This window comes from Episyrphus balteatus, chromosome 3 (genome assembly GCF_945859705.1).
Source record: "Episyrphus balteatus chromosome 3, idEpiBalt1.1, whole genome shotgun sequence".
NCBI classification, from domain to species: Eukaryota; Metazoa; Arthropoda; class Insecta; order Diptera; family Syrphidae; genus Episyrphus; species Episyrphus balteatus.
Genome location: NC_079136.1, coordinates 4497526 through 5384292, shown reverse-complemented (window position 1 = coordinate 5384292; position 886767 = coordinate 4497526). Strand labels below are relative to the sequence as shown.

Genomic DNA, 886767 nt, shown 5'->3' with positions numbered 1-886767 from the left:
GTAAGTACATATATGCCACAGTGCATGTGGAAAACATTCAAACAATTTGAACTACAACTTTGGCCTAGATATTATTACAAAAAGCACCCTAATGAAAATTAAATAAACACTTCTATAACTGAAGAAAATCTTGTTCTTCTGGTTAATAAAAACAAAAAACAAAATCCTTCCAAACATACATAAGAATCAAACATTCAGAAATAAATATTCAATTCAAAATAATACAAAAATTTAAAATAAATTCAATTTCAATATTACAGAAACAAAAATAAACAAACACACTACTAGCACAAAACAAAACTAATACACATACACCAAATATAAATAATATTGTAGATGTGGTTACTTAGTAACCAAAAGTCCTTTTCAGGGATTTTTCGGCCATCGAATACACAATCCTAAAACGATTGTGGCGCCACTCCTCAAACGATTGTGGCTCCACCCCTCAAACATAGCGGACGTTTTTTCCGGTGTCACTTCTATATATAATTATTCAATGGCAAAACCATTCCGAAAAATAGTTCAATCAACGTGGTTTTCGTTGATTTTAAGTTGTTTTTTTTTTTTTTTTCATTGTAGTAAATAATGTTAATTGTATAACTCAATATAGGTATTTTTTCTTCTAATTTTTATTTTTTCTCCAAGAAAAATGATATTCAAAAAAGGGACATTTTTTAGGCACTAAATATATTTTGGTCCATAAATTAAAAAAATTTTGATGTTGAGGAAGAGTCGACATTTAGCGTAAAGTTTTATAAAATGAAAATTTTATTTGACTTTTTTGAGATTGCTTTGAGTATTACGTCTTTAAAGTTAAATCAAAATCGTTAGAGCCGTTTTCGAGTAATTTGCTATATATATTTGTATGAGAGGTACACCTTTAAAGCGAGATATAAATAAACAAAAAATGAAAGGGCAATGGCGGCAAAAACTGAAAAGCCTATACCATGAAAATTTGTAAATCCGCCTCTGACTTCAACACACCTCAAATTTTAAAAGCAACATATCTCTGAAGCCTGCTTTATTCTAAAACTCGATAAATAGAAGAACTATTAAGAAAAATGATGCTGAAGAAATACTAGGATTTACACTGAAATTTTGGAGTTCCCTGAACTGGGAAATTAAAAATAAGGTTTTCCACTTTTCCGCTTTGTCTTGTAAGAAAAATAAACGATATTTAGGCATAAAGGAGGACAAAAATCTACATTTTTCCGATTAGAATCATGTAGATTTAGATTAACTTTATTAATCAACTAACTGAACCGAAGGTTGTTAGAGTTATTAAGTGAAACTTGCAAAAATTTAGTTTTTTCTTATGAATTGACTAAGTATCTACTAAATATTTGTACATTTTTTGTGTGAACATCTGAAGCCGTTTCCTGATGACTCTTCAACTGCTAAGTCAACCATTGCTATTACATTCTTCAATGGAAAATGTATCTTTATTCATATTTTCAAGTATTTGACAAGTTATACCTGTTTAGAAACTATACGTTCTGTTAATCAGTGGAATTAATGATATGATTGATAACTTATAAATAATCAAATTTAAATCTCACTTAAATATTTAACAGAATTCCGAAAACCCAAAAACTCAAAATTGCTAAGGTCCTTAGTCTATAAAGCTTGGAACTAGCAATATTAGTTCAGCCTGCTTTAAAATTTTCTAAACACATTTAAGTGAATGAGAAATATTTTGAAGCGATGCAATATTTAAATATTTTTCCATTAAATGATTAAAACTTTAAAAAAAACCCAAAGAGCATAACCAATTTAAAACTCACCCACAAATTTTAAATTTATTATCTTAATAATAAATCCAACCAATCTAATTAAATTTGCATATATACCTACCAACAAAATTTCCCTAAATATTTTTGGCTCTCTCTCTCTAATCCATCGCGGGCGTATATTTAATTGCCACAACACTCCCTTTTGAGTAACAGCCAACAATAATTGACAAATGAGGGGTAATGAAAGATTCATTTGTGTTAAAGATTTATTTAACTTTGTTGACTGTCATTTTAATTAGTTGCGTTTATTTTCTTATGGGATTCATCAGCAGGCGGTTCAACGTATTTAAGCTGAGCATAATATCACATCGTCGTCGTTGGTAGAGTGTTGCGACCTAATCGATGCTGAAAGGCGGAAGTCGGGATTTATTAAGCTGCTTGCTTATATTTATGTCTGTCTAAACACGGCCGGACTAAGAAATAACTGAAACCCTCGGAATTTATATCGACACCGAATAGTGACTGAATTAGAAAGATTCTCTATTAAAATTATTCACCCATAATCTGTTAGTAGGAAGCAATTAAAAAAAAATAACATCTGAAGTGAGCCAATTTCTGAAATAAATACGTTATCTGTTTTTAATGTTTTCAATAAAGTGACCGAACAGAACTAAATCACAAAAAATCGTTATTTTGCTCAGCAAGCCTCTCTACCTTGAACTATGAACACATGACATTGGATTTTTTAGTTATACCTATTTTTATTTTTACTTTTAGTCAAAATTATGCATATAATTTTTTGAAGTCGTAACTTTATCAGATGACTTATTTTCAGAAATGCTCAAAGGCCTATAATTTTCTTCGCCTAAAGTTTTATTCATAAAATGAACAATCCGCCACTGCATCATGTAGCATGAACAGTTTTCAGGTTGACATTACGATGAAAATGAATGCGCTCCTTTCATATCTGTTAAAGCTGAGACTTACCGAACGATCGATACCCTTTACGATTCAGCCTTTGATGATCGATGATGAGTATCGCAATTTTAATACCTTAGCCATCAGGGAATGTGAGAGACTTTGTTTATGTTAATTGGATTCTTATATTGTTGGAATGACTCTTTAGTCTTTAATCATCGCCCGTCTATTTATTGACAGAATAGTCATAAAGAATTTTGATTAAAAAATTTAAGATCATCTTCGGTTTTTGAGTTTGAGATTCTTCTTCGATCAGTCAATCCATCGATCGGGTCAGGGTTTTATCGTTTTGAAATTTGTTTATGCAAACAATGCGGCATTTAATGGTCATCATAACATGAGCATTGGTTTTATTTATTGTTTTTTCCTTCAGTAATGAAAATGGTTTATGATTGTGATTTCATGTATGTATATACTTTAAGCTTCAGCTATCTCTATTGAAATGGAGGCTTGTGATTTCTTTGATTTACGTTAGATTTCTAAACGATTTTTGATGTTTTTTTTATGGTAGGTAGCAATTAAATTTTAAAGTCGAATAACAAATCATAATTAAATAAATGCGATGAAACTACCGAAACAATGGCCATGTTGCGTTCTATGGAGGCTGCTATTTTTAAATGACTTCTGTCTGATGTGTTGAATAGCACAGGTAAGTTTTTTTTATTGGTACGTTGATTGACCAGCTTCTTTCTTTCGACTTCCCAACTTCCGAAATATCCTCCATTCACTAGAAATCATGGATTCTTTTCTGTGTCGTTACTCTTTTTCCTTATAGAAAAAAATGAGGATCATTAAAGATCTTAATTTTAAGCTACAGTTTTGTATCAAACAAGATTAACGCTAGATTGTCCAAGACTTATCGATGGAATTCAGGACTCTTCACCACAAAAAAGTTAAATGGGTCTATGGCAGTACCAAGACTGTGTAGCGGAAACACCAAAACGTGCAAAACGAATGCAGATAATCCATAAAGAGCAAGTAAATTGTAACATAGACATTGCCTCAATCTCTGAATTGAAGTCTCCAAGCTGAAATAGCATATTGCCAATCGTTCAATAGAATGACAACGGCTGGACATCTAAAAAAGCTTTACAAATACTAACTTTGCTTCTATAAAGCTTTTAAGAAGCAAAATTGTTGGTTGGACAGATCTGGACTTCTGGCTAATTGAAATTGAACTCGAAAAGATTTATATAAAGATGAAGTCTCAGTTTCTAAAAAATGTTTATCTAGAAGAGTGTACGTTCAAACTTTAAAGCATTCTCTATAGATTCCAAGCACATAAGTCAGAAAGACAGAGACAGATGAAACCCTCTCCGAATCTGAAGTCGGAAAAATTTTATTAGCCTCTGTTTTTGAAATATTACCGTTATAAAAATCCTAAAAATCGTCATTTTGGCTGTTTTCGAGGTTCTGTTTTTATGTGGGGTAATTCATTATAAACAAATTTGTAACGGTGATTAAACGAACAGATATTTTTCTTCCAAAAACTGCTTAAATTTTCCTGATATCTCTTTTATTGCTCGAGATATCTTAAGTTTTAGTTAATAAGACAAAGAGAAACTAAACTTAATCTGTAGTTTAAGTCACTGGCCACAAAATTTTTGCCACAAGAACCAAAATATATTTTTCTGAAGGTTTTTAGGTTACTGAACTCGAATCCACAATCAGAAAAATTGTATTAGCCTCCGTTCTTGAAATATTACTATTATAAAAAAAACCTTTTTTTGTATTTTATAACCGTAATATTTCAAGAACGAAGGCTAATAGAATTTTTCTGATTGCGGATTCGAGTTCAGAAACCCAAAAACTACTTGAAAAGTATATTTTGGTTGTTGTGGCAAAAACCTTGTTGACCAGTGTAATCTGAGCTGCTTTTTTCTTCACGCTACCGAAAGCGTTTGGCTTACCAGTAGTGCTTATTCTACTTAATGTGTCCGGTTGTTTGTTGGAAAACATACACAGAGAAAAATAGACCACATAAAATAGAACGAAAACAATAAGAAATCTCTATGGTTTTTATCCAAAAAGGAAACCTTATTAAAACAATCGGGTTGTCCTTATTGTTTTAAAATCTGCACTTGTTGGGTTTTGAAAAGAAAAAAAAAAAAAAAAACCACGACCAGGCCGAGAATCCAACTGGAGACTTCAAATCATAAGTCGCCCACCTTACCAACTGAACCAACACGCTATGAAAATATTGATCGCGATTTTTGTTCTAGTGGCACGTTGCAAAAAAAAAATGAACTTTTCACTTAAATTTTAATAAGATTTTCTCTATAAAAATAATAAGAAATTCTTATAAAAAAACCTTATTAATCGTTGCTTTTAATAAGATTTTCTTATAAAACATATGGGCAGTAAAACAATATGGCAATCTGTTAGTTTTTATGTGGTCATATTTTTCTCTATGTATTTTTACAATATGAACATTTCGGTCTGGTGAGGATAATCTGTAACGGTTAAAGATAAAAGAGGCAAGTAAACCGTAAACGGTCATTTGATGGTCAGTCATGTGGGTGGTATTATGCTTCGATGCTGATATTTTTGAATTAGCAGTGCGAATTTCTGAGTGGAAAAAGTATTTTGACAAACGTTCTTTTTCAATGTTGGTAAAAGGTAAGGTAAGGTATTGCATTTTACATTTTTCAAGCATGTATCAAAATGTTGAACTTGTTTAGGCTCCGATTCGTAAAAAAGTGCACAAAAAGGCATACCTAACTAAACACTGAAATCTTTAGTTGCAACATTATAATTTCGGTGTGTCTGTTAAACAAATCTGTGGAAAACTGAAATTATTGTGACGAACTATTAATTACCAAATAAGAAAACACAAACAAAACGTATACAATCCAAAATTTACTACGAATAGACAAAAAACGAATAAATGCATTTAAGGAAAATAGTCACATTTTGAGGATTTCACGTAAAATCACGTAGAAATGCAATTCTATCACCAACAACGTCATTAGCCAAAGAACAATTCGCGTGAAGCTCGGGGAAGACAATTTTGGGATCTTTACCGGGAGATAACACGGTATATATCTCATAGAAACTAATTGAAAACAAATTTAATTCTCCTAGGAACACGTGGGTGTGCTTCTTTCCTTCTGTAACAAAGTTTAACAAATTTTAATGGAAAGATAAAAAATTTTTTTTAAATTGTTGTCCATAAGACTTACATAATTGCCTATTAGAAGTGCCCCAATCGAATTTTAAAGCTATGTTCCTCCTCCAATGTTAAGTACAGCTTACACGCTCTTTCCAAGTCTTCATGACCTTGAATCAATAAATAAATTGATGAATATCAAAATACGTTCTACTTCCTTTCCTTTCTTTCTCCAAGTCTTTTATACTTTATCTTCATCTTTTAGTTTTTTTTTTTTTCAAAATTGATTCTGCCTTTCAAAGTTGAGAACACAAATTTCTATCAAAAAGACTCCGCTCCAGAAGTCAATACACAAATTCTTTGTCGGTATATTTGTCAAACCTAACGATCAGCAAAGATCGATCCTTCTGAAAGTCGAATTCATATATGCTCATACATTACCTACTACCTATATACGAGAATCTATATGAATTTCGGTCTTTTGTTAAAGATCAATTCTATTGTCCTTTTTGAAAATTGAAAATAAGGGGAAAGGAAGGACCTCATGCCGAGTATTAGCAAACACGAGGATCTTGTTTGCGTTTTGTTTGCTTTGACCGCAAAATTTGTAGACATTTATTTTGATTTTTTTTTTTTTTTTTGTTTCTTATAAGTAAAATGAATGGTTGATGTTTGTAAAGGGTCCCTAAGGTGATAGTAGTATCATGGCTCTATAGTTAAAATATTGAGGATGAACTGACCAGTAACTAATTGATGCCCATTCATATGGGTGTGGTAAATTGTAGAGACGTTCATGGCCCATTATCATACAATTGGGAGGTAAACATTTTGTCTAATTTTCTCTGAAGTACATTTGTTCCGCAAGGGGTAGTCAATTTTTTTCTTACGTTTTTCATTCCAAGGTAAATGTGCAATAGATACGCAAAGCAAAAGCCATCTTGTTTAAAAGAATAAAAACAAAAAAAAAAAACAGAATCGAAATTGAGATGGATATCTTTTTTAACTATTTTTGTATCAGAAATTTCCAACGTTTCCAACTGGACTAAAAGTCCTGAAAATTTGTCTTCAAATGCAATTTTTAAGACAGTTTAAAGAATCCAATTGTCTTTTTTTCAGCTGTGTTAACTATTTCATAAAGGAAATTGCAGAAAAGATTTGCACAATTCTTAATCAAAAGTTTAAAGTAAAGAGCCTTGATAGTGTAAAAATCACAAACGTTCCGTCTTTCTGTCCAAGCTGAAGCACAGCAGCAGATATACATTCTCCATCATGTACCTACTTAAAAGTGCTTCTCTATACATTTTGTTTTAAAAAACCTAAACCTGTCTCGATAATGTACTCCACACATAAACCAGTTCTATTTACCGTCCAGCTTCGCCTCCAATTCCCTATCGCATTGTCTTTAACATTTTTAACCCGATAAGTTTCCATTGCACCACAAAAACGCATCATGTACACGTTCCAACTAAACTCCTCTCGAAGATCCGACCATCATCATCATCATCGTCCAGGAGTGTAACAAGTAGATATACAACGAGTCTTCATCATAAGCACCAAACTAAGCCACCTGAAGAGACAACCAACTCTTGGCTAAAAAGCTAGGCTATGCTGTTCAACAATAATGCGCCCAAGAGATATAAAATTCAAATCGAGCGCGAGAAGTGGTTGAGATACGAAGCATCAATTCGAGGGCACACTTAGCAGTCATAGTTGCCTCCTTAAGTGGCGGATCTTGAACGCATATTGCTTCGTCTCCTTCTCCCTAGTCCACGTATCGTCGTGGGTTTTTAGATAGATCATGGAAACGTGCAATGCGCATGTTCTTAGGAGCACCACTAGGCGACCGGAGTGACTAGTGAGTAGGTACCTATACTTCTTGTTTATGGAATTATCATCCTCATCTGGATGGCATTAACAGTACTTACAGAGTGTAATGACGCCTAGTGTCGTTTCATTTTTGACATGAAGCTTACTCACTTGCATTGAACGCGTTGCGTTTGCGTCTGCGTGATGTGCAAAAAGTATATTGTATGATATGTAGTTAGTTGTACTTCTTTTTTTTTTTTTTGCTGTTCCTTGATATCAGCAATTACTGTCATAGTTGGCCTAACAATGCCTGACGGCTGTTGACAGATCACACAGATGCGTGGGATTGAACATTTAGCATTATAAACATACAATATTGCTTCCTTTGATATGTTAAGAGGTTTTGAGAAATTGCTTTACTCTGTGAGGTAGGTCGGTAATAAAAATAGAAGAAGAGAGATTTTTTTTTTTAAAAAGGTCAGACAGATGATTTATTTCATTTTTTTTTAATGAAAAGTCTTAGAAATTTTTAACAGGAAATTAGATGATGCAAAATTTTATCGTTATTAACGTAATGTAATAGAAAAATTAAGGCGCAGTATAATAGGTACAAAATCTGCTAAAACATGAAGATAACTTTGCGGTGAAAAAATTTGGAATACCTTAGGGATCAATATTAGGACCACCGTTTGTTTTTTTTTTTCTTTTTAAGCATTTCATTTCTAACGTTTGACTAGTTGAAGTGCCTTACGAAAAAGATATAAAGAAGCAATTTTTTTTAAAAGTCAGTTTTCGCTAGTTTCGACATTGCTGATATTTAGGGTAGAGTTGTCTAATTGCGGCCGTCTCCAGTTTTCGGCCACCTTTTCAGAAAATTATTATTATAACTACTGATTTTGTAGGGTTTTATTTCATTTTTCATTTCATTTGTTTATTTTGTTTATATTAACTAATACAAATTTTATCATTATTCTTAGTTAATTTATAAATTGACCAAACTATAGCATGAACTTATTTTATTATTAATTTAAAATTACTTAATTAAATTTTAACAATCTGTACGAAAATTCATTCCTTCTCTAATTCTCCTTTCATTTCCTCACTTTTGCTCTGAGTGAAAAGAAACAAACAAAAAAAGTATAAGGATCTAGTTTCGGGACCAATGTGCCTCTAACTCCTTTTTAAATATTTTTAACTCACCGATTCTTCTTAAATTTCGGGGTAGTCCGTTCCATAACCGAGTCGCATTGATAAAGAACTGTCGTTCAGAGGTTAGAGTTATAAATCGAGGATGAACAAGTTGTTGCGACCTATTTGATGAGGACATTATGTAATCTATTATAGAGATAACAAGGTTAATGAGATTGCATAATCCTAAATAGTAAAATTAAAGTCCTATAACGTACGAGATTATCAAAGGTAAGATCATATATGGATTTTGCGAACGACGATATTCTATCAAATCTTTTCAAACCGTAGATGTATCTGGCAATGGTATTGTATGCAACATTAAACTTTCTTCTGCTATTGTAGTCGCAGTTACCGTATATTTCACAGCCATAGGTTAAAATGGGGATTATCAATGTTTTAGAAAGCATTATTCGTGTCTGTAAAGGGGTAAAATGTTGTGTGGCCCACAACGTGCGCAGCACTCCATAAACCTTCCCTACAGTTTTGTTGATATGCGTGTCCCAAGTGAGCTTCCGGTTGAACACCATTCCAAGATTTTTTGCGATTTCAACGTACTGTACAATAGCACCATCAAGATATATTTGTGGGAAAAATGACAACTCAACAGGTTTCTTAGAGATAACGATGCATTTAGACTTACTAGGATTCAAAAACAATACATTATTCTGACCAAGTACTAAGATATTTTGTAATTCTTCATTTATAACAGAAACAGAATCTTCGATCAACCGAAGAGGGCAGCTTTTATATATAGTTGAACATTGTCAGCGTACATTTGCATTGTAGTTTGTGAAATGATCTGAGGAAGTTCATTTATGTAGAGCGAAAAGAAGAGTGGGCCTAGAATGGAACCCTGGGGGACTCCTCTTGAGGTTGAAAGAAAATTAGATAATGTACCATTTATCATGACAGCCTGTTTTCTTTCAGTTAGATACGAATAGATAAATTTAACCGCTGAATTTGAGAAATTGTATATAGTCGTGATAGTTTTTTACAAAGATTCAAATGATCAACCGTATCAAACGCTTTGGAAAATTCCAATAACATCAAAAATGTAACATTGCCTTCATCTAGTGCTGCTCTAATATCCTCGATAACATTTATAAGTGCTGTGGAACAGCTGTGTTTTTGTCTGAAGCCGGATTGTTTCGCTGATAACATATTATTGTTTCGTAAATAGCAATTAATCTGGGTTTGAATAACTTTTTCAAAGACTTTTGATAAAAAGGGCAGTATTGAAATTGGTTTATTCCAAATTTTCACTCTTATGCTGTTCTTACATATGTATAAGAAAACTTGCTTTTCTTTCTTGGCTTTTTTTTAACTTAATTTTTAAGATTTGTATTCATTAAATTTGAACAGTTATAACTAACAAAATGCATGATCGAACACCATTGGCGTTAATTTAGCTAAATTTCTATAGCTTATTTTGAAAAAGAAAATTCCATTTAAACTCTTATTCTGTCCACCATTTTGGAGGTGCCCATATTGTCAGCTTTTTCGTATTCTCCGCTGGGATTAATACGGTTTGAGAAGAGATAGAGATATATTTCGTGCAATAGAATAGTAGTAGAAATTCGTGACAAAACAAATTTTTTCGCCGTTTGTGGAAGATTAAATCTTGAAAATTAGTCCGCTTAACCGTTTGGAAATACCAGAATTAATAGAAGCTTTCCCGGAAAGTTACCAACAGTTAATTATACTAGGGTTTGTGGGCTATAGGTACGGTGACCATCCGTCCCGGTTTACCCGGGACTGTCCCGTTTTTCTATAGCTTGTCCCGGTTTTTTTTAAAGAAACCCGGTACGTATAAGTGGCCCGTATTTTGTAATTTGTCCCGTAATTGTCCCGTATTTCTCCATTCTCTGATTTTTGTATTCAAAATTTTAAATACTTTGTACGGAAAACAAGAAAACAGTGGGGGTTGGGGTCGAAATTCTGTATGGGCCAAAATTCGGATTCCAAAATTCTGTATTCCAAAATTCTGTATTTTAAAATTCTGTCAATTCAAAATTCTGTATTTTAAAATTCTGTAAATTCATAATTCTGTATTCTAAAATTCTGTAAACACAAAATTCTGGATTTCAAAATTCTGCATTCCAAAATTCTGTACTCCAAAATTCTGTAAATGATACAGAATTTTGGATTACAGATTTTTTATATTTTCTATGCAGAACCTTGAAGCAGTTTGATTTCGACAGCTTAAGTTAAGTGTTATGAGTTAATCGTGATATAAAATTAATTCAGAAAAATGGAAAATATTAAATCATTAAAACCTAATAAAGGAAAGGATTAATTGTGTGTCAATGGTTTTATGTTTAATAACGAAGAAAGATCAAATTAAAAAAAAACATGGAAAATGAAAATATTTTTTTTAATGAAAAATAGGGTACTTAACTCAAATTAGTCATGCACTTAATAACTATATTCAAATTTTGTCGAAAAAATTGATTTTTTTGAGAAAAATGAAATTCAAGCCAGCAGAACACGAAAAAGCCAGCAGAACATGAAAATCTCGGAAAATTCATCTGAAAATGGAGCACTTAATTCAAATTAGTCGAACATTCAATTATTTATGTCCAATTTTTTCGAAAAAGTGGAATTTTTTGAAAAAAAAAAAACAAATTCAAGTTAGTAGAACATGAATTTGTATGGAAAATGAAAATATTTTTTTTTAATGGAAAATCTCGGAAGTTTTTTTCAAAAATTGGGTACTTAACTCAAATTAGTTAAGCACTTAATTATTCAATATAATTTTAAAAAAAATTTTTTTTTCGAAAATCACAGAAAAAATATTATTTTTGTAAAAAAAAATTTTTTTTGAATTTTTGTTTATCACCTAAATATTATACCAAACCCGAATTTTTTACTAACATTTTAAGGCATTTTCTGGTAATTGCTCTGCTAACTTTAAATCGAGTTAGCAGAACATTAAGTTTTTCCAAAAGTAGGGGAGCACTTGATATAATTTTGGGGTACTTGCTCTGCTTACTTGAGGGACATGTTTTAATGTAGAGATTTAGAATTATAGAATTTTTAAAAGCAGAATATTGGATTTGCAGAATTTTGAAAAACAGAATTTTGGATTTACAGAATTTTGAAATACAGAATAATAGAAAAGCAGAATAATGGAATACAGAATTATGTTCATACAGAATTTTTTCTTCAGATACAGAATTTTGGAATACAGAATAACGACCCGTTCCCAAACAGTGGTTGGTAAATAAAAGTTTTTTTTTTTTCAATTTTTCGTATAAAACCATTAGTTTTTTAAACTATTTCGTCAATTATTTAGTTTAAGCTTGTGTTTGTCAGGTTGAAAAGCTACATCAGAAAAAGTTTTTTTTCGAATAATGAACAACATATGAAAGAGGAAAGAATCCGCTTAATTTCAAAGAGGACATATTAAATGTTGAATTGGATATTACAAAATTTCAAAATCATTTAAGTAAAATAAAATTAAAATGTTAAAAAACAGCTCGCACTGTTTTGATTAAAAAAATATTTTTTAAGAAGTTATTAACAGTACCTATTTTAAACCCGTTTTCTTGATTTCCGACTTCCTCGTAAACGACTTAAATGTTCCCGTAAAATAAATTAAGAAATCTTGATATCAAAATTAGGAAAAATTATGAAAACTCATTTTAGAACTTAGGTATTTATTTATTTTTTTTTTTTTTTGAAAAACCAATGTTTTCAAAACAATCCAACGAATTTTGTATCTGTCCCAGTGGCGTACGTTGAGTCGCCGGGGCCCCGGGGTAAGACTAAATTTGGGGGCCCCTTTGATATTTGGGGGCCCCTTAGTTACAAACAAAAATTACGTATACGCCATACGTTTTTTTTTGTATGGCTTATTTATTTTTAGGTTTATTTTAATGTTTTAATATGTTCGTAAAGCACTTTGCTATACTTACTTCAAATGTCTCTCATAAAAGTAGTAAACACTTGTACTAGGGGCCCCAAAAATTAAATATTTAGAGACCCCTAAAATAAAAATTTTTTAGCTAAGAATTGATAGTTCTTGGGGCCTCTGTTCTGAAGTAATAAATACATATTTTATTTTCCATCATCAGACATAATTTTTTTATTTTGGGGCCTCTGAAAAATTATTTTTAGAGCCTCAAAATTAAGTGCTTAGAGTCCCCTTAAATATAATATAATTTTTTAGAGCCAAGAATTAATAGGTATTGGGGCCTCTGTTCTGAAGTAATATTCGGAATGCCACCAATAACGTAATGTTTTTATTTTGGGCCCTGATGGTTTTATGTTGGGGCCCCTGAATTTGTATTTAATTTTCCATTTGATTGTTTTGAACCACTTTTGAGGATCTTCAAATAATATTTTGTATTATATGTGGTGGCAAAGATTTTTCAAGTAATATTTTTTGGGGCCCTAAGATAAAATTAAGTGTACGCCCCTGATCTGTCCCGAGTTTTGCCCATAAAAATATGGTCACCGTAGCTATAGGTCTTTTCTTGAGATAGTTCTTATTTCAATCAGTCGACTAAAAAGGTCACGTAAGAAGAAATATTTGTTACCAACAATTCGTAACTTAACTTCATCTTCACTTTAATCTGAAGTCAGTTCCAACCGGGAGGAAGAGGTGATTAGGCAAAAGTCCAAAACTTCTATAAGCATGCAATATCGGGTTGTCATGAAGTCTTTTGCAGATTTCAACACCTGTCTTACCGAAAAAAAAAAATCTCGTAAATTGAGAACAATAGCACAAAACTATCGTCAAGTTTCAGGAGGCACTCTCAGATCCTGAAACTATTAAACTTAAGCGTTTTGAAAAAAACACAAACACAAAACTTTTTGTAATCAACTTTTCTAATCAACCGCCAAAAGTAGTTTCTACAATTACTCAATATACTTACCTTATGCGTACATTACATTTATATGAATGAGTGCAGTTATTAGCAATAACTTACAAGTTACTCAAACCTAAACAACATTTAAAAAGCTTGTAATTATGCCCACTTGTATTTGCCCACATAAAATATGTGGACTTACATTTCTGTCATATTCTTATCATTTAAAAGCATTGCCGTCACTTTACCAGAAATTTCAAAAGAAATCAAATGACTTAGACAAACAGTCCATATAGAGAGATCTTGTTTGAAAGTCTTGTTTGTGGATTTAATAAATTTCCTCAAAATCCAAACTTTAAAGGCGTAACAAGAGTGATGATAAAATATAAGAAACCACACCTTTGTTGAACTAACTGCAAATCCACAATTTTAAAAGTGTCCATTTTGACATTTTTTTCAAATGCTTCCGCAGCAAAAGAAATCACAGCTATACTTCCACTTTACTCGAAATAGCACAGTCCCTTGATTTTTGTTGCTGTCCCCAACCGGATTGCCAGTATTATTTCAAAAGTTGTGGCGCCAAACCTAAGAAATGTTTAAAAAAAACCCTCAATCAACGGATGGAGCACCTACAAGTCTCCAACCAATTGGGCTAGCTCAAAAGGTAGAAAGTGACCATTATAATGATCGTAGGTAACTCTGGTTCAAAACAAAAATATGATGAAAAATTTCAAACGAAGCCTTTATAACCATCGAAGGCCTAAACAGCTCTTATCTGAATTTATTGCAAATTCCATTACTCATGTTGCCAACGAGAACATCACTAACTTCGCGACACATGCATATCCTATGTCTCTCCATCTCTCCATGTCCCCATATAAACCCAAAAGCCAAAAACTAACTTAGGCCAACGCGCGAATAGCAATACTGGCTATTATATCTGCGTTGGTCATTTCTCATCATTGGTGGTATAGCGCATTACAACACGCAGAGCTGCCTGCACAGAGCGCATGTGCAGCATGCAGCATGCCATTGCCATAGTTCCATGCGAGTAGACAAAACAAAAAAACAACAGCAGCCTCCTCCTGCTGACTCTTTCTATCGCACGAACAGCAGCTTCAGCAGCCACCGAGTGAAGATTAATGGGCGAGCCATACATTAAGGTGACGTAAAACTCCTTGTTTAATGTCACCGCAGTCAAAACGATAAAAACACAAAAGGCAAATCCCTGGGACCCGACAGCATCCGACAACAACACCGACAGCAGCCAGCAGTCCGATCGGTCGGGGAAACCGGACAGACGGAAAAGGTAAAAAATAAGAATAAGTCGAAGTAGAAAGTAACAACACAAAGCGTTAGCAGAAAATTACGAAACGAACGAGGAACGACCCTTACAATATTCGCCTCCATCCTCCGATTCGAGTTGTATGTTGTTTTTTTCGTCCTCATCCACGTCGATGTTGTCTTTGTTGCTTCCACTTCCAGAGCTGTCGTGTAATATCTGTCAGGTAGAGGTAGAGATTCCTGTTTTCACAGGTAGGTATTGGGTACATTTGGGCAAGTCAGCATTGCTAATATGCCATGTGTCCAATTCCATTTATGTCCGCAACATCTTGTCCGCGCATCCAACATTACCAGCAGCAGCAAAAGCAGCAGCACCATTTCAGTGAGGAATAGTGGAAATGGTAATGGCAGAGTATCGCTTACAATTTGGTAGTGTTGCCTCGTAAATAAGAAAACTAGGAGCAAGAGGGACACTTACACGCTAAAGTTTTTTTTATTTGGTTCCGCAGACACTGGACTTGGAAATAGGAAACTGTATACACGGGAGGTTATTATGAATGCGTGAGTTCATATGTGACTTGTTTTATTAACGCTAAAGTTTTTTTTATTTGGTTCCGCAGACACTGGACTTGGAAATAGGAAACTGTATACACGGGAGGTTATTATGAATGCGTGAGTTCATATGTGACTTGTTTTATTAACTTTTGAACCATATCAAATTGTAAATGGAGGAGTTATTGCTTTTGTGTAAAAGAGGGGCCAAACACTGATCAATAACAAGTTTGACCTTGCAAAAAAACGAAGTGGTTAAAAATAGTAAAAATAGTTAAAATTGGTTGATTCGGTTCACTGTTCATTGAAGCTTTTTGAATTGTTATTAACGAGGCCTTCACTATTGGCCTAAATAGTTGTTCAGCCAATTTTGTCATCACTTTTTCTGCAAAGTTGTGAACAGTTCGAAACAAAAATTTTAAACAGAAAATTGACTCCAAATAAAAGGGACTTAATATTAAACTGGAAATCTTTTCGATTCATATTTATAATCCAATGCATGGGAAAGGTGAATAAGGAATGACCCTTCTTTTGTTGCTTCTTTTGCTTCATCATTCTGCTCATGATTATGAGCATTGATGATGTTGATGGTAAAATATGGAGTACCTACTCTTGAGTTGATCCAAGCGCCACTTGTGTGTCACATCAGAATTATTAAGTAAATATTAACCCTCTTTTGATTTTAGAAGAGGTTTTTTATTCGAACATGAATTGAAGAATTGTACTTGTAAGAATTGTGTTGGTTTCAATTGGAATGATGAACAATGTAGATGATTTTATCAATGAGGATTGTGAAGACAAAGATAGACATAAGCTTTACTTTACTGATTTTTGTCATCTTTGTTTATTGAAAATTTAAAATTCAATTCTTCAACAGTTTTTTTTATTTAATAAATAATATGCAATTCTTAGGAAATATAAGATAAAAGGTGAAAAAAACTGACCATTTTGCGGTTTTTCCCACCCAACGTAGGAAGCGCAAGTCTTTGAAATTGGCAAAATAGGTTTTAGATTTCTGGAAATTTTTTTGAGATATGTCACACGTGATATGTGACATGTGATTAGTCACAGGTGATATGTCACATGTGATTTCTCACAAGTGATATGTCACATGTGATTTCTCACAAGTGATATGTCACATGTGATTTCTCACACGTGATATGTCACATGCGATGTGTCACACGTGATTTGTCACATGTGAATTGTCACATGTGTCACAAGTGATATGTCACATGTGATGTGTCACAGGTGATATGTCACATGTGATTTATTACACCTGATATTTCACATGTGATTTGTCACAAGTGATATGTCATATGTGATTTGTCACATGTGATTTGTTACATGTGATCTAAAACATGTGATTTGTCAAGTGATATGTCACAAGTGATTTTTCACAAGTGATATGTCACATGTGATGTGTCACAAGTGATATGTCACATGTGATTTCTTACACGTGATATGTCACACGTGATATGTCACATGTGAATTGTCACATGTGATTTGTTACATGTGATTTGTCACATGTGATATGTTACATGTGATCTAAAACATATGATTTGTCACAAGTGATATGTCACATGTAATGTGTCACAAGTATTATGTCACATGTAATGTGTCACAAGTGATATGTCACATGTGATTTGTTACATGTGATCTAAAACACGTGATATGTCACATGTGATTTGTCACAAGTGATATGTCACATGTGATTTATCCCAAGTGATATGTCACATGTGATCTGTCACAAGTGATTTTTCACAAGTGATATGTCACATGTGATTTGTCACACTATATCCTGCTAGATTAAGATTTTAATCATTAAAATCGTAAAAGTTTTCACCCGTGGCACAGTGTGGCCAATCACGAGTCTAGCTGGACAAAATTAATAACTCGCGTTAAATCGACTTTTTTCTAAACAGTTTTAAACAAATGAATGTGAATAGATAAAATTCTATAAAAAAAGAAAGATTTTTTTAAAAGAAATCTATAATTTCTGCAAAAAGTGGGTCAAAATAGTGATGAAGAAAATGCATTTTTATATTCTTTGAACTTATGTTTCCATAAACATATTCTATGATTGGATTTACTTAATTATTTAAAAAAAACACTTAAAAATCTCAATAAATAAAAACTCTATGGCTATTCACGAAAAAAGAGAGGCAGAATAATTAGTTTTTATTAAGAAATAGAACTTTTACACACGTTTTTGACAGGTGACATACATGATTTATTTTCTCAATATCATGCATTAAATTAAAATTTTAGCAATGATTTTAATTAAATATGTTTCACAATCATAAAAAATGGCATCACCTTCAAAAATATCTGCAGATAATTTAAAAAAGTAACTCCTTTTTGTGCGATGCAAACTTGAAACATAAGGGCCTATTAAAAACAGCTGTGTTTATATTACCTTGATGTTTTTCAAGCTAATAATTCTCTAAATTTCTTCGTGACCCTATTTCTGGCCTTTACACTTGCTTGCTTTTGCATTGAACTTGTTTAAGATGTTCCGACAGAAAAGCATCATTCATCAATGATAATGCCTCATTAGTTGATAATTCCAGTGGTTTAGTGGTTCCAGAGGATCAGAACTTAATCTTTTATACATTTTGATCCTTCACTCAAAGAAAATTTCGATAAATCCTTATCGGTTTTATTGGAATATGCTTTTTCATTTTTGCGGAGAGCGATTCTACTGATTTTAACTATTTCCTAATGGATAGGTGCACTTAGGAGACTTTTAACCTTCCATTTGTTATATTTTTCCGTGATTTGTCACATGTGTCACAAGTGATATGTACCAGTGATGTGTCACAGGTGATTTGTCACAATTGATATGTCACATGTGATGTGTCACAAGTGATGTGTCACATGTGAAGTGTCACAAGTGATATGTCACATGTAATATGTCACATGTGATTTCTCACACGTGATATGTGACATGTGATTTCTCACACGTGATATGTCACATGTGATTTCTCACAAGTGATATGTCACATGTGATTAATCCCAAGTGATATGTCACATGCGATCTGTCACAAGTGATTTTCACAAGTGATATGTCACATGTGATCTGTAACATGTGATTTGTCACACTATATCCTGCAAGATTAAGATTTTAATCATTAAAACTGTAAAAGTTTTCTCCCGTGGCCGTGGTATTGAGAATCTCAACCCATGATTTAAAATCATGTGGCTAAACTTTTTTTTTTCTATTTTGTCCAGTCAGATTGGCGAATTACCACACTGTGCATACAGTTCTTTTTTATAAAAAAAAAAGAAGAACAAAATTTTTTTCTTAAAAAAAAAAAACAGATGACAGTTGTAAATTTTTTTCCGCAAAAACAATGGGCTGTACATTGTTTTGCGAGAAAAAAAATCGTGGTGAATATAATTTTGTTTTAAATTTTGGTTTACAGCTGTGGTGATTTAAAAAATATTTTTTTTCGGAAAAAATCTAAAAAAATCTCTCCCATAAGAAATGCATTGGTTTTTTTGTTTGAAGATTGGTTTTATAATACAAATTCTATCCTACTGAAATAAATCTGTAAAATAGAAGAATAAGCACTATATTTAAATGGACTTATTAAATTATTGATTTAATATAGCTATTTACGGCCTATAATCCATACAACTTTTTTTTTTTTGTATGGACAAAAGGTCGTAAAAAGCAATGTAAATTAAAACAATAATTTAATAAAATTCCAATTAAATATAGCACTTATTCTTTTATTTTACTAATTTATGTGGTTACTTTTCAAGACTAAAAAATTTAAATAATTTAAAATTGTAATCAAATTAAAAAAGTTAAAAAACAAACTACCAAATATAATATTTTAAAACAAAACTTTCTTTCCTTTAACTGAAACTGAAACTATTTTATACAAAAAAAAAATCGTAATGAACTCCACCAAGTAAATCGCCGTTCGATACTTATCATTTATGTTTGTGTTTGTGCATATTTTCATCATGTATATATAAATGGACCATTCGAATGCTTTACAGGAATTATAACTCGCATCTTCAGCATCCCAGAGCCAAAACTATATCTATCCCAGATTCACGAAGCACAAAATTTTCCCACATTAAATTCTTGTCCAGAACGTCACTGAATGCGGTGGTGGTGGTGATGGAGGTGGTGTTTGGGGAATGCATTGCATATCAACGCACGGGGGCACAAGAGAGAGTTAAAGGCAAAGCGAAGAAAAAGAAAAGATTCCCAGAGACATCCTGCTATATGGATGGACGAAAGGAAGATACACCATACAATCTTGGCAAAGCAAATTTCAAACTCATAACAAACAAACGAGTTTCACCAACGAGAGTTGGATATAGTTTATGCAATTCTTTATTTTTATATAGATGGATCCAGGGCTGTATCTCAAGAAAGCGGAAAGTATTAAACTCTTGTAGGCTCTTTGGTAATTAAAGGGCTCTACAATATAATCGGTGTTCCATTGACATTAATTTTTTTCCAAAATTAAAAAAAAGGACTACTAAACACCCCATTTAAAGTAAAACATCTCTGGGTTAATAAATAATTTGGATCGTTTAAAAAAAAGTCTTCGTTTTAGTTTTTTTGAATCCTTTCTTGTCTAAATCTGGCCCTGAATATTGCAAGTGGCAACAGGAGGACTTCAGTTTGCATGCACAATTCATACAAACCTGAAGAATACTATGGAATAGGTATCACACAAACATTTGCTGAATCCCAAGTCCCGCGCGTACATGATGAGCATTAACATCGTTGCTGCCACATATAACCTCAATGCTCGCGTCCATTTGGTCTCTTCGTATCCACCGTGTCGCAAATTGCATTCAATGTTGAGTGGAGTGATTTGTTTTTTTCTTTTTCTTTTCTTACTGTTAAGTAATTTAAAGCCTGAAGTCATCAGTCTTTTTTGGATGTCCGTTAAAATACCAAGAACAAACATAGGTAAAAAAAGTTTAAAATCCAGAAAATCCAAACTCAAAAAAATAATATTTCGAAAATCAAGAATCTCTAAAGCTATGAATATTCAAAGCCCCAAGAGTATAAAATCCCGAAGGTCTAAACTTCCGAAAACACAAAATCTTAAGGTCTAAAAACTCATAAGACCCTAAGTTCTAAAAGAATATTCAAAGCCCCAACAATACAAAATCCCTAAGCTCTAAAATACCGAAAATACAAAATCGTGAGGTCTAAAACTCATAAGACCCAATTTTTTTTAAAGAATATTCAAAGCCCCGACAATATGAAATCCCGAAGATCTAAGCTTCCGAAAACAAAATCGTTAGGTCTAAAAAGTCATAAGTCCAACACTTCTAATTTTCTCAAATTTTAAATCCCGAAAACTCAATTTTCCAAAAAAAAATCCAAAGAACATAAATCACAAAAATCCAAAGATCTTTGTTGTGCTTTTATTTTTTGTTTAATTTTTTTCCTATTCTAAGTCAAATGTTTATATATGTATGTATAATGCCTGTAACTCAAAAAAGGGATCAGGCACGATTTTTAAATTTACAAATTTGGAATCCTGAGATCATTTCGAACAAATGTGCATCATTACTTTTGGGGTTCATTTTTGTAAAACATTTCTGAAAATCCAAAATCCCAAAGCTTAATTTTACGACACCTAGAATTTAAAAATCCCGAAAACTCAATTTTCCAAAAAACCCGAACCCCCTTAACCACAAAAAAATTAAAAACTCCGAAAATTAAAAATCCCCAAAATTTAATTTTCCGAAACCTAGAACTTAAAAATCCCGAAAACCAAATTCTCCGAAAAACCCGAAACCAGAAAAAAATTAAAACTCCGAAAATCCAAAATCCCCAAAACTCAATTATCCAAAACCTAGAACTAAAAAATTCCGAAACCCCAATTTTCCGAAAAAAACACAAAAATAAAAACCTAGAATTTAAAATAATCAAGATTTACCCTTTTGTCATTTAATTTTTCATTTCTTCCCTTTCACTTGTGAATACAACCCTTAATACTGAAAATACAACCAACCACACGACGACGATCGGAACGTGAGACCCGAAAAGACCACACAAATACAGGCACGCGTTTGCTGACACAATAAAAATTGTTAGTTTGGCGTATTAACCAGCTATCGGGGAGCGATTATCATGCATTTTAAATTGAACAAAAAACCCTGCCAGCAGCCAGCTAGCGACCATCAGCATCAGCAAGGCAAAGGCGCAGCTCACTAAAGTCTGTGTGAAAGAGCAACACGTAAGAACAAAAAAAATAAAAAAGAAGTAAAAAAAAACCAAATCCATAAGAACAAGGAGCGAAAAACGAGCAACAAGCCGACCGATCGACTAAAAAGAGGAATCTCCTCCCGCAATCCGCGCTTTTTATGCGGCAACAAGATACCCTCCCTCATCATCATCAGCATCATCATCATCAATAAAAATGCATTCTTCCCGTGTATAGTGGCTGTGGCTCTGTGTTTTCTGGCTCTGGCTTCGCTTGAATCACAGAGAATCTATATAAAAATGGTATGCGCTCATTTTTGTATACGTCTTTCCTCGCTTCATGTCTTGAGTCTCTCGAACCCAGGTTTAAGAATCGTGTCGTCCTCAGTTTTGACTTTGCGGCTTCTTCGGTATGCCTCTTTCGTTCATCTAATAGTTATATACCCTTTTGTGTTGGGGCTTTGTCGTTGTTGTTGTTGTTGTTGGGATGTTTGTTGTCATTATGGTGCGCTATCTGAACACAGCAGCATCAAGCTGCTCACACGGCATCGGAATGGAAAGATAAAAATCATTTGATTCGGCTGTCTCCATGGAATCCGAGGACGGAATAGTCGTTGAAGCTTTTGTGTGTGGTTGGGCGCATGTCTCTAAGATCCCTTAGATGCCCTTCAACATGTAAAGTGCAATATTACAATAACTTAAGGCTTAAGGAATAATTCAAATAGAGAATACTTAAGAATTATAAAGACGATAAAAATAGCATCAAAAGAGGCATTTAAGTATAAATCTAGTTTGGTACTTTTTAAATCCAATGACTCATCTTAACAGCATTACCTAATTCTTTTAGAATTTAGTTACGATAATTTTTCAAAGGACATATTTTTTATCATCAAAAATCTAATGTCTATTTTGCTTCATTTTGGCTGAAAAATTGTTTTTGGTGTTTTTTTTAGCATTTGAGTTGAGTAGCCGATATTTTTTTTCAAAAAAGATTTTTACTTGCTCTATAGGGCAAGTATTGGTTTCGTGTCGAAAAAAAAAATTGAGGTTTTAATCAAAACCAACATCACGATGATGGAGAATCCCGAAAAAGTTGGTCTCGCAATTCCGTCCGTCCGTCTGTGCGTCTGTGCGTGCATCTGTACACATTTCCACAGCCTACACGGGTGGATGGATTTTCTCCAAGTTTGGTACAGATGATTTTTATGGGATTCTGAAAGTTGTTTTTTTTTTGTTTTTTTTTTATATCTCGCTTAGAAAGTGTACCTCCCATACAAATTTTACAATTTAAACCAAATATCTCGAAAACGGCTCTAACGATTTTGATTAAACTTTGCAGACGCAATATTCAAAGCGATTGCAATAAAACTGCATTTTTATTTTTTTCACAAAAAAAAGTTAAATAAAATTTTTTTTTTTTTCATATAACAAAATTTTGCCCTACATTTCGGCTCTTTCCCAATATCAATTTTTCTTATATTTATATGTATTGAGTCAGCTCTTAAAATCTACATTCTACAAGTAAACTAACATAAAAGTGCTTTCAACTGCAAGAGCAAGTGCGTGCGACCCCAGTCGTGCATTTTATTTGTAATGTTCTTTTCCTATTTCAATTAGGTTTACCGTACATATTTGAAAACCTACATTCTTTAAATTATTTTATTAATTTTTGTGCTTTTGTTTAGCACGTGAACATTTCGTTATGTGACTTAGTCCTGATTTTTCAATCGTCATTTAAACTTTCGGAAGAATATAGTCAAAATAAAAAAGTTTATTCGTATTTCCTCTAAACTGATTAAGTTAATTGTTAATTTTCTTTGAAATCGACTATGTCGTTTCGAGATACATATTTAAAAACCAAAAAAAAAACCATCATATATGGCACATTTTAATCAAAACCGGTAGAGCCTTTTTACCGACTTCCAAAAAGGAGGAGGTATTCAATTCGCCTGCATTTTTTTTTTATGTTTGTTACCTCATAACTTTGGACTTAGTGAACCAATTTTGATAATTCTTTTTGTATTGGAAAGCTGGTGGCTGCAATTTCGTTTAGTTATAGCCATATGATCCATGGAAGTCGGTTTTGTTTTTTGATAAAAAAGATTATTTGAAAAAAACTTACCTTTTTATTTTGGTTCTTATGGGATGTACAGATACAAAAATAAAAATAAAATAAAAATTTAAATTTTTCCTCTAAAATTTAGACAGTCATTAATCAAAGTAATGTCATGTCAGATTGTTATCTCCAGTTCGATTTTTTTACGAATCCTTAGGCTAGGCGCACACATGCGATTTTAGTCGCACGATTATTCAGTCGCAAAAATGGATCACAAGGATCTTAATGCCGGTAAACACACATGCTTCTAAAAAATAGCCGCGATTTAAAAATTGAAAATTGTCAAATTTTTTTGGCGACGCGACTGTCGCAAATTAAAATGGAACAAATGGACCAGTATAGTTGTGCACACACTTGCGACTAAACCGAAAACGACTAAAAAGTAGCAGTCGCAAAGAGGCCAAATCATGCGCACACATGCGATTTTCAACCACTCGATTTTTTAGAGGCAAGAAATGAAACACATTATTTTAAATGAGAGTGCACAGACATGCGATTTTATAATCGCAAAGTTTAAAAAAATGGATCCGGTTCTATTTTTCGGGATTTTTTTTGCTGCACATAAGGATATATTATACAGAATATAATGCACCAATTGTTTTAAGTACAATAATGGATATTACTAGAAAGTGTTGTATAGTGGCTCTTTTTTTATAAACGATAGGAAATTTAAAAATACAATTCCATTAAATTCATACAAATTTAAGAGAAGACCCTCAGAAATTTACCCAGTACTATAGTATGAGTATTAAATGCTTTGGTAAAATTATGGTACTCGTGGGGCCTAAAATAAGATACAAACATACACATTGCAGAGAATCTATTTCTATTTCTAATCTGGTAAACAAGCTGTCAAACCCTTAACATATTTTGACAAATTTATCACTTTACGACTTTTACCAGAGCTTACACCGTTTCATGAATTCACCTTATCATAAAATCCGATGTAGATACCATTTTTATGAAATTTTTCATTACGAACGGATTTCGTGATTGTTTTCTTTGCGGTCATTTGACCATTAGATTTGAACAGTGAGTATCTCCTGGCTCTTTTGATCTTAAGATGATGCATTTTTTTTATCGAAAAACGGTCAACTTTTTTTCGACCAAACATGTGTTTTCTTGCAATAAAAATAGTCGCGCGATTTTTTAGTCGCAAGTGTGTGCACGGTAATTTAATGTTGCGACTGCGATTTTTTAGTAGCAACGACTAAAAATCGCATGTGTGCGCCTAGCCTTATGTCGTTTTCTATTGACTTTTGAGATTTTTGTGTAAAAATTTCAGATTTTCCACTGCAAATAGAATATGAAATCTAGTTTTGTAAATGTGTACGAAATCTGTGTGTATAAAAAATAAAATGCACGACTGGGTTCTCACGTACTTGCTCTTGTAGTTCAAAGTATGGTTATCTTTAATAGCTATTATAAATTTAAGATTTTGTTAAGTGTCGAGAAAAAAATTAAAAAAAAAATTGCAAGTTAAAAAAATTAAAATTAAAATTTTTTTTTCAAAAACTTAAAAAAAAAATTTTTCAAAAACTTTTTATTTTTTTTTTTTTTTATTTATGACACTTCAAAATTATGTCTGTAAATTTTGAATAAAATTAACTCATGTTTTGATGAAATATATGAACTTAAAAAATATGTTAATTTTTGAAAAACGGCAACGTCATATTTCCGTTCTCCGCATTTTTTGAGAAAAACTAAAAACGCAGTTTTGTAAGAATCAATGGGAGTATTACCTACACCAAATTTAATCAAAATCGTTAGAGCCGTTTTCGAGAAATTTGCAATACCTCGAAAACTTTATATGGGAGATATGCGTTTAAAAGGAGATATTAGAAAAATAAAAAAAATGGGTCTAGGGAATTACGTAAAAATTGTGTGTACCAAGTTATAAGCAAATCCGTCCATCCGTTTAGGCCCTAGCTCGATGTACAGATGGACGCACAGACGCACATACGCACAGACGCACAGACCGACGGACGGCATGACGAAAACCACTTTTTTGATCTTCTCCATCATCGTAATGTCGGTATTGATTAAAACCTCGAATTTTTTTTTCTACACGAAACCAATACTTGCCCTATAGAGCAAGTAAAAATAAAACAACAACAAATGTTCAGACAAATGTCAAACAGAGGAGTGTGTGTGAAAGTGAGTGTGTTTGTATGCGTGAATCTTGCTTAAAATCCAGATTCAGATTCTTGAATCTCAGATTCATTTTTTTGTCATTTTTTTTAATCTCAAGACGCAAATAGATCATGGAATCTGAGATTCTTCCACTATTTCCCCTCTTCAACCCCCTTTTAGCTGTCAGATTCACAAATCTCATTCTGAGATTCGTCAATAGAAAACGACATTAGTTTGGCCTCTATTGCAAGTAAAAATGTTACTAAAGAATCAGTATTAGTTGAAAATATAAAATTTATCAAAAATATTCAATTTTTTGATAAAATATGAGTACAAATGTAATACATCTAGGCTTAACGAATGTAAGTCATTTATGTTTATTCCTTACAACTTTGATCAAAAATCTTTTTTGGTCAAATCAATAGTTTTTGAAATATAGATTAATTTAGGTTTCCATAAATGGAGGAGATTTCACCCGAAAACTAGTTTTTCTAAATCCTTCTTTCAGATTTGAATAAAATATCCTTTCCTTATTTCATTCCATAAATGTCTTTTTGTACTTTCTCTCCCGTCCTTATGTTAAGGCGTTTGGCAACCCTGGCTTTTTTTTTCATTTAAACTTTTACTTTTTTTAATAAACTCTGATTGCGTATCGAAATTGCAAGTCAGTGGCGTAGATAGGGGGGGGATCAGGGGGATATATCCCCCCCCATTGGGATCGATAATTGTGCAGTATAAACAGTCATGAATAAATAAGTTGAAGAAGCGCACTTTGAAAAAAACGCTATGGTTTTCGAGTTCTTGATTAGCTTTAAGGTTATAAATATGGTTTACCAACTTTCGTTGCCATTAAGTCGGTGTTTCAAAGAGTGAATTTAGACTTGGTCCAAACAATGGATCTCGCTAAAGATTTAAGGGATCAACTAAAAATTAAACGGGCAGAAGACGACTCATTTTCGAAAGTTTCTTGTATATGGGAAAAATTAGCTGAAATCCTTGACATAGGCGTTAAACATAAGAGAATAGTGAAGCGACAAAAGAATCGTTCGAACCCTTCGGTTCAAAGTACAGTTAAGAATATTTTCGTGTTACTGTTTTCAATCTTTTTCTCGATTTCTATGTAATGGGCCTTGGAGAAAAATGTACAAAGCATGAAAACACACTAGAAGGGTTTCCGGTTCTTTCTAAGTATTCTTCGTCTGAAATAGACAAAGCAGTTAAAAAATTTAATGAAACTGTTGAGTTTTACCAAAAACTAGACTACATAAAATAGAACAAAAACTATAAGATTTCCTTATAGTTTGCATCCAAGAAGGAAATATTATTTAAACAATCGGGATTTCCTAATTGTTCTACCGACTTCCAAAAAGGAGGAGTTATTCAATTCGTCTGTACTTTTTTTTTTGTGTTTGTCACCTCATAACTTTGGACCGAGTGAACCAATTTTGATAATTCTTTTTGTAGGTATTGAAAAGCTGGTGCCTGTTCAGTACCATTAGAAAAACCATAAAACCCAGTTTTGATCCATGGAAGTCGGTTTTGTTTTTTTAATAAAAAAAATACGATCATGTACGGGATCACCTATTCCAACTTACTATAGAAATATTGGTCACAATTTTTGTTCTAGTGCCAAGTTGGAAAAAATATGAAATTTTTACAAAAAATTTTGAAAGATTTTGTACATGAAAATAATAAGAAATCTCTATGGAAAAACCTTATTAATTGTTGATATTAATAAGGTTTCTTCTAGTGAGGCGGCTTAGCAACAAAATCGTGCACTTTGTGATAAAAGCATGAAATTAACATCGTTGGTAGTACTCAATATAAGAGTTATTTTGAGATATTGGGCCACCTTGTATTCCATCCGGAAGGGTAGATACAAGACTTTTTCTGTGTTGCACTCGATTTGTTGCATATCATAGTATAGGCAATGAAACCTTTTTACATGATTTCGAGGTAATTTTTAACGCCCGATCGAATAAAGTCTCTGTGTGAAGAATTAAAAACTCAGAAAAGATATTTGATCAGAAGGAAAAATACTTCCTCTATGAACTCATTGAAAGCAAAAGTTGTCCTGGTATTTATATTTTATTAAAGATATTAACTACACTGCTGGTTTCTACGTCAACTACCGAAAGAACTTTCTCCAATTTAAAGAGAATAAAAACACTACAAAGAAGCATTATCAAAACTTAAATAAAAATTTGCGAACTAGATCTATCCCCCCCCTTAGCAAAAAGCTATCTACGCCACTGTTGCAAGTTACAGGGATTTTTCATCAGGAAGGTTGAGCCTATACTGGCGGTAGACATTCTTTCTTTTATGATTATCTCAAAACTACATTTCTGATACCTTCGAGGTGTAGAAAATTATCCTTATCCGATTGCTTTTACATTTTTACTGAAAATTTTGATACAATGTTAAGTAGGATTTTGTTGATAACTTGATTAGTATTTTTTTTTTTTAATTTTTAATGTTTTAGCTTGAAAAGTTTTATTCTTGGCTCACCATAATTGTTTTAAGTTGTTTTAAGTCAGTCTACTTAAGAATAATCTGACTTTTGTTTTTTCAAATGTTCTATAACCGAATACCAGGGGAGACAAGGACCACGGGTATCGTATAAAGGACCTCCGCGGCGCCATTTTTTAATATTCCAAAAAAAAATGTACAATGTTTTTTTCGATATGTCATCATAAATAGCAGCTCACCCTCCTCTTTTAACCTTTTTTACTATTCACATCATTATACTCGCAGAAGATTGAATCGTAAATATCATTCAGTAATTTCGTTCTTTTTGTATGTAATTTCATTCTTTTTGTATGTAATTCAAAATTTAATCTGGGCGCGATAAATGTTTTTGAACGTCTCTAAAATCCATTTTCTTTTATTAAAGCAAACATTCTTTTAAATTCAGAATTTATGAATTAAGAAATAATTATAATATGGAACGAAATTTCTTTTATTTTAATGAGATTTAATTGATTTTAAAGTCATTCAAATATTTTATTGCCAGTGATAAAGTTACAGAACATTTGCAGAGGTTTTGATTCAAAAAAATTTTTGACTAGGCTTTTTCAGTCTAATCATAACTACTTAGGTACTTATTAAGAAATACATAAAAGTATGTATAACCAAAAATAAAATTTATTGCAGATGCTCCAAAATCTAAAGTCATTCGTGCAAAATTTCCAACTCTTATGATACCAAGCTTTCATTTGAGAAATTTAAATTCCAAAGAGGCGCAATTTCCCAAAACAAACTTAAATCTATACATAACTTATTAAATTTTGGTTTTAATTTGTGCGTACTAAATATGTTCTTCTTTAAGGACCAGTTTCAGACATTAAACTCATTTCAATATCGATTTATCATTTATCTGTGATTTAAAACAAAAGAGCTGACGTCCGAACTCGATTTTATACATCGAATGCTCGTTTCATTCAATTTATAATTTCCATCTAAATAACATTACACATAAAAATATTATCTACTCATTCCAACAGAAATAATAATAAATTACATTTATAAAATATCGACAAATTATCAATTAAAGAGCAGTGTAAATCTTACAACTAAAAATGTTGAAATATTTTTTATTCATTTTTTTTTTTTTATTATTCGTTATCCACACTTTACTGTGGGAAACTTTAATTCTGTTCTCTTCCTAAGCCACCAACCAACTATCGTCCATCGTGTCTTTATGTGGAAAAGAATGCACAGAATAACACCACAAAGAATAAAAGACAAACGGTAGATCAACGGAAACTACAGAAAGAAGGTAATGAATTGATGGTTTGTGTATAATCGGAGTGTCTCAACATGCCATCAAATGGTTAAACTTATGATGCTCCTTTTTAAAAGATGGACCCGAACGATTGCGCCAGTTCCTCGAGATTATGTACGACAAGACGCTAACAAGAGGCCGCTTCACAAATACTCACACATATGATTCCGGTATACGTGGATCCTCATTCTCATCGTCAGTGTTTTATAGTAAAGAAGCTACACGGTACTCCACGGTCGTGTCGGTGGTGTGTACAGTGGTTGGTGATGATCATCATCACCGGCATAATGGTCTGATTGTCTGACAACGACGAAGACGACGAAGACGATGAGACCCTTCTACGATTTCAGGCAGAGAGAACATACATTCATCGTCTTGGTTGTCGTCCTCGTCAGCCTGTGCTGCAGTGTGCAGCAGTGACTGCTGCTGTTGTCGTTTAGTGACGGTCGGGTGTGTAGTGTTAGGCACATCTCAAAAGCGAGAAGTAACACATTTTATTCAATAAAAGTTATTGGACCACACACCAGATGGCACGCGTTGATTTCTGGGTGGCATTTTTTTATCGGCAGCAGTGTACCAATGGACATAATGAACATGGGCGCCGCCACCACCACCAGAATGAACGATTCGGAAGCGCGTCGCTTAAGTGAATTTAGCATTTTGGAATATATTTTTGTTAGGGGGCGATCTTGTCGAAATGGTTTGAGTGATTTAGTTGGAGTGAGCGTAGAGTTACTTTGTTTGATAAATGAGATGGGTATGTAATCTTGAGTATTTTAACTGTAAATGACATATTGAAAGTAAAATATGAAGTTGATTTTTGGAAATTAACGTTTTTTAAGATATGAGAATTACAATGGATTAGAAAATGTTATTTATTGAATAACTATGTGAACCGTGCTATTCAATTGTTCTTTGTTATGATACAAATTCTGGCAGAACCCTATTTCTTAGCAAATATGTAGGACCATTATACTGGTGGATAACATCAAATATAAAATAGTAAAATAGAAATTAAAAATATTTTCGGCTGTACCACTCCTATGATAGCAAAAGCCAGGAAATTTGACGAAAGAATCGAAACCCGCGGAAGAAGATTTAAATTTTGAGATACAGCAAAAGTAATAATTTTGTCTTCTCTTTTGTAATTCAAAAAGAGTTTGAAGCGCCGCACAGTGCGTTGACTAGTGGACAAAAATAAAAAAAACAAAAATGCAATATTGATCTTCTAAGCTATGGAGCTGGTCAAGCATATGTTAAATTACTGTTGTTGGCTGTTTTTAATTTTGTTTGCTCATTTTGGGGGATTAGCGGGACTTTCAAAAGCACTGAAAAAAATTTTAGTCATTTTGATAGCTCGAGATTTTATTTTTGTGCATTTTCATTTGGTTCGTGTAAGAAAAGTACCAAAGTTTTATTTTTTTTTTATTTGTGAATAATAATCATGGATACATTGAGAACTTGTATGAGTAGTTATATTTAATTTTTTAAATAAATTTGAATTTTAGTGAATTATCGAAAAAAGTTCCTTTTTAAGGCATACAATTTCATCTAAATTAAGCCTACAAAGTTGTAGTAGCAAATTGTAGCACAATGATTTATGGCATTATTTTGTGTTGTTATTGTTCTCTGAGAACACGTTTAGTTTCATTGCTAACTTTTGCTAACCTTCAAAATATTTGACTTTTTGTAGGACAAAGTCGGACCAGAAAAAATTAACGACTTTTTGAAAGGTGGATTTTTTTTGGCAAAACAGGGGAGAAGATGAAGACATTGAAATTATTTTGAATTAGTTAAGTACTAGCAACTGCCACATAAAGTGTTTTAGGAAAAAAATTGATAAATTTCGACATAATTCTTGATCCGAGGGGGAAGAAATGCATAAAAAACAGCTTTTTAACGCTTTTTTCCATTTTGGATATGTTTATAAATTAATTTTAGCAAAGTATAGCAACATTTTTAGTGTCGTTACGCTGTATTAATATTTTACTTTGTGGAAATGTAAAATTTTCATGCTAATTTTTGATATCCTTAAAAATTTTCAACATTTCTAGGACAAGGCCAAATCTTTAAAAAATTTAAAAATTTATAAAAATGGATTTTTTTTAATAAAAAATCACGAATTGAATATGTTAATAATTATTCTGTATGAATTGAAGATAAACAAATGTTCCATACAATTTAAAAATGATCTAAAATACAAATTAAGTTTTTTGACTCAAACGTTGACGATGGGAACAATGTTCATGCTTTCTTCGAGAAGCATCATGAAGCTAATCCTAAAAATAGACTTACTCTTGGACTTAGACTTAGACTTGGCAGAGGGCGGAGAGGGTCAAAACTATTTTATATTTTTTTAACTCACCTAGAGATAATCAAATTTCCTAAATTTGGTGCAAATGGTGCTAACCGTTTTTAAGCTATAAACAATCATATACAAAATTAGGAGTGGCAGGGGGCGGAAAGGGTCTAAACTATTTTTTTAATTTTCACACTCATCTAGATAATCAAATTTCCTAAATTTGAATCAAATGGTGCACGCCGTTTTCTAGATATAAATAATCATATACAAAAGTGGGCGTGGCAGGGGGCGTGAAAATTTCGTCAATTTTTTCTCTTTATTAGGTACATCTACAACAATTTTTCTTTGCCAAATCTATTCCTTTTTATAGAATTGATTTTTGTCCACCATCTCATACAATCGCCGCACTGTGCGCAGGCCGTCGCCGTGACCATAAGACAGAGACTTCAAGATTTGAGCATCTGATTGACAATGAAACATATTTAAAAATGAAAAAAGTGGTCTTTTGATGAACAGAAAAACTTTTATTTTGAAAATTTATTAATTCTGTAAATTTAAAAAAAACGTAGAAAAATATATTGAATTATTATTGATAGTTAAAGTCAAAAGTATAGTTTATGGTTTGATGAATGATTTTGCTGTCTAGAAAAAAATTGCAGAAGAATCAAACAAAAAGAAATTTGAAGCTTAATAAACAGCCTTTCTAAAAATTATGATTATCTTATCAGCAAAATTTTTCCAATTGAAAAATTGAATTAAATGCACGACGGCTCTGCAAATACTTCATCACGAGATTTAAATCTAACAATAGTAAAAATAAAAATTGGTTCTTAAAATAAAACCCGATTAATCTAAAATCAAGCTTTAAAAAGAAATAAGAAAATTATCTCACCTGAAATTGTTATGTGATGATCATTTCGTAAAAATGTTGAATCAAGATCACTATAACAATTTCAGATTAGAATTTTATCTTGTTTCATACTGTTTAGAGCTTGATTTAAGAGCATTGGTATATTAGCTTTTGACCATATTTTTTATAACAGGTACCATTGTAAACGGTTCAAAAATATTTTTTAATTACATTGCACTACGAATTTTTACATGCAATTTCAGTCATCAAACCATTGTAAAATAAAACAGCAACATTTTCAATATTTCTTTTATTATTTAATAATCAATTTAAATATATATATATATTTTTTGTATATTGTTGCAATATTTCATTTCCGTTTTCATTGTCTTTTCTCTAAAATAGCGCTTTTTTTTATTTTTTTTTTTGTATTCAATAGTTTCATTTTCACATACTTTCTATTGACTTTTGTTCGTTTTAGTTTCTTCTCATTATTTTTTTTTTTTTTTTGTTTTTGTAATTTGTTATTGATTTGTTTTGAATTTAAGTTTATTACATTTAATATTTTTTATATAATTATAATATGTATCTATAGTATTAATTTTCCATACATCAATACTTTCAATTTGTTAAATAAATTACAATATGTTATGCATACCTAATATAAGATGTAACTACTTTTTTTTTGTTTTTTTTTTCAATTTTTTTTTTAATTCATTCATAAATATATATATTTTTTTTGTAAATATTCATCATAATAAATTTCACATAGTTCAGTTTATTTGATATTCTATTTTTTTTTTTTTTTATTTTTATTTTTTTTATAATATACATGTATATCTACTTTCATTGCAATACAAAAGAAAATTCCTATTGTTTTGATAAAGAACTGAGTTTATATATATATATTTTTTTTTGTTTGTTTGAATTAAATTTTAACAAATTATTGTTTTTGTTAAGGAATATTGATTTACTTATTTAAATATTTTTTTTGATTTAATAAACTAACTCTGTTTTGAAATTTTAATTAAAATTAAAATATTTGCTCTCTCTTTTTTTTGTGGATAATAATTAAAACCAGATTTTAAAAGTTTTATTTCATTTTTTTTTTGTATTTATTTCTTCAAAAATAGGTTTAAAAAACAAAAATTAAATATAACTAGAAATTTCAAGAATTGTTTGAAGAAAATTAAACTAACTTAATCACATTTGAGCTATCGAGGGGCCTATTTTATTTTATTTGTATTCAAAGTTTTCAATCAAATTTATTTATAAATCTATTGAAAGAGCAATATATTTGATAAAAAAAAAGTGAATGCTCCTAGCTAAAACGTTAAAAAAGTTAAATTGAACATGAATTTTAAGTGAACCTTCAGCCCTTATTTCTATAGAATTGTATAGTGATAGTCTATTATATTTCACAAAGATATGATTTTTCTGGTGAAGTCAAAGATCTTGTTAGACAATGTTTTGAAATTTGGAAAAGAGGTTTGGTGGTATTCGGAAACGATGTATTCTTTAAAAAAAAGTTTTAAATGGTGTCCTTGAAAATAGATTCACTATGCTTTGTTTTTTTGCTAGAACAAAAGTAATCCGGAACTTTTCAATTGGGCTGAATTAAATGTCCGCTAAGATAGACTATTGTCACTTAAAATCATGAGTATTGGCCCAACGTATCCTTCTGTAATATACATTATTATTTTGTTTTTGCGCTAAAATTAATACTGCTACACTCAAGAACAGCAATTAATCGAATTTGTTTGAAAAAAAAAACTTAAGTAATAAACAATAATGAACAAATTATCAATAAAACCATGTTGGAAACTACTGTACAGTGAGCAAGTTCAGTTATTACTCTTATATAATTCTTGATTTTTGATATAATTTTAGCATTTATTTTATCTATCAGTGATCTGCTTATAATTTTTTTTGTATTATATTTTCGGGACGAAATTTCTTGAATAGGTAACACTGGTCAACAAAATTTAACTTTTTTTTGCCACAAGAACCAAAATATACTTTTCTAGTAGTTTTTGGGGTGCTGAATCCGAATCTGAAGTCAGAAAAATTTGATTAGGCTCCATTTTTTAAATATTACAGTTATAAAATGCTAAAAAACGTCATTTTGGCTTTTTTCGAGGTTCTGTTTTTATGTGGGTTAATTCATTATAAACAAATTTGTAACGGTTATTATAACAACATATATTCTTCTTTCAAATTTTCCCGATATCTCTTTTATTGCTCGAGATATCTTAAGTTTCATTTAATAAGCCAAAGAGAAACTAAACTTAATCTAAAGTATAAGCCACTGGTCACAGAATTTTTGCCACAAGAAAAAAAATATACTTTTCTGAAGGTTTTTAGGTTACTGAACTCGAATCCACAATCAGAAAAATTATATTAGCCTCCGTTCTTGAAATATTACTATTATAAAAAAAAAACCTTTTTCTGCATTTTATAACGGATTCGAGTTCAGCAACCCAAAAGCCTTTAGAAAAGTATCAGCCCTATTCTGCTATCCATCGGGGGGAAAAATCGCTAAATATTCACCAATTACCATTCTGCTATTCATCGGGGGGAATCCAAACTCACGTCGGTAATATCGGTAATGTTGTTCAGTATTCCACTAATCACGTGAATGAACTTGCTCCATACATTTGCAATCCGCATAAAAAATGTTGCGGATCTGTCACTTTTGTTTGTAAAAATAAATTCACCATCGTTGAAATTAAGCAAAATGCCACTTTTCATAAATGTTTAATTATTTCTTAACATTTAATCGGCTGCTTTTATTTTTTCTATGCAAATAAACACAAACAAAAAATTTTTTTTTCCTTTCAATTTACTTCGTCGCCATTTTTTTTTTAATTTGACGTTCACCTGGACGTCAAATTGAGGGATGATAATGCAGTTTACCCGATGGATAGCAGGATGGCAAGGTAGAGTTAAAGTGAACCGAATGTGTGAATCGGATCTGAGATTCACGGGAACAGCAGAATAGGGCTGTATATTTTGATTCTTGTGGCAAAAAAAGTTTAATTTGGTTGGCCAGTGTTGTTTCTGATTCAAAGACCGCTATTTAAATTTTAAATATCTCGGGCAATAAAAGAGATATCGGAAAGATTTAAACATTTTTTGAAAGAATAAATATAAAATAAATTTATTCATAATGAATTACCTACTCCACATAAAAACATAACCTCGAAAACAGCCAAAATTACGTTTTTTGACATTTTCTAACGGAAATATTTCAAAAACGAAGGCCAATCAAACTTTTCTGTCTTAAGATTCGGATTCAGCACCCCAAAAACTACTAGAAAAGTATATTTTGGTTCTTGTGGCAAAAACCGTGTTGACCAGTGTAATTATTGTTTTTGATATCAATTTTTTCAATAATAGGTTATGTCTCTCTTCTGCCAAATCCTGGAAACTTTTAAGAAGATAAATTTAAGAAGAATATCATCCTGATTCTTAGTGCCTTATTTGTATCTGTGGGTCTCTGTGTTCATTGAATTTTCCTAGAAGAACTAAACGAATTGCACCTTTCTGGCCTTTTTATTAGGAATATAGGGTAGAGTTGCTTGTAGCCGGCCCCTTAAGTATTTTGTCTCATAAAATAAAGTACAGAAACGTTAAATATCAACATTTTCCAAAAATTCTTGAAATGAAATGTACTTTATTTATTAATTTTTCGGTATGGTTAAAAAAAAAGTTAATAATATTTCCCAAAAATGTTTGTATAAAAAAGTCCGATTCTCCTAAATCCGGTCTTTGTTTCCTATTTTCGGCCATCTAGTGTCCCATTTCCGGCCACTGACTTTATATGGTCAGGTTTAAATAAATTGAATGTTTTTATTTAAATTTTTGTGTTTTTTTTTAGAATTTAGAAACAATTTTGATTGTTAATAAGTTATAACATAAAATTATCCAAAATTTTTTTTATTTTTCCCCATTTTTTAAACTTTTATCAATAAAAGGGGGCCGAATACAGGAAACTCTTGAATTTCAAAGCATTTTTTTTTTGTGTTCTATTTCCGGATCCCCTTAAAATTACCAAAATTCACATCTTTTTCCTATTTAAAAACTATTTTATTTGAAGAATAATATATATTTAATGAGAAAAACAACATTTCAAAGCATTAGCTCGGAAATTGTTTCTACAAAATTTATTTTATTACGATAGTAGGTTTCGGCAGTAAAATTACAAAAAAAACCATACCCGATTGGATCACTTCACAAAAAGTTATTTTTTCTAAGAAAACTGAATAACAAGAATAATAAGAATATTGTTATTTTAGGAGGGACATTTAAAAGAACAGCATAAGAGCAAAAATTTGGAATAAATCCTACGAAATCACTGGTTATAACGATTTTTCTGAAAGGTGGCCGGCTACTGGAGACGGCCGGAATTAGGCAACTCTACCCTATATAAGTTCATTTTTCAGCAATTTCATTTTCGATAGACAAAGTTGCTTAATTTTTCAGTCACGTCTGTGAATTGTTGAACTAAGATCATTTTTAAAAGCTTAAACTTAAAAACACCGTTCTCCACTTGTGAACCTATCTAATAATTTATCAATGAAAACGCCTGAAATGTCTCTGTTTATTAATAAAAAAGAAAGAATGTAAAAGAAGGGAATTTCACAATTGTAAATTCTCTTGCCTGAAAAATCGAAGTAAATTATCAGAATTAGTTAAACCGCAGTACTCATCAATTACTGATGAAGTAACAGAAGATAAATATGTAAATACTATAAATTACTTTAATTATTTTTTTAATAAAGTTCGCTACTCAGCTCTTTTGTTTAAACAAAAATCAAAGATATAAACGTTAAGATACATTTGGGTGAAAATAGTAGAAATATGAAAGGCTCCGTTCATTAAACCATTAAAAGTGTAGTTAAACATGTCATCCGATGAGATATCTTTACATTGCTGTTGATTTTTTACGGAAAACAAAAATTATTTAGGTAGAGTTTAAATTAATATTTTTTTTTTTTCAAATAAATTCGATTGATGGATTTCTTTTCTTTCGGCTTTAAGTATACTTCTCGTTTTTGTTTTTATTTTGTAATGAATAAGAGTAATTAATTATTTTATTTTGTAGATAAGCTAACTATTTAGTATTGCTAAATGTATTCTTGAACTTAATAATTGCTGACATATTGTATCAAGCAAACTATAAATTTAATTTAATTGAATTGCAAAACAGTTAATTACATGGTGTTCGTAATGAAAACTATTTAACGTGTTTTTTTTTTAAGCATAATGCTACACAACAGAAAAATTTGTTTTCTTTTTCTTTTTTTTTCAATTTTACATAATTTATTTTATTTTATTTTATTTCTATTTAATATGTATATGAATATAATTTTAATTTAAATATATATCTATGTTTATTTTTAAAATGTCATTATGTCAGTATAATATATTTTTATGTTTATTTTTTTTTTTTTGTAGATTTGCAAACACTCACAATTTCACTTGCTTCAATAATTTATTAATCACCAATGAGTTTTTTTTTATTTTAATATGCTTCTTAAAAATGTTTTTCATTAATTTCGTCAACTTTGAGGTATTATTAATTCCGATTTGAAATTATTTAATAAACACATTTATTTTTTCTGTCTTCTTTTTTATTTTAAAGCTTGTTGATTTAATTTTTTTTTTCAATTTATATGCTTTTATGAATAAAATGTATGGGTTTTTTGAAGGTCACATTTTTAAATACATAGATAATTTTTTTTTTCTTATTCGCTGTTTTTAATCACACGTAATATTAATTTTTTTTTAATTTAGTAATAAATATGTAAGTTATTTTTAAACAAATCATACAAAATAGAAAATTGCATGGGAAAACATTTTTAGATGGCGGATAATTCTTTATGAAAAGTTTACATAAACCCTAATCTTCGGGTTAATTAAAATATTTGCAAGGTTTTTTTTTATTTACTTTACTTGACCCGAATAACTTTGGTTTTCAAAGTCTGCCTAATTGCTTTTCTCAATGAGACAATGAAAACTTTAAGGTGTTTTAATTAAAAACAATTATCGAAATATAATGTATTTTTTTTCCGCCATTTAGGAAGATGTAGCATATTTAAAAACATTTATTGGTTTCTACATTTTGGACTTTTATTAGAGTCCCCATTAAAATTTTTGGAACAGAACATATACATACATACAAACACCCTGCTGTGTTAAGTTAACATCTAAATGAAGAAGAAATTCATCTTAAATCGTTTTTGAAACTCTTTTTAAGGGATATTTGAAGGTCTCATACCTAAAACGGACAAGGTTTAAAAAAAAAAAATCCGAAATTCTAAAATCTGCGCAAGGTTTGTCTCTACTAAGGTCTGTCATTAGTTTGATACAAAAAAAAAATAATATTATTAATTTAGTTTAACTCGTTGTATCTCCGAATTCATTTTTTGTAACATGGTTCACTTCAGCTCTTAGCCCTCCATTTATAATTTTTAGATTGTTTCGAAAATCAAAAAATGTTTACCACATTTTATCAGAATAATTGACCCAAGATTTTTTAAGCAATTTTTTCAAATTTTGGATAAAAAATTTTTCAAAAAAAAAGAGAGTCTTCTTTATACCTTTTATAAATGTTGAAAAGTAGTGAGTTTTGAAAAAAAAATTTTACGAAAAAGTTTCTGATTTTTTTAATTTTCGTTTTAGAGGTAAAGCTTTATCTTTCTAATGTCATAAGTTCTTATAGTATTTTTGTTTTGTTTTGACCGATTTCGATGACCGTTATAATCCAGTCAAATAAGGGTTTAACCTCGGAATGAATGTTAGTAGAAATTTTTTTTGCTCAATATCTTCCTTTTGCCATTCTATAACATATCTCAAAAGTCTAGAAAAATCTCATGTCCGCTTGTCGCGATTTCAAGGTCAAATCGCGAAATGGAGATTTTCAAAATTAGCAAAAAATAGGCTATGGTATTATATACACATATGATACATGATTTCAAGGTATTTTTTAATGCTGATTCCAAAAAATCTAAAATCAAGACAATCTGACGTCTCTGGAAAAAGTTATACCTGTTTTTCATCTGTCAACTCATATTATTATAACAGTTGCTAACTTACTACCGAAAAAACCCTTAAAAGTAATGGTAGCGCAATCATAATTTGCATGAGGGTTTTCATATCCATTATCATTAAGAATCAAAACAATTCAATGCAAAAAAACATTTATATCTATGACAAAATGGTATTTTTTGAGAAAAGGGGAAATTTTGGGATATGCACTAAAAAACATCCTGGTACAATCTTGGAATTAGTGCTAATAGGCTAATTTTTTTGTTTCTATCTTTGTTTGGATATTCTATAACTTATGTCAAAAATCTAAAAAAATCTCATGTCCGCAAGTTCTAATTTTTCAGATTAAACTAAGTTAGGTGCAGATTAAAAAAAAATAATAAGAAAACTTTAGATTCTTATATGTATACCAACATAACCCATATCATTTCAAGGTATTTTTTAACGCTGATTCCAACAAAACCCACAAACAAATCAATATGACCGTCCCTGAAAAGTAATGTACCTTATTCATGTTGATCTGACACAAATATCTGAAGAGTAGTTTTTCAATTTTTTTCAAATCTGCACCTTATCTTCAAACCAAGAAAATTAGGACTTGCGGACATAAGATTTTTTTAGATTTTTAAGGGTAGTTAAAGAATATCCAAACAAAGATTAAAATGAAAAAATTTGCCTATAAGCACTTATTCCTAAGATGAACAAGAATCTTCTTTAGTGCATATCCTAAAATTTGCCCCTCCATCCAAAAATACCTTTATTTCGTAGGTATATATATTTTTTGTAAGGGATTGTTTTGATTTTTAATAATGATGGATTCTAAAATCTTCATGCAAAATTTGGTTCATCTACCATAACTTTTAAGGGTTTTTCGGCAGTAAGTTTGCAACTGTTATAATAATATGAGTTGACAGATGAAAAACAGGTATAACTTTTTCCAGAGACGTCAGATTGTCTTGATTTTAGATTTTTTGGAATCAGCATTAAAAAATACCTTGAAATCATGTATCATATGTGTATATAATACCATAGCCTATTTTTTGCTAATTTTGAAAATCTCCATTTCGCGATTTGACCTTGAAATCGCGACAAGCGGACATGAGATTTTTCTAGACTTTTGAGATATGTTATAGAATGGCAAAAGGAAGATATTGAGCAAAAAAAATTTCTACTAACATTCATTCCGAGATTTACCCCTTTTTTCTCCTTATTTTACTGTATTATTATGTAATCCAAACTTTATTGTTTTTGAGAAAACTCAGAATTATGTTTTTTTTTACCGGAATTGATTAGTAAATAAGACTATTAATTTTCGCCAGACTTACTCTTATCTAGTTACCTAATTTTTAATTTTCTGTTTTATTTTAATATTATTTATCTGAGTTTGGAATAATTTTTTTTTAAATTTTTTCCCTCGGAATTTTTTGTGCGATCGTGAATCTCTCTCGGAATTTATTTGCAGGTGGAAAAAAATGGTATGAAATGAAATCTAAATTCACCTAGAAAATTGATTGCCGTTTAAAACACTCCCAGGGAAATTTGTATTCACGATATTACCCATTAACTTAATTTAAAATGCAATTATTGTAAAAAGGGGATTCTTTTTTGTCTACCACCATAACGGCGGAAAATAGACCGTACCTACTTACACCTGAGTTTTTAATTTTTCAAAACGATCGAATGTTTTAGTATGATTTTATTTAAGGTAGACAAAAATTTTACAAAAAAAAATGTATTTAATTTTTTTTTAATCCGGGAAAAGCATATACCAAAATTTTAGATATCCCAATAAAATGTTTCTAAAAACACTACATCTTCCTGAATATTTTAGAATGTTAGGTTAAAAGCAAAAGCATAACAAAAATTAACTAAGAAAAGTTGAAAATCTATACCAAGTTTTTACTTCATAATCATCAAGTTCTTGATTCAAATACAAAATAAATTAATTAACATAAATAATTGTGTAGAAAGTTGTAAGAATTATTTGTGAGAAGAATATTTTTTTTTTTTTTCATTTCTTTAAATACCATGGTTTTTATTTTATTATTTTTTTTTTTTTTGTTTCTTGTAGTGAATTTAAAAAAATAGTTGATTATGCATTTCTTGCAGTACTGTGGTATCGTTCCTGGTAGTTTTGTATAATAGTTCTATATAGTTTTGATCAGTAAAAAATCAGTCATTAGGTTACATTCAACTGTTTCTCAAGATTTTTATTTTTCTATGTTTGCTTGCCTATTTATTTTTATTTTTACTTTTTTGTTTAAGTTGGTAATTTTATTTTATTTTTGTTTTTTGTTATAAACTATTTGCGACTTTCAAGAGATGACATACAAAAAATATTTTATTATTTTATTCTTACATAATTTTATTTCGTTTTATTATCATTTTTTTTGGTTGATACGTTTCCTTTTTTTAGTCTAAAGGTGTGGTGGTTCAGTTACAATATTAGATTTTTATTTTGAATTTAATAAATTTAAATGAGAACACAATATATGAAGTTGGTTGAAAAGAGAGAATGGTTTTTATGAATATCAAAAATGTACCTATTTAAAAATAAAATAAATGCAAATTAAATTAATCTAATTTAAAAATAAAATAAATGCAAATTAAATTAATCTAATTAGGAATTAAAAGAACAAAGAAATCAAATCAAATTCCAATATTATTCCAACAGCCGTCAAATAACTCTGAATTTTCAGTTAATGAAATTCTTTTCAAGGTACGAAATAGTTTTGAGTTCGATATCTTCTTTACGAAAAGAATAGTTACTCATTTTGTTTAATTTTTTTGTGTTGTCTTAATGTTTTTTTTTTTAATTTGGTTTAAGTTGATCTCGTAAAAAAAACTATCACATAAGACATTTCCAGCCATTCCAAAAAAACACACTTCAAAATCGCTATTATTTATACGCCATTTTTTAATGTTGCATTTCAATACGATGCGAATCGAAAGGGAGATAATATTGAATCTTTAACAATCGTTTTCGTATTACATAGGCTCTTATTGCGAGTGTCGTTCAACTTTCAATACGACAAAAGTCGATCGAGTCGATAAATATCTGTTTTGGTATTGTGTATCTCTTTCGACAAATCGACTTGATTTGAGTCGATAGCAAAATTTGTAAACGAAAAAGATCGAAAGATAAAACGAAAAATTTTGTTCACAACAGAATTTCGCAACATCAAAATTAATTTTCGATGATAGATATTCGACAAAAGTCGTCTATCGATAGATATTCACAATACCAAGTCATTTTCGGTGATCGACTATAGATAAAAGTCGTTTATCGATAGACAAACGACACTCGCAAGTCGCAATAAGGACCATAATCAATCATATGGGTCCAAGTATGTTGATTGTGCTATTCGAATATTTTATACTACGTAATTCGAAGTCAAACTCAATCAAAGTTGAAATTTTCCAGTGATTGCAAACGCCCCAAGTAAAAGAATTTATCTTTCAAAATTTAAGAAAATAAGTGTAAATATTTAAAAACTCTTCTGTATTATGCAAGATAAATTGTTAAAATCTACCAACACAAACATTAACTGCAGAATTTTTCTTCAAACAACGCAAATATCTAAATGAATTTGAAAAATGCCTGTTTTTTCAAAAACGAATAGAATTATGACAAAAGAACTTTTGACACATAGCAATATGAAAAAAACTAGAATATAGATCTACTTCTTCCTTTGGGTGCGGTAAACTAGTCATAAGTTGATGATCTTTTTCATTTACTACTGGATCTATTCCTGCTTTTCTGCCCGAGTTAATGGGAATTGCATTGATTTCGTTGAAAGTGTTTTCTATTGAAAATTATTACTTTATCAATTCCAAGGGAACTTTATCAAAGAAACATGGTTGTTGAGGTCATCTGATTTTTCGTTATGTAGGTATTTCGGTTTTTTTTGCGAAATCTCGAAAATTGAATTGAATAAATTGAATAGTAATTCTTTCACATTTTACGAAAGGATTTATAAAAACAAAAAAATGTGTTTTCGACGACTGTTTTATACGAAAAAATATAAAAGAAAAAATCCATAACTCCATATTGACTAATTTCAAAACAATTTTTGTATCAAAACAGTTTGACATAAGTTCAAAAAAAGCAACATTTCCTCTAACTGCATTTTTCAATGCGGTCGAAAATTGTTGAATATTTTCAATTTTAAAACTTTACAAAGCTAGTGTTTGTTTTTTAATTACTCAAAAATATAGCTGTAACCAAAGCAAACAGAAAAAATAACCAAGCCAATTTAAATAGCAAAAAATTTAAAAAAAAAACTCAAACATTTAATTTGTTATAATACTAGTAGATATTTATTAAAAAAAAATAATAATAATATATATATATTGTATTTATATTTAAGGGACATAATCTTAATAAGAAATAATAATATAGAGTTCTATTTTGAGAATGTATACAGAATATTTTTTTTTCCTTTATTTTGTTTTTGTTTTAATTGGAAACATTATTTAAAATTATATTCTAAATGTTTTCTTTTTATTCGATATATATTTCCAAGTGTGTCTTCATGAAAATCCAACTTAATTTTATTATTATTTTAGAAAAGTTTTAAAAAACAAAATACTTTTTTTGTTGTAAAAAAAAAAAACATGTCACTGTGTAACGAATTTATTTTAATTAAAATATGAATGTAATTTAATTAATTAATTTGAAAAGCCTAAGAACATAATTTTTGATAATATTTTTATTTGTTTATTTAATATCAAATTGTATACAGATTGCATTAAGCATCAATTTCACATTCACAGTGAAACATTTCCTTTATATATATTTTTTTTTTTGGTTAAATCAGTAATGTCACAGTTTTTTTTAGCATTTTTTTATGAAATGCTTGATGAACTTATATTTTATTTTGTTCATTTTTTTGTTAAATACATAATGTGTTTTTCTTTTTAGTCAGAATTTAGAACTATCTATTATATTTGGAGATTAAAAAAAACAATATAGTGACAAAGAAGATTTAAAAATAAAATTAAACATTGACTTTCAAAACTACAAATTAGTGTAAATTATACATTAGAGTTGTATATGGTTAAATGTTTTATAAAAAAATTGAAAAATAAAAAACACAGCTGCTTTGAAAAAAAAACAAAATAAATTAAGACATTAAGTTTGTTCTTTTTTTTTTTGTTTACCTAGAATTTTTTCATATTGATGAAATAATTCTATCCGCAATACCTTATGGTCTATAGATAGGAGTTGGTAGGATTCAGTGACGTGCTGATGCATATTCTCTTTTTTTTTTAAATAAGCTTTAGGCTTGTGTCGTTACTGGTGTTTGACAGTAAGGACATTCCGTCACTGAACGTGCACATGTATCGCACAAAATAAAATGATTACATGGATCTAGTGTAATTGTGCGATTGTTTTCCTCGCATTTCATGCATTTGGTGGCGGTTTCGGAATATAATACTTTTTCAACCTCTTCCAGGTCTGTGCGAAGTTTGGACTGAAATGAAAAGATAAAATAATCATCATGGTATCCTAAAATGTATGAAAGTTTTTAAAAATTATTTATTTTTTTTTTTTTTTCAATTTGTGGATAAAAACTTTAGATTCCATTTATGCGAAATTGATTTATTGAAGATAAAAGTCTTATTCCTACTCTAAAGCATTAAAATACCAATTGATCAGCAAGACTAAAAAAACAAATGTTAACTGTGAGCAGAGTAATTACTCCTTCAATACTCACAAGAAAACATTCCTAACAAATCAGACTGTTATCACCAGTTCCAATTAGGTAAAATTACTTGGTGAACACTTTAAATAATGGAGAGCGGTTAAACCTATATCTCGTCATTGGAGTCATTAAAGCAAATGGTTTTTGAAGTTGTAAGCTAATGCTAATGGTGGAATATACCAGGTGAAGGAATAACAGCTATAGGAAACTATGGACTACAAGCTTTAGATCCAAATTGTGAGATATAACGAAATTGGACAACCAATCTGGGATCTTAACGTGGAATTAACGGACTCTTAACAAGTCACCCATAGCCAAGAAAAAAGTAGAAACCCTAGATAACGTTGATAGGAGCGTGATGCCAAAATCCTTAGATTGTGCAGAATGAAAATAGAAAATGTATCTGCTTCTTCATAGTGGACAAGAATATCACCGAAGTCTTAACATCCACAATTGAAGCAATTGCACTGAACTCTTAAGCAGCATATTTTTGAAAAGACCGCTAACTCTGGGCTTATGCTGGTGATATTGACATTACCGACAGAACCAAGCAAGCTCTCTGAGATACTCTTGCCGACCCCAATTTCTTTCCAATAAGAGGCATCAAGCACTCTCTCAAAAATCCAGTTAGAGAAGACCCTATACAATACCTAACTTATCCCGGTTCTGCTTTATGAGGTGGAGATGTAAACATGTAAACAAAGACCTTTCCCGATTGCTTTGAGAAGAAGATTTTTCAAACAATGCTAAGTGCAATGTTCGTCGAGGATTTAACAATAACCTTTATTTTCTTTACAAGGATTATACAAAAGTTGAAAGTAGAGCAGATAAGATGACTCGGACACGTGGGGTCTATGGGCATCGACTCTACATTCCGAAGATTCTTTGTATCTAAAGATAAAGAATTATTTTAATAGATACTTGCATTTGATAGAAAATCATATCAATATATAATTTTTTTTGCAAAGAAAATATTTGATTGAACACTTACACAGCCACAAAAAAAAGTTCTGTGTTAATCATTTATGGTTTTTGGGTCGCTGAAACCTGAAGTGATGGGGCAAAATGGACTTCGGATTCGGTTTCAGCGACCCAAAAAACATATATTCAACATATTCGTACCCCCAGGTCAAAACTTTTTTTTGTGTGGCTGTGTTATTTGTTGTTAAATATGAACTTTGTTATATTCCTTATGACTTGGATCACGAAAATAAAAAATACCTTTTCAATAGAATTACATATTCTTTCAGAGATTTCTAAGCGATTAGTGTAGCATTTTTGGTAACCGACCCCTTACTTAGTTGGTAAAACGATTTTACGTTTATGAATTTTCTTCCTTTTATTAAAAAAGAAAATCTGTAGAAAGATATGATTTTGCTTACTTGCAACTGTTTAAGTTTCGATATCGATAAACTACGCAAATCTGCTGTTAAATTAATTTGTGTTTGTGCTAGATCAAAACGTTCCTTCCAATCTTGAGCGTCCTGTTTTGCCTTGTCTCTTTGTAATTCAATTAGGCTCAACTGAAAATAAAAAACGTTAAAATTAAAATTTAACATTTAATTAGATTAAATTAAATTACCTTTCTATTACATTCGTCCATTTCCAATTTTAATGTGGTTTGTAATTTAATTATTTGTGCTGTTTTATTTGTTAAATCATTGTTTAGCCTAACAACATCTGAATTGGATGTTTGTATTGATTGCAATGAATATGCAGCTGGTTTATTGTTTTGCAAATTATTGTCAAATAAACTATTTCCAACGGAACTACTAGTTAGGTCATCACGTATTGAATTTAATTCAGTTATTCTATAAATTACAATTTTGTAAATGCAAACAAATATCGAACAAAAACAGAAAACTTACCTAACAGAAGGACTAATTGATAAAGAATCGCCAAAGCCCGGCGATATAATGCGTGATTGAAAAAATAAACTACTGTCATTTTGGTTGGCTGTCAATGAATTGCTTAATTTTGAACCGGAACCACTATAATTGAATACATCTGCTACATTAAATAAATTCGAATGATTTGTAGGACTATAGTTGAGCGAGCTGCCAGGAATGTTAACAGAGAAACCGCCCGAGTTAAAATCTGCAAAAAAAATAAATTTTTTTTTAAAGAGAATAGTATTTGAGATAGGAAATCAATTTTTACCTGATATTGAATTTGTTAATTGTGAATTAGGAATGTTAATAGGAGCAGACGACCGTTGCAACAGTCCGGATTGAGCAAGTCCGGCAGAAATAGGATTCTCTCTTTGATTAGGTACAATATCTCGCATTTCATCTAAAGAACATGAAGCTGTAATTATAGATTTGTATGTATCTATATAATTTAAATATAATCTTCTACAGCCGAGTGCTGACGTCTGTTTGGTATTCAAATATTTCATCCAATTAAAAAAAAATCGTCAAATTCAAATGAAACTAATATGAAGCTATTAGGGTAAAAATAAAAGTTGAACATCGTTTCTTCAAGCAAATGAATAAAATAGAAGGTATTGTTACTTTAGTTTGCTTAATTGAGAAAACTATTTAAAATAAAGAAGACAACCTATACATAGTTTCCATAAAACTAGTTTTTCCAAATTAGACCTATTTTCTGTTTTCAGCTATTTAAATAATTGTAAAAAAAAATATACTGTCACTAAGAGATATAACACAATGGATGAACCATAAAGGAATTTCCTCAATACATTGCTTTATAAGACCGTTTAAGCCCTTAAGAGCTTTCAGACTATCTTTAAGACTTTTGACAATTAAATCGATATCCATTTACTGTCAAATAGGTATACGAAACTCTTGTTTTTTCTTCAACTTGATCCACCTTCAATCTCTGGGGGTATATAGATCACTTTATTAATGAAATTCTGAAAACTGTGATATTATGTGCAACCAACAAAACTGGCGGCGGTGATGTAATGCAGACAATGTTAGGGCCCTATTTTTTAAAACGATTACACCGGCACACAAAAAAAAGTGTCATGAACCAGAAACCAGACCTATCTTTCTATATGTTTTTGGGCACGCTGAATCCGAATTTGAAGTCCGTTTGGCCCCATCACCCTCCAGTTTTGAGCTGTGAGTGCATTTTGTTTGAATTTTTATGACTTTTTTGGAGTTTTTTGCATTTTTCTCAAAACTGAAGGGTGACCGGGCAAAACGGACTTGAAATTCGGATTCAGTGGTCCCAAAAACATATAGAAAGATAGGTCTGCTTCCTGGTACATGAAACTTTTTTTTTTGTGTGCCGGGTATGACAGCGACATGTCGCGACAGTGCTAGCACACAAAAAAAAAAGTTGTATGAACCAGAAACCAGACCTATCTTTCTATATGTTTTTGGGACCGCTGAATCCGAATTTCAAGTCCGTTTTGCCCGGTCACCCTCCAGTTTTGCGAAAAGTGTAAAAAAGACCCCAAAAACTACCTTTTTTTTGAGTTTTTTGCATATTACTCAAAACTGGAGGGTGACAGGGCCAAACGGACTTGAAATTCGGATTCAGCGGGTCCAAAAACATATAGAAAGATAGGTCTGGTTTCTGGTTCATGACACTTTTTTTTTTTTGTGTGCCGGTGTTAACGTTGAAATGACTTCTGGTGATTGAAGTTGTTAAACTGCTCCTGGTCAGGTCATGCTAGTGAAGATGAATCGACTGAGAATATCGATGGTTTACATAAAAAGATCCCCAAAAAAAAAAAACTTACGTGTCGTTCTTAAATGAAATGCAAACAAAAATCCAAAGGTGTTCGTCGTTTAATGCTAAACATTTTCACTGTCAGATTCTGTACCATAAAATCTTTAGCATCTTAGAATCTTTTAATGAACATTATAATCTAGTGTTTGTTCGGACATCAGAAGAACAATTCATTTCTAGCGTTAGAAAAAGCCGACAAATGTAAGGTTTTCAGAAATGTAAAACGCAAAAATTTATTTGCAGCGCAAAACCGCAAATGTAAAATTCTGAAAAAAGGCAATTCTTTCCCATCTTTTTATTCCTTCTAACTAGTGCCGTGCAGCATGCATTTAAAAGACCTTAGGTCTTACAGGCATATAGTTAAAATTATTATTATTATTGTTATTATCATGTAAATGAAAATAAAGTTTTCCTATATTGTTCACATCTGTCAAAAGCTACCAAAAAACCTTGTGAAAATAATTTTAGAACACGAATCACAATCCAAACTTCAAAATTGTGATAGATAACGCAAATCAGATAAAGTGTTCATACATATATCTAATGTAAAATACATGCGCAATCAGTTTTTTTTTTTAAATTACATACATTCGAATTTATGTATACCATAGCGATTTCTTTCACAAAAAGAAGTTTTTTGGATATTTTTTTGAAAAAGAAGTTCAATTTACCAAGAATATACTGACATTATGTTTAACTGTTTAAACAAAATGTATAGAACCATCACAACATTTTCTCTATAGTTCTTTTAGGCCTGAATTCAAATAACTTCAAAAGCTCTTTTTTTTAGTTAAGAGTCATTATGTAAAGCACTCTTTAAACTTAATTTTCGATGACTTTAATCTCCATTTCTCATTGGTTTTGTGCGCAAGACTTCATATTTTTGAATCAGCAAAATCTGTATATCTAAACTTAAAAAAAAGATTTGCAACAGAAATGTGTTATCCTTCTAAAATTAGAATGAATTAATTAAACTAAACGGTCCTCAAATTGGATAAATTGAACAAATGCATGGCGCTCATTTACTTGAAAACTGTCATAATTAAAAAAAATATTGTTTTCCGAGTTTTAAATTTAGTATAGATCTATTTTTGTATGTAAAAAGTATGTTTCTAAATCAAAACTAGTGCTCAGTCTCTGTCAGTTCTTAAAGCTAAGAAATTACTTTCTGCAGGATTAAAGATTACTTTATTTTAATAACTGGATTAATAACTCAAAATTTGTGATTTTTCGTTATGACAGTATGTAATTTGTAATTTGTCGGTGTGTGCAAGTGTGTTTTTTTTTTTCTTAATGATTATGGTTGGACGATTGATTGATTCACCAACAATTTAGATCTTTGTTCTAATTATATTTAAGAGGAATAAAAGTAAGTAGAATAATATTGAATAAAAACATTTTTTACTTGTTGCTTCATTAAATGAATCATTTATTTGCAAAACATGATAAGTCCATGATTTTTAATTTTTTAGGAGAAGAAAAAAACGTTCTATTTTCTTTTGATATGCGTAGCAAAACTTATAAAAAATATATTCTGTAGAACTCTTGCCTAGCTACAAAATACCGTTTCGTTTTTAATTTTTGGAGCGATAGTTCAAAAGATAAAAAATAAAAACGCTTTTGGACTTATCATACTTTGAAAATAAACGGATGTGAAATTAGTTTTAAAATGGATATACAATTTTGCTTTTAGCCCCAGTCTATCAAACAATTGTATTTCAGATTAAAATACAATGTCCGGACTACTTATTTAACTTTAAAGTAGCTTTAAACTTAAGATTTTCAATCATTAGTCGAATATCGCATTTACACAAAAAGAAGCTGTTGTTTATTTTCAAAAGATGATAAGTCCGGGACTTATTCTGTTTTTGATACTAAAAAAAATATTTCGCGTAGCTGTAAAATCTGATATAGTTGGAGTAGATACTTCATATTTTGAAGACAGACGTGGTTATCCCTGGAGTACAAATTTAGCCAAAAAAACGAATTTTGAAAAAAAGTGGACTTATCATGTTTTGAAAATAAATGATTCAAATATGGAAAGCCTTTTTAGATAACTTTTAATTTGATGCACTAAACGTTGAAGGCATATTGTCCACGAGGTTGCAAATGCTAGTTGTGTATATAGTATACAGGGTGTCCCAAAAGTAATGGATCAAACGAAATATGCTGATAGGCCAACTTAAGCGCTCTCAGAATTTGGTAACTTGTTCATCCCAAATCCTTACGGTTTTCGATTTAATGCATTTTTTGTGAAATTTCGAAAAATTCCTACTTTGCAACAGTATTTTGCTTCCTCCGCCCCCAATGGATTTTTGTTTTTGGTTATTCTTTCACTAAAACATTGTGCAATAATAAGAAACAATTAATTTATCAAAACATTTTTTATTTCATACTCCATTTTGCTGCAAGTTAATTAACAGTTCCAAGTTTTCTCAAAATTAAATTTCTTACATTTATTTCAAAGCAACACACCGAAAAAAATTTGTATGGTGTTACACTGGTTTATTACTCTAAAAACTTGTCCCGTTATTGCAGTTTTCAAAAAGGTATTCAAGTTTCCAAAGTTGTAGTTAGATCAAAAAATATTACAATTTTAATTCAACAAAACAGGGGTTTTCAGAGCAAAAATACAAACAAAAATAAACACATTTTCTCGAACTGTTGTTTGTTTATTTCTCTTTGAACAAAAGCCTCTATTTTTGTTTGTTATTTTGCTCTGAAAAGGAAAATGTCTGTTTTTTGCATTCAAATTGTAATGTCTTTCGTTCTAATTTCATCTTTGGAAACTTTTATACATTTTTGAAATCTGCAATAACACGGCAAGTTTTCAAAATAATAAACCAGGGTCACACCATAAAAATTTTGTGCAGGGTGTTGCTCTGAAATAAAAGTGAGAAATTGAGTTTTCATAAAACATGGAACTTTTAATTCATTTGCAGCAAAATGGCGTATGAAATAAGAAATGTTTTGATTAATTAATTATTTCTTATTATTAGGCAATGTTTTTGTGAAAGAATTGTAAAAAACAAAAATCAATTATAAGCGGAGGAAGCAAAATACTGTTGCAAAGTCGGGATTTATCGAAATTTCACAAAAACTGCATTAAATCGAAAACCGTAAAGATTTGGGATGAACAAGTTACCAAATTCTGAGAGACCTAATGTTGGCTATCAGCATACTTCTTTTGATCCATTACTTTTGGGACACCCTGTATTAAAGCCTAAAAAAAATCCAAATAAATAGATGGATATAATAATTTACCCTCTAACTACCGGGCCGGATGCGGCCCGGTAGCTTATGAACTTTGGTCCGCTGTGTAGTAATTTAAAAATAATAGGAGTTTCCTTAAAGATAAAACTCAATATCGATGTTTGCAAGATTAATGGGAAACGGAATATTTTGTTGTCCCCAGTAAAAACAAAATTGCTTCCTGTGCAATATAAAGAAAAATATTATATTGCTTGTGATTTGATCACAAAACACAAATCCTACAACTTAAATAAATCGAAATTTACTAGGAAACATAAATCTCACAGATGGCGTCATGGCGATTAAAATATTTGCTTTTAAAGAATTCTAAGTATTTTCATTGAGAAATACGAAATAAATATCTACAAAATTTTCCAGCATTATTTGCATCTAGGTAGGTACATTTATTTGCGAATCTTCGTTTTAGCGAATGAAATATGCAAAAAATATGTAGGTACAGAAAAAAATAAACGGACTCCCATCTGGCTGACGTCATAAGATTGACATGAAATTTTTACCCGTAACTCATTTTTCTTTATGGCCCGGGAAATATATGATTGGGCTTAATTCTCGGATTTATGTATACCGGTTTTTTTCTGCCTCCTCAAGTGATATTAGAAATTTATAAATATTTTCGACATTTCCCTTACGATGAGCCTGCTAACAGCGAAAATTATCAATCCATAATAAAGACCATAATGTTGTTTTTTTTTTTCAAAAAATTGCTTTGCGATTTGTATACAAATAAAATTTTTAATTGGAATGTTTTGTGTTTTTCAAAAATATAATGATAAATCAAATTTGTTTTTGTATAATTTTACATGGAAAAAACATAGATATACAAATAAAATCCATACTCAGAAAAAAACCACTCAATCCTGTTTGAATAGTTAGAAATTTTGGAATTTTTGAAAGGCCAAAACAAAAATTATATGAAGTTTTTTTTTTGCCAGGTTCGAGTAGTTTTTGTTGGTTTTCAATACAAAATGTTGTGTTTTTTTTTTTTAAGGAATTTTTATAATACTCACATAGCCTTTCCAATGGTAAAGTGAAATTTAGAAATTTGCCTTGATTTTTATCTAGTGCATTGATTATACTATTCGAATCATTTTCAATTCCCATTAACTGAAAGAAAAACAAACTTTAGAACCAACATCTTGTACAGTTTGTTGTAAGATAGAAATAAGTTTTTCTTGTTTTAAATTTTTTCTTTTGATCTTTTTTGTAGAGATAGAAGGATGCAAGATGTGTTTTTTTGTTTCTTTTTTTAATTATTATTTTTTTTTTTTTAATTTTTATATGTAATGTGGATTATGTGGAGAAAATTGTATAATATTATTATTATTAAGTGAAAGGAGGAGGACGTGATTTTGAGTAAAAATAGCAAGATTGTTATATTACAACTTACTTTGGCCATGTCTAAACTTTGGAAATGTGATTTTGAGTATTCGAGATGAGTCATCTTATTTGATGAAAATGGAGATGACGATGATCCGCCATTCATATAACAGTCATTGCTATTTCCATAAAGGGTATTCTTTTGTTGTAATTGTGCACCAGGTGCTTTGATATGGGAATTACTTGATCCTATTGAAGAGGTACTTGCTGATTCACAGCTCTCACCATTGCCATTGAAAAATAACTATGATTTTCGAAAGAAATATTATGTGCATTAGAAAATATTGTATTTTTTTTTCTTCTTTTGTTGATGATTTTGATTGAGGTTGAGTTAGTTTTTTTTTTTTTTTTGGGATAAATTGATATAAAAATTATTATATCATCCTCCTCCTTATGTTTTTTGTCTTTTTTTGAAGTTCTTTCTTTTCTATTTTTTTTTTTTTTTTATTTTGGAAAATAAAAACGTTTTAACTTACATTTTCGCTAACTGAAATAAGTCCTTGTTTGCTAGTGTCCTTTTTAATTTCTGGTAGTGCGCTTGATATAATATCACTAAGAGCTAAATTTGTTGATGGCCCATCTATATCACGTGGTTTATCTTCTGTTAAAATATACGCTAACAAATTTGATTTCGGAGCACAATCCAATTCAGCAAGTTGTTATATGGAAAATATACATATACACACACATAAATGTTTTAGTAAATACAAAGATACATTTAATTTACTTTCAACCAATTTTTTGTTTCTTTTACAAATAAATGTTAAGTATTCTTTTTTATGTTATGTTATTTTTTGTAATTATTGTGTGACATTAATTATTTTGTTTAGTCATTCTGCAGACATTGTGTTTTTATTTAGAGAACAAAATAACATTCAATCAAGTTGCAACTGCATTTGAAATAAATTTTGAAACTAAAGTTAAGACGTTCACATTTTTGTTTAAACATTTCAACAACATTGACGACTACATCGGAATGAATGAAAACACAAAATTTTAAGGAATTTGTACAATTGCTTGTTTGCTGATCAATAAGAATTTTTTGGTTAAATTGCTAAAGAAAAGTAGCCCTAACACCCAAGTTTAAATAATTTAAGTGAAGAGAATTTCAATAAATAAGTTATCTTCTTCGTTAGCTTTAGGTCTAAGTTTGAAAATTAATATTTTTTCGTCGACGTTTCACGTGTGGTTACACACTTCTTTAGGACTAAAAAATTATAATAATTCTAAAAAAATGCTAATATAATTTATAATAATACTTAACATTTCAAATCAAGAGCTTTCTTTTAAGGTTTTCAATTAATATGTTGTCTTGTAATTTGTTTCTTTCAAATATGTATGTATTTTAAAAATTCGATAAAAATGTCTTGAAAAAGACGTTCTTAATCATAGGAATTTCAATATAACGCAAACAGGAAAACAAGAATTTACTGAAGCTCTTAGGGTTGAGTTTTGGTGTGTTAAAGAAATCATCTGCTCAGTATTGGGTTGAAAAAAAAAACACAAAACGATGCCATCAATAACATTCCGTATATTGATCTTACTTATTTTTTTATTTTTTTTTTATATTTTATGACTAATAATTTAGGACTTTATACAACCCCAAAATTTGTATTCAAAGTATACACGGTCAAATCCTTTTGTGAAGAAAATAAAATTGAATAATATACATAAGTGTGATGTATTGTCTTCATTAGGAATAGATTATTAAAACTTAAATTAAGTATACAAAAAATTTTATAGATTCAATGGTGCCAATTTTCTTGTCATAAAGGTCTAAAGATAGTAGAATAAAGGTTTTTTCTGTTTTTCAAATCAACATAAAGCATGGTCAAAAATCATTTAATCAACGTACACAGTGGTTGTGTGAGTTTGTGGAAAGAGTAACCATCCCATAGGAGTATCATGCATGGAAATACCTTTTCAAGTTATTTAACAAAAGCAAATAATAATTGGTACACCCTGACTAACTGCGCAATATTTATTAATTGCATGGACATTCAATAGTATTGTGACTTTCAGGTGAACAAGATTCCACGACGAAAATTGAATTTCACCTTTCCCTTATCCCGTCCAAAAGTTGTTTATGTTCGAAAAAATCTACTTATTCTGATTCGAGGTAGTCAATTCTTGTTTTTTTTTTATTGATTTATGGTGGAAAACTGTTTTAGCTGAAAATCTTGCTTCCATTCGTGTTGAAACTAGCAATTCCGAAATTCCGGCTAAATAAAAATATTTCGATAAAAAAAATTTCAAGTGAAAAACACAATGTGGCTGATTAATGAAATCTGGATTCATTAAGTCGGTGCTATACAGCGGTAATCATATGACTTCTAATATCGAGATTTTTGATACCTACTTATTTTACTAGGCAACGGTGAATCATTTTTGTTTTCTAAAATTCCGCCATCATCGTATAAGGACCTCAGAGCAATATTTAACAAGAAATAACGGTCGTTTCCATTGAAACGAATTGACCACTGCGAACATGCTCGTTGAGAACTTTTGAACGTGGAATTTCATAAATAAATGTTTTCATTATACTTCAAACTAACAAAAAATATTTCAAGGGCATACGTTTTATTTTAAAATTAAAGAAATTAAAGTTCACTTTCCTGGAACGTCAAAAAATTAAAAAAGATTAATTGAGAAAACAAAAAATTTAAAAACAATCACTGTACTCTCCCTACACATTATACTAAGAGTAATTAAAAAATATCCATTGTTGCAACATTCTGAAAAACTCTTAAACCAAAAAATTAAGAAATCATAAAAGTTTTCACTGCCCATAACCATTTTTAATTGACGTAAAACCTTTTTGCCAGGTCCATTTATTTTCTTGATACACACAATAGAATCGGTCGTTCAGAAGTTAAGATATAAAAAGGGTTATATAAAATTATATGTAAATTGTTATGTATATAAAATTCTAATGAAAATCGTATCTTTGTTTCGCAATCACGAGGTTAAAAAAAAATTTAAGATCTTAACATATATAATCTGTTGATATCTAAGATTTTCCTATAGATAAGAACTGTCCTTACATATGTACGTAAAAAAAGATTTTTAAGGCAACATTTATTTTTGGTAAGCTAATGAGCCAGAATAAATAAGAACAAAATACACCCAAAAGAAAAATCCAAAAACGATACTAATTGCGTGTTTTTACATTCTGCATCACTTGAATAAATGCAAACTGTAAAAATAATAATAGTAAACGAGCAAGGACATAATTATTTTCAACTTAGGAAGATTATTGCTCATTGCATTTTTTGAAACAGTCATAAAGAAACATTCCACATTAAGATCACTCAATACTGAGCAGGTGATATTCAAAAAGATTAAAATTCACTAAGTTATACAAACAAATTATTATGCTTATATCCTGATTTCTGTTTAAAAATACTAGCCAAAGGAATCAAATTTCTTGTAAGGCCTGGCACGCTGCTCGCGCTAAATTTTAGCCAAGACAAAATTCCCATACAAGTTATCGATTACACCGGCACACAAAAAAAAAAAGTGTCATGAACCAGAAACCAGACCTATCTTTCTATATGTTTTTGGGCACGCTGAATCCGAATTTGAAGTCCGTTTGGCCCCATCACCCTCCAGTTTTGAGCTGTGAGTGCATTTTGTTTGAATTTTTATGACTTTTTTGGAGTTTTTTGCATTTTTCTCAAAACTGAAGGGTGACCGGGCAAAACGGACTTGAAAATCGGATTCAGCGGTCCCAAAAACATATAGAAAGATAGGTCTGCTTCCTGGTACATGAAACTTTTTTTTTTTGTGTGCCGGGTATGACAGCGACATGTCGCGACAGTGCTAGCACACAAAAAAAAAAGTTGTATGAACCAGAAATCAGACCTATCTTTCTATATGTTTTTGGGACCGCTGAATCCGAATTTCAAGTCCGTTTTGCCCGGTCACCCTCCAGTTTTGAGAAAAGTGTAAAAAAGACCCCAAAAACTACCTTTTTTTGAGTTTTTTGCATATTACTCAAAACTGGAGGGTGACAGGGCCAAACGGACTTGAAATTCGGATTTAGCGGGTCCAAAAACATATAGAAAGATAGGTCTGTTTTCTGGTTCATGACACTTTTTTTTTTTTAGCTCAGATAAAATTTTTCGATAATTTGTATGGGAGCTAAAATTTAGCGCGAGCTGCGTACCAGGCTTAAATATAAAAATATAAAGACTATACTATTCTTTAAAATAATAAAACATGTCATTGAAGTTTTTAAAAACTATTTATAAGTGCCCTATTTTGTGGGGGATTCGTAGAAAACACAAAGTAACTCGCAAAAGATCATTTATGCTTAATTATTTAGCTGTGGGAAAGTTCAAAACACAGTCGGGAAACCATTGGTTTGAAATGAGCGTCCCTACTCTATTGGTAAACATAGATTATGATGAAATAACTTTTGGTCCTCTGATTTTACGCGAAAGGAATATCAAAAAGAACCAAAGATAAATTATATTGCTAAAGTTTTATTGAGGTAGTATTTTCAATAAATTAAAAATACTTTTGTGCTTCTTGCAAAAACATTTCACATAAAGAGCAGTTTTGTATTCCGGTGATTAGTAGTTAAACAAAAACTAGGGTATTATCACACGAATGGACAAGGCAACTACTTAATAAAAATTATTAAAACAAACAATGTATGGTTCAATGATTACTAAATATGTAAATAAATCTGCATTTGCACAAAAAAAAAAAATAAATGAAAATATTTTAGAAAAGCTCTTTTTTTTCGTTTAACATCAAAATGATTATGATTATCTTCAACCTGTTAAGCAAACAAAAGCACAAACAATTTTCAAATACTCACGTTCTACATGCGCGAATGCACAAAATACACTTCTGGGGCAGTAGCCAGCTTGTTGAACATCATTACATTTGGTTGACTTGTAAATTTCCGGATGAAATTGTTGTTCGGTTCTGGTATGACAATACTGACAATTATCACCGGCCTCACAATTTCCCGGTTCACCCCATTCCTCGCCGTGTTTTACATTAGGACATGGAGTTGATCTGAAATTTATTTAAATGGTAATAAGCTTTCTTTATAAAGAAGAAAAATTAATTTGAACAAAAACCTATATTTAAATTTCCTTGGACTTCTACGTTTGTCTTTGCTATTATGAAATTGTGGACATGCATAACCTTGTCGACAAAGACGTGGTGGCCTCTTGCAAGGTTCTGTTTTGTAATTTGCTAGAACATAATTTGTATCCTGCCATTTGGGATCTTCATTCATTAAATTTCTTTCCTTGTCAAGGGCATTTTGTGCGTTTGTTCCGTCTATAGTATTTTCTGAATTTTGTAATGTTTCTAATTCCTTGATATCATACACTGGTGGACGTTGGTCTTGTACGCCATGGGCAAATGCACAATGATGACCATTTTTTACACAATAACCACGCGAATCTGTGTCATGTACGCACATACAAGTTTTGTAATATCTTAAGTGATAGCGGCGCTCTGTATCTCCAGCAGTACGGTGAAGGAATGGACAACTGTTTAAATAAGTTAAAAAAAAATTTAATGAATAATTAAATTTAAAAGTTTTTATTAACAAAGCTTAGAGATGTATTTATTGAAGCAGAAAATCAGCTCTGCTATTTGATTCACGTGAATCGAAGGATTCCCTTTCTTAATCATGTCAAATAGGCTTTGAAAAACTTCTAACTTTCGATAGCAAAGTGTTGTTCCTGCCTGTTTTAGAAATTCTAAAGAAAAAAAAATTGTCTAAATTTAATTTTAACCACCTTTTTAACGCTTCTTATTTTAGACTTTCACGTGAATCGAATAGCAGAATAAAGCTGATATGTTAAAATGAAACCACTGAATACTTTATCTTATGAAAATCACTAATTTGATATCGTTAAACAATCGTTTGAACATTTAATCGACTTTTAATCTTTTTTCCTGATTTAATGGAATTTTTAAGAAAAATGTATTTAAAAATAGGGCGTTCGACAAATAATGGTCGAAATCCCGACTTATTTCCGATCCTTTTTCTACGCGTAATAAATATAGCTAACTTTTGGGAACAGTTAGACGGAAATTTTCATCTTTTTAAAATTGCATTGCACGGAAACTAAAGAATGTAAACTAAAATCACAATTGTTTTTTTTTTTGTTTTAATTTTTTTCATTCAGTTTCTTAGCTTTTTCACCGTTTTCTAACTATAAATCAACAAATGATTTTAAAATATGTAATTTAAATACATTTACGGCAGACAGTATGTTAATTGCACGTAAATATGTTAACATAGGATTTAATATTTTCCTGTCATTATAATGTAGTTTTTTTTTTTGCATTTCATTAATACCTTAACAAAGAAGAGTGACTGACTGGTCGATAAATGTGTAGGTGATTTGAAGTTTTACAACGTTAAATAATTTATTACGATTTTTATTGATCGTCTCTAATTCCGTTCAGTATGAATCATTTGAATTCTTTTTTGATGTTTCAGTTTGAAAAACGTATACTAGTCCAGTAAATAAAGGAGTTTTACCCTACAAAAGGTCCGGTAGTTCTAAATTTTTGATATGTTGTTAGGTATGGTTAGTAGATAGAAAAACCAAATTTCCACAACCACGCCCCCTCCGCCCCCTTCAGCATCACTGAAAAACCATAGAAATCTGGCACTTTTTTCACTTTTATGCCCATAACTTTCTTCTGGTGCATTTTATTGAAAAAAAGTTGTTGGTAGACTTGTAGAAAACATAATTTTCTACAAAAATGATCTTGGTAGTATTTTTATAAAACCAAAAACAACGAAGTTATGAAGCTTCCAAAAACATGTTAAATTTCGGATTTTGCAATAATTTCAGTTTCTTGTCACTTAACAGTGCTATAACTCTTTAACAATTGACTTTTACGCAAAAGTTTTCATAATCAATCTTATAGACAATTTAATTACCTAAAATAAAATGTAAACCACTTTGATTTTGTGAATCAAATAACCGAGTTAGGGCTAAAATAGTAAAAAAGTATTTTTGATAGTTTTCGAAAATTTTTTAACTATCCATTAAATGAAGGATTTGTATCCCACAAAAAGTTGGGTGGTTCTTATTCTATATTTAATAAGGTTTTAATGGTAGATTGAAAAAAAAATCATAGCCACGCCCCCTCCGCCCCCTTAAGCATACTCCAAACACCAATTCTGAATTTTTTCAGTTTTATGCCCGTAGCTTCCTTCTGGTCATTTAAATGTGCAAAATTGTAGAACACAAAATTTTCTACAACTTGCACATCCAATATCCACCAAACTAAGAATTTTTCAAAAAAGTAACAATTTCCGATTTTATTTATTTTTAGTTTCTTTTTTTTCAGTTTCTTACCTGTTTACAGGGCTATAATTTCCTAATTTTTAATTTTTAGCCAAAAATTCTTTTGTAGGGAATTCATTTTCATGAATACAACTTTTATCTTTTGATAAGAACCTAGTTTAATATCTCATGTGCTTATAAAGCGGTGGGCTATGAGTGGACGAAGGTAAAAGAATTGGGGTATGAGGGGCAGGGGTAGCAGGTGGGGAAATATAGGAGTAATAGGTGGAGTTGAAGATGGTGAATTATGAGAAAATTTGGCTTCGTTGAATTTTTCTTCAAATTGATCGATGATATCTGATCTTCTTCGTCGTCGTCTTCATAAAAAATTCATGTGGACGATTTTGGCAGGATTGTCCACAGCAAAACTTACAAAATGTGAACATTTAAGTCCCTCTTTCCTGCATCTGCCAGCTCCCATGCATCTAGGCACATAGGTATTTGCATGACACAGCTTTCATCAATTTTTGGGGAGCAGGATCTTGCACAGTTTTAATGAATTGCAACACGTGGCATCCTCTCGTCCAGCCCCATTCCAGAAGATTTTTCTCAATACCCATCCACGCCATGATCTGGTGATAAGTCCGGAAGAAATGAGAGTGTGCTGCATCTGTTGTAGGCGGTAGTTTGCACAAATTAAGTTTTGTTGAACTACTCATAAATTTGAAATTTTGAAGAGAGCTTAGAGATTGACCACTGTCCTCTCCATATAATATAAACAAGATATGTTCTTCCGCCTCCGATACTTTCTGAACTCTGGCATTTGGGCCCTTAACTTCTCTGCAGCTTCAAGTGCAGAGTGGTTTTTGAAACATTTTGCAAAATTTGTTTTTTTCCGAAAACAAAGATGTTTGAGGTGGTGTCACATTCACTTATGGCATGAATGAGTAAGACGTTCTCCATAGAATTGAATGTGAAAAATGAGAATTCATCAGATAAATTGATCCTCCCAGGTTTTCGAAGGTACATGTTATCGGCCCTAGGTATAATAAGTCGATGTCTTCCTCAAAAATCTTTGAAGCTCTATGGTACCTGCTTTAGATACTTATTCTGGCGCAACTGGAAGAAAGCATCCGTACGTTCGAGTTGAATCAGGGGTGGTTGTGGTTGCATGATAGTAGAAACTTCAAGTAGCTGCGCCTCGTGGTGACTTGATGAAAAGCCAAGGGATTTAATCATATCAATGAGAAGCTTAGGAAGGGGGAAAAGGAAGGATCGGGGACGAGCAGCAGCTATAAAAGCATGGGATAAGGCCAAACATTTCCTTTTCCATTTATCCAAAGGGCCACTCTTATTCTTCAGTATTACAGTTTCAAAAAATAGAGGATGGGTACTCATCTGTATTAGACCGAATGACTTCCAAAACTGTGCTGCTTTGAATACACTCAACCTTCTCCATACTTCTTAGGAAAACAGGATTTGACTGTGCTATTATCAATTTTATAATCACCCGTATTGTGATTTACAACTGTCAATCGATTTTTGATAAATACTGAAATTTGGGATTTTTAAACCAAATTATAGGAAAACTGGTCAACTGGAATTTAGTAATTAGATTTCTGTATAACGACTAGGACCATTATCTGCTTTAAAAACTTTTTTTAATTAAGTAATAAGATATTAAAATTAAATTTGTATCAACTATCGATTGATAGTTGTATATTAGGGTGGTCCTTATTTGATAAGAAGTTACAAAAGCAGGGGCGATATTCTGTGTCCAGTGTTGGGTAAATGGCGGATTTTTGATATAAACTTCTTAATTAAATATGGTCAGGAAGGGTTAGAAATACAAATTTGAAAAAATTAGGACTTATTTTTCCTGATTTGGAACCATTCTAGGGGGCGTCCCCAATTTTTTGTTCCTAAGGAGCACCCTTTTGTATATAGCAATAAGGCTGAACCTCCTTCGATCGTACTTGTCAACTCATCAACTCATGTATGAAACTTCATAAAACTGAAAAAATGCAGAATTGGTTTTTGGAGTATGGTTAAGGGGGCGAAGGGGGCGTGGCTATGAATTTTTTTTTTCAATCTAACATTAAACCCTGATTAAATATAGAATAAGAACCACCCGACTTTTTGTGGGATAGAAATCCTTCATTTAATGGATAGTTAAAAATTTTTCGAAAACTATCAAAAATACTTTTTTACTATTTTAGCCCTAACTCGGTTATTTGATTCACAAAATCAAAGTGGTTTACATTTTATTTTAGGTAATTAAATTGTCTATAAGATTGATTATGAAGACTTTTGCGTAAAAGTCAATTGTTAAAGAGTTATAGCACTGTTAAGTGACAAGAAACTGAAATTATTGCAAAATCCGAAATTTAACATGTTTTTGGAAGCTTCATAACTTCGTTGTTTTTGGTTGTATAAAAATACTACTAAGATCATTTTTGTAGAAAATTATGTTTTCTACAAGTCTACCAACAACTTTTTTTCAATAAAATGCACCAGAAGAAAGTTATGGGCATAAAAGTGAAAAAAGTGCCAGATTTCTATGGTTTTTCGGTGATGCTGAAGGGGGCGGAGGGGGCGTGGTTGTGGAAATTTGGTTTTTCTATCTACTAACCATACCTAACAACATATCAAAAATTTAGAACTACCGGACCTTTTGTAGGGTAACCCCCTTTTTTTTAGCTTCATTTATTGGACTATACTCTGAGAATTTGCTTATTTAAATATGTACATAATTGTTTTTATGATCATTTTGCAAATGTAAGTATGTGTAGGCATATAAATTTAGACGCCGAACATTAAAAATCAACTACGGATCTAATTGGATCCAGGGTAGTTAGTTTGAAAAAGGTGTTGAGTGAGTATAGTTATTATGAAGCAGAGTTCAAATTATGTGTATCAAAACTGTTTTTTTTTTTTTTAATTCCCGAGCAGCATTCTCAACTAATTCAATCATCCATATAATATAAATAAAATATGTTTTTCCGGTTGCCCTTTTTTGTTCAATTATTCCTACCTATAATCATGCTGGCTAGCCAATTACAGCACACAACTATTCCTAATTTATGGGAAAACTAGTCCTAGGGGACTAGAACTTGCAGTATAGCTGAGTTTTATCTGTAGTTCAAGGTTCTTATAAACTTAAATAAAAATCGGTGAGTTAAAAGATTGAAACACCACTGAGTCGAGAAATGTTACGCTGGTCCTAAAACTTTGCCAAGATAATCTTCTACAAAAGTAAATTTTAGTATAACTTAAGATTTCATTCAATCAAAAGTTTTCTGTATGGATAACAGTCAATTAACCATATTAGTTCTACTTAATTTTACCGAGTTGAAACGAAAGCCAAAATAATCTCAGAAACTTAATTATTCTTCTTTATTGCCTGTTGGAAAGGAGCTAAAAAAGAATAGCGTTCAATGTTTTGTTATTTGACAGTTTATTTTTTTCTTTATACTTTTAAATAAATTCCTTTTAGTATTAAAATAATTTTTTCCCCGGGTATTTCCAGGTAGGTCAAATAAATATTTATATGCTAAAAGGTTAATTTGAATGCTAGAATTAAAAAATATTTTAAGCACCGTAGGCGGGCTCAATCACACATGAATTTTATTGACAAATCAATACTCATGTGCGATTTCTAACCAAAAAAAAAAAAAAACGTTTTGATCAAATCCCCATCTTTAATAATATTCAATCGAGGATTACATTTTTTATCCCAATACTGTCGTCATACTTCCTACACTCCATATTTTTCTTATTATTCTACGCATTAACATTCCCATCACAACACCAACCTCCCATCAACCTACCACGAACACCCACTAAAGTTGGTGGTTATAAGTAGGTACTTTTTTTTATACCAAAATACCATAAAGCGAAAGTGTTTGATGATATCTGAAAACGCAATGGTCAAAGTTAAATAATATCATAGAGTTCTACTAGCTCTATCGTCATCATCGTAGTTGTAGTGTTTTCCTTTATTTCATCATCATACAGCACATCGACATTCAACATCATAAAAGAGTTCACACAATTTCATTCATTAGTTATTTTTTTTTTGGTTTATTTTTAATAATTCTCTCGCCTCTGAGGGAGTTCTGATATGCGTGAGATATAATATTATTCCCACACAGGCGCAATCAAAAGCAACACAGAAAAAAGTGAGAGCAAAGCAAGTCCCAACCAGGGCTGTCGAAGTACTGCAATTGCAGTATTTATACTGGGCCCTACCAATAATCAAATTTAAAGCTGACTTTAATTTGTACCTTAATTCTACATTTTTCACAATACCAAAAACCAATTTAATAGTCAAGTTAAAGGCTAATGCACGATTAAAATTTATAGTTCGGAAACTCAACTATAAAATTTAACCAAGAGTTAGCCTTTAACCTGACTATTTAATTGGTTTTTGGTACTGTGAAATATTTAGAATTAAGGTAAAAATTAAAGCGAGCTTTAAATTTGATTATTAGTAAGGCCCACTGTGTTTTTAAACTCTGTATTGCCGTACTGCTAAAACAGACAAAGTACTGCTTTTTTATTGAACTATTTTAAAGAACCTCTCTTAACAAAATTCAATATTTTTTCAAAGAATCCAAGAGATTTTCAGAGAAATAATTTTTATAGAGGTAAATAATGGCTAAAAAAAAAAAAAACATCTGCAACCAGCTCATCTTCAACTCGTTAAAGTAAATAACTTTTAACTAGCAGTTTGCGTGCAGTAGATCTCCCTTAGGGTACAATTTATAAATTTACTTTACACCACTGGAAAAAAATTTAAATTCGATATTGTAAGTGATTTCTCAAATTGTCCTTAGTAACAAACCCAAATATAGCAAAACTCGATATTAAAAAAAAAAAAAATAATAATAATAACACCGGCACACAAAAGAAAAAAAGTGTCATGTACCAGAAACCAGACCCATCTTTCTATATGTTTCTGGGCACGCTGAATCCGAATTTCAAGTCCGTTTGGCCCGGTCACCCTCCACTTTTGAGCTGTGACTTCATTTTGTTTTAATTGTTATGCTTTTTTTTGAGTTTTTTGCATTTTTCTCAAAACTGAAGGGTGTTCGGGCAAAACGGACTTGAAATTCGAATTCAGCGGGTCCAAAAACATATAGAAAGATAGGTCTGGTTCCTGGTACATGAAACTTTTTTTTTTGTGTGCCGGGGATGAAAGCGACATGTCGCGAAAGTGCCAGCACACCAAAAAAAAGTTATATGTACCGGGAACCAGACCTATCTTTCTATATGTTTTTGGACCCGCTGAATCCGAATTTCAAGTCCGTTTTGCCCGGTCACCCTCCAGTTTTGAGAAAAATGTAAAAAAGACCCCAAAAAAGGCAAAACATTTCTTTTTTTTTTAGTTTTTTGCATTTTACTCAAAACTAGAGGGTGACGGGGCCAAACGGACTTGAAATTCGGATTCAGCGTGCCCAAATACATATAGAAAGATAGGTCTGGTTCCTGGTACATGAAACTTTTTTTTTTGTGTGCCGGGGATGAAAGCGACATTTCGCGAAAGTGCCAGCACACCAAAAAATAAAGTTATATGTACCGGGAACCAGACCTATCTTTCTATATGTTTTTGGACCCGCTGAATCCGAATTTCAAGTCCGTTTTGCCCGGTCACCCTCCAGTTTTGAGAAAAATGTAAAAAAAGACCCCAAAAAAGGCAAAAAACTTCTTTTTTTTTTAGTTTTTTGCATTTTACTCTTTGCATTTTACTCTTTGCTAATTTGCAAAATTTTCACATTCGTGAAATTTTGTGTTGGCAAATAGTTTCAACTGATGGAAAGACTCGGTATACAGCCATGGACAGAGAAATAAGCACACTATTGAGAAACATCATGCGAATCGAATTTTAGATATTAGGAATGCTTTTTATAATTTTTTTTCTTTTGGTAGGTATATTGCCGAAATAAAGTGATGGAGACAAAAATATCTTAAAAGTACCGTTATTTTCTATATTTATTTGCACTAGCAATATAATGCTTTCCTGTCTCTTTCGCTAGTGGACACAGAAATAGTACACATTTGTTTAACCGTTAAATTTTTATTCCGCGTTCAAAAGTTTTAAACGAAAATGCATTTATTTTATTGCTACTATTTATTAAACAGTATTTTTGAAAAAAAAAATAGCAAACAAAATTATTAAACTGCGAAAAAAGGGAGAATTTCTTTCGATCTTCATAGTCAAGGGAAAAATCCTTTTCAATTAGCCTAAACTCTAAATTTTTCAAATAAATGATGGATAAAGCCATTTATTTAGAAAGATCAAATAGAAATTTAAACTCTGAAATTAAATTGCGTAAACTTCTTCCCCGCAAAGCTTCCTTACGAGTGGATAGAGCGATCACAAAGAAACGCAAATGTCAGCCTTTTAAGTCATCTCGCACGATTTTGCCCGAAGTAAATATAGAATTCGGTGAAAAAAGTGTCAAGCAGACTTTTAAGAATGATAACTAATGATGCTGAGTTGTATAGACGGGTAAGCAAGAAAAATCCAATGATATAAAAAGACACATCCAAGATCCCCTAACATTAGCTAAAAAAAAACATCTGAATAAAAACATGCATTTTTGAATCAGAGTCTTCTGGAGTGATAAAATAAAGGTTAGCCGCATTGGAACCGATGACAAAAAATGTGTCCATCGCCCCAAATGTTAAAAGGGTAAGCCAAAGTATTATCTCAAATCGATGAAACTAGGAGGATAGGTCTGGTGCACATTTTCCTGGCATGGTAAGGACCCATTGGTTAGGTGGATGACAGAATTGATAAATTCTTTTGTCTTAATATTACATTAGAATACCAAAGAACCATATTTCCCGCCAGTTAATTAGATATTCATACATGACAATGATCCAAACATGCATCAAAAATAGTACAAGATAGGTTTTCGGACGAAAAAATCGATGTTTGCACTTAGCCATTTCAAATTCACGATCTTAACCCCATAGAAAATGTATAAATTGATATCAAGATTAAGCTTGGGGAAACAGAATTCGAAAAGAAGCGTGGTACCGTACTCCACAAAGTGAATACCAGACGTTAGTTGAAAGTTTACCAAAGAGGTGCCAAGGAACTTTGAAAAAGCGTGGACTACTAACAAGTTACTGACTTAGTAGTATAAAATTTATTGGAAATTGTAAGAATTTTCGCTTAGAAATGATTTTTATTTTTATGATTTTGGGAATGTGTGCTATTTCCTTGTATACAAGAAAACAGGGTATTCTCTACAAATCATAATTTTTAAAAATTGAATTGAAATGAAATAGTTTATAAATTATTAATTTTATGAATCCCCATAAGCTAATGCATGCCCTGATATAAAAATTATAATATATAAGTTAAAAGATCCCAAATAAATCCAATTTTTGTAAGAAAAATCAAAAGTGTGCTATTTCTTTGTCCATAGCTGTATATTTAATTTCTAAACAACATCTTCTATTGAACTTTTTTCAAAACTGATATAAAGCTGTAGATCATCAGCAAATCAGGTTAACATTCAAAAAAAAATCCTTACAAGAGACTGAATTATAATGGCGATTTAAGTTTAATGGAGAGTTTATAAATTGGACCTAAAAGATTTTCTTGGCGTACTGCGGCGCACAGTGGTTCCCTGATGGAAAAAACCCCAAAAGTGAAACAATTTTCATAATTTTTTTTATTTGGTTTTTTGATCTTACATAATATTTAAGTACATAATGCATAACTTTTAACTTTTTGCATAGCCTGGGTCTCGATTACAGTTAACTCAAAGTGATAACGAAGAAAAAAATAACAAAAATAATAAAAAATTATTAAAATTATTTTTATTTTAAGTGGAGTGATTGAATATATTATTAATTTTTGGAGTTGAGGTCACTTGAACTTATATTGAGTTAACTCAAAGTGGATCGTTTAAAATTATCGAAATTTAGATTAATTTTTTTGCAACTCTTGATGTGTATAATTTGAATGAATAGAGCTTTTTTGAAATAGAAAAATGTATTAGATTTTGTTAATGGTATAATTGTCCTTAAGTATGCATTTACTGTTTGTTGGATTTGCTTATGAATAGTAAAAATCGGGACATTTCATAAAGAAAGGTCTGTGGCGAATAGTTTTTACTTTGTTGGTCGATAAAAAAAAAGCTCCACGATGCTCCACGTTCAGTTTAGTCAGCATTGAAAGCCTATTGAAAACACTATTTATGGTGTTAAAACAAATTCCGCCCAATACCGCCCTGGCTTGCTAGAAGCTTTTAAGTGTTAGTTTACGTGTTCCTGAAACACTACCTGAAATAAACTTCTGTGATAACACTGGTCAACAAAATTGAACTTTTTTTTAACAAAAACCAAGATATACTTTTCTATAGGTTTTTGATGTGCTGAACTCGAATCCGCAATCAGAGAAATTGTATAAGCCTTCATTCTTGAGATATTACCGTTAAAAATGAAAGAAAATAGTTTTTTTTTTATAACGGTTATATTTCAGGAACGGAGGCTAATAGAATTTTTCTGACTTCAGATTCGAGTTCAGTACATCAAAAACCTATAGAAAAGTATATCTTGGTTCTTGTTAAAAAAAAGTTCAATTTTGTTGACCAGTGTTATCACAGAAGTTTATTTCAGGTAGTGTTTCAGGAACACGTAATCTATCTTGTGGCAAAAATCTTGTTGACCAGTGTAATTTTTTTAATTTAAGTATTATTTTTCTTAGATAAAATTTATAATATGGTATAGTATTATCAAGAAAATGTTTTCAGCTGGAATTAAACATAGTAAGGCACAAAATAAATTTATTTAGTTTAAAAATGACTAACATCGTGATAGAGTTCTTCTCTCACTTTCAAAGTTAATAAATGTTTTCTAGAGCAGAAACTAGATGCATATTTTATAAAACTATTTGAGTAATGAAGTAAATCGGAGATTCTTGTACGACTCATAGTTTAAAAATAAAAATTCAACAAGAAAATACCCTATCATTGCTGCAGAAAAGAAATTAAAAACCTAAATATGTTATTCTTAAAGTTCAGTTATTTATTTTGTCTTGCTTGTTATTTAAAGATTGAATTTGTATGCAACTTTTTGTTAAATAAACTTCTTTTTTACCTATTATTTCTAGGTTTCAAAGAATATATACCCATAAAAAATCTCAGTTCAGATAATTATCATTTGACAGTTTTCATTAATATGCTCTGAAAAATCTTTCTAGACAGCTTAATGGAAAATCAATGAGAACAGTTTGGAACAAAAAAAAACTTATTGCAGATCAAAAAATTGTTTATTTTTACTATGAATAGTTCAGAACAACCTCACTGAACAAAAAGAATGACCACTTATAGCACCTATCAGCACGTGGGAGTGAATCCGATCTAAAAACATTTTTTTCAAATCACTTCTTTTTAATAAAAGTTTTAAATATCAATATTTTTTTACGAAGGCTCCTAATTTTTATATCATGAAGAAGAGCTTGTTTTATTCTACTCACATTTCAAATTTCAACAAAATCGGTCCACCCGTTTAGTTTTTACAAGTTTTTTCCACTGACTCCATAGAGAGGAACCACTGTGCGCCGTACTGCTTTTTTAAGCCTAGTAAGCTGCTGATGCGAAACGAAATTTTCCATACAAAATTTCGCTAACGAAATCTTGAACGAAATTAAAGGAGAATGGGCATTTTGGACGTTGAGCGGCCATTAATAAAATTGGTATAAAATGAAAGAACTATAATGTAGGAAAAATTTTTACTATGAACGTTTAGCTGTATTGCGTTAAGAATGCAAGATATTGCAATATTAGTATTGTTGATGCATTGCTCAATGTATGAAGGACAAATTGAATAATATTTTTATTTGAAATATAAAATATGATGCTCCGTCATTTTCACTGAGTCTGAAGACATTAATCTTGAAAATCTGATTAATAGATCTCATATTATAAGATTTTTAAGACAACCACTTAAAGATTTTGTTCGAGTTTTCAAACAATTTAAACTAACAAAACTCTCAAAATAGGCTTGAAATTTTAAAAATGCTTGTAGTTTGGGTTCTAGTGCTTAAATATTCAAGATTAAGGTCTCCAGACTCAGGGAAAATGACAGAGTATCATATTTTGCACATACAATACACATCAAAGTTATAACACTGAGAAAATCTATAAAAAGTGTTAAATGTCACAAGGATAAAACATCTGAACAATATATGTAGGACTTATTTACATCAAAAAATAACAAATTCGTTCCTGGCCGCGTGACGTCCACGTTCCATACAAACTTGCCCATTCTCCTTTGTTTTGTTTTTGATTTAAAACTTATTTTCTGATGTTTTTTCTCGAATTTTTTTATTTGTACTTTAATTATTTTTGCTTTGCCATAGTACCCGATGGTATTTTTTTGTTAACATGTTCCCTGTTGTCTTTGGGGACTTCAAAGTTTTTCGTTTCGTTTCAGCAGCGTACTACGCTTTAAATTCTAAAGTACTGCCAACTCCAAACGTAAAACGACAGCCCTGGTCCCAACTAAAGTCGATTCCAAATCAAATAAGCGCAATCAAAATCAAAACAAAAATAAACACAAACATGCGATACGACCAAAGAACAACGACAACGAACGAAAAGAACAAAAGAGAAATTACTTCTTTGCGCAACATGTCAACTACACAATTACAAAAACAACAACAACAATAAACAATGAAATACAATACAATACAAACAAAACAAAATAATGTTTAAATAAAACAAAAAATAAACAAAAGATAAGAAACTGCGTATCAACACTTTTAAAAGGAAATGTGGGTGTCCCCAAAAAAAACTCCTACTTCAAGGAGTTCCCTGTTCTAGGAATTTCGTAAATTGTTGTAAAAAAAAACTATTTGTTTATATACACCGTTACCCGCCGCCGCCATTGATTCCCTAACCGTTTTAATAAACAAACTGAATACACACTCAACAAAATAAAATACACCTCAAGAGAATGGAGAAGATTTCAGCGCGCGCACAGAATTGAAAAGACTGAACGTGGGAGCAAAGCAAAGAGTGGCGAAGCGCCCTACGTCGAACGAAATTTCTGTTTGTACACAAAAAATATTACTTTCACTCTGTTTTTTTTGTTTACAACGACAAAACAATGCAAAAAAAGAAAATAGCAACAAAATAAAAAAAACAACAAACAAAATAGAAACACTTTTTCACCAAAAAGAACAACAACAAAGCACCGTTATAAAGGGAATTTATGTATTCCATCCAATTGGGAATCATTTTTCTTTCTTGGATCCAACCAACACAAAAAGGATGAGCGGGAGATTTTTGCACACACATAATTTTTTCTTGTTTTTTTTTCTTCATTTTTTTCCCGTGGGTTTTTTCTCAAGAGGATGAAAAAAAAAAAAAGTATTTGTGAACTTACTCATCTCCATCAGGACATAATCCAGTAGTTTCATCATATTTCGTACAATAATTATCAGCACTATAATTAAATGTACCATCTCGTTTGCGTATGGGTCGACGACGTCTTTGATTTTGGAAATGCCAATTGAAACAAATAAACGGCCGATGTTGATTACATTTGTGTTGCAGGAATGATTGACATTGTTCCACACGGAATTCTTTCAAATATCTGCAATTGAATGGTCTTTAATTGTATATCAAAATGAAGGTAAATAATTAAACTATTGATTGATGAATAGTATATTGTTGTAAATATAATTTAACTTACGTATAATGATTAGGTTTTTCTTGTTGTGTTGCTAACATAAGTTTATTCTCGTTCGCCATTTTGTGTGTGTGGGCAAAACTATTGCGTCTATCCGACGCTCAAAATACCTTTTGAATGATTTTTTTTTTTTTGTTGGTTGCAATTTGCAATGGAAAGCCGTTGGAGCGCTGTGGACGGTTGGGAGAAAAAGTAATGTGGAAGTTTGGGGAGCTGTGTGTGCAGTGACAAAGTTAATTTAAGGTGGAAATGCATTTTTGAGTGGATTTCGTACTGTTTTGGTGGGTTTTAAAAAGAACAAATATAAATTACTACGTTTCCACCTACGCTAAATCCGAGATTTAGCTAAGTCAGCTATTACATAAAGCCTCAAGAGGCTTGCCTCTTTTTTCGAATTTTCTTTTGATAATCATTCTGTGAGGCGCGTACTATTACACGATGCCTCTTGAGTCAAAGACTCAAATTTGACATTTCTCTTCTTATTTAAGTATTGTTGTTGTTGTATTCCACCAAGAAGCAAAAAGAAATGAAAGGGAATGTTGAAAAAAGAAAGATTGGAAAAAGAAATGTCAAAAAAGAGTCTCAGAATTTTGGCCCACGACTCTCCGGTCGGATGATTTTTTGTTTTATCTTCTTTCTCTTTTGCACTCATTAGTTTTGAAAAGAGGCGCGCCTCTTACTATGTTTCCACCTACGCTAAATCCGAGATTTAGCTAAGTAGATTTAGTAAAAATCTCGAGATTTATTCTAAATCTCGGATTGAAAGTATGTGAAAATCTTGGATTTAGGGTAGGTGAACCTAAATCCAAGGTTTAGCGAAGTGGATTTAGAATAAATCTCGAGATTTATTCTAAATCTACTTAGCTAAATCTCGAATTTTTGGTAGGTGGAAACGTAGTATTAATACTACGTTTCCATCTAGCCTAAATCCAAGATTTAGCTAAGTAGATTTAGCACAAATCTCGAGTCTTATTCTAAATCTCGGATTGAAAGTAGGTGAAAATCTAAGATTTAGGGTAGCTGAACCCAAATCTGAGATTAAGCGAAGTAGATTAAAAATAAATCCCGAGATTTATTCTAAATCTACTTAACTAAATCTCGGATTTAGCGTAGGTGGAAACATAGTATTAGGCTTCATGTAATAGCTGACTAAGTAGATTTAGCATAAAGGCTTGGCCACACCGGAGGGTATGCGGTAGCGGTACGGGTAGAGGTAACGGTACTTGTATGAAAAAAATTCCAAACTAACATATCAACGTTCAGATGTGGAATTTTTTTCATACAAATATCGTTACCGCTACCCAACTAGCACAACAGCTTCTATAAATTGAAATTTCGCAGGTTCTACTTTGTATACAGCTTGTATTGAGCTTGCTTCAGAATTTAACTGCTTATAGAAGTTCGGACTTGTTTAACAACTTCTAATAAGTTGTTTTAATACTATTAAAGAAACTTAAACGAAGAAAGCTTGTTTTTCTTATTAGCCTGTTTAATGAATTTATAGAAGCTTTACAGAAATTACCAAATTTTGTATTTGATTTTTGGTTTTGATATTAAATAATCTAGCTCGGACACTTTTTGGGTTTGACATTGAATAATTTAGCTCGGACATCTTTTTGCTATTGGAACTGATTAAGTTTTTGATTTCATTAATGAATATACTAGGATGGCCGAGTGGGTAGAGTGGTGGACTACCACCAAGCAGATACGAAGTTCGATTCCTGGGTGTGGTTAAAAAAATTATATACTTTTAAAATTATTATTAATAGATATACTAAAAACTAATGGAATGTTATATATAAAATCAGATCAAAAGATAAAATTCATGATTTAAAACCTGTTAAAAAAGAATTCTTTTTTGTTTTTGTAGTTTTTTTTTATTTCGATAAGACATGTATTAAAGAGCTATACAAGCTCTTCCGAAGCTATCTGTCAAATCTCAAAGCTTCGGTAGAGCTTCGGTAAAGCTTCGTTTAAGATCCTTATAGAGGGTCAAATTTGTATAACGTTCTCCTTTTTCCATGCCCAACAACCTTACTAAAGTTTAAAAGAAGCTGAAATGTAGCTTTTGTAATACCTTAACCGAAGTTGAAATGCTAGTTGGGTACCCGTACCTCTACCGCAAAATTTTGTTTCGCTTCAGCTGCGTACTAGGCTTTATCCGGAAAAAAAATAAGGAAACACACTCATCTGTACACGGAGAAAAAATAAGGTATGAACCACCTTATTTCTGGTATATTTAACTTTAATGTAAAGTTTAAATAGGGATGACTCCCCAATAAAATGGAATTTACCTTACTTTTCTAGTAAATTTATAGCTTATGATTAACTTTACAGTAAAGCCTTTTTTTGTATGAATTTCTAATAGAAATTACTAGAAAGTTAGGTACATATTTAACCTTACTATAAGGCTGAAAATACTGATTTTTAAAGTAAATTGAACTTCTCTATCGAAGGTATATAATTTAGTTACAGATTGGATCAAGTAAAGTCAATTTCATTTTTATTGATGACATTTTCTAAATAAAATTGTATGCATTTATCTTACAAAAATTAAAATAAAAAATTTGATTTTTGTAATTATTGAAAAGCATAACTAGGTAACACGTACTTAATCCTCAAAGCTATTTAGAAGTAAGTAACGTATGACCCTGTTATGTTTTTCAATAATTACAAAAATCACCTTTTTTTATTTTAATTAATTTCTGTAAGATAAATGCATACAATTTTATTTAGGCAAATATAATCAATAAAAATTAAATTGACTTTATTTGATCTAATAGTTTGCGAATTCTTTATGAACTAATGTAATTATCCCGCACTCGTCACCTAAAAGTTTTGACAAAAAATAAAAATCAAACACAAATGGAGAAAAAATGGCGCACTTTTCAATAGGGGTATTCACGATCTGGTGCAACAGGTGTAGTAAAAGTGTAAAATTTTATTTTTTTACAATAGATCGTGAACGCACCTCTTCTTATCTATAGTAAATATTGAATGGAATCCATGATATGAATTATATCAGCTTCACTCATTTTTTTTACGGAGTTGTCTTTCCACCGATGCTTCTTCTTTTTTTTCAATTTTTTTATAATTTCATTCTTTGTTGTGTTCGGGTTAATTTATTTTCACAAATTGCATCGAAAGAAACAAAATAAAAAAGAATAAGAATAAAAAAGATAAACTGTTCATCATGGGCGACACGCGACGGCGAGCTGCCATCTGTCAAAAAAATTTTACACCATTGTATTTTTATTTTGCAATAGGGTTAGGGTATAGCAAAAGTGCAAGACCATTGTAAAATTTCAATCCATATATTTTGTTGTTGTAGTGTTGCAAGATTTTACACTTTTGCAATGATACAAGACCAGTTGCATCGGATCGTGAATACCCCTAATGACAGCTTTAAGAGTTTTTTCTATGTATCGAGGGTACTGATCTCTATTGGGGAAATTTCCTAGAATTCAGTATTATTATTACTTTAGTGTAAGGTAAAATTTATTCATAGAATAGTTAAATTTGTAAAATATGTTTTACTAGAATCTTAAAGTGAAAAGATTCATACACTTTTTTGGTTGAAGGTATATTTGACTCTACGTAAAGAAAATATTGCTACTCGTAAGGTATATACTACTATAATTTGTTCACCATAACTTTCTTGTAAAAATTACTTTACGGATCCAAGAAATGTTCAATACGTAAGGTAAATTTTACTTAAAATCTAGGGCTTTTTACTTTAATTACCTTACTAGTCATATGGAGTATAAAATACTAGATTCATTTTTCTCCGTGTAGTAATGGCTTTAATCTGTTTCCCGCCTAAGTCAGCTATTACATGAAGCCTCAAGAGGCTTGACTCTTTTTTCGAATTTTCTTTTGATAAGTCAGCTATTACATGAAGCCTCAAGAGGCTTGACTCTTTTTTCTAATTTTCTTTTGATAATCATTCTGTGAGGCGCGTACTATTACACGATGCCTCTTGAGTCCAGGACTCAAATTTGACATTTCTCTTTTGATTTAAAATGTGTTGTTGTTGTATTGCACTAAGAAGCAAACAGAAATGAAAGGGAATGTTGAAAAAAGAAAAAGTGGAAAAAGAAACGTCAAAAAAGAGTCTCAGAATTCCGACCCACGACTCTCTGGTCGGATAATTTTTTGTTTCATCTTTTTTCTCTTTTGCACTCATTACGTTTCAAAAGAGGCGCGCCTCTTGAGGCTTCATGTAATAGCTGACTAATCATTCTGTGAGGCGCGTCCTATTACACGATGCCTCTTGAGTCAAAGACTCAAATTTGACATTTCTCATTTGATCTAAGTATTGTTGTTGTTGTATTCCACCAAGAAGCAAAAAGAAATGAAAGGGAATGTTGAAAAAAGAAAGAGTGGAAAAAGAAACGTCAAAAAAGAGTCTCAGAATTTCGGCCCACGACTCTCCGGTCGGATAATTTTTTGTTTTATCTTCTTTCTCTTTTGCACTCATTAGTTTTGAAAAGAGGCGCGCCTCTTGAAGCTTCATGTAATAGCTGACTAACCATTTCATTTATTTTTTATGAATATACAGCTGAACGCTATCATTTTCCCCTCATTATATTCCCACCACACTGAACTCTTTCAAATTTCCCTCTATTTTTTTTTTTTTTTTGACAACTAAAAAAAAATTCCGCATCCCACATGTAAACAGAAAACAAATTTCATATTTTTCTTTTAAACATTTTTTTTAAATTAAAAAAAAGTGAATTATATTTATTTATCATGGAAAAATTAAACGAAAACTCCGAAAAACAATTAAAAGACTGGTGTCAACAATTAAAAACTGGTAACACTCAAAATTTAATCGACACGCTGCAGGTACACAAAAAAGTTTAATTCCAACAACAACAAAAAAATTAGTTACCTTTCTTTTTTCTCAGGACATATCCAATTCCTATCGACCTGGAAATGAAGATCAATTAAATCAAATTCAATGTCATCTACGTGATTTGATCACTCGCTCAATATCTGGACGCTGTGCCAGTCAAGTTATCCTCAATTCAAGCTTACGCACTTATTTTCACATTCTCCATCGATCTCACTCGGTTGACACTTATTTCCAAAATCTCGATGTCAATCATAAACAAGCTCCATTTATTCTTTATGCAATGTTAAGTACTGATTATCATAAATGTCTTAAACAAGATTATTTACAAGACAAATGTCTTGAAGCTCTTCAAAGAGCAATTGAGTCTAATTTCTCACATTTGGTCCCAGTTTTAAGGGCTTTAAATCTTCTCCATAAAAAATACACTGTCCCACAGTTGGACATTTCCTTGGAAAAGATTTACTCTTGCATGCAAAGCAATCGGCTTGGTGCTCGCGATGAAGCTTTGATTCTTTTTCGCTATTCCACTTTGGGTCTTCAAGAGTCTGTGGAACTCTTTAATTTGATTATAAACTATTGGCCTTGGACAAATAAAAATAAATACTATTTACTCTCTGTCATTTTGACTACCCACAATCTCAAGGTCATTTCGAAACAATGTAGTTTCAATGAAGAAGATTTCTTCAATGGTTTGCGATTGGGTCTAAGCTATAAAAGCACCTTTTCTGCAAGTCAAAGTCTTGTTAGAGCTCTCTCGAAACAACACAGTCATGAACTCTTGGAACTGTCCATTGAAATCCTTAAAAATGGTACAGAGAGGGAAATTGTAAATTTCCATACTCAATGGTTTACTCATATCATCCAAAAAGATGAACTCTATCGAATGCTCCAACTCGAGGATTCCAAGGAGATCTCATTTCGATATATATTCCTTGTTTGCATCTTTTCCAAACAGATTATACTTGCTTCCAAGGAACTAGATGAATTGGCAGTTTTCTTTCGAGAGAATTGCTTCATTCTAACAATGGACACTCAAATGTATGTGTTCAAATTCTTTGTTGACAATTTGGCTAGTTTGGAATTTCCAAGTTCGTTGGAGTTTCTAAGTGAATTTATTGAAATGCATCGATGTACTGAATGTCCTCAAGTGAGGCATACAATTTTGGGAAAGTTTCCTATAATATTTAATTTTATAGCAAAAATGTTTTGTACATCGAAGGGAGAGAATCGCCAACCAGTTAGAGATTTCTTTCGGAAGCTCTTTATACTGATTTCGAAAGATATGCAGAATGCTCTTTATCAGCCTTTGATATTCTCTCTTAAAGCAATGGATAGAATATTACAGATTCTCTTCTCGTCGAGTAGTAAAAATGTCTCGAAGGCTTGTAAACTAGAACAGAATAAGGAATTGGGAGAGTTTCTTGTGAGTGAGAAGATATTCGATGTTGGAATAATGAGTAGAACTGCATTTGAGGTTCTTAATTCACCGGAATGTTATGATGATGCTCGGGAATTGGTGGTTAATATAATCAAACAGTTGAAAGTGCAAAGTCTTCGAGATGCTTCTCGAAGATGTGCCGAATGCAGTGAGAGTATCGAGATCGACGAAGTAGCACAATGTTCCATCTTTGCTAGATTATGCATTCATTGTAGTCATTACGATGGACAGACAACAGAATACCCAAAAGAATTGCTCAACTATAGCTTTCGAAGAGTTCGTGAAATCCTTAAAGTACTGGAATTAGATCCACTTAATGTTTGTAAAAATGAAGGACATATCTTTGGACATATGAGTGTTATTAATGAAGTTCTACAAGAAGAGAATAGTTCACTTGGTGTGGATTATGAGGATTTGTTGAAAATTGTTGAAGATGTTATTTCATTGCATTTGAAATTGTTGAATGCTGCAGCTAAAGAAGGTAGTTCAGCGGCAAGTTTTCAAGTTATGGATGAGAGTTTGCAAATGCTTATTGACAAATCGATTTATGAACGGAAGAATGATGATGGGTGCAGGAAGTTTTTGATGTTGTCATTTTGGATGGCTTTGAAGGTAAGTTTTTTTTTTTGCATTTTGAAATTATTTAACAGATTTATTGTTTTGAGACTTACCAAGCAACTATAGATTCCGCGAAACAACAGGTGGTAATTTCTGACCATTTTTGGCTAATGTTTAGAAAATTAAGTACTTAGGGTATTGTTTAGCTTACCCGGCGTACTCCGCAAAGTAAGCCAAATAAACACCTTGTTGGTCCTGTTAAGAGCCTTCTCGAAGTCAAGGGAAATCAACGCACTACTAAACTATGATCGTCAAGGTGTTGATGTTAGGCATAAATGCGAATCCCTAGTAATTTTACACAATGTTTCGGTTTTTTTTTTTTTGAAAATTTGCGATCATTTCCCTTTTCCACTCTTCGGAAAAGCGTTCGACCGTTCGATATCTATATAATACTGAACAACTGGGGTCGAACAACGGCATAAGTACGTTAACGTATTGACGCTTTATGTCTCTATCATTTCCTTCTGATTAAATAGAGAATAGTCAAAACGTTAACGAACGTATACCGTAGTTCGACCCCTGGTTTCCATTGCAGTATGACAATCAATCAATCTAGGTCCAAAATACGATTCAATGGCCCGTTTTCAAAAAAAATAGTAAATACTAGAAATACTAGGTTTGATATGTACAAAATGTGGATTTAAAAGTTGATACTTTACAATTTTTTCAAGTAAAAGCATTTAATATTTTTTATGCACATCACCCAATATCTCAGTTCTTCAGTCCTAATTCACTTGATTTCACTTTTCCTACTACTAAATTGGCTTCTCAACTAAATTGATGAATTAATTGGATAATAACGTTTACTGTACATCAGACTTCAATTTAAACTCTTGCAAGATGAATTTACTTACTTTTAAAGCTTCCATTCTCTGTTTCAGACAAGCCGGCCATTCCATTTTTTACTTAAGTTCTAGACGCGGTCTGGCATTCGTTTGGTCTTGAAGCGGATTTCGGCTGTTCTTATTTTACAGTTTCGTTCTCTTCCAAATCAGTCGAAGTTCTTGTTGCCTTCTATCTACAAAGTTTTAGGGACATCTTCGTCTTCTGGAGCCACAATTTATACTCATATATGTACATATTTGTTGTAGTTTTGCATGTACATATACTTCATTGGGAGTACTATCTTTTTTTTTTTTAGACCAAGATGTAAATCTTCTCAATTGGAATTATCCGAGGATTACTTTCTATAGCCAGTGGCGGAATACTTTGTTTTTCCATCAGATCTTTCATATGACAAAATCCATAATTATAAAAGAAAAGCTCTTGTTATTCGTTGAATTACTTTTTTATTAAAATAAAATATGTAGTGTAATAAATCACATCTTTGCAAAATGTGCAATCTTTTCCTTGACTTCTTAAGCCCTATTCGTAGGCAAACTATGATGAATTTGATTGTGATAGTCAATAAGCCCTTAACTTGTGTTTTAAGAATAATTCTATAAACATTTATCCATTTTGAATGGTTGCGCTTTTGAAAAGTTTGAAATATTTTGAAACTTCTCCCTCACCTGATATTGTACGTTTGTTTGAACATTTAACTAACCCAACTGTTGTGAGATGTTCTCAATTGCAAAAAAAAAGTAAAATAATCTTTTCAACTTTTTTCATTTGTTTTTTTTTTTATTATTTCTAGACATCTTGTGAAGTTGCAACAACAATCGGTCGCATTCTTACAGACCAAGCTGAAGCAGATCCGAAAATTTTAAAAATGGTTGAAAAATGCTTAAATGTAAGTGTAACAGTTCTACTTCGCTGCAGACATAAGGGAGCCATCGAAGCAGCTGGCGTTACTTTAGGTATAAATTTGAAATTTTTCCTGAGAGCCATAACAGTGACAACTTGACTTAATTTGTTTCGATATTATTTCAGGTAAACTTGTTAAACTACTAACATCCCACTCAGATGATTCCAAATGCTATGGAATTGTATACAAATGCTTGGATTTGTTATTTGAAAAAGTAAATCAAATAAGCACAACCCGACGAGGAGCTGGACTTACAATAATGTTTCTACATCTCGTAAAGAATGAAGTGAGACGAGAACGCCCTCTAACCCATCGAGCAGTTAAAATGCTAATAAATCGAATTGAAAACGCAGATGAGCCTACATCATCTAACGAAGTTAAAAATACATATCAAGATGAATCTGAACAGAATTTCGACAGTGTTCATGCTCTGGTTCTACATTATCTTTGTGTGGTTGTGAAGGATACCGAACTACGTGACACAGTTTCCGAATACTATGATGAAATAATGATGGCTGCTGTGTTGAGAATTGATAATCCTGAATGGACTATATGCAATGCAGCATTGCAGTTATTTGGAGCACTTGTTCCGAAAATTGTTGGACAAAAACAGGCAACGGAGATGGTCATTCCAGTTTGTTGGGAACCAACCGAAGTTACATTCCTAGAAGTTAACTTAAAACTACCACGCACATGTGAACATATCTTAAGTACTTGCTGCAGTGTGGGCAAATCAAATGTATCAACAAGGAAGCTTATTCTATTCCTGGAATTCCTATCCAATGTTGAACATTTGAAGAAAGGTGAACAATCATTATCGCCAATGTTAGAACGGTTTAGAGAGCTATTTTGGTCTTTACTTTCTCATGAATGTGAAAAAGTTCGAAAATTGGGTGCCACATGCTTTGTCCGAGCGCACGAATTCCGTGAGGATCTTCCAGTTGTTCTTCTACAGTTGGCCGAAATTATCTTCAAGGTTCGCAACGAGAACTTTTTCCAGGGCCTCTTGTTCGCCATCAACGAAGGTATTCACAAAATCGACGTCGAATGGAAATACACAAGTGAACAGAGTGTTGATGAATTTTTGGAAATTTTACGAAACACATTCCGAGCATCTTACCAATATCGATCGCTTAGCTTCTATACACGGGCAATTCTAATGGATTTTTTCCTTCTCACTGGAATGGATTTCAAAGAGCATTTAGTTAAGGAAATTGTACAAAAAGAACAGACTGTAAAACCGAATGAAAAACAATCATTTGGTTTTGATTTGTGGCGTGAAAAAGTTTTGGAAATCAAAGCCTGAGCTTATAAAGTTTATCATTTGAATTGAAATTGTATTTTTTTTTCGTTTCAATTCTATTCTAGAAAAAGAGTTTAAGCTTAAAAAGTGTGAAGCTCTAGTCGTAGTATTTAAGGAATATAATAATATATTTACTTTTATTGTTGTAACATATACAGAGTTTTTCGTTTTACCTTATTCTATATTATATAACAAATAATGGAAGTTGTCTGGATCAACTGATGATGGTACCATCTTGATCCATATTGACTTCTTGATTTCGTGACATATTCTGTATAGTTTGACTGAGAATATTCCTTAGGATGTGCGGCTTGCAGTGTTCCTCCAACCAGGGGATAACTCCGGTCGTTAGTTGTTCAAAATTATCCATTGGGATGTTTTGGAATGTTTCAAACATTTCGTCCATTATCGATTGAAACTATTGGAAATACGAATAGAAATAGGGCCATACAATTTTTAATTTATTATTATTTTATATTTTTAATTTTTTAATTAATTTTAGTTGTAATTAGGCTAATTTGACAAAATGAAATACATCATAAATGAAATACATCTTAACTTTAGATTTTAGAGCGATTCGAGATCGAGTTTTGAGTTATTCCTTATAGAGAAAATTGGAATTTTTTAATATTTAAATACTCTACTATGAAAAAAGAAATTTCCAATCAGTGTGATTGGCGATTTGTGTAGGGTTTTGCATGAAAATCAATTCAATAGAAGGTTTTTTTGAATTTCTAATACTTTGAGAAAAAACTTTCATACTTATTTTTTCCTTGCTATGCGTTAAAGGAAAAGGGTAAGTTGGGAAAAATAACAAAATCTGGCATAAAAACACCCCATTTTATGGTATTGATTTTTTTAAGCAATTTTTTATGATTTTGAAGAGGATAAAAAAACTTCTTTTTTAAAACATTAAGAGGGCGTGTCACCATCACATAAAGGACTCAACGTTTATAAATGTTTATAAATTGGTAGATAACTTTCGCATTTGTTAAGATAATTGAATGAAATAAATTTTATAATTTAGTTGATAAAAAAGGCTTAAAATATTCGACCTTATAGTTTCTAATTTTGAGCAATTGTAATTTAGAGAGTATAAAAAGCGGTAATTTTGGTCGTTTTATTAGTACGACCAATTTGTTTTGTGTTTGTTTCTTAATCAGACTAAACATTTTATTTTTTTAAATTCTATTTTGGATTGAGATTCAATCAAACTACGGAGTAAAGCTACACTCCTGCTCAAATTTAACGCACATCCTATTTATTTTAAAGTAAAGTCCTGCTATTACTTTATGCCACAGCATCATGGTTATTTTCTCAAATGAGACAATAGTGATCTTAAATTAAAGGTATGGAATAATATGTTTGTCGGGAAGATTTGGGGAGAGATTTGCTGAAGTCTGTCTGTTAACCCGCGAGCCTTTTAAAGAAGAGTCATAAAATTTCATGGAGTTAAATCTGCTTTACAACACCTACGGAGTAAGCGAGCCTTTCTAGACCTAAGTTAAGTACCCAAAAATACTTGACTGATGCCCTCGAACAGCATCTGGTTCCAATCACCCCTAGATTTGGTCCACAGTTTAGTCTGATGCACGATAATGCATGCTAGAGTAGTTTGAGAATATCTTCAAGATTTTAATATTCCAGCTTCGGATTAACCACACAGAAATCTGGATTTGAATTCAATAGAACATGTGTAGTAAATATTGAAAAGATGCATTCGCGACCGAAATCCACCTCCAAGCAGTCTTGATCAACTGAAAACTTCAGTGAAAGAAGTGTTAAAACAAAACCTTCAAAAGTTAATTAGTGGAATGGACAAACGACTCCAGGTTGTCATATGCGCTAGAGGAGACTATACCAAGTATTGCATACAATTATGGGAAAGAACCGTCACCCGCTTCCATTTTTTTAAAATGTTTCTTCTAAAAATAAAAATTATTTTATAATCAGTTTTCAGACCTAGAATTGTTAAATTTGGTTTATCTTTTTTTTGGTTGATAATACTGTTGCAGTTTAGCATTTTTTCGACTTGCTAAACAATAACAAAACACAAAAAAATGCACCAAAGAATTTTAAAGCCTTTTAAAATAAGATGGAGGGGTATAACTTCAGACGAAAAATGTGTGCGTTAATTTTGAGCAGGAGTTTATTTTGAAAAACTAAAAAATTGTTTTCTATAGAAAAAAATCGGAACTGATGCCATTTTTCTTGACATTGCTATGTTTGAACACCTGTAACTTCTGCATTTATCAAAATAATTCATCAAAATAAAAATTAAAAAGCTCAACTCAGATATTACCACCTTGATTTTCAAGAAAAAATATTAAGTTTTAAGGTATCAAACAAAGCAAAGTGTTTTTTATTTTTACTTTTTCAGAAATAATTTTATTATTTTTTTTTTCCAAAGTAAAATTTTGTGCTTCATTTTACATTTTTTTTCCTAAAATTCTCAAAAACTAAGATTTTTTTTTTGAAAAAACAAGTTTCACGTGAACAAGATTCCACCCGGAAAAATTTAATTTCACTTTTCCCCTATTGTGAGCTTAGGGCGAAAAGTTGTTCACGTTCGGACATCTCCCTGTATTTTCAACTTTTTTTTTTGTAAGGTATTCGAACGCTCTTCTCTCACTTAAATTTTGGTGCCGAAAAAGAAAGAAGTTTAGAGGCAAATGTAAATTCCCTTCGGGCGTAACCCTTGATAGCATTCCGGGCGAGCAAAAATATTCCGGACGAAAAACATTCCACGTGAAACTCACAATAGAGCTGAATATTGTTTCATAAACATGAAATGCCAAAAATCTACTTTATTTAGCCAATTCGAAAACATAATTTTTATCGACAGATTTTTTTTTTTAAATTTTATGACTGTTTCGAAAAAAATTTAGGTTTTCACTTTATTAGGACATATCCACAGTTTTTGCTAAACATAATTTGGTGATATTTAATGCACACATTTTGCATGCAGATAATTTTTTATTTGCAGTAACAAATTTTTTTTAATTCAAAATATTTTTATTTGCAGTAAAAATTTAATTTACAATGCAAATATTTTTCAGTTGCAATTAAAAAAAATTTTAAGTTGCAATAAATATTTTTTACTTGCGATATAGGTACTATATATCAAGTTATGCATTCGTAAAAAAAAAAAAAGTTGAGATAACACTATTCCATGACATTACGATGGTAGACAATGCCAAAAAAGTGGGTCCCGGAAGTCCGTCTGTCTGTCTGTATAAGGAGCTACAGCCTAAACGGATGGACCGATTAATGTCAAATTTGGTATTAAGCGTTATTTGTCGACTCTCCAGAGGGGTTTTTGGAATTAATTTTTTTGGACCAAAATTAACGGTACTTGTCATATACCGATTTTAGTAAAATTGAAAAATATCGAAAACGGCTAGTTTTAAGCTAAAGTCTATCTTCTAATGAAAAAATTTTTGTTTGAAAATCATTATTAACGGTACCTGCCATAGAACCGTTTTTTTAAAATCCGATTATCTCCAAAACTGCTTATTCGATTTCAACGAAACTTTTTGTGAAGAAGCATTTATATAATTTAAATATAAACCAAAAATAAAATTTCCACAAAATTAATTTTTGGATTTTTAAAAAAATTTTGAAAATTTGTTTTCGAAATTTCGAAAACGGGACATTGAATTTTTTTGAAATTTTGTTTTTAGATGTTGATTAGTGATTTCTACAAAATGGCATACCAATTTTATTTTAAAACTTTTTTTCCAAAAAATTATTTATAAAAAATTAGTTTTTTAAAAAACGGCTCTAACGATTTTGAAAATTTTTTTTCTAAAAATGCATGTTAATATATCAATCAAAACTGCATATTTGCAATTTGATTTCAGATTTTATTTTTTTAAAGAAGGAATTTTATTTTATTTTTTCCAAATTTCTATATAAAAAGTCTTAAAAATTTAAGCAACTTTAACTCTAAGAGCAAGTTCGTGCGACCCAGTCGTGCATTTTATTTTTCAATGCAAATATTTTTCAGTTGCAACAAATTTTTGTTTTTAATTCAATTTTTTTTTAAATTTTTAATTCAATAAAAATAAATTGCGGATGCTTAAAAACATTGCGTTCCATCTTCGTGAAGCCAGAACTGCGACCTCAAATTTTTTGAACCAAACTTGTCTTATTCGTTTGTCCACCCAAAATTTTCGTTTGTCCACCCTTCAAATAAATTTTAGAGCAAATTCTTTATTTTTTATAGGAAGTCTGAAAAATGAAAAATCGCCTAAAACGCTCAAATTTTGAGATAGACGCATAAAACCAACTGCAACAGTTTCACCCCCCCCCTCCCCCGTTTAGGAGCAATTTAAAAAACAATTATTGCACTGAAAGATTGAAATTCTCCTTGAATCCCCAAAAATAATTTTTTTTAAATTCAAACTGCTGTCGTTTGTCCACCTCGAGTTCTTTACGTGTATCAAAAATTGAAAATTGTTTTGAATTGTTGAATTGTTTGTCCACCCTGCGTTTAGGAGACATTCCAAAAAGAATTTTTTTTTATAGCACCTCTCATACAAAATTATCGTTATTTTTTAAATCCCCCCTCGAGAAATGGAAACAAACAAAAAAAAAATTTCTACATTTAGGAGATATTCAAAAAACAAATTTACAAAATTCCCATAAAAAAGTACAAAACGGGGTCCCTGAAAAAATAGGTTAGATGCTATAGCCTAAATTTAAATCTTTAACCTGTGAACTGGCAGTCCATAGTAACCATAACTACTAACCATAACTACTAAAAAAAATTTAAATAAAAAGTTGACTGCATGAATTTTAATCCCGAATTTATCGTTGATATTGATATGGAAAGAACAACTTTATCTTATTTTGTTCTTTTTCGTCGGCTACAGGTCTGATTTGAATATATATTTTTTACCTAGTTCTCAATCGACGTTTCGATTGTGGTTACAATCTTCTTCAGGATCTAAGAAAAATATTTCTAAAAATTGCTATTATAAATAAAATTTATACTTATCTTAAAGTTTTTATATTAATGGATTTCTTTTTATTCTTGTTTGATTTCTTGGTTATGTTCAAATATTTCAAAACTCAAAAAAGGAAAATGTCTTAAAAAAGATGTTTTCAATCATCGAAATTTCAAAATATAAAAACTTTTTTTATCATTTGATAAGAAATTCAAAAAATTTCTTATTAAATTTAACTTTAAGAAATTGAGTTGATTATAAAGTTCAAGTTAGAAATTCCTTTTAACAAACTGACTATAAATACTGCTGATCTCTTGTTAACAGTATTCTCTGTGTCTAAAATAAAAAAAAAATACATTGTTATAATCTGGTCTATGTCCCTCGTCTATACAATGTAAAGCTAGGGCAGTTTTTTGTGAATGTCCGTTATTAATATCCGATCTATGACCGGCTATACGGTTTTTAGCTTCTGCATGGAAGTACCTACATAAACTGATGGACAATAGTTTGCTCCATCACCTAAATATTTGATTTTATATACTATATCTGATTTATCGTTTTTAGAAAATTCACCTTTTAAATTCGAAAAAAGTGAACTTCTCAAAACATTTACTGATTTAAAAGCTAAACGAACACTATCTTTGTTTCTAATAGGAGCAGCTTGATTTCGATTCGAAAGATGAGGAATATACAAACAACTTCTGTAGGAAAACTGTGTTGTATTTGTTACTAAATTTGGTCGAACCAACGCCAACGGGTTGAAATATTGATTGAACAAAGTTTTTTTTTATATGGAAAAGAATTTGATATCAAAACATCCATGATTTTTTAAATGTTATTCTGACGAAAGGCAATATCACTGATATCCAATACTCTAGTTATAAAATTTTTTGCTGTATTAATAATGATCTGTTTTGGTTGTTGGGAATTATAATTAATAAGGCGACCTGATGATGTTGGTTTTTTTATACCAATCAAATATTATATGTTTATTTTTTCTAATTACAAGCACGTCATGGTATGGAAGTTGTCCATTATTTTCATTAGCCGACGAAAAAGAACAAAATATTTTAATAAAGAAAGGTCACGAAATAAGGAAGAATTTATCAACTTTATCTTATTAATATTTAAATTAAATAATACAAAAATACGATTAAAATAATTTAATTTACATACCACTTGAAATTTAGCTTCATCGGTCAACCGAGCCTCCGCTGGGCCAGGATTCGATTGCTGATGTTGCAGCATATGTTCGTAGCTATTTTGAATAATACGCAATGCCATGACTTCTTTGTGCAACGCTGCACTCTCGTCTTCTTGTTTTTTCTTTTGTTGATTCAAATAGCCGATGTAGTCGATGGACTTTTGCAAAATCAGCGCTTTGCTCAGTTTGTAACCCGATGAATCATTTGGTTGGCAAGTGGGTACGAGTTCTTGCAAACTATCGTAGCCTTTTTTAATGGCATCACGTCGCTTCTGTTCGGCCTGAGTGTGTGCCTCGCGACGACGTTCTTTGTAACTCAGAGTGGCACTACGATTTGTATCACTGTCATCTTCATCATCTGCGCGAGTAATAATCCTCTATTTTATTATTTTTGTTTTTTAAATGCAAATTAATATAATACCTGTGTTATTTGCTGAGGAATTTGGTGTATGTGTACTTCCAGCACTGCTGCAACGAGAATATTGCAAACTGTTGTCTTGTTCTTGATTTCGCTCCGGTTCCAATTTAATTTCATCGTGACGAGGGCTATTGTAGTCGGTGGACATACTTTCTGCCATTTTTATTTTTTTTAATTGATGAGAATTATAATGAATTAATTAGCTGAGGATTTTAAATGGAAAAAAATATAGCAGCAAATATGAGATAAGTGGACTACAAAAAAAAAAACCTAGGCTAGATTATTTTTTGTGCGATGTTGTGTTGAATGACAAATGTCAAAATCAGATGATAAGAAATTGGGTGAGTTCGGAAATGTAACACTGAGGTTGTGTTCAAAAAGAATGCGACACCAAACCGAGTGCGTTCATTTTTATAACATCTGAGCCTATTCTGCCGTTTCTGTTATGCCGACTTTTCACGAGTCGATTTTAGCCGCACGATATGTCGGTCGACTAGGAGTTTTCTATAAGGAATGTCACTTTAATCGCCTGCGACTTACGTTCACACGAGTCGAAAAGCTTCGCCACACGGCAAAAATCGACTCGTGAAAAGTCCCCATTATTCTGTTATAAGTTTTCTGTTATGAATCATAAAGGCTTGGCCACACCGGAGGGTATGCGGTATAGCGGTAACGATATTTGTACTAAAAAAATTCCACACCTGAACGTTGATGTGTCAGTTTGGAATTTTTTTCATACAAGTACCCTCACCGCTACCCGTACCGCTATACCGCATACCCTCCAGTGTGGCCAAGCCTTAAAAGATATAAAAATAAAAGATCTTTTATAATTGGTATGTCAGCTATTACATGAAGCCTCAAGAGGCTTGACTCTTTTTTCGAATTTTCTTTTGATAATCATTCTGTGAGGCGCGTACTATTACACGATGCCTCTTGAGTCAAAGACTCAAATTTGACATTTCTTTTTTGATTTCAGTATTGTTGTTGTTGTATTCCACCAAAAAGCAAAAAGAAATAAGAGGGAATGTTGAAAAAAGAAAGAGTGGAAAAAGAAACGTCAAAAAAGAGTCTCGGAATTTTGGCCCACGACTCTCCGGTCGGATAATTTTTTGTTTTATCTTCTTTCTCTTTTGCACTCATTGGTTTTGAAAAGAGGCGCGCCTCTTGAGGCTTCATGTAATAGCTGACTATTCAGGAGTTCGATCTTTTATAAAAGTCTGTTATGAAACTTCGAAAAAGAAAATCTGCTATAAACAAATCAAACAGAACTTAAATCTTTTATCATCTGTCATTCCCAAAGACAAAAAAAAAAACAAATCAAAATTTGGAAAGAAAAGTGAATTACATTTTCTCGTAGTTTACCCTACTAACAATTTTGCTTCTATAATGCTTTAAAGAAGCAACAATTGCATCTGTAAAGCTTTATAGAACCAACATTATTGTTTGTCGGGTACCCAGTAAAATTGTGTCTCTTCTTATAAAATTAAAGTAAATAAATAGATTCGCGTGCATCTTGCCCTATCGCAAAATATTTACAATCTGGAGTACATACCTCACTGCTACAAAACCAACCCTATTACATGGACATTAGACAAAGTTCTCAGAGAAGATTGCAACATTTTAAATACAATTGTTAACTTCCCTATTTTTTGTAAAATATTTGTTCTCTTTTTATTTTTGAAATAAATTAGGTATAATTTAACTTGAAACATGGTGTTTTTTTAATTTCATTTATATCAAGTCAAAAAGTTGTTCAAAGGAGGTGGTAGTTCTTGCAGATGAAATAGAATTGCAACGTCATCGAGACGAGGACGACCGTTCCTTGTGGCAGTTGCTTGATTGAAGATCGGAATAGTGGGTGAAGTGATAGTGGTGTTTTGTTGATGCTTTTTGTTTTGCATTATATTTGTCCAGTCACTCAACGTATCTGAAGTAACTTTATTTTTTCAATTGCTTGATGGTATTTTATGAACAAAAAAAACTTGCCTCCGTCTCAATTATTTAAAAATAAAGCTAAAAAAGCACCTACTTTCATTGAAATTTGCTACTTTCATGAAATCTTTTATGATAAAAGCAACAAAAATCATTCTTTTATTCTTTTATAATTAATAAAAGATTTGATAACAGATTAAGGTTTGCTGAATACCAAAAATGAGATTCGTAAAAGAAATTTTGACAGTTCGAACTTTGTAAAAGATTTTATAAAAGATTAAATAGCAGATTGGGTATGCCGAATACCAAATATGAAAATCATAAAAAAATTATTGACAGATTAGATTTTTGTATGGAAATTCATAACATTATTTGTAGCTTGGAAACCATAATTCAATAGTGTGCTTGATAACAAACACAACGACAAGCAAAGAGTTTGGTGAAAATGTATGTGTCTTTTGAATGCCTTCTCTTTTTGTATATTTCAGAACATCATCGGCACAGTTTTTAGGTACATTTTAATTTTGGTTGAATGTGAGTGCCAAATCATTCAAAATATACAGCCCTATCGAGGTATCTGTTCGGAGAAATGTTTTTTCCGATTTGTTCGAAATCGGAGAATTTTCTATCGAGGTATGTTCCGATTGACATATTGGAGAATCTTCCGATGAAACATGGCGCCCATCAACGCATTGCGATGAAGTGTGTTCAGCAAAGACTTTTTGACAGTTGTGCTTTGAATTTCACCGAAAATTCTCCGACACAAAATAGTTGCGGAATATTTTCAGAAAAGTTGAATGAATGCGATTGTATATTTTATTTTTTTTGTTCGGAAGTGGATACCTTGAAAGAATTTTAAGTTCCGATCGGAACGGGCAATCGTTTCGGAACTTTCTCCGAACGGATACCTCTATAGGGCTGATAATTTATTGTGATTTCGCAAATCAGCCCAAATACTCCAGTCAAAGCGTCATTTGACCTTGCGCAGAGAGGCACTGTCAGTTTTTATTTCATGGATCGATAGGGGTATATTTAAAAGGCTTAAACCCAATTTCTCACCACCTGATCATTCTTAATAGCGGATTTATTCGCAAAAATGCATTTTTTGGGATATTTTACTTCTAAGCTAATATCTTTGCTGCAGATTGTCGTAGGGTAGATGTACCAATACCCGAACAGTTAACGGAAATTCAAAAGTAAAAAAGCTGCAAAAAATTATTTATTGAAGAAAAAAAGTTAAAATATTTTTTTTACGAAAGGTGTAAGAATACTTTATTATAAAAAAATAAAATTTTGTCAATGAGTACAAAAGTTTTCTTATAAAAAAATAAAAACCGAAGGTATGTCGTTTTCACCAGAAGCCGAACACAAGGTGCCTGATTCCGAACACTAATGTGCCTAATTCCGAACACCATAAATTTTAACAATTTTCTTCTATTATTTAGATAAAAACTCTTTTACAATTAATTTAAATAACAAAAATATGGAACTTTCAAGGTAAACAAAAATGTTCCATACATATATATTTATAAACCATATAGGAAACGGGCCTATATCATTTGGTTCTGGCTCTTCAATGGGCTCAGTTTTGTCGGTGCTTCCGATACAAATTTAAGAACGGTTTTTTAAAACGAACTTTTTTTTAAGTTATGGCTATGAATACGTAGCGTTAGATGTGCATTCTAATAACTGGTTGGTAGACATATAAGAGAAAGTTACTATGGATGCATTTTGTATAAATATACCCCTATCGATCCATGAAATAAAAACTGACAGTGCCTCTCTGAGCAAGGTGAGGCCCTTTTTTCCGACGCTTTGACTGGAGTAAAATTAGCGATTGTAAAATTGGATATATAGAATTTCTTCCTAAAGAGATAATTTGCGCTAGACAAAGTTGCCAACCCTTCAGCCAAAATTATGCCTCACTTGAAAAAAAAACTACGTCAGATTCTTAAGATGATTTAATAACCAATCAAGAATTAATACAGTTTTAGTTAGTCCCAAAACTTTTTACTCGGCAATTTTGCATCAAACCCATTTTTTTCGCTTTTTAAGTTGTTTTTTCACTTTATTTAAAAAAAAAAAACACGTAAATGAATAAAGTCCAGTTTATTTTCTTTAAAAATTGTTTTTTCTTTCATAAAAAAGAATAGGTACTGAAAGTAATTAAAAGAAAAAAATAAACAAACTGAGTGAATTAAAAAAAAACTAATTTTTATATACAAAATTAATTCAAATGTATTAACTTTTTCTGAACTATTGTAGTGGAGAAAAGAAATGAATAATGGCTTGACCACACCGGAAGGTATGCCGTTGCCGTAGCGGTAACGATATCTGAACGTTGATGTGCCAGTTTAGAATTTTTGCATACAAGTACCCGTACCGCTACGGCATTCCCTTTCGGTGTGGTCAAGCCTTAAGGCTGATTGATTCTTTCTAAATCCAGTCTAATAGCGCGTAAATATATGAAACAAATACATAAGTACAAACTAGAGCACGTATACGCCACAGCGAACGTGCGCAACATCCAAATAATCTGAATTACAATTTTGGACTAGGTGCCAACACATCCAAATCGAAATGAGATAAAAATTATTGCACTCAATATTTGAACAAAATCTTCATCTTCTTTGTCGTCAGTGTCAATAAATAAACAGAAAAACAAATACATAAGAATACAAAATTTAAAAATATTTTTGTAGCCTCTCAAATTCTGTTTATTTTCATAAAAAAAATAAACAATAACAAACCTAATACAAAATGAAACAAATACAAATAAATAACCTGGCCCTGGGCACTTCCAAACCAATAGTACCTATCGCAATCCATTTTACAGTCTGCTCAGAATTTGGCCTTCGTTAACATAGCACTCTTTTCAGTTTAGCCTGCATTTTTATTAAATATAGTTTACATAAGAACTAAATAAGGGATTCCAGGTCAGCATTAATTTCCATAGTTTTTCCAATAAGGTGTTTCTTTCTTTGTGTTTATTGAAGATATTTGGAATCATTCGAAAGCGATCAAATTTTAAGCTTCTGTATTTCAAGCTTCTAGAGGATGCTCTGCTCATAGCTAACTTTTTTAAAAATCCAGAAATAAAAAAAGAAATGCAGATTAATTTACCTGTCGTAATTTACTTCTCGTGTTTATAGAAGCAAAATTCGGATTGAGCTACGAAATTCAATTTTCCAATACTTTTAACCAATTGATTTTTAGCTTTTAGGTAAAGGTTTTTCTCGTCGTTTACAATCTTTTATTTTTAAAGAAAAAAAAAAAAACTGCCAACAATTTAAATTGCTATTCTTATTTTTTATTACCCACAGTTTTTGTTTAACAATAATTTTATTTTCTTATCTATATGATGTTTTTTGTATTTTTTTTAAATTTAATTTTATGCTAATGCTATTTTAATATGATTTGTATGCCTGCACAAACTCTGTTGATTTGATTTGTCAAGAGAATACGTCAACATAATGTCTAATTTTTTTTAAATTTTTATTTGACATAATTATCTTTTTTTTTTTATTATTTACAAAAAATAAAGCTAAATAGATATAGATTATTAAAAAAATATATTATTCGCTGTAATCAATTAAAAACATATTTATATCCACTAAAACAATCTAATACTTATAAATTAATTAATAATTAAAAAAATAAATAATAATTTAGTCTGATAGTGATATAGTTTTTTTGAAAAAAATAAATAAATAAATACCATTTTGGTTTCGGTGAAGGAGTTTTAGGTAGATGATGTGAAGAACAAACGACGATCCCATTTCACTTAATTAATCCTTTTTTTTTTTTTCCAAAAAACAAAGTCAGGGCTTTAAGAAATTTTTTAAAATACTTTTTTTTTGTTTTCATATTTCTTTTAAGTCTTTTTATGTTTAAAGATTGTCGTTTTAAGCTTATGGTATCATTTTTTTAAGGAAAAATTAAATTAAACAATAATATACTTTTTTCGTTCTTCGACATCAATATATTTATTTTTATAAATAATGATTTTAGCTAGAATGGTGGCTTTAGTGTTTTTGTTTTTTTTAGGTTTAACTTATTTTAATATTGGTTTCTAGGTTTTTTTACTCACATCAATTGTACAATACATTCAACATTTATCGTTTTATTTTGTATATAATAGGTATGTGTATATATTTACACGTTATCTCTTACATAGCTAGTAACATTATGTAAACTTTTTTTCAAATAAATATTGCTAGGTTCTCACATCCATATACTATCCATGGATTAAGGATTGGCTTTTGTTTAATGTTTCTTTTTTTTTTTTGTTATCAAATAATTATTACTTTTTGCATTTTTTAGTAAATTTTTAGTGTTGGAATAGTTCTTGAATACGTATAGGTAAATATTTAATTTTGATGTTATTATGTTTTAGGTCTTCGGTCAAGAGTTATTTAAATTGTTGGTGATAACGCCAAAACCACTGCCATTATAATATATTATTATGTATTCTCAAGCAACGTTTTTATATTTAACCATTTAAAGTACAGACTGCTGTTTAGATACAAATTTGTAAACAATTGAATTTTTGAAAACTACAAGGTACAGAGGACCGAAACATACAAGCTTTGCAATTTTTCAACTGGGTTCGTCATTCTATTTTAAGTAACTTCTTAATTTTATGAATTCTGGCAACACGCAACTTAATCGAATTTACGACTTCAATGGGTATCGGGGGTAGTTTAGAAGTACTGTACCGAAAATAGTAAAAACCATTATAATTTTGAAAACGACCTACAGATCAATAATGATTTTGATAGTCCCAACAAAAAGTTTTTTTTAGCTCGCTTTTCGGAGGAGGGATATTCCAGACAATTTCATTGCTATACTGCCCATAATCTCGTAAAGGCCCTAACTACACTTTTCTTAGTTCTGAGTTATAGAGGGAAATAGTAAATGTAATATCGCAAATTTCATATAAAAATGAAAAAAATCAAAAGTTCATTTTCAATTTTCTGACGTATTTGAAGACCTAGGCTAAAAAAATAAATGAGGATAAATCAGAGACAATGCCCTAACTCCAAATATGCAAAAAAATCAAAATCGAAAATTTTTTAGATAGGGCCTTTACGAAATTATGGGCAGTATAATAAAAGCAACATTATGATTTAATTTTAAGGGTCACTCAAAGGTCAATAATTATTCAGTTACACACATATTTTTTGTATGGCTTGTAATAGAAAATATTTATTAATAAATTGTTTTCAGTAGAAAAAAGTTACGCATACGCCACAGTGACCAACAACTCTTTTTTAATTTTCTCGATGGTAAAAATTATAAGGTATTTACGTAAGACCTTTTAAATTATAAAAATTTATCACTTTTGGAATATAAAAAAAATGCTAGGTAAAATAGGGATGAAAGCTAATACGGTTGCGAGAATGCAACTTTTCGGACTGAGTGTTTTTTGAAACTTAAATCATAAGCAGAGTTGTAAAAAATCATTTTCTTTTTAGCGCATTTATTAAAAATAAAAAAAAAAAAACTGCATTAAAAAAAAGCATTTATTGCAACTGAAAAATATTTGCATTGAAATAAAAAAAATATTTATTGCAAGTAAAAAAATTACAAAAATGATATTGCAAGTGAAAAAAATTGCATTGAAAATAAAATTTTTATTGCATATAAAAAATATTTTACAATAGAAGACAAGACGGCCCACTTAGTGTTTGACTGTCTTAAAAACCAATAAAAAAACATCTTTTAAATATAATAAAGTTTTTATTCATTAAATTTAATGTTTTTTGCAGAAACTTTCGTTATTATAAAAAAAAAAAATAAAAAAAATACTGAACAAAAGAAAATACGTTTTGAAAAAAACTTCTAACAAAAAACCGTCTTGCTCCCACATGGGGGTAAGACCGCCCTATCAAATTTTGTTGGTAGAAAGACCGTTTCTTCTTCTTCTTCTTCCTTTTTCTCGGCGCTGTTATGATCTCGATGTCGAGGGGATCATAACCTTCCCACGTTACTGCTTCATACTAGTGATCCGCCTGTGGGGTTCGCCGAAAGACCGTTTCTATTAATTTAAATGCAGCGTATTTGTAATAATAACACAATTATGCTATATTTTAATTAGTTCTCACTCCAGCACAAGCTTTTTGGTACATACCATTTGGTACACATTTTGCACTTAATCCAACAATACTTTGGATTGGATCAAGAAAACAGTTGCAGATAGAAGGTACAAATACAATCTGCAAAGTCCTCTTCATCAGAATCATCAATTACAGTATTGTTTGGCGCCTGTTGCTTAGCTTTTTGGAAGATTTAACGGTGAACTTCTTTTTTCAATTTGTTTAAGCTACCAGAGCTACCAATTTCGCCTATAGGCGGTCTTGCCCCAGTCATATCATATTTGATGTTCTGTATTATTTTTTTTTTTTTTTTATTTATCTTTATGACTCCTTCTTTCGCATAAATTTTTTTTAAATATTCACTTTCTATTATAAAAAAGGGAAAGTTAAAAATTGTAATTATTTCAGTGTCAAAAATACAACTGACTTTTCACATGAACGATAACAATTTGATGAAAAATCACAAAATTTACCGTAACTCTTCGGGGTCTTAACCGAAATTGCTAAAACTTAAAGACGTGATCGATCGTACCAAAGGGCACCTATTTTATATTGCAAGTGTTGCCAATTTTACTTTTTTTCATACAACATAGTACGAAAACCGTCTTGCCCCCATAGGCGGTCTTGCCCCCACTTCCCCTTTTAGGTATTTGCGATAAATTTTTTTGCAAAATATTTTAACTTGGAATAAATATTTCGTTTTAGGGCCAATTTTTCAATAGTCAGTTAAATAGTCAGTTAGTACTTATTCCTAAGGATAGAGAAAAAATCAATTTTCCAGCAGGCAGATATAGCTTATTCCTATGAATAAAACTATCTGCTTCTTTCAGAGACGAATAAAAATTATTGTAAGGTATAATCTCAATAAAAATATTATGTCAGTTGTCAAAGCTGTTTTGAAAGAATTTTGAAAAAAATGCAGTGGAACACAAGAAAACAAAAACAATCATGAATAAAAATGACGTTTAATTTTAAATATTTTTGAATTTGACAAATTTTTTTTGTTATTCTGTAGAATAAATTATTCTTGATTGAAAAATTCAATGTTTTTATCTGATTGTTTATGAGCCTAATAACTTTATTCGTCGAACAGTTAACTGACTGTTTATGAGAAGATTGAAAAATTGGCTCTTAATGAAAAATATTATTCAGCTGCAATAAATATTTTTTTTTAATCCATTCTTTTTGATTTGCAATAAATATTTTTTTTTTTAAATTTGAAATATGCATTTTTTTTACTTGATGTTTTTATAACCCTTTCTTATAAGATAGATTTTGACCATTCATCAATAAAATAAAATAGTTTTAAACATCTAGGGAATATTGTTTCTACCGAAGAAGGCGGAACACAACAAAACATCTGAGTAAATAAAATGGACTTACTAAACAGTACCTTTATTTAATACCTACGTATATGTCCTCAAACATAAGTTTTCTAAGGTAACACGGGGAAAAACACGGACTAATGTGAAAGATGACTTTTCTCCTACTTGAATATACAAAAGCCGTTAAAACTGATTAAAATACAAGGAACAACTCATCAGAAATTATAGTTTTTACACCACTCAATACTGTATAACGTAGATTAAGCTACATATTAGGTTAATTAAAACTTAAACTTAAAACAAAAAATATATATATATGCTTTTTCTCACTCTTCATGTACATTACTAAATATAATATGTTTTATATTCCTTAAACCATTTCAATTTTTAATTCTAACAAAAATTATCTTTTTTCTAAAACCTTAAAGAAGTTCTTACTCATCTAACCATAAAAATTCTTATCAAACATGCTTACTCAAAAATCTGGAATTTGATTTCAAAATGAAAATCATTTGGAAAGTTTTTTTTTTTTTTTTTTGTATAATACCTTCTTATAGCCACTCTCTCTTTCTCTCTTCTTTTTTTTTTTAAGTCCAAATATATCTTGTGACTTGTGATATAAAATTTGTGCATTAATTTCTTGTAGTATTTTTTTTTTTTTAAACAAATTAAATTTAATAGCTATGCTATACGTAGTATGCATTGTATGGATTCCTTTTTTGAATACACGGCAAAACACATTCCAATGTATTGCGAAAAGCCTCTCTAAAGTCTCGATTGAAGTAGGCATAAATGAGGGGATTTAGGGTTGAGTTGAAATAACCAATCCAAAATAAGACCGCAACAACGATATCAGGACAAGGGCACGCTTGTCCACACAGTGAGGTAATAACGTACCTGAAAGAGATTATAAATAGGAGTGTTCAATATAGAGGACACTTGAGAAACACACAAAATAAAGGGCTGATATAATACTTACCATAGGAAAAATGGAAGCCAACATAAGAGGAATACACCCATTATGATTCCAAGAGTTCTAGCAGCTTTGTGTTCTGCTCTCCAGCCTTTTCCTGGTCGAACAGAACCACCTGAAATACATATAACATAATAAAATAATTTGTGCAGAAAAATGATTTAATTTTATGTGATTTTTGGTGAGTAGGAAAAAATAAGCGTTTAAGCTCACACAATATTAAACTGCGATAAGATTAAGTTGTTTTTTTGTTTTTAAGTTCAGAAATGCATGTTTTTTAAAAAAAATACTTTTTATTTATAATTTTATAATATAAAATATAATTTTATCGTCTAACATCATGCTGCAAAACTTCTATGTGATACAGTTTAACAATTTTAATTTGTAAATATTTTATTTGCTAATATGGTTAGAACTGATGCACGTGCAACCTGAAACTACAAAAGAATTGAACATTTTCTAAATTGGGATTTTACTTCATTAAAAGTTCAGTTGAATGCATGTTTTATTGAAAAAATGCTTTCAAAATACTCATAAGTAATTCGCCACTTAAAAAAAGGAAGTATGATCTGCCTGCTGCGCGATTACACTGAAAGAAAAATCCCATCAAAAATTACGATGTGAACATTGTAATCGAGAACTCAACTCAGTGCTTAAATTACAATGTTTAATGGTGGGTATACTAAAATTTAGAGTTAATTTTTAAGTTTTTGCTGTAATTTATTTTTTCAGTCCATTTATTTGCTTTAGTGTGCTTTTTCAAGTTTGTAAATGTCAGGTTCCAGGCTCCTCAAACCAAGGACAAGTGACGACAATAAACGCTTCCGACAGCGTTTCTTTATGAACAAAAATCTACACCTGAATATCGACACGTTCCGGTTTGGATTTTTTTTTTCATACAAAAACATTGTAGGCTAATTTTTTTGTCATCGGTCGTCGTTAGTTTGGATGATTATTATTTTTAGTTTTTAATTCTTTTATTGACATTTTTTATTTTTGTTTATTGCTATCACACAAAAACCAAAAACGCTTATTGCACCGTTCTATTTTCATTTATAATCCATTGCAATACGGACTTTCGATAGTGGAGAATTTTTTGAGAAAATTGTACACTAGGGTGTGTCAAAATGCAAAAGTATGGAATTTTCAAAGTTGCATTGCTTATCAAAATTAAATCCTGCGTTTACAATTTTTATTTTAATTAATATCTTTGGCTCGCTCAAAATATAGGAAGAAATCGAAGAAATTTGGATTTTTAGAGGTTTTTGAAACATATGTTTTGTTTTAAATTGCGCCGTTTGGATACAAAATAAATTGCACGACTGGGGTCGCACGTACTTGCTCTTATGCTTAAAGTAACTATAATGTTAAAGCTTTTTATTCAAGAAATTTAAAATTCGATATTTTGAAGAAATTTCATAAGTAGTATAAAAAAATTAAATCTGTTTTTATAATTAATAAAACTCCGTTTTAAAATATCTTAAAAAAAAAAAACAAATATGCCATTCTCGTATAAAAAGGTATTTTTAGAAAAAAAAAATTTGAAAATTGTAGGAGCCGTTTTTTAAAAAAATAATTTTTTATATATAAAATTTTTTTAACATTTTTCAAAAAAAAAGTTGGTATGCCATTTTGAAGAAATAATTAATTTACACATAAAAACTAAATTTCAAAATTTTTCATTGATCCGTTTTCAAAAAATTGATTTTTCAAAAAAAAATTTTGAAATATTTAAAAAAAAAACCAAAAATGCGTTTTTTGAAAATTTTCTAAAATTTTAATATTATCTTTACTTACACACTTTTGTATAAAAATTTTCATTTAAATCGGGTTAATTTTGTACGAGATATTCAGAAACGAAAAAAACCGTTCTATGACAGGTACCGTTAATAACGGTACAAAAAATATTTTTTTTATTTAAAAAGTTGGCCCTTATGTGTAGTATTACACACAAAAATTTTAATCAAAATCGTTAGAGCCGTTTTTGAAAAAAATTAACTTTTCTATTTCCGTTATATGGCAGGTACCGTTAGTTTTGGTCATAAAAAAAAAAATTTTCAATTTCCCCTCTAGGGAATCACCAAAAACTGCTAACTACCAAGTTTGAAGAAAATCACTTCACTCGTTTAGGCTGCAGCTCCAGATAGAGACAGACGGACAGACAGACAGACAGACAGACAGACAGACAGACAGACAGAATTGCCGGACCCACTTTTTTGGCATTCTCCATCATCGTAATGTCATGTAAAATTGTTATCTCGAGTTCGATTTTTTTTACGAATCCTAAACTTGCCCTATAGTACCTATATCGCAAGTAAAAAGTTGTATGGCAAAGTTGTAGGCAAAAAAAAGCTTGAATTCGAAAAATTATTTTTATCATTGTTTACAATTTTGGCCTATTTATTCAAATTTACACTTTAATTACTCAAAAAACGTAAGATTTCATGTAACATTGATAAATCTTACGTTTTTTGAGTAATTAATGTGTAAATTTGAATAAATAGGCCAAAATTGTAAACAATGATAAAAACATTTTTTCGAATTCAAGCTTTTTTCATTTTTTGAATTTTACGAGAACATGTTCTATAGTATACTGATGTAAATTTTTTTTTACACCATCAGAAAATAGACATTTTAACGAACGAAATGCCCACCGACTTTTTGAAAAAAGCTGATATTTTGACACGTGAATTTTCGATTGAAAATTAGGGTGTTTTTTTGGTATTAAGTCAAAATAAGGTAAAAAAATTAATATTTTAAATCAAATAAATTACAGTGTAGGTATTTGGGACATAATAAGGTAAGTTTTCACCAAATTTCGTAGAAAATTTTTTGTTTTTGAAAAAGATAAAAATAAAAAACCAAAAACTCGGTTTTTTGAATTTTTCACATAAATTTTGAGGTTATGTGAAAAAATTGTTGATACAAAAGTTGTAGATCTTTTTATTGCCTACAACTTTGCCATACAACTTTTTTCTATAGGATTTGTAGTTTTGCCGGAAATCGAGATATACCATTTTTTACCATTAAAAACTCAACCCACCCACTTCCCGAACTCGGCTCACCCGTAATTTATTTTTCCTTTAATTTTCATCATATTCACCTCCTTTTCTAATGGGTTTCATTCTACTATGATTTTTTTTGGTTTCAAAAATTATCGACCCTGGTGTATAATAAGAAAAAGCTTTTAAGCTTATATTTATTGGAATTGAACACTTAGTAAAGAAGCTGCGAAATAATAAGTGAAGGAAAAAAAAATCATTTTTTCATATAAAATCGTTTTTTTTTAACAACTTCAACCTATATGAGCGAGCCAAAGACGAACGATATTAGCTGTGTTTTATTTTTCTCGTGATCCAGATAAGATCATTGATTTATTTGCGAAACAATAACAAAACAAAATCCTGCAATGATTTGATCCGGATCACGAGGAAAATAAAACACAGCTATTATAATTTTTTTTTTACATATTACTAGCTGACCCGACGGACTTCGTTACGCCTCTTCTGCTATTTACTTCCAATTTTGGAGTGTGTCAATCTTTTCAAAAAAAAAAAAAAATCGGGTCACAACATCAAAATACAGGTCTTAATAAATAAAAGAATGTGTTTTTTGAGTGCTATTGATCGCATTATCAAGATTGATGTTTGTAGGCTTAAAGTTTCTATATTTAGAATATGAAATATTACGAATTTAGGCTATTCATATGAGTTGGAAAACTGACTTTTTTGAACCCCTTGAAAACAATATAAAGCCAGGACTTGAAAAAATCGTAAAAAAAAAATTTGTAGTGACCACTCTAACCATTTATGGTATGAAAATTGTTGTTGGCCGATTCTTAGACCTACCCGATATACCCACAAAATTTCATAAAAATCGTTCGAAAAATATATAATTTTTTTTTTTGGTTGGACCACCCTAACCATTTTATCATATGAAAATTCATGTTGGTCGAATGGCCGATTCTCAGACTTTTGAAAAGATCGTTCCAAGAAGATATAAAAAATTTGGCTGGACCACCCTAACAATTTAGAGGAAAAAAAGATGTTGGCCTACCCGATATGTGTACAAAATTTCATAAAAATCAGTCCAGCCGTTTCGGAGGAGTTTGGTAACAAACACTGCGACATGAGATTTTTATATATTAGAATTAAATCTCAGACCCTAATACAACTTTTGATCACTATTACATTTGAAAATTAGAGTACTTTTTTTTTCCATACAAAAGTGACACACCCTATTGTACACATATTATATTGATATTACTTACTATTATAAAAAAAAGGACCAGAAAACTATACACAAGTTTAATTTGACGTTTTTAAGCTATAATGGTTTGTATGGGAATATCGACTGCTATCGTCAAATTGTTAAACAAATAGTAGTTTAAAAATAACTTCTTTCATGCTTTTTCACAGTTTTCAATATAGAAATACAGAGGTTATTCATGAAACGTTGTAAACTCTGGGTTAACCTGGTAAATGTGGTAAAAGGGTAATGTGTAAACATTTTTAAAGGTTAGTCAGTTCTTTTACCATATATATGCCTATTTACTAGGCTTATCCAGAGTTTGATGATTTAGTCGAACCTTCAACGACAATTTCGACAAAGTTTTAAACTGATTATGCCAAAGTATGGTTTTCATATTTTAAAGATGAGCCCATCATGCAGTAGGTTTTTTCTACAAATAAATATGAGGGATAAAATGGAGAACCCTTTAAAAGAGTAACAGCCAATAACCTTAAATTTTTTTAAAATAAATAATGGGTAGTCAAAATTTCTTTGATATGAGCTTGAGCATAGTCACTAGTGTGAATGTAGCATTATACAAATTGACTTAGTTGTCTAAGTTATGTTTTGTATTCGAAGACCTTTGTTTGCTGTAGTCCTCGGAATTCGATTATCTAGAAAGCCTTTAAGAAAAATCTTCATTGAAAAAGTCGTCGAATGTAAACCGTTACAAACAACGTTATTCTTTCAATAGTCATAACTTTTTAAGAGTCACAAAAATTCTCGGAGTTGTGATGTCCTAAAGAACCAAGGGCCTGTTTACAGCTTAACTACATCAGTTACATCAGCTAACATTTGTTGATGCGACCAATTGAACTTCACGAAGACCTTTTTTAACATTTGCATTATATAGACGGACTCAACTATTGATTCTTTAAGTCGCTGATGAATTTGATGTAGTAAGCCTTGAAACAGGCCTCAGGTCCCTCAGGGCATTGTTCCCATGAAAACATTTCGAAAAATCTGCAAAAACGACGAAAATTTGCGAGACTCGATTTGAAAAAATTTGCGAACTGATTTCAAATAAAAAATTAATTTCGAAAGTGATTTTCCGCGCTGAAATTGTTATATTTGTATCAATACTTTTTCTCCTGGAAGTGTTGCTTTACTGTATTCTTGGACTTTTTCCAATATAAAAGCAAAAATGCTCTGAGCTTTCTTATAATTTGCATTTAAGAAAATAAAATCAAGAATTCAAGAAAGAAAAAAAATAGACCGTTATGAAAAAACTCCACCTGATTTGAAAACTTAACTTAAATAATAGGCGAAATTGTTGTTTTTGGCAAAATAAATGATGTTTAAGTTCGTTCTTGGCCTTAATTTAATTGACATTTTACTGTAGCTTTTGGAATTTAATCCTTTTGCGTCTTTAAAACGTTAAGTTTCAGCTGCAGATTAAATCTGCATTGCAGATTTATGGTTCTCAAAAGTCTGGGAATGGGTTAAGAATCTGCAAAATTCAGATAAATCTGCACTATTGGCAACACTGCCTCAGGGGGACTGAACCCGATAGGGATTTAAGGTCGAAGATTTTCCAGTGATTATTTTGGTGTGATCAGGTGATGGGATTTCATTTAACTATACAATTCTGCTCCTCATTTCGGATTGTCGTCTAATGTAAATCCGAATTAAGTCATATTTTTTCATTCGAAGGCTTTTCCGATGATGATGATAGAAAACGCATTATCTTTGGTCCCCAATTGACATTGGCAACTCATAAGTTGATTTAATATCAAGACTGTCATTGTTATGAACCGATTCTTTTGGGTGAAATAAGTTATTATAATGAACTTTAAATTGCTTTAGTATTTATTTAACGAATTTTATTTTCTATTGAAAAGAAGGCGTTTAATGAAAAATTAAGTACTTATGGGTCAAAATCATGGAGGTGGGAAATTTTGATGACCGAATTCTTAAAAAATCAACTTTGTTTTATGATAAAAATTTCATACTCAAATGTTCGCTTTAGCCATAATTTGTCGGCTCATAAACGGGCAGAGCACAAAATGGTGGTGATCTCTTCAAAACGATATATAAGTGTGAATGATATTTTATTATATTAAGAAAGTGGGTCTTAAATAAATCAAATATAACTTTATTTCTTGGGGCAGCGACCGATTTCTACAAAAAATTGCTTTTATGCATGTCCGAAACACTTAGGCCATAAGTAATTTTTTCTTTTATTTTTTGTAACTTTTTTGATAAAAGTGTATATTACAGCCATACTCAGAAAGGATACTGAGTAAAAAAACCTAAAAAATGCAAAATTATGAGTGTAAAACTACATTATTTATTCAGATTCTAAAAGCGTTCCCGGAAATGACGTTTTGACCTTAATTTATTTTTATTTTTTATGTCACAAAGTAAAACGAAATATTTTTGAGATTATGTTGTAGTGGCCTCAATATTTGATCATAATATAACAAAAAAATTAAGATTTCAATCTAACTATACGTCAAAACAAGCGTTCCCGGAATGACGGTTAATTGATGTACGCTACTTAAAAATGAAACTAAAACTAGCTTCTTACATACATTTTATATATTTATCCATAAAAATAGGTGTTGAATGATAAATCATATAAAATCAACTTTAAAAACTGCTTGCAGCACCATTTGTACGTTAGATGATTAAAATATTGATACTTTAAGAAACAACAAAACTTAATTTTTTTGTAAGAGATGTACCAATTTATAAAAAGTATTGTGTATTATGTAGTATTTAGAAAAGAAATACTTAAAAATAAATGACTTTAATGTGTTTTTAAGTCATTTGAATATCAGTTTTTGAGTTATGGACATGTCCGGGAACGCTGTTTTTGGGTATATTAGATGCAATTAAAAAGAAATATAAACTTTTCTAACCGAAACAAATATATTCGTAGATGCGTGCCTACTATTTTAATTGGTAAATGAGAAAAAAAAACTTTAAATAAATGTTAATTTTGATTTAAAAATACGCCTGGACATCAAATTTTCCGCCTTCATGATTTTGACCCTTATATAGATTTAAGATATTCTAAAATTAACACCCTAAAGATTTTCAACACGTATTTTACAAGTCATTATGAAGAAAAGGTTATGATAGTGATTTGACGTGTGTTCAAATAAAATTTATTGCATTTCTGATAGCTTGATTATTTTTATCTATATTCCTATATCCTAAGTCTTTGCATTCAATACAAATAACCTGAAGTAAAGTTCAGGATTCTTAAAACTCTGATCTATTGTCTGCTATCATAAAATAAGGGGGTGAGGTTACATAAATTCCCAACAAGCTGAAAATAGGTAGGATTGTTGGAAACACCATCATAAATTAAATCTAAAAAGTCCTCATCGATCCGAGACCTGTAAAAAAATTTACTTGGGGTCAAAGGTCACAAAAACTGGTTTTTCACGATTTTCAGCAAAACGGTAAGTCTTATCAAAAAATTTTCAATGCAAGAACTGTAGAAAAGATAAAAAAAATGGAAATTTTCACCATTTTTCTAATTGGGGCCTTTCTACCGAAACCACTTCCCTGGTAATTTTTGTTTAGAATAGGTCCGAATATAAAACAGGGTGTCCAATAGAGAATGGACAACCCTAAAACGGCTGATAGCTACACTTATGACTGTTCTAAAAACAAATAGAAAAAAGATTGTGTTTCCAACAATCCTATTGATTTTCAGCTTGCTGGGAATTAATGTAACCTCGGATGTCTAAATTGACTTGAGACTTGATCAATCAGAGGTTTAAAAATATTTTGATACTTTTAACTGAATACTAGGAATATCTAAACAATGCCAGGTCTTCAAATCAAAGGCTGAAATACTAAAAAGTGATTACCCGGGTAAATGCGGGAGAACCTTATTGCACCAATACCTAATTTTCACTATATTCATTTTGGTGCAACAAGGTTTTTTCAATATTTTTGATATCTTTTTAGGTTTTAAAGTGATGCAGTAGGGCGTAGGTTATACATATTGGGAACGAGAGGAGAATATTGAAAATTTTAAATTGTAAGGGAGTAAGAAAAAAGTCGATGAAGACGTTCCACAGTAAACTTCAAATCGGGATCGAACTGTTTTTATATTTTATTAATAACCGGAAACATGACGACTTACCAGGCGTCTAAATAAGGCATATATCACCATTTCTTCATTTACAAGTTTTTGCCATTTTTATAATTATTTTAAAGGTTGATAAGAAGTTATACATTTCAAACAATTTTTTTTTTACTATCATATCATAATATTTTAGTTTCATTATAATTGTATGGCATAGTTTAACGAAAGCGAACAAACTTTTAAGAACATGTTTTTGCTAAGAAACTTTCAAACTTGCTATAACATTTAGGGAACAATTTAAAACTAGAACCTTTTTTAGCAAATCAGAGAGCAAACAATACAAAAAATTATACAAATTAACCAAGCTCTAAGTTTAACATGCTTCAACGAAGTGTATTATAAAATTTTTAGTATTTAGACTAAATGAAGTGCGAAGTAAAAAGACTTTTTGAAAAAATCGCCAATATTCTAAAAAAAAAATGATTAAAGAAATATTTTTAATGCATATATGAATGTTTCGAGTGTCTTTTTTTTTTTTTTTTGTATAGTCCATGGTAAGTTTTATTTAATTATATTAAAATAACAGCAGACATTAGAAGAAGCATAGGTTTTTTTTTTAAGTTTTTACAAAAAAAAACTAAATTAAAATCAAATTTCTATTTAAAAAAAAGCCAGCGAATGGGTAAAATTATTTTATTTTTGAAATTTTGTTCGTGTTTGTTTTTTTTTTTTTTTTTGTTTGCGTGCTATAAAAGTGTTCCCACTCACCACTAGCATCACATTGACATCCGGCGCTGTGAGCCTCCCGACGCCTGTGTTGCCAACGGTTCTTATGCCAAAACATTTTCCGTTTTTTCGACTGCTCATTGCCTTGAACCTCATCAGAAGAGGTTCGAGAAGAGCATGTGCATTTCGCTTTGAAATGTTTTGCTTTAGTCTTCTTTTTGTGCTTTTTTGTACTACCAGTGACAAAACGTTGAAGTCTATTTTTGGCAGGAGCATTTTGATTTAAACTATCTATGGCCGTGTCAGTGGACTCGTCTACATCATCAAGTTCATCTCCATCTACAACAATGCATATGCCACCGCGTCTTTTCAAAGACGACTTTGATTGATAGTTTGGAGCTATATAGTGTTTGATTTTTTTTTTTTGGATGGTTTTATGGAATGATATTAAAGGAAGCGGGACAGAGAGATAGAGAGAGAGATAAGGAGAAGAGATTAAAAAAAAAAATACAGATATACATAGTTTCCATTAAAACAGTAAATATATTCAGCCAAGTTTATGTTGTTTGAGTTGTAATCAAGCTGGAGATATTGTCAAGTATTGTAGTTATTAGATGTATTAAAGCATATTTTATAATAAAATTACACTTTTCAAAAAACATATCTTTTTGCTATATACAAAGCGAGAGAGAAAAGTAAATATAATTTGGAATTTCTCTTAACCCAATATCAAAGTTTTAAAGACTCCAATTCAGGCCCGTAGCCAGGGGGCATTGAGGGGCAATGCCCTACCTTAAATTTGAAATGCCCTATATTAAAAAATGCCCTGCCAGCAGAAAGAGATTCCTCCAAAAAAAGCCCTACCTTCAAAAATACTCTTATAAAATAATATAAATCAATAATTTCCGGCCTTAAAAATGCCCTACCTTAAAACATTCCCTAGTTATGAAAATATTCTACTTTCAAAAATGCTCTGGCTTTTAAAATGCCATAACTTCAAAAAGGCTGCCCTTATAAAAATGCCCTACTTTCAAAAAAGCTCTAGCTTTAAAAATGCCCTGCCTCAAAAATGCACTACCTTCAAAAATGCCCTATTTATGAAAACGTTCGACTTTCAAAAATGCCCTTCTTTCAAAAATATCCTACTCATAAAAGAGGCGTAATTCTCTTTTATGATATTATAATACGCCAAACAAGTGAAGATATCTGAGACAATAAAAAAAATATCGGAAAGATTTAAACAGTTTTGACAGAAGACAACGTTTTTTTAAAGGAACCTGAATATTAGAGCATAACCTCAAAAACAGCGGCCCCAGGAAATAAGGCCGCATTAAAAAAATGAAATATGGCCCCAAAAAATACACACAAAACAACAAGAACGAATTTTCTCAAATTTTTGGGTGTTGTTTCTTTTTTGGAGCCTTAATTCATTTTGCTTTGCAGGCATAATTTCATTACGAAATAAGGCCCCAATGAAATAAGACCCCAATACTAATTTTGGGGAGGCTTTTTTCATTTTTCATAATTAACATGAACTGCTAAACTGAATTGTCTTTCAAAAAACTTTTGTGAAATTCCGCTTATCATGGACCCAGAATTGCCAAAGTACCTAACAGAATAGCTGAAAAAATCGCGCGATTTATATAAAATAAGGTCATGAAAAAAAAAATTGGAGACTTATTTCATTTTTCCACAAAAGGTCAAAAGAAGTTATTGCCTAATTTCATTTATTTCTAAGGCATTTTTTTATTTCGTTATGGCCTTATTTCATTGGGGCATAATTTCATTATGAAAAAATACCTCAATTTGGGCCCTATTTCCTGGGGCCTAATTTTGTTGTATTGTATTAAATTGGTTGTACATAACTGTGCTCAATTGGGATTTCAAGAAGAAAACAATGAAATAAATAAGATTTCACTATTTGTCAAAGATTACGCTGTGTGACAAAAACTTACATTTAAAGATTACTTTAGTCAAGACTTAGTAAGTTTTGTCAAACACAGCAAAGAGGCCTGGCCTACTTTCTTACTTCAATATGCCCCCAAAATCTGGATTTATGGCAAACAATAACAATAGTTGTATTCCCAATTCGATGCAAATGGTCTCGTGTCTTTGCAAAAGTGTAACATTTTCTTACACTAAAACAAACAAATATACAGACTACAATTTTTTTTACACTTTTGTACTTTTGCTATATGTATATAAAGAATAAAATGGTGCAAAATTGGTTTATTTGTAGTTGTAGTAGTAGAAAAATAAAATTTAGCAGTTTAACACTTTTTTGTTGCACCGGGTCGTGAATACTCCTAATTTTTTTCGACCTTCATTCAGCTTTGTCAATTTTCAACTGACTTGGATGTAGATATTTAGGCCATTTCAGGAACATATAATACATGTGTTTTGATTAAAAAAAAAAAACATAGACCTTGTAAGATCAAGAATTTCAAGAATACTGTTTTTCTTTTTAGCTACATTTTTGCCACCTTGTTATCGATTTAAGATATACGCTATTAAAAGAACATGTAATTTCTTATGTTTATATTATAAAGGTTTATACTAGATATAATTACATATTTTCAAATTCAACGAGGTACTTTTCATGAGAATGGGTTGAGAACTGACTGAGAACAAAAATTTAAACGATTACCAATGCCCTACCTGATAAGACCGTTGCCCTAACTTAAATTCAACTCTGGCTACGGGCCTGCTCCGATTGGTCAGATATTATAAGAACTTTGAAGACTTTTAGGTTTTCATGACAGCTGAAATTTAGCCTTTAGAAATTAAGTTCAGTTAGGTAATTCGTCTTGAACCCTATTTGTATGATTCTAAACTTTGGAAGTCTATGGACAATTTTTTTTTAAATTTGGATCATTTACACCTCTGACAATTTCCAAACTATTTAAGCAGCGTTCCTCTAGAGGTAGCAGACTACGCAAGAGGAGAAAACTAGCACTACCAACTAAATAATTATACCTATCTACACGAGAAGAAGATCATGTGTAGATTGTTGTACCAGATCTACTTATGAATAGCCTACCACTTCCATAGAAATGCGGCTCTTATTACATAATTCAGGTACAGATGAAATTTGCTTAGAACTTGCAATACAAAAACATATCCTTCTTTAAATAGCTTGGTCATTAAGTTAAAAATTGTACTGTTGATGAAAAATAGATATACCTAGATAAAACATAAAAATATATCTCCACACTTCTTGAACTTGCGTCCAAAACTTGTACTTATAAAACAAATATCAGACTCCAGAAATATTGTCAAAAAAATTGGACTTTTTTTCAAATTTTCTGAAAAGTCGCAAAATACACGTAGTCCAGTAATTTTAGGTTTTATCTGCGGAAAAATTCCTACTGGGCTCGATTTTGGTATAGACCTTCGTTACGGCGTTGTTATGAAGATGTGAAAAATCAACATTGATATCGCGTCCACGTTAGAAGTTATAGAGGTCAAAAGGTCACGAAAATCAGTTTTTCGCATATATCTCGTGACCTGTTGCTCGGAGGTCAATAGGGGTCTATGGAAAATCTCTTCGTCATAAAATTATCTACAAATATTGCTTTATGCATTTTTCTGTAAATGGGGTAAAAAATGCCTAAAATTACTGGGCTAACGTGGTAATCGATTAAGGATTTAAATTCCACTTCTAACGACATCGCCATATAAATTTTGCTACTAACGGGTTTCATGCTTCATTTTTCTTTGGTACTCAGTGAAATTTAGTCTAGAATGAATGGGCTAACATTTAAATTCGAGCTCACTGGTCTTTAGGTTTTCATATCATTTATATACCAAGTTGTATTGGTGTGTGATTTTGTGACAGTTCCAAACTTCCAACTTATTTTCAGTTTTTTTTCCATAAGAATAATAGATTACTCTCAATTTTTTGCTTGAATCATGAAAAAGAAAAAGATGACCCGATCAAAAGGAATCATTTTGTTACCGACTTCTAAAAAGGAGGAGGTATTCAATTCGCCTGTATTTTTTTTTTTTATGTTTGTTACCTACCTCATAACTTTGGACTGAGTGACCAATTTTGATAATTCTTTTTGTATTGGAAAGCTGGTGGCTGCAATGTGGTCCCATTTCAATTTCGTTCAGTTAAAGACATAGGAACTATTAGAAAAACCATAAAACTCAGTTTTGATCCATGGAAGTCGGTTTTGTTTTTTGATAAAAAAGATTAAATGATAAGTGCCCAATGTACAATGGGAACATGAAAATCGAAAGCAAAAAAGCATGACCTCTTAAAGAACGTACGGTTGTAAAACATGCATTGTGGGAACTAGCCAAGCCTTTTTCGACTTTTGAGCGGTAGCGGAAATTTCGTCTATCAAACCCTCGATTTCCACAACACATTTTTTACAGTAAGACTGGTTGATCTTCTGATCTGTCAACTTAATTAAATTGTCGATAAACTCGATTGAAGAACGATATTTTTCTAAAATTTTGAACAATAGACAATATTGAATAGGATCACAATTCTAAACATTGTTGTTACTAAACTCCGAATAGATACGGATATTAATGGGACAATTACCAAAGGCTGAATACTGTGGTAAAAATCTTATATAACAAAATGCAGCAATAACTTTTGCTCATCGCAATTTAATTAATCAGAATCGCTGAGAGTTCAGCTGGTTAGATCATCTTTCAAAAAGAAGAGTGGAATATCTGACTATTAATTTTGCTTCTAAATAGCTTTACATTAAGCTAATATTTCTTCTTTAAAGCTGTATAGAAGCAAGAAGAAGCATTATAAAAAAAGTGGTCTTGTTTGTCAATATATGCTATGGCTGGGGTAACATTTGAAAATTCAATCAAAGGGTGAAATAATCTGCCCAAATTAGATGCCTGTCATAAAGACCTGACCACATCGAAAAGGTATGCGGTAGCGGTACTGGTAACTGCATGATCAAAAATTCTGAACTGGAACATCAATATTCAGGTGTGTAATTTTTCTCATACCAGTACCGGTACCGCATACCTTCCGGTATGGTCAAGCCTTAATACAAATTGGAATATGGAAGGAAATATTAGTAAGTGCTGATGAGGATATGGGAACAACACGTTTCCAAATTGGAAAAAGGCAAAGCTGTTATTCCGACTCTGAAGACAATTGTAAGTTCCTTGCATTCTTGAGTCTTCGTGTGAAAATGTATATTATTATTAAAACGACGTAGAACCCCAATAACCTGCTGAAGGGTAAAACAATTCATTCTTCATTTGGACTATGATGGTCGAAATATCCATTGACTTGTCTAACAACCCGATAAACAATTTTGGTTCTATAAAGCTTTACAGATGCAATTGTTGCTTCTGTAAAGCATTATAGAAGCAAAATTGTTAGTAGGGAAGATGTTGAAACAGTGATATTAATACTTCAGACTCTCCAAAAGCAAAGACGACTGACGAAAGACGTATGAAAAACGCAGATGTCAGCTTTTTTTTGGTATAAGGGACTCCCAAATAAGACGCTGAATGTTTTACTAAAATTCTACACCTGAACGTCGACAACGAAAATATTGTTGGCACTGTTTATTGATTTATTGTCGTTTATCGTCTTTGATTGGGAGAGAGAAAGGCTGCCAACAGTGTTTTTGCCACCGACGCACTGTTGTCCAAAATGACTTATCTCGTTGCAAAAATCATAACTTTTGAACGGATTGAGGTAGCGGTACAGTTTTTTTTTTAATTTGAAGGAAATTTCCAGGGCTGTTACACCAATGAATTTCAAGAAAATTGTTTTACAGGGTGTTTAGGAATCATCGGCCGAAAACCGATTTTCTTAAAAAAAAAATATTTAAATTAAAATTGGTATGCCATTTTGTAGAAATCACTAATTCACATCTAAAAAAAGTTCAGATTACACTTTTCCATGATATTACGATTATAGAGAATGCCAAAAAAGTTGGTCCCGGAAGTCCGTCTGTCTTTCTGTCTGTATAAGGATCTACATCCTAAACGGATGGACCGATTGACTTCAAATTTGGTATGTAGCATTTTTTGGAGACCCTCCAGAGGTGTTTTTGGAATTAATTTTTTTGGGCCAAAAATAACGGTACTTGTCATACACCAATTTCAGTAAAGCTGTAATTGCTCAAAAACGGCTCCAACGATTTTGTTTAAAAAATTCAAATGTAAGTTTGAAAACAAGGTCTATCTTCTAATGAAAAAAATTTTTTTGGAAAATCATTATTAACGGTACCTGCCATAGAACGGTTTTTTTTAAATCCGATATTCTCCGAAACGGCTTATTCGATTTCAACGAAACTTTTTTTGAAGAAGCACTTATATAACTCAAATATAAGCCAAAAATAAAATTTCAAAAAAAATAATTTTTGGATTTTTAAAAAAATTTTGAAATTTTTTTTTGAAAAATAAAATTTTCGAAAACGGGACATTGTATTTTTTTGAAATTTTGTTTTTAGATGTGGATTAGTGATTTCTACAAAATGGCATACCAATTTTAATTTAAACATTTTTTTTAAAGAAAATCTGTTCCTTCTGCCTTCATTTTTTTTCAAAGTACAAAATCTCGGCAGTGCGCAAGCATGCGCAGCTAAATATTTTTATTTTGAATCAACAATTGATTGGTACACATACCCTATTCGGCTTAATGAATGGAACCGAATGGATTTTTTACGGTACCTGCCATAAAACCGTTTTTTTTCAAATCCGATATTCTCCAAAACGGCTTATTCGATTTCAACGAAACTTTTTGTGAAGAAGCACTTATATAACTCAAATATAAGCCAAAAATAAAATTTCAAAAAAAATAATTTTTGGATTTTTAAAAAAATTTTGAAATTTTTTTTTGAAAAATAAAATTTTCGAAAACGTGACGTTGTATTTTTTTGAAATTTTGTTTTTAAATGTGGATTAGTGATTTCTACAAAATGGCATACCAATTTTAATTTAAACTTTTTTTTTAAAGAAAATCTGTTTTTGGCCGATGATTCCGAAACACCCTGTGAAATAATTTTATTGAAATTCATTGGTATAACAGCCCTAGAAATGTCCTTCAAATAAAAAAAAAAATTGTACCGCTAACTCAATCCGTTCAAAAGTTATGATTTTTGCAACGAGATAAGTCATTTTGGACAACCGTGCGACGTTCAGGTGTGAAATTTTAGTTACAAAGCTTTTTATGAGACTACTTCCAAAAAAAAACGTGGTTGCCAACGTTGTCGTTGAGAGAGCCTTTCCTTAGAAAACCTTGGATACTAGCCATAAACATAAGCATTTTTCTGCATTTCTTTAAACGAAAAGAACATTCAAATTGTTTAAAATAATAACCCCATACTCTTGAGAATTACCTATCCTATATTTCATCACTTTACCAATTTTTTGTTCAAAGAAATCTTTCAAGCACAACACATATTGACTGACAAAAAAAAAAAGAGAATTTAAAAAAGCAATATCAAAATCAACTTACTTGCTGAACTCGTTGACACACGCCCCATTGGTATGTAACTACGGCTATCACTACCGTCTTGGGTAAAGTTTATCACATTTACATCATAAGTCACCACCGATGCCTGACGTTTCCGCACATTCTGAATACCATCCAAATAGAAGCTATGCTTTTCTTCTCCACGCCTATCTCGCAACGGTGATGTAAAGTCTTTCTCATCAACTGATATTTCACCGCTCTTAACTGACGTTGGCGATAAAGTCGAATCCAAGATAATTTCTGGCTTTGTCGAAATATGCTGCTGAGCTGGCAGTGTGGTAACCACATCCAGCGATATCGTTGATGAATCACTGACAATTTGGTTTGTATTCGATGAGAAACCCGTATTAAGTGGTGACAAAAAGTAGACATTTTGAGGACTCAAAGGTTGTTCGATAAGCTCGGGAAGATTTTTCACCGAATTCGGTGTTGTTGGCGGTGAAATAACAAATCTATTTGGTGGCAATTGATCGCTAAGCGTACTTAATCGCTGTCGAATATTATCACTGCTCAGCATAAAACTGCTCGAATAGATTTCACCCTGATCGGAGAGCGGTGATCCCATGGAACGGAAGATTTCCTCGAGATCATCGCTGTCCGAGATTTGGTTGGTTTTATCACAAGTTGTCGGGGGAGTTTCGGTGTCGAGGAATAGATTGTCCGAATCGATAATTGATGCCGTCAAAGATGGTGGGGGTGTCCCTGGATGTAAAGGCGACATCAATGGTGACGTTTCCCTGTTATTATTATTATTGCAACTGCTGCTACTGCAGTAAATATTGCGTTGTGGTGTTGTTTCCGAACTGAAGTTGATCAATTCTTCCACACTGTTAATAGCTGCAGGTTCATTTCGATCATCAGTGCCCAGATTGTGAAGGTCCAGAAGGATATCGGGTGTGGTGGTAGTAGTTGCAGGCTTAGGGCCCTCAACTTCATGTCCTTCGCTAAGCATTCGTGGGAGATAAATAACACCATCAGAGTCATCAGTGTCACTAGGATTTCTCTGACGGTGTCCCACAGCTTTTCCAACTCCATTGTAGGAATGCGAGAGTTTTCGGTTGCGGGCTTTCCTGAAAAAACTAGACCGACTACAACTGATTTCCTCCTCGGACTTATCACACTTCTTCTCCAGCGATAAGTAATCATTTGTGCGTTTAGTTTTCGACAGAAGATTCTTCAGCACACCCTTTTCGCTCTTCAAAGATATCTTCTTCATTGGTTTCCCATTGAAAGAGAAAATAAATTCCGAATCACTAACGGCAAAAAGTTTTCGTTGCTTCTGAGTCATTTGTTGAATATCACTCGGTGATAAACTAGCAACTTGACCGCTCTTCATTTTGATGAAATCACTTTCGCTTACAGCTGAACACTTAATTGGGGGCTTCATGGCAGAGATTGTTGGAGGGCTATCGCTGGATTTATCGATTTGTTGTTTGAAGTAGAAAAAGTTATCTTCAATAAATCGTTTCAGCTGTTGGTTGTCCTCCTCGATGGGCACAACACTTTGCTGATATTTCCGTAGATTTTTAATGCTCGAATAGAATTCATTGATTTCATCTTTCGATTGTACTCCGATTAGGTGTAATCCTTTTTCTTTTTCACTCATAACTCTGTCATAAAAAGTGGTATCTATTCGATTGAATGAACTTTCACTATGATTGGCAGAACTGGGTGCCAAATTGGAAGAATTAGGTTGTAAGAATTGGGTCCATTTCGTTGGAGTTTGATCTTCAGATTGTTGGTTTTGGTTTTGTTGTTGTTGTTTTTGATGTTGCAATTGCAATTGTTGATAATGCAGAGCTATCATCGAGGGTGCACTATCGGTGTGTGTGACTTTTTCGAAACGTTCCTGTTCTAAATCACGTAAATCGATACTACTTCGGCTAAGTCGTCGTTGTGGTGGCGATGGTACACGAAGTTCGTCGCAGTCTTCTTTTCCGTTTTCACTTGGTGAAGGAAGTTCCTGAAAAGAAATAGAGGAAAGAGTGGCATTTGAAAAGGTTTTATGCAAACATTGGAAACATTGGTTTTAAACAAAAAAAACCAAATAAAATGAGTTTTCATAATTTGCCCTAATCTTGATATCAAGATTTCTTATACTCGTACTATTTTATATTTATGGGAACATTTTCATTAAAATCATTTAGGTAAGTTCCTTACGAGGAAGTCAGAAATCAAGAAAACGGTTTTATAATAGAAACTGTTAATAACTTCTAAAAAAAAAATATTTTCTTAATCAAAATATGTAGTAAGAACTGTTTTTTAACATTTTAAATTTATTTCAAATGATTTTGAAATTTTGTACCTAATGTTTAATTCCTGAACAGAGATACCCAGGTCCTGAAGCTATCCCCGTTATAAGAAGTCAAATATCATTATTTTTTTGAAGTGAAACACGATCTGGGTCGCACGTACTTGCTCTTGTAGTTCAAAGTATCTTTATCTTATAAATATATCTATTGGAAATTTAAGATTTTGTTTAGTGTGGAGAAAAAAAAAAATTTTAAAATCGAAAGTTAAAAAAATTAAATTTTTAAAATTTTTTTTCAAAAACTTTTTTTTTTTTAATTTCTTTTTATATTTTGCACTTCAAAATTATGTCTGTAAATTTTGAATAAAATTGACTTTGATGAAGTATATGAACTTAAAAAATATGTCAATTTTTGAAAAACGGCAATGCCAAATTTTCAATCTCCGAATTTTTTGAGAAAAACCAAAAACGCAGTTTTGTTAGAATCAATAAGAGTATTACGTACACCTAATTTAATCAAAATCGTTAGAGCCGTTTTCGAGAAAATTGCAATACCTCGAAAACGTTATATGGGAGATATGCTTTAAAAAGGAGATATTAAAAAAATAAAAAAAAATGGGTCTAGGGAATTACGTAAGAATCATCTGTACCAAGTTTCAAGTAAATCCATCCATCCGTTTAGGCCCTAGCTCGATGTACAGATAAACGCACAGACGCACACACGCACAGATCGACGGACGACATGACGAAAACTACTTTTTTGATCTTCTCCATCATCGTAATGTTGGTTTTGATTAAAACCTGGAATTTTTTTTTTCTACACGAAACCAATACTTGCCCTATAGAGCAAGTAAAAATCGTTGATATCTTATTTGTTAGGTATAAACTTGAAGGTGAGCATTAAGAAGGGATTTTTCGAAATTTAAAAATTTAATAGGGTAAATAGGGGTAAAACGACATAGCAAAAAATGGTTATTTTCCATAAGGTAAAAAAAAACTAGGATTATTTTCTAAGGCGTTGCGTTTTGAATTATACATTTTTTTAGGACGAGAGTACGAAATGTTTTATTTCAAATGGTAAAATAGCTAAATCATTGCAACTGCTCAAAACCAAAATTTTCCAATTTATTTTTGTTTTTATTTTTTTTTTTTCTTAAGAAAGTGGGAAATTTTTTTCTGATAAAATGATTATTATTTTTAGAAAAGCTATTAACTGAGCTTCAAGATTCTATTTGTTTCATGCTTCTACGATTTTTTTTAGACTGCAATATCAGTCATCAAACCAAAAACCATACTTTTGACTTTGACTATCAATACCTCAACGACGGATCACTTTACAGAAAATTCAAGAATAAATTTACGACATTCAGATTTCTACAAATTAAGTTTACTTAGTTTAAAAATATGAAAACAAAAAAATGAAAATTTGAGATCAATTTTAAAAATATTCCTTTTTATGGTTTTTTACAAAAATTACCGCTATATTATAACTAAAGGTGATAAAAATTAAAATGAAGCTTATTTATTATTGTAGCTTAAGATACCTAAAATAAATCTGCAAAGTTACACATTTATTTATTAAACAGTTTTTCTGTTCTAAGGGTTTGAACATTTGAGATAAAATAAAACAAATACAAAAAATGTGGCATTTGTAAATGACTTTCTTCTAATCGCTTTTTTATGTGCAAAATCCATTTATATTGAGTTTATTTTAACATTTTATAAAGAAATATCGTTTAAGTTCCAGACTAACGAAGAAAAAATTAAAAGTATCTGCCAATTTTTTGATTTAACTTAGTTTTTTGTCTTCTGTTTTTCTAAGAAAAATTACAGATTTTTAAATTTCAATACACTGATTAAGGAAAACAAGCAAAATGTAAAAATATTTTTCCAGTGTACGTTTTGTAGGATATATTGAATTTATTATAAAATACTTTGTTCTTTCAGTATTAAAAATATATATTTAGGAAAAAAAAACAACGTTTTTTTTAGAACTTCAGACATTGTAAATACTGTAGCTTTGTCAGTTTCCAATCGATTTTTATAGAAAATAAATAATTTTATCAAATCTTGATATTGTTTCAAAAAATTTTCAATATTAACATTTTATGGGGAAAATTTTTTCAGTTTGGAAAACTCCCCGTATTTCGAATATTTTCTTAGATAATATGGGAGTTAATAGACAGCTACTTTCTAAAATTTTGGCGAAGAACCAAAAAAAAAAAAAACAGTTAAGCGCGAAAATATCAACTCTCTTCTGGTGAAACTCGCAATAGCTTTTTAATAATCCGGAAGACCAAAAATATTTTCGGTAAAAAAAATTCAACGTGTAATTCACAATAGTGCTTAGTGTAAAAAATCATTGCAAAGTTTTGTTAAATGTTAATAAATGTTGGTAATTTGTAAAGAAAAAATTACAACTTTTTGGTATTTAATGATTCGTTTTGTTTTGAGTCGTAACTTTGTTAAAACTTTCGATGTGCTTTTCTCTTCATAACTATACACTTTTTAAATAAATTGTACTATTCTATTCTAAAAAGCTTGATTCAATCTCATATTTCAGAAATATTTAGTATCTTAGAGGTAAGTTTGCAGTTTCCAGTAACGTGTTTTGTTTTAGATAAGTTGTTTTAAATTACAATGAATTTTTCGTAACCAAATCTACAAACTCACCTACTTGAACCCACACAAAAATCACTTCAGCAACATTTACCAAATTAGCATTATTATATCATCCAATAGCTTAAAGGGGAATACTAAAAATCCCCTTCGTCGAAACCCACGGATTACTATTTGCCCTTGATAATAATAATTACAAAACGATTATTTCTGCACGGGTAAACTTTCACGAAGTAGAAAACTTAAATCCACCAGCTGAACTAATACAAAACCTGGAATATCTCAATCTTTACCAAAAACTCTTCTAAGTATGCACAATACCTTCAATCGTGTGTTCATCTAATGTTTGTTTCTAACCACTAAAACCTGACACGCTTTATGAATTTTACACGCACAATATTCCTTTTGAAAGCACTTTATTGGACAGCATGAACTTATTCTGTTATTCCAACGAACTATACGAATATAATCCTTATACAAAAGAGAAGACAAAACTATGTTACACATCGGAAGAAGAAAAACTTTATCCAGAATTTTGTTAACTTTGACCTTTGTTCAGGCAAGCGAATCATCCAACCATTTTGTATATCCATTTACATTCTATGGTAAATAAAAGAGCCCTCCATTGTGGGCGATATTCTTTCCGAAACTATGAACAGATTATGGGAATTCTTCTTCCCCCAACCAACCCAATTTAGAACCCTTATTTCGTGCATTAATGCTTTCATTTGCTATCAGTTAAGCGCCACTTAATTATTCGCTCGTTTATCCTCCATAAAATAGCAATTTGCTCTCTCTCTCTCTCATGAAATTTGTACATTACTATGTTATGTTTACCTCCAAATTGCTTATGGCGCTGTGCGTTTCCTCTCTGGCTAAATTCAGTTCGCACTCACTCGGATGCATGTAGTTCATGTGATGGCTCCCGATTGCGTGCTGTGTATGCCCCATGTGTACACTATTTAACAGAATATTCGAACTTGTCCGACTCAAAGCTTTTCGTTGGCGTACTGCTTCCCTATAGAAAAAAAAAAGAATATACAATCAAAACGACAGTAATTATACTTCCGATGTTGAAAATGGAAAAAAAACAGGAAACAAAAAACAAGAAAGAGCAAAAAATTGTGCAAATCAATTAACCATTTATACTCACTTGTAGATTCTCCAATACATGGTGACCATTACTATACCGGGAATCCAAAAACTCACAGAGCTCGATATCAGGGCATAAGCCTTATTCACTACAAACGAACAGGCATGCGGATTTTTTGCCATTTCCTCTAAATGATCTTTCGTCGTATACCATCCCAAGAATATCGGTGTAAAGGATATCAGTGCGGGCAGGACCCACACGTTAGCCAGCATAAAGCAAACTGTCTTGTGGGTCATGTTCAATGGGTATTCCAAAGGACGGACTATTGCATAGTATCTATATCGACACGTGTCGCATATAAATTAAAACGGAAGGAAGAGAAAAAAAAAAGGATAGAAATTGTTATTTCAAGTACATATTTGTATCCTTTTCACTGCGCCCAGGAACCAGATGGTGGGAGGTATGGAATCGCTAATTGATTCATGTCCAATCACTGGTAACTGGTGGTGTTATTGCTGACAGGACACACACACAGTCCGAGAGTTTCAATCAGATTCTCTCGCAGAGTGTGTATCGGTACTTACCTGTCGACTGATATACAACATAGATGCAGGATGCTAGCGGTAGAAAAGTACACATCCAGGCTATTGTAAACATTGCACATGAACGGTCCAAACAGCCATTTGCCACCGGATAGCTCTAGGGATGCATTAAAGGTCATTGCACACAGTGCGACTAGCATATCGGCCATTGCTAGCGACACAACAAAGTAGTTTGTGATAACTCTGGAAAAGTTAAAAGAGATAGAAAATCGTTAGTCGAGGTGTATTCTTTTGCAAAAACAAAAACAGCTAAATTCAAAACGTCAATTAAATTTCATCATTTGGTTGGGATAAAATAGCTTAAAACTAATTGCATTGTATGTAACTTCCCCCTAAACACTCTTCTAACGCAACTACTACCAATTTAGTGTCAGAGTGCAGTTTTTAGGTGGTTTGTCATTAAGGTTAAAACACACAGTTTCTTCCTATGCTCCTTTCTATATCAGAGAGTTAAAACATTGAAATATAAAAGTTTTTTTGAATTTATTAGCGTAGCGACTACCACCTGAGTGTGCGACATAATTAAGAGACCATGATGGCATGTGGTGTAGTGGGGAATTTAAACTATGCGAATGTTATCAAGTGGTCGCAAGTTGTTCTGTGTGTTTGTTGGCAGAGTGCTAATTAAAAACAAAACAGTGCGACAGTGGTTTTTTGTTTGTTATATAGAAGAACTTATTACGGAACACCAAAAGGATATAATGAGTATTAAAATATTAGATGATGGCGCACGGTGTTTATCTTTGTTTTGTTGACATTTTTGAAGTTTTATACTACTTCAAGTGCCAACTAAGTATACATTGGTGTGAACAGAAGGACGAAGTTAGTTTCCATACATTTTGTCATCACTACATCCATTTCTTCTCGAGTACCTAAATGATTTTTCGAAATTAACGTCACATTGAAAATTGTTTTTAAAGATCTCATGAGTATACTTTACCGAAAGCTTTTGTAATAGAATGCTTCCTGTTCATTATTCAATTACACAGGTCGACAAAAATAAAAATATTTTTTGTGCTTGGGTTTAATTTGCACTCATGGTAAACCAAAACAGTAGATAATCACCCTTTACCCTCCTAAGATTTGCTTTTGTAGTGTTGTTAGCAAAAATACTATTTTCATACCCTGTGAGCCTAAGGCCCATTTCACACATCGCCGAGAACCGGATAAACGGCCCGGATACACGGTTGCTAGGATACACAATCTTATGGGCGCCTTCACACGTAGAAACCGAAACCGAAACCGTGTACACGGTTCGGCTGGCCGAAATGAAACCAAATGCGCTTACTACAACCAGAGACAGAAGAAATATATATTTCTCTTGTCTTTGCTTCAACTTAGCTGCCGTTCTGGTTTCCTTCTCATGTGCTGTAGTCAAGAAAGGGGTTGTTTTGTTTTTTTTTTTATATTTTGATGTCAGTTCGTATTGTGAGGTAAGATAGGGTTGTTTTGTGTTTTTATATTGTGAGGTAAGGAAGGGGTTGTTTTTTTTCTATTTAGGTATATCAACATCAAGTCGAAGTGAAACCTACAAGAAAAATTCTTGTTTCTTCTGCAGCTGCAACCGACCGGCTGCCGGGTGTGTGTGAAAGGATACTCATTTTTTGACAAAACCGTGTATCCGGGCCGGATAGACGGTTCTCGGCGATGTGTGAAATGGGCCTAACTCGAGTCTAATGAGCTATAGTGCAAGAACCGTGCCTTGTACAAAAAAACTGTAAAGGTATAAAATGTAGATAATTTAATCATTTTTGCCAAGGACTTTTTTCGACTTAAATTATAGCAAAAAAGTTATGAAGAATACAAGAGATTTTTGAAAGAATTGTAGAAAAAAAAATTCAATTATGGGCAGAGGAAGCAAAATACTGTTGCAAAGTAGGGATTTTTCGAAATTTCACAAGAACTGTAAGTATTTGGGATGAACAAGCTACCAAATTCTGAGAGATTTTAAGTTAGCCTATCAGCCCATTTCGTTTAATCCATTACTTTTTAGACACCCTGCATATGCAACAAAATAATAAAAAAAAACTATGCCAAAAAATTAATTTAACTTTTATTTTTGTATAATAAAAATACCATCAAAGTGAATTACTTTTACCATAAATATTGAAAATAGAAGGTATCAAATAATGCCTCAAGCTCCCATTTGACAAAAATTCGAAAAAAAAAACAAAAATTTGGATTTAATTTTTCTTTTTTCTTCTTAATATGAATATGAAAACAGCATTAAAATGAAGAAAACAAAACAAAAATCAGCCAAAACGGGTAAGACGTTCTCGAGTTTTTGCCAAAATTACGCATGACAATTTTTGGATAAGACAGATTTACTTGAAAATTGGAAATTGGTCTGCTGACTTCAAAAGCAAATTAAAAAAATATTTTCCAGATGAGTATCAATATTAGTGATGGGAACTATTGAATGATTTGAACTATCAATAGTTAGTAACTGAATAATTTGAACTATCGAATAGTTCATTCATTCATTCATTTATTCATTGGAATAAAAACTATCGAATAAAACTATCTAATAAAAACTATCGAACAAACTATCGAATAAACTATCGAATAAAAACTATCGTATAAAAAAACTATTCAAGTGAAAAAACTATCGTTTAAGAAAACTATTTGAATGAAAAAACAATCGTATAAAAAAAACTATTCAAATGAAAAAACTATTCAAATGAAAAAACTATTCAAGTGAAAAAACTATCGTATAAAAAAAAATATTCGAATGAAAATAGTAACTAAACTATTCGAATGAAAAAGCTATCGAATGAAAAGCTATTCGAATGAAAATAGTAACTAAACTATTGAATGAAAAAACTATTCGAATGAAAAAAGTAACTAAACTATATGAATGAAAAAACTATCGTACAAAAAAAATCTTTTTGAATGAGAAAACTATCGTATAAAAAAACTATTCGAATGAAAATAGTAACTAAACTATCGAATGAAAAAACTATTCGAATGAAAATAGTAACTAAATGAATGAATGAATGATTTAAAACTATCGAATGAATGAATATTTTACAACTATCGATAGTTTGATAGTTTTTATTCGATAGTTCCCATCACTAATCAATATATCTATCATAATTAAATTATGAAATTTTCATAGTCACAACCCAAGCACAAATTTCGTGTTGACCTGTGTTATTGCAACAATCGCGTGAAGGCAGAAGCCCAAAAATTTCAAGAAGAAAAATAATGCATTTCTAATAAATCCGGTGAACATTTTTTTCTTTAATTTCAACATGATAAAAAAAATCCAGTGTCAGTTATTCATTCTTCTACTGTTTAATATTATCTTTGTTTATTTGTGCTGCATTTGCAAAAAAACATCAAACATCTTAAAAGAACCCAAGAGTCATAGAAAAATTGTTCACTGACTTTGCTCTGTTTTTTTTTTTTGTTCCTATACAATGACGAACATGAATCGATCAAATGAACTGGGCGAACATTACAAATTTGATTTGTTTTTAATGATTTCATTACTTTTTTAAGCAAAACTGCTCTCTGTTCTTTTTAACTTCGCGGCTTTTTTCCATAGAATGTTTTCTGCTCTTTGAAAATTATCTGCTCTTTTGTGAGCATTCAATTTCTGTTCTTCATAACTTCTGATTTATGATGAAAAGAGCAGAGATGTTGAATGTGGAGAAAAGTAAAAGGAAGAGTGAGTGAGAGAAAAACTACAACAGACATTTGGTTGTATTTCGTTCAAAAAATTGATTCTATTTAAAATCAGGAAGGAATTCAATGAATAATTTGCAAAATCACAACTTCTTGAAGTGCCACCAAGATAAAGGAGCACAAAATGTTTATATGTCAATAAGCAAGGACGCCTAAACCAGAGTTACACCACTGGTAATCCTGCCTGCCTTTATTCGAATATTTACGAATCATAGCTGCACTTAAAACAAGAGGCAATAGCAAAAAAAAAAAAAAAATAGTGACGGTAGTTATGACCTCATACGGGATCACAACTCTACCACGTTTCTGCTTCACATTAAGGCTCCATTGATTTTTATTAAATTGGAAAAAATGAGATGATAGCCCGAAACGTTTCGTTATAAAGGTTATTTTGAATATCCCAAATGGCCTCGAATAAAAATAAACAGTCGAGCATTTTATTTTAAACAGATTTCTAATGTCAGTTTTGAATTTAAAGCCAATTTAAGAGGGTCCTTAACGATAATTATAATGAAACAAAATTACATGTCTGCGAATTCGTTTTTTTAGGTACGTAGGGTAGGTACGTTGAAGTATCTAATTGTGCAATCTTTTTATCTTGTACTGGAAACCCAGTTAATTTTGTGTCGATTGTCTCATTACATTTTGTCTCCAAGAAAACAAAAACTGAGCGTCAGCTTGACTTTTTTTTTTGTTTTTGTGTGATGTGATAACATACCTTTGCTGAAAATGTTTGTATGGAATTTCTTATTGTTTTTCCTTTTTTTGTTGTTGTTGTTTCTGTTGTAATTGTTCTTTTTTATAAAAACATTCAACAAAAGAATACACCAAGTGTGTTGCTGTAGATATACCAGAAAAAGAGCTCCAATAATAATACAAAAATTACCACCACATGTGTATGAGTTTTTTTTGTTATTTGTTTAGACATCAGATAGACAGTCAGTTTCATGTAGAAAATTAACTTTTAATTCGAAATCACAGTCAGAGAGGAGAGAGATAAATGATCATCAAAAGCTAGCAAAGTTTTTTGTTACTCAGTGTAGATATGGGGAGGAAAAACTTTTACATGTGCACAGTTATACTTTTACGCTTTGTTTAATCCACCGCAATATTCCAAGCCAATCTAAACCAGAACCCAAGCTATTCTTCCACATAAATCAATGAACTTTATTTACACAATTATTATCCTTTGGGCGTTTTGTGTGTGCTAGAAAAACGTTTTCTCTCTTATTGCTTGCTTTCTAACGCAATAAAAGTTTTGACAGACATTTTTGCACAGACATATAGACAGAGAGAGATAATGCATTACATATTATGTGGAATAAATGCACGTAGGTTTGGTAAAATTTCAGGGCCGTATCGCAAGTACATTTTTTCGGGGTCAGTATCCATTAAGAAGATTATTTACATAGACGCCTTTTATCAAATTAAAAATGGGAATGTTTAAATTCAGGCAAATGAGAAGCTAGATTTTCACAATTTTAGGGAGCCCTCAAAGGGAACCTTGAAAAGCCTGCTTCTGCTGAGTGTGTAACCACCATGATTGTTTTAAAATTCAGAATACTACTTTTTAAACAAAAATTCTGTTTTTTCAAAATTCGTTTTCTTTTCTATTGTCTTTCTGCCAGCTTTTGAAATTGCACAAGTTAACTTAGGGATGGCGGTTGTTAGTACAAAAACCGGGTTTCGATTTTTTCGATTTTTTCCTTTCGGTTAAACCGAATCCGGCTTTGGGATTTCGTTATAAGAGTTCTTAACTCACTCTTAGTAGGAGTTTTGAGGAATTTTTTAAGCTGAATATGAATGAAAATTTATAATAACATGGTTAGTTGAGAGAGGGAATGAAAGTTTTGAGGGTTTTCATTTTTTAGTGTCGTCGAGCCTTTTTTTTGTTCGACGTTTATTTTTCAGCCGGTTTTTTTCGGTTTTTCGTTTTTTTTTTTTTGCAAAAACTGGTTTAAACCGGGAGAACAAAAAAAAAAGAAGAAAAAAACCGGTTGACCGAAGCGAACAACCGAAACCTTTTTAAACCGGCCGGTTTTTCCCATCCCTAGGTTAACTTTCTTACAACTCATATTTATAAAATTCTGTTCGAAATTAAAGCTTTGAAAAAAAAAAGTCAGCCGGTGTGGCCGGTTAGCGAACGTACACAAAACCAAACTTTAATATACAGGGTGTCCCAAAAGTAATGGATCAAACGAAGTATGCTAATAGGGGATCTTAAGGGCTCTCAGAATTTGGTAACTTGTTCATCCCAAATCCTTACGGTTTTCGATTTAATGCAATTCTTGTGAAATTTCGAAAAATCTCGACTTTGCAACAGTATTTTGCTTCCTGCTGCCATTATTGATTTTTGTTTTTTTACAATTCTTTTACTAAAACATTGACAAATAATTAGGAACAATTAATTAATCAAAATATTTTTTATTCCTTAAGCCATTTCGATGCAAATTAACTAACAGTTTCAAGTTTTATAAAAAATCAATTTTTAACTTTTATTTGAGAGCAACACCGCAAAAAAAATTTCTATGGTGTGAGAATGGTTTAATATTTTAAAAAGTTGCCCTGTTATTGTAGTTTTCAAAAATGTATAAAAGTTTCCAAAGTTGCAGTTAGATCGCAAAATATTACAATTTGAATTCAACAAAACAGGGTTTTTCAAAGCAAAAATACAAACAAAAATAGAGGCTTTTGTTCAAAGAAAATTAAACAAGTAACAGTTCGAGAAAATGTGTTTGTTTTGGTTGTTTTTTGCTCTGAAAAACCCTGTTTTGTTGAATTCAAATTGTAATATTTTGCGATCTAACTGCAACTTTGGAAACTTTTATACATTTTTGAAAACTACAATAACAGGGCAACTTTTTAAAATATTAAACCATTCTCACACCATAGAAATTTTTTTTGCGGTGTTGCTCTCAAATAAAAGTTAAAAATTGATTTTTTATAAAACTTGAAACTGTTAGTTAATTTGCATCGAAATTGCTTATGGAATAAAAAATATTTTGATTAATTAATTGTTCCTAATTATTTGTCAATGTTTTAGTAAAAGAATTGTAAAAAACAAAAATCAATAATGGCAGCAGGAAGCAAAATACTGTTGCAAAGTCGAGATTTTTCGAAATTTCACAAGAATTGCATTAAATCGAAAACCGTAAGGATTTGGGATGAACAAGTTACCAAATTCTGAGAGCCCTTAAGATCCCCTATTAGCATACTTCGTTTGATCCATTACTTTTGGGACACCCTGTATAATAATAGATTTATTTTTTATATTTTAATAAAATCTTATTAAAAAAAGTTAAAGAATTTTTTTATTTTATAAATTACTATTATGTAATACAAATTTAATTTATTTATTATAATTATGTAAAGTGCTTGTTTTTTTTTTTTTATTTTTAAATCTTTCTATTTTGCAAAATATTGAAAGCAGGTTTTAGTAACAAAAATTTTTACCGCAGCAGAACTCTGACCCTAAAAGAACAAAATCTAGACTAGATTTTCAATTGTAGGCTACCAAAACTACAAATTTAACATAACCCAAAATATATCTTGGTTAAGGACATTTGTACTCGAACAAATGTAGGTATGTTTCGGAAACTCATGAATGCTTCTCGACAATAGAACGGCCATTCCAAAGTAACGGAGAGGACATATTGACGCTTGTTTCCAGATTATCTCGTTGGAAAATCAATCTATTTTCTTAAAACTTGGTGAAACTAAAGGACTCAACATAAAGTCGATGTTGTTGAAGTTTCACGATAAAGACGGTAACATAGAAGACACTCGTTACCGTCTATATCTGTGAATAATTTAGCTACTTTAAATCAGTTTTTCGTAAAACTTCAAGAACATCAACTTTATCATGAGCCCTTAACACTTATCGTGTTTCAAGAAAAAAAAAATTGCTTCTTCAACGATATAAACTGGATAACAAGCGTCAATATGTTCCCAATTGACCAATGTGAACAGCGTTGCCAACCCATTCACTCAAAATTATGCATCAATTGAAAAAAAAATTATGCCTTTTCAAATAAATTATGCCTCAATTTAGATTTCTTAGTTTTTGTTTTAAAAATTATATATAAAAAGTGCAAGTACACAAAACGAAATGTTTAATTAATTAACTTATACATTAAGGCTACTAATTTGTCACGAAACGGCAACTTATTTTCTTCAAAAGGAATTTTTCAAGAGAACCAATACATTGCTTTACACAATAGGAAGAAATTAGCGACCAGTTTTTTTTTTACCAATAATGTTTGCAAGCGTTTTAGACCTTTTTATAGCAACAAAATCGCTTTTTGCATATTCTTTTCTAGTAAAATTGTTAAGTGTGCACAAAATTCTTAGAAAAATTAAACACTACCAAGAGTTATAAATGGTAAAAACGAATTCTGTAAATAAAATTTCGAACAACTTTTATTTAAAATATATGTAGGTAATATATTAATTTGAAGTTTTTTTTATCAAAATATTCAAAAAATTATAAGAAACTTTTTAAACATAAATCAAGAGTGGAATGAAAAAATTAGGTATGCCTTTTTGTCAAAAAATAAGCCTCAATGCCTAAGCTAATAAAATTATGCCTAAAAGGCATAATTATGCCTCAGTTGGCATCGCTGAATGTGAAGCATCATTGTTAGGTTCGGTAAAATATATCGCTCATTTACTTGAATATTGTCATATAATGCAAACACCACGATTTTTCAGTTATTAATGCAGAAGTTATTGGAATAAAGTAAGCTTTAATCCTGCAAAAAGTAATTTCTTAGCTTTAAAAACTGAAGGAGAAACCCAGTCTCTAAACGGAGAAAAAAGACCACCTAAAAAAAAGTGGATTGCACAAATTAAGTGGATTTCTGCATGGTTCGAACCTAAAACTATTGAGTCACTAGGTACTGCTTTAGCAATAAGCAACTTAAGCTGAAATCTGACTATAATTTAGAATTTTTTAATTTTTGTCAATTTTGTAAGATGAAAAATGAAATCAATGTAAATTGAAGTTCAGCTTAAATTTAACAGAATTCAAGATGATTTCACTTTTTAGGTGGGCATCATTTTATTATAAGGTACCCTTTTTTCTCCGCATAGCAAAATGAAAAAAAAAAAAAAAACGTACCGAAAAGCAAATCCAACCAATAAATTTTAGCAAATCAAAAACAAACTTGATAATAAAAAATCTAGAGAACCATTTAAAAATTGTGGTAAAATTGTATGTGTTATCAGATGTATATGAAAATGTCAACTGTCACTTAAAAAATAAAATGCACGACGTGGTCGCACGAACTTGCTCTTAGAGTTAAAGTTGCTTAAATTTTTAAGACTTTTTATATAGAAATTTGGAAAAAAATAAATAAAATTGTTTTTTTTTTAAATAAAATCAAATTGCCCTCCAAAACTAGTATGCAGTTTTGATTAATATGCTAAGATGCATTTTTAGAAAAAAAAAATTCAAAATCGTTAGAGCCGTTTTTTAAAAAACTAATTTTTTATAAATAATTTTTTGGAAAAAATGTTTTAAAATAAAATTGGTATGCCATTTTGTAGAAATCACTAATCAACATCAACAAACAAAATTTCAAAAAAATTCAATGTCCCGTTTTCGAAAATTTGATTTTTCCAAAAACAATTTTCAAAATTTTTTTAAAACTCCAAAAATTATTTTTTTGGAAATTTGTTTTTTGGTTGTATCAATGCTTCCTCACAAAAAGTTTCGTTGAAATCGAATAAGCAATTTCGGAGATAATCGGATTTGAAAAAAAAAAACGGTTCTATGGCAGGTACCGTTAATAATGATTTTCCAAAAAAAATTTTTTCATTAGAAGATAGACCTTAGCTTAAAACTAACATTTAAATTTTTTAAACAAAATCGTTGGAGCCGTTTTCGAGATATTTCAATTTTACTAAAATCGGTATATGACAAGTACCGTTATTTTTGGTCCAAAAAAATTAATTTCGAAAATCCCTCTGGAGAGTCGCCAAATAACGCTACATAATCGTAAATGTTTAAAAAAAAAACTTACGTAAGTAAGCTGCATGAATTGATTTTTTTATATATACATATGAATACAAATTTAATTTTTTGTTGAACAATACGTCCCTGGTGTATCGTATTCGTTTATTCTACCTACACCGATGAGATAACTTCAAAAATATATAAGAACAAGTACAAAGTGAAACTTCCACTTCCATGAAAATCTCTATAGCAATGAGATTAATATCATTATGCAACATTATTATCGTTTAGCTTCATTATACATCAGATTAAAAACAGAGAGAAGAGCAGATGAGGAATTGCACATGAAAAGTTGCAAAAAAAAATAAAAACTCTGTGTGAATAAGCAGAGGTGCGTTTTAAATGGCGCCCAACGAAGTGTAATGGCGTGTATTTTATTTGTAAAACTCGTTACTCAGTGCAAGTATTTTTGTTTCTTTTTTTTTCACACAACAAACGGCATCCAGGTGAATACAAAAAAAAAAATCCTCATTCATCCACACGATATCAAAAAAAAAAAAAAGAAAACTTTTTTCTTTATCACCATTTTGTTATACGAGGTGTAAAATTGTATTTGATGGTGAGTGAGAGAAGGTTATCTTCATCGTAGGTGGTTTTCCCATCGCATCAAGAGAAGAGTATCCGTTTACGACCTTTAACGGCTATCAAAGCATTTATGCTATTTTTATGTTGGCTATTTTCTTTAAGTCTTTTATTTGCCTCGAATAAAAAGGGGCATTTGTATCAAATTGAAAAAAAAAACGAAACAAAAAAACACAAAAAAAGAAAACTTAAAGAGGATGTGGTGAGGGATGGTGTTTCCACAGACACTCGAGATGGAGGTTGAATAAATTTGTTTTAATTTTTGTCGTCCCAAGATGCTTACAAGTTACAAGGGACTAACTTTCTTGCCGACTATATACAACCACGACGAGGGAAATGACAAGGATCAAGGAAGAAAACTGCCATATTTCATGTGAGAAATTTAATAAGCAAAAGACAAAAGCTAAGCCATGATCTTATAACTTTTCGATTTTTCTTACACCGGCACCGGCCCACAGTGGATCGAAACTATGAAAAAGTGGTCATGGGACTGTAACTTCTGATCTAATGAGCGGATCCTAAAACGGTTTTCGCTATATTGCTTCTTGAAAATCACAGAATTGAATCCAATAAAAAATCACAAAAAATGTTTAGTTCTTTAATTTTGTTTTACTTAAAATAGCTGTTAACATACAAAATCTACCAAATCCTTATTTTACTACACATAAAATTAATACTTTACGTTATTGTCTTATTTATTAAGTTGTAAGTAAATAAGAATAAGAAGCAAGAAAATCCGAGGAAGTCTTCACGTCAAAAATACCGTCTTGGATAAAATACAGCATGACCGTTTAAGCTGGTACTGTCATGTACAAAGAAGAAACCCTGAGAACCCAGTTCAAAAGGCGATCGCATACGACGTTCCAACGCAATCGCGAAGAAGAGGCAGGCCTAAGAACTCATGGAGAAGACAAATGCAACGACAACTGCATTCAGTTGGCCTTAGACATGGAACAATTCAAAATCGAGAAGCCTGCCGACGTTTCCTGAGGTCAACCCGGCGAACCCCACATGCGGAGCCGTAGTGTGAAGCAGTAGAGTGGGAGAGTTGTGACCCCATCCGAGATCATGACTATCGTCGATAATGGAGAAGAAGAAGAAGATTGTCTTATTTATTAAGTAAAAAAAAGCGTTTACATATTTTGTTAACAGTCTTTTAAAATACCGATTATTTGCAAAAAAATTATTATGAATAAAAAATAGCTTAAAAAGGATTATCTTATGTAAATATGTGTTATTTAAAAATGAATTGGTATTATTATGAAAATACCAACATAAACATAAAAAATATGATAAAATATAGATATTGTCAACTTAATAATGAAATTAATTTAAAAGATAATGATGGATTCATTAAAAAAAAACAACAACAAAAAAGCAAACAAAATACGATATACCTACTTATACACTAAAATTATTTATCAAAAAATCATAAAGCTATGTACAGCTAAATATGAAAGACAAGTAGCTAAAATTGCAAATTAAAATGTACAATGTTCATAAGAGAGACCAACGAATGATCAAATGAACGAACAAATGAAATTGTACATAATTTTAGAACAAATTTCTTAACAAAAACCTGGAGTTTAAATTTTTCAAAAAACCAAAAAAAAAAAATATATTTTATTTTCTTAAATAAGAAACAATTCAGAGAACAAATTGTTTTGTAAGACAAATTTTATTTCGAAGCCATAACATTATTTTAAGCTAACCTAGTACGCTGCTGAAGCGAAACGAAAATATTTCTAAGCCTCCAAAGTCAGCAACGAAAGTCAAAATTAAATAATGTCAATAAATTAAAACTTGAAAATAATTTTGAAGAAATTAAAATTCACAAAGTGCAAAATTCTTTTGGACCAAGGAATTTTACCTGAAAAAACATTATTGAAAACTTTCCAAGTATTTAAGTACAGGTACCTAATAATATCGTTTGTCAATCTCGTGTGCTGTCAGCAACGAAAGTCAGCAACGAAAGTCAAAATTAAATAATGTCAATAAATTAAAACTTGAAAATAATTTTGAAGAAATTAAAATTCACAAAGTGCAAAATTCTTTTGGACCAAGGAATTTTACCTGAAAAAACATTATTGAAAACTTTCCAAGTATTTAAGTACAGGTACCTAATAATATCGTTTGTCAATCTCGTGTGCTGTCAGCAACGAAAGTCAGCAACGAAAGTCAAAATTAAATAATGTCAATAAATTAAAACTTGAAAATAATTTTGAAGAAATTAAAATTCACAAAGTGCAAAATTCTTTTGGACCAAGGAATTTTACCTGAAAAAACATTATTGAAAACTTTCCAAGTATTTAAGTACAGGTACCTAATAATATCGTTTGTCAATCTCGTGTGCTGTCAGCAACGAAAGTCAGCAACGAAAGTCAAAATTAAATAATGTCAATAAATTAAAACTTGAAAATAATTTTGAAGAAATTAAAATTCACAAAGTGCAAAATTCTTTTGGACCAAGGAATTTTACCTGAAAAAACATTATTGAAAACTTTCCAAGTATTTAAGTACAGGTACCTAATAATATCGTTTGTCAATCTCGTGTGCTGTCAGCAACGAAAGTCAGCAACGAAAGTCAAAATTAAATAATGTCAATAAATTAAAACTTGAAAATAATTTTGAAGAAATTAAAATTCACAAAGTGCAAAATTCTTTTGGACCAAGGAATTTTACCTGAAAAAACATTATTGAAAACTTTCCAAGTATTTAAGTACAGGTACCTAATAATATCGTTTGTCAATCTCGTGTGCTGTCAGCAACGAAAGTCAGCAACGAAAGTCAAAATTAAATAATGTCAATAAATTAAAACTTGAAAATAATTTTGAAGAAATTAAAATTCACAAAGTGCAAAATTCTTTTGGACCAAGGAATTTTACCTGAAAAAACATTATTGAAAACTTTCCAAGTATTTAAGTACAGGTACCTAATAATATCGTTTGTCAATCTCGTGTGCTGTCAGCAACGAAAGTCAGCAACGAAAGTCAAAATTAAATAATGTCAATAAATTAAAACTTGAAAATAATTTTGAAGAAATTAAAATTCACAAAGTGCAAAATTCTTTTGGACCAAGGAATTTTACCTGAAAAAACATTATTGAAAACTTTCCAAGTATTTAAGTACAGGTACCTAATAATATCGTTTGTCAATCTCGTTATACACGAACTATTAAACGAAAAGCATAACAAAATTTTTCGTTGTGCTGTTTTTTTTATACAAATTTCCGTTTCGCTTCAGCAGGATACTGGGCTTTAGAAATTGAAATATATATATATTTTTTTAATTTAAACTTTAGTTAGATTGCTACTTCATTATCCAGATTTTGTTAGAAAATACATAAGCATAAAAAATTACAGTTCGTTCATTCGTTGATCACTCTGACAGTGCTTTACTCTTAAAAAAACCTTAAAAATTAATTGTTTTTACTCACTCTTTTTTTATTTTTTTGGTCAATCTGCCTTACGTTATGTATTCAGTAGTTACATTCTTGGTTTAAACTACCCCATGTCACTTTAAGCTAGCCAAATAACACCAACCCTCCCCTTTACAGATAGGAAAAAATAAAAAAAATAAATAAAAAAATACTACCTAAAGGGTTAAATTTATAAAGATGGTGCTCTAAAAAACGGGGTCCGATTCGTTCGGATCCAAATTTTTTAAAATATTATACACGAACTATTAAGCTTTCATTCTAGATTACTAAGAGAGCGGGCATATGTGAGCATTTTTTTAAAAGCCTTTTCAAAGTTGAAGAGAAATTTTCAAAAAGGGTTATAGAAAAACGTGTTTTAGAATTATTTAGAAATAAAATTTTAGGATTTTTTTCTTAAATATATATTTAAGATATCAGTATCTTATCAACAAAATTTATTTCAAGAAGATATCTTAAAAAATGAGCCAGATATAAGAGTATGAAAATTTCTAAGAAAAACATTATTTTTTTTTCTTGTGAAATAGTCCCCACTTGAGACTCTGTATCTTGGAAACCAAAACATTTTGATAAAAATAACTTGTGGATTATGAAAGAAGGGACAATTTTCTATGATTAACAAACAAAAAATATGTACAAGAATGAAAAAAAAATGTTCACGCAATGTCCGGAATTTTGTACTAGACGTTCCACTGTGCGGCCGTCTTAAACAAAAAAAAAAAAAAAAAAAAAAAACAAAAGAAAAAATTAAATAAAAGAACACGAAAATGGAATATTTGAATCTCTTAACATGTAACGCGCTCACGATGTAGGTGTAAATTGATCCCCAAGTTGAATTTGAATAACATTGCCCTTGGCATTATTAAATGGAAAATACAACAACAAAACAAAAAGAAAATAACAAGGCTATCTGTGAAGAGTTCCCTCATGAGCCATCCAACCTACCTGTTTTTATCAATTCCAACAAAACAAAAAAAAAAAAAACATACACCCAGAAGGAATTGTGTGGAAATATAAGCTCCTGCGCTTGGGTTATGAAGTTTTTCGAAAAGATGTCAAAACCCAAGAGTATGTGCGCTGAGTACAAAAAGAAGAATTATTGCCTCGATATTGAGATCAATTTATTTTAGGTATCATACTTCATATACCTATTACGCCTCAAACATTGACATTGTGTCAACGAATAGGAAGATTTTTGAAGTTATACTTCTTATGGGAGGGTGGGTATGAAAATTTACTTTTTGACAAGAATGTCAAAGGGATTATGACGCGATCACCCTGGGTAGCAGGGCTGTCGTTTCACCTTTAGAGTACGCAGTACTTTAGTATTTAAAAATGCAGTACGCCACAGTACGGCAAACATAAAACACACAACACGTAGCAAGTTACATGTTTCATGTGGCAAGTTGCATGTGGCAAGTTACATGTGGCAAGTTGCGTGTGGCAAGTTGCATGTGGCAAATTTCGTGTGGCAAGTTGCATGTGGCAAGTTACATGTGGCAAGTTGCCAGGGTTGCAAAAAGCTAACATTTCAGCTCAGCTCACAGCTCAGCTCAAATTTGAGCTAGGTACCATAGCTTAGCTCATTTGAGCTGAGCTGAAAGTGAGCTGAGCTGAAAGTGAGCGCCCCAACTTCCAACGCCTATATCTCGGAATTTTGAAAAAAATGAAAAAATTTTTTTTGATGCCAAAAGGTAGCGGGGACTCTAACCTACATTTGGGTACAACTTCCATCCCTGTAGGTACACGCGTTCTCAAACCAGGAGAACTTAAAGGTAAAAAAAAAGTTAAGCCCGATTCTGAAAAAATAGGCATGATGTGGCGGTTTAACATGCAAAGTGATTTTTTAAAAATCTGACAATGTGAAAAGCGTAAGCCCATGACACAAGCTATCATTTGGCATCACTCCCAAAAATTGCTCTCAAGCGGCTTAGCTTCCAGGAGCGTTCAAAGATTCGGGGATTTTTCGAAAAAAAAAATTTACCCCAACTTTCAAACACGATTTTCTCGGAATTTTGAAAAAAATCGAAAAACCGGATTATACCACTTTCGGGTAGCTGAGAATATAAGCTTCCATATGGCACCACTCCCCTGTCTCTAGATCAAAGACTTGCAACGCCTATATCTCGGAATTTTGAAAAAAATGAAAAAATTTTTTTTGATGCCAAAAGGTAGCGGGGACTCTAACCTACATTTGGGTACAACTTCCATCCCTGTAGGTACACGCGTTCTCAAACCAGGAGAACTTAAAGGTAAAAAAAAAGTTAAGCCCGATTCTGAAAAAAAAGGCATGATGTGGCGGTTTAACATGGAAGGCGATTTTTTAAAAATCTGATAATGTGCAAAGCGTAGGCCCATGACACAAGCTATCATTTGGCACCACTCCCAAAAATTGCTCTCAAGCGGTTTAGCTTCCAGGAGCGTTCAAAGATTCGGGGATTTTTCGAAAAAAAATTTACCCCAACTTTCAAACGCGATTTTCTCGGAATTTTGAAAAAAGTCGTAAAACCGGATTGTACCTGATTTTTTTTATGATTAAAAAAGAAATATTTTACTAAAAAAATAGAAATATATTTACTATTAACCCTAGAAAGATAATCTACGTCTGTAAGACGTATGGCGTGTAAAGAACTGTTTTATCTAATTCAATTCAAATTTCTGGGTTTTTGTTAAATTGATTTGATTTATTATATCACTTCTTTAAAATAATCTAAGTAATGAGTTAAATAAATATGACAAAAAGTGTTAACATAAGACCAAAAATCTTTTTTAGAATCATACGTCTCTGAGACGTATATTATGATTATCTTTCTAGGGTTAAAAAAACCAAGAGAGAGATCACGAAAAATTATCTGTTTTATTTATAAAAATATCCATGTGTTAAAATAATTCCATTAATAACTAGAACCAAACATCTTGAGCTATGGTGTTTTATAAAAGTTTAAAATATCTTCATATTTCATTATACTTTCCAAATAAAAATCAATGTATCCTCTCACCCATCACAGCTCAGCTCAGCTCACTTTACTTTAGCTCACCCAACAGCTCAGCTCAACCATCAGCTCAGCTGACTTTCAGCTCAGCTCAAATGAGCTGAGCTATGGTACATAGCTCAAAAAGTCAGCTAGCTCAAAATTTGAGCTGAGCTGTGAGCTGAGCTCAGCTCACTTTTGAGCTTTGTAGCAACCCTGCAAGTTCCATATTGCTACTACTAGTGCTGAAGCACACACAATTCTCATAAAATAACCATATGGCACATTTTATGCTCAATTCATTTAGTTTCGTTAAGCGTATACCGTACGTTCTGAACCGCACAACATGTGTAAATTTCACAGAATAAATTGAAAACTACATGGACGCAAGGAGGATGAAAGAATTAATTTATTGTTCACTTGATAAAAATGTAAAAAAACGATGTGTGGATTAATTAATTTAATAATAGAAATTAAAAATATCAAATGAAATTCATTTACATATACTGAATGAGAAGTATAACTTCAGTCGCGTGTACATGTGTACACACACTCTTTTTTTAATATAATCAGATTGTTGAATCGATTTCTGGATAGAAGGAGATAAGAAAGTTGAAGAATTCTTATATACCGGAGAATGTATTAGTGGAATGTATATCCGTGGAGTTGAAAAAAACCAGGAATTATATGGTTTTTGTTAGTTTTAACTTGCGATGTGGGTATTATTATAGGACAAAAATCAATATCAAGATAAAGAACACGTACGTACCGTACATGCATGTATATTCAAAAATGAAAACTCAGTTATTTTATATTGAAACCTTTAGTTCTATGAGTAAACTTGCAATCCAAAAAAATGGTTAGGTTTTTTTAAACTATTTTGACGTGATAACGTCTTATAAATCGATGAACCATTGCAGACACCACAAAAAAGTGACGCCATTTTCTAACGTTACACTCTCGCACTTTCGCAGTGCGGCAAAAAATTTCAATTCAAAATTAAAAATAAACTATTAGAGATACAAAAATCTTCTATAGCTTATTTGAAAGATATTAACCTAAAGCTTAATCCAAATGAAGGATTTTTAAAAATTCCGTCATTTAATAGGGTAAACAGGGATAAAACGGAAAGATGAAATTTGGGCTAAAATCTAAACGCGAAGTCATAGAAACTAAGCTATAACGTTTTGTTTGAACGTTGTATACACGTATTTGGGCTATGACAAAATGGTGATTTTGGATAAAGGAAATTTTTTTTGACAATTCTAAAGATGCCAGGTGAAAGATGAGAGAAAAAAAAATTAGGCGTCTGATACGGATTTTTTTTTGAAAAACACCTATCCTGATAATATTACCTTTCATTTGGTATATTACACATAATTGTACATTCATATGTAGGAAGTACCGTAATCTGAGTATGGAATTTCGACATGGTTGGCTTTAACAAATTCTAACTTTTCTTGTAGGCATCACAGAAATAAGATTGAAAGGTCATGTGAAAGGTGAAATAATAAGCTTTCACATGATATAATTTAATATAGGTTGTCATTGAAAAAAATTGATTCCATAGCAAGAGAACATAAAAATAAATGTTTTTTTTTGCTTTTTTTGATGAAAATAGATTGAGTTCAAAAAATTCTAGCTCTTTTTGTAGATGTCTCATAGACCTAAAATATATATATTTTGAGCCAAGACAATAAGCTTTCAGATGGTATAAAATTTTTTATAGGTTATCATTGAAAACAATTGATTCAATAGCGTTCGAATATAAAATTATAGGGTTTTTTTTTTGCTTTTTTGAAGAAAATGATTGTTTTCAATAAATTATTTTTATACTTGGCTTTTAAATTGCATAATTAAAAAAAAAAATTAATATGAGAAAATAAAAAAGGTATTTTGTTTTAGCTTTTTCTTGTAAATTATGATTGTTTGAAATAAGTAAACGCTTCAATTGACTCATTTTAAACAAAAGCATACAACCTATTTTCTGGCAACGTTATCACGTAAAATCATCGTCCGTAATCCGGCTTTACAGACAACCTCTTTTTAAATATTAGTTCAAAGACATAGTGGTAAAAATGTATTAAATAGGTATACTAAAAAAATGTATGTTCTTCTATACTTGCGATTAGGATTCGTAAACGAAATTCAATTCACACGTTCTTATGTTAAAAGTTGCTTTAATAAATACTACATATTTTTTAAATCCATAAAAGAATATTTTTTATTTAATTGTATAAGAGCTGTTTGCTGAAATTAAACTTAAGGATTTAAGTTCTACATAAAACCTTATGTAAAATATTAAAACCTTATGTGCAGAGGAAAAAGTAGGGAATAAGATTTTATGTTTTACTTAAATATTTAAGTTTCGTTTCAGAAAATGGGGTCTAAAAAATCTATTAATTCCCAAAAAGTTATTTTGTTTCTTGTTTTTTAAATTAAAAACTATCTTTTTAAGTGGTTTTGTCGAAGTATACCATACAAATTTTTGTGCAATAAAGAATTTTTAGAAGTTTTTTTGAAAATCGTTAGAGTTTTTTTTCTTTATACATGGAGTACCAAAAGTAATGGTCCAAACAAAATATGCTGAAATACCAACTTAATGACTCTCAGAATTTGGTAACTTGTTCATTCCAAATCTTTACGGTCTTTGGATTTAACGCAGTTTTTGTAAATTTTTTAATAACCCCTCCTTTAAACTAGAATATTGCTTTGTTTTTACAACTATTTCATTTAAACATTGATTAATAATGAGTTTATCAAACCAACAATTTTTTATCTCGTATGCAATTTTGCTACAAATTATATTTAACAATACGAAGTTTAAATAACCTTTCTACTGGAATAAATGGAAAAATTTGGTAATCAACAGGTGAACCTGTCACAATAACGGAGTAATAGGGCAATCAAATAATCAGAAGGGCCTGGCAGCTAGAACATCGACGATTCAACGGTTAAAAACGACAAATCAAAGATGAATACGATATCAACAGGTAAATGTACCAATAATCCAGTCAAAAAAGGGTTTAACCTCGGAACGAATGTTAATTCTATTTGGCATTCTATAACATATACCTCAAAAGTCTAGAAAAAGTTCATGTCCGCAAGTCGTGATTTTGAAGGTTTTCATATCCATTATCATTAAGAATCAAAACAATACAATAAAAAAAACATTCATATCTATGACAAATTAGTATTTTTTGAAAAAAACGGGAAATTTTGGGATATGCACTAAAAACATCCTGGTGCAATCTTGGAATTAGTGCTAATAGGCTAATTTTTTTGTTTCTATCTTTGTTTGGATATTCTATTAGTAGAGTAACTAAAGCAAATTAGGGAACCCGGCCGAACAGCTCTGATTTTGACGATTTTTTTTTCAAACGTAGGTAATTAAAAATACTTTAAAGTCTATAGATTAAAAATTGCCGGTGTTGCCGTATTGTTTTTTAAAATTAAAATTAATTTTTTTTAACAAAACCATCTTTTTTTCTTAAATTTCATAAAACAAATGATAGCAAAAGATTCTCTAGGTAATTTAAGGAAAATATATAAAATGCAGTAAGGGACAATCTTCCATCGTTTAAGCGATAAATGAAATTTTCTAACATTCTGACCTCAAACACAAAAAAAATATTTTGAAAACAACGGCAACACCTACAATATTTTAAAATTCATTTTTAAAAAGCCAGAAGCTCATTCTTATCTCTTAAATTTAAATCCACTAAATTTAATCAAGACTTTTTGAAAAAATGGTCCTCAAACTCAGAATTTAAAAAAGAATTTAGAATTTAGAAAAATTTAAAATGACTTTTTCCAAACTTTTTCTAATAAAATATGAATTTATTTTAAAAAATTTTTGGCCATAAATATTATCAGTTGAATTTCGAAGCAAAAAAGGTAAAATATATCATACTTTTGAAAAAAAAAAAAAAAATGAAAAATTACTTCAATTTGAATGGTTTTTTTTCATTAAAACTGAATTTTTGCATTGAAATAATTAATTTTCTCAAAGACTGTGGTAAATAGGAACTTTAAATTTTTGCTATTTTACTTTCAATAATAAGGGTTATTAAATGAATAAAAAATAATTTTATGTTTAGATGTTGAACTTTAAAAAAAAAATAAGTTACATTTTTTTTTCAAAACTTTTATTAAAAAAAGTTCTTCGAAAATGAAATACTTTTTAATTTTTTTCATAAACCGTAATACATATTGACATTTCCTTTTATAATTTGAAATCATAATAAATGCGGCCAAACAAATTTGAAAATAAATGCATTTTATATTAGGACCAAGTTTAAAAAACGACATGTTAAAATTTTTCCAATAATTTTTTTCAAAAATCTGGGTTCAATTACCATTCTTTCAAAAGCCGTTCATTCAATTAACTTAATTTTAATTTTACATATTTGACTAAGCTTCTAGCTTTTAAAAAATTTATATTTGAATTTTGTAGGTGTTGCCTTTGTGTTCAAATATTTTTTTTGTGTTTGAAGGCAATTAATAAGAAAATTGCATCTATCGCTTGAACTATGGAAGATTGTCCCTCACTCCTATATATATTTTTTTTCCTTGAATTTCCTAGACAATCTTTTGGCATTAATTAATTTATGAAATTTAAGAAAAATTTTTGAAAAAAATTTGTTTTTGTTCACAAAAATCTTCAATTAAATTTAAAAAATCAAAACGGCAACACCGGCAATTTTTAATCTATAGACTTTAAAGTATTTTTAATTTGGTACCTCTAACATAACTTTTAAGGGTTTTTCGATAGTAAGATTGCAACTGTTATAATAATATGGGTTGACAGATGAAAAACAGATTTAACTTTTTTCAGAGACGTCAGATTGCCTTGATATTAAATTTCTTGGAATCAACATTAAAAAAAACCTTGAAATCATGTATCACATTTATTTTATTTATTTTTATTTATTTATTTCGTTATTGCTTAATTAAGATACAATATCTTATAATTTAGTTATAAGCTAATTTTACTATTAGTGCAAGCATAATTTAATATTAAAATACTTCAAAAAGGATAATTTAATATATAATTCTTCAATAACTATTAAATCTAAACATTTCCTGCTGAATAATATTTTCTTAAATCCTTTCGCATTCTGTTTGTGTTTTGTATTTCTTTAATACATCCAGGTAAAGAGTTCCAAAGGCGTACCGAGTTTACGAAAAATTGGCGCTCAGATGTTAAAAATGAATATGTGTATATAATACCATCGTTTACCCCTTTTTTCATCAAATCATGTAATCAATTCAGAAAATGATTAGTAGTTAAAGGACTCCTCAGTCCTTATAACAGGTGTGGGGAAGTTTAATTGTTAGCAAACTCGGAAAAGGTCTAAATTATTTTTGTTTTAAATTTTATACAACATATTTTTATACATATTTATTGCTTACATTCCTTTTTCTCTCGAACTAACTGGAATCGATATAATTCTTCACAAATCTTATTCTTCTACACCATTTAAAATATTTCTGTTTGATATTTACTCAAATTCTTTTCCTTTTCTGAATAAATTCTCATATTTCATACTTTTCTACCAGATTTTTTGTCACCAAATGTAACAGGTACTTTCAAATACACAATATCTAATACTTTCCCCACCAACACCTCTTTGTCAATTCAATGATTAAGTATGACAAAAAAAAAAAGAATGTTACGTACCTACCTACCCTATTTAACAACAAAACACATATTTGGATAACAAATTCGAGTATTTATAGCAAAAGGATAAACAAGCAAGCAATCGTCCAACCCCAAGTTTAATTTCAATAACAATCCCATCGGCAGTGTTTTGTTTGTACAAATCGACAAGTATAATATCTAAGAGACTAAAATAAGAGACGAGAATCTACAAAAGCCTATCTAACGAAAACAGTACCTAGCCTTACTTTCCTATCCTGTTTTAACAAAGCGTAAATAAATTGCCCAAAGGGATTGATGATAGAAATGTGCTTGGGTTTTATGTATACGAACTGGGTAAGAGGTATTCTACGATAACGTATTGTGTTGTTTATGGAAGAGGATGAAAGTTCTTGTCAAGCAACAAATAATTTAGATACGCACACATTGACTGACAGTTTGTTAGGATTATTGACTCAATTGTATCTATAAATTCTTTTTCTCAGCTTTGGTACAAGTGAATGAAATTGATGTTTTCCATTTTTTTTTCATACCTTGTTTTTAAGTGACAATTGAATGTTTTGTTAATTTTTTTCGACAAGGGCTTGTCAAAAAACAAAATTTTTTATACCATGTTTGAAATCTGTGGGAATTGAAAAGTGCAAAACATAACGCTGCTAGATATGTGGCTTATGGCCTTTTCAAGAGTCAAAGTTTTATATCCTAGAAATAAATAGAGTTGCGTAGGTGATTTGTGGGCCATGAGCCAGCCGATATCAAGTTCAAATCTTAGCGAGGTTATTCTGGTAAAACTGTTTTCAATACCTAAATACATACTTTGAACTAATAGGGGAGATTACTAAAACTTAGGCGACAAGAATTGATAACGGTATTTTGTAGAAGAGGGGGTGTCTCTCTCCCTTTGTTTAGGCGGGAGGGACAATTTTCTAAAATATAATGTAAAATTTTCAAAGTAAAATGTATGACTAACTGAGAAAATTTGATCGGCAATCAATAAGGTTTTACTTCACATAGTTTGGGAGAAAATAACAAAACAATTAGGTATATCACCTATGTTATAATAGAAAAAATAATATCACCACTATTTTATAAAGAATATTCACTTTCAGAAATGTTTTGAAAAAGGAAAGAAAATACTTAAAATAATAAAAAGAAAAAGAAAGAAATATCATTTTAATAAAGTGAAACGGAAAATCTAGTCAACATTGATATTTTAATTGTAAAGTGAAATTTTCATTAGGTATCCACCTCAAATTAAAAAATGTCAAATTGATATGATAATAATATATAATAAATTGATATTTCAATTTTTTAATGACTTTTGTCACTCAAAAATATTAATTTGATAGCTTTTATTATCAAATTTTTTTTTTTTCGGTGTATCTGAAGAAAACGGTTAACGATAAGAAAGATAAAATGATAATTTTGCATTAACAAAAGGCTCCTATAAGAACGCCTTTGCTTACGGTCATTTACTAAATATGAGGACATTAGTTGAATCGTTGAGGAGAACATCGAAGTTGAAGGTGTTAGATGGAAGGCTGTGCTTTGAAATTCAAAAATAAGATCTTTTGCACCTTGGGCCTCTTGAATCCTCTATATTTTTTAAATTATTTCTAAAAGTAGCTACAATGGTCGGAAAAAGTATTTTGACAAAATGAACATTTTTCTTACTGATGAGAATAATCTGTAACGCTTAAACATAAAATAAGGAAGTTGACGGTTATTTAATAACAATAAGTATATTATGGACTTATGGTGAATCTCATGATGGTCAATGTCAGTCAAATAGTTGGTATTATGCTTCGAGGCTGCATTTTTTTGTATAAAAAGTACTAATTTTTGAGGGAAAACAAATATTTTAACAAACGTTCTTTTTCAACGTTGGTAAGGTAAGGTAATGTATTTTACATGTTTCAAGCACGTATAAAACTGACAGACTTGTTAAGGCTCCGATTTGTAAAAAATTGGTCAAAACGACGGAACTTAACATTGAAATTAGTGCATCTTCTGTTGCAAGTCATAGTTTTGGTGTGTCTGTTAAAAAAACCTGTGGAGAACTGAATTTATCGCGGGAATCTATAAATTACCAAATAATGGACACTAATGGACAAAAAATGAAAAAAATGCACTAAACAAAACAGACGCATTTTGAAGAATTCACTTTAAATCGCGAATTGACTTCAAAAAGTCTGGTTTTGGAAATGCCATTCTTTCATCAAAAACCTTGTTAGCAAATAGTGGAGTAACTAAAGCTCAAAAATTGGCAATATAAGGGAACCCGGGCGAACAGCTTAGATTTTGATGATATTTTTTTTCAAACGTCGGTAATTAAAAATACTTTAGTCTATAGATTAAAAATTGCCGGTGTTGCCGTTTTGATTTTTTAAATTTAATTGAAGATTTTTGTGAACAAAAACAAATATTTTTCAAAAATTTTTCTTAAATTTCATAAATTAATTGATGCCAAAAGATTGTCTAGGAAATTCAAGGAAAAAAAATATATGGGAGCGAGGGATAATCTTCCATAGTTCAAGCGATAGATGCAATTTTCTTATTAATTGCCTTCAAACAAAAAAAAAATATTTGAACACAACGGCAACACCTACAATATTCAAATATACATTTTTTAAAAGCTAGAAGCATAGTCATATATGTAAAATTAAAATTAAGTTAACTGAATGAACGGCTTTTGAAAGAATGGTAATTGAACTCAGATTTTTGAAAAAAAAAAATTATTGAAAAAATTTGAACATGTCGTTTTTTAAACTTGGTCGTAATATAAAATGCATTTATTTTCAAATTTGTTTGGCCGCATTTATTATGATTTCAAATTATAAAAGGAAATGTCAATATGTATTAGGGTTTATGAAAAAAATTAAAAAGTATTTCATTTTCGAAGAACTTTTTTTAATAAAAGTTTTGAAAAAAAATGTAACTTATTTTTTTTTTTAAGTTCAAAATCTAAACATAAAATTATTTTTTATTCATTTAATAACCCTTACTGTTGAAAGTTAAATAGTAAAAATTTAAAGTTCCTATTTACCACAGTTTTTGAGAAAATTAATTATTTCAATGCAAAAATTCAGTTTTAATAAAAAAAACCATTGAAATTGAAGTAATTTTTCATTTTTTTTTTTTTCAAAAGTGTGATATATTTTACATTTTTTGCTTCGAAATTCAACTGATAATATTTATGGCCAAAAATTTTTTTTAAATAAATTCATATTTTATTAGAAAAAGTTTGGAAAACAGTCATTTTAAATTTTTCTAATAACATTTTTTTTTTAATTCTGAGTTTGAGGACCATTTTTTCAAAAAGTCTTGATTAAATTTAGTGGACTTAAATTTAAGAGATAAGAATGAGCTTCTGGCTTTTCAAAAATGTATTTTAAAATATTGTAGGTGTTGCCGTTGTTTTCAAAATATTTTTTTTGTGTTTGAGGTCAGAATGTTAGAAAATTGCATTTATCGCTTAAACGATGGAAGATTGTCCCTTACTGCCTTTTATATATTTTCCTTAAATTACCTAGAGAATCTTTTGCTATCATTTGTTTTATGAAATTTAAGCAAAAAAAATGGTTTTGTTAAAAAAATTAACTTTAATTTTAAAAAACAATACGGCACGGCAACACCGGCAATTTTTAATCTATAGACTTTAAAGTATTTTTAATTACCTACGTTTGAAAAAAAAAAAAATCGTCAAAATCAGAGCTGTTCGGCCTTGTTCCCTAATAATTTGCTTTAGTTACTCTACTAAAAAGTACCCTTCACATTGAGCTCGAAGAAGACAATTTTGCCATTTTTATGGGAAGATAACACAGCATTTACGGCATAAAACAAAAATTGAAAAAAAAATTGAATTCTCAAATGGACATGTTGTTGTGCTTTTCGCTTCTGCAACAAACTTGACCAAATTTTTACGGAGTTTTAACAGTTCCTTTGCCTTTGATGGATCATTGAGATAGAAATTTGTGGGAATGTGGTCCATAAAACTTTGTTTTTGAATGAAAGAAGCATACCAATATGTTAATTTGAGAATTCAGTTGTTTTCAATTTTTGTTTTATAAGATAAATACAGTACTATCTTCCCATAAATAATGCGAAACTGTCTTCCTTGAGCTTCCTGCAAAGGTAGGGTTGCCAGATATATTTGGACGAAACTAGTAATCGAGATGCAAAATCCCGGACTTTCCCGGACAAATAAGGACAAAAAAAAGAGTACAAAACTAGGACAAAAAAATGCATAATTTTATAAAAAAAATAACCGAACAATCCTTTTAACTAAAAATCACATTTTTAACCCTTGTTCCCGTAGCATTTTTTCTTATTTTTTCACAAAAAAAAAAACTCTGAGACAAAGTTTGGCCTTCTCGGTATAGTATTATAATAAACATTTGAGCTATAATACTACAAAAGTTGCAATGCAATTACAGTTAAAAAATTTTTTAAAATTCCATTGAAAACCAATTGCGCAAAATTTTAAACCATTTAGTTAAATGCAAATAAAATTTTTAGTAAGTTACTAAGTAAAGAAATGGTCTTTTTGACTTAGCAACTTACTTAAAGCCATAACTACAATAACCTAAAAAGTGAAAAAGTGAGAAATTTACAAAAGTAAAAAATTCTTATTTCTTTTTAGCGCTATTTGTTTTAGGAAAAAACTAACAAAATTGTTTTTTTTTTTTTTTTACCAAAAAATAAGCTTTCTGCATCATTATTTTTAATTTTGTGGTTGGAAAAACTGTCACAAAATGAGTTTGAAAATTTTCACTTTTTGACTTTTTGCAAAAAGTGGCCGTTGTAGTTATACCTCAAGTGGCTTTAGATTTTCCTTAATCGTTTAAAATTTTGCCATATTCTATATTTTTTGAGTTTTGATTATATTGGAACAGAATACAAAACAGAATTGAGCAGATAATAAACCAAAATAAAAACGCCTCGCTTTTAATGAACTCGATTCGTTTTTTGAATAATAAGGGCCAATTTTTCAATAGTCAGATAAACCTCAGAGCTTATTCCTAAGAATAAATGTTTTTTTTTACATTGACATTTATTCTTACGATGGTCTAACTGACGATTGAAAAATTAGGGCTAAATGAATTAAGAGTAGCATACAAGTAGTGAGATACTTAAAGGCTAGAAAAGAGTACAATCCCGGACATTTGATAGAAACTATCCCGGACGTCCCCCACACAGCCAAAAAAGAGTACATGTCCTGGAAAACCCGGACGCCTGGCAACCCTATGCAAAGGGAACTTTTGCTAACAAAGTTTTTGATAAAAGAATGGCATTTCCAAATCCACGCATTTTGGACTCAGTCCTCGATTTAAAGTGAATTCCTAAAAATGCGTCTGTTTTTAGTGCATTTTTTCATTTTTATTATAATTATATTTTTGTGTTTTCATATTTGGTAATTTATAGATTCCCGCGATAAATTCAGTTCTCCACAGTTTTCCACAATGCAGCCTCGAAGCATAATACCAAGTATTTGACTGACATTGACCATCATGAGATTCACCATAATATACTTATTTAAATTAACGTCAACTTCCTTATTTTATGTTTAACCGTTAAAAATTATTCTCATCAGTAAGAAAAATGTTCATTTTGTCAAAATACTTTTTCCGACTGTTGTACTTCTTTTTTAAATGATTCACGAACACGACTTTAATAAAGTGTTACGGGAGTCATTTTTGATATTTAAGTTTATGATTGTTATATAGCTTGTTATCAATTTTCCAAACATGAATTCCATAGAAAATGTCGTTTGGAGCTTCTCAAGAGAAAAGTTGCAGAATACCTTATAACAGTACAAAATTATCTGCTGAAAAAGCTTAATGGTAATTTAAGGTTTATACCAAGCTCAAAACTAAAATTACAACATTTAAAAAAAACGTGGTTCCCCCTTTTGCATAATATTTTGTATCCCAATGTGTACATTTTTATTTTTTTTTTAGTTAATTCGTATTAACGTAATAAGATAAGTTAATAAAACTAAAAAAATTTAAGCTACTTCGATAAAAACCTAAAAAATCGAGCAAAATAAACCAAAAATATGTATTTTTTCGTATGTGAGTGCAATCTAGTCACCTTCTCTGCGCTCTACTCGAGAAACGGTTCATCTTACAGACAAATGTGCTATGCATATGGTGTAGATAATTTCAAGACCATCAATTTTTATATAACCTCTGATGACCTCCGATCAATAGATCGCGAGATATTTGCGAAAAACTTTTCGTGACCTTTTGACCCCTATAACTCAACGCGGACACGATATCAATGTCGATTTTTCACATCTTCATAACAAAGCCGTCATTAAGCTCTATACCAAAATTCAGCCCAGTAGGAATTTTTCCGCAGATAAAACCTAAAATTACTGGACTAATATTTTAAAATCGCAAGATACTTTAAGGGTGTAAATGTTAATTTATGTAATGCCTCTATTTTTTCCATGCAGCATAAGTCAGTAGAAAGTAGTCTGGCAAATTTATTATTACTAAGAATATACCAACCTGCAAAGAATAAAAAGTTTGAAATTTTAAATCAAAAATCCTTACAAAGCCCATGTGTGCCTTCATTTTAGTATTTTACAACCTATTTCTATTGTATTCGAATGGATATAAACCCTAATAATGGTACATTTACAATTTTTCTAACCTCTCTCAAATTTGAATCTTCTTTATTTTTTTTATATAGTCAAAACTACATATATCAACCTCATAAAATATCTTTGTTGAACACATTCTTCCATGACCATGACCATGAATTTTCTATATATTTTCGGTCTCTTCTTTGAAAACCTTACAAAATTCAGAAAGATTCTTTCATACGTAAACCACATTTGAGATATACTCTCATATCACACCGCTGCGCTGCTGGATAATGGTTGAGTGCTTTACCATGAAACTGTTTTGTATTTTTTTTTTTCTGTTGTATTCCTCTCTCATTTCATTTCCCAGAAGATGCTGCTTTGAAGCTTTGATTCAATATGAAGCAATTTCCTTAGTTTCCATTGGGTCATGGGTCATGGCATATATTCTTTGTGTGTATACATCTTATTCACACAGCAGCAGCTCGCTGTTTTTCTCTATAAGAGATTCAAAAACCCAAATTTAATGTTTTTCTTCACACGTAGGTACATATAAAATAGGTATATGTAAAGGTTACGTATTTATTTTGGCCCAAAATAAAACGAAATACCAAAGTGATGTTTTGAAAGCCATAAATTTCGGTCTGCAACTAGGATATAAGAGAATATAAAGACAGCATAGCAAAGATTGGCTAAACGGAATTTTCACATTTTTCATTCATATTTTGACGGATCTATAAAGACCGTAATTTTTTTTCGGACGAGCAGTTTTTTTTTCTCACAGTGGCTGATGGAATTGTTCAATTCAATTTTCCTTTTAGCAATCCAATTCATTGGTTTTTTTTTTTTTTGTAGGGAATTAGAAAAAGCAGATGTGTTCTCTTTTTTGTTTGCTCTTTTTTGAAACAATTTATAAAACTTCATTCCAAAAAAGCTTATTGAAGAAACAAAGAATAAATTCTCTAAAAAAAACATCGCCATAAACTGAAAATGATTTTTTTGGAACAAAAGAAAACGTAACTACCTTGATGATGTAGTAATTTTCTTTTGCATTAAGTTTCTTTGGTATTTAACCACATCTGCATGCAGAGCGAATGATGTAAGGATTCGTACATATTCATAAGAATTCAGATTTAATAAAAAAAAAAACAAAAATTGAGGTAAAATTCTCTTCACATTTAACAGAAATGAAAAAAGCTGTAACTTTAACTTTATATGTAATTTTTTTGTTTGCCTTTTTATGGTTGAGAACAAGATATGGGAGTTTATTTTAATTTAACACAGTTCTTGGTTTTCTTTTCTTCGAGCAAATCCTTTTCCGCCAAGGTATATATTTCTTCATGTTTCAAAAAAGGAAATAATTACACAGAAGCCAACTTTGAAGAAAAAGGTGGAAGATTTTTCATTTCGCTGCAATTGAGTTAATTTTGCTAATGATGACTGATAAGCAGGAGCATACTGTCGTTATTAATTTTTTTTTGTTCAAAAAGAACCGCTATCGCAGCAGTTTTCCATAAACTACAGTCGTAAACATTTGTTTAAACGCATCTAACAATTAATGAGTAAAATTGAATAACTCGCTGGAAGGTCCAAAAATTTGAATTGAGGAAAAGTGGATTTTCGGTATGGACATTTTTCAACTAGTTAAATTTTATTTATTTCAAAATATTAAAGTTAATTAAGTGAAAATAACAGAAAACTAGAAAAAAGTAAAAATTAGTTAAACATTCATTTGAACGCACTTATCTTAACCCTCTGTAGGCACACCTCTTTTTTTGTGAATTTGGTTTATATTTTTTCATGTCGCTAGAACTTTTTTCGGTCTCACTATTTTATAGAGGATCATATATGAAATTGATGTAGAATTTTCCGAGGAATTCGAATATTGTATTCACAATTCCAAACAAATTTATTTTCACCCTTATAAAGACACTTTTTTGTGACCACTTTTGATTTTTGTCGTGCCAAATTCGCACCCGTGTGTCGACAGAGGGTTAAAACTTAACATTTTTCAAAAATATGTCTTAAAATAACAAAATTAATGCTTGGTATGGCTACCTTTATTCGTAATAAGTTCAAAAATTTAGATTGTCATTGAATGCGTCAGTCTTTTTTTAACTTTCGGGTCTATTTCATCCCAACATGTCTGGATGCATTTTTAAAGCTACAAAATGGTATCATATTGTCCTCCATTTTTATAAACATTTGATGCAATTATCCCCCAATGATTTTCCATTGGATTACAATCAGGACAAAGAAACTGGCCAATGCAATAAAACGATGTTTTTCTGACGAAACCATTTTTTTGACTACTTAGATACATGGATTTAAGCATTGTCTTGTTGAAAAATCAACTTTTTTTTGTTACTGTTCATCCATGAATGAAGAAAAAACGTCATCAAATAAATCTGTGAAAATTTTGGAGTTTATCTTAGTTGAAATGAAACAAAATAAAGTAAAATGCTCCCCCTAAAACTGCCGAGGTTCTGCTGTGTTCGGAGAGCCAATAACAACTGTAACAGTCAGGAACATCCAAGTTAAACTTCTTTTCATGTGAAAAAATTACCTTTTCCCATTCATCTTTCCAATGCATAATATTTCTTGCAAAATCTAATCTTTTTACATTGTGTAAGGCTGTAAGTTTGGATTTTATCATCATTGTATGCAATTTTACACCTCTGGAGTGGAGAAGGATTCTGGGTATGTGTTGCTTTGTTGTTGGCAAATCTAATTTGTCATTGATTTGCCTAAAGTAAAGCCGATTTTTAGAAGCGTCTTGAAAAACATGTCCTTTTTGTCTTCGAGTCTGCTTTGTATTGCCTTTTGTTTTCAATTTTATTCCATAACTTTCTACTTTTTTGAAGAAATTTCGAACAAAACACTCTGATCTTTGTATTTCCCATGCAATTTGTCCGTTAGAAAGTGAAACATGTGTTTGAGACGTAAGAAACTTAAATTTATGAAACTTCTTAAACTTTCAACCGTTTTCCCTTCCTCATGATTTCTAAAAACTTTAAATTATTAACTTTTTTCACTTTATCTACTATTAGTGGAGTAACTAAAGCTCAAAAATTGGCAATATTAGGGAACCCGGCCGAACAGCTTAGATTTTGATGATCTTTTTTTCCAAACGTCGGTAATTAAAAATACTTTAAAGTCTATAGATTAAAAATTGCCGGTGTTTTGATTTTTTAAATTTAATTGAAGATTTTTATGAACAAAAACAAATTTTTTTCAAAAACTTTTCTTAAATTTCATAAATTAATTGCTGCCAAAAGATTGTCTAGGAAATTCAAGGAAAAAAAATTATGATAGTGAGGGACAATCTTCCATAGTTCAAGCGATAGATGCAATTTTCTTATTAATTGACTTTAAACACAAAAAAAAATATTTGAACACAACGGCAACACCTACAATATTCAAATATACATTTTTTAAAAGCTAGAAGCTTAGTCATATCTGTAAAATTAAAATTAAGCTAATTGAATTAACGGCTTTTGAAAGAATGGTAATTGAACTCAGATTTTTGAAAAAAAAAATTATTGAAAAAATTTTAACATGTCGTTTTTTAAACTTGGTCGTAATATAAAATGCATTTATTTTCAAATGTTTTTGGCCGCATTTATTATGATTTCAAATTATAAAAGGAAATGTCAATATGTATTACGGTTTATGAAAAAAATTAAAAAGTATTTCATTTTCGAAGAACTTTTTTTAATAAAAGTTTTGAAAAAAAATGTAACTTATTTTTTTTTTTAAAGTTCAACATCTAAACATAAAATAATTTTTATTCATTTAATAACCCTTACTGTTGAAAGTTAAATAGCAAAAATTTAAAGTTCCTATTTACCACAGTCTTTGAGAAAATTAATTATTTCAATGCAAAAATTCAGTTTTAATAAAAAAAAAAACCATTGAAATTGAAGTAATTTTTCATTTTTTTTTTCAAAAGTGTGATATATTTTACCTTTTTTGCTTCGAAATTCAACTGATAATATTAATGGCCAAAAATTTTGTTTAAATAAATTCATATTTTATTAGAAAAAGTTTGGAAAAAAGTCATTTTATATTTTTCTAATAACATTTTTTTTTTAATTCTGAGTTTGAGGACCATTTTTTCAAAAAGTCTTGAATAAATTTAGTGGATTTAAATTTAAGAGATAAGAATGAGCTTCTGGCTTTTTAAAAATGTATTTTAAAATATTGTAGGTGTTGCCGTTGTTTTCAAAATATTTTTTTTTTGTGTTTGAGGTCAGAATGTTAGAAAATTGCATTTATCGCTTAAACGATGGAAGATTGTGCCTTACAGCCTGTTATATATTTTCCTTAAATTACCTAGAGAATCTTTTGCTATAATTTGTTTTATGAAATTTAAGCAAAAAAAAAAATGGTTTTGTTAAAAAAAAATTTAATTTTAATTTTAAAAAACAATACGACAACACCAGCAATTTTTAATCTATAGACTTTAAAGTATTTTTGATTACCTACGTTTGAAAAAAAAAAATCGTCAAAATCAGAGCTGTTCGGCCGGGTTCCCTAATAATTTGCTTTAGTTACTCTACTATATAAATAATATGGATCTACTATCTAATATCCAAAAGTTAAAAAAATCAAATTGAATCACTGCTATTTTTTACAAATAAAGCTACTGCGCTTAAACGATTATTTATTTGACAGTACAGATTAATAAAGAATATTTATTTATTTTATTTTTTATTTTTATTTGTCTTTAAAAAAATGGAAACTGCATAGATTTTTATTATTTATCATTTTTTTCAAAGTGATTTACTGTAACGAAACTTTTTGCAAGCAAACTTGTAGAAGAAAAAAGTCAATTCACTCATACCAAGGCGAAAACATGAAAAATATTTTTTAAATATATCGTTGGATGTTTTCTGAATGTCGAGATAGTTTTCTTATTAAGAAATAAAAAAAGTTGGTTCCATTAAGTCTTAAAGAAGTAAGTATTAAAGTAAGTTGGGAAAAGAAGTACAACTCTGAAAATAGCATATCCCCTTGTGAGCCACTAAAGAACTTCAATTGATATAAAGAAGTACCGGACTAAATTAACAAAAATAAGTCTTGATATATGCAAGCCATTGGCAAATTACACTGTTCGGCAACGGATATAGAGCAAGAACCAAACCCTACTTTTCGAGAGGAATTTTGTGTGCTGAGTCCTAATCTGAAGTCAAAATTTCACTGGAACGTCACGTTTCTGACATAATTGAATATTAATAGGTCAAAAACCCGTTTTTTTTTGGGTACATTTGACATCGAATTACATCACCGTTAATTTTTTTTTATGTGTAAAACTACTCATGCAATCTCAAAACGCCATATTAACACGTCCTAAAGGTATTTATATTTTTTCAAAATTATTTTTTTTTCTCAAAGATATTGAAAAAAGAAATTTATGATAGATATCTCAAAATCTTGATTATTTTTTTCAAAGTAATGAATGGTTTTTTGAATCAAATTCCATCTTGCATCTTCTGATTTGGACTTGGATAAAGAGCAGCATATTACGGAAAATATATATTTTTGACTAAACATAAAAAAAAAACTCAATTAAAAATTAGTTTTTGAAGCTTTATAGCGAAAATAGTGATGAGTATAGCTCAAAAACTAGACGTGATAGAAAAAATCTGTAAACAGTTTTGAATTCAGCACACTAAAGTCAATCAAATTCACCTTATAAAGTTCTTGCTCCCGACTTTTTTTAGTTTTTTTCCGACCAGTGATTATTAACTTTATTAAGGTTGGTATTGAAATCTTCGAGGAAACCTACTCTTCAAATGATTTTTTGCATCTCTTTCAAGTTTTCATATTTGATGAAATCCTACAGAATTCTATTCTACTATATCCTTTCATAGATAATGCTTATGCTTCGGGGGTCGTTCGTTCATCGTTTGGATTGGTTTCAAGTTGCGAACTACTAAAATATATTTAATCTGATGAAAGATAAGCTAATCGTTTGTGCTTTTTCTAGGCGATATTATTTTGATTAAGACCTTTAAAATTGTTGTGCCAATTTTTTGTAAATAGTCTATAGTTTTCAAAAAAAAATCCATTATGGATAGCCAGGCAATGGGATCCTTTTTCACCCCCTTTCATAATCCATCCAGTGAATTCTTATATCAATCAATAGAGCTTTATTTTTTTATTTTGAAACCTGTCATTGTGATTGAAAGTAAGCATTAAAGAAATTGATAAACAGCTGTCGCATGTTTGATAGTCACTTGTCAAAATATTTCTTTGACGTATAAGTTGATTGAACTCAATTCAATTGATTGATTTCCGTCAACGATATCTTTCGAAAACATTTCACTTCTTGAGCCTTCAGCAAAAATAGTTAAAAATAAGAATTTTCATGTCCTTGAAAACGCACAATTTTCTATCCTTTTTGTGATAGTAATTCTATAAAATAATCAAATAGATAAAAAAAAATTGAATTTTATTTATTTTTTTTCAAGTCTGATTGATTCCCTAACCAATTTAGCTAAACCAATAACTATTGTAAACAATTTGCATAATCTCATTCATATCCTTGTGCATGACACAAGTCCTTTGGGAAATTGAAGTTGATATATGTAAATCTGGAGAAAAAGCCACGAGGTTTTTTTTTCTACTTGATTTTCTATACACAACTTATTATGTCCTTGATGAGAAGAATTTGAAATTTTTGTCAAGATGCTCCAAGCAGTCTAAGTGGATTGCACAAGTTGTAGGCAAACTAACATAAAATATAAAATTTACCATAGTAACTTTTCCGGTTATATGTTTGGAATTCGCTTCCTGAGGGTACTAATATAAATGTTCGATTGCAAATATAAAAAAAAAAAAAAATATCAAGAATATCATTCTATTGATTGCCTTTAAGGACGACGATTTGGATTCAAGATTATCGAAGAGACCAAGAATTATTTGCTTTTTTCTGTACGTGATGTGTGACCTTGTTGATTTTTGTTGAAGGTTTTATATGAGTTTTTTTTTTTTTTTTTTTGGCATTTAACCTTGATGCAAAGTCAACATTCAATTTGTATATTATTCCATTCAATACGTCGTCGATCGACATTTCGACAGAACACCATTAGTCATATTTAATTAGACTGTCACAAACAAATCTATCGAATCATTATCAAATGAAATGCACTACTCTTTTTTTTTTGCCCCTCTTTTTTCTATACAAATTGACTTTTATTAAAGAGAAGCTATACCAAATACTATCGCAATCGTATGAAAAAAAAAAATAAAAAATAAAAATTGATGGAAACATAAAAGTCCTTGAACTCAAATTGAAGTTGGCCTTTTTCCAACTTAATATCAATTAAGGGGGTGGCTTTTGGCTCTAAGTTCTCAATATCATCCCCCAAAGTGATGGGTGATGGCAGGCCTAAAATATAACTATTTCATAATATTTGTTTAGGTTTTATTGGACTATAGACAAACTTGTGAAACCCAAATAAGGAAGAAAGGCAGGAGGAAGACACTCGCAGGCTAAATTTGGATTTTATATATATCTACGTAAAAGTTGTATACGTTTTACCTACCTGTATAACCTAGCTTTTATGTTTACTTACTGGCTCTTTGGATTATGTATACCTAAACAGAAATAATATCGATTGATTGTTTTCACTAAGGTTATTTTTCATATTTTGTGTTGTAAGGTAAAGATAAACGTTTTGCTTTATTACATTCGAAATAATACTTTGGATATCAAAAATGACAGAGGTGGATTTTGAAAAGTGGTAACTGTGACTCATTTTTAAACTAAGAATTTGAGTGATCTTTAAGATTAATACAGTAAAATAAGGAGAAAAAAGGGGTAAATCTCGGAATGAATGTTAGTAGAAATTTTTTTTGCTCAATATCTTCCTTTTGCCATTCTATAACATATCTCAAAAGTCTAGAAAAATCTCATGTCCGCTTGTCGCGATTTCAAGGTCAAATCGCGAAATGGAGATTTTCAAAATTAGCAAAAATAGGCTATGGTAGTATATACACATATGATACATGATTTCAAGGTATTTTTTAATGCTGATTCCAAAAAATCTAAAATCAAGACAATCTGACGTCTCTGGAAAAAGTTATACCTGTTTTTAATCTGTCAACTCATATTATTATAACAGTTGCAAACTTACTGCCGAAAAACCCTTAAAAGTTATGGTCGATGAACCAAATTTTGCATGAAGATTTTAGAATCCATCATTATTAAAAATCAAAACAATCCCTTACAAAAAATGTATATACCTACGAAATAATGGTATTTTTTGATGGAGGGGCAAATTTTAGGATATGCACTAAAGAAGATTCTTGTTCATCTTAGGAATAAGTTCAAATAGGCTAATTTTTTCATTTTTATCTTTGTTTGGATATTATTTAACTACCCTCAAAAATCTAAAAAAATCTCATGTCCGCAAGTCCTAATTTTCTTGGTTTGAAAATAAGGTGCAGATTTTAAAAAATTGGAAAACTACACTTCAGATATTTGTGTCAGATCAACATGAATAAGGTGCATTACTTTTCAGGGATGGTCAGGTTGACTTGTTTGTGAGTTTTGTTGGAATAAGTGTTAAAAAATACCTTTAAATCATGTCGCTTATGTTGGTATACATATAAAAATTTAAACTTTTCTTATTATTTTTTTAAAATCTGCACCTTATTTTCAAACCAAGAAAATTAGGACTTTCGGACATGAGATTTTTTTAGATTTTTGAGGGTAGTTAAAGAATATCCAAACAAAGATAAAAATGAAAAAATTAGCCTATTTGCACTTATTCCTAAGATGAACAAGAATCTTCTTTAGTGCATATCCTAAAATTTGCCCCTCCATCAAAAAATACCATTATTTCGTAGGTATATATATTTTTTGTAAGGGATTGTTTTGATTTTTAATAATGATGGATTCTAAAATCTTCATGCAAAATTTGGTTCATCGACCATAACTTTTAAGGGTTTTTCGGCAGTAAGTTTGCAACTGTTATAATAATATGAGTTGACAGATTAAAAACAGGTATAACTTTTTTCAGAGACGTCAGATTGTCTTGATTTTAGATTTTTTGGAATCAGCATTAAAAAATACCTTGAAATCATGTATCATATGTGTATATACTACCATAGCCTATTTTTGCTAATTTTGAAAATCTCCATTTCGCGATTTGACCTTGAAATCGCGACAAGCGGACATGAGATTTTTCTAGACTTTTGAGATATGTTATAGAATGTCAAAAGGAAGATATTGAGCACAAAAAATTTCTACTAACATTCATTCCGAGGTTAAACCCTTATTTAACTGGATTAGATGCACTTTTCGAAAATCGTATTTTTTAAATGCTTCAGGTTTAACAAGCGTATTGCGTCGATGTTCCGCAAATTTTCCTATTATTATTTTTTTTAATAGTTACAAATAAAACCTTAAAAGTTATCTGTTGTTTGTTTAAACTTCATGCAATTACCTGTAGTAAAAGAATTTCAGAGTTTTTAAAGAAAAATATTCAAAAATTACGATTATCAAATAAACGCAAATTACACTGGTCGGCAAAAAACTAAAAAAAGTCGGGAGCAAGAACTTTATAAGGTGATTTTGATTGACTTTAGTGTGCTGAATTCAAAACTGTTTACAGATTTTTTCTATCACGTCTAGTTTTTGAGCTATGTATACTCATCACTATTTTCGCTATAAAGCTTCAAAAACTAATTTTTAATTGAGTTTTTTTTTTAATGTTTAGTCAAAAATATATATTTTCCGTAATATGTTGCTCTTTATAAGTCCAAATCAGAAGACGCAAGGTGGAATTTGATTCAAAAAACCATTCATTACTTTGAAAAAAATAATCAAGATTTTGAGATATCTATCATAAATTTCTTTTTTCAATATCTTTGAGAAAAAAAATAATTTTGAAAAAATATAAATACCTTTAGAACGTGTTAATATGGCGTTTTGAGATTGCATAATTAGTTTTACAAAAAAAAAAAAATTATCGGTGATGTAATTCGATGTCAAATGTACCCAAAAAAACGCGTTTTTGACCTATTAATATTCAATTATTTCAAAAACGTGACGTGTCAGTGAAATTTTGACTTCAGATTCGGACTCAGCACACAAAATTCCTCTCGAAAAGTAGGGTTTGGTTGTTGCCAAGTTTTTGAATTCGTTTTAAGAGCGCGTAAGGCTGTACAACTGTAAGCTCACATTTTAGTTATGCCTCCACATCCAAAATTTGCTGGGGGCTTTCGGTGTAAATTTTACTATGTTAGATAAGGATACTTCACCGTTGACCATATTTTCGTGCTTCGCTCGATTGCTGATTCGTTTTAATCGAAAACTAAGAAACTTTTCCAATTTTTTTGTAGAACAGAATAATTTCGAAACTGTGGAGCTGAATGCGTTGTTTTACTAGATTTACCAGAAAAGAATGTAGCTCGAATTTGGAGAGTATTGCTAAATTTATACATGATTAGTAAAGCAGCAGTATGAAAAAGAAAAAAAAATGTATCAAAACAGTTTTAAACGAATTCAGGACAAAGGCACGGCTGTACACTCAGTCCAAGTTTATTTGCACTTTTTATTTCCAAAATACTTTGTTTTTTGTCTTTGAATATGAACAGTTAAAACTAAATCAAAATTTTTACACCTTTATCAATTTAGCTACTAATACTGCTTAGAAAATTCTATTTAAATTGTTGTTCTGGACACCAATTTGGAATACAAAAAAACTTGGCAGCCTTTTCGTATTCGAGTTTTCAACTTTTTTTTTATCTATAGTTCTGTTAAGGCATTCATAAAATTTTGAATTAACATATCAAACATAATCAGAATTCTAATTCAATAATATTTTGCCTTAGAAAGTTCTCTTTAGAACCCCTTAAAAAAACTTTCAGGTAACATTCAATTCCAAATCCGCTCCTGAACAAACCAGCACAATATACATAAATATTCGAATTCGACAAAAGGTACTTTATAACGTCCATTAGTCGATTGTATTTTATGGATATCAAAAGGTAAACAACAAAATCGTAGTTGGATTACTTTGTAAATCCTTTTTCGATGATGGAGAAAATAGAAGGATAAATTTCTAGATGAACTATTTAAATTGAGGCACTTGAATAGATCTCAACAAAGATATCATTTTTATTTAAAAAAAAAAAAAGAGACAAAATAAACTGAAACAAAAAGATTTTCTATTCTTGGGATTTATATCTACTTTTCCGCTTTTATTTTAATGATGGTGATTCCTTATTTACCAATGGAATCTAATGTCTTTAGTTGAATTGTTACTTTTAATGATTTCATTCCCGGATTTAATTTAAACACAATGAAACTTAAATACATTTTACGATAATAAACGTATTTCTATTTAATTTGAAGTAAATTAATATTTACATTAAATTAGATTGAATTTTCTTTTACAAATTGGAAATGTTTTTGACAGTTTTTTGAACAAACAAGTTGTCTTTGTTCAAATATCCTTGAATTCTTTAGGTAAAAAATTATTAATTGACGAGCATAGTTTGCATTCAGTTCTTTTGCATGCTTTTGGAATTCGTTTATGCAATGAAAATGCATTTCTGAGGATTTCCAAGAAGTGTTTACCACCAACTAACTACGTGTTTTTCTGGATGGTAAAATGTTTGTGGAAAATATGTAGAATTTAGATGAAAAACCCTTTTTTCATTAATAAAAGGAAAAACGCTTACACAAATTGAAAACAAACAAATGTCCGGTATATTTTGTGGCTCTAATTAAGTCCTGTTCTAAATAAACGTTGTAAATTCTTGTTTTTCCCCCAATTTTGTTCAACAAAGAATTTTGATGGGTGGACACTCGGGCGTATGCGTACTTTTTGAATTTTTTTTTAATTTAATACGAGAAATATGGTTTAACATGGGAATATGTTTTTTTTTTAATATTGAAATATACTGACACTTTGTACACAATTTGACCTAAACTAAAACAGTTTATATGCATGTCCTTTAAGTCCTGCAATGTTATTTAAAATAAAAACCAAAGTAGCATTCATTTTCAACTAACCACTATTTCGATCGATTAAATGTTTCCGATTTTCATTTGATATAGTCTCTGAAATACTGAATATCACACAACACTTTTTAATGGAATTAACTCTATAACGAACTTTCTCTCTCTGTGTTTTTGGGAATTTCGTTTCAATGAAGTTCACGTATTTTTCCTCAGAACTTGGGAATTCACATAAAAGCTGTTAACTGGTTGCGTGTGTGTGTTATATTTCTATAAATCGAATTATTTTCAAAATGGTTTTTCGTATGTGATGAATTAATATTTTTTTGCGCGAATTTTTCAAACTTTCGATGAATGTGAAAAAGATACGCTCACTTAAAAGTTTATCTTTTTTTGACCTATAACCCGATTCGTACAATTTAATTGAACTGGATTTTTTTTTTGGCTATATGTGTTTTTCTATTAATTGATTAATTAGTTTAAAGTTTGTTTGAAATTGTTTTGATATAGCTAGAATATTATAATTGGAGGTAAAAGATTCGTGGTGAGCGACTAAAATAAATAATCTACAACCTCGGTTAAGGAATTGCAAAATGACACTTAGAGAAGCGATCCCTTGCCAACATAGTTTCCTGCTAACAGAATTTTGAATGGGTATAGTGAACCACATTAAACTTAAAAAACCTTTTGGAAGTTCAAATGTTATAATCTGAATAAGGAAAAAACTGAGAATTTTTCTTCGAATATGCAAAATGAAGAGAGTACAGTAAGAAATATGTGGGATCTTCTACAGCGAACTTGCATAAAAAAGTCAAATAACTGTCACAACCAAAAAGGCAAAATGGGTGGTGGAATGATTAAGCTAAAGCTGTTATAAGTGAAAAGAAAATGGCTTTGAAAACTTGCTCGAAGTGTCCCTCCAATAATACAAAGCAAATGTCACGCCTTGAAGTGGAATAGAAACTTCAAGAAAATAGCAAAGAAGAAATGCGCCCAAATTCAAGCAAAGAATAGGGAAGACCTGTATTGTATAGTCAGCTGGATGAAATTTCTACCCCGAATGCTGGTGCTATTCAAGAGCTATGACAAAACACTTATAAGGGCACAACCGTCTTCAAAATATCCGCTTAAAGAAGAAGAAACTCTAAGGAGATTTGTTCGCCAAAACTCATTAACAATGCTCAAGGACAACTACTTTATGGGTGGTGACAGTATTGTAACGGACTTCTAAATGAACAATTTTCAAGGCTATACTTTCTAATAGTTTCACCTAACTTAAGGAAAGTATCCGACGCACGTCACAGTCGAAGAAGTTAGTGAGGCGGTAAAATACTCCAAAAAGGAGAAAGCTATTGGGCCAGACGAAATACCCTTAGAATTTTGGAAAAAGGTAGAAGACATCGGGTTAAGATGGTTCATAATTCTTGTCTCCAAGCAAGAGGTTAAGGCATGCCTTATCAATAAAATAGATATCTTCTGTCAATGTACAAAGGGAAGTGTAACGTAAAGCTGTGATAATTACCCTTCGAAATGGAACAATACAAAACTGGGAAGCTTACCGCTGGATTCAGAGATCAACCTAACGACTTCAGAAGCGGACCACTAGAGAAGTGGAGTCATATCCGTGGAACATCAAGTTTATAACAACGCCCAATAAAAGGAAGCTAAAGTTTCAGCGTTTGGAAATTACAACAATTTAAACTTTAATATGTACCCCGGAAATATGCACTTTTGTTTAAAATATGTATGTAAATCTAAGATGGTGTCAAAGCGGTGAATAAAACGAACAAACTACAAAAAGGACAATTTTATGTAAAATTAGATAAAGTTTAAGTGGGATCGGGTCAAAATTCTGGCTTCAAAATTCTGCTTTTTAACAAAAATTCTGTTTTTCAAAATTCTGCTTTTTTTCTATTCTGCTTTTCAAAATTCTGCTTTTTAAAATTCTGCTTTTCAAAAAAATTCTGCCAATTCTGTTTTTTTTATAGCATATGGGCTGACTAAAGAAAAATACACCTCATTAATATAATTCAACATTGGTACTTTCCTAAATTTTTATGTTTAGTATGCAAAGACTGAATTTCTTTCAAATAAAATCTATAACTTATTGGAACCGATGTTGTTTGATACAAAATATTCCTTTTCTTATTCAAATTTTTGAATATTCATCTTTATTTGATAAATTAAAAAATTTTGAATTATTTTCGGAAATGTTTAGTATTAAAAACCTTTTCTTTATATTTTCAAATTTATTCATTTATAAAACAAAAATTAATATGCATTCAAAGAATGACAAATTATGTAGGTAAGTTATCAAATAAGTAGATAATTTTTCAAGAAGATGATTTTACAGAATTTTGCAAAAAATTCAAAAATTGTTTGGAAAATGTAAAAAATCGCGCGCTTTTTAACATTTTTTGCAGGATTTTGAAAAACAGAATTATGAAAAGCAGAATTTTGAAAAACAGAATTTTGAAAAGCAGAATTTTAAAAGCAGAATTTTGTAAAGCAGAATTTTGACAAAAGAATTTTGATCCCGGCAGAATTTTGACCCCAACCCACTTTAAGAATGTCGAAAACACTGGCCAACAAAATTTAACTTTTTTTTTGCCATAATAACCAAATTATACTTTTCTAGTAGTTTTTGGGGTGCTGAATCCGAATCTGAAGTCAGAAAAATTTGATTGGCCTCCGTTTTTGAAATATTACTGTTATAAAATGATAAAAAATGTCATTTTAACTGTTTTCGAGGTTCTGTTTTTATGTGGGGTAATTCATTGAAAACAAATTTGTAACGGTGATTATGAGAACAGATATTCTTCTTTCAAAAACTGTTTAAATTTTCCCGATTTATCTTTAATTGCTCGAGATATCTTAAATTTCAGTTAATAAGCCAAAGAGAAACTAAACTTAATCTAAAGTTTAAGTCACTGGTCACAGAATTTTTGCCACAAGAACCAAAACATACTTTTCGGAAAGTTTTTGGGTTGCTGAACTCGAATCCGCAGTCAGAAAAATTCTATTAGCCTTCGTTCTTGAAATATAACCGTTTTAAAAAAATCTTTTTTCTGCACTTTATAACGGTAATATTTCAAGAACAAAGGCTAATAGAATTTTTCTGACTGCGAGTTCAGCAACCAAAAAACCTTCAGACAAAAAAAGTTTAATTTGGTTGGTCAGTGTTGTTTCTTAGTCAAAGACCGCAACTTAAATTTTAAATATCTCGGGCAGCAAAAGAGATATCGGAAAGATTTAAACATTTTTTCAAAGAATAAGACACCGTTACAAATTTATTCATAATGAATTACTCCACATAAAAAACATAACCTCGAAAACAGCCAAAATGACGTTTTTTGGCATTTTCTAACGGTAATATTTCAAAAAACGGAGGCCAATCAAATTTTTCTGACTTCAGATTCGGATTTAGCACCCCAAAAACTATTAGAAAAGTATACTTTGGTTCTTGTGGCAAAAAAAAGTTAAATTTTGTTGACCAGTGTTTTCGACATATGTACTTAAAGTGGGTTGGGGTCAAAATTCTGCCGGGATCAAAATTCTTTTGTCAAAATTCTGCTTTCAAAAATTTTGACTTCAGATTCGAGTGTAGCATATCCAAAACTAGTAGAAAAGTATATTTTGGTTCTTGTGGCAAAAACCTTGTTGACCAGTGAAATTTGTTCTTCCTAAAACCTACAATTTTAAAGTTTTTGTGACAATTGACCAATTTTAGAACCAACATATTCTTTTGAACCCAACGTACTCTAGCCTCTTTCTATCCCTATATTTTATCGCTTTTTTCATATACAGTGTTCAAGTGAAATGTCGTGTAGTGAAGTTCTGAAAATTAATGTGGACTTTAATGTGAAATTCTTTAACCCCCCTCTGTCACTATGTCACCAATATAATAACATCGCAACAGGTTATTCGCAACAGGATCCATAATTAAACGTGATAAGATTTCAAAAACTCATTATTATAAAAATAACCTAATTTTCTATGATATTTCAATTTCGTAATTTATGTATAGGTCCTCAAATGTATCGAAAACATTTTATCGTCCTAAGACAAAAAAACCCTTGAGAGAAATGAACAATTTTCCAATTACACTTTTATACCTTAATTATCTTTAGTATATGTCTGTCTTGTTTATGACATGTGTTTTCTGAAGTTTCACTTTTCATATTCCCTTAAACCCAATCCCAAAAACTAATATCTAAAAAGACAACTTACCTTAATTTCCGATTGCGCTGTACTGATATTATGACAAGAGCATTTCCCAGAACTGCAGCGATTATAATCGTTGAAAAGATGAACGCTTTAATTAGAAATAAAGATAATTCGATCCAATTCTCACGGACGACAACTAATTCGTCTTCGTCTCCTCCTGTTGCCGCACTGGGAATAATAAGCCCCACATCGCTCCCACTGCCACTCTCACTTTCACTATTCTCTGAATCCTGCACCACGATGCCGCCGCCGGTTACATTCGCCAAAAGGATACCCTGAATTGTGCTGCTGCTCGTATTCAGCTGATAGTCCAATATTGAAGATGTGCTACTACTACTACTACTACTGATGGCGTTACTGCTAGAGTTCAGGACTGCGGCAAGTGTATCAGCGATGGTGACTGTCGTCTGCATGAAGGACATAATATCTTGTGTCATACCGAGGGCAGAGCCTTAATATAAAAACAGGCATCCAGCATCACAATCATCAGTGCATCATCATCATCATCATCGAGTAGTAGCAATTTGGTTTTGTACATTTTTTTGTTGTTGTTAACGTTGTCGTAGTCCTTGATTTTTTTGTTGTTGTAGTCTCCAGTTTTGGGATCGCGGTCGTCCTTTTCATCACACTTGAACACATAATACAAAAATAATTATGATGTAACTTAATTATTAATTAACTCAGATTGTAGTTCTCCAAAAGTTTGTTGTTCTGTGTTGTTTGTTTTATGATAAATTGGCTTTTGTGTGGACATTGAAGGCCGTCAAAGTCTCGGTAGGTTTTTCTGCTTCACCAAACAACATCAACTGGAAAAAAAAATAAAGGAAATTGTTACAAAAACAACAAAAAAAAAAAAAATTACGACAAAATCATAAGGTATAAACTTTTAATGCTAAAGAACAAAGTTTTAACTTCGTTTGAATAGCAGTTTACAGTTGGTTGTTGTTGTTGGAAATACATGTGTGTTTTTTTTTTTTTTATAATGTCTACTTGAGGACGACGGGAAACTTCAGTGTTCAGTGGAAATGTAGACTTTTTCCTTTGAGCAAAACGATTTGCATATAAAGTGAGTCCTTTTTTTTCTGTTTTTGTTTCTTGGGAAAGGAAAAAACCTTTATAAACTTATGCAGGGTGGATTACAACAAGACAAGCTGACAACCAGCTAAAGGCAATTTAAGAATATATGTAAGATACCCCCCTTGGTCGAAAGAAATGTTTTTATTTTTATTTTTTTTACATTTTTCAAAGCAGAAACGAACATTTTTTGTTTTATAACTTATGAATTTTGTTCTTTCAATAAAGTTCAATAATAAATGCTTTAGGCATAAAACATTTCTTTACAGGTGGCGAAAGCATAGTAAGTTTTGAACAATTTTTTATTTTTGTTTGAATGAACAACTTTTACAAAGGTGGAAGGTATACTTTCCTACATCAATTTAGATTTGTTCAAGCAATGTTTGACATTAGAATGGCAGATGTGTTTTAAAAAAAATTTCAAAACTTTGAAAGAGGAAATGCATACAAGTTTATTCTTTTAACTTTTATTCACGTGTGGAGATGAAAGACTCTTGGATTATGAAAGTATTGTAGAACACATGTCGATAAGCTGGAAAGGTTCCCCATTAAAAAAAAATAATAGAAGTGAAACCTTAAAAAATCATTTTTTTTTTGAAAAAAAAAAAAAAAATTAAACCATTAAAAAGCTCAAAAAAATTTCCTAAAGAATGAAGCCATACTAAAATGTTTACAATGTGCAAAAAATATAAAAACAATTTATTGAAAACAATCATTTTCATCAAAAAAAACACGTAATTTTATCTTCTTACGCTATTAAATCCATTTTTTTTCCTAACAACCTGTAAAAATTTTCACACCATCTGAAAGCTTATTATCCAAGCTCAAAATATATGTATCGATCAGGTCTATGAGACACCTACAAAAGAGCTAGAATTTTTTGAACTCGATCAATTTCCATCAAAAAAAGCGAAAAAAACACGTATTTTTATCTTCTCACACTATTAAATCCATTTTTTTCCGGAACAACCTATACAAATTTTTACACCATCTGAAAGCTTATTGTCTTAGCTCAAAATATATATATCGATCAGGTGTATGAGACATCTACAAAAAGAGCTAGAATTTTTTAAACTCGATGAAATTTCACCAAAAAAAGCAAAAAAAAAAAACATTTAGTTTTATGTTCTCATGCTATTAAATCAATTTTTTTGTGTTACAACCTACACAAAATTTTATACCATGTGAAAGCTTATTGTTTCACCTTGTATAATGATGTATAAATCTTATTTCAAAGATGTCTACAAGAGAAGTTAGAATTTTTTAAAGTCAAATATGTCGAATTTCCAGACTGAGATTTCGGTACTTCCTACACTGGTAGCTGGTCATCGCCAACAGATCTCCACAGGTGTTTTGAGGTATTTTTAAATTTTTTTTCAATTTAAGATTGTGTAAATTTTAGAGCACGTAATGTTATTTGTATGTGCACTAGATCAAAAGATATAACGTGTGTTGGAAAAGAACATCTTTTTACCGTTATCTCCGAATTTTGAATATGAAATTAATTGAAATTTTGTACAATTATAATTTATTTAATTACCTATCGACAGTACAAATTTCATTCATCTATCTGTTAAAACAAAAAAGTTATAACAAGTTGAAGTCGTGTCGCGTTTTCGTTTCATCTTGTTTCAAATCGCTACGATACTAAAGAAGTTTTCACTTCAAAAAAATTTTTCGATGTGTATATTTGCTAAGAACGCATGTACTTAGCAGAATGAATAATCCCAAAAAAAAAAAACAATGGTATTCCGGTTTTTGGAGAAATAAAGTGATTACCTAGTAGGACAGTTGTTGTAGATCAGCTTTCTGTTAAAACTCTTGGAGCTTAGCAGCTAATGATACTTTTAAGTCCATTTTGTACTAGCCCAAAATTTTACTTTCTCGTACGATAAAGAATTTATCAACAACAAAAATCATCAGAAGAGTAAGCAGGCAAAATTTCTTAGATCCACTTGCTGTCAAAACTAAAGTAACTAAAATAATTCATTTATAATAAAATTTATTGTTGACAAAAATTCTTCTTTTTGAAAAAAAGTAGGTACAAGAACAAAAATCAATAAACAAAAAAATTGTTGGTCAAAGGGTGCATTTTTTAGTGGTGGGTTATTTGTAAAAAAGGTTCGATAACAACTGAAATTAATTTTGTTCATATTTAAAACTTGGTGAGAAATTTTCGTTTGTTGATTTTTAAAAGTGTATAACTATCTTGAGAAAAGATGAAATTGAGAAATAGAACAAAACAAAAATTACGAACAAAATTGATACCCCAGTTGAAATTCTCACCAATGTTTCATTCACAATAGGAACCAAGAATCTAATCAGTGTATAAAAGTTTTCTAGTTGAAAGGGTGTTAAAAAAAAAAAAAACGGAAATTCCGTGAAAGTTCCATAAAATCAAAGGTAGGTATACATTAGGGTGTGTCAAAATGCTAAAGTATGGAATTTTCATAAGTAATAGCTTTTAAAAGTTGCATTACTTATCAAAAATAAATCCAGCGTTTACAATATTCATTTTAATTAATATCTTTGGCTCGCTCAAAATATAGGAAGAAATCGAAGAAATTTGAGTTTTTAGAGATTTTTGAAATATATGTTTTTTTTTTAATTGTGCCGGTTAAACAAATATATTAAATATACAGGGTGTCCGGTAGAAAATGGATAAGCCGGAAATGGCTGATAGGTGCACTTTTGACTGTTCTGAAACCGAATAGAAAAAGTTTCTATCGCAACCAGTTTAGAAAATATTTAGCTTAACTTTTTTTTTTTAATGCAAAGTAGAAAAAAAATATTTGTTTGCTAATTTGCTAATAACCAGTTTAAAAGATAAAATAAGAAGTGGCTCACAATATTAACTGTAAATTAAATTGCATCTAACAAATATTGGATGTTTTTCGTAGCCCAATAAGTTTGGGAATTGAACACAAATTCGAAAACATTGCAACATTTTTGATGAGGTTGCATTGGGCCAACTGGACCAAAGATCTCAATTTTTCTTTAAAATGAGATCATTAAGAAGTCAAAACTCAAAACAAGCTGTCCCGATGCACAATTGTATGCCCATGCTTAAACTGAGCAAACAAATACTTTTTTTTCTACTTTGCATTAAAAAAAAGTTAAATTATTTTTTTTATAGCCATTGTTCAACGGTTATAACACTTTTTTAATAGTTATGTGTAAGAAGAATTATTGTAAAATATGACTGATTAAAAAAACTGATGGAATCCATGCATTTGTTTCAGAAATTTGAAAAACTTAAGATTTTACAGTTAAAATAATTTATTAAATTAATAGCCTTTTTTTGCACTTTGGTACCAATAACTTGCTAGTAACTCTAGATTTGATACAAAGTTTTACCATTCTGCAATCCCCTTTGGACGCCCATATTTTTAAAAAAGTTGGCCACCTACGGTTCTATGGATTTTTTTTGAAAATTTTCATAAAAATTTTTTTTCACATTTTGCATCGAAAAACAAATTTCAAAATTTTTTTAAAGAAAAGATGCAACAGTTTTAAAAACTTTTAACTTCTTATGTATTGAGCCAATTATTGTAGAAAATTATAAAAATGAGAAATTAATAAAATTCATTCATTCGTGGTTGTGGTTAAAGAAAACGTAAGATGATGAAATTTAAAGTACACTAAACGAAAAAAAGCTAATATTTTCTAAACTGGTTGCGATAGAAACTTTTTCTATTCGGTTTCAGAACAGTCAAAAGTGCACCTATCACTCATTTCCGGCTTATCCATTTTCTACCGGACACCTTGTAGGTATATCTTTATAAGAAAAAACTTTTAAGCTTATATTTGTTGGAATTGAACACTTAGGAAAGAAGCTGCGAAATAATATGCGAAGAAAAAAAATAATTTTTTCATATAAAATAGTTTTTTCCTAACAACTTCAACCGATTTGAGCGAGGCAAAGACGAATGATATTATAATTTTTTTTTACATATTATTAAACCTTAGACCCTAATAAAACTTTTGGCCACTATTACATTGCAAAATTAGGGTACAAAAGTGACACACCCTAGTATACATGGTATCCGTACGAACTGTATTAAAATTGCAAATAAAATAAGTCTACACAATTTTTTCTTGTGATAGGGTACTTTTTTGAAATGTAGATTACGAAACTGAAAACTCTTGACCCGGAAAACCTCTGAATTTGGGTAGAAGATGCCGTTCTACGATCATGTTTTTAATTGTATTTAAGGGCGTTAGACTGGCTAAAATGCGTTGTTTCGAAAACGTCAAATGTTCTGTTTTTCTGAATCTATTTTAGGCGCAAATTAATCTTAAATTTGTACATATAAACTAAATCAACAGTCATTTTGAGATTAATATGACGAATAATGCAACACATATATTAAAAACTGAATTCTGTCCGTTACCGTTGAAATTTTTTTAAAGGTCGCTAAAAAAGTCGATTTCAGAAAAAAAAGGTCGCTAATCTAAAAAATTGAAAAAAGTCGTTTTTTTTTTGTCGAAAAAGTCGCTAGGTATATGAAAAAAAGGTCGCTAAACCGTTTTCATATGTTTTACATAGAAAAATAAACACAAGTTGTCTTGAAACAAAAAAATAACAAAATTAGAAACTAAAAAGTGGTTGTCTGTAAAGCCGGTTTACGGACAATGATTTTACGTGATAACGAAAGCACAGGTCGTGTGCTTTTGTTAAAAAAATGATCTAAAAATTATTTATTTGACAACTTTTTTGTAAAAAAAATTATAAGATATATTAAATCTTATAGTATAAAGTACTTAAACTAAAGATTAAGACCTAACATACATATACAGGGTGTCCCAAAAGTAATGGATCAAACCAAATATGCTGATAGGCCAACTTGAGGGCTCTCAGAATTTTTTAACTTGGGATGAACAAGTTACGGTTTTCGATTTAATGCAGTTTTTGCGAAATTTCGAAAAATCACGACTTTGCAACAGTATTTTGCTTCCTCCGCTCATTATTGATTTTTGTTTCTTATAATTCTTTCACTAAAACATTGCCTAATAATAAGAACGATTAATCAAAATTTTTTTTATTCCATACGCCATTTTGCTGCAAATTAATTAACAGTTCCTTATTTTATAAAAACTCAATTTCTTACTTTTATTTCAGAGCAACACCCTGAAAAAAATTTGTATAGTGTGACTCTGGTTTATTATTTTGAAAACTTGCCGTGTTATTGCAGTTTTCAAAAATGTATAAAACTTTCCAAAGTTGAAGTTAAAACTAAAGATATTACAATTTAAAAGCACCAAAACAGGGCTCTTCAGAGAAAAATAACAAAGAAAAATAAACACATTTTCTGGACTGTTGTTTGTTTATTTCTTTTTGAATTAAAGCCTCGATTTTTATTTGTTATTTTGCTCTGAAAACCTCTGTTTTTTTGCATTCAAACTGTAATATCTTTCGTTCTAATTTCAACTTTGGAAAGTTTTGTCCATTTTTGAAAACTGCAATACCACGTCAAGTGTTATAAACCAGAGTCACACTATACAAATTTTTTTCAGGGTGTTGCTCTGCTAAATCAAATACCTCTTTTTCTTTTCTCATTATATCAACTTTTTTTATATGAAAAACTTACAAAAAAATTACGCCATTAAAAAGTTTAATATTTTTTCTAAGCCATACATAGATTTTTACAATGCGTAAAAGGTAAAAAATCCATTTTTGTTATATAAATTTTATACCATCTGAAAGCCTATTGTTTTCGCTGTATATACAGGGTGTCCCACAGTAACCACCCCAAACGAAAACTATGAATTCCTGAGGTCATTTTACGTCGAAAATTTTAAGAGGTAATTTTCTCGTTTTCGTCCCGTTTTCGAGTTACCACGGTTTTTATAATGTTTGTTCTCTTTTCCCTTATCTGGCTTTATCTTTGCCAAACTACGATTGATTTGAAAGATTTTTTTTTACAACCAATCAAGAATTTATTAAAGCATTGAATAAAAAGTCGTCGCTTGGTCGCTAAGGCTTCAAAAAGGTCGCTAATAGCGACTAAAGTCGCTTAGCGGTAACGCTGATTCTGTCACGGGAAGAAAAATGACCGTTACCTGGAACTGTCTTAGTTTTTGAAAATTCATCATTAAGTGATGGCGCTGTTGATGATGAAGGGTTTGTTTTCCTTCCTACTGTCAAGATATTCTTGTGCGTTGATTTTTGTAAATGTCATCTTGTCAACACGTTATCTAATATGTATGTATTAGTCCACGCTTAATATCATTTATTCCCATTGATGTTTTTCAAATCAGACATTTGCAAGAAATGTTTTGATGTCAAAGTTTTCTGAGTAAATTTTCGTGTACAAATAAACCAAATTTCCAGTGAAATATGTCAAATTTGAAAGAAAAAAAAAAAGAGGATTAAATACTCATATTTCCAATATGGTAATAATCACAAGCAAAGTCTTCATATAAATCAATATATTTATCCACTAAAAGCTAACGTTTTTATTCAAATAAAATTATTTACTTTTTTTTCCTAACAGCGAAAAATCTATTCAATCTCTCAGATTTAATAAGCATCGTGTTATTTGACCCAATTTCTTAGAAATAACTTACTGATAAAATGAAACCAAAAAAAAAAAAAAAAAAAACAAAATGGAAGGAAGGAAAATACGTAATTTTGTTACATTTTTTTAGCCCCACAAAAAAAGAAAATTAATCTCAACCATAAGTGACAATTTCAGGAATTTGTCTCAACCCTCTGATTTATCTTCTTAACCTTACTTCCTTTTATATAACTTCGTAAATAGTTAAGTTATAAGCCATAATTTAATAGAATGTTCATTAAAAATAACCCAATGGATTTAAATATATATTAAACTTCCAACTAAACCTTTTCAATAAACTTTATTATAGGTTAGGTAAATGTTCAAAGAAAATAATCAAAACAGAGAATCCTAACACATTCTTACTAACTAAAACTAAATAACTAACCTTGAAAACCCCAAAATTCTTAAAATTGGGAGAATTAAAGGGCTTTTAATAATTTATAAGACCAAAAAAGGGATCACTAACCCTCATTTCGGGGGTATTTAATGAAAATGAACGAAATGAACTTAATAAATGGGATTAGAATAGAAAATATGTACAAGGGTGCTGTATTTTGTGTGTGTATATTTTATTATGAGAACTTATTTATTCTTTGAGAATTTAGCTAAGCTTAAGTCATTAATCAAATGTTGATTTATTATTATTCATTTTATTTAGAAATTCATATACTCGTTGGTATATCTATTCTATTTTGTGTTTAATTAAGAAAATGCCTGAACTTTGGGCGCATATTTAACAGTAAATGATGAGAGTGGGATGATTACACCAATAAGGTTTGGTAATAAACAAAAATTAGCGTTTTGGGAACTGTGAAAAATATTCCTAGAGGAATTAAGTTGATTTGATAGGGAATATACTGCCGAAGATTACCATTCAGTTTTTTTCGTCATGAAAGATTGATATGGGTTGGAAATAGATTCTCAGGTGTACTTTTATAAAACACGTTGTTAAAAATTAAATTACGAACGGGAAGGTCTTGGATGAATAACTCATCAATTCGGGTCTATTTATAAGGCAATCTATTGATTGAAGACAGAAGAATGTTGGTAATTTGGCATGTTTCTCTAATAAATGATAAATGTATGTGTTTTTATTTATGTTTGCATGAGAATTTGAAAATATCATAGAATTGCGAGTGACGCAAAATCATCTTAACCTTAACATTTCTAGAAAAGCATCCAATACTTGTGATTTCGTTCATTGTCAGATAGGCTAGAAAGATAGACACTGACTGACATTTTGATATTCTGATAGATTTACAGACTTGACATATGTATGACTACTTCTACCGCAAGTACAAAAGAAAATATTGATGTTCACTCTGGCGTATACGTACTTTTTTTTGTAATATACATAAAAGTTTAATCCGAATTTATACGATTAAAGGTTTGTATATTATATTTGTATATTATATTTCTTGTTTACATTACAGGCAACCCTACAAGTTCAAGGCCATATTGAAATACAGGGTGTCCCATAAGTAATGGATCAAACGAAATATGCTGATAGGCCAACTTTAGGGCTCTCAGAATTAGGTAACTTGTTCATCCCAAATCCTTACGGTTTTCGATTTAATGCAGTTTTTGTGAAATTTCGAAAAATCCCGACTTTGCAACAGTATTTTGCTTCCTCCGCTCACAATTGATTTTTGTTTTTTACAATTCTTTCACTAAAACATTGCCTAATAATAAGAAATAATTAATTAATCAAAATATTTTTCATTTCATACGCCATTTTGCTGCAAATTAATTAACAGTTCCATGTTTTATAAAAACTCAATTTCTTTCTTTTATTTCATAGCAACACCCTGAAAAAAATTTGTATGGTGTGGCACTGGTTTATTATTTTGAAAACTTGTCGTGTTATTGCAGTTTTCAAAAATGTATAATAATTTCCAAAGTTGAAATTAGAACAAAAGATATTACAATTTGAATGCAAAAAAACAGAAGTTTTCAGAGCAAAATAACAAACAAAAATCGAGGCTTTTGTTCAAAAGGAAATAAACAAACAACAGTTGAGAAAATGTGTTTATTTTTCTTTGTTATTTTTCTCTGAAAAACCCTGTTTTGTTGCTTTTAAATTGTAATATCTTCAGTTCTAACTTCAACTTTGGAAACTTTTATACATTTTTGAAAACTGCAATAACATGGCAAGTTTTCAAAATAATGAACTAGTGCCACACCATAAAAATTTTTTTCAGGGTGTTGCTCTGAAATAAAAGAAAGAAATTGAGTTTTTATAAAACATGGAACTGTTAATTAATTTGCAGCAAAATGGCGTATGAAATGAAAAATATTTTGATTAATTAATTATTTCTTATTATTAGGCAATGTTTTAGTGAAAGAATTGTAAAAAACAAAAATCAATTGTGAGCGGAGGAAGCAAAATACTGTTGCAAAGTCGGGATTTTTCGAAATTTCACAAAAACTGCATTAAATCGAAAACCGTAAGGATTTGGGATGAACAAGTTACCTAATTCTGAGAGCCCTAAAGTTGGCCTATCAGCATATTTCGTTTGATCCATTACTTTTGGGACACCCTGTATATGGTTATGATGGAAAGCAAAGTAAGCTTTCTTCAAAATAGCTATTAACTAGGAAGAATATTTTTGAAGTGAAAACTTCTTTAGTATCGTAGTGATTTGAAACAAGATGAAACGCGACACGACTTCAACTTGTTATAACTTTTTTGTTTTAATAGATAGATGAATGAAATTTGTACTGTAGATAGGTAATTAAATAAATTATAAAATTATAACTGTACAAAATTTCAATTAATTTCATATTCAAAATTAGGAGATAACGGTAAAAAGATGTTCTTTTCCAACACACGTTATATCTTTTGATCTAGTGCACATACAAATTTGATTTAACTTTAATACACATGCTGATAACATAACCTTTTATTTCATATATCACACATAACGTCACGTGCTCTACAAGTTACACAATCTTAAATTGAAAAATACCTCAAAACACCTGTGGAGATCTGTTGGCGATGACCAGCTACCAGTGTAGGAAGTACCGTAATCTCAGTCTGGAAATTCAACATGGTTGATTTCAAAAATTCTAACTTCTCTTGTAGACATCTTTGAAATAAGATTTATTCATCATTATACAAGGTGAAACAATAAGCTTTCACATGGTACAAAATTTTTTATAGGTTGTCAAACAAAAAAATTGAATTAATAGCATGAGAACATAAAAATAAATGTTTTTTTTTTTTGCTTTTTTTGATGAAATTTCATCGAGTTTAAAAAATTCTAGCTCTTTTTGTAGATGTCTCATAGACCTGATCGATATACAGGGTGTCCCGAAAGTAATGGATCAAACGAAATATGCTGATAGGCCAACTTGAGGGCTCTCAGAATTTGGTAACTTGTTCATCCCAAATCCTTACGGTTTTCGATTTAATGCAGTTTTTGTGCAATTTCGAAAAATCCTGACTTTGCAACAGTATTTTGCTTCCTCCGCTCATAATTGATTTTTGTTTTTTACAATTCTTTCATTAAAATATTGCCTAATAATAAGAAATAATTAATTAATCAAAATATTTTTTAATTCATACGCCATTTTGCTGCAAATTAATTAACAGTTCCATGTTTTATAAAAACTCAATTTCTTACTTTTATTTCAGAGCAACACCCTGAAAAAAATTTGTATGGTGTGGTACAGGTTCATTATTTTAAAAACTTGCCGTGTTATTGCAGTTTTCAAAACTGTATAAAAGTTTCCAAAGTTGAAGTTAGAACTAAAGATATTACAATTTAAAAGCAACAGAACAGGGCTTTTCAGAGAAAAATAACAAAGAAAAATAAACACATTTTCTCGGCTGTTGTTTGTTTATTTCTTTTGTAATAAAATACTCGATTTTTGTTTGTTATTTTGCTCTGATAACCTCTGTTTTCTTGCATTCAAATTGTAATATCTTTCGTTCTAGTTTCAACTTTGGAAATTTGTATACATTTTTAAAAACTGCAAAAACACGGCAAGTTTTCAAAATAATAAACCAGTGTCATACCATTCAAATTTTGTTCAGGGCGTTGCTCTGAAATAAAAGTAAGAAATTGAGTTTTTATAAAATATGGAACTGTCAATTAATTTGCAGCAAAATGGCGTATGAATTAAAAAATATTTTGATTAATTAATTATTTCTTATTATTAGGCAATATTTTAGTGAAAGAATTGTAAAAAACAAAAATCAATTATGAGCGGAGGAAGCAAAATACTGTTGCAAAGTCAGGATTTTTCGAAATTGCACAAAAACTGCATTAAATCGAAAACCGTAAGGATTTGGGATGAACAAGTTACCAAATTCTGAGAGCCCTAAAGTTGGCCTATCAGCATATTTCGTTTGATCCATTACTTTTGGGACACCCTGTATATATATATTTTTAGGTTAGACAATAAGCTTTCAGATGATATAAAATTTATATAGGTTGTCATTTAAAAAACATGGATTTGAAGGTGATTGAATAAAAATAGGTAGATTTTTTCTATTTTTTTTTTGCAAGAAAAATGATTTTTTAGGTTTCACTTCTACCACTGTGAATTGCACACATGATTTTTTTATTTCTTTTGCTATTTTTGACTTAACGTCTTATTGCCGTTTGCCTAAGCTATAAGTCAAACAGGAGTTGTTTGTAGACTTCGAATTTTTTGGCAGCAAGTATCGGTTATATGCAGAGGCGGCGGGCGCTAGACCAAAATGAGGCGTGTGCTAAATTTTCGGGGCCCCTGAGAAAATGAATTTGGACTATTATTTTGAAAAAAGTATCAAATCTTCCGTCCAAGTTCAAGTTCAAAATTCTAATAACAAACTTAAGACAAAACGTTTCATTTCAATGTAAGCCCTGTTCCTTTGGAAGGTGGCAAAGTACTACTAGTAGTTTACTATCGATTTCCAAGACAGTAGATGATAGTACTAGATTAACCAAAACATCTACTATTAGAAGACTACCACTTCCAATGGAACAGGGCTGTAGATAAAAAACAATATGCACTACTCGATCTCTAGAACTTTTTCTTAAGTTTCAGATTGCTTTAATTTTTAAAACTTTTTATATAAATAAGATTTTTTGTTAAATGTTCTAAAACGTACTTAAAAAAAAAAATAATTCGTTCTTCAAATCAAATAAAAAAACAACATCTAGAATGAATTTCAGCAATTTGATTTCTTTTATTAGGGCGCGTTTTTAGAAAAAATCAAAATCGTTAGAAATCGATATAAACATTTTTCGGAAAAAAACTATTTTAAGTAAAATTGATATGAAATCTTGCAGACATTTTTAATCTACATTCCAAATTTCAGAAAAATTAAATGCAAAATTTTCTAAAATTTGACAATTCAAATAAAAATCAAACTTTTTTTATCAAAATAAAAACTAACACTTGATTGCTTTTTTGATTAAATTATACTTTTCTAAAAGTGCACTTTGCATTTTGCAACTTTGCAAAACAATACTTTTCTGCAAAGTAAAAGTGCAAAGTGTTGCACCAAAAATTAAAAGTTCCCCACTTTGCACTTTGCAAATTTTTGATGTTTTTTTTTGCAAACTAAAAAGTGCTAAAAATATAACTTTGCATTATTTGAAAATTTGCAAAGTAAAACAATGTAAATAGTTTCAACACTATTTCTTTTCGTTGTTAAAATAGTTGAGAACTTGTGTTTTTACTTTAACAACGATGTCTTTCGAAATCATTTGTTACGGGAAGTAAAGTTTACCCATTCTTAACCTTTACAAAAACTTATTTCATACAATTTTAAATACCTACTTATACAAAATTGAAAAATAGAAAAAAGAAAAAAAAACTGTTTTTATCACTGAGATTTTGTATTTTAAATTTAATTGGGAATTTTAAAGCAAAATTTTAGATAATCCAAGTTGCTTGGCAAACTAATTATCTGCTTCACTTGAGAAAAAAAAAAACAAAATTGTTTAATTTATTTTTTCTTTCCTACTTTTGCAAAAAGTGGCCAATGTATGCTTCGACTCATCTCGATGGAATTATGGAAATCGAGTGGAAACAAGCCAATTTCAATTATTTGATTGTTTTGAATAAAGAGAAGAGACATGGTTTTTCGGATTTTATTATTTATGAGACATTTTCATTAAGCGACCGCGGGGCCCCTCTCAGCGCGGGGCCGTGTGCGGGGGCACACTCCGCACACCCCTTCCGCCGCCTCTGGTTATATGTATAAATTTAATAAAAACAGACTCGATATGAAGGAAGGTGTAAATTATTTTAATAAGATTATCAGGGAATTGAAGTTAATATATTAACGTGCTCACTCTCTGAATTTGTGTAACTTAACCCTTTCGGACCCAGCGTTACTCTTATGTAACATTTTTTTAAAAATTCGTAAAAAATATTAAATTAAACAATTTTTAAGGTTAAGGTTAAGGTTAAGGCTTAATTGAAAGATAATAATGCCTAGTTACTGGATTATTACAAAAAGTTGGTCAAATATCATACCTTTAAATTTTTTTTTATCGAAAAAGAGACTGAAATTCACATTTTTTTTTTGCAAAAATTTTTTTTTTATACACTCCTGCTCAAATTTAACGCACATCCTATTTATTTTAAAGTAAAGTCCTGCTATTACTTTATGCCACAGCATCATGGTTATTTTCTCAAATGAGACAATAGTGATCTTAAATTAAAGGTATGGAATAATATGTTTGTCGGGAAGATTTGGGGAGAGATTTGCTGAAGTCTGTCTGTTAACCCGCGAGCCTTTTAAAGAAGAGTCATAAAATTTCATGGAGTTAAATCTGCTTTACAACACCTACGGAGTTAGCGAGCCTTTCTAGACCTAAGTTAAGTACCCAAAAATACTTGACTGATGCCCTCGAACAGCATCTGGTTCCAATCACCCCTAGATTTGGTCCACAGTTTAGTCTGATGCACGATAATGCATGCTAGAGTAGTTTGAGAATATCTTCAAGATTTTAATATTCCAGCTTCGGATTAACCACACAGAAATCTGGATTTGAATTCAATAGAACATGTGTAGGAAATATTGAAAAGATGCATTCGCGACCGAAATCCATCTCCAAGCAGTCTTGATCAACTGAAAAATTCAGTGAAAGAAGTGTTAAAACAAAACCTTCAAAAGTTAATTAGTGGAATGGACAAACGACTCCAGGTTGTCATATGCGCTAGAGGAGACTATACCAAGTATTGCATACAATTATGGGAAAGAACCGTCACCCGCTTCCATTTTTTTTAAATTTTTCTTCTTAAAAATAAAAATTATTTTATAATCAGTTTTCAGACCTTGAAATGTTAAATTTGGTTTATCTTTTTTTTGGTTGATAATACTGTTGCAGTTTAGCATTTTTTCGACTTGCTAAACAATAACAAAACACAAAAAAATGCACCAAAGAATTTTAAAGCCTTTTAAAATAAGATGCAGGGGTATAACTTCAGACGAAAAATGTGTGAGTTAATTTTGAGCAGGAGTGTATGTATATAGTCATAATTTAAAAAAAAAAAATATAAAAAATGTTAATGCAGAAAGTGTTTTGTTTTTTTGCTTAGAAGAAGTAGCATACATTATAGTTTCATAAAAAGTTATTTTCTCAGTTCTCCGGCTTTTTTTGGTGGTCATAAGCTGTGCATGTTACTTACATGCAACATGAGAATAACACATTAGTTTTGCTATTTATTATTTTGGAAAATAACTTCTTACTATTCATAATTCTTAGTTGTGATGTTTTTGACCCGATAATACCGAAAAAACATTTTTTAATATTGATTTTCATAGCTTGGGTTCGAAAGGGTTAAAATAGCCAATATAATAATAATCAAGTTCAACGTGTTTCACATAATATTTAGGTAAGCTGAAGATTTTTAGGAAAATACGACTAAAATTGGGAGGAAAATTTATTCAAATTCATCTATGCACAACAAAATATCCCTTTCTTTTTATTTATGTTTTTGCTAAAGTTTTTGATGATGTCCTCCGAATTGTAGCACAGAAAACTGATTTGCGTTTTTAATTGTCTGATGAGCACAGAATACAATCGAATATCTTATTTTCTTATATTGGAATATTTGGAAATATTGACACTGCTCTTTGGTACCTACAGGAATGTCAAAATATTTAAACTTGTAAGTTGGTGCAAAATGAACGAAATGATGACAAACGTTAAAAAATGTTATATTATTTCGTTTTAATAGGAAAAAAAAATGCAGTTATCAAATACGCCAGTGATGGCTAGAAGTTAGTTCGAAAGGAAGAAACAAAAGACATTGACCTTATTGTTGACAAAAATCTATCTTTCAAACACAAAATCGATAACAACAAAATCTAAAAGAAGAAGAACAAATTAATTGGTTACAATCGTTTCCTTTCAATTTATATTTAAAACTAAATTTTGACAAGACACATTTATGTTATTGATATTAACAAATTTGAAACATTAAACAAAATTTCGTTTTAAGTACTATACCCAGTGTTGCCAGAGAATTTAAGAGGCAAGGTGCCGAATTTTAGAAGTCTTGGAGCCAAAAATCGCCATTTTCAAAAATTGTTCATAAAAACTCATAGCTATATTTTTATTTTTTTTCATCATTTTTTTTTTTCAACTTCAAATGAACTTAGATTTATGATTAGATAAATAATATAAACAAAAACTAAAAAAAAATAAAAGAGAAATAATTATTAATACTTCGTATTAAATTTATCAGACTTCATGTTAGATTCTTTAATTTTTGTTTTAGTAATAAATAACAAATATACATTTTGGAGAAGTGGAAACAAAATATGAGACGTTCAGAATAATAATAGGTCAAATCCATTTGAAATTTGTGCATTATTCTGAACTTTGAGAAGCTTTTTCTCAGAAACTAAAAAAACTTTTGAAATAAATGTTTAACAGATCGATAGTCTATATCTCCAAAATGTCTTTCTTTTTTATTTGATATAAAACGTAACCCTTAATTTTTAAGACCTTAAAATATTCAACCTTAAGAGAAGTGGACTTGACCTATTACACTGTGATAGTTCAAAAAACCGACAGAGGGCTCTTATGTCTACTAAAGATAATTCGAGTATGCTGAACACGATGGCGTTCTTAGTTTTTCTGGATTAGGTCAAATAAGAAAGATTTTTGCGTTTGAAATTTTGTTTGCACATGCCAAAACTGAGGGTATAAAACACCATATATTTTCCAATTTTTGATTTTTATCGATAAAAAAATGATGGAAAATCTATTTTTTTGGAAGTTTTATTCGTAAAAGAAGTTATTTGAAAAAAAATCTGTCGAATAACTATTTAAATCCTTATTTTTTGGCAAAAAAACCTTCGATTTTTCTTCAATTTTTCTTACATTTTTTAAATATAAAGGTACAAATGTATGCGAAAACTCAACATTTTTTTGTACACATCTTGTATGTGTTAGTACTCTGGAATATTATACATATGTAGATGTAGATATTTAATTAAAAAATCAGGCATGGTATCAATATTTTTATTTAATTTTTGTTTAAGTTCAAAAAATCATTTTTCTTTCAATTTATTTTAAAATTAAAACATATTTACTATTACTTCCATCTGCATTATATGAGCTTACATACACAACACATAATATATTTGTCACAGTCCCCGTTTAACTGAAGAAAATATTTAAAGATCAGAAACGTGTTTCAGATAAGCGGGTTTTTCTCTTAAGAGGGTTTCTCTTAAGCGGGTTTTTATGCTACTTGAGCCCATGGGCGTTTTGCCCCCACTTCCCCTACATATGTATTGCATTTAAACTTTTTGTAATTTTTTTATTTTATAAACTTAAAAATTAAAAAAAAAAAAAACAGTGTTTTACTGCTACTTTTTCACTCTTAACATTAACCAATATTGTAGATAGGTAGGAACTGCCTATTCGTATTTGTAAACAAAGCCATATTCTATCCTGAAATACAACATCAAATCGTTGCCACCGAGTGCTGCATTTAAATTTAAGTAATACGAAAAATATTAGAAAAATTGAAGAAAAATCGACGTTTTTTTGCCATAAAATAACACTGGTTTACAAAATTAAACTTTTTTTTTGTTGCCGGAACAAAAATATACTTTTCTGAAGGTTTTCAGTATGCTGAACTTGAATCCGAAGTCAAAAAAATTCTACCAGCTCCCGTTTTTGAGATATTACCGTTAGAAAGTGCAGCACTTCGGACCTTATTCTTTTATATAAGGAAAATTGTTTGAGCATATTTAGTAACGGTTTTTATAAGAACTATTTACCACCTTTTTAAATCTGTTTAAATCTCTCCGATATCTTTTTTACTTCCCGAGATATCCTAAGTTGTTTGATATTTTTAAAAATTTTATAATGTCATTATCTTCTTTATGATATATAAAGCCAAACCCACTGACTTCAGTTTAAGATATCTCGGGCAATACATAAGATATTGAAAAGATTTAAACAGGTATCGAAAGATGGGAAATAGTTCTTATAGAAACCGTTACTAAATATGCTCAAACAATTTTCCTTATACAATAGAATAATGTCCGAAAAACTCAAAAAAACGTTTTTTTTGCATTTTCTAACGGTAATATCTCAAAAACGGGAGCTGCTAGAATTTTTTTGACTTCGGATTCGAGTTCAGCACACCAAAAACCTTCAGAAAAGTATATTTTTGTTCCGGCAACAGAACCCTTGTTAACCAGTGTAATGATTTAAAATGTCATTCGGCAGATTTTTTTTTCAAGTAACTTCTTTTATGAATAATACTTGCGAAAAAATAGATTTTCCATCATTTTTCATCGAAAAAATAGATTTTCCATCATTTTTAAACGAAAAAAAAATCAAAAATTGGAAAATATATGGTGTTTTATACCCTCAGTTTTGGCATGTGCAAACAAAATTTCAAACGCAAAAATCTTTCTTATTTGACCTAATCCAGAAAAACTGAGTACGCCATCGTGTTCAGCATACTCGAATTATCTTTAGTAGATATGAGAGCCCTCTGTCGGAAAAAAAAGTTCAATTTTCGAAAACAGTGTTATTATTCTGAACGCCTCATATGAATGAAAATGAAAGTAGGTACATTCACAATAATTGCGTTTTTCAGCAAGACGTCAGATTCTACTTAGAAGAAGTTTCGCTCTACTTCGAAGACTTTTAAGGAGTAGGTAATCATAATAAAATATAAATAATCAAGTTCTTTTATTATAATAGTTTTTAATTTTTAAGGAGCCAAAAATCGCCAATTTGAAAACTTAAGGAGCCAATTTTGGTAAATCGGAAATCAGAATTTGAAGGAGCCGGTTTGGCTATAAATAGCCAGTCCTGGCAACACTGACTATACCTAGTATTTAAACTAGACAAAATGGCTTGATTAATATTGATAGTAATTTGGATGTTATGTAAATTGACATTAACTATAAAATTACATTTTGTAATAGTGTAGTGCCTTTTAACAGTTTTATAGTTGCATGCAATTCACTCATTCTTTATTATCTAGTTGACCTCGTAAATTTGTAATTTCAATTTGTTTTACAGTTTGTTACATTAATTGTATTTTATGTTTCGTGTTACAAAATGTTAGTTAAATTTTCACCATGTGTCAGCACCATTATTGCTTTTTTTTTTGTTTGCAAATAAAAGATCTTCTGAAAAGTTTATAGTTTCACCATAATAGCCTTCCCTCATCGAGTGTCGAGCTGAGTTTTGATGTTGACAACATTTCGTGAAGATAAGTAAAGTATTGCTATAAAAAATTAAAATTTTTGAAATTTTATGTTTGAATTTTTTTTTTAAGGACTCACACACTTTTTTATGCTGGGAAAAAAGCAGGAAGTATATTTATTTTTTAACTTCTTAATTTACGAAGCCAATTCTTAACAAAAAAATCTCTATTGTTAATTTTAAGGCAATTATTATCAAATTGAAAATATAAGAAATTGGAAAACTCTCAAAGGTCAATGATCTCAAACAGTTCAATTAATATCGTTAAAATTCTACAACAACAAAATTAAAAAAAAAAAAAACTGTAACCCAAGGAGGGTACAAACACCTTGTTCGTTTTTCGAATAAATTAAGGGTGACAATCCGACAATCATACCATTTTATTTCACTTTCCATAAAAAAAGGAAGGAAAAAAAAAATCAAACATGAAAAGCAAATAAAGTCGTACATGTGAAAAAGGCGTTATATTGTTTATCGTTTAACGATTCTGTATATTCCTTAAATAAATTCAGGACCAAAAACCAACTGATGCCACCTACGACGATTACGTTTTTTTTTTTTTTTTTTTGTTAAACGTAAACGCCTTGAGGTCCTATAAACATGTATAGGTTGTAGGTAGGTATAGGTGCAGAGAATCGTTTACGATTGAATTTTCATTTGAAACACGTGTATGATTATATTCTTTTGTTTTCAAGGCAAAACAAAAACAACTTCAACAAACTTTTTTTTTTTCTTATCAACGAAAGAAGTCGTATAAAATGAGTTTTAATGCACTAAACTTTTTGAAGAACTCATTTTAAATACTGATTACCTCAAAAATAAAGATATAAATTCAAGGTTTATAGCGGGTGTAATAAATCATAAACGTTATTTAATTCAAGGAGCACGGAATATGACAGGCACAAAATTATAGACTACCTTTCCTATGTCCTATAACAATAATAATACTTCCTGGGAGAATCGAGGACGATGAGAGGATGTTTTACTTCCTGTCAGTGTTATTAGCTAAGGGTAACACATTAATTGGATTACATTATATTTCTCATCTCACAGAGCCTATAGGTAGAAAATGATATCATAATAAAACCAAATACCATCTTATAAAGCAGTCAAGTGTTTTCCCAGGTTAGGTTTGTATTTATAAGGACGAACCCAAGGACTTGACTGGAAGTGTTTTATTACATATTTTGACGGACAGTATAATGATATATGATAAGATTTTATTAAAAAGTTTATACTCATTTGGACTTTTTGCTAGGTTTTAGGAATGTTTAAAAATTTCCAAAAAAAAAGGAAAAAAGGTAAAAAAGAAGGAGGTGCGCAAAAGAATTTTAAAAGAATCCTTTGTAATTCAATTTTACGCCAAGTAATCATTAAGAATCCCAGGGACCTTGCTATAAAATTGAATTGGGTCTCTCTGTACCTACATAATATAGGGAAAAATTTAATTTTGTATTAAAGAAGCTACAATCATAATGGATTTTTTTGTTTTTTTTTTTGTTCGTTTTTGTTTTAATTAAGCTTTGGAACTTTTTTATGCTTTACACAGAGAAGTTTAAGAGTTCGACAAATGCAGTAAAAAACATCTAATGCGTTATATTTTGTAAATTGAACAAAAGGAATAAGTTTGAGGGTGGAATGTTAAAAGTTTTTATTTTTTTTTTGTTAATTACCGGCTAATATTTAAGAATTTTATTACAAAAAGAAAATTTAAGGATTGTTGGAAGCCTTTATAAGGGCATTTATTTAAAAAGTTAATCAGAATTATTCCACTTTATGCACAAATCGAATTTAATGTGATTTTCATATTAAGATAGGGGAATATTTTATGCTTATGAATAGCAATTCCAGGAAAAACAAACTCTACTTTTCTTAGAAGGATTTGATTTCACTTAGTGATAGAAGCTTTGGTTTGATGTGCATATTCCTAATTCAATGATATAAGTTAACACAAAAGACGGTTGCGGTGGGTATACACCGTGACTTGAAAGTAAACGAGTTTAGCTATCGAAGTTGTTTTAAAGTTTTCACATAATAGATTAATTCCTTACAAGAATTTTAGTTTCAAAATAATTTAAAAAGAAAATTTGACTTGCGTTAAAGTGGCAAAATGGCTCGATATGAACGAGATAAACCAAATGTGAAAGTGTTGCCACCAACCATAACCAATTTCGATTATTAAAAATTTTGTGTTTGAAAAATTGTTTTCAAAAACTATAAAAAATGTGTTTTTATATAAAAGAATAGCTTTCTTAATTTTCAGTGGCGTTGTTTTTTAGTATTTTTTTCCGCCTGAATGAAAGCAAAAGAAGTTCGAAACAATTGTGGAATAATATTTTTTCTCACTTATCATTAATCATAACTATCTCTTAAATGTAAATATGGTTCACTATGGTGTATGTGTAACATTTCTTAGTACAAAATATGACACACTTTAAATAAAATTTCCATGGCTGACCAACTGGTCAAATCAATTGATTTCGTATGAACTTTTCCTAATGTTTTTAATTCTTCATCATACCTGTTCCTTCAAAATTTTATTTCACACAAATTATTCAGTGTGCAAAAATGGGAAATGAAAACATATGCAAGACCAGCCATTTTTAATGCAGTATTTCTCAAGGTTCGAGTTTTGGTCCTCTCTTGCTTTTCTTAATGATAAACGACCTCTTATCATATGGAAAGATGATGACGTGCAAATCTATATAAGTTTTCCATACAAAAATATTGGAGATGATTTTTCAAAAATTAAAAATGAGTATTGTCTTAAAGTCAATTTTTGCCTGGTCCTCTCAGCTGTGAACTTTTCGTTGATCCTTATACAAACTAATTTAGAAAACTCAGAGTTGTTGCTAATTTCTGTGCTAGATATGTCTTCCATTTTGGTCGATACGATCATGTCTTTGAATATTGAAAATGCTTGCTTGAATGTACATTTGAAAACTTTCGAAAGCTTATATAAGTAAAAGTACACTATTACATTATTCACAAAAAAAAAAACAGAATATCTTTTTAACGAAATCAACTACAACGTCAAACAGTAATTTTTTATTTACGTGGTCAGGATATGAAATCAACTACCAATTTCTATTATCGGACACTATACCTACTGAATTTTTGACTTTGGTCGGGTTGGGGTCAAAATTCTGCCGGGGTCAAAATTCTGCTTTTCCAACATTTTCCAAAAACTTTTTTAATTTTCTTCAGAATTTTGTAAAATCCTCATCTCGCAAAATTTGCTGCTTATTTGAGAATACTTACTTACGAGTAGGTGCTATGTCAATTTTTGTACCTACTTAATTTTTTTTTTCATAAATCAATAAATTTAAAAATATTGAGAAAAGGTCTTTAATGATAAATATCTGCGAAAAATTATATTTGAAAATTTATTAATTAATCAAATAAAAAGAATATTCTTCATCGTTTCTAATTAGTTTTCAACGGTAGGTATATACAGGGTGTCCCACAGTCACCGCCCCAAATGAAAACCATAGATTCCTGAGGTAATTTTAAGTCGAAAAACTTAAGAAGTAATTTTCTCGTTTTCGTCCCGTTTTCGAGTTACCACGGTTTTTATGATTTTTTTATGAGCTTTATCTTTTTGTTCTTTTCTTAACCACAATAGCTCAGAAAAAGTTTATAATTCGTTTAAATTAATTTTTTATTTAAAAACTATTTTTTTTTTTAATTCACTCAGTTTGTTTATTTTTTTTAATTACTTTTAGTAGCCTTTTTTATGAAATAAAACTTATTTTTTTTATGGAAATAAACTGGGCTTTAATAAAAAGCACAAAAAATTAATACTCATTAACGTGTTTTTTTGACTTAATTGATATGAAAGTGTAAAAAACAACTTAAAAAACGAAGAAAATTTTGTTTGATGCAAAATTGTGGAGAAACGGATGTTAGCAGAAAAAAAAGTTTTGAGACAAACTTAAGTGTAATAAATTCTTGATTGGTTGTAAAAAAAATCTTTTAAAATCAAACGTAGTTTGGCAAAGATAAGGCCAGTTAAAAGACAAAAGAGCAAAAATCATAAAAACTGTGGTAACTCGAAAACGGGACGAAAACGAGAAAATTACCTCTTAAGTTTTTCGACTTAAAATCACCTCAGGAATCCATGGTTTTCATTTGGGGCGGTGACTGTGGGACACCCTGTAGATATGAGTTATAAAAAAGTCAGTCTTCTAGGCAGTTAGGGAAGTACCAAAATTGAATTACATTGAGGTGTATTTTTGTTAAGTAAACGCATATGCGATGAAAAAAATAACAGTATTAGCAGAATGTTTTTCTTCAAAAAAATGCTGGCAGAATTTTAAAAAGCAGAATTTTGAAAGACAAAATATAAAAAAAGCTGAATTTTAAAAAACAGAATTTTCTTAAAAAAAGCAGAATTTTAAAAAACCAGAATTTTGAAGCCAGAATTTTGACCCGCTCCCACTTTGGTCTCTTCTTAAATATCTATTATTATGAAAAACTGAAGGTTATTAATCTTTATTTTGTTATAATTTGTGTTGTAAATAGTTTTTATTAATTTGTATTTTCAAATGTGAAATATTATTAATCTGCGTTACTTACAAATGAAATCTTTCTGTAGCAATAACTTTATATTAATAAATAAATAATTTTATCATAAGAAATATAAAAAAAAGCATTTAAAATTGTTAAAATAACAAAACGAGTTCCTAAATGGTTTTAATTTTCAAAATAATTACGCAATTCAATTTTTTTGTGTAACAAAGAATTTTAAGTTGTAGGAATATTTTTAATATGAAATAGTTTTTTTTTTTTTAATAAAAATTTTCCAAAAATTGCAATCACCAATTTTTTTAATTGGAGGTAAAATAAAACTGCAACAATAAAAGAAATTAGGGAACTGCTCGTTATTCTGCATTCCAAAATTCTGTATGACCGAAATCCTGTATTTGAATAAAAAATTCTGTATGAACATAATTCTGTATTCCATTATTCTGCTTTTCTATTATTCTGTATTTCAAAATTCTGTAAATCCAAAATTCTGTTTTCAAAATTCTGCAAATCCATTATTCTGCTTTTTAGTATTCTGTTTATTCCAAACTTATACATTTTTAACTTGCCTGTTGAACAATTTATATTCAATTAACAAATTAATTATAACAGTGTATAAGAGCTGTTTGCTAAAACGAAAATTAGTTATTTATGTTCTACATAAAACCTTATGTGACAGTCTACGCAGAGGACAAATTAGGGAATATGAGTTTATGTTCTACTTAAATATTTCAGTTTTGTGTCAGCAAATGGCAATAAAAGACCTTACAAAAAAGATAAATAAACCCTTACCTTACAAGTTTTAACTTTGTGAAAAACTACAATATACATCTCAGTAGTAAAAAAGATTGGGTAGGTGAATCTATTAAATACTCATTCAAAGAAAATACCATTAAATGGTACACAGACGGGTCGAGAACAGTGGAAGGTACAGGGGCAGGCGTCTTTGGGCCTAGTACCAAACTCTCCGTACCTATGGGTCAATCCCCACGTATCTTTCAAGCTGAGGTAAATGCCATTGTAAAATGCGCAGAAATAAACCTCGAATTAAATCAACGAAACAAAAATATTGCCATTATGTCTGATAGTCAAGCTGCCCTAAAAGCACTTAAATCCTACGAAATCAACTCCAAGCTAGTATTGGAGTGTATAGGAAAACTTAGGTCCATTTTCTTCACTCGGAGTTGAACAAAACTTGAGAATTTTTATATTAAAAATTCTCAAGTTATGTTCAACTCCAAATGAAGAAATTGGACCTTAATGAACTTGGCAAAATAAACAAAGTCACTCTCCACTGGGTACCTGGGCACGTTGGTGTCCAGGGAAACGAGGAGGAGGACTCTCTAGCAAAAAACGGGAGCAAATTCCCCTTTAATGGGACCCGAACCGTATTGCGGATTAGGAGAAAATGTTATTAAAAATAAAATAAAACTAGACGAGGAGACCAGGAGAGCAAAAAAAAACTGGGCAGAACTACCAAAACTGAGACAAGCGAAAATGCTTCTCGGGAACTACAACCGAGAGCGTTTCAAATCATGTATCAGTCTAAGTAGGAACAATCTCAGGTTAATCACTGGGCTCCTCACGGGCCACTGTAAGTTAAGAAGGCACCTACATATTTTGGGCTTAGTAAATAGTGCAACATGTAGATTTTGTAGCGAAAAAGAAGAAACACCAGTTCACATCCTGGGTAGTTGTAATGCACTAATACACCAAAGATTTAAACACATAGGTCGCTACCAAGTCGAAGAGGATAAATTGCACTCTTTGAAAATACCCCAAATAATCAATTTCATGAAAGGAATTAGGTTAGAGGAGGAGCTATAAAATGAGGTAGGTACCTACTAACTCATAAAGCTTAAAAGGGGGGTACAATAGATCTTACAGGTCGCAGTACAGCTTACACCCCAATATCAATCAATATTACCTTACAACAAAAAACAAATATAAAATAACAAAAAACAATTTGATGAAATATGTACATAATGAAGATTCTTGGTGTTCAGGGTATGTCATTGCCATATGCATATTAATTCGGGAGATACTTTATTTTCTGCAAAGAAAATACCAAAGATCTGTATTCCAAAATTCTGTAAATTATAAAAGAAAAATTGTTTTGATAATGAAAAAAAGTGCGCACTTTTTTTCATTATCAAACAATTTTTCTTTTATCATTTACAGAATTTTGGAATACAGAATTTTGTTTTTACAGAATTTTAGAATACCTACAGAATTTTGAATTTACAGAATTTTAAAATACAGAATTTTGGAATACAGAATTTTGAAATCCGAATTTTGGCTAATACAGAATTTCGACCCCAACCCAAGAAATTATTATACGATACAAAAAAAAAAAAAAAAAATAAAGAACCATTTTTTCGAAATTTATATAAAAAAAAAATTTTTTTTAGAAATCCAACATTTAATATTTTTTAAATTTGTTAGATATCTTTATATTAGCGCTAATAAGACTCTGTATAAAAAATTTTGGGAGAAAGTCAGAAAGAAAAATAAAAACGGTTATTTTATTATCGTTTAAAATGGTGTTAAAAAATACGACGAGATAAAAGTTTTAGTTTAAGTACCAATTTATCTTTCATTTCAGATCAATTTAACCCCTTGTAGCCCCATGTGACATTTCTGTAACAAACCGAAAAAGATCGCGCAAAATCTGTGAAAAACATATTTTTATACTTTTAAAGCTTCTTACATAATCTTTAAGAATTGCTTTATCGAAATAATGCGCCATATTTCTAATAAATAGCACCAATAGTTTTTAATTGGCAGTTAATGTAGAAAGTTTGGCTTTTTTGGAAAACAAGTAAATTTATGTAAAAACTACGAAATTCAGAAAAAATATTTTTCGTGCATAAACTAACGGGGTTTTATTTTTGGATTTTAGGAATGCGCCTAAAAAAAATATTAGATAGCTTTTTGTTTGAATTTTTGCATTTATATACAAAAATAAATTATTTAAACTTTTTTTTTTAATGCATAAATTTCGAAATAACTAAGCAAATAATGAATTTATTGAATTTTTAAAAAATACGTGTTTTATTATAGCTAAAGCCCTTTCGATTGACATTAATAAATTTAAAATTTAAAATGTTGGGCTACAAGGGGTTAAATCTCTAACCCAAGTAACTCGAAGCAGGATCGTATTTCCGACTAGTCTGAAAAAAGTACGCATACACCACCGTGAACAATAATATTATGTATTCTGTTTACCTTAAAATAAAAAAAGCATATAAAACTTAATTGCCCTTGAAATGTAAATACAAATAATGGATTCTTTTAAAATTCTCGTCAATAACAATTAACCAAAATCAGAATTGATGTGTAAACGTCAATAAGAAAACAGTTAAAAAAAAAATAAGAAAAAAACATGATATTTCAGACATTAAGAAATAAAATATAAATACAGCTATTCAATAATTGATGATTTTTTAAACATTGATACCTCAACTAGTGTCAATTGAAAAAGTAATTTTTTGCTCTAAATGAATGAAAAAACAGAGAGGAAACACACATTAAACTTGAAAACTCATCCCAAAAATATTTCATAACGTTCATGTACATGTCAACTTTGTAAAGTAAACTTCTTCCAAATCATCCAATGTTCGTTTCCTTTTTTTTTTTTCATTGCATAGCAACATTGCAAGCTGTTGAATTAAAAATTCACTTGTTTCTTCTTTTTTTCGTTTTGCACACATTGAACCCAATATTGCATTTTTCTTTTCTCAGAAATAGAAAATATGTCTTCTGACATTTAATTTTCTTCTTTTTCTTCTCATATGAACATATGTACATATAAACTCGTATAGGTAAATCCTTTTCCCTTTTTCTGTTGCCATATAAGTGCTATAGCTTAATCCGAAAAGATGGGATTTGCCACTCAGCAACACAGCATGTTGATTGGAACTATCGATCGTTGAAGAAAGAAAAAAAAAAAAATTGATGCAATTTTTATGCAGAATTAAGGAATTAGGTTGAAGCATGTACAAGGCAAGAGAAATCTTTTTTAAGTGTCATCAATATAACTTGGAATTGTTTCCAAGAACTTCACATCTCTTACAAAACAATCACAGGTAACCAATTATTTTGAGTCATCAAAACCCTAAAATACTAAATAGGCTCTTGGAACTTATATCCACACCAACATGCAGCTTGAAAGCTTCCACAGAGAAACATGATTTCGTAGAAACTTGTACAATTTGCGAATTTGTTGGAAAAACTCTGCGAAAATTTGCGAAATTGTGAAAATTCGTTTCATAGGAAACACTTTCTCCTTGAAGGTTACAATACATTCGTTCTTCCTCCTTCAACATCAAAATAAATTATTTAAATCTAAGGTTTCTACAAATGCAAGTCCCCCTTTAAGCAAAACCACGCGTCCCAGTTGTGCATTTACATTTTTTCTATTTTTGCTTTGTGTGTTATTCAAAACAAATCTTAACCTTCAACTGTCGTAAAAATAGTTGAAATTTTTGTTTGACATTTAACTTAAGTCATATTGCGATGATAATGATGTGATGCTTAAAATACCAACAACATCAACCAGAAAAACAACAACTTCGAGACAGCTGGATAATTTAAGTAGAAATTGTATTCTCTTTACTATTTTTTTGTATCCAAAGTGATGCCTTCAACATCATCATCATCAACATCATCATAGAGCATATCGTCATGCTGATGCAATGATGCACAGGCTTAACTAACAGAATCTGAGTCCTTTAAAATGCTTACAGTAGAAAAGTATGCCATAAGCTGGATGGAAATGGTTTTATGTTCCATTGTTTGAAGTTTCCAGGAGAAGAGAGAAGGAGTTTTTTGTTTCAATTTTTTTTTTTTTTTGTATTGGGTTGGAATGTGTGTGGTTGGTTTCGACTCTCGAGTTTGGAATTTGCTTGCTTCGTGGTGTAGTATTAAGCTTGAAATCAGGGTGATGGAAGATAAATGTGGGCTTTTATGGTGCATCAGCATCATAGTGATATTAGGGGTGGCTGGAATGGAGGTTATATGGTAAATGTTGGTCTTAATGGTGGCCAATGTTTGCAATTTCTTCTTTTTTTTTCTCGTTTTTTTTTTTTAAGTCGATTCAATTCAATTTAAATACTTTTAATGCGATCAGAATATACAGACTGTATATTGTAATGATGATAGATTAAAAGGGTTCTTTATGGACATTGAGTCTTTCGGTTTGTAAAGAATTTTAAATACACATATGATGTGGGATTGGTATTGGCAGCAGAAGTGCAGAAGAAATGGGTCATTGGGTTTGAAAAATAAAGAATATTCATGCATTGTTCTGAAATGGTTAACAAAGCATATTAAATAAGCAAAGTAAAAGAACTGTGGAATTTATATTTAAGTTTTAAAATACTCTTTTTCGTAGAACTATTTGTTTGGAAATTTCGATTAAAACATTTGAATTGTGCATTGTTATTGAGAACGTTGGTTTTGAGAAACTGGTAACTTTGTACTGGTCAGTCATGTTATTTTTCCTCGTAAAGTTGAATAAGGTTACTTTTATTCAAAAGTATTAAACATTTTTTTGGATCTTCAGAAAACATTCATCATTTCGACTTGTAACAGCGAATGAAAGTGGATTAATTCTCTGTAAAAATTCATTTCAAATAACTTTTCTCAAGTAATTTTCTGTAACAGTAGAAAAGTGAAATTCTCCGAAATCCTTTGACACTTAAGTTGCGAAATTATTTTTGATATTTAATAGAATTACTATACTAAATCTTGTCCACCAAATTCCGGAAGGGAAATTTTTTACTATTTCAGTACCTATAAGAAAAAGTAATTTATTTCCAATTATTGGGAGAACTATCTATTATATGTATATATTAAAGTTTGGTTTTGTGTACGTTCGCTAACCGGCCACACCGACTGACTTATTTTCTTAATTTTTTTTAAATCAAAGATACAAAAGAGGAGAAGGTTTAAGGCAAAAAAAATTTAAGATTTTATAGGGTAAATAGGGGTAACAAGACATTGAAAAAAGAGGCTATTTTCTAAACGGTAAGTCGTAAAGAGTTGACTTTTTTTTTAAATGATAGACAAATTTATTCAATAGTTAAAAAAGGTATTGAAAAAATTCAAAAAAAATTTCAAAACCAAGTTGTGAAGGTTTTTTTGTAGTCATAGACCTTCGACAAAAGACTAATTACAGGTACGCAAAATTTTGCACAGAAATTTGAGTTACACCATGAGAAAGATATTTAAAAAAAAAAAAATTAGGGGTCTAAAGCGGATTTTTTTCATAGGCCCTGTATTTTGAAATAAAAATTTTTGAAAAACAATCTAATTTTTAGATACATTTTCTTATTTTTTTGGAATTTTTAAAAGTCTGAAAAAAATCTCAAATTTATATGTAGGAAATATAGGCTTTAGTTATGAGCATGCATGTACAAACAATTGAATTTTTAAAATTATTTTTGAATGAATAACTTGAAAACAAGTTTTTTTTTACCCAAGTTTTTTGCCGTTTTTAACATAGGCCATATTTTACATAGGCCACTTTTGCTAGAAGTTTAAAAGTGAGGGAACCCGTCAAAAGTGTGAAAACAAAAAGTATTCACGACTTTTAGTATTAGGTAGGAAAGTATGAACAGATAAAAGTATTCAAGGAAAAAAGTATGCGCGACAAAAGTTCGAAAAATGGAAAACTATTATTTTGACTGGGTTTTGATCTGGCAATAGTTACAAAGAGAAATGAGAATTTGCGAAATCAAATGTGGCGATGGACAATTCTGATTGGTCAAGAAAGAATAAATAGACGAATTTATTGTTAGATAGGGCTGGGGTCTCAGAAAAAAAGAGAGTATAGTATACAGAAATATTTATTCATAAGGATAGGAGGTCTAAATTTAATTTTCAGTCTCGCAGCTGCGATGAGCGAGGCAAGGTTAAGAGTGAGAATAAAAAGACGAATTTATTGTTAGATAGGGCTGGGGTCTCAGAAAAAAAGAGAGTATAGTATACAGAAATATTTATTCATAAGGATAGGAGGTCTAAATTTAATTTTCAGTCTCGCAGCTGCGATGAGCGAGGCAAGGTTAAGAGTGAGAATAAATAGACGAATTTATTGTTAGATAGGGCTGGGGTCTCAGAAAAAAAGAGAGTATAGTATACAAAAATATTTATTCATAAGGATAGGAGGTCTAAATTTAATTTTCAGTCTGGCAGCTGCGATGAGCGAGGCAAGGTTAAGAGTGCGCTCGATTTTTTTTTATCCGTAACAAAAGTGTGAAAACAAAAAGTATTCTCGACTTTTAGTATTAGGTAGGAAAGTATGAACAGATAAAAGTATTCAAGGAAAAAAGTATGCGCGACAAAAGTTCGAAAAATGGAAAATTATTATTTTGACAGGGTTTTGTAAGAGTGAGAATAAATAGGCGAATTTATTGTTAGATAGGGCTGGGGTCTCAGAAAAAAAGAGGGTATACAGAAATATTTATTCATAAGGATAGGAATAGGAGGTCTAAATTTAATTTTCAGTCTCGCAGCTGCGATGAGCGAGTGCGGAGTGTTGGAGTGCGCGAGATTATTAGTCCTTTGAAATGTTGCAAAATTTTGACCGAACCTTGCATTTTAGGTAGGACAAGATTTTTTTGTTTTGATGTGTAGAGTAGGTTAATGGGAGTATACAATCTAGTTTTCGGGGTTGAAAACCCCGTTTAAACTGTTTTTTAATAATATCTTGAGAACCGTTAGTCCCACAAAAAAATGTTTAAGATGGTTTTTGTAGATAATTTAGTTCTCTACAATTTTGATTAAGGTACTTTTTTCTTTAACATTGGAAATAAGAAAGTTGTACTTGAAAATAGATGTACATTTTCAAGAAAAAATACTTTAAAGGGCCACAACTTTTTTTCTACAACTTTTATTGAAAAAATTCTTATGACAATTTTTAAAGATCATTTAATTTCCAACAATTTGATGTGCTCATTTTGCAGATTTCGTTTACATAAAGGTGCTGCAATGGTTCTACAAAAAAAGGTAACAATTTATTTTGGTACTTTTATAACATATATTTTATTTTTTTACTTCAATACGAATGATTTCGAAGGAATATGTAAGCTGGGTCAAAGCAGGAAGAAAATCGTATAGTATAGGGGATTTCAGGTCCTGGGGAACCAGGGCAATTTTCTAAAAAATATTTTACTTTTGAAAGAAAAAAATTGTTTAAAACCAACGATTATTTTATTTTTAACGATTATTCTATTTTTAATTAAACCTGTTTTATAAAATAATTTTCAAAATCAAGACTTTGAAGAAAAATTACGAAAAAAATATTTCCAACTAATTTTGTTCAAAATGTTATGTAATTAAGTGATAATTTAGTTTTCAAAGTTCAATGCTGTTATGTGTTTTCAAACAAAAACAAAAAACCGAATGCAAAAGAGTTTTGTCATTTTCGAGAAATTAAAAGAAAAAATCTATTAAGATTCTTTCTTTCATGGGGTAAGAAACCCCATTATTTTTTGTGACTGGATAAGGATATTCAAATGGAAGAAATAATTTTCTTGAAACTTAAGGATCAGAAAACATGGTTTAAAATTCTTTTCATTATTATCAACTGCTTGCTTACATATTTTGTGTTGTTTTCATTTAAAAAACTGAGATTTTATTGCTCCAAAGTATTTATCTCAACTCATTTTTAGTGGAGGAAAAATGGTTAAAGTTGATGGATTTAAATACTGTGTTTCATTCGTACAGAATATCCTTTATAAGATATTTTCGTGAAATTTCAACTCAGATAAAGATTGAATTTAATGTGTGCACAGGACATTTTTTATTTATGATGGTTTTGATTAATTCAAGGTTAATCGTTCGAACAAAATTAGTTGGAAATATTTTTTTCGTAATTTTTCTTCAAAGTCTTGATTTTGAAAATTATTTTTTCATTAACTATTTTATAAAACAGGTTTAATTAAAAATAGAATAATCGTTAAAAATAAAATAATCGTTGGTTTTAAACAATTTTTTTCTTTCAAAAGTAAAATATTTTTTAGAAAATTGCCCTGGTTCCCCAGGACCTGAAATCCCCTATACTATACGATTTTCTTCCTGCTTTGACCCAGCTTACATATTCCTTCGAAATCATTCGTATTGAAGTAAAAAAATAAAATATATGTTATAAAAGTACCAAAATAAATTGTTACCTTTTTTTGTAGAACCATTGCAGCACCTTTATGTAAACGAAATCTGCAAAATGAGCACATCAAATTGTTGGAAATTAAATGATCTTTAAAAATTGTCATAAGAATTTTTTCAATAAAAGTTGTAGAAAAAAAGTTGTGGCCCTTTAAAGTATTTTTTCTTGAAAATGTACATCTATTTTCAAGTACAACTTTCTTATTTCCAATGTTAAAGAAAAAAGTACCTTAATCAAAATTGTAGAGAACTAAATTATCTACAAAAACCATCTTAAACATTTTTTTGTGGGACTAACGGTTCTCAAGATATTATTAAAAAACAGTTTAAACGGGGTTTTCAACCCCGAAAACTAGATTGTATACTCCCATTAACCTACTCTACACATCAAAACAAAAAAATCTTGTCCTACCTAAAATGCAAGGTTCGGTCAAAATTTTGCAACATTTCAAAGGACTAATAATCTCGCGCACTCCAACACTCCGCACTCGCTCATCGCAGCTGCGAGACTGAAAATTAAATTTAGACCTCCTATTCCTATCCTTATGAATAAATATTTCTGTATACCCTCTTTTTTTCTGAGACCCCAGCCCTATCTAACAATAAATTCGCCTATTTATTCTCACTCTTACAAAACCCTGTCAAAATAATAATTTTCCATTTTTCGAACTTTTGTCGCGCATACTTTTTTCCTTGAATACTTTTATCTGTTCATACTTTCCTACCTAATACTAAAAGTCGAGAATACTTTTTGTTTTCACACTTTTGTTACGGATAAAAAAAAATCGAGCGCACTCTTAACCTTGCCTCGCTCATCGCAGCTGCCAGACTGAAAATTAAATTTAGACCTCCTATCCTTATGAATAAATATTTTTGTATACTATACTCTCTTTTTTTCTGAGACCCCAGCCCTATCTAACAATAAATTCGTCTATTTATTCTCACTCTTAACCTTGCCTCGCTCATCGCAGCTGCGAGACTGAAAATTAAATTTAGACCTCCTATCCTTATGAATAAATATTTCTGTATACTATACTCTCTTTTTTTCTGAGACCCCAGCCCTATCTAACAATAAATTCGTCTTTTTATTCTCACTCTTAACCTTGCCTCGCTCATCGCAGCTGCGAGACTGAAAATTAAATTTAGACCTCCTATCCTTATGAATAAATATTTCTGTATACTATACTCTCTTTTTTTCTGAGACCCCAGCCCTATCTAACAATAAATTCGTCTATTTATTCTTTCTTGACCAATCAGAATTATCCATCGCCACATTTGATTTCGCAAATTCTCATTTCTCTTTGTAACTATTGCCAGATCAAAACCCAGTCAAAATAATAGTTTTCCATTTTTCGAACTTTTGTCGCGCATACTTTTTTCCTTGAATACTTTTATCTGTTCATACTTTCCTACCTAATACTAAAAGTCGTGAATACTTTTTGTTTTCACACTTTTGTTACGGATTCTAAAAGTGAATATTTTAAAAGTCATTTTACGAACTTTTCAAGTTTTGATTCCTTTTTTTTATTGGAAATTATGACTCATTACAGAGTCGAAAGTTAGAAATAAACACAAGAAATGGCGGAACGAAGTCCACCGGGTCAGCTAGTACCTACATATATTAAAACTTAAAAACCCAGTTTTTTGTTTTTAATTTTTTTTCCTTTTTTAACATTTTTGAGAATTTTCACTCTAGTACGAGTTAACTAATGATATAGGATTTCCGCTCTTGATAAATTCGAATAACGCTTTCATCGAAAGGGATTTGCAGTTACCTTCCGACCCATTGTTTTTGAAAAATATTGAAATTTTTGTGAAATTTTTTATTTCAAATACAAAAAAAAAATGATTCGCGTTTAAGTATTTCGTGGTGAAGTTTTTTTCTTACAACATTGTGACTATCCCATTTCCTTATGTCAGATTATTGACATATGGGCCAAAATACTATTAAGTAGGTACCTAAAAAGTTGTCCCTTTGGACAGTGAATTTTGAAAAAAATATGGACATTTTTATCAATATATTTTCATATATTTTAGTTGACATAGAATGCTTATTAGGGTGGGTAAAAAAAAATCGAAATTCGTTTTTTCGATTTTGTACTCCGAAAAATCGATTGCTAGTTACCTCTAAAATATACACACCAAATATGAGCTTTTTATATTAAGGGGAAGGTCCTCCGCTTCGCAATTTTCCATTTTTACATCAAGCTTCTACGAAAAACAAAAATCATTTTTTTTTAAATCGATTTTTTAGCAAAGTTTTTTACATATTCTTGTAGGAAATTGAACGCTCTACAAAAAAGGCCTTATACACTTTTTTCAATTATCTAACCGTTTAGTAGATATTTGAGGTCCAAAAATTGAGAAAATCTTTAAAAATTCGTTTTTTGTTCTTAATTTTGTAACAAATTGAAAAATTATAATAAAATCAAACGCGCATGACATATTCTTGTAGGAAACAGATTGCTCCACAAAAAAGGTCTTATTAACTTTTTTCATTAATCTAACCATTCTAAAGATATTCGAGGTCAAAGTAAAAAAAAAATATAACAACATTTTTTACTTTTTAAAATTTTCTAATTCACAAAAATTCATTATTTATTTTCAAAAAAGCAAGATATATTCTTTTAGGGGCTTAAACGTTCTACAAAGAAGTCATCGTCATCAAATTAACTGCTTTAACCGTTTAGAAGACATTCGTATCCAAATCGCAATGCATACGAGTCTTAAGAAAACTATTGAAATCAGTTGGTATTGGTTTGGGTACGAATATCTTCTAAACGGTTAAAGCAATTAATTTGATGACACGGACTTCTTTGTAGAACGTTTGAGCCCCTACAATAATATATCTTGTTTTTTTGAAAATGAATTTTCAGTGAATTACAAAGTAAAAAATGTTTTTTATAATTTTTTTTTAACTTTGACCTCGAATATCTTTAGAATGGTTAGATTAATGAAAAAAAAAAGTTACTAAGACCCTTTTTGTGAAACAATCTATTTTCTACAAGAATATGTGTTGCGCGTTTGATTATTATAATTTTTCAATTTGTTACAAAATTAAGAACAAAAAACGATTTTTTAAAGATTTTCTGAATTTTTGGACCTCAAATATCTATTAAACGGTTACACTGAGGGAAAAAATAAATTGAAGTTGAAACGTCGTTGTTTTAAAGATGAACTACTTTGATTTATGTGACTTTAAGATACGAAACCATAGAAAATTAACATTTTTTCCACGTTGATTTTAAAATGTTCATCTTCAACGCAAAATCATTCCGAATAATAGTTAAATCAATGTGGTTTTCATTGATTTTACGTTGTTTTATGGTGGCTTTTCCCTCAGTGTAGATAAACGAAAAAAAGTGTTTGAGACTTTTTTTGTAGAGCGTTCAATTTCCTACCACCCTAATGCTTATACTTTAATCTAATACAAAATAACATTTGCACCGATATGTTTGGAATGATATTTCTATATTTATGACAGTTTAAACAAAAAGTGATCAAAACCAAATAACTGCGATATACTTCGTCAAATTTCAGTTTTATTTGTAAAATCATATAATTAAGCTCTCTGATGTTCCTATTTGAAACTATAGAAACAACGTAACTCTCCTTTGGAATTAAATCACAGAAAAAATAATAGTTTATTACCAAAAATCAGCTTTAAATACCACTGCGTTACCAAGATAAACCACAATGTTACCGTGATTTGTAAACAATTCTATCCAAATTTGGGTTTCAAACTTGTAATGTTAGTTTTATAATTTAATATAGTTATTCTACTAATTTGAACTTTTTCTTCAAGAAAAATGAAATAAAAAAAAGGGACATTTTTTTCTTAGGCACTAAATAGTATTTTGGCCCATACCTATACTCTTTTCTGGATGTACTTAACTAACTTTTTCTTAATCTGACGTGCTTCAGTTTCTCTGAGGATCGATACTTTTTACTAATATGACGGGCTACTCTCATAATGAGGGTTCATATTTGGTAAGGGTAAATTACATAAGATTTTCGAGCCCGCTTTCATAATACTTCAAATCCCTGCTAAGGCTCTCCTGCTATTACATTTTATTTACATAAATATTTTTAAAATTATTACTAAAAATTAAATTAAATTTATCTAAGAAATATTTACATAAAAACCTGTCAAACCAACCTTTACCATAAGCGCAAGTTCATACGACCCACTTGTAATCGTAATTACATCATACAATATTTGAAGAGTTGCTGCACATAAAAACAAATAGTTCATGACTTTTTCTTCTAAAAGATAATGAGAGAAAATCTTAATAAATTATGGTACACTGTGGCGTATACGTACTTTTTTTTTTACTAAAATATACTTTCGAAATTCTTAACTCAAAATTGTTGTCATCTTATTTCTTAACGAGCTGATATGCTTTAAATGGAAGAAGGGGCATTAAGATTGGAAAGGCAATTTCTAAAATACATTGCTGTAAGAACAGAGGAAAAAAAAACTACCTGAAGATGCCTCAATATCGAGGAAAAATGCTTAGCTAAAATATTTTCCATAAAAACCAGATTGAAGATGTATTTTTTGGAAGAAGAGAGAATATATTATTTCATTTAGTGCATTACCAATTCTTAAATCGAAAATTTTCTTGCTACTTTTCCAAAAAATATCCTTTCAAAATACTTAAAAATAAAACACAATCTTAATAAGTGTTTTTTCACTTTACTTACATAAGTCAATCTAGAGGAAACCCTAAAGGGAAACTGTCTAATTCTTTTACAGTTTCGAAGCAATAACCTACAGCTACATTTCACTAAAAACTTTCCCAAAAATACCAAAATTAAATACATTCCCAAAAATAAAATTCTCAATAAATATTTCATCCTTTCATTTGATTAAAAGCACCAAAAGCTCTCTCCAAGGCTCTACTATTTTATTTTATTTTATTTTATTTTTCCACACAACACCTGGAACACAAAAATAATATCCAATTACAGTAAGCATCTTAACATTATTTATATATTTTACTCATGTAAATGTTTCGTTTATTTCATGCCTCGGAGGAGATTAATTTGTTTTTGTATAACTCCTACATTCGTATATGTAGTCATATTGAATGGTTCATTAATTTCTCCCCATTTATTCTCACAAAAAAAAAAATATATTCAAGCCGCATCGATGGTTTATTCGACTGCCCTACATATCAGAGATCTTACCACAAAAACATTTTTATTTATCTCAAAACGTGTGTGTGAATAGAGTTTATATATTCTATAGACCTTGCCATTACCATTCCCTCTCACAAAAATGTAGGTTCTCTCATAAACAATAGACCTTCTCATAATAAAAATAAATAAAATGAGTTTATCTACCCGCCCGGTGAGCTCAAAAATAAATACACGAAAAAAAAAGAAGAAAGAATTTACAGCACTTTAGGTATCAACACACTAAAAACGAGAACGACGACTAAGATGACGACTTTTTCAATGTAAGGATCAAACGTGTATACACAATAAAAACGGGAGTATAAAAATACATTTTTTTCTATTCATTGTTGCTGTTAAGTATCCTGGAATCCTCTTCAATTCAATCTTTGCTATTCACCACCAGCATCATAGTCATCATCATCAAACCTGCCCACCCTGTTAAATTCTATCTAGCTCCAAAACATTCCTGAATCCTAACAATTACTTGAGTTTGAGTATTTATAAGAAAGAGTCCCTTGGGCCGAGTTCATTCACGCTTCTGTTCTGCGACACTTCTGTCCTTTTTTTTTTTTTTTGGTAGAAAACATTTTATTTTTATTATAATTTTAAGTTGTTGTTTTTGTTTCTAACTCGAGGGGATCTAGTATTGGTTTCATGTTAGAAAAAAAAATCGAAAAAAGTAATAATGTTATTGGGATAAAAGAAACTTCTCAAATCTTTCCCTCACAAATACACACAAAATGCTAATTAAACTGAATACAAATTATCTTATTAAAAACACTGCGGTTCGATTAATTAAATATACTATAGGTTTTTCAATTCTATTGGTTTAGTTGTTTTAATTTGGCTTAAACCTTGTATTACTTTATGGTATTATTTTTTTAAACTCAAATTTTACTTTCGTTTTTCCAAACATATAATATTTATCAACTTTGTATGTATATGAGGGTTTCACTGAACACAATCTTCTATTAATATTTTTATTTTTTTTTTTAAATAGAACGAATTCATACTTTTAAATTTATGTATCAATCTTCTGATCTAAGGTGCTGATAGCACACAAATAAAGATGTTTTTCCTAATAGCTTTGATGAGTATTTTAGATAGATTATAACAACAAGTTTATAATTTACTAATTTTGATGGTAATGTTGATATTGATTTTGCTTGGAATTTCTATATTTGTGTACTATAAGGAGCAGATAGTTGAAGGTAGTTTTAAAAGTTTTTAAAGAACACAATACGTTTTTCCGAAAATCATAATATGTACATAGGTACTTTGAAATTTATAGGGAAATAAAGTTTTGTACATTTCGCTATTGACAAAGACAAATCTAGCAGCTGATAAGTTTTGGATTTTTATCTAAGTACTGTCGAATAGGGACTTTCGTACACTTTTAGAGCTTAAATTCAAATTTGTTCACTTAGTTGTTTATCAATTAAAAAGTATGTCGAATTTCTTGCGAGATATGCCTATAACAAAATAGATGTTTGAACCGCAGCCGCTTGACGCCTCCCAGACGCCCATGAAGCACTAAAAATAAAATGCACGACTAGGTCGCACAAACTTGCTCTTAGAGTTCAAGTTGCTTAAATTTTTAAGACTTTTTATATAGAAATTTGGAAAATGTAGGTACCTACTACATATATGGGTACAGAAAAAAAAAAATAAAAAAAAAATTAAATTCGTTTTTTTTTTAAATAATATAAAATCTGAAATCAAATTGCCCCCCAAAACAAGCAGTTTTGATTGATATATTAAGATGCATTTTAGAAAAAAAAAATTTCAAAATCATTAGAGCTAAGCTTGATTCTCGTTCTTTTCATAAATTGCTAGTTGCTTTTAATAATATAATTCGGTATATTTTTAGTCTGCGTAGGTTTGACAATGTCTCTCAATACCATCAAAAGTCCTTGGCTGTACTTTTGAACAGTTTCTGTATACGAGATGTTGTATATTCTTATACAAAATAATTCAAAGAAAAACGCCGCTATATCTATTTGAAAAGTTACAGTTTTCACAATCTGCCCGAACTCTGAATCTTATTACACCTTTATGCACTTATTTGAACTCTTCTAGACTATTTTATGTATATACCAGCAAACTCTGGAACTCCTTGCCAGTAAATTTAAAACAAATAGTAGGAATCTTACAGTTTAAAAAAAAACAATATTTAACTATTTTAATTCATTAAACATGCAAACAGTAAATTGAAAATAAAATATATAATCTTAGTCTAATAAATTCTTCTTACCTAAAATTAAAATCATTTTGTAAATATTATCTAACTTTTTTATTTTTTTGTTTTTGTTAAAATAGTGTATGTACTATTATTGTTACTTATCTAAATTAACTTAACTTGTACTTGCAAGTCCTGTCTTAAGGTACTATAAAAGACTCAGTCTTATTTGTACACCAATATGAAATAAAATTGAAATTGAATTGAATTGAATTGAATTGAATTAGAGCCGCTTTAAAAAAAAACTAATTTTGTATAAATAATTTTTTGGAAAAAAAGTTAAAAATTAAATTGGTATGCCATTTTGTAGAAATCACTAATCAACATCGACACACAAAATTTCAAACAAATTCAATGTCCCGTTTTCGAAAATTTGATTTTTCAAAAAAAAAAATTTCAAATTTTTTTTTAAAATAATTATCCAAAAATTATTTTTTTCAAAATTTAATTTTTGTCTTATATTCAAATTATATATGTACAATGTACATGCTTCTTCACAAAAAGTTTCGTTGAAATCGAATAAGCAGTTTCGGAGATAATCGGATTTGAAAAAAAAAACGGGTCTATAGCAGGTACCGTAAATAATGATTTTCCAAAAAAAAATTTTTCATTAAAAGATAGACCTTGTCTTAAAACTAACATTTGAGTTTTTTAAACAAAATCGTTGAAGCCGTTTTTGAGCAATTTCAACTTTACTAAAATTGGTACACGACAAGTACCGTTATTTTTTGTCCAAAAAAATTAATTCGAAAAACTCCTCCGGAGAATCGCCAAATAACGCTACATACCAAGTTTGACATTAATCGGTTCATCCGTTTAGGCTGTAGCTCCTTATACAGACAGACAGACGGACTTCCGGGACCCACTTTTTTGGCATTCTCTATCATCGTAATGTCATGGAAAAATGTTATCTCAACATTTTTTTTTGTACGAATGCATAACTTGATATAATATGTATAGTACCTATATCGCAAGTAAAAAGAGTGTGTGTACACATGAATACACATGTACAAACATAAGACTGTCATAAATACTTGGACCAAAAATAAACTAATGAAGGCATTTTCTTCAAATTTGGTATAGTTAACAGTTTAGGGTGATTCCCTGCAGGTAAAATTGAAAATTTTTTGGGATCAAAGCTAACTGCCATTATATTTAATTTTATTTCATTTTCATTTATTTTACAGTAGCGTTTTAATAATAATCATAATAAAAAAATGTTCAAAAATAACATTTTTTCATAGTTTTAAAAAAGTATATAGTTTTTTAATCATTTTTTTTTTTTGAAAACAGGTTGACGTGTATTTTTGCTAAAACTTCGTTTTCAGGCGTTGTTGGTTAGTATTTTCTTGACTCTAACAGTTTTCATGTTTTTTTATAAAAATTCCTTTTTATGAAAAATTGAAAAATTGAGTAGTTATGTACTAGGTTGTGGATAAAGTTAAAATCATTTAAAACGGTGTTTAATAGAGTTTCTTTTAACATAATAGCAAGTACGTGCATTTTAATTTAGACATTATCATCCGTTAAAAATCTTATTTTCAAAAATGTCAAACTTATTATTTTAAAAATATTGTTTGTAAAAGAACTAATGTAGCCTATTTGAGGGAAATTGTTCATGAATTCCGAAACGACGAGCTATAAAGTGAGCATTTTGTGGGTGTGGCAATTATATGATTTGAATCTGAATCACTTTGTAAGAGTCTCAGAAGCCTAAGAATTTTCTGGTTCCTTGTTTTACTGGCTCATTATGGAGAAGAAAAAGAAAAACAATGTCATCAAAATTAGTTACTATTTCTGAGGATTTCCAAAAATTGCCTATTTTAAATCGTTAAATCGTTTAACCAATTTATTAGTTTAACAATAAGTTTTCTTTCGAAGGCAATTAGTTATGACAGAAAAAACTAATGAACAAGCAGATTACAAATGTTGGTTTTGTTGAAATTGTTTTAAAGCAATTAACAATCACGCGCAACCTTCCAAACATTCCAAACAGTTCCCTCACAAATATGTTAAACCTTCTTCCCTGACCTCAGACTTCTGAACAATCTACCACGCATGAGAAAACTTATAATTTCATAACCCATCATGACTAAGCAAATGAGTTCACACACAAAGTTCGTCCAGTTCAAGTATCAAAGGAAAAATATTTTAATATTCCTATTATGTACAATCGAAGGTCACACAGACAAGATAAAAGAAAGGTCAAGCCCTCAATATCAAAATGTATGATTCAAAGATTGCCAAACAATCATTATTTGTTTTCAATTTTATATGAGAATATTTGTAAATTTTATTTGACATTGTTCCAAAATATTGACAAAAAAGGGATAAACAGAGAGAAAGAGAAGAGATAAAGATTGATAGTTTGTTGTTGATAGAAGCAAAGTATTATAATGGAAGTTTTATTATAAAATATTTTGATATGGGTTTGACTCACACAATATCATGGCACATTTACTTTGTCAATACAAAAAAAATGTTTAAGGACAAATCAAAAATAATAAATTCCTATCAATGTCATAGCATTTAGTCATCCTCGCTTTCTTGAATATCTGTATTATCCAATTTGCGAACTTTTGTCGGATCATTTATTCAAAGAAATAGACAAAAAAGTTCTGTATGCTATAATTTCACATATGTACTCGAAATATATGAGAAAGAAAATATGAAAATATGGTAAGCCCCTCTCCAACAAGTTTGGAATACCAAAAATGTTATATGAAATTTTCTTCTTGAAAATCAATATTTTTCCTTATTCGTTTTTTTTTTTTTGTATTGTGTTTGTATTGTATTGTAGGTTAGGTTTTTGTGGGTTAATATGATTCGTGCTTCGAACCACAACCACACACTTATGAGAGTCTGCTCTCAGATTTATTGTTGATGCTCATTTCAAGGGTTCTACCAATTTCTCATTTTATTCGAGATCCTTTATGGAATGTGTTTCTGTTTGTGCAGTCATCCTCTTGCAAAAATTATGTTGTGGTATTTTATTTGAATCTGAGCACAAAGTTTTTTTTTTTTAAGAGCTATTTCAAATAGCTATATGTAATATGTTGTATACCTATTGAGAGAGTTTTTGAATTCTTAAATATGTGACATTCTTTAAGATTTTTCATATTTACCAACTTTGACATTTTTGAATATTATTAATTTGATTTTATAAATTGGGTGCATTGATGATTGGTTAAATGTTTAAGTGACTAGAGCAGGTCTAAACTGTCGTGTTCTTTGCAAGAATTTTAGTATTCGTGCCTTGTCTTGAGTACAATCGAAAAAATCGGCACTTGAATGTACAGTTAAACTAAGAAAACATAAGAAATTTAAGGGCCAGTTTGTTCACAGTCGATTATCTTTTAATCAAGGCGATTATTCCATAGAAAAATCCTTGATTAAAAGATAATCAAGTGTGAACAAACCGACACTAAGTCCAATGAGTTAACACATTTAAAAAAATTGTATTTAAAAGGACATTTTCGAAAAAATAGTTTCAAAATCTTTTCAAACTTAGGGCCGATTTCATTATCTTTTAATCAAGGATTTTTCTATAGAATAATCCTTGATTAAAATATAATTGACTGTGAACAAACTGGCCCTTAGTGTTTAAAATTTTTCAATCATAGTATGATTATTATTATTGGGAAAGAGATATTTCTCTAAAAATTCAATGCGGAAGTTCTAAAGATATGTCCGTTTTTTTTTTTTTCAAATAGACTTTTCGGCATTTTGCATTTTGTCATCCTAAAAATTTCAATTTTGTATATATTTTTTTATAGGGACTCACCCAATAACCCTTATTTACCTACTGAGTTTGAAGCAAATAGCTTCAGTGGTTTCGGCTGTAGCTTGAAATAGGAACAGATAGACGGAATTGGGAGACCGCTTCTAAGGCATTCTTCATCATGTTAATGTAATGCCTCATTGTTAGCTGGAGTTTATGCAGTTCAGGTTATTTTTACGAAGACAAAATGTTAAACCATTAATACATCATTGGAAAGTACTACAAACGTCTTTTTTTTAGAATAGATAAAAGGTTTTAAGGTAAAAAAAAAAATATTTTCGTAATCAGTGCGGCTAGTATAATACGGGAAGGGTCTCCACTCGAGTTTTTGTTGAATGTTATACAGAGTAATGTTTAAATATTTCCACCATTTTGAATAAAAAGATGCACAAAAGTTAACAAATAACTTGCTACCAGTACAATTTACGAAAAAAAAACTTGTTTTGTCAAAGCTGTTAGAGCATAAAGTTAATTTTTAGAGATTAAAATCATATTAGCAGACAAAAGTACAGTAGTAGAATTTGGCATTTATGTCATACCGGATGGAACTTTTGTAATGTTGGATTGAGCTCTCTCTCGAGGTTGAAAAATTGCAGTTTTTCTAAGAGTCTAAGAGTAAATACAACATGTCCCAAAATTGGAACAAAATCACCTTTTTAAGGGTAAAGTTCACCATTGAATGAACTTCTTGTACTTAAAACAGTAATAAAGATTTCAACGAAATTTACGTAATTTGAAAAGCATTAACTTGAATATGTTAGACTCACACTGAAAAAAAAATTGTACATAAAATTTATGAACGGCGTTCATTAACTTGAAATTAATGTACGGTTCACGGAATTAATGCACCATCCCTTAATTCAATGAACGATTCATTAAAAATAAAATTATGAACCTATGAACGTTCATTAATCTCGTTCATTAAAATCCGTTTTTGTCTGAAATTTTTTTTATGAACGGCTATTCATTGAATTAATGAACCTGTACATTAAGACAATGAATACCATTCATTAAAATCTATGAACGTTCATTAATTCAATGAATAGCCGTTCATAAAAAAATCTGTTCATTATCCCAATGAACCTGTTCGTTAAAACAATGAACGCCATTCATTAAAATCTATGAACCATTCATTAATTTAATGAACAGCCGTTCATAAATATCCGAGACACTTTTTGATAAAAGATAAATATCCGATACACGAACCTGTTCGTTAAAACAATGAACGCCATTCATTAAAATCAATGAACCATTCATTAATTCAATGAACAGCCGTTCATAAATATCCGATACACGAACCTGTTATCCGATACACTTTTTGATAAAAGATTCTATGAACCTGTTCGTTAAAACAATGAACGCCATTCATTAAAATCTATGAACCATTCATTAATTCAATGAACAGCCGTTCATAAATATCCGAGAAAATTTTTGATAAAAGATTCTATGAACCTGTTCGTTAAAACAATGAACGCCATTCATTAGAATCAATACACATTCACTAATTCAATGTTTGTGAGATGTTTTATTTTGCAAAAGTCGCTATTACTTCTAAACGAAAGCGAAAATCAAAAAAACTTATTTAATATATTCTGTCGGAAATTAAAAAATCTACACCTTTTATATCTGACAATTTTTCAAAAAAAGCAAAAATAGAAAAGATATGACGAAAAAAGTAAAAATTTCATGTCTTTTTGTTTGAGAGATGTTTTTTTCACAAAAGTCGCTATAACTTCTAAACGAAAGCGAAAATCAATAAAACTTATTTAATATATTCTGTCGGAAATTAAAAAATCTACAACTTTTATATCTGACAATTTTTCAAAAAAAGCAAAAATAAAAAAGTTATGACGAAAAAAATAAAAATTTCATGTCTTTTTGTTTGAGAGATGTTTTTTTTTCACAAAAATCGCTATAACTTCTAAACGAAAGCGAAAATCAAAAAAACTTATTTAATAAATTCTGTCGGAAATTAAAAAATCTACAACTTTTATATATGACAATTTTTCAAAAAAAGCAAAAATAAAAAAGTTATGACGAAAAAAGTAAAAATTTCATGTCTTTTTGTTTGAGATGTTTTTTTTTTCACAAAAGTCGCTATAACTTCTAAACGAAAGCGAAAATCAAAAAAACTTATTTAATAAATTCTGTCGGAAATTAAAAAATCTACAACTTTTATATCTGACAATTTTTCAAAAAAAGCAAAAATAAAAAAGTTATGACGAAAAAAGTAAAAATTTCATGTCTTTTTGTTTGAGAGATGTTTTTTTTTCACAAAAGTCGCTATAACTTCTAAACGAAAGCGAAAATCAAAAAAACTTATTTAATAAATTCTGTCGGAAATTAAAAAATCTACAACTTTTATATATGACAATTTTTCAAAAAAAGCAAAAATAAAAAAGTTATGACGAAAAAAGTAAAAATTTCATGTCTTTTTGTTTGAGAGATGTTTTTTTTTTTCACAAAAGTCGCTATAACTTCTAAACGAAAGCGAAAATCAAAAAAACTTATTTAATATATTCTGTCGGAAATTAAAAAATCTACATCTTTTATATCTGACAATTTTTCAAAAAAAGCAAAAATAGAAAAGATATGACGAAAAAAGTAAAAATTTCATGTCTTTTTGTTTGCGAGATAGAAAATAGAAAAGATATGACGAAAAAAAAAAAAATTCATGTCTTTTTGTTTGCGAGATGTTTTATTTCACAAAAGTCGCTACAACTTCTAAACGAAAGCGAAAATCAAAAAAACTTATTTAATAAATTCTGTCGGAAATTAAAAAATCTACAACTTTTATATATGACAATTTTTCAAAAAAAGCAAAAATAAAAAAGTTATGACGAAAAAAGTAAAAATTTCATGTCTTTTTGTTTGAGAGATGTTTTTTTCACAAAAGTCGCTATAACTTCTAAACGAAAGCGAAAATCAAAAAAACTTATTTAATATATTCTGTCGGAAATTAAAAAATCTACATCTTTTATATCTGACAATTTTTCAAAAAAAGCAAAAATAGAAAAGATATGACGAAAAAAGTAAAAATTTCATGTCTTTTTGTTTGCGAGATAGAAAATAGAAAAGATATGACGAAAAAAAAAAAATTCATGTCTTTTTGTTTGCGAGATGTTTTATTTCACAAAAGTCGCTACAACTTCTAAACGAAAGCGAAAATCAAAAAAACTTATTTAATAAATTCTGTCGGAAATTAAAAAATCTACAACTTTTATATCTGACAATTTTTCAAAAAAAGCAAAAATAAAAAAGTTATGACGAAAATAGTAAAAATTTCATGTCTTTTTGTTTGAGAGATGTTTTTTTCACAAAAGTCGCTATAACTTCTAAACGAAAGCGAAAATCAAAAAAACTTATTTAATAAATTCTGTCGGAAATTAAAAAATCTACAACTTTTATATCTGACAATTTTTCAAAAAAAGCAAAAATAAAAAAGTTATGACGAAAAAAGTAAAAATTTCATGTCTTTTTGTTTGAGAGATGTTTTTTTTTTCACAAAAGTCGCTATAACTTCTAAACGAAAGCGAAAATCAAAAAAACTTATTTAATAAATTCTGTCGGAAATTAAAAAATCTACACCTTTTATATATGACAATTTTTCAAAAAAAGCAAAAATAGAAAAGATATGACGAAAATAAAATAAATCTTTTTTTCTTCTTTTTAAAAAGGCGCCAAAACTTAATAAACCATTCATTATTTTAATGAACCATTCATTATTTCAATTATTCGTTAAGATTCATATTTAACGAATACATTTACTGTCGAAGTGAGCGTGTTCATGAATTTAATGAACGTGTTCATAGATTTAATGAACGTGTTCATAGATTTAATGAACGTGTTCATTGATTTAATGAACCGTTCATAAATTCAATGTATAGTTAATCAAAACTTAACGAAGGGCAACTTGCATGTTTCAGTAATCACACTTTTAAAAAGTGTATCAAATTATGGACAAGGTTTTCATATCATTTAACGAATACATTTATTGTGGAAGTGAGCGTGTTCATGAATTTTATGAGTGTGTTCATAGATTTAGGAACGTGTTCATTGATTTAATGAACCGTTCATTAAAATTTAACGAAGGGCAACTTGCATGTTGCAGTGATCACACTTTTAAAAAGTGTATCAAATTATGAACAAGATTTTCATATCATTTAACTTTTTACTAAAGTAATAATTTTATTCAGTATGAGAATAAAATGTTTTGAGACCACATTTGACAGGTGTCGAAATATCATTTTTTTTAACCGAGTTGAGGAATCAAATAAGACGGGGCTTATTACCTTGTGTATTTTTTTGTGTTTGTACATATTAAGTAGTTTTGTGTTTTGTTCTTATTTTCAAAGTTTTCTTGCTCACACAAACATTTATCTCGGTTGAACAACCGTTCGTATCAATGTGAACAGTAGTTAACGACACAAGGAGATGTAAATGTTGTTGAATGTGAAAACCCCTTTAGTACTTATTTTTTGGTGTCGTTTCATCTGTTTGTGCTTTCAACATGAAAGAAAATTTTAAGTTATTTTTTTTTACTGTGATTGTCAATATTCTTACAATATCTATGATATTCGATTTTTGAAAACATATATTTACAAGATATTACCTTTTGTGTATTAACTGTGCTCTTTGCACATAGTTCACACTTAAATTTTAAAGAACGCGTAAAATAAAGTGGGAACACTACTTGTTGATACGTAGAACGAAAGAATTTCTTTCGTTAAATGATGTAGCCGGCGTCCCCAAGCCAACCCAAGCCATTCAGTTACAGTGTGAATGTCTGATCGATAAGAGGAGCTATTCAGCGGAGAGCTGAAGCAAAAATAAAAAGTAAGTATTTCATTAGATTACGTAGTATTTATTATTTAAAAGCATTTATTTATTAAAAGTACACATTTATTTTGTTAAATAATTTGTTTTTTATCATATATATAGGAGATTTGTTCGATTTCCCATTTGCCGCCGTCCGCCCGTCGCCTGCTGCCATCACGTCGTTTCATGCATCAAAAATTTAAGGTAAGTGTTTTCATCCCTAAAATGTGTTATAATTGTATTAATATATTTATATATATGTAGTGCTCTTCTTACACCACGTTGCCACCACCACGCTGCCGCCACATATTGTCTGCCTCCGGTGTCGTTGTCGTCATTTGCCACACCACGTTCCTTCCAGCCACCACGTTGTTCCCGCCAGCCACCACCATCATCACGCTAAAATAATTCCTGGTATGTATCTACTTTTTATAATTTTTATTGATCATTTTATCTTATAAATATATACGTATGTATTAATATATTTATATGTAGTGCCATCACGTTGCCACCACCACGCTGCCGCCACATCCGCCACATTATTGTCTTCCTCCGCTGTCGTCGTCATTTGCCACACCACGTTCTATCCAGCCACCACGTTGCTCCCGCCAGCCGCCACCAATCTTGCTAAAATAATTCCTGGTATGTACCTACTTTTTATGATTTATATTATATATATATCGATACCTTCCCAGAAGAATGTATTTAACCCTTTGCTCCCGGAAAAAAATACAAATATCTTGAAAAAAAGTTTTGATATTTTCTAATTACACACTAATATGAAAAAATAATGATTGTACTAGTAATAACATTGTATAAGGAATGTTTTGAGCTGAGAGTACAAAAGGAGAAGTCCATTTTTTATTAAAAAAAAACTAACAAAGTAATTAATACGTGGTTTCATGCTGAAACCACTAGGAAGCAAAGGGTTAAACGACATTCTCAAAATTTGTATAAACTTAAAACAAACTTGCTGTTCATTTCAAAGAAATAGAACTACAATTACTGCCTAGAATCATTTTTATTAATATTTTAAAATTTGATTGCATTATAATCATTAACACTCTACCGCAAACAGGCCAAAAATTGATTTAGATATTCTAAACTTGAATAAATTAACTTTTTCAATATGATTTTTCATAAAATATTTAAAAAAAATCCTAAAAAATTATTTGAACTTCGTTTTTAGCTTATTTTTCTTTTCTGAAAGCAGCGTATGCGGTAGAGTATCAATAAAATTTGAATAGAATGACTTTTTTAGCCACTTTTAAGCGTTGGTTTTGATCATTTATAGAGTTTGATATCCTAAATTGAGAAAAAATGAAACTAGGATTGCCATCTACAATCATTTTCATTAGTATTTTGAAATAAACTTGCATATTATCATTAACACTCTACCGCAAACAGGCCAAAAATTGACTTAGAAGTTTTAAACTTGAATAAATTAACTTTTTCAATATGATTTTTCATAAAATATTTAAAAAAAATCATAATAAATTATTTGAACTTCGTTTTTAGCTTATTTTTCTCTTCTCAAAGCAGCGTATGCGGTAGAGTATTAATAAAATTTGAATAGAATGACTTTTTATGCACTTTTAAGCGTTGGTTTTGATCGTTTATTGAGTTTGATATACTAAATTGAGAAAAAATGAAACTAGGATTACCATCTACAATCATATTCATTAGTATTTTGAAATAAACTTGCATATTATCATTAACACTCTACCGCAAACAGGCCAAAAATTGACTTAGAAGTTTTAAACTTGAATAAATTAACTTTTTCAATATGATTTTTCATAAAATATTTAAAAAAAATCATAATAAATTATTTGAACTTCGTTTTTAGTTTATTTTTCTCTTCTCAAAGCAGCGTATGCGGTAGAGTATTAATAAAATTTGAATAGAATGACTTTTTATGCACTTTTAAGCGTTGGTTTTGATCGTTTATTGAGTTTGATATACTAAATTGAGAAAAAATGAAACTAGGATTACCATCTACAATCATTTTCATTAGTATTTTGAAATTAACTTGCATATTTTCATTAACACTCTACCGCAAACAGGCCAAAAATTGACTTAGAAGTTTTAAACTTGAATAAATTAACTTTTTCAATATGATTTTTCATAAAATATTTTAAAAAAAATCATAATAAATTATTTGAACTTCGTTTTTAGCTTATTTTTCTCTTCTCAAAGCAGCGTATGCGGTAGAGTATTAATAAAATTTGAATAGAATGACTTTTTATGCACTTTTAAGCGTTGGTTTTGATCGTTTATTGAGTTTGATATACTAAATTGAGAAAAAATGAAACTAGGATTACCATCTACAATCATTTTCATTAGTATTTTGAAATTAACTTGCATATTTTCATTAACACTCTACCGCAAACAGGCCAAAAATTGACTTAGAAGTTTTAAACTTGAATAAATTAACTTTTTTAATATGAATTTTCATAAAATATCTTAAAAAAATCATAATAAATTATTTGAACTTCGTTTTTAGTTTATTTTTCTTTTCTGAAAGCAGCGTATGCGGTAGAGTATCAATAAAATTTGAATAGAATGACTTTTTATGCACTTTTAAGCGTTGGTTTTGATCGTTTATAGAGTTTGATATACTAAATTGAGAAAAAATGAAACTAGGATTACCATCTACAATCATTTTCATTAGTATTTTGAAATAAACTTGCATATTATCATTGACACTCTACCGCAAACAGGCCAAATGTTGATTTAGATGTTTTAAACTTGAATAAATTAACTTTTTCAATATGATTTTTCATAAAATATTTTAAAAAAATCCTAATAAATTATTTGAACTTCGGTTTAGGACTTAGAATATTTTTCAATGTTGGGGACTTAGAAAATTTTCGATGCCAAAAAAACTTAACTTAGTTTTGGGACTTAGAACATTTTTCAATACAAAAAATCTTGTTGGGGACTTTTCGATGCCAAAAAAACCTTAACTTATTTTGGGACTTAGAATATTTTTCAATGAAAATTTTTTTTGGGACTTAGAATATTTTTCAATAAAAAAATTTAGTTGGGGACCTAGAAAATTTTCGATGCCAAAAAAACCTATCTTTTTTTGGGACTTAGAATATTTTTTAATGAAAAATTTTTTTTGGGACTTAGAATATTTTTCAATGTTGGGGACTTAGAAAATTTTCGATGCCAAAAAAACTTAACTTAGTTTTGGGACTTAGAACATTTTTCAATACAAAAAATCTTGTTGGGGACTTTTCGATACCAAAAAAACCTTAACTTATTTTGGGACTTGAATATTTTTCAATGAAAATTTTTTTTGGGACTTAGAATATTTTTCAATGAAAAAATTTAGTTGGGGACTTAGAAAATTTTCGATGCCAAAAAAACTTAACATACTATTGGGACTTAGAATTTTTTTCAATGAAAAATTTTTTTTTTGAAAATTTCTCTGTACTGATAACCGTGTCAATAAAAAAAATATACGACAGGTTCTAATCAAAATTAAAACAGCAGATTCATCTGAAAGTTCGTGCTTAGTTTAAATATTTTTAAGTAGAACTTGTAATTATTATTTTTTACTATTCCAAGTGATTAGTAAAAATAAATTTATACTTAAAAATACACTATCATACATTTTAATATAGCTATGTATAAATATATAATTATTGTACCAAATTGTTGTTAAAAGCCTTACTGATTTTGGTATTTATGTGGTTGGCTTTTTTTCAGACTGTAAAGATGCGGCATTACTTTGGGCTCTGCATGGATACTTTGTACCTTTCCAAAAAGTTATAAAAAAAGACACAGATGGTAGGAAACACGTTATACGACATACCATCAAGGACTCGCAGTATTCATTCGTTTGGATAGGCAACACAATTCAAGCTTAAGAAGACCATATTGCCTTCCTCAACAAAATGGGTGAGAATACCCACCCACCAAATAAAAAATGTATGTATGTACAAATGCTCTAGTTTTGGTAAATGAGATCATAAAATTTCAATTCTTATATTATTTTGATTCAAATTTCCCTTAATTTCACTTTTTATAATTTGTTTCACTTTCTTATCTGAAGATAAATCTACAAAATAATGTAATAAAATTTTTCCTGCCATTCATTTGGTTTATTTGAACAATAAAAGAGTTAATGTAAATATAAATATTTCTTTAATTTAACCTTTAAGATTTCAGAAAGGAGAAGATTAGAGATGAAAAACCGAATGTACAGGTTTGTAAAAATTGAAAACGGCGATTCACATTAATTTTTCTTTCTTTTTCACAGATCTCGACCTAATAAATTTAGAAAGCTAAGCTTCCATGACTTATTTATTTGTCAGTTGATTTTTTTAATTTCTTGACAGGAGATTAAAAATTCTTTGACAAAGAAATAAGACTATACGAAATTTAACTTTTTAAATTTATTGAAAACAGTGCCTACATTCTATAACGCTTGCATGGAAATAAGTTGTAGAAAAACAATTTGAATCAAAATGAAATTTGTACAAAAAAATTGATTTCATTCGAATTCACAATGTTTTTCGAGCACTTATGACGGTGCAAGAGTTACGGAACGTAGGCCTGTGTTCATAAAATTAATGAACGCGTTCGTTAAATTAATGAACACGTTCGTAAAATTAATACGAACGGGTTTTTTTATTTTTATGAACGCGTTCATTAATTTAATGAACGGCGTTCATTAATTCTATGCACGGCGTTCATTAATTCTATGAACGGCGTTCATTAATTTTATGAACGGCGTTCATTAATTTTATGAAAGGCGTTCATTAATTTTATGAACGGCGTTCATTAATTTTATGAACGGCATTCAATCATTCTATGAATGCGTTCATTAATTCTATGAACGCGTTCATTAATTTTAGGCAGGTTTTTTTTTTTATTTTTATGAACGGTTCATTGATTCAATGAATGCGTTCATTAATTTAATGAACGCATTCATTAATTTTATGCACGATTTTTTTTATTTTTATGAACGGTTCATTATTTTAATGAACGTGTTCATTAATTCTATGAACGGATATTTTTATTTTTAAGAACGGTTCATTAGTTCTATGAATCCGTTCATTAATGTAATGAACGCATTTATTTTTTTTTATGAACGTATTCATTAAATCAATGAACACTGTTCATTGTTTTAATGAACGATTCATTAAAATATGTTCGAAATTTCAAGTTCGAAATTTTATGAATGAAATTATGTATGGTTCATAGAATTAATGAACGTTCATTGATTTTAATGAACGGCCGTTCATTATCTTAATGAACAGGATCATTGGACAAATAATAATGAACGATACATTAATAGAATGAATATATTCATTAATTCCATGTACCTTTTTGGTTCAGTGCATAGTGGAAATTTTAACATTCAAATATATTAAATTGTATATGAATTATTTATTTTTTGCCAAGGTCCTTGCAAGCCAAAATCACCAGGGACTGAAAAAATTGGGTATTTTTTGACACTTTTCACATTTTTGACAGTGTTGCGTTCGACATTTGTGTCCAAAAACTAAGGCGTTCAGCAGTGCTCAATGTTATTCAATGTTATTATTGAAAATATGCTTTTAATAAAAGAAGACTTTTCTAATACCGTCAACTTTTTCAGCAATAAGAAATAATCCATTCGAGGTTTTTTTTTTTTAATCTGATATATATACCAAGATATCAAGAGCATTTGTATATTTTTTTTAATGGGCCCACTTCATACATCATTATACAAATTATTAATTGCTTTCCCAAGCATGCAACCGTAGATCATAATTCTTCCTCTACCTTCTTCAAAAGCTACTTCTTCAGGTCCATATATCCTTCATCAACACTTCGCCTCACGAAAGCTATAGGTACTCAGCTGAGTATCTTTAACTGAATAGATACTCAGACATATAAATCAACATCTTATGAACATTACTTCAAATTAAGTTATTATATCGAAGAATAAAGATAGTACATCATCAGTATAGAAAAAGACTTTTCGCTTGAAATGATTTTTTTAACGACTCTAAAATCAGTAAAATGTTTATACAGCCTGTCCCTGAAGAAACTTCCAAGGTTACATAAAAAAAATAGCAAAAAAAAAAAAAACAGACACAGTTTTTTACATTTCCAATGAATAGTCTAGAATTCAAGGCAAAAACGAACGAACGAAAAATATGCAAATCAAAAATTTACAATTCAAACAACTTATAGCAGCAATTTTGGGGGAAATTCCATATCCATTCCCTTGTACCTCAAAAACACCCTCTCTCCGAAGAAGAAGAATAAAACAACTTTCAAAGTATGTAGTAAAATGTTTAACAATCTTCAACCATTTGCACATCTTGAAACTATTTGTAACATAGTTTTTGTGATTTTGAAAAATGAAAATAAAAAATTGGAAAATTCACAAAAAAACACACATCCATATTTGAACCCTATTTCACCTTTGCACGTTTCACTTTTTCCTCCCTTAAACTTAACTACAACAACAATAAAAAAGAGAAAAAGTCAAAATAACGTAGATTTGTAAACTTAACGAAGCACAAAATAAATATAATAACACCATCTTGTAGATGATATAAATCCTCCTTACTCACGTTTGAATGACACTTCAGAATTTCGTTACAACCGAATCATTTTATTTTCTCAACAAAAAAAAAAAAAGAACGAAGGAAAAAAAAAAGAGAACAACTTTTCCCTCTTTAAACGATACATTGGATAGAGGAATTACACGTTCGAATTTGATTAAAAAGCGGAACGACATGTGTGTTGTAGATATTGAAAACTTGACTTTCAAAAACGAACTTTATGGCGAACGAACGAAACGAAATACATACCCGACTTGGCCCATAGCCTGCACGCACTCTTTAACTCTTGGTTTATTCGAAGCTAACAGATACTAAAATGGAAGGAAGAATTTCCTTTTCCTCGCTCTTTCCAAATAAATGTGTGTGTCTGTGCTCTGAGTGTAGGTACCCATCACAATGTCCAATTTGTGTCTAATGTGTGTTATCCGCATGGGATCACATATCACTCCTGCCAGGTTAGCATGGGGATATACGTATTATAGACGACATGTGGGTGTTTTTCGAGAAACGAAGCGAATGTCAGGACACCACCACACAGCCTGACACACAAAAATAAATTTAACCTCCTTTTAGTGTTGTCTAAAGCAATAGAACCAACAACAAAAAAAAAACAACCTCGACACAAACTGTGACTTGGAGCCATATTATCAAGAGGACGACCGACGAGAGTGGGATTGGGAGATTGGATTTCATTCGAGAAAACGGATTTGCTAATTTATATAAAGTGGATTATTGTGCTTGCGAATCATTAACGGGTGATGAATTGCTACTACAACATACAGAGACAAGGCGAGGCACAACACAATCCCCCTCAGGATTATTTAATCAGTTAGAAGATAAACAAAAAAACAACAACACAGCAGCAGCTTCGCACTACAAAAAAAAAAAGAAGGAAATCTGTCAAAGCATGCAAATGGAATGATAAATACAAAAACGAAAAACTCTTCTGTACAGTGTCCTTTTTTAGCTTGTTGATTGTTTATTGTCAACAATGAAGTTGAGAAAAGGATTTACTCAAATACACTTACCTTCTAGCTAGCGAGCTGTAGCTGCCTAGCCTACTTCCCGCCTTTACGCCCACGTTAACATCTCATTTTTTTTGTCTCGTTTGTGCTATTAATACAAATAGATTTCTAAAGGGAAAGTAATCGTTTCGTAGAAAAAATACAAGGGGTACAACCCTTAACTCATAAAACAACAAGTAATTGAATAGATACTTTGAACTAAAAATCGATGAACAAACCTTTAAGAAGGATATTTTGTTGACTAAGAGATGTAAACTGTTCTATTTGACGAGTGTCAAAGAAAAGTTTTCAGAATTGAACAATGGTTCGAAATAGTTCTAGTTAAATAGTTCTTCGAATCCAGCATAAAATGTTTGCTTGGAAAAGATTATTGAAACTAGTGATGGGAACTATCGAATGATTTGAACTATCGATAGTTAGTAACTGAATGATTTGAACTATCGAATAGTTCATTCATTCCAATAAAAACTATCGAATAAACTATCGGATAAAAACTATCGAATAAACTATCGAATAAAAAAGACTATTCAAATGAAAAAACTATCGTTCAAGAAAATTTTTTGAATGAAAAAACTATCTTTTAAGAAAACTATTTAAATGAGAAAACTATCGAATAAAAAACTATCGAATGAAATAACTATTCGAATGAAAATAGTAACCGAATGAATGATTTAAAACTATCGAATGAATGAATATTTTACAACTATCGATAATTTGATAGTTTTTATTCGATAGTTCCCATCACTAATAGAAACTCTAAAGAAGTAGTGTAGACATTGAATTATTTGATATATTAAGTGCAACTACTGCATGAGATTTGTTTGTGCTTTTTTCTGATATTATAACTTATAATATCTCAATCTTGAAAAATGAATGCTTTCCGAAGCATTCTCAGAGGATACGCAAATATCCTCTGAGAATTGTTTCAGTGGAATGGGTGTTGTAAAACACGAACTTTAAAACATTTCCTTATCATTTTCCTTTATCAAATTTCCATATTCATCATATCCATTTAATTGATCAGGGAAACCGACGAAGTTACGAATACCAGGGTTACAGGCGACCGAGTTACGAGCGTCAAAGTTACGCGAAACCGAAGTTACGAAAAGCTAGAGTTACGAATTCAAAAGTTATGTTAAGCTATGACATGTGATTTTTGGGTTGGCAACAATTGCGAGGAACGACATGGAATTATGGAAATACAAACAAGAGATTAACATTTTTCTCATTGGTCATAACTAAATGAGTAAAGCGAAAATGGGTGTTATTTAATCTTGTAAAATTTTGATTGGATAGGTATAGATATACATACATACATATTAATTTTGTTTTTGTGAGAAGATCGCAAAAACGTTGAAATAGAAAAAAAAAAACATGAGTATACTTATGTAAGTTTGGGGGACATAATTGAATTTAACTTCTTATTTGTCCAACTAATATTGCAAATACGTATTTTTTTTTTCTATTAATTAATATAATTATTCATAGCGTATTTTGTAATACCCACTTTGTTATTATTTATATTAAAATAATAACCAAACCACCCCTTTTTTTTAACAGACGTTATTTTGGTGTGGTGAACTGTTGTTGCAATTGTTGCCAACCCAAAAATCACACGTCATAGCTTAACATAACTTTAGAATTCGTAACTCTAGATTTTCGTAACTTCGGTTTCGGGTAACTTTGACGGCCGTAACTCTGTCGCGCGTAACTCTCTTATATAATAACAGGTCAAAGTTGCCTTTAAAATAAGTTCAGCGAGAGTGATATACTACGAAAAGACGGGAAATAAAGTAGCATTATCTGTCAGTGACACCTTCAGTGGATCTCCTGTAACGGTTGCACCTAGGAAAAGGCAGTTTTCCAGCGTGTCCAAAAACTGCCAATTTAAAAAAGTTGCCCAAGAAAACAAAGTTTCGGAAAAAAAGATGGCTGACGTATAGAAGCTAATGAAATTTTTTACTATTCCGGATGATGCCAAGGACTTCTATGAAACTGTTCTCTCCGCAAACGCTAAAGAGTGCACAGAGGATATGGAAAGACACTATGGCGATTAAAAATAATGTTTTTTTTTATTCAATATTTATTTTAGTTAATATTAATATAAGTTCATTGCAATGTATATATTTCTTTAATAAATAAGCTTTTTAATACTAATTTATCTATTTATTTATTTAAAAGAAAAATAAACGTTTTTGCAAAACTCAACAAAAACCTGTATTTGTTGCGTTTTAAAAAAACGCGGTGTTTTCGTGTTCAAAATACGGATACGAATCTTCGAAAATAATGAAATAGCAATTAAGCCTGTCGATTAGCTGTACAAGAAAGAACAACTCCTCATTTCTACTTTTTGAAAATTCGGCTTTATATTGAAATGGGAAAGAAAAAACCTTCTCCTGAAAAATTTGAAAAATGCACTTGTTGAGTTTTGAAAAAAAACTCTCCTCAATTGCTCGGTCATCTTTAGTGATAAAGATTTGATTTTTTCTGTAAAATGCAGGTAATAAAGAGGGCTATAGATAGTAAAATATCTTAGATAAATGTAGTTAACCATAATATTAGCTTTTTTCGAAATAAAAACGAAAATGTGTTTTTTAACAACTAGAATTTTGCTTTAACTGGCTGCCATTTTGTAGTAACTCACTTTAACACAATGAAATTACATACAACGATAGAAAATATTATAAGGAAAAGAATGTATGTTTATTTTTTGGTCTACGACAAACTGGAGCAAAGATATTAGCTTAAAAGTAAAATATCCCAAAAAAATGCATTTTTGTGAATAACTCCGCTAAAAAGAATGATCAGGTGGTGAGAAATTGGATTTAAGCCTTTTAAATATACCCCTATCGATCCATGAAATAAAAACTGACAGTGCCTCTGTGCGCAAGGTCAAATGACTCTTTGACTGGTGTAAAATAACAGAGGGAGATTTACGATGGCACAAAAAATTCGGGGGAAATAATATTCCGAGTGAAACAAAATTCCCCTGGAGATTCACGATGGGGTCCATTAAGTTTATTTATCTGTAATGATATTTTATTTCTTTTTTATTATTTTAGCTATTTTCTTTATTACTTCTATAAAAGGAAACAAAACATTACTGACAATATTATTTGTTTCTCAAATTATGTTATCTTACTGTAATTCATACATTTTACTTGGAAAAACACAAATTGCAAATTAGTACAAATTCACAATTTTTATTTGAAATTTTGAAAGGATTAATTTCATTGCTAAACAGGACAATGTTTTGATTTAGGTGCCTAGGAATTAGTTTTTAATTCTAGTTTGTTAGAATGTGTATTTTACAAACAAATTTCTTTCAAAATTCTTCAATAAAATCAAAATATTAAAAATTATTTTGAAAAAGGGCTAATTTCAAAGTTTGTCATAAAAACTACAGCAGAGTTCTTAACCCTGCAGGCGCACAGTGGATCGATACTATGAAAAAGTGGTCATGGGGCTGTAACTTCTGATCTAATGAACGGATCCTAAAACGGTTCCAAATGAATCCAATAAAAAAATTACAAAACCTTTTAAGTTCTTTAATTTTTTTTTACTTAAAATAGCAGTTAACATACAAAAATTACCAAATCTTTATTTTACTACAAATAAAATTAATATTTTACGTTGTTGTCTTATTTATTAAGTTAAAAAAGCGTTTGCAATTTTGTTTAACAGTTAAAAACCGATTATTTGCACAAAAAAAATTATTAGGAATAAAAAAAAATAGCTTAAAAATGATTATCTTATGTAAATATGTATGTTTTATTAAAACAAATTTGACGAAGCTAGATTTTTTTCAAATGAAGGTAAAAAAAAACGATTTTGGGGGTGTTAGGGACTTTTTAAATACCGTTTCGTGATCAGTGCGACTAGCTCTACAAAACGTGATAGGTCTCCGCCCGCGTATATTTTGAGTGTTACACCATGTTATGTCTCAAACCAACAACCTACATGTTGTTACGAAAACGGTCGTTGATAAGCTTTCCATCTTCAAGAAATTTCTGAAGCTAACGATTAATAATTACACTGTGATAGTTTTTAGAACTTTTTTTTTGCAACAGAGCGGAGACACATCGATTCTAGTTAATTCGAGTATGCTGAATTCAGTGGTGGCAACCGTTTTGAAAGTTTGGCTCAAGTTTTCGAGATATTTCGAAAATAAAATCTTAGGTCGGGACTATTAAAATACTGATAATTTCGAATAATTAAGTTTTTTTAAGCAGTTTTTAGTTTAGAGAAAAGCTATTCCTGTATATAGCTCTATGTTTAACACTATTCCAACCTAGGTTGTTATGTTTCGGTCGCTTACAAAGCATTTTATAAACAAAAACTTCACTTTTCTTTTTCATGTTTTTTTTTTATTTTGTTGACTTTCAAAGCCTTTAATATGGAGGCAATTTGAGTTTAACATTGATTCGGGATATTTTATATTATTTAAATAGCATATCATTCCAAAAATGAATAAAATACTGCAAATCTGAAAAATTTCACTAGTGAAAATCAGCCTACTAAGCTACGGAAATGTATCAAAACGTGAACTTAAGATTAAATTAAGATAGTTTTTGGATTTTCAGCTTAAGCTTAAGATATATCAGAAAATAAATTAATGAATTAAACAGTTTTTGGAAAAACAAAAAACGTTCTTATATACTTACATCATGTCGGGATAAAAGCAGATAAAATAACGTTTTTTCCCTTTTATAACTGTAATATTTAAAAAAAGGAAGCCAAATAAATATGTATGGCTTCGGATTCGAGTTCAGCACCCCTTTCACCTTTAGAAAAGTATATTTTGGTTCTTGTGGCAAAAAAAAGTTTAATTTTGCTTACCAGTGTTATTTAATACATTTCCGTAGCTTAGTAGGCTGATTTTTACTAGTGAACTTTTTCAGATTTGCAGTATTTTATTCATTTTTGGAATGATATGCTATTTAAATAATATAAAATATCCCGAATCAATGTTAAACTCAAATTGCCTCCATATTAAAGGCTTTGAAAGTCAACAAAATAAAAAAAAAACATGAAAAAGAAAAGTGAAGTTTTTGTTTATAAAATGCTTTGTAAGCGACCGAAACATAACAACCTAGGTTGGAATAGTGTTAAACATAGAGCTATATACAGGAATAGCTTTTCTCTAAACTAAAAACTGCTTAAAAAAACTTAATTATTCGAAATTATCAGTATTTTAATAGTCCCGACCTAAGATTTTATTTTCGAAATATCTCGAAAACTTGAGCCAAACTTTCAAAACGGTTGCCACCACTGAATTCAGCATACTCGAATTAACTAGAATCGATATGTCTCACTTCTGTTGCAAAATCGAACTATCACAGTGTTATTTCCATCCACTTAGAGACGAGCCGAAGGAGTAGGATGCATTAAAAAGGTTGCAAAGGGTTTTTTTTTGCCAAAGAGGACAAAATATTTTTTCAAAACGATCGAGGATATAACATCGATCCATTTAATTTAAAATGAAAATCTTCTTATTATGATTAAAATAAGATTTTTATTTTAAATTAAGTGGATTTCTGCTTAAGGTGCTGAGGGTTTCATGTAGTACAATCTGTAAAAAGAAAAAGGCTACAAGATAAATATATGTACTCGTGGGAATTTTTCTGTACGAAACCACTAACAGACTATTAAATGAATAAAACGTGTGGGGCTCTTCAAAGATTTTATTTACAGAAAACAAAATCACTGCTATATTTTCAAAAATTTCGAAAACCAGAAGGTTTTTTAAAATGTAAGAATTACTGGGTTCGAACTACGGCATACATAAGTACGTAAACGTTTTGACTATTGCACTCTCTATCTAATCAGAAGAAAAAGATAGGACACAAAGCGTCAATACGTTAACGTACGTACTAAGGTGGTTCGTTTTTGGGTTTTTTTCGAATTTCAAATCGTAATAGCGCGGAAAAGTTGTGAATGGTGAAGACTAAGTAAGGGGTTAAAAAATAATCCAAATCGGTTAATATCTTCAATCCGCGCATCGGCTCTAAAACTTGAAAAAATATTTTAAAAAAATGGTAATTTTACAAAAAAATTTTAAACACCCTAACATCTTTTTTTTAATAAAATAGCTTTGGACAACCTTTATATTAGCTAAATACCTATTAAGTAGAAAAAAAAAATTGTTCAAATTGGGTAAGGACTTCCGGTCGCACATGCGTTTTGAAATTTGTCAAAATATGGCAAAATTCCTATTTTTACGTTTTTTTTTTTGATGGTTTAGACATTTATTATTTTACCAAATTTGAAGTAAAAATGAAGTTGACACAATCAGTGAATGCTATTAACTCGTTAAAGATTTGAAAATCTGTTGGTCAAGAGGGCACAGTGGTGCCTTATGGCGTCAAAAATCATTTTCACGTCCATTTTTTGACGAAAAGTCATGAAATTTGGGACACTGAAGCATATTACTATGAAAAATACTCAAAATCTTCCAACTTTTATTTTTTCAAAATGGTGGTTCCAAAATGGTGGACAGAATAAGCGTTTATAGAATTTTCTTTTACGAAATTGAATATAAGCTAGAAATTTAGCTAAATTGATGTCAAAAAGATGTACGCTCTTGGATTTGCTTAGAACTGTTCATATTCAATGAAAAACAAAATTAAATAAATTTAAAACAAAGACCAAAACGTACCAAGGTAGTAAAAACACTTTTATACCCTTTTTATGCTATTTCTTCGATTTTTTGATTAAATTGGCACATTTTTTACATCTTTCATATTTATTTTTAAAACAAGTTGATTATTTTGGCGTTATATATTTGGCAACTATTTTTTTAATGAAAATAAATAGCAAATATATGTTAAAAAATGTGCTTATTTTATCAAAAAATTCAAGAAATATCATAAAAAGGGTATAAAAGTAGATTTTCAAGAACACCCTTTCTTCTATAAAAGCATTTGAACATGAGTTCAAAACTTTCTATTTATTCTTACAGCAATAATATACGACCAAGTCTTCTTTATCACTCGTATATTTATTTATTTTTAACAACTACTGGACAATGGAAAGGGCCTAGAATGAAAAACAAGCTGGATATATCTTTAGGTTTAATGAGGATTGATGGTGCCATGCTGTTTGTGTTGTCCACTGTAACATCATCATTGTTAGTTGAATATTGAAGGATCACCTCTCACAGCAGGTGATGGTCGAACAATTTTGTATAAAAATCAAATCATTTGCCTTTACAATTCAGTATCACTCCAATCGATTCCAAAGTATAATACTAACGACTTCCTTAACAAACAAAATAATAATAAATAGTTAAGATGTTTTTCCCTTTTGTGCTTTTGTTGTTGACTTGTTTAGCTAGTTCCAGTCATTCAGAGGTAAGAAAGTTAACAATCTTCAACGGACTTGAGACTATTTCTTGGTAAAATATAATAAAATTATTATTTGTGTGATAAAAAAGGTTTCAGGATCTAGTCCATCTATGGAAAAACATGAAAACCAACAGGCAGAAACCTCCACCGACTACGACAACAGGCAAAGACGATTGAGAAGGGACCTCAACGACTTGAAAGATGGAAATGACATCTTCGATGATAACTCAGGAATGCATCCATTAGAGCTCGAAGTTGAAGGCATTCCACAGCCATTGCTGATGTTTTTGCAGAAAATGTGTCAACGTAAGTAAAAAACCAAGTCTTGAGATCAAGAAAATAAGTTCAACTTTCCCTTTAGTTCAAGCTAAACCCCTTCGAATGAAAACCCCCCGACTTGGCAGAACCATCGACTTTGACAGCGATGACGAACGAATGCGACTACCTTTTGGCTCAGGCAGAATCAACAAGAAGAACGTCCCCTTCAAACCAAGACTTGGCAAACGGACATGCCTGTGTGATAACAATTAATTTTTAAACTTTTATTAACAACTCAATAATGTGTTAGCTGTATAAAGATAAAAAAAACTTTTAAATGCATTAAAGCAACCAACCGATGCGGGACTCGAGGGTTTTTCTTTTCAATATTCATAGCAGTTCATGTAATTTGTATCCTTTTTTTTTTGTTTTCTGTTGTGTGTTGTCCTGTGTGTCCTTTCATCATCATCACATGCGATTTATCTTTCCATTTTATGTTGTTCATCATTGCTTGTTGTTGGTGCGTTGTTGTCCGGTTGTCGTCGAGGTACTATAGTTGGTATAGTTTTGTGTTGCCTCAAGGGCTTTTTAGGGATTCACTCAATGTCCAGAGTTGCTGCATGTGACTTTTATTGATTGAAAATTCATTGTGTGTTAAGGCCACCGCACCAATGACTGCCGTCGTCGTAGAGTCGTCGGCTTATGGTAAAAATCCTCAGCATAATAATACCTGATCAGGGGGATGCTATACTACTACCATTGTAGCTTTTTTTGTAAAGGTTATGGTTGGTGGAAGAGCTTAAGCTGGAGTTGACACATGCTCTACGACCACCATCCAAGCCCACCAACACCATCTAGCAGCTTTGGAGTGTTTTAATATTTACAAAAGGATTTGTGACGCGCGGTTTTGATGAAGTAGGTAGTACCAACCAGAAGCAACAAAAGTAAACCCATCATCATCACAGGACTCAATCAGTCAGCAAGTTTAACAACAGAAAATGAATAAAAAAAAATGTCCTTTTTTGTCAATTTTTTTTTTTCGTTGTTGTGTTACGAGCTTTGAAAGAGATTACTTTGAAAATTGATTTTAGTCATAAACCATTGTACTACTTGTCATGAATAATGCGATAGAATTTTTTTTTCAATTTTTTCTGAAGGTGTGTTAAAAGTTTCTAACCTTGTTTTGTGGTGGTGTTAATCATAGCCGTAGCTAGGATTTCATTTCGGGGGGGGGGGTTACCTCAGACCGAACACATTTTTTTTTTTAAGATTCACAAAACTTTTTTATCAACTATAGGTGTGTTTTTTCTATTACTCAGTTGCTACTCATTTTTGATTTTATTCGCAAAACAATAATAAAAATTACACAAGTAAGTATTTGTTTTTATTGTTTTTCGAATAAAATAAAAAAATGAGTAGCTACTGAGTTGTAGAAAAAACACGCCTTAGATGTAACTGCAGTCGATTCTTAATTCCGCTAAAGAAAATGGTCATTAGAACTGTGTCAGAGCGAAAAACTTGTCAATATCCTTTTTAAGTATTTTTTAGGAGAGAATTTCATAGTTAAAAGTTTAAAATAGCTCTGCTTACCGTAGAAGAATTTAAGAATGTAACGAATATAAAATGGCCGAATATTCGGCGGCATCTCTAGTTTAAATTGGTACAAGGAGTGATAAGTTGTTTGATATAAATTGCGAGCGTTAGCGAGCAAGAAAATTTTTTTGAAGAAATAAATTTGAACCATTATTAGGCTTTATACAAAAAATTATTTCGCACAATTTTATATACACTTAGGAGCAAAAAAACGGAATCAAATAAATTATATTATATTAAAACAAAAATTGCCATGGATAAAATATTTTTATTCAAAGTCTCATGGTCTCATTTTAAAGCTTGTATTTTTTACTTTGAATTGTTGGTAAAAACATAACAATGCATACGATAGTGTTACCGCTATCTGTCAATAAATTGCACTTCATTTTGTTTTAATGTTAAATTTTCCAGATACTCTGTTTCAATTACAGTCTTTTTTTTTCAACGATAGTATTAGCGTTGTCTGTCAATGAATTGCACTTAATTTTTTTTAAATGTTAAATTTTCCAGATAATTTGTGTTTTAATTTCAGTTTTTTTTTTTTCCTTACATAATTCATATATGTTGGATGGATGGAACCAACGAACGGATTTTTGAGTTCTTAGCATTGAATTAAAGCTTTTGTTTCAAGCTTTTCAATGGTACCATTAACATTCATGTATGTCGATTACTTCACGACCAAATATCGTTTTTACAGAACGCAAAATTTGATTCCATTTTTTTGCTCCTAAGTGTATAAAAACATTGAAAAATTAAATTTTTCTCCCACTAAAATTTTGTAGCAAAAAATTGAAATATTCTATTATATCAATTTAGTTCTAAATTAAATCGGGAATACTTAAAATTAAAAATTTTAATTCAAGTTGTTTGGCATGAGCTAATTTTCTAATTTGAAACAATTTGATAAATAGAAAGCTAAAAATATAACGAAAAATTTTCCATAGGTACTCTCTGTTTTTTTTTATAGCATATGCGCTGACTAAAGAAAAACAATGTAATTCAACATTGGTACTTTCCCAAATTTTTTTATTTGAGTGTCGCAAATATTTTTCAAATAAAATCTATAACTTATTGGAACCCATCGGTTGTTTGATACAAAATATTCCTTTTAAAAAATTTTGAATTATTTTCGGAAATGTTTAGTATTAAAAACCTGTTCTTAATTTTTTCAAATTTATTTATTTATAAAAAGAAAATTAATATACATTCAAAGAATAACAAATTATGTAGGTAAGTAATCAAATAAGCAGATAATTTTTCAAGAAGATGATTTTACAGAAGTCTGCAAAAAAATAAAGAACGGTTTGGAAAATGTTAAAAAGCGCGCGCTTTTTAACATTTTCCAAACCCTTTTTTAATTTTTTGCAGAATTTTGAAAAACAGAATTATGAAAAGCAGAATTTTGAAAGCAGAATTTTGTAAAGCAGAATTTTGAAAGCAGAATTTTGACCCCAACCCGAGATTTTCAGATAGGTAATTAAATTACTAAAATACAAAAACAAACCATTTAGTACTGCAAATATTAGACTTATAGGTATTTTTTTATACTATATCTTTTGATTTTCTGAAAAAAAAATTTCGGGGGGGTTAAACCCCCAAAACCCCCCCCCCCCCTAAATACGGCTATGGTGTTAATGGGTGTACCTACTTTATTGATTAGAAAAAGTTTCGAATTCTATTTGTGTCTTTTTCTTATCTTAATTTCTTAATTAAATGTGATTTATTAGAGTTGGAGTCCTATTTCGCATACAAATATACAAAATACATATTAATTAAGAAAAAATTTTTTTTCCAATACACGTGTCATTCATATTTAACCTAAACCTAGTGTTGCCTTGCCTTAAAGATACAATTCTGTGACTCGTGTATGGACAGTAAATATTAAGAAGGATTTGTAAGGATATGGAAAAAAAAGTTCAAATAGGTAAAGGTTAGGGTTGAGGGTTGAAATTCTATTGTGGAGGTGTGAAATGATATTTTTTTTTTTCTACCTTTTCTTTTGATGGACAATGTCAATTGACCTTTGATATTAACTTTAATCCGAATCAAGTTTTTTATTTATACATAGCTTAAGGCAGTTCTTGAAGTTTTTCAACGATAAAAAAAAATTTGTGTATATTGGAAAATTTTTGAAGAACTACTTATACATTTTATTTAAAGAGTTGGAGTAAAGTCAAGTGACTTCAACATTAATCATTTGAAGTTATTTGACCCCTTTTTGAAAAATGGTAACTTTATTGAAATCAAATTTGACAGTTTAAACTTGATGAATGGAGAATAAAGTATTTCATGGAGTATAAAAAGTGTTTTTTTTAATATTTTTAAGGATATTTTAGGTTTTTAAATATAAAGTAAATTGCTGGAAAATTTCATAAAACACCTGTCAAAATTGCATGCCAATTATAAACTGCATGTGTTTAAGTGTAGAAATTTTTAAAATGTTCGTACACCGAAGACGAAGGAGTAGAAGGAGTAGTTAAAAATCCAAAAAAATTTTTTTGCTAAACGAGCAAGTGAAATGGCATAGACAATAGAACCAGTAACTTGTCGGTAACACGAAAAGCTACACTGAAAATAATAAATTTCGTAAAATTACGAAAATCGTTTAATGCACTACATTTTCGTTGGCCCAACGAAACTTTCGTTGGCTCAACGAAAATATGTAATTTTTCGTAATATGAAAACCTTCATCAATTAATGAAAACGTTTCATACACTTTTCTCCCTTTTTAGTGCCAAAAAATCCAATTTAATGAAAAGATTTATCAATTAACGAAAAATTTCATACTCATTTTAAAGAATAAAAATAAGAATTTTTCCTTACTTTATCAAAGTTTTAATTAAGTAACGAAAAAATTCATTAACTTATGAAATTCAACATTAACTAACGAAAATCTTCATAAACTTATGAAAATTCTTCATATACTAATGAAATATTACATCGGCTTTTGAAAAAATACATCAGTTAACGAAAAAAAATGGTTGCCTTACAAAAAAAAACGTTGACTTGGGTGCATTTCTGTTTTAATGATTAAAAATTTAATCTTGCTGGATATAGTTCACATTAGGTTTTTGTTTAAAAATCTATTTAAGTTGAGCTGAATATAAAAAAAGAGTGTGTGTACACATGTACACGCGACTGAAGTTATACTTCTCATTCAGTATATGTAAATGAATTTCATTTGATATTTTTAATTTCTATTATTAAATTAATTAATCCACACATCGTTTTTTTACATTTTTATCAAGTGAACAATAAATTAATTCTTTCATCCTCCTTGCGTCCATGTAGTTTTCAATTTATTCTGTGAAATTTACACATGTTGTGCGGTTCAGAACGTACGGTATACGCTTAACGAAACTAAATGAATTGAGCATAAAATGTGCGATATGGTTATTTTATGAGAATTGTGTGTGCTTCAGCACTAGTAGTAGCAATATGGAACTTGCAGAGTTGCTACAAAGCTCAAAAGTGAGCTGAGCTCAGCTCACAGCTCAGCTCAAATTTTGAGCTAGCTGACTTTTGAGCTATGTACCATAGCTCAGCTCATTTGAGCTGAGCTGAAAGTCAGCTGAGCTGATGGTTGAGCTGAGCTGTTGGGTGAGCTAAAGTAAAGTGAGCTGAGCTGAGCTGTGATGGGTGAGAGGATACATTGATTTTTATTTGGAAAGTATAATGAAATATGAAGATATTTTAAACTTTTATAAAACACCATAGCTCAAGATGTTTGGTTCTAGTTATTAATGGAATTATTTTAACACATGGATATTTTTATAAATAAAACAGATAATTTTTCGTGATCTTTCTCTTGGTTTTTTTAACCCTAGAAAGATAATCATAATATACGTCTCAGAGACGTATGATTCTAAAAAAGATTTTTGGTCTTATGTTAACACTTTTTGTCATATTTATTTAACTCATTACTTAGATTATTTTAAAGAAGTGATATAATAAATGAAATCAATTTAACAAAAACCCAGAAATTTGAATTGAATTAGATAAAACAGTTCTTTACACGCCATACGTCTTACAGACGTAGATTATCTTTCTAGGGTTAATAGTAAATATATTTCTATTTTTTTTAGTAAAATATTTCTTTTTTAGTCATAAAAAAAATCAGGTACAATCCGGTTTTACGACTTTTTTCAAAATTCCGAGAAAATCGCGTTTGAAAGTTGGGGTAAATTTTTTTGTCGAAAAATCCCCGAATCTTTGAACGCTCCTGGAAGCTAAACCGCTTGAGAGCAATTTTTGGGAGTGGTGCCAAATGATAGCTTGTGTCATGGGCCTACGCTTTGCACATTATCAGATTTTTAAAAAATCGCCTTCCATGTTAAACCGCCACATCATGCCTTTTTTTTCAGAATCGGGCTTAACTTTTTTTTTACCTTTAAGTTCTCCTGGTTTGAGAACGCGTGTACCTACAGGGATGGAAGTTGTACCCAAATGTAGGTTAGAGTCCCCGCTACCTTTTGGCATCAAAAAAATTTTTTTCATTTTTTTCAAAATTCCGAGATATAGGCGTTGGAAGGCTTTGATCTAGAGACAGGGGAGTGGTGCCATATGAAAGCTTATATTCTCAGCTACCCGAAAGTGGTATAATCCGGTTTTTCGATTTTTTTCAAAATTCCGAGAAAATCGTGTTTGAAAGTTGGGGTAAATTTTTTTTTTCGAAAAATCCCCGAATCTTTGAACGCTCCTGGAAGCTAAGCCGCTTGAGAGCAATTTTTGGGAGTGATGCCAAATGATAGCTTGTGTCATGGGCCTACGCTTTGCACATTGTCAGATTTTTAAAAAATCGCTTTGCATGTTAAACCGCCACATCATGCCTATTTTTTCAGAATCGGGCTTAACTTTTTTTTTACCTTTAAGTTCTCCTGGTTTGAGAACGCGTGTACCTACAGGGATGGAAGTTGTACCCAAATGTAGGTTAGAGTCCCCGCTACCTTTTGGCATCAAAAAATTTTTTTTCATTTTTTTCAAAATTCCGAGATATAGGCGTTGGAAGGCTTTGATCTAGAGACAGGGAAGTGGTGCCATATGAAAGCTTATATTCTCAGCTACCCGAAAGTGGTATAATCCGGTTTTTCGATTTTTTTCAAAATTCCGAGAAAATCGTGTTTGAAAGTTGGGGTAAATTTTTTTTTTCGAAAAATCCCCGAATCTTTGAACGCTCCTGGAAGCTAAGCCGCTTGAGAGCAATTTTTGGGAGTGATGCCAAATGATAGCTTGTGTCATGGGCCTACGCTTTGCACATTGTCAGATTTTTAAAAAATCGCTTTGCATGTTAAACCGCCACATCATGCCTATTTTTTCAGAATCGGGCTTAACTTTTTTTTTACCTTTAAGTTCTCCTGGTTTGAGAACGCGTGTACCTACAGGGATGGAAGTTGTACCCAAATGTAGGTTAGAGTCCCCGCTACCTTTTGGCATCAAACATTTTTTTTTCATTTTTTTTCAAAATTCCGAGATATAGGCGTTGGAAGTTGGGGCGCTCACTTTCAGCTCAGCTCACTTTCAGCTCAGCTCAAATGAGCTAAGCTATGGTACCTAGCTCAAATTTGAGCTGAGCTGTGAGCTGAGCTGAAATGTTAGCTTTTTGCAACCCTGGCAACTTGCCACACGCAACTTGCCACATACAACTTGCCACATGCAACTTGCCACATGCAACTTGCCACATACAACTTGCCACATGCAACTTGCCACATGAAACATGTAACTTGCTACGTGTTGTGTGTTTTATGTTTGCCGTACTGTGGCGTACTGCATTTTTAAATACTAAAGTACTGCGTACTCTAAAGGTGAAACGACAGCCCTGCTACCCAGGGTGATCGCGTCATAATCCCTTTGACATTCTTGTCAAAAAGTAAATTTTCATACCCACCCTCCCATAAGAAGTATAACTTCAAAAATATTTGCGGGACGAAACGCCAATTTATTAAAAAATTCAAAATATGTTTTTTTATGGTTAAAAATTTTCAGCGGATTTTCTGAATTTCAGGTTTTTTTTATATGAAATTAATGAAAAATTTCGTAGGTTAACGAAAAAATTCGTAATTCTACGAAAAGAATGCAAGTATAATCTACTAAAAAAAAAAATTAATACAACGAAAGGTTTCGTAAGCTAAAGCATATTTTTTCGTAATTTAATTAAAATATTCATAAAATTTACGAAAAATACGTTAGCTAACGAAAGTTCCTTTCATAAATTAATCAAAAAATACATTGACTAACGAAAAATATCACCGTGCTTAGTTAAATTTTATGTTAATCGATGAAAAAATTTCGTAAAATGATGTATAAAAATTCATTAATTCTTGATCAAAAAATTTTATGAAAAATTTCATTAAAATACTATAGTTTTCGTTGATTGATGAAGTTCTTCATTAACGTATGAAAGCCATTTCGTTGAGCCAATTAAATTTTTCATCGGCTGAAAATTAATTAAATTTTCGTTGGCTCAACAAATTTTTTCGTTGTTTTGACGTAAGGATTTGGTTCAGTGTATTTGAAGTTTTTCTGTTTTATAATTAAAAAATTAATTTTTCTATCGGTATGTGATAGAATGGAGAGTGAAACATAGATTTATCACTTTACTCCGGAATCAAATCAGCAGTCATTTGAATTGGGTAGCAGCAAAAATGCAACAACGTACTTATATTTGAAAGAAAACATTATTAGCATTTTCAATTAACTACCTTAAAAAAGGCAAAACAATTAATAGTGAGTTTTACAGGATGTTTCTGTTGAAAATGGTTATCCGTTTGCTGACCTTCAGTAACTCTGGCCGATGCGATATTATTTTTAAGAAAGTTATATCCAAAGAAAAAAACAAAGTCTTTGAATTTTTTAGACGATATTTATTCGAAACCTTCTTACTTAAAAACTAAATAACAAGATATTTTGTATAAGGAACAAAATTCTTATAATCTATAGGTTGTCTCTGGTACTCTTACTAAGAATATAATTTATGTTTAGAGATCTCATTTTTGTACAATAATTCGGACAAATTTATTTATAATATTAAAAAAAAAGATTAATTTCAAAACAACGATTAACATTGATGAATTATAAAAAATATATTTTTCTAAATAGGTATGTACAATTTTAAAACATCAAAATAAATAAGGATGAAATGCTTAAAAAAAACATTATTTGACCCACAAAAAAAAAAAAAACATTTCAAAAAATACATATATTTTTCAAAAAAAAAAAAGTTTTTTTTACAATCTTTAAACAATCTAGGAGAAAAAGTTAGCTGTTGTTTAAAATTAAAGTATTCGCATTTATTTATTTAATTTTTCGTATAATAATAAATGTTTCCCGTTGTTCGAGGTAATATGTCTTTTTTTGACAAAACTAATTAATTTTTGGATTTTTATTTCATTTTTTTCGAAAAATCTATATTTTAAAAATTAATTTATGATTTTTCTGAAATTTAATTTTTAAGGTTTGATAAATATTCATTAAGAATGACAAAATTGTATTTTTTTTGTTTAATGTTTGAACAAAATTATATACAAATTTTTGCTTTTTGAAAAAACCGATTGAAGATTTTCAATTTTTTTAAAATTATTTTTATAAATATAACAAAATCAATCAAAATTTCATTTCATTAAAAATTTTCTTAAAAAAAAATTAAGTGTATTTTGTAGGAATGAAATTATTTCTCATTAATTCTATGTGCAATTTTATTGAAATTAAAATATTAAACAAAAATAAAAGATTGTTTAACTAAATTTTAAAGGATTCTTTTTCTTTTGGCATAGATATTCTACAGGAGATGGTTGTTTAGATGCCAGAAATTAACAAGTTCATGATGAGAGAGTAAGAACCCATGCAGAAATCTGCTGAATTTAAAATAGATTCTATTTGTTTTTACCATGTTTGTACAATGCAACACTTTGTTAAAATATAATTCTACTTTGAGTTAGGTATTAAACAGATTTTGAAAGTATAGTAAGGCAATCACCATACCAAACACAATTAAAACCCATTGAAAATTATAGAGATTTCTAACAACTTTTTGTCTTTCGCTTTGGTTTTTTGACAGATTCTGGTTTACTCTTTCTTTCATGTACCTACTCATTTCAATTAAAACATATTAAAAACCACCGAGTGTGGTTGAAAATTTGCAGCTAGCTTTCCGTCTTTTATAGTTAGTATGAAGTCGTAGTGAATAATACAAAAATAATTCAAAATTTAAAAAAAAGAGGTTGTCTGTAAAGTCGGTTTACGGACGATAATTTTACGTGATAACGTCGTAAGAAAACAGGTTGTGTGCTTTTGTTTAAAATGAGTCAATTGAAGCGTTTATTTATTTCAAACAATTATAATTTACAAGAAAAAGCTAAAAAAAATTACCTTTTTTCTTTTCTCATTACATGAATTTTTTTTTTTAAAAGCTTACAAAAAAAAATTAGACCATTAAAAAGCCAATTTTTTCTTCTAAAGAATAAAACCATTTTTTAATTTTTAAAATGCGCAAAAAGTATTAAAATAATTTATTAAAAACAATCATTTCTTATGAAAAAAAAAGAAAAAATCACTTCGTTTTTTTTGATATAACAACCTATAATAAATTTTATACCACCTGAAAGCTTATTGCCTCAGCTCAAAATATATATATATCAATCATGTCTATTAGACATCTACAAAAAGAGCTAGAATATTTGAACTCGATCAATTTTCATAAAAAAAAAAACAAAAACAAACATATAATTTTATCTTCTCACGCTATTGAATCAATTTTTTTTAGAAAACCTATAAAAAATTGTATATCATGTAAAAGCTTATAATTTCACCTTTCATATGAAGTTTCAATCTTATTTCTAGGATGCCTAGAAAAAAAGTTAGAATTTTTTAAAGCCAACCATGTCGATATTCGAAATTGAGATTACGGTACTTCCCACGACACTGGTGGCTGTTAATGATCAACAGATCTCGACAGGTGTTTTGAGGTATTTCGTAAGTGTAGCTTCTAGTGAATGTATAGTTATGTGTGATATATCAAATAAAAGGTAATATCATTAGCTCAGGAAAATTAGTCAAAATATGGGCATGAAATCGCATTTTTCGCGGGACAAAATTTTTTTCATGGAATGTGTTCGGGTGGTTGTCCTTATCATAAAAGTCAATTTGTTGGGATAATTGGAGGTTGGGAACAGCCGCCATCTTGGAAAAGAGATTGGTATCGTTTTTATTGAATAGCTCCATTATTATTCATTTTAACAAAAACTGACAAAGGTAAGACTTATTAACAATAAAATTATCTAAAAAATCATATACAAAACAATTCCGTGAGTTGATTAAATAAAAATTTATAGTTGGTCAAAGTGCGTGTTTGTATCGCAAGGTTGGGGCAAAATGACATTTGTTCATATATCTGACGAACTTATGATTTGTTTGGATAATTCTGCAAAAATGAATTATAGTATTTATAATTATCTATAAAATGAGACCACAATCGTTATTGTGACCATCATATTGTAGAAGTAATCTAACTCCGAAACTCTCCATGTACTAGGCAAAAGTGAGAAAAAAGCTAGTTTTTTGCTAGTAGGCCGAGCAAAATTTTGGGAGTAGAGAGTGAGAAAAAAGCTAGTTTTTTGCTAGTAGGCCGAGCAAATTTTGGGAGTAGAGGTACAACCAAAATATAAGTACGCAGTTTTGCAGCCATACGCGTCTTAATATCGATTTCAAATGTCTGACAACTCTAATTTTTTGCTTTATGCGGTTTTCGGGGGGTTAAATAACTTAAGTTTTCCACTTAATGTGAATGGGCTAAATTTATACTATTTCCGATTATAAATATTTAAGCTGATTCTCTATCATTTTTCCTAAATCTGGACACCTCAATCTCTGCGATCGGGTTAATAGAACTCACGATATAAGCTTTTTTAACTAACCATATCACGCTTTTCAATTCAAATAAACAAACAAAATCTAAACAAAAAAACCTCTAAAACATAATCGCATCAACCGCTTATATCTTGAGTTCTATTGGTCACATCCTCAAGATTGGGGTGTCTAGATTTAGGAAAAATAATAAAGCACGAGCTTGTATATTTATAATTTCAAAAAGTATAAATTTAGCCCATTCACATTAAGTGGAAAACTTAAGTTATTTAACCCCCCGAAAACCGCATAAAGCAAAAAATTAGAGTTGTCAGACATTTGAAATCGATATTAAGACGCGTATGGCTGCAAAACTGCGTACTTATATTTTGGTTGTACCTCTACTCCCAAAATTTTGCTCGGCCTACTAGCAAAAAACTAGCTTTTTTCTCACTTTTGCCTAGTACATGGAGAGTTTCGGAGTTAGATTACTTCTACAATATGATGGTCACAATAACGATTGTGGTCTCATTTTATAGATAATTATAAATACTATAATTCATTTTTGCAGAATTATCCAAACAAATCATAAGTTCGTCAGATATATGAACAAATGTCATTTTGCCCCAACCTTGCGATACAAACACGCACTTTGACCAACTATAAATTTTTATTTAATCAACTCACGGAATTGTTTTGTATATGATTTTTTAGATAATTTTATTGTTAATAAGTCTTACCTTTGTCAGTTTTTGTTAAAATGAATAATAATGGAGCTATTCAATAAAAACGATACCAATCTCTTTTCCAAGATGGCGGCTGTTCCCAACCTCCAATTATCCCAACAAATTGACTTTTATGATAAGGACAACCACCCGAACACATTCCATGAAAAAAATTTTGTCCCGCGAAAAATGCGATTTAATTTACTAATTTCCCTGGGCTACATCAGGATGCTCAATTTTTTTCTGCACTAGTTCAAAAGATATAGCCTGTTTAAAAATAGAACTTTATTTTACCGTTATCTCAAAATTGTGTTTACAAAATTCATTGAAATTTTGCACAGATATAGTCCTGTCTATTACCTATCTACAATATAAATTAAATAATTTATTTATCTGTTGAAGAAAAAAAGATAAAAATAAAAAACTGTTAAAAACGGTATAAAAACTTTGGACAAAAAAAACTTGTTTTTCCCGTTATTCGGTTAATTAAAATACCAATTTCTTGCACATGTATGCGCACGGTCATAGAGTACATGCTTTATAAGTTTGAGATTTTTTGAATGCTACGAAAAATTAAAAAAAAAAATAAAAACTCACCCAAAAATACCCCAAAAAAGTAGATGTTTTTCAAAAAATCCGTATGAGAACCCTAAAATTTTTTTATTATCTTTCGAATGAAGTTTTCCAAATAGTCAAAAAAATGCCCCCTACCTATAATCAGTACTTCGTCAAAGGTCTATTTCATGTTTTAGTTTTAGAAAACCATTTACAACTTGGTTTTGAAATTTTTTAGAATTTTTTTCAATATTATTGTCAGTCTTGTAATGAATTTATCTATCGATTAAAAAAAAAATTCAACTCTTTACATTGCTAATTTTTTGCAATTTTGTTTTACCCCTATCTACCCTATTTAAAGATGGAATTTGTTAACATCCTTCAAATGTATTCATCTTTAGTTTATTATCTTTTAAATAAGCTATAGAAGATTTTTGTATCTCTAACAGTTTATTTTTAATTTTGAATTGAAATTTTTGCCACACTGCGAAAGTGCGAGATTGGAACTGTAGAAAATGGCGTCATTTTTTTGTGGGGGCTGCCATGGTTCATCGATTTATAAGACGGTATCACGTCAAAAAACGGAAAATATTCGAAAAGAAATCGAAATGTTTATATTCACCTAATCCTGATACCTACAAAGATTTTTCGAAAAAAATCGAAGGAGATCAAACTAAAAATTATAAAATTAAAAATTATAAAATTTTTGTAGTGACTGTGAGCCACAAAAAGCTAAGCGTATTTAGTAAGTATAGTTCCAGGACTTAACTTGGCTAAATTATTTCAGTAGTCTATACAATTTTTATTATAAAAAAAGAGTGTGTGTACACATGTACACGCGACTGAAGTTATACTTCTCATTCAGTATATGTAAATGAATTTCATTTGATATTTTTAATTTCTATTATTAAATTAATTAATCCACACATCGTTTTTTTACATTTTTATCAAGTGAACAATAAATTAATTCTTTCATCCTCCTTGCGTCCATGTAGTTTTCAATTTATTCTGTGAAATTTACACATGTTGTGCGGTTCAGAACGTACGGTATACGCTTAACGAAACTAAATGAATTGAGCATAAAATGTGCGATATGGTTATTTTATGAGAATTGTGTGTGCTTCAGCACTAGTAGTAGCAATATGGAACTTGCAGAGTTGCTACAAAGCTCAAAAGTGAGCTGAGCTCAGCTCACAGCTCAGCTCAAATTTTGAGCTAGCTGACTTTTGAGCTATGTACCATAGCTCAGCTCATTTGAGCTGAGCTGAAAGTCAGCTGAGCTGATGGTTGAGCTGAGCTGTTGGGTGAGCTAAAGTAAAGTGAGCTGAGCTGAGCTGTGATGGGTGAGAGGATACATTGATTTTTATTTGGAAAGTATAATGAAATATGAAGATATTTTAAACTTTTATAAAACACCATAGCTCAAGATGTTTGGTTCTAGTTATTAATGGAATTATTTTAACACATGGATATTTTTATAAATAAAACAGATAATTTTTCGTGATCTTTCTCTTGGTTTTTTTAACCCTAGAAAGATAATCATAATATACGTCTCAGAGACGTATGATTCTAAAAAAGATTTTTGGTCTTATGTTAACACTTTTTGTCATATTTATTTAACTCATTACTTAGATTATTTTAAAGAAGTGATATAATAAATGAAATCAATTTAACAAAAACCCAGAAATTTGAATTGAATTAGATAAAACAGTTCTTTACACGCCATACGTCTTACAGACGTAGATTATCTTTCTAGGGTTAATAGTAAATATATTTCTATTTTTTTTAGTAAAATATTTCTTTTTTAGTCATAAAAAAAATCAGGTACAATCCGGTTTTACGACTTTTTTCAAAATTCCGAGAAAATCGCTTTTGAAAGTTGGGGTAAATTTTTTTGTCGAAAAATCCCCGAATCTTTGAACGCTCCTGGAAGCTAAACCGCTTGAGAGCAATTTTTGGGAGTGGTGCCAAATGATAGCTTGTGTCATGGGCCTACGCTTTGCACATTATCAGATTTTTAAAAAATCGCCTTCCATGTTAAACCGCCACATCATGCCTTTTTTTTCAGAATCGGGCTTAACTTTTTTTTTACCTTTAAGTTCTCCTGGTTTGAGAACGCGTGTACCTACAGGGATGGAAGTTGTACCCAAATGTAGGTTAGAGTCCCCGCTACCTTTTGGCATCAAAAAAATTTTTTTCATTTTTTTCAAAATTCCGAGATATAGGCGTTGGAAGGCTTTGATCTAGAGACAGGGGAGTGGTGCCATATGAAAGCTTATATTCTCAGCTACCCGAAAGTGGTATAATCCGGTTTTTCGATTTTTTTCAAAATTCCGAGAAAATCGTGTTTGAAAGTTGGGGTAAATTTTTTTTTTCGAAAAATCCCCGAATCTTTGAACGCTCCTGGAAGCTAAGCCGCTTGAGAGCAATTTTTGGGAGTGATGCCAAATGATAGCTTGTGTCATGGGCCTACGCTTTGCACATTGTCAGATTTTTAAAAAATCGCTTTGCATGTTAAACCGCCACATCATGCCTATTTTTTCAGAATCGGGCTTAACTTTTTTTTTACCTTTAAGTTCTCCTGGTTTGAGAACGCGTGTACCTACAGGGATGGAAGTTGTACCCAAATGTAGGTTAGAGTCCCCGCTACCTTTTGGCATCAAAAAATTTTTTTTCATTTTTTTCAAAATTCCGAGATATAGGCGTTGGAAGGCTTTGATCTAGAGACAGGGGAGTGGTGCCATATGAAAGCTTATATTCTCAGCTACCCGAAAGTGGTATAATCCGGTTTTTCGATTTTTTTCAAAATTCCGAGAAAATCGTGTTTGAAAGTTGGGGTAAATTTTTTTTTTCGAAAAATCCCCGAATCTTTGAACGCTCCTGGAAGCTAAGCCGCTTGAGAGCAATTTTTGGGAGTGATGCCAAATGATAGCTTGTGTCATGGGCCTACGCTTTGCACATTGTCAGATTTTTAAAAAATCGCTTTGCATGTTAAACCGCCACATCATGCCTATTTTTTCAGAATCGGGCTTAACTTTTTTTTTACCTTTAAGTTCTCCTGGTTTGAGAACGCGTGTACCTACAGGGATGGAAGTTGTACCCAAATGTAGGTTAGAGTCCCCGCTACCTTTTGGCATCAAAAAATTTTTTTTCATTTTTTTCAAAATTCCGAGATATAGGCGTTGGAAGGCTTTGATCTAGAGACAGGGGAGTGGTGCCATATGAAAGCTTATATTCTCAGCTACCCGAAAGTGGTATAATCCGGTTTTTCGATTTTTTTCAAAATTCCGAGAAAATCGTGTTTGAAAGTTGGGGTAAATTTTTTTTTTCGAAAAATCCCCGAATCTTTGAACGCTCCTGGAAGCTAAGCCGCTTGAGAGCAATTTTTGGGAGTGATGCCAAATGATAGCTTGTGTCATGGGCCTACGCTTTGCACATTGTCAGATTTTTAAAAAATCGCTTTGCATGTTAAACCGCCACATCATGCCTATTTTTTCAGAATCGGGCTTAACTTTTTTTTTACCTTTAAGTTCTCCTGGTTTGAGAACGCGTGTACCTACAGGGATGGAAGTTGTACCCAAATGTAGGTTAGAGTCCCCGCTACCTTTTGGCATCAAAAAATTTTTTTTCATTTTTTTCAAAATTCCGAGATATAGGCGTTGGAAGGCTTTGATCTAGAGACAGGGGAGTGGTGCCATATGAAAGCTTATATTCTCAGCTACCCGAAAGTGGTATAATCCGGTTTTTCGATTTTTTTCAAAATTCCGAGAAAATCGTGTTTGAAAGTTGGGGTAAATTTTTTTTTTCGAAAAATCCCCGAATCTTTGAACGCTCCTGGAAGCTAAGCCGCTTGAGAGCAATTTTTGGGAGTGATGCCAAATGATAGCTTGTGTCATGGGCCTACGCTTTGCACATTGTCAGATTTTTAAAAAATCGCTTTGCATGTTAAACCGCCACATCATGCCTATTTTTTCAGAATCGGGCTTAACTTTTTTTTTACCTTTAAGTTCTCCTGGTTTGAGAACGCGTGTACCTACAGGGATGGAAGTTGTACCCAAATGTAGGTTAGAGTCCCCGCTACCTTTTGGCATCAAACATTTTTTTTTCATTTTTTTTCAAAATTCCGAGATATAGGCGTTGGAAGTTGGGGCGCTCACTTTCAGCTCAGCTCACTTTCAGCTCAGCTCAAATGAGCTAAGCTATGGTACCTAGCTCAAATTTGAGCTGAGCTGTGAGCTGAGCTGAAATGTTAGCTTTTTGCAACCCTGGCAACTTGCCACACGCAACTTGCCACATACAACTTGCCACATGCAACTTGCCACATGCAACTTGCCACATACAACTTGCCACATGCAACTTGCCACATGAAACATGTAACTTGCTACGTGTTGTGTGTTTTATGTTTGCCGTACTGTGGCGTACTGCATTTTTAAATACTAAAGTACTGCGTACTCTAAAGGTGAAACGACAGCCCTGCTACCCAGGGTGATCGCGTCATAATCCCTTTGACATTCTTGTCAAAAAGTAAATTTTCATACCCACCCTCCCATAAGAAGTATAACTTCAAAAATTTTTTCACATGTTTTCATTGTAGCTTCAAGGATTGAGGAATCTAATTTTCTTTTAACATCAAAAACGACATAAAAAAAAAACAATAAAATCGAACGTACCTACTTCCTTGTTCCGTTTATAGTTTCAGGCTACGTATATGAGAATGATGGTATATATGATGGAAGATGAAAAGAATTGTTTGTTTTGTTTAAGTAATACTTTAATCTTGTTCAAATAAGAAATTTTGATTTTTCATGTGTATGTCAAATAAAAGATGTTCTTGTGAATACAAAACACTGTATGATACTTGCGTTAGTCGTTTATGAGAAAAAAAGTATATCTTTGGCACGATATTAATGTTTAAGACCTCTATAAATCGTAAAAGTTTTTACTTCCCTTTACCACGTTTTTCATTTAATTTTATTTAATTAAGATAACAAATTAAACAACTCTTTGAAAAATCTAAAATATTTTTGATCAAACAAAAATTCCCCATCAAATCTGCAACAACAACAGTCGTAATAGTTCATGATGATGGATATAAATTACGATATCCATTTAAGAGTAAATTTAAATATTCCGCAGGTGAAAATAACCGTTTCCCTTTCATCAAATAATTAACATAATCCCCTTTCACATTCATTTTAATAATATTTCCAATTAAATTTGTTAAATGGCGTTTAATCACTCACCAAAATGTTTTCAAAAAGAATAGCTAGGCAGGCAGATATACAAAAAAGTATATTTAAACGAAATATGAAACTCGTACATGCGGGATTACATTAATTACTTTCTTATTTGCCATCCGCATCCCACATTGCAAATACTCTACTCAACACACAGACAAACAAACAAAACACCTGAGAAACAAGATGCTGCTGTTTCTGACACTTTATGCGCAAGGATCAAGGAAAGAAGAAGGGTGCAAATTTATTCACGAAAATGTTTTAAAAGTGGAATATTTTAAGTTTTTCGGAGATTCAAGAGAGAGAGAGAGAGAGATGGATGTATAAAAATGTAATTAAGTTGGATTTAAAAAGCTTTCTCTTCAAATTAATTCAATATTTTCTCTGCTGAAATCCACACAAAAATAGAACTAAATTTTCATTTTAATCAAAAACTTAAAAGATTTATTTTTATGAAAGACACAGATAGGTACTCTAAAGGATTAAAAAATTAACAAAAAATAAAATAATAATGAAAATCAAAACACCTACTGAAGATTTTGACAAATTTTTAATGAATTAGGATATAAGTACTGCCTACCCACGGAGTGAGTCATTCGCGCGAAACAGTCAGTAGGAGGAGGAATATAATTTTTTTAGGATAGTTTTTAATAATTTTGTGGTATAGTTTGGCATTATTATCAAATTTGTATGTTTAATTTTTATAGGGCAAACCGACGAAGTTATGAATACCAGAGTTATGCGCGACAGAGTTACACGCGTCAAAATTACGCAAAATCGAAGTTACGTAAAACCGAAGTTATGAAAGACCTTTACAAAAACTTACAGAACGTTACTTTTGGTGTAACCTTTGATTTTAAATAATTTTTTTCCAAATTAAGTCTTTTTTAGAAAATCCCCCCTCCCGGCTAAACGGAGGGGAATAGACCCCCCCCCGTCCATAAAATTTTTTTTCTTTCCTTGACTCAATCTATACGCTCTAGCTTTTTGGTACGTTCCTCACGTATATCCCTCATCTCAATGGTTGCCAACCCAAAAACCACGTTTCATAGCTTTGGTGTTCATAACTCTGGTTTTTCATAACTTTGGTTTTTCGTAACTTCGGTCTTTCATAACTTCGGTTTTTCGTAACTTCGGTTTTGCGTAACTTTGCCGCTCGTAACTCTACTCTGGTATTCATAACTCCGTTACCATTTCATTTTTTATACATCTTGAAATTAAAATAAGTTTTCCAACAAAAGTCTTACATTCAGTACCAAAAAGTGTGATATAGCGAATTATTCTATCTTGTGATACTTGTTTATGTAAATAAATCAATTGTAAAATTTTTTCAAAGAAATACGTATATTTGAGAATTTGTACTCACCGGATTCATATAAACGGAAAAGTGATCTGAAAATATAAAAAAAAAAGAAAATTCTTAAAAAAATACATTATTTTTGAAAGAAATTTAATAAAAAAAATTGTAGGTATAGTTTTTACTAGTAGTTTAGTGACCGCCTTGACGTTTTTTTTTAAATAAGAACCTTTAAGGATTCTATAGGTGGTTTCACTTTGTAAAATTTATGGTCAAAAAATAGGACATGCAAATGTGATTGACTTATTTTAATTTTTTTGGTAAAGTATGTATGTGGTTATGATATTCAGCCATAAATAGAACATGGCGTAACAACAGATGATTCTTTTCAGAGGACAAAAAAAGATGACCCACCAATGTAGAGTATTTTAAAATTTTCCAAGCTTCTTAAAAAATGTCCCCATTGAAAGCCGAATGCTAGTAAACAAAAAACAAAAAACTAAGAAAAAAAGCAGACGTAGCGCAGTGACATAGCGCCCAGGGTAATAACACATTTTTTTTTACATATTTTATATTTAAGGGATATAATGCCCAAATTCATTGAGGCACAAATGTCCCAAATTCAATTTTCAGATTTTCTTGAAATAAAAATTTTTTTTTTTTTTTTTTCAAAAACACACTAAAGTCAATTAAAATCACCCTACAAAGTTCTTGATCACGACTTTTTTTTTGTTTTTTGCCCACCAGTGTAATCTTACGAACTTAAAGAACGAACTAAAGAAAAATTTTAATTATACAAGCGTGCATGAAAGCCTTCCGGATTTGGTGTGGGAGAAAATTTCATTGGTTGTTCATGTTCAGTCTAATGTGAATCGTTGAAAGTTAATGTGTACATGCAATGTTCTTCGAACGTTATTGACATCGAACTCATGAGGAAGCAAAAAAAAAAAAAATTGCTAAGATGGCTGGTAAACATCAAGTAAATTGATACTCATATGCACTAACCCCATTGTGCACAACTAATTTGACTAATTTTCAGACATCTGTAGAACATCGTAGCGCAATAGTTAATCCAATTGATTGTTATACGCCACAGGTTCTGGGTTCAAATCCAGCCTCCACCACTTAGACATCGTTTTCAGAGGCACTATCATTGAATAATTATATATAGAAGTGACACCGATGATTTCTAGCGCCACAAAATTTTATTTTTTTTCGGCAACCAGATGTACTAAAAAATCCCCAGAGAGAATGGGGCTTGTCCTAGAAAATTATGTTTCCAAAAATTTGTTTATAAAAAAGGAAATTTCACTAATACAAACATTAGAAAACAAATATCAAATAAAAATAAAACGTATAGACACGTCGACATCCTATAACAGAAAAAAAAATAAGGAAATTTTACTCACACATAAAACATAAAACAAATATAAATCTTATCGACACATCGACATTCTATAAATGAAAAAAGAAAATATGGAAATTTTACTCATACATACAAAATTACACAAATATCAAACAAAAATATTGAAAAGTTATTTGACATTATAAATGTATCCATAGTAACTCGAAACTAAAAACAAAAACTTTTTATTAACGACGAGAATTTGAACAAAATTAAATAATTATTGTTATATATCCTAGGCACGTTATAGCTTATAGGGCATGAAAGTTACCCGTATTTCAATTGTTCTATTAGCGTAGGTGACAAGGTGATTGCTCTTTACTTTTGCTCTTTGAGTTCGTATCCCTACAAAGATTGCTATTTTTTTATATTATATTTTTTTTTTTTGCAATATTATGAAATGCGTAACAACTAGCGCCGTTTTTGCTGAATCGAAACTTAAGCAAAAGTTTTTGTTCAAAATAAATTATTTAAGGTTCGTTTCAGCAAATGGGTCTTAATGAAAAAAGAAAAGCGTTAAGAAAAACTCAACGTAATATTGTAAATCAGGTAAGAGCTCAAACCAATAAGTCGATTTGGCTCAAACTTTTTGTTAATTTTTGATTCCAAGGAGAAGAAATTGAAATTTTTTAATGGTACCAACTAGAGATGCTGCGAATAATGATTCGGCCGAATACCGAACAATCGACCACCCTTATACATTTACTTACTATTAGGCTAACCTACACCTGATAACTTTACTTCATGACAAATAAATTTGCGCCAAAGAATTCTGAATAAGAAGCTTTATTCACCAAAACTTATAATTAGCAAATTTTATTTTCTACGGGCCTTACCAATAATCAAATTTAAGGCTGACTTAAATATTTAACTGAATTTATTTCACCCTACCAATAAACAATTTAATACTCAGGTACAAGGCAAACGCTCGGCTAAATTTAATAGTTGAGTTTCATAACGAGTGCAGCTTTTAACCTGAATTGTTTTTATACACAAGTCCAAAAAGTTAAATGAACAAAGCAGAATGCGTGATAGCTCCAACAAGTACCTATTCAATTTGATTTCTTCTAAGATAGATTTGTAGAAAAAAAATTTCAAAATCGTTGGAACCTTATAAATAATTTAAAAAAAAATTATTCAAAAGTAAAATTGGTATGCAATTTCGTAGAAATCACTAATCAACATTCAAAACTAAAATGTCAAAAAAATTTAATTTCCGGTTTTTGAAAATTTGATTTTTCAAAAAAAAGTGTTCAATTTTTTTTTTATCCAAAAACTATTATTTTTCCAAATTTTCTTACTGTTTTATATTTAAACTATATAAATACTTTTGTATAAAAAATTTTAATGATTGCCCAAAAACTATTTTATAATTTTTTTAAACAAAATTCGTACCGTTTTCGAGAAAATTAAACATTTCCGAAATTGGTATATGACAGGTATCGTTATTTTTGGTAAACAAAATTAGTTCTAAAAACCCCTCTGGAGAGTTTCCAAAAAAATGCTTCATACCAACTTTGATGTTAATCGGTAGATCCGTTTAAAAAAAATCTACTGTTAGTATCCTCCAATGGAACAGGGCTATATTAATGCCATGTCTGATTGTTATCTCAACTTTTTTTTTGTGAGAATGCATATAGCTTGACTATATAGTATCATGACAAAATAAAAAACATGTAAAAGCTACATTCTTCTAGTTTTAGGATATTAGAACCAAATATTTTATTTCAAATGGTGCAATAGGATCATTGGAACTATCCAAAACCACATTTTCATACATTTGCGATCAAAATAGTCCTTTTTACAGTTTTTTTTTTCAAATAAACTCAAATTCTTGTGAGTTTATTTCAACATTTTATTAATTATTATCGTAATCCAAAAATGGTACGAAAAGATTTTTTTTCAAAATTTAACATTTTGTAAAAACTTTAAATTTTCATTTACAGCTGCAAATTTGAACAAAGCCGTAAATCCAAAGTTCTTGTTCGCATACATAAATCATTTTAAGCAAATAATCGAGGTAGTTTCGTATTGTATTAAAATACTTTGAAATATGTATTAAAATACTTTAAAATAATGTGTAATATGGCCATATTGTATAAACTTGATCCTTACCTACTCTTGCATTATGCGGTTTAAGAAAATAGCAAGTATATGCCACAGTGCATGTGGACAACATTTAAATAATCTGAACTACAACTTTGGCCTAGATGTTATTACAAAAAGCACCCTAATTAAAATTAAATAAACTCTCTATAGTTGAAGAAAAATCTTCTTGTCGTTAATAAAAACAGAAAAACAAAATCCTTTCAAATAAACATAGAATCAAACATTCAAAAATAAATGTTCAATTCAAAATATTACAAAAATTAAAAATAAATTCAATTTGAATATTACAGAAACAAAAATAAACAAACACACTTCTAACACAAAACAAAACTAATACAAATACACCAAATATAAATAATATAGTAGTTGTGGTTACTTAGTAACCAAAAGTCCTTTTCAGGGATTTTTCGGCCATCGAATACACAATCCTAAAACGATTGTAGCGCCACTCCTGTAACGATTGTAGCGCCACCCCTCAAACAAACCGGATGTTTTTTCCGGTGTCACTTCTATATATAATTATTCAATGGCACTATCTCTTGTGGGGAATCTCTCTATATAGCGACTTGGAATCGGCAAAAAACTATTGGTCGCCTTAATGCTTGCAAATAGGAACGTTTGAGTGTTGTCACTTACAAGCCCTTGTCTCCTTGCTTTATTTAATCATCATGAGTCGTCGCTTTAATGACACTCAAAATAACGCATTTTGTTGAAACTTTTGACCATACGCGTGTCAATAATTACACTGGTCGGCAACGAAAATAGAGCTTGAACTAAACCATACTTTTCTAGAGGATTTTTGTGTGCTGATTATGAATCTGAAGTCAAAATTTCACTGGCATGTCACGTTTTCGAAATATTTTAATATTAACAGGTCAAAAACGCGATTTTTTGGTACTTTTGGCTTCGAAAACTACTCTAAAAGCCATATTTTGTCGTCTCAAATATGTTAATATTTTTTTTTTAATTATTATTTTTTTCTAAAAGATATTTTATATAGAAATGTATGATATCTCAAAATCTTGTTGGTTAAGGTAACTTATGGTTTTTTGAAGCAGATTTGAAGTAAATTACAGTTTTCGAATCTTGTTTTGGATAATAAAAAGCAAAATATTACGGAAAAATATAATATTTGACATCAAACGTCAAAAAACATTTCATTCAAAATTAGTTTTTGAAACGTTATAGCGGAAACGGTGATGAGTAGAGCTCAAAAACTAGACGTGATGGAATAAATCTGTAAACAGTTCTGAATTCAGCACACTCAAGTTAATTAAAATCACCTTACAGAGTTCTTGCTCCCGACTTTTTTTTTGTTTTATTATATTATTATAACTTTAATACATTTCAAAACAATATAACTAACCACGTGGTGATATAAAAGAAAGGTGTTACCTTATGGGATTGGTGTGAAATTCCATAAATAAAATAAGGTCACAGAAGCTTCCTTCCTTAGTAAAATTTTAATATGACCGACAAAACATAAAATGAGGTTAATTTTGAGAGCTTTATCAATAATTAATTTTGATTGATCATAATTAATGTTTTATTAATTTAATCATTGAGTATCATGCAGAAACAACATTAATATACCTATACTGATGGCCTTTATATGACATCATTCTAGTCAATTAATTGTTACGACAGTGTCCTGAGTGTCCTTATATCCAAATCAAAAACCAAATATTTATTATGACAAATTTTTATATCATATCAGATGTTTATCCAAGTGATAATATTTTTGTTCTTCTAAGTTCTTTCGTCCTTAGAACTTTTTTTATTAGTATTATGACTGTGAACTTGAAACTAAACTTGTCAAGAGTTATTTTAATAAAGATAAAATATATATCAGCATAGATACTGTCTTGAGGAAAAAATTATTAAGAATGTTTCTAAGATAAAATTAAAAATAACAGTTGGTGATGACGCCACAGGACACATAAGGGACTATTTGCTATTTCAATATTATATTTATAATATGTATCAAGAAAAACACAACAAACCTCACATTAGATGACATAATCATTCACTTTTGCTGAGATTTATAAACGTGTGCGTGATTCTTATGTAGCCTTCATTTCACCTAAAAGGGTCACGAACATTAGAAAGCCTTTACAAAAAAAAAAAAAAAATAATAATAAACGTCAAGAACTCAAGGTGTCCATTCGTTCGTTTCGTTCGTCTGATGTAAGCGCAATATGGTGTTACATAGGCAAATTTGTATATTGATGAAAAATGTCCCACAAGACCATTGGCATTGACATTTTTATTGCCTCTTTTTTTTTGTAACCAAAAAAAAAAGGTCAAAATTAAATCTGAATAAAATTCCTAGAAAGAAAGACCAGTGAGGAATATAAAAGAACATCGTGTGAAAGTTTTGTAAGAATTTAAAGATCAAGATAAGATTGAATATATAGATTTCAATGTAGTCAATAAAAGGATTGCATTCGAATTTTCTTTTATGTTTCAATTTTTTAACTTAAAGGCATTCTGATGTCCTTTAAAGAAATAAAATGCACGACTGGGGTCGCACGTACTTGCTCTTATGATTTAAGTTACTCTAATGTTAAAGCTTTTTATTCAAGAAAATTAAGAAAATTTAAAATTTGATATTTTCAAGAAATTAAAAAAAATTAAATCTGTTTTTTATAATTAATTAAATATCGTTTTAAATGATCTTTCATAAAAAATCAAGTATGCCAGTTTACTTCTTGTATAAAAGGGAATTTAAAAAAAAAAAATTTTCGAAAATCGTTAGAGTCGTTTTTTAAAAAAATATTTTTTATATATAAAAATTTTTTAACATTTTTCAAATGGTATGCCATTTTGAATTAATAATTTATGTACGCATTAAAACGAAATTTCAAAATTTTTCATAAACACGTTTTCAAAAAATTGATTTTTCAAACAAAAATTTTGAAATATTTTTTAAAAATCCAAAAATGAGTTTTTTGAAAATTTTCTAAATTTTCAACATTACCTTTGCCTAAACGATTTTTTATAAAAATTTTCGTTGAAATCGGGGTATTCTTGAACGAGATATTCATAAATCAAAAAAACCAATATATGACAGGTACCGTTAATAACGATAAAAAAAATATTTTTTTTATTTAGAAAGTTGGCTCTTATGTGTACTACTACATTTAAAAGTTTTAATGAAAATCGTTAGAGCCCTTTTTGAAAAAAATTAACTTTTCTATTTCAGTTATATGACAGGTACCGTTAGTTTTGGTCCTAAAAAAAAAATTTCAATTTGTCCTCTAGGGAATCACCCAAAACTTTTAATTACCAAGTTTGAACAAAATCACTCGAATAGTTTAGGGTGTAGCTCGAGGTACATACAGACAGACAGACAGACAGAATTACCGGACCCACTTTTTTGGCATTCTCCATCATCGTAATGTCATGTAAAATTGTTATATCGAGTTCGATTTTTTTTACGAAACCTAAACTTGCCCTATAGTACCTATATCGCAAGTAAAAACAAAGGTTTCTGAGAAATATTTAACCACTCCAAGTATAAAGTTTTCATGTAAAGCAAAACTCAGAATTGTTGAGAATGCATTGAAATTAACACTGTTTTTAGAGAGAAATGAAAAGGCTTCAATGTGTAAAATTACATGGGTTGATTTAAATGTTTAAATGCAAATTCATTCCGAAATCACAAGGGAATCGTTCGTAGTAATTAACACCCGTAAACACGAAACTATGTTAATTTTATCGTGATGGCTTTGCATCAAGGATTTTCTAAATAAATCAATAAAGGTATTTTTTTTTACAAATTTAAAATGTGTTTATTGTTTTGGGGAAAAAATATTTAGTACCAGCTAAAACGTATTCCTCACATCCCATTGAAGAAACAGAACAAAAAAAAAAAAATTATGATGAGTGATATAATCATCATCGAGGACCTTCCAGGAATTCACATTTAGAATTTTAAACTTGCAAATGAATATAATAGTCTATGCAGATATATACAATTCTAAGAAATTAACTTTTCTAAGGACATAAACTTAAAATGTAAATAAAAGCAGTCCATTTAAAACTTTTCCATAGTTTTTTTCTTGCTTAACCAAAGTAGTTTTCTTGGAATTTCAAAAGTCATTTTGTGTTAGGAGTAGAGGTATCTATATACATTGAAAATGGTTTAATATCAAGAAGTTTAAATATATTAAAGTGTAGTACTTTTACTCCTGTTTGGATTTTTATAAAACAAAAATGTATATTTTTTTAAATACTATACTTATTAGGGTGGGTCAAAAAACTTGAAATTCTTTTTTTGACTTGGTACTCCAAAAAATAAATTGCTAGACACCTCTAGAATATACACACCAAATATGAGCTCTTAATATTTATGGGAAGGTCCTCCGCTTCGCAATTTTCCATTTTTACATCAAGCTTCTACTAAAAAAAAATCTTTTTTTTAAATCGATTTTTTAGCAAATTTTTTACAAATTCTTGTAGAAAATTGAACGCTCTACAAAAATTCCTTGTACACTTTTTTAGTTTATCCAACCGTTTAATAGATATTTGAAGTCCAAAAATCGAAAAAATCTTTAAAAATTCGTTTTTTGTTCTTAATATTGTAACAAATTGAAAAATTATAATAATCAAACCTGCAAGACATATTCTTGTTGGAAATAGATTGTTCCACAAAAAATGTCTTATTAACTTTTTTCATTAATCTAACCATTCTAAAGATATTCGAGCTCAAAGTTAAAAAAAATTATAAAAACATTTTTTACATTTCAAAATTTTCGAATTCACTAAAAATTCATTATTTTTAAATTAGCAAGATATATTCTTGTAGGAGCTTAAACGTTCTACAAAAAATTCCTTGGCATCAAATTGATTGCTTTAACCGTTTAGAAGATATTAGTATCCAAATCGCAATGCATACGGGTCATAAGAAAACTATATTGAAATCAGTTGGAATTGGTTTGGATACGAATATCTTCTAAACGGTTAAAGCAATCAATTTGATGTCAAGGAATTTTTTTTTAGAAAGTTTAAGCCCCTACAATAATATATCTTCCTAATTTGAAAATAATAAATTTTCAGTGAATTAGAAAATTTTGAAAAGTAAAAAATGTTTTTATAATTTTTCTTATATATGACCTCGAATATCTTAAGAAAGGTAAGATAAATGAAAAAAGTTAACAAGACCTTTTTTGTGGAGCAAATTATTTCCTATAAGAATATGTCTTGCGCGTTTGATTTTATTATAATTTTTCAATTTGTTACAAAATTAAGAACAAAAAACGAATTTTTAAAGATTTTTTCGATTTTTGGACCTCAAATATCTATTAAACGGTTAGATTAACAAGAAAAGTGTACAAGGCCTTTTTTGTTTAGAGCGTTCAATTTCCTACAAGAATATGTAAGGAAATTTGCTAAAAAATCGATTTAAAAAAAAAATGATTTTTTTTAGTAGAAGCTTGATGTAAAAATGGAAAATTGCGAAGCGGAGGACCTTCCCATTAATATTAAGAGCTCATATTTGGTGTGTATATTCTAGAGGTGTCTAGCAATCGATTTTTTAGAGTCCCAATTTAAAAAAAAGAATTTCGATTTTTTTGACCCACCCTAATACTTATTAGTACCTATCAAGTCTGTTAATAACAAAGTGATTTTTTACCTCTCGAAAAAGTCTTTTTAAAAGATTTAACTATGAGTATTTTAACTCTTTATGAGTGATATGACATCTAATAAATTAATACTGTCAACATATTAAACTAACCATCCTTTGAATCATAAAAAAATAAATCTATACAAGAGGACAAGACATTTTTGTTTTATGAGAACCGAAAATGAAGTAGTTAAACAGAAGTTTTTTTATTGCTGCTATGATCTATGTAGTTTAAGTGTGAATATGTGAAGAGAATGTACCCTTAAGTTGTTGAAATGTGTGGTTGGAGACAAAAAAATAACTTATAAAGAGGAGTTGTAAAGTAAAATATTTTGGTACTTGAAATAAAAAGTTTCATCTTTAGGGTAACACTAAAGAATACAATTTGGTTATGGTTGTTCAAGGATGTACTGAAATTATTAATTACCATCTATTTAGTAGTTTCATTTAATTTTAATTAAGAACGGGTATAAAACATAGTTGATAAGATAAAAGGATTGGAGCTATAAAAGAAAGAATTCAACATTTAACTTGAATGTTTGTTAAATATAATTTAAAGATAAAAGAATACGTACTTTTTCTGCTCGTTTTAGTTATATTCACAGAGAAAAAACCCAAAAAAAAAAAAAATCAAAATCAAGTGGCTCAGTGGATAGAAGTGTATCTAGGAAGCAAAAGCATTTCAGTTTCAATTTTCGGCTAAGGTTAAAAGTTTTTTTTTCAAATAAATATAATTGTACGCAATTCAAAAATGAGAGGAAAACATTCAGAAATAAATTGCACGACTGGGGTCGCACGTACTTGCTCTTATACTTAAAGTAACTATAATGTTAAAGCTTTTTATACAAGAAATTTAAAATTTGATATTTTGAAGAAATTTCATAAGTAGGTAGTATAAAAAAATTAAATCTGTTTTATTAATAAATAAAACTCCGTTTTAAATTATCTTAAAAAAAAAAAATAAATATGCCATTTTATTTCTTGTATAAAAAGGTATTTTTAGAAAAAAATTTTCGAAAATTGTAGGAGCCGTTTTTTAAAAAAATAATTTTTTATGTATAAAAATTTTTTAACATTTTTCAAAAAAAAAGTTGGTATGCCATTTTGAAGAAATAATTAATTTACACATAAAAACTAAATTCCAAAATTTTTCATTGATCCGTTTTCAAAAAATTGATTTTTCAAAAAAAAATTTTGAAATATTTTTTAAAAAACCAAAAATGCGTTTTTTGAAAATTTTCTAAAATTTTAATATTATCTTTACTTACACACTTTTGTATAAAAATTTTCATTTTAATCGGGTAAATGTTGTACGAGATATTCAGAAACGAAAAAAACCGTTCTATGACAGGTACCGTTAATAACGGTACAAAAAATATTTTTTTTTATTTAAAAAGTTGGCTCTTATGTGTAGTACTACACACAAAAATTTTAATCAAAATCGTTAGAGCCGTTTTTGAAAAAAATTAACTTTTCTATTTCCGTTATATGGCAGGTACCATTAGTTTTGGTCATAAAAAAAAAATTTCAATTTCCCCTCTAGGGAATCACCAAAAACTGCTAACTACCAAGTTTGAAGAAAATCACTTCACTCGTTTAGGCTGCAGCTCCAGATAGAGACAGACACACAGACAGACAGACAGACAGACAGAATTGCCGGACCCACTTTTTTGGCATTCTCTATCATCGTAATGTCATGTAAAATTGTCATCTCGAGTTCGATTTTTTTTACGAATCCTAAACTTGCCCTATAGTACCTATATCGCAAGTAAAAATAAAGATAGTGGGAAGTGCCCAGAGAAAATAGAAAAGTGCAAATGTGGTTTTTCAGATACAAAAATAAAATTGTTTTAACAGGAACGAAATAATGTTTTAAAAGGAATGGAATTCTTTCAAAATCCGAAAGAGCTATGAAGCAAAATCATTGGTAAAATATGATGAAGCATGTTTATTTTTATTTATTTTACCTTACTTTTTTTCTGTTTGTACATATACAAGGTGTCCCAAAAATAATAATGGATCAAATGAAGTATGCTGATAGGCCAACTTTATCTCTCTCAGAATTTGGTAACTTGTTCATCCCAAATCTTTACTGTTTTCGATTTAATGCAGTTTTTGTAAAATTTTGATAAATCCCGACTTTGCAACAGTATTTTGCTTCCTCTGCTCATAATTGATTTTTGTTTTTTACAATCTTTCACTAAAACATTGCCTAATTATAAGAAATAATTCAATCAAAATATTTTTTCTTTCATTCGCCATTTTGCTGCAAATGAATTAACAGTTCCAAGTTTTATAAAAACTCAATTTCTTACTTTTATTTCAGAGCAACAATCTGAAAAAAATTTGTATTATGTGACCCTGGTTTATTATTTTGAAAACTTGCCGTGTTATTGCAGATTTCAAAAATGTATAAAAGTTTCCAAAGATGATATTAGAACGAATGATATTACAATTTGAATGCAAAAAACAGAGGTTTTCAGAGCAAAATAACAAACAAAAATAAAGGCTTTTGTTCAAAGAGAAATAAACAAACAACAGTTCGAGAAAATGTGTTTATTTTTGTTTGTATTTTTGCTCTGAAAAACCCTGTTTTTTTGAATTAAAGTAATAAACCAGTGTCACACCATACAAATTTTTTTTTCGGTGTGTTGCTTTGAAATAAATGTTAGAAATTGAATTTTGAGAAAACTTGGAACTGTTAATTAACTTGCAGCAAAATCGCGTATGAAATAAAAAATGTTTTGATTAATTCATTGTTTCTTATTATTGGACAATGTTTTAGTGAAAGTATAATAAAAAACAAAAATCAATTGGAGGCGGAGGAAGCAAAATACTGTTGCAAAGTAGGAATTTTTCGAAATTTCACAAAAAATGCATTAAATCGAAAACCGTAAGGATTTGGGATGAACAAGTTACCAAATTCTGAGAGCCCTTAAGTTGGCCTATCAGCATATTTCGTTTTATCCATTACTTTCGGGACACCCTGTATATCCACAAAAACAGAAGTAAAAGATGCTCAAATCTATAATAATCATACTTCTCTGAAACATTTTGAGGCTTTATTGTTGAAATCGATTCCTAAATTAATATTCTTAAGCAAATGATTTCACTTCCTAAAGCAGTCCAAATGCCTGGTAAGACTTTCACATGAGAATAATCTTAACTTGAGTGATAACTATGAATTCTAGTCTCCAGCACAGTCAATTTGTTAAAATTTACAGAGCTTTGTCATTAGGAGAATTGTATTTGTAAATGGTGAAATGACAAAAATGTTTAAATTTTCAGAGCAATGGTGAATAAACAAAAAAAATTAATATTTACTGTGGCGTATACGTGCTTTTTTACTGCATTTAATATATTAGCAATGCAGTGGACCCTACCCTACAATAAAGAGCTCGTTGTAGTACTAAAAGATCCTTAGACGTCATATCTAACCTTATTTGTGATTTGAAAATGACCAAGAATAGATATATGAAAAAAATATAGAAAATTGTAAATGGGCAAAATACATATAAAAGAGGAAAAGTGATAGAGGTACCTAATTTTAAAATAGAGGAAAAACAGGGACCTAAATATAAAAAATATAAACTTTTTTTACAATAACTTAAACACTGTTTTAAATGATTTGACCACAGAGGAGTAAATAATTCAATATCTTATATTAAAAAGGTTTTAAAAAAATTTATGAAAATTTCCAGAGCCGCACATAGGAGTATTTTGGTCGAAAAGCTGGACAAAAGTCGATTTTCTAAAAATCAAAATTTTGAATTAAATTTTTTACAAAGCGGATGGTAAATATACATGGGCTCATATTATGCACTTATTTTTTTTGTAGTAAAGTGTTTGGTGAGATAAAACAAATTCAAAGTTAGCTGTTTATTTTCTGGACATTTTTTTTAATTTTTGGTGATTTGGTGAGTATTGTTAGGAGATTGATTGTGAGCGAGTGTGCTTTTAAACACAAAATTTTCAAATGAAAAATAAAATTGCAGGTATTGAATAGTAATTAAAGAGTAGTTTTGGAAATATTAAATGTTTTTTGTTCAATGGGAAAAGAGTCAGCCACATAAAGATATTTGTATTGCTTTTTTTTAAAGTCTCAGTGCTTTGTTATTGTATACCCTACTATTCTGCTTCGATACATAGATTTATGATAACTATGACTATTCTTTTAATTTAATATCAAAAATTTGGGTGCGAATTTTTGCGATTCACAAAATAATTTGCAAATGAAATTTTCACTTTGAGTAAAAAACACTCATACGCCCTACGTTTTTTGAAGTGAAAACTTCTTTAGTATCGTAGTGATTTGAAACAAGATGAAACGAAAACGCGACACGACTTCAACTTGTTATAACTTTTTTGTTTTGTAGATAGGTAATTAAATAAACTATAATTGTACACAATTTCGATTAATTTCATATTCAAAATTCTGAGATAACGGTACAAAGATGTTCTTTTTCTGCACACGTTATATCTTTTGATCTAGTGCACACACAAATTTGATTTAACTTTAATACACATGCTGATAACATAACTTTTTATTTGATATATCACACATAAGGGTAGGTGCTCTACAAGTTACACAATCTTAAATTGAAAAAAAAATTAATAATACCTCAAAACACCTATGGAGATCTGTTACCGATGACCAGCCACCAGTGTTGGAAGTACCGTTATCTCAGTTTGAAATATCGACATGGTTGGATTTAAAAAAATCTTACTTTTTTTTGTAGGCATGGTAGAAATATGATTGATACGTCATATAAAAAGTGAAATAAGCTTTCAAATGATATTTTATCATAGGTTGTCATTTAAAAAAATAGATTTAATGGGAGAAAAAAGATTGATTTTTGTACTTTTTTGATGAAAAAATTGATTGGGTTCAAAAAATTCTAGCTCTTTTTGTAGATGTTGTATAGACATGGTCGATATAAATATTTTGAGCTGAAACAATAAGCTTACGGGTGATATAAAATTTATTATAGGTGAGTGGATTTAAATTCGATAGAATAAAAAAAGGTAGACTTTTTCGATTTTTTTTTTTGCAAGAAAAATGATTTTTTAAGGTTTCACTTCTACCACGTGTGAATTGCACACATGATTTTTTTTTTTTTTTACTGGTTGTCAATATTTTCCGGAAATTTTTGTTATTGAACTTGATGCATTTGGATTCACTAATCCTAAAAATCATAATAGTTTCTTTCTAAAAGGTCTAATATTTTAAATATTTTAATTTTTCACATTTTGGGTGTATGAAATTTCATACAATTTTTTTTAGTTTTTCTTATCACGAGCGTTTTTAAAGTTTTTCAACTTATTTATATTTATATAAATAATAATTTCTAGCAAAAACAAATTGTTTTACTTCAAAAAATAATTTTGTCCAGGTTTTTGATAGAAACACTTCTATGTAAGCCGTTTAAAAAAAATATTATTTTTATTTATTTTTTTTTTTAATTTAATTAAAAAAAAAAAAAATTGGTATGCCATTGTTTATACCCAGGACTTCAAGAAACAATAAAATTAATTTTGTAATGTGTACCGGTACTCCCATATTATCGTCCTATTTGACTATACTTTAGATTTAGTGGGGGTTTCAATGCAACTAATCATTGCACAGCTAATCATAAGAAAAGTCATCATAGATAACCCACCAAAGAAAAGTTCAACACAGACAATATTACTTCACAATAACTGCAAATGACATTAAAATAAATCTTAAAATTAATTTTTTTCTAATCTAACCTAATGATGACTTTTTGCATACAAATTTTCATAGAAAAAAGTTTTAAGTGAAAGTAAGAAATAAAAAAAAAATTATTTCATACTAGCTGACCCGGCGGACTTCGTTCCGCCATTTCTTGTATTTATTTCTATTTTCGACTTTGTAATTTGTCATAATTCCCAATACAAAAAGGAAATCAAAACTTGAAAAGTTCGTCCAATTAATTTAAAAATATTCACTTTTAAAATTTAAAAAAAAGTGGCCTATGTTAAAAACGTTTTTTAAGTTTTTTAATTTACCATTGTGAAGCTTGTAGTGAATGTAGCGTTATGTATGATATATCAAATGAAAGGTAATATTATCAGGATGGTCAATAAAGATAAATAAAATTTTTGTAAGCTCCAGATCAAAAGATGTAACGTGTTGAAAAATAGAGTTTTATTTTACCGATATTTCAAATTTTTCATTACAAAATTAATTAAAACTTTGTACAAATATAGTCTTGCCTATTATCTATCTACACTGTAAATTTCATTTATTTACCTATTGAAGAAAAAAAGATAAAAATAAAAAACTGTTAAAAACGGCCAAAAAACTTGGGACAAAAAAAAATTGTTTTTCCCGTTATTCGGTCAAAAATCGATTTAAAGATTCAAAAGTTTGTACATGCATGCGCATGATTAAAACCTATATTTCCTATAAATTTGAGATTTTTGCAGACTTTAAAAAGTTCTAAAAAAATAAAAGATTACTCAAAAATGTCCCTAAAAATTAGGTTGTTTTTCAAAAATTTTTATTTCAAAATACAGGGCCTATGAAAAAAATCCGTTTTAGACCCCTAATTTTTTTTTAAATATTTTTCTCATGGTGTAACTCAAATTTCTGTGCAAAATTTTGCGTACCTCTAATTAGTCTTTTGTCGAAGGTCTATGACTGCAAAAAAACCCTCACAACTTGGTTTTGAAATTTTTTTGAATTTTTTCAATACCTTTTTTTAACTATTGAATAAATTTGTTTATCATTAAAAAAAAAGTCAACTCTTTACGATTTACCGTTTAGAAAATAGCCTCTTTTTTCAATGTCGTGTTACCCCTATTTACCCTATAAAATCTTGAATTTTTTTTGCCTTAAACTTTCTCCTCTTATGCCTCTTTGATTTCAAAAAAAAATTAAGAAAATGAGTCAGTCTGTGTGGCCGGTTAGCGAACGTACACAAAACCAAACTTTAATATATATAATAGATATATGTATGTTAGACACCTTTGATAACGTTAATATAAAAATATTTTCAAAATCTTAATAAATTCATTTTTTAGAAGAGGAAAAAATTATTGATTCTTTAGTTTTTTGAACTCAAAACTTCTTTAGTATCGTAGTGATTCGAAACAAGATGAAACGAAAAAGCGACACGAAAAATCAATTGATTATAACTTTTTTGTTTTAATAGATAGATAAATGAAATTTATACTGTAGATACATAATTAAATAAACTATAATTAGACATTAATTTCAAATAGTTTCATATTCAAAATCCTGAGATAACGGTAAAAATATGTTCTTTTTTTAAAAACGTTATATCTTTCGATCTAGAGCACAAACAAATTTGATTTAACTTTTATACGCATGCTGATATTGTTACCTTTCACAAATAATGGAACGTGCTCTACAAGTTACACAATCTCAAATTATAAAACTTGAAAAGTATCTCAAAGCACCTGTGGAAATCTGTTTGCCGATGACAAAACACCAGTGTAGGAAGTACCGTAATCTCAGTTTGAAATTCTGAGATGGTTGGCTTTAAAAAATTCTTCCTTTTTTGTAGGTAGGCATCGTAGAAATATGGTTGAAGCGTCATATAAAAGGTGAAATAATAGGCTTTCAGATAATATAAGTTTTCATAAAACAAATGGTGTTAGAAAAAAAAAAGATTTTTTTTGCTTTATTCATGAAAAATGATTGTTTTGAATAAATTACTCGTATGTATAAAGTATAAAAACTTTTTCCGCATTGTAAAAATTTAAGTATGGCTTTATTCTTTAGGAAAATTGTAAGCTTTTTAATGTTATAATTTTTTTTTCAAGAAAAATGATTTTTTAAGGTTTCATTTCCAGGTACCACGTGTGAATTGCACGCATAAATTTTTTTTAAATTATACAGGGTGTCCCAAAAGTAATGGATCACACGAAGTATGCTGATAGGCCAACCTTAGGGCTCTCAGAATTTGGTAACTTGTTAATCTTAAATCTTTACGGTTTTCGATTTAATGCAGTTTTTGTGAAATTACGATAAATCACGACTTTGCAACAGTATTTTGCTTCCTCCGCTCATAATTGGTTTTTGTTTTTTACAATTCTTTCACTTAAACATTGCCTAATAATAAGAAATAATTAATTAATCAAAATATTTTTTATTTCATTCGCCATTTTGCTGCAAATGAATTAACAGTTCCATGTTGTATGAAAACACAATTTCTCACTTTTATTTCACAGCAACACCATGAAAAAAATTTGTGTAGTGTGACACTGGTTTATTATTTTGAAAACTTGCCGTGTTATTGCAGTTTTCAAAAATGCATAAAAGTTTCCAAAGTTAAAGTTAGAACTAAAGATATTACAATTTAAAAGCAACAAAACAGGGTCTTTCAGAGTAAAATAACAAAGAAAAATAAACAAATTTTCTCGACTATTGTTTGTTTATTTCTTTTTGAATAAAAGCCTCGATTTTTGTTTGTTATTTTGCTCTGAAAACCTCTGTTTTTTTGCATTCAAATTGTAATATCTTTCGTTCTAATTTCATCTTTGGAAACTTTTATACATATTTGAAATCTGCAATAACACGGCAAGTTTTCAAAAAAATAAACCAGGGTCACACCATAAAAATTTTGTTCAGGGTGTTGCTCTAAAATAAAAGTGAGAAATTGAGTTATCATTCAACATTTAACTGTTAATTCATTTGCAGCAAAATGGCGAATGAAATAAAAAATATTTTGATTAATTAATTATTTCTTATTATTAGGCAATGTTTAAGTGAAAGAATTGTAAAAAACAAAAATCAATTATGGGCAGAGGAAGCAAAATACTGTTGCCAAGTCGGGATTTTTCGAAATTTCACAAAACTGCATTAAATCGAAAACCGTAAAGATTTGGGATGAACAAGATACCAAATTCTGAGAGCCCTAAAGTTGGCCTATCAGCATATTTCATTTGATCCATTACTTTTGGGACACCCTGTATAATACAAACAGTTAATTTTAGTTCTAAAAAACATGATTTCCTTTCTACTGAATCATCCAAAACCCTTGAACATAAATTAAATCCATTTTATCAATAATCAAATCTTTAAAGTTTATAGACAGCGTCTCTGCCAAAGTAAAATTAATACCACACAATAAAAAATAAATTGAAACCTTGTTTTAATAATTCAACTGGAATAAATCAAGACATTTTCTCAAAACATCTATATTAATGACATTATTCAAATTGATTGCAAGGGACTTTATTACCAATTTAAAAACACCCATCAAAAAAGTTTTATTTTTATCAAAGAAAAACAAAAATCTAATACAAAAAAAAAAAAAGAGAAAAGTCAATAACAATTAATAGCATCAAATGTATTCAACGAATGAAAGAAAAACACATAAACATTAGCAAAATTTAATCAGTACCAATATACGAATTTGTAAAGCATATATTCTGACAATTGAATGATTCTTTTCAAATATTCAGTTAAGATTAAAACGTTCCAACAACTCGTCGAATATGTGTTTACATTTTGCATATTATATAAAGAAATTGACAAATTATTCTCATTGAAAATTCCACAAATAACTCAGCAGCTCAAACTCAGAAAAAAAAATCGATTTGATAACATCGAATTGAAAATTTGTGCGAAAAATTTAAATATAAACGTTTACCACCCAATTCTTACTAAATCCACCAATTTTTTACTAAAAAAAAAAAAAATACAAAAATGGGTGACGAATAAAGCAAAAAAATGACTCCCAGTAAATCACATTGTATTCAATACATTCTTCAAAAGTGACATTAAAAGATTCGTCTTTCTTTCTTTTTGTGCGTCTCCCTTTTTTTTTGATCAATTGCCTTCACCTGTCTTGACTAAAAAGACTATGCTTCAAGTTTGATTTCAATAAGCCAAAGCTTGGGTAATGTTCAAAAAGGAATGCTTCTTCAAAAACTGCGAATATGAGATACATTCATATCCTTTTTTGCATAATATGAAAAACATCTACATTCAATGTAGGAGTATGTAACATATTATTAGGTCATGTCATGTTTTAAGTATGTGATTGTAGACTGTAGAGGTACCGCATGTTTGTGAACATCAGGTTGAATTTTTTGAGTTTTGACATTGATGTCCTTTATATCTTTTTTTATGCTCTTTTGTCATGAGAAATGTTGGAATGGAAACCTAAAAATAAATTCTTGAAGAACTTGAATATAACAGTAGGTAGCTAATGAGTAGGCGTTTATGATGATGATGCAGAAAATCAATAATATTCTTGTCATATTCAAGGCCATCAGGATTTCAAATATTGAATAATTCAGATATTGACACCTACAAGAATAACCAAATACTCGGAACTTGTCAAATAAAGAATATAATTAAAGGAAGCAAGTTTGCTAATATTCAACAGCTTTTAGTGAACAATAACTGTCTCATTAATTTTTGTTTATACAAAACTTTTCTTTTTTCTTCCCAAAAATAGACCCAAAAAACAATTCACAAGAAAAAGGAGATAAACTGAAATAATGCAAAAACTTACCATCAACATCAGAACCATCAGTCAATTAAGGATACTTTTTCTTCTTTCCAAAATTACTCCTTAGTTTTTTTTGTTGTTTTTTTTGTGGTTGGTTATCCTTAAATCTGGAAAGGATACATATTTGTGGCTGAGATGTCAGGATTCAGGAGTTAACACATCAATATCTTGTGATTTTCTTGAATTGAATGGTTTTTTGTTTGTGAAAATGTTATTTTTGGAGATTCTCATTCGTATATGATCAATCACAATATTAATTATTTAGGAAAACTGTCAAACTTTAAGTGAAGGCTTACTTAGGTGTATAAAAAAAAAATGTAGGTATAAATATTAATTAAGTGAGAAATACGAAAGAAGAAAATTAATGTTTTATTTATTAAGATTTTGTATATTAAGTTGAGTTCAGACTTTAAGCCTTTTCCTCGAATTAATCATATATACCTTGTAAAAAGCATCATGGGAAAGGATTAAAGGAAGAAAGGAAGCTAAAAGATGAGTTTTAATTGAAAAATGTAAAGAAAAAGTAGTATTAATGGAATTCTTAAAAAAAGCAATTTATCAAGAGTAAAAATTATGTATATAATCATCCCGTTTAATTATAAATTCATCATAATGCAGCTTATATTCTGGATTGAAGTTTTTTTTTTTTTTTACAAAATGAAAAGCTACTTATTCTCTTGAATGATTTCTTTTCTTTAATATATTGAAAGTGAGAGGAAACATATTCAGACACAAAGGAAACTTGAGGGGATTTATTAAAGGATTTAATTTTGGGAATTTTCTTTTTTTCTTATTTTTTTTTTTTTTTTGAGTAAATGAAATACCAGACAGATTAAAATCCATGAAAAATTTTTCGTTGTGAACTTTTGAAACGATTAGTGCCAATTTGGACCACTTTTCAACAACTGGGTATATAATGGAGAATGTTGGCAATTTCATGAAGTAATAAAAAATAAAATTGAAGCCGCATGTGAATAAAATGCACGACTGGATTAAAGAACTTGGTCTCAGAGTATATTAAGAAAAAGTTTTAAAAACGAGATGTTAAAATTTTTTCAATATTTTTTTTTTTTTTTTCAAAAATCTGAAAAAAAAATTTTTTTTTCAAAAATCTAAAAAAATTTTAAAATCTCGTTTTTAAAACTTTTTTTTAATATATAAAATGCATTTATTTTTCAAATTTTCTCTTGATTACATTTAGTGAATTTAAATTGCACAGATAGATATGAGATTTTGGCTTTTTAAAAACGTGTATTGTAGGTGTTGCCGTTGTGTTCAAAATATTTTGTTTGTGTTTGAAGTCAATTTGTGAGAAAATTGTATTTATTGCCATGGAAGATTTCCTTCACACTCATATAGGACTCGTCTGTTGGGGGTTTGGGCACAGGTAAAACGTCTGTCATGGGTATTTTTGTAATCAGGGTGACGAGGACGTCAGGATCCAATTATTTCAAGGTGGTTACCGTAATCCCTAAAAACGCGTAAAAATGCGCGTTTTTGGGCTCGTCTGTCGGGTGTTTAGGCGCGGTTAAAACGTATGTGATGGGTGTTTTTGTAATCAGGAAGATGAGGGCGTCAGGATCCAATTATTCCCAGGTGGTTACCCTCACTAAATCAATTTTCAGAAAAAAAATGTACTTTTGATGCACTTTTTCTCAGCAAAGGCGCAGACACATGCTGGCATACGTTCGTTTTTGTCATCACCATGACTGGGACTTATTCTAATATTAATATGAATCGGTTACCTTTCACGCAAAAAATCTGCTCCCAGCTCTCGGTCTATTTTGGTTGTCACCACTGATTGCATTGAATCGATTTTTTGGGGTAGGCAAAAACTATCAAAATTAAGTTTTTAATTTACGATAAAAGAACTAAACATTGTGATTCAACAGCATTGTGCCATAGCTACAAGGAAACAAGTTAAAAAATATTATAAGAGGGGGTCTATTTCATTCTATTTATCTAAAAAATTGACTTTAATTGAAAAAAAAAAATTATTTAAAATCACATAGTCATTTTAGTAATTTTTAACCCCAATGCGGAAAAATTCCAAGTGGGCTGAATTTTGATATATACACCTTTACTACGGGGTTTTAAGGGGGGAAATCCCTCCAGACGACACCTTTTTCACTATTTTTTTTTATGAAAAACTGAAAGCACTTATTGAAATTTGGAAAAAGACAAGATATTACTGACATTATCAAGAATTGAAAAAAAATTGTTTGAAATGAAAAAATAACAAAATGGCGGCTCTGGAGCCTTTCAAAGTTGACGCCTCTAGTTTGCGCCGTGCAATGTACAGGTTAGATGATATTAGTACGCATTGCATGAACCTAAATTTATTTTTTTTTAAATGAAAAATAAAAATTAGAAATAAAAAAAAACGAAAAAAAAACATGTTTTTTTTACAAACAAGTAGGTAGTTAAAAAAAATATTTACTGTACAAATTTTATTCAACTTTTAGGTTCATGTTGTGATTTAAGGAGTAATTTTCTTCAAATTTCAAGTCGATAGCTTCATTAGGTTTTGAGTTACATTGCACGGCGCGGAAAAAAAACTAGTTTCGAAAAAATGCGTTTAAAGTTTTCGTTTTCGTACTATGGTAGGTTCGGAGCGCATTGGTTTTGGGACTATCTAGGCACTTTTGAGGCTTCATTTAAGGCTAAGACCACTGAAAATAGTTTCTTCGGTTGATAAATAAATTTATTACGCAAAAAAAAAATAATGCAAGAATAAAAAATTCCGGAGGGATTTCCCCCCTTAATGAAGATGTGAAAAATCGACATTGATATCGTGCCGGCTTAAAAAGTTATAATGGTCAAAAGGTCACGAAAAGTTTTTCGCAAATATCTCGCTACCTATTGATCGGACGTCAAATTCAGGGGTTATAATAAAAATTGTTCGTCGTGAAATTATCTACAACATACATATGCCTGTATAATTTTTCTGTAAAATGAACCGTTTCGGGAGTAGAGCGCAGAGAAAGTCCCTAGATTGAATCACTTACAAAAAAATACGCATATTTATGGTTTATTTTGCTCAATTTTTGAGGTTTTTTATCGAAGTAGCTTAATATTTTTTGGTCTTATTAACTTATTTTATTACGTTAATATGGATTAACTAAAAAAAAGTAGAAATGTACACATTGGGATAAATAATAATATAGGTACCAGTACCTACACTAGGGAAAACCACGTTTTTTTGGAAATTTTGTATGTTTTAATTTTTGGTACAATAAGCGCCTACATTATTTAGCACATACTTTTTAAACATGGTTCAATTATAGCTTTGTCGTTTGGAGCTCAAATAACATCTTTTCGACATCGCAAGAGTGCTAGCAGCATTAATGGGTAGACGATATTCTAAAAGCTTTAAAACAATTTTTTGCCATAATGTATGTTGTTCTTAAGGGATGATATCACCAAATTACAAAATCCTGTATTTTATATGCATTTGTATTGTGTTTAATATATGGTACCTAAATAGGGTAGAAGGGGGAGCATTTGCCAGTGGGGTACCTTTGTCAGTCCAGGTTTTTTTCCAAACCAACAGAATATTAAATACCGAAAAATCATTTTCTGTTGCACACTTATGATTGAAAACTTTGCACAAAGTTTGACAGCTTTTGGTTGGACACGAAATAAATTAGACGCTTTTGTTAGTTTTTTAATGTTGAGAACCAAAATATGAAGGTACATAACCGTCGTAAATTGTAGGTATTTGTCGTGTTAAATTACTTTTTGATACAAATATCTTTTCAAAATTATGTGTACTATGCTTTATAGAAGCTATTTTTTTTACTGTTTAACTTATAAAAAAGTTATAAGTAAATTTTTGAAAGATTAGCTTGTGGGGTGCATTTGCCATTTGTTTTTGGGTAGGTTTTACTCTGGCAAATGCACCCCATGGGGTAAATTTACCAGAAGCGAGCTTCCTGAAAAGAGGATGGCAGAATCCTTAAAAATCAGTCCCTTCTTCGTATTTTCAGCTAAAAAGAAGTTTTGTTTATGATTATTGGTTTTATTTGTATTAACTTTGATATAAAGGTAACTGGCAATCCCTCCCTACCCCCACCCTCCCACCTGGGGAGGCTTTGCCACATCACTTTTCTTTTTTTTTTTGAATAAATTATTAAAAATAGAAATAATTAATATATCAAGATGAAAAAAATATTTAAGTGAAGATAATAAAGTCAATAATAATATCAGATATACAAAAATTAAAAGAAACGTAAAAACTTTGCGTTAAGTCAATTTTCCTAAATCCTGGCAAATCCTCCCCCTTCTACCCTACATATGTAACCCGTGTAATTACATTTTTGTTTTACTTTTTAAAATTAGAAACGAATTACCTATGATAGTAATAACGGTTTTCTTTTTTCAATTTCTTTAGTAGAAGGAAAGCCAAGTTTTAAAAGCATTACACTTTAAGAAAAAAAAAGTACTTACATTAACTTTCTTGTTCTTTGGTTTTCTAAAATTCCATCAGTTTTATAGTTTTTTGGGTGCAGTTTTATTAGAGAATCAATTCCTCGTTTTTTTTTTTTGTTTTGTACATATTTAATTTGAGGGTATGCTTGTTACCAAAAATTTAATCGATCCAAAATAATGTATTATGCAAACATTATTTTATTTATGAACCTACAAATACATTATGTATGTAAAAGATATAAAATAATAAATTAAACATAAATTTATTTTGCATGAATTGATGATACTTACTTAATGCATTACAATATAAAACAGGAAGTTTTTATTTATTTGTGTTTATTTGGTAAAATCCAATGGAAAAATATTTATTATTTGCCATAATTTAATTTTTTTCCGCAAACATAAACCAATCACATCAATTCCACAAACAAATTTTTCATCGATATCCTCTGATTTATTTTTCAAGGATATTTTTTTTTTCATTAATTTCTTATATCAATATGAAAGTGTGAGGTAGATAGAAGTATTGATTCGAAATAAGTAATTGAAAAATAACAAGAGGTAACGAGAATGTACATTCATCGAATATGTACGAACTTTAATTTCACTTTCCTTAATGGAAATATATATGACAAAGTTAATCAAAAATATTTTTAAGTGAAATAACATTTCACCAAGTTGCACGTATGAGTACGAGTATCAGGCGCGGATCTAGAAAATTGGTTTGGGGGGGGTCACAGGATTAAAAAAAAAAAAAAATCATGTGTGCAATTCACACGTGGTTGAAGTGAAACCTTAAAAATTATTTTTCTTGTATAAAATAAAAATCGAAAAAATGTACCTTTTTTTATTCTATTACCTTTAAATCCATATCTTTTATATGACACCCTTATAAATTAAAAAATAATAAATTTTAAATCACCTGAAAGCTTATTATTTCACCTTTTATTTGACTTTTCAATCATGTTTCTACTATGCCTACAAAAAAAGTAAGAATTTTTTAAAGTCAACCATCTCGAAATTTAAAACTGAGATTACGGTACTTCCTAAACTGGTGGCTGGTCATCGGCAACAGATTTCCACAGGTGTTTTGAGGTATTTTTCAATTTTTTCAATTTAAGATTGTGTAACTTGTAGAGCACGCACCGTTATGTGTGATATATCAAATAAAAGTTTATGTTATCAGCATGCGTATCAAAGTTAAATCAAATTTGTATGTGCACTAGATCAAAAGATATAACGTGTGCAGGAAAAGAACATCTTTTTACCGTTATCTCTGAATTTTGAATATGAAATTAATTGAAACTGTGTACAATTATAATTTATTTAATTACCTATCTACAGTACAAATTTCATTCATCTATTTTTTAAAACAAAAAAGTTATAACAAGTTGAATTCGTGTCGCGTTTTCGTTTCATCTTGTTTCAAATCACTACGATACTAAAGAAGTTTTCACTTCAAAAACTTACTTCCAAAATAATTTTTAAAAAATGGTCAAGTGCTCAAAATATATGCTAAATATTAGCTAACATAAAAAATTCTTTCCAAAATCTTATATCAAATTCATTTTCGAAAGGATTTTGTTTCGCAGCTTAAATTAAGCTAAATTTTTGACAATACCTACATTTTTTTTAGAAAAAAGTTTTCAGCTGTCAAACATTTAGGTACCTTGCTCTGGGACCCGGTTAAACTTTTATCTTCAGAGTAAAACTTGTTTGAAGAAGGATTGATGTATTTTTTTAATAAAAATAATCAAAAACTGAAAATAAAGAAAGAAAATTGGGAAAGTAATTCCGACTTTTCACGAGTCAATTTAAGCCGCACGATAGATTACAATAAAAGCGGGATTTTGTTTTGTTATTGTTGCGCAAATAAATATAATGATCTGATCTGTATCACAAGAAAAATAAAACACAGCTTTTATTGATGATGAAAAAAAATTTTAAGGTAATGTAAACGCAAAAATGAAATTCATAGGTCAACGCTTGTTTGTAAATTGTTAATATTTATAAATGTTTCATACACCATTAATTCTTTTGTTTTGCAACTAAGAGAGTATTTAGCCACTTCAAAAATGTATCCCAATTCTCACAACTAAATAAAGCTAAGAAAATTCTTTATTCAACAGACATAGATGTTACACACTACCTAAAACTAAGACTTGAAATATATGTCCCGTTTTCGAAAAATTGATATTTAAAAAATATATGTTTATATTTTTCTTAATCCAAAAAATTAATTTTTCTATATTTAATTTTTAATTAGTTCAATCAAAGCTTTTGTTTAAAAAAATCTGTTGAAGTTAATGAGGTTGTCATTTTAAACAAATTTAGAAGTTAATTACCGTTCTACACTGTGTGTATCTTGAACCTAGTTAAACCACTTTGATTAAACTGTTTTTCGGAATGATTTTTTGTTTTTTCAAAATTGAATCAATGTTGACCATACCACATTTTACATTGCGATTGCAGTTGAATGTTTTTATCAAAATCGCAGGGACCGGTTTGGAGAAAATTACCTATATTTTTACAAAATTCTTAATAGCTCAGGGAAATTAGTCAAAATATGGGCATGAAATCGCATTTTTCGCGGGACATAATTTTTTTCATGAAATGTGTTCGGGTGGTTGTCCTTATCATAAAAGTCAATTTGTTGGGATAATTGGAGGTTGGGAACAGCCGCCATCTTGGAAAAGAGATTGGTATCGTTTTTATTGAATAGCTCCATTGTTATTCATTTTAACAAAAATGACAAAGGTAAGACTTATTAACAATAAAATTATCTAAGAAATGATATACAAAACAATTCCGTGAGTTGATTAAATAAAATTTTATAGTTGGTCAAAGTGCGGGTTTGTATCGCAAGGTTGGGACAAAATGACATTTTTTCATATATCTGACGAACTTTTGATTTGTTTGGATAATTCTTCAAGAATGAATTGTAGTACTTATAATTACCTATAAAATGAGCCCACAATCGTTATTGTCACCATCGTATTGTAGAAGTAATCTAACTCCGAAACTCTCCATGTACTAGTCAAAAGTAAGAAAAAAGCTGTTTTTTTTGCTAGTAGGCCGAGAAAATTTTGGGAGTAGAGGTATAACCAAAATATAAGTACGCAGTTTTGCAGCCATACGCGTGTTAATGTCGATTTCAAAGGTCTGACAACTCTAATTTTGTGCTTTATACGGTTTTTGGGGGGGTTACATAACGTAAGTTTTCCATTTAATGTGAATGCGCTAAATTTATACTATTTGAAATTATAAATATACAAGCTGATGCTCTATTATTTTTCCTAAATTTGAACATCCCAATCTTGAGGATGTGACCAATAGAACTATATATAAGCCGTTTATACGATTATGTTTTAGAAGCTTTTTTTGTTTAGATTTTTGTTTGTTTATTTGAATTGAAAAGCCTGATATGGTTAGTTAAAAAAGCTTATATCGTGAGTTCAATTAACCCCATAGCCCAGATTGAGGTGTCCAGATTTAGGAAAAATAATAGAGCATCAGCTTGTATATTTATAATTTCAAATAGTATAAATTTAGCGCATTCACATTAAATGGAAAACTTACGTTATTTAACCCCCCAAAAACCGTATAAAGCACAAAATTAGAGTTGTCAGACCTTTGAAATCGACATTAACACGCGTATGGCTGCAAAACTGCGTACTTATATTTTGGTTATACCTCTACTCCCAAAATTTTCTCGGCCTACTAGCAAAAAAACAGCTTTTTTCTTACTTTTGACTAGTACATGGAGAGTTTCGGAGTTAGATTACTTCTACAATACGATGGTGACAATAACGATTGTGGGCTCATTTTATAGGTAATTATAAGTACTACAATTCATTCTTGAAGAATTATCCAAACAAATCAAAAGTTCGTCAGATATATGAAAAAATGTCATTTTGTCCCAACCTTGCGATACAAACCCGCACTTTGACCAACTATAAAATTTTATTTAATCAACTCACGGAATTGTTTTGTATATCATTTCTTAGATAATTTTATTGTTAATAAGTCTTACCTTTGTCATTTTTGTTAAAATGAATAACAATGGAGCTATTCAATAAAAACGATACCAATCTCTTTTCCAAGATGGCGGCTGTTCCCAACCTCCAATTATCCCAACAAATTGGCTTTTATGATAAGGACAACCACCCGAACACATTCCATGAAAAAAATTTTGTCCCGCGAAAAATGCGATTTAAATTACTAATTTCCCTGGGCTATAAGTGAAAGGTACCTTAATTTATGGTTCAACTATACTAAAAGTACGAAAAAATTCAGAAATGTTTTTCTTCCACATTCGTGTTTTAGGTAGAACTCGCCTGGTGCGCTTCACTTAAAAAAAAAACTGAAGTTTCGATTACATCGATGTTTGAAAGAGCTATGTTTTCAGCATCATTATTTTTTTGCGGAAACATCAAACCATAAATATTTTTTTTCTATGAAAAAGTACCGAGTAAAAATAGTATAATTATTATAATTATAACATAATTATTATGTTTAATACGCATTTTAAGAAATGTGATCTCTGAAAGAAAAAGTTAGCTTTAAAAAGAAAAAAATGTACAAATTAAAAACTACATAGGTATTTTGAGGATGAAATAAATTTCCTCCACACAGATTTGTTACAAAGAAAAGTGTATATCTTCTTAAACCAAAATATCAAATTAAGTTATTGCGATTAGTTATGATTAGGGCCCGCATTTTTATGCCCTAAAAAACACGAAATATGCGCTTGAAATTACTTAATATGCCATCAAAAATCTAAAATATGCCTTAATAAATCCAAAAATATGCTGCAAAAATACTCAGTACAATACAAAAGTAAACAAAAAAAAAATTAAATAAAATAAAAAATAATTCAGTCTTTTATTAATGGAAAGTTTTCACAGCAAATAGTAAATAAAATTGACATTAAATTCAGGTAGGTTTAATAAAAATTATATCATTTATATAATATCTTAGTACATTAGTTTCGTAAAAAGGTTTTGTTAGCATGAATCATGAAATGCTTCCTGAAGTTTTCAAAACTAAACCGTTGGGATTTGGTTTTAATAAACTTTTATACATGGAAAATGACCTCTCCAAATCCACAGACGTTACTTAGCGAGTTCCAACCCTCTAGTTTTACTATAGCCTCACTGAGAAACCCATAGTTTAAACTTATGAAAGTCAGCTGGAATTGTGTTTAGTACTGCCAAGTTCTCAACAGTATTCATTTCCAGATGAAGATAGAAATGTTTTATCGGAGAAATTAGTTTAAGGTCCTTAAAATTTATTTTTCTTAAAATATGCTCGAAAAATATGCATTTATTGTGAAAATATGGTCACTAAGCCAGAATATACATTTATACCAAAATATGCAGTTGAATGCCACTTTAAAGCAAATCTCTTGATTCGAAAAACTATCTGTTTCATTTGTTTTTAAGGCTGTCCAAAAAAAAATATGCATTTGCATAAAAATCCGGGCCCTGGTTATGATATAGCGTTCGTGGATCGGAATACATGTAATCATGTAATAGTTATTATATCATGGAAAATTATATGATTATTCAGGTTTTAAAAGTTTTCATTAAAAAAATGTGTAAGTAATCAAAATTTTTTTTTCATGGTCTCATTATATTTACAACTAAAAACCACTTCTTGCTAATATGCCCATGAATCATTTCCTAAAGCATAGTCATAACAGTAAAGAAACCCTTCTTATAGTTTAAAAGCTCGTTTCCACCTTTTTGCCTTATAATTTTCTATTTTTCATCTGAGGTTTTGGGGGGGGTCATGACCCCCACGACCCCCCCCCTAGATCCGCCACTGACGAGTATATGCATACATGGTGTAATGATTCAATTTGCTTTGAAATTTTATTGATTGAGAAATATTCATCAACTAAAAGTGTAAAAGAAAGTACAAGGAAAATTTCAAAGATATTGGGTAGATAGGAAAGCGCTACAAAAAGAGTTGAACTTCTGACTTTTTAAATTTAAATCGAATGTGGATCAAAATTGCATTCAATAACCTCGTTCATGTATTATTCCGACTATTTTGTTTTGAAAATGTTTTGGAAATTAAAAAAAAGAATATTATTTAATGGTTTTTATTTCATAACTTCTAAATACGTTCCACATACGCCCCAGTGACCGTTTAGGTTTACACTTTTAAAATTTATTACAAATATTTTAGTATCAACTTAATTTATAAATCCATTTTACCTATCTTAAGTGGACCATAAGACTAATTTCATTCCAAATCTTAAGTGTATAGAACTCTCATTTCGCAACGTAGGGACAGAAATCTGTAATTAGAAACATTTTAACCTTTATGAATTATAATATTCCAAATAAGGGGAAAAACAATTTTTTTTCCCGACATTTTTTAACCGTTTTAACCGTTTTTTATTTTTATCTTTATTATTTGAATAAATACCTAGATGAGTAAACTTTATATTGTAGATAGATAATAAGCAGGACTATATTTGAATCGTTTATTTCAGAAACGACATAAGTCCATGAGCAACAAAAAAACTGTATCTTTTGACAGAGAGCACATGAAAATTTCGCATAAAGATGATATAACCTTTCATTTGATATATCAGACATAACAGTACATGTACTACAAGATACAAAATTTTTAATTGAAAACTTCTAAACTAGCACAAAAAACCTGTGGAGATTGTAACTTTTTTATAGACGTCGCCCACTAAGGATTTTACGGAAAAAAGTGTAAAATTTTAAGTACCTCGGAGAACATTTTCAATAGAATTTCTAAATTCTAGAATAAAATCTGAATCAAATTCAGAAAGAATTACTCAATTCGGACTTGAAGTTTACTTTTTAGAGCTTTGTATAGGGACAAGTTGTTGAAGGTATAAAAAACGAAGTGAACATACCCTGAAATTAAAGTTGTGTAATTTTTGTTTGCTTGAGCCGACTCATACACTTTTATTTTTCCGTAAAGATGAAATCACTTTTCTATTGTAAATCGAAGAAATTATTAATTTTAAAGATGTTATGATTTTACATAATTATTTAAAGAAAAGCGAAAAATGGCTTAATTTTTTCATATTTTTGTATAATATAATTTTAGCTACACTTGCGTACAGTTAGAGACTATTAAAAACATTTTCCTTATAAAATTACCTTTTGATAGAGGCCAAATTTGGGTGCCACCAGGTGCCACTGCGTTTTTGATTGACAATTGAAAACTTCATTTGGTCGCAAAAATGATTTTCTTAAAAATTACTTAAAATAACAAAAAAATACTAAAAATCAATGGTAACACTTACGGTTATAAATGATACCATTTTTAAAAGAATATTTTTTAGAATATTACGCTTAATTCGAGTTTTTAAATTAATTTCTTTAAGTTAATTGTTTTTGAAATAATCGATTTCAATGTCAAAATTTTGAAAAAAAAAAAACAAAAAAAAAAAAAAAAAAAACACATCCAATACAATTTTTGTCAAGACTGGGGATTTGAATACAAAATTGAATGATGAAGAAAACTGTCTTAATTGATTCCTTACCAAACAATGAAAAACCATATGTTTCTATGTCTTCCAGTTTTTGAGAAAATTGAAAAGTTGAATATCTCCTTTTTGTCAGATTTTTATTTTTTTTGGCTGCAAGCTAGAGATTCTTATCAGAAAAGACAAATGGAGAAAGTAAAATTAATTCGCAACACTTTTTTTTTTATAAATCTACTTCAATAAAATTACATTTGATTTGCTGACCTTGCTTCAGAAAAATGAATTTTCGTTATACATACATAGGTATGTAGCTTAAATAAGTGTTTTATATTAATGGCAGTTTTTAGCATTTCATACGAAGATCTAAGCAGAAAGCTCATGAAATGTCACAGAATAGATTTAAATTGACATTATTATTGAAAAATACAGATCATCTGAATCTTTGGCCCTGCCTTTACTAAGAAGAATCATAGTCATTTAAATAAGTAATGGCTCTCTTAACAGAATAAACTCCTGAAAAATTTGTGATGCCAATATATTTTAAATTGTATAAAATGTGATAGAAGTGCTTTTTTGAGTATTTTTTTGAACTATTATTCGGATTTTTCATTTCGCGTGGATATGGACCTAGACAACAGTATAATGAGTTATTCGTTTCCATTTAATGTCATTAAAATCGGTAAGGTGGTTCCAATAACACAAACAAATAAAAATAAAATGCACGACTAGGTCGCACGTACTTGCTCTTGTAGTTCACAGTATCTTTATCTTAAATATCTATTGGAAATTTAAGATTTTGTAGAAAAAAAAATCAAAAAAAAAAAAAAATTTTAAGTTTAAAAATTAAATTAAATTTTTTTTTTTTTGTCAAAAATGTTTTTTTTTAACATTTTATACTTAATGATCTCTGTAAATTTTAAATAAAATAACTAATGCTTTGATGAAATACATGAACTTAAAAAATATGTCAATTTTTGAAAAACGGCAACGCCATATTTCCGTTCTCCGCATTTTTTGAGAAAAACTAAAAACGCAGTTTTGTTGGAATCAATAAGAGTATTCCGCACATCAAATTTAATCGAAATCGTTAGAGCCGTTTTCGAGAAATTTGCAATACCTCGAAAACGTTATATGGGAGGTATGCGTTAAAATGGAGATATTAAAAAAATAAAAGGAACAGGTCTAGGGAAAATAAAAATCATCTGTACCAAGTTTCAAGCAAATCCATCCATCCGTTTAGGCCATAGCTCGATGTACAGATGGACACACAGACGCACACACGCACAGACGTACAGACGCACAGACCGACGGACGGCATGACGAAAACCACTTTTTTGATCTTCTCCATCATCGTAATGTTGGTTTTGATTAAAACCTCGATTTTTTTTTTCTACACGAAACCAATACTTGCCCTATAGAGCAAGTAAAAAATGCTTTAGGTACAAGTTAATTGTAAATAGCAGTTTTTAGATTTTCTAAGAACAATATCTGGATCCCTTAATACTCTTACAATATTTTAAAAAGGGCGTGGCAGTGGGCGCAAATGAATAATAATGATTTCTAACGACATAAGCTGTCGTTCCTCAAAATTTCATCCAAATCGACATAGAAAAACTTGACTTCTCTTTTTTACAGTTATTTCTTGTTGAGATTTCTATTTTCAAAAAATATTTCTGAATTCTGAATGATTTAAGAAAATGACATCTCACAAAGCAAGCTCTTTCGTGTGTTTATTTTCCAGGATTTGATATACAGGTAGGTACCTACACAAACAAAGTCCTCAAATTGAATTTCAAAAATTCTTAGGATCGTTTATCTTTATAAGAGCATTCACTTGAATCCGAGCTCAATTCAATTTCTTTCTAAAGAAATATCACACAAAAAAACAAAAATAAGTTTCATAGACTTTGGTGCAATTGAAACTTGCATTGCATTATTATTCAATCAAAAGTTTAAGAAAATATTTACTCCACTTGAAAGTTGAAACCACTTATGTTAAAAATTCCTTACAAAACAATTATAGTCAACATAGTTCAAGATAATTTTTATCTTTGGCTTAAAAAGTCTCGACCGTTCCCACAGAAACCCTTTATAATCATTTTTGTTCTTTTTCACCGTTCGTCGTCGTCATTCGTCTCAAATAAAATATTCAAACAAAACAATCACTACTCTATACGGCTTACCACCATCACCACCACCCCACCATTTGTGCTCTCCAATTAATTTTCCAGCCATCAATTCCGAAAGCTAACCATAAACAAGATAACATTTACAAGTGTATCTCGTGTTCATTCCGCTTCAATGGAGAAAACGAACATAAAAGCCACCCAACTTCCTTCCAACTTCTATTTCAACAATCCACCGCCATCTTCTCCATTTTAGTTTTGGTGTCTTGTTCCCTAAATTCTTCGTTTAACCAGAAATACTTCAACTCAAGTGGTATTTGTGAGTTTTTACTCTACAAAAACAAACATCACCTGAAACTGAAAGTTCCCTCCAATCAGCACAGCAAAGCCAGCCCAGTCAGCCAGCGTTGACTTTTGTCTTGAAGTGGTTGTTTCAAATGAAGTACCCTACTTCTATTCTACCTTTACTTTACCGCCTTACCTCGGAGCCCTCCCAAAGTCTTCACTTGAACAGAGCGCCCGACATTGAGGAAATCACTGCATACAAAACAAAATGGTAAATATCACTGTGTCGTCGTTTCGCTGAACGTTGAATTGAAATACCTAACCAAACAGACTGTCACCTCCTTGCTTCTACTACTGTCGTTTCTACTGCCACACCATCATCTTCAAATAACAACTGTGACTATGACTGTGACTGTGACATTAAATTAAAATGAAAACAACACACATGTTTGTTTTTTTTTTGCTTGTTTGTTTCTGTTTTTTTTTTTTTTTTATTTGGTGTTTTGTTTAATGTGTTTTTGTTTTGTGTTTACCTCATTCTTTTCTTCTTGAGCCATGATGAGTATTATAAGCCCCCAGGGCTGCCAAAATGAGGATACCAATGGCATAAGGATACATACGAAGGGTGTATAGGTCCTTGTATAAGAATCTGCTACATCTGTTGCGTTGACGCATATACAAATGAACTGTCGCCTTGTTGATGAACATTCTTACATAATAAAGCCCAGTTTGGGTATGCAACAAAAAATGCTGGAATTCTTTCATTCTGTCCTGACAGTTGGCAGCCATGATGATGAAGTTTTGGCAATTATTATGTTTTTTCTTGATTAACTTTCCTTCTTTAACTTTGTGTGACATTTTTCGGTTTACAGTTAATGTTTTGTAATTTAGTATTAAAAATATGGAAAAGTATCAAAAAGTACTTAAACGACAGCAATGATTATTTTCAATCTAAATTCTAAATTCAGCTTATTATAGTTTACCTTCTTGAATTTTGGGTGACATTTTTTCAGTCTTAGTATTAAAAAGTACCAAAAAGTACTTAAACGACAGCCCTGATTGTTTTCTAACGAAATTCTAAATTCGGTTTTTTATTGTGTACCTTCTTAAACTTTGGGTGACATTTTTTCCGTCTGCATAATTCAATGTTTTGCAACTTAGTATTAAAAAGTATCAAAAAGTACCTAAACGACAGCCCTGACTTTTCTATCTAAATTCGGCATTTTATTGTTTATTGCTTCAAGCAGAGACAAGAGAATTACAAAAAATATATGCAAAAATCACAATCAAAACTAAGTTTGCAACGATGTGGCAGTGGCGTCTGCATAATTCAATGTTTTGCAACTTAGTATTAAAAAGTATCAAAAGGTACCTAAACGACTGCCCTGATTGTTTTCTATCTAAATTCTAAATGTGGCATATTATTGTTTATCTTCTTAAACTTTGGGTGACATTTTTTCCGTCTGCATAATTCAATGTTTTGCAACTTAGTATTTGAAAGTATCAAAAAGTACCCAAACGACAGCCCTGACTTTTCTATCTAAATTCAGCATTTTATTGTTTATTGCCTCAAGCAGAGACAAGAGAATTACAAAAAATATATGCAAAAATCACAATCAAAACTAAGTTTTCAACGATGTGGCAGTGCCGTTATTGTATTATCCTGAATAAGCGCCACAAAACGCTGTGGTTTTGTAGGATTTAATTAGCGTTTTGCACGCTTTACATGTTTCACCGCATTACACCATAAACACACATCATTTTACACAAAACATATATACATCTCCTCTACTCGTGTTCCTGGGGTTCCTAGAACTATTAAACTAGAGGAAGCTCGTGAATGGCTGAGAATAGAATTGGAAAGGGAGGTCTAAAAGGTGTTATATGTTTTCATTATGTTTTTATGTAACATGAGTAATTGCTTCGTCACCAACACACTCACTCAATCGCTCATGCCAGTTGTAACTCGCTCTGCTAATTATAAAATAGTTTTTTTTTGTTGGCAAATGGCTTTGGGGGTCCTGTGCTCCTGCCATACGACCAGGACACGATGCAATCAAAAGTGTGATTTTCCATTTAAAATGTTCAACACTCACGGAAATATTATGTGCATTTTATATAGAAACTTGGAATTGCAATTATAGTTTGCGGCGCAGAGCAGAGTCGATGTCGCGGTAGTGTGGTATTGCGAATGCAGGTGTACATTACTGTTATGTTTTCACACCAAATAAGCGTTGGTAAAACAACTCATTAGGCAAAAATAAGGTATAGACGAGACAGAGAGAGACCATTCATGTTACGTTGATGTTGATTGCTGCTGCGTTGAGTTTGACCCGATTTGGTTAGCTGAATAAATGATAACAATAATTTAGAAAAACATGATTTTGTCGAGTGTGTTAGGTGGACTGGAAGGACAGTAAAAGGAAAGTCAAATTGATTTTTAAATGGACACAGTTTTTCGCTTCGTTGGAAAATGACCAATGGAGTTAACCAATTTGGATGATTGCTAATTGCTTTTTGCATGGTCGGTAGAATATAAACTTTTTAACAAAGAGTCAGAAATTATTGTTAGAATATTAATAAACAGAGTTTTAATTATACACATTTCACGTAAACTATGAATATTAATTAAAAGAAAGAAATAGTAATTAATTATCATATATAAATTTGCACTCTAGGTTTTTTATAATTCACATTTACTTTGATTCGAAAATTTCATGTTTGGGATTAGCTATACTTTTACTGAAATAATAAAAAACAAAAAAAAACCTAAGTAGGCCCTTTTAGTTTTGAGTAGTTTATCTCAAACATTGAAGCTCCTTATAAATAAAGATTCAAAATTAACACCACTAAATTAATAATGATTAGTTTAAAAATCTAAGCTACCAAACAAAAATCAGTACTGAAATGGGACACTGCGGCGAATGAGTAACTTTTTGTTAAAACTAAAAACAAGGGAGTAAGCAGTACTGAATTTAGCAGAACGATAAGCAAATCGTCGATAGCAGCTAATAAAAAAACAATAATTTAATCTTTAAAGTACAATAGTTTCAAAAACTATAAAAGCATGAATGATACGAACCAAATTAGAGTGAATGAATCGAAGAAGTGCAATGAATGTGAAAGCTATTTATTTCTTTCACCCCCCTGTCTAGTTTTAGTGAATAAACTAAAACTTGAATAATCGATAAAGAAAAATGGTTAAAAAAAAAAACAAAAAAACCGTAGATTTTGAAAGTCCATATTTTATCCAATTTTAGCAGTATTCAATTTGTGTGACCATCATGGTCAAAAATAAAATATACCTTTTCATCTTCTTCACATGTCCAATATCTATAAATGCTCAAAACGTAAAAATAAAATACAAATTTAGTAAAAACTTTAAAAATATGTTTTTTCTCTATTTTTTTTAGTACTTAAGATTTTTACAAAACTTTAATTTAAATTTTTTTTTTAAATAATCAATATGGGTAAGAAATCTAATTATCTAAAAAAAAGTTACTTGGTATAAAATTTTATAATTCGGCTTGTTTTTCAAGTTATAGACAAAAAACTCGAAAAGTAACAACAAAAATTCGAACATTTTGATGGTTACGAAAATAGTAATTTGCCAAAAGTTGTACTACACTGCGAGGATTTTAAAGATTTTGAATTTTTCTTTCAGTAAGAATTTTTTTTAGCAGAGTTTTGTGTATGGCTTTTCATACTTGCTTCCCTGCCTGTGAAATCAGTTTATATTGAAAGGTTTTGAATGAACAACAACAACCTGTGTGTGTTACTACCAAGTTCATAGGCTGGAGATATAGCTATTTCACGGAGACCAACCCTATCATCAGACTCTTTCAGTGGTGCTAAGTCGCTTGTGTTCAATTAATTTTAAAAATTGCCCGAGAGAGGCTTGAACTCACGATCTAGCCGACAAAAATTTCTTTTAAAAAATCGATTCTTTCAAATGGTTTTGATACATTGCACTTAAATGTCTGAAGTGACATAAAAAATGTTTTTCTAGTTGTTGCTTATATTTTATTTATTCAACTTTCAGATTAAAATTGGCCATTTGAAGATATAATTCAATTAAAAAGTTTCAAATATGACAGTGGGCTCATCAGTTAGATGCTGTCATCTATGACAGCATCTAACTGATGAGCCCACTGTCATACCTGGGCGAAACGCATATGGAGTTGAGGTCAATTTAACTTTTTAATAATAAAAAGTTATTAACTTTTTAATTGAATTATATTCAATCACTCCGCTTAAAAATAAAAATAATTTTTATTTTTATTATTTTTTTCACTTTGTTTACATTTGAAGATATAGCTCGAATACTAAGTATGCTTGGAAAAACAATGACAAAAAAGTTTGAAAAATCTTATTTCGAAAACCTATCCATAAACATTGTAAAAAAATTCGAGTTTCCTGGGATCAAATCTATGAGAAAAGTATAACGGCACTTGGTGTCCAAAAAAATTATATTTTTTTGTTAACTAGTGTAATTCATTCAGAACATCTTATTCAATCAAATAAAATCACTTTTACGCCACACTATAGCAAAATGCATCTATTAAACCTTTTTTCAAGTATCACAACTATTAGAACTTCCTCAAAACGGCTCTCCTATAGACTTCAAAGGAATACATTGAATTACAATTATTTTGTGGCTTACCTGAAAATAAATAAAAATAAAAAAAAAAAAAAATATTTAAAAAAATGAATTTAAAAATAAACAGATAAAATCTTAAAAAAAAGTGTTTTTTTTTTTTATTAATTTTTAAGAAGGTAAGGAATAAAAAATACTTGTTTTAAATGTGTTTAAAACAGAGACCAGAAATAACAATCAACCTTTATTTTCAATCGGTTTCTCTCTGAGAGTTACCACATTACTTTAAATAGTTTCGGTTAAGGTTTGAGATTTATTTTTAAAAATCAAAAATGAAGGGTATCGGTTGAGATTTATTTTTTATTTCTTTAAATATCTCTCAGTGGTTGAGATTTTTACAAAAAAATAAATGGAAAAGGTCAACCTTTAACCGTTTTCGCTGAAAATAAATCAAAAATGGTCAATTCAAAGGAAAATGTCGAATATGTCAAGAATGTCTTTATATTGCAAAAATAAATATGAAGAGAATGTTTTTTCTAAGTTTATGTATTAAAGAATGTATGAACTTAATAGACTCTCAAAGTTCTTTAGACCCAAGATTATATCTCTTTTCGTTTAAAGTAAAATCTAAAGACGAAAATGTGTTTTCCACTGTGATTTGAGTCGCTGGGACGACAAGCACAACCAATGCAATTTCGAATATTTCAGGAGACCGATGTTCTTATATCTAGGTCAAAGCGTTTTCGCCCGCCCAACTTCAAACGGCTATATCTCGGAATTTTGAAAAAAATGAAAAAAAAAAATTTTGATGCCAAGAGGTAGCGGGGACTACATTTATGTACAACTCTCATCCCTGTAGGTGCACGCGTTCTCAAACCGTGAGAACTTAAAGGTAAAAAAAAAGTTAAGCCTGATTCTGAAAAAATAGGCATGATGTGGCGATTTAACATTGAAGATGATTTTTTAAAAATCTGAGAATGTGCAAAGCGTAGGCCCATGACACAAGCTATTATTTGACATCACTCCCAAAAATTGCTCTCAAGTGGTTTAGCTTTCAAGAGCATTCAAAGATTCGGGGATTTTTCGAAAAAAAATGTTCCCCAAATATCAAACGCGATTTTCTCGGAATTTTGAAAAAAATGCAAAAACCCGATTATACCACTGTCGGGTAGCTGATATAAACTTTCATATGCCACCACTCCCATGTCTCTAGGAATTGAGACATTTGCAGATTTGATTTATTTTTAACATAAAAACATAAAAAAATACAAAAAAAAAGGTTTCTCTCAGACCTTGACCGAAATTTTTCTTTTTTTTTTTTTTAAATAAAGGTTATTTTATGACATTTTTTGAAAATGGCGATAAATAAGAGTTATTAAGGAACCTTTCAAAAGGTTGAGATTTATTTCTGATCTCTGGTTTAAAATAAAAATTATCTTGAACAACAAAATTAATTTTGTATTCCTAGCCTAAATAAAACAACACATTTTTTACCTGGTGCAGCTTTTCCCAATATTATTATAAAATGTATGAGTTTTCTGGTAAACTTGTTAATCACTTTTTTTGATCACCTATTGTTTTTTTTTTTCATAAAAATATGGCTATAAATAAAACACTATGTTTATCATATCAATTTTCGAAGAAAATTGGCCTCAAAGTCAAAAATTACCATGGTCAAGAGAAAATAAATAGCTTTAAGAATTAATATCTGACCAACCAAAAAAGATATCATCAATTTGTATACGCAGTTATAGAGATTAACATTTCTTCTAAAAATTAAGACCTCTATCAAGTTTCTACTATTAGCATTAACAGAGAAAATATCATTAACATAAGTAAAGGTATACCAAAATAAGTGTACGAAGGGGTAAACTTTCTGGTCATATGATTTTGTGGTCACCTGTGGGACTTTTGTTCGGGATGAAAAGCAAGCATCACTTTGCAAAAAATTGGTGCATTTTACTGAAACCCTTTTTTTATACAATTATTTCTATCTTCGTGACCTTTTAATCAATATATTAAATCCTAAGTGGGCTTTAGGTCGTTATTGAATCTTCTAAAATTACTGTCAACGTTTCAAACGTGTTTACGTTCTTCGTCAGGACTAGTATGCTTAATTTTAATTTTAAGAGTTTTCTTAAAATTGTTGGTTTTGGTTATTGGTTTCTTTTTCAAATTTCAAATATTTCAAAATTCTCAATTTAAAGCCTTGAAAAAGACGTTTTAAATCTTCGAAATTTCAAGTATTGCTATTATTATGAAAGTACTTGAACATTGAACATTTTTGAATAAATAACTATTAGCGTGAATTTTTATGTTGAATCGTGCTTTTTTGGTCACTTGCTTTTTTATGTAAATAAAACTTTATTTCATACTTTTTCCCTAAGTTTCGTCTTTTTTTCTTACATTTAATAACACTGGTGGGCACTGAAAATAGAGCTTGAACCAAACCATACTTTTCTAAAGGATTTTTATGTGCTGATTCTGAATGCGAAGTCAAAATTTCATTGGCACGTCACATTTTTGAAACATTTGAATATAAACAGGTCAAAAACGTGTTTTTTTTTTGGGACTTTTGACGTCGAATTACATCACTGTTAAGTTTTTTTTTTATTGCAAAACTACTTATGCAATTTCAAATAGCTATATTTTATCGTCTTAAATATGTGTATTCTTTTTTAAAAATTATTTTTTTTTTTTCTAAAAGATAAATTTATTATATCTCAAATTCTTTGTTGTTAACGTCTCGATTGAAAAGGTAAAGTATCTTAAGTGGACTTAAGATGTTTTCTTGTTGAACCTCAGTGCCATTCTATAGGCCTACAGTTCTGTCTTATCGGCATCTTTCTATCTCACCCCTTTGTTTTTTTATGCACAAAAACAATTTCATCTTATGTTCAAAAGAGACATATCGACGGTTAAACTTCATAACCTCGTAAGTCGTTTTTGCAAGTTTTTCAGAAATCAAAAAACAATATGTTGTGTTTCTTGTTTTTATATGGGATCTATCAATATGAGCTTTTGAATTTCGTCATTCCTAAAAAATGTTCAAAACAACATTTTTGAACTGAATATACCAAAAAATAGCTCTGAATTTTCTGAATTGTTTTCAATTATTATATTTTCGAATTTTTCGACTTACGAGGTTATGAAGTTTAACCGTCGATATTCAAAACCTTAAGTAGATTTAAGATTATATTGGGTTAAGACTTTTTTTTTATTAATGTAAAATCTTAAATTATCTTATGTTGACTTAAGATATTTTCGCGCAGGCAAGCAGAAACAAAAGTCATCTTAAAGTTGACATAAGATAAAATATTTTTAAAAATGAAGTCATATTTTTCCTATAACTGGAAAAATATTAAAAATATCTTTTTGAAATGAATTTAATAAAATTTGACATCTAAATGTTTTATATAAAAAATGAATTTCTAAGAGGCAGCTTTGAAGTATTTTTTTGCTCTCTCCCGAAAAATCATCAAAATTGACATAAGATACTTTAAATTTTCAGTCGAGACGTAACTAATGTTTTTTTTGAAGCAGATTTAAAGTAAATTCCAATTTTTGACTATGTACTGAATTATAAACAAAAGCAAAATAATGCTTAAAAATATATATTTTAGACCAAATATCAAAAAGCATTTAATTCAAAATTAGTTTTTGAGACTTTATAGAGAAAACAAGTGATGAGTAGAGCTCAAAAATTGAACGTGATGGAATAAATCTGTAAACAGTTTTAAATTCAGCACACTCAAGTTAATTAAAACCACCTTACAGAGTTCTTGCTCCCGACTTTTTTTTGTTTTTTTGCCAAACCAGTGTAATTATAATTTTTGACAGATAAATTTTAAATTTGGGAGTTTCAGCACAGAACTTTTAAAGACTAAAATAAAATTGTTTTAGGTTTCTAACTCTTTCTATTTACTTATCTTTTTATATTAAAAAAGTTTTAAAATAACAAAGAAATACCAACAACTTTATCACCGTAAGTGTAGATAACCATGTTTTCGAAATTCTTGTTTCAACATTTTTAAAAATGAAGAACAGAAACTAAATTTTGATCATAAATGTGGCATTTAGACTACTTCAACACCATTTTATGTTCTTTTTTACCGACTTCCAAAAAGGAGGAGGTATTCAATTCGTCTGTATTTTTTTTTTTTTTTTTTTTTTTTTTTTTATGTTTGTTACCGCATAACTTTGGACTGAGTGAACCAATTTTGATAATTCTTTTTGTATTGGAAAGCTGGTGGCTGCAGTGTGGTCCCATTTCAATTTCGTTAACTTTAAGCCATAGTAACTATTTTAAAAACCATAAAACCCAGTTTTGATCCATGGAAGTCGGTTTTGTTTTTTGCTAAAAATGATTATTACTGTTTTACTAAATCAAGCTAAAAACAAGAACTAGATAACACCATCCATATAATTAAAATTCAAATCCTTGATAATTCAAACTTTATGAGTTGAAACAAAAACGGTCACTGTGGCGTATGCGTGCTATTTTTTTTATATTTACATAACATTGAATTTTTTTTTTCTATTTGAAAACTTTGTTAGTAAAAAAGCGTCTATTTGCTGTCTACTCGTATTTCACTATATTTTTCACACTAATATCTTATTTTAATCCCCAAAGGATTTGAAAGTTATTTTTAAGAATAAACCATATTTAAATAGGTACGATAAAAGAACGTCACAATGCTAAAAAAAAGTCACAACAATAAACACCTACACCCCACAAACAACCAACACTTTATTCAAAATATCTTTTACGATTAACTGACATTATTAGAATATTTAAACAGAATTGTTATTAAGATAACCTCAGAGTGATCCCCAATGGCTACGTGGTCTTATCTCCTCTCTGTCTACCTAAAAAACATTTCAAAGAAAACTTTATACAAATAATGATGATAAGCAAATTTTAAAACAACTTTCTTTAAATATAAATTTCACTTCACAATAAATAATGCTTAGGATTTTAAATTTTAATGAAATAATATCAAATATGCACATTCCATCACAACAAAATAATAATAAAAAAAAAGCTGTTAAGGATTTTAATACTCTAAGATTGTTTATATACACATTCATCAGCAATAAAACCAAATCCATTGTTTGCCAATAAAAAACAAGGAAAATTTCCATTAAAGCTCTTAAAAAAAAAAAACAAAAACAAAAATAAAAACACCCCCCCCCCCCCCAAAAAAAAAACATAAAGTACACTTTGAACTAAAAGAACCAAAACCGACACCATTCCTCAGTCCTTGCTTGCTTGCTTGCCAACACAAAACAGAGGAACAATGCCAAATGAATATAAATAAAAAATGAGCAACACGCTTTTTACATGTCTAAATTATGTACATAAAGTGGTTTATACTCTTGGCCGAGACCTTGTTGATTGAGTCCCGAATTCCCATTCTCATTCTATTATATATCCGAGTCGAGCCAGCATAAACTTTTTATTCTTTTGTATTTTTTTGTCTGTGTTTGAAAGAGATTTGAATTTTTTTTTTTTTTTTGAAAACCTGAAGACCTGAGGAAATTCAATTTGTCACACTTCTACGAGAGTTCAATTCAAAAATGTCCTCATCGTCTACCTAGAGAAGGTAGGTAAAGGTGTAGAGGTGTCGTTTTGTAAGTTGAAAGTTTTGTTGCAAATTAAATAAAGTCTTCGATAAAGTTTTGAATAAAAAAAAAAAAAAAAAATAAGAAAATTCTGAAACAAAAAGTGAAAAAGACTAAACTTTTTGAGTTTATCAGTTTTTTTTTGAAACAAAGAAATATATTTTTTAACGTTAAAGGTATGCACAGAACACCGAGGATAGGATACAAGTACTTTGCTTTTACCTTAAACAACAATGTAAACAAGCCATTTGGTCTTGTGAAACTCTGTGTAAAGTAGAAAGTTTTGAAATACACTTTTTTTTTATGGATATTTAAATGTTTTGAGTTGCAATTTATTGAACATTACAAAACTTGTCTCTACATTCAATATCAAATTGCTCCATTTGACAGTTGTTCTATGGGGTTAGCATACAAGGTTATATAGTCGATATTTGAAATGGGAACATAACAAGGTTACCATATGGCCAATTTGTCCTTTCTGAAAACAGCTGATTTACATTTCCAAGTTTTGTTAACAAAAAAAAAAAATTACTCTTTGTCGTGTTAAAATTCACACCCACTTTGGACACAAAAATAGAAAGAAGGGTTCACACAAATTTTTTCGCATTTCAGAGTTTAGCAACCTTAGTGAAAAGTGCCATGATAGCTAATGGAAGCTAAGAGCTATAAAGCTTGATTTTTTCCTTATTATAATCTTTGTCTCTAGTATCTGCCCCTGTTTGAATGAAAAATTTCATTTAAAATCGATTTGCTTGCCTTCACTTCACATGAAACTCTAACTTCAATTTAAAGACAGATGGTCACAACAATATATACACCCTCCCTAGAGGTAAGCAAAAAGCATCCCTTTTTGATTCTAATCATAAGGGAGTGACATCAACATCGATGTAAAACAAGCTAACGCGGACATTGTAACTCCTGGGCAAACAATAAAGTCGACAATGATGGCAATGACAATGAAAACTATGTTCGGCAATAATGCCATAGAATGTTTACATTGTAGTCAACATAACACTTTTTTAAAGCTAGTGATGGAACATTGAAGAAGAAAGAAAGAGACCATTGACAGGGATAAATTGATGCTTATTGTTTGGACTGAATTTTAAATGAATTTAATCTATGATCTATTTACGTTCAAATTGCTTTTTACTGAGATTGATTTTTTTTTAGATGAAGTAATTTAAAGTAAAAATGATTTTATGGATGGTCATAGTGGGAAATTCAGTGGCGAAAAATCAATGTCATTTGGTTCGAGGGTATATAAAAATTACTTTGACAGCCCAATTACATAAAAAGAAAAAAACCAATTCACGTCAATGTTGGGAGAAAGAATTACGAATAAAGCTTAGAACTCTAAGCTTTTTTAAAAATAAAAAAGAATATAAATTGACAAATGGCTGGATGCAAAGGGGTTGCTAGCAGTTACATAAAAATTGAAAAAAAAAAAAAAACTAAAGACAGAACTTACTTCAGTTTTGTTCTCCTTTTCAGTAACATTGTCTTGAAAAAGTGTAATTCACCTAAGCCGATCAGATTTTTTCGGCAGAAAATTAGAGATTGATATTTAACTATCAGAAGGATGATTTGAACGATATTAAAGTATGCAAATATGTGCTTGTTTATTCATCTGTTCCCTCGTAACTTACAAACGACTTATCATAATTTGGCAAATGAAGGTCCGTTGAAACCGGGAAGATCGATTTGTTGTTATGAATGAAATGATGAAAGAATTTCAAAATCGCCGAACAAAACAAAACTTAAAAGAAAATTAGGTTTTTATCTTTGCACTGAAACAAGAAATATCTTCTTGCCGTTACCATTTTTATGTGAATATTTGAAAGATCTTCAAATATTCTAAAAACACTTAAGATTGCAAAATAGTCCGATTTATCTTCTACTTTTTTAAGCAGCTAAAACCCTATTGAAATAGCAATATTGAGATTTTTAAAACAAAGGAACAAACTGGATACATGGAACGCTATCTATTGAAATTTCAGAAGATCAGTTATCAACGTGTTGATTTTTGGTTCTTAATCGTTATAATTTCGTGAATATAGAAGATAAAAGTTTCCAAGAAATTTGAAGTAATTGTAAATTTTTTGAGTATCTTCTTGTGAAAATTTTGTCATTTATGAAAGGAATTTTGAGAACAAAGCTCGCTAAACTTGTGAAGCTTAAGAGTTCGATGACAATAATTGGAGAAAAAAACTGGAAAACCCGCCCTTAATTTTGAAAGGAAGTTCTATGAAACTTCTTCAGCAAAGGAATTGTTTTGAACTGGCAAAAAATTTTCTTTTAACGAAAGAATAGGCTGAAACCTTGTTTTCACGAAGCCAAAAATGCTGCAAAAATACACAAAGGGAAAAAATAAATTAAAGTTGAAACGTCGCACTGTGGGCTAGAACGCTATTTTAGCTGGAATTAATTAAAAATGTCAACTTCTTCCAAAATTGATAATTTTGGTCTCATTCGATAGATAAATGGACTAGTTATAATTTCTCATTCAAAGTTGAGGTCAAAACATTCATTGGGTACCTAAAAAACACAGTCGAAAGCAATTTTTCGAAAATAAAAACAAAAAAGGCCACTTTTTCCTCTATCCAGATATTCGTTTACTGTGTTTGTTTTAACGGATTGATTGTGAAAATTTTGCTAGTTTATCAATGAGTGATGTATTTTAATATAGTATTTGCTAATAAATTGTTATTATATTGAACTTTTGTGTATAAATTTTAAAGTAAAGTATGTTACTATCACCGATTTTATATAAAACGAATGTTCCTAAGCTTTAAAAAAAAAGGCACGCGTAGGCACACTCTAGAAATAATTTTAAAAAGTAGCTAGCCTATATGGCTTTATGTTTTATATAAAACTATGTCCTACAAGAGCAAACTTTTTTCGCTGTAACTCCGAAAGTATAGGGAGCAAAATATTCAGAAAAACCACTTACAATGAAAAGAAAACGAGTTGAATGTTTTCAAATAACGATTTTTTTATTTGCATTAACATTTTATATTCCATAATAAGTAAAAACAACTTTTGTTCGCTTCAATGATACCATTTTCGAATTTGATGCGTTCAAACTTCAAAGATCCCATTTTTGTTTTTTAGACCAATTTTATATGTGTTGAAAATTTGAAAACCTCATTTTACATAATAACTCGCTTATTTTTGATGTTGTTCTTACCATTAGAATCGGTTGTGCCATAAAATTATCATTATTATATCATTCGACACCATTTTAATGCCTTTAATTGCAATTTTAGACGATTTCGAGAATTTCTATAATTAATTCCAGCTAAAATAGCGTTCTAGCCCACAGTGCGTCGTCATTGTTTCAAAGATGTGACTTTAAGATACGAAACCATCAAAAATTAACCTTTTTTCGACGTTGATCTTAAAATGTTCATTTTCAACGCAAAATCATTCCAAATAATAGTTAAATCATAGTTAAATCATGTTGTTTTGTTATGGCTTTTCCCTCAGTGTACCCGTGTTAAAGTCATAAACTGAATACCTATCAAGGGGCACGGTAGTGCCCAGCCAAGTTCTCTAGCTACTTTGGCACTACACCCTTATTTACAGGAAACAACTCAGGCCATTTTCGACCCCCCTCTAACTTACACACCAAAAATGCTAGAAATTTCAAACTCGCTACATTTGTTGAGCTCGTCAAAACCAAACACCTCACAAAATTTCAGCCTCCTACGATGAGTAGTTTCTGAGATATAGGGCTTCAAAAATCGCAAAAACCGTAACTGACTCACTGACTCACTGACTCACTGACAGATCATCAAAATTATGGAGAACTTCCCGATATCGTAGAAACTTGAAATTTTACACGGTGATAGGACTTGTGGTGTATACAAAAAATTTGAGATATTCAATTCAGGGGGCGTGGCATCTGCCCATTTCCGCTGAATTTTCATCAAATATTATAGAACACTTCTGATTATCGTAGAATCTTTAAATTTGGTAGAATGGTAGAGCTGGTAGTTAATACAAAGGAAAAAATTAAAGTTTGAAAATTTCAGCCAGTGGGATTTTCAATTCTACAGCCAACCATGCAAAAAGTAGTGAAATCACAACAAAAACATTACTGTTAAAAAAAGAGCCAAGTTCTTCTATGTTGAAATTATGCTGGCACAAAAAGAATTGAGATGTAAAAGTGTACCAAGTTCTAAAGTTTGGGTTCAAATTCGTATCAATAAAATTTTTATTTTTTCTTGGCAATTTTTGAAATAATTTTAAAAATCGATAATTAAAAGAAAAATTGTCAAGAGAACAATCAAAATTTTATTGATACGAATTTGAACCCAAACTTTAGAACTTGGTACACTTTTACATCTCAATACTTTTTGTGCCAGCATAATTTCAACATAGAAGAACTTGGCTCTTTTTTTAACAGTAATGTTTTTGTTGTGATCTCTATTTCGCAAAGTTACAAAGTAGGTAAACTCTTTTCAATCTAGCAAAAACAAAAACATATCCTTATATTATGAACATCTGAGATATTTACAAATTTTATTAAAAGAATTCGCTGCATTTAAAAAAATTTTGGGTTCCGTTATTTTTGTAGTAGATCTTCTGGACCACCTCCAAAAGGCGCTAAGCAAGATATCTCTGGCCCAAATTACCTAAAATTAAAAAAAACCAAAAGATTCATTTTTAGGATAGACGAATGCAGGTTATGAACGAAGGAATAGTCAAAATTTAGATTTTTGACAAAATGGCGCCCTCCCGCGTTTTTTTTCCGAAAATTTACACTGTAAAGTGGCTTAAAAAATCGAATTATTGTCAAAAACCTTATTCCTTCGTTCATTACCTACCTGACAAAAGTATCTAAGAAAATTGTGTAAAAATTTCAAGCCGATCACTCCAGCCGTTTCGGAGAAATTTTGCTCACCGACTTGGAAAACACAGATTCGAGAAAAACGCGTTTAGAAATTTTGGGAACCATGTAAACTTCGTTAAAAAGTCTTCACATTTACGTATTTTCTCGGTAATTGATTGGACAATATTCTTATACATATGTACATTTAAAACATGCAAAAAAAATATTTGTTTTTTTTTTTCAAAAGTACAACTAGATATAACCCCTTAAGGGAATTAAAATACAACTTTTTACAATTTCTGTCAAAAGTGAATGTGAATTATAAAAAAAAAAGAGTGTGTGTACACATGTACACCCGACTGAAGTTATACTTCTCATTCAGTATATGTAAATGAATTTCATTTGATATTTTTAATTTCTATTATTAAATTAATTAATCCACACTTCGTTTTTTTACATTTTTATCAAGTGAACAATAAATTAATTCTTTCATCCTCCTTGCGTCCATGTAGTTTTCAATTTATTCTGTGAAATTTACTTATGTTGTAATATGGAACTTGCAGGGTTGCTACAAAGCTCAAAAGTGAGCTGAGCTCAGCTCACAGCTCAGCTTAAATTTTGAGCTAGCTCACTTTTGAGCTATGTACCATAGCTCAGCTCATTTGAGCTGAAAGTGAGCTGAGCTGATGGTTGAGCTGAGCTGAGCTGTTGGGTGAGCTAAGGTAAAGTGATCTTATAGGTTATAGCTGTGATGGGTGAGAGGATACATTGATTTTTATTTGGAAAGTATAATGAAATATGAAGATATTTTAAACTTTTATAAAACACCATAGCTTAAGATGTTTGGTTCTAGTTATAAATGGAATTATTTTAACACATGGATATTTTTATAAATAAAACAGATAATTTTTCGTGATCTTTTCTCTTGGTTTTTTTAATAGTAAATATATTTCTATTTTTTTAGTAAAATATTTCTTTTTTTATCATAAAAAAAATTTCGGTACAATCCGGTTTTTCGTTTTTTTCAAAATTCCGAGAAAATCGCGTTTGAAAGTTGGGGTGAAATTTTTTTTCGAAAAATCCCCGAATCTTTGAACGCTCCTGGAAGCTAAACCGCTTGAGAGCAATTTTTGGGAGTGATGCCAAATGATAGCTTGTGCCATGGGCCTACGCTTTGCACATTGTCAGATTTTTAATAAATCGCCTTCCATGTTAAACCGCCACATCATGCCTATTTTTTCAGAATCGTGCCAATTTTTTGTTTACTTTTAAGTTCTCCCGGTTTGAGAACGCGTGGACCTACAGGGATGGGAGTTGTACCCAAATGTAGGTTAGAGTCCCCGCTACCTTTTGGCATCAAAAATTTTATTTTCATTTTCTTCAAAATTTCGCGGTATAGGCGTTGGAACGCTTTGATCTAGAGACAGGGGAGTGGTGCCATATGAAAGCTTATATTCTCAGCTACCCGATAGTGGTATAATCCGGTTTTTCGAATTTTTTTCAAAATTCCGAGAAAATCGCGTTTGAAAGTTGGGGTAAAATTTTTTTTCGAAAAATCCCTGAATCTTTGAACGCTCCTGGAAGCTAAACCGCTTGAGAGCAATTTTTGGGAGTGATGCCAAATGATAGCTTGTGTCATCTGCCTACGCTTTGCCCATTGTCAGATTTTTAAAAAATCGCCTTCCATGTTAAACCGCCACATCATGCCTATTTTTTCAGAATCGTGCCTATTTTTTTTTTACTTTTAAATTCTCCCGGTTTGAGAACGCGTGGACCTACAGGGATGGGAGTTGTACCCAAATGTAGGTTAGAGTCCCCGCTACCTTTTGGCATCTAAAAATTTTTTTCATTTTCTTCAAAATTCCGAGATATAGGCGTTGGAAGTTGGGGTGCTCACTTTTAGCTCAGCTCAAATGAGCTAAGCTATGGTACCTAGCTCAAATTTGAGCTGAGCTGAAATGTGAGCTTTTTGCAACCCTTGCAACTTGCCACATGGAAATTACCACATGCAACTTGCCACATGCAACTTGCCACATGCAGCTTGCCACATGCAACTTGCCACACGCAACTTGCCACACGCAACTTGCCACATGCAACTTGCCACATGCAACTTGCCACATGCAGCTTGCCACATGCAACTTGCCACACGCAACTTGCCACATGCAACTTGCCACATGAAACATGTAACTTGCAACGTGTTGTGTGTTTTATGTTTGCCGTACTGCGGCGAACATTTTTAAACACTAAAGTACTGCCTACTCTAAAGGTGAAACGACAGCCCTGCTACCCAGGGTGATCGCGTCATAATCCCTTTGACATTCTTGTCAAAAAGTAAATTTTCATACTCACCCTCCCATAAGAAGTATAACTTCAAAAACCATAAATCCGGCTCATAAATGAAGTACATTTTACATTCACATACAGTGAATAAGTAAATCTAAAGAAGAAGATGTTTTCACAAAATAAATTTTTCTGAAAAAAAACATATTTTTTTCAACATTTTCAGCCGTTGTAAATCAGCAATAACTTCATAAATTTTTATTTTTTCAGAAATTTAGTTTAAAAAATTTTTCAATATTGCTATAATAAACAAGCAATAAAAAGGGTGGAAGTAAAAAAAGAAGTGTACTGAATACGAAAAAAACTTAGTTTTTCCATTGATTTCTACTTTCATTATCACCATACGTGTTGCGTTTAATGAACAGAACTAAACACATATAGATACAAAATCACTATCCTTATAACGAAACAACTTCCTTAACTTTCACAATTCGTTTATCTCAATTTGATAAGGCTGTCAAAAATGGAGCGGAACCTATTCCATTTCTCATGAAGCAGAAAATAAAAATGTTCACAAAAGAATATTTCTCCGAGAAAAAAAAAAAAAAAAAAAAAAAAAATACACACACATTTACAAAGAAAAATAGTCATAAAAATAAGTATCTCAAAAAGCCCATTTGTCTTATAGTAGTCCCTAAGGATACGTTTTTTTTTTCTCAAAATAAAAAAAAAAAAAAAAATACAAACAAACTTCTGTCCATGTTCCACTTTTGGCCATTATATTCATAAAATATGATAAGAATACCAATCTCCCTCAAAATGGCCCAATTTAGTGAATAAAATTTAATACGGTAATGGTGAATGTAGGTGAACCTTGATTATAACATTTAGAAAACCAAAACCATTTATTAATCGAATTCCCAATTCGAAAGGAAACGTGCCTTAATAAGGACCAAGGATGAGTATGGGAAGGGAAAGTGTCTGGTGAAAACCATTTACATTATAACAAAACGTTATCTCTCACTTTTCACCTGTCTTAATTTGTAACAATTCAATTTCTTCGATATTTATTCTTTTAAATTTATCCTCAAGGATATAAAAAAGGAAACCGAGAGAGAAACTCCATCTGCTTTCATCATATCACGAGGCAGGATGTACTGTACAGATACAGACACAATGGCCAACGCCTTACGGAATGAATTGTAAAGAACGAATGTAGGTACTGGAATATGAGGATATCTTATTGTTATACCTACCTAACCTGCTCCTACAACCTTCCTTCATGGATATATATATACCAGATTAAGGATAAGGATATCTTTGCGGGCTTCATTTTAATGTGACAATGTGGGTTTCGGTTTACCCTGTGCTGGCTGGCTGGTGTGTCTTTTCCATGCATTATGCTTTTAATCTTGGCAAGAGGATGTGAATGTGTCTGTCCTAATACAAATTTTCTATCTCAGTTCCAGTGTTATGATTAATTTTTAGCAGAGATACCAGAACGGATAGAGAAGTGTCAATAATATAAATTCTTGAATTATGCGATAAGACTTGAAAAGCTTTTTATTTATTTATTTATTTATTTATTTATTTATTCAATTCGGTTCTGTGTAAATATTAATTTGGTATTAGTTTATCATATTAAAGAATCCTCTTGGCTTCACTTTTATTTCCAACAATATTTTTGTTGTTAATGTTACGCAAAATGAACGTTCTGCTTTTGTTATATTTCCTGAAGGATATTTTAAAGATAAGAAAAGACACATTGCAAGCAAATAATCAGTATATTTTTGTTTCATTAATTTTTATTGAATTCAATTTCATTTTTTGTTTGTATACTTCTTGTTTTTCTTTTTGTGTATTTGTTCAAGATTTTTTTTTTTAATTTTGTGGAAGATGACAATTAATTTTTAAATGTCAATGAGGTTCTGTAAATCATTTCAATTAAATAACATAATTGAAAATAACAGTATTTTTTTTGTAATATGTTTTAATATTTGAAGAATTAGTTGCAATCGCTTTGTCTTAACAAATACTCGATACGCCATTTTTTAGTTTTTTTTTTTTATTTACCGGTTTTACGAAGTTTTGGCCAAAAGAGTCTTAACAAATACTCGATACGCCATATTTTAGTTTTTTTTATTTACCGTTTTTACGAAGTTTTGGCCAAAAGAGCCAAAATGCTCAAAAAAAGGGACACGGAAATTTTGAGAACGTTGTTGACTTTTCTAAAACAAAATTTTGTTGGCATTCAGAATTATTACCTGTTGGATTCAATTACGAATTTAAACACCGGAATCGTAAACACTTTAAAAACTGGGGTCAAAAACCGCTTTCAGAAACATGCATTAGGTAGATACTATTTAACTTTGATACAAAATTCTTGCTAAGCATGGCAGTTCTTGATCTGATAATGAACTTAAATAATATTGAGGATTCGAAGTTATCTATTTCAAAAGTTGTATATTACATAAACATAAATGTTGAATTTAATTTGCAAGTTTAGGATTCTTAAAAAACCGAACTCCAGATATACAAATCAGGCATGACATTGCGATGATAGAGAATGAGAAAAAAGTGTGCAAAGCAAATTCTGTTTGACTGTCCCTGTCTATCTTGATGTACAGATTCAAACTTGGTAGTTATGAGTTTTATAAGATTTCCTATAGCCGAAGATGAATGTTTTTTTTAAGACCAAAATTACCGGTATAGTTCCCATATGACTAAAATGGAAAAAAGAAAGGCTCTAACGGTATTGATTTAAAAAAATACATATGTATGTATTTAATGGACCATTTTTTATTACCATGCCATAGAATCGTTTTCTTGAATTCTGACTTTCTTATAAAATAGTTATAGTTTAAAATAGTAAACGATGGGTGATATGCATAAAAAGGTAGTACTTACTTAAAGTAAAAAAGTGAAAGTAAAGACTATAAATCACAGTGAGCCTGAACAAGTTTAAGGTTGACCTAAAATGACGACAAAAACTAAAGATGAGGCTTTGTTCCTGAAGGCCTCAGCAATAATAATCCGTTTTTACCAAAATCGGATTAGCTTCCTTTTTCGAGATACCCCCCGTAAACGTTTTTTTTTTTCGAAAAAAATTCATATCAACGCAAGGCTCGAGTACGACAACTTAGGCGCCAAGAATTGAAAACGGTTTTTTGTAGAGGTATTCAATACATTCATTTTTTGTTTTGGGAGGGAGGGTCTATGCCCCCCTTTTTAGGAGGGAGAGGCAATTTTATAAAAAACTAGCTGACCCGGCGGACTTCGTTCCTTCGTTCTTGTATTTATTTCTAATTTGCGACTGTGTAATTACTTAATTTTCAAATGAAAAAGAGAATCAAAACTTGAAAAGTTCATAAAATGTGTTTAAAAATATTCACTTTTAAACTTTTAGCAAAAGTGGCCTATGCAGAATACTCATGCATGCGCATGATTAAAACCTATATTTCCTATAAGTTTGAGATTTTTTGCAGACTTTTAAAAATTAAAAAAAAAAAACCGGCCACAACTTGATATGTGGAGCACAAACATAAAATTGTATAAAGTACCTATTAAAAAAAGCAAACCATTTGTTTGACAGCTATTATAATTTTAATTGTAATGTGTACGAAGTTTCATTAGTATTAATATTATCAAGGTATAACAACATAAATTTTCAACGGAAAGGAAAAAACCGACTTAAAGTGAAAAGATTCCGTCTTAATTCTAAGCATACGTCTAAATATATTAAAATATTTTCTTAAAAAAACTAAATCATTTTAAATTAATGCGGAAATCGTATTAATAATTGGGAGTTGAAACAATTTAAACAAATTTTAAGTTTCAGTTTATCATACCAATTTTCAACTGTGAGATAGCTTAGTACTAAACAATTTTATTTGGGGAAATAACATTTTAAAGAGTTTGTTTGTTAGCCTTGAATATGAGCTCTTTGAACCCCAAATATTGAATTTGCTCATAACTTGACAGCAGCGCCATATACCAGGTCCAACTATAAAACAAAACTTGTCTCGAATGAACCTTATCAAACGCAACAAAATTCATAAAAGTCTATACAGCCGTTTAACTATAACTTGACAAATGACAACAGCGTCAAGTCTTCCGAACTCCAAATATGGAATATTTGCCTATAATTTGACAACAGCGCCACCTACCGCATACAATTATAATTTACAAAACATGGATGGACCTTATCACACAAACGAACTTTCACAAAAATCTGTCAAGTCTTTCGGACTCAAAATATGAAATTTGTCTATACATACTTCGGCAACAGCGCCATCTACCGGGTCCAATTTATGAAACAAAAAATTTTTCGAATGAATTTTATCCGACACAAAAAATTTCACAAAAATCTGTCCAGTTGTTCCTTTAAAATATGCAATTTTCCTAAAACTTGACAACAGTGCCAACTACTGGGTTCAATCATGAAACAAAACTTGTCTCGAATGAACCTTGTTTTTACACAAAATTTCACAAAAATCTGTCCAGTTATTCGATCCCAAATATGGAATTTGCATATAACTTGACAGCAGCGTCAACTACCGGGTCCAATTATACATTTTATTTGTGCAGTCCAAATGTGAATTTAATGTCACAAGACGAATAATTTATTTGTTTCACTCAAAATCAGACTTTTTTAATTATTTTGAAAGCTTTACTAATTAAGCTTAGTTAAAATTTTTAAAAAGCGAGAGTGTTTTTTTACTCGTACAAATTGACAGCTATGTAAAGATGCGAGAAAAGGTATTACTTTTTTTTTGATACAAACCATCTACATATTAATACCTTTCAAACAAAAAAAAATTACCAAAATCGGACCAGCCAAACGCGAGTTTATCGGCCACACACACTAAACGAACTCATTTTTATATATAAGATTACTAAAAAATTATTAAAAAACAACGGCAGCACTTACAGTTATCAGTGATACTTTTTTCAAAAGCTAGAATTGTACAATTGTAATTTGAGTTTTTAAATCAAGATATTTTAATCAGTAGTTTTCGAAATAATCGATTTCAAAGGGATAAATCGATAAAATAAATTACCCTAATAAATTCCTTATCAAATACTGAAAACCACATCTTTCTATGCCTTCTAGTTTTTGAGAAAACTGAAAATTAGGAAAACGATTTTCTTTCACGGGCTCACAAATGAGCGTTCTGGTACCACACTGGTACAAGAAATTTTATTTTTATGATCCAATTTTAAATGGAAATTAAGCCCAATCATGGAGTCGAAGTAGATTAAGCACAATACTTTTAAATTTTTGATTTTTGATAACGGTTAAGCAAAATAGCCAAGAAAATAAAAATCTGATAAAGAAAGTAGTTTTCCTATTTTTCACTTTTCTCAAAAAGGAAAAGGATAAGGAATTTATTAAGGTAATTTATTTTATCGATTTATCCCGTATTTAAATCCATAGTCTTGACAAAAATAGAATTCAATGTATTTTTTCATGCTTATTTTTCACAAATGTTGACTTTGAAATCGATTATTTCGAAAACTACTGATTAAAATATCTTGATTTAAAAACTCAAATTAAGTGTACAATTCTAGCTTTTGAAAAAAGTATCACTGATAACTGTAAGTGCTGCCGTTGTTTTTTAATAATTTTTTAGTAATTTTTTATAAAATTGCCTCTCCCTCCTAAAAAGGGGGGCATAGACCCTCCCTCCCAAAACAAAAAATGAATGTATTGAATACCTCTACAAAAAACCGTTTTCAATTCTTGGCGCCTAAGTTGTCGTACTCGAGCCTTGCGTTGATATGAATTTTTTTCGATAAAAAAACGTTTACGGAGGGTATCTCGAAAAAGGAAGCTAATCCGATTTTGGTAAAAACGGATTATTATTGCTGAGGCCTTCAGGAACAAAGCCTCATCTTTAGTTTTTGTCGTCATTTTAGGTCAACCTTAAACTTGTTCAGGCTCTCTGTGAAATTCTAGTAAAAGGTAAATTCATAGTATTTACTTAATTTCGTATGCATAAGAGAAAGTACCTACTAGCCGGCAAATACTTTTAGTAGATACTAAATTCATCAAAGCAAATACTAGAATTCACACAAAAATTATAGTAAATACTTTTTTTTAGATGATGATAAAAGAGTTTTTGACTTTAGAGACCAAGACAAATTTTTGTTTCGCTTTTGCAGCGTGCTAGGCCTTACAAATACCTACTTAAATTGTTCTAAAAGTTCTACCCTGTAATCCAATACAAATTTTTACTGTTTCTTAAATTTGAGTTTTTTACCATCTATTCGTACTTTTTTGTGAGTCAAAAGTAAACTTAACTGCTGCAAAAAATTCGAAATCGCTTTAACGATTTAGTTAAAAAAATGTAATGTGTGAAAATTTGGACCATAATTAACGGTATTTGCCTTAGAACCATTTCAATACACCACCGATTTTCATACAAAATTTTGAACAAAAACGTATTCGTGGCCTTAATTTTAAAATAAAGCAAAATTTTTAATAAAACCATTTTTGGATCGAAAAAAAAGATCGAAATTTTGTATGAAAATCTATTTTGGAAACGGCACAATGAATTTTATTGAAACTTTGTCTTTATACCATTTTTTTGAAAAATTTGTGAACATTTTTTTATTTCTAGATTTCCAAATTTTTTTTTTTCCAAAAATTCTTTGTGATGCATTTAAAAAAAACTTTTTTTTTAACTTATTTTAATTTTTTTAATTTTTAAAAAGTATTTTTTTTTTCGAATTTTTAACAAGTTTTAATATTTCAAGCAACTTTTGACATAAGAATAACGTGCGACCCAGTTTTCCATTTTTTTTTTCATTGCGAATTTCCTAAAATATATTATTCATGGCTAATATACTGTTGGTAATTTAAATATTATCTCTATTAATCTATTTAAGAAATTATCTCAACAGTTTTGAAACTTGACATTATAGGTACTTAAAACTTATTGCAAAAAATTAACTATTCATTTACAATAATGATTTATTAATAAATTGTTTACTTAACCAATCCGCATTTTCCCTTTCATATTGATAAAGTTGTTTAAAATTTCACTCAGAACCCGATAATATTATCGGTCTTTATAAACTTTTTGGTAATTGATACATACAAATTCTGCCATTTCGACAAATATTAACAACCATCCATTTTTAAGAAATACCATGAACCGATTGCGTCAAAAAAGTATATACTATCAATTTTTCAAGTTGGTATTTTGTAACTTTGAAAAAATATAGTAATTCCTAAAGAAAGAAAGTACTTACTAGTTTTTATGCATACGGAATAAAATATTTACTGAAAAAGTTCATCCAAAAAAGTACCTTGTACCTATCTTATAAAATTAATGATAAAATTAAATTAAAATTATTTTTTATGAAGTTTATAAAAAACACTTTAACATTCCAAGCAACTTTAACCAGTCGACTACCGCCAGAAGCCTTGGTTCGAATCCCAATCTCGACCACCTTAAAATCATTTTTTTGGAATACTGCCTCTTGCAAAGAGTTAACAAAGTATTATTGTCATGAATAAAGTGGGCATTTGGCTTGAACTCGAGATAACAATTTTACATGACATTACGATGATGGAGAATGCCAACAAAGTGGGTCCGGCAATTCTGTCTGTCTGTCTGTCTGTCTGTCTGTCTCTATCTGGAGCTGCAGCCTAAACGAGTGAAGTGATTTTCTTCAAACTTGGTAGTTAGCAGTTTTTGGTGATTCCCTAGAGGGGAAATTGAAATTTTTTTTTTATGACCAAAACTAACGGTACCTGCCATATAACGGAAATAGAAAAGTTAATTTTTTTCAAAAATGGCTCTAACGATTTTGATTAAAATTTTTGTGTGTAATACTACACATAAAAGCCAACTTTTTAAATAAAAAAAATATTTTTTGTACCGTTATTAACGGTACCTGTCATAGAACGGTTTTTTTCGTTTCTGAATATCTCGTACAAAATTAACCCGATTTAAATGAAAATTTTTATACAAAAGTGTGTAAGTAAAGATAATATTAAAATTTTAGAAAATTTTCAAAAAACGCATTTTTGTTTTTTTTTTTAAATATTTCAAAATTTTTTTTTGAAAAATCAATTTTTTGAAAACGGATCAATGAAAAATTTTGAAATTTAGTTTTTATGTGTAAATTAATTATTTCTTCAAAATGGCATACCAACTTTTTTTTGAAAAATGTTAAAAAAATTTTATATATAAAAAATTATTTTTTTAAAAAACGGCTCCTACAATTTTCAAAATTTTTTTCTAAAAATACCTTTTTATACGAGAAATAAAATGGCATATTTGTTTTTTTTTTAAGATATTTTAAAACGGAGTTTTATAAACAGATTTAATTTTTTTATACTACTTATGAAATTTCTTCAAAATATCGAATTTTAAATTTCTTGAATAAAAAGCTAGAACATTATAGTTACTTTAAGCATAAGAGCAAGTACGTGCGACCCCAGTCGTGCAATTTATTTTTTTTTTGTATTTTAATATTATTTAATTTTCAGTATATTAATATAGTTTTTTTGTGGAAAACATAATTAATGTTAAAAACAAATGCATTGCACCAATATAATTTTGTAGGTCGCTACGGTGCACAGTAGGAAAAAAGTGGAAAAAACTCATTGGTGTGATAGCTGGATTTTTTTATATGTTGGGAGTTTTTCTTACAGTAATTATGTTGTAGAATCAGGATGTGAAAGCATTTCTTTCAAAAAAAAATTCTAGATTTAGAAATTTGTATTCAAAGTTGAAAAATTATGAAAACTGATGTAAATACGAGTATTTTTTAAATGGTATAAAATCAGTTAAATTTTGACTTAAAAAAAATTTTTTTTTTGTAAATATATTAAAAGTAAACAGTTTAACAATATCAGTTACAAGTTTAGCAGAAAAAAATTTTTTTCGATTTTTCATTTTAAGAATACTTCTAATTTTCCGGAATTTTGAGTTCAAAAATTGTTTTAACTACTTCCTCTGTTCGCCTCTGTGGGCGGACTCATATCACATGATAGTGTTGAATCTCAGCAACATTTGGCACCAAAAATCTCATCCTAGTTCGTCCTAATAAACTTTTTAGAGCAATTTGAAGGCAAGCAAATGTGAAAAACGTATTTTCTAAAAAAGCAGATTATAATAAAAAATGGAAAGATTTTTTTAAAAATCATATGTTTTAATATGTTTTTTGATCCGATGAATTCAAATCTGACGTTAGTTTGAAAATACCTACATATTAAAAAAAAAAATCGAAAAATTCATATCAATGGACGGTTTTCAACGTTTTGTGCAATTTATTTAAACTTTTCTGGGGTTTACGAATATAAGATTCACAGCCGTTTGCTGAATCGAAACTTAAGGAAAAAGTAGAGAATAGGAGCTTATGTTCAACTTAAATTATTTAAGTTTCGTTTCAGCAAATGGCCCTCAGAGCACAAAAAAACTTAAATAAAGATATGACTAAAATTAAAACCTACAAATTGTTTCTTAAATTTCTTCATAAGTCTTAAACAATAATTAAGCTTGCAAGAAAATCTTATTTTGGTTCCCTTGCTTTTAATAATCTTGCCTGAAAATTTCATTAAAATCGGTTCAGTGGTTAAGGTTTAATTGAGTTTTTTCCAGTTCCCCATACAACGTGAATAACGGTTTCTATTAGAACTATTTTCCTTCTTTCAAGACCTGTTTAAATCTTTTCGATATCTTTTTTATTTCCCGAGATATCTTAAAATGTAGTAAGTGGGTTCGGCTTCATATATTATAAAGGAGATAATGACGGTATAATTTATATGGTAGATATACCATGCCAAACAACTCAAGATATCTCAGGCAGTAAAAAAGATATCGAAATGATTTAAACAGGTCTTGAAAGAAGAAAATCAGTTATTATATAAACCGTTACTAAATATGTTGAGACAATTTTACTTATTTAAAAGAATAAGGTCCGAAATAGTCAAGAAAAAACTTTTTTTGCATTTTCTAACGGTAATATTTCAAAAACAGGAGCTGATTAATTTTTTATGACTTCGGATTCGATTTCAAAACATTGAAAACCTTCAGAAAAGTATATTTTGGTTACTGCAAGTCACGTTGTTTTCGTTAAATTTCATACAAAAGTACTAGTTTTCGACTTTTTTCAACTTAAATAGCCATTTTTCACTTTAGTGGGCGGGGCAGTGGGCGGAAATTACTGGTGTTGATTTATCTTCTTATTTCCTATTATTCCTGAAAATTTCATCAAAAACGGTCCAGTAGTTTAGATTTTACGGAGTTTTTTCCACTCTCCCATACAAGGTTCCCCACTGTGCGGTGCCGGTGCCCCTTAATACCAAGCGATTGTTTATAATAAGTTTTCAGTTCAAATATGTTAACAATTCCTGTGAATTTAATTGAAACGCATAAGACGGATTATTATCACTTAATATTGCATGATAGCTATATTACGTAATTCAAATCTGCACTAAGAAGCTTATAGTGTATTTTGATAACAAATAATTCCACTTAAAGCGTGTGGGTATTACTCAAAGTGTAATTCGCCGCACTTACGATACCTACTTTCTAAGCTATTACGAAATATTTTACCCTAACTTAATATAAATGTTCATCAATTTCGAAAAAAAAAACTACTTTCAAAACAAAAAGGTCATTACGAAAAGTCCTTAGTTCAATTTCACCATTAAAACACTATTTAAAACAAACCAAATCACAGCTATACAATGCAAAAAGATTCAATGTATCCACAATAACTATGTAATTCAATTCATCAGTTTTGTTATGTTAAGCATTTTGCATAACACCCAAATTGGTGTGTTTGTTTCAGTGTCATATTGTTGATGTATTATATTTATCCGTTCACCATTATAAATCCAGTTCAACTATACACATACACACTCTCAAAATAATAATAATTGACCCGATTGTTGCCACACAACATATTGTCAAGCATTAAATTTAATTTCCAGGATAAATAAAACAATAACTTCTAATTACTAGAAAAACGATACAACACAGTTATACTCTCGTATAACAACAAGAGCTTTTGTGGTTTTCGAAAAACAATACGAAATTGGAAAATAATAGACTCTCCGTCAGAAACAATTATTATCATTATATTATTGGGTCCTTGTTTGTTTGGCACTCTCGTACTCTCTCATGCCTTTGGCACTGTAACTGTAACTTAATCATATCCTTGATGGTCAATTAATATTTCTCGTCAAATTCATTCTGAAAGTTATATAGGTACTATTTTACCATTTCAATTTTAAAAGGACTCTCTCTCTCTGTCGTGGTTATATGCAAAAATACTTTTTGAAACCAATGACCATCCGTCAGTTTGGTTACAACACATTCCTCCCTCATACACATATTCCGCACCTGTGAGTGTCATGATAAGGGTTGAAGTTGATATTTTTTTAAGTAACACATACAAGTGGATGGCAAAAAGGAAGAATTGTAGTTTATAATAATAGTAATTCTGCTTTTGACATCCTGGAGGGTGGATGTGTCGAAAGGAAGGGTAAACTGTCCTAAATGTCACTAACACACAATATATATATATGTTGACCAACAAAATCCAATCATATTTCTAACCACAAGGAATGTGGAGACTATATATCGTTAGGAACAAAAATGTACAAAAAAAGAAACAGAGAATAGTGTATTGGAGTTTAGTTCATGACATGAATCTACCTTGACTATATTGATCAACAGGAATGTGGTTGGCAATGTCAATTCAACAATTCCAGGCAATGATACTGAAATTGAACAAAAGAACTGTCAGACGAAAAATGAAAAAAAAAAAATAGAAGGTTGTGATTGATTAGAAACATGTACAATTGTACATTTGTACAAGTCATGTTAAATCACTATTGGAATTAGAAAAAAACACATGTTATCGTTTCGCAAATGACACCATAGTTTATTACAAAAATAAAAAAAAAATAGTCAAAGTCATTTCTGTCAAAATTGATACTTGAATGTAGTGATTTTAGCACCACGCGAGATGTGTTATTAATTTAATGGGCAAAGTTAAGATTACTTCTTCTTTAAGGTCATCGTTTCTGCAGACAGGACTAAAAATGATTCTCTTATCTCTTTTCGACAAAATCTATGAATCTGTCCTTAAATGATTGATAAAGCTTGTTACGAATACAACGTTCCAACACGAAATAAAAAGAAAGGCAGGCCTAAAAACTCCTGGTACAGGCAGATGCAAAAACACCAGCATTCAGTTGGCCTTAGAAATGGAACAATACAAAACCGGGAGGCTTGCCGCCGATTTCTAAGGTCAACCCGGCGAACCCGGCGGATCACTAGTGTGAAGCAGTAACGTGGGAAGGTTATGATCCCCTCGACATCGAGATCATAACAGCGCCGAGAAAAAAGGAAGAAAAAGAAGAAAGCTTGTTACGAATCGAGAAAAAAATATAAAACGATGAAAAAAAAGTACGTATACGCCTTGGTGACCAATTTAGTAGATAGTATTTTCTAAATCTAACCATTTTCTAAATCTAAATATCCTCAAAGAGAAAACCAATAGCTTAAGCATATAAACAAATAATAATAAACATTTTAAGACGATGAGGCACCCTGTCATGCAAATGGAATTTGAAATTCTTGGTTTGGAATTCTCAAGTGTAGCTTCGTTCAATTATTTTCGACCAGGAAGCAGGGCTAACAACTTGATTGCTTTCGCGAAAACTTGGCTTATCATCAGTTTCTCTAAATCGGTCTTTTCCTTTAGAACCACCAACCTAAGAAGACCTCTCCTCAAAAAGGGAAATTTTCTTAAGCCACGATTAGATCTCGAATTTGAGTAAGTTCTTCCATCGTTTTCTTGATTAATTAAATTCTTAGATTTGCTTTAAATTATTAGTAACTTTTTTTCTCATAATCTATGTAGCTAATATATTCCCATACAAGCAGTACCATATAAAAAAAAGGGAGGTGAAAAGAATTGGGTTATCCAGAGTAAACCTAAAGCAAACGAGCTTTATGATTTTATAAGAAGCATTCTCCAAAAAAAATCAATCTTTTCTGTTTGGTGCTATAAAGGAACTATTCATTTTGACGTCTCACCCACGTGCACGAGGGTGAGCGTCTTTTTTTTTAATTAAAGAAGCCCAGAAAGGAAGATAAGTGCTCCGAGAAGCGGCAAATAAAAATCATCTAACAGTGACGCTCTCAAACAAGCCTAGAGATATCCACGTTCAAACTTCTCAATAACGGCACTATTTCAAAGCCTGAAGTCGAGCAGAGCCTTCCAATAATTTGCTGATTATCAAAAAGCTGATAACAATCCTTTACAGAAACACTTTTGTTGCTCAATTCAATTGCTATCTTAGACTAAAGAAACCTATTTATAAACGATGCTTCTATCTTTTTTAATAGTGCTTTTGAAGCTAATGCCATTTCTGCTGAAAGAGGGAGAAAGGGAAGTAATATCAATACGAATATAATGGTTATAACAGCAAAAGAGGTATTAAAAGCTGACGATGATATGGTTAAAGTTGCTTAGAATGCTTTTATAATAATAAAATTATAATTTTAGTTTAATTTTATCATTTATTTTAAAATAAAAATAAAAAAGGCATTAAAGATTATTTTTTTTAAATACAAAAACACCTTTCAAAAAATAACTTAATTACCAAATAAAATAATGCCATTTGATTTTTAGTATAAGTATTATTTTTTTCAAAATTGTAGAAACCGTTTTTTAAAATATTAAAAAAATTTTTGGTATGCTATTGTAAAGAAATATGTAATTTATCCACATATAAAAACAAAGTTTCAAGAAAATTCAGTAATTTTAAAAATATTGATTTTGTAGAAGAACTGTATATTAGCGCAATAATTCCGTCCCTGTTACTCAAGTAGCACACTGGTGTATAAATTGGTGTAAATTTATTTATTTTGGTGTAAAATTGAGAAAATTGAAAATTTTGGTGTATTTGTCAAAATAAGTGGTACCTATACAAATTATACTACTGTCTTTTCTGTACAAAATTTCAACATTTTTTAAGATTCCGTGCAAAAAATACACCGATATTTAGTTGTTTTTATAATATACCATTAATGGTGGATAAAATTATTCGATTCTGAAATCAACTAAAACGGTATATTTTGAACACTTTTTTTTTGTGTAGGAACTACACCCTGTGAACATAAAATTCACCAGACTGCATAAGTGGGAAACGCCATATTTTTCAATGGCCGCCATTTAAAAAATGAAAACATCGATTAATTATTTTACTATAATAGTATATATATCGACCTAAATAGTTTTTTTGGATTCGTATACATTATATTATAAGAGAACTCTTATATAAAAATGTAAAAACAACAACAAAAAAATATAATTTTTGAAAAACTGATTTTAAAAATAAAAAAAATTATTAATTCATTGAAATTTTTGAGGCGAAATAATAAGAAAGGTAGGCCTAAAAACTCCTGGTACAAGCAAATGCAAAAACACCAGCATTCAGTTGGCCTCAGAAACGGAACAATACAAAACCGGGAGGCTTGCCGCCGATTTCTGAGGTCAACCCGGCGAATCCCACAGGCGGATCACTAGTGTGAAGCAGTAACGTGGGAAGGTTATGATCCCCTAGACATCGAGATCATAACAGCGCCGAGAAAAAGGAAAAAGAAGATTGAAATTTTTGAGGCGCTCGATTTTTAGACGGGGTAGTATCTAAAATCAGTAGACAGAATGTGTTTTGCTCTTAAATTAGGCACTCAAATTCATATTTAATCATTAGTTTTTTTATTATTGTGATAGTGAATAAAAATTCATTTTCATTTCAAACTGTTTGAGGAAAAAAAAATAAACTTTGGTTCAAATTATAAATCAAAATAACTTAAATGGTGTATTTTATCCATTGATTCATTGTGAATTTTTAAATTTCAAAACAATAATTTTTCACCAAAAACCAGATAATTTGTATACCACTAGCGCTTTTTATACACCGAAAATCGGTATAATTTTTTTACCACCGGAGTTTATTATATATGAGAAAGTGGTATATTTTTTATATTGAAAATGTATATCACGAAAGTGCAAAAAACACTCCAAATATTTTGGTGTATTTTACTTTTGTGCTTCTTGAGTAAATTAAGAAAAAAATATGTATGTGAGAAAAATTTGTGTAATTGTCTTTCATGTATATATATTGCAAGTAAACACGATTACCTTCATTGATTTGACTTTTATTATGCCAACATACAAACATTATTTTACAATTAGAAAGGGCAAAGGTTGTTTAAAAACATCATTTAAATTTCTTATTACAGTCACAGAATTTGTATCAATTTTTAAAGATTAAATTTTAAAGGTCACTGTGGTGTATGTGTAATGTTTTTTTTTTAAGATTTTTTGCTGGCCAAAAAAAATATTTCTTTTTGTCTAAAAAACTATGAAAACTAGTTAAGTCATTGTGACTATCAACATTATGCAGTGGATAAGTAATTTTTTTAGTTAAATTGGCGTAGGATTCTTATCTTTGTATGTTCAAAGTCTTTTATTACTAAAAGAATTTAATCTTTGAGCATGAGAAATAGGTAATTACTGGGCATTTTTAGCGTCTAGTTAGAAAAAAAAATTCACTAACTTTCATTAAGTTCTTCTATTTGTATAGGATTCAATTATTTAAGTATTGCAAAGATATCAGCTTAAAGATAATTGTTTCAAGCTGTGTCCCGTTTGTACCCAAAATTATTTCTAATTTTGTAATTTTGTTCATTGTTAAAGAGATGACAATGATAGTATATTTTTATATTCTTGTTCATTCTACTTTATTCTTTTACAGTCTTCTCATCTTCATAGTAACTTTCTTTATTTCAACCTTCAAACCTTTAATTTTCCCAAACTATCCTCAACATCAATTTCATTTAATCTTGTTGCATTACTTTGGTTTTTCTTTTCTTGTGTACATTTTGTTGGTTTCGAATTACCTAATAAAGACAAAAGGTTTAATACAGAAACAAGCCATGTCCTTTTTTTTATATCTTTGTAATGTGTACTATTCAATTTGACCAAAAGGATGTTAATGTTTTGGGCAGCGAAATTAAAAGAGTGCACAAGCTAACATTTTGTCAATTACTTTCACCTGGCAAAGATAGAATGTATCCTTTTTTTGTTTTAAATGTCAATGATAGGATTCACGAGGACACATTGGACACAGCCCATGATGAATTATTAAGAACCACAAAAAAAAGTAATAACAGAATCACCCTAACAATGCACATTTATTACTTTTTACTTTTATGAAAATAATAATCACGAATCATGTCAATTTTTGTTTTTAATTTTACACAAAAACTATGTGCTCACAAAAACAAAACAGAAAATTGCAATCGATATCAAATTTTGTGTCCTTGATTTCTTGTTTAGCTTGTCAGAACACAGTTGTATTGTATTTCAAAGAGTTAAGCCAGCTAATGAGATTTTAGAAGAGTAGATTTTAACCAATTAAGAGTTTAAAAAAAGTTCAAAATCAATAGTGACACATACCAAATTTAAACACAAATAAAAATTCATCCGTATCCGGAAATGAACACAAATGAATATTTAATTTTTAAAAATGAGTTAATTTTTAAAGCAAACGCAAAATCCATGATGAATATTAAATCCTTTAACGTATAGTCCATAAATTTTGGTTTTCGTTGAAAAAAAAAGGAAAAAAAAAAGGATTTTAAGCTTTTTCTTTCCAAGGATCAACTCCTAGGAAAAAATCATTTTTTTCATAAAACAAAAAAAAAAACAACATCCTGAAAAAATGAAATCCCTCCATTATTTCATATTATGTAACCTTTTTCTCCTATCACTAGATGATTCAGAATTTAAAAAAAAAAATTTAAAGTGCTCTGAATGACCCAAAATAAAAAATAAATTTAAAAAAACCAAATCATCCTCTGCATTAACAAAATTTAAATTATAGCCCGAAAAACTTTGAAATAAAGGTACATACACTCGTAAAATGGTATAAATAGTGAATTAATTATTTACCAAGTGCGCGCTGAATTTCCATTGGTTTATCCTATAAAATGGTGGCATTATCAGGTTTAAAATTATTCAAATCAATTCAATTCAATTATTTACTATTGGCTATATCCAATATCCACCCAGCACTCTAAATTATGGGTCTACTTAGAGGGAATATTAAACTTCTTATCGCACTTACAGTGATGAATAAATAATAAATTTTCGAAATAATGTATTGTCCTTAGGTAATAATTAATTTTATCCTTGTATCGATTTTATGGGTGAAAAAAAAAAAAAACAAAATATGTGACAAGGATAAGAATGGTTTTGGTGATAAGTTAACTTTGGTTATCCTTAACTATTTTATGTTTTATGTTCAATTCCCTGTTGAAACCATTAAAGCATCTACATTTTCTCTTTAGATGTATCAGAGTTCAATTCAACAAGGTCCTAGAATTTATAGCGTCACATTAAAATTTTGATACACCGGATATCTTCCATTTTTATGTATTTTCTGATAAAAACCTTAACCATTACAAATCATTTATTTTACAAGATAACACACATTACATATATGTATTTACTACATACATGTAATAAGAAATTTCCAATTTAAAATAAAAAAAAAAAAAGATACCCATAAAAGCTGATTTATGATCACACAAAGAAAATAACCAACATAATTCAAACAAAGAGAAGAAAAAATAAAACAAAAAATGATGTCCTCTCTTGTAGGGACTTCTTTGGTTCTCCTTCAAAAATATGTATTCTCCCATCACAAAAGAAAGTATATGCATCACAATCATGACCATAAATATTTTGTATGCTAATTTTATTCTTTGCATTATTTAAACCAAAAAGAGAGTCACAAAACCAACCAATCAAGCCTCCTCTCCATATAACCCTTTGATGGAATAAAAAAAAAGCCAATTTAGGTAGCATAAAGTCGTTTGAAGAGTCTTATGCCGAGTAATACCTTTATCTGAAAATTTTAAAATGTAAACAAAATAAAATACAGCCCCGAGAGAGAAAGATTGAATTGAATAGAATTTTATTTAAAAAAAATTCTTAAATTTTCTTTAAATATTCAGTTTTTATGATATTATTACAAATTGGATTAAATAAAAACACTTTAGCAAACTTTTAGGGATAGCATCGCAGAAAGACTTTATAGTGTCAAAAATTGTATCAATTCAGTATTTCTGCCACAAAGCAGGTGTGATTTAAAAGATGTTTTAAATCAAATTTGTAACAGAATGTATAAAAAACTTAAGTGCTTTCGTCAAATTTCTTACAAAATTCGACGGACATTAAATAAACTGGGGTCGCACGTCCTTGCTCTTATGGTAAAAGTTGTTCTAATGTTTAAGCTTTTTATTGAACAAAATTAGAGAAAATTTGATATTTTTGAGGATTTTGTACACAAAAGCAAGTATGCCATTTTATTTCTTGCATAAAGAAAGAATACAAAAAAAAAATTCGAAAATTGTTAGAGCCATTTAAAAAAAAATCATTTTTTATGTATGTAGGTATACAAATTTTCTAACATTTTGAAATAATTGATTTACACATAAAAAAGAAAATTCAAAATTTTTCACCGACCCGTTTCCAAAAAATTTATTTTTCAAAAAAGAAAATTGAAATATTTCTTTTAAATCCAAAAATGTGTTTTTCAAACTTTTCTAAAATTTTAATATTGCCTTTATACTTAAACGCTTTTGTTTAAAAATTTTCTTTGAAATCGGGTTAATCTTCTTCGAGATATTCAGAAACCAAAAAAACCTGCCATAATAACGGTATAAAAAATATTTTTTTTTTTTTTCAAAAGTTTGGTTCTTATGTGTACACACAAAAATTTTAATCAAAATCGTTAGAGCCGTTTTTGAAAAAAATTAACTTTTCTATTTTCGTTATATGACACGTACCGTGAGTTTTGGTAAAAAAAAATTTCTGCTAACTACCAACTTTGAAGAAAACACTTTACTCGTTTAGGCTCTCAAGTAGCACACTGGTGTATAAATTGGTGTAAATTCATTAATTTTAGTGTAAAATTGAAAAAAATTATGTATTTGTAAAATGTATGTGTAAAAATTATACCATTTTCGGTGCAAAATTTCAACATTTCTTTTAAAATATGCACCGATTTGAGTTGTTTTTATAATATACCATTAATGGTGCATAAAATTATTTGGTTCTGAAAGCAACCAAAATGGTATATTTTGTACACTATAATTTGGTGTAGGAAGTACACCTTGGAGAAATAAAATTCACCAAACTTCATAAGTGGGAGACGCCATATTTTTCATAAAAAAATTACATGAGGCTTATTTTCAATAATAGAATAAAATTATTAATTCATTGAAATTTTCGGCAGTTGATTTTTAGACGGGTTAGGATCCAAAATCAGTAGATAGAATGTGCTTCGTTCTTGAATTAGGCACTCAAATTCATATTTATTCATTATTTTCTTATGGCCATATTATGGAAGTGAATAAAAATTAATTTTTATTTATTTCATAAGAAATGGTGCAAGTTTTAATTCATAAAACTGTTTGAGGTTGAAAAAATAAACTACGGTTTAAATTTAAATCAAAATAATTTTAATGGTGAATTTTATCCATAGATTTATTTTTCAAACTCAAAGAAATAGTTTTTCACCAAAAACAAGATCGTTTTTTATACGGCTAGCGTTATTTATATACAACCGACAATCGGTATAATTTTTTATCCACTGGTGTTTATTATATACGAGAAAACGGTGTATTTTTTATATTCAAAATGTAGGGTAGAGTTGCCTAATTCCGGCCGGCCCTCTCCAGTACCCGGCCACCTTTCAGAAAAATCCTTATAACTAGTGATTTCGTAGGATTTATTTCAAATTTTTGCTATTATTCTGTTCTTTTAAATGTCTCTCCTAAAATTACAATATTCTTATTAGATATTCTTGTTATTCAGTTTTCTTAGAAAAAAATAAGTTTTTGTGAAGTGATCCAATCGGGTATGGTTTTTTTTTAAATTTTACTGCCGAAACCTACTATCGTAATTAGTGTTTTGTGGAAACAATTCAAGAGCTAATGCTTTGAAATGTTGTTTTTCTTATTAAATATATATTATTCTTCAAATAAAATAGGTTTTAAATAGGAAAAAGATGTGAATTTTGGTAATTTTAAGGGGGGCCGGAGATAGAACACAAAAAAAAACTTTGAAATTCAAGAGTTTCCTGTATTCGGCCCTCGTTTATTGATAAAAGTTTAAAAAATGGGGAATAATAAATACATTTTTAAATCATTTGATGTTATAACTTATTAACAATCAAAATTGTTTCTAAATTCTTAAAACACAAAAATTTAAATAAAAAAACATTCAATTTATTTAAGCTTGACCTTATAAAGTCAGTGGCCGGAAATGGGACACTAGATGGTCGAAAATAGGAAACAAAGGCCGGATTTAGGAGAATCGGACTTTTTTATACAAAAACTTAAATGAAATATTTTTGGGAACTATTATTAACTATTATTTTAACCATACCGAAAAATTATTAAATAAAGTACATTTTATTTTAAGAATTATTCGAAAATGTTGATATTCGACGTTTCTGTGCTTTATTTTATGAGACAGAATCCTTAAGGGTCCGGCTACTAGCAACTTTACCCTATATATTTTAGACTTTTGTGCTACTTGAGCTGCAGCTCGGCAGAATTGCAGGACCCACTTTTTTGTCATTCTACATCATCGTAATGCCATGTAAAATTGTTATTTCAAGTTAGATTTTTTTTACGAATCCTAAACTTGTCCTATAGTATCTACCTATATCGCAAGTAAAAAAAATATTTAATGCACACATTTTGAATTTTTTTTTTCAATGCAGAAAATTTTTTATTTGTAATCAAAATTGCAAGATATTTTTATTTGCAAAAAATACTTTTTTTTTTGTTCCAAATACTTTTCAGTTCCAATAAATTTTGTTTTAATGCAATTATTTTTCAGTTGCAATGAATATTTTTTTTTAATTTGTAATGGCAAATAATGCATACAAAAAAATTATTTTTCACATCATTGTAGATTCCATACTGTCAAACGGTTTTGATGCTGCTAAATTTTGAGATAAATGTGTGAAAAGAACTCATCTCATTTAGTGTCGCTTCAACCATAAACTTAATATTGCCAAATACTTCATAAGTTTTCAGAAAAAATTCTAAAGTTCTAATGAACATTCCTTGAGCGAAGCTACATATTTCTAAAGTGAAAAAAACTGAATTTTCAAAATCATTGACAATTACCTATCTTTCACAATTTTAAAGTCATCATTATTAGTATTTTCTATTTTTTTTTTTTCCAAATAGCCTTTCTGCAATCAACTTTTAAGTGTTTGGCAAGAATTTGCTAATAAATACCTAATTTAAATTCTTTTGATACAAATTTCTTGCCTTCAAAAACAGTCAATCAATGTAAATTCCACGAAATCCTTACTCCTAGTTTTTTCTTCGAAATAAAATTACTCCATAAATACAATTTGAAGTAAAAAATTAGAATAAATTGTAGAGAAGAAACAATTTAATTGCAAAAATATGTTCAACTTCGAACAAGGATCTTCAATTATGCGGGTCCATAGGCGGAAATTTAAATAAAGTACATAATTTCGTCCAAACAATGTTCGGTCATTAACGGGACTATCTATGATGGAAAAGAGCATTCATAAATTTCAATTTGCAAATAAAATTTAAGCCAACACAGAGAATACCACAGGTACTATATGGATATAAACAAATGACACAAGTCAAGAAAACACATTTTTCTTTCATTCAAAAAACAAAAAAAAAACAGAAAATTTAAAAAGTGACACAATTCAAAGTGCTAAACCACATTCCTCAACGTAGCACGAAGCCTACATATTCCTTTACCCCAGACCACTACATAGTAAAGCTATAAAAAAAGCCAAAAAAACTCCCCAAGGAAGAAGAAAAGTGAATTTGAACATTTTTCCGCATCATTAGGATATAGGAATAGGCATCCTTTGAAAACATGAAGGTGGGCGAGGGGGACAAAGGATGTTTTGTATATATTTTCTTGAAAGGTCAATAAATTGCCTCACCAAAATTAGGTTTTAAATTTTGTTCCCTTTTGTTCCTATCCGAATACAACGACGATATACAAGTTCTCTTTTTTGGTCTCTAAAGTTAAGGAATGTGTTTCACTTTAAGGACGATACCAAACCACTGTACTAGAAAAGAGCATTTATTTTCCTTTTTTTTTTTTTGGATTTGTAAGTATTGGAGCGAAAGTGCGATTTGTTTGTAGACAAAAGTAAAAAAAAAAAAAAATCAAAAATAAATTGGAAACATTCTGTACCAGAAAGTCAGAGAGTCCTGTGTGTTTGGAATAAATTATTCATTCAAAATGCGGACTCCTTGATTGTGCGAATTCTTGGTTAAATTGGACTAAAATCTCAAGTTGATAACACAAAAAGCTGCTAAATTAAGGCAATTTATAAATGTGAGAAAGGAATGTGTTTAAAGCTTAAACAGGCTTTGCGTTAAATCAGCGATCCAAGAAAAGTCGAAAAAAGATTTTTTTTTTTTTTTTAATTTTCTTCCTTCGAATCGTAAAGTTCCTTTGGTTCGTTTCGTACCAAAAAATCTGTGGTGATTTCATACTCTGATGATTTCAAAGGAAAATGGAAATATCATAAGGTGCAGGTAACAGTCCACCTGGAACGAATTCTTTTATGATTCTCGCAACTCCGAATGTTACCAAAAAAAAAAAAAAACCTATTTTATATAAATTTTCTATGCTTATGTTTGGTTTTGGTACTGCTTTTCTGAGAAAAAGAATAGAATTTAAAAATGTATGGAACCTACTTGTTTACATTTAAAAGTCATTATGTTGGTTGTCCTTTGAAAATGTGCTTGTAATCTAGGAATTTTATAGGATCACCAGACCTTAAGAACTTTATACAATTCAATTTAAGAAAATTCTCAGTATAGTTCTCATGAATTCTAAATAAAGATACGATCAAGCTTGATAAAAGAGAAAAGAGTGAGTGAGCTGTTGTTTCCAGGGATTTAAGTTCTGGGTTGCCAGAAGGAAGGATACAGAAAAATAATCTCATCTGGCAATACAAAAGGAATTTTCCCTTTTCTTTTTATTGGATGCTATTGAAGGAAGAAAGGAGAAAGCTTAAAATAACAGACATTGACTGAATATTTATGTTTTAAATTAAGTGATGGAATGTTTGTACAATTGCCTTAAAGGTTATTTTTAAATGCTCATCTAATTATAGTGAGCTATCATCAATTTTATTCTTTGATGAAGTATTTTATTCCGTTGGCTAACGTAGGAACAACAACATAATTAGTTTCAAGGAAATTCAGCGAAAAGGGGAATTTATCTATTTTATTATTTAAGCTATTAACTTTCAAAAGCATTTGAAACACACACAAAATCAAAATTTTGACTTGTACGACGCCATTTTGTGACATATTTTTAATAAAATCTTCATATTTACATTTAAAAAACTTTAAAAGCTTTTTGCTGCCACTTTTTATTCAATAATAAAAATCCTAAAGAAACTTACCGGTGCTCAACCCTTTAATTTTAGTACAAAAAAAAAATTTGTTTTTAATTTACAAAAACATCTTTTTATAGCTTTTTTGGACTTGCAGTGTTGCCAGAATATTTAAGACCATTTACGCCACACATTTTGGACTAAAAATGGCCGCATTCAAAAATGTTCCAAAAATAAACATAGGGCGTTCGTTATTTAGGTTTTTTTCGGGATTCAAAAACTGTTTCTAAATAATAAAAAAAAAAAAATTCCTAATTTTTTCAGATTTTTATTTTGACGCTAGATGGAGCCCCAAGAGGGTTAAAGTTTTTTCTCATTTGAAATGGGTATATGTTGACTTATTAGGCCATATCTATTATATATATTAACGTTTGGTTTTGTGTACATTCGCTAACCGGCCACACCGGCTGACTTATTTTCTTAATTTTTTTTTTTTTAATCAAAGAGGCATAAGAGGAGAAGGTTTAAGAAAATGTGGCAGAGTGGAAGCCATTTCTCTGTAATCTACTTGAACGGCTCCATTACAAAGCAAGAAATAACAGTGTAGAGCAGGCGAGAAGTTCACTTCACAGGGAAGTATATTCAAAACTGAAGTACGATCTATGTGAAGGCAACTATTTTAATGACAGCTTTAACTTCGAACAAATATCTTTCATATTCAGAGCAAGAGGAGAATTGTTAGCATTGAATTTCATACCGCACCGCGAAGACTTAGCTCTGAAATGCCCCTTATGCAATACCAACGAAAGGGAAAATATTGTTCATTTCATCGCAAGATGTCCAATTTTGGCAGAAATAAGGCGACAAGTATGGCAACAAAACTATTTGGATGAAAATGATCTTCTTGCAATTTTAAATGGGAAAAACTGGCACCAACTATCGCAATATATAAAAATATCATTAAGTTATAGAAACAAAATATTAAGAGAAGCCTTTTAAAATTATATTAAAAAGAAACAAAAATCAATTAATTTACAAATTCATAAATGTAATCATTTAGCAAAGCTATCATCTGGCTGACGGCCCATCTGGCCATGCCCTTAAAGATTTAAGTTAATTAAACAAAATGTTTTTGTAATTCTTTTTCTCGATGAATCAATAAATCTAAATCTAAATCTAAAATCTAAGGTTTAAGGCAAACAAAATTTAAGATTTTATAGGGTAAATAGGGGTAGGACGACATTGAAAAAAGAGGCTAATTTCTAAACGGTAAGTCGTAAAGAGTTGAATTTTTTTTTAAATGACAGAGAAATTTATTGTATAGTTAAAAAAGGTTTTTAAAAAATTCAAAAAAAAAATCAAAACCAAGTTGTGAAGGTTTTTTTTGCAGTCATAGACCTTCGACAAAAGACTAATTACAGGTACGCAAAATTTTGCACAGAAATTTGAGTTACACCATTAGAAAGATAGTAAAAAAAAATTAGGGGTCTAAAACGGATTTTGTTCATAGGCCCTGTACATTTTTGATGAGGTTCTATTAAAAACCCTTTTCAAAAAGGTATAAACCATTTTTCTAGGACTAGTGGTTTAGTCAGGACATGTGTATGTCTTTTTTGGGTTTATTAAACCAAGCATGTTTTAAAACCAAAAAAAAAAAAAACATGCATGTCCTGACTAAACCCCAAGTCCTAGAAAAATGGTTTATACGTTTTTGAAAAGGGTGTTTAATATAGAATAGAACCTCATCAAAAAAAAAATGGCTTAATAAGTCAACATATTCCTATTTCCTATTTCAAATGAAAAAAAAAAAACTTTAACCCTCTTCGGGCGCCAGCTAGCGTCAAAATAAAAATCTGAAAAAATTAAGGGATTTTTTTTTTATTATTTAGAAACAGTTTTTGCACTTAGGAACTTGATTCAAAAATAAACGAACGCCCTAATGTACCAACATTTTTTATTTGGTATGAGATTTTTGGTTTTTCAGATAAGTTTAATTAGCTCACTAACGGGCGTAAAACTATATTTGTAATACATAAAAATGAAAAATTTAGGCAATTTGGTTGTTTTTGCTCATATCTGGGGAGTTTTTTTTTTTGTAAAATGTAAACATTTTTTAGAAAACATCAAAAACACATTTTTTTTTGCAGTTTTTGAAGCAACATATTAGAGTAAGGTAATATTTTTCAACTAAATTTGTTACAGTTCATGGAAGAACTTTGTTTTTTTCTTTTTAAATTCAGTTTCAATCTTCTCAATGTCTACTTTCTTCTCATTGTTAGATTTTTTAGAAAAAGGTTTTTTTTTTGTTTAATTTCAAAAAAATTTCGTTTGCTATAAGGTTTAAAAAAAAAAAAATCAAACATGAATCTTAAATTTATTTTTGAAAAATAATATTAATTTGAATAAAACGGCTGCTCAAAAAATTCCGTATCAAAACTTTTCTTTGAAATCAAGAAGCCGGTTTTTGCATTCTTGTCATTATGTTTTCATATTTTTGATTTTTAATATTTTTAATAGGTACCTTTTTTAATATTGATTTTTGATTTAAATTAAAGTTGGTTTTAAAATTAAATTTAATAAATTTATTTCTGACAATTTTTTCAAAATTTTAGATGAAATAGACAATTCTGAAGGAAAGTGTACCCAATTAGCATGCACAAATATTATATGAAACCTTTCGTATAAATGGTCTCCTTAAAGCAATGGTCAAAACAATATGATGAAAGACTATAAATTATTGCACTCACAATTAGTAAATTACTTCATCCCGAATCCTTACGCTTTTCTATTTAATGTATAGTCATTTTGATCATAATTACTATATGTGTGACACATTAAAAATATTTATTTTTATCTAAACAATTCCTCTTCGTATTTTGCACTAAAATGCGACTGATTTTCTTTTTTTTTTTTAGGTTGAAAAAGACTGCAATTATTTGAAAAAATTTTGTATAATTTTCTTTAATTTATCTATATTGCAAGTAAACACGATTACCCTCATTGGTTTGACTTTTTTAACAGCAAAACAGTCATTATTTTACCATTTGAAAGGGCAGAGGTCATTTAAAAATGACCATTTGGTTTAATTTATTATTACAGTCACAAATTTTGTATCAATTTGCAGATTAAATTTTAAAGGTCACTGTGGCGTATGTGTAATGTTTTTAAACAAAATTATTGTTACTAGCCCAAAAAAAAGTTTCTTTAGGTAAAAAAAAAATAATGAAAATTAGTTCATCTTTTTAAGGTATATTTTAGAAGTACGTACTAATTGAACAAAATTTAGTAAAGTAAATGTCACTAAGTTCTTCTCTTTGTAAGGGCTTCAATTTCATCTGAGCATTACATCGGTATCATCAGAGTAAAGATAATTGTTTCAATATGTGGCCCTTTCATTTTCTAACCACTATCATTTTTTATTTTGCAATTTTGTTCATTGTTCAAGAGACAACAATAATAGTGTATTTTTATGCTCTTGTTCACTGTCATTAATTCTTTTACAGTCTTCTCATCTTTATAGTAACTTTCTTTATTTCAACCTTCAAATCTTTAATTTTCCCAAACTATCCTCAACATCTATTTCGTTTAATCTTGTTGCATTACTTTGGTTTTTCTTTTCTTGGTGTACATTTTGTTGGTTTCGAATTACCTAATAAAGACAAAAGGTTTAATATAGACACAAGCATTGTGTTCCTTTTTTTTATATATCTTGCGGTAATGTGTACTATTCAATTTGACCACAGTGGATGTAAAAGTTTGGGCAGCAAAATTGGAAAGTGAACGCAAGTAGCTGTTTGAAGCTATATCAGTTTATTACTCTCATTGCTTCCACCTGGCAAAGATTATATAGGATGTATCTCACGTTGTTGTATAAAGGTCAATGATGGGATAGACGACGACGAGAGACCCGACAATTTTATTAAAGTAACTTTCTATCCAATATTAGCTACATACTTCGTGTAGAGGATGAAAATATGAACATACATAGTCTATTCTACTACCTACATCCTACATGTTGTAGGTAATAATAGGAATTTCATAAACTTTCTTACTCGAGGGCAAGAAAAGTCTGTCAAATTTTATAACAGAGTGAAGTATTCTTATAGGTAATCATACTAAAAATGTAAGATAATGTTTTGAAGTTTTAAGGTATGAAGTTACTTATTTAATGATATTGTGTTGGAAAAAGTTAAAAGTTCTAAAAATAGTTTTGTTCTAGTTTAATCTTTGAAAACAAAGTACACAATTGGGTTGGTGGATTTATTTACTACAAAATACTTATAATTTTAAGGAATTTGAAAACAAAGCTTTCCATAACACAACGTAAAAGTAAAGATAATGAAAATAAATTTTCAAAACTAATCGTCTTTTTCTGTTATTTTTTTTTTATTATTTTAGTAATAAATTTTGATTTAATTTGCTGAATAAATTTAAAGGTCACTGTGGTGTATGTGTAATTTTTTTAACGAATTTTTGCTGGTCAAAATAAATGTTTCTTTTGATTAAAATAAAATGAAAAGTACGGATCGATAGAATTTTGTAAAAAGAAAATTTAAAAAATCGCCTTTAGGTATGCAACTAATTATTATTAATTAATTTTACGTAGCTCAGATTCAATAAACAAACCTTGAAAATATTCAAAATAATAATAGCCATTTTGTAAGGACATTTTCTATAAAATTAAGTGTTCTCCGTTATTAGCCTTGTTTTATACTCAAGTTCAGAATGCAATTTAATCATGATTTTCACCTTCAAATAAAAATAAAAAAAAAATCTATCCCTGTTTAGATTATATGAGAAAAATCGATAGGCAAAACATATTTTTTGTCTTATCGTCACACAAAATCAATTTATTAAATGATTTTTCTAGACACCGCCGCCGCCGGGACTCAATGAACTTCAAATTTCTAATGATAATGACCTACTCAAAGACATGGTCAGATGTTGTGACTGAAGATAATTTTGTAGCATACTTGCCGACAACATTTTTCAACATAACAATCAATGTTGATTTGATGATTTAGATTAGATTAGAGTTTCTTTTTTGTTCAACACGAATAAATGCAAATTAAATTAAGGCTGGTACAAAATTTACATAGACATATCATTAGTGTATTGTACGCGTGTCGTCTGACTGACATACGAACATTATTGAACATATATAAATATTAATTATTTTATGATATAGCAATTGTGGTGTTTATTTTAGGACTAGGAAAACTTTTTATAAACACCAAGTGTTAGGTTGTAAATGTTGACAACAGGTATGCAACAAAATTATTTGTATTTCAATTCTACTATTTTTTTGATGTTCGGGATTTTAAGTTCATGGGGGCCGGTTATTTTTTAATGATGGAGAAATCTAACTTCTTATTTTGAATTTTTTTTAATAAGTGCAAGAAAAGGATTTATTTAATATTTGCTAGTTTACAAATATTTTCTTAAATTTTACAACATAAATATTCCTCTTTAAATAAAGCACCGTAGAAATTTTGTATGTTTTGCTGCAATTAATCTTCGTTCGTATATATTCTTATGCAATCATCATGAAAGAACATCAATCCTTTGAGGAAGTTGAGATTAATTTGAATGAAGAAGTTCAACATGACTATATTTGTATTTAAACACTTCAAAGTGAAGTTTTCTCAAAGGATTTAGTTGTTGTTATAATAAACGACACCAACATAAGTACATCGTAGGTACTGCCTTTTGAGAGATTATCTTTTTTCATTGTAAATATACATTAAAAGCGCATGGTGCAATTTCCAAGAACTCACAGTACTTTTTCCGTTGAATTCGTGGTGTCATTTTATATTTGTTGTGGAGAAGAGAAGGGAATAACTTTAAACAGAAAACTTTAACCAAAAAACGTTCACATATGAAAATATTTCTGCATAAAAACTTTTAACGCATTTAATGTGATTTAATTTTCTTATAAAATCTTCATTAAATAAATAGTTGACATTTTACTATAAGCTAATTAACAAAAATCGGGCAAACTGAAATTTTGCAAGTAGTTTATTGTATAGTGAATCAAGGGGCAAGGTAGTACACAGAGAAGTTCTCTAGGAACTTTGGCACTGAATTTCAAATGCAATTTTCTCACAAATTGACTTCAAACACAAAAAAAAAATATTTAAATGGAAGAAAGGATTTTTGAAAAAAATGGTAATTTAACTCAGAGTTTTGAAATAAAAAATTATTTAAAAAATTTTTACATGTCCTTTTTAAAAAATTTTCGTAATATAAAATGCATTTATTTTTCAATTTTTTTTTTTGCCACATTAATAATGATTTGAAATTATAAAAAGAAATGTCAATATAAATTACAGTTTATGAAAAAAATTAAAAAGTATTTCATTATCGAAGAACTTTTTTAATTAGAAATTTGGAAAAAAAAAATTTAACTTATTTTTTTTTTAAGTTCAATATTTAAAAATAAAGTTAGTTTTTCTTTGTCATTCAATAGCCGTTATTGTTGAAAGTTAAATGGCAAAAGTTCTTAATTGCTATAGTCTTTGAGAAAATCAATTATTTCAATGCAAAAATTCAGTTTTTATCAAGAAAATCCAATGAAATTGAAGGAATTTTTAATTTTTTTTTTCAAAACGGTAATAAATATAACCTTTTCCTCTTCGGAATTCATCTGATAATATTTATTACCAAAAATTTTTCAAAAAAAAAAAAATCATATTCTATTTGAAAAAAAGTCATTTAAAAATTTTTAATAACGTTTTTTTTTTTCAAAATTCTGAGTTGAGGACCATTCTTTCAAATAATCTTAATTAAATTTAGTGGATTTAAATTTTACAGATAGAAATGAGATTCTGGCTTTTTAAAACGTGTATGCAAATACTGTTAGTGTTGCCGTTGTGTGTTCAAAGTATTTTTTTTTGTGTTTGAAGTCAGTTTGTTAGAAAATTGCATTTATCGCTTAAACGAGGGAAGATTGCTTTTAACTCCACTATATTTTTTTCCATAAATTACCTGGAGATTCTTTTGGTATAGTTTATTTTATGAAATTTAAGCAAAAAAAATGGTTTAATTAAAAAAAAATTAATTTTAATTTAAAAAAAAAAAACAATACGGCAATATCGGCAATTTTTAAGCTATAGACTTTAAAGTATTTTTAGTTACCGACATTTGAAAAAAAAAGATCATCAAAATCAGAGCTGTTAGGCTAGGTTCCCTAATAATTTGCTTTAGTTACTCTACTATTATAGAAACTTGAAATTTTGCATAGCGATTGGTCTTGTAGTGGCATACAAAGGAAAAAATTTGAAAATTTTAAATTTTATCTTATATATTATATGATTTTTTTTTTTGTGTACTATTTTAGAGTATTTCTCATTTTCTTTGTTGTATAAAACTTGATAGAATAATAGAGAGGTTGGAAAATGTTAAATAGCGTGCTTTTTTTAACATTTTCCAAAACCATTTTTAAGTTTTTGCAGAATTTTGTAAAATCATCAGCTCGCAAAATTTGTTGCTTATTTGAGAATACTTACTTAGTACTAGTACTAGTACTATGTCAATTTTTTTTTATAAATCAATAAATTTAAAGATTGAGGTTTATAAGACAATCAGTCTTCTAGACAACTTGGAAAGTACCATACATAAATTACATCAATGGCGTGTATTTTTGTTTAGTAAACGCATAAGCTATGAAAAAAAAAAACAGAATTAGCAGAATTTTAAAAGACAGAATTTTGAAAAACAGAATTTTCTTCAAAAAAGTATAGTTTTGAAAACCATAGTTTTGAAGTCAGAATTTTGAACGGATTCCTTTAAATTTGTATCAGTTGAATTTTGTTTGTTCTCTTGACGATTAAAATTTAACTGATATAAATTTAAAACCAAACTTTAGAATTTGTACACTTTTAAATCTCAGCACTTTTTTTGCCAGCATATAATTTTAACATAGCAGAACTTATCACTTTTTTGACAGTTATGCTGATTGAAATTATTACGAATAAACAAATATATAATACAAAATTTGGTACTTTTTAACTTTTTTGGCTCAATAGCGTACCAAGCTATTCCCTAAGGGACTGAAAAAATTAAAATGTTCTCTTAAAATCACTTCACTATAAAACTTAAAAAAAAAAAAAAAAATGGATCTAGGAGCACTACGACGAAAAGTCATGAAATTTGGTACACTGAATGATAATAGTATGGAGAATACAAAAAGGCTGCCAACTTTTTTTTATTCACAATGGCGGATCCAAAATGGCGGAAAGAATGAGCTTTAAAATAGAATTTTCATTTTCAAAACAGTATATAAGCTAGAAATTGGGCTAAATTGATATCAAAAAGGTGTTAGATTTAAGATTTAGGATTCATAGATTCATATTCTTTACAAAAAAATCAAAAAATTTGAAAACAAAGTCCAAAAAATGCCAATTTAGTAAAACACACTTTAAGACCTCTAAATACGCAATTTCATGTATTTTTTTTTCACTTATCACAATTTTGAGATCTCTTCTATTTATATTTCATAAGAAAATTGAAAATATTGGGGTTATATTGTTGCCAACTATGTTTTTAAGTAAATAAAGAAAACATGATAAAATGAAAAGTTACAATGTTCAATAAAACTGAGAATTTATTTTTTCCGTAAACCAAGATATACTTTTCTAATAGATTTTAACGTTCTTAATTCAAATCCAAAGTCGAAAAAAATCTATGACGTCACGTTTTTGAGATATAAGCAGATCAAAATTAATTTTTATCTACGAAACGTGATGCATAGATTTTTTTCGACTTTGGATTTGAATTAAGACCGTTAAAATCTTTAATTTTGGTTTACGGAAAAAATAAATTCTCAGTTTTATTGAACATTGTAACTTTTCATTATATCATGTTTTCTGTATTTACTTAAAAACATAGTTGGCAACAATATAACCCCAATATTTTCAATTTTCTTATGAAATATAAATAGAAGAGATCTCAAAATTGTGATAAGTGAAAAAAAAAAAATACATGAAATAGCGTACTTAGAGGTCTTAAAGTGTGTTTTACTAAATTGGCATTTTTTGGACTTTGTTTTCAAATTTTTTGATTTTTTTGTAAAGAATATGAATCTATGAATCCTAAATCTTAAATCTAACACCTTTTTGACATGAATTTAGCCCAATTTTTAGCTTATATACTGTTTTGAAAATGAAAATTCTATTTTAAAGCTCATTCTTTCCGCCATTTTGGAGCCGCCATTTTGAATAAAAAAAAGTTGGCAGCCTTTTTGTATTCTCCATACTATTATCATTCAGTGTACCAAATTTCATGACTTTTCGTCCAGAAATGGCCGTGCAAATGTAGCTGTGCGGCGTAGCTTGAGGCTGACAATGAAAATAACAGTAAATGCTTTGTCTTAGTTTGATACACAAACCTATTTCACCCATTCATTTAAAATTAAATTATTGAAAACTAGTCACAGTGTTAAATTTTACACAGCCTTCAGCACCAACACTGTACAAGATTACAAACTTTAACATTTCCTGTTGGTTTATAAACGTTATCTCAACTTCCTGATTCTCCCAACAAAATAAACTAGAAATTTAATAGGACTCTAAATTAAAAAAAAAAAAAACATCCTCATTTCCGCAATTAAATTATGTTAAAACAATTCTTGCCGCAGTCCTTAATTCAACGACAAACAACCCTGAGTGAATGAGAGAACCAAAAGCTATATTGATTTGAAACTCTTAATAAGAAGATATCTAGTGTCAGGGACAATCTCGATGAATTCACTGATTCAAGGTCACATTACAAGAAGAGAACTAAATAATGATTTCAAACAAAATGAAATAATTTGAAGTAGGTAGACAAAAATTAAAAAAAAAAAAAACGATAAATTACAGATACAGATCTTGAAACTGAAGGCTATCACAACCAACTTCTGCTGATTGAAAAATATCTTATTTTTTTCTGTAACCTTCCCTTCATTTCACTCAAGGTAGCTATATTCCGTCCTTTGGCCAAGGATGATGTGAAAAGTTCCATCCTTTTTTATTTTTATTTAATGAGAAAAAAAAATTAAAAACTCCAATCAGACATCATCAAGAATAAAAATCAACTTAAATAGCACTTTCTTATGCGAATATAAAATTTCATTCTCTCTGAGTTTGTCGTCTATAATAACACCCTAGAGCCCCAGAGCCTGGCCAGAGAGAAGATGAAGCTCTTCCATTCAATTTGGATTAAAAATAAAAGTTCTGTATAAATCATTCAGCGTATAGTAGAGCCGAATAAGATCTTAATGAAATCTTCCTTCTTTTCGTATATAGAAAAGACTTTTCCACGTCTACTGGCTAAAGGAACTCTGAAGCTCTAGCAATCACCAAGACACTTCTTCTTCATCGTTGATTATGTTTCCACGAGGAAATAAAGAAAAAGATTGTAAGAGAAAAGTGCACAGGACGATCCACTATAAATAATAATGGCGGCGTGCGTTCTTTTTCGTGTTAGTTTTTGTAGTCCTCCCAGGATACACACTTACACACTCTCTAATACACAGCTATCGCACGTGTATGGATGCAATAAAAAAAATAAAATAAAAGTACAAAAACGAAGTCATAGATAATTAATGTTTTAAAAGGACATAATTGTAATTATGCTTCCTTGCTGCTGTGCTTCTTCCATTTCGCTTCATTTTCCATCATCAAACTTTTATTCCCAAGGATATTATATCCACTTTCATATTCCTCCTCGCTATCGTCCTTTCTAGCTTGAGTCTCGGTACTCGCACTTAAAAAAATGTGTGTGCTTAGTGCACTATCAAACTTTTTAGACGGCTACGGTCGGTTATGGTGCTTACATTAAAAACGCTTTAATAGAGGTCGTGGATCGACAGAGGTCGGTTTTTGGTCCTGGACGAAACGAAGCAGAGGGACATGAGATGATTATATGCATCATTTAAATGAGAGCACAAAAACAAATTTGATATTAGGTTCAGTGCGTCCGGTCCGTCCACAAGGATATCTACTTTGGGAATTGTTTTCTTTACACTTTGCATTAATACTTTCCCTATCTTTTGGGGATTACCTTTTTGGCACAAAATAAACCCTCTCTCAAAAGTGTGAGAGGGGGTAGCTTCATGAATATAAAGAGAAAGTATATAGAAAGACTCTCGCATGTCCTATCTACAGCAAAAATTTCCATTGAGAAAACTTTACATTCACAGTTTTTTTTTTTGAAATTGGGCAGGATGGCTCTGCACACGAGCCTATAATGTTGTTGAGTATGGTTTTCTAGGAAATAAAAGCAAGAAACAACAACAACAAAATTTTTGGCAACTTTCCAAATCCAAATCACGAGCGCAAAGAGTTTTTGTTTTTTTTTAATATCCTCCTGCATTGAGTCAAGACCGATTCATACCTACCCATTCAGCAAAAGGAGGAACGAAAATAGAACGATGGTATATCTTCGTTGAACTATAAATGTAAGGTACCTATATAACCATCATTATATTGGAAAAGGAAATATAAGGACAGGTTTGAATTTGAATAAAAAGAGGCCCTGAGACATTTAGGAAAGTCAAATTTAATTTTCTGTACTTTTAATTCTTTTCAGTTCAATGTATTTTCTCCAGGAAATCCTTTTTTGGATCCTTAATTTATTGACTTTACTTAATTTTTCTTGAGAAAAATTTAAGTTCATTAACAGCTGTTGAGTAGCTTGTGGAAAATAAAATATACTTTGACTGACACTGGGATATGGACTTGGTTAGAGTTATAAATACCTGTGAAGGTTTGTAAAACAAATGAGTTTTGTCTTAAAAAAAGGTCGAAAAGTTTAAGTTAAGAATTTTTTTTGCTAAGATGGAGATTAATTAGAAGAACAAAACAACAAATAACCCTCATAAATAACACTCTTCCAATCTTCTGAAATATTCAAAGTGAAAGAAAAGAACTTTATTTTACCTTCAAAGCGAATATTGATACTACTAGAAAAAGAAAAAAGGATTGAAAATCGGAGTGAGCTATCAATACAAATAACCGAAACTTAATAGAAGCTTAACCGAATTAAAAAAAAGTCATTTCATTTATTCAAATGTGATAATCAAATTTAAGTGCTTTAATAAAGAAAATCTTCTTCATAATTGAAGAGAAATCATTCGAAAAATTGTGTGATTTTTCAAAGAAAATGCATTTTGTGTTCTTAATGTGAATTAACAAAACAAGAACACGGATGGGAGAGGTAAATTCTAAAGTGATGTTGGAGAAACTATTGCATGTTCAGTTCATAGTAGTTGTGGTTAGTTCATTGCATGTTAAAAAAATGTAATTGAAGGTTTCTTTCTTGGAAAATAGTAAAGGCCAGGTAGTTGCTTAAAGACCCACAATATGTGAAGTATGTTTGTATGTTTTGTATTTAGTGAATAGAAAAAGTGCACAGCTTATAAAATTTTGGTTAGAAAAATATTTAACAAATTACTTAGCCTAAAATTTAAAACTGATTACTTTCGAAAATAAAAACTCTAGCGTTCCACTCTCGCACTTTCGCGAAATTGAAATCTTCTATAGCTTATTTGAAAGATAATAACCTAAAGTTAAATACATTTAAAGGATTTAAAAAAAATCCTATCTTTTAATAGGGTAAATAGGGGTAAAACAAAATTTCAAAAAATTGGCTATTTTCTAAACGCGACAGTGTAAAGACTTGAATTTTTTTAATCAATAGATAAATTTATTGCAAGATTGACAATGATATTGAAAAAATTCTAAAAAACTTCAAAACCAAGCTATAAATGGTTTTCTAAAACTTAAACATGGGATAGACCTTTCACAATTTGAAAAACGTCAAATACGGATTTTTTTTTAAGTCTCTGCGTTTTGAAATATGAATTTTAAAAAAAAAACCTACTTATTTTGGGTGAGTTTTTATTTTTTTAAATTTTTTGTAGCATTCAAAAAATCTCAAGCTTATAGAACATTTAGTTTCTATGCATACATGTGTAAAAAATTGGTATTTCAAAATGGTTTTTGACCGAAAAACGGGAAAAACAAGTTTTTGTGTCCCTATTTTAACCGTTTTTTGTTTTTATCTTTTTTCTTCAACAGATAAATAAATGAAATTTATATTGTAGATATATAATAGATAGGACTATATCTGTGCAAAATTTTAATCAATTTTGCAGACACAATTTTGAGATAACGGTAAAATTTTTTATTTTTTGTTTTATTATTCAACAGGTTCTATCTTTTGATCTAAAGCAAATACAAATATGATTTAACTTTATTGAGCATCCTGATGATGTTACCTTTTATGTGGTATATCGCACATAACTGTACATTCACTACAAGCTACACAATGTTAAATTAAAAAACTTGCAAAATACATCAAAACACCTGTGGAGATCTGTTAATCATGAACAGCCACCAATGTGGGAAGTACAATAATCTCAGTTTGGAATTTTTTCTAGGCATCGTAGAAATAAGATTGAAACTTCATATGAAAGGTGAAATTATAAGCTTTTACATGATATACAATTTTTTATAGGTTGTCTTAAAAAAAATTGATTCAATAGCGTGAAAACATAAAATTATATGTTTTTTTTTGCTTTTTTGATGAAAAATGAAAATTGATCAAGTTCAAAAAATTCTTGCTCTTTTTGGAGATGCCTAATAGACATGATCGATATATATATTTTGAGCTGAAGCAATAAGCTTTCAGGTGGTATAAAATTTATTATAAGTTGTTATATCATTTTTGGGTGTTGGAAGTGATTTTTTCATAAGAAATGATTGTTTTTAATAAATTATTTTAATACTTTTTGCGGATTGTAAAAATTTAAAAATGGTTTTATTATATAAAGAAAATATTTGGCTTTTTAGTGGTATAATTTTTTTTTTGTAAGCTTTTAAAATAAAAAAATTAATATAATGAGAAAAGAAAAAAGGTATTTTTTTTTTTAGCTTTTTCTTGTAAATTATGATTGTTTGAAATAAATAAACGCTTCAATTGACTCATTTTAAACGCACACAACCTGTTTCCTTACGACGTTATCACGTAAAATCATCGTCCGTAAAATGACTTTACAGACAACCTCTTTTTTTAATATGTTGGAAGATAAAACAAATAAACAAACAAAAAATACATAGACTGGAAAAACTTAATTTTGTACGGAAATGCTTTAAACAAAAAATAGATAATTGCTGATTAATGTGTTCTTTGAAACGAGTCTTAATTTCAGGCACAGTGGTGCAGTTTTTTAAATTCATAAACCTCACCACTTTGAACTTTATTAAATAGAAAATGCGTTACCATCTTAAAAATCAGTACCTATATTAACGTAGGTAGGATTGGCTGAAGAAATATTTTTTAGTACTTTCCTGAAACTTTGGTCTTACGTGTTAATGAATTGGTTGAAATAATCTTTATAACTAATTTTGTTCTTTAATATTTGCCTTAAATCATACACTAATAGCTCTAAAAGTATGTTTCAACATATTGCCAAATTTCAGAAAACTACAACTACTACCTATTTTATGAAACTAAACTTAAGTATTTAAGTTCTACATAAAACCTTATGTGACAGTTTATGCAGAGGAAAGAGGAATTTTACTTTAATATTTAAGTTTCGTTTCAGCAATGGGTATTAGTTAGGTTAGGTTAGGTTATGTCCCGTTAAGACGCCTATTAGGGATCTTATTTGATTTTTTCTCGTCGAAGTTCGGCCATAGTTTCCTGGTGTGACCGCAGGTTTCTAGGAGGTTCCATCTTTCATTGGTTTTTTTTGTGAAATATTGTTGACGATATTTCGCTTTATTTCACATTGTGGGATTCTGATGTCATGGTCTATGAGAGAGGGATCAAGAACTGAGCCTTCCCTTGCAAGCTCATCCGCTTTTTCGTTGCCGAACACATCACTGTGGCCGTTAACCCAGCAGAGCCTTACATTATGCTGCATACCAAGAACCCTAAGCTCTTCGCGACAGCAAGAAACAAGCTTTGACTTGATTAGGCAATGGGTCTTAATCAATATGAAAATGAATGATTAAATATCGGCCGATCAAAAAGATTGGACTTTCGAAAACCAAGCTTGTTGTGCATATATGTACAGTAGACGCTCGAATGAGTGAACCCCAAGTATAGTGAACTATCCAATATAGTCAACCATCAAAATTTTACATTGACTACTCTAAATAGTGAACTTTAAAAATTGCTATGTTTTTTGTCGAAATACTCAAAACAAAATGTTCAAATTTCAAAGCCCTTGCGATTGCTGATAATTTAATGGTTCATTCGTGTTTTTTATAAAAATGTTTGATGTGTCTTTGCTTTTGTTACAAATTGTATGCGTGCAAAAAAATTGCAGGGAGATATCGAAGTACGTTGAGTGTATTTTGTTTTTTTTTTTTTTGTATGAATATCTATTTTGTTTCCATGCATGCTTTGTAATAAGCACATTTAAGTTGAAGTTTATGTGCGAAGGGTTTATTGGAGTAAAAATGTCATAAAAGCACCTAACATTGTCTCAAATGAGGTTATATATTACTTTTTCTAATAATTAATTTTTTTTTTAAATTGGTAATATTTTTACTATACTATACTATAATGAAAGAAGTTTAAAGTATATTGAAATTACAAAATGATCGTTAGACCAGTTTAAAAAAAAAAACAGTTTTTTTATTTATAAAAATTTTCTTTTCTTAGGTAGGTACATTAAAAAAAGTTCGTATTCCATTTTAAGAAAATTTCAATTAGCGCTTAAAAATAGAATTTAAAAAAAAAAAAATCATCAACCCATTTTCAAAAAAAAAAAAAAATTAAATAATTTTAAAAAATCGAAAAATGTGTTTTTTGAAATCTTTATGCTCCTGTTTTTTTTTTTTTTTTTTTTTTTTTGAAATCGACCGACGACAATTTTCAATATAATCGAGACCACAAATTTCGTTCTTTTTAACAGATTAACTTGTTGTTGTTGCTACAAAAAATTATTGGACAATTTGGTAAATTTGTGAATTCCACAAATATCCCACTGCGGAAAATCCCTCTAATAACTATGATGACATTCAATCAATCTTACGACAAGAAAAATATGTATAGCCGATTTTTAAACGCTTAAAAATAATATTTTTACTATATGTCTAAAATAAACTACAAACTTTTTGGTCAACAACAGGTATTATTTCTCAAATAGTGAAGAATATTATGTAGAAAGAAAGCACATTTAAAACGATTCTGAAAAGTAAGGTATCTGCATTTTAAAATTGTCTTAGATTCAACCACTTTTTTTCACTCTAGAAAATTTGCTTAAGCATTTCCCAGTAGAAACTTGAGTCTCCTCCAGGTTGTAATTATTTCTATTATATTCTGAACAATTTCTAAAATCAAACAAATATTAGTTTTTAAATCTTTTTTGATGTGGCAATCCCTAAATACAGAAATCAATTTTTGTTTTACGGGTTACAATATTTAAATTTAGATGATAAATCCTAAAAGCATGCAACAAAATAAGTTTTCTTGAGTTCTTGTCAATAGCAACATAAACTACACTCTTTCTTTTACAGTTTACAGTGGTGTTTTTCTTTTCGTTTAAAAACTTTTATTTCTGTTGAACTATGATATCTGGAACAGTTATAAGGAATTTTAACCAATTTTCTTTTGCTTTAGAACAAAGTTTAAAATTTTATTCTTGAAAACTGACAAACGCTTTGATTGTGGTTATTGTTTTGTTTTTTCTATTTGACAAGCATTTTCAACTTCTTCTCTTTCTCTATTGACTGTGTGTATTTAAATAAAATATTTTTGATTGTAGAATTAAGTTCCGATGAAAAGTCAGTTCTTCTTTTTTGTTGGTCAGTGTATAAATGTTATACCTTTTCTTGTTTAAGTTTCGTGGTATCATAACGTCAGACGTTATAATTGACAGCCAACTAGCTTTGGGTAGTTTCCACACTGTTTGAATTATTTTTACTACCATTTCTCAAAGAAATAAATCTAATCATCCATAGAAATGTCAGTTGAACTTAGAAGCTTGGAGGTAGTCACCACCACTCTGATTCCTTAATTTTCAACCTCTGTCAAAGCTAAATGCTATTGTCATGATTAAAAACCTCTTCTTTTCTTTTCCAAAAAATCAATATTACTTACATTTTTTCCAAGAAAAAGAGTTATTGAACACAATTATTTATAGGCCTTCTTTGATAACATTGTCCCAATGGAAAATCCTGCACTGAAATAATGGAAACAACACGAAACGCGAAGAAACTATGTGAAAACACACAAAACTATAAAACTTTTAGTCACAAAAAGCAAGGGCAAAGGGGTACAACACAGCACGTTTTGGAACAAATCCAAAATCAATACCATTTCAGCCACATTGAATTGAATGGTGTAGGCTTTTTCTATTTTTCTTCTTCTTCTTCCTCGTCCCGATTTTTATTTTACTTTTATCCTCGAAGAAGAAGAATATAATATAAACTATGTGTAGGCAACAAAAGAAATGCAATCAAGTTGTTGAAGGATTTTCCCGAGCCGAACCGAGCTCCTTCAAGGAAAATCCCCAACTTTTGTATTCACGTCGAGTGCAAGGAAGTTAATTACGAAAATCCTTTCTTTTAACTCTTATACTTTTACCCTTCTCCCCATTTTTTCTCTATTTTTGCTTTGCTTTTGTGATAAATCCTCTGAATCAATGAGGCACGTTTTTTTTTTATATATAGTATACTTTTAGGCTTTTCTCTTTGTAAGGAATGAAAAACCCTCAAAAAAAGGATATTTCAAAAACCCGTAGCCTGGTCGAAGACCGAAATAAAAGTGACAACAATGAGACAATTTATATAGCCTGCCAAACCTGATGGTTGAAATAGGTAGATATACAACCGCACACACTATTATCCTGTTGACTTTCGAATAAGTTTTTTTTTTGGCGCTCCGCTCCCTCACTCATTCAATCACTGTGGCATTGGTTTCGTTTTATGCCCCTTGAGTCGCTTTAAGTGCCTCGTTTCGTCACACACAAGAATTTAATCAAATGGAAACCCAAATCCTTGTTGTTGTCTCACCACCTGCCAGTCACAATCTGTGTATGGCTAATTAGGCCCAGACAGGCTGGGCGGAAATCTATTTTTCGTTTTAATTGAAATTCTAAACTAACACTAATAAAAACTACACACACATATATAAACGAGAGTGATGATTTTCTCACGCAAACTGGAATCGGATACGGATACGTGTGGACTGCTGACACACAAAAGCAGCCCCCCAACAAACACCTCTTCTGTTCTCGTGCAGAAGAAGAGACATATCGAGATCCTATCTCGCGCGCGTGCACAGCGCTCCTCAATATATAGGCACACAGCTCCTAGCAGCCCCATGTCCTCTGTGCTGAGCTGTGTGTTTAATAGAGAGACCTCTGGTGTAGTAGTGCGGAATATAAAGGACTTCATAAACATTTACATTTACAATCTTGAATGGGACTTTTCTGTTGCTGGTTGTTATGATTTTTTTTTTCGCTGATGCTAGAGAGATTCTTATTTTGGTCCTTTGACTTTTCATACAACCAAAAGGTAACAACAATAAATTTTAATAAAAAAAAAATATATAAATTTTTTTGCTTACTGTGTGAAAAAGTAATACATAAATCGACTTGACTCGAATCCTTTGGGTATAATTCCATAAATCCGATTTGCAAAAAAATGTCCTTAATAAGCGAAATCCTTTCGTATATATTTTACGTAACCCTTAGCGCACTTAACCCATTGAAGAAGTTTTTTGCGAATAAATAAATTTTTGAAATATATTGTGAAAGAAAAGAGGCTATATAAGGAACTCGATACAAAAAAAGGTACACCAGGACGAATGTGTGTCCTTTCTGTCAATCGTTAGTTTTTTTTTCTTTATTTTCTTTCAATTTTTTTTTGATTTTTTTTTATATGAGAATTATAATCAATTGAAACACGACCTTATGTCCTTTTTTTAGATTTTGTATTTATTGCTTTTCTAATGGGGAGGACCGCACCGCACTGTTAGACAACGACACACAACAACACAACCACCACACACACAAAAGGACACACTCATTATGGATTCTTACATTTAAAAAAAAACTGAAAACTCTTGGCATATCCTTTTTTTGAACTATTTTGGTTTTTTTTGTTGTTGAATAATAAAAAAAATTGTTTTTTTTTTTTTTAGTTGTGTGTGATATAGTGTGCCTCAAGGATATATGAAACAATAGTGATTAACACTGAACTTGTATTAAATCGATTAAAAAAAATTCAAGCAGAATTTGAGCAGAAAATGCTTCGAAATTTTTTGATTGAAAGGACTCTTGAATCGAACCGACCGTCTTAAAGTCCTGGAGATAACTGGTACTCTCGTTTGTGTCAATATGTTGCTGTGCTAGGCTCGCTCACTACGATATGGACAGGACATGCTTGTAGGTGGTTATAGGAAGCGTGTATGCGTTTCGCATTGCGCAGGTTCCCTATTTTCGCATGAGATATTTAGTTTATCATACAGAAACCCCTTCGGTTTGAATTTTGACAGGACTTTATAGAAAAAGTAGTAGTATGTAGTAGTACAATAGAGTGGATGAGCGCGAGAAGTTTTTTTTTTTTTTATATAAATACTATTGACGTTGTTGCATTGCGATATAGCGAGTATTTGTATTGATGCCAGAGAAGTCATTACGAAGCACTTTAGTGTTTATATGAGAAGGGTTTTATAAAAAATTTATTGAATAGAAATGGCGTGAAAGGTCAGGGAAATGTAAACAAGGTTAACAAAATATTGGCTGTTTAAATATTCGTTAATGCATGAATGCGTGTTTTATATGTTGGTATTTTCAGGAGTGTAGTGGTATTTTATCCATATTGGGGTATGTGAATGCATTTCCTTTGAAACGTCATGTGGTTAGTAAATATTAGAACCATTTTTTGTTGATGAAATAGAAAGTTTATGTGGATGGTTGTTGAATAAAATAAGCTTTTGTTGGAAAAGAGATGGTTTTATAGGAGTATAAAAGTAAAGTTTCCATAAAACCGTTAAAATGTTTGAAGTTAATTCTCATTACAACTTTATTCGAAAGCTTTTGAGAGCCATTATCTGTTAAAAAAAGCAAAATACTCGGATCCCATTACTGCGATAGTTAGTTCCAGCTTATATTGAAAAGTAGAGTTCAAGTTTAGTAGAAAGCTTTCCATTGGTGTGGTGAATACATTATAAAGTTAACTGACTTAAAACTGACTAAAAGACCGTTAACTTTGATTTTCAGTTGTTAGTTAATGTCGTTGCACTAAAAATTTGGATTATTTTTTTCAAGTTAGTGTTTCTGTTTGGTGGAAACGACTTCATAGGTTTGTTATGGAATTTTTAGGGCTTGATTTTATAAGCGAATGAAATATTTTGAAAGCGGTTTTTTGAAAAAATCACTTTCACCACTTATTTTAGTTTCTCAGTAGCAATTATTTATCCGTATGGGAAAGGGAAGCGAATACGAAGAAAGGTTTTATAATGCTTCCAAATTAATAATGAATATTTATTTTTTTTTAATAACCTTTGGTGGTTAAATTTTATTGAATTCGTCGAGGTATTGCGCTTACTTTGAAGGCTCAATTCTGTTATAAGAAGCGTTCTAGTATCTTTAAAGTAAAACTAACCTAACATTTCTTTAAAATGGTTATTTATTAAATCCGTTAATTAAGTACAACTTTCAAATCTAGAAATTAAAGAATTCCAGTTCACTCGGGCGTATACATAACAAAAAATCGATTTTTTTTTCTTATTAAGCCTGGAGACATTTTTTGTAATGCAGTTTTTTGTTTTTTTGTTTTTCGAATAGTAAAAATGGAATTGACTATATTATGTAGATAGAAGGACAAAATGGAATATGGCGTCCTCTAGAGGCAAAGTCATACACATTATTACTTGCTCTATAGGGCAAGTATTGGTTTCGTGTCGAAAAAAAATTGAGGTTTTAATCAAAACCAACATTACGATGATGGAGAATTCCGAAAAAGTGGGTCCCGCAATTCCGTCCGTGCGTCTGTGCGTCCATCTGTACACATTTCCACAGCCTAAACGGGTGGATGGATTTTCTTCAAATTTGGTATAGATGATTTTTATGGAATTCTGAAAGTTGGTTTTTTTTTGTTTTTTTATATCTCGTTTAGAACGTATACCTCCCATACAAAAAAATACGATATTACGAATTTCTCGAAAACGGCTCTAACGATTTTGATTAAACTTTGTATACGTAATATTTAAAGCAGTGGCAATAAAACTGCATTTTTATTTTTCTCAAAAAAGTCAAATAACAAAAAAAAAATTTTTTTTCATTTAACAAAATTTTGCCCTAAATGTCGGCTCTTCCCCAATATCAATTTTTTTTAAATTTAGATCCAGCTTTTAAAATCTACAAGTAGACTAACATAAAAGTGCTTTGAACTGCAAGAGCAAGTACGTGCGACCCCAGTCGTGCATTTTATTTTTTAATGTGCAGTGGCTCTGTAACTGTTTTATCACGAGATAATAACTCTAAAATGGGTTGGAGTCAAAATTCTGCTGGGGTCAAAATTCTGCCGGGGTCAAAATACTTTTGTCAAAATTCTGCTTTTCAAAATTCTGCTTTCAAAATTCTGCTTTTCATAATTCTGTTTTGCAAAATTTTGGAAAAAAGTTAAAAAAGGGTTTGGAAAATGTTAAAAAGCGCGCGCTTTGTCAATTTTTATAATATTCATTTTTTTTTTGTTAATAAATCAATAAATTTAAAAATATCGAGAAAAGGTTTTTTCTTTAATACTCAGTTTAAAAAACATTTGTGACAGTTAAACAGCAAACAGTTAGGAAAGTACCAAACTTAAATTACATTGATGAGGTGTATTTTTGTTTAGTAAACGCATAATGCTATGAAAAAAGAAAAACAGAATCAGCAGAATTTTTTTCTTCAAAAAAAAAAAAAAAAAAATTACTGCAGAATTTTGAAAAGCAGAATTTTAAAAAGCAGAGTTTTGAAAGAGAGAATTGAAAAAAAAAGCAGAATTTTGAAAAACAGAATTTCCGTGAAAAAAAAAACAGAATTTTGAAAACCAGAATTTTAAAGTCAGAATTTTGATCCGATCCCCTCTAAAATAATTCATATAAAAAATAAACTCAAAAACTAAAAAGTTGCTTAGGTTTTCTTCTTTTTCTGAATATCAACCAGACCTAAGATTAATATTGTTTTTAGTTGTCTAAATTTAATAAAAATTAGCGTAAAATAATATAGTTTACAGTGAGTTTTCGGGTTGGGGTCAAAATCCCGAAAATCTGGAATCATAAAAACCCAGAATACCGAATGGGATCCCGAAAATCTACATATTTAAAATGAAAAATTTGCGCAAATTTTTCAAATTTTAAATTCTCATTGGTTTCAGCAGTGTTGTGATGTGATTGAGTAAAGTGGGAAAAATCGTCAATATACAATTGTCACAGTTTACCCAGAGGAAAAAGTAGGGAATAAGATTTTATGTTCTACTTAAATATTTAATTTTCGTTTCAGGTCTTAATATTTCAATTTAAGTTTCAGTGAACAGACAATTTTAGGAAGTTTTTTATTTGCTTTTTCTGTTTTATTTTCGGGATTTTGGCATTTATGGATTTTGGGTAAACAAATTTTTCCATCCTCAATTTGTTTCTTATTCCACTATTAAAAGTAGAAGAAAGTTTTTTATTCCTACGCCACTATATTTTCAGGAACTGAAAAAGGACATGAAAGGCACTACTGCGGGCAGGAGCGCTGAAGGTGCAATTACTTGTATTTACATTAAATTTATTTTTAGTGTGAAAATCATTTTACTTAAGCGATTCTATTTTTGCCTATTTTTTTTTTTTATGCTTTAACAACCAAGTTCGATTTTTTTGTTCAATTTATGAATTTGTTTCCATTCACTCAGATGTGATATAAAATTATCTCAAATCTCTTGATCGGGTTTTAAAATCGAGTTTTTAAAATTTTGATATATCCTAGAAGCTAAGCTTAATAAAGTTAAAGATCTAAGACTATTTGAGTAAAAGAAGTTTGTACTTTAAGAAAATGTTGCCATTAAGTCAATGAATGCTTAAATTCGATAGTTCACTAGGGCGTATACGTAACAAAAACAAATATTTCTGCAATTATTTATTATTGTCGTACTCATGTTTTTTTTTAAATAAATATTTACTATTAAATATGTATGAAGCTGAAATTGTCAACTATTCTCATTTTTCACAAAAAAAAAAGGAATGGGGAAAACATTAAATCAGGGCTGAGATTCTGTATGGCGAAAACGAACAATCGTTTTCGTGTGTGCGAACGGTTTGGTTCATACAATTTGAAAAACGAAAGAATTTGTTCTGTATCTGTAGCAAATTCGCTTTCGTTTTTTTAAAAACGAATGATCGTTTTCGTTTCGTTGTTTATAGAATCTACCCCCAGCCTTAAATATCTCCTTTTTGCTAGCACAATTATTCGTACATGTACATAAGATTCCCGGAATAATTTGAAACAAAAATATTTCGTTGCTGGACAAACTATAAAAGGTTTTATGTTTTGGTTCTCAACTCTGTCCTTGTTTTTTGTTAAATAAAATTTCCAAAAATCCACATTGTTTTCTATAGTTCTTTTATTTGATATTATTCTCAGATTTTCATTTATTTTTATTTTATTATTTTTTTTTTTTATTTGCATTGTCAACAAGTACCATTTACTTATTACTGTTTTTATTTTATTTTATTTTTTTTTTCATTTTAAATTTAAATAACAAAGTTTTTATAGATAAGCTTATATAGAATTTTCTACCGAAAACGTATTGAAAAATAAGTTAACATTTCTTCAGTTGTAATTTTTGTTTTTTCTTATTATTTATATTTCTTTTTTAATAAATAAACATTTTTTTTTTCTTTGTGTCATTGTTTTTCTTTTTTTTTTGTTGTAAGTCTAAATTTAAAAAATAAATAAACAATTTTCTTTTATTTGTTGTTTTAATTTTAATATTAATAGTTTTTTCTTTCTTTTCTTTTATATATATTTTTTTTTAATGTTTTCTTGTTCAAATTTAAAATTGTAGTCACACACACATTTCTTTTTTTTTCGAATACAAAAAAATATTCAATAAGACTAGCTTCAGTATATACTATTTTTTATGTATGTATAGAACAAAGATACTTATTTTTTTGTTTTTATTCATTTTTTTTTTTCTTCTAGAAAAGTTACTATTTTTATTTTTTTCTAACATTTACATCTTTTTTGTAAGTTTTTGTTTTTTTTCTTCTATATAGTATTTACTAGAGTATCAATTTTTATAAATTTTATGTTTTTGTTTTTTATTATTTTACAGAAGTTTACAAGAAAATTTACAGAGATTTGATTTTTTTTTAATGTTTAACAGGATTTTTTATACAACAATTTTTATAATGTTTTTTTTTTTTCTATGAAATGAAAGGATTAATATTATGATTTTTAAATTTTGCTACATTTTCGTTACTTAATTGTATTCTTTTTTTTCTATACAATTTATTATATATTTTTCTTTCAATTTTTATAAAAATAAATAAAAATAGGAAAAACTTAGAAAAAATTATGGAAGCATTGGGATCATGGTAAATATACAAAAAAAAAATTAATTTTTTTTTTTATTATTGTTCACTTTTCAATATTTCACTATGAAAGAGACGACTTTTATTTTTTTTCTTGGGACATCACACACGTTGAATGGATCAGAAGCCATTGCTGGAATCAAGTTGCTGACTTATGGAAAACACATAAAGCACACAGGATGGCCACCCAGTCAACTTAATTCCAGGAACTGCAACGGACCGTTTGGAGCTAATTGATGTCACCGTTGTTTTTTTTTTGTCGTCTCTCGTATTTTATTTCGCTGTTAAAATCACTATATAATTTATTTATTATATTTTTCTTTTTTTAATTTTCAAAAAAAATGCACTTTGATTATTTTTTGTGTTTAAACAAAAATAAAAAATAAAATGTTATTTTGATATTTTTTTGTTTTCTTATTATAAATATACAAAATCTCACATAATCGGATGGAGTTATATTTTTATTGCTTTTTGGGTTATTTTTTAAATTTAAATTTAATTTTTATTTATTTATTTTTCTCTTATTTATTATAAAGTTTTTTTCGCTTTGGATTGTCTAATCAAATTGTTTTCTTTTTTTTTACGAAAACAATTGCATACACATTGGCACTTAAATAAAAAAAAAATTAAATAAAATTTATTTAATAGAATTTTTTAAACTAAAAACAAACAAAAAAAAAAAAACACAAAATCAAAGACAAGACAAACATTCACTCAGAGTTTCTTATTTAAAAATTAAATTTTTTATTATTTTTCTATTTTTTCCCTAAAAATGCATACTTTCATGTAATTTTTTTTATATTTTTATTCTATTTTGATCCTTTCGTAAATTTATTTTTTTATTGAACAAACGTTTTTATATGCATTGATGTAATTTATGTGTATGTGGTGGTTATTTTGGCTTATAGTAACTTTATCGTTATAGACCTAACAAGAGTCTAGTGTTTCATTTTTTGTTGTTAATTTTATTTTTATTTTTTTAATTTATATTTAAAATGTTAACAGGTAAATTTATATACAAGTATGAAAGACGAGCTTAATCTACTACTTATCAATCGCTTTTATTGCTTAAGAATTTTATTTTATATTTTTTAGTTTTTATTTTTTTTTTATGATACACAAATGTCACAATTATGTATCTAAATATAGTTTATTTTTTTTTTTTTAATTATAAAGAAAACACAAAAAAAATTAAATACTTTGTACATAAATATTAATAAAAAAATAATTTTTTTCTTTAAACATAATTTTTTTAAATTTACAAAAATAAAATCTTTCTGTGAGTAGGGTTTGGTTTTTTTTTCTTCCTAAGAAATTAAACAAAAAAAGGAAACAAAGATATTTTTTAAATTGATGATTTTTTTTGTTTATAAATAATATAATGATTATTAAAAAATTAATTTTTAATTTTAACATTATTATAAACTCTCGACTAGTTGACTTGTTCTTCTTTGGGCGTGCGTTGAATTTAAATAACTTTCTGAATAGACACTTTTTGCACGATTGTCATAGCGCAAACTAGCTCGTCGGATATCAATGTCCAATGGAAGACGCTGATTCCTAGACCATGAGCAGAATATACAATTTAATGTATTGCGGAATGCCTCCCGGAAATCACGATTAAAATATGCATAGATTAAAGGATTTAATGTTGAATTGAAATACCCAATCCAAAAGACGATGGCAACAAAAATGTCTGGGAACTTACAGGAAGAACAGAGTGATGTTACAATGTACCTGCAAAAAAAAATAGAAATAATTAATATGTGTTGTTTTTGGCGGGAAAAATATGATTTTTTATGGTAATTTTGAATAAAAGTGGGTTTTGTTGAAGTGGGCTAGAATTAGATCCCAGGCTAAATGGTTGGTTTGCTAGATGATTCAATAAAAGTAATACGTTTTTCTTAAGCTTTGTTGATTGCTATATCTCCATGTGAGGCTAGGAGTTGAATATCGTACCATTAGACTTATTTAATTAATCGGTATATCAAAAAGCGCAAAAAGTATAAAAATAATTTATTGAAAACAATCATTTTCATCAAAAAAAGCAAAAAAACATGAATTTTTATCTTCTCACGTCATTAATTCCATTTTTTCTCTAACAACCTATACAAAATTTTATACAATCTGAAAGCTTTATCTTAGTTCAAAATTTATATATCGATTAGGTCTTTGAGACATCTACAAAAAGAGCTAGAATTTTTTGAACTCGATCAAATTTCATTAAAAAAAGCAAAAAAAAAACATTTATTTTTATGTTCTCAGGCTATGGATTCAATTTTTTTGTTAAACAACCTATAAAAAATATACACCATGTGAAAGCTTATTATTTCACCTTTCACTTGACGTATCAATCTCATTTCAAAGATGCCTACAAGAGAAGTTAGAATTTTTTAAAGTCAACCATGTCGAATTTCCAGACTGAGATTACGGCACTTCCCACACTGGTGGCTGTTCGGGGGAGGGCAACAGATCTCCACTGGTGTTTTGAGGTTTTTCGCAAGTTTCTTGAATTAACATTGTGTAGCTTGTAGTTAGTTTATCGTTATGTGTGATACACCAAATGAAAGGTAATTGTATCAGTTTTATAAAAGTTTAATAAAATTTCTACCTGCTCTTGGTCAAAAGTTATAACCTGTTGAATTCTAAAATTTTATTTTACAGTTATCTCAAAATTGTGTTTACGGAAATGATTGAAACTTCGCACACATATAGTCGTGGTCATTACTCCATAAACTTTATTCCTTTATCTATTAAATAAAAAAGATAAAAATAAAAAACGATGAAAATTGGTTAAAAACGGTCAACAAACTTGTTTCTTTCGTTATTCAGTCAAAACTCTTTAAACGATTCCAATGCACATGTATGCATAAGGCCAAAACCTACATATCCTATAAGTTTGTGATTTTTTGAACGCTGCAAAAAAAGCTAAAAATCAAAAACTATCCAAAAATACCCTTAAAAAACAAGGTGTTTTTCAAAAATTCATATTTCGAAACGCAGAGTGTTGGAAAAAAATCTGTGTCAGACTCCTAAATTTTTTTTCTCTCATTTTTCACCTGGCACCTTTAGAATTGTCAAAAAAATGTCCCCTACCAAAAATCATCATTTTGTCAACACGTGTACAACGTCCAAACAAAACTTTTCAAAATTTGTTTAAAATTTTTTATTAAATGCAGTTATTCTTAAATTAGTTTTATCTATCTATAGCAAAAAAAGTCAACTCTCTACGACTTCACGTTTAGATTTTAGCCCAAACCTTATCTTTCCGTTTTACCCCTGTGTACCCTATTAAATGACTGAATTTTTAAAAATCCTTCACTTGGATTAAGCTTTAGGTTATTATCTTTCAAATAAGCTATAGAAAATTTTTGAATTGAAATTTTTTGCCGCACTGCGAAAGTGCGAGAGTGGAACGGGAGAAAATGGCGTCACTTTTTTGTGTTGGCTGCCATGGTTCATCGATTTATAAGACGTTATCACGTCAAAAAGGAAAATTAAATATCTTCGAAATTCATACTAAAAATTTATTGATCACTCCCAACTGTCATTGAATCTTGAAACTTGGTAGTAGCATAGTAAAACTGACAGTTTCTGCAGAGAAAACATTTAGAACTTGATATTATTGGGTCCCATTTTCACTGAATTATTATTATCGTCCAAGCCAAAAGGAGGGTTATTGACCGCTATTTAAGTTCATCTGTGGCATTTTAGTTTCTAAACTAATTGTTTTTTATTTGACAAATGAGGTATTTTTGGAAGTACCTTTTTCGTCTGCTGTTTATAGGCTAAAAGACGTTGCACTTAATTTTTTACTTGCTCTATAGGCACGGGTAGTTTGAACGCGACACTACTCGAAGTGTCTTGCACTCCAAATTTTTTGATGTTTGTTTGGCGTTTCATGGCAAATCTCAAAAATTTTCTTACCTATAAACTTAACAACTTAAAGGAATGCAGATAGGATATTATGTCAAAATTTGAAAGTGAAGAACTTTTCGAGATTTGCCATGAAACGCCAAACGAACATAAGATTTTTTGCATAGAGAATATGCACCAAACATGTTGAATTCAACATAGGATTTTTCAGAGAGGAAAAGAGATATTAAAAAGATTTAAACGGATTTTAAAAGAAGAAATTTACTCCTTTAAGAAACCGCTACAAATGTAATTATACAAAATTATCACGCAAAAGGACATAACCTCAAAAACTGTTAAAAAAAGGGCATTTTTGATTTTCTAACGGTAATATCTCCAAAACTTGATGTGATGGAATTTTTTTGACTTTGGATTCGAGTTCAGCATACGAAAAACCATTAGAAAAGTATACCTTGATTTCTATAAAAAAAAAACTTTTTGATTAGTGAAATCGAATAGGGCAGAAAAAATGAACGGACTTAGATTCGAATATCTGAAGATCTAAAAATGACACCAATTTTATTGAAACAAAGTTAAAAAGAGTCACATTTCTTCTAAAAATAGAGCTATTATTTGAGTTTCTACCATTATTATTAACAGAGTTATTAACAAAAACGTGAGTGAAAGTACGTAAAAGTACGTTTTTTCATAACAAATTAAGCTCGCAAAAAACGAATAGCTGGATAAAAAATTTTAAAAAAGCTTTTTTCTTACTATTTAGACCCCAAGGAACATTTTTGCATCAACAAATTTGGAGTGCAAGACACTTCGAGTAGTGTCGCGTTCAAACGACCAGTGTAGGGCAATTATTGGTTTCGTGTCGAAAAAAAAATTGAGGTTTTAATCAAAACCAACATTACGATGATGGAGAACTCCGAAAAAGTGGGTCTCGCAATTCCGTCCGTCCGTCGGGTGGATGGATTTTTTTCAAATTTGGTACAGATGATTTTTATGGAATTCTGAAAGTTGTTTTTTTTTTTTTTTATATCTCGATTAGCAAGTGTACCCCCCATACAAATTTTTCAATTTAAACCAAATATCTCAAAAACAGTTCTAACGATTTTCATTAAACTTTGCAGACGTGATATTCAAAGCGATTGCGATAAAACTGCATTTTTATTTTTTCCAAAAAAAGTCAAATACATTTTTTTTTTTCATTTAACAAAATTTACCATTAAATGTCGGCTTTTCCAGAATATCAATTTTTTTTTTTAATTTATATAGAGCCAGGTCTTAAAATCTACAAGTAAACTAACATAAAAGTGCTTTGAACTGCAAGAGCAAGTTCGTGCATTTTATTTATAACGTCATTTAGAGGCAAAATTCATATTTTTTATTTAGTAAGTTTTTAAGCTATAGCTTATACTAAGCTTAGATAAATAAATATTTTTTTGAATTATTCGTTTTATTTTTAATGTCTAATCAATTACTTTTTAACGAAATCGTAACCCTATAAGATAAAAATAAGGCAATTTTACGATAAAGTAACAAAAGCCTTCGATTTGTATTGTTTGATACTGATTAAATCTTCTTGGTTAACATTTTAAAAATTCTCTTTATCATTTACAAAGAAAAGCAACTTGAATTATCTTGTGTGCTTTCCCATTACTCAAGTCATCACAAAATTATGACTTCACAACGAGTTTTCAGCAAAAAAAAAATAATTTGAATACATTAATAATCCATTGTTTACACTTTTGTTTCAATATTAATTTTTCCCCAAAATTTTAATTTTAATCTTAAATATCTCCAAGATTTTTCATACATAAAACAATAAAAATAAATAAATATTTAACCACCTTATCCTTCGCAACCCCCGACCAGAATAACTTTTTTATTTGAATCACTTTGTTTAACTCAAACAAATACAATTCGCGTGTGTATATGTCTACTACCACCAAATATATACATACTTCATTAAGTCACCATATTAAGCTGACAAACAGCAATAATTTCTCTGTCAACAACTGTGCCTTATCATATTACAAATTAAAATCAACCACCCTTTTTACCCTCTCTGACACCCAAAATTCCTATAAATACCCAAAATATATGAATAACCCCAACGAATCTCAACACACTTTTTTTTTTAAATAAACTTCTCGCAAATAGGTTGTTGGTTGTATATTGTGTATAGTTAAAAACATCAGAGTCCTTGCCACAAAAGCATTTAGCACCACCCGATATAGGGTAATTAAAAACTTTTAGGTAGCCCGCTTCGGGCACAATTTTGCTACTGCTGGAAAATTGATGGCTGCGTTATAAATTTTGATTGTGAAGTTGTGGTCTTATACCCGTAAAACCGCCATCCATTCGAGTGGTAGAATATTTTGTAGTAGGTTCAATAAGGAGATTTTGAGTAATCTCCTCTTTCGGTTCTTTTTTGGTACAAATTACCATCATCAAAGTGCAACAGCAGCTGCGGTAGAAAGTTTTACTAACTCTCGCAAGTCTCTGAAAGTTCTGTCATAAAACCAACTTCTTTGGCAGGCACGCATTTATCTAAATTAAGTTCGAAGAAACACAAAGATAATTTCCAAGCAAAGAACCATTAACCACACACTCTCGCTCTGTGGCATGTGAAAGTGGGTATACGGGTACAATATCGACGACTAAATTCGACAGACTTGTCCCATAATTCTGCACGTTTCACATAAACACTTGATGAAGCACCCATAGGCACTTCCATGATGTTGTTGATTCAATAGTTCATTATACTCTCGTCAAGCAGCGCCAATAAGAACGCTTTTGTCATCGACTTTGACGTTCGTCGTCGTTTTTGCCTTCGTTCTTCATCTTACACACAATCACTGATGAGGCATAGAGTCCCAAGTGCTCCTTGAGAAATCTTATACTTTGGTGTATGCTTGACTTTGTCTATAGTTACAGCAAAGCAAAACTTTTAGAACGTAAATATTTTAGCTTCGCAAAGTTTTGAGATTTATCCTTCGTCTTCTTTCCCGGATTTGTTATGATGGGAAGGAAAAGAGGCTTTAGTATATAAAAGTAGCGACCAAAACTTATTGCTTATCTATGTAAAGTTAATCCTTTAGCGCAATTTGATGTGCGTATATGTTTAAATGTGTGTGTGTGTGTAAGGACTTCCTCTTGTTCTAACTTTCAATTTAAATGCATAACGCTTACAAAATTTTGTATAAGAAAAATAATTAAAAATTTATGAATTCGTCTCGGATGAATAGAACAGAAATCCCCAGGTGGGGCAGCTGTAAAAACTTCCTCGAATGAAAATCCTTTCACTCTAAAGGTAAATTGATGCTCTCTCACAAGATTTTCTTTTACCTTTACGTAATTTTAGTATAAGACAATGTGAAGGAATCTGTGAAATTTATTAGCCACTACGAAGAAGAGCTCATAAGCAATTTAACCGGATACTCTTGTTCAAATTATCGAGAGATTTAAAGTCCTGTATACAAGGAGAAGATGCTGCTGTTAATTTATTTGTTTTTGTAAAACTTCTAGAACTTATGAGAGGTTTAAAATATTTCCTTCTTTTGCTTCCTTCATTTGATGTGATTTTGTCCGCAAGCGAGTGGATGGTGGGCAATATACGCAAAACCAAAATTAGTTAACTTTAGCCACCTGGAATCTAAGCAAAACTTTCTCACATGCGAACAAGACGGACGGTGGATGTAAATTTGGTGTATTTTAAGTTGCGATGTTAGTTGGGGGTTAGCTTCCAGGCTAACCCCCAACAGGTTAGCCTGGAAGCTCTTCTTCCAAGAAAAACCTATTTTCATTTGCAAGATTAACTTTCTACGTCGCCTTAGGAAAAAATAACGATTTGGCGGAAGTAAATTTACACAAAATTATAAATCTTCCAACAACAACAACAACAGTAGCGGATCAACAGATGAGTTGGTATTACGTCTTCAAGGACCTGTGGTGATTTCCAAGTGTTTTTGATGGGAAGAGTAACTAAACTTTATGAATTTGTTTTTTTTTTTTTTCAAGATGAAAGGAGGGGGCGTAGACATTCAGTATTGGGCTGATATAGTATTCTTTCACACTTTGAAAGTCAATATTTTTGTTATTATATCAATAGAAAATATTTAAGAAGAATGAATCAGAAGAAGTCAATTGAGAAAAAATGTATTCTTATTCAATTTTATAAAAGGAAATTATGAACATATTTAAATATTTTGCAGCATCGATAGCACAGATAGTGATAGTTTTTTTGAGGTGATAACGTCTTATAAATCGATGAATCATGGCAGCCACCACGAAAAAGGGACGAAAGGTTCCACTTGAAATTTTTAGCAGTGCGGCAAAAAATTCAATTAAAAATTAAAAATAAACTATTAGAGATACAAACATCTTCTATAGCTTATTTGAAAGATAATAACCTAAAGTTAAATACATTTGAAGGATTTTAAAAATTCCATCTTTTAATAGGGTAAATAGGGGTAAAATAAAATTTCAAAAAATTGGTTATTTTCTAAACGCTACAATGTAAAGAGTTGAATTTTTTTTAATCAATAGATAAATTTATTGCAAGACTGACAATGGTATTAAACATGAGGTAGACCTTTGACAAAGTAGTGATTATAGGTAGGGGAATTTTGTTTTGACAATTGGAAAAACTTCATTAGAAAGATAATACAAAAAAAAGTCAGGGGTCCGATACGGATCTCTGCGTTTCGAAATATGAATTTTTGAAAAACACCTGCTTATTTTGGGTGAGTTTTTATTTTATAAAATTTTTTGTAGCATTCAAAAAATTTTAAGCTTATAGAACATGTAGCCTATGACTGTGCGCATACATGTGCAAAAAACTGTTATTTCAAAATGGTTTTTGACCGAATAACGGAAAAAACAAGTTTTTTGTCCTTTTTTAACCGTTTTTTATTTGCATCTTTTTTTCTTCAACAGATAAATAAATGAAATTTGTATTGTAGATAGATAATAGACAAGACGATATCTGGGCAAAATTTCAATAAATTTTGTAAACACAATTTTGAGATAACGGTAAAATAAAGTTATATTTTTTAACAGGTTATATCTTTTGATTCATTTGATATATCACACATACATTCACTAGAAGCTACACAATGTTAAATTAAAAAACTTACGAAATACCTCAAAACACCTGTGGAGATCTGTTAATCATGAACAGCCACCAATGTGGGAAGTACAATAATCTCAGTTTGGAATTTCGACATGGTTGGCTTTAAAAATTCTAACTTTTTTTTCATATAAAAGGTGAAACTAGAAGCTTTTACATGATGTAAAATTTTTTATAGGTTGTCTAAAAAAAATTGATTCAATAGCATGAGAACATAAAATTATATGTTTTTTGCTTTTTTTGATGAAAATTGATCGAGTTCAAAAAATTCTAGCTTTTTTTGGAGATGCCTAATAGACATGATCGATATATATATTTTGAGCTGAAGCAATAAGCTTTCAGGTAGTATAAAATTTATTATATTTTGTCATATCAAGAAAATGAATTTTTGGGTGATGGAAATGATTTTTTCACTTTTTTCATTAGAAATGATTGTTTTTAATAAATTATTTTAATACTTTTTGCACATTGTAAAAATTTAAAAATGGTTTTATTATTTAGAAGAAATATTTGGCTTTTATATGGTATTATTTTTTTTTTTTTAAATAAAAGAATTAATATAATGAGAAAAGAAAAAAGGTAATTTGTTTAGCCTTTTCTTGTAAATTATGATTGTTTGAAATAAATAAACGCTTCAATTGACTAATTTTAAAAGCACACAACCTGTTTTCTTGCGACGTTATCACGTAAAATCATCGTCCGTAAACCGACTTTACAGACAATCTCTTTTTTTGTCTGTTCTCAAGGTTGTAACTCCCGTTTTGAGTCCTTCGTCCCGCTCACGCAACTTCGTTGTTCCGCTTAGGTCATATATAAAGTCACCAGGCAGGGGCCAATGTCAACGGTTTTCGATATTAGTTTGTCTAAGGACATTTGAAATCGATATATGGTGCATCCAAGCAGTTCTCCCATTGGACCCTTTCCAGAGTTAATTAAAGTGAACATTTCAGAATGTAGGTAACTTTTTACTTTTGAAATTTCTTCCTGGGAGTTTTTATCATTTTGAAGCCTCTCTGTAATGCCTAAAGTTGAACCATTAAACATTTTTGGAAACGTTTTTTTTTCTTTGTAAGGTCATGACGGCATGTTGTTATGATACTTAAAAAAAAGGTAGGTCGTATACGTACTTTTTTATTTGCTCTTTTCTATATCAAAGGGGCCCCAAATATCAAAGGAGTCCTAAAATGTAGTCTTGCCCCTGGGCCACGGCAACTCAACGTACGCCCCTTATTTCGCCTTTAATAACTACCAACTACGGTGAACATATTTAATTTTCTCAGCCGATAAATAGACAGCTAACTGACTGCCGTGCCAAGGTTGACTTTTTTTTGGTTACGCCAAAAGCTGCACAATGCTAGCAGAGTAGCAGTGGCGGCTTTCTTAATTCCCAGCTATAAGCCAGCCATGTTTCACTCTCTTGGAAGTCATTACTTTTTTTTACTTCATTGAACTGAGTACTGTGTTAACAAAGCATTTTCTCAATTCAAAAAGACGTTTGAGTTCATTTCGCAATTTTCAGTAAAATTAAGCAGTACAATTTCTTCCAATTAGTTTCTTCAATGAAAGCTGAAAGTTTTCATTAGAATTCATCTAAAATCAAGCTTTTAAAGAATTGTCTAAGTAAAATCTCGACAAATTGACTTAGACAAATATAAAATTATCAAATCAAAGAATTTCGAAACCGGGGCCCTATTGCACCAACCACTTTGCACTTTGCATTTTGCAACTTTGCACTTTAACTTTGCAAATTCTGTTGCACCAAACTACAATTTGAAAAGAGGAAATTATTTTTTTGAAAAGTAGGTAAAACAAAAATTCCTTCTTTGCAAATTTTGTTGCACCAACCACAAATTTGCAAAGCACAAAGTACTTTTCTAAAAAGCGCAAAGTTTTGCCAATTTGCAAAGAATTCTTTGATTTTGTTGCACCAAACAAAAAAACTAAGCACTTTTCATTTCAAATTCTGCAAAGTTTTGCAATAATAATGCAAAGATAAAATTTCATTTGCGGATGGCAATTTCTAGTGTAAAGTTCGGGTATATTAAATGATAATTTAAAATGAATCACTTTGAACGACTTTTTGAAGATGAAGAGTATAGTAATAGTTACGTGAGTGATGTTAAATTAAAAATAAATTTTGAAATTTATATTGATATTAAAAATCCTATTATTTTCTTCATTCAACAAATTGCAGCAAAGCAACAGCCTAAGTAACTGTAACGTAAAAAAATAACAAATGATAAAGTAAAGTAGGTACCTACAATAAAATTTCAAAAGATATCGTTGTCTAAGTAAAAAAAAGAAGATTTAAACCTTTTTCAACAACGAAAAGAAGTTTAATCTATTTATACTGCTTTACTTTGCAAAATTTTCAAAATACGCAAAGTTCCATTTTTAGTTGGTGCACAACGCCCGCACTTTTTGCTTTGCAAAAAAACATCAAAAATTGCAAAGTGCAAAGTGGGGAACTTTTAATTTTTGGTGAAACACTTTGCACTTTTACTTTGCAGAAAAGTATTGTTTTGCAAATTGGTTGGTGCAATAGGGCCCAGGTTGCAATCTTGTCAAGTAAGTATTTTACATAAATAGGTACCAAATATGACACAATCTTCTACTATTCGCAATTAGTTTATCCCAACGTTAGCTGGTAGCGACTGATTACTACCTAAGATAAAGCAAGTTTAAATTTGCACGTTTTTGAGTTATAATGGCTATCTCCCGGTATCGAACTAAATTTTTGCAGGAGGTTGCAGTTTATCAATACACGCTTTAGTTTTGATGTTCTAGATCCTCACAAATTTCTTCACCGACTGAAAGTTCTTCTGTTTCATCAATTGTTATTACTGAGTCTCATAACAAATACACACTATAAACAGTAAACATTTTTTTATTGACATTATTTCTGAGGGCCGTATTGACAAGGTGTCTCACGATAAGTCGACTGATGAGTCCAAGTGAGCTCCATGTGATCGAATTTACTCAGTCAGTAACTGGTTAAATGTTCTGTTTCATCGACTGAAAGTCTACACCAGTCATCAAATATTTTCAAAAAATAGCTAGTATCTAAAATACATCGCTTTACAGAAATAAACTTTTCAAAAATATAAAACTTTATGTCAGCATTGCATTTTATCAATAACATTTTTTAACTTGTCAATTGCATTTCCATATATATTTTTGCCTTTGAATCAATTTATCTACCCTAAGGCAAAATAAAAACAGAAAAAAAAAACCAGAATTTCTAACACATTCCAGCCAGGTTCCAATTATAAACGATTTTATTCTGAGAGAGAATCCAATTACAATTTTGCTCTAACTTTTTCTCCATTGATTGAGCCACTTCACATCGTTAACGTAAAATTGCCTTCAAGCAATTTTTCTTTTTATCGTTTGCATTTCCGATTCAACAACCTTAGGCAAATAATAAGTCTTCGTTTCGTTTCGTTTCGTTTTTTTTTTTTTTTTTGGTATGTGTATTTACATATATCTATTTCTATTTATAAGAGAGAGAAAACGAAAATGTACGAATATAAAATCCAACACTCGTCAAGTGCCATTAACCAGAAAAGATACAAATTTGCAAACGAAATGAAAGCAACACACACCTTTTATTCACATCGTGATTGATTAAATTTAAACAGAAAGGAAAGACTGCATCTTTTATTATTATTTTTTTTTTCTCTTTTTTGCAAGTTCAAGTGTCAGTATTTTTCACACAAACAGACTTTAAACTAAACAAGGATATTTCCTGGGGAGAATGTGTCTTTTTTTCTTCGTTTTGTATTTTGGTTGGAAAAAGAACTCTTTGGCTGAATAAGATGAATGTTCAAACAGTAGTGGATTGAAATTTTATCAAGGCCTTCAACAATATCCGATTCGAAATGAAAGAAACGATTTTGGCAAATAAGCTAGCATTAAAAATGCAAAGGATAAGGAAATAAGGACACAAGATTATCACTCATAAGATGACTTCTGCTTTTAAAGCCAGGAAGGGTGGTCAACACGGAGAAGCTTTACTTTCTCTAAAAAACTTTTGTACTTTTAAATTGATCGGTGACAAGTAGAATAAAAGTATTTTTGGTGTCTTAGAAATTTAAAATAAGTCAGGCCTGATCGACGAATTGATTAATTTTTTTTTTATGTTTTAAGTTTAGTTTTAGCTAATATTCTCTCTTTTTACTTTTAATATTTTCATCATTAATGACAAAAACTACACGTAGAAAAAGAGACCACTTAAAAAACAAGCAGATTCCACATTAAATTAAGCGGATTTCTGCATTTCCGCCTAAAATTAGCGGAAAAATCTTCTAAATTTCTTGAATGCGCGAATTTAAAATAAATCCACTTAATTTAATCTTATTTTTATGTGGAAAAAAACTGGCAGCCACTGGGGATCGAACCTACAACTGCTGGATCACAAGGCGAGTGCTTTACCATCAGCCTAGGCCCGTAGCCAGGGGGGGCATTGAGGGGCAATGCCCTACCTTAAATTTAAAATGCCCTACTTTAAAAATGCCCTATCTTAAAAATGCCCTACCTTAATCAATGCCCTAGCTTGAAAAATGCCAAAAATGCCCCAACTTTAAAAATTCCCTGCCTTAAAAATGCCCTACTTATGAAAATGTCCTACTTTCAAAAATGCTCTAGCTTTAAAAATGCCCATAAAAATGGCGTAGCTTCAAAAATGCTCCAACTTCAAAAATTCCCTGCCTACTTGTGAAAATGTCCTACTTTCAAAAATGCTCTAGCTTTTAGAATGCCCTTACTTCAAAAAGGCTGTACTATATGTACTTATGAAAATGCCCTACCTTCAAAAAAGCTCTAGCTTTTAAAAGGTTTAACTTAGAAAGATCCAGTGCTTCAAAGTTACTCTAGTTTTAAAAAACTCTTTACCTCAAAAATGTACTACCTTCAAAAATTTCCTATTTACCTATGAAGTCTGACAATAATATTCTTAAATTTTTATTTTTGCTGTTTTTTTTTTAAATAAAAGTTCACATTATAATTTCATTTTAATGTTCACCTTAAAATTAATAGAATTTAATCGAATTCCACTTAATTTAAGCGGAAATCGTATAGTTTTAAGTAGGTGGAATTTACGGTGGCCATCATCTCATTTTAAAGTGCCTTTTTTACTCCGTGTAGGGCCTTAGGATGCAAAGGAAATGTGAAACGAAATAATGTAATGTCAGTAGCAAATTTTTGAGACTCTTTAAGACGAATCTTTTTACTTTTTTAAACACAATTTGGTGTGTGGTTTGGAACTTTTGATGTATTTAAAAGGCACGTGACACTCATAAAGTCTATCTATAAAAATTCCTGTTCCGAAATACTTTATGCCCAAAGGACAGATTAAATTTGGTTTTAAACTATTTTAAAGCAAATTCAGATTTTTCATTTATTCAAATGATTGCACACAACCTTTAACAAAAGGGAAACTAAAAACTCCTATCTAACATTTCTCCTAACTCAATGTATCTTAAATTTTAGAAAGTATAAACTGAATAAATCATATCTTTTACTCGAAATAATACATTTTCCTATCAAAACTTAAAGCTAACAAATTTTTCAAAAACTCAAAAATCTCCTTTATCCCCTGTAGGTGTAAAAGGTCAACATCATCTATGTACACATCATGCAGCCAGCACATCCTGGTGTGTATCTAACTCATCACAAATGTTAAATATAAGTTTGTGTTGATTCCTTTCTAAAGTTTACAAACATGTGTAACATTATATTCTAACCCACTCAAAAAAAACGAAACAATTGTGTTTTACCTACATCCTGCGTCCTTGTATATCTACAAAGTGCTACATCAAAATGGTGTGCAACCATTCTACTCCTATTTTTAGTAACAAAATTACTTTACACAAGTAGAGCATCAGCTATCCTACTCCACTCCTACATCAAAAATATTTGTTGGTATTTTCAATTTCAATATAAGTTACCTTTAATGTAAGTGAATTTCCATAGTCACAGTCAAAAAAGGAGCAAAAATAAATCAAGCAAACATTTTCCTTAATTAACAACAAAAAAGAACGTTTTCGTTTTCCATCACAAAAATGTGCTTGGCTTGTTTTCTAAAATTACACATCCCCAAAATACCTATACCTTAGGTATATTGAGATAGGTATTCGTGGAAAAAGGGCCAAAGTGAACGGAATATACCGAATACCAAATCAACCCGCCGGAAAATTTGTTCCATCGTTCGTCATTCTTGTCGTCGTCGACTACGACCGTCATTCCGCACTGATGCGAGAGAAAAGACAAAAATGCGTGAACTTTCCAATTACATGAGTTTTCCCTTGAACAATGAGCAGTCAGGTGAGATGACATTGCACCTGCTGATGTTCTCTCTTTCTCTGTGTCACGTTCATAGTCCCTATACTGCCACCACTACCACCAACGTTGTCGGTGTCGCATACCATTTTCAATGATGTGTTACATATTTTCAAATTCACTTAGTTCCACATAACCCGAAAACCTCCATCTCCACGATGTTACCACCCAACTCATCCCAGGACAACCCAACCTCAGTCAACCCGACCCCAAAGGGATGACCCACTTTTATTCAAAAAAACAAAAAATATCATCTGTGATGAGAAGTACCTGCTTCTTTTACTTACCATATAAAGAATGGAAGCCAGCACAAAATGAAAGTGCCCATGATTATACCTAAAGTTCTTGCAGCCTTGTGTTCTCGTTTCATTTTGATTAAGTGCTTGTCCTTGGTTGGAGTGTGATCTTGTTCGACTTCGTTCAAAGTGAGGGTTTTCGATGAACCGGATCCACTTAGAGCTTCTCCTGTAAGGATTAAATATATGGAATTTAATTTTATCAACACAAAATATTTGAAACAAAAATTTGAATTAGCTATGTTAACATAAATAAAGGACGAATATCCTTAAGCGAGAAAGCTAGCGTTATATTTGACAGTGGATACCTTAGTAATTTCAAATATATTGCATACTTTTAGGATTAATTTCAGATAGAAAATAATAAACACATTATATGAGAAAAATTAAAGAAAAAGTGACTGAACATTAACATTAACATTAACATTAACATTAACATTAACATTAACATTAACATTAACATTAACATTAACATTAACATTAACATTAACATTAACATTAACATTAACATTAACATTAACATTAACATTAACATTAACATTAACATTAACATTAACATTAACATTAACATTAACATTAACATTAACATTAACATTAACATTAACATTAACATTAACATTAACATTAACATTAACATTAACATTAACATTAACATTAACATTAACATTAACATTAACATTAACATTAACATTAACATTAACATTAACATTAACATTAACATTAACATTAACATTAACATTAACATTAACATTAACATTAACATTAACATTAACATTAACATTAACATTAACATTAACATTAACATTAACATTAACATTAACATTAACATTAACATTAACATTAACATTAACATTAACATTAACATTAACATTAACATTAACATTAACATTAACATTAACATTAACATTAACATTAACATTAACATTAACATTAACATTAACATTAACATTAACATTAACATTAACATTAACATTAACATTAACATTAACATTAACATTAACATTAACATTAACATTAACATTAACATTAACATTAACATTAACATTAACATTAACATTAACATTAACATTAACATTAACATTAACATTAACATTAACATTAACATTAACATTAACATTAACATTAACATTAACATTAACATTAACATTAACATTAACATTAACATTAACATTAACATTAACATTAACATTAACATTAACATTAACATTAACATTAACATTAACATTAACATTAACATTAACATTAACATTAACATTAACATTAACATTAACATTAACATTAACATTAACATTAACATTAACATTAACATTAACATTAACATTAACATTAACATTAACATTAACATTAACATTAACATTAACATTAACATTAACATTAACATTAACATTAACATTAACATTAACATTAACATTAACATTAACATTAACATTAACATTAACATTAACATTAACATTAACATTAACATTAACATTAACATTAACATTAACATTAACATTAACATTAACATTAACATTAACATTAACATTAACATTAACATTAACATTAACATTAACATTAACATTAACATTAACATTAACATTAACATTAACATTAACATTAACATTAACATTAACATTAACATTAACATTAACATTAACATTAACATTAACATTAACATTAACATTAACATTAACATTAACATTAACATTAACATTAACATTAACATTAACATTTTTTACTTAAAATAGATTACCCATTTGAAATGAAGCCTTATTTTTCTATTATCTACTTAATCTATCAGAAAAAGGTATAAAAAATATTGTTTTGTCTCTCACTCTCTTTCTCACCGTTGGTTCCTCCACCGCCAGGACCAGCAATATTGGAATGCCGGTGCATTAGCATGGCATTGCCGTGTCGCATTAGCATTTGTTTTTCCTGGCGATTGGCCTCCCGGAAGATGGCGGCATATGTGAATATCATGATGGTGCAGGGAATCCAAAAGGATATCGAGCTTGACACAATGGCATACACATCGTTCACAACGAACCTACAGTCTTGGGGGTTGTGCTTCACATACTCAATGTGTTCGTCGGTGGTATACCAGTTGGCAAATATGGGCAGAAATGATAACAGTGCCGGCGATATCCAGGTATTAAGTATCATAATGGCGACAACCCGCTTTGTCATGCTTATGGGATATTTAAGTGGTTTCACAATGGCATAATATCTGTGGATTAAAAAAAAAATGAGAGAAAAAAATAAAATAAAATTCAATATGAAAAGAGAAATGAGGTAAAAGATATATCAACCTGTCTACGGATATGCAGCATAAATGTAATATACTAGCGGTGGAGAAGTACACGTCTAAACTGTTCCATAAATCGCAAAGGAAAGTGCTAAAGTTCCATCTGTTAAATAACAAAAAAAATTGAAAATAAAGATTAAAACCAAATAAGCTTAAAGGCATTGATATCTGATATTTTTTTTGTTTTTTGTTAAAACTAAAAACCATTATAAAACCTCTTTGGTAAGATTCATGAGGTGTTAAAAAGGTTTTTTTTTCAATTTTTTTGTTGAATTAATGAATTGAGTGAGTGCTGCACACACCTTTCGAGTATGGAATTTATTCAATTGTTTTTTGTTCACTTTTCTTGTTTGCTTTTAATCTGTTTTGGTTGGATGATTTGAAAATTGAAATTGTTATATCATCACATTAAAATTTTATTGCAAGTCCTAATGGGATTTTGTATGAAAAATTCATTCTTCTGTGTAAAGTTTTTCTGGCGAAACGAATTACATTTGAACCCTTGAATGTATTGTACTTTCAAATCAGCACACATGTTTTTTTCGTTAATGTGTGGTTTTGTGTTTTATCTTTTACTCACTTAGCTAATGATAATTTTGGCTCCGCGAAATCAGGCCGTAAGAAATAAGCCCCCAAAAGAAAAAATGAAATAAGGCCCCAAATTGATGTATTTTTTCATAATGAAACTATGCCCTAATGAAATAAGAAGTCATCGAAATGAAAAAAAAAAAAAAAAAATGCCCCAAAAATAAATAAATAAATAAATTGTTTTGAACTTTTTTGCCGACTGCAACCGAACAAAAATTAATAACAATGGGAATCATAATTTTAGAGAAATGAAATGCATTTAATTATAATTTTCACAAATAAGCATTTGATTTATTTATCATTGCAAAACAAACAAGAAATATTATGCATTTTGAAAACCCATTTTGTCGAATATCATCATGTGACACATCTTTTTAAAGTATTTTTTGATACTGAATCTATTGACATAAAAATAAAGTAAATACGATTGCTCTAAGAAAAGTTATTGCCAATTAAAAACAAGGGTGCTTGTATTTTTGACAACAGGTAAAATATAGGTAATCAAAACTCATGTTAAACACATGATACACTGATGAAATTTGAAATGAAGGTTTTGGATAAAGCAGAGATAAAGGATTTATAAAGTTCTGAAAAATATTTTTGGTAAAAGGGTGTTTTTTTGATGGGTTAAGTTATGTGTGAGAAGGGTATCATAACAGCTGAAATAAATATTGTTAATTTTACAAACTTGGTGAAAAAGTTTTGCTTGTTATAAGAACTAAGAATCTTAAGAGTCTACAAAATACAAAAATTTATGTGAAAAGGTGTTTTTTTTTTGTTGGAAATAAGGAAAATCAGCGATAAGTCCTATAAAATCAATGATATAAAAGGTAGTCACATTTACAATATTTATTAAAAATATTGTCTTTCCAATGGGAATTTCGAAATTTTTTTCAAGTGAAAGGGTGTTTTTTTTTAGATGTAGAGAAAATATGGGTATATTAGAAAAAGTAAGTAATAATAATGGAACCCTATTGAAATTCAGCAATTATGTTACTTTTAATATTAGAAACAAGAATCAAAAGTGTCTATAAGAATATTCTGATTAAAAGGGTGTTTTTTTTTTTTTTTTTAATGAAAACAAAAATGATGGGCCACCGTAATGAAATTTGGTGGAAACTTTGAACTTGGAATAGAAAGCAAGAATAAAGAGTTTTTATAAACTGTCCGCGAAAAAACACCCAACTTTTTTGTATAGACTTTTTTATCCTTGGCTCTTAATTATCCCAAAAGCAAATTTTTTGCCAAGTTTAATGAGTGTAACCATTTTTTTTTTAATGCCTATTTTACCTGTACTATAGCAGAAAGCTTCAAAACACGGCAATAATACCCTCAAGAAATCTCGGATAATTTTTTTTGAGACATTGGAAATTAAAAGTGATATGCCGACTTATTTACCGACTTGGAAAATCTTGGGGGCCTTTAGTACTTGACCAAAAATCTTTTCAAACAAGAGGTCTTTGACCTAAGGTCCTAAGCAATAGTGATTTATTGATAGTAAAAAACAATACAAAAAAGTAATCATCTTAAAAACTTTCGCATATATTTGGTAGATAAGCCTTCCTATTTCGTAAATTAAATCCTATTGATTTGTTAATCCTCATTTTAATATTCAAGGTCTAGACAAAAAACAATTCAATAAATCTTTCAAAATTATATAATTTCCCTCAAGAAAAAAGTTTCATCGCAATGCCATCGAATTTTATCGAAAAAAAAAAAAAAAATTATTTATTTCCAACACCAAACGAATTATTCAACAAAAATACCAATAAATTTAGTGAAAATCGTACACAGGATTCGCGACGGATTGCTTCCGTCTATTATTTTATTCAATAAAAGTTTTCCAGTAATAAACTCGAGTGCTTTGCTAAGAAACTGCCATTGGGTTATCGTACATCTCACATCTTTCTACCATCAGTTTCCCGTTTCTTCCGTTTTTTTTTTTTAACTCAAACCAACCATAAGCAACTATATACTAACGATTTCAATTTCTTCTGCAATATTGAAATGTTTCCTACGAAAAAAAAAAAAAAGAAATGAAGAAAAAACTATACCAAGTTGACTTTGAAGAACTTTGTCTTCGTTTCTTCGAAGATACGAAGATATAATTTTTTTTTGCCAAGACAGACTTTTTATATATTTTTCTTATTTTTATGATAGAATTACATATTCACCCGATGTTTTGGATCTATATCCCTATTCCCAGTGGGATTATCACGTAGCATTGATAAACGGATTCATCTGTAGTCGACGAACGACGACGATGAAGACGACGTATTTAGTTTTCTTCTTTTTCTTTAGTTATTTTTTTCCAAATTCAATGAAGACAAAATAACGAATAAAAGTTTACTCAAAGAGTTAAGAATTCTTTGACTAGTGTCATAAAACGAATGAAAACTATCTCATCAATAGAAAAAAGTCTTCGATGTTTTTATGGTTGGTCTTCTTTATCTATACCATCGTCAAATAGTGCTCTGCAATTGGCGTTAAAGTAGAATATATTTGCGGTAGACGAACGTGCTTGGAAGATTTGATCTAATATAATATAAATTTGACAATAATTGAACATCGTATGTGTCAGAAAAAAATGGAAGAAAAACGGAACGAAATAAAATCAAATCATTAGATCAAGTAACTAAAACGTTTTCGTCTTGAAAATTTATAGCAATTTTAAAGCGCATTTAAGTTCAAGAGTTAAAAGGACATGAACTAAGATCACTTTTTTTGATGTCTCAATAGTTTTAATAGCTCATCAGAGAAATAATTTATGCATGCAGGTTGTCAATCAAATAGTTGGCCGAAGGAAAGGAATTGAAAACAGTCAAATGTTGGTGCCCTTTTTCGACCAGGGTCGTAAGTTTCCATTAAAAGTTGACAGAAGAGGGTTAACGATTTAGCGATTGAGAGTTCTCTTTATTACACCATGTATTTCTACAATTATTATTTTAAGGCAGATAGTGTAAAGAACGATCGACATCAATCAAGTTGCACTTAAGAATTTATTACGTTTCCCAAATTCCAATTGAGGAGAATGAAAAAGAACGAGAATTAAGTAGAAGATTCAGTACGGGGTTGTTTCCTGAACTATCGTCATGCCACAATCAATGAGAAATGTTCAGGATATTTGTTTGCCAAGATTCATTAACAATGCTCAAGGCTAACTAGTAAGACAAAATTCTTCACGGTTGGCTACAGTACTGTGACGCAACTTATAACACTGGTCGGCAACGAAAATAGAGCTAGAACCAAACTATACTTTTCTCAAGGATTTTTGTGTGCTGAGTCCGAATCCGAAGTTAAAATTTCACTGGCACGTGACGTTTTTGAAATACTTGAATATTAAAAGGTCAAAAATGGGTTTTTTGGGTACATTTGACGTCGAATTACACCACCTTAATTTTTTTTTTTTGCAAATCTTATGCAATATTTGATCGTTCTAAATATAGGTATCTACATTTTTTTTCAAAATAAAATTAATTTTTTTCTCAAAGATATTGGAAAGGGAAATTTATGATATCTCAAAAGAATAGGTAGTACCTACATAACATATAATAATGAATGATTTTTTTTTTATCCAAATTCAAGTTTGTAACTCCTGATTTGGATTTTAAAAAGCAACATATTGAGGAAAAAGGTATTTTTGACGTGATAACGTCTTATAAATCGATGAACCATGGCAGCCACCACAAAAAAGTGACGCCATTTTCTCCCGTTCCACTCTCGCACTTTTGCAGTGCGGCTAAAAATTTCAATTAAAAATTAAAACTAAACTATTAGAGATACAAAAATCTCTTATAGCTTATTTAAAAGATAATAACCTAAAGCTTAATCCAAATGAAGGATTTTTAAAAATTCCGTCATTTAATAGGGTAAACAGGGGTAAAACGGAAAGATGAAATTTGCGCTAAAATCTAAACGCGTGGTTGTAGAGAGTTGATTCTTTTTGCTATAGATAGAAGAGACTGATTTATGGATAACTGCATTTAAAAAAAAAATCTAAAAAATTCTGGAACTCCGCTATCAGGTGTTGTGGGTATGACAAAATGTTGATTATGGGTAGGGGAAATTTTTTTTGACAATTCTAAAGATGCCAAGTGAAAGATGAAAGAAAAAAAAATTAGGGGTTTTATACGGATTTTTTTCCAACACTCTGCGTTTTGAAATATGAATTTTTGAAAAATACCTACTTTTTTAGGGGTATTTTTGGGTAGTTTTTGATTTTTAGCTTTATTTTGGAGCGATCAAAAAATCTCAAGTTATATAGGACATGTAGGGCTGATTAATGCACATACATATGCAAAAAATTGTAATCGTTAAAAGAGTTTTGACTGAATACGGAGAAAAATAAATTTAAAAAAAACAGGTTTTTTGGCCGTTTTTAACCCATTTTCACCGTTTTTTATTTTTATCTTTTTTTCTTTAATAGATAGATTAATATTATATATGGAGTAATGATAGACCATGATCACGACTATATGTGTGCGAAATTTTAATCATTTTCGTAAACACAATTTTGAGATAACGGTAAAATAAAATTTTAGAATTCAACAGGTTATAACTTTTTACCAAAAGCAGATAGAAATTTGATTAAATATTTATGAGCATTCTGATACAACTACCTTTCATTTGGTATATCACACATAACGCTAGACTAACAACAAGCCACACAATGTTAAATCAAGAAACTTGCGAAAAACCTCAAACCACCAGTGGAGATCTGTTGCGCCATGAACAGCCACCTGTGTGGGAAGTACCGTAATCTCAGTCTGGAAATTCCACAGGGTTGACTTTAAAAAATTCTAACTTCTCTTGTAGGCATCTTTAAAATGAGATTGATATGTCATTTGAAAGGTGAAACAATAAGCTTTCACATGGTATAAAATTTTTTATAGGTTTTTAGGGAAAAAATTCATTTAATAGCATGAGAACATAAAAATAAATGTTTTTTTTTGCTTTTTTTGATGAAATTTCATGTAAAAATTTGTAAAGATTGTTGAAAAAAATGGATTTAATAGCGTGAGAAGATAAATTTACATGTTTTTTTTTGCTTTTTTTAATGAAATTTGATCGAGTTCAAAAAATTTTAGCTCTCTTTGTAGATGTCTAATAGGCATGATCTATATATATTTTGAGCTGAAGCAATAGGCTTTCAGGTGTTATAAAATTTATTATAGGTTGTTGTATCAAAAAAATGAGTTTTTGTGTGAAGTGATTTTTTCACTTTTTTCATAAGAAATTATTGTTTTCAATAAATTAGGTATTTTAATACTTTTTGCTCATTGTAAAAATTTAAAAATGGTTTTATTATTTAGAAGAAATATTTGGCTTTTTAATGGTATAATTTTTTTTGTGAGCTTTTAAAATAAAAAAATTAATATAATGAGAAAAGAAAAAAGGTATTTTTTTTAGATTTTTCTTGTAAATTATGATTGTTTGAAATAAATAAACTCTTCAAATGGCTCATTTTAAAAGCACACAACCTGTTTTCCTACGACGTTATCATGTAAAATTATCGTCCGTAAACCAGCTTTACAGACAACCTCTTTTTTTTTTTTTTGATTAAACATCAAAAAGCACTTCATCGAAAATTAGTTTTTAGACTTTATAGTGAAAATAATGAGAATAGGTACGGTTTTTTCAAATTAACTCGAAAAATATGGGTCATATAGAAAAATTTATTAAGATAAAAGTTATAGAAAATGAAATTTTCTACAAGTTTTACACATACATATAATTTTTGTCAAAAATCAAAAATGGCCGAGTTATTCACTAAAACGTGTTTTACCTTTAATCCAAGATGGCGGCTTTGGCTCAAGATCGATTTTCCCGAAAAAACTGGTTTTAATCTCTCAGTGATCCCCTCTACCGTCCTATGAAAAAAAACTGCACGATCTAATTTTTTCCATTTGAAATGTTTAATTCGACTCGGCTAGTTATTTTTTCCTGACAATGGAGAGGCAACAATAAAAATTAAAAATAAAAGGATACCCTAAGGCCTCAATTCAAATGGTAGGTAGAAGCAAATTAAGAAAATAACAGTTGTTCTCGCAAATGAAACATTACAAAATCGAGAGTATTTCCTTAGTTTCGAGAAAAGCTGGAAAAGCTTGTTGGTTGAAGCCTGAAACCATAATAGATTATGCCAACATCTTTAGACTGTCAGATGAATTTTAAGCCCAACGTAGAGTCAGACAGGGCTGCATACTGTCACCAATACTATTTTTGTTTGTGGTAAGTGGTGTAGGTACTCGGCGCAGTCTTGAAATAAAGGTAGGTATACCGTGGAGTATGACATCAAAATTAGAAAATGTAAACCCATCAAATGGCATCAAGGGTAGAGAGCGAAGCTGTGCGTGGAGCGGAAAATAATTCGGGAAAATAAAGAGAGAATCTGCCTCGAAACGCAGCCAAATTTCAGTCATTTTAACCCTCTGCAGGCACACCTCTCTTTTGCGAATTTGGTTTATACTTTTTCTTGTCACTAGAACTTTTTTCAGTCTCACTATTTTATAAAGATTCACACATCAAATTGATGTAGAATTTTTCGAGGAATTCGAATATTGTATTCATAATTCCAAAAAAATTTATTTTCACCCTTATAAAGACACTTTTTTGTGACCACTTTTTATTTTTGTCCTGCCAAATTCGCACCTGTGATCCGACAGAGGGTTAAGTCAAGGGGCTAAGCAATTAAGTGACACCATTTGTTGACTAGGCACATTAAGAAAGATCAAACCCGACATTTAAAACGTATTAAAAACAGTAGGTTTGATACATCAATACAACAGTGTCCTTCACTGCTAAGAAACTACATTCAAATTGCATACTTTTAGGGAACATATCAAAATTTGGAGTGCTGCAATTTTTAAACCAAAAACTTTGAAATATAATTTTATTATGAAATGTATTTTATGTAAAATTTAATGTTTTATAACAAATCAAAAGCTTATGAAATGTATTTATTCTTGAAAATAAATAGGTAAGCATGTTTTCCAAAAAAAAAAAGTTCAAAGCGAAATTCCACCTATTAAACTCTTTTTTAACAAACCATTCTAAATCAACTAATTTAAATATACGCAACCCTACTTACAATTTTACTTCTATAATGCTTTACAGAAGCAACAATTTCATCTGTAAAGCTTTATAGAACCAAAATTGTTTGTCGGGAATAGCTTGGTTAACTGCAATTTAGCATAAATAGACACTGAGTGAGTTTTGATATTCGTCAATTTTGTCCGCTTTTATAATATTTTTTGAAGCAATAGCTGTATAAAGTTTGCACAGTTCAACTACGAGGTTTTCCTGATTTTGCTATTAGAAATTTATAAAGCTTTTTTTTTTGCGAACAGAGCTCTTCTACTGTTTTTGCTGAAATTGAAAAAAAAAATAAATAAAAAAAAATTCATGAAACTATTTCTGTGTGCTTTGGCAACCTTTGATTTTGTGATAAGTTTGCTTTTATTTTAATTAAAAAAAATTCTGTGATTTATAAATTTCAAAAAAAATAAACAACATTTTCAAAGTTCTCATTAATATTAAATCCATTAAATACTTGTTTTTGACCAAAAACTTTTTCATCACAAGAATTATTTCATTGGAAATTCGGCATAAAAAACCGTTTTAGTAATCGATTTAACTCAGCAGAGTACGAGTATAAATGTTTTCAATTCACTCAACTCATGTTAGCAATTTTTATTTTTTTTTTCGTTTTACTTGTTGTTTGAACTTTTTTATTTATGTAAAAGTCTATAGAATCAGTATCAAACGCAGCACCAATAAAATGTTTTTTTTTTTTCATGGCTTTGAAACCCATAAACAAGCTAACATCAGGAAACGATTTCATTGACTTTAGGGAATCAGCAAACTCATCATATTTTTTTGTATTTCTACTCTTATATAAAGTATGAAAATTACATGGTATTTTTTTTCATGAAGGCCCATCAGAAAAAAATTTAATAACTATTAGTATTGAATTTCTCTCCCTTCTGATGGTGGTGAAGTGAAGTGAACTGAATTGAAGTAATCAATTACTTTTAATTGCAATTTTCAAAACAAATCCAAAAAAGTACTTTTTTTTTCATGAACGTTTTCGTTTAATAAAATTAAGTGATGTTTACGAATGTGTGCAGATATAAATATTCACGACATTATGTCAAATTAAAAAAAAAAAAAATAATAAATAAAGAAATTAAATATTGCACAAAGTGAAGCACCCCTTAACCTTTTCGCTCACACAAATGTAATTCAATCAAAGCATACACTAACTGCAGTTGACTTGGTAAGTTGGAAAATTACACAGCCAGTGACAACTGATATGGAATTTAGATATTTTATTGGCACTAAGTGACAATAATATAGCTGATTCATGTCATAACTATTCGTGCATTCAGTTTGCGAGTAAAAAATAATACAAAATGAAAAAAAAAAATAAACGACAAAATGCAATCAATTGTGAAGCAATCAAAGCAAAGTTGTTTTTGGTTCAATGCAGCTATAGTGAATCATGGGTATCATGATACTTGTGCTATTGAGTTGTGACATTTCGCATGGAGGAAATAAATATTATTTTATTTTTTCTGACATGGACGAATTATGAAAACGTCTGGTTCAAAACATTTTAAGTTTTTTTTTTTTTTTTTTAAACAAAGTTCATCTATGTTATGTGATAGGTATATGCAAAGTAAAAATCAAACTTAAAATACGTTTAAATTGTTTTGAATGTTTAAAATATTTAGAAAAGGGTCTTTTTTAACACTCTGCCTAAGTGGTTAGTATTACTACCTGGTAGATTAGAAAATATGACACACAGTATCACTAATTCAGGTTAGTGTCCACTTTAAAGTGCTTTTTCTTCTATTTTTAATGGGTCCATTAGAATGGCTCTGTTCAATTCTGAAATTTTATTTTTATGTTTTGTTGTGTTGTGTTGTGTTTGTGAAGGAACAAATGCCAACATTTTATATTCCTAAAGGTTTTGAATATTTTTCCAGAAAATAAGAAAATAAAAAATTCATAAAAAGTTTATAACAACTTTGTTAACAACTTTGTTGAAATAGGTACTAACAGCATTTTTATGAACATTAATTTAGTTAAGCAACATTCTCTTATAAAAATGTGATAATAATTAAATTTTTTTTTCTAGTTGTGGCAAGCTAGATTTATTTCTTGTTTTATTTTAATTTTTGTCATTTTTCTAAGATGCTTCGCTTACTTTTTTTAGTTAGATACTAAGCGAAGCAACTTAAAGCAATTAAAGTTGGCGTAACTTACTTTCAAAGCTTTTCATGGGGGTACCACTTGACGTGGTGGAGGGGCTTTTTGGCGACTATTTAGAGCTTAGTTCTATAAGGAGCAGCTGATCTCTCGTCTTTGGAGTCATTAAAGAGCTACCAAAGCTAATATACCAAAGCCATCTACACTACATCATCACTATCCCGGTCAGAACATCAGCAATGGACACATATAATTTTGAAGTAGTCAGAGACTTTGTAGGGGAGAGTGGGGCTAAATGTAACAGGGGTAAGAATTAACAGCTAAAAAAAGCGATGTTCCTTTCAATATTAAGAAACGCGTAAAGGAGAAAAATGCTCAATTTTTGCATATCTACCGGCACATTTTCTTCAGATGAAGATTAGACGACAGGGTGAGAAGTTACACTAGTGGTGCCCAAAAAATGCATGTTTGTAACTTTTTTTTTAAATTTTATTTTTGGTCTACCTCTTTACCCGAAAAAGATAGAGTGCTAAGTGTTTTTTTGTTATATGCAACTGTGTTTTGGCTCAAATTGCGTGTATATGTTATGTCTATATCAGTTTCGCTTTTTTTTTAAATTGATTTTATGTGCCAAATTTCATGCTGGGGCTAGTTGTAACATTTTTCCGGGGCAAGTTGTACCATGTAAAAACCTACCTATACTGAAAAATTGTTTACCTAATATAATTAACAACCCTGAATATGAATGCTTGTAATTGAATTTGTATTTATTTTGAAATTGGAAACACATTTTTGAACCACCACTTGAATTCATAAAGCTTATAAAACAATTTATGAATTCGAATAACTTTTATTTAAGACTACTGTCAAATTTTCTCTGGAAATCTTGGATTTGCTCCACTTTTTACAAATTTGCACCAAAATTTTATGACTGAGGTTTGTTTTTATTGTTATTAATTAAAAATAAATAAATATAAACAAATAAAGGTATTTTTCTCTTATTTTTAGTTCTTGGTACAACCTACCCCGGTATGTGTTACACTTTGCCCCGTATGTGGGGTAAGTTGAAACAACACGATTTTTTTTTTGGAAGCTTTATTTTTCAACATAACCGTTATGTTTTGCTAAATTTTTATGATGGATCTTGGAGCTAAAACATGGGTCTTTAATTTAAAAAAGGTCTGGTTGACCCACTTTCAAATTTGTAGGAGAACCATCGATTTTAGAAAAAAGTGTTACATTTGGCCCCACTCTCCCCTACACTTATTTGGGTTCCAGTATAAATTCGTTCTTAAGCCGTAAACCCTGTCTCAAAGAACCAAAGAAGCCCCATACAAGATTTTTATCATCCCAGTCCTGCTGTGTCGGGTGAATGCATAGACATTGACAAGAGCGGATGAAAACCTTTTGGATTTCTTTGAAAGAAATATTCTTCGAGTTATAATGTTCCGTCAAGTGTGCATCGGCGTCGGCAGAGATGAGAGTTGGGGAGAACTTACAACCACGAGCTATACGGACTTTGCAGCGATATCGAACTGGTTAGAAAACTGAAAATTCAGGAGAGAATTATTGGTTGACGCCGAGATCCATTCTGAACTCTGAGCGCCCCCTTCAATCAGTCATTTAAACATTTTTTTCTCATCTTATTTCTTACAGTTTTTGTAGTTTAATTTCCAGGAATGAATTTAGAAAGAATGCTGCGTGCAGTTCATAATGTTTTAGAAAATATCTAAAATTGCTGCCAACTAATTATTATTTGGCAAGTGATGGTAAATTTTTATTAACTCTCTAAGTTTCTCTACACAAAATAAATGTTACTCATACACCACAGTGACCCAGATTTGTCCCTGGAATGATCTGTCTTTGTTAATTTCTTAAGCTGAAGCTAAATTATGTAGGTACGCAATCAGTTTTATAACCGCAAAAAAAATAATATATAAATTGATTCTTAATTTTAAGTGCAACCGAAATTTTCGCGATTAGTAACCTATAGGATAAATATTTTTCTTTTGTACAAAAAAAATATCAACATTATAATGAAGGTGAATCAAACTCGAAATACAAATCAAACATGACATTACGATTATAGGAAATACGATAAAAATGGCTAGTGCAAGAATATGTGCCCATAATTATGAAAGTGGAATAAGTCACTTTTTGCATTGTTTGAAGAAAAACTTACTTGATAATTTTATTATATCGATTTAATTGTTTTTCTTTTTTGAAACCACTGAAGGAGCAATATAGAAGTTTATTTACTGCAATTTTGATTTAAAATTAACTTTACCCCTTAAATAATAACTATTTTTATGCTAGATTTAATGGTTTTTTTAGGAGTCACTTAGTCCACTTTCATAATTAAGGGCACATATGTGTAGTGCCGAAAATTAAGACCTACTTTTGAAATATTTATTTTTTAAGAGCATTAAAATTTTTTTATTATGTTTAAAAATTTAATTTGTCCTAATTTTTTATAACAAATATTTAAAAAATAGCTCCAATGTTTTTGAAAAATTCTATAGGTATTATACAAACAACTAAATCGCATATTTTGTTGAAAAGCCTAAATAAGGTTTAAAAAAAGTTTGGAAAAACGAACGAAACAAAAATGTTTTCACTCTCAATTTAGTTTTCTTAAAACTCAATTAAAAATTCTCAAAATAAAATTTGTTTTGCAAAATATTTTTCTTTACCTATTCTATTAACAAATTTTTGATTATATTAAACTTATAATTAAATTGACTTGAGTGTTTAAATACGACAATCAAAATGAAATTTAAGCTAATTTTCTTGCCTTATTTTCCTATCATTTTCAAATTAAAAGACAAATTTAAATCTAATGGTATTGTATTAGTACCAAATATTCCCATCATCAAGGAATCAAAGATCGTCTCTCGTCGCTAAATATGATTTAGTAGAAAAAAAAAACAAATTCTAAACGACTACTGTTTGAAACTTATGAAACAAAAATAAATAAAAATTCATCTTTGATCAAAATCAAGATCAAAAGCTTTTACTGGATAACATATAAATTCATATTTATGTATCAACTTGTCACACAAGCAAAAAAACATTTTCCAAGAAAGAGAAAAAAAAAACAGTTCAAATAAATCCCATCAAGGATTAAAAAGCCTTAAATTCATGAATATCACAAAAAAAAAAAATCAAAAATTTTATATGCTGTCTAAACAAACAAAGAATCATTTTTATTTATTATCTTCACAAAATAATAATTTTTTTTTATAATGTATATCCCGCCATTAAAAACCAAAAAATCATTTCCACCACTTTGTGTGTATCTCAAAAACATATTAAATTTATATTCCATACACAAAAAATGTGTTTTACTCAAAATCACATTAAAATAAATCTACAAAATTGCTAATTTATAAATAAAATTAAAAAAAAAAATAAATAAAATTAAACTCACCTTCCCGTTACTTGAACACTAAAATTAAATGTCATGGCCATTATTGCAACCATAATATCGGCCATTGCTAAGGAGACTACAAAATAATTTGTAATGATTCTGAAATTAAACAAAAATATAATTATTTTTATTTTTTTTTTGTTTCCACTCAATAAAAAAAAATTAAAAAAAAAAATATATCTCATCTCTACTAAAAATAAACAAAAAGTGTAAACACAAATTTAATTATTTTTATTCGCGTTGGAAAGTCAAGTCGCGTTTAATTGAAAAAAAAAAAAAAAAAATAAATTATAAAAAAAAAAATGTTAAAATAAAAAAATATTTATTTTTCAATTAGGTTTTACCTTAATTTTCTATTTCGCATCACAGAAATAATTACAAGTAAATTGCCAAAAATAGCGGCAACCATTATAAATAACATCAAAGATGCCTTAAACGTCAGCATGACGCTATCGATCCATTCGTTGTCGTCGCTGCCGTCCGCCACGCTCTGCGTTACATTAAAGTCGGTGGTGGGGTTGGCGTTGGGCGCCAGTGTGCTCGCCAGATGCTCAGCCAGAGAGCCTCCGGTCGGTGGCGGACCCACCGATCCGTATATTGACGACGACGATCGATTAAAGGAGGGCGACATTGTTGTTGCTGATGTTTGATTATGGTTCAGACTCATTCGTTTTCAAAAAAAAAAAATTAAAAAATAAAATTATTTTAAACTTAAACAAAAAAAAAAAGGAAAATTTAAGAAAATAAAACTAAAAAAAAAAATTGTTGCTCAAAGGACACAGTCTGGGATTGTCTTGTATCGTTTGTTTTGTTTGTTTGCTTTGCTTTTGTTTGTATTTGAAGCTTTTTTGCGTGAGTGATGCGGGTTTTTTTTTTTTTCGTTTCGGCAGGAAGATTTTTCACTTGAGTATCTCTAACTTATCTATCTTTAGAACGAACGTTCGGAAACGTTTGAATTTTTTTTTGTTCGGTTTCTTTTTTTTTTCTTGTTGCGTTTTGGGACACGATGACAAAATTAATTTGATTTATATCCGACAGATGTTTGCTTTGCGTATCTGTTTGTTTAAACAGCGATCGGCCGCCGATCGCCTCCAGATTCCACTTTTAATATTAGTTTTTGTTTTTGTTGATGCTATGCTAAACGATTCTTGTAGTTTTGTTTCTATGCCTGGTATTGGTATTAATGACGACTGATAGGTGGCGCTGCGCACCGACAACAATAACGACAATGGGTAATTTAAATTCACTGTCACCGGTATGTGCGGCGGCGGTTGCAATGACAACAACCTAGACGACGAAGATGACAGTGAAGACGACAACGACAGCGGTGGCGGCAATAACAACGAAAGTCCCGTCATGATGCTGAAATTGGCACCAGCCCAAGGTGAACCTAGAAAAAAAAAATGAGAAAAAAACAAATAAATTAAATAAAGAAAAATCTCAAATTAATTTAAATAAATACGTAGAATGCATATTTTAAAATTTTTTAAAAAGAAAGAAGAGAGAAGATTTAATAGGTTGAACATCTTTCATTTGGATTTTTTTTTTTTAATGTGAAATATCGTCATTGAACAGTCGAAATCAAGTATTCGAGAGTTTATTTGTTTTAAGTGGGAGAATCGGAAATTAGTGCCCACAGAGGGGGAAAGAGGGGGTACTTGCCTTCCCCTGGATCTACCCAAACAATCCAAGGCCTATATTTAGTATTTGTTACATATCTCTTTTATGATCAGATTTTGACAAATTCAGCAGGTTAACTGACATTTTTCCTTAGGATTTACTAATTTGTTCCTACCTAGTTCTGAATCAACTTACCTGAAGATTAAATTATTACAAAGTTTGAGTACTTTGCCGGTCCGAATCAAATCACGTTCGAAAATAGTTAAAAAAAAAAATCCATTAAAATGGCATTTGGCCATACAAAAAATTTAGGTAAAAGGGTGTTTTTTTCGAAGAGACAGTAAAATCTGATTGGTCCGAAAATGCCAATGATTGGTGTAAAATGCTTAAGAACTTAAGTATAAACGTTCAAATTGTCATTAAAACCGAAAATAAAATGAATCATTGGCATTTTAGGACCAAACAGATTTTACTATATCTTGGAAAAAACACCCTTTTACCTATTTTTTTTTTATTAAAACTCTTTATCAAAAAAACAACACTTATACCAAATGTAATTGAGGTGTTTTCACTAAAAAAAAACACCCTTTTAACCATGATATTCTTATAGAGGCTTCAGATTTTTGTTTCCAATCTCAAAATAAATATAATTTCTGAATTTCAATATGTTAATACTATCTACTATTACTTAGTTTTTAAAATAAACCCACATTTTCTCTTCATCTAAAAAAAACACCCTGTCACATAAAAAAAAAATTATGGACTCATTTTATTCGTATTTCCAATGGCAAAGACAATATTTTTAATAAATAACATTTATACCATTAATTTTATTGGCTTTGTCGCAAATTTTCCTTATTTCCCAAAAAAACACCCTTTAACCTTAAATAATTTTTTTTGGTTTCTGTTATAAATTAAACATTTCTACTAATTTTAATTAGGGTAGGTACCATTTTTGTCCTAGTTTTTGTGGTACTAATTCTGAATTTCATCATTAAAAAAAAAAACACCCTTTCACTCAATATAATTTTGTAGACTCTTTTCCTCAAGTTTAAAAAGTTAACAAAACTTATGTCAGCTGTTATGATACCTTTCTAACACATAATTCAAACCATCAAAAAAAGAACCTTTCACCAAAAATATTTTTAAGAACTTTATGAATCCTTTGTCCCTACTTTATCCCGAATCTCATCAATGTATCATGTTTTGCACTGGGTTTCGGTTATATTTTGCTTGTTGAAGTAAAAAAAAAACAAACTCCCATGTTTTGAATCAGCAATAACTTCTCTTAGAGCAATCGTATTGACTTTATTTTTATTTCATTAGATTCAGCATCAAAAAATACCTTAAAAACATGTGTCAAAACATTATATTCCACAAACAAATCTCTTGTAAGCGGAAAAACACCCTTGCAGCCAATTTTTTCTTGTAGTTTTTTTTTATCCTTGGTTCTTTTCCCAAAAGCAAACTTTTTGGCAAATTTCATGAGTATAACAATTTTTTTTGAATCATTTCTGAAAATTGAGTTTCCACTTCTGATCGAATTCTGCTGTAAACTTTCAGGCTTATTGATTAAATAGTATAAAAGCACAGCAGAGAAGTCTTAAATAAGTCGTCAATTAAACCTTCTTTTTTTTTTGTAATTTTAAATACTAAATATGCTATGAATACTGTGCTCGACGTGTCCATTTTTGGCCTAGCTCGGTGATTATTATGAACATACAAAAACCATAAAGACAAAATCCAATACTTTCCCTTTTCATCAAGTAAAAAATATAGATCAAATTCCATAACTCGTTCAAAAGTCACGAAAATGTTGTTTCTTATTATCAAAAGTAATTTATAATTTTATTTTGTAAATATTCAAATTATCATTTATAAACAAATAAACATTTATTATGATAATGAATTCTTCATCGTTATGATGAGCAAAATAAAGCGTAAAGAATGAAATAATGATAATTTATTCAAAATGTGTATAATTTTCATGCGTGTGTTGTGTTGACACAAATTTGAATTGATTTAAAATAATATTAATCGATTTATTATCACACAATAAATTTGGAGATTTAAATTTAAATCGAATTAAAGATTCAAAAGTTATTGTAGAAGAAAAGTTAAGAATTCAAAAAATGTCTCTTGTTTTTCCGCATAAATATTGATTTTCGTCATAAAATAGGAAGTTAATTACATTTTTGGAATGAATGATGTAAAAGCGTTTTAAAATATTTTGAAAGCAGAGGCTTAGAAGATTTTTCTAGATTTTTCTTCAAATACTCGTAGTTAAATTAAAAAAAAAATTGAAAAACATGTATAACAAAAAACAACACCATTTATTTTAAAGAAAAACTAAAATCTTAAAACCTCAATTTTTTTTTTAACAAAATTGAAAAGAGATATGTACATTGTACATCCATAACCAGATCAAATCGGAATATCAGAATCTCAAGTCCATCAAAATTTAAAAACTCAGCACTTTAAAATATAAACAAAAAAAATCTATAAAAGATAAACATATTCCACAAAAATAAAACTTAGAAATTGAAAACTCAAAAACTCAAATTTTGAAAGTAAACTCAAAATATAGCAAAAAAAAAAAACATAAAACAAATTCCTGTTTTTAAAAACAAAATAAAAACTATGCACCCATCACAAACTAAAAGTCAGAAAATTCAAAAACGACGCACATAGGAGTACTATTTCGATCAAAAACCTGGACAAAATTATTTTTTGAAGTAAAACTAATTATTTTTGCTAAAAATTATTATTTATGCAAGGAAATAATTTTTTTCAGCAAAACTTTAAAAACGCCTGTGATAAGAAAAACTAAAAAAAATAGTATGAAATTTAATACACCCAAAATGTGAAAAAATTAAATATCTAAAATATTAGACCTTCTAGAATGGAACCATTGTCATTTTTAGGCTTAGTGAATCCAAATGCATTAATATCAGTAAAAAAATTTCTGGAAAATGTGAACAACCAGTTAAAATTAAACGTAGGGCGTATGAGTGATTTTACTAAAAGTAAAAATTTCACTCGCAAATTATTTTGTTAATCGTAAAAAATCGCACCCAATTTTTTGATATTAAATTTAAAGAATAGTCAAAGTTATCATAAATCTATGTATCGAAGCAGAATAGGACTGAATACTATAACAAAACACTTAGACTTTAAAAAAAATCAATAAAAATATCTATATGTGGCAGACTCTTTTCCCACTGTCATTTACTCAAACAAAAAAAAAATTTAATATTTCCATAACTACTCTTTAAATATTATTCAATACCTGCAATTGTATTTCTCATATGTAAATTTAATGTTTAAAAGCACACTTGCTCACAATCAATCTCTAACTATAACTTCCAAATCAGCAAAAATTACAAAAAAATTCCAGAAAATAAACAGCTGACTTTGAACTTGTTTTGACACACCAAAAACTTTACCACAAAAAAAAAAAGAAGTGCATCATATGATCCCATTTATATTTAGTATCCGCTTTGTAAAAACTTTAATTCAAAATTTTGATTTTTAGAAAATCGACTTTTGTGCAGCTTTTCGACCAGAATACTCCTATGTGCGACGTCTCAAAACCCAGGCATCTTAAAATTCATGCACCCAAATAGTCCATGCGGCGACCGTCGAGTTACTTAGCTCATAAGGTTAGAGGTTAAAATTGGTGTCAAATGAAAGATACGTTGATAGTGAAAATATAAAAATAGGGTTGCCACTTCTAAAATGGGAACTTCCATGTGGCAACCCTATAATACTTAATAATAATAATTTCAAAATTAATGAATATAAATTTAGAAACTTCAACATACAAAGTACGAGTAAACACTCTAGAAATAGAAACCCAAAGTAAAAAAATCCCTAAATTAAAACAGTTACAGTAAAACGCACGACTGGGTCGTATGTACTTGCTTTTATGTTAAAAGTTGCTTAAAATTCTCAAAAACTTTAAAAATTAATAGAAGAATATTTTTTAATTTATTGTTAGAAAACTGAATTAAAGTTTGAAAAAATAAAGTAAAATTTGTATTTGAAATAACAAAAAACGTCTCGAAACGAAGAAGGCCATAAAATTTTTTGTGTAACGGGAATAAAAAAAAATTTCAAAATCGGTAAAGTCGTTTAAAAAAAATAGTTCTTAAAAACAAAGTTTCAAAAAATTCTTCGATCTGTTTTCAAAAAATTTAATTTTCAAAAAAAAAATTGAAATAGGGTAACTTCGGGCATTATGGCGCACCTCTCAACTACCATAATTCCAATACTCGCATTTAAATAAAACCAATGCAGAAACTTTGGTCTTCGTCGAATAATAGCCTTGTGAAAATCGCAGGTCAGTGCTATTATTTTTGTGCCAAACAAAAAAGAAAACAAAAAAAATATACCGGTTCTGGGTTCCAATATAATATCGCTTTGTTTTTGTTTGTGTGTATCTCGGTAACTATACAGTGCACGTGTTTGTTGTGAAGAGTGAAATGCAGAGTACAGTTTTAGTTTGGTTATATAACTTGTAATATTTTAAATGAAGTAAGAATTGTGTTTGGTTTTTGGTGTTTTGTGAATATGTGTATATTTTGCAATATGGCGCAGATGCAATAAGGGCATTATGGCGCTACATTATACCCGACTGCGCCATAATGCCCTTATGTAAAACTAATTTCAAAAGTAACTTACATAATGTCTCTGCATTTTTTTAATTTGAAATTAACCTCAATTTAATGTTAAATTTATGAAAGTTATTTACAATCATAATTCAGAAATGCCGAATATACGTAAAAATAAAATGCACGACTAGGGCCGCACGTACTTGCTCTTATGATAAAAGTAGCTTTTATGTCAAAGATTAAAAAAAAAAATATTTTGAATTAGCTAAAATTTGATTTTTTTAAGGAATTTCATAAGAAATGCAAAAATACGAAATTATTTTTTTTTAGTTTTTCTTACGCCATATTTTTGTTACTAGTGTTTTTTTGACAAAAACAAAAAACGCAATTAGCTACATATATTAAAATCACTTAAAGCATTATGTATGTCAAATTTAGTCTAGAAAATTGTAATAACTCATTAACGGTGTACGGGAAGAGCCGACATCAAAGATTAAAAAAAATGTAAAGTCATATTTCCATTATCCGTATTTTTTGAGAAAAACTAAAAATGCAGTTACGTTAGATTTACGTATAACATTACCTGTGTAAAATTTAATCGAAATCGTTAGAGTCATTTACGAGAAAATTGCAATAACTCCATTAAGATGTACGGGAAGAGCCGACATCCGCGATTTAAAAAAGAGTTAATGTCATATTTTCACTATCCGCATTTTTTGAGAAAAACTAAAAACGCAGTTATGTTAGAACTGCAAACAGCATTACGTATGTTAAATTTAATCAAAATCGTTAGAGCCGTTTTCGAGAAAGTTGCAATAACTCCAAAACTTTGTATGGGAGGTATACGTTTAAAGCGAGATATTAAAAAACAAAAAAAAACCAACCTTGGAAATTACAAAAAAATCATCTGTACCAAATTTCAAGAAAATCCCTCAACCCGTTTAGGCTGCAGCTTCATGTACAGCTTTTTGTGACGACGCACCGACGCACCGACGCACCGACGCACAGACCGACGGACGTCATGACGAAAACCACTTTTTCGGACTTCTCCATCATCGTAATGTTAGTTTTGATTAAAACCTCGAATTTTTTTTTTTACACGAAACCAATACTTGCCCTATTGAGCAAGTAAAAAAGTAAAGGGCTCCGAAGTAAATAGGGTTCGCCATATTGCCCGTACATAGGGCAATATGGTTTTTTTTTTTAATATTTTTAATTTAATTTATTTTTTGTTAAAAAGCTTGAATTTTTATTCTTAAATAATTTATTTATGTTACGTTTTTATGAAATTTAATAACAAAAAATGATTGAAATAAAAATTGTTGTCCAAAAAAATATTTTTTGGAAATTTTTCTTAATTTTGATATTAGAGTTAATAAAACAATTTTGAAATTAGTTATGTTGCTTACAAGAAAATCAGACATGAAGAAAACGGTTCTATGTCTGGTATCGTCAATAAAGGTCCAAAAAGTATTTTTCTTATTTCTGTATTCTTTATGATCAAAATCGTAAGAGCTGTTTTTGAGATAAACTACGTTTTCTATCTTGGTCGTATGGCAAGTACCGAAAGTTGATTTTGGTCATAAAATAAAATAAATTTAATTTTTAAATATCTTTTTTACTCATGTTTTTTTTTTTTTAAGGGGGGAAATCCTTTTGGACGACACCTTTTTCAATATTTTTTTTATGAAAAACTGAAAGCACTTATTGAAATTTGGAAAAAGACAAGATATTACTGACATTATTAAATATTGAAAAAATAACAAAATGGCGGCTCTGGAGCCTTTCAAAGTTGACGCCCCTAGTTTACGCCATGCAATGCACAGGTCCAGGAAATCATCTTAAATCAAAAAGGAAATTTTTTTCCGTTTAAAAATTAGAAACAAAAAAACGAAAAAAACCATGTTTTTTTTTACAAAGAAGTAGTTAAAAAAAATATTTACTGTACAAATTTTATTCAACTTTTAGGTTCATGTTGTGGAGTTATTTATAAGTTAACTAGTAATTTGCTTCAAATTTCAAGTCGATAGCTTCATTAGTTTTTGAGTTACATTGCACGGCGCGGAAAAAAACTAGTTTCGAAAAAAATGCGTTTAAAGTTTTCGTTTTCGTACTATGGTAGGTTCGGAGCGCATTGGTTTCGGGACTATCTAGGCACTTTTGAGGCTTCATTTAAGGCTAAGACCACTGAAAATAGTTTCTTCGGTTGATAAATAAATTTATTACGCAAAAAAAAAAATAATGCAAAAATAAAAAATTCCAGAGGGATTTCCCCCCTTAAGTAAATTTGATTTTTTTTATCTGCAAAGGTTTTTGTCCTTTCGGGTTTTCATTATTTATTTGTGTTCATTTTATGTCAGGGAACTTTTTTTTTTGGTATCTTATCAATCGATAAAAAAAAACTTTCTAAAAACTTCAAATACAAGCAAAGGCTACTAGATTTCGACTGTTTTGTCAAGTAGGCATGTACAATGTACATACCTACATACATAAATTTTTCTTCCGTTTCAAAAACGCTCAAACCTTGAAATTTCGTTTCTAGCTGCCTAAATGTTTTTGTATGTTTTAATATATTTTTTTGTCTAAATTTATCTCTCACAAAATTATTATATAAATGACATTCTATTTATATTTAGCGCATTATTTTAGTAAAAATAAAAATTATTAAATAGAAAATTAAAAAACACACAAAAATTTGGAATGCAAAAAAAGACACTTTTTGGGGAGCGTGTGTGTCGTCGTTGTATACATAAACATATGCTTGATTGAAATTAATGTTGTTCAATTGTCGCAAGTGATGTTGCCAAAAACAATTTGCCACCATCAATATCATACAACAAACCGAAAACGAACGAGGATATGCAACAAAAGCAATTGTTTGTTGTTTTTTTTTTTTTTTTTGGGGAACACAATTTTTGTTTTGTGTTTCCCATCACATCATCATCATCTGAAAAAAAATACACATATACAAGTCTAAAATACATACAATTTGACTTTTTCTGTAGTGATGTTGATGTACATGACTTTGACAAAAAGTAATTAGATTTTCTCATCCGACTTTCGTGTTTTATGATTTCTATTATGCATATGCCAGGGGCCTCAATTATTGTATACAAATTTTCTTGTTTCAACTTTTGTCGACTGTCGACTTCGACTCGACTCTTGACTGTGCTGTGCGGCCGGCCAATTATGTCAGTGGCTCTCGGTCGGATATTTGATTGCCAAGAGCAATTTAAATAAATCAAAATAAACACAAAACGAATATAAACAAAATGTTTGGTATAATGTATATTTACCTATAGATTTCGAGTACAGTGCTGTCCAAAAAATTATGCACATTTTAATTTTATTTGAGAGGACCAACTTTTAAGGACTCTAATTGGGAATATATTTTCGTTATTTTTGCATTTATTTTTATAGTTCAAAATTTTAAATTTGATTTTTATCTTTGAACTTATATAACCAAAAAGTTTTCCAAAAAGGACTTTTTTTTACACCCCACTGTATTTCTAAAAATAATATTATTTGAAACAATGGGATTATATGTGCGCAAAAGGAACACATGTCACACAGGTAAAATAATATGTTAAACAAAAATGTTTGTCAAAATGGAATGAAATTAAGATAAGTTGAATTATAATTAATGTCTGCTGGTATAGAGTATTTTTTTTTATTAAAGCTCAATTGATATTAAATGCATTTACCGTTTGAATGGAATAAAAATAATACATTCTGACATTTTGTTAATGGACTTTTTAAATTATCTATAATTAAAGGTGAATACAATATAACAACAACAAAAAATAGACATTTAAATGTGTATGCGGTCAATAATTTAATTGTTTTAATTTTCTATTGGTTTTTAATGTATGGTTTATCCTTGATGATATATTTAGATGGTTTAATTTAGGGGGATTTAAATGCAACATATGATCATAATAGAGGATTGAAATTTAATCAAATAAGTCAAATTTTGGTATTAAATTATAATTGGATAAAAATTCCAGAAACAAATTTCTAGAAAATTGTTCTTGTGTGGATTTGAAAAAAAAAAAAAATATTAGACAAAGTCAAGTTGACTAAAAACGTGGGAGTTTACTTTTCTTCTAGTAATATCCGACGTAAAAAATTTGGTATGTGTAAAAAGTAGTAAATCGAACCAGCAAACAATTAATTAATTGCTTAAATAATTCAATCTACAGTAAAACCCGGATAAGTGCCTCTCGCTTAAGTGCCTAACCCGCATAAGTACCTTTGTTTTTTAGAACCAAAATTTTAAGGATCTTTTCACATAAAATTCATCTTTTATGTACCTTTCGCTTAACTGCCTTCCCCGCTTAATTGCCTGGCTTTTCAAATACTTATAATTGAATTTACTTGCAAAAAATACTTTTAAGTACACATTTGAAACAAGTTTGACCTGTAAGAAAAACTTCGTTTCCTAAACCGCTTTAAAATTCTAAAGTCCTACTATAGGTAGAAATTAACTAGTTAGCTATTTAAAACTTTCAAAGTAATTTTGTTTTGTGAAGATTATGTTTTTAGTAATCAAACATGTTTGTTTTATTATTAAATAAATATAGAGATAACTGCCTATGAGCTCTTAAGCGGGTTCTTGTAAGTACCTTACCCACTTATCCGGGTTTTACTGTACCTCGAAACCTAACTCCCAAAATTCCCATTCAACATAAAACGCCACGCGATGCCTATGTCTTAAATTTCAGCTTGCACATTCGGTGCATAATAAACAAAAAACTGTAGTTAAACACAAAGAAAAATACTTTCAATGCATAATATTTTAACAATAACTGAATTTAAGAACTTTTTTACATGCACATACAATTTTTGTTTCCTTACACATCATACTGTCAATATTTCATCTGAAAGCTTATTATTTAAGCTTTTAATATTTGCTTCAGTAATGTTAAGCTGAAATCAATTTTATCAAAAAAATTAAAAAAAAAAACAATTTTTTTTCTTCCATCTCGATTTGGTGCATTTTTTTATTTGATAACTTATAATAAATTTTATATCATTGAAAAGCTTATCTTTTTACCTTTTAAAATTTGACTCAACCATATCTGTACGACACCTATAAATAAATTACAATTTTTTTCAAAGACAACCATGTCAAAACTAAAATTGGTGGCTGGTGTCGGCAAACGATCTCCCATAGGCGTTTTGTTCTCTCTCATCTCGATCAATTTGATTCGTTAATGGTGAAAGCAAAGCAAAGTAGTATTTGGCTTATTTTATCCTGTGCTCACAAAGCAGATTCTTCAAAAAATCATCCAAAACATAAAAAATCAATCAAAATCCCACAATTATGTCGTTATCACATTATCTCATAATTAAAATCAAATTATTCTAAGAACTCAATAACAGTTGATTGACAAACAATTTAATCAAGTGTGCAATTGTGCATTATATAAATTCCTTTTCTCTCACACATCTCAAAATTTCCAATTTACCCTTGATTTCATCGAAAAAGAGCTTTATTTTATTGATTTTACCATCAAAAAAAGAGACTTAAATCACAACAGTACTTTTCTTCGATGTATTTAACGACAAATGAATAGCAGCTCAATAGAGTTTAAATATAACAAAAAACTTCAATATACAACACATTATTTACCGAATGCACAAGTACCAAGCAACACAACGTACATTATACAAGAAAATCGGAAATTAATTTCAAATAAAAAATAACAACAACAAAAAAATGAAAGAGGAAAAAAACTTCCGGAACCAAGACTATTAAAGCTGAAATCCTCGTTAAAATACCGCCACCACATTGCGAAATGATTGTAACTGCAAGGAAGCCATATCCTTTTCCACAGAAAAGGAGACCACAGCTGCAGTCTCTGCAATAATAAAATTGAATTGTATAGTCGTTGTAAATCATTGTGTACGATTTAGTGTCGAAGAATTGACTACTCCCAGTCTTCTTCTTCTCCTACAGAATTCTACCAACTATTGTTTGCTGCGTTTCTTCTATGTGTTTTTTTTTTTTTTTGTATGAAAATGCATTGGAAAATATAGACAATCCTGCAGGGGTAGTGTATGAGGGCAGAGGTAAATAGTCCTCTTTGGCAGACATAACGTTTGTTTATGGAAACACTCTGATACCCTTTCTTCGCAGATCCATCTTCGGAAGTTCTCTCTCTGCAACTGTTAGACAACGGTTATGCCAAATAATGTATTTAACGAACCGAATAAGAATGAAATTTTTGAGAAATGATGCCAACCACAGTATCATTCTCCACAGGCTACTACCAAACTTTATCAAAACGAACATAAATTTTATACCCAAAAAATAGAAGATAGTTTTTGTTGGGCTGTCGAATTCTAACTACAAATCCATGTTTTCTATTTCTGTTCCCATTTTCATGTTTGTATTTTTTTTTATTTTTATTTTACAACATGGGATCCAAAAGGATCCCTATTGAAAGTTGAAGGGTTCTTTCTCTCTCTGATGTGTGTATATACAAAAAGTTGAAAAATCTCAACTCATATTCTTGCGAAAATCCCTGAAGGTTAAATGACAAATATTTTCCCACTCCTTCCAAGCCATATAGTTTCCCTTAGGCACGAGTGAGCATTATGCCTATATTTATTATCCTTATCCCATTCCATCATTGTCACCCGTTTTTTGAAAATTCAAATAAAGAAAAAAAAAAGATAAACAAATATTAAACAAAAATGTTGGCACGCATAGTCATAATCTTGACAACATACACAATTCAGAGAAATTTTGATATATCCTTGGCTGAGTTATATCCTTATACGATTTCAAGGGTTTCCAGAGTGTTAGGTTAAATCAAACAGATGATAGAAATATGATTAGATATTTGGTAATTTTGTCAAATTTTTAATGTTCAGTACTTTTATGGTCTTAAAGAAATTAAAATAACTTATTTTTTCTTAATTCATATTTTTCTTAACAAAGAAAGTGATTGAATTCAGTTTAAAATGCAGAAAATATTGGTTGGATATTGATGATACGTGTGCAAACTGCAATTTTTCCAAATAGATTAAGAACTCGATTCACCATTTTGGCTCAAAGATGCACAAAAAACATTACGAAAAAACATCAAATTTGGGAAAATTTTAACAGCTTTAGGTATACATCAAAACCATTTAAAAAATTGGAAAAATAAATCAACACAAAGAACCAATTTTTTTTTTCTAAATTCAACAATAATTTTTTTTTTTTTGAAAATTGTACTTAATTCTAAAATTAAGTTTACTAAATTGTCGTTCACGAGAAAGTCAGAAATAAAAAAAATCGAATCTGTTTTTACATTTTTGAATCGAAATATTCTAGGGAATAACCAGCAGAGGCGTACATTGGGCTCCTGGTGCTCCGGAGCAAGACTTAATTTGGGGCTCTTTTTCATTTTATTTTTCTTTTCTAAGGAAATGTTTTTAAATTTTTGTTTAGTTTATTCAACATTTTGTACCTCCCATTAGCATTTTTTTTCAATTTGAAGTTGAACAAGTCCACTTCTTGTTTGCTGTACCAATGGAGTAAAGAATTTTTGTAAACTTATTTTTTCAATGATTGTAGCTTCAAGCTAACTTTTTAAGAAATTTGAAATTTTAGTAGTTTAAACTGAGGTGAATTTCGAAAAATTTCAAAAATCTATTTTCTTAAGTGGAAGAAAAAAGAGTGATAATAGAATCAATACATATTTTCAATATTTAAAAATCACACATAGTGTTGAAATCGTGAAATCCGGGGTGAGATTCTGTATGGTGAAAACGAATAAACGTTTTCGTGTGTGTGAAAGATTTAATTCATACGATTTAAAAAACGGTAAAATTTGTTCTGTAGGTATCTGTCACAAAATTTGCTTTCGTTTTTCAAAAACGATCGATCGTTTTCGTTTTGTTTTTTATAGAATGTAAGAAATTTTAAAAACGATACCAAAATAAAGATAGTTAGAGAAAAGCGTGGGTTACCTATATGTTTATTAGGATGGGTCAAAAAAATCGAATTTTTTTTTTATTTTTACTCCAAACAATCGACTGCTAGACACCTCTAGAATATACTCACCAAATAGCTCATATTTGCCATTTTTGCATCAGTCTTCTACTAAAACAAAATCATTGTTTTTATAAATCGACTTTTTAGCAAATTTATTTACATATCCTTGTAGGTAATTGAATGCTCTACAAAAAAGGCATTGGACACTTTTTTCGTTTATCTTACCGTTTAAAAGATATTTGAGGTTCAAAAATTGAGAAAATCTGCAAAAAATCGTTCTTTTTTAATTTCGTTAAAAATAAAAAAAAATTTCAAACTCAAATTCTTATAGGAAAGAAATTGCTCCACAAAAAAGGTCTTATACTTTTTTCATTAATCTATAACCATTTGAAAGATCAAAGAATATAGCAAAAAAGGTCAAAATTGAAAAAAAATATAAAAACATTTTTTACTTTTCAAAATTTTTTAATTCACTGAAAAGTCAATATTATCAAATTAGGAATATGTATTAAACGTTCTACAAAAAAAGTCATTGGCATCAATTTGATCGCTTTAACCTTTTAGAAAATATTTGGATTATCTATGATGCAGCTTTCATATATTTTCATAGGGATTGATTGAGAAACTTAAATTTATTTTGGATTTTCGGTATAATATAAAAAATAAAATGCACGACTGGGGTCGCACGTACTTGCTCTTATGCTAAAAGTAACTCTTACGTGAAAGCTTTTTATTCAAGAAAATTAGGAACATTTTAAAATTTGATATTTTTAAGAAATTTCATATTTAAACACCGTTTTAAATTATGTTTTACAAAAAACGAAGTATGCCATTTTATTACTTATATAAACAGGTATTTTTAGAAAAAAAATTCGAAAATCGTTAGAGCGGTTTTTTTAAATATAATTTTTTATACCTATATAAAAAATTTTAACATTTTTCAAAAAAAAAGTTGGTACGTATGCCATTTTGAAGAAATAATTAATTTACACATAAAAACGAAATTTCAAAATTTTTCATTCACCCGTTTTCAAAAAATTGATTTTGAAATATTTATTAAAAATCCAAAAATTATTTTTTTGAAAATTTTCTAAAATTTCAATATTACCTTTATATTATTACCTAAACGATTTTGTATAAAAATTTTCGTTGAAATCGGGTTAATCTTGTACGAGATATTTAAAAACCAAAAAAACCGTTCTATGACAGGTACCGTTAATAACGGTACAAAAAATATTATTTTTATTTCAAAAGTTGGCTCTTATGTGAAATAGTACACACAAAAATTTTAATCAAAATCGTTAAAGCCGTTTTTGAACAATATTAACTTTTCTATTTCCGTTATATGGCAGGTACCGTTAGTTTTCGGCATAAAAAAAAATTTCAATTTCCCCTCTAGGGAATCACCAAAAACTGCTAACTACCAGACAGAATTGCCGGACCCACTTTTTTGGCATTCTCTATCATCGTAATGTCATGTAAAATTGTTATCTCGAGTTCGAATTTTTTTACGATCCTATATCGCAAGTAAAAAATAAAAAAACAAAAATTAAGATTTACAAATAAAAAACATATAGATTGTAGTTTATTTTATTTAAGAAGCCTTGTAAATTGAAGTTAAAAGGCTTTTTTAAACTCTTCTTGAACCTGATTAAAATGTTGACATCTTCTAAGAGGCAACTGTAGAGATCTTTGACCTTGAGAAAAAGACGCCTTTAAAGACCTTTGGGTCCCTTTATTTTTATTTTACTTTGCAACAAAACAATAATTCATTTAAATTTTCAAATACATACGAGTAGTTATTCAACGGCGTATACAGGGGGGGGGGGGCCAGGTCACGGGGTCATGACCCCCCCCCCCCCCCCAAGAACTCAAAACTTAAACAAGAAATTGTTATGTGCTACCAAAAATTATTTTGAGAAAGATGATTTTCAAAATGTCGGAGTTTTAGAACATGAACGAAAATGAAAAGTGAAAAAAATTTTCGGTGTTCAAACCAACTATTTTCCCATATTTGGGGAGGTGGTCATATTTAAGCGACCGCTATGCTGGATTAGGATTATTTTGATTCGTTCGGTAATAAAAATAAGGCATTGATAGGCTACAAATTAAGCTGTGTTGTAGAGTTTTGTATGGATTTAAAATCCAAATATTTTTTGACTAAACCGATAATAGATAAAAATATAAGTAACCTTGTCTAAAGGCAAATTAAATATTTAAGCAAGCTTAGGTCACTTAAAATAACCTTCGAAAATGAATCTAAGAAAGTCTAATAAATAGGTATAACTGAATATGTTTTATATTATAATCCGCTGATAAATACCTGAATCCTGAAAGCTGAAGAAATCAGAGCCGAGTATTGTAAAATCCTTAGTAAGTGATCTAAAGCATTTCTTTAATTAGTATTGATGTTTGAAATTTCGAAAAGATATCTACCTTAAAACTAGCATAATTTTGTTTAATATCTTCTGTTAAGCCAAAAATATTTTTATGTCTTTACTATTTTGACAGAGGTATTTGAATCCTGTAACCCCCTCGTGTTAAAGGAAATACAAATTCGCGTACAATTTTAATACAAAATTAAAAAAAAATTGCATTTTCAATTGCAATTGTTTTTGCAAAACTTTGCGATTCGTTTGCCTGAGGTTATAAAGACAATTAATTTGAAAGTTACCAGTGTTATTTAATAAATATGATTTTTATTTTAACTTGTAAAATAATTCTGGGCTAGCGGAAAACAATGCGTTGATTAAATGAGTTGTTTAAAGGCAAATTATTCAATCGAAGGACTTGTACATTACTAGGGATCGGGTTTCCATGCAAATGCATGTTTTTTTAGAAACACCTTGGAAGCATGGCAACGAACTATGTATACGAATCAGGAGATTTCCTTTAAAATGGCAATCAATTGTTAGAGCATATTTTTGCATATTTTGCATTTATTTGCATTTTTTTTTGTATATTTTGATATATTTTGGAAATAAATGCATGTTTCTCGTGCATATTTTCGCAAAAATTAGCAAAAATAACGAAACTACAGGCTTGAAATTTTTTACTTAAAGTGACTGAAAGTCAATTAGAAAACGTAAGCAAATGCTGTGCAAAACTGACAAACCAACGTTGTCCAAACTCATAAAAAACACGATCAAATGATAAATTGGATTATTTAGGAGTAAATTTTCTACAATTTTAGTTACTAAAAAAAAAAACCAATATTTCCAAAAAGTTACATCTTTGAACTCTGAAATGGTTTCGTATACAGATTTCATAAAAGTTACGTAAAATCTTTTTTTATAATTTAAAAGAAATATTGATATTTTACAAATTCACGTGGCCTTGCTTAAATGCATATTGAAAGTGCATACATATTTATTATTTTTAAGTTTTAAGAGCACATTTTAAGCGCATATTTTTCGTTTTTAAGTGCATAAAAATCCATCCTATACATTACACTGTACTTTAAGGACAGGATGGTCTTAATTGGTCAAACTTAAGGCTAAACCCTAAACAAAAGCAAACGAATCACACAACGTTTTTGTTTGGTTATTCTTAGAACTCTTTGAACTGTTCGATTGGAAATGCAAAACGAGCGAACTTTAATATTTTTAATTCAAATAGCACATTTTTAAGTTTAGGTATGCCTACTATCAAAACTTTTGTAAAATAAAATGCACGACTGGGTCGCACGAACTTGCTCTTAGAGTTCAAGTTGCTTAAATTTTTAAAACTTTTTATATAGAAACTTGGGAAATGTTGGTATATAAAAAAAAAAAAAATAAAATTAATTTTTCAAAAAAAAAATAAAAGAATATCTGAAATCAAATCGCCCCACAAAACAAGTATGCAGTTTTATTTGATATATAAAGGTGCATTTTTAGAAAAAAAATTTTCAAAATCGTTAGAGCCGTTTTTTAAAAAACTAATTTTTTATAAATAATTTTTTGAAAAAAAAGTTTAAAAATAAAATTGGTATGCCATTTTGTAGAAATCACTAATCAACATCTAAAAACAAAATTTCAAAAAAATTTAATGTTCCGTTTTCAAAAAATTGATTTTTCAAAAAAAAATTTTCAAAATTTTTTTAAAAATCCAAAAATTATTTTTTTCAAAATTTCATTTTTGGCTTATGTTTAAATTATATTAACGCTTTTGTATAAAAAATTTCGTTGAAATACAATAAGTAGTTTTGCAGAAAATCCGATTTGAAAAAAGCGGTCCTATGGCAGGTACCGTTAATAATGATTTTCCAAAAAAAAATTTTTCTTTGAAAGATAGACCTTGTTAAAAAACTAACACTTGAATTTTTTTAACAAAATCGTTGGAGCCGTTTTTGTGAAATTAAACTTTTCCGAAATTTTTGTATGACAGGTACCGTTATTTTTGGTCCAAAAAAATTAATTCCAAAAACCCCTCTGGAAAGCCTCCAAAAACTGCTACATAGCAAGTTTGGAGTCAATCGGTCCATCCGTTTAGGCTCTAGTTGCTTATACAGACTGACAGACAGACGGACAGACGGACTTCCGGGACCCACTTTTTTGGCATTGTCTATCATCGTAATGTCATGGAAAAATGTTATCTCAACTTTTTTTTTTTGTACGAATGCATAACTTGATATATAGTACCTATATCGCAAGTAAAAAATTTGGCATGACCCCCCCAAGAAGAAATCCTGTATACGCCCCTGTAGTTATTGGACGTTTATAAGCTGTAACCAATGTACAGACATTCCAGGAAAGGGTTTTAAAAATTATTTTTTTATTCACACGCTGAACTGTAAACAAGGCTTGAAGTAAAAATCAAAATAAACAAAAAACCAAATACGTTGGCAAAAAACATTTTTTTTTTAAAGAATGAACATATCATGTTTTTAAAATAATTAAGAACAAAATAATTATGACAGAGCAAATATCAAATAAACAACTGAAATAAATCAATACAAAAAAAAACAATTCACTCTTATTTTAGATTTGAATTCCAAAAATATATTTTATGTCATTTTCCCTCCCTTTTGCAGTACATTACATACCTAAAGTCATTGAAATCTAATCAAAAAATGTCAAAGCAAAATGTCAAAGGTAAAAAAATTAATCAAAATGTCAAATGTGAGACAAAAAACTGAATTGACCATTCACATTCATGATTAAAGTTATATAAATAGGTCTCCTACACAAAACCGCACATTAACCATAAAAAAGGTCTCTTTAAACCATTTATACCCCTCTCGATATGAGCTGTCTTGGGATTTTTATAATTTCCGTTAGTGGGTAACCCTATACTGTAAGAGGAGCATATCTCTCTCTTATTTCCTCATCATAAGCTGGATTTGTTTGTCGGTTCAAGGTCATGTAGGATTTTCCCGTCAGCTCGATTTCCCTTCATTTTTATTTTATTTTATTTTTTTTTTTTTCTGTTAAGAGGGTTTACTCAGCGGGTAACAAATATTTAGGAAAATACTAAGCAAATATACTTGAACAAGGATTACGCGCCATTATGGAGATTTTCCAAGTGAGTGGTTTTATGTAGACAAAAAAAAAAAAAAAAAACAAAAAGCAAAAAAACATAACGTCTCGAGGTGAAATCACTAAATTTTAGAGTGTAATTCCAAGTGAATATAGATTTTTTTTTTTTGTTGGTTACAAATAGCTTCCATGGAAAAGAAAAACCAGAAACGAAAGATTGAATATTTATTTTTATGTCCTCCACAAAAGTGCTTTGGCTATAAACTCATTCATGGATACTTTGAATGAAACAAAAAAAAAAAAAGATGCAACCACACATCACTCCCTCAAAGCAAAGTGTCGATAAAAAAAAATTACCAAGAGCTCTTGCCTTCTCTCTGGGTAATCGTTTGATGGGTTTTTTTTTTCTTTCTCGATACAATTTTTTTTTTTTATTTTTTATGAATTGCAGGAGAAATAACCTTTAAATCACTCAAATTAATCAATAATAAATCAAAACGTCCTTATAGAGCTATAAAATATTTGCGAGAAAAGAAAAAATCAATTTCCTCTATGAAAAGACTCTCAGGGTGAGTTGAGTACGATGCTCCCAAAGGATGCATTAAAAGTCTGTGCGTAGTAGGAAGCCATTGGTATCGATTTATTTATAAAAATTATTACAAACACGTGTGAAGTACATTTTTAATGGCGATAAGGATAACTAGATTGGATTTTTGCAGAAGGTACCTTTCATATAACGACTTTTAGCCAACAACGCTCTTCAGGGAACACATCCACATTTTTTGTATCTCCAACAGTTTTACGAATTGATTGGAAATTATAACACAATTTATGCAGAATGCCTACTGAATTCATTTAATAAAATTACTTGAATCAATTAAAATGAAGAATGCACTGCAATTATAATTTATTTTTTATTGAATTAAATTAATCAGTATAGGTTGTAGGCTTCGGTTAATAGCATCGTTTTGTGAAGTGAATTCAGATTAAGCTTTTTCTTTTATTTTTGTTTTAATTTTGTTTTTTTTTTGTTTTCTTAATTTCCGTAATTAATTTATTTGTTAAAGAATATATAAACCGATTAATACGTATTCGATAATTAATTGAATGAAAATTAATGAGGTAGTTTTTTTTTTAAGCTTGGCGCATTTTGGGAAAACATAATAAATTTAACTTAATCAGCAATTAACTACAATTCTGGAAAAAAACATAGTCTACTTGGAATTTTAAAATGGTATTCATAAGACAAACAATGTTTAATTTATGTGTTTTTATTTTAAGTGTGAGCTCATTAAAAAAGAATGAGAATAAAGAGGGGATTTCATCGTCACGGGTGGGACACTTGTAGTTTTCAAAATTAAAGTAAAATTTCATAATACCAACCCTATAATTTGTTGACTAATCAAACTGCGCAAGGAAAAACATGCCAACTTAATTATTTTCGAAAATAGACAGGATATTTTCTACTTTTCCGGGTGGGACAGAAAAAAAAAAACATTTGAGAGTATAGCTAAAACAATTTCAGAAAATTCATTTCAAAATGGTATTCAAATCCTTAGACTTAATTCGCAACACAATCAGAGGTTTGATAATAAAAGGGTACTAGTAAAAAAATGTCTCACAGGTTGGATAACTTTTTTTCGAAAAGTTTTTTTGAATTAATGTTTTTGTTTTTACTAAGTCCAAAAACCAATGATATCAATTAATTAAAAAACCATTTTGTTTGAAAAAAAGAGGTTGTCTGTAAAGCCGGATACGGACGATGATTTTACGTGATAACCTCTTCAGAAAACAGGTTTTGTGTTTTTGTATAAAATGAGTCAATTGAAGCGTTTACTTATTTAAAACAATCATAATTTACAAGAAAAAGCTAAAAAAAAAAAATACCTTTTTTATTTTCTCATTTTTTTTATTTTAAAAGCTTACAAAAAAAAAAATCATGCGATTTAAAAGCCAAATGCGCGAAAAGTATAAAAATAATTTATTGAAAACAATCATTTTCATCATAAAAAGCAAAAAAAAAAAACATGAATTTTTATCTTCTCACGTCATTAATACCATTTTTTCCCTAACAACCTATAAAAAATTTTATACCATCTGAAAGGTTATTGTCTTATCTCAAAATGTATATATCGATCAGGTCTATGAGACATCTACAAAAAGAGCTAGAATTTTATGAACTCGATCAAATTTCATTAAAAAAAAGCAAAAAAAAACATTTATTTTTATGTTCTTAGGCTATGGTATCAATTTTGACAATGATCGACAACCTATTATAAACCATGTGAAAGCTTATTATTTCACCTTTCATATGACGTATCAATCTCATTTCAAAGATGCCTACAAGAGAAGTTAGAGTTTTTTAAAGTCAAACATGTCGAATTTCCAGACTGAGATTACGGTACTTCCCACACTGGTTGCTGTTCGGGGGGCAACAGATATCCACTGGTGTTTTGAGGTTTTTCGCAAGTTCCTTGATTTAACATTGTGTATCTTTTTGTTAGTCTACCGTTATGTGTGATATACCAAATGAAAGGTAATTGTATCAGGATGCTCATACAAGTTTAATCAAATTTCTATCTGCTCTTGGTCAAAAGGTATAACCTGTTGTATTCTAAAATTTTATTTTACAGTTATCTCGAAATTGTGTTTACGAAAATAATTGAAACTTCGCACACATATAGTCTTAGTCATGGTCTATTTACTCCATATACTTTATTCCTGTATCTTTTAAAGAAAAAAAGATAAAAATAAAAAACGATGAAAATCGGTTAAAAACGGTTAAAAAACGTGTTTTTTTTTAAACTTGTTTCTTCCGTTATTCAGTCAAACCTCACTAAACGATTCCAAGTTTTAACACATATATACATAAGGCCAAAACCTACATGTCCTATAAGTTTGAGATTTTTTGAACGCTCAAAAAAAAGATAAAAATCAAAAACTACCCAAAAATACCCTTAAAAAACAAGGTGTTTTTCAAAAATTCATATTTCGAAACGCAGAGTGTTGGAAAAAAATCTGTATTAGACGCCTAATTTTTTTTTCTCGTCTTTCAACTGGCATCTTTAAAATTGTCAAAAAAAATTTCCTTTACCCAAAATCATCATTTTGTCATAGCCCCAACACGTGTACAACGTTCAAACAAAACGTTATAGCTGAGTTTTAAAATTTTTTAGAATTTTTTCTTAAATGCAGTTATTCTTAAATTAATCTCGTCTATATATAGCAAAAAAAATCAATTCTCTACGCCTCGCGTTTAGATTTTATCCCAAATTTCATCTTTCCGTTTTATCCCTGTTTACGGAGTTTTTTAAAATCCTTCATTTGGATTAAGTTTTAGGTTATTATCTTTCAAATAAGCTATAGAAAATGTTTGTATCTATAATAGTTTATTTTTAATTTTGAATTGAAATTTTTTGCCGCACTGCGAAAGTGCGTTAGTGTAACGTTAGAAAATGGCGTCACTTTTTTGTGGTGGCTGCCATGGTTCATCGATTTATAAGACGTTATCACGTCAAAAGAGAATGAAAATTTACAATCTAAGCAATTGAAATCACTTTTAATTTAACCTAAAATATCTTGAAAATATTGCACAAACATAAAAAGTTCAACGCCACCTTTCATTTGATACCAAACTCGTCTATGTACTTGTACACTCGTAAATGGATATATGAAACGCTCCAAAATTATGCAATTAAATTTTTTGTTTTTTGAAAAAAAAATTTTAAATCGTTTTAATTAAACAACAGTTAAAACTAAAATAGAAAATCCAAAAATTTGATTTTTCAAAAAAACAAAAAACCACAAGTGACAAGTTGCTTGTAAAGTCGGTTTACGGACGATAATTTTACTATCTTGGTATTCGAAGCTTAGATCTCACGTGCAAAAGACAAATTAATCCTTCAACTGGTCTTGGCGTAATGATGTCTTGGCCTTTAAGATAACTCAGAAATTCGAAAAACCCTTCAAATACTAAATTTTGATTTATTCACCAAAAGTCTTCGGTATTCGATACCTTTTTGAGACAATTGAAATTTTCGAAAATAACGATTTATGGGAGGTACATTTATATTTTTAGTCCTACCAAATAAATTTTTAGAAATTACCTCTTGAGAGTCTCGAAAAAATTGCCACATACGAAATTTGATGTTAATCTCCTTCTATGTATATGCATTGTAACATTGAATTAATAAAAATAGCTATATAAAAATTGACACAAGGAACAAATCCGCTACCAATGAGAATTGGTGGTACAAAAAATAACTGAAAAGGTTTTTTTGGTTATTAAACCAAAACTTAAAATTAAAAATTGTGTTTATGTAGATTTCGCTTGTCTTTTTTTTCTGTATTTGTAATATTTTAAAAATAAATATTTATTTGAAAATATTTTGTTTTTCGGTTCAAATATTAACACTAACAACAAATGAGGAGCAAATTTTGTTAATTTAATAAGTTATTTAATATCGATTTGGCACATAGGCCAAAGTTGTAATTCCCGTGCACTGTGGCGTATACGTGTTTTTTTTTTGTATTTATTTGTAAAATTTTTTTAAACTGAATGCAAAAGAGTGGAAGAAGAGTAGACGATCGTTCAAACCAGTCTATTATCGTTTTTCATGTGAGGAGGTATTTTTTAGAGGATTTGCAACTAGTACCGAAACATCCAGAAAATAACAACAACAATGGCCTTCTCAATTAGGTATTTTAAAACATAATTTTGAGAATTTCAAATGAAAAATCTCCACAAGCAAAACATCCAACCTATTTCATCCTTCAATTGGTCAACTGGGTACAGAAGAAAACAAAAGGGTTACAAAACAAGGGACACTTTCATTACTTTCGAGTTGTTTGTTGTTAGTCTTTCTTATAACAGTGTAAACAATGTCTTTCGACTTCTAAGGTGCATCGTCTTCTTATACGATGTTTTTTTCTATCTAATTATTAAAATTAATACAAACTAATGGCTTACTTGTGGAGTTGTTTCTCTTCCGTTTATTAAGCACTAACAATCAACTTTCCATTTAAAAAATTACTTTTTTCCTATACCAAAGTTTCCAACTGAGGTATCAATGTCAGTCTTGTTGCACTTCTCCACACCTAAAAATGTCTCTCAGCTGGAAATTGAATAAAAAATTATCCTCATTTTGTCTAAAGTGTATGCTTTTGTATGGCACATTGTTAGGACTTATTAATTTTTTAATAACTGATAATGGCCGTTTAAGAAATTCTCCCAAATTGCTAGCCATTTCGTTGTTATTTCGTCTATTTGGACACATGTTCTATGCTTATAAAATTCCATCTTTCGACCAAATAACAACCGGTCTTGTGGAATCTATTCCAAAGATTCAATATTGTGTATTTGTATGCCTTTCATTTATGTGTGAAGTGTCGAAAATTATTCAAAGCAAACGGTTCATCAAACTTGTCAACAAAACCATTGATATAATTGAGCAGACCGAAAAGCTAACTGGCAAGACGGAGATTTATGGATGTTCATTTTTGTTAATGTTTGTGAGTCGTCTTATAACCGTTATAGGTCCAACTTTGCGATTCATGTTTGCTCTGAAAGACACAACTGGCGGTGGTAGAATGAAAATAATTGCATACATTTTGGGGCATTTTATTTTTTGTGCTACTCTTATGATGTTTGATGCATTGTGTTTGTGCTACATCACAGCTTCAGGATTGTATTGGAATTTGGGCAACCATTTAAAGCTATTAGTAAATCAGATTGAAATTTCGGAAAGAAGACGTCAAAGGTTAAAAACTTATAAAGTCCAACTTCTTCGAAAATATGCTCGAAAACTCGATAAATGTTCAACGATTTATCGAGAAATTTTCAAAATTGTCAACGAGTCACATAAATTTTGTCAAATTCATTTATTTTTTGCAATTTATACCAACTTTTTTGTCATATTTGGAAATATGCATTACACTTTTGTGAAATATATTGCAACTGGAGATGTTAATTGGGTGCTGTTGTTGATGAGCTTGAAGCAATCTTGGGATATTGTGTTTTTTATGTTTTCAATTGACTTGATGGTTTTCAATTCGAAAATGCCTGTGAAATTAAGTTGGGAAAGTTTGTGTTCCGGTATTGATAGTCATTGGGATAGAAGTGTAAGTTGGTTATTATTTGTCTATTTCAAAATTTTGAAATTTGAATATTTTATTTTACAGGTTGATAGTTTTTTAAATCAACTTAGACTTGAGAGCTATAAATTTTATATTTATGGATTTGTTCAACTCAACAATGAATTTAGTTTGAAAATTATTTCAGCTATGGTATCGATGTTATTGATTCTTGTGCAATTTAAGATGCTGGGATATTTTCAAGATAGTACAATTATTTGGATTTAAACTGGGCCAATATAAATATTTGGAAATTGATTTATATTTTTAAGCACAAATAAATTGTATTCGAAATGTTTGTCCATTTTATTTTGCAATAAAATAAGATAACTACTTTTTAACTTTAAATTTTTCTACTTGTTCGTTTTTTAATAGCGTCAAAATAGGGCAAAAATGGTAAATTTTTTAAAACATTTTTTAATAAATCAAAGTACTTTGAGACGAGAAGGTTCTCGTCTTCCAAAGAAAGGGGGGTGTGTAACGAAGCGTCACAATTTCCTTTCGTCCGCAAACCAATTTAATTAAAGCTGTATGGAAACCAACCATCCCGGACTAAAATAATAAAATGTCCCTGCTCGGGCGCCAAAATGTGATGCTTTTTTTTATCAAAGGCTGAGGTAAGCTTGCCGGTTCCAGGGTTTTTATCGAAGAAAGCACAGTAAAACTCGGCTATAGAAGAAAAACCAAAAACTCAAATTCTTTATTTTAACTATAGAATCGTTCTTTATTGTTCTCTACTTTCTTTAAATAACAATTTTAAATAAAACTTATATACTACTTAAAAATAATGCCCAACACTCCAAGAGAGCAGGGGATCTCGGACGAAGATAAAAGAAATAAACCCTACGGTGACCAAAATATGCTATTATGACCAAACTCAGAGTGAGATGGTGGTTTCGGGAATTATGACCAAACTCCAAATGAGATGGTGGCTTCGGATAGAGACGGGAATTATACCTAATGGTCCGAGTAATGCCCTTAACTCAAGGTGAGAAGGGGGATTCGGAAAGAGACGCTAAATCTACCTAGCTAATCTTCAAAACGGAAATTTGCCAAAATTCAAAAATTTACAACAATACGGTATATCTATTATGGCTTAAATAGGAGTATTGAGGGAGAAATCGTCTACTCGAAGTAGAATCAAAAGATCTCTGCTTTATTCGAAATTTCTTACTTCTGCTTAGTAATATTTTTACACAAAGCAAGTGTGAACTATATAAAATTAAACGGTATAATTGATGTTAAATTAATAATAATAATAGTTTTGAGTATAAAACAAAATATATGTTGTCGTTGTCGTTGCTATTGATGGCATAATCCGGGACGTTCAGTTGTTTCGGCATCGGTTTTATAGTCCGGGATGGGCGGTTGCCAAATAGTTTTAATTAAATTGATTTCTTTTTGTTGCTGTTGATGGCATAGTCCGGGACGTTTTATTATTTTGGTTTCGGGTTCATAGTCCGGGATGGTTAATTTCCATACAGCTTTAATTCAATTGGTTTGCGGTGGAAAGGAAAGTGTGACGCTTCGTTACAACTTATAGAATCAGAAAATCAATCATAGAGATAATTTTTATATTACTTAGCAATAAGATTCAAATCATCACTTTAGAGGGTTTTAAGCCGCAAAACTAACTAGTAAAAAAAACGGAATTTTTTAAATTATTTTTTTTTTAGAACCTTATCTAACGATACTTGTAATGTACTAATTTTAGGAAAATACAATTTTCTCAAAAACTTCTTTAATGATAAAAAAAAATTAAGTGTTAGTTTTTGGTCTACCGTTTTACAAGTGAGAGACTTTTTTCGAAAGTCATGCATTATTAGGGGTGCCTTTGACAGGTACCGTTTTTTTTATTAATTTTAATTTAGAATTTATCTCAAACGATTTATTCAATTTAATTAAATTTTCTTATACAAAAGCATTTACCTATATGGTTATAGAATAGTATTCATTAATAAAAAAATTAAATTCAAAACGATTTGAATTTTTCAAAAATCTAAAAATTTATTTGCTCAAAATTTGATTTTTGATTAATATACCAAAGAAGTGTACCTACACTTTAACTGACCCATCACTCAAAATCTGGTCATACTATTTTGTAATACTATTTTGTAATAAGAAAATTGTGAATACGAAATTGAATAAAATTTTGCACAAATATATAATAATCTATCTACAGTATAAATTCCATTCATTTATCTGTTGAAAAAAATAAAAACGGTTAAAAACGGTCAAAAAATTTGGGACAAAAAATATTGTTTTTCCCGTTATTCGGTCAAAAATCATTTCAAAACACCAACACGCTCCAAAAAAATGGCTAAAAAAAAATAAACACCCAAAAATGCCCCTAAAAAAATTGGTGTCTTTCAAAAATTCATATTTTAAAACACAGAGCCATCGTTCATTGATTTATAAGACGATATTACGTAAAAAAAAAAAAGAAAGACATTTTGTATATTAAATGTGTTTAACACGGAGTGAAAGATTTATTAATGTTCGCAGCCTAACCAATATCAAAAAATGTACTTATTTTTACTCTTTAAATAAATAAGTCATAAAGTACAATAATTATGTTGATTATTAGAATTAGTATCTAATTTAATATAAAATTTCTCTTTCTTAGGCTAGGCGCACACATGCGATTTTCAGTCGTTGCTACTAAAAAATCGCAGTCGCAACATAAAATTACCGTGCACACACTTGCGACTAAAAAATCGCGCGACTATTTTTTATTGCAAGAAAAAACATTATGTTTGTTCGTAAAAAAGTTGACCGTTTTTCGATAAAAAAAAAATGCATCATCTCAAGATCAAAAGAGCCAGGAGATACTCACTGTTCAAATCTAATGGTCAAATGACCGCAAGAAAACAATCACGAAATCCGTTTGTAATGGAAAATTTCATACAAATGGTATCTACGATCGGATTTTATGATAAGGTGAATTCATGAAACGGTGTAAGCTCTGGTAAAAGTGGTAAAGTAATAAATGTCTCAAAATTTGGTAAGGGTTTGACAGCTTGTTTACCAGATTAGAAATAGAAATAAATTCTCTGCAATGTGTATGTTTGTATCTTATTTTAGGCCCCACAAGTACCATTATTTCACCAAAGCATTATATACTCATTCTATAGTACTGGGTAAATTTCTGAGGGCCTTCTCTTAAATTTTTATGAACTTTATGGAATTATCCTTTGAAATTTCCTATCGTTTATAAAAAAAGAGCCACTATACAACACTTTCTAGTAATATCCATTATTGTACTTAAAATAATTGTTCCAAGTGTCGCACGTGTGGGCAGGTGCATTATATTCTGTATAATATATCCTTATGTACAGCAAAAAAAAAATCGCGAAAAATAGAACCGGATCCATTTTTTTAAACTTTGCGATTTTAAAATCGCAAGGCTGTGCGCTCTCATTTAAAATAATGTGTTTCATTTTTTGCGTCTAAAAAATCGAGTGGTTGAAAATCGCATGTGTGCGCATGATTTGGCCTCTTTGCGACTGCTACTTTTTAGTCGTTTTCGGTTTAGTCGCAAGTGTGTGCACAACTTTACTGGTCCATTTGTTCCATTTTAATTTGCGACAATCGCGTCGCCAAAAAAATGGGACAATTTTCAATTTTTAAATCACGGCTATTTTTTAGAAGCATGTGTGTTCACCGGCATTGAAATCCGTGTGATCCATTTTTGCGACTAAATAATCGCGCGACTGAAATCGCATGTGTGCGCCTAGCCTTAATGTTCCAGTGAAAGGTATTACGGGGTTCAGAAAATTTATTTTTAATCAATATCATTCATATTTAATGAAGAACATCCCAAATATGTGAATTGTATTAAAATAGAAAAATACGTTATAATTAATGAAAAAATATCCAAACAAAATCTATTATGCAGTACAAATAATCCATAAATGTCAAATCGTAGGTCTTCAAATCCCAATTTATTTAGAAAATCATGAACCTTTAGAAAATAAGAAGAAAAACAAAAAAATACATTCCATTAAAATGAATTTTTTCTTAAAACCTATATACGTACACTTTTATCCCAACGACAATCAATATCTGAGCAATAAATGTCCAAATTTAATTTCAATGGAATTCTGGAAAATCTCAAAGTCAAGTCAACTTGTGACATAAAAAACAAAAAATCCATCATATGTTGCAAAGCTATCACCAACATAATCCAGTTAAAATCTCCAGTTTCCATAAAATTCAAAAATGTAAAATGCATATTTCCAATCACAAACAGCATATAAAATATAATCGAATAAAATATATTAATTTTAGTCAGTGAAAAAAGAGTTTTGATGACTTTGAAGATATCCGTGTAAATCAGCGAACATTTATCAAGTTCGTCAGAAAAATCACACAAAAGTTGCATTTGACGAAATTTCGAAATTCCTTTCGTGATTTTATGGATTTTCTCCAAACGTTTTCCAAATAATTTCATATAATTTCCAATATTTCGATACAATGCTGCGGTAATAACAAATCCGATGGATAAAATATCTTGAAGCAGAAAAACTCCAGACCAAAGAAACAAACCGAAAAAGCGTAACATAAAATCCCAATACTGCTGAGTTTGATTATCAAAAACCGTTGTTAGCAACATCATTGTCAAAATCGTTGTCATTCCAATAAGTCGACTTAGAATGATGAAATAAATTGATTTTCCAAATATTTTCGAATCACCTGTTGTCGATTTTACTCGAATAAAAATATCAATGAGCTTATTTAAGGCTCTGATAAATTTACTGCTGTTAACTACTTGAAAAACTTTTGATACAAATGTGAAGGATAGAAGCCATCCGTGTTGAATGATTGAAAGTTCTCTCAAATAGACAGGCAAGACTTTATTATAAAAATATGGTAATATAATGATGTAACCAATTGCAGATGAAAGACTGAATACAATGCAATAATATTGCATTTTTGGTGAAAACTTGCAACGACCACTGTTTGATATTTTGAAATCAACAAATCCAAATATTCTGGCGTAGAAGAACAACAATTTAATAAACATTTTGTGTGGAGAGAGAAACAAGTATTACAAGACTGATTCCAAAAGGGAACAAAAATCAAGAAATTGACGAAACAATTATTAAATGGATAGAAGACTGTCAATCAGGTGTAAATAAATTATTGCAATTACAGGAACATTTTAAGTGTTAACTGTGCGAAAACAATGTGCTTCGGTTTTTTTCTACCCCCCTTAATTTCTATTACTGATGTGCCAAGTAAAAATCTTTTAGAAATGAAAGAGTTTTTTTTTTCAAAGCCATGATTTAGATGAAACAATAATACCTTGTTGAAAGGGTGGTTTTTTGAGGGATTGAATTAGCTTTGTTTGGAATAATTATAAATGAAAATCTAAAAAGTTTAAATAAATAGATTTTCAAATAAAAAGACATTTGAAAAATTAGAAAAAATTAATTTCCATCGCTTTATATTTTGCGCTTCAGTTAATATTTTTTTTCTAGAAACATTTAAAAAAGTAATAATTTCAATTGCTTCTCCAGAAAAGTAGCGAAAATTGTCTTATGCTGTTATGCTTTATTGCCACAAATATGTGTTTTATTTAAACCAATATGATTTCGATGGACACACAACAGAAGAAATTTACTTAGAAAAAAGTAGATTTTCCAATTCCAAGTAACCCAGTGATAATAATTTTTGAAAATAAAAAAATTATTAGCAGCATATGGGTGGTGGGAGAATTTAGGATAAATGGTATATGATGTGATAGAATTTTTCTGACTTCGGATTCGAGCTCAGCGCACAAAAAACCATTAGAAAAATTAACTTTGATTTCTATAAAAAAAAAAAACTTTTTGACTAGTGAATTCTAACAAGGCATTCGATTTTTTCTGCCCCTGTTCGAATTCACTAGTCAAAAAGTTTTTTTTATAGAAATCAAAGTAAATTTTTCTAATGGTTTTTTGTGCGCTGAGCTCGAATCCGAAGTCAGAAAAATTCTATCACATCACATTTTTGAGATATTACCATGCAAAACATCACAAAAATAGTGTTTTGGACGTTCAAAATTCAATATCTCAAAAACTTTTCACGTTAGAGCTATTCTAGTGCTTGATTCAAATTCAAAAGGTCAAAGGCCATTAGAAAAGTATAATTTAGTTTCTATGGAAAATTATTTCTCGCCAATATTACTGTCATTTACGGAAAAATCAATCTTAAAAATCGTTTTTTTGTCTTTTTCAATTTTTCTCAATATTTTCTAAAACAAAAGTATAGTTTTTCCACACAATCTTTAAAAACCCGTTTTAAGCTAAATAATTGCATTCCAAAATTTTCAAAAATCAAACATTTTTTCGGTAACTTTTTTGATTGAAAAATAGGCTATTTTTTTAAATTAAATTCGTCAAAAATCCAAAAATTCACTTTTCGCTCAAAAAACATTTTTAATAGATAGAAAACATAAGAAAGTAGTTTTTAACCAAGTTTTGTTAAATTTAAACCATTTTTGTAAAAGATAAAATAAAAAATAAAAAAATCGTATTTTTGCATTTTTTCCAATATTTTTGAGGTTATAAAAAAAAAATTGTATGAGTAAAAGTTGTAGACATTTATACTACCTACAACTTTTGCATTTGACTTTTTTCGATGGGACGTCTAGTTTTGACAGAAATCGTAAAAAACCATGATTTTTGACACCCACCCCACTTTTTCGCCCACCCACCCCCTTTCCTCCAATTTTTTTGTGGGCAATTTATTTTTCCCCTTTCATATACCATTTATCCTAAATTCTCCCACCACCCTTATGCTGCTAATAATTTGTTCAACTTTTGCCCTCTGAAAACCGGATTAGCACTGGTCTAAAGATCACAAAAAGAACTCGGAAACAAAAATGGCTTTTTGCGGAGAAATAATTAAAAAAAGAAAATAATTTTTTTTCGCCGACAACACTTTTCTATTAAAATTTTAAGTTTTTCAATTAAATATATGATAATGATAATAAAATGAGATCGACTACACTATTTAAAAAAGTAGAAGCATGGCTAATTTTTCAAAAACTAATTTTCAATAAAAAATTTTTCTCTCTGACCAATTTTTGAAAAAATAAAAATAAAAAACGAATCTACTTAAAAACTTCAGTTAACCCTTTCGAACCCAAGCTATGAAAATCAATATTAAAAAATGTTTTTTTCGGAATAATCGGGTGAAAAACATCACAACTAAGAAATATGAATAGCAAAAAGTTATTTTCCAAAATAATAAATAGCAAAACTAATATGTTTTTCTAATGTTACATGTAAGTAACATGCACTGCCTATGACCACCAAAAAAAGTCGGAGAACTGAGAAAATAACTTTTTATGAAACTATAATGTATGCTACTTCTTCTAAGCAAAAAAACAAAACACTTTCTGCATTAATATTTTTTATATCTTGTTTTCAAGATTATGACCATATATACAAATTTTTTTTTTTGCAAAAAAAAAAATGTGAATTTCAGTCCCTGATGATGATATTTGACTGACTTTTTGTAATAATCCAGCAACTAGGCATTATTATCTTTCAATTAAGCCATCGTAACCTTAAAAACTGTTTAATTTAATATTTCTTACGAATTTTTAAAAAAAATTTACATGAGAGTAACGCTGGGTCCGAAAGGGTTAATTCCTAACAAATTAAAATCTAGATTTGAAAATTGAAAGTTGAAAACTTTAACTTTAAGTGAATAATATCAATTTTTTGAGGTTGGGAATAAAAATCCTCGAGTTGTGCTCAACTTCAAATGAATAAAATCGCCCTAAGTTCTTGGAAAAATAACGACTAAAAACTTTTAACATCATATCTCGAAAACATACATAAGAGTTTAATAAGAATAGGCTTGTATTATTGTAAAATATTAAGTTATGAGGATTTAATCTTGAAAATTTCGTCCGGAAAAACTGCAAGTAAAAATTCGTTCGAAAGTTGTTCAAAACTAAATATTAGGTTTTCAATCATCCTTATTGCGATTAACAACTATGTATCAATTGATAGTTAATAAAAATAAAATTTCGATATCTTATTACTTAATTAACAAAAGTTTTGAAAACAGAGAAATATAATTGAATAATTCCATAAAAAAGTTGACCGGTTTTTTATACAAATTAGGTTTTAAAATCCCAAATTTCAGTATTTATCAACTATCGATTGATAGTTGCAAATCGCAATACTGGTGAATATAACAAACAAAGCCGATACAAAATGGAGCTCTGAGGTATTGGGAAGGCGGTAGTTTGAACAGGTTGAAAATTAACTTTCGTTTTTTTAAAAACTTACTACCATCAATTTCCTTAAGTAGGTAGGTTCATGCATTAACCAGGTGGTGTTCGAAAAAGGTTAATACGAACTTGGAAACTGCAAGTCGATTACATCTTAAAAGTATTGCATATAATAAAAATAAATCCCCGAAGAAAATTTTGTAGTTTGTTGTAAAAGTAGCTGCAGCTCCATAAATCTGTCAAATATTGATAAAACTACTGCTGAGATAAAATCTACATTCCTACGAAGTAATTGCAGTTACAGACGAGAATGATTATACAACTTATTCATTTCGTGCTTCTAGCAAAAGAACATTATTACTGTGAGTACAATCTTTAAATTAGGAAAAGGAAATATATATTTCAGCAATTATTATAGAGGAAAAGTTATTAGTACCTACACTAAGAAAAATGATGGTCCCACCGAGAGGTTTTTTCAGTGGGTTAAAAAAAATGTGTCTTGGTAAAAAAAACTACGTAGTTCTCGTTGCTAAAATCAACGTAGTCGCCTCGGTTTTAAGTTAAGTTGTTTAAAATAACCATTTTATAACGTTATTTTAACCGATCAACTTGTTTACCTATATTGATCAAAAAACTAGGCTAACATTTTAGATTTTAGTAAAATTTAACCGAGAATGTGGGCAAGATTAAACAATTTTGGATAACCAAGTCGACTCGTGTAATTTTAACTGGGTATGTTTGCAGGTGCTATATTAACAATCTCCCTCGTTAATTTTACACGAGTTTTACGTTGTTTTAAACCGATAATTTTTCTGCGTGTACGATTTTCAAAATAAGAGGCGAAAGAGCTAAACTGTAGCCATCCACGGAGTGTTTAAGTTTTTTTTTTTATTAAACAAATTCAAACTGAGTATGGGGGAGTTGATCAAGTTATGCATTCGTACAAAAAAAAAAGTTAAGATAACATTTTCCATTACGATGGTAGAGAATGCCAAAGAAGTGGGTCCCGGAAGTCCGTCTGTCTGTCCGTCTGTCAGTGTGTCTGTCTGTATACGAAGCTACAGCCTAAACGCATGAACCGATTAATGTCAAACTTGGTATGGAGCGTTATTTGGCGACTACCCAGAGGAGTTTTTGAAATTAATTTTTTTGGATCAAAAATAACGGTACTTGTCATATACCAATTTTAGTAAAGTTGAAATTGCTCAAAAACGGCTCCAACGATTTTGTTTAAAAAATTCAATAGTAAGTTTTAAGATTAGGTCTATCTTCTAATGAAAATTTTTTTTTTGAAAATCATTATCAACGGTACCTGGCATAGAACCGTTTTTTTTTTTTAAATCCAATTTGCTCCGAAACTGCTTATTCGATTTCAACTAAACTTTTTTGAAGAAGCATTTATATAATCTTATGGCGTTTTCGATTGGCAGTCCGGAAGAGTCCGGAATCATTCTGAAAGCGTTTTATTCGCACAAAACTCATAGTTTTGTGTGAATAAAACTTTTTCAGAATGATTCCGGACGCTTCCAGACGTCCAATCGAAAACGCCATTAATATAAGCCAAAAATAAAATTTCGAAAAAAATAATTTTTGGATTTAAAAAAAAAAAATTTTTAAATTATTTTTTCAAAAATCAAATTTTCGAAAACGGGATATTGAATTTTTTTGAAGTTTTGTTATTAGGTGTTGATTAAGGATTTCTACAAAATGGCATACAAATTTTATTTTAAAAGTTTTTTTCCAAAAAATTATTTATAAAAAGTTAGTTTTTTTAAAAAACGGCTTTAACGAGGAACTTGAACTCTAAGAGCAAGTTCGTGCGACCCAGTCGTGCATTTTCTTTTTTTTTTCTTTTGTTAGCAAAGGCAAACTGATAGGTTGATTCTAATGCTAATTGGACAGCAGCCATCTCAAAAAGTAAACATCATCCTTCTGCTTTTACCGAAGACGTTTTCAGCTTATTGAAAAAAATGTAACGAAATCCTTGAATAAAATAAGTACATTTTCCAGCTCACGAACAGAGAACACGAAATACGATTTGATATTAAATGAAAAAAAAAAAAAAGTCTCCTGTCAATTAGTATTATGTCAAAATCTGTACTTTCAGCATAATGTCAAGAGTGCTATGAATTCAAGACCCTGCCCAGAGTCCATACCATTAAGGTTTGTGTACCTTTTAGAATAGATATTTAAATCCAACATCGTTTTCTGTGAACGGAAAAAGAAATAATCAAGAATATAAAATACAATAAAACAAAAAAAAAAAAACTAAAGTTCTGCATGAGACATTTTAATGTGAAAGAAAAATTGATGATAATAAAATTGTCGTATTCGTCCTTTTCACATATACATCTACACACACTCGAATCCTTAATCTCCTTATACACAACAAGTACACAGAATAGTTGAAGAGGCACGTAATAGTCTGACATTGTGAATGCATAAGGCCAAAGAATATTTTAATATCAATTGCAACAACAACAACTACTCTATAACGACATCGACCTAGGAATAAACTAGACGACAAGAGCAGTCATGTATGCATGTGTGTATGTTGAATATGAACATATTACTTGTGTGTATTTTTTTCTGCCTTAGGTATTTATGAAAAAAAAAAAAACAAACAAATTCCAAGACGACAAGACGACGACGACATCGACCGACTAGTATGTGAGAATTTTTTCTTTTTTTTTTTCATTTTTATTTACTGGCATCTTGGTGGGAGTGGGAGACTGCAAGGCGCGCGACGGTAATGGAAGGCATCATTTTCATTTTTCCTATCCAAATTATTGTAATACATGAGATGTATAGACTTGAAATTACCCCTTGAAAGATGACAAGCGATATTGTTAATATGGAAACTCAGTTTGAATTTACAGGGTTGCCAGGGTGTTTTATTTACTGGTTTGCGGGAAAATCAATCGTTTCTCTTTCAAATTTAGTCGAACTAGTAAGGATCCCATTACACTGGTCGGCAACGAAAATGGAGCTTAAGCTAAACCATACTTTTCTAAAGGACTTTTGTGTGCTGATTCCGAATCTGATGTCAAAATTTCACTGGCACCTCAAGTTTTCGAAATATTTAAATATTAACAGGTCAAAAACGCGTTTTTGTGGTACATTTGGCGTTGAATTTCAACACCGTTAAATTTTTTTTCGCAAAACTACATACATGCAATATTCAAAAGCCATATTTTATCGTCTTAAATACGTTTATTTTTATTTTAAAAATTATTATTTTCTATATAGATATTTGGTATAGAAAGGTATGATATCTCAAAATCTTGGTTGTTAAGGTAAATAATGGTTTTTGAAGCAGATTTGAAGTAAATTTCAGTTGTCGACTGTTGATTCCTTTGAAAGAATAGCAAAATATATTTTTAGAAAATAATATTTTTAGATCAAACGTCAAAAAACATTTCATTTAAAATCAGTTTTTGGGACTTTATAGCTAAAATTGTGATGAGCAGAGCTCAAAAACTAGACGTGATGGAAAAAATCTGTAAACTGTTTTGAATTCAGCACACTCAAGTTTATTTAAATCACCTTACAGAGTTCTTGCTCCCGACTTTTTTTGTTTTTTTGCCGACCAGTGTTATTGGAGTCATCAACTTATCTAATTCGAAAAGTTGTAGTCTTCAGACGATGGGGAAACTGACTTAAAGCTTGCAAATGTTTAATTGTATTACGTCACTCACTTTTTGACTTAAGTACTTACATAAGTATTAGGCATTACATATTAGATTGACTTACCTGAAAAGAAAAATAAAGTTATTTTTTAAATTATTTTTTGTATTGATAATTTTAATATAATATATTAATAAAATCCAGAAATAAGTACATGTCAATTAGAAGAGGCTTACAAATTATATCTTTGATCACATCTTAAATGTAAATTTTGTAAACTTTGTTATGGTAACTAGAAAATGCCAAACGTTTTAAAAAAATTATTTATATTTTAGGGTAAATATTTTTTGCTCGCACACTTTTTCCCTATCATGAAAAAAAATTAAAGGGTATAGTTGGGAAAAAGTGCGTGGAGAGACATTACTCATATTTGTAGATATAATGCAAAAAAATTGGTAAATTTTAAGGAAAAAAAAAATCAAAAATATTAAAATTTTAGTCATACAGTTCCACCTTACTTTACCTCAAAAATTCGTCATGTGAGTTCTTATTATTTGTCCTATAAACCAAAAACTTTACTTTTCAGGAGAGCGTTTCTAAACTTCAAAGTGATGGTTTGCTTTTTTTTAGCCTAATCACAGTGATTTTTATGTTTTTTTGAAAGATTAGATATTTTCCCAACCTAACATAAAGCAATCAATATTGATTTAATTGAGTTTAAAAAAAAAATTAGTAAAATGGACATAGGACACCTGTCCATACAGTTACAAACACATGAAAACAATAGCTAAAATTTTTTTCTCCAGTGGAATTTGTATAGGAATATTCAATAGGACACAAAAACAGAAATAATAGGAAACCAAATATTTTTATTGAAATCGAAACTCAATAAATTATTTATTTGAGTTTAAAAAAATAAACGAAAATATTATACAAGGGTCTTAGTTTAGAGACAACTCAATCAATATGTCTTAAACATAACTTGATTTCCTTTTGTTCAATTCATAATTTTAATTTTAAGAAAAATGTATTTTTCTTTTAAGAACTGAACAAAATTTGCTGTGTAAATACGTGGTTCACGCAGAAATGGGACGATATGGATGATGTCCTCCTTTTTTCATTAGCATTAAGCTACGATACTTTTGGTAATGCAATGACTTCAAAATTTAAGTATTTCGCCTCTTCCTAGAAGGAGATATTATGGGGACGTGACCTCTATGATCCATAGACAATTTCATTTTTCATCATTTTCTAATATTTTTATGATACACTGAGGGAAAAAATAAATTGAAGTTGAAAAGTCGTTATTTCAAAGTTGAACTACTTTGATTTATGTGACTTTAAGATACGAAACCATCAAAAATTAACCTATTTTCCACGTTGATTTTAAAATGTCCATCTTCAACGCAAAATCATTCCGAATAATAGTTAAATCAATGTGGTTTTCATTGATTTCACGTTGTTTTATGGTGGATTTTCCCTCAGTGTAGTAATTAAAATTATAAACAATATTACCTTAAATCGTTACCAATAAAATACAAATGAATTTTTTTTAGAAAAAGATTACGTATACGCCATACCTACAGTTTTTTTTTTTAATTTATTTTATATTAAGAGGTTTATATGGGTATGCTGACTTATAACTTCGGCTGAAAACATACAAAATGGATGCTTTAATAGTGATTATATTCAGCCATGTGGGAATAGCATGACAACATAAAATCTGGGAAAGAATAATGGATTTTCGAAAGGTCCAAAGCACCACATTTATTTTCATATATTTCAAAAAAAAAAAAAAACACATTCACACTGGTCTTGTAAGTGATGCCAAAATTATAAAAAATGCAATAAATATAAAATCGAATAGAAACAGTTCGTTTAGACAAAAATACATTTCAATGTTTGATAAGAAATTAATAAGGGGGAAGTTTATTTTATTATTAAAATTTGTATTTAAACTCGAAGGTTTAAAAAAATACTGATTTTGACTTTGAAATCCATTACCCATTATTAAATTGTGAAATTCTGGCTTTTGAAAAAATCTATATAATAAAATTCATAACTTTTGTTTCAGAATTCTGTAAAAATCGTTCGTACCAAATTTGAAGAAAATCCGTTATTTCGTTTAGACGTGCTGTCCATCAGAAGGTATGATGAACATATTTTATTCAATATCATATCATCATAATGTTAGTTTTGACTAAAACCTCGACATATTATTTTTTTACACGAAACCAAATCCATAATCATTTATCAGAATCGGAGCTAATAACAAATAGACATCCTTGAAGTAAATATTAGTTACATCTCGCGCAAAAAGTCTGCAGCGGCTTTTACAGGTACTAGGTTTGATACTTCTTACAGAAATCCATAATTTTTTTTTTTGTGTTTTTAATGGGGTTAACTTTTGGATTTTCGTGCGATTTAAGTTCGGGCACTTCATCAATCTTCCTACAGTTCAAAGGCATAGAGTAGACACGAGTTTTAGAAGATAGAATTAAAGATGTATTAATCGAATACTAACCAAAGGACAAGTCGCTTTATTTTCATAAAATTTTTTCCGGAATTTGGTTTGTTTTAAAAAAAATTCCTCACTACCAGTTCGTAATTTTTTGTTAGTCTCCAATTTGTTTTTTCTTCGGAATTGAAGGCCGTTTTTTTGTAAAAAAAAAAATGGACTTATCCCCATGACAAAAAAATCGCCCAAAAATTAGTTTTAAAGAGAATGATCTTCTATTGACCCTTCATAGAAAGTATTTTTTTGGAAAAGTTGCCAAAAGTATGTATATTTACCGTTACAATAGCTCTCCATCGACTTTTTTTTAACATTCAAGGAATTATTTAAAAAGATCATGAGAATTGAAAATTAAATTACATTATTATCATCCATATATTCTTTATCTTTAACATTTTCCTTTTTGGCTCAGTAAATTCAATGAAAACTTTTAGTTTTAACCTCAAACAAATGTAAACTTCTTTCTGTAAATAAATTGTGGGTTGGCAACCATACCACATGTAAACTTTCCAACTATACTTGATGTCACTCTCTGGCATTTTCTTCTTTTATTTTCATTTTTATTTTTTTTTTTTTGCTTTTTCAAAATAAATTTCCATCTGATTTATGCTTATAACGTTGCCTGATTTTGATCGCATTCATATATGAAGGTAATACTAATTTAATTATCCAAAGCAATTTGCACATGCACAGGATGGAACAAATTAAATTTCCCACACTGAAGGTTGGATAGCATCCGTGCAGCGGCTGACTTTGCTTGCTACTGAGTAGGTAGTAGAAAGAGGTGCCCTTCCGTTCTAATGAAAATAAGCTTGAAAATTATTATTTTTTATTTTTTTTTTCGTCAAATCCAAATGTCGTCGTAAGCTTCATTCAGTCATGTTTTTTACATTGAGTTTGAGAAGAGTTTTATAAAAATTTATGGAATTAATATTTTTTTTCTGAATGAATAGTGGAAAAAATTATTTAATTCAAAACTGTCATCGTGTTTGTATTAGAGAAATATAGTACCTAGACAAGTTGGTGAGAAAGTTGTAAGGATTTTTTTTTTTTAACCTCATGATGGTTTAATCAATTTCGTATTGATATTCATTTTATGGGAAAAAGTTTGTTCTGAGAAGAAAAAGAAAAAAAAGTTATTTGGTTTGAATGAAATTGAATTTTAATGAAAAAGAACATGAATGAGACAATGAAACTTTATTTATCTGGACAACTTTGTTTGGTGGAGGATTATACTTTTCTTTAAGTTCACCAAATTAAAAAAAAAAAAAAACTAGATTATTCAATGAGTTCTTTTGATTTTCGAATTAAAATGAAAACTTTTTCGAGGTTTAATTAAATCCAGACTAACTCATGTTTTTATGGTTTTTTTTTTCAAGGCGACATATTGTTCTTTTTTTTCGATTTTGTATTAAAAACTTTACAAGGATTTTTTTTTGAGCTCATAAAAAAAAACTTAACAAATTACCTCAACATATAAAATGTATCTTAAGGTTAGATACTTTCGTTGTAAAATATAAATTTTCTACAGAACCCCAATCTCGTCAATCTTATTTGGATTTCATCAAGAAAAAGTTTAATTTAAATTGAATCAGTCGGTAACATTTCTCATCACACACATAAAACGAAATATAAAAATTATTTCTCCCTTGTTTCTTCAATTTCAATTTTTCATTATATTTCAGTTGTACCTTACTCTCATGTATATTTTTGGGATAATTTAAGGATTGTTTCCTTATTTTATTTTAAATTTCATCACGTCAATCAGTCACCATCAACAGTCGTCCTTATGGCGGCAGGCGTCGCGTCCGCATCAGCATCCAGCATCAGAGGACGTCAGAGAAGGAGTTTCGAGAGAAAGAAAACTCGAAAACAAAATATTTTTTTTTTTTTTGTATTTTGGATGAAGGATTTTCTTATGGGGATTTTATTTTGTCGCATGAATGAATAAAAGTTTATATCCTGTGTTATTTTTTTTTTTTTTGTTTTTGTATTATTTTGTGTATATTTGTGTTAAATTTAATACCTTTTGTGTGATAGTATTTTTTGTTCATTGGTCTGACGTGTATACACACATTTCTTAACGCATTAAGGATGGATTCATTGAAGATTATTTTCATTTTTTTTGTCTTGTATTTTGTTTTGTTTGTTTTGTTGAGGGACTTCAAAAAAAGAAATGGTTTATTGACACATTAAATGTTTACTTTTGTATTATTTGTATCAACAAGAAAAAAAATTATTAAAGACATAATCATATTTTAAGTTTAAAACATGATTTTGTAATAAAAATAAAATGGGTCGCACGAACTTGCTCTTAGAGTTAAAGTTGCTTAAATTTTTAAGACTTTTTATATAAAAATTTGAAAAAGAAAAATAAAATTCGTTAAAAAAAAAAATTAAATTAAATCTAAAATTAAATTGCCCTTCAAAACAAGTATGCAGTTTTGATTGATATATTAACATGCATTTTTAGAAAAAAAATTTCAAAATCGTTAGAGCCGTTTTTTAAAAAACTAATTTTGTATAAATAATTTTTTGGAAAAAAAGTTTTAAAATAAAATTGGTATGCCATTCTGTAGAAATCACTAATCAACATCTAAAAACAAAATTTCAAAAAAATTCAATGTCCCGTTTTCGAAAATTTGATTTTTCAAAAAAAAAAAAAATTTCAAAATTTTTTTAAAAATCCAAAAATTATTTTTTTCAAAATTTTGTTTTTGGCTTAAATTTAAATTATAGAAATTCTTCTTCACAAAAAGTTTCGTTGAAATCGAATAGGTAAGCGGTTTCGGAGATAATCGGTTTTCAAAAAAACGGTTCTATGGCAGGTACCGTTAATAATGATTTTCAAAAAAAAATTTGTTCATTAAAAGATAGACCTTAGCTTGAAACTAAAATTTGAATTTTTTAAACAAAATCGTTAGAGCCGTTTTCGAGATATTTCAATTTTACTAAAATCGGTCTATGACAAGTACCGTTATTTTTGGTCCAAAAAAATTAATTCCAAAAACCCCTGTGGAGAGTCGCCAAATAACGCTACATACCAAGTTTGACAGTAATCCATCCGTTTAGGCTGTAGCTCCTTATACAGCCAGACAGACAGACAGACGGACTTCCGGGACCCACTTTTTTGGCATTGTCTACCATCGTAATGTCATGGAAAAATGTTATCTCAACTGTTTTTTTTTTTTTTTGTACGAATGCATAACTTGATATTTTAGTACTTATATCGCAAGTAAAAATGTGGTTAGTAAAAGTATTTAAAAAAAAGATCATCATCAAAGGAAAATAGGTAAATTTTACATTTTTCATCATGGGCTTATTAGGGCTTAAAGTATTTTCAAATCAAGCAAACAAAGCAATTACATAGGTACCTATATTTTAAATACATAATTGATTCCAATACCAAAATTTAAGAAAACAAGTTAAGAAAACAAAACAAGTTGAATACAATTTTTTTCCAGACAGCGAGTTTCAATACGAAATTATCTACTTCCTTTTTAAAAATAATGAAAATGATATTTTTGTACGTGTTCTATTTTTTGAGAAAATTGAAAAATAGAAAAGAAATGCCTTAATTTGGCTTGCCTTCAAAAATACTTTACTATTTTTAGGTGTTTTTAACAATTTAAGGCAAAAGTTGACTTCTTTTCGAATAAAAATGTGTAAAACTTTAGTAAAAAGGTCTACAACTTTTATTAGGTAGGAAATGACCATTTTTAATGTACCTTAAAAAATATGAATAAAGTGCGAGGTAATATCTTTTTGTCTTTAGCAGAAATATTTCCATTTTGATGAAAGTTTTTATTATACTTTTTTTTAAAGTTAAATACTATTTTTAAAATTCTGTACTATTTGAACTTAAAAATGTTGCTGGAAAAATACTGTCAAAAACAGAAACAAATAGAAAAAGCTCCATTGAGATCGATTTGCAAAAAATGCGAGTGATGAGGTAGGGTCAAAAGTCCACAGGGCAAAAGTCTATTTATATTTGGGTTATCAATTATGGACTTATTACTCGCCATCAATTGCCAACTTATACCCTGCTTTGGAGGGCCATACATTCACATACTACTGATATTTGAATCGTTTATTTCAGAAACAGCATAAGTCCACTTTTTCCAAAAATTTTTTTTTTGGAAATTTCTCATTTATGTATTATTCATCTTCTGAAAAAAAAATTAAGTAAGTCAGACCCCCCAAAATACGAAAACTGAAAGAAAGGGTTCAAAGTATATGGAAAATTTTCACCCGGTGACAACATTTTTGACTGTTAAATACATGACTTTTTACCAGTTTTAAATTATTTTGGCAGCAATCTTGACACGCACCCCCTTTTGTTATATATCTATAAAAAATCTATAAAGAATTACTCTATCTATATCTATTAAATTCATTAAAATTGTACTCAGGATTCAAAAGTTATAGCCAGATTTCTGGTGGTGGCAGCATTTTTAACTCTTGAATAATATGACATTTTACCAATTTTAAATTTTTTTGGCAAACATTATAACACGCAAGCCTTTAAGTTATACATCTATAAAAAGGTAAAGATTTACTCTATCTACTGCTATTTAATTTATTAAAATCGAAAGTAGGGTTCAAAAACTATAGCTAAATAAAAACAAAAGTTTTACCACAAAAATTTCGTTTATTTCAGAAACGACATAAGTCCACCGACTTTAAAGGCTTAAAAACCCGCAAAGACCTTAAAAAAAAGTTTATATTTTAAAGGTTTCTAAATGCATCTTAGGCTAGATTATAACTCGGCATACTCTAAATTTGAAGTGTTGTGGAATTTTAAGCAAAAAACAGTTTTTTGTTGCTCCTGAAAAATTTATGCTCATGGACTTATGTCGTTTCTGAAATAAACGATTCTTTTTAATTGCTATCGAAAATTTATTCACAAGATTTTCAAAAAATGTTGTAAACTTTTTGTTTACTCATAGTTTTTGGAATAAGATAGTTCTCGGTAATTTTTTTGTGTTTTCCATAATTGAAATAAATTGAAAAATAGTTCATTATGGACTCTTGGACATTCACCGTTTTCTACATGCTATTTTGAAATTTTCAAAACTTTAAATTTTTTCCATTTTTTTTTTTTTTTTTTTTTGAAAATTTGAAGGACATTTTTTTCGCAAAAAAACAAAAATAAATAAATAAAAATTGTAAAAAAATCAAAAACTATTATATTTTGCTTCAAACTATGCTTTTTTTTAACCAAAAACGTAAATCTTCAAAAAATTTTATCAGATCAAAATATAGTTTTTTTTTTTCTTAAAAAGAAAAAAGCAAAAATTTGTTTTTTTAATTTTTTTTATTATTTGTAAAAAAAATTATAGGAATTAATTTTACTCATCTTCTCATTATAAACATATAAATGGTCTATAAATGGTATCAACAAGTTAAAACTTATGAAATATTTATACCATAAACTAGAAGAATAATGCTGAGAAATTAGAATACAAAAGTCAATTGTTAAACATTTTCTTAGGTTTTTGTCTCATGCCTTGTTTTTACTTAAAACCTATTTACTAAACACAAAATAAAGCCAATAATATTTTTAACAGTCTCAAGTCCTTTAACAAAAATCTATCGTTTTTATCGATTTTTTTGTCCGTCCTTATTTAATGACAACGTCTAGATGTCTAAACATAGAATCAAGAACACGCGTATCGATTTATATTAAAAGGAAAACCCCTAGATGAAAAAGAAAATGTTACTTTATGGATTTATTTAAAGGTCATGAAAGCAAAAGAAAATTATTTCTACAGTAATTTCTACAATTTGGCAACGACTAAAAATAATTTGAGTGTAAGCGAAAATTAATGTACTGGAAGAAAAATGCTGCCAAACAAGTAAGGTGTGACACAGATGAATGTTCAATTAGGAAATCATAGTTTTGTTTTGTGTGATTTTTATAAAATTTAAAATTTACTTTTTCTCAAATAAGATATTTTTCGCTAAAAATAAAATACATTCAATCTACCAAAAAAAAAAAACACAACCTTTAGTAACCCATTCTGTGTCCATACTATCTCCAATACTTAGTTAGAATGTCTCAACTCTCAAAACATTATTTCCTTTATTTTTGTGAGACTCTGAGAAATCCGTTTATTGAATCAAATACCTATCATTTTAAAATCTTTCATCGTTTGAAAAAAAAATTTTGCTAACGTATGAAATTTAATACAAAATTACAATTTATTGTTTGTTAAAGATTATTTGATTTATTGTTATAGAAGATACTTCAAATTTTGTTCAATCAATATCATTAGCAATATTATAGAAAAGTCCTTTTGTTCACTTAATTTTTGAAATTTCAGTCGATTCTTTTACAAGTAGATATCAGTCTTATTCTCATCTATAACCATGATAATAGTAGCGTAATATAGTTGTTCGACAAAAATGAAAAAAAAAAAAAAATAATAATAACTAGGTCAATGGCAACGATGAAGGATGATGAAAGTCTTGTCGTCGTTTTTCATTGAGATCAAACATAAAATATAAAAATCAATAGATGGTGATGGGGTATCGTATCCATGAGAAAAATGAAAAAAATAAAGATTGATGAAGTATTTGTAGATTTTTTTTTTTTTGTTTTCTCCTACAGGGTAAATGATTTTGTATGTGGGTGTTAAAGTGTAGAAAGCATTTTGCCAGGCTTGTTGAAAGTTGTGAACTATTAGAAAGTCGTTCATGTCATCATGTACCTACTTTTTATGTATTGGGGGTGTGTCATGTCTGCAACCAATGCATTTTTTTTTTGCATTTTTATAGTATGAACATATGTAATTTGTTTTAAAATTAACATTTGAAGTAGTTGGGGTAGGTATTCTTAAAAAAATAAATGCTGAGTCACGTTTGGTTACAAGAAGGATGTTTTTGCAAGTTCATGGATTTTATAAAGGATGTATTAAATATATATTTTTTTTACTAATTTTTTTTTTTTTTAATTTTAATTTATTGATTTTTTTATATAGCATTTTTTATATCATAACTTTAAAATAATGGTAGATAATTCTACTACGTTGTTAGAAAAGATAAAATCAATGCCATAAGATATTAAGCATGTTTTGGTTAATTTAAATAGCGCTTACAGGTGATTTGGTCAAGGAAAGTTATTTTTCTCACCACCTTAATAAATATTTCATATCCCCACCATATCGTCTGTAACTTCTCGTTCAGACAGACAAAACGTTCTTTATTTGAATTTAGTAGAAATAGACCAGTGCCAATAATTTTTGAAAATAAAAAAATTATTAGCAGCATATGGGTGGTGGGAAAATTTAGGATAAATGGTATATGAAAGGGGAAAAATAAATTGCCCACAAAAAAATTGGTGGAAAGGGGGTGGGTGGGCGAAAAAGTTGGGTGGGTGTCAAAAATCATGGTTTTTTACGATTTCTGTCAAAATTAGACATCCTATCGAAAAAAGTCAAATGCAAAAGTTGTAGGTAGTATAAATGTCTACAACTTTTGCTCGAACAATTTTTTTCTATAACCTCAAAAATATTGAAAAAAATTCAAAAATACGATTTTTTGATTTTTTATTTTTATCTTTTACAAAAATGGTTGGATTTTACCAAAACTTGGTTAAAAATTACTTTTTTATGTTTTCTATCTACTAAAAATGTTTTTTGAGGAAAAAGTTAATTTTTGGATTTTTGACGAATTTAATTTGAAAAAATAGCCTATTTTTCAATCAAAAAAGTTACCGAAAAAATTTTTGATTTTTGAAAAGTTTGGAATGCAATTATTTAGATTAAAATCGTTTTTTAAAGATTGTGTGTAAAAACTATACTTTTGTTTTAGAAAATATTGAGAAAAATTGAAAAAAAAAAACAAAAAAAAGAGTTTTAAGATTGATTTTTCCGTAAATGACAGTAATATTGGCGAGAAATAATTTTCCATAGAAACCAAATTATACTTTTTTAATGGTCACTGACCTTTTGAATTTGAATCAAGCACTAGAATAGCTCTAACGTGCAAAGTTTTTGAGATATTGAATTTTGAACGTCCCAAACACTATTTTTCTTATATTTGGCATGGTAATATGTCAAAAACGTGATGTGATAGAATTTGTGCAGTGCACAAAAAACCATTAGAAAAATATACTTTTATTTCTATAAAAAAAAACTTTTTGACTAGTGAAATCGACCAAGGCATTCGATTTTTTCTGACCTGTTTTACAAAAAAAAAAATTCGTTTATTTCAGAAACGACATAAGTCCAGCGACTTTAAAGGCTTAAAAACCCGCTGAGACCAAAAAAAAAAAGTTTATATTTTAAAGGTTTCTAAATGCATCTTAGGCTAGATTATAACTCGGCATACTCTAAATTTAAAGGGTTGTGGAATTTTAAGTAAAAAACAGTTTTTTGTTGCTCCTGAAAAATTTATGCTCATGGACTTATGTCGTTTCTGAAATAAACGATTCAATTTCAAAACCGTCTTTATTGAATTTATTAGAAATGTATACAATCTTAAAAATTTAAATCAAACGATCACTGTGGCGTATGTGTAACATTATTTTCTATGAAAATAACAAACATTTCTAAAAATATTTCTTGATACCTACTCGGAAAGCGTTTTACTAAAGTTTTTTAAAGTTAATGGTTTTTTAAAGACATTATTTAGCTTGAAAGAATTTTTTTTGAAAATCTTTAGCAAAGATATGTATGTTATTTTGTATTTTCTCCCAAACCACTTTTTCAATTAAAAGTAATTATTTTTTTTTGTTTTCACGAAATCCAGCCATTTATAAAAATACATTATTTGTAATTTTTAAAAGGAAATCAAGTTGTTTAATTTGTTGGAGCTCCAATCCATTTCAAAAGCTGTTTTTTATTTGAAAACCAAATCTTATGTTTTTTCCCATTTTTTTTTTAGTTTTTTATAAAATGTATCAAATTTTAATATAAAAAGTTTTTATCTTATTTATCGGCACCTAAATCTTCTTTAAACTAAAATTTTCATTTCAGTTCAACTTTTATGCCCTTTGTGTACCTTAACTACAAAAAAAATTAATGGATTTCCATTTCCGGCACAGCCATATAATTAGAATAAATTGTTTTAGATAGGTAATTGTTGTAAATTTCTTTAGAAAACAAAAAACAAAATCTGAATATCCTTTGGTAATGCTTTAACTTTTTTGTTTTTGCAAATGAAACAACGTAATCACTTTCAAAAACTTTTTCATCAAAGAAAAGAAATCATTAGGCTTGTCTCCCATTTCCCTAAGAGAAAAAGACAAGCCCATTAAAATTGGTTAATCCATTTAAAAAGGGATAGAAATGTACCTGCTTTCTATCCCTCCTAAAAGATATAGTTGGATATATTAAAGAAAAAGAGGAAACAAAAAACTACAGGCTGTGAAAATGTTTTAAAAGCAATTAATTGTAGGTCTTTGTAAAGAAAAACCGATTTTCCTTAAAAAAGGACTTTCAAAACCTAATGAACAAAATCTTAGAGGCAAAAAAATAGCCTTAGGCTTCAAATCTATATTCAAATAAAAAAAAAAAGGATTTAACTGGCAAATCCTTATGCCCTCTGCCAATTGCCATCAAAATGAATGCGAGAACAACGCTTATAGATTATCATCATATCTCTCTTTCTTATCGAAGCCTTTTTGTTGGCCTATAGAAAGTCGCTCATTTGCAATTCAAATTAAGCTCCATTTTCGTCAAATAATTAATCCAGTCGAACCTTCGAGGTGAACGCAAAGACGCGAAGACTTTTTCAACTTCTATCTCTATGCATTGCGTTGCTTCGAGAATCTCTCATGGGTTTCAAATTCAATTTGAGTTCAAAAAGTTTAATTTTTATTTCATGCTTTTGCGATAATGATCAGACAGAGACTCTATGAGTCCCAGGAAAGGACAAGTTTTTTGAAAAATCATCCCCCTTTTCCTGATGGATTCATTTTTTTTCTTTTTCTGAATCTTTTAGGTCTTTTAGATAGGTACCAAACAATAAAATACACGTCATTAAAAAAAAATAAAACTTTGAACTTTTTGAAAATAAATGCGAATCGTCGACACGGTGGCGTTGGAATGTCACAAAAATGAATTCCTTAGATAAATTGAAAATTTATTGGCAATTATGTAATTAGGTAAATTATATCTATTTTAAAGTGTAATTAGTATTCAATGTACAGAGCAGGCCTAAAGGGGCTTGGGCTTGGGAATTGTGGGAGTATCGTTTTTTTTGTTTGAATTTAAAGGCTTTTTTGGGGCAAAAAAAAAAATGTTGCTAATGGCTGTTGAGCTGGGAGAGTATTTGCGTTTGAAATGCGAAAATAAGCACTGAATTTGTAAATAAATTAAACTTGATTGTTATCTGTTTGATTGGGTTTTTTGGAAATTTATACAGGAAATGAGGGTAAAGTTTTCTATAGTTGTTGACTATAGAAAAGGAATTTCATTTGCAATTTTAACAAAAACCAAAGCGCGTTAAAATCAACACATTACTGAATTAATATAATGATCCCTCTGGGACAGCATATCATTTGAATACCTAATGGTATTACTGTACGAACATACTTTTGAAACATATTTGAATAGTTTTTAATTATGTAGCAGTAGCGAAAAGTGAAATTGGTGTAAAAAGAAGATAAACATTTTTAGACTCTGAATTAATGGGTGCCTTACTTAAGAGCGATGAAATAGAAATATTTTAAGTTACTATACAAAAATAACAAGAATTTATATCTAAAGGTGAGTCTGAGTATTTTATTATAATATTTAAGATGTATTTGGTTTTACTTTCTTTCAAGAATATTTGCATAGTATTTAAATTTTTTTTTTCTAAACCGTTTTCAAAAACTCGATTTAAAAAAAAAATTAAAACAAAATTCATGGACAGATTTTCAAACAAAATTTATTCAATTTACTTGATTTGTATTTTACATGTCAGAATAAACTGCACAATACTGTTTAAGAGTTATCGTTTTGTTCGAATATTTTAGTTCGAATAGTCTAAGAGCCGGGAGCAGATTTTTTGCGTGAGAGGTAACCGATTGATGTTAATATTAGAATAAGTCCCAGTCATGGTGATGACGAAAACGAACGTCTGCCACCATGTGTCTGCGCCTTTGCTGAGAAAAAGTGCATCAAAAGTACATTTTTTCTGAAAATTGATTTAGTGAGGGTAACCACCTAGAAATAATTGGATCCTGACGCCCTAGTCGCACATAGGAGTATTTGCAGTAAAAACCTGGTCATAAGTCGATTTTCTGAAAATCAAAATTGACACCAAAAAGTTTGGCAAAGTGGGTGCAAAATAAACCTGTGTCAATATGCTGCACTCATTTTTTTGTTTTTTGATCGTGTCTTGTTAAAAATTGAGTTCAAAGATAACTGTTACTTCTACCTCATTTTTATTTGAATTCGAAGTATTTTGGTAAGTGTTATTCTATATGCGATATCGAAGTGTTGTGATGGAAATCTGCAAAAATTTAGATGGAGAATTCTTCTTCAGTTATTTATTAACGATATTAATAAAGTTTTGAAAATGTAAGATGGTTTTTTCTATTTTAATGCGGGCTCAGAAATAGTATCTAAAAACTTGATATTTTTGATAAGTTATTATTTGAACTTTAATGATTTTATTTTAGTATACCCCATTATTCTGCGATGAATTGAAACTTATGAGTTAGTTTATATATTCTTTAACATAATGCAACAAAAATTGGGTGCTCTTAGTTGCTCTTTAGAGAATCGAGGGTCAATTAGTTTTTCACTTTCTGATAGAAAATACTCCTTACTTTATGCAACGTTTTTTATTTTTAAATTAAATTTACTGATGTTATTAGTGTATTTTATTTTGGGTGATCTTAATTAAGGTTGGGGAAGAGAGAAAAGAAACTGAGAATTGCGTATTAAGGATGAGGAAAAAATTTTGAGGAAAATAATGTCGACAGGCGGAGTACAGGCCATTAATCAAATTTTTTAGTTTTTGGTAAAAAAATAAAAATATCAAAAACTAGGTTTATATTGTATTTTTTTGTAGGAATACTCATTTTAAACAGAAATAATAACAAAAACCACGAAAAATAATTATGGCCAGGTTTTTGATGACAATACTCCTATGTGCGTCGCCCTGATTACAAAAACACCCATGACAGACGTTTTAACCGCGCCCAAACACCCGACAGACGAACCCAAAAACGCGATTAAATTTAAATGAAGATTTTTGTAAACAAAAAAAAAAAATTCAAAAATTTTGCTTAAATTTCATACCTTTACTAATGCCAAAAGATTGTCTAGGCAATTGAAAGAATGGTTTTCTCAACTCAATATTTTGGAAAAAAAAGATAATATACATAATTATCTTTTCTTCTTCGGGATTCAATTGATAATATTTTTGACCAAATTTTTTTTTTTTTTAATAAATTCATATTTTACCACGAACAACGTTTTTTTTCCAAAATATTGAGTTGAGGACCATTCTTTCAAAAACTCTTGATTAAGTTTAGTGGATTTAAATTGTACAGATAGAAATGAGATTCTGGCTTTTTAAAACCGTATAGGTATGGAAATATTGTAGGTGTTGTCGTTGTTTTCAAAATAATTTTTTTGTTTTTGAAGTCAATTTGTGAGATATTGCATTTATCGCCTAAACGGTGGAAGATTTCCTTCACTCTCATATAGTTGTTTTCCTTTAATTGCCTAGACAATCTTTTGGCATTAGTAAAGGTATGAAATTTAAGCAACATTTTTGAATTTTTTTTTTTGTTTACAAAAATCTTCATTTAAATTTAATGAAAAAAAAATACCGCAGTAGTGTCAGGGGAATATTTGAAAATAAAAATCATAAAAATTTCTTTTTTTGACACAACTAAAGGGAGCAATTAAGAAGTCTATTTACAATTTACTCCAATTTCGCTTTCAAAATAATTTTTCTCATAAATCATAGCTATTTTTATGCAAGATTTAATTATTTTTTAGGAGTGATTTAGTTTTTTAAGAAATTCGACGAGTATTAAAAAAATAGTTAATGCACACATTTTGCATTAATTTTTTATTTGCAATAAATTTTTATTTTTTTAGTGCAAAATATTTTTCTTTGCAATAAAAAATTTTATTTTCAATGCAAATTTTTTTCATTTGCAGTAACGTTATTTTCAATGCAATATATTTTTAGTTGCAAAAACTACTTTTTTTCAATGCATTTTTTTTTTAATTTATATTTTTGCAACCCTGCGATAGACCACACAATATTATTTCAAAATAAATAAGTTAACTATTTTAAGTAGGCTGTAACGGTGCAAAAAATTTCCAACTGACTTAAGTGAAACAAAAGAAAATGGCTTACCTTTGAATTTTGAAGTTGACTTCCAACTCATTTTTATATTTTTACAATTCATTGAAAAAGTATTTATCTTTTTGATAACATTCAAGAACACTTGGCATTTTTATTAATTTTGTTCTTCTCTTTTTGTTTAATCCTCAGAATTTTATTTTTTTGAAATGAAATTTAATTTTTGTATTTGAAATTTTGAAATCTATTTTTTTGTTTGTTTCTCAAATTGCTGAGTTAAAAATTAAGTACTAAAGTGAAACGAATTAGTTTCACTTTAGTACTTTTTAATACTTCTTAAAGATTGACATACAAAACTCTATTGCTAATAATTTAGTTTTTTTACTCTGAAACAAAACTGTAAGATTTTTAGGTTATGCGAGTTTTTCGTGGTACTAGATTTTGAGATGGTTATTTAGAAGAAAGAGGGATTTTGCTGTACATAAGTGATGTTAGTCTGCGGTCAATGGTAAAACTTTTTTTCGGACTTATTTTATCGGAAAATTCTATAATTAAATACCATTTGAGCTGCTAATTTTTGGTTTACAAAAAACTAGCTACACTTTTAAACATTTTTCATTTCATCCCAAAGTTTCCATCAAAGTAAGAGACGAAATTTTCGTTAAAGCTTAATTCACTTCAAACTCCTAAAGCACATGAATGCCTATAGCTCTTATTTTCTAGAGTGAAAAAGTAAGTAACCTATATCCATAGCAAACAATTTACTCGCCTAAATAGTGAATACTCCTCGCAAAATTTAGCACACAAAAAATGGCTGAATAACCCTTTTTGGGGATCACTTTCTAATCTATATAATACCCTCTATATTCCATTGTATACATTCATAAGCAAACCTTTCTCAACATCAAGTAATTCACATAGAAAACCATTATCATAGCTACATTATCTATGTAGTTAAGACCCCAATACTCTATTAAAAAGAGTAATAAAGCCAAACAAGAAGAAAAACGTGACTTTCAAAAGACATTATTTCCAAGTTTGGTATATAACTACTTAAAAAATAAAACACAAAAAAAAGGACATTTACCCTCCTTAACTAATGCATAAAAAATTAGGATGAAAAAAGGGGTTTAAGTTGAATAAAATACAGAAACCGAAAGTAATTCAACTACAACCATTACATTAAACGAACGGCTTAATAATATACTTTTTGGTCTTCAATTTGATTAAATTCGAAAACTCATTGAATTCATATTCATTGAAGGTGAGCCTAAAATTATGCATGTTTATTTTTTTTTCGTATTTAATTTTAATTTTTCTACGTGAACAATTCATTTTTTTTTTTGAAAAATAAATAAAAAATACAAATTGGAAAGACATCAACTTTATTTTTTTCTTAATTACAAAGTAGAAAATAGGTCCTTAAATGAAGAAAAAATCAACCCTCAACTTCCTGGCAAATACAAATTTTCTATGTTTTAGTTAAATATTTAACTTTGTCAAACATTTATTTTGCCGAAGGATAGAACTGAAATTAAAAACTTTTCAAAGCTCAAAAGGTGTTTACTTTTTTACCTGAGACCGAAAAAACATTAAAGCGAAATTTAACGGTCATACATTTTAACTCGTTTTCGTCGTCGGTTTGGTTTATGTATGTACTTCTTTCAACTGCCAGAAGGGTTGACACAAAAAAAAAAAACACACACACAATCACGTTTCAAACAAAAAAGTTTTAACGCAAAAAGTTCCTAAAAATCCTCCCCCAAACTCAAACAACCGCACAATTCTGTCTCATTACTTAGTATAGTATCTAAACTCTTATGCCTGTAAACAATCTCAATCCAACCGAATTGGGAAATGAGAATCTGAATCTGATACAAAAGCGATTGGAACAGAAGCCAACTTTCTAAAAATAACAAAATACTCAGATAACTTTGGATGTGATGGGAAATGGAAAAAAGGAACAAAAACCGACACAACAAGGACTCAGCTCCGAAAAACCAATTTGGATTGTGCTCATTAACAGAAACATTTCTCCAAACTTTGGCAGCTGAATTAAGCCAAATTCTTTTCCAAAAACACGAAACTATATAGTGAAGAGAATTAACTAAGCCAACAAGAAATAAAACAATAAATAGAAACCCTTGTCGTCCGGCACGTCAAGATTAGGGTGGAAACGAACCCTTCCCCCACAAAATTGGAGGGAAGATATAATTTATTCATTGCCCATTAAGCATTCTTTCGGATATTTTGATTACAATCCAGAAATAATTGTGAAACGTATACAAAAAAAAAAAATGGTAGCGGCCAATTTTGCAATTATTTCATTACGAATTCTTATTTTGACCAAAATGGTTTTGGGGGTAGGAAAAAGGGGTTTGATTTGACTTTAATTCCAATTAATTCGTTTGTTGCATGTTAGAAATTATATATGGAAAAAACACGTATATGAATGAGTTCCATTTCAAGAACACTATAAAAGAATTCAATTTCAATTCGACATGGATATTGGATATATGAAGAGGAATATTTCTGTTTTTTTTTTGGGCATATGCCACGAAAGAAAAATCCCATTTCAGTTGAAATTGATTTATTTTTTTTTTTTTTTGATTTTTTTTTTTTCATTTCATTTCTGCAATATTGGCTGCGTCAACCGAACAAACGACAACGACATTGCGGGATGTTGTAAAAGTCTCTTCTCATCCGAAAGATAGACAGAACAGAGGAGAAAGTAAGTACGAATATTGCGGCGGCTCTGTCAGTCATTTAATGAAGCTTTAACAAGGATTAATTGTCATGGTAAATTATCACAAAAAAATAAAAAAAAAAAAATATAAAAATAAAAATGTGAGTTATTATATTGAAAAATGTGTGATTACATTTCACATCGCTTATTTTTTATTTAATTAATATTTTTTTTATTTTTCGGTTGAGAATTTCTGTCTCTCTGTGTGAAAGGAAAGGATAATTAATTGGATGTTCTTATATTTAAGTCGTCCTTAAATTCGTTAAAATTGAAATTCTACAAAAAAAAAAAAAAAAAAAAAAACATGAAGGATTACAAAATTATGTACTATTTTTAAATATTTCAGAGTGTAGGTAGGTAGATACTCTTCATTTATTTAAGTGTCAATATAATTTTTTATTGGACGGAGTGTTTTAATTGGAAATTTATTAATGTTGTTTTTGTGTATATATTTTTAACTTGAGTTTATTAAAGTAATAATGAATAAATGCTCTCTTTTTTTGTTTATTTTAATGAAGCTTTGACAGGTTTTGAGAGAGAGAGAGGCATTGAAAAATAAAAATATGAATTAAGTTTGTTATTAAATGGAAATAAAATAATATATTTTTTTTACGAATTTGACACAGCTGTTGGATAAAATATTTTAATATTTTTTTTTTTTTGTGAAATTCTAAGAATTATTTGTTTGCCCAACAGGCTTACAATAAATATAATTTAAACTACAAAATATATTACACGTTAAAATTTTATAAGCATTACATAAGCTATTTAATTGAGCTTTGCACAAAAAAAAATAGGCAATTACAATTTTCATAAGAAAAGATAAAAAATATAAAATACTAGCTGACCCGGCGGACTTCGTTCCGCCATTTTTTGTATTCACTGAGCCAAAAAACAACGTAAAATCAATCGAAACCACTTTGAATCAATGGAAAATCACTACATTTTTTGCCTAAAGTGGAAAATGATTGTATCAAAGTAGCACACTTTAAATCTAAGTTGTTCACACATTAAAAAAAATAAAAAAAAGTAAAACTGGCATCCGCTGGGGATCGAACCTGCTACACCTAGGTTGACAAGCTTGTGCTTTACCACTGTGCCATCTCACTTATAAAAATTGATGTGACAAACTGTAACTTAAGCATAGGACAATTTTTAGAAAATTAATGAATATATTTTTCACCATTGATTCAATGTAGAACGGATTAAAAATTACTATGCGTTTTTTCTCTGGGTGTTTATTTTTAATTTTCGACTCTATAATTAGTTAACATTTTTTAATGAAAAAGGGAATCAAAACTTGAAAAGTTCGTAAAATGAGTTTAACCCTAGTTTACCGCACACAAAATACTGCAATAACCAAACTTGGGGGTTCGCGCGAACCCCAAAGCTTTTATGCACCTCTAATTGTTCATTATCAACAATTTGATGCATTGTCTCTTTCTGTTATTGATTAAGGTGACAGTTGCGGTGTCTTTTTATGATAACACGTATATATAACAGGTATATTTTTGCCAAAATATACCTAACAAAAATTGTTGAAAATAGTCCATTTAAAGTCTTGGGGTTCGCATGAACCCCAAGTTTGGTTTGTGACTTTTTTTCAGAAAAAAATTCCAGAAAATTATATAAAACCGCTCTTATGGAAAAAAGACAAAAAACGTAAACAAAAATGAATTTCGTTCACTGAGTTTTCATCCCAAGTCGAAAAAACGATTTAGAAAAAAGTTATAACCATTTAAACATGCGTTGGGGTTCGCACGAACCCCAATTTGTAAACTAGGGTTAAAAATATTCAATTTTAAACTTTTAGCAAAAGTGGCCTATGTAAAATATGGCCTATGTAAAATATGGCCTATGTTAAAAACGGCCAAAAAACTTGATACAAAAAAACTTGTTTTTCCCGTTATTTGGTCAAAAATCATTTTAAAACGCACTGGTGACTCGTCATGGGCAACAGATCCCCACAGGTATTTTGAGGTATTTCTGAAGTTTTTTAATTTACCATTGTGAAGCTTGTAGTGAATGTAGCGTTATGATGATATCAGGATACTCAATAAAGATAAATCAAATTTTTATAAGCTCCAGATCAAAAGATGTTACGTGTTGAAAAATAGAGTTTTATTTTACCGTTATTTCAAATTTGTCATTACAAAATTAATTGAAACTTTGTACAAATATAGTCTTGCTATCTATCTACATTGTAAAAAAAACTGTTAAAAACGGACAAAAGACTTGGGACAAAAAAAAATTGTTTTTCCCGTTATTCGGTCAAAAATCATTTAAAAAATTCAAAATTTTGTACATGTAAAAAATTCAAAAAAAAATAAAAGACTACTCAAAAATGTCCCTAAAAATTAGGTTGTTTTTCAAAAATTTTATTTCAAAATAGGGGGCCTATGAAAAAAATCCGTTTTAGACCCCTAATTTTTTTTTTAATATCTTTCTCATGGTGTACCATGTACCTAACTCAAATTTCTGTGCAAAATTTTGCGTACCTGGAATTAGTCTTTTGTCGAAGGTCTATGACTGCAAAAAAACCTTCACAACTTGGTTTTGAAATTTTTTTTGAATTTTTTCAATACCTTTTTTAACTATTGAATAAATTTGTCTATCATTTAAAAAAAAAGTCAACTCTTTACGACTTACCGTTTAGAAAATAGGCTCTTTTATCAATGTCGTGTTACCCCTATTTACCCTATAAAATCTTAAATCTTTTTTGTCTTTAACCTTCTCCTCTTATACCTCTTTGATTAAAAAAAAAATTAAGAAAATAAGTCAGCCGGTGTGGCCGGTTAGCGAAAGTACACAAAACCAAACTTTAATATATAATAGATGAAATATTCCTCTTGATTTCTTGTATAAAGAGGATTTTTTTTTAATTAGGTACAGGTGAATTAGACATTTACAAAAAGTTTGCTTTTGGGTTAAGAACCCAGGATCAAAACAGTCTATAACAAAAAAAAATTGGGTGAAATGGTGTTTTTGTCGAGAAGACAGTAAAATCTGTTACTGATTGCAAAAAGCCAATTTTTCATCGAAAAAAAAAAATTCGAAAAATGAATCATTGGCTTTTTGAGACCAATTAGATATTTTTTTATGAAAACTTTTTTTTATGAAAACTCTTTATTCTTGATTTCTATCCTAAATCCAACGTTTTAAACAAATTTCATTAGGGTGGCTGGTCAATTTTTGTTTCACTAAAAAAAACATCCTCTATCATTTAAAACCATGATAATTCTATATAAACACTTTACATCCTTGTTTCTAATTTCAAAAGTAACTTAATTGCTGAATTTCAGTGGAGTACTTACTACATTTTCTCTACACCTTAAAAAAACACCTATTTACATGCAAAAAATTCATAGACTCATTTCGTAATTCCCACGGCAATGACAACATTTTTAATAAATTTCGTTGGGGTACATTTTATATCATTGATTTTATCGGACTTATCACAGATTTTCCTTACTTCCCCCCAAAAAAACACCCTTTCTTCGAAAATGTTTTTATAGACTACTTATAATCTTGGTTTCTGCTATAATTGAAATATTTCTACCAATTCTCAGTGTGATTTCGGTTTCAAGTTTTGTGGTACGTATTCTGAATTTCATAATTTCTTTAAAAAAAAAACACCCTTTCACTCAAGATAATTTTGTAGACTTTGAAGATTCTTAATCTTAATCCTCCTCTCGAATTTCTCAGTGTATTATGTTTTTCGCATGGGTTTCGGTTATATTTCACCTGTTAACGTTAGAAAAAACAATAATAAGCAAAAAACAACAATGGGAAATAACTTTTCTTAGAGCAATATTGTGTTGACTTTATTATTGAGGTTCAAATTGCAAGAAATTCCTTGAAAAGTATTCGTAAATACGTTGTTTTCATAAGTATATTTATTAAGAAATGATTGAGATGCATTGGTATTGATAGTACTCTTAATTCACAATTAAATCAAGTAGGTACTTTATAGGATTGAGTAAAATAAACAAACAAAGGAGATGGCACATTTTAGGGCCCAGTGTGTTCACTAACAAAATTAGTATCAAATGAAAGGTGACTGTAAGCACATTACGTGGGTAAAATATTTTCAAATTCGTTAGTGGGGTTTTGGAGATATTTGAGTTTGAAGTTTCGGATTTCACAATCAAGATTTCAGCTAATTTTTCGAACAATTAATCGTAGAATGCCTAATAATTAGTGTACAGAAATAATATTGGTATCAAATGAAAGGTATTTCTCTTGTCTATAAATCTGTGTCAAAAGTTTTTTTCTTTGTTAAAAAAAATAATACATATTAGGTATTTACTTCTCAAAAGGTGATTTTTTTAAGCGAGGCATTTGGCACATCGAAATATCAAAATATTCAGTGGTGACATGCACTTTTTTTTGTAATTTTTCGATAGCTTAATGTGTTACCTTTAATTCTATATATAAAATAGTTCTATAAAACATACAAAAACCTTATAATAAGCAAAATACACAAAAACGCGCTGAAATATGCCTATTAAATAATAAGAATACAAACTATAGTTCAGTCAATGGGGAAAAATCTATAAAAAGCTATGACGTGAGCTAAGTTTGAATGCAGTATTGAAGAGGGGTTTATCCCAAGTACAAATCTCAGATTGCGTATTGTTTGGTCTTGTGGGGCGACCGCCATTTTGAAAAACGCATTTGTCTCAATATCTCGAGAACGACTGGTCGGACAGAAAACTAGAGAGGACTTTTTAGATTGGAAATTAGTTAATCTTTCTTTTTCTAGTACATCATTTTTCTCTAGGAGTTATAATTTCAGAGTTACACTACCGAAAATTGTGTGTTTTTTGATATTTTAAATATTTTAAACAACCCTTAGAGTTAAGTGCGGAATTACTGAGAATGAGATACTTTGTGGTTCTGTTACTCTGAAAGTATAACTCCTAGAGAAAAATGATGTACTAGAAAAAGAAAGATTAACTAATTTCCAATCTAAAAAGTCCTTTCTACGCATTCTACGATAAATTGTTCGAAAAAATAGCTGAAATCTTGATTGTGAAATCCGAAACTTCAAACTCAAATATCTCCAAAACCCCACTAACGAATTTGAAAATATTTTACCCACGTAATGTGCTTACCGTCACCTTTCATTTGATACCAATTTCGTTAGTGAACACACTGGGCCCAAGTTCCATAGAAAAATGTGCCATCTCCTTTGTTTTCATGTTTCAGCAACAATCATTTCATGAAATTCAGAAATCCCTTTTTTTTATTACAAGAAAGTAATTTAAAATCCTTGTGTTTTTCACACAAAAAATTCAAAACATTCAAATAAAAAAAACACATACAAAACACCACGGAGTTTTTTTTGGAGTGGAGATTCATGAATTTTACATCATAAAAAGACTTTAATTAAAAAGTACTGTGCATCATAAAATTTTAATATAGCAATCAAAAAATCCTGAGGGTACATCCTCAATTAAACAATCGAAATAAAAAAAAAAAAAAAAAAAAAAACAACCCAATTTGTTGTGAAAATTAGCAAAAAAGGGTGTTTATTATCCATACTATCCTTTTTAGTCAAAAATTTAATTTTAGGAGGGACAAACCACCATAGCTATTGTCAGAATAATTTAAACTCTTTCTAACCCAACACATTTTTTTAAGATAAAAAAAAAATATTATTTAACCAAAGAGAAAAGATTAAACCTTTCAAAACAATGCAACGAGATAAAAAACAAAAAAAGTTATACCTTCTATCTCTAACATCCCAACGGCTCTATGAAAAAGGTGTAGAAGCAATTTTAGCTGTCACATAATAATATTTCACGGGTCCTGACATTATATACCCGAGAGAGAGATATTATTTCGGAACAATAGGAGCTTGGGCAAATGATATCAAAAATTATATAATATTTTTCATAAAAAACTTTTAGGCTATAAAAACAACATAACCTGGTGTCCTTTGTATGTTTTCAACAAAAAAAAAAAAAAACTAAAGAAACTGATAAAAGCTAAAAACTTTGTTCTATTCGGCCCATCGTAGCCTACTACTACAATGGAGGAGCTCAAATTGAAGCATTTATCTTCATTTTGTGGATTAAAATTAACTCCATTAACTTGCTTAATAAAGAGAATTCACTGAAGTATGCACTGGAATACTGTTTTTAGTTTCATTTTTACTTTTTTTGTTTTTCAAAACCTAAACGACAAAATAGGATTATAGCACAAAAAAGGGCTTATTTCATCTACATCAATGCTTTTAACCTTCAACAAGGGGTAAGGCGTTCTTTTTATTTTTTTATTTTGTAGGTATACACTCAATTTAATATGGTTGTTGTTGTTGTTTTGGCGGTGAAAGCTTTACGGAAGCTGAATAAGATGGTTTGCTAAGTAAGCAAAAAGTTTGTTTATATTGCCAAAGCCAACATGGACTTTTAATTAATGTGATTTCCTTAAAGTTTTAAATTGATTTTCCAGAGATTGTTTAATAAAGTGCTTTTATAAGAATGGAAAAATATCCCTTGAAAAAAAATTATGAAAATTAAGAAAGAATCTGTTCGTAGATTAATACATTGGCCGTGAAAATGAGTGCGAACCCTGACAAAAAAAAAAACCGTTTTCTGAAAAGATCCTTTTTTCCCCAAAAAACACTCAAAAAATTTATTAGTAAAACAGCTACGAATGGCATACGTACCAAAAATATTCGTGCATTGAACGCATATTCGTAAAATACACTTAGCATTCGTGCAGTGAAATTTTTACGAATGCATTAGTGAAATTTTACTAATAACTGTAATAATATCCACGAATTTATTCGTTCAATACACTAATTTCATTCGTAAACAGAAATTAAGCAATTTTTATGAGTACATTGTACGAATTATTGTGTACATTTTACTAATAACATTAGTAAATTCCTCGTACGAATGACATCGTAATTTCCTGCATTATATTCGTAGTATTTACTAATAAATTCGTACTATTTACTAAGTAAATACTAATATTCGTAGACAAATTCATTCGTAGGGTACCTGTACGCATTATTCGTAGAATGTACGAATAATTCGTTGAGTTTTAACAATTTTAAACGGAAATATCCGTTATTTGTTAAACGTTTTCTATTCCTAAATAGCATCAAAAATGTTAGTTGCAACCACGGTTGCCACTCGCATAAAAAATTTCCTACCAAAGTTTCCAAAAAAACCTACCAATTCAAAGAAAAACCTACCCAACGAAAATTTTCGATTTTAAGAGAATAAATTCTTGTTTAAAAAAATAAAATGCACGACTGTTTCGCACGAACTTGCTCTTGAAGTTAAAGTTGCTTAAATTTTTAAGACTTTCTATATAGAAATTTGGAAAATAAAATAAAATTCGTTTAAAAAAATAAAATAAAATCTGAAATTAAATTGCCCTCCAAAACAAGTATGCAGTTTTGATTGATATATAAACGTGCATTTTTAGAAAAAAAAATTTCAAAATCGTTAGAGCCGTTTTTTAAAAAAACAATTTTTTATAAATAATTTTTTATAAAAAAACTTTTAAAATAAAATTGTAATGCCATTTTGTAGAAATCACTAATCAAGAATGTGAAGTTAGTGTCAACACAAAACAAGAAAATGGATGAGTTCAGACACCAACAATGAGGATACTGCGTTTACATACACTTATTATTACTCTCGGTTTAGATGGGCACATTTGTTTGGCACAAATATTTTGGGTAGATTTGACATAATTACAATTTTTTTTGTCAATTATTAAAAATAAAATTATTTTAGAGAAAGAACTTGGAAAAACCTACCAAATTGACTTCAAACCTACCAACCTACCCAAGGTAAAAAACCTACCCAGTTTAATAGGATCCTACCCACTCCGGCAACCGTGGTTGCAACACGCGTGTCGTCGCTAGAAGAACTTCTAACACGTGTGAATTGCACACATGATTTTTTTTTTATTTTATTTGAATAGTCAAATTTTATAAAATTTTGCATTTAATTTTTCTGAAATTTGGAATGTAGATACAAAATTTCTGCAAAATTTCATATCAATTTTACTTAAAATAGTTTTTTTTTTCCAAAAAATGTTTATAGCGATTTCTAACGATTTTGATTTTTTCTAAAAACGCGCCCTAATAAAAGAAATCAAATTGCTGAAATTTATTCTAGATGTTGTTATTTTGTTTTTTTTTTATTGATATACTTAAGAAAACGTTCGTGAGATCGAGTCGTGCATTTTGTTTTTCATCTACATCCCTGTTCCATTGGAAGTGGTAGTCTTCTAATAGTAGATGTTTTGGTTAATCTAGTACTATCATCTACTGTCTTGGAAATCAATAGTAGTACTTTGCCACCTCCCAAAGGAACAGGGCTTACATTGAAATGAAACGTTTTGTCTTAAGTTTGTTATTAGAATTTTGAACTTGAACTTGGACGGAAGATTTGATATTTTTTTCAAAATGATAGTCCAAATTCATTTTCTCAGGGGCCCTGAAAATTTACTCTAGCACACGCCTCATTTTGGTCTAGCGCCGCCTCTGAATCAGACGTATTTTGGCAAAGATAAAGCCAGTTAAGGGAAAGAAGTGCAAAAATCATTAAAACCGTCATAACTCGAAAATGGGACGAAAACGAGAAAATTACCTCTTAAGTTTTTCGACTTAAAATGACCTCGGGAAACCATCGTTTTCGTTTGGGGCGATGAGTGTGGGAAACCCTGTATAATAATTTAGAAATACCTATGTTTTTTTCATATGTATTTTTAGCTTTAAAGACTATTTTTTTTTATGTCTCAGAAGAAAGACTTCCAACAAAAACGATTATCTGTGCCAACCAGACTAAGTAGCTACTTATCAATTTTCTTTCCAGCCATTAATTTTTTTTTTTTAACAAGGTTAACACACATTTAAGACAAATTAACAAATTATGTCCTAAAACCGAGAATACAAAATAAAACAGAAGCCATATCTTACATTTTTTTGCCTTCAAGGTCGATACCAAATTTTTCCATGAAAATTGAAGTAACAAAAAAAAAAACACATTATTCCCGTTGAATATTTAAATCTTGCCTGGATGATGGATAATTGGCAATTTTCACCCAATGATGGTATGAATAGACCTCATCATATACACTCTTATTTTTTGCCTTACTTTATCTATGAAGGAAGACATAAAAAAATGCTCAAAGCCTCGTCTTGACGTATATTAGAGGAATTTGTCTCATGAAAGCCATTAATCTCTCTTATGTTTTGTATAATTTTCCAAAATAGCTTAAGTGGATATACAATTAAAATTTAACAAAATGTTCTAAAGTTCAATTGAGCCAAACAAATGATTTGGTCCATTATCTTGGTTCTTTTATAGTTCGTTCGATAATTGCAATAATTTTTTTTTTTTGTTTTTATTTCATCCTTAAATTGGCACAAAAATTTATTGTTTGCATTAAGCTTTTGGGTCTTTATTTTATTACCTCCCACACACAAATAAGATTATATAGTTGGGATATTGTCATAGGTCAATTTATTTTGTATTAGGACCTATTTTTCTTAAGATAACTGATTGGGTAGACCTTTTTTTTTTCATCTTCTTGATTTGAAAGCCTAAAGGGAGAAAATGTGTCTAGACCAAGTCGATGAAATGAATGCCATATATTGACTGGAATTCGATTGGTTTTTGATTGAAAAATCTATAAGAAGTCGAGAACAAAAGTCATAATATATTCCTTTTTATTTATTAGATGGTTTTGACTTGAAATTACTGCAAGGCAGACAGATATTTTTTTCTTCGGTCACATCTGTAATTTATTCGAGTAGGTTTGGTTAAATGTAATATTTTTTTTTACCGTAAAGAGGATAAGGACCGTCAAATTTATGAATGTGTGGTACGATGGCACAGGCTGTATCACATATTAGTATTGGTATATTATCTTTTTATTGTTGTTGACCTTTTACAATGGTAAAAGTTCTGCAGAGATAAATAAAATTTTCGCAATTTTTAAAGTTCTCCACAATTTTTCCAGAGTTTTTTTTAATGCCAAAAGCAAGACCCATTTTTAAAAATGTATGGCATTAGACTTATGTATTTATAGATGTCGCAGCGGCGTATTTAATGTTTTTTTTTTTTGTTAGGTATGACTTATTTAACTTCATCTGACTTTTTTTAACCTTTTTGCAGCTTCTGAAATAATCAGCTTTTAGCTGCAAATAATATTTTTCAGTCATCCAAGATCAAATTTGTGAATTTATTTCGATTTTCATCTTAGTGTTTAACCGACAGAAGTAATGTTCAAAACTAAAAATTGTGAAATACAATCGCATGTGTTATTTTTTACTACACAAAAAAAAAAAAAGAGGTTGTCTGTAAAGCCGGTTTACGGACGATGATTTTACGTGATAACGTCGTAAGAAAACAGGTTGTTTGCTTTTAAAATGAGTCAATTAAAGCGTTTATTTATTTCAAACAATCATAATTTACAAGAAAAAATAAAAAAAAAATACCTTTTTTCTTTTCTCATTATATTATTTTTTTTTTATTTTAAAAGCTTACAAAAAAATTATACCATTAAAAAACCAAATATTTCTTCTAAATAATAAAACCCTTTTTACATTTTTACAATGCGCAAAAAGTATTAAAATAATTTATTAAAAACAATCATTTCTTATGAAAAAAGTGAAAAAATCATTTCCATCACCCAAAAATTAATTTTTTTGATATAACAACCTATAATAAATTTTATACCAAGTGAAAGCTTATTGCTTCAGCTTAAAATATATAATATCAATCATGTATATTAGGCATCTACAAAAAGAGGTAGAATTTTTTGAACTCGATTAATTTTCATCAAAAAAAGCAAAAAAAAACATATAATTTTATGTTCTCACACTATTGAATCAATTTTTTTTAGACAACCTATAAAAATTTTATATCATGTAAAAGCTTATAATTTCACCCTTTATATGACGTAAGCCAATCATGTCGAAATTCCAAACTGAGATTACGGTACTTCCCACACAGATATAGTCCTTTCTATTATCTATCTACAACAGAAATTTCATTTATTTATCTGTTAAGGAAAAAAAATAAAAATAAAAAACGGTCAAAAAACTTGGGACCCGTTATTCGGTCAAAAACAATTTTGAAATACCAATTTTTTGCACATGTATGCGCACAGTCATAGACTACATGTTCTATAAGCTTGAGATTTTTTGAATGCTACAAAAAATTAAAAAAAAATAAAAACTCACCCAAAAATACCAAAAAATAAGTAGGTAGGTGTTTTTCAAAAATTCATATTTCGAAACGCAGAGACTTAAAAAAAATCCGTATCAGACCCCTAACTTTTTTTTTATTATCTTTCGAATGAAATTTTCAAATTGTCAAACAAAAATTCCTCTACCAATAATTACTACTTTGTCAAAGGTCAACCTCATGTTTTAGTTTTAGAAAACCATTAATAGCTTGGTTTCGAAATTTTTTAGAATTTTTTCAATACCATTTTCAGTCTTGCAATAAATGTATCTATTGATTAAAATTAAAATCAACTCTTTATATTGTCGCGTTTAGAAAATAGCCAATTTTTTTTAATTTGATCGGAATATAGTTTGGGAGAAAGTAACAAAACAATTATATTACCTATAATAAAAAAAATAATATCACCACTATTTTATAAAGAATATTCACTTTCACATTACTGTTTTGAAAAAAGAAAGAAAATACTTAAAATAATAAAAATAATAAAAAAAGAAAGAAATAGCGTAAGCGATACAGTTATTGACACCCATAAGGAATTTTTCAGTTCACATAGCTAGCAAATATAATTGGTATGGATATGTGAAACTCTTAGTACATTTTTAAATACCTAACTCAATTGTTTTTCATTATATTTGTATTAAAATCGGTTAAGAGATTCGTGATATTGTTAAATTTTGATTTTTCTAAAACTCTACCAAAATATATAATAATTGACACTCTTGTACAGCTATTGACATCACATATTTATACAATTATTGACATATCTTCAAACAGACAGTTGGAAATACAAATTACGATTTTTTTGTTGAGGCTGATTTAAGTCATTTTCTTAAACCTTTACGTGGCATCCTTTGAAGGGTGTCGGCTCAAAAATCCCTTAAACTAGCCGTTCGCCTGTTTTGTGGCCCAAATGGATTTTCCTTTTTGTCTTCTTCAAGAAAACCCTTGACGGCATGAAGTACATCCTCTCCCAAATAACATTTCAGCTTCGATAAAGGTATTACCGAAGATACATTTCAGCTTTTGTTAAACTTTAGTTAGGTTGTTGGGCATGGAAAAGGGCAACGGTATACAAGTTAGACCCTTTATAACAATGTACTTATAAAGTCTAAAAGAATCATAAACGAAGCTTTACCGAAGCTCTATCGAAGCTTTTAGATTTGACAGATAGTTTATAAATTGACTAACCAAGCTTATCCGAAAAACAAGCTTTCTTCGGTTAAGTTTCTTTAGGAATATTCAAACAACTTACTACCCGACTAACAAATTTGCTCCTATAAAGCTTTACAGGTGTTAATGTAGCTCCTGTAAAGCTTTATAGAAAGCTTTATAGAAGCAAGCTCAATACAAGCTGTGACAAAAGTGGTACCTGCGAGATTTCAATTGTCAGAAGCTGTTGTGTTAGTTGAGTAGATCGAGGAATATTAAAAAGTTTGGCTGCAGCCTTTTTGAACATTTTTTGTATCCTCACACACAATAGCGTTTTTCGAGGTCCGTTTTGGTGTATTTCCTAGTACATTTATTCATTTTTCCAGCTTAGTAGTCATTTAAAAGAGTTATCTAATTATTGACACTCTTTATAAGTACAACTGTAGACACAGTGTCAACGTTTGTACTCCAATACAAGACAGTTATTGACACAGGGGTGTCAATTATAGAAAATGTTAAAATCTTAAGACAGTAGTTGACACCCCATTTTATTAAATATATAATAAGAAAAAAACAATAAAAATACATTAAATTCTTCTCCAGGACATTAAATTTCATATATTATAAACTTTTATGATCATACTTTTACTAAGTACAACATAATTATCGACTTACATGTTAAGACTCCTTAACGAAATAGACACTTTTTTACCAAAAAAACACACTCTCGTAACAGTGATGTTTACGTTTCAAAATTTAAAACAAAATTGAGTAGCTACCTCCCAACAAAAAACAAAGAGTGAGAGAATAAGAAAGAGCGAAGAAATTAAAAAAACGGTTTATATAATTCGTTGCGATTTTTTCCTATAAAACGTTCTTTACGAAGAGGGTGTCAACAACTATATTGAAATTTTGCAGTGTCAATAATTGTATCACTTACGCTACATTGAACGTTTTGTTATTCTTGGATTTATTGAAAGATTTAAGCTAGATGTTGGGTTCTTACTGCTTTTATCTGGGTCACTGATTGGGACTGATTGAGAAGACTACAGTTTTAAAGCAGATCTAAATTGAAAATAAAATGAAATATACTGACAAGAATGGTTTTCAATCAGCTACGATATCAAAATTTGTGCCTATTAAGAGTTGTAGCTGAACACAAAAAACACAGTAAAAAGAGAACAGTCTTGAGAATTATGCTCTCACAACAATGTTCAAACTTCCGAAATTGAAAACTGACGGTTTAATAATCAAATTCAACATTCAAATTCAAACTTAAGTCAAAAAATCATAATTTTTTTTCTGACTCTGATAAGAAATTGACTTGCTGTATATGTTCAGAGGTGAGAATAATTTCAAAGGGGTTCGATTTTTACGCTTTAGATTCACTGGTCTACAAAATTTAATTTTTTTTTTGGTGCGGGCACTTAAATATACTTTTCTATAGGTTTCTGATGTGCTGAACTCGAATCTGAAGTCAGAAATATCCTATCAGCTCCCGTTTTTGAAATATTACCGTTTGAAAGTTTAAAAAAATCGTGTTTTGACTTATTTTGAAGTTAACAAGATTTTCCCCACATGAACCAAAATATACTTTTCTGAAGGTTTCCGGTGTTCTGAACTCGAATCCAAAGTCAAAAATATCCTAGCTGTTCACGTTTTTGAAATATTTTTGATAGAAAACGCAAAAAAAAACGTTTTTTTAATACTTTTGGTGCTATGCCTTAATTTGAACAAATTTTTTTTAAATATAAATCATAACGGTTTCTATAAGAACTATTTTCGTTCTTTCAAGACCTGTTTAAATCTTTGTAATATCTTTTTTATTGCGCGAGATATCTTAAAATGAAGTAAGAATGTTTGGCTTAATTTATCAAAAAAGGAGATGAAAACCTGATACATTACAATAAGCCATAAAACTGACCATATCTCGAACAATAAAAAAGATATCGAGATTTAAAAAATTCTTGAAAGAAGGAAAATAGTTCTTACAGAAACCGTAATAAATTTTATTTAAAAAATTTCTTCACATAAAAGCATAACCTCAAAAGTAGTTATGTTTGCATATTCTAACGTTAATATTTCAAAAACGGGAGCTGATAGGATGTTTTTGACTTCAGATTCGAGTTCAACACACCAAAAACCTTTAGAAAAGTATATTTCAGTCTCGGCACCAAAAACGTTGTTGACTTGTGATTTGTTTTTAAGAAAAACAAAAAACTCTTCGGGTAGCATTTGGTAACATTAGCAAAAAATCATGGTGAGTAAAAATGATGATCCAATAGCGAATTTGCTATCTATACGAGCAAAACTAAATTTATTCGAAGGTATAAAGGTTTTAAAAAAATGTGACACATAGAAATACTAAATTTACTAAAATCCACAATTTCATGAATTTTAAACATTCTATCTAAAAACACTCCTCTTTTTGTTGATTCTTTATTAACTTCCACAATTTTCACGAGCCTAATTTTAATCTTCTTGTAGTTTATTACCATTTCAAAATGAAAGCCTTGAAAAAGTCGTATACCTATAAATTTTATAGACTACCTACCAACTTTCTTTTTTTTTTTCTCCTTGAAGGCAAATGATATTCCCTTTAGTTATTTTGTGTGCAAATTTGATTACTTTAATCAAAAAAACTCGAAATCCTCTTTATATACCATATTCTGCGTAGGTATATTATTTATCTATCACTCCTATAAGCCTCCTATATAAGTTCTATCACGCTACCGTAGGCAAAAAATTCCAAAATAACATACCGCGAGGCATGGAGACGAGACGACAAGAGCAAGGCAACCGCCCCGTCGCGCCACACCGCCTTCCTCATTTGAGAGAGAATTTTAATAAAAACAATCATTTTGTGTACAATGGAGCCTTAATAATCCATTGTCTAATACAAACCCCGTATAATGTTGAAAATAACCCACGCTTTTAAATTTATCTGTCAAATTCATTTTTCATCTACACGAACACGCTCACCCGTTCTTTAAAAAAAAACAGTGACAAATCGCTAAGTATCTTTCTTTTACGCCTCCTCAAATCTTTTTCACCCTTGCCCCTTCTTCAACCCCTTACCACTTCCAGCACCACTGCCGACTTTGGTGTCAAAAGAAAATTCTATGTCTATAAAATACCTACAGATTCTTTTGTATACGCGTTCATATAAATATGAGGCAATTTCCATGCCAGTTCCAGTTTTTTTTTATATGTATGTATGTCAAGGCGTTTACTTTATGTGTCATGAGAGATCTTTTCACACACGGTAGCATACAGCAATTTTTTTGCTTTAAGCCCTCATATAAACCAACAAAAAAAAAAAACACATCAGGAATTTCCATGAACCACACTAAGGAAGCGACAAAAAAGCGAGAGAAAAAAAAATATTTTAATAGAATTTATGTCAGCACATACACTCACAACGCATTGTGCCCCTATTTTACCATAATTAAGGCCATAATTTGAAATCAAGAATATAAATTTAGTGATAACAGTTTATCAGAGTATAAGACTGTGCCTTGAAACTGAAGGTATAGGTATCTTTTTTTGCGTTCTGCAGAAGTAATTTTGACACCTAAACTGTCATCAACAATTCCCAACGAAAGTCCCATCGTTGTTAATTTTAGAAGGAGTGTTGCCATTGTGTATTTACTTGAATAATAAGAAATGTCAATTTGTCTTGGAAGAAGAATTTGGTGTACAAGATTGACAAATTACCATAATTTCCGTCACAGAAATTGGATTAATTTAATGAAGTAGAAAAAACACATACATATGAAGATGGTGGGTTGTTTGTTGTATAGAAATCGGGAGTCACATCAATCAGCTTGACAAAATCTAGTTATCAGAAATGTTTTTCTACTTAGTTGAGCTTAATTTTGTGGATATTCAAATGGAGACTTTATATACACCTCTTGTTAAGGTCTTAACTTAAGAGGCACAATTAGACGAAGAACAACGTTGCCAAGAGAAAAAAAAATCATGTGTGCAATTCACACAGCAGTGAAACCTTAAAATCTTCTTGCAAAAAAAAAAAAAAAAAATAGAAAAAATCTACCTATTTTTATTCTATGTATCACCTTCAAATCCATGTTTTTATATGACAACCTATATAAATTTTATATCATCTGAAAGCTTATTGTCTAAGCTCAAAATATATATGTATATCGATCAGGTCTATGAGACATCTACAAAAAGAGCTAGCATTTTTTGAACTCGATCAATTTCCATCATAAAAAGCTAAAAAACACGTATTTTTATCTTCTCACGCTATTAAATCCATTTTTTTCCCTAACAACCTGTACAAATTTTTACACCATCTGAAAGCTTATTGTCTTAGCTTAATATATATTAATCGATCAGGTGTATGAGACATCTACAAAAAGAGCTAGAATTTTTTAAACTCGATGAAATTTCATCAAAAAAAGCAAAAAAAAACATTTAGTTTTATGTTCTCATGCTATTAAATCAATTTTTTTGTTTGACAACCTATAAAAATGTGAAAGCTTATTGTTTCACCTTGTATAATGATGTCTAAATCTTATTTCAAAGATGTCTACAAGAGAAGTTAGAATTTTTTAAAGTCAACCATGTCGAATTTCCAGACTGAGATTACGGTACTTCCTACACTGGTAGCTGGTCATCGCCAACAGATCTCCACAGGTGTTTTGAGGTATTTTTAATTTTTTTTTTCAATTAAAGATTGTGTAACTTGTAGAGCACGTACCGTTATGTGTGATATATCAAAAGGTTATGTTATCAGCATGCGTATTAAAGTTAAATCAAATTTGTATGTGCACAAGATCAAAAGATATAACGTGTGTTGAAAAAGAACATCTTTTTACCGTTATCTCCGAATTTTGAATATGAAATTAATTGAAATTTTAAACAATTATAATTTATTTAATTACCTATCTACAGTAGAAATTTCATTCATCTATCTATTAAAACAAAAAAGTTATAACAAGTTGAAGTCGTGTCGCGTTTTCGTTTCATCTTGTTTCAAATCACTAAGATACTAAGAAGTTTTCACTTCAAAAAATTCCAAAGTCACCTTCTCTACTAAAATTTTAAGGAGACATTAAGTCAAGATTTTTTTAAAACCTCCCGCGCTATAAGAATATAAGGTGCTTTTCAATTGAAAAATCAACTTCTTCAATTTAAACAACTAACTGCCACCAAAATCCTCTAGCTGGATAACTTATATCAATAATCCTCCCTGACTTGCTTTTCGCTTTCCAGCCGGGATTTTGATCATTGTTATTAATGAGACCTCTGTTAGATCTCATATTCGGAAGGTCCTAGTGAGGCCCCTTATCTTATTACTGATCGGCAGGTTTTGAGAAGGCCCCTAGTGGAAACTAAAAGTTGGTGCTACAGGTAGGTATCTGACATGGTATAAAAAGAGAAGGTATGATCATTAGAAAAAACTCAGTATCGAGAACTGTCAAAACTTATGGCTACTTAAGGTTTTGACAGCCCAGCCCATTGAAATTGTTGTTGTAAACAAATTTGTCTTGGAAGTTGTTGTTGCTTTTGACTTTGCCAAATGCCAAACGTCTAAACCTTACTACCCCATTTTGTAAGATGGCCGCTCTAATGATCATACGCATACCTTGTCTTTTTATACCATGGGTATCTGATAGGTATAGGAAAATCTTTTGCAAGTAATTTTAAAACGGATCTAACTTTCTCAACTTTTTTTCATTGAAATCCATGACCAACGGTGTACCTAGTCCATTCAGATTAGATTTGGTTGTATGGAATGGAGGTCAAAAAAATAATTCGCAAGAGCAATTCGGAGACAAAATATGAAAGAATATTAGTACAGAAACAAAACCCCCTATTTTCCACGAAATAGCTTTACAACTTTGGCCGCCATTTTGTTACCAAAAATATTTTTCGCCCAAAGTAGTACCTACCGCTATTTTTGTGGAAAACAATAGGTTTTGATTCTGTACAGTTGCGAATCATTTTCCAGCAGAAGTCTAATTTAATTGGGTTATTGGAAAAAATTCTTATCAACTGCTCTGTGACTGTGACAATTCAATCAATAATGCTGAAAAAATTTTATGGTGTTTTCTGGCAAAAGCAAATGTGAACTGTATGAGCATCCGAAAATATATGAACTATTTTTTCAAATTCTGTGCGCTTATATTCGTGCTGTGCTGTGTGTTATTAGCCAACCTGTACAGTGTACTTCTTCTATAAAGCAGAGAAAAGCCTGACAATGATGATGATGATAAACGGAACGGTGCGCTATACAAAAAAAAAAAAAAAAACAAAAACAACACTGCACCATTTTCTTAAGAATTGAAACTTGAACGTATCCGAAAAAAGGTCTTTAGCATGGTACTATCCCAAACTGCAGTCAAAGCCCGAAATTTCATAGAGCTTCTAGGTGATGATATTTATTGTAATGGAATAAATTGGTTCTTCAATACGCATTCTTGGAGCACAATAACAACGAGAGAGGAAATCATGTTCGTGGCAGTAATATAAAAAAATGTTGAATGTTTCGTGCACTTCTGTTGTGCCTTTCTTCATTAAAAGTGAAGAAAATTTTTTTGAATACAAGTGTGGGAAGAAATACCTGTAAAATTAACTTGCGAGTATAAGAATGAATATGAGGGATGCCTTTGACGTTGCATTCACCACGGGTCGTTCCCAAATAAGCACCAATGAACAATCAATTATAAGAATAAAAGGCCCATGATTGTTTTGTGAGCCATTAACTTAACTGAGAGTATAGAGATGTTTTCGATGTTTGGAAGGAGATAGCTCTTCAAGAAAATTTGATGCCTGACAATTTCAGGGAATTTTGGTGTATTAAACGAGAAATGAACTAATTTAATGGTTCACTTCGATCCTCTTTTTCAAACTGAAAAATGTGGCCCCCGTTCGTAGATGGACATTTGGCGTCAGTTCCGTTTTGTGTTAACTTTCAGGAAATAACTTGAGTTAAGGAATCGAATTTGTTCTTCTTCTTTGAGTTCCTCCCAATTTTTTGTACAAAACCGTTAAATTGATATCCACAATTTGAAGATAAAACTCATCCTGTACGAGGTTCAAAATTTAAAGAAGTTATTGACCGTCCAGCTAATTGTGAAACATTTTCATACCTATTAAACACTTTATAGTTGAGGTCACTTGAATTTTAAAATTGTATTAAAGGAAGTCTCATATTTTAAAACTTTCATTAAAGTACGATAGCTAAGCGGCACTTGTAAATAATTAACAAAAAAAAAAAGTACTTTTTCCCTCCCATTGAATTCTCTCAGCAACACTTTTTTTCCACCAGGCTGCCTGTGTGCTTGGTAAGTAAACATTCCCTACGTTGCCATAATTTGCTTTCGTTATATGTTCACTGTCGCATTAATTTTCCGCTAATATGACGGATATTCCGACTGTTTGAATCCTGCTTCCTTTAAATAAGGGAAGGCATCCCTCTCGTTAGTTTATTATTTCGATTCGAATTCAAAAATGGTAACACGAGAGAAAAGAACTTACCAAACCATCATCATTATAATCATCATCATTAACATAGAAACCACGAGTTTTCTAAAATCATAACGACACAACGACAATGTCGTAGTTGACGCTATACACTAACACGACGACGCAACGGAGCTCAAATTTAATTTAATTTCCAACGTAAAGTGAGGCATTAGCAACGGAAACCACATTACCCACGGTTATACGTTTTATATATATATACATAAAAGATGTCGGCAACAACGTGACGACCGACCTCTTCAAAAGGAATATATACACAGGGTATACCTTTAACCTCTGAACGTAAACGTAAAACGTAAAGTAGTGGCACAGCAGTTATTTTGTGTTGTTGAACAAAAGAAAATGTCGTCGTTGACGATTAATAGTGAAATTATGATGGCGGACGGGCGGCGGCATGGCGTGGCGGTAGTTGTATATTACAAGAGCTGGTAACATGCTCTTTGATATCGACTCGACTCAGCGACGACGGTGGAAGGAAGGAAGGTAGTGGTATATAGGTAGCTATGGTATCCTGCTGGTTTAAAGAAGGTGGCTTTCCCCAAAAAAACACATGAAAGATTATTATTTTGGGTCTTTTTGGTATTAGAAAAGGAAATTGATAGTATTACTAACATTTTGTCATCCAACCGTTCAGATTTAATGAAGTAAATTTCCGTTAAAGCTTTTCGTCTTTATTCAAGTTTTGTATGGCTTGTTTTTGTATTAATAAACACACACACATGATGACTCACCACATAAAATGTGTCATTTTCTTCGAATTTACTTAAACCTTTGAATATTCAGCTTTTTATAGATTTAAGCTTGATGGCATTTTATCGCATACTTCAATAATTATTCAAGTTTAGTCTTGCTCACCTGACATCTGTTTTAATGAAATATCTTTCTAGGAAGATGTCCATAATCCAAAATGTATAATAGATTTGGATTTCATTCAGGTGAAAATAAATCGTTTTATTGTGATCGTTTCTGAAAATCCTACTTTTAGATAGTAATTTCGAAATTCTTGAAACTAGAAAATAATTAATATTCTCTTGTTTACAACCATTTTAGGAAAGAATTTAATAGATTTTAAGGAATGATTTATTTTAATCGTCTATTTGTATGATCAAAAGGTAGGTTAAAGCCAATAAAAGATTGATTCATGGAATCAAAAGTTTAAGGATCATTATGGAAAAACATGGGGATTCCAAAAACGCGTTACTGACTTAGTTGGTATTCTTTTGATCAATGTAAGAAAGAAGGGAGGCCTAGATCATAACAGCGCCGAATAAGGCAAAAAAATCATTTTTTTTTATATATAAGAAGTTTCGATAAAATAAAAATGTTACACATACGCCACAGTGACCAATTGTTTTTAAAATTCAAACATAATAGCCAAATCAGTTGGAATAGAATGCTGAGATCATTAAATGATCGGAAAGTTTATTCTTTTCCGAAAAATTACTTAGTTAATAAGCTTTGCATTTAAAATTGATATCGAATGAAAAATATGATGGTACTGAGAAGACGAAAATAGAATAATTGGGCAACATTGTTGCCCTATCAAAAAGAAAAACAAAATGCTTCTATATTTTTAAAGCTTTAAATGACAAATAAGAGCGCATATATTCACACTTTAATAGGGTTGGAGTTGGATTTTTTTTTTTCAAAATTCTACTTTCAAAACTCTGCTTTTCGAAATTCTACAAACTTAAAAAAAGGTTTTTGAAATTTTAAAATTTTTTTAATTTTTTTGCAGAATTTTGTAAAATCATCTTTTTGAATAAATTCTCTGCTTATTTAATAACATAATTATTTTCATAATTTATTTGTATTCAATTTTCGTACAAAAGTGAGGAAAGTACCTGAATTTGAATCACACACATTTTGAAGAGTATTTTTATTTTTTTGTTCAAATATATGCTAGCAGATATTTGAAAAGCATAATTTTGAAAGACACAATATAAAAAAGCAAAGTTTTGAAAACCATAATTTTGAAGTCAGAATTTTGGCCCGTTCCCTAAATAGTCCGCAAATTGTCAGCCGACTACTTAATCATGAGGTACCTATTTTTTTAGTGTTTGCTTTTCGAACCTTGAAACTATACCTACCTATCGAATTTTATTTTGTTTTTGAAGTGAAAACTTCTTTAGTATCGTAGTGATTTGAAACAAGATGAAACGAAAACGCGACACGACTTCAACTTATAATAACTTTTTTGTTTGAATAGATAGATGAATGAAATTTGTACTGTAGATAGGTAATTAAATAAATTATAATTGTACAAAATTTCAATTAATTTCATATTCAAAATTCGGAGATAAGGGTAAAAAGATGTTCTTTTCCAACACACGTTATATCTTTTGACCTAGTGCACATACAAATTTGATTTAACTTTAATACGCATGCTGATAACATAACCTTTTGATATATCACATATAACGTTACGTGCTCTACAAGTTACACAATCTTTAATTGAAAAAAAATTTAAAAATACCTCAAAACACCTGTGGAGATCTGTTGGCGATGACCAGCTACCAGTGTAGGAAGTACCGTAATCTCAGTCTGGAAATTCGACATGGTTGACTTTAAAAAATTCTAACTTCTCTTGTAGATATCTTTGAAATAAGATTTATATATCATTATACAAGGTGAAACAATAAGCTTTCACATGGTGTAAAATTTTGTATAGGTTGTCAAACAAAAAAATTGATTTAATAGCATGAGAACATAAAAATAAATGTTTTTTTTGCTTTTTGGATGAAATTTCATCGATTTTAAAAAATTCAAGCTCTTTTTGTAGATGTCTCATACACCTGATCGATATATATATTTTGAGCTAAGACAATAAGCTTTCAGATGGTGTAAAAATTTGTATAGGTTGTTTGGGAAAAAAATGGAGAAGAGAAGATAAAAATACGTGTTTTTTCTCTTTTTTTTAATGGAAATTGATTGATTTCAAAAAATTCTAGCTCTCTTTGTAGATATCTTATAGACCTGATCGATATATATATTTTGAGCTTTCAGATGGTGTAAAATTTTTTTATAGGTTGTTAGGGAAAAAATGCATTTAATAGCGTGAGAAGATAAAATTACGTGTTTTTTCGCTTTTTTTTTATGAATATGATACTTTTTGCGCATTGTACAAATTTTAGTATGGCTTTATTCTTTAGGAAAATTTTGTAAGCTTTTTAATGGTTTGATTTTTTTTTTCAAAAAAATGATTTTTTAAGGTTTCACTTTTACCACGTGTGAATCGCACACATGATTTTTTTTTGTTTTAATATATTCAAGTCAATTTTATAAATTACCTACTCACGAATTAAAGTTTTTGGAACTCACCTGAAAGAAAAAGAGAAAATAAAGTTAGATTTTGAAAAAAATAAAAACATTTTAATATTTTTTTTTAAATTTTAAAGTTATATAAATAAGTGAAATAATTTATTTTCAAATTTTTCTTTTTTATTTGTCAGCTTTTACAATTATCTAGCATAAATATAAAACCTTCTGCAGCTGGAATAAGGGCCGGTTTGTTGACACTCGATTATCTTTTAATCAAGGATTTTTGTATGGAATAATCCTTGATTAAAAGATAATCGACTGTGAACAAACCGGCACTAAATGTATTGCTAAAGCTCCTTCAACTAAAACAGCAGCTTCACTAACCATAGCAAAATTTTATACAATTCGAAGCTTGTATAAAACTTCTATAAAACTTTCTTCCTTGTGATTTATTTGTTAGGTAAATATTCCGAAAGTAACATAAGGAAGTATTACCGAGCTCAATGTTCTTTGAAGAAGGCTTAAAGTGCTTTAAAAAGAACCTTCATTGTAAATATTCCAGACTTTAATTGGAAGGGGAAGCTTAAGTAAAACAATTTCCTTCACATATCTATAATTTTGATTAGACTTGTATAAAACAGCGATAGATCCTCTAAAGCTTACTTTCACAACTCACAGCTTCGTTTAAGCTTCTTCAAAACTTAACATTCCCTGAAACTTCTTTTAAAGAATTTAATAGTAAGAGGTATTAAAAGTAACTTGATCAAGGTTTTATTTTTATAAAATGTATAATTTTACCTTTATTTTTATTCTTTAACCTGGTAACAATCTTCTTCAATTCATCCTCGTGGTTTTGGTTAATGTAGAAACACATGTTTTTTTTTTTTATAAAAATAAAATTGATGCGAGTATGAAAGCTACTCTTAAGATAATAGGTACAACAATTTAGGTTAGCTTACATAAAAATATTGGTAAAAAAGCCATTCCAGCAAATCCTAAATCTTCATGATATCTTTTAATGAATAGCTAAAAATGTTTTTTCATGATTTGAACATATTTTTCGTTTATCCTTTAAAATTAAATTTTAAGCCTCCTTCTTTTTTCAATCTCAGAAAAATATATGAAATATAAATCTTTTTTCTTCCTCCTTCTTTCTTCTTTCCTCTCAAAAACCTATTAAAATAACACATTATTTTTAAAACAATATCCATTTCCTGAAGGTTTTGTTTAAAACTCTAATATTCTTTAAAGCTGGAAAATGTTCTTTCTTCCTTTGTTTTTTTTTGTTTTCCCAAATTTTTGTCACTTTTCAAAAAAGCTTATGAATAAAACAATCTACCTTGGTCCATTAGCTATGTGTCATAATGATAAATTGAAACCCATTTTTAAGTCAGGTGGCTTAGGCACGACCTCTACACACAAAAACCTTATTCTACAAAGCAACACACCAACAACAGTAGTCCAAAAAAACAAAAAAAAAACTGTTTAGCCATTTGTCTTCACTAAAAAGGGAAATATTAAAGGCATCCGTATTATTTGTTAGACGCACATACTTTTCTTCCTTTTTTTTCTCTCATTTGTTGACCCAAAATATATTCCAGATATCTACCAGGTATTAGATTTCCCCCAAGGACATCATACCCAACAATAAAATGGCATACAGGACGACTATCCTTTTCAGTGTTTCCATCCCAACACCTGTGAAGAATAATGTTGATAACAACAAAATTGAGTATAAAGAAGGCTACGACTTTGTCAACCACTGAACAGACCCCACTGTCATCTTCGAGTGGTGCTCCAGAAAGTGAAGAAGTTTCCTCCGAAACCACACAAACAGGTGAAATTGAATACTTTTCCCAACACCAAACATACCTTTTTTTCTTTCTTCTCCCCAAAAATCCAAACCCAACCCAAGAATAAAGAGAAAAAAGAAAAAAAAAAAACTGTTGATATAGCCATTTCCTTGGTAATACTTTTTTTTTTTTTCTTTCTTTCTGTGTGCACACGCTTTGATGCCCAAGCCTATTCTTAATATGCCCGTTCGTGCAGAAGAGGCTCTTGTGGTGATGGGCCTGGCGCAATGACATCTGGATTATCATCAGATTCCGAATGTGAATTCGATGATTGTGTTCAATGTTCGTTCGGAGGTCGGTACAGTGGGAGAGAAAGGGCATAAAATTGGATCACCCGCACTATAATTCCAGTGACTGAGAACTCATCACGTTTAACCTTTTGTTCTCGCAAATTCCCATGAGATTAATTGAATTCCTTTCTTTTTTTTTCTTTCTCATCACATATTGCCTTCTCCCATTGCCACCATATCGTATCGTATCGGCCTCGAACTATGGAGCCAGACACCATCATCATCATCTCTAAAAAAAACGTAGCCACAGAGAGAAAGAGGCGTTTTTAGCTCTGTGATGCTGTTTCAGCTTTGTGAGTTTTGTCCTCCACTTTCAAAAGACTGACTGAATTCGAGGACATAAATATTTATGAAATGCGAAAGAGAATATTCTGACTATTATAGTCCTTTTTCCTTTGATGACTGGTGGCGATGAACTACTACTACCTTATAATACAAGGCAAACTTAGATCGATGACGATACCAAAACCAACGACAACAACAGAAAATGCGAAGGGTGAAAGTCATTGCAAGCAGTTGCCTCTTACAAAATGGGTTATAAAGCCATTTCATCGAATATATTTCTTTGTTAGTATCAAGAAAACATCCGATAATGTGACCAGGATGCTTAAAAACTGTTATGAGTACATTTCTTGCAATAAATTTGCAAGCCTTCATATTTTGTAATTTAAGGTTTTAAAAGTGAACTCCAGCGAAATGGTTTTTATACCCAAAAAAAGAATAATGATGAGATCGACCTACTACTCACCCAAAAGGGTCAAAAATTCGCACAAAATTCTTGTGAACTTTGACAGCATCGATTTCGAACTTATGAATTGATTAAGAGGGCCAACATTCACAAAGCTGATGAGCTTTTACCTTCTTGATTGCTTCGTTGTCTCGCCAAGAATTCAAAACAAAGTAGACAAAAATATAATTTGAATTAATTTTCGAAAGTTACTTTAGTAAGTTAGACCAAGTCAATTTTCGAGAGATTGTTCGCCCAATATTCAAAATCATAGCTCATAAAATTAAAACTTGGGCTGACACGTCTTTCATTTTAGAAAAATTAATTTTGTATTTTCAAAATTTGGAGTTATGAAAATTAATTTAAAAAACGAAACACATGTCAAAAAAATTCTTAATTTGCAAATACAATGAAGCTAATTTTTTTACAGGTCAGGCCATTATCGTGGCTAAAAGTCAATACAATCCTTTACCATCTCCAAAAACCACTTCCACTTCACAACCCGGAAGGATCTTAACGGGAACAAACAAGTCGTTCGATTTACTTTTGAAATGAGAATTCTTTTATTATTAACCATTTCAAAGTTCTGAAGGATTAAGTAAAATATCAAATAGCTTGAAAAGCCAGAAGGAAGAGCTCTGGCAAACGATCTTAAAGTGAGCCGAGAGCAAGGTTGTAAGGAATCATTTTTGTTTTTAATGCATTTTTCTTCCACTACAAATTACAAAAAAACAAATATTTACTGCAATAAAAAAAGCATTAAAAAAAAATTGAATGCAAACTAAACATATTCTGCATTAAAAAAAATGTGATTTCATTAAAAAAATTGAGTTAAAAAAAAATTGCAGTGGAAAATGCATTAAAAATTTCTTAAATTTTGACTTTTTCCCATACTTAGCTTTAATATTATAGTTAAAATAACTAAATATATACCAAATGGTCAAAATTGCATTGCATTTATATTGAATTGCATTGCATTTAAAACGGCTGCACCGATTTATATGAAATTTTGTACACATATCGGGTAGGTCTGAGAATCGGCCAACATCTATTTTTTTATACACATAAATTGTTAAGTTGGTCCACCATTAACTTTTTTTTTTTATTTGTGAGAAAAAATTTTTTAAAAATTTTTTTTATAATTGACTATTGAAAAATTCATATAATTCTAAATTTTAAACATTCTAAGACAAACCAATGTTTTTTAATCGCAATTTTTTGTTAAAAATCAAAGTGTTTTATTATTGTGAAACATTTTTATATGTTTTTTTTTTTTGTTTTTTCTGTCGAAAAATATGAATGTTTGATCATTGTGATGTCAAATAAATCACATTTTGTGGAAAATGGGGAAGGGTATAGCCCGACTCATTATGGAAGTAGGTATTAGATTTGTTGAGAAACGATTTGTGTTTTTATTGGAAAAGGTTCAAACACAACAGAGTCAAAAATTGGAAATAAATACTAGAAAAGGTGGAACGAAGTCCGCCGGGTCAACTAGTAAGCCATAAAATTCAGTTTTGAGCTACGAGAGATTTAAGATATAGGGTTTTTTTTACACTTTTTTGAGTGTATCTAGCTGCCTAAATCTATTTTTGTATTTAAATAGATATATTAAGAGACCAAATTTTATTAAAAACTCATTTTTGAAAGAAGTGGGTAAGTGGTAGCCTCAAATGTAACATGAAATCTTACGGTTTTTGAGTAATTAAAGTGTAAATTTTAATAAATAGGCCAAAATTTGACATAGTGATTGAAAAAAAATTTCTAATTCAAGCTTTTTCACTTTTTGCATTTTCCGAGAGCATTCAACATAGTATTCCTACTTTTCTATATTTTTTTAAAGTTTAAACCATCAAGTCGAGATTTCAAAAAAAATGTATACCGATTTTCTAAAAAAAAGCAGATATTTTGACACGAGAATTTTCGATTGAAAATTAAGGCGTTTGTTTGATATTTAATCAAAATAAAGTGAATAAATAAATATTCTAAATCAGATAAATTACAGTATATTTGGGACATAATAAGGTAAGTTTTCACCAAATTTCATAGAAAATGAAAAAATAAAAAACTAAAAACTCGGTTATTTGAATTTTTCACATAAATTTTGAGGTTATGTGAAAAAATTGTCGATACAAAAGTTGTAGATCTTTTTATTACCTACAACTTTGTGATACAACTTTTTTCCATAAGACATGTACTTTTGCACGGAATTGAGTAAGTAGGTATACCATTTTTTACCATTAAAGACTCAACCCACCCACTTTCCGAACTCGGCTCGCCCGTAATGTATTTTTCCTTTCATTTTTATCATATTCACCTCCTTTTCCAATGGGTTTCATCCTACTTTTATTTTTGTTTTGTTTCAAAAACTATCGAACCTGGTCTAAAACTGCCTATGCTAAAAAAACGCATATTTAATAGAAATTAATGACATTTCATATTTTAAATGTTTTGTTTTAATTAATAATGGATTTTGAAGAAAATACCATCTGTGACTTCACTTCCTTTCTTAATTCGACGACAATAGTTTCTCAAAATATGGATTTATTTTTAAGATGACAGTTTATACGATCCATGTGAATCAGACACTTATATAGTAAAATTCAGTAAAATAATTAACGAATCTTAAAAGCTTTTTGTTTTTTTTTTTAGTATTGCATTAACTTTTTAATAGGCTGCTTAAACTTAAAAATTAAATGAAAAAAATTCAATTGAAATAAATTTTTTTTTCTCTTCGTTATCTTAACAACTTTCTTTCAGGAAGAGACAGCTTCTTATGGACCATATGAAACACTTCATAAAGGGTTTTAAATGCAAATTACGATATTCAATGAAGATCTAAAATGTCTTAGTTAACGAAAATGACAAAATATTTAAAATTCAAAATGGTCACACTAATTCATCCTTCTCAAGGCCGTAACAAAAGAGCTATAGCGAGAGTAAAAGTCAATTTCCCGAGTATATGACAATGCCACAAGAATCAAAATGGCACTTTATTTCTTCAAAAGGAAGACGAAGATAGAGAGAGAGAGGGAGAGAGAGAGAGAGAAAGAATGAAAAAGAGTTATGTGAAATAAATGTTGAACTTCTGTACGGCAGTGATAAATAAAACGCTTACTTCGAAGAAAAACTTCCACCACTTCCTAAAATTACTTTCGACGCTAAAAATGCCTTTATCTTCATCTCCACTTCCACATACCACATCATTTCCAGACCTACTCTTTCGGATTCATTTAAGACTTACTCGTATATCTTACTTGGAATATGTGAAGCGAAACAGTGAAGTGAGAAGAGGAAGAAGAGGGAAACACACACAAAACATGAACCGAACAAATTGGAAATTTAATAGTTTCGGAATTGTTTTAGCATCGAAAATGAGACTGGTTTGGCATAATTTTTTATTCATCCAAAGTGGTTTCCTGCCACTTCTCTTCGTCTCGTCCTCTTCTATGTCGGTTGTAATGATAGCTTTAAAGAAACGATGGAATCATTTTGCATGAATATATAAATTAATAATTTCTTCTTGTTGAAAACCTTCCCCGAGGCTCCAGGATGATAAGGATGAATTCACCGGAATAAGTTGTATGTATGGCTTGTTGGTTGAGCAGGAAGGAACTGTTCCTCTCCCTCTGCATCCAACACCTTCGAAAACCAGAAAAGAGGATATGCAAATCAGGACGTAGTACCAGTAACATCAGGATTCCATTTCTTATGGCAAGTTAGCACCTTATCAAAGCCTCTGATGTATGTTAATGCGATATCTTCATATCGATAAATGAGAGAAGAGTCGACTTCGATTGCAACTGAGAGAGAGAGAGAGAGAGAGTAATATCTGTGTGTTTGCCAGGAGAAAGCTTTGTATAATTTTTGGCTTATCCGCCTTTGCCAAGAGAGAGGAGGCTGAAGACTCTGTTAACCACTAACATAATCTTGTGGAGATTAAATCGATTTTGGGATTCACCCAGGTTTTCATATCCTTCCCAATATAAATATGTATCTGTGTAAAGTACATATGTGTGCAGAGGGAGGACATATTTTCTAACATGACATAACGAAGAAGAAGAGGAAAAAGAACAAAATGGGTTAATTTTCTCTCAAAAGTTTGGGAAGAGATAAAAACGGAATTGATTTGTAGAAATTTGCCGCCAGGCCTAAAGTCAATGTTTGATACTAAACGGACTTATAAGGATATCCAAGGATAAGAACAAAAGTGTTTGGTCACCCGATAATATCTATACACAAAGTAGAAAAGAAGATTTTTTTCTTGTCTTTGTTTTTGTTGTTTGCTATAAGAATCAAAAATTACAACTAACTACAATTTTTCTTGTGTAAAAAGGATGTTTTGATTACACAGGAGTAATTCTCTCTTCCATTGCATCGATTTGGAGATGAGATTTTAAACCCGAAAAAGGACGGAAAAACAGATTAAGGTGATAATGAAAGGGTAAAATTTAATGATGCTAAGTACAGTTTTGTGGGAGAGAATTGCTTCTAATGAAAGATCATGCACGATTACGAGAGGAAAAACATGACAGATGTGTATAAGGAGGTGTGTTTTTTGGGTGTGAAATTGTAGACGAATTCGATATTTAGTGTTGGGGTTAAGTAAAAAGACTTATTGATATAGCCATTCAGGATTTTATGTACGTTCGAAAGGATAAGAATTGATTTAGATTTTAGTGGGAGGATTCTAGGAGGGTTATTTAATTACTTGTTACAAACTTTTAAGCAGTTTGAAAGTGTGTGTACTAAATACATAAAATAGATCAATTTCAAATCAATCTTTAAATAAATTAATTAATGTGGCACGTAGAAATTTTGTGGAGAACTTAGTCATTTACACTATTAAATACTACTGGCTCCGTAATGTAATTTATTTAGTAGGAATAAGAGAGCAAGAATATTAATTTAAGAGAATAGAAGTCTTTGGTTGTATTTATAAATGACCAGCAGAGATGTTGTAGAAGATTAAATACTATTTACATATAATTAATCAATTTTAATTAAAAAAAAAAAAAATGTTACGCATACGCCACAGTGACTCCCAATTTAATTTAAATATAAAAACTTGAAAATTAATGAAAAGTCTTTCTTTGACCCGATATTGGTAATTATTTGTATATTAGACCGAGAGCCGACAGCATATTTTGGCAGTTTTGATATAACCGAAATTCGAGTGTGCACATATCTAGATATGCACCACAGTATGTCAACGGAATAAGTCTGGCAGTGATCTTTTTCAGCTTTCCCTTGCCAGACGCATCCAAAGTGCAGCAAAAAATCAATTTTTGGCGTTTTGGTATAACCGAATAAATGATACACCAAAAAATCATAAAAAATCCCCTGATTCCGAATCTGTGGGTACCGCAAGTTTCTTTTTCAGCTTTCCCCCCGCCAGACCGCTTTAAAGCATATTTAAGTGCATTTTTCTAATAAAAACCTTGATTACTTATTTTCTGTTAGGTATAACCGTATGATGGTAACAAATTAATATTCTATGTCTATTCCAGGTCTAGAAAATATAAGTTTTAGCCAGATATTTTTCAGCCTTCCCTCTGCCAGACGCATCCAAAGTGCAGTCAAAAATCAACTTTTGGCGTTTTTCTAGGTATTACCCCAATAATTGATACACCAAAAAATCATAAAAAATCCCCTGATTTCAAAAATGTGGGTACCGCAAGTTTCTTTTTCAGCTTTCCCCCCGCCAGACCGCTTTAAAGCATTTTTAAGTGCATTTTTCTAATAAAAAACCTAATAGCTTATTTTCTGTTGGGTATAACCGTATGATGGTAATAATTAATAAATTAAAATTCTATGTCTATTCCTGGTTTAGAAAATATAAGTTTAAGCCAGATATTTTTCAGCCTTCCCTCTGCCAGACGCCCTTAAAGGTTTCCCAAATAGGTTTTTCCATAGAAAAAACACCTAGTTTCTGTTTTTTTCTTATAAAATTGAAATAATATTTTTTTGTTTAGAGTAACCATATGATGGCCAAATATTAACTTTCTCTGCCTTTTCCTGATTTAGAAAATGTAAGTTTAAGCCAGTTTTGTTTCAGCCTGCCCTCTGCCAGACGCCCTAAAAGGTATTTCAATAGTACGGGAAAGTTAGATTTTGCTATATTAGGCATGAGGGTCTGGGAAAAAATCCGAAATGCATTTTGACTTCAGGGATTAAAAGAGCATAAACCCAGGGATCGAAAGAGTCTAAAACCACATTTTGTACAACCGCACCAAGAATCATTTTGTCTGTCCCTATACAAAAAATTGCAATTTTTTGAAGTTTTTTGCCTACAGATCGAAAACGGTCTGTCAAATCGAAAAACCAATATTGTAACAAATGAAGGTAATTAAAAGATCTACAACTTTTACAACGAACAAATTTAAAAAAAAAAACGCTCAAGTAAAAGAGATATGACAAAAATAAGAAAATCACTTTTTGACGTGTTTAAAAAAAAACACCCTAACTTTTAAACCAAAGGGATAATCGAAAAATGTTATTTAACATATATTGTAGAAAATTAAATTATTTCAAGTTTGTCATACGTTGTTTTTTTTTTTTTGTAGGTTCAAAAATACGCGAGTTATGTGAAAAACTAAAATTTGTATTAAAAAAAAAATGGCGGCCAAATGACTCTTAGTGCGATTGAACAAAATTTGGTTTACGACTCGTGTCTTTATGCCTTTCGAGCCCTGAAGTCAAAATGCATTTCGGATTTTTTCAGAGACCCTCATGCCCCATATAGCAAAATCTAACTTTCCCGTACTATTGAAATACCTTTTAGGGCGTCTGGCAGAGGGCAGGCTGAAACAAAACTGGCTTAAACTTACATTTTCTAAATCAGGAAAAGGCAGAGAAAGTTAATATTTGGCCATCATATGGTTACTCTAAACAAAAAAATATTATTTCAATTTTATAAGAAAAAAACAGAAACTAGGTGTTTTTTCTATGGAAAAACCTATTTGGGAAACCTTTAAGGGCGTCTGGCAGAGGGAAGGCTGAAAAATATCTGGCTTAAACTTATATTTTCTAAACCAGGAATAGACATAGAATTTTAATTTATTAATTATTACTTTATTACCATCATACGGTTATACCCAACAGAAAATAAGCTATTAGGTTTTTTATTAGAAAAATGCACTTAAAAATGCTTTAAAGCGGTCTGGCGGGGGGAAAGCTGAAAAAGAAACTTGCGGTACCCACATTTTTGAAATCAGGGGATTTTTTATGATTTTTTGGTGTATCAATTATTGGGGTAATACCTAGAAAAACGCCAAAAGTTGATTTTTGACTGCACTTTGGATGCGTCTGGCAGAGGGAAGGCTGAAAAATATCTGGCTAAAACTTATATTTTCTAGACCTGGAATAGACATAGAATATTAATTTGTTACCATCATACGGTTATACCTAACAGAAAATAAGTAATCAAGGTTTTTATTAGAAAAATGCACTTAAATATGCTTTAAAGCGGTCTGGCGGGGGGAAAGCTGAAAAAGAAACTTGCGGTACCCACAGATTCGGAATCAGGGGATTTTTTATGATTTTTTGGTGTATCATTTATTCGGTTATACCAAAACGCCAAAAATTGATTTTTTGCTGCACTTTGGATGCGTCTGGCAAGGGAAAGCTGAAAAAGATCACTGCCAGACTTGTTCCGTTGACATACTGTGGTGCATATCTAGATATGTGCACACTCGAATTTCGGTTATATCAAAACTGCCAAAATATGCTGCCGGCTCTTAGACTATATCCATTATATTTTTGGGAAAGCTCCTATGATACGTAAACAAATGTTACTAGAAAGTAGTAACTATGATACGAGCGACGACGATGTAACGATAACGGGTGTAACGATGTTATTCAAACAAATGGGAGGCTTTTCTATTATTGTGTTTGACTTGGAGGGTTGTTGAAGAGATATTATCTGATTGGTCAAACAATAAGGCACACAAAGATAGGATTGCCTGAAATGCTGTCAGTTAGGTCTCAAAAAATATATCGTCGGTCCAAATGAATTAGAAAATAAAATGCAGGACTGAATCGCACCTATATATGCTCTTGAAGATTAAACCACTTTTATATTAGATACACTAACGGAATCAAATAAATTCGTATACCTATTAAAAACAAAAATTGAAATGGAAAAAAATATTCTTTCTTCAAAGTTTCATGGTCTCATTTTAAAGCTTGAATTTTTTGCTTTGAACTGTTGGTAAAAACATCATTTTTAAAAAAATTGCACTTCATTTTGTTTAAATGTTCAATTTTCCAGACACCTACTCTTTGTTTCAATTTCAGTTTTTGACGTGATAACGTCTTATAAATCGATGAACCATGGCAGCCACCACAAAAAAGTGACGCCGTTTTCTTACGTTACACTCTCGCACTTTCGCAGTGCGGCAAAAAATTTAAAGTAAAAATAAACTATTAGAGATACAAAAATCTTCTATAGCTTACTTGAAAGATAATAATTAAAAATTCCGTCATTTAATAGGGTAAACAGGGGTAAAACGGAAAGATGAAATTTGGGCTAAAATCTAAACGCGTGGTCGTAGAGAGTTGATTCTTTTTGTTATAGATAAAGGAGACTGATTTAAGGATTACTGCATTTAAGAAAAAATTCTAAAAAATTCTGGAAACCCGCTATAACGTTTTGTTTGAACGTTGATCAGGTGTTGTGGGTATGACAAAATGTTGATTATGGGTAGGGGAAATTTTTTTTTGACAATTCTAAAGGTGCCAGGCGAAAGACGAATGAAAAAAAAATTAGGCATCTCATACGGATTTTTTTCCAACACTTTTAAGGGGTATTTTTGGGTAGTTTTTGATTTTTAGCTTTTTTTTTTAACCATTCAAAAAATCTCAAATTATATAGCGTATAAGGGCTGATTAATGCGCATACATACAAATTGGAATCGTTATAAGAGTTTTGACTGAATACGGAGAAAAATAAGTTTTTAAAAAACAGTTTTTTTTTGCCGTTTTTAACCGATTTTCATCGTTTTTTATTTTTATCTTTTTTATTTTTAATAGATAGAGGAATATTATATATGGAGTAATGATAGACCATGACCACGACTATATGTGTGCGAAATTTCAATCATTTTCGTCTGTCCTTATTTTATAGCTTTATAGGTACTTTTTTAAAAAATGTTCTAATAAAATAGCTAGCTGCATTCCTCCTCTTAAACAATTCAACCGTGATACTCGTACTTCAAGGAATGCCCATCAGTTTACACTTGAGCCCAATTTCAGACGTACCGTCAAATACAGAGATTCTTTCTTTAGTCGCACTGCGAGAATGTGGAATGCATTACCCGGCTCAGTTTTTCCCTCCCATTTTAATATCAAGAACTTTAAAACTAATGTGCATCGGTTTCTCCTTATAAACCCCTCCCTCTTTTCCTAACGCTCGCGCTGTGTTGATACATATTAAGGGTACCCAAAACCCCTTTAGTGCGCGCAGATTATAAAAAAAAAATACAATTTTGAGATAACGGTAAAATAAAATTTTAGAATTCAACGGGTTATAACTTTTTACCAAGAGCAAATAGAAATTTTATTAAACATTTATGAGCATCCTGATACAATTACCTTTCATTTGGTATATCACACATAACGCTAGACTAACTACAAGCCACACAATGTTAAATCAAGAAACTTGCGAAAAACCTCAAACCACCAGTGGAGATCTGTTGCGCCATGAACAGCCACCAGTGTGGGAAGTACCGTAATCTCAGTCTGGAAATTCGACATGGTTGACTTTAAAAAATTCCAACTTCTCTTGTAGACATCTTTGAAATAAGATTTATGCATCATTATACAAGGTGAAACAATAAGCTTTCACATAGAACGTAAAATATAAAAATAAATGTTTTTTTTTGCTTTTTTGGATGAAATTTCATGGACTTTAAAAAATTCTAGCTCTTTTTGTAGATGTCTCATAGACTTGATCGATATATATATTTTGAGATAAGACAATAATCTTTCAGATGGTGATTTTATAGGTTGTTAGGGAAAAAATGCATTTAATAGCGTGAGAAGACAAAAATACGTGTTTTTTTTTCGCTTTTTTGATGGAAATTGATCGAGTTCAAAAAATTCTAGCTGTTTTTGTAGATGTCTCATTGACCTGAGCGATATATATATTTTAAGCTTAGACATTTAGGTTTCAGATGATATAAAATTTATATAGGTTGTCATATAAAAAAACATGGATTTGAAGGTGATTGAAAAAATCTACTTATTTTTATTCTATTTTTTTTTTTTTTGTTTTTGCAAGAAAAATGATTTTTTAAGGTTTTACTTCTACCACGTGTGAATTGCAGACATGATTTTTTTTTTTTTTTTTCTTATAAAATATATTCCCATGGTGATTATCTTATGTAAATTATTCTACCTTAATAGTATTTGAAAAATCGTTTGAACAATCAAAACAAAAATTTCTCCTAACTTCTTCATAGGCTTAAAGTTACAGGACCCTTTTTACTTGCGATATAGGTACTATACAGGGTGTCCCAAAAGTAATGGATCAAACGAAATATGCTGTTAGGCCAACTTTAGGGCTCTCAGAATTTGGTAACTTGTTCATCCCAAATCCTTACGGTTTTCGATTTAATGCAGTTTTTGTGAAATTTCGAAAAATCCCGACTTTGCAAGAGTATTTTGCTTCCTCCGGTAAAAATAGATTTTTCTTTTTTACAATTCTTTCACTAAAACATTGCCTAATAATAAGAAATAATTAATTAATCAAAATATTTTTTATTTCATACGCCATTTTGCTGCAAATTAATTAACAGTTCCATGTTTTATAAAAACTCAATTTTTTACTTTTATTTTAGAGCAACACCCTGAAAAAAAATTTTATGGTGTGGTACAGGTTTATTATTTTAAAAACTTGCCGTGTTATTGCAGTTTTCAAAAATGTACAAAAGTCTGCAAAGTTAAAGTTAGAACTAAAGATATTACAATTTAAAAGCAACAAAACAGGGCTTTTCAGAGAAAATAACAAAGAAAAATAAACACATTTTCTCGACTGTTGTTTGTTTATTTCTTTTTGAATAAAAGCCTCGATTTTTGTTTGTATCTGGAAATGAAAACCTCTGTTTTTTTTTGCATTTAAATTGTAATATCTTTCGTTCTAACTTCAACTTTGGAAACTTTTATGCATTTTTGAAAACTGCAATAACACGGCAAGTTTTTAAAATAATAAACCATTGTCAAACCATACAAATTTTTTTTAGGGTGTTGTTCTGAAATAAAAGTAAGAAATTGAGTTTTTATAAAACATGGAACTGTTAATTAATTTGCAGCAAAATGGCATATGAAATAAAAAATATTTTGATTAATTAATTATTTCTTATTACATATTAGGCAATGTTTTAGTGAAAGAATTGTAAAAAACAAAAATGAGTTATGAGCGGAGGAAGCAAAATACTTTTGCAAAGTCGGGATTTTTCGAAGTATCACTAAAACTGCATTAAATCGAAAACCGTAAGGATTTGGGATGAACAAGTTACCAAATTCTGAGAGCCCTAAAGTTGGCCTAACAGCATATTTCGTTTGATCCATTACTTTTGGGACACCCTGTATATCAAGTTATGCATTCGTACAAAAAAAAAAAAGTTGAGATAACATTTTTCCATGACATTACGATGGTAGACAATGCCAAAAAAGTGGGTCCCGGAAGTCCGTCTGTCTGTCTGTCTGTCTGTCTGTCTGTATAAGGAGCTACAGCCTAAACGGATGGACCGATTAATGTCAAACTTGGTATGTAGCGTTATTCTGCGACTCTCCAGAGGGGTTTTTGGAATTAATTTTTTTGGATCAAAAATAACGGTACTTGTCATATACCGATTTTAGTAAAATTGAAATATCTCGAAAACGGCTCTAACGATTTTGTTTAAAAAATTCAAATGTTAGTTTTAAGCTAAGGTCTATCTTTCAATGAAAAGAAAATTTTTTGAAAATCATTATTAACGGTACCTGCCATAGAACCGTTTTTTTCAAATCCGATTATCTCCGAAACTGCTTATTCGATTTTAACGAAACTTTTTGTGGAGAAGCATTTATATAATTTAAATATAAGCCAAAAATAAAATTTTGAAAAAAATAATTTTTGGATTTTTAAAAAAATTTTGAAAATTTTTTTTTGAAAAATCAAATTGTCGAAAACGGGACATTGAACTTTTTTGAAATTTGGTTTTAGATGTTGATTAGTGATTTCTACCAAATGGCATACCAATTTTATTTTAAGACTTTTTTTCCAAAAAAATATTTATAAAAAATTAGTTTTTTAAAAAACGGCTCTAACGATTTTAAAATTTTTTTTTCTAAAAATGCATGTTAATATATCAATCAAAACTGCATACTTGTTTTGGAGGGCAATTTAATTTCAGATTTTATTTTATTTTTAAAAAAAACGAATTTTGTTTTTTTTTTCCAAATTTCTATATAAAAAGTCTTAAAAATTTAAGCAACTTTAACTTTAAGAGCAAGTTCGTGCGACCCAGTGGTGCATTTTATTTAATTACTTATTTGCTCTTAGTTCCTTAAAGAAGTTTTGTATTAGACCTAAGCACTATTAAAAAGATGGATTTGTACACATAACTTTTCTTAACTCACCATTCTTTCTTATAACAAATTTCGGTCACTCACATTGAAACCCAACTGTTTTTTAATAAAAAAAAAAATTGTCCTACTAAACTCTTAACCTAATCCTCATAATGCGTGAAAACCACAACCTTTGCCACTTAACTGTGCATACATCCATAAAAACATGTAATTTGTAAGGCTAACATACTTCTCCTTTACCGCATATATGCTCTGTTGGACACATATAGAACCTTTGTCTGATTACTTAATGTGTAGGTACAGTTTGGCCTATTCTATATCTCTGTGTAATATACGACACAAACCAAACAACAACACAAATAACACAGAAAAAAAAAACAGAAAATCAATGAAAGGGAGCCTTTTGATTTGGGCCAAGTCGAGGGTATAATAAACGTAATTACCTTTTATGCTTTTTTGCTCCTGCGGGTATTTGGATTTTATATATCTTGCGCTCGATCGCGTTTTTGGTCATCGAAAAAATTAAATCATGACGCACTTGAATGGAGTTAATTAATTTAATTTTATATTTTGACAAAAATAAATGAAAAATAAAAAAAAAAAAAATCAACAACAACAACTGACAAGGACACTCGCGTTCTTTCTGTTGATAATACACAAAGGGTTAAAATTACAAAAAAAATTAAGGGTTTTTATCTCTCGATTGCAAAAACGGAGAGTGTTTTGAACAAAAGCCAATGAAAAATTATATATATTTTTTATCAAAGAGTTGAAATTTTATTTCTATCTCTTAAAAAGGGTACAATTACCATCAAGCTCCTGCAAGTTATTACATTACAGTTCAATGAATTTCTCTTTTTCTAAAGAAACAAAAAATTGATAAAAAAAAAGGCTCTATCTTCAAGTTTTTATTGGTTAGGTAGATATACTCTTTTTACAAGGCTTTAATTAATGAACAACATTAAACGGAACATGAAAGCAAAAGCGAGAGAGGGCTGATTTACGATTGAACGAATCGTAGAGTTGGTGAACGTGCAGACAGCGTCTGCCAAAATATAATACCAATTATATAGCCTCAAAGCTCACAAGGGCCACATTCAAGCTGTTAACCATCCCTCCAATAAAATACAAGATGAAAGGAAGGTGGTGGGAGGTAAAAATCTCCTAAAAAAGTCGATTAATCTTCTTGAATTCCTTTTATTTTTGGTTGTTTTTTTTTTTGTTCCTTTTTCACCAAGAAACGGGAAGAGATAAAAATGGTTGAAAGCTACTTGGATTTATGGAAACGACATGCCACTGTCTCTGATGTAACTTTTTCATCTGTTCTGCTAAGCTATTTAAGCTTTCTTTGATTTAATTTAGATATTTTCGTGTGGAAATTAACATAAAAAAAGAACAAAAAAACTTTTCTTTTTTTTTGAGAACAAAAAAGTTACAGAGATAATTTAATGGTACGAACTATTTTAAAGATTTTTGACTATGGAAAATTCTACCTCAAATGTGAAAAAAAAAAACAAAGTCTCTTTTTTTAGAGAATTGTGAGATTGATCTAGGAAAAAAGTTAGCAACTTTTTATCACATGGTTAAGCCTTTGGTATGCATCGAACACAAAAGGCATTTATCAATGTTCACAGGGCGGAAACTTTAATTGTTGTTTAATGAAAGTCAGTCTCTTGTCTGTTATAACAGATACTTCAAGAGTAGTATCAAGCCTGATGGTTTTTAGTCACCAAATAGTATTTTGGCCCAAATGCTCAGAATTTTAAAGGGAATATTTTTGCTCTCCTATCATCTATTAAGAAAGGCGGTAAAACAATTAAAATAAAATGCACGACTGGGTCGCACGAACTTGCTCTTAGAGTTCAAGTTGATTAAATTTTAAAGACTTTTTATATAGACTTTTAACATAAAACTCGTTTTTCAAAGGAATTAAACAACATCTGAAATCAAATTGCCCCCCAAAACAAGTATGCAGTTTTATTTGGTATATTAAGATGCTTTTTTAGAAAAAAAATTTTCAAAATCGTATGTTTTGGAAAAAAAAGTTTTTTTTTTGGTAAAAAAGTTTTGAAATAAAATTGGTACACCATTTTGTAGAAATCACAAATCAACTCTAAAACCAAATTTCAAAAAAATTAAATGTCCCGTTTTCGAAAATTTGATTTTTCAAAAAAAAAATTACAATTTTTTTTTTTTTAATCCAAAAATTTATTTTTTCTAAATTTTATTTTTGGCTTATATTAAAATTATATAAATGCTTTTTTTTTTCGGAGCAAAAAGAAAAAAAAACGTTTCTATGGCAGGTACCGTTAATAACACGGTGTAACACTCAAAATATACGCGGGCGGAGACCTATCAGGTTTTGCAGAGCTAGTTGCACTGAATACGAAACGGTATTTGAAAATCCCCTAACACCCCCAAAATCTAGAGTTACGGGCAAAAAACGGTTTTTTGGACCTTCACCCATTGAAAAAATTCTAGCTTCGACAATTTTTTACCAATTTTTTTACAGTTTCTGATAGAAGATAAATATACCTTTTTAACAATGTATAAAACATGTAACTCGGTTAAACCACTTAGAATTTATAAGCTGTCAAAGTTCAAAAATTCCATTTTGTTCGTCTTTTGCCCAACTTCGGCATCAATTTAAAGTATATGTTTTCAAAACAACATGCTATTTAAAAAATATATTCTAAAACTATATCTATTTCCCAATTGATCGAAGTATATTTTATGAAAATCACTTCAAAATTGGCTTAGAAAAAAAAAATTTCGATTTCAACCCAGATACAGAAATTCGAACTTTTAGGTACTTAGGGTGACCAGCGCCGTAAGGCGGCTACAATCCGATGTGGATTTGGGCCTCAACCAACAAGCTTCGCCAGCCAGCTCTATCCTTAGCTCGCTGCTTCCAGTATAGAACAAAAATGTTGTTTCGTCACGTAGTAGGATAACTTGGGCGCCAGGATTTGATAACGGGTTTTTGTAGAGGAGCTCAATACAAACATTTTTTTCTTTGGAAAAAAAATTATCAAAATAAAAAAAATTATTAAAAAACAACCGCAACACTTACAGTAATAAATGATACTATTTCCGAAAGGAAAAACTGTACATTTGATTTTAATTTTTAAATCAATATAATAGACCGGGGTCGATAATTTTTGAAACCAAAAAAAATCATAGTAGAATGAAACCCATTGGAAAAGTAGGTGAATGTGATGAGAATTAAAGGAAAAATAAATTACGGGCGAGCCGAGTTCGGGAAGTGGGTGGGTTGAGTTTTTAGTGGTAAAAAATGGTATATCTCGATTTCCGGCAAAACTACAAGTCCTATAGAAAAAAGTTGTATGGCAAAGTTGTAGGTAATAAAAAGATCTACAACATTTGTATCAACAATTTTTTCACATAACCTCAAAATTTATGTGAAAAATTAAAAAAACCGAGTTTTTGGTTTTTTATTTTTATCTTTTTCAAAAACAAAAATTTTTCTACGAAATTTGGTGAAAACTTACCTTATTATGTCCCAGATAGACTGTAATTTATTTGATTTCAAATATTAATTTGTTCACCTTATTTTGACCTAATACCAAAAAAACACCCTAATTTTCAATCGAAAATTCACGTGTCAAAATATTAGCTTTTTTCAAAAAATCGGTGGGTAGTTTGTTTGTTAAAATCTCTACTTTCCAATTGTGTAAACAAAAATTTACATTAGTATACCATAGTACATGTTCTCGGTAAAAGCAAAAAGCTTGAATTCGAAAATTTTTTTATCATTATTTAAAATTTTAGACTATTTATTAAAATTTACACTTAAATTACTCAAAAACCGTAACATTAATCAATGTTACATGAAATCTTACGTTTTTTGAGTAATTAAGGTGTAAATTTGAATAAAAAGCCCAAAATTGTAAACAATGATAAAAAAATTTTTCGAATTCAAGCTTATTTCATTTTTTGCATTTTACGAGAACATGTTCTATAGTATACTAATGTAAATTTTTTTCTTACACTATTGGAAAGTAGAGATTTTAACAAACAAACTACCCACCGATTTTTTGAAAAAAGCTAATATTTTGACACGTGAATTTTCGATTGAAAATTAGGGTGTTTTTTTGGTATTAGGTCAAAATAAGGTGAACAAATTAATATTTGAAATCAAATAAATTACAGTCTATCTGGGACATAATAAGGTAAGTTTTCACCAAATTTCGTAGAAAAATTTTTGTTTTTGAAAAAGATAAAAATAAAAAACCAAAAACTCGTTTTTTTTTAATTTTTCACATAAATTTTGAGGTTATGTGAAAAAATTGTTGATACAAATGTTGTAGATCTTTTTACTACCTACAACTTTGCCATACAACTTTTTTCTATAGGACTTGTAGTTTTGCCGGAAATCGAGATATACCATTTTTTACCACTAAAAACTCAACCCACCCACTTCCCGAACTCGGCTCGCCCGTAATTTATTTTTCCTTTAATTTTCATCATATTCATCTCCTTTTCTAATGGGTTTCATTCTACTATGATTTTTTTGTACTTTTTAATGTTTTTGAAAGCATCGGCACTGGTCTATAATATAACCAATAGTTTTTGAAATAATCGATTTCAAAGTTAAAAATCTTCTATCAGAAACTGTAAAAAATCGAAAATGGGTAAACAATTGTCGAAGCTAGAATTTTTTCAATGGGTGAAGGTCCAAAAAAAAATTTTTTGCCCGTAACTCTAGATTTTGGGGGTGTTAGGGGATTTTCAAATACCGTTTCGTATTCAGTGCGACTAGCTCTACAAAACCTGATAGGTCTCCACCCGCGTATATTTTAAAACCTCATTTTTGTAACACCGTGTAATGATTTTCAAAAAAAAAATTGTTTTCATTAAAAGATAGACCTTGTCTAAAAACTTATATTTGATTTTTTAACAAAATCGTTGGAGCCATTTTCGAGCAAATTCAACTTAACTAAAATCGATATATGACAGGTACCTACCTAACGTTATTTTTGGTCCAAATTAAAATAGTAGAAGTTCAAATTTTATTGATGTCGAAATTTAACTTGGCTGTACCTACTAAAAAATACTATAAATTTATTTTGGAAAATACAATGCAGTTCCACAGGGTTCCATCTTGGGTCCATATCTTTTCACTTCTTTTTTGTAATTGACGTATAATTCAAAGGTCTTTTCACTGATAAATATCTAATAGCTTACAAGACATTAATAACGCACCGATTTGTATGCCTGGTACGTTACATTTCAGATTTCACTTTTATTTTGGTCAAATAAAATCATTGTTCCTCTATTTTCATTGTTAATTGAACCACAGCTTCTCAAAGTTTATATAATTAATAGCTTTTCCCTGCAACATAAATTAGGTCCAATACACCATTTTATATCCTCTCCTTGAGCGTTAACTGGCATCCATTCATTTATTGGTATTACATAAATTTTCTACAAATTCAATCTGACTAATCCAATTCAAGACCAAATTCCCTGTATTTCTTTCAAGCATCATGAACAATCCGCATTTAACTGCATCCTCTTAAAGTCTTATTCAACAGTTGACCTTAATAAAAAGCACATTCATAGTCATAGATATTGCCTTCAACCAACTCCCTGTTATAACGGCAAGAGGAATTAATTCCCAACCCTTTTGTTTATGGCCGATTTGGAGCACTTCATTAAGCTATTGCCCCCAAGACCCAAGCACAGCACAGGCACACACACCGGCTACGATGCACAGCTCTGCTTTATGTTCCGCATAATCTCAATCATCACTCCTCTCCGCTGCTAACTAGATTCCCAATCATATTTTCGCTTTTTCATCCGATTTTAATTCAAGTTTACGACCCTAAAGTCATTAAAAGTGATTTTCCTCGGAGACGATTTGAACTCTCCGAGTCGAGTGTCATCAAGTCGAGCTTCTGGATGTCGTGATGTCTCGGCTGTATCCGCCTGCGGACGACATCTACATCCACGACGACCGACGACCGACGACAACAACGTGCACCCAATAGTGATCTGCTATTTCACTGGCATTAACCCCCACTCCCCTTCTGCCCCATCAAATGACAAGTGTAAATTACAACATTGCGCTGACTGTGTCGTGCAATAATGATGCACTAGCTCGAGAGGGCAAACGATAGAGACGATGAGAACGCGGACAGGGTGTGCCAGTGCTAGCGCATTATTAAAACGGGGCGAACTCGGTACCGTTGTGAAAAGTTTATAAATTCACAATTTTACGATGTGAGGTTTACGAGGTGCTTAGTGGGTCGTAAATACAGTTCTCTGTGTTACCCCGGCCAAAGAACGTTCATTATAGATATAGTAGGTATACCGTTATGTACACACGCGTCGCATCCATAAAGCGTCAAGAGCGCCATCAAGCCGTGTAATTGTTTATTTGGAATATGGGCAAGAGAGAGGTGATGATGTGCGGTTGTTTGATGCTTTTCTTTTTTTTTTTTTTTAATTTTTATGGCCGCTTTCACGTCCACGTCCACTTCGCCGGTCATCACTGTCGCTCATCGATGATATTTGCAACACAATTTTTGTGTTAAACACGAAATAACTAGCAGTTCAACAAGCATCAGCCAGCAGTGGCAGTGTGCCGTATGAGTGGCAGTAAAATAATAACAACAACAATTCAGCAAAAGTACCTACCTAGTTTTAGAGTATTCAGCAAAAAAAAAAAAAAGTGGAAGTCAAATGCCAATCAAACAAAATCGATTTTTGTTTTACATGAAAGAGTGTGTGTTTTAATTGAGCGATGATTGACTGTTATAAGCATGAGTCAAGCAACTTGTCATTATATTTCCTTGTTTATATCAAGCGAAATGGAGACGTTTGGTAACAAAAAGGGGGTTTGTTGTGTTGTGTGGGTGGGCCTGGAGTTTTGATTGATTGTGTTTCACAAAAGTCATTGCTTCAGGTAAGCAGCCACTTTACGATATTAGTTCTTTATATCAATATAAGGCAGGATTTGGCTGGTTTTAATAGATTTCTGAGGGAAAACATTGAATAAACTTGTTTGAAGAAAAGTGATTCTATGAAATAGCTAAGACTAATAGACTAGTCAACTTTATTATTGAGTTTACGTTTAAATAAATTAAGCTCAAATGAATCAATTGAATTTGACAGGTGATGAAAAAGAAGGAAAGAAGAAGTGCGGCCAACTTCTGGATACTGGAAGAAAGATCACTTAATAGTGACGAAGTAAAAAGAAAGAAAAAGTAGTAAGATTGTCAAATTACCTACTTTTATTGAAAAAAAAAAAAAAAAAATAGAAAAATAATGTTCTAAAATGTCCTTATGTTTTTTGTATTTTTATATTTTTTGTTTATTTAGCTTATAACCTCTTTCTTCGTAATTGTTTTCCTCTTGTTAGCTGTTTTATCCAAATGTAATAGAACTATCTTCATTCTCAATTTTGAGGAGGTGGACCGAAAATACCTTCTATCAAAGATTCATACGAATCAGTTGTCACTGATGAACTACTGTCTGATGGAACTTGAAGATCTGGTGGCGGCTGGCTTAGATCTGACGATGGGATATGAGAGCACTTGTACAGGAATGATAGGCAGGTATTTGTGCAACAATCCCAATGGTTCAAACACTACAACAAACCAAAATTTAAATAAATAAATTAAATCCAATTTTTTTTTTTTCAAATGTAATAGATTCTTACGTATTCTCCAGGCTTTTGACATGTTTCATCTTCTACAGCTGCTGCTAAGCTCAAGCTTATAAGCATGAAAAAAAGAACAAATAATCGGTTCATATCGACCTGAACTTTTTTTGAATTATAATGAAAATTATTAACAATTTGCGGTCTTCACACGAAGACTTATTCCAAGTGAATGATAAATAATTTTCTAATAAACACTTTTGTATTGAATTTTTAATAAAAATTTTTAATTTTGTCATTTATTTTTTTGCTTAAAGACAAAAACAATGAGATAAGAAACGTTTTACCTACTTACCCACATAAAGACTCAATCATGAAGGTTGTTTTATTTTGTTGACTCAAATGTTTTTTGTAGATAGATAAATATTTTGGTTTCAATACTAAAAATATATGGTTGCCAAAGCGTTTTTATTACTTTTAAAATAAATAAACTCAAGTTAAATGCATACTTTTAGGATAATTAATGAATTAGAGGATTAGGAGGATGTCAATTGAAAGTAAGTGATTGTATTGATATCAGTGTATTGAGTATTGTTTTTTGTACTGTGATTCTGTCACAATTCATTGAACTGATTGATAATAACTTGGCAAGATAGCCATAGTTTTAAACAATTTCTGACGATACAGCTTTAAATACAAAGGTACCTAAATGTGTTTACCAGAATAGAGGTGAAACTTTCCAACTTTTCATTTCCACAGACAAAACTAGCCTCTGCTAATTCAATGCAAAATCTCAGAAACTGTCAACAACATCAAAACACAGTTGCAAGAATTTTATAGCGTAAGTGCAGAAGTAATATTTTTTGCTCAAACAAAAATGATTCAACACTAATAGTTCATCAGACCTAGGTGGTTTTCGCCAAAGTCAAGTCATTTATCCAGCAGAATTCGCTGCTGACTCTACGTAGTCCAACATGAAAAATATTATATTAAAGGCAAGCCTTAATTGTTTACTCCTTAGGAAATGCTCTAGAAACTCTTCAAAATCAGAAAAATACTGAAAGAAGTCAATTTCCAAAGATTTAAAACTTACTGATATGCAAATGCAATGATTCCATGATATTCAAAATATCTTTCGAAATGTCATTCAAGACTACCTACAACAAAAGCACCAAAAATACCTCGAAATAAAATGTCAATTAAAAATCTCAAAATTGCCCTTCCTCCTTTTTTGATCTTAAATAATTGTTTCTCAAACAGTTTTTTGGCATATAAAGTACTTTTGTTTCCTTCGTTCAAAAAAAACACTTTTTTACCCAAAAGGGCATTTTATGTTTGGTTCTCATGACAAATAAATTATAATTTCAGATTTTTCCATTTTTCGTTTTCTGGTGGTAAATGATGCATTTTTATCAATTTTCATTGGAGTATCAATTTTTTCAGTTTTTTTATTGTTCATTAAAAAAAAAACACGGAATTTTTCACCAAGCCTAAAAAGTAAACACAATTTATGTCAGCTGATATGATACCTTTCCCACACATAACTTAACCCCTAAAAAAAACACCCTTTCACCAAAAATAATATGTTTAAAGACTTGTTCTGGTTTGATTGAATTGGCGCCTAACCTTTGATTTCTCCTGAAAATTTTAAATTTGTTCAACCAAAAAGTCAAATTGAGCCACTGTCTTTAAATTTTATCTTCTTCGCTGGCTATAGGTCTTTCGTTCGACCATATTCTTTTCAAAACATTCAGCATAGTTTTGTAACAGAAGTTTCTAACAATTGATGTTATAAGGAATACGAAGTAAAACCTTCCGAAAATTGAACAATGAATGAAATCATGTCAATATAATTTAAGTTTTACATTGCTTCCTACACGAATTTTTGAAGAAGAAAACTTTTTAACAAAAGCGATTGAAATTTGAAACAAAACTTAGAAACTAACTTTAAACCAGACTGTTGGCTTTATTTTTTTTTTTAATGAAATCTTAAACCGCAAACTTGATGAGGAACCATTTAAAATACTTCAAAGGAAAAACCTTGTTACGAGTAAATTCAAAAGAGCTAACTATTTTATAACAAAAATTAATGGCGGTATATTGTCATATAAAACTCTTTGCAAAAAACTTCAAAACAACTTGATGAATAAAAATTAAATATCCTTAAGTTATTCAACCGCACATTAAACACCTTAAAATACCTAAGTAGGAATAAAAAACAACAACAAAAAAATTAAAAAAAAAAAGAGATACATCCTCTGACTGAAGAAGTTCCGTTTTCTTCTTATTTTTTTTTTTGTAGAAATACATAAACCTACCTATACTTCTTATGGTATAGAGGTAGGTGAGATTTTATGCTTCTTTTGAGATACTTTTCAACTTGAAGTGTTTGTTGTTAAGGAAAGGTACACGCAAAATTATTACTCACCATCATCGCTGCCTTGGGGCTATGAATTCAAAAGAATCACACACAGTAAAAGTGATTCAAGTCAAACTTTTTTTTAGCCACGGTTCTCTCTACTATATACAGCTTCAACCTTGGGCTTCTTTTATTTTTTTTATTTCTTGGCGCTTTTTACTTTGTTTTGCCTTGCGCCTTACTTTAGTTACGTATACACCACACAGTCCTTATGGTTTCTCAGGGAACAGACATAAACACTATAATGTTGGAAAATAACGAAAAAAAAAAAAGTTTTATTTTTTTAAATGTATCTACCATTGCTATTTCAACTTTATAGTAGGGTATCCTATAGATATAGAGATACAGGCGCTACTGCTCTGTGTTGGAAAGTGCTAGGATGTGTTTCTTGAAGTGGCCATCAAATATTTTTGCAAGTCAAAATATACAAAAAGTGGAGAAGTATTCAAGGATTTTTTGGTTTTAGTAAATTTTTGTGTATTTTTTTTTTTGTTTTTATTTTGTATTTTTAACGTTGCACACAAACCAGTGCTGTCGTTTTGAAAACTTTTTTATGGTACCACTTTGTAAGTAGTTGGGAAATTTATATAATTATTCAATTTGAATCCTTTACAAGATACTTCTGATGAAATGCAGTAAAATTATCAATTTATTTAGTTGTCTGTCAATTATTAAATATGAGTGTGACAGCAGCGTTTAAGAATATTCTTGGCGATTTTCACGTTAAGATAGGAAAAGAGGACATCTTTCGTTCAAGCAATATGGTAGTAAAAAGTATAGCTTGCGCGAAAACACCTCCGGCAACTTTGCAGCGGGAATATAGAACGAGACAGGGTCGTAAAAAATATTTTTTTAGTGCATTTATTTTCCATTAAAAATTAAAAAAAAAAATATTTATTGCCAAATAAAAAATTTGCATTAAAAAAAGCAAAAAAAAACATTTATTTTTATGTTCTCAGGCTATGGAATCAATTTTTTTGGGTGACAATCTATAAAAAATATATATCATGTGAAAGCTTATTATTTCACCTTTCATATGACGTATCAATCTCATTTCAAAGATGCCTACAAGAGAAGTTAGAATTTTTTAAAATCAACCATGTCGAATTTCCAGACTAAGTTTACGGTACTTCCCACACTGGTGGCTGTTCATGATCAACAGATCTTCACTGGTGTTTTGAGGTTTTTCGCAAGTTTCTTGATTTAATATTGTGTAGCTTGTAGTTATTCTACCGTTATGTGTGATATACCAAATGAAAGGTAATTGTATCAGAATGCTCATAAAAGTTTAATAAAATTTCTATCTGCTCTTGGTCAAATGTTATAACCTGTTGAATTCAAAAATTTTATTTTACCGTTATCTCAAAATTGTGTTTACGAAAATGATTGAAACTTCGCACACATATAGTCGTAGTCATGGTCTATTATTACTTCATATATACATTATTCCTGTATCTATTAAAGAAAAAAAGATAAAAATAAAAACGATGAAAATCGGTTAAAAACGGTCAAAAACGTGTTTTTTAAAAACTTGTTTCTTCCGTTAGTCAGTCAAAGCTCACTAAACGATTTCAAGTTTTTGCACATGTATGCATAAGTTTGAGATTTTTTAAATGCTCCAAAAAAAGCTAAAAATCAAAAATTACCCAAAAATACCCCTAAAAAACAAGGTGTTTTTCAAAAATTCATATTTCGAAACGAAGAGTGTTGGAAAAAAATCCGTATAAGACTCATAATTTTTTTTTCTCTCATCTTTCACTTGGCATCTTTAGAATTATCAAAAAAATTTCATTTAACCAAAATCATCATTTTGTCATAGCCCCAACACGTTCAAACAAAACGTTATAGCTTAGTTTCAAAATTTTTTAGAATTTTTTCTTAAATGCACTTATTCTTAAATTAATCTCATCTATCTGTAACAATCATCAATTCAATCAATTCTCTACGACTTCGCGTTTAGATTTTAGCCCAAATTTCATCTTTCCGTTTTACCCCTGTTTACCCTATTAAATGACGGAATTTTTAAAAATCCTTCATTTGGATTATGCTTTAGGTTATTATCTTTCAAATAAGCTATAGAAGATTTTTGTATCTCTAATAGTTTATTTTTAATTTTTAATTGAAATTTTTTGCTGCACTGCGAAAGTGCCGGAGTATAACGTTAGAAAATGGCGTCACTTTTTTGTGGTGGCTGCCATGGTTCATCGATTTATAAGACGTTATCACGTAAAAAAAAAAATTATTTGCAAATAAAAAATTTTCTGCACTGAAAAAAAAAAAAATGCAAATATATATATATATAAATATAATTTTTTAAATATTCGTCGAATTTCTTACAATTTTGGATTTTTTCTCGGTTTCTACATCACCATGATTTCAAGATTAGCATTCAATGAACTTATCATACGCAACCGTTGCAGTTCTTGATCCAAAGAGCAAGGACGTGAAGTTGGAAATGAATATAAGAAGCTTTTTACGAATAAATATAAATAGAGTCATAGTCAAAACGGAACCCTGAGGCACACCAGCATTTAAAGTTTTTTGCGATTTTATTAGACTCATGGGAAAAAATTAAATTTTTTGGTTCATGTTGTTGAAATTTTTATATTTTTTGTCGAAATATCTTAAATGCTTTTTGTCTAATTTACTTAGGTATATTATGATGTAAAATACGGATTGACCTAAAATAAAATGCACGACTGAGTCGCACGAACTTGCTCTTAGTTGCTTACATTTTTAAGTCTTTTTATGTATAAATTTGAAAAAAAAAAATAAAATTCGTTTTTTAAAAAAATAAAATAAAATCTGAAATTAAATTGCCCTCCAAAACAAGTATGCACTTTTGATTGATATATTAAGATGCATTTTTAGAAAAAAAAAATTTTTTAAAAACAAATTTTTTATAAATAATTTTTTGGAAAAAAAGTTTTGAAATAAAATTGGTATGGCATTCTGTAGAAATCACTAATGAACATCTAAAAACAAAATTTCAAAAAAATTCAATGTCCCGTTTTCGAAAATTTGATCTTTCAAAAAAATTTTTTTAAAAATCCAAAAATTATTTTTTTCAAAATTTTATTTTTGGCCTATATTATTTTTCTTGAAAATAACATAAATTAAAAAAAAAATGACTTGATGCATTTTTTTGCAATAATAAATCATATAAAATGATAATAAATGCGTTTCATTAAAAAAAAAATGGTCATTATATTTTTGACCGCACTTTGTATGGGAGGGTATAGGGTGCTTCTTAAAAATCAATTTTCGAAATTTTAATGGGACAACCTTTCATTTTGTTCTTCCTGCCTTAAATATAAATTGGGTAAAATTTGGTCCAGTTTAAACACGTTCTATGGGTCGCTACCACAAAGTTCAAAAGTTTTGAAAAATACACCAAATTTTGTTTTTTTTTTTCTAAGAAAATTTTAAAATTTGTAATCAGAATTAAGTTCTTTATATTAAATCTTTAACTGTTTTGAAAGAAATTTTGATAAAAATACAGTGGAATAAAAATGAAGTTTAATTTTTGAATATTTTTGAATTTGACATTTTTTTTGTGTTATTCTGTAGAATAGCTAACTGAGTGATCTTTCTTAATTGAAAAATTCAATGATTTTATCTGATTGCTTATGAGCCTAAAATCTTTATTGGACAGACAGTTAACTGACTGTTTATTAGAAGATTGAAAAATCGGGTCTTAAGCGTACTTTGTATTGTGACAAAAAAATTTTCGTTGAAATTGATTTTTTTTTTTTTTACTTAAATCTTTAGTGAATGGTAGCGACCCCTAAATTTTAATATTAAAATCGGAAAAAAATACCATATACTATGCTTATATGATAGAACATTATGCAGGGGTGTCTCATTAAAAAATCGAGAAAAAGATTTTTTCGACCATATAAGAAGCACCGTAGAGGGTACCCACTGTGCGGTCCAATACTTAACTTTATGGCAAGAATCCTATATTCCCAAGATTTGATCCCAAACGTTGTTGTTTTTTAGTAAATTGTAAATTTGCTCTGTAATACATAGTTGTCACATTTGGAATCTACATTCTAGGCAATTCCAACATAAGTTTTCAATAGCATAAGCCTGTAAAGGGTTTTACATAAAAGATTAATGTAAGACTATGATAAGAAGCTCTAAAAGCTCATTTTTGCAGCATTAATCTTATTAAAGCTTATCTTACAGTTTTCTGAGGTAAGTCCCTTGCCACTTTAAGAAGTAGAGATTTAAGAAAATATCAAAAATAGAATAAAATTATATTTTGCGTAAAAACGATGGGGAGTTTAAGTGTTTTTATATGTTAAAATTATTACTTTTTCCCCCGAGGTCTTCATAGACGATTTGAAAACAAAAATTGCTTTTAGTCCTATGATTTCTTGTTTTCTACAAAAAAATGCTCCAAAACTTTCCTAGCACAGAGTCAATTAAACTAAAAAATAATGTTTCTACATCCGTTTCTCAGAAGAGCCTACCTTTTTTTTTTAATAAAACTCCCAAACAAACACAGTTATGGGATTTGAATAAAGTCCTGTCATAAATTAATTTATTTCATTATTTTTCACTCCAGGGAGTTAGCTAGAAAAAATCCTCCGAAAACTACCAACATTAAGTTTAGTGAAAAAAAATAATGTGTTATAATATTTTTTGAATCTAAACCTTTTTGAAGGCCAAATTCTTTCACATAAAAATGTTTCTATATATCCCAACCGACTACCACAGTCGTTTCCTCATCTAATACCTTTCATGTCAAAAGTGAAAAAAGCAAAAAAAAAAATGGAATATTATCCTTTTTCTCTTTTTCTTCTTCTACGCATTTTTTCATGCATAAAATATGCATTTGAAATTTGAAAAGAATGTGAATATGTGAAAGAAAGAAAGACCATTTTGAAAAGAGAATTGTATAAATCCATTATTCACCCCCAGCTCCAGTTCTACCAACCCCCAACCCCCAACGTTATTCAGAGTCAATGAAATGAAATATATAGTGGGAAGTGTGACATCGGTTCGTTGAGTCTATTTTGTCGGATAAAAGAATATAATAATATTTAACATATCGCGTGGCAAAATCAGTTGGAAAACATTATAAGTTGGCGTGTTTTGAAAAAATAATGTTAAAGCAAAAGGTGTGTATTGACATGTTTATTTGGCAGCAATATGTTTTATTTCTTTTTGAGTTTTGTTTAACATTCTATAACATTAATGAAATCTTAGATATATACATTTAATCTTAATGGGCTTTGTGTAATTTTAAGAAAAAAGTTGATAAATTGGTCTGTTTTATTTTTTGCGACATGACAAACAAAAAAATCTGAGTTAAAATAACTTTTTTGGTCTTAAAACATTTTTTGAAAATAGTACTGACCAAAAATGTCTATTAGGTATGGGCAACTTGTTAGTAATAGATAAGTTTTAAGCGCACCAACTTTTTTTTTCATACCATTCCATTTGTGAAAAGTATCGCTTTTTACTTGCTAAAGTTTGTTTTTTTACAAGTTCTATTTACCTGCCCTTAAATGTTAAATCTCATGAAAGATCCAGGGGTCAATAGGTCTGATGAATTGGTGAAAAATTGAACAATTTGCATTAACCGTTTAGATTTTTCAAAATACAGAAAAGTTACTCATACACCACAGTGCTCCTTTAAACTAAACTGCAAACAAAATATAAGCATTGCAAAATAAATCAATGTAGTTGGGGTTAAATTTTACCTTTTTTCTTATTTTGGACTTTTGATCCGCTCTTTTTTTAAAATACCGCTATGTGAGGTGTATTTCTTACCCTAAAGATGGACTTTGCTTCTAGCGATTATATTTGTTTCCCGATTTTCAAAAATAGTTAAATTAGAATCAATTTTCTGGTGATGGAGAGCTAAGGCTCGCATTTATTACACGCCCAATTTTAGAAATATAGATTTCTACTAATCAAAAATAGAAATTTCATTTCTGAACTTTAAATTCAACCGCGTTTTTAGAACAAATAAATGATACGTCCCAGTTAAATATTTCCACTGAAACAGCCATTTTTTTTGACAAAAAAACGCCATTTGAGTAGTTCCATGAAAAAGTGTATGAACAAATTAAAGCCAATTTTTGTTTTTTTTTTTAATATATCTCGTAAATCAAGCAAAATTTTCATATATTGCTTTTAAAACTTTTTGTAGAGAAATAAATTTCCTATTAGAATAATGTTTTCTAAAAATTGAAAACAAAAATTCCAAAAAAATCGAAACAATTATAAAAAATTCGATATTTTAGGTTTTTTGCTTTTTTAGTTGTATATTTTTTTGGGTTGGGACCACGAATTAATAATGACGTTTTGTACAGGGGTTTAATACAATCATTGTTGACTATGTGAGAGGGGGTCTATCTCCCCTTGTTTTGGTGGGAGAAGCAATTTTCTAAAAAAAAAGAGGTTGTCTGTAAAGCTGTGTGCTTTTGTTTAAAATGAGTCAATTGAAACGTTTACTTATTTCAAACAATCATAATTTATAAGAAAAATACCTTTTTTATTTTCTCATTATATTAATTTTTTTATTTTAAAAGCTTACAAAAAAAAAATTATGCAATTTAAAAGCAAAGTATTACTTCTTAAGAATAAAACCATTTTTAAATTTTTACAATACGCAAAAAGTATAAAAATAATTTATTGAACAATCATTTTCATGAAAAAAAAACATAAATTTTTATCTTCTCACGTCATTAATTCCATATTTTTCCATTACAACCTATACAAAATTGTATACCATCTGAAAGCTTAGCTCAAAATACATATAATTATCGATCAGGTCTATGAGACATCTACAAAAAGAGCTAGAATTTTTTGAACTCGATCAAATTTCATTAAAAAAAGCAAAAAAAACATTTATTTTTATGCTGTCACGCTATGGAATCAATTTTTTTGTTTGACAACCTATAAAAAATTGTATACCATGTGAAAGCTTATTATTTCACCTTTCATATGATGTATCAATCTCATTTCAAAGATGTTTTGAGGTTTTTCGCAAGTTTCTTGATTTAACATTTGTAGCTTGTAGTTAGTCTACTGTTACGTGTGATATACCAAATGAGAGGTAATTGTATCAGGATGCTCATAAAAGTTTAATAAAATTTCTATCTGCTTTTGGTCAAAAGTTATAACCTGTTGAATTCTAAAATTTTGTTTTACCGTTATCTCAAAATTGTGTTTACGAAAATGATTGAAACTTCGCACATATTTAGTCGTGGTCATGGTATCATTATTCACCATACTTTATTCCTTATATCTATTAAAGAAAAAATGATAAAAATAAAAAACGATGAAAATCGGTTAAAAACGGTCAAAAAACGTGTTTTTTAAATCTTGTTTCTTCCGTTATTCAGTCAAAACTCACTAAACGATTCCAATTTTTTGCACATGTATGCATCAGGCAAAAACCTACATGAACGTTCCAAAAAAAAGCTAAAAGTCAAAAACTATCCAAAAATATCCCTAAAAAACAAGGTGTTTTTCAAAAATTCATATTTCGAAACGCAGAGTGTTGGAAAAAAATCCGTGTCAGACACCTAATTTTGTTTCCCTCATCTTTCACCTGGCACCTTTAGAATTGTCAAAAAAAATGTCCCCTACCCAAAATCATCATTTTGTCATAGCCCCAACACGTGTACAAAGTTTTGATAACTGATCACCAGTCAGTTTCAAATTTATTACATTTAATCAATTACATGGCTTTTTTTTAATATTAATAATACAATATTAAACTGCGATTTAAAATTTAATCCAAACATAATCTGCTAAAAATAATTTTCATTTTCAAATTCTATTAATAAGAAAAACAAAAAACCTTTTAGTTATGCAGCAAATCCCTAAATTACACTCGTATCGCCCATAAAAAAGAATAAAAACGTATAAAAAACATCTGTTGTTTTGATAAATATACAAATGTTGGTTATAAAAATAAATAAAAATAAAAAAATAAAAAATGCCTACTCTCAAAAAACATAAAAAATAATTTGAAAATATTAATTTCCTGTATATTCGCATGCAAACGAAAGAAGCTCTTAATCCTCTTCCGCAATATATAGGCTTTAAGAGGGTAGGACGGGTATAGGAAGGACACGCATCATTATTGTATTTATAAAACCAACATTGTTCTTTGTTTTTTACGTCTCGATGTTATTATTAAAAATAGAAAAAGTAAAATAAAAAAAAAAAAAACAAAAAAAATTCCCTCATTTCAATTTATCAAGCCCAACAATATTATTATTCTGTTGTCCACTTTTTTTTTTTGCCTTTTTGAAATTCCTTTTGTTTTGCCATCAACAGAACGAAACGAATGAAATAAATTTACAATAAGCTTTCATCAGTCAATCACTGTATTAGCAACGTTTTTCCACTTTTTTTTTTTTTCTTTCTTATTGTTTCCTGACGAAACAGCATCATTTAATTAAAAACACTCAAACCCTCCAGTACTTTTTACTGAGTATAGGTCTTTTCTGTCAAGCTTTAACAACCCACAGGACTTTTTTTATTGTTTGTTTGTTGATTCGGTCTCTCTCGTTAGTTTGAAACTCTTGTATTTTTCAAAAGATCGCTCCTCGAAAAAAAATTTTTATTTTTGTGCCTTCAACAATTTTCCATTGAATTCAATTATTTCGTTTTAATTTTTCGTCAATCATTTCACACACTCGCCTTCGCTCTGTGTTTATCAATTAAGCAATTAACATCGATGAAATATTTTCTCCCTCCAAACATCGTCCTTTCGGCGGTGCAGAGAATTTATTCCGAATCCAATTCATCAGAATTGCCCGATGGCTCGATGGGTCCTCCTGTATCCTGATCCGAGGAGAACACAAACAAAAAACAAAAGTCAAAAGCAAAATACGCATTAAAACAATTCAATTAAGCAAAGAGCCATACCAAAAGGATCAGAAGAAGGGAGGGTAAAAATGTCATCGAAGGAAAAAAAAAAACAACAAGTAAATGTCCTTTCTGGTTTATGTTTATATGCAGCATGTAGAGAGTCCTTGCCAAAATGAGAAGTCAAAAATGCCAATCTATAATGTTTCACCCTCGACAACACAAGGACGAAAAGTCCTGTGACATGGAGCGAGAGGGCGACATCAGCCGCATAGAAGATATCAAACAATAGGGCTTTCAGGGACACAGAGCGAGTCCTGCCTGAAACGGAAGTCGTTTTTCTTTCTCTGATGGTTTCACGTAGGTATACACAACACCTCTCACCGACCTTTAACCTATACAGCCACCAAAGGACTAAGGAGAGATGGCTTAATGAGAATTCCATACAACCAGTCTAAAGGCATCCCGGTTTTGTGACTCAAACGAACTGGAAACCTGGGAGAGCAGAGAGGAGAGAGAGATTTCCAAACGACAGCAGCTCCCCCAATATTATCCTAGGCTTAAGCTTGTTCAATGTTCAGAGGCTGACTCGCCATCGTCGTCGGTCGTTGTCAATATGAGAGAAGGGTGAATGTTAAATCAGGCGAAATGAGAAGACAAATAAATTACGCAAACTTACTTATTCCGAAGGCTTGTCCTTTTTTCTGCGATAAACCACCGCATCCTTCGAGCCTGTCACCGTTTGTCGTTTCGTTTGGCTCCTTTTTTGTGTGTCCTCCTCGTTTTTACCACAAAGCCCTATCTGCTAACTTATATCCTTGTCGACTTATATATAAAGTAGATAAATTGATGGTGGATTTTTCAAAAAATCACAGAAAAAAAAAGTTATTTCATAGCTTTTTCGTATATGCGGATATAAAAAAAATATATATAAAGTAGCGTTATGGGTGAGCACTCATGCGAAAACAGCTAAAAAACCCTTTGAAAAATTTACATAAAAATGCAAATCGGATTTTTTTTTGTTGTGTTTGTCCTTTTGAATTTAGAGAAAGAGAAAAAAAAATAGGAATTCAAAAAAAATCCTTGTACACAAAATACAAAAGGAGAATACCGGAAGGCCGCCTTTCAAATTAGGCCAGACACCGAAAAAAAAAAAGACAACAAAATTGAAAAAATTGGCTGAGAAAGAAAGAAACTCTTTCGAGTCAATGGTCATGTGGTAGGAAATTTTTAAAGAGCTACAGTATTGAAAGTGCTTGAAGCTCAAAAGTCACCACCAGGCTCGGTCTAAAAGGGTGATGGTATTTGGGGTGAAATTTATGTGGTCTAGAGTCGAAAGGAGGGAGGGAAGGAAATTCTTGTTGAAGCGGGCGTCCTTCACAGACTGGCTCAAAGGACATTCTATGGTGATTAGTTTGAAAGTTGTTTTGTCGTCGTGTCGTCAGTCGTTGAATCAATGTAATAATTTTTGTTTGAGGAGGTAGACTCTTGTGTTTTTGGTTATTTTTTGTGCCAAAAAGAGAATGAAACGATATAGCGACGAATAACTAACCGTTATTGGTATACTAAAAATTGAGAACGAGGACAGTTTTTCTTAGTGTTGACACTTTATTGTTAATATTCATTAAAATTTTCTGAAAATTTCTCTTTTTCCTCGAATATTGTGTGGAAAATTTAATTTTAGGACTGAATTGAGTTCGAAGAATTGAATAATGTAGGTGAAAACAATAGGACAGTGTTTGAAGAAACCACAAACAATTCATCACCTTGAAGTGTATATACACTTCTCAGGATTCGGTTAGACAGGTGTTTAAATGCGTGGGAAGCTTTTAGAATTTTGTGCTTCTGTTTTGAGTGTAAACATTCTTAAAGCATGTAGTGGAGTAACTAAAGCTCAAAAATTGGCAATATTAGGGAACCCGGCCGAACAGCTTAGATTTTGATGATCTTTTTTTTCAAACGTCGGAAATTAAAAATACTTTAAAGTCTATAGATTAAAAATTGCCGGTGTTGCCGTTTTGATTTTTTAAAATTTAATTGAAGATTTTTGTGAACAAAAACAAATTTTTTTCAAAAATTTTTCTTAAGTTTCATAAATTAATTGATGCCAAAAGATTGTCTAGGAAATTCAAGGAAACAAATGTATGGGAGTGAGGGACAATCTTTCATAGTTCAAGCGATAGATGCAATTTTCTTATTAATTGACTTCAAACACAAAAAAAAATATTTGAACACAACGGCAACACCTACAATATTCAAATATACATTTTTTGAAAGCTAGAAGCTAAGTCATATATGTAAAATTAAAATTAAGTTCATTGAATGAACGGCTTTTGAAAGAATGGTAATTGAACTCAGATTTTTGAAAAAAAAAAAATTATTGAAAAATTTTAACATGTCGTTTTTTAAACTTGGTCGTAATATAAAATGCATTTATTTTCAAATTTTTTTGGCCGCATTTATTATGATTTCAAATTATAAAAGGAAATGTCAATATGTATTACGGTTTATGAAAAAAAAATAAAAAGTATTTCATTTTCGAAGAACTTTTTTTAATAAAAGTTTGGAAAAAAAATGTAACTAATTTTTTTTTTTTTAAAGTTCAACATCTAAACATAAAATTATTTTTTATTCATTTAATAACCCTTCCTGTTGAAAGTTAAATAGCAAAAATTTAAAGTTCCTATTTACCACAGTCTTTGAGAAAATTAATTATTTCAATGCAAAAATTCAGTTTTAATAAAAAAAACCATTGAAATTGAAGTAATTTTTCATTTTTTTTTCAAAAGTGTGATATATTTTATCTTTTTTGCTTCGAAATTCAACTGATAATATTTATGGCCAAAAATTTTTTTAAAATAAATTCATATTTTATTAGAAAAAGTTTGGAAAAAAGTCATTTTAAATTTTTCTAATAACATTTTTTTTTGTAATTCTGAGTTTGAGGACCATTTTTTCAAAAAGTCTTGATTAAATTTAGTGGATTTAAATTTAAGAGATAAGAATGAGCTTCTGGCTTTTTAAAAATGTATTTTAAAATATTGTAGGTGTTGCCGTTGTTTTCAAAATATTTTTTTTGTGTTTGAGGTCAGAATTATAGAAAATTGCATTTATCGCTTAAACGATGGAAGATTGTCCCTTACTGCCTTTTATATATTTTCCTTAAATTACCTAGAGAATCTTTTGCTATCATTTGTTTTATGAAATTTAAGCAAAAAAAATGGTTTTGTTAAAAAAAAATTAATTTTAATTTTAAAAAACAATACGGCAACACCGGCAATTTTTAATCTATAGACTTTTAAGTATTTCTAATTACCTACGTTTGAAAAAAAATCGTCAAAATCAGAGCTGTTCGGCCGGGTTCCCTAATAATTTGCTTTAGTTACTCTACTAATGATATGGAAAAAAAAAACAAGCACTTATGGAATGCTCGATTTATGATTTCATAAGAAAGCATTTTTTAAAGTTAAAGAAAATACTGTCGTGTTGACAATCTCGTTGATGCGTGATTTTGAGTTAAGTTCCTAATCTTTTTTTTTTTTTGGAAGTCTTAAACTTTATTTTCTAAAATATGGAAAAGGACAACATCTCTCGAAAATTGAATTTTTCCCAAAAATTTTTATTTTTTTGTAAACTAGTGTTATATTTGTCACACCCGTAACATTACTTAAACAGATATTTTTGATAGTTTTTAATTGTTAAGTGTCTCATCGAGGAAGGTAAACTGAATAATCGTTTCGTTATTTTACATTCTTAAATATGAACTGCCGCACAATGGTACATTTGGTGCTTTTTGGCGTCAAAATTCATTTGCACTGTCATTATTTCTTGACGATATGTCATGAAATTTGGTACACTGAAGAATATTTGTATGGAGACTAAGAAAAAGCTACCAACTGTTTTTTTTTCTAAATGGCGGCTCCTAAATGGCGGCCAAAATAGGCCTTTAAATAGAGTTTTCTTTTTCAAAATAGTATATTAGCTGGAAATATGGCTTAATTCAGGTCAAAAAGTTTGAAGATCTTAAATTCTCTTGTGAGTGTTGATGGGGACAGACACAATCTAGAGAATTTTAAAGTTTCTTATTAAAGACAAACAAAGTTGAATAGTATCACAGCATTAATTGTTTCAATTGTCACTTTTTAAAATCAAACAAAGTTGAATAGTATCACAGCATTAATTGTTTCAATTGTCACTTTTTAAAATCTACCAAAATGAAGTGCAGTGTTTGCAATCGCAAATTAGTTAAAAGCGAAAGTAACATCAAATGTTCAATCTGTAACCTGTTTCTTCACGGAAAGTGCACAAACCTCACAAAAAATGAAATTGATGTAATTTCTAATAACAACAACAGCTTTAAGTGTTCTGCTTGTGACCCCCGTTCTGCTCCTACACCGCAGACTTGTCATGCTACGTCATTGCCCGTTAACTCATTTTCTGTTGATATGCATAATATTTCTATCGAGCATACTATCAACAACAACAACACTAATCATAGTGGGACCATAACACTCGAGTCTTTGTACAATGAGATTAAAGCATTGCAGCAGATGTACAATGAGATTAAAGCATTGCAGCAGATGAACGGCGAGGCACTTGCCAAAATAAGCTCGTTAGAGAATTGCAATGCTAATCTTGTCGTGAAGGTAAATACATTGGAAATGAAGTTGAATATGTTGGAGCAGAAGGAGAGAGCATGTACTTTTGACATTGTGGGAATTCCTGATGTTAATAATTCTAACGTGCAAGATAAAGTTATTAAGCTGATCACAGAAGGGGTAGGAGAAAACATTGATGCTAATCAGATCAAGCTGTGTTATGTGAAAAGCAGTAAAGGTAAAGAAGATAAGAGATCTGCCAAGATTGTTTGTGTCAAATTAAATTCGTTAACAACTAAAAAGCAGATTATGGCCAAGGTCCGAATGAATAAATCCCAGTTTTATGGAAATGTTTTTGAAACTAGAAATAAAATATTCATTAACGATTCACTGACTGTCTATACAAGGTCTCTTCTTCGTCATGCCAAAAATCTTAAACTTAAGAATAAATGCAAATTTGTTTGGATAAATGATTCAAATGTTCTCGTCAGGAAAGATGAAGGAGGCAAAGTCTTAAAAATTGTTTGTTTTGAAGATTTTTCTAAGCACGGTCTGATTTAATTTAAATTTTAATTTTTGTATACATTTTTTCTTTTTTTCTTTTTTTTTCTTTCTTAAAATAATGAATTCATCAAATATTAGTAATTTTCAAATCCTTCAAAGTAACAATGACATTTCTAATAGCGATTTATCGGTAGTTGTAAATGATAATAATTTGAATTGTTTTTGTGTTGATCATGATCATTCAAACATTGAAATGTTTTCTGGATTTTCAGTGATCCATCAAAACATTAGAAGCATGAGAAAAAATTTCGATTGTCTTTTGTCTCTTCTTGCATCTTGTGATCATCTGCCAGATCTAATAATCTTATCGGAAATATGGATTTTTGATTTTGAAGTGTCTAATTATTGTATTCCAAATTATATTTTTGTAGCTGCATGTAATGATTTTTATCCTGCCGGAGGTGTCGCGATTTTTTATAGAAGTAACATTTTATGTGAATCACTTTTCCCTAGATTAGACAGTGCTGATTTAATTTGCTTGAATCTCAAAATTTCTGGTGTTATGTATTGTTTTGTTGGAGTCTACAGATTACACAGCTATACTGTAAGTGCTTTTGTGGATGAGTTTTCAGTTTTCTTAGAAAGTCAACGTTCAAAGAATATGGTTCTCTTAGGAGATTTTAATATAGATCTCCTTTCTGTTACATCTGAAAATGATTTATATATGTCTGCTTTATCTGCTTTCGGTTTTGAATCTTTAGTCGTGGAACCTACACGTATTACACCTGAACATAGCTCATGTTTAGATCATATTTTTATACGGCTTCATAGATGTAATAATACAACTTATAAGACTATGGTACATGATTTAAAAATAACAGATCACTGTCTTACTACAATTCAATTAAGCACTATTGTCAATAGATCTAAAACTATCAGTTTTGTGAATCATAACAAAATTGATTTTATTGCACTAAAAAATGATTTAATGTTCGAGTTTTGGGATGAAGCCTATAAAGCTGATAATCCGTCCACTGCCTTTAACTGTTTCATTGAAAAAATTCAGCTTCATTTATCAAACTGTACTCTCAGGGTGGTTAAAAAATCTCAAAAACTCAACTGCCTTAAGAAATGGATGACTCCGCTTTTGCTAAAGAAAATTAATAAGAAGAAAAAGCTTTGCATTAGTGTGTCCAAACACCCTAATAATTTAAGGCTTAAAAACTATTATGAAACTTTGTGCAATGAATTGAAATTTGAAATCCCCTCTTGTAGGGATGAGTACTATAAAAAAAGATTTTCTGATAGCTATGGTAACCCCAGAAAAGAATGGGAAATCGTAAATGACATACTTAATGTTAACAAATCTAGTGTTGAGATTGTTATCTGTACTAATGATGCACAAATATCTGAACCCACCGAAATCGCGAACTTATTTAACGATTATTTTTCAAATATATCAAATTTTGTAAGTGAATCTTCAGCCGTAAATACCTGTAGTCATTGTATCAGTGGCATTGTGGATGACAATTTTCATTCAGAGAGCTTCTGTTTTGAACTGTTTACGTCGGTTGAAATTCACAACATAATCATGAGAATGAAAAATTTGAACTCTACTTCAATGGATTCTATCTCTAGTCAAACTTTAAAAAATATTTCTTTTTACATTTCTGATGTTCTGAGTTATATTTTTAACTTTAGTGTTCAGAGAGGTATTTTTCCTGATGCACTAAAGCTTGCCCTTGTAATACCACTTCATAAAAAAGGTGATTCTTCATGCTTGAATAATTACCGTCCCATTTCTCTTCTCTCAACCTTCTCAAAGATTTTTGAGAAAGGTATAAAGTCAAGAATGGTTTCTTTTCTAGATAAAACTAGATTTTTTAGTGAGTTGCAGTTTGGTTTCCGCTGTGGACGTTCTACAGAAGATGCTGTTTTGAAGCTATGCAGTGAAATATACTCGAGCTTGAATGAATCTAATATTCCTGCAGCTTTATTTATAGATATAACCAAGGCCTTCGATATGGTTGATCATCAGCTTTTACTTAGTAAATTATATAAATCAGGTTTTAGGGGGTTCATGTATGACTGGCTGGCATCTTATTTAGTTAACCGTAAGCAGGTAGTTAAAATTAAAGATAGTATCAGTTCTACGAAGTTAATTAACATGGGCGTTCCACAAGGATCAGTGCTGGGTCCACTACTATTTGTTGTGTTTATCAATTCCTTATTTCTTCAAAATTTCAATGGTAAATTAACAGCTTTTGCTGATGATACAGCGTTATCTTACTCTGATTTCAGCTATCTTAATTTATGTTCTCTCATAAATAATGATTTGGAAGTCTTAAGGAAATGGTTTCACTTGCATAAACTTGTTATTAGTAAAAAAACTAAATTTATGTTATTTAACTTGGCTGGTAATATATGCAAAGATCTTCCTTTACTTTATCATTCACCTTGCTGCACTCGATTTCCTTTAGACTACCTTTGCTCTCATTCACCTACAACTGTGTATAATGATGCTACTAAGTGCTCTGAAAACTGTTTTGTGATCGATAGGGTTGATAGTTTTAAATACCTTGGTATTACTCTTGATCTAAAACTTTGTTGGCAAGAGCATACTAATTCTTTGAAGCTTTACTTGAACAACGCTGTTAGACAATTTTACCATCTAAGTCTATACTGTCAGTTACCTATTTTGAAGTCAGTCTACAATGGTTTAATACAATCTAAACTTCAGTATGGGTTATCTTGCTGGGGAGGTACGCATTCGAAAAAATTAGATCCTCTTTTTGTCAAACAAAAACACGCTATCAGGATTATGTTTAAAGTGCATCGTCGTACACCTAGCTTTGAACTTTTCAAAAAACTTAAGATCCTTCCACTGAGGCATTTATATGTTTACAAGGTGTTAAAAATGTTTTTTGACAAATCGGGATATAATGTTACTAGACTTTATTCTAACCATAATCTAAGAGTTAACACCAGGAATTTAGTTACTGTACCTAGGGTCAAGAAAACTCACTTTGCTTACTTTTATTTAGCTAACGCCCCTCGTCTTTTTAACAAATTGCCTGATGATCTTAGATGCGAAAGAGTTAGAACTTCCTTTCTAAATAAAACAAAGGCTTGGCTATTTTTACTCGACCATGCCCATATTGCTCACATTTTTAATCCTTAAACTATTTAGGTACTTTTTTCTGTTTTGATGTTTCACAATGAATATCTTTTAAATAACATATTTATTTTTTTTTTTGTTTCTCATTAGTTACTTTGAAGTTTCATTTTACAATTCATTTCTATTAAACATTGTAGTTCCCCATTAATGTATTTTGGTTTATATTTTTAAAATATTTGAATTGAGCATTTGCTACTTGTCCTTAAGACAACAAAATGCTTGTATCTATTTCTTGTTAAATTTTACTTTTTAATATATTTTTGTAAACCGGCTAGATCAAATTGTAATATATCTTAACATGAAATAAAGAATAATAATAATACCTATAGAATTCATAGATTCATATTCCATGAAAAAAAAAAAATGCAAATTTAAAAAAAAAAAATACAAAAAGTGCCATATTAGTAAAACACACTCTTATTACGATATTTATGAGATATAAGAAGTTCAACATGAATTTTTATCTGCGAAAGTCATAGATTTTTTTCAACTTTGGATTTAAATTTAGAATATTAAAATCTATTAGAAAAGTATATCGTACCGAAAAAATAAATTCTTTTTCTAATAATATTCAATATAATAGTTTTCATTAAATATCTTAATTTCTATTCATCCTAGGTAAAAGTTGGTAATGCAAAAAACGTAGACAATCGAATTTTGAGCCTTTTATATGAAAAACATTTTTTCTGAATGAATATTCTGAATATTAAAAACGTTACAAAACAAAAAAGTAAAAGAAATTTTTTTTTTAATTTTTAAGTTTTGAGACCTTTTTATTAAGATTTTGAAATGAATGTCCAAAAAAAGAAACAAGTAGATAATTAAGGTAAAAAAAACACAGACAAAAAAAGGATATTTTTTAACAAGAAAAGTATTGATACAGAAATAAGTTGTAGAACAGAGTTGTAGAGAATTTTGGTGAAAATTTTTTTTTCGGAAGTTTTTTTTTTTCAAAATTTCGATAAAAAGTGCTCAAAACTTAAAAATTTTCTTAATTTTTCTTTTTTTCTTTTTAGGATTTTAACTTTTTTAACATTCAGAATTTCGAACAAATGTTCTGACACAGTTTTGTGTAGCTTTGTGTAATTTTTCCTACAAATTTTTTATTGAGAATTAATGAATTTTTACATCACTTTACGAAATTTTTTCATCGATTAACGTAAAATTCAATTATACACGGTGATATTTTTCGTGAATGTAGTTTTTGATTAATTTATGAAAGGAACTTTCGTTAGCTAACAAATTTTTTCGTAAATTTTATGAATATTTTAATTAAAATTACGCAAAAATATTCGTTAGCTAACGAAACTTGTCGTTGTATTAATTTTTTCGTTAGCCTACGAAATTTTGCATTAATTTCCTTACTTAATTTTGGAATAACAAAAAAAAAACCTGAAATTCAGAAAAAGTGGATCGGAGCGAAAATTTAATTGAATGAATTTTTTCGTTACTTAATTAAAACTTTGATAAATTAAGGACAAAATTCTTATTTTTATTCTTTAAAATGAGTATGAAATTTTTCGTTGAATGATGAATCTTTTCATTAAATTGGATTTTTTGGCACTAAAAAGGGAGAAAAAATGTATGAAACGTTTAGATTAATTTATTGATGAAGGTTTTCATATATTACGAAAAATGACATATTTTCGTTGAGCCAACGAAAATGTAGTGTATGAAACGATTTTCGTAATTTTACGAAAATTATTATTTTCAATGTATTATCCTAAATTTCTAGTGGCTATTGGTGTTCCACAAAGTTCTGTGATTGGACCTCATGTGTTTTCAATTTATATCAACAAGCTGAAATCTTTTTGGCCACCGTTTCGATTTAATCTTTAAATCGAAAACCAATTTAACGCATTGATATATTTCTTAGCATTTGAAAAATAACGTTGTAATTACTAATCTTTGGTTTTGAATGCCCAACAGTAAAACAAAACAGTAGCACCACTGGTTTTATTATACTTGGTGCTGTTTTATACAGAAAATGAACAAAAATAAATGGGCCGAAATAGTTCTTTATACAAAAGTCTTGACAACACGATTTGTGGCTACAAATGTTTCCACAAGAACAAACCCTCTGATTTGCTGTTTTTAATTTCTTTTAATTTTTTTTGTTTTGTTTTATTTTAAAGACCGGCTGAGGGTGCTTTTGTTTATTACTATTTCAAAAAAAAAATTCTAACTTAACTACCAACAGAAAGTCCTTGTGGAAAGTATTGGGTAGGAGACGACGGACGACAAAATAAAGGCTGTCGGTATAGAATTCGGTCTCTGGACACAACAAATTCAACACCCTCCCCAAAAAAAAAAAACAATCAGGAGAAACTTTGTAATCGAAAATTACATAATTATTGTTAAACAACTGAACGTGCAGCTTATATTGTGTCCACTCTCTCCCTCTTTGCATTGAGGACACTCTTTCTGATGGTGCAAGTGTGTGTGTAAGAATATGTGTGAATGCGGCTGAAAATTCTGTATTCCGACATCGACAGGATGTGGTACCCATATATACGAAAGTGGATGTATAGAAATTTTATACCTCTAGCTATGTGGCGTTGTGTTGTGTAGGTGGTGATGGTATATTCTTTGGGGGGCTGAATTTCCGTTCATCCCTTCGGGGGGAGAGTCCATAACGTTACCTGCAGTATGAAGCAAGGGGTTTTTGCATTCAAAGCTGCATAGTGTCAGCAGCTAGCTCTATACAGTCCGATGCAGTCTCGAGTTATTGAAAACTCAAGTGGGCGATGCAAAAGGGCCTGGGGGCAATATAGGGGAGGGAAGTGAACGATGGGGTAGGTGCAGGATGATGGTGATATAAATGTTGAGTGTGAATTGCTTACACAAATGTGCCTGCAGAAAATTTCTTATAACGTGCAATTTAAAGAGCTATTATTTCCACAGTGGTTGATATAATGGATGTTGACATTATTGTGTTTTAACGTCCTTGAGTGAAAGGGACATTCATTAGGACTAACACTCGTTCATTCTCTCTGTGTCTTGTATTGTATACAATGTAAAGGACACTCTGTGTGTCGTTGTGTTGTTCGTTTCGGACTCACTTAAAAAAAGACACAGATTCCACTTCAGTTTAAAACGAGATTTTTGTTGAGGGATAAATTATCTTTTTTGAAACAAAAACAGAAAATGAAACAAAAAAATAAAAGAACATTGAAGATATAATGGTTTGCCAGAGTGAAAGCTTAGAAAATACGTACTCGAGAGATGCAGAATAAAAAAAATTGTGATTTTTCCTCTTTTACCTACAGTTTACTGCATTCAGTTGAAGATGAGAAGTCCTTTCGAAGGAATCGTCAATTAAAAACAGTTCTGTATAAGGAGATATAGAAGACTTACACAGAAATGATGATAAAAAATTAAGTCTTTAGTAATTGAATGGAAAAAGGACTTAATTTGAAAAAAAAAGTCAAGAAGACCATAAAATTGTTTTTTTTTTCTGAGACAGAATTTCTGATCTTAAAAGAGTTAAAAATAGTTTTGTAAAAAAAAGTGCCGTTTATAGAGAAGAGAAAAGAAATATAAAGAAAGAAAGATTGAGAAGACTTTTTTTTTTTTCATTTTGCATTCAAAGTAATCAACAAGCCAACAGCAACAGCTTTTCATCTATGACCTTTCATTTTTTTATATTTACCTCAGGATCTTGTGTATATTTTTGTTTTTTTTTTTTTATTATTTTTCATTGCTCTGCATCTTATAAAACTCAGAGTCCTTCAAAGTTAATTAAAACTCAGTGATGAGATGTAAACAAAAAAAAAATAATAATAAATACCAAGACAGAGAGAAGAGAAAAAAGGTTTTAAAAAATGAAAAGGATAAAAGTACCTATAGCAAAGGGATGTCAGAGAGGTGACGCTTTGAAGCTTATTTAGATCCCTTGTTTATGATAATAAGATAGAAAAGTATCTTTTGAGAGGCGGAAAGTAAAATAGATAAATTTTATGACCGTGTTTTAAGTAGTTGGATGGAAAATGAAGTTTTTTTTGTTGTTTGGATTTTTTTTTAATCAAAAGAGTTATTTAAAAATATTCAATTTGGAAGAATTTTCTTTAAATATACATATTTAATTAATTGACGTAGTTTAGTGATATCACCTAGAGGATAGTTCCTAAAAATTTTTGTCATAAACACGCATTCCTTTTTTTGCTTAGCTATCTTCTTTTGTTTAAAATTAAATTTTGTACAAAAATAATTGAACTTCTGAGAGAAATTATTTTTCATCTAGTACAAAAAAAAACTATTTCCACCTTTAAAATCACACTTTCAGAAAAAGATAGTATCAAACAAATCAAAAAGAACTTTTTGGTTACCAAATAACCAAAAATATACACCAAAAATGAAAATGATATTTTGCTTCTTTGTATTTGCGTTGTGTTAGATTTGTATTTGTTTATTTTTTTTTACTTTTTTTTTACTTTTTTACTTTTCTTGAATTTTTTTGCATCAAATGTATAAAAAGCGATTTTTGAAAAAGTCTGAAAAAAATGATTTTCTTTACCAAGCTTAATCTCTAAAATTATTACAATTAAAAATCTGAAAAATGTTCACATGATAGCTACACTTATAAAGTTTTAGTCTTTTAAGTTTTAAATTTTTTGAACAAATGGTTTGGCTGGAATATAAAATTGATCGAACTAAGTCCAAGAAACCCCATGTTATTCCGTTAAGAAACTTCAACCGCTTGGCGGCATGGGTTAGAATGAAGTTAGAGACTTGAAACTTATTTTTAGGTTATTTCCAACCATATAAGATCTTAGGAGCATACAAATTCTAATTATTTAAAAAAAACGAGCACCCTATTGTGCACCTTGCAATTCACATCATGATATGGCATATTTTCTAGTTACGGAAAAGTAGCATAGATTCCGCAGTTTTGGTCAAATTTAACAAAACAATACAAGAATTTGTGCCTAAATAAATATTCTTCCGGAACATAACCTAACTTTATTTTTTTGTTTGTTTTATTTTGCAAAAAAAATTGGGTAAAGTTGAAAAAATTGAGAAAAAAATCACCTTTTCAAGATTTATGGGAGAAAAACCTACACTTTATTTGTTTAAACAATATACTTATATACATCATTCAAAAGGTCTGGAAATCTTCTTTCCAAAAACATATAACATATTGGGAATTGTTAAAATAATGACTGAGATATTGATAGATTACATCGTAAAGTCTGTTAAAATGGTTTTTTGTATATAAAAAAAAAATGGAGGGTTCCAAAAATATAACAAAAATATTTTAATGCATTATTCGACCATACGAACAGCCTACACTATGTAATTTGTAGGGTGTATTTTCAGTGTCGCACCGTGTAATTATATAATCAATGAAGAATCGACTGAGGAAAAATACGTAAAACCACTTTATTCGTGACTTTTTTCGACGACGATAAAATTTTTCAAGTTATAAAAACGGTTTTTGCTCCTACATCCAGAAAACCCATGTCATAATTAGTTTGACAAGCTCTATGAAGTTTTAAACAGTGTAACGGTTCAAAAAAATATTTTATTTTTACCTATTTCAAATTCGAACCATATTTCGAAATAGATTTTTTCTGATAAAAATCTTTAGAGCCGTTTTCGAATAAAATTGGTTTTCTTTATTCGTCATATGGCATTATACCGTTAAATAAATTGAAATTTTATCTCTAAAATCACAAAAATAACCAAGTTTGAACCAATATGCTTTACTGGTTTGGTATTGCGAGAAAGCGTATCGAGAAGGTTGTATTTTTTACAAAGTATTTTTTTTTTAAATCGTTTGAATATCACACACTGCCTGGATTGCAAGTCCTCCTTGGGACACGAACCCTGTTAATATGTACATATAATTAGCATGGATTTTTTTCATTTTCTTAGCCTTTTAGGAATCAAGCTAAAAACACATTTTTGAATGATTTTACCTGTAGCATACTTGTGAATGATTTTGTTTATTATTATTTTCTATTTAAAGTACTTTATAAACCCATTTTCGAAAATGACTTTCCAAAAGCTTTTTATATCATCTTTTAACATTAACATTTTTATATTTTTGTTATTTCATTGATCTTTAAATTGTTTCAGTTTAATTGCTTATCCCACAACTGCATTTTTGAAATAAAAAAATTCCTAAAAAAGTGGAATTTCAGAAGTCTTTTACCTCAGTTGATTGGATCAAAAGCTGTGGAGTTATTTAAACCAAGTTATAATGATCAGCTTTATTTAAAAACCCTTTTTTGCACTTTTTTATTTCAATGGAATAAAATTTCTAGGAAATACTACTGGTTTATGTATACTTTGCAATCTTTGTGCCCCAAACAATACTTTTCATTTTGTTAGAATCTATAATTTTCAAATTTTGCTGTTAGGATATTTCTTGGAAAAATCCAACTCACTCGTCACTCGCCATTCATAATTGGATTTAAAGTTAATAACAAAAACGAAAATTCGATGACATCGACATTTCAAAGTTAACTCACGAAAAAAAAAAAAAAAAAAAACTATTCAATTTCGAATTTAGTTAGGTATATGTATACTATCTACAAACCTCAATCCCTTAAAATTTCACTCACGCTTTTCTCCATTCCATTGAACAATATAGAAATTATGACAAGTAATCATAAAATAAAATTAGTGGTTAAGGCTTTTATCAGGTCATTGTGAATGCCATTTCCGTATAGCAGCACCACAAATTGAATTTATGCATTTGGCGCTCAAATTAAGTATCCTTGGGCGACATCGACATGAATATAATAAAATCACTCTCAAAATCCATGAACAACAAGAATTTCTATTGATATTATGGTGCGTACGTTCTATAACCATCAATACATATCTATATAATTATTATGATCACATGCGTGAGCGTGCCAAACTTCCTAGCTTCAGGACATACGACCACGACTATACGACACACAAATACAAGTAATAAAGGCATTTTCTTGGATATAATCGAGTTAAGCCAATGCCAACGCCGGCCGATATGTCTTCTATATGTTCGAAAGCTCGAAGGCTAAAATTTGAATGGGCACGTCCACGTAAATGTCCTTAGGTTTTTGGTTGTAGAGAGTAAAAGGAGGTTGAGTGTCTTCTAAAAGGTCTTTCGACTATACGCACTAAAACATGTCAACATTTATTTGAATTGACATTTTACTGAGAAAAGATATTGGAAGGAACTACTGTATTTGGAGTGGAAACGGAGGATTGCTGAAGAATTTAAGCACAACAACAATAAATAAATTTGCTCCATGATTACGTGTGACAAATGTTACAAATTATTATCGTAGTTCGTCGTCCTCCAATCCAATATAAAGGAAAGAGAATGTCTATACAATAAATTAAATTAATGAATCAACGCACAAAGGGATTTTATTTCAACAGTGGTGTGGATTTTTTTTCCCAAATTTTTTTGAATAAAGAAAAAGATGAAAAGCTATAAGAAAATGTATATTGGATCAAACATTTTTTGCACTTTACTGTCCTTACCTACATCAGACGCATTTCAATCGTTTCAATATTAAAAATTGGCTTAATTTTTTTTTGTTTTCTTCTTCTTTTTTTTTGAAACATTAATCTTCGGTTGGAATTTTGCAATTTTACGTTAAATTTCTTTTGAATCTTTTCTTTTTCGAGACATCGAAGGAATGAGTAAATGATTTTTTAAATGAAAAACGAAAGCTTTAAGTGATACTTTATCTTTTGTACGTGGCAAATCAAAAGGATTTTTTGTTACAAGATTCAGATGTTGTTTCGAAATCCTTGAACTTTAATTACCATGAGACAATTTATTCCAATTTGTTTTTATTTTTATTAAGACAACTCAAATGATTGCTTTAAAATAATACACTGAGGGAAAAGCCACGTAAAAGACATTGTAAAATCAATGAAAACCACAATGATTTAAATATAATTGGGAATGATTTTGCGTTGAAGATGAACATTTTAAAATCAACGTGGAAATAAGGTTAATTTTTTGTGGTTTTCTATTTCAAAGAAACATATTTTAAAGTAGTTTATCTTTGAATCAAAGACGTTTCAACTTCAATTTATTTTTTCCCTCAGTGTACAATTAAATAAAATTGAAATAATGGACTTAAGAAATTACAAGAAAACTCACCCACAAACTACCAGTAATCAAATTGATTGGAATAAATCTATGTATGGCACAAGACTAGCTATCTGTTGATTTCTTCACTATCTATACTGAGACCAAAAAGTCTCCATAAAGAAGTTTTTTTTTTTTTAATTCTTATAGACCAGTGCCGAAGCCTTCAAAAACATTAAAAATTAAAAAAAAAATCATAGTAGGATGAAACCTATTGAAAAAGGAGGTGAATATGATAAAAATGAAAGGAAAAATAAATTAGGTTTTATAAATTAAGTTTTTAATGGTAAAAAATGGTTTATCTCGATTTCCGGCAAAACTACAAGTCCTATGGAAAAAAGTTGTAGATATGGCAAAGTTGTAGGTAATAAAAAGATCTAAAACTTTTGCATGAACAACTATTTCACATAACCTCAAAATTTAGGTGAACAATAAAAAAAAAACGATTTTTTGGTTTTTTATTTTTATTATTTCAAAAACAAAGTTTTTTTCTACGAAATTTGGTGACAATTATTATGTCTCAAATACACGATTATTTATTTGATTTAAAATATTTATTTTTTCACCTTATTTTGACTTAGGGTAAAAGCGGGTGATATGGCGCGGCGGGTGAGATGGCGCACTTTAAATATCTTGTACATTTATTGCTCTAAAAATGAACGAAAAATATTTTTAGCTTTCTTTAAATATTTTAAATCGAAGAAGCCCGTATTCCTTTCTTTGTCTGTAATACAAAAAATTTAAAACAAATTTCAAAGCGAATCATGTTATGATATTTTTCGAATTTTTTTGTTTTGCTCTTTTTTTTTGTTCCGATATTTTGTGAGTCGTTGGGTTCTTCGATGCTCTTGATACACCAATACATACAAGAGAGTATAAGTTATGCATTGCATGTGAAATCTGAGCTCTAGTTCTACCTGCTTTTTATGGGTGCTTACGATACGAATAGGAATTAAGCGAAAAAAGGTGAAAAGGCGCAGTTTTTTGCGGGTGAAATGGCGCATTCCGTACTAGAATTTTTTACTTTAGTACATATAGTGTTAGCATGTGCCATATCACCCTCAAAATATTTTTTTTTTTATTAATTCAGCCAATTTCAAATGTTCATTAAAACACACACTTTAGAATGAGGTAGTGTAAGTGATTGCATTGACATAATTTGTATCTATTGCTTCGTTGACATACAAAACATTCTTTTAACTTAAAAAACAGGTAAAAACTAAATAGCTAGCTTCAAATTTAAAGGAAAAACTACTTTTTACTTCAACATTTTTATAAAAAAGGAGACTTGTTACAATCTATTATATGGCATGCATTGGTGCTTATCTCCTGCACATCGTTCAACCATTTGTGCAATGAATATTGCAATAATAACCTAAAACAAACTCATGCACCATCTCACCTACCAGGGTATGCCATCTCACCCACCCTATAGGGGGAGATGGTTTTTTTTTTATCTTTTTTGCTAAATTAATTTAAAAATATAAATTAAAAATATAAAATTCTGTTAAACAAATCATACGTTGGATATTGAACATAGAACATTTTTGCATTGTTAGAAATATGAAATGTGGTTTACTTTGAAAAATATGCCAAAAACAAAAAAGGTATGCCATCTCACCCGCTTTTACCATAATTTAAAAAAAAAACACTCTAATTTTCTATCGAAAATTCACGTGTCAAAAAGTCGGTGGGTATTTTGTTCGTTGAAATATCTACTTTCAGATGGTAAAAGAAAAAATTTACATCAGTTTACTATAGAGTACATTTTCTCGGAAAATGCAAAAAATGAAAAAAGCTTGAATTCGAAAATTTTTTTTATCATTATTTAAAATTTTGGCCTATTTATTAAAATTTACAACTTTATTACTCAAAAACCATACGATTTATAAATGCAACATGAAATCTTACGGTTTTTTAGTAATTTAAGTGTAAATTTTAATAGGTCAATAAGCCAAAATTTTAGAAATGGTAACGGAGTTAGGAATAACAGAGTTACGCGCGACAGAGTTACGGCCGTCAAAGTTACGCGAAACCGAAGTTACGAAAAACTAGTGTTACGAATTCTAAAGTTATGTTAAGCTATGACATGTGATTTTTGGGTTGGCAACAATTGCGAGGAACAATATGGAATTATGGAAACATAAATAAGAGAATATCGATACGTAGGTGCAATATTAGTTGGACAAATAAGAAGTTAATTTCAATTATGTCCCCCAAACTTGCATAAGTATACTTATGTTTTTTTTTTATTTCAACGTTTTTGCGATCTTCTCACAAAAACAAAACCATATTATGTATATCTATACCTATCCCTTAAATCGTTAGCTTCGGTTTCCACAAACTCCGTTACTGCCCGCGACTGTCGATCATCTCTCATGGAGATGTCAGAACAGTTTAACATTCACCTTTTCTGGGTGCCGGGTCACAGAGATATTCTGGGAAACTGTGAAGCAGACGAACTCGCCAGAAATGGAACTCTAATACCAATTTTACCCAATAAGGCAAATATTGGTATACCAATCGCAACGTGCAAACTCATGCTGAAGCAAGAAGCTATAGAGGCAACAAACATACGATGGTCAAACATTATAACTTGCCAAACGACCAAGCAGATCTGGCCTAGGCTAGATCCAAAACGTTCAAAAAATTTGTTGTCTCTAAGCAGATTGCATATCAGCTCTGTAATAGGTGTCTTAACAGGACACTGTCTCATAGGTAGACACGCCATAAGACTTGGCGTAATCTCTAACGACTTCTGTAGAAGTTGCCTTGATGAGGAAGAAGAAGAAACAATCCAACATCTTCTCTGCTCATGTCCTGCCCTTTCCAGTAGACGTAAAAAATACCTGGAAAAATATTTCTTAGAAGATACCAGTGAACTAATCAATACTGACATCTTCAACCTTCACCGCTTTATTAAAAGCTCCAACTGGTTTAATTAGTGAGGAATTTCCTCACAAAATCATGGTATCACAACGGACCAATAAATGGTCTAAGTGTGTCAGTTGTTTTCCTGACAGCCATTTCTACCTAACCTAACCTAACCTATACCTATCCAATCAAAATTTTACAAGATTAAATAACACCCATTTTCGCTTAACTCATTTAGTTCTGACCAATGAGAAAAATGTTAATCTCTTGTTTGTATTTCCATAATTCCACATCGTTCCTCGCAATTGTTGCCAACCCAAAAATCACATGTCATAGCTTAACACAACTTTAGAATTCTTAACTCTAGTTTTTCGTAACTTCGGTTTCGCGTAACTTTGACGCTCGTAACTCTGTCGCCCGTAACTCTGGTATTCGTAACTTCGTCGGTTTCCCAAAATTTTAAATAATGATAAACAAAAATTTTCGAATTCAAGATTTTTTCATTTTTTTTGCATTTTCCGAGAAAATTTACTATAGTCTGCTGATGTAAATTTTTTCTTTTACCATCAGAAAGTAGATATTTCAACGAAAAAAAAACACACCGGCAAATAAATTACAGTGTATGTGGACAAATTTGTATTTATTCTTGGCAAAAATAATGGCTTTTAAAAAGTTTTTCTGTCATCAAGTTTTTAGGATGTATCTTAGAGAACATTAATTCCCAAAGTTTATAAACTTTAAATTTTCATTTTTCAATTTTTTTTAAATTCTAAGGTTAGGAAGATTAATGAAATAACAACAAAGTAAATTTATTTGTCGAAAATCTTTACGGATTCTTAAAACGTTAAAGGTAATGTAAAGTTATGGCTGTGTACTTATACCTACTTTTGTGGCCTGCTTTATACATTTTAGCTTTGATTTGAAGAGATAAGTATAATTTCTTTTTACTGTACGGAAACTTTTTAGATTCAGTGTATTTTTTGAAATTAAAAAAAAAATATTATCAAACGTCTAAAATATTTCAAAATTTGAGATTAATTCTATTTATAAGGTACCAAGAAGCACTCATTCCCATAATAAAAATATAAGAATTGAAAAAAAAAAATCAATTTTTACTCTTGGACCAAAATGGCTATAAGGTCTAAAGAAACAAAAAAGTTGTATTTGTTAGTCCCAAGAAATCAAGTCACACCTATTTATATACGAGTAGATATCAATCCCTGTAACTATTATCACTGTGATTAAAAAACTACCGTTAACATTTTTTTTAATCATAGAGAAATTAACTTACATTATCTTAAAAGGTCAGTTCACTTACCTGTAAAGAAAGAAAAAGGTAGAATTTTATAAAAAGAATTAAGTAATTATATTTTTTTTTTGTTTGAGTAATTTGTTATAAATCAATAACTAATTATTTTTATAGAAACCTAGAATTAAATTTAATAGATTGAACACAGTTGTTTTATCATTTTTTTTTTTCTGAAACTATGAATGAGACCAGATTCATAGAAATAATTGACAATAATTATACTGACATTTCAATTGTATTGACTTCAAAAAGAAAAATCCCTTAACAAATTGCTATTGTTCCAACTACCGAAAACAAACTACGTATCTATCTTGTCTTTTTCTTATTCCTTTATTTGGCGCTGGTCATAACTCTCCCATGTATCTAATTTCAATATTCAAAGTATGTCTTTTTCCCTACCTTTAAAAAAAACAAAGATGTAGGTAATGGTAATTTTCCATTTTAGCAGATTATTTGAGACCCCAAATCTGGAGTCAGTGTTCCGACCTTGATTCGCTTGTGGCTTTACTTTTCAACTGTGAGCACATAACAACTGTGACCTCATGATAAGGTTTTCGTATAACCTGGGAAATTAAATAATTTTTTTTCAGTTGAAACCTTACAGTTAGAGACTTTCACATCGCGTCTTACTTTGAACGAACTCGCTTCCGGTCTAACGATGCTGAATGGGCGCTGGAGCTAAAGCTGTCATGGAGACGACTGCTACCTTTGCTACATGTCAATGCTATTTCAGCAATGGATCCAATGACTTTAATCAGGTGATAGGGTCAAAAGTGAACGACATTCTATTACCAAGCTACCAAGTACCAGATAAGATCTCGAGGGTACCAGCGCACAGTGTGACAATTCGCTCATCTAGCGGAATTAAATTAATAGTGCTTACACATTATAACTTTTCGAGGATTTTTTTTTTGTTGACTTTATAACAAATATATACAGAATGAAATTAAACAGCAATTTTGTTAATATTTTTTCATATTTTTAACCAATAGAGGTTTAATGGGGGTCATTTTTAGGCAAAAGTTCGATAACTCAGAAGGTTCAAAATTGTAACGGATTCTTGTAGAGGAGTTATATACAAGCATATTTTGTGACGGTAGAGGGGGTCCATCTCCCACCGTTTAAGAGGGAGGGGCAATTTTCAAAAAAAAAATACTTAAAATAAAGAAAAAAATACTTAAAAACGACGGCAACACTCACAGTTATGAATGATACCTTTTTCAAAATCTAACATTTTATACTGAATTCTTATTTTTAAATCAAGTTATTTTAACAAATAGTATTTCAAAGTCAAAATTTTGGGGAAAAAAAGTTAAAAAACACATAGAATACTATTTTTTTAAAGACTGATTATGTCAATACAAAATTGATTGATAAATCCAACTGTCTCAATTGATTCTTTATCAAACACTAAAAATCATATTTGTATATGCCTTCTAGTTTTTGAAAAAATCAAAACACAAGGAAACAACTTTTTTATCAGATTTTAATTTTTTGGGTATTTTCGATAACTTTGGCATTAACACTGCCATTAACAAAAACGGTTTTTGAAATTTAACACATAGAGTTAGTTGGAAGCTTATGGTGTATGAAAACAAAAATTAGATGCCCCTTTAAGTATTCAGTTAGCACTGGTGGTGCAGGAAATTTAATTTTAAATTTAGACACCCAAATATCAAAAATTTGTTTCTTAAAATTTTGAAAATTATTTAAAAAAAAAAACAAAATAAGGACCATTAAAACACCTGTTAATGGCAAAAAAAAATCCACACAAAAAAAACGCTTCAAATAAACATTACAATCCATATAATTTTGTTTTTGATTATTTCTATAGTAGTTATTTTTCTGGAAGGCTAGATCGAAAATGGAAAAAAGATGTATGGGTGTCGCAGTTATGCGCAGCATCTTAAAACGCAAAATGAAAGCTAATATATCAAGCTTTAAAATACATATACATTCTGAATGGAATAATGCGGTATAATTTAAAATTTTCTCCACTTAATGTAAAAATAAACACAAAAAAAACGATTTTTCAACTTCAAAGTAGAATAGCAAAATATTGAACATCATATGAAATGAGATTTTACCTAAATTTATATGCTCTTACATATTTAATAAAAATCATACAAAATTTTCAATAACAAATTAAAAAAACACTTATAAAACCATATTAACCAAAGCACCTTTAAATCTCAATTTTACCTCAAAAAATTGCAAATTCCAACTTTAAAATCAGTTATTTTTTGTTTGCATTATCTCCACACAAAAATTTAATCACACTTACTTAGTACAAGGTATTAGCTTCACATAAAACCGGTTTTTCGATAGTGATTTTTTTAATTAAATTCCGCTAGATGAGCGATTTGTCACACTGTGCAGCGTTTTGGAAAAGATATGACCGATGACAAAACCCTCTTAAAACACTCTTATCGAGAGTATAACAGATAAATATCAGATAAAAACTTTGGACCAATTGTGGTGAAAGATATTAAGCACACTAGTTTCCCTATATCAAAGATTCCAACGTTTACAAAGGACTGTCTAAACTTCTGGCCAGTAACTAACTCAAGAATCACGTACCATAGGTACCTTGAACAAGCATTTCCGACATTCTTCTTAAAGAAGGATTTTAGTTTTTATTAAGTAGATAAAAGGCGCTAGTGGGCTGCTTATACCAACTTTTTATTATTTCAATATTTGGGTTAGTTTATGTTAAACAATAGCCCCGTCTAACTCGAAGAGTAGGTAACCCTGGAATTTTAAAATTCATACCAAAAATTAAATTATCATTTTATAATAATGGGCACGTGAATGCATTACTACACAGACTTTCTTTTATTAAAAAATACTTCACTCACTAAATGATATCAAAATGCTTTTTTCAATATTTACTGTCTACATATATTTTTGCACCTACTAAGCAAATTAAAAGTGTCTAGTCAATCAACTAACATTTGCCAATGTTCTTATTTAAAAAAAAAAAAAACAATTTATTTATTTAACAATAAAATAACTCAAATTTTTGTTTGTTTGCATCGTTATTCTGTTTTTATGGAAAAGTAGTAGATTTTTATAACAAAGTTTATAATAATTTTTGCTTAGTTCACTCGTATACCATCACTCTCACTGATCTAAAGCCTTAATACAGTCAACAACTTTACCTACAAATCAGCTCCTGCTTAAAATGAACAATCTTACCCAAACCCAAAAAACCAACAACATAACTCCTTAAAAAAAAAATATTTAAAATTCGAAACACGTTTAAGGATTTTGAGGGTTTGGGGAAGCTTATACAAAAACGATTTTCTAAGAGTGAGAGTTGAGTATAAAAGTATAACGATGTAAGGAAGAGCTATTGAAAACGATGACTTTTTTCTTCACATTGTATAGCAACAAACTAAACTATATGTGTTGAAATGAGCATACATGTGTCTGTCATGATGTATGCAGGAGGACGAATCTGTAGAAGGTTCATATGTGACTAAATACTCATTTATATTTCTCCAGAGTGTCTCTTATCGGGAAATCTTTTAAATTGAATGTTTAAATCAAATCATGTTTAACATTTGCAAAGAGAGTGATGAAGAGAATTGATAATGGAAAGTACCTAAGTACTTTCTTTTCTTGTCTTTTCCTTTATACAAGTAAAAGTTTAATTTAAGACTTTTGTTAGTTATTCCTTAGTCAGTTGACACACGTTCAGAGTTCACAGGTGATATAAGATTAAAATGCAAGGTAAGTTGTTGATGTTTTTATTGTTCAATGTGAAAAAGGAAACAGTAGCATATGAAGAAAAAAGATTTTAAATACCGTCATTTTGATATAAAAACGTTCAACGAAAGAACAAATGTAAAGAATTTCTAATAAAAGTCAACAGATACTCGATATCTCTATACAGGGTGTTCCGGAATAAGATGAGAAAAACTTAAGGGGTGATTATTGGTTTTATTCTAAGAAAAAAAAGTAGTTGTCCGTAAGGACGATAATTTTACGTGATAAGATAAGAAAACAGGTTGTGTGCTTTTGTTAAAAAAATATCTAAAAATGTAGGTATTTATTTGCCAACTTTCTTGTAAGAAAATTTATAAGATAATAATTCTGATAATGATGTACTTAAACTAAAGAATTAGATTTAAATATTCATATCTGTATGTTTTGTAGAAAAACGGAATAAATTTATGAATCCAATCTTAATTTACAAGAAAAAGCTAAAAAAAAAATACTTTTTTTTTTTCGAATTATTAATTTTTGTAAATGAAAAGCTTCCAAAAAAATTACATCATTAAAAAGTTTAATATTTCTTCTAAACAATAAATTCATACTTAAATTTGTATTATGCGTAAAAATTATGGGTAAACATAATTTATTGAAAACAATCATTTTTGATGAAAAAAGCAAGAAAATCGATCTGTTTTATCTTCTCACACCATTAAATCAATTTTTTCTATGACAATCTAAAATAAATTTTATATTATGTGAAAGCTTATTTTTTCACCTTTCATATGACGCTTCAATCATATTTCTACGATGCCTACAAAAAAAGTCAGAGTTTATTAAAGCCAACCATGTCGAAATTTCAAACTGAGATTACGGTATTTTACACACTGGTGGCTGGTCATGGGCAACAGATCTCCACAGGTGCATTGAGTTATGTCTCAAGTTTTTGATTTAACATTGTGTAGCTTTTAGTGAATCTACCGTTATGTACATATGATATATCAAATGAAAGGTAATACCATTTAAATGCTTAATAAAGTTTAATCAAATTTTAAAATAATAATTTTTTTGCACGTGTATGTGCATGGTTATAACCTATATGCCTTATAAGTTTAAGATTTTTTGAACGCTCCAAAAAATTGATAAAAATAAAAACAACACCCAGATATATATTTTGAAACACAGACACTTAAACAAAAATCCGTAATAGACTCCTGATATTTTTACTTGCGATATAGGTAAACTATATATCAAGTTATGCATTCGTACAAAAAAAAAGTTGAGATAACATTTTTCCATGACATTACGATGGTAGAGAATGCCAAAAAAGTGGGTCCCGGAAGTCCGTCTGTCTGTCTGTCTGTCTGTAAACGAAGCTTCAGCCTAAACGGATGGACCGATTGATGTCAAACTTGGTATGTAACCTTATTTGGCAACTCTCCAGAGGGGTTTTTGGAATTAGTTTTTTTGGACCAAAAATTACGGTACTTGTCATAGACCGATTTTAGTAAAATTACCTATAATATATCGAAAACGGCTCCAACGATTTTGTTTAAAAAATTCAAATGTTTAGCGAAATTATATATAGAGGGCGAGATGTTGTTGTTGTCGGCTAGGATTTTATGATTTCTGAAAATTTTCTGGGGCGAGGATAACACTGAAAGAAACGGATTAGAAACAACGCTGCTTTGCTAAACTCTCTACCACGTTGTATGCTGTCCGAGGACCGCAGTACACGTTGAATAGGCAGTGTAGCAAATGATTTTTTATTCTTCCCTTTGAATGAAAACAATGAATTTAAAGTATTAAAAATTAACAACAGTTTTATTGAATTTAAATCTTAATTCTAGATAGGGTGGTAATCATTACAAATTATTCATTATTATTATTATATAAACCCATGTGGCAACCATGGCAAATAAAAGAAGAAAAAAAAGAGTGAAAAGAAAATGACAGCTAACCAGACAAGCTTTGTGTCTGTGTGGGCGCTTAGTGTAAACTCCGCACCAGGGATGCCATTCTAGCGACTTTGTCGCTAGATCTAGCGACATTTCTTCTAGCCAATAGTGTCAATACTTATCAAGAATAATTTGAGCTAGCTGGAACTGTGATGTCACTTCCCCATTCTAATGCTGAAGCGCATTTTTAGTACGATGAACCTTGTGAAAAATAAAACCAGAAATAAATTGTCAACAAAAACTTTAAATTCTATTATTCTTATTCGAAATCAGCTTAAATTACTTAACAAAAACTGTCATACCTATGAACTACCAGAAATCGTTTTAAAAACAAATGTATTTAAAAATAATGCTGTTGAAGTTCTTGAAACTGAGAATATTGAAGAAATCGATAGTGATCTTTTTGTATGTGATTCAGAATAAATACTAAGTATTTTATTCCAAAAGATTTAAGAATTATCTAGATATCTAAATACCTATTAACAATGAGACTGAATTATTTTTTGTTTTACGTTTATTTGTTTATTGTTACTCTAGCTCTAAGTTTGTTTGTTAAATAACTTTGAATTTATGAAAAAAAAAAAAAAAATAAAGTTATTCAAAAATAAATTTTTGTTGAGCTTTATCTTAAAATTTTTTTCTAGCGACTTTTTGTCTCCAGAATTTCAGCCAATCTAGCGACTTTTAGGGGTTGGCCTAGCGACTTTTCATTTCAGCTTGTGGCAACACTGCTCCGCACACTCCACCAGCCGAGTTGCTTTTGCCGATCAAAAGAAATATGCTGTCCAGATTAGCTTCATTGTGGGCGCTTAGTATAAACTCCGCACACTGTACCAACCGAGATGCAATTTCAGTTGAATGTGTATTGGTGTGGTTGCTCATCCATATGTGGACGCTTGTGAAACGTCGCACAATATGAATGCGCAATAACACCAATACTGGTGAACCCTTTTCAGGTCACTTTGGTGGACGCTATGTGATAACTTCGCACCTCAGATCGCTGAGAAGAATTGAATTTGTTCTGATCGGTGTCGCTCTTTTATACAAATTTCAGAAGAGCTTTTGTAGGATTTGAAAAGCTTTTAGAACATATGTTTTTTATGGGAAAACTGGAAGTGCTTTATAGAAATGTCACAATGCCACTTTGTGTAGGACTAAAATTATTGTTGCCTCTTTGACAATACTTGGTATTAGAAAATTATAGTTTTTATAACATGAGTGAAGGTGAAAAGTAGTAAAGTTGTTTGAATGTATTTCATGAATGATTTATATAAACACAAGTAAAAATATTAATTAAAGTAAAATGAATGATTTATAAATGTTGATTGTAGAAAATAAAGATGGTCGTTACAAATGTTAGTTTAAAGCTAAGGTCTATCTTCTAAAGAAATTTTTTTTTTTTTAAATCATTATTAACGGTACCTGCCATAGAACCGTTTTTTCAAATCCGATTATCTCCGAAACCGCTTATTCGATTACAGCGAAACTTTTTGTGAAGAAGCATTTATATAATTTAAATATATAAGCCAAAAAAAATTTGAAAAAAATAATTTTTGGATTTTTAAAAAAATTTTGAAAATTTTTTTTTGAAAAATCAAATTTTCGAAAACGGGACTTTGAATTTGTTTAAAATTTTGTTTTAAGATGTTGATAAGTGATTTCTACAAAATGGCATACCAACTTTATTTTAAAACTTTTTTTCCAAAAAAATATTTATAAAAAATTAGTTTTTAAAAAAACGGCTCAAACGATTTTGAAAATTTTTTTTCTAAAAATGCATCTTAACATATCAATCAAAACTGCATACTTGTTTTGGAGGGCAATTTAATTTCAGATTTATTTAATTTTTTTAAAAAACGAATTTTATTTTTTTTCCAAATTTTAACAAGTTCGTGCGACCCAGTCGTGCATTTTATTTCATAATCAATTATTGTTCCTATCTTCGTGACCTTTTTTAGATTAAATAAATTTCTTCTGAGACCTATAGCTTGCTCAGAAGAAATTTATTTTTTCATTATCTTTTGAATGGAATTTTCCGAATTGTCAAACAAAATTTCCCCTATCTATAGTCACTACTTTGTCAAAGGTCTACCTCATGTTTTAGTTTTAAAAAACCATTTATAACTTGGTTTTGAAATTTTCTAGAATTTTGTCAATACCTTTCTTAGCCTTACAATAAATTCATCCATATGTTAAAAAAAATTCAACTTTCTACAACGTTGCGTTCTGAAAATAGCCACATTTTTGCAATTTAGTTTTACCCCTATTTACCCTATTCAATAAGGGAATTTTTAAAAAATCCTTCATAATTATTCAATTTTAGATTATTACCTTTCAAATAACCTATTTTTTATCTCCAATAGTTTATTTTTAATTTTGATTTGAAACTTTTGCGGCACTGTTAAAAATTTCAAGTGGAACGGGAGAAAATGGCGTCAATTTTTCCTAGATGCTGCTATGGTTAGTGCATTTTTAGGACGTTATCACGTCAAAAAAGTTCTCTATCTGCAAAATTGAAAACACTTAGCAATGAATTAAGAAAAGTATTATTTTGGTATGCCTTTATGTTGTTAATTTTTAGCCAAAAGATCTTTATTTTTAGGAGAAATGTTGTTCCTTTTAAATGTGTAAAAATCTCTATGATATCTGTTTTGGTTGCTCAGATATTAATTTTTAAAGCTGTTAATTTTTTCTTGGATATGATAATTTTTGACTTTGAGGCCAATTTTTTTCTAGAAATATTTAAATTCAATGCGTAGATTCTACACAAGTGACTTCTTTTTACAAAACCCTTCAATAAATAAATCGTCATAAAAATTTTAACTTTGGTATTTTTGTTTTTTTTTTTTTTATTTTCAGGTGGATTTGAAGTCGGTAAAAAAGACAAATTTTCTCCTGTAAACTAGCAAAAAATTGCAATTGAATTGAGTTTAGTCAAACTGGCTACTGTAACACTGGACTACTGAAATAGAAAAAGAACAAAACTCATCAAAATCTTTTCTGATATTTTTCTTGCTACATGATATTTCTGACCTTAAAATTTTAAGACGAAATTTTTGAGTAAATTTTTGATTTTATATTTTTTTGAAAGAATTTTTCACTGGCACCAGTAAATGCATGTGAGTTGTAAGGAAGTTAAAGATGCATCGTTGCATTGCAAAATATATTTGTCAAAATTTATGAGTTATGACATAAATTCTTCTTTATCATCCTTAAACACCTGGTGTATGTTTTTTTCTGTGATGAGACTCTCAAAAACACGTTCCACTCAGCAAAATTGCGAGTTCCCCAAAAAAAAATACAACTTATCAAAAAAACATGACAAAAAAAAAAAACCAAACAAAAATAATGCAGTATACAGGACAATTCTACTAACTTTGAACCTTTTTATGAGAACCAGGTGGAAAATAAATAAGAAATAACTTACAGCACCCTTCATAGTCAGTTTATGTATAAAAACTAGGGAGTTGGGAACAAGGGCAAGCTTATATGAAATGTGTCCAAAATATAAAATATATGAGGTAAAGTGTTTTGCTTTGTCATACTCTGATGCATCTTTTCGTGCTAGCAGCATGGAGTGGAGCAATTTATAAACCCATCAACTTTGTCCCAATGAAATGACCTCTCGCTCGAGTTGCGGACTTTTCTGCACGAGAGGCAAAGTTTTGTCCTTGTCGTTATTCGTTTTCGTCTTCGTCGACGACGGTCTCGGTTGTCTAAGCTATATTAAGAGAGGTGATGTTGTTGTTTTTTGTTTAGTAAGTACAAGTCATATCCTATTTGAAATGTTTTTTTTTTTTTTTAACCAATATCCTGTTTAAGGATATAAAAGAAGGAAATAAAAATGAGCGAAATGGTTGGTTTTTATATTTTATAGTAATGTTTGTGGGAGGATTTTCTTTTTTTTTTTACAATAACACAAGTCATTGTTTTGTCCACGATACACTGGATATTGTGCTTTTCAAGTAAGTTTTAAATTAACAAGGATTTAGTTTGTCAACTTCAACCTTTCAACTTTTATTCTATTGACTAATCTCTTTATTTGAAAAGAAAATGTCAGAATTTCAAGGTAAAGATTGGATTTAAGTGATTTTTTCTTTTTTTAAATTGATGAGAATATAATATGCAGGCAAAATATTAGCTATTTCGTTTTCTAGAAACTGCTCTTAAAGACTTTGACGGATTATTGAAAAAATTAGTCAGAATTTCCAAAAAAAAACAACACTTTTTTTTTAATTTTCGAAAATATCTCCAAAATTCAAGTTAACATTTATTTTAAAGTAAACAATTATTGTATTTTTACCAAATTTTCCAATAACTTTAACAATAAATAAAAAAAAAAAATGATCATAACAGCTTAGCACCAATGAAATTTAGCCTTAAGGGGGGGTTTCCATAGCATTTTAATGGAAGACGGTTGACTAATTGTTGTATAACTTTTGCAGTTTATAAGATAATCTTATGAAACGTACTTTTTTGAAAAGGTAATAAACGTACAAATATTTTTGCATCATTTAAATTTTAGAAACATTTCTTGTGCGATTTTTATAAGGGTCGAAAATGATTCTTTTCCTGCAAATTTAGATTGAATCAGAATTTTGGTTGGGGCACCGTTGTTTATAAACTTTTTATTTATTTTTTTTTTGTTTTATAATGATCAAATGTGTTTTCATGCAGTACGCGAAACAGATTTTTTTTTTTTTTTTTTTTATTAGAAAAAAAGCTTCGTTAATTTGTTGTAATTTCATGTTTTTTACTCACTCTTCTTAGAATAACTTTACCGTTTATTAGTGTTTTTAGATGAAACAAAAAGAAAACAATAAAGGGAAATTAGGAGAATCCAATAAAATTTCTAAAATTTAATTTGAAGTTAGTTTGAACGGTTAATTTGAAGGAAAGGTGTCAAAATGCACTTTTTTAGCATTTTGGTCGTGGGGCAAAGCGTGATTATTTTTGAAAATGTTTTTGTATTTTTTAATGAGAAGTTAATAAAGTTGTTCATGCAACCCGTTTGCCAAAAAAAAATATTTTTTTTTATTTACACACTAAAAATTTGATTTTAATAAACCAATATTTGCATTCTGTTTTTGAGGAAGGGGCAGTCAAAGCATCCACAATTTATTTTTATTATTTTTTTTCATTATATTTCAAATCAGTTTCAAAAAAAATATATATATTTTTGCTCACAGTATTTTTAATATAAATTGTTGAAAAAGTGTCTATTTTAGCTTTTTTTACTTTGAAAATTCCATTGATCACGCACACATGCAAATTTAGTTCAAAAGAATGCCACGCATAAGCTGGCGCTGATGAACTCTTTTTTTCTGTTCTTTTCTATTTATTGAAAAAAAACTTGGTCTTGCGCTCTCATTTTCTCGTTATATTTTGTTTTTGTTTTTTGTGTTTACATAATATGTACTTTTTTTTTTTTGTTTCCTATTTCCTCACTCAGGCAGGCAGAAATCATTCATGAAATTATGAAGATGCTGCAGAGAGTAGGTAGATAGTAGATATTTTTTGCAAGATCATTATCTTTTGTTTTCAAAAAGGGTTGTTTTGTTCTTGTTGACTCTTGGGTTTTTTTCTAACAATTCATTTCGTGTTTATAATATCGCACCCGCGGTTGCGAGTTGACACTTTTGGGTTTTTTTTTTTTTTGGTGTCAGCGAAATTCTTTGCATTGTGTAATATTCACATCGCTCGTGCGGGGATATAGGTAAAGGATTAGATATGTGGTATGCATTTGTTTGTGTGTAAAAATGTGTATTGACATTTGACATGTGCTTGTGCACAATGATTGATTTCTATATTTAGGTTGATTTCTGGGTTGTATTGTTTATTATACTACACTCGCGCGTGCGTGCGGGGTTATATAATATAAATATATCGTTTTGTTTTTCATTGACTTTGTTTATATGTTGCGGATTCGGTTTTTTTTTGTAGGTTTGTAGGTATAATAGTTATATTTTCGCGGGGGAATGTGTAAAGGGTTATATAAGTGTATTTGTGGTTAGAATGCACCTGATGGTATTTATAGAAATAGTTTTGAATAGGTGAAGATGCTCAGTATGTTTCCTTAGCAAAAACAAAGTTTTTAAAATTACACCTACTGAGGAAACAAGCAAAAAAGTAGCTAATGCCTATCTGAATTTATAAATAAAATATCAGTTTGAAAAAATAGATCATTTTTTTTTTTCAAAGTGTTGAGCTTGAAAATTATTTTTGAAAACTTCCCTAAACTTTGATTACATAGTTGAAAAATTAATTTCAAGGTTTAAAAAAAAGTAACTTATAAGTTACACTGGTCAACAAGCTTTTTGCCACAAGAACCAAAATATACTTTTTTAAAGGTTTTTGAGTTGCTGAACTCGAATGCGCAATCAGAAAAATGCTATTGGCAACAAATTTGTTTATAATGAATTACCCCACATAAAAACAGAAGCTAGAAAAGAGCCAAAATGACGTTTTTCAGCATTTTATAACGGTTATATCTCAAAAACGGAGGCCAATCAAATTTTTTTTGACTTCAGATTCGAGTTCAGCATATCAAAAACCTATAGAAAAGTATATTTTGGTTCTTGTGGCAAAAAAAAAGTTCAATTTTGTTGACCAGTGTTATTAATGCTGCCTTATTTTTGTTTCCTAATAATGTAGGTATAGGTAAATAAAAAACAAAATCGATTCAACTGAGTTCATTGCATTGGTGACTCTAAAAAAATCTTTATTAAAAAGGTGTTGAAAGTAAATTGGATTGATATCGAGTCCATCCTCAAACAACATATAGATAAGAACCTAAACATTCTATATATTGTAAGTAAATACATTTCCATGTCAGCCGGCACGCGCGTGTGCGAGATAAAAAATTGCTCAACGAAGAACAACTGAAAAGTGAGCAAGAACCTGAAAACCAATCCTTCTGCGCATCTACTCATATTTTTAAACAAACTACACAAAGGATACTGTCAAGTATATTATATCAATGCACCCATATAACACATCCTCTACCTGCTTCTCCGCTGAACAACTATAATTATTATTATAATGCAAAAAATTTCTCTGATACACAAAAAACTCAAATGCCATCCACAACAGCAACATGGAAACAAGTTTTCATTTCAAAAATAAATAGGTATACACTCCAGAAATCTTTCATGAAAATATTGAATTTCAAACCAGTTTTCGTCCACAAACACCATATCCATATAAAGATCTATGTAGTATACCTACATCCATTTGCATGTCACCCCGCACGCGTGAGTGCGATGGCGATCTCACAAAGAGACAATGAATGAAAACCATAACCAACATCCTGAGAGTAAAAAACCAGAGAATTCGATGGCGAGAGAGCGAAACACATTCACTAATACACACAAATGCTTTTACATGAGATTTGACTTTGCTGAAAAAGGGAACCCAGTCTTAAACCAAAATCGAGCGAGTTCATAATTTCATTTTTTCACTATTAAAATAGAACAACGAAAGCCACGCAAATTAAGCAAACTGATAAATTGTTTGCTTTTTTATTAGATTATTAATTTTTTTTAAGAACAATTGACAAGTGTTAAACGTTATATGGGGCTCATAGCATATTTTGCTTAATATGCAAAATATCAGAATCAAATATTTACAGACAATTGGTATTAATTTGGTTAAGTATTATAGACAAACAAAAAATTTTACCCCAAAAAATAGATAACACTTGTTCACGCGTCGCCATCAGTGATAAAATTTTAGTTCAAATTTTTCTTACATGCGGTTATGCAAAGCTAGGGTTACCAAATAGTATGTTTCGTATGTTTGACAGGGTGTTTCAAAACTTTTTTTTTAAATTTATTTTTTAAATTTTTTATTATTAGGCCTTTATTATAAAAAAAAATCGGGAAACCGACGAAATTATGAATACCAGAGTTATGCGTGACAGAGTTACGCGCGTCAAAGTTACGAAAAACCGAAGTTACAAGAAATCGAAGTTATGAAAGACAGAAGTAACGAAAAACCAGAGTTATGAACAACAAAGCTTTGAAACGTGGTTTTTAAGTTGGCAACCATTGAGGGGAACGATATACTTGAGGAACCTACCAAAAAGCTAGAGCGTGTAGTTTGAGTCGAAGCAAAAATTGTATTCGACGGGTGTCTATTCCCCTCCGTTTAGCCGGGAGGAAGGATTTTCTAAAAAAAATGACTTAATTTGGAAAAAAAATTATTTAAAATCAACGGTTACACCAAAAATAACGTACCGTACGTTTTTGTAAATCCAAAAGCTATATCTTCAAATATGTTTTTATATAAAGCTATTTAATTGTTTAGTTTTTGAAAAATTAGTTTTTAAAATCAAAATTTTGAAAAAAAGTGAAAAAATAAATTTCTAACTTATTTCTTTCAAAATTTAATGTAATTAAGTACTGATTTAGCCCTGATTTTTCAATCGTCAGTTAGACTATTCGAAGAATAAATAATGTCAATATAAAAAAAAATTTTATTCCTAGAAATAAGCTCTATCTGAGGTTTATCTGACTTTTGAAAAATTGGCCCTTAAATTACATAATTAAATGTTCTTATTGATTTTTAAACAAAAACTAAAACTGGATTCAAAAAATTCTTGTCGTTTTCGATAAATTAAAAAAAAACAAATTTTTTTTTTTCAAAAACTGTTCCATTAAACAGGTTTATTTAAAAACAAGATACAAGAACAAGTCTTTGGCTTTACAAAAAAGTACAATACGATATTATTGGTGTATCCGTTGATTTTTAATAAATTTTTTTCCAAATTAAGTCATTTTTTTAGAAAATCCCCCTCCCGGCTAAAGGGAGGAAATAGACACCCATGTCCCATACAATTTTTTTCTTGCCTTGACTCAACCTATAAGCTCTAGCTTTTTGGTACGTTCCTCCCGTATATCGTTCCTCTCGATGGTTGCCAACCCAAAAACCACGTTTCATAGCTTTGTTGTTCATAACTCTGGTTTTTCATAACTTTGGTTTTTCGAAACTTTGGTCTCTCATAACTTCCGTTTTTCGTAACTTAAGTTTTTCGTAACTATGACGCGCATAACTCTGGTATTCATAACTCCGTTACCATTTCGAAAAAATCTACCTAATTTTATTCTATCACCTTCAAATCCATGGTTTTTATATGACAACCTATATAAATTTTATATCATCTTAAAGCTTATTGTCTTAGCTCAAAATATATATATATCGATCAAGTCTATGAGACATCTACAAAAAGAGCTAGAATTTTTTAAACTCGATGAAATTTCATCAAAAAAAGCAAAAAAAAACATTTATTTTTATGTTCTCATGCTATTAATTCAATTTTTTTGTTTGGCAACCTATAAAAAACTTTATACCATGTGAAAGTTTATTGTTTCACTTTGTATAATGATGCAAACATCTTATTTCAAAGATGTCTACAAGAGAAGTTCAAAGTCAACCATGTCGAATTTCCAGACTGAGATTACGGTACTTCCTACACTGGTAGCTAGTCATCGTTAACAGATCTCCACAGGTGTTTTGAGGTATGTTTCAATTTTTTTCAATTTTAGATTGTGTAACTTGTAGAGCACGTACCGTTATGTGTGATATATCAAATAAAAGGTTATGTTATCAGCATGCGTATTAAAGTTAAATCAAATTTGTATGTGCACTAGATCAAAAGATATAACGTGTGTTGGAAAAGAACATCTTTTTGCCGGATGAATATGAAATTAATTGAAATTTTGTACAATTATAATTTATTTAATTACCTATCTAAAAATAGGAGAAAAGACTGCTTTATAAATTCTTATATAACTTAAAAAATGTAGTTGTTTCTTATGTGTTTTTGTATAAAATAAACATAATTAGAATTTAGTTTTAAAACAGTAATTTTATTAAAACTTCAAAAAAATCCTAAAAAATGCTTTTTTCTTCAAATACATGCACGTTTTCTAAGTAAAGGGTTTAGTCAAATTAAATTTAAATTAGATCAAGGACTTTAATGGCTTTTTTTTATTAAAAAAAAAAAAATATGAATTAAAAACAGCTTTCCAAAAATTATAAAATTTGTAATACATATTGAAAAATAAAAAATTAATGGAATTAATTTAAAAGCTTTAATAAAAAGAAATATATAATTTTTGAACAAGGTTTTAAGATTTTTCACGCAAAAATTTTTCTGAAAAAAAATTTCTTCCAGATTTGCTTACAAATATTTCCATTATCCAGAAAAACATGATTATTGAAACGGATTAAAAAAAAAAAAAATTGGTCCATTATGTGTCTGTTCAGAGTAAAGATATTGTAAGCACGCTAAGTTGTTATCCGTCTGATTAAAATGTAGGACAATTAGTCATTTAAAATTAATAAAAACGCTGAAGCAGGAGGTCTTACTGATAAAACCACCAATAACAACAATAAACACAAAAAACACAATCTTAAAAACTGCGAATGGCAGCAAAATTATCAAAACTGATTTTTCGAATAATTCCCCAAGTAGCAATTAGCTAGGTAGTACAATTATTCTTATATCTTCTTGGCCCACTTAGGATTGAATTTCAAGTCTTCGTAAAATCACATAATGACAAGGTATGAAGGGATGATTTTATTATTGGTCCACTTAATGCCGGTACTATGGGTAAATATCCTTCTTACAAAGTATCTACCATACCCATAATCGAGCTTAAAGAAAGTCATATATGTAAGTTAGAAAATGGTATACATAAAGAATGTTTGATCCATTTTTTTTTTTTTTTTTTTGTAGAACTACCAAAAAAGCCTTAAGCCCTACTTTTTGGCGACTTTCAAAAGGAAGACGTATTCAATTCCTCTGTATTTTTTTTTTTTCATGTTCGCTACCTCATAACTTTGGACTAAGTGAACCAATTTTGTTAATTCTTTTTGTATTGGAAAGCTGGTGGTCTCATTTCAATTTCGTTCAGTTTTGTCTATAAAAACTGTGAGAAAAACCATAAAACCCAGTTTTGATCCATTGATGTCGATTTTGTTTTTTTTGATATACCTACCTAAATAATTACCTATAAAATTTTAACGCAAATGGATGTCAAAAATTGAAGTCAGAATTTTTTTGCAGTGTCTCTTTTGACTAGATTAAGACCTTATCTTAAAAAAAAAAAATCTGACGCAATTCCTATATCAAATTACAAAGACTTTTTCGAGTCAAATATCGTTGTTGGATTAGACAGATTGTTATATAAAATATTTATTTAGTTATAGCCAAATTACGTTAGACGAAGAACACAAAATTGAAAATTTTTGCCAACATGTTGCGTAAATATTTTTGGTTTAACCCATTCTATAGATTATGGTTAAAAAGTCAACAATATTCTCGAAATAAAAAGGTTTTATTTGCTCTTGTGTCGAACTATTATTTATTTGGAACACAGTTGTTTCGAAATCAAACAAACCCTCATTCTCGATTTTCGACTATAAAAGATCAAATTTCGATCAGAAAAAATCAGAAGTAGTCAAGATGTTGCGCCTTATCGTTGCCTTGAGTGTTGTTTGCCTAGTAGCCGGTTTAGATTCCGCCGAAAATCTAAACAACACTGACCGTGTTGTCAATGGCAGAGGTGCTACTGCTCTAGAATTTCCATACCAAGTATCGATCGAGCAAGATGGCAATCATTTCTGTGGAGGCAGTATTGTAAATCCTTCCTTCATTCTGACAGCTGCTCATTGCTTATACGATCTCGTCGGAACAAATACACTTCATAAAGTGGCCGTTCGTGCTGGTACTTCTACACGTCAATCAGGTGGTATTATGAAGAGAGCTGAATTCGCCGCAGTCCATCCTCAATATCAACCAAGGACATTTATTTGCGATGTGGCGGTGCTCAAAATATTGGGACAATTTATTTATAGTGCTGTTATTAAACCTGTCGAATTGGCCATATTGTCTTATCCTACTGGAATTAGTGTAACACTGAGTGGATGGGGCAAGACTCACGATAAGATCACAGAACTTCCATATCAGATGCAATCGGTAGAACTTTCACTTTTCTCAACTTCAGATTGTTCTTCTCCAAGATTCATGTATGGAAATGATGTTAGAGGACCAATGTTATGTGCAGCTGGACATGGAACTGGTTCATGCCAAGGAGATTCTGGTGGCCCACTTGTTGTTTCTGGTACCAATACACAGGTCGGAATTGTATCGTTTGGAAAGGAATGCGCACATCCTGGCTACCCTGGAGTTTATACCAAAGTTTCCGATCCCGCTATAATGGGTTTCATTCGGACTTATGTTAAATAAATAAATTTCAATGGAATTAAATTGATATAAACTTGAATGATTTGTTTTTTTTATTTAAAAAGTTTTTTTTTTCAATTTTTCTTTTTTAGTATACAAATTTGTTATCAACTTTTGTATCATTGTTTAAAGGTTTTTTGTGTTCTTTTTTGAGTGGGAGGTTTCAGTGTTAGTTACAGTGTCAGTGTCAGTGTCAGTGTCAGTGTCAGTGTCAGTGTCAGTGTCAGTGTCAGTGTCAGTGTCAGTGTCAGTGTCAGTGTCAGTGTCAGTGTCAGTGTCAGTGTCAGTGTCAGTGTCAGTGTCAGTGTCAGTGTCAGTGTCAGTGTCAGTGTCAGTGTCAGTGTCAGTGTCAGTGTCAGTGTCAGTGTCAGTGTCAGTGTCAGTGTCAGTGTCAGTGTCAGTGTCAGTGTCAGTGTCAGTGTCAGTGTGTCAGTGTCAGTGTCAGTGTCAGTGTCAGTGTCAGTGTCAGTGTCAGTGTCAGTGTCAGTGTCAGTGTCAGTGTCAGTGTCAGTGTGTCAGTGTCAGTGTCAGTGTCAGTGGCACTTGTTTTATTTAATAGGGTTGCCACACATAATAACACATTGTAAAAGTGGTAACCCTATTTAAACACCTTTCCGATAAAGAAAACAATAAAAAAAAACTTACACAAATTTACTGTACCTATTCGCTGAAATTTGCCTACAACTGAGGTTAAAAAAAATCCAATATAAATTACTGTTAAAAAGTTTTTGAATTATTATTTTTAAGTGGATTCCATGTTTTTCGTTAAAAATATATAAAAAAAATAAATTTAACGAGAAGCCAACATAAAAAATTCCATAAATACTTGATTTACAGTGAAAAGACAAACGAAACACCTCTGATGAATGATGAAACAAAGAGTTCAGAAATACGACACAGAGAAAGTACTTTGAATGTTGTAGCTTTTGGTCAGTGGCAGCAAAAAAAAAAAAAGCGAGAAATAAATATAAAATGTATTAATTTTTTTTTGTGAATTATTTTCATTTTTAATTTTGGCAGAGGATAAAAATAATAAAAATTAAATCCAATATCGAACTCCTTTGTGGTATTCGGATGCGGATGTTATTTTTTTTTTTCTTTACATTCGATGTGTATTTTTTTTAAATTTAGTTCTTTATTTCAATGCTATGACAACTGGCCACAGGCAAGGCTAATTGACAGTCCATTCCATTCTGTGTTGGAATGCATTTTTTGTTAAAATTTAACTGGAAGGTAAAATACAGTAGATCTTTTGATTGAAAAATTAAATTAAAATTGATTTTTTAGGAAAAAAGAACTGGATGTGAATTATAAGTGAATGTTAAAACTATAAAATATTCATAACTTGGTTAGCAAAGGATTCCGTTTTAAGAATAAAGGTAAATTGGAAAAGTGCTATTTTTTTTGTGCTATTACCTAATCGGGGAAGTTAGTTTTATGGACCTGATTTCGAAAAATAAAAATTTTCAGCACCCAAAATCTAAAAGTCGGTATTTTTGAATTTCTGGTTTTCCTAGTGAAAATATGTGATTTCATGTTTAAATTAAGGTTTCGTTTCTTGTTCCAGATGACCTAAATTTGTGTTTATTTTAAAATTATTGTTATTCCCTTATCTCATTATCAAAATATTCAACCATTTAGGGCAAAACTGTTGAATAAAACTTGTTTAAAAATCTCAAAAGCAATAAAATCCGAAATTCAGAAAGCAATAAAATAGTGACTTCACTGTTTTTGAAATTCCAAAATAAAAAATGGATAATTTTAGCATTTTAAAAGGTTTTCAAAATTAAAGTATAAAATTTTGCAAAGTAAATTACTATTAAAAATTTCAAAATTTTCATAACTTCTTGAGTTTTGGTTTTTGTTGCTAGATTTTTGAGATTTTATAATCAACAAAATCCTGAAAATTTAGAATCTTTAAAGTTTCCATTTTTTTTAATCTTGCGAAGTTTTAATATTCATAGAAATCTAGGAAATATAGGTTTTTAGGAATTTCACAATTTTTAAACTAACAGCGAAAAGTGAATTTTAAATAAAAATCTTATTTTGGAAAATCATAAAATTTCAAAATTTCGGAAATCCCAAAAATCTAAAAGTTTGATTTTTAAGAATTTTCGGAATTTTTTAATGTCGGAATCTTTAAATGTCAAAACTGCAAGGCTTAAAAATAAAAAAAAAATCCAAAAAAATAAAAATAATTATTTTTTTAATCCAAAATTTTAAAAATTTATTTGACCAAAAAAACTTTCAACTCCGAAATTCAGGAATCCCAATACAGATTGTATGAAATTTCACAATAACAATCGTCTTGTTATTTTTTTGAATTTTGCTAAGAATCTTCAAATTTTTTAAATCTAAAATATTCCCAAATTCAAACATTTGAAAAAGAAACATTTCGGGTATTCTGAAATTACAATTTTAATAACAAAGGCCACAAAATAAGGAGGCAATACTTCTGACCGGCCTTTCTATCGTTATGTAGGTACTTCGATAAGCTGAATAAAATTCTGAAGTAAAGCCTTAACATTTTGAATAATTGCAAAAAAAATTCCAAACTTTATAGCGATTTTTCAGACGTCGAAATACATAAAAATGGCAACTTTTCCATTTTTCTTTTTTTGAACACGGTATTCTGTATTTCAGAATTTTGAATTATACCTTTTTGACATATGAAAAATTAAAAAATATTAAATTTCAGGTTTTAAATTTTTGTTTAACCTTTAAATTCAGCAATACCAGGCTTTTATTTTTCTTAATAGGTTTATTCGTTGTGAGCTCTAGGGCACTCTGGGTCGCTCCGAATTCGTTGTCAAGCGTTTTTTGTAGCTCTCTTTTTAACTAGAGTTATTATTTCCTCTGTGTTCGATGTTCGCTCTATACGCACCCTGAACAACTCTGGGTATTTTGTCAGAGCGGAGGAATTCAGAGTTATCAAAATCAAATCAGCTGTTGTCATTTAAGAAAAAATAAAATGCACGACTGGGTTCGCACGTACTTGCTCTTGTAATTCAAAGTATGGTTATCTTAAATAGCTATTGGAAATTTAAGATTTTGTTAAGTGTGGAGAAAAAAAAAACCAAAACAAAATTGCAAGTTAAAAAAATTAAAATTAAAATTTTTTTTCAAAAACTTAAAAAAAATTTTTTTCAAAAACTTTTTAAATTTTTTTTTTATTTTTGACACTTCAAAATTATGTCTGTAAATTTTGAATAAAATTAACTCATGTTTTTATGAAATATATGAATTTAAAAAATATGTTAATTTTTGAAAAACGGCAACGTCATATTTCCGTTCTCCGTTCTAAAAACGCAGTTTTGTAAGAATCAATGGGAGTATTGCCTACACCAAATTTAATCAAAATCGTTAGAGCCGTTTTCGAGAAATTTGCAATACCTCGAAAACTTTATATGGGAGATATGCGTTTAAAAGGAGATATTAGAAAAATAAAAAAAAACAGGTCTAGGGAATTACGTAAAAATCGTGTGTACCAAGTTTCAAGCAAATCCGTCCATCCGTTTAGGCCCTAGCTCGATGTACAGATGGACGCACAGACGCACATACGCACAGACGCACAGACCGACGGACGGCATTACGAAAACCACTTTTTTGATCTTCTCCATCATCGTAATGTCGGTATCGATTAAAACCTCGAATTTTTTTTTCTACACGAAACCAATACTTGCCCTATAGAGCAAGTAAAAAATTGTTTGAAGTGCGAAAAGTGATTTGTCGTTTGTGGATACAAAATTTGTGTGGTAAATATGAGATTTTTTACGAAATTCATGAAATAAGAAACTAAATAGAGAAAAAAATGCCAAAACAGAAATCAGCTGATTAAACTAATGCTCTGAGGTGTTCGGTGTAAAATAAAACCCGAGAAACTCTGGTTTTTTTTTGACAATATTGACATGACTCAGAGTGCTCTGGAGCGGAAAAACAACGAACAAACCTAATAATAGAGTTCCCGAAACTCTGAAAGTCCTTTCTATACCCATTACCAAAATTTATGTCGAAATATATTTTATTTATTACTCAAAAATCTAACACTTTGAAAACATGGATTTTTAATTTGAAGATTCAACGATTTTTTAAAATTTAATTAGGACTTACTTGTTTTTCAGATAGAAGGTTTCGTGAATCGTCAGAAAGTCTGAAAATTCAACCGAAAGTCTGGAATTTTATGAGTTTTTGGTTTCATTTAAAATCTTTAAACTGAAAGTTCAAAATTTTTAAAACCCAGAAATTAAAAATTTTGGGGTTTCAAAATTTTAAGATTTAAATATTCTTGTGATGTAAAATTTTTTAAAATATAATTATTAAAAAACAAAAACAGTCTATAAGTCCGCAAGAGTTTTCTAAAACATCTATTTTATTAACTTGCATTTTGTGGATTTCAGCTTCCAAATATTCTTGCAATCAATTTTCATTCATTTGAAAAAATTAAAATTTTGCATCAATTTTTTTGCAATAAGATCCACTGTAGACAGCTGAAAGAAAGACATACCTTTTTCAAGATTATTAACGCTCCATTTGCTTATTGTTTTTTGTGCTCTGGACCAAATCGATTCTGATCCCGAACATCTGACAGCTATGTGTCATCTTTCCTCTTGCTTCTCGTTTTTTTTTGGTAAACAATAAATACTACGCCCAATAAAGAAGTGAGCAAACGCAAAGTCAAACAAGAAAAATGCAAACAACAAACCCATAGCCAGCTGTCATAGACGACGACGACGACGCACGGCGAGCGCTATAGTGAATCGACACAATTGAAATTGAAAATTGTTTACCTTGAGCAATGAGCCGTTAGCCGAAAGCCGAAACACTATGGCAATCTGTAATCTGCGCCAGCTTGAGAGCGCCACCATCATCATCATCGCCTCGATGGTGCCTCCTCCATCACACACCATCACCACAGAGCCCTCAAGGACCTTATATTTTACTATAGCAACTCTCGATTTGAATTCCCCAAACCTCACAGATCGTTAAATCCGAAATTAAGAAACTCGCTGGAGTGCTTCGGAATACCTTGCTTTTGTCTAGCCTCGTGCATGCCGCCACCTCCAAGCTCAGGGAATTTCGTGTCCCAGTTGATTGGGTACCGGGTATTGCACCAGAGACCATTCCTCATCAATAATAAATGTGTCACTTTGCCGGAATCATTCGCATTACAATGCGGTACTGATGTACCTACAAAACTGGGTAGGGGGTTAAGAAGGGTGGAAGATGGCTGCCATAGAGCATTAAGGGAAATCAACAAAACTGTTTCGCTTCCTCTCGGTTCGGTTCTTCATCGTCGTCGTCGTGCAACACGATGGGGAACAGAAAATGGCAACGAAAATAACAAACGGCGAAGTAGAAAGTGGAAGGACAGTGTAAAAATAGATTGGCTAAGTGCTCAACTCACGAACACGAATATATACGAGCACCATCAGCGCACACCTCCTCTTTTCCCTCAACGGCAAGCAAGGCCCGGCAGCGGTGGAGCGGTGTGTAGCACGCGGCCCCACAGAGGCTGTTAGCCTAGACAAATTTGCGGATGCACTGCCACATTGAGTCCTTGGCAATGACGGACGACGAACGGGCCGGGGGGTTGCAAAGTGAGGTGATGAAGAAACGGTACGATTTCGGGCGCACGATATTCGGATAGTATCTGTGAGCTGGTGCTGCGGTTTGATTGTGTGGTCGGGAAACAGCGAAATGCACGATATGCCTCGAAAACCACAAGCATACACGATACACGCCGATGTGCAACTTTTGGTTCGGTACAAGTGCGGTGGTGGCAGCTTCTCAAAACTTGCCATGCTCATTTGTGTCAGCCCAGAAGACATTCTCGTCGGTCGGGCTGAATGTACGAGGGGTGGCTGATGTGCATATGGCATTTCTTACCCCCACACCACCTATCTGAGGTGACAGCACATTTTAGTGTTGTTGTACAAGTCTTATAGGAGTATTATATGAGCTTCATTTAAAAGTAAAATACGATTTTTGCTTCTTTAATTGTTGTCAGTCAATTAAAATGTGGATTATTGTGATTAAGCGATGAAAGGTAAAACAGAGGTAATGTCGAGGGGAAAAATCTACTACATTCGATTGAGAGGGGTCAACAGGTTCGAGTTCGATAACATCTGTAGTGTCTTGAGATACTTACGACTTTAACATGTAATTATTTCAAATTGGTTTCCGTCTTAAGATCTATGTAATTAGAATTACTGTGAGAGTGAGAACAGAACTTTGTGTGATGTTTGTTGTTAAACGGGTTCTAATTTGTTTGTTTATTGCTTGCCAATGAAAATATTGTTAATGACTTTGTAAATTATTTTGGAAACAGGGTGAAGCAATAAAGTTGGGTTAATTTATAAAATTAACTATAAACAAATTAAAGATTAATGAAGTTGAATACTAGGTGCCTTAAAAAGGGCGAAGTAAATATTTCAAGAATGAAAAGTAAAAGTAATAACCGCATCAAGCTATAAAATAACATTTAGCGTGACAACTTTTCATTTCACAGCTTTTTTTTTATTGCGAAACAAATTGATTGACAAAGAACAATGTCATGTCACATTCACTCTTGTTTATATAGGTATAGTTGGTTTCGTTTTTCTTTGCGATGCGAATCAAATTAAAAATGTAAGTACGAAGAAAATGATTGCGTGGAATGTATTTCGAATCGATTTTATGGGTGTCTTAAAATAGAAATATTGGACGTAGAAAAAAAGTGTATCTAATTGTTTTGATTTAAAATAAATTGATAAAACGAGTAATGCATATAAAAGCTTGGAATAATTTTGAAATTTTATGAAAATTATATAGGTAACAAAGCAAAAATCGTGCAGACTGCGTTATTATCTATTTTCAATTATAGGGGTTATTTCAAGGTATACCATTATATTTAAAGTTCCGGAAGCAAGGATGTAAACTTTAGACAAGATAAGAGGCTCTTTGTTAGCCTTTTTTTAATTTTTTTTTAATATTTTGAAAACATAGCACAATACATATTATGATTACCAAAAAAGTCTGCATCAGTTTTATTTGAAAACCGAAACCTATAGAAACTTAGGTATATATTTTATAAATTTTTCCTAAGTGTAAGTGTTAAATATACCAATTTAGAGTTATATTTAACACTTACAACACTTTGGGCTCTAGGTATTAATTTTTTAGATAACGTAGGTATCACTTTAATTTTTGTCTCCAACATTTTAAATTTTGGTCAAAAGTGGTTTATCGAATAAAAGTGGTTATCAAATAAAAATAAAATGCACGACTGGGTCGCACAAACTTGCTCTTAGATTTCAAGTTGCTTAAATTTTTAAGACTTTTTTTTTATAGAAATTTGGGAAATGTAGGTAGGTATAAAAAAACAAACAAAAAAAAAATAAAATTCGTTTTTCAAAAAAATAAAACAACATCTGAAATTAAATCATAATACAAATCAAGTATGCAGTTTTGATTGATATATTAACATGCATTTTTAGAAAAAAAAATTTTTTTCTTAATCGTTTTTTAAAAAACTAATTTTTTTATAAATAATTTTTTGGAAAAAAAGTTTTTAAATAAAATTTGTATGCCATTTTCTAGAAATCACTAATCATTTAAAAAAAATTCAATGTCACTTTTTTGAAAATTTGATTTTTCAAAAAAAAAAAAAAAAAAATTTCACAATTTTTTTAAAAATCCAAAAATTATTTTTTTTTTAATTTTATTTTTAGCTTATATTAAAATTATATAAATGCTTCTTCACAAAAAGTTTCGTTGAAATCAAACAAGAAGTTTCGGAGAAAATCGGAAAAACTGTTGTATGGCAGGTATCGTTAATAATTATGTTCAAAAAAATAAATGTTTTCATTAAAAGAAAAACCTTGTCTTAAAACTTACACATGAAATTTTTAAACAAAATCGTTGGAGCCGTTTTTGAGCAATTTCAACTTTACTAAAATCGGTATATGAGAAGTACCTTTATTTTTGGTCCAAAAAAAGTAATTCCAAAAACCCCTCTGGAGAGTCCCCAAAAAATGCTACATACCAAGTTTAGACTGCAGCTCCTTAAACAGTCAGACAGACAAACTGACAGACAGACAGACGGACTTCCGGGACCCACTTTTTTGGCATTATCTACCATCGTAATGTCATGGAAAAATGTTATCTCAACTTTTTTTTTGTACGAATGCATAATTTGATATATAGTTACTATTATAGTACCTATATCGCAAGTAATAATATTCGAATGGGAAACCTATCGTACCTATATAAAAATTATTCGAATGAAAAAAACTAGATATCGTATAAAAAAAACCAGTGAAAAAACTATAGAATAAATAAAACTATTCGAATGAAAAAACTATTGAAAATTGTTACTAAATGAATGAATGAATGATTTAAAACTATCGAATGAATGAATATTTTACAACTATCGATAGTTTGATAGTTTTTATTCGATAGTTTCCATCACTAGTATAAGCTACAGAAAAACGTAATACGCAATTTTTGGATTATCATATTTCTTTTAAAAGAAGCAGTTAACTTTTATTTGCTTAATGCTTTCATTAAAGATAAATATTTTTTTTTTAATTTCTTTAAAGTAATTGCAGTTTCTTGCAATAAGCTCCAAAAACCTTGTGCTAGCAAAATAATTTTAGGTACCTCTGTTGATTATTATTTTTTCTACAAGTAGTTTCAAAAGTCTTTCTACATAAAAGCTTTCGTTTAGAAGATATATGTCGTTTTTTAGAATGGTCAATGTTGTTTAAAAAAAAGCGAAAATTTTTAGCTCCAATTCAAAATTCAGTCCAAAGTTAAGCCGAGTTAAATTTTTTTTTAAGGATTGAGCAAATTTGTGCACTGCTATAAAAAAAAACTTTACTAACGTTGTAGTTATATTACATGAAACCATGTATTATTAGCATTTTTTGGGCACATGAAATTTTGGTAACTCATTCGTTATAGTCGGTAACAATTTTATCATTTGTGCGAATATAAAATATAATGGTTGCTAAAACTTTTTCAAAAAAAATGTACAATAGGGGGAAGTGGTCACCCTTCGTACAGTTTTTACTTATTTATTTTTAGTTATTTATTTACTCACTCCAGCTTCGAGAAAATGGACTTTATTTGTAATATGTATATTATTACACTTTACAAAAAAATTTGACACTTCTAAGTCAAAGGCTTAAATAGTTATAGCCATTTTACTGGGATTAGATTTTTGTACGAATCCTCCCCACCCGTGGGGTACCTTCGTACAGCACATGGGGTACATTCGTACAGGATATTTAAAACGTTAATTTGACTAACTTTTGATTTGTCAAATGCCAAATTTGAGTTTTAAAACATTTAATTACTTATTAATTTATTAATTAATTGAACTTGACTCAGAAAAAAACAAAAACAAATAAAAAACTCAATTTTTCACGATTCGACGATTCTGAAACAAATTATTATTTACATATATAAAAATACCAACCTTAATTTACTATAGAATGCGAAAAACTTATTATAGAGGTTTAAATTTCATTTCAATAAAACTGTAACTCCGTGTTTTGATTGTTATCTGCTCAAGAAAATTTACTGGCGGGCATACGTATGCGTACGAATGTGCCCCATGTTTGACTGTACGAATGCTCCCCAAGCTGTACATAATGCAGAAAAATCGATTTTTGAAAAAAATGTACTGAGATTTTGCAATATTTATAATTAAAACACAAATTTAACACTTTAAACAACAATTCTTCATTACTGTTTAGCCAAAAACATACTTAACTTAAACACAACATGACATCAAATGTACATAAAAAAATTACTCAGAGCACTAAAAAACTCTAAAAGTCTTGTGGCGACCGAATCCGTTGCACTTAGGATTCAAAATTTATCTAGCAGCTCGGCGCCTACTATGTCTTTGCACACTAGTAAGCACGTGTTTGAATACCGTTTAGTTTTTGTTTTAAGCTCACTGTACGAAGGGTGACCGTGTACGAAGGGTGACCACTTCCCCCTACCTAATATTTTAAGAATGGCATACACATCGACAAAAAAATCCGTTTCTAAAGTTTGTTTTAAAGGGGACACTGTGGCGTATGTGTAACATTTTCTATATTATAAATAAATGTTAATCGGCTCCTCCAAAAACACAAATCAAAATGTGTTTAAACATTCTTAAGTTTATTTTAAGTAACCAATTTTTTATATATGTACGTAACTTACATACTTCAATGATCAGCTCATAACCAAATTATTAAGAACCAATTTACTCACCTGAAAAAAAAAGAGAAAAATTAGAATTAAATAATTGCAAAACACATGTTGTCTACAAATAAATTTTACAATAGGACAGGATTTATACACATACAAAATTTCAACTTTATTTGATTAAGATCCAATCAGTTAACTTGCATGGTTGACTTTACCAAGCACATGTCTATTAAACATTGATTTACTGCCAATCACTTATTTTATTTTTTTTTTTGCACGCAAAAAAAAACATGATACCAATAAATAACAACAGCTTCAATGCGATAGCGTGAAACATAATACAAAAGTGTGTATGAAGCAGAAAACTCAATATAATATTTGAAAAAAAAAAAAAATTGGCTAAAGTTAAAAACCTGTAAAGCCATCTATTATATTCCAGAAACCTATATATTTTCGTGTTGAACACATGTCATAAATCAAATTGATGAACAAGAAAAGATTCGGCAAGTAAATATGTTTCGTTCATGCTATGATTTTTTTTTTTCTTCTGTAGATACACCTGAATGAACATCATTTAAAGAAAAAAATCTACGCCTTGCTAAAGCCTTAGGATTTATCAGGAATAAAATAAAGAAAAGATACAAAATTATCAAAGAATAAAAACAACCAAAACCAATGAAAAAAAAAACCCAATCGATGCCAATTGACGTCCAATTTTTTTTCTATCCCCATCATCATCCAATCCAAACTGATTTGTAGACATCGTTTAGCTTCTTTCCAAAAGAGATAGATATATAAACACCTACCCAATTCATCATTACACATCCTTGACTGCCAGAGGTTTTTCCTTTTTCCATCGAATTCTTCTACAAAATCCAAAAAATATTGATAACATCTACTTTCGGAAGATTTAAACAAACACATTAAACACACACAGAAACCCAATAGATATGTATGTCATTTAAAAGGGAGAGATGAGCTCATTCTCAAGGACCAAAATCCCAATTCGAATCCTTCAAAAATAAGGACTATACCTCAACATAAAGTTAGTCGAAAAAAAAAAATGAAAAAGGATTTTTATTTTCTAAAAATTACTGTCGTCTATTTTGAAAGTACTTTCGCATATCCTTGCGGTTGAAATATATTACATATCGGAAACAGGATTATCGACGCGCATCCTTACAAAAAAAAAAAAACCTCCAAAAAGATTATTATTATTAATCTTCATGTGAAACATGAGGCACACTCGACTCGACTCGTCTCCAGACCATTACACAAAATTACATTTCCATGCCAGCAGAATCAATCCTTCATGGTCTATTAAAACGTTTTCCCCCCCAGATAAAATCAGGGCGTCAAAAAGGATACATTAACACACATCCATCTTTTTGCACTATGTGATGCGATTGTGTGTCGAAGTCGTTGGGTAAAAGTGAAGGCGAAGGCGAACGATTGCACAATTTAAACCAATGGGCTATAAATTGACCAGCTCTATCGCTTTCATCAAATAAATGATCTGTCTTTCCGGAAGGGCTCCATTTTTGTGTGTGTGGGAGTGATGGTGACTATATAGACACTCTGGGAGGTGGTGACTCTTGTCCCTTAGACCAACCCGACAGACACCCCAGAGTGACCATTGAATGCGCATAAATTGTATCGAATGTCCTGACTCTCTCTCCATGATGTTGTCGTATTGTGCAGAAATGAAGACAACAACACACAGTCGAGTCGGTCGTGTCCTACTGCCCTCTATCGTCCTTGTGTGTCTCTCATCCTTGAGCCATCAGCAATTTCACTTTAAAATCACTGCCGCATTAGTCGAACAATATAATGGAGACAGAATGAGAAAGAGAGAGGGAGAGGGAGATAGAGAGAGGGAGCTTAAAAAAAAAGGATAAAGTCGGATCGATTTCTGGTTAACGTTTACGAGTTGTGTCTCGTGTGCAATGTTTGTTTCAACTTCACTTCCGTTTCCGGACATCTGCCGTAGCAGCAGGAAAACTAGACTAGAGCTCTTTCGTTGATGTCTGTCCTTAACGATGACGGACTTCCATCACGCTTTTCATGGCTACCCCTAAAGCTAGAGTAGATAGTAAAGCTTATACAATTTCCTATAAAATAAAGATATTGGTAGGGCAACTCAATTTACCAAGTAATGTGGGAAATTTCTCAATTTCATTTTCATTTTCTCTGGAATTCCACAAGAATGCCTTTACTTTAAAACCCCCTCCTAACCCCTCCCCAACTTGTGCAGTAGTTGCAAAGGATTGAGTACTTTTAATAAATAATTTATTTCTTCCTAGTTTAATATTTCGTTAAGGCCAATTGTTAAAGTTAAGCTTGGTAAAATGATACACACGTATGTTTTTTTGAGGGGGGTTTTGGGAGGGGGGGGATATGTTTCAGTTGCAGCATCCAGATGCAACCTTAATATGAATTAAAGGTTTTAAAGTTGAAAATATTTTTATTAAAGTTTTCGATATATTTTCTAACTCTTACAACTTTTGTGTGTTAGAACTCCTCAAAAACTAAGAAATATTCGAATAAAGCTATCAGACAATATAGACAAGACTATAGGAAGTGGGTTATCTATTCATATTGAAATGGAGATTTTTGTTTTTCAAGAAGAAGAGAGTAAGAGATTAAAATAATATTCGAAAAGTTTTTCTTGGCACACGATGATTTATATTTGTAGAAAGTTCTTCTTCTTTTTCTATTCATTCTTTTTGAACTAAAAAGAAAGAAAAAAAAAAAACTTTGAGACTATCGAGAAGAGAAGTTTTTTTTAGTTTGATTTTATGGTCAGAAAATTGAGAACAAAAGATGTACATATATTTGCTTTATACTGAATAATATAGAACTTTAGCTATATTGAATATAGAAAATAAACCCAATTTTTTGGTTTTAGGAGTGAAGATGAGATTTATTATAGGAGTATATCGTATCCAAAAGCTTTTTTAGATGAATTGCTTGGAAACTCACAAAAGTTTGAAGTTATATCAATAAAGAAGAAAAGAAAACTATTGGAAAATGTGGTTAAATTTATTTACTGAAAGATTAAAGTTTTCTTAAGATAATTTAATTCTCGGATATATTCTTAAATGTAAAAACTTGTAAGAGAATGGTTTTAAGTTACAATTTTGAAAACTTTATATAGGAATTTGAAATTGAAGTTTTAGAAACAGGGATAGCCCAGGGAAATTAGTAAATTAAATCGCATTTTTCGCGGGACAAAATTTTTTTCATGGAATGTGTTCGGGTTTTTGTCCTTATCACAAAAGTCAATTTGTTGGGATAATTGGAGGTTGGGAACAGCCGCCATCTTGGAAAAGAGATTGGTATCGTTTTTAATGAATAGCTCCATTGTTATTCATTTTATCAAAAACTGACAAAGGTAAGACTTATTAACAATAAAATTATCTAAAAAATCATATACAAAACAATTCCGTGAGTTGATTAAATAAAATTTTATAGTTAGTCAAAGTGCGTGTTTGTATCGCAAGGTTGGGGCAAAATGACATTTGTTCATATATCTGACGAACTTTTGATTTGTTTGGATAATTCTTCAAAAATGAATTATAGTATTTATAATTATCTATAAAATGAGACCACAACCTTAATTGTAACCATCATATTGTAGAAGTAATCTAACTCCGAAACTCTCCATGTACTAGTCAAAAGTGAGAAAAAAGTTAGTTTTTCGCTAGTAGGCCGAGCAAATTTTGGGAGTAGAGGTACAACCAAAATATAAGTACGCAGTTTTGCAGCCATACGCGTCTTAATATCGATTTCAAATGTCTGACAACTCTAATTTTGCGTTTTATACGGTTTTCGGGGGGTTAAATAACTTAAGTTTTCCACTTAATGTGAATGGGCTAAATTTATACTTTTTGAAATTATAAATATACAAGCTGGTGCTTTATTATTTTTCCTAAATCTAGACACCCCAATCTTGAGGATGTGACCAATAGAACTCAAGATATAAGCCGTTGATGCGATTATGTTTTAGAGGCTTTTTTGTTTAGATTTTGTTTGTTTATTTGAATTGAAAAGCGTGATATGGTTAGTTAAAAAAGCTTATATCGTGAGTTCTATTAACCCGATCGCAGATATTGAGATGTCCAGATTTAGGAAAAATAAAAGAGCATCAGCTTGTATATTTAGGGTAAATTAGGGCATTATGGCATACCTAAGCACAAACTCAAATAACTTTACTACGGACTACAATTTTTACTTCAATCATTTTTTTTAATTAAGTTTCATAAAAACGTAACATAAATAAATTATTTAAGAATACAAATTTAAGCTTTTTAACAAAAAATAATTTAAATTAAAAATAGTCCAAAAAAAACCATATTGCCCTATGTACGGGCAATATGGCGAACCCCATTTACTTCGGAACCCTTCACTTTTTTTACGTATATTCAGCATTTCTGAAATATAATTGTAAATAAGTTTCATAAAATTAACGTTAAATTGAGGTTATTTTCAAATTTAAAAAAATGCAGAGTTACTTTTGAAATTAGTTTTACATAAGGGCATTATGGCGCAGTCGGGTATAATATAGCGCCATAATGCCCTTATTGCATCTGCGCCATATTGCAAAATATACACATATTCACAAAACTCCAAAAACTAAACAAAATTCTTACTTCAGTTAAAATATAACAAGTGATATAACCAAACCAAAACTGTACTCTGCGTTTCACTCTTTACAACAAACACGTGCACTGTATACTTACCGAGATGCACACAAACAAAAACAAAGCGATATTATATTGGAACCCAGAACCGGTATATTTTTTTTGTTTTCTTTTTTGTTTGGCACAAAAATAATAGCACTGACCTGCGATCGTCACAAGGCTAGTGTTCGACGAAGTCCAAAGTTTCTGCATTGGTTTTATTTAAATGCGAGTATTGGAAGTATGCTAGTTGAGAGGTGCGCCATAATGCCCGGTGCGCTATAATGCCCGAAGTTACCCTATAATTTCAAAAAGTATAAATTTATCCCATTCACGTTAATTGGAAAACTTACGTTATTTAACCCCCCAAAAACCGTATAAAGCACAAAATTAGAGTTGTCAGACCTTTGAAATCGATATTAAGACGCGTATGGCTGCAAAACTGCGTACTTGTATTTTGGTTAAACCTCTACTCCCAAAATTTTCTCGGCCTACTAGCAAAAAACTAGCTTTTTTCTCACTTTTGACTAGTACATGGAGAGTTTCGGAGTTGGATTACTTCTACAATATGATGGTTACAATAACGATTGTGGGCTCATTTTATAGGTAATTATAAGTACTATAATTCATTCTTGAAGAATTATCCAAACAAATCAAAATTTCGTCAGATATATGAACAAATGTCATTTTGCCCCAACCTTGCGATACAAACACGCACTTTGACTAACTATAAAATTTTATTTAATCAACTCACGGAATTGTTTTGTATATGATTTTTTAGATAATTTTATTGTTAATAAGTCTTACCTTTGTCAGTTTTTGATAAAATGAATAACAATGGAGCTATTCATTAAAAACGATACCAATCTCTTTTCCAAGATGGCGGCTGTTCCCAACCTCCAATTATCCCAACAAATTGACTTTTGTGATAAGGACAACCACCCGAACACATTCCATGAAAAAAATTTTGTCCCGCGAAAAATGCGATTTCATGCCCATATTTTGACTAATTTCCCTGAGCTAGGATAAATTGGTTAAATATTGGAGAGTGTAGGTAGTGTTTCATGGAAATTTGATCAATTTTAAAAAATACAAGACCTGTAATTACTCGTTTTAATGGGGTTTCTTAATTCTGTCTTTAGCACAAACAAATTGTACGCAAAATTTCATTCGATTCCATCAACTCTTATGGGTATACCGGTGATGAAGAAAAAAAAATTTTTGAAAATCATTATAAACGGTACCTGCCATAGGACAGTTTTTTTTCAAATCTGATTTTCTGCAAAACTGCTTATTGTATTTCAACGAAATTTTTTATACAAAAGCATTTATATACTTTAAATATAAGCCAAAAAATAAATTTTGAAAAAAATAATTTTTGGATTTTTAAACACATTTTGAAATTTTTTTTTTGAAAAATCAAATTTTCAAAAATGGGACATTTTGATTTCATATATTGTTTTATTTTTTTGAAAAATGATTTTTTTTTTTATTTGTTTTTTTTTTTTTGTTTGTTTTTATATACCTACATTTCCCGAGTTTCTATATAAAAAGTCTTAAAAACTTAAGCAATTTGAACTCTAAGAGCAAGTTCGTGCGACCCAGTCGTGCATTTAATTTTTTTTTTCTTAGATTTTACGGAGATCTGGAATATAACTTTCGAGTTTCGAAAAACTGTTTCGAAAAACTGTTTCGAAGCTCTTGTTACTTCACTGTTTACATTTGGCTAGTTAGCACATTTTCAATACTCAATTATGTTTTAGTGACGATAGTTTTATGTCGTTTTCAATTGGCAGTCCAGCATCATTCAGAAGCCTTATCAACGTGTTTTATTCGCACGAATATGACAGCCAGAACACTCCTCAGAAGAAGAATTCTTTTTGTGATTTCAAAATAGAATTCACTCAAAATCATTAATATTTAAATAATTATATTAAACGTCAAACAAAATTTTATAGTCAAAAAAGCAAACAAAAAATTATTCAGAATTGAGTGGAAGGGATTCAAAGTGTTAAATTGGATTTCAGAATGAGTGAATCCTTGAGTGAAACCAATCGAAAACGACATTTTTAGTGTTATTAAAAATGTGACCATCGAATGAAATTTCAAAACACAGATTATTTTAAAACATACAACTGATTGAAGAGTCAACGCAACAACTTTTTGAAATAAAAATTTCATTCCCCTATTTTTTAATTATTTTGTTTAGCAGAACGTGATAGATGCTTTCCATTTAATAGTTCCAATTAATAGTTTTCGAAAAATAAATTTGCAATCAAAAAATTTCGAAAAATGGAAAGCATCTATCACGTTCAGAAATTTTTTTAGAATTTAGAACTGTTCTAAATTGAATAATAGGTAGATTAATTGTAAGCAATTTTTAAAAATGTTCAACTGTTATTGAAAGCTGACCGATTTTGCCAAGACTATCCTTATATTTGGACCCTCTGTACTATTTCCTCAAAACATTTTGTTTCTGCCATCGTTCGAAAACATGTTGTTTTTCCTTTCCCTTTTTTAGCAGGCGCGTGTAAATGGAAAGTAAAACGATTGTTCTAATTTTTTTTTTTTGGAAACGTCCTGAAATTCAAATAAAACATGTTTTTGAGATATTTTTGTTGTTTGTTGAAATTTTTAAGCACTATAATTTTTGTAAGATTTGAGATGATTGAAATCTGTAAATGCCAAGAGTTTATGATACCTAAAATTTCACCATTTCAGAAAAATACATTTTTATTAAAAGATCAATAAAAAACAGTTTTTTGATTTATTTCATGAATAAATGATTAAAGAATGGAATATTTATCGTTTCATACTTTTAGTAAAATTTGGTAATTTCTGCATGAAAAAGTTCGGGAATAGAATGTCCCGTCTTTTTTAATAAAAAATTTTGTTTTTGTATTTAAAATCGCTGACAGAGGGCGCCACAGTTTGCACTTAAAAGATACCTCTTTCAATAAAATGGAAGCAATGGTTAATTTGAAAAAAGTTCTTTTTTGTCATAATTTTTTGTTTACTAAGGTTAGGCCAACAAAAAAAAAGTGTTGGAATTTGTTGAGAGAAGCTTAAAAATAATCATCTTACAGCAACCAATATTTAACCTCCTACCATATCCATAATTGAATCTGTAAGGAAGCCTCACACTTCGCTACCAATTCATAAGTTTAGACACCTTTAGCTATTTATTAGTTTCACTTATTTATAATTTTCATTTTCGCTCCTTAAACCTGTCACTATCACAAATTTCCATGGTTTCTTTTAAACATTAATGTTTTCAGAAGATTTTAACATTATTTCAAAATGAATCCTCTTTTTTAAGAAAATCTTTTGATATTATCAATAAGTAGGTATCATTTTAAATAGAGTTTATTTAAAAAGCGAATAGGTGCTTTAAATTTTCATTTTGAATTTAACAGATTTTAAAAGGATTCCATTTATTTTAATAAGAAATTTGATTGTTTTAAGCAGATGCTTTATTTTCCACAGTGGATCAATACCTAATTTTTTGTTTCATCAAATTTTTATAAAATTCATCAACAGATTCTCAAAAAATTTATTTTGCAAAAATTGAAATATTTTTTTTAAATCAAAAAATGTATTTTTGAAAATTTTGTAATTTTTTTTTTTAACGATTGTCTTAACGTTACTGTATAATAAATTTTAGTTGAAATCAGCTTTTACGAGGACTTCATATATCAAAAAAGCTGTTCTATGGTAGGTTTATTTAAAAAGTTAACTCTTATGTGTAATACTAAAAACTTTTCTATTTCCGTTACATGACAGGTTCCATTAGTTTTGGTCCTAAAAAAAACTATCTAAAAGAGTTTAGAAGTGTTTTTTTTTAACTTCTAGCATAATTTTCGGAAGCCCTTGAAATTTTTGTTCGATCCATAAAACAGTTCTAAAAACAAGTAGGTAAGAATATGTTAAAATGTAAATAGTACTTGAATTTCCATAGAATTTTAGTTTTTCAAAGAATATAATTTTAAAGTTTTCGTATTTGCTAAAAATTATGCTTCGAAATAAGACAAACATTGTTGGCAGATTTAAAATATTTACATACTCGTTTCGGTGCGAGAATTTTTTCAAAAAAAAAAAAAAGTTTAACCTTTATAACAGAGAGTAGTCAACAGCAGCTGTAGGTGGAATTTCATTCAACACACCAACACTTTGGCAGAAGAAAAAAAGAAACAAAACGAAAAAAATTGAGAGGTTTTATGTTGTAGGGATTTTAGGTGTCGGTACAGGTGCAAACCATCGCTGTATTGTGGCTGCATTGTAATTCCGTTATTTTTCGCTTTGCTGCATAACCGATGACTTTGCTTTTTGCAACTACCGTTTTCGTTCTTTTATTTTTTTTTTTGAGGATTTTCATTCACAAAAAAAAGAGAAAAACACAAAAAAAAAAGAAAAAGAATAAACTCGCATAAAAGTGCTTGAAGTTTTTCATTCTTTTTGAATTTTTATTTTTGAATGAAAAAATAAAAAACGGAAGGTGAATGAAAATATTTTCGTTCAAAACAGCGCTAGGTTTCCTGTAGGAATAGTGCAAAGTACATAGCTGCGTTTCCTTTTGGGATGAAAATGCAAAAATTTGAATAGAAAAATATTAAAGTTTGGGACATAGTTGGAAGGTGGGCTACCCACCTAGGAAGAGGGTTTTTTTTTTGTACCAAGATTTTTTTTAGTACAAAATAGTAGAGACTAAATAAATCTTTATTGTGAATGTAAATTTTGAGTGAATTAAATCCATTAGGAGTTTCTCATCGTCGAGAATGAGAGGGGAATATAATATAAGTTTTCTTTTGTGCTTTCGATGTGGAAAACGAGGTAAACAATAGTTAGGAAAGGTAGGTAAGGTTCCTACTTAGAATTCTATGAAAAATGTTCATAACAACATTACACTAGTTTTTCTTCTTGTTCTTTTTCATATTTTTTTTTTTCTTTCTTTTTTTGAATAAACCAATGTGGAGCACATAAAAAGTACTCTCATTGATGATAGAATAATTAGGAAAGTTTTTCAAGTACATTTTTTTTTTTACTATTTTTCAAACGTCTTAATACCATAGCACCGAAGTTATTTGGTAGACTGAATGTTTTGAATTTTTAATGAAATTTAAAAATTCCATTTAGGATTAGGACATTCATTGTGGGAGTTCTGGTTCTTTTTTCAACAATAAAGAGACTTGAATTATGTGGTTAAGGAATTATTGAACCTATGATAAGAACTTTTTTCACCAAAAAATTTTAAACAAGCTGTTGGTAATTTTTCTTGTACATCGAATAAACCAGCTTCGTGACACCAATAATGGAAAATCCAACTGTGATGAATCCATTAGGAGTTTCGAAAGTACAAGGGACTTTATATAAAAAATTAAAAAAAAAAAAACAACTTTCACGTATATTTTTTTGTAGCACCGTAGTAAACGACAAAAAAAAGTGTACAAAATATAGACAGAAGAGAGATTAACATCTAACTAGTTTAGGAAATCTGTTAAAAATTTCAATGACGTACAGTACCATAAGAGAGTCCAGACAATCAAACCTGGACCAGATGCAAAGCCTTTACAGACTAGGTACTTTGAATACCATTATCAACCAAACCCACCAGCGAACCAAGGATTGCTTGTTGAAGAAGACATCTATTCAGCGAGCACTTTCAAATTTTATTGACAACAAATTACCTTTCCTTAGGAAGTCCAAGACATTATTTACATGATCCAGACAAAGAAGTCAGCAGTATCTGTTAAGATCTCATACTTTTTCTGAATAAAAAAATTAACTAAGTTGGTGAATATCTTTCTGGCGATAACTACTTCTTAATAATTTAATCAAAAACTGAATTTTGAAAGGATAAAAACCCTTTCTGTCAACTCTCAGAAAATCAAGAAACGTAAAGAAAATTGTGTTGTTTTAATTTAACTTTGGCTGGTTAAATTAAACGTTGGAATGCCGAAAAAAGTTAAAAGTGATTTTATCCTCTTTTTCACTCTGAAGTCTTGCAATTTTCGCTATTCTAAACAAGAAAAACCATAACGACATTTTTGTGCAAATTTCTCAATTCAGTAACCTTTGCAAAATATTAAAAATTAAATAATTTTCAGCTTTTTATATTCCAGCACCAGGTCCTTTTACGTCCAAATCGTTAGCTGTCAATTAACAACAAATAGGTACCACAAGAGCATGAGTTCCACAAGGATCCAAACTACGACCAATTCTCTTCATCCATGTTAACTTTTAACCAACACCGGTCCTGAAAACACGGAAAACCTCCAGTTTGCCTATGATTCTCTGACGTACACTAAGCTTCACCATTTGGTTCACAGCTTAAAAGTGGCAATCGCAAAAGATAGATCTTATGAATCTGCATTGGGATTCAATAAGATGGGACGCGGAGAAAATACCCCAGCAAAAAGAAGCTCTACGACAAAGAAAAAAAAATTCTACAAATTTTACAGACATCTCCTCTAATTTGGTAACGATGTCTCCGAAATATAGGAAACCATCCCAATCCACTGATAGGAAGTATAATCAGCAGCCCAAGACAATATCATTTCTAAGTAGGTAGGTAAGAATCTACTCGATGAGGCTTTGATAAAGACAAAAAGGACATCCTATACTACGCTGACATAAGGTCTGGGTCTGGTTACTACAGTGGCTGAAAGCACCCAACTTTTTTGACAATAAAATCTCAACATAGCTATTGACAACCGGAAATGAACAACCCAATAAATGAAGCTGCCGACAAAACAAAAATAACACACATTTTAGGCACCTTTATGCCAACAGCATCTTGAAAGTACGTCTATTTTTCAATTTTTTCTCATTTTCTCAGAGAGTTTAATTGTTACTCATTGGATTTTCAATCTAAAATTAATAGGTACCAGATATGACCAACTACCCCAAATCAAACATAGTTTTTTCAATATGATGGTGATGGAAAGAATTTTGATCTTTATTAAATTCATTCTTTATTTAACTTAATGGTCTATTACCTAAGTAAAATTCATTAAATTGCAAACCAAATTCACCCTTTTGGAAATAGAATAAAGATTCTACAAATCAAATAATTAAACTTATCAATCAATTCACTTTATTTCTAGCTTAAAACGTTGGAAATAATGCTTTGTTATTTTCTTTGCCGAAGCTATCTCTATTCTGTTTCTATCTATCTAGCTATTCAAAATTCAGCGGTAACTTCGAGGCTATTCTGTTTTCTCACTTAGTATTTCTCACTTATTTAAACCTTTTTCCAAAATTAAATTCCTTTTTCAAACAATTTTCCCCATTATTCATTTGTAAGCCGAATTATGAATAAACCTCTCTGCAAATCAAATTCACCTTAGAACATTGGATTCATAACAGCAAATAAATCTTAAATTCTTAGATATTAGCTAATACCTGAATGATATATTCAGTTTCAGTGTAAAACCGTTTAATCAAGTTAATTAACTCCGGTGATCTTCTCACGAGACAAAAATGACACAATTCATCCAGATGACTGCATTTATTCACACTGATTGATTCCATAACTTAATCTTTATGGTTAAACCAACCACACTCACAAAAAATCGCCATAGAAACGGCCACAACATCTTCTTTTCTTATTTTAATTGATTTTTAATTTTTTTTAACTGAAAAAACTTATGTTAATTAGTATTTTTTTTTTAAGAAAAAAAAAAAAAACAGAAAAAACCGAAACAAACGACTTCACACATCAAACACGAAACAGACAAAAATACAAAAAAAGATCAACAGGTTTTTTTTTTGTTGAGATTATTTTCAGAAATAATTCACTTTCGCTACTCAGGTCGGGTGTAAACATCACAAAATAATCATCATCATGAAAAAGTGAAATAAAAATAAAATTATAAATAAAACAAAGAAAGTCACACAACAGAACGATGTCCGAATTAACTCTTGCCTTGATATTAGCTTTCGTGTTTAATTTTAAATTTTTACATTAACATTGACCTTGTCGAATTTGTAATTCGAATTTTTATGAATCAACCGAGAAAAAAATCTCAAAACACCATGCGATTTGGTTTTACACTAATTGATGGCGGGAAGTTTTTCTAACCGAAACAAAACAAAAAATTCTAATTTGTTTAGATCGAAGAGTTTAACAGACAGACGGACACTGATTGAAATAGAAATTCAAAATTTCAACAAGCAATCAAGTCAAGAGTCTACCACAGACACTTTTAAGTTTTTTTTTTTTTTTCTTTTTTGTTTAATAATTAAAATTAAATTTTTTTGTTAATTATTTATTTATACAATGTTCGCGCGGTATAATAAAATAATAATAATAAAACTGGGGACTTGATTTAAGAATATCACATTTGCATATAGAGAATCTTTTCTTCGTTTAGCTGCGGTCAATTAACAATGTTTTATCGGGGCTACTAAATATATTAAAGATTATAGAAGATTAGATACTTTTTTTTCATTGAGGTTTTCAAATGGAAAAATTTAAGATTTTTTATGAGACTAGTTTTATCAATGGATTTTTTTGGGAACCTTTATAAACTTGAATAGCTGAAAGCTTCATACGAATCTGTCAAACTTTTTTTTCTTCAACAGCTTCTCTTCAATTTTTTAAATTTTCATCGAAACATCTTTGAGTACGAAAAGAGAGAAAAATGGGGTTTTCTTTTTTTATTGACTACATTTCAGAATATACAGTATATCTCCTTTGGAGAGGTTAATAAAAATTTCAGATTCATTGATATCGCACGCCAAAGAACTGAATTTGAAGATGTTAATGATGGCGCATGGTATAAATGTAGAAACGATACGATGAGGTTATAAATTCGTTTTTAGAGCCCATAAATTGACATGTTGCGTGAAATACAAAGTAAACAGTTTTAGTCTTTTTTTTTTCTTTTTTTTTTCTTTTTTTTTTGAAGATAATATTACACAATACGATTGGGGAAAGAATTTTTTTACGCACTTTCTGTCTATTTCCGAATTTATATATATTTTAACGTAAATAAATTGACGTAGAAATGATAAGCGGTAATAATGCGTGCGTCATGACTGAAAAAAAAATTATAGTGGATTGTAAATAAAACTGACTGACAGGCTGATATCTCTGAAATGGAAATAAGCAATAAAATATAATTTGACGAAGAAATGTAATTGAAAGTAATTGATTGTCTTCAATGAGTAAATGAAGAATAATACGTCTTATTGACCTCAAGGAATATATTAACGATATAAATTTCAATTTGATTTTAATTAAAATGAACTGTTTTTTAAATGAATATCGATATAAATAACCCAAAAATTTGACCTTTGACTCCTTATAATGGGACTAGTCTACAGAAGAAACTTCAGGACTTTTAACAAATTGCAAGCCAACCTAACACCAAGCTGTTCACCAAAAATAAGCCTGTTACAAATTTTTTCCTTTCTTTGACAATTGTTCGTCTATTCTACTGGATTATATTCAATCTGTATAGAAATGATAAATTTCAATGCGTTCACACTAACCCAACTGTCGAAATTTGAAAAAAATTTAATCCCATGTTCACATTATGAAGAAATTTTCGAATTTTATTTATTTAGCGCGTTTCGGGATTTTTAAAAGCAGTTATAGAGCCTTCAAACTTGTCAGTTCACATAAAATGGAAATGGTAACGGAGTTACGAATAACAGAGTTACGCACGACAGAGTTACGACCGTCAAAGTTACGCGAAACCGAAGTTACGAAAAACTAGAGTTACGAATTCTAAAGTTATGTTAAGCTATGACATGTGATTTTTGGGTTGGCAACAATTGCGAGGAACGATATGGAATTATGGAAACATAAATAAGAGAATATCGATACGTAGGTGCAATATTAGTTGGACAAATAAGAAGTTAATTTCAATTATGTCCCCCAAACTTGCATAAGTATACTTATGTTTTTTTTTCTATTTCAACGTTTTTGCGATCTTCTCACAAAAACAAAACCATATTATGTATATCTATACCTATCCAATCAAAATTTTACAAGATTAAATAACACCCATTTTCGCTTAACTCATTTAGTTCTGACCAATGAGAAAAATGTTAATCTCTTGTTTGTATTTCCATAATTCCACATCGTTCCTCGCAATTGTTGCCAACCCAAAAATCACATGTCATAGCTTAACACAACTTTAGAATTCTTAACTCTAGTTTTTCGTAACTTCGGTTTCGCGTAACTTTGACGCTCGTAACTCTGTCGCCCGTAACTCTGGTATTCGTAACTTCGTCGGTTTCCCGATAAAATGCTGTATTGGATATTATAAGAACTTGTAAACCTTGATTTTTCGATTTAAATTGATTATTTTGTTAAATAGATATATTTTATTTCATTCTTTAAATAATACAAATTGCATAGATGCTACCGCTCAGTTTACCCAGAAATTTGATATTTATGTACATGCATATATTATTATCTTTCTTCTGAATAATTGATTTTAACATTCTGAAGGAAAATTTAGACAAATAACTTCAATTTAGGGAAAAAAAAAGCTAAAACCCCAAAACGGCTATTGAACGAAAATAACGATAAAAACTCGAACTTTGCTGAACCTAGGTTTAGTGGCGGGTAATTTTAAAAGTGTTTTTGGTCGTTTAACGTTTTTGGTGTATGAGCCGACATTAAAGAAAAAAAAAAAAAAAACTAAGAGTCAACTTATTGATAAAAACCTATTCAAATCAAAAAAAAAAAAATAGAGAAAAGAAGTATACAAAAATATTAAAAAGAGGCATTTTTCATTTTGCGATTTTTATCAGGAATTGAAGACTACGCACTACGCAGGTGTGTCAACTTAGCAGTGTCAACGCGTTGAGCCACAATACTCTGTTGATCACACGGTTTGACACAAAGCAAGCATTTTAATTTTCCAAAAATATTTTGTAAACAAAAAAAGCGGAAAAAACGAGATTTGAAAAAAGCTCTCATAGAAAAATTAAACGAAAATTTGTTTGACATGGTTGCATTCAAATGTAAATATTTCAAGATATACGCAGTGCACTTTTAGGATAAAAATCTAAAATTAATTCTGATAGGATTGTTGAACGAATATAAATGTAAAATTACTAAAGTTTTGTCGAAAAATTAGAAAAAAAAAATAAATAAAAAAGTTTCGACATTTGATTTGATTTGATTTCGACATTTGATTCAAACGCTTATAGCATAGGAACGCGGCACCCAATGTTAATGGTTATGGTCTTAAAATGTAGCTTAGAATATACAAATGGTTTTCGTTTTTTTGTAAAAAAAAAATTTTTGCATCTAACATGGATGCCATGGCCATTCCGAAAAGTTTTTTTTTGTAAAAAAAAAAAAAACAAAAATGTGAAATGATGACATGAGAACCCCCTCCCTCTAAAACGGTACATCATTTAAATAAAACGCCATACAAAAAATGTTCCCAATCCAACTTTCATCACATTTCTATACAAAAAACAATGTCATTCTGGAACGATGACACGGTATTAAATTCTGCCCCGTCAACGCTGGGACAGGGTCATTGCGATGACACCCAGTCCTAAAACCCTGTCAACGCGTCCCAATCGAATTGACAGAGTGATTACACGGTCATCGAAAATAGTCAATGCGATGACCCAAAAATGTGTGTCAACGCGAGAGTCATCGTACCAGTCAACGCAATGACAGCAGTTTTCGTTGACAATCACACGACGTGACACTATTGAGACAGATTGTGACGTCATTTTTACGTCAGAGAGTCAACGCATTGACCGATTTCGTTGACCGTGTAATCATAACTTAACGCATAAGTTTCATTTTTGTGAGAATACACCAGAAAAAACTATGCATGAAAAAGATTTAAGTCCAATAAAGAAGATAAATTTGTCCCAATTTAGAATTACGGTTCAGCAGCACTGGCTAAAATGTTAACAACTTAACTGTCCAATGAGTCCCATATGACTCAAAATATATGTTTTGTCACAAGCCTACAGAGTCCCGTGTATCATATATGACTCATATACATATTTTACTAAAAACAACTTCACTTTCCCTATAAAATCTGATTAAAAAACCTCTCTACGTACAATATTATTTTGTTTATTTGAAGGATTCATCACTCCACGTCCCATGAGTCCTATTTGACTCATAGAATATTTTCTGTATCGTGTTTCTAGAGTCCATGAGTCATATATGATTCATTAAGGCCCAATTTATTCACTCTCCATTATTTTTAAAGGCTCCATTAAAAATTATAAAACTGTCAAATCGCATAGAAATTTTAAAATTTCCCTTTTTTAATGGCGACTTTAAATTTAATGGAGTGTGAATAAATTGGACCTAAGACGTGTTTCTAAAAACGTGTTTCCTATATGAAAGTATGGCTATAGAACATAATTTATTCATGAATGTGTAGGACAAGAAGAAATACTTTCCCAAACTGCAAAAAAAATTGGAAAAATGTTTGAGAAAAAAAAGTTATTTCATAAAAAAATCTTTGATTTTTTAAAGATTTTTTTTTATTTTGGGAGAAGTTATATGTAAACATATGGAAGAATATTTTTTTAACTACGATCCACAATTATTGTATGGGTAGGTACATAAGAAGAAAATTAAAACACCATACAGCGACTGAAAAAACAAATCTAGTCAAAATTGTAGAGGCATCAAAATTTGAATGCAGGGTAATTAAAAGAGGCTTGATAATGTGTTTTGTTTTGTACGGCTTTCCACCCAGCCTTTTGAAAAATCAATACCTCGAAAACGACTCATCTTACAGAAAATTTGCAAGGACGTTTTTGACATTAAATTATATTATCTTTCTTTTTTAAATTCACAATTTTCCTATAGTATGAATACTTTTTTAATTACAGAGCCAAACAACTAATATATTCTTTTAATTTTTATTTTTTACTCCCCAAGGCTGTTGTAAGGGGTAAGAAGTAAGGGAAACATACACAATTTCCAAACAATTTTTTTTTTTCTTTTTTGTTTATTACTTTTAATCTCAATGTGTACATTTTTGCACTTTTTTTAGAGAATCCGTATAAAAATAATAATCAAAAGTAAATGAGACCACAAAAATATAAGCAGCTTCTATAAGAACCTCAAAAATTGAGCAACATAAACCAAAAAGATGTGTTTTTTCGTATGTAAGGCCTCAGTTATAGCTATCAGTAAAATCCATCAGTAAAAATTGAAACATCAGGAATCTGAAATCTTTTACTGATTATAGCAATCAGTAAATTTACGTCATTAAATTAAATGTTTATTTTACATTTGCGCCTCAAGTAATTTTTTTGCTGTTGATTTCATCAGTAATTTTTTTTAATGATGACACCGGAACAGTAAAAAAATTGGAACGTCATCAGTAAAACGAAATGGAATTTTTTTGGCATTTGGCAGTCAGCTGTTCAGTGAAATGAAATTTCATCAGTAAAATTTATAAAATGAATTTGTGTATAAAATTTAACTCAAAATGCATTGATTCTTTTTGAAAAAATTAGTGGAAATATGTTTTCAATTTATTTCATCAAAATTTTCCACAAAATATAAGGTTAAAGTATTCAAAATAGCAAAACAAAATTTTTACTGATGGATTTTACTGATAGCTATAACTGAGCCCTAAGTGCAATCTAGTTCATCTTCTCTGATGCGCTCTACACCCGAAATGGTTGATTTTAGAGAGAAAATTATATTGTATATAGCTTTACGACGAACCATGCCCTCTGATGACCTCCGAGAAATAGGTCGCGAGATATTTGTGAAAAACTGATTTCCGTGACCATTTGACCCTTATAAGTTATAACTTTTTAGCCTATACGGTATCAATGTCAGTTTTTCACATTTTCATTACAAAAATAAGCATTACTATTTACAAATAATGCAATTAGAATTGGTTTCTTACCTGAGTAATTGGTAAATATTGTTTAAAAAAGGGTTTAGTTTTATGTTCCTATATGATTCATGGACGTATGATATTTGATTTTTATCGCCACAAGTCCAATGAATCATATAGGACCATAAATTTGTGATGATTATGATGATTTTGAAGAAGTTTGTATGGGGACAGTAAATTCTATTTTATGAAAATGTGTGTATGTATCATATATGACTCATTGGACTCTGGTGGCAAGGGAAAAAATTAATTATATGAATCCAATGTGCTTCATGGGACTTATAGAGTTGTTGATGAGAATAATGATGGACGTATAATTTTTTATAATGAGTTTCTATGGGGACAGTTAAGTTGTTAAAGTTTATAAAAGTTATAAGATATAACAAAATCAGCAAGGATTTAGTGAGATGTGAATAACTTTTTAAAAAATATTTATTTTCCTCTGAAAACTTTAACTTACATAACAACAGTTATTATAATTTGTTTGACAAAAGAATAGCAAATTCTAGTAAGTTTAAATTAACATTTTTCTCTATAGTCAATTAAAATCATATATTCTAGATTAAGTATAATTATTGTAAACTAGTAAATTAGTTATGTTAAATAAATAAAACTAAATCAAAGTCCCCCTCCTGAGCATATCTTCAATAGTGTTTTTGTTTTTTTTTTTAATAAATTTCCAACGCTTTTCATACAAATAATCGGTTTTAAAGAGTATGTACTCTCCCAACCACTTAAAAGTCAGATACTTTAAACAACTTTAATTAAAATTGAATTTTCCACAATGTTAATGCTTTTAAACCCTCATCCCCTACTTAACCACTCTACACAAAGTCATCCATCATTATCCTCATTTAATATCTCTGTTTAATATCTATTACCATTCTAATGGTTAAATTAAAAATAATATAAAATCAAAAGCAAATAAAAAACCACGCATAATCCAAGTTGCAATAATATTTTTCTGCTTCTGCATTAATTGCTTTCAACTTTTATGCAAAACCAATGATTACACGGAATTTATATAGAATTTATATTCAGTGTGGCATTAAATCATTAACTTTGCATATTTTAATTGCCAAAGACAAAAAAAAAAAAAAAAAAAAAACAAATTGAAAGCCTTTCAATACTATTGGATGGCAATTAAAAATAAAAATAGTTACGCTTCAATGGTTTTTTTTTTGCAATTTCTCGCGTTAAGTGCTTCTCCCTACTAGATGTCAGGATATATCTACTAATAGCCTCGCTCGAATGAAATGAAGGTAAAAAACAGAAGTGAAAAAAAAAAATAATAAAAAATGAGAGAATAAAATACAAAATCAATCCATCCATGATAGCATTGTTCAGTGAATTAAATCGAATCCGTAATTAATTAATAAATCAGCTAATTAATTTTATTAAATTTTAATTAATATTCTTGTTACACATGAATGGTCTCATTATTTACATAGACGACGACGACGACGACGATGAGTCTCCATCTCCACAACTTCATTTTTTCCGACTTGGAATGGGAGCTCTATAAATCCAAAATGGAGGCCCATTGAGGACGTCTTAATGGCAGCTGGGTAGGCTCTCATCAAAAGTTTTGCGAATTTTCATCGACAACAACGATGACGACGAAAAGTGTAGAAACGTGCTGCAGTAAATAACGGCCATTTAAGTTGGAAAAAGACGTATAATTAAAGGCAACTTAGCGTTAAGTAATTTACTTTAATTTATTGGATGATCGTGATGAAAACGACGAATTATACACCAAGTGTGTGTAGTATTCCCAAATAACGAGAGTAACTTGAACAAATTAAAGGCTTTCGACATTGTTCTTAATCACTTTTATGAAGCCGCTAGTTGATGTTCCTTTTCCTTTCCTGGTTGGGTTGGGTTTAGGATGGAGAAAACAAGTCTTTATATGTACCTACATTAATGTGTCTTCCGTCCTCCTTCTCTTCTCGAGAGAAATTGGTAATGAAAAGCATGTCAGAAAGCATTTCTTCGGCAAGTAGTTGTATCAAGGTGTTTTTTTTGCGTGAACACTCTAAGTCACTTGATTTGTATTAGAACATTTTTAGAAAATGAAAAATAAGTGCGTGAGTAAGAAATAACTTCTGTTTAAAGAAAAAAAAAATGGTTCTTTGTGAGGAAATAAATTAAACAAAAGTGGCTTAACAGACCCGTACAATAATGAGACATGGATATTTTATAGGTACCAAAAAGTTGGCTTAAAGTTCGACAAGAGACAAATTGAATCAGGACAATAATCCTCACCTATTTTCCAAGATAACAACTAAATTTTCCACACTCCGACACTCTTGATTGACAATAAAGAGCCCTAAAATCCGTTTTACCCTACAGAAAAGTTATATTCGCATGTTTAAAAAGTTGTTCCTAACAATGTTTCAAGACTTAAACTTTTTCTACAAAAAAATCCATGAATAAGAACAGGTTGATCCGTATTGACTGTTTCAAGAATATTTAAGCCCCAACAACTGCAAAAAAGTCTAAACCAACCTCAAAATAACAAAATCGTGCATCCAAAAGTTTTTCCAGATATTTGTAGGCTCATCTAAATTTTTTCAGGCTTTTGCTTTTTAATATTGATTTTAAGTGTGATAACTTTCAAAACAAAGCTCCACCGATCATTTTTTCGATAATTCTAAAATCTAAAATTAGTTCCAAGTGTTTCGGGCAACATTTTAGTGTTTTTGTACTTGGATTTCCACTTTTGGATTTTTGTGTTTCCAAAGAGAAGGGTCTATGGTAATTTTTGTAAAACACTGACATTTGCTTAACCCTTTTTTTTTTGAAAAATAATTTCGGAAGTGCAATCTCTAAAAATAAAAATTTTACGACCTCAATTTTTTGGAACAATGTTTTAAAAAAATATATAAAATTTGAAAATTGGAACAAAATAGGTCAAATTTTGTTGTTTTCTGGCCTTTCAAAATAACTTACTTATATTGAACTCAGAGGTTCAAAATTCAGAACATTGTTAGAAATAACTTTAAAATCCTGGAATAATATTCAAAAATTAAGTTTTCGAAGAAAGAGAGATAGGTCAAAAACGGACTAATTTTTTTTAATAGATTTCGAACATTCCAAAAGAAATTGGGAAAATCCTGGAACAAAAAAAACCGAAGCTTACTTAATGCGCTCAAAAGTACATTTAAATTTTCATATGAATAAAGAAAATATGACGATAAAAATATGCAGAATTTACACAGGAAAATTTTCTGATATTAAATTATGGCGTTTATATGGCTTAAAGTCACGGATTTACAAACTTTTTTTTGACATCAAAATCAACGGAAATTTCCACAAGTCAAAAAACTAAAAGTCGAAAAAAATTAAGGTCACTTTTCAGGGTTTTGTGACTTACGTAAAATAGCAGGGATTAACTAAAGAGACTGTCAGGTGGAAACATAACGACCTTGAATCTCATGGTCCATAGAACGACGATTTAACCATGCGCTATTAAAACCATGCAAAACTGAGAGAGACTGATAAATAAGACCGAGTTGTCTCCCGAATAGATTTTTTGTACATGGACATAATTCAGAAAAAACACAAAAAATTCTATTTAAACGAAAAAATAAAAAATAAAAATTATGGGTGTTTAAATATGATCTGAAAACTTAAGAATTACTTAAAACTTTTAAGAATTATTTAAATTCTCTTTGATACGAAATTTCGAAAAAGCGGTGAAAATCAATTGAAGTTTAGCAATTTTAAAGCTAGGTTAAAGTTTTCTGTTTTTATAGTCCGTTGGGGCAATGGTTTTCATGCGATAGACTATAATGGCCCCAGAGGGCAGTGTACGAATCCTTACCTCCACCAACTAAAAACATAATTTCAGGAGTACAGCCTCCTGTGAGGAATTGACAAGGCTTCCAAGAGTAGTATTATTGTCATGAAAAAGTGCATCTCTGCTTATTCGTGTCGATTCAGCGATAAATTTAAGGTCCTTCCACTCATACAAGTTAATAACTCGCAGGCTAGGTCTTATTCCTTCAATGGGGGTTGTGCCAAAAATTACTATATACTATTATATGAATGTCAACAGAGGTCAAAAAGTCATAATATTTGGCCAGCCAACAGTCTATAAAGAATTTTTAAAATTTTAATTTTAAAGGTCACTGTGGTGTATGTGTAACATTTCATTCAGTGGAAAATTCGTACCGAATAAATTAAAGAACTACCTTAACCCCTTGTAGCCCCATGTGACGTTTCTGTAACAAACTGAAAAAGATCGCATAAAAGCTGTACAAACTATATTTTTTTCTTTTGAAGCTCCTTACATAATCTTTAAGTATTGCTTTATCGAAATAGTACTTCAAATTTCTAATAAATAGCACCAATAGTTTATAATTGGCAGTTAATGTTGAAAGTTGGGCTTGTTTTGAAAATAAGCTAATTTGTGCAAAAACTACGAAATTCAGAAAAAATAAATTTTATTAGTAAACCCACGGGGTTTTATTTTTGGATTTAAGGAAAGTGCGTAAAAATAAATATTTGCTTGAATTTTTGCATTTTTATACAAAAATAAATTATTTAAAATAATATCGAAATAACTAAGTAAATAATGACTTTATTGAATTTTTAAAAAATAAGTGTTTTATTATAGATAAAAGCCCATCGATTGACATTATTAATTTTAAAATTTACGACCTTGGGTTACAAGGGGTTAAATAGTAAAATCAGGCTACGTCTACGTCATTCATTGAATTATTGTATTATTTTATACCTTAACATTCAAAATTTTACGTAATAATTCTAAATTTCCATAGTTTAAAAAAATTGTCTTATATGAAAAAAAGTTAAACACAATTTCATGTTTGTCAACTTTTACTTGCGACTTCCTTAAATTCTTCGTTTTGTTTAAACCAAGTCACGCAGAGTGTACATTTTTATTGCAAAATTGTTGTAGGTATATAAAAAGACAACCATTTAACAGCTGAATCCTTAAATTCCGATATCTTCCTTCAATCCTGCAATGAAAATACAAACACCACCTGTCTCCTTGTTATGTATACAATCGTTTACAACCTTTTATAACCACAGAAAAGCTATATTGTTCTACCTTGATGCCTTGTATGTATCGTGTCAGGGGGATTAATTGGAATTTAATTAAATTTCATAGCAAACTTGGAGAGGCGCACTAATGCAAGATTAAAATCCATTGAGATTGTTGAGAGTAGTTGGCTTTTCAAAATGCACATATCCACCTTATGCCTTCAATGTCAGCCAAAAAAAAAGTCTTAGTTAAACAATGATGATAAACATAGTAATTGTTGTTGTTTTGTTGTTCAAGTGATCAAAAAATAGACAAATCTATGGTGATGAATGCGATGACAATGAATAAATGCATGACTTCAAATACATTTGGCAAAATGATGATAATAATTTCTATTCAAATGCATTTGTTTGCCTTTCCTCTTTTACTTGAGGTCTTGAAAATCGGCATCAGAACAGTTTGTAACATTTCGGTCTGTCAAGCTTGTGATGTTTCTATTCAAAATATTCAATGTTTTGAGAATGGATGATATTTTGATGATGAAAAGAGGTAAGAGTATAACTCAGAGGATATGATGCATTATATTGACGATGTGTGTAATTTTCAACAAAAACCTGACAACAACAACAAAAACTACATACATTTTCAAGTAAACAGAAATGCCAGGAAAATTGACATTTATAAGAGAAAAGAAGATTGATGTGTATGTTTGTTGTTGATGAATGCACAGTGATTTATAAAAGACTAGCTTTTTGGACACATTCTCTACTGACGATTGAAATCGTAAATAGTAGTCGTCACACAGAAAATCTCTTCTGATGGACATGTTACGATATAATCACTTTACATAGTTGTTTTTTTGGTAAAAGAACATAAAATAGACAATTAAAGTAATTTTGTGTTAATTGTTTTGGGTGTATGGTGGGGTTTTTTTTGACAATTTTCCTAATTGAATTTGACAAGAAAATTTTAGACCGAATTTTGTAAATTATTTCTTTAGAATGTGAAAGTACGTAAAAAGATTAGTTATGAAAGCGTTTCAGGTTGAATCAATTAAAGGTTCCGGAATATCTTACATAATTTTATGTTTCAAAGAACTGACTAAAGGAAAGAATTACTGGGAAAGCCTTTAAGTTCTTCATTTCATTATTTAAGATAATAAAGAAATGAAAAAGAAGTTGAATTCCGACAATTTATTCATAAAAAGTCTTAAAAATCATAAAGGATATCTCTTTTATGATATTAACAGTCTCACTTGGCTTCATATCAATAAAATAATAAAATTCTTTGAAAAACTTTTGAAATAAGAATTCCATTCTCTTTTCTTTTTCACCTATCGATCAACCATAACCTTCATTCAATTCCATTTGTAACATTAAAAAAAAAAAAGTTTATATGAATCAAAATCAATAGCTTCTAAAACTAGTCGGTAACTTTATTTAATGGATAAAAGTTTTAATGATGTTGAAACAGTGGGACATGGCAGATTCGATTATATATACTTTTTTTCTATAAGTTTATTATTACATTTCATTTTCATTAATCGATATGTTCCAGACATTAAATTTGACGAATATTACCTAACCTTTAACAAAAAAAAAAAAAAATCCATGTCCCTCTCTTTCTTTCTCAAAACGTACAAAAAGTAAAAAACAAAAAAAAAAAAAGTTGATAAATGTTGCTTTGTGTGAAGGATAAAAGTTTTTCTTTCTGCTTTGTAGAACGAATAATATCTGTCGAAGAGTGTCCTGTGTTATTTTTGTCTGGCTAAAATTGATTAGTAAAAATAAATGACATTTCAAAATTACTGTACCATTTAGGATAGATAAAAGTAAGTAATGAGTAAAATGTCAGTTTTTTTTTTGGTTAAGATCTCACTATGATACCTTTGTTGCCAACAAATGTTTTAGATTAGGCAATACGTTGTCCACTTTGTTTATATCGTTCTTAAAAAAAAAATAATACAGAGATACAATTTTCAAAAGTCCATCTAACTGCTTGCATATGCAAGTAAACGATATTGACATTATTGGAAATGGCTGAAATAGGTCTTATGTCAATAAGAACAAAAAAAAGTAGGTAGGTAAGTCTTCAAAAAAGGACATTTTTAAATGTGTTAGTGCGATATGAGAAAAAAAAATATTTTCAAATTTTAAGTGGAGTTTTCTAAATATGGTCAAATATGATACTTGGTTTTTTTTTAGTTTTATAATAAGCAACGTGTCTATAAACTGAATCAAGAAAAAAATCTTGCGCAAGTTTGCGCCATTTTAAGAAAATTGACTTTTTTAGATTCAACTGCGTACATTAAAAATTTTGACTTTTTCCCAATATGGCTCGATTGTGAACATTTCAAACTTTTCAAACAAAATTAAGCAGTTACTTGGATTGGAAGAGCTTAATGAAGGTGAAACTGCGAAATTTAAAGATGTTGAACTCAATTAGGTACCGACTTGATTAACAATTTGCTTATAACGGCAGATCCTTATAATTAAAGCATCAGATCTTGTGCTGAATTTCAAGTATCGAAAAGTAACCCAAATATAAATTTTACTTGGTTAACAATAGTTAAATTGCAGAATTTCCCATGTAGTTAGATCTTAGTAAAATGCATATTTCTTCCGAAAGTGATGGTGATTACTTTATGTATAGAAGTATACATTTTTTTAACTATTTATTTAGCTCTTAAAATAATGTAATCTAGATACGAAAACATAAGCAAACAGTTATAAATAAAAATAAAAATAAAAACAAGTTCGCTGCTCAGATCTTTTGAATAAAATATCCTAGATTTACATATATGTTTTAGTGTATCAATTTCTTTGTATTTAGATTGCAATCAAAGTTATAAGTGCTAAAATACTATTTCCAGCATATTTGGCTGAATTTCTTATTTTATTTCTAAGATATTAATTTTGCCGTTTTTCCCATACACTCGTTCCACTGTGCGCTGCACGGTTTTTTGAGCGACCAAAGAACGCCACACCACAATAAAATATTTTGTATGCTTCAATACCATCGCTTAACCACAGGTGCACACAGGATATGGACATTTTTCCGCGAATCGGCTGTGTTTTGGCTTTAGTTTGACATTTATTCTATAAAAGTATAAGTCACTACTTTACTCTGGAAAGACAATTGGAAGCATTCGGGAGGCTATCAGTAGCCTTATTGCATGGAAGAAAAAAAAAATATGTGAAAGGTTTCTTATAAGCACAAATAGACTGACAACGAGGCGACGCACATAGGAGTATTGTCATCAAAAACCTGGCCATAATTATTTTTCGTGGTTTTTGTTACTATTTCTGTTTAAAAAGAGTATTCCTACATACAATATAAACCTAGTTTTTGTTATTTTTATTTTTTTAACAAAAACTAAAAAATTGATTAATGGCCTGTACTCCACCTGTCGACATTATTTTTCTCAAATTTTTTTCCTCATCCCTAATACCCTATTCTCAGTTTTTTTTTTCTCTCTTCCCCAACCTTAATTAAGATCACCCAAAATAAAATACACTAATAACATCAGTAAATTTAATTTAAAAAAATAAAAAACGTTGCATAAAGTAAGGAGTATTTTCTATCAGAAAGTGAAAAACTAATTGACCCTTGATTCTCTAAAGAGCAACTAAGAGCACCCAATTTTTGTTGCATTATGTTAAAGAATATATAAACTAACTCATAAGTTTCAATTCATCGCAGAATAATGGGGTATACTAAAATAAAATCATTAAAGTTCAAATAATAACTTATCAAAAATATCAAGTTTTTAGATACTATTTCTGAGCCCGCATTAAAATAGAAAAAACCATCTTACATTTTCAAAACTTTATTAATATCGTTAATAAATAACTGAAGAAGAATTCTCCATCTAAATTTTTGCAGATTTCTATCACAACACTTCGATATCGCATATAGAATAACACTTACCAAAATACTTCGCATTCAAATAAAAATGAGGTAGATGTTACAGTTAACTTTGAACTCATTTTTTAACAAGACACGATCGAAAAACAAAAAAATGAGTGCCGCATATTGACACATGTTTATTTTGCACCCACTTTGCCAAACTTTTTGGTGTCAATTTTGATTTTCAGAAAATCGACTTATGGCCAGGTTTTTACTGCAAATACTCCTATGTGCGACGCTTTTTAGATCGAAGGAGCAAAGAGTCGTTTTTAAAACCCGTTTTCGACGAATATGTGCAACACAACCCTGGTGACCACGTAGCTAGGGTCACAAAAGCCTTTCCCGACTATAAAATGATCAAGCTTCCAAAAAAGGGAGACTTGATGAAGTTCAAAAACTGGAGAAGAATTTGCATTTTGTCATTTTCAGGTGTTAACAAATTCTCAATTTCGGAACGGATTAAAAAGATCAACGCTTTGATGAGCATTTATTGAGCAGTGTTTAATATCACCTGCTATTCATAGACTTCGAGAAGGCTTTTGAAAACGTTAGCACTCAACAGATACTTTATTTGGGTAGCTTTTTAAGGAAGGGTATCACAGATAAGCTCATTACTTTTATGTATTAAAGCAACATATGATGTGTTCAATCCAATATTTTTCATGCAGGAAGATTGTCAGACGGATTTGAAGCTCATATTTGGAAGCAGCGAAAAAGACAGAACCAATGAACTAAAACTTGGCATAATATACCCATTCTACCAAAAGGGAGACGCTCTGATCTCAAAACTATACAGATAATAAGTTTCTGTAGCCTGAAGCATTACTTGTTTCAAGATCGAATAAAAACCTGGTTTAAGTTGATGTCATCTTTCCAAAATTGTTTAAACCTCATTCCTTTTAAATCCTAACCACCAAATTTTCATTAAAATAAGGATACCGAATCCACATTTGGATCCACCACCAAATTCTTTTAAAAAAATTCCATCTGCATATATTTTTGCATTTAGAAAAAAATTCGTTTTAGCTCATTCCGACTTGGCTATAAGTCAAATTAGCGGCACTTCAATTCACCGACGAAAATTCTTCCACTTTTTTTTTTTTTTTGCAAATAATTTCTTTTTATTGGATTAACAAATTGCATGCGGTGATAAATCCTGAACTGAAAAATTCCATTAAAGCAACTAACCAGCTCTTGACTTTTTTACTACCACTCTTTATTTTTTTGGTTTTGTCTATATATCCTCCAGGAACTGTCTGTATATCTAAAAAAAAAAAAAAAAACTGTATCTATAAAATGCATATTCTTCTATCGCTCTGTTTATAAAATGTATAGCCAGTAGCTTAGTGGTGGTTCAAATATATAATAAATAAGAGAATTAAAGTCTTAAAAAAAAAGCTTTTTCGAGTTCCTCTAACAACATTTGCATAACCCCCTCCCTCTACCCCACATCCTCACCGGTTTTAGAATCTAGAAGTTCTATTCAAACAAAACTCCCGTACATATATTTTCAGTAGATAGAATAAAAATAATACAAATACACAAAAAAAAAAAAATACTTTTCCATTTCGTGTCATCAGCTTAGCTCTTTCGGATGTGAAAATGCACCACCGATATAGCTTTGCTAGACTATGGAGGTTTTCAAATTATCTCTCCCTTTTTTTTGGTTCTTTTTTTTCTATTCCCACATTTTACGGTCGAATTGTATAAAATTTTGTAGATGTTGCGGTAAAGTTTATTAGATTTGCCTAATGCGATTTTACAAATCACTCACTTTAAACCATTTTTTCGACACAATTGTATCTTTAACAAAAAAAATGCAAAAGTAAAAAAGACAACAAAAAAAAGTTTGAAAAGGAATGAAATATAAAAACTTTTTTTTTGTGCGTGCCGAACTTGATTCAATTTTTGTATCCACTCTCTTTCGTTCTGATTTTAGATTGTTATGTGATTTGAAACAGCATGGCTGGAATTTTTAAGTCTGAGAATGAAACACATTTAGCCAGTTTGTTGAAGGTAAACCAGTACCGGATTTTAAAATATTTTTTCAGGAGAGATCAACCCCTATTTTTAGTAAAAAAAATTATTTTCATCCTTTGTATTCAGGGAACCCAATTGTCACATCACATAGCATAATTAATATGAGTCAGTCATAGATAGCTGAAGATGTAAGGAAACATAAGATACTTTTTATGTTTGTTGTTTTTCTGCTTTTTTATAATTCACACTGTGTTTATACTAAAAAAAAGACAGAAAACGTATTGTAAATCAAGAACAGTCAACATGTCAAGCGAAATTGGACGATTTCAGCCTTGAAAAGTACCTAAATTTCAAGCAAAGCTGATAGACTTTTCTGAAATTATTTAAATTAGAGTGGGAACTCAAAAAAATTAGTTTATTCTTGTCAGCCCAGGCTAAACTTGTATAATTTAACAAAGAGTGCAAAATTTAACTTAGAATTGGTTAAACTTTAGACGAGCATAAAAACTATCCGCGAAATTTCAGTTAAAACAAATTAAAATCACCCGAAACTCTTGTAGTCCATTGAAATGTTACAAAACTTTGACCGAACCTTGCATTTTGGGTAGGATAAGATTTTTTGTTTTGATGTGTAGAGGAGGTTAATGTGAGTATACAATCTAGTTTTCGGGGTTGAGAACCCCCCCATTTGGCCGCCATCTTGGAAAAAGTGATTTAAACTGTTTTTTACTAATATCTTGCGGACCGTTAGTCCCACAAAAAAATTTTCAACATTTTTCTGTAAAATTGAAAATAAGAAAGTTACACTTGAAAATAGATGTACATTTTCAAGAAAAAATACTTTGAAGGGCGACAACTTTTTTTGTACAACTTTTATTGAAAAAATACTTATGTCAGTTTTTAAAGATCGTTTAATTTCCAACAATTTGATGTGCGCATTTTGCAGATTTCGTTTCTATAAAGGTGCTCATCATTGTATCTCATCGGAAACTTTTACACAAGTCACTGTTCATTGAAACTTTGTAATCGAATTTTAATCTGCAAAATTTAAGAAAAAATCGGTTCACGGTTTTTGATTACATAGAGGCAAAATTTAGGAATTCTCAGTTGGAACTTTTATTGCTCAACCGATACTGATTAACTGTAATTTAACTTTAAATTTCGGTCAAAATTGGTCATACTACATTTTCTCATAATAAAGCTGAGCCAAAACTTGTAAACCTCAGCCCACAATGATAAATTTTCTTAGATTGAGTCCAAATTCAAACTTGTTGAACAACGTGGGTAGTTCTAAAAAATTTTTTTTGAAAAGGTGTTTTTTTGATGGGTTGAGTTGTGTGTGATTCTTGTTAATTTTTTAAACTTGGTGAAAAAAAGTTACGTCTGTTATTAGAACTAAAAATCAAAATTATCTTGAGTGAAAAGATGTTTTTTTTTTTTAAATGATGAAACTTGAAATTAGTCCACAAAAACTGGGACAAAATTGTTAAACCAATGAAAATTGGTACAAATGTTTATTTATAACAGAAACCAAGAATCTAAGTAGTCTATAAAAATATTTTATGTGAAAGGGTGTTTTTTTTTTTTTTTTGGGAAATAAGGGGAATCTGAGATAAATCCTATTTAATTAAATTAAAATATTGTCTTTCTTATGTGAACCACGAATAAAATTAGTCTATACATTTTGTTCATGTGAAAGGGTGTTTTTTTAGGTGTAGAGAAAATGTGGGTGTATTGGAAAAAGTAAGTAATAATAAAGTTACTCTATTGAAATTCAGCAATTATATTACTTTTGAGATTAGAAAGAAGAATCTAAAGTTTTTTTGAGAAAGCAAAAATGAACAGTTTTCATACAAAAAAAATTAGATGAAAGGTTGTTTTTTTTTCGAAGAGACAGTAAAATCTGTAATTGATCCCAAAAAGCCAATGATTCGTGTAAAACGTGTAAGAACTTATCTATAAATGTTTAATTTATCATCAAAACCATATAAATAAAATCATTCATTGGCTTTTTGGGACCAATTGCAGATTTTACTGTCTCTTCGAAAAAAAAAACACCCTTTCACCAAAATTTTTTTTATGAAAACTCTTTATTCTTGCCTTCTATCCCAAAATCAATGTTTTTACCAAATTTCATTAGGGTGACCCATCATTTTTGTTTTCACTCAACAAAAAAAAAAAAACACCCTTTGAACCATGATATTTTTATAGACACTTTAGATTCTTGTTTCTTATCTTAAAAGTAACATAATTACTAAAAATACCACTAATATTACTCTTGTATTACACACTTTTTCAGATATACCCATATTACTCCAGTCAAAGCGTCATTTGACCTTGCGATGAGAGGCACTGTCTGTTTTTATTTCATGGATCGATGGGGGTATATTTAAAAGGCTTAAACCCAATTTCTCACCACCTGATCATTCTTTTTAGCGGAGTTATTCACAAAAATGCATTTTTTGGGATATTTTACTTCTAAGCTAATATCTTTGCTCCAGATTATCGTAGACCAAAAAATAAACATACATTCTCTTCCTTATAATATTTTCTATCGTTGTATGTAATTTCATTGTATTTGAATGAGTAAATATAAAATGGCAGCCATTTAAAGTCAAATTCCTGTTGTTAAAAAACACATTTTTGTCATTATTTCGAAAAAAGCTTATATCATGATTGACATTTTTCTAACCTATTTTGTAGCCCTGTTCATTTCCTGGATTTTACAGAAAAAATGAGCTCTTTATCACCAAAGATGGCCGAGCCATTGATAAATGAACGCATGCAAAACCGGTGCGAAATCACCCAAAAATATCGTTTTTTGGGAATAACTCGACTTCAGAATGTCCTACGGCAAAAAATAAAGCAATGAATTGTTCGTTACAACATTTTCTATCAATTTAGTGCACAATCTTTCTGTTGAAACAAATAAAAAATAAGTAATATTAAGTCAAAGTCGTTTTTTTGTTTAGCAAACTCTTGCCTTATTATTTTGCAAACGGTGCGAGTATTGGCTAAGAAAATAAAATATTATTGTAGTCCTTTAAATTATCTACAATTTAAAAAAAAAATTAGCTCTCTATGACCCACACGAGCCGAGTAATTAATTTTTTAAAAAAGGTCCAAATGACCAACGAAAAAACATAAGACAAATTCTCTTATAACAAGAAACAATGAAAACAACCCCTCTCACTGAGAACTAGTATTCGAATCATAAACAAGGGAAATTTTTTTGAATTTTCGTACGGATTAATGCTTTCTTAAAATTATAATAGCTCGGCTCCCGTGGGTCGTAGAAAGCTAAATTTTTTTTTGAATTGTAGATAATTTAAAGGACTACAATAATATTTAATTTTCTTAGCCAATACTTAAACCGTTTGCAAAATAATAAGGCAAGAGTTTGCTAAACAAAAAAACGACTTTGACTTAATATTACTTATTTTTTATTTGTTTCAACAAAAAGATTGTGCACTAAATTGATAGAAAATGTTGTAACGAACAATTCATTGCTTTATTTTTTGTCGTAGGACACTCTGAAGTCGAGTTATTCCCAAAAAACGATATTTTTGGGTGATTTCGCACCGGTTTTGCATGCGTTCATTTATCAATGGCTCGGCCATCTTTGGTGATAAAGAGCTCATTTTTTCTGTAAAATGCAGGACATGAACAGGGCTACAAAATAGGTTAGAAAAATGTCAATCATGATATAAGCTTTTTTCGAAATAATGACAAAAATGTGTTTTTTAACAACAGGAATTTGACTTTAAATGGCTGCCATTTTATATTTACTTACTCAAATACAATGAAATTACATACAACGATAGAAAATATTATAAGGAAGAGAATGTATGTTTATTTTTTGGTCTACGATAATCTGGAGCAAAGATATTAGCTTAGAAGTAAAATATCCCAAAAAATGCATTTTTGTGAATAACTCCGCTAAAAAGAATGATCAGGTGGTGAGAAATTGGGTTTAAGCCTTTTAAATATACCTCTATCGATCCATGAAATAAAAACTGACAGTGCCTCTCATCGCAAGGTGAGGCCCTTTTTTCCGACGCTTTGACTGGAGTATATTTTCTTTACTTCTAAAAAAAACACCCTTTCACATAAAAAAAATGTATAGACTTACATTATTCGTAATTCCTATGAGAAAGAGAACATATTTAATAAATTTTGTAAGGGTACCATTTATGTACCATTGATTTTATCGCGGATTTTTCTCTATTTCACAAAAAAAAACACCCTTTAACCTAAAATATTTGTTATACTGTTCGGGTTCTTTGTTTCTGTAATAAATGAAACTTTTTTTTACCAATTTTCATGTTTGTAACAATTTTTTCCTAGTTTTTGTGGTACTAATTCCGAATTTCATCATTTCTTAAAAAAAACACCCTTACACTCAAAATAATTTTGTACACTTTATAGATTCTTAATTCTTATACCAACCAAAACTTTTTCACCAAGTTTTAAAAATTAATAAAATTTAAGTTAGCTGTTATGATACCTTCCTCACACAAAACTTAACCCATCAAAAAAACACCCTTTTCACCAAAAATAATTTTAAGAACTTTATAAATCCTTTGTCCCTGCTTTATCAAAAACCTTCATCCCGAATTTTATCAGTGTAGCATGTTTTTTACATGGATTTTGGTTATATTTTACTTGTTGAAGTAAAAAAACAATCAATCTTGTTTTTAATCGGCAATAACTTTTCTTAGAGCAATCGTATTGACTTTATTTTTATTTCATTAGATTCAGCATCAAAAAAATACCTTGAAAACATGTGTCATATGATGATATTCGACAAATAATTTTTTTCACTATAGATATTTGACCTTCACCGCCTCCCTTTTGTCCGCGAAAAAACACCCTTCCACCCAACTTTTTTTTATAGACTTTTTTTGTACTTGGTTCTTATCCCAAAAGCAAACTTTTTGCCAAGTTTCATGAGAGTAACAAGTTTTTTTTTTTTTATTTCTTGATTTTATGTACTATTTTACCTGTTTACTATTAATAAATATTTTTCTTTTGTCAATTTTAAAGACAGATGTCATGTTGCAAAAATACATTCTTCGTTCAGTGAGGTTTATTTGATAAAAACTTTAAAAAAGTTGAAAAAAAACCTTTTTAAAATAAAATAAAGGCCCTAATCCTTATTTATGTAATTTAATCCACCTCTGTAAATTTGTGAAGGATTTCTCTCAAATTCAAATAGAAAAACAAATACGAATTGATTTTCCAAACATAGAATGGTAAGTAGGTAAGGTATCTACTATCCCAACATCAATTTGAATGGAAACTCATCTGTGTATATCTACTTTCGACGCGCTCACAACGCAAAGTTAAAAACTTTTCAAGGAGCAGTATACAGAGAGAAGGAGAGTAGGTACATCCGCAATCACAGAGTTTTGATCTCCCCCGAGTTGGGGGACTCTCAAAAGGAGTCATAGGTTTGAGGTTTTGGGGTATATTTGCTATACTTTACTCCCTATTGGTTTTTCCCCCAAAACATTTGGATAATTTAAAAACATATCTAGTCAAGTGCACCAGTCTTTTCTATCTTCTTTTTGACATTGGGGATTTAAGAATTGGGGGATTTAGAAAGAAAGACAGAGATAGTGAGTATAGATTCCATCAAAATTCACAATTCACACCCTATGTGGGACATAATTCCCTATTCGGGGGAGGGTGGGAATTTCAACTCCCTCGAGAGAACTACTTTGCACTGAGAATGTTTTTCTTTGAGATTAAAATCGAAATCAGCTTGGCTTGAAGACAATAACCGGAAGTGGATGCTAAAGGCACTTCGCATGCACACAATCGATGTGCGATGCTGTCGTCGTCGTTGGTGTCGCTGTTGGTGTTACTTTATTTTCCTCGCGCTGCGGGAGATGGAAGGAAAATGCAAAGTCGAGTATGTCAGCAAGTGTAAAAGGAGAAGGAGGAGGATTTAGGGTGATTTCAGGGAATGGCTGTTTAGAAGTTTATAAGCCGTTGGTTTGGGTAAATTCTTCCGACAACACCGTCGTCGTAGTCGTGGATGTCAATTTCCGTACAAAAAGGTACAACTTAGCTCCCATATCGCATTCTGAATTACAGACAGGTACCAACCCGGTAGCGGGTACCCCTCCCTCCCCTACAAACAGAACACACATCTGTATCTGGTTGAAAAAGTTCTAGATACTTTCTCGCATCGTTGTCGCCGCTGCTCGTAGTACTTTATTGCTCGAGTACGTGTTGGAATTTAAGATAAAAACTGTGCGGAAAGTTTTTTTTTGTAATTTGTTTTCTTTTGTTTTTTGTTGCGAAGGCGAAATATTTTTTTTTTTAATTTCTTTTTGTTTTTATTTTTTTTGCATATTGTATTGGAGCGCGTGCATTCGTCATTTGTGTTATTTCGAGTCATTACGTTTTCATGTGCACTTTGGTGGTAAAAATATGTGTGCAATAATGTGCATATGGCTCTGGTGTGTGTCTGTGTGAGTGCAGACATTCATATCTCTCTGTTTTGATGCAATAGCAGTAACAGTATTTTAAAGTGCCCCCTGAAGTGAGATATTTTATCGACAAGAACAAAAAATACAACATAAATATCTTTATGCCCATTTGCACTATCAACAAAAAACAACAACAATAACAAAGGAATTTGCTATATAAAATATCTATACTTTTGTGTATCTATGAGATATAGAGAGTATGTCTGGTATCGTTTTAAATTTTGTTTAATGGAGCGAACATGTTTGATGGGGGGTCAAATTAATTTGCATTATTAATTAGATACCTTTTGTTGGTTTTAAATTGAATATTAGTATTTTTTTTTGTGTTTTGTTTGTTTTTGTTTACACACATAAACACAGCTGGGTTGCTTTGAAAATACAAAAAGACTTGATCTTTTATGACTTTGTTCTTATGTTTGGTTTTTCATAATTGGGGGTTTATTGATAATAATTTGGAACACATTTCTATGCATTTTTCTTGTTGTTAATACTAGTTTCTGTTTAATTTAGTAGATAATCTTGAGATAGAAAGCAATGAAAGGCAGTTTTTGACGTGAAAACTTCTTTAGTATCGTATAGTGATTTGAATCAAGATGTAACGAAAAAGCGACACGAAAAATCAATTGATCATAACTTTTTTGTTTTAATAGATAGATGAATGAAATTTATACAGTAGATATGTAATTAAATAAATTATAATTTTCAAATTTTCAAATAATTTCAAATTGAAAATTCTCAGATAACTGTGAAAAGATGTTCTTTTTCTAAACACGTTATATCTTTTGATCTAGAGCATCTAACAAATTTATTTAACTTTAATACGCATGCTGATAATATTACCTTTCATTTAATATATCACACATAACTATACGTGCTCTACAAGTTTTACAATCTTTAATTGAAAGACTTGAAAAATACCTCAAAACACCTGTGAAGATTTGTTGCCGTAATCTCAGTTTGAAATTTCGACATGGTTGGCTTTAAAAAATTCTTACTTTTTTTGTAGGCATTATAGAAATATGATTGAAGCGTCAGGTGAAATAATAATGATATAAAATTTATTATAGGTTGTCTTTAAAAAAAATGGATTTAATGGCGTTAGAAGAGAAAAGAGATTGATTGTTTTGCTTTTTTTATGAAAACTAATTGGGTTAAACAAATTCTAGCTCTTTTTGTAGATGTTGTATGGACATGGTCAATATGAATATTTTGAGCTGAAACAATAAGCTTTCAGATGGTATAAAATGTATTGTAGGTTGTCATATAAAAAAAAAGTGATGGAATAAAAAAAAGTTATATGTTTACGATTTTTTTTAAATGATTGTTAAGGTTTCACTTCAACCACGTGTGAATTGCACATATGATTTTTTTTTTTTTTTTATCTGGGTGGGGCCTCATATCATAACCAAAAGTTTGTATAGTTTAAAATCCCAATTGATTTATTTTTATTATTTAACTAAAAAGTATTGAATTACTGAAAAATAATCCAAAGTAGGTAATAATTAAAGATATTGGGTAGGTAAGTCCATCAAAAAGTGTCTATTGAATAAGCAATGATGTATTGCTAACAAAGAAACTTGATAAGAAATCGAAAAAAAAACTAATACTTAGCTGTCAAAACATGCGGAGAAATTAATGTGAAATAAGTATCTATTTAACTATACGAGTAGATCTTTACATCACACACGAGAAAAAAAATTGCAAGTGATGGATTCATTTGTCATTAAGTTATTATATTTCCGATTGGTGTATCTATTTCAATAATGAATGAATGATTTTTGTTATTATTAGCTATTCAGTTGAATAAATGTGTGTTAAGAGGAGAAACAGATATGTATCAGAGTTATTGTAAGACAAAAAAATAAAAATATAGGTAGGTAAGTCAAGATCTAATTTCAAATCGAATTAACTTTTTTAACAAAGTTGCACAAGTTTAATTGCTTTTATTTCAAGTATTGTGTGCAATGCCACATATAAAAGTTAGGGACAGATAAGAAAAAAGTTAAAAAGAATTTTGTAGTTTTGAAGTAGTCAAAAAAAAGGCTTATTAACGCAAATGAACCGAGGAAGTTGAATTTTTGATATGACGTAGGAGGTTCTTAGAAAGGCTTAACTTGAAGTTTCCGACCAAGAGCGTTTTTCGCCATTTTGAAAAAAGGGATACAATGTTTGTTTCTCTCGGCTATCCGAAAAGTTATACGAATTTTGAATACAATGCTTTTTTGTAGCTTTTTTCATGTTCTACAATGTATGTATGTATTAATTTTAATTTTCCGATGAAACACAGCGCCTATCAAAGCATTGCGATGAAGTGTGTTCAGCAAAGACTTTTGGACAGTAGTTGTGCGTTGAATTTCATCGGAAATTCTCCGACATAAAATAGTTGCGGAATATTTTAAGAAAATTGGAATCTTCACAGAAAAAAAATATTAATATGTATGTAAATATAATTTTGATTTTTTTAGTGCAAATTAATAAAAACAGCTACAAAGCATCAGAAAGAGAGGTTGTTTGAAATTGAGAAGAATTTTGAGCATCACAAGGATTGTTTATTCAATAAATCACGATGACAAAAGTGTCAAATGAATGCGATTGCATACTTTATTTTTTTTTTTTTTCAGAAGTGGATACCTTGAAAGAAATGTAAGTTAAAATCGGAACGGGATATCGTTTTGGAACTTTCTCCGAACGGATACCTCGATAGGGCTAATTTTTGCTATTATCTCATTTCTGCAAGTGCCTAAACGGGTTTATGAATTTGCTTTAAATTTAGTAAAAATATTTTTTTTTTGTAATTTCTGAAGTTCATTTTTTTTTTTTTGTTTTATTTTTAATATTTTGCATGGAAATTGTACCTTTTTTATAATTATTTTCAGTTGTTCAAATTTTCTCGAAAATGGCTCTGACGATTTTAATTAAATAGTCAAAGGTATTCCAACCAAACTGTGTTTTGTTTGTTTTTTTTTTTTTTTTGACGTGATAACGTCTTATAACTCAACCATGGCAGCCACCACAAAAAAGTGACGCCATTTTGTCCCGTTCCACTCTCGCACTTTTGCAGTGCGGCAAAAAATTTCAATTTAAAATTAAAAATAAACTATTAGAAGTACAAAAAGCTTCGATAACTTATTTGAAAGATAATAACCTAAAGCTTAATCCAAATGAAGAATTTTTTAAAACACTCTGCGTTTCTAAATATGAATATTTGAAAAACACCTTGTTTTTTAGGGGTATTTTTGGATAGTTTTTGATTTTTAGCTTTTTTTGGAGCGTTCATAAAATCTCTAACTTATAGGACATGTAGGTTTTTGTCTTATGCATACATGTGCATAAGGAATCGTTTAGTGAGTTTTGACTGAATAACGGAAGAAACACGTTTTTTGACCGTTTTTAACCAATTTTCATCGTTTTCTTATTTTTATCTTTTTTTCTTTAATATATACAGGAATAAAGTATATGTAATGATAGACAATGACCGCGAATATATGTGTGCGAAATTTCAATCATTTTCGTAAACACAATTTTGAGATAACGGTAAAATAAAATTTTAGAATTCAACAGGTTATAACTTTTGACCAAGAGCAATTTGAGGAAAATTAAATATGCAGTTTTGTTAAAATATCCTAGACCATTTCGTACACCAAATTTTATCTAAATCGTTTAAGCTGTTTTTGAGAAAGTTGCAATTACAAAAAATATGTATGGGATGTAGGCACAAGTTCCAGGCAAAATATTTGATCGACATATCGATAACAGTGCATCGAACGCAAAAAATTTAAATACATAAATTGTTGAACATGAATAAAATGTATATCAAAATGTTCGTATCTTGTCGAATAGTGCGAGTTCTTATAAAAAAAAATAAAAAATATTAGAAATAATTTTTAATAGAGACATTTGAAAATCTCGTTGATTTATTATAAGGATCTCCTCTTTATTGCACCTTCTTTTTCTAAAATATAAGGGGTTGGTCTGTCAGGAATTGTTAAGGACGTTTTATTTATTTTTTTTCGAAACATGTGGCATTTTTCGAGGACTGCAACCACATAAACCAACTTATAGAAATTAGTTGGTGATAGTCCATTTTGTTAATTGTACGTTTAATTAATTGACCAAGATCGACAAATAATGTAAATGCTAAAAATCAAAAACAGGATATTCCTTAAAAATAAATTCCTCAGTGTATCTAATTTTATTTCCACAAAAAAATTGGACTATATTTTAAATTTTTTTGCAATATTTTTCTTTTGTTGGGAAAATTCTAAAAATGTTTTTCTTAAAATGTTACACGGATTATATCATCACTCGTGTTTGCTAAAAAATTGTTAAATATTTTTTATTTATAGTAAGAAAAAAATAACATTATGTAAAAAAAGGAGAATGTTTCTAATTATTTTGCCACCACTGTATATAGTATTTTTGTATCAATTTATGTATATTAAAATTGACAAAAATATTGATTTATGCATTGGAAAATTTTTAAATGAATTTCCGTAATATCTCTGTTGTCAGTGCAAAATTATGCTGTGAAAGCCTGCAGCTTTAAATAGATTTATGAAAAATACTTTTCATTATGAGCTGTATTTTAAAGCAAATTCAATTTAAAAATAATGTATAAAGCTTTTGGTAGTTTTTTTTTTTAATGAAGTTAAACTGATATCACATACCTACACATTATCAAGAAATTGAAATGCGATGGTGGTGAGGCTTATCCAGAATAATTTGTGGGTACAGGAAAAATATGGCATTTTGTTCTTCATTAAAGCTCTTAAATAGTACTCATGTAAGTTATTATAAATTTTAAAGTATAAAATATTTTACCTTTGGCACAAGAATTTATTTAAATTTTTATATTTAATTTGAAAGTTGACTCACATTATTTTTAAGAATTCAGTTCACTTACCTGAAAAAAATGAAAAAAAAAGATATTAGACAAAAAGAAATATAGATTTTATTTATTTATTTTAAATATTTTTTATTCGTTATTATTTCAAGTTTTCTTGTTTTTAAATAATTAAATCCAGGTTTTTATTGAAATGCGATGGACTTTGATGCCAGAAGTCTCTGTTATAATCTCAGCCTCCACCACTTAAACATTTTTTTTTTTTTTTTTTTTCAGAAGCGCTGCCACATATTAGCTTTTGACAAAGCCTTCTAGAGTTTCATAGTCATAAAAATATAATTTGACTGTGCTAAGAAATTTTTACCATCTATCGGGTAAATGTAAATGTCCTATGTAATTAATTTGTTTAATATTAAAAATTTTAAAATTTTTTGTTTTGACCCAAAAAACATTAAATTAATTGATGATAACGATTATGATGACTAATTTGTCAAACTATCATTATTTTTCATGTATGCCTCTAATATGCTTTTATATAAATTGAGCGTGTAAGTATATATATGCAAATTTAGAATACGCCCCAAGCTGAATTGATAACATAAGTACCTAACCTATATGTCATTATACCTTGTTTGACGGAAATTATTATAATTTAATACCTCTTAGCACTTGGACTTAAGGGATTAACATAATTTAATTGATGTTTGCTATAGCAAAACTAAGTCTAATTGATGACATTGCCTTAGGGTATGAATTAGTTGAAAACTCAAATATGATATTATTATTATATTATTTGGGTTTAGGTTTCTATGAATGGTATGAACTTATCATTAAAAGAAGAAGCGTTTTGAATATTAAACGAATTAATTTTTGTTATAAGAATTTTAAGTTATAGGTGAATTTTTTGGAGTAGTCCAATTTTCTTCGAATCGGCCTAAAATGGTTCTATACAATTGTTTCTCGAGAACTTATAAAAGAAAAAACTCAAAATTGTGGGTGAGTGTCATTTTCTTTCAGTGGGATTCCCTTTGAATAATTTGAACTTCTAACCACTTTAAAAACCTAAAATACACCAACCCAAAAATACACATATCACAAATTCTTTAGGCAAATCAATTTCAATAAAAAAAACTTCTAGAAACTCAAATCCTTTTTGTGGAATTTAAAAAAAGGATAGCATGCTATTTTACTTTCTCAAATTTATACATGATTCCCATCTATACCTGTCAACTCTCCTAAAAAATATGCTAGGGTTTGAATCGTTGAAAGTATGTTTATAAATAAATAATACTTAATCATGCCTATTTTTAGAACTAGAACTTAGTCTGGAAAAAAAATCCTTAAAAGGTTTTATGGCTCATATTATAGATTACCACAAACAAAAGGTTAAAGGCGTTGCCATTTATTTAAGTCTGAACTTTCTTTTTTTCCAACTTATTTCTGAAACATATATCAAAACAAAAAAAAAAAATGTACGTAGGCAAATTCCATTATTTAATTCCCAATAAACACAAATCCTCTTTTCAAACTGGAAAAAAAAAGTAAAAATTGAGATGAAAGCAAGCAGCAGAAGCAAAAGTAAAATCTTTTATAAATTGGATAACTCCTCTCAACATTTTTTTTATATCATAGAGAATTTATATACCTACACACACATTGACACCCACACACTTAATTAAAAGCATTTTCATGCAAATTTATTGTCCATGTCCACCCTTAGAGCAAATTATACTCGACTGTCGGCCGTTGTCGTCTGCAGCTCTCACTCTCTCTACTCTGATTCCTTCGTTATACGATCCGTTGATGGTTTATAAGCTTTTTGTTGCGTTTAATGCATGCATACCTGCGATGCATAATTTTATTGAGTTTTTTGTATGGTATCAAACAGGAGTGGATTTGAGAAAGTGTAAGTCAATTTTTTGGTCACTATGGCGTATGTGGAACATTTTCTAATATTGAAAAAAGTAAAGTATAGGAATTTTCTAAAGCCGTTTCTTTCTTGAAAATAGTGGTGGAGTGTTTAAAAAAGCAATTTGAAGCTTAAAATTTTAGTTTTTCAGATTTAAAAGAAATATATTTTTCAAAATGATTGCTAATCATGTAATGAATACCGATTTTTATTTTTTTTTATCTTATTTTTTTTTTTGTTTACGACATATAAAAAATTATTTTCCGAATTAATTGCCATATGAAACAGTAAAAAAAAGGAACACATTTTTGCATGAAAAGAAAGCTGATAAAAAGACAAACAAAATATGAAAACCTTCATCAATTAATGAAAACGTTTTATACACTTTTTCTCCCTTTTTAGTGCCAAAAAATCCAATTCAACGAAAAGATTCATCAATTAACGAAAAATTTCATACTCATTTTAAAGAATAAAAATAAGAATTTTTTCCTTACTTTATCAAAATTTTAATTAAGTAACGAAAAAATTCATTAACTTATGAAATTCAACATTAACTAACGAAAATCTTCATAAGCTTATGAAAATTCTTCACATACTAATGAAATATTACATTGGCTTATGAAAAAATACATCAGTTAACGAAAAAAAATCGTTGCCATACAAAAAAAAAAAAAAAAAAAACTAGAATCTTGCTGGATATAGTTCACATTAGGCTTTTGTTTAAAAATCTATGTAAGTTGAGCTGAATATAAAAAATATTTGCGTATTGACAAGGTGTCTCACGATAAGTCAACTGATGAGTCCAAGTGAGCTCCACCGGGTCGAAACGCCAATTTTTTGTTTGGACTGTATTAAATTAATAATTTAACAAGTCCAATAAATATAAACTATAATCTACTAAAAAAATAATTAATACAACGAAAAGTTTCGTTAGCTAACGAATATTTTTTCGTAATTTAATTATAATATTCATAAAATTTACGACAAAATTCGTTAGCTAACGAAAGTTCTTTCATAAATTAATCAAACATTGACTAACGAAAATATCAACGTGGTTAATTAAATTTTACGTTAATCGATGAAAAAATTTCGTATTTATTAATTCTTGATCAAAAATTTTTATAAAAAATTTCATTAATTGATGAAGTTCTTCATTAACGTATGAAAGCCATTTCGTTGAGCCAATTAAATTTTTCATCGGCTGAAAATTAATTAAATTTTTGTTGGCTCAACGAATTCTTTTGGTTGTATTTTGTACGTAAGGATTTGGTTCAGTGTACAATCGCAACAAAAGATAAATTCCTTTCAACTCTAACGTCAATTGGCATTTTAACATCATAAATTTTTAAAATGATTTTGTTTGGCATTATTTATACTTAAACCCACTACCAAAGGTGTCACATCCGAAACCCCAGAAATGCGTCAGTAAGGAAAAAAAAAAAAAAAAACCATGAAAAATCAGTAAAATTACCAGTTTTTCAAAAATTGTATTTAATTCAGGGATAATTAAAACGCAATGTTTTAATATTTATTCAAAAACATCTCTCCTTAAGCTTTAAAGTGCCGTAAACGTAAACGAAAAGATATTTTTAATAGAAAAGTTTTTGGAAGCAAAAATATAATAACATAAAAATGACGTGTTTCAAAAATTTTGGAAGGGGGGTAGCGGGGATGCAAGGCAACTTAAAATTTAATAACCATGTTTTTACTCCTTTACAGTCCTAAAGAACATCGTCACAAAGTTTGAGCAAAATCTAAAATGAGTTAGTATTTAATCCTAACTATTAAACCCTCTGTCGGCACACGCGTGTGAATTTGGCAGGACAAAAATTAAAAGTGGTCATAAAAAAGTGTCTTTTATAAGGGTGAAAATACATTTTTTTGAATTGTGAATACAATATTCGAATTCCTCGGAATATTCTACATCAATTTCATATATGATTCTCTATAAAATAGCGAGATCGAAAAAAGTTCTAGCGACATGAAAAAGTATAAACCAAATTTGCAAAAAAGAGGTGTGCCTACAGAGGGTTAATGTTTTTGTTTTTTTTTCAATCATAAGTCAGTTTATTAAAAAAAAAAAACTATGTATTTCAAGCATAAATACTTTATTGTAATCAAAAATAAGTCTCAATAAATGTGAATTTAAATTTGAATATGGAATTACTCATTTGGAATAACTCGATGGCATTTTAACCGAAATAAAGTGTTATAGGTCGTTTCAAATCAAAAGTCCTGACTCTGAGTTTATTTTCTCCCTTCCAATAAAATTGAGAACAAATAAACAAAAAACTCAATTTTATTGGCTCATTGCGACAAATCAACTCAAAAATAACAACAAATCATGCTTGTTTGAATGAAAGAAATGCTAGAGAAAAAAATGAACAAACGAAAAATCTGAATTTGTTTATTAATGATTTCTATGGTGACGACTCCAAAATAATTGAAAAATAAAAATAAGATATTTACTGCCCAATTATATAAATGAAAAGATGTGAATAAAATTTTATGTTATGAATTGCTATCATATAAACTGGACATTTCTGGTCCATCTTCACCTAGTCCTATATCAATATCTTCGGCAAAGTTATCCCAACTTCCTTCAAATGATAAATAATTAAATATTTTGTATGTTTTTTTGTATTGCCCGCGGATATGGAGTGACGCCAGCCCGGGAGACTTGCCTCCGCTTTCTGAGGCTAACCCAGTGAATCTCACAGACAGATCAATTAATTAAAATAGGGATATCAAGAACTGTTCTTCGTTATTTTATCGTAATTAAAGAAAAAGTTCAGCTGCCTCATAAATGCTTCCTTCCAGTAAGCGAATGAGTTTTTTTTATTTTTGCTCAATTTTCCATGGGACTTTTGATTTGAAACGACCTATATAAACAAATACTTAAGCCATTGAAGATGTTTGAAATTCAAACCTGTAAACGTATGGCTCCAAAAAATGTTAGCTGTTTATTTTTCAGCATTTCAGACAAAACTCAAATAAATTTCTAAAATAAAAATCCGACTTATCATGTTTGTGCAAAATCTTATTAAAAAAACCTAAGAAAATTGTATTTCTTGAAAGAATCGACTTTGCTTCCATTCCATTTAATTTTAAATATCTCACACAATCTTGTGAAAATTAATTGAATGACATTTTCTATTTTTATTTTTTTCTAAGAACTTTAAAACTCATTTGTTGTTCAATTAGCTTTTAATTTATTATCTACTTGTACTTATGTACATCATGATAAGTGCATCTTATCTTACCTTAAACGTTTTAACTTGACAGAAAATTTTTTTTCTCTTCATTCTTGTTAACTTATCATTTTTAAGACGGTTGAGTTTTGAAAATCACGAGATCCTGGTTGTTCATGAGTTCGTCGTGCCACACATTTATTTACAAACGTTTTTATTGCTCCCGAATTTGAAAATCACAAATTAACATCTTTTTCAATTTGATTTATTCAAAAAATAATTTATTTTCAAATTGATTTTTAAAATAATAATTGTGACATTTCGGATTTTGTTTAAAAAAGTTAGTAAAGTAGTTACATCGACAGTTGGAAAAGAAACAAAAAAATGACTTCTATAACTTTAGTTGGTTCTATCTGTTTTTAGAGTTGGATTTAAGACAAGAAAAATGTAAGGAATTTGATGATGAATATTTGTTTCCTGCAAACTATCAATATCCCACCAACTGAAATAATAATCATTTAAAAAAGGGTAAAACGGGGTTAAATGGGCAATTGGGAACGGTCTTATAAATCATTAACAATTTTGATTCTTATAACAATGTATTTAAAGTTCAATGATTTATTTACGTCTATATAACACCTTCAAAAAAAAAAACTAATTTCAAAAGCGTTGCTGCCCTCTATATTCAAAAGGATTAAAAACAGTACTTCAAACATATGACATAAAATGTTCAAAATGATTAGAGTGAACATTTTTCACCTTCACACTTTTTTCCTTATCTTCTTTAGGAAATGTAAAAGAGCTGGAATGGGGAATAGGCTCATTTTTATTATTTGTGTTTGTGTATCTTATTCTTCAAAGAGCAATAAAATGAAAAGAAAATTCTATTAAAATAACTTTTTGGTTGTCAAAACCTAATTTGACTGTACTATTTATTCGCAAGTGGAGTCAAGTATATTCTGAAAAGTCTACTCACTGCAAGAGGTACCTAGTCCTAAAAAATTCTACCAAAATGTTTATGTTTAATCTTCCTAAACTTCTAAACAAACAATGTTATGAAATAATAAAAACACCAAACTCAAAAAAGAAGGACTTCTTATGTATATCTGGGAAATACTCAAAATCTCATAACGCCAATCTGTACAATAAAAACAAAATAAATCTCAAAATCACTTTACTTGTTATTCTTCTCTTGTCGTTATTTTAGTTACAAGTGCAAAGCAGAAGAATGCCTTTCTTTGATATTAAACAACAAACAAACAAACAAAGAAAAAAAAACAGGGCTGGTCCTAGTTCACTTCCCTGTGGTATACCATTTTATTTTTTAATTTTCATTCTTCTGGAAAAGAATTTTATTAAAAAAGCTACTCCGCAACATCTTTAAGTTGCAATTTGGAATTTCAATAAATTCTTCTATAAAAATGATTGTTAAAATTTGGGAAAAGATTCTAAGGCAAAGTTGAGTAGGATGTTTTAGTTCAGACTCACATAGTAATCAAAAGCTTAAAAATATATATTATTTTATAAACCTAAAGGCTTTCAAAAAAAGGTAAAAATTAGCTCAAAATATTGGGAAAAGTTGATACGATTTGAACTTTTCTACCTGTCCACTAATCCACTCCTGGATTAAAAAAAAAAAAAAAAACACTGTTGAAATTTACGAATCCTCAAGTCTATATCTTTTGTTGTTAATTTCATTCAGCTAGACATTGTACATCGTTTATTCCAGCACAATATTATAATCCTCCCTACACACTGACCTACCCTGCCTCTGTTACCCCCTTATTTTAAAAGAGAACCATGTCATACTCTTCAATTTATTTTAATTTCGTGCATTTATTCACTTTAGCCTGTCTGTTGACTTTAATTAGAGCGGGTGGCGTGCGTTTTGTAAACACAAAATGGAAATACTAAAAATATTTCCTTATTTTACTTTTCTCTCTTCTCGCCTCGTGTCGGTCGTCAGAGATTCTTCGTTTGGGTTGGGTTTGGGTCGGTTTGGTGGTGGTCTGTGAATTTTCCTTTCACGACTTCTATTCTTCTTTACACAGGGACACAAGACTCTGGTGTGACTCTGTGATGTTGATGCTGTGCCTTTGGTCATAGGAATTAACTTTGACATCCTATTCCTTGGAATTTATATATTTAAGGGGGGTTTGAATGGCTAAAGAAAGTCCCATAAAGTTATTAAATGCCAAAGCTATGATGTTAGACCCTGAGAGCTAAGATCTGAGAGAGCCTCTTGAATCTTGAATACACAACAATTAAAAACCACATCGTGATGTAATTTGTATCTCTGATGACGACGAGGGGAATATAAGCGTGCGATAATCTTCATGTCGGCAAACATATTAAGTCCACTCTCTGTTGGGGGGGGGCCTCTCTTTGTCATAAGGCGTAAAGTCTATGACAGATCTCTAAGAGAGAGATGAGGGTGTTCCGTCGCCTTTATCAGGAAAAACTGTTTGGTTTTTTTTTTTTTAACATGATGTAATGCAGTCTTTACATATTTAATTCATATAAATTGAGAAGCTTTTTTTTTGTGTGGAAAAAATAGAAACGAACACAGAGTATGTGACACTTCGACTGGCATTTTTATATTGCACACTCGTACTGAGAGCGGGGAGAATGAATATTTTTTGAGACGTGATCCGATTACATATTTTAGTCAATTCAATTTTGCCTTTTGCTAAAAAAAAAAAAAAATAAATATATTTTATTCTGACTTAAAGATATGAGGGCAGTAAAATAATACTTAAGTGATGTAGGTTGTCTTGAATATAACTCAGTTTTTGGTCTTGAGTTGGTTCCTAGGAGAATAAAATTAGAATTGATTCATATTTTTTTTTCAATTTTGGCATTGAAAGGGTTGTTAAACAGAAATTTTGCAAATTGCATATAAATTATCTTTAATAAGATTTATTAATGCAAAGGAGTTATTATTATTAATTTTGGCTTGTTTTGTTATTTTGTTTGATTGTGTGCTTAAAATTTGGAAAACATCGCTTTTAAACATTAATGAATTTAATTTTTGGTAGGTGTAATTGTGTATAGTACATTTTGAAATATTGATTTAGTTGATAAGAAGAATGGAGATGAATAAATTAGTGTGTTTATGGGAATGAGGTGACACATGGAGTAATAATTAAGTATTCATCATTCTACAAAATGGAGCTTTTGCTGGGATTGGAGCTAATTGATGGAATAATATACAAGCATTAAATTACACAGTTTTCCTATTTGAGACCACGATGTTTCTTAAGAAACAAGGGTTACGCTTGTTATCTGTAATTGTCACGTGTCACAGAGGATTGATAGAAAATGTTAGGGAAGATACTGATTAAGATCAACTTTTCAACACCCTTGAGTTCTGTAAATTTATCAAAGCATGAATAATTACGTTAATTTTACGTCAATGTCGATGGATATATTTTCGTATATTCGACGAATTTTTATTAATAAAAGTGAATTAATTAGGATATAAAATGCACGACTGGGGTCGCACGTACTTGCTCTAATGCTAAAAGTAACTCTTATGTTAAAGGTTTTTATTTAAGAAAATTAGAGAAAATTTAAAATTTAATATTTTTAAGAAGTTAAAAAAGAAAAAAAAAATCAGTTTTTAAAATTAATTAAACACTGTTTTAAATGATCTTTTACAAAAAACCAAGTATGCCCTTTTAATTCTTGTATAAAAAGGAATTTCTAGAAAAAAAAATTTCAAAAATCGTTAGAGCCGTTTTTTAAAAAAATAATTTTTTATATATAAAAATTTTCCAACATTTTTCAAAAAAATAGTTGGTGTACCATTTTTAAGAAATAATTAATTTACATATAAAAACGAAATTTCAAAATTTTTCACCAACCCGTTTTCAAAAAATTTATTTTTCAAAAAAAAATTTTGAAATATTTTTTAAAAATCCAAAAATATGTTTTTTGAAAATTTTCTTAAATTTTAATTTAATCTTTACTAAAAAGCTGTTGTGCAAAAATGTTCGTTGAAATCAGTTTACTTTTGTACGAGATATTCAGAAACCAAAAAAAACGTTCTGTGGCAGGTACCGTTAATAATATTCCAAAAAATATGTTTTGTATTTCAAAAGTTGGCTCTTAAGTGTAACACTACACACAAAAATTTTAATTAAAATCGTTAGAGCGGTTTTTGAAAAAAAATAACTTTTCTATTTCCGTTATATAGCAGGTACCGTTAGTTTTGGTCCTAAAAAAAAAAATTTCAATTTCCCCTCTAGGGAATCGACTAAGACTGTTAACTACCAAGTTTGGAGAGAATCGCTCTAGTTGTTTAGGCTCTAGCTCGAGGTGCATACAGACGGACAGACAGACAGAATTGCCGAACCCACTTTTTTGGCATTCTCCATCATCGTAATTTCATGTAAAATTGTTATCTCGAGTTCGATTTTTTTTTACGAATCCTAAACTTGCCCTATAGTACCTATATCGTAAGTAAAAATGAACAACGATATAAAATTTTGCATCTGGAACGCAAGATAAGTTCTCTTCTAAAGGCGCAACTAGTTTCTTATATTTTCAAAACTCTCTAAAACGAAAAATATTTGTTAGTCTTTTACTGAAAATTTTTCAGCGGTGCTCTTAAGTTTTGGTTCAAATCAAGGCCAAAAATAACCAACCAACCAATCGATTCGAAATTGACCATACGGAAGGACTAGTCAAGATATAAAAGATACGAAAGCCTTAATTATGTGCCGAAGATTGGCTAGCAAATGATATCCATAAGTGGATATACAGTAGCGAGCAAAAAAAATGCAAACGAAAGAGGTTTAAAGAGTTTTGAACAAGAAATAAGTTACCAAATTTGGCATATTGAAATTGTTTTATTTTCATTAAACAAGAGTCAATTTGTGGAATATTTTACTATAAAACCATTATTTGGTCAAAAGTCTACCTCAAAATGCCATTAACTCCAAACTTGTACGCGACTTGTATGAAGAACTTGCAAGGAAGATAAAATAATACTGTTCTGGGTGTAAAAAATCGTGTTTTTTTTTAGGATTTTTGTCAAAAGAAGAGCTCCTATGGAAAAAAGGTTCAATACAAAGTTCAAAATTCGGTATCTCAAAAACTACGCACGTTAGAGCCATACTAAACTACATTCAAATTCAGAAAGTCTAAGAGCATTCAAAAAGTAATTTGGTTCCTATAGGAAAAATATTTCTTGCCAATATTTCTCAATATTTTCTGAGATATAAGTGTAGTTTTTCTACATAGGTTGTCTTAATTAAAAGGTTTTAATCTAAATAATTGCACTCCAAACTTTTCAAAAATCAAAAAATTTTTCGTAACTTTTTTGATTGAAAAATTGGAATTTTTTTTCAAATTTGTCAAAAATTCAAAAATTTATATTTTTTAAATAGGTAAAAAACATATCAAAGTAGGTTTTAACCAGATTTTGTTAAAATTCAACCCTTTTCCTAAAACATAAACAACCAATAAATCTAATTTTTGAATTTTTCTCAATGTTTTTAAGGTGATAAAATAATAAAAATGGTTTGACTAAAATTTGTAGATCTTTTAATTACATCTTTTATACTTAACTTTTTTCCATAGGAGGTCTACTTTTGACAGAAGTCGTACAAAACCACAGCTTTTTGTAAAATCGACATCTAAATCAACTGCTAAGCTGTTTCTCGGTACGAAAGTAGCATTATTTGGAATTTACCGACCCTTATTACAGGTAAAATAGTGCATAAAATCAAGAAATAAAAAAAAAATTGTTACACTCATGAAACTTGGCAAAAAGTTTGCTTTTGGGATAAGAACCAAGAACAAAAAAAGTCTATAAAAAAAATGATGGGTGGAAGGGTGTTTTTTTCGCGGACAAGAGGGAGGGGGTGAGGGTCAAAAATCTATAGTGAAAAAAATTGTTTGTCGAATATCATCATATGACACATGTTTTAAAGGTATTTTTTTGATGCTGAATCTAATGACATAAAAATAAAGTCAATACGATTGCTCTAAGAAAAGTTATTGCCGATTAAAAACAAGGGTGCTTGTTTTTTGACTTCAACAGGTAAAATATAGCCAAAATCCATGTAAAAAACATGCTACACTGATTAAATTCGGGATGAAAGTTTAAGATAAAGCATTGACAAAGGATTCATAAAGTTCTTAAAATTATTTTCGGTGAAAAGGGTGTTTTTCTGATAGGTTTAGTTGTGTGTGAGAAAGGTATCATAACAGCTAACTTAAATTTTATTAATTTTTAAAATTTGGTGAAAAAGTTTTGGTTGGTATAAGAATTAAGAATCTATAAAAAGTACAAAATTATCTTGAGTGAAAGGGTGTTTTTTTTTCAAGAAATGATGAAATTCGGAATTAGTACCACAAAAACTGGGAAAAAATTGTTACACTAATGAAAATTGGTAAAAATGTTTCATTTATAACAGAAACCAAGAACCCAAAAAGTCAACACAAATATTTTAAGTTAAAGGGTGTTTTTTTTTTTTTGGGAAAATAGGGAAAAATCCGCGATAAGTCCAATAAAATCAATGGTATAAAAGGTACCCTCACGAAATTCAATAAATATGTTCTCATTCTCTAGGGGATTACGAATAAAAGAAATCTATACATTTTTTTCATCTGAAAGGTTGTTTTTTTTAAGTGTATAGAAAGTATGGGTGTATTTGAAAAAATGACTTAGGCAAGAGTACTATTAGTTGGACACTATTGAAATTTAGCAATTATGTTACTTTTGAGATAAGAAACAAGAATCTAAAGTGTCTATAAAAATTTCACAGTTAAAAGGGTGTTTTTTTGAGTGAAAACAAAAATGATGGATCAACCTAATGAAATTTGGTGAAAACGTTAAATTTGGAATAGAAAGCAAGAATAAAGAGTTTTTATAAAAAAAATTAGGCGAAAGGGTGTTTTTTCGAAGAGACAGTAAAATCTATAATTGGTCCCAAAAAGCCAATTTATAATTTTATACTTAGTGCTTAACCCATATAAAATAGTCTCCCACTCTTCATTTAAAAATTAAAAAAAATATATAAATGTGCAATCTTTGTAAAGTACGAAAAATATATGTGGTAAACCATATTGGCAAACAAAAGAGTTTATCGGATTTGCTTTAGGGCATTAATACAAAAAGTCAAAGTCCCCCAATACTATTGACTCATCAAACATACAAAACCACAATTAAACATAAAACTAAACTACAAGAGATACACAAAATGACAATAATTTAAAACACAAAACAATCCAAGACCCCCTCAAGGGACTTTATAAGATTTCCCAAACTAAAGTTTTGTTGTGGTAAAAAGACATAATCGCTTCACACTCACAATCATACATTATATACAAAATCCATACAACACTCTGCAAAACATTTTTAACATCGAGTGATAAGGCTTCAGGCAGAATCCAATCAAAAATAAATCACTATAAGAGGTATAAGTTGTGTCGTATCTCATGGGTCTAATTGGTAATATATTTTTTGGCCAGGCTTAAATCCTTATTACTAAATAAATAATTTCTCTCTTGTGGTCTGTTTCTTTATGTATACCAACATATTAAATCACACACAAATAAAACCAACCAACTTCATCATTATTAAACCTAAAACAACTAAAAAAGGATCAAAAACAACAATCAGTGATTTTTGAAGATGACCTTTTTTCTTATTTTGGGGAGAAACAAAATCAAGGTGTATTCGACTACAGTTTTGTTATGTTTTATAGCCTCAAGCTAGATAAAAGAGTAAAATACCTACAAGTTTTTTTGACACAAAATCACCACACAAATGCATGTCACTCATGTGGAAAATATATGAAGTTTGATGAGAGGCTTTTGAGGGATTTTATTTCTCGCACAACCTAATGATGTATAAGTAAAGTACAAAAATATACACATGAAGAATTACCTACTGTGTTTCCTTTTATGCTTCAGGGGAAAAGTAATTTAACATAATTGAGACAAGCTTTACTTTACCCAAAAGAAAAGAAAATAAAAAAATAGAAAAAAAAGTTAAACAAGGACAAAACTAACTAACAAACAGGATGCGAAATCAGAAAATGATTGAGTAGTTCAACATAAAAAAGAGGCATTCGCATAAAGATTTTTAAAAATATTAAAGATATTACGAGTCTGGATATACACTTGGAGAAAAACAAACAAAATGCAGTTTTTAAAAATCATTTCGTTCTATTTGACTAACTTGAGAATCGTCTCATATTTTTTTACGGATAAATATATCAAAGTAAGCAGCTACAATGAAATAGTATGTCAGCTGAACCGTCATTGAAATGGGTCACTGGGGCGTATGCGTAACTTTTTTTTCTTGAAAAATATGAACAGAATGAAAAATGTCTACGACTTGGCACATTAAATATAGAAATGGAAAATATTTTATTTTTGAATAACATGAAAAACAACTGTGTTGGAAGCCTGACTAAGAAGGAGCAAGTGTTTTTGAATGAGCCCAAATACACATGGTAGCAAACCAGCTGCTGTGTAAATTTTGATTTTCATGTTATTTTCAACAATTTTACTAGTAGCTCATCAAATGAGTGAATTGTTAATAACTCATCTCAATGTTAGAGTGAATGTGCAAACATGAATTAGAATGATTTGAAAAATATATCATATTGCCTTAGTGTACGTTGACATTCAATCCAAATGCCGGAGAGTTATACATTATTGGAGAACATACAATAACTCATTTCCGATGAAAAAAAATGTGCTTTCCATTCGCATGTTTCTATTTAATTCAGAATAATTTCTAGAATTTGATATCAGTGTGAGTATAATAATTATCTTTTGTTGTTTGTTTCATTTACTGAGAAGGATGGCTTATACGAGACTTATTTTACAATGTACATTAAGACAAAAAAATTACTTTCTGCAAAAATTTTACATAACAAAATCTTAATCTTAAATTTTAAGTTGAAAACGGTAGGAAATTGTCAATTTTTAACAATAATTGGGTTACAATCTTAGAAAGATTTTGATTACACTGAAATCTTCGCACAAATCTCCAAGATTTGAGATTTGAAGCTCTGAACGTTCATTGTTCATTGAATTTATTCCAAAATTGTCTTCAAAAGCAAGCAACTTGGATTTCTTATGGTTCGAGACAAAGAGACATTCGACCTTTCGTTACCAAACCCTTGAAAACGTACTGAAAAGTTAATATTAAAATATATATCTATATTCTTCAAATATAATTACTCTTTTAAATCTGACGTTTTTTGTTAATTAACCCGTTCGTTAACCAAAAAGTTATGAAAAAATGAATAACAAATAATTATTCTTAAAGTCTGATAAGCAAAAGTTATCTGAAAGTTAAAAAATCACAAAAAAAAGTCATGTGTGCAATTCACAATTCTTGCAAAAAAAAAAAGAAAAAATCTACCCATTTTTTATTCTATCTCCTTTTAATACATGTTTTTTATATGACAACCTATATTAATTTTATATCATCTGAAAGCTTATTGTTTCAGCTCCGAATATTTATATCGTAAATGTCTATACGACATCTACAAAAAGAGTTTATTTATTTCAAACCAAATCACTTTTCATCAAAAAAGCAAAAAAATCAATCTTTTTTCTCTTTTAACACCATTAAATATATTTTTTTAAATGACAACCTATATACACTCCTGCTCAAATTTAACGCACATCCTATTTATTTTAAAGTAAAGTCCTGCTATTACTATATGCCACAGCATCATGGTTATTTTCTCAAATGAGACAATAGTGATCTTAAATTAAAGGTATGGAATAATATGTTTGTCGGGAAGATTTGGGGAGAGATTTGCTGAAGTCTGTCTGTTAACCCGCGAGCCTTTTAAAGAAGAGTCATAAAATTTCATGGAGTTAAATCTGCTTTACAACACCTACGGAGTTAGCGAGCCTTTCTAGGCCCAAGTTAAGTACCCAAAAATACTTGACTGATGCCCTCGAACAGCATCTGGTTCCAATCACCCCTAGATTTGGTCCACAGTTTAGTCTGATGCACGATAATGCATGCTAGAGTAGTTTGAGAATATCTTCAAGATTTTAATATTCCAGCTTCGGATAAACCACACAGAAATCTGGATTTGAATTCAATAGAACATGTGTAGGAAATATTGAAAAGATGCATTCGCGACCGAAATCTACCTCCAAGCAGTCTTGATCAACTGAAAACTTCAGTGAAAGAAGTGTTAAAACAAAACCTTCAAAAGTTAATTAGTGGAATGGACAAACGACTCCAGGTTGTCATATGCGCTAGAGGAGACTATACCAAGTATTGCATACAATTATGGGAAAGAACCGTCACCCGCTTCCATTTTTTTAAATTTTTCTTCTTAAAAATAAAAATTATTTTATAATCAGTTTTCAGACCATGAATTGTTAAATTTGGTTTATCTTTTTTTTGGTTGATAATACAGTTGCAGTTTAGCATTTTTTCGACTTGCTAAACAATAACAAAACACAAAAAAATGCACCAAAGAACTTTAAAGCCTTTTAAAATAAGATGCAGGGGTATAACTTCAGACAAAAAATGTGTGCGTTAATTTTGAGCAGGAGTTTAGTAAATTTTATATCATCTGAAAGGTTATTTCACCTTTTATACCATGCCTAGAAAAAAAATAAGAATTTTTTAAAGCCAACTATGTCGAAATTTCAAGCTGAGATAACGGTACTTCCTACACTGGTCATCGTCAAGACATCTCCACAGGTGTTTTGAGGTATTTTTCAAGTTTTTCAATTTAAGATTGTGTAACTTGTAGAGCTCGTACAGTTAATTGTGATATATCAAATGAAAGGTTTTGTTATCAGCATGCGTATTAAAGTTAAATCAAATTTGTATGTGCACTAGATCAAAAGATATAAGGTGTGTAGAAAAAAAACATCTTTTTACCGTACAGTTATAGTTTATTTAATTACCTATCTACCTACGGTACAAATTTCATTCATCTATCCATTAAAACAAAAAAGTTATAACAAGTTGAATGTTCGTGTCGCGTTTTCGTTTCATCTTGTTTCAAATCACTACGATACTAAAGAAGATTTCAATTCAAAAAAAAAATTGCTCCATTTTTGAAATCGGCTATTTTTGGCTCCAGGATTTTTTTCAAATTCAGGTTCTGGAAAGACTGATTTACACTCATTGGATCTAATGAGCTTTTCAACAAATTGCAATTAAAAAAATTCTTGAATACGTACATATACAATTTCAAATTGAGTTTTCTTATTGGCTATTCCAACTGAAAACAAATTTTGAAAAAAAAGTTCAGAAAAACTCTTTGAGAGGTCCAAAAATTAGTAAATTTATAAAATTCATAAAAATTGAGTTATTTGAAATATTGTACTTTGGGACAAAAACCACTATTATTGGGAGTTAAAAAAAAATTGTTAGCACCAGCAAGAAATTGAGAAGAACATGAAACAACTTCTGAAATAAGTGGCACTTAATTTAAACGCTCAATTTGGGATTGTATTTCAATAATCTTAACACAATTGGCCACTTATCTGTATAACAAGCATTTTAAAAACAAATTGAAAATAATTTGATTTGAAATAATGATACTTTTTTGTAAAAATATTAATGTCAAACAGATAAAAAAGTAGATGTTGCCAAAGATAGTAGGTATTGCAATTACCAAATTGGAAAACCAAGTAAATTTCTTGGAATTCATATTATGCTAAATTTTAAATTAAAAAGAAGTGAAATGACTAAAAATATAGAAACCAAATGAATCAACCTGACATTTAATATATTTTACTTCTAGTTAAAAAGTAGCCAGTTGGTGATAATTTGCATATTAAAAATGACGAAAAAAACGAAGACAACAATACTAATAATATTATTAATCGGAACTTTAGTGAGGCGGCTTAGCATCTAAATCGTGCACTTTGTGATAAAAGCATGAAATTTATATCATGGGTATTACTCAATATTAGAGTTATTTTGAGATATTGGGCCACTTTGTATTCCATCCAGGTGCGTAGATACAAGAGATTTTCTGTGTTGCACCCGCATTGTTGCATATCATAGTATAGCTGATGAAACCTTTTTATTAATATAATACATGATTTCGAGGTAATTTTTAACGCCCGATCGAATAAAACCAATAGCAATATGCCTGGACCGTCATGTAAAAAGTTATTGCACTTTTTATAAATTGTCTTTTATTCAAACAGCAAGATTCAGAATATTACCAAGTACTCCTTGAAAAAAAGTGGTAGGTTGATAAAATTTAGTGTGGACTTTTCTAATACCATAGAAAAAAATAATAAAATAGGTCCATCAAAAAATTTCAGGTCAAAGGGTGTTTTTTTTAGCGAGAAAGAACACTTTTTAAATGGTACCATTGCAACACATGGAAAATTTATGAATTTTTTTGAACCGCATATATATTTTATACATCGTATGAGAATCAAAAATAATCAAAAAATGAATTATATTTACCATGGAATGTTGAATTTTCATGCAAAACTTAAATAGCTTGCTTTTATTTTTTATTGAATTTTCATACAAATTAATGTTTTGAAGGAGTGAGGTGCAAAAGTATGAAAAATAATTGTGCAGTTTGTGACAAAGGGATCAAATTAATAGGATTGTTAGTACAATATATAAACCTCATTTAAAGATAATGGGCCACTTAATATTTTACCTTTAAAGATGTTTATAACGATGCACAGAAAGCAATTTAAATGAAGTTTTGTAAAATTTGTGATTATTAGATGGCTCATGTACATCCTCATAGGTGAAATATTAAAAGGCCCAATATCTTAAAATGAGGGTTACATATTGTACTAACAATCCTATTAATTTGATCCTTTTATCACAAACTGCACAATTATTTTTCATACTTTTACTTTTGCACCTCACTCCTTCAAAATATTAATTTGTATGAAAATTTAATAAAAAATAAAAGCAAGCAATTTAAGTTTTGCATGAAAATTCAACATTCCATGGTAAATATAATTAATTTTTTGATTATTTTTGATTCTCATACGATGTATAAAATATATATGCGGTTCAAAAAAATGCAAAAATTTTCCATGTGCTGCAATGGTACCATTTTAAAAGTGTTCTTTCTCGCTAAAAAAACACCCTTGGACCTGAAATTTTTTGATGAACATATTTTATTATGTTTTTCTATAGTATATGAAACGTCCACACGAAATTTTATCAACCTACCACTTTTTTTCAAGGAGTACTTGATAATATTTTGACTCTTGCTCTTTGAGTAAAAGACAATTCATAAAGAGTCCAATAACTTTTTACATGATGGTCGAGACATTTTGGTATTGATTTTATTCGATCGGGCGTTAGAAAATACCTCGAAATCATGTATCATATTAATACAATATTTCATTGCCTATACTACGATATGCAACAAATCGAGTGCAACACAGAAAAAGTCTTGTATCTACCCTTCCGAATGGAATACAAGGTGGCCCAATATCTCAAAATAACTCTTAAATTGAGTACTACCAACGATGTTAATTTCATGCTTTTATCACAAAGTGCACGATTGAACTCTTTTTTAATGCTAAGCCGCCTCACTACTTGAAATATGCTGACTGGAAAATTGATTGATTGAGAGTACGATAACTTAGGCGAAAAGAATTGATAACGGTTTTTTGTAGAGGAGTTCAATACAATCATTTTTTACTATGAGATGGGATGTCTATCTCCAGCCGTTTAGGCGGTAGGGATGATTTTCTAAAATATCACGTAAAATACAAAAAAAAATTATTAAAAAACAACGGCAACACTAAGAGTTATGAACGATACCTTTTTCAAAAGCCAGAATTGTACACTTAGTTCCAGTTTTTAAATCAAATTATTTCAATTAATTTTTCTCGAAATAATCAACTTCAAAGTCAAAATTTTTGAAAAAAAAAGTTTAAAAATACACATTAAATACTATTTTTACCAAGACTGAGATTTTAAATATGAAACTAATCAATGAAATAAGCTGCCTCAATCTATTGATTGAGGTGGGAGATAGACAAATACAAGTCTGTACTCAATTCATAAGCCTGTATTTAGAACATACCAGTCATATTACGGCGTTTTTCACATAAAAGTTTTTCGCAAAGATTTTTGTAATGTACAATATATACCTTTTAATGATAGCACAACCTTGATTATATAATGAATGTCTGAGTTTCATATTGTACCAATCAGTTCATACTACTGAAACTGAGTGACTTTTATATATATTTATAACGCTAAAAGTCTTGCAAGTTCAGAGCAATAGATAAATATTTGTGTATTAATTTCCGAGAAGAAACTTAATACTTAATAAAAATATAAACAAAAACATCCATATTTTGCTTTAACATTATTAATTTATTTATTAATTTTACTGTAATTTTACCTTCAGTGTACTATATAGTGTACATTAGACTGATTCAAAAAAAATTTTTTTTTTTTGTTCAAAGCATTGTTGAAAATATTGTTGGAAATGACGAAAAAAAAATACCGTAAAAGTTTCAGCCCTTAATGTTAACAATTAGTACAAAATCATTTTCTTTTATAAAATTGTCCGCTCTACAAAAAAGCTTTTAATAATTTTTTTGATTTACCCCCGCGTTTCGAAGTTATTCAACTTTAAAATATAAAAAGTAATTTTTTCTCATTTTCTTCCGATTTTTTGACGAAATTATTAAGGTTTTAAAAAAATTTGGTAAAATTTTCGAATATTTGTATTCTATGTTGTGTTTTGGTTTCACAGATCCTTTTATATAACTCTCAAACCCCTAATACTATCATATTAGATTTCTTCAATAAATTCGAATTATTCATTTTTTCAATTAAAAATTATTTTAATTAATTTTTCGCGTCCGTTTTTTTTAAATTTCATTTCAATTTTGTAGAGCGTTCAATTTTATACAAGAAAATGATTAAATCTAGCCTTTTTGATGACCCATTAAAAAGATATAAAATTATAAACACAAATACACAATCTTTCCCATACAAATCGTATGGGAAATAGAAATTTGCGATGCGGCGGTACTAAATGTTAACATTAAGGGCTGAAACTTTTACGGTATTTTTTTTTCGTCATTTCCAACAATATTTTCAACAATGCTTTGAACAAAAGAAAAAAAATTTTTTTGAATCAGTCTAGTGTAGGTACATGTACAGTAGGGTGGGTTCAAAAAATTTAAATTCTTTTTTTTGATTTGGTACTCCGAAAAACCGATTGCTAGACTAGAATATACACACCAAATATGAGCTCTTAATATTAATGGGAAGGTCCTCCGCTTCGCAATTTTCCATTTTTACATCAAGCTTTTACTAAAAAAAAAATCATTTTTGGCAAATTTCTTTACATATTCTTGTAGGAAATTGAACGCTCTACAAAAAAGGCCTTAAACACTTTTTTCGTTTATCTAACCGTTTAATAGCTATTTGAGGTCCAAATCAAAAAAATCTTTAAGAGTTCGTTTTTTGTTCTAAATTTTATAGCAAATTGAAAAATTATAATAATCAAACGCGCAAGACATATTCTTGTAGGAAATAGATTGTTCCACAAAAAAGGTTTTTTTATGTGGTTTCTAACCATTCTAAGGATATTCGAGGTCAAAGTTAAAATAAATTATAAAAACATTTTTTATAATTTACCCACCCTAATGTACAGTTCATAAGAAAAAAAAAAGAAAATAAAAAGAACTTCAAATATCAAAGACAAATATAATCCTGATGAAGAAGTTAAAAAAACTGAAAAAAAAAAAAGAAAAATGAAAAATGAACAAACACGAACTTAAACGTAAATATTGTTCGTACGTTCAATATCACTGGTCTGAGGAGAGAGCGATATTCTGTGCAATACATAATCCATAATAATTGGACTTCATCTATAGAATACAAGGACTTTTGCTTGGAATGGCAAAGTCCAAAGTAATACGAAAAGATAGAAGAAATACTAGTAGAATTTTATCTCTTACTCGTTTATATGGGACTTGTGGACTCTTATATTTTTTTGTTGTTGGTAAATTAAAGCATCATGTGAATGAATTCCAAAGCTAGATTATAGAGTAAATGACTATACGACGACGAGAGGCAGGCAAAAAAAGATTTATCCCAGAAAATTGAACAAAATAATAGAGTTTTTGTTTTCATTTTTGTGTGGAACAAGGACGATGAGAACGAGTGTAAGTGATATATAGAAAGAAAAGGAAGTTGTAGATATACTGAAAATCAAATTACCAGAAAGCATAAATGCAATAAAGTATACCTTTAGTTTTATGGTTATATTTGGGGTATGTGTTTCGAAGAGGATTTTTCATTTTATATAGAATTTTGTTACCATTTATCTATTTGTAGATGATGAACAAGAACGTATTTGTACAGTTTTTTGGTAAATCCCATGAAAATACATTCAAGTTGAGATATAAAATCGATTGCATTGTTTTGTTGATGAAATGGTTACATTTTCAAAACCAAAATGTACTTAGTTGAATAAAGTAAGATAAATGTTCGCATCTTAAACCTAAATCAACTCAAAGCAAAAATTTTGAAAAGTTTCAATAAACCAATTCCTGACTGGATTAAGTTAAAAGTTTTCATTGGAATACAAGTAAATGGCATTATTACGTAGTAGCATTGGGAGACGGACAGAATCCCGAAATCCAAAATACAGAAAGACCAAAATCCAGAAAACCCTAAATCCCAAAAACCCCAAATCCCGAAAACCCAAAATCCCGCAAACCTAAAATCCCGAAAACCCAAAATCCCGAAAACCCAAAATCCCGAAAACCCAGAATCCCGAAAACCCAAAATCCCGAAAACCTAAAATCCAGGAAGGCCAAAATCCCGAAAAAAAAAAACAGAAAAAATAAAAAACTCTTCAAAACTGTGTTTTACTGAAATTTTAACTGAAACATAAAATTAAAACCAATTAAAAACAATTTAAACATACAATATTATAAGTTAAATATTAAAACTAATAATTCTTTTGATTTTAGTTCAACGATTTTCCAACTTAACTCAATCATTACAAAGCATTGCTGAAATCACAATAAGAATTTGAAATCATGTAAAAAAGAGATATTAACGGAATCATAAACTTATATTGTTTTTTACGTAATAACAACTTAATTTTACACTTAGGATTGTTTTCGAAACCGAGATCCCGAAAAATTATATAAAATGAAAAATTTGCGCAAATTTTTCATTTTATATAATTTTTCGGGATTTCGGGATCCCATTCGGGATTCTGGGTTTTCGGGATTTTGGGGTTTCGGGATTTTGGGTTTTCGGAATTCTGGATTTTCGGGATTTTGGGTTTTCGGAATTCTGGATTTTCGGGATTTTGGGTTTTCGGGATTTTATATATAAAAATTATATAAAATGAAAAATTTGCGCAAATTTTTCATTTTATATAATTTTTCGGGATTTCGGGATCCCATTCGGGATTCTGGGTTTTCGGGATTTTGGGGTTTCGGGATTTTGGGTTTTCGGAATTCTGGATTTTCGGGATTTTGGGTTTTCGGAATTCTGGATTTTCGGGATTTTGGGTTTTCGGGATTTGGGGTTTTCGGGATTTTCGGGATTTTGGGTTTTCGGGATTTCGGTTTTCAGGATTTTGTCCCCAGTCCAGTAGCATTTTATGTATGCAACATATTTCGTCCAAAATTACAGAAATCGACGGAACCATAAAAGTCTTATTTGCGTCAAATATTTAAATTTTCAAATAAAATATTGTTTTGAATGTACTATTTTCTATTTAAAGAATATGACACAATCAATCAATGATAAAAAAAACAATGTTTTATTTTTAAATCTGTCATCAAAACTTGCTAAAAACGATCCGATTGGATCAAAATCCAAAAAGAATTCTAATAAATCATTTTCGTTTCCATTTATAAAATATTTTATAGCACATTAGTTGCCATAAAAACAAAACAAACAAACCAATATAAACTAGTTCGCTGGAGGAACTCTTTAATTATTTTTGTTTACCAAAAAAAAAAACCAAATCCCCATCTGTATGTGCAATAGCAATAGAATTTATTCAAATAAATTCAGAAAATTTTCATTTCTATTCTATATAAACAAAAACAAACCCCCAACTCAATAAAAAGCTCAAACAAACAAAATCACAAAATCTAGAGGATCAAATAGAAAACCAAATAACAACTCCCCAATGACACAATCAATTAAAAAAACATTCCGAATACTAAATTGTTAGTACATGAATCTAAAAATTGAAAAAAATTAATATTTTCCCCACATGGCCAATGGTCAGGCCAAAAAAAATTCGAAACTCATGAATGAAACAAAACTCAATTCAAAATAATAATTCTCGTTGCCTCCTAAGTAATTAAATTGTCATAAAAACAAATATTTCAGTAGCTAAGCATTAATTTTCACGACGTGAAGCCCCCAATCCCGACAATATCATCATCATCAACATCATCATACACAACAGCGCACTCATCAGCACTAAATTAATTGTTTCGAAATAATCATTTTGGCCAAAAATATACAAAAACAAAAAACATAAAACAAAAAAATAATAATAATTCGTGTTGTGTTTTATTTTGAGATGTACCTACTCGCGCGCAGTGTACTTTTTTTTTTGCAAACCAAAGCAAAAGCTAAACCGCACTCTGCTGAAACTTTGTCCAATATTCAAGGGGTTCTCTGAATACCGCCGCGCGTCTGTATAGTGTATCAGCAGAATGCTAATTTTTTGTAGATAGTTTTTTTATTTTTGTTTTTCCATAAACAAAATTGCCAAGATAAATGGATTTCATAAAAATATTTTTGTTTCCTTTCTGAAAATAAATTTCAATTGCTCATCATATTGGTTTCGAGTACGTATAGCACCACAGTGGGATGGGAGAATGCGGCACGCTGCTGCCGGCTTATTGATATATTGCCGAACCGAAGTGACCAAAAACGTCCAGCTTATTGACGTTCGATGACCATTTTAGACAGTAGGGTAGAATTGATGAAGTTTAAGAATTTACTTATATGAAAGTGGATAAAATTAATATAACAAAACTGCTGACTTATCCTGGAGGTTTTCAGATCCGGATTTAAAGTCAACAGAAAATTAGTTTTTTGGAACCTTGCGACTGAAATCTCTTTAAGGATTACTGAAAGTCAAAAGAGATGAGTAATAAGATATTGTGACAAGTCACAAATTATAAGTTATCAGATTACTGACAATGACAACTGATAAGTAGGTAACATTGGCAGATAAGTTGAAAGTGATAAATTAAAAAATAAGCCGTTGGCATTATTGCGCAAAACAGTATTTTTAATAGGTATGTATTTTTCGACACGTCAATGTAAAATTTCAAGAAAATCACCGACTTGTTTTCAAATTTAGATTTTCAAAAAAAAAAAAAAAAAATAATCTAAAACAAGTTTTTTGAAATATTTTAAGATTTCCTCTGTACAAACGTTTTTGGTTGAAATTGGTTGTAACGTTTTCGAAAATAGTGATTTCCTTATTAAAACCAGCTCAACTCACTACCTACTTCAGAACAAATAAAAGTACACTTTTTCAACTTTAAAATGATATACAAAATGAATGAGTGGAGCTACACAATTAATTTTTTGCGCAAATAATCTTGTTTTGCAAAGCTACAATTTCGATAAAAGACAAAAAAAAAAATAAAAATGCAACTTTTTTGAAAATTTTGAACGTTACATATATGGGGTTTCGTCTTATTTTAGCAGAGTCTTGATTAGCTGATCGAGTTATAAAATCGAGGTTTTCTAAGGTCTAAGGTTACTTTAAATTTCGGAAAAAAAAAATTTTCAACTTCTTATTTTTTTTTTGGAACCTTGGTTTTAGGCATACTTACATTTATTGACATAACCTTGAATGTTTTAAAAAATGTTTGAGCTACAAAATTAAAAGTTGCTTAATTAATTTTTTTTAAAAAGCGACAATTAGTAGCAAAAGAAAAGAAAATGCACGACTGGATCGCACGTAGGTACTTGCTCTTATGGTAAAAGTAGATCTTATATTAAAGCTTTTATTGAAACATTTCCGATAATGTTAAAAATATACATAAAATCTGTTTTTATAATTAATGAAACACCGTTTTTAATGATTTTGATCACAAAGCAATGTATGTCATCCGATTTTTGTATGAAAAAGAATTTTTAGAAAAAAAAAATTTGAAAATAATTAGAGTCATTTTTTTCTAACATTTTTCAAAAAAAAAAAGTTGATATGCCATTTTGAAGCTATAACTAATTTAACTAATAACTAAACTAATGACTAATAAAAATGAAATTTAAAAATTTTCAAAAAATTGATTAAAAAATAATTTTTGAAATATTTTTTAAAAATTCAATAATGTGTTTTTTTTTTAAATCCAATAATGTGGTTTTCTAAGATTTTAATATAATATTTATTTGAACGATTTGTGTAAATATTTTCATTGGAATCGGGTTATTTTTGTACGATATATTAAGAATTAAAAAAAAAATGGTTCTATCCCGACTAACAATTTTGCTTCTATAAAGTTTTACAGGTGCTATAGTTGCTTGTATAAAGCTTTATAGAAGCAAAATTGTTTGTAGGGATGGCAGGTGCCGTTAATAACGGTACAAACAAACAATTTTCTTTTTATTTCAAAAGTTGGGTCTTATTATTTATATTACACATAAAAATTTTAATAAAAATCTTTAAAGCCATTTTTGGAAAAAATTAGCTTTTCTATTTTATACAGGTACCGGTAATTTTGGTCCTAAAAAGAAATTTCAATTTTGGGAATCACCGAAAATACTGTTTACTACCAAATTTAAAGAAAGTCGGTTTTCTATTTTAGACTGTAGCTCGAGGTCAGAGGCGGCGCTAGACCAAAATGAGGCGTGTGCTAGAGTAAATTTTCGGGGCCCCTGAGAAAATGAATTTGGACTATTATTTTGAAAAAAAGTATCAAATCTTCCGTCCAAGTTCAAGTTCAAAATTCTAATAACAAACTTAAGGGGTTATCTAGTTGTAAGTGCAAAAAAACTTTTTTTTGTGGATTTTTTGTGAAGAGGCATTTAATTATATAAACATAAAGAATACATATCCATATAGAAAATTTAATGTATTAAAAGAATTCAATGTGTATTTAAAAAAATATTGGGTTCCGTTACTTTTGTAGAAGATCTTCTAGACGACCTCAAAAAAAAGGTGTCTGGCGGTGAGCAAACTTTCTCTTAAACGGCTGAAGTAATCGGCTTTAAATTTTTACACAATTTTCTTAGATACTTTTGTCATGTAATGAAGGAAGAAAAAAGGTTTTTGACAATAATTCGATTTTTAAAGCCACTTTAAAGTGTAAATTTTCGTAAAAAAAACGATTTTTTTCTTTGGGAAGCCGCCACTTTGTCAAAAATCAAAATTTTGACTATTTCTTCGTTCATTACCTGCATTCGTCTATCCTGAAAATGAATCTTTTGTTTTTTTTTAATTTTAAGTGACTTGGATCAGAGATATCTTGCTCACCACCAGATACCTTTTTTTTGGAGGTCGTGTAGGAGATCTACTACAAAAACAACGGAACCCAATATTTTTTTAAATACATAGCGAATTCTTTTAATACATTTAATTTGCAATGTGGATGTATTCTTTATGTTTATATAATTAAATGCCTCTTCCCCAAAAAGCCACAAAAAACAAGGATTTTTTGCACTTACAACTAGATATAACCCCTTAAGACAAAACGTTTCATTTCAATGTAAGCCCTGTTCCTTTGGGAGGTGGCAAAGTACTACTAGTATTTTACTAGCGATTCCCAAGACAGTAGATGATAGTCCTAGATTAACCAAAACATCTACTATTAGAAGACTACCACTTCCAATGGAACAGGGCTGTAGATGAAAAACAAAATGCACGACTCGATCTCACGAACTTTTTCTTAAGTTTCAGATTGCTTTAATTTTTAAAACTTTTTATATAAATAAGATTTTTCGTTAAATGTTCTGAAACGTACATATCAAAAAAAAATAATTCGTTCTTCAAATCAAACAAAATCGACATCTAGAATGAATTTCAGCAAATTGATTTCTTTTATTAGGGCGCGTTTTTAGAAAAAATCAAAATCGTTAGAAATCGCTATAAACATTTTTCGGAAAAAAAACTATTTTAAGTAAAATTGATATGAAATTTTGCAGAAATTTTTAATCTACATTCCAAATTTCATAAAAATTAAATGCAAAATTTTCTAAAATTTGACTATTCAAATAAAAATCAAACTTTCTTCATCAAAATAAAAACTAACACTTGATTGCTTTTTTGATTAAATTGTAATTTTCTAAAATTGGTATAGTATAATATAGCTATTTATTTTAATGTAGAAATTCTTGTTTTCGTCAGTTTCTCGGTTTCTTTTTTAGAATATAAAAATATCAATTGAATTACCAATTGGAAAATGGGAATAAGTCCATCTCATCTTATTGTTGGCAAAACGCAAATAACTGCACAACTTCATTATTTGATGGTTCTAAGAATGTGGTAAGGCTAGTCTCACGTTATTCTTAAAATTTGAAAATTTACACTTTTCAAACAACCTGTAATATAGCTGAGTGCCATTGCTATATTAAAATAAAAAAGTTAAAATTTATCAGTAGGAAGAAGGAAATAAGGCCGGGATTTGTTTCTTTCTTTAAACTATTGTTTTTTTTAAAACACTTGTATATGTATATGATTTCTATTAGAAAATCGTTTTTTTTTTTCTTTCTTTTGTATTGAGACAAGATTAACATCAAAATGTAATTTTAGGAATATTGAGGACTTATTGCTTCTTTTAATTGGTGATTCAATTTTGCTTTTTAGTTGAAGAAGAAGAGACCGGAAAAAACCAAGGGGCTCCCCCTGCTAAATACAGGAAGATATATAAAAAATTGAAATTGTTTTTGTTGATGTTTTTCCTCTGTTAGATACTTATCAATCATTAAATTTTTTTTACGAAATAACTGAGAAAAACATAAATTATTCGCATGTTTGTTTGAGCAAAATCTTTGGTTTAAAACAGGTTTTTAAAGTTTGGTGGATTGTAAATCCGTCCGTATTTTGAAACATCAATGAATCCGCAAAATGAGTTCGAATACCTACGAAATTTCGAACAGCGAAAATTCGAAAATTCCACTGAATAAATTGGTCCTTTTTAATCATTAAATTGGCGGCGGAAAACAGAAATGTTCTTAAGTCCTACGTAACAAAGTGTTTAAATTGCTATAAAGTGTAAAAAATTAGTTTATATAAATTGCGAGCGAATTTTATTTAAGGGAAATAAAGTTTACCCATTCTTAACCTTTACAAAAACTTATTTCATACAATTTTAAATACCTTTACAAAATTGAAAAATAGAAAAAAGAAAAAAAAAAAAACTGTTTTTATCACTGAGATTTTGTATTTTTTAAATTTAATTGGGAATTTTAAAAGCAAAATTTTAGATAATCCAAGTTGCTTGGCAAACTAATTATTTGCTTCACTTGAGAAAAAAAAAACAAACAATAATCTTAAATTGTTTGATTTGTTTTTTATTTCCTACTTTTGCAAAAAGTGGCCAATGTATGCTTCGACTCATCTCGATGGAATTATGGAAATCGAGTGAAAACAAGCCAATTTCAATTATTTGATTGTTTTGAATAAAGAGAAGAGACATGGTTTTTCGGATTTTATTATTTCTGAGACATTTTCATTTAGCGACCGCGGGGCCCCTCTAAGCGCGGGGCCGTGTGCGGGGGCACACTTCGCACACCCCTTCCGCCGCCTCTGGCCGCCCGTCCGCCATCATAATTTCACTATTAATCGTCAACGACGACATTTTCTTTTGTTCAACAACACAAAATAACTGCTGTGCCACTACTTTACGTTTTACGTTTACGTTCAGAGGTTAAAGGTATACCCTGTGTATATATTCCTTTTGAAGAGGTCGGTCGTCACGTTGCCGACATCTTTTATGTAGGTATATATATAAAACGTATAACCGTGGGTAATGTGGTTTCCGTTGCTAATGCCTCACTTTACGTTGGAAATTAAATTAAATTTGAGCTCCGTTGCGTCGTCGTGCTAGTGTATAGCGTCAACTACGACGTTGTGTCGTTATGATTTTAGAAAACTCGTGGTTTCTATGTTAATGATGATGATTATAATGATGATGGTTTGGTAAGTTCTTTTCTCTCGTGTTACCATTTTTGAATTCGAATCGAAATAATAAACTAACGAGAGGAATGCTTTCCCTTATTTAAAGGAAGCAGGATTCAAACAGTCGGAATATCCGTCATATTAGCGGAAAATTAATGCGACAGTGAACATATAACGAAAGCAAATTATAGCAACGAAGGGAATGTTTACTTACCAAGCACACAGGCAGCCTGGTGGATACAAAGTGTTGCTGAGAGAATTCAATGGGAGGGAAAAAGTACTTTTTTTTTTGTTAAGGAGGGAAATCCCTCTGGACGACAACTTTTTCAATCATTTTTTTTGGAAAACTGAAAGCATTTATTGAAATATGGAAAAGTATGTGATATTATTGACATTATGAAGTATTGATACAATTTTTTTGAAGTACAAAAAAAAAAAAATGGCGGCTTTTCAGCTCTGTAAACTTGACGCCTCGAGTTTGCGCCGTCCAGAAAATTATTTAGGTATAATCAAAAAAGAATTTTTTTTCAATAAAATATATTTATGGGCATTGCATGAACCTAAATTAAGTAAAAAAAAGGGTAAAATAAAAATTAGATACCAGAAAAACGAAAAAACACAATGTTTTTTTATAAACAAATTGTTAAAAAAAATATTTACCTACTGTAAAAATTTTATTGAACTTTTAGGTTCATGCAATGGCCAATAAATTAGAGAGTAATTTGCAATTTATTTCAAGTCGATAGCTTAATTAGTTTTTGAGTTACGTTGCACGACGCGGAAAAAACGCGTTTCGAGGAAAAAGCGTTTTAAGTTTTCGTTTTCGTACTGTGGTAGGTTCGGAGGGCATATGTTTCGGGACTATCTAGGAGCTTTTGAGGCTTCATTTAAGGCTTAGACCCCCCGAAAACAGTTTCTTCGGTTGATAAATGAATTTATAAGGCAACAAAAATTAATGCAAAAATAAAAATTTCCAGAGGGAGTTATTAACAAGTGCCTCTTAGCTACCGTACTTTTATGAAAGGTTTAAAATATGTAACTTGTTCAGTTACTGACGAGACTTCCTTTAATACAATTTTAAAGTTCAAGTGACCTCAACTTCAAAGTGTTTAATAGGTATGAAAATGTTTCGCAATTAGCTGGACGGTCAATAACTTCTTTAAATTGGGAACCTCGTACAGGAACAGTTTCATCTTCAAATTGTGAAAATATTGGGAGAAACTAAAAGAAAAAGAACAAATTCGATTCCTTAACTCAAGTTATTTCCGGAAAGTTAACACCCAACAGAACTGACGCCAAATGTCCATCTACGAACGGGGGCCCCATTTTTCAGTTTTAAAAAGAGGATCGAAGTGAACCATTAATTAATAGTTAATTTCTCGTTTTAATACACCAAAATTTCCTGAATTTGTCAGGCATCAAATTTTCTTGAAGAGCTATCTCATTCCAAACATCGAAAAAATCTCTATACTCTCAGTTGAGTTAATGGCTCACAAAACAATCATGGTCCTTTTATTCTTATAATTGAGCTCATTGGTGCTTATTTGGGAACGACCCGTGGTGAATGCAACGTCAAAGGCATCCCTCATATTCATTCCTATACTCACAAGTTAATTTTACAGGTATTTCTTCCCACACTTGTATTCAAAAAAATTTTCTTCACTTTTAATGAAGAAAGGCACAACAGAAGTGCACGAAACATTCAACATTTTTTTATATTACTGCCACGAACATGATTTCCTCTCTCGTTGTTATTGTGCTCCAAGAATGCGTATTGAAGAACCAATTTATTCCATTACAATAAATATCATCACCTAGAAGCTCTATGAAATTTCGGGCTTTGACTGCAGTTTGGGATAGTACCATGCTAAAGACCTTTTTTCGGATACGTTCAAGTTTCAATTCTTAAGAAAATGGTGCAGTGTTGTTTTTGTTTTTTTTTTTTTTTTGTATAGCGCACCGTTCCGTTTATCATCATCATCATTGTCAGGCTTTTCTCTGCTTTATAGAAGAAGTACACTGTACAGGTTGGTTAATAACACACAGCACAGCACGAATATAAGCGCACAGAATTTGAAAAAATAGTTCATATATTTTCGGATGCTCATACAGTTCACATTTGCTTTTGCCAGAAAACACCATAAAATTTTTTCAGCATTATTGATTGAATTGTCACAGTCACAGAGCAGTTGATAAGAATTTTTTCCAATAACCCAATTAAATTAGACTTCTGCTGGAAAATGATTCGCAACTGTACAGAATCAAAACCTATTGTTTTCCACAAAAATAGCGGTAGGTACTACTTTGGGCGAAAAATATTTTTGGTAACAAAATGGCGGCCAAAGTTGTAAAGCTATTTCGTGGAAAATAGGGGGTTTTGTTTCTGTACTAATATTCTTTCATATTTTGTCTCCGAATTGCTCTTGCGAATTATTTTTTTGACCTCCATTCCATACAACCAAATCTAATCTGAATGGACCAGGTACACCGTTGGTCATGGATTTCAATGAAAAAAAGTTGAGAAAGTTAGATCCGTTTTAAAATTACTTGCAAAAGATTTTCCTATACCTATCAGATACCCATGGTATAAAAAGACAAGGTATGCGTATGATCATTAGAGCCGCCATCTTACAAAATGGGGTAGTAAGGTTTAGACGTTTGGCATTTGGCAAAGTCAAAAGCAACAACAACTTCCAAGACAAATTTGTTTACAACAACAATTTCAATAAGCTGGGCTGTCAAAACCTTAAGTAGCCATAAGTTTTGACAGTTCTCGATACTGAGTTTTTTCTAATGATCATACCTTCTCTTTTTATACCACGTCAGATACCTACCTGTAGCACCAACTTTTAGTTTCCACTAGGGGCCTTCTCAAAACCTGCCGATCAGTAATAAGATAAGGGGCCTCACTAGGACCTTCCGAATATGAGATCTAACAGAGGTCTCATTAATAACAATGATCAAAATCCCGGCTGGAAAGCGAAAAGCAAGTCAGGGAGGATTATTGATATAAGTTATCCAGCTAGAGGATTTTGGTGGCAGTTAGTTGTTTAAATTGAAGAAGTTGATTTTTCAATTGAAAAGCACCTTATATTCTTATAGCGCGGGAGGTTTTAAAATAATCTTGACTTAATGTCTCCTTAAAATTTTAGTAGAGAAGGTGACTTTGGAATTTTTTGAAGTGAAAACTTCTTAGTATCTTAGTGATTTGAAACAAGATGAAACGAAAACGCGACACGACTTCAACTTGTTATAACTTTTTTGTTTTAATAGATAGATGAATGAAATTTCTACTGTAGATAGGTAATTAAATAAATTATAATTGTTTAAAATTTCAATTAATTTCATATTCAAAATTCGGAGATAACGGTAAAAAGATGTTCTTTTTCAACACACGTTATATCTTTTGATCTTGTGCACATACAAATTTGATTTAACTTTAATACGCATGCTGATAACATAACCTTTTGATATATCACACATAACGGTACGTGCTCTACAAGTTACACAATCTTTAATTGAAAAAAAAAATTAAAAATACCTCAAAACACCTGTGGAGATCTGTTGGCGATGACCAGCTACCAGTGTAGGAAGTACCGTAATCTCAGTCTGGAAATTCGACATGGTTGACTTTAAAAAATTCTAACTTCTCTTGTAGAAATCTTTGAAATAAGATTTAGACATCATTATACAAGGTGAAAATAAGCTTTCACATGGTATAAAATTTTTTATAGGTTGTCAAACAAAAAAATAGCATGAGAACATAAAAATAAATGTTTTTTTTTGCTTTTTGGATGAAATTTCATCGAGTTTAAAAAATTCTAGCTCTTTTTGTAGATGTCTCATACACCTGATCGATATATATATTTTGAGCAAAGGCAATAAGCTTTCAGATGACATAAAATTTATATATGTAGGTTGTCATATAAAAACATGGATTTGAAGGTGATACATAGAATAAAAATAGGTAGATTTTTTCTATTTTTTTTTTTTTGCAAGAAAAATGATTTTTTAAGGTTTTACTTCTACCACGTGTGAATTGCACACATGATTTTTTTTTTCTCTTGGCAACGTTATTCTTCGTCTAATTGTGCCTCTTAAGTTAAGGCCTTAACAAGAGGTGTATATAAAGTCTCCATTTGAATATCCACAAAATTAAGCTCAACTAAGTAGAAAAACATTTGTGATTACTAGATTTTGTCAAGCTGATTGATGTGGCTCCCGATTTCTATACAACAACCCACCATCTTCATATTTATATGTGTTTTTTCTACTTCATTAAATTAATCCAATTTCTGTGACGGAAATTATGGTAATTTGTCAATCTTGTACACCAAATTCTTCTTCCAAGACAAATTGACATTTCTTATTAGTCAAGTAGATACACAACGGCAACACTCCTTCTAAAATTAACAACGATGGGACTTTCGTTGGGAATTGTTGATGACAGTTTAGGTGTCAAAATTACTTCTGCAGAACGCAAAAAAGATACCTACCTTCAGTTTCAAGGCACAGTCTTATACTCTGATAAACTGTTATCACTAAATTTATATTCTTGATTTCAAATTATGGCCTTAATTATGGTAAAATAGGGGCACAATGCGTTGTGAGTGTATGTGCTGACATAAATTCTATTAAAATATTTTTTTTTTCTCTCGCTTTTTTGTCGCTTCCTTAGTGTGGTTCATGGAAATTCCTGATGTTTTTTTTTTTTTTTTTGGTTTATATGAGGGCTTAAAGCAAAAAAAAATTGCTATATGCTACCGTGTGTGAAAAGATCTCTCTCATGACACATAAAGTAAACGCCTTGACATACATACATATAAAAAAAAACTGGAACTGGCATGGAAATTGCCTCATATTTATATGGAAGCGTATACAAAAGAATCTGTAGGTATTTTATAGACATAGAATTTTCTTTTGACACCAAAGTCGGCAGTGATGCTGGAAGTGGTAAGGGGTTGAAGAAGGGGCAAGGGTGAAAAAGATTTGAAGAGGCGTAAAAGAAAGATACTTAGCGATTTGTCACTGTTTTTTTTTAAAGAACGGGTGAGCGTGTTCGTGTAGATGAAAAATGAATTTGACAGATAAATTTAAAAGCGTGGGTTATTTTCAACATTATACGGGGTTTGTATTAGACAATGGATTATTAAGGCTCCATTGTACACAAAATGATTGTTTTTATTAAAATTCTCTCTTAAAGGAGAAAGACGGTGCGGCGGAAGCGGTTGCCTTGCTCTTGTCGTCTCGTCTCCATGCCTCGCGGTATGTTATTTTGGAATTTTTTGCCTACGGTAGCGTGATAGAACTTATATAGGAGGCTTATAGGAGTGATAGATAAATAATATACGCAGAATATGGTATATAAAGAGGATTCCGAGTTTTTTTGATTAAAGTAATCAAATTTGCACACAAAATAACTAGAGGGAATATCATTTGCCTTAAAGGAGAAAAAAAAGGAAAGTTGGTAGGTAGTCTATAAAATTTATAGGTATACGACTTTTTCAAGGCTTTCATTTTGAAATGGTAATAAACTACAAGAAGATTAAAATTAGGCTCGTGAAAATTGTGGAAGTTAATAAAGAATCAACAAATAGAGGAGTGGGTTTAGATAGAATGTTTAAAATTCATGAAATTGTGGATTTTAGTAAATTTAGTATTTCTATCTGTCACATTTTTTTAAAACCTTTATACCTTCGAATAAATTTAGTTTTACTCGTATAGATAGCAAATTCGCTATTGTATCATCATTTTTACTCACCATGATTTTTTGCTAATGTTACCAAATGCTACCCGAAGAGTTTTTTTTTCTTAAAAACAAATCACAAGTCAACAACGTTTTTGGAGCCGAGACTGAGATATACTTTTCTAAAGGTTTTTGGTGTGTTGAACTCGAATCTGAAGTCAAAAACATCCTATCAGCTCCCGTTTTTGAAATATTAACTTTAGAATATGCAAACATAACTACTTTTGAGGTTATGCTTTTATGTGAAGAAATTTTTTAAATAAAATTTATTACGGTTTCTGTAAGAACTATTTTCCTTCTTTCAAGAATTTTTTAAATCTCGCTATCTTTTTTATTGTTCGAGATATGGTCAGTTTTATGGCTTATTGTAATGTATCAGGTTTTCATCTCCTTTTTTGATAAATTAAGCCAAACATTCTTACTTCATTTTAAGATATCTCGCGCAATAAAAAAGATCTTACAAAGATTTAAACGGGTCTTGAAAGAACGAAAATAGTTCTTATAGAAACCGTTATGATTTATATTTAAAAAAAAATTGTTCAAATTAAGGCATAGCACCAAAAGTATTAAAAAAACGTTTTTTTTTTGCGTTTTCTATCAAAAATATTTCAAAACGTGAACAGCTAGGATATTTTTGACTTCGGATTCGAGTTCAGAACACCGGAAACCTTCAGAAAAGTATATTTTGGTTCATGTGGGGAAAATCTTGTTAACTTCAAAATAAGTCAAAACACGATTTTTTTAAACTTTCAAACGGTAATATTTCAAAAACGGGAGCTGATAGGATATTTCTGACTTCAGATTCGAGTTCAGCACATCAGAAACCTATAGAAAAGTATATTTAAGTGCCCGCACCAAAAAAAAAATTAAATTTTGTAGACCAGTGAATCTAAAGCGTAAAAATCGAACCCCTTTGAAATTATTCTCACCTCTGAACATATACAGCAAGTCAATTTCTTATCAGAGTCAGAAAAAAAATTATGATTTTTTGACTTAAGTTTGAATTTGAATGTTGAATTTGATTATTAAACCGTCAGTTTTCAATTTCGGAAGTTTGAACATTGTTGTGAGAGCATAATTCTCAAGACTGTTCTCTTTTTACTGTGTTTTTTGTGTTCAGCTACAACTCTTAATAGGCACAAATTTTGATATCGTAGCTGATTGAAAACCATTCTTGTCAGTATATTTCATTTTATTTTCAATTTAGATCTGCTTTAAAACTGTAGTCTTCTCAATCAGTCCCAATCAGTGACCCAGATAAAAGCAGTAAGAACCCAACATCTAGCTTAAATCTTTCAATAAATCCAAGAATAACAAAACGTTCAATGTTTTTCTTTCTTTTTTATTATTTTTATTATTTTAAGTATTTTCTTTCTTTTTTCAAAACATTACTGAAAGTGAATATATTCTTTATAAAATAGTGGTGATATTATTTTTTTTATTATAGGTAATATAATTGTTTTGTTACTTTCTCCCAAACTATATTCCGATCAAATTTAAAAAAATTGGCTATTTTCTAAACGCGACAATATAAAGAGTTAATTTTAATTTTAATCAATAGATGCATTTATTGCAAGACTGAAAATGGTATTGAAAAAATTCTAAAAAATTTCGAAACCAAGCTTTTAATGGTTTTCTAAAACTAAAACATGGGGTTGACCTTTGACAAAGTAGTAATCATTGGTAGAGGAATTTTTGTTTGACAATTTGAAAATTTCATTCGAAAGATAATAAAAAAAAAGTTAGGGGTCTGATACGGATTTTTTTTAAGTCTCTGCGTTTCGAAATATGAATTTTTGAAAAACACCTACTTATTTTTTGGTATTTTTGGGTGAGTTTTTATTTTTTTAAATTTTTTGTAGCATTCAAAAAATCTCAAGCTTATAGAACATGTAGTCTATGACTGTGCGCATACATGTGCAAAAAATTGGTATTTCAAAATTGTTTTTGACCGAATAACGGGTCCCAAGTTTTTTGACCGTTTTTTATTTTTATTTTTTTTCCTTAACAGATAAATAAATGAAATTTCTGTTGTAGATAGATAATAGAAAGGACTATATCTGTGTGGGAAGTACCGTAATCTCAGTTTGGAATTTCGACATGGTTGGCTTACGTCATATAAAGGGTGAAATTATAAGCTTTTACGTGATATAAAATTTTTATAGGTTGTCTAAAAAAAATTGATTCAATAGCGTGAGAACATAAAATGATATGTTTTTTTTTCTTTTTACTTGCGATATAGGTACTATATATCAAGTTATGCATTCGTACAAAAAAAAAAGTTGAGATAACATTTTTCCATGACATTACGATGATAGACAATGCGAAAAAAGTGGGTCCCGGAAGTCCGTCTGTCTGTCTGTCTGTCTGTATAAGGAACTAGAGCCTAAACGGATGGACCGATTGACTTCAAACTTGCTATGTAGCAGTTTTTGGAGACTCTCCAGAGGGGTTTTTGGAATTAATTTTTTTGGACCAAAAATAACGGTACCTGTCATACAAAAATTTCGGAAAAGTTTGATTTCACGAAAACGGCTCTAACGATTTTGTTAAAAAAATTCAAATGTTAGTTTTTAAACAAGATCTATCTTTTGAAGAAAATTTTTTTTTTTGAAAATCATTATTAACGGTACCTGCCATAAGACCGCTTTTTTCAAATCGGATTTTCTGCAAAACTACTTATTGTATTTCAACGAAATTGTTTATACAAAAGCATTTATACAATTTTAATATAAGCCAAAAATAAAATTTTGAAAAAAATAATTTTTGGATTTTTTAAAAAATTTTGAATTTTTTTTTTTTGAAAAATCAAATTTTCGAAAACGGGACATTGAATTTTTTTGAAATTTTGATTTTAGATGTTGATTAGTTATTTCTTTAAAATGGCATACCAGTTTTATTTTTAAACTTTTTTTTCAAAAAATTATTTATAAAAAATTAGTTTTTTAAAAAACGGCTCTAACGATTTTGAAAAATTTTTTTTTTTTAAATGCACCTTAATATATCAAATAAAATTGCATACTTGTTTTGTGGGGCGATTTGATTTCAGATATTGTTTTATTTTTTTGAAAAATGAATTTTTGTTTTGTTTTGTTTTATTTTTTTTTTTTTTTATATACCTACATTTCCCAAGTTTCTATATAAAAAGTCTTAAATATTTGAGCAACTTGAACTCTAAGAGCAAGTTCGTGCGACCCAGTCGTGCATTTTATTTTGATGAAAATTGATCGAGTTCAAAAAATTCTACCTCTTTTTGTAGATGCCTAATATACATGATTGATATTATATATTTTGAGCTGAAGCAATAAGCTTCTAGGTGGTATAAAATTTATTATAGGTTGTTATATAAAAAAAATTAATTTTTGGGTGATGGAAATGATTTTTTCACTTTTTTCATAAGAAATGATTGTTTTTAATAAATTATTTTAATACTTTTTGCGCTTTGTAAAAATTTAAAAAGGGTTTTATTATTTAGAAGAAATATTTGGTTTTTTAATGGTTTAATTTTTTTTGTAAGCTTTTAAAATAAAAAAAAAATAATATAATGAGAAAAGAAAAAAGGTATTTTTTTTTAATTTTTTCTTGTAAATTATGATTGTTTGAAATAAATAAACGCTTCAATTGACTCATTTTAAAAGCACACAACCTGTTTTCTTATGACGTTTTCACGTAAAATCATCGTCCGTAAACCGGCTTTACAGACAACCTCTTTTTTTTCGGTGTAGTAAAAAATAACACATGCGATTCTATTTCACAATTTTTAGTTTGGAACATTACTTCTGTCGGTTAAACACTAAGATAAAAATCGAAATAAATTCACAAATATGCTCTTAGATGACTGAAAAATATTATTTGCAGCTAAAAGCTGATTATTTCAAAAGCTGAAAAAGGTTAAAAAGAAGTCAGATCAAGTTAAATAAGTCATACCTAACAAAAAAAAAAAACATTAAATACGCCGCTGCGACATCTATAAATACATAAGTCTAATGCCATACATTTTTAAAAATGGGTCTTGCTTTTGGCATTAAAAAAAAACTCTGGAAAAATTGTGGAGAACTTTAAAAATTGCGAAAATTTTATTTATCTCTGCAGAACTTTTACCATTGTAAAAGGTCAACAACAATAAAAAGATAATATACCAATACTAATATGTGATACAACCAGTGGCATCGTACCACACATTCATAAATTTGAGGGTCCTTATCCTCTTTACGGTAAAAAAAAAATATATTACATTTAACCAAACCTACTCGAATAAATTACAGATGCTGCCACATGTGACCGAAGAAAAAAAATATCTGTCTGCCTTGCAGTAATTTCAAGTAAAAACCATCTAATAAATAAAAAGGAATATATTATGACTTTTGTTCTCGACTTCTTATAGATTTTTCAATCAAAAACCAATCGAATGCCAGTCTATACACTCCGCTTCAACTGAATAAGCACACAAATTTTCAAAGGTATTTTGTTCATTTTTTCCTAAGATTAAGCTTTCTTGTAACATTTGATGATGTTTACAGTTAGCTTGCGATGTTGAGAAACCAAATCAGAAAGAATAATTCTCAAAGTACCGCTATTTTTTTTCGTGTTCTCTTACAAAGCGTCCCATATGGAAAAATGCAGTTTTTTTTTGCGTCAACTGAATAGACACACGGTCTTTCAAGGTCAATATCTTCGTCGTTTATGAGAGTTTTGAGGTGTTTGGCATACCAAATCAAAGGTTGAAATGTTCTCAGTGAGATTTTGCCATTTAATTAAAATTAAAAAAAAAAAGTAGTAGATTAAAAGCTTTGAATATTGTCGACAGAGCTAAAATCAATTTGCTAACGGAACAAGTACTGACCGGGTCTGCTATAGCTACCAAAATTGATCGGAGTTTTAGTGTGTTGCCTATTCGTACCTCAAAAATAAAAGTTCGTACAGGAAAAATATGAATTAAGGTAAAAAACGGCAAAAATAGCAGTTAATCGACGAGAAATTTTGAGATCTGCCTCCAATTCATTTGACTCTGGGGCAAAAATCAAACAAAAAGCTGGTGTTTCTGCAAGTGTTTCAACACTCCGCAGAGTTATTAATAGCACGGATCATTTTAACCCATTAAAAGTCCAAAAGAAACCAACTTTAAACAAGCAACAAAAAGGTATTCGTTTAGAATTTTCTAGACTCCATATGAGCTGGAAAAATGAGTGACGCAAAGTGGTTTTTTTCATTTGAAAAAGGTCAATTTTGATGGCCCCGATGACTTCAATTGTGAATCCATCAAAATTGAACTTTTTTAAATGAGAAAAACCACTTTGCGTCACTCATTTTTCCAGCTCATATGGAGTCTAGAAAATTCTAAACGAATACCTTTTTGTTGCTTGTTTAAAGTTGGTTTCTTTTGGACTTTTAATGGGTTAAAATGATCCGTGCTATTAATAACTCTGCGGAGTGTTGAAACACTTGCAGAAACACCAGCTTTTTGTTTGATTTTTGCCCCAGAGTCAAATGAATTGGAGGCAGATCTCAAAATTTCTCGTCGATTAACTGCTATTTTTGCCGTTTTTTACCTTAATTCATATTTTTCCTGTACGAACTTTTATTTTTGAGGTACGAATAGGCAACACACTAAAACTCCGATCAATTTTGGTAGCTATAGCAGACCCGGTCAGTACTTGTTCCGTTAGCAAATTGATTTTAGCTCTGTCGACAATATTCAAAGCTTTTAATCTACTACTTTTTTTTTTAATTTTAATTAAATGGCAAAATCTCACTGAGAACATTTCAACCTTTGATTTGGTATGCCAAACACCTCAAAACTCTCATAAACGACGAAGATATTGACCTTGAAAGACCGTGTGTCTATTCAGTTGACGCAAAAAAAAACTGCATTTTTCCATATGGGACGCTTTGTAAGAGAACACGAAAAAAAATAGCGGTACTTTGAGAATTATTCTTTCTGATTTGGTTTCTCAACATCGCAAGCTAACTGTAAACATCATCAAATGTTATATGAAAGCTTAATCTAAGGAAAAAATGGACAAAATACCTTTGAAAATTTGTGTGCTTATTCAGTTGAAGCGGAGTGTATATGGCATTCATTTCATCGACTTGGTCTAGACACATCTTCTCCCTTTAGGCTTTCAAATCAAGAAGATGAAAAAAAAAAAAGGTCAACCCAATCAGTTATCTTAAGAAAAATTGGTCCTAATACAAAATAAATTGACCTATGACAATATCCCAACTATATAATCTTATTTGTGTGTGGGAGGTAATAAAATAAAGACCCAAAAGCTTAATGCAAACAATAAATTTTGTGCCAATTTAAGGATGAAATAAAAACAACAAAAAAATTATTGCAATTATCGAACGAACTATAAAAGAACCAAGATAATGGACCAAATCATTTGTTTGGCTCAATTGAACTTCAGAACATTTTGTTAAATTTTAATTGTATATCCACTTAAGCTATTTTGGAAAATTATACAAAACATAAAAGAGATTAATGGCTTTCATGAGACAAATTCCTCTAATATACGTCAAGACGAGGCTTTGAGCATTTTTTTATGTCTTCCTTCATAGATAAAGTAAGGCAAAGAAAGTTCTGTATATGATGAGGTGATGGGGTCTATTCATGCCATCATTGGGTGAAAATTGCAAATTATCCATCATCCAGGCAAGATTTAAATATTCAACGGGAATAATGTGTTTTTTTTTTTGTTGCTTCAATTTTCATGGAAAAATTTAGTATCGACCTTGAAGGCAAAAAAATGTAAGATATGGCTTCTGTTTTATTTTGTATTCTCGGTTTTAGGACATAATTTGTTAATTAGTCTTAAATGTGTGTTAACCTTGTGAAAGAAAAAAAAATTAATGGCTGGAAAGAAAATTGATAAGTAGCTACTTAGTCTGGTTGGCACAGATAATCGTTTTTGTTGGAAGTCTTTCTTCTGAGACATAATAAAAAAATAGTCTTTAAAGCTAAAAATATACATATGAAAAAAACATAGGTATTTTTAAATTTTTATATGTTTTTCAATTTTTCAGTGCTATTGTAACTTTTTTTGGGGGAAAAAGGAGCTTTTCAGAAAACTGTTTTTTTTTGTCAGGGTTCGCACTCATTTTGACGGCCAATTCTTTATTAATTTTCATAATTTGTTTTCTAGGCATATTTTTCCATTCTTATAAAAGCACTTTATTAAACAATCTCTGGCAAATCAATTTAAAACTTTAAGGAAATCACATTAATTAAAAGTCCATGTTGGCTTTGGCAAATATAAACAAACTTTTTGCTTACTTAACAAACCATCTTATTCAGCTTCCGTAAAGCTTTCACCGCCAAAAAAACAACAACCATATTAAATTGAGTGTATACCTACAAAATAAAAAAAATAAAAAGAACGCCTTACCCCTTGTTGAAGGTTAAAAGCATTGATGTAGATGAAATAAGCCCTTTTTTGTGCTATAATCCTATTTTGTCGTTTAGGTTTTGAAAAACAAAAAAAGTAAAAATGAAACTAAAAACAGTATTCCAGTGCATACTTCAGTGAATTCTCTTTATTAAGCAAGTTAATGGAGTTAATTTTAATCCACAAAATGAAGATAAATGCTTCAATTTGAGCTCCTCCATTGTGTAGTAGGCTACGATGGGCCGAATAGAACAAAGTTTTTAGCTTTTATCAGTTTCTTTAGTTTTTTTGTTCTAAATTACTTCCTTTAGTTTCTTTTTTTTTTTTTGTAGAAAACATACAAAGGACACAAGGTTATGTTGTTTTTATAGGCTAAAAGTTTTTTGTGAAAAATATTATATAATTTTTGATATCATTTGCCCAAGCTCTACCTATTGTTCCGAAACAATATCTCTCTCTCGGGTATATAATGTCAGGACCCGTGAAATATTATTATGTGACAGCTAAAATTGCTTCTACACCTTTTTCATAGAGCCGTTGGGATGTTAGAGATAGAAGGTATAAATTTTTTTGTTTTTTATCTCGTTGCATTGTTTTGAAAGGTTTAATCTTTTCTCTTTGGTTAAATAATATTTTTTTTTTATCTTAAAAAAATGTGTTGGGTTAGAAAGAGTTTAAATTATTCTGACAATAGCCGTGGCGGTTTGTCCCTCCTAAAATTAAATTTTTGACTAAAAAGGATACTATGGATAATAAACACCCTTTTTTGCTAATTTTCACAACAAATTGGGTTTTTTTTTTTGTTTTTTTTTTTTTTTAATTTCGATTGTTTAATTGAGGATGTACCCTCAGGATTTTTTGATTGCTATATTAAAATTTTATGATGCACAGTACTTTTTAATTAAAGTCTTTTTATGATGTAAAATTCATGAATCTCCACTCCAAAAAAACTCCGTGGTGTTTTGTATGTGTTTTTTTTTTTATTTGAATATTTAAGTAATTTTTGTGTGAAAAACACAAGGATTTTAAATTACTTTCTTGTAATAAAAAAAAGGGATTTCATGAAATGATTGTTGCTGAAACATGAAAACAAATTTGTTTGTTTATTTTACTCAATCCTATAAAGTACCTACTTGATTTATTTGTGAATTAAGTACTATCAATATCAATGCATCTCAATCATTTCTTAATAAATATACTTAAGAAAACAACGTATTTACGAATACTTTTCAAGGAATTTCTTGCAATTTGGCCCTTAATAATAAAGTCAACACAATATTGCTCTAAGAAAAGTTATTGCCGATTGTTGTTTTTTGCTGATTATTGTTTTTTTTTTAACGTTAACATGTAAAATATAACCTAAAAACATAATACACTGAGAGGAGGATTAAGATTAAGAATCTTCAAAGTCTACAAAATTATCTTGAGTGAAAGGGTGTTTTTTTTTTAAAGAAATTATGAAATTCGGAATACGTACCACAAAACTTGAAACCAAAATCACACTGAGAATTGGTAGAAATATTTCAATTATAGCAGAAACCAAGATTATAAGTAGTCTATAAAAACATTTAAGAAGAAAGGGTGTTTTTTTGGGGGGAAGGACCTAAGGAAAATCTGTGATAAGTCCGATAAAATCATTGCTATAAAATGTACCCCAACGAAATTTATTAAAAATGTTGTCTATACATTTTTTGCATTTAAATGAGTGTTTTTTTTTTAGGTGTAGAGAAAATGTGGATGTTAATTCCTAATAGTAGTAAGTACTCCACTGAAATTCAACAATTGAGTTCCTTTTGAAATTAGAAACAAGGAAAGAATTATCATGGTTTTAAATGATAGAGGATGGAAAAATTGACCAGATACCCTAATGAAATTTGTTTAAAACGTTGGATTTAGGATAGAAATCAAGAATAAAGAGTTTTCATAAAAAAAATTTGGCTGTAAAGGTGTGTTTTTCGAAGAGATAGTAAAATATCTAATTGGTCTCAAAAAGCCAATGATTCATTTTTCGATTTTTTTTTTCGATGAAAAATTGGCTTTTTGCAATCAGTAACAGATTACTGTCTTCTCTACAAAAACAACATTTCACCCAATTTTTTTTTGTTATAGACTGTTTTGATACTGGGTTCTTAATCCAAAAGCAAACTTTTTGTAAATGTCTAATTCACCTGTACCTAATTAAAAAAAAATCCTTTTTATACAAGAAATCAAGAGGAATATTTCATCTATTATATATTAAAGTTTGGTTTTGTGTACTTTCGCTAACCGGCCACATCGGCTGACTTATTTTCTTAATTTTTTTTTTAATCAAAGAGGTATAAGAGGAGAAGGTTAAAGACAAAAAAGATTTAAGATTTTATAGGGTAAATAGGGGTAACACGACATTAAAAAAAGAGCCTATTTTCTAAACGGTAAGTCGTAAAGAGTTGACTTTTTTTTTAAATGATAGACAAATTTATTCAATAGTTAAAAAAAGGTATTGAAAAAATTCAAAAAAAAATTCAAAACCAAGTTGTGAAGGTTTTTTTGCAGTCATAGACCTTCGACAAAAGACTAATTACAGGTACGCAAAATTTTGCACAGAAATTTGAGTTTAACCATGAGAAAGATATTAAAAAAAAATTAATGGTCTAAAACGGATTTTTTTCATAGGCCCTGTATTTTGAAATAAAATTTTTGAAAAACAACCTAATTTTTAGGGACATTTTTGAGTAGTCTTTTATTTTTTTTGAATTTTTTACATGTACAAAATTTTGAATTTTTTAAATGATTTTTGACCGAATAACGGGAAAAACAATTTTTTTTTGTCCCAAGATTTTTGTCCGTTTTTAACAGTTTTTTTTACAGTGTAGATAGATAATGAGCAAGACTATATTTGTATAAAGTTTCAATTAATTTTGTAATGACAAATTTGAAATAACGGTAAAATAAAACTCTATTTTTCAACACGTTACATCTTTTGATCTGGAGCTTATAAAAATGATGATTTATCTTCATTGAGTATCCTGATAATATTACCTTTCATTTGATATATCACACATAACGCTACATTCACTACAAGCTTCACAATGGTAAATTAAAAAACTTCAGAAATACCTCAAAATACCTGTGGGGATCCTGTGCGTTTTAAAATTATTTTTGGCCGAATAACGGGAAGAACAAGTTTTTTTGTATCAAGTTTTTTGGCCGTTTTTAACATAGGCCATATTTTACATATACCACTTTTGCTAAAAGTGTAAAAGTGAATATTTTTAAACTCATTTTACGAACTTTTCAAGTTTTGATTCCCTTTTTCATTTAAAATGTTAACTAATTATAGAGTCGAAAATTAAAAATAAATACAAAAAATGGCGGAACGAAGTCCGCCGGGTCAGCTAGTATTTTATATTTTTTATCTTTTCTTATGAAAATTATTAAACAAATCAAATTTTTATTAAAATTTAAATTTTTCATAAAAAGTTAATTTAAGATACCATTAAGTTAGATATGTACCTACTTGCAATCAATTTTTATTACAAGTTAGTAACATTTTATTGCTCCTTTTTTAAACAAAAAAAAATCAAAACTATGAATTTGACAATATTATTCACTTTAATTTTGTAACTGCCTATTTTTTTTTTTGTGCATAGCTCAATATTAAAGAGCTTATTTAATGCTTATAAAATTTTAACGTGTGATATATTTTGTAGTTTATATTATATTTATTGTAAGCCTGTTGGGCAATCAAATAATTCTTAGAATTTCAAAAAAAAAAAAAAAATTAAAATATTTTATCCAACAGCTGTGTCAAATTCGTAAAAAAAATATATTTTATTTCCATTTAATAGCAAACTTAATTCATATTTTTTTATTTTTCAATGCCTCTCTCTCTCTCAAAACCTGTCAAAGCTTCATTAAAATAAACAAAAAAAAAAAGAGAGCATTTATTCATTATTACTTTAATAAACTCAAGTTAAAAATATACATAAAAAAAAAACATTAATAAATTTCCAATTAAAACACTCCGTTCAATAAAAAATAATATTGACACTTAAATAAATGAAGAGTATCTACCTACCTACACTCTGAAATATTTAAAAATAGTACATAATTTTGTAATCCTTCATGTTTTTTTTTTTTTTTTTTGTAAAATTTCAATTTTAACGAATTTAAGGACGACTTAAATATAAGAACATCCAATTAATTATCCTTTCCTTTCACACAGAGAGACAGAAATTCTCAACCGAAAAATAAAAAAAAAAATATTAATTAAATATAAAAATAAGCGATGTGAAATGTAATCACACATTTTTCAATATAATAACTCACATTTTTATTTTTATATTTTTTTTTTTTTATTTTTTTGTGATAATTTACCATGACAATTAATCCTTGTTAAAGCTTCATTAAATGACTGACAGAGCCGCCGCAATATTCGTACTTACTTTCTCCTCTGTTCTGTCTATCTTTCGGATGAGAAGAGAATTTTACAACATCCCGCAATGTCGTTGTCGTTTGTTCGGTTGACGCAGCCAATATTGCAAAAATGAAATGAAAAAAAAAAAAAATCCAAAAAAAAAAAAATAAATCAATTTCAACTGAAATGGGATTTTTCTTTCGTATTCTCTGTGTCGTGGCATATGCCCAAAAAAAAAACAGAAATATTCCTCTGCATATATCCAATATCCATGTCCAATTGAAATTGAATTCTTTTATAGTGTTCTTGAAATTGAACTCATTCATATACGTGTTTTTTCCATATAATTTCTAACATGCAACAAACGAATTAATTGGAATTAAAGTCAAATCAAACCCCTTTTTCCTACCCCCAAAACCATTTTGGTCAAAATAAGAATTCGTAATGAAATAATTGCAAAATTGGCCGCTACCATTTTTTTTTTGTATACGTTTCACAATTATTTCTGGATTGTAATCAAAATATCCGAAAGAATGCTTAATGGGCAATGAATAAATTATATCTTCCCTCCAATTTTGTGGGGGGTTGGGTTGCACCCTCTAATCTTGACGTGCCGGACGACAAGGGTTTCTATTTATTGTTTTATTTCTTGTTGGCTTAGTTAATTCTCTTCACTATATATAGTTTCGTGTTTTTGGAAAAGAAAGTAGATAGAAAATAAAAAAATTTCCTTCGAATTTGGCTTAATTCAGCTGCCAAAGTTTGGAGAAATGTTTCTGTTAATGAGCACAATCCAAATTGGTTTTTCGGAGCTGAGTCCTTGTTGTGTCGGTTTTTGTTCCTTTTTTCCCATTTCCCATCACATCCAAAGTTATCTGAGTATTTTGTTATTTTTAGAAAGTTGGCTTCTGTTCCAATCGCTTTTGTATCAGATTCAGATTCTCATTTCCCAATTCGGTTGGATTGAGATTGTTTACAGGCATAAGAGTTTAGATACTATACTAAGTAATGAGACAGAATTGTGGTTGTTTGAGTTTGAGGGAGGATTTTTAGGAACTTTTTGCGTTAAAACTTTTTTGTTTGAAACGTGATTGTGTGTGTGTGTTTTTTTTTTGTGTCAACCCTTCTGGCAGTTGAAAGAAGTACATACATAAACCAAACCGACGACGAAAACGAGTTAAAGTGTATGACCGTTAAATTTCGCTTTAATGTTTTTTCGGTCTCAGGTAAAAAAGTAAACACCTTTTGAGCTTTGAAAAGTTTTTAATTTCAGTTCTATCCTTCGGCAAAATAAATGTTTGACAAAGTTAAATATTTAACTAAAACATAGAAAATTTGTATTTACCAGGAAGTTGAGGGTTGATTTTTCTTTATTTAAGGACATATTTTCTACTTTGTAATTAAGAAAAAAATAAAGTTGATGTCTTTTCAATTTGTATTTTTTATTTATTTTTCAAAAAAAAAATGAATTGTTCACGTAGAAAAATTAAAATTAAATACAAAAAAAAAATAAATAAACATGCATAATTTTAGGATCACCTTGAATAAATAATAAAATTCAAAGAAGAATTAAAAATTATCAAGAAAATTATGCAGAAATAAATTTGAGTTTTCGAATTTAATCAAATTGAAGACCAAAAAATATATTATTAAGCCGTTCGTTTAATGTAATGGTTGTAGTTGAATTACTTTCGGTTTCTGTATTTTATTCAACTTAAACCCCTTTTTTCATCCTAATTTTTTATGCATTAGTTAAGGAGGGTAAATGTCCTTTTTTTTGTGTTTTATTTTTTAAGTAGTTATATACCAAACTTGGAAATAATGTCTTTTGAAAGTCACGTTTTTCTTCTTGTTTGGCTTTATTACACTTTTTAATGGAGTATTGGGGTCTTAACTACATAGATAATGTATCTATGATAATGGTTTTCTATGAGAATTACTTGATATTGAGATAGGTTTATACTTATAAATGTATACAATGGAATATAGAGGGTATTATATAGATTAGAAAGTGATCCCCAAAAAGGGTTTACAGCCATTTTTTTCTTGCTAAATTTTGCGAGAAGTAACATTAAGTACCTATTCACTATTTAGGCGAAAAAATGGTTTGTTACTTTACTTTTTTTTTACTCTAGAAACTGAGCGCTATCAGGTATTGATGTGCTTGAGGACTTTCAAGTAAATTAATTTATAACGAAAATGACGTCTTTTACTTTGGTGGAAACTTTTGGATGAAATGAAAAATGTTTAAAAGTGTAGCTAGTTTTTCGTAAACCAAAAATTAGCAGCTCAAATGGTATTAATTTATAGAATTTTCCGATAAAATAAGTCCGAAAAAAAGTTTTACCATTGACCGTAGACTAACATCACTTACAGCTAAATCCCTCTTTCTTCTAAATAACCATCTCAAAATCTGGTACCACGAAAAAACTAAAGTGAAACTAATTCAGCAATTTGAGAAACAAAAAAAAAATAGATTTCAAAACTTCAAATACAAAAATTAAATTTCATTTTAATTCAAAATCTACATATAGATTCTATATGTATAATAACAAAAATTATAAAAATAAAATTCTGAGGATTAAACAAAAAGAGAAGAACAAAATTAATAAAAATAAAAGTTTTCTTGAATGTTATCAAAAAGATAAATACTTTTTCAATGAATTACATAGATTCTTTTGAACTTCAAAGCGAAAAAGCCATTTGTAAAAATATAAAAATGAGTTGGAAGCCAACTTCAAAATTCAAAGGTAAGCCATTTTCTCTTGTTTCACTTAAGTCAGATGGAAATTTTTTGCACCGTTACAGCCTACTTAAAATAGTTAACTTATTTATTTTCAAATAATATTGTGTGGTCTAACGCAGGGTTACAAAAGTATAAATTAAAAAAAAATCCATTGAAAAAAAAGTAGTTTTTGCAACTAAAAATATATTGCATTAAAAAAAAGTTACTGCAAATGATAAAAAATTTTTATTGCAAAGAAAAATATTTTGCACTTATAAAAAAAAAATTTATTACAAATAAAAAATCTATGCAAAATGTGTGCATTAACTATTTTTTTTTAATAATCGTCGAATTTCTTAAAAAACTAAATCACTCCTAAAAAATAATTAAATCTTGCATAAAAATAGCTATGATTTATGAGAAAAATTATTTTGAAAGCGAAATTGGAGTAAATTGTAAATAGACTTCTTAATTGCTCCCTTCAGTTGTTTCAAAAAAAGAAATTTTTATGATTTTTATTTTCAAATATTCCCCTTACACTACTGCGGTGTTTTTTTTTTCATTAAATTTAAATGAAAATTTTTGTAAACAAAAAAAAAAAATTTCAAAAATTTTGCTTAAATTTCATACCTTTACTAATGCCAAAAGATTGTCTAGGCAATTAAAGGAAAACAACTATATGAGAGTGAAGGAAATCTTCCACCGTTTAGGCGATAAATGCAATATCTCACAAATTGACTTCAAACACAAAAAAAATATTTTGAAAACAACGGCAACACCTACAATATTTCCATACCTATACGGTTTTAAAAAGCCAGAATCTAATTTCTATCTGTACAATTTAAATCCACTAAACTTAATCAAGAGTTTTTGAAAGAATGGTCCTCAACTCAATATTTTGGAAAAAAAAAAACGTTTAACGTTTAAAATTTTAAATGGCTTTTTTTTAACTTGTTCGTGGTAAAATATGAATTTATTAAAAAAAAAAAAAAATTTGGTCAAAAATATTATCAATTGAATCCCGAAGAAGAAAAGATAATTATGTATATTATCTTTTTTTTTACAAAATATTGAGTTGAGAACCATTCTTTTAATTGCCTAGACAATCTTTTGGCATTTGTAAAGGTATGAAATTTAAGCAAAATTTTTGAAATTTTTTTTTTGTTTACAAAAATCTTCATTTAAATTTAATCGCGTTTTTGGGTTCGTCTGTCGGGTGTTTGGGCGCGGTTAAAACGTCTGTCATGGGTGTTTTTGTAATCAGGGCGACGAGGGCGTCAGGATCCAATTATTTCTAGGTGGTTACCCTCACTAAATCAATTTTCAGAAAAAATGTACTTTTGATGCACTTTTTCTCAGCAAAGGCGCAGACACATGCTGGCAGACGTTCGTTTTCGTCATCACCATGACTGGGACTTATTCTAATATTAACATCAATCGGTTACCTCTCACGCAAAAAATCTGCTCCCGGCTCTTAGACTATTCGAACTAAAATATTTGAACAAAACGGTAACACTTACCTAAACATTATTGTGCAGTTTATTCCTACATGTAAAATACAAATCAAGTAAATAAATTTTGTTTGAAAATCTGTCCATGAATTTTGTTTTAATTTTTTTTTTAAATCGAGTTTTTGAAAACGGTTTAGAAAAAAAAAATTTAAATACTATGCAAATATTCTTGAAAGAAAGTAAAACCAAATACATCTTAAATATTATAATAAAATACTCAGAGTCACCTTTAGATATAAATTCTTGTTAATTTTGTATAGTAACTTAAAATATTTCTATTTCATCGCTCTTAAGTAAGGCACCCATTAAATGAGAGACTAAAAATGTTTATCTTATTTTCACACCAATTTCGCTTTCCGCTGCTGCTACATAATTAAAAACTATTCAAATATGTTTCAAAAGTATGTTAGCACAGTAATACCATCAGGTATTCAAATGATATGCTGTCCCAGAGGGATAATTATATTAATTCAGTAATGTGTTGATTTTAACGCGCTTTGGTTTTTGTTAAAATTGCAAATGAAATTCCTTTTCTATAGTCAACAGCTATAGAAAACTTTACCCTCATTTCCTTTCCTGTATAAATTTCCAAAAAACCCAATCAAACAGATAACAATCAAGTTTAATTTATTTACAAATTCAGTGCTTATTTTCGCATTTCAAACGCAAATACTCTCCCAGCTAAACAGCCATTAGCAACTTTTTTTTTTGCCCCAAAAAAGCCTTTAAATTCAAACAAAAACAACGATCCCGACTTTACGAGGCGGTATACTCCCACAATTCTCAAGCCCAAGCCCCTTTAGGCCTGCTCTGTACATTGAATACTAATTACACTTTAAAATAGATATAATTTACCTAATTACATAATTGCCAATAAATTTTCAATTTATCTAAGGAATTCATTTTTGTGACATTCCAACGCCACCGTGTCGACGATTTGCATTTATTTTCAAAAAGTTCAAAGTTTTATTTTTTTAATGACGTGTATTTTATTGTTTGGTACCTATCTAAAAGACCTAAAAGATTCAGAAAGAAAAAAAAAATGAATCCATCAGGAAAAGGGGGAGGATTTTGCAAAAAACTTGTCCTTTCCTGGGACTCATAGAGTCTCTGTCTGATCATTATCGCAAAAGCATGAAATAAAAATTAAAGTTTTTGAACTCAAATTGAATTTGAAACCCATGAGAGATTCTCGAAGCAACGCAATGCATAGAGATAGAAGTTGGAAAAGTCTTCGCGTCTTTGCGTTCACCTCGAAGGTTCGACTGGATTAATTATTTGACGAAAATGGAGCTTAATTTGAATTGCAAATGAGCGACTTTCTATAGGCCAACAAAAAGGCTTCGATAAGAAAGAGAGATATGATGATAATCTATAAGCGTTGTTCTCGCATTCATTTTGATGGCAATTGGCAGAGGGCATAAGGATTTGCCAGTTAAATCCTTTTTTATTTGAATATAGATTTGAAGCCTAAGGCTATTTTTTTGCCTCTAAGATTTTGTTCATTAGGTTTTGAAAGTCCTTCGGTTTTTCTTTACAAAGACCTACAATTAATTGCTTTTAAAACATTTTCACAGCCTGTAGTTTTTTGTTTCCTCTTTTTCTTTAATATATCCAACTATATCTTTTCAGGAGGGATAGAAAGCAGGTACATTTCTATCCCTTTTTAAATGGATTAACCAATTTTAATGGGCTTGTCTTTTTCTCTTAGGGAAATGGGAGGCAAGCCTAATGATTTCTTTTCTTTGATGAAAAAGTTTTTGAAAGTGATTATACGTTGTTTCATTTGCAAAAACAAAAAAGTTAAAGCATTACCGAAGGATATTCAGATTTTGTTTTTTTTTTGTTTTCTAAAGAAATTTACAACAATTATCTAAAACAATTTATTCTAATTATATGGCTGTGCAGGAAATGGAAATCCATTAATTTTTTTTGTAGTTAAGGTACTAAAAAGGCATAAAAGTTAAAATGAAATGAAAATTTTAGTTTAAAGAAGATTTAGGTGCCAATAAATAAGATTAAAACTTTTTATATATTAAAACTTGATACATTTTATAAAAAATTCAAAAAAATGGGAAAAAACATAAAATTTGGTTTTCAAATAAAAAACAACTTTTGAAATGGATTAAACAACTTGATTTCCTCTTAAAAATTATAAATAATGTATTTTTATAAATTGCTAGATATTGTGAAAAAAAAATAATTACTTTAAATTGAAAAAGTGGTTTGGGAGAAAATCAAAAATTACATACCTTTGCTAAAGATTTTCAAAAAAATTCTTTCAAGCTAAATAATGTCTTTAAAAAACCATTAACTTTAAGAACTTTAGTAAAACGCTTTCCGACTATCAAAAAATATTTTTAAGAACCGTTTGTTATTTTCATAGAAAATAATGTTACACATACGCCACAGTGATCGTTTGATTTAAATTTTTAAAATTGTATACATTTCTAAAAAAATCAATAAAGACGGTTTTGAAATTGAATCGTTTATTTCAGAAACGACATAAGTCCATGAGCACGAACTTTTCAGGAGCAACAAAAAACGGTTTTTTACTTAAAATTCCACAATACTTCAAATTTAGAGTATGCCGAGTTATAATCTAGCCTAAGATGCATTTAGAAACCTTTAAAATATAAACTTTTTTTTTTGGTCTCAGCGGGTTTTTAAGCCTTTAAAGTCGCTGGACTTATGTCGTTTCTGAAATAAACGGATTTTTTTTTTTGTAAAACAGGGCAGAAAAAATCGAATGCCTTGGTCGATTTCACTAGTCAAAAAGTTTTTTTTTTATAGAAATAAAAGTATATTTTTCTAATGGTTTTTTGTGCGCTGAGCTCGAATCTGAAGTCAAAAAAATTCTATCACATCACGTTTTTGACACATTACCATGCCAAAAATCAGAAAAATAGTGTTTGGGACGTTCAAAATTCAATATCTCAAAAACTTTGCACGTTAGAGCTATTTTAGTACTTGATTCAAATTGAAAAAGTCAATGACCATTAAAAAAGTATAATTTGGTTTCTATGGAAAATTATTTCTCGCCAATATTACTGTCATTTACGGAAAAATCAATCTTAAAACTCTTTTTTTTTGTTTTTTTTTCAATTTTTCTTAATATTTTCTAAAACAAAAGTATAGTTTTTACACACAATCTTTAAAAAACGATTTTAATCTAAATAATTGCATTCCAAACTTTTCAAAAATCAAAAATTTTTTCGGTAACTTTTTTGATTGAAAAATAGGCTATTTTTTCAAATTAAATTCGTCAAAAATCCAAAAATTAACTTTTTCCTCAAACAACATTTTTAATAGATAGAAAACATAAAAAAGTAATTTTTAACCAAGTTTTGTTAAAATCCAACCATTTTTGTAAAAGATAAAAATAAAAAATCAAAAAATCGTATTTTTGAATTTTTTCCAATATTTTTGAGGTTATAGAAAAAAATTGTTCGAGCAAAAGTTGTAGACATTTATACTACCTACAACTTTTGCATTTGACTTTTTTCGATAGGATGTCTAATTTTGACAGAAATCGTAAAAAACCATGATTTTTGACACCCACCCAACTTTTTCGCCCACCCACCCCCTTTCCACCAATTTTTTTGTGGGCAATTTATTTTTCCCCTTTCATATACCATTTATCCTAAACTTTCCCACCACCCATATGCTGCTAATAATTTTTTTATTTTCAAAAATTATTGGCACTGGTCTATTTCTACTAAATTCAAATAAAGAACGTTTTGAAATTCTGTCTGTCTGAACGAGAAGTTACAGACGATATGGTGGGGATATGAAATATTTATTAAGGTGGTGAGAAAAATAACTTTCCTTGACCAAATCACCTGTAAGCTCTATTTAAATAAACCAAAACATGCTTAATATCTTATGGAATTTCTACTTTTTGAAAATCAATTTTATCTTTTCTAACAACGTAGTAGAATTATCTACCATTATTTAAAAGTTATAATATGAAAAATGCTACATAAAAAATCAATAAATTAAAATTAAAAAAAAAAAAATTAGTAAAAATATATATTTAATGCATCCTTTATAAAAATCCATGAACTTGCAAAAACATCCTTCTTGTTACCAAACGTGACTCAGCATTTATTTTTTTAAGAATACCTACCCCAACTACTTCAAATGTTAATTTTAAAACAAATTACATATGTTCATTAGAGTGACCGCAACTCCCATAGAAAAAAATTTTTGTCGAATTTTTTTCGGGGGAACCCCATAAAATGTTCCGCCTTTGCAGATTTTTAGATAGCCAAAATTTAAGCTCGATTGGATAAGTCTAAATGGTGCCGACACTCGCTCAAAGTATCAAAAATCTCTGTTTTTTCACTGTTTTTCGAAGAAAATTAGCTCTAGCTCCCAAACAGATGGGGTTATTTTCACTTTTTATATATTAAATGAAAGGTAGTGCTTATTACACATAATTCAGATTCAAAATTTGTTTAGTTTTACAAAAAAAAAAATATTGTCATCAATTTAAATTTTCAGTACTTACCTCAAAAAGAGCTGAAGTGCAAACTCGATTTAAAATAAAACTTTCTATGTTATAGATTGATGTTACCTATCTAATTGAAATGCTTCTCGTATTATATATAATAATATATAATAATTTTATCAATTATAGAAGCACAGAGTAAAATTGACTGAAAAAAAAAACAAAACAAAAAGGGCACCCAGTGGGGGTTGAACCTGCTATGCCTGGATTGATAGGCGAGCGCTTTAACATCGGGCTAACTCAATGTTGACAATTGTCGTGACAAACTAAAACAAATCTTAAGATATTCAACGAAGTGTTATGGAATTTTCAGGATTTAAGCTTTTAATAGAAAAAAAATTAAATTTTAGAGAAATAATTTTTCTGTTTACAGTTTTTTCGTATGTTTCCATACTTTGCAGTGACTGCTTTTTGTTCCGTCAATTCCATTATAATCTTTGAACAACAACAACATCTTGAAGGTGCTACCACCAAGTGTTTTATGGCTAGAGTTACAGTACTGTTTCACGGATGCCAATCCGATCATCAGACTCCTTTTATTCCATTTTGTGTGTGGTGCTTGGTCTAGTAATTTTTTTTTCATTTGATTTGAAAAACTTCTTCCGTCACACTTGAGTATTGAACCTAGACCAAGCGAGTTCAGAAGCCAGTACACTACGCACTGCGCTACCTCACCCACGTGATTAGCCTCACCCAATTGCAGGTTTTCTTAGTTTATCAACATGCAAATGAATAGACTTAGCATTTTTACTAGCTCCTTCAAGTATGATTATTGTTGTTAATTAGATCTTTGCTAATGTTGACTGATTTTAAAAGATACTGAAGATGACGCGGAAACACAGGGGACGGAGGAGGAAGCTCAAGAAGAAGTATATAGCCAGAATTCTGCGGATTGGGATAGAATGGATGTTTCTCTATCTCAGGCAACCTCTGGGCCATCGGGTAGCAGGAAAATGAGATGGAAGCGTAGTTGGATTCAAAACACCAGGAGCCACTCATCATGCTAGGTGGATGGCCAAAGCTATTTATAGCTTAAAAATATTCATGTTTCGAAGCCAGTTTAAAATTTACTGCAAGGCTTGGTTTAATGCCCCAAGAGCTTATCTGGCTCCTAAACAAGATCTTGATCTTTTGCGTGATTTCTTTGAATACCGCAAGATAGACAAAGACATTTCAGAGAAGGCTCTTGCTAAATTCTCAAACCATTTATGGTATTTGAGTTCAGAGCTGGTAGGTCTGGCGTTCTTTGACCCAACTTTACCAGATGGCGAAAAATCAGAAATGGCCAACATAATTTTAAAAAACAGAGAAACAGAAACCAACAGAATAGTAAATCCAAAGCTACATCCACATGAAATTGAACAATTTGTCACAGCAGGGTTAAAAAATATTGTGAACAAAGAAACATTGAACTTTTTCGGCCGATTGAAAATAGACACAAGTTTTCTCAAAGAACCTCCAAATCTTTGGCCCGAAAACCCCCATTTTAAAGAAGGCTTTAAGAAAGTGAAAACACTTAAAGTCGTAAATGACATGGCAGAAAGAGGAGTCAAGTTAATAACCGATTTTAATAATCTTTTAACTAAAGATGAGGAACAAAAACAATATGTACTTCAGGTAGTCAGTGAGTGCCGAAAATTATATCCTGATGCTTCCAAAACTACTTTAAGTAAGTCACTTGATTAAATTTTTTAGTATTTACTTCAATAATTATGTATAAGAAATTTAACACGATGTTAAGAATTTTGTTTTTTAGAAATCTGTTAAATGTTTCGATTTTTTTTTTAAATAAAACAGTAAAAAAAGTTTCATTTTAAATCGAGTTTGCACTTCAGCTCTTTTTGAGGTAGGTACTGAAAATTTAAATTGATGACAATATTTTTTTTTTTTGTAAAACTAAACAAATTTTGAATCTGAATTATGTGTAATAACACTACCTTTCATTTAATATATAAAAAGTGAAAATAACCCCATCTGTTTGGGAGCTAGAGCTAATTTTCTTCGAAAAACAGTGAAAAAACAGAGATTTTTGATACTTTGAGCGAGTGTCGGCACCATTTAGACTTATCCAATCGAGCTTAAATTTTGGCTATCTAAAAATCTGCAAAGGCGGAACATTTTATGGGGTTCCCCCGACCAAATTTCGAAAATCGATTTCTTGCGGACACTCTAATGTTCATACTATAAAAATGCATTGGTTGCAGACATGTCACACCCCCAATACATAAAAAGTAGGTACATGATGACATGAACCACTTTCTAATAGTTCACAACTTTCAACAAGCCTGGCAAAATGCTTTCTACACTTTAACACCCACATACAAAATCATTTACCCTGGAGGAGAAAAACAAAAAAAAAAAAAAGAATCTACAAATACTTCATCAATCTTTTTTTCATTTTTCTCATGGATACGATACCCCATCACCATCTATTGATTTTTATATTTTATGTTTGATCTCAATGAAAAACGACGACAAGACTTTCATCATCCTTCATCGTTGCCATTGACCTAGTTATTATTATTTTTTTTTTCATTTTTGTCGAACAACTATATTACGCTACTATTATCATGGTTATAGATGAAAATAAGACTGATATCTACTTGTAAAAGAATCGACTGAAATTTCAAAAATTAAGTGAACAAAAGGACTTTTTCTTTCTATTGCTAATGATATTGATTGAACAAAATTTGAAGTATCTTCTATAACAATAAATCAAATAATCTTTAACAAACAATAAATTGTAATTTTGTATTAAATTTCATACGTTAGCAAATTTTTTTTTTCTACAAATGAAAACGTGGTAACTTTTGTAGGAGAACAAAAAAGCAAACGATGAAAGACTTTTCTCAGAGTCTCACAAAAATAAAGGAAATTTGGAGCTGAAATTTCGCGATGGTTTTGAGAGTTGAGACTAAGTATTGGAGATAGTGGACACAAAATGGGTTACTATAGGTACTATTTTTTTTTTTTTTTTTTTTGTAGATTGAATGTATTTTATTTTTAGCGAAAAGTATCTTATTGGAGAAAAAAAGTTAATTTTGAATGTTATAAAAATCACACAAACAAAACTATGATTTCCTAATTGAACACTCATCTGTGTCATACCTTTCTTGTTTGGCAGCATTTTTCTTCCAGTACATTAATTTGTGCTTACACTCAAATTATTTCAATCGTTGCCAAATTGTAGAAGTTACTGTAGAAATAATTTTCTTTTGCTTTCATGACCTTTAAATAAATCCATAAAGTAAGATTTTTTTCTTCTAGGGGTTTTTCTTTTACTACAAATCGATACGCGTGTTCTTGATTCTATGTTTAGACATCTAGACGTTGTCATTAAATAAGGACGGACAAAAAAATCGATAAAAACGATAAATTTTTACCGACTTTTTTTTTGTTTATTTGTGTTTGTTACCTCATAAATTTGGACTGAGTGAACCAATTTTGATAATTCTTTTTGTATTGGATAGCTGGCTGCAATGTGGTCCCATTTTAATTTCGTTCAGTTCTGGCCATAGGAACTATTAGAAAAATCATAGAACCCAGTTTTAGCCATGGAAGTCGGTTTAGTTTTTTGATAAAAATGATTATTGTTAAAGGACTTAAGACTGTTAAAAATATAATTAGCTTTATTTTGTGTTTAGTAAATACTTTTTGAGTAAAAACAAAGGCATGAGACAAAAACCTAAGAAAATGTTTAACAATTGACTTTTGTATTTTAATTTCTCAGCATTATTCTTCTAGTTTATGGTATGAATATTTCATAGGTGTTAACTTTTTTATAATTATTGTGTCTAGTCTAGGTAATTGCTGAATCAGCATTTTTATTTATGGTTTAGTACTTTCAATTTTATTTATACTGAATTTCAATAGGATGACAATTAATGAATAAGTGTTAGGTTAAATATTGCTTATGGTAATAACATTATGGCAAAAGTATAGTTTTTTCTTAATCTAAAGACGTTCATCTTGAATATTCATCAAAAAGAACTCAAAACAAACCTTAACTTTCTAAACCAACAAGTTCGTAATTTTGTCTGAGAATTTTTAAGTGATTAAGTCCTGATTTTTTAACTGTCAGTTAGACTATCAGGAGAATAATTTATATAAAAAACCTTTGTTCGTATCTGGCTATTTAAAAATTGGCTCTTAAAGTAACAAATAATAATAAATGAAAAATGTATTCTCAAAAAGTCTCGAAACTGTTGTTACCATTTATAGACCATTTATATGTTTATAATGAGAAGATGAGTAAAATTAATTCCTATAATTTTACAAATAATAAAAAAAATTCCAAAAACAAATTTTTGCTTTTTTCTTTTTAAGAAAAAAAAAAACTATATTTTGATCTGTAAAATTTTTTTGAAAATTTACGTTTATGGTTAAAAAAAAAGCATGGTTTGAAGCAAAATATAATAGTTTTTGATTTTTTTACAATTTTTATTTATTTATTTTTGTTTTTTTTTTGTGAAAAAAAATGTCCTTCAAATTTTCAAAAAAAAAAAAAAATGGAAAAAATTTAAAGTTTTGAAAATTTCAAAATAGCATGTAGAAAACGGTGAATGTCCAAGAGTCCATAATGAACTATTTTTCAATTTATTTCAATTATGGAAAACACAAAAAAAATTACCGAGAACTATCTTATTCCAAAAACTATGAGTAAACAAAAAGTTTACAACATTTTTTGAAAATCTTGTGAATAAATTTTCGATAGCAATTAAAAAGAATCGTTTATTTCAGAAACGACATAAGTCCATGAGCATAAACTTTTCAGGAGCAACAAAAAACTGTTTTTTACTTAAAATTCCACAACACTTCAAATTTAGAGTATGCCGAGTTATAATCTAGCCTAAGATGCATTTAGAAACCTTTAAAATATAAACTTTTTTTTAGGTCTTTGCGGGTTTTTAAGCCTTTAAAGTCGGTGGACTTATGTCGTTTCTGAAATAAACGAAATTTTTGTGGTAAAACTTTTGTTTTTATTTAGCTATAGTTTTTGAACCCTACTTTCGATTTTAATAAATTAAATAGCAGTAGATAGAGTAAATCTTTACCTTTTTATAGATGTATAACTTAAAGGCTTGCGTGTTATAATGTTTGCCAAAAAAATTTAAAATTGGTAAAATGTCATATTATTCAAGAGTTAAAAATGCTACCACCACCAGAAATCTGGCTATAACTTTTGAATCCTGAGTACAATTTTAATGAATTTAATAGATATAGATTAGAGTGACCGCAAGAAATCGATTTTCGAAATTTGGTCGGGGGAACCCCATAAAATGTTCCGCCTTTGCAGATTTTTAGATAGCCAAAATTTCAGCTCGATTGGATAACTCTAAATGGTGCCGACACTCGCTCAAAGTATCAAAAATCTCTGTTTTTTCACTGTTTTTCGAAGAAAATTAGCTCTAGCTCCCAAACAGATCGGGTTATTTTCACTTTTTATATATTTAATTAAATGTAGTGTTGCTACACATAATTCAGATGCTAAATTTGTTTAGTTTTACTAAAAAAGAAAAATTTTGTCATCAATTTAAATTTTCAGTACTTACCTCAAAAAGAGCTGAAGTGCAAACTCGATTTAAAATGAAACTTTTTTTTTAAACTGTTTTATTTAAAAAAACGAAACATTTAACAGAATTCTAAGGCTGTGTGTGAATTGCGTTAAATAGTTAACACCGTGTAAAATTTTTGACACTATTGAGGTGAACAAAAAAATTTCAGCTGTATGGCTTATTGTTTAATATTTTTCTCTGCCTCTTTTCTGCTATAAAAAAAAAAAAAAACAAAACAAAACCATCTGCAAAAAAAATTTAACTCAAATTTAACCAGGTCCCAGAGCCCAATAAATTTTTAACAGCTGAAAATTTTTTATTCACCTCAACAGTGTCAAATATTTTACACTATGTGAACTATTTTACGGCCTAAAAACCAAAAAAAATAACATCGTGTTACATTTCTTATACATAATTAATGAAGTAAATACTAAAAAAATTTAATCAAGAGATTTACAAAGTAGTTTTGGAAGCATCAGGATACAATTTTCGGCACTCACTGACTACTTGAAGTACAGATTGTTTTTGTTCCTCATCTTTAGTTAAAAGGTTATTAAAATCCGTTATTAATTTGACTCCTCTTTCTGTCATGTCATTTACGACTTTAAGTGATTGCACTTTTTTAAAGCCTTCTTTAAAATGCGGGTTTTCGGGCCAAAGATTTGGAGGTTCTTTGAGAAAACTTGTGTCTATTTTCAATCGGCTGAAAAAGTTCAATGTTTCTTTGTTCACAATATTTGTTAACCCCGCTGTGACAAATTGTTCATCTTCATGTGTCTGTAGCTTTGGATTTACTATTCTGTTGGTTTCCGTTTCACTGGTTTTCAAAATTATGTTGGCCGTTTCTAATTTTTCGCCATCTGGTAAAGTTAGGTCAAAGAACGCCAGACCTGCCTGCTCTGAACTCAAATACCATAAATGGTTTGAGAATTTAGCAAGAGCCTTCTCTGAAATATCTTTGTCTATCTTGCGGTATTCAATGCAATTACGCAAAAGATCAAGATCTTGTTTAGGAGCCAGATAAGCTCTTGGGGCATTAAACCAAGCAAAAGTTTTTTCTTGTTGAATGTAAGTTTGATTTTGAAACTACAAAGTCAATTGGATTTTGCCCTAGTGCTTCTATTGTAGCTATAATTATGCGAGAAGCATTTCTATCAGATGCCTTACATCGATCCAATAACAAAGAAAGTTTCATTGTTAATAGCTCTTTCACCCCACGACTATACCTCATACTTTTGCTACCCGAGGGCCCAGAGATAGAGAAACATCCATTATATCCCAATCCGCAGAATAAAACAGTTAAAAAAGTTTAATTTTAAATCGAGTTTGCACTTCAGCTCTTTTTGCGGTAAGTACTGAAAATTTAAATTGATGACAATATTTTTCTTTTTTAGTAAAACTAAACAAATTTAGCATCTGAATTATGTGTAACAACACTACCTTTAATTTAATATATAAAAAGTGAAAATAACCCGATCTGTTTGGGAGCTAGAGCTAATTTTCTTCGAAAAACAGTGAAAAAACAGAGATTTTTGATACTTTGAGCGAGTATCGGCACCATTTAGAGTTATCCAATCGAGCTGAAATTTTGGCTATCTAAAAATCTGCAAAGGCGGAACATTTTATGTTGTTCCCCCGAAAAAAATTCGACAAAAAATTTTTTCTATGGGAGTTGCGGTCACTCTAATATAGATAGAGTAATTCTTTACTTTTTTATAGATATATAACAAAAGGGGGTGCGTGTCAAGATTGCTGCCAAAATAATTTAAAACTGGTAAAAAGTCATGTATTTAACAGTCAAAAATGTTGTCACCGGGTGAAAATTTTCCATATATTTTGAACCCTTTCCTTCAGTTTTCGTATTTTGGGGGGTCTGACTTACTTAATTTTTTTTCAGAAGATGAATAACTATACATAAATGAGAAATTTCCAAAAAAAAAATTTTTGGAAAAAGTGGACTTATGCTGTTTCTGAAATAAACGATTCAAATATCAGTAGCTATGTGAATGTATGGCCCTCCAAAGCAGGGTATAAGTTGGCAATTGATGGCGAGTAATAAGTCCATAATTGATAACCCAACCATAAATAGACTTTTGGCCTGTGGACTTTTGACCCTACCTCATCACTCGCATTTTTTCAAATCGATCTCAATGGAGCTATTTCTATTTGTTTCAGTTTTTGACAGTATTTTTCCACCAACATTTTTAAGTTTAAATAGTACAGAATTTTAAAAATAGTATTTACCTTAAAAAAAAATATAATAAAAACTTTCATCAAATGGATCTAATAACAAAAAGATATTATCTCGCACTTCATTCATATTTTTTAGGTTATGTTAAAATTGCACATCTCATACCTAATAAAAAGTTGTAGACCTTTTTACTAAAGTTTTACACATTTTTATTCGAAAAGAAGTCAACTTTTGAATTAATTAATTAATTAATAATTAATTATCATTTTCATTATTTTTAAAAAGGATGTAGGTAATTTCGTATTGAAAATCGCTGTCTGGAAAAAATTTGTATTCAACTTGTTTTGTTTTTTGTTTTTTTAACTTGTTTGTTCTTAAATTTTGGTATTGGAATCAATTATGTATTTAAAATATAGGTATGTAATTGCTTTGTTTGCTTGATTTGAAAAAAACTTTAAGCCCTAATAAGCCCATGATGAAAAATGTAAAATTTACCTATTTTCCTTTGATGATGATCTTTTTTTTAACTACTTTTACTAACCACATTTTTACTTGCGATATAAGTACTATAATATAAAGTTATGCATTCGTACAAAAAAAAAAAAACAGTTGAGATAACATTTTTCCAAGACATTACGATGGTAGACAATGCCAAAAAAGTGGGTATCGGAAGTCCGTCTGTCTGTCTGTCTGTCTGGCTGTATAAGGAGCTACAGCCTAAACGGATGGATTACTGTCAAACTTGGTATGTAGCGTTATTTGGCGACTCTCCACAGGGGTTTTTGGAATTAATTTTTTTGGACCAAAAATAACGGTACTTGTCATATACCGATTTAAGTAAAATTGAAATACATATCTCGAAAACGGCTCTAACAATTTTGTTTAAAAAATTCAAATTTTAGTTTCAAGCTAAGGTCTATCTTTTAATGAAACATTTTTTTTTTTGAAAATCATTATTAACGGTACCTGCCAAAGAACCGTTTTTTTTTTTCAAAACCGATTATCTCCGAAAACGCTTATTTGATTTCAACGAAACTTTTTGCGAAACGAAAAATTTCTATAATTTAAATATAAACCAAAAACAAAATTTTGAAAAAAATAATTTTTGGATTTTTAAAAAATTTTTTTTTTTTTTTTTTTTTTTTTTTGAAAAATCAAATTTTCGAAAACGGGACATTGAATTTTTTTGAAATTTTGTTTTTAGATGTTGATTAGTGATTTCTACAGAATGGCATACCAATTTTATTTTAAAACTTTTTTTCCAAAAAATTATTTATAAAAAATTAGTTTTTTAAAAAAAACGGCTCTAACGATTTTGAAAATTTTTTTTCTAAAAATGCATGTTAATATATCAATCAAAACTGCATACTTGTTTTGGAGGGCAATTTAATTTCAGATTTTATTTTATTTTTTTTTTTCTCAAAACGAATTTTATTTTTTTTCCAAATTTCTATATAAAAAGTCTTAAAAATTTAAGCAACTTTAACTCTAAGAGCAAGTTCGTGCGACCCATTTTATTTTTATTACAAAATCATGTTTTAAACTTAAAATATGATTATGTCTTTAATAATTTTTTTTTCTTGTTGATACAAATAATACAAAAGTAAACATTTAATGTGTCAATAAACCATTTCTTTTTTTGAAGTCCCTTAACAAAACAAACAAAGCAAAATACAAGACAAAAAAAATGAAAATAATCTTCAATGAATCCATCCTTAATGCGTTTAGAAATGTGTGTATACACGTCAGACCAATGAACAAAAAATACTATCACACAAAAGGTATTAAATTTAACACAAATATACACAAAATAATACAAAAAAAAAAAACACATTATATAAACTTTTATTCATTCATGCGAGAAAATAAAATCCCCATAAGAAAATCCTTCATCCAAAATACAAAAAAAAATAAATTTTTGTTTTCGAGTTTTCTTTCTCTCGAAACTCCTTCTCTGACGTCCCCTGATGCTGGATGCTGATGCGGACGCGACGCCTGCCGCCATAAGGACGACTGTTGATGGTGACTGATTGACGTGATGAAATTTAAAATAAAATAAGGAAACAATTCTTAAATTATCCCAAAAATATATATGAGAGTAAGGTACAACTGAAATATAATGAAGAATTGAAATTGAAGAAACAAGGGAGAAATAATTTTTATATTTCGTTTTATGTGTGTGATGAGAAATGTTACCGACTGATTCAATTTAAATTAAACTTTTTCTTGATGAAATCCAAATAAGATTGACGAGATTGGGGTTCTGTAGAAAATTTATATTTTACAACGAAAGTATCTAACCTTAAGATACATTTTATATGTTGAGGTAATTTGTTAAGTTTTTTTTTATGAGCTCGAAAAAAGTCCTTGAAAAGTTTTTAATACAAAATCGAAAAAAAAGAACAATATGTCGCCTTGAAAAAAAAAAACCATAAAAACATGAGTTAGTCTGGATTTAATTAAACCTCGAAAAAGTTTTCATTTTAATTCGAAAATCAAAAGAACTCATTGAATAATCTAGTTTTTTTTTTTTTAATTTGGTGAACTTAAAGAAAAGAATAACCCTCCACCAAACAAAGTTGTCCAGATAAATAAAGTTTCATTGTCTCATTCATGTTCTTTTTCATTAAAATTCAATTTCATTCAAACCAAATAACTTTTTTTTCTTTTTCTTCTCAGAACAAACTTTTTCCCATAAAATGAATATCAATACGAAATTGATTAAACCATCATGAGGTAAAAAAAAAAAAAAATACAAAAAAAAAATCCTTACAACTTTCTCACCAACTTGTCTAGGTACTATATTTCTCTAATACAAACACGATGACAGTTTTGAATTAAATAATTTTTTCCACTATTCATTCAGAAAAAAATATTAATTCCATAAATTTTTATAAAACTCTTCTCAAACTCAATGTAAAAAACATGACTGAACGAAGCTTACGACGACACATTTGGATTTGACGAAAAAAAAATAAAAAATAATAATTTTCAAGCTTATTTTCATTAGAACGGAAGGGCACCTCTTTCTACTACCTACTCAGTAGCAAGCAAAGTCAGCCGCTGCACGGATGCTATCCAACCTTCAGTGTGGGAAATTTAATTTGTTCCATCCTGTGCATGTGCAAATTGCTTTGGATAATTAAATTAGTATTACCTTCATATATGAATGCGATCAAAATCAGGCAACGTTATAAGCATAAATCAGATGGAAATTTATTTTGAAAAAGCAAAAAAAAAAAAATAAAAATGAAAATAAAAGAAGAAATTGTCAGAGAGTGATATCAAGTATAGTTGGAAAGTTTACATGTAATATGGTTGCCAACCCACAATTTATTTACAGAAAGAAGTTTACATTTGTTTGAGGTTAAAACTAAAAGTTTTCATTGAATTTACTGAGCCAAAAAGGAAAATGTTAGAGATAGAGAATATATGGATGATAATATGTAATTTAAAAGAACAAAATGCCAAATCAGTATCTTCAATTCTCATGATCTTTTTAAATAATTCCTTGAATGTTTAAAAAAAAAGTCGATGGAGAGCTATTGTAACGGTAAATATACATACTTTTGGCAACTTTTCCAAAAAATTACTTTCTATGATGGGTCAATAGAAGATCATTCTCTTTAAAACTAATTTTTGGGCGATTTTTTTGTCATGGGGATAAGTCCATTTTTTTTTTACAACAAAACGGCCTTCAATTCCGAAGAAAAAACAAATTGGAGACTAACTAAAATTACGAACCGGTAGTGAGGAATTTTTTTAAAACAAACCAAATTCCTAAAAAAATTTGATGAAAATATTAAAAGACGGAAAAAATCTCAAAAAAAAAAGCGACTTGTCCTTTGGTTAGTATTCGATTAATACATCTTTAATTCTATCTTCTAAAACTCGTGTCTACTCTATGCCTTTGAACTGTAGGAAGATTGATGAAGTGCCCGAACTTAAATCGCACGAAAATCCAAAAGTTAACCCCATTAAAAACACAGAAAAAAAAAATTATGGATTTCTGTAAGAAGTATCAAATCTAGTACCTGTAAAAGCCGCTGCAGATTTTTTGCGCGAGATGTAACTAATATTTACTTCAAGGATGTCTATTTGTTATTAGCTCCGATTCTGATAAATGATTATGGATTTGGTTTCGTGTAAAAAAATATTATGTCGAGGTTTTAGTCAAAACTAACATTATGATGATATGATATTGAATAAAATATGTTCATCATGCCTTCTAATGGACAGCACGTATGTGCTTCCATATATATATACAAATACATAGATATTTTCACTGTCTAAACGGAATAACAGATTTTCTTCAAAATTGGTACGAACGATGTTTACAGAATTCTGAAACAAAAGTTATGAATTTTACTATAGATTTTTTCAAAAGCCAGAATTTCACAATTTAATAGGTAATGGGTAATGGATTTCAAAGTCAAAATCAGTATTTTTTTTTAAACATTCGAGTTTAAATACAAATTTTAATAATAAAATAAGCTTTACCCTCATTAATTTCTTATCAAACATTGAAATGTATTTTTGTCTAAACGAACTGTTTCTATTCGATTTTATGTTTATTTTGGCATCACTTACAAGATCAGTGTGAATGTGTTTTTTTTTTTTTTTGAAATATATGAAAATAAATGTGGTGCTTTGGACCTTTCGAAAATCCATTATTCTTTCCCAGATTTTATGTTGTCATGCTATTCCCACATGGCTGAATATAATCACTATTAAAGCATCCATTTTGTATGTTTTCAGCCGAAGTTCTTAGTCAGCATACCCATATAAACCTCTTAATATAAAATAGATTAAAAAAAAAAAAAAAAAACTGTATGGCGTATACGTAATCTTTTTCTAAAAAAAATTCATTTGTATTTTATTGGTATCGATTTTAGGTAATATTGTTTATAATTTTAATTACTACACTGAGGGAAAATCCACCATAACACAACGTGAAATCAATGAAAACCACATTGATTTAACTATTATTCGGAATGATTTTGCGTTGAAGATGGACATTTTAAAATCAACGTGAAAAATAGGTTAATTTTTGATGGTTTCGTATCTTAAAGTCACATAAATCAAAGTAGTTTAACTTTGAAACAACGACTTTTCAACTTCAATTTATTTTTTCCCTCAGTGTATCATAAAAATATTAGAAAATGATGAAAAATGAAATTGTCTATGGATCATAGAATTCACGTCCCCATAATAGCTCCTCCTAGGAAGAGGCGAAATACTTAAATTTTGAAGTCATTACATTACCAAAAGTATCGTAGCTTAATGCTAAGGTATCCATCTCTAATGAAAAAAGGAGGACATCATCCATATCATCCTATTTCTGCGTGAACCACGTATTTACACAGCAAATTTTGTTTAGTTCTTAAAAGAAATATACATTTTTCTTGAAATTAAAAGTATGAATTGAACAAAAGGAAATCAAGTTATGTTTAAGACATATTGATTGAGTTGTCTCTAAACTAAGACCCTTGTAAACTCAAACTCAAATAAAAAATGTATTGAGTTTCGATTTCAATAAAAATATTTGGTTTCCTATTATTTCTGTTTTTGTGTCCTATTGAATATTCCTATACAAATTCCACTGGAGAAAAAAATTTTAGCTTTTGTTTTTCATGTGTTTGTAACTGTATGGACAGGTGTCCTATGTCCATTTTACTTATTTTTTTTTTTAAACTCAATTAAATCAATATTGAAAAACCCTAAGATTGCTTTATGTAAGGTTGGGAAAATATCTAATCTTTCAAAAAACATAAAAATTACTGTGATTAAAAAAAAGCAAACCATCACTTTGAAGTTTAGAAACGCTCTCCTGAAAAGTAAAGTTTTTGGTTTATAGGACAAATAATAAGAACTCACATGACGAATTTTTGAGGTAAAGTAAGGTGGTTTTTTGCATTATATCTACAAATATGATTAATGTCTCTCCACGCGCTTTTTCCCAACTATACCCTTTAATTTTTTTTCATGATAGGGAAAAAGTGTGCGAGCAAAAAATATTTACCCTAAAATATAAATATTTTTTTTTTAAACGTTTGGCATTCTGTAGTTACTATAACAAAGTTCTCAAAATTTACATTTAAGATGTGATCAAAGATATAATTTGTAAGCCTCTTCTAATTGACATTTATTTATTTTATTAATTTTTTATATTAACATTATCAATACAAAAAATAATTTAAAAAATAACTTTATTTTTCTTTTCAGGTAAGTCAATCTAATATGTAATGCCTAATACTTAAGTACTTAAGTCAAAAAGTGAGTAACATAATACAATTAAACATTTGCAAGCTTAAAGTCAGTTTCCCCATCGTCTGAAGACTACAACTTTTCGAATTAGATAAGTTGATGACTCCAATAACACTGGTCGGCAAAAAAACAAAAAAAGTCGGGAGCAAGAACTCTGTAAGGTGATTTAAATAAACTTGAGTGTGCTGAATTCAAAACAGTTTACAGATTTTTTCCATCACGTCTAGTTTTTGAGCTCTGCTCATCACAATTTTTGCTATAAAGTCCCAAAAACTGATTTTAAATGAAATGTTTTTTGACGTTTGATCTAAAAATATTATTTTCTAAAAATATATTTTGCTATTCTTTCAAAGGAATCAACAGTCGAAAACTGAAATTTACTTGAAATCTGCTTCAAAAACCATAATTTACCTTAACCACCAAGATTTTGAGATATCATACCTTTCTATACCAAATATCTAGGTATATAGAAAAAAATAATTTTTAAAATAAAAATAAACGTATTTAAGACGATAAAATATGGCTTTTGAATATTGCATGTATGTAGTTTTGCGAAAAAAAATTTAACGGTGTTGAAATTCAAAACCAAATGTACCACAAAAACGCGTTTTTGACCTGTTAATATTTAAACATTTCGAAAACTTGACGTTCCAGTGAAATTTTGACTTCAGATTCGGAATCAGCACACAAAAGTCCTTTAGAAAAGTATGGTTTGGTTTAAGCTCCATTTTCGTTGCCGACCAGTGTAATGGGATCCTTACTAGTTCGACTAAATTTGAAAGAGAAACGATTGATTTTCCTTCAAGCCAGTAAATAAAACACCTTGGCAACCCTGTAAATTCAAACTGAGTTTCCATATTAACAATATCGCTTGTCATCTTTCAAGGGGTAATTTCAAGTCTATACATCTCATGTATTACAATAATTTGGATAGGAAAAATGAAAATGATGCCTTCCATTACCGTCGCGCGCCTTGCAGTCTCCAACACCCACCAAGATGCCAGTAAATAAAAATGAAAAAAAAAAAAAGAAAAAATTCTCACATACTACTCGGTCGATGTCGTCGTCGTCTTGTCGTCTTGGAATTTGTTTTTTTTTTTTTTTTCATGAATACCTAAGGCAGAAAAAAATACACACAAGTACTTTGTTCATATTCAACATACACACATACATATATGACTGCTCTTGTCGTCTAGTTTATTCCTAGGTCGATGTCGTTATAGAGTAGTTGTTGTTGTTGCAATTGATATTAAAATATTCTTTGGCCTTATGCATTCACAATGTCAGACTATTACGTGCCTCTTCAACTATTCTGTGTACTTGTTGTGTATAAGGAAATTAAGGATTCGAGTGTGTGTAGATGTACATATATGTGAAAAGGACGAATACGACAATTTTATTATCATCAATTTTTCTTTCACATTAAAATGTCTCATGCAGAACTTTACGTTTTTTTTTTGTTTTATTGTATTTTATATTCTTGATTATTTCTTTTTCCGTTCACAGAAAACGATGTTGGATTTAAATATCTATTCTAAAAGGTACACAAACCTTAATGGTATGGACTCTGGGCAGTTTCTTGAATTCATAGCACTCTTGACATTATGCTGAAAGTACAGATTTTGACATAATACTAATTGACAGGAGACTTTTTTTTTTCATTTAATATCAAATCGTATTTCGTGTTCTCTGTTCGTGAGCTGAAAAAATTTACTTATTTTTATTCAAGGCTTTCGGTATATAGTTTTTTTCAATAAGCTGAAAACGTCTTCGGTAAAAGCAGAAGGATGATGTTTACTTTTTGAGATGGCTGCTGTCCAATTAGCATTAGAATCAACCTACCAGTTTGCCTTTGCTAACAAAAGAAAACAAATCATACATATTCAATCAACTCCTCCAGACTCAGTTTGAATTTGTTTAAATTCGTTTTAATTGACAGATCACCATCCTGGCTATTCCTTAGATATAATTTCGTTCAACTTAAAAAACCTAGTAAATAAAATTACAAAATCAGATTAAACACTCCTTGGATGGCTACAGTTTAGCACTTTCGATTCTTCTCTTATTTTGAAAATCGTACATGCAGAAAGATGATCGGTTTAAAACAACGTAAAACTCGTGTAAAATTAACGAGGGAAATTGTTAATATAGAACCTGCAAACTAACCCGGTTAAAATTACACGATAGTCGACTCGGTTATTCAAAATTGTTTAATCTTGCCCACATTCTCGGTTAAATTTTACTAAAATCTAAAATGTTAGCCGAATTTCTTGATCAATATACGTAAACAAGTTGATCGGTTAAAATGGTTATTTTAAACAACTTAACTTAAAACCGAGGCGACTACGTTGATTTTAGCAACGAAAACTACGTAGTTTTTCACCAAGACTACGTTATTTTTAACACATTTTTTTTTTAACCCACTGAAAAAACCTCTCTGTAGGACCATCATTTTTCTCCGTGTACTAATAACTTTTCCTCCAGAATAATTGCTGAAACTTGCACTTACCGTAATAATGTTCTTTCGCTAGAAACACGAAATGAACAAGTTTTATAATCATTCTCGTCTGTAACTGCAATTACTTCGTAGGAACGTAGATTTTATCTCAGCAGTAGTTTTATCAATATTTGACAGATTTATGGAGCTGCAGCTACTTTTACAACAAACTACAAAATTTTCTTCGGGGATTTATTTTTATTATATGCAATACTTTTAAGATGTAATCGACTTGCAGTTTCCAAGTTCGTATTAACCTTTTTCGAACACCACCTGGTTAATGCATGAACCTACCTACTTAAGGAAATTGATGGTAGTAAGTTTTTAAAAAAACGGAAGTTAATTTTCAACCTGTTCAAACTACCGCCTTCCCAATACCTCAGAGCTCCATTTTGTATCGGCTTTGTTTGTTATATTCACCAGTATTGCGATTTGCAACTATCAATCGATAGTTGATAAATACTGAAATTTGGGATTTTAAAACCTAATTTGTATAAAAAACCGGTCAACTTTTTTATGGAATTATTCAATTATATTTCTCTGTTTTCAAAACTTTTGTTAATTAAGTAATAAGATATCGAAATTTTATTTTTATTAACTATCAATTGATACATAGTTGTTAATCGCAATAAGGATGATTGAAAACCTAATATTTAGTTTTGAACAACTTTCGAACGAATTTTTACTTGCAGTTTTTCCGGACGAAATTTTCAAGATTAAATCCTCATAACTTAATATTTTACAATAATACAAGCCTATTCTTATTAAACTCTTATGTATGTTTTCGAGATATGATGTTAAAAGTTTTTAGTCGTTATTTTTCCAAGAACTTAGGGCGATTTTATTCATTTGAAGTTGAGCACAACTCGAGGATTTTTATTCCCAACCTCAAAAAATTGATATTATTCACTTAAAGTTAAAGTTTTCAAATTTCAATTTTCAAATCTAGATTTTAATTTGTTAGGAATTAACCCTTTCGGACCCAGCGTTACTCTCATGTAAATTTTTTTTAAAAATTCGTAAGAAATATTAAATTAAACAGTTTTTAAGGTTACGATGGCTTAATTGAAAGATAATAATGCCTAGTTGCTGGATTATTACAAAAAGTCAGTCAAATATCATCATCAGGGACTGAAATTCACATTTTTTTTTTTGCAAAAAAAAAAATTTTTATATATGGTCATAATCTTGAAAACAAGATATAAAAAATATTAATGCAGAAAGTGTTTTGTTTTTTTGCTTAGAAGAAGTAGCATACATTATAGTTTCATAAAAAGTTATTTTCTCAGTTCTCCGACTTTTTTTGGTGGTCATAGGCAGTGCATGTTACTTACATGTAACATTAGAAAAACATATTAGTTTTGCTATTTATTATTTTGGAAAATAACTTTTTGCTATTCATATTTCTTAGTTGTGATGTTTTTCACCCGATTATTCCGAAAAAAACATTTTTTAATATTGATTTTCATAGCTTGGGTTCGAAAGGGTTAACTGAAGTTTTTAAGTAGATTCGTTTTTTATTTTTATTTTTTCAAAAATTGGTCAGAGAGAAAAATTTTTTATTGAAAATTAGTTTTTGAAAAATTAGCCATGCTTCTACTTTTTTAAATAGTGTAGTCGATCTCATTTTATTATCATTATCATATATTTAATTGAAAAACTTAAAATTTTAATAGAAAAGTGTTGTCGGCGAAAAAAAATTATTTTCTTTTTTTAATTATTTCTCCGCAAAAAGCCATTTTTGTTTCCGAGTTCTTTTTGTGATCTTTAGACCAGTGCTAATCCGGTTTTCAGAGGGCAAAAGTTGAACAAATTATTAGCAGCATAAGGGTGGTGGGAGAATTTAGGATAAATGGTATATGAAAGGGGAAAAATAAATTGCCCACAAAAAAATTGGAGGAAAGGGGGTGGGTGGGCGAAAAAGTGGGGTGGGTGTCAAAAATCATGGTTTTTTACGATTTCTATCAAAACTAGACGTCCCATCGAAAAAAGTCAAATGCAAAAGTTGTAGGTAGTATAAATGTCTACAACTTTTACTCATACAATTTTTTTTTATAACCTCAAAAATATTGGAAAAAATGCAAAAATACGATTTTTTTATTTTTTATTTTATCTTTTACAAAAATGGTTTAAATTTAACAAAACTTGGTTAAAAACTACTTTCTTATGTTTTCTATCTATTAAAAATGTTTTTTGAGCGAAAAGTGAATTTTTGGATTTTTGACGAATTTAATTTAAAAAAATAGCCTATTTTTCAATCAAAAAAGTTACCGAAAAAATGTTTGATTTTTGAAAATTTTGGAATGCAATTATTTAGCTTAAAACGGGTTTTTAAAGATTGTGTGGAAAAACTATACTTTTGTTTTAGAAAATATTGAGAAAAATTGAAAAAGACAAAAAAACGATTTTTAAGATTGATTTTTCCGTAAATGACAGTAATATTGGCGAGAAATAATTTTCCATAGAAACTAAATTATACTTTTCTAATGGCCTTTGACCTTTTGAATTTGAATCAAGCACTAGAATAGCTCTAACGTGAAAAGTTTTTGAGATATTGAATTTTGAACGTCCAAAACACTATTTTTGTGATGTTTTGCATGGTAATATCTCAAAAATGTGATGTGATAGAATTTTTCTGACTTCGGATTCGAGCTCAGCGCACAAAAAACCATTAGAAAAATTTACTTTGATTTCTATAAAAAAAACTTTTTGACTAGTGAATTCGAACAGGGGCAGAAAAAATCGAATGCCTTGTTAGAATTCACTAGTCAAAAAGTTTTTTTTTTTTATAGAAATCAAAGTTAATTTTTCTAATGGTTTTTTGTGCGCTGAGCTCGAATCCGAAGTCAGAAAAATTCTATCACATCATATACCATTTATCCTAAATTCTCCCACCACCCATATGCTGCTAATAATTTTTTTATTTTCAAAAATTATTATCACTGGGTTACTTGGAATTGGAAAATCTACTTTTTTCTAAGTAAATTTCTTCTGTTGTGTGTCCATCGAAATCATATTGGTTTAAATAAAACACATATTTGTGGCAATAAAGCATAACAGCATAAGACAATTTTCGCTACTTTTCTGGAGAAGCAATTGAAATTATTACTTTTTTAAATGTTTCTAGAAAAAAAATATTAACTGAAGCGCAAAATATAAAGCGATGGAAATTAATTTTTTCTAATTTTTCAAATGTCTTTTTATTTGAAAATCTATTTATTTAAACTTTTTAGATTTTCATTTATAATTATTCCAAACAAAGCTAATTCAATCCCTCAAAAAACCACCCTTTCAACAAGGTATTATTGTTTCATCTAAATCATGGCTTTGAAAAAAAAAACTCTTTCATTTCTAAAAGATTTTTACTTGGCACATCAGTAATAGAAATTAAGGGGGGTAGAAAAAAACCGAAGCACATTGTTTTCGCACAGTTAGCACTTAAAAAGTTCCTGTAATTGCAATAATTTATTTACACCTGATTGACAGTCTACTATCCATTTCATAATTATTGTTTCGTCAATTTCTTCATTTTTGTTCCTTTTTCGAATCAGTCTTGTAATACCTGTTTCTATCTCCGCACAAAATGTTTATTAAATTGTTGTTCTTCTACGCCAGAATATTCGGATTTGTTGATTTCAAAATATCAAACAGTGGTCGTTGCAAGTTTTCACCAAAAATGCAATATTATTGCATTGTATTCAGTCTTTCATCTGCAATTGGTTACATCATTATATTACCATATTTTTATAATAAAGTCTTGCCTGTCTATTTGAGAGAACTTTCAATCATTCAACACGGATGGCTTTTATCCTTCACATTTGTATCAAAAGTTTTTCAAGTAGTTAACAGCAGTAAATTTATCAGAGCCTTAAATAAGCTCATTGATATTTTTATTCGAATAAAATCGACAACAGGTGATTCGAAAATATTTGGAAAATCAATTTATTTCATCATTCTAAGTCGACTTATTGGAATGACAACGATTTTGACAATGATGTTGCTAACAACGATTTTTGATAATCAAACTCAGCAGTATTGGGATTTTGTGTTACGTTTTTTCGGTTTGTTTCTTTGGTCTGGAGTTTTTCTTCTTCAAGATATTTTATCCATCGGATTTGTTATTACCGCAGCATTGTATCGAAATATTGGAAATTATATGAAATTATTTGGAAAACGTTTGGAGAAAATCCATAAAATCACAAATAGAATTTCGAAATTTCGTCAAATGCAACTTTTGTGTGATTTTTCTGACGAACTTGATAATTGTTCGCTGCTTTACACGGATATCTTCAAAATCATCAAAACTCTATTTTCACTGACTAAAATTAATATATTTTATTCGATTATATTTTATATGCTGTTTGTGATTGGAAATATGCATTTTACATTTTTGAATTTTATGGAAACTGGAGATTTTAACTGGATTATGTTGGTGATAGCTTTGCAACATATGATGGATTTTTTGTTTTTTATGTCACAAGTTGACTTGACTTTGAGACTTTCCAGAATTCCATTAAAATTGAATCTGGACATTTATTGCTCAGATATTGATTGACGTTGGGATAAAAGTGTACGTATATATAAGTTTTAAGTAAAATTCATTTGTAGTTTTTAATGGAATGTATTTTTTTGTTTTTCTTCTTATTTTCTAAAGGTTCATGATTTTCTAAATAAATTGGGATTTGAAGAACTACGATTTGACATTTATGGATTATTTTTACTGCATAATAGATTTTGTTTGGATATTTTTTCATTAATTATTACGTATTTTTCTATTTTAATACAATTCACATATTTGGGATGTTCTTCATTGAATATAAATGATATTGATTAAAAATAAAATTTTCTAAACCCCGTAATACCTTTCACTGGAACATTAAGAAAGAGAAATTTTATATTAAATTACTAATTACCGAAATTTGTCTCTATTATTTTATTTAAGATTACACCTGAGTAGGTGAATCCATATCCATACATAATGGAGGATCATGGGAATTTGTGATTTTACTGAGTGATCCGTGGATTAACTTTGGAAGAAAGACTTTTTTTTTACCAGGCGACCCGTGACGAAAACCTGTGACGTTAATGATTGAAATTTATAACAAAGAAGTCTTAAAACTTGGAGCTAGTTTAAAACCTTTTATCCATTTAAAGTAGGGTACTACACAGAGAAAAAATAACGCCAGGGACAACTTTACTTCTGGATTTATTAATCATAATATAGTTAACACTCTGTCGGCATACAGGTGCGAATTTGGCAGGACAAAAATAAAAGGTGTTCACAAAAATGTGTCTTTATAAGGTTGAAAATACCTTTTTTTTTTTGAAATTGTGAATACAATATTCGAATTCCTCGGAAAATTCTACATCAATTTCATATATGATTCTCTATAAAATAGTGAGACAGAAAAAAGTTCTAGCGACATGAAAAAGTATACACGAAATTTGCAAAAAAAGAGGTGTGCCTACAGAGGGTTAAATATACCAGAAATAAAGTAAAAGTAACCCTGCGTTATTTTCTTTTAATTTAATTTAAAATCCATTGATCTTCGAACCTTCAAATAAAATTAGTTCGCTCCTTGTGCGCTAAATTTAAAAAAATGTAATTATATTGGCTTAATCAACATATAATTATTGTGCTTTATGACTTGTTTATTTAAAGAGTCAGAGGCGGTGCTAGACCAAAATGAGGCATGTGCTAGAGTAAATTTTCGGGGCCCCTGAGAAAATGAATTTGGACTATAATTTTGAAAACAATATCAAATCTTCCGTCCAAGTTCAAGTTCAAAATTCTAATAACAAACTTAAGACAAAACGTTTCATTTCAATGTAAGCCCTGTTCCTTTGGGAGGTGGCAAAGTACTACTAGTAGTTTACTAGCGATTTCCAAGACAGTAGATGATAGTACTAGATTTACCAAAACATCTACTGTTAGAAGACTACCACTTCCAATGGAACAGGGCTGTAGATGAAAAACAAAATGCACGCCTCGATCTCACGAACTTTTTCTTAAGTATATCAATAAAAAAAAATTAATTCGTTCTTCAAATCAAACAAAATAACAACATCTAGAATAAATAAAAATCAAACTTTTTTCATCAAAATATAGAAACTAATAAAAACTAACACTTGATTGCTTTTTTTTTCATAAAATTGTTAAAGTCATTTTTGAGTAAATTGTACTTTTCTAAAATTGGTATAATATAGCTATTTATTTTAATGTAGTAATTCTTGTTTTCGACAGTTTCTCGGTTTCTTTTTTAGAATATAAAAATATCAATTGAATTAGCAATTGGAAAAAGGGAATAAATCCATCTCATCTTTTTGTTGGCAAAACGCAAATAACTGCACAACTTCTTTATTTGATGGTTCTAATAATGTGGTTAGGCTAAACTAACGTTAGTCTTACAATTTGAAAATTTACACTTTTCAAACAACCTGTAATATAGCTGAGCGCCATTGCTATATTAAAATAAAAAATTAAAATTTATCAGAAGGAAGAAGGAAATAAGGCCGGGATTTGTTTCTCTCTTTAAACTATTGTTTTTTAAAATCACTTGTATATATGATTTCTATTAGAAAATCGTTTTTTTTTTTTCTTTCTTTTGTATAGAGACAAGATTTACATCAAAATGTAATTTTAGGAATATTAAGGACTTATTGCTTCTTTTAATTGGTGATTCAATTTTGCTTTTGAGTTGAAGAAGAAGAGACCGGAAAAAACCAAGGGGCTCTTCCTGCTAAATACAGGAAGATATATAAAAAATTGAAATTGTTTTTGTTGATGTTTGCTTTCCTCTCTTAGATACTTACCAATAATTTTTTTGTTTTACGAAATAACTGATAAATACATAAATTATTCGCATGTTTGTTTGAGCAAAATTTTTGATTTAAAACGGGTTTTTAAAGTTTGGTGGATTGTAAATCCGTTCGTATTTTGAAACATCAATGAATCCGCAAAATGTGTTCGAATACGAACAGCGAAAATTCGAAAATTCCACTGAACAAAATGGTCCTTTTTAATCATCAAATTGACGCAGAAAACAGAAATGTTCTTAAGTCCTAAGTAACAAAGTGTTTAAATTGGTAGAAAGTGTGTTTATATAAATTGCGAGCGTAAGCGAGCAAAGAATTTTTTTTTAAGGGAAATAAAGTTTACCCATTCTTAAGCTTTACAAAAAATTATTTCATACAATTTTAAATACCTATACAAAATTGAAAAATAGAAAAAAGAAAAAAAAAACTGTTTTTATCACTGAGATTTTGTAACAAAAAATGTATTCATTTCATTGAGTTTTAAATTTAATTGGGAATTTTAAAAGTAAAATTTTAGATAATCCAAGTTGCTTGGCAAACTAATTATCTGCTTCACTTGAGATAAAAAAAAAACAAACAATAACCTTAAATTGTTTAATTTATTTTTTCTTTCCTACTTTTGCAAAAACTGGCCAATGTATGCTTCGACTCATCTCAATGCAATTATGGAAATCGAGTGGAAACAAGCCAATTTCAATTATTTGATTGTTTTGAATAAAGAGAAGAGACATGGTTTTTCAGATTTTATTATTTCGGAGACATTTTCATTAAGCGCCCGCGGGGCCCCTCTAAGCGCGGGGCCGTGTGCGGGGGCACACTCCGCACACCCCTTCCGCCGCCTCTGCTCGAGGTATATACTGACAGCATTGGGTGTTCCATTTTTGATGGCATTTTTCATCATCGTAATGTCATGCTCCATTGTTATCTCCAGATAGATTTTTTTTACGAATCCTAAACTTGCCCTATAGAACTTATATCGCAAGCAAAAATTTAAAAAGTTATTCTTTCAACTTCAAGTAGAAATAAAAAATTACTATAAAATTTGCATTTAATTAGCTACAATATTGGAAATAAAAAACGGTACTAATTTTCCTTTTTTTTTTTAATTTTATTTTAGACCGCTAACTTCTGTCTAATTTTATCAGAGTTTTGAAAAATCAAAAACTGTTGAGGCTTTAAAAACGAATTTTAGGGAATTGAAAAGCATTTCAGATTTTATCTACTAACTTTTGACTTATTTTGGCGGAATATTCAATATCTCAAAAAAATGCGAGCTACAAATGTTTGGTTTGCTCAACAAACAAGCATTTCACTAGCTTCAATTACTGGTATAATTTTTTTTTTTTACTCCACCACAAAGTGTCACCAAAGTAATTGCCGTATCAAAATACACAATGAAGAAAGTATATGTATCTCCATAAGATCGCCTAAAATTATCGGATTTCTGAATTGCTTTTTGCAAAGACGACTTCCTTCTTAAATTAAGTGGGAATCCGCTTTCTTATTATCATACAAATCAGAAGATTTTCATCCTCAATTAAGTGGGTTTCGATTGTATTTTGTGTCAATACCAAAAACATTCATTAAAAACCCATCGCATCTTAAAATTAAACTTGATCATTTTTTATATAACATAAAACCTATTTAACCCATACCCATTTAATTAGCAATAAAAACAACAAAAATTATTTATTTCCAATAAAATTGAATGTGTACCTATCATTTCTTTATTATTTGTCATATGCATTGGAATGTTTCATTGTTTATTAATTAAAAAACTAATAATTTTTAATTAATATTTTATTTTGTTTTGTTCTTTTTTTAATTTATTCCAACTTTGATCAATATGCAACCCCACTGTGTGACTCATCGACGCATTTATTAATTCCAATCGACAATAAATTCCACATGCGATGATAGAATGTTTAATTGACCAGAAAGAGAGCTGGAAGGAAAATTCTTACAAATCACCTCCGGATGGATCAATTGGTTTTTCAAAATGAAAAAGTTCGCCGCCAATATACCTACAATTTTTCTTCTTTTTTTTCGGAATGTATATCTGAATGACTATAAAATGAACTGCAATGTTTTTGTTTAGAAAACAAAAAAAAAAAAAAAACAAAAAGAAAAATATTTCGTTCATAAAACGATTTCACAGTGAATACAATTTAACCTCTCTCTGCCTAACCCCCCCTCCTCCCCTTTCTATGTCTCCTGCCTCAGTCGAGTCACTATAACAGAGTTATGCAAGGTGAATCCACTGAAAGGGAAGCGAATAAAAATAACTCGTAGATAATAAAAAAAAGCCGAATGAAAATTGATCTTAATTTGTATCTTTTTTTTTTGTATGGTTTTCGTTTTATATTGCGGACTATGCTGACTGACTGCGGTACAGATACGGAGTAGAGCGCGGCAGCCCATGGCTTGACATCGACATGTTGCCCATTGTTGTAGTGGATTTTATTAGCCATGCGGCTTTAGTAGCGTAAATTTTTTGTTTTGTTGTTGTTGTGTTGTTGTTGTTGTTGCTGGCCTGAGAGTAGCCCCATTGTCGCCATCCACCACCGGATGACAATTATCCGATTGAATGGCTACTTTATACGAATTTTCATTGCCGCGGAAGCGAATGTCACACACTTTTGAATGTAATTAGCTAAACTTTTTTTTGTTCATCTACTTAGCGTGAGGTTGGCCTGCGGTTAATCATTTGTCACAGCAATGATTTGCATTCGAGGCACGTTTTTTTTTTTTTTTCATTATTTCTTTTTTTTTTTTTTGATATTTTGGGAACGCTATCATGCGATGGTAACTTTACAAGTGTTTTATCAGTTTTATTTTTCTTTTCTTTCTTTTTTTCTTGAAGGTTCTTGATTAACTTTTACTTTTTTTTTCAAGAAATCGATTTCTGTTTTGTTTTTACTTTCTTTCGTTTTTTTTTTTCTAGGTGGCTTAAAGGAAAAACGTTTGTTCTTCGAAACGTGAATGAAATTTTAATTTGAATGAAAAGAGTAGGTAACCAAACTTTTTTAAACGATGTCGAAAAATATCAGAACATTTGTCTTGCAGCAAACCCAATTATATTGCTAATTCAAGGCTATTTACGGAAACGCGTCTGCTAAATCTGTTAAAAACAGCAGTTTTTATGTGTGGGCTAAAGTTCTTAAAAATAAAAATGGTGCTATAAAAGAGCTTTTATAAAACTATTGGATAGAAGTCATAAATCCTGATAACTCATTAGTAAAAATTGTACCAACGAACGTAAATAAGGGAAAAATTATCGCTGCGGAGGTACAAAAATGTTTAAAAATATATTATAACTGGTTAAACTTTCTTTTTTAAAATTAAAAATAATTTTTTGATGTACTTTTTTTAGTAGGGGAAAGTGGCCTAAAATGGCACCCTGGCTAGAAATCGTAGAATCGAAAATACTTAGAAAGTTTTATGAACGCGATTCTTTAGTTTATCTGGCAAAACCAATATATACGAAATTTCAGCAACTTCAAGCCATTATTTGAAATTTGACAGGTCAAACGGTCTCTATCCACCTCAAAAACTACACTCGTTATAATTTTGTGAAATTTTTTTGCAAAAAAAAAGTAAAAAAAAAACATTGTATTTTGGAAAAAGAAGTTAATGTATGAACGCATGAAGTATTTCTTATTAATTTACTGAAATAAGTTGGTTTAAAACGATTTTAAATTTTTTGGTGTAAGAATTAAATTGAAAAAACTCAAAATGGGCAAAATGGCCTACTTAGTGCTCGGGTAAAATGGCATACCTATTTCACATGCCATTTTAAATTTTTTTTCACATTTTCATTTTTTAAAGTGAAAATAGTTGCTATTTATGAACGATGTACAGAGAGGAAGTCCTGGACTGAGGAAAGCCCTTGATTCCGTCAAAAAACCTGGAAAAAAGCATCCAAAACATTCAAAACTACAAAAACGAGACGAGCAACCAACATGAACTGGGTTTTAAATGACTCGGTGAAAGATCTGGGCGGATTAAGCACCACTTGTTCCAAGAAAATGGGAAAGGAGCCCTTTGACTCAAATTCGCATTTAAAATAACGTATGTTTGGACAGTGTGCCATTTTACCCGGGTAAATTTGATCAGTGAAATTTGTACACGTCTTGAAAATTAAAAAAATTAAATACTTTTTGAAACTTTTTTAACTCGCTAATGAAAAAAATGTGAGAGTAATATATTAAACTTTGAAAAGTATATAGCATTTAAGTTTGAATGCTACTGTTTTTCGAGATACAGGACATTTTCCTTAGGGGGGCCATTTTAGGCCACCTTACTTGATATTAACAAATTTTGAAAGTTTTCATATAGTTCGTTGTTTTTACCGGCTTTTAATAGTATGAAATGTTTTCTATTCTAAAACAGTATTTTTTCATGGCTTTTCAATTATCTTAAATCTCTTACAAAAGTCTTAAGAAATAAATTTACTTGAGTGAAGACTCTGAATTCCGCCCTAAGTCTTGGTAGTTTTTAAGACTACAATGAGAAAGAGTGAAATGTATTTATCATAAGTCATAAGTAACATTCTTCAAAACTGAATAACAATTTTTTTTTATTATATTTTATAATTATAGTTAATGTTTTAAAAAAGTAACTTAAACAATAACTTATCTTGGCAAATTCTTAAAGATGTTTAAGTCATTTTCAGACCGAATTTTATATACATATTTTTTTTTAAGTTTTAGCAACTTAAGAAATGTCAATCTTTAAATCTTAGCAGGTTCTTGCAGTCCAGTAGTGTATTTTATTTGTATTTAAGAATTTTTAAATTTTTCACAACTCAAACATATTACATAAATGATCAAATTGATGTTTCGGGAGCTTTCTTTTCATTGAATTTGAGTATTTAATTCTGATCGCTTTAATTTACACTGTGTTAAAAAATAAAAATCATGTCAATTACTTTGGAAAATGACGTAGCATATTTCGGCACTTGAAATTTTTCGTAGGCCCTCAAAATTTCAAGTTATCGTCAAAAAACCGTTTTTCAAAGTTTTCAGATTTTAACGATTTCTTACTCAGCCATTTTTCGGTCAATTTCAGATTTTTTTACAATTCTAAACAGAGTTCTTGTTCTTTTTGAAAATATTTTTTACTTGCGATATAGGTACTATAGGGCAAGTTTAGGATTCGTAAAAAAAATCGAACTCGAGATAACAATTTTACATGACATTACGATGATGGAGAATGCCAAAAAAGTGGGTCCGGCAATTCTGTCTGTCTGTCTGTCTGTCTGTCTGTCTGTCCGTCTGTCTCTATCTGGAGCTGCAGCCTAAACGAGTGAAGTGATTTTCTTCAAACTTGGTAGTTAGCAGTTTTTGGTGATTCCCTAGAGGGGAAATTGAAATTTTTTTTTTATGACCAAAACTAACGGTACCTGCCATATAACGGAAATAGAAAAGTTAATTTTTTTCAAAAACGGCTCTAACGATTTTGATTAAAATTTTTGTGTGTAATACTACACATAAGGGCCAACTTTTTAAATAAAAAAAATATTTTTTGTACCGTTATTAACGGTACCTGTCATAGAACGGTTTTTTTTCGTTTCTGAATATCTCGTACAAAATTAACCCGATTTAAATGAAAATTTTTATACAAAAGTGTGTAAGTAAAGATAATATTAAAATTTTAGAAAATTTTCAAAAAACGCATTTTTGGTTTTTTAAAAAATATTTCAAAATTTTTTTTTGAAAAATCAATTTTTTGAAAACGGATCAATGAAAAATTTTGAAATTTAGTTTTTATGTGTAAATTAATTATTTCTTCAAAATGGCATACCAACTTTTTTTTTGAAAAATGTTAAAAAAATTTTATATATAAAAAATTATTTTTTTAAAAAACGGCTCCTACAATTTTCAAAATTTTTTTTCTAAAAATACCTTTTTATACGAGAAATAAAATGGCATATTTGTTTTTTTTTTTAAGATATTTTAAAACGGAGTTTTATTAATTATAAAAACAGATTTAATTTTTTTATACTACTTATGAAATTTCTTCAAAATATCGAATTTTAAATTTCTTGAATAAAAAGCTTTAACATTATAGTTACTTTAAGCATAAGAGCAAGTACGTGCGACCCCAGTCGTGCAATTTATTTACTATGCACAAGCACCAAATTGGGTGCAGATTTGATGGGCTGAATCTCAAAGTACAACATTTTTTCACCGTTCTTTAGAGTTCGGAGACCGTTTTAAGCTACATTTTGTGTTTTGAAACATTTTTTTTATAAACAGTTTTATTTTTATATTTATGCTGAATAAAAAAAGTTTTAATCCATTAAAATTTCAATTTTTTTTGGGACAATGAAAAATTAATTTCTCTGTTCATAATAATGGTAGAAAATTGTTTATGGTCTTAATTTTTAGAAAAAATGTTATTCTTTGTAACAACGTTTAAAAATTTTTGATATCGATTTTGGTTGCTCAGATTATATATTTTAAATACTGTTCATTTTTTCTTGCCCATGATAACACAAGCCTTAAAAAAAGCGCCAATACTTTTGACCGGACCTGCCTATCTTTATGTATTTTAACGTGCTGAATCCGAATCTGAAGTCAATTATGCCTAAACACCCTCAAAATGTTGATAAAATTTCAAAAAATCATAAAAATTGGGTTTTTTTTTGCAATAAATTGAGATTTCTTTCTCGAGTACACAAACCATAACTTCCACAATTTCCAACTGGTTTTAATGAATAAAAGCTTTCCTGATTCAACATAAATAGAACAACAAAACTGTTTGTAAAAAAAACAAGCACAAGTAGCTTAAAACGGTCTCCGAACTCTAAAAAAACGCTGAAAAAATGTTGTACTTTGAGATTCAGCCCATAAAATCTGCAACACAATTTGGTGCTTGAGCATAATAAAAAAATTATTTCAAAAAGAACAAGTATTTCTTTGTTAAGAACTGTAAAAAAATCTGAAATTTACCGAAAAATGGCTGAGTAAAAAATCGTTGAAATCTGAAAACATTGAAAAACGGTTTTTTGACGATAACTTGAAATTTTGAGGGTCTACGAAAAATTTCAAGTGCCGAAATATCCTACGTCATTTCCAAAGTAATTGACATGATTTTTATTTTGTAACACAGTGTTATTGTTGTAGAAAAAAGACCACCGAAAAACAACCGAATTCCACATTAAATTAAGCGAATTTCTGCTTGTTTTTTTTGCCAAGAAGACTCCCGTCTTAAATTAAGCGGAAAAATCTTGCTAATTTCTTAAATGCGCAAATTTAAAAGAAACCCACTTAATTTAAGCGGAAAATTATCTTATTTTTATGTGGAAACATATAATTAAAAAAAAAAACTGGGGACCTACAAATAAACAGAATTTAAATGGATTCCACTTAATTTAAAGGGAAATTGTATTTTTTAAGAGGGTATAATTCAACGAGGGGATCATCGATCATCTAATTTTAAGGTGTCCTTTTTTTTCTCCGTGTATCATCTCAGTAAAGCTGAAACTTAACTTACTCCCATAGGAATATGGCAATATTTAAGAATTTAATAGCAAAAGTATTTTCACTTTAGATTTACCAAAGAAAGTGCTGAAAAACTTAACACCTTTTTTTTTGAGAATTTGATTTATACTTTTTCATGTCGCTAGAACTTTTTTCGGTCTCACTATTTTATAGAGAATCATATATGAAATTGATGTAGAATTTTCCGAAGAATTCGAATATTGTATTCACAATTCCAAAAAATGTATTTTCATCCTTATAAAGACAGTTTTTTATGACCACTTTTTATTTGTGTCCTACCAAATTCGCACCAGTGTGCCGACAGAGGGTTAATGTTTATAACACTCGTAGAAGAAAAAGAGAATAGTAGGTATTGGGATAGCTATAGGTAAGGTATTGATTTCCAATATATTTTTAAGCATGGATGTCATCTAGTCATGAGTATTATCAATATCAGATTTATAGGCAAAACTTTTGGTATACCTACGATAATAACTCATGCAACGTAGCGTAACGATTAATGGTTGTTGGTTTTCTGTTAGCTTGGAAACGCTGGTATTTATCGTCTCTATTTTTTCTAGGATTTAACATATTTTCATTTATATTTGAAAAAAAATTCTCATTATTGAAATCTTTTGTTTTGGAGTCGAATAATTCTCCAGATAAACTTTTCTTATAAAATTCGGAAAATAAAGGCCCCCTGGTGTCTACCATAAAAGCTTCTATTTATATCTAAACCTTCATGTAATTAAAAGTACCACCTAACGTTTTTTCAGTACAACTTCCATTATATCAGTAAGAATGTCTTTAAAATTTAAATTTTTAATGGAAGTAAGTAAAGTATTCAAATTTTTAAAATCAACATCAACAAGGAGCAGATTTGTATTGTAAAAACATAAAATTTTTCTTGCCACCAACCGGAAACATTATATAGCTTGGTCCAGCAGCCACCCGGGCGGCTGGCTGGGTGGCGGCAGCGTTAACGACTTTACGGACAACGTAACGGGACAAGTGAAACATGAACTGATGGTATCAAACACAAACATGAAACACAGAAATTAATATGCCCGAAGGATGCTTCGGCTCGGCAAAAGAAAAGAACAAAAAAAAAAAAAAAATAAAGAAGAAAAACATTTTTCTTTTCCTGTTATTTTTGGTTCTGTTCTGGTCCCATCTGTGAACATGAAGTACACTCTTGTGTGCGTGCGTAAGGATAAGAGTATAAAATACGTGTCGAACTTTATTCTGTTTCTGAAGACTGAAAGTCTGTGAAATGTGTTTTAGGGATAGGTATCCAATTTACTTTATAGAATGAAATAAAAAAAAATTATTTTTTTTGTTGTTGTTGTCTTTTATTCATGTTCGGTCTTATTTATTTTTTTTTTTTGTTTCGTTTTATTTTGTTTGGAATTTAATCCTGTGTTTTGGTTTAAATGTATATTTTGATTTTCCACTCGAAAAGCAGAAGTATACTATTTGTGTAAGAAGTAAATGTGATTAATTAATTGGGGGGAAATATAGTATAGCTGATGATGCTAAAAACTTGGAGTGGTTACGAGTTACGAGATAAGGAAATATATTTTTGCAACTGAGGAAGAAGAAGCAAGAAAGTTCTTGTATTTCAAGAGGCAAATTTGGTTTTTGAGATGGTAGTAGGTATTTTGCGTATTTTCCTTAGAAGTGAAACTTAACTACACGCCAAAGGCACTTAAGTGGGGGATATTTACAAGTATATCTACTTAATATGAATGTTTATGTGGCCAATGTGAATTTCTTTCTTGCCAAGTGTGGTGAGCTGTTCAAGATAGGTCTTAATAGTTGAGAAGAGTTATTTAATAGAAAAACCTCAAGAACTTGTTTAGTTGAATTGTGAAAAAATCTCATTAAATTAAGAATGGGATACCTCAGAATTTCTTTCAAAACCTCAAAACCTAAAATTATAGTCGATTTGAAGAACGAACAATTTCAACAAGGAAATATTTGAGAAAGAAAATATAATTTTAATAAAATAGTTCAGATATTTTTGCTCAAAAGAGCATCACAATGGAATTTTATCGCCTATAACTATCGGATAAGCATAATGCTTCTAACAATACCTCATTTTTGAAATAAGGATATATAATTTTGAAGCTATGAAGGAACATACATAAACTTTATGCTAAACCATGGGTAAAAAAATGTTCTATGTTGTATGTATAAATTTTAATGAATATTATTATTTTCGAAAATAGCAATAATTTATACTCACCACCCAAAATTTTTGAAACTTACCTGAAAGAAAAAAAAAATTAATTAAAATCAGCTATACCTTTTTAAAATGTACAGCTAAATTACATATAATAATATTTCATTTTTAAAGTTATTGAGTGGAAGTGTTTTTTAATGTAGATTTTGATGGATTTGGCATTTAGGCCAGAGTTGTAATTCACTTTATTTAAACGTTGTCCACATTCACTATGGCGTATACGTGCTCTTTTTCGAATTTAGTTATTGGTTTCCTCTTAAAACCACGTGTGCAAGAGTAGGGAGAAAAAAATCTGTTAATTAAGCTAGAAAATTTATGTTCATGCAGTCTGGCAATATAACACATTATTTTTTAGTATTTTATAATACTCTGGATGCGACGACTCTAAAAAATGTATAGCCCTTTTTAACAAAAGATGAATATTTTTTGACAATGGGAAATAGAAAAATAAGAAGTACCTACCAGTTAAAAAAAAAAAACAGTTTGCCTCTCAAATGAATGTCTTTTCCTTAGCTTAAATATAGTCTATTATTATAATTTTTTACGTGAAAAGGTATTTCTGAGGGAGATAGGACTTGAAACTAGTACCGAAACATCCTGTGATTCAGATTGAAGAATACAATTAAATCATGTTTTATATGCTTCTATTGAATATAATCATTTTGTTTTTTTTTTTGTAAATTTTTTTTTAATAATTCAAATTGTAATAAATTAATGATATTTATAGTAACACTCGACAATAAGCTGAATTCAATTCATTTATCTATTATATATATTAAAGTTTGGTTTTGTGTACGTTCGCTAACCGGCCACACCGACTGACTTATTTTCTTAATTTTTTTTTTTTATAGTCAAAAAGGTATAAGAGGAGAAGGTTTAAGGCAAAAAAAAAATTTATAGGGTAAATAGGGGTAGCACGACATTGAAAAAAGAGGCTATTTTCTAAACGGTAAGTCGTAAAGAGTTGAATTTTTTTTAAATGATAGACAAATTTATTCAATAGTTAAAAAAGTTATTGAAAAAATTCAAAAAAAATTTCAAAACCAAGTTGTGAAGGTTTTTTTGCAGTCATACACCTTCGACAAAAGACTAATTACAGGTACGCAAAATTTTGCACAGAAATTTGAGTTACACCATGAGAAAGATATTAAAAAAAAAATTAGGGGTCTAAAACGGATTTTTTTCATAGGCCCTGTATTTTGAAATAAATTTTTTTGAAAAACAACCTAATTTTTATGGACATTTTTGAGTAGTCTTTTATTTTTTTGGAATTTTTTAAAGTCTGCAAAAAATCTCAAACTTATAGGAAATATAGGTTTCAATCATGTTGTAGAGAGTTGAATTTTTTTTTTAAATGATAGATAAATTTATTGTAAGGTTAAAAAAGGTATTGCAAAAATTCTAAAAAATTTCAAAACTAAGTTGTGAAGGTTTTTGTGCAGTGAAAACATCTGGTAGAACTTCGACAAAAGGCTTATTAAAGGTAGGGAAAATGTTTTACGGAAACTTGAGTTACACGATTGGAAAGATACTAAGAAAAAATTTTAGGCGTCTTATGCGGATTTTTTTCATAGGCCCTGGATTTTGAAATTTGAATTTTTGAAAAACAACTAATTTTTAGGGACATTTTTGAGTAGTTTTTAATTTTTTTTTGTAACATAGGCTTTAGTCATGCGCAAGCATTTACAAATTTTTAAATTTTAAAATGATTTTTGACCGAATAACGGGAAAAACAAGTTTTTTTGTCCCAAGTTTTTTGGCCGTTTTTAACATTGGCCACTTTCACTAAAAGTTTAAAAGTGAATATTTTTAAACTCATTTTACGAACTTTTCAAGTTTTGATTCCCTTTTTCATTTAAAATTTTAACTAAGTATAGGGTCGAAAATTAAAAATAAATACAAAAAATGGCGGAACGAAGTCCGCCGGGTCAGCTAGTATATTTATATATAATGAGTGCTTTACCAATTTATTGTTTAAAGTAACGCAATGTAGCAGTAACGCAGTTGTAAATAACTTATTTTATCGTAAATATGAATTTATTTTAAAAACAAACAGCAAAAAATGTTTTCACTATTAACTTAAAAACTCTGTTGTAAGAATAACTGAAAGACAAAATTCTATAATTATTTCTTAAATGCTGTAATTCAGTTGGTCACGCAATAAATACTCCCACCTACTTAAGTGAATTTGAAATTATCTACCAATTCGTATAGCTTATTCCATCTGAGCAATTGCTATCATTTATTTAAAAAGTAACAACAAGTCTAGCTAAATTAGGTACATTAAATTAAACTACATTAATTTTAAGGGTTTTTTTTCATATGGTAACGCATGGTAGTTAAGATTTATTTTTTTGATATCGATACAATGTTATTATTTTTATAACAATTCCCAAGTAAAATATCATTGATGAGATAAGTATTATAAGGAATTTCCCTCCATATCCTCAGACTGATGCTGTGGGACACTCATATTTTGTATGAAAATCAACTGCGTTACTAATTTAGTCAAAAAATTCAACAACAAAAATTGGATTATATTCTAATTTGTTGTATTATATGTAAATAGTATTCTATTTATAACTTACTAAATTTTTTCTGCTAATTCCCTCATAAAAACAGAAATTCAACTAAAGGGACAAATTTTTGATCATCAAAAAATAAGTTTTTTTTCAAGTTTCAAAAATTCAAAAAACATATATTTAAAATATTTCTTTTGCTTCAATTGAGGGATTGTTGTGAAGGTACTTCTTCAGTATCTTCGAAACAAAACAAAAAATGTAAAAGGCATTTGCATATTATTCAATTTAAGGATCATGCATTATTTATGGTTTTCTATATTGCCACTCTGCACAAATTTCTTCTCGACACACGATGGTCATCTTTGCACACCAACCACAACACATACATAAATGAATAAATTTTGTCAAAATATTACGCATCTCTGTAAACTTAGAATTGAGCGAGTCTCAGTGATAAATAATTGAGTCTCTAAAATGTGGACTCAGTTGCTGACATACTCTCGCATTTTAATATTGCTTCGATAAGTAGGTCGTTATGTTAGTTTATTTGTTTTTTAATTTTATTTTTTAACACCGACCAGTTAGAAACAAACAAATAAATAAAGAAAAATAAATAAACAATAGTTAGGTAATATTATTATTTTTTCAACAACAATATTCATATTTTGAAAGTCATTTAGAAAAGAAAAAAATAGAATTCTAATTAACAATTTAATTGCTTACCGAAATGAATAATTAAAAAAAATTATATACAAAAAAGCATTTAAAAAGGCCTAACTGTGAAGAAAATAACAAAAGAAAGATTTTTCTAATATTTTTTTTAATTGTAAATCAAGAGTCTAGACATTTATACCTCCTGAATAGAAGAATAAAAAGCATCGGCTTCTACTTTGAACTTTAATAATTATTGTTTACACACTTTAAGAATCTGAGTGATATGGCTCGGTAGACTTAAAGCTCTGAGAGAGAAAAACTATGAATATTCTATTTCAATCTAAACATGTGTTTTCTTTTGTATGAATTTATGTACCTATTTTATATGAAATAGAGCACCAGCTGTATTTACGATGATAACAATAAAAAAAAAAACCTATTTTAATTTCAACGAGAGTTTAATAACACAGAAATGATATAAATAGATTTTTATGGATGGGTAGTACTATAGAATGCTAATATAAAAAAAAAAAAAAATGGATAAATATTTGCGAATAAATATAAATGTCATTGATCTTTTAAATATATTGACAAATTATGAACTAACAAAATATTTGATTAAATTAAATGGAGTTTTTTTTAAATATTTTAATGATTTGTTTATTTTTAGATTTTTAAATACATCACCGATGATATCGAAAATAATTTCTAATTTTATACAATGTTATAGAAACACTCAACAATTTTGGTTTTTGATTTAGACAATTATGACTGTTGACGCAATTCATGTTTAAACACTGACGTAAATGGTCAAGGAATTTGTAGATATCTCTAATTTGAAAATATGTTTGAAGCCAAAAAATAATAACTGCCCATGTTCTTTAAGTCTTCAGAATAAGTCACGCAGAAAAAGAGAATTTGTGATTTTTTGCATAGTTTCATAAAGTGACGTGAAATAACGCCCTACGAAATAGGGCCCCATTTGAAATGCGGCTTTATTTCCATGGACAAACCAAAATAACGCCCGACGGGCCTTTTTTCTATTCAATTATATAGTTTGGACCCCTTTTATTAACCGTTCTATCCCTTTGAACTCTTTTTGAATTTGTGTTAGTGGAGGAAAAATGGATAAAATGGTCAAAAATTAATCAAATTTTCTCAAGTCGGCCACCTAAAACCGACTTCTCGAATTTGATACTTTTTTTTTGCCTGAAATTTTTGCAAATGAAATTTTGTACCTACGTCTTTTTGTTAAAATGATAGTATCTGACAGTAATGAAAGAAACATAAATTAATGAAAAACAACAAATTATTTATAAACAATTGCATTTTTTCTTCTGGAGTATGTAGGAAAACAATTTTTCTTATATTCGATTCAAAATTGTATAAGCTTTCATTATCTGAAAGAAAATTTTAGTTCAAATCATAAGAAAAAAAGTTATGGACGTTAAAACGTTGCAAAATATAATTTTTTTTTTACAATGGTACGATTAAATTGTGTGAAATTTAAATTATAAGCAGGCGAAAACATATTACGTTTGTAAAGCTTGTAACACCGATTACAAAATGGAATTTAAAAATTCCGTAACACCTCAAAAATTAGAACTTAGTTTATTAAAACAGTTTTTTAGACTTTCATCCATTACAAAAAATCTAGCACCTTCGATTTTCACCAATTTTAGATTTTTTGAATGTTCTAGAAAGAATACATTTAGACCTTTTCAATAATGTGGCTAAATTGATTAATTTTCAAAATATGTACATATATCAGGAATCAAAAAGGGATACTTTCATGAACCCTCTGATGTATACCTAGTTTAAAAAACGCAAATCACTATAATTAATAAATTAAATTAGACTTTAATACATATTTCTTTCTTTTAATTAATAACCTATTTTAAATGGGCTTATCTTTATAGGACGAGAAAAATGTATCTAGTGTTTTCTTAAATACATACATATTAGGGTGGGTCAAAAAAATCAAAATTCTTTTTTTTGAATTGGTACTCCGAAAAATCGATTGCTAGACCCCTCTAGAATATACACACCAAATATGAGCTCTTTATATTAATGGGAAGGTCCTCCGCTTTGCAATTTTCCATTTTTAAATCAAGCTTCTACTAAAAAAAAATAATTTTTTTATTAATTGACTTTTTAGCAAATTTCTTTTCATATTCTTGTAGGAAATTGAACGCTCTACAAAAAATTCCTTAAACACTTTTTTCGTTTATCTAACCGTTTAATAGATATTTGAGGTTCAAAAATCAAGAAAATCTTTAAGAGTTCGTTTTTTGTTCTAAATTTTGTAGCAAATTGAAAAATTATAATAATCAAACGCGCAAGACATATTCTTGTAGGAAACAGATTGTTCCACAAAAAAGGTCTTGTTATGTTCTTTCATTAATCTAACCATTCTAAGGATATTCGAGGTCAAAATTAAAATAAATTATAAAAACATTTTTTACTTTTAAAAATTTTCGAGTTCACTTAAAATTTATTATTTTCAAATTGGCAAGATGTATTCTTCTAGGCGATTATACGTTCTACAAAAAGTTCCTTGGCATCAAATTGATTGCTTTAACCGTTTAAAAAATATTCGTATCCAAATCACAATGCATACGGGTCATAAGAAAACTATTGGAATTAGTGGGCATTGGTTTGGATACGAATATCTTCTAAACGGTTAAAGCAATCAATTTGATTCTCAGGAATTTTTTATAGAACGTTTAAGCCCCTACAAGAATATATCTTGTTAATTTGAAAATAATGAATTTTCAGTGAATTAGAAAATTTTTAAAAGTAAAAAATGTTTTTATATTTTATTTTTAATTTGACGTCGAATATCTTTAGAATGGTTAGATTAATGAAAAAGGTTAATAAGACCTTTTTTGTGGAACAATCTATTTCCTACAAGAATATGTCTTGCGCGTTTGATGATTATAATTTTTTAATTTGTTACAAAATTTAGAACAAAAAAACGAATTTTTAAAGATTTTCTCGATTTTTGGATTTCAAATATCTATTCAACGGTTAGATAAACGAAAAAAGTGTATAAGGCCTTTTTTGTAGAGCGTTCAATTTCCTACAAGAATATGAAAAGAAATTTGCTAAAAAGTCAATTAATAAAAAAATTATTTTTTTTTTAGTAGAAGCTTGATGTAAAAATGGAAAATTGCAAAGCGGAGGACCTTCCCATTGGTATAAAGAGCTCATATTTGGTGTGTATATTCTAGAGGGGTCTAGCAATCGATTTTTCGGAGTACCAAATCAAAAAAAAAATTTTCGATTTTTTTGACCCACCCTAATACATATTTTAAAAAAATTATTATCATTCATAAATTACACGGTGTAAACACTCTAGTTTTAAGTTTTTGAAAAAATTGAAAAATAAAAACAAATAAAAACAAAAAATATTTTGAAAAAAGAAAAATCTAATAAAATAATATTTCAATTTTCTCAAAAACTACAACACATAGAAACATATAGTTTTCATTGTTCGATAAGGAATCAATTGAGGCAGTCTTTGTGTGAATAATTTTTTTTATTAAAATTCACAGCCTGGACAAAAATAGTATAAAATGAGTTTAAAAAAAAAAATTTTCGCCTATTTTTAACTTTGAAATTGATTATTTCAAAAACTATTGGTTATAATATATTGATTTAAAAATTAGAATTAAATGTACAATTTTGCCTCTCGGAAATGGTATCATTTGTTACTGTAAGTGTTGCCGTTGTTTTTTAATAATTTTTTTTACAAAACTGCCCCTCCCACCTAAACGGGGGGAGATAGAACCCCCTCCCAAAGAAAAAAATGTTTGTATTGAACTCCTCTACAAAAACCCGTTATCAAATCCTGGCGCCCAGGTTATCCTACTACGTGCCAAAGCAACATTTTTGTTCTATACCTAAAAGTTCGAATTTTTCTATATGGGTTAAAATCGTAAATTTTTTTTTCTAATCCAATTTTGAACTGATTTTCATAAAAAATACCTCGTTTAATTTGGAAATAAATATTATTTTAGAATATATTTTTAAAACAGCATGTTGTTATAAAAACATATACTTTAAATTGATGTCGAAGTTGGGTAAATGACGAAAAAAAAAATGGAATTTTTGAACTTTGACAGCTTATAAATTCTAGGTGGTTTAACCGAGTTACATGTTTTATACATTGTTGAAAAGGTATATTTGTCTCATATCAGAAACTGTAAAAAAATCGAAAATGGGTAAAAATTTGACGAAGCTAGATTTTTTTCAATGGGTGAAGGTCAAAAAAACCGATTTTGGGGGTGTTAGGGACTTTTTAAATACCGTTTCGTAATCAGTGCGACTAGCTCTACAAAACGTGATATGTCTCCGCCAGCGTATATTTTAAAACCTCATTTTTGAAACACCGTGTTATTATTTAAAACACCCTATATAGTACATTTATAATACGGTCATTATAATTAACTTTATTACAAAATTGCTCATAAGGCATACATTTTGACTTATGTAAGTTCCGGGATTTATTTTGTTGTTGTAATGAAATTGAATAGATATCAATATCTTTATGGAATGTTCATTATTCTTGGGCGAGAGAAAACAAAATAGCTACAAAATATTACAAACAACGTCAAATAGCAATCAGCTCAATTACAATAAGCAGCTCAATTCATATCTAATATCTAAGAGCCAATTAATTAACTGCCAATTTTATATTAAAACGTCCTAAAGCAACAAAAAAAATCTACAAGCCAGCAGTATTATAATGTGTAGGTATCTAAGAGAAGACGTCCAAGTTTCCAAAACCCCAACCAAACTGCTGTGTAAGAGGAGATATACATAAAATATTTAGAAACAAGCTTCTTATATTTTATTTTTATTATGAATAATTTTTTTTTGTAAGGAAGGTAAGATATGGTTTGCGAATAATTTAATCACAATTTAATGCAAAAACATGAATAAATTATTAAAATGTTTTTTTTTTTTTTTTTTTTTTTTTTTTTAACGAAAATAAAGAGACGACATTAATGTAATGAGATGAAATTTAATCTATTTGGTTTCTAAATAAATATAATTATTTTTTGTTTAAAGAAAATTACTTCAATTTATTGTTAAACACTGACGTTTGCTGTATTTTTTTGGTGTTGTTGGAAAAAAACAGTCAATTTAGCAATCATTATGACATCAGATAAACGACATGTTTTCTTTTATTCAACGACACTTTTTTTGTCCTCAAGTCAGTTTTTTGTTGTTTTTTTTTTTTCAGAAGCTATTATTTATCCTTAGCATTTTTTTTTCTGCACAACACGTAGTCTTACAACCAAATAAAACCATGTCCTGTCCGTATGTTGTATAAGGAAGACTGCGGATATTTTGTTATTTTTTTTCTTTTATTTTTTATTTCGTAGCAGTCACCTTTTGGCACCATGTGGCATTTAACCACGTACAAAAAAACTCACATTTTTATGTTATTTTGTTGAAGTTTACCTGTCAGGGATACAAAATTACCAAAGTTTAAAGGACACAAAATATGTTGGTATACAAAAACGACTGTAGTAATTTTTAAGTTTTTTTTTTTTTTTTGTGTAGTAACGAGAATATTGAATTAAACAAAACACCAGATGAGCATTTTAATTTAACTCACTCCATTTTATTGTAACTTTATTTTTTTTAAGTGTATTATGGAAAAGAAACAATACATTTTTTTTAAGTGCTTTGATGCATCACTGGTCAACAAGATAGCACCTTTTTTTTTTGTTGTATGAAGTTTCTTACTTGTTTTTTACTAATTTGGCATCGCTGATTTCAAATTTGGGATCAGTTTTTTTTCTAGCAGCTCTAGTTTGAGTGATACAGGTTTTAGGGAAAGGCTTAAAAAGTGGCCGAAAATCGATTATTGAGATCTTATAACAGGAATATCTCGAAAACTCGAGCTGATAGAAAATTTTTTCCTTTGGATTCGAGTTCAGCACCCCAAAAACCTTCGGAAAACTTCATCAAACTAAAAATAAAAAAAAGACATTTTACATTTTTCCATTTTTTTCTATTCATTTTTTTTTTCTATTTATCGCAAAAAAAACACTAAAAAAAATAATTTAAAAAATTTTCGTGACGCTGTAGGTAATAATGGGCCAATTTTCATAAAATAAATGGCAATCACTTCGTTTTATCAAAATCTGGGGGCGATATTGTTCAGTTTTTTTATTTGTCTTTAAAAAAAAAGTTATGGCCACTTAAATAATTTTTAAATGAAAAAATAATTTAAATGAATTAAAAACTTTTTCACCCATTTGGAAAACATTTAATATTTTGGTCATATCTTTCTTGTAAAGGTCAATACAAATGTGGAGTAGAGATTTTTTTTACGACCAATCGATTACAGTACTTTTTTTCGAAATCGGTCTATAAATAGGGTTTTTGCGTTTTTTGGTCATAACTTTTTTTGTTAAGACAAATAAAAAAAAATTATAAAATATCGCCATTAGATTTTGATTAATCGAAGCGATTGCCATTTATTTTTTGAAAATCGGTCCATTATTACAGTGGTGAAGAAAGTCCAAAATGTTTTAAATTAATTTTTTGGTTGTTTTTTGCGTTTTTTTGGCGATAACTATTTTGTTAAGACAAATAAAAAAAAAACTTAAAAATATCGCCCCTAGATTTTGACTAATCGAAGCGATTGCCATTTATTTTTTGAAAATCGGTTCATTATTACAGTGGTGAGGAAAGTCCAAATTTTTTAAATTAATTTTTTGGTGTTTTTTGCGTTTTTTGGCCATAACTTTTTTGTTAAGATAAATAGAAAAAAAAATATCACCCCTAGATTTTGATTAATCGAAGCGATTGCCATTTATTTTTTGAAAATCGGTCCATTATTACAGTGGCGAGGAAAATCCAAAATTTTTTAAATTAATTTTTTGGTTGTTTTTTGCGTTTTTTTGGCGATAACTTTTTTGTTAAGACAAATAAAAATAAAACTAAAAAAATTTCATTAATTTAAGCGATTGCCATTTAAAATCGGTCCATTATTACAGTGGTGACTAAAGTCCAAAATTTTTTAAATTAATTTTTTGGTGTTTTTTGGGTTTTTTTGGCCATAACTTTTTTGTTAAGATAAATAGAAAAAAAACGAAAAATATCACCCCTAGATTTTGATTAATCGAAGCGATTGCCATTTATTTTTTGAAAATCGGTCCATTATTACAGTGGCGAGGAAAATCCAAAATTTTTTAAATTAATTTTTTGGTTGTTTTTTGCGTTTTTTTGGCGATAACTTTTTTGTTAAGACAAATAAAAATAAAACTAAAAAAATTTCATTAATTTAAGCGATTGCCATTTAAAATCGGTCCATTATTACAGTGGTGACTAAAGTCCAAAATTTTTTAAATTAATTTTTTGGTGTTTTTTGGGTTTTTTTGGCCATAACTTTTTTGTTAAGATAAATAGAAAAAAAAAGAAATTCGCCCCTAGATTTTGATTAATTTAAGCGATTGCCATTTAAAATCGGTTCATTATTACAGTGGTGACTAAAGTCCAAAATTTTTTAAATTCATTTTTTGGTGTTTTTTGCGTTTTTTTGGCCATAACTTTTTTGTTAAGATAAATAGAAAAAAAACGAAAAATATCACCCCTAGATTTTGATTAATCGAAGCGATTGCCATTTATTTTTTGAAAATCGGTCCATTATTACAGTGGCGACGAAAATCCAAAATTTTTTAAATTAATTTTTTGGTTGTTTTTTGCGTTTTTTTGGCGATAACTTTTTTGTTAAGACAAATAAAAAAAAACTAAAAAATTTCGCCCCTAGATTTTGACTAATGGAAGCGATTGCCATTTATTTTTTGAAAATCGGTTCATTATTACAGTGGTGAGGAAAGTCCAAATTTTTTAAATTAATTTTTTGGTGTTTTTTGCGTTTTTTGGCCATAACTTTTTTGTTAAGATAAATAGAAAAAAAATATCAGCCCTAGATTTTGATTAATTTAAGCGATTGCCATTTAAAATCGGTTCATTATTACAGTGGTGACTAAAGTCCAAATTTTTTAAATTCATTTTTTGGTGTTTTTTGCGTTTTTTTGGCCATAACTTTTTTGTTAAGATAAATAGAAAAAAAAAACAAAAAATATCACCCCTAGATTTTCAATAATTTAAGCGATTGCCATTTAAAATCGGTCCATTATTACAGTGGTGACTAAAGTCCAAAATTTTTTAAATTAATTTTTTGGTGTTTTTTGGGTTTTTTTGGCCATAACTTTTTTGTTAAGATAAATAGAAAAAACGAAAAATATCACCCCTAGATTTTGATTAATTTAAGCGATTGCCATTTAAAATCGGTCCATTATTACAGTGGTGACTAAAGTACAAAATTTTTTAAATTAATTTTTTGGTGTTTTTTGGGTTTTTTTGGCCATAACTTTTTTGTTAAGATAAATAGAAAAAACAAAAAATATCACCCCTAGATTTTCATTAATTTAAGCGATTGCCATTTAAAATCGGTCCATTATTACAGTGGTGACTAAAGTCCAAAATTTTTTAAATTAATTTTTTGGTGTTTTTTGGGTTTTTTTGGCCATAACTTTTTTGTTAAGATAAAAAGAAAAAACGAAAAATATCACCCCTAGATTTTGATTAATTTAAGCGATTGCCATTTAAAATCGGTCCATTATTACAGTGGTGACTAAAGTACAAAATTTTTTAAATTAATTTTTTGGTGTTTTTTGGGTTTTTTTGGCCATAACTTTTTTGTTAAGATAAATAGAAAAAACAAAAAATATCACCCCTAGATTTTCATTAATTTAAGCGATTGCCATTTAAAATCGGTCCATTATTACAGTGGTGACTAAAGTCCAAAATTTTTTAAATTAATTTTTTGGTGTTTTTTGGGTTTTTTTGGCCATAACTTTTTTGTTAAGATAAATAGAAAAAAAAAGAAATTCGCCCCTAGATTTTGATTAATTTAAGCGATTGCCATTTAAAATCGGTTCATTATTACAGTGGTGACTAAAGTCCAAAATTTTTTAAATTCATTTTTTGGTGTTTTTTGCGTTTTTTTGGCCATAACTTTTTTGTTAAGATAAATAGAAAAAAAACGAAAAATATCACCCCTAGATTTTGATTAATTTAATTTTAATTTAATTTTTTAATTCATTTTTTGGTGTTTTTTGCGTTTTTTGGCCATAACTTTTTTGTTAAGACAAATAAAAAAAAACTAAAATATCGATCCATTATTACAGTGGTGACTAAAGTTCAAAAATTTTTAAATTAATTTTTTTGGGGTTTTTTGCGTTTTTTGGCCATTACTTGTTAAGATAAATAGAAAAAAATAAAAAAATATCGGCCCTAGATTTTGATTTAACGAAGCGATTGCCGTTTAATTTTTTTTAAACTCAGACGAGTTTTGAGACTTTGGTGGCTGTCCAAACCTCGGCAGACAAATTGTCTGCAAAGTTAAGGATCATTTATATTTTTGTTTTTCGGTGCACCGAGCAAAATGTCAAATAATAATATACTTTGTATAGTATACTTTAAATAATTTATTCGAAACACGATCTAAGTTACTTTTTGTACTTTAAGAAATTTATTAATTCAAAACTGTTTTGGTCTTTCACAAACTTTCAAATTAAAATAATATTTTCTCTAATATATAAATAAAAATATTTTGTTCTGGAATTCTATTTTTCATTGATCTCTGTTTTCATTCTGACAGAATATTTTCAAATACTCAATTTTTTTAACAGAATTTAAGGGTCACAGTTTATTACTTTCAAACATTTCATAAAAATGGAAAAAAAAGCTAGAATGCGGTAGCTTTAAGGGTTTGTGAGGGATTTAAATGCATGTCGCTTATTAAAAGAAGGGTGCTCTTTCTCCACTCGTTTAGTTGGTAGGGACCAATTTTGAAAAATTTGTTTTTATTATTCTTCAGATTAAAATAAGCACTTGACATTCTATGAATTTTTGTAAAGGTATCAAAATGTTGATGACATTGGGGAAAAAGTGGTAATGTTATTCAACTAAGTCATTTCACAAAAAACAATCTCTGATATATTTTTGATGATTAAAAAATATTGAAAACACACTCTGTAAACGACCTTTGTTAACAGATAAAAAATACTTCTTATACTAAAGGTAGATACAAAATTTTTTAAATTAAGTGAAATTACAACATCTTCAAAAATATTTTATCTTTCTTCAGCTACAATTAAAAACAAAATATTTCTTCAGCTACCATATATTTTTGTATTACTTGGCATAAACATTTTGTTCTTTAATTTTTATCATAGTATCGCTTTCTTTTCGGTCGAAAGAGAATTGGTGCTGGAGGACGAAAGATAATGAAACCGGAAAAACATATGAGGAGGTTTTTCTTTTTTTTTTCGACTAAAGCTATTTTTATATTCACATTTAGTAACACGATATACAAAACAGAAAGGAAACACCACCACAACACAACAATAAATATAAGTATAGAAGTAACAGAAGCTCAATTGAAGCATGCAAATAGTCGTTGTTGTTGTTGTTTTTTGCTGGTGTATAGTGTCGCCTTTAGTGTTTTCTAAGTGCTTTATGCTCACAGTATAATGAGAATTTTTTTTGTTATATAAGGCAAGTTAAATTTTGTTGGTGTTATCTTGGAACTTATTTTCCCCATCATATCAGGGTGTTTTCTTCTTTATTTTTTTATGACTTGTAATTATTATTGTAAGCTATGGGAAAATAAGTATTTTTTAATGTGATTAACGGCTCAAATTAGTGGCCATAATTCAAAGTAACTTAATTACATATCTGGGAAATTTAAAGCATTATGAATCAACAATGTGGTGTGCAGTGGATTCGGTTTGCTTTGATTTGGTTTTTTGGTGGATTAAGGAAAATTGCCACAAATTGGATATTTTGAAATGAAGTCCTTTATTTGACTAAACGTCAGGTGGTTTAATGTGTTTGGGATGTTTCCTAAGGTTTTATTTGATATTCAACCCTCTGTCGGCACATGGGTGCGAATTTGGTAGGACACAAATAAAAAGTGGTCACAAAAAACTGTCTTTATAAGGATGAAAATACATTTTTTTGGAATTGTGAATACAATATTCGAATTCCTCGGAAAATTCTACATCAATTTCATATATGATTCTCTATAAAATAGTGAGACCGAAAAAAGTTCTAGCGACATGAAAAAGTATAAACCAAATTCTCAAAAAAGAGGTGTGCCTACAGAGGGTAATTTCATTTATTGCAATTGGTTAAAAATCCTTAAGTCTTTCTAGAAATAATTAAAATTAATTAAAATAACTAACATTGGTTTTCCGTTTATATAAAAAAAATCATTGGAAATTGTAAAAAATAGTAATATTGGGAACGTTTTTCAAATCAAAATAATTAGTATTAAAATATTAGCGTTCCCGAAATAAATTCGAAAAATTAAAATTTGTTTCGAAAATAAGACCTTCTTTCAGAAAATATTATTCGTTTGCAAACAACTTAATTTTGACATTTTCTGTGTAGTAAATAATGTAAAAGCCACACGCTACAGCCACGACTAGAACATCGTTTATTTTATTTATAATAAAATCAATGGTCCTTGTGAAAAAATTTATTGTGGTTACATTTCATTTTCCATGGAAAAGTCATAATCGTGAAAGCAAATTTGTATATCTTACTTGACAAAAAAGAAAAAAAATCAAATTAAGATTGACATCAAGAAAAATATATTAAAGAAAAAAAAAATAGATCTTCAGAATAAATCAAAATGAGGATTAATGAATCAGCTGCTGCTCCCCTCAATGGATTTTTTTTTTTAAATTGAACTGGACTAAGGATAACGCAGGATTTGTTCTTTTTTTTTTGTTTCGGTTTTATTCTTGTTGAACTTTGAATGAATTTGTCTCATTTTTAGGGGTGGAGTCTTGTATAAGTTGTTTGCTTTTGTATGATTAAATAGATTTTTCATAAATTATAAATGAATAAAAACAAATCATGCTGATTGAACTTTGTTATGGTTTAGAAAAAGCAATAAGAATACAGGAAAAGCAAAAGAATATTTTAATATCGATGGTGAATTTTTTTATTATTGTAGAGGACATAGAATTCAAATCAAAGTTAAATATTTGGATTTTTTTCTAAATCTTAAGTTTATTTGAATTTTTCAAATTTGTTTTTTTTTTAGTGGGAAAACATTTTTATGGTATATTTATATTTGTGTCACAATCTGTACAATTGTACATGAAACTTTATACCTATAGACCATTTTGTGAACTATTTAGACTGGAAGAATGTTTTTTAACACATTTTTTTTTTTTTTAATTAAATGAGTTTTACTATGAATCGGTGATAAAGAAGTTAAAAATGAATTTAAACTGCCCGATTTGAATTGAAATGGACCTGACCGATTTTAGCGACTTTTTGGAATTTTCTGCACATTTTAACTCAATTTTGAGCTGATAGCAAATCCATCTTTTATCTCTTAACTTGGTAATTTGCAAATTAGTATCTAAACAAATATTAAAAAAAAAGTACAAATATTTTTTATTAAAACGACTCCAAAGATTTTGTTAAAGAATTTCAAATAACGTTTTTTATCTATTGCTTAACCCTCTACTGCATGAATTATGAACGAAGTGATATACAATTTTTTTTTACAATTTTTTAGTTTTATTAGGGGTTGAAAAAAGGTATTACATAGAAATTTTTATTTTTTTACATATATATACATTTTTAGAAACATAAACCATATATGGGTTAGTATGCAGTAAGACGATTTCCTGCAGAAAATTAATAATCCATATATGGTTTAGTATGCATTCAAAGTATGTTTTGTAAAGTATGTTTTTATTACAATTGACTTTTCTTATTCATGGAATTTATTCAAAGTCTTTGTTTTATCATTATAGCAGAAGAACACATTCCATTTTCTACACATTGTGTACGTCTTCATTCCGTAAATTTTACATATTTTGGCGTTTTTTTTGCCATTCAGGGATATGGTCGATTTTTCCAGTTCGCACTGAATTCAACGACTTTTGCCCTTGGTTGATGTTGTGAGTGAATTGAAGTTTCGGGATAAGATAGGGATGGACTTCCGTGACTTGTATAACTCTCTCACCTTTGTTTTGTTCCATCTCTGCTTTGATCACCTGCCAAAGTTGAAGGTCGTCCTATTTTTCGTGACGTTGTAGGCTTTAAAGATTTACATAAGTGCTCGGAAATGGCTTGTTTGATGTTAAAAAGAGCAAGAATCTGAAGCTAGATCATCATCACTTCGAAAGCCATCACCAGTTATAGCATTTACACACTTATTTTTTCTATAAAAAGTCTTCGAATTCATTTTACAAAAAAAATAAAAACCCCACAAAAATCAGTAATGCAAGTCACCAACGCATGATAACCCATATATGGTGTTTTGGAAAAAACGTAAAAAAAAGACAAAAATTATTATAAAAACAAAAAACAAACTTCGTAAACATATAAAAGTATAATAAATACATACGAAACATATTTTTAATTAGATGCAACTTACTTCTTTATTACAAAAAAACACTTGAAAAGTACACACTTTTTATTCACTGATTTGCACTTTACACATGCTCTTGAAATAATGAGTTTATTTCAGAATCAGGACTCTCTTACTGATAATAAAAACCGGTTTCTTATACAAAAATAGACATAGTTTTATTATAGTTTTTTCTTTTTGACGTTTGGTGCAATATAACGGAAATAAATCGATATGAAATCGATAAACCATATATGGGTTGGTATGCGGTAGAGGGTTAATACTTTTTAAGTACTGCTTTGAACTACTTTTTCAATAGAGCAAAAGAAGTTCAAAGTAGTTTTAAGTACTTGGCAGTAGATAAATGTTTTCAAAGAAACGTAGATGAAAAGAAATTTTTTCGAAAATCATTTTTAACCAATTTCATTTAATCTGAATTTATCCCAAACGACTGGTACAATTTCAAAGATTTTTTTTATACGAAAGCATTTATAGATTCGTTATATAAAATAAAAATAAAATTTTGAAACAAAATAATTTTTTGGATCATTGGAAAAAAATTGAAAAATTAATTTTTCGAAAACGGAGTATTATATTTTGGTTTTAGGTGTTGACTTATAATTGTAATTGGAATCAAAAAGGAAAGAAATAATTTGAATTATTTTTCTTCAAAAAATTATAGTTTTTTTAAAAATCTTCAACAACTATTTTTTTTATGTATTTTAGTAACAAAAATCAAGGTGTATACTAGGCAACTATTTGACGAGGCTTTTGTAAAAAACTTCATCTAATTTGAATTGTTTTCAATTTTTGGCTCTTTTTGAAACAAAGCAAAAACGTATGGAAAATAAGCGCAATAAGGCCAAATTGTTCCTATTTCACTCTAAAAAAATGAAATAAAGCCGACTTGAAAATTGGCTATTTTTTAAGGGAGGAAATATTTGTTGCTTTTTTCGAAAAAATTTCTAAGCGAGATATAAAAACATAAAATAAACCAACTTTCAGAATTCCATAAAGATCGTCTGTAGGTTATTTACCTACCAAATTTGAACAAAATCCGAGTCCAGAAATTATTGTGTGAATATGAATTCTCTGAGAAAATAAATTCATTTATTTAGGTAAAATGTGAGCAGATGATTGACGAAAAAAATTCTTTATCCTTTTTTCATTATTTCATTCAGAAAAACATTCACATAATTTGCATAGAAAAAGGAAACTCGTTATCATATAAAACTCCCACCATTTAAGGGATTTTAAACCCTATACCTAACACGTTTACAAGGACAACCAAAAAAGACACAAATATGTAAGCAAATACGAAAATTAATAGCTAGGTACTCGTCATTTTCACAAAATGTTCAAGTAATAAATTAAAATAAAACATTAAAAGCAGCCGCCATAATGTGTATATGAATGAACCTCTACTGTTGACATGAAAGATATTTTTAAAGATTTTCTTTAATTAAAATTGATTCACACAAATTCACAACCATGCATGAGCTTGTAATTTTTTGTGTTTTTCATCATAAATAACTTTTTTATGAGTGAAAATTATATTTATGTTATACCTACTTTCAACCCTCCCTTCCCTTTTATATCAGAGAGAAAAGCAATTAAACCGACTTCTCTTACTGCAGCATGTGCTTTTTATTGGTTGACAAATATTAACTACGACAACAACAACAACAACAAAAAATAAAATAAATGAACGAAAAGTTTCAATATTAAAAAATATTTCCAAGAAGAATTTTAACCAAGGGATATTTTTTCAGTTTTTTTTTTTTTTTTTTTTGTATTCGTGTGCAAGACAAAAGAGGCAACCTGTAAATTTAATAATTTTTTTTTGTGTTCTAAGAAGTTTATAAATATTTTCCATTTTTTATTTTATAAAAAAAAGAAATTCTCAAAAAAAAAATTTTATAAATAAGAACATGACATGACAATTCCAACAGCCTGGAAATATTTGAGTTTGCCTTCGTTAGAGAGCCAAAAAAACAAATTTGAATGCCATCCTCGTCTCATTATGTATTCTTTGGTATTTATTTTTTTATATTGTCTCTTAATATTATGAAAAGAAAAAAATAATTTAGTTGAAGGCTTTATTTGGGCATCAATACCTTTTTTGCTTCTTTATCGATGAAAAGGCATTTTTTCGTCCTTCATTTCATTTCGGATAATGTATTCAAGGAATTTTGTGCTCCCTTTTGTTGTATCCTGTTCCTTGTGTACCTATATCTTGATAAAGTCCTTTATTTTTGTATGCAAGACAACCTGTTGTTAATAGATTTAGATATAGCATAAGACCTTTAAAGGAGAACTCAATTATGTTTTTGGGGTTGAAAGAAAAGTTGAATATTAGTAAGTTCGATGAAAGTTTAAGGGTTTGATTATATTATTAAGTTTTTTTTCTGCTTTATTTTATTTTACTTTGTTTAATTTTATCTAATTTTTTTAAATTTGTGTTTTGATTTTTTGTTAAATATTTAAATTAAATACTTTTGTTAAATATTTAAATTAATTATTTCTGTTAAATATTTAAATTGAATATTTTTGTTAAATATTTAAATTAAATATTTTTGTTAAATATTTAAATTAAATATTTTTGTTAAATATTTAAATTAAATATTTTTGTTAAATATTTAAATTAAATATTTAAATAAAATATTTAAATTGAATATTTTTGTTAAATATTTAAATTGAATATTTTTGTTAAATATTTAAATTAAATATTTTTGTTAAATATTTAAATTGAATATTTTTGTTAAATATTTAAATTAAATATTTTTGTTAAATATTTAAATTAAATATTTTTGTTAAATATTTAAATTGAATATTTTTGTTAAATATTTAAATTAAATATTTCAATTAAATATTTTTGTTAAATATTTAAATTGAATATTTTTGTTAAATATTTAAATTAAATATTTTTGTTAAATATTTCAATTAAATTTTTTTCTTAAATATTTAAATTAAATATTTTTGTTAAATATTTAAATTGAATATTTTTGTTAAATATTTAAATTAAATATTTCAATTAAATATTTTTGTTAAATATTTAAATTAAATATTTTTGTTAAATATTTAAACTAATTATTTCTGTTAAATATTTAAATTGAATATTTTTGTTAAATATTTAAATTGAATATTTTTGTTAAATATTTAAATTGAATATTTTTGTTAATTATTTAAATTGAATATTTTTGTTAAATATTTAAATTGAATATTTTTGTTAAATATTTAAATTTAATATTTTTGTTAAATATTTAAATTAAATATTTGTGTTAAATATTTTAATTAAATTTTTTTCTTAAATATTTAAATTAAATATTTTTGTTAAATATTTAAATTGAATATTTTTGTTAAATATTTAAATTAAATATTTCAATTAAATATTTTTGTTAAATATTTAAATTAATTATTTCTGTTAAATATTTAAATTTAATATTTTTGTTAAATATTTAAATTAAATATTTTGTTAAATATTTCAATTAAATATTTTTGTTAAATATTTAAAAATTATTTTATTTTATATTTTATTTAATTTTTTGTTAAATATTTAAACCTAGTTACGTTCCAAAAAAGTTACTGTGATTTAGTAAATTTGATAAAAAAATTTCCAATAAATCAAGTTGTTTTTTTGTTCAGTGGAAAAGATTCAACATCTTTGTCAGCCGCGCCCCTTTTTCTTTTACTGTCGAGGGTCTTTCTATAAATGAAATGTCACAAAATAAATCAATCGACGAAATTTTGTCCTAAGATTTATGTTTTCATGCTGTTCACCTCTTGTATATTTTGTGTCTGTCATGCGGAATTATTCACCGAGTTTTTTTTTTTTTTTTCTATACAAAAATAATTCAAGTAGAATTCGTTGTAGTTGTCGTCAATTTGGAGGGAGTTGGTCGGTCCTTTAACTTTATACTTTTTTTTTTTTTATTTTTGGATAAACATCCTGTCGTTTGTTTCCTTCCCTGGGGACTAGTATATTCAGCAGGTGAACATCAAGACGCAAACAAAATAAATAAAATCAAAAAAGAAACAGGCTGAAAGTCTTTTGACCGTTTACACAATTTCGGGGAAGGCACATCAACACAAACCCAGCCAAGTTATGAAAGCTTTCAAAATGTACGGAAGAAAGTAATTCCATTTTGTGATGCTTTGCTTGTCTTGTATTATATTTTCCGCTTTTGTTCAATGGTGTTTGTCATGTGCCACTTACCCAAATAAATCATAATGTAATATTAAAGATTGCTCAAATCTGATTTAAATGCGTCCGTCAGTTACATTTAAGGGGAGCTCGAGTACAGCGCAGGTAGCGAAACGGTGCGGTCGAGAGTGAAACTTATTATTAGCAAATTAGGTGCATGACTTGGTTTTGAGTATTGGATGTAATAGCTCCAAGAAGTCTAGAATGGTTTAGGTTTGAATAAATTAGTTTCAATTTGTTGTCAGTTGTGTTTGGTAAGATTTATACATGAAATTATTGAATTAGCTAAAGTCGTCCTGGAAAAGCTTGAAATACAAATTGCGTGTTCTATGATAAGGCTTATTATACTTCTGGATTGGTAGAAAAGCAAAGCTATCGTTAGTAATTTGATATTGGCTTGCAAATTAGTCTCACACAATTTTCCAAAACTTTGAAGCCGTTTTTCTCAAAACTACAATTTTGCAGATTCGTGGTTTTGGAGTTGTGCCCACGATATAGCTGAAATGACTTAAGCATTTTACTAAGATCTTTAAAATTTTTATTATTTTATTTATTTAATAAATGGGCTACCTAGTGTTGCTCGTGTTTTTGAATTTTCTCCTAAAGCGCTTTTGTTCTTAGTGAGTAAAAATCTAACTGATGGATTATAATACAAAATTTTTTGGTCAGGTTCAATTTTTTGACATCAATAATACTTTTTATACAACTTATACAAAAGCCTAAAAAATGTGTGACTACTTTCATTTATAAGAATAACATAATTTTGTATGCTAATATTTTTCCCAAAGTATCGATTTTTTCATAATTTTATTTATATTTTTGTTTCAATTAGAAACTGTTTCAAATAAATCCATATAAATTAATTATTATGTTGAATGACTGGTGTAGCATTTTAAAACAGCTACCGCACAATGACACACTCTCAATATTACGCATCAAGGATATACACTTAATAGCTATTCGATAATTCTATCAACTAATCAATTTGCAATTTACAATTTGTTCTAATTATAAAGTTGGGTTTTAAATGCTGTGAACTAAAGGTAACAAATAAATTGACATTTTACATACTTGTTTCTGTTCTGTACTATGTACTTTTAATTGTAGTTACCTCTACGAATAATTAAATGTAGCAGATCTACAAATTGAATATAATTTAGGATTTACATTAAATAGAAATAGCCTCAACACAACTTTTGAAACATAAAACTAACGTTTCATGGAATTGTAGGTAGGTACATAAATTATAATTAACAATTTGGTGTTAAATTATTAAAATTATTTTGTTTCGAATAAATATTTTTTTTTTAAACCTAATTGTTTCCTTAAACCTTGTTTCGGTACTAAAATTAATTTTAATTAGGTACTTGTTCACAAAATTATATATGTGTAATAAACACTTTAAACTATAAATTTTGTTAATAAGTCTCAAAAAGATTTTTTTATTTCGCATTCATCCAATGAAAAAATAGAAAAAACATCACTTATTTTGGCTTGATTCCAAAAATTATAAAAAATATTGCTAAAAATGTATTTATATCTAAATAAAAATTCAACAACAACAACAACAACTAAATAAAAAAACAAAAAACATTCCAATAATATATAATTAACGTTGATTAAGGAATGACAGAAATATTGAATCGTGCCATCGAACACCCAGTTGTGACTCATCAAACATTTTTTGTCACCTGTCCAAGGCTAATTTAGTTATTTTTAAACAAAATAAAAATAATTTGTAATAAAAAAAAAAAACATTAATAGCACTTAAGCACGACATGAACTTGACCAGATTTAACATGGAAAAGGTTTACATTATAAAAATAATTATACGTTCCAACAAATATGTACATTTTATTAAAATTAAGTTATAATTTAAAAAACAAAGAAAAGTTAAACAAATAAAAAGCAAAAAAAAATAAATTGACTTTAAGAATTGGGTTGGATACATTAGAATATTTCTACTCCTCCTCCTTATTCCGGTGAGAGCAAATTACTGTTTTACTGAGTACCTACTGTACTAGCAACATTTTCACGAAAATTGCAATATTTCGAAATCATTGTATACAATCTGCATCATTCCCAGACTTAGATCATTTGACAGCTTTCTTTTAAAATTTTCTAACAGAGTCACGAAGAATAGGATAGATGGAAAAGTCCACGCAGTTCTTCTGTTAGGGTAAAGTAAAAATTTATCAGAATAACATCTGGATCAACGAATTAAAAAAATTGTAATAAAAACTAAATTTTAGAATAATTTCACAACTCATGTTCAAATGAACGGGCTTGTTTATTTGAGCTAATATTTAATCTAGTGGAGTGGGCGACTGAAATAAGATACGTGATATTAACATTGGTTATCTGCAGCCTCCCTCAAATATCAAATCTTAATGTTTAATGTTTCCAAAAACTCCATAGTTTTCTTCTCCGCGACTGTCAATAATCGTAATCAATCTATATGGTGATGTCGGAACTCGGAACAGTTTAACATTCACCTCTCTTTAAGAATTTCTCTTTCAATCTAACCTTACTAAAGGACTCTAGCAACCGAATGAGTAACTAATACTTAACATTTTTTGATAAATGCTTAAAAAAAATTATGATGAATATAAAAAAAAAATATTAAGAAATTCATTACAATTCCTAAATTGTTGGTTTTAGAGCAAAAAATTATTTAACACATTTTATGGGAAATGAAATTTACTACAGCTTGGTCTCATAACATTTTTCTTTGGCCCATTTCCGGCGGCTACCAGTTCCAGTTGACTTGGAAACTTGAAATTTTACACACTATCTGTTTTTGGTCCAATTAAAAGAAATCCGAAAAAAAATTTTTGGAAAAGCTTTTGGTTTTCCAGAAAATTCACGTTGCGTTTTCGCAACGTTAGAGGAAAGGGGTATCAAAATTTTTTAAATAATTTATTTTTACATGGAGTATGAATTTATTTTATTTGAGTATTTTTATGAAGAAATTAACCAAATAAAGATATACTGGGTAATAAAAGGTTGTTGAAAATAAAGTAACAAAATTTCTAATAAGTTAAACATTATATTTTGATATTTTATGCTTATCTACTAAGAAAGGTTTTTTTTGTGGTACTCATCGATGCATTTTGGATATGAATGAAGATATTACATTTCTTTCAACGTATTGTCTGAAACACTTGCGACACCGTTTTGGTGACAGTATGTTTGATGTTCTCAAAAAAATGATAAAAGTTACTACTTCATTCAATTCTTATCGTAGTGCAATTACTTAGTGATAACTTCTCTGAATTGATTCCTTTCAAAAATCGATAAACCAAATCAGCACCCGCCAACAATCGACAATTTTTTTTAAGTCTCACAAACTAGAATACTGTCTTTTTATAGGTAATTTGATTTATTCTCAATGCAGAGCAAAAAACCAACTCTTGTGTTGTATTTACATTTGTAGTTCGTGAGAATAGAAGTGGTAAATCAGAGCTGACCGAACTCAAACAAATGAGAATAAGTCATGGTTTCATTGATTTTGCATTCGATAACGATAATGAAATTGCACCTGTTCGCTGGAAAAACAATTGTAACAGTCTTATCAAATCATTTGATGGACTCACCACTATATCAGGCAAAACGGTTTGATCGAATAAAGGGAAAACTTGTCAACATTCTAATGCCAAATTCAATTCGTGAAAACATCATAACGATGCATGGGTGGAATTGATTTATATGAAAACGCTACAAGCAAATTATCGGATTCGAATTCGAGTTAAAAAGTTGAACTGATCAATTTTATTTTACTATCAAATGCGCTGGATGAAGCGTTCCTAAAAGTATTGAAAACATATTACATTTGCAAAAAGTTTGGTAAGGAAACACCAATGCTAAAACTAGAATTTAGAATATTTGTTGTAGATTCCCTGTTGCGATCAGAAACAAACAATGAACCAGATATCTAAAGGGAAGGAAATCCCAATGAAGTGCTCCATTGCGACGTTGTAAGTGTTCTAGCCAAACCGCTTTTCCTCCAAGAAATGTTATATCCCGATTTATCCAAAATACTTCGATGAATACCGCACAAAATAACATGCTTTCATCTAACCTGACAAGCAGGCAACTCAAATAAATTACGTCAGCACTATTTTAGAATATAATTTGAACCCTTATTAACATGTAGTTGAGACTATTTAGAAAAATTATAATTTTGACTATATTTTTCAAAAGTTCAAAAATTTTACCTCAAATTAAAAAAAAAAACTCGAATTTTCATAGCCCCAAAAAAGCTCGAAAAAACTTTTTTACAAAAAAATCCAAAAATATGCGATTAGATAATTTGACTATCTTTCCAAATCATTTTTTAGTTTGTTTAAATTTATAATCAGTTATATTCCAGAAGTCTTCAAACATGACGTTGCGAAAACGCAACGTTAGCCGGAAATGGGTTAACACTAAAACTAGCCGAACTACAAGCTATAGTCGCAAAACTGTTTAAAACAAAATGGCAGCCGAAGTCGTACCGATATTTTTGTGGAAAATGGGGGTTTTTATTTTTTGTACTGGTGTACTTTTATATTTTTTTTTATATTTCTCAGTATAACTTGACTGGACTAATTACAGAAGTCCATGATACCCAAGATCCTAATATCTACATATATTGAAAAAAAAAAATTAAAAAAATCTTTGAATTCAATATAAAAAACCTAGTAACTTTAAGTCCAATACAATTCGCCCAGGTAAAACTGTTGGGCTCATCCGTTAGATCCAGTTGTATCCCTATAAGATGCAGGGCAACTGAATACCGATTTTTATTAAAGTCACAGCGAGAATACACTGTTAATGCTGATATTTTACGTTTTACTTCTTCATTAGTAAAAATTAGGTAGGTGAAGGGATTTAACAAAGAAATGGTTCGCTTCATTAAAGGTATAGAAAACAGAGTGTGTGACGATTGAAGAAATTTTAAGTAAAAGCCTGAATATCAATAAATATTGGAGTACCTCAAGACTCTGTTCTTGGACCAATATTGTTCTTGATTTTATATTAATTCTGTTTTAAGTTTAAAGATTATTTTATTTACTATACAGGGTGTCCCACAGTCACCGCCCCAAAAGAAAACCATGGATTCCTGAGGTCATTTGAAGTCGAAAAACTTATGAGTTAATTTTCTCGCTTTCGTCCCGTTTTCGAGTTACCACGGTTTGTATGATTTTTGCTCTCTTGTCCTTTAACTGGCCTTATCTTTGCCAAACTACGTTTGATTTGAAAGATATTTTATACAACCAATCAAGAATTCATTACAGTTTTGTTTCTTATAACGATTTAATTGCAATAAAAAAGTTTATTTTACTGCCAATTTCGCTTTCAAATAAGTTTTACTCTTTAAATAATAATTATTATTTTTAGGCTAGATAATATCATATTTTTAGGAGTAACTTAGTCTTCTTTCATAATTAAGGACACGTTCTAATAATAAATTAGAATTGATCTTTTTGAATAAGAAAAACAAAAATTTGAACGTTATACGCTACCCAAGTAACAATTTAGCTTTCATAAGGGTCAATGCATGCTATTATTTGGCTTGCATTAGAAGAAGGACAGGTCTTGGGGCATTTTACCAAATTGCATAGGACTTTCCTTCACAGGTAATCCACAAGTTAATAGCTTGGGATAAACAGCTAAAAATGTTCTTACAGAGGTCCTCCTGCAGAGGGTTTATCTAATGCACAAACCGGATTACTTGCGTAGGATTGTTATAAGATGTTGAATTTTTGTATAAAAAAAAAAGAATTTATTGAATTTTATTTCATAATTTTTGTTTTATGTTGACTCTTTTTTTATTTTGCATTTTCTACTTTTTATTTTATTTTATTTATTTTAATTTTTTTCCTATTTTGTTTTTTATCCTTTGTTTTAAATTCCACTGCTTTTTCTGTTGTTCTGAAATGATGAGAATATTATTTTCATTGAAAAAGAATACATTTTTTTTATTTTCACATGGCCAGGGGAATCGATCCCACGTACCTCTGCATACCAAGCTAGCACCTTACCAGTAGACCATGATCGAATATTAAAGATGAGTGGAAAAAAGGGAGCTAATTGAAACCTCACATTAAAATGCAATGTTTTTTTCTAATGCATTACAAACATTGCATATCTGCAGGATAAAAACTTTGCATACTTTCAGGTGAAACACATTGCATACTTACGAAATGAAAACATTGCATACTTACAAGAACCTCTTGGAACAGGTCTTATAAAAGTCTTCTGTCACTTTAAAATACAAGGCTTCTTTAGAACGGTTCAAACAGGTCTTATAAAGGTCTTCTTTAATTTATATTTACAAGGTTTCCTCTAAACACTTCTAGATAGCCTTAAGGAGACCTCCTTTTTTTCCAAAATGGTTGACTTGCGTAAGTAAGCCTTAAACTAAACGTATACAAACTATAGCTTGTCGAATCGAACAAAATGGACCTTATGCAAGAAAAATTGTTACTTGGGTAAGAACATTTTATTTTTGTCATGAATAAGAACCAATCACTGAGAAACTCTTAACAGTTTTCATGAAATTTGCATTAAAAAAAAACAAAACATAAACAAGAAACATTTTATTAAAAAAAAAAAAAAAAAAAAAATTTTTGAAGACAAAATAAGTCTGAATGAATGAATGTGTAGCTTTTTTTTTATGAAATTAACCCCAATGTCAATCTGAAGTGCAAATTCATTCAACCTACATAAGTCTGTCCATTTAATTTAATATATTTTTTTTTTCCTTTTGCACAATAATGCTGTAAACCTCTTTTTCATATAAAAATTCCCATTTAATTATTAAAATACATCTCGTCTACATGTACGATTTAAGTAAGATCATGACATCTTGTATAGCTTAAAACTACTTTTCGGCTTCATCATCATTATCATCATGAAGCAACCGCACATAACCAACATACAAAAACATTATTATAGAAACTCACAGGAAAATATGATAAGTGATAATCTTCTAGAGGTGTGTAATCTGATCCGGCTTCTTTTCACCCCTTTGACATTCACTATTCACCACACCAAAGCGAGAAAACACATACTCGACTCGACTTGCTTTTCGCCTTACGTATTGACATTAAATATTAATTAATCTGACACGCTGCAGTGAAGATACATTGCGATTGATTGACACCTGCGAAGTGTATAGAGAAAAGGAGCAAAGTGAGTATCATCTTATCAACACGTTGAATCATGGCGTTTATCGTCGGTCGTTTTGTCGTCGTCGTATCGGTCTTTCCCTTGCGTTAATCCGTATTTGTTAGTTGCTTTAGGTTAGTTAAGTGGGTTTAAATACCTATAAACAATGTATATAGCTGCAAGATAGGGTTTCACATCTTTACGAGATATTAATGTGTTCATCTCGCACTCCCCCTCTCACTCTCTACCTGTTTTTGATGCCTTTCTCAGTCACTTACCGCATCGATTCAAAATTAATTGTTCATTCACAAATGATAATCGCTATCGTTTATGCTTTCCGGAGAACAGTTTGTCATGAATGATATATAATTTTCAAGTTTATATCATAATGAATTGGTAACTAACAAGGTGATTAAATGACGTTGAAATGTATCTATTTCAATTGCATTTTAAGGCTTTAAATATATATTTTAAGGCCATAAAAGTGTTGAATTTGATGGTGGGACAGAATTTAGGAAAATTTAATAAGCTTCTTAAAAATTGTTCAAGGCTTTGAAAAAGTGAATAAAAGTTTTTATAATAGGTAAATTATTATTATTATTTTTAGAAAACCAAAAAAAACAAGCAAAAGATTTCAGGGTCTTTTCTAGAGGAAATTCCGTACACAAAAATTAATTGATGACAAGAAATTAAAAAAAAAAAAATACCACTTTTTTTTCTTTCGTGGGAGGATATGTGGTAACTTTTATATATGCAGGCAAGGGGACATCCCAGCAACATCCGAGAGATCAGAAATACACACAAAACACACCATCAAACGAAAAATTTATATTTTTAGTCAAAAATCTTGTAAAAATAATCATTTTGTGATTTTTCAAAGATTAGAATTTTTTTCTTGTATTTTTTTTTTTCTACCATAAAATAACCATTTGGCAATCATGTGTCAAGATTTTTCCTCATTTATGAATTTTTTTTTTTTATTTTGTCACACAAAAACGAAATGAAATATTTTTAATACAAAAATAAACATAAAATTCATGTGTTATCATCATCATCCATAAATAAGAAAAATTTATATATTTTCATGTTTGTTAATAAAAACGAGTGACACAGTAATGTTTGTGTCACATAAAATAGAGCGCAAAATAAATTATAAATTGAAAAGAAAAACACACAAAAATGCCACCATTTGTTAGTGAACTAATTTTTTTTTACATATTGTAGGTACCTAACTTATGAAAGACTTTTTGCATTTTCTTCCGGAAACTATATAGCAAGCACCCGGCGGCTACCATCATATTGCTGTTTTAAAGCGGAAAGCAAAATGAAACGGAAACCGTTTTTTCCAACTCCACTTATGGTATTATCCAACAAAAAAAAAAAAAAAAAAACACATTCTTTTTGAGGGAAAATACTTTGAATAATTCCATTTTAGACAAAAGTGGATATTTGTTTAAATATAGTCTGGAAGCATCTGTTGTGAATCGCAGAGTCAAATGGCTGAAATGTCAATATCCAATATTGGATATTTCTAAAACAAAATCACAAATAGCAAAAATTTAAGAAAAAGTTTTATAATTTTTTGACGTGCCATTTTCTAACGTTACACTCTCGCACTTTCGCAGTGCGGCAAAAAATTTCAATTCAAAATTAAAAATAAATTATTAGAGATACAAAAATCTTCTATAGCTTATTTGAAAGATAATAACCTAAAGCTTAATCCAAATGAAGGATTTTTAAAAATTGTGTCATTTAATAGGGTAAACAGGGGTAAAACGGAAAGATGAAATTTGAGCTAAAATCTAAACGCGAAGTTGTAGAGAATTTATGTTTTTTGCTACAGATAGAGGAGATTAATTTAAGAATAACTGCATTTAAGGAAAAAATTCTAAAAAATTTTGAAACTAAGCTATAACGTTTTGTTTGAACGTTGTACACGTGTTGGGGCTTTGACAAAATGATGATTTTTGGTAAAGGACATTTTTTTTGACAATTCTAAAGATGCCAGGTGAAAGATGAGGGAATAAAAAATTAGGCGTCTGATACTAATTTTGTTTTCAACACTCTTTAGTTTCGAAATATGAATTTTTGAAAACCACCTTGTTTTTTAGGGGTAATTTTGGGTAATTTTTGATTTTTAGGTTTTTTTTGGAGGGTTCAAAAAATTTTAAACTTATAGAACATGTAGGTTTTGGCCTTATGTGGAATCGTTTAGTGAGTTTTTGACTGAATAACGGAAGAAACAAGTTTTTAAAAAACACGTTTTTGACTGTTTTTAACCGATTTTCATCGTTTTTATTTTTATCTTTTTTTCTTTAATAGATACAGGAATAAAGTATATCGAGTAATGATAGACCATGACTACAAATATATGTGTGCGAAGTTTCAATCATTTTCGTAAACACAATTTTGAGATAAAGGTAAAATAAAATTTTAGAATTCAACAGGTTATAACTTTTGACCAAAAGCTGATAGAAATTTTATTAAACTTTTATGAGCATCCTGATACAACTACCTTTCATTTGGTATATATCACACATAACGGTAGACTAACTACAAGCTACACAATGTTAAATCAAGAAACTTGCGAAAAACCTCAAAACACCAGTGGAGATCTGTTGCCAACCGAACAGCCACCAATGTGGGAAGTACCGTAATCTCAGTCTGGAAATTCGACATGGTTGACTTTAAAAATTTTTAACTTCTCTTGTAGACATCTTTGAAATGAAATTGATACGTCATATGAAAGGTGAAATAATAAGCTTTCACATGGTATATATTTTTTATAGGTTGTCAAACAAAAATATTGATTCCATAGCCTGAAAGCATAAATGGAATAAATTCATGTTTTCTTTGCTTTTTTTTATGAAAATGATTGTTTTCAATAAATTATTTGTATACTTTTTGCGCATTGTAAAAATTTAAAAATGATTTTATTCTTGAGAAAAAATACTTGCCTTTTAAAATGCATAATTTTTTTTGTACGCTTTTAAAATAAAAAAATTAATATAATGAGAAAATAAAACAGGTATTTTTTTTAGCTTTTTCTTGTAAATTATGATTGTTTGAAAAAAGTTAACGCTTCAATTGACTCATTTTAAACAAAAGCACACAAGCTATTTTCTGACGACGTTATCACGTAAAATAATATCGTCCGTAAACCAGCTTTACAGACAACCTCTTTTTTTTTAATAGAAAATGTTACGCATACACCCCCGTGTACCTTAATGTTTTTCTCTACACCGAAAAAAAAATTTGATAATAACAGCTATCAAATTAACATTTTTCAGTGACAAAAGTCGTCCAACAATTAAAACATCAATTTTGATATTTTATCATATCATTTTGACATTTTTTTAATTTTAGGTGAATAGTAAAAATTTCACTTTCACAATAAAAATATCATTTTGACATTTTTTAAAGTTTAAGTGGATAGTGGAAATTTCACTTTGACAATTAAAATATCAGTGTTGACTAGATTTTACGTTTTAGTTTATTATAATGAAACCTATTTCTTTCTTTTTCTTTGTTATTATTTTTATTATTTTAAGTATTTTCTTTCTTTTTTTCAAAACATTACTGAAAGTGAATATTCTTTACAGTATAGTGGTGATATTATTTTTCTATTATAGTGATATAATTGTTTTGTAATTTTCTCCCAAACTATTTAAAGTAAAATCTTATTGCCGATCAAATTTTCTCAGTAAATCATACATTTTACATCGAAAAAACACAAAGCGCCTTTAAATTAGTACAAATTAACAAGTTTTTATTTTATTTTTTTCAATAATTTGGAATGAGAAATTGATATGAAAAAATGGTAATAAAATATCAAAAAAAAATTCTAAAATGTGACATTTAAATATCATCCTGATAATAAAAATATTGTTTTAACATTTTAAATATCATTAAACACATTTTATAGAGCATTTTGGCTGATATTTAAAAAATGTTAATTTGATATTTAAAAAATATTAAATTGATATTGGTTTTTTTTTTCGGTGTAGCTGATTATTTTACAGAGCTTATTGATGTTTTTTTTTTTCATTTATTTTCAATTCAATTGATAAACTAAAATAAAATTACTTTTAAAAAGGTCAACGCAAAAGGTTAATGACTAAATAGGTATATTACATCCGTGGTTTTGGGAAATAAATGAAAAAAATTGATTTAATTCAAAATGTGTGTTAAAACTTTATTTTAAAAAATCTTTTGAAATAGAGTAGTCAAATAATATAACATTCATCTCTAATGCTGGTTCTGATTTCACGATAAAATGTAACGAAAACATAACGTGTCGGTGAAACCAGAAAAGTGCGTAACTCCATTTTAGAAAATTTTATAGGAGAGTATTAAAACCTCATCGTTTTGAAGGCATTTGTATGAATTTCCATTTTCTAATTTGCTAATAAAATAAAAACTACTAACTTTAGTAGGATTCCCAGTTTAAGGAACGGTAGATATCAGCTTTGGCTAACAGATGGCATTCAAATCTAATTTTCAGAAAATTTGGAGTAACACACTTTTAAGAATTCTCAAAAATTTCCTAAAGAATTTTAAGGTTCGCTTAGCTTATTTCTAACTATTTCGAATAGACTTTAAAACATAAAATTGGTATCAAAAATAATTCCAATGAAGAATTAATTAAAAGCATAAAATTAATAGATTGAATTTTTTTTTAACAAAGTAAAAATGCTAATTTTTTTTTTCCAAACCTGCATGGTTCGATTGCCCAAGGTAAGCTCAGGATAGCCCAACCTTATTTCTTAAATTATAAATGAATCATTGTTTTTTTTTTCACTTCAAAAATCACAAAAAATAATTATTTTTATTTATTCTTTGTAAAAATTGTTGGTTTTGCACTGTGATTCGTTTTACCACCTTAGCCAGGATAGCCCAATTTTTTTTTTATTCCACAATTTTTTCAAAAGATATAACAAAAACTTTTTTCATATTAGAAACCGAAAAAATTGTGATTTTTTTTCTGTGCAAAAATCGTTAGTTTAAAACCATAATTTGTTTGCCCAAGGTTAGTCCAGGATAGCCCAAATTTATTTTCCTTTTCCTACGCTTAGTTTAAAAATTATATAAGAATTTGTTTTTTTTTTTTTTTTCATAACAAAAAAAAAGTACACATACACCACAATGACCTTATTAATTTATAATATAGAAAAATAATTAAATCCTCTGGTGTTTGCATTGAGCCTCAAATGTTATATATTTGACTTAGAATTCTTTTGATTTTGATTTCTTATTGATTGAATGTAGTCCATATAACATTCCTGTTAAAAAGCTTAAGTTGATTTGCTTCATTTCACTTTAAAAACTACAACATGCAAATGTTTTGACAAGTGTAAAAATCATTGATTTTTTTGGTTTGCCATATAAGCACCTAGAAAAGCTACATGCTTAGTAAAATCTATCCAAACATTTTTGAAAAGTAACAACAATTAAAACGAATAGAACTTTTTAGACCTTTCTGAACTAAATTTGGTAACTCCTACAAATTACATCATTTTTTTTTTTTTGCTAGATCATCCTTAGTTAAAAAATTATTACAAAAAAAAATAATCAAAATTTGTTTTTTTTTTTTTCAGTGTAAAAATTGTCCTTTTAACATTTTTTCTCAATTAACCATGTTAATCCTAACAAATTACTTAAATTATGTAAACAATTTTGAGTTTTAAGTGGTTGGTAATTTAAAAAAAAGTTTTTAGTCATAATTTTTTTAACTAAGGATGGGCTTACAAAAAAATCTTCGGCTATCCTGGGGTAACCTTTTGCAATCGAACCAGGCAGGTTTGAAAAAAAAAATTGCATTTGGGGTGCAAACTTCACAAAGCCCTTTCCTATGGACCATTAAAAGATCCACAATGTCTTTACTCTAGTTTTTAAGTGACTTGAAAACCGAAAATTATTTTTTTTCTGTGTTCGTGCCTCTTCCTCACTTTTTTTTATGATTAGGTATTCCGAAATTAGTTGTTCAAAATTCTGCTGCAAGTCAAAAGTTGTTTGAACGACAATAATAAAAAAAAAAATCTTTGGAAACTCAATTTTTTTCACCGTCCACCTCTACGATAATTTAGCACCAAATAATTTCTTTTAAGTGTTCTGGAGTATAAATAATAAATTGAAAGGTCATTTTTTTCCAGCTATGTGTTCGGAATTCGGACCGTTCAAAAAGCTTGTTTTAGTGGTATCTCCCATGGAAATGGAAAAAAATGTTTTTGAAAATATGTAGTTAAGAAAACGCATGAAAAACAGAACACACATTGTATTTTATTTGAGTATTTCTGTTCAATATTAGTCTCTTTTGGTTTTTTTTTATAAAGTTTTTTTTTATGACTGGTATCGACGAAGAGTTTTACCTTCCAAGTTAGAAACCTAACAAGTTAAATTGAATTTAAAGATGCTATCTGGGCTAGAAAAAGGCTTTAAGACTTATCCTAAAAAATGTGCAATCTTTCCATGAAGACTTGAAATCTTGCAATTGGAGGTTTTCTAGTCTTTGTGAATTTCTATTGTTTTCTTTTTATTGATAAATCATATACCTAAAATAAATTTTAAATCATTTTATCTATCCAAATAAAACTCTAAACCCATAGTCCAACTCAACCTCTCAAACTGTTATCAAAAAGAACCTTTTTACCCAGCAGCGTTGATAATATCATCAAACTTTCCAAAAAATGGGCCCTTTGCCAAATCCATTTTAAATCTGCATTGTTTAAATCAGGACTCTGTTTATTGCAGTTGAGGTAGGTGTAAGGTTATTTTGGCTATTTTCAAACATTTTCGTGGCAAGCCAAATCTATTTTTTTTTGTTTTTTATTGACGCAGATAACATTAAAGTTGTCACAATAAAAGTCTTGAATGCGAAGCAAGATTTAAAATTGTGCACTTTTCCGGCAGAGATTTTCTTATCTAAATTATGATGCGATGGAGAAAAAACTTAAGGAGCGATTTCAACAAAAGGTCTATACTTTAAGATAATTTTGATTTTTTTTTTGTCTTCTTTTGTTGGCCTTGGGATTTGATGATCAAAACAAAAAAAAAAATGTATACGACACGTTCGTTGGTTGGTTGGGTTGGCTTTCATATCTTTTGTTAACATGAATGGAAATAATGGTATTTGCTGACAATAGGCAAAAGGCAATGTGCCAAGAATGTATACCACAATGAAGGTGTAGATTGCAATCTATTGGAGGGTATATTCTACTATGTACCTTTATTGGCAAGCTAAAAAAGGGTTTTTTTCTTTTTGATAAAAATAAAAACCCAGATGGTACCGATTTCTACAACTTTAGTGCCATTCATAGAAATTGGTTGGAAGTGTTTTTTTTTTTATTTCGTTACAACCCTGACAGGAAATTTAACTTTTTGAATAAAATATAAAAAAAACAAATAAAAACAGTTGTGCATTTCTGTGAATGAACATATCAGTTACATGTTTAACGTAAATCTGTTTGATTACACATCCAGCGATAGTTTAATATGTGTCATGTGTGTATTTCATTGTTCGAATTATTATATTGAAATAATAAAATTGTTCTAAATAAATATCACATCAATCCACTTTTTAAGTTCTTTTTAAAATATTCACAATTGGCAATAATAATTGCCACTTTGATTGGCACTGTGACACTTTAGCTTTTTTGACACAATGATTGACACACTTCGGAATGTTTGACATAATTAGGTATTGATATTTTTTTTTTTGGAAAATAATTGACACATTTAATATTTGAGTGACTATACTCATTTCTTTTTGAAAACTTAAGAGTTGGAAGATTAAAATAAAAGTTTGAATAGGGCTAAGAAAGCAACAGTATTACGGGTAAATAAAGACACCTTTAATATCTCAGATTTTTTAATATTTAACTGTTTGCTGTTGTTTAAATTCGGTCAAATTTGTACAACAATAAGACCGCTGTCAAATGTTGAAGGGGTCATTTCTTGACAAAAATTTTGTACACCGACGGACATTAGAATACAAAAAAATTGCCAAATTTTTGCATGGTGGCGTTTAAAAAGAGTTTCATTTTTGAAAACAGTAGGAAAATAAGTTAGAAATTTAGCTAAATTTAACCAAAAAAAAAAGTATATTTTAGTAAAAAATAAAAAAAAAAAATTAAAATTAAAATTGGTTGAATCGTTAACCAAAAAGTTAAAAATCATGAAAACGGTTCTATGGTACCTCTAATAAATGTTCAAAATATTTTTTTTTTTAACAGGAATAACAGAATAACAGATCAGATTTTTTTTGTTTCAGAATAAATAAATTTAAAAACTATCAATTTCCTTCAATCATACTTGGGATTCAAGCAAGTACGCAAAGCTTTAAGCAATGCCCCGAAAGACAGAAACAAAGAATCAATTAATTTAATAAAAGTAAATAAAAGCTGACTTACTCTTACATGTTAGTATTTCTTAAAATCTGTTCACTTACCTGAAATGAAAAAAAAAAAAATATAAAAGGAAATTATTATACGAATTCATTTATTAATAATTTTAAATAGAAAAAGTAGTATTTGTAACAATTGAACCATTTATTTGCAAAACATGATAAGTCCACTTTTTTTCAAAATTCGTTTTTTTGACTAAATTTGTACTCCAGGGATAACCACGTCTGTCTTTAAAATATGAAGTATCTACTCCATCTATATCCGATTTTACAGCTACGCGAAATATTTATTTAGTATCAAAAATAGAATAAGTCCCGGACTTATCATCTTTTGAAAATAAACAACAGCTTCTTTTTGTGTAAATGGTATATTACATTAATGGCTGAAAATCTTAAGTTTAAAGCTACTTTAAAGTTAATTAATTAGTCCGGACATTATATTTTATTCTCAAATACAATTGTTTGATAGACTGGGGCTAAAAGCAAAATTGCATATCCATTTAAAAACTAATTTCACATCCGTTTATTTTCAAAGTATGATAAGTCCAAAAGCGTTTTTATTTTTTATCTTTTGAGCTATCGCTCCAAAAATTAAAAACGAAACGGTATTTTGTAGCTAGGCAAGAGTTCTACAGAATATATTTTTTATAAATTTTTCTACGCATATCAAAAGAAAATAGAACGCTTTTTTCTTCTCCTGAAAAATTTAAAATCATGGACTTATCATGTTTTGCAAATAAATGATTCAATTTTGAAATATGGTAGATATTTTTAATTTGCAAAAAAAAAATTGTTTTTTTTTTTTTAATATAGCTATCCTTTCAATTTTTAAAATTTATTTTTGTCAATTTAAAATTTTATTTTTTGTTTTTATTGAATTATTATATTAAGAGCTTTTGGGCACGTTCAGGAAATATTCGGGGATAGATATTTGCTAGATATACGGAAATTTGAGTAAATTGACTAAATAAGTTTGGATACGCCATTATTGTCAAATTTTCAAATTTACTTGAAAATTTTATAGATCGCGTGGGGCAGACACCAAATTTATTTTTACTTTAATCAATAAGTATTATTAATTATAACCGATAATGTACTTTTTACTCGTTTTTTTTTTCACACAAATAGATTTGATTCTGTTGTAATTAAAAAGAATCATCTGTCATGTTGACAAAAAAAAACTTTCCTAAATTTTCTAACCTTCCAGTCAGCTTTACAATAAAATTACCTAAATTGGAAAGATTTTTTTTGACAGTTGACCAATCAGAGACCGAGAAATTACCTAAATATTTAGGCCCTAACGTTTCTGAATATGCATTTTGTATTAAAAGAATTGAAAATGTCAGAAACATTTTCAACGCACGTTAAGAGAATCACTGTAGTTTAGTGACGCCATTTTGAATGTTTGCATTTTAATACCTGTCAAATGAAATATTTTGGAAGGTTTTCGCTACAACTTTTCTTTGAATTTAATAAAATACGTGATAACGTCTTATAAATCGATGGATCATGGCAGCCACCACACAAAAGTGACGCCATTTTCTAACGTTCCACTCTCGCACTTTTACAGTGCGGCAAAAATTTCAATTCAAAATTAAAAATAAAATATTAGAGATACAAAAAACTTCTATAACTTATTTGAAAGAAAATAACCTAAAGTTGAATACATTTGAAGGATTAAAAAAAAAATTCTATCTTTTGATAGGGTAAATAGGGGTAAAACAAATTTGCAAAAAATTGGCTATTTTCTAAACTCGACAATATAAAGAGTTGAATTTTTTTTTAATCGAGAAATAAATTTATTTTCAGACCGACAATGGTATTGAAAAAATTCTAAAAAACTTCAAAACCAAGTTATAAATGGTTTTCTAAAACTAAAACATGAGGTAGACCTTTGACGAAGTAGTGGTTATAGGTAGGAAACATTTTTTTTTTTTTTTGACAATTTGAAAAACGTCATTCGAAAGATAATAAAAAAAAAGTTAGGGGTCTCATACGGATTTTTTTTAAGTCTCTGCGTTTCGAAATATGAATTTTTGAAAAACACCTACTTATTTTGGGTTATTTTTGGGTGAGTTTTTAATTTTTTAAAATTTTTCGTAGAGTTAAAAAAATCTCAAACTTATAAAACATGTAGTCTATGACCATGCGCATAGATGTGGAAAGCATTGGTATTTTAAAATGATTTTTGACCGAATAACGGGAAAAGCAAGTTTTTTTGTCCCAAGTTTTTACTTGCGATATAGGTACTATACAGGGTGTCCCAAAAGTAATGGATCAAACGAAATATGCAGATAGGCCAACTTTAGGGCTCTCAGAATTTAGTAACTTGTTCATCCCAAATCCTTACGGTTTTCAATTTAATGCAGTTTTTGTGAATTATCGAAAAATCTCGGCTTTGCAACAGTATTTTGCTTCCTCCGGTCATAATTGATTTTTGTTTTTTACAATTCTTTCACTAAAACATTGGTTAATAAGAATAAATAATTATTTAATCAAAATATTTTTTATTTCATACGCCATTTTGCTGCAAATTAATTAACAGTTCCATGTTTTATAAAAACTCAATTACTTAATTTTTTTTCAGAGCAACACACTGCAAAAAATTTGTATGGTGTGACACAGGTTAATTATTTTAAAAACTTGCCGTGTTATTGCACTTTTCAAAAATGTATAAAAGTTTCCAAACTTGAAGTTAGAACAAAAGATATTACAATTTTAATGCAACAAAACAGGCCTTTTCAGAGAAAAATAACAAAGAAAAATAAACACATTTCCTCGACTGTTGTTTGTTTATTTCTTTTTGAATAAAAGCCTCGATTTTTGTTTGTTATTTTGCTCGGAAAACCCCTGTTTTTTTGCATTAAAATTGTAATATCTTTCGTTCTAATTTGAACTTTGGAAATTTTTATACATTTTTGAAAAGTGCAATAACACGGCAAGTTTTTAAAATAATAAACCAGTATCACACCATACAATTTTTTTTCGGGATGTTCCTCTCAAATAAAAGTAAGAAATTGAGTTTTTATAAAACATGGAACTGTTACATAATTTGCAGCAAAATGGCGTATGAAATAAAAAATATTTTGATTAAATAATTATTTCTTATTATTAGGCAATGTTTTAGTGAAAGAATTGTAAAAAACAAAAATCAATTATGAGCGGAGGAAGCAAAATACTGTTGCAAAGTCGAGATTTTTCGATAATTCACAAAAACTGCATTAAATTGAAAACCGTAAGGATTTGGGATGAACAAGTTACCAAATTCTGAGAGCCCTAAAGTTGGCCTATCAGCATATTTCGTTTGATCCATTACTTTTGGGACACCCTGTATATTAAGTAATGCATTCGTACAAAAAAAAAAAAGTTGAGATGACATTTTTCCATGACATTACGATGGTAGACAATGCCAAAAAAGTGGGTCCCGGAAGTCCGTCTGTCTGTCTGTCTGTCTGTATAAGGAGCTACAGCCTAAACGGATGGACCGATTAATGTCAAACTTGGTATGTAGCGTTATTTGGCGACTCTCCAGAGGGGTTTTTGGAATTAATTTTTTTGGACCAAAAATAACGGTACCTGTCATATACCGATTTTAATAAAATTGAAATATCTCGAAAATGGCTCCAACGATTTGGTTTAAAAAATTAAAATGTTAGTTTTAAGCTAAGGTCTATCTTTCAATGAAAAAATTTTTTTTTGAAAATCATTATTAACGGTACCTGCCGTAGAAACGTTTTTTTCAAATCCGATTATCTCTGAAATTGCTTATTCGATTTCAACGAAACTTTTTGTGAAGAATTATTTATATAATTTAAATATAAACTAAAAATAAAATTTCCAAAAAAATAATTTTTGGATTTTTAAAAAAATTTTGAAAATTTTTTTTTGAAAAATCAAATTTTCGAAAACGGGAGATTGAAGTTTTTTGAAAATTTGTTTTTAGATGTTGTTTAGTGATTTCTACAAAATGGCATACCAATTTTATTTTAAAACTTTTTTCCCAAAAAATTATTTATAAAAAATTAGTTTTTTTAAAAAACGGCTCTAACGATTTTGAAAATTTTTTTTCTAAAAATGCATGTTAATATATCAATCAAAACTGCATACTTGTTTTGGAGGGCAATTTAATTTCAGATATTATTTTATTTTTTTTTTAACGAATTTTATTTTGTTTTCCAAATTTCTATATAAAAAGTCTTAAAAATTTAAGCAACTTTAACTCTAAGAGCAAGTTCGTGCGACCCAGTCGTGCATTTTATTTTTACCGTTTTTATCCGTTTCTTGTTCTATCTTTTTTTCTTCAACAGATAAATGAATGAAATTTATATTGTGAATTGATAATAGACAGGCCTATATCTGTTCAACCAATTTTGTAGTCACAATTTTGAGATAACGGTAAAATAAAGTTCTATTTTTCAAAAGGCTATATCTTTTGATCTAGAGCAGATACAAAATTGATTTAACTTTACTGAGCATTCTGATAATATTACCTTTCATTTGATATATCACACATAACTGTACATTTACTACAAGCTACACAATGTTAAATTAAAAAACTTGCGAAATACATCAAAACACCTGTGGAGATCTGTAGTTGATCATGAACAGCCACCAGTGTGGGAAGTACCGTAATCTCAGTTTGGAATTTCGACATGGTTGGCTTTAAAAAATTCTAACTTTTTTTCTAGGCATCGCAGAAATAAGATTGAAACGTCATATTAAAGGTGAAATAATGAGCTTTCACGTTTTATAAAATTTTTATAAGTTGTTATTGAAAAAAATTGGTTCAATAGCGTGAGAAGATAAAATTATATGTTTTTTTTTTTGCTTTTTTTGATGAAAATTCTAGCTCTTTTTGTAGATGTCTAATAGACATGATCGATATATATATTTTGAGCTGAAGCAAAAAGCTTTCAGGTGGTATAAAATTTATTATAGATTGTTATATCAAAAAAAATGGATTTTTGAGTTATGGAAGTGATTTTTTCATTTTTTTTTTAGCTTTTTCTTGTAAATTATGATTGTTTGAAATAAATAAACGCTTCAACTGACTCATTTTAAACAAAAGCACACAACCTATTTTCTTACGACGTTATCACGTAAAATTATCATCCGTAAACCGGCTTTACAGACAACCTCTTTTTTTTTTGTTAACAATATTTATTAACTTTATTAACATTTTTTTTAAATTTTAAATTGCTTCCTTTGTACAAAGTTCCGTACGTACAGTTTCTAAATTTTTCCATTTAAAGTTACAAAATAAAAACTCTATAAATGCAATTTCTTTCATTATTCTCCTAATTTTCCCATTGAATTCAGTAGAATCTATGAGCCATAGCAATTTATTTTCACTTAGGTAATCATGTTAAAAATTAAATTTATTTATGTATTTGTGTTTATGTGTTCATTTTTCGTTTTTAACTAAACTTTTTATACTTTTTCTATCAGGCTTAAAGAATGGAAAAGTTTTTGTTTATTTTTTTTTTTTTTCTTCTTCCGTTTGAATTTTCCCAAGAGAAATACCTTAAACCAAAACAATATCCTCAAAAGCTATCATACATCTTTTTTTTTTAATTTTATTTTGAAATATTATGTATGCGTATTTTTATACCCAGATCCTTGGTAACCGAATTTCAAAACTTTTTACATTTATCTTGGTCTATCTTGGTCAAATTAAGTTTTTTTAAAGAAAACAAAGTTATATCCTAGCTCCCTGTGGGGATAAAAATTCAGTCTCCACCAACACCACCAAAAGTTTCCTATGCGATTGTTCGCTTAGAAACGATTTTCATTTGAAATTTTGACAATAAACTCTCTGTGGTCTTTTGGTCATTTATATTAATTTGAATGAAATTAATGAAACGACCAACGAAGACAAATTTCCCAAGGAAATTGTATTTCGATTACATGCTAGATCGAGAGATAACAATGACACAATAAGTGAACTAATTGGAAATTCAAATGGAGCGCAAGCAATGTGTGTGTCAATGTCGTCGATAGTCGAGAAAAAGCTGCGTGACCAATCAAATTTTCGAAAGTCATTTACGAATATGATGGTATTTCTCGATTTATACCTCCTCTATGCACTCTCTTGAATTCATATCGTTGTCATAGAGAATTTTGAAAAAAAAAGAAAAGGAGAAAGGGAAAAGAACATAAATCGATTAGAGGAATTAAAACGAAGCTAACACGTTTGCCAAGGAGACTATATGTTTGTATACGTTTTGATGGTAAATGTCCTTTTTCTAGTCCGGATACACGTTCCATAAAGAAGGAAATGGGAAAATAACCTTCGATGTCCATTTCACCTGATGTAGGTTGTGACTCGGTGGGAATTAAAATGACACACGAGAGACACGGGACACAGATTCCTTTGATCAATTTCCGTGAAAAGAATCCCTGAAAGGTACACACAGATTTGACACAAGAAAAAGGACATAGAAAAAAAAAACTAAAAGGATATGAGAGTGAGTGCTTTATTGCACACAAAAAAAAAGTAAAGGTGGGAGTGACTAACGCATTTTTAAAGTACTCTCAGAAAATCCTACTAAAAGTGATTGAATTTTTTTGGGGGGTTCTATAGTTATCAGGTGTCAGTGTCAAAATAGAGTTAGTAAGGTTTTAGAGAGAAGTGAAGCGTGCTTTTAGGTAATAAATGTCTGTCTTGATTATTTTTCTTGCATTTTCAAAGGAATGAGAGAGCTTACAAACTTCACTTGGCTATCGTAGTGGGATGATAAATCTATAATTGGAAAAAGGTATTGGTTTTGCTTTGATACATATACTTTTAACGAAATTAAATAACGAAACGTTACACAAAAATCAAAGATATAAATTCAAGACTCGTGGGTAGAGAGGGAAAAATGTATTTTTTCTTCTTGGAAGGACTTTATAATGTAAAAATATTTTTTTTAATATTTTCTTTGAACGCATATTTCTTATACTTTTCGATTTCCGTTCAAGCGGACATGAACGTTGATGGCTGAAAAAGTTATTAGTAAACAGTTTTTTGCGTTGTGCGACTATAAATCAAAAAGGTTTTTCGTGGAAAACAGAACAATTTGAAACCTTAAATAGAATTTTTTTATATGAAAATAAAAAAAAAAAATAATTTCATTTAAAGTCGATGAATAAGGTTTAAAATTAAGCTGTTTAGTAAAAAAAAAAATGATTAAAGATTTATTTGTATACCTACATATTAAGTTATATAAATAGTAGAGTAACTAAAGCAAATTATTAGGGAACCCGGCCGAACAGCTCTAATTTTGACAATTTTTTTTTTCAAACGTAGGTAATTAAAAATACTTTAAAGTCTATAGATTAAAAATTGCCGGTGTTGCTGTATTGTTTTTTAAAATTAAAATTAAATTTTTTTTTAACAAAACCCTTTTGTTGCTTAAATTTCATAAAACAAATGATAGCAAAAGATTCTCTAGGTAATTTAAGGAAAATATATAAAAGGCAGTAAGGGACAATCTTACCTCAATCACAAAAAAAATATTTTGAAAACAACGGCAACACCTACAATATTTTAAAATACATTTTTAAAAAAGCCAGAAGCTCATTCTTATCTCTTGAATTTAAATCCACTAAATTTGATCAAGACTTTTTGAAAAAATGGTCCTCAAACTCAGAATTAAAAAAAAAAAAAAAAATGTTATTAGAAAAATTTAAAATGACTTTTTTCCAAACTTTTTCTAATAAAATATGAATTTATTTAAAAAAATTTTTTGGCCATAAATATTATCAGTTGAATTTCGAAGCAAAAAAGGTAAAATATATCACACTTTTGAAAAAAAAAAATGAAAAATTACTTCAATTTCAATGGTTTTTTTTTTATTAAAACTGAATTTTTGCATTGAAATAATTAATTTTCTCAAAGATTGTGGTAAATAGGAACTTAAAATTTTTGCTATTTAACTTTCAACAGTAAGGGTTATTAAATGAATAAAAAATAATTTTATGTTTAGATGTTGAACTTTAAAAAAAAAAAATAAGTTACATTTTTTTTCAAAACTTTTATTAAAAAAAGTTCTTCGAAAATAAAATACTTTTTAATTTTTTTCATAAACCGTAATACATATTGACATTTCCTTTTATAATTTGAAATCATAATAAATGCGGCCAAAAAAATTTGAAAATAAATGCATATCATATTACGACCAAGTTTAAAAAACGACATGTTAAAATTTTTTCAATAATTTTTTTTTTTCAAAAATCTGAGTTCAATTACCATTCTTTCAAAAGCCGTTCATTCAATTAACTTAATTTTACATATATGACTTAGCTTCTAGCTTTCAAAAAATGTATATTTGAATATTGTAGGTATTGCCGTTGTGTTCAAATATTTTTTTTGTGTTTGAAGTCAATTAATAAGAAAATTGCATCTATCGCTTGAACTATGGAAGATTGTCCCTCACTCCCATATATTTTTTTCCTTGAATTTAATAGACAATCTTTTGGCATCAATTAATTTATGAAATTTAAGAAAAATTTTTGAAAAAAATTTGTTTTTGTTCACAAAAATCTTCAATTAAATTTAAAAAATCAAAACGGCAACACCGGCAATTTTTAATCTATATAGACTTTAAAGTATTTTTAATTACCGACGTTTGAAAAAAAAGATCATCAAAATCTAAGCTGTTCGGCCGGGTTCCCTAATATTGCCAATTTTTGAGCTTTAGTTACTCCACTAAAATATTAATTTTTATTTCATAAAACCTCTTTAGAATTTGGGATTAACGTTTAAATTTTATCTAATGAGAATAAAAAACCTTCAGGATTTTTGACTCTATCAAAGTTTTTGAAAAAAATTTGACTATTGATTGAAGTTGAACACATGAAATAGGCATTTAAAAAAAAAAACTTTACTTTCATGAAACTTGGCAAATTTATTTTTTTGCAATGAGAATGAAGGATCAAAAGACTCTATAACAAAAATTTACTTAAAAGGGTGTTTTGTTTAGGAAAAGGAGGGGTGAAGGTTAAAAAAAAAAAAAAACAGTGAAAAAGTCCTCAAAAATATTTTTCGTCAAAGGGTGTTTTTTGGGGGATTGTGTTATGTGTGATAAAGGTTCCATAACAACTGACAGAAATTGTTTTTATTTTTTTTTTTTAATTTGGTGAGTTACGAATTAAATATACATTTTCTTCATGTTTAATGGTGTATGTATAGAAAATGTGCGTTTATTCCAAAAACTAAGTATTTGGAATATATTGTATTTAAAATTAGTACCGAATTATGTTGCTTTTAGATTAGAAAGAAAAATATAAACTTTCTTTACAAATATCATGGTTTAAAGGGTGTTTTTTTTTATAAACAAAAATTGATTAATTAATTAAATTTGATAACGTTGTTACATTTGGGATACAATCCAAAAATAAAGAGATTTTTCAAAAGAATGTTGGGTGAAAGGGTGTTTTTTTTTTTTTTGGTAATTTTTAGTAATTGATTTCAATAAGCCAATGATTCGTGTATAATGTTTAGGAACCTATAAAAGTTCAATTTGTCATCATCGGAGACTAAAATAAAATTAATTTTTTAGTGAAAGGGTGTTTCTTTTTTTGGGGTATAAGTATTTATTATCAAAAATCAGTTTTTAAAGTAGTACCCAATTTAAATCCAGTAATAATATTATACTAGGGTAAGAGTCAAGAATGTTATGGAAACAAAACAATTATTTTGAATGAAAGGGTGTTTTTTTTTTTTTGAAAAAGAGAAAAGTAGAGATTTTGAACGGGAATTTTGTGAGCAGGTATTTTTGTTTCCTCAAATTAAATTCTACCTGTGTTCATTTTATAATAATAAAGTTATATAAATAAAGAAACTATAAATGTTTGAGAGAAAAATCATCAGGATTTGCACCGTACTATTGAAATCTATTGAAGAAAATATTTCTCCAATTAAAGAGAAGAACATAGATTTTAGTTGCCATTTTAGATTGCTTACAAGAGATTTCTTAAATAATAACAAGGATACCTTGACTATGGAAAGCTTACTCAAAAAATACAAAGTTTGTGGTATCAAACTTTCTTTAAAGCCACTTCTCCCTTTATTGTACTTACAATTAATATTAATTTGCAAAAATAAAGTTTCCGAAAACAACCCAAATGGGTCGTTTGGCTAAAATGACTTCGGTTATCTTCCCACAAGTTGTCTTCTTTGATTTTCCAAAAGAAAAAAAAAAGTGAATCCCAACAACCAATATTAATGTCTTGGTATCCCTTTAACTTAAAATAGTTTTTGAACCACAATTTATAAATCTGAGAAAAACCACAAAACAACAACCAAGTTAACGAGATAGCATGCAATTTATATAACTCCTTCAACTTAAAACAACCAACGGCAATGTACATAAAATGAACATCATCCTTTTAGTATCTTCGAAGAGGATAACTCTATCAAATGAACGATGCAAAATTGTCAACTTTAACTTAAGGATGCAAGGTCCTTAAAATGCAGTTTTAACAACATAACCTAATTATAACGAATTAAGTTCCTTTTTAAATAAAATTTTCTTTCTCCCAACAACAACGATGAAAACCTCAATTCTATTTATATGAGACGTTTAAGTATTTTGGAACTCGTAGCGAAAAGATGAAAATCATCATAAAATAAAATACAACTTTTAAGGGCAATTGTCATGAAGCAATATAATATCCTTTTCCCTCTCTCTCTGTAATATAACACAATATTAAATGTAGAAGGATGTCTTTTTTGTATGAAATTGAAATTTTGTAAAATATTCTACCATGACAATATTTAAACCATAATCCGTTTGCATTTTTGAACTTCGTTTAAACTGTAATGAACTTTATTTTCACAAAATGCTTGTTGCATTTTAATATTTTGTGTGCAGGTTAAAAGGATACTTAAACTGGGATTAGTCTTTTTGTATGAATATTTTTTGGGAATACGAGTGCATGATTTGGTTTCATAAATATATATTTTAGATAAAATATGATGTCCTTAGGAAAATATTCCTTTGTAAAATATGGTTTTGAGCTTATTAAAAATGCTTTTTAATAAAACCTCATTTAAAAGCGATATCATTTTTAAGCTTAAGCCTTAAAGTAATATTTTATTTTAAATTGAAATTGAAATTAGTCGCATTAATATTTCTCACTAAAATAAAATTTCTTTTGAAATTTAAGGATATAATTCCACAAGTTTTGTTGACTTCAAAGACAAATAAGAAATTAGAAAATAAATCTACTTTCGTCCAAGATGATTATTTTTCAAGTCTCTATAAATACTTTAGGACGGATTTTCGTTCTTTTATTTGTCTGGCTTTTTTCTAAAGAAGTTTGTAGGCTACTTAAATTGGAGTAAGCTTATATGATTTCTTTTTAATTTGATAAAGAAAACTTTTCCTTATAAAACTTTCTCCCTCCCTTAGAATTTTATATCTTTAAACTGAGTTTTAAATTTTGCTTAAAAAAACTCACCCTTCAATTTTTATTTATAAAAAAGTATATATCTTTAGGCTTTCAAAACAAATTAACTTCAGTTTATAAAGCTGGGCAGCAGTACCTAGTTAATAAAATTAATGGGTCTGCACCAGAAGATGAGAAAAAAAAACACACACGAACTAAAAAAAACAACATTCAAGATAATATCGTTTGTGGGGGTATGTAGTTGTTGCTCTTCACATTTTTAGCTCATTATTACTATGGAATGTTTATTTTTATAGAGCATTTTGTACTTTTTTTTTTTTTCTTCTGCCCGACATTCGTGTATGTTTTGAAATGATGAAAAAGAGAACAAAAAAAAAAAGTAACTACTTTCAACTAGTTTAAATTCTTTACATTGCAGTAACAATTTGTGATAGTTAAATGCGATATAAAATTATATTGCGTGTGATATAATTAAGTTCAATGAAGTAATGCATTTCCGTTTGTTGGTCTCTATGCTGTCTACACTTTTGTATGAGAATTTAAATTTAGCTTTAATGAGACAGTTAAGTTAGTTTTAAGTTTTAAAAATAACTAGAATTTGTTTTTTGTTATATTTACAAGATTTATTAAAAAATTAATTAAGGGCTCCATGATAGCTATTAAAATCCAAGATTAAAATGAAAAACAAAGCTATCCCAATTAATAATCTTTGCTCGAATTTTTTGAATAAAAAACAAAAAGGGTACATTTTAAGAATAGGTAAGAGAAAATAACCACAAATGTTCTTTTAATGCTCTGTAGAATTCAGAGAAAAATTAATTGCAAAGCATGTTGTAATGTTTTTTTTTTTTTATTGAAAAATCATCACTAGCCACAGAGGTACATACCCCATATCATTCATAAGATTCGTAAAATAAAGCCAATACTGTCCCATACATGTGGTTCACTGTGGTGTATGTGTGTTTTTTTTTTAATATTTCGGTTTGTTAGAACTTATCCATATTTGAGAAAATAATTAAATTAATATTTTATAGAAAGCATCAATCTTATTTGAAAAGGTCAGAAACAGGAAAATCTACACTACACACAATTCAAAAAAAAAAAAAAATTCTTCCGATTAGAAAAAGTTAAGATTTTTTTTATCATATATAAAAAAAAATAAAATTTTAAAAACATTTTATATTAAAAGTACAAGAACAATAATTGATTTTCAAAAAAGGGCCTACTACATTCAACAAAGCATACAATACAGTTACCTATGTGTTATGTATGTTCATCTATTCCATTGTAGATTCTAAGGAACTTATCATTATTTGGCAAATAATTACTTCAGAGCTACCTGCAATTTACTGACATTAGTATAGAAACATTGAATAAGTGGGTACTTTTTATCGATTCCTTTTTACTTTAATAGCCTATTTATATTTATGTCATTTTTGACTTAAAATTTTTGTCTTCGATGCAAAATAAATCAAAAAAATACTTCTCTAAATGCAACTGTTCAAATTAAACCTTAGTTTTGTGCTAACACGTCAGTGTTTTAAAATATTTCATATTCCTATAAAAAATCGAGTTATTTTGAATTTTCATGTTTAGTGCCTTCAGAAAACACATTTTTTTAAAACACCATTCATTTTAAGTACAAAGTGAAGTTTAGTGTTTACAAATTAGAATAGACTTTGCATAGAGGAAACAAATTTAAACCTGTATAAACTTTTCTTTTATTAAACAAAAATATAAAACAAATCGTGTAAATGAAAGGAATTCTTATAATAAAATCGTTGAAGATTTTTCAATACCCAAAAATTACACATACACCACAGTGAACCAATTTGATAAAAGTTTTGATGAACTGAAACACTGACGGGTTTCTTTTTCGTTCTGCCTCAAACAAAAGATCCGAAAGAAATATATTTAAAATAAATAAGGCCATACACACTTTAATAAAAAATAGGTAACTATGGCGTATGTGGAATATTATTTGCATTGTAAAACAAGTTGTGAGTTCAAATTCATTTCAAATGTTATTTTTTGAATTTGAAGAACGAATCTTATTTTTTTTATATTTATTCTCGTAGAGGTAGGTATACATTTTAAAATTCTTTACATAAACAGTTTTAACATTTAAAGAAACTTGTACTATAAGAGCAAGTTCGTGCAAGTTGGGCATTTTATTTCTTTACTGAATTAGAAATTACAATTTACATGCTAAATTGTACTTATCAGATATCTACATCGGGATCGGGTCAGAATTCTGGCTTCAAAATTCTGTTTTTCAAAATTCTGCTTTTTTTACGAAAATTCTGTTTTTCAAAATTCTGCTTTTTTTCTATTCTGCCTTTCAAAATTCTGCTTTTTAAAATTCTGCTTTTCAAAATTCTGCCAGCATATTTTTTGAACAAAAAAATTCTGCTAATTCTGGTTTTTTTTTTGTTTCATAGCAACTTAACTACTTTCCTTACTGTTTATTGTGTAACACTGTCCCAAACATTTGTTATAATGCATCGACTAACGTTCTTATAATTCACATCTATAAACCGTAGAAAACTATTAAAAACTAAAAAGAAATATACATATCAACAAAATATTCCTTTCTTAATCAATTTTTCGATAAATTAATAAGATTCTAATTATTTTTCGAAAATATTTAACATTTAAAATCTTTTCTTAATATTTTTTCATTTATTGCTTTATCAAACAAACAATGTGATTTATCAATTAAACAATGAACATAAAAATAACTGACAAAGTGAGTAAGTAATCAAATAAGCAGCGAGGAGATAATTTTAGAAAATTCTGCAAAAAATTAAAAAATGGTTTGGAAAATGTTTAAAAGCGCGCGTTTTTAAACATTTTCCAAAATATTTTTTAATTTTTTGCAGAATTTTGTAAAACAGAATTATGAAAAGCAGAATTTTGAAAAGCAGAATTTTGAAAAACAGAATTTTGAATAGCAGGATTGTGAAAGCAGAATTTTGTAAAGCAGAATTTTGAAAGCAGAATTTTGAAAAAAGAATTTTGACCCCAACCCATCTACATCTCAGGGCCATTTACTATACTCACATTTTTACTTTTTTAAGCCATCTTTGTTACTATTTTGTAGGTTATTAATATTTAATACGTTTTCCAGTTTTTTTGGAACGCATCTCGAATTCAATTTCAGAAAAATACAAGTTAATAGTTTGAGCTGCCTCTGAGCGGGTGAAACTAAATTTTGTTGGTAGTAGGTACAAATTCCATTTCGATTTACTTCCTTTTTACAAAAAAAAAGCAAAACAAGTAAAAAAAACTATAGGATATGAATTTGATTCTATTTGCAAAACCATTATGTACCCCAAATATGGCCTTGATGTTTCTAAAAGTAAATATTAAGTTTATTTGTAAGCAAGTTTTCTGTCAGTTTCCTAATGTCTATAATATAATATGCTTTATGCTTATTATACTTCTATTCAAACATTGAAAATAAAGCCCACCATCAATTTCACTTAAATTTTACCCAAGAGTAGAATATCAAAAAAAAAAAAAAAAATATTATTTACAAATCCAACAAGAAAATTACATTAGGGTATAATCACATCAACATCATCAGTAGCAGTAGCATCAGAGTCTCAGTCTATGATGATAAATAAGTCAATTTTGATATTATATTCACAGCCAGTCTATGAGTTTCATTATGGCTTATTTAAGTTGACTTGTTTCTGTGTTTTTTTTTTTGGAATTTTTTTTTTTTTTATTAAATATGATGATTTTCGCTTTCGTGTTTCCAAAATTGAACTTCAATTCAGAAAATAAAATATAAAATCAGATTAAGTCACGTTTTTTATGATGTTTTGACGTTCGCTTTTGTTTATTTTTTTATAATTTGTTATTATTTTTTTTTTGCTTTTACGTGATTTAATGAAAAGTGTCATACTTCTTGTCATTTGTATTTAAATATTATATACAAATAAATTAATATTTTTATATGACAAAGCCTTTTCAGAAGCAATTTAAAATTAAAAAATGTTTATAAAGTCAATGAACTAAAAATTAATGAATTATTATCTAGGTTACTTGAACTTTTTTAAAACTTAAAACCGGCTTTAAATAAATTTTTAAGTTGATTAGTTAATCAATGTTTTTTGCATTATGAATTATTTTTTTGTTCTTCAGAATTTCCTGACATTTTTAATTTAATGTAAAAAAAAAACGTTCTGTAACAAAGTTTAAATGTAAAATCATTACCCATTCCAAGACAGAAGAAGTTTTTTTTTTTATTTTTGAGTTATTTTGTGCAAATTCATCTTTCAAGTCATGTTCAAAAGTTGGAAATGTACCAAAGTGCATTTTATCAGTAAAACCACTCAAAAAAAAAACCATACACGTGCTGCACCCTATATTTGTGTGCACTTTATTTCCTCACATAAAGACAACAACGAACGTCACGAAAGATATATATTTTAACTTTGTCATACCATTAACTTTTTTTTTAGAACCATTGCCATCTTGTTTGTATAATATCTATAGGTACGTGATATTGCTTTAAGATGTTTTTAAGCATATAACTTTGATTAATTGGTACTTTTTTGAAGTTATACTTCTTATGGGAGGGTGAGTATGAAAATTTACTTTTTGACAAGAATGTCAAAGGGATTATGACGCGATCACCCTGGGTAGCAGGGCTGTCGTTTCACCTTTAGAGTAGGCAGTACTTTAGTATTTAAAAATGCAGTACGCCGCAGTACGGCAAACATAAAACACACAACACGTTGCAAGTTACATGTTTCATGTGGCAAGTTGCATGTGGCAAGTTGTATGTGGTAAGTTGCTTGTGGCAAGTTGCATGTGGCAAGTTGTATGTGTCAAGTTGCGTGTGGTAAGTTGCGTGTGGCAAGTTGCATGTGGGAAGTTGCATGTGACAAGTTGCATGTGGTAATTTCCATGTGGCAAGTTGCCAGGGTTGCAAAAAGCTCACATTTCAGCTCAGCTCACAGCTCAGCTCAAATTTGAGCTAGCTCACTTTTGAGCTAGGTACCATAGCTCAGCTCATTTGAGCTGAGCTGAAAGTGAGCTGAGCTGAAAGTGAGCGCCCCAACTTCCAACGCCTATATCTCGAAATTTTGAAGAAAATGAAAAAAAAAATTTTTGATGCCAAAAGGTAGCGGGGACTCTAACCTACATTTGGGTACAACTCTCATCAATGTAGGTCCACGCGTTCTCAAACCGGGAGAACTTAAAAGTAAAAAAAAAAGTAGGCACGATTCTGAATAAATAGGCATGATGTGGCGGTTTAACATGGAAGGCGATTTTTTAAAAATCTGATAATGTGCAAAGCGTAGGCCCATGACACAAGCTATCATTTGGCATCACTCCCAAAAATTGCTCTCAAGCGGTTTAGCTTCTAGGAGCGTTCAAAGATTCGGGGATTTTTCGAAAAAAAAATTTACCCCAACTTTCAAAGGCGATTTTCTCGGAATTTTGCAAAAAATCGAAAAACCGGATTATACCACTATCGGGTAGCTGAGAATATAAGCTTTCATATGGCACCACTCCCCTGTCTCTAGATCAAAGCGTTCAGCTCCCAGAAGTTTTTTCGCGCCCCCAACTTCCAACGCCTATATCGCGGAATTTTGAAGAAAATGAAAATAAAATTTTTGATGCCAAAAGGTAGCGGGGACTCTAACCTACATTTGGGTACAACTCTCATCCCTGTAGGTCCACGCGTTCTCAAACCGGGAGAACTTAAAAGTAAAAAAAAAATAGGCACGATTCTGAAAAAAAAGGCATGATGTGGTGGTTTAACATGGAAGGCGATTTTTTAAAAATCTGATAATGTGCAAAACGTAGGCCCATGACACAAGCTATCATTTGGCATCACTCCCAAAAATTGCTCTCAAGCGGTTTAGCTTCCAGGAGCGTTCAAAGATTCGGGGATTTTTCGAAAAAAAAAATTTACCCCAACTTTCAAACGCGATTTTCTCGGAATTTTGAAAAAAGTCGAAAAACCGGATTGTACCGGAATTTTTTTGTATAATAAAAAAAGAAATATTTTAGTAAAAAAATAGACATATATTTACTATTAAAAAAACCAAGAAAAAAGATCATGTGTTAAAATAATTCCATTAATAACTAGAACCAAACATCTTAAGCTATGGTGTTATATAAAAGTTTAAAATATCTTCATATTTCATTATACTTTCCAAATAAAAATCAATGTATCCCCTCACCCATCACAGCTCAGCTCAGCTCACTTTACCTTAGCTCACCCAATAGCTCAGCTCAACCATCAGCTAAGCTCACTTTCAGCTCAGCTCAAATGAGGTGAGCTATGGTACATACCTCAAAAGTGAGCTAGCTCAAAATTTGAGCTGAGCTGTGAGCTGAGCTCAGCTAACTTTTGAGCTTTGTAGCAACCCTGCAAGTTCCATATTGCTACTACTAGTGCTGAAGCACACACAATTCTCAAAAAATTACCATATCGTACATTTTATGCGCAATTCATTTACTTTTGTTAAACCGTACGTTCTGAACCGCACAACATGAGTAAATTTCACAGAATAAATTGAAAACTACATGGACGCAAGGATGATGAAAGAATTAATTTATTGTTCACTTGATAAAAATGTAAAAAAAACTAAGTGTGGATTAATTACTTCATAATAGAAATTAAAAATATCAAATGAAATTCATTTACATATACTGAATGAGAAGTATAACTTCAGTCGCGTGTACATGTGTACACACACTCTTTTTTTTAATGAAGAAACAAACATTTTGGGGAAATATTATTATCTATAGTCTGAGAGGTGGCGTTATTTATTTTTGAATATAATTAATTGATATGCATGAATGAAAAAATGTACTTAAAGAAGCGTCTGAATTGTTTTACTGATAAATGCAATCGAAACAAAAAGCGATATGAAAGTTCTTTTGCATTAAATTTATCAAGTAAAACAAATTGAATAGAAATTAATACAGAAAACATCAACTTGATATTTTTATTTGACAAATTTTCAGTTCAAATATTCAAACACATTTTCGAAATATTTTTCAGGAGTTTGCATAAAATGGTCCTTCTGCAAGCTCTTTAATTGGAACAATACCATTACTTGCCTTAAGTCGTACAAATTATAAGCAATGAATGTATTGATTAGACAACAGATAACCGAAAGAGAAAAGTGAGGGTAAAAAAAACAGTTTTTTTTACAATTTGTGATAAACGTACTATCACTAATACTGGTTTACAGGCCAAAATTGAGAGTCAATACCACTACTCTTTGTATTCGAAGTTTTAAATTTCTCGAAGTTTTTTTTTTCTTTCTATCGATATGGATCATTTAAAAATTAAATAATGGTTTTATTCAAAAAAAGGGAAATAATGTTTTACTAAATTTGTAAGGAGCATTTCTACATATAAGGAGTATCTAAATAAAATACTTTTGGGCGATTTCATAAACATTTAAAAGGCTTTTAAATTTTAGAGCGTAAAAGCCTGATAAATACTTAAAAGGGCATTATGAAATTGGACATTTGTTTTTTGCAAAATAAAATGGTTGAAATAAGGACTTTTCAAAGTTAACTGTTTTTAGGTTCTTTTGAAAAATATCTTTCAATTAATATATTTAATGACCTCAAATTATTGAGTATAGGCCAACAAATTATGGTAATTTTTTTTTATTATTTTTATCTTCAAAGGAAATATTTCGATTTTATGAAATTCGGGGAAAGTTTACTGCCTTATGATATTCCAAGTAAGATTTAATAATAAATTGAAACAAATTTTTCAATTTTTAGGCAAATAATTTTGTATATTGAAAAACATTTTTAAATTTATTTCAAAAAGTCCACAAAACAAAAACAAATTTTATTTACTTTTTCTTCTTATTTAAAAAACATTTTATATATTGAAAAACAGTTAATTTGTCATTTGATAAAGTGTCCAAATCATTTTATCGAGTATATAGCAGAGTGTTGGAAAATTATAATATTTCCTTTTAAAAACTTTTAAGCTAATGACACTAATAAAAAAGTGTATAACTTTTACTTCTAAATGATTGTTCTCTAGAAATCTGCAATTGTAAATTGTTACCTAAAAAAAGTCGATGCAAAAATGGCTACGGTCTGAACTAGAAAATATTAATGCAATATTGAGAAGCAGGCAGCCTTTCTGCCCAGTATGAAAAAGTTAATTTGTAAAAAAAAAAACCGAAACTAGGATAAATATAAATCTTTAAAAAAATTTACAGTTGAACCATTTAAAATATATTTTTATCATTTTGTTGATAAAAATTATTTTTTAAACTTGAAAACCATATCGTCGGCGGAAAGCAAAATTGTTCTAAGTCACAAAAATCTAATTTTACAGGGGACGATTTTTAAGTTTCAAATTGATTGAAAGCTATATTTTTTTTTTGCTCGTCGGTAATTCAAGTTATGTTTTTTTACAAGGTTTGTTTTTTCCTTTTGAAGAAACCATACAAACTTACTTCATTAGTAAATAAATTCTAGTTTTTAATTTTTTTTTTTTTTTTAACTAAAAACCCTAAATTGGACATAGCACAATGCCTATAAAAGTACGCACTTTCCTTAAATAAAAAGTGGACTTAGAACAATTAAGAATACTGGGGTCTCATTTTCAGAAAGACCAGTGTGTAATACTGGTCTGCAAATTTTAACTTTTTTTTTTCTCCTTCAAATAATTTTTTGATATTATGAAAGATTAGACTTTCATGAATCTAAATCTGGTTTCAGAAAAATTCTATCAGGTACCATTTTTGTAAAAATGATTTTTGAAAAATGTGGGTAGTTTCTAAAAAATCAACCTTTTAGATTTATTTGAATTCGTGCAAAATTAAAACTATTTGTAGCATTGAGCTCAAATTTGGAGGACTTATTCCTCGATTGACACCAAATATGTCTTTTTAAATTAATGTTTACTCATATTTTAAAATACTGATTTATAAAAAAAGCAGAAATATCGAAATCCTTTACTTTTTAGTAAATCCAACATGAACAAAAAGACCTTAATTATGGAAAATGTAAAATATCAACGCCCATTATATTTAAAAAGTCAAATATGTAAAGAAAACCATAATAAAATACTTAAAACAAAATTTTTACGTGTTTTGTAATTTTATATACTATTTATCTATTTAGAAATATCTTATTTGTAATAAACCATTCGATAAACTGCCTTGTAAAGCTTCAGGTTTGTATCTAATAGAAACAATAGTATACTTTTCTTATAGTTTTTGATGTGTTGAGTTAGAATCCGAAGTCGAAAAATTTCTATCACGTGAGGATATTCGCATTAAAGTATCACAAAATCAAGTTTTTTCTTAGAAAATCTCAAAAAAAACTACTATTTCTCACAAACCAGAGCTGACCGAAATTTTTTGAGTTCGGATTCAAAATCACCACTCTAAAGTCCATTAGAAAAGTATATTTTTGTTCTAGGGAGAAAGATATATTAATTTTTAGAGATCAGTTTTTTTTATGATAAGATATGCCAAACCTACTAAACCTACTTAAACTAAGATATCTCGGAGAAGAAAAGAGATATTGAGAAGATTGAAACTGAATTTGAAAGAAAAAAATAAGTTCTTTCATAAACCGTAACAATTTTAGTTGAAAAATATTACATTATGCCAAAATATTTCTTCGAAAACAGCACAAAAAAAATGGGGTTTTGAGATTTTCTTACGGGAATATCTAAAAAAAAACGTGACGTGCTAGATCAATTCTGACTTCGGATTCGGAATCAGCATACAAAAATCCTTTAGAAAAGTATAGTTTTATTTATAGGAGGATTTCCTTGCAGACCAGTGTTAAATGTTTTTATTGATCTAGCTTTTTTTTAAGACAAAAACGCCTTTAAAATTCGGAAAGAGCACCCTAAACTTAGTAAAGCTCTTATTTTACCTTTTTGTTTTGCTTCTTTAATTCCATTAAAAACGCAATATATCGAAATATATCGATACAATAAAAATAAAAATTGCGTTTTTAATGGAATTAAAGAAGCAAAACAAAAAGGTAAAATAAGAATTCTTAATATTTAATCCAGCAATACAAAAAAACGAAATATATAAATTAGTAAAGCTCCATCATTTTTTCATTTTTGATAAAAAATCAATTAAGATCAATTTTGCTTTCCACTGACGATATCTAATCGTCGTAATAGAGTAATTATGTTAAAGAAATTCAGGCCAAGAATCATCACAATTAGATTTTTTTCTTCTATATTTTATTTATCTGACTTTTGTCAGTTTTCATATTTAATTTCACAAAACTCGTATTTCCGACCAAATTTCATTTGGAAGAATTCATAATTCTGATCAAAGAAATATTTGAGGCTAAAGCCTAGTAAGCAGTTCGGAAACGAAAAATGTATGATTTTCAAGTCAAATTTTAGCTCAGATACATTTTTCCTATAATTTTGTATGAAAGCTAAAATTTAAAATTTAGTTTTTGAAGTTTGGAACAGACACAGACGAAAAATAATAGAATCTAACTCATTTCGGAAATTTCAATCTAAGTGTTGAAAAGCTGATAGTTGGCGAACTTGCCATGGGCTGGTTCATAATAAATTTCTAATTTTCAAAAAAAAAAAAAAAATAGACGACACCAATTTATACTCCTAATATTTATAAGGCAAAAGTTTATATTTTCTCGAAGCTGTTTGTTTTTGTGTTGGATTTATTTACTCCTGCTCAAAATTAACGCACACTTTTTTCTTCTTTAGTCATACCCCTACATCTTATTTAAAATGGCTTTTAAATTATTTGTTGTATTTTTTTGTGTTTGGTTATTATTAAGCAAGTCAGAAAAATGCTAAACTGCAACAGTATTATCAACCAAAAAAAGATGGACCAAATTTAGCAATTTAAGGTCTGAAAACTGATATTAAAATAAATTTTTGTTTTTTAAGAAAAAAAATTTTTTTTAAAATGGAAGCACGTGACAGTTCTTTCCAATAATTTTATTCAATACTTGGCATTGTCTCCTCTAGCGCTTATGACAACTTGGAGTCATCTATTCATTCCACGAATTAACATTTGAAGGTTTTATTGTAACTTTTCTTTCACTCCAATTTTCTGTGGATCAAGAATGCTTGGAGGTGGATTTCGGCCGCAAATGCACTTTTTTCAACATTTCCTAGACATGTTCTATTGAATTCAAATCCGAATATCTGTGTGGTCAATTCAAGGGTGGCATATTTTAATCTTGAAGATATTTTCAAACCACTCTAGCATGCATTATCGTGCATCAGACTGAACTGTGGACCAAATCTAGGGGTGATTGGAACCGCATGGTGTTCGAGGATATCAGTCAAGTATTTTTGGGTATTTAAAGTAGGTCTAGGAGAGCTCACTAACTCCGTAGGTGTTGTAAAGCAGAGTTTACTTCATGAAAATTTATGACTCATCTCTAAAAGGTTAGCGGGTTGACAGATAGACTTCAGCATATCTCTCCAAATCTTCCCCACAAACATTTTACTCCATAACTTCAATTTAAGATCACTCCTGTCTTATTTGAGAAAATAACCACGATACTGTGAGGCAAAGTAATAGTAGGAATTTTCTGTAAAATAAATATGATGTGCGTTAAATTTGAGCAGGAGTGTATATCTAAAAAAAATTAACTCATTAGTCAACATATACTTATTTCAAAGGAGAAAATACCTAACCCCCCTTGGGGCGCCATCTAGCGTCAAAATAAAAATCTGAAAAAATTAGGGGAAAAAAATTTCATTATTTAGAAACAGTTTTTCCACTTCGGAACTTGATTCAAAAATAACGAACACCCTAATACATATACTCATGAATGGGCATTGTTATCTCAATGCCTTCACAAACGATGGCAAAAAATCATCAAAAATGTCTGCTAAGTCATCGGATATTAATTAAATCTAATTGGATTGCTTATTGAAATCATCATGCTATTCCTTGATATCGTCTATTCACTATTAACACTTTTATAAATGCGATGGATCATAAGGCTTTTACTATATTAAGGAAAATTGATTGAAAGAATTAGAACTGATTGTTTTTCGAGGATATTGGCAGAAAGACGACTGCAGACAATACTCTATAGCTTTGTCTAACATTCTTGAATTTGAATAAATGATTAAGGTATGGACATACACTTCGCGTCACTTGAATAGAAACAAGATTTTTTCTTTAGAAAATAGCGATTGGCGCTTTGGTGAGGTAACTAAGTAGATTTTTGGTTTTGCATTTTCAAAGAGGAACTTTTAACAAACAATGTTGTAAAAACAAATAACCCAAAACAGAAACCGTATGGCTTCTAGTTGCGTTTTTTCGCATTACCTCACAAAAAACAGTGTTTTTTTTGCGTCACTTGAATAGAAACAAGCTCTTAAATTAGATAAAAATGATGAAAAATCATGGAAAACACTAATTATAGTAAAGCAATATTATGCTTTGACATTATTTGCACATTATAACCAATTATGGGCTACGAGCTACCAATAGGCACCACAGAAAATACATAAATAAAATTTAACATTGAAAATGCACTTCTACTGTACACAATCGTGGACCTAATTGGAGAAAGTGATAAAAGTGTTTGGTAACTTCTTACAAATTAAGAAAATCACATTTTCTACAATTTAAGGATTGAATAAGTGAAATAAACTTTCGTTTTTATCCGGAATGCATCTGTTTTGTTTTTATTGCGTTGTTTTTTCTTGAACTATCCTTGTGCAATCTCTAAGACGGTTGTTCTTCCACGTTCCTAAACTTGCCAAGAGCTTCTACCATTATTTCTTTGTAAAAGTTAGCATCTGTTTTTGAAGCGTGAAGCTTCAATTTTGCTATTGCACATCATAAAAACAAAGCGTATTACTATAACACATTTTAGTGCCCTTTATTGGCGATGCGATAAAGGTTATTCTTTTATAAACCAATGAAATAGGACTAATATTAACGTGGTCCATCTGAGTTGTTATGTTTTCCTTTAAAAAACCAATCTTTACCTCACTACTTTTCAGTTCGAATGCAACTATAAAATAGTTAACTTTTTTGTAATCTTAGAAGAACTTAAAATATTGTTATTTTGTATTTTGAGGCTTTTTTAATGTTGTGCACCTTTTATAACTTCCAGGATGGAACAAACCAACACGTTTCCATAGCACTAACACCACGTTTTTGACCGATTTTAGCGGCAAAGTGAAGAAAATTGCAGCTAGTTTTTAAGTTATTTTTTTCTCTGCTCGTGACTTGGGTCTCACCTGTCTTATTATTTGATTTGATCACTAGTTTACGATATTTTAAAATTTATCTCATCCAAATTTGGCAAATTTTCCAATATCTTTCTCGATTTTGCATAGTGCAGGTGCATTTTCAATGTTAGCTGCTATTTATGCATTTTCTGTGTTGCCTATTGGTAGCTCGTAGCTCATAATTGGTTATAATGTGCAAATAATGTCAAAGTTTAAGACTGCTTTACTAAAATTAGTGTTGTCCATGATTTTTCATCATTTTTATCTAATTTAAGAGCTTGTTTCTATTCAAGTGACGCAAAAAAAAACACTGTTTTTTGTGAAGTAATGCGAAAAAACGCAACTAGTAGCCATACGGTTTCTGTTTTGGGTTTTTTGTTTTTACAACATTGTTTGTTAAAAGTTCCTCTTTGAAAATGCAAAACCAAAAATCTACTAAGTTACCTCACCAAAGCGCCAATCGCTATTTTCTAAAGAAAAAATGTTGTTTCTATTCAAGTGACGCGAAGTGTATTTTCATCATTTCCGCTTCTTAAAAGACTTGCTGATTTTGTATTCTTGTTTCTCTCGAAGAGAAATTTTAAGAAATAAAATATTAACCACGGAATTACAGTTAGATTTCAATATTGGTTTTCAAATTTTGTTATCCTTTGCCGATAAAAAGTTACAAGCAACTGAATAAATTTTCAATACGAAAAATAAAAAAAAAAAAACATTCCACAAGACCTGAATGTGTTCTTATAAGACACACAAATGGCTTTCTTTCAATCTTTAAGAGTTCATTCTTTAAAAATGATAACCAAAGCTTTTTCTCTGACTATAAAAACATACACATGCCAATCCAATAAAACAATACTAAGATTAATGACAGTCCAAAGCTTTGACATTTATCATCACCTTTTTCTGTTGTTATTAAAATTAAATTTTTAAAGTGCACCTCAAAACAAACAGGTTCGAGGTGAAACTCTTTTCACCAAGAAAAAAATAAACAAAAATGAATCACACCCGAATTCACATTCTCAAAATGATATTCAAACAAATTTACTAAACAAGAAGATAAGAACAAATAAATAAACGTTTTTTATTTATTTTTTTTTTTTTTGTATTATTGTTTGCAATCAAAACTTTATAATTCATACAATGCCATTGTTCAAGTGTATAGCTACATAAAAACAAAAAAAAATAATATACAAACATAGGGTAGATATGGGACAATGAAAGAGAGGGGCTTGTCGGAAATTAAACAAAAAATTAATGTTCTTTTTGTGGTCTTAGTATAAATTTATTTACTAAGAATAATTAATGTTTAAAATAATGATGTGTAAAATTTTGTTTAAACACAAATTGACGGACAAATAGGAAAATGATTGTTTTATGTTGTTTGATTAATTCGAAAATAAAAAGAGTAATTACTCAAAATTATAATTATTTTTTCATGGTCGAAACATAAAACTTGAAGCAAGTAATTAATTTAAATATTTTGAAAAGTGTTGAAAATTAAGTAATGAAATATTTTTTTCTCGAAGCTACTTAAAGTCCAATAAGCAATATCAATTGTAGAAATATAATAGTTGTGACAAGCTTAATGTTATCAAGTGATGCTTTAGTTCAGAGCCTTACCCAAAATTGCACAAAAAGCAAGGGCTTTATTTTCCCTCGAAAAAAAAAACTTTTAAATTTGCTATTAAAACATTAATCAATAAATTTATTTTGCAAGTTTAAATTTTAAATTTAAAAATTTTGGACGACCTCGAAGCGTTGAATATTGTAAATAATATTTTGAGTACCTATTGGCTTGTAACCTGAGAGGGAAACTCTTTGAAGATATTCTAAAGTCGTTATCAAAAGAATGATTTTCACTCGACCTTATTATAAAAATAAATTGTTGTAATAATTTTTTTTTTAATACAATTTTAAAAATAAATTAACCCTTTCGGACCCAGCGTTACTCTCATGTAACATTTTTTTAAAAATTCGTAAAAAATATTAAATTAAACAATTTTTTAGGTAACGATGGCTTAATTGAAAGATAATAATGCCTAGTTACCGGATGATTACAAAAAGTTAGTCAAATATCATACCTTTAATTTTTTTTATCGAGAAAAAAAAAATTTTTTTTATATATGGTCATAATTTTGAAAAAAAGATATAAAAAATGTTAATGCAGAAAGTGTTTTGTTTTTTTGCTAAGAAGAATTAGCATACATTATAGTTTCATAAAAAGTTGTTTTCTCAGTTCTCCGACTTTTTTTGGTGGTCATAGGCAGTGCAGGTTACTTACATGCAACATGAGAAAAACACATTCGCTTTGCTATTTATTATTTTGGAAAATAACTTTTTGCTATGCATATTTCTTAGTTGTGATGTTTTTGACCCGATAATACCGAAAAAACATTTTTTAATATTGATTTTCATAGGTTCTCAAGTAGCACAAAAGTCTAAAATACACCAAAATATTTGGTGTATTTTTTGCACTTTCGTGATATGCATTTTGAATATAAAAAATACACCATTTTCTCGTATATAATAAACTCCGGTGGATAAAAAAATATACCGATTTTGGTGTATAAATGGCGCTAGTGGTATATTAAATGATCTGGTTTTTGGTGAAAATTATCCTTTTGAAATTGAAAAATACACAATAAATCTACGGATAAAATACACCATTTAAATTATTCTGATTTAAAATTTGAACCAAAGTTTATTTTTTACCTCAAACAGTGTGATGAATTCTAATTCACACCATTTGTTATGAAATAAATGTAAATGAATTTTTATTCACTTTCATAATATTGCCATAAGAAACTAATGGTTAAATATGAATTTGTTTGCCTAATTTTAAAACGAAACACATTCTGTCTACTAATTTTACATACTACCCCCTCTAAAAATCGAGCGCCCCAAAAATATCAGTGAATTTATGATTTTTTTGTTCGATTTTAAAAATCAGTTTTTCAAAAATTATATTTTTTTTGTTGTTTTTACATTTTTTTTAGAAGAGTTCTTTTATAATATAATAAACCGCATAGAAAAAACCAAATTGCGGGATAATTAGGTCGATAAATATACTATTATAGAAAACTAATTAATTGCTGTCTACTTTTTTAAATGGCGGCCATTGAAAAAAATGTCGTCTCCCACTTATGCATTCTGGTGAATTTTATGTCCACAGGGTGTGCTTTCTACACCAAAGAGAGTTTACCGTTTTTGTTGATTTCAGAATCGAATAATTTTATACACCATTAATGGTATATTATAAAAACAACTGAGTATCGGTGTAGTTTTTGCAACGAATCTTAAAAAAATGTTGAAATTTTTTACAGAAAAGACAGTGGTATAATTTTTATACCACTAATTTTGAGAAATACACCATATTTTTTCAATTTCCTCAATTTTACACCAAAATTAATGAATTTACACCAATTTATACACCAGTGTGCTACTTGAGTTGGGTTCGAAAGGGTTAATAGAAAAAATGATACGCATACGCCACAGTGACCACAAAAAAATAAGTATAATTCAACATCTAATATTTTCTCTTCTCAACCAATGTTATGATAAAATTGTCTGAAAACAACTTTTTGGGATAGCTGGTTCGTTGAAATAGTTGTGAATTTGATTGAGTGCAAAACGTATAATTATTTGACCCAGTAGGTAAAACTGGGAAAATCTCCTGCACAATATAAATTAGAAATTTAATTTGGTAACCGAGTTGTATGCTTTATTTATTTGTATGGATTCAAAAAATAGCAGATTTGAAACTTAGTAATCTATTTATTTATTACCCAGGTCAAATGAAGTTCAAACTTTAGCAATTTCTTGAACGTGGATTAAATTTTTAAAGAAGGGTCTAAAATTGTATTCTTAGACCAATGTTCAAGAGTGAAATGCATTTAATTTTGTCAGTACCAAATATATTTTACACCAGAGGGCACTATATTTTATTAGAAAAGGAGAAGAGTTCTTTATTTTTTGTAAAAAAAAAAACAAAACTTTTATCAGAAAATCAATAAGAAATATTTTCATGTTTTCGTTTTCTTTTTTTTTCAAACAAATAAATCTTCTTTAATTACAAAAGCTTCTATCAACGCTTTTTAAAAATGTTGAGCAATCAAAAATTAATTAGTCGAACGATTTGTTTTTCATCACAAATATTTTCAAAGAAGAAATTAAGATAGAGGGCATTTTTAACGTCGCTTTATGATTTATTTATTTTTTCGAAACAATACTTAAACGTCACCATGCATCGCTCTTTTGCTTAAATTAGCGCTTTTAAAGTGTCAGTTCGAACGTTACGTCAAAATAATTTTACCAATACTAGAAAAATTTAAAAGTGGTGTTAAAAAACAACTTTTTATGTAGTTTTTTTGTTTTTGTTTTTGTTTTACGTTTAAAATTAAAAATGGGTTAATTCTGAGCCTTAGAAAAAAAAAGCTTACTGAATTCACAATTTGTCTACTCAGTTATTGAAAAAATAATAATGTTGGGTTGCGGATTTGTAAGGGTGTTATAAAATACTATCGAATCCGGTTTTATTTTTTACGAAATTCAAAAGCATTGCCTAGCACATTTTGAATTTCTCCATAGTCCTAATAAAAACAAACAAAAATAATCTCGAAGCAAGTCTGTCCTTCTTAAGTAAACTTTCGATTTTATTATTTAATACCTAATTTAAACACAAATATAGAATAAGAAAATAACAAAAAATTATTTATGGGCTTAAAAAATATCTAAACCCAAAAAATTTTAAAATTTAAGTTAAAATTTGGTATTATTCAAACTTGTACATATGATGTGAAAAACTCTTAAAATTAAATAAGCCTTATCAAGTCATTGATATTTTAGAAATTTTTTTCTGAGGCAACGAATTAAATTTTTTGTTTCCATGAATTTTGTCTATGAATCTGATTTAGTTACTTAGATTTTAAAAGCCTGTCAACTTATATTTGTAAAAATTTAGGCAACAACACAGTTCGAGTTCAAGAAGTCACCTAAATTTGTATGTGTCGTTATTGGTCGGGTTATCACAAGAAAGATTACTCTTAATTTTTCTATGGAAGCCGGGTATTTTTCTGTTTCGGATTTCTAGGGTTTCTTATAAATTTAATAGTTAACCCCTTGTAGCCCCATGTGACATTTCTGTAACAAACCGAAAAAGATAGCCCAAAAGCTGTAAAAAACATATTTTTATTCTTTTAAAGCTTCTTACATAATCTTTAAGAATTGCTTTATCGAAATAATGCGCCATATTTCTAATAAATAGCACCAATAGTTTTTAATTGGCAGTTAATTTTGAAAGTTTGGCTTTTTTGGAAAAAAAAGCTACGAAATTCAAAAAAAATATTTTTCGTGCATAAACTAACGGGGTTTTATTTTTGGATTTTAGGAATGCGCCTAAAAATAAATATTAGATAGCTTTTTGTTTGAATTTTTGCATTTATATACAAAAATAAATTATTTAAACTTTTTTTTTTACTGCGTAAATTTCGAAATAACTAAGCAAATAATGAATTTATTGATTTTTTAAAATATACGTGTTTTATTATAGCTAAACCCCTTTCGATTTACATTATTAATTTTAAAATTTACGATGTTGGGTTACAAGGGGTTAAGGTTAATTTTATTTTTACTTGGTTATTTTAATTATTCTATTTAGCCCTGATTTTTCAATCCTCAGTTAGACTATCAGATGCATAAAGTTAATAATACAAAAAAACTAAGGTTTATCTGGCTAATGAAAAATTGGCTCTTAAGAAAATTCGGAATGGATTTAATTTTAGTTTTATTTTGAGAGTATTACTATTTACTACTTTTTCAAAATAAATGAGAATTATTTCATTAAATTTTTCTGCGTTATCAAAGGATTTTCTGAGAAACGAAATTCAGAGTTGATTTTAAATTAATAAAAAAAAAAACTGCCAAACTATTTCCCTACTACCCTAACATTTTATTCCATCTTTCTCGCAAAACTGTATATAGATACTCTTATAGCTACTCACAAAGTAACATCCGCAGAGATAACAAAGTATTTCAATTAGTTATAGCTACTGCGAGTACTGCCGCAATACAAAAAAATAGAGGTTGGAAGGTATATCAACTTATAGAGCGCACAGAGAGAGAGAGTAATTACAGTTTTCAATCATATTGAAGAAGACGCAGAGTCAACGACCAAACTCAACCTCCCCTATATTATATCCGATTTATCTGTGGTTCTAGAGATGAAAAAAAAAAAAAATTATTCAAAAGAAGTTCGAAGAATATAAAGCCTCATGAAAAAAGGGGGAAAAAACAAACCAAAATAAAAAAGATTCAAATCATCATCTACATAGAGAAGTCTCTAGTTCAAGCTAGCTTGATAGCTGCCTCATAAAATTATGCAATTTATTATCCACGCCACTTGAATGTGGCTTATACTCACGACTCACCCCAAAGCCCCGCTCTTAACCCTTAAGCCTAGCAATAGTAATATAACCAACATATATCATCCCTCCATAGCTTCAACATCTACAAAAAAAAACCCTCATCGTCAACATCAACATCAACATCATCAACCTTTCCCACAAAATCCACCCCTCCCCAGTCCCCACACAAGACTTACTCTCATTATGTTGTAAAATCCCTCATTCTATCCCTTGCAGCTCTAGTTTTGTATCCAATCCTTACTCCGAACAGCCGTGTGTTTTGCGCTTAGGTTCTTCGGTTCTTTATAGCCCAATGGCAGTAGAATGATGATGAAGGGTGAAAACGGGGGTAGCTCTCGCTCAGTAATCCATCATATACAATGCGAAATTGTAAGCTAAAAAACTTTTTTTTTTCAGATTTTACTTTTTTTTTGTATTTTTTTTTTTGTTGTTGTTGTTTTTTGTGAGATATTTAACCTTGCACTGGATTCTCACACAAAATTTATTTCAATTCAACAAAAAAATTAAGAGTACGCGCACTTAAAACACTATAAAGGTAATGATACCCGTTTTGTCGACCGTAAAAAAAAGGGTAGAAGATACCTACCCCACAAAAACAATTTCAAATCACTTCTTTTTATTCATCGAAGTTGTCTTAGAAGACGGGGGCGAAATTCGACGATAAGGGAGAACTGCCAAAAACCGTTACGATGCACTCTCGGATGCACCGGATAACAAAACAGAAAATTCGCCCGAGAACAAAACAAAAACCAAGAAAACTAGCGACCAAAACGGAGACAGACAAGCCTGATGAACCAAAAAAAAATTACAAACAATCATCCGCTTTTTGGTTCAATTAAGGGGCTTTTGGGGGAGGAGGTCTTGAAGCTTCTTCCTTCAATTTAATTGCTGAACGGTCTTCAACACCCGCGTTCTCATTTGTCCCGTACACGTTTGTCGTTGACGAGCCAATAAATTATAAAGAAACATTTTTTCCCTTCTTTTTTTTTCTCAAAAACGTGCAAGAAATTATTTTTTTTTTCTCTCAAAAAAAAAAAGACCAAAAATTAAAAAAAAACACAAACAACAATAATTAAAATAGAAAAAAAACTAATAAATAATAACAACAAACTATATGAAGAGGTTGTTTTAAAAAAATTTTTAGAATTTTTTTTTTTGAAAAATTTTCAAAAAAAATATATCAAAGTAAAAAGTTGTCAAGTGAGAGTGTGTTTTCCGCGCTGCGAGAGCTTTAAAACTGCGAATATGCGAATGCAGTGATATCCCGAGAAAAACTAGGAAAATCATCTGAAGATACAGAGCTTCAGACTGTTTGTAACCCCCAAAACGAGACCGAAACTATAGAGAGCTTTTTTCTTTTTCTTTATCGGAATCGAGAGAGTGACTGAATTTGTGGAGAATACGACCCCTAAATTCATATAAAAGGGGCTTTAAATTCATCAGAATGAACACAAGAAGCTTTTCTGTGTTGTTTTGTTGTTTATACGGGAGAGAGAAGAAGTAGTGGAGCAGGTCTTTACTCTGTGTAACAGCTTAAAAAGTGTTTACAAATTCCACTCACTCAGCAGTCAGCAGCAAGACTCTGTCTCTAGTCAGACTGGGGGATATAATCTCCCACGCTGCTACTGTGACAGCCAACCAGAAGAGTGAACAGCCAGCTATTAGATAGAGAGTAGGGCTATAACATGTTTAGAAGAATATCTCACAATCGGTTTTTTTTTATGCTTTTTTTTTTATTTTATTTTGGGGGGAATCGGTTCTTATGGTCTCTCTGTTTTGTATGTGCGAGTGGAAGAAACAAAAAGCCGCCGCCGAAGCTAGCTGCTATGGCGATGATGATGATGAGAGATGAAGCTTTGATACAACAATTTTTTTTTGAAGGTCGTCCCGTGACACTTATAATTTCTTATTCGTTTTTTTTTATGCTTTCAGTTCGTTCGTCTTCTCCTTCTGATATTGGTGAGTTGGTAGAAGAAACACCCTGTTGGGCTGTAAATATAGTTTTGCATTTAGCACACATGAGAGTAGGTATAAAGAAAGAATAGTATGCATTTGGGGGGTTGTTTCTCCTTTTTTTTGTAATTTTTTTTTTATTTAATGTATTCTTGCCTACTACTTTCTTAATAGTTAGGGAGCTGGTGGTTTAGTTTTGATTAATAGATTTAATGAAAAATTATTTCTTTAAATGAGTGTGTGATTTTTTTTTAAGACAAAGATGTATTCAATAGAAGTATGGGAGAGATAAGTATAACATTTTGTTTGGCAAGAACGATATAAATGTTATTTTGGGATGATTCATCCCTTAATTAGAGAGTAAAAATTAAATATCACATAAGCTTTGAGACGAGTAGATAGTTGATTTTTGAAGCTTGTTTTACATTAAATAAATTCTACAAATATGTAGACAAAAAAAAGAGAGGCGGCAAAAATATTGATTTTTATAATGAATTAAAGAATTATTTTTCACGCCTATATTACTGGTAGGGAATTTTTTTTTTTTTTTATTTTTGTGCCAAGGATTTCTGCATGGAACTGAGGATTATTAGTTGTTTTGAAAGTTAAAGTAGATTAATTTGGGTGAAATTATGTGACAATGCTTATAATAAATGAATATGAAGTAGATAGTTTTATTCCTCTATTAAATGTTTTATTAAAGGAATGGTTGGCACCCCCGATTTTTGTACCAATTATTGACACCCTTCATGCAATAAAGCATTTCACAAAAAATACTATGCCCCGGAACAATAAAATGCACGACTGGGTCGCACGAACTTGCTCTTAGAGTTAAAGTTGCTATGTTAAGATGCATTTTTAGAAAAAAAATTTTTTAAATCGTTATAGCCGTTTTTTTAAAAATCTAATTTTTTATAAATAATTTTTTGGAAAAAATGTTTTAAAATAAAATTGGTATGCCATTTTGTGTAAATCACTAATCAACATTTAAAAACAAAATTTCAAAAAAAATTCAATGTCCCGTTTTCGAAAATTTGATTTTTTAAAAAATATAAAAATTATTTTTTTTGGAAATTTGCTTTTTTTTTTAATATTTAGATTGTATAAATGCTTCCTCCCAAAAAGTTTCGTTGAAATCGAATAAACAATTTCGGAGATAATCGGATTTGAAAAAACGGTTCCATGGCAGGTACCGTTAATAATGATTTCCCAAAAAAAATAGATAGACCTTAGCTAACATTTGAATTTTTTAAACAAAATCGTTAAAGACGTTTTCGAGAAATTTCAATTTTACTAAAATCGGTATATGACAAGTACCGTTATTTTTCGTCCAAAAAAATTAAATCCAAAAACCCCTCTGGAGAGTCGCCAAATAACGCTAAATAACGCTAAATAACGTTTGGCATTAATCGGTCCATCCGTTTAGGCTGTAGCTCCTTATACAGACAGAAAGACAGACAGACGGACTTCCGGGACCCACTTTTTTGGCATTCTCTACCATCGTAATGTCATGGAAAAATGCTATCTCAACTTTTTTTTTTTACGATTGCATTACTTGATATACATATATATTACCTATATCGCAAGTAAAAATCATGTTTATTTTATAAACTGTTTTAATTCTCTACAATTCTGGATTTTTATTTAGGTCTTTTTCATTCTCAGTTCCTTTTAATTAGTAAAAAAGTAAATCCGTATCAAGTTCATGAAAAAAGTGCAAAAATACAGTGTTCCTGCTTAGGACACTGAATTTGGTAACTGTCCGTTTTTGATTATTTTTTGAGTTTTTGGATGAAGATTTATTTTTTTTTTTAGCTTAACAATATAATAAATTAAATGTTTTTAATTGTTTTTTACTAAAGAAAATATGTTCAAATTAATTAAAAAGGGGTGTCAATATAAAGTAGTGGTTTTATTATTGGCTGGGGGGGTGCCAATAATGCGTGCTTTGGGACATCAATCGTTGGCACTGCCAATAATTGTACCTTTAATACAGCCAATAATTATACCGTGTATCCGTTATAAGTTTATGTTTGAAAAATGGAAAAAAAAGCTCAAAAGATTTGATAGATTTGCCAAAAACAAAAACAGACGATTTGTACGTGATTTCCAAGACCCGTTTTTATTTTTTTTTTAATATCTCGTTCTTAACGGATATCTCCTATAAAAAGTTCTCGAGATATTGCAAATTTTCTCGAAAACGGCTCCAACGATTTCGATTAAATTTGGCGTACGCAATGTTCTAAAAAAATTCTAACAAAAAAGTGTTTAGTTTTTCTTAAAAAAAAATTTTTCAACAGCTGAAAAATAACTTTTTTCTTTTTTGCGAAAATGACATAACTTTTAGTTAAATTTAAACTTAAAAAAAGATTTAACTTACAAAAATAACACTGGTTGGCCAAAAAACAAAAAAAGTCGGGAGCAAGAACTCTGTAAGGTGATTTTAATAAACTTGAGTGTGCTGAACTCAAAACAGTTTAAAGGTTTTTTCAAAAACTAATTTTAAATGAAATGTTTTTTGACATTTGATCTAAAAATATTATTTTTCCGTAATATTTTGCTATTTTTTCAACCGAATCAGGAGTCAAAAACTGAAATTTACTTCAAAACTGCTTCAAAAACCATCAGTTACCTTAACCACCAAGATTTTGTGATATCATACCTTTCTATACCAAATATCTTTTAGAAAAAAAATAATTTTGAAAATAAAAATAAACGTATTTAAGACGATAAAATATGGCTTTTGAATATTGCATATTATGTAGTTTTGCGAAAAAAAAATTTAACGGTGATGAAATTCAACTCCAAAAGTACCACAAAAACGCATTTTTGACCTGTTAATATTTAAATATTTCAAAAACTTGACGTTCCAGTGACTTCAGATTCGGAATCAGCACACAAAAGTCCTTTAGAAAAGTATGGTTTGGTTCAAGCTCTATTTTCGTTGCCGACCAGTGTTATCTAAGATAAAGGTATGTAATTTGAAATGCAAGAGCCAGTACATACGACCCAGTCGTTTGTTTGTTTTTTAAATATTTTTTTTTTCTAATAACATTCAAGTCAGAAATACTTTAAACTTTAATTTGACATATAAAATATATTCCTAACTCTTTAAATGTTAGAGTAATTCGCAATTCAAAGTGAAAAAAGGCTTAGGGGAGCCAACCATTGTACCCGTTACGCTAGGTAAGCTATATCTGACTGTTGAAAAATTGATTTTTTCTCTATCTGGGGATAAATACTAGCTGACTGTTTAACTGACTATTGAAAAATTGGCCCTTAGAAATATAAAATATTAAAATTCAATTTAATAACTTTAATAATAACTTTTAACAAATTTTCAGCTACAAATTAACGATTTCTTCTATGAAGAAGAATTGAAAAACTTTTAGTTTTTTGAAAATTAAAGACTTTTTTTGTAAAAATTTTTTTTAAGGTTATTACGACTACTGTTCATAAAGTGTTTCTGTGCCAAATATTTCGTCAAAACATTATAGTAATTAAAGAGAAAGTCAGAAACAAAACAAAAAATGGTTATCTGTAAGTATGAGATTCCGGCAAAATATAATAAGTGGCGTAAAGAGCGAAATAAACCACACCTGTCATTATTTATTTCGGTACCCCGCGCCGGCCGCTGTACAGGGTTGTAAAAAATCATTTTTTCTTATGCATTTGTATTGATTGCAAATATGTTAAAAAAAAAATTAATTGAAAATTGCCAATAAGAAAATTTTTTTGGGATCGGGTCAAAATTCTGACTTCAAAATTCTGCTTTTTTAACGAAAATTCTGTTTTTCAAAATTCTCCTTTTTTTCTATTCTGCTTTTCAAAATTCTGCTTTTCAAAATTCTGCCAGTATTATACTTAAATAAAAAAATTCTGACGATTCTGTTTTTTTTTTTATAGCATATGCACTGACTAAAGAAAAATACACCTCATTAATGTAATTCAACATTGGTACTTTCCCAAATTTTTTTGTTTAAGTGTCGCAAATATTTTTTAAAACGCATATTACGACCGATGTTGTTTGATACAAAATATTCCTTTTCGTATTCAAATTTTTGAATATTCATCTTTATTTTCGGAATTTTTTAATACCTTTTCTTAATATTTTCAAATTTATTCATTTATCAAACAAAAATTAATATGCATTCAAAGAATGACAAATTACTACGGTAAGTAATCAAATAAGCAGATAATTTTTCAAGAAGATGATTTTACAGAATTCTGCAAAAAATTAAAAAAAGGGGTTCGAAAAGCGCGCGCTTTTTAACGTTTTCCAAACCCTTTTTTAATTTTTAGCAGAATTTTGAAAAAACAGAATTATGAAAGCAGAATTTTGAAAAACAGAATTTTGAAAAACAGAATTTTGAAAAGCAGAATTTTGACCCCAACCCAATTTTTTTACATAAAAAAAAAAACAATGCAAAATGTGTGAATTACTTAAAGGCTTGACCACACCGGAAGGTATGCGGTACTTGTACATTACGGGTATTAATGTTCCAGTTTGGAATTTTTTTCGTACATTTACCCGTACCGCTACCGCATACCCATTCGGTATGTTCAAGCCTTAAATGTTTTTTTTTTTTAATATTCGTCAAATTTCTTACAATTTTGAATATTTCGAAGTACATTATATTTCTGAAAACTTTCTATATCCACCACACCAACGGTTCAACGTTATGCTAAATATTAAATTACTTGAAAATGCCTTTATTAATTTCTCTTCGCCAAAAAATGGTAACCGAAAATATCTTTGACACCAAAATTCGTAAAAAGCATGATTAGCAATTACGATGGCATTGTTTAACAATTTCGTGTTAAAAACACATTTTTTTTTTTTCGAGTCAAATTAATTCTATTCTTTAATTTAAAATTATCGATTAACGACAAAGCTTATCTAAAAGGGTTCAATATAAAAGGTAGGATATTTTTTTCAATTTTTGTTTTCAAACTTGTTGATTAAAAATGGCTTTATCAACATCATCCTATTAAAATTGACGTATTTTTCAACTTTCCTGTAAAAGACATTCAACAAAAATTCAAGGAAGCATCTTTTCTTTTCCATTGATATTGCCTTTGAACTGAAAATTTTCCATTTTTGTACCTATACTCGTAAAGGTAAAGAATATTCAATTTTTTTCTTAGAATGAATGACAATCATTTTAATTGAAGAGAATTCCTCCAGGTTTTTATAAAAGAATATCCTGGAATCTGAAAATCCTGATTTTTTCACTTGAAAAATCCAAGACTTGTTAGAGCAATTAGATTGCGTATGGGATTTCGAAGAAATTGTTCAATTAAAAAACCTTTAGGCTCATGCAAGTAAAAAGGGTTCAGTACATAATACGCACACAGAAAAAGGAGAAATATAATGTTTTTCTTCTTTTGCATGCAGAATGAAAGATTCTTCCTTTCTTGTTTATTTTTCTGGCGAAAGAGTTATTCCTTTCATTCCACTAATAATCCAAAAAAAAAAAAAAAACTGGAAAACGTGTATCCTCAGGATTCCTCACACGTGCCGAACGAATATCGACGTTTCGAATGCTAAAAAGAGGATAACAAAAACAGCATTCAATATGTCATGGAGTATAAACTTCTTCAAGAAGTCTAAAAAATATATTACCAAGCATCAACATCCATCTGCCAAATCTACAAGTAAAAGATGCATATGCATTTTCCCTGCTCATTGATTTTCCATCGAGTGCAGCATATCCATATACACATTCAAGACCAAAACCCGCCTTTACGACACTATACCCTTCAGCATTCGATATACCTCTCTGCTATACAACACAGATAATGCTACCATTACCGTCGTCACCATACAAATGGCTAAAGCGTGCTCAGAATATATAACTCTTTCCTTTTTGCAAAAGAAAAACTCATAAAAAAAATATATATAAATATCATTTCGTACACTAACCCATTTCGAATGTGAAAATAAATTATTTGTTTTTTTTTTTTTTTTATTTATTTTTATTTTTTGTTTTATTAAAAAAAAAAAAAAGGAAAAAACCATGAACTTTTGCCAAAAAATATTTTTATGTTCACTTGTTATAATGAAATCAGAGAGCTGGTGGCATTTAATGTTGTGAGTTAATCGTTGTGTCACCAACTCGTAATATTGATTTAGTATCTTTATTACTTGAACACATACACATTACACATTCTCGTAAACATTATGCGAACGAGTGAAAAATAATAAAATTTGGAATATTTATTTTGTTAAAAAATTGTTTTTAAGTCACAGACAGTATAATTTCTGACTCTTAAAACTTTTTTATGACCAAAGAGATGTGAATATTTTTGGTATTAATTTATTTATTTTAAACAGAGAGTTTGGGAATTCGTTATTTCAAATACAAGGAACAACCGGATTTTAATGATTTACCTTGATTCACATACCATCTTTTAATTTAGGTACTATCTTTGCTCAGAGAAGCCATTTTGTTGTACCTATTTCCTTTATCTATCCATTTTTCAAATATTACACAGGTCTACAAGGTTTTTGGTGCCGAGACTATGATATACTTTTCTATAGGTTTTCGGTGTGCTGAATTCGAATCTGAAGACAGAAATATCCTATCAGCTCCCGTTTTTTAAATATTACTGTTAGAAGATGTTAAAAAACTACTTTTGAGGTTATGTTTTTGTGTGAAGAAATTTTTTTTTTAAATATAAATTATAACGGTTTCTATAAGAACTATATTCCTTCTTTCAAGATCTTTTTAAATCTTTTTGATATCTTTTTTATTTTTCGAGATATCGTCAGTTTTTTGGATTATTGTAATGCAGGCATGTCAAACTTGCGGCCCGCGGGCCGCATGCGGCCCACATCGTATATTTGTGCGGCCCAAGCTTAATTTAGGTACAACTTGCATTTTCAATTTTTACATTCAATTTTTGTTTAAAAAATAAAATTTAAATGTCTCTAATGAACACGAACAAACCGGGGAATCCAATAAAATTGTTTTGAATTTCTCCATTTCAACACGATGTTCACTGCAGAGATTTTAACTTTTTGCTATTTATGTATGTCGCAACGGAGAATTTCCAGCTTATATGAGTTCTTGATGGGTGAAAAGGTAAACAAACATTTTTTGTATTGAAAACAAGCTTTTTTTTTGCTGTATTTAGTATTGGAGTGCAGTTTGACCAATGAGAAAGCAGTGAAAAAGTTACATACGATTTGTTTCATCCTAAGTGAATTTTCGGGAATAAGCTCTGAATTTGTTTATTTGTACAAAAGATTTAAGTCGACTTCCAAGCAACCAAAAATTCGATTTGCAGTCGACTTGGATTCGCTACTTTTTTCTTAAATGAACAAAACTGCAAATATTTTCGCTACTTTTTCCCGAAAAATCCATCCTTTTTTAATCTCTTTTTTAGGCGGGTTTATAAATATAGAATCAGTACGTAATCATTTGCAAATGGAGCTAATCGAAATCCAGTGTGGCTCCGTTTAAAGATAAAAATTCGTTGAAGCTGGGATGCCTGAATTTTACAAGTATCTACCAAGCAGATTTGAGAACACTCGAAAATTGGCATATGAAATCATTTGTATGTTTGGAAGCACTTATCGATGCGAGCAGCAGTTTTCACTTATGAATCGAAATGAGTCACCTGTTAAATCCAGAACAACAGATCTACACCTTGGGTCTGTTTTAAAAGTAATAACTTGTAAAAAATTTTCTTCACAAGTATAGAAGATGGTACAGAAAAGAGATGCCAAGTGTCAGGCAGAAAACATTAATATTACTACATATTGTTCTTGTTCTTTTATAAAAATATTTCATAAAAATTCTAATGATTTCTTTATTTTTTGCGGCCCATAGAAATTTAGATCCTGCTATTTTGGCCCGTGAATGCCATTGAGTTTGACAAGCCTGTTGTAATGTATCAAACAGATATCACGTTTTCATCTCCTTCTTGATAAAAACACACTAATTCATTTTAAAATATCTACGACAGTAAAAAAGATATTGCAAAGATTTAAACAGGTCTTGAAAGAAGGAAAATAGATTTATATTTTTAAAAAATTCTTCAAATTAAGGCATAACATCAAAAGTGGTAAAAAAAACGTTTTTTTTATATTTTCTAAAGGTAACGGGAGCTGATAGGATATTTTTGACTTCAGATTCGAGTTCAACACACCCAAAACCTTCAGAAAAGAATATTTTGGTTCATGTGGGGAAGATCTTGTTAACTTCAAAATAAGTCAAAAACGATTTTTTCGAACTTTCTAACGTTAATATTTCAAAAACGGGAGCTGATAGGATATTTCTGACTTCAGATTCGAGTTCAGCACATCAAAAACTTATAGAAAAGTGTATCATAGTCTCGGCACCAAAACAAAAATTAAATTTTGTAGACCAGTGTTATTAGTAATGTAATGTTTTTTGATAGTTTGAAATTATTTTTATTCTGTTAACTTTTGTTATTGTGAATACTAATTAATAATTTCAACTATTTGAAAAGTTTACGGTCGGATAGAAATACATTTTTAACATTTTTTATCTTAATTTAAAAATAAATTCAATTCAATGAAAATTTGACACCAGAAAAAGAAAGACAAGATGATTTAAAAAATTGTAGTTTTTATAATTTGGTTTTTAATCCTCTGTCGGCACACGGGTGCGAATTTGGCAGAATAAAGATAAAAAGTGGTCACAAAAATGTGTCTTTATAAGGATAAAAACACATTTTCTTGGAATTGTGAATACAATATTCGAATTCCTCGGAAAATTCTTCATCAATTTCATATATGATTCTCTATAAAATAGTGAGACCGAAAAAAGTTCTGGCGACATGAAAAATTATAAACCAAATTTGCAAAAATGAGGTGTGCCTACAGAGGGTTAACCTGAAAATTCGTTGGCCCCAAAATCCTATTTATTGTACCTACTTTGCATTGAACAAAAAGAGGTTGTCTGTAAAGTCGGTTTACGGACGATAATTTTACGTGATAACCGTACAAGAAAAACATATTGTGTACTTTTGATAAAAAACAAGAAAAAATTAAATTATTTTTCGTCAACTTTCTTGTAAAAAATTTTAAGATAATAATACAATCTTATAGTATAGAACTCAAGCTTAAAATTAAGACTTTACATACCTTTTTGTATCTGTATGTTTTGTAGAAAAACGTAATAATTTTTTAAATCCAGTCATAGTTTACAAAAAAAAGCTAAATAAATTAGGTACATTTTTTTTTCTCATTATACCAATTTTTTTATATGAAAATCTAACAGAAAAATTATACCATTAAAAAGCTTAATATTTTTTCTAAGTAATAAAACCATGTTTAAATGTTTACAATGCGCAAAAGGTATAAAAATAATTTATTGAAAAAATTTTAATGGAAAAAGGTGAACAAATCACTTCAATCACCCAAAAATCCATTTTTTTTATATCAAAACCTAATAAGTTATAACCATCTGAAAGCCTATTGTTTCAGCTCAAAATTCTCACATCAACCATGTCCGTACGACATCTACAAATACAGCTAGAATTTTTGGAACCCAATCAATTTTCATCAAAAAAAGCAAGAAAATCAAAAATGTTTTCTTCCATTACCTTAAAGTTCCGAAACTCCGAAAAATTCCTAAAAATAAAAAAACACTTACAAAAACCCCTAAAAAGTAGGTGTTTTTGAAAAATTCATATTTCAAAAACCATGAGACTTAAAAAAAAATATGTAGGTATTAGGTCACTGATTTTTTTTTTTTTATTATCTTTGGAATGGTGTTTTTCAAATCCTCAACCTATAACCACTACTTGGTCAAAGGTCTACCACATGTTTTACTGTTGAAAATCGTTCATTACTTGGTTTTGATTTTTTTTTTAATACATTGCCAGCCTAACAATAAGTTTATCTATCGATGTAAAAAAATTCAAATTTCTACGTCACGTTTAGAAAATAGAAATTTTTAAAAATACTTTATTAGTATTCATCAAATAACCTATAGAAGATTTTTGTATAGCTTATAGTTTACCTATTTTTAATTTTTCATTGAAATTTATGCCATACTGCTAAAAACTTCAGGCGGAACGGGAGAAAATGGCGTCACATTTTCATGGATGCTGCCATGGTTCATCGATTTATAAGACATTATATCAAGTCAAAAAACAGTGCAAAATGTGTGAATTACTTACAATTGTGAATATTTGACCTTACATTAGCTATTTCAACTATAATACGAGTATTGACGCTAATGTAAGGTCAAATAACCAACATTTTAATTTAATGGGTTTCAATTAACCTTCTACATTGTAGAATCTACAACCAATAGAAACCAAGATGACGGCCAAATTATGGTTTTGAGAAAAATGCGCATCGAATTTTCGATATTAGGAATGCTTTTTATAATTTTTTTTCTTTTGGTATATTGTCGAAATAAAGTGATGGAGACAAAAATATCTTAAAAGTACCGTTATTTTCTATATTTATTTGCACTAGCAATATAATGCTTTTCATGGCTCTTTCGCTAGTGGACACAGAAATAGAACGCATTTGTTTAACCGTTAAATTTTTATTCCGCGTTCAAAAGTTGTAAACGAAAATGCATTTAATTTATTGCTAATATTTTATAAACAGTATTTTTGAAAAAAATAGGCAGAAAAAACATCATTAAACTGCGAAAAAAGGGAGAATTACTTTGGATATTCATAGTCAAGGGAAAAAATCCTTTTCAATTAGCTTAAACTCTAAATTTTTCAAATAAATGATGGATAAAGCCATTTATTTAGAAAGTGCAAATAGAAATTTAAACTTTTAAATTAAATTGCGTTAACTTTCTTCCCCGCAAAACTTCCTTACGAGTGGATAGAGCGATCACAAAGAAACTCAAATGTGGACTTTTTAAGTCATTTCGCACGATTTTGCCCGAAGTAAATATAGAAAAGTATTCGGTGAAAAAAGTGTCAAGCAGACTTTTAAGAAGGATAATTAATGATGCTGAGTTGTATAAACGGTTAAGCAAGAAAAATCTAATGATATAAAAAGACACATCAAAGATCGCCTAACATTAGCTATAAAACATCTGAATAATAACATGCAAATAAGCCAAAGTATTATCTCAAGTCGATGAAACTAGGGGGATAGGATTTGATGGTCTGGGGCGCATTTTCCTGGCATGGTAAGGACCCATTGGTTAGGTTGGATGGCAGAATTGATAAATTCTTTTGTCTTAATATTACATTAGAATACCAAAGAACCATATTTCTCGCCAGTTAATTAAATATTCATACATGACAATGACCCAAACATGCATCAAAAATAGTACAAGATAGGTTTTCAGACGAAAAAATCGATGTTTGCACGTAGCCATCTCAAATTCACGATCTTAACCCCATAGAAAATGTATAAATTGATATTTAGGTTAAGCTTGGGGAAACAAAATTCGAAAATTCAAACGATCTTTGGGCCAGAATCAAAAAAGCGTGGTACCGTACTCCACAAAGTGAATACCAGACGTTAGTTGAAAGTTTACCAAAGAGGTGCCAAGGAACTTTGAAAAACCGTGGTCTACTAACAAGTTACTGACTTAGTAGTATTAAATTTATTGGAAATTGTAAAATTTTTTGCTTAGAATAATTATTTTTATGATTTTGGGAATGTGTGCTATTTCCTTGTCCACAAGAAAACAGGGTATTCTATACAAATCATAATTTTAAAAAATTGAATTGAAATGAAATAACTTATAATTAAATTATCTATTAATTCCATCCAACTCAAATCATCCAAAACAAACTAAATTTGCAGCTTTGAATTCCTATTGTTACCGTGCTATTAATGTTCCTCTTAGCAAAAACAATTATAATAAAGAGGTTGAAAATATTCAAAGAATAGCAAAAATAAACGGTTATACTAATAGAATAGTCAATAGTTTATTAAAAAAACATCGAGAGAAAAAAGATTTGAAGAATTTAACCTCTTTAGTTCCTATTAAAGAAAATGTTTTAGCATATATGGGTGGTACATTCATTGAAGGGTTGACTTACTCTTTAAAAAGAGTACTAAATAATTTTTCAATAAAACTATCACCAAATAGCAATGGTAATAAAGTCAAAAATCTAATTGGGACCATAAAAGACAAAACAGATATTCTTGAGAAATCTGGAATTTATTCAGTGATTTGTCAAGACTGTGATGAAATATATATAGGCCAAACAAGAAGAAAAACTAAAATTAGATGGTCAGAACACTATAAAGCGATACACTCAAAAACATTACACGAATCAACACCAGCAGATCATATGATTGATAAAAATCATAAAATAGCAGGTTTTCGTTTGTTAAAAGAAATTAACAACCCAAATTTATTAAATGCTTATGAAGAAATGTTCATAAATCGTACAAAAAACATGAATAAAAACAAAACTTTTGAACGATCTTCTTTGCATAAATTCTTAAAACCATTATCATCTAAGGACATTTTTGAGAAAAAATTTTAAACGCATTTATTCACTTTCCTTTCCTTTTCTTCTTGTTATTATAAAATTATCATTATTAGACATTATTAAAATAACTTTAAATTTCAATTACTTAACAAAATTATTAAAATTTCAATTTATATAAAAATATTTTTGATTAATTTGTAAACTTATCAAAAAAATTTTTTAAAATTATATTTTTTGCTATCACCTGAAGATGAAAAGTTAACTTTTCGAAAACGTTTGTAAATAAATACAACTATTGTACGAGGATAAGAAGTGTTTTATTATATACCTAACTTATAATTATTAATTTTATGAATGCCCATAAGCTAATGCATGCCCTGATATAAAAATTATAATATATAAGTTAAAAGATCCCAAATAAATCCAATTTTTGTAAGAAAAATCAAAAGTTTGCTATTTCTTTGTCCATAGGTAAAGAGTAGAAAATGGAATAAAGATCGAATTGTACTTTTTGAATATTTCAAATTTTATGAAAGAACTATTCGAAAAATTTATTCTTAATGAACGAATAACTTTAGACAAAATAAACCAAAATCTAAATTAATTTTATTTTTTCAAAAAATTCCGAAAAACTTTTTAGGCCAATTTTCTTTGTTACTGTGACGAGGAATAAATCTTTTGCAACTGCAAAACACTGATGTTTCATTACAACTCAAAACTTTGGTCTTATAAATAAAAACCTTTCGTGATTAAATATGTAAATTTGCAGAATTATTGCAGGTGTATTAATCTTATCGTCAATGGCTATGAAAATTGAGTAACATTTTGCAAAAAAAAAATTTAAAAAACCTAACCTGTGCCAATTTTTTTAATAAATCTCACATGTAAACAAAAAAGTAATGTCCTTTAAAGCAAATTTTATTTCTTCGAAGAAAATTAAACAAAGACTTTAAATTCACCGTTGAATGTTCTGTTCAAATAAAAAGTGTAATTGACTAATATTGCAGTTTTAACAATATTTTAGAAGAATCGAAAAGAAAAAATTGATCAGAATACCTTTTACATTGATATAAGCGGAAGGACAAAACTGTATCGAATTTAGTAATAGTGTATTTTTGTGTACTTTAGACAAACCAAGTGTATCGAAAAAAGTACATTCGTATCAATTTTTGCAACCCAGGTCAGAAATAAACGATAAAAAACAAGAGGCAAGAGTAGGTATGATAACTAAGGCAGTGAAAAATAATAACGGAATTTTGTAGAACAGTCAAATACAAGCATTTTTCACTATCTCCCTCCGTTAAGGCGGGAGGGGAAATTTTCTAAAATATGACAAAAAATAAAAAAAAAATTATAAAAAAACAACGGCAACACTTACAGTTATAAATGATACTTTTTTCAAAAGCCGAATTGCACACTTAATTCTAATTTTTAAATTAAGTTATTTCAATCAATGGTCAAAATTTGTGAAAAAAAGTTTGAAAAAATACATTTAATACTATTTTTACCTAGACTATGAATTTATATGAAATTAATCGATGAAATAATCTGCCTCAATTAATTTCTTACCAAATTCTGAAAACCATATGCTTCTATGTCTTGATTTAAAAATTAGAATTAATTGTGCAGCGTGCCTGTCGGAAAAAAGTTCCATTTTCAAGCACAGTGTTATTATACAGACAGATAGGTAGAAAGACATAAGAAGATTAGCGGATTCAAATTGTTTTATATTTCAATTTATTTAAAAATAATGAGCAAATACATGCAGGTTAACCACATTTTTCTTACAGATTTTTACCTGAAAATTAAAATGCTTATTAACGCTCCTTTTTCAAAATTAATTGGAATGTTCTTTTTTTCACCACCTTCTTTTGTGGTTTTTATCCAAGGATTTCTGGTGGTTTCAGGTGTGTTTTTAGCAAAAGGGTAGACAAAAAAGCTTTAGCGCCAAACAATTAAAACACGTTCTATGTCATTTTTTGACATATTTATTGCTATTGTGTGTGTAGGTAGGACAATAAATTTTTTTGTTTGCACATTATTCCAACCTACACAATCCCACCAAACGAACGTTATCGCTTGTTATCACATTGTATGTAAATTTATATCTTTAAAGCTGTTAATCAAATAAATCCTTGATTAAGAAAATAGCCCAGGATGTTATGTTGTAAACTTTTGGCAAGTATTTTATGAATGTTCTTCTGGGTTCTTCGCAAGAAGGAACTTTTCAGCATCTAACTAACAACACTTGATAGAATTCGGCTTCCATTGATCGATGATAGGAAATTCAAAATGGCGGCCATTTTTCCATTATTAAAAGGCCTCATTCTTTCTGTTAAAACTACTTACAAAGTCGCAGTCCTACCTCACAGACTTTGACCAATATTTATTCAAAAGCGCAGTCTTTCTTCTTTGCCAAAGTTAACAAAGGCATCATCGTTGAAAATGAGGGTTATTTTGTGTTTCACTGGTGTTTGGAAAACACTTTGCAAACTCACTCACTGAATTGCAAACAAACGATGAAGTTGATTCCACCTAAACGCCTTTGTGGATTAAGCGGTCTTTTTGTAATATTCCAAACTGCCCGCCGCTGCCGCAGACTACTCAAGTGGATGAGTGTGTCTAGTGTTTAGCTTGTAATAACCGTTGACGCACAATGAGTCAAAAGGCTTTAGATTAACATATTGCCTGAAATGGTTTATGGTTGATGGCATTGCAAAAGCAAAAAGGCTATTTCAGTGATGAAAAATTTATAGAAAACACACAATTCCTCAAAGAGAGAGCATATAAAAAAATCTTTCGCTTTCATTTTTTGTTCAAAAATGATTAATCTACAGCTTTTGACACTTTTGACAGATGTTATGGAATTTATCAATCGAGATGAAAAAAAATCTTCTTTTTTTTTTGGATGAAGATTGAGTAAATATGAGTTGGCATTGGCATGGCGGCATAGAGAGAAGTGACGATATGGGCCAATGGTGTTAACTCTCTGGAATCTGGAGACATGACGACCGAAGACAGAAAGACATCGACAGTGATATATCAATTCAAATTTAACGACACAAACTGCTGACCTTAAAGTACGTGACACTCATAAAATATGAAAAGCTTTTAAGGGATTTAATGAAGAACTAAGTTGACGAATGGTGATGTGTTGAAGGAAATTTATTAAAGGACCTCTGGAACACATACATTTTGCAGTGTTGTTGGGGGGGTAAATGGAGAGCTCATGATATGACACAACACGTGTCTGTACGTTTGGTAAGGTAATAATTGTAGGTGTTTGGTTTACCTTTCTATACCACTTTTTCATTTTAATGTCTCAATGCACGTTTTTTTTGTATTTCTGGTTTTATTTGACTTCCAGGTTATGGTAGTTGTCTAAATTTGGTATATTGTTGCTAAATTAAGCTCATTTGGAATATTTCAACACAAGATTGTAATGATTTTTACTTGGAATGCATTTGAAAATGTGTAGGCCATTATACAGAAGATAGATTCATAAATGTCAAGGTGTAGCAAGGAACTGCATTGAAATGTGTTTTAAGGGTAAATTTATAATAAAAGTTTAAATTCAATTTTCAGTTGTAAGATAAGATTTTTAAATATATTTTTGCTAACTTGAATCATTAATTTTAAATTTACTTATATTTTTTTTGGTGGGAACTATGTTTGCTTTTTAGCTTTACAGATCAGTTAAAAAAAAAAAAAACTTTTAGCTAATATTGGTGACTTTATATATCCTACTAAGCGAACCGCTCATGCAACAGATATTTCTTGTAGACTTACGTCCCCATTAAGGTGAGTCATAAGTTCATAGTCATATATAATGGAGTTAAGTCCCATGGGGCTATTTTCTGACCCCATTAAAACTAAAGCTGCATAACTTGTCTTCTCGATTTTTCTTGAGAAAACCGTTTCAGTAAGTTTGGTATTGAAATTTCTTAACACTTCATGAAACTGGTTCAAGTAAATGATGATTAGGTGGGACATAAGACCCAACTTTTTCATTTGGAACTTATGCCTCGATGGAGGGATATAAGTCTCAGAATTAATTTAAAACTTATATCCCTTTCAAATAAAAAAAAAGATTATTATTTCCCAGGGTATAGTGTTCCTGCACCTGCTTTTATTTTAACTTTTATTATTTTTTGGTAACATTCGAGCCTTATTTCTTAATTGAATTGTAGAAATTTGGAGTTATTTCACTTTACGAAAGTAAATTTTTAAAATTGACGTTATTTCACTCGATGTCGTTTCATGGTACCAAAAACAAGAATCCAATATTCTTTATATAAAATAGCTATAAATATTCATTTGTACGCTTATAACAAATGAACGGGAAGTCAAAATTAAAAAATACGTTTTTTTTTCAGAAAAACGCTCTGCGAAGTGGGCGATGGTTTCTCTATCTAATAAATATTTATGATTTATCCTAAGCTTTTGGATTTAAGTTTTGGATTTTGAGTTATCGAAAATGTTTCAACCGCTGCACCACGTCCGCACCACTTTTTACCGCCGCACCACCGCTGCACCACGTCTGCACCATTTCATTTTGAAAAAATGAAAAAAATATGAAAAAAATTTGCTCCACTGCCGCCGCGCCGCACCACGACTGCCCGACGTCCGCATCATTTCATTTTGAATGAAAAATTCGGTGCACCACCGCCGCACTACGTCTGCACCATGATCAAAAACTCTATTCTCGTACTTATACAAGTTTTTAAGTCGTCTTCAAAGTTATTTTGAATTAAGCAACAAATTGCCAGTTCGTAAAAACATGACTTGGTGGTCGTGTGGTTAAGGCGTTGGACTTCTAATTGAAAGTGCTCTGGATACTCGGGTTCGAAACTCCTTCTCATCGGTAGGTTTTTATGTAGGTATCATGGTGCGGGCCGTGGCACAGTGGTTCCCAGATGGAAAAAACCCAAAAAAGTGAAACAATTTTTTCAATTTTTTTGATTTGGTTTTTTGATTACCTAAAAATATATTTAAATACAGAATGCAATCAATTTTAATTTTTTGCATAGCCTGGGTCCCGAGTATACTTAGCTCAAACTAGATTCTTTAAAATTTTGGAAATTTCGTTCTTTTTTTCTGCAACTTTTGACGAATTTTTTTTTAAGAATAGAGCTTTTAAAAAAAAAAAAAAGTATGTAGTGTTGTTAATGGTATATTTGTCCTTAAGTCTACATTTACCGTTTGTTGAATTTGCTTTTGAATCAGAAAAACCAGAATATTATATGAAGAAACCTCTAGAGCGAATAGTTTTTACTCTTTGTCGGCCTATAAAAAAAAGCTCCACGATGCTCCACGTTCATTTTAGTATTAATTTATAGCTTATGATATATACTATTTATGGTGTTAAAACAAATGACCCATATTGACCCATTCTCCTGTAAAAGCTTCTTGAGTGTAGCAATGCGTTTCACTCAAACAGCACTTGAAATTGGCTTCTGGCATTACCGTTTCTAATTTAACGGCTTGTTTTGTAAAATAAAGTGGTTTACATTATAAGAGGTCTATGTAACCATCACTGATAAACCAAAAAATAAAGAAAAATCAAAAATTTTCAAAAAAAAGGGAAAATATCAGAAAACGGTATAAATTTAACTTTTTTTTGGAAACTTTTAATTTTCTTTGGTTTATCTAAAATTTAAACGGTATGTTTTAATAAAATGTTGAAATAAACTCAAACGAATTTAATTTTGCTCATAATCAACCATAGTTATAAAATAGCGGCACATTTTCTCAGAAACCGTAAAAAGGCCTATTTTGATAGCTTTTCTAAAATGATCTCAAATGTAAGAAAACATTTTTTTTTTAACAAAGTTAACTTAATTTATTTGTAGAGAATTAAATGAAGTTTTCAAATGTATCCATAAATTCTCTGTAAGGTGATCCGTTGTTGAGATATTGATAGTCAAAGTCAAAACTATGGTTTTTGGTTTGCAGTCTAAAAAAAATCGTAGAAGTTTGAAACAAAAAGAATTTTAAAGCCAAATAAATAGCATTCCTAAAAATGATAATCATTTTTTCGCAAAAAATGTTTTTTTTAGAGAAAAGTAAAAACAAAACAAATTTGGAAAATTTTGGTATTTGAATAATTCCAGATCTAGTTATTTTACCATTAGAAATAAAATATTTAGTTTTTAAATCCTAAAACTAGACGAATGTAGCTTTCACATGCTTTTTGTTTTGTCATGATACGATCATTTTTTACTGAGATACAGCCTATCGAAAATCACTAAAAAAAAATCACAATTTTGTGGGCTAGTAAGTAAGTAGTAAGGTGCTATAATAATTCTGAAACTTTTTAGTTATTTGCTTTCTCAAAACCTTCTTTGTATTCAGTTTTAATTAAGTTTTAAAAGTATAAGAGAAATTCACATCACAAAAAAAAAAAACAAGAAAAGGAAACAAAAATAATGAATATACTCGTATTAATCAATACAACTTTTGAAAAAATGAGTAATTTTAAAGTACGACGCACAATTTTTAGATCACGATGAGAATTCGTTTTATTTAATTTATATAACAAATTTCAATCAAATCGGTCGACCCGTTCAGTTTTTATAGGTTTTTTCCACTTCCTCCATAGAAGGGAACCACTGTGCGTGGTACAGCTGTGGTGCGGCGGCGGCGCGTACAAGATTTTTTTTATTTTTTTCTTTAAAAATTCAATTTCTATTTTTACTTGGGAATTTACGTTTTTGATTTGATTAACGTTAAAAAGGTTCGTAGCCTAAGCCTTGATGGTCGGTGGTTTCAACGCTTTTTCAACAATATTTGAACATTTGTTCTACCAAAACCAAAAATGAACTCCGCAAATAAAAATCAGGAAAAAAAAAACAAAATTAGAAAAAATCTTTTGGTTATTGAAAAACGTTACAGCGTTACTATTTATTAAAAAAATGTTAGAAAAAGGTTTACCAGCTTAGAAAAAAAATATTTTTCCCATATACAAAATCTTTAAACGATTTTTAAGGTGCAAGTTTTTGATTTTTTAAAAATTAAGTTGTTTTAACTTCAAACTTTTAAGCATTTAAACTTGAATATTTCAAAAACCAAATCCAATAGCTTAAAAAATCAAATTGTTATAAGTTAGCCCTCAAAACAAAATGGTTTTATTTTTATTTTTCTACATCCGATGCTCGTGTGCAATTTCCAAAACTGCGCAAGTTTTCGATTTTTTTTTTCAAAAAACTAGGATTTAAACTACATATTTCCATACTTGGTAGGTATATGGCTTAGCTATTTTTATAGATTCTAAATTAATTAGTCGATAAGTTAGACCCTTTAAAATAAAATTGAATATCTTTCTCCTGATTTAAATTAAATTCAATTTTCAAATCATTCAATTTCCCCGATACCTATGTATTTTTAGACATAATGTAAATGTTTCAAAAGTTACAAGGCGACTTCGAACTTAAAAAAAAAAAATTAAGCAAATTAAAAAAACTAGCTGATAATAGTAGGTAATAGAGCTGATGATACCCGGGTAACCGGTTACCCGGGTAGTACCCGGGTACCCGAGTAAATCGGGTAATGCCCGGGTACTACCCGGATACCCGAAACTACTCGGGTACCCGGGTACCCAACTACCCGATTACCCGACTACCCGATAACCCGGGTATAATTTGTCACTGAATTTATCTGTATTGCTACCTACTTTTACAAAATATTTTTTCACGACTAGTTAAATGCTTTTGAAAAAGTGATAAAGACAGTAATATAATTGTTTTTATTTGTATATTCGGTTACGTGGGCACCCGGGTAATTTCGCTTACCCGGGTACCCGGTTACCCGGGTAATAGCCATTTTACCCGGGTACTCGGGTAATTTACTACCCGGGTACAAGCTACCCAGGTAACCGAGTACCCGGGTAGCATTATACCCGGGTCGAATCATCAGCCCTAGTAGGTAACTTAAATTTATACTGACCTCAAGAAGCAAAAAAAAAAGTATTTGAATTTTTTTTAATGGATTACCACGCTTTTTCTCAGTTTCAAATAATAATAATCTTTTTTATCAAAAAACAAAACCGACTTCCATGGATAAAAACTGGGTTTTATGGTTTTTCGAATAGTTAGTATGGTTATAACTGAACGAAATTGAAATGGGACCACATTGCAGCCACCAGCTTTTCAATACAAAAAGAATTATCAAAATTGGTTCGCTTAGTCCAAAGTTATAAGGTAACAAACATAAAACAAAAAAAAAAAAAAAATACAGACGAATTGAATACCTCCTCCTTTTTTGAAGTCGGTAAAAAGAATAAAAATAATCATCATCAATTGAGTAAAGAAAAAGAAAAAAAAAGTCACTCTCCCATTCCATCATAATTGTTTTATAAATCATGGTCATTCACAATAACAATGTCTCATAATTACAAAAAATAAAAAACGAAAAATGGAAATAACCCAAGAAATTTAAATTCACCAATTCTCTAATGACAAAAGAGCCACAAAGGTCCCGTTTCCTAATCACGTTCCTCAGCTCAAGTTCACCTTTCTTCTCTCATTAATAATCAAAGCATGACTCTCAACTAAAATTACCGTTTCCACTTAAAATAAAAAAAAAAAAAACTTCAACTATCGGCCTTTTTTTTGTCTCCTTCAAGACAAAAATAAGAAGAAGAAGAGTGCACGTCTTTGGTGTAATTAGTTTCAGTTCATAATTTCCTCGTTTTTGTGTTGTGCGTGTTGTTTAAATTTCTTCAAGAAATACAAAATCCTTCAAAATTAATAAAATGAAAAATTATAGTAAATTAATTTTGTTTTATTTGAATTCGGGGCATTTGAATTCGTAACATCGTTATACTCGTATCATAGTTGCTCATATCATAGTTGCTAGTAACATTTGTTTGCGTTTCATCATTACTAATTCCCTAATAAATATTACAAAAGGATTCGCTCAAGGTAAAAAAAAATTTTGAATAATATTTTATTTTTTTGTAAATAAAATATTTAATCAAAATTTACAAAGTTAAATATTAAATGAGATAAATTAATCTGCCTCAGGACAATGCTAGCAAATTATATTCTAAATTGGTTATCGTTTTTGTCCATTTTATGCCCAAAGCACTTTAAATTGGAAGACAAAATTACCCACATGGCTGAATGATTTAAATATTTTGGCAGAAATAAATTTGAATTTTTAAATAACCATCAATAATTTTGCTTGCTTTCGCGTTTTAATTAAAAATTTTTGTTTCTAAAAATGTTTTTCACTTGTGGATGATTCTGGACATTAGCTTGTGTGATGGCCACGGATAATTTTTTTTTTCTTTATTTTAATTTTGACAATGAAATTGGTTGATAAAATAAATTGTCTTTTTATAAATAAAATTAAAATCATCAAGCTATTGTGGCTTGTGGGTGTTTTTATAAGTTTTTAAGGAGTGGTTTGTGTGAAAAATTAAATATTTAATTTTTCAAAGAAAGTACATACATTTCTGCAATAAATGGAAAAAAATAGTCACATGTGTTTCTTTGCGAATTTTTTCCTTTTTTTTTTAATTATTGAAATTAATTGTACACGATAAAATAAAATGCACGTACTTGTTTTTGTGGTAAAATTTGGTTAGAATGTTAAATTTTTTTTTATGACATCTATTAAAAAATAATTTTATCATTAATTTTATAAGAAACGTTAAAGTATACATAGGTATATTAAAAGTATTTCAGTAATTCACAAAAATACTTTTTTAAATAGATTTAATCTTCAAACGAAAGATTTTATTTGATTTTTTTTTTGTTAACAAAGAATTTTTGAGTTTTTTCGTTTTACAATTAAACAAAATTAATCGAAATTTGGGGAGTTCAATGCATTCACGCAGTGGGCCATAATTAAGACCAGAAATATCACATTAAAAAACTTAATCGATAAGTTCTTACACACTTTTGTGATATGAATTTGTTATTGTTTAAAAAGAATTGTGATAGCAAAACATTACAATGATAAAGAATGAGAAAAAAGTGGGTCCCGAAAATCCATCTGTATGTTTTTCTGTCAGTTTTTCTGCCCGTCATACTGTCTCTCTGTATAAAGAAAGAGCTACAAACTAAATTGATGCTTTTTAGATTTACTTCGTATTTAGTAGTTTTTGAACAATTAACAGAGGAGCTTTTGATTTTTTTTTGTACCCGAAATAACGGCCATGTCCGAATTCTAGAAAAGTATATATTTTTCAAAATCGACTCTTACCAAAATTTAGTTTAAAAAATTCAAGCACAAGTTTTTAAAAAATGTTTATTTTATGATGACAAATGTTTTTTTTTGAAAATCATTACTAACGGCACCTACCCTACCCATTTTTTATTATTGAATTTCTCCCCATTGACTGATTCAATTGCATCGACAAATTCATACAATCTAATATATAAAAATCTCATGTCGCAGTGTTTGTTATCAAACTCCTTCGAAACGGCTAGACTGATTTTTATGAAATTTTGTACACATATCGGGAAGTCTGAGAATCGGCCATTCGACCAACATGAATTTTCATATCATTTAATCGTTAGGGTGGTCCAATAAAAAAAATTTCTATATTTTATTGAAATGATTTTTATGAAATTTTGTAGGTAGGTACATATATCGGGTACGTCTAAAATCGGCCAACATCTATTTTTATACCACTAAATATTTAGGGTGGTCCAATCACAAATTTTTTTTTTATATATTTTTGGAACTATTTTTATGAAATTTTGTGGGTACATCTGGTAAGTCTAAGAATCGGTCAAAATCTATTTCCATACCATAAATGGTTAGCGTGGTCCACTCCAAATTTTTTTTTAAACGATTTTTTCAAGTTCTGGCTTTATATTGTTTTCAAGGGGTTCCAAAAATAAGCTTTCCAAATCATATGAATAGCCTAAATTCGTAATATTTCATATTCTAAATATAGAAACTTTAAGGATACAAACATCAATCTTGATAATGCGATCAATAGAACTCAAAAAAACACGACCCCAGGGGTCGAACTACGGCAAACTTTCGTTAACGTTATGACTATTGCTCTCTCTCTATTTAATCAGAAGAAAATGATAGAGACATAAGGCGTCAATACGTTAACGAACGTATGCCGTAGTTCGACCCCTTTATACTTATTTGATGATGTGACCCGATTTTTTTTGGAGAAGATTGACACACTCCAAAATTGGATGTAAAAAGCCGAAGAGGCGTAACAAAGTCCGCCAGGTCAGCTAGTTTTCTATAAAATTTTGAAAAAAAATTGGATTAAACAAAATTTTTTTTTTGAAAATCTAATTTTGGAAAATGTAGAATTTTTTTGAAATTTTAGTTTTAGATATGTATTGATTAAATAAGTACAAAATAGCATAACTTTCAACTACAATTATTTTTTTATATCCTTACTTTGGCGAACACTTTGAGTCAAAATCCAGAAAAATTAATCTTCAGATATTGTAGCAAATTAAATGCTTATTCGGTAATATTATATTTCAATTTTAGTTTTAAAAGTGCACTTCCGGTTTACTCGGGTCCGTGCAAAAATATTGAAAAAAAAGCTTTTTTTAATTTTTTTTTTTGCAGTAGGTAAAAAATGCTTAAACTCGACGAAACGGTCAATTTTTTTTCTAGAAGTTGTAGCTTTGCGTCACAAATGAGCATTTAATTATATTCAGATTTGGACTTAAAAGAAATCATAATTTTCTTATTTTAGTCCGCTTAATTGAGCCTTATTTTAGCGGAGAATTCAATAACTCAAAAACCATGCGAGCTTAAAAAAATTTGCAATAAATGAGCTAAAATTTCTGAAATGTATTATTTTTAATCTGATACAAAGTGTTTGCAAATATTAGGGACGTTAATTTTTAGTAAAATGATTTTGAAAGTCGGATTTTTTAAAATATGTCTCTAAAGATGTTCCAAGAAACCACCTGTTCAATATTTTCCAAGTTTTAGATCAATAATAGAAACGGTTAAAAATTAGCATAGGTATCAGCTATTGCTCGACAAAGTCGCCGACTCAGAAAAAAAAAAAAATGAAAATCTTTAAAAAAAAAACCTTAATTTTAATTTTTTCAAGGAGTTTAAAGTTAAAAAAGTATATAATGTTAACACTGAAAGAAAATGATTGTAATCATTCAAAATTATGGAACATTGAAACATAAGTGCGAGGAATTGATTTTCTAACTTTACATTAGTAAATTTTTTTTTAACAAATTGTCTTTCAAATCGCAGAATTCAATTTGTACTGAAAATGCATTTTAAATTTTGGAATATCATCTCTTAAGTACAATAATTATAATTTTTTTTTGAAAACTGCCCCTCCCACCTAAACGGGGGAAAATAGACCCCCCTCCCATAGAAAAAAAATGTTTGTATCATTGAATAATTACAAATAGAAGCATTGAATAATTACAAATAGAAGTGACACCGCAGATTACTCATGCGACTATAAGAGTACCGGAAGATAGATGAACTACAGGTTTGCGCCTCAACTATCATGTATTTTCGAGTTGAGTCTTAACTAATAATTTTTTTAAACCTTCATAAAAAAATTAATAATTATTATTATACATTTCAAAGAGCTTATATTGATATAAGTTTTCGTATTTTGAAAAGTCGTATTAGTCTAGAGAACAAGGCCGATGCCTTTTACTCCTACTGGCCTAGGTTCGAATACCGGTAAAATTTGAAACTTTTTTTTTTGCGGAGATTTTTTTTGAGAAAGGAGAATGGGCATTTTGGACGTTGAGCGGCCATTAATGAAATTGGTATCAAATGAAAGAATTATAACCTAGGAAAAACTTTTACTATGGGCGCTTCGCTGTATTGCATTTAGAATGCAAAATAATTCAGTATTAGTATTGTTAATGCATTGTTCAAAGTATAAAGGACAAATTGATTCATATTTTTATTTGAAACATAAAATATGATGCTCTCCCAAAGTCTGAAGACATTAATCTGGAAAATCCGACCAATAGAACTCATAATATACGATTTTTAAGGCAACCACTTCAAGATTTTGTTCGAAAGTTTTCAAACAATTCAATCTAACAAAAAATTGACCAACGAAACTCTCAAAATAAGCTTGAAATTGTTGTTTTAAAATGCTTATAGTTTGGGTTCTAGTGGTTACATATTCAAGATAAAGGTCTTCAGGCTCAGGGAAAATGACAGAGTATCATATTTTGTAATTAAAATACACGATTAAGTTACAACATTGAGCCAATCTATATAAAGTGTTAAATGCAAAAATGCATTTTATCCGTTTTTGAAGTACGTTACAAGGATAAAACTTCTGCACAGTATATATAAACCATAATTACATCAAAAAATAACAAATTCATTCCTGGCCGCGTAACGTCCACGTTCTATACAAACTTGCCCATTCTCCTTTAATTAATTTTTACTCTAGTAATGTAAAAAAAAAAAAAAACAATCTCAATCTCCCAGTCAGATTCGAACCTGGGCAGGTAAACTTAACAGGCATGCACCTTATCCTCTAGGCTATCTCCACTTTTTGAAATGGGAAAACTTTTACCCATATGTATAAGCTGTTTAGGATTTGATTTTGGGTTGCTGGATTTGCTTTTGGATTGTTGGCTTTGCTTTTGGATTGTTGGATTTGCTTTTTTAATTCAACGCACGATACTAGCGACTACAATTTTACAGCGGAAGTTTCCCTGGGTGTCCACTTCTATTTGTAATTATTCAATGATGATACTCATTATACATTTTTTATACATTTTTGAAAAGGTCTAAATGTCTTCTATCTAAAACTATAAAGAAATCTAAAACACGGGTTAACAAAATTAAACTTTTTTTTTGTTGCCGAAACAAAAATATACTTTTCTGAAGGTTCTCGGTGTGCTGAATTCGAATCCGAAGTCAAAAAAGCGTTAGAAAATGCAGCAATTCGGACCTTATTCTTTTATATATGGAAAATTGTTTGAGCATATTTAGAAACGGTTTTTATAAGAACTATTTACCACCTTTTTAAATCTGTTTAAATCTTTCCGATATCTTTTTTACTGCCCGAGATATCCTCAATTGTTTGGTATTTTTATAAATTTTATAACGTCATTATCTTCTTTATGATATATGGAGCCAAACCCACTGACTTCAGTTTAAGATATCTCGGGCAATACAAAAGATATTGAAAAGATTTAAACAGGTATCGAAAGATGGAAAACAGTTCTTATAGAAACCGTTCCTAAATATGCTCAAACAATTTTCCTTATACAAAAGAATAATATCCGAAGAACTAAAAAAAAAACGTTTTTTTTGCATTTTCTAACGGTAATATCTCAAAAACGGAAGCTGATTAGTTGTTTTTGACTTCGGATTCGAGTTTAGCACACCGAGAACCTTCAGAAAAGTATATGTTTGTTTCGGCAACAAAACCCTTGTAAACCAGTGAAATGGGTAAAAATTTGACGAAGCTAAAAAAAAAAAACCGTTTTTTGACCCTAACTCCAGATTTTGGGGGTGTTATGGAGTTTTTAAATAACGTTTCGTAATCAGTGCAACTAGCTCTACAAAACGTTATATGTCTCCGCCCGCGTATATATTTTAAAACCTTGTTTTTGTAACACAGTGTTATCTTTTCTGATTTTGAATTTCTGACCGAATTATGTATTTTCGCAATAACTTTATCAACTAGAAAACGCACTTTGAAAAAATTCATGATTAAATTTTTTATATTTTGAACATATTCCATTTACCCGCTTTTTCGAAAATTAATCCAATATTAATTTTTAAAGCATTAATCATAAAATTACAAGACAACTAATTACGAGTAGAAACAAATGAATTTATTTATCATTAAACACTACTTTACCAAAATTTCCTCGCTCAAAAATTTAAATTATTTTTGCTATTATTTATTCGAAGAATGTCCATGCGACTAAGTTGTGATGTATTTTATTTGTGTTTCCATACAATTCAGTGCCAAAAAGAAGGCAATTTGTGGTCAGGCATCATCGCCTATTATAATGTAGAAAAAAGATGAAATACATTATTAATTTATTTTTGTTTCTTATAAATAATATTTAAATCGTACACATTCTTCCGGCCGCCACCCAAACACCCACACAACTTTTGACTTTTGGCTTTGTTTGATTTTTTTTTTCTTGATTTCTGATGTATACAAAAAAATTGAAGTGTTGAAAAAGTAAAAAAAAAAAAGAAAGAAAAAGTCACAAATTAAAATCCAATTACAATCCAGTCAAAGTCCGCAATCGTACACAATTTGATTGCTTTGTCAGAAAATGGCTTTATCTTAATCCCTACATGAACTCGGATGCGGTATCTACTTTGAACCCAAAAATTATTGCGGATAGACCTTTTGGCCCTTATTATTTGTGTTTGTAGGTATTTGTTTTCTTTTTTGGGGCCATAAAATAATATAAATTCGAAAAGCCGAAATCCGAAATCATTCCAACTCTCTTCTAGGATATATAATAAAATCCTTAACCTCAATGTTAAGGATGACTACTGCTGGTAATAAGAAGATGGCTGCTGTGGTTTATGGATAACCTTTTTTTTTTTGTTATATCCTTGGATAAAAAAGCCTCCTCCATAAAACTGGACGGCCAAATGAAATAACATTTTCACATCCTTATGCAATCAAAAAGGCTGGGGTGATTCTATAGGGTTGTGTGTTTTAAAGCGATTACTCTCCGTGGACCTATCTGTACAAAACATTTATATATTTATATGAATGAACACCAATATGACGGACATATTCAAGGCGTAGCAACTTCAAAATAGCTCTTCGGTGAATAGTTACATAAATTCATGGAGAAACATATAAAAAGGGATGAGGTTCACATGTGTATACATTTAAAAAAAAGGAGATATGGAGTGTTAAACATTTTTGCAGGTATACGAGTGGGTTGTGAACATAAGACAGAAGCTTTAAGCAGATTTTTTTTGTAATCAAATTGTTGAGCCTGTTCTTGTTTTTTTTTTTTTTTTGTAATCAGTTAAATGGCAAATATAAACATGGGAATGAGGAGGTGGTGAGATAAAATACGTTGGATACATTTTACAATTTCGGTATTTTCATGTGAGGTAAAATTTCATGCGTTAATGTTGGTGCTTAAACTGAAATAAAAACAAATTATTTTAAAATACGTTGACTTTTGACATTTTTGTTATTTAAATTTATAAAAATGTGTGACGACCATTCCAACGATGTATAAAACATGAGTAAATAAAAATTTCACTTTTTAAATTCAAGAATTTTAAAAATTCTGTTTTTTATTCATATTTTTAATTTTCACATCGATATCCAAGCATATTATAGGTACTTGAACTAGAAAATGTTGTTTTCAATGAATATTTTAACACTACTCGTACATTTATTTAAAGAGGTATTTTTATTTTTGAATATCTGTTGAGAATTCGTTGAAAATAAAAACTTAACAATTTTAACCCAGTACAAAAATTTCAATAAAAATCACAAACCAATTGGAAGTTAAACAAACCTTTTTACTTGCTCTATAGGGCAAGTATTGGTTTCGTGTCGAAAAAAAAATTTGAGGTTTTAATCAAAACCAACATTACGATGATGGAGAATTTCAAAAAAGTGGGTCTCGCAATTCCGTCCGTGCGTCTGTACGTCTGTGCGTCTGTGCGTCTGTGCGTCTGTGCGTCTGTGCGGTTGTGCGTCCATCTGTACACATTTCCACAGCCTAAACGGGTGGACGGATTTTCTTCAAATTTGGTACAGATGATTTTTATAGAATTCTGAAAGTTGGTTTTTTTTTGTTTTTTTATATCTCGTTTAGAACGTATACCTCCCATACAAAAAAATACGATATTGCGAATTTCTCGAAAACGGCTCTAACGATTTTAATTAAACTTTGTATACGTAATATTTAAAGCAGTGGCAATAAAACTGCATTTTTATTTTTTCTCAAAAAAGTCAAATAACAAAAAAAAAATTTTTTTTCATGCCCTAAATGTCGGCTCTTCCTCAATATCAATTTTTTTTTTTAATTTAGAGCCAGCTTTTAAAATCTACAAGTAGACTAACATAAAAGTGCTTTGAACTGCAAGAGCAAGTACGTGCGACCCCAGTCGTGCATTTTATTTATTTGTCTTTTGCTGTTAAACTAGTAAACGAATCTGTATTTACAAAACTGTTCGCAGTTACTGCCTTTTATTTTTTCCAGTTAACAAAGTAACCGTAGAATTATAGTTTGTTGTTACTATTTTTGACGTGATAACGTCTTATAAATCGATGAACCATGGCAGCCACCACAAAAAAGTGACGCCATTTTCTCCCGTTCCCCTCTCGCACTTTCGCAGTGCGGCAAAAAATATCAATTCAAAATTAAAAATAAACTATTAGAAATACAAAAATTTTATATAGCTTATTTGAAAGATAATAACCTAAAGTTAAATATATTTGAAAGATTTTAAAAAATTTCATCTTTTAATAGGGTAAATAGGGGTAAAATAAAATTTCAAAAAATTGGCTATTTTCTAAACGCGACAATGTAAAGAGTTGAATTATTTTTTAATCAATAGATAAATTTATTGCAAGACTGACAATGGTATTGAAAAAAATTCTAAAAAAATTTCAAAACCTACATATTAATGGTTTTCTAAAACTAAAACATAAAGTAGACCTTTGACGAAGTAGTGATTATAGGTAGGAAAAACGTCATTCGAAAGATAATAAAAAAAAATGTTAGGGGTTTAATACGGATTTTTTTTTTAAGTCTCTGCGTTTCGAAATATGAATTTTTGAAAAACACCTATACTTATTTTGGGGTATTTTTGGGTGAGTTTTTATTTATTTTTTTTAATTTTTGTAGCATTCAAAAAATCTTAAGCTTATAGAACATGTAGTCTATGACTGTGCGCATACATGTGCAAAAAATTGGTATTTCAAAATGGTTTTTGACCGAACAACGGGAAAAACAAGTTTTTTTGTCCCAAGTTTTTTTTACCTTATTTAACCGTTTTTTATTTTTATCTTTTTTTTTCTTCAACAGATAAATGAATGAAATTTATATTGTAGATAGATAATAGACAGGACTATATCTGTGCAATTTTGTAGTCACAATTTTGAGATAATGGTAAAATAAAGTTTAAGGTTTGAAGTACAGTAATCTCAGTTTGTAATTTCGACATGGTTGGCTTTAAAAAATTCTAACTTTTTTCTAGGCATCGCAGAATTAAGATTGAAACGTCATATGAAAGGTGAAATTATAAGCTTTTACATGATATAAATTTTTTATAGGTTGTCTAAAAAAAATTAATTCAATAGCGTGAGAACATAAAATAATTTTTTTTTTTTTTAAACTTTTTTTGATGAAAATTGATCGAGTTCAAAAATTCTAGTTCTTCTATTTCTATTTTTTGAGCTGAAGCAATAAGCTTTCAGGTGGTATAAAATTTATTATAGGTTGTCATATCAAAAAAATGAATTTTTGTGTGATGATTTGGGTGATTTTTTCACTTTTTTCATAAGAAATGATTGTTTTTAATAAATTATTTTAATACTTTTTGCGCATTGTAAAAATTTTAAATGGTTTTATTATTTAGAAGACATATCGGACTTTTTAATGGTAATTTTTTTTTTTGTAAGCTTTTAAAATAAAAAAAATAATATAATGAGAAAAGAAAAAATGTAATTTTTTTAGCTTTTTCTTGTAAATTATGATTGTTTGAAATAAATAAACGCTTCAATTGACCCATTTTGAAAGCACACAACCTGTTTGCTTACGACGTTATCACGTAAAATTATCGTCCGTAAACCGGCTTTACAGACAATCTTTTTTTTTGTACAAGCACAAGTCTGTATCTCCTGCAGGGAAAGTGCAGTGATGCATTTTATGTTCAAAAATGTATGTAATAAAATTCAGAAAATTATACATTTTGACTAGATGCTCGAATAACTTGATTCAAAAACATTATAATAACGATGTTCTATTGGACTTATCCATCAACCGCTTTTATTTTCAAAAAAATACATCGGTTAAAAATTTGCTGTTAATCAATAGGTAATACTAGTTTACAAAAACAAAAATTAGGACACAAGGTGCTGTTTTACTAAAATATTTTAAGCAAATTAAGAAAAACTATTAAAAAAACAAAAAATAGCTAAAGTCGATGTTTTTTATCGTTAAAAAATAGTCATGTTTTTATAACTACTAATCCTTAGATTTATAAAAAAAGGTATCTTGTTAACATTGTCATAACTTCCTTTTAAAGAATATGAGCAAGTTTTATTTCATACAGATTAGTTGAACAAAAATCAAAAAGAGGTTTAACAATCGTATTACTTTGAATTGACAGCACATACCTCTATATTATTGTTATATTTTTCCTAATTCTTTTAAAAAATCCAATTTAATTGTTAACTTTATACCCTTGTGAAGTTGTTTAAGTTTTCAGTTTTTAAACTAACGAGATATTCACTATTTTCGATCATACATTTAGTTTTGATCAAATAATAAAGGACCCATTATTGTTCCTTGTGGTACATCAAAATTTGTTAATTTTTTCACCTTTAAATACATTTTTTTCTGTGATCTACTTATATGTTAAATATTTTTTAGATTTAGAATCACAATAAATCGTAAATCAGGTGTAATTGTATTCAGGCTCATTTTTAAGTGGAAAATTCTGCTGTAATTGATTTTAATCGTTGACCTTATGTTTTTTTGAAGGGGGCTATACACAAATGTGAACCTCAAATTACTGCTACAAAGTACAGATTTTTCGAAATTTCACAAGAACTGCTTTTAATCAAAAACCGTAATCATTTGGGATGAACAAGTTACAAAATGCTGAGAGCCCTAAGGTGGGCCTATCAGCATATTTTGTTTGATCCATTACTTTGGGACACCCTGTACATTTAATCTTATAAGAAATAAGTTGATTTTAAAATTGCGAAAACACCTTTTCAAATTGTTTAAATCTCTAAATTATGCGAATTGATTCTTATATAAAGAAGAATTTTTGGAATTTATATTTTGAAAATTGTTGAAGTCGTTTTAAAAAAAAAAATAATTTTTTATACAAAAATTTTTAAAAATGTTTCAAAAAACAAAATTGTCATTCTGAAGAAATAGTTTTTCCTCATATTTATACAAATTTTCAATTAAATTCAATAATCCGTTTTGAAAAAGAAGGATTTTTCAATTAAAAAGAGACTAAATATGTATTTTTTTTTAATCCAAAACAGTTTTTTTTTTTGATTTTTTTCTTTATTTTCAAAATAAAGCTACTAAAAAGTTTCCGCATACAAATTTTCATTTTTTTCAAAAAAGTGTTAAATATTCCATACAAATCAGCACTTAAAAAAAAAAAAAAACAATCTTATACAATCAAGTCTTAAGTTGGATAAGTATTGCCAACAAATTCGCCAAAATGGAAAAACGTTGTATTTCAAGCTCTTGTACCTTTACAAAATGGTTATCACTATAGTATTTAAAAGAAATAAACAAATACTTCTTGTGAAACTACTTCAACTGCAACAGTTTGGGATGGATTAGGGACGTCATATCGGTTTAAAACAACAACAGGTGTCCCTCAGGGATGTATACTGAGTCCAATCTTTTTTGCTTTTTTTTATTTTTGATACTTACATCTTCTTAATTTAAAATAACAAGCTTCAAAAGTACAGCAACAATGGAACAAAATTAACCAAAACCATAAAGTTTGAAGCACCAAAATGTATAAGGTTGAGAGACATTTGTTCATTATGTAAAAGAGTTTCCAGTTAATTTATACAGTTTTGCTGATATGTACCTATGAACACAATTTCCAATATCAATTCCCTAATATCACTGGTCGGCAAAAAAACTAAAAAAAAGTTGGGAGCAAGAACTTTATAAGGTGATTTTAATTGACTTTAGTGTGCTGAATTCAAAACTGTTTACAGATTTTTTCTATCACGTCTAGTTTTTGAGCTATACTCATCACTATTTTCGCTATAAAGCTTCAAAAACTAATTTTTAATTGAGTTTTTTTTTATGTTTAGTCAAAAATATATATTTTCCGTAATATGTTGCTCTTTATAAGTCCAAATCAGAAGACGCAAGATGGAATTTTATTCAAAAAACCATTCATTACTTTGAAAAAAATAATCAAGATTTTGAGATATCTATCATAAATTTCTTTTTTCAATATCTTTGAGAAAAAAAAATAGTTTTGAAAAAATATAAATACCTTTAGGACGTGTTAATATGGCGTTTTGAGATTGCATGAGTAGTTTTACAAAAAAAAAAATTAACGGTGATGTAATTCGATGTCAAATGTACCCAAAAAAAAAAAAACCGTTTTTGACCTATTAATATTCAATTATTTCAAAAACGAAATTTTGACTTCAGATTCGGACTCAGCACACAAAATTCCTCTCGAAAAGTAGGGTTTGGTTCTTGCTCTATATCCGTTGCTGACCAGTGTATTTAAAGTTTTGTTCTCTAATAATGAAAAGTGTACTAACGAAAAAAGTAATCACATCATGATTAAATTTTTCCATAAATATTTTTTTCAACTTCAAAACTTTTTTGCAGCACTTTCAAAATCAGAATTTATTCATTTACCCAGAAATATATTAGTTAGACAGTTTAGAAAATTCTGCTTCCAACAGCAACAGTCCACTATTAGATTCCTGATTAAAAACTTACAACTTGAACCAAAAACTCACACAAAAAAAAAACCATTTTAATTAGGCAACAGGCATCCGAACTGCAACAGATGATGCCACCCAAAAATCGCCCACAATTCCCATTCACAAAAAACACAAAATAATTACTTAATTTCAAAATAATTTTATCGCAGAATAAAGACATAATCTGTCGAGAATTTCGCAAATATTTGACTTTAAAATGAAAAATTTCCATTTTCCACAAAAACAACAAAAAAAAACCCAAGCCAATTCTCGTAAATCATTTCATTTCTCTCGTATTTCGTATTATTTACTCAAACAGACCTCCTGGAACTGAATTGCAATGTGAACTCGGACTGCAATCATTTTAAAGGACCCGAATACAACACCACCTGCCTGGATGGTCAATGTCTCTGCAACAATTTGAATGGCGAAAGGACGGCCTGCAAGCCACAAGTAAGTTTCAAAATTAAAGTCCTCCATCACATCAGTTTCACCAGAAAAAGAGAGAGCCAGAGTGGCTGAATCCTTTTTCATTATTCGGCTTTTCATTCTATCCTATCCATTCCGCAGGACAACAAATTGAACAATTTTATCGGAGGAACCTGTCCGTGCACAAAACCACATTCCGTTTGCAATCATGCCCAGTCCATATGCTATTGCGAGGCGGATTTTGTACCCAGTTTCGATCGCAGGCGGTGCATTAAGAGTTAATTAAAGCAATTGAAATGGCCAAGTCCTGGCCAAAGTATTCTCATCCAATATTCTGTTGATTTTTTGTTGTTCTTTTGCAGAGAATCTGGTGCTAGGGGAGAAATGCGAGGACAACTCGCAGTGTCTGGGCCTGGATCGGTTCGCCGAATGCCATTTGGAGAAAAAGAAATGCATGTGCCAGAAGAATTTCATCGACCACAGCGGAATTTGTGTATCGATTGTTGGTAAGGTGGAAACTGCGAGGGTGTATAAGCAATTTGCATAAAGCACTTTGATGGAGTTCTCGTTGACAACTTTTACTACAGCACAGAACTATAATGTATAAGCTGCTTTTGATGTTTTTATCTGCTCCCTTAGGTCTCAAAAATAGATGCCTTGACAGTCAGCAATGTCTCAATCATACAGCCAATTCGATGTGTTACAGAAACACATGCACCTGTGTAAAAGGATACACAGCATCGCAGGAGATGAAATGCTTGCCGTTTGCCGGTTACAAGGAAACTTGTAAAGAGGACAACCAATGCAAGTATAAGCTGGGAGCTGGCTCCGAATGTTATATGGAGGAATGTGCTTGTGATTACAAGCACTTTGTCTATGAAATTGAAGATTCCAATGGGCAGAAGCATAACATTTGTGAGAGAAGGATTGGTAAGATTAATTTGTTGTTGTTGTTTTAGTTTGGTTTGGAATATACCTATATTTTTGTTAATTTTAAAAATAGTTTATGGAGATTACTGCACAGACCACAATGATTGTTACCAATATCATTTGCATGCTGAGCAACAGTCAATGGAATGCTTTTTCGGTGAATGTGGATGCCTTAGTGGATATGTTAATGTAAATGGAGATTGCATTCGAAGTGGTGAGTAGAGGTATTCGTTTTGTAGTTCTTGAGGGCGAATAATAATTATTTCTATAGAGGTTTGTTGGCTTATATCCCAAATAACTGTTTCAGATATTTCCCTGAAACGATTAAGTTTAACGTAATATTACAAGAGTAATTTGGATGAAATATCTGATTGTGGCAATGTGTGTTATTGAAAATTTTAGATCAACATAGTTTCCGGCAAGAATATTATTCAAATCATTTAAAAAAGTATTTAAAGATTTTGAACTTTAAAAATGTTTCGTAGAAACCCAAGGAAACTTACTTAGTTTTCATCACATTTGATTCTGGAGCCATAATTTCGACTATCAAATTCTTCTACTACGTGGACCTGAGTGATCCCTATTTAGAAAAAGGGTCTCAACAGGACTTGCATGCTATCGTGAACAGTTTTTAGAGATGAACTTCAACTCGCTCTATCTCTTATCAATTAACCATTTTTTCATATTTTATGTTGGTCAAAACGAAGAAGAAAAAAATATATTTAAACCGTAGCGAAAACCGTAGAAAAGCAGAAGAAGTAATTTTTGAAGTGAAACTTCTTTAGTATAGTAGTGATTTGAAACAAGATGAAACGAAAAAGCGACATGAAAAATCAATTGATCATAACTTTTTTGTTTTAATAGATAGATAAATGAAATTTATACACTAGATAGGTAATTAAATAAATTATTATTGTGCAAAATTTCAATTATTTTCATATTTAAAATTCTGAGATAACGGTGAAAAGATGTTCTTTTTCTAAACACGTTATATCTTTTGATCTAGTGCACATAACAAATTTATTTAACTTTAATACGCATGCTGATAATATTACCTTTCATTTAATATATCACACATAACGGTACGTGCTTTACAAGTTTTATAATCTTTAATTGAAAAACTTGAAAAATACCTCAAAACACCTGTGAAGATTTGTTCCCGATGACCAGCCAGCAGTAGAGGAAGTACCGTAATCTCAGTTAGAAATTTCGACAAAGTTCTTACTTTATTTTGTAGGCATGGTAGAAATATGATTGAAGCGTCATATTAAAGGTGAAATAATAAAAAATGGATTTAATGGCGTTAAAAGAGAAAAGAGATTGATTGTTTTGCTTTTTTTATGAAAACTAATTGGGTTAAAAAAAATTCTAGCTCTTTTTGTAGATGTTGTATAGACATGGTCGATATAAATATTTTGAGCTGAAACAATAAGCTTTCAGATAGTATGAAATTTATTGTAGGTTGTCATATAAAAAAAAGTGATGGAATGAAAAAAAGTTATATTTTTTCGATTTTTTTAAAATTATTTTTAAGGTTTCACTTCAACCACGTGTGAATTGCACACATGATTTTTTTTTTAATAGTAAATCCTAGTATGTTGCTTAAACGAATGAAAATTTTAACACAAAACCATCACAACGAAATTTTAAACGAAAATTTTGTTTTGCTTTTCGTTTCACATTACGCTTCTTGACCATCGAAATTCTTTCCTGTGGTAGGTAGTATATTTTTACAGTTTTAAATCATTTTTTTTTTTTTTCACTCATATTTAATTGTCCATTTCTTTTTTTTTTGCTCCAAAAGAATTCATTGAAAAATTTGCGTTTCGCTTCAGCAGTGTACTAGTCTTAACTACAGCCGCATCAAATTCATTTAGAGGTTTTTAAAACGTTTTTCAAGGAGTCTTTTCGAAGTTTGGTAAAGTTTCCTAAAATAAGTTCATAGAAGTAAGATGAAGTAAACACTTCTTTAAAATTGTACATGCGTTATTAACTTGTAGAAAAACATTACCGCTTTTACTTCACCTCATGGAAATTAGAAGGTTATTGGCCACATCTTATTGAGACACCAATTTTATTGAAAATAATGGGGTTTCTTAGAAAAAAGTAGTTCTTTTTCATTTCTCGAAAACGACAAGACACTTTTACTTTCGGTTTTTTGTTTTTGTTTGAAAACACATAACAGCATTGAATTTTGAAACTAAATTAGTTCTTAAATACATAAAACTTTTTAAAAAAATTAGTTTGAAAATTATTATTATTTTTTTTTTTTTTTCAAAAACTACATATCGTCGGTGAAACCAGAAAAGTGTGTAACTCCAAATTTTCTGAAAATTAGATTTGAATGAAATCTGTTAGACAAACCTAATATCTACCGTTCCTTAAACTCAGAATCCCCTTAAAGTTCATAGTTTTTATTTTATTATCAAACTAGGAAATGAAAACTCATACAAATGCCTTCAAACCGATTTTGTTTTTTTGCTTTCCTATAAAATTTGATAAAATGGAGTTACACACTTTTCTGGCTCCACCGACGATATGTATTTTATAAAACAGAAAAAAGAAAGAAATAGAATAAAGGAAAAGGTTTTTGGCTTTACAAAAAAGTATAACACGTTTAGTAGAAGCAGAGCCCGAATCAGGACAACACGACTTTGTACACCCCGACTCACGACAGCCCGATTCAACCCATAGCCCGACTCAAGATAGCCCGACTCATCGCAACTCGACTCAGGTAAGAACTCGACCTGAGTCGAGTTGCGATGAGTCGGGTTATCTTGAGTCGGGCTATGGGTTGAATCGGGCTGTCGTGAGTTGGGGTGTATAAAGTCGTGTTGTCCTGAGTCGGACTATACCCTTCCCCTTTAAGTGTAACCGTTGATTTTAAATAGTTTTTTTCAAATGTTTTTAGGAAATTGCCTCTCCTGGCTAAACGGTAGGCAATGGACCCCCCTATACTGTACGATTTTTTTCTTGTTACGACCCAACATATTTCTTCTGAATCAGCCTGTATTGAAGTAAAAAAATAAAATAAACATATTAGACTGATTCAAAAATTTTTTTTTTGTTTAAAGCATTACCGAAAATATTGTTGGAAATGACGAAAAAAAATAATGTAAAAGTTTCAGCCCTTAATATTAGCATTAAGTACCGCCGCATCGCAAATTTCTATTTCCCATATGATTTACATGGGAAAGATTGAGTTTTTGAGTTTGGAATTTTATAACTTTTTAATGGGTCATCAAAAAAGCTAGATTTAATCATTTTCTTGTATAAAATTGAACGCTCTCAATCATTTTTTTGATAAACTGCCCCGTTTCGAAGTTATTCAACTTTAAAATATAAAATGTAATTTTGTCTTAATTTTTTTTTAATTTTTTGACGAAACTATTAGGTTTTTCAAAAAATTTGGCAAATTTTTCGAATATTTGTATTCTATGTTGTGTTTTGGTTTCACAGATCCTTTTATATAACTCTCAAATCCATAATACTATCATATTAGATTTCTTCAATAAATTCGAATTATTCATTTTTTCAACTAAAAATTATTTTAATTAATTTTTCGCTTCGATTTTTTTTTTATTTTATAAATGCAATTTTGAAGAGCGTTCAATTTTATACAAGAAAATGATTAAATCTAGCTTTTTTGATGAACCATTAAAAAGTTATAAAATTCCAAACTCAAAAACACAATCTTTCCCATGTAAATCATATGGGAAATAGAAATTTGCGATACGGCGGTACTTAATGTTAATATTAAGGGCTGAAACTTTTACATTATTTTTTTTCGTCATTTCCAACAATATTTTCGGTAGGTAATGCTTTGAACAAAAAAAAAATTTTGAATCAATGTAATATGTTTATTTTATTTTTTTTTACTTCAATACAGGCTGATTCAGAAGGAATATGTTGGGTCAAAACAAGAAAAAAAATTAGTACGAAAATAGATTGTAAACTTTTTTTTTGGAAATCATTGCAGCAGCTTCCTAATAAACGAAATCTGCAAATTGTTAGAAATTAAATGATCTTTAAAAACTGCCATGAGCTTTTTTTTAATAAAAGTTGTAGAAAAAAAGTTATGGCCCTTCAAAGATTTTTTTTCTTAAAAATATACATTTATTTTCAAGTATAACTCTCTTATTTTCAATTTTATAGATAAAAGTATCTTAGTCAAAATTGTAGAGACAAAAATTATTCACAAAAACAATATTACCGATTTTTTTGTGCGACTTACGCTTCGCAAGATATCGGTAAAAAAAAAAAACAGTTTATACAACTTTTTTCAAGATGGCGGCCAAATGGGGAAGCTTTCAACCCCGAAAACTAGATTGTATACTAACATTAACCTCCACTACACATCAAAACATCTTATCCTACCCAAATATGGTACCTAAACCTACTTATGTTCTCCACTTGATAAAATCAATTTGAGATGTGAAGATAAGAAATATTATGCCAAAACTGTCCTCCCTTAAGTTAGTTACATGACTTTTGGACTTAATTTTGAATGATGTTGTAGTTCCGAAATCATTTATCTTGTAAAAAATGTTAAATGAAAAAAAATAATTACGACAAACATTTTCCCACACCTTTTAAAAATCTGAAATAAACTAATTAACATTTTTTTCTTCTTCTTTTCTTTCAGGATCACAACGAACAACAGAATTATGTCAACTTATGGCATTTATAAGTCTATTAATTTCTGCTTTTCTACAATTCTAAATGAATGTTTCATTTCGTCCCTCAGGATTTAGTGACTTAATGAGAAATTGTTTCTTCTACATGTCTATACCAACCGGACGTCTAATGTCCTGATATTTGTTATTTTTTTTCTTCATTTTTTTTTTTTTTTTTGTTCTTCTTTTAATTACGAGTATTTCTGTTCACAACGAATGCTTCCGTAGGTACATGCAATTACAAAATGAACGAACATAATAAAAAGTTGAAAAAAGTTCATCGTTAAAGTAATTTTCTAAAGAAAGGATCATCACAACTCTGGCACGACCAACAATACGATTGCAAAAAAAAAAAAAACAAAAACTTTAAGATATTATATTAAGTTTATTCTTTTTTTGTAGTTTCTTGTTTTTGTAGAGTTTTTAAAATGTGTATCGCAAAGAAAAGTAAGAGAAAAAAGTTTTCTTTTAATTTTAATAAAGTAGAGTCTTTTCACCAAATCGGAAAAGTGTTTCCGACTTTCCTGTCCTGTTGTCGGCCTCAGCTTTCAATGTTAAGAAAAAAATTAAATAAAAAATAAAAATAATAAAAACTAAAGAAGTTTCATCTAGTTTTTTTTTTTTCTTTGAATGAAAAACTCTGTCCGGTATTTGTTTAATTAAAAATCCTTTTAATTTTTGTTGTTTGCTTTGCTGTGTTGAGTTATTGCCAAACGCTTTTTGAATGTTAATGAATCTAAAATCAGATTAGTTTAGTTTTTGTTAATAGAAGTTTGTTTTGTTCTTATTTTTTGCTGCTCCGTTTTTATAGGGTCACAATGAACAAAAAAGGATACTACAAGTAGCAAAAGGATTTTTATCTTGGTTTCTTTTGTGTTTCGTCAAAAGTCCAGTATCAAACTTCGTTTATCTGATTACAAAAGAATTTAATTTAAGGAACATATTGATCAAATAGGTTCTTCTTTTTTTTCTGTTTAACACAAAGAACTTTAGTCGAATTGTGATGGAAGTCGGGTGTTGAGGAATGTTCAATTAAAACAAATCACTTTATTGGAACGAAATGAGGGTGAAGCCTTTTTTGTTAATTAGAAACTTTTAACATTTTAATTTAAAATTGGAAGACATTATTTTTTACCTTACCTATTCACTCGGGCGTATGAGTACTTTTTTGCTCATTTTCCTTAATTTGACGAAAATTTTTAAAAATCTTAAAAATTAAAATTAAAATTAAAATTAAAATTAAAATTAAAATTAAAATTAAAATTAAAATTAAAATTAAAATTAAAATTAAAATTAAAATTAAAATTAAAATTAAAATTAAAATTAAAATTAAAATTAAAATTAAAATTAAAATTAAAATTAAAATTAAAATTAAAATTAAAATTAAAATTAAAATTAAAATTAAAATTAAAATTAAAATTAAAATTAAAATTAAAATTAAAATTAAAATTAAAATTAAAATTAAAATTAAAATTAAAATTAAAATTAAAATTAAAATTAAAATTAAAATTAAAATTAAAATTAAAATTAAAATTAAAATTAAAATTAAAATTAAAATTAAAATTAAAATTAAAATTAAAATTAAAATTAAAATTAAAATTAAAATTAAAATTAAAATTAAAATTAAAATTAAAATTAAAATTAAAATTAAAATTAAAATTAAAATTAAAATTAAAATTAAAATTAAAATTAAAATTAAAATTAAAATTAAAATTAAAATTAAAATTAAAATTAAAATTAAAATTAAAATTAAAATTAAAATTAAAATTAAAATTAAAATTAAAATTAAAATTAAAATTAAAATTAAAATTAAAATTAAAATTAAAATTAAAATTAAAATTAAAATTAAAATTAAAATTAAAATTAAAATTAAAATTAAAATTAAAATTAAAATTAAAATTAAAATTAAAATTAAAATTAAAATTAAAATTAAAATTAAAATTAAAATTAAAATTAAAATTAAAATTAAAATTAAAATTAAAATTAAAATTAAAATTAAAATTAAAATTAAAATTAAAATTAAAATTAAAATTAAAATTAAAATTAAAATTAAAATTAAAATTAAAATTAAAATTAAAATTAAAATTAAAATTAAAATTAAAATTAAAATTAAAATTAAAATTAAAATTAAAATTAAAATTAAAATTAAAATTAAAATTAAAATTAAAATTAAAATTAAAATTAAAATTAAAATTAAAATTAAAATTAAAATTAAAATTAAAATTAAAATTAAAATTAAAATTAAAATTAAAATTAAAATTAAAATTAAAATTAAAATTAAAATTAAAATTAAAATTAAAATTAAAATTAAAATTAAAATTAAAATTAAAATTAAAATTAAAATTAAAATTAAAATTAAAATTAAAATTAAAATTAAAATTAAAATTAAAATTAAAATTAAAATTAAAATTAAAATGTAAATAAATATTATTATAAAAATAAAAAATGGCATAGAAAGATCAATAAAAAGATAAAAAACCTCATAACAAGAACAAATGTAGCATAAATAAACAAGTTGATGCTTTAATTCCCACTTACAAAATTCCCATAAAGATGTCATGAAACAAAATGAATGTGTTTTCAACAAACTTATACTCGTTTCGTTTCAAGTCGTTCGTTTCTACAAAATTCTCTTTTTTTATTGCTCTTCTTTCAACAAAGTTCTTCCTATCTACATATTTCATGTATCTCATAGATACAAACAAAAAAACAAGAAAAATGAACATAGTTTTTAGATATTTTTGAAGGTTATGGCAGCTAGTTTCTAGAAAAATCATTCACCACTTTATTTGCCACCCCATCAAACAACACGAGGATTTGTCTTTATGCTTGCATAAGCATCTACCCGAAAACTCAGTCAACTGTCATATTTTTTACACTCTTTTTCGCCCAAAAACCTGTACGAGCAAAAAGGGGAATGATATAAAAATTAAATTCAATATTTCATCATAAGGACTCTTGAAAAGTTTCGGTTCCATTTTATTTTAACTTCCTCTTAGATGGGTTTTTTTTTAGAAAATCGACAGAAGGTATAAATAAGTTTACAAGGAAATCGAAAAAAAGGAAATCATTTTATAAACAAAAAATAAATTCCCCCTAAAAATAAGGATGTTTTTGTATACCTCCATGTATAGTAGCTATCAAATCAGGTCAAGGATAACGACAAAGTTATCAGCTGGCAATCGAAGTTTATACAATGACTATGGGAATTTTTAACCAAACCCAAAAGTTTGCTTTTTTTGTGTGTTGCTTCTTTCGTGCAATGATATCGGACTAAAAGCTTAACGAACCCATGAAGAAGGTTAAATACCATTTTTTTTTTCTTTTTTTGTATAAAACTTATTCAGTTTGTGCTCTGTACCTTTATGCTCGTATTTTAGACGAGGAAGCAAAAACTGTGCAAGCGTTTAATTAGTGGATTTGTACCTACACACAAAACGAACTATTTACATATCTTCTATCTAAAAAGTTGTATGAGAGCTATAAGTTTTTCAGTATATATATTGTGTGGTGTAAGTTTTTCAAGTACAGAAGGAGAAGAACAACCCTCAAAAACCACAAAAAACCAAGTAAAGTGCCATCATACAAGTGAGTGCGATAAATTAAGAGTCAATGGACAAAGTTGGAAGAGTTGATTAAAACAATCTTTTGAATTGGCCAAGAAGGATGAGTTTTTTTTGGGGTGAGGCTAAAAGGGACAAGTTAAGTGCATAATCATGGCTATAACATGCCTAATATGTATTGGTTTTTAGATCTTTGGTAATTAAGATAAATTGAGGCTGGCTGGCTGCTTGCCTCATTCTCTCAAGGGGGAGACTAATGATGATAGCAGCATCATCCTTTGGAGGGACAAAATCTGATGGAAGGTTTGAGGAAGACTAATGGCTGAGCGAATGACATGGAAAGTTTATATTTTCAGATCTTTTGGAGGAAATAATTCTTCTTTAAGCTGTTCCAGAAGGAGTAAGCAGCTCAAAGGGTCTTGTTTTGTATAAATTTTTGTTTCATCATTTAGAGAGCACGTAATGTGCAGATGGTTTCAAAATTACAGGAAAAAGTTAGAGAGTTCTTGGTAATTTATTGTAATTTTTTGAAGAACACTATTATACATATTTTGTTGAACTTATTTATTGGAGGTTCAGCATCGGGGAATTGTAGTTTAATTAAGGAAAGGATTGCGTAATTTCTTCGTATATCATATTCATTAGGACTTGGGTAATAAAGGTTGAACCAAAAACCCTAAGGAAATAGTGATTTACATGAATTATTGGATATCCATTTGATCTCAGTCCTCAAGTCAAAAGAGGGAAAAGTTTAAGTAGCAAAGTAGACTGAAAAACTATTATCATCATCAGATTTGGGAACATTTATTGACCTTTATGAGCAAAAATGGAGCCTATAACCAGGAGAAAAGCAAAACGTTTCAAATGACACCTCATTTATGAAATTATGAATAGTAGTTTAGAACTTACAATGGAACATATGGATGGTATTTTCCCAAAAACAGACTCTCTTAAATAAAAACTCTCATTAAAGTAACAGATTAAATGTCATTTTGTTTCCAAAGTTGATATCATTGAAATTTAAGTCATAGTACAGGAAAGATAGACTTTTTCGTGGAACGAAATACAGGACGGCTGAATTTTTCAAATCTGAAAGAGGGGTATTAGGAAAGTTTAAGTCCTGGTTTTCGGGACGCCACCCCCCTGGCGAAATCCGCCATTTTGGAAAACGCGAATCGCTCTATATCTCCAAAACTATGGGTCTTATACAAATGGTTATAAGACCAAAGTTATTGGGAATTTAATTATCTTTTTCTTTGTAGTACATTATTTTTCTGAGCGGGCAATAGTTTTGAGGTTATGTTATTTTAATTTATTTTTTTTTCGGTTTTTTAAAGATTTTATCATTCCCGGTATCAGTTACATAATTTTTTAAACAGTAAAAGTTATAGACCATCAAATTTCCAATAATTAAGTATATTTTTGAAAGTCATGCGATGCATAAGTCGAAAGTTATTGATCTGAAAACTATAATCTAAGTGCAGGAAAGTTAGTAAAAATAAAGGGCATTTTGTGGAACGAAATACAGGACGGCTGATTTTTTCAAATCTGAAAGAGGGGTATTAGAAAAACTTAAGTCCTGGTTATCGGAACGCCAACCACCTGGCAAAATCCACCATTTTGAACAACGTGAATTGGTCTATATCTACTACACTATTGGCTTGAGCGAATAAATTACTTAACCAATAAAGTTGTAGGTACTATAAATATCTTTCCTTGTGCATTCACTGTTTTTCAGCGAAAACTACACATTTGAAGTTATGTTCTATTATTTTTTTATTTTTTGGTTTTTTTTTTCGTAATTTTTCTCAGTCTCTATGATAGAAATATAAAAGTTTGATGTTTGACTCAAAACAAAATATGTGTACCACAATATTGTAAGTCTTACCATTACCCACCCACCTTAATAATTCCTCTCATATCATATTTTTCTTGTTTTTACATAACGTACACGATATAGCCTTTTTTCATACCTTATGCAAAAATATATAAGTCGGTATATTTTTTGAATATTGAGAAAGATTGTTCTTAAAGTTCCTTATCTTTGGTGTTAAAAGTCATATAATCTTCAAAAGTATACCAAATTAATAGAAATTTGATGTTCTAGAACTGTAATGGTGCTTATGTTCCTATCATAGAGACTGAGAAAAGTTAAAAAAAAAACGAAAAAATAGAAAATAAAACAACATAACCTCAAAAGCGTTGTCCTCGCTGAAAAAGAGTGCATGCACAACTTCGGTTAAGTAACTTATTCGGTCAAGTCAAAAGTGTAGGAGATTTAGACCAATTCACGTTTTTCAAAATGGTGGATTTCGCCAGGCGGTTGGCGTTCCGAAAACCAGGACTTAAGTTTTTTTAATACCCTTCTTTCAGATTTGAAAAAATCAGCCGTCCTGTATTTCGTTCCACAAAATGCTTGTTTTTTTACTAACTTTCCTGCACTTAGCTTATAGTTTTCAGATCAATAACTTTCGACTTATACATCGCATGACTTTCAAAAATATACCAAATTATTAGAAATTTGATGGTCTATAACTTTTACTGTTTAAAAAATTATGTAACTGATACCGGGAATGATAAAATTTAAAAAAAACCGAAAAAAAACAAATTAAAATAACATAACCTCAAAACTATTGCCCGCTTAGAAAAATAATGTACGGCAAAGAAAAAGATAATTACATTTCCAATAACTCTTGTCTTATAACCATTTGTATAGGACCCATAGTTTTGGAGATATAGAGCGATTCGCGTTTTCCAAAATAGCGGATTTCGCCAGGGGAGTGGCGTCCCGAAAACCAGGACTTAAGCTTTTCTAATACCCCTCTTTCAGATTTGAAAAATTCAGCCGTCCTGTATTTCGTTCCACAAAATGCCTGTTTTTTTTACTAACTTTCCTGTACTATCAGTCTTGATTTGTGTTCACTTTTAATTGAGAAACTTCTGGGCCAACATGCATTCACTTTTCCAATATCTTTTTCTAAAATACAAAACAAGAATTAAAGAAAATTAAGTACCTACAAAGCTGTCACTTGCAATTCAATGTTATTTCCTCATTAAAAGATTTTCAAAAACTCATTTTCCTTTCCGTTCTAACAACTTGAATAGCTTTTGAAAAATGTGACATTGGTCTAAATTGTAAAAAGAAATGAAAACAATTTATTTCAGCAAAACAATGCAATAAAGCTTATTTCTCGATTAGAGAAATATAATAATTCAAATGAGATTTTCGTATAAAAGTAGAACTTCCTGTAATGATTTATGTCGTAAAAAGTCGTCTTCTTTGACTGAAAGGGAGATAGAGAAAGACTGACTGGAATTTCCCTATTTAAACGAACGTACAATGTCAAACGAATAAGCAACGTGCTTTGTGTGCTCTGCCAAAAAAAATTTTAATTGACCTAATTTCAACCTAAAAGTTTATTGAAACTATCTAAACTTATTAATTAAAGTACTGTGAATACAATAAATGAAAAAAAAATTTATTAAGATCTTTTGTAATTGCAGTTTTCCTTAAATAAATAATTCCCTGTAATTATCATTTTCATTAAATTGATAAGACCAACAAGTGCATGTGGTTTACTCTCTCACATAAATCACCCAGTGCTCTCTCTGCGATCGAAACTGGTTTTTGTTTTTTTTTTTTTTTGTATATTTTTTTTTTTTTTTTTTCAATTACCTCCCTGCAGTGCAGTGCTAGTCAATAACATAAAGTACATACATTTTGTAATAAAAAAAAATAAACAAGAGTGATCGGTAAACCTAAGCTATGCCGAATTGTTTGGGCTGCAATTTAGCTCTAGCCAATGCTACTGACGATGAACCTGTTCTTCTGTGTGAAAATTGTTCTGTCTCCGATTCACCTGTCATGATATCAAAACAATTTAATCACATGTTCAAACTATTCACTCAAATGAATGTGCGCTTGAACTCGGTTGCTGATGACATAAAAAAAGACTTACCTGAAATTGTGTCTAAAGAAGTCTCAGACCAATTGGAGTCAAAAATGTTGTGCGTAAATAATGAGATTTTGGACATTAAAATTAAATTGAACTCAATTCCTAAGTCTCAAAGTTGTGAGTGCTCTGAAATTATAGAATTTACGAACAAAAGACTAGATATCTTAGTGTCGGGGTGTCCTGAAATAGAAATGGATATTTTCGTCTTTGCAATAAAGCTCTGTTCCTATCTCAATGTTAACATAAGGGCTGAAGATTTTTCCAAAGTTTTTAGACTATCAAGTGATTCAAAAATTTTGCTGATTAAGTTTTTATCAATAACAACAAGAGATCGTGTCATGAAAAACTATTTTGCTCAATCACCATCGCTCACATTGGATAAAATATGTCCTGAATTGGGTATTGTATCTAGAGTGTTTCTCAATGACAATTTAACAAAAAAAATGTACAGTGTTCGTAAGATTTGTGTCGATCTGTTGAAAAATGGAAAAATAAAATCCTTTAGCTCTGGGTTTAAATTTTTTAAAGTTATAAATCTTGATGGATCTATAAAATCTATTTACTCCGAATCTGATATTCCGAACTACAATTCGGCTGTCGCAAACATCGAAACAAAATCTGATTCTTCAAATCCTGTCGTCGCTAATTCTAATTCTGAACAAGATGTCATATTTATCAATGAATCTGCTGACCATAAAGAAAAATCTGTTGGAAAATCAAAAGCATCGAAGAGTTCATCGAATCAAAAATCTACACCTGGAGTTGGAGCCAACATTACAAAGCGCACATTGCGTCGTTGAATTATTTATTATCCTATAAATTGCATAATGTTTTTTTTTTTTTTTTTTTTTTTTTTTTTTTTATTGTATTTACACAATGTGTTATTATTATTTTTTTTTTCTCTCATTTTGTATCTTCCTCAATTTATCCTCTCTATATTTTTGTTTCTCATACATAACACCGGCGGATCCAGGGGGGGGGCACGGGGGCACGTGCCCCCCCCAGAACTGGTTCATACTTAAAGCAAATCAAATTATAAGAAAAATATATAAATAATAACAGAAAGAACTTGAGTGAAACTCTTGTCTATTTCTGGCTGAAGATGCGAATTTTATTGTTTGTGGATCCACCTCACAAATAAATAAACCACTATTTGTTGGGTGAACACGAATTTTTTTTTCGATTTAAAAAAAGTGAATTTTCTAAGTGTTTTTTTTTTAACTTCAAAGTGATTTTGGTGAAAAATTTTGATATGGGCATCGACAATTAAGGTATGAATTGTATTCTAAAAATTTAATTGTGTATGCAACTCTATTTTTTTGAAATCTCTATTTTTTGGTTGAAATCAAACTTAAAAAATTTGCATTTTTTTCGTTATTTTTTTCTTACGATAGTGTTTTTAAAATAGCGCGATCCGCCACAACATTGCATAAAATATATATTATTGAAGTGCTGGATATATAGAACAATCTTGAATTTCAAGAGTTTGCCCAAGTTTGCACCCCTGAAAAAAAGACCCCTTGAAAAAAAAGCGACCCTTACTTATAGACTTTTATAAATATTATGTTATTGAGAAAATTGAAAATATGTAAAGAAATAGTGTTAAAAATTTAAAAAGAATCGGTGCAGTAGTTTTGAAGTTATAAAGGGCACCGGCTTGAAAACATTAGTTGTGGGGAGAACGATTTAAAGTTTTGAACCCTGGACTAAAACGTTCGTAAGCGAAGTATTAAAATTCTCATAACTTGGTCAATTTGGCTCCAATAGACCTACAATTTGAACACAATATTCTTGAGATATAAAAAAAATGTATTGCAAATGAAAACAACAAAACTGGGTTTCCCAGAAAAAAAGTACCTACCTATGTTTCAGTTTTTTTTTAATCTTAGGAACTTTAATATTTTTTATTAGAATGAAGTCTTTAGTATTTGACCAAAAACTAAGAGGTCATTAAAAAATGGTATAAATATGTCCATAATATTGCAAAATTTTATACAAAATCAATTAAAAAACGAAAATATTTTTTTTTCTACATTTCATCTTTAAAACTTAATTTCTCAAAAACTATTTAATGAAACAACTTGATTCAAAAAATAAAATAAATAGGTAACTAACTTTAAGAAAAGTTATAGCGCAGGGTGCATTTTATGATTTTTAATATTTTTTTTCTCCCGGCTAATCGGGAGGTAAGTGGGTAAGCACTTAAGTGGCTTTTACCAAGAAAATGAAAATTTTTCCTTCCGAATATTTTGTTTGTCATTTGGTGCCTATTTGATGTGGAAAATGTGCCCAAATATTTTTGGCCAAGTTTTAGACTAAAATACCGCACTATGCGTCGTTGAAATTCGCTGCTTGTCAGTCAGTCGTACTTCACTTTATTTCTAAGGCCCATTTGCTGAAACGAAACTTAAATATTTAAGTGAATCGTAAAGCCCTAAGTTCTACATTGCGATTTGCACGAACTTCAAACTAGGTCATAAATTCCTCTAAGTTAAACATAACTTAGGGGGAAGAAATAGTAGATCATAAGTAGTTTACGTTCTACTTAAGCATATTTATTTGAGAAAAAAGAGAGAATATACATAGCTCAAAAAATGATGCGTTGGTACCAAAATGGACAAAAATTAAGTATAGCAATATGAGTTGACTTACTTTTATAAATCTTAACCATCTGCAAACGCAAAAAATTCTCTGAAAAATTTTTTGAGAGAATGTTCACCCTTTTGTTGTTTTTTTTTCAACACTTATTTTGACACACACATACGTTCACAAAACACAAACACATTCACTAAAATTATTCCATTTATTAATTAAAACGCAAGTTTTACTGGGCTTTTACTATTTTTACCTTTTTCCATTAATTTAAAGGCGTTCTTAACAATTTGTATTGCTAAAATTTCTCAAAAACAAATAAAAACTAACTGACGTTTATATCGATTTGACAAATTAATTTGAAGTTCTCAGGGATTTCTCGCATGAAAGTCAATCAGTGCTAGGTTGAACATAAAATTTTTTTAGAAACTTAGAATAAACTAAGTAAAACATAAGAGCTATGTTCGGCCTAGCTAAGATCAAAATTTACGACTAGTTTCAGCAAATGGGCCTAACTGTTATTGCTGATTTTTTGCCAATCAGTCCCTTGTGCCCCCCCCCAGAAAAAAATCCTGGATCCGCCCTTGATACATAAAGATATCTTTTGTTTTTTAACATTATGAAATTAATTCAAGTTCTTTAATCTTTTATTTTTCTATTAAAAAGGCGGGCACATATTTGCCCTAATGAATTATTGTTGTAAGTTAATTGAATATCGAATTTTGAATATCCTAATACTTAAATATTTTATTTTTTTTTATTAAATAAATTGAAAAATCGTAACAACTTTTTACATTTTCTTTCTTTATTACCTTTTTAATAACTAACTTTCATCTCATAATCAATTTGTATAACTTATCAATGGATGATTTTATTTTGGGAGCACAGTCAAGTGACTCAAGTTATCTCAGAGATACGCTCAAGCATCGGAAAAACTATCTTAATATTGGCCATTTTAACTGCCAAAGTTTTTGTCTCAACAACAAAAGTTCCAAGTTTAATGAAATCAAATCCATTCTTAGTGGCCACTATTTAGACATGATTGGTGTATCTGAAACATGGCTCAAGAGTTATCACAGTGATTTATCTGTAGGTATTCCAGGTTACAAAGTTTATAGAAATGACAGACCGCGGCTAAGAGGTGGTGGTGTGGCATTGTATATTGACGATCAAATTCGACCTACAAAAATATTGAAATGTACAGAACCTGGTATAGAGTTCATATTTGCGGAAATCTCCTCTGGCAATAGTAAAATTCTCATAGGTGTCATTTATCTTCCCAAAGGAGAATTTTCAAAAGTTGAACCTATTTTGACAGATTTCACTCAAAAATATAGCCATGTCTATGTCATGGGTGACTTCAATTACAATCTTTTTGATAGCAACAAAAAGATATCTTGTGATAATTTGTTAAGTAGGTGTAACATGCACACAATTCACAGTAATATTGCAACGCATTTTGATAGTTTCCACTCGAATACCTCTTTATTGGATTTTATAATAGTAAATAACCCTGATTCAGTACAATATAAAGATCAGTTCTGGATACCAGCTATTTCAAAACATGCTTTTATTTTTATTTCTTTAGATATAATTCCAGAAATAGTTGATCTTGAAATTAAAATAAGAGATTTTAGCTCGATTAATACTAATCAATTATATGCCAGTATGTCGCAGATCAATTTTAATGTCCTATATAGTACGAATGATTCCAGTTTTCAAGTTGATTTCTTGAACACTAACTTGAAGTATTTGTTTGAGTCTTTTGTGCCTCTTAAAACTATTAGACCTAATAAAAAAGTTAATCCTCTTACTTCACCTCGTGTTGCCAATGCCATTAATTTAAGGGATCTTTCTTTTAGAGCGTATCGTGGCAGTCCCTCTGAGAATACATGGAAAACATTTTGTAAGTACAGAAACAAAGTTAAAAGTGAAATAAGAGCATTAAAAAGGGAATATGGCATTCGTAAGTTTGAATGTGTTCAATCCAGCAAAGATCTTTGGAAAAAAAATTAACACTATTGGCCTTAAGGAAAATGAAATGGACTTTGGAAATTTAGACCCGGCAATTCTTAATTCTTATTTCTCTCAATCTCAGAGTAACACAAGTGAAAATGATGTTGAATTTGTACCTGAAATTGAAAATGCCTTTTCTTTTCGTTGTGTTTCCCTTGACGAGATATACAATGCATTGTTTTCTATCAAATCTAATGCTACTGGTTTTGATGATATTCCAATAAAATTCATTAAGTTCATTTTTCCTTGGATATCTCACCATTTGTTGCATGTAATTAACACAGTTTTAACCACTTCTTCGTATCCTCAAGCTTGGAAATGTGCAAAAATTATTCCAGTTGGAAAAAAATCTAACCCTCAAGAACCGTCAGATTTTAGGCCCATTAGTTTATTGCCGGCCACTTCAAAAATTTTAGAGATTTTGATGAAATGGCAAATCAATGAATTTCTTATTCGAAATAACTTACTTTTTTGCAATCAATCTGGTTTTCGAAAGTTTCATAGTACAACTACAACTCTGATTGATTTAACCGACACAATTAAGATGAATATGGATCGTAAATATGTTTCTTTATTGTTACCCTTAGATTTCAGCAAGGCTTTTGATAGTGTGAACCATATTCGTCTTTGCTACAAACTCAATCGATATTTTTCCTTCTCTAATAGCGCCTGTAATTTAATACTTTCATACTTATCGCAACGGTCTCAATATGTTTGTGTTGGCGAGAATAAATCAGATTTTATAGAAATTACATCAGGAGTTCCCCAGGGATCCATTTTAGGGCCAATTCTGTTTTCTATATTTATAAATGACCTCCATAATGCAACTTCTTTTTCGCTTGTTCATCTGTTTGCAGATGACGTGCAGTTACTTTTTTCTTGTTCGATAAGTGAAGTTTCTTCCTTCCTCACTTCTGTTAATTCTGATCTTCTTTCTGTTCACTCTTGGGCTTTAGAAAATAAATTGAAATTGAACCCAGCCAAATCGCAGGCCATTGCTTTTTATTTTAGGCCAGTGAGTTTCATGTTGGATCCGGTTGTGTTGGATAATGTTGTTATTCCTTACCAGAGTAAGGTAAAGAGTTTGGGTTTCATACTTGATGAAACTTTATCTTGGGAAGCTCATATTAACAATCTTATAAGTCGAACTAATTTTATCCTGCGCAAACTTTATAATATTAGTGAATATTTGCCTCTTCATATCAAAATTAAGCTTGCAAAGGCTCTTTTAGTTCCCCACTTTTTGTATGGTGCTGAAATGTTTTCAGGTGCTACTGGTGTAGTACTGTCAAGATTAAGGGTATGCTTCAATGATGTCGTCAGATATGTTTATTCCATAAAGAGGAGAGAGCATATTTCTGGTTTTACTAAATCTTTTTTGGGAATATCGTTTTCGTCGTTTTTGGAGCTAAGAGTTATTTGCACTCTTCACAAAATCATTTTCAAATCACTGCCAGCATATATTTTTCAAAAAATTGTTTTTTTGCGAAGAACATCTTCAAATAGAATTTCTATACCTAGGCACAGAAGTACTCGAGCCTCATCGTCATTTCTAATTCGTGGCATTAAACTTTGGAATGGCCTTTCAAGACAAATTCGATCTACACACAATGTTAATAAGTTCAAGCGTTTGGTATTTGCTACTTTTGTATAACTTCCGATTCTTGTGCGTTTTTCTTGTTCAAATGATTGTACTCATGAAGACTAGTTTTGTTTTCTTTATATTAAGTATTTAAGATTGAAGTCAATTGTTACGACTTAATTGATATTCTTTAAAATTCAAGTAAATTTATACAAGTTACTTATTCGTTGTTTACATTTTCATTTTTTTGAATAACTTAGCATATAAATAAGGGACAATGTCCTACAATATGTAATATCTAAACAAATAAATAAATAAAAAAATAAAAAAAATAAATGTAGATGACCAGAAATTTATTTGAGATCCTTAAAAAATACCAAAAATGAAAAAAAAAAAAAATAAACATTTATTTATTCAAAATAAATAGAGGGTCAACCACTTTGTGTATGTGTATGTGTGGGTTTGGTTTAAGGGATACTTTTTTCCCAAATAGCTTACATCTGGATTTGAGAATAACTCATTTCTTATACCAAAAAAAGAAGGGACTTTTTACAAATAAATCTATATAACTAAAGCTCTAATGGTACCATTCGCCTTCCGTTCCGTAGGCATTTAAAACTTTTGTCATAATAACAACTTTGGATAAAATCAATCTTTTGATCTTTTTGTAGTGTATAAAAAAGAGTCCGAAATCATGGTTTCTTGATTTATGGTAATAAAAGGGTATTCTAAACACTTTAAATGGGATTTTTGGTTCCGTTTTGCCAAAAGGGATTCTAGTTATTGTTGTTGTTTTTTCTTAGAAGAAGAAATTATCTGCTTATTCATCACATACCTAACCATAATACTTGGGGGCGATTTAAGGTTTTTTGAATAATTAATTATTGGAAATTAGTTGAGGAGCTGATGAAGGATTATTTTTGTATAAAATTTAATTCACGTTAAAGTATTTCTTTAGTTTTGAAAAAGAATTAATATTGTCTTGTTAAGGGTGTGGAATTTTTTGAGGGGTTTTCTATGATTTTAAGAATCCTTAGGTAGGAAATATTATATTTTTTTCTTTTATTTCATACTTGTGTATAATGAACGACTTAATCCACTAGAATATCTTAGATATAAAAAACACCACCAGGCACAAAAACTAGCCATATGTATACCTTCAATTAAAATTTCTCCTCATATCTCAGAGCTGACGAGCTCGTTAAAACTTCCAAAAACGTATTGTGACTGAGCAATTGAAGCTCGTCGGTGCTTTGTGTCTCAATGTAACACCCCAAACTTTCAGTGCTTGTCCTTTGAACAAATTCTTCAGTCTCCTTAAGACCCTTGTTAATTGTTTCTGTGCATGAATGGCTAACATGTAGCCAAGGGCCACTTCATGGTGCCCCCTTCATTTTTGTAACAGTATGACAACTTTAGATACTTCTATGGACGTAAAATCCATTTCATGTTTCAAAACCTGTGACTGTGATTTTTAGTTCACGGTGATTTTAAACTGTGATTTTAACCGTGATTGCATAATTTTTTATGAAGATCTAAAAAAAAAAAAAACAAGCATAAGCTTTTGATTTTACGGGAGAAATCTGTTATTTGATGGAAACAATAATTTTATCGATAAAACCCTTATCTAATCAGGGTAACCTGCGATTTTACAGCAAAGAAACGGCTGCAAAATGTGATTTTTCAAGGGAAATATAGTGATTCTTCCGCAACCATACGTGATTTTAAAGGGGCAACTAAAACATTAATTTTAGCGAACGTTCGTAAAATCCGGTCAAAACTTTTGCCACAGTTCTTGTGTAAACGTGAATTGTTTTGACTGGAATTCACTCAAAAATACATTGGAAATTATTTTTAACCTGTGATTTTTCCAAAAAAAAAAAAACTTTTGCCTCAATTCTAGTGTAAACTTTAAACATAGAGGTCTTTTTAATTATTGATCTGTTAGTGGAGTAACTAAAGCAAATTATTAGGGAACCCGGCCGAATAGCTCTGATTTTGACGATTTTTTTTTTCAAACGTAGGTAATTAAAAATACTTTAAAGTCTATAGATTAAAAATTGCCGATGTTGCCGTATTGTTTTTTAAAATTAAATTTTTTTTGAACAAAACCATTTTTTTGCATAAATTTCATAAAACAAATGATAGCAAAACATTCTCTAGGTAATTTAAGAAAAAAAGTATAAAGGAGTAAGGGACAATCTTCCATCGTTTAAGCGATAAATGCAATTTTCTCACAATCTGACTTCAAACACAAAAAAAAATATTTTGAAAACAACGGCAACACCTACAATATTTTAAAATACATTTTTAAAAAGCCAGAAGCTCATTCTTATCTCTTAAATTTGAATCCACTAAATTTAATGAAGAGTTTTTGAAAAAATGGTCCTCAAACTCAGAATTAAAAAAAAAAAATGTTTAAAAAAAAAATTTTAAATGACTTTTTTCCAAACTTTTTCTTATAAAATATGAATTTATTTTTAAAAAATTTTTGGCCATAAATATTATCAGTTGAATTCCGAAGAGGAAAAGGTAATATACAGGGTGTCCCACAGTCACCGCCCCAAACGAAAACCATGGATTCCTGAGGTCATTTTAAGTCGAAAAACTTAAGAGGTAATTTTCTCGTTTTCCTCCCGTTTTCGAGTTACCGCGGTTTTTTGCTCTCTTGTCCTTTAACTGGTCTTATCTTTGCCAAACTAAGTTTGATTTGAATGTTTTTTTTTACAACCAATCAAGAATTAATTACAGTTTAAGTTTGTCTCAAAACTTTTTTTTCTGCGGACAACGGTTTTCCCCAATTTTGCATCAAACACAATTTTCTTCGTTTTTTAAGTTGTTTTTTACACTTTCATATCATAAGTCAAAAAAACACGTCAATGAGTATTAATTTTTTGTGCTTTTTATTAAAGCCCAGTTTATTTTCATTAAAAAAATAAGTTTTATTTCATAAAAAAGGCTACTGAAAGTAATTAAAAAAAAATAATTTTTAAATACAAAATAATTTAAATGAATTAAAACTTTTTCTGAGCTTTATCTATTTGTTCTTTTCTTAACCACAACAGCTCAGAAAAAGTTTTTAATTCATTTAAATTAATTTTTATTTAAAAATTGTTTTTTTTTAACGAATAAGTTAAATTTTTTTCCAAAACTTCTATTCAAAAAAGTTCTTCGAAAATGAAATGCTTTTTAATTTTTTTCATAAACCTAATACATATTGACATTTCCTTTAATAATTTCAAATCATAAAAAAAATTGAAAAAAAGTGCATTTTATATTACGAAAAAGTTTTTAAAACCACATGTTAAAATTTTTTCAATAATTTTTTTTTTTTTTCAAAAATCTGAGTTGAGTTACCATTCTTTCAAAAGCCCTTTATTCATTTAACTTAATTTTAATTTTACAAATATGACTAAGTTTCTAGCTTTTTAAAAATGTACATTTAAATATTGTAGGTGTTGCCGTTGTGTTCAAATATTTTTTTGTGTTTGAAGTCAATTAATAAGAAAATTGCACCTGAACGATGAAAGATTGTCCCTCACACCTACATATATATTTTTTTTCCTTGAATTTCCTAGACAATCTTTTGGCATCAAATAATTTATGAAATTTAAGATTTAATTTTTGAAAAAAAATTTTTTTTGTTCACAAAAATCTTCAATTAAATTTAAAAAATCAAAACGGCAACATCGGCAATTTTTAATCTATAGACTTTAAAGTATTTTTAATTACCGACGTTTGAAAAAAAAGATCATCAAAATCTAAGCTGTTCGGCCGGGTTCCCTTATATTGCCAATTTTTGAGCTTTTAGTTACTCCACTGTGTGTGAGAAAAATAAAATCATATCCTAGAACAAACTTGTCCAAATGACATTTAGGATAAATCCTCGATTTGTACGAACTGTGAAGTGCAAAAGTGAATACTTAAATCACGTTTAAGGTAATCACAGGTTATCTATGAACTGTCTAAGGTAGTGATTGTGATTTGTTATTCACAATTAAAAAATTACAGGTCATGATTTTTTGCTAGTTTACTTTATTTAACTTTCAACTTATTCTAAATACAGCGATTAAGATGACTATATTTACTGATACACCAACGTTATAAAATATACTTTTTAAACCTAAATGAACAATGTGAAGAAAGAACCCCTCATCTTATTTGAAGGCTACAAATTAAGAACTAACCCAAGTTGAATGGCGCATCTAGAGTCACTAAGCAAGAGTACTCCCTGGTTTGATTTAGGCAAATATCCACTCAAATCTGACAGTGCCATCTATTCAAAAATATACCAATATCCAAACCTCATTTCGAAGAAAAGTTCCCGATATTACAGATAATGAAAAATTCAAAAGAAATATCGATAGAAATACGTATGGTTCAAGTTTCTCATCTCCCATGTTATCAAGTGGAATAGTAAAAGACTTCTCTTTTGAAAAAGAACCATTTCCAAGAAAAACAAGTAGCTTACACGCCCGCTGCTTAAAATTATTAGAAGGAATTGTCCCAACCAAAAATAGTTTTTAAAAAGAAGCATATCTAACACATTCAAATTTACAGATATCACCTATATAAATAAACCCACATAAAAAAAACCTCGTAGCTTTTATGGTTAAGAAGGATGGAATCTTTCTCCAAGCTGATTATTTTCTACTTTCGCATGTTGGTTTTAGTAGATTTAACCCTTGTTCAGATGAAATGACCTCTTAAAATCTGTATCAGCTTTTTGCTGGTTGACTTTTTGATTAATTGAGATCCGTTATGAAGAGATATTTTTTTACTCTCCCATAAAAATAATAAAAGATTTACTGAAGTAAAGATTATAAAAGTAAAAGCATCTTAACTGACTCCTCAAAGATAAATTATTTTCGAAGAATTACCACAAGTACCTACTACAAAAATATAACCAACACTATTTCGAAATTTCGAACTGTTTTGGCTTTTTGGTTATGACGACATAAATTAAATTTTTGTCTCAAATAGAGAAATTCAAAATTTTAAACTAGATATAACTTTGCTAGTGGAGTAACTGAAGCTCAAAAAATGGCAATATTAGGGAACCCGGCCGAACAGCGTAGATTTTGATGATCTTTTTTTTCAAACGTCGGTAATTAAAAATACTTTAAAGTCTATAGATTAAAAATTGCCGGTGTTGCCGTTTTGATTTTTTAAATTTAATTGAAGATTAAGAAAAAATTTTTTTTCAAAAGTTTGGCTTAAATTTCATAAATTAATTGATGCCAAAAGATTTTCTAGGAAATTCGAGGAAAACAAATATATGGAAGTGAGGGACAATCTTCCATCGTTCAAGCGATAGATGCAATTTTCTTATTAATTGACTTCAAATACAAAAAAAAATATTTGAACACAACGGCAACACCTACAATATTTAAATATACATTTTTAAAAAGCTAGAAGCTTAGACGACTAAATAATAAATAGTAAAATTAAAATTAAGTTAATTGAATGAATGAACTCTGATTTTTGAAGAAAAAAAAATTATTGACAAAATTTTAACATGTCGTTTTTAAAACTTTTTTCGTATTATAAAATGCATTTATTTTAAATTTTTTTTGCCACATTTATTATGATTTGAAATTATAAAAGGAAATGTATTACGGTTAAAAAGTATTTCATTTTCGAAGAAATTTTTTTTAATAGAAGTTTTGAAAAAAATTTAACTTATTTTTTTTTTTAAGTTCAACATTTAAATATAAAGTTATTTTTTATTCATTCAATACCCTTATTGTTGAAAGATAAATAGCAAAAGTTTAAAGTTCTTATTTGCCAAAGTCTTTGAGAAATTCATTTATTTCAATGCAAAAATTCAGTTTTTATCAAGAAAATCCGATACAATTGAAGTAATTTTTATATTTTTTTTTTTTTTTTTCAAAACTGTAATATATATTAACTTTTCCTCTTCGGAATTCAACTGATAACACTGGTCGGCAAAAATCTAAAAAAAGTCGGGAGCAAGAACTTTATAAGATGATTTTGATTGACTTTAGTGTGCTGAATTCAAAACTGTTTACAGATTTTTTCTATCACGTCTAGTTTTTGAGCTATACTCATCACTATTTTCGCTATAAGGCTTCAAAAACTAATTTTTAATTGAGTTTTTTTTATGTTTAGTCAAAAATATATATTTTCCGTAATATGTTGCTCTTTATAAGTCCAAATCAGAAGACGCAAGATGGAATTTGATTCAAAAAACCATTCATTACTTTGAAAAAAATAATCAAGATTTTGAGATATCTATCATAAATTTATTTTTTCAATATCTTTGAGAAAAAAAATAATTTTGAAAAAATATAAATACCTTTAGGACGTGTTGATATGGCGTTTTGAGATTGCATAAGTAGTTTTACAAAAAAAAAATTCACGGTGATATAATTCGATGTCAAATGTACCCAAAAACACGCGTTTTTGACCTATTAATATTCAATTATTTCAAAAACGTGACGTGCCAGTGAAATTTTGACTTCAGATTCGTACTCAGCACACAAAATTCCTCTCGAAAAGTAGGGTTTGGTTCTTGCTCTATATCCGTTGCCGACCAGTGTAATCAGCCCTATCGAGGTATCCGTTCGGAGAAATTTTTTTCCGATTTGTTCAAAATCGGAGAATTTTCTATCGAGGTATCCGTTCCAATTGACGTATCGGAGAATCTTCCGATGAAACATAGCGTCCATCAACGCATTGCGATGAAGTATGTTCAGCAAAGACTTTTTGACAGTAGTTCCGGAATATTTTCAGAAAAGTTATATTTCACAGAATAAAAATATGAAAATGTATAAATTTTGATTTTTTAGTGTAGATTAATAAAAAACAGCTACAAAGCCTCAGCAAGAGAGGGTAGTTTAAATTAGGAAGACTTGAGCAATACAATAACATTTATTTATTGAATAAATCACGCTGACACATGTGTCAAATGAATGCGATTGTATATTTTATTTTGTTTTTGTTCAGAAGTGGATACCTTGAAAGAAATGTAAGTTCCGATCGGAACGGGCTATCGTTTCGGAACTTTCTCCTACCGTATACCTCGATAGGGCTGAATATTTATGGCCAAAATATTTTTTTTAAATAAATTCATGTTTTACTACAAAAAAGTTAAAAAAAAAGCCATTAAAAAAAAAAAAATTAATTTTAATTTAAAAAAAAAAACAATACGGCAACATCGGCAATTTTTAATCTATAGACTTTAAAGTATTTTTAATAACCTACGTTTGAAAAAAATCGTCAACACCAGAGCTGTTCGGCCGGGTTCCCTAATAATTTGCTTTAGTTAATCTACTATTGCTATTTATGTACATATTCTTAGAAAAAGGAAGAATGTAAGAAATTTGCGTTTTCTGTTCTTCATTTCCTCTTTCATATTTTTCTGTAGAATCCTGAGTTGACGGAAAATTTAATGGCAAAATCGAATATACTCTTTCATTTTGTTTTCGCTCTTTTGTTTTTAGATTTTAACCCAAAAAGCAATATCAAGTTCCAATAGATTTGATTGAAATTCAACTTGCTACCATTTAATTATAAAGGCTTTTCGTTTTTTGTTTCTTTCTGAAAAAAATGAAAAGATAAACTCGAATTCGTAGAATTCCTAAAAAGAACATAAAATTTCATAATTCATTTGAATTTGGGAGATAAAATCCTTTTCATTCTCCTATTCAATATGATGAATAGTAAATTTGTTTTTTATTTTTTATTATTATTATTTTTTGTCTGATACTTAAGACCACTTTGAAAGTTGGGTCTTCTTTGTTAATACTTTCTAATGGAGTCTATCTTTTTTTTTCCTTCTTTTTTTTATAAATATTTAGTTTGAATAATCTTTGTTCATTTTTTTTTTCATTTTTGCCTGCCCTTTTCCAATGGTCAGAAAATCATATCTGAATTATTTTCTTTTACATTTTCTCAAAGAAAAACAAAATAAAATTAAGAATATATAGCGAGAGTTCATATTCAAAGAAATAGCATTAAATAAAGATTATGATAAATCCACCATTATCATCATCCTTACAACATTTAAAGCGAAGCCTCCATTTTGTAGGGATTTTTCTTTTGAACAATGTCCAGTCCAAAGTTGAGTACTCAACTCAAAACTCTCCCCCAAGCCTTTGGGGTTATCGCCATAGTCGACTCTTTTGCAGCTGGTGAGTTTCTTTTTTGTTAATCTCTCCTTGGACTAGGTAAAGTTGTAGAAGGTCGAGTACAAGGACGTAGGGGTAGAAAATATTCAAAAAGGGGATTAAAAGTGACAATTATTTTTTCTCATATATTTTTTTTTTTTTTCAGTGTAAAAAATAAGAAAATTTATTGTAATTGATGAGCCATGCAAGAATGCTATTCAACATATTTTGGCAAAAAATAGCCCTGAAGGTCTTTTTGAAATCGCTAAAAATTGTTGGAAATGTTCAAGAATTTCCAAAATTTTTTTTTAAATTTTTTAAAGGCGTTTTGGATTTTTTGGGGTTTTGCTCTATTTTGAAATTGATTGGGCTTTAATCAGTTTAAAAAATATATGTTTTAAAATTCTAAGACTGATAAATATAAGAGACCTTAAATTAGAGGCTTTTAAACCCTTTTAAAACTCCCCTTGCTAAAGCTACGACCTTGAACTAAGAGTTGTAAAGTATCTCCTTTTGTATTCTATAAATGTAACAATCTTTTTTTTTTTTTTTGTTTAACACAAAGAGGGACTTAAGGCGCTATTGTTAGATATATAGATAAAAATAAAATCTCTGTGGAAAACATTTATCCTTAGAGATGTTTTTTGTGATGTTTTTTTTTTTTTTGAGAGTGAATTATTATTCATTGTCCGAATGAAAGGTTAAATATTTATTGTTTGCAAAATAAAAATGTTGACTCAAGGACATAGTGAAATATAAATCAAATTTTAGTCTTGAGTAAATATTCAGATTTGTCGACTGTTTTCTATTCTAAAAAGTATTAGACTAGTGCATACTTTTAAATTGAAAAAAAAAATAAAATGCACGACTGGGGTCGCACGTACTTGCTCTTATGCTTAAACTTACTCTAATGTTAAAGCTTTTTATTCAAGAAAATTAAGAAAATTTAAAATTTGATATTTTTAAGAAATTAAAAACAATTAATTCTGTTTTTATAATTAAATAAATACCATTTTAAATGATCTTTCACAAAAAAACAAGTATGCCGGTTTACTTCTTGTATAAAAAGGAATTTTTAGAAAAAAAATTTCGAAAATCGTTAGAGCCGTTTTTTAAAAAAATAATTTTTTATATATAAAAATTTTCTAACATTTTTCAAAAAAAAAGTTGGTACGCCATTTTGAAGAAATTATTTATTTACGCATAAAAACGAAATTTCAAAATTTTTCATGAACCCGTTTTCAAAAAATTGATTTTTCAAAAAAAAATTTTGAAATATTTTTTAAAAATCCAAAAATGAGTTTTTTGAAAATTTTCTAAAATTTTAATATTATCTTCATCTAAACGCTTCTGTATAAAAATTTTCGTTGAAATAAGGGTGGTTTTGAACGAGATATTCATAAATCAAAAAAACCGTTCTATGACAGGTACCGTTAATAACGGTAAGAAAAATATGTTTTTTATTTCGAAAGTTGGCGCTTATGTGAAATACTACACTCAAAAATTTTAATCAAAATCGTTAGAGCCGTTTTTGAAAAAAATTAACTTTTCTATTTCCGTTATATGACAGGTACCGTTAGTTTTGGTCCTAAAAAAAAATTTTCAATTTGTCCTCTAGGGAATCACCCAAAACTGTTAACTACCAATTTTGAACAAAATCACTCTAATAGTTTAGGCTGTAGCTCGAGGTACATACTGACAGACAGACAGACAGACAGAATTGCCGGACCCACTTTTTTGGCATTCTCCATCATCGTAATGTCATGTAAAATTGTTATCTCGAGTTCGATTTTTTTTACGAATCCTAAACTTGCCCTATAGTACCTATATCGCAAGTAAAAATGGTTGGAGTGATATGCTCCTGATAATAATGAGAGTGATTTCATTAAATCAAACACTGTTAACTCTTTTTTTATTATTTAAAATATGGTAAAATGAGTATATTTTGTATATAAAACATTCACACATGGATGTTATAAAATAAAATGCACACAACTGGGTCGCAAGAACTTGCTCTTGCAGTTCAAAGCACTTTTATTTTATGTTAATTTACTTGTAAATTTTAAAGAAAATTTGTTGATGTTGGGGAAGAGCTGAAATTTAGGCAAAATTTTGGTAAATGAAAAATTTCTTTTCGCAATTTGACTTTTTTGAGAAAAACTAAAAATGCAGTTTTATTGCAATTGCTTTGAATAATAAGTGTGCAAATTTGTATGAAAATTCTTTGAACCGTTTTCGAGTAATTTGTTATAACTTGAAAAAAATTGTGTTGTTGTTGTTGTTGGTGGTGGTGTTGTTGTTGTTGTTGTTGTTGTTGTTGTTGTTGTTGTTGTTGTTGTTTTTGTTGTTGTTGTTGTTGTTGTTGTTGTTGTTGTTGGTGTTGTTGGTGTTGTTGGTGTTGTTGTTGGTGTTGTTGGTGTTGTTGGTGTTGTTGGTGTTGTTGGTGTTGTTGGTGTTGTTGGTGTTGTTGGTGTTGTTGGTGTTGTTGGTGTTGTTGTTGTTGTTTTTGTTGTAACACATATTGTTTATAACACATAAATACCAAAATCTCAAAAACGAATATTCGCTAGTTATGTCACTTCGTGAGAAAAGAGACGGTATAAACGTATCTGTGAAAAAGATATTTTAAAGGTTTAAGGTACTTGCTGAAATTTTTGGCGAAACTTCCAGTCGCAACAGCAAGTGTTGAAGGAACATTTTTAACGATTAAAAGGATCAAGATGGTATCGCAAAGTATTTGGGGGAATGCAAAACTTAGCGTACTCATTCTAACATCCGTGAACTGAGAGTTTCTTACTCAAAATTTGACAAATTTAAAATTTTAGCGGTTCAACCTTTTCCTTTAAAAATCTTTAACATTTCTTTTTTAAACTTATTTACTAAAATAATATCTCCATTTTCACAACGGGCACCTTTCTGCTAAAAATGTGCTTAAGATAAAACAAAATGACAAACCGTAATAAATCTCTCTTATAAAAACTTTCATCTCCAAACAAACATCTTTATTCGCACATGGGTGCGGTTACAAACCTATTAAATTTTAACAAAAACACTTTTTATAAATTCTCAACAACAAAACAAACATAAACACACACAAAAAACAACAACAACAAAACACCTTTTTCATAATATTAAAGGTGTCCATTCAATATGTTTCTCGAACCTTTTGTTCCATTGACTCTGTGCGGGATAATTGAGCTGTTGAAGGAAATCAGCTGAGTCCTTGTAATTACATGGGATTACAGGTGGCAAAGGGAATTGTGTTGTTGTGTGTGCTCTCCAAGAGTGTAATTATACACACAACAACCATGATTTGTTGCGGCGGCATCAGCGGCGACGACGACGATGACGATGATGACGACTACGACGGACCTTCTCATGGCGACAACAACCACTTTTAAGGGTGGTCTGCTCCTGATTTTCATTTAAGTGCCTCTGTCGACTACGACAAGGATATTTCAGCACCGGTCTCTGAAGGCCGCTTGCCAGCCTTCAAACTCATTCAATGCTACACACGTTTGTGTACTGTGTAAAAGTCTCCCCTTACCGCCCCTCATCCTTTTCATGTTCACGACTGAAGTCCTCTTTATGTGTTTTCCTTTCAGTATTTTTTCTTCTCGTGTTTTTTCTTCTTCTTTTTTGTATTTCTTTTTTTTTTGTTGCATGTAAGTGTGTTCCACTTTTGAGTTCGTCCTTAATTTTGCACCAAAGCTCATACATGAATGTATAACGGACGAGGGGGTGCGGCAGTGGGCGATGGGAACGACCCAGCAATAATGTCACGGCCAGACTGCTATTAATCGAAATTGTAAAGTTGTTCTGCTAACACACACACACGTACTTACCCTTGTGCACCCTCTACCCCTTCCTCCCCTTCCACACTCCCACACATGCATGTGCGCTTGAATTTACATGTACATTGTAACAGTTACACATAAAAAACAAACCTGAGGAGGGCTTTGAATATGTTCGCTGAGGAGAAACAAAGGCGAACAATAATAATACCTCCGCATATAAATGTACCTTGGAGTTGTGTTCACTTGTGCAATTTAGTATCTGATTCTGGCTGTGATTCCCAACCCGGGCGCCATCGGTGGAACGAATCTATTTTTTATGTAGAAAGTGTATGGAATTCTGCCGCCTACCCTTGTCAATATCTTTTCAACACCCGTGTATTTGGGGTATTGTGGGTGGAAATGGGTTCGAAGTGGTTGGGACTCGCTCGGGGGAAATTAAAATTTATACCCTGAATAAGTGGCCGAAAATGGATAATGCACAGATAATAATGCGGGTAAAAATTATTTATTTATTTATAGCCAACATCGGGTTCAAACAAAACCCTTTTTTTTTGGTATTTAAAAGGCTGACAGAAGGGCAAGAAAACTCTGATAAATACACACACAATTCATCCTATTTTATAGGACAGGAAAAGTTTGTATTTCTACTTCTTTTATGTTTTAGATGTTTCAGGAGTTGAAAAGCACTTCATTTGGAATGATATTGGCTTGAGGGTTTTTTGTCGTCGTCGTCGTCTTCGTCGTGTGTTAGTTTTACGGAGGTAGTGTTTATTTATTATGACTTTAGGGTTTTTTTTTTCTTTTTGTTGTTGTTTTTGTTATGCAACGCCTGTAATACATGAATGATACTTTTTTATGAGGAATTTATGTCACATGTGCCAAAGGGAGTGATTTAGAAAGACTCAACTCCTTTGAGAGAATATGATGCCAATGAATGTTTGTTTGAATAGCAAGTACCTATAAATGAAAATCTTTTAATACTCTATAAGAGGAAAGGTGTGAGTTGATTGTATATTGTCCTGTAATGAAAGTAATGAAAGAATACATCCCGCAGAGTTATTTTTTTTACGAGAATGGTAGAATTTATTTTACTTTGAAAAAAACTAGAGAGGCTGAAGATAATATTATGATTTATAACTTATTTTTTAGGACTGAATTGTAAGCAAAAGATTTTGGAGTTTTATTAAACGCACAATTTATTTTCATGGCTTGCATGGAATTCTGTTACATACAAGTCTTTTTTTATCTTTTAAATATTCTTTAAAAAAAATTTCAATTCACTCAGGCGTATACGTAATTTTTATTTCTTAGAATTTCATTATTTTGTTTTTTGCGGCCATATATATAGTTTAAGTTTAAGAATAAGAAGTTTATATTAAGACATATTTTACAAGAAAAGTATGCATTTATATTTAGATTCATCAAAACATTCAGTAGTGGTTTTAAGTGAAGTTTATGTATACTAGCATATAACGATGTTTAATCATCAGTTGACTTACTGTGTGTGACAATTTTTGACTAGTGCCAGAGCCGTTTCCAATGTTAAAATAAATGCAAAATTTAATTTAATTAAAAAAAAAACATTCGAAATATAACAAAGCAAAAAAAAATTTAAATAAAATAAAAAAACGATACCCAAAACTCTAGTGCATCAGGCAAAATGACCACGACAATAAAATGTAAGTGACAATTGAGTTAAATCTCTCCAAATAATCTATTACAGCTAAGAGTTTCGCTTTTTCACCCTCTGTAGGCACTAGGGTGGGTCAAAATCGAAAATCGAAATTCGTTTTTTTGATTTGGTATCTCGAAAACTCGGTTGGTAGACACCTCTAGAATATACTCACCAAATATGAGCTCTTTATCTTAATGGGAAGGTCCTCCGCTTTTTAATTTTCCATTTTTACATCAAGCTTCTACCAAAAAAAAAACTAATTTTTTTATTAATTGACTTTTTAGCCAATTTTTTTACATATTCTTGTAGAAAATTAAACGCTCTACAAAAAAGGTTAAATACACTTTTTTGAATTATCTAACCGTTTAGTAGATATTTGAGGTCCAAAAATCGAGAAAATCTTTAAAAATTCGTTTTTTGTTCTTAATTTTGCAACAAATTGAAAAATTATAATAATCAAACGCGCATGACATATTATTGTAGGAAACAGAGTCCTCCACACAAATGATCTTATTAACTTTTTTTATTAATCTAACCATTTGAAAGATATTCGAAGTCAAAGTTAAACAAAAATATAAAAACTTTTTTACTTTTCAAAATTTTCTACTTCACTGAAAAGTCATTATTATTAAATTAGTAAGATGGATTATTGTAGGGACTTAAATGTTCTACAAAAAAGTCCTTGGCCTTAAATTGGTTGCTTTAACCGCTTAGAAGATATTCACATCCAAACCAATGCCCACTGATTTCAATAGTTTTCTTATGGTCCCTATGCATTGCGACTATGGATGGTCTGTTATTTCCCCTGATTACCTCAATCTTGACGATGCCGATGGGACAAATAGAACCCAAGATATACGCTCAAGATATACGCTTTTTAAAAAACCCTTTTTTTAGCAGAGCTCTGAATTAAAAAAAAAAAAATAAATTAATTAAACAGGAAAGTCTCCAAAACAAAGCCGCTTAAACAGCTTATGTATAGCTTGATTTCTATTGGTCGCATAGTCAAGGATGATGTCTTCAGGCTTAGGGGAGCATCACTTATTATATTCAGAATGTGAATTTTTGTTAATTTAGCCTAATTAAGCATATTAAGTTGCATACTTTGGTTATACCTCCACTACCATAATTTGCTGTGGGCTCAACAAAAATAAATGCCGAAAAATTGGGCGATGTAATCCTGTCTGTGTGTACCTCGCAGCAGGGCTATTTTTTTTTTTTTTTTTTTTTTTAATTGTTACTAAACAGTTTTTATTGACTCCCTTCCCTAAAGGAGAAATGCAATTTTTTTTAAGACCAAAAATAAATGTTTATTTCATTATAACGAAAATAGGAAAGCTTAATCTTTTCAAAAATATTAAAATTTGTGTGTGTAATAATACTTTTACAATAAAGAATACCTGCCATTGAAGCATTTTCTTGATTTCAAAATCTCTCTTAAACGGTTATGCCGAAACTTTATATAGTTTTCTAAAAATATTTTTTTTTAATTTTTAAAGAAAATTTCAACATTGTGTTTTAAAAATCAAATTTTGGAAAACAGCTTGATGAATTTTTTTTTTGATTTTGTTTTTAGGTATTGACTAATATAGGCTTAAAAATGACAAACCCAACTTTTTTTTGAAAAATGTTAGAGAATTTGTAAACATACAAATTTATTTTTAAACAGATCGAACCATTTTCAATTTTTTTTTTCTTTTAAAAAATTTCTTTTTTGTTGTTACAAATTTTGACCAAAATTCAATCTCAGAAATCGGCAACAACCCCCCGGTTTTATATTTTTAAATTTCTGATTCCACTTGAATGCTGATGTTTTTAAGTCTACCTTTCTTCTTATGTATAAAAACGAATTTTATATTTTTTTAACATCTTTCATGACATTCCTTAAAAAATCAAATTATACCTACTAAGAGCCGTTTGCTGAATCGAAACTTAAGCATTTATGTTCAACATAAATTCTTATATGACAGTTTGCGCAGAGGAAAAAGTAGAGAATAAAAGTCTATGTTCAAATTAAATTATTTAAGTTTCGTTTCAGCAAATGGCCCTTATTAGTTAAATTTTTGCATACAATCTTTTTGTTACGAGCAAGTATGTTCGCCTCAGTCGTACGTTAATTTTTAAGAAAGGGCTCCAATGTACAAAATGTAACATACCTCCAACGTAAAAAAAAGTTTTAGTTTAATTTTTAGTACCGTGTCTCAATTGACTTTTGTGCTACTGATATAGATTATTAATTCAGAATTACTGTAACAAATTTTGGTAGTTACTTTTTTTGTTTTTTTTTTTCTAATTTCCGCAAAAATAAAAACTAGAAACAAATGCTTTAGAACTTTTTTTCTTTGAAATAAAGTCCACAATAAACAACATGGGTAGGTACTTATTCTTAAATCTTAAAAACACGAATCTGGGTTTGTGTTTTAAATGTCTTTAGCAGTTTCAATGATTGTTTTGTTTTGGGAATCTCGCTCGTTTGTTTTTTGTTTTTTTTTTTTTTCAAAATTCACTCATTAGTACAGGAAAGTTAGTAAAAAAACAGGCATATTGTGGAACGAAATATAGGACGGCTGAATTTTTCAAATCTGAAAGAAGGGTATTAGAAAAGCTTAAGTCCTGGTTTTCGGGACGCCACCCCCCTGGCGAAATCCGCCATTTTGAAAAACGCGAATTGCTCTATATCTCCAAAACCGTGTGTCCTAGAGAAATGGTTATCAGGCCAAAGTTCTTGGAAATTTAATTATCCTTTTCTTTGTAGTACATTATTTTTCTGATCGGGCAATAGTTTTTAGGTTATGTTGTTTTAAATTTTATTTTTTCGATTTTTTAAATTTTTTATCATTCCCGGTAATAGTAATATAATTTTTTAAACAGTAAAAGTTATAGACCATCAAATTTCCAATAGTTTGGTATATTTTTGAAAGTCATGCGATGTATGAGTCGAAAGTTATTGATCTGAAAACTGTAGTCTACGTACAGGAAAGTTAGTAAAAAAACAGGCATTCTGTGGAACGAAATATAGGGAAGCTGATTTTTTCAAATCTGAAAGAAGGGTATTAGAAAAGCTTAAGTCCTGGTTCTCGGGATGGAAATTTGATATTCTACAACTTAAATGATGCTAAAAAATACGTTTTATCATAGAGACTGAGAAAAATTAAAAAAAAAAACGAAAAAATAAAACAACATAACCTCAAAAGTGTTGTCCACGCAGAACAAAAGTGAATGCAAAAGAAAAGATATTTATATTACTTTGGTTAAGTAACTTATTCTGTCAAGCCAATAGTTAAGTGGGTAGATATAGACCAATTCGCGTTTTTTAAAATGGTGGATTTCGCCATGGGGTTGGCTTCCCAAGAACCAGGACTTAAGCTTTTCTAATACCCTTCTTACAGATTTGAAAAAATCAGCCTTCCTATATTTCGTTCCACAAAATGCCTGTTTTTTTTACTAACTTTCCTGTACTTAGACTATAGTTTTCAGATCAATAACTTTCGACTCATACATCGCATGACTTTCAAAAATATACCAAACTATTGGAAATTTGATGGTCTATAACTTTTACTGTTTAAAAAATTATGTTACTATAACCGTTAATGATAAAAACTTAAAAAAAACGAAAAAATAAAATTTAAAACAACATAACCTAAAAACTATTGCCCGATCTGAAAAATAATGTACTACAAAGAAAAGGATAATTAAATTTCCAAGAACTTTGGCCTGATAACTATTTCTCTAGGACACATAGTTTTGGAGGTATAGAGAGATTCGCGTTTTTCAAAATGGCGGATTTCGCCAGGGGGGTGGCGTCCCGAAAACCAGGACTTAAGCTTTTCTAATACCCCTCTTTCAGATTTGAAAAATTCAGCCGTCCTATATTTCGTTCCACGAAAAAGTCTATCTTTCCTGTACTACATATCGGATACAAATTTGACTTGAATGGTTTTTTTGACATATTCAAAAATATGGCAGAAACGCTTTCTTGCGAGCAAAGCGTATTGATTTATTTACTTTCGATACGTAATTCTCAACATTACTACCATTTTTTTTTTTGTTCCACATACATAAATTATTGTTGAAGTTACTAATCAAAATTGCGGTATGGATCTGTTGAACATTATCTGGAAAAGATGCATGAAAACAACTTTTTGAAATTCAAAACATATTTTGTTCTCAATATTCTCGGTCTTGAACTTCTTTGTTTCCATCACATTCAACAGTTTTTTATTATTTGATTTTATTGAAACACTCTGGCGTATACGTAACTTATTTTTTATTATTTTCTTCATTTCTAAGAAATCATTCTCGAAAATTCGATACCAATCATTTAAACTGATTTTTATTCAGGTTTGACATTTCGTCGCCCGAGAGTTGTTTTGTCGTAAACGCCAAAATGCACTTTTTTAAACTGGATATGTAGTAATAGGTTTTAGAACGTTCTCTTTTCATTTCTGTTATCAGATTTGTCCTATCGTTTACCGTTACTGAGATAATTAGTGTGCATTTTGTCGTATATCCACAAAATAAGCATCGGATTAGCGTTGGTTTGTCGTAAGCGCCAACTTTTGGCGTTTACGACAAAAATTCTATGTATTTTTCAGCTTTTTTTTCTTCAGTATTGGTTTGTCGTACGTCGTACAAAACAGATAGGGTAGAAAATTTCGAACTTGTTTTGTCTTACATGTATGTAGGTATATGACCCAAATAGAATATAAACAAATATAATAAACCTACTAGAAAAGTATTTATTGAAAATAAGGACTTCATGTGCTATAAGGACAACGAATTTAAAAACTAAGGGCTGCATTAAGCTTTGCGCTACTTGAGGTTTTGCACTATTCCTAGAGGTGCAAGGAAGAAAAAAGTGCATCTGAGAGACATCTCAAATGTTGTATTTAATTTTGTCATGGTTCTTGTCGTTTGTTCCTGCCGCTAGATACTTGATCTCATCCTCGGTCGCAAGTACCGCTTATAAATATGTACACTTGTTGATCTTCTATCGAACACAAGATCAAGAAGTCGACCGTCGGTCGCGGGCGCCGCTTCGTTCAAGCGCGTTGTCTTGAGCGAAGTGAAAAAAGGTCGCAGTTTTATTTTTTATTGTTGTACACTTATTGATCTTGTCACTTCGTTCGCGCGCGCTGTCTTCAACGAAGTAAAGTGAAAAAAGGTTTCTGTTTTATTGCTGTATACTTATTGATCTTGTATCGAACACACAAGATCAACAAGTCGACTGTAGTCGTGGGCGATGAGCCCGTGGCGCCTCTTCGTTCACGCGCCTTGTCGTGAACAAAGCGAAAAAGGGTTGCTGTGAGTTTTGTTATTGCACCCGCTCGCAAAAAACACCTGCTGGTCGAAAATTATTTTTTTAAGGCGCCATTGTTCTTCGCTAAATTTGCGTTATTGTTTTGCAAATTGATGATACTGATGATACTTTTACACTATTTTATAAAGCGAGCGGTAGAAAAGTGGAATTTAAAGACCCATCAATATTTAAAACATATAAAAAGTCTACCATAGCAACTCCTGTAAATTTGTTCAGCCAATGTCTTCAATACTAAAAAATCTAACTCGATAACTAAGGATAAAATTATTGATATTTAAAGCCTTTTCATATTAATGCCTAAATCAGACCAAGAATAATTATGAAGCGTTATTCAAATCAAAAAATTAGAATAAATTCTTTAGTTTGATATTTATTTAATTTACTTTTATTTATGACCATATAAATTTATTAATTTAACCAAACTTGGTTTATTTTTATTCTATTTTTTCATATTTCATAGCCATAGGATGACTTTTATTTTTTGTTAAGACATTTTTTTAATTTTTTTTTATGTTTATGGTCATATTTTTTGGTTTTTCTTTATTTTTAATCTATTTATTTTAATAATTGAGCCTCTAAGTCAAACCAATACTACTTCTTTGTAATAAGAAACTATTTTTTAAATGTTTAATTAATAAATAAAAACGAACCGTGAACATTTTTTTTTTTAATTTTTAGTATTGGAATGTCGTACGTGCGCCTACTTTGTCGTACGTGTATGGGATGGAAAAAAAGTTGATTTTGGTGGCGTTTACGACAAACTGATTTTGGATAAAAACCGTGATAATTAGAAAACTAAAATAGATGTGACAATTTTGACAACATAAATATAAAGAAGATATCGCACAAAATATTCTATTAAAAATTGAAAAAAATCTATCGGCCAGTTTTTTTTTTATAAAAGCTCAAACCTTTAAATGCGATTTCCCAAAATTCCAAAATTGGCGTATACGACAAAACAATTCTCAGGCGACGATTTGATTTATATCATTACGTATCCCAATAACTCTTATTTTATATTCACGTTGTTTTTCTACATTTTTTTTTTTTTTTTTCTAAACCGATTTCTTCGAAAACTTCACCCTTCAAGAAAATCAGCATTTATTTTTTTCTTCAAAATTGTAATTCGGCAACTTTTCAGAGAAATAAAAAAATAAAAATAGAACATTTCAACGAAATATCTCTTCAGGAATAAGTTATAACAATATGCCATTTCCTCCGCACAAAATACCTGAAATAGGAGTGCCAAAAAAGGTAGAAGATCCACAAACATATAAAAATTCCTCTTCTTACTGAATCTCGAGAAAAAATCGCATATATATCAAAAATACTCAAAACGCCCACCTCAAAAATCGACTATAAACGAAAGCAAAAAAAGAGAAGAGCAATGACAACGACCATTGAGAAAATATTACACAATAAAATCAAATCAGTTCCTTAACTTTGTGTATAAGAGTTATACCAAGCCCCTTTTTTGCCTCCATTACACCCCCTCCCCCGCTGTCAAACATAAAAAGTCAAAACGTCAGTCATCGGCGATTATGCTTATGCAAAATAGAAGAACCGTGAAATATCTGAATCCTTTGCGAGTACAGCACAAAACATATACGAGTATGAGTTGAAGATGAAAATAAATTTCTATACAAAGGGCGGAAGCCATGATTCCTTTTCCTATTACTCCAGAATTCTCTTCCATTCCAGCCCAGTGTGCCATGAGGCATGAGCCATCAGCCATGCCAAAGCAAAAGCAAAAAACAGCTGCTTTCAGCTTGTATTTTTGCTTATGTTCATTCTTCTGCTGGTAGCCCGGTTCGGTTTCCTTTATTCAAGCACCATCAGCAAAAAGGGGGCGAACATAGAGACAAGCGAATCAGCAAAGCTCGTATTTCATTTCGTCATAAGGATTTCCTTCCTTTCACTTTTTTTTGTTTTTTTTTGTTTTTTTGTTGTGTTTTGAAAATTGCATTTCAGGAAGAACATCAGTAACTAGAACAGCAACAACAATGCAAATGGCAAAAAAATATATTAGAATAGGAAAATCCGGGAGCTTATTTCCCGTCAATAAGTCAAGCATGCAGAATTAAGCAGAACTTGGAAATGGCACCAGCACCAGTATTATAGTCGACGTTATGTCGACGGCAGTCAGTCACTCAGCCAGGCAGACATCTAATTTTCCACTCCACTTGGTTAACCTAAAGCAGGAGAGTGCAAAAATATTCAACTCGTAGGGAAAGATGAGGAATTTTCAAGAGGGATCCATCCGACCAGCACAGAGTTCTTATAATCTCGCATTGGGCGCCATTCTCATACTCTTTCAATTCCAATATTTCTGTTAGATTCTTTGCATAATTCCTTCGAATCTATCAAAAAAATAGTGTATTCCTGGATTCGAACGAGAATAATGCCGACATTTGTTCCTATTTAGTCAAGAGTTATCTGGGTTGTGAAAGTGGTTCTATCGTTGTCGTGTCGTTCTCGGTTGATGAGCATACACTACAAACAGGGTTTGGCTGCCAAGAGAGTAGGTACCACCAAAAATCCATTTTCATAAATAAATTCCCATAAAACGAGACATGTGTTGACATATTTGTGGCTTAACTGTGGAATGCTGATGAAGTCCTTGCTTTATGGTTGATGATGATGGTTATGGTGAGATGGTTGGTGATTGTATAATATTTTGCCTGTTGCTTTGTGTGCCAGTTGGGATTTTAGATCAACCAACCGCGCGACACTTGGCATGATTTTGTTTGGTTTAGGGTATTTTGGGTAGGGATTAGAGGTATGATTTAAAATTATGGTGGGTTTGGGTATATTTTTGATGGCTTTTGAGGAGCCTATTGTAAAATGTTCATTTTCTGTGAAGGTTAAGGTTTTTTTGTTGGTTGGTGGAAGGGTGGTTAGAGACTCATGCATTTCTTGCTTTTAATCAAATTAAATCATATGCCTTTGGGAATGTTGTATGTTGAAAGGGAGCTGCTGTTTAATTTGAAATGATTAATTTATTTCTATAGTTGATAATGTGCTAAAAGGTTTTCTGAACTTATGGGAAGAAATTCAAGGACTTTGCTTGTAATTTTGCTGATTTTGTTATTTTTATTTGTGGAAAAATGTTTATTATGTTGAAAATTCTTCAAAAAAACTGTAAATTTGTACTAATTTAAAGGCGCTTTGTGTTTTTTCAAAGCAAAATGCATACATTGCAGAATGCAGATGAATTTTGATCGGCAATAAGATAAACAGATAAAATAGCGACTATAATATCACCATTATTATATTATTTATGATTAATATTTATTTTCAGTAATGAATTTAGGAAAAGAATCTATTTCGTTAACTTTAAATACATTTGGTATTGAATTGAAATATAAAAAGACTAAATTTTAATAAGCAATACTTGAAATTTAATACATTTGGTATTAAATTCTAATATAAACTGCATTTTTTTTTTAATATGTACCTACAATTGGGGGCAAGACCGCCTATGGGGGCAAGACGGTTTTCGTGCTATGTTGTATGAAAAAAAGTAAAATTGGCAACACTTGCAATATAAAATAGGTGCCTTTTGGTACGATCGATCACGTCTGTAGGTAAGTTTTAGCAATTTCGGTTAAGACACCGAAGAGTTACGGTAAATTTTGTGATTTTTCATCTAATTGTTATCGTTTATGTGAAAAGTCAGTTGTATTTTTGACACTGAAATAATTAAAATTTTTAACTTTTCCTTTTTTTATAATAGAAAGTGAATATTAAAAAGTATTTTCTGCGAAAGAAGGAGTCATAAAGATAAATTTAAAAAAAAGAGGTTGTCTGTAAAGCCGGTTTACGGACGATGATTTTACATAATAAAGTCGTCAGAAAACAGGTTGTGTGCTTTTGTTTAAAATGAGTCATTTGAAGCGTTTACTTATTTCAAACAATCATAATTTATTTTCTCATTACCTGTATTATTTTTTTTTATTTTAAAAGCTTAAAAAAAAAATTATGCAATTTAAAAGCCAAGTATTTCTTCTTAAAAATAAAACCATTTTTAAATTTTTACAATGCGCAAAAAGTATACCAAAAAATAATTTATCATTTTCATCAAAAAAAGCACAAAAAACATGAATTTTTTTCTTCTCACGTCATTAATTCCATTTTTTCCCTAACAACCTATAAAACCTATATACCATCTGAAAGATTTTTTGTCTTAGCTCAAAATATATATATCGATCAGGTCTATGAGACATCTACAAAAAGAGCTAGAATTTTTTCAACTCGATCAAATTTCATTAAAAAAAGCAAAAAAAAGAATTTATTTTTATGTTCTCAGGCTATGGAATCAATTTTTTTGTTTGATAACCTACAAAAAATATGAACCATGTGAAAGCTTATTATTTCACCTTTCATATGACTTATCAATCTCATTTCAAAGATGCCTACAAGAGAAGTTAGAATTTTTTAAAGTCAACCATGTCGAATTTCCAGACTGAGACTACGGTACTTCCCACACAGGTGGCTGTTCGGGGGGCAACAGATCAGTTTTGAGGTTTTTCGCAAGTTTCTTGATTAAACATTGTGTAGCTTGTAGTTAGTCTAGCGTTATGTGTGATATACCAAATAAAAGGTAATTGTATCAGGATGCTCATTAAAGTTTAATAAAATTTCTATCTGCTCTTGGTCAAAAGTTATAACCTGTTGAATTCTAAAATTTTATTTTAAGGTTATCTCCAAATTGTGTTTACGAAAATTATTGAAACTTCGCACACATTTAGTCGTGGTTATGGTCTATCATTATTCCATATACTTTATTCCTGTATCTATTAAAGAAAAAAAGATAAAAATAAAAAACAATGAAAATCGGTTAAAAACGGTCAAAAAACGTGTTTTTTAAAAACTTGTTTCTTCCGTTATTCAGTCAAAACTAACTAAACTACATGTCCTATAAGTTTTAGATTTTTCGAACGCTCCTAAAAGAAGCTAAAATTCAAAAATTTCCCAAAAATACCCCTAAAAAACAAGGTGTTTTTCAAAAATTCATATTTCGAAGCGCAGACTTTTGGAAAAAAATCCTTATTAGACGCCTAATTTTTTTTTTATATTATTTTTATATAATTATTCTTATATTAATCTCATCTATCAATAGCAAAAAAAATCAATTCTCTAATACTTCGCGTTTATCATCTTTCCGTTTTACCCCTGTTTACCCTATTAAATGACGGAATTTTTAAAAACCCTTCATTTGGATTAAGCTTTAGGTTATTATCTTTCAAATAAGCTATAGAAGATTTTTGTATCTCTAATGGTTTATTTTTAATTTTGAATTGAAATTTTTTGCCGCACTGCGAAAGTGCGAGAGTGTAACGTTAGAAAATGGCGTCACTTTTTTGTGGTGGCTGCCATTGTTCATCGATTTATAAAGACGTTATCACGTCAAAAAAATAATACAGAACATCAAATATGATATGACTGGGGCAAGACCGACCATGGGCGAAATTGGAAGCTCTGGTAGCTTAAACAAAGTGAAACCCGTTAAATCTTCCAAAGAACTAAGCAACAGGCGCCAAACAATACTGTAATTGATGATTCTGATGAAGAGAACTTTGCAGATTGTATTTGTACCTTCTATCTGCAACTGTTTTCTGGATCCAATCCAAAGTATTGTTGGATTAAGTGCAAAATGTGTACCAAATGGTACCAAAAAGTTTGTGCTGGAGTGAGAACTAATGAAAATATAGCATAATTGTGTTATTACTACAAATAGGCTGCATTTAAAACAATAGAAACAGTCTTTCTACCAACAAAATTTTATAGGGCGGTCTTACCCCCATGTGGGGGCAAGACTGTTTTTTGTTTGATGTTTTTTCAAAACTTATTATCTTTTGTTCAGTGGCGTAGCTACCGCTGTATCAGCTGTATGATAATATAATAATCATAATATGTATCTGTCTCCTGATTTGACATAACCAAATCAACCATCTCATGACAATTTAATATTTCATGTGATTCAAAATAGAATTCCCACAATTTGGTCCTCCCCCAAATCTTATTTGTACAAGACAACCCAAAAATTATAACAAATTATATCATATCAAAAATTCATACACAAACTCTTTGTCAATCTTGAAAGATCAAAACTTTTATCATAAAATATTATGTAGTTGGAAGCTGTTCAATGTGTCTGGTTTGTATCTCACGTTTAGATAAAAATAGTTTAACCAAAAGAAGGCCTATAACCAAACTACCAACTCCAAATTAAGTGTCAATTAACTAAATGTCTAAAGTCTTATCATTTCAACCCCAATTCATATTAATGCAATGCGTGTTTATAACTTTGTTACCATAGAACATAGATACAACATAATAATGCCTCAAAAAAAAAAAAAAAAATATACCCCTCATTTGACCTTAACACAGTATCTCGCTCATTAATATCAAATTACGTGCGAAGAAACGGGAAACAGATTACTACCCTCAGAGGCATCTTCTCTAGAAATATCTACCATGCCACATTGCTGGTAACTGTTACTGTTGCTGGAAATTGATGTCCCATTACCAAGGACTTTCTCTGAAGGTTTGTGTGTTGCGCCATTGCCTTAAACGTGGGTACGACGTGATTATTTATGACAAACTAATTTTCTTAGCACGCTGTTAGCTATTAGGCTCTCTTGCCTTACAAAAGTCTCAAGCAATCAAGGATAACATACATATTCCCTCTCCTCTTACCTTTAATAGAAGAAAAAACAAACAAGCAACACATTAATTTTGTAACATTCATTCAAGGATATGTGCCAAACCAAAAAAAAACCGCATCCCCACAACCACCGCCAACAAGTTTTTGTACAATTTTTTGCTGCAACTCTGCGGTAGAGCAATAAAGTTTAGCGGTTTTGCAATTTCACCCTCTTCTCTGACTTGTCTCTTCAAATGTCAAAGCTCTATTGCAATATACCCTAATTGTTAGTTCCGTTTACCCTTTAGACCAAAAAAAAAAAAAAAAAAGAAAATGCCAAGGATATTTATGTAAACTTTAACTATGTCCTAGAGTCGGGTATTAATTTTGTCAGGAATGGGCCATAAACCGGACCGAAGTGAAACGAAGAAACCTTTTTTTTCTCTAAGGGGGAAATGCAATAATCGTTGATTAGTTCTCCCTTCCCTTTTGGCTTTGTTGTCAAAGGCAAGTCCGTAATTCGCATTATTAGGGTAAAAATTGCTTTATCTTTTCGTCACTTTACTTTGGGTTCTATTATATGGCAATATGGGTGGCAACCGGGCGGCGGGGGTGTTAGACTATTGGATATAACGGCTAAATCAATTTCACTCATTACCCGCGCGTTCGTCTTTGATGTTCTTTTCGTGTCATTAACTTTTGTCCTGCGGCGGGCTGACTACACGACGCATTTCCACGTTTAGCCTTTTGCCAATGTTTCATACTTTGTCGATTCATTGTGGCTCCTGGTGCTTTGGGTTTTGGTTGAATAAGTTTCAAGACTTCTTCTATGATATCGACAAGCCATCATTGCTGATGAACATTTGGAAATATTTGAACAATAAAAGAAGGCATTACTGTGTCAATGGGAGGAGTATTAAGGATATCGCATCACACAAAAATGTTCTTTCCGAAATTTCTTTTATTTTATCTTTTTTGGTATTGTTTTTTTTTTTTTTTTTTTTATGTGGTTGGTTTGCTTCCGATACAAACTGCCTTTATTCTGTTGATCCTTTTTTCTTTATTTTTATTGCAATTGCTTTAATTTAATCGAAAAAAGGCATTGACTGTATATATGGAGAAGTATTTTTGGTGATATAGAAAGACGACAAGCCTATGGAGCTCAGAAGCTTTTCATTTGTGTATACAAGGAAACAAAGCAGGGTCGAATTAATTTTGCGCCTTTCAATATTAAGCGTAATCTTCCAAAGGTAATGGAAACATACAAAAGAGAACCAATAAAATGACAACAGTTGCTTTGCTGTTAATTTCACGTTACCAATTACTATAGAGGATGACAATTCTCTCAAAACTATGTAAAACAAAAGCTTCTATTTCAAAGAATAGTATAAAAAAAAAAACTAAAAAAATTGGTCTTTGATTCATTTTTCAGTAAGCAGATCAGTTTATCGAAATAAATTAATAAAGATTCAATCCTTTTAACTTTCGATATAGCATTCCATCATAATCATAGAAATAAAAATTTCGAAAATCGTAGGAGTCGTTTTAAAAAAAAATAATTTTTTATAAATAAAAATTTTCTAACATTTTTCAAAAAAAAAGCTGGTATGCCATTTTGAAGAAATAATTAATTTACACATAAAACCGAAATTTAAAGATTTTTCGTCAAACCGTTTTCAAAAAATTGATTTTTCGAAAAAAACATTTTGAAATATTTTTTAAAAATCCAAAAGTGTGTTTTTTGAAATTTTTTTTAAATTTTAATATTACCTTTACTTAAACGCTCTTGTATAAAAATTTTCGTTGAAAGCGGATTAGTCTTGTACGAGTTATTCATAAATAAAAAAAAAAACGTTATATGACAGGTACCGTTGATAACGGTACAAAAAATATTTTTTTTATTTTAAAAGTTGGCTTCTATGTGTAATACTTCACACAAAAATTTTAATCAATACCGTTAGAGCCGTTTTTGTAAAAAAATTAACTTTTCTATTTCCGTTATATGGCAGGTACCGTTAGTTTTGGTCATAAAAATAAAATTCCGATTTAACCTCTAGGGAATCACCCAAAACTGCTAACTACCAAGTTTGAAGAAAATCACTTCACTCGTTTAGGCTGCAGCTCCAGATAGAAACAGACACACAGACAGACAGACAGAATTGCCGGACCTACTTTTTTGGCATTCTCCATCATCGTAATGTCACGTAAAATTGTTATCTCGAGTTCGATTTTTTTTAAGAATCCTAAACTTGCCCTATAGTACCTATATCGCAAGTAAAAATGATAATTTTATGCTAAATTCTATTTATTATGGGTAAGTTCGAATGATTTTTTTAACAATTCAAAAATGTTTATCGCCAGTGATAAAGTTACAGAACAGCGGTCCTCTAGAATGACAGTCCATCGCACTAACAAGTCAGTTAGGTACGAAAAAAGAATGTTAATGTAAACTGTAACATGTAACCTGTAACAAAATTTTAACGAATTGCTTTTTGAAGTTTTTCTACGGGATTTTGTAAATATTTGAAGGTTTAAAAAAAATAAACACTTAAAGCCAACTTTTTTTATGTGATATTGGTCGTTTCCTTTATGTTTTATGTGATATTTCTGTTACAAACCAAAAAAAAAGGTCTTTTGTCTTTAATAACTAAATTTTCAAATACTATTTTATCGAAATACTCCAAAATATTTCACAGAAATTGCGTTACAGGTATTTCATTGCCAGTTTATTTTGAAAGTTTGGTTTCCTTGAAAATTTTTACTCATGCCTCATTCTTAAAAATAAGAAATCCAGAAAATATATTTTTTCTTTCTTAACGTAGCACAGTGTGGCCAATCACGAATCTAGCTGGACAAAATTAATAACTCGCGTTAAATCGACTTTTTTTCTAAACAGTTTTAAACAAATGAATGTGAATAGATAAAATTCTATAAAAAAGAAAGATTTTTTAAAAAGAAATCTATAATTTCTGCAAAAAGTGGGTCAAAATAGTGATGAAGTAGTACCTATTTGAATTTATGTTTCCGTAAACATATTCTATGATTGGATAATACTTAATTATTTTAAAAAACGCTTGAAAAATCTCAATAAATAAAAACTCTATTGCTATTCACGAAAAAAGAGAGGCAGAATAATTAGTTTTTATTAAGAAATAGAACTTTTACACACGTTTTTGATAGGTGACATACATGATTTATTTTCTCAATATCATGCTTTAAATTAAAATTTTAGCAATGATTTTAGTAAAATATGCTTCACAATCATAAAAAATGGCATCACCTTTAAAAATATCTGCAGATAATTTAAAAAAGCAACTCCTTTTTGTGCGAAACTTGAAACATAAGGGCCTATTAAAAACAGCTGTGTTTTTATATTACCTTCGATGTTTTTCAAGCTAATAAGTCTCTAAATTTTTTCGTGACACTATTTCTGGCCTTTTACATTTGCTTGCTTTTTGCATTGAACTTCTTTAAAATGTTCCGACAGAAAAGCATCATTCATCAATGATAATGCCTCATTAGTTGAAAATTCCAGTGGTTTAGTGGTTCCAGAGGATCAGAACTTAATCTTTTATACATTTTGATCCTCCACTCAAAGAATATTTCAATAAATCCTTTCCGGTATTATTGGAATATGCTTTTTCAATTTTGCGGAGAGCGATTCTACTGATTTTAACTATTTTCTAATGGATAGGTGCACTTAGGAGACTTTTAACCTTCCGTTTGTTATATTTTTCCCGTTTTTTTAGTTTTTAAAAATTCTTTTCTACTTTTGTTTCACTATCTACTGTTTTTTTTTATTTAGTTATCAATCACATACCTAATATTGGTCAAGCAAAATGAAATTCATGTTTATAGTGCGGTCCAAAGTGTCTTCCACCTTTTTTGTCTTTTTTTTCGCTTAACTTGAAGCACAAAACTTTTATAAATGTTTTTAATTTTTATTTATTGTCAAAAATGTTCCAAAGATGATACCTGCTCATTAAAAGATCAAAAAAAATGTCTTTTCGATCTTATTTGGCAGTTTTGACACATTTTTCGAAAATTTGTTTTTTTGTAAATCTTGACCTCATTTAGAAAAGTGAAAAAAGTTTAATGGCGGTCGAGAAAACGCGAGACATGTAAATAGCTTATCTTAATGACAACACTCCACAATTCATGAATTAATTAATTTCAGACCGGAAAAATGCGGAAAAATTAACTTTACCTCTAATTGAAAAACAAAGATATTTTTTTTTTGCACTTCCTAGCCTTCTTACAGAATTTATTTTTTTTTTAATAGTTGCAATGGTAATTAAGAAATAAAAATTATAATACTTTACCTCCAAATGTAGACAAACAATTAAAAAAAAACAATTACAACAAAAAAAACGACCACAGCGTTTTTAATCATCAGCCAAACTCAAGCGAAAAATAGAATACTTTGTATTATCTCCATCTAACTGTTGACAAGAACCAACTTTCAAGCTTAGCTTACGCTAATCCGAGATGAAAACAAAAAAACCAAACATGAATTACAGTTACCCATTGTACTGAGAAGCTCAACTCATGATTTAAAATAATGTGGCTAAACTTTTTTGTTTCTATTTTGTCCAGTCAGATTGGCGAATTACCACACTGTGCGTAGGTACAAAGTTTTTTTTTTGGACTTTCGGAATGTGTGTAAAAGTAAATATTTAATAGTTTGTTGTTTGAATTTTCGCATTTTCTAAATGTCGAAAAAAAAATGACTAAAAATAAAAAATATAGCTACTTCTTTCATCATAGAAAAAAGAAAAAAGAAAACTAAAATAATGAAAATAATTTCATAATTTGTGTTCATGTTTTGGGAACTTTATGAACAATATTCAATTTAATAGAGTTTTTTTTTTTTAATAAGTCTCGGTAATCATCGACCAAAATTTTGCGTCTTAGGAAGGATACAACAGCATTTAACTGATGAGCCCAACTGTTGTACCTGGGCAAAACGCATTTCGGACAACAGGTCAAAAAAAAACTCTATTAAATTGAATACTTCTTTCATCTTTCGTTATCACTTGGTTTAGTAAAAAAAATTACTAGTTTTTTACTTGAAAAACTGTTAGAAATATTAAAATAACAGTTCATTTTGACGTGTGAAATAAACTTCAAAAAAAGGTTTAGAGATTTGGTCGTTTCCTTTTTGTCAGATTGCCTACTTGAAGCAATGTCTTGATAAATTCCTTGCAAAAGTTCAAGAAGATCAGTAAATAAAAAATTGACATCAAATATCAACCTCTCATATTGAATACCAATATTATTTTGAATTTCAAAAATAAGAACTTTTTCAAAAGCCAGCGCCTTCAATTCTGTCTGATCCACGATTTCAAAGAAACCTTCCCTTTTTAGAAAACACACGCATACTTTGTGTATTCTGAATACTTCCTCAACTCGACTCTCCACAAATGTCTATTGCCACATGGATCATTCATGAAAATGAATACCCACGTATTTGTCGTATAGAAGTCCTAGATGATGCTCCTTCCATACTCGTGCCATTGCAATATACCTCTACTCCGTACTATAAATATATTATCCTTTCTCCAATACACAACAACTGAAGCTGGCTGTGGATATATTGGGACAAATAAATGAATTTTGTTTGTGGGAAACTATTTACCCAGCTTATCGAAGTCATGTTTGCAATTCTCTATTGGAATCAATTATAAAACACACATTTTGAACCCCGGGCTGTCGCAAATATTTGCTTCGATTTAGAATGAAAAGGGTTGTGGGTATAAATTGAGAAATGGGAAAATGAGAGTATACAGCGAAAAAGTGGGTGTCTTGTCAATTTGGTGCTTACTGCTTATTTGTTCAAATAAGCACTGGATAACTAGATAATGTTGTCGTTCTCATTCTCGTTGTTGATGATGATGATAATAATGTTGGTCTTTGCAAGAAGTCGAATGTAACAGGAGTTTGGTTTGTCAATATCGAAAGATTAAATTAACTTCGAGGAAAAAGTTAATAAACCTCTCCTGATGGTATTTCCTATCTCACTCTCTGATTGAAAACTTGACAACCCACAACAACAACAAAGCAAACCAATACAAAACAACAACAACAATCATTAACATTATACATACCTAAAAGTATAACAATAATGATTATGAACTTGTGATGGCGAATCATTGACGACGACAAAAATAAATTCGTCCTTCGTCTCTCCAACTCTCAAAAAGTAGTAAAATTCAATGGACTTAATCAAACGAAGGACATTTATAGGTTTTTTTGGTGATATCATGATGGAAATCAGGAGAGGAAATGCGGGAAAGTGATACCTAATTTTGAAAGAAACTCTCTCATTGTTGGTTGGTAATTTGGTATATTTTATATTTGTTTATTGTAAATATTTAATAATTTTCAGATCTATAGAATATTTTGATGGTTTATTAAATTCATTTTCAGTCAAATTAACTTTGTTTAAATATTAAATAGGTTGCTTTTTAGAAAATTATTGCTGCTATTGTTATAGAAGTGAACAATAGAGAATGGTAGAATAGAGTTTATTTGTACAGTGACAGTAATCAAAAATTCCCAAGGCGACAAGGTGAGAGATAAGGGCAATGTTTTATGTATGGGATTTCTAACTAGGGTTGATGGAGGGTAAAAACAATCATAATTGGAGGATTGAACTTTTTTAAAAGGGGGCTTTTTCACAACCAGTGTGTGTAATATCGATAAATTTTCGTCTTGGTTTTCATTCATTTTAGATTTAAATCAATTCATAAATATTTCAAATCATAAACTTCATAATAATTTGAAACTTTTTGATAAAAAAAACTAGACAGTAGGTATATGAAGTTTTGAATAAGACATAAATTAAAATATTTATAAACATGCAGAAAAGCTGCGAATATTGATCAATAGTTAAATAGCAGAAAGTGACTTTATTTAAATGCCATTTTAACAGTTTTACTATCAAAAAACTCAACTGTTCCTATTAAAAATAAGGTAGTGTGAGTCCTTCCCAAGAAGAAATTAAAGGGCCTTATTACACTTTTTAAAGTTACTTAGGGTATGTATAAGACATTCATCATGATCATCACTAAACATATCCGTTTAGAACCTGAACTTTAATTGAATTAACAAAAAGACGTTGTCTGTAAAGCCGGTTTACGGACGATGATTTTACGTAATAACGTCGTCAGAAAACAGGTTGTATGCTTTAGTTTAAAATGAGTCAATTGAAGCGTTAACTTTTTTCAAACAATCATAATTTACAAGAAAAAGCTAAAAAAAAATACCTTTTTTTATTTTCTCATTTTATTAATTTTTTATTTTAAAAGCTTACTAAAAAAAATTATGCAATTTAAAAGCCAAGTATTTCTTCTTTAGAATAAAACCATTTTTTAATTTTTACAATGCACAAAAAGTATAAAAACAATTTATTGAAAACAATCATTTTCATCAAAAAATACAAAAAAACATGAATTTTTATCTTCTCACGTCATTAATTCCATTTTTTTCCCTAACAACCTATACGAAATTTTATACCATCTGAAAACTTATTGTATTAGCTCAAAATATATATATCGATCAGGTCTATGAGACATCTACAAAAAGAGCTAGAATTTTTTTAACTCGATAAAATTTCATTAAAAAAAAACATTTATTTTTATGTTCTCAGGCTATGGAATCAATTTTTTTGTTTGTTTGTTTGACAACCTATATATTTATACCATGTGAAAGCTTATTATTTCACCTTTCATATGCCGTATCAATCTCATTTCAAAGATGCTTACAAGAGAAGTTAGAATTTTTTAAAGTCAACCATGTCGAATTTCCAGACTGAGATTACGGTACTTCCCACACTGGTGGCTGTTCATGATCAACAGATCTCCACTGGTGTTTTGACGTTTTTCGCAAGTTTCTTGATTTAACATTGTGTAGCTTGTAGTTAGTCTACCGTTATGTGTGATATACCAAATGAAAGGTAATTGTATCAGGACGCTCATAAAAGTTTAATAAAATTTCTATAATGCTCTTGGTCAAAAGTTGAATTCTAAAATTTTATTTTACCGTTATCTCAAAATTGTGTTTACGAAAATGATTGAAACTTCGCACACATATAGTCGTAGTCATGGTCTATCATTACTCTATATACTTTATTCCTGTATCTTTTAAAGAAAAAAAGATAAAAATAAAAAACGATTAACGAAATTGGTTAAAAACGGTAAAAAAAACGTGTTTTTTAAAAACTTGTTTCTTCCGTTATTCAGTCAAAACTCACTAAAACATTCCAATTTTTTGCACATGTATGCATAAGGCAAAAACCTACATGTCCTATAAGTTGGAGATTTTTTGAACACTCCAAAGAGTGTTGGAAAAAAATTCGTATCAGACGCCTAATTTTTTTTTTTCCTCATCTTTCGCCTGGCACCTTTAGAATTGTAAAAAAAAAAGTGTCCCCTACCCAAAATCATCATTTTGTCATAGCCCCAACACGTGTACAACGTTCAAACAAAACGTTGTAGCTTAGTTTCAAAATTTTTTAGAATTTTTTCTTAAATGCAGTTATTCTTAAATTAGTTTTATCTTTCTATAGCAAAAAAAAAATCAACTCTCTACGACTTTGCGTTAAGATTTTAGCCCAAACTTCATCTTTCCGTTTTACCTCTGTTTACCCTATTAAATGAAGGAATTTTTAAAAATCCTTCATTTGGACTAAGCTTTAGGTTATTATCTTTCAAATAAGCTATAGAAGATTGTTGTACCTCTAATAGTTTATTTTTAATTTAGAATTGAAATTTTTTGCCGCACTGCGAAAGTGCGAGAGTGGAACGGAAGAATATGGCGTCACTTTTTTGTGGTGGCTGCAATGGTTCATCGATTTATAAGACGTTATCACGTCAAAAAGAAATATCACAAGAAATCAAGCTAGCATAAATACAAAATTCAGGGTTTTAGATTTAAAAAAAAATATATTACCTTTTGAATTTTTTTCAAGGAACATTAAAATTTTGAAACGAGAGAGAACATACAAAATAAACTTGTAAGATTATTTGGTCAGAAAAGGTAATTTTATAGTAAAAAAAAGTGTTTCTATTAAAAAAAAATCAAGTGTGCAATTCACACGTGGTAGAAGTGAAACCTTAAAAAATCATTTTTCTTGCAAAAAAAAAAAAAAAAAAAAAATAGAAAAAATCTACCTATTTTTATTCTATCACGCTATTAAATCCAATCTTAACAACCTTTTAAAATTTTTACACCATCTGAAAGCTTATTGTCTTAGCTCAAAATATATATAGCGATCAGGTGTATCAGACATCTACAAAAAGAGCTAGAATTTTTAAAACTCGATGAAATTTCATCCAAAAAGCAAAAAAACATTTATTTTTATGTTCTCATGCTATTAAATCAATTTTTTTTTGACAACCTATAAAAATTGTATACCATGTGAAAGCTTATTCTTTCACCTTGTATAATGATGTATAAATCTTATTTCAAAGATATCTACAAGAGAAGTTAGAATTTTTTAAAATCAACCATGTCGAATTTCCAGACTGAGATTACGGTACTTCCTACACTGGTAGCTGGTCATCGCCAACAGATCTCCACAGGTGTTTTGAGGTATTTTTAAATTTTTTTTCAATTTAAGATTGTGTAACTTGTAGAGCACATAACGTTATGTGTGATATATCAAATAAAAGGTTATGTTATCAGCATGCGTATTAAAGTTAAATCAAATTTGTATGTGCACTAGATCAAAAGATATAACGTGTGTTGGAAAAGAACATCTTTTTACCGTTATCTCCAAGTTTTGAATATGAAATTACTTGAAATTTTGTACAGTTATAATTTATTTAATTACCTATCTACAGTATAAATTCCATTCATCTATCTACAGAAACAAAAAAGTTATAACAAGTTGAAGTCGAGTCGCGTTTTCGTTTCATATTCTTTCAAATCACTACGATACTAAAGAAGTTTTCACTTCAATAGGTTACGTATACACCACAGTGACCCGCAAATCAATCGATTTGTTAGGTAGGTAGGTAGAGATGGCGGTCAAAGCAACCGATTTTGATGACCCAATTAGCGCAGAATGCGCCGTTTTGATACCAAAACTCATGGAACCTGTGAGTGATAAATGGATTTATTTAAAGATAGAATTTAGATGATTTTAAGAGGAAAGACAACTGTTTAGGAAGTCCTAAATCCACTTTGTTGCGTTGAGGAACGATATCAAGTCTTTGATCTTTGATTCTGATATGTTATCTATGTCATTAAAGAATTCATTCCCCAGAGAAAGTGCTCTATTCCTAGCGAGAACCGGACATTGGCATAGAAAATGGAAGACCGTTTCTTTTTCTTGCTGGTCCAAACAGCTGCGACAGCAAGTATTGTGTGGTATGCCCAGCTTTGCTGCGTGTTCCCCTATCGGCCAATGTCCTGTACACACCGCAACGATTCTGCTAATATCTTTTCTGTTAGACAAGAGTGATTGTGAGGCTTTTGCTCAGTATTGAGAGTTGCTCTCTGCACTGCTGAACCAGTTTGGATGATGTCATGACTGAAGAAATTGCTTTTATAGCTGCCTGACTATCTGTTAGTATAGCTACATTCTGGGTTTGATTTAAATTTATTCTTAGTACTTTACAAGCTTCCTTAATTGCGAATAGTTCTGCTTGAAACACGCTTGCAAAATTTGGAAGTCGAAAGGATTTTGAAATATTAAGGGATTCATGATAGACACCCGCACTGACCCCACAGTCCATTTTTGAGCCATGCAAGTGTCGAAGTCTCTCATCACAATGCCATCTTCCCAGTCTGTCGTCGACGGGAAGCAATTCTTTACAGTGTTCAAGATAGGAGTGCGATAGTCGGTAGGGGTCAGAAACATATCTGATGGTACTAAATTTGTTGTGTCACTATGACCAAAAGGTTTTGCCTTCCAACAGCCTATTTCTTTTAGCCTTAATACGCTACAAGAGAACGTTAAGAGCCTCAGTGGGGCACGACCGGAGGGCTCCAGTCGTCAATACGCTTCCTGTTCTCTGGATTTTGTTAAGTTTGTTGATGTAATATGCTTTACTCAGAGCAGGCCACCAAAAAATGGCGCCGTAAGAATGGGTCGTACAACCGCTGTGTAAGTCCATAGAATCATTTTTGATTTAAGACCCCATTTTTTCCCAAAGGTTTTACTGCAGGCATAGAAAGCAATGCTCGCTTTCTTAACCAGCTCTTCTATATTAAGCTTCCAGCTCAGTTTAGTGTCCAAAATTACACCTAAATATTTTGCGCTAGAAGAAAGTGATAAGATTTGGCAGTTAAGCTGAGGTAGAGGGAAGGCAGGGATTTTGGTTTTAGTTGTAAAAAGCATCAGTTTCGTTTTACTTTGATTAACTCCTAGGCCACAGCTCGTAGCCCAGTTCCTAACTTTTCTCAAAGCCGTGTCAGTGATTTCGCTGATCAGGGGCAAAAACTTTCCTGATACAAGTACAACCAGATCATCCGCATATCGATTTGTTACTTTTGACATTTTATATCACTAGAAAAATTTCACCTACGATATTTTGAAAAACTGTCATAATTTTTGAGTTTCATTATCAACACAAGGTTCACACCAAGTTCCATAACTGCTACACTAACTAAAAGGAGAAGGCTGGAGGCCAGATATAGCAAAACATTCTTGGCCTTTCGTAGTCTTTTTAGCACAGTCATCAGCAAAAATTTAAACTCAAATATATTCTCTTAATTATGAATGTCTTCTCTAAAAAAAACTAGAATTAAGGAAAACTTCTGAAACCTCTTGAAGTTTTCGTTCTTTGAGTTTCCGGTGGATTTATCTAAATTTTGTATTATTCCAATCAAAATTGTTCATTGACTCAAAGCTCTCAACTGACCAGTTATCGAGATAGCCTCAGACATGGATCTTATAATGCACTGAAAAAATATCCACAAAGAGACCATAGATTTGGCCTTGTGAATGGCAGCAGAGTTCTCTTAAAAGACGTTTTTTATTTCGTTAAAAAGAAGTGCATCGGTTGTACCTTTAAAAATAACCCCTTGGATTTTTTCCTCATAAACTTTTGCACTCGTTTTCATTACGAAAGTGGGACAATTGTGACTCTGAAATTTCAGTAAAACTCCTCCATAAACTTCATTTGCCGTAAAAAAAAATTCATTATTGTTTATAATTATGAGCTTTAAAAAGTTAAAATAAAAAACATTTCGAATCAATCTTGCCATGAATTTCTCATTTGCATGATTTTCTGTTTTCGAAAAAGTTTTCTCTGAATTCTTTCTTCACACCTTCGGGTGAATTGTTTATCGTTTTTCTTCTACGTCTCTTCTAAAAATTTACTCAAACGACTTATGGCCCGACAAAAGAACATTCTCGATAACTGAAAATCCAGGTTAAGGACCTCGTGTTTTTTAATTTTGTATTTTCGATTGTCCAATTACTTAATTCGGTCGAGTGAATAAAAAAATTGTGTGTCCATTGTTAGCCGAATCAAAACAAGTATAATGTTGTCATCAAAAGTTCAAAAAGAACATAATGAATTCTATAGAAAACAGAACTTATTTTCAAATCATGTTAATACGTAGAAAATAAAAAAACTATTAGTTCGGGGTGAATGACCCTTTTCATATTGATTTTCAATAATTTTGAACTTCTGTCTATTCGTAGATAAGAATACCTACCTACTTTTATTATATTTTCTGTTTGTTTTATAGGTTTTTAGGAAATTGCTTATATTAAAAAAAAAAAAGAGGAAAAAAATATTTGATGCTCATCAAACTTTTCGAGATCGAAAACAATAAAAAAGACAATTCCGAATTTTATTACTTTCCTCCCAAAAAAGCCTCAAGCCAAGCCATATATACATCGACATACTCCCCACTTAACTGAAGCTGACTCGATTAAGACTATTAAACTGGTGACCCGGTCCTCTTTTGTGTATAGATTCCCACAGACCTCTTCAAGCTGATTTGTGTATTTTGAAAGCACTCAGTTCTCATAAAAAAATAATATTCTAAGCATCCAGTATAGATACTTAAAGGGATTTCCTCCAGTCCCTCATTCTATTGTTAAACCCTATGTGTGCATCTTGACTTGATTTACGTCATTGTAAAAGGGCAACCTCTGGAATAGACACACACAACAAAAAGAACATTTCGAACCCACAAAACCCAACAAAAAAAGGGGGAAAAAAAACACCCAAAGCATACCCTTATCTATCCATTGAGCCCGTTTATCATTGGGCATATCGAATTTATTTTCCCGGAATACTCGAGTGTATTCCTTTTTTTTCTGTTCTTCATATCGGGAGACAATTTGCATTTTTTACTTTCGGAACAGTCATGTTTTTACTCTCTTCGTCGCCGTCATCATCATCATCGTCTTCGTCCTCTTAGAAGGACAAATAGGATATTTTCTTTTCGCTTAAAGCGAAACAATCAGAAACAAAAAGACAACACAAAAAAATAAAAAAAAAAGGCACCCGATATTGCGTCGTTTTTCCACATGATGATGGGTTCGCTTTTGTTTGGAGGAACCTATACTCTTTTTATAGTATTTTATGAAATCGAGGGTTTGGGACAGTGTTTTTTTCAAATACTCATGTCAATATTCTACTGTTTCTCAAATATAAATACAATCACAAAGGAATTTTCTTTCGACACAGAACGATTTTTGATGAAATAAGACTTCGATTAAGTGGGCGTCGTCGGCACAATCTCATTTCATTTTCATCAAACAGGCAAAGCCAATATTTTTTGATAGACCTATTTCGTTTTTCAAAAAAAAAAAAAAAAAAAAAAAATACAAACAAAAAATAAGAGAACAATAACACAAAAGCCAATGGCAATGGCAACCATTTTTGCTAATATGTTTATAGAATGATTCATGGGTTCTCTCTTGTAAATGCCATTTACACAAATCGATGTGGAGCATATACTAATATGTAGGTTTAGGGATTTTGAATTAATCATCCACTCAAATGGACATCAAACAGTGGGGTGAAGAAATTTGTCTACACAAAATATGAGATTTTTTATAAATGAAAGTACCTAAAATATGCTCAAAGTTTCACTTTATTCTTAAATATTTCAATTTAATTAATTATGGTTTGAGGGTAATTTGTCGTAACTGGATGAACTCATTCAAGAACTTCCAATTACCAACTACGACAAAATTTGTAGCACTTTGATTAGGACATAATGCCCATTAAAAAAAAAAAACAAAAAAATAAAAAGTGGGTGTTATGTCCCACTTACAAAGAATTCATAATTTCTAACATTATCTCCCACCTGAAATCGAAATAACTACATAATTCCATTTGGACTTATTTATGTACCTATAGAAATTATTCCATACCAAAATTTTATGGAATTATGCCCCACCTAACGTTTTTGATTTCTTTAGATCCAGATCCCTGAAATGTAGATAAACTTGTCCCAAATTCAATGTGGGGTTTATCTATATTCCACTCCAGTGGGACATAAACCCAACAAATGAAAAGTAGCATTATGTCACACTAACAAAGAATTCACAAATTATAAAATTATCCCCCACCAGGGTTGGACGGCGAACATAACTACATAATTTAAGTTTGGACCTACAATATCCGAACATACATAAGTCCATACTAAAATTTTAATGGAGTTATGACCCACCTAATATTTTTGGTTTCAAAGTCTACCATAGGTCCTTACTCAATTGGGACATACTCAAGTGGGACATAAGGCCCATAATTAAAAGTGGGAATTATGTCCCTGGGTGATATGCATACAAAATAGTAAATGCTTTTACTAGAGAATTTTCAAATACATATATACTATTTTTATCTGTCTGTCTGTCCGTCTGTCTGTCTGTCTGTCTGTCTGTCTGTCTGTCTGTCTGTCTGTCTGTCTGTCTGTATGTACATCGAGCTACAGCCTAAACTATTGGAGTGATTTTGTTCAAACTTGGTAGTTAACAGTTTTGGGTGATTCCCTAGAGGACAAATTCAAATTTTTTTTTTAGGACCAAAACTAACGGTACCTGTCATATAACGGAAATAGAAAAGTTAATTTTTTCAAAAACGGCTCTAACGATTTTGATTAAAATTTTTGAGTGTAGTATTTCACATAAGATCCAACTTTTGAAATAAAAAAAATATTTTTTTTACCGTTATTAACGGTACCTGACATAGAACGGTTTTTTTGATTTATGAATATCTCGTTCAAGACCATCCCGATTTCAACAAAAATTTTTATACAAAAGCGTTTAGGTAAAGTTGATATTAAAATTTTAGAAAGTTTTCAAAATACTCATTTTTGGATTTTTAAAAAATATTTCAAAATTTTTTTTTGAAAAATCAATTTTTTGAAAATGGGTTTATGAAAAATTTTGAAATTTTGTTTTTATGCGTAGATAAATTATTTCTTCGAAATGGCATACCAACTTTTTTTTTTGAAAAATATTAGAAAAATTTTATATATAAAAAATATTTTTTTTAAAAAACGGCTCTAACGATTTTCGAAAAAAATTTTCTAAAAATTCCTTTTTATATAAGAAGTAAACTGGCATACTTGGTTTTTTGTGAAAGATCATTTAAAACGATATTTAATTTTCTTGAATAAAAAGCTTTAACATTAGAGTAACTTTAAGCATAAGAGCAAGTACGTGCGACCCCAGTCGTGCATTTTATTTCTTTAGGAATTACTAGATTTTTTCAAGGTTACATAATACCAACTTGTAAATCTCATAGCATATACTTTTTTATTTTAACACCGTATATGAAGCCGTGGAAATAATGAATAGCAGTATTAAGTCACATTTTGAGGCAATCGGTTCTTGATATTTATTAAAATAGGGTTGTTAATTTTTTTTTTTTTCCAAATGGCAGAATTTGTACGTATTAAACTCCCAAAAAGTCTATAATGATCGAAGACCGGGTTTTGAATCAAATTTTAAACAACTTTATCGTTTTGAAAGCGAAAATGTGGATTGGTTAAGTGAACACTTTATTGGTAGGTAATTTCCAGTAAAATAAAAATACTGGTCAACAAGGTTTTTGCCACAAGAGGTAATTCATTACAAACAAAGAAGAACTTCCTTCTTTCAAAAACTCGTTAAATATTTCCGATATCTCTTCGATTACTCGCGATATCTTAAGATTAAATAAGTCTTTAGGTCAAAGACAGCACTGGTCAACCAAATTTTTTTTTTTTTGCCACAATAACTAAAATTTACTTTTCTGAAGGTTTTTGGGGTGCTGAGGTCGAATCCAAAACCTGAAAAATTCTATTAGCCTCCGTTCTTGAAATATTACCGTTACACAAAGTAAAATAGACCACATAAAATAGAACAAAAACAATAACATTTATCTATGGTTTTCATCCAAGAAGGAAACCTTATTAAAACAATCAGGTTTTCCTTATTGTTTTAGAATCTGCACTTGTAAGGTTTTGAAAAAAAAAAAAAAAAAAGAAAACACGACCAGGCCGGGAATCGAACACACCCTACCACCTGAACCAACCCGCTATGAAAATATTGATCGCGATTTTTGTTCTACTGCGAAGTTGAAAGAAAAAATTAACTTTTCACTCAAATTTTAATAAGATTTTCTCCATAAAAATAATAAGAAATCCTTATAGAAAAACCTTATTAATAGTTGTTGCTTTTTATAAGATTTCCTTATAAAACATATGGGCAGTAAAACAATATGGCAATCTGTTAGTTTTTAGGTGGTCATATTTTTCTCTGTGTATAAAATTTTTCTTTTATAACGGTAGTAGATACTTCAAAAACGGATGCAAATAGAATTTTCCTGATTTCGGATTCAACCTCAGCACCCCAAAAACCTTCAGAAAAGTATATTTTGGTTATTGTGGCAAAAATCTTCTTGACCAGTGACTTAAACTTTAAATAAAGTTTAGTTTTTTTTTTGACTAATTAACTTAAACTTAAGATATCTCGGGCAATAAAAAAGATATCGGAAAGATTTAGACAGTTTTTGGAAGAAAAATAAGTTCTCATAGGAACCGTTAGAAATTTGTTTGTAATAAATTACCTCACATAAAAATATAGCATTAAAAACGTCCAAAATTAAGTTTTTTGTAATTTTATAACTGTAATATTTCAAAAACGGAGGCAAATCAATTTTTCTGACTTCAAATTCGAGTTCACTCAAAAAACCTTCAGAAAAATTACTTTGGTTCTTGTGGTTCTTCGTTTAGTGTTGCCCCAGTTTCAGATTTGTAATCATTAATAAATATTTTTATAGCCTCCGCCTTAGCTTTTTTAATAGAGGGTTGCTGTGACTTACTCATAAGTACATTATGCACTTTTAAAATTCGCACAAAAGCTAAGTGCATTTGGCTTATTGACAAACCTTTCGTATTGCTACTCATCTCTGCTGCTAATTTACTTTTGACTCACAAAATAGCACGAACAGATGTTCACAAACTCAAATTTAGAAACAGTAAATTTATAATGGATTAAACCGTAAAACTTCCAAAACAATTTATTTGTAAACACCAAACGAATACAAATAATCTAAAAAAAAAAGTATTTACTATCATTTTTGGGTGAATTCTAGTATTTACTTGGATGAAATCAGTATATACTAAAAGTATTTGCCTGCTAGCAGGTACTTTTATTTATGCATACGAAATTAAGTATATACTATGAATTTTACCTTTTACTAAAATTTATAGTATTTACTTTCATCTTTTACTTTAAGTAAGTACTACGTTTTTATGCATATCACCCCCTGTCTGCCCACGAAACAGGCTATTCCGCATTAATTAATTGCTTAGATTTTTTTTACACAGCACTGTTTTTTTAATATCATAAACCTTATTCAACCATTAACATGCTTGTTTTTCTAGGAGGTGGGATTGGTCATAAAGATATATATCTATCTTTTATTATGATGCATCAAAAATATTACAATTATGCTACTGACAATACATATTTTGTAGAAATTTTTGTTAACCTAAATATATCGGAGTTATTTATTTCAAAGGAGCACATATACAAATAGTTTGCGGTTAGTTAGGACAGATGTTTTATGCAAATTATTTTCAAGTCAAATCAAATGAATAATGATTCAAATAATTGAAAAGCAAAAATTGCTTCTAGGTCATACAAAATGCTTCGAATGCCAAAAATTATAAAAACAACAAGGAAGTATTAAACAAACTATTTGTTTTATGCCTTAAAGCCCAGCAAGAGAGTAGATTTTATTTAATTTTCATAGAAAAACAGTTTATGGAAATCATAATTCAAATAATTTGAAAATTTACTGGGGTAAATTTGAAATTTTATTGAATTTAGAAAACCAATCATTTAGCTATTATTTTGTGTGGTAGAACAAAAGGGCCCAGAGCTGATTAAATTGGGAAATTCAATCAAAATCAACAAATGAATTGAATTGAAAACTCTTGTTTAGATAAATTGCAGATATTTAAGTTTTACTGACTTAAAATTTGGAATATATTTTTGAGTTTTATATTTTGATGTTAAATTAAAATGAAGTGAAAATTAAGTATAAGGATAATCAATTTTGTATTTCCTTCAATTAAAATTTTATTTATTGTCAATAAGTTAAAGATAATTTTTCTAATATTCTTAAATTTCGTTTTTGGCCCCAGTTTTAAAATTAATGTTCAGCGCCAAGCGATGCTTGTAACGTTTTTAAAATATTTAACTACAAAAGGACGTGCTGTTTTGATAGTGGCAAGAAGGCCAGATTGCAATTGAAAAAAAATTAAGATCACCTTTTTTCGATAAAATATTTTCGTAAAATTTTTATTTATATTTGCAGGATTGCAGGGACTGTTTGGTTTGAATAATTAAACACATGTTGTTTTTATTATTTTTAAATTTATATATCTTTGAAACATAATTTTTATACTTAAGATAAGATAATACAGAAGATAAACCTTATTTTATTTTTTGACTTTAAAATTTTCAAAAGTGGAGCAAAAGTTGAGCAAGAGTTTTTAGTCTAAGTTGCTCAACTTTTGCTCCACTTTTGTAAATTTTAAAGTCAAAAAATAAAATAAGGTTTATCTTCTGTATTATCTTATCTTAGCCAGCGACCTAAAGTTTGCAGGTAATTGCTTAGTATTCAGAGTCATACCAATTAATAGTCTTCACCGAGTTATATAAGAAACCGCTGGTCTGCCTGGCCGTAAATGTGGCGAACATGTACAAAATTTGTCATGAAGGTGCACAAAATTACAAACTATTGCAGGTCATTGCTTAGTATTCAGTCATATGAAATATGTTTAAGGACATCCTCAGGCATGTTACTGCAGAAAAAAAAAGTCTAGCCGTGGCAAAAACGGTCTGCCAAGCACTTGAATGTGAAAAAATTTTAAATTAAGAACTCGACCTTAAATCAAAAAAAAAAATTTAAAGACAATGGCAACACTTACAAAACTAAACGATAGCTTTTTTTAAAGGTAAAAAGTTATACTACTTTCTGGTTTTTAAATAAATGTTTTTTGATGAATAGTTTTTGAAACAAAAAATTTCAAACACAAAATTTTGAAAAAAAAAAATTAAAAAAATTTCAAACTGTTTTTATTCCAAAAAAACTACCGAATTAAGTACTAATTTTTTTCCAATTCTTAATTCTATGATATATTTTTAGTCAAACACAGAAAACTAGAAGTCATAACCTCTTTTAGTTTTTGATAAAAATGAAAAATACGAAATCTACTTTTATTTCACCAACACCAACATTACAGTGTTTTATTTTTACACGGTTTTCAAATTTTCTTCAGGAAATTATCTAAATATATGCTAAATATGTCAGAATTAATTTTCATATCAAAATTAATATGATGTAAAACTGTCTTCCCGAATCAGATTTGAGTTGAACTTGACTTGACCGATTTTAATGATTTTTTCATTCCTTTGAAGCTATTTCAACGTTTTAGCATATTTTTGAGCTCTTGTCATTGGATTTTAACGTACAAGCTTTTTTCTTTAAAAATAGTTAATTTCAATTTATTTCTCTAGAGACCTCCAGCGCAAACAATAGAAAAAGAAATGAAACGAGAAGATGGATGGAAATACTATGTTTTTTGCATTAAACTTTTTAGCAACATTTCTTAGTCATTGTCTTAAAAAAATATCCTCTGTTTCTGGAAAAACGATAATTTAAACATATTTTTGGAATGAAATCAATTTATTTATTGTGTTTCAATAATTTTATTATAATCTCACGTTAAAATCCAATGACAAGAGCTCAAAATTATGTTAAAATGTTGAAATGTTGATTTTTTTTTATAAAAAAAAAAAAGGTTACGAAAGTGATATCCTCAATTTTTTTGGAACAATAGCTGTTCTTTTTTGGCATTGCTGCCCGTCCGCAGTTGGCGTTTACATGTATTACAAAAACAACACGCAGCTGCCGATTAGAATAGAAGCTAAATCAAGCATTTTGTGCATGAAGTACTTATATTAGTTGCATTTATCCTTTGTCTTCGAGTGTACATATACATTTTTGTTTTATGTTGATATTTGAGAAATCTCATAGATATTTTTTCCAAAAAAAAAAAAAAAACACAACAAACTGTTAGAACACTTTTTAAAAGTTGATTAAAAAATATAAAACCAAAAAAAATCGAAAAAAGGGGTCAGTATCTATTTACTTTTGAAGTATTCTTGGTGTCTTGGCTTAAAGCCCCATTTTTTAAATCAAAAAATACTAGAACGTTAAAAGTTGTACAAAAAATATAAAACCTAAAAAAATCGAAAAAAGGGGCCAGCATTTTATTTGGTTTTGGCCTCTTACTATTGAAATATTATTGGTTTCTTGGCTCTGAAGCCCTCATTAAAAAAAAAAATCAAAAAATATTAGAACATTCAACTTTCAAAAACAACAATTTCAAAAAAATTAGGGTTTTCTTTACCCTCGTTTCTCGACTAGAAATCCCCTTTATTTTTATTTGCTATAAATTATAAAACTGTGAGTGTATCGAAGGGTTACCGAAACATGATCATGATCACCTACTCCACACAGAAAACAAAACCTTATCTCAAGCGGTCTTATTTCGGTGACTAAGAAAATTTTGACTATAAATCTTTGCTGTTCTAGAATGAGAATGTTTCAGTGCTTTAACTTAACCCTGGCGAAAAACATTTTAAATGCCATAAAAATAAAACAAATTTTTTTAAAAATCATATAACTTCTTAATTCATAAATTCTGAATTTGAACGAAATTCTACGTTATATAGAAATGTTTAACGCCATTGATAAACTTACTGAAAAAGGAGCACTAATCTCTTAAGGTACCTTTGTGTTCATAGAAGTCTTTTAGATTCCTAAGGGTTGAATTTTACTCTCGAATGAACAGACACCTTTTAGAAGTTGGACTTTCAAAGAGATGAAATCTACATTTTGGAATAAGGTGACTTTTCTTATTCCAACAGTTATCTATATATTTCAATCTTTAAATAAAGCGTGATCAGTACTTCTGCATTTAACTTTCGACCTCTAGGCCATCCAAACATAATTTCTAGAATCATACAAAATCCTTCCTGGACCATCGGCATCGTTTGTATATGAAATTCACTTGAATTGCAAGTACAACCTATTAAAACTCAAACACCATCCGCTTAGTCTGTATGGTTTTTTTTTTTTTTTTTTTCATTCTATTCTCATCCCGAAGGATACTTTTGTATTATCACCATATCCGTATTCCATTCCAGAGATTTCATGTTAAGAATGAAACAGCAGCAGTAGCAAAATCCATATCCTCATTTCCGGTTCACAGTATCATCCCATAGTGTTTGCGTTGGTTGTATTGTTTCCTCGCGTTTACTCGTTACATGTGCTGACTGAACACTGAACAGTAAGTAAGTACTACTTGTGAGTTTCATGTTTATTCATTGTTTTCCTTAATGAGTCTGTGAATTAGAAAACCAGAAGGTAGGTAATATACAGCACAGCGCAATATTTTAGTGCCCTTATGCACTCTATTTACCTGACACCGAAGAGAGCACTCTGCCTCTGCACAATCCCAGTTTCCTTTCCTCGTTGCATGTTAAGCACAAATGATTTTCAAATTTCTACACATATCGTACGAATACAATTCCAGAAAAAAAAAACAAAAAAAAACATTCCCACCAGTCTGCTTCATTCTACTCTTATTCCAATCACACGCTTGTAAAATGAGCAACCATTTGCTATAGAACCATCCTCCAGCTCCATTCACCAAAAGGGTGGCTCTCAGAACTTAAATAACAATCGAAAGACTGAAACAAAAAAAAAATACAAAAACAAAACTCTAGATTGGCTTTATTCCTTTATTCCAATAAAACAGCACTATGAAATGCAAATTCTAAGCAAATTCCTTTTTCGATAATTAACAGAAACGAGGACCGACACAACTGACGCCTTGCATTGTACCGTACCTACGTGCGGTGTTCGTGCTCCTGATCATGTACCACTTATAGAAGCATGAGGATAGTTTTTGACGGTTGCTAGTTTTGCTACATGCTACGAGTTATATATAGGAGAGGAAGAGACCGAAACACCTCTATTGGGTAATGGAACGGTAAAAAGTTTTGCAGACTTAGTTTCAACAAGTTCCCATACCTTCACCGAGGGACGGGGACGGTCTTCCTAGAGCGAGGGTGCTGCCCGCCCGATAGAAATGGAATATTTTAAAATCTATCCAACACTCATGCTGTAAAAGGGAAGTGTTGAGTGAGTTGGGCAGGCATCAAAGTTGAGTTTTGTTCATATATTTGTTTAAACGCTTTAATTCTGCATCAGTCTATTGGAGTGTTGAGTGAACTCCTGCTTCTGGTGCATATAGCTCGAGGAGGACGAAAGTTTTCGAGTCCGAGAGTGTGGTTTGCTCCACTCGTCATTGTTAGCCTTCCTCATGCCACTCTCCCACTTATGTAGCCCGGTCTGGAAAATAGTAGAATTCATTTTTTTTTTATATTATTTTTTAGTTTAAGTTTTAACCAAGCAAATAGTAGTGTAGGTATGTGGCCTACTTTTCTTTTGCTTCTGTGTCGGTTGGTTCCCTTTGCAATCGGATGTGTTTTTGTTATGTTTGTTTAAATCCTGTGGGACAGGTATTGCAATCGAGATAGCATGATTAAATATTAATTTTTGGTAAATTGTCAAAGAACAATTTTGGTATATGTATTCATTAAGAAATAAAATGCACGACTGGGGTCGCACGAACTTGCTCTTAGAGTTAAAGTTGCTTTAATTTTTAAGACTTTTTATATAGAAATTTGGAAAAAAAAATAAATTTTTAAAAAAATAAAATAAAATCTGAAATGAAATTGCCCTCCAAAACAAGTATGCAGTTTTGATTGATATGTTAAGAAATTTTTCAAAATCGTTAGAGCCGTTTTTTAAAAAACTAATTTTTTATAAATATTTTTTTGGAAAAAAAGTTTTAAAATAAAATTGGTATGCCATTTTGTAGAAATCACTAATCAACATCTAAAAACAAAATTTCAAAAAAATTCAATATCCCATTTTCGAAAATTTGATTTTTCAAAAAAAAAATTTAATTTTTTTTTTAAATCCAAAAATTATTTTTTTGAAAATTTGTTTTTTGGTTTATATTTAAATTCTAAAAATGCTTTCTCACAAAAAGTTTCGTTGAAATCGAATAAGCAGTTTCGGAGATAATCGGATTTAAAAAAAAAACGGTTCTATGGCAGGTACCGTTAATAATGATTTTAAAAAAAAATTTTTTTTCGTTAGAAGATAGACCGTAGCTTATAACTAACATTTGAATTTTTTAAACAAAATCGTTGGAGCCGTTTTCGAGATATTTCAATTTTACTAAAATCGGTATATGACAAGTACCGTTATTTTTGGTCGAAAAAAATTAATTCCAAAAAACCCTCTGGAGAGTCGCCAAATAACGCTACATACCAAGTTTGACATTACTCGGTCCATGCGAGTCCTTATACAGACAGACAGACAGACTGACAGACAGACAGACAGACGGACTTCCGGGACCCACTTTTTTAGCATTCTTTACCATCGTAATGTCATGGAAAAATGTTATCTCAACTTTTTTTTTTTACGAATGCATAACTTGATATAAAGTACCTACATACACAGAGAAAAATATGACCCGCTAAAAACTAACAGATTGCCATATTGTTTTACCGTCCATACATTTCATAAGGAAATCTTATAAAAATCAACGATTAATAAGGTTTTTTTAAGGAGATTTCTTATTATTTTTATAGAGAAAATCTTATTAAAATTTGACTGAAAAGTTGATTTTTTTTGCAACTTAGCACTAGAACAAAAACCGCGATCAATATTTTCATGGCAGGTTGGTTCAGGTGGTAAGGTGGGCGACTAATGATTTGAAGTCCCCAGTTCGATTCCCAGCCTGGTCATGGTTTTGTTTTATTTTTTTGCAGATTTTAAAACAATAAGGAAAACCCGATTGTTTTAATAAGGTTTCCTTCTTGGATGAAAACCATAGAGAAATCTTATTGTTTTTCTTCTATTTTATGTGGTCTATTTTTCTCTGTGTATGTACATACATATATCGCAATTAAAAAAATGTATGAAAATGATACGGAACTTCATTTATAAATTCAACGAATAAATTTTACTTTTGGTATAGAATAGACGGAACCTGAAAACAATACCTTTCAGGGTAGTTCAAATTTCGATTTGTCATTTTGCAAAAGTGCATTTCAGCAAATAATTTGGTGAAAGTAATACATTGAAAAAAAAAAAATACACACAAATGCTAAACGGTCACTAGGGCGTATGTGGAACATTTTGTATTATAATTATTTTTTTTTTTTTTTTAAGTGAAAATGTGAATTCTAAGAATGATTATTTAAATTTGAAAACATTGAATGAATGATAACTGATGCGTTTTTTTTTCAAATAGCTCTGGAATCCATCTAATATTGCTTGCACTACAATAGATTAACAATCGGTTAAATTTTAAAGTTGGGAAACTCAACTACATATTTATAATTATGTATTTTGAAATAGTTTTTCCACTTATTAACTTGATTCTCGGAAAACCTTTATATAACGAACACCCTTATTTGTAGATATTTATCCTCTAATACTTTGAAAGATCGTATTTTTGTTTTTTAATTTAAAAATAAAGTATTATCATTTTGGAACTATTTTAACCGTTTGTGATTAAATAGTTTTAATTTTTATTAAGCTATTGCATAGATTTTATCGCGGGCCTTGGCATGGGGACTGGATCAAGAAGTTTCGTCACCCCCTTGGGTGGTTCGGTAAACGTGTTTGTATATGGTATGACTACTGTACGAACAAAACACCTGTTATAGATCGTTTGCCGACACCAGCCACCCAGTTTTAATTTTTACATACCTAGTTGTCTTTAAAAAATTGTAATTTTTTTTATAGGTATTGTACAGATATGGTTGAAGAAAATTTTAAAAGGTGAAATGATAAGCTTTTCAGTTATATAAAATGTGTTATAAATTGTCAAATAAAAAAATTTACCAAATCGAGAGGAAGAAAAAAAGATTGTTTTTTTTTTGATACAAATGCAATTTCAGCTTTTTTTTGTAGATGTCGTGCAAAAATGATTGAAGCTTAATTGAAAGCTTTAATAATAAGCTTTCAAATGATATAAAATTTACTACAGGTTGTAATGTAAAAATATTGACCGTATGATGTGTAAGGAAAAAAAAGTTAATTTTTTTCGCTTTTTTTCATGAAAAATGTGTGATTTCAAGAAACATTTTTATAGTTTTCACAAAACATATAGGCTTTAGTTATTACTTAATTCTTAAGAAGAAATATACATATAAGGCTTATTGAAGGAATAATTTTTTTTGTACCTATACTTTTGCATATAAAAAAAAATCGACATAATGAGGAATGTTAATTTTTTATTTAATTAATTTTAATTAATTTTTTTCCGCTTGTTTATAATATATGTATTGAGGTTCAATAATCATTTTTATCAAAAAAAAACAACGACTTCCATGGATCAAAACTGGGTTTTATGGTTTTTTCATAGTTTCTATGGCTAGAACTGAATGAAATGGCACGAGCTTTCCATTACAAAAAGAATTATCAAATTTGGTTCACTCCGTACAAAGTTATGAGGTAACAAAAAAAAAAGTACAGACAGTACAGAAAAAGTACAATTGAATACCTCCTCCTTTTTGGAAGTCGGTAAAAATTACAAATTATGACCTCAATATGTAAAATAATCGTCCGTTAACGGATTTTATAGACAACTTTTTGTTTTTCTTTGATATTTATTGTAACTTGAATTAATATCAAAGAAAAGAATTTTATTAATATCAAAAGAAAAATAAAATAGGTATAAATAAAAATAAAAAATTATAATTGCAAAAATTTATTAAAAATGCAAGGCAATAGCTTAACCACGGCACGGCAGTCCCCGAGCCCCACCAATTTTTTTTTTAATTGTTTTTATCACCGAATTAATTTATTTTTTCAACAATCCTCATACTTGACTGATATATTTAAACCATCTCATACTTACACCATTGCTTAACTTATTTTTAATCTTAAAGTAATACCTACTATTTGCAGATGGTTAACCTTCTTCTTCTTCCTTTTTCTCGGCGCTGTTATGATCTCGATGTCGAGGGGATCATAACTATCCCACGTAACTGCTTCACACTAGTGATCCGCCTGTGGGGTTCGCCGGGTTGACCTCAGAAATCGGCGGCAAGCCTCCCGGTTTCGTATTGTTCCATTTCTAAGGCCAACTGAATGCTGGTGGTTTTGCATTTGCTTGTACCAGGAGTTTTTAGGCCTACCTTTCTTTCTATTTCGTGTTGGAACGTTGTATGATATTGCTTTTTTGACGGGGTTCTCAGGATCTCTCCTTTGAACATGGCAATACCAACTGAGTCGGTCGTGTTCAATTTTTTGGGAGATGGTATTTTTAACATGAAGGCTTCCTCGGATCTTTGTACTTCTAATTCTATCAAGCTTTGTTACTCCTGCTGTCATGCGAAGCATCTTCATCTCAGCTGCCGTTAACTTACTCTCATACTTTTTGTACATTGTCCAACATTGTGAACCGTATGTGAGTGCTGGACGCACAACTGCGGTGTAGAGCCTTCCTTTCAGCTTAGGGGGCATTTTTCGATCACAGAAGATGGCAGAATTTTCCCGCCACTTCATCCACCCTACGCTTACGCGATGATTGATATCGTCATCACAAGTACCTTCGTTGTTTATCGTAGACCCCAGATATTTAAACTTTTCAAACTTGGGAAGCACTACACCATTCAAATAAATGTCAGGAATAGGCCTGTGTGGATCAGAAAATGGGCAGCATAGGTATTCTGTCTTTTTCGCGCTTATGCGGTACCCACTACCTTCTAGAACATATACCCATACATCAAGTGCTCGTTGCAGGGATATCGGGTCTTCACTTATGATGGCTCCATCGTCAGCAAAGAATAACTGATGCACTTTTGGGTCCGTCACTTTGCCTTCAAGCAGGTAATCAAGAACGGTTAACCTAAACGTTTAAAAATTTAAACATTTTTAATTGAATACTTCCTACTGTTTCAAAAAAAAAGGGGAAATCAGATGAATACGCAATAGTTAAAGTGCCACTTAACAGGCTTTAGTAAGATATATTTTACAAGTATTTTCTGAAGAAATAGTAAATTTGGGTTTAGAGAACATTTAGTTATGTGGCTCCAATCTAATTTAATAAACAGTAGCCCATTAAAAAACTATCAAGGTTAAAAATTTTGGTGTAGATTCTATGAAAATTTCGGTTACATTTGAGGCAACATACAAATTTAATTTAAATGTATAATTTGAATTTATTACATTTTTAAGTCTAATAAAAAATTTATTGAAATTTAAATTTTGTTGTATTAAAAATCAAGGAGGTTTTCCTGAATATAAAGTTTCAGTTTATTATTTATTTCTTTTTCTTTTTTAATATTTTGTATTATTTTAAGAATTTTCTTTCTTACTTCTTTAAAATGAAACAAAACATTTCTGAAAGTGATTACTCATCATAAATATAATTATGGTAATATTATTATCTCTTTTATTTTTTTTTTCACAAACTATGTGAAGTAAAATCTTATGCCAAATGCATTTTTTTGAACCAAAATAGTTGTATATAGGTACATTTGCAGGTTGCGATGATAACCCTAAATCCGGGCACAACAAAAAAAATCTTTCTTTTTTAAACTTGGCTTCCATTTTCGTTTGCGTGTTTAATACAGTTTGATTAAAATTTGATTTTCTTGTATTAAAAAAAAAAGACTAGTATTTAATTTCAATTCTTAACCAGATAAAGTTATAATTTAAGTGCAAAAGAATTAGTTTTTAATTCAATACTTTTGATTACATTTTAATGTTTTGTTTTTGAAACTAATACATTTTAATTTCTTGTATTTGAAATTAGTAAAAAAATATTAAATAATAAAATCGCATAGTTAAAAAATAATATTTTTTTTTAAATGGCCTAATTCCAAAAGTTGTATTAATTCTCTGGTTTTGGTCTTTTGAAAAGACAGAAATAATATTTTAAGATTGTTATCTTATAAATTTTTCAGGGAAATAATTTGAACTTTGAAAGAAATGTTATTCTTAAAGAAATGTTAAGCTGAGAGACCGTCATGCATTATATTGCGAATTGGGAACAGTTTTAGAGTCGATAGCTTTGTAACTTTTACTTAGAAAATTATGAGTTTTTTTTTTTTTTTTTTAATACACTATCAGTTCATAGCCGAAGAGCGCTTATAGCAAGCACCGTCTTACGATCATTTGCCAACACAAAACTGTGTTATCCGGCTCATCACTTAGTGCAGTGTTAGTAGTTAGTAAGCAAATAATAACTTCAAAAAACGTACACTAAGAAAAAAACATTGAATTCAATATAAGATAAAACAAACATTAAAGAAATACAAACAAAATAATTACTTGAGCAACCAGTGGTACACTGGTTTTTAAGACAGTTTTTAATCTATTTTTATTTAAGTTTAAATCAAAAAGGTTTGAATTTAAATTTAGAAGTTTACACATGCGTGTTAAAGGTTCATGCAAGCCATAATTTGTTCGGTGTGGTGGAATATTCATTAAATCCAAGCATCGGAGGCTATAAGCACCCCCTCGATAGTTATTAAGTAAATTTGGTGCATCAATTACGCCTGTGATTAACTGGTGAATGAAGATTATGTCATTGTTAACCCTCCTTTGAGCCAAAGTTTGAATCTGAAGGAGATTACCGATTATAAGGATCAGAACATGGCAGTCCTTTTAAGGCGAAACGAATGAAATTACGTTGTACTGATTCCAGTCTTACATTATGGGTCTCGTAAAAAGGAGTCCAGACTTGCGATGCGTACTCAAGGTGGGGGCGTACTAAACAATTGTAGAGGGAAAGAGTCACATAAGGATCTTGAAATTCTTTTGACCAACGCTTCACAAAACCTAGCATAGAGAAGGCCTTATTCACCATGACGTTGATATGTTTGGAAAAATCAAGATTATAACTAAAATTAACCCCTAGGTCTTTAAAGCTCTGAACACGCTGTAATTTGTGTTGGGATATTTTATATTCATACAAACTAGGAGCACGTTTTTTAGAAAAAGTCATTGTCTGACATTTTATTGGATTCAAAACTAAGCTATTCTTACTACCTACACCATATAGAAAAATGATTAATGTCCTCTTGCAGAAGCCTCCGATCATTAACCGATTTGATACTTTTATAAATTTTCATGTCATCTGCAAAAATGAGAATTTCGCTATGGTGAATACATCATTTATAGCTAGAATAAAAAGAAGAGGTCCTAAATGACTTCCTTGCGGAACACCTGATTTTGCGATGAACGATTTTGAGAGAGCGTCTCTGAACTTCACTTGATAAGATCTATTTTCAAGATAAGAAGAAATCCAATTCACGGAGCCTAAAGGGAAACCTAGAGTTTTTAATTTAAATTTGATTATATCATGGGAGAGTTGGTCAAAAGCCTTAGAATAGTTCGTAAAGATACAGTCAAGTTCCTGTCCACTTTCTAACGTATTTAAGCACTTATGTAAAAAAGCAAGCAAGTTTGTAACCGTCGATCGTTTTTGCATAAAGCCATGCTGTTGAATGCATATAATTCTTTTACAGTGGAACGCCAAGCTATCGCAAACAACTTGCTCAAAAAGCTTTGGAATACAAGACAGCTTAGATATGGGTCTGTAATTGACTATATTGGATTTATCTCCTTTTTTAAAAACAGGAGTAATAAACGCTTGTTTCCAAAAGTTTTAAAGGTATAGAACTTTGGTGTTTGAATTTTAATGCAAAATAGAAAATGCTATATTAGTTCACGTTTTCGAGTTCTGCAGTATTTTATTTGAGGCAAACGTTTTTTCTTTTCCTTATTGATATTCCTTCGAAATATTTGCGTTATCTGTCGAATTTCACCAAGAATTTACATTTTTATTTGTTAAAAAATTGGCTGCTTGATTCAATCTAAACATAAATAAATAACTTTTAATATCAAACCCTTTATCTATTTGTTTTTTATAACAACCTCATTTGCAATAATTTTTCATTTCGAACTTTTGTAGGTTCCTGCGACTCGACAGTGCATTTAAGTTTACTCCTCGTTCGAGGATCCAGGATACCACGCTTAAGGCTAAAAAACTCGCGATACACCTACCTACCGTTAAACTGAACAAAATAACGTCTATAGAGGTAACTGTCTCTTTCAGCACCTTACAGCACAGTACCGGCACCTACTCCCAACCATGGCATGGTTGTTTTTAAGCTGCGAACTCGTTACGTTACCCTTTTTTGTGTAAAAATGGAAATTTTTCAGCCCCGCTGGGCATTATTCTTTCCCTTTCTCTTGTGATTATATTTGTACCTACTCGTATTTTTTGTTATATTTTATTTGTTTTTCTCTCGTTTTTGTTCCCATTTTTCTGGCAAAGTAATTTATGTTTTATCTTTTTCGATATAAATTAAGGAATGCTTTGCGGGTGACAGATAAATGTTATTTTTGTGATCAAAAAGCGAATGTTTTTGTTTCACCCCCAGTCCCATACAGAGCACCGCCAGAGAGCACAAACCAAAACCCCAACCTCAACGATTGACATTTGAATATAAATAAACTCAGTACAAAAAAAAATTATAAAAGGGGAATATTAAGTTTTTCGCGAAAATCGAAAATCTTGATGTTTTTGCGTGCTTCTTCTTTTTTTTTTGAGAAAACAAATATTTTGAAAATGTTTATTTTCGATAGAATTTAATTTAGCAAATAATTTGAGCTATAATTTTAAATCAATGGCTAGAGGCGGTCGGCAACGGCGACTGGTGATGGCTGTATGGTGATCTACAACGGAGAGGTTTGTATAAAAAACTGGAAAAAAAATCATTTTTTAATAAAATTGATTGAAAAGGGAGAGATTTTTTGGAGTAAAATAGGAAAAATCCACAATCCTACAGTGGGAAAATTCGTAATCAAAATTGGAAAAAAATCATTTTTTTTTTTCATCAACTTTGACTATGGAAAAATTGGAAGTATTTTTCTTAGCATTTCAAAGGAAAAACGGGAGATCCAAAATCCTACAGTGGGGCATTTTTACTGAAAAATTGGAAAAATTCTTCTTTTTATCAACTTTGACCAAAATTAGTGGAAAAAGGGTTTTTTTTTTAAGTTTTTCAGAGGAAAAGTGGAATATTTATAATCCTACAGTAGGGACATTTTTAATCAAAATCTGAAAAAAATTCTTCTTTTTTTCCAACTGACCAAAATTAGTGAAAAAAGGGAAATTTTATAAAGTTTTTTTTGGAGGAAAATCCATAATTTGTTTAATTTGATGATAAAATATCCCACTGTACCTAGGAACTTGAATGTTGAATTTATACTTCTCACCCATCTACTTCAAAACAAACAATGATGCTCCTCCAGCTCTATAGAGCCTATACAATAAGGGGCCAGTATTTTGATGATATATCCACCATACCCGCTGGATAAATATGGATTTTGCATTTTTATTTGTTTAGATTGTACTTTCACAAACGATTATCTTCGGAATTATTAACCATAAACTTCTGTTCTCCACACAGGAAATGCGCTCTGCCTAAAACAACAAAATTAAATTTTGGCATTTATTTGAAAAGGCAAGCCATTTTCAATTAGAAAAACTCTTCTTTCGTGTTTTTGGTGGAAGTGTGGATAGACAGGGAGGTGGCATTTACGAGAAATAAAACAATTGTACTGACACAGATATATAAGTCGAATAGAATAGAGGATAGATAGGTACACGTTTTGGTGTGGAAATATAGAATTTAAAGGCCATTTGAGTTTATGGCGAATTTTTATTGCAAGGTTTTTCGTTGTTTTTTTTTTTATGGCTAAAATGACTCTGTCTGTCCTGCCACTCTTCTATGATGAGAAAAGGACGAAAAATGGACTTATTCAACCGATTTCTTGCAAATTAACGATAAAACAACAATAAAGCCAATTATTCTGGCCGTGTTCTTTTATTTTTTTTTTTGTTCTTCTCTGAAAGACATAAAAATGTCTCTTTGATATGCCAGGCAGAGTTTATAAATGTTGTAATGGTCCTCTTAAAATGAGATTACTGTGGGAATAAGTGCTTAATGTTGCTTCATTCTAACACGGTTTTTTGAGTGTGACTTTTTTTTTTGGGAAATTAAGGTGCGTCGTAAACAGGCCGTATCTGGCGGCGGCAGGAGCCAGGTTATGCTATAAAAATGCAGACAGAGCCATAAGGAAGAAAAACAAAATTTAATGATTTTTTAAAAGAGGACGAGCGAGGTGCTGCGGGAGAAGAAGATTAATGTAGATGTAATTTGTTCATTTCAAAGTGCTACCAGTTTGTTTTAATCTTCTTTTAGATTGTATACAATGTTAATAAGAAGATTTTTGTTGTTGTTTTGAATGGTTTACATTTTTAAGTATGCCTAAGGAGAAGTATGCGGTATTGATTGTTTTATATATATATATTTTTTTTTTAATGAATATTTATGTGAGGTGAGGTTTTCGTTTTAAAATACTTTGAGTATTCAGATTTATCTAAAAATTATGCCGAAAAACACTTTAAAATCACTTTTCATACGTTGAAAAAAACCATCAGATACGAAATTTTATGTAAAAAAAAGCTGACAATAGCGGTTACGTCAATTAACGGTTAAAAAACTAGATGAATGTGAGCAGTCTTTTCAGAAAAAGGATGACCAAAAAGTGGGACCTACTACAGTCCAACCAATGGCAAATCTGATAAAAAGACATTGTTTACCGATTTCATAATTCTAGTCTGTTTCAAATGAGTGTTTATAGGTGATTTGTCTTAATTTTTACATCTGATCAAAGTAAAATAGAATTTGACTTTGCCCAGACAAAAAAATTGATGATGCGCTCATATTCTTTTATACTGAAATCTTCAAGTATTTTGTTTACTTTGTTCCGTTTTTTTTCCACGTAAGAATAAATCCACCTTACCAACTTGGTATAATGAACAACTTAATGTTTCTAAGATTTCATAAAAATATTAAAAAAAAAAAATCCGATGGATACCAGGGCTACCTTTGCGCCTCTAAAGAGGCGTTTTTCCTCTTTTTTTCACCCAATCCACTTTCCTCCACTTTTTAAAAATTGTCAAAAAATCCCTCTTTTTGATATTTTGGTTCCTCTTTTTCCTCTTTTTTAAAATTATGTACAATTGATTAAAAAAATTGACATATTTTTGAAAATCAAGGAAAATGTGACCTATACCAATTTAAATTATAACGACTCAATTGTAAAAAAAAAAATACGTTACTGTTGTTTAGCGCTGATTTGATTTTTATTAGCTTATATTTGATAAATGTTGTGTTCTTTTTTGAAGAAATTATGCACAGGCAATGTTTTTATAATATTCTGTTTTGAAAATTTGTCGTCGTAAAGCAAAATTGTTCTTAATCGACTTTTTACCGAAAATGAGTTAATGCAGTTTTACTAATTTGAGGGTGCTCTTTCCAAATTTGAAAAATGTTTTTGTCAAAAAATAATTTAATGTGACATAGAACAAAAAAAAACAGGGAAGTAGCCTTTTGAAAATGAGCCCGAGTATTCTTGATTGTTCTAAGTCCCATCATATTTTGTTCTAAGACCACTTTTTATTTAAGGAAAAAACGTACTTGTATAGGAATTGTTCCATGTCCAATTTTGGGTTTTTAGTTTTAAAAATAGTATGCACCTACTAATGAAGTAAACTTGTATATTTTATTCAAGAGAAAAGAACAAACTTTATAAAAAACATAACTTGAATGGCAAACGAGCAGAAAATTGTCGTTTTAAACCAATTTGAAACTTAAAAATCGTGCCCTGTAAAATTTGCTTTTTGTGACATAGAACAATTTTGCTTTACGGCGACGAATTGTATCAACATAATACAATTTTAATTTTAAGAAATTGTGTTAAAAGGTTTGTGTTGCGGTTCGGAAAAGGCGCAAATGAGGTTATTCGTGTGACTGTCGTACTTAACTTACTCTATTTTAACATTTTTTTATTAGGGCCTCTTTTTTTATCAAAATCCTCTTTTTTGGCCTCTTTTTGAAAATCTACGAAGGTAGCCCTGATGGATACCCTTCCTCTCTTACATATGAAAACTGCCCTTACTCAGATCCTGAACCGTGGAAAATATTATATATAATTACTATCCATAAAAGTCCCAAAAATGATATTGGGAAAATCATAATTGCTACAGAAAATGTCTAATAAACTCATTCAGCCCTATTTATAAACTCATCATAGACAGTACATAGCATTATGTACTCTTTATAATGTCTTTAAACAGAAAATTGTTATTTATAAAATTGAAGAATTTATTATTTGGATTACATTTGCAATTAAGTGAACACTTTGAAATCAACTAAAACAAAAAATAAGAAATTTGGACATTTTTCCTGATCAAGGGGCACGGTAGTGCCCAGCCAAGTTCTCTAGCAACTTTGGCACTACACCCTTATTTACAGGAAACAACTCAGGCCATTTTCGACCCCCCTCTAACTTCCACATCAAAGATGCTAGAAATTTCAAACTCGCTACATTTATTGAGCTTGTCAAAACCAAACTCCTCACAAAATTTAAGCCTTTTACGATGAGTAGTTTCTGAGATATAGGGCTTCAAAAATCGCAAAAACCGTAACTGACTGACTGACTCACTCACTCACTCACTCACTCACTCATTCACTCACTCACTCACTGACAGATCATCAAAATTATGGAGAACTTCCCGTTAACGTAGAAACTTGAAATTTTACACGGTGATAGGGCTTGTGGTGTATACAAAGGGAAAAATCGAAAATTTGAGATTTTCAATTCAGGGGGCGTGGCATCCGCCCATTTCCACTGAATTATCATCAAATATTATAGAGCACTTCTGATTATCGTAGAATCTTGAAATTTGGTAGAATGGTAGAGCTGGTAGTTTGTACAAAGGAAAAAATTTAAAATATGAGAATTTCAGCCAGGGGGCGTGGCATCCGCCCATTTCCGCTGAATTTTCATTAAATATAATAAAGCACTTCTGATTATCGTAGAATCTTGAAATTTGGTAGAATGGTAGAGATGGTAGTTTATACAAAGAAAAAATTTAAAGTTTGAGAATTTCAGCCAGGGGGCGTGGCAACCGCCCATTTTCACTGAATTTTCATCAAATATAGAGATTTTCAATTCTACAGCCATACCTTGCAAAAAGTAGTGAAATCACAACAAAAACATTACTGTTAAAAAAGGAGCCAAGTTCTCCTATGTTGAAATTATGCTGACACAAAAAGTACTGAGATATAAAAGTGTACCAAGTTCTAAAGTTTGGGTTCAAATTCGTATCAATAAAATTTTGATTGTTTACTTGGCAATTTTTGAAATAACTTTAAAAATCGGTAATTAAAAGAAAAATTGTCAAGAGAACAATCAAAATTTTATTGATACGAATTTGAACCCAAACTTTAGAACTTGGTACACTTTTATATCTCAGTACTTTTTGTGTCAGCATAATTTCAACATAGGAGAACTTGGCTCCTTTTTTAACAGTAATGTTTTTGTTGTGATATAATTTACGAGAAACTTTGGCGTTTTTGTTTTTTTTTTTTTTTTCTTTGTTTATTTTCGAATCAGATTGAGTTATTTTATCAACAGATGGAGTTGTTTGTCGTGATTAAAAGTACTAATTTTCCATTTTTACCGACTTCCAAAAAGGAGGAGGTATTCAATTCGCCTGTATTTTTTTTTTTTTTTTTTTCATAACTTTGGACTGAGTGAACCAATTTTGATATATCTTTTTGTATTGGAAAGCTGGTGGCTGCAATGTGGTCCCATTTCAATTTTGTTCACTATTATCTGACAAATAGGAAATATATATTCCGTTTTAGATCGTCTCATTTTATTCCATTTCATGTATCTTCTGGCGTACAGCAAGAAAGCCATCTAGGTCCACTGCTTTTTATCTTACCCATCCTCTTTATTTCTTTTCCGCATCTCTTTACACCGCACTAGCTTTAGCTTTCGCTACTACAATCGATGTTTCTATCTGTTCTGCGTCTTGACAGATACTACATAAATTGGTTGCGAGTAAAATCATTCGGGTGGCCATTGCACTTATGGTGTAATGACCCGTTAGTGCACCTTTCAAGATTCCAATATTCATATTACTCAGCGATAAAATGTATTGAGTTTTCATTAAATTAATGGTAGGCCATATATACTTCTATAGATAACGCATTTGTTTAAGTAAACCAATTAAGATTATTAGTCAAATATATTTTCACTATTTAGCAAGAAATAACTTCCCCATCGCTAACATTCTATCCAAAAGAAAAATTAAGTTCAACCTCGAAACATAGTCCCACAATAGCTACTTCCAGTTCGAAGGAACAAACAAATTTTACTACAAAAAAAAAGGAATGAAACTTGATCCTTAAAACGAATAAAGATAAATTTTCATTTGTTGTTACCGTTATCTATACAAAACTTTATGTACCCTACATACGAGTACCATGTTGAAAGAAGAATTCTACTTTTGTTCGCTTCAAAGACTCCGATTTCCCACATTAACCAAGACTTGTTCGCGAAGCCTTCGTTTTCAATAAACATAAATAACGTTGGTTCTTGTTAGGGTAGAGACGACTTAACGTACCGGAATGTACTCGACCTTGCTCATAACTGCATGCCGCACATTAAGTGTCCTAGTTATCCAATATAAAATGTAGAATCCTTTTACTTTTGTGAAACGAAGATCCTTATTGTGTGCACATTCTATAGAGTAAAGTTATGCATGTACTCGTCGTAGATACCACACTACTTGTTTCCAATTACCCGAAACCCTATTCAAAAGTAAGCCCTTGTCCTGCTCTTGGAGTATACTAAAGGTTGGTTAGGTGTATCCAATATCTACCTATGGAGACATGAAGAGAGAGAGACCAGTTTGAATCTTTGTGGTTCAATGGAAGGAAGCTATTCACAAATGTCCTTGCAATATTCGATAAGTAGAAATGATTGAAAATGCCGGGCCAATCTTCAAAGCAAATGCGCATAGTTGCTTCGAGCATCGACATCAACATCAATATACCACCGACATTCTCTAAGGACATTCGCATTAAAATGTTATCGGATGAGACCATTAGTCGAGTGCTGTCTTGATACTCTTGGTCTGGGGTTTGGGCTAACAAACTTCGTTCGGTCGACATTGTGTGGTCGTTGATAGCAGCAGCAGCAGCATACTGAAGTGCTTCGTCAGCCGAAATCTGATTACGACCGCACTCAGTTTGAATATTAAATTCAGTTTGTATTAAGTATCTATAAATCGGATTCATTTGTGTATATTTCAAAGAGTATTCTCTTTATGTCTCTCTTTCTCCCCTCACTCTTTCAATAACGATAACCACCATACACACTTTATGGATTGAAAATGCATGTATTCGACGCGTATTCAAATTTCGATTTCAAGCAACGAAGACGACGGATGAGATTTAACAAAACTTTTTCAGATGTAGATGACAACGATGGAAATTAATTTGATTAAAGCAAAAGCAGAAAGCATATTGCTGCAGAAAGTTCGAAGAAGAAGCCGATTCCATATTCTCGAATTCTTTGATTAAAGTTGAGATTACACTTTTGGATTTGCATAATTTACAAAAATTTTCTTCTCTTCTACCAGATCTGCAATCAAGATCTGAATGGGATAAAATGTAAGGTATAAATAGGGTTGACACTTTATGAGATTTGTTTTAGAATTTAAAATTATAACTAGGTTGAAATTGGGCACGTTCAAGAAATATTAGGGACTAGATATTTAGGCAACGTCATTTTCTGAACGGAAATTTGAGTAAATTGACTAAATTATTTCAAATTTCGAAATTTATTTGAAAATTTTACAGATCCCGTGGGGCAGAAACCAAATTTCACTTTACTTTAATAAATAAATATTATTAATTATAATGGGGATTTTTCACGAGTCGGTTTTTGCCGTGCGGCAAAGCTTTTCGACCCGTGTGAACGTAAGTCGCAGGCGACTAAAGTGACAATCTCCATAGAAAAGTCCTATTCGACCGACATATCGTGCGGCTAAAATCGACTCGTGAAAAGTCGGCATAACCGATAGTGCATTTTTTACTCGTTTTTAACACAAATAGCTTTAATTCTCTTGTAATTAAAAACAATCAAACTTTCCTAAATTTTTAGGGAAAATTTTCTTGCCTAATTTTCCAGTAAGCTTTCCAATAAAATTACCTAAATTGGAAGGATTTTTTTTTTGACAGTTGACCAATCAGAGGCCGAGAAATTACCTAAATATGTAGTCCCTAAAGTTTCTGAACCTGCCCATTGTACTGTTTTTAATTGCTCTATAGGGCAAGGTTTCGTGTCGAAAAAAAAATTTGAGGTTTTAATCAAAACCAACATTACGATGATGGAGAATTCCAAAAAAGTGGGTCTCGCAATTCCGTCCGTGCGTCTGTGCGGTTGTGCGTCCATCTGTACACATTTCCACAGCCTAAACGGGTGGACGGATTTTCTTCAAATTTGATACAAATGATTTTTATGGAATTCTGAAAGTTGGTTTTTTTGTTTTTTTATATCTCGTTTAGAACGTATACCTCCCATACAAAAAAATACGATATTGCGAATTTCTCGAAAACGGCTCTAACGATTTTGATTAAACTTTGTAAACGTAATATTTAAAGCAGTGGAAATAAAACTGCATTTTTATTTTTTCTCAAAAAAGTCAAACAACAAAAAAAAAATGTTCATGCCCTAAATGTCAGCTCTTCCCAAATATCAATTTTTTTTTTACTTGCTCTATAGGTACGGTGACCATATTTCTGAAAGCGAAACCCGGGACAGATAAAAAATTCGTTGGATCGTTTTGAAAATATTGATTTTTCAATAAAACTTTAATTTTTTTAAATGAGTTTTCATAATTTTTTAATTATTTTGATATCAAGATTTCCTAAACGATTTTAATTTAATTATGTGAGCATTTTTGTTGAAATCATTTAAGTCGAAATCAGTAATCAAAAAAATGGTTTTATAATAATGTCTGTTAATAACTTCTAAGAAAACATTTTTTTTAATCAAAATCGGGAGAGCTGTTTTTTAACATATTAATTTTATTTTAAATGATTTTGAAATTGATCTTTAACACAACTTTTAACATTTCCTTAAAAGTTTTGAAACTAATCTGGGTTCTTTACTCTTCCATATGTTGTTCCTTATTCGAAAACATTTAATCTGGGGTCGAATTACGGCACACGATTTAACGTTTTGACTATTGCTCTCTATTTAATTAGTAGAAAAAAATAAGGACGCATAGCAACCATACGTTAACGAACGTATGTCGTAGTTCGACCCCTGGTCCCTGGTGTAGCAACCTGACAAACAGACGCTGGAACTAAATAATTGACGAACATTTAAAAAAACTAATGGCTAGTCTAGAGGCGAAACGAAAATTTTCGTACAAAACCAGCACAACGAAATCGCAAACAAAAATTTTGCTTTTCGTTGCACAATACGTAGCTTAGATAACGAAATTCTTACCTGTGCTGGAATATATGGAGATTTTTCAATCTTTTGTCACTCCCATTTATTTGTCCAGGTAATTTTTCTTGCGGCAAAAGTTTTTTGAACGAAAATTTTCGTTTTACTTCAGCAGCGTATTTAATTTTAATTTCCAGCCACAGTTTTCTTGTTTTTCGTACAAAGTATTTAAAATATTGAATACAAAAATCAGAGAATGTCCAAATACGGGACAATCACGGGACAAATTACAAAATACGGGACACTTAAACGTCCCGGGTTTCTTAAATAAAAACCCGGGACAAGCTGTAGAAATACGGGACAGTCCCGGGTTAACCGGGACGGATGGTCACCGTATCTATAGGGCAAGTATTGGTTTCGTGTCGAAAAAAAAATTTGAGGTTTTAATCAAAACCAACATTACGATGATGGAGAATTCCAAAAAAGTGGGTCTCGCAAATTCGTCCGTGAGTCTGTGCGTCTGTACGTCCATCTGTACACATTTCCACAGCCTTAACGCGTGGATGGCTTTTCTTCAAATTTGGTACAGATGATTTTTATGGAATTCTAAAAGTTGTTTTTTTTTGTTTTTTTTTATATCTCATTTAGAACGTATACCTCCCATAAAAAAAAATACGATATTGCGAATTTCTCGAAAATGGCTCTAACGATTTTGATTAAACTTTGTATACGTAATATTTTCAGCAATGGCAATAAAATTGCATTTTTATTTTTTCTCAAAAAAGTCAAATACAAAAAAAAAAAAATTTTATATGAAAAAAATTTAGTCTAAATGTCAGCTCTTCCCCAACCTCAACAAAATTTCTTTAAAATTTATTTTAGAGGCAGCTCGTAAAATCTACAAGTAAACTAACATAAAAGTGCTTTGAACTGCAAGAGCAAGTACGTGCGACCTCAGTCGTGCATTTTATTTTTAATGCTAGGCATTTTCAATTTTATTTTTAAAAGAATTAATGAGCTAACATTGAATATAATAAAATGCGGTATTTTAGGATTTAAAATAATCTTTGAAAATAAAAACCTAAACAGTTAAAAAATAAAGACTGCAAATTGTGAAAAAAAAAGTCAGTTAAATGCAGATTCCTTATGCTAAAAAAAAGTACTCATACACCCCGTAAGCCAAGTTGTATTTATTGGCAGCCTATTTGTAGCACTCACTCACATAATTATGCATAGTTAAATTAATAAAATATAGTCCAAGCGGCGACCGTCGAGTTACTTAGCTTATAAGGTTAGAGGTTAAAATTAGTGTCAAATGAAAGATAAATTGATACTGAAAATAAAAAAATAGGGTTGCCACTTCTAAAATGGGAACTTCCATGTGGCAACCCTATTTGAAAGGAAAAATTGTCACATAACTAATACATTCATATCTTTGTTGTTTGGCCAGATAAAAAAAAATTTGAAAAGCCAAACGAAAGCCAAAATAATAAAAAAAAAATAATAAAATAATATAAAGGACGTGACCCTACAAATGTGGCAACCCCATCCAAATGAAAACAACACTGACAAAAATCTTCTTTGAACAAAACAGTATAACTTTTTATGCACTAGAAAGCTAAACTAAACACTATATTTTAGATAATACTCCCTTCTATTTAAAAAATGTCGGGTGCCACCTCGCAAATGCAGACAAGTACTCGGCAACCCTACTCAAATGCTAAAAAACGCAAAAATCACTTGTTTTTTGGCCAAAGTGTATAATATTTGATCGAGTTAAAGGCTGTAAAATACATTATGTTTAGCTTAGACTCTCTTCTATCTAAAAAATGTCGGGTGCCACCCCGCAAATGTAGACAAGTACTCGGCAACCCTACTCAAATGCTAAAAAACCCAAAAATCACTTGTTTTTTGGCCAAAGTGTATAATATTTGATCGAGTTAAAGGCTGTAAAATACATTATGTTTAGCTTAGACTCTCTTCTATCTAAAAAATGTCGGGTGCCACCCCGCAAATGTAGACAAGTACTCGGCAACCCTACTCAAATGCTAAAAAACGCAGAAACCACTTGTTTTTTGGCCAAAGTGTATAATATTTGATCGAGTTAAAGGCTATAAAATACATCCTGTATAGCTTAGACTCTCTTCTATCTAAAAAATGTCGGGTGCCACCTCGCAAATGCAGACAAGTACTCGGCAACCCTACTCAAATGCTAAAAAACGCAAAAATCACTTGTTTTTTGGCCAAAGTGTATAATATTTGATCGAGTTAAAGGCTGTAAAATACATTATGTTTAGCTTAGACTCTCTTCTATCTAAAAAATGTCGGGTGCCACCCCGCAAATGTAGACAAGTACTCGGCAACCCTACTCAAATGCTAAAAAACCCAAAAATCACTTGTTTTTTGGCCAAAGTGTATAATATTGGATAGAGTTAAAGGCTATAAAATACATCCTGTATAGCTTAGACTCTCTTCTATCTAAAAAATGTCGGGTGCCACCCCGCAAATGTAGACAAGTACTCGGCAACCCTACTCAAATGCTAAAAAACGCAGAAACCACTTGTTTTTTGGCCAAAGTGTATAATATTTGATCGAGTTAAAGGCTGTAAAATACATCATGTTTAGCTAAGACTCTCTTCTATCTAAAAAATGTCGGGTGCCTCCCCGCAAATGCAGACAAGTACTCGGGTTGCCGAGTACTTGTCTGCATTTGTGGGGTGGCACCCGACATTTTTTAGATAGAAGAGAGTCTAAGCTAAACATAATGTATTTTACAGCCTTTAACTCGATCAAATATTATACACTTTGCCCAAAAAACAAGTGATTTTTGGGTTTTTTAGCATTTGAGTAGGGTTGCCGAGTACTTGTCTGCATTTGCGAGGTGGCACCCGACATTTTTTAGATAGAAGGGAGTCTTAGCTAAACATGATGTATTTTATAGTCTTTAACTCGATCAAATATTATACACTTTGCCCAAAAAAAAAGTGATTTTTGGGTTTTTTAGCATTTGAGTAGGGTTGCCGAGTACTTGTCTACATTTGCGGGATGGCACCCGACATTTTTTAGATAGAAGAGAGTCTAAGCTAAACATAATGTATTTTACAGCCTTTAACTCGATCAAATATTATACACTTTGCCCAAAAAACAAGTGATTTTTGGGTTTTTTAGCATTTGAGTAGGGTTGCCGAGTACTTGTCTGCATTTGCGAGGTAGCACCCGACATTTTTTAGATAGAAGGGAGTCTTAGCTAAACATGATGTATTTTATAGTCTTTAACTCGATCAAATATTATACACTTTGCCCAAAAAACAAGTGATTTTTGGGTTTTTTAGCATTTGAGTAGGGTTGCCGAGTACTTGTCTACATTTGCGGGATGGCACCCGACATTTTTTAGATAGAAGAGAGTCTAAGCTAAACATAATGTATTTTACAGCCTTTAACTCGATCAAATATTATACACTTTGCCCAAAAAACAAGTGATTTTTGGGTTTTTTAGCATTTGAGTAGGGTTGCCGAGTACTTGTCTACATTTGCGGGGTGGCACCCGACATTTTTTAGATAGAAGAGAGTCTAAGCTATACAGGATGTATTTTATAGCCTTTAACTCTAGCCAATATTATACACTTTGGCCAAAAAACAAGTGATTTTTGGGTTTTTTAGCATTTGAGTAGGGTTGCCGAGTACTTGTCTACATTTGCGGGGTGGCACCCGACATTTTTTAGATAGAAGAGAGTCTTAGCTAAACATGATGTATTTTACAGCCTTTAACTCGGTCAAATATTATACACTTTGGCCAAAAAACAAGTGATTTTTGCGTTTTTTAGCATTTGAGTAGGGTTGCCGAGTACTTGTCTGCATTTGCGAGGTGGCACCCGACATTTTTTAGATAGAAGGGAGTATTATCTAAAATATGGCGTATAGTTTAGCTTTCTAGTGCATAAAAAGTTATACTGTTTTCTGCAAAGAAGATTTTTGTCAGTGTTGTATTCATTTGAATGGGGTTGCCACATTTGTAGGGTTACGTTCTTTATATTATTTTATTATTTTTTTTTAATATTTTGACTTTCGTTTGGCATTTAAAAAAAAACTTTTATCTGGCCAAATAACAAAGATATGAATGTATTAGTTATGTGACAATTTTTCCTTTCAAATAGGGTTGCCACATGGAAGTTCCCATTTTAGAAGTGGCAACCCTATTTTTTTATTTTCAGTATCAATTTATCTTTCATTTGACACCAATTTTAACCTCTAACCTTATGAGCTAAGTAACTCGACGGTCGCCTCTCCGACTATTCGATTCTCTGTATGATGAGCAAATATAGAATAAAAAAAAATTAAAAGCGCTATAAGAAGGAGCTCAAGAATTTAAAGAAAAAGTACGGTGAAGGTACTTTTGATTTTTTTTTTTGTTTTTTTTTCTGTACAATATACTAAATTTCTATAATTTTTTAGGAATTTTTGAGAGAATGTATTTAAGCGAAAAATGGTTGCATTAAAAATAAATCAAAATAACTTGCTTCAAATTTATTTAAGAAATCTCTTTAAATTCTACTAACAATCATTTTTTCCAGACATATTGAAGACGTGGAACTCGCAATTCTTTATGTCTATCTGTCTCTCTCCTGCAGCCTAAACCACTGAAGCGACTTACTTCAAACTTCGAAATAAAAGGTTCTTCGTGATTCCCTAGAGGGGAAATCGATTTTTTATTTTCAGAACCAAAATTAACGGCATTAGTAACCGAAATCGAAAAAATTGTTTTTTTTTTTTTTCAAAAACTTCTCCAACGATTTTGATTTAAAAAACACTTAATGTGGCTAATTAGTTCCTATTTCTGATATAAGAAAATATTTTTTGGATCATTTTCAACGGTACGTGATACTATATAATATATAACCGCTGTCTAAATTTCTCGTGAGTGACCAGGTAACCGATTTCAACGAAAATTGGAATGGTAATTTTTCATAATTTTTTGAAAATAGGTAAATAATTGTTTTATGTGCTCATTAATATTTCCTTTCATACGGCACTAAATTTTTGTTTGAAAATTTCTCGCAAATTCTTTTTTTTTAAATTCTCTGCTGTACAACAAAAATATTTTTTTTTCTTTTTGTATGTATGTTTTTTACTTCAAATTTAAATTTATTTTCTTAAGAAATCCGACTTTTTTTTTAGGTAATTTTTCCATGTTATTTAAGTTTTTGTATTCTGAAAGGTTCTGAAAGGGTACAAAACTTAAATAATATGGAAAAATTACCTAATAAAAATGTCGGATATCTTAAGAAAATAAATTTTATCTCGGTTATTTATGGAATATTCTCAACAATGTTATACCATTTTGAAAAGAGAATTGAACACACCAACTTTTAAAGTAACTTGCCGAAACATCGTAGAGCATTTTTTTTTACACTACGGTTCATTGAATTAGAGTCATGTAAAATTCTTTAGTACTTAGTTGGGCTAAAAAGTAATATTTGCTTCAAAACTGATGCAGCTGAGTTAAAATTTTTGAATGCATTTGGTAGCAGGGTTGTTCAAGGTTCCGTAACAAAAGAAAAAAAATAGAAAAATTAAGATTTGTAGTCACGGCACATGAAAAACCGTCACAGGGTGACCATTTTTTGGACTTTTTTTCAAATGCCCATAACTCACAAAATATAGGGCTGCGATTTTTTTTTTTTTTATAATTAACGCCCACTAAAGGGAGTTAAATACCCTTAATATGTTAAACACCAGTGCGAGCTTCAGGAAAATAGGATGGGATTTAAAAGGAGAAACCGATGCACATTAGTTTTAAAGCTCTGGACATTAAATTTTTTAAATTTTATTATTTCTCTGATAATTGTCACCACCTACCCTATCTACTGTTTTCGTTTCGACGTTAACTTTTGGGACACCCTTTATGTGCCAAAAATCAGAACTGATGATTTGGCATACACTGAGGGAAAAAATAAATTGAAGTTGAAACGTCGTTGTTTCAAAGATGAACTACTTTGATTTCTGTGACTTTAAAATACGAAACCATCAAAAATTAACCTTTTTTTCACGTTGATTTTAAAATGCTCATCTTCAACGCAAAAGCATTAATATAATTAATAATAGTTAAATCAATGTGGTTTTCATTGATTTCACGTTTTTTTTTATGGTGGCTTTTCCCTTAGTGTACGATATTTTTTAACAGAACTGACAAAAAATACTCAAGGACTTACGCACTTGTAAAGCCACTGTGTGAAACAAAATATGTACATAATAGCCCAGTAATTTTAGGCATTTTTTACCCTAATCTGCGGAAAAATTCCTATTAGGCTCGATTTTGGTGTGAAAGAAAAAGATGTGAAAAATCGACATTGATATTGATATAATTTAGCAATTATGTTACTTTTAAGATAAGAAACAAGAATCTTAAGTGTCTATAAAAATATCATGGTTAACAGGGTGTTTTTTTTTTTTTGAGTGAAAACAAAAATGATGGTTCACCCTAATGAAATTTGGTAAAAACATTGATTTTGGGATAGAAAGCAAGAATAAAGAGTTTTCATAAAAAAAATTTTGATGAAAGGGTGTTTTTTTTTTTCGAAGAGACAGTAAAATCTGCAATTGGTCCCAAAAAGCCAATGATTCATTTTATTTATGGTTTTGATGACAAATTAAACATTTATAAATAAGTTCTTACACGTTTTACGCGAATCGTTGGCTTTATGGGACCAATTGCAGATTTTACTGTCTCCTCGAAAAAAAAAACACCCTTTCATCAAAATTTTTTTTATGAAAATTCTTTATTCTTGCTTTCTATCCCAAAATCAAAAAAAAATACACCCTTTCACTCAAGATAATTTTGTAATTTGTACACTTTATAGATTCTTAATTCAACCAAAACTTTTTCACCAAGTTTAAAAAATTAATAAAATTTAAGTTTGCTGTTATGATACCTTTCTCACACACAATTTAACCTATCAAAAAAACACCCTTTCACCAAAAATAATTTTAAGAACTTTATGAATCCTTTGTCCCTGCTTTATCTAAAACCTTCATCCCGAATTTCATCAGTGTAGCATGTTTTTTACATGGATTTTGGTTATATTTTACCTGTTGAAGTCAAAAAACAAGCACCCTTGTTTTTAATCGGCAATAACTTTTCTTAAAGCAACCCTTCTACCAAACTTTTTTTAAAGACTTTTTTTCTCCTTGGTTCTTATCCCAAAAGCAAACTTTTTGCCAAGTTTCATGAGTGTAACAATTTTTTTTTTTTAAATGCCTATTTTACCTGTACTTTACTTGTCTGAAGATCAAGTAAACATTACACTGGTCAACAAAATCAAACTTTTTTTTTGTTGCCGGAGCAAAAATATACTTTTCTAAAGGTTTTCGGTGTGCTGAACTTGAATCCGAAGTCAAAAAAATTCTAGCAGCTCCCGTTTTTGAGATATTACCGTTAGAAAATGCAGCACTTCGGACCTTATTCTTTTATATAAGGAAAATTGTTTGAGCATATTTAGTAACGGTTTTTATAAGAACTATTTACCACCTTTTTAAATCTGTTTAAATCTCTCCGATATCTTTTTTACTTCCCGAGATATCCTCAGTTGTTTGGTATTTTTATAAATTTTATAACGTTATTATCTTCTTTATGATATATGAAGCCACACCCACTGACTTCAGTTTAAGATATCTCGGGCAATACATAAGATATTGAAAAGATTTAAACAGGTATCGATAGATGGGAAATAGTTCTTATAGAAACCGTTACTAAATATGCTCAAACAATTTTCCTTATACAATAGAATAAGGTCCGAAAAACTCAAAAAAACGTTTTTTTGGATTTTCTAACGGTAATATCTCAAAAACGGGAGCTGCTAGAATTTTTTTGACTTTGGATTCGAAAAGATGGGAAATAGTTCTTATAGAAACCGTTACTAAATATGCTCAAACAATTTTCCTTATACAATAGAATAAGGTCCGAAAAAATCAAAAAAACGTTTTTTTGCATTTTCTAACGCTAATATCTCAAAAACGGGAGCTGCTAGAATTTTTTTGACTTCGGATTCGAGTTCAGCACACCAAAAACCTTCAGAAAAGTATATTTTTGTTCCGGCAACAGAACCCTTGTTAACCAGTGTTATCAATATTTTAATAAATCAATAAAGAACAAAACCAAGAAGCAAAACTACAAGGAATATGAAACTTAAACAAGGTATGAAAGTACTAGTATTGATTTTATAACAAATTTTATGAAAAAATGTTACTTATCGTTGCACCAAAATCATAAATATGTACCTATTTAGATTTATATTTATACTTATCAGCTCGCTTGTGTCTTTGCAATTTAAAAAAATCTGCGAATGACATCTGCAATAGACAAAATAATTTATAATATAATAATTTTTTTTAATTTTCATAACCGCGGGTTTAGTTATTAAGCTACGTAATATTTATTTCCACACCTGTTGTTCAATTCAAACTACCCTAAAACCAATTTAAAAACATTTCTACTGTTGTAAAATTAATTAAAAAACTTTTTATATTCAAATAACGTCCATTGATACACACTGTACATTTATGAGTATAAAAAAATATTAATTGAACTCTAAAATTTACTTCGTTTAACAAAAAAAAACAAAAAGTGTCAACGCTGATGGCAAATATTGCGTTCAATGAGAATTTAAGTTGCCTGTTTCTACTGCGGGAAAAATTGTTTGAAGGCACAGGATACAAGTTGGGGTTTCGTTTTGGTTTGGTCTCTCTCTGATATACAGAACAAAACGGAACTACATTGGTACATGAAGGAAATGAAATTTCCCGCAAATGAAATCCGCATTGATAGGATATTCAATAAAATCAGCTACCATTTTGCGAAAACATTGCACGATGTTGGGCATTATTGGTGATTCCAAATCGCCTTTTGTTCTCTGATTCAATATAAATGAAAAATGTAAAAAAAGAAGCAAAAAATGTTAAAATTATTTTGCAATTTGATTCGGATTAATCTGGGGTTGGGTAATAAATTATGTATCTTTTGTGCATTTCCTCATGTAGGCAATCTTATACTGAACAACATCGATATTAAATATAAATAAATAATGTACACGTTTTAAATACATACTAAAAAGGCACGAGGAGGAGTTTGGAGGAATACCACCAAAGTCTTGTTGTACCTACATAATTTTTTTTTTTTTTTGATATTTAATTTATTTGCTCTGCTCGATGTTGTGTCGGTGTCGTAAGTATAAATGATTTATTATGACAAGTTGATTAATAAATCGTCAATTGAAGTTGGTAAATATAACTTGATAGATGGTTTACACAAAAAAAGGGGTTAGAATTTTTGGGTAGGTACAACATTTTTTGGGGGGGGGGGCGGAATGTCCTCTGGATTAGAAGTGTGGTTGAACAAATGGCTTCTGTTACATTACGATAGATAAAAGTCCCTCGGACGACTTTAAAGTCGAAATGATTTATGTTTTTCGAGCATGAAAAATCGTTTAAATGACAGCTTTTCATACCTAATAGAAGCTATCCACTTGAAAATATATTATAAATAACGCGACTTGCGTAAGAAATGAGCTTATACGTATAGAATTTGGTTTGTATTTTTGGCCAAGCCTACCCATAGGAATTGGAAAAAAAACACCTTAAATCACTTAAGCCAGCAACACAATACGTTTTTATTTTTAGATAAATATTTTTCACACCGGAACGCAACCGGGAGCTATTTTTTGATTTATTATTTTGTTTGGATATTTATCGTTTTCAACGTGGAAATTTAATTCAATGACAAAAACAATTGAAAAATGACTTTTCGAAAAGAGATATATTGAGTTAAGTTCATTATTGAACTCAAACTGGAAATTTTTGCCGGTTTGGTTCAGTTGTAATGGGTTTAATGAGTTTGTATGTATGCAAAAAAAATGTTAATGCCATATATTTCTTTTTCTAGGATATTTAAAAAAAAAATGGCAATAGGTACGTAAAGAAGGAATGAGAAAGAATCGACAGATAAATTATTGAAATCTTCCAATTTTTTTCTTCAGCGACTAATTTTTCTGAAACCAGGCTCTTGGTAAATTAAATAAAATGCACGACTGGGTCGCACGAACTTGCTCTTAGACTTAAAGTTGCTTAAATTTTTAAGACTTTTTATATAGAAACTAGCTGACCCGGCGGACTTCGTTCCGCCATTTCTTGTATTTATTTCTATTTTCGACTTTGTAATTTGTCATAATTCCCAATACAAAAAGGAAATCAAAACTTGAAAAGTTCGTCCAATTAATTTAAAAATATTCACTTTTAAAATTTAAAAAAAAGTGGCCTATGTTAAAAACGTTTTTTAAGTTTTTTAATTTACCATTGTGAAGCTTGTAGTGAATGTAGCGTTATGTGTTATATATCAAATGAAAGGTAATATTATCAGGATGCTCAATAAAGATAAATCAAATTTTTGTAAGCTCCAGTTCAAAAGATGTAACGTGTTGAAAAATAGAGTTTTATTTTACCGATATTTCAAATTTGTCATTACAAAATTAATTGAAACTTTGTACAAATATAGTCTTGCCTATTATCTATCTACACTATAAATTTCATTCATTTATCTATTGAAGAAAAAAAGATAAAAATAAAAAACTGTTAAAAACGGCCAAAAAACTTGGGACAAAAAAAATTGTTTTTCCCGTTATTCGGTCAAAAATCGATTTAAAAATTCAAAAGTTTGTACATGCATGCGCATGATAAAAACCTATATTTCCTATAAATTTGAGATTTTTTGCAGACTTTAAAAAATTCCAAAAAAATAAAAGACTACTCAAAAATGTATCTAAAAATTAAGTTGTTTTTCAAAAATTTTTATTTCAAAATACAGGGCCTATGAAAAAAATCTGTTTTAGACCCCTAATTTTTTTTTTAAATATCTTTCTTATGGTGTAACTCAAATTTCTGTGCAAAATTTTGCGTACCTCTAATTAGTCTTTTGTCGAAGGTCTATGACTGCAAAAAAACCCTCACAACTTGGTTTTGAAATTTTTTTTTGAATTTTTTCAATACCTTTTTTAACTATTGAATAAATTTGTCTATCATTTAAAAAAAAGTCAACTCTTTACGACTTACCGTTTAGAAAATAGCCTCTTTTTTCAATGTCGTGTTACCCCTATTTACCCTATAAAATCTTGAATTTTTTTTGCCTTAAACCTTCTCCTCTTATGCCTCTTTGATTTCAAAAAAAATTAAGAAAATGAGTCAGTCTGTGTGGCCGGTTAGCGAACGTACACAAAACCAAACTTTAATATATATAATAGATTTGAAAAAAAAAAAATAAAATTCGTTTTAAAAAAAAAAAATAAAATAAAATCTGAAATTAAATTGCCCTCCAAAACAAGTATGCAGTTTTGATTGCTATATTAAGATGCATTTTTAGAAAAAAAAAATTCAAAATCGTTAGAGCCGTTTTTTTGTAAAAACTAATTTTTTATAAATAATTTTTTGGAAAAAACGTTTTAAAATAAAATTGGTATGCCATTCTGAAGAAATCACTAATCAACATCTAAGAACAAAATTTCAAAAAAATTCAATGTCCCGTTTTCGAAAATTTGATTTTTCAAAAAAAAATGTTCAAATTTTTTTTAAAAGTCCAAAAAATATTTTTTTCAAAATTTTATTTTTAGCTTATATTTAAATTATATAAATTCTTCTTCACAAAAAGTTTCGTTGAAATCGAATAAGCAGTTTCGGAGATAATCGGATTTGAAAAAAAAACGGTTCTATGACAGGTACCGTTAATAATGATTTTCAAAAAAAAAATTGTTTCATTGAAAGATAGACCTTATATATCGCAAGTAAAAATTGATGCAGACAGACATATTAGGAAAATTGAATTTTCATCGCATGAAAAAATTCTATGACGTCACGTTTTTTAGATAAAACATCTTATAAATGTTAAATTAGTTATCCTGGGGTGTTCCGTCCCGCACTCAAAAAATTTATTAGTAAAACGGCTACGAATGGCATTCGTAAAAAAAATATTCGTGTATTGTACGCATATTCGTAAAATATACGATGTATTCGTGGGGTAATATTTTTACGAATGCATTAGTAAAGTTTTACTAATAAGTGTGGTATAATGCACGAATTTATTCGTTCAATGCACTAATTTTATTCGTAAACAAAAATTTAAAAAATTTCATGAGTACATTGTACGAATTATTGTGTACATCAGGCATGTCAAACTCAATGGTTACAAGGGGCCAAAACAGCGAGATAAAAATTTGTGTGGGCCGCAGAACATGTTAAGCTACAATTTTTATATGTAAAAAATTTTGTAAAAAAAAACAGCAAAAATGAGGAAACAATTTTTTTTCATTTACCTTTTTTTTCTCAGACCAAAGTTAGTTATTCAGGATTTTATAGGTAACTCATTCCTCTTAATAACTGAAATAACTGCTCGCATCGACAGGTACCTACTGTGAAATTTGCAAACGATTTTATATGGCAGTTTTCAAGTGCACAAAAATACTTATAAAATCGGGCATTTCAACGAATTTGGAACTTATTTCGAAGTCAAATTCGGCAATAATTCTATGTTTATGGAACAAATCGAAAAAAATTAAGAAAACTTGTCTTTCAAGAAATATTCTGCAAGTCTTTTTCGTATTCAATTTTATAGTTTAGATTTTTTGCGTAGTATTTTTGATACGTCAAGTCCTGGTTTATCTTCTGATGTTCCAAAAGAGCTAGGTTGCATTTGAATGCAAATTTGCATTTGAATGTTGCATTTGTTCACATATTCGTTATTATTATGAATTTTGCTCGCAGTTTTGAGTTTAACTCAATAAATGTTTTGCTACATCTAGGTAAGTATCATGAATTATAAACTCTGCAACCATTTAAGATAGCAAGATATGCTGGTTTAAAGACTTTTATCATTTAAAACTAAAAAAATATTCCAAAGCCCCAAAATCGTTTGTAGGTTAACTCAGAATATTCGCTTCCTAGTTCACTTTAAGAAATCACATAACTTACCCTGATTTAAGCCACGAGATCTTATAAAATTTACTATTTTGTTTGGTTTTGTCCCATATTTATTTGTTGATTAGGAAAAAAAGGAGGTGCATGTGTGTCAAAAGCTGTGAACATAAAATCTAAATTATAATCTAAAACTCAAAATTAATAAAAATGTGGACAGGGCCGGGCCGCAAAGTTATTCGTTGTGGGCCGCATGCGGCCCGCGGGCCGCAAGTTTGACATGCCTGGTGTACATATTACTAATAACATTCGTGAATTCCTCGTACGAATGACTTCGTAGTTTTTACTAATAAATTCGTAGTATTTACTAATAAATTCGTAATATATAGGTACTAATAAAAACTAATATTCGTAGCCAAAATTCATTCGTACGCATTATTAGTAGAATTTACTAATAATACGTAAAAAAAAATACTAATATCTGTGGTTGAGAGTACGCATTATTCGTAGAATGTACGAATATTAGTAATTCTTTAATATCCCAAACAAAATACGGTTGTTGCTTTTTTTTAAAGTTTTCTTGTTGTCAACGTGTTACAACGTGTTTTTGTTCCCTTCCAGTTTGTGCGCGTAAAAATAAAAAAAAGTACCTAATTCTTTTAAAAATAAATAAAAACAATTGATACAAAAGGTAGATATGTAACAATACATATTTATGTATTATCTATTTACAAAGATTTAGGTATAGTAAAAATTTCCTTAAAATTGTTTTATGTGAAAGTGTTTTTTTTTTTTTTTTTTTTTTTGTATTTCTTTTTTTCCCTTACGAATAAATTCGTTATTCTATCCAAAACATTAGTATTATCTACTAATGATTTGATCTAATGATCTGATTTTAGAGTCAAAATTATATAAAAAAAAATATATATAATAATAATTAAAAAAAAAATAACATATGAATATAAAAATAAATTATAAAAAAAAAATATTTTTTTAGTCATACTACTTTGTTGAGAGAAAAGGAACATCCCCGCTGGGAAAACTTTACAACAAATATAGAAATTGGAAAAATAGCCTAACTCGCAAAGCAAATGCCAGTAGCCCCGCGCCCGCTTGTAAAAAAGCCAAAAACCAAAGCTTCGAGGTAGCTGCAAGTGAAGCCGAGCATATAAGAATGCTTCAAACTAATTTCCAAACCATGTCGTACGAAGAAAAAATGATCCATTGGGCTGGATGCGCTGCCAGCCGCATGAACTCTATAAAAGAGTTAGAAAAAACGCACAAACAAGTTATAGACATCTGGCCAGCGTATAAAACACCCGATGGTTTCCGTTTGGTAAGCTATTAATCATTTGAATTTAACATTTTCTGTAAGATTAATAAATGATAACGTTTTATCAGATCGATTCGGATTTTAAGTTCCTTTTCGGAACATCCAAAGAAGGGGCACTGGATCGGTTGAACGATGTTTGCCAGATTTTAATACACAAAATTTTTCCTCAACATTTAAATAAGTTAAAGAGCGCAGAAGAAATTGACTACCTCAATCAGCTAAGTCAAGAAAATCACAATTTGAATGAAGGTAATTATCGACTTAAAGCTGTTTGTTCAAACGAAATTTAATAATTTAAGTTCTAGATAAAACCTTATGTGACAGTTTACGCAGAGGAAAAAGTAGGGAATAAGATTTTATGTTCTACTTAATTATTTAAGTTTCGTTTCAGCAAATGGCCCTAATTAAAACAAATAATTGAATACAATAAATTTTTCATAATTCTTCATTATTTTCTTTTTCTTTACTTTAGATACAGTGCACTTGATGGTGTTGTATATTCTACAATCACTCTTGCCACAAGCCAGAATGAGTAAAAAAGGACTTCTAACATCAACACCCACTCAAAAAAAAAATTTTATTCAACTAACGAATCTAGAAGATCATTTATTATGATGTGCAAATCAGAGTTGGAGTACAAGACAATGTACGATTGCAAGGTGGAGGCGGAAAAGTCAATTGCACCCTTTATTTCTGCCATTGGACCAATCGAAGACCCAAGCTGCTTCTTGGTGGACTTCAAAAATATTACTTACAAATTTTTCCATGTCTCACAAGCCTTGGATATATGCTTCAAAGCCTTCTTTGTGTTCAATATGGAACACCCACAGGCCGACGAACATATGTGGGAGTTTATGGATGGGGCATTTTTCAAAATGAAAGGGAGCAAAGCAAAGCGAAGTCCAGTGACTGATGCTTTACTGAAAGAAATTGAATGTAAGTACAGCACTTATTTCGAAATATTTTGAACTTAAAATGTTAAATATTTTTTTAGTGGCCTTCAGTGCAACAAATGCAGAGTAAATTTAATTAATTTAAAAATTTCTCATATGTATAATTCAACTTAAAATAATATTTTTTTAACTAAAATACCTATATACTATTTTATAATAAAAAAAAATATTTTTGTGGAAATTAATCATTCCAAATTAATTTAAGTTACTTAACAAATGAATGAAGAATAAATTTGATTAATTTATAATTTTATATATTAAATAATTCATTATAATAATTATTTTAAGTAAAAAAATATTATTTTAAATTAAATTATTTACATATTAAAAAATTATAAATTAATCAAATTTATTCTTCATTCATTTATTAAGTAACTAAAATTAATTTGAAATGATTAATTTCTACAAAAATATTTTTTTTACTATAAAATAGTATATTTTAAGTAAAAAAAAAATTATTTTAAATTGAATTATTTACATATTAAAAAATTATAAATTAATCAAATTTATTCTTCATTCATTTATTAGGTAACTAAAATTAATTTGAAATGATTAATTTCTACAAAAATATTTTTTTATTATAAATAAAATAGTATAATAAAAAAAAATATTTTTGTAGAAATTAATCATTCCAAATTAATTTTAGTTACTTAATAAATGTGTGAAGAATAAATTTGATTAATTTAAAACTTTTTAATATGTAAATAATTAAATTTAAAATAATATTTTTTTAACTTAAAATATACTATTTTATAATAAAAAAATATTTTTGTTGAAATTAATCATTTCAAATTAATTTTAGTTAATTAATAAATCAATGAAGAATAAATTTGATTACTTTATAATTTTATAATATGTAAATAATTTAATTTAAAATAATATATTTTTTACTGAATATCTATACTATTTTATAATACAAAAAAATCTGTAGAAATTAATCACAACAAATTAGTTTTAGTTACTTATATATACATACTATTTTATAATAAAAAAAAAATATTTGTGTAAAAGTTAAGCTACTTAATAAAATTCCTTAAATGTTTGTCATTTTGAAAAAATACGTAAATGCATTTTCAATTTATGTATGTGGACCTTAAACTGAAATTCCATTTGTGATTATTTCATACAATGAATATTCCTTTTGTGATTATTTCATACAATGAATATTTAAGAAAATGGTAAGAAGCATTATTTAATAAGGGTAAGTTCTTCAATAATATTCGTACAATACATACATGGAGCTGTACCATTTACGAATGAATTACAAGGGCATTAGTAAATAGTACAATATCATTCGTACAATGCACGAATGGAGCTGTACCATTTACGAATGAATTACAAGGGCATTAGTAAATAGTACAATATCATTCGTACAATGCACGAATGGAGCTGTACCATTTACGAATGAATTACAGGTTTATTAGTAAACACTGCAATTGTATTCGTACAATGTACGAATGGGAGGTAAAACCATATCTAAATGTACCAATAGTATTCGTACAAAATACAAAAGTATTCGTACAATATACGCATGCTTTTTTACGAATACTAATAAAATATTCGTAATTTTTACTAATCTATGTCCATTTTACGAATGCTATTCGTGGCTGAAAACCACGAATAAAATTCGTAGAATGTACGCAGTTATTAGTACTATTTACACATGAAATTTTTTGAGTGCGGTTGTCCAGTTGTGGTATTGATTATGGTGGCATTTAGCATTTTGGCATTTAGCCGCTGTAGAAGGGTCACTGCGTATCGGCGTAAAAGTATACTACTTCCTCGCTGTCGGTTGGGATTATGTGATCATCCAGAATATCCAAAGCACAAAGGTTTCTTGGTTCGGGATGTCATTGTTGGGTTCTCATGCTTATTGGGGTGGTTGACGATTCTTCCGACAAGTTTCTTTGCAGATTGCAGCAGAAACTTGTCCAACACGTGATGTTTGCTTCCTCGTAGAGTCGCTCGTTTCTGTAGTATTTTTGTCGCCGTCGATCGAAGTAAAGTCCGGTGCAGATCCTCAGGATTTTCCTCTCAAAAATTTGAAGTTCCTTCATGGCTGTCTTAGAGATGGTATACCATACCGGAAAGCTATAGGCGACGAGAGGTCGATGAAGATGCTTGTAGATCAGGAGTTTCGTTGGCTGGCTTAATCCAGTTGAACCTCAGGAGCTCGTTTCCTAAAAGCTTCAAAACTTGATGGCATATATTATAATGTTCCTTCAATGTACAAAATTTCTTCACTTTCCATCAAGAAATGGCCATGCCAATGATTTTGTAGCCAAAAAACAAGAAGGCACCACTGTGTTTCGGTTTGAGAAAAGTCCTATGCCGATCCGCAATATTTTTTACTGACTTCCAAATTCGTCTGAATTTTCTATTTATTTTATGTTTGTTACCTCATAACTGAGTGACCCAACTTTGATAATTCTTTTTGTATTGGAAACTAGTGCCTGCAGTGTGGTTCCATTTCAATTTCGTCCAGTTCTGGCTATATAATGCATGATTTTTTTTTTTTTAATGATTATTCTATCAAAAATTTTAAATTCCTTCATGGCTGTCTTGCGGATGGTGTACCATGCGGGAAAACTGTAGGCGATGACATGTCGATTTGTAGATCAAGAGTTTCGTTGTTTAGCCGTTTTTTCTTTTCAACAGGAATAGAAGCCGATGCATGGAAGGTGTGAAAGTCCTTTTATCTAATCTGAGGTGCACAGGTTTGGGCTGTCAACTGCATTATTTGCAGGACTGGTGCCGCTGAATGTTGCTTATTCCATGTAAGGTTCCTATGGGTGGATGTTTGAACTTTCTCTAAGAAGACTGGATCTGTGAAAGGTTTCTAGTTGAAGTTGGTTGCAAATAAAACATCTACTTTGTTGTTTCAATTCAAATTATTAATAACTACCGGCATTGGTGACTTAAGTCCAAGAATTCGGTTAACGTTTATGAAGGCCTTGGGGTGCGGGCTTTATTGACGGCAGTCTCTTATTTAACTTTGTTCTGTAGTGTTGAATGGAGTAACGGATCAGAGATTTCGGATCCTTAATGAACGCGAAGAATTGACAAAGCTTCAAGGACCGATTGTACTTGCTGAGATCGATGCAATCATTTGGTGGACTTGTCATGCTGAGGTTGTATACGAACTTTGAATATCTTTGAATATTGTAGGGGTTATAAATGTTTATTAATTCGTTAGTTTTGTCTTAAGGCCTCACTGATAAAGATTTTACTTGTAACGCCACAAAGAGATTATTTTTCTTTAAGAAACAGGGCGCTTTTAACATTCGTTTTACCATTACTTACTGTTTATGTTTACTCGATCAATCTCTGTAAGATTTAAACATTTTTTAAAGTAAGAAATATCTATTTGAAGAGGCCTTCATTCTGTGTAGTTCATGTAAAGTCTTATGGGGACTTCAAACCCGATGTATTGATTAATCTGTCCCAGATTATTTCAAATGAAGGTTTTATAATTATTCCTCTTCCCATTTTTCGTTTGAAAACCTTTTTTTAAAGCGTTACGCTGCGCGTGCAAGTGAGTGAAATAATTAAATTCAAACATTTTACCTTCAAAAATACAGTGTTGTAAAAAAACATCTCATTGCAATTCACCCAACACCCTATATATTGTGGTCGTACACAAAATCCTAAATAATTCCACTTAACAAATATGTACAACAATGTCACTTGAACGAAAAACGAGATTAGCTACTACTCCTGCAGAATTCAACCAAATTTGGTTAATGACTAAACTTATATTCCAACCAACTTTCAATAAATAATAAACGTATCACCACAATATACACTAGCACAGTGCACACACTATATTCCACTGCACAGTCTGCATCTATACACAAAATATAATTAATAAATTAGAATAGGCTTTGCATAGCTAGCGTATTTTTGATGGCCTCTCCTAAACCTAGTTTGGTTTAATCAAAAGCTATATGTGCGGGTAGATTGGCTAATTTTTATTTATTCTACTGCCATCATCAACGTTATAATAATTTTTGGTTATGTTTGCATATTCGACTCTAAGGCTAAAGTTTATGTATGAAATATGAAATATAATTTTAGATTTTGAATCTCATTTTGTTTACTCTTTTATGGTATATTGCGCGGTTTTTGATTGTTAAATCTTTATACTTGCCACACAATATAATTTGTGATATGCATCCCACACACAATTGGTTGTAAATTTACATTGGCAAAATTTGCATTTAAATGAAAATATGGTGGAAATTTGAAGCTTAATTTAATATTTTAAATTAAATTATTTATATTCTTAACGTATTGTACCGATGCAACAACCGTCGTCGAGTCCAAATCAAAATTCTGTTTTCCAAATACTGAAAATAATGCAGTGCATTAATGCCGATGGAATTAGACCTGCAGGTGTTATTTAGAAGAACTGCCGTCCGGTTTATGAGGTTTTAGTTTTTTTTTTGTTCTTTTGCTAGTACCTTATACGTTATATAGTCTAACTGCTGCTGCGAAGGAGTAGGAGTCTTAGAATACCTTCCTCTGTCTATTTTTTGTTAGCCCGAGTAAAAATGGACTTCCGCCACACCACCGCTGCACCACGTCCGCACCATTTTAAAAATTTCTAAACCGCCGCACCGCCCCACTATGGGACCAAACGATGTAAATCATCTCAAAATTCCATAACTTTTTTGTTTCTCAATATTTTTTTTTGAAATTTGGCACAAATATACTACAATGTATATACATAATAAATGTAATAAAAATCAGAACTAAAAAAATTATGTATTAGGGTAACTTCGGGCATTATGGCGCACCGGGCATTATGGCGCACCTCTCAACTACCATACTTCCAATATTCACATTTAAATAAAACCAATGCAGAAACTTTGGCCTTCGTTGATTACTAGCCTTGTGACGATCGCAGGTCAGTGCTATTATTTGTGTGCCAAACAAAAAAGAAAACAAAAAAAATATACCGGTTCTGGGTTCCGATATAATATTGCTTTGTTTTTGTTTGTTTGTATCTCGGTAAGTATACAGTGCACGTGTTTGTTGTAAAGAGTGAAACGCAGAGTACAGTTTTGGTTTGGTTATATCACTTGTTATATTTTAACTGAAGTAAGAATTGTGTTTAGTTTTTGGAGTTTTGTGAATATGTGTATATTTTGCAATATGGCGCAGATGTAATAAGGGCATTATGGCGCTATATTATACCCGACTGCGCCATAATGCCTTTATGTAAAACTAATTTTAAAAGTAACTCTGCATTTTTTTAAATTTGAAAATAACCTCAATTTAACGTTAATTTTATGAAACTTATTTACAATTATATTTCAGAAATGCTGAATATACGTAAAAAAAGTAAAGGGTTCCGAAGTAAATGGGGTTCGCCATATTGCCCGTACATAGGGCAATATGGTTTTTTTTGGACTATTTTTAATTTAATTTATTTTTTGTTAAAAAGCTTGAATTTTTATTCATAAATAATTTATTTATGTAACGTTTTTATGAAATTTAATTAAAAAAAATGATTGAAGTAAAAATTGTAGTCCGCAGTAAAGTTATTTGAGTTTGTGCTTAGGTATGCCATAATGCCCTAATTTACCCTATAATATTTTCAAAAACAGAAATTATGAAAAATAACTCAAATTCATCAATTAATGGCTTAATTCATATACAAAATTATATTTTAAGTCGTTGTAATTTGTGTTAAATATAAGTGAAGTTATCCTATATATAATATATTGATAAGAAAGCAAAAATTAAAAGATAATAAATTCAAAAAAAGCATACGAATAAAAGTAAGAGAAGAAAGAAAAAATGTGAAAGAGATCCAAAAACTTAGAGACTAAATTAACCACTTTCTTAATAAAATCAAAATTATTGTTGAAGAGGACAAAAATGGGATGAAATAAAATCAAATCTGCAGATTTTGATTTGCGGCAGAAAATGGGACTTGAAATCCGTTCAGAATGTCAGGCTTGTTGGGAATTCCCTTTATAGGGGATCCCAAAAGTAGATAATTAAAATACATATCTCAAATTCTTACCATTTTCGAACAATGCACTTATTGTGAAATTTCGAAAAATTCCTACTTTGAAACAGTATTTTACTTCCCCTGTTCATTTGTGATTTTTGTTTTTACAAAAGTTCACTAAAACATTATTTATTTTGTTCGCATTATCGCTACAAATTAGTTAGCAGTTTTAATGAAACTCAATTTCTTACTTTTATTTTAGAGCAACACCTTAAAAAATAAATTGTACATTTTGAAACTGGTTTATCATTTTTATAACTTGCCTAGTTATCAGAGTTTTCAAAAAAAGTATACAAAATTCGGAAATTGAAGTTAGGATGAAAGATACAATAATTTGAATTCAACAAAACAAGGTTTTTCAGAGTAAAAAAAAAAAAACAATAAAAAACATAAGCTTTTGTGTAAACTAATTTGTAGCGAAATAATTTTTTTTATTTGTCAATTGTTCCTAATTGTCAATTATTGTTTTAGGGACAGATTTGTAAAAAAAAAAAACAAAAATATATTATGAACAGGGGAAGCAAAGGAATTTTTCGAAATTTCACAAGAAGTGCATTTAATAGAAAACCGTAAATATTTTGGATAAAAAAGTTACCAAACTTTAAGAGCCCTTTAATTAGCCTATCAGAATATTTTATTTGAATCATTAATTTTGAGACACCCTGTAGATGACAATAAAAAAAGATTTGCAAAAATTTTTGGAAAATTTTTATTTTATACATTTTTGACCGTAAATCAAAATTGCGCAAATATGCGCAAAATTTTATTTTTATTCCTTAATTTTGAGTAAAATGAGATTCTAAATTCATTCATAACTCCACATCGGCAGTCGTCGGCAAAGGAGAAATCTACAATTGAAAATTAAAGTTGGCCAAATTACTTCCCATTAATTGTTATTTTTTTTAAACAATTAATTTAAAGTACCTACATTCAAAAACAAATAACGGATTTATAAAGTAGAGATTCTAACCTTTTTATTGATATACAACACTTATAAGGTTTCTTCACAAACTTCTGAGAAAACTAAGTTTAAACTGGTTATATAAAATAGGACGAAAAACAATAAAAATTTAAATGTAAGGTTCGAGACTCATTTTAAGTACTTTTATTCAAAATATATTAAAAACAATGTATGCTATCATAATTGGGCACATTTCTATTATGTTAAACAATCATTACTTTTTTGAAATTATCACATTTGTTAAAACCAATTTTGAGATGGTTTTGGTCGTTTGGTCCCATTGTGCACCCCGCCCCACCGCTGCACCACGTCCGCACCATTTAATTTTGAATAAAAAATTCACCTCACCATGATCAAAAATTCTATTCTCGTACTTATACAAATGTTTAAGTCGTCTTCAAAGTTATTTTGACTTAAGCAACAAATTGCCAGTTCGTACAAACATGACTTGGTGGTGGAGTGCTTAAGGCGTTGGAGTTCTAGTAGAAGTGTTCTGGATACTTGGGTTCGAATCTCCTTCTCGTCGGTGGTTTTTTTTTTATTTTTTCAATAATACAAAATTATGTATGATGGTTCATGGTGCAGTGATTTTTTCATACAAAATGAAATATTGCGCACGTGGTGCAGTCGTGGTGCGGCAGTGGTGCGCCGAAATTTTCCGCCAAACGGCGGTGGTGCAGCTGTGGTGCAACGTTGAAGGTTTTTTTTAAATTTTTTTCTTTAAAAATTCAATTTCAATTTTTACTAGGGAATAATTTCATGCTAATTCAACCATTAAAAATAGTTGTTCAAACAACTGATATGTCAACGATTCTTGAAAATGTCAAGTTGCATAATCTCAAGACTAATCTCAAATCCTCAATTATACCATTAAAAAACTCAAAAATATAAATAAAGTTCCCTCTCACAATTGATATTGATCCTTTTCCAATCTAAATTCTTGACATTTCTGCAAATCCCTCATAAGCTGCCCTCACATTAATATATCCAACCTCTCGCACTTAACTTTACACCTCCTAATTACGAGCATACCCTATTTCAAAAAAAAAAATTCAGCTTCTAACCAATTCCATTTCCCATCATCAGTCCGCATTCAATTTTTTTAAAGAATATAGAAACGAGAGGGAAAAAATAAATATCTCAGAGTATTATCCGAAACCGAATCAATTTCTTTTTTAAAGCGAAACCAAACACTCCAGTTGTGCATAGTGACTTTTTTTCATGTCGATAAGAATACCAAAGGTCAATTAGGGCCAATATAAAAGAGAGAGATGGAATAATTCTATTTCAATTCGAAGAAACCAGCAAAAATATAATTTCTTTTTTTTTCATCTTCTTCAAAAGACTCTTTGAGTGGATCTGTGAATATAAGTCCCAAGCTAGCTACTACTACTTCTAACTATACTCGTGTCACTGCACCATCATCATCATGGAGCATAATATCAAGTAAATAATACAAATGGTTCTGGGTTTTTGGTCAATGGAGAAGATTAGTCTTTGACAACATAACCAACCAACCCACATAATGATGGAGGAGATGGAGCTGGAGATCCGAAAAAAATAAACTCTCTCTCTTTTTTTTTCAGTACTTGCTCTGAGTTAATGATGTGTTTTGTGCGATAAGAAGGTTATTTCGCATCCCTTGATGCCATCACTAATGGCTCCTCTCGAGTCCCGTTTCAATATATAATTTGTTGCAATTTATTTACCACATTCAGTTTGTTATATTTATATTCCTCTTAAATTGAATAATGTGAATACACAACAAATTAACGTCAACCCGAATGAAAATATATTCCTATTTAGAAAAATAATATTCAAAAAACTGGTTATAGGATTGTGGTGAACAGGAGCGGGTGATGGGAAGGGTAAATTTTTAACCCTAGGGAGTATTTTTAAGAGAAAAATGAACCATACATCCTAGTAAACATTGACTGCATGTGTGATTTACTACATTTTGATTATTTATATTTTTAAAACATTTTGATGATTTATTTTGCAAGGGGGCGCCCTTTCCTCCGACCATAAAAGTATTTTTTATAATATTGGACTGTCCAATCCATTCTTTTCCTATCTTTCAATCGAAAAACCAAATCCACCCCTAAATTAA

The 886767-nt window shown here is 29.7% G+C and overlaps 8 protein-coding genes across 18 annotated transcripts; 4 read left to right on the top strand and 4 right to left on the bottom strand.

Moving 5' to 3' along the window:
• Window positions 1–45080: 45080 nt before the first annotated feature.
• On the bottom strand, window positions 45081–73080 carry LOC129913921 (RING finger protein unkempt). 8 transcript variants are annotated; one of them, XM_055992902.1, is made up of 12 exons: window positions 72954–73080; window positions 72645–72854; window positions 59052–59471; window positions 58784–58986; window positions 54432–54571; window positions 53966–54199; window positions 53586–53682; window positions 47764–47910; window positions 47472–47700; window positions 47186–47414; window positions 46986–47126; window positions 45081–45372 (listed from the first exon to the last, which is right to left on the bottom strand). In XM_055992902.1, the coding sequence occupies exons 1-12, from the start codon at window positions 73010–73012 to the stop codon at window positions 45178–45180; spliced, it is 2304 nt and encodes a 767-aa protein (XP_055848877.1). In that variant the 5' UTR covers window positions 73013–73080; the 3' UTR covers window positions 45081–45177. The 8 variants fall into 8 exon arrangements, with proteins under 8 accessions (XP_055848877.1, XP_055848876.1, XP_055848878.1 ...); XM_055992901.1 differs by having other exon boundaries at window positions 72645–72869; window positions 72954–73071; XM_055992903.1 differs by having other exon boundaries at window positions 47764–47895; window positions 72645–72869; window positions 72954–73071.
• Window positions 73081–77602: 4522 nt separating this feature from the next.
• Window positions 77603–82946, top strand: LOC129914223 (uncharacterized). Its single transcript, XM_055993365.1, has 4 exons — window positions 77603–77798; window positions 77861–79858; window positions 81501–81663; window positions 81737–82946. The coding sequence occupies exons 1-4, from the start codon at window positions 77703–77705 to the stop codon at window positions 82915–82917; spliced, it is 3438 nt and encodes a 1145-aa protein (XP_055849340.1). The 5' UTR covers window positions 77603–77702; the 3' UTR covers window positions 82918–82946.
• A 72-nt stretch (window positions 82947–83018) lies between these two features.
• Window positions 83019–89785, bottom strand: LOC129914224 (max-like protein X). Its single transcript, XM_055993366.1, has 3 exons — window positions 89492–89785; window positions 89043–89428; window positions 83019–83332 (listed from the first exon to the last, which is right to left on the bottom strand). The coding sequence occupies exons 1-3, from the start codon at window positions 89646–89648 to the stop codon at window positions 83129–83131; spliced, it is 747 nt and encodes a 248-aa protein (XP_055849341.1). The 5' UTR covers window positions 89649–89785; the 3' UTR covers window positions 83019–83128.
• A 9352-nt stretch (window positions 89786–99137) lies between these two features.
• LOC129916581 (octopamine receptor beta-3R-like) lies at window positions 99138–345218 on the bottom strand. Its single transcript, XM_055996602.1, has 11 exons — window positions 344924–345218; window positions 271223–271326; window positions 251635–251660; window positions 168077–168879; window positions 122899–123099; window positions 122375–122650; window positions 122059–122239; window positions 116334–118314; window positions 108923–109279; window positions 99823–99931; window positions 99138–99740 (listed from the first exon to the last, which is right to left on the bottom strand). The coding sequence occupies exons 4-11, from the start codon at window positions 168508–168510 to the stop codon at window positions 99530–99532; spliced, it is 3750 nt and encodes a 1249-aa protein (XP_055852577.1). The 5' UTR covers window positions 168511–168879; window positions 251635–251660; window positions 271223–271326; window positions 344924–345218; the 3' UTR covers window positions 99138–99529.
• LOC129916579 (protein hugin) lies at window positions 231948–232712 on the top strand. Its single transcript, XM_055996601.1, has 3 exons — window positions 231948–232069; window positions 232153–232369; window positions 232425–232712. The coding sequence occupies exons 1-3, from the start codon at window positions 232010–232012 to the stop codon at window positions 232592–232594; spliced, it is 447 nt and encodes a 148-aa protein (XP_055852576.1). The 5' UTR covers window positions 231948–232009; the 3' UTR covers window positions 232595–232712.
• A 6990-nt stretch (window positions 345219–352208) lies between the features above and the next one.
• LOC129915568 (octopamine receptor beta-2R) lies at window positions 352209–742237 on the bottom strand. 4 transcript variants are annotated; one of them, XM_055995173.1, is made up of 8 exons: window positions 741364–742237; window positions 673743–673765; window positions 382413–383458; window positions 382069–382167; window positions 368842–368940; window positions 368368–368759; window positions 366545–366722; window positions 352209–352657 (listed from the first exon to the last, which is right to left on the bottom strand). In XM_055995173.1, exons 3-8 carry the CDS (start codon window positions 382733–382735, stop codon window positions 352339–352341), a joined length of 1410 nt encoding a protein of 469 aa, XP_055851148.1. In that variant the 5' UTR covers window positions 382736–383458; window positions 673743–673765; window positions 741364–742237; the 3' UTR covers window positions 352209–352338. The 4 variants fall into 4 exon arrangements, with proteins under 4 accessions (XP_055851148.1, XP_055851147.1, XP_055851146.1 ...); XM_055995172.1 differs by lacking the exon at window positions 673743–673765 and adding an exon at window positions 516293–516319; XM_055995171.1 differs by lacking the exon at window positions 673743–673765.
• Window positions 533343–534238, top strand: LOC129913249 (trypsin delta-like). The gene has a single exon (XM_055991829.1). The coding sequence runs from the start codon at window positions 533456–533458 to the stop codon at window positions 534236–534238; it is 783 nt and encodes a 260-aa protein (XP_055847804.1). The 5' UTR covers window positions 533343–533455.
• A 15827-nt stretch (window positions 742238–758064) lies between the features above and the next one.
• LOC129913245 (prion-like-(Q/N-rich) domain-bearing protein 25) lies at window positions 758065–783356 on the top strand. Its single transcript, XM_055991822.1, has 8 exons — window positions 758065–758161; window positions 764380–764466; window positions 777475–777608; window positions 777726–777861; window positions 777947–778090; window positions 778224–778514; window positions 778588–778728; window positions 783160–783356. Exons 1-8 carry the CDS (start codon window positions 758065–758067, stop codon window positions 783234–783236), a joined length of 1107 nt encoding a protein of 368 aa, XP_055847797.1. The 3' UTR covers window positions 783237–783356.
• Window positions 783357–886767: the final 103411 nt, after the last annotated feature.

Coding starts and splice junctions, on each gene's coding strand:
- LOC129913921 (XM_055992901.1), bottom strand. CDS start 73,012: ATGGCGAACGAGAATAAACTTATGTTAGCAACACAACAAGAAAAACCT. Junction 72,870..72,953: donor GAAAAACCTAATCATTATAC/GTAAGTTAAATT, acceptor ATACAATTAAAG/ACCATTCAATTGCAGATATT. Junction 53,683..53,965: donor AAAGTTTAGACATGGCCAAA/GTAAGTTGTAAT, acceptor TTTTTCTTTCAG/TTAATGGGAATTGAAAATGA.
- LOC129914223 (XM_055993365.1), top strand. CDS start 77,703: ATGGAAAAATTAAACGAAAACTCCGAAAAACAATTAAAAGACTGGTGT. Junction 77,799..77,860: donor ATTTAATCGACACGCTGCAG/GTACACAAAAAA, acceptor CTTTTTTCTCAG/GACATATCCAATTCCTATCG. Junction 81,664..81,736: donor AGCAGCTGGCGTTACTTTAG/GTATAAATTTGA, acceptor ATATTATTTCAG/GTAAACTTGTTAAACTACTA.
- LOC129914224 (XM_055993366.1), bottom strand. CDS start 89,648: ATGGCAGAAAGTATGTCCACCGACTACAATAGCCCTCGTCACGATGAA. Junction 89,429..89,491: donor TTCCTCAGCAAATAACACAG/GTATTATATTAA, acceptor TTACTCGCGCAG/ATGATGAAGATGACAGTGAT. Junction 83,333..89,042: donor ATGAAGCTAAATTTCAAGTG/GTATGTAAATTA, acceptor TATTTCCAATAG/TTTCAATCGATAATGGACGA.
- LOC129916581 (XM_055996602.1), bottom strand. CDS start 168,510: ATGACACAAGATATTATGTCCTTCATGCAGACGACAGTCACCATCGCT. Junction 123,100..168,076: donor CAGCGCAATCGGAAATTAAG/GTAAGTTGTCTT, acceptor TAACTTTTCCAG/AGTTATCACAAACTACTTTG. Junction 122,651..122,898: donor TGTTGTATATCAGTCGACAG/GTAAGTACCGAT, acceptor GTGTCGATATAG/ATACTATGCAATAGTCCGTC.
- LOC129916579 (XM_055996601.1), top strand. CDS start 232,010: ATGTTTTTCCCTTTTGTGCTTTTGTTGTTGACTTGTTTAGCTAGTTCC. Junction 232,070..232,152: donor CTAGTTCCAGTCATTCAGAG/GTAAGAAAGTTA, acceptor GTGATAAAAAAG/GTTTCAGGATCTAGTCCATC. Junction 232,370..232,424: donor TTTGCAGAAAATGTGTCAAC/GTAAGTAAAAAA, acceptor CTTTCCCTTTAG/TTCAAGCTAAACCCCTTCGA.
- LOC129915568 (XM_055995173.1), bottom strand. CDS start 382,735: ATGAGTCTGAACCATAATCAAACATCAGCAACAACAATGTCGCCCTCC. Junction 368,941..382,068: donor AGTGTTCAAGTAACGGGAAG/GTGAGTTTAATT, acceptor GTTATTTAACAG/ATGGAACTTTAGCACTTTCC. Junction 352,658..366,544: donor TGGCTTCCATTCTTTATATG/GTAAGTAAAAGA, acceptor TTTTTTTTGCAG/GTACATTGTAACATCACTCT.
- LOC129913249 (XM_055991829.1), top strand. CDS start 533,456: ATGTTGCGCCTTATCGTTGCCTTGAGTGTTGTTTGCCTAGTAGCCGGT.
- LOC129913245 (XM_055991822.1), top strand. CDS start 758,065: ATGAAGTTGATTCCACCTAAACGCCTTTGTGGATTAAGCGGTCTTTTT. Junction 758,162..764,379: donor CAGACTACTCAAGTGGATGA/GTGTGTCTAGTG, acceptor CTCGTATCATAG/TTGCTCATATCATAGTTGCT. Junction 777,609..777,725: donor GGACGGCCTGCAAGCCACAA/GTAAGTTTCAAA, acceptor TCCATTCCGCAG/GACAACAAATTGAACAATTT.